Below are 1153433 nucleotides of genomic sequence, written 5' to 3' on the forward strand. Positions count from 1 at the left end.
CCATGTGCAGATAACGTCTCCAGCTCCAAAGACGAGCCCAAAGACATCTTGGATACTTTGAGATCAGTTACAATACAGATGACCTTGGTCCAAATAGCAAAGCAAGAAAAGAACCACTTACGTTTGCCAATGAATGTCCAAAGAAAGCCATCTTATAAAGCCTCTTGTTAGATCTGGGGGAAAGACATTTCTTCCCCAGAACTTACCATATGGATGGGGCTTCTGTTCCACTGATCTCTAAGAAGTCGTATCCTTCCTCTAGTTGAAAGTCGGTGAAGACTAAGGCGATGGTGTCCCCTGGTTCGGCCAGGATGGTCCAGGTGCAGTCGGCGTTGTTCCCATATTCCGAGGGGAAGTGGGGGCTGGAGATGGTGCTGCTGGTTCCCCGCAGGGTCCCTCCGCAGGCTCCCTCAGCTGGCAGGGGAAGAAAGGAACAGGAAATCAGGTCTCCAGACAACCCCATACACAAGTACGTCTACATGGTATCCCTCATGATCAGTTACCAATGCTTTCTGAATCCAAAATGGATACTCTTACTATGACCAAGGTTTCTTCTGACTTATTAATTTAGTTTTATGGGAAAACTTTTAAAAATCTCAACAATTACACTGCATTAATAACTGAATTTTCACTATAGAAGAGAATAAAATCATGGCTTTTCTAATATCTGGACTGTGTATTGCCACACACCTGATATTCGCAGACAGCTTAACAAAATTTTCAAAGATTTCCTCTGACTCATAGAGATGGAGATAAATCAGAAACATCTTGAGCTTTAAAAGTACGGAGATAGGGGCGCCTGGGTGGCTCAGAGGATTAAAACCTCTGCCTTCGGCTCAGGCCCTGATCTCAGGGTCCTGGGATCAAGTTCCTCATCAGGCTCTCTGCTCAGCAGGGAGCCTGCGTCTCCCTCTGTGCCTGCCGCTCTGCCTACTTGTGACCTCTGTCTGTCAAATAAATAAATAAAAGCTCTTAAAATAATAAATATAAGTAAGGAGGTAATTCGGAAACATTTTCAGATTTAAATGCATGCAACCATCTTTTATTAATTCACTAATATGTGGCTTTGAAAATACAATGCTCTTAAAAGTAGTCATCACTCTTATTTTTCCCTATAGAGTTTGGAATGTATATTTGGTTTTGAATTTCAGATAAATTCTTGACTCATATGATAACAGAGACGTATCAATTCATAAAAACCTTCTGAGTAAGAAATAGTTGCATAAAAAACCTTAAAGTGGAATAACTTGGAAAGTGGCAAGTAGAAGATCAGGGACGACAAAACGCATTTAAGATATAAATAAGTATTGAAATGTTCATTGCAGGAGAAAAAGTTTTGGAAACTTGCAAAGTTTTCCATAGAGTGAAATGTACAGATTATTGAGTTTATATCCTCTATTACACAATGCTATGTACATAGGAAACTGTAACCCAGGGTAAATAAGTATTTGTAAAATACTTATTTTAAAACCTGTCCATGGGTATCTTTCTTTCTTCCCTCGCCTCCTTCCTTTTTTCCCCATTGGATAATTTCCACCCTAAGAGCATATTTAACCTTTATGGGTGTTGGTGCTGTAGGAGGTGGGATGCATGAAGTCAGCACACAAGGTTGAGGGAATTTGCCTTTAGTAACTTGTGTGACTGGACAAGATCAAGGGGAATAGATATTTAATTTGCTACTAATAAAACAACAGAGTGTGCAAACATATTACTCGCTCACCTATACTGACATCTCTACAGTCCTATAGTGATATAGCTTTTCATATATGGGCATATCATAGATACACATACGATCATTAAAAACATAGTGCAATTCTATTTGATACATTGGCTTTATTTCTCTAATTGTATCATATGCTGCAAAAGTTACCTCAATATAATGCAAAAGAGTCATAGCACTCCTATTAGAAAGATGAATCATAAATGAGTGAACTTAAAAGTTATCCAATCCAGCACTGTGACTGACTGGAATGAGAGGCATGAATTTACCTGCGGCCCCCGAGATTGCATAATGCTGTGTAATTCAGCCTGGTAGTGAAGAGCCCCCCTTCCAAAGGAGAAAGGGGAAAAACTCATCAAATGATACTGGGTTTTTGAAATGGTATCCTAAGCTCTGAAGCACTGTTTATGATTTAAAAGACTTTCAGGGCTGCCTGGGTGGCCCAGTCCTCAAGTATCTGCCTTCAGCTCAGGTCATGATCCCGGGGTCCTGGGATCAAGCCCCGCATCAGGCTCCTGGCTCAGCGGGGAGCCTGCATTTCCATCTCCCTCTGCCTGCTGTTCCCCCCCACTTGTGTGCTTCTGCTCTTGCTTTTTCTGTCAGATGAATAAATTTAAAAAAAAAAGTCTTTCAAAGAGGTGTATTTATACATTACACCTAATAGAAATACAGAAGGAGAGTGATAGAAAGAAGCGTGCTGGAGTCCTGTGGGAAGGTCCGTTGGCAACGTCCCCCAGACAGAGGTGATACTGCACCGGTCCGACAAGAGCGCGCGCAGGCAGCACCGACCAGCAGCCGTGGGTGTCCGCGGTCGCTCTACAGCCCAGCTCCGGAGTGGCCCTCTAACTCCCTCCCTCTAGCTGTTTGCCTGTGGAAAGTCTGATGGCCTGTGCATAGGGCCTACGAAGCTGGGGAGACACGGTTGTGCCAGGGCCTCCAGGAAGTGGGTGTATATGCGCTGCCATGGGGTTATTTTAACATTTCAACGGCTGACGGAGCTGTGTTGGAGCCTCCCCGTGGAGAGGAGCCCAGTCACACGACCTTCCCCCTCAGGGACGCATACTTCTCCCGTGCAACACGAGAGTGGTGGAGGGAAGAACCTCCGTGGCCTCATTCTTGATGCAATGAGCCTCCAAGCTTGGACGGGGTATGTAGACATTGCTAGCACCCGCGGTGATGGCTGGGGCACAGCACGGAGGACCAGACGGCCAGGAGCTGGGCGTGAGGGCTACACCCGATCCTAAGTAAGAAGAAGAACTTAGACCTTCTCCAGTTCCAGAGGAGATGGGCGGGTCCGTTACGGGAGTGAACAAGTGGTACAACTGTACCGCGACTTTGCTGGAAATCGGAGGAGATGATACAAGGAAGACAAAGAACAGAACATGGAAATAAAGAGAAAAAATTAAAGAAATCAGCCGAGATAAAAACATATATATTTGTCCTAAACTTGCAATCACCATTGTGTTTTCTCTGATAGACATTTTAATGCCCGCAGGACAGTTTAAAATGTACGACAGTTAAAATCACGTCAGCCTAAATACACGTAGGATGTTAGGATTTCTTAATGCGGCATTTCACATGAACTGTTACAAAATTCTGTGTAGATGATCTGATTGAAATCTTGGCGAATTCAGAATTAAGCCCATAAAACAAAAAATATTTCATGACACTCACTGACTAAAAACTTAAACCACAGAAAACTCCATTTAGTACAGAGTATAGTAGAAACCTATTTGTGTATGTTTATCTGTGTGTGGAGGAATATTTAAAAGCAATTGCAATGGTGCCTCAAATGTTTCTCCAACAGAATATTTTAGCTCTTTATTTTCTTTCCTCTTTTTGTAACAATTTTTCTCTAAACTGTAACATTTTACTCATCTGTACACATAAAAGCATTTAAGGAAGAGTAACATATCTAACATATGAGGAGAGTATCATATCTAACATATCTAAAAGCATTTAAGGAAGAGTAACATATCTACATAAAAAGAAATAGTTTTATTCTTAGATTTATAAAAATCTATCAGTAGAATGATTGTACAGATAAAACAACTGAGTAACCATCTTTCAAAGTATATTTGGCCTTAGAAAATTTAATTTTAATTCATTAATTTTGGAAATCATATTAATTGTGAACTTCCAGTATAGCTGCAAGAGATATTAAATTGCCTTCTTCTAACATATCACTTAATGATAAAGGCTTTGTTAAGTAGAAATGGGAGCCTCTCTCTTAATGCAGGCTGTTATGAGGACCCAAATACACAGGAGGATTTGGGATATGATAAAATGACCATCATCAGTGGTGGGAGAAAAGTGTATTAACAAAGTGACTAGAAAAAGAGAAATTTGAAAAATCTTTTAGAACAGCCTCATAGAAAATACATAGAAAAATTAAAATGTTTGGAGTATAAAATAATAGGTAAAACAGCAGAATACACTGTATTATCAAATAATGTATTAACTAAACAGAAATTATGCTATTAAAACAAAAGAAACATTACTATAAACGAACCTACCTATATAAATAAATTCTTTTCAAAATAAATCTAAAAAAATAAAATTCAAAATAAAAAAACAAGACAATGAAAAATATTTACAACATAACAAAGGGTGTCATTTATACTTATTTGACTCACATTTTTAATAACAACTGATTGAAAAAAAGATTGTAAATGGCAATTTTAGTAAGAATGAATGTCGGGAAGAAATCCTAAACACAGGCAAAGTTTAACCTCTCCTTATCAGACACTAACATTAAAACAATGGTGAGGGTGCCTGGGTGGCTCGGTGGGTTAAAGCCTCTGCCTTCGGCTCAGGTCATGATCTCAGGGTCCTGGGATCGAGTCCCGCATCGGGCTCTCTGGTCAGCAGGGAACCTTCTTCCTCCACTCTCTCTCTGCCTGCCTCTCTGCCTACTTGTGATCTCTCTGTCAAATAAATAAATAAAATCTTTAAAAAAGAAAAATAAATAAAAATAAAACAATGGCAAATATTTAGTTTTAAAATACATTTTTTTTAAAAAAGGAAAATATCTAAGGGTAAAACTGACATCATCCTTTGCTCCTGTATATGGGTAAGTGCACTGATGTGAAACGGTCGGGCAATTTGATGATATACCTGAGGGATGATGCACAGGCTGTTCGCGTCTCAGGCATGTTACTCAACTTGGGGTCTTACGCATATTGAATACGCATATTTAGGTGCCCTCTTGATTTTCCATATTAAGTCCTTTCCTTTATCTGGAGCATTGATTGAATCTTTTCAATATGTAGGAGAAAAAGTATTGTTCCTATTCCTATCTTGTGTTTGTCAAAAGAAAGATTCTGGCTGTTCGTGAAAAACACACAGCTGGAAAATGTTAAAAAAGGCATGAAGTATCAGTAAGATCAACTGTGCAGCATAAAAATTAATCAGTATAAACATTATTGCAAATCATTACAAGCACAAGTTCTGCTTTACATCAAAGCAAAACAAATTGGCCAGTATTGAGGTGTCTGTGCATCAACACTTTAACGGCACTTTCCAGGGACGCCAGGGTGGCTCAGTCAGTCACACAATCCTTCTTGGTTTCCACTCAGGTCATGATCTCAGGGTGATGACTTCAGCTGGAGTCAGGCTCTGTGCTCAGTGGTGGCGGGGAGGGGGGGGGGGGGTCTGCTGAGGATTCTCTCTTTCCTTCTCCCGTTGCCCCACCGCCTGCTCGTGTACTCACGCTCTAAATAAGTCTTGACAAAAATGAAAAATAATCACTTCCCGGCCTCCCTTCCTATTACCTGTCCCTGCTTCCTGAATCACTTCCCAATTAAATCGGTTGCTCCTGACTCTGGACCCCAGAGTCTGCGCTCATGGGACATGAGCCAAAAAAGTCTAGGTGTGACGGTGGATTTTATGGTCGACTTGTTTGGGCCACAGGAGCCCGGATACTCAGCGGGGCGCTGCTCTAGGGAGATGTGCAGGAGACCTTCCAGAAGACTTGACCATCTGAATTTGCAGATACAGTAACGCAGATCGGTCTGTGCAGTGTGGGCCTCACCCCATCCCTTAAAGGTCTGAAGCACAAAAGGCTGAGGACGGGAGAAGAGGCCCTCTGCCAGCATGTCCAGGAGCTGACGCATCCACGTCTCCTGCCTTGCGGCTTGGGTTCTGGCTGGAACGTTCCACCACTGGGCTCTCCTGCAACTCCCGCCAGACCCAGTCTCCGCAGTGGCATCCGCACATGCCTCACAATACATCTCTTTATGTTCCTCAAAGTCTCAAACTAAATCTCAAAAGCTTGTATCATGTTACATTTACTTTTGTTTCCTACCATCTATTACTAAAAAGTGCCCCAACATTATATGAAAGGAAATTGGACTTTCCTAGAGAAACGTCTGTTGTCTTCATGAAGCCGGAGGGCGAGGCAGTCACTGATCTGTGATCTCTCCATTGTGCTACGACAGTGAGTCCCCTCAGCCTGTCTTACAGCCTCAGGACAGACTCTGCTGGAGCTCAGGACCTGCTTGCTGACTCCGTTTTGTTGCGATCCTAGCAGGAGAGTGGTTATCGCAGAGCGGCAGCCTGGTCGGCGCAGAGTTTCAGAGACGCTCTCTCCGTGGAACGGCTCCAAGAAACACGCAGAGACACGGCATCAGGCATCCCTGTCCTGGTGTTTAATGACACGGCCAGTTTCCCAGGGAAACATCTGAGCATCTGAGATAGCCCCCACTACAGGAATACTGACTCATGATGCCTCTCCAGGCATTCCCTCGGGAAGGATCCAGGAACGAAGACGGCTTTAGGAGGAGCCCCCTGCATGGGACTATGAAAGCTTTCTCCCGTGAAAGCCCTCGCCATTTTTAAATTATCACTGAGAGAGGACACGGTCATGGCTTCGCCACCTCGCCACAGTGGATACGCTGGGCCACATCATTCTTTGTTCAGAGACGATGCCCCGCGCATTGTGGCAAACCCGTAAGCATCCTCGTCTCTGCCCTTTAAGTGCCAGAAACATCCCCAGTGGTGCTGACCAAAACTGTCTGCAGACCTTGCCAAATGTTCTTTGGGGGACAAAATCGTCCCTCACGGAGAACCATTTACTTAGATGAATGTAATTAGTGCTTTTTTCAGGTCTTTTCAGTGGTACGATATAGAACAGGAAAAATTAAATAGGACAAATTAAAGCCATTAAAATGCTATGGAGTGTTCTTTCCTTGAGTCAAAATTAAAAATCAATCAGTACGTGGCTTACTTGAATGCATTAAAATACAGGGGAGGGCGCCTGGGTGGCTCAGTGGGTTAAGCCTCTGCCTTCAGCTCAGGTCATGATCTCAGGGTCCTGGGATCGAGTCCCACATCGGGCTCTCTGCTCAGCAGGGAGCCTGCTTCCCTCTCTGCCTACTTGTGATCTCTGTCAAAGAAATAAATAAAAATTAAAAAAAAAATACAGGGGAAACATACATGGCATTCGCCCTTAAATAGTCTGCTTACATATAATAATTTAAAAGAATTAATGTGGGTACAATAGTATTTGAGACCATTTGGTCTCATTTCGATACACATCACATAGATTTTTCTCACATAAATTTTTCCCACAAAGAATAACCTAAGTATATAAACTTGATTAGGAATAATTCTCTAAACTAAAATATTTTATCTCTAGAAAAACCAAAATAATCAAAAACAGTATAGTAGATTTATTGTCCTTGTTTTCATGTATCTTTAACTTTAGGATTAGTATTTTGATGGACAGTACGTGTGTGACATATGTACCTTACTTCTTTTATATGACAAGTTATATTTTTCAAATATGTAAGTCCATAATTTCTGATGTGTTTTCACAAGGCAGGCTTCACCCACCACCGAAAAACTAGTAACAATACAAATAACAGTAATTAAACACTAATTTTTATCTCTAATTATTCATAAATAAAATACTAAACACAAGTGCCTTATCCAAAAATTATACGCAGGACTCTCAAAATGAGAGATCATTAGTCACACACAAAAAAACTTACATCCACAGACTTTTGGAATCATCTCTCATCAACATTTACACACTCACGCACGTGGACACAGACACACTCACGCGCACACACGCGCAGCGGTACTCGGGACCAACCCCTCTTCTTGCCGCCATCCTTTCTCAGTCATCTGTTCCACCCAAACCAGCCAGATGGATTCTTTTAAAATTTAACTTTCATCTTAACATCATCTGCTCAAAACCATCACACTCCTATGACCACTCCGAATCAAATCCACGTGGTCTGTGATCCGATTCCTGGTGTCCACCCCACCTGCCCGGTGCCCCTCTGACCCTTACCTTTGCTTCACTCTGTTCTAACCAGGCTGCCTCCTGGGGCAAAGCCATGTTTCTAACCCAGAGCCATTGCTCCCCTTGCCCCTGCCTGAGACAGGTGTCCCCCCTCCTGGGCCCCGTTCTCCGAGCCCTGGAGGTAAACCAGCACCCACTTCTGGTCACTCCCTGTCTCCTCTCCCCGCTCTGGTTTACTTCTTAGCAATTGGCTAAGTGCAAAGCATTGGCCTGTAAGCTTTATGGGCTTATCTTTGGACTGGTGTCCCTGGTTCTAGAAGGCAGCCTGAAACTCGTGAGCTCTCTCCATGCCCTGTCGCCGAGCGAGGAGGCCAGCATTCTCTGAGCCGTGGCAGTTACATGGCGCAGGATCCAGTTACTGGAGGGGACCCCAACAACTTGTATTTCTGGGGCTACGTGTGGCATCCTGTGACTCCATTTCTAGAACCAGCAGTAGAAAGTGAGCTTAGAGAAATGGGGAGCTTTTTCAAGTATAAAGTTTGAACAACTGTCTCAAAAACCTCAAGAAGCCAGCCTCCAAGCAGAGGTATTTCAGACAAAAATTAATTGCCAAGAAAGTTTTATCACTGCAGCAATTCATGCGGGGTTTGGTCGGCACGTTTGCTTGGCTTTGTTTGTTTTCAGCAAGTCGCTAGAGCACAAGACCAGGAATGCTCATTTTATACTCAGCAGAGCAGCGGGGAAATTTCAAGAAGAATTTATCTCAAGAAGAGATAAAGTCAAGGCAGGCAGAGAAAGCAAATAAATCAAAGCCAAACGTTGAGGAGACTGGGAGCAAGCTTCCTGGCACCCGGATAAATTATTCTGAGTCCCACGGCTAGCCACCTGGTGGAAACTCCGAAATCACCCACACAAAGGAAAATGTATTAAAACAGATAAGTAACTGTTAACATAAACTAAATTATTCTAGTCGATATTTAAATAATATAGTGATATTAGTAAAGGTAAGCTCTGTGGATATTTATGAATAAAATACATCAAAATTTTACTTTAATATTAATTTTGCTGTACCAGAGGGATTGATCTGGAAGCTGACAACTGGGAAATTTGATATAGTAAATAGTATTTATATTCCCATGGTGTCCCACCTCTCTTTATTTCTTTCTTGTTTTTTAGTCCGTTAAATGGATTAAATGTCTATGAAAATGAAGGCAGGTTCTAAAGTGCCAGGTACATGCCTGACTGTAAAAAGGGGCACACTACGAATATTTTTTTTCAAGGAAATAAGGCGTATTAATGCTGAGTCACTTCATTAGTTTACAAATTGTGCTTTTAGGACGTCCACGTAAAGATTACGAGCAGCAAAACAGAGTCCGGCAAAGTGGGCTTTGACTCCCGTGACTAATTTCAATCAGAGTAATTATTTCTTTAAATCACTTTCCTATATTGAGGGTTCACAAAAATCTTTCATTTGGAAAGAAGCTTCTACAGCTCGAAGGAGTCTGAATGCCATCAACTTAATCCAAGAAGAAGATAAGGTTTTTAATAAAAGATGTGTTTGAATCTAGTGATTTCTGGAAGTGGCAAAAATAATTCTGACTGTAAGCAAAAATCAGAGCGCACTCTTTCCCCTGAGCAATTTCCAAACTTCCACAAAGTTTCATTCTAAACTCTAAAAGTATTATATGCCTTGCCTGGGTATAAATGTTGCTAGGAATATATCTTAAGGGCATAATTCAAAATACAGAATAAAACATTATTTAGAGACATGCCTTACCATATTTATCATAAAGAAAAATAGAAACCACCTGAAAGTTTAACAACGGATACATCATTAAAGTACGCTGTCTCCGAACCACAGGATCATGGATGATTTTACCAAACGTTTGTGCGATGGTTTAAGTAAATTCCCAAGTTACAAAGGGCAAAACGCAGGGTATACACTGGATGGGCAGTCTCTGGACAATTTTAAAATTGTATCGACAACTATCCAGGAGAGGAAAAAAAGGAATACACACATAAGCGCACACCTAATGTTCAGTTCTAATATTAGGAGATATCCTCTAGCGTCCTCTGCCTAAGGCTGGGTAAACCCCGGTGCCCGTCAAAACGCTGAAGTCAGGAGGTCCAGGTCTGAACCGAGTTTTCCCACTGGCTTTTGTGTGACAAGTTCTTCCCTTCTCTGTGCCTCAGTTTATGTACCTGTAAACAGAGGGAATGATGCTCTCTCCACAAATACTCATTGGTTCACAGTGCTGACGTGAGGGTTAAATGCATTATTAGCTGTAAAGTGCTAGAACAATGCAGGCGAAAACTGTCTTCCCCGTAAAAATAGCGATGACTAGATCCTCCCACTTGGCAGACAGCAATCAGTCAACCACAGTTCATTAAATTATTTTTGAGCATTTTCTCATAAGTTTTAAAAGATATGCTGCTTTGGGTAAGACTGCATTTCCCAAGTCCACGTGCTGCTTTCCCCAAAAGGAAGGGCCGGTCCCAAGGGAGAGAGTCACAAAGAGCTGAAGGTCGGGGAGCAACTACTTTCCCAGTCTTCTGCTGCTCTAGCGCCTGGAACGAAGGGCGGCCCCAAATCTACTTGTAATGTTTTCATAGGTACCACCACTTATGTTGTATCTGAGACCATTAAGAGATTATCCTTTTAAATCCTTTATGTTGTGGTGCCTGGGTGGCTCAGTGGGTTAAGCCTCTGCCTTCAGCTCAGGTCATGATCCCAGGGTCCTGGGATCGAGTCCCGCATGGGGCTCTCTGCTCAGTGGGGAGCCTGCTTCCTCCTCTCTCTCTACCTGCCTCTCTGCCTACTTGTGATCTGTCTGTCAAATAAATAAATAAAATCTTTAAAAATAAAATAGAACAAATTATTAAAAAATAAATAAAATAAATCCTTTATGTTTGTATATGGTCACCGGAAGAAGTAGTGGTCTCCTGGTCACTCCACAGCCCCACAACCCCTCAAAGACCTATGCATCTCAGGGTCTGGCCTACCCTTCCCAAGCTCTTGACTCTTCCCCTAGGTCCTGTGAAACTCAAGGTCAACTATAAATGTGCCTACATCTTATCCCTTCTGAGGCAGCTCCTCTTTCTGTAAAGGAAACCCAGATGTCTTCTGAGGTAGTACATCACCTCAACGCTTCCCACATGGCCAGCCTTTGCTGCCACGGCCAGGTACTGCTGGCTCTGGCACTGGATAATGTCTCCACCTATGTACATCTCATTACTATCTCCAGATAGTTTATTTTTTCCTCCCTGCCCCAGCTTTGAGACTCTGGTCCCCAGAATCCAACACCTTCGTCCTTTAGTCGCCTGCAAAATTCCCAAGGCATCCCCATTCCTCCTTGGATATGCCTATCTCTGGCACACGGCCACTCTCTCCAGCTCCATGCTTAGTCTTATTCTTGATTTCCGTATCCATGGATTGTCCTTCGAAGACTGGCTTCTCACGTCACTCACCACCTCTTCTCCAATCCCAGCTCCAAACCACCCTTTTGCCCAAACCCAGCCTTCCATCTTTTCACCATGACACCTCATGGTTTTCCAGAGCTGCATTCCAGAGCTGCAATGTCCTGTAATCAGACCCCATTTTCCTGGACACCTGGTCCTCAATGACTCTTTGGCTTCCCTGGACCTTACAGTTCACTGATCTTGCCACTTTCCACTCATTCCTTCATGTCCTTGTGTCTCCTCTTGCCATCCTTAGATTTCCAGCCCTTGCTGAGGTCCATTGTCAATACCTTAGGTTCAAACTTGGGCCAAATCCACATTTATTCACGTGTAGTTAAATATGGCTGGAGAAAAAGCAAAACCAGAAATATGCAGATGGGTCTAACTTTAAATCGATGACCAAATCCACACTAGCCTTTGAGATGGCATCCTTCCTTCATTTCCATCAGTTTCGAGTATTCCTTTTGGGGGATGACCATTTCATAGTCCCTTCATTCTTTGTTTGCCAACATGCCCCACCATATTCTTATCCTTATGTAGTGATCTCAGTGTTCTGTTTACTAAAATACAATCTAAAGAAATTTTATAATCCATGGATACCCCATTTGATCCCCTCCTTGTACTTGTGCTCATAAAATATCCACCCTGTACACACCAGAAAGATTCCTCCCAGTGTTAACTTCTGTGTGTGTTCTTGCTTCCATCCCTGATCAAGCTCCTAAGCCCAAGCTTCACCACTCTCTCCTCTCTCAATATGATCCTTTTCTTTAGAGAATTGTCCTCAGCATAAAACATTTTATAATTTACCCCAGTTTTCTTAAAGAAACTACACTTTGAGTCCACATCTCCCTCCAGATTACACACACACCTCTAGTCTTAATTTGAAAAAAAAAAAAAAAATCCCTTTCCCAGGCACACATTTCAAAAAAAAGTGTCTATAATTGAAATCTTTAACTTTTTTCTCATCCTCTCTTGAACCCACTTGACTCATGATTTTGTCCTTCCCGGCCCACTGCAGCAGCTCAAGGAGCAACAAATAAATCTACAGTCAGTTCTCATGTCACATAAGCCCTCAGCAACACTGGACAGTCATCCATTTCCTCTTTCTTGAAATGCTTCTGTTTTTCCACTAGACTTTTAAAAACTTTTTTTTAAACATTGAAATAATTACAAATTCACAGACGTTTTCAAAAACTGTAGAGTGATCCCTTCTCTCATTTTCAACCAGTGATTATATCTTCCATATATGCTACAATAAAAATGGCACTGGTACAATGTGTGCACACATTTATTCACTAGGAGTCTTAGGAAATACTCTTCTCATGCTTGCTATGACCTTATTGGCCATTTACACTCAGCCTCACTGTGTTTCATGCCACCCTCCAATCCTTACACAATGCCCGAGTTTCCATCGCTAGACCATGTTCTTCCCTGACTATATCCATCCCTTACAGGTCTCATCCAGGCCCAGTTGCATGGGTTTCAGCTCCATCTCTATGCGGACAGTCCTCCAACTGGTCTTTTCCCAGATCTGTCAATTCCAGATCTCTCTCCTGATTTCAGTGTCATGTAACCAACTACCTACATGATGCATCCATATGGATGTCTAAACAGCCTTCCAGACTCACACTCAAGTCATATTCCTGATCCTTCTCTTTCCAAATCTGAAATTTCACCAACATCTCCACTTCAGCAGACAGCAACTCTGCTCTTCCAGTGGCTTTGTAAAAAGGTCTTGGCATCACCCCTGGCTCTTCTGTTTCTTTCACATTCCAGGAGTACAGTGCTGAAGAACCCTATTGGCCCTTTCTTCAAACTATGTTCTCGATCCAGCTGGATCTCGCAGTATGCCTACCACCTTGCCATCACCTCTCAAAATAACCTCTCTCAATCTGAATATTGAGATGGCTTCCTAACATGTTCTCTGATTTTGACCTCCCCACCAGATTCTCTTCTCAACAAAGCAGCCAAATAATCCTCTTAAATTCTAAGGCAGATGATGTTAATTCTCAAAACACTCTAATGCCCTTTCATATTGTTCACAATAGAAACTGGTGTCCATGTGTTGGGCCACTTCTTTGACCTCCTTTGTCCAGCACAACATTGTCCAGTCCGCTTCGGCCATACTGGCTGCCGTCATTCCTCATTCTCTCGCTAACTCTAACCTGGCTGTTTCCTTGATCTGGACCGCTCTCTTGATATTCCTGTAGGGTTTACTCTCTTACCTCCACAAGGGGTCCAAGTGAGGTCGGTTTTGCCACAGACAGAGGTTTCTCAGGATATAGGACTTTAGGTGCCAAAACTGGGACAGCCCTGGACCAACCAAGCAGCTGGTCACTGCAGCTCTGAGTCAAATGTCACTTATTACTATTAGATATGTGACATATTCGTTTTAACTCATCTCTTTATGTATCTATGTTATCGATCCCCAATGAAAAACAGTATTTCCATGGCAGCTGGGATTTTTCTTCTTTTGTTCATTTTGTAGTCACAGCTTCAGAAACTAATGGACGCAAACTATAGCTTGTGGACCACATTTGTCCTCATGTTTTATATATAAAACTTTATTGGAATATGGCCATGCCTATTTGTTTAGGTAGTACCTATGGAAACGTGTCTCTACAATGACTGACTATGATAGCTGATAGAGAGATGATATGGCTTGAAAGACATAAAATATTTACTACCTGACCCTTGATAGGAAGAGTTTACTGACCTGACTGAGGAGTGTGTCTGAACACTCGTAGGTCCTTGATAACTAAGTGTTTCATTAAAGAATGAATGACTGAATACAAATAGTAAACAGGCATGTTCTATTGGAAATCAAAAGACAATTAAGGCAACTTTGGGACATCATTTTGAGACTACTAAATTCTCAGCAAATTAAAAGTAAATACTAGCATCGAAACTGAGAGTAATTGTGGAGAAACTCCTTGTGGCATGGAATTTTGTTGAGCAACTGTGCACTGCATAAATAGCATTCTTAGAACTCTGTCCTTAGGAATAGATTAAATAGAACAAAAGCAAAGCTATATGTACAGAGACACTAATTATAGCATTATGTGCTGCAGCAAACATTGGAAACACTCATTATGTTCAATTATGGGGAGAGAAATAACAATTTGTATAATTTTGAGGATATTGAGAATAAAATGCTATCAATTAAAACTTAAAAGTTTATAACACTAATCTTGCAAAAGAAAAAAAAATGTCATATGCTCTATGATTTTAAAATCCGAGAGCTTCTCAGAGCTTGAGCTGGTCTCCTTTGGTCTCTGTTCTCTCTCCATCTCAGCTCTTCAATGATAATGTTTACAGTAATAATAGCAATTATTCATGTGGTGCACTTTGAGCATCTTATGGAATCCTTACCAGTTCCATGAGAGTCAAAGTATTAGCCTAAAGCGACAGATTCAGAAGCAGAGGCTTTACAAGCAAAGAGCTTGTCCGAGATGTCCCAGCTTGTATGTGACAAAGCAGGATCTCCAGCGATCAAGTCCTTCCCACTCAGCACAGCCGTTACTACCTGTCCCAGTGAACAGCACTGACCTGGGGGGGGCGGTATTTATATGAGCACTAGTCATGCTCAGCTCTATGACTGAATACGGAAGCCTGGTATAAAATCACAGAAAAATACTATAAATTAACCCACAAAATTGAAAAATAATTGGCTCATAGACACCTGTGATTATAACTTAGAGTTGTTACAAGATGGTATTTAATGAGATAATGTTATAAAAAAAAAAAAAGCCACTTAGGGGGCACCTGGGTGGCTCAGTGGGTTAAGGCCACTGCCTTCGGCTCAGGTCACGATCCCAGGGTCCTGGGATGGAGCCCTTCTTGGGATCGAGCCCCACGTCAGGCTTCCTGCTCAGCGGGGAGCCTGCTTCCTCCTCTCTCTCTGCCTGCCTCTGTGCCTGCTTGTGATCTCTGCCTGTCAAATAAATAAATAAAATCTTAAAAAAAAAAAAGGCACTTAGCAGAAAGTGCATAGCAGACTGAAATGAAAAACACATGAACCAAATTTACTATAATCTTACATTGACATATATTTTTGATACCTCTTTTCCCTCCTCTATTTGAGTAAGACTTAGACTTGTTTATTGCACAGTATGCAGGAAAACTACTTAAAACAAAGTTGTCTAAAGCCATTCAAACTTAATTTAGAGCCAGGTTTCTTATATGAAGATTGTCACACTCAATCTTACTTTGTAATGTGTGGTCCTGACATGACAGATCATTTAAGATGCATTTGATGTTATTTCGGTAACATAACTGATAAAAACACAGCTGTGTTTTAAATATCACAGAATTTATAGGCTCCCATAAAAAGCATGACTTCTCTCCCTTCTCCTCCCCTCCAGCTACATCTTCCCCAGCCTCTCTCTTGCCCCTTCACCAGCCATGGAATGTCTGCAATTAAAAAACCTTGAGTGACATTTCATAAAGCACTGGCAAGTGACATATTGTTATTTCCAGTCACGTATGGAAGGCTTATCAATTAAAGAAATCTGCAGCTCGAGACAGCGCTCCACGGACCACAGGCGTACATTACTGAGTCTGTTGAATCAAAGGTGCTCCTGAAACCGGTTCCTGGTTCTTCACTTCATGGCATCCTGGCTCACTAACGATCATCCATTCTTCGAAGAAAAATGCAACCACCCCAAATGGATAAAATCAGTCATCTCTTTAATAAAAAATTTTTAAAAATTAAAAAAAAAAAACCCTAACAGCTGCCATATCCGGTATGCTTTAAAACCATCACATAATACTGACAATGTGTTTTGACACATTTAGGTGAATATTTATCTTAAATGCATGTGTTCAGACAGAAACAAGGTTAAACTTTATGGAAGCTCAGCTTCCGATACCCACGCATTTGCTATTATTTGGAACAGTTGACAGATCATGCTTCTCAACAAAACAAAAGCAAACAAGCTCCCCTTCCACTTTCCCCAGGAAGGAGGCAGCAGTCGGCGGGAAGTGTAAGAGGCGTGAAGAGAGAACTAGCTACAGCACCAACCGTCTTTGTAGCCTTGGAGAAGACTCCTTGCATGTCAGGGAATTCAATTCCTCATCACAAACTATGGATCTTAACTTCCAAATTTAGGACAATATAAATTAGTGGATATAAAGTGCAGAATATGGCACCTGCCACGGAGATTTGCTCTAAATAAAATGGTTCGCCATGCTGTCTCTCCTTCCCCATGGCTTTCCCTCTTGAGCATTTCTCAGTGACCTTAAAAGAGCCCACTGACTGGAAATAGAAAATAAAGAAGGGATAATCATTGGCCAACTACCTCTCAAATATTTTAGTATCTTGCCCCAACTGCCTCCCAAGGGGACTCTACTTGGAGCCAGAGCGCCTTCCGATTGGCGCCACACCGAACACACTACCAGGCCCCATCTGCTCCGACTTGCCTCTCTGGCCAAGGTGGGGGGTTCCTGGGACAACAGGCAAAGGGTGGGGTTTGGTAAAGGCCCAAAAGCTGCAAGGAAGAGAGAAGAAAAGAGGTTTGCACCAGCTTAATCCAAAGAAAACCTTCCCCAGAGCAGGAAGGCCATCAGACTGAGAAAACAGACTACTGTCTGCTTTGTTCTCTCCAAGGTTGATTTACTCTGCAAAGAAACAGCCCTCACCAATCATATTTAGCCTTTACAATAAAATATGAGAAAGGCCTCATAGCCAAACAGCCCTCTACAGGCTTAAGGTTCTCTTGAGCTAAGCTTGCACAAAGTTTTTCATTTGCAACCCTATTAGTTACTTCCAGGGGACATTGTGAGGACTGCGTGGATTTAACCCTTTGCACCTCCACAAAAGACACAAAAGACCCAGCACCACTTTCCCCTCCTGGCCTCTGACTGCCTTTGTTTTTCTCCTTTCTGGGCACACAACCTCTGAAAGGCCTGTGGGGCTGGGAGACTTCCTCCAGTGTTGCACGTAGGGGCGGGTGGAGGGGGAGGAGGACAGTAAACACTCTCCCACACTTTCATCTCTCCAGGGGGAAACTGAGTCACCTGCTGATTCCGATAGCACATCTCCATAGAAGCCGTGTTCCCCCTGCCCCTTCCCAGGTTTTTCAGGCAGGGCTCAAGCACCGGGTTCTCAAGATGAGAAGGTTTAATTCAAACTCAAAGTGTTTATTTCCAAACTAAAACTTAAGATTCTTTTAAAGACGTTTGTTTTTCTTGTAAATTAGAAGGGCACTGGCAGAGCCCCGCGAGGACAAAGGGCATGAGACGCCCAGGTTCAGATCCTGCCTCTTCCTCCTGCTACTCGGTGACCTCAGAAAAGTCACTTCACACCTCGGTGCCCGAGACTCTGTAAGAAACAGGGCCTACGGACACTTGGAACTTGGATGGTTGCCGAGAAAATTAAATGCAAGTATGTACGTAAGGCACGTGCACAGGGCTTGCTGCCTGATCACAGCTACAGAGTTCACCATCAGTATCACAGAGTTTTCTTAAAACCTTACATTTTAAGTAACCAAACTGAAATGTCCATCTGCTGAAAATGAATGCTGCTCCACTTGCTACCTATTCAGATACTTTGAGTTTGATTGAGGATTCCCTTAAGAGAAAAAAACTCTAGAAAGAATCTACATCTGGAACATCGCTAACTCTGTGTTCTCTACCCTGTCACCCTATGCATATGAATTTGGATATTCATGTGTGTGTTGTCTATGTGATTTCTGTCTTACCAATGCATTTCTATTTTTAAACCTTTAGAGAGAGAGATAAGCGCACAAGCAAGGGGAGAGGCAGAGGGAGAAGCAGAGTTCCCACTGAGCTGAGAGCCCCACATGGGGCTCAGCCCACGATCTGGAGATCATGACCCGAGCCAAAGGCAGATGCCCCAACCATCCCGGCCACCCAGGCGCCCCTTGCCAATGCATTTCAGTAGCGACCCATAGGATGGAATGACCTGTTCCTGCATGGACGAACCCCCTGGTAAGCCCTTCATCTCCCCTGCATCTGAGCCTCCCCTCCATGCAGTTTCTCTCCTTAAATCAGCCTGACGGTTCTTTCTTTTTTCGTGCCAAACCTTATGAGTGATGCACGAAGACCTTCTGAGGGCTGCCACCACAGAAGTCCCGCACCTTACGTGAATTTACTTTCAGATCGTTTGCCATTGGGCTTCATTCAGTTCGTTCCAGAATCTGATGCTGCTTTTAAGACTGAAGGCAGATGGGATAGGAGTACTTATAAGAGTTTACAGAATTTCATAAATTTATAGATTCATATTTATAAATTTATAAATTTAAAAATTTATAGAGCTTTACTATGTCAGCTTCTTTGCTAAGCACTTTACCTGGATTATCTCACTTCATCTCTACAACAGATGTATGGAATAGGCGCTTTTACACAGAGAAGGACGCTCAGGGCAGACAGAGGGAAGGGGTTTGAGCAAAGCTACAGCCCAGGGCTGGCGTGAACACACCTGGCTCCCAGGCAGCACCGCCACCCCTGAAACCTTCTCTGCTTTCTTCGCTTTCTTTAGTGCTGAGGACTTCGCAAGGTGCCTCGTCTATGCCATTTCCCGTAATTCTCATAAGGATACTGAGAATAGCATCTTTTCAAAATATTTGCTTTTTCTCTTCATAACACTGTGTAGAGATTGGGTACGTGGCCTCTGGTGCTAAGCCACTGGGTCCCGACCTCAGCTGTGTTGCTTTCTGGCTGTGTGAGCATCTGACTGCAGTGTATGTGACAGTTTACAAACGGGGAAGCTACACCCCAGAATTAAATCTAGCTTTTCCCCTCCCCAGAAAGTCTTCCTTTTATTCATTCATACTTTTGAGATTTTATTTATTTGAGAGAGAGAGAGAGGGAGAAAATGGGGGGAGGGGCAGAAGGAGAAGGAGACTCCTAGCCGAGCAAGGAGCAGGACATGGGGCTCGATCCCAGGACCCGGAGACCATGACCTGAGCTGCAGGCAGATGCTTCCGCTACTACTGGGCCACCCAGGCGGCCCCCCACCCCACTGGTTCAGACTTTTCGGTCCTACATGCACAAGCTCTTTCCAATTCTTTGCTTACACCGTCAGCTAATCTGCACCTTCTTCAAAGTTCTCCATAATCTTCATTCATTAGACCCAAGGTCATTTGCTCCAAAAGTCAGACGGCATCTGAAATGAGGTTCCTTTTGAGAAACCTTTTCGGATCAATCAAGAGCTAGCTCCCTCTTATCTCTTGCCTAAACTAATTTTAAAAATAGACTCTACTTTCCGATACTATTCAGCTCAAATCTGCTTCAGCACTTGCTGCGGAGTTAAGGGAAGAATTCCAATCAGACCATGACACAGATTTGTGTACTTCAGACCCATTTTCTTATCAGTCCTTATCATGAACCTACATCTCTATACTGAATCTACATCATAAGTGAAAATGAAGCCCACTCAGCAGCAGACTCCACGTGCATTGACAACCGGTGTGGCAGAGACAAAGAATACTAAAACTCCTCTGCCTGCAAAGGAAATCTGAGCCCTTGGAAACAGTCGTCACCAGCGTATGTGGCAGATGAGAATTTGGAATATGGCTTCCACACTGAGGCATGTTGCAACTGTGACATACACACCAGGTTTTCCAGAAGAGTGTGGGAAAAACACAAACTGCTTCATTAGTAGTTTATGCTGATCATGTGTTGGGAAGTTCATCTCTGGGCTATGTCTTGTTAAGAAAAAGTATTAAAATTAATTTCACCTGTTTCTTTTTACTTCATCAAGGTAATTAGTGGGAAATTTTAATGACGTGTGACAGCTCATAGTTGCATCATATTTCTAGGGGAAACACTGTTCTAAACACTGAGGAATTGGGTTTTATTAGGCATTTGACAGCTGCACATCCCCTTAATCCCTGCAAAGGTGATGACCGTCACATCCCCAACCAGCCACATCACACCCAGAAGCAGCTCTGAGGTACAGCCCAGCTCATCTTGAACCAGTGTGTCTGTGGCGTTTTTCTACACTGAGTGTGTTATCTTTCTACCCAATAAGATTACAAATATAGTTTCTTCCCTCAAAAAAAAAATCTTTCACATGTGTTTGCTTTCTTAAAAACCTCTCCATTTTCTCTTTTGACATATGCCTAGGAAACGTGACTTTTTTAACCTAAGACAAACCCTTCAGTTACAAACTTCAAAGTCCACTCGCCTACACGTGTGCATATGCGTGCGTGTGTGTGTGTGTGGATGTGTGTGCAGAAAGAGAAATTATACTTCAGCAGAAGACACTAATACACTTAAAATGACCCAATAATGCTTTAATACTTCTGGGAAGAGATGTTCTCCATGTATAAGTTTACACTCATCTCTAGTGTCCATCAATGTGGATGCAGACATAAACACTTGCACGCGTGTTCAGACTTAAAGGATTTGCCTCTGAAGCAATAGTTCTTAAGAAGCCATTTGAGGTGAACCAGTGAAAGAGGAAGACACTGGATTTAGGAACGAGCGGGCAGCTTGAGCGGGCTGGTGACGGAACAGCCCGGGAAGCCAGTGCAGAGCGCTTAAGGGACAGTTCAGGGAGCAGGAGAAACTGGGTTTGGGGAACAAGGGCAATGGAAGTACAATACCTGGGAGCAGTGGCAACCAGAGACTTCAGGAAGGACAGAAAGCAATGGTCTGTGAAATGTGAAGCAATCTGGTTTATCAGAAAGTCTATGGCCTTCAGGAAGAAGAACAGAGTTTGCTCCTAGTAAAAATTCAAACATGTAAAGTAGGAGACATCTGTATTATTTTGACAACACATACGTTTCACTAATGCACAAGGGGAAAAACAGAGATAATTCAAAATTTTAGGACCAATGGAAGGCAGTCGCGGCACGACCAGGCCAGCCATTCACCAAGTGTGTCTCTTCTTCCTTCTGACTAAGGAAGATCCAACTCCTCACCTCCTTTCTGGTTAGGTGTGAACACCAGGGCTGAGTCTAACCAACACGATGGACATGCAGGGACCTGCTCTACCCACGCCACCCAGCTTTGCCCTCCCGCTGCCAAGTGCGTGGAGACAAGGCTGGCAACTCACGCAAACCCAGATACACGAGCCCCCAGATGATGAATTGTATCAGAACCAGTTGCTAGTCAGAAATATTCATGTGGTGTTCAACATGTGCACACAACATTTGCGTTTGAGCTTGCTAATAGGACATTAGCTAAGTAAGGTATAGAAAGCAGCCTTGGTCCAAATGTGAAGCAAAAGTAATTATGGCATTATTATGAATAATGAGGCTGAGAAAGAACTCATCTGAACTCTGAGTGGCACAGAGGTTGTGATATTGGATTATAGAGGAGGCAACGTGATTACAGGCATAATACTTAGCTCTGCAGTGGAAAAATATTTACATAGTTATAATAATATGACTGTTTATTGCTTTTCAGCCTTTAGACAAATTAAGAAAGACTTGATTATGATTATAACAAAAAATATAAATGTGAACAACTGCGATATTGCAAAAGTTCTACTCCTGCTGAGAGAATAAGACAAGAGGAAAGGATTAGAAGGTCCACCAGAAAGGGGGAGGCCAGCTACCTATTCTCTGCTAGTGCCGTGCCTCCTTTCAGCTTGAGCTCTATCCCGGATAAAGCCTCGTCTAGGCCTTTGGTTTTTGGGTCTGGCCTTGTTTCTAGCACTTTTGGCCCTCAGACATCAATTCCGAGAGCAGATTTTGGCAACCATGAAGAGATCCTAAGACAAGACAGGGCTCAGTGGGGTTGAAGAGTCTGGACGTGAAGCTCTGCTGGCTCGCTAATGGGGGCGGACGGCCGTCCCAAGGCCAGACTAGGATGCTCCAGGATGCGGGCTGGTGTATCAGCCGGAGGACCGCGGTTTCACAAAGCACCAATGAGCGGCTGGCGTTGCCTGTCACTTCCAACCAATCAGGATGAAACCCTTCCAGCCAATCAGGGTGAAGCCCTTTTCCAGCTTCCCCCTACGGCTAAGTAGCCTGGGAACTCTACAGACTATTCCACCGTGAACCAGAGTGGGAAGGTTCTCAGCACAAGCAGGGCCTCTGCTCTGTTGGGAGAGACAGCATCGCTGCTCTCTGGCTGTGCTTCCGCTGTAGCCCCTCTAAAGCCTGGCCTGTGTCTCTGGGGGAAAAAAAGATATACTGTGTATTTAAATTTTTAAGATAATAGGCAGAAATCTGAATTAGAAGAAACAAAAGAAAATGTACAGAATTTTAAAAATAAATTGGGACAAGCAAGATGTAGATGAGTAGAACAGATCTTAATACTCAAAGCAAAATGTCAATTAAAAATTTGATTAAAAAAAGAACAGTATAACCAGTTATAATAATAAAAAAGTAGTCAAATGCACATGAAAAAAGTGCTCCACATCACTCGGCATCAGGGAAATATAAATCAAAACCACAATGAGATCCCACCTCACACCAGTCAGAATGGCTAAAATCAACAAGTCAGGAAACAACAGATGCTGGCGAGGATGCAGAGAAAGGGGAACCCTCCTACACTGGTGGTGGGAATGCAAGCTGGTGCAACCACTCTGGAAAACAGTATGGAGGTTCCTCAAAAAGTTGAAAATAGAGCTACCCTATGACCCAGCAATTGCCCTACTGGGTATTTACCCTAAAGATACAAATGTAGTGATCCGAAGGGGCACGTGCACCCGAATGTTTATAGCAGCAATGGCCACAACAGCCAAATTATGAAAAGAACCTAGATGTCCATCAACAGATGAATGGATAAAGAAGATGTGATATATATACACACAATGGAATACTATGCAGCCATCAAAAGAAATGAAATCTTGTCATTTGTGACAACGTGGATAGAACTAAAGGGTATTATGCAGAGCGAAATAAGTCAATCAGAGAAAGACAACTATCATATGATCTCCCTGATACGAGGAAATGGAGATACAACGGAGGGGGTTTGGGGGGTAGGAAAAGAATAAATGAAACAGGATGGGATCGAGAGGGATACAAACCATAAGAGACTCTTAATCTCTCAAAACAAACTGAGGGTTGTGGGGGGAGGGGGTCAAGGAGAGGGTGGCTGGGTGAAGGACCTTGGGGAGGGTATGTGCTACGGTGAGTGCTGTGACGTGTGTAAACCTGGTGATTCACAGATCCGTACCCCTGGGGCTAATAATACATTGTATGTTTATTAAAAAATAATTTTTTTAAAAAAAGCAATCAAATGTTATCAAACTATCTGTGGCATAATGGTAGTTTCAATGGGGTGTTTCTTTTCATAGTAGTTATTATAGTAAGTAATAACTATATTAGTTACTATAACTATATTACTTACCATAGTAAGTAGTAAGTTATTACTCTTTTTTAAATTATGTGTAGATGCCACTTTTAGTAAACAATTTTAGGAAAAGCAGGATGATATCATCGACTGTCTTCTTATATTGTCCAAGCCCCAAATTTATAACCTATGTCAGCACAATTTGAAACCTCCTCTCTTTCATTACAAGAATAAACCGTGTTTCCCCTGCTTACATCTCAAGGTGACTGGAGATACAAGCAGGTTCATGAATTTATGGACTTCAGCATATTTGCAAATTGAAATTATATAAATGCCATTGTTAGATGCCTTTCTATGGGAGTTCATAGGAGTTGTGCACATGTTGATGCAGACTAATCTGTAAAATGCAGAATAGACAAAAATAAGATATTTAAGACTGCTTATAATTGATAAGGTCCACAGCTATGACTTCAGGGATCTCAGCTCTGTAATAACTGCTAAAAGTTATTTTATAAAGCACTTTGCAAATACAAAGTGTTCCATCATTGAAAGCATTAAGGCACATCAAAGGTGATGTTTAGGGAAGAAAGAGCATGCGTCTTTGGCAGGAGCGGACTAGCGTGTTCTTGGAGCTGACTTATTTCAAATAGCACATGCCTGTTGCAACTGCCCTGTCATTTATGCAAAACATAAAACAAAACTTACGCTATCTTAATCTCTTCTATGCCCAGCCATAGCTAAGTTCCCCAAATGTCTCTCATATCTACCTACCCTCTGTGTGACTGTACTCACAGAATAAGGCAGCAGATGTGAGATCACACTGATACTTGAAAAGTGAGGTCCAGAATCAGAGAGTTGCAGCGTTTACGGAGAGGCAGGAAGGAGGGCTGCACCCACTTCATGCTGGGATGATGGGAGGTGAGGACCACTTCCTCATGGGGTCGTTTTGGATCAGATAAATTGTTTCTCATGAAGGAGCATTTTCCAAATGCAGATCCTTACCGATTTCCTTTCTACCTTCTTGATCATGCCATAAATCTGGGGACAACCTGCTGTTCAGTTTCCGTTCAAGAACAATCTCTTCTCTTCTGGATTTTATACTCTATGACCCTCCAGTGTCCTGGAGACCAAAGTAATATGTGATATATCCGGCCTCTGATGTTATAGTCTTTTTGATTTAATAATGCATTGAGGGAAGCATAAAGCAAATGAAGAGGACACTTAAACTCTAAGCTCGGAGCGTCTGTTATTCATTCTATCTACTTCCTTCTTTCCCCCCTTTGTATTTCTCCGCTAAGGACCCACCGGACTTGCACTGGCAGAAACAGCAAATCTTTGCAAGATTGGAAGAGACCATAGGAGCCGTAAGAAATAATGGACTGAAATTAAGATACAGATGTTAAGTTGAAAACTCCAGGATACATGGGGAAGACTGAAACAGGATGCCTCCAGAAGAAGACAATCTAGACTCTCGCCCTGGAAAGAAGTCATTTCGACGCAGGTCATAGGAATTAGAGGAACCCTTTGTAAGCAGAGCGGCTGGTCTCCTCTTCTGTGACGTACTAATTTCATTGCATATATGGTTCTGCCATCTTTTTTTAAAGAGTATCACGACTCCAGAAATGATACACACCTTTAGGTGTCATTGTTCAGGTTAAATGCTGTCCCTGGGAGTTAATATGTAAATTTTTCAGCACTCACAAGAAACACTGTAACAGGATATAGTGGTGTTACGGTTAGTAGCGTCATCAAGAAGAATCCTCCAGTGATTCCTGGAACTAAACAGCTGGAAGGTTGGGGAAGCAGAAAATATACTCATTTCATTTTTATAAATAATCTAAGCCCACTTTACTGAAATCCATTTATGTCTTCCCTAGATACGCCATCTACACATTTATAAGAATTAGGTCATTGTTTTTTGTTTTTTGTTTTTTCTTGATGATTCAGTTACCCAGTTCGATGACATACTGTTGCAGCTTTAAAACTTGTTTCATAAAATAATTGTATCTAATTTAATGCCTTTTGAATTTGCTACTAGCCCAAGCACTGGGAAAAGCAAAATAGAGGCATAAATGTAATGATCTGTAATAAAGGGAAAAATATTTATCTTGATGAAAGTATATTAATATAGTTGGAATTTAATAAATTGGTGACAGAATAAGAATGATTATGGGTTAAAGTTATATTAACTTTGACTTTATAAGGTTTATAATTGTGTAACTGATAAAGATCCTTCAATTAAGAAGAAAACTCCTTGGGGAAGAAAGAAGGGACGACTGTTAATATTGACTTCTTACATTTTCAAGCTTGTAATGACTCCTTATGTGGTACTCAGCATAGTTCTACATCCCTATCACGTCCCGGAGGGGAATCAGGGATAGCGGTAAGGGGAAAGAGCTACAGACCAGGCTAAATTTTAGTGTAGAGGGAAATCAAGGGTATAGTCACAAAGCCTATATGGCTCCGTACTATCTCCTGGGAGGTTAGAGACTAATTCAAGAAGCGATGTTAAGACAGTATGTTCAACTATAAAATGGTAACAAAATCAATGCTGTGGCAGAAGGACTTGTTTCTGAAGCAAGCTCAAAGGAGGTTGCAAAGTAAGAAATGACAGAAGCTGGGACTTTAGTGTCAACTTGACAAATTAGTAAGATTTATGACCCCACGGGAGATAAACAGGTAAACTGTGTAAAGGATAAAAACAGCAAATGTTTGGGATTAAGCATGGAGTAGTGCGTTGGGAAGGAATTCTTTGGGAGGAAAAAACAATAATTGGTGGGTCGGGTTTGCCAATTTCTGTGGTATAAAGCCTCCTTGCATGGTGACGTCTGCCTCATAGCGGGGTGTGAGGAATGCAGAGCAGAAGGGACGCGGCCATCAGTAGCTGTGAGGAAAGCCAGCGTCCGGGAGCCCGGGCAGAACACTGCACGTGGGGAGAAAGGCGTCAGCCTGTGTCCGGGAGCACCGGCGGGCGACAGTCACCGTTCAGCCAAGCCAGGGCTGTCCTGGGGCACGTGCGTAGCCACGATGAAGACTGGGCACGGCAGTCCTGCTGAGTCCCTGACGGGGTCTGGCTGCGGGAGAGGGGGGCGAGGGGCCACGCGTGCTGGGAAGGACCGTCAGGGAGTAGAATGCGGGATGGACGCCGAGATTCCACAGGGGGAGCTCAGGTGACCAACATGAAGTGGTCTGGGTGACGAGAAAAAGGAATGAGAACAGGGGGTGGGAGCAGAGGTGAGTGAGGGACGGTTCATAAGGGAAAAGCCGCACACAGGGGATGAGGGAAGGAAGCTGCGGAGCGCCCGTGTTTCACAGAGCTCTATGACCTACCACCCAGCAGTTCGATTATTTACCCTCTATTACCCGATGGTTCCCTCTTGAGAGGGAACAATGGGGGCACCAGGAAGACAGCCCGCATTGAGGAGGGCCTGGTGGCAGGGTCAACAGTTAATTGAGGAGAATCGATAAGAACAACAAGTCAATGGAACCAAGGCCTGGATGTTGAGTACACTGTCCTTTTGACAAAATGGAAAATAGTTAACAGCGGTAAAGGAAAGGAGAAAAGAGGGAGAGAGATAATGGACTTTAGAAATATGCAGCGGAAATAAGCGTTTCCAGAGGAAAAAGAGACGCTTGGAATAGAAAATATTCCCAACAGGATTTCTCCCAGGGTGGAGGAATTCCTGGAACACGCTGAGCCTGAACTCCATCAACTGTGAGCTAGAATGCCTTGGGCAAGTCACATTTCTTAACTTCGGATTCTTCCGCTGCAGAAGGAATCTGCTGTGGAACACCTGCTTGGGAAGGTGAGACAGGAAACCACGGAAGCTACCAGTCCGGGCTAGCCACCAGCAGGGGCGACGGCAACAGGACAGTAGCACGGGCAGCAATGAGCCACCCTGCAAGGAGTTAGCCAAGTACCCATTACACAGCACAGACGGAATGAGAAGCCCATGGGTGACAAGGCTTTGCCCTATGAGGTGTGGAGGCTGAGGCTGGGGATGTGCCCGGCTCTGAGCCCAGACTGGAGTCAGACGTGGCTGTGAGCCTCAACCCCACTGCCTGCGTCTAGGACATGTTGAAAATACAAATAGTGTTTCTTTATCTGTTAAACGAGCGTCCAGAGTTATTATTGGCATGGTTGCTGTGAGTATCGGTGCGATCCCAGTAAAGCAGGTCAGCACGTTCTCTGGCCTCCCGGTAAAGGCCGTCATAAAGGTAGGCCACACTTGTTATTTTTGAAACCCTAAAATGAGCTTTTCTCAGAGGACTCAGAACTTAAGAGTTACAGTAAGCTCACTCCTAAAGTTATGGGAGCAGTAAAATAATGTTATGGAAAAGGCTAAAAATCACAGGTGTGTCAGGAAAGAAATTCTAATCTCGCCCCAAATCATGTCGCTGAGTACTTGGATACAGTGTTATTTTTCACAGTCACCTTGTTTCAAAGGTCTAAGAGAGTTGAAAGAGTCCTCAAAAGGGATCCTTTAATTATCAAGGTGTGTTTGTCATTTTCAAGGAGGAAAAAGATAAAAAAGGAGCCGTCAAATCAAGAAGTACATAAATGTGCATAGAAAATCCTAGAATGCTAGGACAGCAAACGATAACATTCTGCAGAAGACCATGAACTTGGGAAATAGACGGAAGAAAAATGTGGGTATTTAAGGAACATCATCTAAGTTTGTTACTGGTTTTTTCAAACTTGGGTCACGTGGAACATGACTTCTAGGAACAGGTAAGCCGGCGAGCCACGAGCCAACGGGAGGCGAACTCTTTTCACTTAGTGGAAACTTTTTCACCATCAGTATCAAAGCCACGTATTGATTCTGGGTTGCTAACGCCATCTGACCATCTGGGACTCACCCCTGCAGAAGGGAGCCGGAAAGTCCCAGGAAGCTCCATTCCCACGGCTGACAATGCAGGTCAGAACCGCGTGGCCTTCCAAGACGTAGCCGGAGAGGCAGCTGTACCTGATCTTGTCCCCGATGTTGAACCTTGTTCCGTGCAGAACTCCTTTCAGGATCTCCCCCGGATTTCCACACGTGTGGCTAGGTAAAACTGTTGAAAGAAGAAAATGAAAAAACAGAAAAGTTAAAAAGATTTCTGTGGAGATCAACTTCTACCCAAAACACGCACGACATTTGAATGATTCAGATTAGCAAGCCCAGTAGAAACACATTTTCATTTTGCCTGAAAAAACAGAGAAAATGTATTTATGTTTTAGAATATCTACCATTTAACCATGTTGAAAGATACTTTAAAAATTAAAAATAAAGACAGTTTGAGAGGAAAAATACAGTTCTGCTTAGCTTCTGCCTTCTTGATGACCTCTAGATCATTCTCTAATTAGGAGACCCTACAGTCTCCTGGAGTTAGCAGCTGGGTCACACAGTGGGGACATGGACATCTGAAAATGTGGGATCAGAAATACAGCATCAGAAACATCAGAAAATTGGGATCAGAAATATAGCAGAAATGAATATTCATATCACGTTGGTCTTTATTCCTTTAGGACCAACACTACCAAATACACATCACTAATCAATGCTTAGTAAATGTTTGTTGGACAGACGACTGAATTAAGGAATAAAGTGAAGATTTCATTCATTAATCTAACAGACTTTAAAAAAATCACACCACTATTATATTCCAATTTAGCTGTTAGGCTTCATGCATTTATAGTGTCTGGTTGACAACAAAGTTTTATCTATAATAGTTTTGAAGAACCAAGTCCGTGAGAAAGCCTTGATTCTGTTCTTTCCGGACCTGCTCACTTTTTCTGTGCAGACCATTCTCTGTCTAATTCAAGTGCCTTGAAACCTCATCAACAGGATGGCATTCCATACTCAGAACATAATTTTGAACTTAACTGATTCACTGCTAGGTTAAATGGATCAAACTGATGATTGTTGGTTCCTATCTACATTTTCTGGTTTAAATTCAGCCTATGATCGCTAAGTCAGAGCTATCATAAAGTAGTGAAATTAACCAAGGGCCTGCCATTTAAGAGAGAAATGATTTTGGGGGCCCCTGTGGGGGAGCTCAGTCAGTTAAGTACCTGACTTTGACTCAGGTCATAATCTCAGCGTCCTGGGATCAAGCCCCAGGTCTGGATCCCTGCTCAGTGAGGAGTCTACTTCTTCCTCTCCTTCTGCCACTCCCCTGCTCATAAATAAAATCTTTTTGAAAAAATGATTCCAATAAACATTATTTATGTCTCTATTATTTTTTTATTTTTAACATAGATCTGGGGTGGATTTGGATATATGTGTATAAAGGAATGCAAAATATTGCTTACTTTGTTTGTAAACTGAGAAATAAAACTTTCCCAATGAATGGGAAGGGGAGTTCAGTGATTTCTAAAATGATTTTTATTATTACAAAATTACTTAAATAGGAACAAACTAAGCTATGTAAAAACACTTAGAGAACAAATATTACGACTTCAATATGTAATATTGACATGTTTATGAAATCAGTTTACATAGTCAAAGCAGGCTAAGCTCTAGATTTTTAACAAAAAGTTTGTGAAACCAGTCTGCAAAAACCTGTTAGTTTAGACAACACAATAGAAAAATTCACTATAATCCACAATCTTCTTTGTCTTTGATAAAAAAGAAAGTTTGTATTTAGTTCCACATTCACTATCACTAAGGCAATAAATTTGTTTTTTAAAGAAATGTTATTTAAAAACACTGTTCCATCTCCAACACTTCTAAGGTAGAAAGTTTAAGTTTTAGCTAGGAGGACCACTTCAGTCCAGGATGCAGGACATCTGCTCAGCAGCAGAGCTGGGGATCTGAAAGCCAGAGACAGGGAAGGCGGGGGCTGAATTTCCACCACCAATGGGAAAAGAGAGATGGGGGTGGGGGAATATGTACATATGAATGCTTTTGGTATTTTCCTTCCTGCTGCAAGAATATTTAGAATTCACCAATCCTTCTTTGCCTTTTTTTTTTTTTTTTAAGATTTTATTTATTTATCTGACGGAGAGCACAAGAAGGGGGAGCAGCAGGCAGGGAGAAAGAGAGAGCAGGCTTGCAGCTGCGCAGGGAGCCGGATGGGGCCCTGGATCCCAGGACCCCAGAACCATGACCTGAGCCAAGGTCAGCCAATTAACATGCTGAAACCAGCCAGTTGCCCATCTTGATTTTTTTTTTTCAAAGACACCTTTATTATTTACATTAAACGGTATAAAGACTTATTAGAAGGTACACAGTTTCACTTTAGAATGTGTCCAGATAAATGGTTTCCCTGAAGACAAAAGTCATCAATGTAAATCTTATCAAAAACTTTAAAACCCGCTACAAAGAACCACAACGCGTGATGACTTTCAGAAGTGGAAAAACCCCATAAGCTACTCTGAAAGCTAAATGTGACTGATACAACTTTTCTATCTACTTCTCTATTGAAAATAGCAAGAAATCATTTCAGTGACTAGCTTTGGTGCAGGTAACATAATTGACTTTCGTACAGAAAGACCAGAGTTCCAGAAATACAATAGGAGAGATTCCACGCGATGCTGCTTCTTGAGCAAACGCCATCCTATGTAATACCTATTTATTACACTGAAAGAAAAGTGAAGGAGAGGCTGTAGGTAAAAGTTGGCTGTGCAATCATATCGCTCGGAAGTGTGGAATTGCATGGACTTTGAAATGTTTAGGGAAAAAAAACAAAAAAGAAGAAAAATCATTCCTGAAAACAGGGATCTCCCAAAGTGGGCCTCTGAAAAGAAAACTTCCATGTCTTGGAACTTCTAACAGAGCTGAATGCAGCATTTAAACAGACAGCTGTGGGCATTTGGACAGAACGATCGTTTTGGCCAATCTGGATCATCGGGCTAGGGGAGGACTCTGTAATGCGGACGTGGAAAGTCACTGACCGCCAGAGAAAACAGAGGAGCCCATGGAAGGTGCCTACGAAGAGCACGGCAGCTCGAACAGTGTAGACGGAGTAAAGGGTCTTCTTCAGGCGCAGCTGCTGACTGTCAGTGAGACGGCAGCACCGCAGATGCCGGCCGCACCCATTAGAGCCACGGGCAGAGACGGGCTTCTCTGGGTCTGGGCCGGGCAGATGGGAAAAGTGATCAAACGCTAACTTTAAAAGTTCAGTGTCACTGGTTGGTAGGACGAGGTTATAAGTTTTTGATTTGAGGAATGAGTATTTTATTGTCAATGAACTTGATTTTAGAAAAAATAATAAAAAAATGTGAACGTTGCTAGCGAGGAAGTAGAAATAACTGAGGATGAATGAAAAGATCCACTTTCGGTTGTAAACAACAAAATGTCAAAAGTGGGCACGTTATAAAAGCATTATCAATTCAATTAACCACGATCAGAATACCCTAAATTGTGAAAAATGGATGAAAATAATTGTGGGTCTATGCGAAGATTTAAGGCAACGGCACGTAAAACTTGCCAACACACAAAAATCCAGAGGCTGGGAAAGAGTAATTTAACATAAACTCCATCCAAATGGCATTTCTGCCAATTTCATTTTAACTAATTTTTTACCCAGTTCCCCTGAAGATAGTGAATGTCCCTTTGTGTCTCCCATGGTAATGAGCGCACATTAAGTATTTAGTAAATACTTATTGAATTGACTGGGACTCTAATTTTAATTCCCTTAAATCCTTTCTTGAAGTAATTTGCACTCTTTCCCATGGACGCTTCAAGAAAGAAATTCTTACTTGGGTGATGGGAATTCAGCACCCGCGCATGCATTTGGTAATGGGAAAGCGTTTCTTGAAAGGAGCTCTGGGCACAGTTCCTCCTTCTCAAGCCAGGTCTCATGCCATCGGACCGCACGAAGCCAAGTCTGCACACCCAGGGCTTGAAACACAGGCTGCCATTCTAATTACACTCACGGAAATTCCCGCCCTGACGCATTTGGTTTGGCAAGTGTCTTGGTCACAACTCAGGGAATTCATTAGAACCTTGACCCTGACTGTTTAAGTGATGAAACGGGTGTCCTATCAACTCCTTTTCCAGGAGAAAAGCAAAACCACAATGATGCGGAAATAAAATAGCGCATCCATATTCATTCTGAACGGGACAAAAGGCTAGTGAATGGAAGTTTGGAATCCATGCGGGGAGAGGCAGCGTTTTTCACAGCTTGCGCACAATCAATGAAATGTCACTGGGCGCAATCCTTTGGAAACCAGGTCCCAGAGGGTGTATGTCAGATGATTTGTTTACACTTTGCCTTTCTAGGAGTCTCCCTGCAGCTTAAGGAAATAAAACCTGGAGTGCCCAGGTGACACACAGCACTTGAAATGTAAACTAAGGAGATGTGGGTGTCCATGACTCTTTGCGCCCCCTCCCACAGCCTTGGGGAGTGATTAGAAAAATAGGGTTATCTAATTTTCAGAAATTTAAAAATCTTGGAACTGGCAAAACCCCATAAATCTTGACAAATCTTGACACCTGATGTCTTTTCTCAGTACAGACTCTCTAAATCATGGACAGCTACTAAAGCAGGAGGATGGAGAGGGGGTCGTGGCGCGAGAAAACCCCCAAGGACCGCTCGGGAGACGCAGTAACACATACCACCTTTCCCAGTCACTATTCACGGTAGAGGATCAGTGAGGAAGAAATGCTGCGTGAAAACTATTCCTCTGAAGAGTGACAGGAGCTCTAGGACTGAACTAAACGTCAATGGGAGTTTTATGTGCATTTCAAGGTAGAAAGTGGTAAGGTTTGGCCAGATTCGAAAGGAAAGTTCCTCTCTAAGGGCAGCAGTTGTAGCGGTGGACGTTCAGCAAGGGAAGTATACCGTGTGCTGGGGTATGGGAAGGGGACGGGCTCTCAGACTTGTGTTTCCACTTCAGAAATGGCCTGTAATTTGGGGCAAATGACTTCAATCTCAGTTTCTGTGTCTTGTATGGGGAGATGACATGTAAAGCCTATGGATGGGTGTGTGTGAAACCAAAGGAAATACAGATTGAACAGTTACCAGGACGTCCGGAACAGAAGGAGGGATCAACAGACATTCACAATTCTGATTTTCCCCAGGTGCAATGCACCATGGATGCTTCAGGGAAATAACAGAAACTTACAAGTATGCAGCGCTTCTAATACATACCGACTTCAGAAAGGACAAAGCTATTAAAAGTCCGTGGGAACCAATATTGTCCTTAAAATGGGAAACCAAAGAGAAAGACATTCCATTCTATTTTTAGCCATATTAATTCTACTTTACTATTCCTAATAGTATAACTAATGACTAATATTGTTATAATAATAGTAATACTTATAATAATTAGTAATAATTACTAAGTAATAATACTTAGTAATAATAATAGTAATACACAGCACATACTATGAGCTAGACATGGTTTATATTTATTAACAGTATGCATGAAGTAAGTACTATTATTATCCTTTTTTCTGTAAAGAAAGCTACTGTGGCACAGAGAAGTTAAGTAATTTCTCCACGGCCACACAGCTGGAAGTACTGGTGGTAGGATTTGCAAATGCCGGATCCAGAATTTCTATTCTTCAGCACTATAATCAACTTTCTTACAAACATGTCAACATCAAAAGAAATAATAAAGGGTCTTCAAATCTGTAGTGTTCTCATTGGAGGTTTGCTTGATATAATAACATGGGTTACTATATCACTTAACTTTGTGCAATGGATCCTTTCATAGTCCTCCTATTTTTTATTTTTTGAGTAGACTCAACACCCACCATGGATCCACCCAACAAGAAGATCAAACTCATGACCCCAAGATCAAGATCTGAGCTGAAATCAAGAGTTGGATGCTCAACCAACCATGAGAAGACCTTATGGTCTTCTATTTTTAAGTCAAAGGCAGACATTATCTAAATTTTTCTAATCTGGAGCTACAGCGGGGCCTTTGCTATCTCAAACAAAACAGATATTAATCCGGGAATAAATTACTGCAAAATTAGTACAAAAAGAGTTAAATGACAAACAAAGAGGAGGAAGCAGCAACCTTAGGAAGAATTTCTACAGGGTGACCCAACGAAAGAGAAGGCATGAATAGGACCATGATGGCCAATAAGGCAGTATGAGAACATGATTATTTTTGTTCAAACAGATTATGCTCTTTGTTTTAAAATCCGTGGAGTGTGTCCATGGGTTTACTCTAGAGTCAACAAGAAAAGAAGGACCACGAAAGTCATAAAGTTTCTTCTGACTGGGGAAGTAAGAGTAGAAGAAGCTGAAAGGAAGCAGGTTGGGAGTCCATGTTTAAATCCTCTACAATACCCGAAATTAAGGAGCCCGGCAATCATTCAACTCCATAGAAAAATGACCAAAAGTTGAGAGTAAGACCAAAGAAAGAGCCCAGGAGTCGAGCTGAAAAATAATCATGGACACATGGATGCCTGCTAATATCAAAGGTCGAAAATTCATCATGTGACTGATATGCACAGCAATAAGGAACAACACAAGATGTGCTTTTCAACTGTCATGGAACCATCAGAAAGGAAATGACAGGCACATGAATTTCGCCAGGTCCATCTGCATAACCTCCAGCCACGTGGTGGATTATAGACATGATCATTAACTCCTAAATCACTTTGAAGACCATTTTTCTTTCTTCTTCTCAGAAGTGACGTTTATATTCAATAAACAAATGTTCTGTTGAGTACAAATGTCTCAATATTTGTGAAAAGATAAGATGAAAGTAGTTCTAAAATCTGTAAAGGAAATTTAAACAAATACGACCACAACCCCTTGTACACGTTCCCTTAATGTGAGCAAGGTTACTAGCAACAGCGCAAGGCCTGCTCAGGATGACATTTGCCCAACTACCACGCCGCCGGCTAACATGTGACATTCATGTAACAAGGATCACGTGTCCATTCCAGAGGTGAATATCACACTCAGTAACATGAAGGGTGGGTAACAAATTCAATTACACTGACTCCAGGAAACAGCTCCAAACTCTTTCTCAGTCATGGCTCATTTGGTAATTCAAATAAGGAAGAACTGAAAACTGACTAGAACACTTCCTCTTTCCACTAAGTTGAGGTATCAAGGGCTGGATATACCTTCCTGCCTTAATCAAGTTGAGGAAAAAAAGTCAGAATTTATGAAATACAAAAACCGACCCTCAAAGCACTGGATATCATGCAGGGCTGGAACATGATCCCTGAGATGATGAGACAGTCCCTACCATTTCTCTGGCTTTGTTGCCTGGAGAGACTTGCGTGCCCAAGGCACAGGGCACAGACTCCCAGGCTGACCCAGCGGTCTCCCTGAATGAAGACAGAGACGAGAATGGGGCAGGTCAAAGAAGCTAAAAGTCACAGACAGAGGGAGGCACCCAGAGAACAACTGAAGGCCCTGTTGCATTCCAGGTGAGTACTGACCTATGCATGCACGGACAATTACCCCAGTCTAGTGAAAGAATGACCAGTAGATAACAGGTAACAGTGCCCAGATGCTCACGGAGCTGAGCAGACTGCCTGCTCCCAGCAGTCAGAGCAGAAATCTTCAACACGCGCTGCGCAGAGAACAGAGTACTGAGAAAGTCAGGGGTGGGGAAGAAAATCACTCTAGAGTAAGTGCTACTCGATCTCGTCTTAGAAATCTTAAAAGCACAAGACCAGAGTAGGGGGAGGCTAGCAAGATGCCCACCACTTCCTGCTGGGGTCGTGTAACCAGGCCCCCACCTGCAGAGACCGTATGTGAGTACCACCTACTCACAACAGTCACCCCGGACCCTCAACTCCCCTCACCCCTCCTCCAGTCTTCAAAAGCAGCCCCAGTAAGGACCAGACAGATACAAGAAATTTAACTACATCCGAAAGGAAAATTCAAGAACAGTTTTGGGGATACAAAAACATCCCACACCCACCAAAGTAAGATTCTCCAGGGCTGGTGTCCAGTCAAGAACTACTAAGCTTGGGGCGCCTGGGTGGCTTAGTGGGTTAAGCCTCTGCCTTCGGCTCAGGTCATGATCCCAAGACCCTGGGATCGAGCCCTACATCGGGCTCTCTGCTCAGCAGGGAACCTGCTTCCTCCTCTCTGTCTGCCTGCCTCTCTGCCTACTTGTGATCTCTGTCTGTCAAATAAATAAATAAAATCTTAAAAAAAAAATTACTAAGCTTGCAAAAAAAGCAAGACACAATCCTTAATGGGGGGGGGGGCACAAAAAAACTTAGCCAGAAATGACACAGGTGGTTGAATTAGTAGCTAACATTAAAACAGGCATAATAATTGTACTCCGTGTGCTCAAGCAAGATCAGACATGTTAACTAAACAGAAGAAAAAAAAAAAACAGGTAAAGATGGTGAGATTTCAGAATAAAGTAATGTCCAATGTCACGGTGACTTGAAGAAACACACTTGAAATATAAAGACAGAAATAGGTAGAAGCAAAATGATGGGAAGTGTAACCAAAAGAACAGAATGTTCAGCAAAAGCACACTCAAGTTGCTGTGTTAATAGCACACAGAACAGTTTTAATGCAAGGAATATTACCAGAAATGAAGAAGCTTATTTCATGATGATAAAAGAGTGAGTGTAGCAGTCCTAAACATGTATGCGCTTCATGACAAAGCCCCAAAGCACATGATGTAAGTACTGATAGAACTGCAAAAAAACAATGGGTAAAACCAAATTACAGCTGGAGATCTCCACATAAGCCTCATAATTGAATGAGCAAGCATACAAAATATCAGTCAGAAAGCATACAGAAAATCAGGCTGGCACAGCCTTTGCAATCACCTTCTAATTAATTAACGCCTCAACAAGAAGTCACAAGGGATATTTGAAAATACTTGAACACGTTGAAATGGTAAAACGGCACACTGCCATCGTGGGATGCATCAAAAACTATGCTTAGATAGAGAGTTACAGCATATAGCATTTATAACCTAAAAGAAGAAAAAAAATCTCTTAGGCCTCCATCATGAGCACCCGGAGCAGAGAAAGCCAATTAATCCAAAGAAAGAAGTATCAAAGAAAAAAACAGGTGTTATTCCTCAATAACACTGTTAAAAGATGCCAACATATCTCACGCCCCCTCCTCCAAGCAGTCCTCCTGCATTCCAAGTCAGGATTAGTGGTGAGGCTGCAAGTGTGCAGACACCACAAATCCCACTCCAGAGGTGGCTTGCTGTCTGGGAGGTAGGGCATGGGTGTGCAAGTGAGCACAGCACAGTGTCCTCAGAACTCATGCGGAATCTTGTACGGAGTCCCGTGAGAGGAAGGAGTTGTGAAAGTCTGAACGAAGGAAGCGTCTCTATGTGTACCTCAAGCAGACTTCCAGAAAAGCCTAACATGAAACATGTCTTATGTGCTATGTTAATCCTCACAACTTGTCAAAAGGGGCATTCTTCCAGCTGTATCTGCAAAGAAGGTGAGACCAGAGAGGTTGAGGAACTTAGCAGAGGGAACACAGGTGAGCCCACACCTCTGCAAACCCTAGGATATTACCATGTCCCTATTGTGTCGATGTAATTGAGAAGCTTTTAAATAAAAAAAAATAATAATAATAATGTTAGAAATCATTTGGGGATAGTTTAATACAAAAAACAAAAACAGTGGGGTGCCTGGGTGGCTCAGTGGGTTAAAGCCTCTGCCTTCGTCTCAGGTCATGATCTCAGGGTCCTGGGATCGAGACCTGCATCAGGCTCTCTGCTCAGCGGGGAGCCTGCTTCCCCCTCTCTCTCTCTGTCTGACTCTCTGCATGCTTGGGATCTCTGTTTGTCAAATAAATAAAATCTTAAAAAAAAAAGAAGAAGAAGCTGAAGAACCAGAAACTGGGATCTGTTCTCTCTAGGCTGCTGTCTGTCTCCCTCTGTGATATCCGATTTTCTTATCCATCTCGATAGTAACAAATACAATGACAAGTAGGATGACTCATCCGTTATAAAAGTTTAAGATGTTGCAAAACAGCCGGTATTTCAGACGTATTTAAGGTGTGATGCCTTTCTCAACGCTTCTTCCTGCAAACTGAAAAATGTGAAAACCAAGGGGGACTCTGAGAAAGCACCTTAGAAAATTAATGCAAAACTGAAAGATTAACAGAATGCGGTGCTCAATTACCATTGCCTTGGTAGGACACTCTTTAAGACGAACTACAGAAACACCCACTCAACTTTCTTATGTTCCAAACTCAGTGGTTCTTGACCATAACGAGGCTCACACTGACGTAATGACGGTGCCGCAATCTGCGGCCAGTGACCCCTCCAGAGGGGGGAAGAGCTCGCCCAGATCACGCGGCTTCCTCTTCCCTGTGATTCTCGCACTGACCAGCGGAGTCACGGGGAGCCCAAGTCCATCTGGGCCTCGTCGGTTTCTCTAACAAAGTGAGCAAAGCTCCAGCCTCCATCCCCGGGACCCACCGTGGACACAGAGTTTTGGGAGTAGGTTCACCCGCAAGGGCTTGCAGGACACACCTCGTGGGGAGGAGAGGAAACAGGACTGAGCAGAAGGAGGACAGGAGCTGCAGTGCGGTCCTGACAAGGGCCTCAGCCCACCCCGCAGAGGGCCCTGGGGTTGAGCTGGCCGCCCAGCCTTGCCTCAGATGAGAGGCCGGAGCCCAGGGTTAGGTGTGGGGGGCTCCCTGGACAGGGTCCCCTGAGACAAGGCAGCTCTCTCAAGCTGAGATCAACTCCTAGAGCTGGTCTCAGCCAGGAACTTCCCCTGTCTAACCCTCCCCAACTCCAAGGTCTAACTTATTTTTTAAATTTCACCATGGGATGAGACTAGCCGTCTTTGACTTTGAGGGCTAATGTGTTTTTACTTGCGGGGTTTTACCTGAGCTACCTTGAGGTTTACAAGAGAAGCTGCTACAGGAATCTTTCGGGGTATTGTATGCAGGTAACAAAGAAGGTGGCGGGAAAGGAGGGGGGTGCGGCCTTCCTCCGGCGCTGCCCCCGTTACCGCCAGCCTGGACGCGGAGAGGCGGGCGAGGGCGAGAGCGCGGGGGGCCCGCTCAGAGGGGCTGGGACCGTGGCCCCGCACCTGCAGCATGAACCAGCGGAGGGACAAAGAGGGAGACGGCACTTATGGTTTCCAACGCTCCCAAGAAGATGGTCCTTGCAGCACGAGGCAGATGGAAAGATTATCAGCTGTACCGGATCGGAGCCGATGAACCGATTCTATCTAGGACGCTGGCAGTGAAGACAGGGCTGCGTTCCTGCTCATCAACGGGCAGCGAGAGCGGCAGGCGGTGGGTCCCCGGCCTGGCACCGTCGGACGAGCTCCTGATGCTCGAGTCCAAATGCTGCGCGGCGCCCCCGGGAAGCAGGTGCAGCGAGGGCTCGGCCGGACGCGCCGGCGCCAGAAGGAGCCTCGCTACGGCGCACGCTGCAGCGGGGACTTGGGGAAACGGCGAGTTGCCTGTAGGAAGAAGAGGGCCGCAGGGATCCTGCTCAAGAGATAAACCGGCCTCAATCAGCGATCCAAAGACCACAATAAAACACGAGGACACAAGTGACCTACAAGACACAGAGGCGCGACCACACACGTGGAGGTAATTTTCAGGCACTGGAAGAGACGCTTCTCTCATGGGCCGCTTTCCCTTTCAGGCTCTGGGCAGCGCTTTATTGTCTTCTTACTCTCTGAAATTAGGACCTGTATGCCTGTCGTCATGTGCACACACACACGCACACACACACTTCTTATCAATTGCACAGAAAAATATACATTTGAGTAATTCAAATCAAATCTATTAAATTCCTATTTAAGAAAATGAATATAAATTAATACAAGGTTCTATCATTTTATTTAGATAGAAACTTTGAGTTTTGTGAAGATTCAACTTTAAAATCACTTCCAATTTGAAGTTATATGTACATAAAATCAGGAAAGGTATTTAACAATTTATAAAGCCATGTGGCGTTATATGTTATTTCCGATTAATGAATTCTTGGCTGTCACTCAGTCTAACCTGATTTAATTTTTCTTTTATGTGTCGGCAGTTTCCTTCTAAAAATAGTTTTAATTAAAGTTATGGACATAAGCAGTTTCAGCTTACCAGGTGTTAGTATATTACTAATTTATGATTTTCATGTTCGTTTGAACCTAAAAGTTATTTTCATGATTGAATTCTTATTAATAGCTCAAGCTTTATTTTTTTTTTAAAGATTTTATTTTATTTATTTGACAGAGAGAGATCACAAGTAGGCAGAGAGGCAGGTAGAGAGAGGAGGAAGCAGGCTCCCTGCTGAACAGAGAGCCCGATGCGGGATTCGATCCCAGGACCCTGAGATCATGACCTGAGCCGAAGGCAGCGGCTTAACCCACTGAGCCACCCAGGTGCCCTAATAGCTCAAGCTTTATTAAAAAGAGCATCTTCTGGGAAAGGTAAAGCATATTTTTCTGTCAAGTACTATATATATAGGATAGCATTTATTTAAAAAAATTATATATACACATTTATAGCAAACTTCAAGTTTTTCGAGTTTCTGAACAATGTTTCATTATAATTCCATCATAACAAGGGAACAGTATATGGATAAAATTAGTATATAACATGAAGGTTAATTCTATTTTGTGTATACACACAGATCAACATTACCTATTTAAATGCAATTCTCAGACTGAGGAGGAGGGACCCAGCAGTAATTAAACGGCACATACACGGACACAAGGACTTAGGTCCCTGAATCCCCACAGGACCCTGTGGGGCAGGTGAGAGAGATGAGCAGGTGAGGGGAATCCCGGACGGGGACCGCTCTCTGACTCAGACCCCACACTCCCTTCTCAGCCCAGAAACCTCGCCAGCGAGAGGACGCCGCTCTATGGACTTGTCCCCTAGAGGAAACTGCCAGGATCCCAGTTAACGATGGCCTTTATTCTGGAAACAACGGCACTGTGGAAATGGGTTCTACCTCCCCGCTGACATCAGAGCGACCCGTGGGCCTCCTCTTCTCTGCTCAGGTGCTACCTGGCTCGCACCTCCCCGCTGACCCTGAACCTTCCATCCCAGCCTCCGCCCTCGCTGGTCTCCACCCAACAGGGAGGGCCTCGCCCTGCACCCACCATCCACTTACTCGACTGTCATTTCCACGGACATGCCCACTGGCCTAAGAACGGTTAACCCAGACCCCCGCGGGGGACACAAGGAGCAACCCCCCACCCACAGCAGGGTGCCTTCACAGGCTTCCCTCTGTCTTCCATCTTGCAGACGCGCCCACTGTCAAAGTCATTTCCCGAGCACCCTGCCCCGCCCGTTCTCTCCCCCGTGACTCCCACCTGAAGTTCAGAGCAGCTCATTGTCCTAGTCCGCTGTGTCAGCCTCTTTGATAGCAAGTGTCGCTATTCCTGTGAACTTTACCCTCCATCCTCAGCAAGCGAGTAGGGCACTTTGCGGACACAAGTCAAATGTGTGGTGCCCCCTTACTGAATCCGCTCCTGGTCTTCTAGAGCAGCGGGAGAAACCCCCAACTCCGGACCGGGGATGGCAACTCCCAGCGTGGTCCAGCCCCTCGCTATTTCTCTGACCGCAGCCCCTAAAAGATTCACTGTGCATCAGCCATAAAGGCCTTCTTTATGGCTTTAGATGATGCAAAGCCCTTGCCCTCCTCGGGGCTTTGGCAAACTATCACTTTGCTTGGATCCAGGCCGTTATAGGTTCCTACGGTTCCTGTCTCCGATCCACGGATAGGGTTCTTCCGAGGTCTCGCCCGTTCAGTTTACCTAAAATAGCTCCATTCTTGCCTCCTACTATTTTGTATCACTTACTGGGCTCATTTCTTTCTGGCACCACCACTGTTTTGAATTAGCAGAAAGAGAGCAGAAGGCTTAGTTCCCCGATTCGCCGTTCTCTCCCACACCTGCAACAGCACAGTTCCGTGGAGACTCTATAAACTACGTATCGAACACATGACTTAATTAAGGGAAGAGGAGAGGCACAAATTGGCCTTGGGGGAAAATTCAGATTTCCTAAGAAGTGGAATTTCAGAGTCTTTATCAGAAATGCCGATTCTTCCCTTTTTAGGAAAGGCCCTACATCTCACACAGAGCTTCAACTATGCCGAGAATAAACAGAAAGCTGCCTTTACATGCATCTTGACTCGGTTCACCTTCACGTCAATGATTAGGACCTCTCTTCCCCCTTGAGTACACGGCCCCGAGTGATAGCAGCAGTAGGGAAAGGGAGAACCAGGAAAATAGGAAGAGACAGAGAAGAAAGCACTAGAAACTCACCGCAAACCTGCCCTCTGAACAACAGCCCCCATGCACCAGGGCTGGTGGGAACAACGGCAAACTTCCTGGATTTCCCCATCAGTTTTACAAAGGCCACACAAAAACTCATCTAAGGTTTGAAGGGTCAAGAAAGATACGACGAAGTCAAGTCAGATGAGGCAATTTCTTGACATTTTGCCACTCTCCTGACGGGCTGGTTAAATCTCACGACATCATTTAGTTAAATGAAGCTGCAAGGTTGAGAAGGCTGTTGCAGAATTATAAACACCCTGAAACTACAAAGAGAACGCCCCATTGTCTGCAGCCCAGCTCAGAACGCAATTTCGAGAACAGAGGAAAGAGATTCAAACACTCTGGTTTGGAAGGAACTGTTGCAGATTTTCTCAGAATTACCAAGCGTGAAAGGACTCGTGAGTGGATGCGGGCAGGTCTAGGAGAGTCTGGTAAAATGGGGACTGGGCTCTCCTGCAGTGGCAAAGTCCAGTTCAGAAAGATAATCTACGGAGAAGGCAAACAGTGGCCAAATAAAGTCAGACAGACAGAGGTGCGGGCTATAATGCGTTTCGAAGGTCACAGGTGTGCAGGATACCAGGTGAGTATGACACACCAGGGACGGGGGCAGTGCCAGACCCGGCACCCCTGCCACTCTGAACCAGACTGCACGGCGGCACTGACCACTGAGCTCCTACAGCATGCGCAGGACCTTTGCCAATTACTCGCAGACGCATGTAATTTTCATACAACGTAATTGTCAAAGACCGTTTGCCATAAGCTCTGGATCAGGAATCCCCGGTGTCTTACAGCAAAGACAGAATCTGCTCTCTGCAAGGCTGATCATTTTGCAGCAGGGTTGGGGACACAGGGGGTGTGACCTGCTGTGTAGCCAGCTTTCCCAAATCCGAGGGAGCTGGCTAGAAAATACCAGACCCAGTCTTCGTCTCTCATGTGTTACGTCTTTCAGCCGGGCAGAGACACTGAGCGACTCTCCACAGGAAGAGGGTTCTGAGGGTCTCACAGCCCCTGATCAGTACCGTGATCTCTGCCATCAACACATTTGCTCATCACCGCGTCACACACGTGTAAGCTGACTTCACGTAGCTCACCGTCCGCAGTATAAGGGAAACGCGAGGGATCGTGCAGATGAGCCTCCGGACAAGATGGTGAAACGGTGCCCTGGAAGGCCCTGATTTTTATGAAAATGATCAATAACTTTCACTAATGGGCTGGATGAATGGTTGACCTGACTTGAAATTAGTTACTATGACAGATGATAACTTAAAGAACATATAAAATTCAACATACATGGATGCATTTTCTAACTTTCTTGCAATCAGAAATATGTACGAATCTTCCCATCTCTTAGGAAAGACATCCCAGAGATTCCCGGTTGCCCCTCATCCCACATAAGAACGCAGAGTCAGCAGCCCGCGGGGTGGAAGAGTGTTTCCCTCACCTCCTTTTCTCCCGGGTTGGAGTGGGATCTTGGGGGTGAGCTCTCTACAATGACTCAGAGAAGGACCGAGACACAGGGACAAACACCCGAGTAAACAAAGCATGGACCAGGCCATCAGCCCAAACTGGACTCCCCTCTGTACCCCTAATCCGCATCATGGCAGAGAAGCAAACTTCTTTCCAGCCCGTGCCACATACTTTGGAGCCTGATTGTTAGATCATTGTGTCACGGCATAGAGGAGACTAATAGAACATTTCTGAGAATTACAACTCTTAATGGAACTCATCACTCCCCACAGGGTGCTGGGGTTTCGGGTGCACACCACTGACCTTCTAACAGAATATAAAACGCAGATCAGCGTACTCATCTGATGAACTCTGTAATGAGCAGGTCCGAGAATAGGGACAGCAGCAAGCCCAGTAAAGTTTAATCCACGTGTACGCGAAATAAACGCTTGGGCATCTTGTGATGCACCCTTCCCTGGAGATCTAGGGTGACACTGACCTTCAGCTGGACTCGCAATGAGGGAAACAGAAGCTTCATCAGTGTCCATCACCATCCATTTCTCCACAGTGCTCTCTGTTCGGAGAGCTTGTGTTTAAATGCCTTGTAACACATAGAATGTATGTCTGTTTGTACCCTGAGCTCTGGGATTTCTCCCTAAATACGTGAAGTGCAGACATCAGAACTGCTTTTAACAGCATACAAAGGACATCATGTCAACATGCATATACATGTGTGTCTATTTCATACACTTAGAGGATACACTGTATCCAAATAAGATGAGAATATTAATGAAATCGTTTTATGTACTTTGATAGTTTTGTGTATTAGAGGGTTTACAGGGCTCACCCACTCAAAAATAGTTTAAGAAATTAATTTCTTACATGCGACTAGTTAAAAGTCAGCAGTTTTCTGATTCAGTATCTGAATAAAACAAGTTTGGAAAGTAAATTCATTTAACTCAAATAAATACATGTTAAATAATTTTCATAATACTATTGTTGGCTTCTGAAGAAACGTCAGTGTTTTCTCTCCAATAGCCTTCTTTAAATTACAAAAAAAACTAAGTCCTCTTTAAAAATATAAACATTTCAAAAATTCCCTCTTTATAATCATATTTTATAACCGTGTTTATTAACTGATCTGATACCTATTTTAAATTCTGTAAACGTTCCAAAATCAGATCAGCTTTGTGCAGAGAATAATGTTAAATTATGGCAAATATTTCTATACAGTATTTCATGTATTAAAATCAAAATCTGATCCTATGTAATAACCAAGAATTATAACAAATATAAAATACTAGTGAAAAATATTAAAACAGAACAAATTTATTTTAATTTTAGATACCACCAAAATAATGAGACTGAAAGTCTCCATGTATTCATTGGAAATGAAAATATACTGTCATATACAACTGATGGGCTTGAATGGTTAATGTTGAAATAACTAAGCCTCTTTAGGAGGGAAATGGTCAGTTGAAGATATTTGTACCTCAGATGACTGGGAAAAACTAGGATTGATTGGAAAGGTGCATTTTTTTTTTTTTTTTAGCTATACCCAGTTATATACTTATTCTTTCTCTTTGTCTTCTTTTTTAAAAAGCAGGCTCCACACCCCACATGAGGTTTGAACTCACAACCCTGAGAAGAAGAGCCACGTGCTCCACCACTGAGCCAGACGGGTGTCCCCATATCGGTTCCATAAACATAGCAAAATAGTAAATAGTAAATGCAGCAAAAGAGTCAAATACAGTTATAGAAATAAACAGGCAACAGATGAGTATCTGATATTTTAAATAAACATATGCAGGTACATGTCCTCACTCTTCTGGAAGGTCCCCACCCTCGGAAAGGCTCCCCTTCTAGGCTGTACAGATTTTGTTTGGTGAATATCTGCCTCAACCTCAACTTCCTCTGTTTTGGTTAGAGAATTACTCACTCCTTGTGTAATTATTTATGTTATTTGAAAAAAACAGCAGCTGAGGCTCTGGAAGACACCTAGCCAAGAGGAGGGCGTCCAAGAAGACACATGGGCTTTTTCCTGCAGAAACAAGCAAGAAGCCAGAGCAGAGGCTGGACAAAAGGGCTTCAGTGCGGTGCACCTGCGGCAGGTGGGGGGGTGGGGCTGACACAGGAAACACAAGCACCTGGCAGGAGCACCAAGACCAGAGCATCTGGCCTTGGAGGGGAGGGAGTTTAGGAAACACCTGCTGCCCCGTGAGGAAATCCAGATACCATCTACCCCCAGCATCACCCCACGCACACTCTCCCACTCACCAGGGATCCCACAGGACGAGAGAGAAGGCAGGCGTGGGGCAACAGCGCCCTCACGGAGGCCTAGATTGCTAATCACTTGGTGACTCCACAACAGACACAGGCAATTTCCACTGTCTGTGTCACAGTCACGACATACAGATGTCCCGTTGACATGTGGATGAAACAGGTACATTTTTCTGGTGTAAAGAAAGTAAAACTGAAAGTGAGCACCACAATACCCATTGTGATCCTTTATGTTGTGCAAAATACCATCTACTATCACAGGAATGTTGTGTCATCCTGTCGCTTTGTTGTGGAAACACACACAGGAAGGGCTTCACAGCAGGTGCACGGGCTCGGCGCAGCCCAGCATGTCCCCAGACCATGGAAAAGCCCTCCTGCGGGAGTGAGCATGGTCTGGGACCAGCGCTGCTGACTGTGTGTGCAGAGTCACTGTTACACGTGCTGTGCTGGCCGCCTGGGCAGGCGTGCCTTTGTCACAGGATGGACTTAACTTGGAAATGTGGACAATTAAAAGGGACAAAAAGTAAAAGAAATAAAAAAGACAGTATTAGTAATAAATTGTAGACATGATTTAATCCTTGCACAGCCTCCCTTCCATCTGCAGAGCTTGTGTATAGCTCCCTAAAAACGGGTCTTAGAAACCAAAGAGTTTACAAAGGGATTAGAGTCAAACTGAAAGAAAAAAAAAAATGAGTAGGGAATGGAGGTCAAGCAGAAACAGTGTGGAACAAGGACTTTGCACACTTGACTGCGCTGAACCGTCCTCTCCTTCTCAGGACTGGCACGTGTTGGCCAAACAGATGTGTAGATGGGAAGCCATAGGATGGGCTGTTTCAGAACAGTGTTCCTTCAGTTTAGAAGGAACGCACACTGTATATTAAGATGTCCTTTTTTTCATGACGTGAAAACTTCTGGGTGTGCTGGTAAAGTTACTCAATACATTAATTACCCATCAATAGCTAATAGAGGTCCTTGATCATCATTAATCGTTTGAGTTGGGGATGTTGCAACCCCTGCTGTACTGTCTGGCAGCTCCAGTCTGGCGGGAGGGAAGCAGGTGGATCAGGAGACCACGGAGCACAGCTGCGCTGACAGACACCCGTGCCAGGAGGACGATACAGCAGGAGCAGCACCGGGCAGCCCAGGGGTCAGGGAAGACGCCTGGTGAGCGCAGAAGCCCGGGGCGGCCAGACTGCCGGCCGGCTGAGCGGAGGAAAGGCGCCCCAGCCTACAGGACAGGTCCACGCAATTTTCATTCCTCGGACTGGCCGTGACAAACGTGGCCACAGGACCACGGTCGGCCGGACTGAGGCATCTCAAGGGGGTTCCTCTAATTAGCACAGCCCGGGGTGGGGGAAAGCAGTGAACATCTTTCATTTGATGATATTTTTTTAAGCCTTAAATGGGCAGTGAGTCCAGCCAGTCGTAAATAAAGATCTCCAAGTTTCCTAAGGAGGAAAACACACACAGCGCAAGTAAGCGAAAGCAACGAAAGCAGTCTGAATGGGAGGAGGGTCATTTCAAGTCACGTCTTGCACTGGTGTAAGCGCTCGAGCGTGGAGAGCAGCCGTCTCCCAAAACACAGCTCCTTTTGGTGGCATGTCCTGCATCCCAGACCCGAGCTCTAGTCTCCAGAAAGGGCACTTTTGCGATTGAGGCGGAGTGCTCATATCACCACCACATCCGACCCGTGTGGCCACGTCCGGCCCACACACACCTGCCTTCGGATGCCGCATCGGAGCATCCCCTGCCCACCCCTGCCGACCTCCCAGACACGCGTCTCATGCTTGGAATTCTATCAGCCACGTGAAAGGAAAGTGTGTGTAAATACAGGTACGTCATACATACACAATACTGAAGAGCTAAAGGTTCCAATATTACGAAAACTGATCATTTTAAGTAAAAGCCGTTAACAGTCACCAATACAAAGAAATAAGGAAGTAGGCATTCCATACACATATTAACAGATAATTTTTAAAATGACATATAGCACCAATAAATGTTGATTAAAAATTTCAAATACTATCAAACTAAAGAATCCTACAGATTATAGTGTATCAAGTTTTTGAGACAACGATTGGTACATGTCATGTGCAATACACGTATCCATCAAATATAAAAACCAAACTGGGGGCACCTGGGTGGCTCAGTGGGTTAAGCCTCTGCCTTCAGCTCAGGTCATGATCTCAGGGTCCTGGGACCGAGCCCCACATCGGGCTTTCTGCTCGGCAGGGAGCCTGCTTCCCCCTCTCTCTCTGTCTGCCTCTCTGCCTACCTGTGACCTCTCTCTGTCAAATAAATAAAAATAAATAAAATCTTAAAAAAAAAACTGTTGCGTGTGACATTTTTAATAGAAAACAAACATCGACTAAAGGCCTATTCATTGAACAGCTCTGTAAGACACGGCATGTAGGACACTCTTCTAGATCCTTGGGATATGTCAGTGAGTGCAACGGACTGGCCTCCTGAGCCTACATCCTTCCAGGGAGAGCCAGACAGAATAAAGCTTCACCAACACACACACTGTTCCCCGTGCTCACTAAGTGGCCTTTTTTAAAAAGCGACACATGATATTTATCTAATTCCCATTAGACATACATCTCTCTAGAAATGGCTCATCTGAGAGTATTTCCTATCTTGTATGAATAAACCAGAATGAGAAGTCACAGTAGGGAAAACACCACATCATGTACCATGATGGAGGTAATAAATCATCTAGGACCCAGACCTAATAAATCCAGAAGGCATTAAACAAAAAGAGGTCATGTGTTGGGAACACGAAGCTGCCTAAAAAAGCACGGGGTTCCTCAATGACCTGAGCTGGTGGCCTCCTCCGCGGAGCACCGAGAACGTGAAGCAGGAATCCCAGAGGGCATCTGGCAGGGAGCGATGCAGGACATTTACTGTTCCTGCCGGATTGGAAGTTCAAGGATCGGACTTCCAGTAGTGAAACGTAAACACGCAGTGAAAAGGGTTCATAATGCCTAGATTTCTTCTGTATCCCTTGAGGTTCCTTCCGTGGTGGCCTTGCCTGTCCCCAGCCTTCCCCTGTCAGATCCCGAGGCCCCCTCCCGTGTCCGCAGGCCTTTGACCTCAGGGTTAAGGAGGCAGACAACAAAGGTCTCTGTGCTACTGTACTGCCTCACAAAGCAACCCAGCCTGCAGGCCCAGGGGACAGGGTGGGGAAAAGCAGTGTTTACCCAGCTCATCTGTAAAAGGAAATTCAGGTGAAATCTCCAGAAAGAGCAGATTTTAAAATTTTGTGGATTAAAACCCCAGTTGGCAGGTAATTAATGCATCTGCCAATTCACACCAGTGAGAACATCAAAGCAAGGCTGCCCAAGAGGCAGGCCACGGCCTGACTGACCTCCTGACCTCTCCCTCTGGACCTCTCTACTGAAGGGCTCCCTCCAGCTGAGGGCACTTTCCCAGCCCTAAACACTAAAATCCTAAAAGGTCTTAAATGAGCACTGATTTATACCCAACTTTCCTAAATATTTAAGATATTTGGGTAAAGGGAGCTTACCTATAATAACATAAAACACTGAAGGGTAGCAGGAATTTTCCCTGTAGGGCATTGTTGTATTTTTTTTTTAATTTAAATTAATAAGTCAAATAATGAATGAGATTTTCTATAACAATAGCACTTTGTGATGGTGGGTCCAATGTCATAATGTCTTTCCTGGGGGAGAAACACAATACAAAAAAAAAAAAAATAAATATATATATATATATATATATATATATATATATTAGAAATAATAAATGAATAATTAGAGTTCTCTTATATAGTCTGCCAAATCCTATGTTATCTGAGTACATGTGAGCCCGGAATCAATTGTGGGTCATTTTAACTGACTGTACTTAGGAAAGGTTAATAAATCTATTTGCTTCTGTAACTTGTACACAGCCCAACTCCTGGAAGGTAATTTTTAATAGGAACTTTTTTTCCCTCCAAAATGCTTTTTATTTTTTACTACTGTGGAGGCCAAGAAAATAAGGCCATCCCACCTCAGGTTTCGCCTTAGCAGAAGTACAGCATCTTCGCTCCAGCAGCATCTCGGGCCCCTGTGCCCAAGGGTTGAACTTTCCCCTATTTACTTTTGTTCCAGGGACCCCCACTCTGCTTTAGTTCCAAGAAAGTACCCCACCCTGCAACACCCTGGCAACAGCTAATCAGCTTACTGCAGGAAAGTCTGAAACTTCTCCCCGCCCCAAGCCTCTTGTAATGACCCATAAAAACCCCTGTCTTAACTAGCGTTGGGGTCCAAGTCCCTACTCCGCTGTGTCGGGTATACTTGGGCCCAAGATGAAGCTTGTCGAATAAACCTTCATGTGATTACATCAGTGTTAGCTCCTTGGTGGTCTCTCGGACGCGAAAACTCAGGCATAACACTACAGTGGGACAAACTATGTGCTTGCAGAACAAACCATAAACTTGTTTTCTTGGCAGTTGGGGAAGTAAGAAAATACAAATGTTATCTTGGAGGCCAGGAATCTTGCTGATTGGATTCTGGTCTGTCAGAACCATCTCACATCCATTCTTTTCTTCCTTTCCTTTCCTTTCTTTTCCTTCCTTCCTAAAGGGCTGATGGCAAAATTTCTCTAGTCAATGATGAAGGACACGTCATGATGGTTTGGAAAACCTGGGGGTTCTTCTGATCAGAAACATTGTCCTCTGAAGGAAGGTTAGTGCCCCCTGGTCTCTGATAGGAAGCTGCTCAGCAAGCCCTTTCTTCATTTTAAGTGTCTGTAATAATTTAACTCAGCTCACCCATTATCACAAAAGGTGCGTAATGAAGCCGTGTTGGTACAATCCCCAGGGCAGAAGTACTGAAGGACACCATGCTTATGTTTAGTAAAATAAACAAGATGTTGAGAACACTCATTTTCCTCTTCCAGATGCCATGGAAATAAGAATATAATCTTAGAAATGACAGAAGGAAGGCACTTGTGCCCAGGTATGTAAGGTGTCCCTATCTCTAACTACAGAGTCTCACCGATAAAAATGTCTTCCTTCCCACTTGCTGTTAGGATGGGAAACATACAAAGTGTAGGTCAGATGAGCCCCACAGGCCCAGCCTGATGCCTGAGCTACTAGTTCTCCTTCAGTCAAAACAGTGGGTGCCTTATATTTTTTAGTAAAGTGCCATGCCTGTTTCCCCACATTGAGATACATAGCGTCGGATAATCAAGGAGTTTGCAAGTATTGTGAAAAAATCCCTACTAACGTGCTCATGTGACCACATCCATCCAAATACACCATCCACACATCTCTTGTACAATTGCTGTTTCTGCAGCTAACAAGCTCTATAAGCCTCAGGACCTTTGCACGCACATCTTCCTTTAGTACATCTCTCTTCCCCACTCCAATACACTCTGGCTCACTGATCACTGAATAAGTTCCCAGCCAACCTTCCAGACTCTGATCAAGAGCCCCTCACTGCGAAAAATTCCAGGACTTCCTAGGATCTTGCTACCCGTACTCTCAGTTACCTGAAAGTTCACATACATAATTGTAATGGTGGGCCAGCACGCAGGCTTCCCCACAGACTGGTTCACCCTTTTGACCCAGGCATTCTTTTTCTTCCTGTATCTGGTTTCCATAGTTAAGCAGCATATCCACATGATTTTGTTCATTGTGTGTCAAATCTATGTAAATGAGTCAATTAAAAAAAAAACACTCTGTAATGGTTATTAAAATACACTGTAAAAGAGTTCTGACTATAATATTTCAATCTATATAAATAGTGACAACTCTTAAAATGCTATTCTCTGGTTTACATTCATAGATCATTTCCCTTGAAACTTCATTTTCCTGACACTATTTACAAAAAAACACCCAAATGATACAAAGCATTCAACACATCTTATGAAAGGCAATAGCCCAAAACACATAAACAATGAGAATGCAGTTAACATTTCAAGAACTGTTGACTCTTTTTGGAAATATTTCTCCAAGGTCCTTATTAGCTGATTGAACTTTTACATTTAACCAGAATATGGCTGGTGTTCATCAGAGTCATGGGTAGTTAGTAAGAGTTTATGGTCCTCAACTGTTAATTTTTTTTTCTTTTTTTTTGGTTTGGCAAAACAGAGAGCAACTAAATTAGTAGAAGAGAGGGTTCTACTTTTATTGAGTGCATTACTTACACAAAGGTCTTAACATTGCTTCAGAACCAGTTCTGTAACTTTCCGTAACTGGAGAGTACCTCCTCTTTGTTTCGCTGCCGGAAGATACACTGGTTAAATGTCGTGCCAGGGAGAATTCTTGAAGCCTGTGAAACAATATGCAATTCCTTCCGGACAAGACTCCATCAGTGACACAATTTCCACATGAAAGGGGTGGGGCACCTCTTCCGTCTGTGATCAAATATGTAAATTAAAACAGAGGCGGCCATGGAGGAGCTCCGCGTGGAAGGAGAAACCACATTGGAGTGCATGGTTTGGGGCTCTAAGTTCCCAACAGTTAACCCGTACTGTTCTGTGTTTATGTGGAGACACGACCACACACTTAGAGCGGTCTGATGAGTTAAAGTAGGAATGGAGAGGTCACAGGAAGGAGCCCCAGAATAACCTGACTTAGAGACGCAGGTTACATGAGGTGGTAATTGTCTTTTTAATGCAATTATGCCCAGAAAGGAAATGTACCATATTAGTAACCATTAACAACTCTTTGTGAAACACCCTCTGCTTACCACAAAGTCATCGATCAAACACCTGGTCAAGGGCAGGACAGACAGGCTCCTCCATCAGCAAACATACAAATGCTCAAGATTTGGGGAAAGAAAGTAAATAGAAATCCTAGACAAGGGGCGCCTGGGTGGCTCAGTGGGTTAAGCCGCTGCCTTCGGCTCAGGTCATGATCTCAGGGTCCTGGGATCGAGTCCCACATCGGGCTCTCTGCTCAGCAGGGAGCCTGCTTCCCTCTCTCTCTCTCTCTGCCTGCCTCTCCATCTACTTGTGATTTCTCTCTGTCAAATAAATAAATTAAAAAAATCTTTAAGAAATCCTAGACAATAACTGGACTGCTGGAGGTTTTGTCTGTTCAGGAATGTGTTTTAAATACAGAAACTTCTCCCTTTACTGGGGAGACGGGAAAAGAGGAAGGGCACCCTCCTTTGCCCTCCTTTTCCATGATGCTGGCGGTTCAGGTGGTGGGTGTTCGCTCTCTGCTTGGGGATTTCTCCCTGGTATCCTTGGGTCAAGTCAGGAAGAACTGGAATGAGGCAGGTCCAGTTATGGGAAAAGCTGGGAAAAGCACTTCTGAAATGGTTTTATCCTACACACTTTTGCACAAGCAACTTCCCCAGTTTGCAGTGCTAACCCTAGAATTTCTGCATGTTTGCATCTTGTCTCTCCTTAAGAAGTGTTTCAGTAGCAAATGCTGAGCAAAGCCTCCTTCCCCCTTCACCCACTGCTCCCGCCGTACTGGAGAGTTATCCCTTCTCTAATCCAAACAGACTTAGCTCATCTGTGGCTCCCTAGTGCTGGTCTGCCTTCCCCCTCATGTTATTAGTATATGTGTGTTTCTAAACCTCACAAAGGATGGGTCAACATGTCCCTATAACTTCAATGCACAACAGGATACCTTACAAGCAGGAGTTACCTGATAATAATTGTGAAATAAGTGATTTCAATGTTAATCAATCTATTGGCTCGACAGCCAACATATTGGATGCATTCCTAAATTTATCTGCTTGAAATTTTACCATTAAAGATTGATTACATGAGGTGGTAATTGTCTTTTTAATGCAATTATGCCCAGAAGGGAAATGTACCATATTAGTAGCCATTAACAACTCTTTGTGAATTAGTTTGTATTTCATCAGATCAAGGGCATCTTCTATTCTTTCTGGTCTGAAAATAGATGATAGTATATTTTGACTGGAGGAACGGAAGAGAAGATTTGGACTGAAACTCAAGCAAGTGCAGGGAGAGGCAGAGAGACAAATCCAAGGTCTGAGCTCCGAAAGAGAAAACCAGACCCAGACACACAAACAGAGCACACAGGACAGCCCTGGATTACCACTGGTTTCACATAAGTTCTCCTAGAAGAGAAAGGACTATAATTGCACGATATTTTGAACCAAATGACAAATGTCACTTATATTTCATGGGGACCGTCAAGTATGAAATGTAATCATTGTATCCTAAAGTTACTGCATATTTGAGAAAGTACAACAGTGTGAGTTTTGCCTTTGATAAAATTCAAGGGCTTTGGGGTTAGGTCTATTGAATTCAGACATAACATAATGGATGGATGACCAAGGGCCCTTCTTTCCTTGAACATGTTGTCATGGTTTCCCTTCATGAGCGACTGAAGAGGAACCAAGAATCCAGGATTCTGGGGGACACACTCTCCTTAGATTTTGCAGTCACTCTACAATCCTTTCCAGGCATGAAGTACGACATTCAGGAGAGCTAATTATGAAATGTAGGATCCCAGCCAAGACACTCTTTTCAACTCACTACATACTTAATGTTAGTTAAGTATTATTTTCAAGTTAGGTGTAATTCAGGGAATTTGAAACTGATTATTGAATTAAAGCAGAGTTTTTGAGAAAAACAGTGTTTCTTAAACTACTGGAGTATTTCCTAGAAAATTTAATACTGTTATAAAATTTCATGTCAGTCTTTCTTCACATAGTTTCTTCCAATAAAATTATGGAATGTATTTGAGGATCGTATTTGTCAGTCAAGGGAGGTTGAGTCTTATTCTGACTTGGGTATTTAAGTCAGAAAAGGAATAACAAAGGGTTATGGAAAATAACATTTGTATTTTAGGAAGAAGTCTTTAAGTAGTATATCATAAGACAAAGCATGATCACAGAAAGTTTTTTTTTTAACCAAAATAGAGAAACTTAAATGTATTCTTTAGGAGCTCCTCGGATTCTCAAATGAGGTGCTTGCAGTGATTTTAATAAAATTATCTAGTTATAGAATCTTACACATTCAGAGTAATTGTGAGTTTGTAAAGATAAAAAACACAAAAGAGAATAAAACTATACTCATTTAAAAATATTAACTAAACTATCCAGTATAAAAACAGAATCAACTCTCCCTGAGCTATACAATTATTTACCATAAAATAATGGTTTCCTGTGGGGATTACAAAGTACTACATAATAACAAAGGGTGACGTAAATTTCTTGTATCAGAGATGCACATGCTATACTAAAAGCTATACACGGAGCTGTATATGTAACAATGTATAAAAAACCCACAAAGGGTTATAGTTTTGCTGAGAACTGGTTTTGCAAGACTTACAAGGTAAATTTTGTTCTCCTTCATTCAAACATTGAAGGACTTGGAAAGATAATACTTGATTTCCACTTAAACTACTTCTTCTCTTCCTCTTATGGATAGTATACTTTGTCTTAAAAACAATATTATTAGAGTTTGCAATGGACTCCATTGACTTACTCAAGAAAAATAGTGTCATATTGCCAAGGATACTGTGTGCAGACATACTGTGGCATAATCCTCTTCATCTGAGATGTGAAAGTAAAATTCTCTCATGGAAAGGAAAAAACCTAAAAACTGAAGTTACTTGGATTCTTAAAACAATAAGCAAAGGCAAGTCTTACATAAGCACACCCAAATGTCCAGACGGTGGTGATTTTCTGATTACTCACAAATACTGACAGGAGGTGAATAAAACTTGAGTACATTTCTCTAGGTGGTTGAACCATGGGCGATTTTCACTTTATACCTCTGTTTTCTGAGCTTTCTCTAATGAAAATGAGTATTTTTATAAAGAGAAAAAGTTTTCATGTTCACAGAAAGTTTCTAAATAATGAATACACACTCAGGCAGACTGTAAAAATTTCTAGTAAGTGAGTAGACAGGCAGCCTGGTATTTCCTAACAACTGACCACCTGTTTTAATTGTTCGCGTCACCCCAGCTTCCATTCAAAGGCATAGGTTGAATGAGTGACCCAGATTGAGGTTTCCAGAACCTCCTGCAATGTCACTACCTTTTGACCTACTATAGTACATGGTCATATTGTGCTGCTTCTTGTCTGTCCCCATGGACCCCTTCACTCTTTGAGGTTAAGGACACGGTTTCCTTCATGTTACATTCCTAGTTCTTTTTTTTTTTTTTTTAAAGATTTTTTAAATCTTAAAAAGAGAGAAAGGAGGAAGCAGGCTCCCCACTGAGCAGAGAGACTGATGCTGGGCTTGATCCCAGAGCCCTGGGATCATGACCTGAGCGGAAGGTAGAGGTTTAACCCACTGAGCCACCCAGGCGCCGACATTCCAAGTTCTTACCACACACCAACCCGTAAGTACTAGAGTACCTACCGACTGAGCAACAGAAAGAAGAAATCTGGGAAAACCGATCTTAACCTCAGCAGTGATGTTCTTCTACCACTTGCTACAAAATGATTTATTTGCTTTCTTTTTGTATCGGTTTTTATTTCTCTTCTTCCTTTCCTGCCTTTAGAATGTTTGTATATTTTGGAACTTCATTTTAATTTATGGGTCTTTTAACTATCTACATGCATTATTTCTTCCCTGTTTGTTCTAGAAAGTACAATAAGCTTGCCTGGTTTTCGGTTTTCTTGTAGTTAATGTTATACCACTTTATTTCAAGTGTATTTAAAAAATGCAATTGTTTTTTGTTGTTTTTTTGTTTGTTTGTTTTGCTATGGTTATCATGTATTTACAATTCATGGGCTGCCAGTACCCTCCCCCCCCATGCCAGAATTTCTGCTTTAAAATGTCTTAAAGAAATTAAGAGAAAAAAAAATTTTTACCAAGATATTTACCTTTTATATTGATTTTCGTTTTCTATTGAAGATTCAAGTTTCTATTGCATATTGTGTCCCTTAAGCTTAAACAACCTACGTTAGCATTTCATACACACCAGCCTGCTGGTGACACATCCTCTTAGTTCTCATATTTTTCTCCTTATTTTGCCTTCGTTCTTAAAGGATTTTCCAAATGATGTAAATATCAGTGTTGACAGATTTTGTTTCTTCTTTTCACTTTTGCCTTGTTTTGTTTTGCCTTGCTTTCAGCACTTTAAAGATGTTGTCCCACAGAGATGGTCTCCATGGTTTTGGATGTAAAATCAGCAATAGATCAAATTGTTGTGCTCCCGCATATAAGGCATCATTTTCCCCTGGTTGTAGTCAAGGCTTTTTTCTCTTCTTTTCAGTAGTTTGACCATCTTGATTTTTTTTTTTTTTTTTTTTGCTAAGTTTGGAAATTTTCAGAATATTTCAAAGATGCGGTTTCCCCGCAGTTTCTCCCTACTTCTGGAATCATAATTAAACTTATTGAACATTTATTTCTATGTTCTCTTAAGGGAGCCTGATGTCCCTTCATTTGGGGGGCGGGGCCAATGTGGTTTCTACAGAGTAGGCAGTTCCCACTGCCGAACTTCAAGATAACGGATGCTGAGGTCTCCTGTCAACCTTTCAGTAAATTTGTTTAGATTCCAAGGATTGTATTTTCCAGGGCTTGAATTTTCATTTGGTTCTCATCTGATAGTCTCTATTTCTGTGCTGATATTTCTAGTTTTTCCACCAACACCATCTCTTTACTTCTGTAAGGTTATTAAAACAACTGTTTAAGGGGAACCTGGGTGGCCCAGTCCTTAAGCATCTGCCTTTGGCTCAGGGCATGATCCCCCGCTCAGCGGGAAGCCTGCTTCTCCCTCTCTCACTCCCCTGCTTGTGTCCCTCCCTCCCTGTGTCTCCCTCTGTCAAATAATAAATAAAATCTTAAGGCAAAACAAAACGCTGTTTTAAGATCCTTTGCTAATTCCATCATCTCGTTCATATTACTCTTGGTCTATGGAGGTTCCCCCCCCCCATAAAAATGGACTTAAAAGCAGGCTTTTCTTCTAAAATCTTGATGTTTGGGGTAATTTTTTTATTATCTTAAATTGTGTTCTTTTTTTTAGAAAGTCTGGGTTCTGTTATATTCCTACAAAACTTTTCAGTGTGCTTTTGGTCTTTGATCTTTGGGGGTAGGAGACTATTTTTGTTTTCTTTTTAGCAGGTCATTAACTTGGTTAGACTCAAACCAAAAACTGCCTCCTAGACTAAGTTCTATCTCACTATAATCCTTATGTGTTTAATTGTCCTGTTTCGAATGTGCTGCTCACATGTATGGTTCAGGAGTCACTCAAATTGTTGGGGACAAATCAGAGCCACAATTTGGGGCTCTGCTTTATGAACTTCTCCTGTCTGAGATCCTTCTCTGTCTGGTGACTGCAGCTGCCCCAAACCTTGCCCATGGCCTTGCACAGCACAGATGTGAGCGTGCCCCTGGAACAGAAGTCATTAACAATGGATACTCAACAAGGCTGCTCTTTCCTTCCACATTTTCCAGCTCAGCTCCTCCAGAATCTTTTTTTCAACAATTCCAGTGCTTAGTTTTTTCTTCTCCTTTTGTATTATATTTCACCCATAATTGCAATTACAAAAAGGTCGGGTCCAAATGAGTAATCATAATCATGTTATATAATTATTTTAATTCCTATTACCCTGGGCAATAGGTTTTATTTCAAATTCACTATAAAGAAAATTGATCTACAATCCATATAGTTTCTGAGAATCACCAACAGGATTTTAGTTGTTTGACTCGAAGTCTGAAGCTCATGTTCTTGTATGTAAGACAAGAGAGAAGGGTTTGTGTGTTGGTGTTTTATGTTGATTTTGGTTAAGTAAATATCTGCCCAGTTAAGAATCCTGTGGATTTCGTAGAAGGATTCCAGTGCCTTCATTGGAAATACAGGAACAGACGAGGGCTGGTATGTATACTTCGCTCTCTGCAAGTCCTCATGAACTTTCTCTGGACACAGAGCTTTGTAATACTGTCAGTTCTCAGGGTTTGAAATTCACAGGGATACAGACAGCCTGGATTTCTTTTTTCCCTTTTTACCACAAATTGTAAGCTTGACAGTAAACCCAAATGAAACTGAGTCAAATCAACACAGTTGGCTAAAAAGCACTTGGTATAGTCCTTCGAGAGTCCTGTTAGTTTGTGACATTAGGCGAGGCCTTGAATTACACAACATATTCTATGTAAATACCAGATTATCACCTGTACGAGTAGTACAGAAATAGAGGCAGCATTTGCTCCTGTTTCCTAGTATCAAATAGGTTTTATTTCCCGTTATTCTGGGAATCCGTACAACATGAAAACTTTAGTCCTTTCATTTCTAGAGAAAAGTAGAGATTAAAAGCCTCACATAATGCTCATAACAATTACTTCATTTTAAATAGAATAGGTACATTAATGATGAAAACAGGCTAAAATTAGACTTGAAACAGAGGCAGGAAATTTGGCTAAAGGAATACAAAATGAATGGTTGTGAAAATTGACAGTTCTTAGTCACATAAGAGCAAGGTCATACTTAATGAAGCTAAAAAAAGTAAATTTAGAAGAAGCAGAGGGAAATTTGGAGAACTATTTGTTATTCTGTGTGACTGTCTAACACACGTTCTATTTTCTCCTCATTTTTGGCTGTCCTCATCCACGGTTCTTTCAGAGGCCCTGCTATGGGTCCTAGAGCCAGATGGCACAGAAGTAACGACACTATTAATCCTACGGTATGAGGATATAGATACTCACTATTCTGTCTTCAAATAAATAAAGTGAAATGAATTGAATTTTAATGAATTTATTCTGGGAAATAATTCTCTGAAGTATACTTATATTTAGATTACTTCTAAGTAACTCGCTAATGTGCAAATATTGATCTGTGTATACAGCTACCCCATTTTCCATTTCAGCAATTTATAAACTTGAAAATGAACCCAAATAAAAAGATTTTGCTGAATTATTTATCTCAGTATTAATTGGTTCAAAATTGCTTTGTTATACTTGGTATTTTAAAACCATTTCAACTCCGCAGAACAGTCAACATGAACTCCAATACAAATGTTAGAAATAGTCTTCATCTGTAAGAAATATTTTGATGATTGCCTTCTTGATAATTCATGAGAATTACTAGCTTTGGAAAACTTCAAGGACCTCAAAGGAAGATGTATTTATAGTTTCCACTCTTACACACTTAATTTTGTTATCATATTGGCAGGTACTTAAATGACCTGATAATTAAGCCAGTTTAAATGAATTTTAACTTAATCATGATCACCATATGCATATATAATATATACCTTCTATGGCTTAATTAGTTTATATCATTATGACGAATAAGAAAATTCCACATTTTTTGCCCACTGGATGCAAAAGTAAATTACTTTTGTAAAGAAAACAATGACATGAAGTCCTCCAAACCATCAAAGAAAAAGCAAAGATGAACATGGACAAAACTGAACATCTGAATGTAAAACGCAGTGTTTAGCCAGGAAACCACAGCAAACATTCCCACAGCCATCCCTTCAACACTGAACTTATTTTACACCTTCTTGAAAGGCATTTGTCCAGAAACCAGTTTATATCCCATTACACAAATGTGAAATTTAGTACATTAAGAGATGTGATACCTGAGGACACCACACATCAACTATTCCCTTCAGAAGCGAAGATATCCAATATAAAACTCTCTATCAAACATTTCAAACTACTGTAGAACATAGGAAAAGAATTCGATTTTAATATATTAGTGCCTTCTAGGTTAAACTATGTAGAGAAAGGGGACATTGAGAACCTAGGTCATCCGATTTCTCTGATTTTTTTTAATTAAAAAAAAAGGATATTGGTTGCAAAGTACTTCTCTGAAGTGCTTATTGTGGTACATTATTGTCTATCTGAATTTTATTCTAGGTAAATTTTTCCAAGGCTTCATTTGTCTGTGCGTTCTTCAGTGTTCTCTAGGAAGCAGGGGTTGCTCTCGACAGGACAGACCCCAGTTTATTATGTGTATCTTTGTGTGGGACAATTTGTCTTTCTTCCCCACTAGACTGTAACATCTACAAGAGGGGACAATGGTTATTTTCTTAATTACAATAATCCCAATACAAACTTTTGAGTGATAAGGTCATTGCAGGCGTTGCAGGGTTGAAGGCGTTCTCAGAATTAGTAGACCCACAGTTCACTTGGAAACTCAGAAGAGGGAAGAGAAAACAAACAGGACTAACATTTTGCTAAGGGGAAAACCCTTCACTGCAACACATTAAATAAATGTAAATGTCATTTAGTGCAGGTATTTATAGTTTAAGGACTTGGAATAATCTAAAAAAAAAAAAAAGTGCTACAGTAGCACCACAAAATAAGAAACTAATAGATATGGACACCGATGTAGGAGAGATAGATATGAAGGCCCTTACTAGTTGAAGTATTTTTTGTGTTTTTTTGCTAAAGAGCAGATAAAAAATAAGATCTCTAATACCAAAGTAAGGCTCATTGCTACTAACATTTACTGATGTAGGTGGAAACTTTGTTATAGGTAAACAAAGGTAAAACAAAGAGGAATTTGATAAGAATTGGTAACTGAGAATGCTCTCTATCCCCTTTGAGAATATATATGCAGTTTGTAAAATATTAAACTGAATCATGTATTCCCATTTATTCCTCATTCCGTGCAGTGAAATTAGTCTATTATTATAGCATAACTCAGACTGGATTAGGGTAACCACCTCTATATGGGAGACACTTGCATGCGCTAGAGAATTTTGTATCTACAGAATTGTCTATGCAGAAGTGGTGCGCACGTTGTCAGGTTTTCTATCCCTTCCTGAAGGTTTCCAGCACACACAGCTCTGTCGGGAGGCTGTGACGGTCGTGGGTCCTCGGTCCCCAGAGTGCAGAAATATGGTGATTCTTCCCAAGCCATCAAAAGTGAGTTTTTCAGTTTGTATCAGTTCTTGTTGATAAGTTTAACTTGGGTGTTTGCAGTGTATAGTACTCTAAGAAAATAAACCAGCCTTCTTTTACTCTCAAGTGTGGGACCATCTCTTCCTCCAGGCTAGGAGAGCTATTTTAATCACAATCATACCACAGAAAAATAGGCATCGATGTTCTCTGGTTTACTGAACATGGTTCTTATGCCCTGTCTGTGTCCTTCTAACATCCATAGGTGGAAACCCCAGTGAGAGGAAAGGAGGAGATGGGGACCTTGGGAAACCATGAGGTTAAACCATGAACTTAAAGATCCTAGGAATGGGATTAGTGTCTTTGTTAGATGTACGGGCGGTCTTGCTTCCCGCCTCTGGTCTCTTCCAAACAGAGTAGGCCACTTGCAATATGGAACAAGGTCTCCCCGGAAGCCAACCACGCAGGCACCCTGGTCTTAGACCTCCCACCTCCAGGACAGAAGGATAAATATATACATTGTACATAAGCCCCCAATCTGAGGTATTGTATTAGAGTAACCCGAGCTGACCAAGACATTCCCGTTTTCATGGCAGCCAAGTTTAAGATTTTTGTATTATTAGAAATTTAAGCATAGAAGCGTGAGCCATCGCCAATAGTGCACGGGACCCTCCCTCCCCCCAAACACAAATAGCTACAAAATGCAAATGAAGAGAGGCTCCGCCCCCTCACGCTTACAAACCCTTGCAGCCTCCCCGCTGCATGCACTAGGGCCTCTGCAGCCTAAGGAGGCTCTAGTCAGCCCTCCCCAAACGAGATACTTAGTCCTGTCCTGTGCCACCACGGTCCGCTCCACCGCACCCCAGCCCAAGCCGCACCCAACCCCCCAGAAGGAGCCCGTGTCACACGCAGGAAACACCAGCCTGGGCAGAGCACAGTCCCGGGAGCCCAAGCCGGGCTCCGCTAGGACTCGCAACCGAAGCCGCACGGCTCTAGCTCCCCAGACGATGAAGGTCTACTGAACTGTCATCCGCCCAGCTCGGAGTCATCCGGAGTGTGAGAAACACGGAAGAGCGACCTCACTCTTTAGCTACACTCAGAGACACACGGACAGAGCTTCCCCGGGATTGCCCTAACATCCGACCAGGGAATCCGTCCCGGCTAACCCTCGGACAGAACGCGGCTCACAACACTCTTCCTTATGTAGTAGATAACATTTTCACTACAAATTGGTGAAAAAAGACTTGAAGACACCACTTCCTTTTAATGAGGAGTTCAGGGACATCCAGAAAACTAAACACGTCCAACTGCATACAGTGGGTCACAGAACCGGTCCCAAGAGAAAAGTCTCTGATTCCAGACCATGGCTCTAAGGGCTTTACAAATCTCTTCAGTGAACTGGTGGTATCTTCTTCTATAAAGTCCTATTTAGCACTTCCTGTATATAGCTACTAAATTTATACTATTTCCATCAGAGTTGACTTTTAATGGCTCCTGATCCTTTTAAAGATCTGGGGGAGATGGGCAGAAGGGAAAAGTTCAAGCCGACTCCCCCCCAACAACACGGGGTGCGATCCCATGACCCTGAGCTCACAAACCTGACATCCTGACCACAACCAAGGATCAGACTCTTAACGGACTGAGCCCCCCAGGTGCCCCTCCTGACTCTTAAGCAGAAATCACTAAATTTACTTTTCTTATCCAAAGTTAGCATTTGGAAATGTATATATTGTGAGACCCTCTCAACCTCTTACCAGCTGTTTATTTTCCCACAATCCCACCGAAGTCCATGCAACCAACAGTAAAGCACGTCCCCACAGCATCAGCACCACGGGGGCCAAACTCCTCCTCTCCCTCAGCTGCACTGAACTTTTTGAGGTGCCTGGGTCATACAGTATTTGATCTTATATTTGACTTATGTTTGATCTTTTCATCTTTTAATTTTCTTAGCCACAACATTTAATTCTCATTTCTTATAATTGTCAAATGAATTCTTTGTTCTCTGCTCGCAGTGTTGCAACCCCATAGAAACTCTTCCCAGCTCATCCCCCAAATCATCTTCATTCTGTCCCGTAGTGGTTTTCAGAGATCTACACCAAATGGAGTCTGAGTAGGCCTTGTCCATTTCTGATTGGTAATTGGCTCCGAATATAGCAATGTCCTCCCAGAAGACCTTGCCATCATCTCAGATCTTTCCATAGCCATTGTCGTCATGCACATATGTCCCCAGGCTCTCAGATCCCTCTCATCTCTCAGTTGGAAAAAGTAGTGCTATTTCAAGCAACACTATCCACCAGTAGGGAGTAGGGGGGGAAAAGGTTTTGTAAGAAATGCCTCTAAGTCAAAGAAAGCAATATTCAAATAGCTGACATAGAAGGAAATAGGATTTTTTTTTAATCAGCTTATACATTTCCAGTGACAATCTGTTTTAATATGTTCAACCCTCACTTACCTGCATTTTATTTCTTTTAATTTTATTCTTATGTATTTTGATTATATAATTGAACCAGACATTAATAATCCAGACTTAGGGGTGTCTAGGTGGCTCCATGGGTTAAGCCTCTGCCTTCGGCTCAGGTCATGATCTCAGGGTCCTGGGTTCGGGTCCTGCATCGGGCTCTCTGCTCAGTGGGGAGCCTGCTTCCCTCTCTCTCTCTGCCTGCCTCTCTGCCTACTTGTGATCTCTGTCAAATAAATAAATAAGATCTTTAAAAATAATAATAATAATCCAGACCTGTCATGAGGAACTAGATATTAAAATTTTGAAGTGTTAACTGTGAAATGTAGTATTTTTAGTTTTTCTATATCTCTTATTTCTAACCCTGCTTAAAAAAAAATAAGCTGCAACACTCTTTGCTGTGAGAGAAGGTTTAAAACTTATTTATATTTGCAGGTTGTTGAGTAATACAAATCTTTAAATTTCAGGGAGTTGAAAATCTCACAGGCTTGACTTGGTTTACCCCAAAGCATATATCGCTAGTATCATTACAACACACTGTTGCCTTCCGGTGGTCAAATCATTTGGGAGGGGACCTAACAATGCATTTTCAGGGTTAGCTCAAATAATGAGGAGTTTGAAGCAATTTATATTCAGCTACCGGATCTTAAAAACAAAGGCTAACGGAAGCTGATGCTTTAGATCAGACAACATCTTCACTTACGGGCGGGACAGAACTGAAGGAACAGATAAAGCCTGTGGCATGTGAAGTACCTGAGTTTATTAAGTACTCTACCATGAGCAGATACAAAAAAACAATGAACAGGCCATGCCTCCTCCCTTGGATTCAGATGTTTCCATCATTTAAGTAATCAAGCATTCTATTCAGTTTTTGAGATCTATTCTGACTCTCCAATCTGTTCGCTCAGAACAGATTACGGGAAACCATGAGGCCGCCTCATTCCTGAGTTCCATCAGCACAGTGATGGCAAACGGCAACGTGGCTGCATAAATCACGATGCCATCTGCAGGTCTGATGCCAAAACGTGGAAGATGCTTAGTGGTGCATTTTACTCTAAATATACCTGGTTAGGAAAAGCAATAAAGATCTCATCACTGGGAACTGATCCACGGAGGCAAGTGTTCGAACTCTCCCGTGAGTTTGTATTAGTTTACTCTTGTAACAGCATTCCTGGCTTTTCACGGGATAAAGGGAACAATGGATTTACTTTAAATGATGAAAAGTAGCCAATGCAAGTAAGAACCCATGTTCTCCTTACATTGGTTTAGTGGTAGGCAGCAATACCTTGAAGGGACAGGGTGGTCAGGCCCAAAGGGTTGAACCATCACCTTAGCACAGTCTTCGCAGACTGGTGTCCAGGGCCATGTTCTCTCCTCTGCTGTCCCTCTAGTAATGGTTTCCCTATGGCGTATTTACAAAAGGGTTATAGATTCATCGGGCTGGGGCATGTGTGACTTCTCCAACCCCACGCAGCCCACCAGCGGGGCTGGGCTATGCAGGACTTCTCCAACGTCACGCAGCTCCCCAGCGGCTGTGCTAGGAGTCTGCCACTCATCAGGTTCCACTCTTCATCCTCCGCCCACCCCTTCCACCAAAACCCTTTAGAGCCACGCATCTCGTCACGGAGCCACACACAAGTCATGGATTTTGGTGAACCTCCTTGTGGCCGGGAGAGTCTCTCAGGGGTGATGGCGCTCTCTCAACTCCTCATTCTCCACATTAAACGAGCCCTCCTAGTTTGCAGGCATCGCTCTCCCTAATTCGCATCTACGGAAGACTAAGTCCTGATCCCACCTTGGAGTACTGCACAAGACGAAGAGACATGTAAACAAATACGTGTCAGGATTCCACGCATGCAGGGTCTGAAACTGCCGGAAAGTAATCACGCAATCACATACAGTATCACCCATTTAGGGAAGATCGGTTAAGATTTAGTTACAATCCTTATTTTGTAAGTAAGGCACCTGTTATGGACTGAATATTTGTGTCCTAATATGGTGATGTTAGGAATGGAGGCCTGGGAGGGAAGTAATGGGACTGTGGCCTTCTAAGAGACCCTGCGGGAGCTCCCAGCCCCTTCCGGCATGTGCTGACACAGCAATGAAGTGGCTGCCTATACCCACCGGACAGCTTGTCCCCAAACAGGACCTCGATCTCAGACTTCAGTCCCCAGAACTGTGAGAAATGTTTCTCTTGTGGACAAGCCCTCCAGTCAGTGCTACTTTGTTTCAGCCGCCCAAATAGACAAAGTATGTGAAGTAGAGTAGAGAGTATGCCTTCGAGTCAGGTGGGAAGGCAGTACAGGGCTGCAAATCCAGATCCATACCTGCTTGAATGCAAAGGGAGGTCATTAATCTCCTACACCAATGGGGAAAGCATCTCAGAGAGCACCCAACCATTTTCTCCTAGGAGTTCAAGGGATGTTTTTCAGGGAAGATGTTCCCTTAGAACACCTAAGAGGAGGGGATATTTGTACAGAATACAGATCAGGAGCTGGGCATTTCTGAGAAAGAGGAGGGACCGAAGGGTATGAGGCAAAGTGCAGTACTTGAGATGTGGCACGGAGCAGGGGTCTGGCTAACTGTCACAGCAAGTGGATCCGGCGGAAGTCCCGTGGAAGAACCAGGGACTGATGAAGCCAAGAAGAGCAGAGTCACGATGTGAAGATCTCTCATGACTACACAAAAACGACACCTTTTCCTGGGGTCTGTTCACCACCGAAAGTTTTTACCAGGTGAATGGGATTGAACTCAGCACATTCCTCAGAATTGTACTTGGCCACATGGTGTGGGACTTACCTCACTCACCTTACTTCTTGGTCCAAAGTTGTTATTCTGGTTGTTTGGTTCTTCAATTATTTTATAAAAAACTAGAGGGCTAAAGCCAGTACCTTATTTTCTGCAGATGCAGAGTACACGGTGTACTGCAAAAGGTTGGCCACTTACATGTTCTAAGTATAGATACTCTGTTCTGATATAGTCATAGGGGAGCTAGATTCAAGACATAGCTCTGACCTTGCTTCTGAGGCAAGTGGGATCAGCTCAGCTCAATAAACATTTATTGAACACCGTATGCCCTATAGAGAGCCAAGTTCATCAACATGCGCTTGGATTCCTTTCAAGCGGGGGGGGGGGGCTCCTATGCAAAGATTTTCATCCCAAAATTTAATTAATACTCAATACAGCCAATGATTCAGTGATTCTTGGTGTGGCTTGGCCTCCAATAGCAGAAGTGACACTTCCTTCCGAGTCAAAACTCTGAAGCTCCAGGTGTAACCTGTGCCTGTTGAACACTCTTGGGAGAACCACAACAATGAGGGCTTCAAGTTCATCACTGGTGTAATGGGAAGAAGAGGACTTTAAAGCAGAGGGGAAAAGCTTGGTCCTAAACCATGAAATGTAGGTCTTCATTTGTAGGCTACGGTTTTTTCAGGTGAGGAATTTTGGGGTCTCTTCATTCTCCAACTGATGGTGACTAAAAAACTATGGATCCATGTCTACTGTTCAAAATAACAAGAGGCCATTAGAATATTATAAATCCTTGGAAATAGAGATTTAAGGGTATTTCTCCTATTTTAAGAATGTGGAAACTCTTTGGTGTAGTAGTTTGTCCACAGCATGGGGAGCAAAAGGAACATCATGGTGATCACCTTCCTTCCTTGTGAAGCTGACTTCCTTAAGAAGTAGTCCATGGCCAGGGGTTACAAGACTGGGAGAGAATAGGACTTCTCAAGTGGCTTCCTGATCCCTGTTTAGTTTACCTGCTAAGTTACATGGCCATTATCACACAGACTTCTACTAAACTGGGTTGATCTTGGGCACAATATTCCCTTGACAAGAAGGATTGGAACAATGTGGCCGGGGAACAGAGGTTACGTGGGACAGAGAATCTATGAAACCCTCATTAGCAGGTTTTGGTCACCAGCACCCATGTCCCATAGAGCAGTCCTGTGAAAACTCAAAACGGACCCTCAGATTTCACAGCATTACCTACACTTAGTCGGCTCACCTGTATTTTCAATTGACAATGGTCTTTATGCCCATAACTTACAAAGATTAATGGCAGGTATGCTGATGGGAAACACACACTCACACACACACACACACTCACTCACTCAAAAAACAGAACCATGAAGACAACAATGCTCCTTAAACTGGAGGGTGGCAGAGGACAATGAGGAAAACTCCAAGGGAGAAATAGGAAAGTAATCAATAAAACACCGCTGTGTGCATAGTGTTGAAACTCACAGAACCTCAGGGCTCCACATGGGCCACCTAAAGGACGTGGGCAAATGACCGACACATGGCCTATGAAGGGCTAGTTACTAAGTCCAGATTTTGAATGTTCAGGGTCCTGAGGCTGTTCTGTTACTCAGAACAAAATGATGTGTGCACTTGGGACCCTGTAAGGCACGGTCTGCCTGATTCAGAAGAAAGCACTGTTTTCCACTGCTCTGGACCACTTTTCAATGGTGTCATGCTATCCAAACCATTTTTATTGAATAATATTTGATGGATCTTGAAATTTATTTTTTTTTGATAAATAGTCAAATAAAAAAGTCAAATGCTGGCTTATTTTACCAGATGAGCTAAGGTTTGTATGTGTGTGTGTTTGATACCGTATGAAGGGAAACCAAATTATAAGAAAGACATTTCAGGGCCTCAAAATACAATAAATCCTGTACCTATTTTTCTCCTCCTCATTCTGGACTTCTGGAAGAAACTTTCATAAAATAAGCAAGCCATCTCATAATCCCAGAGCACACTCTCCCTCCTAAGACCCAAACAACATGACTTGTTGTACTCTCTCTTTTCTATGTATTTCTTTTCTTATGTTTTATTTATTTGAGACAGAGAGAGAGCACAGCAGGGGGAGAAGCAGAAAGAGAGGGAGAAACTGAGCCCCCGCTGAGCAAGGAGCCCAGAGTGGGGCTCGACCCCAGAACCCTGAGATCATAACCTGAGTTGAAGGAAGATGCTTAACCGACATTGAAACACCCAGGTGCGCCTGTACACTCTTTTTTCTAAAGAGCTTTCTGGCATATCTGCCTGAAAAAGCTAACCTGCTTTAAAAAAAAAAAAAAAAAAAAAAGTCAATAAATGAAAGATAAAATAAACCAGACAGTGGTAATCCTCAATCAGCCCACAGTCATAGGACAAGCAAGAGGAGGTTTTATGTTATGTTTCTTTGTAATCACAGAAGCTGTTTATTGCAACGTAGGCTTTTCATTTACCGAAGAGCTCATCCAGGTGAAGGGACCATCTCAGGACAGAGCCCAGAACTGAATTCATTATTCACTGGGCTATTCAAGGCCATTTCAAGGTCAGGTAGGTAATGGAAGAGAATGCAGGAAGGTCTCAGGTTTGCCTCTTATAGGCTAGCAATTGCACATTTAAAAAAAAATTTTTTTTTGTTTTTTGTTTGAATTTTTAATTTTTTTAAAGATTTGTTTGACAGAAAGAGAGAGAGATCACAAGTAGGCAGGGAGGCAGGCAGAGGGAGAGAGGGAAGCAGGCTCCCCGTGGGACTCAGAGAGCCCTACGTGGGGCTTGATCCCAGGACCCCAAGACCATGACCTGAGCTGAAGCAGAGCCAAACCCACTGAGCCACCCAGGGGCCCCAGCAAACAATCGCACATTTAAACCTTAATGTAAGTTACCTCAGCTTCTCCGGGAGAATGTGTCTGTACTCTATTTCGGGATGATTTCTGACAGGTGTAAAGTAAGTTTTCAGTGCAGTGAATCTACCGTTTCTAAATGAAACCTGTAGCAATTAATATGTTCTTTCCATCTGGAATTAATCTTGGAACACCAAGGACCTTTTGTTTATTTGTTCACAATCAGAAGTCTAACAACTGTCACCATCCAGGAGGAAATCGTTCACCATTTAAGTGTGCTCTCTGCAAAAAACACCTTCTAATTTCTGAACAGAAACATATGGGGAAAGGCCAGAGATATTTCATCTGACAATTAAATGTAATTTATAACTTTTACAGATACCTGCTTTATTCTATCCCAGGTGCCCAATTATTTTTCCCTTTGTTTTTGTCTTTTTTAGGTAGGAATAAGTGTAATTATTTTATGAAAATGATGTAACACCATCCCTCATTGGCAAATCTTTCCAATAGTCTGGAAAAACTTTTGAATACTGACTTACTTTCATTCTCCAGTTTTAAGCTCTCTTGCTTCTTATTTGGTTGTGGAGCTTTATAGTATGTCCGGGTGAGTGTCTGACACTCGGACCTTATGGTCTATTCTTTTGAAAGTCTTTTACATGGGGCGCCTGGGGGGGGCTCAGTGGGTTAAGCCTCTGCCTTCGGCTCAGGTCATGATCTCAGGGTCCTGGGATTGAGCCCCGTATCGGGCTCTCTGCTCGGCAGGGAGCCTGCTTCCTCCTCTCTCTCTCTCTCTCTCTCTCTCTCTCTCGCTCTCTGCCTACTTGAGATCTCTGTCTGTTAAATAAATAAAATCTTAAAAAAAAAAAGAAAGAAAGAAAGTCTTTTACATGGGGTGCCTGGGGGGCTCAATTTTTAAGCCTCTGCATTCAGCTCAGGTCATGATCTCAGGGTCCCGGGATTGAGCTCTACGTCGGGCTCCCTGCTTAGCGGGAAGCCTGCTTCTCGCTTTCCCCAGCTCCCCCTGCTTGTGTTCCTTCTCTTGCTAGCTCTCTTGGTCATAAATAAATAAAATCTTAAAAAAAAATAAGGTCTATTACAGGAGTCTAAAAGTCTTAAGATCTCTGGCCTTTAAATATATGCATATATATTTAAGCTTCAACACAGATAACTTCACTGCAACCTCCCAGAGACACTGAACCAAATCTAAGTGGAGGGAGTCCTGAGCTCTGAACTCCAGTAACTCCGTGCCATGATCACATTTACTATTGCCGTCCACTGCTCTGTCGTAAGCAGGGGTACACCACCAACCACCAACCACTAACACGGATGTGAAAGTTCGGAGCAATGCCGCCATTGTACTGACCTAATGGAGGTTTATAGAACACCATGTCCAACAGTGGCACAGTACATATTCTTTTCAAGAACAATGAAGATGTCCACTAAAACAAATAATATAATAGACTGAGTACTTTAGCCACCTTTAGCCACTACTGTGTGGTGGACTTGAACATGTTGTTGAAGGGCAGAGCTCATGTTAAGTGTTCTCACCACAAACGAGCAAAGGAAACTTTCAGAGGTGATGGGTAGGTTTATTATTTTGACTGTAGGGATGGTTTAAGGCCATATTCATATGCCTAAACTCATCAAATTGCATAAATTAAATGTGCAGTTTTGTATAAAAGTAAATGAATTATTAGAATATGTTCTCTCATTACAATTAGGAATTAATAGCCACATATTTGGAAAGACCTCAAATATTTTAAAATTCAAAAACAGAATACTGCTAAACAGACCATGAATCAAATGAACTATTACAAGAAAAATAAAAATTCAAATTATAAAATTAAAATATTTCAAAATTTCTAGTATTCAGTTTAGCAGTACTTAGAGGGAAATGTGTTGCTTAAAATCCTTTATTATAAAAAGAAAAAGAGAACACAAACAATTGCCTAGGATTCTGCCTCAGGAAGTTACAGGGGAAAAAAAAAATTAAATCCAAAATAAAAAAAGGAAGAAAACACATGTTTAGAAATCATAAAAGGTAAGTCTTAGAGAAAATTGACAAAGCTAAAAAGTGGGGAAAAAAATCAAAGAAATTGATCATACCTTAGCTAGATTTGTCAAGAAAAAAAAGAAACAAACATGAGAAAGGAGGGGATGGACAGGCTATTTCTAAAGAATATTGGGACATTAAAAGAATGGCAGAAATACTGTGAACAATTTTTGCCAAAAGTCTTAAGTTAGGTGAAATAAACAAAATCCTAGGAAAGTACAACCTTCCAAACTGACAAAAGAGGAAATAAGCATGAGTAGATGTGTATCTGTGAAAGATTAAATTGTAATTAAAAACTTCAACAAAGAAAAGAATAGGCCCAGATATGGACACACAGTCAGAGAGGTGAGAACAGAAGTCACACCGATCTTACCCAAAACCATTTAGAAAGAGCAAAGGCAAAGATTTCCCAGGGAGTATTGGAAGTTGAGGTGATTTGATAATAAACCCTATCAAAGACATTACCAACAACATTAAAACAAACAAAATGTGAGGCCACTATGTCTAATGAAACAAAAATTATTTAAAAATTAGCAAATCAAATTCCTTAATATTGAAAAGTGATAAGCAGGATTTGTCTTTGAAATCTAAGTGCAGGGTGCCTGGGTGGCTCAGTGGGTTAAGCCTCTGCCTTCAGCTCAGGTCATGATCAAATAAATAAATAAAATCTTCAAAAACAAACAAAAAAATCTAAGTGCACTGTATGTTTTTGTTTTTACCTCTGACAACACTATTTTTCAAAAGAACAAAAGAAAAAATTTAAAGAATCTAAGAATTTTGCCCAAGATTTCCCCTAACTGTTCAGTTTTTACACGTAGAGCTGCAATCCCTGACGCTATGGGTAAATGAAAGCGAGAAAAAAAAAAATCCAGAAATTAAGATTTTAAGTCACTTAGTGTTGACTAAATTTTCACTTCAATCCTTAAAAAAAAAAAAGTGGAAAAAAATCATTTGAAGATTTTATTTATTTGACAGAGATCACAGTAGGCAGAAGGCAGGCAGAGAGAGAGAGGGGAGGAAGCAGGCTCCCTACTGAGCAGAGAGCCCGATGTGGGGCTCGATCCCAGCACCCTGGGCAGAGGCCTTAACCCACTGAGCCACCCAGGCGCCCCCTACTCTATCTTCTTAAAACAACTTTTTATCACATCTGCACAATTTCCCTCCTTTCTTCTTACCTCCTTGAGGGGAGGGAAGAGAGGAGCAGAGCCAGGAGAGAAACCAGCTACTGACCGAGCCCTGATGGGAGCAGTGAACAGCCTCCCACAGGGCCCGGTTCCTCTGTGAGACGCGTCCTGGCAGCGTGGGCAAGGCCGGCAGCTGGAACAGTGGAAGGCCAGGCCGGACAGTGGAAGCCAGAGCCGCCCGGCCGCCGGCTTAATCCTCAAGCAAGTGCCTTCAAGCATCTTTTCTACCCGTCCTGCTGAGCAAGAACGCGGTCGGTCCTCAAGGCCACGCAGCCCTCATAGGCCGCTAAGACAAATCTGCAGCAGCAGCAACAGAAAGAGAGCGCTCGCGCCGGTAAGAAATGGTCTGCGGGAGAGTCGTGGCCACCTCGGGAGAGCGGACGGAGGAGAGGGATTGGAGACGTTCCTTCAGGAAACCTTCCGAATAATGCTCAATTCCACAAGCACGCTATTTCAGATTAGGGGAAACTGTTCCCAGAGAGAGACGCTGAGAGGTGGGGGGAGGCCGCGGCACTCGGGGCCCCACCGAAGGGGGCCGTCGGATCCGCTTACAGAACCCTCCAGACCCTCTACAAATCATCCTGTGTGTGTGCAGGGGTGAGAGGTGCCAGCAAGGAGTGTGTGCAGAAAGAAACTCCTGGTCTAGCGAGGAATTTTAGAGACGCTTCGGGAGCAAGACAACCCGACCAGACCAAGTTCTTGGTGTGTGTGTGGGGGGGGGGGAGCCCAATTGAAGAAAGCCCAAGTGAATGTTCTTTTATATTTTGTCAATTTAGAAAATGATTTTACACTTGATCTTAGCCAAAAGGCCGAGAAGCGATAGAATTGCTGAAATCTTGTTTTCTGATATTTTGAAAGCTCTTGGACACTCCAACACTTTTCTAATAAAGCTTTGTCCAATTCTTTCTCTGTAGCCTTAATAAGCTCAACAACCCTGGGGCCCAGGCGGGGTCGGGGTGGGGGAGCGGTGGGAGGGCAAGCTACAACGCACACTGGAGATGGTGTGAATCTCCAGGGAATTCTACTGAAGGAGAAAAGGTCAACCTGAAGTGTGTACAATTCCAGTACAACGTTCCAAGACAATTCCAGCATTTCAATATCACATTCTGGGAACGTTCTAGAAGGTTCTAGAAATGGAGACGTTCGGGGGATTTCCCACAGGTCTGGGCATCAGAAACAGGAGCAGAGCGAGCTGGTGGGCAGCTATGCCGCTGGAGGGACCCTCAGAGCGACAAGCGTAGCCTTACTGCTACCAGTTCAGTATCAGCACTCGAATTCTGCCAGACGTCACCCCCGGGTGAGGATGCCTGAAACCTCTGCACTGCTTCTTACGGCGGCAAGTGAATCTGTCAGTATCGCAAAATAAAAATTTGAAAAATGAAATACAAACTAATGCAGCTTTTGTCCAGTTTTCAGCAAAGAAACGGGCAAACCTCTATTGGCCAACATGTGGCAGGAAACATACCAAGGGTTTTCCATGCTTTAATTTTCCAGAAGTCACTTCTTCTGACTAATTATCCCAGGATGGAGGAATTATAATCTTTTGGGTTGCCAATAAAAACTGATTACAAAAGGTTTAAGTGATTTTCCCCATGATAAAACCTTACAGCTGCGAAGTACCACGTGGATGGTCTGGGGCAGGTTATAAACAGAGGTTATTAAACCCCCCAAGAGGGTAGGACTCATGCAGGTCCTGAAAACATTCGTAAAGCACAATTTTAGCACCCCTTTTAGCAAGTCACACTTCCCTAAGACTTCCCTAACCCTAACATTTGAAGGCAAAATTTCAATCCCAACACACCGACCAAACACTTTGAAAATCTTATTTTCACAGCATGGCCCCATCGTGCCCCTCTGATTCCTTCCGAGGTAGCTTGGCGTCAAAAGCAGACTCATCACCCACCTGACCAGTCACTTTTAAGTTGGTCCCGCTCTTAAAATATGGCCCTTGTGTTGAATTCAAGATCCTTATCCGTGTAATTTATCCCCGACTACAGTAGGAAGAGAACCTCGGCTTTTCTTAAAGCACGCAGAGACCGGCACCTGCTCCCCATCCACCATCAAATATTTACCAAACATCCCGAAGCCTGGAGACACCTGAAACTCAACCCAGGCAGCTACAGCACCCCGCCAAATTAGACGGACGCCGTGGCCAATTCCTAGGATCTTTACCCACGGAAGCACTGAACTTGTACAACAAAGTTCTTAATCTAAAAATCAAAATTTCAAACTCATCCCTGTCCAATGCCATCGTGTTTTTCACCATGGAAGAGAGTGAGAGGAAAGAGTTGGGCAGTCTTATTTTAAGTGGCTTTAGAAACCACTTACCAGCTGCCCAGTTGGAGTAAGTGACCGGCTCGCCTGAGCTTCCGTGTATGAAATGGAATTGGGTCCTGCCTGGGAGCTGACCTCGGCTGCCACAAGTCGTACCTGGCAAGGTTGCCCGGCCCCTGGAGCAGCCTGAACCCCATCGCTCGTCAGTAGGTCCTGCAAAGACCTGTTCTCTCTCGAGAGCAAGGACTTACCCGGCAGCCACGCAGGTCTAGGCAGCCAAGGCCGCGGACTCCCAGTGCAGTTTCTCCTGCCCTTGGCGGGGGAGGGGGGCGTGGGGGGGCTCTCCCCAGCACTGTGTGCCCTCTTCACCCGCACGGAGCCCTCCGAGTCTGGACCTGCTTCTCCGGAGCACTGCCTGACTCTGGGCTTCTCTCCTTTTTAAGCAGATCATGTGGGGCTCTAACTGACTCGGAGAGTTACACACACCTGTGTCCTTCCTGTTTCCTTCTCCGCCACCGGCATCCATTCCCGCCACTTGCCCCGTCGCTCCCAGCAAGCGAGGGGAGTCTCTGCTGTAATTTCTGTACCTGGCCGCGCCACCCCACCCCTGCCCCACACTGTGTCTCTGTGGTCCTCCTTTCCAACCTCTCACGCTCTGCATTCCCGCCCCTGCCCTGCCTCTCCTCTCTCTCTCTGAGGGTCCGGGGTTTGTTATGATACAATTTGCCACCCCCCCCCCCGCCCGCATTATTTCCCTTCTTCATTTCCTCCTCCTCTCTCTCCCACCATCTGCCCCCTTGGTTATCCATGTTCCCCTTTACCTTTATTTTCAACCCAAGCCCACCAACTAAGAAGCCAAATCAGATCTCTCAAACCCTCAAAACCCAGATACCCGCCGCTCTCATCTTGCCCACACCCTTGGCAGACAAACGTGCTGGGGACAGACCTCAACCTGACTTGCAGGCTCCCTCCCTGTCGGCTCTCCCTCCTTTCCTGACAAGGTCCTGGCCACTGCACAGCCCCCAGACGGCCTCCAGGCAAGGAAGACCACAGTGCCCTCGCCCCAGCGGATGGTTGGCTCTCACGTAAATTTAGTGTCTAGAGGGGCATCTGGGGGACTTGCCTTCGGCTCAGGTCATGATCCCGAGGTCCTGGATCCAGTCCCGCACGGGGCTCCCTGCTCAGAGGAGAGCTGGCCTCTCCCTCTGCCATGCCTTTGCTTGTGCTTTCTCTCTCTCTCTCTCTCTCTCTCTCAATTTCTGCCAAATAAGTAAATAAATAAATAAAATCTTAAAAAAAAAAAAAAAAGTGTTTAAACCCATACGTGCTTCCTGACTTCCATGACAAGGTTACGTCCCCCCTTCTGTGTATTCCCTTGGCACATTCCAGTCCTCCCGGTTGGGTTCTCCCCGATGTAATGGGGGCGGCCTGGTGTTCTGGTTAAGAATGCAAATTCCCATGGCCTGGCAGCCTGAGCTTCTGATTAAATGGTACTGGGAGTGTGCACGAAATTTAGTCTTCCTGCAAGCTTCCCAGCTGATGGCGAGGCTCTGGGTCTTCAGACCTCACTTGCAGACCCGTTGCTGTGCGTGACCTTCCTTACCCTTCACAGTGACGATCTACGTGGCCACCTGCCTTTTCTGTTACTTGCGACTGTCCTCAGGACGGGGACCATGTCCGTCCTGCTCAAAATATTTTCCAAGGAATTAGGGGGTGCTTGTCTTGTCAAATTGTAGATGTTTCTAAAACGTCATTAAATGGATCAAAGAAGGAACAGAACTGAGTGTGGGGACAACATTGGAATTTCAGGCAGAAGCTTTTCCAGAGATTCCATGACACAAAAATGATTAAATGTCAGAGACTAGCCATTCAGTATCTTGATATCATTATTTTCTTGCCACTCACTCTCCATCTTTATTTCCATCACGGAAGGAAGAAAAGAAGGGAGGGAGGGAGGGACTGGAGATTCACTAATACACTCCAGATAGCCAGGCCTTCCAGCCTCTGACTTAGTACGACTTGAATTCTGGCTTCACTAATTGGCTACTGCACCTGCTCTCTCCACGGCTAAATGGGGATAATGAAAGGTACTTTAGGTATTAGCGTAAGAAATGAGTGAGGAAGTGTTGTAGGATGGGTTTCAAAAGTGCTTCCTGCGTAGAAAGCACTTAGTAAAGACAGACCTGATGGGGGATGCGATTATTCCGGACACTGTGTCCTCCTCAGCTTGGGGGTGTTGCCGTTGAGGGCAGTGAGCGCACCTGCCCCCCTGGGATTCTCCGCTTCACACGACATCCCGCGCGAGGCCGGACCCGCTGCTGAAGCCCGAGGGCGGGGAAAACGTGAACCGACCAGGTCCAGCCACACTGGAGCAGGACGTGAGGATTCTGACGCGGATTGGTGATAGGAAAGGGCGATTTCTAAATGAGCAAAACCAAACTGAAATTTGTACGTATCTGTTGATTTTTCTCTAACTCCAGAAAGCATCATCACTAGAGCATAAACAAAACAGGCTTGATCCTTCTTGAATGGACCCTCCACTTTTGATTGAGAGCCATACAAAAATAATGATTTCATTGAAAAATATTTTACACCTGTTTTGAAAAGTTATCATTGAAGCCCTGTTGTCAAGCAGTTCGCATTTTAATTAGGGAAATTTAAAGAAACTGGGTATTATTGTTCATTAAGAGAAACATTAACATGAGTCATTATTATGCATTAAAAATAAATTACTAAGTGTCAGATTTTCCACCCTTTCTCCTCTGTAACTAACACCTGGGTCTTCCTTAGATGTGTGTAACTATTTAAGGACAAAAATGGGAAGGTTTTGAAATCTAAAACAAAACAACCTAGAAATAACTCATATTGCTTATTGGAAATCCTCAGAAAACTCTTCAGTTTTTGGATTATATTTCTACGATAATACAAAGTAAGAGTGCTAGGATTGTAGGCCTAGATTTCAGGTCTGATACAGAAGTTGCCAGAACCCTAAGGAATGTCCCTAAACGTGATGGTTATATTTAAGAATTAGAGTAAGAAGAAAGTATATTGATTTTCTCATGTTACCCCTGGTAGTTTACAGTAGACTTCTGGGTGAATTTTCTTCATAATTACAACAACACATAAGAAAAAGCATGACGTAATGGATAATAATTCACTTCTCTATGTTAGCTGATTACAAACTGTATTCTTTAAGTAAAATGAGGAAATGCAAACATTTGGAAAAAGGGATGCCATCACTCTTAGGCTAACAGGTACTACCTGCATTATTACTCAGAATGAGGGGTGCATTAGAAAACAGATAATAAAGACCCTAAGTAGAATGAGACCAAAAATCTAAGAAATTAAAATTTCATAAAATTTACAATCCATTTCTAATTCATTAAGTGTTTAGCTATAGTTGGGATAATCCCGTCACTGGATTCTGGAAAGTGTTCTTGGAGAAAGGGCTCATAAATAAAACAAATTTTAATGCATTAGGAATTTTTATCTTCACTGGAGTTGTTTACAATGTTGCCCCATATTGCCAAAGTGAAACAAACTAATAGAGACTTTTTGTAAAGCATTTGATCATTATGTAATCTTGGAAGATCTTGTTCTAAAATATGCCCTAAAATTCCAAGTGTGGGCAAAAGCCACCCCATCCGTGGGCAGCGTCCTTGTAGGAAGAGGCATGACGTACAGAGCAGGAAGACAAGGCTGACGGGCACGGGTCCCCTGGCCAGCGCTCCGAGACGCACGCACAGCTGTGAGGACTTACAAAAGCTGACCGAGGCACAGACTTCTTGTGTGTACGTGGGGTCTGTGTTCCATTTCTCCTGCTTTAACTGGCAGGTACAAGGTGGGGGAAAATCCTGACAGGGGGTCTCACTCTGAAAATGGTGTATTTGGGGATGAGGAAATGAATAATAGAGTTCCAGCAAAACTAGACTCTGCACCGTAAATACTATATTGGCTTTCAAATACACCAATGTGCCCAGTTCTGCCTTTGAACATGGCACACAGGAGAAGGGATCTACGTCAACTCTACTAGACACTTCATGCTTCTAAAAAAAGCTAGGCTACTTTTATAGAACACTACTCAGCATATTTCTCAGGCAGGAGACTTTTTTTTTTCAATTCCTTGTGGTACTTAACAGGCTTAAGACTGACATAATTCTGATGGTCCTGAGAGAAGAAAAAAAACAACAAAAAAAACCTTTTTTTTTTTCCTTAGGAGAGCACTCTGCAAATTATACCGAAGAAGACAATTTCAAATCCCATTACAAAATAGTAGACGTTTCTTGATAACTGATCAAGGTCATTCTAGAGCAGCGGGAGGGGCATTCAAAACGTCCACTGATTTGTTTAAATTAACTGAGGGTCTCAAATCCAGGGGAACCTCCTTGGCTGGCCTCCCCCCAACTCATTGTTGGTTTCTACTGGGAAATCACGGGATGATTTTCTCTGGCCCGTGAGCCCTGATTCCCACGCCAGACTCGTTGGGCATCAACAGGGTATTACGGAGAAGTGAATTAATTCTTGTAACTCTCCCTACCTCTTGTCTTCAGTAAAATAATAAGTTAGACATATAGTTCTTTAAGTTTTAGTAAGAATATTAAGTAAGTGAATAGGGCGATTTTGAAAAACTAGTTTAAAGAAATGTGATTATCTTTTGTAATACTGCTAGTAATTAGCATAACGTCTTAAGCGATTATGAGAAGAATGAGTTGGATATAAACCATATTAACTCGTTTTTCAGAGTCCAGAAAAATAATTCACTTGGTAATTCTTTCTACAGAATATTTTATCTTAATTCAATTTTTAAAAAAATAATATTGGCAACGCTTTGATTTCCTTATGGATGTTTCTTTAGGGATAAGGCCAACTTCCTTTCCCACTTACCATATGCACATGGTAGCTTTTTTTTTCTAAAGACCATTCTTTTGAGTGAGTTTTGACTGGAGCAATTTGGAGGTTGGATAATCATGCTCCTATTGACTTTCTAAACCACAGGGTTTTCCCTATAAATACTTTTCTTTGATTCCTTTGTTTTCCACTCATTCCTTTTTCTTAGTGGGGAGGAATTTGTAGAGATGGAAGGATTTACTCACAGAAAAAAAATGTTGAGAAATGCTGCAAACAATTTCTTGTTTACGTGACTTTCTGGATACTGCATATTTGAACAAATTCTGCTTTGAATATTTTAACCATATAATTAACTCAAATGCCCTTATGCCTCAAATCCCTACCCATAAATTATGCAAGCTGTATTGACTGTTTCCAGGTTTACATTAACAAGTAAACAGGAAATTTTAAAATTTCACATGATGCAAATATTTAAAGTACAATTTACATACATTTACATAATATTTTGCTAATTAACCTAAAATCACATTTACATGAAAAAAATCAAAATTTATCCCACGCAATTTAAATTAGCCAGCTTTTAATTTCCATGAGATAAATACAAATGTAAAAGATAATAAAAGTTTAGTTTTATATTCAACGCTTGAGGTTTACAAAAGACAAATGATTTAAAGCCAATAGATCACAACAATTTTCACACAAAGCACTGGAATCTGAGTTGAGGAATTTAATTGAATTTACATAGGTTTATATGTTGGCTAATGATTCACAGGATTATACAGTAAAATTTTTCATACTATCAGAGTTTTGTATTTCATATACAAAGGCCAAATTTAAAAAAAATAGGAGGATGTGAGTGTTCTTTTCTATTTAAATATCAAATTGTAGTTGGTTATGAGGAAGTAAAGGTTTATAAGGAAGTCCTGGGGCACAGTAGGGCCTGGGGGTAGTCCTAAGGATGGAGGGGTGTGCCTGCACCGCGGGGGCTCAGGGACACTGCCCTCCAGGGAGCTGTGATGTTCCCATCTTAAGAGTAAAGCTGGGTTGAGGCCATTCTGCACTGCGGGCCATTTTCACTTGGATGGGGTAAACTTTTGCTGATGGCGGATGCAGCAGGAGTGACATGAACACAGCAAGGAGACAGATAGGAAGCCTCCTGCTATAACCCAAGCCAGACCTGGCTGTACTTTTCCCTCCAAGGTGACAGGGCGAGGGGAGCGTTGCCTTGGGTTTGAGAGCTATGTTGGAAGGGCAAGCCAGTGAGGGGTTTGCTTTGGGGAGGGATGCAAAGGGAGGCATGGGTGATGACGCCTGGGTTATGAACACAGCAGTGGTGCAGAGAGCAAGAATCCAGAACTTTAGATTTAAATGTCCCGTGAGACAATCGCAGGAAAGGGCAATGGAGCAGTGGGGTGTGCAGAGGCAGTGTAGTGGGGACGCCCTTGTTGGGACACACAGCCACCATCACTAGCAGTCACTGTGACATGTGCATTTCAAGACCCAGGAAGGCAGGCCAGCTCCTGAGTTCAGGCTGAAGACTGCTCACGTTCCTCGTTCGATCCAGGGCCCGAGGGAGGGGCTGATCGGAAAATGCACGAGGAGCACCGGCTACCGGAGGCCGGTGGGTACCGCAGGCTCACAGGGGAATTCAGGTGGAGTACAGGCCATGCACAGCGGGGTCATGGTGAGGAGCAGAGGAGCATACTCTGTGCACAGGGCAGGCACGGAGCATGGGGAGATGATGACGCCTACTTTTACAGAAAGAGACTTCTACAGCCACAGTCACGATGACTGTTCCGACGTCGACAGGGCAGCTGAGACTGAGCTAATGAAGAGGAAGGACGACGTGAGGGGCAGAGCGGTGTCCGGAGCCAGGAGGGCGTGACGGGACAGCCACCGCGGCAGAGGGACTCCCAGGCTCGGCGCAGACTGCTTAGGGCACAGTCTATTTCCTGCCCCTTGACGGGAGCTGGTCACCGTGAGCTCGCCTAAAGTGTCCTCCGAGATCGTAAAATGCATAATGTTTCAACATGAATTCTGTTAAAATCTGATACAATATTCAGCACACTCCCTGCCTCTGCCTTGCCTGGTTGTGTGGGGCCGAAAGGGCAAAGTTGCAACAAACATGCGACAAAACCCTAAATAGCCCAGCTAGCAAGCAGCGTCCTGCTTTTCCATGTGGGTATTTATTTCGTATCTACCTTCCGAAATGTAAGAGAAGGGATGCCCCACTGGAATCAAGGACAAGATGCATCTTTAAAAGTATTGAGACTCAGCTAATGGGGGCGAGTCGGAGAAGCCCGAGGCATAAAAATAAGGGGCAGTTGCAAAAGGGTCCGAGGTAGGAAAGAGCTCAGACGCTCAGCACGGGAGAGACCCTCTCAAAACTAACCTTTATGTTAACTCCAAGCAGATGCATCCAAACTTTGTTTTCCAAATTACGTGATTCTCTAAAGAGGAAGCCCCATAGGGGGGTCCAGTTAAAGGACGGAGTATGTATGGCTGCTGCTTTGTTTGTTTTTCCATGAGAAAATATTTAGCAGCAAACGTGTTGAAGGGGAGACCAGGGGTGACGAGGACACACACTCGGAACACACAATCTTTGTTTTAAGACTTTAAATTCATGCTTAAAATGTCTTGCATTACAGAAGGAAACATGAAACCTGTGTCACCCCAAAGCTGAAGGTCGTCAGAGACAAAATGAGTGATAACATCATTGGATGGTTCCTCGAGGATGTCCAGAGCCCTGGTTTCCTACAGTTGTGGCAAACTAGCTGGCCTGGAGACCAATCTGATTTTTCTCTTCAAAATGGAACCACTGAGATGAAGCCCTAAATAAAAAGGAAATCCCAGACCTTCCCTGATGGCTCTTCAGGCAGCAGAAATGGCAGCCTACGGGCCCTCAGGGACCGCCCTGTACCTAAGTCGCCACTCTACCCGCGGAGGGGGTCATCTGAAAAAGAAGACAGGTCTGCATTTCCCTGTGGACTTCCAGAGTGGTCCTGGGGGAGCCCACGGCTCTAGACCAAACACGCGGACACAGGAAGGAAAGACCCTCGCCTTCACAAGCTCGGTGTAAGAAGTCAGAATCTCTGAGGGGAGAGATTCGCTCCAGATTTAAGGAAGCCAATGATTAAAACAAATCCAGAATTTGAAAATCTTATCTTTAGGGGTGGACATGGATTTCATTAAACAGTAACTTTTGTCACGGTTACGTTATGACCCGACAAAACGACACATCCTTAAAAAGCCTTTACTAAGACATTTATTTAGTTAAGCACACGAACCAATGAATTCCTGAAAAAACAGCCCCTTACTGTTCCACACTTGACCTCTGGAGGAAGTGGTGGATATGTGGAATGGGGTTTCCCTCACTTAAAAGGCAGTTTGGGTTGGATTCAAAGAATACTTTGTGACTGGTATCTTGGACACGTTGTCTCTCTCCCTCTTTTATAAATCTCCCATTTCTGTTCACGCATTTTGCCCACCCACCCACCCACTTCCCCTCTGGCAAAGATCTGCTTGTTCTCCATATTTTTATATCCGGTTCTGCTTTTTGTTAATTTGTTGATTTGCTGCTGCTGTTGTTTTTAGATTGCATACAGAAGTGAAATCACGGTATTTGTCTTTCTCAGTCTAACTTTTTCACTTAGCATGAAACTCTCTACCCCCACCCATGTTGTTGCAAATGACAAGCCACCCTTCTTTTTCATGGCTGAGTAATATTCCAGTGTGTTTAACCACACCTTCTTTATCCATTCATCCATGAACGAATGCTTCAGTTGCAAACCACATTTTGCTTATTGTACATAATGGTTCAATAAACATAGGGATGCATATATCTTTTCAAATTAGTGTTTTTGTTTTCCTTGTGTAAAGACCTAGTAGTGAAACTACTGCACCATATGTTTCTATTTTTAATTTTTTGAGGAGTCTCCATACTGTTTCCACAGTGGCTACACCAATTTGTATTCCGAAAGACAGTCAACAAAGGTTCCTTTTTCTCCATATCCTCACAAATACGTGTAATTGCTTGTCTTTTTTATGGTAACCATTTTGATGGTTATGAGATGATATTTTATTATGGTTTTCATTCATATTTTCCTGATGAGGAGTGATGTTGAGCATCTTCTCATGTGTCTGCCAGCGATCTGTATGTCTTTGGGAAAATGTCTATTCAAGTCCTCTGCCCATTTTCTAATGGAGTTATTAATGGGATTTTGTGTGTCTGCTGTTTTGGTATTGGGTTGTACAAGCGCTTTATATATTTTGGAAATTAACCCCTTATCGGATATACAATTTACAAATATATTCTTTCATTCTGTAGGTTGCATCATAATTTTGTTGAAGGTCCCCTTCACTGTGTGGAAGTTTTTTATTTTGGTCAAGTCCAAATAATTTATCTTTGCTTTCGTTTCCTTTGCCCGAGGAGACATAGCTCGAAAAATGTTGCCACAGCTAATGTCAAAGAAATTGCTGCCTGTGCTCTCTTCTGGGATTTTTATGGTTTTGGGTATTTGCCTTTAGGTATTTAATCCACCTTGAGTCTGTTTTTGTGTGAGGTGTAAGAAAGTCGTCCAGTTTCATTCTTTCACATGTAGCTGTCTGGTTTCGCCAACACCATTTTGCTGAAGAGATTATCATGCCCATTGTACGTTCTTGCCTCCTGTCCCATATCAGTGTTACCTGGTGACTGTTATCTTTGACCTATTTAATGACAGCCTGTGTCTCAGGTAAATAATTCTACCAATGTCACCCTGTAGCTCTGAAAGTTTTTAGTGATCTCAACTGTATCAATAATTGCAGAGGAAAAGCCTCAACTGAAAATACTTCAGATGCGTGAGCCAAAGCATCTGTCCCGGGGATGGGCAGTGATGAAATATCCGGCAGTTCTTTTTCAATCCCCCTTCTTCTTCTTAATTAATTGAGTGAATTAATCATAATTGCATCATTCATAAATTTGTGCTCACTAATTACCATAAAGTAGTCAGCCTGACAGCAATTACACTCTTTGGTATTTACTCAATGGAGTTAAAAACTTGTCCACACGAAACCTACCCATGGATGTTTATAGCAGCTTTATCCATTATTGTCAAAATTTGGAAGCAACCAAGAGGTCCTTTAGCAGGTGGGCCGATGAATAAGCTGTAGCACATCGGGACAATGGGACATTACTCGGTCCTGGGAGGAAGGAGCTCTCATGGTATGAAAATACCTGGAAAAATCTTTAGTGCATGAAACTAGGAGAAGCCATTGTGAAAGGCTGCATACAGTATGGTCCCAACTCTATGACCTTCTGGGAAAGGAAAAGTGGTGGAGACAAAAAAACAGAGAATGGGGGATGGTGACTAGGCAGAGCACAGGAGACTTATTTAAGTAATGAAAATACTCCTCTGTACAATAATATAATGATAGACAAATGGGATTATTTGTGTTCCAAACCTGTAGAATGTACAACACCAAGAGCGACCCTGATGTAAAGCATAAACTTCGGGTGATGGCGATGTTCACTGATGGTAACAAATGTGTCAGTCGATGGGGGTACTGATGGGGCAGAGGCTGAGCACAAGTTAGGGCAGGGGGTATAGGAAGTCTCTGTACCTTCCTATTTTACTGTCAACTTAAAATTGGTAATAAAAGCAAAAACAGTGTCTATTAAATATTTTTTTAAAACAAAGAAGAAAAAGAAGAAGAAGGCAGCTATACTTCCCCTCGGTGAGCCCTGCACTCCCTTCCTCACTGTATCTCAGCACATAGTACATGCTCACTAAATAAAGCCGGATTGAATGAATCAACTGTGGTAAGAAAATGTTAGCACATTAAACATTTGTTTTTCTCTTTTGTAGTGCACAGAACTTGGAACCAGAGAGGAGGGCGACAGTGTGAGCTATTCTAAAATCGGTGGACACTGAGCATTTATCAGTATTGGCCTCAGTGGGCTCATGCAGGTAATGAGACAGGACTGTACCTCACGTCTCACTGTGGCTACAAGAAGCAAACACAGCACCCATGAAAAGATGTACAGATGAATGCTAGATAGCGTACTCCTTATCAGAAGTACTAGTATTCATTCATGCTGATTAAGAAAGGTTTAAATTTGGGCGCCTGGGTGGCTCAGTGGGTTAAGCCGCTGCCTTCGGCTCAGGTCATGATCTCAGGGTTCTGGGATCGAGGCCCGCATCGGGCTCTCTGCTCAGCAGGGAGCCTGCTTCCTCCTCTCTCTCTCTCTCTGCCTGCCTCTCTGCCTACTTGTGATTTCTCTCTGTCAAATAAATAAATAAATAATCTTTAAAAAAGAAAAAAAAAAAAAGAAAGGTTTAAATTCCCTTCATCATAATTATGGCTCCTGGTGGAATCAAATGGAAATCAAAGACACAGTCAATTAGGAAACTATTCAGTGTAATATGATTCTAGTAATGCCTGGACGGACAAACTTATTTTAGGAAGTAGCTAATCCTGAACACAGGAATCAAGTACCAAACATTTTTTAAAATATTTTCTGTGCAACATACATTTTTGCTTTTAGAAGGAAGCAACCACATTTAATAGAAGATTAAGAATCGATTTTTTTTTAATTAAGTAACTATCAATTCTGGTAAGTACAGACATTATCTTCAGTGTGACTAAAAATCTTGTGGTCAAACCACATCTGCCCGATTTATTGTTTTGTGCAAACAATGTGCTATTATTACAATAGTAACTTTGTCCCTGTCATAAGACAGCATCAATGAAAGTTTGAAAGAAAGTAGCATAATTTGAAGGTTAAGTGTAATTGCTGTCCAAACATGAGATGTTTTTTTACTTGACAACTTGTCAATCAGATGGAACTGAGCTCCATAGAGCAAAGATTCCTCTGTGGCTGTGTAATTTCTGTCCAACCACACATAATGCCCATTGAAAGTTGTTGTTAAATAAGAGATCTCAATAACAAAGGCAGAATTAGGATTCTCTTTCACTAATCAGATTTTACATAAAACCCTCAAAAATTGGAATAATATGTTTTACAGCTTCAGAATGAAGCTAATTTCAACACAATTCCATACACATACTTTGAATAGAATCTAATTATATTAAAATAAATACAATGTGTTTCAGATGTAATGGCATTTCAGAACAAAACAAAAGAAATTCTGAACAAAGCCCTTCATAAGAAATCCTTCCAAGAAATAGCGTATCTCACAATACTCTTCATCTTACCTCCTTTTTCTACAAGATTTAAGAGAAATTAAATCTTAAATTAAATTAAATTTAATTTCTCTTAAATTGGTGTATCATTTAATCAGGGTCCTATATGATGAAATGGGCAACATGCATCGCATACTCTTACACTTTGAAAATTGTCTAGTTTCTGTGACTGATTTTTAGGACAGCTGGTCAGTTAGGAAGTTACCCACCAAGACCTGAGAAAGCAGACCCAGGAATGACTGGATTGGGACTTAAAGGTTGGAAACTTAACATCTTTTATAAAAAACGCTCAGAAGTGAAGCAAGCAACATGCCCAGTCTCCCTGATGGTGGTTATCAGATTTCCTCACTGCAGTTACTCTCCTAAATCCTGTCCATTCAGTAGCATCCACTGTTAATACTCTCCATTTCTCAGGCAGCATTACAACTATAATCATCCCGAATAGGAAGGGAATGTCATGGGAAAATGTCTCTTTTCATTTTCAAGGTTGTTTTGCCAGTACCTCCATCCATTCATTTATACACATCTAAGATTTTGAGAAGCAACTATGGGCTAGAACTTGTATTAGGGGCTAAAACCTAACAAAGAAATGAAGTTAAAACTAGTTTACGGTTTTCAAAGAAATGAGGAGACCGATGAGTTCTATGAAGTATTAAGGAGTACATGGTCTGCATCCAAACCTGCGGTAAGAGTTAGAGATGCAAAGATAAACAAAATATGGGTGTGGGTATCAAAGAGCAGCACATCTGATAGAGGAGATAGATCTTTGATACAGTATTACAATAATAGATAAGTTCAAAAGTAGAAGTGTGTCCTAGTATAAAAGGGGGAATGAATAACATTGATTTAAGGGTCTATAGAATATTTCTTAAGAGAGACCTCAAATCTGTGCATCCACGTCAAGGAAAGAGTCGCAGCTGATCCAAGGCAATCTTCGCGGACAGATCAGCACAAGAAAGATAAGGATGTACGCAACAGCTCCCTTCTTGTTTACCCTAGACATTATTTCATTAGGTTTGCTTTTCTTTTATTCTTTTTTTATAGTCCCTGATATTGCTCTTTTCTTTCTGCCCTCAAATCTACATATCTTAGTCATCTAAAACAAAACAAACAAAATAAAACAACAACAAAACCACAGGGGTCCCTGGATGGCTCAGTCCACTGAGCTGCCAACTCCTGGTTTGGGCTTACGTCATGATCCCAGGGTCCTAATATCTAGCCCTGCCTTGGGCTCTGTGCTCAGGGAGGCATTTGCTTCCCCTCTCCCTTTTCCTCTGCCCCGCACCCCACTCATGCACACTCGTGGGATCTCTCTCTCTCTCTCTCTCACTACGGAATCACTAACTAACTAACTAACTAAACATAGAAGCCAAAAACCAACCAAAACAAGACAATACACACACACAATCTCAAATTCATCTTTTCCTCTTTGTGTTTCTGACCCTTCTGTTGTGTTCCCTCCTCTCCTTATAATCCCAACCAAATTACATGAAGGAACTAAACTCACTCCTTCCCTCCTTGAACACCTGGTCACTCATGAAACGAGCCATCTAGCTTCAAGTCCTACTTACCTGGTGCTGCTTTCCAGAGTGTCTGTTGCCTGTGACCACCCGTTTCCCAACCACTGCACCTGCCCTACTTCCAGGGCCCTTACTACGCTGTCAGCGGCCTCCAGTGCATTCCCTATACTTTGTGGCACTAAGAACGTCTTGCTTAACAGTTTGGAATAAGATATGGAATATTAGTCAGTCATCAAACAATCAATTCATTCAGTCTTTCTCCAAAGTCATCCTCAAATATTTTTTGAAATACTTCCTTGGGTTTTGCATAAACCACTGCAATCTGCTAATTAAATAAACAAACAAGCAAAAACAATGGCAAGAAAAATCCTTCTCTTATTTCCTTCAAAGACCTTATTTGCTGTCTCTACTCCCTAAAACAATGTTCTTTCCGATTACTCCCTCAGGCTGCCCCTGTCGTGGTACTCCTGTAAGGATCACAGTCCTGCTGTGCCCACAGCTCACCCTCGTACAACATCCTTCTCTGTCTGTTCAAGTTCTGCTTGTCCTTTGTGCTGGCTGTCCTGTCCCTGCTCCTTGCACCTTGTGTCATGTTCTCAAGGTTCCTGCAATATTGTATCTCAGTCAGTGATACTGTGTTGCACACCTGAAAATCTGTTAAGTGGACACATCTCATGTTAAGTCCTTTTACTACAATAAAAAAAAAAATAAGATAAGATGAAAGTAGAAATCAGGTCCATTTTGAGGAACATGACCAACATGATCAATAAAACCTCTTTTACTTAAAAAAATTTTTTGCAATTGAGTGAGGAAGTACTTTAGACTCAGAGAGATCTAGGTCAATCCAGACTCTTCCACATGCTCTCTTTCTGATGCTGAACAAACTGCATTCCTCACCCCGCCCTCGGTTGTCCTATGTGTGACAGAGGGCATACGAAGCGCACCCGGTACACGGTGAGGGCTAAAGGAGATGACGCGCAGTGCCTAGTACGCCCGTGGAGCGCCGGCGGCATGCAGCAAACCCGCTCCCATACTTCTCTGCGTCTTCTCAGTATCTTTTACCAAAGGCAACATTTACTAAAAGGAAGCTACTGACCATCTATATTTCAGGATCGTTCTCCTGCCCTTCATTGCCCTCCACCTTCCTTTCCTGACCCGGCCATCTACTATGGGACCTGATTCATCAGCTGCAAAATGTATTAAAAACGTCGATCCCAGGGCACCTGGGAGGCTCAGTCGGTTGAGCATCGGACTCTTGATTTTGGCTCAAGTCATGATCTCAGAGTCATCAGACAGAACTTCATGACAGGCTCGAGCTCAGCGTGGAGTCTGCTAAGCATTCGCTCCTTCTCGCTCTGCCCCACCCCTACTCTCTCAATCTCTCTCTTAAATAGATCAATAAGTCTTCAGAAAATGTTGATCCCAAGGAATAGTTCAGAGATCAAACTAAGATTGTATAAAGATGTTAGTAGGGACCCCTGGGGGGCTCAGTCAGTTGACCATCTGCTCTCAGCTCACGTCATGATCCCAGGGTCCTGGAGTCGAGCCCCACGTCGGGCTCCCTGCCCAGTTGAGAGTCTGCTTGTTTCTTACCTTTGGCCCCTCCCCAAGCTTGTGCTCAGACTCTCTCTCTCTCTCTCTCTCTCAAATAAAGTATTAAAAAGAAGAGATTAATATATTCTGGCAGATAGTAAAAGTTCAAAATATAGTTTCAGTGGTGATGATGGTGGCCAAGACAATCGTGAGCCTGATGAGGGAAAAACAACAGTTGCACCTGCTGGACTGGACTACTGCTTCTTTTTTTTTTTTTTTAACAAACAACTGCCACATTGCTCTCCTGCGAAGATGGAGGGCACTGCACAAACGAATCTTCACGTCTTACATTCAGGGCTTGCTGCCAAAAAGGAAGCGGCAACAAAGATAAGCTGTAGGAACAAGAGTCTCTGAGTTTTAAAAAGAATTTAGAAATCTTCCTCTGAGATCAGAAAGTCAGTGCCTTTGGAAGAAAAACTAGTATATGTGAAGATAGAAATACGAAGAGCTCAGAGCTCTCTCTGCACTGATTCTACCCGCACGATACTGAACTCTGAACTTCAGATTATCTAGAAAGTAATCTGATCCCTAGGAACATTGATAATTGCAGAATGACACAGATGCTGGCAAAGCAAGAGAGGGGCTGAGTGCTGAGCTGGGGCAAGGACCAAACCCCTCCCCTGGCTGTTATTTATTCATCATTCAGTCTTTTATTTTAAAGGACTCGATGGTTAATGTAAGAACCACCCCATGCCCTTTCTATGAATCAGTCTATACATCTGTGTGCCTACCTATATGTGTGTACTCTCTTTTTATTTTTATTTTTATTTTTTACCATTTTTTCATTGTAGTATTACCCAGTTCATCTCCTTGATATTCCCCTAAAGTTCCAGGGTAAGGAGACTTCCTTGCTCTGGGACGGGAGGGCAGCCAAACCGGGTAGATTTAACCCAGGCTGCAGTTGGCCGGCTTCCCCGGCACACGGTTCTGCTGGGGTCCATCAGCTGGGAACACTCTTCCGCCCCCCAAACATCATCTTGCCTCTGTGGGGACACTGCTAGAGGCAAAGGTCACCAGTCTGCAGTCCTTCTTGGTCTGTGGCACAAAACACACAGGCTAGGAAACAAATACACCAATAAATGGATAAGTAGAGAGTTCCTTAATTTTTAAAAGTATGGTTTAAAATGCTCCAGCCCAGTAGACAGGAAGACATTTAATAACACTTTAGATAATTTAAAAAGATATTCTAGGGACGCCTGGGTGGCTCAGTTGGTTAAGCAGCTGCCTTTGGCTCAGGTCATGATCCCAGCGTCCTGGGATCGAGTCCCACATCGGGCTCCTTGCTCGGCAGGGAGCCTGCTTCTCCCTCTGCCTCTGCCTGCCATTCTGTCTGCCTGTGCTCGCTCTCTCCCCTCCCCCCGGATAAATAAATAAAAATCTTTAAAAAAATAAAAAATAAAAAAAAAAAATAAAAAGATATTCTAGGGGTGCCCTGGTGGCTAAGTTGGTTAAGCGACTGCCTTTGGCTCAGGTCACGATCCTGGAGTCGGGATCGAGTCCCACATTGGGCTCCCTGCTTCGTAGGATGTCTGCTTTTCCCTCTGACCCTCCCCCTTCTCATGCTCCCTCTCTCTCCCTCTCTCAAATAAATAAATAAAATATTAAAAAAAAAAAAAGATTTTCTAAATAATAAGTAGAGAGATAGATAAAGTCTTCCTCAACCCAAAGAACAAATAATCCAATCAAAAAATGGGCAGAGGACATGAACAAATATTTCTGCAAAGAGGGAGTCCGATGGCCAACAGACACATGAAAAAGTGCTCCACATCACCCTGCATCAGGGAAATACAAACTGAAACCACCATGAGATCCCACCTCACACCAATCAGAATGGCTAAAATTAACAAGTCAGGAAATGACAGATGTTGGAGAGGATGCGGAGAAAGGGGAACCCTCCTACACTGTAGGTGGGAATGCAAGATGGTGCAACCACTCTGGAAAACAGCATGGAGGTTCCTCAAAAAGATGAAAATAGAGCTACCCTATGACCCAGCGATCGCACTACTGGGTATTTACCCTAAAGATACAAACGTAGTGATCCGAAGGGGCACGTGCACTCGAATGTTTATAGCAGCAATGTCCACAAGAGCCAAACTATGGAAAGATCTTAGATGTTGATCAAGAGATGAATGGCTAAAGAAGGTGTGGCACATAGATACAAGGGAATACTATGCAGCCATCAAAAGAAATGATCTTGCCATTTGCAACGATGTAGATGAAACTAGAAGGCATTATGCTAAATGGAATAAGTCAATCAGAGAAAGGCAATTATCATATGACTCACTGATATGTGGAATTTAAGAAACAAAACAGAATCATAGGGGAAGAGAGGGGAAAAAAAGGTAACAAGATGAAACCAGAGAGGGAGACAAACCATAAGACACTCTTAGCATAGGAAGCAAGCAGGGTTGCTACGGTGGTGGGATGGGGTAACTGGGTGACGGACACTGGCGAGGGGGCGTGTTATAAGGGGCACTGGAAGTTACATAAAACTGATGAATCACAGCCCTGAACCTCTGAAACCAATAATACATTATATGTTCATTAACTGAATTTAAATTTTTAAAATATCTTCCTCAATGGGATTCTGAATATTTGATAGTGACAGGAACCTAATGACAACATTACCAAACCCCATCCCACAGGAGAAAGCCAAAGCGGATGAAGAATTACTTATCCTGAACATCTTTTGAACTGAATCTGAACATCCCAATTGCTATGACCCATTATCTTGTCAAGAGCCACTGTCTTCCCTAATAATACACAGCCCTTTCTTCGTGAACCCGCTATTAGTGGTTTTCCCATGCCCAGGAGCACTCCTGAATCTCATCCTCGTGGGAACTGGGGATAGACCTTCGCCATGAGTCTCCCTGGCACTCCCTTCATGATTACTGTTTTCAGATTATGCAAAATTTCTAAGTGAGCCCTCTGATCTCAGAAATTCCACCCGTGTTGTTTTTTTCCTCCTAGATGAATGCTCCTGGGGGGGAAAAAAACCAAACAAACCAAAACAAACAAACAAACAAACAAACAAACAAACAAAAAAAAACAAACCACTCAGATCACATAAATGGTTTCTTGATTTTCTTTTTTCTGTATTAAATGATTTATTTCTCTCTTTTTGAATTTAGGACCAATACTGTTTGACCTTCTGTGTTCTTTTATTTTTAGCTATGTTATAATTTACACATTATAAGGAAGATTAGCAAAATCATAACCAGCTTTTCCTATTCATTTTAAAGATATGTACATATATACATTTCTTTTTTTTTTCCTACCACAAAAACCTGACATTGGTAATTTCTTGAGGTTAACCCCTATGGAAAATATCCTTCCTGATTCTGTCATAACACATTTAAGGAAGTCCTTGGTCAATTTCAGGCAGATATGAAATCTGTCAGTTGAGGGGCAGAATTCTTTGCAAACACAGTGACAGCCGGGAGGCTCATGCCCGGTGAGATGTCAGCTTATCATGAGGGGGTCAGACTGAAGCCTGAGAGACTTCAGCCCAATTTAACTCATATCCACTTAAATGCCTCTCACTCCTGGCCTCTCCCAAATTTAAGTAATCCAATATTCAGGACTAATGATGTTCTTCTAAAAATGCACCAAAATATCTTAGATAAGATACTGTGAAACAAATGTTCTTTTGTTTTTCTTTAAAGATTTTATTTGCTTGTTTTAGAGAGAGCACGAGTCGGGGGTTGAGGGGTGGAGAGACTCCCAAGCAGACCCCCTGCTGCACACAGAGCTGAAGAGGGAGTCCGTCCCAGGACTGTTAGTTCACGACCGACACCAAAATAAAAAATCAGATGCTTAACTGACTGAGACACCCAGGCACCCTGAAAGAGATCTTCTTAATTCTATCAAGTCCACAATAGCCACAAAGGCCAATTCTCCCATCATTGACACACTTTGTTCCTTGATATTCTAACTGATATCAAGAATGAATTTAGCCAGCGGTGCCTGGGTGGCTCAGTGGGTTAAGCCGCTGCCTTCGGCTCAGGTCATGATCTCAGGGTCCTGGGATCGAGTCCCGCATCGGCCTCTCTGCTCAGTGGGGAGCCTGCTTCCCCCTCTCTCTCTCTGCCTGCCTCTCTGCCTACTGTGATCTCTCTCTCTGTCAAATAAATAAACAAATTTTTTTAAAAAAAGAAGGAATTTAGCTCAAGACTCAATGTCCTCAACTCAGTATTTTGAAGGTTGTAACAAAACGCTGACCGCCCGGTTACTTAGTTTAAAAATAAATGACAAATTCCCTGACTACTTTAAGAGATGAACAGCCAGCAAATAAAATATTCATATTCTAAACTTTCTATTGTTTGGCGTTATCAGTTGGCGCAAATAAAATATTCATATTCTAAACTTTCTATTGTTTGGCGTTATCAGTTGGCCCAGGTGGTTAGAAAGTTGTATCATGAGTTCATACCCTTGGGGTTTGAGTTCCAAAAACAGCTGTGAAGTGGCTTCTTTCTCTGACCACCAGGTAACAAACATTTTGTAGCAACTGTGGGGTTAGAGCCACACAGAACCACTAAAAACAATGTTTACAATTTTTTTAAAAATTAAATATATATTGAGCATCTATATTCTCCAAATCAGTGCACACTTGGTTTCAAATCGAGCTCTCCCATTATTGTTAGCCAAATTCTTCACCTCTACATTTTACCTTCTTCCCCTATAAAAAGTGTTCTAACACCTTCTGCATGATAATTTAAAAGAGTGAGAGAGAGAGAGAAAGAAACCTTTGGAGATGATGGACATGTTCTATGTGATGAGGGGCGTATTGATGATGATGGACATCCCCACCATTTGATGGTGGGGATGGTTCACAGATGTCTACTTATCCCAAATTCATCGGGTTGTGTACAAGGAGGACTATGTACAGCTTCTTACATGCCAATCATATCCAACAACATTTTTAAAAGATTAAATATTATAAATGTAAAAAGTTATTACATCTTTAAGAACTTGATATATTGGACATACTTATTCTTTGTTGCATGTGTTAGATATTTCATATCATCTTAACCTTCAATTTCACTAGACATGTGATACTTCAAATTCTTGCAACACAATCAGAAACTGGAGTGAATGTTCGGTGAACTCTTACCATAGGAGTCTCCTAATCTGGGCAGGACAGTAAAACAAGCAACACCAACGTGCTGTGGATCACTTGCTACACAAGAGAATGACTGAAAGGAACAAGTTCACGATTACCTCTTCATAAAGTGACCTCCCTCCCTGGCAGGATCTTCCGTGACGGAAGCCCGTGCTCTCCATTTTCCCAACCCCAGACAGCTTTGGTGCCTCGGCCTCCGTGCCCCGCTCTGCTGCAGCCCGTGTGGAACTCCCGGCTCCTGGTCACCTCTGTGCTCTGTGCACTTGCCTTGCCAGCTCCCGAACCCAGCCTGTTCCTTTCTGCAATCTTTCACGAAGGCATCCCTCTTGTCGTTCGAAGCACAGAACTGACAAGTTACCTCTTTTGTAAAAATTGGCCTGACCCACACAGCTAGGATTGATCAGGGAGAAGTTATTACTAATGGTTTTATTTGATATTTAGTGCATTCTCTGGTGTCATCGCTTATGACGGTGTGTACTCTAAAACCGTGATGGTGCGGACTTAAGACATCCATCCTCCCTTTTGGGTTCTAAGCACCCACATTTGAGAGTTGACGTTCACAGATTTCTGTTTCTGTAGATGAATTGCCTATTACACTAGAGCGGACATGGTTGTGTTACACACACACACACACACACATACACACTAATGGAGTCTGACTCCAGTTTTGACATTTACCTGCGACTGCTTCCAACCCTCACCATCCCTCTTTACCCTTTACCTTCTGCCCTACATCCTCACAAACCAATAAGAAATCCCGAAAGCTCGCTCCATTGGTGGGAAGATTCAGACCATACAAGCCCCACCTGTCCAGGGGAACCCTCTCAGGACCCCATCCCCAGCCACTAAATCCCCAGGACAGTGCCCCCCATACTGTCCTCTAAGCCATTTTGGGGCCAGTCTGTGACACCTGCACTGCTCTCTTCAATGACCATGATTAAGTGAATAGGAAAGGTTTTCCTACCCCCTCGTGTGGCATCCTTGGTCTGGACACGCAAACCAAGTCCCAAGCGGGGCAGCTACAGTCCCCGCACGCACACACGTGTGCAGGCGCACCCACACATGTGACGACGCATAGGACGAGTTCCTTCCGTTCTGTCCGATTCCCTTTGCTGTCGTGGGTTGAGATCCTCCCTCACACCTTCAAATTCCCCGCTTTTCAAAGCAGCCACTTTCTGTTGAGCCGTTAATATACGAATGAACCAAATAATTGCGTGAGGACATTTTGAACCAGCGTGCCCGGGATGAAGCTGGGTGGTCAAGCTTGGAAAGAGCTGAGCAGAAGAGCCGTGAACGGGCAGCCCTGCGTGCTGGCTTCGTGGGAGAGGCAGCCCCGTCCCGCGAGGAACTCGGTCAACAGCTCCTCGGCCAGGGACAGCACAGTCGGGCTCCGGGCTCCTGGACACTGTGGACGGTCAGGTGACATTTACAAAGAGTGTCTTTCAATGTTGCCTTTCGACCAAAGCCTGGGAGTGCTTGGCCTTCCATTTTTAGTTACTTTTTTCCCTTTTGCCCCCATTAAGATCCGTCCCACAGTGAGTGAGAATTATAGAACAGTAGTTTAAACATGTTTTCTCATAGCTGCTGCGATCCTGCCAATTCTATCATAATAGAACACTTTCACATGGAAAAAAGGGAGGCAATTCAATTAAAAACAACATTATAGAAATGCTAAGGGTCCAATTTCAACTCAGGATGGCAACGGCATTTAAAGTAAAGACAGCAAGTATGTTTTAATGTGCTCTTAGCTCCCTGGATACAGTACACAATCGCCAATAATGCGGACTGAAAATCACACGGCCATCGTGGTGGTTCAGATATGTATCCTGCATTACACGCCAAAGGCAAAAACAGCTCATATTAATGTCAAGGGGAAACCTCTGTGTCCATTGCGAACCACATTTAATTATACAGTTAGAATATTAATTTTTATTTCACTCCTTTGCTTGTGTGACTTAAATTAACCCTGTATACTTCTGGAATGCATTCTTATAAGAGTTTATATGTACTTTAAGATGGTGTCTAAAAACTGATTTATAGAAAAACATTTTGGGGAAAGAGCATGGGTATTGAATTCATTATTTATGTGTTCAGTCATTCAGTAAACTCTTCTTGAGTCTGACTCTGTGTGAGGGAGGGTGGTGGACTTTAGGAAGCTTGCCTTCTAGGGGGAACAGAGAGAGAGAAAGGAGCAAGCACTCAGGAAGCCCAGGTACCGTGTAGAGAAGGTGGCCGGTGCTCCAGGAGAACGGGACGCCGGCAGAAGGACTGATACAGCATGCGGAAGGTGGGTTCCCATCTGACAAGTGGGGTTGCCTCTCAGGCTACCAAGCCTAGGCTAACCCAGGTCAAAATCAACAGCAACTCTCTGTGTCTTAGTAGGACCAAAGTGCGCTTGTCACTCAGACTACGCTCTGTGGCATGAAGACTGTTTCCATCCGGTTCCTCAGTTCGAAACCAAGAGGCACCCAAGTCAGAACTCAGAAGAGTTGCCCTCTATTCCGTCTGTCCAAACGCACATGAATATTTAAAAACAAACATAAAAACAATGGGTAGAGCCTAAAGGGGGCTGTGCCTGCCTGTGTTCCATGGAAAGTTCTAGTTCAGAGATTCAGCTGCGGAGCCCTGCTTGGCGGGAGAGCTGTCAGGACCATCACGTCACCTGCTCATCTCTGGAGTTAAACACGAACGTGGGAGCGAGAATAACCCGGGAGAGTGGGAAGCCAGCACGCTGCAACCTCACACGCTGTCTCTGTGCTGCAGGTGCCCTGTCCCTGCTCTGCGCTGACGGGGGGGACAGGCGGCACGGACAGCGAGCGGGTCGGCCCTGTTCTGCAGGTACAGCCACCCGGTGCCCGAGAGGGAACCCGAGTCTGGCTGGCTCGAAGCTTTCCACACAATGCTCTGCTCTCAGCACAGCCTCTACGACCCGGAGGGCTTCCGTTCAAGAGTAAAACTCCACGCAAACAACCTGCAGAGGAGAACGTCCTCTCGGGATGAACATCACTCCCCATGCATCCGAAAATGCCTCGATGCAAACCTTTGTTGTTAAGGTTGTGTTTAAAGCACCGGATAATGATTACAAGTGACACGGGTACTTCGCACACCTCAAAGTTCCCGGTGTGCACAGCTGATCCGAACCCGGACTGAGGCTTCAACAACAAAGCAGCACCCGGGGGTGCCTGGGTGGCTCAGTGGGTTAAAGCCTCTGCCTTCTGCTCAGGTCATGATCTCAGGGTCCTGGGATCGAGCCCCGCATCGGGCTCTCTGCTCGGTGGCGAGCCTGCTTCCTCCTCTCTCCCTCTCTGCCTGCCTTTCTGCCTGCTTGTGATCTCTGTCTATCAAATAAATAAATAGAATCTTTAAAAAAAAAAAAACAACAACAACAAAGCAGCACCCGCTGACTGCTAACCGCAAGCGGCTATTTCGTGCACAGCCGGGGGCAGCAACGACCTCAGCCGCTCGTACAGCGGGCACCCCCCCACCGACAGCTCATCTGACGTCGCCCCCCCCTCACCCATGTCCGACAGGACAGGCACATGTCGCAGCAAACACGCTGTGTCAGATGCTGCCAAGGAAGGGAATGGGCGCCAGGCTGCGTCACGTGACCACACGCGGCTCTCCGCCACCTGCTGCTTATAAAGGACCTGCGATCTGATAATAGCTTATTAGACGGAGACCCGGCGCACACGTCCTCAAATGGAAATAAAGTTACTCACTCGTCTTCCTCGATCCTCAAAGAATAGCCTTCTCCTCAGACGTCTGCACACTAGGGGCTGAAATCACAGTGCAAGCAGCCATGGTCAGGGGAATCAGGGGAGACAGTGGAGAAAAGTGGGAAGCAAGGGAACTGAGGCGGTGGTTGGGGAGGGGAGAGTCACCCGCCCCCCCCGGGGTGACACATCCAGCACACTCTTTTCTATTAAGTTACATGGGACTCCGGAGGAAATAAGCCAACCTCGTTTAAAATCCCCAGGATGAACTCAAGATTCAATTGTGGTACATCTGGTTGCTCCAAACGCTGTGGAATTATCTTTGGGCAATCTGTGAATTCATGTTGATGAGAACTAGGTGTCGGTGGCTGATTCTACGGTTATGCACCATTGCCCCAGCTTACTCTCCCCCGGAACCGCGGCTGGCCGTCTGACAGCGTCTCACAAAGTGATGGCCGCGGCCTTCGTTGAAACATGGAGGGCTTCCCTGGAAAAAGCATCTGAATTAGTGGCAAGTAATTGCTGTTATGAACACGGTCTTAATTCGATAATCCATTCTGAACCCCGACTGTTTTCCCACAGCTCATCATCATCTTATGAGTCATCTCTTTAGATCTCTAGCAAGGCAGCGGCTCAGGAATCCAGCCCCGGGGTCTCTTAGGAGCTCTTGGAAATGTCGCTTGACATGTTTTTGCCAAATTCGGTTTTTCCCCTTTAGAACAGTAAAGTAGTGAACACATAAAAGAAATGAAGTGTGTGCGTATGCAACTTTTGCCACTCCGTTTCTAGACAGCTAATTAAGTTTTGGAATATCTGGATTCCAAAACATAAAGCCCTTAAGTGGTGCAGAAAACCCAGCAGTGCTCCGGGTCTGAATGGCCCATAACTCTAGCCTATTTGTAAGGATTTGTCACTTTAATGGAAATAGCCTGAAATCGTAAGAAATTGTGACTAAAGAAATTCCATCACCTTTAGAAATTGCCCATTTATGTATAATTTGAAACCATTTTATATAAATTCCACAGACCAAGCTATCATTTTCATGAATGAAATGTTGTTTCATAGTTTTATGGGGCACATCATGTGGTGGCCCCCCAGAAAGAACATTCCAGGAATGGGCAGAGTATCGTCTGCTTGCGAGTTTAGTACTGCCCCACCAGATATGCAACTCCAATTTTCAGTCTCATATATGGTGCACGTGAGAGAGTAAAAATGTGGACAGGGGTCATTGGCGAAGTTCACCCAGGATTGCCAATGACCGCATTGACCAGGGGACATCAGTCCTTGGCGTTGGGAGGTAGAAAAACTCCAGACGTCATTGTCACCAAATTTGTAAGGTTTGTTTCTCATTATCAGGTATTTTTATCAGTTAGCGTTGAAGAAACTCCCCAGCATATGGCTCTGTGAAAAGTCTTAGTGTTCTTTTGTCCCTGACTTCGGAAGTGTTGTATGACGCAGGTTGACTCCTGTGTTCACAGAGGGATGGACTAAACCAACAGGCTGTGATGGAACTATTTAAGCAGAGTGGTTTAAGAAGGGGACAGGGTAGAGAAAGTTATCCTCATTTTTATCATGTCACAATCCCTTTCCAGTCAATACGTATCACAAATCACAAAGAAACAAAAATTCGTCAAGGAAACTATTTTAGGAGTAAGACTCTATAGAAAAGACCAACCAGGACTAAACAGGTTGTGCCTGTGTGAAGTGAAATGGTCGAGACGGAACGCGTCCTGGCCATACTGGAACACGGAGCTATCTGATAGGCACAGGGAGCAGGTGCCCTCCAGTACGCCAACGATGATGGGTTGGAAAAGGATTGGGGAAGAATAAGATTTAAATATGAAAATATACAACTTCTGCAGATCACTTCACAAAAGAATGAAATTCAGAATCTAGTGACTAAGAATATAATAATGGAGAATAGACAAAATTGAACAACTAAACACATTTTAGTTGCTTTGACTATCATTTCCAAAAAAAAAGACTTGTGGATTCTACCTCTAATTTACCGATAGAAATACTTTTTCATTTTATTCTATGGAGAACTCATTTCTCCTAAAGAGTCAGCGGACCTCTAGAGACTTGCATCGTGGTCACTTTCGCTGTGGGCTGAGTTCTCTCACACGTGCTCTAAGAAATCTTCACTTTTCAAACCTCTGTCCTTGCCTTCCAACTTTTGTAAGATAATGGTTTTGATTCATGTCTAACTTTAAACCATTTTACATAATTCCATAAATCAATTTCCTTGTACTGTTACCACTATATAAAAAAAAATAATTTTTAAACACTTGTCTATTCAGAAAACTCTTTGAAAATGATAGCTTTGTTCTTTCTCCCTAATAATCAAATCTACGCATAAAGTTACAGAAAAAAAGATGCGTAACGGTTTCATTTCTTTTTTAAGACTTTATTTTTAAATAATCTCTCCACTCAACATGGGGCTTGAACTCACAACCCTGAGATCAAGCTTCACATGCTCCCGTGACTGAGCCTGCCAGCTCTAGCCTGACAGTTTCACTTGGTTCATTTTCCTTTCTCCCCAGCCCCAAACATGCCATGGTTGGTAAATCCACGGTCAGACAATTTGATGGGGAATACACACACACACACACACGTGTGTATATATATATTTGGGGGCTTCTAAGTTATTTTACTTAAAGACATCAGAAGCATTTATTTTCTTAAGGCTGACAACTTATTTATTTAGATACTTTGAAAAGGCACAATGTGTGGCACTTCTAAAAATATTCAGTCAATCAATGACTCAGTATCATTGTCCCTTGTGAAGGTGATGTCTGGAGAAGCTACAGGTGCTCTAAGAGAGGGTCCTGTCCCAGACTCTTGTTAGGAAATGCCATAACTTTTTCACCCCAAGCCTTGTGCCTCTTGGAGCCAACTGGCGGGAATCCAGTGCCCCTTCCAACCTTAGTTTCATAACACATGACTGTGACTGGCATAAGTAAAACCTTTCAGAGAGCCTTTCAAACATGCTTGCTTTGCTCTGCTTCTGTTGTACAAATGAATCATTGGAGACAGGAGGATTTCAAGGTTGCTGGTGGTACTGTTGGCTTTGTCTCATTTTTGCACTCGTTGATTTGGGTTTTGTAGAGATTGGTGAAATTCCTTTAACAAAAGATTTTAAGAATGAGGAAAGCATTTAGTTTTGGGGAAATGACCCAGAATTGACCTTGAACATAGTTTATTGACAACTCATACATTTAAAGAAGCTTAGCATTACAAATCATTATGAGGAAACTCAAGTCTCGAGTTTTAGATGGGATTTTTATTGTGTTGTTTCATCAACACCAAGACTTTGGACTTCAAGTGTACAAAAAACTACTTTAATCTAGGCAAAGAGTCACAGTTTCCTCTGAGAGACTGTGTTGAAATAAAACAAAAGGTATTCTGTAGGTCCACAGTATCGTGACATGGGAATTCTGGATGGTCAGGTGCTTCAGTGATCGTCTAATTATCAAGAGTCAGGAACGACTCCATCGGTAGGATGCTTCTCATCTCCACGGTTTTTATAAATGTCTACAAAAGTCTCTGAAGTGCCCATTTTGCCTCTCACACAAGGCCAGAGGGCTCGTCCATGATGAGGGTTGGAGCTATGTGGCAAAGGACCCATCTCAGAGGAAGACATTCCGGGCTTGCTGGTTAAATATTAATAAGGAGCGAAGACTTGCTCCCTTCTTAGCCTCTGTGGTCCTCCACTCTCCTCTGAATGCAGTGACGCCTGGAACACAGAGGGAGGACGTCCAGACGACAAAGCATCTCCAGCTAGAGACTGCTTCCTGCCACCCCCGTTCCCCCGAGTCTCAGAGACTGGTTTCACGTCTGCCCCCGGATTGCGGTGGGTCTCACTCGGCAGGAAAGAGGTCCCCGTGCAAGGGGACTCTGCCCAGAAGGCCACAGTCTCAAAGAAGACCAGCTTCACATAGGAGGACATGGGAGTGATATGCAGACTTAATTGCTACTCAAAAGTCCAGCAGACGGTGTCTCTAGCTACTGGAGACTGTCTCCACAGTTGGAATCGGATACATCGTCTCCTGTGTGCAATGCTTTAAACACAAAATCTTTCGCAACTAAAAATTAACTGAAGAGAGTGTGTGAACATTCCACTTTTGCTAGCTTATCCATATTTACATTGGTTTATTGGGTACATATCGGTGCAAACATTTTTGGGAAAATGAATATGATATAAAAACCTGGACTTAGGGCATGATTTACCAGAAACATATAAGCCTTCAGAAATCAGAATGCGAATTCCTTTTAGACGTATAACATGCATAGTTTCTCTCAAGAAATCTAAGAATCAGGCAGATAGTATTATTTATCTACTGCCTGTGTTTAGTAAAACACATTGAAGCTTAAAATTTTTCTATTTACAATTGGCAAATTGCTGGCCATCGACTAGAGTAAAATCTGAAGGTGTTTGTACCCTCTTCATACCACCACGCTTTGTTTCTTTTGCCACAAATCCAAGCACATGAGAACAGACAGAAACTCCTTCTAATTAGCCAAGTATTTTTCATCCAGGTTGTCACGGGGGGGTTCTAGAAGATCCCGTCAGTCTCTTGGAGGTTGCTGTGGGGTTTCCTTTCTCTTGTCACTTTCCCTTCTATGACCCGAAGTCTCCAGTGGGAAACAGCTCGCTTGGCTGCCGCAGGAACCCTCCCCGGATGCCACCATCTCCTGTGAACAACTCTGTCCCTTCTCGCCTTTCAGAGCACGGGGAACCGACACAAGGAGCTCCCTGGCTGAACCCGTTTGCCACAAGGTACCTAGCAGCAGGGGTCGCGTGCTGTAATTTCAGAGTTGCGATAGTTTCAATAAATGATGCCCTGGGTGGGTTATGAATCGTCTCCCTCTGACCGCCTCTCTTGACAGTGGTTCTAATCCTCAGTGACTGGGACAGCTAATAGCAGTCGCAGTAAAGGACGGCAATGATTAGTTTTTTGAAGGGATTTTCCCGTTAGAGAAGAAGTGTGCTGAAACCCTGAAGGCCTCACACACTCGGGCTCCACATAGAACATCTTCGTGTCTGACACCGACCTCTTGTAGTCAGGTGACTCGGTCTTCTGGGGCTGCCATCACACAATAGCACACACTGTGTGACAGGTCTGGAGGCTAGCAAGTCGAGGTCTGGTGATCAGTGTGGCGGGGCTCAGGTGGGGACTGCAGACAGCCAGCTCCCGGCTCTGTCTTCACATGGCAAGGGGGGTGAGGGGTCGCTCCAGGGTAACCTTCACAAAGGCACGAATGCCACTCGTGAGGACTCCGCTCTCATGACCTCGTCACCTCCCCAAGGCCTCCTAATACCTCCTAACATCATCGGGTGTGGGGAGGGGGAAGGTGTAGGATTTCAGCATAAGAATTTTAGGGGGACACGAGCAATCGGTCCATAACATCAGGGAACAATATAACGTTTCTTTGAAAGAATATGTACCGATGCCAAATATTTATTTAGAAACAGGCCAGGTTGTGTGTGTTTTTGAGGGGGGATCACAAAAGATAATAGGCGCGGTTCATCTAAACTAGAGAAAAACTGGTTCCAAAGAGTCAGGACAACAGAGCCCAATAAAAAAATAGGCAAAGCATAAGAATAGCAATAGACATAGGAGAAAAGTGTTGGGTCAGACAGATTGACTCTATCCCATTAGTAATCAGGAAAGTAGTAAATTAGGGGTACTGCATTGCGCACTCACAGAACTGGCCAAATTATAAAGCGGGCGTGTTTCTCGGCGAGCGTGTTTCTCAGTGTGCTGAATTACGTGGAAACGGTCCTTCACAGATTCTTGGTGGCACTGTGCACTGGTGGGTGGTGGACGTCCACCAACGACTGATAACAACTAGAATTGGAGCACACACTTCTGTTTCAGCAATCCAACTTCCAGAAAATGCCCTTAAGAAACTCTCCCATGCAAAGAAGGGCCCATGACTATGGGTGGACGGGCAGCCACTGCACTGTCCTGAAACAATGGAAGGAAACTCGACACAACCTTAATCTACATGTCAACAGAGACAATTGTAGTTAAATATCGGTACATTTGCACCAGGGATTACTAAGTGACCATTTTTTGAAGAGGTTGGTCTATTATACATTAAAACATGAAATTTTCATGTTTCAGTTAAAAAACAGGACATGGAATAATATACACATCTGGTTCGGGTTGAATGTTTGTATCTGTCCAGAATTGCTATGTTGAAGCCCTAACCTCCAGTTTGATGGCATTTGGAGGTAGGGCCTTTGAGAGGTAATTAGGTTTCCATGACGTCATGGGGGTAGAGGAAGGGCCAGGTCACTCTGTGCTATGTGAAGACAAGGCAAGTGCAAGCCGGGAAGAAGGGCTCCCCAGAAGCCAGCATTGCCAGGACCCTGGTCTTGGATTTCCAACTTCCAGAACTCTGAAAAAATACATGCCTGTGGCCTAAGCCACTTGTCTGAGGTATTCTTCTGGAGCAGCCGGAACAAACGAACGCAACATCCTGTAATACAACCTATGGTTAAAAATAAGCAAAGAAATGTCTTCACGATTGTCAATAAATAGAGTTTTGGATAAAGAGGAGCTTTCACTTTTAATCTGTATACTCCTGTATTATTTCCATTTCAATGGAATCTACTTATTAAATAATTATTTTTTAAAAACCCAAACATACTCTGCACTCAACCGCTGCAAGTGCATCGACCTTCTGTGTATCAGTTGTTTTTCCAAGCTCTTTGCTCCTACTCGTCTTCCTCATTTGGTCTCGCCACAGCCTCCTAACTCCTCCCAGGGATGGAAGGGGAGGAAAAGAGAGCCCACTTGTCTTCATATTCGTGTGCTTCTAGCCACAGAGGACCCCCGTGCTGGGCAGCATGAAACTTTCAAATGGCTTGTGGTTTCCTTGAGTCTTTCTACCCTTGTTTACCCAAAAATGTGTATAATAATAACACTTTCTATGAGATGTCATAAGAAAATTATATGTGGAAATATGAACTTTCTGTCTATTCCTTAAATACACTAGTTTAATGGCCCAGGAGCAGAGTGGAGCCTCATTGCTCACCAGGCTCCATGTGTTGATGTATCTTTAATTACAAAACTCACATGCCCACCACATGGGTCAAAAGTTTCTGTGCTGTGTTTGGTTGTGTCTATGCCCCTATTTCTCAGGATATAATAAGTAATTATAACCATGACAGATCTGTTAATAGAAATGAAGCAATCACCTAAAATGTAATCAATCTTTTGTCTTTTTCACAACAGAACTAAATTACGCACATAGATATCTAGCCCACCCCCCAAAAAAGTAGGGGTGGGAATACTAAAGGAATCAAAGACGAAATTTTCTACTGACAAAGTAGGAGCAAGTTTTTGTCATTCTGACACACTTCAGTCTAGAATTAAATGGTACCGTAAGACAGAATCTATTTGAATAAAAATATGGTCATGAAACTATAGAACATCACTCATTTTCTATTTTTAATTTAATTTTTAAAGTAGAAATTAACTTTATCTTTGAAGAAAAGGGGAACTTTGACTGCTTTGGAATATTCTGGCTGCCCAAGGAATTTTTGAAGAGTCTCCAATTGCAAAATTGTGAATCATGCCACCTGATTTTATATCAATGGATGAGTGATTTTTTTTAAGCATTTTATTCATTTGTTTGAGAGAGAGGCTGAGAGCAAGCATGAATGGGGAGGCGGGAAAGGCAGAGGGAGAAGCAGACTCCCCACTGAGGAGACAGACCAATGCAGGGCTCGTTCACAGGATCCATAAGATCATGACCTGAGCTGAAGGCAGTGAGGTGCCCCAGGAATCATGATTTTAAGAGGCCATTTAATAATGCTGGTATATCTAGATGGAGATAGATCTATATTGATACCTATCTATCTATCTATCTATAGACAGATAGATACTCATGATTTTAATAGATTTAAAGATATATATCTATTAAAATAATTATTTTTAAAAAATCAGCGACAATCTAAAATGTATGAGCTTTGGGGCACCTGGGTGGCTTAGTTATCAAGCGTCTGCCTTCGGCTCAGGTCATGATCTCAGGGTCCTGGGATCAAGCCCTGTACTGGGCTCCCTGGTCAGTGGGAAACCTGCTTCTCCCTCCCCCACTCCCTCTGCTTGTGTTCCCTCTCTTGTTATCTCTCACTCTCTCTGTCAGATAAATAAATAAAATCTTTAAAAAAATAAAAAATAAAAAGTAAAATGTATGAGCTTCTATTTCATTGTGGGTCGAAATGTTCCTTTAAAATAATTCTATAAAGATGTATAAATAAATGATAGATACAGACATCATATTCTACAATACAGGATATCAGGAATACCTGTCGTACAATTATGCTAATTCGGTCATTCCCCTGAAAGTCAGATGTGATCACCTTTGTGGCAACTCTGCGGTATCTTGCCTGATTCTATTCCACTCACACTAGAAGTGAAGGCTTGTTGGTTTAACCTCTCATGTTGGTTGAGATTCTGTTATTTATAGATTTACTGGTCACGGTTCAAGCAGTGTGGGATTTGCGAGCCAAGAAGAAAAAGCAGGAACTACTATCTATTTATCGCCTACAGTTCACCAGGCTGTGCACTGAAGCTCTCCTCCTGGACGCTCACAAGCCCAGAAAGCAGCCAGCCGCAGTTCCCACGTGGAAATGAGGAGCTGGGGGCAGAGTCACTGAGTCAAGTATCTGGGAAAGCAGCTGTCGGGTTTCCCACGCCTGGTGGCCGTGCCGCGCGGTCCCAGCGCTCTGGACGCAGCAGACCTCACACAACGTACGGCACCTCCGTCTACCTCACACATCTACACGGACGTGGTCCATGACACTCCTACCCCCACACTCAGCTTGGTGAAGCCGTGGAGGGTGACCCGGGTGCCTGTCACTGGGCAAGGTTGCGTGGCACAACCCAGGACTTGCTGTAAAAGTGCCACTTTGGGGAATTTTACATGAAAGATGCATTTTCCCATAAAATGCCACACGATGGAACCTTCTGCAGCTCCCTAACAGGGTTCACAGAGAATGCGGGGGAAACGGAGTAGTTCTTCGTATTCTACAAAGGTTCGATCATGGTCACTAAGACTGCAGCATATGGTCAATGTCAAGCAGTATTAGTAAGGAAAGATTTTGACAGAATATGTTTTGCTTCCAAACCTAAGGTTATATGGCAACGTGGACAGACAACGCAGGCTTCCCGACACTGTGCGACTCACCGAGGAAACCCTCACTTTCCACGTCACAATTTAGCCAACTGTATTATTATTATTATTATTTTTTGGCCCCACATCAGCTGGGGCAGAGGGACGGCCTGCCCTACTGATACCAGCCGTGGTTCCCTCGTCCTCCCCCTCACGCAGGTGTGAGGAAGCCACGACTTAGTGGCAGCATCTGCAGTAGCCGCTCTCCGTGCCACGTGCTGGGGTGCGATTGCAACCAGTTTTCAGAGGAAACGTCTGAACGCTCCGGGGAAACAGAGGAACGAATGTGTAAAAGACGGTTGCTTCACCATGCACTCAGCCCTTATTCCATGCTGCTTAATACAGGGGCTGCTTCTAGAACTAGGTGGAAAACGTTCCCTTTATAATGTGGTTGAAAATGTAAATCACCCTTATGGTCAATTTTACACGTAAGGATAGCTAATTTTTCACAATAAGTCACATCAAAGGAGTTCACCAGGGAAATAAAATAAAATCTTGACTTTTCCATCTTCTGGTCATGGAAATGGGACCAACCCAGCCCCTTGTCAGCTTTTGTTTTCTTACGCACAAAATAATGGAAATAATACCCAAGTTTATTTTCTAGATTTAAATGTCATCCATTATAACAAATGAAGACTGATATTATTATAGTAAAGTTCATTTATAATCTAGGAAGATAAAGACAGAGGGAGGGAGATGTCAAGGGCAAAGTAAACATACCTTAACCAAAATGGCCAAAATAGAAAATGAAAACATTAGAAAAGGCTGAGAAAAACACTTAAAATTATTCTGGAGATTAGAAATATATATTAAATATGAAGAAATGAATTTTGATTGTTGAAATGGTGAGGGAAAAACTCAGTTGGTACTAGCAATCGGTTGCAGATCTTCTTGGTGATAAATGACAATGAAATGCAAATGTCTTAATTACTAGACAGGATAATGCTGTCCTGCCTCCTTCAGCTTTACCTTGTTAGCCTTGGCTGTAACCTTGACAGTAATCAAAATATAGTGAATAACCAGTTTTACATATTACACACTTAACTAGAGATTAGCATAGCTTTTTTATCTATGGGGCACCTGGGTGGCTTAGTGGGTTAAAGCCTCTGCCTTTGGCTCAGATCATGATCCCAGGGTCCTGGGATCGAGCCCCACATCCGGCTCTCTGCTCAGCGGGGAGGCTGCTTCCCCCCTCTCTCTGCCTGCCTCTCTGCCTACTTGTGATCTCTGTCAAATAAATAAATAAAATCTTAAAAAAAAAAGAAATTAAAACTACTTGCGGTGTGTTGGGACGAGAAGTTTAATATGTTTGTATCCACTCTAGTAGTCTTTCTTAATTAATGGTTCTAAATCAATTACCGCGAGAGCCATAGGCATTTCCGTCAAATATTCAATGCATGTCTTTTAATTCTTGGTTAAAGCCAAAGCAGAACTTTCAATGGTGGCTTGTAGAAACACTGTGTCGTCTCTGCAAATGCACAACAGGAACTTGTCACAGCCTCCCTCAAACACAGTACAGCCCCATTGTGTCCAGCTAGAAGATAAAACATGCATGCACAAAAACCACGTGGATGCAAAAACTGGTCAGAAGTCTAGACATGAGCTGCTGAACGGTACTTGCCAGATTATAGTCAGAAAAAACTCAGAGACACATAGAACTTTGCTTTTCAGTCACCAGATCCTATGAATGTCTTGATCTGTTAGTTTTCATAAAATGTTCATGGTTGAGGCGGACCGAAGAGTCTACCTATAAATTGCCTGGATATTTGCTTGAAAGAACATAAAACGGGTTCCCAGGGAGCATATCCCCATACCTCTGTATGTGAGCAAGCCAAATAAGTTTTGTTCTAATAGTGACCGTGGGAGTAACCATAACGATGGTCCCAAGCGGTTCTCAGCAGAATGACTTCTAATCCCTCTAAGTTCCATGTTTGAGAAGACACCACCTGCAGACCATGTGTGAGGACCACAGGTCTCCTTAACAATTGCGAGCTGGCCTTCTTCTCTCCTCAGTCCTGTGTTCTCAGGAACATACACTAGGCTACCTGAGACTGTGCACCATAATTCCCACAGCTACTGTGTGTGTGTATGTGTGTGTGTGTGTGTGTGTCTGTGAATCCCAAGTTTACCCATTGACACTTTGCAGGACTCAATAAATTTTAAGATCCTAAAGGGACATTGTACCACAAAGTTGGATAAACACTGGCTTTGATTCATGGTTTGTTACTTGACCATAGAGGAGACGCCCAACCAAGAGCGTGCTCATGACCCTTCTCCGTCCTGAAGTCCTGGGTTAGAATGTGGATTGAAATCAACACTCACCCTCCTCCGATAAAGCAAGAATGAGTATGGTTTTGCTCAGAGTTTCCACCTAATTTGAGAGAATTTTGAATAAGTGAAACAGAAAAAACTAGGTCCATAACAGATACCATAAGATGTTCTGTATTTCCTCCTACCTAACAGCATCCGTCTAGTCTTGTGTGAAGGGAACCCTCTATAATGGATTCTCGGTGATAGCTTGTCTCTGGACAACTAGAAGAAACTGTAAAAGATACAAGGTCTAATCCTAAGGAACATAAAGCTTGTTACTGACATTTAGGCTAGTCCTCCACGCTAACTCAGACACAGACAGGGCTCTTACACTAAATGGATGCATGACGAAGAGAAAAGACATCAAACATTATTTTTGTTTAATAATGAAATTAAATATGCTATCAAAATAAAGGTTGTGAAGAAATCAGGGAAGATCATCAGTATGTTCCCTTAAAGTGTTTATGGTAGTGTTTCATTTTCCATTTGAAAGAGTTCTTGATGGAAGTGAGATCAGACGACAGTGAAACCAACGAGATTACAAGGAACAAAAATGAATAAAGCAAATATTAAAAAATCACATTTCTAGAAGTTGCCTCAATTTGAATTCATCCTGACGATAAAGACTTCTTAGAGATCAACAAAACGATTGCCACACTGATAAAGATACTAGATCACATGGTTTTGTATGTGACATAAAAGTAATATTTTTTTAAACTTCCCAATGACAATCTAAACCCTGTAATCCAAATTCCTTTTTTCTTCACGTTGTGTCACAAAGCCATGTAATTATACAAGTTAACGTTCATACCTTACATTATTTATAGATTTTTTTAAGTTTCTTTTTTAAGTAATATCTTTACCAAACGTGGGGCTTGAACTCAAAACTCTGAGATTAAGAGTTACATACTCTCCTGACTGAACCAGCCAAGCATCCTACTTAGTGATTTTTTTTTTTAAGATTTTACTTATTTGAGAGAGATAGAGAAAAAGAGCATGAGCATGGGGAACCCATCCCAGGACCTTAAGATCATGACTGAGCCAAAGGCAGATGCTTAACCAACTGAGCCACCCAGGCGCCCCTACTTACTGATTTTTTTTAACCGAGATGGTAGTCATGTGCTCTGCTTCTGTCTCTGCTCTAAGCCATAGGACCCCAGACAGGCTTCAGAGGCAGGGATTTCAGAACAGACAGTGAGTGAGTAGATGAGCAGCATAGTGAGCCCTGAAAACCCTCCGCTGGGCACCACCACAGCTGGATCTACCACCACAGCTGGATCCACCACCACAGCTGGATGATCCACCACCACAGCTGGATCTGAGACCCGAGTCCTACAGGTGTGTTCTACTAACAGAATATGAAATAATATTGCACTTGAATGAATGGGTAGCTCCACAGGCTTCCATTCCATTGTATGAAAATGTCTAAAATTTTATGAGACGTACTTTCAGGAAATCAGTAATTATTTTATCAAGGAAGAATTCTGCTACACCTCTCAAGAACTTAAAGAAACAATTTTTAAGGTTGAGTGTTTGAAGGATTCTGTGTGGTTTTCCAAACCTATATGGTAATGAAAACCATTTCTTCATTTCAAGGACCAGGTGGAGGGAAATTACATCAACTGGTCGTCTTTAAGGAACAGAAAGCCCTATCAGTGCTGGCTTTTAGCTCACTGGAGTTTTGCTCCTGGGGTAAATCTTCTACTGAGGAAATCTAATTCACTGTGAATTAATAGAAGTTCAATAGAGAGGATCTAATCCGTTTCAAAAAACTGGATTTGAATAAACATTTTGAGTGCTTACCATGTCACTTTCTCTGTGGTATGGAGATAAGATGGATTTTGAATCATTTGGATTGTTAAACCAATTACAAAAAAAAAAGCAACAAAAACAAAAAATCCCCACCAAAAACAAAGAAATAAACAACAACAACAAAGCCTACACACACACAAAGAAACACACACACACACACACACATTGGAAGACAGAGAAAGACCTCAAAATGCCACAAGTTGCCAGAGTCAGCCAAGTGATAATTAGACTGAAAACTGTCGCAGGACCCCCTTGGAGCACACACTGTGGCCACCACTGTCCTCATGTGTCCCGACCCTCCAGCCCGCAGGTTCGCAGAAGGCTGGCCCAAGCCATCCTACCCTGGACAGAGCTGGGTGCCCCCGCGACGGTTGTGCTTCTCACATAAATGGACATTTTTTTTGGAAATGCGGCTTTCCCCACCATACCCTGTGATTTCACCAAAGGCGGGGACTTGCGCGCCCTCATTGTTTGCGCGCCCCGGTCTGCTAGCCGGTAGCGTGGGGCTCAGCTGACGCTTGTGGACCGAAGGCAAAGACCCGGAGGGGAAGAGAGAGAGAGAGAGAGAAGCCTGGTGGGGGGGAAGGGGGCAAGGAACGGCGGGCAGAGCGTCCGAGGGAGGACGGACGTCGGAAGGAGGGAAGAAAGAAGAATCCCGCCCTGACTGTTTAATCCCCAGCATTAAAGGGAGGAATAGCCTTCTGAGGCTCAGGCTCCCCACATGGTCTTCCCCCTCCCCTGCCGCTCGTGTGTCCCTGTGGTGGTTTTGTGTTTTTCTGCCTGTTTGGGAGCCGGGCTCCCTCATCTCTGTTTCTCCTTAGATCCCCGTCCACAGCGTCCCGGCCGGGCTGGGCCGCAGCTACGGATCGTGTCGCGTGGCTGGCCGCGCGCAAGGGCTTAGAGGGCAGAAATACGAATTATACACACGTACCCATCTGACACCTCAGCAAATAAGAAACAGATGAGCAGATGTAGACAGAAAGAAGAAATTCCTGTAACACTCCTCCCAAAAATCACTTTCCATGTATTTAGCTTCAACAAATTACCAAAAATCTCTGGTAATCGAGCAACGCGGCGTTTGCAGACGTCACAGGTGCCACTCAGCGACGTCCCCTTCAGTGCGTGCCACGGTGGGACGCGACACGGGTCTCGCGGTTGCAGAAATTATCGCCACAGGCCGATCCATCAACAGACCCCGACGCCGCACGCTTGTAAGATACCGAAGGACAAACGACATCGCGCCGTTCCAGGGGTCTCCAGGCCGCCCACCCTGTGACAGTGGAACGTTAGGCGGGAAGGGATTTCCTGCTTCACAGCGAAGCAAGCCTTAAAGCTCAGAGCCTTCAGGAAAGTCACACCACGGAGAGCTCCGGCGAAAGGGGGTGTCGGGCCGGCGCCCGTCATTACACAGCGTCTCGCAATTTAAAAAGCGCGTTGGCCCGCACTGTGCCCTCTGTGCCGTCTGTGCCGCCTGCGCCGCCTGTGCCGTCTGCGCCCTCTGTGCCGCCTGCGCCGTCCGTGCCGCCTGCGCCGCCTGTGCCGTCTGTGCCGCCTGTGCCCTCTGTGCCGTCTGTGCCGCCTGCGCCGCGCCCCGGTGTGCAGCCGCTCACGCCTCCGCGGATGAGCCAAGAGCCGGCAGGAGCCCTGCGCCGACTGCAGGGCAGGAGCCGCTGTGGGACGGGAGCGCGCAGGCCAGCCCTGCACCATGCGCTCCCCCAGTCCTTGGAAGCCCTCCCAGCTCTGCCCTTCCTCAGGCCTCGCTTCCAAGGCCATGTCAGCAGGCAGTTCTGACTTTATGACCCGCACTTTTTAGAGTGTGGTATCTGGTATAATACCCCAAATAACAGCGTGGTGTTAATCTGTTATAAATTAGGACATTAAAGTCTTCTCAACCGATATATCAGAAGGTTGACGGTACAGAAAACAAAAAAAGGAAAGAACTCGTATCTGGAGTGTTCCTCAAGGAGCAGAGCAACATGTCGGGGCAGGTGTCCACCAGGCAAATGTGTGCAAAAAGAACACTGACAAACGCCATCGTAATGATTCAAGGTAATCACCAAATTTTTTTTTTTCAAAATTAATCATATTACAACGATGCTCAATTTGCTAATGGAAATGGGTTTTTTTTATTCCTGCAAAGCCAATATGTTGTTTTGTTTTGTTTGTTTGTTAATAATTTGTTTGTTTATTTGTCAGAGAGACACAGCGAGAGAGGGAACACAAGCAGGGGGAGTGAGAGAGGGGGAAGCAGGTTTCCCGCTGAGCAGGGAGCCCAATGTGGGGCTTGATCCCAAAACCCTGGGATCATGACCTGAGCCGAAGGCAGGAGCCCAACGACTGAGCCACTCAGGCGCCCCAAAGCCAATGCTTTATGCTCCGAAGAATGTCTTATCCTATTGACCTTGATAGTCTACTCTATGACGTTGTGACATTCACCTACAGGCAAATATCAGGGACCTCAGAGACAGAACAGTTATCTTTGGGTCAATATTTCTGTCCACTACCATAACACAACTTGTTTCTCTTTATTCCTCTGAGAAGAATCTACCTCGTTGTTTACTAAACTCACAGGCTAGCACAAAAGGAGCTGTTCTAGATGACGCCAAGTTCAGTAACACTTCCCGACAGTAAAATTACCATTTTTATTATAAGGTGGAAAAAGATGTTTTCAAATAGCTCTCCTGGTGGCACTGACTCTGCAGTTAACTCTAGCTGGGGGAGAAAACAGGAGTTGGTTCTGGCTGGGGCTCTTCTGCAGACGGTGGGACAGCTTCTCTTTCAAGTATTCCCCATCTGATACCAGGCAGGTCCCCAGATGTGTCAGATGACCCTGGACACGCCGATCACTTGATTAATGCAAAATAGGTTTAAGTAAAGCCATATATTTATTTAAAAAGGTCTAACAAAGGCAAATGGGTTATTCTTAAAAATTGCGATGCTGCTTCTAATATGATCATTTGTTAATAGGATTAATCATTGAAAAGCATAAAACCTAATAGGGGACATGGTTTGGAGGTCATGCATTGAAGTATTTTCATCATAGAACCAAAAAAAAAAAATTAAAAAGGTCAGACACATAATCATTTTAAAGTGGCTGACCAGAAAGAGCTCTCTCTCAGGAGCTGGTGTTAAATTCCACCTCCATCGGAAATAAAATGTATTGAATGCAACAAGTGTAGTCTTACAATAACTTCATCTATCAGCTGGGCAGACCGTGAGGAAGAGAGTAATGTGTATATAGGATCAGGAAGATGTATTCTTGTGCTCAGCTGAGGCCTCCCCCCTCTGTGCAGGGGGGACGCTGACAGCATCGCACTGGGATCAGCCCTTCTCTTCCCACTGGACCTCATGAAACGGTACCTTGGGGTTACAGCAATAACTTCCCTTTATAGGCTTGGATATGATTTCCAGTTGTCAGATTTGCTTCCCGATCTACCAGAAAAAGTACTCCCCTTTTGACTGGGTTATTTAGGTGTAGGCCAGGCTGAAATCAACCACGTATCTGGTAAAAAAAAAAAAAAAGTTTTACCATAAAAGATGAAATAAAATTAGTAGAATAAAGAGATTAGAAGACTCACAACAAAAGCTGGTTAAACTGAGAACGAAGTGACGGTATGTTTACATTAAGTCCACATTTTACAGCCACAAGGCTTGGCGTGAGACGCGGCTCTCAACACCCTTAGCCACTCATCAAGACCAAAGGGACTCTGAGGCTGTTGGCGCCCCTGGAACGTAAACACACCTTCTTCTTGTTGTCACTATTCTGGCTTCTTCTTCTGTCACTTTTAGAAAATCATGTGCTGCTAGAGCTCAGATCCACGGTCTTATAAAACTTAAGGTCTCTTTCCTGTGCTGCCAACAAAAAACTTTCAAGCTACGAGTGAGATTTCTCGAATTTCAACGAGTACACAAATGCATCGTCTTAAAATGTATAGTCACGCCAGACTTCGACGATATTTTCATGCTTGAGAGTCAGGTTAGAATTCTCCAAATCATTAACTGCATCATTCCCAACCATCCACTGTAAAAGGGGTGAAGAAAAGCTTGCACCTGGGCTCAAACACTGGTTGGACTTGGGGCACCTGTGGCGCTCCGTAGACTGCACACTGGACAGAAAGAACAGGTCTTCCTACTTGGTCAGTGAGTGGAGTGAGTCAGAAAGCCTTCGAAGTCATTTCTAAAACCAAACCAGGAGAGATTACAGCAGTTGTTCTTTGGTAATAGCCTTTCTACTTTCTGTAAGTAAAAATATCCTTCTCCCCTTCCCTTCCCACGTGTCCTCTTCTGGGGAAAAAAAATTGTGATATTTTAGAAATAGAAAACTTTAAGAATATGAATGACTTATACAGGAATGTAACTATGTTTTGTAGCTAGTGTACTAGTTTACGCATGTGCGACCACAATGTGTGAAGTCTGCTGTTAAGTCACTAACGCACAATTAAGTGTCGACACGGAGATAGTTTCCCGCTACACTGGACACCCACGGCTTAAGGGGTTTACCTGGAATCCATAGAGTTAAGACTATGAAAGGCCTCTCATTGAGATCTTCCTGGCTCTGCGTGCTTTTGGAGGGAAGTGCTGTAGAATGTAAGAAAGATGAGGAAGACCTTCCCAAAGATTGCATATTCAAGTCTTCTGTAACAGCCCATGCCTCTCTCCATGACAGACCTCCTCTAGGTTTAATTAGCAATTTTTAGACCTATGTCTGGATAACAGTTATGATAGCAACTGCTAGGGATTTCTTAATCTAGCCTGTGCTGTGTAAGGTAGCGGGCAAAGTTGATTGTGCTAGCTCATTTCAAATCCCATTCTTTCCCCGACATACTTAGCAGGATTGTGTCATTTCACAGATAAAGAGGTAGATGCTCACATCATTTAATAACTTGGATCTGCCGCAGATTTAGTACGAGAGTCACACTCTAGTCTAACTGGGCTAACTGCAAAGACACACACTTCAACCCCGACACCAGAGAAGACTGTCCTGGCCTCTGAGACTGGGACTCAGCTGCCTGGAATCGGGGAGGGTGCGTGAGTCTTGTAGCCTCAGCAGCTCCCAGAGAATGTGTCTTAGACACGCAGGGGACGTGTGTGTCACATGCTCAAAAGATCCCATGGAAGTCGTGCTGGTTACTGGGAGGACAACCTGATGGTCCCAGGAGGTGCCACACCCATTATTTCGGGGCATGTCTGCAGGGGTTTGTGGATGAGAGCAACATTTGAGTCAGTGGGCTCCGCACAGCAGACTGCCCTCCCCAGCGAGGTCAGCTTATGTTGAGGGCTCATCTAGAGGATCGAGGAATCTGTCCCTTTCACGTTGTCTCACTGCTGGAGCTGGGACACCTCACCTCATCTTCTCCTGCCCTGTGACTGGGCTCTGTACCATCGACTCTCGAGAGACTTCAGCCTCGGGACTTGGGACGAAGTCTATCACGGGTCTTACGGGGCCGCCCGCGTGCAGACAGCACACTGTGGGACCGCTGGGCCTCCGGAAAAACGTGAGCCGATCCCTCGTGGCACATGCGCACACACACACGCGCACATCGTACTGGTTCTGTTTTTCTGGAGGTCCCCCCCCCCCACCACACACACACACAGGGCGGTAGAATCACACACGCACACCCGATCTTCAAACCAGAGACTCTGCCGTTACTTCTTACGATCCCCTTTGGTGACTGTTAGGTACCGTGGGACACAGGCGCGACGAGAGACTGTCGGGCTTTTTTCTAAAGAAGAAACAGGGATGGCGTCCTGGGCGCCGTGACAGGCCCTGGGTGCGGCCCAGGCTGCAGTGAACGGTAACTCCTCTGGCCTGAGTCACGGGGAACACGTCCCGTGACTCGGAGGGACCGCGGACTGAGTACCTCTACCTGAACTTCACTGTTGTGGGGAGGGTCCACCACCTGCGCCGCCTGCCGAGGAAAGCTGATGTAACATTAGTACTTCATGCTCCTAAAGAGAAAATAAGGGGAAGTCCTCCTAATTCATTGTGAGTTTTCAGAAAGTCAGTTTATATTCAGTTAAAGGTACAATGTGACCTAATAAAATACCATATACGTTAAATAGTAACTTAATAGGGTTTTTTAAGAAGATTTTATTTATTTGAGAGACAGAGAAAGGGAGCAAGCAGGCTCCCCAATGAGCAGAGAGACCTATGCTGGGCTCCATCCCAGGGCCTTGAGATCATGACCTGAGCCAAAGACAGATGCCCAACCGATTGAACCCCCTGGGCGCCCCAATTTAATAGCTTTGAACGAAGGTTAAAATACCATTTCCCTCTAAGTGCAAAGAAAAAATATCTTTAAATACATTCAAAATGGTTATTCTATACAGAATCTTCAGTGAAAAAAATGAGGAAGTGACATTGTAATTGCACTAGAAATATGTTTCAACCGTCCTGAGGTTCAAATCAGAACCCCAGTTGCACAGTCTCCCAGAGGGACATGAACATCCGCTCTTTGCAGCTTCAGAGGGACCTGAGCTGCGTATCTGGAGGACAAGGTGAAGAAAGCACCACATTCAAGGTACGAACCACACTCGGTGACTGGAGAGTTTCAACAGAAATAGCCTCCAAACGGACGGAAGCAAGAGAACCCCAGGGCAGGGCTGGGGGCTGGGTGGGCGGAACGCTTGGCAAGCACTGCAGGGAAAGTCAGCCGAGACTTTGCTGTTAAAATGCCCATTTAATTGATTAACGCCCTTTATAAATTAAACATGCAATGATGATGTCTGAAGCTGACCTAGGTCCACTAGAAAGATTGGTGGGTGGTCTGCCTCGTGGTGTTTTGGGACGACCCGGAATTGCAAACAACAGAAGACTCTGCTACCAGGTAAACAAAATCCAACCACATCAGAGAGAAGTCAGAAACACTAATGGATGACTGTAAACTCCTGTGTGTCTTGTCTTCAAATCACCGGTTTCTGGAGCAAGAAGCTAAGGCAAATTCACATTACTTGAAGGAGTGTCCTTCTAACAGTGTGTGCCCAGGGAGGACAGTGTGACAGCTTGGATGGAGACTGGACCAGACATGTCCCAAGGCACCTGTATTTTTGTAGCACAAGGTCCCTCTTATAAGAAGGATCCTTTGTACCTTCAGTCTCCACCATGTCACGCCACCCCAGCCGGGACAACCCCTACACACACACACCATCTTCATGGGAAGTTGCCACTGTCCTTGCTTTCCTGACCGGAAGAGCATCAGTCAATTGCCTCGTGGGTAACTTCCTGACCGAGCCAGTTGCGTCACTGGGCGATCCTCCTCGCCTAGCTGCCCTGGGGACGAATGTGACAGGCTTTGGACAATGTTAGTGCCTAAATTTAACAGGGCTCAGAGCCCCAGGTCCCAGAGTTGTTCACAACAGAGGCCTTTCTAAAGCGAAATTTCTCTTTCAGTTCCTACAAGTGTAATGGAAAAACGCCATCCGGCTAAAGAATGTACACCCGGAGTCTAGTTAAAACAAGCACACAAGCCAAACAACAAGCTTTAACTGTGATTCCAGCCTGATTTCTGGTTCTCTGAGTTGTTAGGGCAAGGATGCGCATGGCTAGCCCTCGGCTGGGCTGTGTGGAGGTGTGCAAAGGGAGGCCAGGACCAGGATGATGGAGGAGATGGAAAAACCAGCCTCCTCCACACAGACAGATAACAACAATTCACAGCCTGTGTGCACACAGGGGATTGGGAAAAGGCAGGACAGACAGGAGAACTTGGGCAAGATGGCTGATAAACGGTAAGAATGTTCCTTCCACAAGCAATGCCAGACAGACCGTAGCAAGAGCCATAGTCACCATCACGCCTTCTCCTCTGCTTTAACGCCGCTCTGCAACATGCACCTTTTCAGTACAAGACTTCTGGGAGCCAAGATTTTGCTGTAGAAGCTATTTGGGAGAAATGGTGGAAGAAAAATCGCAGCCCATACAGGGGGCGTCAAACCGTCGTGGGTCCAACCAGCTAAGGTCGGCGGTACCGGCATGAAACACACCCCCAAACGTGGTGGAGGAAGTTGACACTTGAAAGTGAAGATTTTATGCACGGTCCTTTCTGTTAGCTTTGCCTCTTCTAGTAAGACTAGCAATACCCAATAGTAATCCCCAACAGAAACACCGCGACAGAGTCCGCAGGCAACAATAGCCAGGCTACCTTGAACCACATGAGTTTCAACAGTTCGCCTTATTTAGGTCATATCATCGCTGTCAGAAGAAATAGATCACTCATTTGTAGTGAGAAATTAGCTGCAATTAGGTTGTTAGATCCTGGTGACTAAGAAAGTTGCTCTGAGAGATAAAGGATATAAATAGAAAAATCTGAGACATTTATAACAGCAAGAAGATACCGCATCCCTTATCTCACATCGAGCAAACACTTTATTATTCTGAATATTGCCACATGGAAACCCTTTGCAGTAATTCTCACTCTGCAGTTCTAGGATGCCATTATCCTAACCTAAAAGAATGGGATGTCCGTATGTGCATTTGCCTGTTTCCTGGGCTGTGTGACATGCAGTTTCGTTTATTATTAGCATGACTCGGTGGGACATTTTCTCTATTTGCATTTTATAGTTGATGAGAATCTGAGTGAGCTGCTCACCTTCACACAGCAAAATTACTGGTAAAATCCATGGTTTTTGCTTTCTGATCAGAGGATCTCCCTCATGCACACTTTCCTCCAAATTCTTATTTTCTATGCAGAAAAAACATTTGAAACGTTAATGATCTATTTAGATATAACATGAGTCAGCTTTATGCTGCAGGTCTATTCTGTCGTACAGATAGATGCACTGAGTGTAGACAGCAGTGGGGGTGCCCCTTGGTCAGCCTGCACTGATAGCTGTTGCCCGGAGAACACTGATTGGAAATGCAAGCAGGACTGTTCCTGGCTGGCCCGCCAGGTGGGCCCTGGAGTGTCACGGACGGGCTTAGATCGGTCACTTCCGTCAGCTTTGCCTTCAGTTTCTGACTTTGATAGGAATTTGTTCTGTGTTCAAATTCATGTGGTTAACATGCTGAAAATTTAACAGAAAAATTTCAGCCGTAACTGTTTGTAACTGGTTAAGTTACAAAATGGCAGTGAAGGCTGCTTTTACCTCTTTAAGGAGGAACCTATACCATGTGCTTTCAAGACTACCCCCACTCTGCAAGTCAGCCCATGTGCTGCGCACCTAACACGGACATCAGGATCCATGAGGCGGGCCAGAGCGCCCACACTGTAAAGGGGGACACTACAGGAGATCCATCAGTAAACAGTGCACTCAAGAAAAAGCCTCCAGTTATAAATCAGCTTTTTGAATTGAATAGTGGAAGGAGATTGTCTAAACGTGTAAAAATCTTTTTTTAAAGGTTTTTTTTTCAATTTTTATTTATTTGACAGATCATAAGTAGGCAGAGAGGCAGGCAGAGAGAGGGGGGAAGCAGGCTCCCCGCTGAGCAGAGAGCCTGATGTGGGACTCGATCCCAGGACCCTGGGATCATGACCTGAGCCGAAGGCAGAGGCTTTAACCTACTGAGCCACCAAGGCACCTCTAATTTTTTCAATATATATATACACTATTAAAAATTTAGAACATAAGTAAACTATTTGTATATATCTCCATGTAAATATTTACATACTGAGAGAGTGTGTGTGCGTTTATGTGTGTATCTGTGTGTGTGTGTGTCTGTGCATCCAGAGAGAAATTAAAATCAAATTAGACTTAAGATTATCCTCAAAAATCTCATTTCTATCCTATTCTCAGGATCTCGGAAGTGAGATTTCTCTCCATTTTCTGGATACGAGAAAGCCAATAACCATGATTCCAGCCAATCCGTAACGTTTATCACAATTTTAAGATGACTTACCAAGATGTCACTATTATTTTTTAAGGGGGTGTGATTTTTTAAAGGGAGTGTGATTCTTTTTCCACTTTATTTTTAGGAAAGAATCCTAACCCGGGGTGGCAGCATTATATGGGACGTCAGTGGGGATAAGCATGGGGGACTAAGCTCCTGCTGTAATTCAGCACCTCCCGCGAGGACAGCGGCAGGGTCTGGTCCCCTTCCTCGTGCATATTCATGCGTGTCTGAGTGGGTCTGTCCAGCGGATCTCTGGGCTGCCCTCCCTCTAACACTGCTCATTCCTCCAACCCTCTCTCCATCTCAGGAGTGACCTTCCCAGTGCCACCGCATGCTGTAGGTCCCCCAGACTCATCCAACCTGTCGTCTGTGACTCGCACTCGCCAGGCTTGCCCGTGGTTAGGGCTCTGCAGCTCTAACCCTGGTCTCCCTCAGTTCTGCTCGAAGCCCCCGCTGGTCTCTCCTGAGAAGCTTCCACTCAGCAGTCTCAGCAGCGCAAAGCCGCATCCCTCCACGGAGCGCCGGGATGGCCTTGCTCCTGAGCCTCTCGTCCCCTCACCAGGCAGGTGGCATTCTTTATTCTGTCGTGAAGCTACTGCTGCAATGGCCATTTCCTTCCACCCGGCAGACTCACAGAAGACACCAGGCACCGAGCAGGGTTCCAGAGTGACGACTCTGGACTCTCAAACCTGTCTCTGGGGATTCTGGGTTTCTGTATTCTTCCGTCTGAGGCTAGAAGGGACTGCGCGTCACGGGCAGGTCATGTACCTCGGCCCTGTTGATCCCCTGCCTCCCAGCAGTGCGCGGACCTCTCCGATGCCAGCATCCACCCAGCAGAGGGGATACAGTGGATCCTGCCTTCTGACTGTCTCGTGCATCATTTGACCGCAAATTACTGCGAAGGCAGAATTCGGTGAGAGCTTCCCATCCTGACTCTCCAACACCTTTCCGCTTTACATCATATTCTGTTATGGCTGAGCAGGTAATAAATAAATGGGAAGAAACGCTTGAGATGAAGCCGTGAGTCGGGAGTCTGGCTTCCCTGCTCGGCACTGCCGAGGGCGAGTGATGAGAGATCTGTCACCTTGGGTCTTGCCTCTCTTCAGGGGTGACGACATCAAGGTCAGTTAAGCACACAATGAGATATTCGATCATAAAGGTCTCTGGAAAACAAGAGCGTTCTTCAAAGAAGCGATCTGCTCCCACTTCCAGCTTCATATTTAAGTCAAAAGGATAGATAGAGTACAAGGTGGCCCACACTTTGTGACATTCAAAAGAAGCTATTGTGCGAATTGAGACAGATGTATTTAGCAAGTATCAATTTACTGCCTCAAAGAGCTTAAAGTACAAGGGGACCTATGGAAGGAAAATGGCTTACCAGACGTTCACAGACCCATGCAGACGAGGACGCCTGCCGTGAAGGGGAGGAAGAGAAAATACAGAACATCTAACGTGGTCTGCTGTGCTAGGAAGGAAATGTCTTTGTCTCCTGTGACGGTGTAAGGCTGCACAAGGTCTAAGTCAAAAAGCCTTATAATTGTGTCTGTCACTTAATAATTGATAACCTGAGGGCTCCCCTTTTGGGGAAAAGAGAGAATGCGCGCAGATCTACCTTACATAACCCTAAGAATAACAGACACAAAGAACACTGACATGGTTTGCACAGAGAAAATAAAAGGGAGTTTGCAAGGTAGGCAACGAGATACAATCATAGGTCATGTAAAACGTTTCTGATTTACTAATACTGGTCGGATAGTGCACGCTCAAGAAATAGTTGAAGTGACATGTTTTTCTAAATTCCAAGTCTATTTAAGATAATATCAGTTTTGGTTCCAGGGACGAAGCGAGCTGGGGGAGTGCTGCTCTAGAAACTGAACGTTCCTGCGGCAAGAAGCCTACGCTATGGCTCATGTGCCATTGGCCCTACCCCGCTCACTCGTAAGTGCCTGTGTGAACAGGCTTCGTCAATCCTTGCCACAGCTGTGTGAGATAAAGGTGCTCTTGTCCCCACGTAACATGATGAAGCAACAGAGGCACAGACTACATAATTCGCCCAATGTTACTTTTCCTGCAATTCGGAAGCCAGATGCCTGAGTCAAGAAAGGATGAGAAATGGCCACAGGGTAGAACTGGGGGGAAGCTCGTGATGGATCTGAGTGGCCAGAACCATGATTGGACCCGTGCTCTGGAATCCAGTCTGTAGGACCTGTGATCCCATGGTGTTAAACTGCCACACTGGGGCGCCTGGGTGGCTCAGTGGGTGAAGCCTCTGCCTTCAGCTCAGGTCATGATCTCAGGGTCCCGGGATCGAACCCTGCATGGGGCTCTCTCCTCAGCGAGAAGCCTGCTTCCTCCTCTTTCTCTGCCTGCCTCTCTGCTTACCTGTGATCTCTCTCTGTCAAATAAATAAATAAAATCTTAAAAAAAAAAAATAAAAAACTGCCACACTGCCTAAACTGCTCTACTACAGATGACTGTTTCATTTTTTTTTTAAATTTATTTATTTTAGAGAGGGAGAGTGTAGGGGTTGGGGGGAGGCAAGGAAAAGGGAGAGACAATCTCAAGCAGACTCTGTGCTGAGCGCGGAGCACAAGTCAGGGCTCGATCTCACGACCTTGAGATCACGACCCGAGCCAAAACCAAGAGTCGACGCTTAACCCACTGACCCACCCAGGCGCCCCATGATTGTTTCATTTTTAACTAGAACTTGCCTCCCTGGCAGGAAACTTGGTTGGGAAATGGAAATACGATTAGTAACTATTTTCTTCTATGGAATAGGAGGGAAAACCTGATCTTGCGTCCAACGCATCAACAGTCAAAAAATTCAATCTTAAACTTTGCCTTCGAATGAGTGTTTTTATTTTGTAATACCAAGCATTTTTCAGATAATGACAAGATTTGACTTTGAACACTCTTGGCCAGATACTTTAAAAACAAGCATCCAGAATAACTTGGGGGATTTTAAGCTAATCTCTTCCTCAAGAGACAGATGCTTGTTCTAGTCACAGCAGAAACATTCTCCGGCCTCAGTCCTGCCGACCATCACCCAGACCGTCACACTAAGTTGTGTAGTGCGTGGGGTGCTGAGGAGGGCACACACTAGGTGCTGTGGCTTTGCACATGGCATACAATGAGCCCCTGGTCTGCTGACATTTATCAAAGAAACCTAATGAAGCCAGGAGCCCGGTGGCCCAGTTCCTCGGAGGAGCTCCAGAGATCCCTCCACCGACGGGACGGGAATCAGGCTGGCTCGGGTTTATCAGAGCGTGACAATCGCCTGACCCTGAGATGAAGACTCTGTAGCTCAAACACCCAGAGGCGGGCCACTGCGGAGGGGAAAAGGAGGTCGCGTTTTATATCCGTCCTAGGAGCACTGTGATTGAAATGACACCAAAACCTTTGTTTTTCCTAGCATTTTAGTTATGACTGGAAGTCAATGGGCTTTGGAAATGCTCTCTGCTTTCTAATGAGGTCTCCAAGCGGCTTTGGAAACTTTCTGCTCTCTTGCGTTACTGGAAAACTTGAACGAATGCAAAGGAAAAATGGCAAGTAGGTAAAATCACTCAACAATTCTCTGCAGTGAAGTTTGGGAAAGAAAAGACCAAAGCATACTTACACCCCCTCTTTCATGGAGCATTTTTGTACATTTGAACATTATAAAAATTGCCGTAAGGAATAATAAAGGGAGTGAGTGACAGGTCGCCCTCAGTGGGTGTGCAGTCTGGGGAGCAAATTTCCGTTCTGCCCAGGATGTTCAAAATGGGTTTTTCTTTTCTTCTTCCTCTTTTTAATCTCGGTCAAATTCTTTATCTTCTCTATATGTAATTGAAACAAATTCCCTGTCATTTGATGTTCATTTCAAAGTTAAGAATTACTTACTTCCCTAAATGCATCCCCAACGTTCTCAGTGATCCGGGTCAGAAATGACGGGGACTAGAAGTGGTGTTTGCTACTAAAGGACACCATGGAAACACCTGCATGGACCTCAGACCCACTGTGTGCTGGGCAGGTAGGACACCCAGCATAGTTCACAGACCTAGGCATTTCAGTCTGATGATGGATGACTGCGTCAGGCTTTGGACAGGAAACGGAGACAGTGTGCAACATTGGGAGGAAACAAGTTACGGCTCCAAGTAGTCACACCAGCTCCAACCGTGGTACTGTTTAGATACACGAAGTGATGGTGGTGCGCACTTTGATAGTGATAAACATTAAAATTTTAATGATAGGCATTAAAATTAATGATGAAGAAAACAATAGTAGAGTATACACTTAGTAAATACCTGTTCTGTATAGGTTTGCACAGACTTCTTTTTTTACCCATATGTGTTTATACACACATCAGTTTTTATCTAAGCTTAAAACTCCTCTTATATAAAATAGAGTTTATGGTTCTTAGCTTTCAAGACTGTGTGAGGGTTATGGAATTTTGTCCAAAAGAGCAACATGCAACTGCTTGGCCTATTACGGGTGTGTCTGACCCAACAGTAACTAGGAGACATGGTCCAGACATTTAGGGGCTCTTTCTGCACACGAGGAACCTCTAGACCAGAATGGAGGTCAACAAGTCACTGCCAGTGGTCCAACCCCATTGCCTGGTTCTGCAGAAGATGGGTTTTCCCATTTTTAAATGGTTTAAAAAATATCAGAAGCTAAATAATATTTTGTGTCAAGTGAATGTGTGAAATGGAAAGGTCAGAGCCCACACATAAGGTTTAACCGGAACACAGAAATGCGGCACGTTGACATCTCGTGCCTCTCTCCTGCTCCCACAGCTCGGGCAGAGCCAGGGAAGGAGGATCTTCACAGAAAAAGTCTGCTGAGCCCACCTCAAAGGTTGAAGGAAAGTGTTTCCTGGAGGCAACCATAGCCCCAGTGACGGTCCCCACCCAGAAAGAGACTTTGTTTTGGTTTCTGTGCTCTGTTAGATGTAGAGGTGGGGGAAGAGAGGGCTTGAAGCACTTCTTACAGCAGCCTAGCTCCCTGAGTCTGACGTCTTCCCCTCCTTTCCTCCGGCACCCCAGACTCAGGACTGGGGCCAACTGTCCTGACCAGGTATGCACAGCTGGACAGACTGAACCCCCACCTTGGCTTGACCAAATCTAGGTCCTACTCCCCTTCCCCCACAGCCTCCTCTTCTCGCCTGAGTCTGGCTGGCCTCCAAGTTAAGGAAGCACGAGGGAACCCAGTACATCCCCACCTGACAAATCTGTCTGAGACCAACTGACCACACCAACTGGAAACCATGTTCTGGAAAACCACCGGAGTCAAGCTGTCTGGTTGCCCCCACGGCTCGCTTAGTCTCCCCTGAAGTTCCAGCCCTGCTTATGGCCCCGCATCATGCAGGAAACCAGAACAGAGCAAAAATCCCCAAACACCTTCCTGTTGGATAATGAGCTGTATTCAGACTCCGTGGTCCTAACATTCCCCCCTGTGGCCACCATCTTCTCCAATGAATCCTTCACATCTGGACTTCTTGATTTGCTAAGTCCGGCTCACGCCACACCAATGTCAGCCCTTCATGCCTGTATTTGTGTACGTGGACTTACATCCGGGCTATGAGAGAGCGATGTGAGGGAGGAGGGCTCGTCCCCGATGCCAGCCCTGCGGCAAGGTGGGAAACACCCAACCACAGAGGCACACGCTCGGCCACGCGCTGGCTTAAAGAATGCAGCTGTTTCTCATGCAAAGGGAGGCAGTTCTTCCCCCAGTAGTAGTTTCACGACAACCCACTCGGTTCTATCCCGGGCATAACAAGAGAGTCCATTCTCCTTCCTCTTCTGGTTGTCAACTTAGTTTGAATGATGATATTAATATTAATAACTTAAAGAAAACGATTGTAATGCATACTCAGTAAATTTCTTTTACATGTAAGTTTATATAGACTTCTTTTTGATCGATATGTGTTTATACACACATCAGTTTTTATCTGAGCTTATATCTCCTCTTATGTAAGATAGAGTTGATGGTTCTTACCTCTCAAGACTGTGTGAGGGTCCCTGTGGGGGTCACAGGCGTAGAGGAAACCCTAGCAGAAGTGACAAGCGTTCATCACCCACAGCCACTGTTCTGCAGGCACGAAGTGGACCATCCCAATCTCATCAAAACCTTTCGAGTAAAACCATCATCCTCATTTTAGAGAGGAAAATCTGAGGTACAGGGAATCTTAGAACTTATCCAAGATTACTGCAAATGGTAGACTCAGACTAGGGGCTGTCTATTTGGAGAGCCTGATTTCTCCAGCCCTCACTATTCCAATCTCGCAGCTAAAAGGAATGTAATTATGGGAAATAGGACTTCATACACCTTTTTTATGGATGTGTAGTGCAAAAGTGTTTTAATCATTAGAATAACATTTAGTATCTATTTAATTTGTATCTGAAAGATTTTAAAAGCTAAATCAATGTCCACTGACACTACTTTATAGGCAGGAAGTATTTTTAAATTAAATTTAATAATTATAAGTTTTAAATGTTCAAGCTTTTGATTTCTAAAAATTGAAATATAAGAAAATGTACAAATTTGGATAATTGTTTTTCTAAAATCAAATTCCATCACAAATAACAGAAACTATTCTGATTTTTAGAAAGTAATGATTTTTTTTTTAAAGATTTTATTTACTTGACAGAGAAAAGGAACAAGTAGGGGAAGCAGTAGAGGGAAGAGAAGCAGGCTCCCTGCTGAGCAGGGAGCTGGATGAGGGTCTGGATCCCAGGACCCTGAGATCATGACCTGAGCCGAAGGCAGACGCTTAACTGACTAAGCCTGAACTTAGAAAAACAACACTTCATGAAATACATAAATGAAATAGTAGTTATATTCTAGACTTAAAAAGAAAAATGGAGTCAACTTTGAAAATGTGGGGTTAACCTGACCTAAACATAAAACAATGTTGAAAAGGTACAACTTTAGAATAGACATTGAAGGCGAGGCAAACAAATGGAAAGAAACACCGTGCAACACAAAGCAATCTACAGATTCAATGAAATCTCTAACGAAGTATAAACAGCATTTTTCATGGAAGTAGAACAAATAACCCTAAAATTTGTATGGAACCACAAAAGACTCCAAAGATCCAAAGCAATCTTGAGAAAGACCAAAAAAACCGGACGTATCACAACCCGAGATTTCAGCATATACTCCAAAGCTATAATAATCAACACGGTATGGTACTGGCACAGAAATAGACACATAAATTGATGAAACAATACAGAGCCCAGAAATAAATCCATGATTCTAAGGCCAACTAATTTTCAACAGGAATATACCATGGGGAAGAGAATGGTGTCTCTTCAACAAATGATGTTGGGAATACTGGACGGCTGCATGCAAAAGAATGAAACTGGCCTGCTTTCTTACACCACGGACAAAAATAAAATCAAAATAAATTAAAGACCTGTGAGACCTGAAAACATGAAATTCCCAGAAGAAAAAGATAAGCAGTAATTTCTTTGATGTCAGCTATAGAAACATCTATCTGAATATGTCTCCTGAGGCAAGGAAAAGAGAAGCAAAATCAAACTATTGGGACTACACCAAAAAAAGCTTTGTGAATGATATATCTAATCAGGGGTTACATTCCAGGGGTCCCTGGTAGCTCAGTTGGTAAAGTGTCTGCCTTCCACTCAGGTCATGAGCCCAGGTTCCTGGGATGAGTCCTGCATTGGTCTCCTTCTCAGTGGGGAGCCTGCTTCTCTCTCTCCTTCTGGCCCTACCCCTGCTCATTCTCTCTCTACGTATATCCCAAATAAATAAATAAAATAATTTGTTAAAAAAGAGGTTATATCCAAAATATATAAAGAATTTATACAACACCAAAAAAATTCAATTAAAAATTGGCAGAAGACAAGATTTTTTTTTAAAGAAGAAATAGAGATGGCCAATAGGTAAAGGAAAAGACACTCAACATGACTGATCATCAAGCAAATGCAAATCAAAACCTCACACCTGTCAGAATGGTTAAAATCAATAACATAAGAAATAACAAGTGTTGGTGAGCATGTGGAGAAAAATGAACCCTTGTGTTCTGTTGATGGGAAAGCAAACTGGTGCAGCCACTATGGAAAACAGTGTGGAGGTTCCTCAAAAATTTAAAAGTAGAATCACTGTATAATATAGTAATTCCACTACTAGGCATTTACCCAGAAAAAATGAAAAAATAATAATTTGAAAAGATATAGGCACTTTTATGGTTATTGAAACATTATTTACAATCACCAAGGTATGGAAGTAGGGCAAATGTCCATCAACTGAGGAAACCATTAGGAAGATGTGGTATATACATACAATGGGTATTATTCAGCTGTATAAAAGAAAGAGACTCTTCCCATTCCCAACAACATGGATGGACCTGGAGTGTATAATGCAAAGTAAAATAAATAAATCAGAGAAAAACAAATACCTTATGATTTTACTCATATGTGGAAATCAAGAAACAAAACAGATGAACAAAGAAACAAGAATGAAAAAAGAGACAACCAAAAAAACCTACAAATATCTGTATAGAGAATAAACTGGTGGTTGCCAGAATAGGGAGGATGGGGCACATAGGTGAAGGGAATTGAGTCCACTTATCCTGCTGACTACTGAGAAGTTCATAGAATTGCTGAATCGTTATACTGTAACTGAAATTAATACATTCTATGTCAATTATACATGAATTTTTAAAAAATGAAACAAATTTAAAAAATAAAAATAAAAATGAAACAAATTAAATAATAATACTATATATATACACACACATATATAAAGATATTATTTTATTTATTTATTTGAGAGAGATCAAGAGTGCGAGAGAGCACAAGCAGTAGAGAGGGAGAAGCAGGCTGTCCAACCAACAGGGAGCCCAATACGGGACTCGATCCCAGGACCCCAGGATCATGACCTGATGATGGCAGATGCTTCACTGACTGAGCTACCCAGGTGCCCCTAAAAGGTAATATATTTAAATAAGATAATAAAAGATAGTCAAATCAGGTGTCTTCACGAGGTTCAAACCATTTTCTGGAAATAAGAAAAGCATTCTGCCTATACAAGGGTAAATGGCTGTTTTGGTAGCTTTTGTATGTTGGAGATATGTAAAGAGTCTCTGACAAATTTACAGATATGTAAATATACATATATATCATGTTTCTTGTTCTACGTGAAGGCAAAGTCGCCATTTCCATACTACGGACGTCACAGCTTAGCTGCAGGCACTGTGAAGGCCTTTCTGCTCAGGTGAGCACAAACGCCTATATATAGCCCATCCTCTGTCTATAGGTCTCCCCCTGTGGGCAGTTGCAGTTATTTTCAACAATCATACTGACTGTTTCCTTTGGTGTGCAGAAGTTTTTGATCTTGATGAAGTCCCAAAAGTTCATTTTCACTTTTGTCTCCTTTGGCTTTTGGAGACAAGTCTTAAAAGAAGTTGCTGAGGCTAATATCAAAGAGGTTACTCCCTACGTTCTCCTCTAGGGGCAACCCATGGAATGGGAGAAGATATTTGCAAATGACACTACAGACAAAGGGCTAGTATCCAAGATCCATAAAGAACTCCTCAAACTCAACACACACAAAACAGATAATCATGTCAAAAAATGGGCAGAAGACATGAACAGACACTTCTCCAAAGAATGGCTAACAGACACATGAAAGAATGTTCATCATCACTAGCCATCAGGGAGATTCAAATTAGAACCACAATGAGATACCACCTTACACCAGTTACAATGACCAAAATGAACATGACAGGAAACAACAAATGTTGGAAAGGATGTGGAGAAAGGGGAACCCTCTTACACTGTTGGTGAGAATGCAGGTTGGTGCAGCCACTTTGGAAAACAGTGTGGAGATTCCTCAAGAAATTAAAAATAGAACTTCCCTATGACCCTGCCATTGCACTACTGGGTATTTACCCCAAAGATACAGATGTCATGAAAAGAAGGGCCATCTGTACCCCAATGTTTATAGTAGCAATGGCCACGGTCGCCAAACTATGGAAAGAACGAAGATGCCCTTCAGCGGATGAATGGATAAGGAAGATGTGGTCCATATACACTATGGAGTATTGTGCCTCCATCAGAAAGGATGAATACCCAACTTTTGTAGCAACATGGATGGGACTGGAGGAGACTATGCTGAGTGAGATAAGTCAAGCAGAGAGAGTCAATTATCATATGGTTTCACTTACTTGTGGAGATTAAGAAATAACAGGGAGGACATTGAGAGAAGGAAAGGATAAGTGAGTTGCGGGAGATCGGAGGGGGAGAGGAATCATGAGAGACTGTGGCCTCTGAGAAACAAACTAAGGGTATTGGAGGGGAGGGAGTGGGGGATAGGTGAGCCTGGTGGTGGGTATTCAGGAGGGCATGGATTGCATGGAGCACTGGGTGTGGTGCATAAACAATGAATCATGGAACACTGAGAAAATAAAATTAAGGAAATAAAAACACCACCATACTGAATTAAATCAGTCTTACTCTAATAAAAATACCATCTTACCACTGCTAGTGTTATAATCTAAACACTGGAAAAGAAGAATGATAAGAGCCTCTAGTTTCAAAAACTGTCTTAAAAAAAGAAGCTCTAAAAAAATCTCATTGCAATTGTTTTCCGCTAAAGGAATGATATGGCTTGATGTCATTACATACATCAACAGACTTATTTATAAGATACTATACAGCGTTCTGTGCAACATCAAAAGAAATTAAAGTATTTGCCGTTCCTTAGAATGCACTCTTTTTACTATTTCTTCCCATTCATGCTCATTATAGGCCTGCTTGAAAACTGAGTAATCCAGGTTCTAAGGGAATGTCAATAATTTTGTAGGTAACTTTTTGAAACATAGGATAAAAGCTAACACTGAAGAGGGCTCACCCTGTGATGCTTTACATATCCCATTTAATTCCATCAACAACCCTACTCTATTGGTACCTACAGTTAGTAATAAGCCTTAGCAGCATTCCATAACCGTCCCTATATAAACTGTTAAGTGAAGAATTAGGACTTAAATCCTGGTCTCTTTGACCATAAAAATGTAGACTTTGAGCCACAGGATTGGAAGAAACCTTCAAGATAACCTTGTCATTCCTCCTCAATTTCTCAGAAGAGAAGATTGAAACCGAGAAAGAGTTATATAGCTCGTTCAAGGTCAAGCATCATAGGGCTCCAAGAAAAAGGACCAGACTCAAGGTGACTGACTGATCACATCCAGGGTCCTCCTGCCATTCCACACTGTCTCCTGCAGGGATCACCAGCGGGACTTGTGATATGGACCTAAACGTACAATGTCAACAAGTTTAATACATTCCTTCCAACAGAAACAAGAGCAGTAAAAATTATTATAATTTAGCCGATGGAATCTGCAGTGTACTGTAAGGAAAAGAAGGCTGACGTTATTTTTACTGATTCTGAAATTAGTATCAAGCAATGAAATTCGACAGTTTTGAGCTATGTAAAGCAGAGAAGTCTCATTTGTTTTTACCTGTTCCTGGTGAGATGTGTCACTGAGTTATTTCCTTTTCTGCAGAATTTAATCCTCCAACCTTTATTTTGGAAGATTTTATAATGGTTTACTAAGTGAAGACTTCATCAGTTTCTATCTCTTGCATTTAAATATTCAGTAACTATAGCATGCAACGTGCCTTTAAAAGTAATTTCGTTATGGCAGCATTGTACATTCTGACTCTCCATTTTATATCTGCATACGACTTTGCTCAACTAAGCAATTTTCTTTAATGTCAACCTTGATGAACAAGTAAGCATTAAGGCAACATTTAAACACTAAAGTAATACATGGTTAAATGCATCTAAATAAACTAAGCCAGTGAAGACATCATAATTAGTTTCAGTGCCTGCCTTGAGTAAATTTTCTTTCCAAAATTCCATATGTGTTTTTTAATTGTTACTTTACCCGAATTCATCTGAGAAACATCCTACAATTAACCACAGTGGATTTTCCAATAATAAAGTTTGCTAAATAAAACTCAGCAGAGTTTAATGGACTCACGTTACTACAAAAGACATTTTATTTCTTATGTTTCTTAAATTTTGATCTGCAAATGTGTCCAGTGCTATCTTTGAGGTCAGTCTTTGAGAATGTAGTATGATCAATATGACATTAATGAAAGAAATTAAAGGTGAATTTGGGACTTACCAAAAATTGTTTCAACCAGTTTGAGAAATAGTTTTGCTTCTCAAAATTTAACACAATTACCAGAATGCTCAATTTAAAAACTTTAATTTCATTTTACTTGTTACTTTGATTTTTATCCTTCCAAATCACAGTGTAACATCACTTTTATGAAACACTGTATAAACCTACACCATAACATTGGTGTCAATTAAACGCCAGATAAACCTCAACTCTTTTAAACGGATTGTTATTTCAAAGCTCTCTTGATTATCTACGTGTTTTAAGTGAGATAAAATCCAAGGAAATAATTAAAAACAAAGTTAAGCATAAAAATGGTAAAATATTTTAAATCAGGTACGATCATCAGGATGAATTAGTAGAACAATATTGCTAAGCTCAGCAGGCCTGGGAATGTGGTGACTTGCTCAAGTGCAATTTGGCCTTAATTTTCTACATATATACATTGATTCAAAGACACGGATCTGGAGAAAGAAAAGGTATCCAAATTGGTAATGAAGAAGTCAAACTCTCTCTCTTTGCAGATGACATGATTCCTTATATTGAAAACCCAAAAGACTCCACCCCCAAACTACTAGAACTCATACAGCAATTCAGCAACGTGGCAGGATACAAAGTCAATGTGCAGAAATCAGTGGCTTTCTTATAGACTAACAATGAAAATACAGAAAGGGAAATTAGAGAATTGATTCCATTTACTATAGCACCAAGAACCATAAGATACCTGGGAATAAACCTAACCAAAGAGGTAAAGGATCTGTACTCGAGGAACTACAGAACACTCATGAAAGAAATTGAAGAAGACACAAAAAGATGGAAGACCATTCCATGCTCTTGGATCAGAAGAATAAACACTGTTAAAATGTCTATACTGCCTAGAGAAATCTATACTTTTAATGCCATTCTGATCAAAATTCCACCAGTATTCTTCAAAGAGCAGGAGCAAATAATCCAAAAATTTGTATGGAATCAGAAGAGACCCCGAATCGCTAAGGAAATGTTGAAAAACAAAAATAAAATGGGGGGCATCACATTACCTGATTTCAAACTTTACTACAAAGCTGTGATCACCAAGACAGCATGGTACTGGCATAAGAACAGACACATAGACCAGTGGAGCAGAGTAGAGAGCCCAGATATGGACCCTCAACTCTATGGTCAAATAATCTTCGCCAAAACAGGAAAAAATATACAGTGGAAAAAAGACAGTCTCTTCAATAAATGGTGCTGGGAAAACTGGACAGCTATATGTAGAAGAATGAAACTCGACCATTCTCTTACACCATACACAAAGATAAACTCAAAATGGATAAAAGACCTCAACGTGAGACAGGAATCCATCAGACTCCTAGAGGAGAACATAGGCAGTAATCACTTCGATATCAGCCACAGCGACTACTTTCAAGATATGTCTCCAAAGGCAAAGGAAACAAGAGAAAATGATTTTTTTCTTTTTTTTCGCAAAAATGAATTTTGGGGACTTCATCAAAATCAAAAGCTTCTGCACAGCCAAGGAAACAGTCAAGAAAACAAAGAGGCAACCCACGGAATGGGAGAAGATATTTGCAAATGACAGTACAGACAAAAGGTTGATATCCAGGATCTATAAAGAACTCCTCAAACTCAACACACACAAAACAGACAATCATATCAAAAAATGGGCAGAAGATATGGACAGACACTTCTCCAATCAAGACATACAAATGGCTATCAGACAAATGAAAAAATGTTCATCATCACTAGCCATCAGGGAGATTCCAATTAAAACCACATTGAGATATCACCTTACACCAGTTAGAATGGCTAAAATTAGCAAGACAGGAAACAACATGTGTTGGAGGGGATGTGGAGAAAGGGGAACCCTCTTCCACTGTTGGTGGGAATGCAAGTTGGTGCAGCCTCTTTGGAGAACAGTGTGGCGATTCCTCAGGAAATTAAAAATAGAACTTCCCTATGACCCTGCCATTGCACTCCTGGGTATTTACCCCAAAGATACAGATGGAGTGAAAAGAAGGGCCATCTGTACCCCAGTGTTTATAGTAGCAATGGCCACGGTCACCAAACTGTGGAAAGAACCAAGATGCCCTTCAACGGACGAATGGATAAGGAAGATGTGGTCCATACACACTATGGAGTATTATGCCTCCATCAGAAAGGACGAATACCCAACTCTTGTAGCAACATGGATGGGACTGGAAGAGATTATGCTGTGAAATAAGTCAAGCAGCGAGAGTCAATGATCATATGGTTTCACTTATTTATGGAGCATAACGAATAGCATGGAGGACATGGGGAGATGGAGAGGAGAAGGGAGTTGAGGGAAATTGGAAGGGGAGGTGAATCATGAGAGACTATGGACTCTGAAAAACAATCTGAGGGTATTGAAGGGGCAGGGGGGTGGGAGGTTGGGGGATCCAGGTGGTGGGTATTAGAGAGGGCACGGATTGCATGGAGCACTGGGTGTGGTGCAAATATGATGAATACTGTTATTCTGAAAATAAAAAATAAATTTAAAAAAAGTTAAGAAAAAAAAAACAAAGACACTGATCTGAATGTAATTCAGTGAAAAGGAAAATATTGGCTTTGAATCAAAGGTCAGTTACTTGTTATGTAACTTTCAGGGTCTTACATAAATACTCTAGGTTTTTTGTTTTTGAGGAGGGGAGTAGAAATATGGTATTGAAGGATAACTCTGAACACTGAGAAACCAAACAAACATAATAAACAGTAAGAGAGTTATTACCTTTTTCTTTCCTTCTGTAAATGTTATAGCAGTAACCAAGTAATCCAACACTTACATAGTTGCAAAAGAATAATTTTAAATTTCACCATACCATAATTTACATTTTAAAATTTAAGTATTAGGGGCACCTGGGTGACTCAGAGGGTTAAGTCTCTGCTTTTGGCTCAGGTCATGGTCTCAGGGTCCTGGGATGGAGCCCCGCATCGGGCTCCCTGCTCAGCGGGGAGCCTGCTTCCCCCTCTCTCTGCCTGCCTCTCTGCCTACTTGTGATTTCGCTCTGTCAAATAAATAAAAAATATTTTTTTAAAAAAGAGTCTCTTATAAAAAATTTAAGTATTTTAAAAATTATTGTAAGACTTCAGAGAATTCATAAAGATTTTTAGAAGAAAAAAATGTTGGGAAATAACCAAAATATTAGAGAGAAGTTAAAAACACAAAACAGATTTGAACAAAATGGATTTTTGTTAGTGCATAAAGATGACAGGGATTAGGACATCCAAAGATTTATTCATAAAACCACAGACATCTTAAAGCACACACAAGGTGGGCAGCAGAAATGTGTACCTCTAGGTGGCTAATTCTAAGGTAGCCGAGGGCAGAATGTGACCTGTGAAATGACAACACCCTCAGAGTTTGTTTGAGGAATAAGTCTCTAATCTGATCATCTGCAAATCCCACTAACTCTTGCAACGTCCCTGGGCTAAACACTAGGTATAAGCTGATACATACAGATACATATGACAGATACTTATTCAATGTGTAAATGACAGACGTTATTGCTTCAAATTGTTAATTTTAATATTGATCATTAAAACAAATCTTGCAATTTTGCTTATACTTTAGACATTTCTATTACCTCATTCATTTTACTTAATTGGGTTCCAAATCTCTTATTAATTTTACTCTTAGTGATGATGTCACTGAGGAATGCTGTCTATTGGAAGTGTAATATGAGCCTTATGCATTAGTTTAAATTTGTAGTCATCTCACTGAAAGGCAAATGCAAAAAGTAAAAGTAAGCTTTAATAAGATATTTTGCTTAATCTAATATATCCAAAACACTATCGTTTCAATATGTAATCAATATAAAAAGATATTAATGGGACATTTCACATTCTCTTATTCATGATAGATATTTTTTTTAAAAGATTTTATTTATTTATTTGACAGAGAGAAATCACAAGTAGATGGAGAGGCAGGCAGAGAGAGAGAGGGAAGCAGGCTCCCTGCTGAGCAGAGAGCCCGATGCGGGACTCGATCCCAGGACCCTGATCATGACCCCAGCCGAAGGCAGCGGCTATACCCACTGAGCCACCCAGGCGCCCCATTCATGATAGATATTTAAATGCTGTATGTATCATATACTTAGAGCATATCTTATTTGGATTCTCAATTTTCAACAGTTAAAGTGATAGGTAGTTGTAACAAAAGGATGAACTGTCTTTAATGACAAAATATTTTGCAATGCTTTTCTTTTTTAATTTAAGTTCATCTTCATGAAAATTAAGTACAATTTAAAATTTAGTTACTCAGTTAAACTAGATTTAATGCACTCAATGGCCATATGTCACCAGTGGTCACCATACTGAGCAGAACCTTCTGGAAGAGTATCCTTTCTGTTTACCTACAGTTAGATGTTCATGCAACTTTTTTGTGTGTTCACCACATAAAAGGCAAGTGAGTATTAGAAAACCACAGTAAAGGAGAAAGAATGAGTCAGTCCTTAAAATAGCTGTCTATAAATGTAAAACATTTAAGTTCATATATAAACCCAAGATATTACTCATTTTATATTTTGTTTTCTATCTAAAGCTAAAAGTAGATGAGGAGGGAAAATTTTCTAGAGGACCTTTGTTTTGCCAAATCTATGATTTTTGCAAAAGATTTTCTTTGAATGAGAGAAAATTGATTTCTCCCTGCAGTTTGAAAAACTTGTGTCTGCAAATCACTTTATATCTCTGCTTAATACCTTGCTTGTTTCTGTAGAGAACAACCTTTTATATAAATCAGAGGTATCTACATAAGTCTTAGTAAAGGTTGCCTGGTAACTGTCCAATTTAAAAGAAACTACTTTAAATTACCTTAAAGCATCTCAGGTCAAAGCATTAATGTTAAGAAAATTCTGGAATGACAGAAGAAAAGGTGGTGATTTACAGCCTATGTTAAGAAGAGTGAGTGGGGGTGGGCAGCAGGATGGCTCAGTTGGTTAAGTGTCTGACTTGATTTTGACTCAGGTCATGATTTCGGAGCCCTGGGATCGAGGCCCAGGAGGTGCACACTCAGCGGGAAGTCTGCTGGAGACCCTCTTCTTCTGTCCCTCCCTCTATCACGTGTGTACTGTCTTCTCTCTCTCTCTCTCCCTCAAATAATGAAGAAATCTTTTTAAAAAAGAAAAGTGAGCATATAAATTTTCTAAGACTTACCTAGATACCTCTGACTTAAATCAAAGCCTATTTTCTACAGAAATTAACGGCGAATATCTCACTGCGTGAATGGAATAAAGAGTATGTGAGGGCAGAGAGATCGTCCCCTGTTTAGAAGATGAAGCTCGGTTCACTGTAAAGATAGTAGGTACGTGACCAGAGGAAGATGATGAATATTCTTGATCCTAAGGACTAATCAGAATATCGAGTATTTTAAAGCATTATTTCTGTAACCTCTTGTAATGTAATGCCTTTTAAGTAGTTATATGGCAAAAATGACGCCCAAAAAAGCTCTAACATGAGACTTGCTTCCAGTAAGGTATAGATGGAGAGCACGTGGCAAGGGGAAGAGGAGCTTCACGGAGATGCCCAAGTCCACAACTGTGTGCAGGCTGGACATCCCCCCCAGGGCGTCACTCCATGATTAAAAATCCGATGCACTGGGACGCATCCTATTTCCAAACAAAAAATCAAACCCAAGAGTCATCTGACGTCACCTCGTCCTCAAGCTCAGTTCCACTTCTCTTCCTTTACAAGGAGACCATAACCCCTCCCCCTCCACGGCCTCTCAGGGTCATCTCACACAGGCTGTCTGTCATCTCAACACCCCACAGTTCTGCTCAAGGTGACTGGTGACTTCCGTTCTGCCCACACTGGTCAGTTTCAGTCCCTACGAATTAGTCTGTCATCTCTGACATGACATCATCTCCCTCGTCGGGACAGTTTCCTCCCAGCCCATAGGCCACTGGGTCCCACCCTTCCTTGTTAGTTCCTTCGTTTCTCTCCAGCCTGGTCCTTCTGGAGAGCTCTGGGCTCAGTACGTGAAGCTCTTCTCTTTCCTACTGAACTCACGTGGTGACCTCGTCCAGTTTGGTGGTGAAAATCCCACTACACACTTACAGACTCCTGGTACCGTGCGTCTGACCAAGACTCCTCTGGGAAAGTCCAGCTGCGTACCACTAGTGCTGCGGTATCTGGTGGGCACCTAAGACTTCCCACGTTCAGAAGGCAACGCCTCACCTCCTCTTCCCCCTCCCTCCTCTTATCTGGGAAAGCGGCGTTCTCCTCTTCCCAGCTGTGCGGGTCCAAAACCCGGGGCCATTAAATATAGCCTCAATTTCCTTACATCTTCTCCTCAATCTTTCAGCAAACCCCACTGGCTTTCTTCCAAATACATCCCAATAGGACCACCTCTATCTCTGCCATGCCTCTGTTGTCTTCTCTTGTAGATAAAGGAGTAGCCTCCAAACAAACCTTCCTTTGACCAAGCTCTGCTGGACTCCGCACAATCACAGAGAAATCCTGTTAACCGTAAAACAGATTTCGCGCTTCCTCTGCCTGCGACCCTCTGATGCCCCCTCACCTCAGCTCCAGGAAAAGCTAACATCCCGCCAGTGTCCTAAATGGCCATATAAAATGTGGTTCCCTGTTCCACTTCTGACTTTCGGTCTTGCTTTCCCCTTCTACTCCCATCACACGGGCTTCCCCAGAGGAATCCTGGGATCCCCCAGACACGCCACGGCCTAGGGGCACAACTGGCCTCAGGCTCTTCTTCACTGTGTGGCTGGTTCCCTCACCGCAGCCCTAATTTTGCTCAGATGCCCCGTTCTCACTAAGGGTTTACACGGCTTATCTTTCCGTTTGAACACATGCTCCTTCCACCTTCCAGCTTGAGTCATTTCCATAGCACGGATCAACATTTAGAATACTCGACAGTTCACTTGAGTTTTTCTTTTGTTTTTTTTAAATTTTTTTAAGAAACATTTATTTATTTTAGAGAAAGAGAAAGAAGTGTGAAGGGGCAGAGGGAGAGGGGAGAGAGAGTCCCAAACAGCCTTGGCACTGAGACTTAGAGCCCGAAGCAGGGCTCGATCTCACGACCCTGAGAACAAGATCTGACCCCAAATCAAGAGTGGACATTGAACTAAGTACCACTGCCATGTTTACCATGAAATCAGTAAGAGAGGTTTGCCAGAAAGTGCTAAGAAGTGTGTGTGTGTGCGCGCGTGCGTGTCTTCTCCATTACTGTATCCTCTGCAAACAGAAGAACATTAGTGCCTAAAAGCATGTGGAATGAATGAAAGAATAAATAATGATTTGGGTATTCAAATGCAGAGCATCATGGAAGAATCAAAGAATAAAAACAGGTATCAGTAATGTGCTTGTCTCTCAAGGAGCTTCTCTTGCCGAAGTTGCCAAAACCCCCTTGTTTGGGCGAAGCAAATGGGCTTTCAGTCTTTATTATCTGTGCATTACAGGTTAGGTCTGTTTTTTTCTTTTTTTTTTTTTTTTTCCTGAAAGACTACCATGCTTTGAATTAAGTTTATGCAATTTGCATTTCAATTACAGAAGAAGAAACACATTCTACCTTAATGTATGAAGCTCAGCAAATTTAGACAATTTATGACAAGCAGAATTCAAGGGCCACCTGAGAAAATAAAATTTCTCTATACATTAAATGCAACATCTTAGAATATGCTCCTTCATTTCTACCTCTTAGACTTATGATGGGAATGAGAAATGCTATGGGAGCTCCATAATCCCAGTGTAGGAAAATAGGGAACACAGAGAACTCATAGCTTTCTCAATGGTCCATTTCCAAATTGCATTTCCACAAACACAACTTCTTGGTGGAAAATGGTTAACATTTCCATTTAAGAGAACCAAAGAAGGAGAAAGGGGACTCCTTGTCCAGGCAAAAATAAATTACATACATAATAGATAGACAGATATTTCAAATTAACGTGTTTAGTTAGGGGTAGCCAGGAAGCAGAGAGTTTCAAGCGACTTGGGTTGGGAATGACATTAGCTTCGTCATTACCTTTTCTCATGTATATCAGCAGCTTGAATTCCTCCAGCATTTTTCCTTTTTCCCTAAAATGCATTCATATCTCTTTTCTCATCCACATATTTCAATGTCTTTCTGAGCTATCTTAGCTAGCGTCATAATCCCAATGCTGTAGATGAGGACCTCAGACTTGAAGTCCACGCGAGAGCAAGGCACGACAACGGGTCCCATGTTGGACTCCCTACGTTTCTACTCTACCTGCTACGACTCCTCACCACTGGTACCACTTGCTTTTCTGCATCAAGAGCCCAGCTTTCCCTGTTCCCTGTGCTTAAGCTGCTGGCTCCAGCTGGACCGCACGTCCATAGTTTCCAAACGCCTGTCAAATCAACCCTCCGCAGCCCAGTTCACCTGCACTGTGGTCCAGGAAGTTTTTCTAACTTACACCCTTATGGAGAATTTACTTAATGTCAACTCTAGGCCAGGCTCTTTTCTCCATGTAGCAGTTTTGGTAGCAAGATAGGCCAATTTCTTGCCTTCCTTAAACTGATGTTCTTGCCAGAGTTCTAGAATATATAATACAAAAATTTCACCAGATTAACCGTTTCCCACTTCGTATTGTAATCATTTGACTTATGGCTTACTCCACTTCAGAATTAGGAAATCAACAAGAATAGATCTGTGTCTGATCAAGCTTTTTTACTTGAAGTGACTTTACTGGGCACATACCAAATGTTCAAAAAATGTTGGAGATGGAGAAGTTCATTGCCATTAGTTACGCAATTATTTAAAGAAAATTCCCACTAGGTTTCACTAAACCAAGCCCCAAACTTGCTTATTTTCTCCTATATAGATACATTGTAGCCAACTTTATTTGTTTGCACTGATATTTATGTGCTGGGCTTCTGAAATTTCCATTTCTTTCTTCTAATTTTTTTTTTTTTTGGTTCAGAATTCAATCTGCTTGAGTAACTTCATTCATAAGACAAATCAACCAAATCTCAGTTTAATAAAAAATGCCCATTATGTGTGATTCTCTCATTACTTACATCAAATACTTGAATGCAATTGTGTGCATGTTTTTACATAAATTATGCTTCAAGAAGTACACTGGATTTTGTGTTCTTTTCTGCAGCATGTAATAATCAGCATCCTTCATTTGAATATCTTTGTTTAATCCAACAAAAAAGTAGGTAACATTTCAAATTAAAAGGTAAAGTAATGTGTATTGTTTAAAATATCTCCATTTAGGAGTAGGTTTAACAAGGACAATTTATCATGCAAATCATTTTAGTAAATAAGCAACAACCTAAGGTTTGAAAAGATGAGCATAAAAATGTGCATGTGTCTATTAATGAGAAAAAATACTGCTCTACTAAAAGATACCATGGACTAAGCTAGTAGGGTCTATATCAGTGCTGTCTAAAATTGCACTGGGAATGTTCTATAGCCACACTCTGCAATTCAGTAACCGTGGACATGTGGCTTTTGAGTTTTTGAAAGACGGCTAGTGCAACTACTAAAATAAATTTTAAATAAAACTGCATTTAAATTTGAATTGAAATATAATAGTCAATGTGTCTATTGACTGCCATATTGGACGTCAGAGTTGAGCTACTTCAGACACCAAGTTACCACATGGACTCTCTCATTCTTTTGGCAAAAGAGCCTTAAGGATCACAGTAATCCCTAGTTTACTTGTGATCTGGCTACCGTGGAAAGTGAAGATCGATAATATCAGAACCCATCCTGGTAAGGAGCCTCTAAGGTGAATCCATGGATCCCTGTACCCCTTTCCATGTCCTTCCACGACACCAGAACCTCCTTGGTAAGGAGCAACCAAGATGGTTCCATGCAAGATGGTTCTATGGATTCTTACACTCTGGCATTTCTCCAGTACCCAACACCCGCCCACACACCTTAAGTGCAGCCTGAACCCGGATCCTCACTTCTACCCATTAGAATATAGCCCAGATGATTGGAATCATTTTCAAGACTAGGTTATAAATGGGCCGTGATTTCCATTTTTCTCTTGGATAATTTGCCCTGGGAGAAGCCAACTTCCACGATATGATGAAGTCCCTTGGAGATGCCTGGGCGGTAAGAGACCAAGGCTGCCAAAGGCCATGCGTGTGAGCTTGGAAGAAGATCCCTACCCTTCTGCAGGTCCTGATTATAGCTCTAGTGCCACGTAAACTTCAGATTCCTAAGGGACTCTGCGCTGGGGGTATTGTTAGCCAGAACACCATCCAAAGATATTTGTTAGAACATGCTAAGGAACACTTCATTGAGAGGAGGAGGGAAGAGGCTGTTCAGGATACGCACAGGGACCACCGCAGTCCGATTTCACGTGTGGCTGGGAGACTGGGCTCATGAGAAGTAAGAACTGATGGCCCAAGAGTAGGGTAGGGGATCAGCAGATAGACAATTCTAAGATCAAGGGTAAGGGAGGGAGATTCTACCTTAACTGACCAAACAGGATTCTTTAAAAGAAGAAGAAGAAGAAGAAGAAGAAAGAGATTTTCTCTTATTTGTTTGATGGAAAGAAAGAGAGAGAGTACATGTGCACAATGGGGAGAGGCAGGCAAAGAAAGAGGGAGAAGCAGGCTCCCTGCTGAGCAGAGATCTGGACGCGGGCCTCAACCCCAGGACCTGGGACCATGACCTGAGCTGAAGGCAGAGGCTTTAACCCCAGGACCCTGGGACCATGACCTGAGCTGAAGGCAGAGGCTTTAACCCACTGAGCTACCCAGGGACAGGCCAAACAGGATTCCTGGTAAAGACAGATGAGGGCATCAGACATCACCTGGGGGCTGGTGGGGGAGGAAGAACTCAATCGTATATTATGGGTGGTCAGACAGGGAGGGTGGAGTCCTGATAAAAATGACTTGCGGAAGCTGGATTTTGTAAGAAAGTGCACAGATGGGCCTGAGAGAAGGCTCAGGAGCCTGACTAAAGTTTAGTCAAGCAAATAATCTTTGCCCGAACCCAGCTAAGCCATGCTTGGATTCCTGACACACAGAAACAATGAGATAGTACGTGTGCATTGTTTTAGCCAGTTGCTTGGTTTGGGGGTCATTGTTACACAGTCAAAAATAGTTTCCATTGTAATTTCTGGGTATTGTTGTGAAAATCCCAATGGGAGAAGGATTAACAATCTGGGGAGACAAATAGAGTTGTTAGATTTAGCAAATAAAAATGCAGGATGGCCGGCAAAGCTTAAATTTCACACAGACAGCCAATAACTTCTTGTGTAAGTATGCCCCATGCAATACTTGGGACACATTTATAAAAGTATTCTTCATCCGAAATCCAAAAGTAAGTGGGAATTCTGTACTTAACGAGCCTCAACCAGTGGTCAGTGCTTGGAGCAAGGTCTCTGTGCTTGAGCGGTGGCTTAGAAGAGGGAGGGACAGATGCATAAAAAACAGTTAATTTAACAGAGAGGAGCAGGGAAGTTTCTGGGGCACAGAAGGAGAAATACGAAGTTGAATTCGAGGGCACAGTTAAGGTAAGAAATGTCATCCTCTTGGAATTTATAAGACATGAGGAAATGAGGAAAGCAAAATTATCACTTTTTTTTTTTTTTTTAACAATACGAGCCTGACAGAACCTTACTAAATACATAGCTTTCTTGAGGTCCAGAAAAGCTGAAGCCATTTCTTAGACTCAAAACAATGTTAAATGTACTAGGAGAGTTTCTGAATTCTGTTAGAATTTTTTTCATCATAAAACACAGACATATACACACATGCACACACACACACACACACACACACACAAAACACCTGAACTGGCCTTAAATTTTAAAAGCTGAAATTCATTCATTTACATAACTGAGAAGTCAGTAGTAAGATTGGCTTTAGACATAATCTGACCAAATTTTGGGGTCCTTTTCTTCTTCATACGAACTCTCTCATGGCTTCGAAGTGATACCTGTGGTTCTCAGCCTCAAGGCACGTGGTTCAGATCACAACAGAGCCTCCCTGCCCTTGGTCCCCAGCCACAGAAACCGCAGGAGGTGTTTTACCGATGAGAAGCAAAGTAGTTTATGTGTCCACTCAGAGAGCAGTCCCTGTGACCACGGGCATGCCCTGAGCCCCCGGGCCTAGGCCTCGCCACTCACCCAATTGTGAACTAATCAGTGTGGACTGAGCAGCCCGGAGGGCTGAGCAAACCAAGCCTGAGGCATGGGCGGAGGATGGTCCAGGGAGGGCACAGGAATGCCACCCAGAGAAGGAGGCACCGGAAGGGTCAGCCTTTATGGCTATGGCTGCGTCATCTAGAAAACAAAGTGTTAAATAAAAGGAGGGAAACCATTCCTACCCAAGAATGGAGAATCGAAGCTACATGCTTCATCACTGTCGTATGGACTCAACCAAGGGGAAAAGGTATTATTGTCCTTGTTTTCTCGGTCAAAAGGGAGTCTCTCAGAGAGGAAGTCCCCCACCCAAGGTCTCACACCTTTAAATTAGGAGAAAAGCAATTTCACTCTAGAATATCCACTTTTCCTACTCTATATGTGATAGATGTAGAATGTTATTAAATCTTTGAGGAACTAGGACACATATAATAAATAACATAATTCTCCTTCCCCTAGAAAAGAGGTACTTAAAATACCCACAGGGTGCCTGGCTGGGTGGTAATGACTTTCAAATGTTGAATGAATCAACACTAGTAATGGTGGAAGTCTGGTTGGTACTAACATGCCCAAAGGAAGACAATGGAGCAGTTAGCAGACTGAGGGACTGAGGAGGGGCAGGTAGGAGCCGGGGGAGGGCCTGGGGAAGGAGGAGAGAGGAGAGGTAGAGGGAGGGGTGAGGAGCAGGGGAAAAGGAGAGAGGAGGGAGGAGAAGGGAGAAGGGGCGGGAGAGAAGGAGAAAGGAGAGAAAGGGGGTGAAGGACGGGGGGGGGGGGGGGGGGGGGGAAGGGGAGGGGCAGTAGGAGGAGAGAGGGGGGAGGAGAGAAGGGGGAGGTGCAGGAGGAGGAGAGAGGGGGAGGGAGAGAAGGGGAGAGGCAGGAGGAGGGGAGGGAGAGAAGGGGGAGGCAGGAGGAGGAGAGAGGAGGGAGGGAGAGAAGGGGAGGGGCAGGAGGAGGAGAGAGGGGGGAGGAGAGAAGGGGAAGGGGCAGGAGGAGGACAGATGGGGGAGGGAGAGAAGGGGGAAGGGGGGAGGTAGGAAAAAGAGGTGGCAGAGAGGGAGAGAGGTTTTCAGAATGGTTTGGATGCCAAATCCTCAAAAAATATTCCGATAAAATAGTGGCTTTAACGAACATTAGACGTTTCAGGCACACTGACATCTTCACAGATCTGATGTCAATCCCTTAATTTAATATTCAAGTCCTTTAAATTATTATTGATGGCTCTTTGGGATACTTACTGAATTGCAATCTCTTATCTCTCCCTTCTCCACTCTAAGTATATTATATTCCTTTTTAAGTGAACCCTGGGTGCCTTTCACTGACTTTTACTTTGCACTTCCACAGATAAATTCTGCCAAGAATAATATTATCTGAGGAATAGTGTAAGACCTTGACCATCAAGAAAGATCATTGTTGAAAAGTGATTTTTAATTACTTCTTACTGCAGAAAATTTAGCTCAAGTCACAAAGGTGATATCACAACGTCAGGCACTTGAATAAAAGCATTTATATTTAATTGCCTCCACCTCCGGGTCACATCCTTAGAAGAGTGAATCTTCCGGAGTTTGGGTGAGAGCTCTCTTTTGCATTTTTTCCTGATTACTTTTTAACAGTACTGAGATTGAGTCCACTCCGGCTTTTTTCTTACTGGAAATATATTTTTAATGTTCAGTGGAATATGTTCAATGAGCTGATCCCTGTCTTAAAGTAACAAAAGACACTCAAAATCGCAAAATATATGTTGGCTGTAAAACATGACGAGGAGAAGGCAGATAGAAGCCAAATGAATAAATGTGGCATCGTAGAAACAACTCTCTCGTTTGCTTAGAAGGTGTGTTAGGAGGGTAAATATTATACAACGTTTCAGTGATTATCACAGCATTCTGTATGGTAGCAAAACTTTGAGATCAGACAAATCTCATAAGAAAGCAATTCACATAAACTTGGACCTTTACTCATGGGAGAATTTTATTGTCAAAGATTATTACATGGGAAAAGAAATGCTAAATAATATTAAGTTAAAGAGGAGGATGTAAAATTATCCTAACCCCAGTGATCACGGTCATTTAAGTAGAAAGGAAAATCATACGCAGAGAGAAACAACTAGAAAGCAGTGGGCCAGAATGTTAGCTGGAGTGTAAGGGGGTTAAAAGCGACTTTTATTTTTCGTTATTTCCACTTCGGAATGTGCTCAGTAAGTGGCAGCAGCACCTGGGTGGTCTAAGGCGGGGGTTCTCGGGGAGGAACCCTGAACGACCCCTGTGGGCATCACAGGGGATCTTCCCAGAAATGCAGATTTCAGACCCACCTCAGACCAGCAAGTGTGGTGCCCAACGCCCTCGGGCCCCTCCGTTGACCCTGATGCATACACCCTCTGAGAACCACTGGTGTTGGGGACCCTCGTCCCCAAGCACGCAGGTGGGTTCCAGGTGTCCAGAGACCCTCTCTCCCGACCAGCTTTCCTGTCCTCAGGAAGCCTAGCCAGGGATCCTGTCACGGCGGTGTCGGGAAGCCCCACAATCGAGCAGAAGGGTAGGTACCATGCAGACATGGAATTCCCACAGAATCCCTTCCACTGTCGTCTTGTGGACAGCAAGTCACAAGCACAAACCAAATACAAGGGGACAAGAAAGAGATTCCATCTCCTGATGAGAAGAGGTACCAAGCCACATCTGAAAGGGCAGCTGTGACCAAACTACCACTGACCAGGGGCCTTGTAGACACAGGCGTCTCTCGCTCAAGCTCTGAGGGCCAGACATCCAAGATCAAGGGACTGTCAGATTTGGCTCCTGGTGAGGCCTGTCTGCCTGCCGCACGGATGGCCGTCTGCTTGCTGGGTCCTCAACAGGTCGGGAGGGAGGGCGCTCTGTGGGGTCCCTTCCATAAGGGCACTGCTCTCTTTCTTGAGGCTCCTCTCCCAGGACCTAACCACCTCCCTGCGCCCATCTCCTCACCCCATCATGTTGGGGGCTTGGTTTCAACATCCGAGTTTGGGGAAACACAACCTTCCGTGTGCGGCTGTGTATGTGTGCACTCTACGGAGAAAGCTGTTTGGTGTTTGTTTTTTCCTGTTTCCCACACCAAATGTCTACAGTTTAAAAGGATCAGATTGTTAATGTCAACAAAGTCACTCATATCATTTACTGACGTCGTTCTTCTGAACTAGAAACAAGTGCACTGAACTGTCCTTCTAGAGAGCCCACATTTTCACGTTTCTCCATCTTTCTTATTGACCATTACTTTCCCTTAGACGCGTTCCTTCCTTTCTAATTATGTCCTCATTCTTGATCCGCCACGGTGTGTGCCCCTCACTGACCAGGGTTCCGTTCCTTTGCTGCGACACCCACCCCCAGTCACGGTCCCAATGCCTGCTAATCTCCCCGCTGTTCCCGCACGAGCAGTGTGTGGCAGGGGAACAGACATGCCAACAACAAGTTCTAATCCTGAATCTGCCAGCCATGAGCTTGTATGATGGCCGAGACCTCCGTGCTTGTCAGGAGACCCGTCTGGCTAACACGGAACGATGCGCTAACCACCCAGATGTCTCCGAGTCCTAAAATCACATTATCTGATAACTGATGGACTCCAAAACCTCAGCCTACCAAAACACCAACTAGCAGGACATCCAAAGCACTCAATACTTGCTAACCTGTGACCACTGTACCTCGGTACATTTATGTCCAAGTGGGCAAGTTGCCAGAAGTGATCCAGCCTATTTTTAATCACAAAATGATTAGGGATATGTGGATTGACAGAGCCACTGTGATGAGGTTAAAGGAAAAAAAAAAAAAAAAAAAAAGGATCAGCTGAAAATAGTGCACAAAAATCAACCAGAGGGTCTCCAAACATGAAAAGAGAATATGAACTCCATTGAACATTCCAGTATATGATCGATTAGTTAATCCAAAGTGTCGGAAGGCACAACCACTTATTTGGGTATATCTGCTCGAAAAATAAATAAGACTATTAAACGTAAAATAGACTGCCATGAACCACTGCGGATTTCAATTTCATATTTGTTATAAATCACTAATAATACTAATCGTATGCTATAATATACTGCCCCTGAATATAAACACAGTGATGTGGTTTCGTGTTATTTTGAGTGCTTAAAATGTGATTCTTAATTACTATTGACATCCTGTTGACCATAAGTTATATATTTTTTTTAGTTCAATGGACCCCATTCATTCACACTCTTTCGCAAAGTAATCCTCCCCCAAACAATGCTAAACATAAAACAAAGGAAACAAAATTCTTTATTGGAATAAACATGAACTACTTAGTTGACTGGTCAACTACTTAGCAAGTGCCATTTTTTGATAGTCATTGGTACAAATAAAATTATCACTTTTCCTCTGCCTCAACGGATTTTAACATGATTTCACAGACATAACTACAAAGTCAGTACAATGGTCTTACTAGGTGATTCTGGGTTGTGTGTGTGTGGTGGCAGACATAGATAAACATACACACAAATGTTACTGTTTGATATTTTAACTTACTTGAGTCATTTTTCAACTCTAAAGCTCAAATATCCCAAGAAAAATAAGTATGGCAAAATAAAAACAAACAAACAAAAAAGAGCCAAATAGACATGAATTTAAACAAAAAAAGACATATGAATTACCCAATATTAATTAAGTCCTGCATTTCAATCTATTTTCAAACTGACTGGTAGCTTAGGGGGAAGAAAAGGGGAGGGACATATTGGATTACTGTATTGCCTTAAAGAGATGCTTAAGGTAGCACGCTTGAACTAGGTTTTAGTGAATTTATCCAAAATTTAACCTAACGCAAACCCTGCCCAAGTCCATAACTTTTATTTAGTTTTGGAGGAATCAGTAAATGTGGAGTATGCATGTATAATGGGCCAATGGAATATGTGCCCCAAGGGATTGTCTCAATGACTGACACAACATACAGCGTTATCAGCAAATGCCTGTCAGATAATATGTGCTCAGTGAATTCTTCCCTTTTATAGTCAATGATATGTGATCCTAGAAAAGAAAGGCATGTTCCATCCCAAGGAGATTTTATGAATGAGGGTGAGTCTCCTGTATATTCACTCTCGAGGACTAAACACTAAGTAGGTGGTCGAAACATTCAGATTGTGAATGCTCTATTATTTTGAGGCTATTAATTAGACTCTAAACAATTATATAAATAACAGAAGATCAAGATTTTTTTTTCACTAATGACACGACTCCTAGATAGATGAAATGAGGGAGGCTGAGACAAGTTAAAATATGCAAATTGGGCAGGATCCTAATTATTGAAATAGAAATTAATATCATTGAAGTCAGAAACCCAGACTGTATGTTTGAACAGGGAAATGCATTTGATGAAATCTAATAGAATCTCAATTAGCCAATTAAGATACTGGCTGATGAGGAAATGGAGCCAGTGAGGCAAGAACGGAAGTCTTGCGGATAAAGAGGGATGACTTCGGGCGAGCAGACTGGAGGTTGGCTGTGCTCTGATCACGCGGACGCCACAGACGAATGTAACACCCACATTACAGTCACGCTCTGTGTCGGAGAGATTATCTTAAAAATTATGGGGTTAATTCTATTTCATTTGAACAGTTTTTATTACTACGTAAATGCAATGAAGGCCTGAGATGTATTTAAGGGGTAAACACTGGTTTCTGACATTTGGAAAATGAGCAACAATTCTGAAGATTATTTTCCATGAGTCAAAATTGGATTCTGCAAGAAAAATATGATCAGAAAAATATTTCTGTAAGAAAGTCAGGAATGCTTCAAGATATTTAACATGATTTATTCAGGACGAATGATTACCACTAATGCCGTCTAAATAGTAACTTCACTCTTTTTTCAATCAGGGATTTAGTGGAGAGCAGCTCACAAAACCTCACATGAGAGACCCACTCGTGTGGCATGGTGTGGACTGTGGCTGACTAGTAACTCTCCGACCCCCCAAAAGCATGATCTTCAGCTGGAGGTGGGCACACTTCCCTATTTCTCTTCTGGGATAAGATCTCTCCCGCACGGGCCTTCCTGATTTATCTGTCACGATATGCTACAACCCATGGCCCCTGAAATTCCGATTTGCAAGTGAAGTAAAATTTCATGTAAGTTCTTTACATCTTGGCCAATTCTGTTAAGTTGAGAAGCACAGTATTACGTTTCCTAACAGCCATGACAACAACAGCCAAATAAGAATTCAGTGCTGAGGAGAGAAACCTGAAACAACTGACTTATGGAAAATGACATTTTAAAAATATCTTTTAGAAAAAATTATTAAAGCAATAGAAGGGATCTATTGTTGAAAACCTACTTTTAGGAGAGGCGTACAGACAATAGCCGCACCCACAAACTTGACACAGCCATCACAGTAGTCATGCAGAAACCTTACAAGCCACTAGTGAGCACAGGGACCGAAGGGAATCCCAGAGCCCAAATAATGCCGTCCACATGGCAAGTGTGTCCTCAGTGTTTGCTCCTGACAATGGTGCCAAATTCAGTAATTACCTGCACTGCCATCTTTGTGACCTTGCCCTAAAAACTATGTTTTGGGAGTTATATTACATATATAAATTTATATATAAATTATAATATATATATTTAATATATATTTATATAAAAATAAGGTATATAATATATGATATATAACTTCTAAAAATAAAGTAAAAATATAAAAAAGAGTATAGCCATGAAAGAAACAGCACAGTGACCTGTAGAAATACTGGATTATATTAGCTCTGTGTCAGGGCAACATGCGTCTAATCATGAGCCGAGATAATATACTCATTTTCTATTCATCAAGGCCAGTGCACTCATTTTAAGTCTACTCTTATGATGTTTAGGAATCAGTGTCTATCTTCCAACGGTTACACGAAGCCCTGTCGTCAGTGATGAACACTTGCATACTGGTCCTAACAGCCGACTTTCCATCTCCAGTTGTGCCAGAGAAGCTGTTCGGCTCAGATCTAGTATCATCTTTACAAAGATGGCGCAGCAACCTCAGTAAAGCTGAGTTTCAGAGACTGATCCGTTGGACTTGAACCTCGGCTTTGCACTCGCCGTGTCTTGTGATTTGGGGCAAATTTGTTAACTGCTCTGTGCTTTAGTATCACACCTTAAATAGTTTATCATAGTAATAGTTTCATCATAGGTTTATTATGAAGGTCAAGTGCAACAGCCCTCTTAAAATACTTAGAGTGGTGTAAGTAGTAAACATTATAAAGTTGGGTATCTGACCAACAATCATTTTACAAATAGCATACACTGTGGGATTTCAGAACACGTGACCTGCGTAGAGAACCAGAAGATAGTCTTTTTGTCAACTCAAGTTGAAGAGAAATACATTTACTAATTCTTTCCTTACAAATTGATCAATGGTGTTCCATCTTCCAAAGCAAAGTGCTGATTTATGAAACTGCAAAACATATTATTTAATTTAATAGCCAATTAATAAAGGGCTAATTAATAAACAGTAACAAGAAGAGTAACATAAGTGCCCGGTGAATAACGAATGTGAGAGAGCATTGGTGTCTTTGGTCTAATTATCATTACAGGTAGAGATCTCTCAGATCCATAGAAGGTGCGGGGTGAGGAGACAGAGGCCGGAGGGCCCTGAAACAGCCATGTCTTTAATGAACAGAGTAACTCTTGCTCCTTAACTTGAATTCAAAGATCACGGTTTTACTACTTGAGAAACACTAAAGAACCAAAGTGGATTAGCAACTCCGCAGCTCTTCCAGCTTCGGATGTGGCCTGTAATAACGAATTATCCTTATGATTACAGGTAGATTTTATTATGATTCTGGAAGTCAATGTTCATCGGTGCTTCCTGTGCAGGTGGACATGGAGGGTCGGGTGGGGCGCAGTCGCGGCGGGAGGGGAGCACCCTGAGAAGGACGGAGCCCGGCTTCCCCCACCCTGCGGCCCACACGGGCTGCCAGAGCACGGGAGACGCGGCCACGACGCCCTGAGCTCGGCAGTCCCGGGACCCCAGGAGCTCAGGGTGGCTGCGCTGACTTTGTCAAACTCAGGGCAGCAGAGAGGACTGCCGAAGTGCGAGGGACGGGTTCGGAAGGAAGCGCGGGCGGTCACCCACCTGCTGGTGCCCCGAGCCCGGTCCCCGGAGGGAGTCCCTACTCCGCAGGGGATGCGGCGCGTGGCCGGAGCCCGGGGAGACCGAGCCTGTCCCCCACGACGACCTCCCCATTTGTGAAACGAAGATGTAATCAGTGAAACTGAACGTCAGATGCAACCGTGCGCTGTGAAAAGGGCATGAAGCGTGAAGGGCGAGGGAGCAGGAAGGGTCTCGCGGTTCCGGATCCCAAGTGCGGCCCTCTTGATGCCTCCCCGGCCGAGAGGCTGCCCGGATCGCTCACTGCCTTCCCGGGTTCTATGCAACGAAATCAGCAAATCCAGTTTGCATTAGGAATAAGTCTTCTTCCCCACGGGGCTCAACAGAACTCTCTTGACACCCTTGCCGGTGTTTGCCGAAGGCTGGACGAGATGCTCAGATTCTGAAGAATCCGTGATGCTGCCTGATCGGAGACACACACTGATGCTAACTTACAGCAGGAGGACTAAGTGGCTCCACAGCCTTCCGGACGTTCTCAGAGGCCGTCCGGACAAACGCAAGCTCCGTACTTTGATCTAATGCCTGCTCATGTTAGAGATCTAAAAATGACTTTTAAGGAGTATTTACGTTCCTCCGTTCACAGAAATCGAGGGAAATACTAGGACGCGATGCCTTTTCAGTGACAAATGTGAGCACAAAGTAGCTTTCAGGAAATACGTTTTCATCAGTGTAAATCAGGAAACCACAATTCAGGACTCCCAGACAAGTATAATTCACTATCACTAAATGGTAACATAAAAAGGCATGATTTTTTTTTTTTTCCCTGAAATACCAGGTTCTGAAGATCTGCTTGACACCACCGCACAAGTGGTTTCACATTTTTACTCCTGATTTTCCATGTTCACAGTCTCAGCGCTGGGCCACCCCTTGGCAGCATCACTGGGTTTTGCTAATCAGAAACCAAGCGGTTCATATTTCCAGGGGTCTGTTGCACCCCCCCCCCCATGGCTTTCACTCCCCGGGCATTTCTCTCTCTCCTAAAGCCAGGGGATGAAAACTAAGTCAGTAAATAAATACTTCCAACAGGGCAAATTTCTCTCCAGTTGCCGAAGTGATTTAAAGCACATGAAATGTGATTTCTGGCCCTGTGCACAACATTTAATTAAAAATGTTTAGGAATGTTTAGGCTTTAAGACAGTACCGCATTAATCCTAAAATATTTAAATAGCACGTAATTCTTGTAAAGATGATTTTGGTGGTCAGGGACACTTTAATTTATGGAAAATTTGAATCAGATAATCCAGGAAAAAGACAGCCAAGCTTTTAGAGGGCACCTGCGTCCTAGACCCTGTTCTGCATTCAGTATGGGCTCCCAGGGCTCCCAGGCTTCTCGTATCCAGATGAAAGGGGTTTACAAACGGAGCTGCCTTGATTCAATCCACGTAAGAACCCATGGCGTGGAGGCCACGAGTTCATTGCCGTAGACTATTTTTGCAATACAAGTTTTGAAATAATGTGCGAGGGACTTGATTTTGGAGGAGGGCCTTGACATGAATCATTGTTAAATATTTTCATGATGGTTTATTTGTAAATAGTTTTGAAAGAATTCAGTAGAAACGAAATCAGTTTTCTCTATGGTTCATTGTAATGTTAAGATTCTCTGGGGAGAGGCGCCTGGATGGCTCAATGGGTTAAAGCCTCTGCCTTCGGCTCAGGTCATAATCTCAGGGTCCTGAGATCAAGCCCCGCATCGGGCTCTCTGCTCAGTGGGGAGCCTGATTCCCCTCTCTCTCTCTGCCTGCCTCTCTGCCTACTTGTGATCTCTGTCTGTCAAATAAATAAATAAAATCTTAAAAAAAAAAAAAAGATTCTCTGGGTAAAATCCTACAAGAAAACCCTTTTAAAACAATGTTGTTCTGTTTGTTTACCTTTTGCCTTTCTATAAATAAGAGAAAGTAAAAATATCATCAATCCATGGCTTTTAAATAATTCCTAGAAAGAAAGAAAAAAAAAAAAAACCCATACTTCTATTAAGAGGGAAGATGAGACGACAGGATGCACGGTTTGGGAGAGGGTGGGAAAAGGGAAGGAACTTAGGAACCCATGAAACGTGTGCGCATTCCTCACTAGATCTGAGTCCCTGTCCCCACCCACCCATTTGGCGGGTTCATGGGTCGAGTTTCTGCCCGTCTCGTTGGTCCTGCCTGGTGACGGTGGCGGTCAGAGCCACACCACGCTGTGCTGTGGACCTTCTATCGGCTCAAGCCGGCAACATGCCTGTTTTTCTTTGTTCTAAAGTTGACGTTAATTACCTAATAAAGACAGGCCATGAGGCTGGCATTTCAGTTTACTGGAACGATCCCTTGAACCCATTCCCAGTGCTCTCCGCGATCGGGGCATGCACGCAAATGTGCCGACCCCGTGGAGACATATTTGTGCTTATGTCCGCGCGCCGGAGCCGGGAAGCTGCAGCCTCGGTCATCTGCGGAGAACCTCTTCCTGCGTCTTTACGGAGAGATGTAATTCTGAGTAACTCAGGAGGAAGCCTACTGCCGACGGCATTTGTTAGGAATAATAATAATATCCACGGGTTTCTCACTCTACCAAGTCATAAAAAAAACAGAAAATATAGAGGTCTAGCAAAGGGTATTTCTGTGAGTTACAGAAACAAATCACAATATTTCTACGAGGAAGAGGGTAACGGCACATATTTATACTAAAGATGCATTAACTTCGTGATCACCCTTGACCGTCCTTCAAGCATGTTGGTATCAGACCCGACATTGTTTTAGTGGGACGGTTTTTGAAAAATGCCAAAGCCATCTGCCTGTGCATAGTCTTTCTCTAAGGAAAAGACGGGCGGTATGTAGTGACTCAGACAGGGAACTGGGGGTTGTTTGGGCTTCAATCAAATCTAGTCTCTACTACCAGTGGAGATTCAGCCTTGGGACAGTTAACCCCTCTGGGCCTCAGTTTCCCCACCTATGAAACAACTGCTTCCCACAGTGATTATGGCATTTAGTGAGTCAGCAAAACGCACCACTGTGGATTGCTCAGAACAGAGCCGGGTACAAATCGCACAAGTAAAATAACGCCATCAGAAATGCAAATTAAAAACTGAAAATTCACCTGGAGATACCAGCTTTTTAACTGGCAGAGATTTGGGGATGCTACATCCCCACATTTAGGGGGATCAGCTCACATAGGACAGGAGCTCATAGAGGTGAAGGATAAAAGGACATTAGTTACTGGCTCAACCAGAATGAAAAGCTGGGCCTTCACCATCAGAGACAGTGTTGGTTATAACTTGTTAACAAACATAGAAAAAGAACCCCGAACCAATAAAGGCAGCTGACTTATCAAGCAAGAAAACAATAAATGCTTCCATGTTTCGCTGGTTTGTAACATAACGTGCGAGTGGGGAGGGCTGCCCCCCGACGTGTGTCTGGCCCGAGCCACACCTAGAAAACATCTCACCCGCATGGCACCGTCCCTCGGCTGTGGAAGCCTCATGTGTTGAAAGAAAAGTACAAGGTAAATTCAAAGAAAATGAAAAGCCGTATGAAAAATTCATCAGGTGGATTTCAGTTCTGTGTGCTTTTGCAAAATAGATAATATAATCCCCTTCTACATAAAAAGGGAAAGGCCATTTTATTTTGATGGCACTTCAGTTTACTTCGTGTTTAAGGTTGAATTGAAGTATGACTTCTATCAAATGATGGGGGATGTGAATCAGCAAAACCCACTGTGAGTTTCAAGACCTCAGCAACATCAAAATTGGACAACGATTCAAAGAAAAGCAAAGACAGGGAACATTAGCACAATTCAGCTTCCTTACGCCATCTGTACCAGCAGCCAGAGCTCCCGCATGGGGAGGGACACGTGTCCCCGAGGATTCCGCTGGGAATGCACAAGCTTCCCGCCGCCTCCAATTCTCACAACAAAAGTATTTGTGATGTCGTCGCAAGAGCCATAGACAAAGCAAATTAAAGCGGAAACAGAATTTAGTGCATTTTATATGTGCTCTTTCCTCATTCCAGCACATTGCAAAGGCTCAACAAGATGTCTTAATCTTTAATGGTTAAAACAGCAAAGATGGTTGAAAGTTATCAAAATACAGTTAATTTCATAAATTATAAGGATGACTGTTTGGTTCATAACTTTAATACATGGCTTCTAATATTTTCAAGTAAATTGTTCCACTACGTTTAGGAGCTCGAATCAGCAATTCTAGAGGGCCTGTGTTAGCCGACCGACCTCTCCTTCACTCTCTCCACCCCCGGTGCCTGGGGTATCAGCGGGCCACCATCTGACCACACTCCCCCCATGTGACTTTAGGTGAAGGCGAATATTCATGACATTAAGACTGAACTCTGAGTCAACTGAAAGGGATTGGAGACAAAGCCCCCCTCAGCTCTGAGCAAGAGAGTTTTTAATATAAATCATTCAGGGAAGAGGTATTTTATTTAGCACTCACTTTGCTCTGTGACAAATATATGATGGGTCGCCTTACAGGGAATATTTGTTTGGAACTGAAGTGAGACTCTAGATCTGTAGGCCTGGATGTAGCCAAACGGTCCCGGTCACAGTGTGTTGGTGGAACTGACTGGATGTTTATGTCCACCCCAGGTCCCCCTGTGGACATCCTCACCCCAGACGTGACGAGCCTCTGGGAAGTGCTAAGGTCATGAGGACGGAACCTCATGGATGGGATTCAAGCCTGTATCAGAGAGACCCCCACCAACCCCCCTCCCTCTTTCTGCCATGGGAGGGCACAGAAGTAGTCTGCGGTCTGCCACCCGCAAACGGGGTCTCACCAGAACCTGACCATACTTGGCGCCCAATCTGAGAACTGAGAGAAATAAATTCCCATCGTTATCAGCCGCTGAGCCGAGGTACCCTGCCACAGCAGCCACAGCTGACTAACGTGGGGATAAAGCATCGTGTGTTTACTGCATTTTAATAATTTCTACCATGTGAGTTTTCCAGGGACCCCCGTATGCCCCGAGGCTCAAACTCCCAACAACTTACTTATTCCCCATGGTAGTCAAGATGAGGCCAACGACAGTCATGTTTCTATGAAATGTCCCTCTAGGAACTTCACTCTGGAAGTCACAAGCCTCCTCACTTGGTAGAAATCTATATCCTATGTATAATGATGTCTCTCCTACTTTATAATTTTAAGTAAACCAACCACAGTCACACCTTTGGAACACAGCTGATCTTAGCCATTTTGGATTTATTCTATCTGAAATGCATCTAGTGAGTACTTATACGTGTCCTGTATCTCTGAAGTCCCGGGTTATGCTAGGAGCTCGGTACCAGACCAGCCATCGGTTCACAGGCTTCTCATCCCCGCTCTGCCACGTCCAGAGCTCAGCTCCAGAGCACGGGCACCGAGTGTCCCATAGCGGCCCAAGGCGTGGAGAGCACCTGTAACCACATTTGGAAAGTAGAAGTCCCTCTTATTCATACTTTGTCTCCAAGATGCCTCAGCTGGATGCTCACACACACACAGGGAAGGGGCAAGAAAAAAAGGCAGTGCTTAATCCCGAGAGATGGAAGCAAAAATAAAATCCCTTTATTTTTTCCTTTGCAAATTCTACAGTTACAATATACTCTTTTCCTACTACGACTGAGTTTAACGCGGTGTATGAAGGACGCCCGGGTGGTGCCATCGGTTAAGAGACTGACTTTCGGTTTTGACTCAGGTTGTGAAGTTGGGGTCACGGGATGGACCCCGCGGCGGGCTCTGCACTCAGCGGGGCGTCTGCTTGGGGTCCTCTCTCTCCCTCTGCCTCTGCCTGCCCCACCCTTGTGTCCATGCCCACGTGTGCGCTCTCTCTTTCTCTCTAAAATAAATACGCATTTAAAAAAATAAGGTAATATATGAAAATTAGTCACTTGAACACAGAAAATTATAAGTATGATCAACAGCTGCTACTCTAAGCATTATGGCCGACCAGTATGTTGGTCCGTTGCGCATATAGTGGTAAAAATCATTAAGTAAAACAACTAACATATTGTCCCATCGAGTTCATGTTCTTCAACATCTAACGCTAGTTACAACCAACCGTCGGTATTGTCACTTTCAGTACTGAAAGAAGAGAGAGTAGAGAATTTATAATTAAGGAATCAATAAAATGTCCCCAATGTTACTCAAGAGGATGGGCTTAGAAGCCCTGGGAGAACCCCAGACCTACTCCCTCGTGTTGACAGACTTACGTCAGCCCTAGCCGTGAGACGATGGACATACCAAGTACTCTGTAAAATATCTAATGACCAGGGGTGGCACTAGCCTGAATGACAGCAGTGCTGGATTTCTCTCCTAATGGATAATAGGCATCATGGAATCAGCACCGAGTAGCATCTAACAACAAGTTTTTTAGGATAATTTTAACAACACTGAATAAAAAGTACGGCATCTCTTTTGCTTCTTCTTTGATGTTAATTTGCTGCCCCTCCCCCCAGCAGGAGAGGCAAGATGATGAGGTTTCCTGGAGCTTAAAAACTGTGGGGTCACGGGGTACCTGGGTGGCTCAATCATTAAGCGTCTGCCTTTGGCTCAGGTCATAACCCCAGGGTCTTGGGATCGAGCCCCACATCAGGCTCCTTGCTCAGCAGGGCGTCTGCTTCCCCCCTCCCACTCCCCCTGCTGGTGTTCCCTCTCTAGCTGTCTCTCTCTGACAAATAAATGAATAAAATCCTTAAAAACAACCAAAAAACTATGGGGTCAGATTGGCACTGTGGATAAACCATGCTTCCGGGTGAGTGAAATATGGATTTGGGGAAGAAAAATAAAAACCTTTTTTTTCCCCTCCTGTATTGAGAAAGGAATCTTTCAGGAGATACGTAAGGAATGTCTCAGCTGCCTTGGTTTTAACATAAGGTCGTTAAGCATGTGGCTGCACGGGGTAAAGTCTCCATTACCAACACAGCTTGCCTTCCCCAGCTGGGGGGTCAGGGAGCCCCAGAGAGTGTACGGATTCTAGTGTCATTCGATATAATATGTTTTCTTTGCGATCTGTATTTTCCTGTGCGTTGAAACACATTAGTCCCAGACACCGTTCGTGGACCTCACCGGAAGGGCAAGTGTATGGCATGGAAGACCGAAGAGACCTCCTCAGTGACATCACTTGTCTCCCTCCTTCCGTTTTAATTAGAACCAGCCTCGCCTCGCCTCTCTTCGGGGGCTATGGATTTCCACGTGTGCACGTGTGTCGCGGACAGCTGTGTTCCTATGAGGGTTGCTCGCGGGGGGACAGACATGGAAAGAGCCTGTGGCTGAGAAGCAGGCCGGGCGGGAGTCAACACCAGCTCCAACACGAATACGGAATGAGAAGACGGGAAAGTCCTCTCTGGGCCTCAGAGTGCCCAGGCCTGCACGGGACTGCGCGGAGGAAAAAGTACCCAGCACAACACCTGGCAGAATCCTACCGTTATAACACCTCCAGGGAAGAAAACGCAAGGATGTCAAAATTACACTTGAGGTTGTATTTAACCTAATGTGTGAAAATGCTAAATTCACACATTTTTTTTTTCCCTGCCTCTTTACCAAGTAAACTGTTTATGGGGTGATTTTTGATTCGTTTGAGATCTGTATCTTAAGGATGCTTAAAAAACGCACTGATAGCTTAGCATAGATGAGGAGCATGTCAGAGCAAAAAGGAGGTGGGGTCAGGGCTTCAGGAGACAGGATTCAGCTGCAACTCGGCTTCCTGAAAAATACCAAATCAAACGGCAACTAGAAATATGTTCTAAAACATAAGCTGCCAAACACCCACTATCATCAGGACCGTCTTCTGCCCAGCGCAGAGCAAGCTTCTGGAGGATGCACAAACCAGCCCACCCTTGCCTCTTCCACAAAGCCTTGCCCTGTGCCTTCAGCGAGTCACAGATTCGGTCCACGTTCAGTGCATGATGCTAGGGAGACCCATGGTCCAGGCTGAATGCTGTTAAGCCAATGACGGTTTTTAGAGATCAGGTCCTGTGATCCTCTTCAAATATTTTCACAAACTCAAGACTTAAGTATGACACTCTGGACGGAAAATTGGGTCAATTCTGTGTAGGTTTTGCACTAGAGAACACTTTTTTTTCCCCTCCTTTGCAATGCCTTACTGTGACAAAATTTTAGGTCAAAATTTTGTGACCCGTGTACAGTTGTTATGATTCCTAACCAATATGGAAAAAAAAATGAGGTGAATGAAAAATGACAACTATTAAAATGTCAAGGACTCTGGACATCTTGAAATTTGTCTTGAGTTTCCATGAAATCCTGAATGATGATTAAATACGTATACCCACATATTTTCATCATTATAATTTTTTCTGGTAATAATTTATTTTTAGTCATAACATCTCAATGAGATTTGCTTCCTTTATTGCCATAGTCAGAAATTTCAAGTGTTCCTTTTTAACTGCCTGGAAACAATGAAATGCATTGTTGTACTCATTATGACAAGACCCCAGCTCAAAGTCCAAAACAGTCCCTCAATTCAATCCACTGATAGTAGTTCCTTACTGATCATGCCACATCAAGTTTTTGTTTTGCTTTGGGTCTTGTAACATGTAAGAAAAACACTCAACATTAAAAACACACAAGATCATCTTTGCATATGATATGATATTGTATGTGGAAAACCCGAAAGACTCCACTCCAAATCTGCTAGAACTTGTACAGGAATTCAGTAAAGTGTCAGGATATAAAATCAATGCACAGAAATCAGTTGCATTTCTATACACCAACAAGACAGAAGAAAGAGAAATTAAGGAGTGGATCCCATTTACAATAGCACCCAGAACCATAAGATACCTAGGAATAAACCTAACCAAAGAGGCAAAGAACCTGTACTCAGAAAACTATAAAGGACTCATGAAAGAAATCGAGGAAGACACAAAGAAATGGAAAAATGTTCCATCCTCATGGATTGGAAGAACAAATATTGTGAAAATGTCTATGCTACCTGAAGAAATCTACATGTTTAATGCAACCCCTATCAAAATGTCATCTTTTTTTTTTTTTTTTAGATTTTATTTATTCATTTGACAGAGATCACAAGTAGGCAGAGAGGCAGGCAGAGAGAGAGGAGGAAGCAGGCTCCCCGCTGAGCAGAGAGCCAGATGCGGGCTCGATCCCAGGACCCTGAGCCAAAGGCAGAGGCTTTAACCCACTGAGCCACCCAGGCGCCCCCATCCTTTTTTTTTTTTTTTTCAAAGAAATGAAACAAATAATCCTAAAATTTATATGGAACCAGAGAAGACCCCGGATAGCCAGAGGAATGTTAAAAAAGAAAGCCAAAGTTGGTGGCATCACAATTCCAGACTTCAAGCTCTAATACAAAGCTGCTATCATCAAGACAGCATGGTACTGGCATATACACAGACACATAGATCAGTGAAACAGAATAGAGAACCCAGAAATAGACCCTCAACTCTATAGTCAACTAATCTTCGACAAAGCAGGAAAGAATGCCCAATGAAAAAAGACAGTCTCTTCAACAAATGGTGTTTGGAAAATTGGACAGCCACATTCAGAAAAATGAAAGTAGACCATTTCCTTACACCACACACAAAAAATAGACTCAAAATGGATGAAAGATCTCAACGTGTGACAGGAATCCATCAAAATACTTGAGGAGAACATAGGCAGCAACCTCTTCAACCTCAGCTGCAACTTCTTCCTAGAAACGTTGCCAAAGGTAAGGGAAGCAAGGGAAAAAAAGAACTATTGGAACTCTGTCAAGACCAAAAGCTTTTGCACAGGAAAGGAAATAGTCAACAAAACCAAAAGACAACTGACAGAATGGGAGAAGATATTTGCAAATGACTTATCAGATAAAGGGCTAGTATCCAATATCTATAAAGAACTTATCAAACTCAACACCTTAAGAACAAATAATCCAATCAAGAAATGGGCAGAGGACATGAGCAGACATTTCTGCAAAGAAGACATCCAGATGGCCAAAAGACAAATGAAAAAGTGCTCCACATCCCTCGGCATCAGGGAAAGACAAATCAAAACCACAATGAGATACCACTTCACACCAGTCAGAATGGCTAAAATTAACAAGTAAGGAAACAACAGGTGTTGGCAAGGATGCGTAGAAAGGGGAACCTTCCTACACTATTGGTGAAAATGCAAACTGGTGCAGCCACTCTGGAAAATAGCATGGAGGTTCCTCAAAAAGTCGAAAATAGAGCTACCCTATGACCCAGTAATTGTAATACTGGGTATTTAGCCTAAAGGTAGAAATGCAGTGATCCGAAGGGGCACGTGCACCCAGATGTTTATAGCAGCAATGCCCACAAGAGCCAAACCATGAAAAGAACCTAGATGTCCATCAACAGATGAATGGATAAAGAAGATGAGGTGTATATATATATATACAATGGAATACTATGCAGCCATCAAAAGAAATGAAATCTTGCCATTTGCAATGATGTGGATGGAACTAGAGAGTATTATGCTGAGCAAAATAAGTCAATTGGAGAAAGACAATTATCATATGATCTCCCTGGTATGAGGAATTTGAGGGGCAAAGTGGAGAGTTTGGGGTTAGGGAAGGAGAAAAAGAACCAAGATGGGATTGGGAGGGAGACAAACCATAAGAGACTCTTAATCTCATAAAACAAACTGAGGGTTGCTGGGTTGAGAGGGCTAAGGAGAGGGTGGTTGGATTATGGACATTGGGGAGGTTATATGCTCTGGTGAGTGCTGTGAAATGTGTAAGACTGACGATTCACAGACCTGTTCCCCTGGGGCAAATAATACATTACATGTTAATAAAAAATTTAAAACAAAACAAAACAAAAACACACAAGGTCATATAAATCACAGAAACACCAATGCAAACCAGACTAAAAGGAAATCCCACAATTCTCTGCTTAATATTCTTACTTTTTTTAAGGAAGACATAGATAAAAATTCTAAAAGTCTTTAGAAATTTATGGTAAAATTGGGGCGCCTGGGTGGCTCAGTGGGTTAAACCTCTGCCTTTAGCTCAGGTCATGATCTCAGGGTCCTGGGATTGAGTCCTGTATCAGGCTCCCTGCTTGGCAGGGAGCCTGCTTCCTCCCACCTCTCTCTCTGCCTGCCTCTCTGCCTACTTGTGATCTCTCTGTCAGATAAATAAATAAAATCTTTAAAAAAAAAAAAAGAAATTTAGGGTAAAATAAATTTATGTTGTACTACCATTATGCAATTATAAATCCTTTTTAAAAAGCTGTTGTATTTAAGAGATGAACCACTGAATTCTACTCCAAAAACTACTGAATGTTAACTACCTAGAATTTAAATAAATTTAAATTAAAAAGATAAATAAGTAAAGCATGCAGGGAGAAACGGACACAGTATGGTGATGAACGCTGAATAATGTATAGTATTGCTGAATATTGTACACCTGAAACTAATATAACTGTGTGTGTTAACCACATTGGATTAAAATTTTAAAAAATAATAAAATAAAAATTTTTCTAAAGGGAGAAAAAAGGCTAAGAGAGTTATAGGTATTTGGGTTCATGTTATCTTTCTAATTTCCATAATTAAATTTTGGGAAAGTTGTTTTATGAATTGACTTCTCCATAGTGTTTTTCATATCTAGACACTCAGTGCCTAAGACATTATGATATGCTGTAGTCTGAGAAAGAGGAATTCAAATTCTATCCACCTTCTCTCTAGCTGACCTTGGGCCAGTGCCTACCTTCATTGAGCACAAGTGACTTGACATGTAAATTAAAGATAATCATTCACAATCCAAATGATTGCAGTAAGAACTAAGTAATGTTACACAAGCAGAATATCTGTAAAAGAAATATTGGTGTGTATTTTTTCCAGGAAGTTAAACAAAAAAATATGTAGAATACAGTAAGTAACACCCGTAGAGTGAATGGAAATACAAGAAATACATGAGCTCTTATTAGCCATTGGCCATCCACTTCATTTCCATAATATCATCAAGTTTACCAAGATACATCTCAAAAGTTAAAGGGAAAAGGAAAATAATTCTCAGACCGTTTGTGTGTATGTGGAACATTTCAGTACCTACAGAATGGTTTATGCACCTGAACTCCATGGGGCGGGGAACCGGGATTCAAGTCTTCACTTCCTGCAAAAAGACTCTCCGTTGTACCTAATCATGAGGGACGGCCATTACATACGGAAGTGGTGAGGAGAGTGTCACGTTTATTTGCCTTGCTCAACAGCATTCATTCAAGCCAACCATAAAATTCCTGGGCCAGAAAAAATCCTTTATTTACATGTAGCTGATTGTATTTTGGGAAGAATCAATGGAGACCCATGGATGTCCAACCCTCCTCCTGGCAGCTCCTGAGGCTTGTGTCTCAATTTAAGTGCAAAGTACTTTTTTCTTCCCCCAGAGAAAACATTTTCATCCTGCCACTTATAGGGCCGGTGGGCTGGCCAGCTGTCTTAGAGAGCATTATTACCCCTATAATGACACAACAAAATGAGATGTGGCTGCTCGGTGAATTATGTCTTTTCCTTACAATACAGTTAGGTTTTTATTCATTTTACTGAATGTGCTTTAGAAAATGAAGCATCTGCCTGTTTGCTTTTCAAGAGCTCAGTGGCAATATGGCATGGTAATGCCTTACTCTTTCTGTGTAGGTTTTTTTTCTTTTTGCATTTCATAACTTTTTTCTCTAGAATGGAAGAATGTAGAGGTCATGGAAATGTACAAGATGTTTGTGGTTATAAAAACCGCAAGAGTAGGTTTTATCCAGATCTTCAAAACCAGATTTGTATTTTTCTACTTAAATTTAAAACTAATTCTTGTCATCGTATCGTCTTCAATAAATCATGGGCGTGTATTCATGCCAAAGTGGTTGTTTGGCTTCCCTCTTGGACCATTGTGGTGAGTGATACCAAAGTCGCTGTTGCAGAGAACATGGGACCTGCCCTCCCAAACCCTGCAGTGCCAGAGGGAAGCCAGTACAAGAGAAACAGGTGCCCAAGCACATACTTATGTAACAGTTGTGATAAGACATTTTTCCAGGGAGCAGAAGCAGCCCGTGTGAACAGCGGAGAATCACGCCCTCCACCAGCCCTGTGCACACCCGAATCCCAAGAACCTGGGAATGTGGTCATGTGCTTGGCCACAGGGTCTTGACAGACACGGAGTGAAGGATTCTGAGATGGGAAAATTGTACTGGATCATTGGAGGGGACACAGGGTCATCACAAGGGTTTTTCAATCTGGGAATTTTTCCAGGCTAGGATCAGAGAGAGTTACACTAGAGAAAAATGGTTGGAAAGATGTGAACTTGCTGGCTCTGAAGATGGGAGAAGGGGTCACGATCCCAAGAATGTCAGCCACCGCTAGAGGCTGGAAAAACAAGGAAATGGGGCTGTCCACTTTTCCTCCAGAAAAGAAGACTGACTGAGCCTGGATTCCAGGTCCCGGAGAGCCTAGTCAGATAATGTATTTTGGGCTGTGATTTTTAAAGCACTAACCTTACGGTGATTTATTAAAGTGGCAATAGAAAGCCTATATCTCTTCCCCTCTCTGGAATGAAAACGGCCTATTTACAACGAACAAAGGGGAGTGCTATCCATCTTCTGCGAATCCGAGTGTCCTCTGTTATGAAACAGCTGGATTCTGAGAGTGGAATCAGTGTGGCAGGAAGCAGGGGCTCCCAATCAGATAGTGGTCATGCCACTCTTACCTTCAGCCCTGGTCACTGGACAGGCAGGGCTAGTAGGTTAGGTAGGCACCTATGCAAGTAAGTATGTAGGCAGGTAGGTAGGTAGGCAAGCATGTAGGTACGTAAGTAGGTAGATAGGCGTGCAGGTAGGTATGTAGGTAGGTAGGTCGGTAGGTAGGTGGGAAGGGAGGGAGGGAGGTAGATAAGCAGGTAGGTAGGTAAGTAAGTAGGTAGACAGAGATGTAAGTTGGTAGTATATACACAGGTAGGAGGTCGGTAGCTAGGTATACAGGTAGGAAAGCAGGCACATAATACCTACATACATATAAATACACGATTAGAGATAAATTAAAACTAAAATCTAAAGCTTCCATGAGTATTTAGCTCATGAGCCTGGGCCTAAGAAATCTCATTTAAAACCGTCTTTGACAACATCACCAACCCCTTGTCCCTGACTATCAATTCATGGGGTGGTAAGAAGAAAACTGAGTTTTTAGGTTTTACTTTTCCGTTTGCTTTCTAGGGTTTAGAATTTTTTTTCCAGTTCCAAGTTAGCAAACTAGCAGAACATTATTTGATAATCTTTAAAAAATTAAGAAAACTAGAAAAGTGTCCAATAATCTAATTATAAAACATCCCTTCCTCCAAGAATTCCTGAGTCTGTCAACAGTTTTTTAGATTGTAAAATGAACCGGATTCAATTTTCTACAATCCATTACCTCATCGGCTTTAATGTGTGGGGAGTTACTACATCTCGTCTATTCCACAATGACTTGAAATTCAATCTGACTGGCTAAAACATCTGACAAACATGTGTGAAAAAGTATGCGAAGACAAGCCTAAATTATTTTACAAAAAAGAAAAAAAATCCTAGCTCATTTATTCTAACAGCAGTAATTTACTTTTATTTTTTCCATAAAAATATTATATTGTTTCTTTACCAAAAAAAAAAAAAAAGCATGATTCAATGTATATGCTTTTATCTTCTCAACTCTCTTGAATGGAATTGTTCTTGAATCAAATATTTGATAAAGAAGTACTGTTTAAGACAGTCTCAGTTCACATTTTCAGTTGGCTAAACCCTAAGTAAAATACAACGCATAATAAAACTTTTCTTATTCATCGAGTTTTTAAAATAGCCCCTTTAAAAGAATTCTGTTGATTCTGACTTACTCTTATATTTTAGAGTAAAGATTAAATTTTATTTTTTAAAGACTTTATTTATTTTAGAGAGAGACAGACAGAGAGCATGAGTGGGGGGGAGGGGGAGGGAGAGGGACAAAAAGACCTCCTGATGAGTGGGGAGCCCCTTGGGTGTTGATCCCAGGACGCTGGGATCATGACCTGACCCAAAGGCAGACACGTAACAGCCTGAGCCACTCAGGTGCCCCAAGATTAAATTTTAAAGATTTATTTATTTATTTATTTGACAGGTAGAGATCACAAGTAGGCAGAGAGGCAGGCGGGGTGGGGGGGAGCAGGCTCCCTGCTGAGCAGAGAGCCCTACACGCAGGCCTCGATCCCACGACCCTGAGATCATGACCTGAGCTGACGGCAGAGGCCTAACCCCACTGAGCCACTCAGGTGCCCCTTAAAGATTAGTTTTATAAGGCAAGAGCTATAAAAAATTTATTTTAACCTCAGCATATGCCTCATCTCTTTGCAATATCATCAAGCTAGTATTCTCAAAGTGTCTGTTATTTGCCAGATTATTTGCTTTTAAATGCAACTTAGCCCTCCAAGCAAGCCCATGGAGGTAACTGTTTTTCCCACTGTATGGATGTACGCACTGACCTTGAGAGTCTAAGGTCATCCCAGTCATTTGGAAGTGACACATCCAGTTTGTGGTGAAGGTGCAATCAAACCCAGAAAGATGTGCAACCGGCACGCACGCACGGCCCCCACACAGCCCACGGCCACGGCGGTTACGACTCAGGACCAAGCACCAAGTTTCTTCCACGAAACAATACACGTTGAGGTCAGCTGAGGTCCCTGATCAGCCTGATATGAACAGATACTCTGGCCCTGGAAGAAACAAACGCTGGTGGTAGGTATCTCAGAAGTATGAACTGAAAATTGTGTACGGATGGCATACTGCTCCGAATGAACAGCCAACGACAAGAAGTGAACATCCCCCTAGAGGACCAGCCTTCCGGAAAAGCAGTCCTGAATCTTCCTGCAGGCAGATAATTTTTCGGATTCGTAGATTATTTTGTGCTTTCTTTTCCCCAAGTCTCTAACCTCGCGACCCATCCACTTAGGACATTTTTATTCTCTGTTCTTCCAAGAGTATGTCATTTCTCCCCACCTTACCCGTAAATCTTTCTGATGCCATGTCCATTGCCCCCCGTCTGAAGAACAGAAGGGTGAGGGCCTAGTTGAAATAATGGCGGTGCGGTGGGGAGCGAGGCGCTTCCAACCACTGGTCCCTGCAGTTGTTCACGGGATATGGAAACATATTCAGGAAAACTAGGATTCTGAAATGTGTTCAAGGAAACAATGCCATTTAAGAACATTATATTTGGGTATTTGTAGGTTGTGCCAAATTTTATGAGTTTTGAGTGATTGCCTATGTGATTCTAGAAACAAATTATCTGATTACAATATTGTTTTCCCAAATTTCAAAAACTATTTTATAATTTAGATTAACCAAATGTCCTCTGCTCTGAAAAAATAGAAAGCATATAATATTTTCTTAATTTTACTTCAGTGAGCCAACATGCAGTACACCATGGTTTCAGAAGCAGAGGTCAGTGATGTACCAGTTGCATGGAAAACCCAGTGCTCATCACATCACGTGTCCTCCTCAATGCCCATCCCCCAGTCACCCCAGCCCCCAAGCCCCTGCCCTCCAGCAGCCCTCAGTGTGCTTCCTAGACTTAAGAGTGTCTCATGCTTTGTCTCTGTCTCTGATTTCTTCCCACTCAGCTTTCCCTCCCTTCCCCTGCGGTCCTCAGTGCTACTCCTTATGTTCCACATATGAGGGACACCATATGATTATCGTCTTTCTCTGCCTGACTTATTCTGCTCAGCAAAATACTACCTAGTTCCATACACGTGGATGTAAATGGTAAGAATTCACCCTTTTGATGGTTGAGTCATACTCCATTATATAATATTTCTTATAAGTATTTTCCAAACCATAAACTTATAAAGAGCATCCTTTAAAAATGCTTTAGTGGATATTGTCACATATACCTCTTTCAAATATATATCTTTCTCTCTTCACATTCAAAAGAGGTACATTATTAACTTCAAAAAAGTATTTATCTAATCTGATTGATATTAAAAATACTATAAATGGTAAAAATAAAATAATCTATATATTTAGTGGTAAATATAAGATTACAAAAGGAGATAGATACAAATTAATATTAAGAGTTACATAATGAACAAAATAACTATTATTATTATCATTTCAAATAATAAAGTTATCAATGACCTAAACCATATTAGCATTATTTCAGTGGCTGGGGTTGGCAATTATTTGACTAGCAGTAAAACAAATGAACAATTTAGGTGTTTTTCACACATTCAAGAAAGATTTTAAAAAATAAGTAATATTTTTATTTGACTCTCTTGCAGTTATTTTACAGTTGAACTTTATCTGAACTTTGAATAGCTGATTGCATTTTTATCTCATTCCTTTAAAACTGTTGTCTAACCATTAATACTTCTTAAACAGAAAATTATTTTAAAAACTTCATTATGCACAGGAGGTTGTTTATGCATTGAGAGGTATGCATTGCAAGGTTAAGCATTTACATGTTGATTTCAAATGAAAAAATAAGAAAAAAAAACTTATTTATGTGAGAGAGAGAAAGAGAACAAGTGATCAGAGAAGGGGCGGGAGGGGGGGAGAGAATCGTAAGCAGGCTCCCCACTGAGCATGGAGCCTGACGCGGGGTTTGATCCCATGGTCCTGAGATCACAACCTAAGCCATAACCAAGAGTCAGACTCCCCAACTGACGGAGCCACCTAGGTACCCCCCAGTGAAAATTGTTTTCAATAAATGTATAAATCAAAAAATCAATAGAGGTAATGTAACATTTCATAACATTTTAAAATAACAAACTGTTAAAGTTGATAATGCTAAAGGCTAAAATGATTACACTGAAATAGATACAGTTGCAGATCTGATGTTAGGATTTATGAATCAGTCCTTATTTGAAGAGAAGCAGGTCAGCATAGAGCAAGAACCCACACATACACTCATATTAATTAGTCTAATTCTCTCTATTCCCAGGAATGTACATTTAGATGACATTTATTATAGCATGAAATACTGATGCCAAGAGAAGTAGAACCTAAAATCCCAACAGTAAGCTGTTGAACAGTTAAACATCTGATAGTACATCAGTGTAAATGGGTTTTGTTCATACTGAGAGCAAAAAACACACATTTATTACCTATTGAGTATAATGTTAGAATGTGGAGGACAAGGCACATTATGAATTTGTTGATGGAAAACGTGTAAATATGTGGGTGGAGACTTCTAGGCAACAGGAAGGAAACTAGATATGACAACAGAGCAAAGACACATTCTTTCCTTTCAAAGGTAAGTTCCCTTGTTGTGATGGCTTCTGCAGTCAGAACACAACGTGAGAAGGAAAAGAAGGTGAGGAAGTAGGAGAAAAAAAGAAAAACACATTAGATCTTATTGGAATCCTTTTCAGGAGTAAAAGAAAAGCAGTTCTCCAAGCAATGGAGTTGCCAGCCTGTTAAAATTACCTTGTTATTAAAACTCCATTTTACCTGTTTTCAGAATTTCCATGACTATAGAAGCTGATAATTGATGTTCCCATTCATTTGCCTTCTGCAGTTTATTAATCTAACATGAACTATAAGAGAAAATTATATTTTTAACTTCAATATCAGATGGATCTGACTTATTCTATTTTCTTTTTCTTCCTGAAAATAACGTGAAGAAAATGAATGTAGAGTAATAAAACCTAGGCTGTGTATGCAGCCGAATGGCATAAAACCAATTCTATAAAAGATCATGATGAGTCAAGAAATGACTAAAAATATACCAGGAAGAAAAAGCTTGAAAGATGGAGAAAATATACTTGTAGAGATTTTGCATCATGGAAATCAGAAAAAGAACATCTTGAAAATTATCCTGTTTTATAACGGCTTCCTTTAACAGCCAGGTTGGAAAATTACAGTAGCATTAAGTATCCCTTCAGAATACAAGCAACTGTAGACTTTCTTAACTGTCGTGGCTGATATGCCTTCTAGATTTGGTGCATGAAAATTCAGCCTTACGCAGTATACACTGGAGAGCAGAGAAACGCACATGAGAAAACTTCCTTCTTCTTAACTATGAACCATAATGAGTCCTAGCCTCTCCCCTCCCGTTTCTGACTCCTTCCTTCTCCGATCATTCCTTCTTTCTTGAGTCTTGCCTGCTAATGGCTTCTCCTATAGCAGATGTCCAAATTTTCTATTAAAAAAAAAAAAAAAACACAAATTCTTGGGCACCTGGATGGCTCAGTGGGTTAATAATCTGCCTTCAGCTCAGGTCATGATTCTGGGGTCCTGGGATCAAGCCCCGCACTGGGCTCTCTGCTCAGCAGGGAGCCTGCTTCCTCCTCTCTCTCTGCCTGCCTCTCTGCCTGCTTGTGATCTCTGTCTGTCAAATAAATAAATAAAATCTTTAAAAAAAAAAAAAAAGAGAAAGCTATAGAAATCTATAGCTCATTGACTAGTATTCAACTAATGTTTGGAGCAGCCCAGATAAAAACTTTATCTGAGAAAGCCAATTTCCACGTCAGCTTACTTGTTTGAGTGTATCCTTGATTTGTCTGGGTAAGTTAAAGCAGTAAGAATCAGTAAATCTTTAATATACTGAATTAGCAGAGATATCGCCCATTCAGTTAGTGGACAGCCGGTGCTTATCTATAAGACCTCGAGACCATTACCAAGCTCAGGTTTGGTCCACATTTCCAACACGGGAGACGCTCTCTGGCAGCACTCACTCTTTGTCTCTCAGTGTTTGGTACAAGCGACAGTAGCTTAAGAATAAGCTAGATGGCCTCAGGCTTTCTTTTCACTCCCCTAAGCAGGAACCATTTCTACAGAAAATTACTACTACCAACAGCCAACCAAAAATACAAAAATAAAGGCTTAAAAATAATGTGTAACATAAATACCTCCTTCCTTAGGAAATTCATATCTACATGTTAATTATATCCCGAAATTCATATCTACATGTTAATTATACCCCGAAATTTCTAATCACTGAATAGGTTATAGGAAATTTCATTCCTTACTTGACATTAATCAAGCACATCGGATTAAAACGAGTTGAGGGGCGCCTGAGTGGCTCAGTCGGTTAAACATCGGCTTCAGCTCAGATCATGATCTCAGGGTCCTGGGATCGAGTCCCACATCAGGCTCCCTGCTCCGCAGGGATACTGCTTCTCCCTCTGCCTGCTGCTCCCCCTGCTTGTGCTCTCTCTTTCTGAGAAATAAATAAATATAATCTTTAAAAAATAAGATAAAATAGGATGAATTGAAAGAAAATCCAAAAGATTCAAACCTTTCCTTTTGCTCCTTTCCCTAACCCACTATCCTTACATCCAAGTCTTAAATTCATTTGACTTTCTTTATTCTGTTTTTCTTTAAAATAATACCATTCACCTAGAATCATTTTACCTAAATCAAAGTTACTGAATTATTGTCATCAAATCACCAGATGCAGCAGTTCATGTACCATGAGACAGTTGGAGCCCCTTTGAAAATGCTACTATATGTTTCAATGTATTTATCTCTATTTTTATCTTTTGCACACTTTTGAGCATCCAAGGGATAGTTAGCCAAATTGAGCAGAAAGACACTTTGCTAAATTGCCAAAAAATAACCCATAAATTGCTTCACAAAAGCAACATCCCTCTTCTTACATTAAATTCTCTAAAATGGCAGTATCTTTAGTTTGAAAGGGAGGCTTTAGGCAAATGGAACATTAAGCAAACTGACTTGCAAGTAAGGACCTGGCAAAGAGTGTTACAGACTTACACTTTCTTCACAAACAATTCCCTCCAAACTTGCCATGTGCACTTCTGGACATCCAGTGATAAGATTTCAGTGGGACTCTTCGAGGGCGTGAAAACCTAACCGGCTTTCATAATCAAAAATCTACAGAAAACATTTCGTCAACATCACGCATCTACTATTTAGGAACAAAAGGAATTAGGTAAACCATATCCCTTTTTTAGAGAGATATCTTTGATTCTAAAATTGAAGTTGAAAATAGCATTTTGTGGGGCGCCTGGGTGGCTCAGTGGGTTAAAGCCTCTGCCTTCGGCTCAGGTCATGATCCCAGGGTCCTGGGATCCGGCCCCGCATCAGGCTCTCTGCTCAGTGGGGAGCCTGCTTCCTCCTCTCTGCCTGCCTCTCTGCCTACTTGTGATCTCTGTCTGTCAAATAAATAAATAAAATCTTAAAAAAGAAAAGAAAAAGAAAAAAGCATTTTGTGTGGTAGTCATGTAGTAATAAGACCCGTAGATTCCTGTTCAGTTATAAGAAGTATGGGTATTGCCTAGCGCGTATTCAAGTCATGCTTTGAAACAATATATCAGTGAATAAATTGTTCTTTATTATGTTTAAAGCACCTTCAGCTACATCTCTATTTACTTTTTTTGCATTTAATGCCTAAATTAATTTCTAATTTACTTAGAACCTGAATCAAAACTCGAGATTCAGCATCCAAAGACATATCTACAAATAACTTCTAGAAAATCCCCAAACCAACTGAATTAAAAGACTTTAATATGGGCATGTGTGGGGTGCTCAGGTGGCTCAGTCTTTAAGCCTCTGCCTTCAGCTCATGTCGTGATCCTGGGGTGTGGGATCGAGCCCCGCATTGGGCTCTCTGCTCAGCAGGGAACCTGCTTCTCCCTCTACCACTTCCCTGGCTTGTGTTCCCTGTCTCACTACATCTCTCTCTGTCAAAAAACTAAATAAAATATTTTAAAAAAATAGACACCCTTATTAAGATATGGAAACTCTACTTCATCTCATGTGATCCTATGTCATTAATGTTCCTGGCATTCTAGAAAATGATAGAAACTCAGTCTGTGATATCCTTCTGGACTGAGAGATGGATGGCTCTTAGAGTTTTTTCCAGATTAGAGATTCTAGAAATTTTGGATTTTTATAGTAAGTCATTTTTTAAATAAAATACATTTTAAGAGGTGCCTGGGTTGCTCATTCATTAAGTGTCTGCCTTTGGCTCAGGCCAGGATCCCAGGGTCCTGGGACAGAACCCCACTGCAGGTTCCCTACTCCATGGGGACCCTACGGATACCCCCTCCACTTATGCTCCTTCTCTCTTTCTATTAAATAAAGTCTTTAAAATATAAAATATATTCTAAAAAATAAGAGTCTGACATCATCAGTAAACTCTGGTAATCTACACAATAATTCTCTCTACCAGTGCCATTATCTTACTAAGGAAGAACAAGAAAAATCTCAGATAAAATAATTTTTTGATGTTATGCAACAACATGAACTAATGCTAAAAGTTATGAAAAATTTACCCAATTTGCCTTACATTTCTCATCGGCTGTGAACACCCCAGTCCAGTTCACAGACCAACATTCAGGGAACAGCCCTTTCCAGCTGAACTCTCTCCTGCTGTAGGAAGCTGAGCTGAGCTGATTATTGTGAGTCAGAAATGTGACCCTGGTCTTCTGATTCCCAACCAGCTTCTTTCCTTATGTCCAGCTCAAGACCTGGTGTTGAGTTCTGAGTCCTATGTTTTGTTTTTTTCCTATTCTTAAAAAGTGGGTTGTTGAATGAAGACGGGACCTGCAGTCGTGTCCGGCTCAGTCACGGCCAACACGGAAGAACACAGACTCTTCATCCCATTGAGCTTATTTATATACTTGGAACATCTGGACAATCTCTCGCTAGTGCATAAAGCAAATGGGGAGAAACCAAGTTGGACTATGAATCATATTTCACTAATGGGTACATGCTGTCTGTGAACCAGATGGGTCACCCCATTCCAAGAGCAATGGACGCGGGTCCTGGCAGCTTACCCAGCAATGCTACTCACTCCGTGCCTTACTGCTCTGGATGGGCGGCAACGGAACCTGTCTCGGGGGCCCTGTGTCAAGTTCTTCATTTGGCACTGAGATGCTCAATCCATCTTCAACACCACTGGCCAGGCCATGGTGAAAACCCCTCCTACCTCGGGGCACACATATGGACACCAACTAATTACCAGAATAAGAAGACCTACTGAATATAATTTAGTGTGGTATTAACAGGGAAATAATATAGACAGGGTTGAAAAATAAAATACATTTGCCTTCTTGCTGGCAAATCTGAAGAAAAATCAAATGCCTGCTTTCTCTGCTTTTAATGGTTTTTAACAGCCAAGTGGGATTTTTGCTCAGCCATGGGGACGAACCCAGAAATGGGCTGTGTTGGTAGGAGGCGGCATGGGTTACTTTAAAGCATCATGGCTGTCAGGGGGTCACGCCCTGGTGACACAGTCATCCTGCCACAGAGTGGAGGAGGGCATGGTGCAGACACAGCCTGACTGAGAAGTGTAAGCGAGTGAGACAGATCTGCATACTAGAGTTTGGGGCCAAAGACCAGATGAGGTACAAATGGTGAAGGCCATTTTTCTCTCTCTAGTGTCAGAGTGTGAACACGTCCTCAAGCTGGTGAGATCAGTGGAGGGCATTGTTCTTCAAAGAGGAAAGGACAGCGGAGTTGGGGCTACGTCATCCAGAGCAGCCTGCCCCAACCTGAGAATCACAAGACATCATTAAGAATCAACAGGTTTGGAACTATCTCGCGGAGAATCGTTTTCCCCTCCTTCTGAAGCTGATGCGGATTCACTGACGTGTTTTTAAGCGCAGCCATGCCTCCTTCAGAATTTGTATGTGAAAGATGACTCAGGAAACAATGTACTACTAAATCATTCATCATCAATAGTTAAGGTACAATGGCCACTTTTGTTTTCCCCTTTATTTCCTAAGATTCAGTCAGCCTCTCTGGAAATTTCTTTTCTCCCTTCCTTCTGCATATTCAGGTGCCTAATTCCCATTGAATGGGATCATTCTTTGCAAAATATTTCCACCACAAAATATGTTGCTATGAGAATTAGGATAGGCCACGAAAATAATCTAATATTGAAATCCTCTCCATGGAGCAAAGTGATGGTGTGTGATTCAGTGGCAGACTGAAAGCCACTTAAATATTGAACGTCACAGCTTCTATCATTAATTTTCCTTAAAATTAATAGCAAAGACTTTTTTCCAAACTTCTGGCAATTTTCAGGCACTTGCCTACCAACCCACAGGCAGTGACTGTCTTTACTCAAAAGTTAAAAGTTTATCCATTTTCTAATCATCTTTACATAAACATTTTAAACAATACACTTAATGCAAACTACATACTGGCATTATTTAGCCTCTACTGTGTGCTAAATGCTATAGGAGATGCTCTATTAAAAGTGAGTACAACAGGACCAGCCCCTGCGTGGCTGGGGGTAGTATAACACGCCTGTTACATGGTCAGCTGTTCCATGGGTTTTATCCCAGAGAGCAGGATAAGCATCTTGGGGACCATGTCACCGGTCCCCTAAGCCAGGACACAGGGTGAAGAAAGGTTTGGAATGTGGGCTCCTTGGGTGGCTACCTGGCCTAGGACCTGACAGATGAGTAAATTCAAGGAAGGATGGATAGGGGGCAGAAGCCAACCATGAGCAGAGGAAATAAATTACCTGCTTATCCTGGAGTGACGCAAGGGATTTTTTTTTTTCAGTTTTGTTTCTTTTTATTATTTGTTTATTTATAATATATCTACAAATCAGTATGACATCATTAGAGCAAAAAACTCTTAAAACCAAGTAAAGCATCTTCCAAATGATTCCAAGGGCAGTCCTCAATATTTTCCAAATGAATGAATGCATGGGGTCTTGCTATTTAGACCATCACAGGGGACTACGGGACCAGAGTGTATTGAACACAGTCATTCAGGACACATGGAGAGAAGGGCATAGTTCTGCGGACATAATGACGGATGGGAAAGAACAGAGAAAATGATGAACAGATCTCCCAGCACCTACGTCCTAAACTTCATCCCAGTTTTCACTCTTATGTCTTAGACCTCCGTACGTCATTGCGTGGTGAGTTTAAAGTACCCTCACCTATGACAGAGGCCAAGAGACGGTGACAAAACTCATGGGCTGAAATGGAAATCAGGTTTGATTTCTTAGAATTTCAGAAAGAGTCTTTATCAGAACTTTGAACACAGGCATTCTGTGTGTGTGTGTGTGTGTGTGTCTGGGAAAGTGTGCCTGTGTATACAGGAATGCAAGTACATGCGTGTGCATGTGTGTGCGTGCGTGTGTACAGCGACCATCACAGGCATCTGTCCATCAACATACATTATCACGCTTTGAATAAGCCATGCAATATGTGTATTTCGAACGTAGCATGACCTTCCTAGAAGCCTATAAAATACAGACACATTTTCAAGGAAAACTATGCCAATAAGGCTTAAATTGCATTTTCTTAAAATGCCTTTTTTTTTTTTTTTTTGGTTTTACAACTTATTTTCTTTCTGGCCTACTCCTGATGAACACAAACGAGCACACTTCACAGGAGAAGCGGACACAGGACCTACTCTGTCAGGATTAGTGAGAAAGTCAAGCGTGATTTTGTTCCAGTTTTAATGGTTTCTTCCAGGCTGGCTCAGAGAAAGCCAGGGATCGAGCAAAATAACAGCCCTTCTATGTCTACCACGTGAATAGGCCTCAGTTCTCGGGGTGCCGACCTCAGCAGACGCAGAGAGAGCATCCCAAACAGGTGCCAACAGGGACCCTGTGTCCGAGCCCCGGGGGCACCGCCAGCTGTCACCTCTAGGTGGCGCCCGTTCTCAGGAATTCGCTTTCCTCCATTCCCAGCCCCAAAGCCAACTTTCAAGAACACCCTCCCCCATTGGGTTCTATCACCAAAAATTTGCATTTGGCTTTTAAATGTCCACAGCTGGCATTTCTCTTGAAACTTTTTAGTTAAGATGTAAACAACTTACGCAAGCCAAGGTCCATGTCTGAATCAATAGTACCATAAAACCGTCAATGCTTCTTGAGCATTCTAGACGGAGAAAAGGGTTTGAAGGCTCCTGAGCCTCCACCAACACACAGGGAGCTTGTCCTTCCAGGAACTCAAGATCCTCCATACCGTTCTGATAAGTGGAGAGCGGTTTCTTTTTCTTCCCAAATTTGTATATAGGATACACAAAAAATAAGTATGGTACTCACAGAAGTTAGGATCATATGAGGATTGGAAATAAAATTTAAAATGTTGACTAGACTTCTTTGACACAGCTTTGTCAGGGCCTTGAATATGTTAACCAGCGACATAAACACTGAAATGTGACGGGCACTTCATGTTACTTTTCCTTTAAAGCTTTTTTGCTTGTTTCCTTTCCTTACCTATTCTTTCTTAGGACTAAGGTTTCAAAAAGTATAGTCTGGAGAAAGGCTACACCTATTAGTGAATGTGGTCAAGTTAAAACAAGAGAAGCTAGAGAATATTATATGCTAATTTAGTAAAAAGGAAAGCTAGAGAAAATAACTTGAAAGAAGGAAAAGGGGGCATAGGCTCATGCAGGACTGAATCACACAAGCATCTTGGATTTGGGATTTTAACCAGAGGTTGCCCACTTGGTCCATCCACATCCTACAGAAAGGAAGGAGTTTCTAGAGGCTTTAAGAGGCTTTTCCTTACTGTCCTCTCAGTCTGGACAGCACTACCCTCATTTGCATACTCCTGTGGTGTGAGGGGGATGCACCAGGAATGCACAGTATTCCCAGCTTCCTGAGTACGTCTGTCACCTTCCTACTTGTCTGTCCCTGCATGCGCGCCTTCTCCTGCCTGCAACGCTGGCGTCTTGCCCACGCTGCCCGGCTCTCCCCGCTGGCCCGCTCAGGCCCCCCCACCGCCTGCCGAGATCCACCTCCAGCGCTCCAGCGCCGCATGTCCACGGACGCCTTAGTTGACCCGGCCACTTGCAACCGCACACACATACCTTTAGGAAAGCATGGATCTGCTCACTTATTGACAGCTCCCACTGGACCAAGACCCTCACGGTCCAAGAACCGAGTCTTGGGCCCCCCGCAAGTGACGAAGTCTCCCACACAGCTCGCCGAGACGGCATAGCAGGTGAACGCGTAGATGGTGCACCAAGAGTTCGAATTTGTACCACAGTTACGAGGATGAGTAAAAAAAGCCACCCCAGCCCCAGTCATCCTGGGAGGGCAGTAACTGAAAAGGTCTTACAACTTCAAAAATTATTATTCTCTTCATAGAAAAGAAAAGGCTTCAGATGGAAATGTATGGAGAGTTATAATCAAATCAAATAGGAAACACAAGCATGGGGTTCTAGAACCGTGTTGGCTTGGCAAGTCCATCCCCTCTGCTCCTTCCCCACCCAGTCATGACCGCAGAGGCCCCTCTCAAAAGCCCAAGGCTTCCAGGAACCCGTTTCCAAAGCCACTAATTTCAGAAAAGTCTCCATAGTGAAGATTGCTTTAACTGGAATTTATTTCTCTTGAAGGAATACATTCTGCAACTCATTAAATCAGGCCACATCATGTATCTGTCATACAACAGGAAATATGGATCTCTACATTCTAATACGATGTAATATCAGTCTACAGTGTTTTCTGAGGGACAGAGAAGAAATAAGTCTTACTTTCCAAGCCCCTGTTTGTAAATGAAAATGTGTGGGTCACAACTAGCCTTCTTGATTACAAAAAGAAACAAACAAACAAACAAAAACAAACCCAAAGAAAACTGCCTATTTAGATACAAGGTTTAGAATTCTCAGAAGACTCCAGTACACACTGTACCCATTCAAGCCCTGAGCACCTGCTGTGGGCTGGAGCCCACAGAGCCCTAGACTCTGGAAATCAAGAGTATCTTGTCTGATTTTAAGGAACATGGTGCCTGACAAAGGAAAGAAGATGCATAAAATGTGACTTTAATACAGTATGACAGATTTTATAATGAAGATACAAAAAACTTTATTCTCTAGCTACACACAGCCAGTGAAACACAGGGAAGGGAGATACATTTGCTGTGGCATCACCAGTGGGACCAGGGGTGGAGGGAGGACGGTGGCAGAGGGTCAGGTGGCTTCCCGGAGCACGTAGATGAGCTCCACCCCGAAGAGAAACCATCCGGTGAGTATCAGAAAGTTGCCTGCTCTGTGGGCACCATGCAAGTAATGGCGAGGACACGGTTGACTCCAGAAAAAAAAGGGAATAAACTGTAAGACCTAATTTTCTGGTCTAGACACAAAAGTTTAGAAAATACACGTTCCTGAGTTCTGAATTCAGGTTCTTGGACGTGTGTATGTATGTGTGTGTCTTCCAAATCGAGGGACGTTGCCTATGATCTTCATCGCAATAACCACATCCATGCGTATCGAATAATTAATTCTAAGTAATAAACTAAGTCCTATGGCACAGAAACGCAGGAGTGTGGCTGCTCTTGGACGCACATCCTTCATACAACGGCGCTCGTCGCAGGGAGGCTGAGGATTCCGATACTCTTCGTCTATTTTTGTCATCATTTTTCCATTCATGACAGTCCACATCCTCGGCCCCTTCCCCTCAGTGTCAGCCTTGTGCCCCGACGTCTGCTTCTCCTAAGTTTTCCTGAGGCACCACTTCTTGGTGCTGCCGTAACAGAAACCAAAGAGATACCCTTTCCGCCTCCGATCCGAGCCTTGGCAATCGTTCCGGTGGCTGCCGCGTCCACTGTGGCATGACTACGACTCAAGACATGCGGAGCGCCGCGACTCAGCAAACACTCTCAAGTAAGACTGCATCGTGCAAGTTCCTGCGAAGCAGTCACAACCCAGAGGCGTGGTCTGCAATGCACAACGTCACCCATTTCCTTAAAACCCAGCGTAAATGATCAGATCCAGCGACTTCCTTGTTCTCTGTCCCTCCTGCTGTGAACTTCCTCCTTCACCCTCTTCTACCAAAGCGCTCCCCTACTCCCTTCCCCTGATGCAAAATGCAGTTGTGCCCCTCAGTGCCACCTCGGGGCTCCTTACGTGCTCTCGTGTGACACGCGTCTCTAGGCAATCTCCTTCACCTCCGTGGCTTCAGCTAGCACGTGGCTCTGGCCCTGGCACAGCCCGGGTCCTCCACAAATAGTTACAAAACGAACACACTGAAGATGAACCTCTCCGGTAACAGTGTCTGGTCCCGTTTTCGTACCCAAACCTCTTGGCGGGCTCCGGCTGCACATTTCCATCAGCCTCTGGAACATTTCCCCTGGGATTTCTCACAAGTGCTGCACACGTTACTTCAACACGCATGCCAATTACAAACACGAGTTCCAAAAGATTGGTCTTACTGTCTATGGCTGGCTACGAGACACAACATCTACCCGGTCTTGAACAATTCTTTGTTCTTTGGTAAAGATAAAGTCACTTGGAGAATATCACACACAGACGTCAGGTGTTCAACAGTTACTCCTTGATTCAGCTTTTACAATTTCTCCTGGTGGCCTTGGGTGACCTTCCTTAAGTTAAACTAACATTTTCAACGTCTCCAGATGGTCGTTAACCATTTGTTCATTTGTTTATTACCAAATATTTATTAACAACCATGAATCAGTTATTCCATTTTTCTAATTGGGGGAAGGATACAAAAAGACAAAATATTAAATAAATGTTATGTACAAACGATATGATTATCACATGATAGAGAGTATCACCCCCGGGGTAATTTAAAAAGACTTAGCAGTGCAGGATTTTCTGAACAGATTGTATTTTTAGAGACTCAGAGGATGGAGAAGGAGATCTGCATGTGGAAAGGCAGGAAGGAGGAACAGCGCGTGGCAGGCGCAGCGAGGCGCTCCGTGAGCAAAAGCGCCCCATGTCCGCAAGGTTGTAAGAAGCAGAGTGAGAGAGGAAGGTTACGAGGCCAACTCACTGGGCCGATTCCGTCTGAGCTAAGTGGTTAGGGTGACCACAGGGCTTTAAAGGTAGGGCAGCAAAAAAAGATCTTAATGCATATTTTTATATGTTACTTTGTGAGAACACCTCGTACTAGTGCAAAATCTTGAACGGGAAGAAGTTGGCAAGAAATTTCAGTTTCTCTGAGGAGCCCTGGTGGCTTTTCTAGCACACTGACGAAAGGCATGGACAGTAAGAACTGGCAGAGTGTTTTGGAGATGGAATCAACGGGACTTGGAGGTTAGCTGCAGCAGGGGAGGAAAGGAGAGAAAGCAGGGTGGGTTCTCAGGTGTCTGGCTGGCACAACTCATTTGCTGGGAGGAGAAAGTCCAACGTGGGAGCAGGCTGAAGAATACAGAGGTGCAGGGAGACACAGCAGATGTCCCTTCCATACCCAGAAGCAGAGCCAGGAAGAGACACGGGGCTGAGGAGAGCTGGGGGAATCACGTAGCTTGGCATGGCGCGATAGGAGATCAACAGCAGAATCCTGGGAAGGCGATGCCTCCCCACGTTCTTCACAGTGGTACACGAGCTCATGACTCACACATTAGGACTGGATTCACAGGCAGGCAGAGACTGCCTCGCTGGTTCTCCCTTGGTCCACAGCACAAGCTTCCCTGGACAGACTGCCAGGGAGGAAGCCAGCTTTGCCCATCTTTTCTTTTCTTTCTTTCTTTTTTTTTTTTTAAGATTTACTTATTTGACACACAGAGAGAGAGAGAGTAAGCCACAAAGGGAGAGGGAGAAGAAGACTCCCCAGTGAGCAGCGAGCAGGACATGGGCTCTATCCTGGGACCCTGCGATCATGACCTTAGTTGAAGGCAGACGCTTAACTACCCGAGCCACCCAGAAGCCCTTGCCCAGCTTTGACCCAACTTTAGTCTGCGGAAGGTCACTAAATTCAATGCCAGAAGTGGAGACTGTAACTTAAAATGTAGAGAAGTTTCAAGAGAAGAGTAACACCACTACAGCCCTGTCCCCGATTCCTAATTCAAACTGGTCTTACTGTCTTATGCTCCCACAAATACTTCAGCTACATCATATCAAATGGAATTTATCAGAAGCAGAGAATTTCCTGTTAAACACGACATACTGAATACAGCCATGCACGTCCCTCTTCTTACTCGTGACACGCGTCCAAGGCACGGCAAAGCTCATCTCCACAAGGACAGAGAGCAAAGGAGACAAACTGACAGCAAGAAAGTTTTAGAAGTTGCAAGGTCCCCAATCAGGCGGAAATGACTTAGCAGAATTGATAAAGCTGACATCTAAGGGGTCGGACTGGGAATTCCAGAAGCCAGCCAATTTATAGCACTGACTCCCAGAAGGCCTCAGGAGCAGGAGCCCTCACATGCTTCTGAAAATGTGTGAAAAATCCCCCAAAGAGGAGGATGCGTGAGAACACTGACTAAGACAGATTGGCATCCCCAGATACTGTCCCTTCCCCACCGGGAGAGCCTACTGCCATGCCCACGCTGCATGAGAAGCTGGACGCTTTCTCCCCAGAGATGCTGAATCAGCCAGCAGACAATGGACAGAGCTAAATTGGGAATGTGCATTAAGAGAAAATCTATACCCTGAAAGGTGAGATGCCGAGCCTCCTTCCCTCAGTCGGCTGTGAGAATTCTCAGTGGAAGCCTTCTCCTACCAGGAAAGACTTCGTAGAATTCTTGGCTGAGGATACTCAGTCAGCCAGAGATGCTGCCTCTGGAGGCTGAGGTTCAGGGAGCCCCTAACGAAACCGCCCAGCACATCTTCCTACGGCCGGCTGTCCACTCGACCACTTATCCCCATGACAAATAAACCCTACTGCCACTGACGTTTTAGTCCCGCTCTCTTAAATACAAGCTGGCATGCAAGCATCATCCATCACTCCGAGAAAGACCAACCAATCAGCACACAGAGAGGCAAGTAGAAGAAAGTCTGCGGACATCACCGATGGCCAGGAACAAGCTCCTCACAAACTCTGCTGGCCAATTCAATCAGAACTCCCGTAATACTGCAGAAAGTAGCCCTGGGCCAGAACAGCCCTAGGCCAGGTTACCACTCTCACCTGCATTGCTTTTAATTTCTAAAATATATATATAAAACTTGGGAGAGACAGGTGGTATGGTGTGAAAGTGCCCCCCAAAATTCAGACACTGAAATCCTAAGACCAGTAGTGGTGGTCTGTGGAGGTATGGTCTTTGGGAGCTGGTAAGGTCCCAGGTGGAGCCCTTGGGAATGGGATCAGTGCCCTTCTAGAAGAGTCTGCAGAGAACTCCCTCGTCCTCCACTGTGTGAGGACACAGCAGGAAAAATGCCTCTGTGAACCAGACAGAGACCCTCACCAGACAGGGAAGCTGCCAGGGTCTCGATCTTGACATACAGCCTCCAGCTCTGTGAGAAGACCATTTCTGTTATTTATCAGCCCCCACTCTACGGTGTTTTGTGAGAGCAGCAGGAACGGACAAATGGAGACAACAGTTCTGTCCCACTCCCGTGTGGTTCACGATGTCAGTCTTACTCTACATGATGACTTTGGTGCCTGGCCCATAGTAAGTTCTCAATAATATGGCTAATGTTGCTATTACAAATACCTAAGAAAATAGAAAAATCATAAATACAGACAGAGGTTAAGGGTCAAGACTTAACAATGTGTTTGCCCAGTGCCTGGTGATTAGTGCTGAAGCAAATGAGAAAGACTTCCCATTCTTCCTTCTTAATTGTGAGAGCAGGTGCCAAGTTCAACGACTGAAGAGGTATGTAAGGTTTTGTAGGTGAGACAGGCTGAGCAAGACACTCTTTCTGCTCTGAGGAAGGCTGCCATGCAGTGCTGTGAGAGTTATGGACTAAGGGAACTGATGTGTTGGCCAGGCTCGCAGTCACTGAACATACCACAAGTGGGCTTGCTTTCCTTCTGCTTATGGACGTAATCATCAAAATGTGCACAAGTCCAACTCACTCAAATGGCTTACGATCCAAGGGCTGCAAGAGTCTGTCTTCCTTCCTCCCTCCCTTCCTTCCTTCCTTTTCTTCTCCCTCCCTCCTTTTCTCCTTCTTCTCCTCCTCCTCTTCCTTTTCCTGTTCTTCCTGTTCCTCCTCCTTCTCCTCCTCATCTCTCTCTCTCTCTTTCTGTTGAAAATAATTTGGGCTTTCAGAAGTTGAAGTTAAATTAAGGCAAACAAAAAGACAAAAGAAGAGCTGTCCATAGGCTCGGTATATTGGACACTGAGTATCACACAGCTGGTCACACAGCTGGTCCCCTCCTACACCACTGCTGCGTGAGCATCTGAAGTCTGGCCAGCTCTGGGAAGGCGTTAAGTAAGGAGGCCACTGTCCCACCCAGAGGAGCTCCTAGGAGTCGATGAAAGTCACCCCTCCACCCTGGGAAAAAACACAAATGAAATTCTTGGTCTGGGACATTTATCTTTCTCTGGACTGGCATTCTGGGCTTCCAGGCTCTCCATCTCAAAATCCACCCACAAATGGGTGGGAACTCAGAAGAAATTCTCTTGCTTTAGAACAACTTGAAGTCCAATCTGTGGTCTATCCATAGAGGGAATTCAAGAGCTGTGAAGGTGAATGGGAAAAGGGGTCAGCGCCAAGGAAACAAGACGAAGGGGCAGACAGATAACCTAGATCATGGCGTCACTGCCAAGGGTAATTGGAAAAGATGATTGCACGGCACACATTCTGCAACACAACTACTAATTAATCACCATCAAGGAAATCTGACCCAGTAGGCAGGACCTTTGTGATCTGAACATTCACTGAAGCCATGACATATTATTGGCTGATTATGGGAAGGATGTGGGATAGGAAGCCCGGGTACACATATTCCAACCCCGTCCTGTGTGTGCTCTTTGACGAGTCACTTAACTTCTACTGCCCTCATTTTTCTTTATCTGGAAAATGAGAAATTTGGATTCGGTCCACAGAACACTTCTGGCAAAGGTTACTAGGTCTGATACAAATTAAAGTTCTCCTTGGCCAACAGAGCCAGTGAAACAGTGTACTTTCTCTCCTCATTGAGCTTCCTAATGCATACTTAAAGGTCCCTAAAAGTCCTGCATAAAGGATAAGGTCATTATCACTATTTCACACATGGGTGTCACCACAGAACACTTGTGATTTCCCTCAACACACTTACTAGCACCAAGAGCCCCCATGTGTGACCACACACCCATCCCGTCACTTCTGAGATCCATTCTGTAAAATTCTTTAAGCCTAAATTCTAAGCCCAAATATGTTCTTTTTGCAAAAGGTGCATGCATAATGAGATCAAGTTGACTGCCCTACACATATTTTTTTTATTGTGGTAAAGTATAAATAATAAAAGTCACCACTAACCATTTTTAAATATGCATTTCAGTGACGTTAAGTGCCTGTACATTGTTGGAACCTAGCACACATTTTGATGCCAATTCTACTTCACAAAGTTGTATTTAAACAAACCCAATAAATCTTTCAAAGGTCATTCCCCAAACCCGTGGAATCAGCAGGATCTTTGAACTCCATGCGTCCACGGAGTGCCTGCTGAATGCCTGCTGAATGCACACCACTGAGCCCTGCACTCAAGGGAAAGCAGAGTCCTCTGGGCCCTGCAGTGACTCAAGTTCTTTGAAAGGTTGTTACTTCGCACTGGATTCGCATCAATACCAAGCAGGGATATAATTAGATATAATTCCCCACCATGCAATTTCCTATATGTATTGCGATGAATTACTAATGTAGCTGCTTCTTTTTCCAGCTATTTATGCATTCTACCTACAAAAACTACCTCATAATACTCTTAATTCCTTGTAAGATTAAACGTCTGGAAATGGCATTCCTAATTGTAGGAATACATACTTGCTGATTTTAAGAATCTACCCCTAGGGCACCTGGGTGGCTCAATCATTAAGTATCTTCCTTCGGCTCAGGTCATGATCCCGGGATCCTGGGATCAAGCCCCACATCGGGCTCCCTGCTCAACTGGGAGCCTGCTTCTCCCTCACCCACTCCCCCTGCTTGTGTTCCCTCTCTCACTGTATCTCTCTCTCTCTGCCAGATAAATAAATAAAATTTTTAGAAAAAAAGAGAGAATCTACCCCTAAAAAAATAAATAAACAAATCAATAATAAATAATTAATTAAAAACGAATGAATTAAAATAAAAAGAATCCACCCTTAAGTTCATTCTACCTGTTCATGTTAGGGAAACTTCATTCTCCTGCTTAATGAGACATAATATTGGAGGGCATGCTGCTGAAAAATGCATGAGGTAATGTCAGAGGAAAAAAATCAAAGGCAAACCATAATTTTATTTGAAATAGGAACAACTCATTATTTAATCATGTTTTAAACATTTTTCTGAATCATCAACAGAGAGACACTGATTATATTTTAAAATTCAACCTAACAGTTGTAACTTAATACAGGCTTCCCCGACCATCCACAAATAGAACGTTTCTATGAAACTTTTTGTAAGTTGAAACGGAGTAAAGCAAAGAGGCAATTATCATTAACTTTTTGAGCATACCCAGGGTCCCCAAATCACTACTTTCAGGCTTTTCTGAAAGCTTAGGATACATCTTCCGAACAGATGTGCAAAACAAATGGATATAAAGTCCAGATGCTCACAGATAGGGGCTGGATGCTGAGGTGCTGGGCCTGGCTCCGGGAGCTGGTGGTCTCTGGGCCACTCGGGAGCACCGTCTCCATTGGGCTCATCTCAACACAAAACCAATGTTGAATGTTGCTTTCATGTTTCTCCTTCTCCATTTTTTTGTTTGTTTGTTTTCCTTTGTTTTCAGTATCATTTTTTTTGTTTCAATTTATATTTAAATTCTAGTTACCATAGAGTATAGTATTGTTTTCAAGAGCAGAATTGAGTGATTCCTCACTTATATATGACACTCAGTGCTCACCGTAACAAGTGAAACCCCTCTGAGGATTTCGTCTGGTCAGCGAAAACTGGTCCTCATGGAAGGCTTGAAAGAGCAACGGGGCGTAAAAAGACTTTCCAAAAAGCAGGGGACACCTGTATGCCTCAAATTACTCATGAATTTCTGTATCTAAAGCTTCTAGGTGAGGCTGTTTTCACAATTTATTGTGATCAGTATTTGTCTAAAAATAATGATAAAATCTAAAACACTTAAAATCTACATAAAATGTATACAAATCAGTCATCACAATTTATTTAACTTTTTGCCTCTATTTAGCCTACAGTTCATGACTGTCGAGAATGCAAATAAATCATGTTTTCATTTAAGCGAAAAATAATAACCCACGGTACATTGTCCTCATTCTATTCTGTTTTATGATCAAATAGTTAAAAAGGGGAAAGTGGTAATTCAGAAAATGTGTCACAGGGAAAGAATGCTGTCACGGTGAACTGCCACACGATGGCAGTTTCTCAGGAAAAGGTTTAAATGAAACAGATGTGAGCCTGACCCATTCAGAGAGAAATTAAATTTTTATTGCATGCATTCTTATAGAGAAGTGGCATGGGACCACCAGCCAAATAACATCTCCACCAGCACATATCCGTGTGCATAATTGTCAGTCCCATGTAAGAATCCTTTTTTTAGTAGAGTTTATTTAAAGTTGAATTTCATATTGAATTATTTAATGGGTCGAAGCTTCAGAGACACGTTAAAATATATCCACCCACGGGTAGTTATTTTCGACCTACTCAGGTAATCTAGAAGGTCAGAGCGAAAGGACACACATGGGTCGTGTTATCCCTCCTCACCCTACAAAACTCTCAGCAGAACAAGAATAAAACAAAAAAAGCAGTGACAGTGAATTAACACCATTATACGTTTAGTGTCTGAATAAAATAGTCACCGATTTTCAAAAGAGAATAAAAGTCCACTAAATATGCTGCATCAAATATATATAAATATTTATTTTTATTCACTAAATATGTATTTAAATGTATTTATATTTAATATAAACATATATTTTATTTATTATAATTTTATATATTTAATATACACAAATATATAAATATAAATATTTATATAAATATATTATTTATTTATATAAATATGCATTTATATAAATGTATATGAATATATAATGTATTTACATACATATTTTATATATAATATATTATATATAATATATTTATTTAAACTATAAAATATATATTCAATATGTTTAATATAAATGTATTAAATATAATTATTTTATAATTATATAAATCATATGTTATGATTTTATAATTAAATATACTTATTAAATATAATTAAATATAACATATACTTATATATAAATGTATATCCTTCCTAAAAAGATGCAGGAATAGAATAAAAATATACTGAACGAATTCAGCAGAAAATACAAATATTAGTGATTCAGAAATTTCAAAAAATATTGCAGGAACAGAAACTACAATAGTCGACATGATTTGCTTTACCACTGATCCTATAAAATGGGGGTAAAAAACACAACATTAGTAAGAGTTGTATTTTTTGCATCCATATCCTACAACATCAATTGCCTCATTAAACAAGAGAATAGCACTATGATTATGGAAATCATACAATATATCCCTTTAAAAAATTAAAGTGTCTAATATGTGACTAACATGACACTAGGTTTTTTTGTTTGTTTGTTTGTTTGTTTTTTATGACACTAGGTTTTAATGGAGGATAAAAAAAACAAATTAGCAAATTTCTGCGCTTTTAATGAGAACAGTAAAGTTGGAATATTGAAATGCACAATTCATTTTCGTGTGATCTTCATATGACTCTACTTTGCAGATAAAATAAGGACTATTTGGATTTCATTCAAAAAGATACATGGATCCCTATGTTTATTGCAGCATTATCTACACTAGCTGAATTATGGAAATAGCTCGTGTCCATCGATAGATGAATAAAGAAAATTTACTTTATAGGTATATACATATATATGAATATTACTCTTATATGTAAATATTACTGAGCCATAAAGAAGAATGAAGTCTTGCCACTTGCAACAATATGGATCAGGCTACAGAGTATGAGGACAAGCGAGATCAGTCAGTCAGAGGAAGACAAGTACCGTACGAGCTCACTCATACGTGCACGTTAAGAAACAAAATAAATGAGCCGAGGTAAAAAGATGGACAAGCCAAGAAACAGACTCTTCACTGGAGAGAGCAACCTGATGGTCATCAGAGGGCAGGATATGGGGGGATGGGTGACATAGGTGATGGGCGCTTGGTGACGTAGAGAATTACTCAATGGCTACAGTGACCCCCAAAACTAACAGAACTAGAATGTTAATTATACTGGAATTAAGATGGTAAAAAGTCAATAATATAAAAATTGTAAGGTACAGGTAATATCATCATCCCTGCAGACTACATGAGCCTGAGCTTACCCTAAAAGTGGGTGACGCTGCCGGTGAAATCATTAATTGCAGGAGCTGGTGGTCTTGTCTGAGAAGAAAACCATCCCAAGAAGAGTGTTTGGTACATAGGGATGATCCCATCACAGAAAATGGCACAAACTTACCACTCGGGTTATCTCTGTCCATCCTCAGGGTTGCTAAGGAAGGTCTAAGTCTGAATGACAGAGCTGAGTGACCAGATAAAAATCATTAACTGTGTTCACAAAAAAAGCTTTGCAAGGTGACAGTTGTGACTAGTGAGCTCCCTGGTGGTCTTGAGCCACTGGAAATCTCTCTGGCCAGCTCAGCTCTGCCAGCACTGATCTCCCTCCCCTCCCTTCCATGGAGAACCACCTCCACTGAACCAATCCCTAATGGTTTGAATGTGGAAGAGGAGATGCTAAGGGGTTCTGGTCCTTCGGGGCAGGACGTCAGTAAATCCACCAGAGGGACTAAATGAAGAAGGGTACCGTGATATCAAAGCTACTGGAAGCCGGTAGTGTAGAGCTCTAGGGAGCAGGAGTGCAGAGAAAAAGGGGAAGGAGAAAAAAAATACAACCACATCGTACTTTGAGAGAACCAAGTGATGAATACATTCCTAAAATTTAATTTTGACTGCAGAAGTGGAATTCTTGAATGCAAAATGGTGCTCGCAGACTGAACGACCCAAGCCAAAGCTACATACAGAGAGGTCAGGGCTGTTAGGAGCGTCCAAATACTTCAGGAGTATAAGACTGCAGGGTCTGGGTTCCCACAGGTGTCAGAGGCAAAGTCCCTGAAGAGGGATGTCCCCTGCCTTCATGAAGGACGCAGTCCTGTTCTGGTGCATGGAGGCCCTGAGAGTCCCGGAGAGCTTGGTACAGACATCACCCGCTGTGGTCTCTGCCGGCCTCAGCCTCCCCAGCACCACTGCCCTGGGCAGAGAGGAGCATGGGTTAGGGTCCAACGTGCTGGCCTCAGTCATGCCACATGACTTTGCAGAATCCCCATGATGCCCCGCAGATACCAGAGCCCAGCAGAAGACCACACAGAGTCAGAACAGAAGGAAGGGGGTCAACACTCTGGTGAGAGTAGGAAATAATAATTTGATTCAAGCTCTTGGAGGAATCTGAGAATCAGTATTCATTTTTATATTTAATTATACTTTATTCTGTTAAATTTTTATTTTCAATTTTATATTCTATTAATACCTAAGTTAGTGGACATTTTGTAAAAACTGACTATGCTTCCATTGCTAGGATATTGTATTGTGGGGGGAAGCAGCAGCCAGCCAGCCGGCCGGCCATTTAATGCCTCCCCCATTTATTCAGTCGCTCTCCATCGATCCGCTATATCTGTAGATGAATTCATAGCAAATGCAAGTGTTTTCATCTCCACCACTCCTGAGACGGCTCCCATCACTGCCATCAACCGCTTGCGTACTAAACCGAAGGGCGGCTTCAGTCCCCATCGGCAGGGTCTGAACTCGGCGCGTCACACGGTGACTCCCTCCTGGGTCACTACTTCTCGGCTCATCTTCCACTTGACCCGTTCCGTGAGTTCTTCTACACGCCGATGACAATGCTTTCCGGCACCTTATTGCTTTTCTTTTCATTGTCCTGGCCCCTCATGGCATCAGGTCTGGGATGCCTTTCTCTCTATTCTCACCTTCTAAGTAACCTGACCTTCACATTTAAATTTAATTCAGACCCGCGTATCCAGCGGTCTGCACATCCTCTTCCTTCTCAGGTCGAACACCCTGACAGCCGGCTTATCGTTTCGGTCATGGAAGCGCCTGACTAAAGCTTTGATTTGCCGAGACACTTCGGATAGAGGGGCTGCAAGGCATCCACTAGATCAAGAGCCAGGCAGCACGGCTCTGAGGCAGCTTGGTTTGAGGAATCTAGGTTGGTTTCCGTACCTGGCCATTTGGGCCTCTTGATTTTTCTCTCCCAGCCACAAATTTCCATTCTTAAGTTTCAAATCCACCAAACCACCCTAGCCCCCCACCCTCCACCCCAGTAAGAGCAGAATCCCAGGCAAATAGGCACCTTCTCTCTCTACCCAAGACCTTACTATGTGGCCACAGGTGTGCCTGGGAGTCTCCAAGGTCTTAGAAGTTCCCGATGGCTGCTGCTGAGGCCATCTTGCAATGGCCCAGCGAGAACCACGAGGGCCAGCCCAGCCGTGTCACTGGTTCCCGCCAGGCATGCTCTGAAGTGGACCCCTGGTCTCCTCTCAAATCTGCTCCCCCCATAGCCTTCCACAGCTTTCTAAAGAGTAACTCATTTTTGGGGTGCCTGAGCATGTGACTCTTGATCTCGGGGTTGTAAGTTCGAGCCCCACGTTGGGTGGAGACTGTTGACACTTCTTTCTCTCAAAAGCTAAATCCAGTACATCAGCAGTTTCTGTTAGCCGGTATCTGTTAGTCAACAGATACTGAGATTCTGACCCTTTCTTTCCACCTGAGCTCTCGCATCATCTCTCACTTGAATTAGTGCCCGAGTCTGGTGCCAGATCTGCCTGCGGGTCCTTCTGCCCTGGAGGCTATCACCGACACAGCAGCCAAGCCGACTTCTTGAACCGCAAGCCACACTACACCTACCCCAAACCACCCAAACCGTCTGTAGAATAAAAGCCTCAAAACGGTCAACAGGCATCCATCACAGGGTTCAAATACCCCTTTGCCCTCCGGCGAGCATCTCGCTGTGGCTCCCCCACCCACCTCCTCCTCCCCTGCGGCACCGGCACACCTGCCCCATCCTCCTGCCTTCAGACCGTGGGGACCCCACCACGCACTCTCACACGGTTCACTAGGTCCCCCCCTGACATCTCGCTCCTTCCCTGCCCCCTTCCCAGTCCCACCTCCCCCTCTCCTCGCCACCGGCTCTGCTCTGCTCTGGGGCTTCCACACCACGCCCACAACAACGAGGCATCCAGCACACTCCCACTTGCTCACACCTTTCCTTTCTTCCCTCAAAACAGGGGAATCCCAAGAGCGCGCGACCTTGCCGCTGGTCTGTGTTCTGTCTCCAGCAATGGGAACCTTGTGGCTTAGGGTGACATGCGTAAATGCTCGTTGATTGAATAAACATCTTACGTTTTAAGAACAAGCAACCTTAAAATCCTGCAGATTTGTATAATAACACAGAGCCTCTAATATGTTCATCTCATCCTCTCCTGCTTTCAACATTTCCCGCATTAGAACATCCACACACGTGCATGTGTGTGTGGGTTCATGGGTGCACGTGTGGGCAGAGCTTATTTTCTCCGTCAGGCTCTACATTTCATGAGAATAGCGGTATCTCCCCTCTCTGGAAATGAGTTACAGTGTCTAGCAGAGTGAGTGAAAATTGTAATCCTGGATACGTCTGAGTTGACATCTTTCACCAAATGATTCTAAGATTCAGGAGTCCCTCTCTTGTTTTAACAGATGTTGTGGTTGCCAGACAAGCAATTTAAATTTATGAACACATGCAGCTCTTGGGGCCACACTACAAGCTAGGTATAATTCTCCCCACTGCATAGATCAGGAAAATCAACACCGTTAATTCAGGTGACCTTCTCAAGTCCAGACTAATGAGTAAGAGATCCTGCATGTGACCCGAAGTCTTCCTCATTTTGACAGGTACGACTTAAAAATCTTTGGTTAGCTCGTAATAAATGACCATTAACATTAAAGTATGCTCCAAGTGGTATAAACAGAACTGTACTTTCACACACATAATTAATTAGACTGTTTGCTCAATTATTCTGGCTCATCAAGTCCACATGACAAACAGCGCTTTAATATTCATGAAAGACACATCCCAAGATGTTTTAAATCCCTAAATTTGTGATTTCCAAATAATGCACAAATGTCTCCTTAAATATAATAAAGTATCACTGAAAAAATCCAGGAACTTCTGCAGATCTCCAGTGACTCTGTAACTATAGAAATGAAGCAGTTAAAAAGATCTTCAAATAAATGTCTTCATTTTTTTAACTTTATTTAGTGCCTGCCTCTACCTTGGACAGCTTTTGCGTTGTCACTAGCCTTTTGTAGTTAATAAGAATCAACGATATTTTCATTAATGGGATCCCTGAAGCCACCACCAAATTTAGTACTACGTTCTGTGATTTCCACATCTTTAATTTCCGACCGGTGAGGCTGGCATGACCTGTGTGAGTTTCCGCCTCCCTACCCGCATCCAGCCTTGTCACACACATGGGTCACCCCCAGTGTCCTCTGCCACCTGAAGGGAAGGGGGGAATAAGAGGGCCTTTGGGGAAGGCGTCTCCAGAACTAAACCCTATGAGGATACAGAAGAACTCCAGAAGGGAATTGTGAAAACCGGCGGGACTCACACTTGCGAGGGGACCGTTTCAAACACACGTGACCTGTGCACTGTGATTCTAGTCAAATGCCCTGTTTTCCCTCCACTTGAAATTAATCCTGCCGTCACGAAGAGAAGCCCCTGTCCCGGGGCAGCTGGCCTACACGGAGGCGGGGGGCTGAGAGCGGCGGGCCCCGTCTCACATGCGGCATCAGTAAACACGCGGCGCTCGGGCTGGCTTCCTTCGTGGGACCGGGGGTCACGCGGGCCTGGCCGGCTGTTACCGACGTCATGACACACGTGACAGGTGCGCGGGCCTGGCCTCACGCCTGAGCGCTGCTAGTGTCCCCCGCTTCTGCCTTCAGAGAGGGGAAACCGGGAGAAAACTGTATGTTTTTGTGGTTGTTATTAAAGGCCGAATACGCGGGATTTCCTGTGTGTGCTTATCACACTGAATTTGCCAGAAGCTCCACTCTAAGACGCTGCCCGGCTGCCCTCCTGACCCGGCCCTGGCCGTCCTGGCTGGAGGTGACGGGACTGAGCCTAGGGCAGGACCCCCGCGGACCCACCCAGGACCTCACCCAGACGGACGGGGCTGCATCTAACGGAACTGCCTCTCCAGGAAAAAAGCACCAGCCACATCTACAGAAATATTTATGAAAGATCAAGTATCAGCTCCAAATAACTGTGTTGTATTAAAATTAGTGAAAATCATGCACAAAATATAGGTACCCCTCCTCCCTCTGTTCCTCCCTCCCTGCCGTCCCTCCTGTGTCCTCTAGATCTGCTTGGTGATTTAGAAGGAATCACAATTAAAATAAAATCTTTTATTGCCTTTTCCTTTTTTTTTTTTTTTGAAAATGCTCATGATTTTAGAGAGCAAGACCATCCACAGACGGCCTTAAGGGGACAGTCTTCTGTCCGGACGCCGTAAAGTAACTGAAGGAAATGAAGGAAGGGAGTGACTCTCCTGCTGCCCTTATCATGCTTCTGACCCTTTCCAGATTTCCATGTGAGTATTTGATTGTTGTTTTGGTCTCTGAATTTATTTTTTTTTCTCTCTTATGCTTCAAACTCTGACGGTTTGAGACATGTCTGTCCTCTAAATCATACCCTGTCTGCAAAGAGTAATGGTCGAGGAGTTCCTCCATTCAAGAGTGGAAAATCCGGATGACTCCACAGGTTCCCATCCACAGGGAAATGAGACAAAGGACAGTCACTAAGTCTTCCTTCCCTGCAATTCCTACTCAAAACCAAAGGAGACGTTGTTTAAACGGGTGTCCTAGGTTTAGAGGTGGGCAGAGAGGGTAGGAGAGCTCTTGTGTGGGGCAGCCCTCTGCAGTGACAAGACTGTGTTAGCGCCCGGTTCCCAGGATGGTGGGGGGTGGGGTGGGCAGTGGGTGGCTTGAGTACCAGGGGTCGGGAGATCGGACACAGATACCTTCCTATTCCTTTACGATTTTTTTTCTTTAGGGGACAGATTCTTGGATGAAGGCAAAAGGAGAAACAGGATATCGAAGTTCACAAGAATTCTTTGTTGCAAGAAGTTTTCCATAGCCTCATTTGGTTATTCATAGGAAAGGAGGAAACAGGAAGAGAAGAAGAGTGGATGCCAGGAGGCACCTGCAGACCAGAGCCCAGGGATACGCTGCTCTTAAAGCTCATTGTTCTGTGGACGGACGCTTAACTACACAGTTGGAAAACGTCTTCACGAATCCAGCGTTCCGGCCTCGAGAACAATGGTGTGCATTTCACCAGGCGAAGTGATGACATTCATATGGAAAACATCATTGTCCCTTTTTTTTTTCCTTTTTCTTTTTGAAGTTAACACTGTTGTGACCGGGAAGACTGGCCTCCACGGGGACCGACGACGAGCCGACCAGGAGAAACCTCTTGGGCCTGGATTTTGAAAGTCTCTGTTCTAACTTTTCTACCTAGTTCAGGATTTTGACCTCTAGAGCTTCTGGGTGTTTAATAAGATGCGAACGGATCTTTGGTGAGATGCAGGAACAGTATCTAAAAGGAAAGACAGCCCTCGGGACTCCGCGTGATCGTTCCTCGGGTCGTGTTTGCCAGCTGATGATTGCTTTTCTTACACCATGAACCTGGTCCCGCAGAATTTCAGGCGGAAGGTGTGTTATGGGTATCTGCGGTGAGCCAGGTCAACCTAAAAGTCTTGACCTGGTGAGACTGACACCTTGAGGGTCACGGGGCAAGAATCTGGGCAAAACACTTCAGGGTGATGGGCTCGAGGGCGAAGGGGCACTAAGGGGCCTGCCTGCTGATGGTTTCTGCCGCGACCCACGTCTGGGGAGGTCCACTGGCTGCTCACAGCCCAGCAACAGAAGAGAATCCGCTACGTCGGTCACTGACCAGGGGCGCACACTTGTCAGGACAGGGTGAGAGAAACGGGCCCCTCTCTCTGGGCCTGAACACGGATCCCAAGATGACGACCGGTGACTTGATCAGAAAGGATGAATGGAAAGGGTGCGCTAGCCAGAGGAGGAGCCCACGCAGGCATGAGGGGTGAAGGACGGACCCAGAGGCTCCATCCGTCTGGGTGGAGGGCAGACAGACACGCAGGAGACAGGGCTCTGCCCGACTCAGACGGTGCTGCGGCCTGAGGGTCCCCGACATTTTTCTCTGCCCTTCCCTCCGCCTTTCAGAGAAGCCAGGAAGCTGCCCGCTGCCAAGCCCATTCCCCTCTCCCTGCTGGCAAAGACCTGCTTTTCCTTGAGGTCTAAGCTCAGACAGTGTCTGCTTCAGATGCCCCTTCTAAGCCTGTGTGGTCTTTGGTGTTCCTTACCTATAATTCCGTACTGAGTTCTTACTGAATTGTGCGTTGAGTTGATGGTTTTCATTCTGGATTCCACAACCCAGAAGATAGGACCTGATGAGTCAATACCTGTTGAATGAATGGATGAAAGCCTTGGCTTTGGACCACCCAGTGCTGGAGAGCCAAGGGCAGATTCTGCACTGGGAGTGAGGGGCTCCATCCACCTGGGATCGCCTCCTTTCCCGCACAGCAGCCACGGAGGAGGGAAGGGAGATTTTCTCTTTTCTGGCGTCCGTTCCAGGTTCCAGTCTCGGGGTCCCGGCTGTCACATCAGATCTTTAGCTGAAACACGCGAGCGAGCACCCTGACATGCACCTACAAAAGCAGGATCACTAGCAGTTTTCACAGGCAGATTCATAGCTTCGCCACCAGGACCACACGCTGAGCCGAGAACGGTCTCTCGCCTTGTGGCTGGAGCGGCCTTAACACAGTGATGGAGACTGGCCGGCTGGAACAGGAGACGTGCACTTCTCCCAGGTCTGGAGGCTGGACAGAAAGTCAAGATCAAGATGCTGGCTGAGCTGGTCGCTGTGGAGAGCCATCGTCCTGGCTGGCAGATGGCTCCCTTGTGTTGTGACCTCTCAGGACCCTTCTCTGATGTGTATGCACAGAAAGGGAGAGGAAGCCAGCTCCCTGGTCTTGCTCTCTCTCTTTTTAAAGATTTCTTTATTTACTGAGAGAGCAAGAGAAAGAGCAGGGGAGGGGCAGAGAGAGAGAGAGAGAGAGAGATAGAGAATCTCCAGCACACTCCCCGCTAAGGGCAAAGCTTGTTGGGGGCTGGATCCCACTGGGACCTGAGGTCATGACCTGAGCCAAAATCAAGAGTCGGACGCTCAGCCGAGCCAGGGACCCAGGCGCCCCCTCTAGTGTCTGTTCTTACAAGGCCCTGCCCTCATGACCTCATCTAACCCCAATCCTCTCCCGAAGGCCCATCCACGAACGCCATCACTTTGGTGACTGGAGAGTCACTGTATGACTTTGGAGGGTGCGTGTCACAGACCCTCCGTCCACAAGAATCTCTATCTGTGCAACGTCGAGAGCAGGAAACATCTCCCTTTTCGTCTACTTCAACGCAACTCATTCCCTCTCTGGCCCCACTGTGCTTGACTCACCTTTTGGGTCCCTCCCTGTGCAAGGTAGAGTCAACCCTGGATGGGAGTAAATAAGCCACTTTAATTGTCTGATCCCATATGGAAAAAAATATAAATCCAACAGACAAAAATGCATCTCATATACTTCTCCTGGGCCCATGTACCTGGTGAGGGTGACTTGAAAAGCTTCCCCACTTCTCTGTTTTTTAGTAAGCAGCATTTTCTAAATAATTTCACATAAGGAAATCTACTACACATGCACAGAATAATATTTTTTCTTTTTCTTTTCTTTTTTTTTTTTTTTTAAATAAAATCTGCCTGGTCTTGCCTGGCAGCATCGTGGGCACTGGGAGTGATGGATGCAAAATGCACAAAGCCCCTCGAAATTGCATCAGCCTCTCCCCAGGCTCTCCTAAGAGGCCTGTTAACTCCTCTCGTGATGTGTACGTTCTCAAATCCGAGGAAGACAGAGCACAGAAACGGCCCCCTTTCCCCACTCACGGGCACTTTCCCTTTTTTCTGAAGCATTTGTTTTTGTCACTCGAGAACACTCCCAGGAGACAGAGGGGACACATTCTGTCTTCCTCTCCTTCCGACTGACAGCCAGCTCAACAGCTTGGCGGGCGCGATGCTCAGCGGCCGCCCGTCCAACGGGCCACGTGTGTTTACAGTGGGAGCCGCCTCGCTGCCAAAATGCAGAGCAGGATGAAGAGCCACCCCGTGACGGATTGCTGGGGACGACTCCGAGCACGGAGGTTAATGGACGTGGTGTTTTCTTTGTTCCTGCGCGCCCTGTGGGCCCCGCACAGAGCCTCCAATGGGGACACCCCGAGGAGACGCGCCATCTGGTGACACTAAGCATCTCCAGCCCGAGCAGCACCACGGTCGAAGCGCGACCCAGCGGGCTGGCCCGAGTCGTTGGCGGCTGCTGGTGCGTCACCTTTCCTCCCGAGGGCCTTTACTGGTAACCGGCACGGGGCTGGGGACCCTCCCAGAAACAAGGACGGAGGACATACAGCAGGGCCCAAGTCAGACTCACCTCGCGGGGCACGGGCGGGCAGAGGGGGGTCAGGCCCAGCCCTCAGCCACGGGGATTTCTTTCCTACACCCCGGGAGTCAGTGGGGCATCTGAACACAGCAGGAAACTGTCTGAATTTGGGAGCCAGAGTCTCTGAGACACTCCCTTCTGGATAATTTGGGGAACAGTGAAGGGAGTGTGTGGTTTATGAAACTCAACGTGAGAGGTAATTGACAAAACTAATGTGCTTACAAATTGAATCTTAGAACCTAAAACTGCTTGCCGAAATAATCCATCCAAAATTAATGCTAAATTAATGAATTAGATGTGCCTATTTAAGCTCGTCAACCTTCCCTTTATCTGTAAAGCAGCAATAATAGCGGTGCCTTTGACGTCCATGCATCCAAAGCACTTAACACAGTACCTTCTACAAGTGGGGCCTTTACTGAATTTTAGACCCAATAATTAACTCTATGTTGCTTCCCAAAATATGTAATTCACTGACGACAAGGCAAGAGAAACCTTAACTGCTTGTAATTGCAATGGCATAAACTGGAATCCAGAAATGAGTTCACGTCCCATCTCCCGAGAAGCAGGGACACCACAGCCCAATTAGTATCTCGCATGTGCCCCATCTGAAGCCACAATCCGCCTGCTCTGTGGGTCCCTGTGCTGCCCTGGAGACAGTCTAAGCTCTTGAAGATCAAGGGCCACAGCGTCCATTTCTCACAGCCCCCAGAGCAAGTGGCCTCTTTGCACATCGGCCCTGGAGACATTCTCACGGAGCGAGCACCGCCTTCCCCCGTCTCCACACCCCTTCCTCGCACGCCAGACACCTCCTCCCTGCCCGCAGCAGAGAGCACCGCCCCCCACTGCCCTTCTAGTCCCATCACACCTCCTGAGCCAAAAAGGGGACGGCAGGTGCTGGGTTTTGGTCAAGGGGTTCTGTTCACCAGCGTTGCCAAGCGAGTGTTTGTTCTGAAAGCCGACGTTGTGCAGATGTTCTGGGTCCCAACGAGATTCAGGAATGCAAGGCAGCAGCGTGTGTACTCAGAAGCACAGGGGGCTCCGGAAGGCGCATTCCTGAAGCCATTAGGACCCAAGACTTCGAAAGAAAGTCTTATCTCTGAGACTCGGTTTCCTTTCCTAGGAAATGGGGGTCCTGAGAAACCCGTGGGCATCCCGCTAGGAAGACTGAGTGTGCCCGCCCTCTCTCGGTGCAACATTAGTGCAGATCTCGAAAACCAGTCCTGGCTAGAGCTGTTGAGCGCTCACTGTAAGACACGCGTGGCACTAATGCGGGTTTCACCCTCCGAACAGCCCACGGAGAAAGGGGCTACTGCTATCCCTCTCCTTCCAAAGAGAGCCAAACAACGGAGCTGAGTGGTCTGTCCCAGGCCGGGCAGCGCAGAAGGAGCAGAGGAGAACGTGACCCCGGCAGTGCGGCCCCCGCTCGCTCGCCCGCGCCCGGCCCAGGGCCGCCTTCGCGGATGGCGAGGGGCGAGGGAGGCTTATCGCGTGAGGGTCTCTTTTGTCACTGCACGCAGACGGGGGCGCAGGGCCGGGTGCTCCATCTTACAGGGTACGAGTGGATGCGGGACCCCTTGCTTTCCTTCTGGGACACGCTCTGAGGGGGCAGGTCTGTATTCCTATGTTAGATTCGGAGCAAAAGAGACCGGCTCAGTCTTCCAATCTTTACGGTCTCTTGGGTTCTTCCAGAGGGGGGCCCGGTGCTGGAGAACACGTGTCCTCGGTGACACTGGTGTGGGTCGAGTGGGGCCGTGCGCCTCCGTCCCTCTGTGCCAGCCTCGGGGCAGCCCTGGAAGGCTCTGGCACGGCCACGGTCACGCGATGCCTGGGACCGACTGAGGTGGATACAGGCTCGTGGCCTGCAGAGACTCCCGGCGTTGCCCGGAGAAGAGAGCTGCCGAGAGGCAGCCTGCCCTGCGCGGGAAGCGCCGTACCAACAGCCTCTCCTCCCGAAGCAGTTCCGCCGTCTTCGTGAAGTGCAGAGGATCAGCGAGCGAGACGATCTGCACATCACGAAGGCGGAGAAGACAAATCAACAGACAGTGAATTTTTTGAGCTTTGGGTTAAACTAACCATTAGTCCTAAACCTGGGATGCTGACATTTTTACCGCAGCATGTGGGCAGTAGGGAAGGCCCTTGCCTGGCCCCGTCGCTCCGGTTGGGGAGGTTGGGTGATAGTCTACACTGCGCCTTCTGAAATAGGGTTTTGCTGAAGCATCAAAAATCCTGAAATAAAGTTCATTTCAATTAGTGAAAAAGCTTACGCTTAAGTCACACAGTATTTCTCGACGGGGGACCAGCTGGATTAAAACAACTCACTTCCCAAATAAAAATGGTTCAGGTCGCCAAAAGGAGTCTGGGGGCAGCTTTGGAAAAGCAGAGACAGGAATTTGCACAGGAAGCACAGGCCCTGCTTGACTCAGATTCCGTCCCAGCGCGGCCGGTGTGGTTGGGACAGAGGCCGCATCTCCTCAGCTCGCTTTGTGAGCGGCCGGGGAAGTACCCCAGGGTCCCTCTCTGTGCCCTTCTGTCCTGGTGGACTTGTCTTGAAGCTGGCCAGGGTCCGGAGGCCGGCAGGCCTGAGGTGGCCAAGCTCTCTCCCCGTGGCAGGGCAGGAGCAGAGGCCACACCACCTTCGGGGGACAGAAGATCCTGACCTCTTGGCCTGAGCCCTTGGCCCTCTTGGTATGTGACTGCCACCCCGTGTCCCTGACCAGCTCCCTCTGCACCTGCATTACCGGAACATGTTGCCGACGCTCCCGCCATCCCCCTCTCCAGCCAAGAACCCAAACTCATACTCTCTTGTTCATTGGGCACGAGCTGGTCTTCGTGTTTGCTCTGGAAGATAAGACAGGTCACTTCAGAGTGGGAGGAAGATGGCGCTCCGTTAATAGCGACAACACTGTCCTACGTACATTGATCCCATATTCACAGGAAGGATGAGGAAATTTACAAAATTTCTGCCTGAATTTGTCTATACTATCATTTGGGAGTAAAAAAAAGAAAAGGTCACATTATCCTTCCCAGAGTTAGCTGTTTGCATAAACGAAAGTGAACTGAATTAGCAAAGTACAGCCTTAAGATACACCCTTCTACCTCCAAGTGTCTTTTATCAGCAATTTCTTAATAAGACGCATGAATCAAAAAATATACTAATCAAGTGGTCTATTTCTTTTTAGAAAGGTTCAGATATGATGTGATGAAGTTTTACCAAAATAGTCTTTTACTTAGAATATAATGCAAATAGTGAAGATAGAAAGTGTCTAATTTTCTCACTAAAGTTAAGAAGAATAATATTTAAATCAAGATCTCTAAGAAAGCAGGATCACTTAACCATGAACTGTTATTACTTCTGGATTCCCCCCACACACACAACAAAGCAGAAATAACTGCAGCTCATCTTAACGTGTCCAAAGAATTTGCTTGGCAGCATGGGCGGTGCAAACCCATCCCAGGATCCGCGAGGAGCATTTTCATGCTAAGTCTTGGATTATTTTGACCCTAGAATGACTTGCAACTGAACCTCCTGGTGCCCCTGAATCTTTGGAGACGGAGCACGGTGGCATTCGGGCTCCCAGCCGCCCAGTAAGCATGACCACTGAGCACCTTATCCTGCTCTTCCTCAGCCTCAGGGCGGGGGCCGGGGGGGTGCAGGAAGGATAAAATGAAACAAGATGGGACCAAGGAGGGAGACGAACCATAAGAGACTCTTAATATCTCAAAACAAACTGAGGGTTGCAGGGGGAGGGGGTCAGGGAGAGGGTGGCTGGGTGAAGGACTTTGGGGAGGGCATGTGCTACGGTGAGTGCTGTGACGTGTGTAAGCCTGACGATTCACAGACCTGTGCTCCTAAGGCAAATAATACATACGTTAATAAAAAGAAAAGAATTCACTTGTGATGACCTCCGCGTCTTGGGTAAAAATCCGAGAGGAGCTGTAATCATTGGGAAACTCACTGCACTGCAGGCGCCTCTTGGCGTCTCTTCTTCTTGCCTTTTATTTTCTTTCAGCTCAAAATCCAACCCCATTTCCAGCACCTTTCAGCAAATACTAACTCTACACATATCTGGCTAATATCTCCTAATGGATTCACGATTTACCAAGTGGTTTTTTTTCTTTTTCTTTTTAAATACAGCTGCTTCCAACTTTATCTTTCCTTTTGATTTTCCTGTGCTTTTTGCATGTCATTGTTTTATCAGTAACAGCCAAAAATTGTGTTTTTCCCCCCTCTTATCTGTTTGCATGTATGAGGGATGTAGGCATTTGCTTAGGTAGAGTGATTTATTCATTCAAAGATGTGGGGCTGCCAAGAAATGTGATAACATGAAATTAGTTTTTCTGTCACGAAGTTCTGACAGGTAGATCTTCCAGGTCGGCCTTAGGTCAGCTCGGGTCTCTCCTGCCAGCATCTCAGGGTGAAGCATCTGGTTGACTGACACTCTCTCCCCACTTGTCCTCCACCAGGCCACCCCCCAGAATTCACCACTCTGCCTCAGCCAGTCTTCCTAGGCACCTCCATCCAGAGCTGGACTTCCTGTGTAAGCGCCGTCCCTGACCCCCTCACACTTACAACCAAGCTCAACATCTTTGCATTAGCCCGCAGCCCCTGAACGGTCTCATCTCAATCCATACTCATGGGTGTTGTCACCTTCTAGGACTCAGCCCCTCACCCTTTTGTCTAACTTGTTTTTCCCCAGCTTTATTGAGATCTAATTGACAAATACAAATTGTACATATTTAAAGTGAACCGTGCGAGGTTTTGAAAGAAGCACAGGATGTGAACTGACGACCACAGTCACGCTGATGAACGCAGCACAGAGCCGCCATTTTGTGTGTGTATGTGTGCTTGGTGGGGACTGTGGACTTCTACTTTCCAAGCCAACTTCAAGCAGGCAACACGCTCTTATTAACTGAAGTCACCATGCTCTCCACTAGGTCTCCAACTGGAGGAGGAGCCCTAACAACTCAGAGCAGGGGGTGGGTGCCAAGGACTGGGGGAAAGGGCTTGAGGAGACAGTGGTCAAAGGGCAGCCACTTCTGGTTATAAGATGAGTATGTTTTGCCTAACTTCTTTGATCTTCAGGTTCTCATCTGTGAGGACTGGGTCTTCAGGGAAACTCGTAATGCCCGAATTAATGCTCCTTGTTATTTATACTTTCTCTTAACACCGCACACCTTTTGGGCAGCGCATTCCCATTTGTGAGAGTTTCTCCATGTAGCCATGAATGCCTGAGTCCTGGGGGGCGGTGGCCATCCACTCCCCACTGTATGTCCAGTGAGTCTCCCAGTGCGCGGCACAAAGCAGGCCCTAAAGAAATGCCCCAAACACAAACATCTGAGATTCTTCTGTAGAGCAGAGACAACTCCCAGCTCAGCTCTTGGAGAACAGCAGTGTTTCTTGCATCCAGGTGTTTTAAAGGATGGAAGCGGTGATTTGTTAAAGAGAAACAAAGAGAGAAGGAGAGAGAGGGGATGCAGGAAATGGAGATGTTGTTCATCACGCACGTTTTCATGGTCTCTTACCAATCACCTTGGAACAATCTTGGATGTCAAGGCATCAAAATGCAAAACAGCCTTAAACAAATAGGATAAGTTCATCCGTCCCTTGTTCTCATACTTTCTGTCTCCCAGAAACGAAAGAGGGTGCACTAACTTACATAACAAGGGTGTGTTTTAGCATCGCCATGAATTCCCAGGAAGCCCTCAGAAGTACATAGGTCTTTAAGAACACAAGTCGACTGAATTAGATATACTTCTCAAAATGATAGATTAACAAAAATCTTGAATGCAAAGACTGATTTTTTTTTTTTTTTCAAGGAAAGTAAATAAGAAACTTGCTAGTCTTTCCAAACACGGTACTATGTGCGGGCTGTAGGGTGAACGGCAGGATAGAAAATTCATAATAGTGTAATTACAAATGATTAGTAAACATGAAAATGTGCAGCCTCCCCAGTAATCAAAGAGCTGTAAATTAAACAAGAAAACACTTTTCCCCCTAGCAAATGAGCAACGAATAAAATCTATCATAATACTTCAAGCTGTAATAGACCGATTGTAGGGAGCACAGATTAGCACAGACTTCTGGAGAGCAGTTTTCCAATATTTATTAAGTACCTTAAAAATGTTTTTGACTAGATTTCTGCCTCTTTCTCATAAGCTGTGTTAAGAAAGACTCAGAAACAAGAGCAAAGACACGTGTACATACACGTCTATACAGACAGACAGACAGACACAGACCGGGCTGCTTCCAGTCCGAATGGCATCTTTGTTGTGACTGGAAATGGGTGCTCCTCTTTCTGGGTGACAGACCGCAACCCGGGGCTCCCCACTCAGAGAGCGGAGCCCGTGCCACCCCCTGGAGGGCACTCAGCGGAGGAGCCTGATCTGAACAGCCTTGCAGGGGAAGACGGTAATTAATGCCTTTATTGGAAGGAGGGGAGGGAGAAACCCTCCAATTACAAACTACATCTGAATATTAGGGAAGTCATTAGGGAAACTTTAACACAGCATTCGGATGAAATATTAGTGTCATTAAAATGAATGCTTTAAAGGGTTTTTAAAGCCCAGAAAATATGATAAATAAGTGAAAAGTCAGAATACATAATTTCTTTAAGAGCGGGAAAGAGGCGGCGAGGGGGAGAGACAGGAGGAGAATGTTAAGCAGGTTCCATAACCCAGCAGGGAGCCAGGAGTGGGGCTTGATCTCAAGACGCTGATATCCTGACCTGAGCCAAAACCAAGAGTCAGACACACAGACCCACGACCGAGCCACCCACGAGCCCCAGAATATGAAGCTTTTGTTCAATACAGTCACAGATGCGTGAAAAAGCAAAGGGGAAAGGAGACGAGAGTGCCTGAGCTTCTGTCCGAGAGGAACAGGACGGTGACTCTCTCTGACCATTCAGGCTCCCGGAGCTCCTTCCAGACAAGATGCAGCCTTGGGGATTCTGTCTTCGAGCCAGCACTGCCCATTCTCAGCAAGACTCCTGTCAAGTCCATGAAATCAGAGCCCCCTCCTTTGCATCTGAGCCCCCCCAATATGTGAGGGGATCCCCAATCCCCCACCGCCCCCTGGTGAGGTCGGACACCGGAGCTGCCATCAGCAGGAATCCTGTTAGGACAGGTGAGCCGGAACCCCCCACCCCACACCCCTGACTTTCATCTTGGTGACTCCCATCCACCAGCTGTCCCCTCTCCTAAGCTGCAAATCCCCGCGTGGCCCCCTGTGGGCAGAGTCGAGCCCCATCTCCCATCCCCGCGGCAGGACCCCAGCTCAGCAAACTCCCCACCGGTGTCTGCTTTCACGAACACTTTGAATAAGGTTTTCTGATCCATGATCACAGTGTTTTTTCTTCCACAAAACCAGCCCTTGCGATAAGGGCTCAGGCGGGAACTCAGAACACGCTCACTGCGGGGGCCAGACAAGGTGAGGGGTTAGAGCGGGGCAGGCCCAAGAGCTCGCACGGAGGCCTCTGCTCCCGGCTGAAGAAGGGAAGGCCACCTTTTGGCCATCAGGGGAGACAGGGACTTGATTCCTTACCCAGGAAGGAATTCTCCTGGAGAATTTTGTTGGGAGGGGGCAGTTAGCAGAAACTGAAGGGACTGTGCAAGGTCTGTAAAGCCCATTCACGGGGTGCAGGAGCGGCCAAAACAGTTGGGTCAGAAGCCTTCTGCTAACCCGCTGTGTCCCACGTGCCTCGCTCTGGGAGGTACCCTCCTCCCTGTTCTCCTCTACATAGCCATTCCCAAAGTTCAGACAGGAGCTTGTATCGTTTTGTCACCAAAGAAAATAAAGAGGGAATGAGAACCCCTAAATGAGCGGACGGGAAGTAAATCATCTCACTTCCTTCATGATCTCTCCCCTAGCCACAGGAAACAGTGGACGTTCTTACAGCTCCAGAAAGCACACGCGCGCATCATGTTACAGCCCCACTAAATTTCCGTCCCACACCATGAGGCATGGAAAACCCGAATCCATAAAGAAGCAAAGACAAAACCTATGCATCCACGTCTTCATTCCGTTAGTATCCAGGCAGGGGAGAACCAAAGACAGAGGAAACAAGGTCGCCCTTACAATGAAGTAAATACAGATAAAAGAACAGAGTAGAATTTGTGTTATTGTTTTGATCTGCGGGTATGGTTTTCTCCTGCAAACACGCAATGATGGTGGAGGGTTGGCTACCCAAAGCACTTTTCTGCTAAACAAGAACCAGCAACAGTACTTGGGAAATCATTAGAAATGCCAGATTTCAGTCTATTCTTTGCAGAGGGAAAATCTGCCTTTGACCAAGAGCCTTGGTTGTTCGTAGTCACCTGCATGTACAGGTGGCTGCCCTGGAGGCTGCCCCAAGTTCCTGCACCCAAGATGGCTCCTGGGTCTATATGCAGGTCTGCAAATTTCTGGCAGAACCACTCAGGTTTAGCCTGGAGAGACCAGGTAACGATAGCACTGACAACTAAACTTGGAACGTTCGCCGGAGAACCGGGACACAAATAGCACGTTTGTCCGCCGCAGCGTCTTTGAGAAAGATGCGGGATGACGGCTGCCGGCTTCCAGGTGACGGGAGCCATGGAAACCGCGACCAACAGGTGGAAGCGATTACGGGGGATGTTCTCCTGTGTGGAAGAAAGGCAGGTCTTCAGATTCATGTCAAATAGAAAGCAAAACAGAGTTATGGAGAGGTGACTTCGATACTAGAACAGTGGCTCAAAGAGGGTCATCAAGCTAAATCAGGGTAATTCTTTTCTTTTAGGCTTAATGGGAAAATGCCACATAAATTTCAACTATTGCGGATTTCCCACCCAGAATGCTACACTAAAAATCACATAGGCTCCTTAAAACTCATTGTTTTTACATGACAGATTTAATTGTGTTCCTTGTTTTCACATTGTATATCTAGAAATTCTATTTCTATTTCTGTTACTGCAAGGACATCTTTATAAGACTGAAGAATTCCAATCAAAGAGAAGGAGAAGAAGGTACATGGTTTTTTGTTGTTTTGTTTTGTTTTGTTTTTTCCTTAGTCAGGACTTACCCCTAAAAAATGCCAAGTAAGTTCGAGAAGAAAGCCTCAAACTCTCCCTTCTGGGGTCACTGCAGGTAGACACCGTAAGGATCCTCCGTGTGTGGGTGACATGATGTATATAAGAAAATGTAACTCTTCCCATTTGTTGCTACTATTGGTTAAGGTTAGATAGGCTTTAAAATAATCAAAAGCCTACAGAAAAAAAACAAACGGAAACACTTCAAAAAATCACATATATATTTAAAATATAAAATCTCCCTTCCTTAAATTAGAAAATCTGTATTATAAGTATTTTCCCATCTGTCTGAAATGAATCGTATCAATTCGAATCTCAAATACATACGCTATACAAAGAGATGGAGAGAGACAGAGGGAGGGACAGAGGAGAGGAAGGAAAGAAGAGAGAGAGACACACACACAGAGAGAGACAGGGGTGAGGGTGAAGAGAGGGAGGCAGAGAGAGAGATGGAGAGAGACCAAGGGAGACCAGGAAAGGGACAGAAAGGGCGAGAGACTGGAGTTGCCCAGGCTTCCCTCTTCTGTCAGCCTCGTCCTCCAGAAGCAGTGGTAAAGGAGGGGGAGAGTAAATTAGGGCCGCCTACCACAAACACCAGAAGCCCGAGTTACCCAAGAAAACTCGTTATAAAGAACCTCTGAGCAGCTGTTTCCCAATCCATGGCCTCTCTATGCCAGGATGCCAGGTGCCATGCCGATGGATAAACTCCCAGCTCACAGTTCGCTCATTCCTCTGGACAAAAGTTTACTTCCAGATTTTTACTGAAAGCTGAAGCCCAAGGAGCACCAGAGACCCAGACCACGTCTGCTGAACCACAGGTAAATTCTCCCTGTTCAGCTCTCTGGTAAGAAATAATATTCTTGGTGATCATATCAGTCCCCATACCTAGTTCTGTTGTTTTTACATCTCCTGGCTCTTAACCAAAGATGGCACACGCAATACTGACAAACGCACACAACCACATAATTACCCCTCTGCAAAGTAAATTTCCCATGCACGGTGCTTTAGCTGATGACTTGCCCAATGTATTAAAATGCATTTTCTGGGGTTTCTGGGGTGGCTCAGTCAGTTACACTTCTACCTTCGTCTCAGGTCATAATCCCAGTGTCTTGGGATCAAACCCCATGTTGGGCTTCCTCTCCCTTTGCTTACTGCTCTGCCTACTTGTGCTCTTTTTCTGTCAAATAAATAAATATCAAAAAAATTAAGAAATAAGATGCACTTTCTTTCTAAGCAGCACAGCTCATCAGGGCTATAGCAAGGATAGCTTCACGGGTGTGTAACCTGGGCCAGTTCTTACAAGTGTCCTACATTGGGTTTGATGTTTTACTCCTGTCTTGAAATTCATAATAATCTGTGAAAAAAGAGCTTTTTCACCGGACATTGAAAATTATGGAGTGGTCCTGGTTATGATGATACTATATATTTTTCCCTTTTTTAAAAAATGTAATTTGCTTTTGAAATATGCAATTTTTACTTTAGATGTGTCATAAGAATTTTCTTTAAAATGTTTCTTTAGAACTGTCTTTTTTCAAAATTTTATTTATTTATTTGACAGAGATAGAGAGCACAAGTAGGCAGAGCAGCGAGCAGAGGAAGAAGGAGAAGCAGGCCCCTCAGCAAGCAGGGAGCCTGACGTGGGGCTCGACCCCAGAACCCTGAGATCATGACCCGAGCAGAAGGCAACCACCTAACCAACTGAGCCACCCAGGTGCCCTAGGACTGTCTTTCAGAATAGGATGGAACTATGTGTGCATAGCAGGAACAGATTCCTGCAAAAGATGAGATATGAAAAAGCAATAAAAATTAAATGAATTCATTTTTTTTAAGGAGGGAAAATAGGAGGCAATGCACTAGAGCCAATGCGTAGGGATTTTATCATCAAATATTAACGAATTTACTAATATGTACCATGAGAAACCAGAAGATTAGAGTAGGGTTATTGTCTAACAATACATTACATGTGAAGAAAGAAGATATTATCCATGGACAAATTATTGAAAAACAAAGAAAATACGTTCCAGAAGAAAAGTCAAGGAATTGGTCAGTGTAAAGGAAAAGTGAGCCTGGACATTTGAATTTTAAGCAAATGTACAGACTTTAGAGCTGGACGCTTAGAGCCCAGAAGAGTCATTTTTTAAACACCTCTTAATGCATAAATCTTTCTTCGAAGGACCTTTACAGGAAAGAATATGGGTATTACCGAAGAAAACAAAAAAGCTTTGGATAAAGTGAGTAACTAAGGAAGTTGCTACTCAACGAATATTGGTGCCAAGAATTCATCTAGTCCTAGAAACGTCACTGCGAACAAAAGAGACAAAAGCCATATCCCCATGACCCATGGAATAAAGAGGAAAAGGTATACATCATCTTATCGCAGTGTGACTTTCCCATCTACACCTCTTGACCTCACATAATTCAGTTTCCTTAGAAGAACCCCTATAAAGACGAGGAATTTGCAAATACCTAATTACCTGCAATGACCAACATTCAGCTCGTTGCTCTTGCTACCTCATCACCTGGCTATTTTTTAGGAAGACTGCTGTCTTTCTATAAAAAAAAAAAAATTATTTATTAGAGAGAGAGACAATGAGAGAGAACATGAGAGGGAGAAGGTCAGAGGGAGAAGCAGACCCCCGAGCTGGGGGGCCAATGCAGGACACAATCCCGGGACTCTGGGATCATGACCTGAGCCAAGGGCAGGCGCTTCACCAACTGAGCCACCCAGGCAACCGACTTCTTTCTTTTTATAGATGTATAACTACCATCTATACAATGTTACGTTAGTTTGAGCAAACTGTTTAATGCTGCAACAACTGTATATGTTACTCAGTGTTATTACAGGTGGACTATTAATGCCCTTTATGTATTTCCTCCAACCCTTGTCTACCTCCCCTCTTGTAACCACCAGTTTGTCCTCCGTATTTGAGAGCCTGTCTTTTCTGTTCCTTTTGTTGTTGTTGTTGTTGTTTCTTTGTTTTGTTTTTCAAACATCACATATGAGTGAGGTCATATGGTATTTGTCGTTTCGGACTGACTTATTTCACTTAGCATTATACCCTCTAGGTCCATCCATATTGTTGCAAATGGCAAGAATCCACTCTTTTTTACAGATGAGTAATATTTTATTTTGTGTATATGTACATATATGTGAGTATACACACATACACATATATACACACATACACATACATACAAATATACTCAAAATAAAAAATAGCTATAAAAAAACTGCTATAGTTCTTATATTTACTTATGTGGGCAGCATAGGGTCAATCATAGAACTGGATACCATTTCCAGATTTTAGGTGTCTGCCTTCTGAACTAGCCAGAGCCCACTTATCAGCCTCCTTGGACATCCTGTTTACCTCAATGGTATTTATACATTCTAACTTTCTCTTTTGTATAGATATTCATGTTTTTCATATTAGTGCACAAAGAAGCAAAGCCTTTTAAGAATTTCTTACAATAAAAACAATGTTCTTCCTAAATGACATGATATGATAAAATTACAAAAAGTAAAGTAGGGGCAGATTTCAAGTAAATTATTATCCACTTAACATATAAAAGAATTATTTTATGACATGTTTTCTTTTACATTTTTATATCAGTACATATACCATAATAATCTTCTGAAAATATGTAATAACTGTTAAGATTTGGAAGCCCAAAGACTTAATATAGAAATTGCAGGGAATGTAGAAGATAAGAAAGCCCATAACATCAGTTGTGGATACCATTAAAATTGTATCATACTACTACACAAAATAATGCACATAATTTTTTTCTTTTTTCCTAGAGGCAGACTTGAAAAAAAAAGTCCTGTTGATGGACATCTAGGTTCTTTCCATAGTTTGGCTATTGTGGACATTGCTGCTATAAACATTCGGGTGCACGTGCCCCTTTGGATCACTACGTTTGTATCTTTAGGGTAAATTCCCAGTAGTGCAATTGCTGGGTCATAGGGCAGATGTCCATCAACAGATGAATGGATCAAGAAGATATGGTATATATACACAATGGAATACTATGCAGCCATCAAAAGAAACGAAATCTTGCCATTTGCGACAACATGGATGGAACTAGAGCGTATCATGCTTAGCGAAATAAGTCAAGCGGAGAAAGACAAATATCATATGATCTCCCTGATATGAGGAAGTGGTGATGCAACATGGGGGCTTAAGTGGGTAGGAGAAGAATCCATGAAACAAGATGGGATAGGGAGGGAGACAAACCATAAGTGACTCTTAATCTCACAAAACAAACTGTGGGTTGCTGGGGGGAGGGGGGTTGGGAGAAGGGGGGTAGGGTTATGGACATTGGGGAGGGTATGTGCTTTTGGGTAAATTGGAAGGGGAGATGAACCATGAGAGACTATGGACTCTGAAAAACAATCTGAGGGGTTTGAAGTGGCGGGGGGGTGGGAGGTTGGGGTACCAGGTGGTGGGTATTATAGAGGGCATGGATTGCATGGAGCACTGGGTGTGGTGAAAAAATAATGAATACTGTTTTTCTGAAAATAAATAAATTGAAAAAAAATTAAAAAAAAAAGTCCTGTGAATATTTTCATTCATATATTAGCATTACATAAACAATAACAAAATATTCATAAAGATTTTTTAAAATCATCCTTTGAAAATCCCTTTCTCAGTTTTCAGATTAACTTGGCTGTCGGTGATAGATGGAGGTTTGTAAGTCAAATGAGCTAATGATGTTCAGGTGAATCAATAAAGGAGCTCGATTGTTGAATGATCAGTTTTTATTTTTAGAGATCATTATATCTATATGCAGTCTCAATTTTCTGTAGCAAATGGGCTGTTTGGTAGTTAGGAAACATTGTTTTGGATAAAGATCTCAGGGATTCCCATGACTTGCGCAATGCACGGTAGCACATAGATGATGGGACAACTCTGGGAACACAGGTCTTGATCCCCAGTCATTCACTTCTTCGTACAAAGTCCTCTGAGGTGCAACCACTCTCGACCACTTGTGAGAGTTCTCACGGTGGACCTTGCACTCAGCACCACACCTCCTGGAGCTGGCTTCCAGTGACCCCCTGCGGAAACGACTGGAGAACACAGTCTATCCTATCTGGCCATCCAATCCTAGCTAAAACAGAGCATCTTACTGATGAATATTTCTGAAGTTTTCACCACGACACCACCTCTCACACATGATGGTTTTAGCTTTTCCCACAGGCACATCCTCTTTCCCATTCCTCATTCCCTCAAATCTTTGTCTTGTATCACATCCTGAATAAGACTTCCCCTGATTATACTATTTTACACGGAGAATGACCACTCACCACCTAGTCCCTAGGATGTACCCTATTCTAGCTATCACCAACCCCCGAATCCTGCTAAATCCTGCTGTCCTTTACTGCATAATATTTATGCACTGCTAATGTAGGATACTTAGTAATTCGTTGTTGCCCGTCTGCTCTTCCCCACTAGAATGCAAGGCAACAGTATTTGCTTGTGTTCGTCGCAGACATATCTCAAGAACCTAGAACACACAGTAACCACTCCATTTATGCCATGAGAAAAAAAAAAAAAAGAAAGAAAGAAAGAGAAAAACCTCATTTAGAACTAAAAACAAAGAACTAACCCATGAAATAACACAGAAGAAACTTAAATGCATTTTACTAAATGATCTCTATTATATGACTTTCTGGAAAAAGGAAAAGCTTGGAGCCTGTAAAAAGATCAGTAGTTGCCAGGAACTGGCAAGTTGGGATGAACAGGCAGAATACAGAGGATTCTTAGGACAATGAAACTCTTTGATGATACAGTAATGATGGACACTTGGCCTTATGCATTTGTCCAAACCCACAGAATGTGCACCAACAAGAGTAAACTCTAAAGTAAACCACAGACTTCAGGCCACCCTCTTGTGAAATGTGGGTTAATCAACTGTAACAAATGTGCTGCTCTGGTGGGGGACGCTGACAATGGAGAATGCTGGGTGTGCATGGGATCCACATGTCTACAGGAAATCTCTGCACCGACCTCCTCATTTTTGCTACGAAGCAGAATTTTCTCTAAAATAGCTAAGTCTTAATTAAAAATAAACTTAAAAAGAGAAGAAAGCATAGGGTCAATCTTAAGAAAGAAAAAGAGGAGAGACTATGGACTCTGAAAAACAATCTGAGGGTTTGAAGGGGTGGGGGGTGGGAGGTCGGGGTACCAGGTGGTGGGTATTATAGAGGGCACGGATTGCATGGAGCACTGGGTGTGGTGCAAAAACAATGAATACTGTTATGCTGAAAAGAAATTAAAAATAAAGAAATAAATAAATTTTTAAAAAGAAAAAGAAAGAAAGAAAAGGGGTGGGAAGAGAAGAGAAGAGTTTCTTAACATGAGCCTGTACATACAGCCCACATGGTAGCAATCTGACCGGGGATTCAAGATGGTAGCCATCCCATCTCCTCCCAGAGGGAGGAGTCACAACTGCCCTGGGTCACCACTGCCATGTGGCCCAGGGTTCTGAGTGATGTGATTACCATTTGGAAGAATTACATACCTCTCACATGATGTCAGTCCTTAAAAATCAAGTCTGGAAAACCAGTTTTCTTTGAATAAGCACATGTGAGTTTTAATTCATGGATTCACCAAAATCATAAAACAGTCTCTTCTCCCTCATGTTCAATGCTGTTTTAATGATCGTTTCTAATTATAGTTCTCAGTAAATATTTCTTTTTCTATACAGGTCCCTTCCTTGAACAAATCTAAAGGAAGTTGGAAAAGATAAAACTGTAAACATATATAAATATGCCAGTAACTCAAAGATTCTTTTTTTTTTTTTTTCTGTTAAAAGGCTTAATTGTACCGGGTGGAAAAAATTTTTTTAGAATATGCCAACACTCCGTGGCTGTTTACAGGATGTACTCACTGCCCTGATGAAGAGTGCCTCTCAAACAATAAGGTCTTAATCACCGCTCGGCTTTTTCTTTAGATGACATCCTTCCCTGAATGTGAGTGGCTGAATTGATTAGACACTGATAGTTCTTAAATCATAGCTAATGACAAGCATATTTTTAGCTACTGGACACAAATTTAAGCCAGCGACATGCAGGTGCTTGTGACAAGCTGTACTCCCTACGTTTCTGCCAATTTTCTGAAGGCTACCTATAAATCAATGTAAAAAGAAGAAGAAAAGAGTAATGATATAAAGCCCAGTGGAAAAGAGAATATGTAATAGAAAAAGGTGAATGAGCTTCCAGTAAATGAAAAATATAACTGTTGAGAAAGAATGTTGTCTTCTCTGATCACAAGGGTGTGTGGAACAATTAGGTTTTGGTTTTTTTTTCCAATTGTATTACTAGTATTGGTTGACAAGCATTCTATATTACTCACATTACACCATATTTATTTCTGATCAATTATCAGGGAGAAGAGCCAAAGGCAACCAATCGGTCCCCTACCCGCCCCAGTGCTCAAGCAGTCCATATAAGCACACGTAGGATATAATGATTATGTTAAAATGAACATTCTAAATGATCTCCAACTCGTTTAATTAGGGGAGTATTCCAAAGATGACTTTTTATCCTAACCCCAAACTAAGCAGACAGGTTTAATTTGTCTAGATATCAAAAGCTGGCAGATGAGCCACACTTTTTTTTTTTTCTCTCACAGAATGTTCTCGGATTGACTGGCAGGGAGTGGGGAGCTTCGATGGCTACTTGTCAACGCACCTGGTCCTGCTGGTCCTCTAAGTCGGGATGGGATGGAGAGGGGGAGGGAGGGAGGCGTGCTGGGGAGAGGGGTGGGGTCAGGAGATGTGCGGGGCAGCGGCGGGACTCGGTGGCCGTCGGAGAGCCGACTGCAGGCATAGAGCACTTATGACATACGACTCGCGTGGGAGACTCTTTAAGAATGTAAGACTGTCGGGGCGCCTGGGTGGCTCAGTCAGTTCAGCGTCCAACTCTCTGCTTCTGCTCAGGTCATGAGCTCAGGGCCGTGGGAACAAGCCGTGCCAGGCTCCACACTCAGCGTGGAGTCTGCTTGAGATTCTCTCTCCCTCTGCCCCTCCCGCTCCCGCTCTCTCTCTAGCCAATAAATAAACAAATAAAATCTTTGAAAAAGAGAGAACAGAAGACGGTCAGCAGCGATCACACTGAAACTGATGGGTAAGAGAACGGTCCTGAAGACGGAGGCCAGCTTCCGTGTCATTCTGGTTCTACGGCATATAGAGAAAGCTGGGAGAAGGAGGCTATGAAAACTTAAAACAAGATGTAAAAATAAGCAAATACAGACTTTGCCCTTTGCTGTCTTGGTTTCAGCCAGCCTCTCTCCATCTTCTTTCTGTTAGAATCACGGAGTATGCACGAACACTCAACAATTTCTACAACACCATCTTTCCATGAATAATGGGGTATGTAAAAGGCTGGACTTTCTAGGCAAACTCTTTTTTAAATATTTCCATTTACCAGCTATTAAAACAAACGCTGAGATTAAGGAAGACATAAGCTCCGGGGACATGTATGAGACGGTGCGTCAGAGACTGGTTCTTGTTCATTGCTTTTGACCTGCCAGAAGCATGTCACGTTTCATCAAACACCGTAAAATGTTCCTTATAGTTTAGCCCCATGTCATAAATTGCTAGTTGCCTACCTAATATCCAGTCTCAAAAACATTCATAATATTAATAGCAGAATCCAATTATAGTTTGGGGGTATAGTACCCAGCTAAAAGCCTGAACAGACACCGGTGTGGAGTGAGTTAGCTAATGAGACATTACCAAATACCTCCTTGGTCAGATGAGAGTTTTGGCAACACGTTAAGTGGGACATTCACCGCAGGTACAATTTGACACTTACTTCTTTTCTTCTTTACAATTCTTTAATGTGGATGATGCGTCCAGTATGACGAGAGAGGCAGCAGCCACTCTGGACTATGAGGAAAGGGCAAAGAGAACTGCAGGCCCCGTGGTCCAGACCACCATGGGTCACTGAACAAAGAGCAGTAACTCTCTACACTTGGATCTCACTTTTGATAAGAGTCAAATAAGCCCCGTGTGTTTAAGCCACAGTCCAGTCCTTGGTACCAGCAGCCGAGCAAAATTTTCTCATACACGTGTCTTATAATTACCTTGCAAGCTCATGGAGGAAAGGCACACTCGTGAGAGCACCTAGCGTCCCACTTGACATGGCCTCCCCTTCTCATCTCTGCACGTAGCATACTCCTCCTATTTTTGGAGACAAAGATAAACCAACATTTCTAAAAAGTCTTATGTCCTCAATAACCTGAGACGAAGACAGCCATTCCCTCTTCCTTATTTGTTGTGCGTCACATTTTTTCTTCCTATAGAATTTGTTGTTCTGTGTGTGTGTGTGTGCATGTGCGTGTGCATGCGGGTATCCCCTTCATCAATTCTTTGAGCCATGGACTAGAATTTATATTCCTTTGTATTCCCCCAGCTTACAGAGTTGAGGTATAATACCCCACACCTGATAAATGTCTGTCGAGTGAGCGAGTGTCCTTTCCATGCACAAAACACTAGGTGATGCTCTGGGATATAGAGAAAGGAGGAGGATGTTACTTATTCTTGGAAAACATCCAGTTTGGGATTATTGAAAGCCATAGAAAGAGACGATGAGAAATACCTCCAAGGACATAGGAGTTTAACTGTAAGGTTTAGTAAAATTCTGTAGTACAGATAATGTGTTCAATGGGAGGTGAGTAGAGACAGTAATGTGAGGGGAATGAGAGTCAGAAGCCATGGGTTGTGACGTGAGAGGAGTAGAAGGGGAGGGGAGGACCAGATCCACAAAGAGGAACCCCACTGTCTCAACATTCGCAGATTCTACACTCCAACTCCTGCCTTCTCAGTGATTCTTGACTATTTACATTCATCCTGTGATTTATAAAATGATATGTTTGAAAGCCAAAAAAGAAGGAGCATATGGAAATTTTGCCTCTATTTTTGTGCTAGACAAGTTGTCCTCTTTGCTGTCACCGCCACCGCCACCAGACTGGGGAGGATGGGCTTCCTGCTGGTCTCACCTACAGAGGGAGGCTCGACTCTAGACGGCCAGCGCCATGTTGTTTCCTGCAGAATATCCGCATCTTCCCTCGTCTGGACTAACAGAGTCAGCTAATAGCTGTGCGAGTTACTTCCCTCAGAACACAAAAGCAGGGATTAGATTCTTGGTAACATTCATTCAGCCCGACCATGTAGCTTCCCAGCAAAACAGTGGATTCCACAATCCACAATCCTTAACTTCAAGACAACACCAGGACAGGGAGGTGATGTGGGTCATTTTAATCTAATCCCCTCGCATCCCAGGGACGTTGACTAAGACAACTCTTGGCAGTAGTGAAAGAACCACGCTGGGTGTCAATTAATGTTCACAGGCATAATGATTCCCAGGAGATATTATTTTAGTTTTTGTTCCAGTGCGTGTGTTCTTTGTCACACTCGTAGTTGATCAAAGCCCTCTCGTTTTGGTAACCCTGAGAAGAGAGCTGTTGGGTATGTGGTCAACGTTCTTCAGCCTAGAGCCCCGATACAAGAAACAGAAGAGCATCCAATATGCAGAAAATAAAAATTAGCCAATTCCCACTTAATTTATAGTGTCAATATTGAAATTATTCTATGCATATTTGTTCATTATGGAAGATCCCCTTTTAAAACTCAACAGTGGGCTGCAGGCAGCTCTCAAGCTACTCTTTATCTTCTAGAGTTTGTGTGCTATCACTCATGCAGCTTCATGGGAAGGTGATTATGACTGATTTCATAAACAATGAAATCACACTGCATCATTTAGCTTGAACTCTGCAATCATGTATAAATACAGTAAGAGTAAGATAATTCATTTGTCTTAGATATTGGAGTTATCTGTACCAATCATGTATAATATATACCCAGAGTATAGACATGTTTTTATGGTTTACATATATTTAAATAAGGCCCAAATGCAATTCCGTGGCCTGATGCCATCTTCCCGTGGTTCTCCACGCTCACTTTACGTATCTTCTAGAGCTCCCTCCGTGAACACACCCTTGGAAGGGCAACACTGACTCCTTTCACCGCCTTGTCCCCACATCTCTTCATGGTGCCTAGTAAAGCTTTGCAGAGAATAAAAATGAATGTGAGGTGGGAAAGGTCAGTTTGTACATAGAGCATGGAAAGAACACCACCTTCTAGGTGCAAAGATTGCATATTTCCACGCATTAGGCATGCTTGGACAACTCACTTCTGGACTACTTAGCTCCTCTACAAAATGCTTTGGGGAACAATAACAAAAACATCGCCAGGACCAGGGGCATTTCTCAGGCAAATCTTCCCATCATTTGTTTCTGATTCAGCATCACTCAAATTAAGTGAGTCATTGTTAAGGTCAATCTTTCACTCTACAGCTTGGGTCCAATGTTCTTTGTTTAACAATGTCGATACTGTAGAGCAAAATGTACAGTTTTGCAGACGGACTTGCGTCTGAGTTTCTAGCTCCTGACTCTGGCCTTAATTGTATGGTCTAGCTCTGATTGCTCAGCCCTTATTGGTCTCCATTTCCTCCTCTGAAAATAACATATAATTGTGAGGATTGAAAGGCTTAACACAGAACTGGCAAACGGGACGTGCTCCGTGAGCGTGAAAATAATAGGTGTGGACATGTTGATTGATATAAAGGCACCATTTACTTTAATCTTAAAGACCCTGTGGGAGGGATGACCCTCACTTTAGTGAAAACCACAGTGAGGCTCCACAGGCCAGGAGACATGGGTGCGCTCACAGGGGGGTGCCATGACAAGAGGAAACCCCCCCACCCGAAGACAACTGGGTGTTTAAAGAACGAGGAGCTGGGAAGGATGCACAGGAGCTTTGCAGTGGAACTGAGAAGTTAGGACCTCCTACCGCGTACCCTTGTTAAAGAATAGCTTTGGCCATAAAGGCCACCATCGTCAAAAGAGGAGCAATCTTGGCTGAAGCAGTTCAGAAAGAGCTGAATTTATCCTCTTTCCCCTCCCACCCTGGTCCACTAACCTCAAATCAGGGGCTGCAGGTGTGCCATCTGGAAGAGGTATGTAATTTCCAGATGATGCAAGCCCTTGGTACCAAGCCATCTGGGGAATTTGCCTGTGTCATCATTTTAAAATTGATTGTCTCTTCTTAGAACTTTTTAATACCATGTTCTCCATAGTATATGTGAGTCATACCCACCCCATTTGTAACTTAGGGCAAATTACTGAAAGTTTGACCTTGAGTTGCAGATTATGGTACTACATTTTTAAGCATGAGAAGTTTTATTGAAAGGACTAATATCATTTAGCCATGTATTTTAATTTTATTATGCTGGTCTTACTGTACCCTTTCTGTTACAGCATATTATTTTACAATACAATTTTAAATGATAACTATTTTTAACCATCCATTCAAGGGTTGAATAATTTTCTCTTTTAGAAAATTAAATATTACCATTTTTCTTCATCTCATGTATAATCATGGATTTATACTTTTCCCTGTCTTTAAATTGATTAAGGATTCCTTCTTTAATGGTTTTAAGGATGCCTATACTTCTGGGTAATTTTAATATTTCTTAGCCTTTTTTGAATAGTTATGCATAAAGCGTTTTCAATTACGTTTTTCAAATTAGGAATTAGTGACATATAAAAACCTGTTCCCGCTGGATTAAAAAAAAAATTTAGGTGAGAAGTTTGTCCCATTGTTTGAGGAAACGGATCATATGGCGACCTCACGGAGCAGAGAGCACGGCCTTGTCAGGGGCCAATTTCACTGTTACTGTGCACTCCGTGTGTCTGTCCTCTCCCGGGTCTTCTCGTTTGTCCAAGTGAAGCTAATACCGCTCTCCCTCTCACAGGACTGTCGTCAGCGCTAACCGTGCCGAGACTGCACGCACACGCAGACACAAGTGTCAGTTATTGTAATGATTATTTCCCAGCGGCTCTGTACGAACCGTCTTTCAGGCTTTATCAAGTCTAGGTTCACCAAGACCACACTCACTTGGAGGATAACAACATTTTTCAAAATCTTTAGTGTCTTCGTTGCTTGGGGCTGCCGTTACAAAATACCACAGACTGGGGGCTTAATCAACGGGAATCTGTTTCTCACAGCTCTAGAGGCTGGACCTCCAAGACCAGGGTGTCGGCTGATTTGGTGTCTGGTAAGACTCTCTTCCTGGCCCACAGGTGTGTCACTCTCCTGGCTGTGTCCTTACTTGGCCTGTCTTGGTTGCACAGGGCAGGAGGTGGTCATCCAGAAGAAGAGGGGGGACACTCTGATGTCTCTTCCTATAAACACAACAATCCAAACATCTAACCCTAATTACAGCCCAAAGGCCGCATCTCCAAGTACCATCACATCAGGTAATAGGGTGTGACTGTATGGATGGGGGGAGGGGACACAAACATTCTGTCCACAGCAACTACAAGGCTGACCCAACTGAAACGGAAGAGGACTCGCACCGTGGGCTGGAAAAGACGTCCTCTGAGACAGGGACTAGAAAAGTTCTCATTTCTACCTGGTCTCACCTTTACACCTTGTTTTACTCACGGAGTAAGAGATAGGGAAATTTATTTGATATACTTACCATACTAAGGTTTGTAAAGTTTTAATCTAAGAATTAAAGAGGCTTCCTGAAGAAAACCTAGTTCGTCGAGAGGACAGCACATGTGCAGACCCCAAGCTTCTGAACTGGGGATTCCTTCCAAGCAGTTGGCTTTAGAGAGGTCACATGCAAAATACCTGAGCTCACCGAGGGGGCGTCCCTTGTATCTCCCCCATGAGGCTAAGACCACAGCAGATCCCCATGCACAGAGTGAACACCAGATACTCCTGCTGGGATCTACACATGGAATCCAGGCCCTTGGTGCCATCTTGAATGAACCGTTACTCAAGGGTGTTTTTCCTCCCTCCTTCTGAGGAAACAGATGAGTTTGGGTAAGCGTTCTCAGAGAAAGGCAACATAAGAAGACCCCAAGCAAGCTTTCTCCACCCGACCAACAGACCAGGGATGAATGGTCTTCATGTTATTAGGACATCATTGCCTCAGGCATTTTTACTTATAAAATACAACTTTTCATAATAAAGTGCACGCCCCAAGTATTCTTTCTTCAATAAAAATCAAAGTAAAAAAATTCTCTCCTCTCTACCCCACCCAAAAAAAGTTCTCATTGATTTGTAATGGTGTTTATGAAATAAAACTCTGAGCTCCAATCTAGGATTTTTTTTTCCAAAAAGCTTCAAAACCTTATAACTGATGTCTCAACCAAAACAATGTCATCCATCCCCAGACAGCACATGCCCTGAATTCTCTGTTCATGATCCACACGCATGTTTTACTGGTCTTACAACACACGCACATACACACACACACACACAGTGTGCATAAGAGTTTCATATATTTGCTAAAAATTCATATAAATGATGTGATATGTATCCAGTGCTGGACATGTTACTTTCAATACTGTGTTTTTGAAATGCAGTCACATTAAAACATGTAGCTCAGATCCATTAATCTTTTGCCATCCCATAGGATTCTACTGTATAATTCCACAACTTTTTGCCCACTCTCCCGACAAATGCAGATGTTTTTAATTTTTTTCACCATAACCGACGAGGCTACAATGCACATCCTAAAAAGATCTTCTCATGTATACTCAAAGAGAATTTTTTCAGCACATATATTTGAAATGTCATTGTAGAGTTAGGGAACACAGATGTTTTCAGCTTTACTAGATATCACCAGATTTATCAAGAAATACGATGTATCAATGTAGCTGATCAACAGCTGTAAGAACTCCCACGGGCCGCATCCTTGCCATTAGCTGTTATTATCAGGTGTTTTAATCATCGCCCATCTGACTGCTATTGGACGGTCTCTCTTTGGCATTTCGCTTTGCCTTCTGCTTATCACTAGTGAAATTAGATGTTCTCTTTTGGTACTTGCACATTAATTTCCCCTTTTGTAATTATTTATTTATATTTTTTTGTCCAATTTCAACTGAGTCATCATTGACCTGTAGGTAATATTTTATATTTTGGATTTTTGTTAACAAGGGAAATTATACTAATATTTGCTTATATACTTTACTGACCATGGGGTAGGTGGGAGTACTCACTGCAAAGTAGGTATCAGGCATGATATTACGGCATTCTAACTGAATGGTTAAGTACCCTAGCCTCATTTCTTGAATAGTGTTTAAGTAAAGAGAAAATCTGCATAGTATTTTTTCAAACAAAACATGCAAGATTCTTCAAAGAACAATCAGGAAAAGCAGAACAAAATAAGAAATGTTATAATCAAAGATTATACGAAAACACAAAAATGTTAAGTGTTATGTAAGAAAGGAATAATTTAAATATGTTTGAAAATAATTCAGCAGCATAAAGGTAAATTTGAGGAGATCACAGGAATATCATTTGGGAAAAAAACACCCTGAAATTATTGTTTTTTTGAATAATATTAAGCAAAATTAGGAGCGCTTGGGTGGCTGAGCTGGTTAAGTGCCTGCCTTTGGCTCAGGTCATGCCTCTAGGGTCCACATCAGGCTCCTGGCTCAGTACGGAGCCTGCTTCTCTCTCTCCCTCTGCTGCTCCCCTGCTTGTGTTCTCTCCCTCTCTCTCTCTAATAAATAAGTAAAATCTTTTTTTAAAGTTTTATTTTTTTTTAATTTGACAGAGAGAGAGATCACAAGTAGGCAGAGAGGCAGGCAGAGAGAGAGGGGGAAGCAGGCTCCCTGCTGAGCAAAGAGCCTGAAGTGGGGCTCGATTCCAGGACCCCAAAATCATGACCTGAGCCAAAGGCAGTGGCTTAACCCACTGAGCCACCCAGGCGCCCCCAATATGTAAAATCTTTTAGAAAATTAATATTCTGCCTCACATAAAGTAAGATTTCAAATGGATACCACCTTACATGAAAATTGATGATCTCCTCCTCTGTCCCCTCAAAGGTTTCTCAGGTACGTAATCCATTTTTTTATTTAAAAGAAGACACTAGATACTTTCTTTTAGAGCAGTAGAGAGAGAGAACAAATGTGTGAGCAGGGCAGTGGGGTGGGGGAGGAGGGTAGAGAGAATCCCAAGAACCCAATGCAGGGCCGGATCTCACCACCCTGAGATCATGACCTGAGTCAAAATCAAGAGCCAGAGGCTTAACTGACTGAGCCACCCAGGTGCCCCTGAATCCTTTTAGATGTCCTTCCGTATCCATAAGAAATACACGTATCCGTTGGTTTTTCTTACATCTTAAAGTTTCATATTCTTCTATTTACATTTTTAATATTAATATTTCTTTCCATTTTCATATTAGTGATATTTCAGTTTTCGCAGGGTTCACTTTTCTTATTTTTCAAAAAATTTATTATTTAAAAGCAATTCTCTGAATATCTATGTGTTCTAAATGTTGTATTTAAAAAAATTATAGCTGAAGTCTCAATGATGTGAAAACCCAACCCCTGCTCTCTGTGGCTTGCCATTTAATGGGAAAACACGGGAGGTCAGCAAATATAACCTGCGCAATGATCGGCCTTACAGAGTATTGACATTTCTTTCTAATGCAGAATAGTCAAGATCAAGCAACCTTGTTTTAAGTCGTTACTACATGATGGTAAAATTTCTAAGGAAACTGAGTAAAAAAAAAATAAAGGAAGAAGAAAGATTAGTTTCCAAAGCATAGTTTGAAACAAATCACTTTCTCCTGTATATTTTCTGTTGAATATCAAAGGCCAGACTGCTGGCTGATGCCCTAGATATATTTGTAGACTCAAAGTTTAGATTTGTAATCAAAGATATACAGGTTTTCTCCTCCTGCAAAGATGTGCTTCTGTGACTTCTTTTCCTTTGAGTTACTGGAAATAAACTGAGCAGAATAAAAGACACACTGCTTGTTCTTACTTGTATGGGATAGAGGCATACACAGCATAGTGTGGAGATGGCTTTGGGATTTGTGAAATACTCGTTTATTTCAAATTCATTCACCTCCTGAAAATTTGTGCTGTGATTGTTAATTTTCTTTTCTGACACTTGTCAACAGAAATGTCAATGTCTTTATTGAGAATGAATCATCAGCAACCATGAGTCAGCTTCCACTGACTTCCAATACCTCTCCTGAACGCTCCGAAATGCAGACACACATTGTGCCAACAATACGATACGTGTATGACCTACATCATTTTGAGTTATTTATATCAAGCTTATTTTAAGGTAGCATCTTACTGTCAAAATAATACAATATTGTGTTGTTTTTTCTTCCTCTCCCCTTTCTTCTCTTTGGAATAATCAAAATAAAAATACTAATGCGATCCCAATAGCATCTGGTTCGCCAGAGCCATGTGTGTTTCTCTAAATGAATTTTTGTAGCACTCAAAAACATTAAACTGGTAGTATTTTGACTGGGATGATCAGAACAAATATAAACACAAGAATTCTCCAGCTTCATAAATAAAGTACTTATCTCTATATCTTATGTAATACGTTGTCACATACACATCATAGCCTCAGAAGACAGCAAGTATTGGAACTGAATTCTGATTTTTTTCAACTGACTAGCTCCATGAATTCGAGCTAGTTAATTCTCCTTTCTCAGCATCATCTATCAAATAAATACATTAAAATAAGTGGAGTGACATCTATAGAGGGAAGAGCTCAGTCCCCTGGTACCAACACTTGGTGCAATTTGCTCAAGTTGTTACAGAACGGTGATGACTGCCATTAGAATCCCCTCCTCTGGCTGCTGGGGGAGAGGGGGATAGGGAGAGGGGGGTGGGGTTATAGACATTAGGGAAGGTATGTGCTATGAAGTGTGTAAACCTGGTGATTCACAGACCTGTACCCTTGGAGCTAATAATGTATGTTAATAAAAAAAATTTAAAAAATAAAACAATTCCCTCTTCTACGGATGATCGGCTAGAAGAGTCTCGAACATTGCTTTAGTAACACATTATAAGAGTAGGTTCGAAAGGTATGAGAGTTAATTTTTTACTAGCAGTACTCCTTTGTGATGCGATAGCTCTCTGCTTCACCACTTTCTAAAAGATGGCCCAAGAAACATCCCGAGGCTGTGCAAGTCTCTAAGGATCCAGGAGAATAACTATTGGCCCAGGAATTTGCAGGTGAGCATTCCCTCTCTTAGATCTACTTCATAAACTGATAAAACAGTCTCCTGAACCTAAGTGGCTCCATTTTTCAAAAGCTTTATGCTTTTAACGATCGCCAAGCCCTCCACCCTGGAAGACTGGTTCCGTCCAGGACTCACGTAGCTAACAGTGAAGACGGCGCATCTTTTCCTCGCCCTCGCCTGTTGCCAAGGCTGGTCATGCCCCGGAGGAAGCAGCCAGCCTCTTAAAACCGTACCAGTTACTAGCCGGGAGTAGAAGACATGCTCAGGACTATTTAGGACTTTTTGGGGCAAGATTTCTCCATGAAACTGGGTAAGTTAATTACCTTTTTTCTGAGTCTCATACATCAACCACACAAGAATCATCAAGTGGCAGATAGAGGACGATGAACAGAGAACATATATAAGGACTGGGCATAATTCTGATTCATGAGCTTCTTGGCTGAATCCAAAACTAGGCGTAGGGCGCAATATGCATAGTATTTTAATTATGATTTTCAATGCATGAAAAATACTGGTTATCATCATGAACACTTACCTATGTGTCAAGAACAAAATGATGAAAAAACTACAAACCCGATGTCAATCAGTTCATTCTAGTGTGCTACGGAAGACGACTGTTCTTTCAGACTTACCCAGGATCCCAGTACGTAAAGCCCCTAAGTGCCAAAGGAAAAACTGGTCTCTAACTTAACCACCATTATGTTCAACTTAAAAAAAAATGCAGCCCATGCTAAAAGTTATGGAAGAATTCCAGAACTATATTTATCTATTTATGATATATATACACACATATATATGCTGCCATGTTAGAGGTAACAAAAACATACTTATTAGAAATAGTAAGATAAAAATAAATGGGTTTTAAAAAATACATCTATCAGCATTTGAAGGGCTGCCTCAGGTTCTGTAAATTATGGATAGCTATGTAAGCATTAGAAAACAGTTAATGGCTCATGTAATTTGGTTGATAATTCTAAACACAGTATGTCAGTGCTTAGAAGGTTTCCTAATGCAACACTGACTTTCATAAACCCATAACCTTTGCATACATTTTAAACACCATAAAATTCAGCTATTTATATATATTCATATCCCCCTACAAATAAAGATCCCCAGGCAAATTCAAAATAAAATTTGAAGTAATACATCCTCTCTCAGATCAAGGGATGGGGCACTGCTATAGTGACTCTTTTGAAGAATACCTATGACTCGGGTCATGAGCTCAGAATCCTGGGATTAAGCCCCACACCCTGGCTCCTTGCTCAGCGGGAGCCTACTTCTCCCTCTCCCCTTACCCCTCCCCCTGCTTACGCTTGTGCTCTCTCTTTCTCTCTCTCTCTCTAATAATAAAATCTTTTAAAACATTCGTTTTGATTTTATCATAGTATGTAATGCTATACTGATAATGGGTTAGATGAAGACCATATATAGATATTTTTAACTCGGATAGAGAATCCACTAGACTTAAAAATAGATCATTTTCACCTGATATTTCTCCTTTAGAAAATCAATTTTAGGTGCCTGGGTAGATCAGTCGGTTAAGCATCTGCTTTTGGCTCAGGACATGATCCCATGGTCTGGGGATATATTCCTGTGTCAGGCTCCCTGCTCAGCGGGAGTCGGCTTCACCATCTCCCTCTGCCCCTCCTGTCTCCCCAGGCTGGCTCTCACTCTCTCACAAATAAATAAAATTTTAAAAAATCAATTTAAAACAAACATATTATGATTGTAGATATGTTACCACTATGAGTCTTAAAGGATCTGAAGTGAATTTGAATCTTTTTGTTTATCATTTTACGAAATAACATGATGTCATAACCTGAAAAATACGTTATCCAAAAATTTGTGTGAACAAATGTTTCTTATGATTTAAATGAAATTTGCAAATCACTTAAAAATTAGCATGTAGACACCTGATGAATCTTGAAATAACAATAAATCATGACTTGTATTTATTCCAAAATTGGAAATATGGTTTCATATTTGGAAATATTTTATTCTATATTATTTTTCATATTTGGAAATATTTTAATCCAATATGTTAACATGGCAGAGAAAAAGAAAATTATTTACTACATAAATATTAGAGATGGAAGTTAAATTGTATATATACTTTATATTTCATATATCTATAGTATAAAGTAAGTTTTTATATCACCATCTAATTAAAAAATACACATTTTGATAGTAAAAGCTATGCCTAAAGTTCTACAATATCTTCTGACTCTCGAGTGTTGGTGTAAGGAGGAGATACAAAATTTAGAAATACTAAAATCATATGAAATTAGTAAAATACAAAATTATTGATACAAAACTTAGTAAAATTTAATATCTGTTCTTGATTACAATCAACAAATTTGGAGATATAAGGAAATAAGATGCATTTAAGAAAACAAATCCAGTGTTAAACCTCATGAAACAGGAAACAGTCCTATGAAACACCTGTGAATAAGGTACCTATTTTCATTAATGTTACTTAACCTTTTTGTCTAGAAATTCTCTCTAAATTCTCTCTAACGCAATTAGATGAAAGATTGAAATTAAAGTATAAATATTTAAAGCAAAATCCAAAATATTCATTAATTTCAGAAGACAAAAGAATCAATGAGCAACAATTACTAACTAGAAATGAGTTCAATAAAGCTGCTATTTAGAAAATAAATCCCATTTTAACACATATCAGCCATAACCATTTGGAAAATCTAATGGAAAAAGTCTCATGCAACAGCAAAAGAGTTAAAAGGTAGCAATAAGGATTTTAAATGAAGCCTTAGAAATGAGCTTAAGCATTATGAAAACCCAATGTGAAGAATATAATAAACCTGAATGCCAAGCCAAAAAGGTTTTTTAAAAAGGAGATACAGATATTAATGGATTTAAAAGTTTCTGTATCTTAAAAAGTACAACTATGGATCCTTATGGCATGGTCCCTCCAACTGGGACAGAAATCACAGTTCTTACTGTGCCATGGTTAGACGCAGCCTCCTTGTGTTCTTAATGAATGCATTTTATGTCAAATATTACCAATAAACACGTATCTCGGCAAGCTTAGTATTAAGACTTCGGCTCCAGCCATAGATCCTACTTGCTTTTTGCTCTGACCCTCCTTACATCAACACTTAATACTCAGAAGACAATGCAGAATATTAGGCATCACTCTCACTATCAAAGTGTGCATTTTTAATTAGATAGTGATATAAAAACTTACTGTACACAACAGATATATGAAATGTAAAGTATCTATACAATTTAACTTCAATTATTAACAATGATCCCAAAAATATTTTGTTCTTTTTAACTTTTTTACAGACATGCATTATTTATTGTCATATACCTCCAAATTAAATATTAAAATATAAGAATTCTTTAAAGATTTTAATGTCTGAAATTAGAAAAAAAAAAAAAGGATTTACTCACTCCTGACATATATTCAAACTACATCTTCAGTGTACTTTCTGGAGTAGGTATAGGGTTGAAATGATGGAGAGAAGCAGGGAAAAGTAACCTAAAGATGGGAGATCATTTTCGAAATCATGTTTATAATTTCAGAGTTTGTGCAACTCTGAAATAAAAACACTGTTGCAAAAAAGTTCTAAATCTAAGAACAATTTTCCTCCTACTTAAAGATGTATCCAAATCCATAATCTCTTTGTACACAAAATAATTTGGATGCTTTGCCCCAAATCATCTCAAAGGAAGTATCACTTTATTTCGAGAGCAACGGTAAGGTTAGGGCATGTCATGGACATTCTAATTGAGCTTGGAGATCTGAACAAATGGATGACCAAGCTCTGCGTAAAACCATTATGACCTCCAGTTAGTGGTAATTAGGTTCTCCTTGGCTAATGCTTTCCTCTTGGATCAATACACTTTGCTAATTCTCTCAAGAGAAAGTAATTATTCTAGTGGCGACTAGTGATTGTTTGAAGTCTGCAGAAAGTCTCAAGTACTCCAAGGTATGCGTATTGTCACTTAGTTTGTAAATAGTTTATACTGGTGAGAGGAACATGTAGTCAAAGTAATTTTCAAATTGTACTTCATTGACTTAAACACTGAAGACTGCTGTTCTCATTTCTAGACTATCTACTGGAAGAGTAGCTATGTGAGCACACAGCAAGGTCACAAGAAACCTAAAAATATCTCCAAATCCATAGTGCATACAAAAATAGTAATTCTGAGTATGAAGCTGATTTTCTATTTATTTATTTATTTATTTATTTATTTATTTGACAGAGAAAGAGAGAGAGATTGTAAGTAGGCGGGGTGGGGTGGGGTGGTAAGCAGGCTCCCCACGGAGCAGGGAGCCCGATGCGGGGGTTGATCCCAGGACCCTGAGATCATGACCAGAGCTGAAGGCAGAGTATCAACCCAATGAGTCACCCAGGCACACCTGAAGTCCATTTTTTAAAGTAACATAATCCAATGTCCTCTCTTAAGTCAATTGCCAAAAAAAAAAATCTGCAAATTATATGCTATTCAGATAGGAAGAGATTGCTAATTGGTTGATAATACCCTCAGAGTAATTCTAACGTGTCAGAGACTTTTTCATGAAAATAATCCTTTCCCATATAGAATGTTAATTCATGATGTATCACGTTTTTTAGCAGGATTCTTGCTATTTGGAGAATAAGCATTAGTTTCTCATTCCACTGTTTCATTTTATGAATTCATTCAATGTATAAAACAAACATTTCTTAAACAGATTCCCTAATTTTAAAATAAAATATCTGATTAAGTATATTTTCTCCAGGTACCTTCTTCATATTAACTATACTTTGAACCACATTCTGTAGGCTGTGCTGCTTTTGATCAGGATTCTAAGTTTGTTCTTTCAAGTTTAATAACATATTTTTATCAGAGTTCATACACACTTTGCTTATCTGTGACCTTTCTGAATAGGAGAAGTGTGTTTTATCTATTTCTTTAAAAAACCCTCCATATATCTCGTTCATCTGGCAGTTTTGGTCCTTTTCTTGCAATCTATGTAAAGTAGCTTTCTCAAATACTGCTTTACCTCAGTTTTCCCCATAAATATATTCTAAATAATGCATGTCTTTATCACGCTCTGTTCTTTGCCTGGTAGGGTGGATTGCCTACTTCAAAACCAAATGGTTTTCTGTGTCTTTCATGCCTATCAATTAAGATTAAGTTTATCAACTAACCAGGAAACGCTTAAACCCTTATATTTACATTCTAATTAAAATACTGTAGGGATCCCTTGGGAGGGGGCTCAGTCGGTTGAGCGTCTGCCTGTAGCTCAGGTCATGATCGCAGGGTCCTGGGATGGAGCGCCACATCTGGCCCCCTGCTCCGCGGGGAGCCTGCTTTTCTTGCTGCCGGCTGCTCGCTCGCTCTCTCGCTCTCGCTCCCGCTCTCTCTCTGACAAATAAATAAAATTATAAAAAATACTGTAAAGACCTTCTTCATAGAAATCGACAGTATCCAAATTATAGGCAGGTGATGTCCAATCAAGGAACTAGGATTAGAGAATGCCGATCCGTCCCTCCCCCGGACAGTCCATCAAAGTCATCCCGTGACTAGAGTCTACACCACAGAACTTTATTACAGGCAGGGGACGGACAAGGTCATTCCAAAAAACGGAAACAGTAAGAGCCAACTGGAGAACGGAAGTGGCAGACTCTTTGGGGAGCCGCACGTGGTCGGAAAGGAAGAAGGCAGGGCTTGGGGGAGAGACCGGAGGGGGCCCGCAGAAAGGCCTCTGGCCAAAGGCTGATGCACTTGAATTCCAGCACGCATTTAGTATGCTCTTACTGTTGACAAGGAACCACTGAAGATGCTGAGTAACTAACAGGATCTGATCACGATCTTCGATCACATCGAGAGTATTTCTGCGTCTCAGGCGCAGGCGGGAAGGCTGACAAGCGGACAAGGAGAGAGGAGCGTTGCAGGAGCAGCTTCCTGGGCAAGCCGGACGCTCGTCTGTCTGTCTGTGATTTTATTTGTTTATTTGATTGAGAGAGCGCGAGCGCACAAGCAGGGGGAGGGGCAGAGGGAGAAGCAGCCCCCACCCCCAGCAAGAAGCCTGAGGACACTGGGCTCAGTCCCAGGACCCTGAGATCATGACCTGAGCCGAAGGCCAAGGCTTAACCCACTGAACCACCCAGGCGCCCCGCATGGCCTATGTTTTCCTCCCGCGTCTCTTCGGCATATTTCCCGGTTCTGTTCGGTTCATTCTAGTCACCAGTTTTCAATTCCTTATGTCGGAGCTCAGTTTCATGATCAAACCAGACGTCCAGTGTTCCGCCCCGTTTCGCGCCCTGGGCAGCTCCTCTCCATCCACGACCTCCCGCAGACCCATCTGCCTCTGGAAGCAGCCCTCCATCTCTGTGCGCCGCGCGGTTGCTGGCGAGGCGCTGGCCACGAAGCTTCCAGGGCCTTCCCCTGTCCTCAGCCGCGGCACCTCCCCAGGCTCATCTGAGCCTCCCCCCGCTGACACCCCGCTGCGGCCACTGCAACCTCCCGCCCTGCACCGTGTGAAGGAAGCCCTGCATCCTGCTTCCTCCTGGACCGGACTCTGACTCCGAGGGAGCCCACCGGCTCGTCAGGAGGGCGCACCTGCCGGATTAGGTTCCCCCTGCTCTGCCGTACATTAGAAACATCAGATTCTCGCTTTCATCTGTCATTTGGAAAACTAAAGATTGCGTTTGAGGCCAGCATCCCTCCGAGCCCGCATGGGACCGCCGGGGGGTTGCGACATCCGTCCGCCGGCTCCTGTCCGCCTCCCGCGCATCTCGTCCACCGACTCCCTGAGGCCTGGAACCCACTCGGAGGGCCTCGTGGCTTCTGCTGGAGCCCTGACCTCTGTGACCAGGAGACCCTCCCGGAGAGCGGGAGCACTTGGCCCCGTCACCAGGCATCTCCTCTTGGCTCCCGCGGAATTTTAAAGCATTCTGGGGAGGGACCTATCAGAAGAGAAAGAAAGTGCCCCAGAAATCAAAACAGGAACAGAGTGGAAGGTCAAGAAAGTTACGGAATCAAAGGCAACTCTTTTTATTATTTGCTAATTCTGGCTGGAGCGGACTCTGAATTACCCTTGCTACCATCGTCGGTTGCATCACACCTTTTCCTCTGGGATAGAAAGACCTCTGCGAATTTTTACTTATTATTTTTTTTTCTTTGCCACATATATGACCTCCGAGCACAGGGTGTTTTCTTTGAGAACCGTACCGCGGCGCGTGTTCTTACAGTATCCGCGACACCCACGACACGAACGTGGAGAAAGAGTTTATTAGAAGTAAGTAGTTCATTAGTAATAAACACTCGCCGTTCTTGGGAAATGTCAAAAAAAAAAAAAGAAGAAGAAGAAGAAGAAGAAGAAGAAAAAGAAAAAGAATAATAGTAAGATCGCCCTTAATATTTCCTAATACAATCTTTGAAACTGTGTAAAAGACTTCTATAGTTCACTGGAGGAAAATCCACTATAATTCAATAAGTTTTCCCAAGAAAAAAAATTAAAATCAGGAGAGTCAAAACAAACCAAAATGTTACCGTTATCCTAACACTGGAAAGGAGGGACAATAGAAAAAAAATATTCCTGCTTGCCTGAGAAGTGGCTCTTTTCTGGAGAAGAGATATGACAGTAGCGTAGTTTCTCAGTTTTAAGCTGTAAATTACAACAGAAACATATTAATGGTATTGTGGCCGGAAATCACAGCAATTATTATTAGACATATTATTAATATAATATAATAATATAATATAAAGCTTCAGAAATCAGAATGGTGTCTTGAGATTCTGTTTTAAGAAACTCAGATATGAGGGGGTCCCTTGGGGGGCTCAGTCCTTTCGACATCTGCCTCCAGCTCAGGTCATGATCCCAGGGTCCTGGGAGCAAACCCACATCAGCTCCTTGCTCAGTGGGGAGTCTGCTTCTCCCTCTCCCTCTACCCCTTGCCCTGTGCATGCCTGCTCCCTCTCTCAAATAAATAAATAAAATCTGTAAAAAAAAAAAAAAATCAACAAATAAGAAAAAAAATGAAAGCCAAGAGGCGTAGAACTTCTCAAAGTCAGACTTGTGAGATGGATAGCTTCTGTCGTTTTCAAGATCACTGAAAGACAACTCCAATATCTGGGCCAAGAGAACAACCAAACTTCAGTAGTGAGATATTAATCTATTAATTCCTTTGTTAATCATTTTCTGAAAGATTAATTGGCCATCCGCCCAGGACCAGGCATGTTTTTATTTGTGTCCAGAGGAGAAAGATGAATCACGTGGAAAGTTGGCGTGATCGACGGGGAGCAGGGATGGCTTTCTAGCACGTAGACCCCGCAGCACTCCGTGTGTGAGAGTCGAGTGTGCACACGTGACGGAGAGAGGCACAGACAGGGGAGGCACAAGACTCAGCAGGGGGAGCGTCATCTCAGCTTCTAGCAAGTCTCTGTTTCCCCGATCAAGACAAAACACTATGAAGGTCTTATCTTAATGCGTAATGGTACATAACGCCTTACTTGTGGGCATTGCTACAGAAACGGAAAAAAAACAAAAAAACATGGCATGCTCCCAAGTTGCTTAGATTCTGTGGGTTTTAGACAAATAAAGAATCCAATGCTAACATAAAAGAAAAATATCGGGACGCCTGGGTAGCTCAGTTGGTGAAGTGGTGCCTTCGGCTCAGGTCATGATCCCAGGGTGCTGGGACCGAGCCCCGCATCAGGCTCCCTGCTCAGCGGGGCACCTGCTCCTCCCTGTCCCACTGCCCCTGCTTGTGCTCTGTCTCTTCATCAATCTCTCTGTCTCTCTGCCAAATAAATAAATAAATAATCTCTTATAAAAAAGAAAACGATTCCGTTCAATTCTACAAATGGGAAGGAATACAAGGGAGTAAATTTTCATGCAGTGTCTCAGCTGAAACTCAAAAATAAAATTCTTATAAAAATGTGAACATTGATGCTAATTAATAATAACTAATTAGCGCCCAGCTTTATTTAAACTAACATGGAAGGCCCGGGTACCAGTAGAGCTAGTCTGAGCACACAGGCAGTTCCCCAACACGTGAGCCCATACCCTTCTGTGGTTATGTGCACAAATACACACTTCTGAGCTCACTGGGTCTCCTGCAGAAGGGAGTGTGTCTTGTGACATGTCAGAAAAAAACAAAACAAATCTAAACTAAAACTAAAGCCAGGCTTCCGTGAGTACAGAAGCACAGATCCAAATAAAACAGAAATATAATATTTTTAAAAAGGATACACAGAAATCATATACATCTTAAAAAAACAGTTTCAAAATAGTAACATCCCTTATTTACTTAGAGCATAACTTTGTGGAGGCCTGATAATCCATGGTCTTTTAACTAAATTAGGTCAGAAAGAACTACACTCTTTATAACACTTTAGAATTACTGTAGATTCATGTAAAATGTATCTGAGTGACATGAAATGTTTACTCTGCAGTTCTCCCCAAAAATTCTCAGCTGATGAACGTTTAGCATAATTCTCAAGATGGGCCCTAACTCCAACACATTATGCCATACTCCTGCTCACCACTCTTACAGATGAATTAGTTTCACACATAGATAGACATATGGATAGATGTTAGATAAGAAGTTGATATATAAAAGTTTCTTAAACAACTGAAGTCATATATAGTCACAGACACAAATAAAGGGGAGATATTTTCTGAGAAAAGAAATTAGTATCTAATGATTTTTTTTCACAAAGAAAGAAACAACACACGCCTAGTGAAGCTAGATTCTAAATATTACTCATTATTAAAAAAAAATTGGTGATCACAGTGTTGCCAAAATTTTATTTTGCTAATGGAGGTATAAAGCATATAAACAAACAAAAGGAAGATAGTGACAGAAAAAAATTACCATTTTATCTTCCCTTTATCTCTTAAAATAGAGATTTGAATAGTACCTTGTAGGAAACGTCATCTTGAAAACATAAAGACAGTCTTGCACACAGACACATAAAAGAACATTCTGGAAAAATGCAATGAAATACTTGTGTATTGGTCTACAAATCCATGTAAATATACATATATATGTTTCTTTTGACCACATTTTATACCAGAGAGTCATGAAACAGTATTTTCCCACTGACGGGTGTTTAGGGATAATTGGAGAAATGAGTGGACTTTACATTGGGCATGCTGTATATTACTGGACAATTACCACTTTTATCTTCAGTTTCTTTAACAGGGGAGTTCGAATAGTTATCTGATGGCTTTATTTTGAGAGTTAAATAGCAAATAGGAATAGAGGATACTCAATTAAATCTTAATTATCTGATAAGCAATGAATACATTTTTAGAGTAAGTATTTCCCATTTGCTGTTCACCTAAAATTGGAATTTAACTAGGTTTCCTGTATTTGATGCACTGACCCTACTTGGGAGGGGTGATTCATGAAAACTGGCTTTTTAGATAAGAGGCAGGTCTGCGCCTGGCCATCTGGTCCAAATCCTGACCCGCTGGCCTCGCTGATGAATCGCTCCACGTTTTCGCTTGCTCGTGTGTCAGAGCACACAACGTCAGCACGTCCTTACGGTGCTCATGGTCAGGAGGAACGGACGAGATACACAGGGCACTCGGCAACGTCCAAGTGCCCAATGAGCGTGGTGGCTATTGCCATTATGATCATTTTGCTTTTATGTAATTGTCCTTCATTCGCACTTGGGGCGCCCGGAATGACACACCACTATCAGAACATGTTTCCATTGTCCCCTCCATATGTCACAATTGCAGATTGGAAGGATAAAACTGAATTTATTCTAGTGTGCCATTCATTATTCTATTGGACATATTAAATTGTTCCTCGTCCACAATCTAGTACAGGTTCTGTAATACTGACTACTGTATTTTCTGCAAAGGTAAATTAGGTCCCAAAGTAGGAACAGAGAAGAAACTATTTTAGAAAACTACCTAGAGCCTGGAGATAACCAGTACCATACTGGTTCTACACTGGTGCTGCAATTCTGGTAGGTGCTACCATGAGACACCCCTCATGGAACATCATCGAATGGGTGTGTAAGGGAATGGCATGGGTTTTGGTTTTTGGTTTTTTTTTTTTTTTTCATATTTTTCAGTTTTCTAAACTATGGGCATAAACTCAGAATATTGAGCATTCTTAATACACTCAGAGTGGTTCTGGTGTCCAAGAGCAGCAAATCCACAGTTGACCCATTCTTAGTGTGCTCTGAATGGCATTAACAGAACCATCCAAGCCAGTGACCATCCTTTGCACATTTGCCTGTTCAGTTCAGACAGTCTAACAGGTCTGTGTTTATGGGATCAGTCTTCCCTTCTGATCACTTCTCTCTCTAATATGCAACAGGTGTCCACATGTCTTCCCATTCGGAACTTACCTAAACTTTGGTTTAGTGTTTCTTGGAGGCACATCAAGTGTGAAGTCAACAAGTGATGCCCCGTTGCTTATGTCTCTAAATCGCCCTGTTCACAGGACTTTGGAGGTTAGAATTTTTTATATCTTGGAGAACTGTCGCCAACCTCAGCAAGCTTTCTATCTGCCTTGCTTGGAAAACTCTCTTACTGCCGTGATTTCTCCCAGACTAAAGTTCCTAAAAGGTTTACTCTCAGATCTCCCAGAAGAACTGTCCTCTGCACATTGTTCACAGTGACAGCATCAACAAACATGCTTATAGCTGAACGGAGAACAGAGAGTGTAGAGTCTGGTAATAAATAGGTAATCGGTTTGCCGTGGGCTTCTATAAAACTTCTTGGTCTGAATACTTCCCCAAACAAGGGGATTAGTGATGTACGCCGTAAACAAATAAAAAGTCCTTGGCCTTATAAAGGTAACAGATGATATCCAATAAAAGAGTAAGTTTTACGACACAGCTATATTTCCTTGGATTTTTTTTCCCGTGAGTTTTTAGGGTAATCCTTGTCTAGTTTATTTTTTATGGATGGTGTTGATAAGTAAACATAAAAGGAATTAAAATTACATAACCTCTCTTTTATATTTTATAGAAAACAGAAAGAGGAAGATCAGGAGATACAGTCTTGTGTGTTGTGTTTTCACTAAAAGAAATTCTCTGCCAAGATGAAAGGAATCATCTTTCCACTTTTAAATGAAGGACAAAAGAGCACAAAAATATTGATTTCTGCATTCAATAGAATGTCCTTTATTTAACATTTCAAACAACGACCACTGGTGGATCATCTTGTAGGCGTGCAGGATAAACGCAAACACTACTTTCGCAATCACTATGTGTTAGTTAACTGTTAGAACTCCTCAGCAGGGAGACTGAGGGGCTCAGTCGGTTAAGCGACTGCCTTCAGCGCAGGTCGTGATCCCAGGGTGCTGGGACTGAGTCCCCCATCCAGATCCTTGCTCACGGGGAGGCCTGTTTCTCCCTCTACCTCTGCCGGCTGCCCCCTCTGCTTGTGCTCTAAGTGTATATATATATGTGTGTGTATATATATATATATAAAACTTCCTGCAAATGCAAATTAAAACACAAATGATAAAATTTTGGTATAACTTGGAAAGACTTTTTTCTTTTTTTTTTTTTTAAGATTTTATTTATTTAGTTCTCAGAGAGAGAGAGCAAGCTGGCAGGGGGAGGGGCAGATGAAGAAGGAGAAGCAAGCTCCCTTCTGCGCAGGGAGCCTGATTCGGAACACAATCCCAGCACCTGGGATCATGACCTGAGCCAAAGGCAGATGCTTAATTGACTGAGCCACCCAAACATCCTGAAAAGCCTTTTCTAATGATAATATTCAGCCTGCTTTTTTTCACTGCCACTAAGAATATACCTTTGTATATTCTCTGTGAAAAATACTTTAGTCACAAAACCATGAAATCTGAAATATCTCTGCTATTTTAAGGATCTATACTAATGAAATCAGATCCCATTATATTACATATTTTTCCTACAAAGCATAGGATAGAATTTAGTAAATGCAAATTACATAATACATAAAAATAGAGAGTTATTTGAATGACAGTTCTCACAAAATAAAAGTTTAAGTAGTTAAAATGATTTTGCAAATTTATAATGAAATAAGGGAAAGTTCTTCATATAATTTTACATAAAAACAGTGAAAGTCTTTACTTACAGTGTAATAGTGATGTTAAAAGACAAACAGGGACATGCATGCATTTTGTGTCTGTGCGTATGAGGAATAAAACTTCAGAACAAAATGACCGTTAAAAGAATTCACCGTGGGGGTGCCTGGGTGGCTCAGTGGGTTAAAGCCTCTGCCTTCGGCTCAGGTCATGATCCCAGGGTCTTGGGATCGAGCCTGGCATCGGGCTCTCTGCTCAGCAGGGAGCCTGCTTCCTCCTCTCTCTCTGCCTGCCTCTCTGCCTACTTGTGGTCTCTGTCTCTCAAATAAATAAAATCTTTAAAAAAAAAAAAAAAAAGGCATTCACTGTGGTCTTCTCTGGGTCCTCAGTCTCTGTTCAAAGTGTCATACGTGAGTTTTACTTTCCCAATCAGAAACACACTTAACAACATTATGGGTATTGGAGTCACTATCAGAAGGCAATTCAAAATGGCCTGTGGGTCTTCTCATATAATGAAACATGAAAGTAAAAACTAGTTTAAGAAAAACACAACATAAACACTAGACACCTCTGGGGTACGTGGGTGGCTCAGTCAGTGAAGCGTCTGGCTTCAGCTCAGGTCATGATCCTAGGGTCCTGGGATCCAGTCCCACATCAGGATCCCAACTCAGTGGAGAGTCTGCTTCTCCTCTCTCGCAGCTGCTCCCCCTGCGTGTGCTCTCTTTCTCTATCGTAATTAAATAAATACAATCTTTTAAAAAATTCTAGACACCTTTAAGAGTGGAAGGTCCACATGTTACCAAGATGCCATCAGACTATCCATTTTATAAGATGGTATTTCGTAACATTGCCACTATTTAAAAGAATGTTTTACAATTTAGAAGAGTACTATTTAAAAGAATGTTTCCTGCGCAGACACCGGCACTACGGAGTATAGCTTAGTTCTACACGTTCTCTGTGTCAACATCACTCTCCATTGCTACCTCCAAAATGTTGTTTGATTTTATCCTGAATAAATAAATTTAGAAATCCCTGGAGAGGGATGTGTTCATGAGGAAAAGCAGAGAAGAAAGATAAGTACTTGATCATTTAAAGAGTGTAGACCTCCCTTGGGTTTTAAGCTTTTATTCCTCTTTTCCCGCCTCCCGTTTCACCGGAACTTGCAACGCAGCCAATGCCCTTCTCCGCCCCCTTCACCATGCTTTCTGCCATTTCCCATCACTCTCTCCATCACCGACTTAAATGTGCTGATTCAAATGAGCATATTTTTATTTTTCCTTGTGCCATATTTTCCATTTACATCCAGATGATTCACTTGAAATTGCAGACATAGAGCCTCACATTACTACTCATTAAGACATAAAATTTACTAGGTGATCATACCTTTTTCATTCACCTTATTGCGAGGATCTACGGAAAGAGCTTACTTGTAACAGGCACTTACTGAATCAAGAGTGACAATCCAAGGAAGCATCTATTTAAAGTGCTAACATAATTAATTATAACGTTATTAACCTTAACTATAATAATTAAAATCCTGCCTTTATATAACCCTTGATGGTTCTATTTCTTTTTATGACCTTACAGCTTCCCCAGACGATAGGATCTACCCTAGAATTTCAGGCTGCATTTCGTAAGCTTTACCTCACTCTGGTACTTAATGGAGTCTAAGTTTGGTAAATGGCCAGTGATGTACCGTGATTAAAATTCAGTTTTATTTTCAGTGAATAAAATTTAAGGCTTCAGGAGTGTTAAGAAGGCGGTGATAGCATCTCACAATGTACAACGTGACCAACCTGTGACTCAAAGTTACTAAGTCAACTGACCTATACGATCACAAACCATATAAAACCTCACACCCTGAATCACACCGTGGAGTTAAATGTGGGGTTACCTTAGATACATGTAAGGTCTAATTTGTAGAAAAAGGCAATGCTGTGGTAGCAAAAATGTAAGATGGAGACAGATGATATGTGGCTATTTTTAGAAAAAGATTAAATAAATTAATGAATGAGGAACCAAAAATGATTTTTTAAAAATGCCTTTTTTTTTTTTTTTTAAATTGACCATACACTCTGCTTCCCAACGAATGAACACAAAGCCACGGGGTGACTTCATGTCTCTGCTGTCGTGACCTGTGATTCAGCCCGGGCAGAGGAACGAAGTGTGATGATCGCGTAACAGGTTTTCTTTTGCATCATAACTTAGCCCTTGGGGTATTTCTAAGATAAAGGATGTGAAAGTCACATTTTCTCTTTCAGTAGAATCAGGATCAAGAGCATCGCTATAGGTAACTACTCTGAAAGTGACAGCGGTCATTTGATGACACGTGTTCTGCTCTGGATTAAAACTGTCCACGATGCAAAGTTAATAGACCGATACCGCCATATAGGGATACTTGTGAAGCTAAAGCATGACACCTTCCTTTCCTTACATATCTCTCTCCTGCTCTCATGTTTAAACATTTTCATAAATTCTTTACAGAACAGCAAACGTATCAGTTAACTTCCAAGGGTCTCAGTTGAGGCATGAAAAGAAGCTTATTTGACATGAATAAACTCACTCCTTCTGTCTGTCTCTACACAACATGCACACACACACGCACACACACATGCATGATGTTGCAAATACACAGACCACCCTTATAAACACCTCCCTAAACTTCATGTTAAAAGATAACTGCTTCAAACATATCAAAGAAACATGCAAGTTTAAACAGATTCATAGGGCAAATAGATATTCAAGCAAAATGTCAAATTTCTTCCTGGGTTTTTAATCCTTAACCAAGGAATTCCGGAATTCTAGACAGCATTGTCTGTTAGAATCATAAGGTTGAGTGGCTCATTGCATAGCATTTCGTAAACAGGAATGATGAGCTCTTAGTGTACATATGGGGGTCACAAGTACACCTTCGTCTAAACACCAAGTCCACTGCTTCTACCAAGAGGCGCTACTGTGTTCAGCAAGTAGAACTGACCGGAAGGTGAAGTGCAGAAATCTGGACATGGCCGCTTGTTCCTGTATCTTAATGCTGCTCAAATTATAATCAGGCAACTTTGAATATACATGTTATTCTATTTGTCATTCATGACAGATTTCAATGCAGCATTTGTTAAAAAAAAAAGGGAAGAAAGAAAGAAAGAAATCCAGTATAAGCTACAGAAGGAGGCCAGAGTGTGTCAGGCTGTGTATTTTGATGGTGGAAAGACTGAGTGTTTGCCAACAGCAGCTTGCTGTCAGTAAAAATGAATCTGAAACAGATGCCAACTGCGTCAACAGCTTGAGTCCTATACATTTTTTTATTAAGCAAAGACACAAATCACGAGAAAAGCAGATAGGTGCAGAACACATCAGAGGGTGGCGTGCTGTCTCGCTAACCCCTACGAGCCTACCGGATGCGTGCTCCCCTATCTAGATCGCGGGGACCAGGATGCTGGAAACCCCACAGCGAACTTGCACTAAAAACCAATTACCTTCTTCCATCCGCTCCCTTCCATCCAGCTTTAATATTCTTCTCTATTTAGAAATATGCTTAATAGAAGAACTTAGGCTAGGCTGGGATTCCTTAACTAAGAGTAGAGTAGCTGAGGGTTACTTCCTTTCTGATAACTGTTTAGTTTTTTACATTATCCTATTTGATACGATCACACTTTTTTCATGATTTAATATGTAATAACAAGCAATTCTGAGATAGTGTATCAATACATTCTACCAAAAAATACCTTCCAGTTCATGCTTCTTTAATAGATGTGGCATGGTTCATTTTTCTGTAGCGCCCAAGCATGTGAACATGACATTGAACTTGAATGTGGACACGTAGGTGAGACCAGAAAGACATCTGAGCACATGCACACGTTACACCTCAATGCTTTATGATAAGCTACACGGGGTAGTGGAAGTAAATAGAAATACACAGGCCAATTATTTCCTGGCGTTAAGCTTGCATTCAGATACAATGAAACCTGCAGAATGGAGCTAGGCTGGAAAAGCAGGTTCTGTCTCAAGGTTGTTGACAACAATTCTGTAGATAAATTGTCAGGCTTCCCACAAAATAGTTCACAAACAGCTACAACCGTCTAAACCAACATGTCATAGCAATATACTGTGAGCCATCCATGCGCTTAAAACTTTCTAGGAGCCATAAGGTGTGAAACAAATTCAGAAGAAAAATGATTAAATTTCCCAACTTCCTACAGCCCACTGACAAGCCCTTGAAACAGGCAGAGTGACCTTCCTCCAGGGGCTCAATGGCCTCCGAGCTGACACTTTGCCAAGGGCAAAAGGTAATCCTAGCCCAACCCGCAGGATCCTGTAAGTCTACTCTAACATATAAAAATTCCTTTGGAAACTTCCTTAATCTCAACCCCCCAAGATATATATTGGCAATCAACCCCCCGGTATATGGCCCACCAGTATACATCAGAAGGGTCTCCTGACTGAGTTCTTACTAAACAGTAATAAGTTACACTTGCCTGATAACAGCTAGCCCCCTCAGGATCTCGAAAACCTTTTTTCCAAAATACCTGGGAAGCTTACGCTACCCCAACCCCCTTCCAACTTGAAAGCATACAATGAGCCACTCCTCCCGACCGCGGCGCAGCTCCTTCTGCACCGGTGTCCTGTCCCTAGGCTTTAATAAAATCACCTTTTTGCATCAAAAATGTCTCAAGGATTCTTTCTTGGCTGACAGCTTTGAGCCCTAATGTCTTTCTTCTATCAGATGCATTTAAAAAACTAAAAAGAAGCATGTCCTTAATGTTAATAACATTATTTAACACACTCTGTGATGTTATTTAAACTAGAACCAGTATGAAAAACACTAAACGCTTCGTTGGTTCTACACTCATTTTCTTTTTCTCAGAGTGCACTTACGGCGCATCTAAATTTCCACTGGAAAGACTTTTTGGGTACTGAGATCGTACGTAATAGACAATTTAAAAAGTGTATATGCCCACTCAAGATTTTCCAAACATTGTTAACCTTTAACAATAAGAGAATGCAGTACTGGTTTCTAGAACTTTAAATCGGTTAAAATGGAATCGAGTCGAAAACACAGTCCCACAGTTTCCTGAGCTGCTTCTGAGATGCCCAACAGGACCCGCCCCCAGGGCAAGGACCCTGTGAGTCCTTCACAGGCCCCTAGGGCCAAGGCAAGCTCCAGACCAATCAGGAGGCTTTCGGGTGCATGTAAGAAGGTCCCAGAGACTGGGGGTTTGGGGGTGGGGGGCTGGGTGAGCCTAGTGGTGGGTATTGTGGAGGGCACATATTGCATGGAGCATTGGGTGGTGCATAAACAATGAATTCTGGAACACTGAAAATAAAGTAAAAAAAAATAATTTAAAAAAATGAATAAAGAAGGACTCAGAGAGTAAGTATGACAAAGACCTGGGTATTCGATGGCCTTGGGGAGTTACCACAATGTCTCCACAGCAATATGGAAACGAAAGAAGAGGTCGGGGAGAAACCGTAGCTGAGACACGGGCTGAAGACTGAGGCTAAAGGAATCCACAGGGGCTGTCAAGGCAGTGGTCTTAGGAGAACCTCAACTTCTCACCCCCCAAGTTGTGAAACTACAGCTTTTCAGAATGGAAGTGATTTGAGAACAGTAGGGCCTACTGCCAGCTTTGGATTCGTTAGAGTTTAGTAGGTATTTCCTTAAAATATTTTTCACAGGAACGTTCATACGAAGGGCCTTTAAAAATGCTTTCTTTGACAAACATGAGCATTTATTTCCTATTTCCTATTTCAAAATCTATAAAGAAAATATTAATCAAGAAGTTTGAGCTTAAACTCTACCTATCGGACTTTCTAACTTGACACATAATTCTGTGAATAACGTCTAGACATAGTAATACACGTACTGCACGTACGTACGTATGAATGTAATATCCGTGTATCAACATCAAATGTTGATATGATTAATGCCCTACTTTGTCTTCAAAACACATCACAAATAATGAAGTGATAATCTTATTAAAATTTAATTTAACCTTGTCAAAATTATTAAAAGTTGATTTAATAGCACTGCCTCATACACATACCTAATGTGCCTAAAAATGTGCTTTGTGAGTGACAAAGCAAAGGCTTTTCCGGTGAAGTGACATGATGTTGGTAGAGCAGCCAGAATTGTGGCCAGAAGCCACAATCCCCAACACGGTGAGTCCATTCTCTTACAATGTGAGACGTCTGCATTATAAACATTTTTTTCCAGGAGCAATCGAGGGAAGATATTCTTTTATTAATACAGGAGAATTTTAAAATATTTTAAACATTATTAAATACCATTCAAATTACTATTCAAAACGGACACTTTCTTTTAAATTCTAAATCTTGATCAATACGGCCCTTAATAGTGGTTGGCCTGTGAGGTTAAAAAAGAAAAAAGGAAAATCTTAAAACGGCACAGAAATGTGAACATCTTCTATTTGAACTTGTCAATCTTGGAGCGAGAGCACCAGACTGCAGACTGTTTGGACACGGCCAACAGCCAGGATCCGAGCGTAACTCTCCCAGCCGCCGCCGAAGCAAGCTTTCTCCCTAGTGGTCCAGGCCTGGCTAGCGCACGGATGTCCCAAGAATCTCCCGTTTTCTAGTGAGTTCCTCACACCGCAGGGCAGAATGCTACAATGTCTGTCATTTTGCTCAGTGTGGCGTCGTCATCTCCGTCCTCTGAGTAGGTGCCGGTAAAGAGAACGGCGCGTTTTACTCCTAGGGAGCAAACGCCACGAAAACGATGCTGAGCAGGCTGAGCTCAGGCCACGGCGCTCGGAGCCGGACGAGCCGGCCTCTTGCAGGGATCCGTGCTGCAGTTTCAAGTATTCGACACCACGTAAGAACCACCGTGACAGCATCGTAACGACTCACTTATAATCTGCGTCGAGGAGGCACTTTTAATTACTTGTGGAGATAATTTGTTTAAATGGCAATGTTTGAAGAGCTTTTTGTAGTAATTATACTTCAGAATGGAGTCAGGTACGGACCAGCGTCGGTGAAACATCACTGAACACCCGACCAGCATCTTCGTTTTCCGAAGATCGTGGTTATATTTTATATTAACGTTTGAACTTACTATTGCCCATTGTTTGCCACCGGAACATTTTTATTTCAAATACGGGCCTGCATGTTTTAGACGCACACCTCTTTACCATTCCGCCTGCACTGCAATATTCTCTTCTAATAGCGTCCTTTTCACCAAATTTCCATTTTCAAATTCTTGATAGCTATAAACAGACTACATTTTAATGGAAATACCCTGTTTGTGGCTGACTTTAAAATCTGCTACAAGTAATTATGGATGAAAATGCTAAATTGCTGGTTTAGTACAATTACGTTGAGAGTCTTTTAAAAATAATATATTTAAATTATTTCTAAAAATGATTTTTTCTAAATTTACATTGAAGGTATCCACTCTCCTCCAGCAAAAAGTTTACAGGCAGAATTTTAATGCAAATTCTCCATCTCTGACCTGCCTCTCGTTTCACTGATTTCTTTGCAGCTCAAGTTCTTTATTCTCATTATGTGCAAATGCAAACATCTTGGCCATCTAAACAGTATAGATAGATCATAAGCTGAATTAATTATAAGAACAGATTCTTCTCATTTGGGTACAGGCTTTCCATATGCTAATCATCTGTTATATTTTTCCTCCCACTTGGTATAAATATATTTTCCTGGTGTTCTGCCCAACGTTCATACCTAAGGAGAATCATTTTATAGAACTACAGGTATCTTAGTTCAAAACCTTCAATAGATAGATTAGGAAACTGAGGCAGACGGACAGGCGACTTTCCGGAACCGGCACGAGTCAGTGACAAATCCACACGGGCATGTCTCGGGTTCTGGGTACTCCTCTGGGGTTCTGGAGAAGGACGTTTGAAATCTTCTAACCATCCAAGGTCTTATTTGATCAGATTAAAATTTCAGTCAAGAACCAAAAAAGGAGAATAAGAAAAAAGCACCTGTTTTTGTTCACCTACACAATCCTTCTCTTCCCTAGAAGAACCACTCACAGTTTAATGCACCAACATTTAGATTTTTCTCAAGGGATTTATACGTATTTTCACCACAGACCTTTCGTGAATCCCGATACACCTTTTTTTTTCTTTTTTTACAGATTTTATTCATTTCCTGACAGACAGAGATCACAAGTAGGCAGAGGCAGGCAGAGAGAGAGAGGAATCAGGGTCCCCGCTGAGCAGGGAGCCCGATGCAGGGCTCCATCCCAGGACTCTGGGCTCACGACCTGAGCTGAAGGCAGAGGCTTTAACCCACTGAGTCACCCAGGCACCCCCCGATACATCTTTTTTAAGAAGAACGTTATCTGTAAGGAGAGACATGGACACCACTTTGTCACCGTCTGCAGGCTGTTTGTACACCGCGTCCGTCCAGAACAAGAACGTGGTTCCAGGCAAACGTGTGCCAACCCCCTCACTTGCTGGACAGCCTCAACAAAGCAGCGGCATCTTCGAGGAAGCTGAGGGAGGTCAACCGTGAGTGGCAAGCAGTTCTCCGAGTGTGGACCTTGAAGGGTCGCTAAGACACTTAAAGCAGGGATGGAAGGTCAAAATTATTTCTGTAATGACATTAAGACATTATTTCATTTTCCCACTCTGTGGGCATCGACACTGACGCTGCAAAAGCAACTATGGGTAAACAGGTGGCGGCTTCGCATCATCAAGAGAGCAGGACCCGGGGCTGGTGATGTGCACTGCATGGGCTCTCGTCCCACCGGTGACCCCGGGCACATCTTACTCGGCATGCCGAAACACGGGCACGCCCGGGGCACGTCAGCTGCCTCCTCAATGGGCAATGGGGTTTGTTTCAAAGAAAGAACCGTGCACGGTTGTTTGAGCTAAGAGGTCAACTCACGACTTTGCCAAGGAATGTTGTTTTTATTTGAAAGGAAAACTACCAAACCATGGTTATTTATACTTGGGTATCTGGCACACATCTTCTTGAAAATGAACCTGACAGTGTTTGCAGGTCAGTGAGAAAAAAAAAAAAAAAAAGACCATTCCAGGGGGAAACTAGGATTTTGTTAATCCTGTGAACATTTCGTTGACTTGTTCTCGATGGTGAACTTGAGAGCTTCTCATGTTGAAAACTCTTCGCAGGAGTGTGGGTAGGACAGAATGTGAACTTGGGCGTATGGAGTGATGAGACAGGACGAGAGTGGGAAGAGCAGCGTACTCCGAGAAGCAGGGTTTGCAGTGAACAATGGACATTGCAGCCGAGTTATGCATGGATAAAAGACCAAATCAGAGCGCTAAAAAGATCTATAAATTTTAATGTAGTAGAGTCTGAAGTGTTTATTGATATCCTTTCTTACAGCACAAAAAAAATTAAACACGGGGCAGATAGAAGAAGGCGGATTTATTCTCTGGAGCCCAACGCTAGAGATGTGAAAAATGGAAACCAGTGATGTTATTTATCACCACTAGTTGTCTTCGTTTGATGTAGAAAATATTTTTTTAAGGAAAGTCTATGCCCGATGTGGGACTCATGACCCCGAGATCAAGAGTCCCATGTTCTACACAAGGATGACATGCAAATTCATGAAGCGTTCCATATTTTTAAAAAAGAGTCCCATGTTCTACCAACTGAGCCAGCCAGATACCCCTCAAGTATGTTTTTTTTAAATAAAAACATTTTATTTATATTAACATGTAATGAATCTGTAGTTCCATTTTAGATGAATACATACTTAAAATTTTCTGCACTTTAATTTCTAATATGGTACATATCGATAGAGCTTTTCAAAATCGAAGTTTGCCGGAGTCATCAATAATTTTAAAAATAAAATTTTTACTTTGGAATAGTTGTAAATGTACAGAAAAGTTGCCAGGATAACACAGTCAGCTGCATACTTCATCTCTTGCTTTCCTGACAGGGAACATTTTACGCTATTGTACTGCGTGTGCCTTTGTCAACCCTAAGAAGCCAGCCTTGATACATGACCACTAACTCGAGACATTTTGCATTTTACCAGTTTCTACACTAAAGTCTTTTCTCTGTCCCGGATTGAATCCTGGAAAATATGCCACATTCAGTCATCCATAACTTTAAAAATATATATCAAAGGGTCCTGAGACTAAAATTCAGAAAACTGCTATTCTAAGACAATGTCCCTGGATGGGGGAGAGAACCCATCCCCTCGCTGAGGTCTCACGCTTTCCACAAACCATCCAGGTTTACCCACTGCAGTGCATGAGCAGAAGAGGATATAATCTAGATGAAAATCACTCCTAAATGCCCAGTTTTCCTGAGTTCGGTTTCCACATCCATGGGCAGCATTATCTTGGCCAAGATAGCCAGGCTCACTGCAAATTCTTCCTTCACCTGTGAAATGGGACCAAGAATGGGACCCGTTGCCCAGTTTTGTCGTAAGAGTCGCACAGTAGTTGAGCAATGCCTGGGGAATAGCGACTATTACATCACTATTATTGTTAACGAGATAATTATTTTATTTATAAATATTTGGGTTGTGCGGAATTCTGTACCTTGTGGATTGGAGTCCCTTCGTGTCAAGGAGTGACTGTGTTAAAATTCAGGACACTAGCCTCCGACCTAGTTCCATTACACAGCAGATCAACTGTGGCTCTAAATGACATTTCATTCTTATTTAAATAATCACATTGCTCTTTGAAGCAAGGTGGGCTCTTGTACTTGATCCCTCTCGTGTAATACCTAACAAGACCCGCAGCTTCATACCTTTCTGGGGGGAAATGGATTTGTGGCCACAGTTCTTGAACCGAATTTATCACAGGAACGACCCAGATAAGGGTATTAACTCAAAGTTACGGGGTCATCTAGGAAAAATGAGCTTTCCAAATAAATGGAAAATGAAGGCAGAATTAGTGTTCAGGGCCACCCAGGCACAGGCCATGGTGGAGGAGGTGGTCCCGTTGGGGCTGATTCTGGATCAGAACGGGAGAAACTGAATTCACCAGCATCTCCTTAAACCAAACAGCACAGCGGCGGGTGCGCGCTTCTCCTGAATGGCAGCGCCGGAGGACGACTTGTGCTCCCGTGAACTTGCCAGTCAGGGCCACTGGCTTCCGCTCGCCTGTTAGGGACTCTGGAGACAAAAGCCTTGCTGAGTCCGGCCACCGCTGCTTCTTCGTGGCGTGTCCGTCGGGTCCCCCGGAGTTGGCAAGCAGATCCGGCCACTTTCATCCGGGACGTCATCACCCGTGGTCCCTTCCTGCTCAGGAGGTAACCCAGCCGAACGCCTCTGCAAATAATTCTCCATCTATGCAAATAATTCTCCACAGGTTTTGTGTTTTCCCTGACTGTGCCACAGCCACCCCACTGAGACCCCCTGTGCACAATGAGGCATCTTGACTCTGGACCCGAAGCAGGTCCTTTTACCAGGGGACCTTTCTTGGCTTGGGGGGTACAGTCACGTGCCTTAGCTCAAAATCCTGTCGGCGAGTAATACTCTTCCTATGACTATTGACATGAATAAAGTAGGTATTTGATTCCTTCAACCCTTCCAGACGCCATAAACAAAAATCAGCAGGTTCCTGATTTTCTCTCCTGCTTTCATATTTTGCAATTCTCTGTTATGGACCAATGGAATGTGTGCATCTCCTCAAAATTCATCTGTGAATCCCCAGCCCGCATGGGAAGACACGGACAGGAAGGGAGGATCAGAGGAGGTCGGAGGTGGAACCGTCCTAAGTGGGACGCGTGTCCATGCAAGAGTCACAGGGAGCTCGCCTCCCCTCTCCCCTCCCCGCTCTCAGAGGACTCAAGGAGGGTCTCAGTCTGCCCGTGGAACAGCGGCCTCACCCGACCCTGCCTGCACCCCGGTCCTGAATTCCAACCCCATGTCCGTGAGAAATGAATGTCTGTTCTTCAGAAGCCACCCAGGTAGCCCACGCCTTCTCGCGACACACTCTCCCTCCTGCCAAAACCCTGCCTCCACCGGTCACGCGCGCCATTCGCCATTCCTGGGCCTCTGCCCGGTAGTGAACCACAGTCCTCGTGACTCTGGGGTGTCCTAGTAACCTACGGAAGGGCCTTTCAGATGGTTCAACACGGCAGTGCTCGCGGAATGGCTTCGGTTAACGTGGGGTTTTAGAAGCAGAGTGAATCCCACTTGCATTCGTGGTGCGAGTAGCCGCTGATGTCATCTTTGTTCGAACAGGACAGTTGTGACCCAGGAAAAAGGTCACTCTCCCAAGATGCTGTGGTACAACCACGACAAGCATGGGCTTCCTCACCACGGAGATGGGGGCTTGATGCCATCGGTTATGAGCTTTGTCACCGGAGAACGTCGGCCTCTCTCAGGCCGTGAAACGGAAGGGGAGCAATGCCTCGCGTGCGGCTGGCGGGCGTGCAGAGAGAACCCACTGAGAGACCTCGTGCGACGCATTCAGCACCGTCACTGCCATCCGATACGTGATAAACAGTAGTTGTCCTTCCCACAGTCGATTTAATTGGAAATGTTTCCTGGAAAAACAGACATTTATCTTCCCATTCCTGGTGCCGTTTCTCGTTAGAAGGTCTGTACCTGCCACACGTGAACCCACTACATTCTGGAGCCGGAGGCCGCTGGATAAGGCGGCTGTAGGATCTGATAAGGGCCCCCTCCCCAAATCGGCGGTGCGACACCGATGTCATTCTGAGTCAACGGCTCAATTTCACTTGAGAAATGGGAAATTTGATTAAGAGTACATTAAGGCTTAGGAACTTGAGGAAAAAACAAAAAAACAAAAAACAAAGCAGAGTTCCAATCTGCTTCAACATGTAAATGAAGAGAACCAGAATTATTCAACACCTGCTTGGTTAGTGTGGAACTGTGTGGACCGAGTCTGTGTGATTTAGAAGTAAACGGATTAATTTCACTTACATGACACAATTAGCTAATTAGACGTCTTGACTCTATTTCCTGGAAAGTTCTAAAATTCTTCCCTCATGGTCCCTGAACATAACTAATGTTTCTGTCTGTCTTTCTTGTCAGATCAATCAGGAACATTTGGAGAAGGTACTTGACGAACGCTGCTTAAGGAAACACACACAATGTAGGGCAACAGTACAGCGGAAAAGAACCAGACAGTAAGGAACAAGGTATTTCTAACTGTAATTCACCACTTTCCATATTGGAAACCATGCTAGAAATGACAAGCCTAGGACACTTACTTATCTTTAGGGTTTCAGGGTCACTGTCTGACCCTACATTTGCGTGTAGACATTGATGGCATAGCTGGTCAGCAGGAGAGGACTGTACTTTTAACCTCCTGGGACATTCCCACAATCAGGCTCAATGCTTTACCTGAATGTAAATGCCCAAAGGTAGCCTGTGATCGGTATGATCCTGCGCCTTTGTGCCAGCGAGGTGAGCCAAGGTGAGCCAGGCTAAGTGACTCACACGGTCACTGGAAGGCTAGTCAGTCCGTGGACCAGCCTCGACTCACAGCATCTGTCCTCTGACCTGCTCTGGACACTGAATGCAGCCCTGGGGCCTGGTCTTCCCCCACCCTGAGGTGAAAAGAGGCAGCCTCAGGCCGTCCAGCGTCTTCTGAAGCAGTAAAATGCACATGGTCACTTTCCATCATAAACACTGTCTTTCCCTGGATTGCGAATGTGCAGACCATATAATAATACATTGTAGGACTTGATGGAAAGTTAGAACATCTCCTTTTTTTTTTCTTCTTTTTTGCTGGGGGTCATTAGAGAGAAGCAGCTTTCTGAGAGGCCCCTGGGGGAATATTCCAGTCTCTTTTCCAGAGTGTAGATGGTGTGCTTTCTTTTTCTTTTCTTTATTTTAAGATTTTATTTATTTATTTGGCAGAGAGAGATCACAAGAAGGCAGAGAGGCAGGCAGGGAGGGAGAGGGGAAGTGGCTCCCCACTGAGCAGAGAGCCCGATGCGGGACTTGATTCCAGGACCCTGACATCATGACCTGAGCCGAAGGCAGACACTTCACCACCGGAGCCACCCAGGTGCCCCTGGATCATGTGTTTTCTTCTGTAGCAAACCCCAGTCCCCATCCGGAGAAACTGTCCACGGCCACCTTGCACTGCTGCGGTTCTCATGAGCAAACCTAACGATTCCAGGCGGACGGTCTTAAAGGCTGACCTACAAGATTCCGGCTCTGCCCATACCGAGCAAGTCAAGTCTAGATGAAATCACACAACCGCTTCTCTGGGGCGCGGATGCTGGGTCCCAAGCTAACCCGAGCAAGCCTGGAGGTTTTCCAGGCTGGAGCAGACGCCGGGCACCTGACTGCAGGGAGCAGTGTGTGTGTGAGGTTGGAACAGACGCAGCCTGTCTCCTCGTGGAGCGCTTCATAGCTGGGTCTCAGCCAGACCTCTTGTTGCAAGGTCTCTCCGATGGTCAGTCTCAGGCCCGCTGCTGGATCTGACCCTGCTCGGGCCACGGGTCAGCCAGCACAGGGCAGGGTCAAGCTCCCTTACGCTGGGAAGGACTGCGCTAGTGGGGGGAGGGGGACATCAGAAGCACACATATCCGCCCCTCTGCCACCCGTCTGGATTCATTCCATTCACAACAGAATCACCCAGACTGCTGGGCACTGGGAAAACGGCGATGTATGCACAAGCACAAAATATAGACCATCTTCCGAGCTCTCTGTTCGAGACAGAAACAGCCACAGTGAGAATAAATAATGCACAAATGGATGAAGATAAAAGCTAATATATTTGGTACAACAGTAAAAGAAAGCTCTTCGAAACAAATTGAATAAATTAGTTCCAATTCCAACTACCACTCTAGGAAATGGACACTGTTATACGCTAGTTTGTGGCGCAAATGTCCCCCTTTCCCAGCTTGCAGATAAGTCCGACTCCTTCTCCAGTGGTAATAAAACTGCCACATTCCTCAAGAAGTCTTCTCAGATGAACTTGCCTACCTCACTGCACCATCCCACATGCTAATGTTATCAGGTAACTCTTGCAAATTTTACATACATTTATCTCTCACAAATATGAAGTACGTTTACATCACCAATCAGGTAAAGAAGATAAGCAATGGCTCACGTTCTCTTCCCACAAATGCCCGAAGCCATGCCCCCCATGTCCCTAGCCGGTGGACATTGGCCACGCAAGGAAACTCTGGCCATTCCGATGTCAGTAGAAGTGAGAGGTGAGCTTCCAGACCTGACCCACGAGTTTCCCACCCAGGATCCTCCACTCTTGGTTCTGTCCGGCAACAACCGTGGATGTCGGGTTGAAGACGGTGACCACAAGAAAAAGGGTCTGGACCACGTGGCACAGAAGAGGACCAAACAGCCCTCTCCACCTTGTCCCCATTCTGTGCCACTATGATGGGGGCAAAGGTCAGCTGGGTTGGCTTGGGCCACCGAGACGTTGCTCCACAGTTACCACTCTGGGACCAAACATGTAGGGTTGTCCTGGCTGGATACCCCACAGGGAAGGGCGCACCTCATTTTGTCCACCCTGTGTCCCAGATTCATCTAATGCCTGTCCCGGAGTGGCGCTCAGTCTAGATGAGAAGTGAGGGCAGCTATGGATCTTGCCTTAGCAACTTCCCTCCTTCTTTCAGCTTCCCTGTTTAAGGATGTGCTACGTGTCAGGCCGCTGTGAGGAATCACTTGGGAAGAAGCGTGAAGCAGGACTGCTCACAGGCTGACGGCTCTGCCCTAAACACGCAGACGAGTGGGGCCCGGCCTTCTCGGAGACGCAAGGATGAGCGTGGGAAGGCTCCTCGGGAGCGCAAGCAGGGTCGAGCGGAACCTTGAGAATTAGACAAATTTACTAATCTTGTAACTACTAACTACAGATCACTAACCTTGCAATGAGTCAAACACACGCACGGGCGCGTGTGTGCAAAAACGGCCCTGTGTGCGTGTCTGGCCGTGGCATCTGCTGGAAGAAAAGCGCGATTTCAGCGGTCCGGTGCACAGACGCCAAGGGCCAGAGACAAGCACCAGGGCGCAGTGACGGTTCAGGATGTCTGCGTGTGGGGGGCGGGTCTGAAGGTGTCCCCTGCGGCCAGATTAGAAAGGGCTCTACGTTGAAATCTGAGCTTGGATGTTGTACTGGAGGAGGGACTTAGAAAGTCAAATAGCTGTCGGAGTACCGGCAATGGTACCCTTTGTAGCACACGAGAAAGAGGGACAAAAAACGTTTCTCTAGATACAGAAAAAATAGAAACAAAGATCAAAGAAGGTCGTTCGCTACTGGTCCGCCTCCTGCATTTCCCACAGCCTGCCAAGAGCAGGTAGAAGCCACATTTGGGAATGTTTCCTTTGGCCGAATTACATTCACAATTATAATTCAGGTTCAAGTAGCAGCTTCAATTACCAAATAATGGGCATATGATGTACATAATGCTCATTGGCTTTCTCCGCACAGCGACAGTATCATATAGGGATTCTTTTTCTGTACACTCAATTTTCCTTGTAGCAGAAAATCGTAGTTTGTAATTAAAAAAATAAAAAAATAAAGATTTTACAGCAAAGTAAAAATACCCATCTGTCCCTGGTGAGTCACAGTCTCCATCTTTCTGTCCCCCAGAATTCTAGCAGCTCCCAGCTTCAACCAAACTCCTGTTAATTCATTCTTTCTGAAACCGGCAGGGAAAAATTTCATCTTTTGACATTTATTAAATGTTTCTGTCATGTCAACGTAAGAATTTATTTGTATCCTGGTCTAAAATAGTACAATCAGAATGGAATTTCACATTTCATTTTAAACAATAGAAATAGAATTTCTAAATGTTTCTGCAATGACAATCTATGTCTTTTTTAAATAAGTTTGGGGGATGATCCAAGTTCTCTTCAATGTTGTTCTGAAATGTGTCATTATGATTTAGATTTTAAAAACTCTAAAATGGTAATATACCTGCATATATGTTTATGCTAAGCAGTGAAAAAATGAATAATTATGGGTATAAATATGGATTAAGTCAAGAAAATGTAAAGCAGGATAATGAGCATAATACTTGCCTTTAATTCGGTATAACATTAAATACAGAAGCATGCTACAATTTGTTCTTATATGTTTAAAAAATGCCATGATAAAATTAGATCCTCTAACCCATGTCAGATTTTGGGTTGCAGATCTAAAACATATCTTTATTCCACTAATTTCCACAGGTTTTATTTTGACCGTGGGTTTTTTTTTTTTTTTAATAGTACATGTTTCATTTAATTAAAGCTGCAATACAACATATTTTTATATGGTCATTTTCCATAGGATGTACTTTCTTTTCCTGAAATTGAACCTCAGTGTGGAGAATCTATTTTAAAAAAGAATTTTTCACTTTATTTGGTGGTAAAACCCATTAACACGGGCAAATGAATGATACGGGAAGATAAAGTTAAAGACTATTCAATAAGCTATTTTTAAGTTATGTATCAGAACAAAGTAATGTGGAGTTCTTACTTTCCCTATAAGGCATATGTCCTTTGTAAAATTATGTTGAAATTATTCCAGATTTTGAAATGATTTTGAAACAAGTATGAAATTAAAAGGATCACATAAAATTAACTTTGTCTTTTGGATGGACAATTATTTCATATTTTTTTGACAATTATTTCATATTGAAGTGAAACAGAACTTGCTTGTTTTATGTCAAAGCAGGACAACAAGCCAGTTTCCAGAAACAACTTCCAGAAATTCACCATTTCTGTTGTGCCGGTGATATAATCCCACTGTGACCTGGTAAGTGTGCAAGTTTGGAAACGTGCTCAGATAATGAAACACCAGAGGGCTCTAGGAGAGAAAGAGAACATTTGTTTTCCGCTCTAGGAGAGAAAGAAAACATTTGTTTTCCTGGTCATCCTGCCTTATTTTTTATTTTATTTTAATTGAAAACTTAAGCCAGGTTTATCTATTCTTTCAGAACAGATAGACTTCTTTATTTATATGTGCTCCTTTCTCCTTGCTTCTTAGCAAGAACTCTCTTTCAGTTGAGTAGAATTGGTAATAATCCATTCTGGGACAAGAACCTAGAGAGGGAAATGTCAGGGGAAAAAAATGTTTTAGTTTACTTTTCCTGTTTTATAAACTTAATGCCACGCCTCCGAGCATGCTTATTATCATTCAGATGCAGTTTTAGATGTTGTATCCACTACCTCCAAAAATGACATCTTCTTATAGAAAGACCAAAACTGGCCTAAGTAAACCCAAATGCTAAGATATTTCAGGTCATTTTAGTATAAAAATTCTTTATAATACTTACAAAAGTGATGACATTGAGTCACACTAAATGCTATGAGTAGGATACTGGTAAAATGCAGAATTATTATGAGTCGGGGTCCCAAGGACATGGACTCATATGGATTAATTGAAGGAGATTTTTTTTTAAAAATTATGATTTTATTTCTTTATAGTTGTTTTAGGTCACGGCAAAATGAAGAGGGAGGTGCAGAGATTTCCCATCTACTCCCTGCCCCGACAAATGCCCAGCTTCCCCCGGATCCACGCCGCCGCAGGAGGGTGCACTGATGATAACTGAGCCCACATTAACATATCTTCATCCCCCAAAGGCGATACCTTCATCTACGGTTCATTCTCAACGTTCTCCACTCCTTGAGTTTGGGCAAATGTCTAACTACAGGATCATACAGAGTGGCTTTACGGTCCCGAAAACGCTCTGTGTTCCACCTTCTTCATCCTTCCCTCCCTGACCATTTCTGATCTTTTTACCACCTCTGGAGCTTCAACGTTTCCAGAATGCCACAGAGCTGGAACCAGAGCATGCGGTATTTTGAGACCGTCTCCTTGCACTGAAGTGATGGGCACTTAGGTCTCCTCCACGTCTCTTCATGGCTCGAGAGCTCATTTCTCTCTAGTATTGAATGATCCTCCCACAGAAGGATGGCTCAGTTTCTTTATGCTTTCACCTAAACGAAGGCAACTCGGTTGGGGATTTTTCTGAAAGATAATATATTAATTCTGCAAGAGTATGGGCTGGGTTAAAGCATCTTTCCATTCAGTATCCTAAGCTTTTCTACCACTTTTGACTCAGAAGTAGTCTTGAAGACAGGGAAAGCTTTGGAGATTGAACGTTTGATAAAGAACTGATCCATTAGCATCTCCCAAACAGTTTTCCCAGCAATGAAGACTTTTTGCAAGTTTCGATGTCAGCACCTTTTGAACTTACTAAGTAGCCATCTTCTCACTGCCGTCTGGCCAACCACAACTAGAAGTTGCCCCTGGGGGTCACCATCCCCACCCCAGCCCCAGAGCTGTTTAAAGGAGAGAGAAACTCTAGGTCTTAGAATTGGTGAAACAGATTGTTACAAGTTATCTGTGTACAAACAGAGGTTTTAGTGTTTCATACCCTTTTGGTGAATAATCACCTTGTTGCCATTTTGCAAAACAAACGTAACTATACAAAGGGAGGCCTGAAGAGCACAGACACTTGTATCTCCTCCTGAATATGCTGCTGATGGGAAGGCTTTGTGGAACGGTGATCTAATTAATTCTTCACGGATCATCTCAGAGAGGCATTTGACAAATGCTTACTGTTATTTCTTCCATTTGGCTAATGAGGACACAAAAATAACTTGTCCAGTTCACCTGTTCAGGGGAAAAACTTGACACGGCAACCAGGCCTAATGGGCTTTTCAGGATGACACCAAGAGAATGTCTACTCATACTTCTTGGTATAACTTTTAATATGACCATAAAAGCAGGTCTATTCTAAAAGTAAGAAGTTAGGTGCCTCGTGAGTACAGTAGGTAGCACGTCAGTCTCATAAAAGTAAGAATCCGATGATTTTTCTGACTGTAATCACATGACTTTCCAAAATCCTTTATGTATAATAATCACTGGTAAAACAAAGACCTGAAAAAAGTGTGCTTAACTCCCAACAGTAAGTGATCTACATTTTTTACCTAATTCTGGAAGATTTACCAGTACTTCTTTCTTTTGTCTTTGATTTGCTGTTGAGTATATACAGATGAAAACCCACATCAACATGGGGTCCCAGAGATTCCTTCTTCTCCCACATCAAGTGCCGGGGGATATTTCTATGATCTTAATTCACTAAGTTAGCCCATCTGAACCTGGGCCAAGTTCTTCTTTTTGGGGTCTCTATCTTGGGAGAAAATCAAGAGGTAACAGCCCCATCCCCTACCCACACATCCGTTACTGCAGTCTAGCAAAGTATGTCCCTCATCTTGTCTCCAGTCCCTGCTTCACCATTTCATTCCTCCTCAGAAATGCTCCAGACTCTCTGAGTCACCAGAACAGGAAACGTGTTTATTACCAACAACACTGAAGGGGCCCTCTGCTTCTCTTCATCAAACCTCCCAACTGAATCAGGGACAGAGAAGGCTGTGGCAGGCCAGGCTTCAGGGCCCCCCATTCTTTCCTCCCTTCTGGAATCTTAGACACTGGTGGATCCCATTCAGAAGCCCAATCAGTGGTCAGAGAGGGAGGTTTCTGTCACCACAGGCTTGGAGTAACGTAGCATGAAGAAGTCTACAGTCCAAGTGCTTTAAAGATCACCCCGCTGAGGCATTTCATGCCGTGAACTTATATGTGTATGTTCAAGCACCACATACTTTCTTTCTAAATGCAATAATGACTAAAAAATGAAGGATCATCACAACAGTATGAAATAGCATGGCATTTGGATTCATGGCCAAAGTTGAGATATTTAAATATTTTAAATAATTCATCTTTCTTTTTTAGAGATCTGTTTGGATTTTCTGCTAAGCATTATTCATTATTCATAATACAAAGGATGAATGAATTGCTATATAGAAAAGGCAAGCAGATTTAATTTCTATTTTATTATGTGTCACTGATTAAGCAAATATTCCGTAATTAATTAGTATGTGCAAGACCACATGCTGGACACCACAGAACAAGGAGAGATAAGGGTTGGTTCCTCTCGAAAGGCTTACCCTAATGGGCATCTTTTACGGCTATAAGAATTTCCAAATCATAGCTTCATGCTGGTGGAAAATCCAGACAAAATACTGTGGATGAAGTCATTCAAAAATATTTGAGGAGGGCCTACTCTGTACCAGATCTGTTCTGGCTCGGAGTCTAAGGTATGAACATGGACCGTGATCAACAAAGAAATAATGGAAGGACACCGACGTGCCAGCCAGAGGGTAGCAGTGAGTAGGAGAGAGGGAGGAAGAGAGGCCCAGGGAGCAGAGGCCCGTGGGATAGATGGGGCAGCTTGGGGGTGTTCTAGGGTGTCACGGGCCACACGAAAGACTTGGGTTTTTACTGTAAGTGTAACAAATACATGAAAAATACATAAAATAGCCATGCAAGTATTCTTAAAATGTAGGAATTACCAAATGCGTGACTTAGAACTTACCCAGGCTACATGAAGGAGAAACCCCATAACCCTCACGTGATACCGAGAGGGTCTTGATCACAAAGCTTCTGTTAACTCAATCTCAGAAGAAGAAACGAGCTACTTCTGGGTGTACCTCTAATGCGTACGCCTCATCGTCCCTGACTCCTGAGTGAAGACTGTGGAACTGAGTGGAAACAGTTGCTAGAGATTCACAAACTGGTATTTTCATTCCTAGCGAATGAAAGTCACAGTCAGACCCTTCTGACTTTTTAGCTATAAGCCTCTCACAGATAATCGATTCATAATGCCAAACATAAAGGGAGGAGGTCTTTGAATTCCAGAACATTCCATTTCTGGAGACGCTGAGAATGAACTTTTCCTATCACAAGTTCACATGAGGGGTTTGGATTTGATCGTTTTCTGTAATTGTTTTAGCATTAAACTTAAGACACTGCTTATCCCCTCTCTGTTGGATCATCATTCAATTACAGAGGTATTAATTAAGAACAGACTATAAGAGTTATGTTTCAGAAGGATTTTGAATTAATTTCATCATTAAGTTAAACCTGACTTCTGAATATGTCACTGCATATACTGCTCATAGTCTGACACCTTTAATGAGTGAAGAAAGTTCACCAAATATCAAAAATACACCTAATTAGAAAGATTTTATTAGCAAAAGTCAGAAGTCATGTGATTGAAGACCCAGTGAATTTCTTCCCTGGGTCTGTCATGGGATCGTCTAACATGAAGGTCAATCAATTCTCCCAGCTCACTGATGCTAAAAAGCTACTCATCTCTGCTGGGCTGGTTCCTGTGTGCGTCAGGTGTTTAAAATCCTCATCCTCGTCTGAAATCACTTAATTTCTCACTGAACACCAACTGTAATCCCACTGACTCCACAGACTTGACACCATCAGTTTACCTAGAAGCTAGACTATGGACCACTGGGTCGTGAACCACCACGACCATGAAATTGATGGTCTCCAGGATGATTCGCCTTTCAAACCAACAGACAGATTTTTTTTTCTAGAAAAATGCCGCTTGTCCTTGTGTATGTGAATATGTTCAGAACCACACTACAGCGTGTGTCAGATTAATTCCAAACTCAAAACAAAACAAAAAACACATTAAAAAAAAGATTTTTTTCACAGAATGAAGGAAAATAAAATAAAAGGAAGTAGTTATGAAAGATTATATAATGTTGAAAATTTCCGAGTGACTTCAAGAGAATTAAAGCACATTATGATTGTCTCTAGAAGTTTCTCTTAAGGTTACATAGGACATAAATATCATAGGTGTTACTAATGAATGTAACCTTTATCAACAGAGGAATGATCTGCTCCAGACTTCTGTTTTCTACTCTTAGTAAACATAATGCAAGAAACATGACAATATTTGTAACATTTACTTAGTCATGGTGAGGTAGTGAGCAAACATTTTTGAAAAAGGCAGCAAGAATTAGTATTTTTTTAAGATTTTATTTATTTATTTGACAGGCAGAGATCACAAGTAGGCAGAGAGGCAGCAGAGAGAAGAGGAAGCAGGCCCCCTGCTGAGCAAAGAGCCCGATGTGGGGCTCGATCCCAGGACCCTGGGATCATGACCTGAGCCGAGATCATGATCTGAGCCAAAGACAGAGACCACTCTGATTCGGATACTGACAGAAAACACTGAGCCACCCAGGCACCCCAAGAATTAGTATCTTACCACCTTATCACGGACACCAAAAAACTTTAAATAATTTATTGATATACAAATATTTAATAATTTATTGATATATATTTAATAAATATGATAGATCTAATTAATATATGCATTTAATAAATATATAATTAATAATGTAATATTTAAATATATTTAATTCTCTCAGTTACACATTAAGCAAGAAGCCACTTGTATTCCTGCTGCTGACCCAGTATTGGCTTCCAGCATCTTTACCACCTCTGTATTTCAGAAAAGAAACCATAAAAGGAAAATCCTTTCTGAGCCTTTTTCACAGTGAGGGTGACCCTGTGCTACCTTCTAGACAGTGTGATACACAGAGAATCCTACTAGACCAGACAGGGAGAATAGCTTTCCTCATGAAAGAGGAGCCCCAGTGGGAAGTGCCCCCTCTCTTTCTCCTGTTCTTCCTTCCCCCGACCTCAGTGCCTGCAGCAGCCTTCTCTGAAGGAACACGGAGGGGCGGGGGACAGAAGAAGCCAGAGAACTGTAAAGACATCCCCGAAGTAAGTGTATCTCCACCTTCTAGCGTCAGAAAAGCAAGCCATTGTCGCTTCAACTCGGATGTGAATTTTCTGGTGGGCATGAGCCCCCTACAAAACAATTCAAACTGGGAAGAATAATGTCATTGAGGTCAAAATTGGACCCAAAACTGTCCTGCTTTATGCAGGGTCCTGCACGCCAAGCTCAGGATTTTCCCTTATCACTGGGGATCGTGTTTGCTGTAGATCACAATACAGTATTACCCAGGGCACTGCCCTTCCATGTTACACTGATTTCTTGGGCCCATCCTGTGTGACTCTCCAGCAAGCTCGGGAAGGACATGGAGAACATGTCATCCTCCCGGTCATAGAGCGGATGAGCAGAAGCTCCTGAGCAAAGCACGGCTCTAGGTTACCCAGCTGGGGCGGTGGGGGGTGGGGGGGGCGGCGGTGTCAATGCCTCATTCCAGCTGGTTTTGCAGGAAAGCCCCTTTCTCTTTCTATAACATGTCCTGACTACTTGCACAATGCGATTTCTCTAATCGTCATTCATACCCAAATGATGCCTCTTCAGCTCGGAAATGTCTTCTACCCAGAGCCAGTGAACCTCTCTAACGGAGAATCCATTAGACCCTTGAACAAATAACCACCAATGACAAAATACACATTTAATTAGAACATTTGCCCACATCTAAGTTCTGATCATCTTTCGGCAATCATTCAAAATTCTGTTGTTAGACTCTGTATGTCACCTCATTCCATCAATCATTCAACAGTAACAACAAATTCCCTTAATCCACTGAAAGTGCGTACTATAATAATGTCTAATAATGAAATGATGGGGGTCAACCCCATCGCAGGCCGCAGTGGTGTTTTTGTTTTAAACCAATTCCTGGGAGCGTCTGGGTCGCTATGTTGGTTAAGTGTCTGCTTTAGGCTCAGATCATGATCCCCAGGTCCTGAAACTAAACCCCACATGGGGCTCCCTGCTCCTTGAGGAGCTTAATTTTCCCTCTCCCTTCGCCTGCTGCTCCCCCTGCTGGGTTCACTCTCTCACAAATAAATAAAACGTTAAAAAAAAAAAAAAGAGAGAAACAAACCATTAACAGAATTCCTGAATGATAATGCCAACTGTCCTTTTAGGATCAACCACTTGTGTAGGCCTCACTTCTCAACAAAGAGACATATTCCTTTTATTTTTTTATTTCTTTTTATTTTTATATTTAAAGATTTTATTTATTCACTTGACAGAGACAGAAATCACAAGTAGGCAGAGAGGCAGGCAGAGAGAGAGAGGGAAGCAGGCTCCCAGCTGAGCAGAGAGCCTGACGCGGGGCTCGATCCCAGGACCCTGAGATCACGACCCGAGCCAAAGGCAGAGGCTTTAACCCACTGAGCCACACAGGTGCCCCAACATATTCCTTTTAAAGAATGGAAGGGACACACACAGTAGGTTTGTGGCTCCTGGATCAAATAAGAACAGTAAAAACTGATACTCTACAAATGTGCACTGGAATATTTATATATTTTAATTGAGAGGTGTTTTTTTTTTTTTTTTTTTCCTTAAACCTACATAGAGCTAGTCCTTTTATAAATGCACTTCCAGAAATGGAAGGACAAAGCTCATGTGAACTTTTGGGCTTAGGAAAATTGGCCATTTCCAATACCTGGGAACAGAGCTGAAGCAATTTCCCGCAGCTGACAAGTTGGGCAGACACAAAGCCAGGCGGGGACAGAGGTGTGAGTGGATCGTGATTCTAAAGCCCTCCACGGTGATCACAGCAGGAGATTAGCATACTCCTTCATCAGCTTAAGTGCAAGGCATAATTGATTAAACTTGAAGTAAGGTAAACCACTGGGCAGCCACAATCACTGTAAAATTAATGTGCTTTTATGGGCAGTGCGTTCCCTGCGAATCACATGGTTCTGAAGAACACTTAATAGTACTGGCGTTCTGTAAGGAAAGGAAGGAATAAGCAGGCAAGAGCAAACATTAACCTTTCAATACAGAATCCGCTTAAGACGCTAATATTTGAAGGACCCATGAAGACATGAAACGACATCCTAACACCTCAGAGCACGTATTAAGCAAAACATGTTTCCGTACGGGGCAATCCCGTTCATGGCCAGATGTCAAGCAAGCCTTAAAAACTGATAATGACAACAACTTGCATTTGAAGTTTTGCATCATGAAAATAAGATATGGAATTCTAAAAACTGAAAAATAGTGCCCAATTCTCTAACGAGACCATCATACCATGAGTATCCCCTTCGACTGTTTTCTCATGCTGATATTTGTATATATCTTCAAATGTTATCAGAATGATGACCATTTTGTAGTCTTTTTATAGTACTAAATAGTACTGCAGAATAATGTTCATAATATTACATAATATTTGCAGATATTCCCTTAATGGATATTACGTTCAGTAGATTTGCCATAATTATCTTAGCCATTTAACATTACTGGACATTTAGATCGCTTACATTTCTTAAGGATTGTGAACAGTGTTATAATGCACATTGCTTTTTATTAAAATATTTAAAATATATGTAAATATTTTCTTTTTTTTTTTTTAATTAAAAAAGATCATTTAGTTAGGGTAAATTCCTAGGGGGAAGATTACTGGATTACATTTCAAAACGTCCTAAGTGGTTGGGAATAAAATGCTAACATGCTCTCCAGAACCTTCCTGCGAGGTTCCGACCATGAGCAGTGGATAACAGTGCTGTTGCATCCCTGACCTCCCTAATTTTAGCACTTTGATGACATGCCTGAAGGGGAAAAACGAACTCTCCTCTTTCCCTGTGACCATTCAGATAGTATTCACTTTTCTGTATTGTCAGTCTCTTAGCTGAGAACTTCTAAACTGCCAAATTAAAATAAATATCAAATAGAATGAAAGCTCAGTCAATCAAGAATGTTTTATACCTTCATATGTTGAATGTCTCAGCACTGGGGATCCTGTGTCTCCAAACATCAGTATTAGTGCTCGCCTTGAACATTAAACTTGTCATCTTTATGTAAAATAAAGACCGCCATGCCTGCCCCATTGTATAGTAATTGTCCTGTCCCTTTCTTTGCTGGACATTTCTTGGATGCTTGTGGTCTCATTCACGTACCTGGCGGTATGCAGGTATCGACGGCACGCTGCTGATAGCACACTTAAAATGGCCCCGTCTTCCCCAAATCCTTTTGAGTGATGGCCTCAGCCTAAGTGAGCCCCTGACCGCCTGCGGTGGTGCTGCTGGAAGGCTACGCAGTCAGCCCTTCCTTCTTCCGCTCTCGATACCCCAGTCAATCCCTAAAATCTCCATATTAAAAATAATCATCAAATCATTTTTCACTCACCATTGGCAAAATCTGCAGTGATTCCCACCCCCCAATCCTTGCAAAATAGACTTCAATCTCAGCAGTCGTGATCCATCTGTCGATTCCACCCTGCACGTCCCTCAGAGCTACTCCTTTCCCACGTTGCAGCCTTGGTCCCAGCTGCCATTATTCCTACCCACACCACAACCGCCATAAGGGCTGTCGTAGCACCGTCCACCTTGCTCCTGTTGTGGCCAACAAAGATTGTCCATCACCGCAAGCTCAGTGTCCTCATGACTCCTCCACGAGCTCTCACTTCTAGTTCCGGCCTTCAGTGCGTACCGTTTTCCTCACAAGTCCTGTCCCTCCCATATACGTGTCATTCTTAACAGTTCAGCTCATCCATCAATCTAAGATCTAAGACATACAATCAGCACAAAGTGTGCCAGAAATTTCACCCTACAACATACCGATATCTTGGCATGGGAATCATGCATGTCTACCTTGGGGCACAAAGGCAGTCAGTGACATGTGTGGGAGTTTGGATGGAGCCCAGCTTCCTTGGGACAAGGATCAGATCATCTGATTCCTGCAACCTTTCCCCATCATACTTCCTGTATCACACCAAGTAGAGAGGCAGTACTGATCCCACATGCATTAGGACACATATCAGGAAGAACCACTGCTCTGCTGAGTCAGCTGTTTTCAAAACATCATCTTTCCTCATTACAGTTTGAAGCCTATGTATGCAACTGGTTTGTGCAAAAGTACATTTGTATAATTTCAAGTCCTGTGAGCTACATGAGATACGACAGAAAATGGATTGGGGGTCGCTTAACAGCTGGTTGATTTATCTAGCTACCCCACACTCTGGGAAACCATTGTAAGATGATTTAACTACTTTGAAATTGAAGAGAAGGACTCATTGAGGAAAAGCAGGAGTTAATAAAAAAAGAGATAATATTTTAGGAAGAGTGCCCGTCAAGATGTCAGGCCTCTGGGTGGGGAAGAGCAGGGATGCGTCTGAAGGATCTGTACAAGGTCATTAGTTCTGGAGTCTAGATGGTGAGGCTGGTCATGCAGCACAATGATCCCCGAGAAATGGCCCCAGCTTCCAGACCACATCCCATTATTGTGACCTCTATGCTGAGAACAGTGACAGAACAGAAAGAATCTGGCAAAACCAGGTTGATGAATGTGATTTATACAAAAAATATGACTTTTAGAGCATTGTCCATTCTCTGTGAGATAGGAGACAGAGTCATTTCAGGTAGTATGTGTATGGTGCATGGTGTACATGTGTAGTTTGTAGTGGGGGGGGTGGTATGGTGTGTGTCTGGTGTATGGTTTGTGACGTGGGTAGTTTGTGGGGTGTGTAGGTATGCATACCGCTATATGCATGTGGGGTAGAATGTCTGATGACAGTGAAGAAGGCTTGAAAAACATTTCATCCTCAGCAAAGGTCAATGTGAAAAATGGAGAAACATGGGGTCAGCTCATCTGAGACCTTCCTGTACTTAGCAGAGATGACCCTGTCTTTGAAATATCTTCCTATGCTCTTTGAAGGAATGTTCCTTGGAGCAATAAAGACAATTTGCTGGACAGGGTTTGGAAAGTTAAGAATGTCTCTTTCCAAAAAACAATCTATAGTAGGTTTCACAGAAACACCTGAAGCTTTTGTGGCCCTTGTGTGTTTGCATTTGTTAGGATAACTTATTCGGACATGGCCCCAAAAAAAACAAGGTGGCATCTGAGATTGGTTTTTTGAATATGATGATGGCAGAATATTCACAAACTGCATTTGAGAAATGAGTAAACAGTTAGGTTCCCTTCACTGGTAAGGCAATGATATTACATAGCAAATGTTTATTGTAATTACACTCTGCTATAAAAAGCAACATGGCAAAAGCAATCAGAAAATGGCAAAGGTTATTACTTCCCTGTCATGTACAGTTGTATGAAACCATATGTCCCAAAACTCTCTCACATACTGTTGAAGGAAATCCTAGAGATAAAATAAAACATGCTTAACAGCCGATGATGACACATTGGTTGCTGTTTGTCACGCCTGTATTATCTTTTGTTAGCATCATTTTAGTAATGACTAGTCCTATCTTACTTATGCTCACCTATGCTGGGGAGGCCTTCATAGGCACAGGTGCATTGAAAGTCTTTCTGAGTATCTACAGGAGTATGAAGAGTTAAGTTCAATTTTTAGGGTCAGTTTAACATTCTGGTTAAGTGCAAGGCTCATAAGTTTAATTAATTCACCAGAATACTAATTATTCAGCTCCTTGAGAAACAATAATGGCAATGTGTAGCACATTATTTTATCAAGTGAGATGTGAAATCCCTTAGAAAAAGCTTAATGTTATTTTTATGGTTTTTGATTGTTTAGAAAAGGCTCACAAACTGCTTAGAAATATAAACAGGAACTAAATCCAGGGCTCGTATGATGATGTTGAAATAGGGACCATTATAAATAATAGTGGAAACAGTAATTTTAATATTGTGTATAATATCTAAATGCAAATTTACGGATAAAAATGAAAAATACTGACTATATATTTAGCAAATTCTTAAGCTAATTAGCAAATTCTTAAGCTAAAATATAAACCACATGGTCACACACACGAAGTACAAATTACATGCTCACACGAACAAGTCAAGCTGTCACTTGGTATGAGATTCCCTGGTGTTGTTTCCCTGTTGGCACAGGGATCCTGGCACCTACCTCTGCTGGAATAAGACTATTTTTGAGTATAACATCTGTATAGTTTTTTGAGTCATTTCTCTGGGATTACCACATATATGATATATATAATACAATTCGTCACAGCCTATTGAAATTAGGGTTTTACCACTTTAAGTACACTGTAGAAACCTTATTTCCATATTTTAAATATAATTGTCTTTAGTATTTCTTCTGCATACAGAACATTACTTCAGATGATCTAAAATGTGCTTCAACAATAAAATGTGATTTAAGAAACTTATAAAAAGTATGATAGGCTCTTATATTTATCCCTGTGTTTATCTATGCTGATGTTCTTTTTTCTTGCTGAAATTTCAAACCTTTTTCTGTTAAAATTTTCCATTTAGAGAACTTGCTTCAGTCATCTCTAAAAGGAGATTTGCTTACAATGAATCCTCTTTCTTACCTCTGCCTGAGAATTTACTGACCTCCCCTTCATTCCTGAACATGCTTTGGTCTGGTAGGGACTCCTACTGCTAGTGCTTTCTCCCCCCCGCCGCCCCCACCACTACACAGGACAAATGTGGTACCATTTCCTCTTGGGCTCCAAGTGTTCAAAGGAGAAATCTGCTGTCAGCAGTTGGTTTCCCATTGGGGGAATACATCATTTCTCCATGGCTGCTTTGAAGACTGTTTCTTTGTCTTTCATTTTCATATGGCTAATTATGTGGTATGTTTTGGTGTGATCTTTTTGTTGGTGGTAGTTTATCCTTTTGGGGATTCATTCAGTTTCTGGAATCTGCAGGCTTGTGCTTTTTGTCAAATTTGAGAATTTTGTAGTGATTTCTTTGAACACTTCCTCAATCTCTTTGTGTTCCTCTTTCTGTGTCTTTCTCTGTCTCTGTCTGTCACTACTCTGATGACTCAGGTCCCTGAGACTCTGTTAAACTTTAACAGAACCCTGAGATCTGGAAAAACAAGGGGTAAGTTAAAACCTTCTTTAACCCCTTTTGTGTCTGGAAACAGACTATAGCAAAGAACCACCCTTACCCACATGATTTAGATAAGAGCCACTATGTATTTTGGTTTGCCTGGGACAAGGCCAGACATAAATGCTTCAAATTCTCATCCTTTGTCTCAGAAATGGTTAGCTGAACTGCTTATTCCCACTGATGAATCAAAACAAAATGCATGTTAATCAACACTGGCCTGTCTTTCCACCAGATCCACGTAGCTTGGCCTCCTCGGTCAAGCCAGGAGGCAAAGTCCTGCAAAAGCAGGCTGACCTCAGGGTAAGACCTTCTCTGACCCACATGGCCTCTCCTGCTTACCTCACTCACTGGCCCTGACTCACCTCAGCTCATTCTGCCTGCCTGGTTTGGGTAGAGACTTAGCCTCTCCTGGACCCCAGAGTCACTGCTTTTATTGGAAAAGTGGATTGAGTGACCACCTGATTCCATGGAATAGGGGATGGAAGTTCACTTCCCCTAGGTCCCCCTGAAATGGCTGGGGGTGGGAAGATTTTCAACGGGTGTTTGGCTGGAGTACAGCAAAAAAGTGAAAGGTTTTTAATTTTCTTTAGAAAAAAAGTATAAGATAAAGAGTATTTAAAGCCTAGGAAATATAAATGTGTCATGTATTCATTTAATATCTTACTAGCTTTTTCAAACCCTCTTATTCTCTTTCTTTCTTGAATTTTGCCCTAGTAATGCCCCACCTAGAGAACAATGACAAACAGTACAAACTATGTTGCGCTCATTTTTCTCGGCCTATAGCTTAGGGACTATCACATACAGGACACAGTTCTTAGTATTCTGCACTGGACAAGCAAGCACTTGAGAAACTGAGTTTCAAAATGGAAAATGGCCAGGTCAAATATGAAAGCAGAGCTCTGATCCAGAGCCTGCACCAACCTGTCCAGGTAACCAGTCGATGCTTTGTGTGCACGAACCAGCCAAGAGAGCCAGCCTGCTGGAAATCAGACTGGTAGGAAGTCCGACTGCTACCCTCACAGCGATCTGCTAAGCCAAATGGTAACTTCTGGAACAAGGGTCCCAAGCTGGCAGGGACCAGAATAATGACTGACAGCTTTCTTAATTTTGTCCTTGCTTCCAACTTAAAACCAACCAGAGAAAGCCAAATACACACCCCTCACCAAGTATACATAGGGAATTCTCATTGTAGCTGCCCTACCTACAGCTTCCTCAGGCCGACAGCCCTCAATCAGGGCATCTCTGAATTTGCCCCTGTTTCATCATAAAGTTTCCCCCACTCCTCTGCTGTCTTTGAGTCTAGGCCAAACACAAGTGATGGTGGCCAACTTCCTTTCAATAGCAAGCATTGAATAAAGAGCCTGTGCTTTTCTCATCTGCTTGGTCTTCATTTATTTCTACATACTGACCGTGTTCTTTTTCATTGCTCTTTTGTGGTTCTATGTTTATAAGTCTCTTTAAATTTATACCTGTACATCATTTCCACATTTCTTCAATCATCTATGAAACAACTAGAGAGCAAGAAGACAACTATTACACTTGAGATATTTCCCAAAACCATATTTGTATAAACCTCACACTTTAGTATTGAGTACAAGGTTGAGTTTGAGTACAAGACTCAAAATTAGCCAGTGTCTACTAATAATGCTTTCTAAATTACATTCAAAATATTTAAAAAATTAATTAGTGGCTTGCTGTTTGAAGACATCATGCTAAGACTTTGGGGGTCACAATGATTATTTTAACTGATACTCTTTTCATAGACTCATGAATACTGAGGAAAAAAGACTTTTTTTTTCCATTTCTTTCATCCCTTCTTTTCTTTTTATAAATATGTATATAAGGCATTATCTATTTTCCAGGACGTGTTTTACATATTAAGGGAAAATAAAACAAAATGCAGGCAAACAAATTAACAAAAACATTAACTCTTTAAAATTTAGAGATTGAAAGGAAAAAAATATATGGTCACAGAACATGTAAAATACATTATACTGAGGGAATGTATGCAATGACCTGGGAGCCTGGGAGGGTCTGGGTGCAGATCAGGAGGCTCCCCAAGACACAATGTCCCAGTTAGTGGCAGAAAAGGAGGGAGGGCATTCCAGGAAAAGAATGACAAAAGTTGCAGAAGTATGCCTATGTGAAAGGACACATTATATCAGATTCCAGATTCCAAAGTGTCTTATTATGCTAAAGTAAGAAGTTTGCAAGATCCTATAAATGGGGTAAGGAGCTTCTGAAGTCAAGTGGAATGGAAAGACAAGGTAATCATGACTGGTGAGACCTGCAGAGATTATCTGTCAGACATAAGATCGATCCCTTCATCCATCCATTCATCCATCCATCCATCCATTCATTCAAGCTCCTGCATCTGTGTACTGTGCCTTCCTGCTGTTCACGCTTACTGGGTGTCCGCTACAGTCCAGACACTGTAGTAAGTCACAGAGAAGCCATGGTAACGAACAGTCTTCTGTCTAGTGGGCGATTCCTCCATTATCAATCACATTGTCATCTGGTGAAGTATTAAATTAGAATTCTGATCACTGTTACTAGAGCTAAAACTTTTAAAGGTGGACATGGAAGAGAAAATGCCATGCTAATAGGGACTGTCCCCATAATAGGAATCTCACATGGTAGTCATCACAAATAAACTGTTTCATGCTCAATAATTCAATAACTAATCATTGTGGTATTTGGGAAAACTATAAAAATTGCGTGCAGGTGTTTGAGGGATGAATGATATGCATTCATTTTACCAGATAGTCATCAACTTGAGACTTCTTTCTTCTACATTAAATTAAGTTGCTTTGTTAAGACAGAATGAAAATCTAAACAATTGTATCTTCCCCAAGTTCTTGATACTTTTCATAGTTCTCAATGATACCAAATCAGCATGATGTGTTTGGGAAAAAAAAAAAAACAGAACTCTCTGAGGCCCTTGAATAAATCCACAAAATTTAGGTGAAAAGAGGCATGACAAACGTAGAATATGACACAGACGTGAACGTATCCGTAAGAAAGTGCTGCGTCATGGCAGAGACTGTCTATTCACAGCCTTGCACGAGGAATAAAATAGGATCCAACCTTACCTTTGCTTATCTCGACCACAATATTATTTTGAAAGAAATGCATTTCTGTAAAAGATTTAGAGAATATTAAAATTTCTGTCATTTCTAGCTACTAAAAAATCAGCTTCACAGAAAATGTTCTGATGATTTCCGGGAGTTGGGGAGTTACTAATTGTCTAGTTGTAAGCACCATATTTTTAAATGTTTATTATTTTTATAAATATTTTCCATGTGTACATAGTGAAGAAATATCTATAGTATCTGTAGATATATAGAGAATACAGAGATATATACTCTCATATCTATCTATATGTAGATATATATATAAAGATACATTCTAAGATGTTTAGATTATAGGGAGTGTATCGATACATTTGCATATCTGTATATATGTAGAGAATATATAGATACACTCTAAGATCCTAATTTATAGCTATAGATGAAGTTGGCCCATTGTGAGCAAAATGTAATGGGTCACTGATGCTACTGGTGATGTCTGGTCGTTACATGCTGCATCTTATGAAGTGTGGGGAGAGACCTTCTGCAAGAAAATAAAAGCCAAAACAAAATCAATACAAGAAAGCCTGCATGCAGCATAAAAGCATAATGCACACCTAATTAATTCTAAAACTTCAATAAACACAAGTTTTTCCTGGATGAGTTCAAAGAAAAACCACTGATTTATATCCACATAGCCACTTTTTACACACAAGCACACACCTCACACCTACTTTTTTTAGTGGTTTACGCTTTAGAGTTCAATTACATTTATTATTTTTAAAGATTTTCTTATTCATTTGAGAGAGAGACAGAGAGCAAGCAAGGGGAAGGGCAGAGGGAGAGGGAGAAAGGGACTCCCTCCCTAGCAAGGAGCCTGACACGGGGCTCAAGCCTAGGATTATGACCTGAACTAAAGGCAGACAGTTAACTGACTGAGCCACCAGGTGCCCCAATACCAATTACATTTAACTGAACATATTTAGCGCTTTTTCTATGAATCAGATTTTATTTCAAGTATTAGGACAAAAGATGATGAAACTCAGGAGCTCACAGCTATGCCACAAGGCAACAGATATGATAAATAGCTGGCAAGATGTGGTGAACGCAGTGATAAAAATTTGCATGGATCATTATGGCCGCACAGAGGGGAGACGCCCATAACCCGAGCTGGAGGTGAGGCGTGCCAGGAATGAGTGCTGGGCGACGGAAATCAGAGAATAAGAATGCTTTCATGTAAATTTCTGGTGCAGAAACTACACAAGAATCTAGTCCCAAGATAGCAATGGAGCTAATGGAGAAAAGCAACATCCACACAGTCCCTTAGACAGTGAGAAAACTGGAACTGACTATTAATTTCTAACCTACTGGTTTGGACAGTTTTTTGTTTTTTTTTTTTTTTTCCTCACCTAGAGGATAATAACAGGAGAAGGTTAACAACCTTGAAAAACTACTTTTCCAAATGTTCAACCACTTTCCTCTGGTGCCCTAAGGACAAAGAGAGAGCCAGTGACTACGTTCAAGAGATCTCAGAGAGGTAGACCTCAGTATGTCAGCACCAAACCCACCATCATGGAACACAACCTAGATTCTGCGTCTGAGAAGAAAATCTGGTGTGACTGCGACCCATAGGACTCAGATACTATTTAAATCTACTCTTCAAAAATGTTAGCAAAGCAGGACCCTAAAGAGTTCTTCACAGAAAAAACAAAACAAAACAAACAAAACAACAGCAACAACAACGAAACCACAATAAGGCATAGGTTACACCACGAAATATCTATTCCAGGAGGAAGAGAAGACGTTTGGAATTATCTTGTGGACACTGGCTATGGACTAGCAGACACTTTTTAAATATCACCACGCTTAATCCTCCAGGCCCAGAAGAGATGAGATAAAGTTCATTTTAGAGAAGAGAACTAGGAGTTCAGAAAATTCCAGAAACCCAGCTCAAGGTTATGTAACTGAAGAGGGAGAGGTGACATTTCCAGTGGTTTTGTCTGTGCCAAAGTCAGTGTGTTCTATCTTGCAAGCTGTGTCTTTGTGGAAGAATAGAAAAACTAACAGACCCTTTCACTGAGAAATTTAGCTTTCCTTGGGTAGATGAACTCCATGTAGGAAAAAAAAATGTAATAGGGTATATGTTCAAGTACTAAACAGTTTGATAGCTCACAAAGGCTACGGTAATGAGCCTCCACAGGAGAGTCCTTGAGTGAACCTATGAGTACTAATTGAACCTCTAGTGAAAAAGATGAGAACTTCCTCTCCTGTCCTCACTGCCCTGCCACCTGGGACAGGTCGCCCCCATCACATGCTCGGTGGCAGCGGTGAGGCTGGATCCGCACAGCTCTTCTGAGACATCCTATGCAGAGATCAGGAGAGGCTCCCTTTTCCTCTTTATACCCCAAATTAACGAACTTATCTCATTTATCAGTTAGTAAATGAAAGATTTGGAACTTCAGGAAAGCAACATTTCTTGCCGAAGGGACCCACAACGAATTGAAGTTTCTATTTAAGGCAAAACTAAGGAATAATTAGGTTTTTTCATACTAAGTTGTCAGCACTCTGTGGGCTTTCTCCCTGACCACTTAACAACGATCCAGTGAATTCAGACCCTTGCCTGTCTCTGCAGGGGAAGTAACAGCTTTGACCTCTAACGAGCTCATGGACACAATATGATCCTGCCTTATTCAGGAAGAAAGAAGAGAGGACGATGGCACTAAAGATACCCAGTTAAATATCGTGTTTCTTACCAGGGCCCTGAGAGGGGGATTCAACACAGCTCCAACCCTGCAAGGAATCCCAACACGTATAAGCTCTAAAACTAAAGTACCTCTTATCTTGTGGTTCCCTTGTTCATACTTCTCATGATTTAACTCATGTTGGAGTGAAGTCATGACATAACAGGAGAGAACATATCCTAACTCCCACAGTGACTGCTCACTAACTACCCAGAGCAACTGGCCAAAGAAACATTATCAATGGCAAATGCCCAACTTCCTCGTCTGCCCTACGAGGCCTTGCAAGGTGCTCCTGGAGGGGCCAGTGTTCAAAGGCAAACTAAGAGAAATAAAGGTTTTGTGTTGGGGTGTAGAAGGAGACAATCTTAAAATACATACTAATCATCAGTTCCCTGCATACCTAAGAAGTATGGGATATTCATGCCTTGGGCACCCTCTCAAGAAACTAGAACTGATTTTCACTCCCAGGGACACTATCAGTTTCACATGTGCATTTTATTAAAACATGCAATTTAGCTGTACTATTTGTGAATTCTATATTATGTCAAAATGCCTTAAAGAAGAATGTTATGTACACACATATGACAACAAGATTTTTTTTTCACATTTATGCCTCTAACCCACATCTTCCAATGTGTTAACCCCAGAAAATATTCAGTGCAGAATATATTCACAAGAATGAAAAATGAATGAAACAGTGAGCCAATAAATTAGAAAGTCGGGTTTCCAGAAATCGGCTAACAAACATACTATATTTACCCAGAACTCTGCCAGACACTAAGAAAGGATAAAAGATGATCTTGGTCTCCAAATATAAAACCACTTTATTGAATAGTTAAAGTTAACAGCAACATGATGATTTTCATAAAATGGCCATTGAACCCATGTCTGTATGTATAATTGGATTGAGCTGTACCAAAAAAAAAAAAAAAAAAAAAAAATTAAACCAAAGACTATAATATTAAAGATGCACTAGAATATACAAAATAAAATATGACCTCTTAACTCATAAATAATACAGAACAGGAAATTGCATGATTGCCTCTTTTGTTCTTATTTTCTCTTTTATGAAAATCCAAGTGTTGTTGAAATTTGGAAAATTCAATCTGAGGAATGTATTTATTTTAGAGTAGAATAAAGTGTTATTTAAAAGACAAACAGTTACGGGGTGCCTGCGTGGCTCGGAGGCCACTGCAAGGTTGCAGTTAGTTAAGGGTCGGCCTTCAGCTCCGGTCCTGATCTCAGGGTCCTGGAATCAGAGCCCTGCACCGGCACCCAGCCCAGGTCAGGCTCCCTGCCCCGCGGGAAGTCTGCTTCTCCTTCTCCCTCTGTTCTCCCACTAGTGCACTCCCTCTCTCTCTCTCTCTCAAATAAATAAATAAATAAATAAATAAATAAAATAAAAGGCAAACACTTGCTATGGTCAACCTTTCTAGGGACTACTCAAAACCCTAAGCAATCTAGATATTCCCTCTAAATTAAACGGGTTTTTTAGACTCCAAGAGAGCAGGATCACAGATTCTGAAATTTTAACTTTTTTGCATGCTCTTCCATGTGCACTGTATTTTTCCCCTATGAATGTGCTTTTGCTGTGATCGGTAGGTATCTCAAGGATTATTTAAAGTAAATAAATTGCATAAGTGTTTCTTACGTAAAGACCCTATATTCTGGGGTTATACAGATCTGCATTAATTCTCAACTTTACCAGCTATTTCCTCGTTTATACAGAGATTACCTGCAGGATAGGTTTTTGGTTGAGTCATAAGTGATAGATGCGGTGAGTCTCCGATAATGGTCACGGAGCCCTACAGTTTCCCAGAGACAGAGCAGAGAGGATGCTCCAGAACATGTGGGGCGGGGGCCTGTGTTTGGATGCAGCGCCCTGCCACAGAATGACCCTGCAAAGGAGACCCCTTTTTATGTGTTCAAAAATAAGGGGATTTTAGGGAGGAGGATTATTATTTTTTTTAAGTAGACGTCCCATATACATAAGGCATTTTTCAAACCACAAGCTAAATGTATAGAATACTTTCCAAAATGTCAACACTCCATGATGACCCACTACTGGCCGCTGCTGCTCTTGCCACACTCTGCCCTCCGAATCTCGGGGAGGGGAAGAATCTTCCTCCTCAGGAAGAGGGAAACAAAATCCAGATGTGAAGTCCTGGTTACAGAATGAAAGTATCATGTGCACCAAACTGTTTTTTAAATTTCAATCAACACACGTTTTCTTAGATCAGTTCAAGAGAAAAGCATCAACGTTAAGGTCAGCAACGTTGAGGCTTGTGGAGCTAACACACGTGTGTGGCAGGAAGCTGCGTGTGAGTGGCTCGAGGGTGTGCAAGCCATCGGCATTGGTCCGCCAGAAGCGATCACTTGCACGGGATTTCCGACATGCCGAACACACCGTAGCAGCGTAATGCTGAGGACTAATCCCTAAGTCCTCTGGTGTTATTTAACCTAGTAGTTCATAAGGCACCCCCAGCATACGAGCTTTTATTTTCATACCAAACTACTACCAGGGACAGAACAGTATTTTTCTACTCTACCTAGTTTAAAAGTGAAGCCGAAGGGGTTTGTATGACCCATGTGGCTTGGCCAGTTGGGTGCGGTTGGGACCCCCACCTTTCCTTTCCAAACTGCTGTTTTTCCCGTTCAGTCATGCAGGGAAACTCCAAAGATGAGCTACCCTATACCAGAACAGCGTTCCTATCAGCTGCCTAAATCCTATATGCAAAACCTCCACACTCACCGAGCTAAGTGACTTTCCTTAGCTGTTTTGGCGTCTACATTTTCCAGAGACAGAATTAAAGCATCCGGGTTAAGTAAAAGTCACTTAAAAGGAGACAGACAGAAAAACAGAAAAAGACAGAGACATGGAGGGGACGGGGAAGAGTTAGAGAAAGAGCAGGACCATTTTAGGTACCAAAGAGCAGCAAATCTGGACCAGTGATTCTGGAGGGAGGCTGAGAAGCAGTGCAGTAGTGGGCAGGCCAGAGACGCGAGCCCAGCTGTGACACATCTGCATCGTTTAGGAAGCTTTCACACTTTCCATTTCCCCCTTTTTTTTTCCTGCCTGCTTCCTTCAGAAGTGCACTTTTATATAGCAAAGTAGCTGATATATTTTGGGCATTCACCAAGTATTTGTTTAATGCATTTTTCACCAAATCAGAGCATTCTGGGGAAGATGACAGGACATTCCATCCTTCAAGTGTGCTGCGGAGGAAACAGGGCTTGGTGCTGGCACAGCACACCGGCCAGGATTCAGTATTTTTGGCATGTAAGCAGTTACTGATTACATATGTGGATACAAAACTGGAAGTCAGAATTAACTCCTTCATCAACATATAAAATGGTAGGTTAGTTTTTCTCCTATGAATTTACTATGTAGTTGTCCCTACCTGTAAAGGAATACCAATTCCAAACTTTTATCCAACTGCACGCTAGTGACATTATGTAACATCTCTACCTATTAGTAACTAAATAACATGAATATCCGAATAACTAACACTCCAACTTGTGGAAGTGTAATAATAATACTTACTTATGCAATTAGTTATGTAATAATGATATTTAGTTATGTTATTATGCTTCTACAAGTTTGAATGTCAATGATAATTATTATAACTATTGGAATAACTTTTTTACAATTTAGAAAGAAATGACATTTGACAATTGTTAACGATTTTTCCATAAATAAATAAAAATTCCACCCTCTTATTTCCACAAACAAAAGTCAAGATCTTTGCTGTTAGATTTCCAGTTTCAATCTCACACATCTGTCTTCCCATCTGTACCTCTATCCTGTGTGTGTGTGTGTGTGTGTGTGTGTGTGCATAATAGGTACAAAATTGCATTGAGGGAAATAGGTCATTTGCAAGTCGTGGAATAAATCTTGCAGTTGGGATCTGAAGTCTAGAGAAAATGCAGATAAGTACTCATTAATTAACAAAGTCATTTAAAGAGCTTTTAGGTTAAAGGATAAGAGTAAAAACAACTTGATTGAGATGCTTATCCTTCTTGAATTAGTAAGTAATTAAAAATGAAACACTTTTTAAACCCCAGACTTTTTCCAACTCTGTTTTTGATGTCACTGATTTCCAATTCAAGGTTTAATATTATTTTTCTGAAATCTCAAACAGTGCATTTCACTGTATTGGTTGTGATTCTGTCAATAGTTAACACATATTGATACAGTCCTTATAATCAAATTAATTGTAAACTATTTGAAAAGCTAACTTCTACCCATAAGTCATAGTGCAACTGACAGAGAAGATGTTGTCAGAGTTCTGTTCTAAAGAAAGGTAAATTCTGAAACTTTCACAACAGCAAGACTGCAAAGTCAGAGGCAGGTTTTTAATTTTGTTCTCTGTGATAAAAACAAAGCCAGACTGCAAGCATGAGAGCAATTCCTCTGTTACCCATTCAGTGAACATCCTGAGGGCTTAAATTTATCAGAGCACCTTGATATGCAAAGTGTTCACTGCTTAACTGAATAAATCTCTTCTAGTTTGATCAGTGGACCTCATATTAGGATGCACATTATAATAAAATGAGGAACATAATAATAGCTACAGAAGCACAGGTCACACTCCAGATCAATTAATTCAGAATCTGTCTGGACACTGACATTTTTTGCAAAGTACCCTATGTGATTCCAATTACAGACTTGGCTGAATACTTACTTAAACCATGGCAATAATAATGCCGTTTTACTTTTCTTCAGTTGCAATCAATAAAATTCCCACCTTGCTTTTAAACACTAGTTTCTTCTGGTGCCTCCAGAAATGCCTCCAGAAAGTCTTAATATATTCTGATGCTCACTTTTTCTTTTTAATAAACCTGTTCACGGAAATATGTTGCCTCTGTCTTCCGTCATCTGTACGTGAGCCTCCGCTAACATAATTTTTTTTTTTCAAAAATGGAAATAACCGGTATTTCTAGCTATGGCTTTGATAGCATAGCAGGGACACGATGTACCCTCCAACCTAAAACAAATAAAGACATTTTAAAAAATAAACTAAAAAAAAGAAAAGTAAAGTAGGAAACAATCCTTTTTGGATGCTGAAGAATTGGGGATTCAGGGCACTGATTCATGAGGGATGAAGAACAAGTGAGTCTATCATTGCCCTACGCATTGCCCAGCAAGAGCTTGAAGAGAGTGGGGAGGGGGGAAGGGCACCCACACAGGGTCTGGCAGTTTCCCTGATTTGGGGAGACAGGGTTAACATGGGGTGGAGCAGGGTGAGGGGCTAGAACTACAGGGCAAAGTACAGAGAGGAGAGACTCACATTGAGGGAGGCACAGAGGATTTCCTAGAGATTCCTCTGGAGAACCACCCACATAACGATGAGACAAAACGGCCCCAGGCAAGACAGACCCTGAGCTGAAGCTGGAGAAAGAGCAACAGAGAAGGAGCAGAAGAGTTCACACTGAGTCAGGGGATGTGTTCTTAAAGCCAGAGTGGGAAAATCCCATAATACAGGAGCACTGGGCAAAGTGCTCAGGTTATTGGCTCAATAACAAGGAAAAAATTAGTTCTCAACTAGAGACTTCTCTTGTCCCACTTAGGGTTTGAAAGCAATTTCCAAAGGATCCAACTGTTTGCAAGTAACTTAACTGTGTACCAGAACAAAGCGTGAAGCTTTAACTATTTAAAGAAATCCAAAAATATGCAGCACCCAAAAAGGTAAAATTCACAATGTCTGGCATCTAGGCAAAAATTACCAGGCATGCAAAGAAGAAAGAAAATATGACTCACAATGAGGAGAAAAATAAAACCAATAAATTAACCACTGTCCTCTGATAAAGTCACACTGTTTGTTTTCCTTCAATGAATCACACCAACAAATCTATTCTTCTGCTTAAAATGTCTTCCCCTTCTCATCTGCTTTCTCCAAATGTAAGACACTTCCCACTTCTGAGGTCACATTTAAACATTACCTCCATATACAGGTCCCTCTATAAATTATTTTCTCATGGGTGTTCACATTATGTCTTATGTACACCTCCATTAACACTCACCGTATTCCTTTATGTCATACCACATTCTTGCCTGTCTTTCCTCTGCACCAGTCAAAGGCAAGAACAGTGTCATACACGGTTGTGTCCTAACACCTAGCACATTAACTGGAACACAGTGTCCAAAATGTTTGCCAAATGCATAAATAAATCAATGAAGGATGCTTCAAGTACCCTTGCTTATTATTCATACCCTCGGTGTTGATAGGGTCAGAGTTTACCAAGTCTCTTTTCTAATATTTCCTCCAGAAATGGCTGCACAATTTCTCCCCTCTCACCTCATTAATCAAAAGACATGGACTTAACTATTAGAAAATTATCTTTATCTGAAACCTGTTTCTAGCATTTTGGGACTATGTGGCATTGAAAACTTTACTTTCTCTTATGTCCCCATGTACACGATCTAGACAAATAATCCAAAGGCAAGGGATGTTTTTAAGACAGAAGGAGAGGATGTGTGTGTCTGGTACATAAAAAGCACTGAATACGCTCCCCCTGACACTCTTCCCTAGCATAGTTTTGAGTTGATGAACAGGAAAGGATTGCTCTAAATTTCTTGTTAAAATAGTGATAGAAATCAGTGGCTTTGTTTCCATAACGCAATTCTATTCTTTCTCAAACATTCATTGAGACATAGTGAATAAATGATACTTGGTCCTTACAATTTTTTTGGACTTTCACACTTATTGCCAAGGTTATTGGCATTTTCCACATTATCAATATGTGGTCCGCACATTTCCCCACATCATAACTACAAAAATATACTGAAAGAGACATTCCTTATCATCCTCAGAAGGTGAAATTAATGTTATTAATTTAGTTCATTTTTTTTTAAGATGCCTAGTTCACAGACGTTTTTCACCATACACCGAAATGAATACGTTAAATAAAGTTGTAGTCTCAGGGTGCCTGGAAGGCTCAGTCAGTTAAGCATCCCACTCTTGATTTCAGCTCAGGTCACGATCTCAGGATTGTGAGATCGAGTCCCGCTTTAGGCTCTGTGCTCAGCACAGAGTCTACTTCTCTCCCTCTTCCTCTACCCTCTCCAACCTCATGTGTGCGCTCTCTCTCTTATAAATGAATAAAATAAATCTTTAAAAAAGATGTAACATATTATACTGGTTATTTCCTCATCCATCTATTTTATATTATTTGCATTCTTAATAACGTAGCTGAAGTTTCTTCTTTTCTGACTGATTTTCTAGATAGTTCCCTATAAATAATATATTCCTATATTATTTTATTTATTTATTTTAAAAGATTTTTTATTTATTTGTCAGAGAGAGAGAGAGGGAGAGCGAGCGAGCACAGGCAGACAGAATGGCAGGCAGAAGCAGAAGCAGGCTCCCCGCCGAGCAAGGAGCCCGATGTGGGACTCGATCCCAGGACGCTGGGATCATGACCTGGGCCGAAGGCAGCTGCTTAACCAACTGAGCCACCCAGCAAACTATATTTAAAACATTTTAAACACAAGTTTAAGGCCAAACGTTAGCTGCATGTCATATATGTGAACTAAAGCCTGTTTGGCAACAAGCACCACAGGAAGGTTGAAGAGGAATGAGAATCCCCCAGACGCTAATAAACGAACCAACCATCAGGAAGACGACTGCACATGGCAGAATATCGTCAGTGTCATAATAGTTGTAGAACACGTTACTCTTTGGAATTAGATAAAGGAAAATATATGAAACTGTGGCTTCAAGGCAGGTTATATAAAAATGCAGCATGTGAGTTAGGTAGGCCCTGAAGAATAGGTAGGATGAGGACGATCAAAAAAGTCAACATAAAACGAAAGGTGCAGAAGCAAGAAAATGCTGGACATAGTCAAGGAACCTCTACTAATACTCACTGTCTACAGAATAGTACTTACTTTCAAAGAGTTGGCAACAAGGTTGAAAGTACAGTAAGAATCTGGAAAGGGAAAGATATTGCCCAGTCTAAAAATATATATGTGCAGACTTAAGTGGCTAAGAAATGAGAAGCTAGAGAAGTCTAGGTGATTATTCTGAAGCTGTTTCTTTCTTTTTGCAATGAAAATGAGTTATGTTCACACTGACCGTCTCTTCTACGTCCAAAGATTTCCTGCCACTGGTAAGAGAATTTGGATGTCATTTCAAATCAATTCTGATTAAAAGATTCTGTAGCAAGGAGAAAATTATTGTATTAGAGTCATAGTCTATATAGTAATTAAGCCCCCTTAAAATTATGAAAAGTGAGTAATACAAATATAATATACATATAAATTCTTTCTGGGTAGCAAGACATTCAATGTCACAGCCATAGTCTAGTTTCATTGATAGGAAAGTGCCCTACACAGATGTCAAACCATTTTGTCCCCAGTGAGCATCCTGGCAACCCCAGGGACTTCCGCAGACAAACATGGATGTGAGAATTCCACCAGGGGAGATGACCTGGTTGAGGCTACACATCCGGTTCCAGAGAGCCTATGTGGTTGGTCTAGAAACTGGAAGAGAGAAGAGAAAGGACAGTGAACAGAACCCAAGAGGAAACAGAATCTATGAGAAAGAAAAAAATATATATAAAGTAGAATAAAGTGAGGGAGAGGGATAGAGAGTGGGATGCAGGTGTTTGAAATCAGCTCCCTTGGGTTCCTCTTCCCCACTGCCACACGGCCTCCTAGCTTCCCTCCCTGGGCTATGACAGGTGGAAAGCCAGCGCCCCCTGTGCTGAGGGACAGCTTGCTGGGCAGCTTCTACCAAGAAAGAGCACCACTGAAGTCTCCAAGGAAGGAAATGAGCCATGTCCTTGGAGAGAGCATGTCTCTGGCCCCAGGCACTGGGATTGGACAGCCGGAGGCACTGCTTCTTGCTGCCAGGTTTCCCATGGTTCCAGGCGCAGGGGGTCCCCTGAACAGCCCAGGGTCACTGTGTAGTTCTACAGGCTTCCAAGAGGCTCAGCGTGCACTGGATAGCCTTTGCCTTCCCAACTAGACCTCCTCCGAAATCTTCTGCTTAAACCGCTCATTGCACCTGGGAATGCTGATCGACACACTGGCATGTGGCCCCAGGAAAAGGGACGTCACAGCAGCGGAGTCTGTGGGATACATGTGTGAGGAGATACATCTTCAGGTATTTCCCTGAACCGGGGAAGTGTGGCCTCAGAGAACTTGTATCCTTCCCGACTAGTCGTGCACCCCCTCAGTGAATTAGCTCCATCGCAGGGGTCCATGCTAGGGAGGCTGTGAAGAGCAGCTATTACATCAATGGGCTACCAGGGAGGCAGAGAGCAGAGCAGAGAGACCCTTCCTCCCAGCGGGGAAGCTAAGAGCCAGTGTTTATAAGTGTAAAACAGCTTATCAAGTCCCTCTTCCAAAGTCTCTTTGGAAACAGATAACATGGTCTTTTTTTTTTTTTTTTTTTTTTAAGATTTATTTGTCAGAGAGAAAGAGAGGGAGAGAGAGCGAGCACAGGCAGACAGAATGACAGACAGAGGCAGAGGGAGAAGCAGGCTCCCCGCCGAGCAAGGAGCCGGATGTGGGACTCGATCCCAGGACGCTGGGATCATGACCTGAGCCGAAGGCAGCTGCTTAACCCACTGAGCCACCCAGGCGTCCCCAGATAACATGGTCTTAAAAGAAGGGTGCTTCTCCACCTCCACTCCTCTCTCCCAAGAATTGGATCCTAGTGGCCACTGCTGGGGAGCAATTGCAAGGGACAGATAAAGAAAGAAAGAGTAAGGTGGGCCCGTTCTCTCTTCCAGCCTTGGGAACCGCACAGAGGAAGACAGAACGGTGCTGCCCCTCAGACCCAACCCAGAGAAAGTAAGGACGATTCTAGCTGTCCTGTCCATCCACAAGATGTGGCAATGGAGGAGTCAAGGTTTGGGGGATTCATTTTCGTTTTTATCACCTGAAATGAAAGTCAAAGCATTGTTGGCTAAGCGTCTACTGCTCTATTTTGGAGAGAGCACGAGCTTGGAAAAGAAGGGCCTGTGGACGTCTCAGACCCGCACCTTCCAGAACCTTGGCTCCTCAGAAACGTGTACTCCTGGGTTAATTTTAGATCTCGAGCGTCTTCCGTGGAAGGAGGCAACCACGTTTGGACAACACTCCACTGCTGACCCCCGGAGTGCCGCCCCCTCATGCTTAAGGGCTCTGCCTCTGCACTTAGGGGCAGGGGTGAGTAATCAGAGGCTGGACCTGCGGTAAGCCCAGGACACACGGCTCCAAGTGCCGCTGTGATCTGTCCCAGAAGCAAGTCTGTGGGGGCCAGGTAATGAACGGAGCCTTCTTCATGTGACAGCAGGGGGTCCGCCAACCCCCCCTTGCCCCGTGCCCATCATCTCTCTGTTGATCCTCACCCGTTCACGTGGGATCAGTATCTTCGACCACTTCACGAATGTGTATGTTGTTACTTCTAACCGTGAGAAAGGAATTACTACAGGAGAGAGGAAGACATGAGAGCATCTGAGTATTTTCTCAAAGCACCAAAATGACAAAAACAATAACCATCTATCTGCAGGCTCAGAGACAAAGGTGTAGGGTAGACCTCCAGGACGACAGACTCCGACACCAGGAAGACGTTTAACTTCCACGCCTGGCATTTTAAAGATATTGAGGAAATTGAGAAGGACCTCAGAGAAGCAGAGACATACTCCGAACAGTGGGCATAACTGAGAGAGCTATTCTGGTCTGATTTCAGGATACGATGGAACAGAGTTACACACAGGCTTGCATTGGCTAGAGCCACTTTCTCTGCTTCTGATCACCTGAACCCCCCCGAGAGCGGTCCTTCACCTGCCAGGACCAGCGCTGTAGCAGCCGCTGGGCTCTGCCTCCAGCACTCACCCTCACGTGGGGCCGGAAGGCCGTGTGAAAACAGAATGTTGGGTCCAACCTTAGAGATTCAAAATAGGAAGTCAGGGGTGAGCCCGGGAAACTCTGATTTCTAGCAAATTCTCTGTTGACGCAGATGCCACTGCTGTCATGGCATGACTTTGGGAGGCACTATGGTTGAAGTACAGAAAATTGCAAGTAGTTCATGAGCATCTCAGGAGTTTGGGCTTTGCAAGGAATACTGCAAATACTGGTAATTTTTATTTGAGACGTGGGGCATGATCAGAGTTGTGTGTGAAGGTGTGAGTAGGTGCTCACATTCCTCGGGACACAGAGAGTTGAGAAACCCGTGAAGAATTTGCTGCAAGAGAAAAAGAACACACGTATGTCTGACATAGGGAAGCAGCAAGTGGAGAGAGAAAGAACCACCCACGATGAGAGACGGCATTTATGAGAAATGAGCCGTAACATAAGCAAAAGTGAAAGTTAACGTTTTCTGTCTCCCTGACCCACAAAAACAACAGGAAACCACAGAAAATTCAGGATTAAAGAATGTGCTAAATATGGCTCAAAGACAGAAGACGTGACTAGGTCTGGACCCAAGAAGATGGAGCATTTACTTTGGGTAATGTGAAAGGGGGGGGGCGACACTGGAAAGTCTAACAGAATTTAGTGAAAAGTTGAACATACAGGAGTGGAATTCAGAAAATAAATCACAAATAGAAGTTCGGCTTTGAGAGTCCTCGACCAAAAGGTCATAGTTGAAGCTTCGGAAAGGATGTCGTCTACAAAGGGCTGTATATAAGGAGAAGAAAGAGACTTATGAGCCATAGCCTTCCAGAGTGTCCCCTTTGGAAGTGCAGGCAGAGAGAAAAGAGTCAATAAAGGAAACTGAGAGGGGAAGCGAGGGGGAGCCAGAGAAGGTCAATGCCATGGACCCCACCAGAGGAGAAAATCCCAAAGAGACAGAATGCAGCATAGTCCTGTGAAGAAAGCGTAGGGACTCCACAGCCACATCTGCTGTCATTGAAACCAGCCCCGACAGAATACAGAAATGCCCTACCTTGTTACGTATGTAACCTAGAAATGATACATCACTTGTCTTCAAAAACGACATAAATCTTCATCTTCTTTGGTCTTCAGTACAAATTCCCATTTTATAGTCATCTTTTCTCCCCGTGTATTTTTCTTACATTTTTGTCTCCTTCCTTTGAGAGAACAATTTGAAAAGAGAATAAAAATAGGCAGGAAGCTAAAAGGAAAGTTAATGAAAAAAGAAAGAAAGAAAGAAAGAAACTCTGCTGACGTAGTTCATTGTGCAAATCACAGAGCCATCACCCAATCAGTGAAATTGTTTGCGACTTCCAGGTTGCTGTCTGTTGGCACCTACCAGCCAAGGCTCCCCTGCGCCGCCGCGTTCATCCCCGTGTGACGGTCTGCTTTCCCCAGCTTTGAGGCTAGCTCCCGGGCTGGGCGCTCATCACCCTCGTCCACAGCGCAAAGACGTTAGGAAGTCAGAAGGGAGAGAAATGACCCAACATCTGTTCACAGAATGTGGTTTTAGTCTAGACACAGATAATACAAGTATAAAATAAATGATGGCAAGAAACCTAGAGCTGGAGAAAATTAGTTAAATACATGAACTTTGTAATCCAAAGATGAAATTCAATTCTCTTGCTAAAATATCTCTGTGGGTCTAAAATAAGGCAAAAGTTGGGGACGCCTGGTAGCTCAGTTTGGGCGTTGGTCTCTTGATTGTGGCTCAGGCTATGGCCCCCGGGGTCCTGGGATGGGACCCCATGTCAGGCTCAGTGCTCAGCAGTGTCTGCTTGAGACTCTCTCTCTCCTTCTGCCTCTTCCCCATGTGTACTTTCCCTCTCTCAGGTGAATAAATAAATCTTTAAAAAATATATTAAGGGCACCTGGGTGGCTCAGTGGGTTAAGCCTCTGCCTTCAGCTCAGGTCATGATCTCAGGGTCCTGGGATCGAGGCCCGCATCGGGATCTCTGCTCAGCAGGGAGCCTGCTTCCCCCCCTTCTCTCTCTCTGCCTGCCTCTCTGCCTACTTGTGATCTCTCTCTGTCAAATAAATAAATAAAATCTTTAAAAAATATATTAAATAAGGCAAAATTTGGTTTGCCAATTAAAACATTTTGTAAAGAACTTTTCATTCTTTATTTTGTGCCTCTAATTTTTTTTTCCCCCTCCTCATGACCTGATTTTTTTTTTCCCCACCATGATCTGGATGTTTCATAAAACTCTTGTAACATTTACTGGTAAATTCTATCCTCCTGGGAAAGAAAACCAGGCACTGAGCAGCGCTCACTGTGTACCCGCTATTCCCCAGGCACTCTGCTAGTGAATTGTGGGTTCTATTTGCTCTGTGTAACAGTAATTCTGCAAGTAGATGGCCCCATGTCCATCTATGTACGAAGGAATACACGCTCAGTGATGTTACAGTCCTACAGTCCTACTCAAGGTCACATTACAAGACAGTAACTATACTGGTTTACAAATTCTATGCATTTTCTGTTACGGTACACCCACTTACTACAAAAATTCCTTGTCACATAGAACAGTTCTCTCCCTATCTGTGAAATCTAGCTTCCCATATCTCAGTTAAGCCAAATTTGAGGTCTCAGACTTCCCTCTTTCTCAGCATTAATAGCCTTTTGAACCATGATTTCTTGATTTTTCTACTTTCTGAACAGTTTGGACTTAATTTTTATAATTTCTGTTGTCTTACAGAAGGGAAAAGTTGGCAGACCTATGAGAAATGTAAAGTGTTGCCCTGTACTTTTATTCTAAGTGAAGCCACTTTGTTTAAAAATATCTCTGATTTATTAATGATAAAATGACCTTTCCTCCTTGAAAGTGCTTTTGAAGCTACACTGAGGCCGGGAATTCACTGTTGTGGTTTCATTACAGTTACCGAGTTGTTTTTGTTTTTTTTAGTTGGAATTCTGACAAAGCATTCTCTCTGTTTTAAAGAAACTTTAAATAATGCCACCATGGTTTTGGAAGTTTAAGCAATATTTGCTAGAATAATTGTGACTAAATCTCGCAAAATACCCCTATCACTTGGATTTTGTGTATATTCCAGAGGGTTTAGTTTGTGCTTTTGGGGTGTTTTTCTGTTTTGTTTTGTGTTGTGCTGCTGTTGTTGTTTTGTAATGAATTCTGAAATTTGGCGGAATGTCACTATGACATTTATGTCTATGGTTGTTACTCCTCTTGGCTTCAGATATGTGACTTCCTTTATAAGTGAAGACTGCTGACCCAACTCCTGGAGAGTGACAGTGCAATATACAAAAATTACAGAGCAGGCAGAACCAGGACAGAGGTCAGGTCTGCAGACTGCACAACTTCTCCTGCTACCTTACACTGAACACATTGTTTCCATCATGCCCTTAAGAGGGGACAGGTGTACAGATTATTTTGGCCCTGCTCATCGAAAGATACACACAATATAAACAAAAATTCACATCACTCAGCCTTTGAAAGAAAATGTGTGTGTTCTTCATGTCCTGTTTATCCGTAGAACACTTTTAGCTGACTCCTCCTGGGTCCTCATTGGGGCAACTGCACAAATTCACCTTGCTCGGGGCATCACCTCATGGTAACTACCTGGATCAAATCATCGCACCTGACACTTTAAACTGATACAATGTTGTGTCTGAGTTCTGTCTCAGCAAAGCTGGGGGAAAGACGTTACAAGGAAGGATATCCAAGCAAATATTTAGTTTAGATGTGGAAACCATCTGTGGTGGTTTCATGTTAACCAACATCTGGCCCAGTGGGACCCAGCATACCTTGCAGCATTATTACAAACTACACAGCATTACAATAATATTTATTATATGCATTAAAATGTAATTAAATAGTTGAATTATGCAAATGCAGGAATATTTAAATTTTGATTATTCAAATCATCACATACTTAGATCTCTCATTTCAAGGGCCACCAAAACTTGGATTTAGCATTTTTTTTAAGACTTGTTTATTTATTTGACAGACAGAAATCACAAGTAGGCAGAGAGGCAGGCAGAGAGAGAGGAGGAAGCAGGCTCCTTGCTGAGCAGAGAGCCCGATTTGCTGAGCAGAGAGCCCGATGCGGGGCTCGATCCCAGGACCCTGGGATCACAACTCGAGCCTTATCCCACTGAACCACCCAGGCACCTCGGATTTAGTATTTTTGTAATCACCTTGAATTTTGAAGGTATTACTTTCTAGGTCATCAATCAAACTATATTTTATCTGTCTTTACATCTTCACCGTCTCTGTGTGTTCGACACTCCTCGCCCCTTACTCAACTTTCTGGAGACTGAAGACACCTCTAAGTGAATTTGTGACTGATCTATTTCCAGGTGTCTCCGTAGGCAGTTTCTATATGCCTGGAATCTTCCATATCTGTTTTGGGAAGCTCTGTTCATTCTTCCAGACACAGTCCTTATATATATTTTTAAAGATTTTATTTATTTATTTGACAGACAGAGATCACAAGTAGGCAGAGAGGCAGGCAGAGAGAGGGGGGGAGGCAGGCTCCCCGCTGAGCAGAAAGCTCGATGAGGGGCTCGATCCCAGGAACCTGGAATCATGACCCGAGCGGAAGGCAGAGGCTAACCCTCTGAGCCACCAGGCACCCCTCACAGTCCCTATCTTAACTCACCAGTCCCACCAGGAGGCAGGAGCTTCAGCTCCTCTGGTAAGCCTCTTTATGGGTGCTCAATGCTTCGTGCCGGACTCACTCACCCATAGGTTAACCTTTATGTAACCGGACGCAAGATGCACAGACGCGTACCCTGAATGCTCTTGGTAATCTGTTACAGCTCTTAGCATATTTCCTTAGACTTACAGCATGCTGAGTAGATGGTTACCCATTCTTTAATAATTTACATTTCTTACTCTCTAGTAAATAGCTATGTAGAAAGGGAAAAAGTGAAAAAATATTTTTCCCAACCTAAGCCCCTGTGATGCCAAACAACACCCCCCGCACACACAAATACTATGCCTGAGAACAGTTCATCAGAACACTTTCCTAAAAAGAGCTGACAGGATTACTGTAGCATCAGTGAGTCCCTGAGAGCCACGAGCTCCAGGAAGGAGCCCACAGAGGCCACAGGTGGCACACAGCTCTCTGTATGTGGTTATTCACCATCTCTCTTCTCCAGACATCTTCATGGCATTTCAAGGGAGAATCTATCTTTGAAATCAATAATTATAAATGTTATGCCAAAAAAAAGTTATGCAATTGCACCACCCTTAAGAATAAGATTTTTCTCTTGAGGCTTTAATCTGTATTAATTGCAGGGTACCTAAAACTCTGTCCAGTAGTTGTTGGCTTTTGGGTTCTTGAAAAGGCACTGCAGTTTCTGGTCACAAGAGCCTTGCTTGCTAAGCCTCTTGTGGGTTTTGTGTTTTGTTTTTCAAACAAGTCCTAGTGCTTACATCTCAGTGGAAGTTGGGCAGAAGGGGGTGCTGGATTAAATGCACATTTTGGAGTGGGCAGAGAGCAAGGCCAAACCTGGAGGGTGCCCTGTGGCTTTCTCTTGTTAGCAAAGTCTCAGCCATAATCAATAAAGCTAAAAGGTAGTTGTCCCAAGTCCCCCTGCTTAGGCCATTTCAATGCTCCCTGTTTTCCTGAAGGCTTGAGAATGACCTTTCTGCATGTGAAGTAGCTCCAGGCACATGTCAAACCTTCCCAGGAGAGCCCTGTACATTTGATTCAGTATTTTTCTTCCAAGCAAAGAATTAATCCTCATTCCCCATCATGAAGAAAACTTGTTTAAAAAAACTACTAACCACATACCTTAAGAACTTAACTACTTACAGACCCACAAAGTGGCCATCTCTGAAATTCTTCACGGCCACAGCACAGGAATGCATTGTCCCCCATTTTATGCACAGCACAGCTGAAGTAAACATTCTGAGCGATTTCCTCAAACCCGCAATTATTGATACTTAAGGCTTTTCATCTTATCGGTCTGGCTCAAGCAAATCGCCCATTTTCGATTTTGCCAAAATGTGTGAATAATCCTGCCGCAAAGTTGTCACGAGAACGGCAGGTTGCTCTGGTAACGACGCGGCGGCGGAGGTTTGGGCGGACAGGTGTGAAGGTCCGAGCGCTGCTATGGCCCCCGTCGCCAGAGCCCAGGACCAGCGAGCCAGAGGGCCGCTCTCCAAGGTCCTCCGGGGCACGATCGCGGTCCTTTTCAATATTCGCCTCGCTAAATGGCTAAAAAAAGATAATGGCGCTGCGCTCAAATTAACTCTCCCCTCCACGGTGCAGGTGGGTATTAGGGATTCTTTTCAGGCTCCAGTGAGTAAGGCCTGAAGAGCTAAAAACAGCGTTAATCGTCGTCAGAACTGCGCTCGGGGCAGTGTGTGCTCTTCTCCAATTTTCTGGTTTTTTCTCCCAGCATTCCCCTTTCCCTCCGCACAACACACACAGACACCCCGTGACATACAAAGACATGGAGACTCACACACACACACGTCGTGTTTCTCAGGGTGGCTGCTGTTTGTTGACCCCGGGTTACTCGGGATTCCTGTGCACGTGCCGAAGTGGGACGTGCTGTTTCAGTGCGAGGTATGACGCTTAGACATACATCGGCTACTCTGTGGTGATCTCTCAAGCTTAAAATTAAGTTACGTTGTAGAAATACGAAGCCTTCATGAAAACCGTATTCATATGATCTAATGATTTTCCTCCAGTCATCCACTATTCTGCACACACTACTTTTAATAAAGACAATGGAATGAGTTGGGAAAAGCCGGTACTACCACATTTTTCTTTATAAGGATATTAAAAAATGCTCTAAGTGTAGTGCCTGATTTCAAGGTGAACAGGAAGATGTCAAAGACCCCAGCAACGTCAGTGTGTTTCTCACACCGACACAGCACACAACAACCACTTTCAATGTCAAGATCATTTCATGAAAGTACTTTTTTTTTTTTCAGGCTACCGCTATGTTTAGAAGATTTGAAAGTAGCAGGTGAAATCTAATAACATATGAGTGGAAATAAAAACACCCCCAGAAAACCCTTTGCAAGGCAAGAGGCTGTTTCACTTAGGATTCTGAATAGGACGGAAGCGAAGCCCGTGCTGGTGACCCTGGCCACATTTCTGTCAAAGCCAAGCTGAAAGCTAAGCCCTGTCTGAAAGGAGCATCTCAGATTTTATTGAATATATAGTTCTAAGGGGGATGTGACACAAGAATTCAGAGTACAATCACCAGCACCAGCTCCTGGGACACATTCCCTGGGGTTGAGTTTCTGCCTCCCTCTGGTCCTATCACAAAGAACTTGAATAACATTACTCAGAGCCTCTGGGTCTCAGTTTCCCCCTCTGGGAAGTCGGGACAGCACCGCCCAGTGCTGGAGACTATTCTAATTGCATGAAGTCCTTCATATAGGGAAACCGAGGACAAGAGCCCTTAACACATAGTGAGAGCTCAACGCATTAGTGAGCACTTGCCTTGCTGCTGTTCTCCCCTTCCTACAAAAAGGCGAAAAAACACTCATCTGAGTGCATGAGAACACACCCGCGACAGAAAGCCCTTTCCTCCAATGCCATCGAACTGGAAAGAATTGTAGAATCCGCTGCCTAAAATCCAGAGAATCCAACATCTAGTCCACTGGTCGATGTGCGTAGGGAACCTTGAATCCTCCTCTGAGAGAAGCGTCTGGAATCACACTACCCAGAGTACGTCTCAACTTGGCCCTCTCTGGTCCTAAGATTCCTCACCTGCAGAATGGAAATTCTAGTAGAATTCCCTTCATATCATCAAATGACGTAATGCTTACAACAAGGGGCTAACAACTATGTCTTACAGTGAGTTAGTGCTAAAAATGATTGAGATATTAATGATATAATGATTAGGACTGGAAGGAAGAAGAGGGGAGGGGCAGGGGAAGGAGAATAGTGGAGGAGGAGGAGGAAGAAGAAAAGTTCAGCCCTTACTTAATGCCATATACAAAAAATTAACTAAAAATGGATCAAAGCCCTAAATATGAAAAATGAAAGTATAAGACTCTTAAGAGTCAAGGACAAAAGCTCCAACATATTGCATTTGATGAAGCTTTCTTGGATACGACAGTAGAAGCACAGGTAAGAAAAGGAAAAACACAAACTGCGAACTTCAGAGAAATTAATACACAACAAAGATACACAACAAAGAAAATATCAACAAAGTAACAAGGTCATCCGCAGAATGAGAAAAAGAATTGTAAATGATATATTTACATGATAATGTAAATGGTATATCTGAAAAGGGTTAATACCCAGAATATATGGAAAATTCAGTAACAATAAAAATAGGTGAACATGAGTGAAGGATTTGGATAGACATCTTCCATAAGAGACAGAAATGTCCAGTAAGTGCATGGAAGGATGGTCAACACTGCTCCTCATCAGGGAAATGCAAATCAGAACCACAGGGGCACGTGGGTGGCTCAGTTAGTCAAGCGTCGGTCTCTTGATTTCCGTTCCGGTCGTGATGTCAGGGTCATGAGCTTGAGCCCAAGCAGGCGGCACTGTCAGCGCGGAGTCTGCTTGAGATCCTCTCCCTGCTCCGCCACTGACCCGTGCGCTCGCTCTCCCAAATAAATGAAAAAAAAATATTTAAAACAAAACGAAAAACTATAATGAGACACCACCTCATGGTAGTTAGGATGACCAAAAAACCCAGAAAGTGCAAAGTGTTGGTGAGAGTGTGGTAAAGCTGGCGTCCTTGTGCACCATCGGAGGGAATATAGGACAGGGCGGCCGTTGTACCGAAAACAATACGGCGGCTCCTCAAAAAATTAAAAATATGATGACCATGAGATTCAGCAATTCCACTTCCGGGATGTCATCAAAGGAATTGGAAGCAGGGTATCAAAGAGATATTTGTGCGCTGGTGTTTATAACAACATTATTCACAGTAGCTCAAACCAGAGAGCAACCCAAGTGTTCATCAGCAGAAGCACGGAGAACACAATGTGGTAAGCGCACACACCGGAATAAATGAGTCTTAGAGAGGAAGGAAATTCTCACATACAGATTCTAGAACAGGGATGATTCTGGAGGACCCGATGCTAAGTGACATGAGCCCGACACAGAAAGACACAGACTGCACAATTCCACTTTTTTTCTCCTTTTCTATTTTTTTTTTTTTTTTTTAAGAGGGAAAGCGAGAGAGGCAGGGGGAGAGAAGGTTCTCAAGCAGACTCTGTACGGAGCACACAGTGCGACGCGGGCTCCATCTCACCAGCCTGAGATCGTGACCTGCGCCGAAATGAGCCTGATTCTCAACCAGCGGGGGCACCCAGCTGCCCGCCGCATGCTTCCACTTCTACCAGGTGCTCAGAATAGTCGGAATCGTAGAGACAGAAATGGCAGCGGCCAGGGGCTGGGAGGGAGTAACTGGAGAGTTTGTGTCTAATGGATATGGAGATTTAGTTATCTAATAAAGATAAAAAATGTTCTAGAGATGGACAGTGGGGACGGTTGCACGTTATACAAATAAATAATACCACAAACTAATACCACAAACTTGACACTTAAAAATGATTGAGTTAGCAAGTTTTATGCACATTTTTACCATAATAAAAAATTGGCAAAATACTAAAAATATCAAAACTGGAAAAAAAGTTATGGGAAATATTACTAGTTAATTTCCATCATAAATAATATGGATATTGAAATATGCTAAGCTGTAATGTTTAAACTGAACAAAACCCCTGGAATCTGGTATGTGCGTGTACCTTGCAAGAATGATGGATGGTCTGTCCCATTTACTAAATCCGCAATGATCGACCTAATTTTGTGAGCAAACTGTGTTCCAAGCCTGAGCCCTGTCCCAGGACGCATAAGGCTCCCCCACCCCCCACAAGGGACCGGGCCATATGCAAAGCACTTCCCTTATGAGTCTATCTGTCCCTCCATCTTGAGCGGTTTCCGTCAAAAGAGGTGACTTACTCTGTTTGCCCAGAAGCCGGAAAACTCCGGTGCCTGATCAAACGTAACAATCACTGCAACTAAATGCTTATTTTCTCCTTGACATTTTTCTCTGCCATCAAGATCAAAGTTTATCTCCGTTACCACAGCAACTGACAACTGTTGCATGCTTCCAGCCAAATCATGTTTTGCCCTCTCCTCAGATCAACAGACCGTTTAGTTTCAAAACGCTGTCCTGTTGGAGCCTCCCGTTTCCCACCCCGAGTCTGCTGCTGACAGAACGGTAAGGGGCCTGTGTTCCCCCTTTCTCACATACGTGTGCAGGTCCCCATGATAATTCCCGCCAGACCGTATCATCATCTTTAAACAATAGACTCAGCTATGAGGTACACATGAGCCCTATCGATTCTTTAAGCTCAGAATCTTTATAAAAAGTAAATGAAGGATTTTAGATGCATGCCATTCTGAGTTGCCCCGTTGACTTACAGCAAGTCATTCTTGCCTTTTCTCCGTAGGCTGGCCTGGTTTTTTGTTTTGTTTTTGTTTTTTTTTTAATGGGATACTCAAGATTTCCCTCAAACACAGAGCAGACAAGGGACACAGCTTTCACACTGGGTTGTGGTTCCTGTAGACACACGCGACGTGATGCATTTCCAATCAATAATGGAAACGAGGTCAGCACAACACTTGGTGACCCTCAGTAAATTCCTCAAAAGTGAACCCACTCTCTAGTCTTAAAGCACAGTGACCCCACAGGTCCTCAAATACTTGACTGACTGGTCATCTGTCCATTTCTTACCCTTCCAATTTCTGTTTCCTCAACTGTAGCATGTCATGGTTCTCACCAAACAGAACACTTTCGAGTTTCAAATGAGGAAATATAAGTCAATCTTTGGCTTCCATAAGGAACAATCATACGATTTCCTTCGATATACAGTTTAATGTGTAATTTTGGTCTATGATTAATTTGAGAGTTACTATGATTTTATTCCAAAACATGGTGTGAAGTATTACAGAATGTAGGTCCTGGTGATAGAGATTATAACAGAAACCACGCAGACATGTAATTACAACCCTTGCAGGTCTCTGATCCTGCGTGGGATATCGGCATTACTCCACAGTTGAATAAATGCACCATTTGCAAGGGACAATTGGATAAATTTATTTAGACATTTGCTTTACTCTTGGCACATTCAGCCACCCTCTTCAAGATCAAGAATACAAAAAAACATCTTATGTTTGTGAATTGTACGAGGGCACGCAAATCTGTGGGTACGTTGAGGTTTCTCCCAAGGCCGTGCAAATGAGGTTTTTAGATCTTGAAAGCATTCTCGTGTCTTCCAGTTTATTCTATTTTATTTTTTTTTAAGATTTTTATTTATTTATTTGACAGAGAGAGATCACAAGTAGGCAGAGAGGCAGGCAGAGAGAGAGGAGGAAGCAGGCTCCCTGCTGAGCAGAGAGCCCAATGCGGGGCTCGATCCCAGGACCCTGAGATCATGACCGGAGCCGAAGGCAGCGGCTTAACCCACTGAGCCACCCAGGCGCCCCAGTTTATTCTATTTTAACAACAATAATTTCTAAGTTCGATAAAGCCTCTGATAAAGTTACAGTGGGAACAACAGCAACTAAATAGAAGTTTAAATCAGGTCCGTGCATTTGACTTGCCATCAATTAATTTACTTCGATTAATTAATTAATTAATTAGTAGAGCCGGAGGCGGACTGACGATTCCTACCCCCGAGGTCCAGGTATATTTCTTCACTTGCAGTCCTTTCCTCCTAATCCGTAGCCAAATATTTATTAAATCTCCCAAAAAGGAAGTTAAATTGTATTTGTATTGTTTTATATGCCACAGTAGCTCTTAACATCGTTCTCCATGTTCAGGCTTTCCTCTTCTTCTGCCTTTTTTTTTTTTTTTTTTACATGAAAACTTGTGGAAGGTTTAGAAGTGTTTCTTGCATTAAAGCCCGAGGTGTGACAGTAAACATGTACCTGTCAACAGGTCCGATTCCACAGTATGTGCTTGAAAATGCTTTGAAATAGTATGAAAGAGAAAATGAAGTCAATTAATGTCCAGTCTCGGGGCATCGGAGCTACCAAGAGTCACTCCTTGGGTGTTCGTGGCCAGGTGCCAGCCCAGCCAAGAGCTCATCTCCCAGGCAGAGAAGCATTTGAACTGCAAATGTTATCAGCCACGAACGAATTCCTGCACCAGGCTTTATCTCCTTCAAGAGAGATCTGCAGGAATACCCCAGGCAACGATCCACAGGAAAAACATCGAGTTCTGGTCTTGCCTAGAGACAAGAGTAGCGGGTTGATAACTACTTCAAACCCTTTCAATTCTTACCATTCTGTGATTTAAATTCAAAGCTATCCTGGCAGGCCCATCAGCTGGTCAAATAATGAATCTATTTTTTATCTTGTCATGCCCTGTGCTAATCTGAGCCTGGGCTCTGTCTCATGTAAATGAGAGCCTGGTGCCTGACTCAGCTGTACCAGGCCCAGAAGCACGAGCAACTGGAGCTGAGTGACAAAAAGTTTCAATTTATAAAACTTCAGATGTAGTCTAAAAATGAAAGCTATTTCCCAACTGCCGTTTGGCTGTTCGCTTTACAGTGCTGAGAACCGGTGGGGAACCTTGGCCAGCGATTACCTGCTCCCATAGGGCGACAGTCACCGGATTCCTCAGTACGTGGTGGATGTCTTTACCGGATCGTGCAGATGCCTCGGTGTGCTGTGCACGGAGGGCAAAATGTGCCCCAGGTTTGGGGAGGAGGGAGAACAGAATGAGAGGGGAAGGCATCAGAAGAAACGGATAGGAGGACAGGGTGAGATTTAACACGGGTGTGCGAGTGACCCTCCAGTTCTTTGAACAGGAGGATCTCTTTCAAGATTTCAAGATTCTTTCAAGACCAATGGGACCTGAGCCACAAGACGGACAAAATAAAATGAGAAATATGACCCTTACTCGTGTGTTTTATACAACCTCAGAAGAGAAAGGCGTACCAGTTACACACACACAACAAAGACTTTGTGAATTCATAGCAAGGACAGAAAGTTCTTGGGAGGCATTTCTATGAGAAATACCAAGAAGTAGATCCCCTGGGTGGCTCAGTCAGTTGAGCCGCTGACTCTTGATTTTGGTCTGTAAGTCAAGTTCATGAGTTCGGGGTCCTGAGGTTGAGCCCAGAGACAGGCTGCATGCCCGGCTTGAGTCTGCTTGTGTCTTTCCCTCTCCCTCTGCCCCTCCTGCTTCTCTAAAATAAATAAATAAAAATCTTGGGAAAAAATAAAAAATATACCAAGAAGTTGTCATAGTGCCATTTTTTTATCTTCTTACTAATACCCTTATGGTTTCTTTGTGATGGTCAGATTTGGAACTAAATCCTCATTTTGTTACAATATGCTAATACTTTTGTTTACAATGCACCTCTTAGTATTCATCCAGTGTGCTTTTTAAATTAATATAACTTATTATCAGCATCTACCTGGCTCAAGAGCAGAGTAGGAACTTCCAAGGACAGTATGAAGAACTCAGGATGACGAGTTTTCCATCAGGATTATTCTTGGACAATTTCCCCCTGATTCATTCAACATGCATTAAATAAGGTTCGATCGTGACAATGGGGATCCGACTGTGGACAATTCATAATCTCTCCAGAAACTCCTCAGTCATTCCCTTCAAGGAATGCACACCTTCCCTGAGGCATCTGTTGTCAAGCCAATGGTCAAAAAGCAAACTCACATCAAGAATCTTTTTTCCACATCTTTCACATCAGGCACGGTGGCTCCAAAATCGCATCCCAGACAATTTAAAGGTTATATGATAACACCTTGAAAATGCAGAGTGAGCCTCAAAGAAATGTGACACATCTTCCATGTTTCATTTAGAAGTAAAGGGGCAAGAGTAGAACAAACCTCTTTTTTTTTTTTTTTTTTTTTTGGCAAGAGCATCATTGTTTTTTGTTGGTTTGGTTTTTTCCTGCTTTTTTGGAACAGAAAGGTGATATGAAGGAAATGAAATGGAGGTCAGAAGCCTGAAAGAGGAAGTTTTGTGTGTGTGTCTATATTTATTTTTTGTATTTCCTTCATTCCATTATCATTCAACTTACATTAGTTTCAGCTTACTTAGTGCCCTTCATGATAAGTGTTCTCTTAACCCCCAACCCCCTACCCACCTCCCGTCTGGTGACCATCAGTGTACTCTCTACAGTTAAGGGTCTATTTCTTGGTTTCACTCTTTTTTCCTCATTTTTGGTTTGTTTTTTTAAATTCTACATATAATTGAAATCATATGGTCTTTGTCTTCCACTGACTGACATTTCACTCAGTCATACCCTTGAGATCCAACCATGTTACTGCAAATGGCAAGATCTCACTCTTTTCTCTGGCTGAATAATATTCCATTGTGTATCTACACCACGTCTTCATCAGCCAAGGGACACTTGGGCTGTTTCCATAATTTGGCATTTGTAAATGATGCTGCTATAAATATCCAGGTACATACATCTTTTTTTAAATTAGTGTTTTTGTATTTTGGGGGTAAATACCCAGCATAGGAATGACTGGGTCATAGGGTAGTTCTATTTCTAATTTTTTCAGGGACCTTCATACTGTTTCCACAGTGGATGCAACCAGTCTGCGTTCCCACCAACAGTGCAAGAGGACTCCCTTCCCTCCACATCCTCGCCAACACTACTGGTTTCCTGTGTTCTTGACTCCAGCCATTCTGACAGGTGTAAGGTGAAATCTCATTGTAGCCTGCATGTGCATTTCCCTGGTGACGAGTATTGTTGAACACTTTCTCATGTGTCTGTTGGCCATCTGGATGTCTTCTCTGAAGAAAGGTCAATTGTGTCTTCTGTTCATTTGTAGTTAGATTATTTGTGGGGTTTTCACCGAAGTATAGAAGTCATTTTATGTTTTGAATACTAATCTCTTATTGGGTATGTCATTTGCAAATATATTCTCCCATTCAGAAGGCTGTCTTTTACTTTTGTTGCTTATTTCCTTTGTTGTCCAGAATCGTTCCATTTTGATGTAGTTCCAATAGTGTGAAGGAAGAAGTTTTAACAAAGTCTCTGAGACAAGTTCTACCTATTCTAATGCTTGTTTACACTGCCTATGTTGGACTTAAGACTTGTATTTTATACACAATCTAAGAGCAATTATGTATAGAAAGAAGCTTCATTATCCTACTTACCCACTTCCAGAGTCTCAGTGATGTGGTTTCTGCTGAAGACTACTATGTTTGTGATTAACTGTTAGGAAATACTACCTACTATCCAAAGGGAAACTCAAGTTGGGGGGGTGGTGTCTAGGTTGTATCTCTAGGGCTTATTTCAAGCTGGTGGATTTCAAGATTGTCATAGCATCCTATTTTCCAGAAAATTATATATTCAATATTAAAATCTGTGCTCTAAAACTACATAAAAGGTAAAATTTGGGAAATAAATTTGAGAGAATACAAATATCTCATTTCCAATACACTGTTGCCTAGGTGACAAGGCCTATCTAAGCATTTTGAATTGGTAGGCGTTGATCATCTATATTTGGGGATTCAAATCTGCAATGAAGGCAAGTTTCCATGGTACTAGCAATTGCATAACTGTTTTCCCAGTATTTTTTAGAACAAAGTTGTATGTCATACAGGCAAATTTCAGGTGCAAATAAATTAGCTAATCAATCATATCACTAGGCAAAATTCTTTCACATGCAATTCAGAGATGAATGTTCGCTTATTGTAGAAAAACATTTAGTGCTGAAGGCCCTGAACTGAAAATGTAACAGGAAATAAGTAGACAAAAGGTTAGATCGTGAAGGTTGAGAAGTGGTATCCTCTATAATCAAAGCACAGGCTAACCCGTCTATCAGGAGTGCAACCCTCAGGAAGGAGCAAAGTCGGGAAGGACTTTCTGTAAGAAGCAAAGTCAGGAAGGATGTTTTTTTCTTTTTTTCTAGAGTGTGCTTTTCAGAAGAAATGCTGATAGTCCATGGTGGCTTATTTACCCAACAAATATTTCACTTGCAGAAAAATATTTGGGAATTCATAATGTGCTCTAGAAGAATCTTTCGACAACGCAAGGCAATGTGGTCGAGATAACTGAAAACATACAGGAGTCAACACGGTGGATAATTAGACATTGGGGTGGACCAGGAACGGTCAGGATGATATTGGAGACTGTTTGGGGATGCGCCCACGCATCTCTTTGGTTGACTTAATAAACGCATCTGCAGAACATAAAAAGGTTGTTTTAACCAGCAGCCAGAGTCACTCACCTTATGACATTCTAATTCTCAATATTGTGATCTTTCACTGTTCTTTTTTGAAACTTGGTGTTCAAACAGAATATTCTCTGATGGACATAGCACCATGGCTTAATGGGCAGCATGGGCCCCATTGCCACTGTGGACATTTTGTGAATGGGTCTCAAATGTATAAATATTTTGAGCATCCTAGAAATCCTGAGGATCTGAGTAGGAGGAGCCCACCTCCCCACGTTTCTATGGTGACTCCAACACATTTAACAGGCGGAGGGATCTGAAGTCAACCAGTCTGATATGTCTACATTGTTCCGTCCCCCTACAAGAAACTTGGGGGTAATGGGGCGTGTGTAGATGTTGTGTGTGTGCACGTGTGTGCATGTGTGCGTGTGCGTGCATGTGTGTGTATGCGTGTGTGTGTGTGTGTGTGTGTAGGGGTATCTCTAACTACAAGCCAAGCTTCAGAGAAAGATGTGCTCCACAGACACAACACGTGAATCATATATAGAGAAAACGGTGTGCATGCCTTCTGTCGCTATCACGCCTGTGTTGTATGATACACATAAAAAGAGAGAGAGGTAATGACTTTCCCAAATGCTGAAAGCTATTCCGGTTACCTCCCAAGCAGATAATAAACTGGTGGGAGAAGCTCAGGATTGAATCAGAAGATGTACATTCAAGAATGAGCCTAAAGGTTATCCTGATTTTTGATATTCGGCAAATCAGTGTCTTTATTTTTCTTCTCTCAAATGACCACTTTCCCATAAAGCTACTAAGAAAAAAGAAAGAAAGAAAGGAAGAAAATAATGCACCTGCAGATACCCTCCCTTTGAATAGCATATGAAAATCCATAAACAAACTGGCTAGCCAGGAATCAAGGAAGAGTGTTCCAAGGGGGTAGATGTAGCTCCATGAGGAAGTGTGGCATGTAGTGAGACTGGAGAACGGCTAGAAAGACAAAGGAAGAGGATAAAGGCAATCTTTTCCGACCAAGGCATGGCAGAAGAACAGGAAAAGGGCGACCCTACATACCGAAGATCCTCTAGGTACCCAGTGCACTGACACAGAAAAACAAAAGATTTGCCTTCTTCTTCCTTTTTTCTTTTTTTCCCCTACGTTCAGTTCAGGGGACTCTGCTTGTGATCTGTAAGTTTCACACCCTGGAAGACAGATGTCAGGGGGAAATGTCAAGGGAGAGGGCACACTGGGGTCCCCAGCTTTCCCCCGACCATGTAAGAGTATTTAACATCTTACATTGCCACAACAGGGTCCGCGGCGGGGGTGGTATTTTATAATTCTCCAGCACGTACCAGAACGTGAAACCCAACGTCACGGGACATAACGGATATGTACTGTGAAACACAAATGATGGTGCTTTCAGTTTGCTTGTCAGGGCCTAAAAGCCTCGATTTATCAAAGAGAAACTAGAACAGGAAATAATATAAGTGAACCACTTGATCGAACGACCCACTGCGAGAGCATCACAGCTCTTCCCTTCCCCACAGGTCTCCACCCCACTTGGCATTTCACCAGAACCCCCTTCTATGGATGCCAGGGGGCTTGAGGGTGGGGTCCCAAGCGAACCCCACAGAACCTGGCAAGAGAGAGCAAAGTATCATCAGATACACAGCCCAGAGGGTGGGTCCTGCCCAAGGCAGCTCCATCCTGGTTGTCATGGGAACCAAGGGGAAGTCCCAGGGGTCTAGGGTCCTCGTGCACGAAGAGAAGGGCGTGGTTCGTGTGACACCTGCTGGTAACCCCACGTTTGTTACACATGACATAGTCACCTCGGTTGACACAATTAAGTTCCAGCAGGACTTTCAAATCACATGGATGAGAGATTCCACTTTCCGTTTGCCTTCCTTTCTGTCACACTGGAGCCCCCAGACTGTCGGAGGGACAATGATGGAACTCACAATACTTTTTAATAAATGAACATCGGTGCCCCCAGCTTGTAGGGGGACGCTGCCATTTTTAAAACCCTCTATCATCTATGCTGTGTGGATCAAACCAGGCAATTTATATAAACATGCATTTTAAATGGAAAAATGTTAATGAAAACAGAAATCCATGTAATTATTTTCTATTATTGCCAATACCATTTCGGTGTGCAATTACGTTCTACCCCCAAAAATCCAGTGTTAGTAGAGAAAATGGCAGAAAAGGGAGCTTGTGAAAAAAAATATTGTGAAATAAATGAAAACTCTGCAAGCCTTCCTTCTGGATCTTTTCCCTTCGCTTCTCTTCTCGTTCCCTGCTCTCAGATGGGAAGCGCAGAAGTAAGGTGCGCGCTTTCCTAAGACAACGTGGGTATTTCTCTCTTTCTCTTCTCAGAACCTGCAGGAGGACCCACGTTTGGACTTGGAGTTCCGCCAGGTTTGCACGGGTCCTCCGGGTTTAAAAGGTAGCCCCACGTTGGCAACTCGTGGTTCACATCCTAGACAGAAATGTCTTACCAGCATCTCCCAAGAGTGACTGAGAAAATGTAAAAAAACAATGCTTAGAGGAATCTCCCCTCCCCGAAGGAGGAACTATCTGCGTGCCTTTGAGAACATTTCTGTGATGATATTGTAACAAAAAAGTTATCTGAAAGGAATACAAAATGTAGTACAGGACTGTGCCATAAAGCAAAAGAAACACTGAATGACTTTGACAGTGAAGGTTTCCTTTTCCATGTCTGTGGGACAGCGAGATGGTATCTCATGTCCGTTTGATAGTAACATTTTAAAATTAAGTAAAATGTAACTACTTTTCTATGTTTCCTCACCCTTGCAGAAAAATGATGTTGAATAATTTTCCCCTTCTATGTAAAATAAATAATGTTCTATTAATGTTTACTTCCCAATGAGAATGAGAGCAGGCAGCCAAAACAGAGCACTTGCCGGGCTCGGAGTACCACGGAGCTTACACAGGAGGGCTGAGGAAGTGGGTCTGTACCTCGAGGCTCCCAGTGATACTGGCCAACACTGTGGTCAGTATCTAAGTGTGTGTGTGTACATTTGCAATAAAGCAGAGAGAAGGGGCGCCTGGGTGGCTCAGTGGGTTAAGCCTCTGCCTTCGGCTCAGGTCATGATCTCAGGGTGCTGGGATCGAGCCCCGCATCGGGCTCTCTGCTCAGCGGGGAGCCTGCTTCCTCCTTTCGAGCTGCCTGCCTCTCTGCCTACTTGTGATCTCTGTGTGTCAAATAAATAAATAAAATCTTTAAAAAAAATAATGCAGACAGAAGAGTTGTCTCAGCAGAGTATTGGAAAGACAGTTATGAGACATATTACTGATCTCTCTTCAATGACGCGTGTGTGGTTTTCCCTCACACTAGGTGTGCTTTGAAATGTCCGTCCATTACAATTAGTAGTGAAACGACTCCCCATCATTTCTGTGAGTGTAAAATCTCATATATAAAGAAAACAACACATTATCCTTCTCCAAAAAATACAGGAAGGTGGGTGACCCACCTTTACACAAGGAAGACACAGCACAGTGTCACCTGAGGAAACGACGAAGCATCAGCTAGATATGAAAGAAGCTAGAGAATGGTGGTCGCTGCTCAAAAACTTTGTCAAAAACATCAAAAAACAAGGGGGAGACCAGAAAAAGAAAAAGGCTCAAGAGGGCACGTCTCATGAATATTAGCCTGTGTTAATGCAGACATGATGAAGCAGTATTAACAATACATATTTTTTTTCTTAAACTAAAAAGTGCTTCTGGCATCAGAAGAAATTACAATTATCTTCAGGCCAGCACAAAGTTTCATAAATCATAGTTTCACTGCTCTCCAAAAAAAAAAAAAAAAGCCTTCCTAATATGTTTTCATAAAACCTTTATTAAATTCTTAGTTTTAGCCTCATTACAGACGACGCAGACCTGCGGATTAATCAGGGGCCCGGTGGAGGCAGGGGTGCAGCCCGCTCTGTCAACCGCTGTCACCGCGGCAGAGTTTTTTCACCGGGATGTGCCTTCAAATGCATTAAGTGCAGAACTTGAAGTTCACACTGAGCGCCAAGGGACGCGGAGTCGGAAGGTGCGTGTGTCCTGGCGGGTCAGGGCTCCTGTCAGGGCTCCAGGGCCTTCCTCGCTCTCTGGACGGGCTCCCACCGACCTTCACTGAGTCGCTGCGTAGCGTCGGCCTCCACATAGCGACGGACGACAAACCAAGGCCTCCCCAGGCCTGCCTGAGAGAAGGCAGCAGGGAGAGGGGAAGCGTTCTCCGAGCACCTCTCCCTTCCCAAGGATTCTTGGGAGAAGTGTCTGCCTCACTCCCCTCGAGGTCACCGTCCGAGGAAAGTGGGTCAGTTCACCTCCCAGGAGGGGGGATGAGGTCACGGGTTCCTGCCTGGAGGAAGCGAGAGCGAAGCCCTCTATTCCGGGGACAGGACGGAGTGCAGTCAGAGGACACGCACGCAGTGACCCGGGCCCTGGAAGGCAAGTCACGCCCTCCGGGAGGGAGCACGTGTGGCCTTCAGCGTCCAGGGCCTGGAGGTCCCGCTCTCCCTGGGTTCTGCGGGCAGCCGCCGGAGCTTCCTGCCGAAACACAGCCACGGCCCCTTGGCAGATGTCGCTCGTGCTGGGGACCACGTTCTCCATTTCGATTCCATGGTGTCTCTCACATCTTAGCATGAGCTCCCTGGTTAAGTACAATAACTAATGATTTGGTTTTTAACACTGCCAAGAAAACTACTGTAAAACATGGCAATAAAGTGCTTTTCATATGCAAAATTGGTGCTGCTACGGCTGCTGCCAGCGGCACAAGCACCGGGCGGTGTCGAGTCTATTAAGAAACACACTCACAGGTCATTGGAGAGAGTATCTTGATCTGGTTTTTGTGTGTGTTTTTCACATCTATGTTTTGGGATTAATCTTTAACTCTCTCCATAGAGATTCCCTCTCCTCGTCTTTTCATTCTCCCCAACACGTGTCCTGCACAATCACACGGTGCCCAGCTGGCTCCCCTGCTCACCGTCTTGTGCCCACTTGAAGCAAGTGTTTAAGATGCGGCTTCGTTCAAGCCCGTCTCGCGTCACCCAGATCTGGGGCCTTGTTTCTCGACATTCCCATAAGATCCAACTGCAAGACTGCTATCTTGTCTTGAACCGAGGAAGAAACTTCGTTAAAATCGTGTAAATTTTTCTCAACAATGTTTTATATTCCAACTTTTGATCTACTTCTGTGTATTTTTTTCATGATGTTCATCCAAATGATTGTTGCAAGTTTGCATATATAAAAATATCCTGCTGAGGCCCAGGTCACCCAAGAGCTAATCCTGCAGACAGATGTATTAATAAAAACACTCAAGAATCAAAGTAATGAACACGAAAAGATTAAAAATTTTATAAATAAAAATGGGTTTCCTTCCTGATGCAAAAATAACTGGATAAAAATGACCATTTACAGGTAACACATATAGAACCGGTACCATTATTAGACAGAAAAGTGTAGTAGTGTGTGCTACAGGGTATCTGTACTTGAAACCATTTTTGAGAATGTTAAAGGTGTTTCCCCTGGGGGCACCTGGGTGTTCAGTCAGTTAAGCATCTGACTTCAGCTCAGGTCATGATCTCAGGGTCCTGGGGTTGGGCTCCCTGCTCAGCATGGAGCCTGCCTCTTCCTCTGCCCTCTCCCCATGTTTATGTGCACACAGGTGCTCTCTCTCTCTCAAATAAATAACTAAATTTTTAAAAGTGTTTCCCTAGGGATAAGGAAGGACAATCTGTGAACTTCATGCGGAAGAAAAGGTATGATAGCATTGGGACAGATGTGCTCCATTGGAACCTGCATGAATGTGAATGTCCACAGAGAAAGTCTGTGTGGACTGTAAAAAAAAAAAAAAAAAAAAAGTGTTCCACGAACTTCTACCACTTCTTAAGGCAGCATCGGTCCCTGACATCCCACTGAGCACCTTGTGATTCAGCAGAGCTGGGCACAGAGGCTTAGGGAGAGGGGGAAACGGCGAGCGCCTAGTGGAGCCAACCTGGACCATTCCCGGGGCTGAGGAAAGGGAAGGGGCGGCACTGCCCTGCCGCTCACCACAAGAAACCACACTAACAACTCGTTTTGAAACATGCTAACGACCCCTGCTATCTGGAGGTGAAATGGGAAACGAGACTTTGAACCCAGGCTTGAACCGACGCTTTTCTCGGCGCTCTCAAGGGTTTTTAGGACACGCCAGCGGGTGACGGGAGACAGTGTTCCACAAGACCAGACCCTGCCTTCTCGGAGAGCTGATCCCGGAGCAGCCTCCTACCTCGAGCGTCGTGGTCAAGGGTGCTGACGGACGGGAGGTACACGCATGCAGGAAGGGGTCCAACAAACAGGCTGTTCTTCCTCGGAATTATTAAACCGTGTCCTTCGCGGTGCACAGGTGTCCCCCGAGTACATGTGCTCCACGTTGGGATAAAACAGCAGCACGGCGGCGGGGATGCCGCGTCACACACCCAGCGGATGCTCGGCGGCAGGAACCCACGTAATTCCCCGGGGCTCCGCGATGTGAAGCTGTTCTCAGCACTGAAACTGGAAACCTGCCGTGTCAGGAGGACCACAAAGGCTTCCGGCTCAGCCTCTTGCCCTGTGACTGGACCCCAGAGTCAGCAAACTACAGCCCACAGGTCAGGGCTGGCCCACCTCTTCCGCATAGCTCATGAGCTAATAATGGTTTTTTTACCTCAACAAATCAAAAGAACGAAGATATTTTGTGACACATGAAAAAATATGCCAACTTTGAATCTGAGTGGCCATGGATGAGGTTCGCTGCACACACCCAAGCTCCTTTGTCATGCAGCCTCCATGACTTTGTCCCTGCCCTGAGAACCCGGTTGAGTGAGCACAACAGGGGCAGAACAGCCCAGGACACAGCCGGTCTTAAAAAAAATGTGCTGACTCCAGATATTATCTGTTGCGCTACAAAAGGTGCATGAAATCATTACCTGAACCTAATTAAAATCCGGTTATAGGGAACTTGCTGCTCTTTGGGCCCGTGTGCATTTCTGGTTGATTGATTTTACCTAGATCTTCACTGAGAATGAAGTTTAGGAGAATACAAATGAGACACAAGCCTCCACTGCAGTTGGGATATTTGTCTAATTTACTTCCCAGCAGTGTTCCAGTGGGTTAGGTCCCATTCCTTCTAATGAGGTTGTAGGTGTGGAAATACCAGGAGTCGCCCAAGTCCTGCCACAGTCACGTGGCCCAGGTCGCCAGGAAGAGGCAGAACGGCGAGTCCTACTGTGGAAATCGGAGAGATGGACATTGGGACTGGACTCCTCTCCACAGCTCTGAAAGCTCTGCTGTCCTCAGTGAATTAAGAGATTTACTGGACCTTACTGCTTTTTGGTTTTCTTTTTTTTTTTTTCCCCCCAAATACCACCTTCCAAGTACTATCACAGGAAAGCTCACAATCTTGGAAGACCACAAAGATTACTCTAACTAGACGATACCATAGGCAATTTTTTTGTTCTTTTACTCTCTGATTTCTAAAATGTTCCTGTATCTCCAAGGCAAGAAAGATGAACAATTTTAGCATTTGGACTTCCGGTGTAGATCTGTGTTCAAATATGGTTTTAAGTAGGAAGAGCCCCCTTGAACTTCTCCCAGCACAAGACAAAGAACATGTAAAGTTGCTCAGTGCAGAGTCAAGGGCACAGCTAACAATGTTACCACGACTCTTTGTTCTGTGGCTTTTCCCTGTAGCTCTCCAAGGCTTCATTCTTGTTAATATGTAACATTGTTTAACTATCTCTAGCCAAACATAGGCAGGAGGTCATGCACAGCATCTGCATAAGAGAATAAAACCACAATTCTAAGAACAACAAAATTATAATCTATTGAGAAATTACAGGAAAGGCTGTTCTGAAATAGAACAAAGAGAAACCTGTCCTCTTTGCCCATGGTGAGAGCCGACCAGAGTGAAGGTGGTGTTGGAAATCTGCTCTCCACTCTTTGCTGGGAAGGCAGTGCTCGCTTGGAAGTAATTTCCTGTTAGTATGCAACTGCGATGTCTCTTCTGTTCATATTAACTCCTCCTGTACCTCCTCGGGCACGTAACTCAATTCCGAGTGCCTAGTAGGTGTCTACTGCCAAGTCTTATTGGACTGAATTTTAGTAACTTCAAATGAAATCAAATCACATCAAAAAGTGCTATGCTTTTATTGTTAAAAAAAAAAACAACCCACAGATTTAAGGAACTTCCAAAGTACACACATACGACAAGAAGAAAACAAATTAAAACAAGAAGAGAAAGGTAAATCCAAACAGAGCAAATAAAGTGCAGGCACCGATGAGCTTGTACGCAGGCACCCCCTCCCTGATGCTGGTGGACACTGCCTCCACCACACGCTGATAGACGGGCTGGAGATGAGCAGCTACAGGTTGTTCTAGAACCTACAAGTGCGGTGGCTCAGACAATCATGGCTTTATTGCCCAGAGAAAGTATTGGTGGAGAGAATCTTTCTCTTTATTTAACAAATCATGACTAAAGGCGACCTCTGTAGGAGGCACTGTCCATTTGGTAAAACAGACGCCCCCGAAAAAATGACAGAGCATCACAAATGCCCTCAGTTGTCTCGCTTGCGGTGTCTGAGGGACCCGGGGGCATGCAGAGGCTCACATGCAGACATCGCGGATCCGGCAGGAGTGTGATGAGGTCAGGACCGGGAGGGAAGACGAGCAGACCTGTGTAGAGAGGTTGAGGGCAGCAGGCCCAGAACAGCACCGGAGCTGACCCCGCAAGGTGAGTCAGAGGTCACCAAAACCCAAGACTCACGTGAAGTGTGACAGCATCAGCGACTCTGTACTTCAAGGAGCCTTACATCCGTGTCAACCATGTTAGTATCATCCCTCTTTTCATTGGACCCGAGACACATTAGACTTCACAGCGGGTTACAAGTCACACATATTGTAATCGTTCCCATCCTGGTTTCCAGCGAGGACCTGAGACCAAACACCTCTGAGGAGCAAACCTGAGATGACAGAAATCGAACGGAGTCTACAGTACAACCAACAAACCAATCAAAATCCTAAAGTCGGTCCTTTTTGATTGTGTGCCACATTAAATATCTTGGTGTGTCCTTCCACAAAAGGGTGCCTAATTATGTCTGGAGAGTTGATCTGACCTTTATTTTAAAGAACATGGGGACTTGCATGGACAGTAGGTCTGCTACTGATCTAACTTTCAAAGGCAAGCCAGGACGCTCTAACTCCTCCGACGCCGTGTTCCAGCCACACACACTCGATGAACGAACACGTTCCCTCACTTACCCCCTCTCAGTGTGTTTCTTAACCACAGACCTTCCTCCCTGTGGCAGGACAGTCCCCGTTCTTTAACCAGGGTGCGCGCTGGGGGAGGACTGCGACCGGACCACAGGCAGAGACCACCCGAAACAGCCAGAATCCAGCCGCTCCTACAGGCCCAGACCTTACACTGTTGCTAATGCAGTTCTCCTGAAATGCTCACATTTTGCATGAATGGAGGAATGAGCGGAACTGTGAAGGTTAGTGGAATTCCGCTTGGATCCCAAGGAAGAGACGGTACCTGGGCCATTCTGGTGTCAGTTCTGCAGATGACCAGACTTTCCCTAGAAAACTAACTGGGGCCTTGCTTCAGGATGCCCACATGAAGGGCCTGTGTACAGACGAATCATCTTTGTGATGTTCGGTGTATATCTGGGATGTTCTAAAACGAATTTTGAAGCCATGGAAAGCTGTTTTCTATGCCTTAGGCAGGAGCCTCACAACACAGTAGCATCGAGCCTGATAAGATTCGAGGGTCACGGTGTTTACACTTTCCTTACAGTATCCTCTTGTGCTGAACAGAGAAAATATCACCCCGCTCACTCAGTAAGGGGAAGTCAGATCAGACATGATGGTTTGTCCAAGGGCACATGGTTAGAAAGTGGGAAGTGGGGGGCTGAAACACACCTACCTCATTTTTTTTTACAAATGCCTTTCTGTTATTTCAGTGTTTTCTTCTAATAAATGACAAGGGAAGCCTCAACACTGAGCAGCCCAACAGCCTGAGCAAGCTACGTGTTCTCCCTGAAATCGCAGTTTCGCGGGCTGCGCCGACTGAGAAGAATGACGAAAGCTGAAATGCGGCCAGTTTATGTGATCCTTCTGCGTAGGATGTTTAGTTGCAAGATAATTTATTTCACATTTCTAAAATAACCTACAGGACCTTTCATGCACTGCGATGCTCATCTCTCCAAAGTTAGAATATTTTTTAACACCATACTTTATTTTTGTATTTAGGTTACTTTTTAACTATGCGGGGGTTACCTTTAAGAGAAGGCAGGGCACCCACGTTCTCATGTTGGAGAAAAGGTCGAAAGATGACCTTTAGAACACCAAAATTTAACAAAACAAATGTGTGCTGTAGACTTAAGGGATTCAAAGTAATAGCTTTGGTCCCTCATCTCCGGGTCCCTGCCTTTTTCTTGACGCGGGAGGCTTACTTTGAGCTTATTTCAAATAAGAACCTCTGAAAGGTGAGCAATGACCCATGAGTGGCTTCTGGGGCTCGTCGCGATGCGAGCCGCAGTCCAGTCGGTATCGGGAGCCCCTGACGCTCCCTCCACCTCCCCGCGAGCGCCCCTCACGGCCCCCGCACTGCTCAGAGCTCTGTTCCTGGGAGTCCTGGACCTGTGTGCCACAGCTGGGAGGTCTCATGCAAAGGGACGCCCTGACAGCCCCAGAAGACAGAGCCCTCCTTTAAGTCCAAGGGACTGATACACCTAATGAGTACAAGGACTTTGAAACCAAGAGACCGAGAAGGATCAAAATAACATTGTGAAGCATCGAATGCACTCAGATTCACTGCATCTATGCCTTCCTCGACCAACCCCGATCAGCGGCTCGCACGGCCCTCCGAGCACACACGGTCCGAGCCACCAAGCCACAGCCTGGCTGGGACGGGGGTGGGGGAAGCATTGTAGGTCTTCACTGGGCGTTTATTCAGCTACTACTTCACACTTACCTTTTCCTAGGCATTGGCCAAGGAAATTAAGAGGTGAATTAAGCAATTAAACACCAACGGAGGCAGAGTGTAATGGCTTTTATAAAATAGTTAAGCTGGTAATTGACTGCTAAGTGTTATCGCAAAGGTGTGCCCTTATTTACCAGCCAGGGCGCCCCTCATCCAGGTCTCATCAAACTTCTCCCTCTGGGACAGTCTTGTTTGTTTTCTCAAAAACCTAGTGATCAGTCACTGATTTCTTATCTCCCTTATTTCTCTGCATCTAATCATTTTAGCTAAAGGACTGTGCTTTCCTCCGACTGGGAGAGGCCGTCTGTCTGTCAGTTCCTATGCGTGTAGGGGAGAAGGCGTGCACCCCAGGCCGTGTACCCTGAGCAGGAGGCCCACCCTGAAGCCGGCTCGCTTTCTCCGAGGCCCCTGCGTCCCGCGTCTTTCGTGCAGGACACACTGCTTCCCTCTCCGGCTGACAGGCATCACAGCTCTGTTTGGGCTACTGCTAAGGAAAAGACAATTTCTAGAAGAAGGGAATGAAATTTACCACGGTGCATCCTCACTCCCGGTCCTCCTGGCTCACCCTGCCTGTTCCGATGAAGGGAACATTATGAAAGGTTTCCCTTAATAAGAGATTATTTTTCCCCAGAGTAAATGCTATGTGGAAAATCAGCGTATGCCCTCGCTCCCCTTGCCTTCTCCTCTCCTTCTGCCCTCAGCACTCCTGTATTTTATAAAATGTGTGAAATGTGTTAAGAAGAGTTGGTTGGATAAAGCTTTCAAGAATATCAAGAATACATCTCCACAGACACAGCGGTGCCCGAGGCATAGATTAGGACATACATTCAAAGAAACCATGTAAAATTAAAGGTGGTTGATCAGGAGGCTTTCCATGCATGTTTTGTGAGAAACCTGAAGGAAGCCTAATTTCTGGGGCTGTTAAGGGGAAAGGGAAGGGTTCCAGGAAGGATTTCCTGAGGGTGGCTGTCTTCCGAGAGGAGTCGTGAGTCTTTAGGAGGAAGTAGCCAGACAAGGGGGAGAGAAAGTCGTCTAGTCAAATAGGTGCCACCTGATGTCCTGGTGGCCACTCCCTTGTGCACGGGGAACCCAGGGCCTGACGAGGGGCAGAGCAGATGCCAGACCAGGGAGGAGGACAGGAGCTGTCACGTCAGTCAGCAACCGTACAAACCACAAACCAACTTATCAAAACACTGACGTTCAAAGTAACTTCGATTTTGTGTGATGAAAGATGATTTCAAGGAAGTAATAAGTCAACGACTTGAAATATGAACACCGAGCGAACACTAATGAAGAACGTGAGTTCAATCTGTCACTGTGACTGTGACTCCGTTGACCCTCTCATCTACTACCGGACCCACCAAAGGGGGTCCATGGAATGGGGTAGCACTGGGCTATCACAGAGAATCAAGGCATTGTTTTCCTACAGCGCCCACTCTGGTCCATACAGGGGAAAACCAGTAAACCAGCCTCGCTGGGAGCGAATAGGTTTCTGAGCACCGATAGCGATGTGAGATCAAACGTCTGTATGTGCATAGGAACAGGTTCCACAGGATTTAGGGAATTGTAAAATTACTCCTTAGACTGTTATCAAAGTTAAAATTTGATATTAAATAAATACCTCAGATAATTCACAAAACACCAGTACATTTCTACATCCACAAAACGTGAAGTAACACCACCAGAAATCCTTCTATTTTCCAATTCAGAAAGTATTTTAAAAAGGGAAATAGTTCCAAAAACATATTTTTTGGTCCCTCTGAGTTTCAAGAAATATTAAATTTGCCACCTGGAAAGGAGTACAGAAGTCTTGTGTGTAATCCCCTTTTGTCTGCATATACTTAACGAAAGATTGGAAATGTTGTTTGCCTTGAGTGACACGAGAGAATGGTATCAAATTAAAGTTACAATTTTTCTACAAAAGCTATTAATGACAGCTTCTAAATTCCAAGTTTTACAGTCATATTTACAGAATAAAAATATGGCACTTTGGTTCTGAGATTTATTTCATAGCATTTGGCGGGAACCACGGAGAGCCGCGCTACGAAATGTAGATGCAGCGGATGTGGTCAGTTTCAAAATGGGGAAAAGGAGTTTAACTTACACAGGAGTGGACATGTTTCTCTTTGTTTTGGGTGACCTGTCACTCACAACTTCCGTAGAAGACAGTTCAAGAAAGAATTTAGCAAAATATTTAATAACTATGTGATGGTGAGTTCTATAGTAAATTATGGTGATGGAGCAAGTGTCTGAATTAAGGGGACAGGAATTCATGTCTTGAGAACATTACTTCCCAAGTCCTATTAGGTAGTATTAACCATAAAAGAACAGACAGTGACTTCAGTTAAGTTTTATAAGAAATAATTTAGATTCTCTAATTGACAAAGATAGAATCTACCCACTGACAATGAACTCTTCTTATAAAATCTCACTGTTCCTAAGAAACCTGACCAGTCATGAATAAAACCTGTGGAAGAATGTTTTGAGATGCATGAACTGGTCCACTAGGAAGCAAAGACCTTCTCAGTAAGAAGTCCACTATTGTGGATGTGATTTTAGCAATTTAAGATGTTCTCTTCCTTTAAATAGGAAACATCATGTTATGAGATACATAGACTATATGCTGAAATCTGCTCTGAATTCTACAAGTAAGCGATAGAAAGACGGGAAAACTTGAGCTGAATAAGCCAAAGGGGGAAAAATAACAAAATGCCAAAGTTCTCTGAAGTGTGAGTCCTGGGAAAAAGCAACAAAGACTTGAAGAGCTTTGCTGAGCTGGGTGCTGGATCAACAGCTAAAACGGACTTTAAATCACTTTCATTTGTTTTCTCCCCACATTCAAAATCAGAAATACAGAAGGCCTTTCTTCGTGAGCCATGATTTTTGCTGGGGCTCACCCAGATTTCTTGTCTGTCCTTCACACGGCACATTTGATTTACTCATTTGCTGGCATATACATGGTTCGATCATTAAAACCACTGTTTCTCTCCTCAGTGACCCACACTTAATTATGGTGCATCTGGTTACAGCCACAGTGCCAGGGAAAAGAGCAGGTTCAGCAAGCTGTTTTTACACAATATTCATTTGAGGATATTAGGGATCTTCGTCAGTCCTCTATGATGATACATCGTTTCACTTTTCCCCAACACCTGGGTAGCTATTCAGCACATTCCTTAGGCTTTTTTCTCATGATGGCCTTATTTACCCAACTGTACATTAATACATGGTAACACTGCTCCCCTACTGTTGCTGGCTCACCCATAAACTTGCCTGAAGGTGAATTTTTTTAATTTAAATGTAAATATAATAGCAAAGTTCCAGGCAGCATGGTTCCAATCGTACCTACAAAGCTTCCCATCTTGAAGTTTCTATGTTACCAACAATCTTCCTGAGCAAGTTCTTACATGCGTATCGGGTATGAAGGCCAAGGAATATTTCGAGGGTTTAATCTCTTTTTGGGGTGGGAAAATCCGTTCCAATATTCACTGAGCCTTTCGCTTCCTAACTATGAAAATAGAGTCTCCCAAGAGAACGGGTGAAATGGCATGCGACACGAGAAACCAACATCTGCTTTAGCTAAAATGATGATCTATGACTTTGAATGTCAGAGAGGAAATCCGAGTCATGCACGCTTAATCACTGGATGTTGTAGAAAAAGCCTGTGGCCGCGTGAGCACTAAACATAGATGGCTTTACCATGACTCGCTCTCACACTTTCTTGAATATGGGAGAGCCGCGTTGATTCTGGAAGACATCCATGTTTATTTATAATTTTCACGTTTCAAAACACTTCTGGATCTTATCCTTATAAGAGCCCCATGATATAAGTGGGGCAGGTGTTTGAATTCCTGTGACAGATCCCAAGCTGAAAGCACACCGAGTTTGCCTAACTTCACTAGGATCAGGCTACCCGGTGGCCCAGTTCTGACTGGAGGCCAGGGCAATGAGGAACACATAGTAGAACATTGATCCCACATGTTATCCTCTTAGTGGAGGACATCAGATAGATCTGACACAATAATTCGCTCCAAACCCACATTTAGTTCTTCTAGGGATCCCCATAACGAACTAATGGTCCCATATATAAGCCCAGGTCTCTCTAAAACAAAGGAATGCTGCTCTAACCATGAAAGTAGAAAATTCAGCGTGTCTTTTTCATGTGTTTTCATACAGGAAAACATCAAAACAAACAAACAAAAAAACCCTAAAACCCATTTTCATTAGAATCAAAGTAAATGGCGGAGGGCATTCAAGAATTTAGCAAAACAGGTTCTCCATAAAAATAATTGAAGAAGAAAACAGATAATTGAAGAAGAAAAAATGAGATTCAGAGCGTTTAGCAAGAAAATGAGTGATAGCATCATTTCATACAGCTATCACCTGACGAAAGCATGACCTTCACAAGAGGAAGGCTACTACCTACAACTGTAGTGGTAACCAAAGTCCAAATTCTACACAGTGTATAATCATGGTTGGGATGAGGTGTATAAATTCGCACACTGCACACATATAATGGCATCTCATTTTAAGTGGTTCGATGTTTTCAACTGAAAGATCCTATCACGGTACTAGAAGCAGAGGCTCCTCAGGCTAAAATGAACTTTGAAGATCAGATCTTTCCATCTTCCTCTTCAAACTCCTTCCATACTACATGGCTTGTCAAGGCCACTCACATAGAAGCAGAACTAGATCCACTGTGTTTCACCAAATAACCAAATTCTTTGAAAGAGCAGGTTTTCATTCTAGATCTAGAACCGTGAGAATCCAGAGCCCTTTCCTTTCTACTACCCTTCCCACAGCATGGAGTGGTTTTGTCAAAGGCTACTCTGCACTATTATTTTTAAATAAGATGAAAATGTTCCACTGGGGGGAAAAAATCTGTCAACCAGCACGGTCTGCGTGATGTTGGGCTCCTTGGATTGAAAAAAAGGAACCACATTCAAACGAGTATCAGATATGCTGATTAGATAGAACTGTCTTCTTCACTGTAAGGCTTCAAAATTTTTCACATGGTCAGAATCCACTGGCAGTCCAGAGACGATCAGGTCGAATTTTTTTAGGGTGTATGTTAAAAAAACAAGAACAGGGAAGAAGAAGAGGCTGGGGAGAGAGAGGAGACAGAATACCAAAATGGTGTTGCCAGACAGAAAGGTGTGATGATATAGCTTAGGTATCTATGATACCATAACACAAAATGATAGTTAATGTAATTGTGAGATGCATGAAAGCTGGAAGATATATTTAAGCATCAAATAATAGCCGTTGATAGTGATATAATGCACGGATGGGATTTAATTTTAAGATACATAACAAGCATCTCCTACCTCCCCTTCTCATGGGATTATTGCCAGAAACAGCTCATTATACCTGCTGTTTCATTTGCATAAATGCAAAGGAATGCATATGCATAATATATATTGCACACACACAAAATAATATATGTTGCACATATACACATTACAATAATAGAGTATCTTCTATTCTATTTAGAATAATAGAGCATATTCTGTATAGAACACAAAATTTAAAAATGAATATGCATATGTTAAATACATAGTTGTCTCTTGAACAACGTGGATTTGGACGACAGGCATCCGATTACATGCGGGTCTTACTATTAAATACAGTCAATATCAATAAGTACTGTAAATGTACTTTCTCTTATGATTTTCTTAATAATATGTTCCTTATTGTAAGAATGCAATGCAGAACATAAGTAACTGGCAGAAAGCATCTTCATGAACCGCTCGTTATCGATGAGCCTTCTAGTCAACAGGAGGCCACTAGCCGTTAAATGCTGGGGGAGTCCAAAGTGACACGCGGACTTTCAACTCCGCGAAGGTCAGGATCCCTAAGTGCTGAGCTGCTCAAGGGTCAAGTGTGTTCTCTCATTTCCCCATGAGTCCTTGGCTGCATTCAGGGATGGATGTCCTCTGGAGGATGAGTGCATAAGCTTAAGAACCAAATGAGCATCGCCGTGGATCTTTCGAACTTTTGCCTTAAGCACTGCTGCCAGCAGCAGCCATCGGCTTTTAAATGTTTGGAGAAAAAAAATAATAATAATAATAATAAGAGGATTACATGACACTTGAAAATACATGACGCTCGCCGGTGAGTGTGTACACTTGGAGTCTGGCTGGGGCGCAGCTGTCCGCAGGCATGTGCGCACTGTCTGCGGCTGTGTGTGCGGAGAAGACGCAACAGACAAGGGGCAGCCCACGGAATCTACAGACACAGGGCAGCCCACGGAATCTACAGTATTTCCCGTCTGGCCCTTTAAAGAAAAAGTTTGGTGGAAAGACTAGACTAATAGGGCATATACATACAGTAAGCAATAATTTATGAACTCCTTTTATTGCTGACTTGTTTTCTTTTACATATTCTTTCTCGTTATGAGGAGCCAGATATTTGTAGTATAATCATTAAAATAATTCTCAAGGTAAGTGTATGTGACTTCAAGAAGCAATTAAGTCGCAACACGGCTCTGTTAGCCAAGGTGAGGATAAACAAGTTATAAATCAAGTAAGAGTGCCTTTATTTCAAGGCTGTAAGGACTTTTAGGCATAGTTTTTTCTCTTACCAGCGATCACAATAAACCTGAAAATACAAACTACTGAATTTTTAAAAAATATATTAATGTATTTTGCACAACCATTCCACAGTTTTTAATAGACATGTGTGCATACAAACACATTAATCTATTTACCTAGAACATATATATATATATATACATGCACTGCAACCTTAATACAAATCGAATGCAAAGCAAACATTCATCAGTAAACATGGAACACTGACTAATATGTGCAGGGACACTGGGTTAAAAATCAAAAACTCTTTTATTTCCAGGTCTAGTTCAGTACAAACAACCTCCGACGTGAATTAAGTCCCACCTTCCAAAGCTCCTACTCTTCAAGGGAATTGAATCCAATAGACAGGCACTAGGCATATGTGGTTCTAATGCTTTTTCCTATGCAGGATACATTATTGTTATTTTATAAGGTCAGTAAGGTGCACTGTGAAAACACTGGAATTCTCTGTGGAATTTTCTCAGTGGGATTCAAGTTATATCAGCTCCTACCAAGTGGGAGAAGATATCTGCAAATGACACATCCATTTAAAGATTAGTATCCAAAATACATAAAGAACTTATAAAACTCAAAGCCTAAAAAACAAATAAACCAATTAAAAATGGGCAGAAGACATGAACAGACATTTCTCCAATGAAGACACCCAGATGGCCAAAAGACCCATGAAAAGGTGCTCCACATCACTCGGCATCAGGGAGACGCAAACCAAAACTACAATGAGGTATGACTTCACACCTGTCACAGTGGTTAACATCAAGAACACAACAAACAACAGGTACTGATGAGGATGCAGAGAAAGAACCCTCTTGCACGTTGGCTGGAATGCAAACTGGTGCAGCCACTGTGGGAAATGGTATGGAGGTTCCTCAGAAAGTTAAAAATAGAGCTACCCTGTGACCCAGCAATCACACTCTTGCATATTTACAAAAACAAACAAACAAACAAAAAAGCAAAAAACAAAACAAAACAAAAAAAACAAAGAGAGACACAGTCTTGTGTTTACTGCAGCATTATTAACAATAACCAGGGGCGCCTGGGTGGCTCAGTGGCTTAAGCCTCTGCTTTTGGCTCAGGTCACGATCTCAGGGTCCTGGGGTCGAGCCCCGCATTGGGCTCTCTGCTCAGTGGGGAGCCTGCTTCCCCCTTCCTCTGTCTGCCGGCCTCTTTGCCTACTTGTGATCTATCTCTCTCTGTCAAATAAATAAATAAAATCTTTAAAAAATAACCAAATTATGGAAACAACCTAAGTATCCATCTATAATTAGATAAAGAAAATGTGAGATACACACACACACACACCCCGCACAATGAAATATTACTCAGCCATAAAAAAGAATGAAATCTTGCCATTTGCAATGACATGTATGGAACTAGAGAGTACAATGCTAAGTGAAATAAATCGTCAGAGAAGGACAAATACCATATGATCTCACTCACATATGGGTCTGGGGGTGGGGGATGGGGGACATCGGTGATGGGGATGAAGGCGGACACTTGTCGTGATGAGCACGGGCTGCCGTACGTTAGTGCTGAGTCACTACACTTTACACCTGAAACTAATAATACACTATATGTTAACTACACTGGGATTAAAATTAAAAGCTTAATAAAAAAAGAAACAAAGTTACACCTGCATACTAATTAAAGAAGCTGTTCTGCTTGCCCTTGTTTTCTCTGGAAATTGAAAGCTAAGCCACCCTTTAGAGAGAAGATAGGACCCCTCATCTTCCATGAGGAGGTCGGTCCCTAATCACATCGGCAGGCAGCAGTGGCTCCCCCACCCCACGAACAGACCTGGAATCTTCCTACGCAGAGGAGAACTTTGGTCTTCAGACAATACACGGTGTTGAGAAAGACTGAATTAATTCAAGCATCATGCACAAGCGATTTCGTGGTAGCCCCATGGCCAACATTCGACGGACTCTGACGTGAACCACTAGAGCGCCAGGTTTTAGCACAGCCATTTGCACGCATGGGTGTGTGGCCTGGCCCTCCTCCTTGCTCATGTCTGTTCCACTGGCCTATGCCAGGGAGCATAGGTCAAAGAGGGCCAAAGATGGTCCAAGATGCCTAGGCAGCACACAAGCACACACTCATTGCCATCAGCGCATCAGCTCTGCTAGGGTGCGCAGCAACACTTTCTCCGACTACAGAGTTCAAGCACAACAGCTACAAATCCCGACGGTTCTGGGAATTCTCACGGGGCTAAAACATCCCCATCTGACTAAGAGTTCTCCTCTCCTTGAGATCCCCCATACGGTTAGGGTGTTTTCTTCGACACATCCCACACCGTCTCTGTTTGGGAGTCCCGCATCACTAACCTGTCAGCATTCTCGGGTCAGCTCTTCTAGCTCCGAAGTGGGATCGGGGCAGATGACTGAAGTCCTCTGTAAGCCTGGTTTCCCGTCCAAAACTGCATACACTTTGCAGCTTTGTGTGTGTGGATGATGTAAGAGAAAAAACCATGGGTCACAGCGAACGCCGTCCAGTAAACAAATGTCGATCATGTTTCGGCACATGGCCTTTCCCGTGTGATACTGATTCCCTGGTGAAATAGACAGTTGCCTCCCCAAATCTGCTCTTTTTATAGGTATTTCCCAAGAATGTCCATACTAGAGAGCACAAAGTAGCCTTTGCTCATTCGGCTTCTCGTGTTATTAACACCACTTCCCAACCCTCCATAAATTACGCAAAGCTCTTCTAGTACAACACGATCCTTAAAATTAAATAATTACACTTTATTAAATTCTGTAAGATCTTGCTGTCACAAGCTCTTTTTTATTGCTCTTACTTCCTGCTCCAATCTCCTGGTCCCTAATCATACACTTACTTGCAAAATGGATTACCAAGTTTATGGTCTCTTTTATTTTTAATACTGCTGAAGTATTGACAGGTCTCTTCAAACTAGAATTAGGTTTCTGAGGGCGGGTGATTCTTTTTTATTTTTTTATTTTTATTATTATTATTTTTTTTTATCATTCTGTATCTCTGCTGGGGTTTGAAGAGTGCTTAGCTGACAGTGGGTGTTTAATTTTTATTGACAACATTTCTTTTAAAAATATATTTTTTAATTAATGCCATAAAGAGAAAACTTAGATCTTTGGCATCTGACAGATGTCCTCACATCCCAGCTCTCCTGACACCAAGGGTCCAGACAATGAAATAGTTAATAACTCTGAGCCCCACCATGATCACTTGTAGAGTGGGAAACCCCATCTGACGCTTTGGCACTGCGAGGATTATGTCAGAAAACATGTTTTCAGTGTCATAAATGTTACCCAGAAAAACCAGGAGATGAAAAGGCATAACTAGAAAATAACCACTGGAAATAATTCAGAAATAATAATAATTCAGAAAGAATAATGATTCAGAAATAATATAAGATAAGCAAATTTCAAAAAGAAAAAAAAAAAACACCTTTGGTAATGACAGGTCTGGTGGCTGTGGTTCTCTGCCCTTGACCTACTTCTAAGCACTTGAACGTGTTAACTCATTTTATTCTTAGGGCACCCTGATGAGACAGATACCGCACACATGTCCGTCTCACAGATGATGAGAAAGTTGAGGTTCAGAATGTTGGGTACACGTGCTATGGTCCAGTAAACTAAAAAAGGGATGGAATTCAACTCAAAAACATTGATTCTTTTTTTCTGTGCTCCTAACTTTATGCTCTGTTGTCTCTTTTCTGGGTTTCTTTCCTCCTTTCAAAAAGTTTTCCAGTAGAAGACTAAGAAAGAACAAGCCAAGGCACCTGGGTGGCTCAGTGGGTTAAGCCGCTGCCTTCGGCTCAGGTCATGATCTCAGGGTCCTGGGATCGAGTCCCGCATCGGGCTCTCTGCTCAGCGGGGAGCCTGCTTCCCTTCCTCTCTCTGTCTGCCTCTCTGCCTGCCTCTCTGCCTACTTGTGATCTCTCTCTGTCAAATAAATAAATAAAATCTTTAAAAAAAAAAAAAAAAAAAAAGAACAAGCCAAGAAATGAAATACATAGCTTATAAGGAGCCCATGAAGAAAATCTGAGGTAATTTAATTGATATCAATAATGAGAAGATTAAAATTCCAAGCAGTACTTTGTAAAAATGAAATTATGACAGAAGATAATTCCATTTACATGAGTATAGTGAAGAGCAGTCCTATGTAGCCTATATTTTTAAAAGATGTTAAGGGCTCTAATAAACAGAGGAGGCTAGGCAGGGGAAGGCTGGATTTCAAAGGGGAATTAATCAGAAGTTCCTTAAAGAAATGAGCCATAGTATTTATGAGGACTTGTCTTTTAAGTGAGATGAGGGATTTTAATCAGGAAGAGGTTTTCAGAGTGGACCAGTTGGCCATGGACGTTTAACTGCACATTCAGGCCCGCAGTCGGCACCACCCACCTGCCGTCCGACAGCTCAGGTCGCTCTGCTCAGCGAGCCCCAATCTGCAGCCCCCGACACCCAAGGGGTAGCCTGGGCTTCAGAAAGGAAAACTAGTTTCCAAGAGTATTACTGTTTGTTTCAAAGTACTCTTTGTATTTGAGAACGGGATCGTGAATTTAGTGCGGAAGGTGGACGAGACACCTGTGTACAGAGTAGCACAGAGAAGGGGCTCAATGCATTTCCCTTCCTTCTGTCACTGGCTCGGGATCCTCTCCACCTGCTACAAGGTAAAGAGAGGGGGAGGGGAGGGGAGGGGAGGGGAGGGGAGGGGAGGGAAATCTAACAGAATGGCTGATAGGCTGATAAGATTTTCAAAAGCAAAGCCACTTTGTTACATAATTTTGTAACCAGTTTTTCTTTATTGAGAAGTGTAGTCTTGTCATCTGAAAGAAAGCCACCAAGCATGTATTTTCAGTTGAAAATAGATAAAATAAATACATATAGGCAATTGGTTAAATTTAAAAAATGAAAGGGAATTGCTCTGCAAATTCATTCCCCAATATTGGCTATTTCTCCTGCTGCCAAAATATTGGCACAGACGCCACTTAAATCCACGGTTCACGATGGTTACAAGAATAGTTTTTAAGTGCTCGAATACAAAGAATTCTTTCTGAAACTGTTAGAAGGGATGAGACCATATATCTTAACCCAAACATGCAAAATTCAACCTAACATGTGAGCAGCAAACTTTCGAAAAGAATTGTAATTGTAAATGTCTGTTTCCCCTCTTACAGGAAGGGCAAAATTCAGGGTTCCCTCCCTGCGGCACCTCACAGTGGGTCTCGGTGTCACTCTGCAGAGTCCTCTTCCTAGAACAAATACCAGGCGAGTGTTTCAAACAGAACCCGGGCATACTCAAAAGCTGCCCCCATTTACTGCCATCCAACAGGTCTGGGATGGCCCGACTCAACCGTTCTCCATCTTTCCTACTCATCATCACCCCCTGAAAGAACCATTTTAGATTTTTTCCCCCTAATCACCCTCCCCCCCGGCCACAGATTTTAATAACACAGGTTCACAGCACAACAGTTAATGCACAGACTCTGTGTGTGTGTGTGTGTGTGTGTGTCTTTAAAGAGTCTTTTCATGGCTTCACTGAGATATCCTTGACATTCGCTGTGTGAGTTCAAGCTGTACAACCTGTTGACTGGATACATGTATATGTCCCAAATGAGCGCCAGCACAGCGAGCTGACACCGCCGGCCTGTCACAGACTTACCATTTCTGTGGTGAGAACATAGAAGGTCTATTCTGTTCACAACTTGCGAGCATACAAAATACTGTTGTTAACTACAGTCACCATGCTGGACGCTGGAACACCAGAACTTACACGGTCTTGTACCTGGAAGTTAGAGCCCCTGGCCAGTGAACCCCCAGGTCTCCCCTCCCCCAGCCCGGTAATGACCATTCTACTTCCTGTTGCTGAGTTCAGCTTTTTACAATGGCACGTGTCGGTGAGAGATCCTAACTCTCGCGTCCTTCTCTGACTTATCTCACCTTGCAGGACACCCTCAAGGTGCGTCCGTGTTGTGGCAATGACGTGCTTTTTCATTTTCTCGTGGCTGAGTTCGAAACCTGTGTGTGCGTGCACGCCTGTGTGTACCACGCCTTTACCCCCGATCCCTGCGGGACACAGGTTGTTTCTGTATCTCGGCTGTCAGGAATAAGGCAGGAGCGGGAATGCGGGCAGCTCTCCCATCCCTGTCCTCACTTCCCTTGGAGAGACACGGGAAAGAGGAGAGATGGATCCTATGGTAGTTTCACCTCTAATATTTGGAGGAGCCTTTATATTTTCCATAGTGGTCAAACGAACTTACATTCTCACCAACACGGCACCAGATTTAGGAACCCCTGGACAACTGCACTTTGTATATAAAAAAGGCATTTTCGTCTGCCCTCTAAGATTCCATTGTCCCAATGTGAAGATCTTACCACCCTACCTTCCTCCTCCCTCCTCCTCTCTGAGGGATGTGAAGGACGAGTCTGTTTGCAAAGCTAATAAAGTAGAAAGATAACCCATTCTCCGCTGCGCTACTCCTGACTCCTCCACCCACAGAGACTGGCCCAAAGGCCTCTTCTCCCCTGATGGTCTCATCTCAAAGTGAGGGTCTCAAGGTTCTTCAGGAAAATATTCCTAACCTTAAAACCAGCTAGAGGCTTCTAAGAAGATTTACATCTCAAAGGGGCAGAGTAAGGACTCACAATTACAAGTTTATTCAAGATGTGGGGAGCATCAAAGGCTCCTTGGCCATAATCATTCCCTTACAATAACCAGAATTCTCACCGAGAAAATAATGTGCTCTGTGGTTCCTTCCTACAATGGTCCTCACTGTCCTCTACCCTATATCCTAGTACTATCATCACCATCACTGTAGTCGATGTAATAAGATACACTTTATTTTTCAAAGTTTTTTCCTAAAGAGCTCATGTTAGTAATGCAATCTCCTATCTTGCCTTCTAGAAGAAGCAGCATTTTCTCAGCTTAAAATTAAAAAAAAATCATGATAATAATACAGCATAACAGAATGTCTCTGGCTAAAATGATTAGACATGGAAACCGAATCAAGGCACCCAACAAAAACATGGGAGGGGATTTAAAATGTTTAAATCTGGGGCGCCTGGGTGGCTCAGTGGGTTAAGACCTCTGTCTTCAGCTCAGGTTGTGATCCCAGGGTCCTGGGATGGGCCCCACATCAGGCTCTCTGCTCAGCAGGGAGCCTGCCTCCTTGCCTACTTGTGATCTCTGTCTGTCAAATAAACAAAATTAAATGTAATTTTAAAAATAAAAATAAAATAAAATAAAATGTTTGAATTTTACTTGAAAACACCTTTTCTATAATAGAACTCCCATGAAGTTTTATTAAATATATTCTCTTTCAAATGTGAGGACATTTTCCCTTTAATCAGTGGCTATGGAAGTTAACAAAAAGATATTTTTAATGGCTTTAGAAATAGGAAATGAACTTATACATAGAACATTCATCCATTTATTTTTAATTTTGTAACTTTGCTCAACATAAATACCTTGCCCCTTATATGTAGATGGAAAAACACGGTATTGTTAATGCTCCTACTATGACTTTAACTTGACTTCATAAAAGCCATAAAATGCAAATACATTCCATATTGCGCACCCCCTGGAAATTGCACAGCCGAGGTAATCAAACTGTACACCAGATTTTTTTTCACATTTCCCTAAGTTTGGTTTTCTCTTAGAATTTTTAAATCTGCCTGTCAAGGGTCTAGGGCAGGGGAAGAAAAAAGGAAAACTCATTTCTAGGGGACCTGATTTTCTCTTTCCGGCCAAAGCTGCAGGCCTGAAGAGAGGTCTTCCGGGCTTGGCACTGTAACAAATTCCCTATGAATCATCTTGCCTCTTACATGGAAGACATCAAGTGGATACATAAGTTTCTCTTCCTCTCCTTGATTTGTTTACTCTGGATACTAATGAAGAGTATGGACATTTGCTTCTCCCAATCACAGTTAAAGCCTTTTTTTTTTTTAAAGATTTTATTTATTTATTTTACGGAGAGAGTGAAAAGCCCAGCAGGGGGAGCAGTAGCAAAGGGAGAAGCAGGCCCCTCACCAAGCAGGCGGGCAGGCCGTGCCAGGCTGGGAAGGCCTCTCTTGAGGCCCCATGACCTCAGGATCATGACCCCAGTCAACGGCACACACTTAACCATCTGAGCCACTCAGGCACCCCAGTCATGGTTAAACACCCGTCTGGTCTGGTCCCTCCCTTCTACCACAGTGCTTTTCCCTGATGTACCAGATTTGAATCATTGACTACAATTGTCAAAACTGATACTTAAAAAAAAAATTAAAAATAATAATAACGATGATGATGAAGATGATAATACCCTTTAGTCCAGTTCGTGCTTAGACTCACCATCCAAATTATTTTTCTCTCAGATTCCATTATGGACAGAGTGCTACAAACCTATCCACATCCTAGTGTTTACTTGATGCACAAATCTTTTTTCTTTGAGGTTTTAGACATGAAGTTTCAAGATAATCTTTTTGTTATATTTTTGTTTTAAACTTTTTTTTTAATCTGTTGAATGAAATTAAGCATTGGATTTTTATGGAAGAAACTAGAAAAGACATGCAGGGGGGAAAAATCTTAATAAATACAAGTCTTAAATGTTTAGACAGGAGATATGTCCTTTGGCAAGAAACAGCATCATTGCGAAGAGTTTAAAGCAATGTACTTTTTTCATTCGAGGACTGGAAATATGGATTTCTTATCTTCATAAAAAAAATCTTGTTGCTCAAATGAGTTTATTTTCTTTCTTATATCTTAAAGTTAATAGAATTACAACTGGGTGATCTTCAAAATTGCATGGGCATGTACGTGGCTATGGTGTATTTTTCAAAGGCCTGAGATCTTCATGGCAGCAGAGTACCACAAATATCGGCTCCCAATGCGTGCTGGCACGCTGCCGGGCAATTGCAGCCAAGGGGACTGCGCAGTTAAGAAGGGAGGTGAGGCCTTCCGAACAGTGAACCCAATGAGATATAAATAAATTGTCGTGGCAGAGACTCTATGCGCAGTAGGAGTTCTTACAGATTCAAATACAGGGCATTTTAACCTCTGTATGGACATGACTCAGCTGTGGATCATGACTAGGTTCTGGTGGTGAATGTACAGGGAGTAGCCAAGTTGCAGAAGAACCAGTTCTGTCTTAATTCAAAGTTCATTTGCTGGAAATTAGCATTTCTCTAACTGAATTTCTCTAATCTTCTATAAATCTACAAAGAGATGATTATGTTTCAGTATTAGCCATTAAGGTATAATCTCAAGCAAAAAAAGTAAAACCGTGTTTAAAGTAAAAAATACATAACATCTGCTTTGCATTTCATTTAACGGATTCCACGGAATAAAGAATGTCACGGGAATGGTCTCTGATGGCAATAAAAGCAAAGAAAGAACGCTTAACGCCGCACATTCAATAAACTGTTTTCCACTGTTGGTCTCAAAAAGTAATCACTGCATCTGCCTTTAACAGTTATATCTTCACACACTGAATTAGTAAACTCAATTTATTAGCCATGGATAAATGCCAGTTTAAAAAAAAAAAAAAAAAAGCTCCAATAGCGCCCCTAGTGGCCAGATGTGGGTTTAGTTCTCCCAAAGGAGGAACCAGGGCCCCTTGGAGACGTGGTTGTTTCTAGAATTGGGGAAGGTGTGCAGAAGATGAGTTCGCAGATCCTAGTGCCGGAAAGTAAGGAAGTGTCCCAAACCAAACCAAACAGCACGGCTGTTAATGGGGTTTATCAACCAACACAGAGCCAACTGGAGGACCTTCCGATGATCTAAGGTGGCCCAGTTACAGCAGAAAATAAAGAATAACTATACTTTAATCTGAAGTGCAACAAGTTCTTGAGTTCAATAAATACATGAGGAGAAACAGAAGTCTCTGTTGTAGAGATGTACAAACTGGCACTTCACCCTCGAGGAGGTGGGGCACAACGCCCCGTCCCCAGCCTTGGACTTGCTCTCAGAGTGCGGAACAGAAGGGAGACCATGCAGGGAAGGTACAGGGAGGAAGCTGACAGACTTCACCTCCGTGGTGCGCACAAGGTCAACGTGGACAGCGATCCGTCAGAGGGTCAGCGAGATCACACAGTGTAATGAAAATGGCACCTCACCTCTGAGACTTTCCTCCCCCAAACCCTACCCCAGAGCAATCACAAGAACAACAGACAAGTCTCAACGGAGGGTTGTACTGCAAAATACCCGACTGTCCTCAGAACTGTCAAGGTCATCGAAAACATAGTCGAAGAAACTATGACAGCCACAAGGAGCCTAAGGAGACATGAGGACTAAATGTAATGCAGCACCCTGGACGGGATCTTGGGTGAGAAGGAGGACACTGCAGAAGAAGTAAGGAATGTATGCTATTTAATTAATAATGGTCTACTGATGCTGGTTTATTAATTCCTAATGTAAGATCTTAATAATAGAAGAAAATGAACAGGGAGTATATGAGACCTACATACTAAATTTCTTTGTAAAGTAAAAACTGTTCCAAAAAATAAGTTTATTTCAAAAAAACTGACGGACTGCTGCATCACCAGCTCATTTCTATTAAGTCCTCAACTGTTATCATTTAATTTCATCTTACTTAATTTTCCTATGTGCAAGAGTGATTCATGAACATAGCAGAGGTTTCTAAAAATATTATGGAGCTATGATATTTTAATAAAAGATTTCACTTTAATTAAATTAGAAGGAAACTCTTCTATCCTCTTTTTTCCCTCCAGGGAAGGAACGCTGTGTCATCTTACTAGCAGGATTTCCCTTAGGGCCGTCTTCCTCTTTGATGGATTTCTTGTAGGCAAGGAATCCTGGAAGATAGGGCTAGCCAAGGGATATTTCATGTGTGTGTGTATACACACACACACAAAATATGAAAATATACATATAATATATATATGCAAATACTTATTTTTTCTTTTCCTTTAAATCAGAAGCTATTAATGAGAAATTACGAAGGAAGCTCTCACTTTTTGTGTTTATTTAGAAGAATTGGTCTTTTTGAATAGACTTGATAATACTACTAAGGGAAACCCAGTTAATACACTATGATGAAAACCCCAAAAATATTCTCAGTGAAATGACACAACCACGTTGAATTGAAACATCAATAATACAATTGGTCATGAAGCACACATATGACAGAAACATAGCATTAGCATCTGTCATTTTCTTGACCCACTTGCTAGACAAGTGTCCTCCTACCCCTCTCCTTTGAGGTCACCCCATAAGCCACATATGGGGCTGGACATGACAGAGGATTGATGGGAGTACCCCAACATCACCACTGTTACCAAATATACATTCACACTGTTTTCTAGCTGAGAAAGAAAAAAGCAAACCAAAATAAGAGACATCAAAAGATTCAAGTCAGAAATAACTACTTTACTGTAACGCCCAGTTAGAATACAGGTACAGAAGAATATCCAGAAAAACAAAAAAAGAAAAGTCACTCTGGGCTCAAGTAACCTGAAAACCTTTGTGGAGGAAATGGGAATTAATCTCTCTTGGAGAGCATAAAGAACCCCGTTTGCCAGCAGGCACGGCCAAGGTAACAATGACCACAGAATGTCTAGAAAAAAGTGGGCTCGTCAGCCCGACTGAAGTGACTCGTGCTGTTAGGAAAGGAGAAGAAACACCAGAGACAGTAACAGAAACACATAGAGAGAGTCTTGAAAGCAAGGTGAGGGGAAACGGTTTCCCCTTGGACGTTTTCTGAGGAGGGGGTTACGAGGGGAAAGGATCACTCCTCGGTGTCTGGGATGGGACACGAGTGAGGAGGGGGTTCAGAGGGTTCTTCCTTAGGTGATGGAACGGGAGACAACGCCACAGTAGGTGTGAGAGGTGGGGCCCTTTCCAGCGTGGTCTGGAGACAAAAGCGGGATGAAGGGAAGGAAGCCAGAAGAAGCAACGATGTGTCCTGGGTTGTCAGTGTGAGAAGCTGGAAAAGAAAGAGATTTATGAGAATCCACAGGCCACTGAGGACAGACTGGAGCAGGGAACGTTTCTGAGCACATTTCTTGGTAGGCGCGATGAGCTTGTTCAAAAACAATGGCCACAGACAGGTAACTACATGCTAACGGATCTAAGATGAGTTGCCCTAAAACCTCAACTGTACCTCACATACCATTGGACGGCATTAGAGTCAAATAATGAAGGAAAGGAATACGCAGCGTCTCCAGGAGCAAGGACCTGGGGCAGCCCGGCTGGCCGCCAAAAACAGAGAATGTGCAGCTACTCCCCGGGGACCTGAGGAAAACAGGGGGTCATCTCTCCACAACTGCAGGTCTCCCTGGCCTAGGGCGGGGTGATGACGCCATTCACCATCCAACAGGGGCACTTCAACAGGAGAAGGGGGCACCATTTTTAGCTATTTTTCCTTCTAACAGGCATGAACGGGTTCTGTGGTTGTGCTTCTAGAAACCACCTCAGCCCGTCTCCTCGACTGCCAAGTCCCCAGGGCCGTCGGAGTACAAGTTTTTATCCTAGGACACGGTAGCCAGCGTCTTCGTGGGCCTGGCCTCCACCGGGCAGCCTCGCCGGAGGCCTGCGGGTCGCCGGCGGCACCAGCCAGAACCGCGGCCGTGGGGCAGGGCAGGGGCGGGCCGGGAAGGAAGACACCAGAAGCCCAGGGATGGAGGCAGAGGTGAAGGGCGGAGCAGAAGACACGCTGCGCCCGCGCCCCCCCCCCCCGGGGCCCTCCCCGTCTCCCGGCGCCGTCTGGGGCACGGTCTCTGTCACCGCGGGCATCGGGGACGCGAACTTCATGCGTCAGCCTCACTGGCTCGGGGAGGCCCAGAGAGCTGAGAAGACACGGTTCCCGGGCGTGTCTGTGAGCTGCTTCTGGGGGGTCCGCCGCTGCGTGAAGACCCTCCCCGGGCAGGTGGGCATCGTCCGGCCCACAGAAAGGGGAAGGGAGGGGGTTCGCTCCTTCTGCGGGAGCTGAGACGGCCAGCTTCTGCCCCCGACGTCGGAGCTCCCGTTCTCAAGCCGTCCCGTTAGGACCGGCGCCGCACCCCGGGCCCCCGCTTCTAGCTGGCCGATCAGCTGGTGGGGCTTCTCGGACTCCGGAACTGTGTCCGATGATTCCTGCTCATAAAGCCCTTTCCATGCCCGTCTACACTGGTGCTGTGGGCTCCAGCTCCCTAGAGAGCCCTGGCAGGACAACTTTATTGCCCATTTGGCCTCTCTCTGCCACCTTCTTGCATTTTTAACCATTTTATTTTTTTATAAATCAAAACAGCACTCACAGTTATCTGGAAAAAAGATAGGTGAAACTCAGCTGCCAATCTGAACTCAGGGAAAATGCCATCTGGATCCTGCCCCGCGTGCTCGCTCCGGACTCTGCAGGGACTTGTGAAGGGCGGGGAGGGCGGGGAGGGGGGTGGCCCGGAGGCCTCGCTGCCCCGGTTTACTCCAAGGTGTCAGAGCAGCAAAGGCTCATCGGTGGTAGAAAATGCCTGCCCTCCAGTCCTGAGATCTGTTCTGAAGCTGGAGAGGCACATTTCCATAATTTAATGCCTCCTAACTATGTAGCACTTTTCTTTATCAAAAGAAATGGAAATACGCTTTTGAATTTATGCTGTAACATAAAGTACACTTAACAGTCATAGCAAAAGAATTTATTTTCAGTGGGCTCTTTTGTCAACCATCTATGGTGTCATTTTTCCACATGTGACAATGAATATCCTGATATCATTTTCTCTTAAGGGGAAGAAGAAAGAAAGAAAGAAAGATAGATAGATAGATAGAAAGAAAGAAAGATAGAAAGACCGACCTGTGGCCACTACAGAAAATTTAGAAGTCAGACTTTCAACAAAGAAATAAAAATTAGCTGTAATCCCAACTCCTTGAAATACCTACTGTTAATAACCCTTCATAACCCCTACTTTAACACATTTTCTTCTAACTCTGTCAAAGCATCATTAAAAAAATTCTGTGTGTGAGTGAGTTATCATTTGCTCTGTTACATATCTAACAATTTTTATGTTACATTATTCTATGTCATGTATCTGCCCATTTGTTGTTGCTACCCCACTGTGTTGGGCGGTCTGATACTTTTCCGGGGCACAATGGATAATGTTCTCTTCTGGCTGAAAATGCTGTCGCCATTTATATCCCCACTTGACAATGTCCGACAGTGCGGATGCCCGCACGCCGTCCTTAGCATATGAAACCTGAAATCGTTGCAGACTTGATTGTAACTTGCGCTGTGATTCATAATGTTGGGATAGTTTCAATAAGCCTGATAAGCTGCAGTGTTTTCTCATTCGATCAGAATGCTGATGTCCTTATCTGCCGGCATCATTTCTCATTTGTAAGAGTTTGGGTATCACACGCTTCTACACCTGCTTGACACTAAGGTTGCTTGCGTGCTGCTGTAGTAGATTTTCATACGACCAATTTAATGAACCCCCCTGGTTCCCAAGCACCCACAAAGCAGGAAGGTAATGTAGTTACAGGGGTCGCACGATGAACAGGATGGACGTGATTCATTTCCAAGCTTTCTCCTCTACCATCGGTTCCACGGCTTTTAAGCATTTAATTCTGCATCCTTGTGAATTTTGATGGAGAGCCATTTCTCTTTCATTTTGAATTTTATGAGTTTTAAACATGGGGTTTTAACGCATGGAATTGCTTACATATCTTTGGAAGAGCTGAGAGAGCAAAGGGGGAAGAGAATTCATCCGAGATCACTAACCACAGAAAGCTGCTCTCACCTCCGGGTTGAGGGGGAGGGAAGGGAGGAGGAGGTATTGAAGGTGTCCAGAAGCTGGTGGACGGAGAGGCTCGGGGGACAGGGCAGGGGCTGGATGTGAGGAGGAGGGCAGTGTCCATGCTGGGGCCTTCTTTGACTTCTCTTTTAATGACTGTATTCTAAGATTTGGGATCTATTTTGTTTTGCCGTGTGATGTGAGTGTTAACCCCCATCTCTTAGAATTGACTTGGGTTTATTTTAAAAGTCCTGGAAGATCAGACTCCAGGAAAACTGACATAAAGCTGATTCCGTAACTGAGGCACAACCTTGGGGATAGGCCAGGTCACTTCTCAGTGCCTCCACTTCACCTTCTGTAAAACGAGGAGCTTGGGTGAAATTATTTAGAAAGTTACTGGTTAGCTAAATATGTAAATGTTTTTGCTAAGCTCTTAAAATTTTTATCTATGACATAATTTGGGTTCATAATATTTCTCAGGCTGCTCACAGCAACCATGACACTATAGAGTTTGGCACCTTTTAAAATCTCAGTTCTACCAAATGATCCTTTTGTGTGAATGAACACATTTGCCCTAATTAATGCCCTTCTGTAACTGTGGTGAGGGCCTAGATGAAATCAGCAAATGATCATGAGCTTCTCTGTATGATACTTTGATAGAACGGTACTTATGCAGGACTCTCACAATACTGGTTAGGGCAAATGATAGATTTCTAGTGCTTTCGACGATATTTAAATACATTCGGAACTCTCTTGTTTTTGTTCTCTCTAAACTATAGGCAGTTGTAACTCCTACTATGCATCTGATTGGAGTTCTGCTGGTGAAGGACCTGTCAAAGCCAGAAGCCCAATTTCACCAACGGCATATTGCGTGTATCACACAATTTTACTGACCATGTATGCTCGAAGTTCTGTGTGATTCTAATCAGATTCTAACAGATTAACTGCCTCTGTACAGACCAGTGAGGATTTTTTTTAATTCCTCTTTGATCTCTATTAACATTTGAAAATAAATTGTTCTAAAACCTCTATGCTACGTAAGCCATGCGGGGTATTTAGTTGTTATGAATTACTAGGTGCTGAATTAAGTATTAGACATTTAATTAGCATAGGTGCAATATATCCCCAAGAAATTAGCTTCATCATTTGCATACAAGTTGATCTAAAACATAAGAATAAACATGGTGTGATTTAGAGAAATTTCTGAGAGAATTATTCCCCTTCCTCTTTTTCTCTCTCTCACACACATACACACACGCATTCTTTCTCTTCTAACATACATCAGTCGCCACAATGTAACTATTCCTTCTTTCAACTTGACACTTTCCTTCAATAGGTTTTAAATACCTTTGGTCCAAAAAATGTTAAGAAAAAAGGTTGTAGACAAATAAGTCACGTGGATGGCAACGGAGTCTCTCCCTCAAGAGACTCATTAATTTGATTTTTTAAATTTTTATTTATTTATTTTTTTAAAGATTTTCTTTATTTATTTGACAGAGAGAGGGAGAGACAGTGAGAGAGGGAACACAAGCAGGGGAAGCGGGAGAGGGAGAGGCAGGCTTCCCGTGGAATAGGGAGCCCAATGCGGGACTCGATCCCAGGACCCTGAGCCTAAGACAGACGCTTAACAAGTGAGCCAAGCAGGCACCCAGAGACTCATTAATTTTAAAGAGAAACAATGGTAACTTGACAGTGGAGCCCTCCCCAGACCCCAGCTCAATCAGGCGATGTCAGCGTCCACAGGGAAGAGCCATATTGATGTCACGTGCCCGTGGAAAGAACTGATCACATCTGTGGTACTCTGGCCAAAAATACATAATTCGACCATGAGAAAACATCAGACAGACCCCAACTGAGATACATTCTACAATTTCTTTGACATTTTCAAGGTCATAACAGACAAGAGAAAACAAAGGGCCAGTCCCAGATTGGAGGGGACCAAGGAGAAGGGATGGTTTACTCTCAGCTTGGGACCATGATGCAAACTGGAACTGAAAGGTGATGAGGAAAATGGGAGAAATCTCAGGATTTCGGTAACAATAATGTGTCAACATGAATGTTTTGATGACTGCACTGCAGATGTGCCAGATGGTAACATGCTGATGCTTCCAAAGCTGACACCATCATGCATGGACGTCAGGCTTGAAGGGGAATTTTTTTTCTGGTTGTTCTCTCTCCAGTGGGCTGGTCATCTCGTGTTTTCCATCTCCTGCTCACTAAGGCTCAGTCTTACCCTGTCTCTCCCTGGTCAACCCTGGGAATGTTCTTACAGGTGTACAAGACTTGTGGTCATCACATGGAAGGAAAAAAGAGATGTAAATATGTATAGAAATATTCTACTAGGTGAGATTGTAGGAAATAATAGAGCTTTTGAGGTCCCTCTAAAAGGTGGTACAGGTGAGATTTGAATTTCTTTTTTCTGACACCAAAACTAGAACTTCAGACTCCTTATGTCCTTGCTGACAGAGAGCAGCATAATTAACACAGAAGAAACTTGAGTCAACTAAAGACATACTGGACAAGGCAACAAAACAAAAAATGATTTTTTTGCATGGTACTATTACATCACTGGGCACAATGAAAGATTCCCTTCAAATGGAAACTCAAGCCCATTAAACAAACATTACCAAAGACATAAAGGTTACTGACCTAACAGCAGAAGGGATATTGAGCATTTTTCTCAAGAAAGCAGGGCACGGTTACACTGGCCTACCCTGGGGCTGACCTCATTAGACTATAGTCCAGAGCCTTAACTCTCCACTCACTCCTATGCTCTCTGCTTCCAGCTCATTGTTTAAGCTTTGTTGAAGAGTTATAATAAAAACCTATTTGAGTATAAATCCCTTGAGAGACTCAGATAGCCATTAGATCTTAAGAAGGACGTATACCATTGTTTTTAAGTGTAGAAAAAGAACAATTCCACATCAGCTTTTAGTACACATGATGCAAATGAAATTGATTTGAATTCACTATTTTTTATGCTTTCACACTATTGGGTCTCTTAACTTTCTGTGTCTCACAGAAAGAAGAAACTACCTACTCCTAAGTTTCAGATGCTTTAAAATGATCTTAGGGAATCCTCCTAGACCAAATCCATATTTGGTCTAGGAGGAACTCTGGGCTCAGAATTCCTCAACTCTGCAAGATTACACTGGATTAAGTGGGAAAGTACACACTCACTGTATCATCTAGATGGCGTATGCAAAGGCTCGCAGAGAGAACTGAGGGGTCCCAGCATCTGGTGCACATCAGTGGCTTCGCTGTGAACTAAGGGAATATTGCGGACCCCATTTAAGCAGTAGGATTCTGCAGTGACAGCCACGTTAAACAGTACCTCCCTCTTCTATTCTGTATTTCCATGTGTGTTACTGTTCACAACCTGATGATTTGTTTCATAATATTTCAGCTTAACTCCAGACGATGTGTGGGGCTATAAAATTCAAATTACAACCGACCCTTGAACAACAGAGGTTTGAACTGCATGGGTCCATTTATGTGCAGAATTTTTTTTTTTGATACAAACATTATTGTAAATGTATTTCTCTTTATTTTGATATTCTTAATAAGTTTATTTTCTCCAGCTTACTTTATGTAACAACGCAGCATATAACATATCTATAATATACGTAACACAGTATACAAAATATGTAACTGTTGATGTTATCGGTAAGGCTTCTGGTCAACAGGACGCTATTAGTACACTGGTTGGGTTTTGGGGGAGCCAGAAGTTCTATGTGAACTTTCTACTTCACGAGAGTCGGTGCCGCTAACACCCACATTGTTCAAGGGTGAGCTGGTCTGACCTGGTATGTTAACAGAGGACGTGGAACAAGATTCCAAGCACCACAGTCTACCGAGGCCAAGGCCCTGGGGTCAGGGGAAGAGAAGAACGTGGTACAGGTGTGCAGAATTTCTGAGTCTGAAAAATAGTTCGTGTTGAAAGAATTCTTTTTACACACTTACAGAAAGTGTGATCCAGAAAGTCGGGAGCTGCACTGAAGACACGTATGCCCTCCTTCTCATGAAGCCTACCTTGACACCCTGAATTCAGCAGTCATTCCTAACACAAAGGAGAGGAGGGACATCCGTATTATACAGAGTAGGGCAGGGATACCAGGGCCTCCATCATTTAAGCATCGAACTCTTGATTTCGGCTCAGGTCATCATCTTGTTGCCGTGAGATCGAGCCCCAGGTCTAGCTCTGTGCTCGACATGGAGTCTGCTGGTCTTTCTCCCTCAGCTTCTCACCTTCCCTATGTCTCTTAAATCAGTAAATAATTTTTAAAAAAAGAGAGTAATCTGTCCTCTACTATGTTATTCCAAGAGACCTAAATGCCAGGACTCTGGCAGAATGCTCGAGCCAGAAACATTTATGAACCTCGGATCCCAACAGAGGGTCCCTAAACATGGAGTGTCTAATAGATGTTTGCTGGAGGGCACTGTTTGTGAGCCATTACCATACTTTGATGTTCACTGAAACATCCCAAATTGAGAAACCAAATTGTTAGAGTGAGGAAAACCTAGTCAAAACCATACCCTATGAGGAACAGAGCATGTGTGGATAAAATTATTTCCATTACAAAGATAAAGCACCAATCTCCCCCAAGGTCAAATATCATCACACCCAATATTTACCAAAGTGGAACCTGGAAATCCTAACACTGAAATTATAGAACTTTTTAAAAAATTTTTTAAAGATTTTATTTATTTATTTGACAGAGAGAGAGATCACAAGCAGGCAGAGAGGCAGGCAGAGAGAGAGGGGGAAGCAGGCTCCCTGCTGAGCAGAGAGCCCGATGTGGGGCTCGATCCCAGGACCCTGAGATCATGACCCGAGCCGAAGGCCGAGGGTTAACCCACTGAGCCACCCAGGTGCCCCTGCAATTACAGAACTTTAAAAAGTAAACCTGTTCCTAAGCCTATTGTCGATCCTCACCTATATGTTCATTAATATTATACTCTGGGGAAAACATTCTTTATGGACATGACTCTCAACAGTGCACCGTGAGCACTTGTGAAACATCTGTAAGGGACACTTCAGCTGCTCCGCCCGTGTTTGCTCTGCGCAGTGTGTTGTTTTCCTATTACCCCCACATCACCAACACCATCTCCGGATCCCTCTACCCCTGAACCTACCCGCCTCGCAAAGGACTGAACAGTCTCAGCAACGCAATCGGCCCATTTTCCAGCAGGTTTCTATGACCCTGAACAGATCTGTGCCTTCGGAGACCCAGAGTCCCCACTCCACGGCACCTTCTTCCCTGTTGGCTGATTTTCTCCATTTCTTCTTTGTGTCCTTTGATCATAAAGCTTCCTCCGGTTCTGGTCTGGCCGCTGACTCCCCACGAACCTGCTCTGTCTTGCCCTCCGGATGGCACCTTATTATCACGTTGGCATGGTGATGTTCTCCCGCCTCAAGGAGAATCTCGATTTTTGCCCAGGAACTGGGAATGCTTCCTTTTCTCGCCATTGCTTTCCCTCCACTCTAATGCCCAGCACAGGCAGTCTTGACGTCTCCATCAAACCCACCCTGCATCCAAGGAGAATCTTCCTCCTAGTACTTGTTGACCTCTGTGGGAAAGTTCACAGATGAGTCTGGAAGGGCCAAGAGGACCCGGAGTAGAGAAAGACCTAGCACAGCAGGCACATAGTTTCCTTTTATCAGGGAGACCATGGCAAATCATACAAGGTGTTTAGTCTTGGGAAGACTACCCCGCCGGTTTTCTTGTAGCATATACTGCATTCAACGAGTACAGATGGAGAGAGAGCTCAGAAGAAAGTGTGAATGGAGGCTTTCATTAGGGTAAAAACAGTAGGCTTGACTGAAGGGATGGAAAAAACGAATCTTCTGTTCTTGGGATTTAAGGAAAAAAAGCACCAAATTTCCAAGCCCAGATGGTATCATTAATGGTAAAAATAATCTTCCAGGCATGTGTTATAGAAAATCATGAAGAGTAATGTGTGATGATTTATATTATTTGCATGAGTGGGGGGTAGCCGTGATGGGCTTCATCTGAAATAGACTATTTAAGATGCTGGTGGTATATCTGGATAAAAAAATAAAATGTTTGAAAAAAATTAAAAAGGCAATTGCTGGGTTTAGAATAAACTAGAGCTTTTCATAAAACAGACTGAAGGGGAAGTTCTTAATTTGGAATATGAGCTAACAGAATGCCATCTGGTGGATAGGAGGTATCAGGGTGTTAATCACATTGTCTAAACAAATTTAAGGAATGTAAATTTCAACTCTTACTTACTCAAACTGTGGGAGTGGGATTATTTTAAAATTGACTAACTATAATGTTTGATACTGAGTCTTTAAAAAAAATAAATCCTATATTTGTCATATCCAATGGTGCAAATTTTTTCTCTGGTTTTTCCTAAATAATAATTCAAAATATTTCACAATAGTCAAGTCATGATTCAAAGCCTAATGTGAAGGTATGTTTGAGCTACATAACTGGGTAGGAAATTGTGCCTATTTTAGCACGATATCCGCACCATTATTCCCTGAAAATCTTTTCCCCGTGAGCTTGTCCTTTACAACATGCAGAAGAGACTTACAAATCCAAGATGGTTTAAAAAATACCAGATGTTTAGTAATATTCTTTGAGGATTTAATATAAAAACAGTTATAATAAATGAGGATGAAAAGCTACAGCAATAAAGGGAGTTCCCGAGGAGGCAGCCTTGAGGCACTAGAACTTTCAGTTAAAATGGACATATTCACTCAGCTTGTTTCAAATGATAATCCGAAGGCTCACAGGAATGAAAGAGAAGAGGGGCTTCCGATACTTCAGCAAGTTGTGGGTTCAGGTTTATAGTCATGAACGACAGCTGTCGACAGAGAGTCCTCACTGCCTTTGAGAAGCGCATCCGCCAGGATCACCCCAAGTACAAAACACGATTCCCAGGGAACGGCTGTGGATTTCACACTTGGTAAATTAAAAGTTTAGGATCTGAGAATAGGAGAGCCTCTCAGAGATACCAAATCCAAATCGACACACACCAAACTGCAGGGTCTGTGCACAACTGAATCATTAAAGAGGGCTTCCTGCTAATGGGTCAAAAACCTGCCTTTCTGTAGGTTTATGCCTTTGTCCTTCCTTTACGTCCGGAACCACCATGGCTCAAGCCCAGCTTCTCTTGGCCATGAGAACAACTTAAAGCCTGGCAGGTGGCAAGGATGACTCTTTCCATCTTTTCTCATTGATCACGGTTTGTTCAAAGTCATCACAGTTTCCAAAACCCACGGCCCTCCCGAATCTCTCCTCTCACCGACTTTAATGCACCCCCTTTCTTTATGACGGAACTTGCAGATCCATAGGTCAGAGGGGAGACAGCACACTCTTGCCTTAGATATCGCCGTGTGAATCCTCTTTCCTCCTTTATCCTACATCACTGGAATGTGTCCAGGGAAAGCCTGGACAGGTGATAAACACTAAAACACATATGTGCATTATAAAATTTTTCACTGATCTAAGATACACAAATAATAGCATCACCTGGCCAACTTCTTTTTTGGAGGGAGCAGACTATTTCTATCGACACATTCTGTCCTGAACATAAACAAAGAATATAAACTACAAGAATTCAAAAACACTATCATATACCTTTATTTTATTCTTATCATCCTCATCTGGTTATGTTTCCCACAGTCTTTTTTTTCAAGTTTAATTTAATTTTTTCTGTGTTCCAAGATTGCTTATGCACCACACCCAGTGCTCCATGCAATCCGTGCCCTCCTTAATACCCACCACCGGGCTCACCCAACCCCTCACCCCCTCCCCTCCAAAACCCTCAGTTTGTTTCTCAGAGCCCACAGTCTCTCATGCTTTGTCTCCCCCTCCGATGTCCCCCAACTCCCTTCTCCTCTCCATCTCCCAATGTTCCCCGCACCCTTATCTGGAAGAAGTACGCGAAGATTACAGTCAATACGGTCCCTGGAATTAAAACAAAGGAGGCACAGAAAATGGTTCTGATAAAAATAAAAGCATTATTTGCATAGTTTTTTTCTTCTTAGACATTTAGTAGAAAAATGTGAAAGGCATCATGTCACTCAAGTACTCGTAAGGAGAAATTCAAAATGTTAACATTTTATCGAAAAGGCATCAGATGATTTTTTAAAGAAATAATTATTTCAAGTCAACTCAAAGCGTATTTTCTTCCCTCCCTAAAAACAATAAAGATGCAGTTATATAGCTATTGTTGATTTGGTGTAAACACATCCTAAGTGTTTATAATTTGACTCTTAAATTCATATTCTAAATTTGTGAAAGTAGCCACATGTGTCTCATTCTCCCCCTTCCTCTTTTGTTGTTTGAAATCTACTTAACACTGAAAGCTAGTCAACACTGTGTCTTAACTGCTGGAAAGTATTGTGTGTATGTGGATATTATAGAACCTACAGATCTACGTCCTAGTGACAGGCATGTGGGCTGTTTCCAATTTCCCACTATTACAAAGAGTTCTGGAATAAACGATCCTGTCCATGTCTTATGATGTGTGTGAACACCACCAGTGCATCTGGTACAAACATGTGTAAGTGTAACAGGGCCAATTTGCTTTTCAAAATTGCTCTACTAATTTACATTCCCATCATCGATTTGGGACTTACCCCTTCCACACATTGTCCTAAACATTTGGGATTCCATTTTTTTCGACAGTTAGTCAAAGCCTGCCAATTTAATGTCAATTAAATGTTACCTCATTGTTTTTTAATTTGAGTTTTCTGAGTCTGTCAAGGCTAGCCGTATTTTCTACTCATCAGGCTTCCTGTCTCGTGCCTTGTTCTTTACTCATTTTTATATTAGATTGTGATCTCTTTTTCTCACTGATTTGTAGCTCTTTACATTATATATATGTGCCTATGTGTCCATGTATATGTGCATATACGCTACTCAGTCTTACACAGAGGGCTATACAGAATTGACAACATGTTGCAAACAGAATCTCACTGGGCATGATCTATCTTCTTCATATTCTCTATTTCATATAATCTTCTGACTTGTTTTTTAAAATTTCGATGTACTACTCAAATTTTCCAGTCTTTCTATTATGTGTGCACATTTTTATAACTTCATTGAATAATAGTCCACCATTTTCCATTCCCCCCAATTTTCTCCACCCAAGGTATAAATATGTAATATACAATTATAAACTATGCTATATGTAATAAGTTACATATATTATATAATATTAATACATTGTAATCATTACATTATAGTAAGTCATTATTTCAAATTTATTCTTCATGTTTGGGATTTTTATGCACCTGGAATTCATTTGGGGGTAATGTGCAATGAGAATTTGGGTGTAAAATGCAAAGTTCCTAATATTCAACTGTATAAAATCTTTTGTTTTTAGTACATTTCTAATGATTGATAATTTAATGAGATCATCAGAGTTTGTGTGATATCAAGGATGATGTAGACATTTCCTTTGTAAAAGCATTTAGTTTTTTAAATGTCCCATTTGTGTTTTTGAAAATAATGTACATTTTGTATATTTTGAGCAAAAAATTCATTAAAGCAAGACAGTGAACTGTTACTCAGGACTTCTAACTTGAATAAGTTTTGTCTGCTTTATTTACAAATTTCTGATAATAGATGTTTTAACCCCCCACATCAGAACTGTCAATCTCTCCTAATTTTTCCGGCAGCTAACACTTTATATATTCTGTCTATTTCAAAGCTATGTTGTTAGGGGAATACAAGTTCATGATGTTTATATAATTTAGTAGACTGATCTTTTCATCCTGGCGTACAGCTTCTACACTTTTATTAATGCATTTTGCTATAGTTCTGTGTTGTCATGTTAGGGCATTTCTAATCCTGCTTGCTGGTATATTTTCCTTGACTTTATCTGTAACTCTTAACTTGCCATCCTCTTTTCACGGTCCCCTTGCTAAGGGAGCAGCTGCATTTTGTCATTTTACCCAGTGGGGTTTAATCCATTAACACTGATTTTGATTGAAAATAAAAATGAATCATGTGAATCAACATCTTGTTTTCTGTTTATCTTTTTCCTTTTATTTTAATTCTTTTTTTTGCTACTGAAACAACAATATTCTCTCTGTTCCTTTGTTCCTTTGTATATAGTTAGCTTGTGTAAAAGTCATGGACCACACAGTTTATGTTCTTATGACTTTTCTATGACAGACTTAATGACTTTTCTAACAAAGCTTATAGTTGTTTAGTATCTCTGCCCTGATAAGGCTTTAGAACATTTACAAACTCTGCTTAGTGTTTATTATTCAAATTATTCTCTATATTTCCTGGAGTGCAGATATTAAACAGAGAATAATATATATAAAAGAAAGAACATAGTATGTACACAGGTAGGTATTAGCATGCTTATATGTGAGTGCATGTGACAAATAATACACAATATAATATTTACCTGCAGCATACAGTATACACCAAAGCAAAGGGAAGGTAAAATGAGGCTGGTTATGCAGAGAATACAATGGACTGAATAGATACTCAAACATGATTAGAAGCTAATGCATGGTGTGTTGAAGATTATCACACGGAGAAATTTCCACAAATATGAAACACAGATGAGAAAGAGGTCATATATTTGCAAAGGCCAAAAATCTTCAGAACATTTAAAGTTGTTAACACAGGTTTGCTGTGAAGCATGGGTTTTAAAAGCACTGGTCCTAAACCATGGAATTTTTATTTTGTCTTCAGAAAAATAAGGTGGCATTCCCATCTGTCATTGCACATGAGCTGTGCTTTGTTAAATGAATCTGGACCAAGTCAGCACGTGTGAAGAACTGACAGTGGAAAAGGGTGGGGGGGGGGCTTTAAAGTTCTAGGGGCTAAAAACATGGATTCCCTGAGGGTTTGATTTTCATTTTGCCAACCTTGTATCAACATAGAATGGAACTCAGTAAATAACGTGTTGCTTAAATGTAAAAAGACAGCTATTATAATAATTAGTCTAATTTCAGAACTGGATTAATGTAGCACTGATAGAAAATTATAAAGAAAGAACAAAAGAAAGAAAGAAAGAAATCAGATATAAAAAAAGGGGAAGAAGGATCAAATTCTCATTTACTAAGGTTCACCGAAAACACAAGAAAAAGAAAAGCAACAGTCCAGGGTAGCACTGCATTTCCAGGTCGGTAAGACCGAGAAGACTGCCATGATCACAGTAAGGAAAAAAATTTAAAAACAAAAGTCATGGCAAGTTAGTTTGAGGCATGGCTTGTCCTCCAGTCTCTGCTGCCTTTGTGATTAACTGAAACTCTCCTTCCACTGGGAAGTAGTCTACTCCCTTTTTGTCCCTTGAACCAAGCTGACCTGGTGACTTGCGTTTACCAATGGATACCAAAAAAAGTGACATTATAGTGCTTCTGAGAGTTGACTCAAGAGCCTTGAAGATTGACAGAATGAACACACAAATGACCCATTACCAGAATATACACGATAACAGAACCCACAACGGGTCCAGGAAACCAACCCCCACCTCTGCATCAGTCAGCCCAGAAAGACGGGACTCGGGCCATGACTGTCAGTTCTGCTGTCCTCTTGCCCGAGCTTTCATCCTATTATCAAGCAGAGAAAGTCACATATGTTCCCCAAACCAATCACACAGGATGCCTCTTTCCTAGTTCGCCCAACTCTCCCTCTAGGGTTCCTGAGCCAACAACCGACACAGTTAGAACATACCTAGTGCCTTTCCCTTTCTCTTCTGTAAAGCTTTCCCACCCTTTTCCATCCCCCGAGGGTCTGCCAGACACAACGATGGTAGCAGCTCTCCTGCTATAGGGAACTGAATAAACGGCCTCCATTTGCTCTCATTGGAGTGGTGCTGTTTCTTCCCACCAGCTTCTGCTCAGGGCTCTTGGATCCCTGAGACTGGCTTAAAGAAGAGCCGGACACAGAGAGGGTGTCAAGATCATACAGAAAGAGAGACTGAGTCAACCATCAACACCAACCTCTGAACACATGACTGAGGTCACCTGAGCCAACCCTGCCCCACCTAACCCACTACATGACTACGGCTGCCTGCATGACCAAGAAGACCGAACCGATGGCAAGTGGAGTTCACATGCAGATCATGGTATTGCAACAAAAGGAGGCTTTTTTTGGTAAAGAAGTCTTGGAGTCATTTGTTACACAGCAACAGGTAGCTGTGACACATGACAGTTTGGTTTTGGGGATGTGAATTTAGGAATTATTTGCATACAGGTTATGATTGACATTTTGCTATGGGGGCTATTTATTTTTCAAGAAAGGTAACATAAGCAGAAACCAACAAAAACAAAATGAAAAAAAAAAATCATAGAGATACAATGATATTCAAATTTCTCCCGATAAAAGAAAGCCAGAGACTATAAACTTTTTGAAAGAATGTGTGTTCAATGATATCGACCATTGCTGAGCCAAAGGAAAATTGAGGAACCAGGTGAACACTTGTGAGACTTGCTTCCAAGAAAACTGGAATGCATTTTGCTATGAAAAAAATAGGTGATGAGAAAAAAAAGAAGGTTGGTTTTAATTAGTTTCTTTAGAAAAGGCAGGGAGATGAAGAATATAGGGCGATAGAAAAAGCAAAATTATCTTCTTCTAAAATGAAAGTCCAAAGAATTGAAATAGAAATTCACTTACGGTTATGAAATCACCCAATTTAGAAGAAAATATGTAGAACCTACAATGCAGGTTTATAACTATCTGGTAGGTGGTTATGTTGCAATCCTAACGATACCCACACAGATGTAAGCCAAAGTCATCCATCCAGGAAGCCAGTCTGACTTGGACATGAATACACAAGCATAAAACAGAGAAATACCATTTTGGTCAGTGTCTTCAGTTGACAAGGTAGGTACAGTGTCATCATCTGAGTCTATCAGTGATGACGAGGTGTTGACACCAACTCAGCCTCCCACATATATAAGTAACCAAGAGGTTGGAACTCTAGGTCTGACCTCAGACACAATCCCCGATCCATTTTTCCCAATAACGTCAATCATCTTAGAAAGACAATGAGCTTCAGACCTAAAGTGGGGCATCTACCTATGTCATATTTTCTTAAGATATTCAGGATCCTTTGTAGAATTACAAGAGATCTCCATCCAGATACACCATAAAAAACAAACACAAAACATAGGAAACATAACTTTCCATTTTAAATTTCCTAGCAGAACTGTAATAATTGACTGTATCTGAGGGCTAAGCACAGAATATGTGAAAGTCTAGTGTGCTAGGTAGCAAAATGGGAAGGCTGTTCTCAAGGAACTCGCCAATGAAGGACAAATGTTCTACAGTTGCTTACACCCCAAAACAAATTTCTCAGCCTCCTCAGAAAACACTGGAGACGAAGTTCCCAAGTGATGTTACAAGTGTTACACTGAGAACTACTTAAAGTACCATTAGATCTACAAATATGCATTATGTACTTATCAGAAAAGGTACCCATGGTTCTAAAGAGAAATGGTAATCTTTTTTTTTTCTTTTTTAATAAGTGAAAACTTAATGTGAAAACTTCCCTATATAATGCAGGGCAACAATGTTTACCCTCCTGCATTTTGAATTATGTAGAGAATGTAGGTATCTTATCGGATACCAGTGTCTGTTTCAAGAATCCAACTCCCACTTAGGAAGCAAACATTTGTTGCAAGTGGTCATTTATACAGGATCTCGCATGCTCAGTTAGAGGAAAGTTGCTCAGATTCCCTTATTTCTGAGGTTAGATCGGAGGAGGGTTGGAGAGGTTTTGGGTCTTCCTTCAGCCCGAACTTGCTACTTCGGTCCAGTGGGGCTTCGGGACACTCAGTAGTGTAGCTGTGGGGAAGCTGTACGTGACCCCAAGGCTAGGGAATCCTGTGAGAGCAGCAGGAGTTCTCCTTTCCCTTACTTATTCCCTCGGGCATTTGGCCGGCATGCACGGTTGCTATCAGCTTTGGATAACAGCCAATCCCCAGTTCTACATTTTTCCCTGCTCACTGAGATCCATCAGCATCTCCCTGCTGACTCAGCTTCACCTTGGTTTCTGAATGGACTTGAGAACGCTGTGAATTTCCACCCAGTCCTTGTGTTTCCACTGGACCACACGGCCCATCCCACCTTGGCTGTGGGACCATTCTGTCCCCATCCCAGCATTCCTAGGGCAGATCACGGATTCTTAACTCAAGGTACAAGAATTTAAGAAAGGGAGGATGTGGAGGAGCAAGCCAAACTCTTTCCTCTCGATGGGCGTGGTGCCTTGAACTGTGCCAGACAGTTTTCTGCGAGGATTGTTTAATGCAACCCTTCCCCTCTCTGCCAGCTCCAAGAGGAAGTCCCACACCTGGTTGAGTGTCTTCTCCAGACTGGCTGTATCTCCTCTCTACTTTCCTTCCCCAAAACTTCCACGTGGTTGGAGAAGTTGGACCTTTCTCCAACTGCTTGATCTCCGCCCCTTTGTTATCCTTCCTGTCTAGAAGGGTTGTCTACATGAGGAATTAAGAGAAAAGACTCCACACAAAGTCCACCAAGCCGGGTTCCCGAAATGCTCAGCAACAATGGAAACAAAGTAAAACTTGCTCGCTCTGGCTCAACAATGATGTCAAGCTTATCCTGCTGACTTCTTACACACCGACTTCTTACCCCTCACCCACCGCTGCCCCTGCCCGTCACGCCCACACTTTCTCCTGCCCAGGAGCTCCAGCCACCTGGAATAAAATCTAAGAGGAGCCAAGATTTCAGGAGAAAATGACAAACGCTGTCCCCATTCTCCTAATACTTCTACCTGAATGTTTGGAGAAGAGCCCCTCCTGGGGAACAGGAACAGTGCTAGGTGTAGGGAAGACAAACGCCACTGAAACATTCTCAAAGGCTCTTGGTACAGAGAGAATGAGCTCTCGCAAATGCAGGTGCTGTAGAAGCGTTTGTAAAGAACAAAATGCTAAGCGGAAGAAGAAAACACAATTCAAGTGTGTGTGTGTGTGTGTGTGTGTGTGTGTGTTTAACTTCAAAGGAGGCACATACATTAACATGGCAAACAGTAGCGTGACAAAAATCAGTCTTTAATTAGGTAGCATGTCTAGAAGAGTGTTAAAAGTAACTGTTTAAGGGACCCCTTGGTGGCTCAGTCATTAAGCCTCTGCCTTCAGCTCAGGTCATGATCCCAGGGTCTTGGGATCGAGCCCCGCATCGGGCTCCCTGCTCAGCCAGGAGCCTCTTCTCCCTCTCCCTCTCGCCCTGCTTGTGTTCCCCCTTTCTCGTTGTATGTCTCTCTCTGTCAAATAAATAAATAAAATCTTTTAAAAAAAAAACATTTAAAATGAACATAGATCAAAAATAAGTATAATTGAAAGGAATTCCTTTGTAATCTTGTCACTTGGAAAATGGTGACATATACCCCAGTTACGTCATTAATCTACAAATAAATATTTTTGGTTACCTTTGGAAATTTAAAAGTAAATAATGTTGAGTCATGCATGTCTCTGCTAATGGCACAGAAGTAGGTACTGAGCTATGATGCTGTCATCTGTCACCTGTTTCTCTTTTAAACTATCTCTGTGTGTGTTAAATATTTTTAATTTCTACTACTATACTGACAATATATTCTGAATTTAAGGTAAATGAGTGCTGTAAGAATAATGTTTGTGTGGTGTTTACTCTGCAATAAGAATTCAAATTATCACAAAATTTCTTAAGCACTAAATTATTGTTTTTGAATCATGAATATGTAAGCATAGTCCACGGCAGATCATCTGCCCAGAAAACCTAAAAATGGCTTCTTAAGTGAAAAAGAGAAATTATTTCATTGAGTACAAGAAAACAATAGGGACACTTATAAAGAAAACCACGTGCCTCTGGAAGTTAAGGCACATGTGTCCTGTGACAGATTATTCACTGACCTTCAGTGTAACCTTGAGCGAAGTCACTGCTTGTCTAACACTCATTATTTTTGCAATAAAAGAGAGACCATATATATCACTCATCCTAGAACTGTGCTAGAAATTACATCAATAAGTTAAGGGAGCAGATATGAATATATTTTCAAAGTAATAACTCTATTTGTTATATAAAAACACATTTTTAGAACACAGAACACAGAGATGAAGAAAAATCTTTAACAGTTGCCTCTGTCTAGAATTTACATACTAATCACAAAATGCTTGTAACCACAAAATATAATAACGTCGGGATCTTGTTGTGATTAAAAAAAAAAAAAAACCTTTCCAGCCAATATTCTAATGGCTTTCCATGTTATAAATTGCCACAAATGTAAGCTCACTCTAAAACATTGTGTAGTGAGTTGAAAGGGTTGTCCTACACCCACTTAAAAGTCTTTGATGGTTTTTATATACTTTCACCGCCTTTGGCTAGGTTATACACAGACTGTTAGTAATTTCCTACTTGGCATCTCTCTGGAAATATCAAATAGCTAGTAAGGGTGTCAGTATCAGTCGAGGGCAGGATTTGCAATCCATGCTCCTAATACCATGTCCGGCAATGTTCCTCCAGCAGGTGATGTCCTGACGCCAGTCTCCAGGCGGGGCTGCCGGAGGAGGCTGACCGCACTGCCACGAACCGCACCCCAGCAAGGCCCGAGGTGCAGCATGTCTGAGGTAACCTCTGCTGCCTCCACTCTGTGCAGACGCCTAAGAACTGTTGAGGACTAGGAGCTTCAAGCATCTGTAAGCACCCTCCTTTTCATTCCTTGCTGAGACATTCAGCTACTGTTCTCAAAATGAATCCTAACAGATTATGGAATTTCTCATTTATCAACCCAATGGGTCAACACAGATCTTTCCCCTACAATCTACCTGGTAGGGGGTTTCTTTCTCTTGAAAGTCTTCATACATGAAACTTGGGACCATGAAGTTATCGAAACTGGCATTCTTATTAAAAACAAGCTCCCCATTCACAGATTCATTAGCAAAGCTATGAAGCACTTTCTAGGGGTGGGCATTTTGGAATAGCTTCCTCCAGGTGTCAGTGAAGATGATTTACTGAGCACCTACTATGTGCACAGCCTGAGAGGCATTGTGGGGAGAAGCTTATTTTGCATCCTAGCTGGGTCCTTACTTCCCAGGAGCCTTGCACATTCTTAGAGCTTCAGAAATGTGCTGTCTCAAATAAAGAGACAGCCAAATATAGTATTATTATGGAGAAGGGAAGCAGCGTGAGACACAGTGCAGTGTTTAAAACACATGACGGACCATCTGACTTTTCCAGTGTGCAACCCTTCCCCTGGAAATCAACGATGAATGGGCCACCATGGCTGACCAGAGAGTTTCCATCCTGCCCTGGGAAGACAGAGACCCCCATCAGCCCTGAGAGAGCGAACTGCTCAATTGTGGAAAACATGTAAACAATGCATGACTTCCAAAGTGGGAGCCATCTAAAGAGGCCGAGGCTGTGATGTAAGAGCTGTCTGGAGTAGAGGGAGTGGCAGCGACATTGGTGGCCCTTTCCTGGCTCCTGGAGGAAGACCAGCTTCCTGGAGCAGGACCAACGAGACTGTCTACACTGCAAACCCTGGTGGCCGGCCTTCCGCACATTCACTGGCCCTGAGAACTCGGCACAGAGGTTGTCACGCCCACTTGCTCTGTTCTGTCCGTTTGATTCTACTCATGGCGTAGTGTGGTCTGAAGCTACACTGACTCACATAGAAATTCACTTGGAAGGAGATCCTAGGGTTTAAGCCCAGGGATGCTCCTTGCTGAGTCTCTTCGTGGCCCTTGGGAGGGGCTGGCAATGGGCTGGCTTGGCCACTGATGCCAGAAACCGACCCCCTTCTCCCCCCGCCACCCTCGTTTCCTGTCAGTGGCCTAGGCAGGGCGATTTCGGAGTCCCCGTTACTGAGACGTTCTTGTGAATTGAATCCCACTGAGTTAGGTTTGGGTGGGATCTGTTTACATGGTTCGCGGTCGTATGTCCGTGAGACATTAACGGCACCCCAACAGCTCCTTCCAAGTGAGTGCCTGAGACTAAATTTAGCTTCAGACTAATTTCCCATTCAGGGAAGCCTTTCAGGATTACTAACCCTGCCTCCTGGGTTCGACTTCCTTGCCCTCTGACCATAAGGGTGGAAGGTTTGGGGGTGTCGGTCATGCATGTGGGCAAAGACCCTAACATTGGAAGTATGTGGGTGGCCAAGGAGAAATAGTTTTGAAACAATACAAGACGTTAGTTTAGAGAAAATTCTTCTAGTCATCAAGTGTGGAAAACATAAGCTGAGGATTTTGGGTCTCAAGCCACTGATGTCTGGTTAAAACGGAGTGTTTCTCTTGTCATGAATATCCTTGATAAGTCAGCGTAAACAATTCTAAAGCTCCATGCAATTTTTTTTTCTTTTTTGATGAGAACCATATATAAAGAATATATGAGAATTCCTGTGTTTCTAGAGTATCGACCAGTGGAAAGATTAGTGCGTACGTTATAGCTGTCAATAGTAATTATATCTGATCTCCCATCCCAGGGTGGAGGGAAAATACAACAAAACAAAACAACTCTGAATTCTCTTTCATTCTCTAATGAAACTATTAAAATACGCTTTTACACAGAGGTGGTCAAAGAATAATGCCAACAGAGATTTCAGGAAAAAGAATAAACACAGTACATTTGAATCAAGAAGTTAAAATAGTGTTTTTTCTGCATGTGCTTTTCTTTGTGATGTATGTGCTACTTACTCGTGTTTTATTTTATCTGACAGAGAGAGAGAGAATACAATCAGGAGCAGGCAGAGGGAGAGGCAGCCCAATGCGGGACTCGAACCCAGGACCCTGGGACCATGACCTCAGCTAAAGGCAGACACTTAAGCAACTGAGCCCCCCAGACGCCCCTCGCATTTTAAATTTTATAATTTGCCGCAGCTTTTCTCAAATATTCTATTTCATAATCACTTTGTACTCTTTTTCTTAAAAAGAACTCCCCCCTAAATTCTATATACTCCAGACTACAAAATCTAGGCTTCAGCATCGTACCGTCTTCGGACTTAGGCACACAGCCCGGGACCCTGAATCCCAGCCCTGCCATGTCCTGGTCCCGGGGCAATGCGGAGGTCACCTCATCACGACACACTCCAGGTAGCCTGTGTTTCTCTCTGGCTGCTGAATAGTGACTCTGTGTAGGTGAGCGTGAGGGTTGTGTCAGACCCCTTGTGCTAACGGCGCTCTGTCTAGTGCGGGTGATGGGAACGCTCTGCACATAGAAACCATGTCGGCAATGAGTCAGAAATACCGAAGGGCCAATAGCATCACCCCTGCCTAGATCTTTACTTTAGATCTGGAACAGTGTCTGGAACCTTCCGTCGGAACAGCGGTCAGGCATATGAAGACGGCTGATATTTGCCCCCATGAGGAAACATTTTTAGTTTGGCTTGTTTTTCGGCATTTCTCTTGCTGCTTTTCATCCTCCACTCCATTGGAAATATTATTTTTAGATGGTAATCGATTCAGTGATGTGCTTTTCATGGATATATGATCTTCAATTTCAATTCGGTTACCAAAACCTCATTGATTTCACAGCATTTTGTCTTTCTTTAGAAAAGACACTTAGGAAATATTTGTAAAAGAATAAACTGCATCCCTTCCTGGCCGTCTTGTAAAAATCATACAGAATTCCCATACGTGACCACTCACTAACGTAGGACAAAAGAGTGTGACAATTCTAGGTCTCATTGTCAAGTGACAGACTGGCATGTGCGTTCTTTATGTCAGGTTCTTATCTTCTGGAAGGCGAGTCTATCTCCAAAAAAATACTTCTGCTTTCCGTAGGCTGTTAAAATAAATTTCCCAAGTTACAAAGGGAGGGAAAGACCCTGGGCTAAAAATTCACCAAGATAATCGATACCATTCTGACCAGGTCTCATGGGAAACAGAGCGGCCCTACCCCTCACCTATATGCGCCATACCATGACATTAAACCAAGCTGGTAAGCCTTCCTTCCAAATTGGTTCTCCACACCATCTAGTGGAGGTAGATGGACATATGCATAAATAACTTATGTATTCTACCACCGTGCCAAAATAGAGATTTAAAGATGAGTAAATTAAAGTAGAACATGGTTTCCGTTCTATGATAATTTATATTTGAGCAAAGTATAGCCACGGGCACGGAAGTAATTACAGACTGAAGACAAGCCACACAGACAAAGCCGCTCGGAAGGAAAGAAGCTGCAAGGCGGGAACTTGGGAGACACTTCGGCTCTCTGGTCCTGTGAATTCCAATAAGCAAGATTCAGTCCAAATGGATTTCTCAGCTCCGGGTCCCACCGAAAACTGTTTCATGTGCTCCACACGGGCCGGCGCTTTCCCACACAGTGTGTCTGTGTTCTCAGGCCGTGCCTACAGCTCAGGGTGCCTGTGCTCGCCCACGTGCCTGCGCACGGGGATCCAGATCTACCCGTTTGTTCCAGTAAATGCTTGGATTCAGCAGCACCGCAGGTCAACCGAAGTCAATAAAAACTGCCCTCGCCATGCCTTTTGAGCAAGGCAGAGGGCCAGCCACGTCAGCAACTACTTCCATCGGAGCTGGTGGAATTGAATACCGTGGCCGGAATCCAGACTGACCTGCAGTCGCAAAGTCTTTAAATTTAATATAACCCATAATTTAGCCTGGTTCAGACCAATTTGCCTTTTATTTCAGATTTTTTAATGGACACTTGGTTTCTAAGAGCTCTGGTAGAGGGTGCTGTCTCTTTTCTTTCTTCTTTTTTTTTTTTTTTTGAATTTTAAGAAATGCCTTCAAAAGTTCATTGGATCATTTTCAGGATAGTGTTGATTTAACAGCAGGAAAACTGGACCAAACATGGGCTTACCAGGTGCCCAGCTTTTGTACCATATACGCACGGTATTGGAGAGTAACCTCATGGATTTATTTCCAGTAATATTTTAAAGTTTGTCTTCCAAAAGTATTTTAACAACAGATGATTCTTAAATGGAAATATACTCTTGTTTCATCAAAATCTGAAAGTTAATGCATCACTGAGTTTGCAATATGATCTACTTAATGCTAAGGAAATGACTTTTTACAAAGTAAACCGACCTTAAAGATAAGACATCTTTTTTTTTTTTTAAAGATTTTATTTATTTATTTGACAGAGAGAGAGAGATCACACGTAGGCAGAGAGGCAGAGGGTGGGGGGGAAACGGCTCCCTGCTGAGCAGAGAGCCCGATGCAGGGCTTGATCCCAGGACCCTGGGATCATGACCCGAGACAAGGGCAGACATAACCCACTGAGCCACCCAGGTGCCCCAAAGATAAGATGTTTTTAACAGCTCTGTGTTAACATTGTTTTGAAGCTAGAAGGATTAGTGTTCATTAACTGTTTTGGTCAAGATATTTCTCAATCTAATTATTAAAAAAAATCATAAAATTTTCTTGATGATTTTATTTATTTATTGAGAGAGAGAGAGAGAGCTAGTGAGTAGTGAGCAGGAGCAGGGGGAGGGGCAGAGGGAGAAGCAGGCTCCTTACTGGGCTGGGCTCCATCCCAGGACCCTGAGATCATGACCTGAGCTAAAGCCAGATGTTTACCCGACTGAGCCCCCCAGATGCCTCTAAATAGTTTCCAAAACAGCTTACTGAATTTAGGCATTATGTCTTTACTGAAAATCTTGCAGGAACTATGACTTCAAATCTGTAAAAGGGGATTAAGAGGTACAAACTTCCAGTTATACAATAAATAAGTCATGGAGATGAAAAGCACACCACAGGGAACAGAGTGGTAGTGTGATAATGTTGTTTGGGGACAGACGGTGACGACATTTACCGAGGTGAGCACTGAGCGACGTATAGAACTGTTAACTCAATATGTTGTACCCTGAAACTCATATAGCATTGTGCTAATTTCAAAAATTTGTGACATATCTTTACAAGAATATAATTAAATGTGATCCAAGTGAACCCACAAATATTATAATTTATTCACAACATCATGATTTCAAATACTGGCATATCGGGCCCTAACATTGTTTTAAAGTATTTATGTGTATTCCGTTTTTTAAACATACATACATACATACGTTCAAGGTAATGGAGCCCTGACCAGCCCCTTTACTCATCCCAAAAAGGAGCCTCTAGATTTCTAGAAACTTCTGGCCTTCACCCTTCCTTCGATCCTGGCTTTGAGTCCTGCACATTTATCAGGCTTGAGTCTAGACTACCTCACTGTGTCCCCCAAGGTACCTGGTACTTCCCCAACCCTCGTCGCAATTTATTCTCATCCCAACCCCAAGGAGCTGCCCCACCTCTCTGGTCCCACCAATTCCCCACCTCTTTAAATGCCCCCTACAGCTTCTCATCAAAGCTGGGGCTGCCTTCCTGGTGGCGCTGCTTCTCCCCATCCCTCCAGGGGACACCTGCTGTCCTAGGCACACCCACCATGTTCCTGGGGAGTGGCTCCTATCACAGCTGCTTTCCCTAAACCCCCGGCTCTGCACCGTACATCTTCAGATTATTGTCCCCGAGGCTCTGCATAACAAACCGACTCCCCCCTCCCCAGCCCTCTCATTTCACGCAGGCTTGCTCCTTGACACTTCTGGCACCCAGTCACCGTCACATTTCCGCACACTGCTCCTGATGGGATTCTTGGCAGCTGCACTGTCCTCAGAAACAGTCCTTCCAGTCCCCAGGTTCGTGGTCCCTGGACTCCTGTCCTTGGTCAACTTCCTCCATCCTCTGTCATCAGCTATTCCCATGGTCACGGGACTTAGTCACACCAGTCACAAATCCTTCTCCAAAACTGTCTCCAGCATCCTGTGTTCTTGCCTGCATTTGCGTTTTTCATCTGCTCCTCTGTGATCTGTACTTAATGGTCCTTCTTTTCTCCCCGGCGTCCAACCCTGGAGTAACCAAGATGTAGTCCCTTGATCTCTTCCCTCCGTGGTCTTCCTCCTCACTGATGACCTCATCTCATGCCCGGAAACTCCAACGCTTCCATTTCCGCCCTCCTCCTTGCTCTTGACTTCCCACGTGCACATCCATTTCCCACATGACAGCAGCCTTTGGCGTATGACTGACGCTTGCATTTGCCCTGCCTACAAATGAACTCTGGATTCCCACTCCAACCTGTCATTAACCCTAATGTGGTCCTTTGGACATGCTCTCCACCCCCAAAACCTTGGAGTCATCACTAGCTCCTCACTTCTCATATCTTACATTTATTCAATGAGTAAAGCCCACTGATCCCGATGCTGACATATATCCGGAATCAACCATAAACACTCTGTCCCAAGGTGGCTCACCTGCTCTTACTGCTGCCCAGAGCGGGATTCCCCCGGAATTCCGTGCAGTGCATCCTTCAACCGTCTCCCGGTGAAGGGCTTTGCTAAACACCCTATTTATCATTGCAGCTCAATCCTCCAGGCTGAAAACACTACACACCTTCCCTGATGTGTACTTTTTCATAGCACAGGGCACCATGTAACATACTATATATTTCAATTACACAATTGTTTATGATAGGGCTCCCTGCACTAGAGTTAAGACCCATGAGCCCTGGGACTTTGCTCTGCTTTGTTAAATGTTGTGTATCTAAGCCCCAGAAAATGTCTAGTGTACAGCAGGTGGTCATTACATAGTTGTAGAACATTAATTTTATGAAGGGCCCAAGATAACAAATACATGTTTCTATTCTGTCAACTTTAATAACCGCCATCCATGATGCTATAGAAGTGAACTTCGATGCTAACTTAAATTTAACATGATTTTCTACTTTAGGTGCTGTAAACACCCTGTAAGCAATGTAATATTCCACATTCTGAATGAATATACCTAATACATTCATTCCTGTTTATAATATTTTTACATTTCTCTAAAATGGATTAATAAAAACAGGTGTTAATATGAAAATCTTTCCGCTTTATATATCATGAGCAAAAGGAATTTAAGTTTTCTTTTCAAAATGATGATACAGACATGGTAATTAAAGCAGATTTTTAACTCATTAGCCTCTATCACTTAAAATATGCAAATGACCTCTTTCACATTTTAGTCACACTGCTTGAACAATTATAATCTTTTTTTCTAATTATTCATATCATAGTTTAATGACTACCTATACTGTCTTGATTTATACTGGATCCTTCCTGAAATGATAATTTTACAATCTGGTGTGACAAGACCCAAACCACATCTCTTTGAGCAATTTTACTCCTTACTTTGACTGTCTCTCCAATGAAACGCTCAGAGTCCCGATTACCTGGGCAGGGTCTGTCTTGCCAGGAGTCAGAATGCAGGAATGCCCGGGAATGCAGAGTCTGTGCTCTGAAAATGTTGGTTTCCCCTCCCACGGAAAGAGCCCCCTAGTGAGTGCACTGCATGAAGACGTTCTCTAGAAAGGGTCTCTTAAACATGTGAACAGCCCTGGAGCAGAACCCAGGGAAGAAGCAGGGAGATGGGAAGGGACTTCCACAGTGACCATCCCCGTGTGCAGACCAGAGGAGACGAGCAGAACAACACCAGCTGCCCCACCCCTTGGACCAATGCCATCCTGCCTGTGCCCAGGTGACATTTATCAGAGAGCATCAAAACAGTGACATGCATGTGGCTGATATGGGCTTGAATAGGGTTGAGGGTCCCGGGGTTGGCCCAGAAAACTAGGGAAGAAAATGGGGAGGGTTTAGAGCACTTTTTTCATGGAGATGCTCCATGAAAATTAACTTCTATGTCCAATCACGTTTGGGGAACACTGCTCACAAAATCTCCCTCCTGGAAACCCAGATGATCATGGGAATATTAAGGATGTTTCTTCACTACCACCTTTAATTTTAGCTTTACCGTCTGGTCAAGAAACTTGTTTAACTTCATTTTATACTACATATTTCAAAATACCATTTGTAAAATCACATTTACCAAAATCCCATGTAAGTGTTCTGCACGAAGCACATTTATGCAAAAATTGTTACGGAGTTCAGACATGTATTCAAGGATGAGATATAAATACGAAGATGGAGAAACTGGGAGCACGGAAAATAAGTTTATAAAGATGTCATTTCCTATAATTAAATATAAAAAAATTATAACCCAGTTGAGTTTTAACTAGTAGTAAGATAGGAATTTACATTAAACTCATGATTAACATTTCTGTTATACTATTTTACTTACGTTTACATTGTACTCATAGTATAATATCATATTTATATTATTCTATTCTTGTTGAAAATTCATTTGGATTATGTTTAATATTATTATAGCTCATATTATTAAATATAAACTGAATTTGAGGAGCTGTAAGCAGGACCTAAGCCAAGAGCCTTCTATCATTACCCATTAAGCCAGTGATAGTAAGGGTTGGCATTCACTCTGGACCAGGTACACTGCTAAGCAGCTTACATGTCATTCTCCCATGCGGGAGCATCTGGGGGGCTCAGATGGTTAAACATCTGCCTCCGGCTCAGTTCATGATTCCAGAGTCCCAGTTTCGAGCCCCGAGCTGGGCTCCCTGCTCAGCGGGGAGTCTGCTTCTTTCTCTCCCTCTGCTTCTCCACTTGCTCGTGTTCTCTTTCTCGCTCTCAAATACATAAAATCTTTTTTGAAAACTTTTTAAAAATTCACCCATGCAATTCCCCAAATGGCCTATGAAGCCATTAACTCTATCAACATCCTAGTTTTAAAATGTGGACAAAGGGGCTCAGTGATCTTCCCAAGGCACAACAGAAAACAATGACACCGAAGTTCAGACCCAAGTGGTCTCCTCCGGGGCCCAATCAGCACGGCTGCTGTCCCATGCACTGGTCCTATCCAGGCAGCACTGGTGGCACATTATTCAGAACAGGGGATCCTAGACCACCGTCCCCCCCATCGGCCAGCAAACATCCGGGAGGACCCTCGCCTCAGAAAAGACATGTCAACTCAATGTGTTTTATCCAAAGGAGGGTGATTGACTGTTTTTTATTCAAAGCCATGGTTTTGCATGAACTGGGAGTACCTAGCTTGGGGAAAAGAAGAAAGAAAAAGATGTGGAAAGGGAAATTCTAGTTACCTTAGTCGATCGAAGGACTTGCCATCTCTTTTTAGACTCTGCACCTTGCTTCTCGGTTGTCTAAAAGTAGGCTCTAAATTCTGCCAGCAGCTCCCCTCCAGCTGTGCGAGCGCAAACACACTGCCTAGCTTGATTCCTCACTTGAAAAACGGGGATTTTAATTCTCATCTGTATTAGTGTGTCTTACAAAATAAAATGAGACCAGAGCAGTTCAGTGAATAATTAAAAGTGTCATGAAACCATCAACCTAGGTCTGGAGTTCTGCAAAAACATCAGGGGTTTTGCTGTTTTTGCTTATGGTCAAAAAGAAAACCATGGCTTTGCATGGAACTACCTCATCCCTGTGCAAGACACATAACCCTTCTCCCCGACAAGCTCCAAGAGACAGGACGTGATTTTCCCAGAACCTGGCGTTAGCACACACGTGAAGCATGCTTCCGATGTATTTGAGTTTGGTGAGCAATCACAGACAAATCCTGAGTCAGAGTCCCGCACGCCTTGACAGGCAACTTAGAAGAAAGCCCCTGGGTGGTTTACAAACAGTGTGGTTCTTCTTAGCCAATCTGAAGTAATACTCGCTCTGAGAAGTGCTTCGGTTCCCTCAATTAGTATTCTGAGTAATGCCTGATGCTCTGATAGCCTGTCCTGTAACAGGCATGACTGTGACCAGGGACAGGCCAATTCGTTCAGACCGGCTTCTGTTCGAACTGGCTGCTGGAAACAAAGCCACAATCTTATTTTTGGTCTATTAGTAAAACGACAGCACTAATTCGTTTCACAGAGGAACCAAACAGCTGTCAGATGGCGGTGAGCGTAACCGTACACACATTACAATTTAGTTATGCTGAGTAGGACTTTTCCACTGGCACAGATTTGTACTGTAAAGAGCTCCTAACCCTTTCCAAACGGTGCAAGTGACTTTTGCCATGCCAGTGTCCTCAGAGAGGACAATTCTAAACAGCAGAAACTCTTCACCCCCCGGCCTCCACTCGCCCTTCAACACATCCAAAATGACAAGATGTCGGGAAACGTGAAGGACAAAGAGATGTGCCATGAAAATGATTTTCAAAACACAACTTTATCCCCAACCACATAAAAATCAGACCTCATAGCCCCCTCTTTCTCCTACGTCTCTTGTTAATTGTCCCCCAGTGCAGGGGTGGGTTTGAAGTCAGGATCGAGGAACTGACCTAACGTTTCAGATGCAGAAGTTTGAGGAGTACCTTTGGGGTTGAAATCCGAGGGCAATGCCTGTGGGCCTTGGAGCTTGTGAGGAGGCAGGACACGCAGAAGGGAAACTCGGGGAGCCGAAACCACACGCAACAGCAAACGTACACACTCGCAGTGGCCACGTCTCCCACACAAAATACAAAAGTGAAAATGTGCACGAGCTCCGGGCAAAGTATCAACAGACGATGTGTTCATCGTCAGCTTCCGAAGGGTTTGATTTCCTAAAGCCCCGAGTCTCCTGGGGTGTGACTCGGGGATGCACAGGGCTGTCCTGTCGGTCACAGCCGAACAATTAGCCTGGCCTTCACGGGGAGCCCTTTGTCAGGTCACTGACTTTTTTCTACGGCACATTTAGACAGTGGGTTAAACAATGAAGCCAACCCCCCCCGCAGCAGGAAGAACCATCAGGCTTCCGAGCGAAGGAAAGAGATCTGGCTTCCGGGCCAGGGTCCCATGCAATGGCCGCCTATCCTTGTGGATCAAGTTTTACTGGGACTCAAGGATGCTCAGTCCCGCAACCCCTGATTAGGGACGCGCTCATACTGCGGCTCAGCCGAGACAGAGACCGGGCGGACCGGGAAGCCAGAGGAGCTACGGTCTGGCCCGTCAGGGAAGAAGTTTGCCGGTTCTTTTCCCGGGGAGCACACCGGGATCCCCACTCTGCGGTCCCTGCTGGCGACGTCACGTTGGAGAGTTAGCGCACCTCGTGGAGTAGCGCACTAGGAGTCAAGTCATCACGTACAAAGCTGTAAGGGTTAAATGAAACTTAATGTACAAAAAAGGCTTTTTTCAAATTATAAAGTCTTAACGAGACTCTGCGGTGTAGCATGCTGGATGGCCTCTTGTTCTGAAGTTGTTGGAAATGGAAATAATCGCACTGTCTGGGTTAAAATCCCGCCTAAAGGGTGTTGTGCAACGTGAGTGTTGTGCGTAACGCTGTACTTCATTGTAATGCTGTGTTCTGTTCGTCTCTTACACTGAAAGCACAAACTGCCTTATTTTACAGGGGAGTCTACACATGAAAATAATCACTTACTTTTTCAGGAACTTGGTAATAAACATAGGAGGATTAATTATAAACACCTGCCAGCCAGTTCCTGTGACTGGGTGAACTTAATATAAAAGTAATTCATTATCACTGTCCTTATGATTCACGCATCCGAACTTCTTTCCAAAAAAGAGTCAAGTAAATACGTAAATTTTTGGTACACATGTCAGAATTGTGCCATATGGGAAGGTTTTGAGCAAGTGTGAAAGTCTTCAAAAATGAAAAGTAAGATGTGGAATGTTAAAATCCCATGTTTATGAGTTAAGAGGGAGAAGGCATCCAAAGCTGACACCGTTCAGCATCTCATTCCTGCACAATCTCCCATGTGCTGCCCTCCTACACGCGGGCAGAACCGCAGGAGGCAACGCAGTGTCCTCCACACGCCAGCTGTCTGCCCACCCACTCTCCTCTCTTCCTACATGGAGCTTTCCGCTCCATTATTCTAATATTTAAAAACATATTTTAGGAAAAAGAGATGCCTGATTCAAAAAAAAAAAAAAAAAACCCACAAAATTAACATTTGAAGATGTATTTGATTAAAAGACGACAGAAGCTTAATGAGATGTGTATAAATTAATGTTGCAAGTTGACAGGCCCCAGGTCATTTTTTTTTTTTTTTTGGCATTAAATGATATTTTTTTCCTCTCCCTGAGGATATGAAAGAAATATAAGGTTATATTTTGGAAGAACCAATGTCAAGAACGTCTGCAAGGAAGTTAGTTAAAACAAACACGGAGGCCGTCTGGAAAGGGCATTCCGACCTCTCCTGTCATGAAATGGGCGGTTGGGCAGCACGAGACTTTCCATACTCGGCTTTTAGAGAACAGATTTGGGAGGACACAAATACAAGACCACATTATTTGTTTTCTTGATTTATAAGCTTAATTTCACCTCTGAATTGTAAGCTTTTGATTGATGCTGGTATACAATCAAAGATATTTCCTGTTTTGGTTTCTGCCCCTCTGATTAGCACCAAGGAATAAGTGACTTAAGTGTTTACAATAATACGAGTGAGCGATTTTCTATAAATCTAAAACTGTTCTAAAAATATAGAAAACGGACCAACTCATAGTGTAACTCTATATTTCGCCATTTCCAGCAGATCAATAGAATCAGTGCCTCATTTGGTTGAAACTAAGAATAAATCATAATGGACCATTTCTTGAAATATAAATTCCATAGAGGCCACCGACGTACCTATTACTCACAAGAGATTGTAGATCACCATTTCCTGACTACATATAAGGAAGCAAGTAAAACAAAGAAACAGCCCCGTGAGGTTGGAAACTTTTTAGACTAACAAACCCTTTGAGAAATACGCTTCGATTCAGCAACACAGATGCCCATCTGACATGCAGTGACCCGTCAACCTTAGGTAGCAAGGATATCAGAAAGGATAATACATTTGCATGCTAAATGCAAAGTCAGGAATGGAATGAATTCTGAATCTCTTCTAGACTGATTTAAGAACTCTGCAGATAAACGTTTCTATTCTTTTTGAACATCTGAATGCATATTTTGTGTTTTTTCCACCATACATCAGAGTGTGAAGCATTGTTTAAAGCTTAAGTTTTCCATATAGCTACAGATGATTATATTTAATGTGACATATATATCTTTCACAAAGGGATCCAACGAAGGGAAGCGTTTCTCTATCTTTAAAACTAAAATGATTTTGATATAACTATCACATTGTAATATTTTTGTTCTAATTTAAATATTTGACATCCCTTTCCAGCATTCTTGGATCCTTCTGGTTTCTATGTATGCCTGTGTTTAATTTTTGCTTTCCATAATCCACATCAATCTCATTCTTTCCCATCTTTTTCCTGTGTTACCTCAGACTAACCAACTATAACTAGCAGCAACTGTAAAAAAAGAAAAAAAATGTAATTTTGCCTTTCCTCCAGATCTCTATCCTATACTCCTGTTATTTTCAAAATAATGAACAAACCAACAACAAAACAACAGCAAAAATACCTACAGACGTGAGTTGAGATTTGAGAAAAATTAAGAAGTCACCTTAACCACAATGTAGAATTTCCAAGCTTGTCCTAAAACTAGTAAGTATCCCCCAACCTCTTAGCTGGGATAAAAAGGCACTTTGCATTCTCACCAATGGACTCTGGGAAACAGACGGAGGGCTTCAGAGGGGAAGGGCTGGGGGGATGGGTGAGCCTGGTGGTGGGCATTAAGGAGGGCACGGATTTGCACGGAGCGCTGTTATACACAAACAATGAATCACGGAACTTACATCAAAAACTAATGACATCCTGTATGATGACTAACATAACATAATTAAAAAAAAAACAAAAAATCATCAACATCTGGCAATTTTTCTCGCTACATAAAAAAGACGAAGAGACACAAAGTGGGGAACAGGAGGGACGGGGTAGACACAGTGTCCAAGAATAGGACGGCAAAGACGGCATCAGCAAGAGAGAGAGGGGCATAAGCCTTAAAGAAGGGTATCATATCATTCACAATTTGCAGAAATAATGACACATTACACCTATTGAGGGCATCTTTGATGCCGGTCTGCAGAACTCGAGGCATGGACTAAAATTCTTACGAACCAGAGACGGAGCCAAACCAGTGCAGGAGCTAATTTTCTGTAATTTCCCCATTAATGCTCTGAAGCTGGCACCGTTCACGCCTCATCTCACGGGGAGGAATTCCGATGCAACCAATGCCTACGTAATATGCGTGAGGGGCACACGGGGGCGTGACTGGGAAACCGAGCACACCAGACCTCAGGATCCATGCCCTCGTCTACGTGCAGATATCGACACAGTTCGATTCCCCTAACATTTTCCACCCCCAGTACCCACATAATAGCTAGCCCAGGGCTGACGGTCTTTCAGTGGCAAGAGAGGGCATCTGATTTCCAACATAATGAGCCACACATTACAGATCCATGGCAACAGCAACAAAAAAGACTATCAAAAATCACTCCGTCTCATAATTTTTGTTTGTAAAGCTTCATCTTATGTAACGATTGATTTTTATTCTTCAAATATTTCCTGAAATGAGTTATTTCCAAATATTGTGTGTGTGTGTGTGTGTGTGTGTGTGTGTGTGTGTGTATGCTTACAGGTTTGAAGCAATTTGACACAAGAAATCAGTTAAAAAACAAACAATATAAAAAAAAATCTTGGGAGACGAGTGGCTAAAAAGAATAAAATATGTTTTAATCAACAGAGAATTTTTGAGAAATATAAGTCTGTTACTTGAGGTTTGGGAATTCCCCTTACGGACAAACATTAACCAATCCTTATTTTGTTATTGAAAATGATCTGGAAGATGTCTTTCCTATGGGATTAGTTTGCCTTTTATCATGCCCCTTGTAGACAGGCTACTGTTTCTGTATGTGGACTTGTAGTTAGTATGCATTGTTTTAGCTCATTTTCAAATGACGGAAACATTTCAGCTGCAGTGATGGACTTTGAAGGTAGGAAGTCAGCCATTTGCAAACCACATAATCTTGAAGAACTTTTGATTACCTGGGTCAACTTTTCATTCAACTGCCAGATGTGAGTTGAAAATTCACTTAGGAATACTGATTTCTGGGGCGCCTGGGTGATTCAGTGGGTTAAGCCTCTGCCTTCGGCTCAGGTCATGATCTCAGGGTCCTGGGATCGAGCCCCACATCAGGCTCTCTGCTCAGCGGGGAGCCTGTTTCCTTTCCTCTCTCTCTCTGCCTCTCTGCCTACTTGTGATCTCTGTCTGTCAAATAAATAAATAAAATTTAAAAAAAAATACTGATTTCCACATCCTCTTCAGAAAGACCTTCCTTTAGGATGTTTGTTATTTAATTTTTTAATGCTCCTTACAACGAACTAAATGATGCAACTATACAGAGAAAAGTCAAGCAATCCTTCTTCCTAATTCCTCCCCAAAGTCATGTGCTTTAACAATCCCCCGCATATTCTACAACTCCCTGAATATTCACACAAGCATATGGGTGTCCGCAGTGCACGTGCGTGATACGGGCACGCTCAGACACACGGACATGGGAAGACACCCTTGTGCAAGAACTTCAAAACATTTTTTTTCACCAAAATGGGATTCTACCGTTTTCTTCCCTTTCCTATATTCTGGACATCCCTTTATATCAATGCATACAGGACTAAGACGAACTGAATCTTTCTAATTGTATGAGCATTTTGGAAAAAAAATACTTCCTTATAGTGATGCTTGACGGAATATTGCACATAGTGATGTAATGAGGGTGTGTGTGTGTGCGCACGTGTGTGTGCACGTGTGTGTGTGCACGTGTGTGTGTGTGGTCAGGGCAGAAGACTGACTCAGACTGTCAGTAGGCCTCCCCGCAGAATGTACTACTGTAATGAATCTATAGTAATCTTCTCCTACTGAATCCGAAACGAGACTTTCTAATGCACAGAGCACAGACTTCATCTCTCTGGGGTAAATACACATTAATGAAGTTCACAAAACCGATACACATACAATCAAAGCGCCAGATTGATGACCGGCAGGCACAGGACCCGGCAGCTCGCGCCGCGCACCAGCCCTCCTTCTCTCACCTCGGGCCTGTGCGTGTCGCCGCGTCGCAACCCCAAGGCTCCTTGCGCACACGTGCAGCCAGACGGCAGAAATCGCAGAAGTGACAGAAATCAGACGAAAGAACATTTGGTGGCACAGGTGAGCAGGGCTTGCTCGCCCATCGACAGTCATTCTGACCTTTTCCTTACTTCTGGAACTCTCCAGACCTTGCTGGAGCCTGGGAAAAGTTTTCTGCACCAAAAGCCCCCCACCAAATTGTGCATGTCATTTCACAGCCTGGTAGGAACTGAGATGGTCCCTGCTCCCCCCCCCCCCAGCCCTGGAGCTCCTGACGCGGGGAGCCCTGCAGAGATACAAGACAGGGGCAGAAGCAAGCGGCCTCCCTGCAAGCCCGCGGCCCCCCGGGCGTGGCTGTGACTCTCAGACTCCACAGTCTCATCCCAAAGTGTGCCACTCCTCTTGGCGGAACCCGACCGGCCGTGGCTTTGCCTCTGGCAATGTGTTCTGCCTCTGGTACTCATTTTACCTTTTCTTCCATCATCAAGAGTGTCAATAGCATCGGTTACAGATAGGCCTTGCTAGATGGGTGAAACTCATTTTTTATGGCAGGACTGAAACTCTTTCTCACAGCCCCGTTATCTGATTGCCTTAATGTTGTCCCTTCAGAAAGGAATCCTATCTCGGGGCGCCTGGGTGGCTCAGGGGGTTAAGCCTCTGCCTTTGGCTCGGGTCATGATCTCGGGGTCCTGAGATCGAGCCCCGTGTCGGGCTCTCTGCTCTGTGGGGAGACTGCTTCCTACCCCCTCTCTCTCTGCCTGCCTCTCTGCTTGTGATCCCTCTCTGCCAAACAAATAAATAAAATTTAAAAAAGAAAGAAAGAAAGAAAGAAAGGAATCCTATCTCTCCTATGCCTGTGCTTTTTGGAGGCGTTTATATTGGTATTACTAATAGCAATGATTATTTTCCAGTGCTATTCCAAAATCTTTGCTTAGTGGTTCTCATGCAGCTTTCTGAAAATCTCTGCAGATCAAGAACTAAAAGGATCCCCAGGCTCTAGGGTGTGCAGCCGGACAGGGTCTGCTAAGAGCACCAGCAGCTTTGCTCACTCTAAGGTAAAGGTGTGTCCTTTCTTGCCTTTACCCACTCACACAACCGAAACAGTCAGGAGGAAAGGCATTCCAGACATTCCCATGTGTTCCAACCCCAGTCCTTGTTATGAACCCAAGATCATGTCTGAGGGTCCGCTAAGGGACCGCTAACTGCCGCCGCTTGGCCATCCCGTTCTCAGTCAGAAAGCTTTCCTTCCCGCCAGGTGGGTCATTCATGGTCCACACTTTAATTCAGGTTGAGTTTGGATAATCACCTCAGGAGAGAAATAAATCAGTGCTGACATTCTAAATAAAGCTTCGAGCTTGAAGGGTAATAATCTAGCTGCTCTTTCTAAGGCCAGATCCACGTGTGTTAGAGGAAAGAAAATGCGGCTTGAGTGATGTGTCAGAGGGAAATGCCAAACACGCGGAGGCAACGAGAAAGGCACGGTCGGTCCAGAGCCCCACCCCAGCCCGGAGCCCCTGACGCGGCGAACCCCAGAGCAAAAGGGCTTCACTGGAGCCAAGACCCCTGTTCCCTGCTGAAAACCTAAGGAGTCCATGAAAATGTTGGCCATGTGCATCCATGACATCAATGTGTAATAAATGAAATCAATCTATTTTAAGTCCTCGCAAGCTTACAATAATGGCCTGTACTAAGTCCATTATTTTTTTAAACATGAACAGTTTGAGCACGTTGTGGACCACGAATCTCTTTGTGTTTAAACCAGTTCAGTGCTGTTTTAGAATCTTTTAGATGAGAGGATGTGCTAACCAGAGGGAAGATCAAATTCACATCAGTTAATTGGGGCACTTAAAGTGGTTTCCACTTTAGGGGTTGGGGGGAGAAGAAAAATACTAGATGAAATTAAGTTGTGGTAAAATCTAAAATGTAGATTTCTTATCAAAATCTGGTTTTGAATATTTGGATGGTGACAAATGTCAAGGACTCAAATGTTCCTTTAGCATCTACTACTCTCAAGGACACAGAGACGGGGAGCAGGAGAGATGCTTCCCAAGGCCAGTCTGGAGGCGAAAGTGCTGTGGGATTCGGAACTTACCAGATGCAGATCTCCCCTCTGCTTTCATGGTTTCCGACACCACAGCCATGTTGAAGGGCCAAAAGATGACAAATTGTGAAATGAAAGCACAGGTTAAAAAGCTGCGGTTTATGTAATAGTCCAGTGGAATGGCTTTTGCTTTCAGGATGACACAGGAAGTGCTGGAAGCCACAGATGAAACCACGTAACAGTGACCTCCTCGACTGAGGCGGGGCAGTGGGGCCCCGCGGCACGTCCCCGTGAACCCTGAGGAGAATGGAGGCCCAGCATCTCCCGCTCCAGGCAGTCCTCCATCAACCTCCCCTCACTTCTGCATTCCTCAACATGGTACTCAGTTTTCTCCACAGCCTGGTACGTGACTCTTCCTCCCTCAGAAAGATCCCCCCCTTCCTCTCTTCCTGCAAAGCTACTATTCAGCCCCTGACAGAATGAAGACATTTGCCACAGGAGTTTTTTAAACACAGCATCTGAGATTAATTCTGTAATGACCTGTACCTGGCCCCCAAGGGCAGCTGGCCTTCCTTCTTTGTCCAACCCTGTCAAACACCAACACTCGTCACACATAGTCTCTATGTTCCCCTGAAAGGGGCCATGTTCTCCTTCACTGTGGCTTCAGAACCACCAAGGCCCTTCTCATCTTTGTGTTCCTGTCACTTAGCTCCGCGCTGGGTCTCTGGGAGATGTTGAGTGAAAGCGAAGTGAGTAAATGAGAGAAAGAATGAACGAGGACATCTGTGTGTCCATTTGCACAACCACACACACATTCCCCGGCGTACACCTAGGTGCCTCTGTACACACGTGGATATATTTGTGCACGCGCATGTGCAAAAACATAATTCTCTGACTGTGTGCACGCGTGTATCAGTGCACATGTTCATGAGTTTGCATCTGCCGATGTCACACGCAAATAAGAACATGAGAGGCTAAATCGCGAGGGAGTAAGAATTAGAACTTCGATACAGAGGGGGGCTTGCGTGTCCTCTCTGCTTTCACAATTCTGTAGCTATGAGGTCTTGGCCAGCTGGATTCCTGTCAGTTATGACCTCACTTCCTCTACCTGAAAATACGAGGCAATTTAATTTCACTTCTAGGAATCCTATAGGAATTTAATAAGAAAATGTATACAGGGGCTCATACCATCCTACACACACACCTTAGTACACCTAACGTACACCTTAGTAAGCAGAACATGTGTTATAATTGGTAGAATGAAGGACTTTAAGTCAAAAAATATTTAAAAAACCTTGAATAATTCCTTTAGAAGAACATTTTATAACCCAGGGGAGGCTCCTAAACTATCTTCATGGGCAACTGTTTTTCTCATTCCAATTAATGAACTGTTTTGTATGAAACACGATTTCTTGCCACAAGCAAATTTTTACTCTTTAGCGTGTCAAATTCCTCCTCATTATGCCACGAGTATTTGTTTCATTCAAATAGATCCTTCACTCAGAGTCTTACACTACGTGCATAAAACTGAAGTCCGGTAGAGTCTAAGATAGAAACTTGGAAAGATGAGGGAAAAGCTGAGTGTGTAAAATCAGCATCTTATGATCAAAATATATGACTATCTACATGTGTCGTTAAAAATGCTCCCTTTGCAGCTACCATGTCAGCAACAATTTTTAAAGAAATCTTAAAAAGAGTAGTTTCCCACAATTTATCAGTTTTGCCCAAGAATCCAGGGTAACCTCCCTTCTACCTCTCCAGATGTAAATATCTATGTCAAAATATGAGTATGATTTTCATTCTGATACCTTTAAAACATCTGCTGTCCCATAGATAAAAACCCTTTGCCAATTGTTCAAAGAAAATTTGGTTCCCAACCAATGGAATTGCCCTACACGTTTGAAAGATGTTCTATGCAAGGAAAATATTGATTCTAGTGAATACACAGGGGACTCATTAATTTGAATCACAGAGTTGGTGTTTTCTACCCAAGTGTAAATGATATTAGGCATAAAAATTCTATCTCACAGAAAATGTGGAATTATGAAAAATACAACCAATGTCCAAGAAAACTTTACCTCACCTGCAAAATGTCTAAAAAGTCAACCTAAATTATAGTACATAATTGTGAAAATTACATTTTTTAAAAATTTAATCAAGAGTAAAATGATTAAACATCACCAAATAAAAATTAGGAAATAGTCTGTGAGATATTTGAATGATTCCCAGAACAAAAACCAACATGCGCATTAACATAAATAAGTCACTTAAAAATAAATCAGACTTTAAACCAAAATAACTCAAATGTCAGGTTGAAGAGTTTTCATGCTCTATTTGCGAATGTTTTTAACATTTAATTACTTTGTCATGAATTAGAAAAAACATTAGAAATAGAGGCATCTCAGAAAAAAGAAAGAAAGGGAGGAAGGAAGGGAGGGAGGAAGGGGTGGATAGAAAGAAGGAAAGAAAAAAAGAGAGAAAGGAAGAAAAAAGAAGACATCTTTTAAAAGTGGGAAAAAAAATAAGAAGTGTTCTTTGGGGCACATTGTCTAGATTTTCACATCATTGAACTGATTTGGTCTCCTTGACCTCAAGTCAAGTGATGGTCATGCCTTGTCATGCGTGTTCATCATTACATAGTATTTGTCACGCCTTGTCCGATCTCCTAATGATATTTTTCTTAAGTTATACATAAACTTGATGAAATAAATGAAGCAATTTTTTTGGTAACTAAAATCTTAATGAAATAAAGTTGACAAATAGAAATATATAAGTAAGTGCTATTTACATATATGATATTTCAATATTGGGCAAATACAGGAGGTCTGATAGTAATCCATGTCATGGCACATTATGTATAATCTCAATGTATTCTAGTGTAAATTTATCAGAAAATGTCAATTCCTAGGTTTACTATAAAGAATAATGTTCCATGATGAACCTAGCAAATGCAATCTTATAAAAAACCCTATTAAGTTGGTAACTTCAATTTTACTGAAGTATGTATATATTGGAATATGTTGATTTCACTGAGAATCTATAAATTTACTAAGACTCCGAAGGTCTCCATATTTAGAGAGTCAATTACTGTTGATGAGCAATGTTACTGTGAAATTTATAAGTATTTCCACTTAATTTCCAGGGTTAAATTCATTGACTGAATGCATTAATTAGAATTTTAAAATTATTGTTTTCATACTCATTATGTAGTATAATATTTCCATGCATGAATAATAATTTATGTAAATAGTGCCATTCCAAATCATTGCCAGAAAACTACGGAGTTCAGTGCCCCGATCAAACTGGTTATCAAGGTTATCATGTTTAGACATATTTTAAAAGTTTGAAACGTTTTCTCCAGTTTAAGCAAGTTTCAAACATCAGTCTAGTAGTGTTAAATACACTCTAATTTTATCTGAAAAGTGGTAGTAGTTTAAGACTATCGAATATTATGTTTTTGGACAAGCTGATCGACTGTTCTATAAATTAAGTTTCCTTTAGAGGTCTTGGAAACGACATTAGCATCTTATTATAGTATTCAGAATAGAATACTGACTTGATGGACAGCGTCCCCAAAATGAGAACTCGTGAGAATCAAGGAAATCTGAATCCCCCAGAGGATTCAGTGTTCTGGCTCCCATTGAAAATGTACATAATTTCCTGCCCCTTATCCTTGGTTCTGCTTTATATTTTATTTGGACTGGTATGTCTATATATTTTACGCATAATTTTCAAGAAAGTCTCCCTTTCTTCAGTGGCTGTGCCTACACCTGTATCTGACTTCCCTGTGGGAACGCAGACTATTGACAAGTCAGCTGGCGCTCCCAGTGGAGGCTTTGCTCTCCTCCGGATAAATCCTCCAGGCCTCATCATCTGTCGAGACCATAGTTAACTTTATTTCTCCAGGTACTACATATTGATTTTCTCAGGAGACCTTTAAGCTAACGGGGAAATATTTTTAAAATAGAGATACTAAATATTACATACAATTTTAGTTTTGTTGAAAAAGCACTTTTTAATGCAGTATCTTTTTTTGTTCTCCATTCAAGAAAAAGGCTTGTATCTGCTTGTAAATATCAGACTCTATTATAATGTCATTATTTAAAATATAAACTTCAAAAAAAAGCATGTCCGCAGATCAACAACTTTACAATGCACGTTTTACTGAACTCCTGGTTAAGTAGGTTTCCTCCTCGTTTAAAAAAATAATAACTCATCAGTGTTCTTTGCCGTGGAGACAGTCTCCCCGATTGTATGTTTTAAACCATCAGGAAAACCAGTAACATCCACAACAATAGTGCAGAGTCAGCAGAATTACTCATCTGGCAATTATCCAACGTCAACCACGTTTCCACAACACGTATCTTAGGAAATTGAGCAAAATATCATATTCCAGTACCAACTCTGTCAGGAAGGAGAGGAAAATTGCCAGTTTCTAAAATATTGGAGCATTATCAACAATCTGAGCAAATACCAGATACGTGGATAGGACAGCCACGGGTAGCTAGGAACAGGTGCCTTAGAAACACTTTCGAAATGTTGAGCAGAAAAGAAATTATGTGAAGTTAGCGTACGTAGGAAGTGGTAGGTGTGCGCACATTTGAAAGCTAATAGCACCTATTAACCTTCACTTAGCTTGTTACTCTCCAAAGATTAAGTTACTCCCTGATGGTAACAGACTTAAGCACCTGCAAGTGTATTACATATCCTGATGCCAGCGTATATGCAAATCCAGGGGCCTGAAAGACACTGGAATCAGAAGAGTAAACAATGCTAACCATCATTCCATCCAAAACATGAAATAAGAGGATAAACGGGTCTGTCTAGATACCTGTGCAAAGACAACATTCTACGCATGTTTTCTGGTAACGCACAGTAGCCAAGCTGAGCAGCACAAAGCACAGTAGATTTTATCTTTCCACAAAGAACGGTTTTCCCCCAAGTGCACTGAGACTCTGCACAAAAGCATAGGCAGAGGTGACTTAATCCAGAACCACACCCTAAGGAAAGGAGGCCAAACTACCCATGGGCTTAGACCCCTACCCACAGCCTATTTCCAATTCACAGGCTCGGGAATGTATTTATATTAAAGTTAATAGACTCTGTATTACACAGGAAGGAGAATCTTATATGTCTTGGTAAAACAAGGTGAAACAGACACACCTCAGCATTCACACTTAAAGAATTACTAGAGTGACTTCTTAAGACGGAATTCCTGAAAGGAGCATCTTTACCACTTCCTCTCTCAGAGGCTGAATTCTCTTTCATCTTTGTAAAATGTCTGTCCCCAAGTTCAACAGTAGTTCAACAATATCAAGACTCCAGTGGGCACCTAGGCACAAAATCTGAAAACACAAAATGCAGACGCCTTGCCATGACCAAACAGTAAAACCAAAATAATCTTCTCAAGTACAAGTCTCAGCTTTGACAAGAAAAACTCGCATCGTGGAATTCTCTTTACTTAAGCACTCACGGCATCACTGTCCAGCGAAAAGTTAAGAATCAAATTCGTAAAACACTTCCAAGTTCAAAGTGAATTTTTCACGGGAACAGTGCTGCAAGTCAGTACTCAAAATGATCAAAACTTCCCCGCCACACATCCAAAGAAAACCACTTCTCCAACTAAAAAGACTCCCGCCCAGAGAGGAACACTGTAAACACACAGTTCGCCCCAGAAAGTTTGGCAGTGACGGTCGTGACGGTGCTGTGCCATCGTGAATCTATTGCACAACTGCACTGAGATCCGGAAGCCCCAGCCGCAAGCAGGAGGAGGTGTGGACAGCATGTCCAGGAAGGTCCTACCTTCATACAGGGCCTTGAAGCCTTGGGCGCTCACGGCGAAGTCTGTCGTGAACCACAGCGTGAGGATCGAGCCCGTGCTGACGACGGAGGACGGCAGCTGGAATCCCGACAACCTAAACCATGCAAAACACAGGAACAGAATGAAAAAGCATAAATTTGTGATTCAAGCACATTTGATGATGTCATCACGCGTCTCGGTTCACTGCCGCATATTCATCTGAGATACGAACTAGACCATTACATCATCCCCTCTCAAGGTGTGGCCAGGTCATTGTTATGAAGCACGTTCAAGCAACGGTCCATTGAAACCACGTTTTGAGAACATTCTTTCTTGAAGATATTGCGCAATACATCACCGCAGGAAACAGGGGCAGGAAACTTTAAAAAGTCATCCTCATGCCTGCTACATGAAAATATGTGATTTATCGTGCACTTTGATTTGTCACTGTCCTCCTAAATTATTAGGTGGTGGGTTGTCACATCTCCTAGTTTTGTTTTGTTTTTGTTTTTGTTTTTTTTACGATTTTATTTATTTATTTGACAGACAGAGACCACAAGCAGGCAGAGAGAGAGGAGGAAGCAGGCTCCCTGCTGAGCAGAGAGCCCGATGCAGGGCTCGATCCCAGGACCCTGAGATCATGACCTGAGCCAAAGGCAGAAGCTTTAACTCACTAAGCCACCTAGGTGCCCCCACATCTCCTAGTTAATGTGCTTATTCTTATTACCTGCCCCAAATAAATTATAGCTTTCTTGAAAAGAAAACATATACTAGTCATAGCATAATAAACAAAAATCAATTACTGGCTTGAGCAGAAGTCAAATGAATTGATTTTAATGTTTGGTTTTCAAGGTAAGTCTTTTGGATTCCTACCTATGTTTTTTCCCGTATCACTAAGTTTAGATAGATTTAGAAATTTTAGTGATGATAAAGTCAGCAGTCTGAATGAGTGAACTAGGATAATCATATATATTTTATGCATAATGCCTTATAAAGTAACAGCTTTCCAAAAGGTCGAAGAAATGCTTCATCAATTTATATTTTACCTAAAGTTTGCTAATTAAGTAGGTTGTCTCTAGATATGTGATTTAGTACAGTCCGAAAACAACTGATTCCAAAAGGAGTAAGTCTGAATGTTCATTCTTTGTAGGGAAATTCTGGCTTTGCCTGTAAGTCTATGGTATTGAATATCTAATTCCAGCTGCTGTAGATTTCAGAATCAAACTAGAAATTCATAAGAGAAAAATGACAGGACAATCACCAGCCCCTAAACAGCACAGTTCTAATTATCCAGGGATCGAAGAGGAAAATGAAGAAAAAAATACATTGAAATGAATGAAAAGAAAAAGACAAGTGACCAAAAGCTGGAGAACTCAGTTAAGCAATGCTGAGAGGGAAATCAATAGTATTAAAAATACACATTAGAAAACAGGAGAATTCTCATATAAGCAACCCAAACTCCCATCTAAACAACTTAAGGATGAAGAAAATAAATGCAAAGCAAAGAGAAGGCAAGAGGTATAAGATAAATGCAGAAATCAAGGTAACTTAAAATAGAAGAAAAACAAACAAACAAAAAAAAACAATGAAACAGAAGCTGATTCTTGGCAAAGAGCAACAAATGTCTAGCAAGACTGACACAAAATGTGGTGGCAGATAGAAGACAAATACCTAATGTCGGGAATAAAATAGGAAATATTACTACAGACCCCACAGACATAAAATAACAAGGGGAAACTACAAAAAATACACACATAAATTTAATAACTTAGAAGAAACAGGCTGCCTCCTTAAAAAAAGCACATAGTATCACAACTTACTGAATACAAAACAGAAAATCTGAATAATGCTGTAACTATTAAAACTCTACCAGAAGAAGTCCCCAGGCCAGGTGGTTTTATGGGAAATTCTACTGGCATAGACTGAAAGTCTGTGTCCACCCAAAATTCACATGTTAAAACCCAACTCCCAAGGTGATGATGTTTACAAGTACAGCCTTCAGGTAGTCATCTGGTCGGGAGGGCAGAGCCCCCATGAGTGGGATTAGCACCCTTATCATAGAAATTCCAGAACATTTCCCTCCTTCTGCTATCATGTGAGGAACAAGACAGCAAGAAGTTGCTTCTGTGTAACAGAAAACACTCACACCAGACACCAGATTGGCTGGCACCATGATCCCAGACGCCCCTGTCTCAATAACTGTGGGAAATAAATCTGTGCTGTTTCTGAGCCGCTTGGTCTGTGCTATCCTGCTGTATACACTTGGACAGCTACGCAAATGCACTAAGACATCTACCAAACATTTGAAAAATTAACATCTCTTTTACAGTCTCTTCCAGAAAACAGAAGTGGACGGGCAACTTCCTTGTATGTTTTATGGCATTAACGTTACCCTGTGCTATGGATTGAATCACTGCCCCCAAATTCACATACTGAACCCCTATTGCTCAGTGTAACTGTATTTGGAGACAGGGCTTTAAGCAGATAATTAAGATGAAATAAGGTCATAGTGTGAGGTGTTGATCTGATTTTATAAAATGCTCTTCTAAAGGAATTATTCAAGGTTTTTGTTTTTGTTTTTGGTCTTAAAATCCTTCATTCTGTCAGTTTTAACATGTGTTCTGCATACTAAGGTGGCTTCATAAGAGCGATAGAAAGAGAAAGAGATTCCCTCCTGCCCCCAACATGCATTCGCTAAGCAGAGGCCATATGAGCAATGCTGAGAAGGCAGGCGTCTGCAAGGCAGGAAGAGTCCTCCCCAGAAGCTGATCATGCCGCCCTCTGCTACCAGGTATCCAACCTCCAGAACTGTGAGAACATAGATCTCCGCTCTTTAAGCCACTCAGTGTATGACATTTCATTCTGCCCAAGATCAGATATTGATACCAAAACCAGACAGAAATTTTGCAAGAAAACAATGAACCAATATTAGCTCTCAAAAATATGGGCATGAAAATTTTTAACAAAGTAAGAGCAAACAGAAGAAATACATAACAAGAATGATCCCTCATGACCAAGTGGTATTTATTCCAGGGATATAAATATGGCTTAATATTTGAAAATCAGGCAATATAATCTATCATGATGGCCTAAAGAACAAAATCACTAGATCGTGATAATCTATGTAGAAAGAAGGCACTGAACATATTTAAGCATCCAATCATGAGAAAACTTTCCAGTAAAATATGAATAGAGGAAAACTTCCCCAACTTGACAGTGGAGATCTTAAAAAACCTAAAGCCAACATGACATTGGATGGTCAAGACTGCAGGCTTCCCCCTAAGACTGAGAACAAGGCAAGAATGTCTGGTCTCATTAGTTTTATTCAACACTGTGCTGGCTGATCTAGCCAGAGCCGTAAGCCAAGAACAGAAAACAAATGCATATGAATTAGGATGCAAGAAATAAAACTGCCCCTCTGTGCAGGTGACACAATTGTCTACATAGATGAGGCCAAGGGGTCTATAAGAAAATGCCTGGAAAAAAAAAAAGAAAAAAGAAAATGCCTGGAAATAATACTTGAAATGAGCAAGTGCACAGGATACACAATGAACATACCAAATTCAGTGGTATTTCTGCAGACCAGCATGGAACACACGGGCACCAAAATGAAATATTATAATGCCACTTACGATCATTTAAAAAAAGACTTAGCTGTAACAAGACGGGCACAAAACTATACCCTTGAAACTGTGCTCTGCTGAGGAAAGAAATCAGTAAGAAGCTAATAACTGTAGCAATACACCATGCTAACAAATTGTAACCTCAACACTATAAAGATATCAATTCTCCGCAAATTTATATTCAGGTATATCAATGTTACTGTCAAAATCCCCACAAGATTTTTTTGAAGATACAGACAAGATTTTTCTAAAATATATTTTAGAAGAAATATAGAAGAAATTAGAAGAAAGCCTTCAAGACCCAAGATGCCTGGGTGGCTCAGTAGTTTAAGAGTCTGCCTTCGGCTCAAGTCATAATCTCGGGGTCCTGGGATCTAGTCCCGCATTGGGCTCCCTGCTCAGCAAGGAGCCTGCTTCTCTCTCTCCCTCTGCTGTTCCTCCTGCTTGTGCTCTCTCTCGCTCTCAAATAAAAAAATAAAATACTAAAAAAAAAAGAAAGCCTTCAAACCCCAATAGAATAGTTTAAATAATTTCAGAAAGAATAAATCAGGATACTCATTTTCAAGACTGATTTTATAAATTTAGTAATCAAGATCATGTGGTAATGGCAAATTAATAGATCCATACATCAGTGGATAAGAACACAGAATCCAAAAACAGATCCACACAGACATGCCCAACAGAGCTCAATGTGTAAGGCAGGTCAGTGGAGTAAAGATAACCTTTTGACAATGATACAGGAACAAACGGGCATCCACAGGCTACAACAACAACAAAGCTGAGCCTCTAACAGAATCCAAAACTCTGTATAATCATTAACTCATCGATCATAGACATAAAGGTAAAGTTAGGAAAAATTTAGAAAAAACAAAGAGGAACGTGTAGGACTTGCTGAAGAATTCCTAGACTGGACACCAAAAGTATAATTTATAAAAGGAAACGGACATATTAGACTTCATAAAAATTAAACCCTTTTTAGTGGAAGACCCTATGAGAAGAAGAAAAGTCATGCTGTGCACTGGTAGGAAATATTTGCAAACCACACGTCTGACAAGGATAGGTGCCTGGAACACGGGAAGAACACTGAAGACCCAGCAGTGAAGGAACAGACAATCCAATCAGAAAACAGAGAAAAGATATGAAGAGTCACGGCGTTAAAGGGATGTGGAGACGGCAAGTAAGCGCCGTCAACATTGTTAGCCACTAGGGAAGCACACAGCAGAGCCACAAGGAAATGCCACTACATACATGTGCCAAGTGTATGTAAAACGCAGTGACCATATCAAAGCCGGCGAGAACGTGGACAAAACTGGTTGTTCATCGGTCACTAGTAGGAACAACCACACTGGGAAAAACAGTCTTACAGTTTCTTAAGCAGTCAAATATGTAACAACCAAGCAATTGCTCTCCTAGACATTCACCCCAGAGAAATTATTTATGGTCACCCAAAACCCACACACAAATGCCTATAGTATCTTCATTCTTAAGAATCAAAACTTTGGGGCAGCTACAGCAATTAAAACGGGATGGTGCTGGTACAAAGATACACACATGGATTGATGTAATGGAGGAGAGAGCCGAGAAACAAACCCACGATTATACGGCCAGTCAGTCTCCAACCAAGGAGGCAAGAATATACACTGGGGAAAAGACCGTCTCTTCAACAAATGGTGCTGGGAAAACTGGGCAGCCACATATAAAACAATAAAACTGGGCGGTTTTCCTGAACCTCACACTCAAGTAAACTTAAAATGGACAAAAGATCTAAATGTGAGATTTGAAATCATAAAACTCCGAGAAACGAACACAGGCAGTAATCTCTCTGACGTGGGCCATAGCAACATTTTTCTAGCTACGTCTGCCTCCTGAGGCAAGAGAAACAAAAGGAAAATTAAGCTTTTGGGACTGCACCAAAATAAAAAGCTTTTGCACAGTGAGAGAAAGTACCAGCAAGATGAAAAGGTGACCTACTGAATGGGAGAAAGTATTTGTCCATCATACATTCCAAAGGGAGTTAATATTTAGAATATAAAAAGAATTTGCACAACCTCACAACCAAAAAATCCAATTAAACAATGAGTAGAGGACCTAAATAGATATGTTGCCAAAAATGCCATACAGACATTTGACACAAAAAGATGCCCAGTATCACTCATCGTCAGGGAAATGGAAATCAAAACCACGATGAGACTGTGCCTCACACCAGGCAGAACACCTAGGGTCAAAAAGATAAGCAGTAACGAGTGGCGGCAGAGATGTGCAGAGAAGGGACCTCACGCACGACCAGGGAGGGACATAAATCGGGGTGGCCACCGTGCAACGCAGTGCAGAGGTTCTCAAAAAGGTTAAACTAGAAATGCCAAAGGGTCCAGTAATTCTACCACGGAGTATTTACCCAAAGAAAACCAAAACAATCATAAACACTGTGTTCACTGCAGAATTATTTACAATGGCCAAGCTATGCAGGCGAGTTAGGTGTCCGTCAGCAGATGAATTCAATAAGGATAAAGCTGTGATGTGTACATATGTGAGTGTGTGTGTGTGTGTGTGCGCGTGGTGTCTGTGTATACACAAAATGGAATGGATACACACACACCCACAACTGCACACATACACCACGGACTATTAGTCATAAAAGAAGGATGACGTTTTGCCATTTTTGACAACTCCGTTGGACCCGGAGGATATAATGTTAAGATATCAGATAAAGATATGAAATATAAGATAAATACCATATGATTTCACTTGTGGAATCTAAAGAACAAAACCCAAAGAAACAAAAAATAGAAACAAACCCAGAAATCAAAGAACAAAGTGGTTGTCAGGGAAGGGGAGAGGGAAGACAGGCAACTTGGGTGAAGGGAGTGGGGGGCACAGGCTTTCAGTGATGCGATGAGTAAGTCACGCGGATGGAAGGCCCAGCACAGGGACCCTGGTCAACGGCGCTGTCATAGCGCCCTATGGGGACACATGTTGCTCCCCTTGGGCAGGGCACAGCGTAACGCACAGACTTGTTGAATCGCTGTGCGGTGCCTAAAACTAAGGCAACATCGTGTGCCAACTGCACTTCAACCTTTAAAAAAAGAAATAAAAAATTGGAAGCAACTCAAAGGTAAATACACAGTAATAAATATCACACACAGTAATAAATATTAATATAGTATTATTATATAACAAATAAAACAATAAAATAGTAAATGTTACTATAATAATAATTTTATCAAGAGTAATGAACTGTCCACGTGCACCACCTGGATGAACCTCCACAGAACTATGCACAGTGGGGAAAAGTCAGCCCTTCAAGGTTGCAGAGTCTAAAACATTCTTGAAATGGCAATACTATTGAAGACAGGAACAGAGTTTTTGTGGCCTGCCATGAGGGAGGTGGTAGGGGCAGAAGGAACATGTGAGTGGCTAAGAAGAATTAAATGCGGATTCTCATGGGGCTGCAAAGTGGCCTGTGTTTCCACCGATTCAATGCCAATATTCCGTGGCGTTATTGTACTACATACAGTTCTGCGAGAGGTTACCTTTGTGGAAACCACGTAAAGAGTACCCAGAATCCCCCGGTGTTACTCCTTCAGCTGCGTGGAAATCTGTACTTACCTTAAAGAGTTTAATAAAACAACAGGTCGGAGGGTTTGGGACTGAGAAGCAGTCAAGAAAATATTAACAGATGAAAATAACCAAATTTGAAAAAAACCAAGAAAACAGTATTTAATAACAAAACATTCTCTCGTTAGGTTCCAAAACTAAACTGAACAAAAATTGTTGTAGATTATTTCATTTGGTCATTTGCCAATTTTAAACGTTTATTAGTATAGGTTTAGACATCACATAATGTGGAAGCACTTTAAAATAAATACAAACTTGGGTTTTCTTTAACAAGTTTGATAAAGAATTGTGATTTTGAAAGGACACAGTCGAACAGTATTAGCTCGGAAAAAAAGCAACACAATGTTTAGAGTTCTAAAAACAATGTTATGTGACTAGGGTTTGCAAGTTTGGGGAAGTTTAGCATAGATGAAATATAGACACTCAGAACCTGCTTCAAATAGTTGAAATGGGCCAGCACAGCCCTCGTTGAGTTCAAAGGAATGGAACCCAACACTGGTTGAGCATGAAGAGAGAATGAGCCTGTCCCGCTGACCAGAAAGAACATTCAGGAGCTAAATGTGATCTTGACGTTTATAGCCGTTCCTCTGTCACACCAGCTGAGGAATGTTCGTGATCAAACAATGTTACAGAAAAGACCCGTAAAGGGCTCCTGGGTGGCTCAGTGGGTTAAGCCTCTTCCTCCAGGCTCGGGTCATGATCTCAGGGTCCTGGGATCGAGCCCTGCATTGGGCTCTCTGCTGGGCGGAGAGCCTGCTTCCCCCTCTCTCTCTGCCTACTTGTGATCTCCGTCAAATAAATAAATAAAAATCTTAAAAAAAAAAAAAAAAAAGAGAGAGAGAGAGAGAGAAAGGCCTGTAACACACAGTCTTCCATTTCTTTAAACGTCTGCTGTTGAGAACACCCTTTACTTCATCACTTACATCATTTCCATGTAGACGCTGGGGACTAATGTTAGTGTTATCTTTCCTGTTCTTAGGAACAACTGGTCTATTTTTAACCCCTAGGAAATTGTGGAGTTGTTGAAGTATGTCCCTTAGTGTTGACTAAAACATAAGACAAAACAGAGCAACTCAGAGCCAAATTTCTGGCCTTTCTTCAAAGCAGCACGTAAATCTGAAGAGACCTCATTCCAGATTCCATACATCTGTATCTTTTGTATCTTATCATGCTGCCAACCAGGTCTATTTGTATCTTGGTAAGCAACCTTAATTCCGGCTATAAGGAATCAGAGATGAATAGAATTGTAAGTTAATGAAAGCAAACAAGAAAGAAAACAAGATCAGCTTTCCCACCCCTGTTCCTATCAAGCCCAGTTACCTACCTACCAGATGTAAGAACATCTGATCTCTTCTTCATACACCGTGACTCAAAATACTGGTATTTCAGAAGACAAAGACTCTAACATATTTCAACCACTTTAACATGGAATGAAAATCAACCCACAAATACATAGGGTCCCTCTGTACAAAGGATATTTTTTTTGCCATAATTCTGCCTAACAAGAGTAAGTGGGCTTTACTACACAGTGTGGACACCTTGGGCAGCAGGTGATCCCACTCTGGGCTAGAAGAGGGTCTGTTTTCCCCAGAAAATGGGTCTACTCCAACGTCCATGCCAAGGTCAACCCTGGAGAAAACAACCCTCTTATCCCTATTCCAAGCATTAGGGATTTTGTTCATTTGCTTGCTTGTTTCTGACACCCTAACTGAATCATGTGCAGGGAGAAAAAGAAAATAATTAGTAAAGGGGAAAGGGTATGAGAACAGTAACAAGAAAGCCATTTCACTGTCGGTAGAAAAAAAGTGTGGCCCCTAATGGTCCAGATATGCCTCTCTCTGTCTCTGTCTTCCTCTCTCTGTCTTTCTCTCTCTTTCCAGTGATGTTCCAGTGTCCTATCGAATCTCCTTAACACAACTTTCTGGGACTGGGAGAAAGCAATCCCATCTCACAGACAGCAATGTGGGGAAGCAACAGAGCATGCATGTGCAAGGAGAGCGGGTGTGGGGGAAAGCAGAGAAGGGGGAAGCGGACGCACCAACACAAGCCAGGTACCTGCTCACTCGGCGCAAACATGAGTCTCAAAATCGAACAAGCTCATTCTGTTCCCACCCCTCAAGAAAGTCCTACAGTGAACTGCACGTAGAAATAAATCCAGACTATTTCCACTCTGTTATCATTCAAGATACTCAAGTCACTGTTATCCATGGAATAATCCTGAATATTGGACCTGGCATTGTTGAAGGAATACAGGGGGAAAAAAGAAGCAGATTCAGTGAAAAGCGAAACAGAAACAGATGACTGGTATGAGTCTAGTTTATTTCCCAGAAATTAATGAGCAAGTTATGACTCCATCAAACAGACGCTTACTCCCAAATTACACACTGTACATACTGCATAATCTATAGTTTTTGTGATTTTAAAATGTCAAATATCTTTAAAACTACAGTTTAGTTAAATGTCAAGTGAATGCTTTAAGTAAATTAGGAAAAAGAAAAAAAGGTCCCTAACTTAAATCTTTTCTCAGTGAATGTAATTGCTTTAAAGAAAATCTCTGCAAGGCCAACTGTTGCCGAAATCACATTAATACTCCATAATTGATAACATCACATTTCATACCATATGCCAGTATGGATATCCTCATAATATAGCTTATTAAAAAGCTTGTCTTAACACGGGGAGTGAGATTAGAACCATATCCCAGGAGTTAGCAATGATCTAAAGGATTAATGTATTAAGGGTTTCACCAATCAGATTAATTTCCTCAGAAAGGGTCTCGGTTAACCCCTGTCCAAGTCCTGACTGAATGCCTCCAAGGCTGAGAAGACCCTACAAAGAAGTTAATTATACTATTAACAATAACTTAGGGTTTTGTTTTGTTTTGTTTTTAGGAATCTATCTCTCTCTATGATGTTCAAGTATTGGTCCTATTACTAGTACTTCTCATACTTTTCATACCATGGAATAAAATATGGGGCTTCGTTTTTCAACAAACCATCTGTTGTGTGGTTATTATTACTATCTTAAGACTTGTGACTCTCTAGCTGTCTTACTGGAGCCCGAACATTACTCTGTGTTTAGTTTGCAGTACAATACTGCGTAATGAGAATCAATATCTTTATCAGATCTTTCCTGGACTTCTCCTAAAAGTCATATTCAGGATTAACACATTCTAGGCATTCATGAAGCTTCTCTTCTAGAGTGAATGGCTAAAAAAATACATGGAATATTCTGGAATATTCTGGAACAGATGAAATCTCACAGCAGCCCAATTTGATGGTGGGAATACGGTGCTATACGTAAGTTTCTTGGTAACCACTATGTGTTCAACAAGATACAAAATCCGTGATGTTCTCCAACAACCTCATAAATTCCTTTTCAATGTTTTAAAATAAATTGGGGCCTCTGGGTGACTCAGTGGGTTATAGCTTCTGCCTTCAGCTCAGGTCATGATCTCAGGGCCCTGGGATTGAGCCCCACATCCAGCTCTCTGCTCACCGGGGAGCCTGCTTCCGCCCTCTTCTCTGCCTACTTGTGATCTCTGCCTATCAAATAAATAAAATTTTAAAAAGATAATACAGGATCTCAGACAGGTAGGGCTCAGCCCCAAATTAAAAAGTATACATTAAAATTTGGGGGGAAAAACTGTCTTCCAAATCATCACAGGATTATGTAATCATAATCCTATGATAAAACTGCCTATAAATGAAATGAACCATTTTGTAGCAGAAATAAGAATCTGACAGTCACCTATAGATGTGGCAGAAAAACTGGGATTCATTTCCAGGTGGTGTATCCTGATGTTGAATCATAAGAAAACAGAAAATATTGTCAGTGAATTCCATAAGTTTTATATTTCCAGCTACCAGGCATCTACGATGAAGTTAACTAATTGTTTGCTGAAAGTTATTCAAGGTCAGGCATTAGAATTTGTCCAAGACTGGTTGCAGGTGTAGGAAAATGTTCTTTATGGGAGCAGAATTTTAAAGTAGGAAGTAGCATTAAATAGCATTAGCTGTCAGTTATTTCAGCTTTTTACTTTACGGAGAGAAGATCGGATGCCGAGAGAGACGCAGCCGCTTGGCCGAGCGGCGCACACCCCGCCAGAGCCCACGCTGAACACTGAGCTCATCTTCCTCCCAAGCCAGCGGTTTTGCCACTTAGTCATTTCAAGGTGACCTGTCCAGTGGGCGGACGTACGGACACGTCCCTTTCTCTCTCCTGCCCTCCTTCTCCCCCGTCGGTCCCTCTTCTTTAGGGGAAGTAGTTACCACCGCATGGACGGCGCAAAGAACTCCTGAAACTCGGAGCACCTGCCTGTCAGTTAAAGTGTGGGGCTCAGGGTCACGCCGCCAGCTGGGAACTCAAAGACTAGGGCACCACCCCCCCTCCCTTAGAGACCGGGTTTCCCGGGGGAGGGACGAGCAGGCGCGGGCAGCAAGAGCGACCTGCAACGTCAGGATGTCCCCAGAGACCCGAGGTGCGCGCAGGTACCGAAGGAGACGGGTGTCTGCTGCAGGGCCCTGCGAGACCCCACCCTCGTGAAGAGCCCCTCAGGCCGGAGCCCGGGACGTGCGCGCAAGCACCGCAGGGCAGGTCCCTCTCCGGGGACAGTCCACAGCGCAAGCGCGAGCTGAAGACTCGGCCACCCAAGAAACATAAGAGGCGTGTCCTGGTCCCCAGTCCCCGAGAGCACGCGGGCGCTCCACGTGCTCCCGACAAAGCCCGCGCACGTTACATCTCCGATTGTGTCTGCAGGAGGCAGGTCTGGGGCCGTGGGGAGGCCCTTGTGCTCTTGGGGCTGTGGGTCCTACCAGACCCTTGGACTCAGATACCGTCTAGACAGCCTGGAAGCACGTAGGTAACATTTTGGAAAAGATGGAATTACACACACCCGCGCACACACACCCACCTACACCTGCACACATGCGCCCACCATCTGTGCACACACACACGCACACACACACACCTACACCTACACAGTCCACACACGTTCACACACAACCACACACCCATATGCACACACCTACCACACATACACACACATACCCACCCACTCCTACACACACATGCACACACACGTACACATGCACACTAAGTGAGGAATCTACCTCAACTTTACTAAATGAAAATTTCTGTCATTATTTGGAAAGGGACTAGGTAGAAATCACTACAAAATTAGGGTTGCCTACGGGACTCCGTTGGCTAAATGTCTGCCTTCCGCTCTGGTCATGATTCCAGGGTCCTGGGATCCAGCCCCGCACCAGGCTCCTTGCTCAGTAGGGAGCCTGCTTCTCCCTCTGCCTCCCCCTCTCCCTGCCTGTGCTCTCTCTGACAAATAAAATCTTAAAAAAAAGAAAAGAAAAGAAATTTCTATAAAATCTAATTTAAACAATTACATATTATTGTTATATCTTGACTTGTGGCCTTTCAAAATAATGCCTGTTTTTATGTTCTGTTGAACATACCACTTATTTCTAATAATTAAAATAAAATATACAAATCCACTCATAATATCAATTTCAAATATACATTTTATCATAGTATGCTGTCCATAAATACACACATTCAAGCTGTTGTGTAATTCCATTGCTTAAAAAAAATGCTGGATTTTAAGCTCAGAGACCATCAGTTTATTCCAGCTTTCTTGTCAAAGGCCAAGTTAAATACCTTCTACTTTCTTTAAGTTAAGATTTTCAAAATTTTTTGGCCTCTTTGGTAGGTCATATGATTGGCCCAGCTGCACAGAGGGTCGAAGAAGCTGCTACACTTGGTCATCACTGCTCCGTAACTGATTGTACAATTTACTGCTAATGTCACTAAGAAATGAAAGCTGCAAGTGCTCTGTTTCCGTGAGACAATTCCAAGCGCGGATGTGGCCGTCTGCCCTGCCTGCTTCCCGTTGACAAGCTCTCCTGACGTCTCTGAGTCTAGTTGACTTGGGAAGAAGGAAGAGATCTGTTCATCTGGTTTTGTTGCTCTCTCTTAGCCCGACACTGAGTTCCTATCAACACTGAGTTGCGATTATTAGCAGACCAAAAGAGACTGGAGGCAAAACATTTTGTAAAGTCCTGCATTTACAAAGCCCAAGAAAGGATTTCGTGTTCGCCTGCTGTCCATTCGCTAAACGACAAGGAATACACACAACCGAACCAGGGGAAAATCAACTTTAACAAAGGAAAACTAGGGCTTCCTGTTGTAAGACAGCTACTTCTCGTCCAAGAGTCAAGACATCTTTTCCTACTGTCTAGTGCTTCCTCGGAGCTAAGTCATTCTCGGCAGCTCGTTATCTGCCCTTGAAGTGATAGCACAGGAGGACACCTAAATGCTTCGCTGGTGCCTTTCTCAAATCGTTTTTCATGCTAATTTCAGGAATAAAAAAGTTCTTACGCTGAGTGGGTACCTGTGTTTATATCTACATGTCTAAGGACGAGGGGACATATACATACGCAATGTGTTTTCCTATGACAACTAGAAATCTTCCCCATAATTTAATAATATGCTTATGCTCAAGCTACTTTAAACAATATTTATACTCCAGAAATTTCAGGGTTTCTTTTTCACATCTATGAAAATTAACATGTGTATAATTTACAGAACTCTCAAAAATGACAATTGAAGCCCTGAAAACACACACATGTGCGCACGCGCACACACACACACACACAGTTGATGCTATAAGCCACACACAACTTTCTTCTCAGGGGTTCTGTATGAGAGACAGACTGCTCTCTTAAAGGATCATCTCTCTCTCTTACATTAATGCATCTGACACTATTTTGAAAATGTCACCCTATTTCTAGGAGCCTTCTTGATCATGAAAATACTCTGTCCAGTTTCTCCTGATACTTTTGGTCCCATCGCTCAGCAACAGCCCTGTGTGCACACACGCATATGTGCATATGTACAAAATACAGCTCGAGAGCACCAAGAACATCAGCCTTCCGGGCTTCAGAATGTTCTACAAACCCTGGCTGAGTCCGACCTGTTGCCAAGTCCTTCAAGCAATTACAAAAATGAAAAGGTTGTTGTAATTTAGACTAAAGAGTCCCAGCTGGATCAAAAGCTGGTAAGGGAAGGGCTCGTTTCATTGCAGGAGGCCCGGGTATGCACTAATGACGGAGACGAAGTCGGGCTAGACCTGAGAACAGAATGAGTGCGCAGACCAGTGGCCCCTGCACTGGGTCCTCCTCGACTTGGACCCCATGCAACCAAAGGAACAGAAACTCTGGGAAGGTGGGGGGGGGGCGCTCACTGTGGCCCCTTCCCCCCGCCCCGCCCCAGCCCAGGAGCTCCCAGGATTGCCTGCAGCTCACTTGTTGAAATATTTCCAGGACTCTCTCCCATCAGAGACAGAGTTCAAGAATAAAGGAATTAAAGAAAAATCATGGAAATAACTTTGATCGTACTGATTGTTCTGATTCCGCAAAACAAGGTTCGGTGTGGATCTATCCTGCTGCCCTCTGGTCTGCCAACACTAGGGAAAGGCTCCTTAGGTCAGCCAGGCTCCACCTTCCTCCCAACCCCCAATCCCCTCACCACCCCAGGGAGTTAGGCAGAGGTTTCTCACGTGGTGGTAAATGCTTTGGAGGAAAAATTTTCTAAAATCACATTTCTCGTTTTGGTGTCTAATATTTTATAGAGAGAGCAATTAAACCATTGCATTTGCTTTAACTTATACCTTGTCTTCAAAGAGGTTTATTATATATATATATAATAAATATAAATATAAATAAATATATATATTTATAATAATATAATATATATAATATATATTTTTTAATGCATCTTGGGATGCCTGGGTGGCTCAGTGGGTTAAGCCTCTGCCTTCGGCTCAGATCCTGATCTTAGGGTCCTGGGATCGAGCCCCCGCATCGGGCTCTCTGCTTAGCAGGGAACTTGCTTCCTCCTCTCTCTCTGCCTGCCTCTCTGCCTACTTGTGATCTCTGTCCATCAAATAAATAAATAAAATCTTTTAAAAAAAAAATGCTTCTCGTTTTCACAAGCTCCCCTGCTCATATCCCAGTTCCTCCGTGGGTTCCTCCATCCCAGAAGCCTGAGCAGCGTCTCATGCGGCGAGGGAGGCTTAGCCCTCGCTATACCTCATCGCACCGAACAAAACTTAGCCCGTGAGGGAGCTCACTCTCTCATCAAAGGGCTATTCGAATGGAAGTGCCTCTGGAAAGAATGAACTTTCCCCAGACTGCACTCTAAACAAATTTGCCAAGAATTAATTCCACTCATCCTCTTTTTCTACCAAAGCATCAAGTTATTTTGAGAGAGTTATTTCATAATTACAGTGTCTGTAACACGCTACTGGAAACAAAACTCTGAGCCGATTCTGCCCCCAAGCATGAAAGAACGTCCTCTCAATGTGACTCTATTATGACAATAGAAACAGCATCATTTATAAATAACAATAAAATAGTAACAGCGTTTCCCACTCATGAATATGACTGCAAGCGCTCCACTCCGATGCTCTCCGCCTCCGCTCCAGACCCTTCTAAGCTGTTAATGTCATTTGCACCTGAGTGATAAGGATCCATAAATTGTCTTTCTAGTGCAAAATCCATTAGTAGGATTTTTCTATCAAGATCTTTTCAATCTGTTTTCCCCCAGATAGGCCACTTTTCTGTGTTAGGGTTACAGAGAAGCCCTGTGCTACTTTAGACTACCTCACAGCGCTCCGGCTTGATTTTCTCCTCTGAGGGTTCGGTGCGTGTAACGGTCAGGGTCCTGAAAGACAGGTGAGTCCCTAAAGGAGTCCCTGGCTGGGGACTGAAAGGATCAGGCAGTCGCCCCCTAGAGTTTACGCCAGTCTCAATGCCATTAAGAAAATCACTCAAGGACCTGAAGAAGGATGCACACATTTATTTATTTTACCGTGATCTCTGACAAAGAATAATTTGAAATCGAGATTTCGGTCTTGATTGTGAGCCAGAGTTCTGTAACAATGAAATTCATACCCAGTCGTTAGGTGGGATCCATTGCATTTAAAATTACAGAAGGAGAGAAAGGAAGACATTAGAATGTTGGCTCTAACAATGCACAGGTGCCCATTCCTGCATTTTCTCTTAACCTTCTGCTCTAGCTCTCTAGAGTGACAGCCCCGACAACACCCAGAAGCTACCCAAAAGGAGGAAAAGAAGACAGGAACAGAAGGAACTGTGCATCCTAAGACAGACATGCAGACTCTCTTCTAATCACTTGGAAATCTAGCTTTTGGGATGAGCTGGTGTGTATTAGAAACACAGCACATGCTTCTTGAGTTCGTGAAGTATACAGACAAGAGAAGGTTCTAGGGAAATCAGCTTTGTCATTTCTGTCATGGAAATAATAAAATGTACACATCCTTTTTAAATATTTGAATCTTATGTAATATTCTGTAAAGGGGAAGTATTTCAAATGAACAGTGAGAAAAGTCTCAGAGGCCTTCAAGATAATCTACGTGTCTACACTTCTTTGCACATCTCCATGTGTGCTCCAAAGCCCTGTAAAAACATCTACAGGTATCCCGGTAAGGCTCACAAACTCGGGCTGACACAGACAGGACTAGGATCTAGGAGTCCTGGCTCCTCGGAAATCACTCGTTATATGAGTAACAGTGACTATAATTAATTTTGAAAACCTTGGAAAATGAAACTTTAACACAAAATGTCACCGAGTGGCTTATCAGAGAACAGTAACGTCACAGGGACCTTGTCTGTTCCTTGCTGGCAGCTGTGGCTCCGGCCAGAGCTCAGGGAACCGCACAGCTAAAGTCACGTATTCCAAGGACTGGTGGCAGAATTCCCTTCCCCGATGCCAAACAAGCGAACGTTATATGTCAGGAAGGATTTCACACTGAGCGGATTTTCTAGAATTAGGTTACAACACACACACCAGCTCTAATGCCAGCTAACCCTCCTGAGTGGTTATTAACCGTCAGCGTTCCGACTTCGCCACCTTCACGGGCAGTCCTCAGAATAATGTCCTGTTGGGTGAGGGACGAAATGAAGCCCCGGGCACCTTCCGTTGTGTATCTAAGACACACAGTGAGTGAGGACCAGCGCCAGGATTCGAACTGGGAGTCATTCTCTAGAGCCTGTGTTTTGAGCTCTGAAGACTTGAGGAATTCTGAGCTGGGGTCACAGGGACCTGAGAGATCCTGAGCCGGGCAGTAACTCTGGTTGCTGATGAGAAGACAACGGATCATCTGGGCCTCCTCAGAACGACATTCTCTGCACACAGATGATCAAATCATTGAACTGGTATTATCAGACATCAATGGGGAGGACCGAGCTGCAAAGAGTAGGGAAGATACTGAAGGGGAACCCATCCCGGTGAGGTGACCCGCTGGCTGTGACGTCCCACCAGAGGGGATGGCACCTCCAGGGAACCGTGCACCCCGGCCCCTCACGTGGCACCCAGCTCCGTGCACAGCCCAGCTGCAGAAGGGCGGGCTCATCACACAGGCTTAAACCACAGAAGGCAAACTTAATAAAGCCAATGCTCTTCCCTTGGCTCTATTTGGTTAAAAAGCACAGGGATGTGTCTCATTTTCCCTACACCCAAATCTACCCCAGCGCTAAAACTTTTGAGTCATTCCCCTGGTATGTGAGCCTGCAAAATCCCCACCTTCCGATTGGAAAGGACTATTTCCTGCCCCTTATGAATGTAGGGATGGATGTAAGTTTGGAATTTGCATACAATTGACCTATCTTTTTCACAAGGTACAACTTTCCTGAACCTGGGGACAGGAAAACCAGGCGGAAGTGGAGAGCCCAAGAGCAAAGTGACATTCCTTGGACAACATCGCAGAAGTTGGGAGGTCAGGGAGATGTGACAGAAGACTCACAGGCCCAGGGAGTCTGTCTGTGACCCTGGGCTCAAGGAAGGGCAGTCACTTCCCCTGCGTCAGAGCTCACACCGCCCATCTCTCACCAACAAGGACAGGGGCTTCAGTGTTTGGGTCTAGGCAGCCCCGCCGTGAAGATCTGACAGCAGAAGCCCACCTGCTCAGCTCTGTTCTCCTCCTCTACGAGCCGGCATGCCGGTGTCCCCCACAGGCCATGCACAGAACAAAAGCAGAAGGGGCCTCCTTACACTAACATGGAGAGAGGAGGAAGACGTCCGCGAGGCAGTCATCAAAGCAAATCAAATGCTGCTGAAACCGAGAACAGGGCACAATCCTGACTCATCGGATGTGCCCACGGTGGTCGGAAAGGTCCAGCCGGAACAGCGCTCTGCCTGCTGCTGGGGTCATCAGGTCTCGGGCCGGACATCACCATGCAGCCTTGCCCCTCTCCTGCCTGCTGCCCCCTGTGCTCCCCACCAAGCCCCCCATGGGTGCAGGGGGATGGGTGCGGGGCCCAACCATCATAAGGACAAGGAGGAGAACAGATCTATCCCTCCAAGAAAGTACTGCTGTCTTCCTTCCCATGCCTCTGCAAAGCCCAAACAAGGCAACTTGTGAAAACAAGTTATTCCCCATAGAAAAATGTATGTATTCTTTTTTAAAAGATTTTATTTATTTATTGGACAGAGAGATCACAAGTAGGCAGAGAGGCAGGCAGAGAGAGAGGAGGGGAAGCAGGCTACCCGCCAAGCAGAGAGCCCGATGCGGGGCTCGATCCCAGCACCCCGGGATCATGACCCGAGCCAAAGGCAGAGGCTTCAACCCACTGAGCCACCAGGTGCCCCGAAAAATGTATGTATTCTAATCATCTCTATTTTTTCCACACGTTCATCTACTCCTGGAGAAATTTAAGAAGTATGTGCTCTTGGATAGATCTAATTAGCATCCCAGGAAATACACATCAGGTCTGGGTAAAGGGACGTGATTAAAAGGAGAGGTTACGAAAAAGGAGGAACATTCAGTCTTTTAAAGTGTTAGTGAAATATCTTTAGTCTTTAAAAAAAAGAAAATAGGACTCAAATACAGCATGTAAACTGGTGTGCAAATACACTGGCCATTCTGATTTTTGGAAAAATGAACCTGGAGGAAAAAAATCTGTTATCAGTAACGTCCTTGTTTTCCCTCCATGTCTAGAAATAATTGTGTCACACCTGATCTTGAGAGTAGTTTTAGGAGATGCCGAAGATGCGGGGTGATGAAGTGTCAAGGCCTTATTTCGATTATTAGACCAGAACGTACTGCTTCAAGGACGTGACAGTCCTTCCAGGGTGGTCTGCAGCTCGGATATTTTGTGAGTCTGGAGCTTATACCTTCTGCCAACCTCACCAGCAGCTTCCAGGGAAAATCGCTGAACCCTGAGCATCCAGCTCCTTCAGCCTCTGCAGATTTCTGTCCCTCCTCCTGCTCCTCTGCTTGGAACACCGAGCCTTCAGCCTCACACGCCAACCCCTGCAAACCAACCGCAACGTCCTCTGTGTCCCATGCAAGTGGCTCGTGGGGTCTAGCATCAGCTCGGGTTCGGTAGCAGATTTGGTGGGCTGATTCCGGTGCTGGGGGCTCCGATGCTGGGGGGCAGGTGCGTGTCTGCGTGAGGCGTGCGCCTGCAGGAGCAGCGGTCTTGGCCGGGGCTAAATGACGCGTCACTCCTGCATCAGCAAAAGGAAGCGAGGAAACAGCGCCCACGGCCGGACCAGCCCCAGAGCTGGCGTCTGACGGTGGGGACCCTGCACCCCACGGGTGGTGGAACTTGGGAAGCCTTGGTCAAGCTAAAGGGTGCCCTGCAGATTGACTGGACAGAGGATGTTTGGGATTTTAACCCAAATCTCTGCTTCCACCCCCGAGTCCACTCATCACTACCCATAGCTCCACGTTCTTCTGCCACAAAGAACAAAATGAATCCGTTTCATGTTAAAATAGAAGGTCAAATTGCATCATCCGCAGAATTCTAACTCCAAGTTTGCAGACTAACACTCCCAGGTCCCACTGAGTCGAACAGATCCCTCGTTTCGCCCTACGGAGAAGGAATCACAGCGACCTAGAGGTGGCGATTTCAAGACGTCGCTGTTTTACAGAAACGGCTGTTGGCGGTTTTAGGGTTGCCTATGCCTAGTGGCATCTTCCTGGAGCAGAAGTTAGTCCTCACTTGAATAGGAATATTTTGCAACAGGATTTGTTTTGTCAGTGCATAATGATGACGACAACCTCTCCTCGTTACGGAAGTTAATTGCCTGGTGTGCACAGGGTGCCTCCAGGATGTGCTGGGACCAGGCCCCCCGGGACCCCCTCCAGCCTTCTGCGACCCCCCCACCCCGGGTTACCGCTCTCCAGAGCTCGCCTCCAGTAATTTTCCCGCAAGATCCTCTAACACAGTGTTCTACGGCATGGCTAGTTACGGGAAAAAACAGTAATGTTCATTTCTGTCCAGAGAATTCCTACAGAATTTTAGGCATTTTATAGTGTAGGCATTTTATATTGGAAATGACAAACACAATCAAACAAAACAAAGCCAAACTTTCCTCTCTTGACAAAATAAATGACGGATCAAGATCTCAAACTGAAGAACTATTTTTGAAATAAGAATCGTAGGGAAAACTAATCTTTGTTTCAAGTAGCTGGCTAGGGAGGGTTTAGTTGGAGAGAAAAATCTAAGTTGATCTTGAAAAGGAAATAAGGTTGAAGGCATGTCTGGAAAAACTAAAGGTGAGCAATATAGAAATTGAACCACATTTTCTGATAATCATTAAATTATCCAGAACATTGGAAACATCGTCATAAGAAAGGAAATAAGAAGAAATGTTTCCTGTCAAGATTTCTTTTACGTAACCCCGTATGTATTTCTGTAATCGTGTTTATTTATGCACTACAGGAGCCCGTAGACAACTTGGAACAGAACTGAAGGGTGTTTTTCTATGTTTTACTCGTATCTGTTTGCCCGGCCTCTCTGAGACCCAATGTTACACAAAGGAGCTCTCTGTGAACTGCACCTGATCTGTGAAAGAGCCTTAGCGTATTTTATTACAATATTACAATATTGTAATAAATATTGTAAATATTTATTCTCAATAAATACTGAGAATCTAGCTGCAAGGCAGGAAATCAAACCTACTTAAACTAATTCTCCCAGAGTTTTCCATGTATTTTCTCCTAAGTTCTCATAGAAACACACTGAAATGACCTCTGTCCCACTTGAAGTGCGCCAGGATGAGTCCAGAGGCTGTTATCACACCCAGCCTGCAGGGCCTCCAGACTGGTCTCTATCACACCTTGCTGCATTCGATATATTTTAAAAATGAGTATACTTATTCATTTAGATACTGCTAATTTAAAAAATAAACGCATTAGGATAGATTTCAAGAACATCTTAAAATAATCTTGTCTAACCAGCCTTACTTTTCATTTATTTATTTATTTAAATTAACATATAATGTATTATTAGCCCCAGGACTACAGGTCCGTGAATCATCGAGCTTACACACTTCACAGCACTCAGCATAGCACATGCCCTCCCCAGTGTCCATCATCAGCCACCCTCTCCCTCCCACCAACCCCAGAAACCCTCAGTTTGTTTCATGAGATTAAAAGTCTTTTATGGTTTGTCTCCCTTCCCAGTCCCATCTCATTTCATTTTTTACCCTTCCTTACTCCTAAGACCCTCTATCCTGCCTCTCAAATTCCTCATAGCAGAGAGATCATATGATAATTGTCTTCCTCTGACTGACTTATTTCGCTTAGCGTGAGACCCTCAAGTTCCATCCACATTATTGCAAATGGCAAGATTTTCGGAGTTTTGATGGCTGCATAGTATTCCGGTCAGAATGGCTAAAATTAACAAGTCAGGAAATGACAGATGCTGGTGAGGATGCAGAGAAAGGGGGACCCTCCTATACTGTTGGTTTGAAAGGCAAGCTGGTGCAACCACTCTGGAAAACAGCATGGAGGTTCCTCAAAAATTGAAAATAGAGCTACCCTATGACCCAGCAATCGCACTACTGGGTATTTACCCTAAAGATACAAATGTAGTGATCGAAAGGGGCACATGCACCCGAATGTGTAAGGCAGCAATGTCCACAATAGCCAAACTATGGAGAGAACCTAGATGTCCATCAACAGATGAATGGATAAAGAAGATGTGGTGTGTGTGTGTGTGTGTGTGTGTACACATACATGTACATATAAACATAGATATAGTCTTACTTTTTAGAGAGGATTTCCCTGAGATCTTGGGGAGCTTTTGTGTACCTAAATGTTCATGGATTGAATGCCTCAGACAGCACCAAATTGCCAGACTCTGGACACCTTCCTACCTCATCCCTTTCCTACTGAGGCAGGCTAGGTGACAATGAGAACAGCTGGACCTGGAAGATACTGAAGCCCCAACCATTCACATGATGCTGAGTGCACACGACCTAACACAGCACACCCCGAAGCCTCACTTCTGTATCACCTGCCCTAGGAAGAGGCAACGAGAAAGTGCCAGCTTGATTCATGTACTTTATTTTTCCATCTCTAAGCCAACAGGAGTTTGGGGAGCCCTGCAGAGAGACTGTGTGCATAATAACTTCCTCTCATTTTATACCCACATTATCCCGTTGAGGACTTAGGATTTACTTGGAACTCCTGGAGACCGAACCACTTATGCAAACTCTCATGGCCTTAATACTCGTTTGAGCTTCCCTAAAATTACCTGCAAATATTTGGCTACAAATGAAACCATTCAAATAAGCTGCCTTCATTCACACTTTGAGGATCAAAAAGGCTTTATTATTCAAGATCTAATTCTTGAAACTGAGGGATGTGTTATCCGAAAATAAATTGTGTTCTCTTAAAAGCATTAAAATGGTAAAGACTTGTTCTACCAGAGTTTAAATATGCATAAGTGAAAATAAGATGCTTAAAAGTGTCCATAAATAAATCGATATGCAATTCTGGATGCTTCATCAGACTTGGGCATTTGGGGTACACTTTCATTTAATACTAAATTACATATGATGTTCTGTTCATTGATCTTAGCTACCATGGGTCTCACTCTTACCATCCTAATTTCATTACCTTTATATGAGTCATACCAATTAATCAACTAAACAGAAAAATCAATCACTTATAGCCTCCTCAGTGCTTTGCTAATTCTTCTCCAATTTCTTAATAAAATAATCATTTTAGACTACATTGAAGTATATTACGTTTCTTAAACTAAAAACAGAGGAAAATTAGAGATAATTTCTTATTAAGGCCAAAATTAATACAACAATTATCATGTTCAATATTTTTTTTTCAAATAAAGGAGACTGGAAAATATGTATCAATATACAATTCTGTGTCTTGTTAAACTGTTTCAGAAAATCCATTACATAATAAAATCTTTAATAATTCAGTGATTCTTTTCATTTAATTTCTTTCTAACATCCTTTCTAATCTTTCTGTCTTCTCACATTTGAATATGGGGCTAAGATAGTTACATACATACATATTTCGAAAGTGTTTATATGAAGTGTTCATATATAAATATGTAAGTATTTAGAATATATTTTAACTATATTTGTAATTGTGAATATTTATTATTTACTTATTTAAAGGTTAAAAAAAAAAGCAGTATTGTAAGGCAAGCCAGAATAAAGTTATGTGGAAATGCATATCATAACTGCTTATATCTATGAAAGGCAGGCCTCAAATTGAATTCAATGTTTCTTAATAATAAAGCAAAGAAAGAATACAGATCAGCTTTATGTTATTAATGAGGAAGCCTGGACCCACAAATGCTGACTTGGACAAGAGAAGTGAATCCAAGCTACACAAATCAAAGGAACTCATAAAAAATACCATCCTTTAAAGATAATAGGACAGTATAATCACAGGAGAACTCCAAAAGATTTACCCAATTCAAGAGCAGTCTTGCAAGTTTCTGTAAATGAATTACTATGATGTCCTAGACACATTGTCAACATCAACATTTCTATGTACTTTTATTTTCTTAGGAATTAAAAATCTTAACGTAAACAAAATGTACTCTGTATGAGTCAACTGTTCGAAACATGGTTTTGATAATGGAGATGCTCATTCTTTCAGAAATACAATTTTGTGTAACTTTCTTTCTTTCTTTTTTTTTTTTTTTTACTAATTTAGATGTATCTTTCCAGATCTAAAATGCAGAAATTATTTGACTCAAAAGTATAATTTGAAAAATGTGACCTCTATATACGCATATAGGCTGACATAATGTGTATATATTATTGGATATATATATATGTTAAATATATAGAGGCATTATACATATAATGTTAATCTATACATATGTGTGTGTACATATACATACATACATATACACATATAAATATATACACACACACACATACTACATATTCATACTGTCAAAGCATTATTACTATAATCAAAATGTGGAACCATCTTAAAAGTCCATTAACTGGGGAAAACGTAAATAACTAATAATGCATATTCACATTGATAGGACAAAAAATACGAAGACATAAAGGATTGCACACACATACACACACAATCACACATGCATCTGTCATCACCTTACCCCCACAGGTAAGATGTTTCTTCATCTTATTGTTTACACACAAAAAAAATCTCTATATAAATCTCTATGTAAACATATATCCACACTGCTGACACACATGTCCATACATAATTTGGGGAGGTGCAGGAGAAACTTTAACAACCACGGTTGTCTTCTCTGAAGAGACAAAGGCAGTCACTTGGCAGGACAGGGAAAGAGAATTTCATTGAATTTTTTGTTTCTGCTTTTTGAAGTCTCTATTATGTGAGTACATTATTTTTACAACTAAATCATTTTTTAAAATTAATTGAAATAAATGTATCTAATTTAAGGCGTATGAAATGTATTATTTTTGTAATTTTTTTCTTGACCACATGATTATTCACAAAAAAATGCTATATTTAAGATTATTCTCTTAGAGTAAAATCAATGATAGCAGATGTTGTTATGAATTATACATGAGTAACTTTGTAAGAGGTAGAATACAGTATAGCATTATAAAAAACTTTCAGTGTCTAAAAGTTGACTGGAACATAAAAACAATTTCAATCAATATGTTATTCATGTAAACAATTTATATACAATGTTCTTGTTAATGCTGAAGTTCTTTATTACTTAGGTATTTGATTTATCTCACAGAGAACTCACAATTTTCTTTGACTAAAATAAACTATTTTCCAAGGATGATAAGAATATGAATTAAAATGTTTGAAGCATAGGAAAGAAATGGAATATTTTATTCAGATATTGCATTGCAATCTATTTTACTAATTTTGGGTTTATCACAGTTCAGGCCAATAGCAGGGTTCAAGCAAATACTAAAGAGTGAATAAATAATAGAAGAGTAAATAAGGAAAACAAAAGCAAAAATAAACTCTTGGGACAACATCAAAATAAAAAGCTTCTGCACAGCAAAGAAAACAAGCAACAAAACAAAAGACAACCTACTGACAGGGAGTCAGCATGTGCAAATGATATACAGAGTAAGAAATTAGTATCTAAAATATATATAGAACTTACACAATTCAACACCCATAATACAAACAAACAAAAATCCCAAATAATCCAATAATCCAATTAAAGAATGGGCAGAAGACATGAGCATCCTTTTCTCCAAAGACATCCAGAAGGCCAACAGACACATGAACAGAGGCCCAACGTCACTCATCACCTGGTAAATGCAAATCAAAACCATGAAAAGATGTCAGCGTACACCTGTAAGAATGGCTATAATCAAAAACACAAGAAACATGTGTTGACGAGGATGTGGAGGAAGGGGAACCCTCTTGCACTACTGTACAGAGTTTCCTCAAATAGTAGTATAGAGTTTCCTCAAAACATTAAAAATAGAATTACCCTTCGATTCAGTAATTCTACAACTGGCTTTCTACCCAGAGAATATGAAAACAGAGACATACAAAAATGTACCTTCGAAAATACATACAACCCTAGCAACATTATTTACAATAGCCAAAATACGGAAGCAGCCCAAGTGTCTATCAATAGATGAATGGATAAAGATGAGGTGTGTGTGTACACACACACACACACACACACACACACACACACAAAGGGACTATTACTCAGCCTTAAAAAAATAAAAAATAATGAAATCTCGCCATTGCCAACATGGATGGAAGTACAGATTTTAGTGCTAAGTGAAATAAGTCAGTCATAGAAAAATACCCTATGATTTCATTTACATGTGGAATTTCAGAAACAAAATAAACAATCAAAGAAAAAAATGACAAACCAAGAAACAGACTCTTAACTATAAAGAATCAATGGTTCCCAAAGGGAAGGTGGGGGGGCTGAAGCAGGCAAAGGGAATTAAAGGACACTTCTCTTGCTGAGCTCTGAGTAACGTACAGAATTACTGAGTCACTGTATTATATACCTGAAAATAATCAAATACCATATGTTAATTATACTGGAATTAAAAAACACTTTTTAAAAGTGAATAGAAAATCAAGGAAAGATATCAGAGTCTCTGTATTTTGTCACAGTTGTAGAATTTTCTTTATAAACCTTATTTTCAGCCTCTGACATAATCTACCATTTTCCCAGCAAACACAGTAGCAAAATAATTCTTCAACAAACACATAAAAACCAAAGTAAATTTGAGCCATTTCTATGGGTCCTTTTCTCTGAGAGACTCTGGAAAACCATTTTGTTTATCAGTTAGCCAGAGCTGGGTTATGGAACCATGCGGCTGAATTTTTTCTCTTCTCGGAGTCTTTTACCTCCTGTCACCCTCAGCAGAACCTCGGAAACGCAGCTTCGAATGAGCTCACGGGAGAAGCCAGCTCCACGGTAAGCCTTCGCTACAATGCATGATGTCACGTACGCAGTCAGGACCACTTCTAAATGCACTTCCTTTAAGATGTCTTGCTTTTCATGTTTTATTTTTATAACAATAATGCAAAATTTTAAAAATTTAGAAATCTCAACTATATAGAGTAATAGTTGGAAGTTCTTCAAAACCGACCGCACCCCCACATTACGGCTTCCTATTACCCGTGCCCAGACTTCCAGATCCTGCCTCACACATAGACATCTATAAATTTTAATACATGTGTCTATAGGCATATTAGATATATTTAGATAAAAGCCATAATTTTTTACCTCTGTTTTCCTAGAATACCAGCTCAAACCGTATGTGCTAAAGAGATTTTTGTCTAGGTTTACTTTCAGATCTTCCCCAAAATAGTTAGAAAAAATATACACCAGCCCTCTGACTTTCTCTAAACTCCAGAATATTTACAGATCTTGGTTGATTTTTCCCTTATTCCATGTCACTGAAAGGTTATACCCTAAAAGTGTTTTTTTGATACTAGAATAAGTGAATATTTTGTTTGTACATAATTTGAAGACAGTAATGGTCTATGACAACCTACATTTCTTGAATTTTATTTCTGAAAGTGAAAAACAATCGCTTTTCCTTTCAGTGATTTCAGATCAGACTATCAGTTAACATTAGTATTTGATCAACATACAAGGGTAGAGAGTTGAGTCTCCAACTAATGCATCTACAGCTACAAACACATCTTCAAAGTACGGTCAGAGTTCTAAACCTTCCATCCCAGGAGACAACCACTGATTTTTTTTTTTTAAGATTTTATTTATTTATTTGACAGAGATCACAAGTAGGCAGAGAGGCAGGCAGAGAGAGAGAGGGAAGCAGGCTCCCCGCTGAGCAGAGAGCCTGATGTGGGGCTCGATCCCAGGACCCTGAGATCATGACCTGAGCCAGAGGCAGAGGCCTAACGCACTGAGCCACCCAGGCACCCCCACCATTGATTTTTAAGGTTTCAGGTCTAATTTGGGATAAAGAATCAGCAATAGTATTTGCTTTTACTTAGTTATATATAAGAACAATAAGAAAGGATGAACAATATAGCTGTAGTATTTATTGCCCCATTTAAATTTTATTTTATTAAGATTTTATTTATTTGACAGGGAGAGAGATCACGAGAAGGCAGAGTGGCAGGCAGAGAGGAGGAAGCAGGCTCCCTGCTGAGCAAAGAGCCCGAAGAGAGGCTCGATCCCAGGACCCTGAGATCATGACTTGAGCTGAAAGCGGAGGCTTAACCCACTGAGCCCCCAGGAGCCCAACCCCATTTACATTTAGAATTATTATGGAGACGGGCTTTGCCTAACACATTACTGAATATCTGGTAGGTAGTCCATATTGTGTTTGTTATCGATGTGTAACTGAGGAATGGTTCGCACTGAAACATCAGCGTAGAATTTTTACTGAAAAGCTTTGCATTTACTAGAAAATAGCGTGCATGCACACCAGCTTTTATCAAAATGGTGAATTGTTTTAATTTTATTTTTATTTTTGAGTATAGCTGACATACAATGTTCTATAAATTTCAGAGGTACGACATAGTGATTCGATAACTACACATTACCCTATGCTCACCTCCATCAAACATTATTCCAATATTAATGACTGTATTATATTCCCTATGCAGTACTTTTCATATCCATGACTTCTTTATTTTATGAGTGGGAGCTTATGACTCTTAATCCCCTTCATCTATTTTTTCCATGTTGCTGCTCCACAATCACTAGCTCACGTTATGTATTTATGAGTCTTTTTCTGTTTTTCTGGGTTTTCCAATTTGTTTCTTCTTTTGCTTTTTTCAATTTCCACATACAAGTGAAATCGTTACAAAGTATTTGTCTTTCTGTGCTGCTTCACTTGGCACCGTACCGTTGAGACTCACCTGTGTGGTCACAGATGTCCAGATCTTACTATTTTCATGGCTGAGTAGTATTCCAGTGCATACATAAACCCCATCTTCTTTGTCCACTCATCCACTGATGGGCTCTTGGGCTGCTCCCAAGATGTGGCTATTGTACACAGTGCTGCAGTCAACATGGGGTGCATATCTCACTTCAAGTTAGTGTTTTCATGTTCTTTGAGGAACCTCCATAATGTTTTCCACAGCGGCTGCACAGACTTACATCCCACGCACAACGCACAGGTGTTCTCTCGTCTCTGCAACCTTGCCAACCCTTGTTGTTTCTCGTCTTTTTTTATTCTCGCCCTTCATGGTTTCTTAGAAATTGTACAGTTTCAGGTCTCCCATGTAGGTCTCTAATCCATGTTTCATTTATGTGTGTGTGCGTGTGTGTGTGTGTGTGTGTGTGGTGTAAGACAGTGGTCCATCTCATTCTTTTGCATGAGGCTTTCAGTTTCCCCAGCACCATTCACTGAAGAGACTATCTTCCCATTTTATACTCTTGCCTCCTTTGTCCCACTAGTTTGTCAAAATGGTGACATTTTGACAAAATGGTGAAATTTTAAAATAAGGGCAATAAAAACATGCTTCCAATAAACTGCAACAGTAATTAGTCATCATTTCACGACAGTGTGCAGTGTTATCATAGTTTACCTTTTTAATCTGACCTAGATCTTGACGTGCTACATACGTTAGCATGAGAATGTAAGATACCGCCACGGAAATCACAGTCGTATGTGGCTAAATGGGGGAAGGATTTCATAGTCAAAGATACACCATACAGCTCTAGGCAACACAAAGATTTATTGGAGTAGCTCTTTGATCCTCATAGTTCAAAGAAATGGCAATTATATCATTTGTGAATGGAATTCTCCACTCTCCTGGTGGTCAGCTAAAGGTAAAGCAATTCTGAATGGAGTTTTCTCAAACTATAACCAAATCCGATGTTTCCCATGTGTGTTCTCTGTGGTGTCGAGGCAATAACTTAAATGATGATGTCATCATGTCTATGTGTGGATGGATAGATGAGCTAACAGATGAAAATTCATCTAACTTTCTCATGTCTGGCATATAGCATGTAAGTGATGTGCCTTCTCTACCAGAATTGTGCATATATATATATATATATATATATAGTACTTTGTATATGTGTGTGTCTATATGTATCTTATACATGAAATATACAGAATACATGCCATATATAATATACATTATATATGAGATAAATGCTCGATATGTATGACTTTAATATCTCTATCATGGGGTGGAAATTTTAAGTGGAAGAAGTGAAGATTAGCATGACGGGAGACTGGGAGAGCACAGACAGTCTATGTTGTAGAATCGGGTAGAGCTTCAAGACGTAGGTAATGCTAATTTTAGGCAATGCCTGAAAACATGGATGATGTTTAGAAAATGACTCTAGCAAAGCGTAAAAACAGTAACGTGCAGGTTGCTTGGTGGTTCAGTCCGTTAACCATCCAACTCTTGGGTTTTGGTGCAGGTCATGATCTCAGGGTTGAGAAACTGAGCCCCCCATCAGGCTCTGTGCTCAGTGTGGAGTCGGCTGTAGGGTCTCTCTCTCCCTCTCCCTCCACCCCACCTGCTCATGCTCTTTCTCCCTCTCTCTCTCTAAATATAAATGAATAAATCTTACACACACACACACACAGTAAAGCGCTACCAGGCCGTACTTCGGCAGACAAGCTTGCTCAGTAGTAAGAAACAACAACAGTGGCTCCTGTCTCGGGTTTTGTACGAATCCCATCAGACGATGGACAGGAAGTGCTCAGCACACTGCACAGCGAATGCTCTCTGCGGATCCAGCTGTGGTTCTAGTAATAGCGCTACTGTTATTGTTTTGTCCTGTTGAGAGTAACAAGGACTCAGGCTCCCTGAAAGCACAGATGCATAAAAGGAAATAATGGGTTAAGATGGATGTACACAATGTGTCTAATTTCCGCAGGTGGAGCTAAGAAAGCACCATTCCAGATGGGAGTCATGACCACCCCGTCCTTTCTGGTGCAAACACATGACAAGCCTCAATGCCCCAGGTCCTGCCGAAGTAATTCATGGCTCAGAACTATGGTGTTCTCCAAGTCAGGTGTGTCTGTTCTTTTCTGTCCATTCCTTGGCTCCATTGAGGACAAAGGAGGCATTAATATGCAATTTGGCAAGGTAAGAATCTGGAGAAATCATCCTTTTGATTCTGATGGTCTAGCCCTTTGGAAATGACCAAATTCTACTGAGCTACATATAATTTCATTCTAAAATGCCAACAACAGACATGATAAGTAAAGTTTTGCCCATTAAGAATAAAGATTGGGTTCAACATCCGTTAGCAATGGTCCAAGCACAGGTTCTTCTGAAAGAGGGGGTTTTAGCTGTCAGTGTCTAAGAGCCAAACGATCCAAACTTTGTGTGTGTATTTTGAAGACGATAAGGAGAAATGTTTTACCCTTAAGGTGGTGGGTAGTAAGGAGGGCACGGACCGCGTGGAGCACTGGGTGTTATGCACAAACAATGACTCATGGAACGCGACATCAAAGACTAAGGATGTATAAGGGATTCGGTTGGTTAACTTATCATTAATTCGCTGGGTAACTTGAAAAATACACATCTTATTTCCACAGTGACAAAGAGGTATGATTTCCCTTCTGCTGTGGCAGGTGTTCAGAGTTAAAAGGACAATCTCTGTCCCCATCCAAGTCACTGCCTATTCATGCGCTCATGCGAGAATGCACGCTTAACGTGTCACTCCCGTGCACGAGGACAGAGAACACGAGGACTCCATAACAGATATCGTAGCATTTGGAGGGTGGACAAGGTGCTGGAAGAAAACGAGGAATCCGACGCCTCCTTCCCACATCCACAGTCCTGGCTACGACGTTCTCCATCGTGTGCAGGGGATTTTCCACTTCTTTGCCTGCTAGTCACAGTTTCATCTGTCATTACCTAAGACGTCCTTTTAGTCATCTTTGACTCATCAAATTAAACGTTTTCTGTACTCTTTAGAACCACATAAAGTCTTTTCCACTAGGCTGCATTTCTAAAAAAAAGCTGAACAATTCTATACTTTCGGATAATAATTCCCTAATACGGTTTCTTCCCATACTCACTACTCTTTCAAAATTTATCCTCTCCAGTGAGTCACCTGGGAAAGCCAATGTCTTCGCTTTCATAAAATCAATTTTATACTTCATTGGCTTTGTTTTCATATGGACAGCTTGCCTGATATAAGTAGATTTCAACAAATGCAAATAATACGTCCATACAGAAGTTCCCCACTAGAGAATCACAGTCGAGCTGATACAGGAAAGATCCACAGAAGTTCAGGTGACTGAGGCTAATACGGAACATTCCAGAGTCCTTGTTCCTACCACTGTTAGGGAATTTCTATTTGGTGATAGAATGTCACATCTTGTCTCCTGTAATAGCGTCCTAGGAATCCACATCAAGAAACCATATACATGTATGGAAAACAGTTCACTGATCTCAGGAGGGCCTATTTCACTCCCTACTCTTGGTTATTGACATCTGTAGCACAGAAGTGTTCTCCAGCTCGGGAGCGCCGGCAGAGAGGACGGGGCACAGAAACGATACCACACTGTTTCCAGCGGGTAGCCGGCAAGACCACAGAGAGAAACGTGCTTGAGTGTCGAGGCAGAGGAGGTGAAGGGAACATGTCAACTCCTTCTTCCTGGCGGTGTCCTAACATGACAGAAGCTCTCAGGAACCTCACACAGCACAGGAGAAGGAGGGGAAGGTGTCCCACCAGGCTGAGGGGTCCAGGGCTCATGGAAGAAAACAAGTTTTGAATTTTTTTTCCCTACATTTATTTCTTGTACCCTTGATCTTGGTTTGCAGAATGTATTTTGCAAAAGAGACATAATAGACACAAGAAGTTCTGTGTCTTCAACTAACCCCTGTTTTTAGGATAGAAGAAGAAAAGGTGGTCAAAGAACAGCCCTAAATGGAGAGGAGGAAAGGGGATGGAGAGTCAGGCAGCTCAGGAGGGACCAGGAAACTTCTGTCAGCTTCCTATCGGGGAAGGGACCCCCACTTGTAACAGCAGGGTTTCTCTGGGAAAGGATATGCCTGCATTAAGTGCACAATTAAAAGCATTCATGACAAACAAAATTTTAATAAATTATGAATTCTGTATTAATTCCCAATTTCTGTGAACAAGGGAGAACATATAAAAAGCAAGGTCAAGTTCTTGCCCCCTTCCCCACCCTCACTCAGCAGCAGGTTAAATGAGGTCATGCCAACCAAGGGGCAGAGGCACTGTGTGATGCTTATTAGAACAGTGGTGTGTCCCAAAGGCCATAAAAGTTCAGAGAAAAGAGAAAATCTGTTCAACTTCTTGAATGATTGGGAATCATGAATTAGGTGCATTTGATCTCAACCTCAGGAGATGAGTAGAATTATATTATTCAGAGCTGGTAAACAAAATCCTTAAATCTAAGATCTGAACATTCCTTGGAGAGGTTCTGATCCAAATCCCTGACACTGCAGATAAGAAAACAGAATAAAACTTTCAGTACCAGTGATCTGTCAACAAAAAATGCTTTCTCATAAGACTTTATACTAAGCTCATTTCAAGAAGACAGGCTCACTCAAAAGGAAGAGATGTTTTAAAATTCTCCTGTGACCTCTTGCAGGAGAAACAGCACCCACAAATTAATGGAATCAAAATTAAATCTCCAAATTAAGATCCAGGCATCTTTCTTGAAGTTATGCATACATTTTAAGAGTTGAGAAAGGAGAAGAAGGAAATACAACTGAGAAACCACAGTATTTCTAAGATTTGAGGGGTAAAAGTAAAAAAAAAAAAAAAAAATTGACAGACAATGCTTGAATAATACACCATTTTGTGTCTCAGGCACTTGATTCATGGAAATGAGGACAATTATGAAACTCACAATATTATCTTAAAGACAAATGATGCCGGACATAAAAGTACTGTTGAAAGCTTTGGCATAGGCATGTGATAACAATTTTAAAAAGCACAGTGATGTGTTTCTGCTTCAGGTTTCCTGAGGCATCGGCCCTGAGCTGAGTGGTTCAATGGGACTTTCCTCCTTCTCTGTCTCTTCTTGGCCCCTTCCATATACCCCTTCTTTATTTTCAGGATGTACGATTTGCATCATCCTAAGATAAGCATGGAACTATAATGTCTATTTTAAACATTTTGCCCATCCTTACCAAGATGAAAGACTCAGAAATGTCCATTTAATATAACATTTCCCAGTAGAGCTTACAAAAAGGGAGCACATTCTATTTACCAGCCTAGGAGGATTTTCAACCAAAAGCATTCTGCAAAGCCTGAACTAACGTGTGCTCAAATTTGCCATCGGGACCACCCATTTCCTGCTCTCCTTGGTAACTCTCTGTACCCTAATTCAGATTGGAAAAAATTTTCACTTTGGAATTATCTTTCACTAATCAATGCTCCAGACAACAGCAGGTAAGAACCTCACCCGTTTTCAGAAGTATTCCAGACCTGCATATAATTCTACTTATCATATCCTGACCATGCAAACATTTCCTTGAGATCTCTGACATTTTCCCTGTCATGTATTTTGTAATTTAAAGTCCGAGGGTCATTCATCTAAAAGATGAAGTGATTGGCAAAAGAATAATTTATCCAACATCCTTTGGTATATGGACCCTACTTCCCACCTATACTGACATCTACCTCATCCTCTGAATGTGAAAGATAATATATATCATTTTTGACATTCACAAAGCTCATTCCATCTTAATTTCACCTTTGAATTCTTCTCATCAATGGCACACTGAAAGGCCTGTTTAAGAGTTTTAAATGTTGTCATTGACAAATGACAGAAGGATATATAAACCAGACATTAGAACAACGTAAAGGATAATTTCTCCCTCTTCTCTTTGATAGGTGTCCAATTTTCTTATTTATCCAGTAAATACACACATGCAGACACATCCCATCCAAATAATTTAAATCACACTGATAAATTACCAGTTTTCTTTTTTCTCTTTGGAGTCTAAGCTATAAATGGATTTTAGTCAATAGTATTTACTCTTTGTGTACATTTTGCCTAATTTCTGGTTCTTGACTTAAGAATTGCAGTGAGGATACTGAAAACCTCTTTCTAAAGAGGTTGAATCCCTTCTAAGGGATTTACAAACAAGAAAAGAATGCAACCCACTGATGAAGCCTATTCAGGCACTGCAAGTAGTTTGCAAGATAGATCACACAAACAAAAGTATGTTCGTTCACAAATAGTTTATTTCCATTTTCTCGGCGTTACTAAACTGTCTAGTTAGAAAATACGCTATGTCAGATTGGGGCTGTAATTACTGGAAGAAGATTCAGAAATCTTTAACTAGAAAGAGTTGCAAAAAGACCCAAGCGGGCAGGTCTCATGGGTGGCAGCTCCCTCCTCCTCCCCCAACCTTATCAGAATGTCTGTAATGTTTAATAGAATAAGGACCCAGTGGATACACTTAAGACAAGTGTATACCAGTTCCCAATTTTTTTTCCAGTTTTATTTATAAATAACTCAGTACTTCAAACCATCCCCACTGAGTGTAAGATGATCTGAGCTATTTGCCACGCTCTCTCTTTGACCTGTCTGTGAGTCCCGTGGAATCTGGCAAGGACTGCTTCATGCAATGACCTCGCCGTTCCCCTGGGAGGGTGGTTCGGACGGCACGAAGAGGGGAGCCTCCAGAAGCATCTTGGAGCGGTGTGCGTAAGGCGTGGAGGTGATCCCCGTGTGCGGCTGCGGTGGGGGGTGGATGGGAGAACAGGATGAGAGGCGGGGAGGAAGGAGGGAGAGACACAACCCAGGGAGGGAGAGAAACAAGAGTGGCTCTAACGTTCGCAACTGAGCTTGGACTCCGTTACATAAAGTATCTTTCCAGCTTCTTCCTCCCACGTTCCCTGTCTCCGTCGATGACTTCATCCTTTACCCAGTGTCTTTACTTAGAAATCTCAACCTCCCAACATATGTAAGAAACCCAGGCACCATGCCCAGCGGAGAGAAGATGCTCAACTTTGTTCCTTTCCTCGCCTTCAGCCCGCGCCCGGCTTCCCTCTGTGGCTGACCCCCACTTCCCATTCTTCCTGCTGCGGCCTCCGGCTCACGCCCAATCTCCACTGGGTCCAGACAGAGGCCACAGGCTCCCCGCCCTGCACGCTTCACCTCCCAACATCCATGCCGCTTACCCCATGAGCTTCCAAACCCCGAGCCCCGCACAGTCTCCACACGCGCCACAGAAGGGACATGGACAGCAATCAAACCACTGCTGCTTGTGAGAAGGCCAAGTGCACTCCAAGCTTCCAGCAAAAACACAGGGTCTGTCCGTCCATCTGGAGCGCACACGTGGCAGAAAGCAGGGCCCCTGTCCACCGCACCGAAGCAAGCCTTCTATTTTCATTTGGTGTCTTTTCAGAGAGAATCAACCTGTTCTACAGGTGGGGAGGGGCCTGGGCTGTAGGAGGAATCTTGCTTCTGTTGGCAAAGAATCCACACAGGCTGTGGGAACGGAATCGGTCCTAAGAAGCCTGGGCGGAAGGTGGTTAAGTTTGACCAGAGGATGCTGGGGGGAGTCACACGGTCAAGCGCCTCGCCAGCGGAACATGGGATAGTGATTTTCTCTGCTGTGTAAGCCCAGAACAAACACCAGCCCGTGCAAATCAGTGTGTGTGTGTGCGTGTGTGTGTGTGTGTGTGTGTGTGTGTGTGTGAGATTCATGGAGACCACTTGAGAGTAGCTTTAGGTTCGTGGTAGATTAGAGAGGAAGGTGCAGAGCGCATCCACAGACCACCTCCGGCCCCCACGCGTGCACGACTCCCCCCGAATCAACATCTCCCCTCGGACGGTGTCCGTCACAGCGGATGAACCTACGTGGCTGTCGTTTCCCTTAGCGCTCGCTCTGGATGCTGCGCCTTCTCTGGGTTTTGACAAACGTATGAGGACAGGTCGGTCATTATCGTAATATAAAGTATTATCGGCACCTTAGAAATTCTGTGTTCAGCTTATTCATCCTTCCCCCTACCCAGCCTCCGACAAGTAAAGATCCTTTTACAGTCTCTACGGTTTTGCCTTTTCCAGATGCCCCAGAGCTGGAATCACAGTGTGCGGTCCTTTCAGACTGACGGACTGCGTTTAGTAGGGTCTGTTTAAGACTCCTCCACGTCATTCGATGGCTGGCCAGCCCACTTCTTTTCCTTTTTCTTTTTCCTTTTTTTTTTTTTTTTGGTTAAGATTTAACTTATTTATTTGACACAAAGAGACACAAAGAAAGGGAACACAGCTGAGGCAGTGGCAGAGGGAGAAGCAAGCTTCCTACCAACCAGGGAGCCCCATGCAAGGCTTGATCCAGGATCCCAGGGTCATGACCTGAGCCAAAGGCAGAGGCTCAGCGACTGAGCCACCCAGGAGCCTCACCTCCCTTTTTCCTTTTTTCCTCGTTTCTTCTTGGTAGTGAATCTGATTCAGGTCTGGATATGGCTGCTTATTTACCCACTCACCTGCTAAAGGACATCTTGGTTACTTCCCAGTTTTGGTGATTAAGAGTAAAGCTGCTACAAAGGTCAGTGGGCAGGTTTTTCTGCAGACACGTGTTTTCGACTCTTTTGCGTGAATACTGTGATAAGAGTATGTTTGACTTGTAAGAAACTGTCAAACTATTCTCCGGTGGTTGTACATTCTCCATTTTCAGCAGCATGAATGAGGCCCTGTTCTTCTACATCCTCCCCAGCATCGGATAACGCCTGTGTTCTGGATTTTGGTTAATATAAATACGTGGAAACTTAGTATGTGATTTAAAATATCTATATGCTTAACTTTCTTCTAATCAAGTTGAAAAAAATCATGGAGAGGAAAAAAATAAATATACAAAGAATTGTAAAATTATGCATTTCGTTTGGACACTAAATTTAGGGCTAAATTGTTTGGTAGCAGAAGTAAAAAGGGGAACACAGGGACACCTGGGTGGCTCAGTCAGTTAAGCATCTGCCTTGGGCTCAGGTCACGATCCCAGGGTTCTGCAATTGAGCCCCGCATCAGGCTCCCTGTTCAGCGGGGAACCTGCTTCTCACTCTGCTGCCACTCCCCCTGCATGTACGTTCTCTCCCTCTCTGTCTCTCTAAGTAATAAATAAAATCTTTTTTTAAAGAAGTGGGGGAGAGGGGCGCCTGGGTGGCTCAGTGGGTTAAAGCCTCTGCTTTCGGCTCAGGTCATGATCCCAGGGTCCGGGGATCAAGCCCCGCATCGGGCTCTCTGCTCAGCGGGGAGCCTGCTTCTTCCTCTCTCTCTGCCTGCCTCTCTGCCTACTTGTGATCTCTCTCTGTCAAATAAATAAATAAAATCTTTAAAAAAAATAAATAAAGAAGGGGGGAGGATAGAATGAGTTCTTCAGTACTCAATTAGCCAATCACAAATATTTGCAGAACGTACTCATGAAGCAAGGACGAGGCACCAGGCACCACTGTTTCGCACACTGGAGACAAAGCAGTCACGAGACGGTTCAGCAGCCCCGCCCTCACGGAGCTTACATGACAGTAGAGGAGAGAGAGATGACACAGATACACGTGCATGCGACAGAAATTCCAGTTCGCTGTCAAGATTCTGAAAATAACAGGATTGAGTGACAGAGTGAGGACTAAAAACAAGATAGAAGGAGACTTATGTAGAGCAAACAGGACAAGGTCAAGGTGATACCTGGACACATTTCTGAATGAACTGAATCCACTGGAAAACGTGAAATATGAGCTCTTTAAGACCAACTCTTTTCAGGTTACATATAATTATGAGAACAGGACCTCAAATGATACAAATGCCTTTATCAAAGGACATTACAGGACCTGAGAAGCATCTTACAAGGGGAAAATTTATTGTAATTAATTGTATTTTTGATTCTGTAATTCCATTTTTTATACTTTCCCTTTCGTATCTAATGTGGTTTAATCCTCTTTCCACACCAAGTAGATACCTGTCAACGCTGTACTATTTGGTATTCTGTCATTACAAGTTGTCAGAAACCTGCTCTCCCTTGAGGGAACCAGGAAGTGGAACATAAGGAGCCACAGTGATCTTAAACTCATTCCCCAAATGATGAATGAGGTTGAAACCAACAGAAAATTTAAAGCTGATTTTTCAGAGAATTATTTCTCCATAGTCAGCTGTTGTGTCTCTTTAGAACCCACTAACAAACCCACTATGTCTCTGCAGAAGCCTGGACTCAAGCTCAACTGATGGGTTCTTGCCTGGGAACCAGCATCCTTATTCAAGACAACAAGCCAAGACCCCACCTCGTAACCACCTGCTCTGGGAGCATCCCCACGCCGTTCCCCTTGTCCTAAATGAACGCCCTGACAGCAGGAGCTGAGTTTTGCCTCAGCTCTGCCCCAAAGTGAACATAGGATGCAAGTTACGTCTGCGTTTACTCCGTGTGCAGGGTCCACCTTTCCTCATGAATAGTCAGAAGTCCTCCCCCTCACCTTCCAGGCAAGTGCCCGCTCCCTTAGCTTAAAATTTCCCTGTTTTGTTATTCAGGGAGTAATGGCTTTGGGAAATCATTCCCTGGGATCTCCTTATCTGCTACAAATAAAGATTCCCTTGTGTGACCACTCCCCGGGCTTAGACCTGCCTGTAACTCCCTGGGGAGGGAACTTTCCTTAGTTGGGTTACAATCTCCAGCCCATTCCTTACTGACTTGGGACAGCGGGCGGCCCCCAACATCAGGAGCTTTCCCCACCTGGCCCCTCTGGGCACATCACATGACTCTGCTTGATTCAGTTTGGGTCCCTGAGGCAGGGGACAGACGGGGTGGACTGGGCTCCTCCTTCACACCTGGCTTCTTGCCCCTCTCTGCATCAGTGAGGTGGTTCATTTCAGGGTCTCTGAACATCACTGATACCATCTAATGTCATCTTATTTTCAGTTTGGAACAAATTGCTTCTCACGGATGACTTCTCTTAACAAGTGTATTTAAGTGACTTATTTCAGCAGCTTTTGACAGCAAGGGTGATACACAAATTCTACTCAGAGGTGGGAGGTGACTGCCCGTGTGTGTGAGTGTGTGTGTGTGTGTGTGTGTGTGTAGCCTGGAGAGCTCTGGGGACACTGCAGGGTTCTGGTTGTTACAGCTTAGGTGTGGGCAAATCAGTCATTAAATTCCAGCAGGCACCCCCGTTCTTACCAAGTCTGATGCTTACGCTCCCAACTATGGCTTCACTGTTAGACCAACATCTCTATGATCATAACGTTGGACTCTCCAGTCCTTTCCATTAGTTCTCACCCATTAAAGAATATGAAATATCAGGAAATGGATAATAAAATAAATATTTGAGATAGGTTCTTAAGGAGACCCACAAAAATGAAAACTTCTTGAGAGCTAGGTTAAATATGATATAAATATTGTGCATTTTCTGAAGAAAATCTAATTGCATACATATACACACACCCACATGGGCCTAGTCATGGTTTTTTTTAATTAAAAACAGGAAGTCCCTGAATCCTGAGGACCAGGTGAACACCGGGGGCAAAATGATGAGAAAGGTGCCCAGAACAAGCAGGTGGGGAGCATATCAAGTGGAGGAAAAAAATACTGATGCTGTGGAACAGCCTTTTTATTTTAGTTACGTTGTGGAGGATTTTCAGTTTAAAATTTCATTTCTGGGGTTTCACGGATGGTTTCTCACAAAACTCTGAGGAATAAGATTTAGGGATAAACTGACAACAGATTCCTGATCTGCAAAGAGAGCGCACCGGGGCCACACGGGGCAGAACGAGAGGGGAGAAGCCAGGAGATGACTCCGAATTCCCCTGGCACGTTTGTCACCCCTGTTCCTCCCGGGTTTGTTACACACGGACGACACGGTGCTCTCAGTCCTTCCCCTGCACGTCCCGCTACGCAAGCACACCTGCGGCGTGACTTCACGCACCCCTGGGGACCAGCTGTCCAAGCGCCCCGGCAGCTGAGGGCGCCCGGGGGGGCAGGACATAGCGCGTGAGCCTGTACAGTCCCAGGCAAAGTGGGACAGTTGGTCCCGTGCGTGCGTGTGCAAGCGAAGAACACCTGACTCAGAGTTTATTGAAGTCCTCCTTTCGTTCGACCTCCTGGCACTGCAGATGGGCAGAGTGAACACACGGTGAGCGCAAGAGAGCAACACTATCATTCCCTTACATGGGCGGAACTACTGAATGGCTATGAATTGGTCGTTCAAGACTGAGAAATAAAATTTTAAGAAACTCAAAGGGGTGAAAAAGATCAAGCAGCACAAACATCCAGGGGAAAAAAAAATAAGTCATGGAGATGAAAAGTACTGCACAGGAACATCCCCACTAAAATGGCAATACACTTGTGACGGTGCACGTGTGGTAAAGTTTGTAACTGTGGCGTCACTCTGTTGTACACCAGAAACGAATTTATTACGTCAACTCTGCCTCCATTAAAATGGAAAAACAGAAGAAAAATAATCTTTAAAAAATCCTTCAAATGTGTATCTCCAGCCCAAAACTCTTTCATGCACTCCACACGTAAGAGTCTGCGTTCGGGGGCACCTGGGTGGCTCAGTGGGTTAAGCTGCTGCCTTCGGCTCAGGTCATGATCTCAGAGTCCTGGGATGGAGTCTCGCATCGGGCTCTCTGCTCAGCAGGGAGCCTGCTTCCCTCTCTCTCTGCCTGCCTCTCTGCCTACTTGTGATCTCTCTCTGTCAAATAAATAAATAAAATCTTAAAAAAAAAAAAAAAGAGTCTGCGTTCGACTCAGTCCACCTGGTTATCGCACGGGCATCTCAGGCTCAGCCAGTCTGAAACAGGACCAAGAAGTCTTAGTAAAAAGCATCACCTTTCACCCAGTTTGGTTTCCCTTCTGATTTCTTTTGTTCTCTTATCAGATCCAGCGTATCACCAGGTCCCAGATGATTCCAAATTTCCTTATCTGCGCCCTCCGCTGTGCTCTCCAGAAGTCCTCCCCACCGCTCCCCACCGCTCCCCACCGCTCCCCACCGCTCCTCACCGCTCCCCACCCTCCGCCTTCCATCCTTCCCCCGCCATCCACTGAGAACCGCTCCCCACCCTTGTCTTCAGATGTGGGCTTCATCTTCCTTTTCTTCTAATTTATTGAACGTACTCCTCTTGCTTCTCAAAATCTGGCTTGGAACTGACCTCTGGGGAATCCTCTGAGACTATGTGGCCCGGACCTTCACCCCAGGTAGATGACAGCTCAGGTCCCTCACGCCCCTAGGAGAATGGGAGTCCCTTGGAGGCAGGGACAATGTGCTATGTGTTTCTGGTCAGACACAGCCAGAACAGACACACTAAAGGTGGGGGAGGGGGACATGGTAGGGTCAACCCGGGGGGAGGGCTGAGCCAACAGCCCACAAAGAACCTCCGAGACGCTACCATCTGGCTATTTTTCCTACTTAGCATCTGTTCTTCCTCAAACATGTAGTCAGTGTTTAAGAAAACATTTTTCCAGGGGCCCCTGGGAGGCTCAGTCAATTAAGCATCAGACTCTTGGTTTCAGCTCAGGTCACGATTTCATGGGTCCTGGGACTGAGCCCCAAGTGGGGCTCTGTGCTCCGCAGGGAGTCTCCCTCTGCCCCGACCCCCCGTGCACTCCCACTGTCTTTCTTCCCTCCTCTCTCTGACATAAATATTTTTAAAATAATGCATTTTTTCAGAGAAAAAAAAAAAAGAAGTGCAATACATGGCTGTTCTAAATGCATTTAAGCCACAGCTAAGAAGTCAAGATTCAATGATGGGAAGAACGGGAAACTTTTCGATACTTCATTCTTCAAGAAACTGAATCTAAATGGGCTCATGTTGGCAAGAGTATAGAAATGTAACTTTCGCTAACCCATGTCTCCTGGATTTACAGAGCAGGTAAGGTTTGTTCCCATGTAGACTGCTTTAAAGGGGTCCCCCGCCCAACACAGTTCGGCCACCTCCACCTGGCAGCAGCACCGTTGGGTACCACGTGGCGGGTCATCGCTGGGACCCGCATCAGCCACACTTAAGACAGGAAACTCAAGGCCCCATAAGAGCGTCTTCTCAGGGCCCGACACCAAGCAAACGGTGACTGACATCAAAGAGGGCCCGAAGGTTAGCAAGAAGGAAGATGGTATTTCAGAATCAAAGATGCAATGAACATGGCAACCAACTGCCTTTATCCTGTACTGAGATGTTGCAGGACACTCTTCTAAAACCTTCCTTGGCTGTCTTGCCAGAAGGGAAATCAAGAAAAGGACAACTCCACTGTAGACTTTTACATCAATTATTAACAAAGAGGGTCCCACATGCATTTGACAAGCCAACAAACAGAATCTCAGAAGCTGGGAAATGCTGGTCATCAACTCTGGGTAGACTTAATAGCTAACTTTCAGGTAGATAGTTGGGGGCCCAGAAAAGAGAACACAGGGTCTGGAGCCCCCTCACGTTAGAGCTTGGCTAAGAAACAAGGCAACTTATCTCCCTTTGTCTCTACAGCTGAACTGGCAGCACAAAGTGTGACTCATTTTATAGATTATTACCTCTGACTCGTCAGACTGCACTGTCAGCCAAGTAAGTGACAGACTGAATTGTGATAATTTGTAAATCATCTAATTTTCTCTTTGCGGAGGAAAACCATCAACATCAATTGGTGTCAGGCATTAGAAGACAAACAATAAATTGCTTATCTTCTTGCTCTTAATGCAACACATTTTCTTCATTAACTTCTACAATGCTGCTACTGGTTAAAACAAACTTTCAAAGTATTAATTGCCCCCTCCTTATGGGAAGGGCATTATACCCAGTGCCGAAGACTAGCACAGCAGGACACTTTTTTTTTTTTTTTAAGATTTTATTTATTTATTTGACAGACAGACATCACAAGTAGGCAGAGAGAAAGAGGAGGAAGCAGGCTCCCTGCTAAGCAGAGAGCCCAATGCAGGGCTCAATCCCAGGACCTTGAGATCATGACCTGAGCTGAAGGCAGAAGCTTTAACCCACTGAGCCACCCAGGCACCCCAGGACACTTCCTAAAAAAGGTTTCTAAAGTTTGGAGAAATTCACTCACAAAATCCACTTTAAAATGCAAAATCACTATGCACCAGGGAAGATGTTATTTGGAAACTAACAGTGAAGCACTATATGTGATGAAGACTGGTAATATCAAGAAAGTTATATGAATCATGGGGTTGGAATACATGGGTGAAAATACTTTAACCTAACCAAAGAGATAAGGACCAAGGATGAAATAACTGACTCATGGTAAAATCCTTTTTTTCTCTTTGATTGCAAATAATAGTAATACTACCAATAATAACAGGCAACACTTACTGGGTACTTGGTTTCTTCATAAATACAACATAGGGGGTTGAGTAGCTAGATCACTTCGGAAAGAACTCAAAATAGAGCTATCTTCTCATAAACACACTACACTGGGAGCTGGAGAGATACATAACTTCTTTACAAGTCAGTACGACAGGAGGATCGTGAAACCGAGCCACGGATCTGACAGCCGTGGCCCTGGGAGGCGGGTGGAAAGGCTCTGGAGCCCGCTGCTGGCCAGCCCTTACTCCAACAGCTCCATGTGGGGAGGAGACTGGACGGACAGGTAAGCAGCAGAGCTCTTGCCGGTGCTCAGGGAGGGGCTGTTTACCATCTGCTACAAAGGACACTGAACCTCAGCGGCTGGGACCGCTGACTCACTGGGTGAATGAATTCTGTCTAAAGGGTGGTTATGGGCACGGACGTCCCACTGACGACTGGCCTGCATTTGAAGCCAGTTTCCACTACTCCCACTCTTCACCCCGAGCAGGACGATGACTCTCATTTTCAGAAGATTCATGTGACCTATAAAACTCAGTATGATAATACTCGATTCTCCGGGCTCATGGGAGAACGAAGTCCTGTTCCAGAGGTATGCACCCCGGGACACGATGAAAATGACAGCCCTCACTTTGAGTCGTGACTGTGACAAAGTGACCCCACACCTTTTAGTAGGGCCGTGCGTCTTTCACGGTCCGAGGTTTAAAACATGTTATCTGAGGAGACGGTGAGGAGGTTTGGAATGTGCATTTCTCATCCTCAACCAACTGGCTTTATCTTTCTGCTCATCTAACCTCCACATCTCCTCCGAACTGGGTCTAACTCGGGGCACTTCAGTATCCGGGGAGGGCTTTGAAATTGAGAAACAGGTGCGGGTACTGAATGGGGCCTCCTGACAACTAACCAATGATTGAGATGTTTCAGTCCATCGGGGAAAGCATCAAGGAAGAAATCGGGAGGCAAGGACGGAAAACTACCTCGTGCACTTAAAATTCTCGTCTAGTTGGACAGAATAAGTGTAAAGAAAATAAAAGCTAGACTAGCAGCCCACACAGTTCAGAAATCGTGTCTCACACACTAGATGTGCCGGTTAATTTCTGGCCTTTCTCTTTCCGATCGGCTTGGCATCTCCTGCTCTGGGACGACGGCGCTGATCGTGGTCAAGGCTCCTCTTTGCCCGAGTGCTGTGATGTTGAGCTTTGTCAGAGAAGGTACTGGAAGGATCCTGGAGGAGGAAAGAGCTTCCCTTCTTATCGTCTCTGCAGACAGGGGAGCCTGCACCAGCCAAAAACACCTGACTCCTCCCCACCCGCAGCTTTCCCGAAGCCTCTGCAGGGGCTTGCCATCTCCCCATCCACACATCCATGCCCCCGCAGACAGCTTAGTGGTCCTTCCCGATTTCAGCACCACACAGCATCCCCATGGACGTGCCCGATTTCCCATGAGCCACGGCTACACCCTATAGATAGGTGTCGTCCTGGAAGCAAAGCATCCCCCCCACCCCACTGTGTGTCCCTCTTCGGGTGGGCGTGACTCAGCACAAGAGGGAGTCAGTAACTCCTCCCTACCTCCACCGTTCCTGTAGTCTTTATCCCTGAGTACGCGATGCCCTATTTTCCTAATTCCTCATACACTGAAGATGATTATCTAACATAATACAATAAAATTTAAAAATAAATAAAAATAAAGTACACAGTTTGCTGCCTTAAAGGAGATGTACAAAATTTAGGGGCGCATACGGAATGATTCATTGTGTATATACTTCCAGAAAGTGCACAGTAAGTTTTAACTACTTTGTTTTGTAACTTATTAAAATTTCATTCCCCAGGGGAGGGAGGGAGATGATTGTATATCAAACTTTCTCATTTCAAATTACTCCGTGGTTTCTGTGTCCTGAGTGGATTCGGATACTGTAGATATTAAAACTGAAACAGCTAACATTAGAAAGGAATCTGGCAACCAAAACAGTAACTCTAGGGCGTCGATAAATGGTGAAGGTTGAGAAAAAAGTGGGACCCAGGGACGAGTTCCTTCTACATACAAGGGGAGAGCTGGCAGGGTGTTGTATCAGCAAACATAATAATGAAATTAATTTAGAGAGTTATGAATAGTTATTAGAAATTTATGGGAATCCCTGGGTAATGTTTGTTATCCAGTGATCTGTAAAAACAATGTGAAATGAGAGTCCAGCATGCTTTCTGTTCCTAGGCCTGGATATAATTAGAACTACATGATGAAAATACAGCATAATGTAGATACATATTCTTTTCCTAGTGCAAAGAGTCACTTTTTTTTTTAAACAAGATAATTTGGGCAATAGATAACAGAGAAAAAGAAAGAAAGAAAAGGAAAGGAAAGGGAAAGAAAAGAAAAGGCAAAGAAGGGAAAATAGAAAAGAAGAGAAGAGCAGAACACAGAAGAGAAGAGAAAAGAAAAATGAAAAGAAAGGAGGGGCACCCGGGTGGCTCAGTGGGTTAAAGCCTCTGCCTTCGGCTCACGCATGTCATGATCTCAGAGTCCTGGGATCAATCTTACATCAGGCTCTCTGCTCAGCGAGAAGCCTGCTTCCTCCTCTCTCTCTCTCTCTCTGCCTGCCTCTCTGCCTACTTGTGATCTCTGTCTATCAAATAAATGAATAAAATCTTTAAAAAAAAAAAAGAAAAAAGAAAGGAAAGGAAAGGAACACCACCCCACCACAATAACAAAATCCAGGAACACATGCTTTATATTCTCAAATTTCCTTGTCTTAATTGAGAAGTAAATACAACAAAATAATGAATTTTATTTCTTATCCATGGAAATAATGTTCTACTCTGCTTGTACAGAAAGATACTCTAGGTATTTGAAGATGCAATGGTTGAATATATTTAATTTATTTTAACAACTTTAACATTGAATCCAGACATCTATGTCCAGAATAGAGGCAACAAAAATATAAAATTTGTGCTCCATAGAGAAACAACAATAAGTGGTGAGAAGTATCAGAAAAACAAATCAATAAAGTCTCTGGAAATTGCCTCTAATCTAAAATTGCCTTTAAACCTAAATCAAGAGAACAAACATTTAATCTGGAAAATCAGGTTTATGCACACAAATTGACAAAAGTAATTCAAAGAATCTAAAATAACCAAAACAATCTTGAAAAGCAAAGGGGAAAAAAGGAGAGACTCATACCTCCCTACTCCAGGAGATTCTAAAAAGTTATGCTAATCAAGATTTTTATGTTATATGAACATAAAAATAGACATATTGATAAATAGATAGAATTCAGAGCCCAGAAATAAAGTTCACATTACAGTCCACTGATTTTTGACAAGAATGTCAAAACAACACAGTGGAGAATGAATAGAGTTTTCCAAAAATGGTGCGGAGACCACTGGGTATCCACCATGAAAAAAATGAAGTGGACCCCTTCCACATATCATGCAAAAATCAATTCATAATGAACCATAGGTCTAAGTATAAAAAATAAATCTATACAACTCTTTCAGAAAAATATAGAACTAAATCCTTACAACCTTGGATTAAGACAAGTCTTCACAGATATGACATCAAAAGCCTAGTCAACAAAGAAAAAAATTGGACCTCATCAAAATTAAGTACATTGGGCTTCCAAGAACATCATCAAAAAAGTGAAATGACAACTCATAAATTTGTGGAATATTTTGGCAACCGTTTGATATGATAAGAGACTTCTATCTACAATATATAAAGATCTCTCACAACTTAATATAAAAGGAAAATCACTCAATTAAAAAATGGGACAAAAGTCTAAACAGACACTGCTCCAAAGAAGATATACATCTGGCCACAAATCCCATGAAAAGATGCTCAACATCATTAGCTATCAAAGAAATGCAAATCAAAGCCCACAATTATATCTGTTCAAATTCACAAGAATAACTATATTCAAAAACATCCTTAATAAGAAGTATTGGTGAAAATGCAGAGAAATTGGAACACTAATATACAGCTGGTAGAAATGTAAAATGGTATCACCATTTTGGAAAACACTCTAGAAGCTGCTGAAAACATGGCCATATTATCCAGCAAATCCACTCCTAGTTATATACTCAAAAATAAGAACATGTCAACACAAGAACTTATAAAAAAGCATTTATACCATTATTCATAATCGCAAAGAGTGGAAACGACCCAAATGTCCATCAACAGATGAGTAAATGTGGTATGTGCCCATAAATTTCAACAGTATGCAGAAATACTGTTAATATTCAGAAATGAACTGATTCATTCTGTAACACGAATGAACCTTGAAAACAATGTTTAATAAAAGAAGGTTCTCAAAAAGACCACATTTTGTGTGATGGCAGTGATATGAAATGCCCAGAAGAGGCCAGTCCATTGTGACAGAAGAGGTCAGTGTCTGTCTAGGCTTGGGGGGGTTGAGGGAACATGGGGAGTGACAGAAATGGGTACAAGGCTTCTTGTGGCTTAATGAAAATGTTGTAAAAACTAATTTGGCAATGGTTCTATAACTCTGGGACTATATTAAAAACCACTGAATTATACACTTTAAATAGGTGAATTTTATGGTATGAATTGTATTTCAGTAACCATTATTAAAAAGAAATACAGCTCAGGACTGTGGAACAGAGTTTAATAGAGGATACAAAAATTCAAATTGATTGTAATTTCCACTTTCACATTATTTATAATGCAAAACATCTGCATTAATTCAGTTTGAGAATGAATAAAGGAGAGTGGCCAGAAGATTGAACATGTTTCTTGGTTTTCCAAAGGAAGAATGAGAAAGAACTCGGAATGTTCAGATACGTGATGCTGACCCTCTACTTGGAGTTCCCTCGCCCCCTACGGCCCTTGGAAGAGTCTCGCTGAGCCCCCCAAGATCCCATTCAGATATCATCACCTCTTCCTTCACACGTCCTCAGCTGCAGAGCTTCCCTAGCCACTGACTGCATCAGAATATACAATTACATATACTGACTCCATGTGGATACAATATAGCCAGTACTGGTATCGGGTCGGTCTCTATATTTTCCATTGTTTCCGTAACCAACCCATTCGCTCATTGGCATTCACTGTCTGATGTAGAGTCCCCGTGGGGACGGGAAGGGTCAGGCAATAGAAGCGCCTCAGATAAACCAAGGAGAGGGAGAGAGAGAGAGAGAGAGATTTCCTTTTGGCATGAAGGGAGGAAACCATCTCATAAATCCAATTCACATCCCCTTCCACTCTCAGAAATGTTCTAATTTAGAGGGTTAATGAGCCGCCTTAACCCTACGATGACCCACACCAACATGGGTTGGCAAGCGCAGGACAGAAGTCATGCTGTGCTGTTTAGGCACTGAGAGGGTATGAGCCAGCGATCCTTGGTTCCCCCATGTCCATATACAGCACAGAGGAGATGCAAACGTTCCCACACTGCAGTATGGAAGCACATGGGAGAGAGTGGATTCCTGAATCCCAGGGAACAAGGACCACGAAGAAGCAGCTTCCTGTAAGGATGTCCCGATTCCAGCAACTGGATGGAGTCCTTAGCTGGGTTAGCACAATCAGCAAGAACCTAGAGAGGCTGCGTAGCCATTAGCAGGGATAGGGAACCTATCACATCTCTCAAAGACTCAAGGTTCCCAAACACCTAGCACATACCTCTGCTGGAGATGAGCCCATCAGCAGCCAACCAGACAGGGCTCCTGCCTCTGACAGGACTTCACCATAGGGTCTGCCTTTCTTTCTCTTTCTTTCCTTTCTTCCTCCTTCCTTTTCTTTCCTTTCCCTCCCTTTCTCCCTCTTTTCCCTCCCTTCCTTCCCTTCCCTTTTGATCCCCCAGTGTCCACATGTTAGAAAAGGAAACAAAGGGTAAAAGAGAAATGCCCCCAAAAGGTGGAGAATTTAATCAGGAGACTAAATTTGCCTGAAACACAATGGCTTTCACTAGGAGAGACTAACAGTTAATTTTCGGGTTTAGACCTAATAATATCCCCCAGCCCACTCTCAATACGTGTCATCAGAGGGAATCGGAGATTCAAAGGACAGTGAGGCCACGAATAGAAAATAGTTTATTTCAAGGTTTAGGAAGTGTCTTTTTCATCTTTTCTTTCCAGTCCCCGGGTCCTACTGGTGAACATGGGCGTCTATATGCCTTCTGAATTTGCACTCTGAGTAGGAATACTCAACAAAGACTGAGCAAAAAACAAAATGAGCAAATCTTCTTGGGCAAAAGTCCATTTTGCTGTGTTAAACATATTCCCTGTATGTTCCTGCTTACACTTTGGGTGTTATGATATTATAGTAAAGTTGGAGCATCGTAGGAGATACTGATGTAGGTAGATTTTCCTTCTTCCCAAGAGGCTGCCAACAGTGGGGGATGTAGATGCACAGCCTACTCACAGAATGGGAAGGAAGCGCAGCAGTATCTGCTTTGCTAGCTCACTGCCAAAGACAGAGGTCAGATATTTAGGATTACAAGCTTACTGAAAGCCCTATTAGAGTAAGATTTTAGAGGCCCAAGTACTGGGAGAGAAGAAATTGGTTTTATTATTTTTACCTTTCAAATGTACAGGAGGAGAAATGGAATGAAAGAACATTAGTGTTTGGGGAGCTGAGGTCATAGGAGGTCAACTATTACTCATCATGGGTATCTGATGGCCCAACACACCCAGCGAGTCTCAGGCCAACTAGATGTTATGGTGCTCACTGTTGAGGCTATCTAAAACCTTTCACATTATTGCACAAAGAAACCCATGCTCAGGAAAAAGGACAAAAGGCAAAAGAGGCATAAATGAAATAGAAAGAAAGGGTTAGAGGACCAGGGGTTAGAAAATATCGGGGTGATCATATATACAGCTGTTTAGGATGACACAATATTATTTTCACTGCCATCCAATGATACCAACAGACCGTTGTGGAGGAATGACCCACATTCTTGATTCAATCGAAGCAAAGTTTAATAGAGACTCATCCTTTGAGGGAAACAGTCCCACTCTCTGTGGTCATAAAAACTGTTTTAAGATCCGTCCCTGTTTTAGAATTGGCTTCATAAAAGTGAAACCGGGATCTCTCCTTTTGATTCTGTCCAGGTAAACTTGGACCACTTAAGGAGTAAGCCGTAATGAGGAAGCAGGTGCCAGAGAGAAAAGAGAGAAGGGGGGAGGAGGAGGAAATAGGAGAGGATTTTGACTGAGGCCACTGACAAGGTACAGCCATGGAGATGTAAGGAGTTTAGGAGAGAAAATCGACAGATACACACTTGACATGGTCTTCAAATAAATACCGTGATAAGAAATCTGGCCAAAATATTGAAAAACAAAAAACAAAAAACAAAAAACAATATTGATGGCTTTCATTTAGCAGGTGTTGAAAAGCTGTGTTTGGAACATGAACAAAGTTTGGGCAAATAAACGCCAACTGGTATCACGGAGTTGAGTTATTTTAGGAGTTCACCGATCCATTCAGTTTTTTTCTAGCTGACCTAATTTTTATTAAAAAAAAAATTTTTTTTCAGGGTACATAGAAGTCTGACTTATGATAGATTCTTTATCTCCAGTGATTTGTGGGGAATATTTTTATTTCCATTCTGCTCAACTCCCACAAATGCTATCTTGACAAGTGGTTTAGTAGAGGACAGTTACCATTTCCATTGCATTACTTGGAGCAAATGCTGTGTTCCTGAAAAGGGAAGGTCTGCCATCCTAACGGTAAGAACAATTGCTTTATATTTGGGGAAGAAAAAAAATTAAAATCATTTTGAATCTAGTAATAAAGAAAAACTACTACAAAGAGTGTGGGGAACCTGTAAAGGAATATGATGTAAGTATTTGTCTGACTATTAATGAACTATTCAATATTGGGGTGCCCAGGGGACTCTGGCTGTAAAGCGACCAACTCTTGATTTCTGCTCAGGTCGTGATCTCAGGATTGTGAGGCTGAGCCCCACGCTGGGCTCTGCACTGGGCATGGAGCTTGCTTAAGTCTCTCTGCCCCTCCCTCTCCCTGCCCCCTCATGCTCTCTTAAAAAAAAAAAAAAAAAAAAGAGAGAGAGAGAGAGAAAGAAAGAGAAAAAAGAAAAGAGAAGAAAAGAAAGGGAGAGAAGGGGGGAAAAAAAGAGAAAAAATTCAATGTAACTCAATGACCAACACAAGTAAAATACTGAACATTCAATGATGTATCACAGAAAAATTAAATGATAGGTATACATAATATATTTGCAGTAATATTTACATAATATCCCTTTATGGAAGTAGTAAATTGTATTAGAGTATGCACTATGATTTCCAGTAAAGAAAGCTATGATGTGCTTAAAAAAAAATGAGAAGTACACCCAACAGGGCTGGTTTTACTGCGTAGATGGTGCCTGTTGGTAAGTGCAGATGGCATGTGGACGCTGACTGCACTATCCGTTCCACTTATCTAGAACTTTGAACACATTCAAAATTTTAAAAATAAAAAAAATTGATTTAAAAAATAGATCTGGAGGTAGAGAATCTATCCATTCACATTCTTTAAACAACAAATTCCAAATACTCTGAAATGTACCTATTTTACTTTCTATAAAGAAATATTTAAAAAGAAAATATAAAAATACCAAAAAGGTGTGAATGTTATGGGATCCTATGAATTGGTTTTCAGCATTTATGTAAAAGGCATAGATTTGATTATGAAAAAAAAATTTTTTTAAGTACTTCAACACACACCACCTCTATGACATATCTACCTGAAAAAAGGGCAATTCTGTTTACTTCAGTGGCCAAGCCAGGCTTCAAATCCCCTGCAGCTTTCCACAGGCTCACTCGGACAGGAGGCCCTCACCACCCTCTTCTCAGAGCATTCATCTTAGAAGATTTGCAATTGTAAATTCTTTTGCCCCTTGGACATGTAAATCATTTTAAAGGTCTCGTCTCAGTCTTTCAGTTCAGGAATGTCTCTCTCAAGAACCTGTGAGCCATGCCTTTGAAATGCAGTCATCAAGAATGAAAGGGCCTCTGTGGAAGACCAGCTCCTCAACTCCATGGGCACTATTTAGCAGGTACAGATGGCCTCATTGTTGGGCAAAGCTGGGCAAATGCAGGAATGAAGCCTTGTGCCCAGCACTCCCACCGACCAACCTCCCCTCTGGCACCTCTACTACTTTCCCTGCCTTCTCCAGGGCTTAAAACTCTGCTGCCTTTTCTTCCTGCAGAGGGGAACTCAAGCTCTCATGCTTTTGCAATTGTCTTGGTTTTCTTTGCCCATTTAACTGTGTCTCATACAATTATGTCTCTGACACCAGACTGGGTCACATAAAACAAATGAGAGTGATCATGCAAACTTACCTATTTTTTTTCTGTCAACTTTTCCAATAGGAACTCGAGAAAACACATTTCTGGAAATACTCGTATTATGAATAGTATAAATATTTCCAGATTATCATACAAAACTAAACATTAGGATTAAACAAATAGCCTGTTACTATACAATTATTTGTCTTATTAATATGTAATGTTTTTTAAATGTGTGAAACAGAAACATTCACCAAATTGATAATAAGCTGAAACTTTATTCCCAAATCTCAACATCCTTTCTCTTGAAAGGGATCGCAAGCAATTGGTTTCATTTTGGTAGCTATGCAGGTTTTGTCAATCATTCAAGGAAGCTGTGTCTTGTGCCGTTAGTAGTGTAACGTAAGCGTGCATCGCTAAAATGCTAGGTGCGGTATCTTTACCAGTGCCCATAAGACAGGAAAGAAACTGGCAAAGAAACATATGTTACAGATACATGTTACAATGTTACAGATCATTCATCTGATAATAAATGTTAATTTTTAAATATGAATGACCAAACCGTACCTGCTACTGTATTGGTATTACAAGAGGCCTTTCCAATGTGATGCTTTCAATGCATTCAACACATTTAAAATGTTTTTAAAAGATATAACAAATAAATATATCTCAATAGCTATACCACACTTAACACCATATATTAAAGTCTCTGTTAATCTAACATATGTCAAATTATAGCAGTGAAAAGATCCTCGATTGGAGGAAATCTAAATGAATGTGTAGGAAAATAACGAGCTCCTGAAACTTTAGATCCAAAGAACACAGACTGAAGAGTAGAGATCCTACTTGATACTATTTCAAGATGACTTCAGCAATGAGATCTTCCATGGTTATTTTTTAAATTACAATGAAATTTTACAATGTGTTTGTACAACACGGAAACTAGAATTTCTTGTGCAAATCTCCTCACTCCCTCAGCTGTTAGAAAACATTGGGCTGGGAGCGCTTCCTATAGACATCCCTCCGCGGGCCTCGGAAAGGCAACAAAAAGTCTGTCTCTTGGCAGAAAAATAAAAAGAAAAGTGATTAGCTTTGATTTCTTTTCACATTTGTACTTATTCTTGCCCCAGATTCTTCAGAGTAAAGAAAAAAAAAAAAAAATCAACAAGTCACTCTGTAAACAAGGTTGAAAGTCCTTAACAAGCTCCTCCATCCGCACAAAACTCCTGGGCACGAGCTCGGGCTAATAATCTACTTCAACGCATATTCCATTAAACCAACTGATGGCGAGGAAGTAAGGAGTCGCTATAGGTTTATTTAATTGACCCTTTACTGAGGGCGTAGCTTTTGCACCAGATCGGCTCCGACGTCCTCACGCCCTGCTCGCCCCCTCGCGCGGTTTTCCCAGGGACGGCCCCACGGTCGCGCTCCCGCACGGGTCCTCGGTGCGCGCTGCTGTGCGCACGCGGATCCCCGGGGGCCTGGCCTGCGGGGGGGACGTTCCGACGCAGAACACACAACTTCCTTCTCTACTGAGCGTATCAAACCCGCTGAGGAATTGTCATTTTAGGGAAAACAAAAACAAAAACAAATCTTCATCTCTCCTTTTCTACTTCAACATCCTGGTAAGTATGACCCATTTGGGGTCTGTCCGTCTTGACCAAACCAAATCAAAGCAAAACCTGGTGGGTCTGGGAAACTGTCATTTTGTACATCACTTTGTATCAGTCTCGCTCCTTTAATCATGGATCCATTATTAGGGGACCCAATATTGGGGACCGAACACTCTGTCTCAGCCTTTCCAGTGCAGCTGACGCCCTGTCATATTTTCAGTCAACCTTCCGATGGCCTTTCCTCTCTCTTCCTTCTTTTATTTTTCTCTGTAGAATTACTACATGGAAATAATTTCCTTGTAGGTTTAGAAGTGCTGCACTTTGGACACTCAAAGCTCATAGCGGGTGCTAAATGCATCCTTACTGGAATAAGGACAGAATGGAAAGAAAGCGCAAAGAGAATCACTGAATTGGTGTTAATAAATTCGAGACTATGTGGACGCTACATCGCAGACAGTGAGAGCATAGGCAGAACCAGACATTCTTGGAAAACCAGACAATGGTCTACAGACAACGGTGCATCAACTACTTTCCCATCTGCTAAGCATCCCACTAAAGAGATGACTGCGCTCTACTCGTCATCGCCGAGGTCTTGTGAAGAGCCACAGGAAATAGAAGAATAAGGGAGAAAATAACACAAGTAAAATAAACTGAGGAAAACATCATGGGCTCTAAAATGGACCCAAATTGGAGAGAACACTCCAGGACTCCGCACACACCATTGCGCAATCTCCACGTAGGCTATCCTTGGCCTAAATCCTTTCCTTGTTTTGAGCAATTTTAAACTCTACAAATTATAGATAACGTATAGCAATGCAAAGAATTCTATTCCACAACCAGGTAAAGGGACTTTGGGGAGAGATCCCTCCCCAAGTTACAATAGGCCACTTTTGCACCTTCTTCTAATTGATTTTGGCATTACATAGGGCTCATATATGCATGGGTCTCTGGATTCTCTCCTGAACAATTTGTCATATCTTATTAACTTCCTCCTTAATCATATGAACATACTCATTTTCTACCTGTATGAAACACCTAATTCTATTATTTTTAAAATTACCTTCGACGCAACTGAGACCTTATCCCATGCCAGGCCCTAACTGACTTAATCCTCACTACAATACTATGGGACTACAGAGGCGTAGAGTCTTATGTTGCCTGAGCTCCTAAATAGCATCCTATTTAGGAACAGCAAAAACAAAACATTTTATAAAATGTCAAACATATTGGTAAAAGCTAGAGAAGGAAAAAGCTAGAAGAGGAAATCACTTAAATGGATCATGTTTCTGAAAAACATTTATAGCAGACTTCAACTGATTCTTTTGGGAAGGTTTCTAGACAGGCTGACCATCAGAGCATTGTACGTAGCCTATCAGCAAGCCATCTGACCAGGAAAGAGAACAGGACAACCGTGCAGAAGTTGAGAGGGTAATAGATGTTTCAACTGATTAGAATTATCGAACTACTTGACAGGGTGGTCTTAAAGAAGATGTAAGAACTCTAAATAAGAGGTCTTCTAAATAATATTTTCTTGAACCCTGAGAATCAATGTTTCTTTCAAATTTTTCAAAAGAATTAATTGGAAACCCTGATTTAACATTTAGATGGAAAATCTGTTCTATACAGATTTGTCAAAAGACAGATTTTTGAAGCATGCTTTTTTTCCCTCCAAGTTGATGAATTTTGATACTCGTCACCCTTCATCAAAATTCATTTACACTGCTATTTTCCTTATACATAGAAAATCTCAAAAATTACTTAAAAATAGAATAAAGCATTTAGTCTCTAGTTACTCTTTTGTGTAGCCTAAAATATTGTCTTCTCTAATTTAAAAGAAATTGAGTTCTATTTTTTTTATTTGCCACCTACATACAAAGAAGGAAGCCATGGAGTATAGAGAGCGAGCCCAGGAAGATGGAGTAGGAGGATCCTTAGGTCACCTGGTTCCATGAACACCCTTAGTAACAGCGACAATGTGCCACCAACACAGAAAACAAACCAAAGACAGGCAGAACAGTCTCAGTTAATCGTAGAAGAGAGGTCACATCAAAAAGAGTAGGAGGGATGGAGACCAGTAGAGAACCAAACTCCAGGCCAGACTCACCCCAAAAGGTGGGAACCCACCAGCAAGGAGAAGGGAGAGGAGTGGACTCCATACCAGACCCCAAGACATGGGGACCTGCCCTGGGAAGATGAGTCCCCATAACATTTGGTTTTGAAAATCAGTAGGGTTTCATTTCACAAGTTTTTAGAATCAGTAGGAAGTTAATAAGTTAATATAATGTTAAGTAATCAGTAACCTAGGCTCTGGGAGAGTCAGAAGGCTATAGGAAACAGTCGTTGTCACTAAAAACACAGCATAATTAACAACCCTGCCCACATACAGCATAAAAGCAGCAAATAGAAAAGCTTATATGGGCTTATATGGGAAGTAGATTTATTTACTAATCTCAGAATGTGCCCTGGAAGGGCAGGGATTTTTGGAGACTTCTCCAAGAACAAAAGAGTTGGGGCACCATTTCCTCTGGGTCACTGCAACCCCAATGGATGGATAGGGGACACACATCCTCGCTGACTGCTGGCCCTGCCCACCTGAAAGCCTCTCAAGGGGACGAGAGGCCCCTGCCATTCAGTGTCACCATAGCTCTCATCAGCAGGCTGGGCATGCACCTGGCCTAACCCAGCTATAAGCCCAAGACAGCCCCAGACTGACTTTTTTTTTTTTTTTGACTAATTGATTTTTTTTTTTAAGTTTTTATTTAAATTCCAATTAGTCAGCATACGGTGTAATATTAGTTTCAGGCATACAATATAGTGATTCAACACTTTCATCACAACCCAGCGTTCCTCATGACAGGTGCACTCCTCAGTCTCCATCACCTGTTTGACCCATTCCCTCGCCCACCTCCCCTATGATGAGGTTGGCCTGTCAACAACAAAGGAACCAAACCTTGCCCACAACAGGCAAAGTGAGCCGTTGCAGCTGACTGGTCTGGGGACAGATGCAGCTCAACCACTGTAGCAGCATGTAGGCACCATACATAGTAGAAGACACCTCTGAAGCACCTACTTCTGGTGGACAGGGACACTGGCCTGAAGGGCACTATAAGAACCCTTCTTCACAAGGGCACTACTTTCAAGACCAGGAGACATAGCTGAGTTCCTTAATAATACAGAAACAAATACAGAAAATTTATAAAAAAATGAAGAGATGAAGGTTAGTAAGAGAACAGGTCAAAATTACAGGGAAAGAACTCAGTGAAACAAAGACAAGCTATGTGGTTGATACGGAATTCAAAGCAATGGTCATAAAGATACTCACTGGACTTGAGCAAGTAATAGAGGGAGGACCTCAGTGAGACCTTCTACAAAGTGACAAAAATTTATAAAAGAGAACCAATAAGAGATGAAGATTCTAATCACTGAAATTAAAAATACACTATAGGAAATCAACAGTAAGTTAGAGGAAGCAGAAGAATGGATCAGTGAGCTAGAAAACAGAGTAATTTAAAACAGCCTAGTTGAATAGCACAAAGAAAAAAGAATTATAAAAACGGGAAAAGCTTAAGGAAACTCAGTGCATATCAAGCATTCTAACATTCACATTATAGGAATATTAGAGGGAGAAGAGACAGAAAAGGAGGCAAAGAAGTAATGATAGTTGAAAATTCTCCTAATGTGGGGAAAGAAACAGAAATCCAAATCTAGAAGTGACAGAGAAGCCCCAACAAAACCAACACAAGGAGGTCTATACTCAAACATGTAATAATTAAAATGACAAAAACAGTGATAGAGACTTTTTAAAAAGAGCAATTTAAGAGCGGGGGGGGGGGTGGGGGTGGGGGGGTGGGGGGGGGAGAATAAAAGGAAAAACAAAACAAAACCAGTTACATACAAGAGAAACCTCATAAGGCTACTAATTGATTTTTCAGCAGAAACTCTATAAGCCAGAAGAAAGTGGTATGACATATTCAAAGCTCTGGATGGGGAAAACAAACAAACAAACAAAAACTGCAACCAAGAATATTCTATCCAAAAAAGGTACAATTCAGAATAGAAGGAAAGATTAAAGTTTCCTAAACAAACGAAAGTAAAAGGGGCTCATCACTACTAAAGAAACCTTACAAGAAACAAAGGGAATTCTTTAAGTGGAAACAAAGACCATAATCAGGAGTAAGAACACAGGAAAGAAAAAAATTCACAAGCAAATACAAACATAATAAAAGCAGTAGATTAATCATTCATAACAGTAGTATAGAAGTTAAAGCAAGAAGAAGTTGATTAAAATCAACTGTATCTATAAAAATCAGTGAAGCGATTCACAAAAGAAAAGGATATAAAGTATAATATCATATACATAAAACCTGATGGAAAGGGATAAAGATGTTGCGCTCTTAGAATGAGACAATCAACTTAATATAAACTCTTAATATTGACAACTGATGGTAACTATAATGGGTATGCAAAACAAACAAACAAAATAGTGTATCATGAAAGAAAGCCATCATACCACAAGGGAAGAAAGCAAGAGAAGAAAGGAACAGAGAAGCACTACAAAAACCATCACAAGGAACAAAACAAGTAACAAAATGCCAGTAAGTACATACCGATCAATAATTGCATTGATTGTAAATGGAATAAATGTTCCAGTCAAAAGATACAGAATGACTGAAGAGATTAAAAAGCCCATCAATATGCTGCCTCCAGGAAGCCTGGGTGGCTCAGTGGGTTGGGCTGCTCCCTTCAGCACAGGTCATGATCCCGGGGTCCTGGGATCGAGTCCTGCATCAGGCTCTCTGCTCAGTGGGGAGCCTGCTTCCCTCTCTCTCTCTGCCTGCCTCTCTGCCTACTTGTGATCTCTGTCTGTCAAATAAATAAATAAAATCTTTAAAAAAAATATGCTGCCTACAAGAGACTCACTTCAAACCTAAACATACCTGCAGACTGAAAATAAGGAAGAAGAGGGAAAAAAGGATATATCATGTTAATGGGAGTGAAAAGAAAGCTAGAGAAGCAATGTTATATTGTACAAAATAGATCTCAAAACGGACTGTCACAAGAGACAAAGAAGGACACAATATAATAATAAAGGGAACAATACAACAAAAGGATATAATAATTGTAAATATTTATACATCCAACATAGGAATACCCAAATACATAAAGGAACTATTAACAGACATAAATGAAATCAACAGTAAATACAATAATAGTAGGGACTTTAATACCCCACTTACATCAATAGATAGATCCTCTAAACAGAAAATCAATAAGGAAACAATGGCTTTAAAAACAAACAAACAAACAAACAAAAAAAACCAATAGCTTTGAGTGTCACATCAGACCAGATGGATCTAACAAACATTCAGAAAATTTCACCCTGAAACTGAAGAATATTCATTGATATTAAGTGCACAAGGAATATTCTCCAGAACAGATCACATGTTAGGCCACAAAACAAATCTTAATAAATTAAAAAAAAATGAAATCATATTGTGCATCAATTCCAACCACAACAATATGATGCTAGAAGTCAACCACAAGAAAAAAATCTGGAAAGGGCACATATATATGGAGGTTAACAATGTGCTATTAACAATGAATGGGTGAACCAAGAAATCAGAGAATAAATCAAAAACATATATGGAAACAAGTGAAAATTAAAACACAATGGTCCAAAATCTTTGGGATGCTGCCAAAACTGTTCTAGAGGGAAGCAATACAGGCCTACCTTGAGAAGCAAGAACAGACTCAGAAGAGCAACTTAATCTTACACCTGAAGAGCAAGAAAAAGAAGAATACATAAAACCGAAAGCCAGTGGTAGGAAAGTGATTATAAAGATTAGAACAGAGAGGCACCTGGGTGGCTCAGTGGGTTAAAGACCCTGCCTTCGGCTCAGGTCATGATCCCAGGGTCCTGGGATGGAGCCCCGCATCGGGCTCTCTGCTCAGCTTTCCCCTTTCTCTCTGCCTGCCTCTCTGCCTACTTGTGATCCCTCTCCCTGTGTCAAATAAATAAATAAAATATTTTAAAAAAAAAGATTAGAGCAGAATAAATTAAATAGAAACCAAATAAAGAACAGAACAGATCAATGAAACCAGGAATGGCTCTCTGAAGAGATCAGCAAAATTGATAGAACAGTTAGCCAGATTCATTAAGAAGAGAGAGAAAGGATTCAAATAAACACAATAAAAAAGTGGAAGAGGAAAAATAACAACTAACACCACAGAAATTCAAAGGCTTACAAGAGAACATTATGAAAAATTATACTCCAACAAATTGGACAACCTAGGAGTAATGACTGAATTTCAAGAAACATAGAACCTTCCAAAACTGAATCAGGAAGAAATAGAAAATTTGTACAGACCCATTACTGGCAATGAAACTGAATCAGTAATGAAACAACTTCCCATAAACAAAAGTCAGGACTGGATGGCTTCACAGATCAGCTCTATCAAACACTTAAAGAGAGTTACTACCTAGTCGTCTCAAACTATGCCAAAACAGAAAGAGAGAGAGAGAGGAAGGAAAGATTCCAAACTCATGCTAAAAGGCTAACATTGCCCTGATACCAAAACTAGACACAGACACTACAAAATCAAAACAAAACAAACAAAAAAACGATAAGCCACTATCTCTGATGAAAATAGATGTAAAATCCTCAACAAAACATTAGCAAACCAAATCCAAAAATACATTAAAAAAAATCATTCATCAAGATCAAGTGGGATTTACTCCAGGGATGTAAGGGGGGTTCAATATTTGGAAATCAATTTGCAAATCAATTAACATGGTATAGCACATCAACGAGGATAAAAAGATATGATTATTTCAATAGATGCAGAAAAAGCATTTCACAAACTACAGCATCCATTCGTGATGAAAACTGTCAACAAAGTGGTTTTAGAGGAAACATATTCAACATAATAAAGGCCCTATATATTTAAAAAATACAGAAACACAGCCAACATCATACTCAATGATGAAAAGCTGAGAGGTTTTCCTCTAAATCAGGAATAAGACAAAAATGTCCACTCTCGCCAATTCTTTCCAACCCATTACTGAAAATCTGAGCCACAGCAAGTTGAAGCCTGCCCAAAGCAAGACCGCTGATGATATTATGGTTACCAATAAAACAGGGACCCTAATATATACCTCAAAATTTGTTGAAGGGATTCAATAGTGTCTCTCTCATCGTTCTTTCCCTCTCTAATTTCATACTAATATGAAGTTTAAATATTAAAAGTGTGGTGTCTTCAAATGGTGTTAGCTTCATCAATGAAAATTAGAATACACATAAATATACATACATATGTATTTATATTTGTATATATTTATAAATATAATACATAATGATATTAACTATATTATGAACCTGGTAGCTTGTTGCTTGTTCTCTTTCATCTTGATGTATGGCATAAATATGGATGGGAACTGCATTTGATTCTTTTTTTTTTTTTTAAGATTTTATTTATTTATTAGTCAAAGAGAGAGAGAGAGCGAGCACAGGCAGAGAGGCAGGCACCCTCTGCAGAGGCAGAGGGTGAAGCAGGCTCCCTGCCGAGCAAGGAGCCTGATGTGGGACTCGATCCCAGGACCTTGGGATCATGACCCGAGCTGAAGGCAGAGGCTTAACCCACTGAGCCACCCAGGTGTCCCTGCATTTAATTCTTAAGATAGGAAACCCAGAATCATATATATCTATACACACACACAAATATATATATACACACACACATACACACACACGTGTGTGTGTGTGTGTGTGTGAAAAAAAAATATATATATATATATTTTTTTTCACCCTAAAGAGAGGGAGACAGATGAGGTGGGGAAGAGGGAGAGAGAATCTAAAGCAGGCTCCATGCCCAGCAAAGAGCCCGACACAGAGCTCCATCTCACAACCCTGAGATCATGACCTGAGCTGAAATCAAGACAGGACACTTAACTGACTGAGACACCCAGGAGCCCCCAGATTCATATTTTGTTACAGTAGAAACATGGGCTCAGGGGAATTAGAAGGTTTCAGTGATCCTGTAAGCTATAGAGTACAAACTGCAATCCAGGTGTGACATTATTTTGCCTTTGTTGTTGTTGTTGTTGTTGTTGCTATTACTATTGGTTTCATGTTGTTTATTTGAGGATTTTTATAAATTGAATTTTCCATACTGTGTAGGTAATAAGCAAACAAAAACATCTATTATTTGGCAAGTCTGTTGCTGCAAGAGTGTGATTATATTTAATTTCATTTATATACATTTATTAAATCATGTGCATTAAATTTATAAATTAAATACATTGACTACCAAAGTGTCTTCGGTAACCCTTCAAGAGAAATATGGTTTGCTTCACCAACATAATTCATAATTCATATTATTTTGCAGAAGATGGAAAAATAAAACTTTTAAAAAAGGATATATGCTCCAGACATTTTTATAATTTCTTAATCAGAATCATAATAGAGACTGGATACTATCCAGCATGTATGTGATCTAATACAGAATGTCATATAAATTTAAACTCATAAGAACATAATATTAGTATCTAATGTCATTGGTTTTAAATTTGGTAGTTTATATTACTGATTAAGCTTATTTTGAATTTAGCCGTATCTGTTTCAGTTAAAACTATGCATTTTAAAAATGCTTTATCATCTGAAGTCTGAAAACAACAGAACATTACTGAAAGTTACTGAAGAAGACAGAAAGGAATGGAAAGACCATCCATGCTCATGGATGAGAAAAGTTAACATGGTGAAAATGTCCACACCATCCAAATCAATTTACAGATTCGGTGCAATCCCTATCAAAATCCAACTCCATTTTTCACAGATATAGAACAACCTTAAACTTTAGGTTAAACCACAAAAGACCTCAAAGAGGCAAAGCCATCCTGAGACAGAGGGAAGCTGGAGACCTCGCGCTCCCTGATGTGCAATCATGTTCCAAAGCCGCAGTAATCACAACAGCACGGAGCTGGCACAAGAAGAGACACAGAGCTCCACCAGCATTGCAGAGAACCCAGAAATAATCCCCCGCATACGTAGTCCATTAATTGAAGGCAAGGGAGACAGAATAGACGATGGTGTTATCTTCAGTGAACAGTGCTGGGAAAACTGCACAACCTCATGCAAAAGAATGAAAATGGCCCATAATCTTATATCATATGTAACATTTAACTCAACACTAAAGTCATGAATTTAAGACATGAAGCCACAAAACTCCTGGAAGAAAACATAGGCAGTAAGCTCCTTGACACTGGTCTTGACAATGATTTGGGGGGCACGGGGGGGTAATCTGACACCAAGAGCAAAGGCCACAAAATGAAAAATAAACATCTGGAGCACATCAAACTCGAAAAATTTCTGCACATCAATGGGAAACATCAGCAAAATGAAAAGCCAACTTACTGAGCAAAATACATGCAAATTCTATCTCCAGTAAAGGGTTAATATTAAAAAAAAATTTAAGAAACTTATACAACTCAAAAACAAAACCTGGGTGGCTCAGTGGGTTAAGCCTCTGCCTTCAGCTCGGGTCATGATGTCAGGGTTCTGGGATGGAGTCCCACATCGGGGTCTCTGCTTGGCGGGGAGCCTGCTTCCTCCTCGCTCTCTCTCTGCCTGCCTCTCTACCTACTTGTGATCTCTCTCTGTCAAATAAATAAAATCTTTAAAAATTAAATTGGGTAGAAGACCTGAAAAGACATTTTTTTCCAAAGAAGACATCCGAATGTCCAACAAGTACCTAAATAATTCTCACCATCACTCAACATCAGGGTAATGCACATCAAAACTACAAGGAGAGACCACCTCACACCTGTCAGAATGGCTAGAATCAAAAAGACAAAACTAAGGCGTGTTGACAATGATGTAGAAAAAAGGGGACCCTCGTGCACTGTTGGTGCGAATGTAAATTGGTGTCGCCAATTTATTACGGAAAACAGTATGGGGGTTCTTCAAAAAATTAGTAGACATACCTTACAATCTAGTAATTCTACTTCTAGGTATTTATTGGAAGAAAAGGAAAATACCAATTCAAAAATATATAGGCACCTTCGTGTTTATGACAGTGTGATTTATAATAGCCAAGATACGGAAATAATCTAAATGACTATCGATGGGTGAATGGATAAAGAAAAAAATATATACACATGCACACACACCCACACACACACATACACACACACCGAATGGAATTCTATTTAGCCATAAAAGAATGAAACTTTACCATTGGTGAAGCGAATGGAATTTGAGGGCATTTTGCCAAGTGAAATAATTCAGAAAGATAAAGACAAACACCAAATATCTTACATATTTTCTCACTTATTTGCGGGATCCAAAAACAAATGGGGTGGCTGTGGGGTGGCTCAGTGGACTGAGCGTCGAGCTCTTGATTTCCGCTGAGGGCACGATCTCGGGGTCCTGGGGTCGCGGTCCCCCCTCTGGCTCCCCACTGGGTGGAGAGTCTGTTTGGGATTCTCTCCCTTCGCCTCTGCCCCTCCCTGCCTCCCCTCTCAGCCTTGCTCTCTCTCTCTCAAATAAGTAATAAATCTTTCAAAAAAAAAAAAATAAAGACCAACAGAAACCAAGCTCCTAGGTACAGAGATGGGTGCTTGCCAGAGGCAGGGCTTGCGGGAGGGCAAAGGGGCGACGGGAATGCAAAGGTACGAACCTCCCGTTACGAGCGAGGAAGGTCGTGGGCATGGACGGGCGGCTCGGCGGCCGGCGTCAGAAATCCCAGAAATGCCGACGGCGCTGCTGAGCGCTCAGAAGGGGACAGACCGCCGGGACGTTCTCTCCGAAAGGGGAAACTCTCAGCCCAGCGTGGTCCCGGCGGCCAGCGGGACGGACTGTGCTGGTCACTTCGCAAGACGTGCAAACGCCAAGTAAGTACACGGTACACCTGGAACCAACATCAGGTCTCAATTATACGCCAAGTTAAAAAAAGAATCCCAACTCGAAGTGTAAAGAAGCCCTTAATTCCGTGACCTCTGCCGTCAAACCCTGACTGCGCACGAACTTCATGGACAACTTTCTCAAATGTGATGCTCCCATGTTCCCATTCCTACAGGACGAAACGGAATAAACCGTACACGGTGTTGCGGAGAGTCCCTGACACAGGAGACCAAACGCGCCCGCTCTCCCGCGGCTCCGTGCGGAGACAGAGCCCGCCCGAGCCGCCGCTCCAGGCACAAGGGACGCGGCCTCCGGAGGAAACAACCCGCCGCGCGCCCCGGGCGCAGGCGGAGGGAAGCAGGGCGGGGGCCGCACGCGCTGTCCACCGCCGGTCCCGGCCCACGCGACAGCAGGGACTCGGGGCTCACCGCCAGGCCCTCCCACCAGGCCTGGGCACGTCGGTCCTGGAGAGAAAAGGAGGCTTTGTGTTCCTGTCTCCTGGTTGTCCGAGCTCGTCACTGGACACCACGGCCCTCCCACGCTCGGCCGTTCCTGCGCCGGTGCCTTCAGCTGAGCCAGGCCCGCCTGCGGCTCCGGGGGCCCCGGCTCCCCACGCCCCCGCGACAGGACGGCCAGCCGAGCGCACGCTGGCGGTGGGAGGGGACCCTGCGGCAGCAGAAGCTGGGGTCTCCATGAGGCCACTGGCCATGTCTAGACGATGGTGCTGGGGAGAACCAGACAGGCTCGGCCACACGGCACGGCCGACCGACCCTGCCCAACACTGAGCCAGTGTCCAGCCAAGCACGTCTGAGCCCTCCAGGCCCGCCTCACCCGGGTTCAGCAAGAAGCCTGTTCCATCCGTTTAGACAGACCTGTCTTAGCCTGCCTTCGGCAAGAATTCTGCCAAATTCGACGAGCCAGCCCGCGTCCCTTACCCCCGATATCTCCTCTTGGTAACAGTCCATCCACTGGCCTCACCTGCTCCTGGACCACGAACCCCGGATGGGCCTTGCTGCGCTCAGGACGGAGCCCTGTTTTTAGAGCGAGGTCTCTCTCCGTCTGCAGCAGTAGTTCCTGAAGAAAACCCTTTTACTGCTCCAACTGCTTACTCTCTCGCTTTGGTTCTCTTTAACCGACATATCATATTAATATCATAACATATTTTTGAGTATTTATAATTAATTATAATTAAAAGAGCACTGTGTGAATGAGCCAGAACTCCTAGGAGGGGGTCGGGGATGCTCATTATCCATCGCAATACCTGAAGTTCCTATTTGGATTGATCTCTATCCTCGGAAAGAGGCTGGGTAGTTCAGGAAGCAGTGTCCTGGGCACTTGGAGAGGCACAGAGGTGTGTCCCCAAAGGGTAGAGTCAGACAGCCTTTTCCTAACTAGAGATTTGTGTAAAACCTCTTTGTCCAAAATTCACTAGAGTCCTGTACTTCCTGTGACAACTGTGAGGAAGGCGCCCACGTATTTGGTTACTATGTATCAGATTATGATTCTTTTTTTTTTAATATTTCATTTATTTATTTGACAGACAGAGATCACAAGTAGGCAGAGAGGCAGACAGAGAGAGGGGGAAGCAGGCTCGCCGCTGAGCAGAGAGCCTGATGCGGGGCTCGATCCCAGGACCCTGAGATCATGACCTGAGCTGAAGGCAGAGGCTTAACCCACTGAACCACCCAGGCGCCCCTGGATTATGATTCTTTAGCCAAATACTCACTTCAGGGGGTCAATTAACTATCACTGAGCAGAAACAGAATGAATCCCGCCGTGCTCGCGATATCGGTGACCCCCAAGTCTGCACGTTGAACCCTACCTGTCTCCATCCAAGTGAGGGCACGAGGAGGTGAGGCCTCCGGGATGTGATTAGGTGACTTGGAGGACCCCACGTGAAAGGGCTCAGTGGCCCATGACAGACACAGCACAGAGCTCCATCTCCCCCACCATGCAGGGACAGCGTGAGAACCCCAGCGACGAACCAGGAGGCGGGCGTGCCCCACACACTGCATCTGCCCACACCTTGATCGTGGATCTTTCCAGCCTCGAGAGCTGTGGGACAAACATGTGAGTCGTCCCCAAGCGTCCCAGTCTGCGGCATCGCGGTCCAGCAGCCTAGACGGACTGGAACGAACTCTCCGACGGTGTGAACACGAGGCCTCTCGTTCTTCCGTCTCTGGACCCAAGACCGTAAAATTCCACGCGGTCTATCAATCTCAGTGACAACACAGGGTTCAGATAAAGCCTTTTTTTGTACTAATCACACTTTTCGTTTCAGTAAATTGATGCTTTCACATCCACCGAAAGGCCCCTTAGGCACCTCTAAGCCTATCTGGGACTCATCCAGAGACATCAGGAGCTCAGAGTGGCATGAATACGGGCACTCCCACGCCCCGATCCACACGGATTGCGTGGGATCCCCGCTCCCACGGAGAGCCAGCCCAGCCCAGGCCGGCCTATTCACCTAATTTTTTTCCTGAAAAAAAGCCATAACAAAGGGACTTGTCCATGGTTCCCCGGTCCCCTCCCTCTTTCTCTGCCCCGGTGTTTATGGAGCACGCTTACGTTTGCTACGCTAGCCAAGGCTGACGTACAGCTACACCTGCGGCCGCCCCACGTCTCGACCCATATCTGGTTTAGTGTCCTCAGGCGGCTGTGACGAAACACCATAGCCTGAGTGGTTATAAGCCACACAAATTTTCTCCTCACAGCTCTGGACGATGAAGTCCAAGATCAATGCACTAGCCAATTGGACGTTGGGTGAGAGCCCTTTTCCTCACTGACACCGTAACCGCAGGTGGTGGAAGGGCTGAGCCAGCTCTCTGGGGGCTCGCTAATAGGGACACTGATCCCAGTCACTTGGGCTCTGCCCTCAGGATCCACTGAGCAGGGAGCCCCACGCAGGACTTGAACTCTGGACCTGGGGATCGTGACCTGAGCCGAAGGCACACGCCTAACTGACTGAGCCACCCAGAGGCCACAATACTAGAATATTCTTGATACATATCCTATATTTCTTATATGTATACACACACATATGCATATACAATAAAGTGTTTCATTCCAGTGCCCTAATATCATGCTGTACCATAAAGGTTATGATAGCAATTATTTTTTTTAATTCTACTTACAGCACAGTCTGCATGTTTCTTATCAGAATATATGCTATCTTTTTTTTAATATGTATTTATTTGAGAGAGCGAGAGTAAGCAAGTAGGAGGGAAGGGGCAGAGGGAGAGGAAAGAGAGACTCCTAACTAGACTTGGTGTTGAGCATGGGCCCAACACGGGGCTCAATCCCATGACCCCAAGATTATGACCTGACCCAAAACCGAGAGTCGGATGCCCAACTGACCGAGCCACCCAGGCAGCCCCGTGATAGCAATTCTTATGAACACATCAGATGTCATCAAAGCTACAAGGTGGGGAAAGAGACAAAATATTTTTCAGTGCAAAAACAGCCCTGGGTCCCAATTTGGCCTTCAAGCAGCTGAGAGTTTGCAGGGGCTTGTGTGCCGGTGGGTGGGGGCAGTGGAGGCAGGATCCGGAGCTTAATCCCAGCAGAGGGAAGGGGGGAGACCCAGCAGGGGAGGGCAGGGGTCTGCAGCTAGGCTAGCCACTGACCAAGTCCTGACGCTGTGGGGACCCGTGAGTAGGAGCCCCTGCTCCATCCTCTGCACAAGCGCCAAGTGGGGGTGTCTCCGCCTGGGCTCAGGGTTCCTGTGAAGTATATGCACTGAATTCTGTCACGGTTCAGCCCATGGCCCCCATGTCGCACCCCACAGCAAAACTGACTGTAACAAATGCTGTGGGGCCAAAAGACCTACTCCCACGGGGGTTCCTCCTCCCAAGCCTGGTCCCTACAATACAGCAGCACCGGTGAGAGAGTCTCTTCCTTTCCTTCTTCTCATGTCCTTCCCCTCGCCAAATCCTTCACTTTAATACCAAAACGCTCCTTTAGAAAAGCTCCTTTCCTGATCCACTCCTAAAGTTAAAATAGTAAAAAGTAACTCAAGCCAACACGAAGTGTCCCTCTAGGTGGTGTAATCTACTCTGCCGTCTTCTAAGCTGTGAGAAAGAATAAGATTTGAAACACAAGTTGACAACGTTGAACTGCACTACGGACGTAAACAACGTACATCCCTAAGTGACAAAATCCTTTCCCTGAAAAATCGAGCCAATTATCTTCTGCACGAGAAGGTCCCTCTCAAACACCCTAAAACAGTCCCACGCATAAAGCACAGATAAGACTGGACGGACTGCCCTCGGTTTCATTTACCAACGTCGACGACCACGATAGCATCATCAGCAAAGGCATTGTAGTGAGTGTGAACCTTTAATTAATAAATGCAATAAATAAATAAAAACGGAGTCAGCCTGCCCTACTCCAACTAAACATAAACAAGTAAAAAACATTCATAGCAGATAAACAAGCATAGCAAGTAAGCCTAGACCAATGTGTGTGTAGTGATAAGACTAATGTGTGTGCCGTGATAAAGATGAACGTAGAGCAATAAGCTGCAAATATTTTGACCAGTGAAATGATATTGCAAAAATGTTGCCAAAACATGTTTTCGTGTTTGTGTGTGTTCTGATGTATAAGCATGAGAAAAACAAGTGATGTAACATGTTCATGAAGGAGACTTAGCACAGCACATAAAAAGAGGCATCGGGTTGGACTGAGCGAAGCGAGTTCCCTGTCGGGAGAACATCATCGCCGGTGCTGCCGGCGCCCCGACAGTCTCGTGGCCGACCACTCGCTGCTTCCCAGTCGCAATGTCTGCGGTGACCTCTCTGTCTAGATTGTGAGGCGACGTCTCCTTATCATGACAACCTGACGAGCTGCCAAACCACGACGATTGTGGTGCGGACCTCGTCCCAATATAGATCAAGTGAGTTACATCGCATCCGTCTCTCTCGCGCTCCCTTTCTTTCATGTACGTTGCGACACCCTGGCGGGACGCAGGGGTTTTGCTCGCATCAGGCATGAAAATGCGATCGGCAGAGCGCACGGCGCTGCCTCGGGGCGACCCCGTAACCCCGGGAAGGAGCGCGTCTTATGTGGCTCCGGCGTGCTGAGGAGCAGCTCCCCCTCTTCCTCTGCTAACAGCCACGGAACGCCCCTGCCCTTTCCCTTCGCTCACAGCCATGCCCCACGGACCACTTCACAGATGCTAATGTCACTGGAAATATCTACACAGTCTTTGGGGCAGAACGTGGCTACACTTCCTGGCTTTGACACCACAGGCAGTCGTTGGAAAACATGGCCAGACTTGGAAGGGCAGATGCAAGCTCCCTCAGTCTCCGCAGTTAGGACTGTGGCTTACCGGCCCTCAGCCTCTGCCTATTCACCACGCGCAGGGGGACAGTCCCCACCCAGGGCATCCTCGGGAGGTTGGGGAGCCTAGTGTACGTGAAACCCATGGGGTATGGCAGACGCTCCAGGGATGTCATCCAGATCCTGAAATCTTCGAAGAAATAAGAAGGAGAGAGTAAAACTCTTTCTCTGGTGGAGTGAAAATGCCAGATTCTGGAACATCTAGAGGCTTTGGGGATTGATGAAGTGACCCAGTGATAATGAAGCCACGACCCTGCGTTGGGTTCAGAGCCCTGGGTGGATGCCCTTGGAATTACAGATCAGCATTAGCGACATATTGTCTCATTAATAAACCAAGGTTCTGCTTGCTCCTGTTTGTTTGTCTTTGGTAAACACAAAAAAGGAGTTTGCTGCAATCACACCACGGAGGAAACCTGCTCTGACATGTAAAACCTTCCGGGTAGTAGCTCAGCAGGGAAACCATTCAAAAGCCACAATAACAAAACAAAACAAAAAACCCCACCTAAATTAGTATATTTAGTGCAACGCTGCATACTATTGAAATAATAAAGACGGGAATGGATCCCCCAAATCTTCCACATGGCTTCCTTCCTTATGCATCACACATTTGACTTCCACTGTACAAAGAATGTATTTTTTTTTCCCCTAAAAATTTGGGCTGCTGCTTTCCAAACTGATTTTCCAAGTCAAATATGGCCACTATCTATATCCCATTTAGTAAAAGTCTCTTTCTTTTTAATATAAATGCATTTAAGGGTCTTCTGTGGAGAAATTGCAACTAATGTCAGATTTTTTTTTAAGTGTTTTTTTTTTTTTTTCCTTTACCCACATAGATACAAAGCATCAAACACTGATCCAGAATTTTCACTTAAATTCTTGGGTGTACTTAAGCCAAATCGTCCTGTGAATTCGGCAGGGTCAGACCCCTTTAAGGAGGACAGGCTGCGGATACTCCAGGAGAGGCTTCCAGCTCTGGGCTGCTATCCTGCAGAGCAAAGGGAGGCCCACGTTAGGGACGCGGGTACCCCAGAGGAAAAACCTTCAGACGACTGACCCTCTCTTCTCTTGCGAGTGACTTCTCACCTTCGGTTATATGAATACATAATTTCTGCAGGAAATGTGAGTCGTACGCAATAGTAATAGGGATCACGTCTGAGTAATAGGCTTCAAGTCCGAGTTTATGAGAAGATTCAGTTGGCTCTTAATCTCACTATAGGAAGGGGAAGGACCTTCTAGGACAATACAACACTTCCCACTTTGAAAACATGAGCAAAATCCATAAGTAGTAGTAACAGAGCATCTCACAAATAGTAACAGTAAAAGAAACACAAAGACAAGTGATAACAAACACCTGTAAATTCTCCCAAGTTCCTTTGTTAAAGAGCTAGACAAATAAAAACACGAAAGGTAGAGAAATCGGACATTACAGTCGCCCCAGGCCTTCTACTTGAGGTTTCCCTCTCTTCAGGTCTAGAGGGGAAAGGAGCAGACACGTGGAAAGCTGCCAGTTCCCTGGGGATCTCCGACTTGCCCAGCACCCTGAGAGGGAGTGCGCTGCTCTCGTGAAGAATGCCAGGACGAAATGATGCCGCAAGAGAAGCAGGACTCCTCCGTCTCGGGCAGGCTCACCACTAACCCCCAGAACGAATTTGCACGGATCACTTAACCTTTTTGTCTCTGCCCTTTGGAGAGACTGGTTCACCTGTTCGCTGAGAAAATTACTTTCCTCACTAGAATATTTGAGTCTTAATTGAAGTTTGTAAGGCGCCGCGACAGCCTTGTTTCAAGTATATTGTGAGCATCACCTTCACTCTGGTAAGGAACCGGGGCCTCCTGGAGGTTTTCCCGACATCTAGACACTCGGCCCAGCTTGCACACTGTGGCAGAGACAAACCTATGCACACCTGTCCCAAACACACTTGCCGTTGCTACCTGCCTGGGAGGTCTCTGCACAGGTAAGGATCCATTTTAGGGGAAAAGCCTGACATAGAATCAACATTTTTTTTTTTTTTGAGATTTCAAAAATAAAATGCATTAGGTGTTAAAGAAAGGGCCCACCAACCAAGCAGCAGTAAGCGGGTTTCTTGAGGTTGGTTGAACCTCGCAGGTCGCCTCACTCTCTCACACTCTGGTCACCACAACTGAGATCGCTTGTTGTCTGTCTAGGCTTTGAGGACCAACCCCTGTGTCTGAGTTAGGGTCTTCTCAGGGACTGGGCCCAGAAATCTGCATTTAAACTGGATTTTCAGGTGATCTTTTTTTTCTTGCATGGACTTGTAAAATAGAAAAAAACACATTATTTTAAGATATTATTTATCTGACAGAGAGAGAGCGCACACACATGCAAGCACAAGCAGGAGGAGAAGCAGAGGGAGAGGGAGAAGCAGCTTCTCCTCTGACCGGGGAGCCCGATGCGGGGCTGAATTCCCAGGACATCAGGATCATGACCTGAGCCCAAGGCACATGCTTAAGGGACTGAGCCACCAGGAGCTTACTTTTTTTCTATTTCTCCTTTACCCCAAGTAGTGACTACACACACACACACACACACACACACACACACACAGATACATGCTATGGGTGAACTGTGTGTCGCCCCCAACATTCATGAGCTGAAATCTCACCCACGAAGTGACGGTGTCGGGGCATGGATCATTGGGAGGTGAGGAGGTCATGATGGGATTAGTGCCATTATAAAGGAGACCACGTGTCCTCACCCTTGACCACATGAAGGCACCGTGAGAAGACATCATCCATGAACCAGGAAGCCTTCACCAGACACCGAAACTATGAACACTTTGGTCCTGACTTCCCAGCCTCCGTAAATGTGAAAAATAAATTTCTGTTGTTTATAGGCCACCCAGGTTATGGCATTTTATGAAAGCAGCCCAAACAGACTAGGAATATATATATGCATCTCCTGAATTAGAAATCATTTCCACTTCAGCCTTATTTATAATGTTATAACGAGCTTCCAGGAACATCAGAGACACACACGAGGCAAGGACAAGTACCAATTCCAGACTGCCGTCACTTACGTTTATCTATTCCTACCTTCTTAGCAGTAGAGATAGGGGGCTAGAAAAACAAAGTCCAATTTACATTTGTACGTGTCTGTGGGCTTTTTCCCATCTGTGCAAGCCCTATGGGAGCAACACTTACTTTTCTCATTTTTACAGGCACCAAGACCAATACATTAAAGTCTATGGCTTCATGAACCTAAAAGATAATCTCAACACATGGAAATGAAAAGTCTCAATGATAAGAATACACGGGGTCATAATTTAATCGGCATTTTTTTTTCCTTTCCTGAGGGTGGTAAAATAATGATGTATTTCGGATTAGATGACATGTTAGTTTTGATCAAGTATCTTAACCATTAGCTCTTCTAAAGAAAGAGAGGAATTAGCTTCTTTATCTGGCAAAGCATTACCCTAAAACTTTTCATGTGTGGTCTCATCTAATACTTGCAAATAAGCTTCACGTGAAGACGGGAAGGCAGCTAAGTATCGAGGTCCACAGGGCTTGCAGATGTTGCGATTCAAGTATTAGCAGATCTAGCCGGCTTTCCATGTCCCAGACTCTCTCTCCCGGCTTCACTTCATGTGCACTAACTACTGTGCCCACACTCTGCCTGCCACTGTTCTAAACACCCGGCAGGATTCACAAAGGTAACTTTGAACAAGCCTCAGTACCCCATTTTAGAAGTGAGGAAATTATGCCACAAAATGATCCACATAATGTGGGCCCACGGTCTGGAATTGCCAAAAGGATGGATGTAGACTCTAGACTCTAAACCCTTAGTCTGTACTCAATGCTACCTTCACCAGGACAGGTTTTTTCCAGAGATTCATGAATAATCTTGAAAGATCACCCCATGGGCAGGCTTGCTCCTGAGCATGGCAGTAGTCTGATGTGCAGCTAGCCAGAGTCTAACTCCATCTTACCTGTTTTTTTTTTTAAACTTTCATCAAACAGGTGACAGTATCAAGCGTGCACATGATGTTTTCCAAATAATATTTTAGTAAGTATTAATAGAAAAATAACTTATTATGATAGTATAATAATATAATAACATAACAGTATAATAAATCATAGCAAAAATAATACTTGAGAGTTTGATGCTCTATCCAACTGAGCTAGCCAGGCACCCAATAATAGCAAAACTAATAATTGAGTTAGGTAGGAAAATATTTTCCCAGTAAATACATTATTCCTATTAACACTGCTTTATTTTCTAAAGTTCATTACGTAAAAAGATAAAACCAATTAATTGCTATTTTAAAATGCTTATTATTTAATATAACACAATTCTAGTCAATCAAATGCCAAGGCAAGAAACTATGATCATGAGAATATATGCCACAAAAATAGGAAAACTGATGGTTTTCTTTCACGAATATTGAAATCAGGTTGTTGATGCATTTTCAAGAGAAGCATGGGTGAAGACTAATTCGAAAAAAAGAAAAATGATTAATGAGCCGAGGGACACATTTAATACATTTTTATATGAAAACAAGCTGATTTCGTTGTCATGGAGAAAGAGAGAGAAAGGTTCAAAAAGTTCCAGGAGATAATCATGGAAAATAGTGATAATGGATAACTGCTCTGTCATTTAATTTTTCAATAATATCATCGTGTGGCTTGTGAGCACTTCTAATAGCTTAAGAAAAATGTCAAAAATACTGTCTGGGCATGTTATAATACTGTGAATAAACAGAAAGGGAACTGAAGTGATCTGTGTATTCAAACAAAGAATCATGACTTACTTAGCTGTGTTCTGAGGTTTAGTCTTGCTTTGTCTCTCATTAAACATCCTACAGTTTACGAGGGGTGCCTCTTTCTAGCGGTCGCCCTAGGACACACTCAAGTTCAAGTCACTGGGTTACATCTTACATCTTCCTTGCTTGTCAAGTGTTGCTTTAGCATCAGTCCGGGAATGAAGTGTTTCCATTAAACTGGAAAATGAAGTCAAGGGGGGCTGGGAGGATTTGCAGACACCTTCACTGACACCCCGAGAGGCAGACGGTGGCGAAGGTCACTTGAAAGAACTGCTGCTTTTTGTATGATTATTTTCCATACTTCCATGGGAAAACCTTTCTATTAGAAAAAAAGGGGGGTGTTTTGTTTTGTTTTGTTTTGTTTTTGCTTCCTCTATCCTGTTAGGTTTTCTGCCTAAATTCTGTGACGTTATAAAAAAGTAGTATTGGGTGAGAAAAGAGAAAAACAAGGAGATGGTGATTACTTACAATAAAATGAACATATTCCTTCCAGAAGAGTCTATGATTAAATGTATTAATCCAGAGAAGAGGAAGAGTGGGGTTTCCTTCCTTTCTCTTTGCACATGGGGTGATTTGGCAGAGGCGCAAAACAGAATAAAGGGTTTCTCAGCCAGTTGTGAAAACCCTTCTCACAACGTGCTCCCTTTGGAGCACTACCGCACAAACGACTCCCTGGGCACTTAGTCACTCACGGAGAGTGAGCGACGCACCTGCGGCTGTGACGGGCACGAGAAGGAAAGATGACATCACACCTTCCTTCGGCAGCTCTGGGCTAGGCAGATGGCCGAAGCATCCCCAGATTGCACGAGTTCTTTTTTCTCCTTTTCTACTCATTTCTATACAGAGAGATGGTCCATATGGGGTTTTTTCCCAAATAGGTTTTAGACACAGACTGAGCAATTTTCCTTTTGATTTCTTCTGTTCTATAGACGACACCGCTTCCTTGAAAGCTCCTGACCACTGGGATCCGACCACACCGCTCTGAGAAGGCGATCCCCGCAGCCCCTGAACTGCCCGTGGAGGAACAGGACGCGGCCACACTGAAGTCTGCGTGGACGTTCTCCTACGAATTGAGAAGCCACCACGATGTAGAAATGAACTCGATTTATTCCAGGCGATATTTTTTCCAACCGAGCTTCTCAGTCTGCCCTCATTTTAATTTCTCATGTGAGTTTGCCCCTAATGAAAGACCTGTTCTGTCTGTGGAGCCTGATGCATGGACTGTCGCACTCAGGACAAGGTGAGCACAATACTAGAGACGTGTTCCCTGGCTGGGCTGAAGCCCTGGTTCAATCCCTAATCCTAACATCAATAGTCAGTTAATAGAATTTAGTATTCTTATAAGCTTTCTCCTGCCTCTCTTCTCTTTGGATGGTTAAACTGGAAAATTTATCTTGTTTTATACTTCCAGGATTGACCTTCTATGCTACAGCGCAGCCCAGATTAATTAAGCGGATGAAAATCAATGTGATAATTAACAGTTTAAAACACAAGACACAGTCCCAATCCCGAGACGTTCGATGGCTTAATTTTTCCAGTTGCTGGAGGGGTGGATGCCTTTACACACATACATTTCGGAGAGGCTCGCTCACGAACCCCGCCAAGGAGCCCTCGGCGAGGCCGACTGCGGCGAGGCCGATGGGTCCTGCTTCTCGGCCTGCGGGCGTCGCCTACTTGACGCCGTCCCATGGGGCCAGGGCTGCCCCGAGACTCGGGCTCGAAATTTCGCCTGCTCCCCAGCCTCCCGCTGCCGGGGTCCTGTCCCTCTGTGCCTCCGCCTGGGGAATCCTGATACCCGCGGCCACGCCTCCCCCGCCCAATCCCGTCACCAGCGATGCAACTCGGCGCTTCGGAAGAGCCTTGGAACGAGAGACATCTGCATGACCCAACTGAGGACAGCCCCTTCTTTGGGCGCCCCAGCAGCCCCAGGAGCCCGAGGCGCACGCCCTCCCGCCACCCGCCTTTCAACTCTGCTCCGGGAACGCTCCCGTTCGCCGGCGCCACAGGGTGGGCCGCGACGTTTCCACACGTTTTCCGGCTGGCCGCACCACGCCCTGGGCGAGAAAGGGCCCTGGGCCACGAAGAGCAGGGCGGTCCGCAGGGCTGCCCAACGCCGGCCAATTCTCACGAGCGTTCTGCCCAAACCGATCCCGGTTTGGGCAGAACGCTCGTGAGAATTGGCCGGAAAACGCCTCGCGAACTCGCTTCGGGCGTCACACGTCTGCAGGGCCTTCCCCCGGGGCCTGGGCTGGCATCGCGAGAGCTCGCTCACGAACCCCGCCAAGGAGCCCTCGGCGAGGCCGACTGCGGCGAGGCCGATGGGTCCTGCTTCTCGGCCTGCGGGCGTCGCCTACTTGACGCCGTCCCATGGGGCCAGGGCTGCCCCGAGACTCGGGCTCGAAATTTCGCCTGCTCCCCAGCCTTCCGCTTCCGGGGCCCTGTCCCTCTGTGCCTCCATCTTGGGAATCGCGAGGCCCGTGACAATGCCTCCGCCTCCCGCCCCGGCTCCAACGGTGCATTTCGGCGCTTGGGACAAGCCTCGGAGCGAGAGAAACCTGCGTGGCCCAACTGAGGACAGCCCCATCTTTGGGCTCCCCATCAGCCCGAAAAGACGGAGGCGCTCGCCTTGCCGACACACGTCGGTCAACTCTGCTCCGGGAACGCTCCCCTGCCCTACCGCCCCCTGGTGGGACCGGTCGATTGTGTGCGTTTTCCGGGGCCCGCACGCAGCATGCCCTGGGCGAGAAGGGACCCTGGGCCCCGGAGAGCAGGGCGGTCCGCAGGACTGCCCAACGCCGGCCAATTCTCACGAGCGCTCTGCCCAAACCCATCCTGGTTTGGGCAGAACGCTCGTGAGAACTGGCAGGAAAACGCCCGGCGAACTCGCTTCGGGCGCCCCACGTCTGCACGGCCGCCCCGCACCACCGGACCTGGCGCCGCATTGCGAGCCATCGCGCTCCATCCCCGCCAGGAAGCCCTCGGCGAGGCAGGGTGTGGCGCGGCCCACGCCTCCTGCTAATCCTCCTGCGGGGGTCCTCTCCCTGGCGCTGTTCCACGGGGCCTGGCCCTCCACGAAGCCCGGGCTCGCAGTTTCGCCTGCTCGCCAGCCGTCTGCTTCTGGGTTCCTGTCCCTCGGTGCCTCCATCTGGGGAGCCCTGAGTCCCGCGGCCGCGCCTCCCCTCCCCCTCCCACACCGGCGCCAACGGCGCCTTTCGGCGCTTTGGACAACCTCAGAGCGAGAGAAACCTGCGTGCCCCCACTGAGGTCAGCCCCATCCCTGGGCGCCCGATCCTCCCTCAAGTCGGAAGCGTAGGCCCGGCCGCCACCCGTCCTTCAACTCTGCTCCGAGAACGCTCCCCAGCGCCGGGGCCTCCGGGTGGGCCGCGACGTTTTCGCACGTTTTCCGGGCGGCCGCCCCATGCCCCGGGCGAGGAACGGACCTGGGCCAGGGAGAGCAGGGCGGTCCGCAGGGCTGCCCAACGCCGGCCAATTCTCACGAGCGTTCTGCCCAAACCGATCCCGGTTTGGGCAGAACGCTCGTGAGAATTGGCCGGAAAACGCCCGGCGAACTCGCTTCGGGCGTCACGCGTCTGCAGGGCGTCCCCCCGGGGCCGGGCCTGGCACCGTGAGCGCTTGCTCACGAACCCCGCCCAGGAGCCTTCCATGAGGCCGACTGCGGCGAGGCCGACGCCTGCTGATCCTCGGCCTGCGGGGGTCCCATCCCTGGCGCCGTTCCACGGGGCCGGACCCGTCACGAAGCCCGGGCTCCAGCCCTCGCCTGCTTCCCCAGCCTTCTGCGTCCGGGGTCCTATCCCTCGTGGCCTCCATATCGGGAACCCTGTGTCCCGCGGCCACGCATCTCTCCACCACTCTGGCGCCAACGGTGCCTTGCGGAGCTTCGGAGAAACCTCGCAGCGACATAAACCTGCGTGTCCGCAATGAGGTCAGCCCCATCCTTGGGCGCCCCAACGACCCGAATGACGGTGGCGCACGCCCGGCCGCCACCCGACCTTCCACTCTGCTCCGTGAACGCACCCCTGCGCCGGCGCGCCCTTGTGGCCCGCGTCGTTTCCACGCGTTTACCGGCTGGCCGCAGCGCAGCATGCCCTGGACGAGAAAGGGCCCTAGGTGACGGCGAGCAGGGCGGTCCGCAGGGCTGCCAACGCCGGCCATTTTTCACGAGTTTTCTGCTCAAACGGATCCCGGTTTGGGCAGAACGCTCATGAGAATTGGCCAGAAAAAGCTCGGCGAACTCGCTTCGGGCGCAGCACGTCTAACGGGCCGCCCCCCCTGTGCCTGGCCCGGCACCGCGAACGCTCGCGCACCAACCTCGCCGGGAAGACGTCCGCGAGGCAGGCAGCGGCGAGGCCGACACCTCCTGCTCCTCTGCCTGCGGGGGTCCCGTCCTTGGCGCCGTCCCTTGGGGCCAGGGCTGCCCTGAGACTCGGGCTCGAAATTTCGCCTGCTCCCCAGCCTCCCGCTGCCGGGGTCCTGTCCCTCTGTGCCTCCGCCTGGGGAATCCTGATACCCGCGGCCACGCCTCCCCCGCCCAATCCCGTCACCAGCGATGCAACTCGGCGCTTCGGAAGAGCCTTGGAACGAGAGACATCTGCATGACCCAACTGAGGACAGCCCCTTCTTTGGGCGCCCCAGCAGCCCCAGGAGCCCGAGGCGCACGCCCTCCCGCCACCCGCCTTTCAACTCTGCTCCGGGAACGCTCCCGTTCGCCGGCGCCACAGGGTGGGCCGCGACGTTTCCACACGTTTTCCGGCTGGCCGCACCACGCCCTGGGCGAGAAAGGGCCCTGGGCCACGAAGAGCAGGGCGGTCCGCAGGGCTGCCCAACGCCGGCCAATTCTCACGAGCGTTCTGCCCAAACCGATCCCGGTTTGGGCAGAACGCTCGTGAGAATTGGCCGGAAAACGCCTCGCGAACTCGCTTCGGGCGTCACACGTCTGCAGGGCCTTCCCCCGGGGCCTGGGCTGGCATCGCGAGAGCTCGCTCACGAACCCCGCCGAGGAGCCCTCGGCGAGGCCGACTGCGGCGAGGCCGATGGGTCCTGCTTCTCGGCCTGCGGGCGTCGCCTACTTGACGCCGTCCCATGGGGCCAGGGCTGCCCCGAGACTCGGGCTCGAAATTTCGCCTGCTCCCCAGCCTTCCGCTTCCGGGGCCCTGTCCCTCTGTGCCTCCATCTTGGGAATCGCGAGGCCCGTGACAATGCCTCCGCCTCCCGCCCCGGCTCCAACGGTGCATTTCGGCGCTTGGGACAAGCCTCGGAGCGAGAGAAACCTGCGTGGCCCAACTGAGGACAGCCCCATCTTTGGGCTCCCCATCAGCCCGAAAAGACGGAGGCGCTCGCCTTGCCGACACACGTCGGTCAACTCTGCTCCGGGAACGCTCCCCTGCCCTACCGCCCCCTGGTGGGACCGGTCGATTGTGTGCGTTTTCCGGGGCCCGCACGCAGCATGCCCTGGGCGAGAAGGGACCCTGGGCCCCGGAGAGCAGGGCGGTCCGCAGGACTGCCCAACGCCGGCCAATTCTCACGAGCGCTCTGCCCAAACCCATCCTGGTTTGGGCAGAACGCTCGTGAGAACTGGCAGGAAAACGCCCGGCGAACTCGCTTCGGGCGCCCCACGTCTGCACGGCCGCCCCGCACCACCGGACCTGGCGCCGCATTGCGAGCCATCGCGCTCCATCCCCGCCAGGAAGCCCTCGGCGAGGCAGGGTGTGGCGCGGCCCATGCCTCCTGCTAATCCTCCTGCGGGGGTCCTCTCCCTGGCGCTGTTCCACGGGGCCTGGCCCTCCACGAAGCCCGGGCTCGCAGTTTCGCCTGCTCGCCAGCCGTCTGCTTCTGGGTTCCTGTCCCTCGGTGCCTCCATCTGGGGAGCCCTGAGTCCCGCGGCCGCGCCTCCCCTCCCCCTCCCACACCGGCGCCAACGGTGCCTTTCGGCGCTTCGGACAACCTCAGAGCGAGAGAAACCTGCGTGCCCCCACTGAGGTCAGCCCCACCCCTGGGCGCCCGATCCTCCCTCAAGTCGGAAGCGTAGGCCCGGCCGCCACCCGTCCTTCAACTCTGCTCCGAGAACGCTCCCCAGCGCCGGGGCCTCCGGGTGGGCCGCGACGTTTTCGCACGTTTTCCGGGCGGCCGCCCCATGCCCCGGGCGAGGAACGGACCTGGGCCAGGGAGAGCAGGGCGGTCCGCAGGGCTGCCCAACGCCGGCCAATTCTCACGAGCGTTCTGCCCAAACCGATCCCGGTTTGGGCAGAACGCTCGTGAGAATTGGCCGGAAAACGCCCGGCGAACTCGCTTCGGGCGTCACGCGTCTGCAGGGCGTCCCCCCGGGGCCGGGCCTGGCACCGTGAGCGCTTGCTCACGAACCCCGCCCAGGAGCCTTCCATGAGGCCGACTGCGGCGAGGCCGACGCCTGCTGATCCTCGGCCTGCGGGGGTCCCATCCCTGGCGCCGTTCCACGGGGCCGGACCCGTCACGAAGCCCGGGCTCCAGCCCTCGCCTGCTTCCCCAGCCTTCTGCGTCCGGGGTCCTATCCCTCGTGGCCTCCATATCGGGAACCCTGTGTCCCGCGGCCACGCATCTCTCCACCACTCTGGCGCCAACGGTGCCTTGCGGAGCTTCGGAGAAACCTCGCAGCGACATAAACCTGCGTGTCCGCAATGAGGTCAGCCCCATCCTTGGGCGCCCCAACGACCCGAATGACGGTGGCGCACGCCCGGCCGCCACCCGACCTTCCACTCTGCTCCGTGAACGCACCCCTGCGCCGGCGCGCCCTTGTGGCCCGCGTCGTTTCCACGCGTTTACCGGCTGGCCGCAGCGCAGCATGCCCTGGACGAGAAAGGGCCCTAGGTGACGGCGAGCAGGGCGGTCCGCAGGGCTGCCAACGCCGGCCATTTTTCACGAGTTTTCTGCTCAAACGGATCCCGGTTTGGGCAGAACGCTCATGAGAATTGGCCGGAAAAAGCTCGGCCAACTCGCTTCGGGCGCAGCACGTCTAACGGGCCGCCCCCCCTGTGCCTGGCCCGGCACCTGCGAACGCTCGCGCACCAACCTCGCCGGGAAGACGTCCGCGAGGCAGGCAGCGGCGAGGCCGACACCTCCTGCTCCTCTGCCTGCGGGGGTCCCGTCCTCGGCGCCGTCCCCTGGGGCCAGGGCTGCCCTGAGACTCGGGCTCGAAATTTCGCCTGCTCCCCAGCCTCCCGCTGCCGGGGTCCTGTCCCTCTGTGCCTCCGCCTGGGGAATCCTGATACCCGCGGCCACGCCTCCCCCGCCCAATCCCGTCACCAGCGATGCAACTCGGCGCTTCGGAAGAGCCTTGGAACGAGAGACATCTGCATGACCCAACTGAGGACAGCCCCTTCTTTGGGCGCCCCAGCAGCCCCAGGAGCCCGAGGCGCACGCCCTCCCGCCACCCCGCCTTTCAACTCTGCTCCGGGAACGCTCCCGTTCGCCGGCGCCACAGGGTGGGCCGCGACGTTTCCACACGTTTTCCGGCTGGCCGCACCACGCCCTGGGCGAGAAAGGGCCCTGGGCCACGAAGAGCAGGGCGGTCCGCAGGGCTGCCCAACGCCGGCCAATTCTCACGAGCGTTCTGCCCAAACCGATCCCGGTTTGGGCAGAACGCTCGTGAGAATTGGCCGGAAAACGCCTCGCGAACTCGCTTCGGGCGTCACACGTCTGCAGGGCCTTCCCCCGGGGCCTGGGCTGGCATCGCGAGAGCTCGCTCACGAACCCCGCCGAGGAGCCCTCGGCGAGGCCGACTGCGGCGAGGCCGATGGGTCCTGCTTCTCGGCCTGCGGGCGTCGCCTACTTGACGCCGTCCCATGGGGCCAGGGCTGCCCCGAGACTCGGGCTCGAAATTTCGCCTGCTCCCCAGCCTTCCGCTTCCGGGGCCCTGTCCCTCTGTGCCTCCATCTTGGGAATCGCGAGGCCCGTGACAATGCCTCCGCCTCCCGCCCCGGCTCCAACGGTGCATTTCGGCGCTTGGGACAAGCCTCGGAGCGAGAGAAACCTGCGTGGCCCAACTGAGGACAGCCCCATCTTTGGGCTCCCCATCAGCCCGAAAAGACGGAGGCGCTCGCCTTGCCGACACACGTCGGTCAACTCTGCTCCGGGAACGCTCCCCTGCCCTACCGCCCCCTGGTGGGACCGGTCGATTGTGTGCGTTTTCCGGGGCCCGCACGCAGCATGCCCTGGGCGAGAAGGGACCCTGGGCCCCGGAGAGCAGGGCGGTCCGCAGGACTGCCCAACGCCGGCCAATTCTCACGAGCGCTCTGCCCAAACCCATCCTGGTTTGGGCAGAACGCTCGTGAGAACTGGCAGGAAAACGCCCGGCGAACTCGCTTCGGGCGCCCCACGTCTGCACGGCCGCCCCGCACCACCGGACCTGGCGCCGCATTGCGAGCCATCGCGCTCCATCCCCGCCAGGAAGCCCTCGGCGAGGCAGGGTGTGGCGCGGCCCATGCCTCCTGCTAATCCTCCTGCGGGGGTCCTCTCCCTGGCGCTGTTCCACGGGGCCTGGCCCTCCACGAAGCCCGGGCTCGCAGTTTCGCCTGCTCGCCAGCCGTCTGCTTCTGGGTTCCTGTCCCTCGGTGCCTCCATCTGGGGAGCCCTGAGTCCCGCGGCCGCGCCTCCCCTCCCCCTCCCACACCGGCGCCAACGGTGCCTTTCGGCGCTTCGGACAACCTCAGAGCGAGAGAAACCTGCGTGCCCCCACTGAGGTCAGCCCCACCCCTGGGCGCCCGATCCTCCCTCAAGTCGGAAGCGTAGGCCCGGCCGCCACCCGTCCTTCAACTCTGCTCCGAGAACGCTCCCCAGCGCCGGGGCCTCCGGGTGGGCCGCGACGTTTTCGCACGTTTTCCGGGCGGCCGCCCCATGCCCCGGGCGAGGAACGGACCTGGGCCAGGGAGAGCAGGGCGGTCCGCAGGGCTGCCCAACGCCGGCCAATTCTCACGAGCGTTCTGCCCAAACCGATCCCGGTTTGGGCAGAACGCTCGTGAGAATTGGCCGGAAAACGCCCGGCGAACTCGCTTCGGGCGTCACGCGTCTGCAGGGCGTCCCCCCGGGGCCGGGCCTGGCACCGTGAGCGCTTGCTCACGAACCCCGCCCAGGAGCCTTCCATGAGGCCGACTGCGGCGAGGCCGACGCCTGCTGATCCTCGGCCTGCGGGGGTCCCATCCCTGGCGCCGTTCCACGGGGCCGGACCCGTCACGAAGCCCGGGCTCGAGCCCTCGCCTGCTTCCCCAGCCTTCTGCGTCCGGGGTCCTATCCCTCGTGGCCTCCATATCGGGAACCCTGTGTCCCGCGGCCACGCATCTCTCCACCACTCTGGCGCCAACGGTGCCTTGCGGAGCTTCGGAGAAACCTCGGAGCGACATAAACCTGCGTGTGCGCAATGAGGTCAGCCCCATCCTTGGGCGCCCCAACGACCCGAATGACGGTGGCGCACGCCCGGCCGCCACCCGACCTTCCACTCTGCTCCGTGAACGCACCCCTGCGCCGGCGCGCCCTTGTGGCCCGCGTCGTTTCCACGCGTTTACCGGCTGGCCGCAGCGCAGCATGCCCTGGACGAGAAAGGGCCCTAGGTGACGGCGAGCAGGGCGGTCCGCAGGGCTGCCCAACGCCGGCCAATTCTCACGAGCGTTCTGCCCAAACCGATCCCGGTTTGGGCAGAACGCTCGTGAGAATTGGCCGGAAAACGCCCGGCGAACTCGCTTCGGGCGTCACGCGTCTGCAGGGCGTCCCCCCGGGGCCGGGCCTGGCACCGTGAGCGCTTGCTCACGAACCCCGCCCAGGAGCCTTCCATGAGGCCGACTGCGGCGAGGCCGACGCCTGCTGATCCTCGGCCTGCGGGGGTCCCATCCCTGGCGCCGTTCCACGGGGCCGGACCCGTCACGAAGCCCGGGCTCCAGCCCTCGCCTGCTTCCCCAGCCTTCTGCGTCCGGGGTCCTATCCCTCGTGGCCTCCATATCGGGAACCCTGTGTCCCGCGGCCACGCATCTCTCCACCACTCTGGCAGGAACTTTTTTCCCAAGTTTTTTGTTTGTTTGTTTGTTTGTTTTTGGTTTTTGTTTGTTTATTTGTTTTTATGGACACAGAACTTGTCTTGCTGCCATTAGACATTAGAAGATCTGCTTATAAATTCCTTCATATGAAATAGCCATTATTTGTTTCTAGCAATCCAGATTTGGGTGAGAAATAATAATGATATATAAGTATTAAAATTGTATTTCTTTCTCATACACACATTTGCACACAAACTATGGACACACAGAGATTTGTTTTCGTCATTAAAAAAGAGCAGTCATTTGTTATAATTATGCTGGGTGTGTTATAGGTGCATATAGCCCCCTTTCACTTTTATTTCCAGAAATCATAAAAAAAATAATTATAGACCATCATGGTATAATTATATCCGATCTTAGATTTTCAGAGTTTTCTTCTTTCATAATGATTTAGATTCTTAAAAATAATTATGATCTTGCATCTTCACATTTGTTCACTATTAAAATCTGTCTCGAAGCAAGCTCGATCAAAGCTCACCAACCCATAGTCAGTCATTCCTCCAGGACTCTATCAGTACAAACACAACTGACTGATCTAAACCTCGTGAAGTAAACAGAGTCCAGGCGCCTGCAGCTTAGACTCTGTGAGATGAAGAAAAATGAGATACAAAGTCAGAGGTGAAAGGAAAATGTCAGTTGTGGAAGAAAAGCAAAATCCCCTGATACAGAGAACCGAAGAGATCGATGATTCTGAAAACCTCCACCGGTTTAATGAAACGACGTGAGCGCAAGTCTCACCTGCTTGTTGTTACTAATGACACATCGAGTTTATGACACTGCATTTAAGACCAAACTGCAGAAGAGGAAATTATCATTCCATTAAAGCCTGTCCGGGAGACGGAGCCCTAACAGTTACTCACACAGAGCGTCACAGCCAACAGTGCCCGGGACTTCGCTCTCAATACCGTCTCTGTGAGGTGCTGAGGCCACGGGAAACACAATGGAAGGCAATTTTCATATATTTCCTTTTCTAATTAAGTTGGAGATGCCTTTATTTTTGTCATTTTAGCCTCGAGGAAGATCATGTAAGGAACTATTTTAACAATGCATAATAAGATGAGTATTTTCCAAATTAAAGCAAAAATAAGGTAAAAATCCTGATTTTGTTTTAAAAAGGACTTTTTGGTAATTAAATCAATTCCTGTTCAGAGGCTATAAAAATAACTATACTTGATTTAACTGCCTTAATTACCTAAAAAGATTTCCTGTCCTCAATGTATTTACAAAAAATTAATTAACTTTATGCAAGGTAGAGATAGCAAGGTTAAGTATACCTTTCTTTCCATTTATCTATAAAATCAGAGTCTAATGTTGGGATGATCTAAGTAGAAAGAAAATAAAATGAAAATTAGGAGGCCCTGAGGATTTCAGTACCTTGTTGAAGGCGTTTTCTTAATACAACCCACAAATTAGTATTTGTATAGTGCTTAAAATACATTAAGTACTGTATTTTATAACACTTTATAAGTGGAAACTCATTCGGTCTTCACCATAATCCTGTGGGGAATATTATTTTCCCAATTTTACATAAAGCAGATGTTAGGTGACTTGTCCAAATTCATGCACCAAAAAACAAACAAACAAACAAACAAACAAAAAAAAAAACAGTGCAAAGCCAGAAATTGAACACAATGTATCTGCAGATTTGTTACTTTTGATTACTACTCTGTAACACATGCAAACCATAGCAAAATGGCTCCTTTTATCCTCTAAAAATAGAAACCAAAGAGCTATATAATCACACTGGGATGGAAAGCGTTGGTCCCTAAGGCCCTCTCAGTGTCCCAGCACCAAAATGGGACTTTGCCTTTTGTGACAGCTTGGATGACCCTGGACAACATTATAGTAAATGCAACAAAGCAGACACACAGAGACTCTCACTGCATAACCTCATCCCCCGGCAGGTGGAAACCAAAATACTCTGCCTAAAGAAGCAGAGGGTGGAAGGTGCTCTCCTGGGACCCGGGTTGGGGAAAAGGGAAGGCCTTGGCCAACCAGTAGAAATGTCCATGGCAGGAAGGATGATGCCGTAGTCGATGATGCCGTGTTGTGTACTCAAGATTTGCTAAGAGACTTGATGCCACCACAAAGTAAATAAGTAAAAATAAGTGACTATGTTAATGGGACAGATTTGGTAGTTAACTTGATTGTGCTAAACATTTTGCAATGCAGGCATATACCAAAATATCACATCACACACCTTAAGTAAATACAGCTTTCACTTGTCAAGTATACCTCAATGAAGCTGGATAAAAAATAAAATAAAATAAAATAAAATAAAATTGGACCTAAGAAATCATCAATATCATGCCTCTTCTATATAAGCAAGGATATATTATGTTTACATATTTTCTCTCTGCAACTTCCTTCCTGCAAAGGTATCCCAGATCATTTATCCCTATGATTAAATAATACAAATACTTCACATAGAATTTACATGCCTCAAATAGTTACCTAACGCTCTAAATTCTTTTCTACCCTGGGAGCCCTCAAGCTTAGAAGAACAAGAATGTAGCTGCAGGAGGCCTAAAAAAATACTCCAAAAAATTGAATTTATAAGGAAAAATTCCTTTTGTGTGTGTGTGTGTGTGTATTTGGTGTTTGCTTATACATATCTGTGTATATGTGGCATTCATCTCCAACAAAATGTTTTATCATTCTCCAAAATGATGCTCAAAACTTTCATTTGCTAGAAAAACATTAAGCAGGAGCATCATCTACCCCGACAACAAGAGAGAAAATGTTGAGGCAATTGTCTTGAAAATTATTCTCAATAATTATATAGTGAACAGACAATTCAGGCCCTTCTTGGCCCACCACCTGGGATCTGCACCTTTCCTTTTACTATGGGCATGATCTCGACTTGTGACTTGCACTGAATCTACAGATCACAACCCAGGGGATGTGGGTGTGTACTTACCTTAACTGCACACTAAGACTGAGGCCCTCCCGCCATCAGGCACCCATGCTAGCTTTGGTGGAGCCCGGTGGATGGGCCGCCTCTGCTGGGACTCCCAGTTGGCAAGACTTGAGGGCTGATCGCCAACAAAAACCATGAAGCCCTATGACTGAAAGGAATTTAATTCTGCCAATAAAAGTTGATCTTTAGCTGAGCCGCACATGAGACCACAGCCCAGCTAACGCCTTGACTGATGCCTTGGGAGACTCTGAGCAGAAGACCCAGCTAAGCTGTGCCCAGACGCCTGACCTGTGGAGACTGTGGGTAATTTAAAAGGCTCTGTTAGTCATCAGTTTTTAAGTAGCAACAGTAAACTAATGCAGATTGCTTTTGCCTCAAACTTCCAAACCTTTCTTCCCACGACAATCCCATGGTCCCTTATCTCCGTGAGCACTGGGCCATCCCTTCCTGTTCTCTAGCTTCGTTTCTAAGGAATAAAATGCGTGTTGCCAACCAGTCCAAACTCTTACTGGATTCAACTTTTAATTTTATTTTTTTGTATTGCAAACTAATAATTCCTTTTAATAATTTTAGATTATATATTCATCAATCACATTTTAAACACTGCTATGTTCTGCGAACTAGATGTTCTGTGTTGTAGGAGGTGAGGCTATGACACGCATAACTCTGCTCATAATTCTTCTCTTAAAGGAGATCGCAGATAACGGCAGGAAACAAATAATGCTTCAAATCAAGGGGAAGGGGAACAATGCCTATTTGACGCACGCACTCATTGGTGTGGATGTAACCAAGAAGCAAACATGAGAAACCCCACTTCAGACGGGGCGTGACATTGCAGAGAACAGAGCGTCTGGTGCAGGACTCCTGCGGGAGGAACCCTGACTCTGTCACGAACCGGCTGAAGGATGCTGGGACTGCGAATTCAATTCCCTGAGCTTCCATCTCCTCTAAGATGGAATTGGAAACAACAACAACAACAACAACAACACATTATCCCCTCTTTTATAGTGCTGTAGCAAATAATTTAATATACATGAATGGCTGGCGTGACCATAACATATCCCAAGAGGGGTTAAGGAGGATTTCCCAAGGAAGAAGCTCCAGAGCTGGCTGGGGACGGGCAGCAGCCGGGTCGCAGGCTTGGGGCGGACTCACGGCAGGAGCGGGCGCTAGCAGCCTGCAGGGACCTGCCGCAGCTCCGCACAGGGACGCGGAGGCTGTGGGTGAGGAGGTGCTTAGAGATGAGCCTGGAGAGGCAGTCAAGGGAGGATTGTAAGAGGCCACACCTGATGCATCAAAGAGCCTGGCTTTATCTGGAAGGGGACAATTCTAAAGACACCTGCCCTGACTTTTCTCAGCAGCACTTTTTACAACTGTCCGTTTTAAACGTGCAGTAGAAGTCCTCTTGTGTCCTCTCTGGGGTAAGACCAGCCACAGTGCCAGCGAAGGGTCCATCAGATAACCACAGATGATGTGAACTGTCTTGGCAACCTCACCTCCCTGTTCTAAAAGTTCATGGCTCGTCTCCTGGAAAATGCTTTGTCAGGGCATAACAGTATTTAACAAAAAGTGGACAGAAGACCTTCATGTCCCCTCACCAAAGAAGGTACCCAGACAGCAAATAAGCTGATGAGAAGACGCTCCACCTCCTGTTGTCATTAGGGAGTGAGAAGCTGCTAGCTATCTAGTAGCACGGTGAAAATCCAGAAAAGTCAGAACACCAAATGCTGGTGAGGATGTGCAGCCATAGGCACTCTCACTCACTGATGCTGGGAACGCAAATCACGCGGTTACTCTGGAAGACCCTTTGGCAGTTCCTTACAAAGGGAAACAAAATCAGACTATGTAATCCAGCAAATCATTCCTACGTATTTACCCAAGTCAGTTAAAAAACTTATGTTCACATAAAATCTCAACAAAGTATTTATAGGTGCCTTATCCATGATTGCCCAAACTTGTAAGCAACCAAGATGTCCTTTAATAATAGGTGAACAGGTCAAGAACCAATGTATTTCTCTACAGGGGAATACCGTTCAGCTCCAACAAGAAGGGAGGGATCACAGCACAGAAGGACAAGGAAGGATCTTAGATGTGTTTTGCTAAGTGAAGGAAGTGAGTATGGATGATTCCAGCTACACGGCATTCTGGAAGGGACCAGACCACAGAAAGGTGAGCTCGAATTTTATTTCCCAGTGCAAATAAAATTGAGCTTAGATGGCTCAGTATATAACCAGGTAACATACTTTTCTATTGTATGTAGCTGCAATGTAGCACTGGATAAAGTCCGAGCTGTGCGAAATGTTGGCTTGCATGTATATGTGCCAATATGAAGGAGTCCCTTCTTCTTCACCTGAATCTGATAATTGTAATAGCGGCCATCCTACAATTTATTATTAGATTATATTATTAGAAGAGAAAAAAAACTTTTAATAAATTAAATATTTCATTTACTTACACCCACTGAGCACTGTATTGCTTTTGGAATTACCTTTGACCAAAAGCAAAAGACAGTTGAAAGGTCACAAGATTTTGAGAGTAAGATAGCACAGGCAGGCCCACAAACACTGCTGAAAAATGTATGTGCCTTTCAGGTACATACGGAACCTTTTTTTCATAGAATTGTGAATCCTTATTCAAGACTACACAGTGATTTGGCCCAATTCCTGCCACTAACTCATTCTTTGCTATTGAGAACCTGCTTGAAGAATACATTTTTCATATAACACGGGCCTATGCTATCAATTAGATAGAAGAAAATGTGACAGACAGTGAAGATTCTTAATAAAAATTGATTTGGGTCTACTTAAGGCTCAACACACGACTCTGATGTGAAGAACAAAGTTGTGTCAGAATAAAGGCCAAAAGAAAAAGATCGATATCAAATATTTTAGTCCTGAGGTTAATTCATTTGTTCATGGAGTCATGCTGAACCACCCATTTTAAGGAAGAAACTGGTCTGGTACCATAAGATTATAGATTTTTTTTAAGGGCAACAATATTTCTTGGCTCAAGGTAGTAATAATTATATACCTTCATTTGATGTGCAAAGATATGGATAAAAAGAGTTTACAGTTCCTTTGACAAATAATTGTTAACCAAGAACTCTTGAGAGAGAGAGAGAGTGTGTGTGTGTTCTCTACTCATTATTACCCTAAGGACAGCTGTTAATTTGTTAGGGTGTTATTACCTGCTACGAATACCTTCTAAGATCAGTGAATATCCTGTTAAATATTAATATAAATAGAATTCGCTATTTCACAAAGATTGTGTTTGCTGAGCTAAGGTGGACCCACGGACATCTCAGGCTAGTACAAGTTTTATGTGTGTTTGCAGCCCGTCTCATCTCAGGTAGAAGGGGACGACCTAGAAACGCAAATGTCAGGTTGCAAACTCTGACTGCATTGCTAACAATTACTTTGGTGTTAAAAAGACCCACTTGGTCCTGTTCACCCCCTGCAGGTGAGCGTGCCAACCCTCTACGCATCTACAGACAAAATAGAAGAGCGGCAAAGACCAGAGCCCGTGGGGGCAGAAAGCAAAGTGAAGGACATTCCTGGGTCCTGCGCCATCCGTCGAGGCTTCCAAATGGAGATTCTGAGAACAGACAGTGAGGGAGAGCAGAGGACATCAGAGAACGGAGTCCAGGAGGGGAAACCACAGCATGTCTCTAAGACCAATTTCCTTGTCGGTGACAAAAATGGGAAGAAACCAACTCTAATAAGATTCTTGGCTAAATAAAGATTTCATTGCAAATTGAACACACATAATGAAGAAATGTCATTTCTTCTATTCTAATATCTTTTGCAAGCACAAGTACACAGGTTAGTAGTTACATTCATGCCCATGATGCCCAGTGAAATTTAAGACTTTCCAAAGTGAAATATGAGTAACTTTTATGTTCTAATATTCACAAGTCAGCTCACTGAGACCAGTTTATAGCATATGTTATTTTAAAACATCACAACTGTCATTTGAAGACAAGCTTGTCCAAATTTTATCAAAATACATTATTCCCATCTACTAAAGAATATTGGCGATTTACCTACGCTACGGTTTAAAAATATTTCAAGGCAGTAAAACTTCTCAAACTGCATTAAAATACAGGTTTGAAAAGAAAGTTTACTTTGTCCACATCTACATCACTTGGTATCTTTGCTGCTGTTCTTATCACGTAAAGAATTAATTTGTTGAATCACAATCAGTGGAGTTAAAATATGCAAAAATGGTGGCATACGTTGTCTTGTTGATTACCTATTCTCCATTTTGAATATATCTTTTTTTAATATAAATTTGAGGAAAATAGCCTATGAAAATGGATAAATTAGGAAAAACAGGGTAGGTAGCAATTCTATGAAATAGGGAAAGAAAAGTCCCAAATACTCATTGTTGAGTGTGAACTGAAAGAAAGAAATGAAAATGCAGGGGTATCCGTGATTAAGATCGGAAGGCGTCCGAAGAAGTGGAGAGCTGAAGGCTGGAATTGCCAAAGAGAGGACCGAGCGAGAAATCAGCAAGGCACTGGGGACAAACAGAAAATAACCTAGACACAGTTTGCTCTTTCGTCCTGCTTCTGAACATGCCAACCACAGGAGGTGTTCGTGTTAAATACATTAACGAGAAATTTGTTATTTCCCTCATATTTGGCATTCCTCCAGATTTCAGAAGGATCTTTCTGGAATTTTAATAAAAACATGAACAGAAGGATCATACTTCAAAAATTATTACTACAAGTCATAAAAACTTGACAAAGATAAAGTGATTTTTCTTTGAAAACTACAACAGAAATCAGGCACCAACAAAGGGCCTGCAGAATGTACTGACAGCAGAGCCCCGGATTTCCATGAGGACTGCGCACCACGCACAGCTTCCTGGGCCATTCCCAGCCCCAGCCCGACCTGCCAGAGCTCCTGGTCCCTTCCGGAGGTGGAGCTTTTCAAGCCCCACCCCCTCTCCCAGTGGGAATCCCCTGCTTCTGGTCCTGTACGAGGAGTCCTGTATTTAGCGTGCCTTCCTGTGTGTAGGCACATATGTGTGCATGCTTATGTGCAGGCTGCAGGGGAAATCCGTCTCCCCCAAAACACATGGAAGTCCCCAGCCCGGCACTTCCCATGTGACCTCATATGCAAATAGGGTCAATGCAGATACGGTTCCAATGAGGTTATGCAGGATTCAAGTGGGACTTAATCCAGGGTTCTTCAGAGAAAACGGGAACAAGGACAGAGACACACACTTAGAGGAAAAGCCATAGGAAGGAGCTGGATATCGGAGGGATGTCCCCACGCGCCGAGGGAATCAGGATGACTGGCCGGGAGCAGAAGCCGAGAGCAGGTGAGGAAAGCTGCTCTCCTAGAGTCACCCGTTGTGGGGAGGCCTGCCCATGCCGTGGTCTCACACTTGCAGCCTCCAGACTGTAAGAGACCACGTTTCTGGGTTAGGTGACCCAGTCTGTAGTATTTCGTTACGGCAGCTCCGTGAAACCAACACGTCTGTTTGTCATTCATTCATTCCCTCATTCCCTTCCTTACTTATGGCAGGAGCCCCGGGAGAGTAGGAGGACAGGATGGGCCAGGCCATCCACGTTGTAGCAGGACAAGTAACAGGTGCACCCGGGCCACCTCTTGAGTCAATGATTACTTAGAGGCAGATCCTAGGATGGGCACTCGAGGAGGAAAGAAATGAGGTAAAAATGTAAATAAAACACAAGTGACCCAGCCTGAGAAGAGTCAGCTTCCTCTTTGGAAAGATGCCCTTATTGTTCATTTATTAACTCTCCACCAAGTATCTTTTCTAAGATTATTTGAGAGAAACAGAGTATGAGAAGGGGGAGCAGCAGAAGGAGACGGAGAAGCAGACTCCCCGCTGAGCAGGAAGCCCAAAGAGGGGCTGCATCCTGGGACCCTGAGACCACCACCCAAGCGGCAGGCAGTTGCTTCCCTGACTGACCAACCAGGGGACCTTCCACCAAGTATCTTTTAGTGTTCAAATGTGTTTTCTTGAAAGCCCATTCTAGCTGATATCTGTAGAGCACTGCTTCCTACTTTATCCAAATCCTATCTTCTCTGTTGAGGAATATTCTTAGGTTTCAAAGAGAAGAGACTATCATGGAACGGTAAACCTGCAGGTCCTAAGACCTCATAGCCAATCTATATTTTGGCTGAGAGATATTAAAACGAATGACAGAAGTAGAATTCCGTGTCCTTCCCCTTCCAAACCCAGGCACAGATGAGGACTCCATTGCCAAGCATGAGTACAGCGGTCTGAGTAACCCAGTGTGCAAAGACTCAGGCCTTGCTCGGGGGAGATCCTGCTGAGAAATTTTATTTGAACTTATCAGTACCATTGCTGTATCCAGCTTAAATGATGCCAATCAAATTTTGGCATCCATGACCTAAGCCAGGGAAAAATAAGAATCCTTCTGTCTGCTTGCAGTTTCTGTGAAGCTATAGTGGGATGGGAGAACTTCAAATTCTATGCTCGTTCTGCTTGTTTTCATTTTTGCACGGAAAAAAAAAACCCACCTTGGTTTTGTTACATGTGCACAACAGCAGCGCGTGGGTAGGATAAGGGCACTGATATGTGAGCGACGGGTAAAGACCAAAAGGCACGCTCCTTCTGTTCCACCCACACTGTCCCGAGTCATCGGCCGCAGAGGCTCTACTCAGACCAGAGCCTGGAAACGACGATCGGGTCCACGTGCCATCTCAAGAACAAACCGAAACAAAACTGGACGTTCCGTACAAAACAACCCCCCAAACTGTGGGATGTCATTTTGTGGAATGTCTCAGGCAGGTGACATCTTTGGGGGTAGGCCAAACATCCAGGTGACCTGCCCTGTCCTGACCTTGTGTCCCCTATCACCTCTCTGCCGGCTGTCCCTGCCTTCCTGCTCCTCAGGGCGCATTCCCTCCCACCCATGGCCCCGGCGCCCAGCCCCCCAACTTCGCACCACTCTGAAAAGTGAACACAGGGTTGCATTCAGTTACCAGCAAGTAAGGAGAAGCTGCTTGGAGTAGCTTCTTGGAACAAAGCTGGGAGCGCTGGTGAAAACACGGACTTGGGGCAAGTCATGGCGGCAGCAGGAGCTCTGATGGGAATTCAAGGTTTGCAGAAGTGAGTTCAGTTTTCCAACATAGGGACACCCCTTTTCCCAGGCCTGTTCTGTGACTCAAAGACCGAGACACAGAAGTGGAGGAAACCACTTACAATGAGACAGCGAAGGAAGAAAGCTGGAAAAGGAAGAAAAGAAAGAAAACAAGGAAAGGAAAAAAGATAGATAGAAAACCTCAGCTTCTTCTCTCTCTCCTGCTTCAAGAGCGTTCCCTGGCTGACAGGGCCTCAGCTACCCAATACATCACGTAGCTTGTCTATTAGCATTGACTCAATCTTTTTTTTTTTTTTTAAAGATTTTATATATTATTTATTTGACAGAGAAAGAGCATGAGCAGGGTTATGAGGGGGAGAAGGAGAAACAGGTTCCCCACTGAGCAGGGAGCCCAAAGCGGGGCTCGATCTCAGGACTCTGGGATCGTGACCTGAGCTCAAGGCAGATGCTTAAATGAATGAACCATACAGGTGGCCCTTGATTCAATCTTTTATGGTTTTTTTTTTTTCTTTTTAAAAGAATCTTCTAGAGTATCTGGTGTTTCACCTTTACTTGACCTCCAGTCTGGGCTACCCAGAGACACACTCTTTCTCCAAACTCAACTTCACCACGACCTTGAAAGCCAGCACTTCTTTGAAACCCAAAGCAAGGCATCTCGAAATTCTTTTCTTTTCTTTTTCTTTTTTTTTTTTAAGATTTTATTCATTTATTTGACAGACAGAGATCACAAGTAGGCAGACAGGCAGGCAGAGAGAGAGGAGGAAGCAGGCTCCCCGCTGAGCAGAGAGCCTGATGCGGGGCTCGATCCCAGGACCCTGGGATCATAACCTGAGCTGAAGGCAGAGGCTTTAACCCACTGAGCCACCCAGGTGCCCCTCGAAATTATTTTCTATTACTCGACAGAGTAAATCTATTTATACAGCTACTGGCTTGGTGCTACAGAAAAAGTCCTTCGTAAACGCTGGTGATGATAATATTTTGGAGGGAAATATTAAGTGCTTTTCAATTTATGCATAACCTTTCCGGGCTGCACTGTATTTAACAGAGTTATAACCTGCCGTTGCTCCTTACTGTCCTTCCTCTATTTATAACCACAGAGCCAACTTCCTCTGCACACAGTGGGAGCACTGAGGGGCTGAAGGAAGGACAGGTGCCTCAGGAAGAGGTGGCAGCTGCTGGCAGGCATTCAAGTGAAGACAGAGGAGAGAGGGAACGTGTGCCTGAGTGAGGACAGCACCACACTCCAGTGAAATGCAAGGCGGAAAGTGAAGAGGGCGCCGGGCAAAAATACAAAACTCTTTGCAGCACAGAGCTCCTGGAGAGAGCTATGCAAGAAATTTGTTTAGGTTTAGGGTCGGAGGCTTGGCGGGAGGATCGGAAGGAGGCACTGCTCCCTAAAACGAATGCTAGAAAAATCACTGAATCATTAAAGGGGCGGTGGATCTCCTTTACTTCTGCATCTCCAGAAACGTGCAGGAGTCCCTTGGCCTTGTGCATGTATCCTTCAAGTGCCCTCATGCTTGCACATGGGGAGAAGCCACAGAAGTGAAGGATGCACCCAAAAGTGGGCAGACATTTCGCATCTATGTGATGATCACAACACGGGTCCCACACACTCAGGATGTGGTGTCCTCTGTGCCTGCACAACCTCCTGGAGACACATCTATTCTGGAGCTCAAAAACTGAAACTATGGATCTCCTCCTTGGGAGCATAATAAATGCATGAAGGGGCAGGGGGGGAGGGGTGGGCTGGTCCCTGATCATCCTCTTGCTTCAGTGCCTGGCGCAGGACTTAGCACATGGGGAGTTTAGAGATTTGACTCTTATGTGGAGTCAACACATATAAAGTCCTTATTTTCCAGGGGTATATGTTGGTGAAGCTGACTGATTACTCTGCTGTTTATATATATATTTACTTATATGTATATATGTTTATGAAATGTGACCCATTCTGTATGTATTATCTATATATCACGCAGTTCTGTATGAGTTTATATTAACATGTCGGGTAGGATGTTGGGTAGAATGTGGAGAAATGTTCAGAGTCTGGTAAGGAGAAAGATGACTCAAGTTTAAAATAGTAAATCCAAAATATGAAGTATGACCGTGGAAAAAGAGAGTCACATTTTTCTAACTCTATCTGGTAGAGGAAACTAATGTTTATTGACTTCCTATCATAGTGTTCCAGGCACTTAGCTAAGCCCTCAAAATGCATTAAATCTAATCCTCCAAAGAATCCTTGAGGCAGATTCAACCTTCACTTTACAGATGAGGAAATTGACCAATAAAACACTCTGATCTCAGATTCTTCAGTGTCAACGCCGATGGCAATCTCAGCAGTAACTCAAGATTTTATAGCAAAGAGCATTTGTCTTCCACTTTGTGCCTCAACACTGAGAACAATAATAATACACACGAAGAATAAAGTTATTTAGATTAGAGTGTTCAGCATTGCATTAGCATGGTCCTTAAGTCTACACCCATTGTAGAGCTAAAGCTTCCTTAGTGGGGGGAGAGAGAGAGGAAGAGAGAGAGAGACAGAGAGAGGAAAGAAGGGAGGGAGAGAAGGAGAAAGGGAGGGAAGGAGAAAGGAGGGAGGGAAGGAGGAATCTTGAAGTTTTGTGGGGTCTCCCCCTCAAAATTAATCAGTCACAGAATACCTAACAACACTCTACTGAGGGCGTGGCATATGCTGAAGGAGACACAAATGGAACAGGAAATGTAGTCACTTGGGTTTCGGGATCTAAACCAAGTTAAATAAATAAAAGACATATTGGGATGCTCTCCAAGAAGAGGACAAGGAAATGAATAAATTAGGGAGCATGAGAAAATAGCATAGAGCAAGCACATCTTCAACGTACTGGGATTCTGGACACGCACAGGTCAGGAGTAAGCAGCACAGGTAAGAGAAACTTCTGGAAAAAGGCCTGGGGTCAAGAACAAGACGCATGTGCTCTGCAAGAACAAGGGAAGGTGGGTGCTGCACCGGATAACGTGCGAGTGGGCAAATCCCCCTGCAGGTGTTGAAGCCCGCTGGGCGTCTCGCCAACACAGGAGCAGCCTAACCCCCAAACTGCCTCCTGAGACACCGCAGTGCCGTTGGCGATGGACTGCAAATGGGCAGATGTCCAAGGAGCCGCATTACAAAATGTTTCCCACAACGAAGGAGTTGGTGGTAAAACACATGATGGCAATAACGTAACAACCAGGTTCATGTGAGGGACACCTGGGGGCTCAGACCTGGGAGCCCTGACTCCTGGTTTCTGCTCAGGTCACAATCTCATGGGCTGTGGGACTGAGCCCCAGGGGGAGCTCCTTGTTGGGCACTGAGTCGGCCTCTCTCTCTCCTTCTCCCTCTGCCCATCCCCTGCTCACACACACGTGCGCTCTTTCTCTCTCAAAATAAATACATCTTTAAAAAAAGAAAAGAAAAGAAAAATCTAAAAAAAAAAAAAAAAAAAAAAGAAAAGAAGAAGAAGAAAGCAATCACTCTTCTGGACAGAATAAAAATCTACTCTTACTTCACTCCATTTCCTTCTCCACTCCCTATGATGAAGTTCTAGAACCTAGGTGAGTGAGGTTCGGTGGGCTGAGGTCCGGAGCCGATGACCAAGAAAGAATTCTTGAGACATCTTTGGTGCAAAATGGTGGTTTATTAAAGCACGGGGACAGGACCCGTGGGCAGGCAGAGATGCAGCCGCCCCGGGTTGTGAGGGATGGCAGGTTATGTACCCTGCAGTTGGGAGAAGGTAAGGGGAAGGGAGGTTTCAATGGAGTTTTCATATGCTAAAGAGGGCCTACAAGGTGCCAGGATGTCAGAGGCCTACAGGAGGCCTTACCCTTGTGGCTTGATCAATGTTGTCTTTAGACCACCTGTTAACATTAAGATAGCTGGGAGACTTTTTGGTGGGATGTCACAATCCTGCTATCAATCGCCTTTGTTAGTAAGATTTAGGACATTTGTAAGCCAAGGGAGACTCCTGTCTAGCAGGATTGTGAGCTCTGCAAGTTAACTATTTGCTTCTTGTTCCTGGCAGTCAGGGCTGCCTGAGGGATGCTACACATATGACAGAGGGGGAGCGGATGGAGAGGGGGGTACAAGGCGCCAGCTTTTGTTTGGTTTTCAGCCAGCCCCGTGCTCCCTCATCACCTACATAAGCACAGGGTGTGTGACAGACAAGCAACTTCAGGAAAGACTTCCAACAACTGAAAGGGAAGTAAGGGTCAGGTTGATTTGAATGTTGACAAGAACATTAGAAAAATGAGAAAAGTAGGCAGGGTGAGGATACAGAAGGAAGAAAAGTTGCGTTCTGGCGTACGGTATCTACAACTGGCATGGCCAAGTCCAGCCAGCTGTAAGGAGGGGAACGGGAAGGATTGAGTGGGAAGCTACTGGTTCCAGGTTTATTCCTTGAACACATCGGAGTGTTGAGGATGCGGAGACCAACTCTCCTGGGGAGTGAGCCGAGATCTGTGGGCCGAAGGAACCCCAGAAGACAATCCCAGGAGAGCAAGAAGAGAGGATGATTATAGGAGGTAGAGAAGTGAAAGGAAGCGAGAGGACACAACGGCACCAAAGAACATCACAAGGGGAGGCCGGCTCAGTTAATAAAAGCATCGACATGGAGGGATCACGGAGAGGCTATGTAGTACGCGTCAGCTACTCAAGCTGTTACGTGTGTCTTACTAGGCAGACTCTAGGATGGTGACTTGGGACGGCTCATACATCTATGGCGACAAATTCATACAGTTGTGTTCCTAGGACGTAGTGATAAAATATAATCAACTATCACTGTTCACAAACACAGGGGTGATGTTACAAATATTAGGCCAAATCCCAGATACAAGACCATGCAGACGGTAGGATTTCTTTTGTACACATTTAAACATTTAAGGCAGAGTACTGATTTTATTCACACAATCTCAGATGTTGTAGATTTGTCACCGAAATGGATGAACTAGTTATTACTGAGAAGTTCAGTAGAGTGGTTATGGCTGGGAGCCGGGCAGAGGTTAGGGAGGAGCCTTTCTGGTGTTGGTAACATTCCATTCCTGGCACGCCACAGTTAGTCTGATTTTCAACATGTGGTGAAGAATGGATCTTAGTTTGGGGTCCTTTCTGAATGCGAGTTAGGTTCTCACAATTTTTAGAGCGATTTTTTTTAAAGGGAGGCAAGTTGATTTACTGTAAAAGTGTGTGGGGGGGTCTATGGCTCGGAGGATTTCAACTCATCTATTTCTGGAGTGATCTCATTCTGCTCCGTGCTAAGTAAGTATTTCTGTAACTAGTGATCTTTACAACATGAGTATCATTGCCCCGTCTGTAGCCCCTTGTCTACAGCCACAGAGAAGTTGATGGTGTTCAAACGGATGTTGTTAGCATTTCTTTGAAAGTAACTCTTCTGGATTAACACAAAACAGAGAATAGGCCATGAAGAAAAAAAAAAAATCAATCTCTCTCTCTCTCTCTCTCTACACACACACACACACACACACACACACACACACACACACACGAAGGGACAACTCAGCAGGAAAGGATTACCACTATTCATACACACACACACATATTCATCCCAATTGTGATCCTTGAGCCAAATGGTTCAAAAGATAAAGGCCATGTGTTTTTCTGAATATAAGCCTAAAATTCATTATTTCGTTTAAAGTATCATTATGGTCTTTATTACGCCTTATTTAAGAAGCCATTTCCAATAACACAACATAAATAGCCAACAGTGGGATTACTGGATCTCATGGTTCTAACTTTTTGAGGAAACTCCACAGTGGCCCCACGGATTTCCATTCCCGCCAACAGTGCACAGCGTTGCTTTTTCTCCACACCCTTGCCATTGAAGTGGGGAACAAAGGCAAAAAGGAAATGTAGATAAAATTCAATCTCCTTACTACCTGCAGCCCACTGACAAGTCCTGGAGACACTAGAATGTGACTTTCCTCCAGGAAGCTCCCTGCTGTCTTCTTGAACTGTGCCTTGCTAGAGGGAAAACAACCTTGGCCTGACAATAGCCAGTATCCTGTGAGTCTTCTTTAGCATATGAAAATCCTTCTGGATACTTCCTTGTTTGTACCTCCCCCAAGGCCATAGTTTACAATCAATTGATCTTCATAATCTCAGGGCCATTTCTGCCCACAGGCTGTTCCTGGGCTGTAATAAAACCAAATTTTTGCACCAAAGATGTCTCAAGAATTCTTTCTTGGCTGTTGACTCCAAACCTCACCACTTCAGACCTCGTCAAAATAACTTTTGAAGCACAACACTTGTGTCTTGTATTTCTGGTTTTAGCCATTCTTGCATCAGTTAGAAGATATTATGATCTTCATTTGCATCCCCCCCCATCCCGAGTGATGTTGAGTATCTTTTCACGAGTCTGTTGGCCATCTGTGTGTCTTCGTGGAGAAATGTCTGCTCATGTCTTTGGCTCATTTTTAAGCAAAATCAGTCAGTCAGAGAAAGACAAATACCATGTGATTCCACTCATATGTGGAATTTAAGAAACAAAGCAAATGAACAAAGACAGAAATAGATGCCCCTCCCAAAAGAGAAAAAGACCAGACTCTTCAATATATAACATGAAGAGGTGGTTGCCAGAGGGGAGCTGGGTAGGGGCACGGCCAAAATAAAAGGGATTAAGGGGACACCTATTGTGATGATTGCTGAATAATGTACAGACTTCTCCAATCACTATACTGCACATCTGCAACTAATATGCCACTGTACGTTAACTTTACTGGAATTAAAAAAACAACAACAACAAAACGTAAAAAGGCAAAGGGAAAAGCATGAAAGATGAAAACTGAAAAATGTACAAATTGAATGAACACTTCCTATGTCAAATAAATTCTTTTAAAAGATTCTAATATATTGACAGATACAATCAAAACACATTTTAACGGTGGCTTTGCAAGACCGTGGTTCTAGCCTTGCAGTCCGAAATCAAAGAAAATAGCACATATAGACAGTTCTGAAACTATGTGTAAGTATGTTCCCTGCAAACCCACAAGCTTCCAACCCCCAAATTCTAATTATGGATTGTATTTGAAAATAAAAAATCATCTTTTCTCCCAAAAGAATAAGCAGTCTTGAGAACAGCATCATTTTTATTCTTGTAGTAGAAAGGGCATCGACTTACAACTAGGAAGTTCTGGGTTCAAATCCTTGCACATACAGGACATCAGTTTTTAGACTCTATGACCCTTACTTAGTCTTTGTGCCAATAAAAGGACAGTTGTGTGGATCCATTGACGAATCCATAAAGTGCCTAGAGCAGTTTCCAGCATAGGGTTACTACTCAAAACAAAACAAAACAAAACAAAACAACAGGAAACCATCTTTATATCTCCCAGCTTCTTGTACTTACTGCTGGTCATCTTAAGCTGAAGAAGTGATTCTTCCTCTGGAGGTGACTGCACTGAATTAAGGGTCATGTCCCACATGAACTATGCCGTTGCACATGAACGTACATCAAACCCAGTAAGTACTCACCACTACTCTTCATTAGTCATTTTCTGCACTTCTCCCTTTCTCTAACTAGTCATTCTTTCACAGAATTGTTCTAGATCCCACCAAGTTGCTGACATGAGGTCCTTACTATTTGTATATGGCTGTTGATGGACAATTCCATGACATCAGGGACCATATCTGTTTTGCTCAGCCGTAAATCCAAGGAGCTATCAGTGTGGCGCACATCGTAGGTATTTTCATTTTTGGAAGAAAGAGACAGAAAAACAGCTCCAGATTGCCCCTCTGTTGCTTATCTGGTCTCTCTTAGATTTCACAGCTAGTTGGTTTCAGGTTTTATTTTATTTTTTTTAAGATTTTATTTATTTGACAGAGAGGGAGAGAGAGAAGGGGAAGGAGAGAAAGCATAAGCAGGGGAAGCAGCAGGCAGAGGGAGAAGCAGGCTCCCTGCTGAGCCCAGAGCGGGATGCAGGGCTCCATCCCAGGACCCTGGGGTCATGACTTGAGCTAAAGTCAGACACTTAACGTCTGAGCCACCCAGGCACCCTGGCTTCTGTTTCCAAATAGCACTTCAGAGTTAAATGGCCTGAGAATGGATATTTCTGCGTATAAGGGAAAAAAGATGTCATACTTAAACTATTAATAAAAAATGCCCTTTACTCCAATAAAGAACCTTAGTTCTACAAAGTAATCTAGCATTCATGGGCAATAATTGTGAATTTAAAATTTAGGAAAGTACATGTAATTGTTATGCTTTTCCTACATTAAATAGCCTTTCACTATATACTTATTTTCTCTCTAAAATGGATAACTCCTCCCATTCTGTACAAGCCCACAGTGCCTGTAATTATTGCCCTCTCCTATAAAAAGCTAGATGATATTTTATTACATGAAAGGCTTCGATATTCATTTATTTAACAGATCCTGGGGTGCTACTGTTTAAAATTGCTTTGTCATCTGAAACTAATATGTCAACTACTCATCAATAAAAATAAATAACCTTGCTTCGTGACTACTATCCCAATTTTACTTCACTTTTTTGGAGATATAAGCTAATGAAATAACATAAGAAAATAAGTTTCTATAACCAATTTATTCCCAGATAAATTTGGAAGGAGAAAAACATTATTTGTATGTGATACAATTATATCCTTAGAAAATCCAAGACAGCACAAAAAAAAAACAAAAACCAAAACACTGTAAAACCTGTATGTGATTTTGCCAGATGCGTTGGTATATGAAAATTACATAAAAGTCAAGATAACTTACCAATGCAACCAGTTTGAAAAACAAAATCCCTATGGCAAAGGTGGTTAAGTCATCATTCTCTGCTAAATTCACCAGACGCATTCAAGCAAGACCTCGAATTCTGGGGAAAAAAACAGGAAGCTACAGAAAGGTACTCTTGCCACATGCCTTGTAAATCATAACTCAGTGTAAGGATGTTAGTTATCATCATCACTGTAATGTGGCTTTTAAAGGAGTTTCTATAAGAGTGACGGTTCTAGTCAAAATCATTGGTTTAGGAAGAGATACGTCCTCTCCCTTTAGATTCTATTTTAAAAATGAACCCAAACCTCTGCAGTCCCCCTAGAAACAGTTTGGAGGTTCCTCAAGAAATTAATAATAGAGCTACCACACGCTCTAAAAATCCCATTTCTGAGAGAAGAACCAAAATCAGAATCTTGAAGGGATGTCACTCTCCCATGTTCACTACAGCATTAATCACAATAGCCAAGATGCCCAAACAACACCAATGGCCACTGACATAACATACAGACAACAGAGTATTTTCTGACCTTACAAAAGATCGGAGCTGTACCTTGCTCTGCATCTTCTAGCTGCATTTGGTTAAATCGGTGAACCCGGGATTTATGGAACAAAGCATTCCATGATTTTATTATAAAAGGATGATTAGGATAATGATGGTTATAAGTGTTTGCTTTAAAAAGAAACCTAAAGGGGAAATTATTAATTATCAGGGAAATTCAAATCAAAACCACAATGAAATACCACCTCACCCCCGTCAGAAGGGCTGAAATGAACAGCACAAGAAACAGGCGTTTGGCGAGGTGTTGGTGTTGGCTAGGATGTGGAGAGAAAGGAACCCTCGTTAGTGTTAGTGGGAATGCGAACTAGTACAGCTTCTGTGGAAAACAGTATGGAGGTTCCTCAGAAAGTTAACCAAGGAGCAACCCTATGATCTAGCAATCGCACTACTGGGTACTTAGCCAAAGAATACAAGAACACTAATTCTAAAAGATACACACACCCCATGGTTATGGCACCATTATATTTTTTTACACCATATTGACAAGAGCCAAACTACAGAAGCAGCCCAAGTGCCCAACTGATGAATGGGTAAAGAAGATGGGGTGTGTGTGCAAGTTGATACATCTGTATAAGAAGATGTGTGTGTGTACAATAAATACATTTGCATAAGAAGATGGGGTGCATGTGCACAAATAGATACAGTTGTATAAGAGGTGTGTGTGTGTACAATAAACGCATTTGTATAAGAAGATGGAGTGTGAGTGTACAAAAGATACATTTGTATACAATGAAATATTATTTAGTCATAAAAAGGAATGAAATCTTGCCATTTGCAACCATATGGATGGATCTAGAAAGTACAATGCTAAGCAAAAGAAGTCCATTAGAGAAAGACAACTACCACATGATCTCACTCATATGTGGGGTTTAAGAAACAAAACAAACAAAGAGGAAAAAAGAGACAAACCAAGAAACAGAGTCTTAACTACAGAGAACAAACACATGGTTACCAGAGGGGAGGTGGGTGGGAGGGAGGGGAAAGAGGTGATGGGGATTAAGAGTACATTTAAGGGCTCCTGGGTGGCTCAGCCATTAAGCGTCTGCCTTTAGCTCAGGTTGTGATCCTGGGATCCAGGGATCGAGCCCCACATCGGGCTCCCAGCTCCATGGGAAGCCTCCTTCATCTTCTCCTACTCCCCCCTGCTTGTGCTCCTTCTCTGTCTATCTCTCTGTCAAACACATAAATAAAATATTTTCAAAAAAAATACATTTCCTGTGATGAGTAATGAGTAATATCTAGGATTTTTCAATCACTACATTATACACCTGAGACTAATATAACTACCCTATATTAATTATACTGGAATTAAAATTTAAAAGCAAAATTTTAAAAAATGATTTAAGCAAGGTGGTCTTTGGCTTCCAGGTGTTTGAGTTCCTTCCGAACTTTCCCTTGTGGTTGAGTTCCAGTTTCAAAGCATTGTGGTCTGAGAATATGCAGGGAATAATCTCGGTCTTTTGGTATCAGTTGAGTCCTGATTTGTGACCCAGTATGTGGTCTATTCTGGAGAAGGTTCCGTGTGCACTTAAGAAGAATGAGTATTCTGTTGTTTTAGGGTGGAATGTTCTGTATATATCTATGAGGTCCATCAGGTCCAATGTGTCATTCAATGCTCTTGTTTCTTTATTGATTTTCTGCTTCGATGATCTGTCTAATTCTGAGAGAGGCGTGTTAAGATCTCCTACTATTAATGTATTCATATCAATATGACTCTTTATATTAAGAGTTTTCTTATGTAATTGGCTGCTCCCATAATCGGGGCATAGATATTTACAATTGTTAGATCATCTTGGTGGATAGTCCCTTTAAGAATGATGTAGTGTCCTTCTGTATCTCTGACTACAGTGCAAAAACAATGAATACTGTTACGCTGAAAAGAAAAAATATATATATTTAAAAAAAAAACAACAACAACAAAAAAAGATTTAACCAAGGAAGGGAAAGTCCAGTACTATACACAGACATCATTATGTTGGTGTTTGACTCACATTTTAAGTTTCACAGAAGCACTAATTTTTATAAATGGGAAGGGTCTTTAAGATCAATTAATCAAATGGCTTTGTAAGGGTTTTCTTAGTAATAAAAGCTTCTCTTCAAACAGCACCTTACATAGAAACCTAAAACTCCATGAAAGAGTCAGGATGGCCCCTCAAATTTGAAGTCGATGTGAGGAAGCAGAATCCTAACAGCTCAGCATCTCCTAAAAATCCCCTCCCAGAAATGACCCACAAGAATCCTCTCTCAAGCCACTGCAGCAAACCAACGCAGAATTCGGAGTTTAAGCCCAGCTCCAACCCCTTCACTGAGGAGGAACCAAAGCCCAGAGATAAGCTCACAATCTCCCCAGCAGTCCTGTGTCAGCGCTCGCCCAGACTCTGTCACTGGTACCCCGGAGTTTACTGGCACTGGATCTTTAGAAATTCTGTGAGCCAACTGACATCATGTTGGCAGCTGGAAACCAGCCATGGCGAAAATATTGAAATCACAGAAATCAGCAAATGCTACAAATCAGGACTAACCCTCAGAGCACTGGTTGGTAAATCTTGACCAGCACTCCGTGTCCTGAGTTTCTTTGCTACGCAGCATCCCGGAGAGCAGATCCGCAGGCTTTTGATAGGGAACACCACTTGAAGGTAATAAAAAAACTGAAGATAAACTAAGAATTTAAATAATGAAAATCAAATGAAGGGGAAATTAGGTAAGAGAGAAACAACACTCTGAAAATAAGCCAGTCTTGTGTATAGAGCGGCAGAGCTAACGTTGATAACGATGAACAAAAGTTTAACAAAGGAATACAACTGTTAAATTTTTAAAAATCTCTTCAAATAGTTGGTATTTCCTTTCTGAGCTCTTATGCTATCATGAATTGCTTCATTTAATCCTTTGATCCCTCATAATCCTAATATTTATAAAATATGAAATCACAGCATCACTTGACGGCTTTGTACAGCATTTTGAAGAGTGGAATTCGCTTCTTTCTAGCAGATCCAAACCTCGGAGTGGCCTCTGGCATCCGGGTTGCCGCTGTTTTGCTGAGCGACGTCCTGAGGCTTCAGATCCCTCCGAACGGAACCGTAAGCGGAGCACTGAACTCGAGAGCTACCTCGCCATGGCGTGCAAGTTCTGCTTCGACCAACCTGGATGCTACCAATTCAGGAAAAGCAATTTATTGTCTGATAAAATGTGTAACATCTGTGTCGTAAACTGAGAGGCACCACGGACATTTCTAGAAAGCATCGAAACTTAGATTTTTAATCATCTGGAGTGTTGAGGAATATATAGAGGATTTAACAGCCCGAACTGATAACCGCCTTCCTGGGAGCCAAGACCTGAGTAACTGTTTCATCCGACAGTGAAGAGCTCCTGTGTCCTCAGTGATGAATGTCCTAGGGAGACCGTGAGCTCCTGTGTTAGGGACTCACAGGGTACTGTGCTGAGGTCCAGTCGGCTGTCTCCGGAAACCCCCATGAGTTAGACTCCAGGGACAGACGTCTTTCCAAGAGACAGAGTCCCATCCACGCAGAGTGAGCGGAAGTGACGGACGCCACTTTGCAGACGTGGCATCTGCCCCCTGCTGCTTCTCTCTGCTGCCTGCTTGCCCTGGATGGGATGGGGTCCCAGGGAAGGACCCCAGACCCCTGAATAGGGCATGGAGGACAGATGTCCCCCCGACACCGAGCCCACCCAGGACTCTTACCAGAGCAACACACTGTCTCAACTCAGTAAGACCCTGAAATTTCAGTCACCTTTGGGGAAACCTCGTTCTACTGAATTATATGGTCAGATTCTCTATTTTCTGTAAAATATATTGTTCTATGAGCTTACCTGTGGTTAAATAAGTGTAAACACTTTCAGTAAGCTTTCCTAAAAGGGGACCCTCTAAGGTCAAGATTATTCTCACATCTTTTTGATTAGGAAAGATCTTCTGATGTGTGTCACAATGATAGCTCTTTAAAATAAATAAAAGGAGAGCCATCAACTTTTGTCTTTTAGGTAGCTTTCTGGTCCATAAATGATATAGAGAAAAGGACACCTTTTGTTTCTGAACAAACTGAATCAACTACAGGATTTCTAACAGTATTTCTTCTAAGATATTTTCATAAAACCTTGCCTTTTTGTGAGAAAAAAGCACCTATTTAACAATTCCTACCTTAGTACTACAATTCATTTTTATTATCCTATAATTCAATACGTTTCAAAAGAATAAACTTTGACATTCTGAATTTCTGCAAGCTTCCTGAAATTATTGCTTTTTGTTTGTTAACCAATCAATACAGAAGCTCTTACTAGCAGACCCAAGTAAAAGTTAACTCAACATTATCATGTTTCTCATAAAAACTATTTCACTTCATAATCTAGTGCCACACACACCTTATGAAAAAGAATTAATTGTTTAATAAATTCTACCCTGCTGTGTTCACTAGTTTCTCCTTCAGATAACATCAGGGCAAGACAGAGTATATGCTCAAATGTAAATGTTCTGCAAACATTACCAAGGGCTTACTTGGTGCCGGGAACCATGCCTCACTTTGGCTAGTGATTCCAAAAGGTAAATAAATAAATAAAACCCATGAGACAAAGTTCTTGCTTTCAAGAAACTCTTCCTGGTGATGGAGAAAAATATAAATATTTGATTACCGTGCATGGAGACATGGGTTGTAACAGTGCTTGTAAAAAGGGCACCTATTTAGAACCGAAACAAATAAGGGAGTTTCATAGAAAGGAGGTCACTGGACCTGGCTCAATCTCCAATGGGCAGATGAGGAAGAGGAGGCATTCTCAAGCTACGAGGTAGACCATTCATCTGAAAACATCTAGATGACTCTGCCAGCAGGAACAGCAGGGGGCAGAATGTTACATGCATACGTGTATCTTCATGATCAAGGTTGTCTTTGGAAAGGAAGGCAGGGATATCGAACACCAGCCAGTTTTGGTCTAACATCTTTAGCATGTAAGTGGAAGATATTTGGAATTAAAAGAAAGAGAAGAGAAAATCGTATCCGCGAGAGAAACGTACAGGGGTGTGGCCAAAGAGAGAAGGTAGAGAAGGCGGAACTGAACCTTTCTCGGTCCCCATTGAAGGGACATCTGGAGACAGAGCTCTGTCTAGAAAAGACACAAACCAGTGATAGAGCAGATCTAGGAGTCAGTGAAAACTAAAACAATCTTCTTTTTTTGGCTCCTAGGAGACGTCATTTTTAGCATCTCTGGGATGCTGCTTGAAGCCAGTTCATTTAACAGACATTTATTTCCCATCAGCTGTGGCTCTTGTTTTGCTAGATGCTCTGGGGTGAATAATGATGAAGATAATACAAGGTTTTGCCTTCAAAGAAGCTACAAGGCTTTATAGGATGGAGCTTCCCGTTAGTTCAAATAGTTGTCTTAATGATTTTGATATAGAATTTCTGTATATCCAATTAGATGTCCATGAAATAAGTAAAAAGTTCTATTCTAGAATTTAATTCAATAACATTTTCATTTTTTTAAACAAAATCATCCAAGCCCTACAAATTTGCAAGCTGGATTTTACTGTGTATTGAAGATACCAAGGAAAATGAGGGATATGCTGTGTCTTCCATTAAAGAATGAGTCACAGCGTGGGGAGATATCCTACTGCCCCAAACCTAAAAGAAGGGTCCTTTGTCCCAGGGAAACTGATACTTGGGTCTGTAATAGTTTTAGCTGCTTCAAAGAGGAATCAGATGCATTTAAAATGTAAAGATGTAAAACACTCATAAATTATTTCAGTGGGATGTCAAAACAGTGAGTCATGATATGTCAACTATTCAAAAATATTAACTTTTACTTACTTACTTTCTTTCTTTTTTTTTTTTTTTAGAAGCATGAAGCTTTCTGAAAGCTTTCAGCAGCATCTCTGTCTTGAAGAAAATCCCTAAATAGCCTGAGGCTCACTGGGGTGTAAATCCCACAGGACAGGGACGCCTGGGTGGCTCAGTTGGTTGGACGACTGCCTTCGGCTCAGGGCGTGATCCTGGAGTCCCGGGATCGAGTCCCACATCGGGCTCCCAGCTCCATGGGGAGTCTGCTTCGCTCTCTGACCTTCTCCTCACTCATGCTCTGTCTCACTGTCTCTCTCTCTCAAATAAATAAATAAATAATCTTTTAAAAAAAAAAAAATCCCACAGGACAGCCTAAAGGTCAAATGTGAGGCGAACCTTCCAGCTTCCCTGGGACTTTGCCATAATCCGCTGACAAGCTCAGGAGACCCTGCTTCTTCTCTGTGGTCTTTCCCCAGCCCACCCCTAATAGGCCACCTACACAAGAAGAGCAACGGCCCTTCCCAGGCTGCAGAGCATTAGCAAAAGTAAGCAGCCCCTGTGGACAGAAGGAAGCCGGATGCTACCCTGCAAGTCTGTGCTATCAGGACAAAGAAGGCAATGTTGCGAGGTGATGATCCCAGAAGCACACCGAGAGAAAGCGAGTTCAATGACAGACAAAGACAGTGGAAAACAAGGCAGAGCAGAAAGAGAAACACTGAGCCCTGGAGTCGGGTAAGCAACAGAACTGTGGTGGAGAAATGCGGAGCTAGAATACACGGGTAGTCCCAAGAGTTGCTGTAAAGGTGACAAACCTAGGCAAGGGCATTCCTACCAGACTGAGCGATGTCTGTTACTTCTACAAACTGAGAGAACATCACACAGAAATGGGAAAGATGGCAGTCGCTTGACCTAGGGTTGAAGAGCAAAGGGGCCACACTCAGCCCGGGCACCCAGGCTGAGCACGTGACTGAGTCCCTGGTGAGGGGACTGGTGCTCAGTACTTGCTCGAGCGGTGACGGAAGACGTCTAGGACAGCTATGGCATGTGGAACTGGACTTTTGGCAAACACGTCCATCTGTGTCTCTGCGTCTTTAGTCTCCCGTCATTGCACAGATGCTGAAGATATGAATTGTGATGACCTGTTCAACCCTAGATGGGGTCGGTCTGGGACCACTGCTCACTCAACGAATAAGAATCATCACAGTAATACTAAAAATGGCCAACACTTTTGAAGGTTTACTAAGCATTCTCCCAAGTTATTTATAGCTAATCCTTTACTTAATTATCACACACAAAAAAATTATCATTACCTCCTCCCTTTACAGGTATGGAACCTAGACCACAGGGGAATTAAGTTGCCCCAAACACGGGTACTTGGCAGGAGAATGAACCCACTCTCTTCTCCTGGCAGGAAAGGAGCTGGAGTCCTCACTGAATAATCTTTCCTCTTCTACATTCCCCAGGGTACCCGCGCACTAATCCTTACATTTTTTGCAGTCCAATAAGAAACAGCTTACATGAGAGAAGAAAACCATGTATGTTGTTGCAAAGCCAACCCTGTACCAAGAGCCAACGAAGAGACTTCACATTCCATAAATTATCAGATGATAATTCATTTCAGTACCTTAGGGGACTCGCTTCCCAAGCTCCCAACCTTCCGCCCTCCCCTCTTTAGACGGAAGAACTATAGCAGCTCCTCTCTAAGGAACGTTCCGAAGTGTCCCACCCCATGGAGCTCTCCTACTCTGTCTTTCTTAAGCTTCACTTCTCGGAGCCCTCCCTCAGCTGGGTCAGCTCTCACGTGAACAGAATATCAATACGAGATTTAACAAGTTCTCAAGATTTTCCCAATTTTCGTTGCAGCCATTGCAAGCCTGTAACAGAGTCCAGCCCCTGTAATAACCCATTTTTAACCTGTACCGAAGGAAAGTGGATGCTCAGGGTTGTGCCAACTGCTGGCTCCGGGCCACACTCTCAAGGCTCCTCCTCCCCAGGGGAATGCACACGTAGCAGAGTGAAGTTCCTGGAAGGGCAGGATGAACATTTTTGTCCTTTTCAAATCAAGGGAGAATACAAATCGGCCTTGTAACAAACTTGTGGGTTTTGGTTTTCTGATTTAAACAGAATTGTTGTTTTAGAAAGAATGGAAAAAAAGAAAAATTTCAAAGCTCTTAGAAGCTATTCACTTAAACACAAATCCCCAAATATCAGCTCTGGAATTATAATTGTATCAGGGATCACCTTTAAACTATGTTACTAAGCAGATTCTGGGCCTTCTGGATGCCAGGGATGGATGAAAGGGCTAACCTAGAGCATTTACCAGTGGGTTGCCAGGAGAACTCCTGTTTTCGGAAGTTAACCAGAGAACCGCATCAGGCCAGTACATTGCTTAAGTCAGTACTGGTGTTCCAGGGAGAAACAAAAGAGAAAAAAATGAGAAGAGGAAGGGTCTTTTAGACTAGCACCTTATATTTGGAGAAGCATACAGGCTTTTGTTTTCTTTAAAGATAATGACAATAAAAACACACTTAATTGACAAAAACTTATAAATTTTGATTAAAAATTACTTTAGTTACAGGTGGGGAATGTTGGCTAAGCAATGTCTGCTCGATGACGGACTACTCTCAAAGTCATGGTTTTGTTTTGTTTGTTTGTTTGTTTTTAAGATTTTATGTATTTATTTGAGAGAGAGAGAGAGTGAGAGAGAGAGAGAGAGCATGAGGGGGGAAAGGTCAGACGGAGAAGCAGACTCCCCATGGAGTTGGGAGTCCGATGTGGGACTTGATCCCAGGACTCCGGGATCATGACCTGAGACAAAGGCAGTGTCTTAACAAACTGAGCCACCCAGGCGCCCTCAAAGTCATAGATTTTTTCATTCAGTGGGTCTGATTCTTATGATCCCTCAAGCTTGGGCAATGCTGGCCTCAGTGGTTCCCAGGCACGGCTGATCTTAGAGTCTGAGGTCAAGAATTCCCTACACTTAGGGGCAGGGGGTGGGAGGTTGGGGGAACCAGGTGGTGGCTATTAGGGAAGGCATGGATTGCATGGAGCACTGGGTGTGGTGCATAAGCAATGAATTCTGTTACACTGAAAAGAAATTAGTGAAAATAAATAAATAAATAAATAATCTGCTGTGAAAAAAAAAACCAAACAAATGAATTCCCTACACTTGAGTGATCATGAGTCACCTGGGACCCCTTTTAAGGCTGAACCCTTCTTATGTGTCTTCACGTGCTTAAGCTTTGCAACAAAACTCCATAGGCTGGGTCAGAGGAGGGAGCTGAGGTAGCAGACATTTATTTTCTCAAGGTTCTAGAGGCTGGAAAGTCTACGATCAAGGGACCAGCAGAGTGAATGTTGGGTGAAGGCTCTCTCTTGGGTTGGAGACAACAGCCTACCTTCTCCCCGTTCCTCACATGACCCTTCTCCTGTGTATGTGTCCCTCCCCACCCCCCGCCCCGCCACACACACACAGAAGAAAAGAGACTGATTCTCTGCTGTCTACGCTGATAAAGACTACTAACCCTGCCAGACCAGGGCACCACCCCCCAGGACCTTTTTTTTTTTTTTTTAAAGATTTTATTTATTTATTTGACAGAGAGTGATCACAAGTAGGCAGAGAGAGAGAGGGAAGCAGGCTCCCTGCTGAGCAGAGAGCCTGATGTGGGGCTCGATCCCAGGACCCTGAGATCATGACCTGAGCTGAAGGCAGCAGCTTAACCCACTGAGCCACCCAGGCGCAGCCCCCACCCCCAAAAGGAACTCCTTTCACCCTAATTACTTCCATAGAGGCTCATTTCCATATGCAGCTACGCTGGGCTTCAGCAAGTGCTTCTGGAAACGAACATCCAGTTCATAACACCATCCTATAGGATGAGAAGAGAAACCCAAGGGCAAGCTTGCCTCACCAGTACCCCAGATGACCGTCAAGGTCAGGCACGTGTAGGGATTCCTGAGGACAAGAAATTATTCGTTAGAAAGTCAGAAAAATTGATGCAAACTCCAACTCAACATGAAGCCACTGAGGCCACGTGACCCAGCGAACCTTAACAGAGCTCGGTTTTCTTCATTTTTAAGCAATAGAACCAGTATAAGCTTTGGAAAGCTTATAAGAGGGGACACCTTGACTTCCCCCAAACACCATCAGTTCTGTACATCAGCCCAAGTAAATTCTTCAAGATACGACTGTGGAGATGACTGGAATGCTCGTTGTAGAAACTCCCTGGATCTCGGTATTAGCTGCTGTTATATTTCAATTTGTACCCGAAGAAAAAGCCTACCTCCTCCCCCCAAAAAAGAGCCAGACCAGAGGCGCAACGAGCGCATTAGAGAGCGAGCAGGAAGAATGCGGGTCTGTTACAAATCTCACCCAAGAAGCAGATTTAGAGCCTTCTAAGCCGCACTAGAAATAATTTACATTTTATTTCCACGAGTTTTCTGTTCTTAAAAAGAAGCAATTTCAATCACTGCCTTCCATACTCAGAAAGCAAATGGTATTCTGTGCCCCAATCTTTGTTGAAGTGATTGACAACAAAAGCTGGAAAGGAGCCGACTGGTGGCCTGGCCGCCGTCGTGTCTTAGTGCGGTGGCTGCTTCCGCACGCTGCTCGGCCACTCAACAGTATCTCATGGGAACCCATGATGGGTTGGGTTATCTGCTAGGAACGGAACTGCCTGCAGAGGCCACAGTCCCTGATCTGACGCAGACCACAGATGCAGGGAACCACACGTGCAAGTGAACGGTGGTTCTGCCACCATGTCATGGGGGCATGAGTGGTAGAGAAGATGTTAAACGCACTGGGAGCTCTGAAGATGGGACATACTCTGAAGATGGCAGAGGAGCTGTCAGAGCAGAGCTAATATCTGAGCTGGATTTAATACAATGTCTAGAAATAATGAATTTAATAAAATACACGGTTTAATTTAAAAAATGCATGTGGTTATTAAAAATTGAGTAAGGGTAAAGCCAGTTAAATTCGAGTCTGGATGTACTAGACTTAGACACCTAACGTGGCTTTGCAGGAGCCCAAGGGAGGGTAGATGATCAATAGAAAGGACAGAAAGCAAATAAAAAGAGAACCACTTCTCCTTGGGAGGGCTTGCCCCTTGTAGGCCGATGGAGGCAGTCCCAGGGAGGAAAGGGTCCCCCTGCCCTCCTCCTGTTCTGTGGAACAGCTCTGCAGCCTCTGCAGGAAGCCTGGGATGGTCTCACATTGCCAAGGCCACTCCCTCTTATGCAACCGACCCAAGTGTCAGGCCTCTGCTGGCTCCATCCTTCTCTCAGACCAGCCCCCACCCCTCAAACTCTCCACAGGTTCCCTCAACACCAGGAATTCCTGTCTCTCCAACAACAATGCAACAACTTTGCATTTGGATAAACTCATGCAAATGTGTTGTTGATCAACCCAGGAAGTATTTGTTACCTACATTTATGTTGGCTACTTCCAACAAGATGGAGAACAATTATTGCTTCACCCTTGGCTATGGGGTGAACACGAATGCAACATTTTTATATGAGATGACTCTCATGACTCATGAGGTATTAATTCAGCACACTACCGCTTTTCACGAGGAGAAGTGAAAACACAAGACAAGGGAAGCCAAGTAGATCAGACGCGGGCCAAGATTTGGAAGATTAATTACTCAGATCTCTATTTTTCTGAATTTTACTGTGAATACAGAAATTAAGATTATGCTTTGGCTTTTTCATATAGGAGGACATTTAAATGAAATTTTAAAATGACATAAATCATAGAAAATGATTCATATAAGAAAACATCGAGTTTGTGAGGCATAATGGATATTATGGTCAGGTTCTATAGATGAATTATGAAATGATGTATTATGCCATAATTTTAGACAAATAAGAGTATGGAAATTGCAAACCCTTTAAATGTCAAGCAAGACCTGGTTTTGAATTCATCAGTGTTTTTCTAACTTCTGTTTTTTTTTTTAATTTGACAGAGACAGAGATCGCGAGCGAGAACATAAACAGAGTAAGCAGCAGGCAGAGGAGAAGGAGAAGCAGACTTCCTGACAAACAGGGAGCCTGATGCAGGACTCGATACCAGGACCCTGGGACCACGACCTGAGTCAAAGGAGATGCTTAACCAACTGAGCCATTCAGGCGCCCTGAATTCATCAGTTTCATCAGACTTCCTGTCGGTGTAAACACGGGCTAGTGAGGCCCCATAGCACTAGTCTCCTGACCCTCAAAATGAGAACATGATCCACTATTTCACGGAGTTGAGAAAATTCAGTTGAAGACATGGGTAATTCTTCCAAAACAAAAACTGGCCCAGTAAGCGCTTAATCAACATTGACTTCTAACTCCCCTTCCTCCTTTATCCCAAAGCATGTTCCTTTTACAGAGTTGTGAGCGAATATTTATAATATATTTAGCATGCATGAGCCTAAACATCTAAGGGGACAATACGTTACTCAAACTGGATACGTTGAAATGAATTTATTTTAGGAACAAAACTTTCAATGGACAAGTGCCTATCCTTCGAGGACCACTTTCTACAACACAGAGGGCATCTCCATGCCTCAAGGAGTTGCTATCAATGCCAAATGAACTGTCACCATAAAAAAATCTAGTTCTAAAGTGAGTTTATAAAAATACATATTCAACAACTGTGACATGAAAACTTATACTGTGATGTTGCCGAGTCCGTAGAATTGGCATTGAGTTAGGGCTTATATGTGACCTAAGAGGACATAGGACACTTGCATGTTCTGACGCATGTCAAGCACGTACTGTAAAAGCCCAGTCCCGTTCCAAGCACTACTGATTCCCATCACACTGACAGAGAGCGGTTTCAGAAAGGGAAATGCTGCGTAGCTCCCTGCACGCCTTATTAGGACTTTTAAACATCTAAAATCATACAGAAATCGTGTGAAAACCTTTTGAATTACAGTATGATGTTTTTACTGGAAATATAACTCGCCACGAGACAAGACGACAGAGTATGACACTAATGGTATGCATGCCGTTGACTCAATACATCATGTCATGAGGCTGGCATTTCCATTTCTCACTCCCACAGACACAAAACAGCAGCATCCAATGTCCTGTGAGAGCAGTGAACAGTGGTGGCAAAAGCTTGAAAGCTTCAGTCTTAGAACAAAGGATGCTCTTCATGAAGCAGTATGGGACTCTCTAAAATCATGAGGACTGCATAACAAAAATATAGTGCATGCTAATTTTTTGAATGTATGAGGGAAACAAATAAGTGATAGAGTTGATGGCCTTTCCTGAGATAAAAACATACCACTGGTATTTCATTACATCAAAACCAAGTCTAAGTAAATTATGGAAAATCTGTTGGCGTGTTCAAAAGGCAAAGCCATGACTCTTCAGAAGTCTCCAAGTAAATATTCCTAAACAATAATGAAGGAGTCCAAGAATTTACCAACTTAATAATCACATTATTCATTTATTCATTAGCAAGAAAAACCCCATTCTCTTTGCCTCACTACAATCAGTTTTTTGGTTTATTTGTTTCTTTGTTTTGTAGTCATTCCTTATTACTCCTTTTTCTTCATCTTTTTGATCACCAAGAATCCATGCAGACCAATTAATCTAAGCTGGCTCTCCTCATCCTATTAGTATTTGTCAAAGTCCCCTACTTATAACCTTAGTCATGGTTGGTATCTATAATATTAATGCATTAAATTAGTTACCTCTTAAAAATCAGGGTTCCCTCAAGAACTGATTTGTTCTTTGAAGGCTAGCAATGAGTTTGTTTCGCTACTCAGTGTCAAATAAATACACAAAAATTAATACATGTGTAACAAATTTTAAAACAGTTAATATAAGGTCTTATGTGAGCACAGGAAAGGGGATGGGTTCTCGCTTTTTAAGAGTCAAGGATAGCCCCACAGTATGACATACAGTTGAGGAGGTCTTATAGGATGATGGTGTTCTCTAGATTTGGATCATGGGGAAGAGAATTCTAGGCAGTTTTATGTTCTCTCCCACTACACACACTTTTTTTTTTTTTTTTCCCCTGACCATGATTTTTAATACCCCAAAGTTTATCACAAAGCAATTAAGAGAATGCCCAGGAGGAAACTAGAAGACATTCTCTACTTCTTCAACACTCAAATTCTTTTCAGATAAGTTTAAATAAATCACATGCTGCCATGATGTTCTGGTTTTTATTTTTACATTCCTCTGAAAGAGAAAACATGGCGGAGCTAAAATCATTTAGCTCAGCTCTGTTTCCATATTCATAAAAACATGAGTATGATAGCAGCCAGATCATTATTGTCTTTCCTATTTTATCCATGCTTTTGAATTTCACAGGAGAATGTCTGAAAAGGAAGACTCACCAGATTTAAGCTCTATACAACTCTACTTGAGAGCATTTGCTATAGATAATCGTCAATGAATCTGGCATTTCACTTTACACTGTAGGGAAAAGACATTCCCTCAAATAACTCTGACGAGACAGCAGAAAAGTCAGGACTTCATGGATCTTCGTTGTCAATGGGAAAGAAATCTGGATTCTAGCAGTCAAAGGGAGATAAAATAAGTCACAGTCACTAACACAGGTGGAATCTTGAGGCAGGGACTCCTACAGCTTGACAGAATCTTTTCTTCGGGGTCACTCGGTCCTTCCATTTTGTGACAGACCTTCATCAGAACGATCATGCTTTGGAGACAGAGACTCTGGTAAAACTCAGGAGGCTCTGGTTTCTTGGAACAATACACCAGGAGCCGACTGACTGGCTGATGTGTGTGAGTCAGAACCCGGGAGATATTTCTAACAACGTCTCTGGTAGTTCTCCAGTTCCTGAAAATTTTCTCCAGGTAATTCTGTTTGAAGCCAAAGGGCCTCATGGTGGAGAGACTTTAGAAACTCCCCCCAGTCTACATCATCGTCCCCCAACTCACACTCAATGAACATAACACCCAAGGAAGTAAACCAGCAAGAAGCAAGGGGAGCTTCAAAGCAACTACGACAAATGTGTCCTCCCTTGGCTTCCAACCATAGCTCACAGCCTGACCCTGTCCTACGTGAAGATTCTAGAGCTGCCGCTGCAAAGAGTGAAGCTCAGGTGTCACACTGGGGGGCTGTCAAATCTGATTTCCAGATGAGACGCTGCCAGTGCCCCGAAGAAGGTGCTCCCGACAGGAGCCACGAAACCACAAGCAAACATCACTTCTTCAGAGAAGCTGCAGCTTTTAGTTGGGCTTCCCCCAAACAGCAGTCTCGTCCTTTCCTTAGGATGGGTGGATTTTTAAACACAAGCACCATGAATGGAAGCTACGGGAAGCAGAATCTGTCGGAACACAAGAAGCGTCTTCCTGGAATTAATGATATCTGAGACAGGAATGGCTTTTCTCATAGGGCACTGCCAGCACGGGTGTTCAGAGTTTCCTCCAACACTTACCATTGGGGGGTGGGGGTCGGTTTCGTTTCTTAAAGATAAGTTGGATTACAGGGGCTACAGCATCTTCTTGTTAATTTTCCCTAAGAGGCTATTTGTACCATCTCAACCTCCAGCCGCGCCTCCTGCCCACAGGGCGTAAGGTCTGGTGACCTCCCAGAAAACTGCTACCATCGTCCGGATGCATTGTGATCCCCGACGCTCCCAAGTGGCAGAACTGTCCTCTTCTCGTGGCCCGCCGTTCACGCTGGGATACGGAACGCTCTGACCCCTTCAGAACCTTGTTGGTGACTTACCTGGCGTCTCCCGGGTGCTCCGGGGAGGTTCCCACATCACTTCCCGCACCTTCTCCTGGAGAGACGCCAGCAGGTCTTCTTTCTCCCCACACCCTTCCCTCTAGACTCTGCCAAGGGCGTCAACCCAGTTCTTTCTCCCGCTTCCTGTCTCGTGCTCTGAAGGGAAATTCCACTCTGTTCATTAAGAACGATGACCCTGATGCTCACGGCTGGAGGTCAGCTTAGCTTCTCCCGCCGGCTGCTTTGTATCTCGAGGCTGCCACCATTTTCCCTACTTAGCTGAGCCTCTCCAGACTTGCTGGAGATCAAAGGAGTCAGGAGGGAACCAGTGATGGTCCAGGACTCCCATGTTTACAACCAAGAACGCTCCGGGAGGCCTGGCGGGGGCGGGCGGGGAGGTCAGCGCTGGAGACCTGCAAGTTCGGTGGGAGCACAGACACTCTGGGTCCGTCCGCGCTGTGCTTGCTGTACCTTTCAGGGCGAGCTTAAGCTGACGTTCTGTCCTTCTTCAACCTTCCAGCTGCATGCGACTGCGGACCCCTTGAAAGGCAGCTGGGGGACGGACTAATTTTCAAGTATATCCAATTATAATCCATGTACATGTAAACTGTACAACTAATATTTGATTCAGTGTTCGGAAAACTTTGGAAAAGCATGTTTGAAAGAACAGGAATATGTGCATCAAATGTAATTTTAGATGAATGTAATTTTTTATGAACTCTAAATATCAATCACATACTTCCACTGAAAATTGGAAATTTGAATTAAAACATGTTGTATGTGTAAAGCCGCGCACCAGATTTTGACAAGCTCTTTAGAAAGGGAGAGTACAAAATATCTCATTATCGATTACATGTTGAAATAAAATTTTGTACATATCTGGGTTAAATAAATTATTAAATTAGTCAAGCTATTTTTATGTTTCTTTAAATGCAGCCTTATTTTATTTTATTTTGTTTTATTTTATTTTACGTGTGTGGCTCTCGTCTTATTTCTGCTGGGCACAGAGCACTACTTTACCTGTGCCACACAGAATTATTTGAAATAAGAAAGTCTGTGGCAACTATTAAATAGCTCCTATTTTCTTCTGAAATTATTTTCTTATTTATGCTCCATGTCTTTCCACAAAGAACATCTATGCGAGTAATTCTCAAAATCCACAGTAACTTATGGAGTTAAGTAAATACGTACATTGCTTGGGGGTGCCTAGGAGGCTCAGTCAGTTAAATGTCTGGTGTCCATCCAAGTCATGATCTCAGGGTCCTGGGATCGAGCCCCATGTCAGGCTCCTTGCTCAGTGCGGAGTCAACTTCTCCTTCTGCCTCTGCCTCTCCCCACCACCCAAGATCTCTCTCTCACAAATAAATAAATAATAAAAATAAATCTTATATATAATAAAAAATAAAATCTTTTAAAAAAATCTTTTGTTTTCTCGACACAAATGTTAAAATGTAACCAGGACAATATTAACTGTGGTTTTGAGGTCACGAGGCTCAAAGACACAGCTGGGAAGACAGAACGGGGTTTCCTTCTGGAAGACAGAAGACAGGAACAGGAAAATGAGCTGGGACGAGGGGAGGAACCCCAGATGGCGCTGAGATAGGGAGGAAAAAGGTGAAAGACTAAGATAGCGCGCTGTGTGTATGTTTACACAACGACATACCTCTTGCGTTCCTATGGTATTCTCCAGAAATTTGCATTTATATAAGAAAATTCTACTTCAAAGATATCATTGATGACTATTTCCTTCCTGTCTAATACAGGAGTGATAAATGATATAAATGTGGTATAGAAATGTTTCTCATTTCATTCTATCTAACAGACTCTCATAAAGAGACAAATAGGATAATTCCAAGATCATATTATCCAGGGAAAAATGCAGCCCTCGGGTCCTCTTGTAAAGAGAAACTGTCCACGGAACCACCCCTGTTGTTTGGGACAAGCCAAGTATCTTGACAGGCGTCTTCCTGAGAATGGAAAGCTGGATGGAGGAGGAGGAGGAAGGAAGGGAGGGGACAGGAGGGGGCTGGGAAGGTAAAGGAGAAGGGAAGGAACAGAGGGGAGCTGGGGAGTAGGGGAGGAAGCAAGGGGAAGCAAGGGAGGAACCATAGCAAACATGAGCTAAGCACATAAAAGGCACAAGGCAGTGTTTCCGGCGTGCCACAAGGACTTTGCCAAGTAGGGCATCACTGTTACCCTCTCTTCTCACAAGAAAACTGGAATGGGAACGTTAAGGACTTTCTCCAAAGTCACAGGAGTACTAAGTAACAGGGAGGACCTGGTTTAATTGCAAAATGTGTGGATTCTCAACTCTGCATAGCTTCGAAACTCACACACGGAGAGCCTGCCAGCTCTTAGGTGGAAGAGAGGGGGCGGATATAATTTTCATTATACATCTTTTTTTTTTTTTAAAGATCTTATTCATTTGGGAGAAAGCAAGAGAAAGAGAGAGAGAGAGAGAGAGAGAGAGAGAGCGCAAGCGAGCACAAGCAGGGGGAGCAGCAGAGAGAGAGAGGAAGAAGCAGACTCCCCACTACCAGCAGGGAGCCCGATGCGGGGCTCCATCCCAGACCCTGGGATCATGACCTGAGCCAAAGGCAGATGCTTCACCCAGTGAGCCACCCAGTGCCCCTGGTCATGCATCTTTGGACGCTTTTCATAATAGTTATGATCCTTCCACTTATTAATTCAAAGTGGGAACTAAATGACGGTCATCTCTATAATCTCATGCACACATTGAAGATTTAAACACAAACACCATCAATGCCTATACCTAATCATACCTGGTTTTCAAGGTATCCAAATTTTCTTTTAAAAAAAAGAAAGAAAGAAAAGGAGAAGAGAACAGATTTAGCATAAGCTGCTTCTTCATCACAGTGAGTTTCTGTTGTAGTTGTTTCTTTATTCTAGCTGATAGTCCCTATTTTTATCCTAGGTGCGTTGGTTGCCAAGGCATAAAAACTTATTTTTAAAAAGTATATAAAAGTATCTGTTAAAGGAGGAGAGCTGGGGGCCTTTGCTAGTTCCCACGCACACACAGGCGTGCACAGAGAAATAATGTGTAAAATTAGTTGTCTGAAAAACAAAAAACATAACAACCCCCCCCCAAAAAAAAACCAAAACAGATGAAGGGCATGCTGGAAGAAATGAAGTCAGAAACCTGGATTCCTGCCATGCTCCTGAAGGAGACAGCGGTATCAAAGCTTTGCTTAGAAAATGGGCTGATGGGAGAAAGACAACCGTCATATGATCTCCCTGATATGAGGGAGTGGTGATGCAACATGGGGGCTTAAGTGGGTAGGAGAAGAATCCATGAAACAAGATGGGATAGGGAGGGAGACAAACCATAAGTGACTCTTAATCTCACGAAACAAACTGTGGGTTGCTGGGGGGAGGGGGCTTGGGAGAAGGGGGGTGGGGTTATGGACATTGGGGAGGGTATGTGCTTTTGGGTAAATTGGAAGGGGAGATGAACCATGAGAGACTATGGACTCTGAAAAACAGTCTGAGGGGTTTGAAGTGGCGGGGGGGTGGGAGGTTGGGGTACCAGGTGGTGGGTATTATATAGAGGGCACAGCTTGCATGGAGCACTGGGTGTGGTGAAAAAATAATGAATACTGTTTTTCTGAAAATAAATAAATTGGGAAAAAAAAAAAAAAAAAGAAAATGGGCTGATGGTCCGGGCTCCTCCCACCTCTTGTGAGTTATAAATAAAATAGCACATCCTGAAATGCTCTACCCAAGGCGGTATTTTAGCAACACCACAAGAAGACTTCACTTATATTATTTCTAGTACCATCTTCCCGTCCACTGTTTTTCTTTGGTCTTTAAAAGGTGATTCTCCTAAAATTAATCACGGCATCAATTTCTTTTCTTTCTTTCTTTCTTTCTTTCTTTTTTTAAGATTTTATTTATTTCGGGGCGCCTGGGTGGCTCAGTGGTTTGGGCCGCTGCCTTCGGCTCAGGTCATGATCTCAGGGTCCTGGGATCGAGTCCCGCATCGGGCTCTCTGCTCAGCGGGGAGCCTGCTTCCTCCTCTCTCTCTGCCTGCCTCTCTGCCTACTTGTAATCTCTCTCTGTCAAATAAATAAATAAAGTCTTTAAAAAAAAAAAAAAAGATTTTATTTATTTCTTTGAGATAGAGAATGTGTGAGAAAATACAAGCAGGGGCAGCAGCGGAGGGAGAGGGAGAAGCAGGCTCCCCACTGAGCAGAGAGCCAGATGAGGGACTCGATCCCAGGACCCAGGATCATGACCTGAGCTGAAGGCAGAGGCTGAAGGGTCTGAGCCACCCAGGCGTCCCATGTGTCAGTTTCTAACTCGAGTCTGCCTTGGGGGCTCCGGGGAAGCGTGATGTTTCCCCAGGTAGCACTTCCTCCTCTCTCAAGTGGGCACATGCGGGGTTGGAGTCCAGACCTCCAACATAAATGCAGTTTCTGGCACGGTGAGTCCCGCATACATGCTTTCAGAATAAGTGAACAAACAGATTCTAGAATATTTCCAAGAACCAACTCCCATGCGCTGAATTAGGAAGGAAATCCAGTCCTCTGCATCAGTCTTTCATCGTGTAAAAAGCCAGAGGATAGAACTACAAGAATTGAAGGAGCGATTTTGGCAACACACAGACTACGACTTTCATTAAGCACACACATCTGTGCGGACTCCCAGCTAGGCGGAAGTTCCTGTTCTCCTGCGCTAAGAGCCAGAAGATTGCACGAGGACGATGGACCCCATTTACAAAGAGCAGTAGACAATACACACTCGTGTTCAACCAATTATTTCTGCGCAGATAATGAATGACGTTTCTGATTGGAAATGACACTGGTAAAGCCCACGAAACCTAGGATGGGGCAGCATAGATGGTACCACATCTGTGACCCCGCCAGCTTGCTGAGACATTTCATCCATGCCTCGTACTTCTTTTTTTGTTTGTTTTTTTCAGTAGTATACAGCAAAATATGTGTCATCTAAAAAAAAAAAAAATCCAGTGTTGGTGAAATATATGCCTGTCTCAAAGCAATTTACAAATAGATGCAGGACTTTTAAAATTAAATCTGATGTTGACTGAAAATATTATTATATATAATATATATTATATTATATATAATATATAATATAAAAATGATTATACACCATTCCATTGACACCTTATTTCAAAATTTACCCAGAAAATAACAGTGAGTCAAAGTGTGTTGTGTTATCATTTTCAATAATAAATTCTTATACAACAAACAAAAACTTACTGAATAAAATTATGTAAAATACATAATATAAATAACATTATTTATTAGAAAATAAAAAGCTGACCCGGCTCTTTTAATGCTATTATGGGTTGGTTCTAAGTGTTCAAAAACCCTAAAAATTGGCATCACCATTTCTGAAACCAGGTTATCAGGAAACAACGTCAAGTGGCATCTCAGAACAGCTTGAAAGGTTTCAGGGGTTTTTGTTTATTTTGTTTCTTTGCTTTTTAGCTTGATTCGAGACATTCAATGTCTTCCACTAAAGATGCCAATTAAACAGCAAATCAAATACGTCAAATTCTCTACAAATTAACACAGGTCAAGTGCAGGAGTTTCAATAAATTCCAAAATAAGTCTATGAGAAAAGTGACTGAAAGAAAGACAGAGGAAAGAAGGAAGGAAGGGGCGAGAGGGAAGGGAGGAAGGAAGGAAAAAAGAATTCAGAATTGCCTGTTGAAGGAAAGCATCGTGCACTGGAAGAGAGAAAGAAGGGAAGCGTGTGTGGGGAGGTCAGCAGGCAGCTGTGGCCTCACATGGACACGGACAGCAGCAGAACTCACTCGAGCAGCCGAAGGACAGGAGAGCTCTACCTCACCTCCAGGGGTGACATCTTAGCGATCACAACGATCTCGTAACCATGTGCCCTCAAAACAAAGCAGCCTCCTTGCTTTAGCAAAACAATACTAACTCTTCTTTAAACAACACTTAAAATAAATTGTAGCAAACATATTTATAAAAAGAAATTTTAATGCACTGATGCATAAATTAAATAAATGATAAGAGTCTTCGAGCATGTCAGGTTGTCACCCTGTCATCACATGTTGGTGGTGATGAGGTCAGAGAGGCCAACAGCTGACATGCCACACAGGTGTTCCTGGAGGCACCCATGGCATTCGGTCTGGCCTTTCACCGTGATTCCTTCAGCCCAGGCTCTGCTGTGCACCTCAACCATGCGTGGAATATTCCTTATGGAATCCACCCCCGTCCTGGCGCCTGTCCTTGCTGTCACTCATGAGACAGTCGGGAGCTCTTGTTCTGCTCAGTGAGAGAGAGGTGGGGGGTTGAGTGCATCTCTGTGCCAGACTATCCTTTGTCTTTGGGATGTACTTTACCAACATAATTACTTGCAGAATGAGAGCAGCTAAATAAGAACGCACACACAACAAAGAGAAAAATGCAGTGTTAAGAGATAATATTTGAGATTTCCGAGTACCAACTTTATAACTTGGAGTACTCTTCTCGTGTACTTCGGTTCTATGATAATACTAGGAGTCCACGAGAGATGAAAATATTTTTAAAAATGTATTTCGTAAGCATCAAACTATACCTAATAGATTCCAAAATAAGTCTAGGACACTTTCTGTTCAATGTTGGAAATACTTTCACAAAATAATTGACTATTACCCAGACTTCTATCACGAACCGTGGGATCCCCTTAGTAGAGGAACGACATCTTACTTGGGTTTGCTCAGTGCCAAATGCCTAGTACTTAATAATCACACAATAAATGCTTGATAATTTTTGTATTAATTTTGGTACAAATAAGAATACACATTCATGAAAAAGATACTGGAGACCAGTAAAATAAGTGAAACATTCTGTGTTCTCTTGGAAAAGCAATTGGCACAAATATTGATAGACATCTGTCATGTCTGTTTCATTGACTCAACCTTACTCTTGGGAATAGAAGCACAACTTTCTGAGCCTCATCCAGCAACAGTAATCTAAAGCAACAGAAAACCAGAAAGAGTCAGTTTATCATAATAGTCTTCATTGAAATAGTCTTAATAGAAAGCCCAAGTCTGCGTTCAAATTGTGTAAGTCATAGGTTATGTTACAAAAGTCAACCTGGATTTTCTATCACATCATTATAACCCTAGAGAATAAATCTGATGAAAGATTTCTTTTTCCCAAAGAGACGCAGGATAAGTCAGCCTGTTTCTGGACGATGACTACAGCTGATCCAAGTTTGGTAGAGTTCAGACTATCCTACTTTTTACAGAGCAGCCTTTAGCCAGCTGTTGACATCATCTGTCCACTTTCTCTTGCCTACAAATCCCTAGAGCTGTTGAGCTGGACAATCCCACATTTGTCTTTGCCTTCCCTTGTGTGTCTGGACATAAGCCAGAAGATTTTCAGAATAACCTAACCTGCTTTCACTTTAGATCTTTTCCAAAAGAGGTAAATTACCCAATGACTTGAGCATATCCATCATTCTCACTAGAAGCTCTCCCAAACAGAATTAGCTGTTTTAGCCATTTCAGTTACTGTAATTTTATGAAACATTAGTATTAGGATTCTTTTGCTTAGCATCTATAACCAGAGATGAACTTTGCAAGAAAACATCTATTATTTTGTTAAATAAGTCTTCCCCTGCTGTTTTATCTAAAACAATAAAATGTGACGAAAAGTTACTATTTATTTGTTTTCATATTCCAAAGTTATACCTTATCCCTGAATATACTATCAGGCCATCCGATAGCCTCTAACCTTCCTTCCAGCACATTCTGTTTGCACAGTTGGTGAGTTGTCAGTGTCAAGATAAAAAGAATGGATATCACTTTTCCAAAACACAGATTTTCTGTAGCAGCAGGTGTTTGGAGAGATAAGTTGTCCTTTGTACAAAGATGCCTTTTGTTTGTTTGTTTCTTTGTTTGTTTTGTTTTGTTTTTTGCTTAAAAAGTTGGTAGGGTCTCATATTGCGGTAACAGATCCAAGAACAGCAGATAAAATTTGAATACCACAGGTACGTAGTATCATGTAGAAATTTATACAATATTCTATTTGTCTCCAGGTGCAGTGATAATGAAATTTATCATCTTAGCATCTTTGGACACACCTAGATCATGGCTATTCATCTTGCTGATGAGTTCTGGACAGTCTCTTACAGAAAGTGGAAAAGTTAATTTGTTTCCTCAGCCTGTGTCTTTTTGTTTCCTATGAGTTCTTCCTCTCATAAAAGCAGAAGCTACAGGGAAGAGAAGGCAGCCTGTAGTGTGCCTTTGCTTTCTAAGTGTCTGGTGACATTGGCCACGTCAGCCCATGTTGTTCTAGTATTCCTGAGTGTCCACTGTTCCCACTTAGGACCCTGGCATGGGGCCAAGCAAATGCTTTGGAACACACTCACACAAACCCAGAATCTTGCCCACTACACTTGGTAGCATATATTCGGATTTTTAAATATTTTATATCCTGGTTCTGAATTTCGCCCTCTTGAACACAACTTCTAAACCACCTCATAGGGCTGGTCAACGTCCTTCTTCTGACTTTATTCCCTCGGTTCATGGATTCTGTAACCAGACTGATATTCTATCGTCAATGATAAGACAAAGTCCAAACCCGTATAGCTCACCGTGTCCATTCTGGAGGGACAGCCATGAATCGCGATAACAAAAGTGGTTTTATAAGACTAGAGAAGGTGAGATGAAAGTAGGCAAAGATGGGCATTTCAAGGGCCTCCTCTCTACATGGTGACTCTTCCCATTCCAACCACAGTTCTAAATGTTATATAAAATGAGAATATTGACGTATTTTCAGATAAGAGAGACAAACACAGACATTGACACACACTGAAATACTTTACCTCCTAAGAAGGATTCTAAGAAAAGTTGCACATAAGTGTCATGAACTATACGTGTTTGGTACAGGCAATAAACTTCTGTTCAACAAGTCATAGAAAATATGCCCCAAATACTTGGACTTCTGGGTCTTCGTGGGGTTTATTAAGGAGTGGTGATTCGTGCATCATCATTATCTTTGTGATTGCAGAGATGAGAAGTATTTTATATAAAGATGATCTGAAAGTTGATCAGAAGATAAAGCATTCTCTACCATGAGAATAAGTTAAAGCCCTACAGGCTTGATTCTGAGTGTGGTCTGGGGGTCCGCAGGGAGGTCCCCGCAATACTTCCAGAAGTCTCTGAATTCAAAAGTGCAATCCTAACGATATGACCATGCTGTATGTCCCTTTCTCATTCTCTCAAGAGTGCTCAACGAACTTTTTTTTTTTTAACCAAAAGCTCTAATGTGCACAATACTACAATAGTCAAATGCAGAAACAGCTATGACTAATGAGCCTTCTACAAAACCAGGCACATAAAAATCAGTGCCACCCCTCCTACTAAATTGCTTTTGCTTTGGGAAGAGCTCTTTTCTTAATAATGTGTTATTTCTTTTTTTCCCCAAGTAGAGAACAATGCATTATTTCTTTAAAATATGTTATTAAAATAACATCCAATGGGTTACTATTAATTTTAAATTAGTGAATCAATGTTTAAGAATGCCTCAGCCTTCATTTTTGAAAAGTTACATAAACATCCCATAAGAAAAAGCTCTTTGGGTCAGAGTTTCCGATACAGCAAAACACACACTCAAGACCAAAACAGGGTGCCCAAATATATTTGAATTTCACATAAACAAAAACCGTTTTAAGTATGTCCCATGAAATACTTGCCCCCCCTCATGTAGGGACCTCACACATCTTCCAGCGTAGCAGGAAGGGTGCCCTGACGCCACAGTTCGGGAATTACGGCCGCAGAAGGCGGGGAGCCGTGGACTCAAACAGAAGTGGACCCCGCGGGGCTCTGCATGTCCAGCAGGGCCGGTGCCCGCGCTGCTCCGCTCCGCGCTCCGGCGACCCCCGCGCACGCGCTGAGGGGCAGGTGCTGCGGGCCCCGGCACCCTCTTATCCGAGGTCCCTCCGGGCGCGGGGAAGCGAGGCTCAGCCGTCCCCACGGGAAGCTGCCGCTGCAGCGAAGCAGCAACACGCGGGACAAGCAGGGCCAGGATCGAACCGCGTCCCCTGAACTCTCGCCCGCGCCGCCGGTCCCTCCCCGTGGGGCTCGGTCCCCCGCTCGGGCCGCAGGACGCGCAGCCTCACTCGTGCGTCGCGGTCAGCGTCCGGCACCGGCGGACCCCGCGGGGCTGCAGCACCGCGAGCGGGAAGCGCGGCGCCTCCAGATGCGGGAGAGGACACGGCTGGGCGGGGACCCCGCCCCAACTCGCAGCCGCGCGCCCCGTGTCGCCCGACGGACGGCCCCACGACGTGTCCTACCAGCCGCGCGACGATCCTCCAAGAAAACACGAATAAGCGACCCCGCGGTGCCGCGGGCTTTACTCGGGTCACCGCAGAGCTTCAAAGGTCCGACCAGAGCTTTCCTCGCGCGGACAGGGCCGGCCGTGCGCTGTGGCGGGGAGCCCGGGGTCCTGTGTCGGTCCGCGGCCCGCGCGGGTGTAAGCGGAACACCACCGGCCCCGCCCTGAACAGCCGCGACGCGCGCACGACTCAAAGTACAGGTGCCTCCACCATGTGCGCCTCGGGACGAACGTCTCAAAGGACAACAGCTTCTCACCTCGGGCCACCCGCAAACCAAGGTGACCTCGTCTTCTCAGAGAGAACACACTTCTCTCCTACTGACCTGAGGCCGCTCTGTCCTCTACGCCCCGCGGTTCATGCGAGACGCGATACGTGAGAGCCGTGTTAGGTTCGGGGACGGGGACACGGAGCTTCCCCATGTGCTGTCCACGCCGCCCAGGCAGGGCCGCCCCCGCGACGCACGTCCCCCACCAGAGGTGAAGCCACGTGCCCACGTCACCATCACCAGGACTGGATCACCTATTTATTTGTGAACTTAGGGTTCACCTTGGTGGTGGACACCGACGTCTATGGATTCGGGCAAGTGCGTCATGACATGTATCCCCCGCCCCGTATCTGGCCCTAAAAACCCTCTGTGCTCGGCCAGTGCCTCCCAGTATTTTTAGTATAAATCAGCTTGAAGCCCTGAAGAGGCCCAGACCTGGGCGCTGCGCTCCACACCTGGGAGACCCGAAGTCGCTGCTCCAACACGGAGTCCTCCGGGACCGTCAGGTCCGCACAGCCTGCCCGTCACCACTGTCCTTCCCAAACCGCCTGCAGGTCTCAGGGGAGCTGCACGATCCCCGGTCACCGCGCTCCTGGAGTCCTCGCCGTCCCCGCAGTCGCTCTGTGGGCCGCTGTCTTGTCTGCCAGGTTCAGGGCTACTGGGGGACGTGCTTTCTAGCCGCGGTACTGAGCTGGGACCCCGGCCCGCAAGACCCTCCCTCTTACACTGCCCTGGGTGGCACAAGGCAGGGTCTGCAAATTTAGAGCCATTGCCACAAGGTCCCTTCAGAGAGTCTCACCGCCCCTCTAGGAAATCCTGTCCCTGTTAGCATCAGTCTCTGCTTCCGTCCCCTACCAGCCCTGGCAACCACGGCCTTCCGCTGACGGGTTTGCCAGGTCCCTATGTATCAGAGAAGAGGAGCCATACCATATGTGACATTTGTAACTGGCTTCTTTCTACGAGCGTAGTATTTTCAAGGCATTCCCATGCTGTGCCCTGTATCAGTTCTCCATTCTTTTTCCCTATTTTATTGCATTAAGGATGTTACTTATCTATTTGACAGCAAGAGAGCATGAGCGGGGGAAGTCTGATGGCAAGGGAGAAGGGGCTCTCTGCCGAGCAGGGAGCCGGACAAAGGACTTGACCCCAGCACTCACGGATCATGACCTGAGGCCAAAGGCAGACACTTAACTGACTGAGCCCCCAGACCCCCCTCCTTTTTCATATTTTAAACATTTACAAAGTTCAGTAGTGTTCCAAGAAGCTAGGCTTTGGTAGAGACCATGGCTCGCTCCAAAATATGATGTTTAGAAAAGCAGGTTGTGTTTCCCAAAGTCCAGTCTTACAGAATGCTCAGAGTCGATTCATTCGGAAAGGTATGCAAAAGTATGCGTCTCTGATCCTGGAGCTTCAACGTGCATCTCCTCCAGATGCGGAGGTAAAAGGCAGCTCCCTTTTCTAGTTTCCCACATGAGCTGACTTCTGCCAACATTCCCATTCCCGAAGAACATGGCTAGAGGCCTTTTGTGAATACTCGTGGGATGTTTCTCCTGGTTTACCTAAAACAAGTAGCAAGTCTGGAAAGTGGATGTTAAGGAAGAAAAAACAGCTCCAGGTGATTATCCGGCAGGAGCTGAAATGGTGTCCTTGTGAGTACGCCACAAGTTCAAGAGAAAGTTCTCTAAATGCTTACAAAGTATTCACAGATGAGACAGTTAATGAGCAATACTATTATGCTTGGCCACTTTAACAAACATAATCTGTAATGTTTCTGGGTTTCATTATGAAATGTGTTTCTGTTGATACTATCCCTCTTAATCAGACACTTCTAGAGGGCACATTTGTCCATTTGCATGCGTGAAATGTGTAGGTGAACAGACGAATTTCCTGCTTTATAGAAATGTAAGTTCGAGGGCTGTATAAGGACATAATTCTTTAGATGGGTGGACAGATAGATGTTAGATTGTATTAAAAGGATGAGAGAGATAATTAAGCTATTAAGATAATCTTAAAGACAGATTAGGTTATCTTAATGACATTGGTCAGGATTTTGAGCTGAAACAACAGAAAAAAGAGCAGGGATTCTATAGAAAACAGTGAATTGGTCACACCTACTATCTCAGAAGCCACCCTGATTTATATGAATTTTCTTTATTCCCACCTTCTGGCATATTTTCAAACCATATTTTTACTGTAAAAGACTGTCTTTCCATGAATGATTAATCAGGTAAAACTTACCTGTGCTCACACACTGGTCTTCATTCTTACTAAATTCTGTACGGCTTGGTTCTATATTATCTTCTTCCTCACAGGACAACTTTAAAAATTATATGATGTAGTGAAATCTAGCTAGGTAACATAAAAAACTGCTCAGAATGCTACCTATTACTTTTAAGAATAACTATTTTACTTTTTAACTGGCTTCTTTATAACTGTTATGAAATATAACTATTTACCTGTCTGTTGCAAAATTAAGTTGCATTAATACTTTTATGTGTATTTATACTGAAAATCAATCACAAAAAATAATTCCCCCAAGTAATAATCACAAATAATAATAAAAAAAATTCTCCAAATCTCCCATATTTGCAATTTAACTCTACTGAGTTAAGAGTATCCAATAGTCAAAACAAACAAAAATCAGGGGTAGAGAATCATTTATTTGGTTATCCTGAAAAATAGAATAATATATACAAAAAAAGGATTTTATTTTCATTATTCACTACTGTTTTTAGAGTATTTAGTTCTCTAGGATCTTCCAGTGAGGACTGATAGAATTCATTTATGAGCATGTTAGATGCCCAAATGGTTTTATTTGGGGGCAGTAGGAGCTATTCAAGTTCCCTGTACCTCAGTTCTCAGATACCCAGGATCGTTGTGCTTTGTGAAACACCAGTATGTTCTTAAACAGTCCTGTTCATTTCTTGCCAAAGCCCTGGATTCCGCCGTGATCCGTTTGCACAGAAAATGGTATTTAGAGACAATAATCCGGGGGCCAGAGTGTTCATGTCAATGGGTTATTACCCCTGGGCCTTTTCAGTACAAATGTAAGAATATATTTTCAAAAAAAAGTGTATCATGCTTTCATCCCTACACTTCCAATTCAAACGTAGGATCACTGAGTTTTACTGCTTTTAATTTTGTAGTTATACCAAGAATCAAGAAAATTGGATTTTAACAATATTAACTTAATTACTAGTTTCATGCTAAAGACACATAAATAAAGGTTTTGATGCCAATGTGAAAATTGTTAATACTTGCACAAGTTGAAAATGTCTTTAAGATCTTTTGATTTCAGGGGTATGCTCCTCTATATCAGCAAATCTAATTGCTATATTTTCAACTCACTGGACATGATTCTTTTCCATATGATTAAGCCCCCGATTTGACAAACAGTTTTTTAAAGATTTTATTCACTTATTTGAAGAAAAAGAGAGCACAAGCAGGGGGAGTGGCAGGCAGAGGGAGAGGGAGAAAGAGACTCTCTGCTGAGCAGGGAGCCTGAGGCAGAACTCGATCTCAGGACTCTGACATCATGACCTGAGAAGAAGGCAGAGACTTCACCAACTGAGCCACACTAAATAGCCTTTGTTGGTTTCCCATTGCTGGTTCCCATTATTGTTGTTGTTGTCATTGTTTTCTCTTAACCAATCTTGACTATTAACAGGAAAGTATATTCTATATATAGATCTATATAGAGAGATTTCACCTTTCTTTTTACAGACACACACTGTGAAGGGCAGTCCTTTTTATCATAGTTCATTGTGGGTGTGCTACTGGGTCCACAGCTGGATATTTAGGGAACATTCAGGTTATTTATTGATTTTTGTTATCATAAATCATACTGGAATCAAAGCCTGGGTATATCACTGCTGCTTTCACTGGTTACAGTTTTGGAGTGGATTCCTAGAAGTTAGTTTGTGGTGTCAGAACATGACAACCACACAATTTTACTAAATGTCACTAAATTTCTTTTATAGGGAGTGTAGAATTTATCATTTTCAACAATGTGTGAGACGGCCAGTTCTTCTAGAATCTTACCAACTGATTGCATTGTCAAACTTTGTATTTTTGCAAATTAAATATGTGAGAAATGGCATGTCATAATTTTAATTATGAATTAAATGATTTTACATGCCAGGAGTGGGTTATCTAAACTAGACTTTTTAATCAAATAGAGTTCAATGAAAATGAAGAAATAGAACATTTAAAAATGTGCATTCAGGGGCGCCTGGGTGGCTCAGTGGATTAAGCCACTGCCTTCGGCTCAGGTCATGATCTCAGGGTCCTAGGATCGAGTCCCACATCGGGCTCTCTGCTCGGCAGGGAGCCTGCTTCTCTTCCTCTCTCTCTCTGCCTGCTTCTCTGTCTACTTGTGATCTCTCTGTCAAATAAATAAATAAAAATCTTTAAAAAAAAATGTGCATTCAAAACCATGGCTTTATTGTACTTCGGGTCTACTGAACTTTTCAAAAATAAGACTATTATTTAGGTTTTATAGTTCAAGGGAAATGTAATTTATTAAAATACATTTGAATTAGAGGCAACTTATGAATGCAATAGTTTTGTTTAAATAAAGTATATGATATATACCTTTATGGATACTCTATTACTAAATGAAGTAATGTTTAAAAAGAAAGATTAGGTTGAGAAAATATGTCCAATTTCTGGAGGACAATATTGTTTAGAGGGTTTTTTTTATCACTATTCTTGTTATTATTAATGATATTATCATTTAGTATATGGCTAAGACATGTTTATTACAGAATCACTGTATGTGATCCCAGAATAGTTTTTAGTGTACTCTGATTAAAAAATTAGCTCTGGGAATCCACTGACGATTTTGTGCTCTTGGCTTTTCTTAGACCACTACTCTATACTATTTTATGAACATCTCAAGCTTGGTATTGATTTGCATTGCTTTCATTCTTGCTCGAGAATTCAATCAGATTGTGTTTACACAAAGTATTGATCCTTCAGCAAAGCTATGGAAAAAATGGAAAGAACAGATACTTGGGCTTGAATCCATGGGCTAGAACTAACTTTCAAGACTACATCTACCCAACAAAGTTGTATATGATCCCAGTGAGAGCAAGGCTTTTGCATTGCATTGACATGTCACACAGGATTTAGAATGCTTATTTTCTCATTATTCTCTTTGTGAGGAAAGCCTTAAGTACACTAACTCACCTTGATAGACCAATTTGCTTCTAACATCTGTACTCCCAGACAGAAACCACACTCTATAGTTATGGCCTTTCATGGGAATATCACCACATGTAAATATAGCTGTCAATTGCCTCTTATTTCCAATAGTGCTGAAAAATACTTTTGCTAGTAATAACTATCTAGAGCAAAAGCCTGTTATGTTAGGGGTCACTACGTGCAGGTCTCTGATGGCTCCAGTGTCACCTGTGATGGGAGACAGCCCTATTTTCTTTACCTTTTCCTTATATTTGGTACCTTGATTTGCTCAGAGTCCTTATACTTCTCTAGTCCCTCTGCTGGATTCAGTTTCTACCACTTTTACCGCACATGTAATAGCCTCTCTAGCTCCCAGATCTTCTCTGAAGGTCAAGAATGAAGAACAAAGCAAGAGCAACCCCTGCCTGATGCCAGCCTTTGGGGTGGAATTTGACAATAATCCTACCAATCAATGCTCCAAATAGTTTAGAGAAGTGATTTTATACATAAGACATTGGAGAATCTGAGAAGTAACCTGCTTCCGGTTGCTTCTGAGCTGGTGAGAATGTAGGAAGGATTTGTGAAGGCACCTCTGTCAGTGACCAGCGTTCCTTATTTTTAAATAATATTTGAATTTAAATATTTAAATTGAATACAGAAAGCTTCACTTGTTCATCAAAATATGCTAAATCTGTCTTGAGCTCTAAACTTAGCTAAAATACATAAAAAGAGTCTGCTCCTTTCTCAGATGTTATTGTCCTTTATCACCAGTGTTAGGTGCCAAAAAAATGTTTGGCATTTTTTTTTTCTCATTTAAGAAATGTTATACAATGACCTTTAGCTTAGCATATTCTCTGGAAGAAGCTAAAAATGGATTTTCTGTGAATTAGCATGCAATCTGAATTATTCTGCAGTGTTTCTGCACTTGAGGTTTGCCAGTGCCATAAGTCACCAGACATTAAATATTGTGTTGAGCTTTCACATGCAATATTGCCGGAAGGTAGTATGCATATGTGACTGTAAAATATAGCTTTTGAGACATTTTTAGACTAAATGGACTTGGAAATCTCTTCCACTAAGCCCATGGATCAGCAGTAATGTTTTTGGAGTGTGCTTACAGAAAAATCATTTCACCTGTGATGGGCTTACATATTTAATCAGCCTCCAAACAACTCATGTTCGAAATTTTATGAAAAAATATTAGCAAGTAGCTTACCCCTACTCTTCAACCACTAAAATCTCAATTTCATTAGCCTTGTGAAATGAGTTAGCATGATATTTAGCAAGCGTCACATGCTTTTCTAATATTACACTGGCTTGTAGTATTAAAAGGGACCTGAGAAAAGGTGAGCCGACAAACCATAAGTATAAGGTCAATATAAATGATTACGTCATTGAGAATGTTGCTTATGAAGACTTAGAGGGAAAAATAACCTCGCTCTTTCCTGAATTCTTGAGATCTTAGGGGTTTTACCTATAGTCATTTAATCTACAATATTTTAGGATACTTTCATTCTGGTTTCTTCCCCAAATGGGTTTAGGCTTATACTTATCAAAATTGAAGCAGCTAGGATTCTAAAATAGACTGTGAAATATTTTTCTCAAGTTCACTCTCTTTTCTGGGTCAATTTCTGCCTCAGGATATGGGCTGCAAAGAGAAGCTCGGAGTGCCAAAACCTCACAGCTATGTTTCGGTTCCTTCTCCTCATCCCAACCACCATTCAGGGTTGCCTGTGGACGCCACAGGGCTCTGAAGTAACTCGGCTGGCACTAGGCCCCTTCCTGGTTTGCCAAGTTTGAAGTGCAACATGTCTTGAGCTTCTTTCTTACCCTCTCGTCCTCCAAATCCAGTTAGACACTATCTATAGATGCTGACAGTTTCCCAATTTTCATCTCACTCTCTCCATTTCTTGGCCATTACTGCTGGTCAAGCTTTTATTAATTAGCATTTAGGACACCCGGCCCTTCTGTCTCCCTCAGCTTAGTGGTCCATCGCCAATCTACACATGTTTCTAAGTTCTATTGTTGGACTTATAGGAATTTTCTGCCCAAGAATCACCAGTAACTTCATACTGCCTACCAAGTACCATGAAACTCCTTCCCCTGAAAACCCAAGTCATTCACAATCTGGGTCAGTTGGGGATCTTCAAGTCTATCTCCTCACAAACTCTCCCCAGCCAAATTAGGCTACTTATTCTCCATTTTTTGTAAATGATCTTCTCAGCTTTATTCTCCCTAAATATGTTTGTTGCTTTTACTCCATGCTGTATTTTTTTTTTTTAATCAAGAATATGCACACATAGGGAGTTGGGAAGATGGCAGAGTGGGAAGACCCCGAGCTCACCTCATCCCATGTTTCCAACTAGCTACCATCCACATCCAAGCCAATAAACCAGAGAGCAATCCAAAGACTGGCAGAACAAACTCCACAACTAAATTTAGAGAAGAAGCTACATTAGAAATATTAGGAAAGTCAGAAAGGTGGAGAGAGATTACCCACAGGAGGATGGATCTGGATGCCCAAAGGGGCAGAGAAATGGGCCCTCACACTAGGGATTTCCCAAAAGGAAGACTAACCACATAATATTTGTCTTTAAAAACCAGAGGGGTTTAATTCTGTGACTCTGTAAAACCAGTGGGACTTGGAACCTAGAGCTCTAAAAGTCAGCTGACTCAACACTGGATCAGCCAAGAGGGCAAATGATGGCCCTGGTCAACACTCTTAAAAAAGATAGCATCCTATATATAGAGGCAACAAAATGATGGCAGTTTACACAATGCCAAGAGCAAATAGGAGATGTATCTGTTTGTACTGATTTCAGAGTGTGCCAAGAGACTTCTCCAAAAATGAGGGAGCTGGAAGGTGCCATTTTCCTCCCCTGTCCTTCAGCATAAACACTGGGCCACTGCAGGAGGTGGGGATCCACAGACACTTGCTACCTAACCAGTAATCAATGAGTGAGCTGTGCGGACAAGTTATCCTGTAGACTAGCCCACCACAAGTTTGCTAGCCGGAGCCCTGGGCTCAGCTCAAATTTTGTTAAAGAGAGTATGTGCCCTTCCCTGCCACTAGGTACACAGCTGCCACATCAAACTGTGCCAAGACATCACATGGCGGCCATCACAGGTGCCCCCAGCCACCTTCGTGCATCAGGTCCTCCCAACCATTGCAGGGTGCTATGCCCAACCTTGCACGCTAGGTATGCAGCCCCAGGCCACCAAAGAACTTCAGTGATCTAGCACAGGACTCGTGGCCCAGCACAAATTTTTAACACCACTTCCCAGTTCCCAAGTTCCCCTGCAGGCACACCTCTCAGAGCTGGCCTGCCTGGTTCCCACTAACACAGAGAGTAAGCACAGCCCACAACAGGCAGAGTCAATGCAGACCATTGCTCTGAAAGGAAAAGTGACTCAGATACAGCAGCAGGGCATAAGCCACCCACATAGGATACTCTTCTGAAGTGCCAGGTTCTCACGAAAAGGGGACGCTGCATGGAAGGACCCTCTAGGCCTTCTTCTTCATGACATCACTACTTTTAAGAGCAGAAGACACAGGTGACTTATTAACATGTAGAAACAGACACAAAGAGGCAGACCAAATGAGAAGACAGAGAAATCAATCCCAAATAAAAAAACAGGACAAGGCCACAACCAGAGATCTAAGTGAAACTAATATGAAGATCATGCCTGGTAGAAAATTTAAAGCAATGCTCATAATGATGTTCGCTGGACTTGAGTAAAGAGTGGAACACCTGAGAGACACCATTAGTACAGAGATAAGGAATAATATAGCAGAGATAAAAGGCTCAATAAATGGTAAAGAAACATGCTCGGTGGAATGAAAACACACTGGAAGAAGAAAAGGAATGAATTAGTGACCTAGAAGACAGAGTAATGAAAAGTAATGAAGCTGAACAAAAGAGAGAGAAAAGGGTTATGCAACATGAGAATAGACTTAGGGAACTCTGCGACTCCATCAACCATAAAAATATTTGTATTTATAGGAATCCCAGAAGAAAAAAGTGGGCAAAAAATTTGTTTGAAGAAATAAAAGCTGAAAGATTCCCTAATCTGGGGAAGAAAACAGAGATCCAGATGCAGGAGGCACAGAGAACTCCCATCAAAATCAACAAAAGCAGACCCACACCAAGACATATTATAATTAAATTGGTAAAATATAAAGAAGCAAAAGTAAGAGCAAACACAAAGCAAGACAGTAACTTACAAGAGAAAACCCAAAAGCCTAACAGGAGATTTTTCAATAGAAACTTTGCAAGCCAAGCGGGAGTACCTCATATATATTCAAAAGGGAAAAAAATCTGTAGCCAAGAATGCTTCATCCAGCAAGGCTATCATTCAGAATAGAAAAAGAGAGAGAGGGTTCCCTAGACAAACAGACCAGCTAATCCTACAAGAAATATTAAAGAGAACCAGACCAAACCAGTAGTGCAAGAAATATTAAAGAGGAGTCTCTGAGTGGAAAGAAGAGACTAAAAGTGACAGTATATAGGTAGGAAGCACAAAAGTAGTAAAATACATACATACATACATATACATATACATATGTATGTATGTATATATTTATTTGCATATGCATGTATGTATTTACATATGTATGTATGTATGTATGTAAAAAATCCATCAAGGAACTAAAAAAATAAAAGGTTGCAAAATATGATAACATGTACCTAAAATGTGGGGAGTGGAGGAGTACAGAATGGGTTGAAACTTCAATGGTGTCAACTTAAAAAAGGCAGCTATATGCAGAAGAACTTAAATACAAACTGAAGGGTAGCCATGTGTCAAAAATCACTATAAATATGCAAAGAAAAATAAGAAAGAAATTCAAATATATCACTAACAAAAATCAGCAAACCATGAATGAGGGAAAGCCAGGATCAAAGAAAATCATCAGAAACCACCATGAAACAAATAATAAAATGACAACAAATACATACCTATCAATAATTACTCTGAATGTAAATGGACTAAACATTCCATTCAAAAGGCACAGGGTAACAGAATGGATTTTAAAAAAATCTATATGCTGCCAGAGACTCGAATAAGACCCAAAGACACCTGCAGATGACTGTGAGGGTGTGGGGGAACATCTATCATGCTGTCAGAAGAAAGCTGGAGTAGCAGTACCTATTTCAGACAAAATAGATGTTACAATAAAGACTGTAATAAGAGACAAAGAAAGGCACTATCTAACAATAAAGGGGACAATCCACAAAGAAGGTACAACAAAGGTAAATATTTATGCACCCAACATAGGAGCAGCCAAATACATAAAATGGTTAGTAACAAACATAAAGGAACTAATCAATACTAGTACAATAATAATATGGGATTGTAATATCCCACTTTTGATGATACATAGATCATCAAAAATGAATATCAACAAGGAAAAAAATTACTTTGAATGACACACTGGACCAGATGGACTTAACAGATATATTCAGAACATTTCTTCCTAAAACAGAATACACATTCAGGCACACATTGAATATTCTCCAGGACTGATCACATATTAACCCATGAACAGTCCTTAACAAATTCAAGAATACCAAAGTCCTACCATGCATTTTTCTGACCACAGCATTATGAAAATAGAAGACAACCACAAGGGAAAAAAAGAAAAAAAGGAAAAAAAAGAAAGAAAGACCACAAATACTTGGACATTAAGCAACATGCTACTAAATAAGGAATGGGCCATAAAGAAATCAAGGAAAAAATACAAAAGTACATGGAAACAAATGAAAATGAAATCACAACAGTCCAATACCTGTGGGATGCTTCAAAAGTGGTCCAAAGAAGGAAGTATATAGCAATACAGGCCTGCTTCAAGAAAAAAAAAATCTCAAACTACCTAACCTTACATCTAAAGGAAATAGGAAAAAAAAACAACAAACCAAACATAAAGTCAACAGAAATAAGGTAATAATAAAGATTAGAGCAGAAATAAATGATATGTTAACTAAATAAGAGAACCAATCAATGAAACCAAGAGGTGATTCTTTGAAGAATAAATAGATAAATAAGATTGATAAATATCTAACCAGGCTTCTCAAGAAAGAAATGAGTACCCAAACAAATAAAACCACAAATGAGAGAGAAGAGATCATGTCTAACACCAGAGAAATAGAAAAAATTAGAAGAGAATTTCAAAAAAATTATGTGACCACAAATTGAACAACTTAGAGGAAATGGATAAATTCCTAGAAACATATATATTACCAAAAGTGAATCAGGAAAAAGAAAATTTCAACAGACTGATAAGCAGCAAAAAATTAAATCAGTAATCAAAAAATCTCCCAATAACAGTAACAAAAAAATCCAAGGCCAGATGGCTTCACAGGTGAATCTACCAAACATTTAAGGAAGAATTAATACCTATCCTTCTCAGATTATTGCAAAATATAGAAAAGGATGGAAAACTTCCAGATTCATTCAATGAGGCCAGTATTACCTGATACCAAAGCCAGATAAAGACACCACTAAAAAGGAGAGTGACAGGACAATATCCTTGATGAACATAGATGCAAAAATCTGCAACAAAATACTAGCAAACCCAATTCAACAATACGTTAAAAAAAATCATGCACCACAATCAAGTGGCATTTATTCCTGGGTTATAAGAGTAGTTCAAGATTTGCAAATCAATCCATGTGATATATCCCATGAATAATAAGAAGGATAAGAACCATACGATCATTTCAATAGATACAGAAAAAAGTCATTTGATAAAGTACAATATCCATTCATGATTAAAAAAAAAAACCCTCTCAAGAATGTAGGTTTAAAGGAAACATACCTCCACCCAATAAAGGCCATATATGAAAAACCCACAGCTAACAGCATCCTCAATGGAGAAAAATTGACAGTTTTTCCCCTAAGGTCGGGAACAGAAAAAGGATGCTCACTCTCATCACTTCGATTCAACATAGTACTGGAAATCCTAGCCACAAACAATCAGACAACAAACAGAAGCAAAAAGCATCCAAATCCTTAAGGAAGAAGTAAAATTTTCATTATTTACAGATGACATGATACTATATATAGAAAACCCAAAGACTCCACCAAAAAACTGCTAGAATTGAGAAATGAATTCGGTAAATTTGCAGGATACAAGACCAATGTACAGAAATCTGTTGCATTTCTATATACTGATAATGAAGCAGCAGAAAGAGAATTTAAGGAAACAATCGCATTTACAATTCCACAAAAATAGTACGATACTCAGGGATCAATCCAAGTGCAGTGAGAGATCTGTAATATGAGAACCAAAAAACACTGAAGAAAGAAAGTAAAGATGACACGCAGCCATGGAAAGACATTCCATGCTCATGGGTCAGAAGAACAAAGACGTGTCATTCTGTGGAAAAGACAGATAAACCACTTTTTCTTTCAGTGATGTAGACTCTGGTAGGGGTTGGGGACAGAAATCTACCTGAGCACTTCTACTATGTTTCTCCAAGGTTATTTTCATGTAATATTCTCTTTGTACCCTATGTGAGCTGCATGGACGGAGAGATGTTGGAAGTGGGGGTGGGAGGGGAGACACCACAGATACCATTCATGTCAGGATTAAAGAATCTGAAGGAAAGTCATGGGTTGTGAACTTCCGCTACATGTCAGACAATACGGTAGGTTCTGGTCATGCAGTGGAGAAGAAGGTATGGTTCCTTGACACAAAATCACAAAAGCTAATGGGAAGGGCAGAAACAGAAACAGATTATTTTCATTAAAGATAATAAGTGCCATAATAAAGGAGAAAATAGATTTAGGGGTGCCAAGGACAGTCAACAAATAATAGCCTCAAAAGTCAGGAAACACTCCACCAAGTTCTTGAGAAATTTGGAATTTATCTTAATTGCAGACATTTATCAAGGTTCTAACATGAGCCAATACTGAGTGCTGTCCATTCACTACACGCAATCCTATTAGCCCTCGGACAGACGGGTTATTCTTTTTTTGGAGGGGGATAGGTGGTGGGTGGAGGGGGAAGGGAAGGGGAGAGAAGGAGTCTGAAGCAGACTCCCCTCTAAGTGCAGACTCTGATGTGGGGCTCAATCCCACAAACCTGAGACCATGACCTGAACTAAAATCGAGAGTCCAAGGCTTCGCTGACTGAGTCACCCAGGTGCCCCAAGTAGGTGTTATTCTTATTCCCACTTTAAAGATGATGAAACTAAAACCAAAGAGGTGGACTTGACTTTAGAAGAAGTCTAAACACTTTAGACATTTTAGAGGGAAGGACTTGCCCAAAAGGCAAGGACACAGGGAGTCTGGCTCCGAACTGGCCTGCTCTTCTGCCTTCCACTGCATGAGACCTTAAGATAAACAGATTCGGGTCCTGGGTCATGTGGCGTCACTAGGATAGATAAAAGGTCTCGGGGCACTGGAAACATGCAAATCTACAGCTCGTCAAGTGCATCATGTTCCTTAAACGTCTCCACCAATTCAACCGTTTCGAACACTAAGAACACGCCGGCGTTACCAATAATAGCTACTATGAGCAGAGCGCAGAATTAATGTGAATGGATTTTCCACCCCTTGGTTTTCAAAACGGGCCAGTGCTCGTGCATGGGCTAAACTTCGTGCCTTTACAAAGTATTCCTGACTGTTCCTCTGAGCACCGGAACGGCAGGCCCCAGCTTTGCCACAGACCAGCCCGGGACTCAACACACATCCATATACCTTGCTTGTCCTATTCTGCAGTGAAGGTTCCTTGATAATATATACTTTGTGCAGTTATAATGGTGACTTTGGGTACTGGTTTTGCAATTCTTTTTATTTATGTTAAAGTACGTTTATTTATCTTCCACGTTTTGCCTGAACTCCTGCGTTCCCAAGTGGGCTTCATCTGTACCAAGGGGTCACATGAGAAATCACTTTCATATCGCCTGGCTTGACAAATATAAGCAGGATTCTCCGTAAATCCTGACAAAACCGCAGAGACACCAATATAAAATGCCAAGGGAGACACAGAGACGCTTCGCCTATAGATGCGCCCCATCTGCTTTTATAGGATTGATGTTGCCAAGTCTGGGCGTCAAGTTGAAGACCAAGAGCCTGGACGTGGAGGAGCCGCGGCCACGGGGCTGTCTCCATGGCCACATGGGACAGATATAGTCGCAGAGAGCGACACTGCCTGCCGTGAGGAGTGGGGACATCCTGGCTTCTCACCCAGGGAAGGAAACACTTCTCTGGGTCATGAACTCAATACCTGGGCAAAGAACTGCAGTGAAGAATTCAAATCCTCACAACATCTACTCAGCTCTGAATCTTTCGCAAGCTTTCAAAATCCTTCAGCGTTTCTCAATGAAAATAAACCACTACACGGTCTGTGGAAAAGAGATCCAAATTCACCTATGTTTTGGGGAGGAAATATTAGAATAAACAGACCTGCATAGAGTCATTAATATGTTAATATAAGCTGTCATTCTGCAAAAGAGAATGGATGTTTCCAAACGTATTGTTAATTTTTAATTGCTTTCCTCCTGGAAAAACAATCATTAAAAATCTCACAGTTTGGGGTTGTCTGGGTGGCTCAGTGGTAAAGCCTCTGCCTTCCACTCAGGTCATGATCCCAGGGTCCTGGGATCAAACCCCATGTCTGGCTCCGTCCTCAGTGGGGAGCCTGCTTCTCCCTCTCTGCCAGCTCATGCTATTTCTCATTATCTCCCTCTCTGTGTCAAATAAATAAAATCTTTAAAAATACCTCAAAGCTTAGGGGACAGGATAGAAACTCCTCCACATGGTTAATAAAAAAGACCAAGAGAAGTAGAAGTTGGCTAGAATGCCAAAACAATTGTTCAAAACTCTCACTGAAATACTGTTCTCGAAGACTTGCTTAAGAATTGATACTCCAAGTTAGAGGATCAAAGACTGCTGTCATTTTTGTCGAGTGTTTCATTTGTACCATAGATGCTGTTTTTCAGTGAACTTCCCCACTCTGCTCCAAGACAAGTTGATGGGGATAAATATAAATCATTATATATCAACAGTATTTGACAGGGTAGAACACAGTTCGAATCAATTAGAAACTAAGTAAATATTTCTATTAGAAATAATAATGCAGTGGACAGCCATGAGAAAAGATGAAGCCCATGATAAGCACTTGGTAGCTATAATTATGTTTTAAATATTACATATAGGGGTGCCTGGGTGGCTCCGTTGATTAAAGCCTATGCTTTTGGCTCAGGTCAGGATCCCAGGGTCCTGGGATCGAGCCCCACACTGGGCTCTCTGCTCAGCAGGGACCCTGCTTCCCCCCCTCCCCTTTGCCTGCCTCTCTATTTGTGATCTCTTTTGTCTGTCGAAGAAATAAAGAAAATCTTTAAAGAAATACTACATATAACATGACCATAGTGCTAAGTATTAACAAGTTAGGAAAAGACAGAGTCATTCATATTTCTACAATCCTAACACAAATACATTATCATGCTTGTTTATTTCGCTAGCTCTTTTCCAGTGCATCTGTCTCCATAGACTTGTGATCACAGAGTATCTGTAATTTGTAATCCACTTTTAAAAATTGAGTAGACTATTTTTAGAACAGATTAAAGTTTATAGAAGAATTAAACTGAAAGTATGGAGAATTCCCATAGGAGCATCTGCCCTACCCAGTTACCCCTATTCCTAGCATCCTGCTTGAGTGTGGTACTTAGTTACAATCAATGAACCAATACTGATACATTATTATTAACTAAAGTCTACAGTGTATCTTAGGGTTTACTCTTGTCTACCATTCTGTAGGTTTTGCCAATTGTGTAATGTCCTGAATCCACCATTAAAGCATCAGATAGAATTGTCTCATTGACTGACTGATTGATTGATTGGAGGGGGGGGTGTCTCTGTAGCATTGGCTTTTCTAGAATGTGTATCGTTGGAACCGTACAGTATGTAGCCTTTTCATACTGGCCTCTTCCACTTCACAATATGCATTTAAATTTCTCCAGTGTCTTTGCATCGCTTGATATTTCATTTATTTTTACTTCTGAGTGGCCGTCCATCGTCTGCATGCAGCACGCTGGCTGCACCCTTCTGCCCGAGTGCAGAACATCTGGGTTGCTTCCTCTTTTTGACAATTCATGAATGAAGTTGCTGTGAGTGTTCGTGTACAGATTTCTGTGTGGCCATAAAGTTTGAACTTACTGGGGAAGTATCTACCATGGCCGGACTGCACGGCAGGATTCTGTCCAGCTCCATAGAACTCTGCCAGGCTGTCTCTCAACGTGGCTGGACTGTCGTCCGTTCCAGGGGCAGGGACTGAGAGTCCCCCTGGCTCCACGTCCTTGCAGCACCTGGTTTTCTGTTTGCAACATTAGCCCTTCCGTTGCTGGTTTTTGAATTTCAATTCACTGATGAAACATCACGTGGAACCTCTTCTCAAACGTTCAGTTGCCACCTATGTATCTTGTTTGGTGAGACAGCTGATACCTGGCGCACTTTTAAATCAGGTTATTTGCCTAGTGTAGCCTTTTGAGGGTTTTTGTATTAGCTGGGACACAGGTCTTCACAGAAGTAGGTTTTGCAACTCTCTCTCCCAGTCTGGCTCATCTTCTCATTCTCTTAACATTGTCTTTTTATGGGATGCAATTTTTTTTTAAAATGAAGTCCATTTTTCAATTTTTTTTTAAGTTCATGGATTATGCTTTGGTATTTTATCCGAAAAAGTCACTGCAAAAGCCAAGGTCATCCAGATTTTCTCTTATGTTATCCTTTAGAAGTTTAATAGTTTCCTAGTTTACATTTAGGTCTATGATCCATTTTTAATTATCTTATGAAAAGCAGAAGATGAATGTCTAAATTTGGGGGGAGGGAGGAAATTAGGGGAAATGCATATGGCTTCCCAGTTGTTATTGAATCAAATTCTTTAAAAACAGTGTTAGCTCTGATGATCATAACTGTAATTGTTGTAAACTATTCTAATAGTTGTAAAACTTTATTTTTCTTGCAGTTTTTTTTAATTAAAGATTTTATTTATTTATCTATTTGACACAGAGAGAGAGATCACAAGTAGGCAGAGAGGCAGGCAGAGAGAGAGAGAGGAGGAAGCAGCCTCCCCAGTGAGCAGAGAGCCAGATGCGGGGCTCGATCCCAGGATGCTGAGATCATGACTTGAGCTGAAGGCAGAGGCTTTAACCCACTGAGCCACCCAGGTGCCCCTTTTCCTTGCAGTTTGACACAGAAATTATCTTCCAATTTTAGTATATGTGCTGCCGAAGCGAGCACAGAAATTATCTTCAATTTTTACTGATATATATCCACTGTGATCAAATGGTGATAACGGAGAAAAAAATCAATCTTAAAAAAAAAATACACGAATCTCTACCTAGAAATAGAAGAATATACTTTAATGATAACTGATAAGCTATATCCATCTTTATCTATTCAACTTTAAACCAGAATGCATTACCATGTATCCATTAAAACTCATTTTTTTAAAGATTTTATTTATTTATTTGACAAGGAGAAATCACAAGTAGATGGAGAGGCAGGCAGAGAGAGAGAGAGGGAAGCAGGCTCCCCGCTGAGCAGAAAGCCCGACGCGGGACTCGATCCCAGGACCCTGAGATCATGACCTGAGCCGAAGGCAGCGGCTTAACCCACTGATCCACCCAGGCGCCCTAAAAGTCATTTTTGACATAGATTTCTCTTCATTGTACTAGAGAAAATCCATATCACACTGGTCTTCAACTTTCCATTTATGTTTAAATTTTTAAAAATGGAGAGTAAAAAATCATAATTTGCCATTATTTATAGGCATATGTGTGATGTATTTTATTATTTATTCACTATACACATCACTATCTGAATACAAATATGTATTTAAACTATGTGTTTGTGATTATATATAAAATTATGTTGTTATGAGGGAACACAGCATAGGTTTTAAAATCAATTAGATTTTTCCTTAAATCATATCTGCAAGTAATCGCTATATGGACCCAGACACCTGAGTTTCAGTTGTATTCATTGTAAAACAAGAGGAAATGTACAGTTACTTCATGGTGCTATTGTTAATACAAAATAAAGTACTCATAATCTGACTCAGCAGTTTACAACAGCAGGAAAGCTCTTAATAAATATGTATTCTTCACTCATTTCATCGCCCCCCAATATGAAAGTTTCAGTTCATGAAATGTGAAACTAGGCACTGATTAACCCAGACACAAAATATTAGGAAAGCTTTGAACATGGGAAGGAAGAGATTTAGTTCCTAACATGCAAGAGAGATTTTTTTTTCAAAATAAATAGGCACATAAACCCTAAAATAACCAACATATATAAGAATATAAGAATGCAGCACTAATATTTCAGCAGCGTGCCTTTCTCCAGAATGCAGCACATAGTTAGGGTTCTTTTAAATAGCAATGTTAGCAACAGAAAAATCTCCGGGGAAGATGAAGTGCGTATGTGGTCCATGGCTAAGGGCAGAAGGACATCTTCAGTGTTCCCAACCGTGTCTTGAGATATGCTATTTTTCCATTAAAATTGATGTCATTAGGGACTCCTGGGTGGCAGAATCGGTTAAACACCTGACTCTTGGTTTTGTCTTAGGTCGTGATCGCAGGGTAGTGAGATCAAGCCCCATGACGGGCTCTGTGCTCAAGGGCAGAGTCTGCTTGAGATTCTCTTTCCCTCTCCCCTTGCCCTTCCCACCTGCATGCTCTCACTCTCTCTCTCTGAAATAAAAATATCTTAACAAAACAAAACAAAACAAAAAAATTGATGTCATCAGAAAGGAAACTGCTCAAGTTCACAGTCATTCACTGAAACACGTATCTGCCTTTAGAACCCACCACCATATTAAAACCTGTTTTAAGACACAAGTGAAAACCTTCATGTCTGGACCACACAGTGCATACTTCCTAGGAAGTTCATCACATCAGGTACCCCCTCTACTTTTACTCATCACTTGTCCCTCTCTTTTCCCCAACACCGAATACATTCACAGCCGTCCCTCCTCAACGAGAGCATCACCAGCACAGCTTCTGATGGCCACCTCACGTGCCTCCTTCTGTTCACAGGTGAGCCTTTTGAGACCTGACACCCCAACTTTCTCACCCTTGGCTCACGGCATTCAGTCTCCCCCATCTCATTTCGTGACACATTCAGAAGCTCAGCCAAGACTTTCTGGCAGTGAAATTCAATGAATGCCTTCTAGCCTCTGAAGTCCCTAACTTCTCCGGTACAGCCCAGGCCTGCAAGAGGATCTCACCCACCCTGCGGTGTCGGGTCACCTTCCTCCAGTCCACACTTACCTGTAGTTCATAGCTGAAAAGCTTACTTGAGCTCCAAACCCATATATTGGAGTCTTGTCTGAGTATACATTTCACAGTCAAACGAATTATTTCATTTTCAACATAGGCACGCTCTTCAACAGGTTCGAATAACACCATGAAAGCTGCCATGTCCTTGCGTCTCTGTCCCAACCCATCCAGCTGCCAAACTGGGCACCTTATCAGCAAGTCCTTCATCACATCTCTAGCTCCATCCCCGGGGGGGTCCCCCAGGCCAGGGGCTTATCTCGGACTCACTTTCCGTATCACCACAGTGGTGAGCCTTCTACAACAGAACCGTCTACAACCTGAAAATATTACTCTCCTGCTTTAAATCTGTAAGTGTTTTTTTGAAAAAAAGCTTAGAATGGTAGATTGAAAAAAAGAAAAAACCCTTCATTACATGTATTCGCCCCCCTTTGTGCTCATCACATTTCAGTAGCCCCTAACCCCCTCCCCTCCCCCCACACTGTCTACTCTAGTTGGACAGAACTGTTTTGAGATATTTTAGTAGACTATGATCTCTCAAATCATATCAGTTTCATCCATTACTGTTCCTCCAGAGTTTAAAAAAAGAAGACAAAACAACGACAACAACAAAAACCAAAAAAACGCACAAACACATGATATCCAGAGGTTGCTGTGAAATGCACTGAGTTCTATATAAGAAATAGAGAAGAAAAGTCATCCAGAGTGGAAGCTCTAAGCAGGTGATTCAGATCAAAGTGATTTTGGAAGTAAGTTGAATAGTCAAAATCGAATCTTCTGGAAAACAGAGAGGTCAGATAGCACAGGAGAACGGAAATAGTTATGTTCTGTTGTTGCTGTTGAACGGGGACTAGACTGGATATGAAACAATAATTCAGTCATGACAAAATTAAAGGCTTAAAAAGCAATTTTGGTTTAGGTCTGGAAAACAAAGAGTAATTACATCTACTGAGCAAATGCAGGCCATGCCCTCCAACCGACCCACTACCCCTACATAAAACACCACAGGTTATAGCCAAGACTCGTGATTTAGTGAGTAATAGGCAGCGCGTAAAGGAAGAATTGGAGCTCTTCAACAGGTTCGAATAACACAACAGGTTCGAATAGCTCTTCTGAGTTTACTTGTTCGAGGACGATGGTGTGCTGGACAGTACTGAACTTCGAGGACTGCAGACTCCTAGGAGAGCCAATGTTGAGCCTACCAGAGGCCCATCCCAAACAAGTACTTAATAAATACTTGATGCTCAGTATAAAAGTACATGATTCCTGCTATGAAAACCATGAACAGGGATACACTTTCTATTTACTTCCATCCATGTCTTTTTATTTTAATAATATCACCAGGAGAAACAAACGATCAGTTCTAGTTGTTCATTGAATATTTATGGTGCTCATTTAGATGCATAGTCTCTTACTTTGTTATGCTATAACATTCCCAACTTTCATATAAATATAAAATCAATCTAATTGCATTCATATAAAGAGACAAGCCCTCAGAATAGAAATGCTACACAAAAAAATGAATGCCTTGCCTTTCACGGTGAATTCAAAGTATGGGCTTTTCTTTTTAAATATATAATTAAATATGATTTGATTAGTAATAGATGCAAATGGCTTTCTTCCCCCACCAAATGATTTTAAAAAATCATTGCAATTAGGTATTTGATTTTCCATCTACCTGTCTTCAAAGCATTTCTCTTTTTTAACTGATCCCCGATTGTCAGCGTAATTACAGAGCCCCATTTTGAAAGCAGCTGGATTCCCAGGTGCATTCCAGACAGCACCCATGAAATCAGGTAATGACCTCATACACTGGAAGCACGCCTTGTCGGCCCTACGAGGACATGTGACTAGGGGAGGAGGTCAAGAATTTACACAAAAATTCTCTAACCCGGGAAATTGGTCTTCCTCCAAAGTTCACCCCAGAGAGCTGATTTTTGCGTGAAGCTTTAAGATGCAATTTTACATCATATTTTCAAGTTTGTAAGATTATGAGTGACTAGATACATTTCATTCTTCTCTACTCTTCATTAAGTTCCACACAAATTTTTAAGTCTTGCCTAACTTTGAGGTTTAATAAAAATAAATGCACATTAAAACCAGATCGTCATGTGCCAAATACCTTCATGGCACCACATGAGTCAAGGGGAACACGCCAGGTTGGCCTGGAATCTAAAAAATGCCCTATTGGTAGCAATATAATTCCATCCATTATATCACCTTCCAGAATGAATGAATGAATGAAAAGAAAAGCAGAGAAAGGAAAGGAAAGGCAAGAAAAGAAAAGAAGGAAAGAAGAAGAAGGAAAGAAGGAAAAGAAGAAAAATCGAAGACCAGGGGTGCTTGGGTGGCTCAGTGAGCTCAGTGATTGCTCAAGTCATGTCTCAGGGTCCTGGGACTGAGCCCCAGGCCGAGCTCTGTGCTCAGCATGGAGTCGGCTTGAGATTTTCTCTCTCCCTCCTTCCCCCTATGCACTCTGTCTCACTGTCTCTTTCAATAAATAAATAAAATCTTGGGGGGGAAAAAAAAAGGAAGACCAAACCTTTGGGTCTTTGGGAGACAGGGAAAGAAGAGACAGGAGGAGAAATCATTCTCGAAACAAGAAAAATAACTCCTGGTCTCATACTGGAGTAGATGAATTAATCCAAACCAAAGAAACTAAAGTATCGTTTTCTAACTGCAGTTTCTCCCGGCCTACCTTCTCTGGCTCTTACTCAACAGGCTTCCGGGGACGCCCATACCTCCCCCGGGCTTTTCAATCTTGAGATGAGTCTCCCAATGCCCACCTCCCCAATCCCCACCTCGCCAAGAAAACAAATGGCAAAGTCTGCAGCCTTTTGCTTTTGTAGTGTCGGGCTCTCTGGTCGGGAGAAGACAGGAGCCTGTGCCATGGGGCGCATAGGATGCCCGCTCGCAACGGCGGCTCTCAAGTCAGATGCCCACGTTGCTCTGGCCCGAGAGGAGAGCAAACGGATGGCTGTGCTGCTCCTGTGTACATCATTCGGTAGCAGAACGTTCTCAGGTGCTGCTGGGCAAGCGCCCCCTGGGTTGGAAACTAATTTTTCACCAGCCCGCCTTTCTCCAGTTGCGGCGATGTCACCAGGGACTGTCCGCAGAACAGCCCAGGGAGGGACCTCGGTGACATTCCACCACCCGTCAAAGGCCGTGACAGCCTGCACGCTTTCTCTCTTCCACTCCCAGGGACGTGGTTTGGGCACAGCCCCTGCATGCCCTCTGAGACTAGAGGATGATCTGGGATCCCTGGACAGCCCTGGGTTGGGTGTCCCCGCAGCCTTCGCCGGCTCATCCTGCACCGTAGGGATGGAGCGACCTGGGATTGCTCCTGCGCAGCAGCCACCCTGACCCGCATCCGCGCTCGCAGGCAAGGATGTTGTCTGTGAGACGGCATGAGCCACCTCGGGAGCCTGGGTGGTGGACATTGGCCGGCCTCCTGCTCAGAACTGGCCCTTCTGGTCCCGATGCCAAGAGCTGTACGTCCTGCCTTGTATCCCCTCTGGCTCCAGGCGGTGGCGGTCCCCCTGCAATGGAACCAGGAGGGGAAGCACACTCGCCTCCCACAGGCTCCTTGAGGATGTAAAGACAAAACACCGGAATGCAGCTCGCTGCAAAGCGCACGGAGCTGTACAGGTGTTGAACTCCAGACCCCGTCAGTGCCCTGTAAACAGTGCTCTTCTGCAGACGGCCATTTGGAGGTCCTGCCGGAGAGAGGACGCTCTTCCCCGTCCTGTCTCCATGGCTTCCCCAGCCGATAAGGGTGAATGTTCTAAGTACTTGATTTCTTTAAAGATTTAATTCATGTATTTGGCAGAGAGAGTGAGAAAGAGTGAGCACAGGGGGAGCAGCGGGACCCTCGCTGAACAGAGCCCGGGGCGGGGCTCCGTCCCAGGACCCTGGCATCACGACCCGAGCCAAAGACAGACCCTTCACTGACTGAACCACCTAGGCACCCCCAAGTGCCCTATTTGTTGTGAGTCTGTCTTGGTCTCTTCCACTGCTCACTATCACGCTTGTCTATGCACAGATTCCCCTTTTCTTCTTTTACTTTCTATTTGGCTTTTATAATATCAATAAAGCGGTTTCTCCCCTTTGAAACGGAGAGTATGGCTGCCGTGAATCTCTTCTTCAGAACAATCTGTGGACTATTATTTGGAGGAAAAAAAACTAGAGCCACTTTGTAAAAATGTCTTTGATATATGAGCTTAACTTACATCCTAATTAAGGAAGAGCTAGAACTAAAACTTCTGTTTTTGCAGGATGTAGTTTACTTGATCTTTTCGGGTAACTTATAAATCAGAGATGATGAAAGCAAGGGATGTTTTTATTCCTTTTTTTGTTTGTTTGTTCAAGATTTTATTTAATTATTTGTCAGAAAGCACACAAGCAGGGGAGCCCCAGGCAGAGGGAGAAGTCGGCTCCCCACTGAGCAGGGAGCCTGATACAGGACTCGAACCCAGGACACCCGGATCATGACCTGAGCCGAAGGCAGAGGCTTCACGGAGTCCCCAGGTGTCACAAGCAAGTGATTTTTTTTGAAGTGATGACACTTGGCTCGGACATGAACCCTTACAAATAGATGCCCTAGTCCACGAGGGCACATGTCGTGCTCCCCCTCGCCTCCCCCAGCCTCCTGCCCGAGGTGCCACATACTTTGAGTCCGTCTAGACCACTTTCCCCTCCAAGTCTGAAGGCAGTTTTATCCTCCTTCCTAACAAAGTTCCTCACGCAACCACCACTGACTGCAGTAGCTGCCGAAATGGAAAACTATCTGCTCTCCCTAAAATAGTTGATCTTGTCATTTTATGTAAGAGAAAATGGAGAGCAGTGACTCAGCTCAGATCAGTTTCTTGAGTTTCTGGACGTGGCGACAGGCAGCGCCGCATCATAAAGGAGAAGCAGAGCGAAGGCTATGTGAGTTGGTAATTGGATCTACAGAATTCTGACTTTTGAAATAGCTCTTGATAAACTCTCCAAATGAAGCTCACTTTTCGGAAACATTTCGCTGGGATCTGGCAACGTGCGTGGCCGTCTTCTTTATCCGGGGCTCCACAAAGCCAGCCCAGCGACCCGACCCCACCGAGGTGCCGATGCCCCTGAAAATGTGCTCACACAGCAGTTGTGCTGTCTTCTTTTTAGATGAAATCGGCTCAAATTCTTTGTGAACAACAGCCCTTTCTATGCCTTCTCTCCGATCCTCTCAGACTTATCATTTCTTGTACTTCTCAAAATAAATGTTATTGCAATGTAATCAACATATGCCATTATGGTTTCAGAGGTACAACATCATGATTCTACATTTGTGTGTATTGCAAAATGATCATGTACGTCTGGTTGACCTTTAGCACCTCAGACAGTCCACAGAAACACACACACGTATGATTTATATTATGTGATATATTCATATATAATTATAATTTCTATACTATGAATATTTATATATTTCTAAAATATAATAAATATTTGTTTGTGATCTGAAACTTAAGATCTACTCATGCTTTTAAAATCCTCTCATGCTTTTTTGAAAGGTTTGACCTGATGGTGATATTGTGCTTTGCAGAAAAGAACTTCAAAGTGAATACTGGCCCTCCAGCTTGGTGACAGAATCGGAATCTCATCCTCCTGGTGAATTCCTACCGGCTGATGCTCCTTGACTCCCCCATTCCTGATACCACCCCTCGCCTCTAGGTTGCTGGAGTTCACACCCAGGGCAGCACTCGTCACAAGCCTTCTCCAGTCACCTTCTTGTGTATCATAGAACTACCAGGAGAAACTATAATAATTCAGCTTTAAAATGACTGTTCCCATGGTCTCCCATGGTCTCATGTATTGGCATTAAATAGCCAAATATTGGGCGCCTGGGTGGCTCAGTGGGTTTAGCCGCTGCCTTTGGCTCAGGTCATGATCTCAGGGTCCTGGATCGAGTCCTGCATCGGGCTCTCTGCTCAGCTTCCTCCTCCTTCTCTCTCTACCTGCCTCTCTGCCTACTTGTGATTTCTCTCTGTCAAATAAATAAATAAAATCTTTAAAATAAATAAATAGCCAAATATCATATTTCTGATTTAACAGGGCATCTTAGAAGGCAGGGAATCTAATATCTATTATATGAAACATTGTTTTTCTTCATTCACAGATACTATCGCATGATCATACTTAACTATACCTATATGTACTCCTCCTTTTTTTTTTTTTTTTAGATTTATTTGTCAGAGAGAGAGAGAGAGAGAGAGAGCCAGCACAAGCAGGGGTAGCGGCAGGCAGAGGGAGAGGGAGAAACAGGCTCCCCACCAATGAGGGAGCCCGATGTGGAACTCAATCCCAGGAACCTAGGATCATGACCTGAGCTAAAGGCAGATGCTTGACCAACTCACCCAGTTGTCCCTGTACCCCTCCCTTTCTAAGTTTGAGATCTGACTTTTCTGTTTCTGTTCTTAAAAGATTGGAAAAATTCTTCCCTAAAATTTCACACATATCCCAACACTAAGATTTCTAATCCTTTGTTTTGGCTCCAGCGTTCCTTAAATAAGAACCAACTAATGTCCAAGATCCTGTCTCAAGCTGTTGTGTCCACGGACACGGCTCAAGGTTTGGCACCTGGGGCAGGTGGGGAGCACGTGGGGAGTGTGGAAATGGTATGAGGCAGTAGGGGGGTTTGGGGGACCATTTCCACCTGTGCATCCCCAGGACTCTGCAGAAGTGTCTTCCACTCACAGAGAAACATCAGTATCCAACATTCACGTCTCCTGAAATGTACTCCCTTTGGAATCATAGTCCATTTCAATGGGAAGGGGAAAAAAATTTGTTTGGGGAGGTACTTGGCATAGCTGTGTATCTTAATGATGCAGGTTCATTCCATGACCATGAAGAATGCTCAGAAGTGCTAAATTTTAAAATGGAACTAGATAGCCACCATTTGAACAATTTTCTCACAAGTGCAGTAAAGTGCTTCTCACGTCCCAACCCACAACTGTAATGCAACAGCACATTTGAATTACATCTAAGTTGGAAGGATGGAAAAACCCAGCAAGGAAAGTCTTCTTTTAAACAGTTACTGTGGGAACAGGTTTTCAAATGTCAAGTTCACAATCCCGTAGGTAGCATCATGGCCCCTCCCCTTCTCCCTCAGCCCATTCTGCACCTCGGCCAGCCAAGCTGGCTCCTGGCACATCTCATCAAGTCCAAATGGAAACCGCATAATGCGCTCTTATTTAAAAACTATAAAACCCAACAACACTCTCCAGCAACAGCCTACTTCTTTCAAAGGTAATCTTCTAGATGCCTTTGCTCCCTTCAGCCTATGACAACAGCACTATTGCTATGGGTTTTCTTTGCTGCCTTCTCCCTCCCAGGGGAGACACGCACTAGTTAAACTCAGCACGAGAACTGCGCACCTGCATCAACACCTGTGCTCTGTTCCTCCGCCACCACTAGGACCTCCTCTCTCCATTGAACCCTGCAGCCTACTGGCATCATGAGCTGTTGGTACTATTGTGTGCAAAGCTGCGCTAGTCTGCTGCTTTCACTAATTGCACATGCAAGACCTTTCTAAATCGAAAGTAAATGCTGAAAAAACCTGGAAGCCAAACCAGACGATCCAAAGCCAAGAGACGGAGAGATAAGGTGAGAAAGAAAAAGAGAATTTCGATGTCCTTCATATGACTAATATTTTAGCTATGACACTGAAGAGCACATTCGTGATTCTAAATTAGATTATTTTGGACTGGGCAGGTTAGACACCAAAGCTAAGCTCTACCGATCCAGCATGAAAAGCATCCATGAAAAAAAAAAAAAAAAAAAGAAAGAAAGAAAGAAAAGCATCCATGTGATCAAAACCATCTTGAGCTCCTTCCCAGCATACTGGCCACCAAGAGCGATGCTCGCTTCAGCTTGCAGACGTCCTCTTACTGCATAGAGTGTTCCTAACTGGTAAGACTAGCCTGTCTCACAGGCCTATTCGTGCATCAAGAACGCACTGGATGAGTGTCACGGGCTTGCATGGGCTCACTGTGATCCTGCAGGGCTAAGCTGGCATCAACCAAAAGATGCCACAAATTTGCAGGAAAAACCAAATGGCCGGTCTGGCTAAAACTGCCCTCGGTGTTAGGGTCCTTCTGCTCAGATGCTTATTTACCAGCCAGTCACCACGGTAAAGGTGAGTATTCTGTTCTATTTAACGACTCAGTGTTTCTTACCATGTCTTATTTCTTATTACAGCTGCCCTGTCTGTGCTAAAATTTAGGTTTTTGACATTTCACAGTTCACTGTGGTGATTTTTTCAGTCACTTCTAGGAGTTATTTCCTCAAGCATTTTTCATTAACAGAACATGCGTCATTGTCATTCCTATAATTTGAGGACTTGGGATACTTTCCCTTTAAAATACTAATTTGAGTCCTTATAAAATAACCATTAATGATAAAACTTAAATTGTACTGAAGAATTATGTATCATGCTCTTCTCTGTGATGTTACCTTATTTTAAAATCAGCGTGTTCAACATTAAATACAGTGTGGGAGCATGACACAAATATGTAAATATTGGATTCCAAGATGTTTATTTCCTTGTTGATTCATTCAAAATCCATTAAATGACAGTCATTGGTGAGGCCAAGTCATGAGAAAGCAGGATGTTCGTACCTGGCCCACGCAGCCGTCAATGGTTCCGTGCGTTAGTAGTGATGGGGCTGAACACTGAAGATGCATGGGACGTCGGTGGGCCACGCAGTGATAATGCGCATGGTTGTGGGATGCTGCTCTCCAGGAAAGAGGATGATAAGAACACCATCAGCCCTGGGTTAGGGAGTCAGCACAGCCCCGTGAAAGGGCCTCAGTGCTCACAAAGACCTTGGAACAGGGTGGCACCGTTGGTCAGAACAGGACAATGCTATCCTCAGGAGGCCATCGTAGGGATATAAGGTCTTTATTTTAGGACAAGTGGGATGTTGTTTTAATCAGGAAGGAAGAGGGTTGCTGTTGGAAGAGATCGTTCTGACTCATTGGCAGACAGATGGGGGGGCAGTGAACACGGATGTAGGAGGACATTGCAGACGTCTGAACGGACTGGACACAGACTGGACATGAAGGGGCAGGGGAGGGGAGAAATAAGTGCATGAGCAGAAGGGAGAACACGTGGCCCCTGGATGTGGAAAGGAAATGGACATGAGTGGTGAGGGCAAGAGAGCGCAGGCGACTCGGGCAGTTTCTGATTTGTGACGCTAAATATAAGACAACACTGGGCAGGTTGTGTTGGGGACTGTACCAAGTCAGGGGCCGCTCTGAGTCCAGCGAGGGCTGTGGCCCTTCGGGCAGAGGCTCTTCTCCACTGCACCACACCCCAACTCACTCCTTCTTCTGGTAAAACGGCCTCCAGGAGGGACCACGGCCCCCTCAGCGTTTAGAACAGTGAGTCACTCCCCTCGGGATTTGTAACCCTTCGTGGGGAAAGGCCACCCTTGTCAGTAGAACTCAGGCAGCAAAGAGGGGAGGGCATTTCAACAGCAGGTTGCTCTCAGGAACCTCTACTCCTGAGTCAGACAACCAGAACGTGATGCTACTTTGGTTCACAAACGTTAGAAGATACTCTCCAACAATTAACAAATAAATGAAGCCTGCTACCTTTCAATATAATTTCAACTGGAGTTACAGAAAAGAAAAATCCCATCCAATTTTCCTTAAAGAAGTTTCTGAATTTGTGTTGTAAAAAATATGACTAACTTTTTAAAGGCTCCTTAGTTTAAAAAAAGCCTTTTTTTTTTTTTTTTTTTTTTTCTGTATGAAACTCCATTTCTGGAGCAGAGTATATTTTTTCAACTTCAAAATGTTTCCACCAAAATCAATGGATTAAAAATACACTGTAATTAAAGTAGTGAATTTGCCCATTGTGTTTAGCTGGTGTTCAGCAAAAAAGGGCTAAAAAAAACCCCTAATACATTAAGATTATATTAGCCTGTTATCTTTAGAATTTTTTATTAATTCTTTTGAATTGGGGACATTTTATCACACACACTTTTTTTTTTCTTCAAGTCACAGGAAAGTTATGATTTCTTTTGGGAAACTAAAACTCATTATGCCATACTTTTCTCTAAAAATTAACCTTGACCATTTGCATAAATTTCAGTAATAAGATAGCTTATAATAACTAGCTTAAAATAATATTGAAGGTTATGAAAATGGCCAAAAATGATATAATAAATATAAAACACAGCCATAGCTCATAAGACTACTAACAGACCCCTGTGGGGCAGTTCACATCCATCCTGCTCTTGCTTCCCAGGCCATGGGCCCCTGGGAACAGACTCAAGTGACTCTCTAAATGATGAAGTAATATCTCAACCTAGGTTTCCTCTCTGTAAAATAAAAACAATAATGCCTGCTTGTCTAGGTAGGGGAGAGTAGTATATGGTAGTCTTGTTCATTTTTCTAACCATGTTCAACAGAATTTTTTTTAAAGATTTTATTTATTAATTTCTGAGAGAGAGAGAGCATGAGCAGGGGGGAGAGGCAGAAGGGGAGGGAGAGGCAGACTCCCCACTCATCAGGGAACCTGATGCAGGACTTGAACCCAGGACGCTGGGGTCATGACCAGAGCTGAAGGCAGACACTTAACCCACTGAGCCACCCAGTCATCCCCAACAAAATGTGAATAGTGGAGTGCAAATGGTTATTTTGTCACTAAATTTATTTGACATAAATGCTAAGTCAAAATATTTACTTGCTTTATGCTGCCTTAAGTAACCAATGAGCATTACTAAGCTCTAAAACTGGAGTTGATTATGCAGCATTTTTCAAATTTAACTTCCATGAACCATTTTTAAACAGAGTCACTCATGGGGCATGAAACACACTCTATTCAAGGTTGCTGTCATGCAATTCCTGACATATCTTGGGTAATCAGTAATGGTCAATGTTGGTTTTTCCCACATGGGTCAATTTATCAGAACTTGGTGATGACTTCGAGGTCTTGAGTTCAAATCTCGATGCTATTCTTATAACTTCTCAGCCTTACAAACTAAAGGGATAGAACCGGTCTATATTTATACGTATGAAAATCAATAGGTTTACTTTTTTAAAAAAAGAAAAAAAATAGAAAACCTAAGATATGCCTTGAAGTGCCAAGATATAACTGAGTAGCATTTTCTTAGACTACAAGAGATTATAAACCACCTAGAATCCTTGTTGAAATAGAAGGACATATGATTTTCAAATACACATGTATTCTATCATTTACACCATGGCAGAATATTCTCCATGAGAACTGAAATTCATCTTACAGTATGTTAATGGATGTAGAAAACTGGTACTACTAAGAATCTTAAAACTGGGCAGGGGGTGAGAAGATGTTTCAGGCCAAGAATAAAGGAAGGAGGGAAGGAAGGAAGGAAGGAAATGGGAAGGGAAGGGAAAGCAAGAGGAGGGAGAGGGAGAGAAAAAAGGGAGGGGAAGGGGGGGAGGGAAAGGAATGGAAGAGGAGGAGAGGGGAAGGGGAGATGAAGGAGGAAGGAGGGAAGAAGGGATTTGTATACACCAGAGTCAATTTCAAAGATGGGTAAGTATAAAACTGGCACAAGGCTGCGCTCAGAGATTAGATTTCCTTTCTTCATCCCATTCATCCTTTCCTATAGCCCTACTGTATTCCGTTTATTATACATGGAGTGAGGAGTTGACCGTGGAACAAGTTCACATTAGATGCTTTTGCTTACTCATTCTGCCCCCCCATCTTAGAACGTCTACGAATACCTGTCAGGAAACTCACACACCATAGGGAGGTGTTATCTGATTAAGGGGACGAGCAGCTGGGAGCTAAAGCCAACACAACGTTGTTATTCTGAGTGAATCATCGATCATTTCAACAAACATTTTCTGGAAGCCCCTGTGACCCAGGCAGGAAGGCCTTTATATGTCATAATGTCATAGCCCACTTTTGGGCAAAGAGGACCAGCAACAACGTCTACGTGGAGATACAAGGTGACCGGCTGGCCCGTAACCACTACCACGGTCAACTTTAACCAGTAAAGGTAAGGAGGACCTGGGGAGTAGCCACTTTTATAAACAGAGTAAATACACATATTGTGAGTAATTGCACCTAAAAACACGATTCCTTCCTTTTTTCTGATTTCAAACCATCCACACAACTGTGTCATGAAGCTTAATCAATCTGCAAGCCTTAATATGTCTCCCTGTTTTAAACCTAATCATTAGCTTTAGTGAAGGTTGCAGCTGGACTGGAAAACACAAACTCCCAGTTTCTCCATTAACACCTGACAGAGCTGTAGACAGACACTGTTTGCAGGAAAGTCCCACAACGGCATAATGGCCTCAGCCAGTCCTCGTGCCTCTTTCTCCGAGCTCCTTTATTTGATTCTGCAGGAGTTCAGTTACTTTGTGAAGACACCACTGTTTCTGGAGTCCATATGCATGCACCACGGAATTCTCTGCATACAACTGCTCAGTGCCTCAGCTTGTGTTTGAGAGACATGAACACGGTACTCTTCACTCTACCCCCGCACAGGAGTACTTTAAAATATTTATTTTTTTAAATTTAATTAACTTTATTTTATTATCATTATTATTTGAGGGAGAGAGAAAGTGGGGACGAGGGGGAGAGGGCCAGCGAGAGGGGGAGAGAAGAGAATCTAAGCAGGCTCCTCACCCAGCATAGAGCCTGCTGCGGGGCTCAGTCTCATGACCCTGAGATCAAGACTTCAACTGACGGCGGAGGGGGTGGGAGGTTGGGGTACCAGGTGGTGGGTATTGTAGAGGGCACGGCTTGCATGGAGCACTGGGTGTGATGAAAAAATAATGAATACTGTTTTTCTGAAAATAAATAAATTGGAAAAAAAAAAAAAGACTTCAACTGACATCAAGAGTCAGACACTCAACCAACCGAGCTTCCCGGGCACCCCAAGTAGCCAAATACTTAAATAGGGACGTGCTTATGATCAAGGTGTGGATCCCATACTGCCACCTCACGAGCCTACTATCTTTATTCTGCTACGATTGTAAATAAAACAAACTTAACAGTGGGGTGTGGGAATCCAAAAAGCAAATGGAGAAATGATAACAGTTCTGAGTTGGATGACAGAATTCTAGATGATTTTGAAGTTGCCAGTTTTCCTCTTTTTGGTTATATCATGAAATGATTTTTAAGATCCTCATATAATCTTATATCAATACAAAAAAAATATGGCGTTCAGGAGGTCCTATTAATAAAGAAGGGGCTAGGACCTATGGTCTTGAAGAGAATAGCAAGTTAACGCACCTTTGGAAAGTGGAAGAGAAGAACTCACATTAAATTCCTGGAAACTTATATCTAGTTGTGTTAGAGTTTTTTTAAGTCCCTGATAGGAACTTATATAATTACCTCAATGTTGCATAAAAGTTATAACCTCTATGTCCAAGAATATAATCAAGTTATTAATAATTCATATTTATGTAACCTACACCTGAAGGTCAGTAAATTTTATGGAGCAAAGATGCTGACTAGGGATTTCCATCAGTCATCTTGGTCACTCACAAATAGCTGCTTGGTCCTTGCCGTCCACGTGCAATTTAAGGTTAAGCCGCCTGCCTGAACGTTGGCTTTGGGATTGGCATTTCTTACCTATGAAGACTTGCTTTCCTGGTAGAACCACCTAGAACTCATGTACCCAGCCAGGTCCTATAGTCCAAAATCTGACATGGTATATTTAAAATCCATCTTCTTAATTCTAACCCATAAAACAAGCTACTCTGATTTCTTCCTTGAACCCCAAACTCTTCCCTTTGGTCACATTCCTCTCAAACCCAATCTCTGCCGGTGAGTGGAATGAGCTTCACCAAACCAAAATATTCCAGAGAAAATAGATATTAGGCAAGTGGATCTGTCTGGGTCCTCTGAGGACCAGACACCAAAGCAGGAATTGATCTATGAGAGATTTGGGGATACCTCTTGTGGAGGACAGAGGGGGAGCAAACAGGACTAGTTCGGAAGCATCTTCACTCTTAGATTCAACATATATGAAAGGGCAAAGGGAAGAAGGGATTGGGCAGGAAAAGTCTCAAACCACAGAGCAGTTCTGAATATGGGTTGAACACATGCCGCACACGAGGCGTGCCTCAGCCTTGAAAATGCAAAGAAGACAGGAAGACACTGAGTGTCCTATGTATTCAACCCAATACTTATGTATGTGAATTACAATCTCTGATATAGTAAAAATTATATGAATAGCAATCATCATAGGATGCTTACTGTTTCCCAGACACTTCACTAAGCACTTTACCTATATTCTGGCATTTAATCTTGTAAGGCAGGTGTTGATATGGGTATACCTATCCTACAGGTGATGGGGTGGTGTCGTAGAGAAATACGGTAACTTGCTCCAAGCCCTACAGTCAATACGTGGTGAAGCCAGGCTCACGAGCACCACATATCCCCAAATGCCAGGCTCTTAGGTACTGGCCGACCCTCCCTGTTCCTACCCTGTCAACACAAAGAATTAAATAAGTTTAAAGTCACACAAAGAGAAAGGCCATAAATACTTAGCCCAGTCTGAAAGCAGATGCCAACTATCTAGAAAGATGGAAGGGCATTTCCCTGGCAGAGCAGGTGAAAGCAGAAGGAAAAGTTGTAGGTGTGATCAGTCAAGAGAAGAAAAGATGCAGGGGCCAGAGCAGGAAGAAATCAGAAAGAAAACCTAACCCAAGCCCTAGAAATCAGTTTTCCATAGAGGAAATTCATGGGTATAACTACATTAGCAAAGAAAAACCATCCTCCTCAATGGGAGAATCAACAAGAGTCCTAAGAAATGGAAAGTAAGAAAACATATAAACCAGAGGCCAAAGGACAGAGACAAACCTCACCCTCAAATTAGTGAATTGTTCTTAAGTTCAATCAAAATCAAAGTTCAATCAAAAGAATCGGAAGTTATCGATCAACTGGTAGTGTTACAGATGGACTTAATTGGAAATTTATTTAACAAGTCCAGAGTCACTGAGAAAAGAGTACTTTAAATTATTAAATGAGAATATTAAAAAGTGAAAAAAAATTGTGTCTCTCTTGCCTATGAATAATACTTGTAAAAAAAAAATAAAACACACACCTCAGTTTTAAGAAACTTTGGACATCCTAGAAATATCAGATGTAAGGAAATGCAACCATGAATTGGTGCCGAGCCCCAGAAAGGACCTCCAGGTCCCACTCACCCAGCAATCGTGGACTGACCTTCAGGCGGACAGCATGCCAGTGACCGTTAGCAAAGTCAACATTATCCACCCTGAAAGACCAGTCATGTAAATTCAGCAGTCCACCCATCATTTTAGAGCATCAGGAGGAATTCACATGCCTTCCCAAATGCTCAAGATACACTTAGTCAAGTTAGCCACCTTCCTTCACGTAAAGATCATGCGTAGTAAGAAATCTGCTTCTGTTTTTCTGTGCAGAAGGCTCTCACATGGAGACAATCTTCCCTCTAACTGTGGGATGTTTGGCCCGCACAGTGCAGGTGCCTGGGATGTTTGAAACACTGTTCGATTTGTTTTAGCGACTTAAAAACTGGGCAATTTCTCTTACCCAGATTTCAGGACTCTGAAACAATGGCCGCCTCCCGTACGACAATCCCAGGACACACGCTCCGCGCCTCCCTTCCCCGCTGCTCCGTGTTTTCCCATTTGTCATCACCCTGGCCCTGCTGGGTTCCTCGTAAATGAGCTCAAGTCAATGAAGTGTTTCTTGAAAACAATTAAGTCTTTCTTGAGTTAAATGTAAAACCTAAAAATAGATGGGAAGAGCTCGCTGCATGTTACAAAAGTTGGAGGAAAATCTTCCTCCTTTAATATGTAAATTGTGACTATAGAACGTGTGACTTGTTTCCCCAGTCACGTCACCAGACCATCCCAGCTTTGGAGTCTGGGGCCCTGTCCTCAGTGTTACTAAGTGTAAGGATGTCTAGGATCCCTGCCAAGGAGCCTTTGAGCTGGAAGTAACAGTGTTGCTTCTATAGCACAGCCCCACAGAATTAATTCTAGCACAGCACTAACTACATTAGCCTGTTTCAGCTGGCGCCTATCTGCAGCTTCCCAAATAAACTATGATTTCCTTCAGGGCTTGTAACAATTGTAGTCAATTATTCAACACGCATGGCTCATCGTATGTCGGAAGCGTGTTTTAAACAAATGAATGAATAAATCTCTTTTACACCTACGAGATGAATATACAGGAATGGTTCAGAAGGTAATAAATCATCGGCAAGCTTTTTAAACCTCTTCCTTCACTTCCTTCTCTAGATGCTCACGGAGAAAACAAACACAAAAACCTTGGAGACAGTATTTTAATAAATTTCTAATTTTGCTAAATTTTTAATTAGCCTAAAATCAGAGAAGGTTTTACACTTTGTATAATTGCAATTTGATGTTGGAAATGTCTATATTTCAAACTTTAGAAGTGTAAAAGTAATAGTGGTTATATGAAAGGCAAGGTATGGAACTCTAGGTCAAAATTAAGTTCTGTTGCACAAAGCAATTAAGTTTTGCCCGAACCAAGCAAGCTTTGATTCTGCTTCTCTCTGGAAGTATCTAAGTTCTAAACCTCTATAGGCTTAATTAGGTTAAAATGCATGTACACAGAAATAATACTAACGGCATTTTGGTATATCTGAATATGACAATTAACTACCATAGGCACACGTACAAAAGAATGTACTGGAAAGTGTCAAATGATAACTTCCACCAGCACCTAGAATCTTTTTTTTTTTTCCAGTTATAATTGATTCAGCATTTTCTTTGCCATTTTGTTTCTTCATGTAGCTTAACTTACTCCTATCTCTATGGAATAGTTAAGAGGTACTTTCTAACTTCATAAACTTTTGGAGCGCTATGATCAAAATTAAAAAAAAAAATGCAGGGTCGCTTAGCATAGGGAACTTGCGAGTTACTAGGACGACAGAAGTTCTCAGTCCTTAAGAAAATGTGCGTCCAGGTCCATATTTCAGGTGTGCACTAAAGCAGCACTTTTGCTGCGTGTTCCTGCTGAAGAATCCATTTACTTGCATTTTAAGTACGGCTCTTTCTCAGCTTACAGCCACTTGATTTAACTTGTTCTCAAATGCTGAAAAATAACCACCATGACAACAGCCTTCCTACATACGTGCTATGGAATCACTTCAAGGACAGAAGAAAGCCTCAGTGACAGTACTTTGGGAGAAAATTGGGTGTGGATAAGTGTAGGTCTGTCATTTTCTAAACCAGTCTTGGGCAGCTGTGGCTAACCAGTCAGCCTAAAAACGGCTTGAGACAACCCAGGCGCAGCTGTGCCATACTCACACCTACTCTCCCTTCTAAACTGCAGTAGAAATAATTCAGTAGAAATGTTCCGAGCAAACATAGATTTTAAAACTAATTTAATCCTTCTAGAGCTACTTCTTCTGTTGGAAGACATATTAATTTTTCTTATTAGAAATAAGGCTATTGTTACACTGAGTAGAAAATTACTATTCTTCAGTGTTTCCAATTTTTCACGGTATAGTCTATATTTGGGTCTTCCCGACTCTGAATTTTTTAAGTTCCATTTTACATAAAGGGATTTTAGGAAAACTAACATAAAGCACGTTGCCTGTTGGTTATGTTGACTTCAAGGCAGTTATCCAAAATTGTGCTTTCCAAGAACATACTTTATATTACCTGAACACAGTCAAGCACTTTGCTATGGTTTCTGAACGTTACAGATTCATCTACAATAGAACATTCTAGTCAATACACAGATTTTAAACAGTACAGATATGGAAGTTGCCACTCAAACACTGGTAGCTTGTACCATCTAATAAGATAAAGGCAAAGTAAACTTAAAAAAATGTGGAATGGATCTGTTATAAAAAGTATAGTAGGAGTCGAAGTAGAATATTTTATGAGAAATTTTAGTATTAGAATTTTTGAAAATACAAAAAAAGACTGTCCCAAATATTTTGTATGAAACATATGGTCTAATTAATATAATGTTGTTGTTGTTGTTTTTTAAATCTGGTTATAAATTTACTTGCAAAACATGATGTCAAACATCTCTAGGTCTTGTTGTTTAAACATAGCTGGTTATTTTCTTCAAAAAATATTGGTGGGTCTGAAAGTTTCCCAAGGTTTAAAATATGAGTCTAGAGATATCAAAAACTTTAAGCTAACTAGCCAAAGACAGACATGAGCAAACCATAGAAAACACATGATCTTCCCAAACAACATCCAGTATGCATTATTGAAGGATCTCACAAATCTAACAAAGTAGTAGAAAAGATGTTTACAAAAATTAATCTATACTAAAAATATATAGTTTTAGGGGCACCTGGGCTGTTCAGTCAGTTAAGTAACTGCCTCCAGCTCAGGTCATGATATTGGGCCCCCGGAATCGAGCCCCACATTGGGCTTCCTGCTCAGTGGGAAGTCTGCTTCTCCCTCTCCCTGTTTGCGCTGTCTGCCAAATGAATAAATAAACAAAATATACAGTTTTAAGTATAAATCACGGCCTCATGGCCCCACTCACGGTGTTCCATGAATACTTATAAAATAATTTGCAAACACATCTTTTGTTCCATCATGTACTAACTAAAGGCATGAATGGAGGAGTAAAATTTTATTAACCACAATGGTAATGATTGCGTTATTTCTCAAGAGACTGGCAGCCTGGGTGGCTCAGTGGGTTAAAGCCTCTGCCTTCGGCTTAGGTCGTGATCCCAGGGTCCTGGGATCGAGCCTTGCATCGGGCTCTCTGCTCCGTAGGGAGCCTGCTTCCTCCTCTTCTCTCTGCCTGCCTCTCTGCCTACTTGTGATCTCTGTCTGTCAAATAAATAAATAAAATCTTTAAAAAAAAAAAAAAAGAAAACCAACAAGAACAAAATCAACACTCAGTTGAAAAAGACCTCTTATTCCAGAAACTTGACACAACGATGGCAGAAGGGGAGATAAAGCGGGTCCTTCTTTGCTCATCACATCTCCTTTCTTGGAAGGAAAAAACAAACAAGCAGCTCCATCTGACTACATTTCACACCTATAACTTAGAAATCACAGACACACTGTGAAAATATGCCTTCAGTTTTCAACTGCCCGAATTCATTACTAAGTTGAGCCTAAAAACCCACAGAAAGAGTGCCCTCAACCATTATTATGAGATTATGTCCCTATGTCGTCCCGATGAAGGATGAAGGTTCTTTGGGCCAGACATTGATTTCACAACACACTTTAGCTGGATCGATTATACCGTTAATGATATGTGTAATCTTCTCTGTACTTATTTTAAAATATTGCAGGTCATAAAATTATCCTACACCAGAAAGGAAAACAAAGTGCGACCGCATGAGCCAACCTGCTGTCACTTCAGATTCCACGTCAACCACTTGCTATCAATTCAGATTCCAACTAAATGTGCTTAGTAAGAGTTTTTATTTTTTCTTTGTAATGGGCTCAACCATTCAACAACCTGAATTACACGTTCGTTTCCACCTGTGACTCGCCAGAGTGCACGGACTCCTATCTCATTTTGGGTCTCAGTGCCTTGAGTAATGCTTACAGAGAGCCCATCCTGCAAGTGTGTTGATCCCAAAAAGACAAGTGTGTAAAATGTGCGTGTTTGGTTACGGCAGGGAGCGTTCCCGTCTCAGGGGATCCCTCACCATCACTCATGAGTTCACGAACACAAGACTAGGCGCTCGTTAATGGATTCTAGATCTCTAAACCCACTGGATCAGCTCTTCCAGACCTATGGGAAAAACCTCTTTCCAAAACTAACCAGAGCAGCAGCTGATCTTGGGGTATACTAGTAACTCACAGCAAAAACAAGGCATGGGGTCACTGCACTGTGCCATCTAAAGACAGAGCAACAGGGGCGCCTGGGTGGCTCGGTTGGTTGAGCAGCTGCCTTCGGCTCAGGTCATGATCCCAGCATGTTGGGATCGAGTCCCACATCGGGCTCCTTGCTCCGCAGGGAGCCTGCATCTCCCTCTGACTCTGCCTGCCTCTCTGCCTGTGCTCTCTCTCTCTCTCTCTCTGACAAATAAATAAATAAAATCTTAAAAAATAAATAAATAAAGACAGAGCGACAAAAATAAAAGCTTGTACATGCATGCATGACTTCTGGTCCAAATATAAATCTAAATGGACCTTCTCTAGAATAGAATAAGATATACATTTTTAAAATGTTGTAGCAATATGGACAACACACCGGCTATTTTTAATGACCTCTATAATACTAGTTAAGGGAAACTTTGTTTTAATATCATGCGTTATCAGGGGTGCCTGGGTGGCTCAGTCGGTTAAGTGTTTGCCTTTGACTCAAGTCAGATCTCCAGGTTCTGGGATCAAGCCCCACACAGGGCTTCCTGCTCCTCAAAGAGTCTGCTTCTCTCTCTCTCTCTCCCTCTGCCTGCCCCCCACTGATTGTTCTCTCTCTCAGATAAATACAAAAAGAAAAAAAACAAAAAAAAACAAAAAAACATGTGTCATCAGTAATAGCCAGAAAAAAAGGCCTGTGGAGAACAAAGTTCTTTACAATATATCCTTATTCTAGGATAGAATCTGGCCAGAAAGTATTAACAAGTAAGGTCCAAGTTTCATTCTTCCATCCCACAAATTTTCATGGAGTGCACCCCTCAACAAGGACGGCCAAGAATGGCATCTCTTCTATTTCATCTCTCCCAAGGTTACTTAGGATTCTCCTGACCATGTGGTTAATGTCTCCTATTGCAACTAAAAGATGGAGGTGATTCTCAGTAAGTCCCCAAGTAACTGGTGTCACTACGCTCTTGTTTGTGTCATGATGTCATCCCATAAACCGGCCATGGAAGGTTTCATCCGTGTTAAACCTGAGGTAAGAAAAAGAGTGAATTTCAAAGATACACATCCTGGTTTGCAAAACCATCCCCACTATTTATTATCTTTTTGCGTGACATTTGGCAAGTGGTTTAACCTTTCCAACCGTTATCAGTAGAGTAAGAATGATCTCTTCGGGGGGCATCAGGCTGCCGGGAAAGAGCACCCACTTTGCTGTCAAACTGACCTTCAGAGGGAAGCTGGCCCCATCCCCAACCAGCTGCGCAGACCTAAGCTGCAAAACCTAAGTGAACTCCAGGTGACCTTAATTATAAAATACGATTGTCTAAATACCAGGGCTGTTCTAAAGATGTAAAATATATTGATTTACATGGACAAGGGTGATATTTTTCTTCTTTTTCTTGTACTGCAGACTCCCCTATCAACCAACTCTGTTGACTTCCTCCTTCAGTACCACCTTGGTCTCAAGCCTCCTGGGTCTTCCAGCTGGACAAGCTCACAGCCATCTGAGGACAAGCGGACTCCTCAATAGCTTATTTTCTCTGTAGCAGCCACAGTGGTCGTATAAAGATATAAATCAGAGAGTCCTACACCATATCACTAGGATCCCAGAAGTGTTTACCTCCGTCTACCTCCAGCAGCACATCCGCAGTCCAACTCATCAACCTACCTTGGAGGGATGCTGGTAATTTTTCATTAAGCAACCTTTCCACCACTCCTGTCCTCCCACAAGTGGCCCCCAACACGCATGACTGGATTGAGTCTGCTCGCTATCGCCATCCCGTCTATAGGCACAGACACAGGCGAAGGGAATGGATGACCCTGGGGCTTTAGGGACATGCCACTCCTCCCCCCTCAGGCTCATCCTGTCCTAGTGCTCCCTCACCTGGGCTCCACACCCTTCCCAGCCCCTCCAGTGCCTCCCAGATCTGACCTGGAGCCTCTCTCCTCATCCTCTCTCCTAACCGCTCGTGCCCACGCTTCAGTCAAAAGAAGTTTTCCTTATCCCACTGCCTAGATGAGATGACCTCTTCTTGGTACATCTTCTAGCTCTTCCTTCCTGGTCCTTAACACGGTTGCAAATTATATGTTTATTCATATCATGTCTCATCGAGGACTCCCCCACTCTACCAAGAGAGCGAGGACAACATCTGGTGTTTGCTTTTGGTGTCGTGGGGGAGGGTGTCATTGTACGACAAACAGCTGAGCTTCAGTCTTACATACAGGTACTCGTGTTTGTTTCTTTGTTTGGGTTGAAATAGAACATTCAGTGTTAATCAGTTTCAGGTACACAAGACACTGCATCAACAATCCTGAACATCACTCAGGGCTCCCACCAGAGGCCTAGTCCCCAGTCGTCACCAAACAGCACTACTGTCATCTTATTGACAATTATTTCCTACGCTGTATTTTTCATCTCTGTGACTTATTTTGTAACAAAGTTTGTGCTTCTGAATCCCTTTTATTTCACTCACCCCTGCACGTCCCTTTGGCAAATACAAGCTTGTTGTTTGTATTTAAGAGTCCTTTTTTTTTTTTCTTTTTATTTTTGGTCTCTATTTTTCTTTGTCTATTTTGTTTCTTAATTCCACATATGAGTGAAACCGAATGGTATTTACTTTTCTTTGACTTATTCCATTTAACATTATACCCTCTAGGTCCACCCATGCTGTCACAAATGGCAAGATCTCACTCTTTTTTATGGCTAAGTCATACTGCATCACACACACACACACCCTACAACTTCCTTATCCGCTCATCACTGAATGGACACTTGGGGGAGCTTACATAATTTGGCTATTATGCGATAATATGCAATAAACATAGGGATGCATGTATCTTTTTGCATTAGTGTTCAATGTTACATACTGGTACTAATATGTTTTAAATAAATGAAAGTAATTTTCATATCTTATTAAATATAATAATTTTCAGTTTTAATAACTAGAAAATGGAAAATTACTTCCCAAAATTTAACTCAATTTTTTAAAAAAGATTTTTTAAAAAATTATTTATTTGACAGAGAGAGATCACAAGCAGGCAGAGAGACAGGAGGAAGCAGGCTCCCTACTGAACAGAGAGCCCAATGCGGGGCTCGATCCCAAGGACCCCAAGATCATGACCTGAGCCAAATGGCAAAGGCTTTAATCCGCTGAGCCACCCAGGCGCCCCTAACTCAACTCTTTATAAATATGTGTTAATATTTATCCAGACACATTTCAATTCAAATAATATTAAGATACTTAAAGAAATTTACCTAAATGTGATACTGAAAACAATCTAGTTTTATCTCATGTATTTTTTTTCCATGTTTTTAGTTACACATTTCAGTACAATTAAACTTACTTCTCAGGAATTAACCAGATGATTATTTAGATTTATGCTGTATAAACCCCAAAGGTCTCAGCTAACTTTTCTAATTCAATAAACACAGTGTGGGCCTATCTCCAAGGTGACAGATAGTAAATCACAAATTTTTTCTTTAGTAATTCTTTCCTTATTATGAACAGGTCAAGGGTTACATGATAATTTGTGTATTTATATATAACATGTGTGAAATATATGCTAATTTTCTGTTTCTTTTGTTTTCTTTTGCACTGATTTTACTCCTTGGATTCAAATTTCCTTTTAAATGTATCAACATCAAATATACGAGGTTAAGAGGGGGGAAAGTTCGCCTAATGGAAGGTGAAACCCTTCCGGCTGGCTGACTTCATAGCTGCCTTCTGGGGAGAGCCTATCATCTGTGACAACAATGATGCCCCCAAATATTGTGGAGTCTTTCTTTCAGAATGACCCGTGGCACTGTGGCACTTTTCCTGAAATCTCCTCTAAGTCGGGGTCTTCCTTCCCTGTGGGTTTTACTGATGGCACAGGTGCACGGCTATCAGTTACCCCTCTGAGCTCTCGGGATCCAGGAAGGCTCTGACACCCCATTTCCTCCTCACACTTGCTGCTGGGCTGGCCAGCAGCAGCCCTCCAGGGCTCAGGGGCTGTGGCCTCAGGCAGGAAACAGGACCTTTTCCTCCTCAGCGGGAGAGCCTCACTCACTCTTCGCTGCTCAGGGCAGACTCTGCCTCCTCTTTGAAGCTCCTCCCTGAACTCACCCTGAGGACAAACTGCTCCCTCAAAATGCTACCTCACTGTACCCTGTTGAAGCATTTCTGCGTCTGCCTTATTTTATTTCCTTGCCCTTGACTGACGCTCACGGAGGATAAAGAGTAAGTCTTGGATGCTGGGGGGCTCAGTCGGTGAAGCGTCTGCCTTCCGCTCAGGTCATGATCCCGGAGTCCTGGGATCCGGCCCCACATCAGGCTCCCTGCGCAGCAGACAGTCTGCTTCTCCCTGTAACCCTCCCTCTTCTCATGCTCTCTCTTGCATTCTCTCTCTCAAATAAATAAAATTTAAAAAAAAAGAACAGGTCTTTAGAATGACATTCCCTGGCTTGCAAAGTTCCTGGCTTATGGCAGACTACAAATAAATACACATGTAATGAACAGACATGGTAAACGTATCCAGTCACAGGAAACATACCCAGTTCAATTACCATGGCCAGAGAAGAATCAAATGGATCCAATTTCCCTGCCAGTTTTGGGCTTTCAGGGATCACACATTTGGTGAACAATGAACTTGGCTATTGAACTGACCATTAGTCAATGCCTCAAAAAAGTCCACTTTGCAAATACTCACAATTTAACTTGAAGATTATGTCCAGCACTTTTTCTAACTATGATAAGAGTTTCTCACATTTTACTGTAAGTTGGGGACAAAAAGCATTTTAAAGTGACTAAAGTGATCCTCAATGTGAATTAACACAGACCCTTTCAAAAATATTTTGAATATTATTCATTTTCTATTATGTTTTAAAATCTATTTCTATCAGCTAGAGTGGAGGCATGACAAGAAGCCCATTTTACTAGACTTTAAAAAAATTATCTTGTGAAAACCACTTACATAGTATTAAATCAAGTAAAATATTAAATGAAGATACTTAATTACAATGATCACCTCTTCTAAAATAACATCTCATTAATTACACTGAAAAATATATATTTAAATGACAATCATGTACAAGGCAGTTTGAGATACTGAAAGGGACTTTTAGATTTCCATCCAAACAGGCTACAAAGATCAGGGAGGGTAATACACTCAGAGAAACGGTAGATTAAAAAAAAAAGAAAGAGGGGTGCCTGGGTGGCTCAGTGGGTTAAGCCACTGCCTTCGGCTCAGGTCGTGATCTCAGGGTCCTGGGATGGAGCCCCACATCGGGCTCTCTGCTCAGCGGGGAGCCTGCTTCCTCCTCTCTAAGCCTGCCTCTCTGCCTACCTGTGATCTCTGTCAAATAAATAAAGTCTTTTTAAAAAAATAAATAAAAATAAAAAAAGAAAGAAAGAAAAAAGTGTCGTAAGTAAACGGCACAAACACAAAAGTTCAGAAAGAAGAATGAGAAGCTGCTCTGGAGAATCAGGAAACACTTCGTGAAGGTGGGTGATTTTCAAACCTGTGTTTTAAGGACATCTCTGCAGGAAAATCCTGGAGAATTCATTGTCCTAATGCCAATCTGAGTGCTGAGTCTTAAATCCAGTGTTGCCTGTCCTGCGTTTCTGTCCAAGTCCACAATTTGATTCTCAGTTAAAAATTTTTTCCAGCCGGGGCGCCTGGGTGGCTCCGTTGGTTACGCCTCTGCCTTCAGCTCTGGTCATGATCCCAGAGGCTCTGGATGGAGCACCGCCTTGTGCTTCCTGCTCAGCAAGGGGCCTGCCTCACCAGGTCCCCCAGCTTGTGTGCACTCTCTGAGAAACAAATAAAAATCTTTTTAAAAAAATTTCCAACTGCATAAATCTGCCTAATGCGTGTGAATTTGCTAACTATATAACTACGTCTATAACTTGGAGTGCAGAGCTCTGTTCATGCCTTTCATGTTTGTATTTGTAAAAGTATATTTCTAATTACCTTAATTATGTATTGCTCTATTCTTGGAAGCTGTCACACAGCTTCACAGTAATAACTTCGATCAATACACACTTGAATGTATTTTTTCTGTGTGTGACTGAGTGTGTGTGTGTGTGTGTGTGTGTGTAGAGAGAGAGAGACAGAAAGACACAGAGAAAAAACAAATACTTAATTTCTTTCTTGAACTTTATCAGACATTCATATGGTACTTACTATACACACCAGGTGCTGCTTTAACCTTTAATGCACCTGCCTACAGTCACCTCTAGGAGGGAAAACAGAGATTTGGGGAAGGCGCAGAAATCCCTACCATCACACAAGCAGGAGGAGGTATCACCCACCAGCAGGGGCAGAAGTCGGGCTTCAGAGTCCGAGTTTTGCACCACCTCTGGGATCTCACACCAGCTGCTTACTTCCCCCTTCCCATCTCTTACCCCTGGCAGCTCACTTTCCTCCTGCTGCTCCGTCAGTATCATGAAATGAGTCTTTCTCTTTGGTTAACAAAAGGGTAACATGTCTTCTGAGGTCAATGTTACAACTCCTGGAAGCTGCCCCCAATTACACCAAAATAAGTCCCCTTGTCTGGGGTGTCCCCTGCCTTAGCGTGTGTGGGTTGTATCTCACTTTGCTGTATGTAGCCTCTGTTCAGCTGCATTTCCAGCTCAGTGAACCAGACACCCTGCCACACTCCTCCTTGCCGTTGTGCCTGGCATCTCCTCCAAGGCAGCTGCACTGTCAAACGCACTTCTAGGTGCTGAGAAGGAGAAGGACTTGGCCGACGTGGTCCTGTGTCCCCAGTACCTAGCACCCTGTAGACAACCGATAAAATTCTGGGTGAACAGGGCGCCTGGGTGGCTCAGTGGGTTGAGCCTTCGGCTCAGGTCACGACTCCAGGGTCCTGGGATCGAGTCCCGCATCGGGCTCCTTGCTTGGCAGGGAGCCTGCTTCCTCCTCTCTCTCTGCCTGCCTCTCTGCCTACTTGTGATTTCTCTCTGACAAATAAATAAAATCGTAAAAAAAAAAAAAAGGAAAGAAAAAAGAAAGGAAAAAGAAAAACAAAGGTAAAGGGGGGCTTGGGTGGCTCAGTCGGTTGAGTGTCTGACTCTTGATTTATGCTCAGGTCATGGTCTCAGGGTCCTGGGATCCAGCCTGACATTGGGCTCCGTGTTCAAGAAGAAGTCTGCTTGCCTCTCCCCCTTCTACTCCTCCTCTCCTCATCCTCACTCATGCTCTCCCTCTCAAATAAATAAATAAATAAAATCTTTTTAAAAAAAAAACCTACAGTAAAACGTTGAGATAATTTTAACTAAACAATGAAAGGTAGAAAGAAGTTTTTTTTTTTTTTTTCCAAGGAACAGTGTTTATGAATGATCAACTTTATTTTGTAAATTTAGTTGACTTGTGCATAGAACTAGCCTGGCAATGAACAAAAATAGGTTTATATTAGGATAAAAAATAGTTTGGCATGCCAGTGTCTATTTTATGCACAAAAAGAACAAAATAAACACACAGGGAAGTAATAAAGTATTTTGAGTTTAATATACTCTTATTTAATTGAACTCTATTGCCTGTCAATATACATTTTTCAGTCACATGTGTAAGACAGGACTCTAACTTTCATCCTTTTTAGCTCAGCGGATCTCATCAGAACATGTTTTCTGTTTTGTAAACAGAATGGTGTTTGAATAGGAGATAAAGCTTTTATGTGAAATGCGTGAAGATCATGCCTTTAAAATATATAAAATAGATTTCAGCACTCAGTGGAAAAGCACTCAATATTTCATTAAGACTCATATTTCAGAAGGGAGAGTGCTGAGAAATGAATTCCCCAGCTTTAAAATAAAGTTAGTTGAAAGGGGATTTATTTTACTCAGACTGGGCTCCCAGGACAGTTCCAGCACCTTCCAGAGAACTTAGTGGGGGCCCCTGTCAGGCCAGGCAGATGCCGGCAGCGCAGGCAAACTGCCTTTGCTGGGCTCTGAGCAAGGGAGTCAGGAAGCCCGGGGCCACAGGGCTCCCACCCACACCCGGGCCCTCTCCTGGCGCCTTCCAGCATGTTCCGAACGACCGAGCCGGCTTCACTCACTCACGCGGTACAGTCAGCCCCGAGAGAGCTTGTTCCAGGAGCCTCGGCTGGCGGCCGGGGATGCCAGTTAACCTCATGCAGGCCCAGGAGGCTGGCTCGGGGGAGGCTGGCACAGGCCCGGCATCAGGGCAGATGTGGGGCTGGACGCAGAGCGCTTCGCTGAGGAGCTGCAGGGACGGCGGGTCCGACTCTTTCCCTGCGGGCTGGAGCGACGACGGGGAGACAGCACGTGGGCTCCCCCGGCAGGTAATTAGCCCCTGAACTTGCGTCCGGCAGAGGAGGGCGGACTTCCAACGTCACTCAGCGCGGGTGCTTCCCGCGACAACAGAACAGCGGGCTGCAAACCAAGACGTGCGCGGAAGTGGATTAGGAAACCAGGTGAACCTGCTGAGGGAGCAGGAGGCTGGCTGAGGACAGAGCAGAAGCTGGCGCCTTGCACCCCCTCTTCACCCGCTCCCCTCCATATGTGTAGCATTCCTCAGGCACCCCTGACCGCCATAAAACGATAAACAGTTAACTTGCAGGGATCGCGATCCTGCAGAACAGGAATCGCCCTTGCTCTACAGGTGTCCTAGAGATCTAAACAGGGAGGTTACCTTATCAATAGCACAAATTTCCAGAGGCAAATAACTCCCATGTCCTGAAGCCCTGATGTCCCCCTCCCCACCATAAACTGGAGGAGACTGAGGTAGAAGGGAATGTGAATGACAGCGGGGTCGTAATACCCCACTAAGAATCTCCCAACTATCTTGATGATAATGCCTGACCTAAAAACGACATTGATCAAGCCATAAGGGCAAGGACTCCCCCCGGCACCTTGTAGGCCCACCTTAGCACGTGAGAGCTCTGTCGGAATCTCCCATCCCTTCACCACCTCCCCCCAACCGCAAGGTATATAACACGCGTACCCTCACAACTCGGGGCGGCCGCATCTCTGCCTGCCCACGGGTCCTGTCCCCGTGCTCTAATAAACCACCTTTTTGCACCAGAGACGTCTTAAGAATTCTTTCTTTAGCCGTCGGCTCCGAACCTCACCCCACCGAACCCGACCTAGGTTCTAGAACTTCATCAAACCAACTAAAGAGACGGCGATGGCGTGGCCCACGGGGGTGAACGGCGAAGGCAGCTGCGCCAGCAGAAAGAGAACAGCCGGGAGCTCCCACCGCCCGCACCGGCTGGCAGGAAAGCTGGACCGAGAAGCGAGACGCACTTGCTCATTGCCCCAGGAGAGAGAATGGAGTTTAGGGCTCCGGAAGGGGGTTTTAGTCTGTGCTGATCCTGCAAAGGCTACATCTGAATCAAGATCCACCTGGGATACACCTGCGCCCGCTGAAATTCAGTTTATAGTCAGCTCACCTTTGGGTTGGATTAAGGTGGTCCGCTGCAGCCGAACTAGCTGCTGGACGGACAAGCAGACCCTCTCTAGGGGGGCCTACCAGCATCCAGAATCTCAAAGGATGCCTTCAGGCTTTGATTCCAAGGGTCCTCCAGTGAAACGCATAGACCTGCCCCCACCGTCCCCAGCATTCCGGGCAGAAACCACAGGACCGCAGGGACTGGAAGAAGGCAGGGCGCGACTGGACTCGCAGCAAGAACTCCAGATACCGAAGTCATCAAACGCTGATTTCAAAATAACCGTGATTCATGTGCTCGACACAATGGGAGACAGAATTTAGGAAGTCAGGAGAAAAACGACAGCTATGACAATAGAAACCAAACAAATTCTAAAGTTGAAAAACGGCAACAACAAATGAAAAAATAAGTAAATTAATAACAGACAAAGAAGGGACGACTGGAGAATGAGAAGAATGGTCGGTACAAAGTATCTGAGACACGGAGTACAATGAGCGATTGTCAGAGAGGAGGGATGAGGGGAAAAATAGTAAGTAACGTTTCTCCACAGTAAGTAACGTTTCTCCACAGTAAAAAATGGAGCAAAAGCAGTATTTGGAGAGGCAATGGCAGGTGAGTTTCCAGAAGTGATTAAAGACATCAGATTACACACAGAGCAAATCAACTTGCAGAGGAAGACCTTGACATCAGTCATCGACAACAGACTGTCAAAGGAACCACAACGAAACGGAGGACAGATTTCTCCCCAGGAAAGCTGAAGGTAGAAGGTAACCAGCGAGATCTTTACGGAACAGTAATAAAATGCTTGCCAGGCAGAAGCTGATATCTTGTGGCAATCCCTTTAAAACAATGAAGACATTTTCCGATCAACAAAAACCAGGAACATCCTCACGGATCTTGCAGGTACGAGAGAAGTGGCAGCCAGCGGACGCACGGGGGGCAGAAAGCAGCAGGACAACGCGGAGAGTACGCGTGGGTACACGGAGAAGAACTTTGTATGTGTGGCTGAAACTAATGTTTCACGGGGCTGAAAAATACAAAAAAACTATCAATTCTACAAACTTTTAATGAGCATTTGCAACACTGTTTTAGTCGCTTACAGAAACACAGACTTTTTGTTGAGGGTCAACTTTGAAAGGGCTCACACTGCTGAAGGCTTCACCTCCAAACTATTCTCCCCACCCCTCTACTCTTATAAGATTACGCGACGGTTTTTAAATATACAGTTGTCCTAAGATAGGTTCTCTGAATGACTGTTGGTCTTTACGTTAATGATTCTCAAGGAAAATGAGAGGGTTAGATGTTCACATGAGATTACACACGATCTACTCCGCTAAGTTACGCCTCCCTACTCTTTGTACACGACTAGTGCGTACCTTCCACCATGTGCTCAAACAGGCTTGCACACGTGAATGCAGAATTTACTGCTTTAACGATCAAAATCATGCCCACCTCCTTTTTTAAAAGAGGACGATGGTTTGGCAATGTTCCAAAAATATTTTTAGGGACATTTATTTGTTCTAAGACCTTTTGGATGAAAACTTTTCTCTGCTGGGGACACGTAGCATTAGAAGAGCGTTGAAATCCCTTTTTAAGAATTGACCAGTCTTCGGGGCTTCCCGGTGGCTCTTGGTTTAAGCCTCTTGCCTTCAGCTCAGGTCATGATCTCAGAGTCCTGGGGTGGAGCCTGCTTCCCCCTTTCTCTCTGCTGCTCTGCCTACTTGCAATCTCTGTCTGTCAAATAAGTAAACAAAATCTTTAAAAAAAAAAAAAAAAAAGAACTGGCCAACCTTCGTACCGAATGCCATCACATTCTAGATGTGAGCAGGGACAGGGACCCTGCTTTGAGAGATCTGCATTTTTCTGCTACAGTATACATGCTTCTCCACGATGGTGTTGCACTGTGCTTGCTTCAAAGTTTGCGACTTTGTGTATCTAGTACATGGCATAGGGTTTGATAGCATGCAACGCGTCCTGATGAACAAATGAAGACTTGAGTGCAGGAGTGTGCACTGGGGGTCTACACGTATACAGGAATGACTAAAACGTAATGCTACAGATATTCACTAAAAGCTGGCTGAAGTTTTCATCAGTTTTACATTTATTTCAGGCCCACCACACCTTGATTTGGGCTGTGTTCTAGACAGTCAGTATCCCGTGAAGGCCTGTGGAGGAGGCTCCTTCTCTTTCACATTGACTTTTTCTGGCCACAGTGAAGAGCCAGCCCATCTGGAACTGTAAGATCCTGTAGGGCCTTCAGTAAAGGGAGTCTCCTCGGCCTCTGGTACTCCTGTAAAATGAGCGCTCAAGCCCGAGACACCATTCAAAGGGAGCTTAACATTCTTCTGTTCACTTTCCCTGACAAAAATAACACGGGCAATTCTAATACTACCACTTTTCAAAGGGTTACCGGTTCTTGAGAAAAATATGCATGCAAAATTTCCCTTGTTCCAAGTGGTTTAAGTCCTACAGAAATTCTTCTTGATATAGAAACTTTCCTAGATGTGTAAAGGAAAACAAGTTTACAAAGAACCAAGCCCAAACTCATGACTGGGATCTCATTACCTGACAAAGAATATGCCTCACAAACTCTGCCTTCCTAAGCACTGGGTGAAAGATTTCATCTGTCTCTGTCTCCCTTTCAAATGTAAAAGACTGTGCATAGAGAAAATGCTAATATGGCCGATTTTCACATTATGGACTTGCGGCTGTCACTTCCCAAATCATTGTACCTTACCACACCATTAAAAATAAAAATAAAAATAAAACAGCTTCTATACTTTACTGCGATGTAAAAATTGAAATCCCTTTGGAGATTTGAAAGCAAAAAAAAAAAATTTAAATTCACCTCCAGTGATACTGAAAGATTGACTTTGGATTTTAAAGTAATTTATCTTCCCTCATAATTCAAAGACAACCATGCCCAGTAAGCACGAACTAGATGCTTCTCTCAAATATGAATGTGCCATCATTTAAGCAAGAATAGTAAACAGAAAGAAGGTAAAGCGTATCTAATAAATGTTTCATATTCTTAAGTGCCTCTGGGTTTCCCCTGTTGATAGTAGGTGATTCACTTTTTAAAAGTTGATCTTCCTGTAAATGACATAGAAAACAATGTGACATCCTTTCTTAGTGAATTTCAGTAGCCAGAGCTGAAATGCAATTGGAAATCAGAGGCGTGGCCATCAGAAGGAGATAACCGATCAGTGATGTGTAGGCTTCCACTAAATGCTGATCTTACCATAAAAGAGAACAGAAGCAAAACATCAGATGGTAGTCCTCCAAATTCAATGTAGAGAACACACCTCCCACTGCTGCGTTGGTGGAGACAAGGATGCGATTCCAGACCCTTCTCTCTCTCCACAGGAGGCTGCTCCTAAGTATCCTCACCAGGAGTGTGAGGGTGGCTCAAAGGACCATCCAGGAACACTGTCCCTTGAAAAGGACAGTAGAGATGATGGATTTAAAGACCTCACAGATTCCACTGTCCCTTGAAAAATGTGTATGCACATTTACAAAATCTATGTAGTAAAATACATTATGTGATATTAATGTAAAAAGAGAGAAATGGAAAACTTTGTCCTTATACTGCCATTAAATTGTAATTTTATTCTAAAAGAAACTCAAAGAGCAAAGAAGGGACAGAACAAAAAGGGAGATGAATAAACTTACCGTGATAATCGGAAAGAATATGTCTATTATTAGAAAGTCAATACATTTAATTTTGTACTTCTAAACTCTTCTTTCTCCCTCTGCCTGTACCGTCAATAAAAATGTTACCCTGATTATCCATATACTCTTTTTATACCCAATTCAAAGTATTAGCCATACTGTCTCGCTCTTTCAAGGTTTTCTTGAACAGAAAAATCAATTGTAGAAATAGAAATTTTCTTTTCCTGCAATACTAACAATTAACAGGTTAAAGGTAAGAGACGATTTGCTTATCAGTGCCCGAGGAAGAACGGAGATGAGCAAGTCACTCCTCACCCCTCAGCTTATGATGTAGGGAAGAGTTTATTGATCTCGGCTTTATGAAACTTGCTATCCCATTAATTGCTAGCTCATTACTCATAGTGTAATGTGTTCACCGTGCAAGACTGCTGGGCTTGTGTGTTTGCACAGCAGACCAGATATAAATAACTTCTCTAATTTTTTTAATGGCTGCTATCACAAAGATGCGATCTCTACACCGCAGGGATCATGGCGGAGAGATAAGAGATTTCGGTTGCCAAAGAGGGAAAAGCCACACAGTTCGCATGTCAAAGAGTAGCAAGAATGTTTCAACAGTTTCTAAAATGCGGTGTACGAGGATCTTGAGAATATGACAGGAGTCTGAATGGTGCTAAGTCATACTTCCTGAGCTCATCTGCCTGCTGACATTGGTCCCATTCAATTCACCTCATCAGGAATTTGAGGATACTAAGGTCAACAAAGGCTTATCATGCTTCTTGTTCTAACAGCTGAATTGCCTAGAAATGTTTGCTCTTTTTGTGAATATTGTGATTTTTTTTTCCTGTGGAACCATATGCAGGCATACCTTGGAGGTATTATGGGTTTGGTTCCAGATCACAGCAATAAAGAGGCAAATGAAATTTTTGGTTTCCTGATGCATATAAAAGTTACATTCACACTGTAGCATAGCCTACTAAGTGTGCAATAGCAGTGTGTCTACAAAAATAATGAACATAGCTTAATTTTAAAATATTTCATTGTTGGAGAGCCTGGTGGTTCGGTCTGTTAGGCATCAAACTCTTGGTTTTGGCTTAGGTCATGATTTCAAGGGTTCTGGGGTTGAGCCCTGAGTCAGTCTGACTTAAAGAATCTCTTAAAGTCTGCTTAAAGAATCTCTCCCTCTGGGGGTCCCTGGGTGGCTCAGTGGGTTAAGCCTCTGCCTTCACTCAGGTCATAATCTCAGGGTCCCGGGATCAAGCCCCACGTAGGGCTCTTTGCTCAGCAGGGAGCCTGCTTCCCCCTTCTCTCTATGCCTGTCTCTCTGCCTATCTATGATCTCTGTCAAATAAATAAATAAAATATTAAAATAAAAAAAAGAATCTCTCCCTCTGTTCCTTCCCACACTTTTTCTAAACTAAATCTTTAAAAAATAAAAATACTTCATTGGTAATAAATATTAACCATTATCAGAGCTTTCAACAAGTTGTAAGTACTGATTACATATCACCATAAAAAATATATAATGGAAAATTTGAAACATTGTGAGAATCACCAAAATGTGACACACGCATGCTTTTGGGAAAATGCACTGGAAGACTTGCTCGAAGCAGGGTTACCACAAACCTTCAATTCCCCCCCAAAAAAAAGCATTGCCTGAAGCAAGGTAAAACGAAGAACAACATAACGGGGTCAGCATGGATATTTGGAACGTATGATCAAAGTTACACAGGTGCACCTGTGGTAATATGCCATTTCTTTCTGCCATGCATGTGAATTTTCTCACAATTACTGGTTATGTCATGTTTCTGAGATGATATCCAGGTAACTAATCTGTACTATTTGTCACGGAGGATGCCACCCAGCTTCATCCACGAATCCAGAAGAATAGGGACTGCCAGAGGCCAAATGTTCATGTCCTCACAGCATCGCATGGTGAAGTCCTAACCCCAGCGTGGTAGTGGTAGGAGGGGAGGCCACTGAGAAGTACTAGGTCTTGAGGATACAGCATCGTGAATGGGATTCACGTCCTGACACAGGGGACCCCACAGAGCTCACACACCCTGTCCGCCACGTGAGGAGGACACAGCAAGGAGATGCATCTGTCTAGGACATCGGCTCTCACCAGACTTAAATCTGTCGTTGCTGTGTTCTTGGACACGCAGCCTCCAGTAGTGTGAGAAACACGTGTTTACCATTTACAGGCTGTGGCCTTCTGTCCTGGCAGCCAGAAGGACTCAGACAGTAACCATCGCAACGCACAAGTTCTGGGAGATAGTCAGGAGCCACAGAATCCACTTCAGTGAAAACAAAAGTTACATCCAGAAAATATTACATTCTAACATTTGTATATTTAATCAACACCACAATATGCAGAGGACTGAGACATTACGTTTATGTTACTGAGCTTTAGTTGTTCAAAACTGCTAATTAAGTTTGTTCAACTACATACAGTGTCAAGTAATCTTATTCCATATATGTGAAATGCCTAGTGAAGTGCCTGGAATTATTCTGTCTGTTCTCAATGTATTCTGCTCAGGATACATATTTAATATTGTTTATTATGAATCTTTAATACATGTCTATTATAAACATGTTACTGAATATGCATTATATATTTAAAAATAGAAAACACTTCTAATAAAACATATTTCTAAAAGTAGCTGCTGACTTCTACAATATGGATAAGGTTTCAATCAGACTCAGATTTTAAGAATGCATGAAGTTCAGGATATTTGAGTTTTTTGTGGTTGTTAGTTCACCTAAGTGAGTGTCATTGTATATACTTGAGGATGCTGTTAAAAAGTAAATTTCTGGAAGGTTTTTTTTTCTCCAACATTTATTTTAACCTATTAAGAGGACATAGAGCACAACGTGCGCTTTACCTGACGAATCAGGTCGACTTTGTTGAACTGAATCGTATACATTTCTGTGATGTAATGATATTGCCAGTCTTACCGAGCCCTGTGGAGCTAGCGACCCTTACAAAACACCATTTGGCTTATAATCTTCCAAATCTTCATGCCTGACCCTTTGGGTCTTTGTTGCTGCCCCAAGTGGGATCTCCTGCCGTCAATCTTCTTGTTTCCCGTAGACAGTTCCAGAATGTGTACTCTTCTCTGCTCTCAGCTCATAAATATTCCACCAACATTCAAAGTATCGAGAGCTAAGTGCATGTTTTTTTCAACTGTCTGTTCAGTACTTACTATTTGTCACACACTAGGAGGCCGAATGGCAGAAAGCAGATGGAGAACTAAGCTATATTCTCTGACCATAACGAAATTTACAGTCACCAAGAAGAACCACCAAATGCAGAGTAAAAAACTGAGAACATAGAGGAATAAGTAATTAATTCCTCCTGGGCTGTGCAAATACAAACACAATGAGCTATCCCCTCGCACCTGCCAGAAAGGCTAAAATCAACAACATAAGAAATAACAAGTGTTGGTGAGAATGTGGAGAACAAGAACCCTCGCTCGCTGCTGGAGGGAGCACAAGCCGGCGCAGCCACTCCGGGAAACAGTGTGGAGGTTCCTCTAGGAGTTAAAACGAGAGCTACCCTGGGACCCAGCAATCACGCCTCTAGGTATTTACCCAACAGTTACAAAAGTATTAGCTTGAAGGAATGCACGCATTCTGACGTTTATGGCAGCATTATTTACAACAGCCAAATATGGAAGAAGCTCCAGTGTCCACTGACTGATGCATGAGGAAAGAAGTGGTACATACAATGGAATATTTGACCGTAGAGAACAATGAAATCTTGCCACTTACAACAACACAGATGGCGTTAGAGAGTATTATGCTCAGTGAAATAAGGCAGAAATAGAATTAACAGATGATTTCACTCCTATGTGGAATTTAAGAAACAAAACAAATGAGCAAAGGGGAAGGAGAAAGAGAGAGGCAAAGCAAGAAACAGGCTCTGAACTATGGAGAACAAACTGACAGTTACCAGAGGGGAGGTGGAGGGGGCATGGGGGCAACGGGTGATGGGGATGAAGGGGTGCAGTTATGACGGGCACGAGATCATGTATCAATTCTTGAATCATTACATTGTACACCTGAAACTAATATCACACTGTATATTAACTACACTGGAATTAAAATAAAATTTGAAAAAAAGAAAAACGTCTTCCCGGGCTGTGTCAAGACAAACAGAGACTCTAACAGAATGAAGCGTGGACCTATGGATAAGATTATCATAGGTGGGAAAAGTGTGGAAGAAAAGAACATCACAAACATTAAGGAAGACTTGAGCAATGCTGTGGGGTGGTTGAAGCTGCCTGGTAGGTCAGGCAAAGCCCCAGTACCCCAAGATGTTTAAAGAGAGTTAGTGAGACAACGTCAGCTGTGATGGCAGTCCCCACCAGGGAGCTGGGCCAAGTCAGACTGTGGCTGGTCCAAGAAGGGTACTGGTGGCAGATCAGGACCTTCCTCTCTCAGTAGGAGACGATTCAGGCATGCAGGGTGGTGTCGGACTGCGACAGGACTTCATGTTTCTGTGAATGCTCTACGGAGCCTACAGAAGACCCTATCTGCGACTGTACTGAACGCAGTGTGTTCAGCAGCGACGTAACGACAGCAGGGAGACCACGTGGAAGCCAAGGAATGAAACATGTGAGAGAGGTACATCGGGGGAGGGGGTGGGGCACATACTTCTGTCAGGACTGCGTGAGAAGTTAGAAAATCCAGGTGCTGGAACAAGGCTCTGGATAGTGTGCGATGACGGGGACACAGACCACAGCTGACACAGTGTGACCAGGATGGAAAAGGCAGCATGGGAGCTACTCAGAGACTCATGGGCATGGGCATCTAACAGCAGTACAATAGTAGTTCTTTAACAACATGGGCTTTGGGGGAGGGAGCACCCCTGAGACCAAGCATTTGCTCATTTCTACGGTATAAATTCGCCTCCAGTCAAATCATTCTGCTGAACCCCTTACACTTACCTAGTCCTTTATGTCAATTACATCTCAGAAAAACTGGGGAGAATGGGGGAAAAAATTCCCCCATGATTCAGTTCAAGCTCTGATTTAAAAAAAAAAAAAAAGTAGCTTTTCAATAAAATATTACTCAGCCATTAAAAAAAATGTGATCTTGCCATTTGCAATGACAAGGCTGGACCTCAAGGGTATTCTGCTAAGTGAAGTAAGTAAAAGAAAGACAAATACCATATGATTTCACCCTTATTTGGAATCTAAATAACAAACAGATAAACAAAAAAGTACAAACAGACCCATAAATACAGAGCGCTGATTTGCCAGAGAGAGGGATGGGTGGGGATGGGAAAATGGGTGAAAGCTCATGAGGGATAGAGGTCTCCAGGTATGAAATGAGTAAGTCCCAAGGAGAGAAGGTACAGCACAGGGAAGCCAGGCATTGGTATTAAAGCAGTATGGTGTGGAGACAGATGGCAGCTCCACTTGTGGTGAGCAGAATACAATGAACACAGCTTTGGGATCACTAAGTTTCACACCTGAAACTAATGTGACATTGTGTGTCAACGATACTTCAATTAAAAGGAAATTTCTCTTGTATTATTCTCTTACGGGTTGCATTACTTAACATTTCCTGGTGAATATTACATAGCAGTAGTAAAGGTGGAATACTTGTCTTTAACTGGAATGCTTTGGAAGTATTTCAGAAAAATGGTACGAATTACTAATTTTTTCTAAGTAGCCTTCTTTCTATTTGACTAAATTTATAAAAATCAGAAATGATGGCTAAATTTCATTTTAAAAGTTTGTAAATATAAATTAATAACCTACTGACATACTGAATTTTCCATTATGTAATCCATTGTATTATTACTAAAATTTATCACCTTTACTTTTTATTAACTGAATCCCAAGTCCTTCGATGTATATTTAGAAATTTATAGTCAGCATTTATATGTGAGACTTGCATTCTATGTTGTGTTTACTCAGGTTTTCTTAAGTGTAAAATTCATAAATATATTTGGAAAAATCATTTGTCTATATGCTAGAGGATTTTCTAAACAATCCTTGATTATCTAAGCTATCTTATGTGTCCTTAGTAATTCATCCGTATCAGTCCCTGTCTTCACGACTTGTTTAGGGTGAGTAGAGGATGGTCCGTTTTCGTAGTGTCGGGACAAGCAGGTGTTCACTCCAAGTGAATGCAAAGGGGCACGGAAGCCATGCTAGACTGCTGTTGCTGAAGAGCCAGGTTAATAGAATTTCTGCAGAAACATGAGCATTAATTTGATTTCCCCATTTATTCCTCCTCCTTTTAACATGTACATGGCGAATTAATTAAACAGTCCTACAGCACTGCTAAAGCTTTGTTACTGTCATGATAAAAAATGTAGTGTAATAATTTTGGTGCTAATTATGCATTTTTGGCAAACTGTTTCATCCTGCTAGAAATACCCTCAAGCATCGGAGAATGGCCATTTAATGAAAGTGCAAAATAAAAGAGAATGCTTTTAGAGTCTTGGATTAATTTTCTATTATAAATAGCTTAGAAAGTGAGTATTTGCAGCGCTTAAACTTTATACATAATCACACTTTATAATGAAAATAGAAAACAAAGAACAAGATCATTTTCATGATTTTTTATCATTAGGATTCTTAAGCCTCTGGAAAGACTTTACTTTAAAAATATCATGGTAACAACTTCCATTTATTAAGCACCAACTGTATACAGTTTCCTGACTATAGCATGTCTTCAAATTTTGCCCAAAAAACTCCCTGGCTAAAGGTGCCACATCATCACCACCGTACAGAGAAGTTCGCATGATCAAAAAATCTAAGTGCCTTTCTCAAACACCTTGTAGAGAATGACCTCGTTTGCTAAGCCCGCATTCACGAAGGACCACAAACCGGTTGGCTTAGCACCACATAAACAACTGGTGTCCCAGTCTTCGAGGACAAGCTCCCTCTGACAACTGTAAGTTTGCCTCTTCCCACTTCTGGTGGTTTGCCCACCATCACTGGCGTTGGCAGGGTCTGCCCTCCTCCCTCCTCAAGGGCTGTCTCCCCTCTGAGCCTGTCTGTCCCTGCGTCTAAATCTGCCTTTCTTAAAAGGATACCATTCCTGCTGGATTAAGACCCACCCTAACAAATTCTTTTTAAGTTATTACTTCTGTAAAGACCTATTTCCAAATAAGATTACAATCTGATTTACATTCTGGCTTACTAGGGATTAGGAGTTCAATGTATGCTTTTTAGGAGAAACACAATTCAACCATAACAGATAAAAAACAGCAAATACATTTGAACTTATTCTTTCAGTTTCAAAACCTGCATTTTTCACTGCTGCTCATGTTACCCCCTTATCAAAACGATGCATGCAAAATTCTTTAGTCTAATATTTGGGGGTTAAATCCCAGTTTACTTGGATGTTTATCCTCCTTAGATTAAGTTCCTTGTGGCACATGTGTCATCTTACTACGATTGTATCCTCATCACAAAAGATAAGTGTCCGGTGCATCTTTTCTTTGTAACTATTTATTGTGCTGAAGAGAACCAGTTGTTGTAAATAATTCCAGTATCTGCAGTGGTTTGAATGTTGCGGTTACATATTATAATTCAGTGATTGGCCTTTTTTGATACGACACACCAGAGCAATGAAATGGAAGGCAATAAATGTTAGTGTCTGTGATATACTGTGATTCATTGTTGGAAATGATTAACAAAGCTGAGAACAGAAGATACAGGCGTGGCATTTTTTTTTACAGCTTCAGTGGAGCTGGCCTTTCAAAGTCTGAGGAATTCTGGCAAACTTCATTTAGTTTTCCAAAGTGAGAGTACTATTAATCAATTATGGAAACATCCTACAATGCGAGTCCATAAAAGCAGAACTCAAGGTGGTTTGGGGTGTGTGGGAGGGGTGGTTATTACTGCATAATTCCTAGACAGAAAACCAAATGTGAGGGGCACCTGGGTGGCTCAGTGGGTTAAGCCTCTGCCTTCGGCTCAGGTCATGATCTCAGGATCCTGGGATCGAGCCCCACATCGGGCTATCTGCTCGGCAGGGAGCCTGCTTCCTCCTCTCTCTCTCTCTCTGCCTGCCTCTCTGCCTACTTGTGATCTCTATCAAATAAATAAATAAAATCTTAAAAAAAAAAAAAAAAGAAAGAAAGAAAAGAAAACCAAATGTGAGAAATGGAAAGACTACTCAAAGGGTAATCATATTGACTTGACAAATTTTTCATTTTTTTCATTTCCTTATTCACACATTCATCAAATTATTATTTTTTCTTTTATCCATCCATCCATCCAATGCAACATCGACTGAATTCTCATAGTACCTGACAACCATGGGAGAAGCTGGTAGGGCTCTCCTGATCCTGGTGCTTCCTTTGGAAGGCTTTCCAAATGATGTTTTTGTTGGTTGGTTGTTTTTAACCTCTGACAGCTGCCACGGGTTTACCCTGGCAGTGTACCAGCAACATCTTCTACATGTTGCTTCCTGAACATTTACTTTTCTCTACTAAAAAATACAGCAAAGTGTTATTCTTATCTCAGTGTTCACCCCTGCACATGGCAGCACCATTTCTCTCTCCAGTGGTCCTGCTTCCCTGTCTCCTGGGTACTGAGATGTCCACCTCAGCATCAAAATGTATCTCTCAATTCCTTGACCCCCATCACCTCAATGGCGTGCTCGGCCATCCATCGTTAGGGGCCCTGCAAATCTGGTTATTCCTGTAACTGCCCAAGTCTCAATTTCAGAAATCTCACATGCTCACGCAATGAAATCCATCATCTGATAGGATTCTTTTTGCGCTGCTGCAACAGATCAAACGTCCCCTCTCCCTGCACCGGAGGCCAGCTTCCCTGGGCACCGTTGTCAGTGCCTCCTGGATAGAGTTACAGGTTCTAAAACTCTGTGTTTGATGATCCAGTAAATCTGGAATATACGTAGTCCCTGTTACCAATGAATTTTGGCTTTAGTGGGAAAGGTAAAGAGGTAAAGATGGAAATCACGATGCAGTTTGTTAACAATTATGGAAGGGATATCCAACCCAATTTCAGGATTAGAATCAGAAAGATTCCTAAAGAGAAAGTATTGGGAAAATTTTCTAGAAAAATAATTTCTAGGCTAAGTCCTCGTAAATTTTTCTGTTCTTTTCTAACGAATGTTGAGAGTTTGGCAAATTATTCCTATTACACAGTCATAATACATAAAATTACTTGTACAATGCATGAAGCATCATTCCTTAACTATAGTCTTTTTTGCAAACAAAATAGTTACCTGCCTTTGATTAAGAATTAACTTTCTCAAATAGATAATTTCTCCCTGAGTTGATACATCATTGTCTTCATTGGCTTTGTGCAATCATCACGGCTGTTTTCCCTGTTAGAATGCCAACTCCTATCGTGCCCACATGGGGTCCAACTGAAGCTCTTTCAAGAAGAGCACATTTTAAAAGAAATATACAACATATACATGTTTTTTAGAAAGAGATAGCATGAGTTGGGGGAGAGGCAGAGGGAAAGAGAGAATCTCAAGCAGACTCCCCACTGAGCACAGAGCCTGATGTAGGGATTGATCTCAGGACCCAGAAATCATGACCTGAGCCGAAATCAAGAGTCAGAAGCTTAACAAACTGAGCCACCCATGTGCCCAACACACAAAATATTTTCTTTTTTTTCTGGCATTTGGATGACCTCAAAAGCAATTCCTTTCCAGATGACCTGTACAATTAATAAAGACGTTAACTGAATCACATGATTAAATGCATGGTTTCTGATAATAACAATGGTGATCCAGCTTACCATGGCCTTTGTCTCCTAATTTGAGAAATTCATGTAAATATATTATCTTTCTTGATCCTTAACATTGCCTGTTCAAACAGGAGAGATGGCCCTCCTCTTTCCCAGACTGAAAAGAGTTTGTGGTTATAAACTCATACCCCAAATCCTCTTCTGAACTATTCTTTTTATTTGGTTTTTATCTTAATTACATTATTGGCTTTCTAAAAAAATAAACCTGAGCATCTTCTTAGTTTGTATTTTCAATTCTATTTGAAGTGGAACATTTTCCAAAAATCATGCAACATACAAAGAAATAAAATATAGATATGATAAGTAAAATTTGGATCAGAACTATGTACTTCTAATATCTTCAGCACAATAGAGCACAGTCAGCACATTTTGTTATGAAATAGTAGCATTGACTTCTGTGGACCATCTTGGTATATTATAAGGAAAATGGCACATTTTAGCTTTTCTTCTCTTTTAGCTGAAAAAATGATTGGATGTCCCCTATAAACCAGTCCCTTTGCTCTCAAGTAGACATAAAGGATAGTTACACATGTCCCTGACCATATAGAAGCTTACAGTCTAGAGAGAAAGACGCAAATGAATCACATAATATCGGGAGATCAAAGGAACTACTGAAATTATGGCAAGAGTCATCATGGATCATTTTTAAAGATAGAACTTTTTTTTTATAAAAGTTTATATATATATGCAAAATTACAGCAGAGTGTCCTTACACAACTCCTCTGTATTCACAATAACTTGTCTTTAATGAGACACTTAAGACAAAGAAATAAACTAGAAAAAATGTTTCTCCAAATTCCCCCTGGATCACTTTACCAATCCAACCCCAATCAAAATGTTCATTGGATAAGTAAGACTTTTGTAAATGGGATTATCGTAGTTGTAGGGATTCATATTTAGATGCCTGAGAGTCCTCCTGTCTAATCTGTGCTACATCGGTCCTGCTCCCAGTGATGAGCTGCATTTTCTACTTGAATTATAATCACTCTCCTAAGCACCTTGCACGATGCACAGCTAAAGGTAGCGTTGGATGCTGGCATAAATCGTGCTTAGTCATCAGCCATGAACGTGTGGATAAGGTAAGCCAAGTCACCACTGCTAGCAGGAGTGTGCCTGCAGCGTTGTTCATCAGTGATGGTGGCTGCTTTAGGACACCAGGGGCCACAGACTCAACCCCAGCTATAGAGGTTTCATTCTGCTGCATTGGATCTGCCAACAAAACTCAAGGAAAACTTCACAGTTGTTTAAAAATCATAAATGAGCAACTTTATATGTATTCATTTTCATTTCAGAAACCTCAGTCAAATTAACTCTACTAGGACTCCAACTACCTGTGTCTGAAAGACTTACACATGTGCTGACAACTCTCATGGGGAGGGAGAGGGGGACTGGTGTTAACCTGTGTCGACCGAAGCAAAATGGAAATCCACCTAGAATATGTAGTACTTGAAATCACAGAACTAGAGTGAAGTTGCTTTTTTTTTAAAAAAAGAGATATTTATTTATTTATTTATTTGTCAGAGAGAGAGAGAGAGAGAGAGAGAGAGGGAGAACGCACGCACAAGCAGGCAGAGAGGCAGGCAGAGGCGGAGAGAGAAGCAGGCTCCGAGCAGAGATCCCCATGCAGGACTCGACCCCAGGACCCTGGGACCATGACCTGAGCTGAAGGCAGATGCTTAACCGACTGAGCCACCCAGGCATCCCTAGGGTGAGTTTTAAATACGAAAGATTTCACTTGACTAAGCAAGTGTATTAAAATAACTACTGTCTATCACAGGAGAAGGAAATGACTTTTTTTTCCTAGATTCAGGGAAAATTTTCAAATAACAATTACCTTTGTAAATAAACCAGATTTTATTTTATTTTTTATTCTTTATTTTTTAGGTATCTATTTAATTTTACTATGTAGTACATATTGCCTCCCTGAATGACTATACTGGTCTACAGTTTCAGAAGCCATGATGAGGATTTTGATGACCCAAAACCTGATTTTAAATCAAGTTAGTCTTTCTAGCATGTTACAAATTTGCAAGAAAAAAATGTTAAAAAGATTTTAATTTTTGCCTTTCATTTACATCTAAAGCAGCCACATAAGATGGCCTAACTTCACGCAAACTCTAAGATTAGGGTTAAAAGAGTAAGAACATGTCTGTAGACTTTGGTCTAAAATAGATGGACAGACTATAACTGTAGGAAGACATTAAAACTTTCAACAGTGAAAAAAGAGAACAGAATGAGGCTAAAGAATCTATCATGTGCCCCGTGGCAAGGAGACAAATTGCACACCGCAGGCCATCACGTGGTCCTGTCCCTTTGTGCTCATCAGGATTTAAGGAAACACTTAAAGTAAGAACAGCCTAGTGATCTTGGAGGAAAAAAAATTCAGTATTTCTAAGTTGGAACAGATTCTACATCATTAATAGAAGAAAGAGCAGAATCTCAAATTCAAGTGGAACTTCTGAGTTCTATATAAACACTAATCTTTTTATGCTAAATAGGTTTACAGTGAAATGAATACATGAAATTGGAAAAACTCATTGAGAAATTAGGTCAATGTACATAAGTGTATTCCTCTTTATCACACTTCTTTCCATTCCATCTGGTTATTTTATGTATTTGGCTACTTGAGGGAATGGTGTTCAACGTATTTCTCCACCAGCATGAGAGGACTCTCCGCAGATTCTTGCCAGGAGCCCTGAGAGGACCCCTTTGACCATCACAATGGTGACTATTTATGGAGGGGCTACAGGGAGCTAAGTGCTTTTCACAGAATATTTATCATAACAAAACCTCTCAAGTATGCACATTATCTCCATTGGAGAAATGGCTGAGGTTACATTCAGAGAAATTTGCATTCGTTTCTAAAGGTGACCCAGCTAATAAAGTGGTGCATGAAAGCTTCAGAATAGGATGTCTAGACGCGAAACACACGTCCCCTGCTTCGGCTGGAAGAAGGTGTGCATATGTAATACCCGGAAATGAAGGTGTCCGTGCTGGTCCACGTAGCATAGATCACCACGGGTCTACAAATACTTTGTGCTCCCCTTTTAAACCTGGGAAGGAACGGTGTGGGTAGGGGCTACTGTTCTTCGTGCTTCCTGCTTGGATAGGGGCCTGGGGCTAAGTGATACCCAGCAGAAGGTGAGGGGAAGTGGCCGCAGCACTTCCACAGCTGGCCCATGAAATCCTCCAACAGGCTACTCCCTCTTCGCTCTTCCCTTCTGCCAGCGGATTTTACCCTCCAGGATTACCTTGGAAGAAATAGTAATGGGTATAGATTTGGTTATAGCTATAGCTTTGCTACAAAATGTGAAGTCAAAAATAGAGCTCTCAGCATAGTGTGAAGCCACAGCTACTGATGGGGATGTACCCTATTTCAGAAATAAGTTCAACTGATCATCAATGTCTTTTCCTAAATTCAGTTAACAGATATAGATGGGTAAATAGTCATTTAGCATGTTATATCTATTTTAGTATGTGGATTATAAATAGAGAGAAGGATTTCCTAATGAGTTTTCCCAACCTAAAACACACACACACATACACACACACACACACACACACACACAATTCTATGGTTTGACTTCAACATCAAATAGTATTTATCAAATTAAGTACCAAACATTACCATGAACCACATGAAAAGTTGATATAACAATTTAATGAAAAAGGAGGAACTGGCATCCTTTTCTGCTCATAGAAAGAGAGGGTATAGACTTCTCTGATCTTTATGGAAATTGATGCATAAGGGTTTATTGATAGTAGCCTCAAACTTTGGAATAAAAATTCTCTCCAATGTCCAGGTTATAGTTGTAAAAGATAGTCTATTTCACCCTTAAGAAGAAGTTTCCTTATCGCTACATGTCTATTGAATTTAGAGGAGATTCTCTCACTAAAAAAAAAGATAAATAAAAAAAATAATACAATGTACAAATGTGCCTAAAGGAAATTCCCCACTTAGATAAAAAGGTATGAGAACAGCCCAGAGAGAAGAGAAACACCACAAGAAAAGCTTGGGGGTACTCGGGGAAGTTGACCAAATTCGAAGCTCAGAGGGAGTCCCCTGCCTCTCTCAGAGGAATGAATGATTCTCCTTACTTAAACTGGTCCTTAGGTACAGAAGATGCTGCAACCCTCCTCCTCACCTCCATCTAATTCACTGAAGGTAAAGGAAGTTGGTCACTGGGACCTGGACTCCGGTGGCTGTCCATCCGTGAGTCCTGGAAGCATCTGCCAAGGTTGGCGTGTTTGTAACTCACTTGTTTAAATCTTCACCATCTCTCATGCCCTTTCCATGAGTATTATTATTTGTTTCTGAACCTGGTGAACTGATTGGGCCTGTGTGACATCACAAAAGAGGAAAAGGAGACAGGGGGATACTACAGGACAGTCTATGGACACACAACGGATAAGATGGAATATTGACCGACCACTGAATTCAAGTTCAGTACTTTTCTACCAGCCCTCAGCATGTGTGGGTTTCTACAGGTGGGAGATCTTCCGTTGATTTCTACACACACTTCCCTGTGCGAAGAGGTTAATGTCCACTCCTTGCATTAGGACTCACAGGGTCTCCTGCAGTGGGACCTGGGCATGTGCCCCATGAACGTGGCCCAGTGGAAAGTGAGTGACCTCAACTCTGCCTTGGAGCAGGGACTCTAAGAGGCGCTGTGAGTTTCGGGCAATGGGTCTTCTCTTTCTCTTTGCCTGAAGAATAGCACATCCCAAGGGCAAATGGCATCTATGAGGTCGGGGTGGTTCTTTCTCGCTTGGTTCTGGATGACAAGCCACATGGAGCGGAACCCAGGCTGGAGCGGGCCACTCACTACCGGCCGGTGTTGAGTGAGCGGATCCGCTGCTGAAAGCGGATTCCACAGCGGAAGGGCGGACCACGGCAGAGTCAGCACTGCACTCCCAAAAAGTTTTCATCTTTACCTTCAAAATGACATTGGCTGGCAGGCATTCTCAAAGCACCCTGAACACAGACGCAGATAAGGAATGTATCAGCAAAGTTACCAACTGCATTCATGGAGATAAGAACCTCAGGAAAACTGTGGTTTTGTTCTCCCCGGTCCCTAAGGCGACCTGGCTTAATGTGAAAATCAATTCCTCGTATTGCGTGCCTCGAGGCATTGCGTTTCCACCTCAGGTCACTGAAAACGGACATTGTCAGAGGTTGTTTCGTGGGATGATCATTCTCATTAGAGAAGAAGAAAGGGGTGCTGCTTGGTGAGCCTCTCCGGATGTCTCAGACCAGAGCACGGAACAGGGAAAGCAGCGGAAGCAGAAACGTCGACTACCAGCGGAGACTGCCTGCTCATCTGTAGGTCTCAGACATGGGACACAGGGACACGTTACTGGTATGTTTCTAAGGGGGCACAGCTGAGACCGTGAGAGAGCCAGCCAGGTCTGGAATATCATGGAGCACTTACGCATTCATACGATAAAATATTGATATTAAGAGAAGGATTTGTTACTACGATTATTGAGACAGGATGGAAAAAAAAAAAAAGAACATCACAAGGAAAGGAACTTGTATGAAATTGAGAGATTGGAAGATCTTTCTTTTCACGTTAGAACAAGTGGCAAATGCTTCTGGATGTGAAAAGTTTTCATTGTCTTAATGTCTTCATGGTTGTGACCGAAGAGGAAGTCATCAGTATTTAGAGAGCATCGCGACTGAAAAATCTGTAATAAGCATATTCCAGGTGATGCCTCATAATCACCACTTTGGTGGAAAAACAAGTTAACTTTATCCTTGACTGATGAAGAGTGACAAGAAAGTTCATCTTTTAATTGTTACTGTTACAGGAACGATGTTGATGGACTAGAATGCAATACCATGATATTCAAATTATTTGATCATTTACTAAATGATTTAGTATTTCAATACAATTGATTCTCCAACTGAAATTCTAGAGATTTAAACAAAAGTAAGATTCTAATTCTAAATAACTATTGAAAGAATGATGATTTACATATGATGAAACCAGTGGGAGCTGAATTTTTTTTTATGGAGCCATTGCTACAATTACAAATTGAAGCAAATATCAATTCTAATTGTTTTTATGAATTTAAACAAATCTCAGTTGAGATCACATGCTTAAAAATATTGTCTTATGCTCTAAAATAGACAAAAATGTTCTCTTGAACTGTGACCTACCACGAATATTTCAGACACTTTTTACTTCTTTACATTTCAATTTTTTTGTTCAATTCCATTTCATCATAAAAATGCAGATTCATTAAATTTCTAAAAACTCATAACAAATCTTACACATCAAGGTGAATCTTCTTTTAAAATGTATGTTAGTTAACCAGCTGGTTCCTAGAAATAGTGAGTAAATGAGAAAGTATCACTCCACTTTGATAAGGAACCCTGAGGACAAAATAAAAGGGGAAAAAAAGAACTGTGACATGGTGCCTCAGTGTCTTTCCGTTAGCTTCGCAAAATATTTAATACAAAATGTGGAAATAATCATCTCAGTCAACGTTCTCTCAAGATGATGTTGTCTGTCATATCAAATATTATGATTTTCCTCAGTTTCTAAATGTTGGGCAGCACGCTCGTCAGGAAGATGCTTCCTTGGAAGAAAGATAATGGATGACTTAGGTTGCCGGTGATGTTGGAATAAAATACAATAATTTCCGACATTTCAAAGGGCAACATGTATTTTAAATGCCATGCAGAAGAGCAAGTTTTAATTTCGAGTACTACTTTTGAGAATTTTTTTCATGTGATCGAATTTCTAAGTGAATCCTCATTAACATAGATTTATATATGTGCTTCTAAATAACTCACAAAGTTGGCATTTTATAATCTGTATACAATGTAAGGTTATTTCTTAGAAACTGGAAGGATGCATACCAGTTTATTGGCAGTTGTTGACTTTGGGTCATAAACCTATAAATTATTTTTATTATATTCCTTATATTTGTGTCTATATTCTCAAACCTTCGTTTTACAATTGTAAACCAATTCCAAAGTCCTCACGTCATGGGAAAAGTAGAATGACTATCCTGTCCTTGCGTGTTCAGGGTTTAACATCCTTATCATAGATGCACATAAGATAAAGTCTAGTGGGCATCAGACATAACGTCTTTACGATGAAGCAGGAACCTGCATTACATTTTCTTATATGTGTAACATGTTATTTATCACGACTAAAGATTAATGCCTTTAAGAAGGAGAATCAAGTCACGTATTTTTGCAGCTGTTTGCGCAGGTTCATTTCTTATGGTTATGAGCTTCTATCTTGACTATGATTATAACAGCTATAAATAAACAAACATCTTTTAATTTCCGTAAATCTTCAAATCTGTCAAGAGGAAACCTAGCTAAAATCTCTAATAAACACCTTATTAATTCAAAAATGAAACCTAAAGCCATGGGTCTCAGAATGAAAAGGAATCAAAGCCAGAATGAAGAGCCATCAACTGTCGTCCATAACAATCTGTCAGGCATCGCCCCATCTTATGAGTCCGAGTTGGAACTGATAATGACACATGGATTTAACGGGGATATTCATACACAAAACACTGTTTGCAGGTAACTTTGTAAAATTCTACGATGAACATATTCCTTGTTCAATACTGAGTTATGTCTCCTGTTTCCTCAGCCCAGCGCCTGTCAAGAACAGAAGGTCCTTGATGGCACAAGGCAATTATTCAAGATTTTCTGGGGCCTCTGATTGTGTCTGGGGTTCACAGTCACGTCTGCACCCGTCAGACTCTGCCAGATTTGTGATTTGCCCTTGAGAGTCTGTGCCAAAAACGAAAGGCTTTCCTGCGGGGCCGTCCAGAAAGCTTAGGCAACATCCTCATCATGTCTTGTGGCTGGCCACCAAAAGTCCTCTAGCCCTGCGAGCTAATGTGCACTCCAACAACCACGGCCACGGCTTATAGACAGAGTCCTACAGGGAACACACGAAGACTGCGACGTATCATGGGGATCCCAGCGTGCGCAAAACAGAACATGTTCCAACACACTCTACATCACAGACAAGAATCCTAGGTATGTTAACCTGAGAATCAGGACAGTGAGGCCAAATGAGGAGTGTTAGCGCCACAGAGCTCCCCAGAAAGGGTCTTCACAGGCTTGGCTCTCTTTCCACCCAAACCCGAACGGCATCGTTACCGACGCTGCGGTCCTGCGGCACGCTCTCTTAGACGTCCTTACAGACAGCAGAAAAACTGGATCAAGGTGAATGCGAGAATCTGGGGCATCTGTGCTCAGCCGCGTGCATCAGCAGTCACAATCTGTCCCGTATGGCAGCCCATGTTTTGCATGACTAAGTCGCATCGCAAAGGAAAATGTGCGACCAGGAAATCGTCCCTACCAGGCTTTCCGTGCCGATGACTGAAGGACACGCATGCAAGGTTTTGCTGTCCGCGTGTCTGTGCACACATGCAGCGCTCATCCCCGGAAGCCAGCTCGAGGGCGAGTCCTGTCAACTCGCCAGGGAGGAGCCGGAGGACACTCCGTAGAGGATGAGCAGTAACGACCACGCACGGTCCTGACTGCTGCCACTTCCCTTAGTTCTCTTCCCCTCGACGAACAGACTGACTGACCAGCGCGTCTGAACACTGAAAGCGGAACCAAACAGGGACAATGGGAAATGACAATCCAAACGGCGTAATGATCCCATCACTAAAGGGACTGGGGACAAACATGACAAGTACTCCCTGGAAGCAAACCTGACATTTTCGACCACCACATCCGGCTTCAAATGTTCTGATAATTTAAAAATCCATACTTGTGCTCTGCAGTCCCTGTAAGGCATCAGAATAGTGGTTCCTCGACTCTGTGGCCTCTGACGTCTCCCTCTGGGGATGTGGGAAGACACCCCTTGCCTGCTCCAGGTCTCGAGCGCTGGCAGGCGGACTTCGATGGTAGTAAAGCTCCGGTGGTCACCGCTCCGTCAGACCACGGTCACCTGGGTCTGGAGCAGCAGCATTTGGATAGTCTCAAGAGCCAGGTGGGAGCAGGACACACACTGTTGCCTGGAGCATGTCCTAGACAGGCATGGGCAGAGCTGATGCCCGCACATGGCGCTGGGAGAGTGGGAGCCAGCCCAGAGCTGCCCTGGCCCCCCTGAACCATCTCTATTCCGGAAGCCCCAGAGGCAAGCGGTGCCTGCCCCCCGCCCAAGCCCCACTTTCCCCAGCTGGCCACGCTGTGGGTCTTGCCACACAGTTCACACTTGCACCTGTAACTCCCCTGTGACCCTCTACCTAGCTCCCAGAGCTGTGTATGGCTGAGATTTAAGGAGGAAACAGGCTCCGTTTAGAAATACAAGCCTCCGACACGGGACCAGGTGTTAGAAACAGGGTCTGTTTGAAAATGATGTCTTCGTGAATTGGCAGGGAAACAGTCACAGAAACAGGAGGGAAAAGGGAAGAGCTTCGTTCAGCACCGAGCTCCAAGCCTATCCCCAGCTCCTGGGCTGCACAGCGGGGATGGGGGCTCTTCCTCCCTGGGGGTGATGCCAACTGACGCCAGGTCTGCGTGCGGCAGGACGTGCGGCCGGAGGAAGGTGGCCAACGGCCACAGGGCTGTGCGCTGCTGGAAAGCAGGGAGGGCCTCCCAAGGACCAGAGAGTGCTGGAGAGTCACTTGACATATGCCCAAGGAGGCAAGTGGGGGCTGAACATTGTCGTAAATCACCAAGCGCTCTGTGCACCTGAACAACTTCTACGTGTGATCTTCTAGGATTATTCTCTCCAGTTCTACCCCCAGGAGGAACAGTGAAATTGGAAATCATCAGCGAAGAGACGCTATCATCTCCCAAAACATAGAGAATTACTTTTATAAATCCAGAAGTAGGCGCTTTCATTAAAAATGAACTAAAAATACATGAACTAAAGATAAATCGTCCAACTTTCCATCATGTTACCAATGCCTTATGTCATCATAGATAAGGTGGTCTTACATATAAAATCCGTAAAAATTTGAAACTTGCTAAGATGCTAAACTTTTGTGATGTAGCACCATATTTAAAACAACTCAATGTCCAAAAATAGAATACGTACTCTTTGTTATTTTTTTATTCACTCATATACTTATGTACTAGACCAATTTTGGTGGAGTACTGATTGGGTTTCAAGCATTTCAAGCATTTTTTTTTTCAGCTCTGGGAATGCGGTGAAGAGACAAGATCAGATTCTTGTACTGAATAAGCTCAGATTCTAGTGTTGGCAGGGGGGGTGGGAGGTAGGCAGTGAGCAAATGAATAAGCACAGAATAAATCTGTTGGCGATAAGCATAAAGTGTGAAAGTAAATAAAACAGAAAATATATTTAATATTTTCAGAACACTGGGGACTAGAGAGGGTAAAGACAGAAGTCGATTCTCTTTCCTAGAGTGACCGCTGACCACAAGTCTGAGAAAGTGAGGGAGATCTCGGTCCTTGCGGGAGCAGAACCTTCCAAGTGACCGCTCCAAGGAGTGTCCCCAAGGTGTCGAGATGACCAGCAGGAGGAGGGGTGTGGCGGGTGAGGGGGGCAGGCCACGCAGCTGGAATTCAGACAGGAGGGGGATGGCGTTCTAGCAGATCAGACCTCAGGCTTCGTAGGGCAAGGTGAGGAGTTTGGCTTTTGCGTCAGGGAAGGTGGAAAGCCCCAGAAGTGGTTGGGGCACATGATGATCTGATGCCAGCGGGCAGAGGCGCTCTCTGGCTGCAACCGTGAGTGGCTGGGCAGGAGGACAGCAGTAGGGAAATAGCCAAGAGGCTACTGTCATGGTTCAGGTGAGCCACGGTGGCGGCCCCTGCGTGCTCCACAGGTAAAGGTCATGAAGACGCAGCATGTTCTCAAGAAGTGTTGAAGGCCATCTTGGTCTGTTTGGGCTTCTATAACAAAATACCCCATAGCATGGAGCTTACGATCAATAGAAATTTCTCACCGTTCTGAAGGCTGATGTCTGAGATCAGGGTGCCAGTGTGGTCACTCAAGGGCTGGCTCATAGACGGCCATCCCCTAGCTGTACCCTCGCATGCAGGAAGGGGTGAGGGAGCTCTGTGGGACACTGATCCCCCGCAGAAGTCGCACACTCATGCCCTAGCCACCCCCCAGCACCACATCTCCCAACACCATCCCCATACGAATGTCGGGCAGGAGACACACTCAGACTATAGCAAAATAGAGCCGATGTGCTTGAACATGGGTGTGGGTTGTACACAGAGTTTGAGACAACGTCAAGGAAATGATTATTTGGGGTGTTTTAGGGTTGAATCTACAGCAGCATTGTAATTACAAACTGCTCTTTACCGTCATCAAGGTAAGAAACACTAGTATTTATATCATTAATAATTATCTTAGCAATCTTCACAGTAAATTTTTAATTGTTATTTATAAAACAAAGTCCTAAAGTCTTCCTTGTGGAATAATGGAAATTATCCTTCAGGCATTTATGAAATTAGGCATGCTACAGTGGATGTTCTCTTATGAGTTAATGTACTTCCTTAATTAGTCTGCTTGCAGGAAGTTTGGAAATACCCCATTTAAGGTGTGATGCCCTTGGTAACAATCCAAGGAAACACGAGTGAAGAACAGGTTACGTCCTACAGAACTGGGAACTAGATCATTCGTTTGTTTTAATTGGCCATTAAAAAATGTACCTAAGGATAAATACTTTGAATGTTATTTGACAGAACTCTGGGAAATCCTAACATAACACTTGTTTTTGTTCAAGTGTTGTAAGAACCATGGTATACTTGAATGGCAATGAAAAATCAGAAAGAGGATCAAAGCCTCCTAGTTCCCATTGCTATGCTTTAGCTTCCTTGTTCTTAAAACGAGACACTAACTCTGGTGATCCCCAAAGTCCTTACTAGGTGACCTTTTACTATTTTAAGTGCTGTGTTAATAATTCGATAGATATTCAAAACATTTTTTCCTAGATTTTGCTAAATACTATGCATTCAAAAGTGAGAATAATCAGTTAGTGATGTCACAATAAATGGCGCACATTTAAAATTCTATTCATGTAAGACTAGTACCTTGCAAAGAGTTTCTGTCGCTTGTCTTGTAAGTCACCAGTGTCAGAACCATTAAAATAAGGAAACAAACAAACAAAAAAGAAACAATTAAGGGGTATGAAGTATTACCCCAGAAATAAATGGATATTGGGGGGGGGGAATCCATTACAGCAGAGCATCAAACAAGGCCCTGGATTTCTAATCACTATGGGGACAATGAAAGAGCAATGGGGTGTGTTACTTTCCTCATTGAAATAAAAGGAACCACCTCACTGAAAAGGCAATTATCAGTAGATAGTTACAGCAAGGGTATCGATACCCCCAACGGCTTTACACAGGCCACAGGAATGACCATCGCTTTGTGTCATGGTCCACAAAAAAAAAATGACAAGGTCTAATTTCCCCTGCTGCTTTATTGTAAGGACACGTCTCTTTCCCCATTGGCTGTTCCAGGAAAAGTATATTTCATTTAAGTTCTAATAGGTTTCCAAGAACTTTTCTTCCCCCTTTCCACTTCCTACTGTCCCATTTGAAATTAGGGAGTAAGCAAGGCTTTGGAGAATCTAAAGCCTTAACAGTTAAATTTTTTTTTTTTAAAAGATTTTATTTATTTGACAGAGAGAGATCACAAGTAGGCAGAGAGGCAGGCAGAGAGAGAGGAGGAAGCAGGCTCCCTGCAGAGCAGGGAGCCCGATGCGGGACTCGATCCCAGGACCCTGAGATCATGACCCGAGCCGAAGGCAGTGGCCTAACCCACTGAGCCACCCAGGCGCCCCTAACAGTTAAATTTTTCACAGAGACTCGAAACATACTCTGGAATCCATGAAACCGGGCAACGTCCTTCCAGCATCGATGACGGGGTATCAGGCCCTGTTCTAAGCGCGTCACATGCATGATCAGTTAATCCTCCCAACGGCTCTACACAGTCATGTCCAAATACATGTTCCTTTGACGGATGAGGACAGAATGCCGAAGGGGCCAGGCGTCTGCCCCAGGGACAGATGGCTAACACGGGGGGCGGGGGGAGAATTCAGGACTTAACTCGGCTGCCCCAGAATGCCGGCTCCAGTTCTGGACCACCGTGCTCTGCCTATTACAAATACCTCGTAACTGTAACTTACACGCCGTTTTGTCTCCCGCAGATTTCTTCGGTTTCTGGAACTATATAATGATGGAAATGCATGGCATCAAACCTAGAAATACCCGATTATAGATAGACTGCTTGATTCTTCCTTGAATCAGCTTTGTATTCATTCAAAAATTAAGGCCTACAGTTTTAACAGCTTTGACAATGGTTCTTCTTGACCAAACTGCCAAATACGTGTCACTGAATCTAACGGCTCTCCTCATGTCGCCCTTCACGATAACGTGGGACGGCACGCACACATGCACATGAGCTATGGCATGCATAGCTAGAAACCTTAATGTTGTTTGTAAAATAACTTTAATGATATTTAATTACCCGTGAAGAGTGAGAAGAATAAACCCGTAGGTTGGAAATCTCACTTAATGAAATTTTTGCTTTTTGAAACTAGCGAGTGCATGCTTCTTTTGGAAACAGCAATACTTTCTCCCTTCAAAAGTAACTTTTTCTTTTTCTTTTTTTGGTCTAATTACAAAAACTTCAGCTAAGTAAAAGGAGGCCATAGATACTGGCCCGTTATCCCTCCCCTGGAGGCAAATATGGTTACAATACAGTGATGTGTCCTTCTAGATGTCTGTTGATGGATCTAGTATGGGTCCACGGGAGCACAGTTCTAACTTTTAACTAGAAAGGACTTTTTGTTGATGGGCCTTTCAATTAATGTGTTGTGAAAATGTTTTTGTATCGGTTATCAAGAACTTTATCAATCTTATGGACATCGCGACCCCTCTCTGGTCATCCGGTGATGCCTCCCAACAAGCCTCTGCTGGTCCACGATCACTTCATATTTGAAACCCCACTGCTGGAAGCTTCCTCGAACATAGCTCTCCCCAATCTATTCACTTCCCCTACAAGAGCTGATATTTGAAACCTATGAGTAAAACTGTGTAAGTTTATGAAGACTTTTCACATATTGCTACATTATCTTCCCCAAAAGGTCCCACTTTTCACCACTTGGACATACGAGCATCACTTTCCCCTTGACCTTCCATAAATGTCAGTTATTTTTTTAAGGGGGGTAAAAAAAGGTTGTTGGTGTTTTTTATTCGAGGTACCTTTCTGTCATGACTAAAAGTTAAATTTTAGCATTCTTTGTAGTTTTATTTTCATACGAGTTCTCTCTTCGAAGTATAACAAAATTACTCAGTATTTCCCTTCTGCTTTTTATAAATATTCCAGTTTAAGCCTAGTTTAAAATGGTAATTCCTCACCAGGCATCCAAGACCCTAACATTTAATTTGCAGCTTGAAGGTCAACTGGAAATCAGATAGCATTTCACATTCTCGATAAATTACTTGTGTTGGTATTCCTGAAATTGGCATAATTTGCTGTTCTTTGCCTTCTATGTGCTCAGCTCTGAACAGAGAGGAACTGAATGGCCTGATCTGAAGGAGAAGAATGCCAGGCTTCCCTGCTTCCCGTCGGAGGTGCAGATGCCCAAGGGCTGGGAAGACGGTCGGCTGCCCTCTTTAGGGGCTGCTCCGCCAACCCTGGGAGCAGAGACTGTCCTTCCAGGGACCCGGGACGGGAAGGGAAAGCGAGCCTGCACTTGGAGAGCACTGAAGGGTACGGTAGACCCCCTGCCTTCTTGCTTCCGCTGACCCCCCCACTTCCAGCCCAGCTTTGTCTGCAGCGGCTCGCAGAGGAATCGCGGAGTAAAGGGGTGTGCGCTTGGACCCGCGCTGCAGCCGGAGAGCTCGGAAACCCAGCCCCACAGCGATGGCGTTAGGGGTGTGGTGCTGGAGGGTGATGGTCATGACCCCCACAGATGCGGGTAAGTGCCCTCCTAAGAGTGGCCTCGGGGAGTTCCCAGCCCCTCCTCCACGGGAGACACCGCCTGGGGGGCCGTCACCGGCGAGCGGGTTCTCACCAGACACCAGATCTGCAGGCACCTAGATCTGCGACCTCCCCGCCTCCCTAACAGAGCAAGATGCTTGTCTGGTTTCAAGTCCCCTGCCTGCTCTGTCGCTGGAGCAGCCCACGGGGACCGAGACAAGGGCCGGCTCTGCTTTGACCCAGCGGAGAGGCTCCTCAGAGGCCTCGGTCACTGCGCGGCGGTGCACGGGAATGCGGCTCCCGGCTCTCTGGAGGGCACAGGAGGACACCTGATGCATTAATCAGCCGGAACACTGGTGGCCTGACACACTGGCCAATGATCTCATTAAAAAAAAAAAAATAATAATTATAATATAGAATAGATTCCCCTTAAAATTCCAGTCTGGCCATCTTTGTGTGGGCTCAGGAGACTCGGTGTCAGGTGTGCGTTCCCACTTGTGCCTTCTCCAGGGTTTTATCGTGGCTGAGGACACACACATGGACACGATGCTTCGATGGAAAATGCTGCCCTTCTTCGGCTGAAAACTGCGCAGCCGAGAGGAAGAACGGCTCCACTTCATTTCAGTGACGCCCAGTGCGTGCGGAGGAAGGCAACGGGGAGGCTACAAACTACTGTTTACCATGAGTGACAGAGGTGTCACAGCAGGTGCATAACTGGTGCCGTTTGCACCTGCCGGTCTCCAGACCGGGCGCCGCGGCGGGTCAGGCCAAAGAGCCGCCCGTCTTACAGCACCCAACCTCTACAGAAGGTTTAGCAAGAACCAGGACTCGGGGCGCCGGGGTGGCTTAGTGGGTTAAAGCCTCTGCATTCGGTTCAGGTCATGATTCCAGGTTCCTGGGATTGAGTCCCGCATCGAGCTCTCTGCTCCTCCGGGAGTCTGCTTTCTCCTCTCTGTCTCTCTCTCTCTGCCTACTTGTGATCTCTGTCTGTCAAATAAGTGAATAAAATCTTTCAAAAAAAAAAAAAAAAAGAACCAGGACTTGGTGACGATCTCCCCGCTAATAAGTTACCTCGTGAGCCTGGGTCTGCTGCCCCCAGGACCACGGCAGCGACGCCCCGTCCACCCAGGCCCAGAAATGAGCCTCGCGCCACAGAGCGTCTCAGGGATTGCGGCTGCGAACCACACGTCCATGCATGGGCTGCCCAAGAGTCATGTAAGAGCTGATCGGACGCCTGGGTTCTTCCTTGTGGTCTCTTTGTTACGTGACGTGAGCGAGGTCTGCTGGACAACCCTCAATGCCTTACAGGCAGCAGAGTCTGTTTTCTGTCACTTGGCAGTAGTGAATCACTCACCCCGGCACTGAGAAGAAGCCGGAGTATTCACTCTGGGTCCTCAGCTGAGTTTCCTTCTCTCTCCTAGCACAGGACCAGAGAAAGGTTGAGATTTATCTCAGAAAGGGCCCAACGGCGAAGTTATTTGTGACCGCCGAAGGCCTGCCTGGCGCCAGAAGAGCTCTCTCCCTCCATCTCCTTGTGTGCCCATAATTCAGCGTTGGGGAGTTTTTCTTTTGCATTATGGATTAGTCACCAGGAGTCCTCTTGGAAAACAGGGAGAAAAGGAGCCCTAAAAGTACTGTATAAATAATTAGTAGAGCTTAGCCTTGACAGTTCACTGACAGACCAACATCAGGGCTCTCAGAGGCCGTCGGGCCCGTCAACATACAGGCAGGACGTGAGCGAGGAAGGGTTGCATGAGAAATCCCTTTCTTAGGAAGAAAAAGGGCGTCGGAGTCCAGTCGGGGACATTGTATCATGAAGATCTGGACCAAAGGCTTACTGCTCTCTCCCTGTTTGAGTGTGGACCCTATAGACTGCGTTAATGTTAATGTTAAATGTTAAAACCAGGTAGAAAATTCTTTCCTGGAGTTTCCGTCCCTGCGGTCACGGTTGTAGCTCCTGCTGAGAGGGGAAGGGGACGGAAAACACGTCACCCAGGACTGCATCAGCCCCCAGAACTTGCTTTCTAGCTGTGCCTGAGCAAATGTCTTCACCCCTAACCTGATTTTCTCATTTTTAAGACTGAGATCCTAATGAGGATTTTGGAAGATGATGCATGCAAAGTATCTAGAAGATGGAAAGCACCCGCTGAAAGTGAGCTCAAAGGGACTCTGTACCCACAGACACACGCAGAAAATGGGACAGATATTTTCTTACGATACTCAACTGAGCAGGAAAGATGGAAGTTTCTTACCTGAACGATTATTTCAAAATAATATTTTTTTACAGCTTTGAAAATGCATGGATTTATTAAAGGAAATAAAATGCTCACTTTTTGAAAAATTTGCCTTTTTACGTGGAAACCAAAAGCCATCCCATCTTTTCCTTACATTAAAGATGGTTCCATCTCAGGTCATCTTCTGGGATGTTACTAATTTTCTCTGATTTATCTGAAAAACAATCGTATTTGTAACACAAAGTAATTTAACCTGAAAATTACAATCCATGGTCTCTAATGACTTCACACTCATTTCCAGATAAGAAAAATGTCCTATTTGTCTCAGACCCACAAACCCATATAATCTATTAGGGCCTCTGGAACACCGTGGCATAAAATAAACGGGGCACCATGAAAAGGGAAAGCAATTACTTATTTCAAATCTATTATCACCTTTGTACTCTCAACTCGGAGAGAAACAAGAGTATGAGTGTGCATTCAAGTGTGGAAAGTGCCCAAGTGCCGACGGGCACACATGTACACACCCAGGCTGATTCTCTAGGCTGTAGGTTGTCTATCACTACCTAGTCTCTTCACCGTGCACTTAAAGAGCATTTCCCCGAATGCTGAAAGTGCTCCCCAGGACAGGCGACAGACAGGACTGGGGTTTATTCCCATTTTCTACATGGAGAAATTACGGAAGTACCGTTCATTGGCTTATGCAAAGTAGATAGGCATTTAGAAATGCAGAAAAGTTTCCTGACTTAGATCACAGTAACGTAATTGCCTGGAAAGGTCCCATTCTTAGTCATACAGTCATGAAATCTTAGGCCGGTCCAGTCACTTATTCAACAGTCCACAAGCACCGGAGAACTAGCTTCAGGTCTTCACACTGTGACAAAAGAAATTTCACCCAAATCAAAAGAAGTTGTACTCCCAAGAGTCCCCAGGAAACGAACGAGTATCAGGATTGGAAGGTGTTACTTCCTTATGTCATCTAGAATACCCAAACGAATTGTACAAAGCTGTCTAAGATAATCAAAGAAGATAAACAAATAAACGAAAACTTCATTTCAGGGACTCGAATTTCAATGTTTAAAATGATGGTTTTCACCTTTCTCCTGACCCTGACAGGAACGTATGAGAATATATCAGAGCTATACTCCAACGGGATGTTTCAACCACAGCAGACGGACCTGCAGTCATCAGTAATTCTCATGTTGTTCCTATAAACTCAAGAGTCTCTAGCTGGAGACATTTTCAAATCACGATGTAAAACTATATATATATATAATTCTTTTGATTAGTCAATTCCTAAAATATGAATCTTGGAATGAAACAATCGTAATTTTACCCACAGTTCATGGTGTGGCCCATCTCTGCTCCCAGAACTTAGAAGCCGTCCTAGAAGGTTCTCCTTTTTTTCTGCCCAATTCAACACCGAGAGAAACACTCCCAAAATGTTTTCTTAGTGAGGTTCTACACTCTACATGCAGGTTTTGAGACTTGAAAAAGCGAGATGAAGCGCTGTTCAGCTGACCCAGCACAGAGCTCTGTCCCGACCTTCTGAATGAAATCTCTCAGACCAAACCGACAAGAAGCCCACTCGTCCTTCTCCTTCGGAACCCCCCGTCCCATGCAGGGGCACGAAGGAGGCGAGTTCCAGCCTCTGACACACAGAGCACCTCAGTGACTCTAGCTCATTTTTATGAGGAAAAAAAAAATTTAAGCTGGTTACAAACTTGTTTTTTATGCTTACTATCTGTATGGAAGACCCTAAACTCTACCCAAAACAAAGATTTTCTGATTTCTGCATTTCGGCGAAATATCATTTTTAAAAAAAGATTTTTATTAATTTATTTGACAGACAGAGATCACAGTAGGCAGAGAGGCAGGCAGAGAGAGGGGGGGAAGCAGGCTCCCTGCTGAGCACAGAGCCCGATGCGGGCCTCGATCCCAGGACCCTGAGACCATGACCTGAGCCGAAGGCAGAGGCTTAACCCACTGAGCCACCCAGGTGCCCCGAAATATCATTTTTTATAATGTAGTCAATAGACTACAGCTTACAAACAAAACAAGACAAAAAACCTCTCAGATACAGGAAATGGTCCATCAAGTACTGAGGGCCTACAATGGACCCTGTCACGGGAGAGCGAACTCTGAGCCAGTTTTACTTGAGGGACGCGGTGACTCATCGGCTTCTAGCCAATGGTGAGGAGCATCCCTGTTTTCATTATTTTAAGAAACCAAAGGAAAAAGTTAAAAGGCAAGAAATTTTAGTCTTTTAAGCTGGTTCATTCTTCTCCCTGACGTTTGACTGGCTGTTAAGTTACAGTCTGTTTCATGTTACGTAGGACACCAAAAATGCAACCAGTCTGTTTCACAGCCCACGGCAAATCCACTCAAGACCGTGGGGAGGTCGGCTTCATTTCACCTGCTAGAGTCCTTAACATGCCATGCGTGACTTCTAATAGGCTTCTAATTTATTTTAATTGATTGTAGTTTAGACTTGTTTTAGAAATAGGTTTATGAACACAACTACACAACTTAATCTTTTAAACATGTTTGTAATTTTTATGGAAACTAAGACAAGCTGCATTTTTACTACTTTGAACAGCTCTGTCGCTTTTATTCGATCTACCTTCACACTTCCATACAAATAGATGAACAAAGAAAACATAAATAAAATCTTTAAAAAGTCCTTTTCCTTGATACAGCATAAAAACTGATAGAAGTTTTACCAGAAAAGTTCAAATTCCAAATGGAAATGAAAAAGAAAACCAGAGCTGGTTCTAATAGCATTTAGTAGCATCAAGAACAATGCAAGGGTGTCATTTCTCCATATCTCTGAATGTGGAAGGCTGATCTTTCAGAAAAGCAAGTGCCTCGCCATGGACACAGAATGTCAACAGCCGGGCCAACAACAGACCCACTAGAACACAGCAGTAGGTTTCCAACAGAGTCTGCCTCCCCTAGCTCCACTGGGAGCCAGGCCTTCTCCTTGGGGTCCATCGTGTGGACCACCCAGGTCATGTGTTCGAAATAAGAGCCCGTCATAGAATTAAGCACACCCCACCATGTGAGGTCACCCGCGTGGGGAGGGTTCTTCCCCAGATCACCACGGAGTTCATTCTCACTGGCTAGACATCGGCTCAAAGGCCATTCCCTTGGCAAATGAGGCCGCAGGAAGCTCCGGACGCGCGAGCCTATCTCCTGACACCCCTTCCAGAAGAGTAGTTTAGGCTCATCTTCTCTGTGAGACCATTCAAGGTCCAGAGCCCCACCCCTCTCCAGGGGACCTGCAGAGTCCAGGGTCCCTTGCATCACCTGACCCTCCTTAACCGCCTTGTCACCAATGTCGACGGCCTTGCCCATAGTCAGTATTTGTTAACGGAATGAGAAAATGGAGTTTTGATCCTTTTAAGTGTTCGTACTATGGTCGCTTCTTATTTTGATACGTTTTCTCTTGGCCCATTGTCTTGGCATAGCTCGTAGTTCCTAGAATAGTATTTTGGAAAGTGTGCGACGATGACAAGACCAGTGTAATTCTAGGTGCGTCTAGTTCTGCACGGACCCCCAGGTTGCCAGTTGCCACGTGAGAGGGTCCCGTCCCCAGAACAAAAATCTGGGGACCATTCACTCATAGTACCCCGGGTATATGATCAACCCGTCCTCCCTTCTGGAAATATCCATCTTCAAAGACTCCAACCCAGATCTTAAAAATATCCTCCCCTCGTTACCCGTTCTGAGAGCGCACACAGACCCGGGAAGGCAGTGTCCTTCCTCAGAAGCAGGAAATCCCGTGAATGAAGCGTCACTGGATGAACGGGTTTTCTTCGGGGCCATAACTGGGTATTCTCAGATGCAGAAATATTTTAGAGATTCTTAGCAGAAGGGGGGAAAAAAAAGGGTGGGCAAGACTGAGATGCGGTGTTATTACAGAGCTAAAGCTTAATTCATATTCTGGTCGGGAACCAAGCAAAATGTCTCAGGAGAGGGTTTTCTTCAACTCTGTGTGTATTTACTCCTGGAGTCTTCTTATCTCCTGCGTAGGGCTTCTCTCACACCCAACAGAAGCGGGCGTCTGGAGTTCCCCGAGCTTCACCGCCGGGGCACTGCCGTGGGAAGCAGGTACTCGCTGCGCCTCCGGCACGCATCACAGCAGCGGAGCTACAGAGCAGCCCGCGGGCCACCCTGCGGTCTGTACAACGGGGCAGGGGCGGGGATGCGGTCACTGCCTCCCTAGCACCGGGGGAAAGCCCGAAACGTAGATCTGATTTCCCTTCTCAGGGAAACGGTTACAGGATTTTGCACACCGCCTCACCCTCACCCTATGCAGTGCAGAATATGAGAGCATGCGTAACGCGACAGAGTCCGTCGGCGACAGTGAACGGGTTCACACACACACGAACAAATCTGCTGTATTTCTAGCTCAGAGAACACGAGTTTCAGTAATACTAGGAGTATAGAACTGCAATTCTGGTTCAAGAAGGATCTACCTACTTCACGTCTGCTTGGGCATCTCCCCCCCATAGGGACGCCAAACAAATACTCAGTGATAAACAACCTCAACGAACTTCACTAGTCTTCTGCCCTGGATTTAATTCATGAAAGAAAAAGTAATGATTTTCCTCTTTTGGGGGGAAGCAGCGGGTATCTACACGATCAGTTTTCCAAAGATTAATTACAGATGTATTTTAACGCCACTGAATATAATATATTCACAATAGATCGTAAAATTAACACTACTACCTAGCATGTTCCACACGAATGGAATTTCAGTTTGTCATTCAGGCTTTGGCAACGTTGAACATCAAGACGGATTTTTCAGTTCTGAGTGTTTGTCTTCCCTCCCATGAAATGAGAAGCACACGTGGGGCTCTGGATGATGGTCCTCGACAGGGCAGCCGGCCCCTAGGACAGCCCATAGGGCTGGGTCATTACCAAGCCCCACAGCCGTAACACAAGTCCGGAGTCTCCACTACATCTCGCCGCACCATGCACTGGCATGCCTAGTATTCCCGACGGGGCCACAAAATACCGCCAGTCACATTTCCCACCCTCTTCCAGCCACACGGACTCCGTGTTGTTTAAGTGACGGACACATCACTCTAGAAAGGTCTTCAGACTACTGTTCTCATCTTGCTTTAATAACGTCTTCTTTCGGGGCACCTGGGTGGCTCAGTGGGTTAAGCCTCTGCCTTCGGCTCAGGTCATGATCTCAGAACCCTGGGATTGAGCTCCACATCAGGCTCTCTGCTCAGCAGGGAGCTGCTTCCCCCCCTCTCCCTGCCTGCCTCTCTGTTTGCTTGTGATATCTATCAAATAAATAAATAAAATCTTTAAAAAATATTAAAAAAAAATAATGTCTTCTTTCTCTCCCAAGAGAAAGCTCCTGGAAAACCAGGCATGTCGTAATAATCTTGGCGTCCACATAACTTAACACAGTGTCTAGGCAGAGAACACATCTTACTTGGAATTAGATAACTTCATTTAAAAAAGCCATTTGCTTCACCTAAGGACAAATAATAGCATAAACGTTAGTTAGCACTACGTCAATCAGATCCAAATGTTAAATATTAATAACAGACTTACATTTATACACTGGAAAATATGCATCAACTACAAAAAAAGGCATAATTATGTGTGCATAAACACTATTTTACATACACATTTTATTAAATTATAATCACTATGGGTGAATTAAATCCTTATTAATAGAATTAGTGAATTCTATGGGTGAATTAAATGGGTGAATTAAATCCTTATTAATAGAATTAGTTTTGCTATTCGTCTTCATATTTACAGAACTAGATCATTGGTTATGAGAATGTAAGCTTTTCCTTCTGTAATAGTAGGTCTATAAAAACCCACACCTATTATGTTTGGTGTTCAGAAGGTAGTAAATACAGAAATGTTTGAAACAGCAACTACTGAATAAAATTATATATAGTAATAACAAGTATTCTATAAAAGTCTTCTGGGTTTTAAGAAATAGATTATAGTGTGGAGATTCCTTAAGAAATTAAAAATAGAGCTGCCCTATGACCCCACAATTGCACTTCTGGGTATTTGCCCCAAAGATACAGATGGAGTGAAAAGAAGGGCCATCTGTACCCCAATGTTTATAGCAGCAATGGCCACGGTCGCCAAACCGTGGAAAGAACCAAGATGCCCTTCAACGGACGAATGGATAAGGAAGATGTGGTCCATGTACACTATGGAGTATGAAGCCTCCATCAGAAAGGATGAATACCCAACTTTTGTAGCAACATGGACGGGACTGGAAGAGATTATGCTGAGTGAAATAAGTCAAGCAGAGAGAGTCAATTATCATATGGTTTCACTTATTTGTGGAGCATAACAAATAGCATGGAGGACATGGGGAGATGGAGAGGAGAAGGGAGTTGGGGGAAACTGGATGGGGAGACCAACCATGAGAGTGTGGACTCTGAGAAACAAACTGAGGGTTTTGGAGGGGTGGGGGATGGGTGAGCCTGGTGGTGGTGGGTATTATGAAGGACACGTATCACACAGAGCACTGGGTGTGGTGCATAAACAATGAATTCTGGCACACCGAAAAAAAAAAAAAAAGTGTGGTTAGAACTGTCACACCATGGCATCCTGGTTGACATGTGACCTGGCTACCTCAATAAAATTTCAGCACACACACACACACACACAAAATAGATAATAGATGTATGGATGCACATCCATATGTTTGCATACATAAAATATGCACCCATATGCATAAAATACTTATATGACTTGAGAAAGTTAAGGGGCTTGCACAGAGGCTGAAATGCAACAAAGGCTCACGTGGGATGCTTTCCTCTCCCTACCAACAGCTGGGATTGGGAAAACTGCCACACAGTGGAAAAAGACAAACTATGTTTCACTGATTTCAAGAGGACATGAATCATGCAGAATATATTCCCTCACTAGAATAGAGATGAGAAGCCAATAGGAATAAAGTTGCTGGAAATCCCCAGATTTTGAACTCAGACTCTATTCTTCTTAATAATTTACATTTCAAAGAGGAAATCATAAGAGAAAATAGAAAATATTTTAAATGAATTACTACAAAATGTATGTCATGCAGATCAAATAGTTTGGGGAGGGAAATCTTTATCATATGAAAGAGCTAAATCAGTGACCTTATATACTACTTAAATTGGTTGAAAAAGAACAAAATAAGCCCAATATAAATAGAAGGAGAGAAATAAAAGAAATAAGTGAAATTTAAAAACACAATAAGCTGAAGTATCTTTGGGAAAAAAGAAATCTGACAAACTCTTATCTAGAAGGAATACGAATCACTAATATCAAAAATGACAAATTATTTATCACCACAGATTTTATGGACACTAAGAGAATTTAAAATACTATTAACAACTTTGTAGCAACAAATTTTATAAGAGATTAAGTGCATAAATATCTTGAAAAATATGTTACCAAAACTGACATAATAAATATGAAATCTGAAAAGTTCTGAATCTCAGAAATACTTTTTTTCTTTTAACAGATTCACAAAAGAAACACCCAACACAGATGTTTCTTTGTGAATTCTGTCACAGAATAACATCAAAATACCACAAACTTTCTGAGAAACAGAGGCCAGGGAACACGATTTTACTCAATTTTTTGAGATTACTCTTACCCTTATAGCAACACCTGAAAAAAGTTACCAAAAAATGAGAATTACAAACCACAACACTCATGGGTGTAGACACATAATTCTTAATAAACTATAGTAAGTCAGTGAAGGGAGGGAAAAGTGAATGGGAAGACAGAGGAAGAAAACCATGAGAGGCTCTTGACTCTGGGAAACCACCGAGGGTTACAGATGGGTGCGTGGAGGATGGGTAACCAGGTGATGGGCATTAAGGAGGGCATGTGATATGCTGAGCACTGGGTGTTATATGTAACTAATGAATCACTGAACACTACACCGAAAACTAATGATTTACTGTATGTTGACTAATCGAATTTAAATTAAAAAAAAAATAACATGTAACAAGTCAAGCCCAACAGTATATAAAATGATAATATTTTATGACCAAATAGACGTCATCAAGAATGCAAAATTGGCTTGACATTTTAAACACTAATCAATATAATTGACCATATTAATATAAAAAGGAAAGAAAATGCCACCATTTCAACTGATGTGGAAAAAGCACTAGACAAAATTAGGCACATTCACATTAAAAACCCTTAGCAGATAGTAGGAAACCATCTCAGACTGATAAAGACCATTTATGAAAGAAAACATATCAGTCAAGTTGCAGGAGAGAGACCAAAACTCCTCCAGTAATTTGAACGGAGAATTTGTATTAAAGACTGACTAATCTCCAAGCATTGCGTCTTACAAAATGTGTTCGAAAGAGCATTATTTTATGTTAAGAAGCAAAAAGCCTGAATTTGGTTTGATATTTACAGACTACTATGTCTTATTACAGTGAGTAACTTGGAGACTTTAATGACTATCATCTTAACTGTAAGAGTTCAAGTGTCTTAGTTTACTGGATCTCTCTTTTTTTTTTTTTCAGATAAGAAAAAAATGGGGTGCCTTGTGGGAGGCTCAGTCAGTAAAATGTATGACTTCAGCTCAGATCATGATCCCAGGGTTCAGGGATAGAGTCCTTCAAGGGGCTTGCTGCTCCTTGGGGAGTTTACTTCTCTTTCTGGCCCTTCCTCTTGCTCCTGTGCACAAGCACTCTCTTTCTCAAGTAAATTACATCTTTTAAAGAACAATGAAATAGCAGAGGATTTTTTTTTTTTAAAGATTTTATTTATTTATTTGACAGAGACAGATCACAAGTAAGCAGAGAGGCAGGCAGAGAGAGAGGAGGAAGCAGGCTCCCTGCTGAGCAGAAGAGCCCGATGCGGGACTCGATCCCAGGACCCCGAGATCATGACCTGAGCCGAAGGCAGCGGCTTAACCCACTGAGCAACCCAGGCGCCCGAAATAGCAGAGGATTAAGCACAAAGAGAGGTAAGCAGAACTGCTACAGAGTAACAGGAGAGTAGCCTGTGTCGTGAAGGCTGACATGAACCCAGAGAAGAAAGGGGGAAAAGAAAGTCGTCCTACAACGTGGCTCATGAGAACCACGGAAGGGCTAGGGGTCCACGGACAGTGGAAGGACTTGCTGAGTCCCACAGTGGAGAGCTGACAAGGCGGTTAGTACTGGCCAGAGCTCTGTTGAACCTTTCTGGAGAGTGAGCCCGGGGGTTGGCAGCCGGACTCCAGGAGGAGGACGCCCCTGGCTGTCCTGGACGGTGCACAGAGCCACGGGACACAGAAGGAAGTTCAGAGCGCCCTGGAACCAGCAGGAACAGCACCTTCCTCTCTCAGCGACCCTGCAGCAACTGGGAAAGTCGAGCATGGTGCGAGCTGGCGAAGGACAAGGGTTTCCGGGGCACATATCTAGCTCCCCAGAGCCGGCAGAGAAGGGTTTGGAAATGAGAGGCAGTATGTTGGTAACCAGGACAAGCAAGGTCATCTGTACTGGCCTGTATTTTCCCTCTGTGTTCAAAACCAAGGCGAAGTTGCTCATTTTTATCACTGCTATGCGACACGGTACTGAAGGGACTATCCGTTTCAAGACAGTCCCAAGGAGAAATAGGAGGCGGGGCGCCTGGATGCTCAGTGGGCTAATGGTCTAACTCTTGGTTTCGGCTGGGGTCATGACCTCAGGGTCCTACATTTGAGTCCTGCACTGAGCTCACCGTTAGTGGGGAGTCTGCTTGGGATTCTCTCCCTCTCCCTCAGCCCCCTCCCCCACCCACTCCCCCACCCACACTCTCTAAGAATAAATCTTCAAAGATAAATAAAAGGCCAAAAGGAAGAGGTGAAACCCCCCCACCTTGTAGATGATATGATTGTTTACATTAAGATCCCAGCAAATCTTCAAAATAGCTACTACAACTAATAATTGGATTTGGGAAGGTCACAGGATACAACATTAACACTAAAAAAGTCTTAACCTATTATCAAACAAAACCAAAATGTAATAAACAATGGCATTCATAATAACAACAAAATACTAGAAGCAGATAAGATAAATCCGATGTCCTGAAAGAAACCCTTAAGAAATGGTGAGATGTTCTACGGATTCATGTTTTGGAAGACTATTATTAAAATGACAATACTTCTCAAATTCCTGTATATAGATTCAAAGCAAGCCTAACCAAAAACCCAAGGAAATTTTTATAGAAATTGACAAGATGATTCTAAATCAATCTATGAAATGCAAAGGGTCCAGAATAAACAACACAATAATTAAAAAAAAAAAAAAAATTGGAGCATCTACTTTACCTGACTTCATGACTTACTATGTATTACAATGATCAGTTCAGCAAAAGACAAACATCACTGGGAGAAAAAAAGAAGTCCCTCACATATATTAGAAATTGATTTTCAACAATGGTGCCAATTCATTTCAATGAGGGAAAATGAAGTCTTTAACAAAGATTAGACCAGCTGAATATTTCTTTTTTTCAATGAGCACCTACACTTACCTAGCACTATACACAAGAAGTTAACTTTGTAAAAATCATAGTCTTTTCAACAAGTGGTGCTGGAATACCTGGATATCCACATGCAAAAAGATGAATTTAAAACCGTAATTCACGACACACATGCCAATTAACTCCAAATGGACAACAGATCTCGGCTGAAGAGCTCAACTATTAAAACTTTAGAAGAAAACATTTGTGGTATTGGAATATGCAGACATTCTTATATATTCCATAAATTCACAGAATACTGATAAATTGAACTTTACCAAGATTAAAAACGTTTGTTTTCCAAAATACACCATTAAGAGAATGTATCTGGGAGAAATTATAACACAGATCAGCGGAAGATTTGAAGTCACTTCACTAGAGGAAGACAGTTGACCAGGAAGCACGTGACAAGATACGAACTCTGTAAGTCATCAGATAAATGTAAATTCAACCACAGACATGCTCTTTGACACAGCCATGAGAATGACCAAATTGAAAAGGCCGGACACACCAAATACTGACAAAGACGTGGAGTAGCCGTAACTCCTAACTATTGCTGGGAATGTAAAAGGTTAAAACCCAGGGAAACCGTGGCCATTGACACAAGAATTCAACATAAACTTACCTTGTGACCCATCCATTCCATTCCTAGGTATATGCTCATACAAGCGACCAAGGAAACTTTATTTTTAATAACTAAAAGCTGGGGGGGGGGGACAAAAACAAACCCATGTTCATCAACAAAGTATAAATCAAACATGGTCTAACCATACAATAGAATACTATTTGGTGATAAGAAGAATGCACTTTCGGGGTACCTGAGTGGCTCAGTCATGCAAGTGCCTACCTTCTGGGGCTCCCTGATCAGAGGGGAGCCTGCTTCTCCCTCTCCCCCTGACCCTCCCCCCTGCTCCTACTCATTCTCTCAAATAAATAAAATCTTTAAAAAAAATAATGCACTATTGTTACATAGAAAAAAATGTATTTATCTTAAAAAATGACTACGTAAAAAAAAACTCAAAAAAGCATACATGGCATATAATTCAATATACATAAAATTCTAGCAAATGCAAAAGAATCCAGAAAATCAAAATGAATTAGTGGTTGCCTGGAAACCAAGGGTAGGAAGCAGGATGGATCACAAATGGGCACAGCGACATTTTCGTGGGTAACAGAAACACTGTGCTGACATTTTATGGTGGTATATGACAATTCCAGTTTTCCGTTTTCAATATATACAACTTTTGTTTGTTATATTTCAAAAGAAATCTGCTGGGCGCCTGCATGCCTCAGCCCATTAGGCGTCCAAGTCTTGGTTTCTGCTCAGGCCATGATCTCAGGGTGGCCGGATAGAACCCCACATTGGGCTCTGTGCTGAAAGGGGTTGGGGTTCGTCTTCAGGGTTCTCTCTCTTCCCCTCCCGCTGCCCCTCCCCATGCCCTCTCTCTAAAATAAATAACTCAATCTTCAAAAAAAAGAAAAAAGCCTGTGAAAAGCTAAAGGATTCGTCAATCTAATTTTCAAAATCCAGTCTGCAGCTCTGGCCTAAAGAAGTCTCAATACGTCCCATGTCATGAGGGCTATTTACATGGCAGAGCTCTAACTCAGGAAACCCAAACAGCAGGTTTTCAGAACAACTTGGCAAACCAGCCACCTAATAATCACACACACTGGACTGCGTTACGGAGACGCGCGACGCACGAACGCGCTATTGGCACGACCCACCGCATCCCGGGAACATAGGGCAGAGCCCGGGGAAGGTCACCCCCGGTCTACGGGACGCCTCTGAGACTTCAGCACGTCGCCCCGTTTTCCAGACGAAGCAACTCCGCTCTCGGAAGCTGTACGTTGCCTTGGGGCCAGGTGTGTCCTGGACGCGGGCTGCTCACGCGGGAAGGAGCAACACGGGGCGTTACGAGGCCGCGGCCGGAACGGACCCAGGGCAGAGGCTGCGAGCTGCCGCCGCCCCAGCACCTTCCTGTTGTCGTTTGCAGCTCTTGGCAAGTCAGAGAATAGTGGGGGTCAGGCTGGCGAATGGCCCGTGGGGTCCCACCCGGTAAGACCACCGCCCTCGTCCTGGGGCACCCTCGAGCACCCCACAGCCGCCCCGCATCTCCCTCGCCCTCCAGCCCGCGGTCCCCGCTGCCCAGACGCGACGTGGCCCCGCCGGGCAAACCGCCGACCGCACCAGCTCACCGCCCCCCCAGCAGCCACAGGAGACGGCGCCCCGCTCGGCGACGGCTGGGGCACGCCGCGGTCAGCACCTCGGGGTGCTGGCGGGAGACCGGCCGGGCCGAGGCCTGGTGTCCCGCGCCACAGAGGGGACCGTCTCAGCCGGCACCCGCAGCTCGCGCACGGCGTGAACCGGCCTTCCCCGCACACCCCGGGTCCACGGGGAAACGTGGCCCAAACGACCCGAAGCCCCGGCGCCGAACAGGTACACGGGCCGCCGCTGGTCCTTCGCCTCCTGGGATCCCCACCCGGACGCCGCCTTCCAGAAGGAGCTTCCCCAGCTTCGCGCACTTCAAGGGCACGAAAGGAGAAGCCGGCGCGCTCGAACCTACCCGAGCACCACGGGCGTCCGCGGCCGGCGGCTGCTCCAGTGTCGGGGGTCCGGAGGCTGTCCCGGGACGCGACCGCCGCCGGCTTCTGGAGGCTTCTGCGGCGGGCGAGCCTCAGCGGTCGCTCTCACTGTGAACCCGGCGACCTGCGGCTCCGGGACCGGCAGCTGCTCTTCCCTGCAGCCCCGCGCGCCTGCGCGCCCCGGCCTTTGCGCCCGTGGGGCCGCCCGCGGCCGAGCCTGCTGCGCGCTCGCGCGAGGCCCGCGGGCCCAGGTGGAGCCGCAGGTGCACGCGGGGCTCCCGATGCAGGGCAGCAGGGGCCCGAGGGTTCGCGCGCTTCACCGCCCGGGGCGGCTGCGGGGCCAGTCTAAGTTGAAGCGGCGGGACCTTGAGGGACTCCGGGGCGGTCAACCGAGGCCCGTGTTGCACTTGACATACGAGGGAGGTTCACACAGCAGAGCAACGACCGGGAACGGCTGCTGGTCAGTCGGAAGCTCTGGTCACCTTGGACAAGGCCCACGTTTCTGCTTAGCAGCCGTGGGTGGAGATGTGGTGGGGGCTGCAATTTCCTGCACCTTGATCCCCCCCTCCCACCGCAGTTTCTTTTACCGCCTTCTTACACCGTCTGCTTCACCCGGTTACTCCCTCCGTCTGGCCCCAGGAGCCCCGTGAGCTTGTGACCCTTTCCGGTGAGCGCGAGGCGATCAGCCTCCACGTCGAAATATCACCTACTTTACCCCGTGCCACTCCCATCAGGGGGCACCTGCAGCTCACCTGGGCACCCTTTTTTAAATTGAATGATGATCACGGCAGGTAATGGTCCTTGTTACAAATCAGTTGTTGATTTGGAACAATTGCTTCATTCTTCATTCAAGTTGCTTGCTATGCGTGCGACTGAGATCATGAGAAAATGGGACACCGGACAGGGGGTTTCGGAAAGAGAAAGCGCTCTTCGCGGTTGTGGGGAGGACTGGATCACAGCGGAAACGTAACTGAGGCCAGCACACAAGGAAACGGGAGAAAGGAAATGGCTGAGAAGGAAATAAGGCTGAGCATCCACCCCACCTGCTGCTTAACCACTGCCTTCCAGCCGCCTCGGAAGATGTTAATCTTCCTTTACTGTAGCTGTTTCCTCAATGTTCCTCAACCTTTTCAACTATGCCCTTGTTGGCTGAGAGCTTTTCTTAAACAAACAAACAAAAAATCTGCCTCTAGCTGTGCGTTTGGAATGAAAATGGACACTAATGCCCGTTATTTAGAACGGGCGGAATTGAAGGAGCCACCAGCATGCAGCCTGGAGAAGAGTATCCATTCATCATCACCTCCTTATAAAGAGATGCATGTTTTCTCCTAAATCATGAACACACTCATTACACCAGATGGGAGAGTCTCAATACAGGGTACAGTTCCAGGGCAAAGCTGAAATGATCTTTCAGGGTCCCAGTGTGAGCCACAGACATTGTACTGGAAAGTAACTCTTTGAGGAAGCCTGAGGTGTTACAGAGCAGAAGCTTACAAGGGCAATAGCAGTCAGTACTCTCAACTGCCCCATCTGCAAGAGTTACCCTGCTTTCTTCCCACATCCAGCCCACTTTTCCAAGGTAATATTAGCCTAATTCTATTAGATTTAAAAAACACATAAAAAAAACCCACTGTACATACCAGGCATTTGCTTTTTCAGAAATATCTAATCAAAAAAAGTATTTTCTGTTGTATGGGCACATAGAGTATAAAGGCCATTAAAACCGAAGCAAGACGATACTTTCATTCATGTGTCTGTATCCTACACAGGATAAGCTCCGGACATTTTATTTTATTTTATTTTTTTTAAAGATTTTATTTATTTATTTGACAGAGAGAGATTACAAGTAGGCAGAGAGGCAGGCAGAGAGAGAGAGGAGGAAGCAGGCTTCCCGCCGAGCAGAGAGCCTGATGCGGGACTCGATCCCAGGACCCTGAGATCATGACCTGAGGCGAAGGCAGCGGCTTAACCCACTGAGCCACCCAGGCAGCTCAGGACATTTTAGATGGGATGATCATGGTCAGGAAAGATGCCATTCAGGGACCGAGTATCGCTTAGCGGAAACTGAGAAGCTGTCTGACTGGGGAAGCCATGTTTAGAAACTTGTAGGAAGACAAGGTTTTATGTATGTCACTTTGTCTCCTCGGGCTGAAAGGCTAGGTAGGGGTTGTATGAAGCATTCCCTTGCAGGCTTTCCTGTCCCTTCCACGTCTCCCTCTCCAAGTGCGTATACACGCTGTCCACCCGGGACTGCTTCCTTGACGCAGGGAGCCAGGGACGCAGATCTTGCTTTTCTGTGAGCGCTTTCTAAAGGACAGGGGAACGGCTGTTGGTTAGAAAGTATGTGGTGGTAGTCAGACAACACTGAGGACCTTAAAGCCTCTGTTTGAGGGTTTAGTGCAGGATCAACACCATTTGGGGCTTGGGAACTTGGGCTGAGAATAAGCTGCAGAGAGGAAATTATCTGATCTTAACATGGCTGTCAGACAGGGGCTAAGGAAACAGGCTCAGGGAGAGAAGCCAAGAAAATCCAATTAGGGTCAGTGACCTCAGGGCCAGAGCAAGGAGGGCGACGCTCCAGATACTTCTGGAGAAGTTGGTATTGGCAAGCTTTACCCCCACTCATATAAGGATCCCTGCCACAGCCTGCCTCGGCCTCCAGAGCAAAGGATGCCCCAGAAAAAAAGATGTGAAGGCTTTATTCACTTACAGTCACAAACCTGGAAGTTGGGAGCAGATTTCTGAATTCTGCTTCAGTTACTATTCCGGATGCTATGAGGTAGGCAAGGGAAGATGTAAGCCAGAAAACAAGCAAACACACTGAGGTTTAAGAAAGAGGACCCTCTATTTCTGCTCCTGGAAAGCCTTATTTGAAAGCATCTTCCTAAATTTAGAGCCTTTGGGCTGTCAATACTTTAAACTGTTTACATAATTTTTATTTATCATACTACTGGCTGCCTAAATGCAAAAACTTGCAAAATGTCTGCCAAAACTGCTGCAGTTTTTAAGAGTAACACTTCAGAATTCGAAACAAGTCTCCTTTAAGATAAACATGAACTTTGTTGATTACTGTTAGTATGCTCAGATACGAAAGAAATCATACTAATAGCAAAGGGAGACTGTGTTCATTACTGTAAAAGAAAGAATTGTTTCAGGTTCTAAGTAATTTTCTATCCTTTTATTTATTTTTTTTAAATTCAACATTTTTTTTAAAGATTTTATTTATTTATTTGAGCCTGGCAGTGAGAGAGAGCATGAGAGGGAAGAAAGTCAGAGGGAGACGCAGATCCCCGTGGAGCTGGAGCCTGACCCCCGGCGCAGGGATCATGACCTGAGCGGAAGGCAGTTGCCCAGGCACCCCTTCTAGCCTTTTAAAAAATAATTTTGTGAATTAAAAAAGATTTTTATATAGGGTATTCATTCCATTAAAATATTTTGTAAACAACTAATATTATTGAATTAAAATGCTTTTGTTTAGTGTATCCTGGGGGCTTCCCTGCTGTAGAGGATAGAATGATAAATCAGCACTGGCTTTGTTATCCAAATATTTAAAACAATGAAAGGAGGGGAATCTTGAAAGTCATTCAACTACTAATCTGGCCATCCACATAAAACTTGTTTAAAATCTTGGAATTACAGAGAAACATGACTATTCATTTCTCCTTCCTGCTTATGAGAATGGATGGCTTCCCAGTGGGCTGACCACACAACTTTTGCAGATTCACTATGATGAAGATGAGTAAAAGTCAGGATCTAACTGATCTTTTGACACGTTTATTCCTTTTCCAGGAAACCAAGGACCAAAAAAATATGATAATTCTATTTCCTTTTGAGAGAGAATACAAACATGGTTCTCAGTGATATCTGATTATGCTGAATACTGTGGGCATCCCATTTCCTTGCTGACACAGTCCTGCAGGCAACGCAAGCGTGTCCGTTCAGTCCCATTAGAGCAGCGGCCAGCTCCCTCCGCACAGCTGACAGTAATCGTCGCCCAGGCCTGGTGAGTTCTGTTGTACTCCTTCTGGCTCGGGTCCTTTACTGGTAAGACCACGTAGAGAAACAGAGGTATGGGCACAGATGCTGACGGTTAGAGCCACAGATGGTTTGCACTGACGACTTTTTTAGACGGTGCAGTGCTCTAAGTCAGGGGTTTTTATCCACAACATTACAGATGTTTTGGGATGAACACCTCTTTGTCCTGAGAGGCTGTCTTGTGCCTTCCAGGATTTTTATCAACATCTCTCTGTTACACCGACTACGTACTAGCGGTGCCTCTATTCAGTTGTGACCGCCAAAAATGTCTCTAGACATTGCCCAATGCCCCCTGGGGCAGAAAGTCACAGTTGAGAAACACTGATATAAATATAGATGAGAGAGAGAGAGAGAGAGAACATGCTGGAAACAGAGAGATGGAGATAGGTAGAGACAGAAAGAGATAGAAACAGAGATAAACAGGGAGGGAGATAGGCTTAGACCTAGACCTAGTTGCTTCCACACGAGTTCCAAAGACAGAAAACAGATATTTACAAAAACAAAAAAAACAAAAACAAGGACAAAACAACATCCCTCCAGAAGGGCCTCCAGGGACACTCAGTAGCCACAATATTTCCGGATAAAGACAGCATTTTCAGTTGATGACCGCTGGCTGGCAGAACGCCCCCGGGATCTCTCAGGCTGGGTTTGTGCCCTGGGTCCAGCTTCCCACCGCCCCACTGAACTCACTACAGTGGATGGTACTTATATGTAAGGAAGAGAGTTCCGAGGTCCCAACGTCTGGGACTCCCCTGAAGGTGTTTGTTTATGTGTTAATAAGCATCATCTATTAAAAAGAATAAGGTGTTGAGAGAAATTGGACATTCTAATTCTGTATTTATTTTTAACTGAAAAACAGAGAGATCACTTCATATCAACCATCAAAGATCACATTTCCTAATGCATATACACTCTAATTCATTTAGTCTCTGTGGAAAGACAGGCAATCTTGATCTTTTTCAGTATTATCAAAATGCACCCATAAACATTCCCTTACATATATTTTGTCATGTTTGGGGGTATTTTTGTAGAATAAATTCATAGCACAGTCTTGCTGAATGAGTTTATTTACAGTTTTTCAATCTGAGAGAAATTTCAAGATTTGTATCTCGAATAATCCTTAAAAACTCTGACTTGTCAAAACATGTAAAAGTGTTGCTATTCAGAATGGTGAGATATTATTTTTGCATTATTATTTTAATTGGCTTTAGTTACACTGATTGCCATGGATTTCTTATAGTTGAACTCTTTGGTCATATCTTTACCAGATTTTCAGATAAATGCTTTCATTCCCTGATATTTCCGCTGGTGAATTTTTTCAGTGAAGGACATCAGCTCTTTGTCTTGCATGGCTCTTGTGAATTCTTTTTCTCGATTTGTCATTTGGCTTTTGGGCTTATATTTTAGGAGGTCAAAGACTTCTGCCATTTTCTTCATGATTTCTAAGTGATTTGTACTGAAGAATTTTTTTCCACTATTTTTGTTTTTCCATATGAATATTTAAACTGGTGACCCAACGTATCTCTCCTGTTATTAAGTAGTGAGATAAGATTTTATATTTTGTAAAACCATGCCTACTTTCAGGCTCCCATGACTAATCCAACAAACTATCTTTGCTGAACATGGAATCCTGTTTCCAACCATTCGTTTCTCTTTCTAAAACTCAAATGCATTTCCCTATGTCTACATGTTTATAAGGGAAATTCCGTCCTGAGAGTTGGAAGTTTTAGGAAATTTTCCACACACACATATACTTATGATGAGCCAAAAGACTTCTCTGACCGAATGAATAAAGTTTGCCAAGATACGGAAATGAACCATCCGTGTTTGGCTACTGCAGAAAAAAAAATCGCCACAGCTTGAAGAGGTAGTGGTTAGGATTTAAATACAAGTTAAAACTTGCTTGTGGTATTACAAACAAAATTCTGCCTATCTCCCTTGAATGCTTCATTATTTTATCTCTGGGACTTCTACTTACTAACAATTTCATCATTTTTGTTAATAAACATAAGTCTTATGAACATACATACATATATAAAATATAGTTAGTCTCAAACAAAGCTACCTATTAAAATCAACTATATTATATATATTAAAATCAGCTATAATATATATAATATATAGTATTATATATTACACACACATATATACACATATATATTAAAATCAGTTATAATATATATGATATATAGTATATATACACATATACACACATATATATTAAAATCAGCTATAATATATAGTATTATATATTACACACACATATATACACATATATATTAAAATCAGCTATAATATATATAATATATAATATTACACACACATATACACATATGTGTGTGTGTATATATTATATATATCTATATAGAGATATATCTATATATCTGTATTACAGGTAGATATAGAGACAGAGATATACAGATATATATCTATATTAAGGCCTCAATCTTATCCTTGAATTTCTGGTTTCCATGCTAATCCACAGGAGAACACCAATTAAAAAAAAACAAAAACAAACAAAAAACCCACTACTCCTTACCCAATAAGCATTGAGCTTGCCTATCTATGAGTTGCTAAGTTAGAGCATATGTTGAGAAAAAAATAATAAATAATCAAGCAAGCAAGCATATGGTGAGAAAGGAAATTTGGAAGATGTATCAGAAACATTTATTCTTTGTTTCATCACTAATTCTGTATGTAGAGTAGTGGACGGGGCTGACAAATTCACATAATTCTGGGAACATGACAGGTTTATATACGAGGACCAGATGCCACCACTGTCCCGCTCAGCTTCTCTGAGGAGTCCTCACGAAGGCAGGAGAGCCCGTTGCATCGGACGCGCAAGCGCCGCTTGAGTTTCTGGGCTTCTGTGGCTGGAGACATCAACCCTGGGCAGTGGGCTCTCGTGCTTTGCTCAACTACAAGGCCCCTCTCTCCGGGCTCTCCCTCCCTCCCTCGCCAGGTGCTGGTGCGGTGGCACGGACCGTTCCTGACCGAGAGGCTGGCTGAAGATGATACGGCGTCAAGATCCATGCTGGTGTTAGAATGGGACTCTGGTCGCTGTAGAATCTCCTATGCCCACTTTGCACGACGTGTATCTGAGTCTCAACTGCAGAATGAGTCACCACCCCAGTTAAAAATAAAAATGATGCTTTGATTTTTATCTATTGATCTGTGAGTGTTTCCGCCGGGACCTCATACCAGCAACGGGGGATGGAAAGGCAGAATTTAGGCATTGCTAGATCTCAAGGCTAATCTATTCTGAGTGCAATTAAAATCCCTTCTTAGCTCTTCAAAGTCCTCACGTTCTAAACACCAGATATAGTTAATATTACACAGGTTTCTTAGCTAATTTAAATGCATTCAAACCCATGATTATAGTGCAGAAAAAAAAAGCTAGAGAAAACTGTGATATTTTAACAACACTTATTAATGATCTCTTCATTGAGATGGCCTTATCACATTAATCTCTAGCTTCTTATCATCATCATTGCAGAAAACAAGGGATAATCTTGTCTAAGTCACAGGAGAGTCAAGATCACTGCCAAAGCTATTTTCTTGTATGCTGCAATAATTGTGGAATAATATATTCTGATTTCCCACATATGCATGCCACAATTTCCCTCCATAGGTTCACTTTCACTCATTTATTGAGGTTATAATGAGATTTCTACTCCAAGTTTGATATTATAATGTTATCACAGTTGGAGGTTGATGGCAACTTCAATTATTTTCTGATTTGGAGACAAAAAACACTAGTTCACTACTTCATATTTAGAGATATGGAATAATCTTACTGGATAAAAATCTCTCTCTTGGACAATTAACTCGTGCTTATCCAGAGGAGAAAGGCTAAGTGAACATATCCACCATCACCAGAGAAACGCACTCATGACCCATGTCTTGGCTTCAAAGGGCATATGTTCTACTTGACATACTCAACACAGATCTACAACCCCAACAACAACTTTGGAGCTGGTGTCATTTCAAAGGAGCCTATCCTTCAAGGTCTATGTTAGTGGGAAGTGCTAAAAGAGCTTAGAAAAAAATGAAACTTCAGGGGGTGTTTTCATTTCATAATGTGTACGCACAGGGAGAATTTTCCGAAATAGGTATAATGCGAAGTGGGGTTTGGAAGTAGGATATCATTTAGGTGAGCAGAAGGAAGGATGAGGAAGTAGAGATGATCAACACACTCTCCCAAAATCAGATCAAGGAATAACTCACAGATCCATTCCACTAAATCATGAGCTCCCACAGTGCTGTAGACAATGTTCGCAACCCTGCTCCCAAATGCTTATGTTGAAATCCTAACCTCCAATGTAACAAACAGTATTTGAAGGTGAGCTCTGTGGGAGGTGGTTAGGGCATAAGGGGAAGGCCCCGGGAATGAGATGAATGCCCTTCTAACAGAGACCCTGAAGAGCGACCGTGGCCCTTCTGCCACACGAGGACACAGGAGGAAACAACCACCTATGAATCAAGAAGCAGCCCTTCATTCGACATTAAATTTGCCAGCACCTTGATCTTGAAGTTACAACCTCCAGAACTATGAGGAATAAATGTCTGTTGTTTTTAAAGGCCACGCAGGGTCTGGTGTTCTGTGATGCAGCCCAAGTAGACAAAGAGAATTAGAAATGAGTACAAGAGACTGGCGGTCAGACATGTAGTCAGGGGTCAGGTTACTGCGTTCCTTCAATATCAGGGCCCTGTTTCTAGAAATGCTTCCATTACCGGCAATACAGAACACGGCAGGACTGCAGGGAATGTTTCCAGGTGGGGAGGCATGAGCCTAGGGCCAGAACGGCACCGTGTCGGCGTACTGGTCAACCCAAATCCCCCTCTACGATAGAAGGGGCTTCACTGGAGCCGCTTCTGCGAGGAACAAAGCAGGTTGTGGCTAACGAAGGGATGTTCCAGAATATGAAGTGTAAGACTTTACGACGACATGGCTGGACCAGTGTGGGAACTTGAGAAGCAAGACGGGGGCAGAGTCTATAAGGGGTAAAGAGTCACAAAATAGTGATAATGTGATAGGTCATAAAAATCACTCGTTTTAAGTCTAGGTAATTCAAAGAGCCGATGTTTTCTTTCTGTGGGGCGTAAACTCACTACTACAGTCCAAGAGTTGCACGCTCTTCTTCTTCTTTTTTTTCTTTTTTTAAGATTTTATTTGTTCATTTCTTGGAGAGAGCGAACGCGAGCCCAAACAGGGGGAGCAGCAGAGGGAGAGGGAGAAGCAGACTCCCCGCTGAGCAGGGAGCCGGATGTGGGACTTGATCCCGGGACCCCGACGTCATGACCTGAGCTGAAGGCGGCCCCTTCACCGACGGAGCCCCCCACCCACCCCAGCATGTTCTTCCCACCGAGCCAGCCACACACCCCTCAAGGAGCACCCTTCGATTTCTAATTTTGAGTCAAAACTCTTCTTTTGGGTTTAAGAGAACCCTTAATTGACCTTTCCATATGTCCATGTTCAAACTGAATTTACTGATGGCGGCGTGCATCATGTATGTTGTCCGAGTTATATAAATAATTCAAGCCGATAACATAAACTGTATGTCGGGTTTCTGTTGTTGTTTGCTTTGTTTTGTTTTGCTTCAAAGTTTTTTTTTTTTTTTTTAATTTATTTTTCTTTCTTTCTTTCTTTCAGAATGCCTGGGTGGCTCAGTCAGTGAAGCCTCTGCCTTCAGCTCAGGTCCCGGTTCCAGGGTCCTGGGATCCAGCCCTGCCTTACCCTCTGCCTGCCGCTCCCCTGCTGGTGCTCTCTCTCTGACAAATAAACAAATATTTAACAAATATTTAAAAATAAAGACTTTTTTTTTCTTCCATAGGGTAAATAATATAGTTAGTCTTCACTGTAGGTCGAATTACAACATGAATATCAACAATTCTACCCTCCACATCCTAGGTTCGGTTAGCAGTTAAATCTAAATCGCATACAATTTGGAAAAATTTTCTTCATTGTGGTTAAGCAAAAAAGATTTCTTTATAATAAAACTCTCACGTTCTTGAATTTAAAAAATTACTGTGTTTTGCTGCTATCCATGTTGAGCTACTAAGGACAATTTCTGTGCCACAGTTCAGACTGGGACAGAGCTAAGAAAGAACGTCCGTGACAACTCAGTGCATCAGGACAGACATCAGTCCTCTTAGAAAACAGCCTTAGAATCCCAGAGCTGCAGTCTGTGATGGGCTGGTCATGTTCCAGAACTAGACACCCGTTCCAAGACCTAATGGGAAACAGGTAGCAAGCATGGAGACGAGAAGCTTCCCCCCCTCGTTAATTAGAATTTGATTCTATTTGAATCAGCCAGTCTTGAAATGTTGCAACCATCCTAACAATGTCCATGTTTCTATTTCATGTCCTTATTTATCCAAAACGTTATGTGAGTGAAAACTCCTAGCACCGAGCCGTCTGTGGCATCCTGTTCCTGATCAGTTTTGCCTATTTGTGTCATGATACCTGCCCTGGTGACTTCTGTCCCCAGAAGATCTCCCCTCTGCCTGCACACTGTCCACAAAAGGCAGTCCAAGTATGGAAATACAAGATAGATCACAGAATTTAATGGATGAAAGCATTTTCCTCACCTTAAGGACCGGAAACAGGCAGAAATAGGACATATTTGTCCTCTATCTCAAACAAAAAATTGTAGGTAACTGAGTAACTTATATGAACCCAAGAAGTTTTTTCTTATCAGCTTGTTTGCTTTGTTTTCTCTTGTAAAAATATCTAAGTCAGTAAAAAAGTCATGATGTCATTCATATTATTCACCTACAGTTATAAAGCTCTTTGAGGCACTGAAAGCAATTTATATACTATTCACTGAAATAAAATGCAATGACTCCAGTTACTCCAACCTTCATATTTCCACTGCTATCTTGTTAAAATATTGAAGATCACAGAAATGCTGTTTTCTAAACGTTGGAGTTAACATATGAAGTGGTCATAAGGCCACTGTAAGGACATAAATTGTTTAAAGACAGGGAATCAACATTGTAGCAGATTTCCTTTAGAATAAGGTAGGATTATAGGAATTAAGATAAAATTATAAATTCAAATAGTTATAAAACAAAATATAAAATAAATATGTTAAAATAAAAATATTTTTAGATTTTAAAATAAAATAGGAAACATATTGACAGAGAAGTATCTTTATAGAGTACATATGGAGAATTTTCTTAATGGAAAGAGAAATAATTGCTTTGGAAAAAAGTTATATGATGGTATTAGAATAAATTTGATTCTCTATTTTTTATTTATCTTTTTAAAAAAATTTAATTTAATTTTTTTCAGTGTTCCAAAATTCATCATTTATGCTATTTTTAAATGTTACATCTGCAGTGTCTATAAAAATCTTTCTATTATTAAAAAAAAAAATCTTTCTATTATTACAACATACCACCATTCTCTAGTATCCTAATTTATTTGCAAGAAAAACTAGCTTTAGAAGAGCAGGAAGTGGGTAAGAAATCTTATATCAAATTACCAAGGATTATATTTGTAGAAACTTTCCTAAACATCCAAAATGTAGGGCCATACATGTTAGACAGGGAAAAGCCTACCTGGGTCATTCATAAAAAGAGATCGTTGTGTGCAATATGTGACAAAAAGGCGAAGAGTTTCTAAACACAGACAACAGATATTGTAAATGACCCAGAAAAAAACAAAAAGTGTTGTATATCTAAAAATACATAAAGAAAGTATAAAGTATATCATTATATATTTAACATATTAACTTATATATATCTTAATTATTAATATATTAAATAGATGTACAATTTTCTGTGGTCAGAGGAGACTTTTCTCAATCCACAAAATAAAACATAAAGCATTGGATTTGTGTATAATTCTGTTGACAATAGCACCAATACCATTTTATTTATCTAAGCAGTAAATTTCTCTGCCCACTGTCCATTTTTCTACAAAACTTCATATATTCAACAATCTCTATTAGTATAAAATTTTAAAGCCAGAAGATAAAGCCTCATTTACCTTATTTAAGTATGTTTAGCAGTTTACCTAAGAAATTCCAATTATTTGAAAGGGACATTCCTCTCTCCTTTGACAAAAAAAAAAAAAAGGATATACTTGCACTGGCACAATTCTTTTCTGGCTGATAAATGGAAAAAAAAAAAAAAAGTACCTTAAAATCATCCCAGAAAATTTTTGTTCTTTCTTTATGGTAGAAATCATAGCTCGAAAGAGAAAACTGATGGGGAATGGAGTATATTATGATTGTGAGAGCCACAAACTCTCCGAGGAGCTCCATATTCCTTCATGCTTCATCCCTCCCACGCCCCAGACTCTGTCTTGACTGTGCTCTCTGACAGTGCAAAAGCTCCTTCTGCTGTTCTCTGGATCGGACCCATCCGTCCTCTGTGACTTCTCTCTCCCATCCGCAGGGGCTTAAAAACAATGGTGCATTGTAACTTGACTGGAATTACCTTGACAACACCGTTTTACCGATCTGGAACCATTTGACGTCTATAAATGAAGGCTATGATTGCTTTCAATAACAAGTGTTTAAGTATTAAAAAAGTGTGCACAAAACTCTACTTCTTATTGTAACTAACATTTTCTGATAATTAAACTCAGATAATTCCCACTGACTTCCACCAAGTCCCACAAGGCTGCCTGACCTGTGATATAAAGAGGCAGTACTTTACCTCACTTTCAAATTCCCTTGCTGGAGCTGGCCGTCGTACACCGATAAAATATCAAAATCTTCTTCAAGGGCGAAGGTGTGGAACGACAGTTGTATCCGATTGCGTTCTCCTGTGATAATGATCCAGGTGCAGTTAGCGTAGTTTGGATAACCGTGCGGAAACCCTGGGCTCTCGATGGTGCCATTGGGACCCTGGACTAAACCGCCGCAGTTCTGACCTGAAAAAGAAGGCACACAAGAAAACAGCACATTATTTTGGCCTATCTTTACTCTCTGATTTTTTTTCTTCATTTCCAATCATTTGGCTAATTTTTATAAATGACTTAGTTTGTGACCTTTTGTGCACAAATAGGGGATGATAAATTGCGAAAGTGTTCTCCAGTGCAAAAAGCTGGGGTGGGGGGAGGAAGGCAAAAAAGGAAAATACACACATTTAAGAACTCATATTAGAAATTTGAGAAAAAAGTTTTCGTAATTTTCAAGTACGTCTTCATCGATACCAAGCTGCCATATTCGTGAAGCAAATTTGGTGTCAATGATCTGCTACAGCATCATGTTGAAGCTGGAAAACTCTGCCTTTAAGTTCCTTGCTCAGAGAAACGACACTGACAGATCCACAAACCACGCTAGACACACACACACACACACGCACACGCACACACACAAGTTATCCATATGACTGCAACCTGAAGCAACATGAGCCATCAGCGAAAACCACACTCCGTGTTCAATCTATTCCTACCTACCCTGGCAAAGTCCCACAAAGCAAAGAATAAAACAGCACTGCTGAAATCTACCCAGTTTGAAAGAAAAGGCGTAAAATGAGAGAAATTAAATTATGCAGAAATGAAGGAGCAACCCATTAGAGTAAGGGACATCCCCTCATCGGTGTCTTCCTTTCCCTGGGCAGGATTCAGCAGTTGTCAGAGGATGTCCTTGCAATAGATGCCATTAAAGAAAGGCTCAGAGTCAGGCTTCCCTAAGCAGGATGCAGGGTATCCAACACTCGGTTCCCCTTTTTTATTCGAACTTCCCTTAGATAGGCTGAATTTGGATTGCTCTTACTGTTCAAGATGGACCTTTGTGATATGAGGATGTATAATAAGATGTATAAGAAGAAGTAGATTTTGGTCTTTGTCCCCTTTGGCACAGAGCTCCTAAAACCTTTGGAATTTCCTAAGGGATGTAAGAAAAAAAAAAAAAAAAAGGTCTTGTGTCATGTTAATGAGAGGACTTTGGAAAGCCTGGAATGTTGGGGGCCAGTTGCAAGGGGAAACAACCAAGTGATTAGAGGGTTTGGAATGTTCAGTCCCATCCCCCTGACCTCCCAGAAAGGGACAGGTGCTGGAGGTTAGATCAACCGCCAACGGCCAGTGATGCCTATGAACTGATCATACCTATATAACGAAGTCTTCATCAAATCACAAAAAGAAGGAGATCACAGGGTTTGTAAATTGTAGCCCCAGGATTCAATGTACAAGGACTTGTGGCGAAAGGACAGTGTCTGGCAGATTAGGGACAGCCGCATGCCTGCCCGTCCGCTGCGTTCCTACTACCAGATAGACCCCAGGACCCTTCCCTTCCTGACCTCCCCAGGACCTCTCCTGCCTGACAGCCCTCCTCCTTCAACCACCTGCTTGTGCTGTCTTTCTGCTCTGACCTGTTTCTCCCACCTCCTCTCTTCTCTCCTTCCCACACCTAGCGTAGGAAACTTTAGGGACATGCCCTGTTCTGTCACTTCTCATCGTGAGCCTTCCACGGCGATGTGTGGGTCAACCAGTCAGAAAGAATGTCAGGACAGCCCGGCCATTTGAACTGCGCTGGAGAACACATTTCCATCACCGTAAGGGCGAATCTCACCATCGTGGGAGGAAACAAAGTAACTCCTACCAAATCCTTCCAGCTGTGCCCTGCCTGGTGTTGGTGAGGAAGGAGGCTCTGAAAACTGCCTGCGGGCTTTCATCCTTCTGCATCTGGACCTTTCCCATCAACATGCTTAAATGTATTTAAATATTTTGACAGAAAGAATATGGGAGAGTTTGGGAGGGACCGGGGCACACTCAGCTTATTGTATGTAGTGTAAATATCTGAATACAAATATTATTTCGGCTTTTACTGTTGAACCGCAAACAGGAGATTATTTGCGACTACATTTTTACATGTTAAAAAAATACAGGAGTAGCTCTCTGAGAGTCAAGTCTTTCCCAGGAATATTATCAAATGCTGGTGGGAGTTTGCTAAACCTTAATAAAAAAAGATTTAATGAAAGGGATTTATGAGTTTAAAACCAAAGAACTAATAAGAAGCCCATTTTCCACTAAATTTAAATCTAACAATAACACTGTAACAAGTAGAAATTAAAGCTGTGGGGTTTTGAAAGGTCTTTAAGGAAAATAGCTTTTCTGGTTTATCTAGCAATTCTTGCTTCACAGTAAATCAAAAAGTGAAGACTTGATTATAAATTGGAGGAAAGAAAAATAAATTCAAGAGAAAAAGTGTCAGCTGGAAGGTAGCTACTATTATAGACCCATCACACTGAACCAGATTATCAGGTATTAAGATTTTCCCCATGGAAGAACATTTAGGTTGTAGTGGGTCCCAATTAGTACCGTGCATTTTGAAGAATGAGTCACATTTGATCAACAGATAAATTTTCCACAGGCCCTGGCAGAAACTTCGGGAACTGCTCAAAAGTTCAAGCAACTCTCCACTTTGGCTGCACATTCTAAACAATGTAGGGGCTTTTCAGGTCAATTCTAATGTGGGTGTCTGGACCGAGAACATCCAGGACAGCCCTGAAGAACAGAACTGGAGATCTGGTCCTACTGGAGACCCCATCTGATTAGGAAGCTGTTATAAGCTGAACAGTGTTTAATTGGGACAAACCTGGAAACACAGGCAATGGCACAGAGTTGAAAGCCCCAAAACAAATTCATGGAGGTGTGGACTCTAGATTTTTAGCAAAGGTGCAGTGCCCTGCAAAAAGCATGGTATTTTCAGTAGATCGTCCTGGGGCAACTGGACATCCAAATGGGAAAAATAAGCCTCAATCCCCCCTTACGACGCACACAAACATCAAATCCTACTGAACTGCAGACCTAAATGTGAACTGTAAGACAGTCCCAGTGCCAAAAGAAAACAACATAAAAAACCTTCTTAACTGTGGGGTAAGGGAAGACTTCTCCAATAGAAAACAAAAAGTAAGACTCCTCAAAGGAAAGAATGAAAAAGAAAGAGAAACACGGGGATGTTGGTATTCAACAAATGGCTTGTTCATCATATAATAAACAAGCTTCAGAAATCAATAAGAAAAAAGTAATAGAATAGAAAAATAATGATTAGAGGCAGCTGGGGATTCAGAATCAGAGTAGGGTTTTTCCAAAATTGGAAAGAGACGAATGGATTATAAAATGGAAATCCTTTGGCAGCCCTGACTGCTTTCTCACCTGGGCCAGTGCTGATCCAAAAGGCAGAGGAAGCACCATTTTGTGGTGCAGGAAAAAAAAAAAAAAGAAATCCTGATTTCACTGGTCTTTCTTTGTAGGAACAACGACGCCACACTGCTTTACACCAAGCACCTTTTGGTCCCACTAGGGAATTGTGAACTTGCCAGCCAGCTACTCACTGTCTCCTGTCCCATTAAATCATCTCGACTCTTAAGAACAACAACACACAGGGCACGCTTATTTGACTAATCATCAGGACTACAATGGTATTGACTAGAGCTCCTGAGAGTAATTAAAAATCTCTACTAATGCTGCCGGGAAGGACGTCTCCTTAATAACGATTACCGTAAAGTTGTGGACCTCAGCATCATCGTGACCTGTCTGGGGTTCATGCTTCCTAACACACTCACCATATGTAATGGCTGACACCACCTATAATCAAACTAAAATTACTCTCCAAGTGGTTAATTCCGGGATGTAAAGTGATTCTAATTAATGAATGCAAATAACTTATAGATGACGTCCTTCACTGGTACCAGAATTTGCTTCAGGTATCTTGGTAAAGTATGTCTGAAAGAAGGATTGCTCTAATAGCAAAAAGTTCTTTCGGTTGAATAAAATAAAATAAAAAAATAGATGAATGTATGTAGATTACACATGGCATCTGCATGCATCCTGAATTTACGTAAGTTACACATAGAGTAAGGGTCTGGCCTGTGGCCCCACTACTGACAAATACTAAGGTTGGGGGTTCTTCCTTAAACGTTCCCAGCAAGGAGTTTTGCCTGTCTCCCCTATACGATTTTCCCCTCTTGGTTCTTACACTGTAATGGGCACTTGCCCGCTACAGAAAACTCTCAAATATTTCAAAAATGTTTCCTTTTTATACAGCTTAAATCTATGCTTCTCAATTTAAATGCAGACCTTAAAAATAGCTTAACATAAGCAGATTATTTTAACTGGAAAAAACTTGATGGACACATCTTCAAATACCGTAAACATAATCTCACATTAATATGTTGCTCAATGGGCATCAATTGTAAGTACTTTTTTTAAGTTATATTTCCTAAGGGCACTGAAGTAATCTGCAGATAAGTTTAATCTTTTAGTGAATCATGTTGTTCTTTTCAAGACTGAAAACTCAATTATGGCAGAAGAAAATGCCTAATGGTCTTCTTTCTTCAGGTACTGGTGTTGGAAGTTACCTTAACATCAAACGTCAGTGTCAACGGGAGAAAAAGAATTCGTGTGTCCACGCACATGGACGGCAAGCCTAACTTAGATGCACATCTTGCAGAAACACATAGAACCGAACCCAGACCCAAGCTGTTAGGTGCTACAGTTCAAATTTGCAGTTCAAGCCCAGCCAGAGCATTGCAATACATGCCTGAATTCGAAGGGATTGGTGTCTAATAATGTGACTTACTGGTTATATCTCAACGAAGCCAGGAAAACAAAAGAACCTGGTATCTAAATCCTCCGGCAGTTAAATTACACCTTACGAAATACTCCGTTCATTCGGAAGTAATCAGCAGAATGTATCAGGGACCCACACAGAGTTAATTTAGTATAGATTTCTGCTCAATTTAGAGATCCTCAGCACCACGGCGTCCAAAGCAGAGGATTACCAGCAGGCGTTTTAATTCGCTCTCAGACTTTTGGAGCGAGGCACTGTTTTCAAAATACGTTTTCACACCGAATGTCGGTGGGCCAGACAGCAGCCCCACAACACGGCGGGCACAGACAGGGAAACGCGGATGGAGCTGGAGAGCCTTTCCAAGTTTCTCAGCAGTGAGGGAGGGCTTTCTGACACCAGACGCTCGTGTTGGTGCCACCATGTCCCAAAACCACAGCTGTCCCACCGGAGACGAGCACCTGCCGCAGGCAGACGTCCCTGCGCTGGACAGCGACGGAAGCCCAGTGCGGGCTCAGCCGCGATGAGACAGACATTCGGAGACCCACCCAGGCCCCTGTGAAGCAGCGTTTCAAACTACAGAAATCACTCACGGCCCACGACCGAGGGTAACTACTGCCCCCACTCCTGGACACTTCTCTTGTCTCGCCTGGTTTCACGGAGCGCCGTGGTGCCCGACTCGCGTGTTGAGGGCGGCCAGCGTGCCGGCCCTGCGGGATGGACACGAGCCGGTGGGAACTGGACCCAGGACGTGCCTCGCTCCGTGTGCTTGCTCCTTGATGCTGCCCGTGATTCCGAGAGGGTCCAAAAGAGCACCCCTGCCTCGTCAAGAAGACCCCTGGAAAACCGAGTGCCGGTGAGGGCAGAGCCAACGTGTGTTCAGCAGGGTGTACCCACGGATGCGACACACGTCCTGGCCGAGCCTGGGTGTCTCGTGCGGTGCGATCGTTTCCTACCAGGGAAACACTCAGCTGAGAACGTGGCGCCACGTCCCTGCCGTTTCTGAGGTGAAGTGACCTCTCCGCTCTGAAGGGTCACCACACTGGGGTCTGCACCCCTCTGCCACTCTTGCTGCCCAATTTGTGTCCCAACGTAGCGCGCACCTTCCATTTCCTAAAAGAAAGTATTTGCTGGGCAGATTCATCGGTGACGCATCGTGGTGGGCCGCACGCATCTGACGAATGAGTGTGTGCACAAACGGAAGCCTTCCTCGATTCCACAGTTGCTCGCACCGTTGTTTTCCTCAACGTTTTCTGGGCCTGATGACCCATTCTTAGGAAGTAAAAGATAGAATTCTTGCAAAGCTCAGGTGCCAAGAACTCGGCATGTACTATCTCATTTAATTCTGGCACAGCCTCTCAGGCAGGAGCTAGCCCGCCTTCGGGGCTGCTAGCTGTTACATTTAACTGCACAAAGAGTTATGATAATATCATGCCCTTGGTATGTAAAACCCCATTCTGAGACCAAATATTTTCTGTCCGGGGCCTTTTGACGTCCATGATTCAGCTCACTGACACCGGGGAGATATGATCTGTGTCGTTCAGTAGTGAAAGAAGCCATACAGGGAAAGGACACCCCGTGCTGAAATCTACCAACACCGACACCAGTCACGTGACAATGACCACAAGGGCTGCCGAAAAAGTAATCCGGAGGTGAGGAGATTTGGCAACTATAAAATTATATTTCAACTACGTGGTCTGGTATCATTTAAAAGAGCAAATAAATTGGTATGTAAACACAGAAAATGAGCAGAAGCTCTAGGAACATAACAACTAAACCTCAGTAAAGACAGACATAAGAAAATAAACAAGTTTATATCCTGTTACAACAAGCGCAGATTACCACAGTGATTTGTTTGGAAAACCATGCAAATCGGGAAAAAATTTTAAACATATTTATTATACCCAGCAGCCACCTCCATTCATTCCCTCTATCCTCTCTGCGAAAGCAACAATTTACGTTTGTCCCATCTTTTTTTTTTTTTTTTTAATATTTTATTTATTTATTTGACAGAGAGAGATCACAGGTAAGCAGAGGCTGGCAGAGAGAGAGAGAGAGAGGAAGCAGGCTCCCTACGTTTGTCCCATCTTATGCACATTTCCATGCAAGTGAAATTTTACTTCTGCGAGACCAGATTTTGGATCTCCAAAGCCTCTCTGCTTTTGGCATTTTTATGGAAAGACAACACTGCACATCTGTAGGTTTGCCACAAGACTAAAAATTGCCTCCTCTTCTTGCTGTAACAAGGTAGTAACTCCAAAGTTAAAAAAAGAAATAGTTCACTGTAATCTCCATTTGAATTTTTCATTGTCTTTAATGACTAAGGAGTATGACATATTTTGAAGTGATCCGGCGTTTCAAATATCAGGAGCCCTCAAATGTCAGTGATGGAAGTGGAAGTTTCCCTGATCAGAGAAGTACTTTTGGAAGCAGTAAACAAATCAAATATGCATTAAACTCTGCATTATCTTCTACAGTTTCATCGATTAGTTCAGGGTCTGCATTATTTGGAAAATGATTAATTGCACAGAGATCACGACTTAAAATGCCCTTCCTAGGACTTTGATTAAGGTGTTTCAAAATTAAGGTGTTCAGGCATCTTCTAGGAACAGCATGTCCTGAAGGAAGGTTTAAAAGCATTACTTCTCAGTGCACCAGGAGGAGCTGCATATTGCCTGCTGGAGCTGAGAGCCTTAGGGTGCTTGGTTTAGTTTTAATCCCAAACACTTATGGGAGATTACTCACAATGTGAGCAAAGAAAAAAAAAAAAAAGTAGAAAAGCCGGAGGCTCCTGAGCCTGAGATGGGGCCAAGGAATCAGTTCATCTTAAAACCTCCACAGCCTGAGAACACAGCTATGCAGGTAGCTCTTCGAGGACATATAAACCATGGATGCCTAATCTCTACTGCTTATCAGAGATGAAGGGGTTTTTCCCTGGGCTGTGTTAATATAAGGAGTATGATCTTTCTTCATTCCAGTAGAGTTTCTCGACATAACCACATGCAGGTTTTGTCTGCTTACTTTATTTCCCTTCCTAGAACACATCACACTTGTCCACACCTCAGGGCCTTTGCACATGCTTATCCATCTGACCCAAATGCTCTTCCCCCAGATCTTCCCATTTCTGACATCTCTTCATGCTGGTTGAGGGCAGACACTCATCTCGATCAACAACCCCTCACATCACTGCTCCTTCATTCTGTTTATTTCCTTATTGTATTCATCATTTTGTGAGCATATCCTGTCTCCTGGTTTACTCATTAATTACCTGTCTCTGTAATTTATATGTAACCCTTTCACGAGTGAAGACACTGCCTTCCTTGATCATGTCCCCATTGCAGAATAGTGCCTGGCACTCGACAGTCAACAAATGAAGTGTGTGGAAAAGTTGGGTATGGGAGTGAGAGGCAGTGAAAATGGTGGCATACATTTCATCTATACACACACTCAGGTAGACAAAATCTGTAAAAATACAATGTTGCTGTACTAGAAGGAACTTCACCTGTTGACTCCAGCCAGGGGACAGATTACTCAGAGCATTCGGATTTCAGTATTGCTGTTTGTATCCCAAGAAGAGAGGTCCTGTAATCTCCTGGTTTCCAGCCTGATTGCTGACAGCTCCTTACACTCATTTAAATATCCGCTGCTTTATTGGAAGCTAAATGTTTCCTGTGCAACCCCTCTCGTAATGGGTAGCTCTGCCTTTTCCTTCTCAACAAGGGTCCTAATTCAGGGCAAGACAAAGCTGCAGTGAGTCAGACCTAGATCTGCAGATATGATGTCTATGTTGGCTCCGGAGGGGAGGAAACGGTAGCTCATTCCAGGACTGCCACGATTTCACCAACTGAGAACTTGTTACCTTAATGTAATAAGGTCATTCACCGTCTACCCACGCTGCACAGACGAATCCAAAGAACTTCGTGCATCCCATAGGCCCAAAATAGCGTGGGTCTTTGGGTCAAACAAAACAAAGGTGTGACGGACTTCCAATACGGAGCACTGCGGCTTGGAGCAAGTCACCGGGTCAATATGAGCCTCAGTTTCTAAAAGGGAAATGAGGGTGATTTTGCGAGGTTCTTGTAGTGATTTCTAGAAGGTGGCTTCGGGGGCACCCATGCTTGCTTGGCGCCTTGCCGAAACGGTCCCTCAGTGCCTGCGACGGTACGTGAAATACCAAGCTTGCGATTGCCAAATTATTTGACTTTAGAGATTTTGAATGATGAAGCTGGTTATATATCACTAAACAAGCCAAATGAACACAAAACAAACAAGCAAACGCAGCCCCTCGACTGTGGTCCCCAGATCCCACAAGGGCACTCTTCAAATAGATGACGTTTTGCCTAAAACAGGTTCCCATCTACATCCGAGTCTTCCTTTCAGAAACTTCAAAGCTGTCTTTCCAAACTGCCAGTTATTCTGAAGCCCATTCCACTTTTCTCACAGAAACAAACCAAACTCGTCAATTAAGATAAGTCTTTCTCTCCATAGCCTGTGCAATTAACATTCTTAATTGGATGTCAGATATTTCTTTATCTTTTAATGGAATTCCCAGTAATGAAACACATCATTATGGATAACTAGGATTGAACTGTTCCCCAAATTTGAAAGAATGTTATTTCATACTCCTGCTTTAATACATGAGAAGTCAAAAGAAGCATAAATCAGATTCTCAAGGTAGTGGTGGCAGATCAATGTAGGGAAATAAGTTTCCCTTAAATACAGCATTAAAAATCTGAGATGTTAATTGGTATAGTTTAATCACGATGCTGTACAATTTAGCGTTCCCTGTTAAAAAAGGTAAAATAAAACCACCAACTGACTACTTCCCTGGGTGCTCTAAGTTTCTACCAGAAATAGACTTCCCCAGCCTCTGCGTGAACTCTTTCCGTGCACGTGGAGGCTCACTTCCCTTGCGTTCCCGATTTCTTCATTGCTGAACAGCAGAGAATGATTTCCAGATCATCCAGAGATATTTTAAAATTCTAAAAGTGTGGTCTTTCTTAATGTTGAGTGAATTTTTCTCCAAAGAGAAACTGAAATGTTCCAAAGTCATGCTAAGGTGGGGCGCTTTGGTGGCTCAGTGGGTTAAAGCCTGTGCCTTCGGCTCAGGTCATGATCCCAGGGTCCTGGGATCGAGTCCTGCATCAGGCTCTCTGCTCAGCAGGGAGCCTGCTTCCCCCTCTCTCTCTGCCTGCCTCTCTGTCTACTTGTGATCTCTGTCCCTCTCTCTCAAATGAATAAATAAAATCTTAAAAAAAAAAAAAAAAGTCGTGCTAAGGGATGCCTGGGTGGCTCAGCCAGTGAAGCATCTGTCTTTGGCTCAGGTCATGATCTCAGGGTCCTGGGATCGAGTCCTGAGTCGGGCTCCTTGCTCAGTGGGGAGCCTGCTTCTCCTCCTGCCTGTACTCCTCCTGTTTATGCTCTCCTGCTCTCTCTCTCTCTGCCCAATAAATAAATAAAATCTTAAAAAAAAAAAAAGGTCATGCTAAAACCCCATTGGTTCAAGATGCTCTATGAAGAATACAGCCGGTGAAGTTTCTCTTGGTGGGAGGCAGATAAGGACATTAATTGACGAGGTCCATGCTACTAGGGAAGCTTTTCAGATTTAGAGTCTGGAAGCATGGCACATCATGAGCAGCTCTTTCTTATGCTCATCAGAATTAGCAGATAAATTGTAAAAATGAAAAACAAATATGTGATGACTTCCTCTGCTCTCTAACACTACACAGAATGAGTCGCTAGGATGACAACACGGAATCTTAAGTGTTACTTTATAGATTTAATATAAAAGAATTGGTCTCCAAAAAGTTGCACTTAAATTTGTTACCTTTTTGTAAAAAAGGAATTTGTATGTATTTGTCCCTTTAGGCAGACAGACCATGGAGCCCTATAAGACTCCTGAGATGTCGCAGGTCTCAATTTAATGCTGCTGTTGCTCCCATTCCCTCATGATTCTGCCACCCAGATTCTCAGTGGGCTCCAGGAGGGTCTTGGTCAGCCCCTGGCCCACAGTGGCGCCTTGGCCATTAGTCCTGTGACAGAACATACATTGGAGGAGCACAGAACAGTGAGATTCTCGCTCTGTGTCTCTTGTCTCTCATTCACACACATACTGTGAACCTTCCGTCCCTGCCGCTCCGGGAAATGACGCTGAGCTTTGTATGTGGATTAACGTCTACCTGGATGAAAATGAAATTTTCGCACAGTGGCTGTGCACCAGAAACCCTGACGTGTTCATTATTTACAGGGCTGACTTCGCACGTGACCATGTTTCATCTTTTAGCAGATTTTTACATTTACAACTGTGTTTTTACCCAGAGTCTTTGAGATTTTAGCTAGTGAATCTGTGGGGCAAGGGGTTCTCTGATAAACCCCGGTTATGAGGGCAGAGAGACATTCCGACGCCCACGCTCCGGCCTCTGTGCTCCGCCGGGACTGTGGCCCAGCTGCTTGCCAAGAGCCTCTCAACTGATAAGCACACATTTTAGGGACGGCCGGGAAGGATGCGTGTCTACTGCGGTAACAGCATCAAAGTGTAAAGAATTTGTTTCCATCTATACCTTAGATCGATTTTAGGAGTTTCTCGGTACTGATGCTTAGTCCGTCAGAACCAGGAAGTATCGATCCCATTACGGTAGACCGTGACTTGGCCCTAGACCTCTGTTATGGGCTGTAGCTGCTGCATCTGGCAACGATTGGAAAGAAGTGGGTCATTATGGATCACCCATCACTTGTATACCCTATCTTTGCCTAAAGACGTAAGTGCCCTCGGCCGGAAGCCCTGTGAGGGCAGGTACCTTCATCCCAGACTGCTGCTCCGGCTTGTGCGGTGCCCAGCACAGATTCGACATGCTGCAGGCAGGAACAGAGAAACCAGGCTGACCACTGTATCTGGTAAAGGATATTAGTACTACAGCATTAGTACTAGAGTATTACTACTACAACAGTTACTGAATACTTGTTATATGGCAAGAACTTTCCACAAATTGTCTCATCCTCTCAGGGATCTTGATAGACAGACATGGTCAGTCCTTTTTTTACCGACGGGGAAACTACAGAGGTAAGGGCTTTGTCCAAAGCCTCACGAGCACACATACACACATGCACGCGTGTGCAGAAGCAGGGGGGTGAGGGGAGCCTGGGTGGTTCAGTGGGTTAAGCCTCTGCTTTCAGCTCAGGTCATGATCTCAGGGTCCTGGGATCAAGCCCTGCATCCGGTTCTCTGCTCAGCAGGAAGCCTGCTTCCCCCTCTCCCACTCCCCCTCCTTGTGTTCCCTCTCTTGCTCTCTCTGTCAAATATGTAAATAAAATCTTTTTAAAAAGATAAAAAGAAAAAGGAGGTGAACCAAGTTGTTTTATTTCAACACCTGTGCTCATTCTCTCATGCCACAATTTAGAAATTTATTTATTTATTAGAAATTTATTTATTTATTTATTATTTCTAAATTAATTTAGAAATTTAGATAGATACTATCTCTTCCTCTATTTTCTAAAAAGGATGACTCTTACAAACCATACGGCAGAAGCAAAGGACAGTTCCTAAATCCCAAGAATCTCCTGCTACTCTTTGTGAGGAGCCCGGTAATTATGTAAATTGAAAAAGAAACTAAAAAATGAGTTTGTGTGTCTGAGCTGAAGGCTGGATTCCGCCTATTAGTCTCTATTTATAGGTGGGCTATTTGAGAAAGCCAAAAACTATTTCCAGTTACAGTCGTATTCCTTAAATAAGTCTCCTGACCCAAAGCTGGTATAAGCATGACTACATAAAGAACGGGTCTAGGACTTCAGGAGTAGTTTTGGGTGTGGGACTGGGGGTGCGAGGGGCCGACGCCCAGGCTGCACATGGTACAGCTGGGCGGGGGGGGTTTGCTGCTGACACAGGCCACCGGCTCATCAGCCGACGGGATGCAAGTTCCCGGAGCACCGGTGGCTTCAGGATTGCTCGCGGCCCGTCTCCATCCTTCAGCGTTTAACCTGCTCCCACGCTGCGTGCACAAGCGCAAAGCCCCGGCTTCTGCCCCTCATTCCATCGTGGCTTGGCGACGGTTTGGAGCAACCATGCATGCGCTGACACCCGCGCAGGGTTAGGACTCCCAGTACAGGCTACTCTGGCCGAAGAGAATTACCGCCCTTCACAGCCGGGCCTTGAGTCGGAAGGACACACGGTCCAGAGTAACTGTGCGTACTTTCGTTTTACTGACCTCTAACTAGAACTTCAAGGGCATAAAAGTCACCCCCCCACCACCGCTTTTAAATACAGTTTTTCAGTTACACCTAGATTCTAATCCTTTCTGCTAGTCTACCTTCCAGGCTTTGTTTTATTTATTTGTTTGTTTGTTGATTATTTTTTTTTAAGTAGCCTCCATATCTGGCATGGAGCACCATATGGGGCTTGAACTCACGGCCCTGAGATCAAGCCCTGAGCAGAGATCAAGAGTCAGACACTTAACTGAGCCACTCAGGCACCCCCCGCCCCAAGGTTTTAGATCAAAAATAAGATTGGGGGAAAATAGCTTTTCTTCTCCATAAAGAATATTAACAGAACAGTGGCTCTGTTTTGCAGCAATTTATAGTTTAATTTGCTTTGCTTTAACTATTTAAATGAGACAGAAGGTAATAGTCATAACTTAATATTTACAACCAGAAGGAAAACGGACACAGAGATCAGGGGCCGTCTCCGAGCTTGACCGCGCTCAGCGCTTGGCACGGTAGACGCAGACATGCCCTCTACGGGGGGGTCTCAGGGAACGAGCCGGCTTTGCTAAGTCAGCGGCTGAGGCTGAACCGTGGCCGCTGCTTTCAGTCATGAGAAAGTGAGGACGGGAAGACTTCCGTAGCACGGTACGTGTGCAAATTCACCAATGTCACACACACACCAATGTCACACAATGTCACACAGCGGGCGTGGAGCAGTGGGAAGGTTAGTAAGTGATAAAAACTGTTTAATCACCAAGACTTTGCTGTCGAAATGCAGGAAGGGGATGGAAAGGTACCTCCCGTTATGAGGGACATGAGTCTGGGAGATGTCAGGTACGGCCTGGCGACGGTAGGTAATTCCAGTTTATTTTTTTTCTTTTGTTTTCCCCACAGAGCTTGGTTATAATAATTTGTAGAAAATAAAACTTTGAACAAATAGAAGTGGATCAGAAAAGAAAGAATAAAGCTTGGTGGTTTCTCAGCTCGGAGTCCTACTTCACATTCACACTTAAGGACTGAACGTCGCCTGGTTCTCAGGTCCGCAGTCCCCAGCGGCAAAACGCAGCCCACGTGACCGACGGCCTGGCAGGAGTCTTGCCCACCTCCCGGGAACATGTGCACTATCTCAGTCCCCGCCGGGTGTAGGGTGGCATCCGTCCTTCTATCTCAATCGGACTCCTGAACCCAACTTCTATTAGAATGAAACACACATTACCGTCCCCCCTGGATCTGGGAAGGTGGGTGTTTACTGCAGGGAGCTGTTTCAAGTCACTGAACAAAACGGAGATTTTGAGATGAAACAATCCCATTTTAGCAGGGCTGCAGCCCACAAACCAGGCTCACAGATTGTGCCGCAGGTCCCGGGACTATCAGACCCGCCGGAGGACTCTCACTGCATTCTCTGGCCGAGTCACTGACCTAGAGAAGAGGCTGACCTCAGTTTCCTCTGAGACCTACAGCGACTGCACAGAGTCGGGGGCGCCTGAATCATCAACCCTTTAACGCCATCTTCCAGTCAAACTATAAGACAGGAGATGAGCAGGGGCAGGGGACGAGGTGATATTCTATTCCCTTTCCTAAAGAACACAGACATTACATTCACTGCAGACTTCCAGAGAACCATGAACGTCTCCGGAGCTTCCTGGGGAACCGATGTAGCAAAGGGAACGCAGTCTCGTGTATCTGGAGAACAGGCAGTTGGAGATTTCTTGAAAGTCCAGCTTGCTGTGGGTAAAGTGCTTCTGAAGCCAACTTCCGAGACACCCTTTCTGCTTTTTAGTCTGCTCTGCTTTGGGCCGAAGTGGGCATGGCCGAGGGCTGAGAGGGACCATGTCTGTCAGCCCCCGGGACAGAATGACTGTGGCCCCCTGGCCAAGAACAGAACCTCCCCAGATTTAGTCCCGCAGAAGCTGCGGTCACGGGGACTTGCTCAGGAGAGACCGTGCTCCTTGTCTGTTCCCTCACCACAGATTGAGGCCATTTAGCAAAATTTTCAAAGTAGACTCTCTGGTGATAACACCAGGTGACGGTTTTAGAGATTGAGTAAATGACTTTCCTCATCTATGAAGATCTGACAAAGGTAAAGGATAATTTGAACCATGAGCCCCCAAGCCATGGATGAAAGGTGACAACCACTAATGCACGAGGAAATTAAAAGTTTCACTCCCAGTCAACTCTTAAGTAGATGGTGGTTATTTTTCATGCAGCCGTAGAAATGCATGGAACGTACGATCTTTTTCCCGTTATTGAAAATTCCATCCTTGCTATTTAATTCGCAATAGTAACGTGTCTGCTTCTGTATGGCTGCCGATAATGTTATTTCCTTCTCTAGGAAAGTTCTGAAATCTGAGTTTTAAATGAAGCAAAGACTTACAGGCAACAAACATTCTAAAATAGATCTTAGAAACCTCTGATCATGATTGCTATTTGTTTCAAAATAGAAACTTTTCTTTGTGATTTATGACATGCATTAAAATAGTCCTAGATAACAGCTCAGCGCTGTCAAGTCAACGGCGGGGGTTCCTGATCTCAATGAGATTCTGGGGTAGCTCAGTTGCCCGGGGCTGAAAATAATCATGACACAAATGGCAAGAAAGAAACATCGGAGGCAAATCTATTTTCAAACACATTTCTCTGGAACTCCAAAGCATGCTCAATATCATTTTGAATTTGAACTGAGGCATTTGCAAATAACCAGTCTTTATCAAGAGTCGCGCTTTTAGGGTCCTGAGACTTACATGTGTCATATTTTTATTCGTGAAAAAATAGCTCAATCGCCACTTTTCTCCAAAGTGTGTCATTAAGATCGTTTTAGGATTGAGCTGGGTTCATTTGCTCATGGTCAGGGCTTTGATACCTACAGGTGGAGGTTGGCTCAATACATGACTTGACTCCAGTCCTCTTAGTTTGAAAATAACTTCCGTAAGTCTCACAACGAGCCTCAGAAACAGTTTTCTCTCCCTTTGTCATCTGGGGCCAATTTAACATCACACTTTGCATTGTGGTGCATTTTCCATTTGCCTGTTGCTCTGTCTGCCGTCCCATCTTTAAACCCTTCTTCTGGGCTGGTCTGGATCTAGCTCTCCCAACGTATCCAAAATCTTTCTTGAGGATTCAGTTCAGACAGTAGCTCAGGCAGGTCTCAAATACAGAGGCCTGTGGGAAGGATACAAGTGATTGTGAAACATGTCTTCCTTCCGGGCGAGGTAACCTCGAAGGGATGCTATCCCTGGTCTCTCTCTACCCACCCCTTTCGTGCACTCTGATTCAGGAGAGGTAGAGTAAATGATTTGCTTTCTGAGTTTGGAAGGGGAACATGGAACTTCGGAACACGGCTCCTACTCTCTCCCACTGTTAGGCAATGTGCCATCTTCTGCAATCGTTTAGAGATAGGGATTCCACTCCCAAAGGCATAGATGGGGTTTAATGGGGGAAAGAGAGAAAGGATGTCATTTTCCCAAAATTTCATATCGGGAAGACCAAGTGCCTGTAAGTATCAAGTAAACTGTCTAACATTAACTTGATTTGTAATAAGGCTTTCTGATGTTTGCTGATTCCCCTCAGCCTCAAATCTTTGCCTTATTTCTTAATTTATTCATAACTGAAGAAGGAATGAAGGTTTTTTTTTTTTAAAGATTTTATTTATTTATTTGACAGAGAGAGATCACAAGTAGGCAGAGAGGCAGGCAGAGAGAGAGAGAGAGAGAGGGAGAAGCAGGCTCCCTGCTGAGCTGAGAGCCCGATGCGGGACTCGATCCCGGGATGCGAGATCATGACCTGAGCCGAAGGCAGCGGCTTAACCCACTGAGCCACCCAGGTGCCCCGGAATGAAGGTTATTTATTGGGCTCCATAGGCATATCAAGAGACAACTTTGGAAAGTAGACTCTGGTTGGCCAAACTGGAACTCTCTCTCTAGGACAGCACATAACTATTACTTAAAAATGAGGATAATCAAGACTTGACACACAGACATACCTCCAATATAGTCTAGCGTTGTGGAAACCTTCATGCAGCTTATCCATCAGAGGAGATGTATAGAGTCCTTCCTATAAATAATTCTAAGGAACTCTGTCTAAGACTCAGTTTTGATTCTTTTGACATTATTAAAATGTATTCTCTTAAATGTAGACAACTACCTTTTTCAAGAACTTGTTTTGCTTTCTCCTGAAAGTTTGTTATTTGTAATTACCATGGAAGAGAATCAGCTTTCATGTTAATATTCTGGCCCATCCCACCTCCTGTCTCCAGCCCACCCTCTGAGGTTTTGAAAGTGGTATCCAGGAAACAGGGTAATGCGAAGTGAAGGAAAGTGAATGTTACCAAAATAATTGTCTATATAGAATAGAAATGTGACTGTAGACATGAATCCTAGCTTATTTTTTATATTTAATTGAAGTAAAATCCTTGGGTATCAGAATTTTTAAAAGAAACTCAAACTATAATATATGCTTCAACTAATATTTTACAAGGAAATAAACAGTTGAATTAAATAAGTTGTTTGCCAAGCAGCTTCTAGGTACATAAATTTGTTCTATTTTGTATAGAAAATATGATATGTAATCGCCTTAACAATTTCGTTGAAATGTCGAGGTAATACAAAAACCGATTGGGGCACAAAGAGATATTAAATGGGAATACCATTATTTTAAATTTTTATTTTTTTAAAGATTTTTTTAAAATTTATTTGACAGACAGAGATCACAAGTAGGCAGAGAAGCAGAGAGAGGAGGAAACACATTCCCCGCCAAGCAAAGAGCCCAATGCAGGGCTCGATCCCAGGACCCTGGGATCATGACCTGACCCGAAGGCAGAGGCTTTAACCCACTGAGCCACCCAGGTGCCCCAGGAATACCATTTTAATCAGAAAAGCAAAACAGCTGCTCATATTTATGGAAAAATTAAGACTGGTATATAAAAATTAATTACTGAAAGGCTGTCAACAATAAAATATGAATTTGAGTTTAACTAATGCATTTTTCAGCAATGGGAAAATGTGCTTTCTATCATTCATGCTCTAGTCACTTGAGTCCTATCAGGAAAGACAAAGATCCATGCCCTTTGGCCCTCTGTATTTCAGTGCAGAGTTAGACAATAAACAAGGGCCAGACTAAGTACACAAATTACATGCTGTGTGAGGAGCTGAGAAGTGTTATGGAAGAAAAACATATGAAGGATAAGTGGGGAAAGGGGGTTGCCATTGGGAGTGAGATTTAAATTAGGTTTCAAAGGGATGTGACCTTGAGCAAAGAAGGAAGTGAAGGGGAGTTTCGTGAGGGTGTCTTCAGAAAGCAGAGGAGGCTAGAGGGGCCACAGGCAGGCTGCTCCAAGATGGGATACAATGGCATGCCGATTATTTTGATCTGAAAATAAACAAGACGGAAACTCAGGAAGAAACTTTGAACTTTCCCCACAACTATCTAAAAAGAATTTAGATAGAAGACCTGTACTAGGAGGAGAGATACTACTGTATATTCCTTTTTTTCTAAGAAACTGACCCATAACAGGGCAACCTTTGTTTACCAAACACTTCCTCTCACCTTCCTACTAAGGGCCTTCATCTCCTTCGTATCCTCACAGTCTTTGGAATCTCATGTCTGTGGGTTTCCCAGATGTATGAGACTAAATTTAATTTTTTTCCCCATGAATCTGTCTCATGTAATTTTTTTTAAAGTTTTTTTTAATTTTTATTTTATTAAAGATTTTTATTTGTTTATTTGACAGAGAGAGATCACAAGTAGACAGAGAGGCACGCAGAGAGAGAGAGAGAGGGAAGCAGGCTCCCCGCTGAGCAGAGAGCCCGATGCGGGACCCGATCCCAGGACCCTGAGATCATGACCTGAGCCGAAGGCAGCGGCTTAAGCCACTGAGCCACCCAGGCGCCCCTGTCTCATGTAATTTTAATTCTTAGTCCAGCTAAAAGAATCAGGAACAGAAGAAAATGTCTTCCTTCCCAACAGTGGTCAAGAAGCTGAGTGAGTGGGAGCATCGGAGGTAGTGAAGTCTGAGAAGTAACCTGAGGGGTGGTAAAGGTCAGATCAGGTGCGACTGTAGAAGGCTACTATTATTTTGGATTCCAATTTGAATGAGACAGGGAGACCCTGAAGAGCTATTTCTATATATTACCAGATTACAGATGTAGAACTTAAAGGACTTGACCTTAACTGATGAGTACCTTTACTGATTACTTTAAAAAACCCATTTCTCAACTATTCTGATAACTGAATTTGTTTGATTTTCAGTGCCACATTCAACTTGCAAATATAACTGTTATAATTATTGACTTATAAACAGATCAACAACGGTATCTAATAATTTTAAATTTAAAGTATACTGATAGTCCCTAATCATTGAACACATTGAAGAAATTCTGTGTTTGTCTTATTCTTTGTGTGTTGTTACTTGAAGGACTGACATAATGCACTCATTTTTATTTTGCCTAACATATAACTCAAAAGCAGAAAACAGTGAGCGTTTCGCAAAAACATTTTAAGGCAAGTGACCAACCAAAGCCACTTGAGGCAAAATATTACGACTGAAGTAAATAGTAGAGCGCCAAAAGTCTGGGAAGAAAAGCTGGAGAGAAATTCTTTGGGGGAACTCAGAACATTCTAAAGCACTGTGTACAGTGGGGAATTGAGAGAATCACATACATGCTTAGAGGAGGCTAAATTCTCAGAAAAGGCAAGAGAATTCCTAATTTTTCACATCTGCTTGAGTGCTGGATTCAATGAAAGCAAGAAGAAATGGCTAAGGGCAAAAGGACATGGGTGCTCTTTGTAAAGTGCTGGGGAAAAACAAACAAACTTGGCACAAAGTATTCTATTTTCAGCAAAAATTTCCTTTAGAAATGTAAAAATGAAGACATTCATGAATAAACAGACACGGAGAGAATGTGTTGTCAGCACACCTGCCCTAGGAGAGAAATGCCAGTGGGGGGCCTTGAGGCCGAAATAAAAGGAAACAGTAGCTCTGACTTATATAGTGTAATAAATAACCCCAATAAATGCAAATAGTAAATATTATAGTCACCATTATTCTATTTTTGGTGAACTTCTTTCTTTTTCTACATGATTTAAAAGACAAATGCATAAAACAGTAACTATAAATCTATGTTAACAGGCACACAATGTATAAAGATATAATTTGTAACAATATTAACATCAAGGGAGGATTCAGAGCTGTATAAGAGGAGAATATTTTATGCCGTTGAAGCTAAGTTAGCATCAATTCAAACTGGATAGTTATAATTTTAGGGGGTTAATTGTAATCTCTATAGTTATCACCAAGGAAATTACTGAAAAATATACACAGATGAAAATGAGAGAAAAATGAAAATGGAACGCTTCAAAGAAGAGGCAGTGGTGGAAGAAATAAGAAATAAAAAAGTTTAAGACATTTAGAAAACACGCAGCAAATGTTAAAAGGGAGCCCTCCCATATTAGCGATTATTTTACATGTAAATGGACTAGACTTCACATTCAAAAAAGAAGGGATTGAAAAAAATACATTTCAAAAAAAAATGATTCAATTATATGCTGTCTATAAGAGACTCACTTTATATCCAAAGACACAACTAAGTTCATACTAAAAAAAATGGAAAAAGATACAGTATTCAAATAGTAGCCAGAGACATTTTAACTTTAAATTTTTCTCAGATTCTTTCAAAAATAGGAAAGGAAGGAGAATTTCCAATTCCTTCTATGAGATCAGTATGACACTAATGCCAACACACAAAGAAAAATCTAGAGACTGTTATCACTTATGAATAGACAAAAATTCTCCAACACAGTACTACCAAGCTGAACCCAACAGAATATTAATATAAGCACACATCATTATCAAATAGGATTTATCCCAAGGATGCAAATATAATATACTATATTAGTAGAAAAATATGAAAAATACATAACGCCTCATCAGTTTCTCATAGCAAACAACCAAATAAACAAAGAGAAGCATTTAATAAAGTTCAACATTTTTTTCATGGTAGAAATACCCAAACAACAGAAAGTAGAGGGGTACTTCCTCAACTAAAATCTGAAGTAGCATTATACACAGTGATAGGATAAAAAGAGGAAGAGGAAAGATTTCCCCTGAGATCAGGAGCAAGATAAGGATGTCTACTTTCACCACTGTTATTCAACATTATATTCAAAGCTCCAGCCAAAGAAAATATGAAAATAAATAAACAAGGCATCCAATGAAAAAGGAAGAAGTACAACTATCTCTTTTTGCAAATGACATGGTCTTACATATCAGAAATCCCAAAGAATTTACACACACACACACACACACACACACACACACAATGACTAGAATAAACAAATTCATCAAATTTGCAGGAGATAAGATCGACACAGAAAAGTTTATTATGTTTCTATACACCAGCAAATAGTAATCTAAAAAAAGAAATTACAGAAATGTTCCTATTGACAATAGCCTCAGAAAGAATAAAATACCTAGTATTAAAATTTAACCAAGGAGGCGAAAGCCTTATACACTGAAAACTACAAGAAATTGCTGAAATATATTAAAGACCTAGAGAAACGGAAATCAGCCCGTGCTCATGCACCGACGTAGTTCATGTTGTTGTGATGGCAAAGCTACCCAAAGTGATCAATGAATTCAGGGAGATACCTATAAAAATTCCCACCATCTCTTTTGCAAAATGGAAAATTTAAGCTTAAAATCTATATATGGGCTTCAAAGAGGCCCCAAAGAGCTAAAGCAATATCAAAAAAGGACAAAACACAGTAGCCAAAAGGTAGAAACAGCCTACATTTTCATCAGCGAATGCACAGACAACATCTGAGAGAAACCTGACTGAAGATGGTTCAGCCATAAAGATGAATGAAGCAGGAATACGTACCCCAGGGATGAACGGCAGAAACACTATGCTAAGTGAGGAAAGTTGGATACGAAAGGTCACATAATGTGTGATTTCACGTGTAAGAAACACCCAGAACAGCCATATCCACAAACAGAGGAAGCAGACGGGCAGCCACCCTTTGAGTCACAGCTCAGGGGAGCAGGGAGTACCTGCTTAGGGGGTATGGAACTTCCTTTTCGGGAGATCGTTTTCAGACTTAAAGGTGATGTCCGCACAACATTGTAAATATACGAAATGCTACCTTTTTATTCACCTTAAAATAGTCCATTTTGTATTATGTAAATTTCTCTTGAATAAGAATGTTTCAGAAACAAGGGCATCTGGTGGCTCAGTCACTTAAGCATCTGCCTTCAGCTCAGGTCATGAGACTGGTGTCCTGGGATCCAGCCCCAGGTCAAGCCCTCTGCTCTGCCAGGAGTCTACTTCTCCCTCCGCTCCCCCTTCCCGCTCATGTTTGCACGCTCTCTCGCTCACTTTCCCTGAAATAGGCAAATAAAAACTTCAAAAAAGAAGTTTTAAGAACAATATGATCCCCCATATTAATAGGCTAAAAAATACAAAATACATAAATAATAAAAATCACATTAATCAATGCAAAAAAAAAAAAGCATTTTACATAATTCAACACACACTCAGGATAAAACCACTCAGAAAACTAGAAATCAAGGGGAGCTTCCCCAAATTGATAAAGAGCATCTACAAATAAGAAAAAAAAAAGTATAATTACATGGTGAAAGACCTTTCTCCTGAGACTGGGAAAAAGATCTCTCCACTCTCACCACTTACCCAACACACGGCTGGGAGCTCTCCACCAGTGAACAGGGCAAGAAAATGAAATAAAATTATACAGGCCAGAAAGGAAGAAGTAAAACTGTCTCTATTTACAGATGACATGGTTGTCTATGTAGAAAATCCCAAGGACTCTATGAAGAAATTTCAAGAACTAACAGTATGATTTAAAACCATTTCAAAATAATTACATGCAAATCTAAGAGAACACATAAGACTTACATGTTGAAAACCATAAAACATTGGTGAAATGATGATGGAAATCTCAATAAATGGGGGGCCATACTGCTGGGAGACATAATATAGCAAAAATATCAATTATTTAAAAACTGATATCCAGGTTTCATGAAATTCCTTCAAAATTCTTGGGTCTTTCTACATTGATAGACAAGAATATTCTAAAATTTAAATGGAAAGGCAAGTAGAATGGCTAGATTGATTTTTAAAAAAGGGAAATGGAGGAACAAGTGTAGCCAAATTCAAGACTTACTACTACATGAGTCACTAAAATCAAGACTGTGTGGTTTTGGCAGAGTCACAGACACATGGATAAGTAAACAGAAAAAGAACCCAGAAATAGGCTCACAAAGACATGCCTAGCGGGTTTTTCACAAAGGTAGAAAAGCGATTCAATAAAGGAAGGATAGATAGCCTTTTCACAAGCAGGCATTCCTGGGCTTAAAATGAACACAGACCTGAGTCCTATACCGTGTATCGAAATTAATGCAATATAAATCATGAACTTAAACGCAAAGTGTAAAGGTATAAAAACCTTTTGGAAGGGGCGCCTGGGTGGCTCAGTGGGTTAAGCCGCTGCCTTCGGCTCAGGTCATGATCTCAGGGTCCTGGGATCGAGTCCCGCACCGGGCTCTCTGCTCAGCAGGGAGCCTGCTTCCTCCTCTCTCTCTGCCTGCCTCTCTGCCTGCTTGTGATCTCTGTCTGTCAAATAAATAAATAAAGTCTTTAAAAAAATAAAAACCTTTTGGAAAAAAATGGGATGAAATCTTCAGGATCTACACCTAGGCAAAGAGTTCTTAGACTTGATGTCAAAGTCACATTCCACAAAAAGAAGTGGTCAATTGTACTTCATCAAAATTAAACAAACAAAAAACAAAGGTTTTCCCTGTGAGTGAGTCCTGCTGACAATAAAAAGACAAGCTACAGGCTGGCTGAAAGGGTTTGCAAAACACACTCTGACCACAGAGTCATTATCTGCAATATGCAAAGAGCCCTTAAAGCTCATCTGTAAAAAACAATCCAATTATACAAGGAAAGGAGAGACATTCCCTGAAGAAGACAGACACGTGGCAAAGAAGCCCAGGGAAAGGTGTTCAACGTCCTTAGCCATGGGGGAAATGCAAATTCACCACATCCTTGTCAGAAGGTCTACGTTAAAACGAAACAAACCGGTGATCTCGTCCAGTGCTGGCTGGGAGGTGGGGAAAACGGGTCACTCAGATGTCGCTGGTGGGGCCCCTGGGTGGCTCAGTCAGGTGAGCGCCCGACTCTGGGTTTCTGCTCCTGTCCCCATCTCGCCGGGGTGGGGTTGAGCCCTGGGTCGGGCTCTGTGTTCAGCCTGGAGTCTACTCAGATTCTCTCTCCTACCCCCACCCCTCCCGCTCTCATGCTCCCCCCCCCAAATAAATAAGTTAATAATAAAATCCTGAAAAACTGTTGTTGGCAGAATATAAAATGGTACAGCCACTCTGGAAAACAACTCACAGTTTTTGTAAAAAAAAAAAAAAAAAATTAGACCTCCGGCTGCCGTACAACCTAGTAATTGTTCTCCTGGGCATGTGTCCCGAGTTCAGTGTAAATAACGCCGCAGTAAACCCAGGGACAGGGATACGTGAAGTACACCAAGTGTCCACGCACGGACGCGCGGATAAAGATGTGTACAGGTACACACATGTGCACACACACTGCAATAGCGCACAGCCACAAAAAGAATAAGATTTTGCCAGTTTCAACAACTCGTATGGACCTATGGAGTATTATGCTAAGTGAAATACGTCAAACAAAGAAAGAAAAACACCATATGATTTCACTTATAGGAGGACTTTAAAAATAAACAAAACAACAAACAGAAAGCTGAATCAGACCCATAAGCAGCACACACTGATGGCTGAGAGAGGGGAGGGGAGGCAGATGGGCAAAGATGGGGGAGGGGTGCAGGAGATACAGGCCTCCAGTTACGCAATAAGTCATGGAAATAAAAGGTATCGTACAGGTAATGGAGTCAATGATAGTGTAAAAAATTTTAATAAAAAATAAATTAATTAAATACATGACTAAAAATAAAATAAATAAAATAAAAATAAATTAATAATAAATGTTTCTGCCAAAAGCTGCACATGAATGTTTATAGCAACCTTATTTGCAAGAGACAAACGCTGAAACAACCCAGATGCTCTTCCACGAGTGAATGGATACTTGAATCTGGGGGTCCTTCCCAGGGAGCCCCACTCAGCCACAGAATGGTACAGGCTACCGGCTCACGTGCGTAACAACATGCGTGAAGCTGACAGCTACGCTGAGGGCAAAGACGCAATCCCAAGGCTACATGCTCTATGATTCGGTGCATATACTATCCTAGAGATAACAAAATGATAGAAAAGGAGGGTAGATGAGTAGTTGCCCTGGGTTAGGGGGAGGTGGGATCAGGAAGAACACAAATCCGTCTGGAACACGGCCTTTGTGGGGATAGGAATGACCTCGGCCCTGCCCATATTAGTGTCAGTACCCTGGTCGTGAAGTGTACGGTGCCTTTCAAAGATGTTACCACTGAGGAAACTGAGAAAAGACACAGGACGTTGTTCTGTATGAGTTTCCAGAATCACGTGTGAGTCCAAAATTATCTGAAAATAAAACAGCTCATTAGAATAGAGAAGGCCAACTAAGATAAATTCCTTTCTTTTAAGAACATTAATTCTCGATTACCCTAAATCCAAAAGAAGGGTTAGAATTTTGACTGTCACTAATAGGTAATACAAGTTCTCTAAGGCCCCTGTTAGCACGGAGATAAGAAAGTGTGCGTATACATATTCACAGTCGATGTCTTCTAATCTGATTACATTAACCAACAGAACTTTTACACGGCTATATGAATCTGTAGTGTTATTACGATCCAATCGACATTATTTTGCTCTGTCAGGAGAGTTCACATTTGGTGGACAAATCCATCACCCGCACATGCAGGTCAAATAAATAAATGTGTTTACATTTTATATTAAAAGAGAAATTTGGGGCTGGAGAAACGCTACACACAAATTAAACTCCCTGACTTCAAATATATTGGGATGAAATGTGTAAATTGCAAAGGAAATGAAATCCCTCAAATAAATCCACACACAGTTTCTAATAACTTGGCATGCGCTCAGAGTTACACTGGAATGATTTTTTGATAATTAATAGCAAGTTTAATAAACATCCCTACTTTGTAGACAAATAAGGGGTTTCTAAAAATAACCAGAGGCCTGAGTTACTCAGAGGAAATGAGAAAAGGCCCTGGGGACAATTTTTAGGAACGCGCATTGTTCCTGAAATTGCTGAGGAAAAGGATTAGGTTTTACAAAAAGACCACACTGACACACTTTTCTCTTAATAAGGTTAATTTCTTTTTTCCAGTTTAATTTTTTCCAATTTATTTTTCCAGGGAAGCACTTGGTTCCTACGGCCTGGTGCCCTCCCCTGGTGAAAAGCCCGTCTGTGTTTTCCGCGCACCTTTGCGGGTCCCCCCGCGAGTGCTAGTGGAGGGACGTTATTCATGTGCCCGACAACGACCCACGGAGCCGCTACCACTTCCCGCACCAAGTTCTTCAGAAATGCAAGGTCGCCGTGGGCAGTCCCCTCCGGCGGGCGATCTGTTTTCAGGGACATGTCTACGCGGCCTTACGCTTCTTGTAATTACCCCTCACAGACCCCTTCTGCCGCATGATTCCCAGGGAGCCTGGGCACAGCCCGTTGCCTCGGGGCCGCAAGCCCACGCACGAGCTCCCGCACTGCCCGGCCGGGCGGACGCTTGGCACCGCTGAGACGCGCGAGACCGTGTTCATCGCGACGTGCGCTCGCTGGCCGAAAACAGACACAAAGGGGCAACAGAAACGCAGGGACTCCTTAGGAATTCTACTCAATCCCGTTCCTGTGTCATGCTGGGACCTTGTTTGTTTGTGCTTGTTTTTGGAGCGATCTCAGCTCAAGCTTTGGATCTCAGCGATCTCAGCTCAAGCTCAAGTTTTGGAGTGATCTCAGCTCAGCTCAGCTCAGCTCGGCGCGGCACCGACGGAAACAGCGCTGCGCGGGACGCGGTCGGCCCCCAGCGGCCCTGGGGCACGAGGCGTCGGGCTGGCGCGGAGCAGACGCTCGCGGCTTTGTTTCTCCAGCGGCAGACACGGAACCAACCGCGGACGCGGGCCCTCCCGGGAGGCGGGTCTGAACCCTGGTCCCCCCCGACTTTCTAGTCTCTCTTGCCATGATGTCCCTTTACAAGACAACAGAAGGTTAGAGCCAGGAGGAACGTTCGACCCCCTGAATAAAGCCCTTTATTTATTTTTTGTGGGGGGGGGGGCAGTGGAGAGCATCAGTTTCTATCTTAAGCAGGTGACAATACCCCATTGGGGTTTAACTTGCGTTTCCCCGCGGGCTGCCCGTGTCCGGCGTCTCCGCTGCGCGTGTCTTCTTTCCAGGGAACGTCTTCCGAGTGTCCCGCGCGCAGCCCACCCGCACTCAGCCCAGTGGAGGCGGCCCGGGACGCCAGCAGAGCAGGAGGACCCGCGTGCACAGGTACGTGTCCCCTCTCGGAGGGCAGCTCCGCAGGCCGCTGAGCGCTGTGGCAGGCCCGGCTGAGGGCTGGGAGCAGAGCGACCCCCAGGATCCTGACACGGGCCCTTCCGAGCCTCGCGGAAACGGGTCGGGGCTCCGCCTGGGGTCGCCCAGCGAGCGGCACCTGCTCCCTGCTGGGATACGGGGTCCGCGGCTGCAGCAGAGCCCGAGCCGGGGAAACGATGCCCGTGGAAGGTTCTAGCAAACCCAGGTCCTGAGGTCAGGAAATCGCCTGCGCTGGGCGAGGGAGCCTTCGGGAAGGATTTCACCGCATCCCGGGAGGTTCTCGTCCTCGCACCGCGACGGCACGGGGAGACCTGCGGCGGCATCTGCATCTCTGCTTTATCGTGGGGACTCTGGAGACACAGTGCGCGCTTTCTAGCGGCCCCGCCGCGCCTCCATCACGCGTCCCCGGCTCTCGGGGCTCCTTCCCGCATTGGCGCACACCTCCCGGGGCTCCCCTGCCTGCCCCGCCCTGAGGCTGAGCTTCCTCTCACATCAGCAGTGCTGCTTCTTTTAGGTCCTCTCCCAATGTCTCCATCACTTCTGTGTGTTTTCTTTCTTCTAGTGTATTTCTCAGACCACCTACCTTCCTTCTGGTGTCTTCCATCAGAGCTGTTCATTCCACACCCAGGAAGCATTAGGGTCTACCCTGTATTTCCTTACCAGAATGTTCTACCTTTAATTTAAGCTCCGAAAATTTCAGGGTTTGAAGCCACCACTTTTTGTTTTGTTTCGTTTTAAATATATAACTTGAGCATTTCCGTTAGCTCTCTTTATTATAGCTTTTATGCATCTTCTTGCCGTTGTTAGTGGCCGCTGCAACGTTTGTCCAGAAGGAAGATGATTCACAGAGAAATATTTAGAAGGACGTCCAAGAAGAGTGGTGTACTAAAAGCCAAATCACATAATCTCAGCAGGCTCCGGTGGCTTGCAGACATGTTGGGGAAGACTGAGGTGCCCCATGCTCTTTCTTCCTTGAAGTCGTGCGTTAAAGGCTTTATAAATATTGCAGCTGCTTAGCAGGAAATGCGGTAAAATTTGCCAAGTGTTGAGTCTGTATACTTAAACTCACCCTGTTGGGTCTTTTCTAAAGGAAGCCTTCTAACCAGGGAAATGGGCTTGGGGCCTCCGCATCACCACAAACGACCAGGCATCCTTCTGAGGCTTAAAGATTCACTTCTTCCTGCTCCCCTCACAGCAACATGCCCAAACGAAAGCCCTGTCCCTGTATTCCCGCTGTGTCTTCTTCGCGCAGTGCGTCGGCTGATTTAGAACAGTCATGGACTTGGACTACCACCACCGTGATGCTCTTTACAGCGAATGGCAGACCTCTCTTATTCCTGACCCTGTCGAGACTGTGGCTCATGATGAAACACTCTTCCTGTAACACATGGCGTAGTAGACAAGAGACGTGTGTTTCCGATAGCTAAGAAGTCAATATGGGGGTGACTGGCTGGCTCTGTCGGTAGAACATGTGACTCTTGGTCTCAGGGTCCTGTGTTCAAGCCTCAGGTAGGGCATGGGGATTACTTTAAAAAAACAAAACATTTTTTCAGAAAGAAGCAAATATGCAGTCTCAGTTTGCATGTCATAGCAAAACACCATAGATTAGACGGCGTACGTAATAGATGTTTCTCAAAGTTCAGGAGGCCGGGAAATCCAAGGTCAAGGTGACAGCCAGCCTTGTTCCCTGGTGAGGGCCAGCTTCTTGGATTGCTGGCGGCAGTTTCTTACTGTGGCCTCACATGCCAGAGAGCGGTAGGAGGGGGAGAAGCTCTAAGGGCTCTTCCAATGAGGGCGCGCATTTCGTCACAAGGCCCACCTTGGTGACCTCATCTAAACCTCTTAGCTCCAGGAGGCCCCATGTCCTAATGGTATATATCACGGGTTGGGGCTTCGACACGTGAAAGTGGTGGGAGCGGGTACAGTCAGTCCATAGCAGGTGTCCGATGAGCCAGCTACATTGTGATAATTTAACTATCTGTGCATACATAGATGACTGGAATTCAAAAAATTAGAAGTGCTGACTTCAGAAGCACTGTATTTTGTATTTTGGGCTAGACTCTCAGGATGGAGATGAAACATCTCTGTTTCAGCAGTTTCCTTTGACACGAGGTTTGACGTGTCGACATGCGTATTTCATCCATGGTAACACACAAGTACATGCGACCATCACCATGAACATCTGCCCAGAAAGCACGTGGCCGGTGTGGATGGGTCACGGGACTCTCCAGACATCCCACCAGCAACTGGAGTCAACGGGCTGAGAGATACAGAGACGTAAAAACTTAAAATACAAAGAAAAACACACTTTGTTTCATGGGCTCAGTAACGGTACATTTTTAGGGGGTGTAAGAATGTGCTGGTAGGGCCGTGTGCGGGGCTGGGTTTTAAAGGAAAGCAGTTTCCGTCATGGAGCAGTCATGGAACAAACACGTCAGGGCTTGCTCCCGATTACGACGTCACCGAGAAGCTTCACGGTGCTTCGCCGGTCCCCTCTCTACCAGTAATTCTGAACACGGTGACGCACATACCCCACAGCGAACCCCACAGCAGAAAACACGGGCCCTTGGCCATTACAGACACCCAACAGTTTCTCCTGTGATCACCAGTTCAGGTTCCTGAGTCGCCCTACGGAAACACTAACATGGCACATCTTTTACGTTCTGTTTGGAACCCCAATTAATGCTGTTTATCTACCTAAACACACACACACACACACACACACACACACACACACATGCACGAACCTTACAGTCTTGAGTCTGTCTAATCAAGTGGCTATTTTGGGGGGAAAAATAGCATTTGTCAAAGAGGTTTATTAGGATAAATCTGAAGACCCGACAGGAAAGGTGTTGCTCGGGGACAATAGCAGGCATGTTGGCAAAAGGCAGCTGGCCAGCTTCCAAATAGGGGTCACCCTCTCCTCTCTACCTGAATTCACCAGGCACTTTGAGTGAGCTGAAATCATACGATACTCCACAGTGCTTCCTTCAGCACAGAGATTAAACGGAAAAGTTTGAAAATGAAACAGTTTTCATGGTTAGATTTAATTAACAGATCCATTTTATCTTCCCTTGTAAGACACATTGCTTGGAAAGGAATGTTGGTTACATATTTTTTTTTTTCTTTTTTTCTTTCCCCCTTCTCCAGGAGGTTATCAGCCTGAAGGAACCAGAGGGGGGGGGGGGAATCGCATTTAAAGACTTTCATCCGTGCCTCCTCTTTTCAAGTTACGTTAAAAGGGAGAGGATAGAAACACCCGCTCGCTCATTGCCTGAGATCAGCTTGTGAGTGGGTCAGGTTTCCGGAGAGGAGAGCAGCTCCCCGCCCAGGCAGACATGACTTTTCTTTCTGTGAACCCCTGACATGGCTCAGGTGGCTTACGGAGAGCGCGGCAGCGTTCACTCCAAGGACAGTGCTGTCCCCTTTGTGCAGGAGATAAAGCGTTCCTGGAAAAATCAGGCATTCTGCAGTGGAAGAGTCTGGGGACTGATCTCCGCTTTGCACGGGGGTCCCAGACAGCAGCCTCTCCATGAGACCCCTGCTGGGCTTCCATGGGCCTCGTCTCCTGGAAGTCCAGACAGGTGAGACAGGCAGGTGCCCTCAGAGAGGAAGATTGGCGCGGGTTTCTGAACCTCATTTAACAGAATGCGTTTCAGGGATCTTTTGATCTCTTGAGCTCTCTCAGATGAAAACTTTCCTAGGACTCGTCTCTCAGATCAAAGCTGCATGGGGGGCCGGGGGACTTAAGGCGAGTGTAAGAGAGCCTGTCAACATTCCCAAAGCAAAAGTAGACTTGGAAGTATGGGCTGAAGGTGCCTGCAGTTAATGCAGAGTCATCCCCTCCCACATGCACAGAAGCGGAGGAAAAATCCACTTGCTGTTATGGCCTAAAAAATGTTTCCGAAAAGGGTCATTAAAATAATGAAACACATAACTATAAGGCAAATACCCACCAACAGGAAAAAAATGTAAGACTATCCCTGAAGGATAAATAAAATGCAGCAGGTAGGCAGAAAAACTGAAAACAAAGAAACAAAGCATGAGCGCCTGACAAAACAAAACAAAACAAAAAAAGTTCAGGATCAGGGACGAGAAAGGAAATCTGATGGTACACGTACACACCTACACACACTCACACACACTCACTCACACACACAGTGACACACACACACATACACATCTGTGGAAAACGGGAATTAAAATTTCACTTTCTTGTGGGGCATAAGGAATAGCATGGAGGACATTAGTAGGAGGAAGGGGAAAATGAAGCGGGGCAATCGGAGCGGGAACCGAAGCCCGAGAGACGGTGGACTATGGCTGTGGACGAACTGAGGGTTTTAGCGGGGAGGGAGGGGGAGGGATGGGTGAGCAGGTGATGGTACTAGGCAGGGCGCAGACTGCACGGGGCACTGGGAGTTACATGCAAACGATGAATGTTGGAACGCGACATCAAAAGCTAATGACGTCCTGTATGGTATCTAACATAATAAAAACATTATTTAAAAAGAGAAAAAGGGAAATAAATTCGAAAGGGATATTGAGGGGAAAGGAGAACCACACCCAAAAGAAATAAAGAGAGAGGATGGGACGGAAGGAAGGCAGGGCTAGGACGGAGGGAGGGAACGAGGGAGGGCAGGAAGGGTGCAGGGCACTTCTGGGGCCTACAAAGAGCTGCCAGCCATGGACATAATGAGGGAGCGCAGGTGACTGCAGACAAGAGCTCGCTTTGGCATTGGAGAGATGTGGGGCCGAATCTTGATTCTCCCCTCAGGACGGGACCAGTCACTTTGACTTTACTCAACGTCACCGAGTCTGAGAACTATAAGAAAACATACAAGAGTGGTCCAAGGACAGGGTAGACCATGAGCAGACACAGAAACAGAGTTGGAAGACAGGGGGAATGGTTCAATGCTGCGACCTGGGGTGCGTGCCCTGGGGGTGGGGCGGTGATGGGGCAGCCATGGTTCCAGTGGGGGACGTGGTCACAGGAAGCCTATGGACAAACCCTTCCCAGCAACGCTGAAACTGAATGAAGTAAAACTTGGAGAGTTGTGTTTGGTACACTTGACCACAGACCCTTCCGGATTCATCGGTGGTGCCTCTGGGGGCCACCTGCTTTCATCAGTGAGCCTGTGCTTACATTCAGGCATGGTCTGTGATTTCAGTGCAAGCCAGAGGTCCTGTAATCACCAGGCCGCTGCTGTGGGAAGGGGTCTGTCTCCTGAGCACCGAGTTCCCGCGTTATCAGACAAGTAGGGAAAGCCAGCGGAGACCTGGTTGGGCTGAACTGAGCCATTCTGCAGGGTGACAATTATAGGATGGAGCTTTGCATGAAGGGCCTGGTCACCTCGGTAGGCATACGTTAGTGTCACGGCACCTGGGAAGGCAGATGCCCCACAGGACACCGTTTACTCCTTTTGTTTATGACACGCTCTCAACGCGTGTTCACGCTAAATGACTTGTGCTTGTCTCCCCGCCAAGACTGAAGTAGAAGCTCCCCTAGCCATCTGCCCTTGACCGACCCCCTACACCCTCAACCGCACCCCCAAGCCCCAGGCGATGTCTGGGTCCCTGCCCTTGACCTCCCAGCACCCCTCAACTGCTTCTCAGGGCTGTCGCCCTGCTACCCTGTGTCACTATTCCTGTATTCAACTCTCCTGTTCAGTCTGCCACCAGGTCCTGCGAATCTTGATTTCCAAATGTGTCTCGTAATTTCCGGCCTGTCCACCTCATTCCCGGCACCTTGGGGCTCTCTCCCTGCCGGGTGGCTCTGCACGCCTCTCAGCCGGCTTCCTGTGGTCCCTCCGCTGTGTGCCCACAACAGTATGCGCCCCGAGCCCCCCTCGCAGGAGAGGAACACTATTTACTGTAGTTAATCAAGCCCCTGGATGCCATTCACTTGTCCGCAGCTCTGCGTCTGTGCCAACCTTCTTTCCCTCAGCCTGTTGCCCTGCGACCCCAAAGGCTTTCCTTCGTTGTTGGCCTGTGGCTCACTTTAGAAAATGACTCTCAGCCTGCTGACGTCCTTCTCTCCTGCCAGCATCCGTCTCTTCTCCCCATCTTTCTCTCTCTCTCCTGATTCCCACATTCTGTTTTTCTTTAAGGATGTTTCATCTTTCAAGCCAGAAGAATTTTCTTCGTGGAAGTTCTCCTTAGAGTTTAGACCAAATCAAATAAACCCACTCGATGCTTTTCCCATCACGTGAGGCTTTCATCGTGGCCAAGCAGGTTGTTTTTAGAGCACTTACCACGGCTGCATCTTCACCTTTCCCCATGTGATCGTTAATTAATCTCTTGCTTTGACTCACTATTATGCCCTTGAAGCCCACTGGAGGCCCTGGCACCTGACAGAGGCTCAGGAAATACTTGTGGGGGAAAAGGAGGGCAGGAGAGAAGGAATGAGAGCAGGGAGGGAGGAGACTGAAGAAAGGCTCTAGAATGAGGTGTAACATGTAGCATTTTGATGTTGCACTGTAACTAATGAAATCCTATAGTAACGCCTTAGGTATAAAACAATAGTGACAATAAAATGAAAGAGGCATAATCCTTGCCTTCCGTTTTATTGGCAATCAGAGACAATGATAAATCACTGTATGACTACATGATGACTCTTTTGGTAATAACGCACACCCCCCCCCTCTGCGTACAGGTGAATTAGAGGCTGTCTGAACAGGACAGATGGAGTCATTAAGTCTATGGAGAAGAAATGTGTTTTAGTAACTTAAGAACCACCATGTATCTATTATCACTTACACAGCCAGGTAGCTTTACAACTAAGGAGTTCTTAGTTACTATAAAATTCACGGGCAGTGAATTGCCCAAAGAATCATTTCGTTTGAAGGTATCTGATATTATAGACAGAAATTAAAGTGAAGACATGGATTTAGAGTTCTACATGGGCTGTCTATGTATGTAGATCTTGGAAATGGATAATGGGGCATTTCCACATAAGGCACTTGAGGCAGATAAAGATGTTTTGAGGAGGCCCATGGTTAACAACACGTTAATATAAAATGCTCTCAGTAGCAAGGCTGTCTGGCTGCCCTTGTCAGATTTTGACCAAGTCACTGCATCGTGGTAAGGGTCTGGTTTTGCTGGCATGTGTATCCCTGGTCAGAGCCTCAGAGCCTGTCGCTGTGAACACTTAGTAACCAGTGACGCGTGGCAGATGTGAGGCTGCACGTCCCCAGACTGCGTCCACCAACCGAACCTGCAGAACTGTGACAGCAACGATCTGCCACGGCCAAGTCCAAGGCAGCTCAGCGTTTGCTCCACTCACTGTAAACTCTGCAGCCCTAACGGTTGCCCACACGCCCTCACGTACAGAGACCTTCCACAGGGGACTCTTGGGACACCTCGCACTCCCGCTTGCCCGTGCCAGGCCGCTTAACTGCACACCCAGGAAAAGAGGTTTCCTTCGTCGGCAGATGGTGCATGGGGAAGGGACAGGTCCCCACCCTGGAGGGCTCACCTTGGTTGCAACGCACGCACTTCTGCCAGGTGGACGTTATTCAGCTCAGAAAGACCCTTCTTAATGACTGACGCCTTACAACTAGTTTTGGTTCATGCCCACTTTGGATAAACATTAAAATACTGAGCTTCTCTTCGGTGTTGTTGAAATTCAGAATATAAAAATGCAGTGCTTAATTTTAAAAAATCAAAGCAATTGATTTTTAAAAAATACAAATCAATTCAATTCAATTCTGTGTATTTTTAGACTCAACGTAGTCCCAAACATAACCATCTCTGTTCTAGAATTTGGTGAGTCTCACCTTTACTTCTGACATTCGGCCCAAAGTTCCAATTTTGGGTCCAGGGAAAGTGTTTTTCATACTCCAAAAACTACAGTAAGCCCTCCTAATCTTCTTTCTTTTTCAGTGATCATTTTTTTTTCCACAAAGAGATAATCTCTTACTAAAGGGTTGGGAGAATTGAATGACAAAACTATCTAAAAGAGCCCAGATGCTCAGAAAATGTTTACTGAGTCTGAAATGTATTGGTTTCTATAACTACTTAATTTCTTTAAATGAAGCTTTATGCATAAGTGCATAAATTATGTAAAATGCATGTGTAGTAGAAATGCTTGTTTATTGATTTCCAAAGTAGGTGGCCATTTCCAAAATTAATCAGAAGTTGTTTTATCTACAAAAATGCAGATTTAAAACCACATTTCTAGAATAGTAGATATAACAGCTTGTAATTTGTTAGAAGATCCTTTGAGCATTCTTATTAATGTATGCAAATGATGTGAATAAAACAATATGCCATGGAAGGTTAAATATATATTTTTTAAATCACACAGAAGTTGCAGGGTGTTAGGTGAAAGGGTCATGCTAAATTTCAACGGTGTATTTGGAATCCACACTGTGCTTAGAATCATTTCGGATCAATTTGTGCGCGGGGAAATGCATGCGCTCGGCTGAATCTGAGAAATATGTGTTATTTTGTCACCTAGATTTTATGAGGAGAATTCTTCCTAGAAAAATGAGTCTAGGAAGTAATATGAATCTAAAAGCTCTGGGTCACTTAATTCAACCTCCAACCTATCCTTACTAGTGTTACTCTCCAACATGAATGTACTTTCCCTGTGATTTCCTTCGCTCTGCGAAAGGACACGCCGTGAGGAACCGTGTTCTCATGCCCGAGGGTTCACACGTGACGGCTCTGGGCAAGGGCATTAAATCGCGGGGTGGGTGGGAACAGGAAACCAGGAGGGATCGGTGATGCGGAGTTGAGTAGATGGCGGCCAACACGTGCTCAGGTTCTAACGCAAATACAAGAACACGCAACACACACACGTATGTCACAGAAAATAATGAGTGTCTCTTCCGAATCATGAAGAGGAAAACACAATTTTTTATGACGTCGGCATGAACTGCCTATAAGGTTTCTTCCAAAGGGCCCCCATCCGTGGCGAGTGGATTGTCTTGGTAAGTGAGAGCGACCATGCGATACTAAGACCCCAAATATCTAGAGGGATGGATGTACTTAACCTTGTTTTTAACTTCTTCTCCATATTCTTAAATTTGGTAAGAGGTACTGCCGCACCTGACTTAAGGAGACTCGAGGAACCAAAATGACTTGCTAATTGCAGTGGGCTTTTCTGCAGTTCCCTCTCTCTCCTTCTGAAAACCCCCAGCTCCTCCAGTTTTCAGATTTCAGGGATGTGACTCCCTCTAGCACCGCACAGAGCTCAGGGCGCGAAGCCAGTTAGCAACGGCTATGCCTCCCCATGGCCGTGAGGTGGCCTGCTCAGATCCAGTGGCCACATGGCTCTGGTTGAGCTGACTGGGTGTCCATGTGTCTGGGCATGTGGTCTAAGCTGGTCCTACCATAGGAAGTTCATGGCCAACATCTAAGGGCTGGGAAGAGGTTTCGCCGATCCCTTTGGCTGCGGTTCTGGAGGCTTCTAGCAGCTGTGGCTCCATCATGAGCAATGCATTATGAGAAAGCATTAGCCAACAGGTAATGCAGACCTGAATGAATCCTGGAGAAAACGAGCCACAGCTCTGAGGAAATCATGAGTGTTAGGCTCAAGCAATGTCAGCATCCCCGCTGTTTTATAAGCCAGTGGAGTCCCTTGGTTATTTGAGCCAGTGTGAGGTGTGCTGTCTGGTACTTGCTAAGGAAAATATTACAAGCCACAAATGATAGGACCGCCTCACGGAACTTGTTACGTGACCTCCCTGAACCATTACTTGCCAGCAGATCGATCCGGTTCAAATCCTTTCCCCTCTTTCCCCTCAAACTAAACAACCAAAGTTTAAGAGAGAGCGAGGAAGAGAAGCAGGGCAGCAGAGTGCAAAATTCACTTGGGGAAGACAGGGTGGTATTTACCCCATTGAGCTGGTCAGAGATTTGCCTTCTTTCTCTGTGAGTTGATATGATCTACGAGGCAGACAGCAGGGGCTCAGCACGATCCCCAGCAGTGACCACTTGTCAGCACCAAGTGTCGACTCCCCTTACCTTCCTTGATGCTGAATGCAAACCTTTGTTAATCTGGGTTTGCAATGTTTGCGTTATTTCTTTTGGTAAGCACGTCTTTTGAGGAGTCAGAATGCTGTACTGAAACGATTTCTTTATAAAGTTCTGTACTTAAGTATGCATCTGCTACTTTTCAAATTAGAATAATTTATTTCTTTTTTTTAAGATTTCTGTTTTTTTTTTTTTTTTTGTTTGCTTGTTATGTTTTAGCATTAGAGAAAGCAAGAGTACAGGAGCCAGGGGAAGAGCAGAGGGAGAAGGAGAGAATCGCAAGCAGACCCCTCCCGGAGCTCAGAGCCCGACACGGGGCTCAGTCCCACAACCCTGAGATAATGCCCCAAGCCCAAACCAAGAACCAGACACTCACCCAGGCATCCCTTTACTTTTTTTTTTTTTTTTTTTCAAGATTTTGTTCATTTATTCGACACAGAGAGAGATCACAAGCAGGCAGAGAGGCAGGCAGAGAAAGGGGGGCAGGAGGAAGCAGGCTCCCTGCTGAGCAGAGAGCCCAAAGCGGGGCTCGATCCCAGGACCCTGAGATCATGACCTGCGCCAAAGGCAGAGGCTTAACCCACTGAGCCACCCGGGTGCCCCAACTTCTTACTTTTTTATACTTAATATCTGAGAAGCACCCAATTCCTACGGTGGTTTTAAAAGCAAAGAAGATAATATGTGAATATCCAAGGCTATTTGAAAAGTCCCATACGAAGGCAAAGACCTTTAGGTAGTATGTATTTTCAGTTTTGGATGTCAGGATATTGTAGGTCACAATAGTGTACAGCTTTTTTCTTCTGGCAAAGGGACACCAGCATTCAGTAATATTGGTCAAATTCATGCTGTCTCCTTGAAAACAATGGTGTAAATGCTTCAGTCAATCCATTTAAATAAATATGTATGATAATATGATTTGTCACTATGTTAAATGTATTAAAATATTCTATTTAAAGTCCAATAGTGAACGCATGTTTCATTAATAGTTTGAACAACTTTGAGAAACTTCCAAAGAAAGACAGACCCATTTCTCCTGAAAAAGTAAGTATTGCTTTATGCACATAGAGAGTCACACGAACTATACATACACCCACGCTCTCTTACCTCTCATCAGCTATGGAAAGAGTTAATACAGTCCAATTTGTCTAAGAAAGCAGAAGTTAGAAATAAAGATAGGTTTTAATTTAATCTATGTTGTTATCACTGGCATGCCACTAAAAACCAGTGATTTAGAACTCTCATTTCTCATCTGCTAATGTTTCTGCAGATTTTGTTTATGCTACAGGTAATATGCCCACCAAACAATTATTACTAAAGTGAATTGAATTATCCTCATTTCCTTTTGAGTAAACTCATCAAAAGAGTGAAAGATGCATTAAGAAGTCATGAATGTAGATACAATATTCTCGCATTATACAAAAAAGCAAAATCCAAAGCTCATTTAGTGGCTTCTTAATGTCCTACTAGATGCATGGTCCTACTTGGAGGGGCTTTCCAAGCCGAAGCGTCGTCCCTCTCCTGCTCAGAGCCCAGCCCCTGTGTTCGCACGCTGACTGTGCGCTGAAGGACACACCTGATTCAGCCTGCTCTTGTCGGAGACAGGGAGTCAAGACCAGGAGAAGCTAATCCCCTCGCAGTAGCGACTGACCCAGGAAAGCCACCGTGGCCATAGGGGAATGTTGTTTATCAAACCCCGAGAGAAGCTGAGAAAGCCTTTCTGCAGAATCAAGGTAATGACCGTGAATCTTGCAGACAGGTAGTCTCCTGAAGCGTGGGATCTACCGGTCAGATCCCACTGTCAGCCACCAGACGGCCCCACTGTCTCCTTCCTGCCCACGAAGGGTCCTCACGCCCTGCGAGGGAGGTGCCCCACGTTTCCTGCAATAGCTCAGAGGTGGCTCTGCTCCTCACATCTCTCTCTAGATGCTCAGCTACGGAAACATTCACAAAATGCCAACGAACAATGAGGAGAGATTTACTTCCTGGACCGTGAATCTATGCATTTTGGGTCATTAACCTCCTTCAAAAGCTGTAAAGAAATAATTAGCGATGTGAGTGGAATATCATGTACAAGGGGATTTTTTTCAAGTCAAAGGATTAGTTATTATAACAAAATTTGAGGAAATACTCACTATTACTGATTGGATACTGCCTAAATACATCACCGTAGGTGGGCATGATGGCATTTTACAACTTTAAAAAAAAAATTTTTAGAAATATTTAAAAAGCTGGAGAATTTTATACAAGTAAAAAAGGAGGGACAGCTGGGGGGCTCAGCTGGTTGAGTTAAGCAACTGCCTTCAACTCCGCTCGGGATCCCAGGGTCCTGCGATGGAGCCCCGCATCGGGTTCTCTGCTCAGTGGGGATCCCGCTTCCCCTCTACCTGCTGCTTCCCTGCTTGTGCTCTCATGCCCTCTCTCTCTCTCTCTGCCAAATCAATCAATCAATAATCTAAAAAAAAGAAAAAGAAAAGAAAAGAAAAAAAAGAAAAAGAAAAAGCAGAATGCAGAATGATAGCTTTTTCACATGTGAATAGATGTTAAGAAAATAAAAGACTACAATAAACTTGAGTACCAGCCAGTTCTATGAGTAAGGACATCACAGGTACAGCTTGTTTTCCTCCATATATTTGAAAAATCTTCCTACAAAAATTGCCCATTGATTTTTTTTTTTTTAAAGATTTTATTTATTTATTTGACAGACAGAGATCACAAGTAGGCAGAGAGGCAGGCAGAGAGAGAGGAGGAAGCAGGCTCCCCGCTGAGCAGAGAGCCCGATGCGGGACTTGATCCCAGGACCCTGATCATGACCTGAGCCGAAGGCAGAGGATTTAACCACTGAGCCACCCAGGCGCCCCTGCCCATTGATTTTTAATAATAAAAAATAGGACAGATGACCTGGTACAAATAGGTTTTCTGTTTATCTCACCACATACGACCCACTGCCTTTCCCACCTAGCTTATGTTCTCCAAATTCTAATTGCTTCCAAAGTTTAAAGGCGGCATCTTATTCTTAGGATTACTATATGTAAATTAATTATATATATTTTGTTAATTAATGATATATAATTTAATATTTTGTAATAACTTTATATGTAAATATTACCTTTAATACTCATATATATTGTCACCATAACTAGCCAGTTGTTAATTGTTTAGTTCACATGTAAGGTGTGTTTTCTAAAGATTGTATTAGTTTGCAACGGTTGTTTAATGATAGAACTACCTCTATATAGAGAACCATTTTAAAATCCATGTTTTTCTCTGGACATGATTAGTACTTTGTCTAAGTTAATCTACTTGAATACATTAAGTTTTTTTGTATACATTAAGGTTAATATTAACAGAATCTAAGATCGCTAAGGTATTAAGTGTAAAAATATGTGTAAAATACCATCAGTATTGGTTCCCTGCCTCCTTAAGGAGAAAAGTAAAAACGGAAAAATATCTTCAACTTTAAGTCATTTGTCATAAATTGTTAGTAAGTCGATTTTGCATTTTCAATTCTTGAAAACAGTAAGTGGGAAAAAAAAAAAAAAGATTCCTTGTTCATCCAAGTAAAAGAAATAATGCACAGAAAGGGCATTGGTTTTCCCTGTTTCACTAATCAATCAGTTAAGGAAATGATAAAATTGCATAGTAGGGATGCCTTTTACATTTTACCAGCTGTTTCCAACCGATAAAATAATAGAAGGATCTTTTCCCCCTTAGGGGGGAAGGTAACTGGAAGACAGAAGAAATAAGGTCACCTGACTCAGAAACTGGGTTACGCAGCGTCTTCGTCTGTGAGTCCGGCCATGCCCTGCGATGTCAGGACTCTACCTCCTGTCCCCACAATGAACTCTACTAAGGGGAGTGACAGAAATTCATAATATATACTGTAAACAAACTTGGCCAACAAGAAAGGGTCCAGGGAATCTCAGATAAGAACAAAGTTTAGAAAGGAAAGAAAAGGTAGAAAAGAAAGACAAAAACACATATACATTCCATAAAAACAACACAGCAACATGAACATTATATATATATATATATATAAATATATATATATACATACACACACATATACATCATACACGCATATATATACACACATTATATATGTAAACACATACATACACAAATATCAGAGTGCTACCTGATCAATAATCTTTTAATTGAGATATGATAGAACAATTACATTTGAAAATTTAATGAAGGGAGGTGAAATTCTGATACAAACTCTGAACACTTTTTGGTAACACTGTTTTAAATTTATAAGTGAGAATATAATACTTATTTATAGGTTTGGTGACAGAGGCTGATTTCTCTTTGGGGAGTGGAGATGGATTTCCAGAATGGAGAAAGGTGTGAAGGGATTTAATAGTGTTCCCTTTGAAAGTGTTGACCTTGTTGTGAACAAGAATCAAGCCTGCAAAGGCTATTCATTTTTAAACTTTTTTGTTTTAGCCTAGTTCCACCATATTGTTTTCCAAAGGGAACCAATTAGCAATTTTATCTCATCTGGAACACATAAGTAGTCCCATTTACCTTTTCGTTATGTACTGTATACCAGAATAATCAGTGGAGCCTCCAACTTCCGTCTTCTCTACCTTCTAGAAGAGAAACAGTTAGGGCCACACTTTCTTGTTCGACATCCATAGAAAGAGTGAAGTCTTCTGACTGAGCGGTCATGCTTTCTCTTTTTGGCAGGTGCAGAGTGTGATGGATGGAACACTTCCTTTTCAGGGGGCTGGTTGACATACACACACATACAAACACATCCTTGCTGACAGTATGCTATTTGGAACCTTAAGACCATGGATTGGTAAATGTGGATTGAACGTGAGAAAAGGTAGGAGGCACATACTTAAAGGGGACAGAGGTGTGTCTTACCACACTGGAAAAAGAGAGAGAGATTTTTAAGTGGAGGGGACAAGAGTCTAGTCCCAGGTAGCACTGGAGGTGGCTGGACCACTCATGAGTCTGGCACATGGCTGACCACAAGTGAATTCTATGAACTTATGAAAATCATCTTCTGGGGCTGAGTTTCAGGTGATCTAGCTAACATGAAAGTCAACTCTTTGCTTGCTAAGAGTTGCTATAACAACCAATCTTGGAGGACCAGCAGAGAAGCGTGCCAGTGACAACCAAAGAAGCCGAAGTCTGGAGTGGGAGCACCAAAACCAAGGATGGGGTGTTATGTAGACCTTAGTCCTGCTCCTGTACCCACAGGATGGTCGCACCATCAGATGAAGGGAAGAAGGCGTCTTACTAATGACCCTTCAAATATCGTTAGACAGGTAGGTGGTGGGGTGGAGGATAAGCCAGATTTCATCGGACTTCAGTAAAGTAAGCCATATGCTGTATCCTGCAACTGTCATAGAAAAAACACCCATACAAACCAAAAGGAGATAAAGAACCTTAATACAAAGTCGGTGATTTATATCAATATTAACTCTAACCAGTCAATTCATTGTGGAGGACATATTAGAGGACATGACTTTTGGCACTGTTTCGGGGATATTTGGAATAGAATCTGCAGAAATTTTATGTAAGCTATATAAGAACTGAACAAGAGAGGTACTTAATCTGTAACTACTTTTCTCAGTGAATAATAAAGAAGTTACGCAAGGCTGAATCAGTGTAGGCTTAAGATAGGCCCCCACTGTTTTTGATCTTTCAAGACAGCCAAGGTTAGAGTCACCTCCCTTTTCCCCCAATGCCTTCAGTGTGCTCAGGAGCGCGCGCACGCACACACACACACACACACACACACAATCTCCACCCAGAGGCCTGGTGGCTGGGATCAGTCTGGATAAGAGTAGGTCTTCTGTGAAATCGGGTGGTTGACGTTTCAGGTCCTGATAATTTAATACTCCTCATCCAAACCGTTCTTCCCTTCTGCTTGGTTTCCTGTAGGACGCATTTCAAACTCCTTCCCCATTATTACGAGATATTTAACTGATCATCCCGAGGTTCCTTTCCTTCTCTTCTGCAGTTGTGTGACCTCATCCAATTCACATAGGAACTGGAGGACTGTATAACTCGTTTTAAGGTACTTGACTCCAGAAGTTTACTGTGAGTGTACCAGAAGAGTCTAGTTTCTTTAGATGTTAAATATCGGTTCTTTTACCTAAATTCTCATCCCCAGATACAAACTCTAAGATGCATATTGATCTAAAGGACTGTGTCTATCTCAGTGAGAATCAGTAACATGGACTTGCCCTGAAGATCAGTCGAAGGAAACTGAAAAGCTATCCGTGCCCGCAGTGACTGGATGTGATGCGGAGCCTGGCCTAATGACGTGCCCCCTACAACGCCATCGCAGGGAAGGGCAGCCACCTTATTCCCTGCTGCCTGCGGGGATAAGCATGGGTACTGTGATAATAAGCAAGATGGATTGGATTTCATTAAAATACTAAGGAAAATCCTTCAAAATGATTCTTAATTAAATGGTCTCCAGCTAAGCAGCAGTCAGAACGTGAACCTTCCCTACTTTCTATTCAACTGAATGTCATATTGACTTCAAAGCCTATGGGGGGCCTTTAACTAAGAACAATGCTTCCTATTTACATAGTTGTGTTCCTAGGAGACCCACGCAGTGCTTTACAAATGTCATCTTATCACCTCAAACAGTGAGTCAGTTACAGAGCTGAGGAGAGAACCCAAGACTCAGAACACCCTGAGAACTAGACGCTCATGAGATCAGTTCTAATTAAGCATCAGAAGTGTCTCCTGGTACAGGTGTGTTTGACGGCGAAAGTAAAACTTGGTGTGAATTTTTTGACGTATCAATAACTTAACAGCACAAAGAAGTGGGTGCCCATTAAATCATTCATTGCCAGTTTACAAAAACCAGGGATCGGCTTATTCTGATATCAACAACCAATGAAAAATTATCTGATCACATGAATACCATCTTCTGGTGTGCACAGAACAACACATTTTCAGGTAGCTAGCAAATAATTTCATTGAGTAGATTTGATGATAAATTTGCTCCAACCCAGTAGATAATTTGTTCATCTTGTGATTCCCAAATTCAGCAAACAGAGCAAACAGCGCAGGCTCCAAATCTAGAAATTTCACTGTGTGTGGGCTTTTGTTCTTGTGCCTTATTGTTGAGTGCTTTTGCATATATGACATTGATAACAATATCAATTAAAACAGTAAATTTCTTAATTTTGGATATACAGAAGTGTAAATTTTAGCATTGCTAGTTTAAGTTGTGATACCAATAAAACTCACTTTCTTGGGTGATTATTAACTTTAAAGAGTCTTAACTTGATCATACATTTCATAAGAAACTAGAAAACATGATTTTAGGTGTAAAGTCATAATAGAAAAGGATTGGTGAAAAGTCTTTCATTTCTGAGATACTTCTTGGACATATTCTTGGAGATATTTTTAAGTGCCCTATGTACGATTATGAATATTTGTGACCAAAGTATCTTTTGAAAAGTTGAAGAACACATTCAGTAATGTCGTCGTAGTTCAGAAAATAGACAAAGGTGTAAAGAGAAATAATATGTCCAAGGCAACAAAACAAGTCATTTTCTTTTTTTTTTTTTTTCTCAAATGCCTTTGCTTTGTTTCCTGGTCACAGGAACCTGTGCACGGTACTTTGTTGGTGGTTCTTCCCACATCTCACATTCTTCCGCTATAACCCTGTTAGTAGTATCAAGCTGACTCCATATGGAATTCCTCTGTGGAATCCCGATAGCGCCTTCTATGGTGTCTTGATGACTCAAGTCATCATATGTTTGTACGAATGATTAAAACCATTAGGTGGATTCAAAGGAAAACCTCCATTCAAGGACTAGCTACAAATGTTATCATTTTCCCCCTTCAGGAAGCGGGCTTTATTACCATATTAAACATAGTGCAAAAAATAAAAAATAAAAAATAAATCCAAGTACAGGGTTCAGAGAAGAAGTACCAGAAGCACCAGAAGCACAATGAAAGTTCCACCCGAAGGATTGCAAGGCACTCTGTGGACCACGGATCTATTTTAGACAATTTCATTACACACTGAAACATTTAGTACAAAGCTCATAATTTGCTATCAAGGTGTATTTATTTGTCAACATAGTGCATTTTGTTTAACTTTGTAACAAATTAGGGCTATCAAAATTTCTAGTCCAATAAGAATATCACAGATACATGTCATACAGGGATTCCCCCTTGCCTCAAGATCCTGAAGAGAAGTATGTAGCAGTTTCATGGCCTATTTTAACTAAAAGGCCTATAAACATTAAAATAGCTGCTTCTCACTTTCTCTGTGTCTGCACAAACTGGACAGAGGGATGTTGCTAGCACACTCAGAGTTTCAAGTGATCAAAGAGATAAAATTTTGCAGAATTTGAGGAAATACCAGAATCTTTATTTTTTAAAATGGGTATTAGATGATACATTAGGATCTTCGTGTGACATTCCTGGGAAAAATTTCAGCCAAGGTATGATAGTAAATTCCAGAAATGCTAAATTCTACATCAAGAGATTCTCTATTAGCAAACATATGCTTGTTCCTAAATCACGTACAAAGAGTTATTAACACTTATATTAGTCCCAGGTTTCCAATATGACTTTGCAAATTAAAAAAATTACACTGGAGCCTTTTTATAGGGATTTGAAATCTTGAAACTGTCATTTCTATTATGCCATGAAATGTCCACCTTTAAAGCTGTATCGGGATATTTTAAAATACGCTTTTTTCCCATCTTTAAGATGGAGTAAAATTGCACACGGCATTTCAACTGGGAGTGAAGGGGATCTATGGAATCCACGAATGTTACCAAAAGAAACTACAATCAGCAGCAAACTCATAGTGATGTACTGCTCAGCACAAATGAAACTCGAGAGCCAACTTGTCAGCAGAATGAATAGGGGGAGAGTCTGAATTTCAGCGGTAAGCCGGACTTTAATTTTCTTCCCTGATAACCTTTAGCACAGGCTGTTATTTCAAAGTCACTCGGCCGACTCACCTAGATAGACACCTATTTCCAAAGAAACCACCTTCTTGCAACATATTTAGTAATTATATTCATCTTGATAACATCCTTCTTGACAATTTTATCATTGACGGAACTCTCAGCCTGTGAAGGTGATTTGGATTTCCCCCCTTTCTGACCTTATGTTCTGTGACGAGCATTCTGTAGAGCAAATACCATTTGTTATGTTATCTTGGGAAACGGCTGCACTTCCTCCAGGAACTGCGGCAAAAAGTCTTTCATTTCTGCAGTCCCTCTCTGCCTGTCAGGACCGCATTAATGGAGTGGAAGGAAGGTCCCTTGCCTCTTTCAACTTTGCTTATTTTCAACCCGATTCCATTAAGGTCCAGGCACATTATATCAGGATTGTATGACCATCAAGCCCAGGATTGGAATTTTCAAAGTTTGACCTTTCTATCATCGTTCAAATCTAACCACAACAGAGAAAGTCGGAAAGGCTTTAAATCAGCCAGTATTTTCACATTTCTCAAGCATGTTCCTATAATCTGGCAGAGGATGTGAACTTTGTAGACCTTTTCTCCTCATTCTCCATAAACAGTTCATGAAAAATAAATGGCCACTGTCCTCTTCTGCCATCCGATTAAACTCACCTACAGAGAGTACCCCGGACAACCGGGGCCAGCCACACCATTGCACACGCTGGCAACGACAGCCTGGGGGACCCAAGCCACCCACACACCTGCCTGTCAACCAACCCCCACCTCCACCTGGCCGTCCCTTTCCTCTTTGTCTCCCTGAAAACCAGCAGCCTCTAGCCTGGACCCTCAGAGGGAATCAGGCCAACTGACCTCCACCAAGTCCCCTCAAAAGCAGCCCCCACAAGCCAAATTTTAATATATATGCTAATGAGGTATGAACTCATTAATAAACTTGTTTTAATATCACTGCCAATTAAAACACGAAGGCAAAGAGAGAATGTGATCATTCCTGAATGGCTAATCAATGGGTTTCCTGTCATTTGATGGATTCAGTGTGAGGACCTTCTGCCCCTTACATCATGAGTCTCACGACTAGTCAGCAACAGATTTAGAATCACAAATACACATTTCCAAGAAACATTCTTAATAACCACTAATATGACCATATTTCTTATGCTAATCACTCACAATTCTTTAATGTAGAATTTCTTGTCTATTTTGAGGAATGAAAGAAAGAACATTATTTTGAAAACCCATTAAGGGAAATTTAAAGAATACATCAAAGAAGAAGTATTTTAAAAAGAAAAAAACAACTCAGGATTTACTTCCCAAACACAAGTCCTGGTTGCTTTCTCTTGCTACATTTTAGTGTGTTGGAACTGTCCCTAGGGCTTCTGGTTGTGTTGGGGACCTAGGGGCTAAGGGAGTGGAGAAGAAAAAAAAAAAAAACCTCAAGAAGCAATGCTGAGCTGAAAAATATACATCAGCCAGATGGAAAAGATTGGGGAGAAGGAAGTCCAGAAAGAGTGTGTCAACCATGGGAAGAGCACATCTGGAGGTCCTAAGGCAGAGCATGGCGTATGGGGTCAGCAAAGCTGCAGGAGATGACAGGTCACCAACTGTTCCAGTTTTAAAATTGAAAGCCCTAATGACCTCATATCAAACACGATATTATTTCCTATCAGCACTTAAACTGGTGCTCTTAGAAATCCCACGTCTCTAAGTGTCTACCACAGCAGACATGAATCACTTCCTCTTTGAAATGTCCTATGCTGGAAGAAACTCCATTGTAATCTTTTTAGTTCATCGCTTAAATGCTAATCGAAATCCATAGCTTTGTACCTCTGACGCTGGACCAATCCATGCTGGGTCACCCGGCTTTGTCCCGTGATCCTGGTACAGAAGGCATCCCTGGAAAGTGTTGTGGAGACTTTTGCCCACAAAGGGAGGCTAGGTGTTACCGTATCACCACAAGGGTTTCCGTTACAGTTCCTCTCGAAGTTCCCAATTCCCACCGGAAACACCGGTCTCAGTGTTGCTCTGTCCTCAAGGTCTTCATATTCCCCTACTCAGCTAGTGTTTGAGTGCAAAGATGTGAGACCCCCTGCTCAGTCTTGGCAGCATATTGATGAGCAAGAAAGGCTTCAGTTCACATCAAGAACGCGTCCATCACGCAGTGGGTAGGAAGGGAAGAGAAGAGCAGCTCATTCAGGGAACTGTGTAACTTTGGCGCAGTGTATGGAGAGCTGCGAAGCTCATGTGAGCCCAAGGGAGAGACACATTTGGGGCAGGAGGATTTCCTGGAGGTGTGCTTCGGTAGACTTGGCCTCAACGAACCTCGCTTCGTCAGCCCTTTGATCCCATTGTCCACAAACTATGTGGGGACAACAATCCTATGCTACTCCTTTTCTTTTTAAATCTTTTTGTCCATTCCCCCCAATCTTACCGATCTTTTTACACTTATTTTAAATTCTTCAAATATATTCAGAGTAGGATTGAAGTTGAGCACCTGAATTTTTCTCTTTCTGTTGGATCTTCTCAAACGTGTGACCCTTCACATTTGTACCAATTTCTCAGCACCGAGTCCCCTTTTCCTAGCTCCTTTTTAAATTTCAAATTCCATAGAGTTAACGTACAGTGTGATGTCAGTTTTAGCGGTACAATAGAGTGATTCAGGAGTCCCGTACAATACCCAGTGCTCCTCACGGCAAGTGTCCTCCTTCATCCGCAACCCCCACCCACCGCCCTTCTGGTCACCATCCGTTTCTTCTCTAGAGTTTTGAGTCTGTTTCTTGATTTCTCTCTCTCTTTTTTTCTCCTTTGCTCATGTTTTTCATTTGTATGTTATTTTTAATTCCACATATGAATGAGATCATATGGTATCTGCCTTTCTCTGACTTATTTCTCTTAACATTATACTCTCTGGTTCCATCCACCTCCTTGCAAATGGCAAGACTCCAACTTTTTATGGTTGAAGAATATATATGTAATATATATTAAAATATATACTATATATAAATATATATTTATATAAATATAAATTATATATTTTATATAAATATATATAAAATATATATATTTCTATATAGAAATATATAGAAAATGTGGCGTATGTATATATACCACATCTTCTTTAGCCATTGTCAATCAATGGGTGCATGGACTGCGTCCATATCTCGGCTATTTTAATAAGGCTGTAATAAATAAAAGGGTGCATGTGTCCCTTTGAATTAGTGATTTTTTAGCTTTTGGGTAAAGATCTAGTATCACTTATTCTCTTTAAACCCTCTAATTTCTGACTTTTCTTTCCACACTAATAAAAGGGATTATGGTTATCTTCTGAGGTTCCCAATAATTACTGGCCATGTCACTTCATCCATGTAGCCTATGAGTGGCATTTTGGTCAAACTTTCAACTTCCAGAGTTCTTGCTCTGAAACATGTCCTCCCAGTTGTAGCCGAGAAAGCATACCTAAAGTACCATACTCTCCTCATTTCTGTGCTCATAATTTGCCACGACTTTCATGCTACCACATTAAAATGTCCTGTGACTAAGCTTCTCTGACTCCTGCAACTTTGCCTTTCCTTACTAGAACTTTCTTGTCTCACCGAGCTGGTCAATTCGTCACACTCAGACGTGGGTCCTCACGTTGACCACCATGGCTTGTTCAGTGCTGAACATTTTGCAATGAGTACATCTCCTCCATTTTCCTTGACATTACCATAGCCCCTTCACTTCCCACGTGCAGCTCATCTGTTTTGTGGAGGTTTCTCTGACTACGCCAACCCATGATGTCCTATCTGCTGTGACTCAGGGCATTTATGGGCAGCACCACCAGCACTAGGATCATCCATTAAGCCTTATTTCTTTGGTTGATGTGTGACGTGGTGCGTCACTTAAGAGTGAGGGGTGGCTGACCCGTCTGCATTTTCCATTCGCATATATGAGTCACAGACAAATTATTTGATTTGAAAATTCCAGCTACTCATCAATGACCAGTGATGTCTGTCCAGATCTGTTGGCTTGATTATTACCTTTATTTCTTACCTGGTTCCCCTAAAATATTTTTGCCTGGATATTTTCATTTCAAAAGGATCAGCGAGTCATCATCCTGGTTAGCAGTCCCGACTTCTCTCAGGATAAGAACCCCTTTGTTTGTGTCACAGTGAGTTCTATTTTAAGTTGTAGTGGGTCTATACAGAAGCAGATTTGTAGTTAGGGACATGGGTTCTAGGGGAAGGGCACCTACATTTCATCCTGGCTTGTTAATGAATCTCCATCTTAAAAACGGGGATTGTAATAGTATCTGACTTATGAGCAGTCACGAGGCTCAATGAAAGACAATGCATGTGGACTTCTTTCTACATGGTGATCGTTCGATGAGCGATACTCCCTGGGAGTCCAGGATATTTGTAGAGGCTGCAGAATCACACATGGATGAAAGTGAACTCCGCTTTACTACAATGGGTTATTAGCTACGAAGCACTTTTCTCTTTCATCTAGTTTTTCTTTTATTGCTGCCTCTCCCCATGCAGATGAGAACTCCGCCTTTGTTCTACCACTAGCATGGAGAATGGCGTTTGGTATCTGACGTCCTCATTGAATGACTGAGTAAGTAGTTGAGTAAGTGAATCCATGGCCATCCGGGAATTGTCAAATTTCCACCCATAAAAGTCACAAAATGTAGGCATGAACAGAGCTATAAACTCAGTTCTGGAAAGTGTGAATGGAACACACAGGAGGAGACTTTGAACCTGGGACACACACTTACCAAAAGACCCTGAGCAAATCCCCAAGCCTTGGCTGAAAGAAGGGCTGTCACATGGGGCTGTGCTCTGGCAGGAATTCATGATGATGCTTCCATGCCTCCAGCCCCTGCTGGCCAGGTCGTTTCCAAGCTCCCAGATGAGTTTATTTTAGCAGGTTCAGTGATGTGAAAAATTTGGCAGTTATATCATATGATGTATTCTGTTGGCTTAGGTGCCATTCTCTGTCCGGTACTGTTTACTCAAGGGGGGAATGTTGACCAAAAAAATTAGGGTGTCCAAGTGACCACTGACTACGGCCCAGCCAATAAGTTCAAATTACAAGGCCAAAGGCGATTTAACAGGGACACATATTAGTGGCTGGTGACATGATTTCTCTGGACAGTTTTAATTACCAGACATGAGAGCCCTGAAATATGGCGATGACTTAATAGCTCAAAGTACAACGGGGAAGCCTTAGTCATTTGGCATAATAAACCGTGATGAGGTACGAGCACAGTCTACAAGCAGCAAACACACTCAGCCTTAATTTCATAATTAGTAAATTGCATGATATTTGCAACTTTTTATGTAAGATGTAAAAGAACATTCTGCACTGCAGAATAATTTAGACAGCCACACGTTTAAAATGTTGGTCCTGTCACAGCACAGGGTGATTCTCAAGTCCAAGTACTCGTTCCCATCTGTAATTTTTACCGAATATTTAATGTGCACATAGAAGGAGTCAGATTATAAAACTGGAATGGTACAATCAAAATATTAAGAAAGTTTCAAAAGTAAGTTAAATACAAACTATTTTCCAAATCTAGGGACATTTTCAGGTTGAAAGCTTCATTCGGTTTCCTTTATTTTTTAAAGAGAACCTTACACGATATGCCACAAACTCCTTGATACCTGCGTCTTTATCTAAGTCCATGTAACAACTGATTCTTCGTTGGTATTAAAAATTCACTGTCATCTTGGAGAGATGTGTTGAACATTTTATAAATGTTCTTTCAAAAGTGTCTGTGAGGGAACAATAAACTCATATATGAAAGTGTTTGTAGAATGGCAAATGACACAGTTTTCGGTCCTGCTTGTCTCAAAGTTCTTAATAAGTTTTGGTTATGGAGGCAGGGACACATTGGCAGTTTTGTAGGTTTCCTTTTATCTTCCCTTATCTGTAGAATCTGCGCATATATAAAAGTTGTAGGTGACAGCTTGCGGTGTTTGCTTCCATGCGGTGTGTACGTGTGTATAGCATGTGTGGTAGAAGGGATCGTTGTGTATGTGGTGGTCGTGTGTGTGCTGTGAGCTATGTGATGTGTACGTTTGTTGTGTGTGTGCATGGTGCGTACAGTGCGAGGTATTTGCTGTGTGTGTGGTATTTGCAATGTTGTGATGGCTGTATGTTTGGTGTGTGGGGGTGGGTGCATGTGCGTGTGGTTTGATAAACTGAGGCACCAGCCATGGGCATGCCTGCAGCATCAGGGAGCAGGGACTCGGTGGAAGGTACTTTATGAAAGCACCATGTGAGCGCTACTTCTCTGGGCCGTCTGCTTGTGCACTAGAGACGCTCCTTGCCCAAGACCTCCACATACCACTCTTCAAACTTCCTGAGCAAAGAACCACACTTTCCCTGAAATGGGCCGTGATTTGCAGCTTACAAGGGACAGGTGACCGGTGATGGAACAGAAGTTGCTATTCCACATGTGTCCAGAGGAGGCAGCATTCCCAAGGGAGGGACGCAGAGAGCCACTAAAGCAGGGAAGTGGAACAGAATTCGTGCCCACTTCCCTGGTGGTGAAGCATGGAACCAGGGGCATCAGTGACGGGATGACAGGCCTCTGTTCTCTAGTGAACGGCTCCTGCTGCTACTGAGTCATTACGGTGCAGTCTGAAGGCTGTCCCCCTGCCAGCTGTCCTAACCCTGTCCATGTTGGGGTTAGGGCCATTCACCTTTCTTACCTTAGACAAATCCATCCTATAAAAACAATTAGAGCCGCCTGCGATTGCAGCAGGGTGACTTTTCCTTTGAACGTGGAAAGTCCTAACCAATTGCTTTGCCTCAGTTTTGCCATCCGGATCTCAAACACGTGCACACGCATGCCAGACTCCCGTGTTTCCATCCCCCCCAACATCAGCTGGTACGCTGCGCCTTCCCTCCCCATGGCCTTGCTTTGTCATCACGGATTGTGTCTTTGACCAACTAGATACTGGACAACGTTCTTTAGTGGGGATGTCCTCCTAGATTTCTAGACTTTCCTGTTTCCATCACTCAGTCAGTAACTTGTAGGACACATAACTGCAAAGATGACTTCTGTCACTTGCTGCAGCCCTCAAAGCCTGCTCGGTGCCTGTGGCATTCAAATACTTCCCTCTTCTTAAAGGACAGATTCCAGATGGTCTGCTTGGGTTTAATCCGTCCTCTTTGGCTTCTGTACCCACAGGACCTCTCTTTTAAGCAGACGGCTTTACTCTGTCGCTGACACTGCATATAAAGTCGCCTCCAAACCCTAGTATGGAGAGGAGCCGGAGCTCACACTTCTCACCACCAGTCACCCCGTCCTTCAGTGGCCCTGGCCCCTATCATCACCCAGATAACATACCATCTTCTACAGGGTTTTACCCAAATGCACTTGTCCTCATAGAGGTTAAGGATGTCTGTCCAACACGTAGGTAAGGGCTGCACGGTTATCCTTGAAAGTGGACCTTTCTCATTTAACTGGGAAGAATAGAAACATAAGAGATCTCAGCACCTGTATCTCGTAAACATCCGCAGACTCTTTATGGAATAACGACACCTTAACCGTTTGTAAATATATGCTACAAACAGGTATTTCTAGATAACACTTCTGTTGTCTTAAAGAATGTCTCCTAAAAAGTTTGCATATCAGTGAGGTGGGATAAAGTAAAGAGAGAAACAATAGTCTTGGAAAGACAAGGAGAAAAATTCATCAGGAAATCAAATTTTGCTGATTGTAGAACTGTGGATAATATTTTTCTCTATTAAAAATAAGAAGAAAGAAAAATATTTCTTCGTTGCCCCCAGCTGTTTATGAGTGCTGTGGCATTCTAAACATCCCTTTCATAAAAAATGAGAAAAATACATCTCTATATTTTATGCATATTTAATTTCTCTCTTGGCTGACTTTCTAAAATCTTAGACGATACACACAGTGTGAGAATCTCAATCAAAAATCTTATTGATTTCCCCTCCTTTAGCAGTTGGAATCATATCCATATTATTCTCTTCATGTAATTGCTTTACTCATGGTGATGAATTTGAACCTATTTCTCAAGAAATGTAAATAAAATGGAATGTGTATGTACTAGTACTAAAGTTGTGGCTATATAAATAAATACACTTAATGTGCTATCTTACGAAATACGATTCTTGAAAGAGGTGATCAATTTCATCCAAACTATGATTTGACATATTTAAACCTTGCCACGGTGATGTTAAAAATTAGGATATGGATAGGAATTATGGGTTATTTATAAACAGATCACTATACAGCTACACAGTGTTCTTTCCACTTCTACTATAATTCTCTTACTTTAAATTTAGACCAAAAAAAAAAAAAAAAGTGCATGGAACTCAAAGGTCTAGCCCAGGAATATTTTCAATCATAACATTCTGTTTGATTTCCTCCGAAGACTAAGAAAATAATTTGAGGATGTAACCCTACTTCTTCTTTCACTACTTTCATTTTGTTTTACCTCCTGTAAAAAAACGAGTGGATGAAGGAGATAAACTCATGCCTTCAAATTCTTTTCAATTTCCTTTCACCCTTGGCTTCATTTGGTTGGGACTCAATACACACTGAATTAAATTTCATAATATCTTTTTTTTTTTTTTAAGATTTCTTATTTATTTGACACAGAGAGAGAGAGAGAGAGAGAGAGATCACAAGGAGGCAGAGAGAGAGGAGGAAGCAGGCTCCCCGCCGAGCAGAGAGCCTGATGTGGGAATCAATCCCAGGACCCTGAGATCATGACCTGAGCCGAAGGCAGAGGCTTAACCCACTGAGGCACCCAGGTGCCCCAAAGTTCATAATATCTTGATACAGAATGATGTATTTGAACATCTCTATGTGGCTTTTCTTATGTTCAACTTTATTATTTTCACAAAAGGTAAAACTGTTGAGTAAATCAAAGGTTTGGTGAACAAATGCAAGGAAAGAAAAAAAAAAGAAAAACCTTTGCCTTTAGGATCTTAAAATGTATTTAATGAAATATGAAAACATATGCCAGATAAAACTTTAGAAGGTTTTAGACCCGCATTACTGTCCCTACACATAATTTTTCATCGCACTGAGAATGTATTGTGTTAATTTCTATCTCCATTGAAGGAAGACAGTATTTCAGGATTGGTTTGTAAGGAAAGTGTATGGTGTTTGAACTAGCTTTGAGGGATGAACAGGGCTTGACCCTGAAGAGAGTAAAAGGGGCTAAATCTTCTGAGCAAGAACAAGAAAATAAGTTTTTAAGATGTAAGAGGATGTTTTAGATGGCTGTTATTTACATCTGGATACACAGAGTAGGATTAAAACAGGATAGGCTCTGATTCTGTGACTCTAATAACGCATGGCTCCAACACATCCATCCTGCTTATGTCAGACCACAGAAAGCCACAAAGGAAACATTTGGTTACACATGGGGTTATTTTCTTAATAAGTAGAGAAGCTTGCTACTTAACCTCTTAAGATCAGTATACTTTACAATCATGAAACAAAAACCTTGACATTTTAGAAATAAAGGAATTAAACCCAGCAAAGAAATCAGAGAGAGGATCTCTGGTTTTCTAGCCAAAAAGTGAGATTCAAATTTGGTGACTATTTTAGAATATGTGCTGCTGAAGCAAGAGCAGGGTTACCAGGGGGTGAGGGGACGTGCTGAAGCAGGTGACGGGGACCGAAGAGGGCACCGGTCATGATGAGCACGGAGTAATGTGTAGAATTGTGGAATTGCTATATTGTCTGCCTGAAACTAATACAACGCTGTATGTTAATTATACTGAAATCAAAATTTAAAGAAAAAGAAACTTTTTAAAAAACCACCAATTTGGGGTATTATGGAGGGCACGTATTGCATGGAGCACTGGGTGTGGTGCATAGACAATGAACATTGTTTTAGAATATTGAAGAGAAATAAAATTATATAAAATGTAAAAATTTAAAAATTTAATATCACAATGTATCACTTAAAAAAGAAAAAAAAAGAAAAATTCACCAATTTGGTGAATATTAGAAATTGAATTTAATTGAATAAATTTTTTCTTATTTATTGTTATTAACAAATACAATAAATGTTACATTTAAAAGTTTAAATGTTATTTATTACTAGCCTGCATGTTTACTTCACTTTGTTCTTACAAGATCTTAATGTATAAAAGTGTAGGTTTATTTGATGACAGTACATCGCTCAATAACAGCACATCGCTCAATAACGACCTGCATATTTGTTAAATGTACAATAATCAAGATATGCATGTTAAATTGAAAACGTGCCTAAAAGAAAGTCAAGATGTTTCAAAGGAGGAAACACCTAAGTATGGTTTGCTAAAGGTTTTAATTAATATAATAATTGAGTGTCATTAACAAAAGTAATAAATTAAATCCATTCCCCCCAAAAAGAAAGTACTTGAAATATAAAGAGGATACATCTATATATACATCTACCTATCCATACATATGCTGTTTGAAACCTCATCAAAATATATCTTTGAAACGGGTACATTTCATTTTTATAAATTATGCCTCAATAAAAAATCAATTACTGAATAAAGGGGAAGGACATCGCTATAAAAGAGCTTAAAAAGTGAGAAACTGGGGTGCCTGGGTGGCTCCGTGGGTTAAAGCCTCTGCCTTTGGCTCAGGTCATGATCTCAGGGTCCTGGGATCGAGTCCCACATCAGGCTCTTTGCTCAGCGGGGAGCCTGCTTCCTCCTCTCTTTGCCTGTCTCTCTGCCTACTTGTGATCTCTGACTGTCGAATAAATAAATAAATAAATAATCTTTTAAAAAAACAAGTAAGAAACAGATAACAATGAAAAATGAGAGAAAGGGTTGAGGAAGAAGAAAGCAGCTACCCAGAGAACAGACAAGATAGTTCAGTCGGTGATCCGCACTGCTGCAGGACGTTAGTTTGGCTAAGAAATCATCCCTGATCAGATGCAGGCACAGTGTTCGGGATCAAGCACGTGTAGGAGTGGGGCTGAGGGGAGGCAGGGCAGAGTACCAACGGGTGTCCCCACACAGACCGGCTGGGGGAGCGCGAGGCCGAGAAGGAGCAGACAGTTAGGGGTGAGGCTGGAAGTCTCAGCGAGCTCAAGGCTGGGGAGGCTCTCTACACAGGATCAGGGCTGAGGGGCCAGGAAGTTGGTGACCCCGTCCTGCTGCTGCTCAGGTCTCCTTCCAGTGTGCCCGCAAAGATCCACACAACGTGGAAGGCTTTTTGGTCATCTTTTCTTTTGTGATTTTTCTTAAATCATGCTTAAGAACTGGCTGCTCCTTTGTTCATGCCCCAAGGTGCCTGGACCTGCGCCCCAGGACACCTTTGTCATATGCCTGGGATGTTCCTTCCATGTCCAAAGTGGGGGAGCGTCTACAGCACCCCATCTGCCTGTCCCCAGCACACAGCAGCGAGCTGGCCTACGGATGGCGCTGGGCAAACTTCGATGGTGAAGACCGTAGGAAGCGATGGTCTCGGTCTCCCTCTGCCAGGTTCTGAGCCAGGAGCCCGTGAGGATAGACGTGAACATGAAGGGGGCCAGGTGCACGCATGTTTCCTTTCAAATACCCCTTTTCCCTCAAAAAGCAGAGAGAGGGAGAAGGGGGGGGGGGAGAGAAGAAAAGGGCCCAGTGGTAACAATTCAAAAGATTCTCTTTCTTTCTAACTACTTTTTAACGTTAGTTTTTTGAAACAAGATTTAGGGAACCTGAAGCTTTACTGAAAACACATAATCTCCGGATCTCCTTGGGATGCAGAGCCCCATAGAACTCCATCTGGAGTCAGTGGGCTGCACTGTCTCTCAGACCCGGACGGCCATGGGGCCATCCGATTGGATTACACACCTGGGCTAGTTGACTTCCTATGGGAAGTCACCCTCCTGGGAACCGGCCTGAACAAAGGTCGGAATGACCAACTTGCCAGAATAACCTGGATGGGGATGACGTCTTGTACATCAAAGCAGAGCAATCCAAATAGCTAGATTCAGTCAAAACACATTTTAAATAACATGAAAAATAAAAATATTTACCAACTTTAAAATCACAAGACATTTCTGAATTATGAGCCATATGATAGATCTAGCATGAGGATATATACAAGGCCTATTACAAAAGGAGCCTTATTATTATTCAACTACAAATTCAGAATCACAAATATGGTTTCCCAAGAAACATTTTTTATAAACACTGATAGAGCCATATTTCTTATGTTAGTAACTAGGAAGTTCTTTAACACAGAATTTCTAAACTATTCTGGGAAATGAAAGAACATAATTTTCAGAAAAATGATGAAAAGCAAACTGGATAATAATTCAGGGATTCATCATATCTTCTTTCACTCTGGAACTTTAATTGGTAGTGATATTAAAACAAAGTTATTATTGTCACTTGAAAATATCTGGGAAGTTAATTATGCATTTGGATGCTAGACTGCACAGTTTTAAAAATATTTTAAAGGGGAAATTTACCCTAGGACCCCAAAAAACAACTTTTAAATATGTGCTCTCAGAGAAGAATGATTATTTGATGTTCTGAAAAAAATAGGGTGATATTTTTATTTCTGCTGGTCACAGTTTATGGTTATCTGAATTATTATATGCTATTTATAATTTGCAATTGAATGAGGTGGCTTATTATACAATATCAATTAGATACAAAATCTGGCAGAAAAAAATACTGGTATACATCCATTGAAAGAGATTCCAATTTTCTTTGCAAAATTAAATTTTTTTTTTTTTTTTTTTTTGAGAAAGAGAATGCTTCAGCAGGGCGAGGGGGAGAGGGAGAGAGAAAATCTTAAGCAGACTCCATACCCAGTGCAGAGCCAGAGGTGGAGTTCCATGTCGTGACCCTGGGATCATGACCTGAGCTGAAATCAAGAGTTGGGGACTTAACCAATTGAGTCACATGGGTGCCCCCAATTGTCTTTGCAAAATTCAGTGTTTGATGCTCTTGCCTACATAACATAAGCCAGTGGTCCTGGTCAGTTGGCACATGGTGGAAGGGTGTGCAAAGAAAAGGGCAGAGTGTGTATATCAGAATCAGGGGAAAGTTTTTCAAATACACCTTGCTGCATATCACCTTCTGGCAGGATCCACATTTCTCCACTGATCCAAGCAGTATTTCAAACTAAGAATTTCTATCTCCAGAAGCATAAATCTTAAGATCAAGGAATAGTTGACTTAGAAGTGTGGCTTTAATTTAAAAAGATCTTCTTTAGAAAAAGATCTTAATGTAGCTTTATTCAAATTCAATGAATACAAATTTGAGGAGGCATTAAGACAAGAAGAGATCTGACCGTTCACCTGCATATTCAAACCCTGGTCTCTAGCGCAGACCTCTTCCAGAATGCAGAGAACATTTGTAATTTATCCACTTCTTTCTTTTAATGTGTTGGCAATGTGTTTTATTGTCACTTAAACAGTTTCCATTTGTAATCCTGTATTCTCCCCCAGCACACCTAGAAGACATATTTTTACTTACTTTTTAGTCTATGCAGCAGCTACTGTCGCAATGTATTCAGTAGGTAATCAGTTATTACTTAGTGAATGAGCTGACACATTTCTGAACGTGCCTTCAATAACTGTAAACAGAAATCACTTTGCTAGGACTTGATTACATCACTTACTGCAATCAGTGAGAATCCTTTTTATTAATTTATTTATTTTTGCTGAGGTATCCAGCACAAACCCAGATTTCAATAAACATTTGCTTGAATAAGATCCAACTTTACGAAGTTGAATTCTTATAGCATTATTTTTTCTTTCTAGCCTGATGCTTGTGTCGTTCTATAGAGCTTCTGACGGGTGGTGATTACAGAACACGTTTCACCTAGCAGCAGCACACTGATCAACCCTGTGTTTTCTATTTCCATACACTTCTTTAACCATCTTTATATCCTACTGGTCATTTAAAGTAGGCACGTTTTCCCCCAGAGTTTTTTGTTTGCTTCTTAATGAAGTGTTTGTCTTCGAAAGCTCTGGATGTCTGTGTGTCTAGAGGAGAAGGCGGAGTAGACCCGGAGCTTACAGGGCTCACAAGTTTGGAAAGCACTCAGGATGAATCTGTGTTGATGGACCTTGCCATCCTGCAGCACAGAAAAGACTCTGAGCAGTCCTGTAGTAAAAACCGGTTTACTTTGGTTTTAATGAGGCTTACAAAACTTAGCTGCCATCGAGCCTCTTAAAAATAATGCACAGTTCCATGTTCTAACGATCCCACACTAAGAAAGACACTTCTAGGAAAGAGCAGCCATGTAAGGCAATCCAGCGTGTACCAGAAGGGGCACGCCGTGTTACCCAAAGATACGACACATATGCCAGGACCTTAAACCCGACATCTCCTAAACACAAACACACACTGACATCCAGCTACTCTGACACAAAGTCAGACCCAACTGTCTTCTCCGAGAATAGAGGACTAACACCCTTCTTCTGTGGTGACCCCGAAGAACACCACCTCACGACTTCTTGTTGGACAGCAAGTGTACCCTTCCGGTAGAGTTTTTACATACTCTGCATTATAATTCTCTGGCGTAGAAGGGACTCCACCCTCTGGCCTTTCTATCTGTTGTTAAGCACATCTCACATTTTTTCCCCCTAAATATCCTTCCAACACAGTCCACATTGATCTATTTTGTTACCGGCATCTCTCTGACATCACAAATGCAGGATAGCTATCCCCCCGCAATATAATACCACTTTCAAGAATCAGCAGAAGACCTATGCACACCATAACTGCCTGTGGTGTCCATTGTTAGTATCTCTGACGTTGTCTTGAACTGATGATGATCACCTACACAGACCTCCTCTCCCCAGCTATCAAAATGGGCAGCGTAGTGGAGGGAACCATGTATGACTCGTTATTATTTAATGACTGGCCTCCAACACAATGTCTTAAACCATGACGCTAGTATTCCTGCTAATAATACTCAATAAGGATAAGCTCATATTTTATTATTTTTAAAGACAAGTTTACTTATTTATTTATCATTTAATAGAATGTTGATGGGAGGAGGAGCAGAGGGAGACACAGAATCTCAAGCAGATTCTGCGCTGAGCATGGAACCTGACACCGGCTTCCATCTCACAGCCTTGAGATCATGACTTGGGCTAAAACCAAGACTCAGACAACTTGTCAGCTGAGTCACCTAGATGCCCCTATAACTACATATTTTAGAAGACACTTTTTTAGGAACAAAGATCTTCCTGTTTGGCTTCAAGTTCTCCTGACCACCTCATTCATGTTCTTTTCCAGGTGAAGATTCACTTTTTCCATTGGCAGAGCTCACGAGACTTCAGATTACAGGCTGACAGTCAGAGTAGACCGAGCAGACTTCTGCTCCAGGTACCGTGTTCCAAGAACAGACCGTAGACTAGATTCTAGAACCACTGAGTATCAGGGAACACTGACAGATTTCCTACAGGCTTTGCCTTAAAACAAAACAAAGCCACAAAACACAATAGACAGCTTTCTTTACCTTTGCATAGCTGCTTAGAAAATTTATCTCCTTGGGAGAGATGGGAAGTCTTCCAGCTATCAATCAATAAAATGTTGTGCTAAGTATAATCACCTGGCTTTAGAACTGCTACATAAAAATGTTTCTGCTCTATTTTTCATACACATTCATGTTTTGTTTTTGAAAATTACACAATTTACAAATCAGCCCATTAAAACCATTATTTCAAAACCATTATTTCAAAATATGATTGATATTTAACCCTCTCCGTAGTTGAGGAGAGTGCCTGGAGGGTACCTACCTAGTCTTCTGAGAAACTTTGGTGAACTCGCTGTGTCAGAATCACCAGGATGCACTTAAGGAATACAGATTCCTGGGTCTCACTATTGGAAAAGCAGCTTCCTTAGAAAAGTGGCAAATCAGCCCAGCAGGGACACTGCACATGCAATATAAAAATATCTTTAATAAACTTCCAGATTGGCCCTTCCATGATGGGAGCTTATGAAATCTAGCTTCTTCAGAGGGAGTTCTAATACATTTCTGAGTATATGGATAGTGGAAATTATTTGAAGTTTCCACAATTCACCTAAAATTTCTCTCTTGTTACAGTCTATCCATTTAACTTATATCCACTCAACAGAAAAACAAGAAATAAATCCTTTTTTCCATGTGATCACATGGAAATACAGACCCCTGTATTTCATATTGAAACAGTAGGAACTGGGAACAAATATGTTTAACTCATCTTACTCCACATTTAACTGATTTCAGAAGTTTAGTGTCTTGTCAATACAAAAGTGTATGCTAGAAGTGATGAAACGGGGATGAATGATTCCTAACGACGGCACAGATAGAAACAAACAGGGATGAGAGATTTCAAAAAGTACCAAACCGGGATGTGCTCGGGGAGAGAGATTTCAAAAAGTACCGAACCGGGATGTGCTCGGGGAGACACGGGGGGCTGTCTTCGGAGGCATCCGGAAAAGAAAGCATTTGGGAAAGATAAAGTTTGAGTTCTGACTTCAAAGACAGATACAGTTAACCAGATTGAGCAAAGGCAGGAAAATCTCAGAAAGGGCATCCCAGTGGAATTATAAAAGGAAAAGAAAGTCATAAAATCTTCTAATTCCATAAAGCCATGGGGTAATTCATTCAACCGAAGCTTGGCAAAAGTTTGGGGTTAGAGTAATAGAAACTACATTAAAAAGGACCTTTAACATGATGTTTGAGGAATGTTATCAACAGATCTTACTGAGGGACTTAACGTGATCAGATCCGAGGTTTAGAAAGATCACAGCAGCAGCCCTGTGGAAAATAGCAATAAAACGTAACTCCCAGTTATGTAATAGGTACTGTGCAGTAGACACCACTGTTAAAACCTTATGTACATAGTCTTATTTTAATTTTTACACCAATCCAAAGAGGTAAGGGACTCAGATGCTTATTTTAAATATAAAGAAACAAACCCAGAGAGGTTAAAATTACTTTCTCCAAGATCAGAAAGCAGAACTGGGGCATAATTGAAAAGATACCTGGCTTCCAAAGTTGTGTTTTTAATCATGTTTAGGAACAGAGACAACAACGATGACACAGTGCTGTAATGATGATATCGCAAGCAGGGATTCACGGGGAGCGTGGGCAGCGCGGGACTGAGGAAGACAGACCAGTGCAGCTGCTCATAGAGTGAGCAGCTCTACGGACGGCAGCCTAGAAGGCAGATTCTGACCCAACTCCCAGGATTGCAATGGAAATGTAACAAGACAGAGAAAAGGAGGCGTTTCGGTGTGATTCTTTATTCCTTTGAGAATATAAATTATTGTCATTTAAATAAGTGGGTGTTCTCTCTCCTAGCTCATGGAGCATACGCTTCATGAACCCTGAAAGCTGACGGGTCTTTTTCATCACACTGCTGTCCGTACCTTGCAGACAGCTCGTGTGCTCCAGGCTGAAGCAAGGGGCCCACTACGGGAGCAAAGACAGAGTCATGCCTAACATCTTGGTAAAGTCACAATGTTTCATCCATCTTTACCAGTCTTGGTTTTTTTTTTTTTTTCTTTTTGAAGATTTTATTTATTTACTTGAGAGAGAGAGTGGGGGTTGGTACCGAAGGCGAGGGCAGGCTGCCTCTGAGCAGAGAGCCCGATGTGGGGTTTGATCCCAGGACGCAGGGATCATGACCTGAGCTGAAGGCAGCCACTTCACTGACTGAGGCACACAGGCCCCCCTTTACCAGTCTCCCTTAAAATGAAGTTAAATTAGAGAACACCAAACAGTAGGCCATTAGCAAGAGTTCACTGAATTATTACATTTCTACTGTTTAATATTGTTATTACACATACCAATCCAGCCAGATTTTCTTTTCTTCCTCACTCTAATGGGTTGAACTGTGGCCCTCCAAAACTCATAGGTTGAAGTTCTAAACCCCAGGACCTCTGATTGTGACTGGCTTTGGAGATAGGCCCTTTAACAATGCAGTTAGGTTACAATGAGATCATTAGGGTGGGCCCTAAACCCACGGAACTCATGTCCTTCTGGGGAGAGGAGCGAGGACACAGACCCGGACAGAGGGAAGACGGCCTTCGAGAAGCCGAAGAGACAGGCCTCGAGAGGCATCAGCTATGTCGACACTTGCACTGTGGACTTCCCGTCTTCAGAACTGTGTAAGGCCTCTACTCTGTCACGGGCCGGGGGCTGTCGGGGCTTTGTTAGGGCTTTGTGCAGACTCATACCCCACCACGGTGGACGAACTGACCAGAACAGCATTTCTTCTCGTTCTCATCACATGGAAATGCTGCATAAAATAAAACAGTGTCATATTTGGTACCTAGTTGAGATCACAATTAACAGAGAGGACTTCTTAGCTGGTAAACACGGGGACGCAGCTCCGGATGGGAGAGCTGGGGGCTACAGAAAGGAGTCTAGGTTGCAGACTCTCAGGTATGCGGCAACTGGGAAATGTGGTCCTTCTGTAAATTCTCGAGTCACTTCAAGCCGCCCTGGCCTCTAACCAGGAACAAGAAATCTCTCCATGCAAGTGGGAAGTGGCAGCAAGGATGTCCCTTGGCTGCACAGAGAAAGCAAACAGTCCCCACGGGAGGGCAGAGGCCCATGCTGCTGCTGATTATGAGTGTGAGATCCAAATTCACAGCTGTTTCTGGAAGCAGAGACCCAAAAACAAGAAGTAAATGTGAAAACTGGCCAGGAACCAATGAACGCCTGAATACCTCGCAAAGATACACGCTTCACCCGCCCAAGACACAGTCCGGAGTCTGAGTTCCACGGGGAAAGCAAAGCAAACATCCTGCTACAGGTGAGTCCCCATCAGTATCCCGACAACTTGAGAAAAGAAATCACTGAGAGGGAGAGACAGGAGGTGGGAAGATAAAGTCCACTCAGGCCATGAACAAAAACACAAATTAAAAATAACAGAGGGGTGCCTGGGTGGCTCAGTGGGTTAAGCCTCTGCCTTTGGCTCAGGTCATGATCTCAGGCTCCTGGGATGGAGCCCTGCATCCGGCTCTCTGCTCAGCGGGGAGCCTGCTTCCCCCTCTTCCTGCCTACTTGTGACCTCTCTTTCTCTGTTAAATAAATAAAATCTTTAAAAAAAAAAATAAAAGAGAGCTCTAAATGAAAGTTAACAATGTATATACTTGAAATTGCCAAAGCCTTAAAAAACTAGAAACCATAAGAATAAATAGAACCTTCTAAGAAAATAACAGATTGGTTTAGAAATTCTAGTAATAAAAACATGGTTCATTACATAAAAATATCATTGGATAGTTTGAATAGGCAACTAAGCCAACTTGAAAAATAGTGATCAGGAAAATTCAAGAAAAGCACACAAAATACAGCCCAGGAAGACTGTGAGATAGAAAATACAACCTATTTTAAATATGTCGGGAGTCATGGAGACTAAAATGAGAAAACTCAAAGTACATCTAATAAGAGGGACAGATGAAACTTGGGGGGGCAGTATTTAAAAACAAAAATGGCTATCTTAAGTTCCAAATACGAGTGAGATCATGTGGTATTTGTCTTTCTCTAACTCAGTTTAAGACAGAAAACAGAGGAACATAAGGGAGAGGGAAAAGGAAAAAAAAGGGGGAGAGCCATAAGACTCTTTTAAAAATTATTTATTTTTTTAAAGATTCTATTTACTTATTTCAGAGAAGAGTGAGTGAGAGAGAGAGGGAGTGTGAGCAGGGGAGGAGCCGACTCCCCACTGAGCTAGGAACCCGATGGGGGGCTCCATCCTGGGACTCCAGGATCGCGACCTGAGCTGAAGGCCCACAGTTAACCTACTGAGCCAGCCAGGTACCCCAGCGGTAAGAGACCCTTAAGGATAGAGAACGCACTGAAGGTTGATGGATGGGGGTAGGCAGGGGACGGGCTAGCTAGGCCAGGGGGACTAAGCAGGGAACCTGTTATGTTGAGCACGGGGTCTCACATGTAAGTGATGAATTCCTCAATGCTAGTCCTGATACCAATATTGCAAAGTATGTTAACTAAGTAGGATTTAAGTTAAATAAATAAATAAATAAAACTAAAATGGCTAAAAAAAGTGTATATAACTAGGGGTGCCTGGGTGGTTCAGTGGGTTAAGCCGCTGCCTTCGGCTCAGGTCATGATCCCAGAGTCCTGGGATAGAGCCCGGATCGAGCTCTCAGCTCAGCAGGGAGCCTGCTTCCCCCTCTCTCTGCCTGCCTCTCTGCCTACTTGCGATCTCTCTCTCTCTGTCAAATAAATAAATAAAATCTTTTTAAAAATGTATATAACTAGAAATAGCTTCTGTTGAAGGAGTCTGTCTGGTCCCGATGCCATTGGACATCCATTGGATGTGTACCTGAACGGCAGGTAAGGTGCTGGACAGGTGTTGTGCCTCAGGCATATGGGCTGCTGAACACAAGACAAGACAATTGAGGAAAAAGGATGGAAAGATGTTGATATTTCAGAAAACAAGTTCATTTAAATAACGTGGTATTAGAAGAGAAATCTTTGCGAAATGGTTGAAATTCTGAACCCTCTTTGCAAAACAGCCCTTTTATGCAAATCATGCTTCAGAAGTCAACCAGGAAGTAAAGGAATGCATGGCCTGCTACCCACAAGACTGCTCATGCAAATCATTTCCTGTCCTTCCTCCTCATGGAAGGCCAAAGTCAGCCTCTGTTTTGATGATGCTGAGAACTTGTAGCACAAATTTCCAGATTAAAGTTAAGTGGCTCCTTCCGGTATCAGTTATACTTAGTTAAAATGATGTTCTGCATTAGGTGCATTTTCAAACAAAGATAGGAATAGTACTTTTTATTTCTGTAAAGCAAAATTGCCTTCCAGAAGAACTATTTTTGGGACAACCATCCTGAAAAAGGTATAATAGGAAATTTTGATAGTTTTTCAACAAAGGACAGAGAAGAGTGGGGAAGAAATGTTGGCACTAAATTTGAAACACCACTTTAGAAAATATTTTCACAATAGGAAGGACCATTAATACATTTATGACTACTGTAGGTAGAAGTGCGTGTGTGTGTGTTTCCCTTTTTCTCTTTTAATTCTAGTAGACTCTGAGCCTCGACACAATTTAAAAGACTTCTCTTGGAATTTCCTTCAAAAGATCTCTCTCATCCACCCCCCGCCCAGTTACAAAGAAAATCACTGGCTCAAAATGCTATAACTTAGCCCAAATCACCAAACCCGGGCTAAGCCTAACCTAACTGCAGTTTCAACCTCCCCCAGAAATGTAGTCTTAACCATCAGTCAGGAATTTCTTTGGTCAGCATCAGTGAGGCAATCTACCCCATGGGCCTTTTCCATCCCTGCGAAAGAAAGAAGATGGAGTAATCAGGATGATAAGACCCCTGCCCTCCCTCCTAAGGGAACGTGACCTTGACTGAACCAATCTTTTCCTTTCTTCTGCTAATAAATCCTCTTCCCATGCTCTTCCCTTTAAAAACCTTCCCTTCTGTAGCCAGCCCAGAGCATCTTCAGGGGCTAGATCTGATGCTGCCTGATGTACGCACAGCCTAATGAAGACAATTAAATCTTCAAATTTACTTAGTGACATTTTTTAAAAATCACCCTCTCAGAGGACAGCGTTCAAATATCCAAGAAAGTACCCTGACCTGTGGAGTTCTGTTCCATCTTGCTAATTATGATGTCAACCAGACGGTGGTGATGCCACACATAAGGGCTCCTGGCTTGTTAACAGCCTGATGTGGGAGAAGGCACTGGGATTGCCCTAGTTAGGTATTCATCTCACCAGAGATGAAAGTTGCAGCTCAAGTCAGTGGTTTAAAGTATGTGATTTAGCAAAAGTGCTACAAAGTACACTTTCTCATGAGAAATTCTATAAAATGCATGTTAAGAACCACGAAGAAATTACTGACCCCCTTGGAAATCATTTAATGGGACTGACCGCTATTGAAGTTCATGTTGCAGACCACTGAGTCTCTTCTGCTTCATTTCTTTGGACTCGACTGTCTGTCTGTGAACCCATTAGTCCTTGACCTCTGCTCAAGATTTTCAGTACATCATTATTCTCAATTGGCTGAGGGCGCCACTAAGCACGACGTGCTCCTGAGTGTAGGGAACATCACGTTCCATCAGTCATTCCCCACCATTTTCTGGTATTTAAAAACCTTTGAGAGACATCGGGGAGGGTCTGTGCTATGGTGAGTGCTGGGAATCCTGTAAGTCTGATGACTCACAGACACCGAAGCAAATGATACATTATGTGTTAATAAGAACATTTAAAAACAAAACAAAACAAAAACAAAAATAGAGGCACTGAAGTCTGTCAGGGAATGCAATAAACAAACAAACCAATAAATGCCTTTGAAGAGTACCAGGTACATATGGAAGTGGCCTGAAAGTCTGAGTCAGAAACATAAAGGGAGGGATACAAGACTAGCAATTCTCACCTTAGACTGCCAACATTTCCCCCACATCAATGCAGAAATGGCCCCTAGGGAAATTTGTCATTTGCCCGAGCTGAGTGAAGATGAGTGACATAGAAGCAAACAGAAAGGACAAGCTTTGAAATACTAAGATATTTTAGAACCCCTTATTGTCCATTTTTGATGAGTACATATGCAGAATTTCGTTAAGCAATTAGTCAAGCTTTCATGAATGGGTAATCATGACTGATGGTCTACTGCTTCACTGTTTTAACTGTAATATGAACTATGCTTTGTTTCTCCCTTTCTTTTGGGACCCTTAACCTTTGTCCAGTGCTAAGGAATGTATATGACTGTAACAGCTCGAGTTTTGATTTCAGAAAGCCCTAATTTCGGTATATATATTAGCAGACACCAACAATTATGGATGAGAGAACACAATTCCCCAAAATTGCATTTGACCTACACGCAAGGCTCACAAAAAACAGAGTAAAATTTCCTACGTGGATGAGTCTGCCTGCATTAGTGGCAGTAATATTGGAGTGCTTTGACCACATGGTGTGATTTTAGGGATACAGAAAAAGTTCTTCTACCAAAATTGGTCCCTACTGCTCCTCAAATGCCCACCATTAAAGTCATTCATTTGAGTTAAGAAAATTGCCAGTAAGACCTCTATTAAAATGCAAATGTGTTCCCTGGGTGGGGAAACACATTAAATCATTATCAGCCATTAACACTTTAGACCAAATTAGTTTCAGATTTATTAGCCAATTACTCAAAGTACAGGAGGAATGCTCTGCAGGAGAGGTTAGTTGAAGTTGGTGTGGAGATAACCCTGAGAAGAACCATCCAGCGAGGTCTTGCAATGGATTTCAATCTCTTTGCGACTCAGTAGTTTTGTTTTGTTTTTAATGAAATGATATGTACAATTCTAGCACAAAAATATCAAAAAAGTAGAGGAGCGCCTGGCTGGCTCAGTCTGTAGATCAGGTGACTCTTGGTCTCAGGGTTGTGAGTTCAAACTCCACGTTGGGTGTAGACATTACTTAAAAATAAAATATTTTTTAAAAAATCAAAAAGAGGGTGCCTGGGTGGCTCAGTGGGTTAAGCTGCTGCCTTCGGCTCAGGTCATGATCTCAGGGTCCTGGGATCGAGTCCCGCATCAGGCTCTCTGCTCAGCAGGGAGCCTGCTTCCCTCTCTCTCTCTCTGCCTGCCTCTCCATCTGCTTGTGATTTCTCTCTGTCAAATAAATAAATAAAATCTTTATAAAAAAAAAAAATCAAAAAGAGGGGCGCCTGGGTGGCTCAGTGGGTTAAAGCCACTGCCTTTGGCTCAGGTCATGATCCCAGGGTCCTGAGATCGAGCCCCGCATGGGGCTCTCTGCTCAGCGGGGAGCCTGCTTCCTCTCTCTCTCTGCCTGCCTCTCTGCCTCCTTGTGATCTCTGTCTGTCAAATGAACAAATAAAATCTTTGAAAAATAAATAAATAAATAATCAAAACTAAATATCAAAAAGTAGACCTGTCCCTAGCAGCACATGGGGACGCAGCGCCCTCCACAACCCCGAGCTCTCATTCCCACCACCCTGCACCTCCAAAGAGACTCCTGATCCCCCTCCAGAAACCTCAGTTTCTATCGTCTGAAAACGTATAAATTTGGACATTTATTCCACTCTCCATCCATTCTCCCGCTCCCTTTTTCCTACAGACAGAAGTGGAGACGAGGCCAGAGGTGGAGTTGAAGGCAGTACTTCTGGGGACCCAACACCCAGCTCTGTGTGTCCCAGACCTCGAACGGCTGCTCTGCCACCCCCTACATGCCCACCTGTCAGAGAAACTATATATGCCAACTATAGGGATGTCTGCAGCCTCTTTTCTCTTCAGGGCCATTCCTGATACTCATTTCAAGCCTAACCAAATGGAGAAGGTGTTGTTTTTAAAAGTTTTGAACGTCTAAAGGAGGATCTTTGGCCCCAGAATAGCTGCGAAACACATCTAAGAACAAAGAGAAGATGCCAGCATAGCTCCGAGGGGTTCCTGGAGCAGGTAACCCTGGAGTGACCTGGACATCTTGCTAAAGTCCACAGTCATCAGTGAGTTCAGATGAAATTCAGATCCTCAGACAGGAAGGCTGTGATCTTCAGAACCGAGCAGAATCATCCGACGATAAACTGGGTAGCCAGCCAATATTTGATAAGTTTCCGAAATCGAAGAGTATTCAGGAAGGGAATCTGGATTATTTATGCACTGCCGAAATCTGGTGGTAGGGCCACAACCACACAAACATGTGCAAGATAAGAAATTAAACACAGACAGAAAGAAAAGAATAAAAAAGAGAGAGAAATGGAAATTCTAAGTACTTAGGTGATTTCATATATATGCTCTTTTAATTTACTTTCCCGCAATTTAAATGTTGCAATTCTTATGTTATCCTGGGAACTGTTATCTGAGTAAGTCCGGCTAAATGATCCCAAGTCTCTCCAGTCTTCAGATCACTCATAGTTCAGTTCCAAAAGCTAATATGACACATTTAACTGCAAGCTAACTACGCTTCAGCGATGTTGCCTTTTTATAGGGGAAAACAAAAGTGGGGGAATGTGCTCTATATTGAAGTGTTTTCATGGACTTGAGTTCATAAGCTAAGATGGGTTAGTTGTGAAAAATACTAAGAGTTAATCGAAGCCAACTTGGTATTATTCCTGGTTGGCACTGCAACGTACTTCACAAATTCACAAAGTAATGCCTAATCGGAAAGCAATGCTACAAACTGCATATACGAAACCTTCAAACAAACGGATGTGTTCTCCTCGCTTTTCTGTCCACTCACATCCCCTAACAGTCTCAGCTGGCTTTACGGCTTTAAATGCTACATGTAAACAGATGAACCCCACGTTCTCATCTCCCACGCAGGCTGCCCCCTCAACACCCAAGCGCGTCTCTTACAGTTCCATGGATTCTTCACGCATCTGAAGCCCAGCATGTACAGAGATGGGCTCCGGAATTTTTCTCCTTCAAAGTCATTTTTTTTTTCTTCCAGTTTTTCTTAGTTATAGAAACTTTATCCTTCCAGGTGCCCAGTTCAGCCATTGTGGGTCTCCCTGAGCCCCTCAGCAAATGATGTTGGTTCCACCCTCCAAAGGAGCACGTCTCTGCTGCTGCAGCCAGCCATCAGAAATGTCCCATAGATAATGGTGGTAGCTTTTAAAGGGGCATCTTCTTCCTGTCCTCATTCCTGCAAAGTCCACTCTTGACATGACAGTGGAAATCATGGTGTAAATCTTCCTTGCTGAACGTGAATCCGACTGTGCAACTCTTCTGCTTAAACCTCGCGAGCAATCCTACGAGCAGAGGCTGGAGCCGACAAGTGGCAAATAATCGGGCCATATACGGGGCATGGAAGTCAGCTAAGTGTCCGTCCGTGGGGACCTACAGAGCTCTGAGCTAAGCTACCTGATGGTCACCCCCAGTTCTCTCTTTGCCTGAGCATCCTGCAGGGCAAGAACCAATCAGGCACTGAGAATATTCTATAGACTATGTGCTCAGTCTGGACAGAATCCTACAGGCTTCTCCCTCCCTTGCACCGTAACCCCACCTCCCTCTGCAACCAGAAAGGGCCCTAGAAGGGAACTCCGGCTGATGGACGAACAGTGATTTTAAAAAAAGATTTCATTTATTTATCTATTTATCTATTTATTCATTTATTTTAGAGAGAGCGCACAAGTGGGGGAAGGGGCAGAGGGAGAGAATCTCAAGCAGCCTCCCCACGGAGTGCACGCCTGACGCAGGCTCCATCTCAGGATCCTGAGATCATGACCTGAGCTGAAATCAAGTGTCAGAAGCTTAACCGGCTGAGCTACCCAGGCGCCCCTGATTTTTTTTTTTTTTAAAGAAAATAAGCATTATCTCAAGTGACTAATTATTGGAATAAACCCTGTTTCAACTATTTTTGATATTTTCAATATATTTATATCACTTATCATTGTTATTTTTATCATCAACTCTTTTTTTAAAGACTTTATTTAATTATTTGATAGAGAGGGAGATCACAAGTAGGCAGAGAGGCAGGCAGAGAGAGAGGGGTAAGCAGGCTCGATCCCAGGACCCTGAGATCATGACCCAAGCCGAAGGCAGAGGGTTAACCCACTGAGCCACCCAGGTGCCACACAACTTTATCATCAACTCTTGAATAAGAGGCTAAGTATTTAGGAGGAAGACAATATAAGGTAGATAAGAAACACGCAAATTCCATTTTTTCATATTTATCTATGTTAAAATGTTAAATGTCATTAAATACTGGACACAAAGTCCAGTTGATCAGTGAATTATGACCTTTGTGTTCTCTTCAGTTAATGATTTAATGATGTCAAGAATCTAGGTGATATAAATATGGCATTAAAATAAATACTAATTGATATATTCAGTTTGGAAAATGTACATTTGAAATGTAATATATGATATGATCTGTGAGTGGTGGATTTCATATGTATATACGTGGTTTTTGAAAGTTTTATTGGGGCGCCTGGGTGGCTCAGTGGGATAAGCGGCTGCCTTCAGCTCAGGTCATGATCCCAGGGCCCTGGAATCGAGCCCCGCGTCAGGCTCCCTGCTTGGTGGAAAGCCTGCTTCTCCTTCTCCCACTCCCCCTACTTGTGTTTCTTCTGTTGCTGTGTCTCTCTCTGTCAAATAAATAAAATCTTTAAAAAAAAAAAAGATTTAATTAATTAATTTATTTCTTTTAGAGAGAGAAAAAGAGAGAGATTGGGTAGAGGGAAGAGAGAACGCCAAGCAGACTCCCAGCTGAATGTGGAACCTGAGGTGAGGCTCCATCTCAGGACCCTGAGATCGTGACCTGAGCCAAAACCAGGAGTCTGACAGTCAACCAAGAGAACCACCCAGTCACCTCATGTGAAGTTTTAAAAAATTATGCTCATTATATAATAGGTAGGTAAAAATGATAGTTTTGGCCAGATTTGCAAAGTCTACAAAATTAAAGAATAATATTTATAATTAGCAGCATTTGAGAGGAAAACTACCCTGTATATAGTTTTATACCCCTGTATAAAACTACCCTGTATAAGGAGACATAATTAAATGATCATTTAAATTATTATGTTTCCAGTTATGAATCCCGTCAATAATTTTCACTGGATTAAGCTTTCTTTAAATCTAAAATCAGAAATATCATGAAATAACCGCTTGGACATGCATTTACAGGTTTATTTCACTTATATAGCTATGAATAATATGTAGAGTTTTTTCAAACATAGTGGCTGTCTAGAACTTAGTATTCCTTTTTAAAAGTTTACAAGGTTGATGTAAAATTAAATATTCATTATGTTTAAAATTAGTGGGTTAAGCCGCTGCCTTCGGCTCGGGTCATGATCTCAGGGTCCTGGGATCGAGTTCCGCATCAGGCTCTCTGCTCAGCAGGGAGTCTGCTTCCCTCTCTCTCTCTCTCTGCCTGCCTCTCAATCTACTTGTGATTTCTCTCTGTCAAATAGATAAATAAAATCTTTAAAACAAAATAAATAAATAAATAAAATAAAATTATCTTATTTAATGTTTAACAAAAGATTACTTGTCAGGTATTTATACTTTTTTCCCATTGAATGGGATATCTTTATTAATACAGAGTGCCATAAAAAAAAAAAAAAAAAAAAAAAAAGAAAAGAAAAAGAAAAACAAATCCTTTAGATGGGTCAAGGTTATGGTTCCAAAACCTGAAAATAAAGTTGAAAAAATCCTAACTTCACTATGTACCTCTGTCACAATAATTTTGTTATTGCTAAACAAGAGTCATCAATCACTTTGAAAAATTTTGTAAGAACTGATTGGTAGTGAGGAGTAGAGCCATTCACCTTTGGTTCCCCACACACATCCCTCTGCCCTGCTTCTGTCAGGAGCACAGACAAACACAAGTCACGGGTGACCATTCTAGAGAGCCATTTCTTCCAGCCAAAATGCTTTTGACTTAATAGTATTACGCTACGTAACTAGTAAATGACATGACGCCCCCTGCTCTCCCTGCCTCACCTCACACTTCTTGTCTCTTTCATTTCTTTTTCACAGATGTGACAACGCCCTTGCCATAGACTAAATGTGTGTTCCCCAAATTCTATGTTGCATCTTAACACTCAGTATGATGGCGTCCGGATGTGGGGCACTGGTGGTGATCAGGCTATGAAGATAGAGCCCCCATGATGGGATTAGTGCCCTCATGAAAGAGACCCCACAGAGCTCCCAGCCCCTTCACCAGGTGAAGACACAGCAAGAAGACCCCATCCATGAACCTGAAAGTGCACTCTCATCAGATATCTGCCAATGCCTTGATCTCACACTCCCCAGACTCCAGGACTGCAACAAATTTATGTGGATTACAAGCAACACAGTCTGTGGATTTCATGGTTATTGTAGCCCAAGCCAACTAAGACACCCCCATTATTTCAGAGGTTCTTGTCCCCACTGAGTTCTTCCCGTAACTCTTTTGGGATGGACTTCAGCAAGTCCTTGAAGAAACTATAAATATAAGGCTTCAGCACAAAATAATCAAGAATATTAACTAACTGTGAGCACAGTTGCTGTTACCCTACCCCTGTGCATGGGGTCCCACTGCCACATTCTTTTCCATATGTGTTTTCTCCTTTCTTCAAAAATTCTTTGGATTCTCAAACACCTCAGCCACAGACAAAATAGATTTATTGATGTTGAAATGGAATAGAGCTTTGAAACTATGTGGAATAATCATAAAACAGGATAGAAAAGATACAAAAGACCTTCCCTTTCAGGCTCTAGTGGCACCCCTCCTTCCCACTTAGCCCCTACTGTCAAATAGTTTTTCATAAATACAGGATATCTTTCCTCTTTTAAAAATAAATAAATAAATAACAGAGAGAGACACAGAAAGAGAGGGAACACAAACAGGGGGAGTGGGAGAGGGAGAAGCAGGCTTCCCGCCAAGCAGGGAGACTGATGGGTTGGGGGGGCTCAATCCCAGGACCCTGAGATCATGACCTGAGCCCAAGGCAGACACTTAACAACTGAGCCACCCAGGCGTCCTAGGATAGCTTTCCTCTTATATGACACATGGGTTTAATTTGTGCCAGTTGTAGAAATAAAAGTTCTACATTCATACAATATTTTAAAATGTGGGAAACTGACATATTGACTGAGGCTTTTCTTAAATTTACATATGGAAAGTAAAACTTATAATCTTGAGGATAATTTCCAGTTACTAATATACGGTTTTCTAGTTTTTCAAAATACTTCAGTGTGTGTTACCTACATTTATCCATTTTCATTTAACTAATACATTTGAGGCACAGATGTTAAATCAATTTACCATATTCTTGTAGCAAATGAATAGCAGAGTCAGGGTTAACATGAGGTTTCCTGAATATTTGGTCTATTCAGCATTTGAGGAAAGTATTTGCTTTAAATTCCAAATCAGTCTGCAAAATTAGGGCCCTACTCACAATGATCTAATTCTGCAGTTGTAGGGAAATTAACTAAAAACTAAGAACTAAATAAATAAGGGTGGCAAGAGAAAGTGAGTGTCTTGCTTTTCTTGTGTACAATTTTTAGACCTCTTGCAGCAACTAATGAATATGAAAGAACCAAGTCTTGTGTATGTGTAGCTTGGAATTAAATCTCTAGAAAACCAAGAGAACACCGGCCTCTAGATTTTTTAAATGGGATATAGTAAGTTAAAAAAGAATAGTTTCATTCTGATTGCGGGACAACTGTGACTTCTGGTATGTGAGCAGAGTTGCCAGAGACAGGTTTTTTTTTGTTTTGTTTTTTTCCTGTTCATTCCTGAGTATCACTAAAAGTCAGTAAGAAAAACTATTCTCATCATATCTCTTTTCCTCAAAATGGGGAAATATGCTGAAGAATAAGAGAATCATAGATAAAGAAATGAGGATAAGCACAGAGCAGTGAGGTGTTCTGGACATGGTGAGTCTAAGATAGGCCCACAGGGGGCACCAGGTTAAGCATCGGATTCTTGATTGTAGCTCAGGTCATGACCTCAGGGTTGTAGGATGGGGTCCCACGACCAGCTCTGCACTCAGCACAGACTGTGCTGGAGATTCTCTCTTTTTCTCTCCCTCTGCCCCTCCCCTGCTTATTCTCTCTCGCTAAAAAACAAGAACAAAAACAAAAAACCAGAAAGTGCCAGTGAAAATCAAGAAATGCACACACGAGAGCATCAGAGAAGTAATAGGTCTATATTTCAATAATGGGGAAGGACCTCAGGTGAGGAGAGAGGTTGGTTAGAGCATTTTCTTTGATTCGGAAGAGGCTGAGGGACCTGAGGGGTAACATGGAAAAGACACACTTGGAAGAAGCAGTCAATGTCTGTGAAGGAAGCATCTTCAGATTATGGGAAATCATAAGACCTGAGAGACGGACCACTCCAAGTCTCACGCCACACCAGGAATCACTTGACATTAATAGGTACAAGAACATTCAGCACTTCTTTATTCAATTATCAATAACAGGGCACCTGGGTGGCTCAGTGGGTTAAGCCGCTGCCTTCGGCTCGGGTCGTGATCTCAGGGTCCTGGGATCGAGTCCCGCATCAGGCTCTCTGCTCAGCAGGGAGCCTGCTCCCTCCTCTCCCTCTCTGCCTGCCTCTCTGCCTACTTGTGATCTCTCTCTGTCAAATAAATAAATAAAATCTTTAAAAAAATATATCAATAACAAATAGCATGGATACAAAATACAGTAGTCCCCCTTACTCACAGTTTGGCTCTCCACAGGTTCAGTGACCATGAGCTATCAGTGTCCCCGCACTAGACCCTCCTGCCAAGTACATGAGAAGGTCACTAGTAGCCTAACGCTGTGTCACTCACCTCACTGCTTCTCATGGCATCAAAAGAAGAGGGGTGAAGACAGGACAATAAGATATTTTGAGAGAATTTTTATTAGAGTGCCTGTTATAATTGTTTAATTTTATTATTATGTGTTAATCCCTCATGTGTCTAATTTAGAAATTAAACTTTATTATAAGTACATTGTATAGGAAAAAACATGGTATATATTGGATTCAGCATTACCCACAGTTCCTGACGTCCCCTGGGGAGTCTTAGAAATGTAGATCCTGTGGAGCTGGGGCAGGACTGCTATGGAATAATTGAAGGGCTGGAAAAGAGCTGTACAGTTCACAAACTTGACTGAATTAAAGAAAAATGTACATAATTATTTCTTGTATTACAAAAATTCTATAGTTATTTTTCCTAAAATTATTTAAGTATTCATAAATTGATACTTCCTTAACAGGGTAACACCCACTTAGCTCATGCTAAATCCAATCTCATACTTTATAGTTAAATCTTAGAAAAAAAAAAAAGTTAAATCTTAGAGTCATCACTCCTAAAAATCTGGAACAAGGCAAAGATTGCAAGTGTCTCTAGTATTGTTGAGATTTTATAGAAACTACTAGGTGAGATGACTACCTTGAAATATAAATAAATAAACAGGCGATATCATCCTCAATGGGGAAAAGCTGACAGCCTTTCCTTTGAGATCAGGAACACAACAAGGATGCCCACTATCAGCACTCTTATTCAACATAGTACTAGAAGTCCTAGCAACAGCAATCAGACAACAAAGAGAAATAAAATGTATCCAAATTGGCAACTAAGAAGTCAAACTCTCTTCACAGATGACATGATACTTTATATGGAAAACCCAAGACTCCACCCCCAAACTAATAGAAATCATACAGCAATTCAGTAATGTGGAAGGATACAAAATCCATGCATAGAAATCAGTTGCTTTCTTATACACTAACAATGAAAATATAGAAAGGAGAAATGAGACAATCAATTCCATTTACTATAGCACCAAGAACCAGAAGATACATGGGAATAAACCTAACCAAAGAGGAAAAGGATCTGTACTCAAGGAACTACAGAACATTCATGAAAGACATTGAAGACACAAAAAGATGGAAGACTATTCCATCCTCATGGATTGGAATAAACATTGTAAAACGTCTATACTGCCTAGAGCAATCTACACTTTCAATGCCATTCTGATCAAAATTCCACCAGCATTTTTCAAAGAGCTGGAGCAAACAATCCTAAAATTTCCAAACAACCAGAAGAGACCCTGCATTGCTAAGGAAATGTTGAAAAAGAAAAACAAAACTGTGGGCATCATGTTGCCTGATTTAAAGCTTTACTACAAAGATGTGATCACCAAGACAGCATGGTACTGGCACAAAAACAGACACACAGACCAGTAAAACAGAGGAGAGAGCCCAGATACAGACCCTCAACTCTATGGTCAAATAATCTTCAACAAAGCAGGAAAAAAGACAGTGGGAAAAAAACAGTCTCTTCAATAAATGGTGCTGGAAAAATTGGACAGCTATATGTAGAAGAATGAAACTTACACCATACACAAAAATTAAACTCAAAATGGATAACAGACCTCAAAGTGAGGCAGGAATCTACCAAAATCCTAGAGGAGAACATAGGCAGTAATCTCTTCGAAACTGGCCACAGCAACTTCGTTCAAGGCATGTCTCCATAGGCAAAGGAAACAAAAGCAAAAATGAACTTTGGGGACTTCATCAAGATCAAAAGCTTCTGCACAGCAAAGGAAACAGTAAAAAAAAAAAAAAAAAAAACAACCAAAGAGGCAACCCATGGAATGGAAGAAAATATTCACAAATGACACTACAGACAAAGGGCTAATATCCAAGATTTATAAAGAACTCCTCAAACTCAACACATGCAAAACAGATAATCACGTCAAAAAATAGGCAAAAGACAAGAACAGACACTTCTCCAAAGAAGACATACAAGTGGCTAACAGACGTATGAAAAAATGTTCATCATCATTAGCCATCAGGGAGATTCAAAGCAAAACCCCATTGAGATACAACCTTACACCAGTTAGAATGGCCAAAATTAACAAGACAGTAAACAACGTGTGTTGGAGAGGATGTGGAGAAAGAGGAACCCTCTTACAGTGTTGGTGGGAATGCAAGTTGGTGCAGCCACTGTGGAAAACAGTGTGGCGGTTCCTTAAGAAATTAAAAATAGAGCTTCCCTATGACCCTGCAATTGTACTACCTGGTATTTACCCCAAAGATACTGATGTAGTGAAAAGAAGGGCTACCTGTACTCCCATGTTCATAGCAGCAATGGCCACGGTCACCAAACTGTGGAAAGAACCAAGATGCCCTTCAACGGACGAATGGATAAGGAAGATGTGGTCCATATACACTATGGAGTATTATGCCTCCATCAGAAAGGATGAATACCCAACTTTTGTAGCAACATGGACGGGACTGGAAGAGATTATGCTGAGTGAAATAAGTCAAGCAGAGAGAGTCAATTATCATATGGCTTCACTTATTTGTGGAGCATAACAAATAGCATGGAGGACATTGGGAGTTAGAGAGGAGAAGGTAGTTGGGGGAAATTGGAAGGGGAGGTGAACCATGAGAGACTATGGACTCTGAAAAACAATCTGAGGGGTTTGAAGTGGTGGTGGGGTGGGAGGTTGGGGTACCAGGTGGTGGGTATTAGAGAGAAAACGGATTGTATGGAGCACTGGGTGTGGTGAAAAAATAATGAATACTGTTATGCTGAAAATAAATAAATTTAATTTAAAAAAATAAAAAAATTTTTTTTCAAGAATTATTGAAATGTTTCCAAGATATTACAGAATTCAGAGATGAGTATGCTCTCAGATGGCAAAGGTAAATACAAACTGGGCTCCTTTCCCACTTTATTCACAAGCTACATATCCATTTATTCTGTACTCTCAGATGAAAGTAATTTGATTTATGAATTTTAGTAAAAGCTAGGGTGTTTTAAATTACTTAAAACATTCCCAATATGCATTTGTGATTTTGAAAGGATAAATTACTATTTCCTTTTGAGACCTTGAACTATTGCCTTTCCCTTTCATAAATAAAATTTTATCTCATTAAAGTGGTAGAAAGCATTGAGAAAGACACCCTATATAAGTCTCACATATATACATTCAACTCTAATTTGACTGATTTTACCAATTGTTGACAGCAACTAACACCTCCACTTGAGATTTTTCTATTCTATATTTTACCTGGAAAATAATAAGTCATTCTTACTGAATTTAAAAGCTTACTTACAGATCATTAAACCTTTTAAGGGAGGGATTCCTGTGGTGAGCTTTATAAAATGAATATTTCTTTACAACATGAAATACCACCTCTTAGTTTATAGTTTGGGATTTTTGTATTTGGGTTCTCAAAGGTAGTAAGTATATGTATGTATTTAAAAGGAAAACCTTATCTTCTGTATTATGATAATTAATATATAAATAGGACATAAGGCCTTGGAAAATCTGAGTAGCTTTCACAAACATCATAGAAAGAAATTCTACGGGGTTGCTTTTTCTCAAAACAAAAATCTATTTCACTAGAATAATACAGTGCAATATGTTATCGTAAAGAAAGTATAAGGAATGAGACAAAAATGCAAAGCTATCAGCTATTACTCATCATTTGAAGTATAATGTTAAAATATTTCCTTAATATGGATATTTATAAACTGAAATATGATGACCTTTTGAAAGGTCATTTTGGCCAACATTTTATTATTTACAATTCCATTCAAAAGTTAACAAGGGCCAAATAAAAAATAGATTAACAAGGGCCATTATGAAATAACAGAAAGAAAAAAGCATTAACAAGGCCATTATTAATTAATAGAATATCTAGACCTAAACAGAACAAGCTTCTAGCATCATCTATGGCACTGACATACCTACTAACTGCAATCAAATACCTTAATTTCCATAAATCTGTGATTCACCATCTTTAAAACACTCCCTTCCTACTTAGCCGGAAGATTACAGTTGACCCTGAACGATGGGGGTTTAGGGGCACTGACCTGGGTGCAATCAGAAATCCACATATAATATGACTTCCCTAAAACCTTACTAATAGCCTGCTGTTAACCAGAAGCCTTACTGATAACATAAACAGTGGATTAATACGTATTTTGTATGTTATATGCATTATGTACTGTAGTCTTATAATAAGGTAAACTAGAGAAAAAAATGTTATCAAGAAAATAAAGACGAGAACATACATTGACAGTCCTGAAGTACACTTATATAAAAAATTTTCCACCTGCAGGTGAACTTGTGAAATTCAAACCGACATTGTTCAAGTTTAACTGTATTTTTATTGGAACTGAACTTAAATACGTAGCTGATTTTGGGTTTATAGGCTCATTTATAAAATCATGGTATAACAAACCTCTCAAGAACAACATGAGAACTAAACGGGGAGTCTGAGGAAGATTGTAGAAACTCACAAATGTAATTCAACGATAAAAAGTCCTTGAAGTACAAACCCTACCTAATGGTACAATCAAAATCGATGAATCTGGCCCATACATATGAACAACTTGAGCATAGCAATGATGTTTTCCCTGTCCATACATCTCGGTGCCTACTACCATATTCAACAAGTCAGATGAAGAAATAAATAAACTTGACCTCTTTGTTACATAGTGAGAAGTTTGGGTAGTTTGATTAATAGAGATAGTCTATTTTTATTCTATTGGTTGTCAAGGGACAAGAATATTAATGAATCAAGTATTATTCAGTTGAAACAAATATGTCCCTGGCTATTGTGATTCACAGAGACTTTGATCCATTTAGAAATATATAACTTATTTGAAGACAAAATATTGTGTATTATTATACTTAATATGCATACTGTTTTTCATTTTTTCCAAAGCAAAGTAGCTAAATACAAATTATACCAACTCTTCTCAAAGCAACTAAAATGCATATTTTACCCTAGTAAAGAGTCACCATATTCTGCTTCCATCACAACTTGTTAGGATTGCTGATTCTTCAAGAATTTTCCCAAGTAGAACTAATACTTAAAAATGTTTGTCTTCTTTCCTGGAAGAACACTTGACTACAGGGTGTATGAACCCAAAGAGAACATGGATAAGTCCCAAGATCTCCTTGATATTTTCAATTAAAAAAAGAAAAAGAAAATCTTCCTCTTTTGAACACAATGAATTGGATTATTTTCACAGAAAAATAAATGTCAGTCTTCAGTCAAGAAAATGCCATGAATGAACTTAATTACTTGAATATTGCAGAAATACTTAATCTTTTTCAACCTCTTAAAAGCTCATAAATACTACTAGTGTGACACTACTTTGGAAAATTCAGGAAAAAAAAAAAAAGGAAGAAATAAAGATTTGTCCTTGTTGAACACAGGGACCTGACATATGCTATTTTGTATCCCCTCCTGTTCTTTCGAGATCCAAGGTCACTGGGGTTTCAGTTTAGAATGGGAAAGGATCATTTTTCTTTACTTTTGGCATTCCGAGACAGGGAAATAGAGCTGTGCCCTGTCTTCCGCAACAGTACTGATCTCCTTTCAACAAGGGACAGAGGTCAGGTTGCCCTCTGGATACTTGTGTCTCTGACTTGTACACCTAACACCATTAAGACCTATTTGAGTACATTAGTGGAAATGGAATCTATTATATGGTCTCATGGGAAGCCCACTAAGGAGGTAATCTAGTATTACATAGGTGGCTACTTTTAAAGACATTTTGGGCAATTCTTATGCCAGGCCTTAACCTCATTCTCACTGGCTAACTGGGGGATAATCCAATTACAACGTCTATGATTCCTAGGATTGAGAGTCACAGGAAGGGTGGATCTCTTCCCAAGAGGGAGACTGGCTAAACTCATGAAAAGTTGCCATTGCCTCTCAAAACACAGAGTTTAGTATTATGGAACAGGGAGGTACGTAAAATACATCTTAATCTACAATCAAGTCACTAAAGGTGATTACTTCACAAAGTTTCCATTCTTTATTTACAGGCTCTATGCCCCATGGAGTGGTGGGATCAATTGTATTTAGTCTAAAATAAATGTTTAATATTATAAATTTTATGAAAAAAGAAGAGATTTAAAAGCAAATAATAATGGATTTGGGAGTTTTGCTTAGCTGATAGCCATATATCTGTGCCCATTTTTTAAAAAAGATTTTATTTATTTATTTGACAGATCACAAGTAGGCAGAGAGGCAGGCAGGGACGGGGGAAGCAGGCTCCCCACTGAACAGAGAGCCCGATGCGGGGCTCTATCCCAGGACCCTGAGATCATGACCTGAGCCGAAGGCAGAGGCTTAACCCGCTGAGCCACCCAGAGGCCCCATCTGTGTCCATTTTAACCGCATCATTTTGTAATTCAGATGAAATGCCCAACAGGTCTACCTATTCAGCAATCATCAAAAGAATTTTGCTAGTTCCTGTAAGAATCTAAAACTTGAGTTCGGAATTTAGAAAAAGCAGTATCTGGTGTGCCACAGACTCTAAGGTGTTGAGACGTGTTCTCCTGGCTTTCCAAGAACAAACCTGCATGGGGAATGCTATTGCCCCTGTTAATACAGACATCTCATTGCCAGGGGAATGAGGCTGACCCGCCAGGCACAGAGACTCTGGAGGCCTTTCTGTTTACACCAGATAGTATTGTGCTGGGAGTATTAGTAGGAATCAGTGAATCATTTTTGTAGTACTCTCGAAGATGATTAAAAAGAAATCTGTCTGCACTTAAGTGAGACCCCACAATTCGGCAATAAGGTCTCCTCGGACAAATAAAAGTAAACATGCATGCTTCAGAAACATTTTCATGGTTTTTCTGGTCATTACCAGCATCGCACAGCAAATATACTTGACTCGGCAGTTGTAAGAATAGGAATTTTAGGTCAGAAAATCAGTATGGACATGTAATACATTTCCAAAAATATGTGTCCAAATTATGTGTTGGCAGGCATATTCTCAAGGTCAAGATCACTCTGATTACATGAAGAGTCAATAAATTTCATTCAAGTATAACGACGTATTCTAGTTTTCTTATGCCACATCAGATACAATTGAAAGTAAAATAGGACTGGGGTATATAAAACTAGATTGAAATATAATATTCATTTGACATATAGCTAGCTGAGAATCCATCTGCATGAGAAATAAATACCATTAAACTGAGTCTTCATATTGTGTAGTTATACATATATATGAAATGTTATGGCAAGCAAGTCGGGGGAGAGGCAGAGTGAAAGGGAGAGGGCAGGCTTCTCCCTGAAGGCAGAGCCCGACACGGGTCTCAGTCCCACAGCCCAGGAGAGCATGACCTGAGCCAAAACAAAGGGTCAGATGCTCAACCAATGGAATCACCCAGGTGCCCTCCAGATTTTTACATGCTTAACACATTTTTTGAAGTTAAGATATAGAATGCAGACAGAGTACAGCCTTGCAGTGTGGCTGAGGCTTACATATGCTAGGTAAAGCAGCATATGCATTTTTGAAATCTGATGATTGTATATCTTACTGTTAATGCTCCAAATATAATAAGAATGGGAAAATAACTCCCTAAGGAAAAAAAATAAGTAAGATGATTACTTCTGTAGAAATGATCAGTGTCTACAACTTCAGCCCAAACATTTAGGAGGCAAGAGCACAGGTGTTCGATATCTGGGCTTGCTATTCTACACAGAGAAACGAAACTCTGTGCTTTTCGCTATTCGCAATTCTGACTTGGCAATCGATTGTGTATCTGCAACGTGCTTTTCCTGTGATGAAGGCAACATTAAGAATGAAAAGAATACAAAGAATAAATATAAAAGAGATTCGTTTGAAGAATGGCACAGGTGGTTTGGTGTCATGAATAAGCATTCTTACCGCATAGTTCCAGGAGTGAGCCAGACTTACTGACTTAACTGTCCTCTCTGTCATTTCTCCATGACTACTAGAGCCGTCAAGATCATTACGTTCTACAGAGTCCAAGCAAACTCTGTGATGACGATGGTGGTGTTGGTGATCTCTTTACCTATGAAACTACAGAGATGGAAGCACAGGGCTGTATTTATTGTCGTGATTCTCCATTATTTTTTTAAGTGGTTGGAAAACACATAGTTCTGTGAACTTGTACAAGGGCTCCTTGTCGAAGCGATTTCCATTTTATGGTTCTCTTTTTCAGTATGTTTCTCTCAATAGCTGATGAACCAAATGCCTTCAATTTCCAAAGGAACCTGATGTGTTTCTGAGATTTCCACTTCTCTAAAGAAGCCTCCTGAGGTGGACACAGAAAACCCTTTCATGTTTTGTATTCTCAAAGAAATTCCAACCTTGATTTTTTTTTTTTTAAAGATTTCATTTATTTATTTGAGAGAGAGTGTGAGAGAGAGCATGAGCGAGGAGAAGGTCAGAGAGCGAAGGAGAAGGTCAGAGAGCTCCCATGGAGCTGGGAGCCTGATGTGGGACTCGATCCCGGGACTCCAGGATCACGCCCTGAGCCGAAGGCAGTCGTCCAACCAACTGCGCCACCCAGGCGTCCCTCCAACCTTGATTTTAGCATCTAAGAAGAAAATCTCCCTTTATCCAAACTAATAGGGCTGCAATTTGCCCTGGATTATCTGATATTCTTAAAAGTTGAGTTATCATGTAGACTTTATGTTGCGTTGTATTCTAAGTGGTTGATTGGAAGCATGTAATTTTCAGGATGTCACTGAGGGAATTTTCAGATTTGCATCCTTTTTCTTTTTTTTTTTTTTTTTTAAAGATTTTATTTATTTATTTGAGAGAGAGAGACAGTGAGAGAGAGCACGAGCGAGGAGAAGGTCAGAGAGCGAAGCAGACTCCACATGGAGCTGGGAGCCTGATGTGGGACTCGATCCTGGGACTCCAGGATCACGCCCTGAGCCGAAGGCAGTCTTCCAACCAACTGCGCCACCCAGGCGTCCCTTGCATCCTTTTTCTAGAGTCTTCCCCTCTGGCTGAGAAATGGGGTCCATCTTCTAGGAACGTTCTCTAGACACTTACTCCTGCTCTGCAACCTATGGCTTCAAGAGAAGTAATGATTGAGTCACACTTTGTCAAGTGATTCACAACACAGACTGCATATATACAACACAGGGAAAGCATTGCAGACCATTGAGATGCCATGGGGCCCGCCATTGGCACCCAGGTGGAGGGTTACAGAAAGCTGCTGTGTATTACAGGTGGAGGTTTCCAGCTGTAGTTTCGTCACTGCTGTTAGTTAGGAAGAGTTCTTTTGTGTTTTTACCATTTTTTTTCCTTCTTTGATCCTTTGTAGAGATAGAGAATAAGCGAATAGCTGGTTCTTATAAAAAAAAATTTTTTTTTCATAGTCCCCAAAGGTGGTTATTATGAACAAAAGCTTTCTCTTCCAACAAGTAAAAATAGAGCTCTCCACCCTTCAGTTTCAGATCTCGGGCCTTCTGCTCCTTAAGCTCTTAACATGGCCCACTTCCTTTTACAAGTATGACTCCGATGGGCAAAGTTTTAATGAACCCCCAAGCAATGCCAAAGACAGGGACAGGACTGCCTTTCCCTGACGGGTGAGACTTCCGGGGCTTCTCACCAACAGCTGTATAAAACAGAAGCTGTGGAGTGCATTCCCAGGCCTCTTCTCTGCCCTCATGCTTTGCTGTCATTGCATTTCAGGTCTCCTGGGACATCCACATTGGATGGGGGTACATTTCCTTTCCTCCGTCCTGCTGGTTAGGAAGAATCACACTAACGCAACTGACCTGGACAGGCCCATGAATAAGAGACTTTGTCGAATTGTTGGGTGTCAAGCTACTACTGGGACTATGAAGACTGGGAACAAATAGATTTTTGTGTGTTTCTCCTGAGGATTGTCCAGATCTGTTCAGAACACATACATGGATGAAATGATTGAGGCAGAAAATGAGACCCCTGTGAGGCATTCTGGGATAACAAGAGAAAGTTAGCCACCTAAGTTCCAAGTTCTAAGTGACTGGAGCCGACATCAGAGCTTTCTATCTGCTGGTTAGGGAAAAGACGCTACCACAACCCAAGGTCAAGGTCCCTTTCACCAGGAACCTCCTATATGAGTCTACCCCGGGGCCCACAGGCTGGGCGTACCAGTGCTCTCCGGCCTCTCTGTAAAATTATTGCTCAGTAGAACACCAAAGCACTTCTTTTTTTTTTGAAAGATTTTATTTACTTACTTGACAGAGAAAGATCACAAGTAGGCAGAGAGGCAGGCAGAGAGAAAGGGGTAAGCAAGCTCACTGCTGAGCAGAGAGCCCGATGTGGGGCTGGATCCCAGGACCCTGAGATCATGACCTGAGCTGAAGGCAGAGGCTTAACCCACTGAGCCACCCAGGCGCGCCACCAAAGCACTTCTGTTCGCAAGTGATGACAGTGCATACTAGTCAAATCTCTAACTGTAATTAAGCACTGTAATTAAGTGTTGTTGAAACCTGTGCACCAAGAATGTGAAAGAAAATTTTCATAGAAAAATAATTTTCTATATTGAAAGCCTTGTACACAAGTACATACATACTGTATGTATAAATACTTCTCTGAAATTAGCTGTAAGATAACTCTAAAAGATGGGGGGAAATAATAAAAATGTAGAAGGACTTGACACTCCAAAGATGAAGTGAATACCTCACCTTGGGTATGCTGTTGGCAGGAAGAATGGTACAGAACTCCACTATATTTTTTTGCCTGAGGGACAGACACACCAACAACGTGCATGTTCATTTCTCCCGACCCACTCGCCCCCCGTGGGATCCAGCTGTCCCTCTGACCCTCCACACGGAGGTCGGGCCAGTAGACTGCATGTGCTCACACCAGATCCTGGTGTTTTCCCTGCAAAGATCCGCCCCCTCCCTTCTCCTTAATCTCCGTTAATGCTAGCTCTTCGGTTCCAGGTGCCAAAAATTGGAATGCGTATGTATCTGGCATGTACACCCGTCCGTGTTAGAAAATCTCATCTCGTTACCATTGCCAAGGAAGAAGACCCTCCCACATCCGTGTGGACATAGATATGGACTTGTGACAATATCTAAATAGGTGCTCGACTAAGATTTCTCTATTTCTGCTGGGCAAAAATAGCAGGGTGTTAGGGACTAAAAAACAAAAAAAGTCAAACTACTTCAGTTTAAATCGCCTAGAAACAAAGAGCTGGCGTTTACTGAGATTACAAGAGGAAGGGGATGGCGATTGTTGCAGGTAAAACAGAAGGATTTGGCTTTGAGCGTGTTGAGTTGGAAGGACCAACGGACCTGCCAGACCTCTGTGTAGACCTCCAGCGGGATCTCAAGGGGGCAGCGGATCAGGGAGACAGACATTTGGAATGTGTCTGTGCATAGATGGAAATATGTAAACCTGTGAAGTGAATATCCAGACAGAAGAGATAAAAAAATTTTTTTTAAGATTTTATTTATTTATTTGACAGAGAGAGATCACAGGTAGGTAGAGAGGCAGGCAGAGAGAGAGAGAGAGAGAGAGAGAGAAGCAGGTTCCCCGCTGAGCAGAGAGCCCGATGCGGGACTCGATCCCAGGACCCCGAGATCATGACCTGAGCCGAAGGCAGCGGCTTAACAAACTGAGCCATCCAGGCGCCCCAAGGTAAATTTTTGAAAACAGGACAGAGAGGAAGATCCAGCCCAGAAAACTTGCAGGGCTAATGCGGCAGGATTAGAATCAGGGCTCTCAGGAGACAGAAACTGTTAAAAGGAAGAAGGAATTATCACTCTGGCCAACGACGCTGAGAGGGAGAGACATAAGGATGAAGAACCAAACATTGCCGGGAGATATGCGGCCCCCTGTGATGGACATCGGGTGGTTTTCCTGGAAACGCTGGGGCCAGCACCTGATTGCACGCAGTTGGAGACGGACTATACGAAAATGGAAAAGAGAGGAGAAGCAAGTGTGACACCTTCTTCCCAAGTACTCGTGGCTTGTAAAACCTGCGCTCACACCTGTGCTTCCTACAAGAGGGGGGGGGTTCAGAGACTGCGTGTAACAGCTAATGCAGGTCCTTTCCCAGACAATCCCGGTGAAGACAGAGATATTCTTAGTTACTAGTATCTGTTTTCCGAAGCCCTGAGGTGGTATCACCTGATCCTTTGAGAGACGGGCGGCAGTTTTCACGTTGCCTATTTTAGTCTGTTGCCTCGCAGGCCTGCTTTATGGGGTGGCCTCGCCGAGCCCCTGTAATACTCCGAGTGTGAACCACATGGGTGAGCACACCTGGTGCTCCCGTGCTCACGTTTTACCACCCTCAGAAGTCAGGTGACCTCTCCATCCCCCTTTCTCTTCTCCTCGCCGAACCCTTGAACGTACCCGGAGAGGTTCCCGGGACAACGAGTGTGGGCGTCGTGCAGAACAAGCAAGAGATGGGAAAAAAAAAGGACAGAAGAAGGACTTTTTCTCTGGAGGAGCCTCAGAACAGTCCTGAAGACATTCCACGAGTCCAAAGACCAATGAGGTCTGGTAGAAATATCTGAGCCGAGCCACACGGACCGTTCTTGGAAGATGAAAATACGCTCCAAGTCAGCATGGAAATTTGAGAATAAAAAGCAGTGGGGGCAGGCGGGGCAGTTCCAGGAATCCCAGAGTTAAGCGCAAAGGAAGCGAGTTTGTCGGGTTCATCGGGGGCTGTGGCTGCCTGTGTTTTCTGCGCACATCTCCAAAAACGAGGGCCCTTTTGGCCAACTGCATTGTAAACCAAGTCCCGCCAGGCTCCGTCAGGTTCTCCAGCCGCATCTCTGCGAGGCAGGGCTCAGGTTCCTGCCTCCTGTGATGACGGCGCTTTAGTCCCTCAGGAAGCTCGGAGTTCCCTTCTTCGTCCCAAGCCCTAGGACCACGACTCCCCCGGAAGAACCTGGAGGCCGCATCTCTGGGTCCGCGCGGACCCCAGGAGACCTGCACCTGCTCGCCCTTGCTCAGGCCCCTCAGGCCTTTGATTTACTTAATGAGAAGGCGCTGCATGTCCCAGAACGAGGCCTCTCGTTCCCAAAGGGAACTACAAATTGAAGGCGATTCCTGCCTCAGTTCTGAATCATAATCCGTCCTTGCCGCTTGGTCTCCCCACGGCGCCACGCCCCGGTCACCCTGTCCTCGCGGGGCTCAGCGACCCGCTCTCACGCTCCACTCCGGGGGATCAACGTCCCTTTCTAAGTGACAGAACCACCCCGAGGCCAGCTGTGAACACTCGTGATCCCGAGCGCCGCACTTGGTGTTGACCAGCTTTCACCGCAGCAAAGAGTCTTTCAATCATTTTTAAAATTTATAAAATCACCTGAGGTACTTGCCTTTGGAAGGGGCAAGTATCCATTCTGGGATATAACACGGTATCCCATATGTCTAAGTGCTCATGAAGTCATGCACTATGGTTTTGTTGTTGTTGTTGTTGTTCTGTTTTGTTTGTTTGCTGCTTTTTTAAAAAATTAGTTTGGACTGGCTTTTTTTTTTAAATTAATTTAAATTTTTTTCAGTGTTCCAGAGTTCACTTTTATGCACCACACCCAGTGCTCCACGCAATCCGCGCCCTCCACAGTGTTTCGATAAGCGAATGAGCATCAACCCATCCCTGGCCTGGAGAGGCTCAGCAGCCCCTGGCGGAGGGCAGCCTAGTAAAGCGGGGGTCTGCAGGAATGGCCCGTCTGTGGGGAAGTGACGCGGCCTCCGCAGGACCCTCTGTTTATCTGGGGCTGAAGCAAGCCCCGCAGGTGCTCTCCGGATTATGGGAGGCGCACGCAGCTCTTGATCCACGGGGCTTCAGTCCTGCTTTTTTTCCTAAACTTCCCTTCCAATGTTAGATTCCTTGAATGGAACAAAAAAATATACCAAGAGCAGGAACCACAAAAATGCCTTTTTTTTTTTTTTTTAAGATTTTCTTTATTTATTTGTGGGAGCCAGGGTGAGCAGGGGAGAAGGGCAGAGGACAGAGAGAAGCAGGCTCCCCCCTGAGCAGGGAGCTTGATGTAGGGCTCGATCCCAGGACCCTGGGATCATGACCTGAACTGAAGGCAGACGCTTAACAGACGGAGCCACCCAGGCGTCCCCCCAAAGTGCCAGTATTAATAACAATACTAATAATATGCAGAGGAAGGGGAGGAGAATGAGCGGGAACTTCCCAGCCACACCTACTTACTATCTGCAACTTCCGTCATGTGTTCTAATCCTTGCAACCCCCCCCCCCACGACTTATCGGCATTCTGCGCAGGTAGTGTCTGAGACTCAGAGACTCCCAATAATATGGGGCCAGAGTGGGAAGGAGCAGGACACAAGTATTAAAGGCATATCGGACCCCCGGGCAGAACCCCTTCTACTCTGGCAAACCACCTGTAAGACAACTGAAAAGCTCCTCTCCGGCTTCTAGAAACCTTAATGCTAAATGAAAACACCTTCTGAGCTAAAGTAGGACAATACCCGGGCCCCCACTCTGGGCAGGGAGGCTCCAAGCCCCCTCTCTGCCCTGCAGATGCACAGCAGCAAGAGCTTGCCTGAGCTTCCTTTGTCCAATCTATTAATTTTTGATTAACTTGGCCAAATTCAAGTCTTGAAATGCTGTTAGATTTTATTTGTACTAATGGAAAGTGACCTGTCAGAGCCGCGCTGCTTTCCGATCACCCCAGGAAGCAGAAGACAGTAAATCAAGCCCCCTGGGCATTGCAATCACATCTGAGCAGCATTGCCGGGCCATGTCCTTGCTCTCGCTGAGCGACTCCCCTTGTAGTTTATGTGGTTTTCAGCCCTTGGCATGATAAAAACCGAGCAGCCATTTTACGGCTCTAATTGTGTCCAAATCCTCCAGGATTTAGTAACTTCGGGCAGTAAATAAGCTTGGAGCTTCCTTGCAGACTGGTTGATGTCCACATGCATTGACCGTGCGAGCGTTCATAAGGGCCCTAAAACAGCTGCACCTACCACGGAGCAGAAAACTCAGGGGCAGAGGCCAGGGTAGGGACCCACACGTGTGAAGAGACAAGTCTGCTCGCCAGCCTCTGGGTTGCTCTCATCTTTTTCCAATTTCCACTGTGCTTCTTTGGAAAATAAATAAATAAATAAATAAGGTAAATCGGGCCCTCGAACAAAAAGAAGTTTGAAAGAGACAGAGGTTGGGATTTAAAGTGTAAATGTTAAGACAAACGAGAGTAGAAGACTCGTTCATTCGTCTATTCATCTTCCTTCTATACCCAACGAGTCAGAGTGCTGGAAAAAGAAAGAAAAAAGGAAAAAAAAAAGATTCAAAGATTACATTTAAGAAGGAATAATCAAAAAAGTTCATTTAATGAAACCTACTGCTTGAAAATTATAAACAATATGCAGAACAAAAAATAAATGAGGAGAGAAATCTCTCTCAAAGCAAGCACAAGTTGGCACGCAGTCTAGAATCTATTTTGTGAGGGACACCTCCATCCGTGGGGAGCATACGGAGAGACAAGGGCTGGAGTGTGCCCCCAAGTTAGACACATGCAGATTCACAGGTTAGGAGATCCGGTAACTAACTCACCTATAATTCAAATGCAAGCCTTATTAGTATTCTTATCTGATACATTAGGTTGCATTTTTAATGTATCTGTTCATTGGCTACTTATTTTTTTCTCTCATCTATGACTAGACAAAAGAAATATAGAACAATCCACAAGAAGAAAACTATAAAAAATACACAAGAAAACAGAAATAATCTCAGTGGCTTGATAATATATCATGAAAAACTTCACACTATGATCATCTCTGACCATTTCAGACCTGTCTATTTCTGTTTCAGAAACGAGAACCGATTTCAGAGAGACTTGCCAGTTGATCTAGGCTGGTTTTTCAATTTGGGGAAAGAAAAAAGAGGAAAAGTTTTGTAGGAATTAGCTAAAAGTCTTTATGAAGTGGTATTTACCTCCTCACACATGTGACATAAATATTCCCTTATAGATATGAGGAATCCTTCCTCTGACAGTATTTTGACGAATTTTTGTACAGGCCTGGCAAGATGACATTTTGGGGTCTTTATTTGTCTGTTTCTTATCTTCATTGGTGGTCAACGTCAATATACTTGTTCCACTTACAAGAAACATTTCACTTCCCACTTACTTACAAGCTTTGAAAAAAAAAAAATACACATGAGGGCTTATATTGGAACTTTTAAACATACTCATCTGAAAAATTCCCGTGCATATGGCTAGGAAATGTTCTGATTTTCTTCCCTTCAAGGAAGTTGTTAAATTCTTTTTTTAAAATGTGGGAAATTGGGTAGTATTAACAAAAGCAAAGCATTATTTATGGGTGTGAATTTCACAGTATAAGATGGTTGAACAGTAATTTTCATTTTACTCTGAGTCTTTTATGCATGTAATTTTTCTTCTGTTCATTTTTAGTGAGGCATTGAAAGGAGATGAAAAAATAAAGTTTGATTCAGGGGTCTCTGGCTATAAAGTTACTTGGTATAGTTCGAATTTGTAAAGCTATTTGACTTCTGGAAAACAGGAACTGCTAAAGACTGGGCACAGCATTTGGAAGAGAAGCCTACGTAAGGCCGAGCATGAAAACACATTTCATCTAAAAAAAATGCAACTATACAGTATGCGAAGTTATCTTTTAGGTATTGATGACACTTTTTACTTTTTTCTTTTTTTATAGAATGATTCTGCTTTTACCTGTTTGAGGTGAGTGGATCACGTTAGCCAAAGGGACATCCATCGTTTTTAAGGGCAAAGAAAATATGTTGCTCATGTAGTGAAATTGACTAGTTCCAGTACTGCCTTCATTCTGAAGCTCTCTTTCAAGGACCTGGTTATCTCCTATCTTGTCTCTGTAGGCTAAGCTCTACCACAGGGAACAATTACAAGTTTGTGTGTTTACCCTCGCTAAGGAGGGTGCAAGCATTTTCCTTCTCTTAGGAGGTCTGGCTTTAACAAACTGCTTGAGATGCCTGGCATTCTGTGTAAACTTCCGTTTGGATGACTGTTACATGTTGGGGAGTGCTTGGGTGTTGGAAACCACATCAAGATGGATGGAAAACAAGTTGGCTCAGTAAAAGTGAACAGTTCCTCATTTAAATTTGGAAAAGGAGAAGAGGCACGTTTCTACAGGGATGAGCAAAGGGATCCTGGAGGCTAGTGTTCAAGATGTCTGAATGCACAACAGGTGCCCCCTCAGCAGTGGGAGACAACTTCTCTTTCACAACATTCATTGCTACTAGTGAGTGACAAAGGACATTTCAGTCGTCTTAGCCCTGAAAAATGCTAAGGTCTGACATTCTCATTCAACTGACTTCTTAAATTGCTTCTCAAATGCCGGTCACCCCGTTACCAAGTAGGACGCAGTCCTTGACTCTCTGTTGCCAGGACAATTGTCTAGCTGCCGCCAATTTATCAGCCCCAAATAAACTTCCTCCTGTGAGTGAGAGTGTGTCTTAGGCAGACCCGTAAGTTTCACAAGAAGACAGATTTTCTTTGAAATGTCGAATTTCCTGCAACATTTCAATCCAACTTAGATGAAAGGTCAGGAAACATGTTGTCTGTCTCTTTCTTTTTTAAATGTGTCTTCCTGGGACCCTATATACTGCCATGAAAAGACGTGAAAGACGTTTACTAAATATTATGCCAGGGGAGATGATAACACTGAGGGAAAAAGGAGCAGCTGGTCGACCCACCCCCACTGCCCCCCACCGTGTGCGGCGCGGGGTCCGACGCTCCCGGGGTGTCCTCCCTCCTCAGTCCTGAGCAGACAGTGTCCCAAGGAGACGGACGTGTCCTCCCTCCTCAGTCCTGAGCAGACAGTGTCCCAAGGAGACGGACGTGGTTGGTCCCCTATTCGGCAGCTCAGGAGTTGATGTCCAGAGTTTCCCAACTAAGGCCACACGGCTGCTGAGCGGTGGTACCAGAATGAGAACCCAGGTGTGTCTAACTGCAGCCTTCCCCACCCCCACTTTATTCCTCAAGGAAGCACCCCGGCTTGGCTGAGGAAGGAATGATGAGCAAGTGTTACATAGCCCGTTTCAGACACGAAAGTCTGGTCGCATTGAATGTTTCTCTGAATGGGCTTCAAAACGGGATTTTCTAGTCTTCCTGTAGAGCTGCTCGAGGCCCTGAGGCCCTCGGGTCGTCTTTAGACATTTCTATCACCCACGTCAGCCTTCTGGGGATGCCTAAGTTTCGGGGAAAGCCTCGCTTCTCGTGAGCCGTGCTAGTCTAGCGCGAGAGCTCATCCCGCTGGCCCGAAGCCGGCCGGCCTCGACTCCTGACCCTTCCCTGTGCTGAAAGGCCTGAGCAGGACCAGATTTTACAAGGCTGTGAGAAACCCAGAACAAAGAAAGAAAACCTAGCTCACCGTCTCTCCTCTTCGGGTCAAAGCAGGCTATGTTTTGTATCCAGGAAGGGATCAGTGATGATTCTTAGAGATTTTCAGAGAATCCGGAGGTCACAAGGGTTAGAATGACTCAGAAATAGTTCCTCGGTGAATACGGCATTGAGTTGAAAACTGGGGAAGGAATCTGCCTGAACAGAGAGCACTGGAAAACACCCTGAGACGGGAAAATCTGGGAAAACAGCAGTCAGAAGTCCCTGAGCTCACAGTCCTGAGTCACAGAAGAGGCCATGGGGGCTGGAGTGGGGACATTGGAAAGGCAAATGAAACGCTTCAGGAAGTCGGTTTGCAAAGATTGTGCTGTATATTGAAGGTCACAGTGAGGAGGCTGGACCTCATTCTCAAGAACGTAATGAGGGAGCAGTCTTTAAGGGGACAAACTGCAAGATCCAAAAATTTTAGGGAGAAAAAGAAAGAAAGTTCTGGCGTCAACAGCATCATGCAGACGCCTGGAAGAAAGCCTCGTATCCTGGGTCCTGCCCCAACACTTTTATCCATGTGAGTTTAGAGCAAGAGCCTCAGTTGGCTTGTGTGTGGAATATGGAGAATAGAGCCTCCCTAAAACATAGCAGGTGCTTTATGCAGGGCTGGCGTGGACGTGCTCAGCAAACATCAGCTGCGGTTACTGCTGTCCTGTAGGTAACCATTCGAATCCCGGGCCATGGTCACCCACACTGATCGTCATTCCCTGTTCTCCGTGGCTGCGTGTACGCATGGTAACGGAGGGCATGGCAGGGAGGCCGACTGCACACAAGGAGCTGTTAGAGACACCGGGGACTTTGCCAGGACACCCCCAGCTTCATCTCTGTTTTCACACCGGCACCAGACTTCACACGTTGAGAGTGTTTTATATATACTCCATAAATAAGTAACTTCACAGAAAAGGGATTTCAAAAAAGGACAGGCTAGCTGGAAGGAATAAATGAATAATGGGGTTAAGCGTGCACTGAACTAAGTAAGGAGGAAGGCGAAGGACGAGACCCAGCTCCGCCAGAGCAGAAGCAGAAAGGGCTCACCTTCCAGGAGCGATCAGTCCTAACGGGCTGCATGTGGTAGGTGAGTAGGGAAGCGTCAAACATTTCCACCCCCCCACGCCCCTCAAAAGATGTTAATTCTGTAGGACTAGGAGATTGACAGCCACACTGGTTTTGGGGAAAGGTGAGAAATTAAATTTTGACACTTTGATTTTAAATTGACAGTCTGACACTGAAACGATCTAATGATAGCATATACTTTCCCAATCAGGTAATGTGGAGGACGAGAGAGGGTTGAGAAGGCGATAGTGGTGAGAAGAGAGCTCAGGTCACACGCCGACCCCAGGTCAGTTAATAAGGACAACAGGAAAGGCTTGCTTTGGGGGCCAGGGACTCAGACACAGGCTTGAGAGAAAGTAAGTGTCTTTCTGCCTGACAGACTTCCACAGTCTGGAAAGCGTTTCCCGATAAACCAAACCTGTGTTTTTAAAAATATAGTTCTATTTTTCCAAAATAGTCTGTGTTGTCATTTTAGGACAAGGTCACAATTTAGGGGTATTACACGAAATTTTTGTTTATTGGTGTATTATTCTATCAACTCGCTTTATCATAATGATTATGATATCGTAACGATCATATTAACAAGCTGCTCGTGCAGGTCTGATTATAGAATTCAGATCGTTACTATAAACTCACAAGATGCATGTTCCCATCCAAGTAAAACTACATGCCACGATCTACAATAGGAGAAATGTGCTGTTTTCTTGAGTACTTGGGAACCACACATAATATATTTACAATAATCTCTTATGCTTTAAACCAAGTGCATTTGGGGCTCCTGCCCAAGGATATGACCAGTTTGCAAAAAAAAAACATTTTCTCTTGCAGAAATAATTTTGAGCAATCTGAGTTAACCAAGTTAACCAAGTTAACAGTGAAAGGAATGCAATTTGATAACAGACGTGCTGTTCTTCCTAAACACACACACACGCCTGCACGCATACCCAGAGAGGCGTGAGCACGCGTGCATGTCACGAATGAATCTCAGTTCGGTTCCTTGTGTCTGTTCCATGAGCGTGTCTAGTCAAGTCATTCTACGTTCCTGAGGCTGTCGCATTTAGGTTTATAACCACAGGAAAGCAGAATTTCGCTCAGAGCTCCTACAGAAGAGCGGAAGAGCAGGCGGTAGACATGGATGCAGTCACCAGGTATTCACGGGGAAATTTTACCTAAGTGGGAGCCTCACAGATATTTATGTCCAGTCAGATTCCCTACACAGATTCCCCCCCCTTTTTTAAAAAGATTTTATTTATTTGTTCATTTGACTGAGAGAGAGCACAAGTAGGCGGAGCATAGACAGAGGGAGAGGGAGAAGCAAATTCCCCACGGAGCAGATCCCAGGTCCAGGGATCACAGCCTGAGCCAGCCAGGTGCCCCAAACAGTGCTTTTGCATCTGAAACAACCACACCCTCTAGAAGACAAACAGATAAGGACACAGGCATATGGCCTCGCTGAAATAATAATAAAAAAATAAACTTTTTTTTTTGATGGATGAAATAAACAATTTCTTCTATACAGTGACTCATTTCCAAAAATTGGGGAAAAAAAAATCAAGATCAGCCCTCTGAGATTTTTCGTCTCTGAAGGAGAACAGGTCTCCTGTGCACTGGCGCATCCGAGGGCACAGTTTAATTCCAGCACTGGAATGGAGTGGAGATCACCAGAGAGCAGTCACCCCGCAGAGGGCCGGTGTGTCTGGCCCAAGGGAAGCTGGGGCGGCTCCTTATCCCGTCCCTCCCAGCTTAATCCCCAGCCCCCCTCAGTTTCTCTGAAGTCTTTGGCCCTACTTCCTTCCAAGGCCTGCTCTACAGTCTCTCCGTCTCTGTCTCCAACACCTATTCCCACCCTCCCCAGAGGGATCTTTCTGACACCCAGCACGAAGCAGGTTCTCCCTGGCCCTCGGTTCCCTGGAAGTTCCCTGAAGCAGCTCAAGTTCAAAACCCAGACTTCTGGCAGTGTCTCCCTGACCAGCCCCCTTTCTGGGGTCTCCCTTTTCCACTGGGAGCTTCCCCCTCCCAGAACACGCTCTGGCAGTCTCAAGTGGGATGCGCAGACCTTCCTGTCCCTCCACACCGCGTTTCCTGTGCACCTGCTCCAGAGCAATTCCCATTCTGTGGCACGTTTGCATAACAGAGAGTGAGCCCCTGAAGTGCGCATTTAACAAAAAATTATTACATGAAGTGTGATGTCTCATGGCTTTCACTACCTGGAACTAGTGGAATCTGGAGCTCCTGAGGGCACGCTTCTCTTTTAAAAAATCTATATTTTTGAAGGGCTTTATTATAGGGTTTTAAATTTTCCCTTAATTAATACAGACTTGAAATCATTTTAAGAGGTACTCAGCAGCAGTAAAAGAAAAAAAAAAGTGTACAGTAGAATAACAGAGAATAGAAAATACCAAAGTACATCTCACATATCAATGGCAAGTATTATTTTGTGAAACTTTCATTGTGTTTGTATGTTGAATGTGCATGTGTGTGTGTTTGTATAGAATGTGTGTGTGTGAGAGCTGTGCCAGTTTATGTGGTATAATTAATACAATGTATATAGTATGTATCTTATACATGTATAAAATGTATATGTTATATATATATTAAATACATGTGTCCATGTATGTATGTAATAGCTATCTATTTTTAAAGTCACAATTCTAGATACATGACAATAAATTTTATAGTGACTTTCCAAAAAAATAGGTAAAAAAGTCACAATTTAGAATGATGGAATTAATCAGGACATATTCCAACTTTTTGTAAAAAGCAAATTCCAAAAACATGGCATAAAAAAATTATGGCAGATTTCAGAAAAATTTTTTTTATTAATTAACTGCCTGACACACCTTTATAATTCTTTTTTCCCTACACTGTTGTCTGCATACCCTCTTGTCGTAACTTCATATAAGAACTCTCATTACTTATGGGAAAATATATCACCTAGGCTTTCCTCCCTGCTATGGTAGAATGAATTCTATAAAAATACTTATTAATAGAAAGCCTTGTCCAAGTACACAGCTTATTATTGTTAATGTCGTATGATTTTTTGTATTATCAAATTTGGGAAGATTTCTAGCAGATTACTTTCACACATGATCAGTAAGCCCTTACGTTTTATCAAACCTGTCTGTGGAATTATTAATAATAAATAATCTTGGGATTGACACCTATAAATTACATTTTAGCTTATGTCTTTATTATAGCGGTGCATTTTAAGTCATGCTACACTTGATGTGAGTATTTTGAGTTAAATTAGTAAAAAATAAGTCTTTTTTTTTTTCAGAATATAATTCACTCTTCCTCATTAATTTCTTATCAAATAAGACAAGAGCCTACTAATTACTTCTATTCAAAATGTATCTCTTCTTCTTAAGGGATGTTACTTTGTATGATTTATTTTTTTCATTATTTGCTTCTTTATGGCAGAATAATGTCTATTGATTTCAACACGAATCTTCACCACACTTGATCGCATTTGATTTTTCTGTTATTTGGTAAGTGTGTTGAAGTGGACAGATGAAGAAGTGCTGCTTCCTCTTGTAAACACAACACCCACAAGATGGCAATTTCTCATTCCTCATCTGTTTTACGGTAATGTTCTAAATCCTCTTCCCAAATTGTAAATCAAATGGCGTAGTCAAGGTTTATCATATGCCTCATTATTCACATTTGAGAGTTATCAAATATGCCATCATAAACCAATACAAAAGAAAAAGTTGCATTTCCTCGCAGCCATACATGATGCATAATCAAGTGTAGAACTGACAGTCTGAATAGGTTTCGGCTAGGACTTCACCCTCCACTTTCCATTCACAAGTCTGATCATTGCATGTCTTTCCCACGGCCTACCTTCTGACCCCACACGTGTCAGTCCTGGTTTCTACGCTCAAGTCGTTGAAGTGCCGGGTCCCACAAGACCCGTTCCCCCTGCGAGACCATCTCAGGCTGTGTGTGTTCATGCTACAGCACCAAGTCCAGGGGTTCCCAAGAGCCACTACTGAACAGTCAGCTAACAGACCCTTATCATGCACGACACAACTGAGAACCCTGAAAATCATTCTCACTCAGGAAAAGCGAATATATCCCTGGCTTACCTTCTTACTGTGTCCTCAAAATGCCCTTGGCCACTCGGCATGAAGTAGAGAGTGACGGACTTGACTAAGCTGAAGGAGACTTGACTTTAACTTGACTAAGTTGAAGGAGATGGTGATCTTGACCATTTGCAGTTTTAATATCTTACTAGCTCACATTTTATAAAAACATATGACTATGTGAACACACTGCTGGAGGCTCTGCTCAGCACTGACGGTGGGCAAATGCACCTCTGAGAAGACCAACCTAATATTTCCTCCACTGGAACCAAAGGGTATCGACCTTGAGATACACTGGAGTTGAAGTTCAGGAAGCAGGGAACTGACTTATTGAATACTGTCATCATTCAACTCTCAAGACATTTACAATAAAGCACCCCAATCTATTTAAAATATTCAAAAGTGGAATATTAACTCTATCTTTCAGAGTATTGGAAAATTATATATCAACTATGTCATTTTTTCCTTGTTATCTAAAATTCCAAGAAGGCATCTGATTCGTTTTCTTAGTTATAGGTCTCCACCACTTGATTTTTCTTAAATATTTTAATGAGGGAAATTATTAACTTTATCCATCAAAATGAAAGAAACCTGTCAATAATTGATAAACTGATCTTTGGATCATACTGCCTATCCTAAAATACAGGGTACTGATTTATTTTATTTAAAGGAAAATTTCAGTGGACTTTAGCCTTGAATTACTTAATCTGTTGTATTAGTGAAATATAAGCATGGTTTAATCTGCAGTTAAATAGTTTGAAAATGGTCTGAACAATATATTGTTTTAGTGTCTGTTGGGACTTACGACCTATTTTGTCTTTTCCCTCACTTTATAAAACATAATGAAACAAAAAGTGAAAATGAACTTTTGGGACTTCATCAAAATCAAAAGCTTCTGCACAGCAAAGGAAACAGTCAAAAAAACAAAGAGGCAACCCACGGAATGGGAGAAGATATTTGCAAATGACAGTACAGACAAAAGGTTGATATCCAGGATTTATAAAGAACTCCTGAAACTCAAAGCACACAAAACAGACAATCATATCAAAAAATGGGCAGAAGATATGAACAGACACTTCTCCAATGAAGACATACAAATGGCTATCAGACACATGAAAAAATGTTCATCATCACTAGCCATCAGGGAGATTCAAATTAAAACCACGTTGAGATTCCACCTTACACCAGTTAGAATGGCCAAAATTAGCAAGACAGGAAACAACATGTGTTGGAGAGGATGTGGAGAAAGGGGAACCCTCTTCCACTGTTGGTGGGAATGCAAGTTGGTGCAGCCTCTTTTGAGAACAGTGTGGAGATTCCTCAAGAAATTAAAAAATACAGCTTCCCTATGACCCTGTCATTGCAGTACTGGGTATTTACCCCAAAGATACAGATGTAGTGAAAAGAAGGGCCATCTGTATCCCATTGTTTATAGCAGCAATGGCCACGGTCGCCAAACTGTGGAAAGAACCGAGATGCCCTTCAACAGATGAATGGATAAGGAAGATGTGGTCCATATACACTATGGAGTATTATGCCTCCATCAGAAAGGATGAATACCCAACTTTTGTAGCAACATGGACGGGACTGGAAGAGATTATGCTGAGTGAAATAAGTCAAGCAGAGAGAGTCAATTATCATATGGTTTCACTTATTTGTGGAGCATAACAAATAGCATGGAGGACATGGGGAGAAAGAGAGGAGAAGGGAGTTGGGGGAAATTGGAAGGGGAGGCGAACCATGAGAGACTATGGACTCTGAAAAACAATCTGAGGGTTTTGAAGGGGCGGGAGGTGGGAGGTTGGGGGAGCCCAGTGGTGGGCGTGGTGCAAAAACAATGAATTCTGTTATGCTGAAAAGAAAAAAAAAAAAACCCATAATGAACAACCAAGCAATACACATTATAATTAGATATGAAAAAAATACTTTGGCTTCTATGATTTACCATCCTTTCTTGTCTCCTGTGCTGTGTGGTCAGCCAGTGCACCAGTCCCTCCCTGCAAACTCAGACACCCCTCCTGACAGCCTCTTCATGATGTCTGGTCTATGAGCACTGATAGGAACACTTGGCTTTCTACAGATAAGATGCCTTAGGAGAGCTCTAGGGGATGTGAAGAATCGAAATGTTGCTGATAGTGATTCATGGGTGGAAGCTGATTTGGGGGGCACCTGGGTGGCTCAGTGAGTGGGTTAAGCCTCTGCTTTCGGCTCAGGTCAGGATCTCATGGTCCTGGGATCTAGCCCCGCATCGGGCTCTCTGCTCAGCAGGGAGCCTGCTTCTCCATCTCTCTCTGCCTGCCCCTTTGCCTGCTTGTGATGTCTGTCAAATAAATAAATAAAATCTTTAAAAAAATAAATAAGCAGAATATTAAAAAAAAAAAACAAGACAAAACAAAACAAAACATTCATACTTCATCTACCCTAGGTCATACCAGAAGGAAATCTCTTTCACATGGAGGGAAAGGAGGGATTGAATCCCCCCAAATGTTTTATTAGGTTAATGCAATAAGCTTAAGGACATGGAATAATAAGTATTTCTGCCATTAAGCTTACACCTATGTACTAAAAATAAAAATGACTCAGTAACAATGACACTATTTTACAAGTACAAGATGGGAAAAATCTGGCTCCAGCAGAAGTTGGCAAAAGGTATAGGGTTTTTAATGAAAAATGAAAACAAAAAAAAAACCTCAGTAAGAGCTAATGTTAGGATGTAGTAATCAGAAAAAGCTATTTTCATGCTAGGTGTTGTTGTAGAAATGCAGTTGAGAATGGCACAGCAGCAGCCTCCCGCTGCCATGTGTTGGCGACCCTGTTTCTGAAGCAACGGATGGAGTCAGGACACAGACCCAGGGAGTTGTGGTCAGAGCAAAGGAGGGGAGCAAATGACAGAAATAAACTTTCTGTTTCCAGATATGTGCAAGATTGTTGTGGTTTGAAGATATGTATTTTGGGGGCGTCTAGGTGTCTCAGTTAGTGAAGCATCTTACTCCTGCTTTCAGTCCAGGTCATGATTTCCTGGGTCGTGAGACTGAGCCCTGACCGTGGGCTCCGTGCTGGGAATGGAGCCTGCTTAAGATTCTCCACCCCCCACGCGCAGAAAAAGAAAAAATAAATAAAATCTATATTTTGACTCCTCTTCATTGTCATTTCAGATAGCAAAGCAAGCACCAAATGATGGAAGGTACAGAAAGGTATGACCGTGGTGAAGATGAAGAGCTCCCTAGCTGGTCCAAGGAGAACAAATGCCTACTGGAGAATCACACGTCTTCTCTGGGGTGGTTATGCTCCAGACAGGTGCAGGGCCCTTCACCGAAGGCCGGAGGATGGACAGTGGCACGAGATGAACTTTAATGAATCACCTGACTGGAGGCACCATGCTTTTTAAATGTCCCAATAGCTAAATCTCCTCATTTTAAATAGAAAGATTTGGAAAAAAAACATAATAAAAATCTTATTAGTATGCTTTAACCATATCCCCATTTATAGGGTTCTATAATAAAAAAATAAGCATAAAGAAACACACGGGAAATAATTTACTAGAACCGAATAATCCATTACTCAGCTTAACCAGATTTATCACTGATGTTTGAGACTGAAGGAACAAAAACATTATGTCCCTACAAACTCCATCCTATTATTTCCCCCTTGTCCCAGAAATAAGTCACCATCCCTCTATGTATGTGGTTCTCCTTCAAGTGCAATAGACATTTATAGAATTGTCAGAAGGCATCTCCTAACCCAAATCTCTAGTGACATACACATGATTCACTACTCCCCCATTAATTAGACTTAGAGATAAGCAGCATTGTTGGATTTTATTAACTCATTATATCACACTGAATATTATTATTGTAATTCAAAAGTTTGGCATTTCTGTCTCAGACTATGCTCTTTCTATGCTATCCTACTTTGATGGGTTATAAACAAATTATTGTTCATGCTGCAAGGTTCTTTAATAAATGACCAGGAGAAAGAAACCTTGTTATTCTTAACGATGAATTGCTAAAAAATGCACCTAATCTTTTATACCATATTAAGATACACAGAAAGTGTGGTAGAAGAGTTTCTAAGTGTGATCAAAACAAGACTAATGCATCCTTTGACTATGAGTAAGAACGCATTTAAAGTTTTAGGTCTTAATGTTCGTTTCGGGGTGTGGATCATTGGATCCCCAAGGAACAGAACGGTGACAAGAACATGTACTAACTTCTTTAGGAAAATAAGATCCGTGTGGTAAATTACATCTTCTGTGTCTTCACTACTCAATGGGGCCCACATCTTATCCACAGTTGGAAACTTGTTAGAATCTTGGACTCTTGGACCCCACGCCACACCTACAGGATTACATCTGCTTCTTAACAAGCCTCAGGGGTCCCCTAAACATGAAGCTCTATGTCTCCAATTTTATTGTAATAACGTAGGATTGTCCTATGGTAGGAATGTGTAGGTCCCCCACTTTCTAATGTTGAAACCAAATCCCCACAGTAACAGTATTAGGAGGTGAGGCCTCTGGCAGGAAGAAAAACACATGTCTGATCCATGAAATGATATCTCACAAACACTAAATTATGTAAATCACTAAGTTTTCCCTGTAGAACATTTTGATAAGGCCATTTTCAATTATCCTAATCTTATGGCATTGATGTTTACAAAAGGGTATGTATCTATCAGAACCGCTTATGTAGGGGCCCCTGAGTGACTCAGTCAGGTGTCTGCCTGAGGCTCAGGTCATGATCTTGGGGTCCTGGGATTGAGCCTGGTGTCTGACTCCTTGTTCATCGGGGAGCCTGAGGCTCCCTCTCCTCCCTGCTTGTGCTCTGTCTCTCTCATAAAGATAAAGTCCTTTAAAAAAAAAACTGCTTAAGTCCATCTGAAAATAAATTATGACATGTGCAAGATGTACTAGAAACCACATTCTCCAAAACTAAAGGAGAGAGATCGATTCCTTTAATCAACTACATACTTCCCCATGTTTGGAAATTTGCAGTATTTTTTTGAGAGTTTGTTTAGTCTTTTATTACATTAATTATTATATTAACACTAACGTTATGAGTCAGTAAATGGTACGTCTAAAACCTGAAGATAGGATTACTTTCTGAGAATAAATACACAAAGAAAAACAGTCATACTTGTAGTGGAGATCACATTGCTGTAGCAGTAATATATTTCAAAATGTATGTGAAGAATTTGACCCAAATCCCAATCCAGGAACCTCAGGTCAGTATGTGTCTATTATAATGCTGACGATGACATGGACAAGAAACAAGCAGGCAAACAAAAACAAGTGCCCAGAAATGGAAACTCTCATCATGAAATCCAGGTAAGGGTGTCCCCAAAGCAAGAATGTGTGTGTGTGTGTGTGTGTGTGTGTGTGTGTGTGTGTGTGTGTGTGTATAGAATGGCCCCACAGTAGGGAGTACTTCTAACTGACCTCTGAAGGACAGAATGACCAAGAACTCACAACCCACCTGCCAGACTCAGGATTAACTACAAAGATTAATCACCGCACTGTTCCCAGGGACAGTCATATGTTATTAGCATTTTTAAGCTGTCTTTCTAGTTTATGCATTAAACATTTGTGAGTTTACTTAATATGAGTTTAAGATTTCCTCTGACTTAACCACCTCTTCCTGTACCAAGAATTTTTCCCTGGATACTAGATGTTTGGTACAGACCTTGAAAAGTCACATATTCCATAGATCAACAGAGTAGGGAGCCTTTGATGTCCCCAAGGATTATAAGCAATTATCTCAAAGAAACAGCTCCGGAGCTCAAGACTCTCTCTGTCCAGCCCCACAATTCCTGTCCACTCAAGCGTTCCTTTCACTGCCCCCTTCACCTTGTCTGGTGGATGAGGACAGAAGTTCATACATCAGAGCCTTCTCCCTCCTCCCATGCCCGCAGACTAATTCCACAGTAAGAAGCCTTGAAGCAAGGTTCGACAGCAGACATCCACCTGGGTGGAGAAGGAAAGCCTTGTGTCTCTCTGGATGAGGCTTTTCTGGTGTTTCAGTGAAATGGTGATGACAACTCAAATGTCTCACATAGAGAAGACACTCATGAAGGCAGCTTCCTGGTTTCTTCTCCTAGTGTTTCAGACCAGGCCCAAGGCTGGACCTGCCCAAGGGTCACTGTGAGAGACCGCTGAGGCTTGCCCAGAGGCATTCAGAGAGCATTTCTCAAGGACTACGTGATGACCGCTCTGTCTTGAAGTTCCCTGTTCCACTGCTCTCCTTGGTCTTGTTAGTTTGTTTGCTACCGACAGTTGAGTCCCACCGAGAACTCCTCCTCTGTCTGGTGGGTGGGCTGGCCCTCCTCGAACATGTCCGTCAGGCCCGGACCACTGAGCACAGCACCTCCGCTCTGCGCCTCCTCTCTGACACAAGACATGCTCTGTAGGGGTGAGGGCTTGTGTTCTCTTAATACAGATTTTTGGGGGGATAATAATATGTGAGTTTCCTATGTGTATTATGTCTGGCTCAGTGATTTTTAAGAAAACAGTAACATTAACAGCCACTGTTGACAGTGGCAAAAATACACCACTTTCGATAAGAGCACTTCAGACAACAGTATTCCATTATTCACAGGACCCTGTCAGATACGTTTTCACATAATATTCTACTCAGCTATGTTTTCATCACAATAATTATGCCAATTAGAATGCAAGGCTAGGAATCTTGCTCATGGAAACCTTGTAGAACATCTTCATTGAAAAACTCTCATGAACTACAAAAAGGAGTGCAGCACATCTTAAAGAAAATACATTTTCCTAATTTAATGTCCTTAGACATTAAAGTTGAACTAAATTTATTGAATGTCATCCTAATGGTCCAATATATATAAAACTTCAAATTCAAGTTTGATTAAATTATCTTTCATACATTTCAAATAATATATTTAAACAATATGTTAAAAAAAACCACAACAGCCTTTCCTAATAAACTGCTACTAAAATGGGTTAATCCACCATAACTTTCCTTTTTTTTTTTATAAACAGAAACTATTTTTGGTAAGTAAAATATTAAAGAAATCACAAAAATTCCACACCAAAATTTAACTCAGATTCATACTTTTAAAATTAGATCTTATTATGTAGATACTGTCTAATCCATTAAGTTTTTATATGCATACAAATATCATAGATATTTAATTTTCTTAGCAATTTTAGGCCTGAGACAGAACTGTTTTTGTCTTTTTCTTGTCTAAGAAGAAAAATAAAAGCTTTTTTCAGTATGCAATAACACTACTGTAGCCTAATGGATTTTATTTTGCTTTTATTTCTAAAAGGTATGAATGCAATGTAGTCTTATCAAGAATGACTTAGTAGGCAGGATTAAATCTTTAACAAATATTAAATAGGAACATAGGTGTTCATAGTGTAAATATTTATAGTATGTCTTGAAATCTAGGAGATACTATTTACTATGGTGGTGTATGTTCCTTCCTGACAGTGCTCATGTTGTTGAAAAAGCCCATTCATGCTTTTATTTGCTCATATGAGTATCCATTCATGTATCTAAATAAGGCACCCCTTTCTTAGGTGTTAGGACGATCAAAAAAGAAAAAAAAAAGAAGGAAGGAAAATAAAAAGGAAGGAAGGGGGGGAAGGAGGAAGGAAGGAAGGAAAGAAGACACACAATTTGTGCCTTAATAATTGTTATTATTAAGTTAGAGTTATTTTACTGTACTTCAAAGAAATTAACGTTCTCAGACACACTGAAGTATACAGAAGAATGAATTCCGGAACTCCTAGTACATGTAGACTGAGACACTATGCACGACCCATGCTGGGGAGGATACAAAGACAACTAAAAATCTCCTGCCATGAGGGGCTTTCGAACAGCCTGCAGCTAGAGAAATGCTCAGTCCTTCCTTCCACGGACCAAGGCAGTCGAGCGTCCTTGACCAACCACTACCTCGTCAGTAGAATGCTAACAACAGTTGGAAAGTAACCACGAAATGTCAACCATCCATCGGGCATAGCTGTCTAAGAACCAAGATACAGCTCAGGTAGAACATCTTATAGATGATGAGATACCGTAAAGACGGGTTATTTCTAGTAAGAAAATTCTGTTACTGTCCCCCTTTCCCACCAGAAACTTGTGACTCCCACAGCCCGGGTCCTCTGTCACGTTAACCCTCTGGTGTCCAATTTCTGAGCTTAGGCGCCTTCTTAGCCAAAGTTCTTTGCCTGGATTCCTCCAAACACCTTCTCCAGTGAACCATCTAGAAGCAAGGACTGACATGCTCCAGGGTCACGTCTCTCGTCTTGGGCACTGATGACCTTCCAGAGGGAATTCACTACGGGAGAAGCTGTAGGTATGTTGGAGGGAACTCCAGGGTTATATTTTTAAGTGATGAGGTCTTTTAATTATCCCTCAAGTCTCACTTTAAGGCAAAGGCAGCATTTTTCTCTTACAAAGACAAGACTGACTCACCACCATGCCAGGCTCTTCCAAGGATCACTGATTTGTGTCTCCGTCATTAGTAATGAGGCCACTGAACAGGCCTCATTTTCTTATCAGGCAAGGTAAAAGGCTTGGTCACGTGAGAATGAAGTTATGGGATCTCCTCTAACGCTTAAGCATTCCGTGCATTATGGTGGCTTGAACAGTCATAAAATCCAACCAGGTAGCACAGAACCATTCTCAAAGTTCATTACACGCGCATTGATCTGATGTTGAGCACGTTCCATGGACTGGTGGGGCCAACACACCCCCCGTGGATGGGCTCATAGACCGTAACTTCACTGAGGCGTGAAGCGAGTTCCTTGGGAGCCATGACAGGAAAGCATGGCTGCCTCAGGAAGGATGGGTATCTAAATAGGGGGGAAGAAAAGTGATGTGTGGCTTTGACATACCCTAAAAACCATATTCTTTAAAAATGAAGCTGAACTGGGGCACCTGGGTGGCTCGGTTGGTTGGGCGACTGTTCAGGTCATGATCCTGGAATCCCAGGGTCGAGTCCCGCTTCAGGATCCCTGCTCTGCAGGGAGTCTGCTTCTCCCTCTGACCCTCCCCACTTTCATACTCCCTCTTTCTCCCAAATAATTTTTTTTTTTTTTTAAAAACTGAAGCTGTCCTAGAGTCGAAAAAAAAGGGTGGGATGTTCAGAATACTGAGGCTCATGATTCCAAAAGGAGACCCAGATCGCAGGGCAGGAGAAAAGCCGTGGAGCCTTCTGGAGCAGGGAATTGGTGAGAAGCCAGTGTGTGGAAGCAGCTGAGGTTGACCACACCTCCACCCCAAACTGGGTCACCACCTGGTCTGAGGCTCTCGCTGTGTCTTCATCACACAGAACAGTACCCAGTGCAGAGGGTGGCGAGTGCTTCTAGGTGCTGCTCCAAGGAAATGGGAGGGAGGGCCACCCTTTCTTTTTTTCTTTTTCGTTTTTTTAAAGATTTTATTTATTTGTTCAGCAGAGAGAGACAGAGTGAGAGACGGAACAGAAGCAGGGGGAGTGGGATAGGTAGAAACAGGCTTCCCGCCAAGCAGGGAGCCCAATGCGGGGCTCAATCCCAGGACCCTGAGATCATGACCTGAGCCGAAGGCAGACACCTAACGACTGAGCCACCCAGGCGCCCCTTTCTCAACATCCTTGTATCCTAGCCCCTAAGCTGATGCCTGCCTTTCACAAGTGTTACATTAGGACATGCCTTCTTGGTGAGCAGTGCTGGGAAACACTGACAGTAAGCCCCATTGTGTTTCCGAACAGAATATGCTCTCCTCATGCACACACCAATTCCGCCCTTCACTTCACGACAGTTTACTGGACACCCTACACCTGCTAGTTAATACTCCAGGATAAATCTCTCCCGGGTCAGAGCGCTCCAGACACAGAGGAAACATCCATAGCATGCCAACTGGTGATACGGGCGTCGGAGAAGAAGGGGAGAACATGTCCTCCCGTATGGACAGATATCTTAGAACTCAAGGCAGGTCCCTCTGTATTTCCATGTGTTTTAACTTACGAGTTCACCGTGGTGATTAGATTCTCTGTCATCTACTAAACAATGTAAACGCTGGGTCCTTTCCGAGACTTTTCTCCCCAAGTCAGCATCCGCACTGTCCTTTCCCGCTACACCCAGCTACTTCTTTTGCATGAGCCGCGACACGGTGCTTTTCCACCAGCCAGGGCCCTGGTCTCGGAAGAAGGGGACAGCACGGTCCTGGGGTCCAAACACATCAGAGGCTGTTGAAAGGTTTACACAAAGGCTGACAGAGAGCATCCTTGCCCCTCAGAGCATCGTTTGTAATCGCCTCTCCGCACTGAGTGCTCAGGCTTCTCCTGTCGTCACACACCAGGATATTTGGCGTTGCTCTGAGACAGGAGTAATCAATGACAAACCAGCAATTGCTTGCTGAACCTACCATATGTTCTGCCTTCTACTCTCCGTGTCAAACCCTGGCTCTACTGATCTATTTTTTCCACTGAGTCAAATGATCCATCTTTCAACCTTGACGTAGAATATGAGTAAAAACGCAGAATTCAGCTGTGCCTCTCACCCTCTGGGGACAGAGTACTGATGTCTCTAGGCAACATCATCATCATCATCACTGTCTTTTTCTACTGAGTCACCTTTGCGTATGGACAAGATATTCAAATTGCTTCCTTTTTAATGGAAACAAGAAAAAAAAATAACTCAAGCAATCAACAAAACCATTTAAAGAGCAGCGAAGCAGGTTCGGAACCTCTCCTACAAGAATGTAAAGCTCAACTCAGATGGAGATTTGTTTTCTTGGTATGAAGACAGCAAAGTGGCTCACCTAGAACTTATGAAACGTGAGGGACAGAACCATGTTCCCAACCACGGTGAGGCGCGGAGACAGCAACCAGAGGGTGTTGTGGAGCTGGGTCTGGCAGGAGGATGCCTGGCTTTCTGTTCCTTTCCGAAGTTCGGGAATCCAAAACCGAGTTAGTAGCTTCCTATCTGCTGCCACAATATAATAACCATGACCCAAACGAGACTGAAAATACGGAGACTAGTGACTGGCCTCCTCTCCGTGTCACTTCTGATTATCTCCGTCATTGCTAATGATGATGCCTTTTTCAAAGAAAAGACGGCAGACTTCTCAGCTCAGTGATCCAGGAGGGCTCAGTGGGGAAAGCACAGTGTTTTCACCCTAAATCATTTGTTAGCTGCCATGTCTCGGGATTTTCAAGTTCTGTTAGGTCTACCGTGCAATGCTGTAGGTCCTGCGTGTTCCCTCCCTGACCTGGAGAAATGCAGAAGGATGTTCACAAAAGTGAAATGGCTTGTGTATGGCATCTACGTTCATTTTTATTTCATTATTACAAAGCTGAGACCCCTGTCTTACCTTCACCACTGTAAACACCTACACACACATTTGTCCCCTTTGGATGGATACTCCAGAAATTTCTGAACCTGTAATTCTGAAGACGCCCCCTGCCGACACTGGAGATAACTCAGGTTCCTCCAGTCAGTACAGACCTTCTGCTAAGTAATAAGCTACCGACAGTAATTAGTATTTTGCTTTTGCTCCAGGTCACTGGGCTGACCCTAAAGCTGGGTCTGGGTGTGTGTGTGTCTGTGTGTGTGTATGTGCACACGTGTGTGCAGTTTCAACTTGTCCTGCTTCCTAACTTCACCACCACATCTCATATTATCATGAGCCGCAAGCATAATAGAAAGCAAAACCGATGGATTGCTGTGGATTACAAGAATCTTGATAAATCCAGAAACTTTTCCATTAAGTGAAGTAAGAGGTTAAATATCACCTGTCTTTGAGGGGGTTAGAACATTTTATAGATTTTAATATGGAATTATGCCGAGGTTATTCTTAGTTTAACACTGAAGTTCAATAAGCCTGGGATTAAACCTAAAAGCCTCTTAAATGCTCAGCAAAGTTACCAGATAGTCTCTGATAGAACAAATGATGCATACATTCAGAAGGTGCTCAGGAGCCCGTTTGGCCCTGAGCCGTGGAAATAACCTTAAACCCCTTTTGCAAAAGGAAATCCAAGAACCGTTAGTGACTGACGACCTGTGGCCGGCACCCAAGTTCACTAACGTCCGATTTTACTTTAGACCTCTAAAGTCATGGTCGCTTACCCAGGACTGTGTCCACAACCCCTCACACAGGAAAATGCTGTATGTTTCTGGAATTCCTTAGAATTACCACTAATACTTTACGGGTTTCACTTTACTAATCCCAATACAATAGTATCCCATTTACTAACTTGCTAGGCTAACAATGTCACTTTCAATATTTCATTTTAATGACTTTTTTTTTAAAAAAACTACTTAGTAAATAATATAAGCCATCTAGGTCTATTAAAAAGTGTGTGAATCTGTGACTCTATGGAGGCACTTTACTATCTAAAAAAAATCAGAAGTTCTCCTTTTGTGCCATCTGTCAAGGTGAGAAAATATGTTTGTGTCTTTAGGGTCTTTGCTCCGTTGTTTGCTCCTCTGCCTTAAACAATCCTACCATATCTTAAATGCTTCTCTCTCCGTGTGTGACTTTGCATTGGTCTTGACTGTACAGATTCCAGTTACGACCACTTAAAACAACCCTTTCCACCTTGCTTGCTATTGCCTTATGCATCTTTCTGTGTGACCTTTTTTATTCTCTTAAAAAACAGGCCACATAAAAGCTATGAACTTTCGTAAGGTCATAGGTATTGGCTGAACGTGTGACTGATTGTTTCATAACGCTTTATGGACTCCCTCCGGTAATGAAGGCGATCTTTGGGAACATGTGAACACCAGTCTGCAACTCAAAGGGAAATCCCCCGTGCCTGGATGTATAGAGTGAGACCAAAGTGAATTGAATGTGTGTGTGAAATTCTAGAGTCAAATAATAAAGCAAACAAAAGAGAAAAATTCATGCGCCACGTTTCCTCTGAGATAGGTCAACTCTGAAGGTACAAGGGGATTTCTCCCTGCAGGGAGACGTTCTCCCTGCACGGCTGGGAGCAGTGCCTTTCTTGGCTCTCCTCCTTGCAGAAATAAAAACGAGCTGTCAGGGGCTAACTATGAAAGAGAGCGCCAGGACACAGAGAAAGGCTCAGTGGGGTAAGTCCCGGAAACGTGGCTCGAGGGAGTGAGTGCAGATAGCCAGGCCGCACACTTCTCCTGGGACCCTGGGCCTCACGCTGGGGCTGACATGGCAGAGGGAACGCCCATGGGCAGTGATGCTGGCAGTGAGCCAAAGTGAAGAATTTGTCTTCGAATACAGGGATGGATGTTTCGGAACAGGATGATAGTCACTGTCCACGCAACGTGTGGTGGGAGGCGGTCTGTGCTGCTTCCTCTTCTTTCACCCTAGAACAGCCTTAAAAGATGGACGCTATATTTGTATGCCTTGGACGTAGGAGCAAAGTGAAGCTTAGGGAGGTCAAGTACCTAGCTCCAGACCGTGCAGCTAGCGTGTGAGAGAACAAGGACTTGGTGCCCAGGACCTCCTTCTAGAAGACCATGAGGAATTCAATGCGTTAACACGACGAAGGCAGAAGGGGCGAGAACAGGCTTCCGTCCCTGCACTGCCAGAGCATGACTCTTGAAATGTCCCACCGCCACCCCCCAAAAAACCACTTGTATACCCTTCTGCTCTGCCCTTTCTCCTCTCTAGCTTTTCTGATCCTGTCATCTCCTTCTGCAATCAGAAAGCAGCACTGACTGAGGACTTGTAAATGACCATTAATTGCCCACAGTTCCAGAGGCTGGAAACCCGAGACTCAGGGCCACTGTCCCGTGGCTGATGGGCAGCACCTTCTGGCCGTGTCTGTACGTGGACGAAGGGTCGAGGGGGCATTTCTTAAGGACACCACTAAGGACAGGAATCCATCCCGAGACTCCCCCTTCCTGACTTCATGGCCTCCGAAGGCCTCTCCTCCTGACGCCCTCACCTCGGAGATGAAGCTTCAACAGATCAGTGTTGCGGGGCACAGACATCGAGCCGGCAGCCCGGGCGTCCCGAGGCAGCCCTTGCGGCAGCTACCGAGCCCGGGGCAGGACCCTGTCGCTGTTTACACGTACAAACGCCTTTGGCTCATCATCCTAGCCCCTCGAGGCCCACACTCCTCACGGGGCAGAGCAGACTGGCAGGAATCCAGAGACATGTTTCTCAGAGCACTTCTCATCCCTGGCACCCACGAACCTTCCATGCCAACCCTGAAAACGCGCCGTCTTCTCCAGGGACCGCACCGCGTTCGGGCGGCAACGTCAGACGGGCTTTGCCAGCCTCCCCTCATCTTCTCGCTCCGTTCATAGCGAATTCCGCCTTCGAGACACAGCCCACGAGCAGCAGGACCCCCCTTTCCGGGGGTGAGATTCTGCCCCCCACACACTACGTCCTCGGCACGCGTTCGCCCTGCGGCCGTTTCCATCTTAATTTAATTACATTTCTTGACCTCTTCCAAGCCAGAGGATGGTGAGACTTTAGCTCACATATTCCTGGTCACATATTCCCAGAACATGGAACATGCCTAACATGTTCTCAATCAATTTATTTTTAGAGAAAGCAAACGAGCAGATTCAGCCACAAGGGGAGTAAAATTAGTCCGTTCAGCTAAGGTCTTTCTTGGAAGGCTGTGAACTTTGACATAGAGAATATATATACATATATATATAGAGAGAGTGTGTTAACCATATTTAGAAATGTGAAATATGAAATTATGTTGCATTAGACATTTATGCCAATGGTAGTGGTCAAATACTCATTTCTGATGGAGGACAAATCAGGACCAAACGCCTTGCTATGCCCATTACTCATCACTGAGATGGTGGCAGACAGGGTCCAGAATTCCATTTTTCAGAGAAGAAAATGAAGCTTCGCAAGAAGAAGAAAACGGCTGGGCATGGCGTGGCCACAGATGGAGACGGCAGAAACTGAGGACGGTGCCACCTGAACTCTCCATTCCTGCTAAAGCACTGCCCCACCCGAGCTGGCCGTGTAGTCACCTCTCCTGTCACACTCCAGCTGGTCAAGGACAGATGAGGAGTCACATCCATGCACGCACACAATTAGCATCTGACCCCTCGGTCCTCCCTGTTTGTACACCTGCAGGCATGTGTACAGCCTGGCCTTCAGTTTCTGAACACTTTCTTCTTTATGTACATGACACTCTATCGTGTTGTCTTTTCCTTCGTGGATATTATTGCTTCAACCCCCAAAGTCCTAGATTCTCCCAGAAAACTTCTGATGACTTCAGACATCAGACATCTGAAGTTCTGATGACTTCAGCTCTTATGCTTATGTGATAAATGCCCAAATTGTTGTTAGCCTTCTGTTTTATATACCTATCCTCATTCCCTCTTGGATAGGACTTTCGGATATTCTACTGTCACTTCGATTGTCACATCTCTGAAAATGTCAAAAACCTGCCATTCAAGTCTATCATGTGCATTATTACTTTTCTGATTGCTTCACACCATTTTGACTCTTGCTTCTGTGTTTTGTATATAGAATGACATATTGTGTTCATTTGGATCTTCCTTCAAAATGTCTTTATCACCTATTTGTTTATTTCTATTCTTAATGCCTTCTTACCACTAAGATTAAGTCACTCCTGGGTTAAGCCCCATCAACCTAGACCAGAGTGACTAACTCATGACAGACTCCCCAGCCTTCAGCATTTTTCTTTCAACACAACAAGACCTAAAGGTATGTAATCAATCTAATGAAACTTTGTGATAGATTTCCATTGTTCGTCTTTAAAAGAACTCAATGACTATTGTTGAGTTAATTGATGAATTCATAAATAAATTCAAATACTAAATCACCTACTTACTGGAAACTAAGAAGTTATCTCCAACATATGTTTAGAAAAAGCACAATTTTGTTTCTTAATAAGCATGCACAGTACATAGTTTCTTCTCTATCAATTCGACTTTACTAAGCAATCCAATAACTGCAGGCACATTTCTTAAAAATAAAATTGTTAATATATCTACCATCTAGCATGGTACCTAAGCAATATAGCTATGTATTGGATTATGTAAAATTAGCTAAATATAGAGCCATATCTTCAGGGTATAAATTTGAGAACATTTTTGATACTGAAGATTTCCAAAGAAACCCAAGCTCGTCAATTCAGGCATTCTAGCCATATTTTTGTTTAAGTGTCCACAGACTCTTGTTTTCTCCATATCAATCTGGGAAATAATAGTAAGAAAGTGTGAAGCTTAAGCTTTAAAAATTTAAAACATTATTTGTGAAGAAAACTAATATAATAAAAAAGTAAACAATATCTCTTATCCACTCACGTCTGTTACTATTACAGTCTACTTCAGTGAGGCATTTGGAATACTATTGGAAATGTAGCAGATGGTCCAAAGTTTTTCCATGTATATCCTCTCTCTGGCTTACTGTGAGTTTTCCTCCTGTCTTGAGATCCAGGAAAACAGAAGCTAGAGAGCCCCTTTCTTGTTTTCACTCTACAGCTTTGTATTTCTTCCAGAGTAGAAGGTCACAGGCAAAAGAAGTGTAGCTTCCTGAGAATCATGTTGGACATCTGAGGTCTACTTCCCAATGCTGACTGGATAATGAAAAAATCTTGGACTAGACAGAGCTTGGTGATTAAGGGAGAGGTGGACATCAGTTTTCAGGTTTAAGGCAGACTTGATCATATCGTCCCCATGGAAATGTCTTCAAAGACTGACTTTAAACAACAACAACAACAACAACAACAAACCTCTTCAACCACATGAGCTTGTGCCAGGAGAGTGAAAATATAGAGTATTTAGGTTTTTGTAGTAGCTTATTCACACACTGTATGCATGAATATATGTTGTGTAACAAAATAAAACAGGAAAGGGGAACAGGTGGGGCAAAGAGGAGGGTGAAACATAACTCACGTCAGTAGTGAGAACAGACGGAAAGAGCTAGATTTCTCTTCTAAATACATGGTGGGGCTATTTATTAATATTCCTTTAGCTTTTTAAATTCAGATTCTCCCCCAAGAAAACTACTGGGCTTGTCTGCCATCTGGGGCTTTGCAGAGTAACAGGGGAAAACAAAAAAGTATGATTCATTATCGTAATAACTAACATGTGTTAAATTCCTCCTCTGGGTTACCTAGGCACTAACTCAGCCTTGGATCGATCCCTCATATGAAAACTGTGTAACTTGGATGATTATCACAAGGTAAGAGAGATGACACCCGGGGGATGTGACATTTTGCCAGCTTATTCAGCATCACGCCATGATGAGCACCCCAGGTAGGCATGTGGTGGAAGGCAGTGGGGTGTGTACACCGATGCCATCTATAGTCCTGTGCTGTTCGACGTAGGCTAAATTTGATAGACCACCCAGGAGACAGGGTCTCCCCTGAGTTGATGTCATGTCTCTCTTCAGCTTCCATTAAAAACACATCACGATTTTCCCAACAGAAAGCAAGAAGAAGCTTGATCCAGAATTTACTACACAAATATTCTTGAGGATATTTTTCTTTAGCTCTTTTGGTGCGACTTCCATAAATCCTCAGGTGAGAAATTTCTGTCACAACCAAGCAAGGGAAACCTTAGCCGACATTGAACAGCTGAGGAATGGAGATGTTTGCTCTTTGTTGAGGGTTCTACCCCCGAAGTAAGAGCTGCCCGGCTCCTACATTGGTCTCTTCCTTGATGAAAGACATATTTGTAAGCTGTTCCTCAGCTTTGCTTTTTTTTGTTTGTTTTTTTTTTTTTGGTCTTTTTTTCCTGTGATGAGAACTTTTAAGATCTACTCAGTAACAATGACCAAATATACAATAAAGTATTATTAGCTATAATTGCCGTGCTAAATCCTACACCCCCAGACCTTCTTTATAACTTTTGTCCACCTCGCTTTGCCTTTTGATTCTCATTTATATTTCCCTGGCCCTGACCTTTCTGGTATTTATATTTGGTTTTAAAATTTTTTCTCTACTATGAATTTTCACTTAAAGTTGCATTGAATCCTGAGACAGTGGGCAGAGAGCAGACTTTTTAGAATAGCAGGTGGTGCAGAGGGGCTCTTAGGGAATACCCAAGCCAAAAGGAATTTCTGAGAAGGAAGAGATCAATCAGGTCAGACTGTGCTGATCAGTGTGGGCTTCTAGAAGGAAGTTGTGAGACAACAAGTTCGTCAGTGATGAGGGAGAGACCCATGGGGGGAGGTGGAGGGCATAGTCCTTAGTGGTGTTACTGTTAGGACAGAACTTTGTAAATGGCTTCTGAGATCAGGCTCCCTAGGAAGCCTAACATGGCAGTGGAGGGCAGAAGAGTTATCCAGACAGAGCGGATCTGTTAGAAGAGTGAGGGAAATGGACCCATGAAACACTGAAAGTCTCAGCCTTACGAGTTGAGATCAACCCTTTGGAGTTGACTTGACAGGAGGCAAGGGATAGACTTCTCTTTATGCCCTCCCTCACCCAGTGCTCAAATACTGACTGCCCTCAGGAGGGACCCTGCTAGAAAGAGGGGCAGCTCCCTTTAGGCTTTGACAAACCCCAGAGGGGCAAATTTTCCCGAGCCCCTAGCACCAGCAATGCCCCCTCAAGGGCAAAGTGGACATCCGAGGACACTCCTCGGGCACCATGGCGTCCGAGGAGTGCAACCCCTATCTGCTTGTCTTGTTGGCTTACACACACCGCCATGGGCAGGGGGCAGGGAGGACAGATCCAATGCCATGAGAAACCACAAACCACTTTAAATATGTAAATATCATCTATTGTTACATTGATTACATTTAGGGTGTTTTTGGTTGTTGTTGTTGTTGAACAATGAATGGCAAACAGAGTTGTCCTTGACATGTGAAGATAATCCTTCTAGTCCTTCACAAGCTTCTGGGCTGGTTTCCTAAGTGAACTCCAGTGAAAGTGAACAGGATGTCTGGGAGACAAGTGAGAGTTAGATTTGCAGCTTAGTCTACGATAGCTCCGTGGCTGTGCGACTCAATGACCTTTCCTACTGAGCAATAATTAAAGCTCTGTAGGAATTAAAGCCCATTAATTCCCCCCCTAAAAAACACGTTTTAAATTTAAACATGTTTTAGCCATGTTAGATATGTGCATATTACATATACTATATGTATAAGAGATTTTATATTAAATACATATTTATTTATACATATGCATATATATTTAAACTGCTCTATTGAGGTGTGGTTGATCTATGAAACGCTGTACATATTTAATACATGTAACTAAATGAGTTTGGGGATAAGAATACACTTATCAACAAAACCATAACCACCAATAAAAGCATATTGATCACCTCCCAAGTTTCCTCCCACTCTCTTGATGTAGATATATCTTATCAATAAGCAGGGATGCTATTCTTATTTCTAGAATAACTGTACATATGGAAAAGTGAAAAAAGAGAATTGATAGGAATACACCAAAATAATGTTTTATAGATAATGTTGGTAAAATGAGGATCATTTTGTATCTTTTTTAACATTTTTCCATATTTTTCAAATTCAACCCATATGATGTGCATTTTGAGATGAAAACTGTTCAATTTGAGGAAAACATTCTGGCCCACTGCGTTGTGGAAATAAGAGTAAAGACGATCTGTCGCATTAGCAAGAAACGATCATGAACAGAACCATCATTCTGGTCACACATAGCTCACTGTCGCCTTGCAGAAAATATGGAGAAAAAAGTGACAGTGAAATAGCTTCATCAGCTTATTTACAAGTGCATTAACTTCTTTGAGACAAAATTTCTGCTCTTCCTGTCAAAACTCAACTATGTTACTCTAACTCTTGGCAAAGGTCTCCTGTGCACACAGTCATTATTGCATTTGGAACAGAGAAGCAAGGAATACAAGAAGTATGTGTTTGAACAGCAGATTGTAAGTCAATTCATGCAGTGCTTCACTGAAAGGAACTTCCACACTGTTGCCGTGTATTCAGAGCCTGAGATCATGAGCTGGAGCTGGTCTATGGGACACAGCAGCCAAGAAGTCCTCGAAGGCTCAGGACCATTTGAACAGGAACTTCTCCTCAAGGAATGGGGTGGTAAGCATGAAACATCACCAAAATAATAAGCTCTATTTCGTTAATCATTTATATATTGAACTACATGTGGATAGGGTAGTACTCAGTTACTCGGGATACATTACATTCGATGAAATGTATTGTTAAATACAACCTGGGTTATAGAGGCAAGATGGCAGAGGAGCAGCAGACTGAAATGACCTCAAGTCCTAGGAGTGGAGCTAGACAGTTACCAAACCATTCCAAACCTACATATATATATATATATATATATATATATATATATATATATATATAAAACATATATATGTAATTTCTTTCCCCCACCTTCTTTGCCCCCTGGTTTTGGGTCTCTTCTGATTTGATTAGTGTACATTTCTCTGGGGTCTTTGCCAACCCTTTAGTATTTTATTCTCTCATTCATATATTGTTTTTTTTTTTTTAAGATTTTATTTATTTATTTGACAGAGAGAGAGAGAGAGAGAGATCACAAGTAGGCGGAGAGGCAGGCAGAGAAAGAAAGGGTAAGCAGGCTCCCTGCCAAACAGAGAGCCCAATGGGGGGTTTGACCCCAGGACCCCAGGATCATGACCTGAGCTGAAGGTAGAGGCTTTAACTCACTGAGCAACCCAGGCACCCCTAATTCATATATTCTTATCTGGATAAAATAAAAAAGGCGGAAAAACTCACCACAATAAAAAGAACAGGAGGCAGTATGAAGGGCTAGGGACATAATCAATACAGGTATTGGTAATATGTCAGAATGAGAGTTCTGAATGATGATTCTCAAGGTGCTAGTTGGGCTAAAAAAAAGGCATAGAAGATATTAGAGAATCCCTTTCTGGAGAAATAAAAGAACTAAAATCTAATGAAGTTGGAATAAAAAAGCTATTAATGAGGTGTAATAACAAATGGAGGCGCTTATTGCTGGGATAAATAAAGCAGAAGAGAGAATTAGTGATATAGAAGACCAAATGGTGGAGAATAAAAGAGCTGAGCAAGAGAGACAAACAACTACTGGACCACAAGGGGGAGAATTTGAGAGATAAGTGATACTATAAAATGAAACAATATTAGAATAACTGAGATCCCAGAAGAAGAAGAGAGACAGGGGCAGAAGGTATATTGGAGAAAATTATAATACAGAATTTCCCTAATATGGCAAAGGGAACATGCATCAAAATCCAGGAGGCACACAGAAATCCCCTCAAAATCAATAAAAATAGGTCCACACCCCATCATCTAATAAGAAAACTTACAAGTCTCAGTGACAAAGAGAAAATCCTGAATGCAGCTTGGGACAAGAAGTCTGTAACATACAATGGTAGAAATATTAGATTGGCAGCAGACTTATCCACAGAGACCTGGCAGGTCAGAAAAGACTGGTGTGATATATTCAGAGCACTAAATGAGAAAAATATGCAGCCAAGAATACTATATCCAGCTAGGTTATCATTGAAAATAGAAGGAGAGATAGAAACCTTCCAGGACAAACAAAACTAAAAGAACTTGCAGACCCCAAATGAACTCTACAGGAAATATTGAAAGGGGTCATCTAAGTAAAGAGAGAGCCTATAAGTAGTAGACCAGAAAGGAACAGAGATAATATACAGTAACAGTCACCTTACAGGAAATACAATGACACTAAATTAATAACTTTCAATAGTTACCATGAATGTGAATGGGTTAAATGCCCCAATCAAAAGGCACAGGGTATCAGAATAGAAAAAAAAAAAAATAAGACCCATCAATATGCTGTCTACAAGAAACTCATTTCAGACCCAAGGACACCTCCAGAGTTAAAGTGAGGGTGTGGAAAACAATTTACCATGCTAATAGACATCAAAAGAAAGCTGGGGTGGCAATCCTTATATCAGATAAATGAGATTTTAAGACAAAGAGTATAATAAGAGATGAGGAAGGACACTATATCATCCTTAAAGAGTATGCCCAACAAAAAGATCTAACAATTTTAAATATCTATGCCCCTAACATGGGAGCAGCCAACTATGTAAACCAATTAATAACAAAATCAAAGAAACACACCAACAATAATACAGTAATAGTAGAGGATACCCCCCCTCACTGAAATGGACAGATCATCCAAGAGAAAGATCAACAGGGATATAAAGGCCTTAAATGACACACTGGACCAGATGGACATCACAGATATATTCAGAACATTCCATCCCAAAGCAACAGAATACACATTCTTCTCTAGTGCACATGGTACACTCTCCAATAGATCACATCCTGGGTCACAAATCAGGTCTCAACCGCTACCAAAAGATTGGGATCATTCCCTGCATATTTTCAGACCACAATGCTCTGAAGCTAGAACTCAATCACAAGAGGAAAGTTGGAAAGAACTCAAATACATGGAAGCTAAAGTATATCCTACAAAAGAATGAATGGGTCAACCAGGAAATTAAAGAAGGATTAAATAATTTCATGGAAACAAATGAAAATGAAAACACAACTGTTCAACATCATTGGGACACAGCAAAGGCAGTCCTGAGAGAAAAGTGCATAGCGATAAAAGCATTTCTCAAGAAACAAGACGGGTCTCAAGTACACAACTTAACCCTACACCTAAAGGAGCTGGAGAAAGAAGAACAAAGAAAGCCTAAACCCAGCAAAAGAGAAATCCTAAAGATCAGAGCAGAAATCATGAAAAAGAAACTGAAAGAACAGTAGAACAAATCAATGAAACTAGGAGCTGGTTCTTTGAAAGAATTAATAAGATCAATAAACCCCTGGCCAGACTTATCCTAAAGAAAATAGAAAGGACCCAAATTAATAAAGTCATGAGTGAAAGAGGAGAGATCACACCCAACATCAAATTAACACAGTTATAAGAACGTATTATGAGCAACTATATGCCAGTAAATTTGACAATCTGGAAGAAATGGATGCATTCCTAGAGATGTATAAACTACCAAAACTGAATCAGGAAGAAATAGAAAACCTGAACAGACCCATAACCAGTAAGGAGATTGAAGCAGTGATCAAAAATCTCCCAACAGGGGTGCCTGGGTGGCTCAGTGGGTTAAAGCCTCTGCCTTCAGCTCAGGTCATGATCCCAGGGTCCTGGGATCGAACCCTGCAGGGCTCTCTGCTCAGCAGGGAGCCTGCTTCCCCCCACCCTCTGCCCACCTCTCTGCCTACTTGTGATCTCTCTCTCTTTGTCAAATAAATAAATAAAATCTTAAAAAAAAAAAATCTCCTGACAAACAAGAGCCCAGGGCCAGATGGCTTCCCAGAGGTGTTCTACCAAATAATTAAAGAAGAATTCATACCTATTCTCCTGAAACTGTTCCAAAAAATAGAAATGATAGGAAAACTTCCAAATTCATTTTACGAGGCCAGCATGACCTTGATCCCAAAACCAGACAAAGACCCCATCAAATTACAGACCAATAGCCTTAATGAACATGGATGTGAAAATTCTCACCAAAATACTAGCCAATAGGATCCAACAGTACATATAAAGGATTATTCACCACAACCAAATGGGATTTATTCTTGGACTACAAGGTTGGTTCAACAACTGCAAATCAATCCACGTGATACAATACATAAATAAAAGAAAGAACAAGAACCATATGATACTCTCAATAGATGCTGAAAAAGTATTTGACAAAGTACAACATCCTTTCATGATCAAAGTACAACAACCTTTCATGATCTTCAGAGTGTAGGGACAGAGGGTACATACTTCAATATCATCAAAGCCATCTATGAAAATATCAAAATACCCACAGCAAATATCATTCTCAATGGGAAAAACTCAGAGCTTTTCCCCTAAGGTCAGGAACATGGCAGGGATGTCCACTATCACCACTGCCATTCAACATAGTACTAGAAGTCCTGGCCTCACCAATAAGACAGCAAAAAGAAATAAAGGGCATCTGAATTGGCAAAGAGGAAGTCAATCTCTCACTCTTTGTAGATGATATGATACTTTATGTGGAAAACCCAAAAGATTTCACTCCAAATCTGCTAGAACTCATAGTGGAATTCAGTAAAGTGTCAGGATATAAAATCAATGCACAGAAATCAGTAGCATTTCTGTACACCAACAGTAGGAGAGAAGGAAGTGAAATTAAGGAGTGAATCCCATTTACAATTGCACCCAAAGCCATAAGATACCTAGGAATAGACTTAACCAAAGAGGCAAAGAATCTGAACTCAGAAAACTAAAAAGTATTCATGAAAGAAATTGAGGAAGACAGAAAGAAATGGAAAAATGTTCCATGCTCCTGGATTGGAAGAACAAATATTGTGAAAATGTCTATGCTACCTAAAGCAATCTACACATTTATTGCAATCTCTATCAAAATACCATCAATTTTTTTCAAATAAATGGAACAAATATTCCTAAAATTTATATGGAACCAGAAAAGACCCCCAATAGCCAGAGGAATGTTGAAAAAGAAAGCCAAAGTTGATGGCACGACAATTATAGACTTTAAGCTCTATTACAAAGCTTCAATCATCTAGATAGTATGGTAGTTGCACAAAAACAGACACACAGACCAGTGGAATAGAGTAGAGAGCCCAGATAGGGACCCTCAACTTTATGGTCAAATAATCTTCAATAAAGCAGGAAAAAATATACAGTGGAAAAAAAGACAATCTCTTCAATAAATGGTGCTGGGAAAATTGGGCAGCTATGTGTAGAAGAATTAAACTCGACCATTCTCTTACACGATACACAAAGATAAACTCGAAATGGATAAAAGACCTCAACATGAGACAGGAATCTATCAAAATCCTAGAGGAGAACATAGGCAGTAACCTCTTCGACATGGACCACAGCAACTTCTTTCAAGATATATCTCCACAGGCATAGATCAAAGGGCAAGATTATTTTTAACAGCTGAACATGTGACCATTTCCAGATTTTTGTTTTGTTTCATTTTAAAATTTTGAATAATTCTGCTAATAAATGAAAGGGCAAAATAGTACATAAAAAATTATATCAGAAGATTATCAGTGGGAAAGGAGCCCAAATTAACATGGGAACCTCCATTACAGCCTTTAAATAATATATTAGGACTCCGGATACTGATTAAGATCAAAGAGGTCTCATATGCCACAATTACAGTGGCTGGTGTTTTCAACTCAATTTCCCTTTAAAACACCGTAACAATGCAATAAATCTGAAAGGCCAAATGTCACTACCTAGCATTGGAGTACAAAAATATCTTGCATATTCCTATTTATGCTGCTGTACTGTTTTATTCTAATACCTGCTTTACTATTTTAGAATCTGACCTGAAAGGATCGCTTGGTTTTCTGATACATGCAGTTTCCCTGGGGAAAGACAATCAAACCAATAACTGATTTTAAATATATACTGTAATGTAATAAAATCAGTTCTACCTGAATTCTTATGTTACATCAAATGGTTACCTTTCTTAAGGGTCTCGGTTATTTAAATTGCTTTGGGTTTACATTAGAGTTGTCTTAATTTATGCATGTAAGCACGTGCATTTCCCAAAATAGAAGATTCAAAAAGTGGATTGACCCACATTTCAAAAATTTTTAGTCCCATCAACACATGAGGAACACGTTAATGTCTTTGAGTCTGGGTGATCAGACCTACATTTGCATAGGACACTGACTCTCAGTCTCCGCTCTGGGTGCGTCCTTCTCGATCAATAAGGTCATTCATTATTCACGGCACAGATGCATCTCCAAGAGCAGACTAGTGTGCTCCTTCCTCTGGATTCAGAGCTCCTACAGCCACAACGCCTCTGAGCTCTTTGAAACGAGGCCAAAAAATGTATCTAAATTACACCATTTATAAACGCTAAGAAAAGATCTTTCTTTGGTATGTATTGGAGTTAATAATATTTATTAGGCATCTCATTTATATACCCTTACCATAGAACCATTGTAGGTAACGTTATAATTTTTAAAGTCTAGACTGGTTTATGTTTCTCAATATCGGGCGGCTGGGGCGGTGGGCGGAGGGGAGGAGGCAGAAAAGGAAGCTGTCTGGAAAGACAGACTATCGGTTTACCAAACACGCTCAAGGGGATGTCTTGAGCACATCTGCTATACCCCGAGTCTAAAATTGTTGCATGAACAGAGATAAATACCAAATTCAGCATCAAATTACGGAGACAAGTCCGTTAATACAGGAAATAAAACAAAAATTATAAACCATCAACTTAACAGCTCAAGGATTATTGGGTGAAACTGAATTGAAAACTCTTATCTTGAGTTTTCTTTTTGGAAACTACTTTGGGCAAGGGAAAAACAACCCAGGATGAGCTCTACGCGTTTTGTTCACATAAAATAATTCAGCTTTCTCCCTGGCAATTTCATCCCTACCATCACCCAACGATTTTCTCTCTCGTCCAGACTCACTCCTGGTGTGGGTGTCCAGAGGGTTAACACTCTGCACTGTAGGCTGGTCACATCGGAGGCTGAATTATTTAAAATAGTGGTATGATCCGTAATTACTCAATGATTTACTGATGATGATATAATGTGTCAATCACTGTTCAGTGGGGTGAGGGGCTATGGAAAGAGAAGATACAGTCTGTCACCAGCTGTTTATTTTCTGAATAACTGAATCTTTCTACTTTTTGACTCCTTTTTAACCAACCGAATGGAGAGGATTAACAGTCCCTGAGATGTGAATAATAATGTGTGTTGCAGGCAGATTCTGACTTAAACACATTATTAATTAGATCGCATGCACTGTAATGGTTCTGGGATACCACGGCAAGAGTCCTATGCAAGAGTTTCTCGAAATACACAGTTTTATCTAAGAGGCTCGAATTAATATTATTAAATTATTATGGCTTAATTTCCACTTGAGATATTTTCCTGAACAAAAATACACCAGAATAAATAGAATGCAAGATTAAGCCGTCGCCACATAACCCTGAGCTCTTTAAAATATTAAGTTTGAACAAATCATAATATTCTTCATGCCACTTATGACATGTCAAAATATTAGACACTGATAGGAAATCAATGTCTAGTTTTTAATTTAAATTTTATAAGAAGCAGCTGCTAACTGCCAGTGAATTATGCCGCTAGCAGACAACATTCTGTGTGCATCGTCCACCGATCTCCATCTCCATAGAAGTAATAAACTGTATATGAGATTTCACATTATTCTTGCTTTCCCCGCAAACATCCACTACTGACACCCGGAAAGGTGACAAAGTATTTTTCAGAGGCACGTAACAGAATTCAGAAAGTTAACGATACTGTACAGACATCAGAGAAATGTGCCCTTCTTGATGATACTTTGAAAACATACAATCGACCAAAACATACACATTTAGGATCTAGAGATTAGCATCCGCGCACAAAGGAACAATCATAGGATTAATAGTTTTCTGACATGTTACCTTTTTTACAATTTTATCAACTTTGGATCCAAGTAAATGGAAGATAATTTTACGTTACCCTCTGTATTCTAAAGAGTATTAAGTTGAGAAGACAATTAGCATTCCAGGGAGTAGAAATTTTTCAAATTAACTGTTCTGCCCAAATTGGAAACCAGCCAAGCTGCTCTCTAAAAATACCAATTGAAACCTACTGTTTTCTAAAATAGTAGAAAGAAGATTTTTGTGTAGTGGATTTAGATAATTCCCATGTTTCTAAGCTATTTTCATATTCAAGCTCATGTAGCGATAACTGTTCTGATAGTAGCGACATCCTCAAGTTAGCAATCTTTTCTGCCTCTGTTCTTGTCTGGCTTTTTCGAGGTCCTTAGAGGTGCACTGAAGTCAGCGCATGAACTGTCTACCTTCCACAATGCACTGGCCTGTTTTCACAAAATGCTACTTTGGAACGTTAGCGTTAAATAGATTGTGTTTTCATCCTGAAATCATTCCACCCCCATTGCACCCATTTTCTTTAAAAACTCACCAACTCCAAGTGCACAGGACTTCAGGGTCCGTGATTTTGTCTCTGGGTAGGAGCTACCCTGGGGGCATTTGCCAACCGAAAGCATGACTATCCCCCCTTTATTGGGAAGGCACTGCTGGAAGGATTTCGGTAAAACCGTGCTCTATGGCACAAAACTATGGCAGTGCTTACCTTTTCAGATAATCCAATCTCAGGATTTGGGGCGACTATCGATTCAGTAGAGAAATAGGCAGAAATATGGATAAAAGTACAAATCACAGACTGCCCTTCACATCGTTGCCCACTTGTAGGCTGCAGAAAATGAGGACGAGATCTGCCCCAGCTATGATTCTGAATGTGAAATTAAAATGTCTTTTCTTACCTAACTTTAAGAAAATGATACTTAAACTTTATATGTTCACTAACTTTTAAATGGTATTATCAGTTTGGGTGAGCTGCACAGGACAATGAGCTCTGTCTTCCATCCCGTCCTACCTGTGGCTTCTCAAACCCCACGAGGTGCCCCACGGTTACTCCTGTCATTGGAAGGGTCCTCTTCCTGCGTGAGGGCCGAGCTTCCGAATAGTAGCCAAGCACCAGCGTCATCTTTTCCCACCCAGTTTTCTAATCCCGATTATAACAAAAACCAGAAAACGGTATTTCTTCACTTACCTAATGAAGAAAACTTACCAATAAAAATCTGTCTTTAAAAATATCTTCCCTGGGCACGTGGGTGGCTCAGTGGGTTAAGCAACTGCCTTCAGCTCAGGTCGTGATCCCGGGCGTTCCCAGATGGAGTCCTGCACGTGGCTCCCTGCTCAGTGGGGACTCTGCCTTTCCCTTTGACCCTCTCATGCTCTCTCTCTCTCAAATACATAAATAAAACACATCTTCATTTACAATTATTATTTAAAGGGAATTTCTTTCACTGAATACCATTTATTTAAAATCCTGGGGCTCTGTACTGATGTTTTCCCAACAGGCCCTCCATGTTTAGTGAGCCGGCTGCGCACGTGTGCCTGTGCCCAGACTCGCGGTGCCTCACACACAGGCTTCCACTGGATTCAGACGGGAGTTCCCCCTGGCATTCCGGCACTGAGTATGTTTTAGGAGTCTCAGTTTCCCCAGTACACAAGGGAAGGAACACCAAACTGATGAAGTTCTTGGATGCATGACTGAGAAAGTGACACAGAGATTTACCTGAGGTTGGCATTGATAAATTACCCCAATGATGACTGAAACTGTAACCTGCTGGACGCCAAGACCTGACCTTGACTGCTCACCAGGTGGTACCCAGTGACCTCTGCCACACGTTTTCCCTTAAGTTCTTTCTGGCTTTATCTCTTAATTCAGGCAAGACCCTACAGGCAACACATCAGTCCCCTGAAGGAAGCGGAAGCTGCCCCTCAGGCAATACAGACTGCCCTGTGGGCCAGACCGCCCAGACCAGTTTGAGCTAAATCCCTGACTCCCGCCTGAGAAGATGGACCATGGAGTGACCCCTGGAGTGACCAGTCGCCTTCACCTCATTATCATCCTAAAATCTCTGCCCAAGAAGGACCCCGGCCCTACTTACAAAGCATACAGTGTACGCACACGTGCGACTCCTGAAGGCCCTTGCACGACCTTACGGCTGCCTCTAGCGAGAACAACAGGGCTTCTCTATCTAAATATTCATCCTCCCCCTACATGAAAGGAACCCATTCGCCCTTGCTCAGGGCGTCATGGCTCTGGAGGTTCCCTGGAGTCATAGATTTTCCTGGGGAAAAAACTTATCCTTATTCGCTACAAATAACCTTGCTTCGGGCAGCCGCTCCACCTGTGCTAGTGCCTGTCTGTCCCTCACCGAAGAGCGAACTCATGTTAGTTCAGTCACAAAACTGCTGGGGAAGGCCCCGTTGTTGGCCCCTGACCTCCTCACTCCAACCGTCTGTCTGCCTTTGGAGCTTTCTCCTTTCCAACTGATGTTCTAGACACATGAAAAACTAATTTTTCTCAAGAACAGGTCTTTTTCATGTCACTCCTTCCTCCCAAACTCGAAAGTTCTGCCTCTCAAAGCCTTCCATGATCTGACACCATCTCATTCAGCACATGTCCTGACCGGACAAGCCTTCTCTCTCAGTGGGACCGATATCCTCACCAGCCACCCAAGGTGTCGTGCTTGTCAGTGTCAGCTCATTCTGTTTCCTTGATTAAAATACGATTCTCCCTGGGCTTTCTGTTTCCACGTCAATCCACCGAAAGCCCTTCCGCTTCTCAGTCGAGTTCAAAAACATGGCCAAACACGTTCACGTTTGTGGTGTTCTGGATTTCCCTCAACCAGTGATCTCTTCAGCTACTGATATTTATTTCTTTCAGTAACTTATTGATTGACATCATGTATAGCCATCAATTTTCACTCCTGTGAAATCACGTGACTCTAAAGAACACACTTTGACTTCTGTTTCCTTTAGAATTCGCACAGTACCACCTTCCAACTAGATAAACGTTCACACCCCTGGGGACCCAAGAAGACCTTCCAACAGATACAGAAAAAAAATTTAAGACAATTTTTATTTCTTTCCTTAAGTACTTATCCTAAACTTGATTTGGCTAAGAAAATGCTATAATGTGGGTGTTTTGTGAAAACTTTATCTTTATCTGTTCTTTTTATTTTTTTAAAATTAATTTATTTATTTTCAGAAAAACAGTATTCATTACTTTTTCACCACACCCAGTGCTCCATGCAAGCTGTGCCCTCTATAATACCCACCACCTAGTACCCCAACCTCCCACCCCCCCGCCACTTCAAACCCCTCAGATTGTTTTTCAGAGTCCATAGTCTCTTTTAATTTGTTCTTCTATTTTACAAAAGAAAAGCACATCTCTCACCTATCTGAATGGTACAATGATGGTTATCTGTATTGCCCAACAAACTGTTTAAGTAACCCATGACTCTAATTTGGAGGTAGCAAATCCTTCTGAAAGATTGTTTTTAATTGAGTTTAAAACACACACACACACACACACACACACACACACAACTGAAGGAAGACACCATCAGATTATCCATGATCGATGGCAAGTGATACTTTTTCAAGATAATTTACTCATTAGTGTTTCAATGTATAATTCAATTTACTATAGTTCTGTTCAAAAAGAATTTGCTGGATACTTAGTGTTCAAAATTATAACAGTGGGAAGAAAATGGAAGGGAACGAAGGGAGTGACCTTAATCATTCCATCGTCGTTCATTCCAAAAATTTCTAAGAACCAAATATGTGTTCATCATATTTGGTACACAACGATGAACAGAATTAATTCTTCATTTTACAAATGAGAAAAATAGATTCTGAATACATTTTGTGACTTTTCAACTTCATAGCACTTAATTTTTAAGAGAATTTTTCCCATCAAGTCTTTTTTTTTTTTTTTTTAAGATTTTATTTCTTTGGTAGAGGGAGAGAGAACAAAAAAAAGAGAGAGAGAGGAAGAGAGAAAGAACAATCAGGGGGAGTGGTAGGAGGAGGGAGACAGAAAAAGCAGGCTCCTTCCTGAGCAAGGAACCTGGTGTGGGGCTCCAGGATCATGACCTGAGCCAAAGGCAGAAGCTTAACCAACTGAGCCACCCAGGTGCCCCATCCACCATGACTTTGTGTAAATGCTTATGTCTAAGCATGTAAATGCATGCATCAATGGCTAAAAAACATGAAGATTATCTTCCAAAATTCAACAAAGGCAGAGCTGACCTCCACCGTATTGCACGGTGTGGGGGCCTAGAGCAAGTTTGTCAGAACACAGAAAAAAATCAGTTTGTAGACAGAGGGGACAGAGCCTTCCAAAGCAATGAGACAGAGCTCTTTCAGTCACAGACACAGGGAACGCTAGAGTGGCTTCACAAAACAATGGCAAAAATGGCAATCAAGAAGAAAGGGAACTTCCTGGTGATATAAGATTTACTGCCATCCACTGTCAGGTAAGTGGAGAAATGTGCATCACTCTATCCTTCCCTTCTCCTAACACTTTGCCTAAAGCATAACAAGACATTTACTGTCTACTTACCGGATAAAAAAGCAACCAGATAAATTATGGCTAAGCATTGTAGGTGCTCTTTGCAACCAGTGGTGCCTACTGAGGGGATGAATCCAGATTCTCGCTCCCTGACTAAAAAAACCCTCTCTATCCCTTCAGGATTCCTTTCTGTCTGATTTATGAAGTTTATACCCACAGTGGAATCAAGATTCCATGAAAATGATATTAGTATGTATCATATCGATTTACTGATTTACCTATATTTGTATCCTGATTCAATAATTTATACTGATTTCTTTATAGGGCTTGAGAATCAGATCCTATTTATATTATGTAAGAAAACATTTTGAGAAGGTTAGGAGCAGCAGATACGGTAAGCAGAAAATGATTCTTTAATTAGTGACTTTTTGGGAAAGTATAATATGAATGCAAATCAATAATCCACTGTAGGAAGTGCTGCTTTAAAATACTGAGTCCGCTTCTCAAATCAGAGGATCATGGGGCAAGAGAGGAAAAAATGAAACAGGATGAAATCAGAGAGGGAGACAAACCATAAGAGACTCTTAATCTCAGGAAGCAAACTGAGGGGTGCTGGAGGGAGGGGGGGCGGGAAGGATGGGGTGTCTGGGTGATGGACATGGGGAAGGACTGTGCTATGGTGAGTGCTGTGACCTGTGTAAGCCTGATGACTCACAGACCTGCACCCCCGAAACAAATAATACACTGTTTGTTAATAAAAAAACATGAAATAAATACATCTTTTACAAAAAGAAAAAAACTAAAGACTGAATATGAAATATAAATCCCCACACTTTTTTGTTTGTGGAAAAGTTGGAGATTTGGCCAAGTGATATGATTGGCTGGGCATCACTTAGATGAGCCAGACCGAGAGATGGAGATAAGCCGTCAGCTTCCTGAGGACCCCAGCCAACAGGTGTCTGCTCTCGTGTCCCAAACGGAGGGAACATAAAGGGAGATCAAAGTTTAAACACCATTTTAAAAACGTGTAGGTGGCTGTCTTGGTGGTAGAAAATAGATCTTCAAATGCAGAGGCGTAGAAAATAAAATTCCCATCTCGCTTCTATGACACTTAATTCTTACTTTCTATCCTGCGGCCTGTGCACTGGGGTCTTCGCCGAAGCTCTTCTCTGAGCTCCTGCAGGGGCCGGCTGCGTAGGCCCTTCCTCGCCCACTGCACGTCCGTGGGACGGCGGTCACACGGCTTTCCGTCCCCAGGTATGCATGACTCTAGAGCTCATGTCCTTGGCTTTTACTCGGGGGCGAGTTCTGGGGTCTCTCCATCCCTCCCACATCCACCACCACAGTCCTTCCTACCACGGACAGCCTGCATTTTCCTTAAGCCTCCGTGGCTTTTGCTACTAATTCATCTTGCTACACCTCATTCTTTTTAGAAGAGCATTTGCAAACACCCAGGCTAGATGAGATGTCACTCTTATGTTCAAGCTTTGCTTTTCTTTTCCTTTTTTTAGAATTTTGCCCTTAATTATTTTGTTTATCCTTTGCTTCCTCTATACTCAGAGATCTTTGAGGGTGTTCTAGCTCAAGTTTGAAGCAGCATAGACATTACATTCAAATTCAAATTTACTGGATATATAATTTGTCTTAGTCATCTTTTTAATTACTTCCACACCTTGCAAAGGTATCTTATATCCATAAGAAACTAAGATTATACATAGGTATTCAACTGAAATCTAAAATGATTATTATGGATATTTTTTTACAGAAATGATGGGGAAAGTCAACAGGCCTTTGAGGATTGATTTAAAAGATACCTTTAATGTGAAAATGAGTGTCAAATTGTTGATCTATGAACCTGCTGTAAACAGCAGCCAATAGTCAATAAGAAGACACAGGGTAGAAACCACCACTAAACATGCAAGCGAAGGGAGACAATATGCCAAAGCTTTGCATTTTTCTTTTTGTAAGCTTTTTTAAAAAATTATTTATTTACTTGAGAAAGCAGAGGGAAAAAGCAGAGGGTGAGGGAAAAGCAGGCTTCCTGCTGAGCAGAGAGCTCAATGTGGGGCTCAATCCCAGGACCAGGGACCATAACCCGAGCTGAAGGCAGGCACTCAACTGACCGAGCCACCCAGGTGCCCTGATTTGTCTCTTTCAAAAGAATCTTTATCTGGAGTCTGCTGAGTACCAGCAACTCTGCTAGACGTTGGGGAAATAAAGATGCACTATATGTGGTTCATTCCCTTATGAGACTTGGCACTTAGCTTAGTTCTTTACACTGAGTGCTGAAATAATCGTTCTTCCTTCCTTTCTCCTTTCCTTTCCTTCCATTCCCTTTCCTTCTGTTTTCCCCTCCCCTCCTTTCCTTCCTTTCCTTCTTCCTTCCCTCCCTCCCTCCCTTTCTTTTTTTGAGTCCCTTCTATAGAAAATACTCTGTATTTCAAGAGCTTTGTGTCCTTTCTGATTTGGTCTGTTTATCTGCTCTTCTCTGCATGAGAGAATTGGTATTTGCCAGTTACAGTCAACCGTTCTTGTGTGAGGGAAAGGTTTTGGAATCTCCAAATAGTTATTCATCTAAAGTAGTGGAGCTCTCCACCACTGAGAAGTGTTTTCTTTACTGATGATACTGGGTTTGCCCCTGGTGTTAGCACATCATAAGTAAGAAACTAGTGAAACAAATGGGATTGTAAGCACTTCATACTTTCATAGAGAAAGGAGAGGTAGTTTAAAGATCAGCTAATTTCTCTTTGCTAGTTCTGTCTGTTCTAGCAATTTTGATGTATGTGTTTGATCCCTCACCTCTTGCCTGAAAATTAGGTAAATAAGTTGATTTGTTGCTAAAATTGTTATTTCCTATGAAGAAAAGGCTGATGCATACAACAGGATTATTACAATAATACACTAACAAAGCCATCATAGGTCATATCTTTTTGAGGTTGTGAGGCAGAATGATTAAAAACTTGGGTTCTATAATTGAAGAGATCTGGCTCAAAATCAATTTTCTCTATGACCTTGACCATGCTCTGACCTCTCTTGATTTCAGCTTTGTTACTAAGATGTGGATAATAACATCACACACCTCGTGGGTTTATAGATAAGATGAAATGAAACGATGCATATGAAGTACTTGACAAGGTGGCCGGCTCCAATTCTGAGTGCCCAGCGCTTTACCTGAAGGAGTCTTTATCACTATGATTAATAAGCTATGCTTATTACTATTTACCAGGACTATAATTAGTATTCAGGCATTTTTATTAAGTGAAGAAATCTTGCATAAGGGACAAAAGAACACAGTTTTACTATTCTTGGCATTTTAGGTAAAACCATACCTGAATCACAATTTTGTGACACTTTAATTTATTATCTGAGGATTATCTGTAAGACACAAATGTCTATTAATTAATATTTGAGAAATTATATACTAATACTTAGAAGATTTTCTTTTTAAATAAAAACACCTGTCTACTCAAAGAGCTATCTTACCATTACCTATTTTTGCCAAATATAATCCACAAAACTATAAGAAACCTAAAAGGATCTATAATCAAAATTCTCTCTGTTGAAAGAGGAAACTGGAAGGTCAATGGAGTCAGTGGCATTGTCCAGCCACCCTATTTGCTGCATAGGACATCTGGAAGCCTCGTAAAATCTGCTTTCATCTCTGGGTAGCTGACAGTGCAGGCTGTTGGCTCCTTATCCTGTGTTTCAAAATGTGAAATTCACAATAATCACAGTCAATATTTTCTACAATGTATCTGGTTGTAATTAATCGTGTTCTCTCAAAGAATAGCTGCCTCCCCATCTCAACTTCTGCTTTTTTCTGAGTCCAACAATACATGAACTAAATCATTCACTACGATCAAGCAGGAATAATTTCTGGGATGTAGGGTGGTCCAATATTTGCAAATCAGTCAATACCAAAAGACACACTAGCAAAATGAAAGATAAAAAGCATGTGACCATCTCAGATGGAGAAAAAGCATTTGAGAAAATTCAACTTCTATACATGACAAGAACTTTCAACAAAATAAGATTAGAGAGAACATAGCTCAACATCATACAGGCCATTATGGCAAGCTCACAGGTAATATCCTCCTCGATGCTGAAAAAGAGAGTTTTCTCTCTACAGTCAGAACAAGACAAGAATGACAACTCCCACTTTTATTCAACATAGCCCTGGAAGACCTCACCCATGACAATCAGACAAGAAAATAAAACGAGTCATCCATATTGGTAAAGAAGAGATTAAACTGCCATTATTTGCAGATGACAGGATACTATACATAGAAAATACTAAAGACTCCACCAGAAACTTAGAAGTAATAAATGAATTCTGTAAAGTGGCAGGATATAAAATTAATGCTCAGGAATCGATAGTGTTTCTATACACTAATAACAAAGTAGCAAAAAGACAAAAAAAAAAAAAATGAATAAAGTACCTAGGAATAAACTTAACCAAGGAAGTGAAAGTCCTGTCTGTATTCCAAAAACCATAAAACACTGATGAAAGAAATTGAAGATGACACAAATGGAAAGATATTCCATGCTCATATTTTAGAAAAATTAAAAATATTGAGATGTCCATATTATTAAAAGCAATCTATAGATTGCTATGAAAATGCCAACATCTTTCACTGAACTGAAACAAATAATACTAAAATTTATATGGAACCACAGAAGACCTCAAGGAGCCAAAGCAATCCTGAGAAACAAGGATAAAGCTGGAATTATCAAAATCCCAGATTTCAAGATATAACACAAAGCTATAGTAATCAAAACAGTATGGTCCTGGCACAAGAACAGACACACAATTCAATGGAACCAAGTAAAAGTTCATCTGTGTCACTCGTTCACAGCACAGCTCTCTAGCTGAGGGATAAAACTACATATGAGATACAGATTACTTTCACTTTGTATGGAAAATTGTTGATTTCTACTTTCATATGTTTCTGAAAGTTGTTTTATTTCCTAAAACAATGAACACTTTTTACCAAGGTGTTGACATGAGAGAGAGGCTGTGCTCAGAGTGTGTGAAAGGAGGTGTGTGACACTGACCCTGGGCTCACTTTCTAATGAAAGTGCTTTGTGACAATTACAACAAACACAGTGGCTTAAAACAAGACTATTAATCATTTCATTGTTCTGTAGGTTAAGCATCCTACATGGGTCTCATCAAGCTAAAATCAGGGTGTTACCTGGCTGCATTTCTCACTGGAGGCTCTGGGAGGAAGAAAGTTTCAGGTTCATGCAGGTCTTTAGCAGAATTTAATACCACGGGGTCTATAACTGAGGTCCTATTTCCTTGATGGCTAATGGCTGTGGATCACGTCTGCCTTGAGAAGCTACTCTGGCTTCTTTGCCCACGGTCCCCTCCTATATCCTCAAAACTAGCCACAGTGGCATGACCACTCTGTGGCCTCCTTAAGCCTCATCTCTGCTGCTGTTCTTCTACCACATCTTTCAGATACTATCCAGAAGTTTGCTGCCTTCAAGGGAGTTGCTTTTGCTCTGACATGTGATATGAAATGGATGTCAAGTGGTGAAACTCCTCAGTGCATTTAGAATACTGTTTAAGACTCTGTATAGAAACAGAATTAGGTCTCTTTTCGGATGACTACACCACTGAGATACCATCTATAAAATAGAAGGAGTTCCAACAAACAAAAGAAAAGAGAAGGAAGGATTTTGTGTTATCTGATGCTACGATTTAGAGATTCTGTACTTAGATCCAAAAAGATTAGGAAGATAAGAATATAGAGCTTACCCAACTTTTGTATAAACATGGACGGGACTGGAAGAGATGATGCTGAGTGAAGTAAGTCAAGCAGAGAGAGTCAATTATCATATGGTTTTGCTTACTTGTGGAGCATAAGGAATAACATGGAGGACATTGGAGATGGAGAGAAATGAGTTGGGGGAAATTGGAGGGGGAGATGAACCACGAGAGACTGTGGACTCTGAGAAACAAACTGAGGGTTTTGGAGAGGAGGGGGATGGGTGAGACTGGTGGTGGGTATTATGGAGGGCATACGCGTATTGCATGGAGCCCTGGGTGTAATGCATAAACAATGAATGCTGGAACACCGAAAAGAAATAAAACAATTTAAAAAAAGAATAAACAGGATATGAAAAAAGACTGGAATAGAACCTTAAATGTCGGACTTCCAAACCAGGGTTTCCGTGGTACTGAGGCTGTAATAACATAATCACCAAAGATATCTCTCAGAGTAGCCAGTAATAATCATGGAGATGGTGATGATAGTGATGCTGACCAATGCTGAGCATCTACTCGCTCCCACAAAATTCAGTGGTATTTCAGTTTTACAGGTGAGGAAAGGAGCTCAAGCAGCCCAAGGTTATGCACACACGCAATGTGTATAACTAACAGACAATGCACCTAAGTGTTCTCACTCCCAAGACTGGATTCTTATTTACAGCTTGGTCTTCACTTGTGTGAAACTCTTGAGTGTGACCCTAATTGCCAGGAATGGTGGGACTCAGCATGAGGACATTTTCAGATTAAGAAAAAACTAAAACTTATACAAAGACTCACAGCAAAATAAAGCATGTTTCTGGGATTTTTTGGTTTGTTTCTTTTTTGAGTAATTAAAATACTCTCCAGTGCAGACACGAGTTTTATCCTAACTAGATAGAGAAAGAGTAAACAAATGAATGAAGATAAAAAAACCAAAACAAACAAACAAAAAAACCCCCACACATGTGGGGAAGGATATGGGGAGAGGTATCCGTCAACCAAGAAAGGCCAAAACCTTAAGGATTTCTTTTCCTTCTTAAGATTAGAACACTAATCAGTTCTTCCAAGAATTTATCAAGAAACTGTCTTTTAGGAACATCATTTGGTATCTGACAGACACATTTTTATGAGATGAATGTTTACCCTCAATTCATTTATAAGCAACATAAATGGAAATTCATGGAAATTTTAATAAACAAAACAAATAAAACCAAACATATAAAGCAAAGAGCAAAATATTTAGAATAATATAAATCGTTTTCCTCAATGTAGAATGATTAGTAATACTTTTGTTATCAAATTATTGGTACTAGAGTATTTAAAATATTTATATAATTTTCTATGAGTGTTCTTGAACATTATTTCACCTCAATTTTTCTAAGATGGAAACTTAAGGATTCATTTAACTTTTGGGATTCATATTGCTATGGAACAATTACTATTGAAAAATATTGCTGAATTATTTACTAAACCTTGTTTGTGTTCTTCTGTTGCTCTAATCTCATGACGTCATTTAGCGATCATTTAGCATCTATTCTTCAGCTGCGAAGGGCAGAAAATTTGGGAATCTGCTGGAGGGGCAACAGGTAGGTGTTTCTGTGGCTGGTGATGCCGCATCCACCTCCTCCTGACAGGGAGTTTTAAGCCAACAACTTAAGAATCATTTTAATCATAATGCTCAAAGACAGACACATGAAAGTACTCAAGAAACTTGAATACCAGGGCCAAAATTATTCATTAGCTTAAGGAATTTGTGTTTTTTACTGTTTATTTCATGCTGAAATAAAAATATACTTTGCTGCTTCTTTATTTAACAGAAGACCCACTCACAAGAACAAAACCCCATGTGACAGAATTATTGAAATCATGTTTAAAGATAGCATAACGTGAAATATTGCCAAGTGTTCTCAGTCCATCCTCACAGCAATGCAGTGAACCTTCATTGTTATTCTCAATCTGCCTATTAAACAGATTCAGGCACATAACTGAATGAGAGCTAACACAGAGCTCCTGGTTGAGGTCGAGCTATTTCCTGCTATTTCCGACTATATTGTAATGTCTATTTACTTCAGATCTGGCTGAAGGTGGCTTGAGGACAGGCAGCATATTGTATGTGCACTTGTTTCCACACAGATGTGTGGCACAACACATGTATAATAGGTGCCAAGACCACTTGTTGGATAATTTGAAATATGCTTTAAAAGACTAGGATTCAACATACAGGAGAAGGGAGAGGAAGGTGGCAGTAGAGTAGGAAGACCCAAGGTTCACCTTGCCCCATGAATATAGCTAGATAACTACTGAATAATCCTAACTACCGCAGAAATTGACTTGAAGACTGACAGAACAAACTCCACAACTAAAGGGAGAGATGGGGTCACATTGAAGATAGGAAGTGGAGAGACATGGTCTAAGGGAGAAACAGATCATGGTTGCTGTGGATGGGAGGGACCTATGGTCATAGAGAAGGCTGAGAGACAGAGGAGCACACAGAAGAATGCATAAGGAGAACACTTCTCCAAAGCCATTGGCTAAGGAAATGAGATGGCTGAGTTCCACGAGGTTTTGCAATCAGTAGGGCTTAGAGTCTGGAGTTTCAAAAGTTAGCTGGCTTGGCTGGGAGAGAACCCAGTGGGCACAGTGCTGCTTCTGGAGAGAAAGCAAGCAAACCATCCAGGAGGAGACAGCATGGAAACGGTGATCTGAAAAGTGCTTGGAGCACACCGGGAGAGATTATTCACTCTTCTCAGAACATGTCCCTGAGAGGCAACATTCATGGAGAAACATCTTCGGGAACAAAGGAGTTGGCCGGCACAATTTCCCTTTCCAGCTTCTCAGCATAAACACAAAGCCAACGGTGTGGAGTAGCACAGCACAGATGCTGGCTGTCTATCTTACTTACACCAAGCCCCAACTCCTGCTTTCTGGTGGGACTGCCCTTCTCAGTCAAGCTTGCTTCAGTCCCAGGCTGGTGCAGCCCTTACCCAGCACAAACCCCTGCCCACATCATATCTCTTGAGCAGAGTTCTGCAAAGCCTCAATTCCGGTGGAGGTGGTGACAGGTCTCATTTCACAAGCACACCAGAGCACATCTAGTTAACTCTTGACACATTCATGCCAGGGACCAAACACTGGCCAGGAGAGCCTCTGCAGATGATTGGCCTGAAGGAAAGAGTACTCAAAACACAGCAGCAAACACACACAGCACATACCAGAGATTCTCCCGGAAACACCAGGTCCTAGACCTCTTCCTTATAAAGCCATTACTTTCAGGATCAGGAAACATAATGGGGTTTTCTAACACAGAGAAGAAGCAGAGACTTAGACAAAATGTCAAGAAAGAAGAAGTTATCCCAAATGAAAGAATGAGATAAGGCCACAAGCAGACCTCTAAGAAAAACAGATATAAATAATATGCCTGATGGGAGAATCAAAAGCAACAATCATAAGGATACTCACTGGTCTTGAGAAAAGAATAGGAGAAATGGGTGAGACTCTTACCACAGAGATAAAAAAAGAGATAAAGAATCAGTCAAAGAGGAAGAATATAATCCATGAGATTGGAAACAGGTGGATACAATGAACAGGGTGGTGCAATGAACAACAGGCTGGTCTTCCAGCAGAGGAGTGACATAGTGACCTAGAAGACAAGGTAATGGAAACCAATAAAGATGAACAAAAGAGAGAAAGAAGAATTATGCAACATGAGAATAGACTTGAGGAACTCAGTGACTCCATCAAATATATCATTCATATAGTAGGCATCCCAAAGAAGAGATAAAAAAGGGGGAAGAAAATTTATTTGAAGAAATAATAGCTGAAAATTTTCCCAATCTGGGGAAGGAATCAGATATCCAGATCCAGTAGGTACAGAGAAATCTCATCAAAATCAACAAAATAAAGGAAAGTCTTCAAAACAACCTGATAAAAGCCCTTAACTTACAAGGGAAAACCATAAGGGTAGCTGCAGATTTCCTAACAGAAACTTGGCAAGCCAGAAGGAAGTGGTATGATGTATTCAAACTACTGAAAGGGAAAAAAACTGCAGCTTAGTATACCTCAAAATACAAAGATTCAAAGGGATACATGTACCCTAATGTTTATAGCACCATTATCTGTAATAGTCAAATTATGGAAGCAGCCCAAGTGTCCAAAGAAAGATGAATGGATAAAGAAGACATGGAATATACATATGTATACATATATATATGTATACATATGTGTGTGTATATATATATACATATATCTATATCTATGCAATGGAATATTACTGAGCCGTTACAAAGAATGAAAATCTTGCCATTTGCAATGAAGCAGATGGAGTAGAGAGTATAATGCTAAGTGAGATAAGTCAGTATCTTATAAGCTTATACGGCTTATAACCGTATAAGCCATATACGGTTTCACTCATATATGGAATTTAAGAAGCAACACAAGTGAGCAAAGGGGAAGGGAAAAGACAGAGAGAGAGGCAAACCGAGCAACAGACTCTTTACTCTAGAGAACAAGCTGATGGTCACCAGAGGGGAGGAGTTTGAGAGATGCGTGGAACAGGTGATGGGGATGAAGGAGCACACCTGTGATAAGTGCCAGGTGTTGTACGGAAGTGCGGAATTACTGCATTGCACATCTGAAACTAATAGTACACTGTGTGTTAACTAACTGGAATTTAAATAAAAACTTGGATTAAAAAAAGATTATAAGTCATTGTATCTTAACTATCATAAGGGAAGTATCCAAAAATCATAGCAGTTCTTACAAATACATTTCAATATTTAATTCTTATAATTCCTATTAAAACCCACAACGTTTTCAATTTTATGCAATATTTACCTCAATTTTAAGCAATATATTATAGTTAATGGAAAGACATAATATTTGCATTTAATTTTAACAACGAAAAAGATTAAATATAACACATAAATAAATTCCATATAGAAAATGGTCTATGAGGAAAAAAAAGTAGTATTCTTTTTATTTCAATTGAGTTATGCCAATATTTCTTAAGATATTTTTTCCTGTGATATTCTGCAGGGCTGCAGTAATGCTGTTGCTTGGCAACGTACTTAACTAATTTGATATTCTAACACTAAATGTCAACAAAGATACTTTATTAATCTCAGGATGATTTTAATATGTCTATTTCCTTTTTTAAAAGATTTTATTTATTTATTTGACAGACAGAGATCACAAGCAGGCAGAGAGACAGGCGGGGGGCGGGGGGCGGGAAGCAGGCTCCCCGCTGAGCAGAGAGCCCAATGTGGGGCTCGATCCCAGGACCCTGAGATCATGACCTGAGCCGAAGGCAGAGGCTTTAACCCACTGAGCCACCCAGGCACCCCTAAAGTATTTTTAACTTGCTCTATTTATTAGTATGTGCACATAGTATCAAACATGTCACCCTAAAAGGCATTATTTGACTCCTGTACCTATGAACATGATTAATTGGTATTTTTCGGTTAATGTTTTGAAATGAAGCCTGAATTAAATAATATTATATTTCTCTGCTATTTCTCATTGCCTTCCTTTGGTTTTGAGATATCCACCCTCATATACTCTATTATTATAACTCACTCAGAAAAGCAAGGCTCAAACCATATTGTTACTTTCCTTCAAAAATGCTGTATTAAAAAGAAAAAGAAAATAAAATGGTTTTGTATTAGATAAGTCTGGGGAGGTGGGCGTGGGGGAGTTTCAAACAGACACAATTAGAATTCTCTTTCTTTCTTTCAAGTTTCAGTACTGAGAGCTCTTAGCATGGTCTGCAGAACATTAATACTCATTTCATCACTGATGCCATTGCGTCAGTATTAAGGAGAGCAGTATTATTCATAATGACATCATGAAGCTTACCCCAGCGTGTTAAGAATGACCCTAACAAGCAATTGAAGACCAGTGTGATAACCTACAAGCAAGTGAGAGAGAGCTGCTATGAATGAATCCTCGGTGTTCCCATGCTGTAGATGAGAAAGGAGGATTCAGTGTGAAAGTAAGAGTGACTTTCTTGCAACTGAATCATAAAAACTGATTGAGGAATTGACCCCACAGAATTCTGTATCCTGGAACACAGAGAATCTTTGTGCAGGGCTGGACTACCATCCCAAGAGCAGCAGGCCATCAGTACGACTACTATGCCCCAAACGACAAGAAGCTACTGGGACTTTGTGTTCATTTCTGATTTTCTGGGACCAAAAAACATCAGTCACCTTTGAAGACAGGAGTTCATCATTATAAGACCCAATTGCAAGTCTGGGATGGCCATTTCTTAATCATCAGCCAGCCCTAGAAACAAGGCTGGCCCACATGCTCTTAAACTCTAATGGTCTATAGACCAGCAAGGTAGGGGATGGAGGACTTCAAGAAACCATATTTCTTACTCTATCTACCATCAGTCAAAGATCTGGAGTCTTCTCTTCATTGGATGAGTCAAGACTAGCCACGCATCACATTCACAAGTCAAGTAAGGAAATCCTATTCCCAAATTAAGAAATGGTGACATAGGGGTGCCTGGGTGGCTCAGTGGGTTAAGCCGCTGCCTTTGGCTCAGGTCATGATCTCAGGATCCTGGGATCGAGCCCCGCATTAAGCTCTCTGCTCAGCAGGGAGCTTGCTTCCTCCTCTCTCTCTCTCTCTGCCTGCCTCTCTGCTTACTTGTGATCTCTCTCTGTCAAATAAATAAACAAAATCTTAAAAAAAAAAAAAGAAAGAAAAGAAAGAAAAAGAAATGGTGACATCAAGTCTTAGGGTGGCCGGCATGCTTACCAGCAGTGCTCTAACCCAACAGAGTTGACCAAACCCACAGCCTTCTGAGCCCAACACTCAAACATTCAATTCAGGTACACACTCTTTCACAGACACTTCTTTATGGGTTCTTTCCGACACCCTATCTTTACATCTTCTTTATTATGAAAATATTAAGAGAAATTTTCAATATTTTCAGTATTAGTGCATATTCTTCAAAGACAGGTGTAACTGCTCATCATAGTCCCTAATCACCTCAAGAAGTATCTTCACATTTGCTTAAAAACCCTGCTTGTTTTCAGTGATCCTGACTGTACAGTATAGTTCAATAGTTTAGCCTAACCCAAATTGCTTACTGTCTCCCCAAATAACATCAATAACCTTAGTAGCTTGGAGACTGCAGATGACAAAGAAGAAAGTCCTGTCATTGTATTGATTGTATGGTGTAAAAATCTTAAATGATTAGGAAGTAAACATAAGGGGGGACTGGGTGACTCAGTGGGTTAAGCCTCTTCCTTCGGCTTGGGTCTTGATCTCAGGGTCCTGGGATGGAGTCCTGCATGGGCTCTCTGCTCAGTGGGGAGCCTGCTTTCCACCCCCCTCTGCCTCCCTCTGTGCCTACTTGTGATCTCTCTCTGTCAAATGAATAAATAAAATCCTTTAAAAAAAATACTTTAACCCAAGGAAGACTTGTATTCATATAAGAAATATAAAATAAATACAAAATTTGTTTGGGAATTAATTTAGTATAGTACATGAAAAGCTATAAGAGGTCTTGATCTGTAATAAAGAGCACCAAAAGGAGAGAGTTAAAAGAATACATCCAAACGGAATGTGCCCAGGGGATCTCTGTAGTAATTAACTCATTATCCTTAACTTAGACTAGAATCCCTTCCTCCAATTTTGGGACATAAATAAAGTGTGAAAGAAAGCATTTGAAGATGAATCAGAGAAAAACCAGAAAGAGTAAATCAGACTAAATACAAAATCTTGAAAGGAATCAAGGGTTTAGATAATTGAACTTGGAGGAAGGGACTACTACATGTTTTTTAATGGAAAATGGTATTCGAAGAAAGTAGCATTTAGAATCTTGAAGTGTCTCTGAACAATGGAATGACAGTAACGAGACGTATAAGGTGCATGTGTGTTTATCGCATTCAGTCAGAAATAAACGTATGAAATGGGAAGAAATAAAATACACAAACACTCAATGATTATTCTGAGACTTCAGGGGTTCATGTCAGGAGAATCAAGGAGTACAGATCAGGATCATTTATGGACTGTAGAACCACAACAAAAAAGAAACTAGATACAATTTTGAAGCCTGCTCAACAATGTTCATTAAAAGAACATTTTCCATAACTCTCATTTTTTTCAAATACCCTTCAGACTTGTGTAAAACACTGCTGGATCTAGGCAGGGTGTGGAACATCAAAGGGATCCATACGGACGCTTCCAGAAAATACGTGTGACTCACGTTTCTGTTCAATCCTTTGTAGAACGAATGTTGGGGAGGGGTCTTTGTAAATGTAAAAATCAATCAAAAAGTGCCATCTAATTTGGGGAGGACGACCACCCATGAATCCAGCAGAGCACAGAATGAGTAACACAGGTGCAGGGAAGGCAGAGAGAGGCAGACCACGGGCACACCGGCGGACGAGGAAGCACATCTGCAGTCCACAGCCAACCTTAAACCAGGCCTCAGAGGTCCAGGTATCCAGAGCAACCTCAGGAAACTGTTGACAAAACTCCAGCACTTCAAACAGTGAGAATTTACTGTCGCGGTTGTTCCGTCAATTGAGTGCTCAGACCTCAGATCTCAGGGAGTGTGGACCAGCTCCAAGGGCGAGGACAACCAAGGACAAGAGATCAGAAGACCAAGACGCTGAGGAATGGAGACGAGCACGTCGGATCAGAAGAAAGTCTGCTGCCACAGGCACGCCCTAGCCAGTCCTCCTGGGAAAGCCTTCAGAAGCAGAAACCTAGACTGGCTTCAAAGCCTTCCTGAAGAGTACGTGAGCAGCAAGCCCAGTGGAACAGGAGCACTACCAATTCTACAACAGCTGCACCGGGCTGCTCCTTTATACACTTCACTCTGACCATCTTTATGGCATTCCTGGTGAATTACGATGATCTGTATTTCGTATCAGACAATCCCGGGGCTCGGGGAACAAGAAAGGAAATTAGGATTAGACCCGGCCTGAGTAAGTCTCAGGGTTCCCTTCCGAAAGGCGCCACCATATTTCCGTGAAGGTGTGCCATAGGCTGCCTTGTTCTCAACTTCTGCATAAAACCCCAAGTTACATGGTACCTCCAGGGGCCATGTAGAAGGTAGGTGGTTGCTATGGGAAAAAAGTCAAGGTTCTTATATCTGAAGGGCAAGTGCAGGTAAAGAGACAACAGCCACTGAACTCCGTTCTAAGTTTTTTGCAAGATGTCACACATGACCCGAGGCTGGGCTGAAGATAGCCGAGAAACAGCTGTGGAAGTCCAAGGAATGTTCTGTTAGAATCAGGCGATTTCCACTGCAAATTCCACAACTTCCTCAAATCACCTTATAATTCTCTGCCTCTCTTCACTGTGAACATGAGATAGTAACACGTTCCACAAAGTCACCTGCAAGCATCCGTGCTTGTAAAAAACACTTCTCAAGCTCGCACTTGTTTATCATGTAAAGTTAGCTTCTCCTTTTAAAACATGGGACTGATTTCTACCTAGTGGTTTTTTGGAGCTGGGTAAGGAGTCACTCCAGCCCGAATCTTACTGAAACCATTTTATTAAGATTGGTCCTTCCTAATGACGCTGCCAGGCTCCATATTCACGTCGAGATGGAGAATTAAAAAGACTTGATTCAAACTTCCTGTTTTACCTTGTGGTTGTTATTTTACCAAAGAGAGCTAAACCGCACTGAAAAACAGAGCATCTCCCAGGAGCAGGAGGCAAGGCAGTGAAAGAAACAATTAAGCCTAATTGACTCAGCAGGTGGCTGAAACCAGAAAACTGGGTCTGGGAAATCAGAGAGTGTCCTTGGTGAATGAGCCTTCTGTGTTCCAGCGGGGGATGATGGAGTGGGAAGCCTTGGGGGGAGAGAACCCCCCCAACAGCACTACCCCTAAGCTTACAGTTGTTAGGGATAGATGTGCGAAAAGCCTGTTGTAATAAAATCAAAATTAGAAATGAAGGGCTTTCAAACAACTGTATTCTTGAAACAAAATATTGGGAAAAGTCCTAAACACAGAAGTGAATGTTTTTTTATCAACTAATCCTAGACCTGCAGCAGGAACTTGACTTTAACTCAAGTTATTCTTAAAAGGCTTTCTTCTAGGGGCATCTGGGTGGCTCAGTCCGTGGCTCCAGAGAGGGACTCTTGATCTGGCTCAGATCAGGATCTCAGGGTGGTGAGACTGAGCCCTTAGGAGGACTTGGGCTGGGCGGGGAGCTCTGGATTCTTTCTCTCCCTCCCCTTCACACCCCCTCTCAATTCCTGCATGCAGTCTCTCTTTCTTTAGAAAAAAAGAGAAGGTTTTCTTCTAAAATATTGTTTGTATTTGTGTTTATTACATAAATGCAACACACACACACACACACACACGGAAGTCAGAGTAAAACAAAACAGGGAATTATATGATCTTTAAGCTTTATATTCCTGAGTCTCAAGTAAGGGGAGTTCTGACACCCTAATTAGTATCTCTAGGCCTCAAAAAAACAACCTGTTTCACTGCAAAGGGCTTTTTCCATAATGCGATTGCAGGAACGAGTGGCAAACATCACAAAGCTTCTCTTTTGTGATGGTGAAATACATCCTATCCATCTAATACATCCGATTTCCCGTGGCCCTGTAAGGTTAACACTCAAATCTATTGCCCATACTGATTATATTTAAAATTTAGTGTATCTAGTATACAAACATAAAATACATTTATATGTAAATGAATACAAATATCTTTTATTTGTAAATAAACATAAACAGATACCAAATACGAATGCGTATCTCATTATGAAATTGCCATCGCATTATTAAAATTACTGAGGGGCATTAATATCCTCACTTCCTATCATTAAGGCACAATCAGGATCAAGTTTCTGCAAGCCACAGTGCACAGGCTGCTCTTCTGCTTTTGCAAATAAAAAGCCCCAAGCCATTTTGGTGATAACGTAGGTGGCCTCCAATTCTTTAATGCTTCTATTCTTCCGGAAATCTTGACTCCCTGTGTTTGTTTGTTTGTTTGTTTTTTCTTAAACGTTTGGATACATTCCTACTGATGTCCCTGCTGCTCCCTGGAAGGCTCATCATTTCTCCTTACTTTCTGCCTCAGGAGATAATGTATGCAAAGTACTTAGCACAGAAATCGGCTCAGAGTGAGCAGGTAGCAAACCAGAATTTTACCTATCAATAATATTTCCTGCCAGGAAAATGATCCTGAAAATCCTCTGAGAGGGAGAAGATGAGCCGGAATCCTTCCTGTCACTGCTGTGGACCCTCATCCTTTCTGGGAATGATTTGTATCCAGATCCCAAAGACCAGGAGTGCCACGGTGCAACCCCGGGATCTTTGCACAGGACTGCACCCACCTTAGGTCACTCTTTGACACTGAAAGCTCCCATTGTGGCTTGTCTAACAAAATCACGCGCACTTTATTTTGGCTACTTCTGTTGCAAAATAGGTGAAATAATCAGCATTTAGACAGTATCTACTTTTAGGGATCAAGTGGAGTTCTATGTGGGAAAAGAATGGGTTAGTAAATCTCAGAGTATTTGGAAGACATGTGAGTTTTTAGGAACCATAGTGCTATATTATAATGTTTAGAGCACATTTATATGTGCATATCATGGTATAGGTAGGCAACAGCCAGACTGATATTTTCCTTAAGTAATATCTGATGGATTTACTCAATACACACAAATGAAGTCACCACCAGAGGCTCGGGGACCCAAAGTGCTGTCATTATTTAGAATTTCCATTACCCTTTTTTAGAATTAACTGAAGTCCTATGTTTAAAATATTTTCCTGTGGTGGCAAATATATGCTAATTGGTCTTGTTAGTATTTTTATTTTAAAGTAGTCCGGCTTCCCCTGACATTACTTTTCCATCCTTTCCATTTATGTAGTCCTGCAGGGTTTACCAATATTTTCACTTATGCATCATTTTTATTTTTTTACAAAGTCAGGTGCCACAGACTCAAGCTGGCTCACAGGATGGTTTTCATAGAAGAACCTGTACGCCTCATGAAGCATTAACTACTGTGAGAAAGGAGGTTTCCCTCATCAGGAAGACAAAACTCACCAGGACACACATCGAGGGAAACTCATTAATTTATTCACCCTTATTTCCCTATGCATGGTCTTGACCCAATCCAGTTACCGAGAAGGCACATTATGCGAGGGTTATAAATGTCAAGAACAAAACGGATTTCGTGTTTAGTTCAAAGAAACACAGGAAGCACCGGCGGCCCGCCTCCAGCAGTATTTTCAGACCGCTCGGGCGAGCTGGTGGAGCGTTTTTATAAACAGTCTCCATTGCCACATTTCATCTGTGAAAAAATCCAGACGTGAATGTATAAAACCAAAGGAAAGTGTAAATAAGAAATAAATCCTGTTAATTGAGGTTGGCTGATGCCAGAGCCTTTCAGCAGGGAAGACCCTGGGGGTTTCCGTGGCTCGGAAGCCCATGCGCCTGCATCTTCCAATTCCAAACGGCACAGAATCCTGTTCCCCTGGCTCATCCCTCTGGGCTATTGTTTTTTCTATTAATTTTTTTCAATAGGAAAATAAATACACCTTATTTCCTCTAAACAGTTGTTAAGGAACTTCTTGTCTTTTAAGCCAACATCCTTTACTCTTCCCTGTAAGCACCAAGGAACTCAAAAAGCGATTCAATCTGTGGCCCTCGTCGGCCTTTATTCAAGACTGTCTCTTGACCAGGATACACCCGTGCACGGTATTTCTCAAATGCTTCCTCTAGCCAAAGACCCATGGCATAACTGACCAGACAACCACCTAATGCATTTACAGTAGAGAATTACGCATAGAAAAGGCCAGTAGATGATCCGTGTTCATGCCTGCGCTGCGGAGAAGCAGGCGCGTGCTTTCCGGGAGCCCCATCTTCTGCAGCCCTCCAGAACCAGGCCCTTGGCTCTACTACATTATCTGTAACTGATTACGGCCCGAAGCAGGAACGACTTAAATATCGCTAGCCCTAGCCCAATGCTCCGGAACTCAAAGTACTTCCTTCTGCCACTAATACTTGTTGCTTCTGTTCATAGCTCGGTCGTACTGGGGAAAGGAGAAAGGAATTTGGTTTTGATCTTTCATGGCCAAGACCTGTTCTAATTATTCTTTAAAAGCACAAGCCGTTCTAAACCTTAAGTCAGGGCCTATTCTTGTCATTGCTCCTGGCACAAAACAATAGCCTCTTAGGCTACCTAGGGTGCCGACCACCTGCAGTTAGAGTGTCCAGCTATCAACCCCGATTTCCCTCTGCTGGGTTCTCCTTTCCCGTTAAGACACTTTCTCAGCTCCCGGGGATGCTGCATCACGGCTGGGGCCGCACCCCAAATCCTACAGTAGTGGCCGTGGTCTTAACCCATGGGGATTACGTCTCCCAAAGGAAGGGGAAAAAAAAAAGAAAAAAGGCAAAATGAAAGATGATGTGTGGTGAGGCACACAGGCCAAGCAGGAAAAGAGAATGTTCTCCCGGCATGGACTAGCGTCATGAAAACAAAAGCCACCCCCAAACATATCTGAGCTCACATACTATTCACACCAGTGAGGGTGTGGGGCCTCTTTCTAGATCTTTGTCTCCTGTAGTCAGTTATCTTTTTTGTTGTCCCATCCAAGAGAGCATATTACTAAGTTTATAGAAAACCAACTATCATTTTAATTCATGTTTAGCATGAAGGCAATAATAAGATCCCAGAGGCAAGTCTTTTAGAAACAGGTCACACGAAAAAGAAAATTAACAACGAAGCCAATAAGGAAAAGAAAATCCAGTTTGGGGGGTCAGACACGTCTCATTTCAAAGTGAGACTCTTTTGGCTTATTAATTTGTGGTCCTGTACTTAATCAAATGTCCTCAATTCACTCATCTGTGAAAGGATATCGCTCTTGAGGTGGTGTTGTCAGAGAGCAGGCATGCACGTTTCTTGGCATATTGTCCACGTGTACGCTGCTAGGCTCACCGTTATTCCTCACAGGAATTGATGCTTGGAGAATAACTAAAAGGCATGCTCCGCACGTGGGCCGGTAAGGCAGGTTGGACAAGGGTTCCCATATGCAGTCTCCATATCGAGGGTTGCAGTGCTGAGTGACTCCAGCAGAAGTTCACGTACTTAAGTAGTTAATGGAAACCAAGACGTAACAAGCTCATCAGCCACTTGGGAGGGCAATCACATGGTTTCCTACAATCTATAATATACTCGTAGTACATTCCCAGCAATCACTTACCCAAAGGGGTCTAATGCTTATGTCCTCAGAAAACCTGTTCACAGATGTTTATAGCAGCTGTATTCAATTGCCCAAACTTGGAAGCAACCAAGATGTCCTTCAGTAGGTGGATGGAAAAGTAAACTTTGGTCCATCCAGACGATGGATATTTTTCAGGGCTACAAAGAAAGGAACTATCAAGCCATGAGAAGGCACGGAGGAACTCTAAATGTGTATTACTAAATGGAAGAAGCCAGACTGAAAAGCCTACATAGAACTCTCTGACCTTCTGGAAAAGGCAAAACCATGGACACAGTAAAAAGATCAGTAGTGGCCAACGGTCAGAGGGGAGGGAGGGATGAACAGAGGAGCACAGAGGGTTTTTAGGGCTGTGAAAACATTCTGTTTGATACTGCAATGGTGGATGTATTTCTCCAAACTTACAGAATATACAACACTCAAAGTGAACCTTTGTGAAAAGTGTGAACTCTGGGTGATAATGCTGTGCTCACATAAATTCATCAGTTGTAACAAACCCACCATGGGGTGGCTGTGCTGTGCATGCGCAGGGGCAGAACTCTGTGGAAAATCCCTGCACATTCTTCTCAATTCTTTAAAACCTGAAACTGCTCTAAAATAGCCTTAATTTTTTTTTTTTTAAATATCAAAAGTAATTTACAAGGTATTTGAGAAAACATACAAACGACGGCAAAATGAAGTCTGGCTTCATATGCCAGGGTTCCTCTCTGGCCTGTTTGCACCGTCTTTGTCAGCCCATGGTTACGGCCTACGGAATTCCAACATTCTAATCCTAAAACCACCAACAACCAGGCCATACTCTTCAAAAAGATGTTAGTGTTTCATTTTCCTCGCATATAAAATTTTGAGCATTTCACTTTAAAGAGATCTCACTTGAGGATTAGAATTGTAGATTTTTGTCTATCTATAATTAAACCATAAGTATATTCTAAGACATTTTAGCTTTGCACTACTGAGCTTAGAAACACCTACATCTCATTTTTTTAGTAGATATTGAGAATAAACTCTGCATGTACAGCTATTTTTACTGTATATTTTGCACAATGTAGCTCTTCTGTGACTCATACTTTTGCAGATGAGCATTTCATCTTACTTTAATTTGGAACCAAAAAATGTGGAAGGGCAGAGAACGTGGCTATATCATTTTCTAGTTAATATCAGTCACCCGGGTTCCTGGTTATAAGCATTTTGGCATGGTTCACCAAATCACATTTAGAAAGCTCTTAAACTTTTTCAATAAACACACTGACCCTTGGGAGTTTTATGATATGTGACATGACCCATTTTGAAGGTGTGTCATAGGACTTGGTTCTCTGGGTCTTGACTTCTCCTAGAAGATAGCCCCATGCACATGGACAGTATCAGTTATGTGACCAGATTTGTGTTCTTGGGTGAATGTTTGTTCTTATGAAGGGGACACGGTCTGTGACTTCTTTGAGCACTGTGGTCTATACCCGGTAATATACAGAAGGCAAGCATGAGCCAACATGCTTTATTTCCCTCTCCTATCAGCAAATATTCAGTTCCCAGTTCAAATATTAAAGGATATAGCATTTCGTTCTGGAACATTCTTCCTGCAGGGTAATTTAATGGACTGTGTTGCATTATAACAGAAACAATTACAAAGGGAAGAAAGAAATTGAATAGTCCATTGGATATTTTTTAAATATATGAATAGTGGCTAAAATAACACTAGGATTGAAATTTGTGACAGCTGAATCTTACAGCATAGGTCAAGGATCTTTGGTTGACCACGGGAGGCTGTCCCCTTTGACCTTTTAACCTTTTGCCTTTGCTGGAAGACATTTTTCTCCTTTATAAGAATTTCACTTTCCCTTACACTTTTTCCCCTTCACTGGTTTTCAATATTTGTTATGCCTCTGTTGAAAAAGAGGGACACGTTTTTTACATTCAAAGTGACCTAGTAGAATAGAACAAAGGTAAAATGTTTGTATCTCAATATTAGATTTAAATGAAGACTTATCTGGAAAGATCTTCACCAGGCTGCTCTCTGCAGCTAATGTGAAAAGAAGAACCTAAGGAGAGTGTGCAGGGTTGGCAGAGAGACTAGAAAGATACGATGCCATTACAGCTGAAATTATTAAGGTCCTTCTCCAGCCCTTTTTCGGATCTCATCCTGACAGCATTGGAAATTTATGTTTGTAAAGATGACTAAATCTGGCTCATAAGTGTAAAATATTCAACACCGAAATGGAAGTCCTCAAGTTTTAGCCAATATTGGAAATTCTGAAATCAATTCTGGGCACAGAATTATGAGAAGTGGATCTTTATATAACCACCAGGCAAGAACGGACCTCGAGAGATCATCTGTGCCTTCCATCTTCCTTCATGTGCTTTTTCAAACCACATGGGAAGATGAGAAAGAGTTTCTAGAGCGACCGTTGAACAGGGCTCCCACGCGAGCCTGGCCCGCCCAGTGGTTCCCGAAGGCCGTGGAGCGAGCCACGGAGACGGAAGCCTTGGATGGGTGATTTCTGTAACCAGACACTCTGGGTTCGCCACTGTGAGCAAAGTGTGGGTGGAAACGTCTGGAGCGTGATGGTAATTTGTGTAATTGACCCTGCAGAGGAGAGGAGCTGGGGCGGAAGGGTTAATGCGGCTCACAAGGGGAGGCTAACGGTTCTCCGGGACCAAAAGGTCCCCAGGCTGTGCTACCTAGGCAAGATTTAGAGTCCCTCCTCCTTGACCATGACCAGATCCGGCTTGTCTGGGAACTGAATCAACACTGTGGCTTGGACAAAACCGTCCAGATCCACGGGTCCTTGGCTCACTCGGCCCGCACTCCCTCGTTACCACTCTGACACACACGCGGGTCACAGCCTCTGCTTTCAGAGGAAAGCATAAATCCGTGTCACAAACAAAGGGGATATGAAGGAAGGCTCACCCTTTATTGAGCATGTCCTGGTACCCATTCATGATACAAGATTATAGCCCTTTAATTCTCAGAGCAATTCTATGAGCAGGACGTCAACGCCCTGATTTCATAAACGGGGAAAGTGGCACCTGAAAATGATGAGGATCATTTTAAATAGTCTGGGATCCCCAGACACAGCCTAGATCTAAGCCCCAACACTGACAAACACCAACAGTTGCACTTTTCCTCGGTCATGCTCCCGAATTAAGGAAAATGTCCAGCAAGTCTGCAAAAGGTGTCCTATGTTGTTGGCAGGTTAACACAGCTTATCGGGCAGGGACAGGGCAGATAGCCATCATGGTATGCGACGGGTGAGACGGGGAGAAAAATAAACAGTCCATTTGCTTCTGAAAATGGGTGTCAGCAAACGCTCCTAAGCCTGGACAGCTTGCCCCTTCCACCATTACCCTTTTGAGCAAGGATTCTATTTCTCCAGCCCAGTTCCCTTAAGAGTTAAAAAATGTCCACTTAGGATTTACTTCTGTGTTTCTTTCCTCATTTTCATTCTAGAAAGTAAACACTCCCAGAATCCCATTCGTTTGCGAAAATGAATATGGCCACAACATTTCAGATTAGAATGTTGGTTGCGGAAGAGGCATGTGTTAAGTAAATTAATAAATACCACTTCTGATGAGGAATCTAATGTATTCATTATGCTCCTGCTGGTTTTCTGTTTAACATCTCAGACACCTCATTTTATTTTATTGGCCATGAGACAGAAATGGATGGTTGGTGGGTTTTTTGTTTCTTTGTGGGGTTTTGTTGTTGTTGTTGTTGTTTTGCTTTTAGACAAGATGCTTATCTTTAGAGAACATTTAAAATACAGCAGTTTGGAGTGGGTGGGGCATCGGTATTATGATGATCATGTTTGGGTCTCTTTCTGATCTGAGCCTGAACCCAGCATAGAATTTATTTTTTAAGACAGCCTGCTCTGCTTTCCTTCCCAGCAGGAGAAGACTTTAAAAATAGGATAGTGTAGGGGCGCCTTGGTGGCTCAGTGGGTTGAGCCCCTGCCTTGCCGTCGGCTCGGGTCATGATCTCGGGGTCCTGGGATAGAGTCCAGCATCGGGCTCTCTGCTCAGCGGGAAGCCTGCTTCCCTCTCTCTCTCTGCCTGCCTCTCCATCTACTTGTGATTTCTCTCTGTCAAATAAATACATAAAATCTTAAAAAAAAAAAAAATAGGATAATGTACTTCATTTTTCTCGTCTTTAAACAATCTTTTCCCTAAACCAGGAAGCATGTCTAGATGTGGCAATTTATCCTCAAAGACTGGTCTATATAATTCAGATCGCACAAGATAATTACAAGAAAAGAGCAATTCTTTCAATGAAATGGGAAGCAGTAAAAGAAAAATCGCTTAGGTAGTACTCCATTTAAGAGAGGCTTTTATCTTAATGATTTTTAAGGCAATGTGTTCTGTATATTGTTACGGTGTCTCTTGTATATGGCATATATGTCCACTTCTTTCTCTGATGTTAGTAAAACTAAAAACATGACAACGCCGAAAATTCTGTGACATACTGCCATTGACTAGCAAAAGAAATAAAATCTCACTGTTTTGATACATCCTTGTATTTACTCATCAAACCTTGGTTGATCTGCCGCAGGATTCCCTAAATTGATGAGACTTTAGCCAACATGACAGAAAGGAGGTGAGCTGACCAGAACACTACTGTCCCCGCTGTTGTTGACGAGGCCAAGATGTGGTCACATGAGAGAGAGAGAGAGAGAGACGTTCTCCCTTCTAATTAGAGAGACACGGGGATGCTGGGCCTCGGCTCTTCCTGTTCACCATGGGAAAGAGCACATTTCACCTAACACGACGTTGTATTTGAAATGCTGTGTAAATTTTGCACACTGAACCACAGAAGTTCTCCCTGTACCTCCCGGCTTCACAGTGACACTACATGGAGTTCCCAGGTGCTAGGACGGGCAGAACCTAGCCAGCACTTAGTCTGGCAAAGGGAGGGGTTGCAGGGTACAAACGGAGAAAGGCGGCCTTGGGATGAAATGGTCGGAGGACCAGTTCTGCAGTCTGGCTGCCTGGGTCTGATCGGACGCCTTGCTCAACACGTTATTCCCTTAACCTCTCAGTTCTTCAGAATCTTCACCTGGAAAAGGTGCTTGTAAGAATACTAGCTCACAGGATTCTTTTTTTTTTTTTTTTTTTTAAAGATTTTATTTATTTATTTGAGAGAGAGAGACAGTGAGAGAGAGCATGAGCGAGGAGAAGGTCAGAGAGCGAAGCAGACTCCCCATGGAGCTGGGAGCCTGATGTGGGACTCGATCCCGGGACTCCAGGATCACGCCCTGAGCCGAAGGCAGTCGTCCAACCAACTGCGCCACCCAGGCGCCCCTAGCTCACAGGATTCTTGCAGAAATTCACTGAAACACGAAATAACATGTAAAGAGCTTAGACTAAGGCTCAGTACAAAGTAGATATCCATTTCCTACTATTTGTGTTACTGTCAGGATGTCCCAGCTCTATCCTGTCGCTGAGGCTCACATACAAAGATGCCTTACCTTATGACGACGTGGTGTCTGGGCTTTACCACACTCAATATAAACAACAAAGTTTGTTCTACAGAGGCAGCAAGGCACAGACCATTAAATGTGAATTTGGGTGCTACTTCTTTGTACTTGTCTTGACTTGAACTCTTTCTGCACATAGCCTCATGTCTGAAATCGATAGCAATGTGTATGCTTATGGTATAACACACTTAAATGTGTGGCACCTGGGCTTCATTGGACAAATACTAATCCCGTGTCTCCTAAATGATTGTAACTGCCTAGATCCAAGCTCTATCATGAGGGACTCTGCTCATAGCACCTGGGTTTGGGAATCAGCCATTTTCCTCAGTCCAGTATTAGCTAGTTTGTGTTGCATTGTTGAATTCTGTCATAAGAGCTGGCTGCCAGAATTTACTGTATTCTAGAATCTGCTTATTGATGGTCCTATATAATTAAGATAAAGATTGATGGTTGGTGATGCTGATAACATTATTCACATAGCACGTTATTCTTAAAGTAATTGCTCTTGCTCTATAAATCCCAATATAATTTGGCAAGAGATAACAATTGGGCCCTTGCTATTTTGTTTATTGAAAATTAATCTAAATTTCTTAATTTCTTCTAACATTTCTTTATCTTTCAGACCTGCCCAAGTTGCAAAATTCAGTACTAGGCATCAAATGTGCTCTGCCAGAGAAAAATGTGCCCTAAAGGTGTACCTTAAAAGTTGCTTCTCATCTTGACTTCATGTATACTTCTATAGAGATTACGTGTCACTGAGGGAAAGAAACCCACAGTTACTTGTGAGTCTCCAGAAAATTCTAGAAGGCAAAAATACTATGGGAATTTTGAGGGAAAACATTAAGCTATATCATAAAACAACAACAACAACAGTAAAAAAAACAAAACTCAATTTTGTTTGACTAACAAATATGGCAAATATATACAGTTCAACTGAGTAAGGATAGTCTATTTTTGGAAGGTTTAAAGATCTTTTTTTTAAATTTGAGAGTGTGAGAGGGAGGGAGAGAGGGTGCATGAAGGGAGAAAGAGAAACAGGTTCCCCACTGAGCAGAGAGCCTGATATTGGCCTCCATCCTAGGACCCTGAGATCATGACCTGAGCTGAAGGCAGACCCTTAATCGACTGAGCCACCCAGGTGCCCCATTTTTGAAAGTTTTAAAGCTTGATTTTTAATAGCAGTGTTCAGTTTACTTCTTGCTTGAACTTGAAATATAGGATACAGTGAAAGAACTGTCCCAGTGGAATAATAATACCTACTGTATAAACATACGTCAGTATGATTGTATTCTGTCAAACCTGACTTCCAGGACAATTCAGGGCAATGTCTACAGTATGGGGGGCTTTGGCAAATCCCTCTGTACTTGGACACGTGACGGTCCCGGTTGTAGCCACCAGGACCCACGTAAGAATCTCACATGAACCTCAAACTGAAACACAACGACCTCATCTTCAGCATCTACCCACCACATTAATACAGCAGTGACACCAGTAAATAAAACCAGTGAGAAAGTCCAGAAAGAATGGACTTTGGGGAAAGCGGGGCGGGGGGCAGGGGAAGAGGAAGGTTCATACAATAATTAAAATTCTCTTTTGCCCTCCTCAGAATATAATGACGAAAGCAAGAGAGAAAATGCAAGGGAGAAGATGCCTTGATTTGGCAACATAGCTTTCAGTGTTGGTGTCTTCGAGATATGGATTTTCAGTCATCCTAGAAACTGAAGGTAAAGGCACAGGATTTTGGTGGGATTCCAGATGCATTGCCGCATACATGCAAAGTATAAGAAAGAAAGATCAAGCCCCCAGTCCATAGGCAGAATACGTACGAGGCCCATTACTCTATTCTATTGTCCTGGCATATGGACACTCGCCACAGGGGAGCTGCCTAGTGCTGTATCCTCCATTCGTGCCCCTGTCTTTACTCACAGGAATCCTGCAGACACATGCACCAGCTTCGTGCATGCGAGACACAATTACCTTTGAAAGATCTAGTTAGGCAGCTGGAGTATTTTATTTTTAGTTAAAACTTGAAAGCTTTAAGATCTGAAGTGATCATCCTAGAGCCACCCAATTAAATGATTAGTTAGAGAGCTACACACACTCTTTAGCCCAGAGGGATTCGATTTAATCAACACTTCCAAGATAGGGACCATCACGCTGTTTCGTCAATCCGAGATGAGCCATTACTCCTCTATTTTACTTGAAGGAGACAAGTCTCTCCTAAACGCCACACACACACACCCCAGTTTATTTCTCCAACTCATTACTAACTACTTTCTTTTGCAAGAAATTCTCTCAAATGACAGGTGTGTCCTCTTAGAGCCATATTTATACTTCACTGCCCCACGAATGGTTGAGTTTACCAGACATTAGACGCTGGCAATAACGGAGTCCGTACTCACATGTGATCTGTGACTGGAGGAGTGCGGATGTCCCTTGACAGCCTGGGAGATACAGCTGCGGGTGTGGAGTTTACAAGAAGAAGAAAGAAGTGCCCAGAGATGAGCTGATAAGAGGCCACTAGGCCTACAAGAGGTTGAGGAGAGAAAGAATATCTGAGCAGTCACTGTTCCCTGGGTCCTAATGGCTTCCCTGTTTTCTGGCCACAGACCTTCAGCAAGGCCTGCCTCATTCCCACGTGGCTTTCTTAACACCTCTGGGCATGCACTTCTGGGTGGTTACATCCATGTCATCCCTACTCCCTTCTCCTGGCAACATACTCCAGTGTTCTTTGTGGGAGTCTGACCCCTGCGTCTCCGAAGTTCATGTGTTCTGGGTGGGACTCTGGCATGTTCTATAAATGAAGCATGTGACCAGGACTAACAAAAGAGCCAATCCAATTCCCTCACTTCAGTGTTTGGCTCAGGAAAGAGCTATCAAATTCCCCAAACCTGTGTGGGAATAAGTCTTTTCTGCCAGAAACTAAGCTGAGGGAATCTGGAGCTGGACCGGGACCGCCATGTTGCCGACGGGAGCGCTGACTCACCCACGGAGGGAGCCAATGTAGAAAAGACCAGGTATGAAGTGGGGAGAGGAGCCAGGCCCACCCAGGGTCATTATATGAACCGATAGCAGAGTCATTTCTGCGGTCACAACATCCGCATTAGGTCACCTCCTTAGTTTCATGTGCTGAAATATTCACTTTGGCTTTCATCCAGTTTGGGTGGGATTTTTCTCTCACACTGACCTACAATACCCTACTGGACACCCCTTCTTTGTTATTTTATTGACCTTTTAAGCTTACACTGAGCTGACTTCTCTTATTTCCAGAGGTGGCTGAGCTTAGCCTCTTCCGGTTAGCTTTCCTGTCCTTCGTATGTGTTTACACAATGTTCTATATTCTATTTGTCTCAAAGATTATCCATGAATCCCACCGCACTAGAGAACTTGTGACATTCTCAGCCAAGTCTGATTGTCCTGATTCAAACGTTATCTTTCTGAAGATTTTCCTCTGCACTTCCTGAGAAAATCTCCCCCTTCCCTCCCTGCCGCTTCCTTCCTTCCTTCTGCCCCCTCCTTCCCCTTTCTCTCTCCCTCTTTTCCTTTCTTCTTTCTCTTTCCTTCTCTCCCATAGATATTACTGAAATAAACCCAGTTAGCTCGACACACAACTAGATGTTAAAATAGACAGCTGAAGAAAATAAAAATAATATGGTGAGGAAACATGCAAATATTCCTCCACTGCCCCCCAATAAATACAAATTCATAGTCTCCAAGAGCGCTCATCTTCTTAAAATTGCACACATCACATGCTAGTCTCCTTGCAACAAGGGATTTATTCATTTATTTTTTAAAGTTACCACTCAAGTTTATTCCACACACATTTAGTCTTTGCATACCTACTCGAAATTCAGCAGGGACACGCCAAATCAGTCTCTCTTTGAACTCATCAGCTTTTTTGGAATGTTCTTAATGTTCTCTTCCTTTTCCCCGGGTCCTTGTTGCTGCCATCATGGCTGAATGTGACAGCTCACCCTCTCAGCCAATGTGTCCTGCTTGGTTCTCAGTCCCGCCATGCAAGCGAATCTCCAGTAGAGAGTCCTCTAAGAGACCACTCTTAGGCTGCTGTTCTCTAATCTTTAGTAATTACACAGAAGACTCATATTATTACCAATGGGTTCAGAACTAAAAGGATCAGTTCTGGGAAGTGCTGCCAAGAAGCTGTACTCAATTACACGAATGCCCTTTAGTGTAAGATATTTTGTCTCTCAGCACCACACTTCCCAGCATCATTGGCGATGTTTAAAGTAACCAAGCATTCCCCGGGCGAAATTTTAATGCCAAACCTTTACTGCCCACCTGTTTTATGCTTTTTGTCAGCACATTTAAGTCCATACAGGATGCAATACGATTAACGAGGATCTAAATTCCTTATAGAAATCTATTTTTTAACCATTGGATACTTTGGCATTCAAGCATCTCAACAGAAAATATTATTTGAGGAATGGCATATAAAAGTTTTTCTGTTATCTTAGAAATACAGCAGAACATAAAAAGTAAGTAAGACTGACATCACCTTTTTCAACCTTAAAAGACCTGGAATATTTAGCCATTCCTGGTAACTAACAACAAAAGCAACATATTTGTCAATGGCAAACCTACATGATTTCATAGATAGCAGGCTTGACCTATGCGTGTGTTTTCAGTGGGAAAACAGAGCCCCTGATAATAAGGAGAGGCATCCTGTATTACCATATACGTTAGCATCCCTGCCTCTGCCTCTCTTCCCTTCTTATGCTGTCTGTCTCCCAGACACCAAGCTAAGCAATGTCTAAAATGCTTTGAAAAATATCATTTAAGGGTACAAAGTTATTTCATTACTTTGGGGGAATTATTCATGATCATATTCTTTAATAGGAAAAATAAAGCACTAGGGATGGGTTCCAACAGTAATTCTGACTTGTATGCTCAGGAGGAGAAAGTAGATATACATAGGTTGATGATGCAAAAGTTCTTTAACAGGGACGGGAAATTTACTGAGACGCAGACATTCATTTACTGACTCTGAGGAGATCTACTTATGACCCGTCGTGGCTGCTGGTCTGGGAAGTTCTCAGCAGCCCCAGACTGAGAGAAGGTCTGCTGATGAGGGGTTTGTTAATAAGGACGCTGAGCTTAGCACGTCTAATTAAAGTGCAGCATAAGTCGAGTACCGTGTGATAATGAAAGCATCCCTGATCGTAAAAGCACTGAAAAGGCTTAGAGAAGCATTTTGTACGTATTTCAAAAGCACTATCTTATAAAACTATTTCTCTAAGAAACAATTTACTCAATGCTGGATTTCTGTTTTTTTCTTAAAATCCCTTATTAGACATAGTTCAGAAGGAAACTTTTCCCTAATATATTGTTCTCCTCTGATAAACAGTAAACACAGATATTATCCTCTTGAATTGCCAAATATTCTATTATTCTTACATATGTTTACATATCTGGACCATTTTGATCACATCTTATCTGTAATATTTTGGAAAATCCCATAGTATATATAGCCTTAACATCTAATAGTCTTACAGTTGTGGTTGCAGCCAGTAGTATGATTTCTCTAGAAATTACTGACTATTCCTCGCAGGTGGCCAGATTATTGCGGAACTGGGTTTCCACACCAAAGACGGGAGACTCTCCAGGTCCGTGAGCAGAAGCTCCGAAGTCCTGCGCTCTCACTCTCTGCGACGGACCGTGGGACTGTGCCCCGAGAGCCCGCTGTCTCAGAACTGCGGCTCTCCGGAGGCAGAGTCTACACAGGCAACAATCACTTGGAAATTTGGGCCGTGGGTCTACTGTTTTCATGATGCTGTTGAAGGCAGGGAGATGAAAGAATGGTTTCTTAACAAATGGGGTGGACAGACCGAAGAAAGGGGCGTGTATGCATACGCAGGATTCCGTTTCTCCCCTATAGCTGAAGGGACCAGAGACAAAATGGATGGAATCGACGCAGGAAAGAACACAGGAGGAGAGGCAGGTTGAAAAAGGGTTACAGAGTTGGGCTGTGACGTGTACACACGCGGAGAGAGGCCGAACCAGTCCACCTTTGGACAGTTCTTGTCAATGTGCACACACGGACCAAATTTCTTGGTTTGCTGGTACCACCGCTTGCTTGCTTCGTTTGTTTTTTTTTTTTTTTAAGTATTTGGTACCACAGCTTTCGAAGCAGTATTTCCAATTTTCTATTTATTTGAGCTCTGACAAAAAATTCTAAAATAAATGAGTAAAATAGGGAAACTAATTATCTGTGCTGAACTCGGACCTCCAATTCCAGGCGAGGTGTCCCGGCATGTCCTCCAGTGTCTTCCCATGACTTTGGTCTCCTATAGGCCTTCATGTCCTCCGAGTCCAGCCCATAAATCACGCTCAGTACCTCACTGAGGCAGGCGTTCTTCAAATTAAGCACAAGTGAGCTATAAATGAAACCATGAGAAGTTGTTCTCTTGTTAAGACAGACTGAAAATACTACCACAAAGGGACATGGGCACAACTTTTTAAAGCAATCACTACTTGGTACTGTGTTATTTCTTTGAGGTCCCTCCGAGTTTTCATAAAATACACATATACGGAAACACCACAAATGTAGGTAAGGGAAGACTTCAGCTACATAAAATACAGCACTCGCCATGAGAACCGCCTGCGAAGGTGAGTAAGATGTCCTTCCACAGAGCTCCGTCTATGGAGAGAAAACCTTGTCTGCTCTGTGGCTGAGACGGGCCGGCTGGATGACGTAGCCGAGGCCATTCCAGGCAGAGCTGGTTGCTCATCTAGACCAGTTTAGAAGGCCTTCTTCCTGACTCTAGGCCTCTGCTCTCCCCACCCCCCGCTTTTTTTTTCCTTTTTTGATCACTTACTTTAGAAAACATGTCACTGAAATATCTTTCTCTGCCCCTTTGAGATCTATGCCAGTCTTTTCTGAAGAGCCTCTTGCCAGTCTTACAACCAAGGACAGCCTTTCTCCAGGACCTGGGAGCCACTCCTTTGGAAGGCGATCCTCAAAGACGCGAGCACGCCACCTCCCAGTCTCCTGGGGGAGAAGGAGCCCAACCCAGATGGGCACAACTAGCAAATACAGACGTTGTATCCAGAGAAAAGCTTGTGCAGACCCAGGAATGATGGAGGCAGTGTCCTGGACACTCGCGGCGACCATCCTCCCCCTGGGACCCTCCAGGACTCTGCCACGTGCTGTGTGCACTGCAGGAAGCCCTCCTACCTTCTGTTTCACCGAGGGGCGTTCAATCCCTCTCCCCTTTATAGTCGTCTTGCCTAAAGTCTTCCTGGCCTGTGAACTTGTCTAGTGCAATGTTTCTTTGACACAAGTAGACAGGACAGGAGTCCATGGAGGAGCCTGGCATGGTACCCAGCCAGAAGTCAGTGGAAATGCTGGGTCTCGGAACACGGCTGGGCGGACAAGCAGCTCAGAAAGCCCCAAGCACCTGAACATGAAGATTTTGTGACACCCCCCACCCCCGCCAAATATCTCGCATCATACTCAATAAACAAAAGGGTCTATCAGGGAATTCTCAAGAGAAAAGTAATAATTCAGGTTTATTTGTTATAAACTCTGTTCTGTTCACACACGCTGGATGGGGTAAGACTAGCTTCCGGCTCGGGCACAGAGAGCTCCACTGTGGTCCTGGGAGGGAAGGAGGTGCAGCCACCAGGTCATGAAGCTCAGGACAGGGGGGCCACCGAACTCCACAAAATGAAGACAGAACATGACAGAAGCAACGAACTTTCATCCCTCCTTCGTTATGCACGTTAACTTTGAATTTACGAGGTACTACTATATGTTGGCTAACGGAACATAATACATTTTTTAAAATAAATAAATAATATAATGGATATGCAATTAAAAATAAAAAATAAAAATCCTTTTTCTGGCTTTATGGAAATATAACATTGTATAAGTTTAAGATACATAAACTGATGGTTTGATATATATCTGTATATACAGATACATATCACAAAATTATCACAATAAGCTTAGTTAATGCCTCCATCACCTCACCTAACTACGACTATGGTTGCTGTTGTGGTTTGAATATTAGTTCTTAAGATAATTGCACTGCATTTGACTAGGAAGCAGTTAAGAGAACACCCTGAATGAAACAAGAAAAGTGTCTATTGGACTGACTTATGTCTACTGTATAGGAATCAAAGTGTCACTTCAAAGGCTAAATAGTAAGTACAATTCCAACATATTCTGAGAGAGAGAAAGACAGAGACAGACTAAAAAAGGTTATAAATGAGAAGCTATAGCTATCATAACAAAATTATTTGCAGATTACAGAAATGTTTCCTTTGAAAGTCACTAGCTATAAAGAAACGTCCTTAAGTGGGACAGGTACTAAATAAACATAGAAAATAAATACCTTTCATAAACATCAAGATTAATCATTTAGAAAATGTTAAAATACCCGTTCATATAAAATGTATAAATTACCACATGAAAAACTTACAAAGACATTTACTCATTGATCTGAAGGGAACCATATCTCAAACACTTATAACATGTTACTGGAGTGTATGAAAGATCGAAATAATGAAGATGTATGCAGGACTCCCGGATAACCGCTGTCCCAAATGAACCTATGAATTCAAAGTAATGCTAATCAGAATCTCAAAGCATGTTTGAAATAATCTGAAAACTTTTCTAATTTGGGGAGAAGGAATTTTGTCAAGGAAAAGAGCGACTTTACCTTCCAATATATAAAACATATATTAACAAGCACAAATTTAAAACAGCTCACTACTGGCATTTTAACCGACAAGTTAGCATCTGTCCGAGGGTGCAGGATTGGGGGAGAACTCAAAGGGAGAAGAGATTAAGTGTGTGGAAATGGATTTTGAATTAAGAGTGATTCTAAAAACTGTCTACAACTTTCTGGGAAAAAAATATACCGGTCATAGTATATGTTGAAATAATTTCTTAAAAAAAAACAAAAACAAAAAAAACCTCAATTTTTAGAGTACTAGAAACTTAGATATATTAATACTTACATAGTATCATGCTGATAAAGAGCTCATTAGCAAAACTTCAAAACCAGAAGCTTGGAGGAAAAAGATCAATCATTTTGACTTCCTAAAATTACATACCACCTCTGTGTATCCCAGACACCATAAATACAATGCAAAGATGAAGCAGGCTCTCAGACCAAAAAAAACCCAGACATTTTTGCTGGATCTTCTTCATCTGTCCCTGCAAACCAACTCTGGCCTCTTCTCTTCTGCTTCCAGGCCTCCACATCCTCCATCTCTCCACATCCTACTGCCTTAGCTTGGTCCTCTGGCTTCCAAGGTATCTTCTCAGGGACAGAGAGGGCCATAAGGAGGGAGGTGGTAAGGATGCGGTCAGGGCAGCAAGCATCCCCAGGACTTAGTCACCTTCCCTGCCAGATCACTAGGCGCTGATGCTGACCGCCCCTCCCACCGTCATAGCTCTTATGGGCCTTCCTCCCACCAGGTCTTGGCTCTTCCTAGGTTGCTGGGGCCTCTCCCTGCTCCTGCAGCTCCCAGGCTGGTAACTTAATTCCATTCTCATCAGTCTTGGGGAAACCTATCACTAACCACCCGCCCAGCCACCTTACCCTGCCTGTACCTTTAGAGAGTCTCCATCCAATACTCTCTAATTGGTCATTTAGAACACCAGCTTGATTTCGTTTTGTTTTTCCCTCCCGGGACCCTGACCAATTCAGTGCGTGAAAGATGCACTTTAATGAGGTGAATATATGGTAGGGGCTAACAAATCAATAAGAAAAACACCATAATAAATGCTTCCACAAAACTGCAAGTGATTAAACCGATACAGCTGACCAAGTTGTAAAAGGAAAGAAAAATCGGCTAATAAATCAGGTAAGATATTCAGCTGAATTCATAATCAAAGAAATGCACATTAAACCAGGGAGGTATAACGTTATTACAGATTTTATAAGATTTTTTTTTTAAGATTTTATTTATTTATTTGCGAGAGAGAGCACGAGAGGTGAGATTGTCAGAGGGAGAAGCAGACTCCCGTGGAGCTGGAAGCCCGATGCGGGACTTGATCCTGGGACTCTGGGATCATGACCTGAGATGAAGGCAGTTGCTTAACCAATTGGGCCACCCAGGTGCCCGATTTTATAAGATTTTTTAAATGATCCTTTCTGAGTCCTCCCAATAACTATCAGCTTATGGGGCTTTATTTTCACTATTTTGGGGTGAATAAATCAGTACAGCACTTTTTGTCGAATCTGGCAATGTGTACCAAATGACTGTGCATTTGACCCAGAAATTCCATTTCTAGGAATGTATCCCAAGTTTTAAAAAGTGACAATATGAAAGAGATAATGTGCAAGGCTGTTCTTTTCAGCATTGCATACTTTAATCCATCGAGGAAACCACCCAAACACAGGTTGGTAAAATAAATCATAAATTCAGTTGTAAAAACGGTGCACACTCTTAAACACAAGCACACACACCCCACTGATGTTTCTCTTCCTTTTTGTTTGTTTTACTAAGAAAAAAGTTTGGAAAAAAATACATCAAAATAGGAACTCTCTTTGGACAACAGAAAATTAATATTTTGATTTTTTCTTATAAAATGTGTTTTTAAAAAATTTTCTATAAAATATTTTTAATATGCAAAGACAAATTTAAAATTAATAACCTTTCATCTCCTTGGTTGTGTTTCCCAGGAATATGCCCTGGGACAGGCATTTGTGGGAAAATGATTTGTAAAAAGTATTCTCTGATAAAACCAGCATGGGCTCAGGGGGGAAAGAATGAGGCTAAGTCAGGGTGTGATAGCTAGCCAAATCCAGATATCCCTGGAATTATCTTGAAGGGAAATTCTGGGGACGTGCAGCCTTAGAATTTTCCAGATTGGCTACCAAGGGAGCAGGGCTCACAGTCCACAGATGTCAAGCATCCTTGGACCTCTTGCTTAAGGGCTCAGACCACAAATGACAGAGAGGTTCTGTGGGGAAGTGGGACACAAAACATGGCCAAGGGACCAAAGAATTATGGGAAGAACAGGGATCACTGCACCTGACACACATCTACATTCATTCTTACCTTTAGTATGTTGAGCTCACACTGAACTCATTCTGAGCTAGCCAAATAGATGCTATAGTATCTGAAATAAATCTCTTCCTTGTGACTTTTAAAATTTGGCCTCATTTACTTACATGGGGGCAGGGTGTTTGTGGAAAATATCTGTACCTTCCTTCTTTTCTTTCTGTGAATGTAAAACTTCTCTATAATAATAAAGTCTTTTTTTCTAAATAAGCCTCTTTTTCTTAGTTTTCCCTAGTCATTAAGGAGGAACAAACCTGTTTGAATTCAGTGTTATGTCTTTCATGCCTCAGATGCACCAGCTGACAGATTCTCAAATAAAAACCAAAGTAATGAATCAAATAACTATAATTAGAAACCCATGGGGGGGTTGACAGCTCATATTTTCTCTATTTTCCCTTAAATAAATGTCTTGCCTCAGACTTCTCTGCCCTTTCCCTCATTCTGCTCCTCTCTCAGCTGTACCTGATTAACCACCTTGAGACTGAGAGATTACTTGGCAGCTTTTTCGAGTCATCTTCAATTTTAACAAGACATATGAAGGCACACAGACCAAGAGGGTAGAAGGAGAGGATGGTAATCTATAAATTGCTGCTGCTGCTGCTGGAACCACTACAAAGCAGGAGATGACAAGGGACAAGGACACAGCCTCACTGGTCCTGGGTCCTGGCTCAACCACTCAGACACTAATAGAACTGAGAGCATCTGAAGACCTTGTTGTTGTTATTGTTGTTGCTGTTTGTTTGTTTTATGGAAATGAATTCTAAATATAATTCTGTAAGAACAGCGTTGCTAAGATAGAAATCTTTTTCACAAAGTTACTTTTTTGCTCTCTTAACTGTGCCTGTCAGTAAGTGGTTATAGTAGTCTATATTCTGAGACCTGGTTCATACTGTACCAGGGCTCACAGCTTGCCAGTTGAGGAGGTGCTGTCTGTTTATACAACTTAGCCTGCACTCCAACCATCTGGTATCAGTCATAGGAAAAATACAGAAACTTTGTGACACACAAGAGAAAGAAAGAAAGAACAAAAGAAAGAGAGAGAGAAAGGAAGGAAGAAAGGAAGGCAGGCAGGAAGAAAAATATCTGGGTGTAAAATGGGAGACAGGAACTATGCTGTTATGGGATCACAAAGGATAGAAGTATTTTTTTTCAGATTATGAAACTTGGCAAGGCCAGTATATTTCATATACGGGTTCTAATGCAAGACAGCATTCCTACTACTACTCAAGGTAATCTCTATATTTTCATTTTATCTTATCATCTCTTCCTCCCCCATTTATTGAGTCTATAATTGAAAGAAGGCCCTGCATCTTATTTCTTCAGTCTACATATATCATAGACATTCAAATGTTTGCAAAGTGGTAGATGCATATTGGCATACATGCCATCTGTCATCTGTCCACAGTCTTAAGATTTAGAGGAGTCTCAAAATCAAAGGCAATGGAAAAGGAACTCATTTGGATCCCTTATGCTGAAATATAAGATACTCATTTTGCATTGGAGTAGAGTCAGCTTGAGTTAGTGTTGCCTTTTCCCCTTTCACCACTGCACTGGCTCAGCCAGGACTTCAGTATCACACCATCCCCCTGACCAACCACCAGACATCCAGCTAGGAGCCACCCAGAAGCATGCATGTGTGTGTTATGTGTGAGCAAGAGTGGAGAAACACATCTCAACAGGAAATATAGCTGGAAGGATTAACCTCTCCGCTATTTGCCATCACACACACACACACACACACACACACACACTAAAAATTTGAAAAACAAACAAAAAACAAGATGATATCTAAGACAGGACTACACAGTGAACTCCCAAGCAATATAGAGGTGATAATCCTCAGATCACAATTAGTTTATAAACAGTTTACAACAGTTTCTTTCTCAATTTAATTCATAATGTCTGTAGGTATCCTAGTTTCTAAGCATGGACTTCCCTGCTTATAATAACTGATATGCTTATACATATAGTGAAGGGACATTTTTCCTTATTTCTTATATTCTCTTCAAAAGGGAAAGCTTGATACTTGAACAAACTTCTACTATAATTGTCCTTGCTTCCAGACATATGAAAACCCATGATTTCATTGGGACTTTAACAACACTTAGTTCTTGAAACATAGTATGCTCTTCTACATGCAAAAATAATGTAAGATCTATCTGTTTGCAAAGCGTGTGACCCCAACCAGTGAAAAAAAGGAAGAATCAAGTGATCTTAATATTGTTGGTTTATGCAATAAATTCTATTTTCAGAACCCATTTAGAGTCTGCTCTAAAGTCACCAGATTTCATTATGTTTTCTGCTATGTCAGTTCCAATTCAATAAAAAGGAATTGTGATATCACGTGCAATAAAAACCATACATTATAGAAAAGTACATTTTCTTAGTCTATAAAGTGGACTATTCACTAATATTAGCTAATTGTTAATATACATTAAAGTAATCCTGGCCGCTTTCCAAAGTAATAATCCATTCCAAACTTTTGCATCTGAAGTCATCATTTATTGCTTAGTAATAAATATATCTTTAGGAAAGCATTAATCGAAATTATTACTTTAGTAGACAATGGCAAATTAAAGAAAATGACCTTTGAAATATAAACTTGGTTTTATTTACTATTGACTAGTAATGATTTGATCAACATAACTTATTAAATATTCAATATGTATTAGTTCCAGCCCCTATTCTATGAACGGATATTGCATGATTGAAGGAGAGTACTCGTAGGGCCCAGAGAGAGATTTTCTGAAATGTGATTCTGACAAGATCATCAGCAGGAACAAGTTAGACTTACGTAGTGTCGGGGGTTTCACTTACAAAATAGAGTCTATCTTTCAACTGGCTCCCCTCTATATCCCGGTTGTGGAAAAGATCTATGTCTCCCAACCACCATCTAGTTTAATTCAACATAAAAACAAATGAAAACTTAACATCGGTGAATTTAAGTTAGGTTCATTTCTAATTTTTCCACTGATGGTTACTCCAGCAACATTTTGAAATACTGTTTTTCCCCCCATAAAATGTGATCAGGTATCCTGAGTGCTCTGTTCGCCAAAGTTCTGTGTCACTCAGTGTTGTAGAATACCCCAGCTACCATCATCACGTCTGCTGCGAGGACCAAATCAGAACATTGCACATGTTATTTAAGAGAGTGGCACACGCTCAGCTGTCATTGATATGATGGCCACATACACAACATACAGCCTCACAGAATGCTCTGTGTGTCGAAGACCCTGGATCCTGAGTTAGAAAGTCAACTGTCATAACATAATGGAAAGCTACCTCTTGCAAAGCTACATCTCATGGCTACTTAGATATTTGTTCAACAGTCAAACTTCATTCTTTTTTTTTTTTTTTTTTTAAGATTCTCTTTATTTGTGTGTGTGAGCAAGAGCGACAGAGCACACAGGAGTTTGGAGGAGGGGCAGAGGGAGAAACAGACTTCCTGCTGAGCAGGGATCCTGATGTGGACTTAAAGATCATGAACTGATCTGGAAGCAGACCGTTAACTGACTAATCCACCCAGGCACCCCCAGTTAAATTTATTTCTATAATTATGAAAAACATTCCCTTTATAAGTCAGAATTAAATATTCTTATGTTCTGAATGGAAGTAAATAATGAGTTAATGTTAACTAAATTCAGACCACATTTAACTGGATGAGTTAAAACTCATTTTCTAAAAATCTTAGAATATGGGCCACTGATCATTGATATTGGAAAACGAACCTAAGAGAAGCAGCTTATTATTGAAAAAGTCATGTTATGGGTTATTCAAAGATTAAAAATAGATTACAGAATCAATAACTTTTGATTACATTATTTTAAGAAAGTACATTCCTAATCTTTTTTGTGCAATTACTGGATAAATTGCCAATCATAAACTGTTCTCAGTGTAAATGTGATTTCTTCTCAATGTAAAAAGGAACTCCTGGTTTTCTTTATATTACCAGTAGAAAAAAGAGCGGAAAATGGAGGGAAGGAGGAGGAATGGAGGGATGGAGAAGAGTATAAAGAATTTTTACTGACCAAAATATAGAAACACTATGTGTTGCACACACTATGTTGACGCAAAGCTTTGTGAAGTGGACTTCCAAGGGAGAGTCTTAGCACTTTTGTATGTGGACATGACATAGTTTGTTCCAAAGAAACTTAATACAGTAATATGATCCCTGATACCTTTAGAGAAATCCAGAGAACAGCTCATTATCAAATATCCTGTGCAAACAATCTTTACATGTGCTTTTAAAAAGAGATTTATTTATTTTAGAGACAGAGAAAGAAAGCATGCCCGGGCAGGCACACGAGCACAATCAAGAGTAGGGGAGGGAAGAGGGAGACAGTCCTCAAGCACACTCCCGGCCGGACTGAGAGCCAGATGCAGGTCTGGATCTCAAGACCCCATGAGGTCACAACCTGAGCCAAAACCAAGAGTCAATGCTTAACCCACTAAGACACACACACACACCACTTAGCAGAATTAACAATGAAAAGAGATAGGAACTAGAAATTTATTTCTGTTTCCTGGTAAACACACAAGGAGTAATTTTGCAGTTGGGAAAATGTAGGACTAAAAAGCAAACATTGTAATAAAGCGGTTCAAATTTGGAGATTGTTCAAAGTATCCACAATCACAATGAAAACACTGAAATATAAAGTTGGGTGTAGACCTGGTTTTGCTGTTATTCTTATTGTTTTTTTCCTGAGCATTAGTTTACTCATCAGACCCTTTCTGATATCACACTAGTCCTAAAGCTGTGTGTTTTGCCTCCTTGCTCTCTCACGCCTACATCTAGTACATCCCAGCCTCTTTACTCTAACTAATCTGCTTTATTTATGTGTCAGTTAAATGTCCCTCAAAAACTGTGAAGCACTCTGCCAATCTGGGGTCTTATTCCTACCATGATCTACGGTGATAATTCGTTTCCTGTGCTTTAGGTGACTAAGACCTTGCTTAATATAGCCAGGACGCCAGCATTCCGCCAGCATTCCTCGGGCACTCCGGGGTAGCCCTCGGCCACACGCCCTGATCCTGCCGTCTCACCTGTTCACTCTCTTACGTTAGATCTGAAACGGAGAGGAAGACAGAGAGCCAAGTCAAGTCCCAGCAAGTGGGGCATGTATTGCACTGTCATGCTTGCCAAGTATCTTTAAACCATAAATTATTTTAAAATATAATGATTTGCATGTAAATAACAGAACTGACCTAATAAAGAATCACATTCCATTTTGCTCCAATTTCCAACTCTGTCATATTCCACTGACGAATACAGGAGCTTCCAAGGAGAGTAAATCCAAGAATTGTTGTCCTGGGTCAGAGAGCGCACAAGACAAGCTCATTTACAGAGGAAGCACCCACATTGTAGTACAAGTCACCGTGAATTTCACCATCAGGGGACTAAAACCAGATGGCTCTTGGAAATGTAAAGTGTACCTTCACAAGACTACCTTTTTATCACTAGGCACTTTGACTTTTCACACTAAGCGGACGTTAAACAAGGATTATCCGAGGCTTCCTGATGAAACAGGCTTCCAGATGATAGCAACCTGGACTTGCAATGTCCTCTGTGGACTCGTATTACGGATTTTAAAATGAAAACATTAGGTTGCCTAACTTTGCAGGCGTTTCTAGAAAGCTGGGATTCCGTTCCTTGCAATGGAGTCAAAGGGTCACACACTGAGGAGCCAGAAACCATACTGGTGGATTCTAGGCATTCCATCCTCCCGGGGACAGGGGTGGATCCGATGATGCTCGGTCACGGGACAAAGTGATGTCAGCATGCTGGAGGCCAGGAGATGCTGGGAACCTGGCGGGGCTCCACCCTGGGTCTGCAGCCTCATTCTCTCACCTTCGGTTTTGTTCCCTTGACGCGCCTCTATCCCCTCTGCCTGCAGAGAAGGCAAAGGTCTGTGACACGACAGGACCGCTCGCCCCAGCCTCAGACAGGCAACAGATTTTGCTGAGATTAAATCTATTTCTTTCCCCTGGAGTCCTTGGCCCAACACCATTCTACTGCCATAGGAACGAACAGGGGGTATCTAAAGGGACGTATCACTTTAAAATGTAGGTGAATTCATTTTTCGTACCCATTTAGCAATAGTCATTAAATTCATTCCCAGGTTATACTAAAAAATACATGGCTTGTCACATCAGCCGCATATGAGGCATGGTCAGGGTAGAGTGCATTTTGTTAAACCCATTCATTGAAGGATGGATTTCGTTGAAAGCCACCCATTTTTTTTTTTTAATTTCTTTTCAGCGTAACAGTATTCATTGTTTTTGCACCACACCCAGTGCTCCATGCAATCCGTGCCCTCTCCAATACCCACCACCTGGTACCCCGACCTCCCACGCCCCGCCCCTTCAAGACCCTCAGATTGTTTTTCAGAGTCCATAGTCTCTCATGATTCACCTCCCCTTCCAATTTCCCCCAACTCCCTTCTCCTCTCCATCTCCCCTTGTCCTCCATGTTATTTGTTAGGCTCCACAAATAAGTGAAAGCAGATGATAATTGACTCTCTCTGCTTGACTTATTTCACTCAGCATAATCTCATCCAGTCCCATCCATGTTGCTACAAAAGTTGGGTATTCGTCCTTTCTGATGGAGGCATCATACTCCATAGTGTATATGGACCACATCTTCCTCATCCATTCATCTGTTGAAGGGCATCTTAGTTCTTTCCACAGTTTGGCGACCGTGGCCATTGCTGCTATAAACATTGGGGTACAGATGGCCCTTCTTTTCACGACATCTGTATCTTTGGGGTAAATACTCAGTAGTGCAATGGCAGGGTCATAGGGAAGCTCTATTTTTAATTTCATAAGGAATCTCCACACTGTTCTCTAAAGTGGCTGTGCCAACTTGCATTCCCACCAACACTCTAAGAGGGTTCCCCTTTCTCCACATCCTCTCCAACACATATTGTTTCTTGTCTTGCTAATTTTGGCCATTCTAACTGGTGTAAGGTGGTATCTCAATGTGGTTTTAATTTGCATCTCCCTGATGGCTAGTGATGATGAACATTTTTTCATGTGTCTGATAGCCATGTGTATGTCTTCATTGGAGAAGTGTCTGTTCATATCTTCTGCCCATTTTTTGATACGATTGTCTGTTTTGTGTGTGTTGAGTTTGAGGAGTTCCTTGTAGATCCTGGATATCAACCTTTTGTCTGTACTGTCATTTGCAAATATCTTCTCCCATTCCGTGGGTTGCCTCTTTGTTTTGTTGACTGTTTCCTTTGCTGTGCAGAAGTTTTTGATCTTGATGAAGTCCCAAAGGTTCATCTTCGCTTTTGTTTCCTTTGCCTTTGGAGACATATCTTGAAAGAAGTTGCTGTGGCTGATATCGAAGAGGTTGCTGCCTATGTTCTCCTTTAGGATTCTGATGGATTTCTGTCTCACATTGAGGTTTTTTATCCATTTCGAGTTTATCTTTGTGTACAGTGTAAGAGAATGGTCGAGTTTCATTCTTCTACATATAGCTGCCCAGTTTTCCCAGCACCATTTATTGAAGAGACTGTCTTTTTTCCACTGTATACTTTTTCCTGTTTTGTTGAAGATTATTTGTTCATAGAGTTCAGGGTCCATATCTGGGCTCTCTACTCTGTTCCACTGGTCTATGTGTCTGTTTTTAGTATCACGCTGTCTTGGTGATCACAGCTTTGTAGTAAAGCTTGAAATCAGGTAATGTGATGCCCCCAGTTTTATTTTTGTTTTTCAACACTTCCTTAGCAATTCGGGGTCTCTGCTGATTCCATACAAATTTTAGGATTACGAGCTTTTTGAAAAATACCAGTGAAAACCACCCATTTAATCACAAAATCTAGCCATGTGCTATCGCCATGATTTGTTGAGCCATGCATTTGTGGGGAACCGGGGAAAGATGCAAGCACAGAAACCAGTGAGAAGATGCCTGCCTGAAACCCAGCCCTCCCTGCCCTGCCTGCGTGCTGATCCGGCAAGGAGCTCCTCGCTGTGCAGGCTGCATTGCTAAGTAGTACGCCTTTATTCACTTCCATGCCACTTTCGATTTTTTTAAAAGCACCACACTACAAAAAACAAATTCAAATGTCATCTTGGCTGTGTCATAATCTCAAAATAGACATATCTTAAAACATGAAAATAATTATATATTTTAGATTTCTTTCGTCAAAGAAGTAGGAGATTTTCCGGCAAATTAATGGAAAACACAGAATAGTACTCAGGAAATTTAAGTCTGTGATTATAGTAGAAGATGTATTGTTCCCACATTTTATTCCTCCTGTATCCTTGCCATTGGCCATGTACCGTCACAACTCCTTCCACAAAATGTGGGCCAGGTTTCCCAGTATTTCCCCACTGTACTAATGTTGAGCCTGGTCCCATGACCAGCTGTCCTAATTTTCAAGAGTGCAAGTAAAGGTGCACCTTTTCCAAACTGGGCACTGAGAGGCATCAATCTCTGGAGCTCCTTTCTTCACTATGAGAAGAACGTGGTCCAGATAATCTATCGTTCTCATGAATATAAAGACCCACAGTGCATACGTGAGCAGAGGCTTGCCCTAAGGCCAAGCTGAGACAACCCAGCTGGAATCACCCACCCCAGACAAACTACAGATGCATAAGAGAAAAAGACATGCTTATTGTCATGTGGCACTGGGTTCTGGAGTGGCCTGTGACTCAGCATTTTTATGGCAATAGTTCACAGTAATATTAATAATCCTAGTGTAGGAATTATCATATATATGCATGTGTTATATACATACATGGGCATGTCTACATATTAGCTATCTATCTATCTATCTATCTATCCATCCATCACCTATCTACCTATTTTCTCATTTGTTAAATGGAATAAAAATACCACCCTTCAGCATTATTATTTTAAGAGTTACATAAAATAATGCAATTAAAATATTAGCATTGCATCTTTCATAAAATAATCGGTAAATAAAGTCAGAGGAGTAGTATATTTTTTAAGACTTCCATGGGGGAAATACAAGCTCTCTTGTAATGGCCTTTTAATGTAATAAACCCATCGGTAGGAATTCACTAGGACACATTTACCGAAGAGTAGAATGCAAATCTATTCTGAATCTCTGTATCGTGTTACTATCACTCACGGACAGTACATCTGGTTGAATCTTTAAATAATACTAATGTGGGCTAAATGTTGTTGTTAGCGTGCTCACTTGCATTTAAATTTTCTGGCTGATGCACCATTGAGGAATCCACCTCCACAATCTAGATAGCCTGGGACGACAGAGGTATGGCAAGCAGATGACTTCAATTGCCAATAACAGTCAACCAGCCCTGGCTTCTGACGGTTGTGTTAAGGACAGTGATGAAACAGCATTTGTCACAAGTGTTGGTTGTGGAAATGGTACTGCTTGTTTGTGCCAGCGAAGGGAATATGTCCAAATTCATTTTTTGGTCTGTCCCTCCACCTTTCCTTCTCCCCCTCCTGTCACAAATACTTATGAAGCACCTGCTAGCGTCCAGGCCTTTTTTTCTGGGTTCTGGGGAATCAGAGGAAAAAGACAAATGATCTAAAACATGAGACACAGAATCTACCTGAAGCTTGTACCTGTGTTTAAAAATAACTATAGGGAGTAAAGCATGTCCTTCTAGATCCCTTGTTGTGGATAAAAGATGTTCAGTAAGGCAACTTAATATGTTTCTGGAAACTCGTCCTACGTAGTAGACGATGCTAGTGCTCTCACCTTAAAACGGATCAGACCATAGGCAGCAATCACACTAACATTCACAGGCAAATGGTTTCAACCAGTTAGAATGCGTTGGTTTGAAAACAAACTCTCTCGGATGTGACCTTTCAGAAAGATGACCCAATGGAAGGAACTGTAAAAGCACGAATGTATTAGAATCTCAGGATCATCTTTTACCGCCCCCCAGGCCGACTGCCATCATCTCAGTGATGGGGCTTTCAGGATTTAAGGTCCTGTCACCCATCTCTCTCAAAACCATTTGAGTCAAATATTCTTCAGCTTCATTTTCAAACGACCGAAATGAGTTTTGGGGGGTCAGGGAGAGAAATCATTCTTCAAGACTATGAGCAGTCAACAAAATCTCATTGATACAGCTGGGGAACATCTTACTTGTCTCTCAGAAAAGTCCTACTCTGAAGCCTGAGGAAGAGTCATATGCGCTCCCTGAGCGTCAGTGCTCCCGAACCCAACTGAGGGCAGAACGGATGGACCTCACTGCTAACAAAAGTAGCAATGGCTATTAATTCAGGGACGATTGCTGGATCCATTCGTGACAAATATATCTAAATTCACAGAGTCAGAATGCAGTTTTTTAAGATTATAGAAAAAGAACTCCCAAAGAACAGCAACAAGGAACTCAGTCAAATGTGTCGGATGTGATGATGCTATTACGCATGGGACGTGATGCTACAATGCTAGGAAGCTTCCCTTCCTCTTGTATTTTTTGAAATACGTTGAGGAGAAATATATATTTGTCTTCTCCCAAGCATGGCTTGTAGGCTTTAATAAATGTGAGCTTGGGAAAGGTAAAATTAAAAGCTTCAAGGTACTCACTACATAGCCGTGCTCTCGTTCCTTACTAACAATTCTAGAAGTTGGTCAAAGAACATGTGCTCAGATATTCCAGGGTTGGTGGGGGAGAAAACAGCTGTTAAATTACTGATCAGAACATCAGATATTTACTTTAAAAAAACTATTTCTATGTGTTCATGTCCAGCCCAGTGGAGAAGAAGCTGATCAGGAAAGGACATCCTTTGACAACCTTCTTAAATTTACATCCGGCCAGCTGAGGCTACAATATTAATTAACTTGTGTTTGACTATTTGCTTCTGTTTTGCTCTTTTGAGAAGCCAAATAAACCACATGTATATGACAGCATTCTTAAACAGAATACTGTGTACATGTGGTGCAATTTCCGAATCCAAAGAGAATACATTCATTCCTTTCCCAATCTAAGACCTTCTTGTGAGCTGCTCAATTTGTAAAATGTCCTCTCTGTTTGAGCCTGTTCCATACCTACCCCCACCGCAGGACTCGTTTGGATGTCGGATTTCCAACAGAAGCCTTCACATGCTCCCTGTCTCCCTCAGCTTAGTTACGCCTATCACTCGCCCACAACGCACACGGCACCCGCCATCTGAGGTATTTATGTACCTAATAATTGATGTCACACCCTTTATCTCCGTACACTATAGGCTCCATGAGGCCAGTGTCCATGCACATCTTTTGGCCCCAATATACACTGAGCTAATACCAACTCTGATAGGATTTCAACAGCTGCTTACTTAATGGTTGATTGAATGATGATTTAATCATCTAAAATAATTTCCCATTACTGTCAGAGGCTTTCCATTTAATTAGATAATGAGGACTATCACACTGTATATTAACTAACAAAACTTAAATTAAAAAATGAAAAAAATAAATACGAAAGAATTATCAGGTCAAATGTAAAGTTTATTTGAGAACATCTACTTGTATCATGAATATACTTGCCTTTCTATGATGTGGGATGGAATTCTTAAGGATATAAATCTGTTGCTTATTAAATAAATATTGAATCAATGAATGACTGAGTTATGGAAAAGACAAAAGTCTCCAATCCCCCAAGAGCTGGTTGTAAAACCACCAAAATTGGGGGTAGTTTATTATTTTATTTCTCTTGTTTAATTAAAACTTTTCATCAAACTCTTTTGCATCAACAACATTGACAGTACACTATGTAGGGGAAGGGCTTACAGCTGGATACGGATTGTAATCCTCCATAATAAATGGTTTGGGGACAGAATCAAGTCAAGCAAGATTTGTACAAATGCTGTGGGTGTCGATGTTAGGGAATTTGGGGATGTCTCTCACATACGTATCCTCAATAAACATACCGTCCCCAAAGATGTCTTTGACACATGATACAAAAGAGAAAAATTAAAATAAAAAAACTAAATAATTATTTGGAGTCTATGGGAGCCAAGATATCGGATGGGAACCCCACATACATTTTTCCATGAAAGGCCCATTAAAATCTAAAGACATAGACACTGTCATTTTCCATTTTACCAAGAGATATTTGAGACCTAGTGTAAGTGATATGAAGAGGCACATACCACTTGTAAGGGAAAGAAGGGAGCTGAACCTATGCCTCTCTTGATTCCAAAATGTGTCCATAGCTAGACTCAACAAGAGAATTACAGTTTTTACAATAAAAATGGAGATATAACCATATTTCTCCTATTCCATATTAAAAATCCAGGGGAGACAAGTTGGCTAGGTAGATGTTAAGGCAGTATGGACAGATGAGGGTGAAAAATCAAAGAGACAATCAAGAACAAGTCCCTAAAATCTTTCCACAAATTAAAAAAAATAAATAAAACAGAATCCTTGTCAAGTGCTGATTAATTCCAACATCATGGGGGTTATAAAGCAATTTAAATATTAACAATATTTTTTAAAGTACTATGTCCTGCCAAAGCTAAGATGCTGCTAATTATATAAAAGGGCCCATAAGAGGACACTCCTGGCTACTCACCCTGGACTTCAGGAATCTCACACTTAGTTGGCTCTTAAGTAGGGGCCGCTACATTCAAGGGTCCAGTCTTTAGAGCCAGACCAGAGTGCAAACCTGTGCTGCTCGACAGAAACAAAACAAAATCCGCACTTGGAATTTTAGATTTTTTTGACCATGATAAAAAAAAAAAGTAAAAAGAAATGGGTAGAATTGATTTTAATAACATTTATCCTACTGTCCCCAAAATATTATCCTTTTAACATGTCATCAATAAAAGTATAATTAGTGAGCTATTTCGCATTCTTCTCCTTCTGCTAAACTTTGGAAACCTCGTACATGTTTGTAAGTTTTCGGCCTATCTCTGTGTGGACCAGCGACCTCTCTAGCGCTCCGTGAGCACGTGGGTGAGTGGCCACTGAACTGATTAGCGCCAAATCCCATCCAAGGACGGCAAGTTCAGTTCCCTGCCAAGTACTGCACTGTCTGTGTCCCGGTTTCCTCTTCTGTGCATGGGACAACAGCAGTATCCCCTCATAACACTGTTGGGCATATCTCAGGGACTAATATGTGTAAAGCGCTTAGAACAGTGGGTAAGCATAAAAACAGTAGTTTCTCTAAATAGCTAATCTAGTAACGGCTTGAAGCATAAAACATAAAACTTTGGTGAAGTGTTTGAATCTTATCATTTTATATTGCTTTGAAATATTGTAAGATAAACTTCAAAATACTGAGTCAGGGTAACCCACAAGTAGTTCCTGTCCTGAAGTGCATATTTAGATCCCTTATTTGCATGAGAAGACCCAGCTTCTAAAACTCAAGTTGCCTGTGTCATAGTCAAATACAAATGTTGCTCAATTTGCTTTTATTTTTCAAATGAACACTTTGATGTTTTTGTTTTCGGCTCTTGGTAATTTACGTTGTGGCCACTGATAATTTGATTATACCCTCCTATTCCCTATACAGGTAAACCTCATGAAGTGAATCTTGCTTCTTTGTTTTACTTCAAGGAACCGCACGATGCCTGTTTGATGTTATTTCTGGATTATTATCTGCAACACTTAGTAGAATTTTATATATATTAGTAGTAGAATTTTACTTATATTCTTAGTGGAATTATACATATTCTGTCCAACTAGGACTTGAGGAAAATAGGAAGATAATCTAATTTGGTATCTCATAGATAACTGAGTACCGTCTTTATACTGTTCCAGGGAGTTAATGAGAATCAGTGAACTGGAAACTCTCATAATTCATACGTAGCATTGTATTTACTCTGAGGAAATTGAAAAGGCCTAAGAAAATGCCGTGCTTATCACCAATGTAATAAATTGTATAAGGAATGAAGATGAGAGCTTTATAAATTAGTTCATGGAGATTAAATGATTTACAAGAAAATTGTAAGCCCCTTTAGTCTGAACCACATAAAATTAAACTGCTACCTTTCCTGCAAAATGAGATTAAAGAATGGGATAAAACGGGCACGATATTAAAAGCGAGAGAGTTAAGGGATATTTATTCTGAGATTTTCACTTTCTGTACTCTTCCACCCAGTGAAATGTGCACCAAAATTAAAGGATTAATCAGATTCTATCAGGAAAGTGATCTGAGCATTTCAGAGAGATGTGCTCTGTAAGTGAAAAGCATTATTATTACAACTCAGAGAAGATAAGGTGAGATAAATCAAACACGGTAGCACCGACAATCACCACCTCATTAATTTCTTCTCTTCTTGTGTCTGGATCCTTATGTGGCACCAGGATGAATGGGAGAATTCTGGACAAGCCCCGGCACTGGATTTGAAGTTCTGGGCTGACGTGAGATACATAATCCTTCACATCGAGGAGCAACAGTGACCCTCAGCAGGGATGCCCCTACTGCCCAGATACCTTGAGTGTTGGCCCACTGTTTTTTTAACCATTTGAAGAGATTCACTTTATAACAAAAATACATTAAGTTGAAAAATATAAAACTGTGATTGGCGGGGCTCCTGGGTGGCTCATAATTGGGGCTGTGAGTTTGAGCCCCATGTTTGCTGTAGAGATGACTCAAAAATAAAATCAGAAAAAATAAAAATAAAAATAAAATTGTGACTTGACCAATCTTTGTGCTATAGGAACATGATTTTCGAAGATGCAATCTAATGACATTCAGGGATGGGCAGGGATGACCATATAATGGTGTCACAGGAGCAAGGCATATTTGTGAAGACTGGCTTAAAAAAACATAAGTAAATGTGATTTTCATCTCTGAATGTGAACTAAATGTTTTGTAATACAGGGTATCCAGAATTTGTTTGCAAATATTGATGGGGATCTCATCACCAGACATTTTTGGGTAGTTGAGAGAAGTTCTATTGACTCATTAGGTCATTAAAATAAAAAGAAAAGAAAAATATTCCTTTCCTTCCTTTAAATCTTTTGGTCTCTTACCAATACACAATTTTATCTTAAGAATATGGTTTAAAATATGAAACTTTTCAGAGTAATGGGAAAAGGTATAATTATTTTTTCAGACACAGAACCACACTGCAATGAATTAGAAAATTATTCCCAAATAAATTAACTATTTTTCTTGATAGACTTTTCCAGGAGGGTTTCAAGAATAAGTCAGGAAAATGCGTGAGGATTAAAAAATAAACAAACCAGAGAACAGAAAATCTTCCTCCTATACCAGAAGGCCAAGAAATGACGGTGTCTTAAATGTCCCATCTTTAACACAGTCTTGACTTTGACATCACCGAAAATTCCTACACAGCTGGACAGGAATCGTCAGTGATGAGAAAGCAGCCGATTATTTCCTTGTATGGAACTTACTGGGTGCTCCATGTGTGCAAACAAGATAAACACAGCTGTCCCTTCCCTTCATCTCCTACGTCACCGTGGTAGATGCGACCACAGCCCGCATCTACATTTCACGACAAGCACCTCGAAGTTTGAGAGGGTTTCTTCTCCCTGTCTAGAATCGTGGCTGCTTCCCCTACAGACAGATGCTGAGTCCTTTTCATCTAACTCACTCGTCTGCATGGAGCATTTCCACAGATCATTGCACAGAAGATCCCGAGTTTACCCTGCATAGTTCAGGTTATTAAAGAAATACGCTATCAAATGAAGAGCCAACGGGAAAAGGACTACTTAGAGAAACTGTTTTCTTCCTGAAACAGCCGGAATAGAAAGATCTAGAGCATGCGTTCTTGCGTGGTTTTGTCGATGTGCTTTACATTTCTAATATCTCCATCTTTATAAGGCAGTCATTGTCAGGGCTCCGGTATCAGTGAGCTTTGTTACAGCCTGGAGAAAGAGGTGATGCTGTTTATATCAGAACATAGAGCATTACAAAAGGCATTTCTTGACAAAATTCTAAGAATGAGCAATTCTTCAAAAAAAAAAAAAAAAGCCTTGTCTTATTTATCTGTCAAAATTCACATCGACGTTGGAATCCAAAGAGGACAACAACAATTTAGCCCAACATTTAAAATTACTCTGGCAGATGTAGATATTTGTGCATGATTTATACAGTTGAGAAAAACTATTTCTATAAAACCTGGTAAGGCTCTATCTAAATCACTGACATAAGCTTCATTGATTAATTCACAGACTGAAAGAAATACTGCATGTTTGGGTCTTAGGAATATATTCAAGAAGAAAATGTGTTCAGAAAAATCAAACCTGAAATGTTAAGAGAAATCTTCCTGTTGAAAACAAATAAATCACTCCCACCCAGAACCTATTCTGTGTAAAGAAACGGAATTTGCAAGGATTCTGAAACAAACAAACAAACAAACAAAAAACCGCAAAAAAAATGCAAAAAACACATAAAAAAATCAGAGGAACATAAACTTGCCACCAACCTTATCTTTTAAAAAAAAGTTTAATTTATGGCCTAGCTATGCCTCATTCCCCATATTCTTCCTGAATATAATACAAGAGTTTCCAAAAATAAATACTAGAAGCTTTCTCATTTTTTTTTATTCTGATCATAATGAACAAATGCCAGTGAACGTGTTAGCTCTTCCCAGAAACCCTCGAGAAACGTGTTCATCAAAGTTCAAATCTCCGCGAGCATCTCTGTCGCAACTCTGAAAGGGCTTCCAGCACTATAATAACTTCAGTTTACACAATGCAGGAGAGAATGACATACCGTTAAGAGATTCAAGAATCCTCAACAATTCAAGATGAAAACAGCCCAGATAAACCCCTGACATGTAGCCTTTAAGGAAACACATTTGGAGTAATCATACCACTGGTTGAAAATGTCTAGAGTTGGCACTGCATTTCACCAGACACAACAAAATAATTCTAGGGGGTACACGGTATTCCCAGGTCGTGTGCCTTACTGTATCATGCAAATACTGTGGAAGTTAGAAGTGCATGTACGAGAGGTCTATCTACTACTCTCCAGCTCTCTTAAATATTTAGAATCATCCATTATTAATGGAATAATCAATAATGATTGTATAACTGCATAAAACCATGTCTGAACTCATTTTTATGTTTTAGTAAGAAAGCGATGATCAGTTCCAAAGCCAATAACTTCTAGGAAATAATTTCAAACAAAACGTTTAACCACATGGCATCCAGTCTTCAGCCCACTTCCTGGAACCTAGGATGAGTTTCCCAGAAATTGCAAGGAAATTACATGTATTCTATCTTCAAAATAAACAGAGGGGGTTTTTAAATAAATGTTTACTTACACAAATTGGGAAGCATTATTGTAGCAAATGTTCATCAAGCACCTACTATATGCTGGATAGTACGGGCGTGTCGGGACAGAACAGGCTGCACGAGAGGGAACCTCAGCCCACACAGCCGCATGCCATGTCCTGTCCCTTCAGGACTTGTCCCAGCGCAGAAATCATTGACAAGAAAATGTTCAAAAATATCAAAATCTCTCTTTGCTAACATTAGCTTGTTGAAATAAGATATTCCAAAATTATAGCACTGGGAACTCATAGGATTAGGTGGATAATGTTAACTTGTATTTAACCAATAAAATAATGATTTAGTCAAAAAACTGTACGTTTACTAAATAAATAATTTGACTATTATATATGTTTATTAGTTGGATTGATGAATCTGAACTTCCTCAACATTTTACAGAGAATCATTTTTCAATTCTAAAATGGATGAATGATACGGACATGTTTAAAGGATCCGAAATCATGATTTGACCAGACTGGCGGTTATGTAGTATTCACAGCAGGACCTGAATTTTGACATGTTAGGTCTTACTCAGTCCATGGCAGCCATGACAATACCAATAATGTTGGGGGGTATCACCGTGAACGTGGGCAGATCAATAGAGTGGAACATGTTAGAGCAAAGCTTGGTGGTTTCGTCATTTGAACGACAAAATTACCAACTTTTTAATTGGCTGCAAATACGTGACTTTGCATTTGTAGGCTGATCTCCTCTGCCTTCTGATTAAGCACCAGGAATGATAGATCACAGTCCAACTGCGGACCGACCATCATGGGGACTGATGGCCTCGCAGGCTAGTTTATGACAATATATGAAGAAAGAAAAGTAGGGTGTTGTTATCAGTAGAAGTTTTGAGAGTTGTGGGACATGAATTAAAGAATATTACAGAACGGGGTGCCTGGATGGCCCCGTCAGTTGAGTGTCTGCCTGATGCTCTCTCTGCTTCTGCTCTCAGTCTCTGTCAAACACATAAATAAAAATCTTAAAAAAAAAAAAAAAGAATCTTACAGAACAGCATGGATATAAGTACGAACACTGGAACGGAACCATTGTGCCAAAGGAGAGTGAAGGTGTTCAGTGTATGAAATAATTCAGTTTAGGTGATTTCCTTCTGGTCATCTTTTATGCCAGAGACCGAGGTGCCCCATGCCTCTGTTGTCATTAGGGTTACGCTAGAGATAGGGAAACAGATACATCAGGCTTAAATCTTTTGTTGAAGAAGTTGCTATGATGAGGACACATATTCTGGATATTAATAATTTTTATCTGAAGTATTTTGAAGCAATCGACCAAAGCCAAAGTGTGGGCTCCCAAGCACTCTTAGAGAAAAGCAAGGCTGCTTTGTGTTGATCAGGAAAGGTCTATCCTAGATCTACTGGAAAGTATCCTCCGTCACGGAAAGGTAATGAAGACTTGGATGTGGAAATGTGGGATTGGCTCGCAAAGAACGAAAAGGGGACAAACACAAACCCAGCGAGCCAGACGTGTGCAGTAGCTTCCCGCCCGGGTGCACGCGTGCTAACAGCGGGAGCTGGGCAGAAGGGGGACACTGGAAGATGGATTACAAAGTTTACAGCTCGTCTTCAACATTGTCCGGCTTCGTCCTGGTTAGTCGCTCAAATAAGGTTTCCTTCATTTTCTTGCATGCAGCCGGAATGCTCCTCACGTGCCCTGCGGATACCACGTGCAGAGCGAGGCAGTGGACAGACGGTGGTGAGCCGTGCCCCCACCCTCGTGAGCCCAAGGCTCTGCTGGTGAAGGTCCGTCCCTGAGCAGGACACACATCTACCCAGGACTAGTTCGAGCATTTGCGGTGGGATCTACCACCGCAAGGTGGGGAAGGGAGAGCAGGGATGAGCGAGAGAAGCAGCTTCAGGGTGGATGGGTTTGCAGGGGACGGACCACGGGAGACCGTCGGTGGGAAGCCTCAGAAACAAACGCACACCTTCTGGGTTCATGGCATGACCATCTCTCCTCTCCACCACCAGCAAAAGCACTTCCGAGTGATGGACAATCACGCTTTCAAGAAAAGGAAAGCTATCGCAGAAAGCAGGTGAAGAAAGAAAGCTCAGCAGCTCTCGGATGGGAAATAGGACGTATCAGGATTCATGGGTGTGTGCACAGGGTTGTACCTTGTTTGTACAATTTTACTATATATATGCTCATGCACTTATATATGTGTGGATAAGTATATAAATATATATTGTAATATGTACATAAACACACATATATTTATCCCCTATATCTATATATGAACAATTTTAATGCAGTGATAAAACCTGTCAGTGATAAAACATGAGGGTTCTTTTCCCATAGATATTTGCCAGGAATACCCCAGGCATTCAAGTTGGTGTTCTCCTTCCAAGCTCACGTTTTCTATAGGCAAAGATAGGACGCACGGCGAGAATGAAAAGAGGAAGCTTCCTTGGGACTTCCCATTCCTGCCTGCTGCCCCAGCAGAGGATGTGTGTTCACAAAGCTGGGACGGACACACAGCTTCTCCAGTGAGGGGGACTCACAACGCAGGCCCAAACCACGTCCTCATGACTCTGGTCTCACTCAGTATGCCGGACAAACCCGCTTCACCGTAGCAGGTGTAGCTTACCTTTCAACTTAGAATTATAACTTTCCGCCTGTTGAGTTTTTCCTCATATAATCAAAATACAATTTCTGAATCAACCCACACATTTTAATCACACACTTAAAATCAATGGAATTACTCGGCAGATTTATGAAAAGAGAATGGTATTGCAATCAATATTTTAAATTGCATCATGTTGTTTGTAGCCAAATTAATATAATTCAGCTATCACACTAAATATGCACTCACAATATGATTAGAAATAAATCATCAGGAGTTATATGGTAATGCAGAAAGCTTATGAGTATGGAATCGTTTGGTGAAAATTGAAAATAGTTCATGTTTTGATAGAGTGTTGGCAAAGAAAATTAGGACAATCAGCTGCAAATATCATCTGCTTTAACTCTATATTTTCATCTGTCAGCTCTATCATTACTGAAGCGTTAAGAAGCTAAATTCCACATTCCAATATTATGCATCATTCACAATAATATTCAGTCTGTATCCCAGTGACCAGCACTTTCTAGATAGGAATCATTGCACGTTGTGACCAGTTCAGGAGGCCGCACCAACGTGAACCCATATAACGGGATACTGAAAGTCTCGGAGCCTATTCACAAAATTGTATGATTTATGTGACAAATTCAATTTGCAAGGTCTTAGTAACTATTACCAGTATGAATTAGGTTAACCAATTGTTTTTAAATATGTATCAGTAGAAAAATCATTCTAATTTCCTAACAATTTTCTTCATATAAAACCCCTTAGTCGTTCTAGAAGAATATAGCTTTGAACATCACTTCTTACACCATTGGAAAATATATGTATATGCCCATCTATATCTCAACATATAGACATGTATGGGAAACATATTATGTATACTTGCACAAATGTTTATATAAGCATATGTGGAAATACATATTTATGGCATAGATATGCAAATGTATGTTTCCACATATATTTTTATAAAACATATGTATAAATATAAATAACATCCAATACAATGCAAAATATATAAGAATATATAAAACATAAAAACATATGAGATCTATAATAATATAAATACACAAATATTTTATAAAATATAAAATGATATACTTATAAAATATATAAAATAATAAATAAAATAAAATATATTTCATAATTCTATATACAACAATCTATAATATATGTAATATATACTAATATATAAAATATTATATATAAGTATATATAACATATAAAATAGGTATTAAACATAGTACTTACATAGTCTACATTTTCTATACATTTATATAAAATAATATAAATACAAAATAAAAAATAAATGGATATAATATAATTAAGTATATAACAAATAAATAATTTGTAATATATGTATATGCATACTGTATATAAATTTATATTGTGTATATATGTATATGTAAAATTTGGTCTCTGTGTTGTTTTTGGCCTTTTAACTTTTGATTTATGCATGTTGCTATACATCTTCAGTTTTCTCCTCTTACAATTAGAATATCCAGCGTCCAATCAAACAAATACTGTTTGTCTTCTCCTCTATCTCCACTGGTCTTTTCTACTAAATGATAGGCAGGTGCATTCTGTGGCAATCTTTTGCAGAGTGCTTGAAAATCAAACTACTGAGTTGAAAATGCTCATGTGGAGACCCACTGGCACACACAGGGTTAAACGCCAAGCTGGGTCAGAGGACAGGGACAGAAGGAGCTCCAGAAGTCCCCAGTGGGAGGCAGCTGAAGACTGAAGCCAGGGAAGCCTTCTCTGAGAAGAGCTGAGTCTCTCTCCTGGAGTTCTCTGGGCAGGAAGAGCTCACTTTCTGAGTTAAAATAAGTATTGAAGTATTTGAGTACTTGAGTATTTGAGTACTTGAAGTATTTTTAATCGCTCAACAAATTGACTTTATTGTAGTCTGGAGATCTACAAAATCATTCTCTTCGCCAGCATCTAACTTCCAATGACGGACATCTCCCTGGTGGGAAGAACGGCAGGACGCCCACCACCTTGTGCTTTCAAGGGAAACCATCTGGGGGTCATCTGGGCTGGGGTGGAGATGGGGAATTCTCCTACTCCTTCTCTGAGACGGCGGAGCATGCCGTAAAGTACAGTCTTTTCGTGTCGTTCCTCCGCATCCGGAGGAGATGTGACAGCACTGAGTAGCAGCAGCATCTGTCCACACGGCCAAGACCCGGAGGACAGACCACCGGGAACAGAAGTCTGGGCATGGCCGGAGAGCCTATAAGCTTGCAGACCAAGAAGCGTCACCAAAAAGTAACAATAGATAACCTGTGCTTCTCTTCTTTGGGGAAGCACTTCTTATGGGCTTGTTTATCAATCAAAATATAAATAGGGTTGAGACTAAATCCTGACTGTATTTGTGTGGTTTTCCTGTCCACGGTAACCCCAAGCCCACCAAAAACCCCTAAGAAGACAGTCAGCATCCTTCCACAATGATAAGGAAAGATCAGAAAATTAACTAGACAAAAAAATCCTAAGCAAAGAAAGGCATGAAAACAAATGCAGCAGAAGTTCCCTGAAATCACCAAGTTGAATTGAAAACTCAGGATAATTCAGGACCACACACCCGCCGTCACTAGGGTTGACACTTGACCTTTCCCTGCGAAGGCTGTCGAATGGGTGAATTGAGGAATGTCGAGATCTGTGATCACATGTGCAGAGTTACTCTGTTTCCTCCTTGTTCGCATAATCCACGACTCAGTTTGCCGTTCTGCACAATGACCGTAACTGCTCCTTTGGACACACAGTCGGTGCTGAGGAAGGATCCTTGCCGTCGCTATGTTTATATGTAAGTGATTTGAGGTTTTTGGTCTTTTTGTTTTTGTTCTGTTTTGTTGCTTGCAGAATGGTTGTTTCTTCAAGCAGGGGGTAGGACCCGTGGGCAGAAGGGGCTGCGGCACCAGGGCTGTGAGGGTTTCTTCCTTAACTCCCAGGTGTGCACGTCTTCATGCCGGACTCTCTCTCCAAGATGTGGTTCCCTAAAGCTGAAATAGTCAGTCTGCACACCGTCAGCATGAGCCGTCGGAGACCACACCTTAAATCATTTCACAGTCTCCCAGCCCATGAGGAGCACCGCGTCGTGGAAATGGGTGCAACTTAAGTTTAAAAAAAAAAAAAAAAAAGACTTCGGGGTGATGCCTTGAGGTCGGAGTCATGTGAGGCAAGACAATGAACGCTTCTCCAAGTTACGCAGCCTCTGTTCTCACGTGTAACCAGGGCACGGTGACATTCAAGTCATGCCAGGGAGGCAAAAGCATTCGTATAAGGATAAAGGATTACTTTGCAGTTTTCACTTAGAAATATGGCTGAATCGAGGTAAACAAGAATAGCTTGGTAACATGTACTGATATAACCAAATCAGTTCCAGAATCACTGAATTATATAAGCTTTATCTCAAAAATTGCTCCACAGAAGCGCATACCTCCCCCATAAAGCACTTAGGTACTACTTACTGAGCATTCCAATGACCATTTAATTTAAAAATCTTACACTGTTCAGGGGCGCCTGGGTGGCTCAGTAGGTTAAGCATCTGCCTTCAGCTCAGGTCATGATCCCAGGGTCCTGAGATCGAGTCCCGCATCTGGTCCCCTGCTTGGCAGAGAGTTTGTTCACCCTCTCCTTCTGCCCTTTCCCTCTGCTTGTGCTCTCTCTCTCTCACAAATAAATAAGTAAAATCTTAAAGAAAGTAAAATAGAAATCTTAGACTATAAGATAAAATATTATTGCTAATAAACTTCTCTTATATTTCTCACATTTCATATGTATTCTAAGCGCATTACAGAATTTCTTGGAGCAATATGCAAATAAAACGCGGCGCACCATTGAAATTCCCTAGTAATCTTCCTATGGGGTTTCATGCAAGCCTCGCTATTCAGAAAAGTAGGCAAGTTCACTCAACCTAAATATATATATATATGAATTTTAACAGTGAAGCTGGTGAAACCGATTTCTTCAAAGCAAAAAGCCATATGGGTCATGCTTAAATCCCAAGCCATAGGGTGTTCTTGTCTAATAGATGAAACTATCCTTCCAAACATTCATATGCAATGCCAGCAATCCCTAGAAATGAGTGTGCAAAAGTAAATAACCTGTGTAAATAAATAAAGTGAAACACACAGTCCTAAAACCACACTCCATTCCCACGGCTTCCTTGCTACTCTGAGCCACAAGGTCTTCAACTCCAAGTCACAGGCTAATATACTGGCTTTCCTACTTCAGATATTTTAAAAGAATCAAACTGAATAAATGGTCTCAAAAAATATGATACAAAATAAAAAGTCCTGCATACCACAATGACTTGTGATGTCCTCACTGCTCTTTCTACAATTACTCTCTTTTCCTGTTTTCCTTCCTTTCTTTTCTCATGGGCAAAAATTTCAACTTCCAGATACTTCATCTTCTCTTTCCCCAAATTAAGTACTGCTATCATCTGAGGTTGTGTCAGTGAGTTCCAGGAAAATAAAACAAAGACGTGTAAGATGTGTGATGGTTTACACTTATTTTCACTGGACCAGCTGCTAAAAATAGAAGCAGATCACAACCCCTGCTGTAGCACAAGCCAGAGACCACTGAAATCTTAAGACTGTAGACTGTCATGATCACAGGCTTATTTTTAGTCTAGGGACAGAGCGTGTTCACTGTGTTATTCACCTCCAATGTCCTTGGATATCATATGATATTTTTTAGAAATTCAAATTGTGCATGAATTTATAGGGATTTAACACATGGTAACTTAAGTGGACATCAGCAGATTCCAACTGGATCAAGATGTTTCACATTTGCTCCGGCTGGGGATGGCCGGGCAGTTAAATCGCCTCTGGTTTAACAAATTATTTGTAGAAAAAAATAAGCATTATAAGAGTTAAAAACAAATGTGCTTTTGGCAATGCACAATGATGAAAATATAAAGATACATGAAACACTTTCTTCTAGTTTTCATTTAAAATTCCATCAGCTACATACAACTTTCTATAAGGAAGCCTAGCTCAGGATACTTTAACATTTGTATAAATGATCTTGTTTTTACCTGTGGATGTGTCATTCAGGTCTTTCCAGCGCACACTCCTCAGTATGATCAAACCATATATATTCTGATGACACCATATATATCTTGTCCCTTCCATAATTTTCTCTCTCCTTAGATTGTCTCTTTCACTGTATTTCATGTTAACTTGAAAAAATGCACTGTGAACCTTCTGTGACTAAAATTTTGTGTTGATAATTAATTTATTCTGACTCTGTCTCTGATGATCCCGTCTCGCAAGCGCTTAGGGGATGCAGTAATTAATGATGTTTCCCCATATCCTGTTCTTATTTCATCCCTGTGTCTGTGAAATGCATTTTTGCCGCTCTGTCCACTGAATTTATGTTCAGCGACGTCTTGATAAAGCCGGACGTGCTGGTGTCAGACTGAAGCTTGTGCTACTTACTGCAGTGACCATAGTTTCTGGGCTATGTGGGATGGGTTCAGCCCTATGTTCTTAGTCGGGTTAATCCAAATGCTTCAATTCTTTAGTTATCCATCTCATGCCTATGGTTTTAAATGCTACAATTTTTGGAATTAAAAAAAAAGTGAATCTTAACTTCTTTCCCTGAATTTGTTTTTTTCAGAGACTTCCTCTTACCTTCGATGATTTTTTAATATTACAATTATAATCACGTTTCTTTACAAGTGTGACTTTGAGACAGATTCAAGTTATTTCTATAAAATTTTCTTCTTTTCTGATACACAATGGCTTTATTCACCCCTTTGTATTTTTACCTTGCATTCTTCAAATACAAACCCACCAAATTATTATATTTTCTCCAAAAGAAAGACTGTTTTTTCCTCCACAGTCTTTTGATATATTTCTATAACCACTGGTTATGCAGTTGGTCATTTACAGGGACCATTATCTCCGGTAACTTCCCAAATATGGCAGAGGAAGTTGGGGCGATGTTATGAACTGACTCAGGGTTTACTGAGTGAGTGTGTTCCCTTACGCAGATTACGAAGTGGTCCTAACCCTCGTCTGCCTCCCGAGCAGGAAAGCCGGGTGCTTGGGACAGAGTACTAGACAGCATAGCATGACGTGATTAGTGAGGTGCTGTCCCACAGCAGAGGTGCGTAAAGTCTTAGACCCCAGGGAGCAGCAGGTAAACCACAGTGAGGACAGCACACTGTCCGTTCAAAGGCTTGCGGGCCTCCACACACCCAACACCTTGCGCATGCCTCTCGGGATTAATAACGTAATAATAATAGGGACATTGGCATATCAGCACATAATTGTGCATGATGAGAATTAATCCAATGGGATGTGGACAGGACAGAAGAGGGAGAGAGAAATCTGTGCCGCGTGGTGTTGGAGTGTGTGCATCTGTGTGCCTGTGAGTGTGGGTCTGTGTGGCAGAGTGCGTCCGGAGGGCGGAAGAGAGCAGAGTCTGAATATAAATGAAGCTTGGGGCTCTGCGTGGCTCACTCGGTTAAACAACCTAGTCTTGATTTTGGCTCGTGTCATGATCTCAGGGTCATGAGACAGAGCCCCGTGGGGCTCCCACGTACAGCAGAGTCTGCTTGTCCTTCTCCCTCTCCCTGCTTGCGCTCTCTCTCTCTCTCTCTCTCAAATAAATAAATAAAATCTTTAAAATATATGCATATGAAGCTTGAGAGATAAAAACCAGGATTCACTTTTGAGTTCAATTTTGAAATATAAAGAGGATCTTGCCAAGGAGAGAAAGAAGAAAGCATATTCCTAACAAAGGAAACAGCACGAATCAAGGTGCGCGCGCACACACGAAATGGGAAAATACCTTTGATGCCTGTAGACCTCCGTCTCCGGACAAGACATCAATGAGTTCTCTAGCTCCAACGTCTGAGGTATCCAGATGAGCCAAGTAAGAGGGCTAGAGGTGTGAATGAGACTCTGGAGGAAATATGCAATAACCTTTCAGGGGCACACACTGATTCCCAAAAATTCTGTGATTTGGTCCTGAGCTGAGAGGCTGAACCCTATGCTAGGCTATGATTTAACGGCAAGACTGACTAAGCCCCGGACACTTCTCAGCTAATGCGGTTCTAGGAAGAAAAGTTACATGATTGATACTAAATATGCTTCTTGTTAAAAGGTAGAGAATTTTTGTAGATATGATCTTCTACTGATTAAAATATTTGGGGAGTAGAAAAGGGTTGTATTAATAATTACACCATGGAAACTGTCTCAAACACAGCCATCTTGTGAATTCAGAGGAAGTAGTTGATGAGGTATGTGTGTGTTTGTGTGTACCTAGAAAAAGAAGTTTCATCACAAAAGTGACAATTTCTGCTTATGTTTCTTTATCCAATGAAATAACAACAGACATCGTGGTGTTACTTGGGATAATGCTTATAGAACTTGTCACTCAAAAACAAAAGCTAACAAGGGTAATGATTACTATTTTAATGCACTTACTAGAAATGACCAGGTATATAGCCTATATTTAAGAAACAATCAATGTTTCCAAGTGAAATAATGTCACAGTAATAGACTGTTCCCACAGAGTAACAGGCTCTTACTGCCACACAAATGCTAACGCAAAGCCAAGACATTTATGGGAGATGAAAGTTGAAGGTAATCAAAGAATTTTATTTTGGAAGCCAGAAAAGCTGAACACAATGCCGTATTTATGACAGTCAGGTTTGTATCCTTTTGGAAGACAAATTTCTTGGCAGCTCATTCCCTCCCCTTTTAAAGTTTGCATCAACATATAAACTGGAGAGAAACAAAATCGATGTATATGCTTTTAGAACTCAGCCATTTCCTCTACAAAAAAGGGGGAGAGAGCGGAGGAGCAGTGAGGCTTGTAGATTCTGAAAGCATCGGTCCAGTGCAAAAGGGGGGGGGGGCTTGGGAGAAGGGGCTCCCAAGGCTGAGCTCTGGGACAGACCCTACCAGCCATAGCTTTTCTTCCTCTTGAGGCTGCCCTGCTTTTTTCCTGCACCTTCTTGGGTTGCTACCATCATGTCCATAACCAAATCCCAGAGACCATTCCATTTCAATATAGGTCCTCACTGCCCAGTACTAAAGTATGCGATTCACACATGGTCAACCCCCTTAGCCCCCTGAGGTCTCTGTATTATTAGCAGTTTATACTTAACAAGAACAAAAATGAAACTTAGCAAATATAACTTGCCTCAAATCTGAGATCTTGCTGAATGCACACATTCTCGACCCCTTGATTCTAGTTTTGAGCTCTGTGTGTCTGGAAATCAGACTGCTGGGCTGGTTCACAGTCACTGCATTCATATTCTTAAATTTACAGGCTCCTAGTGGACTAAAAATCAGGAAATTTTTCAAATCCATGGACTGGAAATGCCCATGAGTTCAGGGATGAAGCAAATTAATGAACTAGAATAACTTAAAAAGACAGAGGAAATGTCTAGACCAGCAAAAGTTTCACTCCCGTGCAATTTAGGAGATTGAAGAAACTTAGAAATCTTCCCCTTTCGGTCTTTTCCTGGATCTGTTTTTGTGACCCAAATCAATTTAAGGACTAATATTTACTTCATCGCTCATGTCTCAAGCAGAAGGATCACAATGATTTTTACTTTACCTTAAGTCTAAGGCGAGAAGGGCAGACAGATATATACAGAGCACAATCTTGCCTAATGGGTCTTTTCCCGACTTCAAAGCTGGTTGGATGAGTAGAAAAGCACTAGAGATACTATCTCTGCTCTGCTAAAACCTCTTCAGCAAAGTAAAAATAAAGGGCACTTAGATGAGCTGAATATTTTTCACAATATCCTAACACTTTTCTAGTAAGATTCCTGGGATTTTTTTTTTTTTCCCAAATATATCAAGGCTTTGTCAATGAAAATACATATGCCACCTTTCATCTTAGGGAGATTGGCTAGGAAAGTCTTTAGGAGCTATAAGCTTTTCATTCTTACCCTGTTTTACTATTAAAAAATTAACTATTGAGCACGTTTTACTGTCATTATCCACAGTCCCCTAGAAAAACGGGGGGCTCCAAGGGGCTTGTCATTTTCCCACAAAGGTTTTGCATTTAAGACTGACATTCTGAGCTTGAGCTCAGACCTCCTGCTTAATTTTACTGCAATCTGCAGGCACAAACTATTCAAATCCTAATTTTCTTGTCCTTCGGTATTTAATATCTTTCCTCGATCAACTCTTTGAAATACAGCGAATCACGACAAGTACTCTGCAGGTGAGTTTTAAAAGTGCGGCGATCAGAACATAGAACTCCAAACCGTCGTTGTAAAAGAACCGAATCCCCATTTTTATGGAGACATTTATTATTCTGAGTCATTACTTGCGGTCTGTCTGCGAGTTGGGTTTTCGGGATACAAGAGTCAGAAGGTTCCTTCTCGTGACTACCCATCACAAGCAGACTGTCAGCTCGAGGGTGAAGAAGGAACGTACACAGGCCATGAGACAGTAGATGATGGACAGATGTACGGAGAGAGGGTCGGTCGCAGGTAGACTGCGAAAGCTGAGAGATAGAGATGGTGAGAGGTAGGGGATAAATTGATTGATAGGGGATAGGCAGATAGACAACTAGATGATAGAAACACACACACAAGGACAGATGACAGATAACAGATGACAGATTACACACAGATGAGAGGGAATAAACTGATTGATATTGGCAGAAAGATGGACAGATGAGAGATGAGTAGATAATAGAAATAGAACGGAGAGATGACAGGCCGACAGATCGATACATCGATAGATCAATCCTTGACTTGGTACTGGCAGGTACATACCGCTAAGAGGTCACACAGGAAAGCGTTGTTACTGCTAAAAACAACTTCTCATCACAACCTCCTGTCTTGACTTAACCAGCCTCCCCATGTTCTAAGGAATGGAACGGCTGGTCCGGGCAGCGAGCCGAGCACCGTCTACTCTAAGGTGAATGCGGGAGAAGACGGCGAGGGCAGGGGTAGAAATTAAACGGCTGGAGAAATTCTGGAAGAAATGAGTATCAAAAAGACCTCTCAGACCTGAGTCTGCTGAACTCCGAGTGAACTCCTGGTGCTCCCTGGAAGTTACTTGCAGGGAAACCAGCCCGCGTGGCTAATCACGACTGCATTGAGAGGCCCTTCACCTTCCAGGCTACGCCAGCAACCAGGGAGCAACGGGACGATCGGCCCTCTCCTTCAGCCCCAAACACGTGAAGTCGGAAAGTGGGAGGCTGTTCGTTCTCCATTTTCCCTAAGCCTCTGAACAAAGAGAAACCATCAAAACTTCGTGAAAGCATCAGATCATCAATGGACAAAGAAGCCGAGATCTGGAAAACACACCACCCATGCGCGATGTCTTCTCATTCTGCCCATCTGACAGAGAGCATGGGGGCACAGGAGCAGACGGCCGCTCCAACTGGAACATCTGAGCTCCTTTGGTGGGTTTCATTTCTGTTCATACCCTCGCACCATCCAGATCCTCACCAACTGTTGTCACTTGCTTGTAAACAGCATCCTTATTATGAATTTACAAAAATGGGTCATTTATTGAGTACCCACAAATGACAATGGGGAGTGCCTCCTGAATACCAAGCATTCTACAAGCATCATCTTCTTTCACTTAGGTCAACCATGTGCATTCGATTAGACTTATTTTGTACAGTTGAAGGAACAGAGTCTCAAAGGGTTTAAGCGACTTTTCTGAAAGGTCATCCAGCTTAAGGTATAAACCAAGGCCTTCCTGACTCCGTAGCCATTCAGTTATGCTACACTTTCACATTTGTCAAAAAGGTTATCCAGTAATGACACCCTGATTCCTTCCAACTTCCATGAAATGGTTAAGAAACATTCACAACACACTTGGAAGTAGATGCTCACATCCTGGCTTTGGGACTCAGGTCTAATCCAAGAAGTTTGGGGGAGAGATCACCGGAGTGGACACTCCACTGAGTACCAGCCTCACCTCCCTGTCCCACACACACGCAAAGACAAGGTGTCCCTGTGGCCCACACACAAAGACGAACGGATGGGAGACGAAGCTGAAGCAGCTGCACAAGCAGGACTCATCCCCCAGGGCCAAGCCCTTCGAGATCTGACCCCCTTGTTCACTTCCACTGGTCAGAAAAGTCCAGAAGGAAAGGAGACTCTGGAAGCAGTGCCACATGTCCCACACTCTGCCTCTGATTTCCCGGTCTTCAAAAGCTTTACTGATCTGCTAACTGGTCTGATTTCTGTCTTTCCTTGCATTGTGTCTTCATGAAGTTCAAACTCATCCGCAAACACGTGTGCACTAAGCAGGGAGATGCTGGAGTTGGGTGATGCGACAGCAGCCAACAGTGAGCGGCCCGGCTCCAGTTCCTGGGGACACTTCCAGTGCCCAGAGCCCAGGATGGGATGAGCATAGTAAGACAGAACTGGGATTATAAAACTATGCGTCATAGTGGGGACAAGTTCAAAGCATTAAGAACAACAACAACAAGGTGTCATCTAAAGAAGCTGGGGGAACTTAGACAAATGGAAAGCAATGCCCCAGAAACAGCAGCGAGGGGTGAAGGTATCTAGACTTGATGGAAAGCATTTGCATTCTGCTTGGAGTAAAAATACATTAATAGATGAGCTATATTGAGCACATAGTACATGTCAAATACAGTAAAGCAATTCCTGGATCAGTCTTAGTAACATCTCTTATTAAAAATTATCGGGCTGATTTAATTAATATCCAGGGATTAATATTCCAAATCTATAAAGAAATTATATAACTCAACACCAAAAAAAATCAAACAATCTGATTTTTAAAATGGGCAGAGGACTTGAATGGACATTTTTCCAAAGAGGACAAACAGATGACCAAGAGATACATGAAAAGACACTCAACGTCATTTGTCATCAGGGAAATGGAAGTAAAAAGTCCAGTGAGATCTCACCTCACACCTGTCAGAAAGGCTACAGTCGAAAATAAAAGAAATAACAAGTATTGGTGAAGATATGGGGAAAAGGAACCCTCGCACGCTGCTGCATGAAATGTAAATTGGTGTAACCACTGTGGAAAACACTGCGGAGGTTCCTCAAAAAATTAGAAATAGAAATACCATATGTTCCAGCAATTCCACTACCCAGAGAAAACAAAAACCGTGAACTGAAAAGATCTGCGCTTTCCTATGCCTATTCAAGCATCATTTACAATAACCAAGATATGCAAGAGCCCAAATGTCCACAGGCAAATGGATAAAGAGGATATGAAATACACATATAAAGCAACATTCCTCAGCTATTATCAAAAAAGAATGAGATCTTGCCATATGCAACAACATGGATGGACTAGAGGGCATAATGCTAAATGAGATAGAGAAAGCCGAATATGATGATTTCACATGTGATTTCACTCACCCATGGACTTTAAGAAACACATGAACAAAGGCAAAAAGTCACAAGTGCAAAAACACTCCTAAACACAGAGAACAATCTGGTGGTAACCAGAAGGGAGGTGTGAGCAGGGCAGGGGGAATAAGTGAAGGGGACCAAGTTCACACTTATCTGCTCAGCACTCAGTGATGTCTAGAATGGTTGAATCGCTATATCGCACACCTGAAACTAACCTAACACTGTCTGTTAATTATGCTTAAAAAAACACCGAGCTCACCCAGTTCACTTCACTAGGCTTATAGGAGCAGATTTCAGATGGAAAGCGTATAATACTTTGTAATCCTTATTGGATTTAAATATGCATGTGTTTTTCTACATTCCTCCTTACAAGAGTAGAATTGAAACCTACTAAATTTAGCGATCCACAGCAGATAAGTGGTTATGGTGAACCAACTGTTACATTCCAAATAGAGAACATGACCATCGGAAGCAAAGATGTTAAATATTTATAAGGGATCCTTACCGTGTGGTTGATATTGAGTAGGGTGTGATTGGGGATAGCAAGCACTCGATCAATAACTACTGGAGGACAGACAGTTCTTCATAAATATTTAAGGTAACTCCTGATTTATACGGACTTCTGTTCGTTGACTTAACATACAATCCCATAAAAAGATATGCCAACTGGCTAAAAATGGGACCTTCTGATCAGTTCCAAGTTGGGCGTGTGGGTGAGCTCTGTGGCCCAGCAAGGTGGTACATACAAACGTGCATGTTACTGGGATTGCTGTCTGGGCATTTAAGGACCTTGCAGAGCCTTCCTGGCCTCAGATCTCCCATCCCATAGGAATCATGACTTTTCTCCAGTATCTTAGAGCCCAATAGCTCTAGGATGCAATATCCCGCATGGCCAGGAGGTGCCACCACCAATCCTAAGATTCTTAAATTTAAATCCTAGAGATTTTTAAATGGATTCCTTTCATTTCTCCTTTATGCAAATGTCATAAAGCAATGACTCCTTTTATAAGCATCTAATTCATACAGATAAAACATGGATGTGTTAGCCGGTCAGATTCAGACCTATGTTTTCAGAGAAGAGTAAGTATTTGTGATAAGGAGAGGGAAGAAAAGATGTTTGGAAGGTCGGAAGAGAAATATCTCTGAGGGGACGTTATAGACTTGGCACACGAGAATTTTTTAAAAGATTTATTTAGCTATTTCAGAGAGAGACAGAGGGCAATCATGAGCAGGAGGGGCAGTGGGAGAGAGAGAACCCCAAGACTGCCGCCTGCTGAGCTCAGATCTGATGGGAGCTTCATCTCACCAGCAGGAGGTCAGGAGCTGAGCAGAAAACCACCAGCGCGGTGAGAGCGGCCGACTGCACTGGCCAGGTGCACCCAGGTACTGAGCAAAGAAATCACACGGTCTCCGCCTGGAAACACCGACATGACCGTCCTTCACGTGGACGTCGATGCGGGTATGGAGGCGTTGATGGGAAAGGTCCCAAGCGCGCCACCAGCGCGGTGAGAGCGGCCGACTGCACTGGCCAGGTGCACCCAGGTACTGAGAACTGAAAAACAGGTACGAATTCCACCTGATACTAAAAATTCCCTGTCTGTGGGGAAATGCAAATAAATTATGGCATAGAATCAATATAGGTGTCAGTCCGAACTACAGTATGAAATAAATGCCAAGAGAAGTGAGTCAGTGCCTCTAGACTCATGGAAACTTTCACAGAAGAGGAGAAATTTGAGCTGGGTGCGCAGGATGGCTAGGTGAGGATGAGCGTGTTCTGCGGACAGACAACCGCCTGTCGCAAAAGGGGAGGATAGGCAGAGCAGAAACAGAACAATTCTGGGGTACAGAATGGTAGAAAAGTGGCAGGTTGATGGGAAAAGGGAAAAAAAGAGAACAAAGTACGAAAGTTCTTATATGGCAAAGAAGGACAGACCTTGCCTACAGACAACTAGGAAAGTAGGAGTCACTTGTGCTTGAGGAGTCACTTGTGCTTCTTGGAGCAGTGAGCAGAAATGGAGTAGAGAAGGTGGGGGCTTGACTCAAGGACCACAGAAGGGCACTTACCCCTGAGTGCAAGGGAGAAGACCCAGGACTGAATTACAGCCATGATGGAGGGATGAAGGGAGAGGCTGTCCCGGAAATAGCTCTTGGCATCTGATTCAAGGAGATTCAGGCTGGTCCCGAGGCAGGATAATACAGAAAGCAAACACTCTAGAGAGACTTTAAGAATACTAATTTAAGAAGCTGAACAGATGGGACCACCATGAACTAAGGTGAAGAAAACAAGACGTAAAACCAGTTCCATTTTGGAAGCGGGGTGCGTGTTGTTTTCAGGGTTGTCCCTATGTTGGACTTGAGAAACCTATGGAACACTTAGATAGACAAATTTACTGGGAACTTAGAATTAAGATGGTGGCTGAGCCAGGAGATAGATTTTGCATTCTCCAAACACAGTTTTTATAACCCCGATTTTACACGAGTAACCTGATTTGCCTGCATGATGATTTTTTTTAGGGGTTGGAGGTGGGACAGGGGGAAGGGAGAATCTTAAGCAGACTCGACACCTAGTGCAGAGCCCACCCCAGGACTCAAGAAGACGACTCTGAGATCATGACCAGAATTTAAATCAAGAGTTGGTACACCAGACGTCCCTCGTTGATGATAAAATTTTAACACACATATACAAGTTTACATTTAACAGTCAAAACACTATTTTCTTTTATCTGCCAACGTGGGTTTTCTTTGATTTTTGTCAGTTTAGTTAACTTTTTTTAGTTAACACTTAGGAAATCTGACCCCACCCCCCACAAGCTGTCAGACACTGCGAGGCACTGCGGTTGCATAACTGAGTCATTGTCACCATCATAAAATCTCCAAGCACGGCGCAGTGTGACGTCACTATGTGCCAGTTGGCTTACACACCACATCTTCTTCTTTTTTTGGAAATATTCATAACTATGAGTACAAAGAAGGAAAATCTAGTTTGGCTTTTGAGACATCATCAGGTGCCTTCTAGGTATAAAGCTCTCTACCTGTTCCCAAGAGGGATGAAAACATGAGCAGGGGGCACCTGTGTTTAGAGGAGTTCGCCGTCTAGAATGTGTCCTCCAGCATCCGGCAAGCAGAGATGGGCCGTCTGAGCTTCAGGTTTCCAATCTCCAGTACAGGTATAACAAGGCTACTTTAAAAGCAGGGTTATTTAAACTGTTAATTGTGAATTGATTCAGGCACTCATTTACCTTGAGGTATTAGATAGGTTAATTAACTACCATGACTCATTTTTCAAATTATAACACGAAGACTAATTTCCCTTACCTTCTGCCTCTAAGATATTAATTAATCCGTTCTAGCATCGCACCATCCCCGTATTTTATGAACACTCAGAGGTGCAGCAGCTCCGAGTCTGGCCGGCTGACCCTCCTCGGCTGGGACAGGATTGTTACCACAGGACGGGGAGAGAGACCGGTCCACATTTCCCTGAAGTGCTATTCCACAGGACTAGTGCTCTTGAATAAGGCAGACAGGTAACGTGAATCATGCATATGCTAATTGTAATAAATAATGAAAATATTTAGACACGGTGAGGTTTGAACTTGAACTTTCTGAATAAATGTTGATTAGTATGCAGCACAGGCAGTGTACTCAGCTTTTGTTCTTACTCTTAACAGGCAGTCATTACTAAATGCTGCTTTGAAATTTTACAGCTGTTTGCTCATCGCTCCGTTTCTACCTTTCTGTCCTGGAGCAAAGAAATCACACGGTCTCCGCCTGGAAACACCGACATGACCGTCCTTCACGTGGACGTCGATGCGGGTATGGAGGCGTTGATGGGAAAGGTCCCAAGCGCGCCACCAGCGCGGTGAGAGCGGCCGCCACCTGCAGCTGACAGCCCCACAGCGCAGCGGCCGCTCTGAGTGAGAGAAGGCCTGCTTCTCGAAGTCCGTCTCCATGAGGACACAAAGGAACACGTCAGGATCACAGATTACTGCCCCCCCATCCCCGCCATGAAGACCATTCTTGTCTTGTCCCCTGCATGTGCTTTTAAGAAACAAAATAAAGAAAGAGAGTCCACGGGGACAGACATTTTGGAAAAGACAACGCGGCAGGTTCGGGCTCTGGGACAGAACATGTGTTCATCCGTGACGGTTTCCTCAGACAAGGTCACTTCCAACACATCCCAGGGACTGTGTGCCTCTCTGGGAAGAGAGGGTTTGAGGATGTTCCACCAGGCACTGGCCATGGAGGCAGGGGCTCTCCTCTCTTCCCTCTGCCCCTGGGGCTAACTGCAGGAGAGGCAAGATACATGGGGTGACAGGCAGGTGGAGAGAGGCTTTGCTGGTGGGGACGATTAGGGTAAATACGAGTAAATTGTGGCAAGATCATTTTAAAGCAAGGACAACATGCAGCTTCCTGCAAGCTTTGCAAGTTGCCTTCTGTGCCCTCCCCCACTGCCCCCCGCTTCTGCAGTCCTATAAGATCTCATGGGAGGATCCTTCTAGGTTTGTCGGTGAATCTGCTGAAGAGGTAGCATCAGAGGGTCAGTCCACGCTAGTCACGTGCTAGCATAATTGCTCATGGAAATAACAATGATAAGCACGATTCTGCCTGAAAGACACCCAACCAAGCCGTGAAGACAGAAAAATAAATCGACGATTGCTCGTCTAGGTCCTGTGATAATGAAACACAGTTGGGAGAACAGAAAGAGAAGGCAGGCAGGCAAGTCTCCTTCAAGCAAACGGACGCTGTACCTGCACAGCGCAGAGCACTTCCTGCCGCCGGAGCCCATCTCCGCGGCCGGAGGGGAGAGTGGGGAGCATGTGCTCATAAAGCATCGAGCTGCGTTTGGGTGGACGGAAACATGCCACTACAAAACCACTCCGGCCGTACACCTGATGCAGAACTGGGACCTTTATTCTCGGAGGCACCTTCCCCACGCCCCCTCCGCTGACCGCCAGGCTGTCAGCTCCCAGGAAAACTCACAGCGGACAAGCGGATCCCCCTCCGGAGTTCAGTTCAGCAGCTGAAGCTCCCTACTGGAACCCAGGGCTGCCACTGCAATGGGACCCTTCTCCCTTTTCTTGCTCTGTCCCCAACACCAACCCCTCCTCTTTCCTCAGTGCCTGCCACTGAAGCTTAAAGCGGACATGAATCCTAAACTTGATTTTCCAAACGACGGCATCTTTGACACACGTGAGTAATCCTGACGAACTTTCTAGCAATTACCTGAACCTCAATAAGTGCTCTGGATACTCAAGCTTTGTGCCCTTGAACCTCCTGACATTGGCTTCTTGCCTGCCTCCTCCTTGTTTTTGACCTTGTCTTTCAAGCCCCTGCCTCAGGTCCCCACCTCCAAATCTATGACTTCTGCTTCTTTTTTCCTCATTGTGTAAAGTAGAAAACTTAATTGTGATCCATTCCCAAAACATAAACTTCGTTTTAATAGAACCACAAGACTTCAGCCCCCAGCTGCTCAGCTCTTCATTCATTTCTGCACTTGTTGAAATCCCGGTAGAAGGCAAAAAATAAAACAAAACCCACAAGGAATTTGGACAAGTGAGGAAACATACTTTAAAATTATGTCCAAGATCACATTGCTTTAGCTCAACATTTTACACGTTTTGCTTCTCCTTTTTATTTAATTTTATTTTTTCAGTGTTCCAAGATTCATTGTTTATGCACCACACCCAGTGCTCCATTCAACAAGCGCCCTCCTTAATACCCACCACTAGGCACCCTCAACCCTTCACACCCTTCCCTCCAAAACCCTCAGTTTGTTTCTCAGAGTCCACAGTCTCTCATGGTTCATCTCCCCCTCTGATTTCCCCCAATTCACTTATCCTTTCCTTCTCTTAATGTCCTTCTCACCTCTGGTCCTACAAACAAACAAACAAAAACAAAAAACCCACAAAACAAAAAACAAAAACAAAACAAAACAAAAAACAAAAAAGCCCACTGACACTGAGTATAACATTCCAAAACTACTGAAAAATCCTAAAAGCCAAGGAAGTCGATCATGTCCTCGCAAGGTGCTTCCTCCGCTTGCTAAAGAACGAGCATTATTATGATGAGCGAGCTTTGGCTCCAAGAGACGGGGTAAATAACCATTCTCTAACACTGCAGCGAGTGGACTTCTTCTGCTCCTTCCACACCTTTGGGCATGGGACTTGCAGAAACAAACTGCCGCATTCTTAGTTTTCATGAGTCCAAGGATCGATGCCACGTCTGGTGCTTAATTATTGCTTACTAAGTTTATTGGCCTCATTCCATGAGAAAGTAGAAACGATGAGGTGTCTTTTTAAAAATTAACTATCCTGAAAAATGTCATCCGTGGAACTGATCTGCGCGTGACAGAGAACGTACCCCCTGCCTCCGCCACGTAACACTGACTCCTCTGGGCTGAGAACCTACCTCACTCACTTCTCCTGAATATCACTCTCTCACAAAGACCCGGAGATCAGGGTGTGCAGGTGTAGGGCAGGACCCTAGAACGGCAGTCTTTCTCACCCTGCGTGCACAAAGATCTAGGCTTTGCATCCACAGAGTCCTGGCATCTGCCTCCTCCATCTGTATACTGTTTCGCTGCTCTGAAAAAGCTCCCTGGGTTTCACTGAGTGCCAGTGGGCATATCTGACAGCCCGGGGGTCCTCAGGGCGGCTCTGTAAGCCCCACCATGTGTCAGACCTCATTTATCCCTACAGACCTCTTACACCTTCAAATTTTCATTTATCCTCTTACACCGCTAATGGCTCCTGCATCTCTCAGTTGGTCCAATGAGAAAAGGCAAAGCAGGTCATACAAACGATTACAACTTTTATTAATCTCTCTTCTTCATATATTTTTTTTTCATTTTCCAATCTCTAGAACTTTTGATACATGTTAAGTTCTAATGATTTTTATCTCCCAAACTACTTTTTGTTAACCTTTCATGAGTTGCCAAGTGCAATGGAAAACTTAAGGAAAAGGCTTACTGAAAGCACATCCTTATAGTTGGCACAGTGGGCAAGAGCAAGGCGACCATACTGAGTATAGAGCGTGTGGGGCGCCGGGGCAGGAAAGTTGGTCCGCCGCATGCTAACCAAACCCAGCAGGAGTTCCAGTCTCTTACTGGCCTGCGGCACCTACAGTCTTCAGGACTTCTAGATGCTTCTTGAACACCTTGTAGTTACCTGCTATCGTCCATGCTTTCCCTAATGACCATTTATTCCTTATCATAACCTTGACAAGTAGAAATTAATAATTGTATTAGTAGATTATTATATACTCCTCATAATACCTTTGATCAAAAGAAGTTAACAGTGGCAACAGAACTGAATTTCAGAAAGTAACCTTCTCAAAGTAGCATAGCTCCAAACTCAAAGCTTTTTCCGCAATCCTTAAAGTTTCACCGAGAAATGACACAAATGTAGAACTGGAATAAACCCTAAAGCCCACATAATCCGGGGTTAGCAAGAGACCACTAGACACAGGAAACGTGACCGCCAGACACGCAAATAAGCAGACCTCACTTTCCTTTGTGTTTGGAGGTACTCGAGTAGTAGATATTAACACTGTACTTCAGAAACCCTTTACCAGTTGAGCCCAAGTTAAGAGAGAGAGCGTTAATTTTATATCCTAGGGCCAAATACAACTTTAACCCATAAGGCTATTGGGATGAGCGGCAAAGATACTGATAAGCATATCTGGGTCTGCTTCCCTGGATAAGAATATCCTATACCACTGTACTGAGTATAGATGGAAAAGGCAAATTCTTGCATATTGTCATCCCAGGAAGTATGATACTTTCTCCCCAACCAAAATTCATCATGTATAACCTATCACTTCTGCTAGGATTTATACTAGTAGAGCTCTACTCCGGAGGCGTAGAAATTAAAAACTTATTAAATTATATACACTGGAAAAGATGAAGACCTTAGATCTCTTGGCTGTTTTCAAGTATTTACATGATTCTTCCCTGACAGTGCATTTGGATTGACTAGAAGAAAAATGTTAAAGAAACTGCACACAGAAAGAAAAGAGACAAGTATTTGTTCACTTATGCCCTCCATCTCTGCAGATCCAAATCCTCGCCAACCAACAAGGCCCACTGAAAAAAGCCAGCCTTCTCCATGAAGCGGTCCCTACACCCCGCGCACAAGGCTTTTGCCACCTACCATATCCCATGGTTCTTTAGGAACAGGCTTTGTCTCCTCTTCCAGCATTCGAGCCCTGGGCCCCTCACTGCCTCCCGCATTCCTTTTACTCTGCCCGTACAACAGGACTGAGTTCATCTTTGTTGAATGGACACACTGACAGAAAATGAAATGGGAGAGTCAGAGCACAAAAGATGGGATGCCCACCATGTCTTAGCACACTCCCACCCAGCTAGTTGCTTTCCAGCCTCTCAAAGGGACGTTCAAAAGCTAAGGAAGGGGAGCTGCCCTGGGCATGAGAGCTTTCCATGAAGCAGGAAGAAGGACGGGCTTGTGATGTGCCCGAGAAGGGCGATCTTCGCATGCACACTGTGCCCAGACGCATGATGTAAAAGGTTTCCTTTTTATCCATTAGAGAAAATGAGCTCATACAGTGTTCATGTAATCCTTGACGTTGATTTACAAATTACACTTTTTCCATCAAATGTGAATCATGCTTTACCATATATGGTGCTGTGAAAAAAAAAAAAAAAGAAAAAGAAAAAAGGAAAGAAAGAAAGAAAGAAAGAAAGAAAGAAAGAAAGACAGACATGAATTGTAGCCATCTGGTAATTTCAGTTAGTCCTCTAAGCTTGTATTTCCTACGAAACTAGCATTTTTGGACTCCATGTTTATGTTTACCTAAATGTCTCCAAGCATCAGTGGATGGGCCTTTGATTGAATCATTTATCGCAGAGAAGATCAATGGAGAGGACTCAGGCCAGCCCCAGAGGAAATTAACTGAGCTGAATATGGATGCTAAAGCTTTCTCCCACTCCTTTTATTTTGGATTCTTATGTACTCAGCAGAATGCCATCTTTTTGCTCATAATCGCTTCAGTCAGCACTCTTTGCTACTCCAAGGTCAGGACTGTCTGCTGAGAACTCCTTGCAATTCAATTAGCAGCCATAAGGGCGGTGCACGAAATTAAATGCACCCAGATTCCTTTCTCTATATCTCTGTGTAATAAGCACCACATCTAAACAACTCACGCACACACAACGTCTCTCAGAGGACCAGAAAGAAATAGCATTTATTCATTTTTAGCCTGAACTCTAAACACTCAATAATAATAATAATAATAATATAGTTATCATTGTGAACATTATTATAAATGTTATTATTATTGATATAATCAATATTACTGTTATTGACAAATTATCTCAGTGATGTTCTCATCAATTTCCCAGGCAAATCCACTGAATGACGTACATTTTCTGATATGTAGGCTAGCACGCTAAAAGATATGGCACTATTACATTTATTTGCTAGTATACACAGCTTATTGGTTTCATTTAGCTTTGCATTTCCCAGATTGACAAGAGTCCACTTGGAAACCATGGAGCTCGATTAGTAAAATCACTTAAAAAAATCACTTAAAATTTTTTTCAAATAATACCTAGGGTTTTCCATGCATTTCCATGCAGTTTAAGATAGAAGATATTAGATATTGGAAATATTAGATATTGGAAAGTCTTGCAATTATAAATGGATATGAATGATTCTGTCACAAACAGCACTATTAGCGTATTAAAATCGTTACTAACAACAATCATTCCTTCTGAGAAATAAAGCATACCAAAGTATTACACAGCTCTTGTCTGGCTACAGATCTTGGTAATTATACTTATCATTACATTTGATAAAGACTAAATAAAAGTCTTCCAAATTAAAAATAGACACTGATTAATGTGCCGGTCGTTTCCCTGTGGTAGACGTTACCTAGCCAAACTAGGCCTCCCCAGATACACACAAGATACATTATTCTGTTTCTTATATTTTATCTTCTTTTTTCTTTCACAAAGATTTTGAATCAACCGACAATACACATGTACAATCAGCAGAAAAGGTCTAAATAATGGATAATTTTAAACTAAATTTCCCTTCAACCACATAGTGTGGCCATTGATCAATTTTGGCTGCCATTTGTGTCTTGGATTTTGAATCATCAACCAATATTTATTGGGCTCCTATTGTATACCAGCAATGATTTCAACGCCTTGGATTCGAAGTTGAAAAAGGATGTCCCTGCTTTGTGCTCCAGCTTGAGAGAAGGGGGAGTAGAAGGCTGCAGTAGGGCTTTGAAGTGTGAGGCAAAAATCCCACACCACGGGCTGAAGGAGCTCCAAGCAGAAACACACTCAGAACTCGAACTGAGATTGTGCTCCAAAGGAGGATTCAGCCATAAAAAAAAAATTGATATTTACATCATGTATTTAAAGAACAGGGCACCTGGGTGGCTCAGCTGGTTGGGCGACTGCCTTCGGCTCAGGTCATGATCCTGGAGTCCTGGAATCGAGCCCCACATTGGCTCCCTGTTTGGCAGGGAGTCTGCCTCTCCCTCTGACCCTCTCCCCTGTCATGCTCTCTCTCTCTCAAATAAGCAAACAAAATCTTTTTTTAAAAAAAAATAAAGAATATTTGTCGCTGAGTTTTTCCCACTACAGAATGGGAATTTTAAGCATCATTCTGATTAATCAAAGTGGCAAGCCGCATATGCACGTGTACAAGTTGACAGAGAGTCTGCTATACATTTTCTTGGTCAGAAGGAACATTGTATTCCACATCCCCTCCTCATTTCTGTTTTTCCAGGCAGAATTCTGCCAGCTCCCACGGTTGCTTACCCGTGACCACTAAATAGCATTCGGCCGTTGTTTATCCACAGACTGTCTTGTCTGTGGAGCCAAAAGCCTGAAGTTCGAGCTCATTTTTAGAGTCTTTTCTTTGATCTGTACCAGAAATAGAGCCCCTACTTTCCAATGTGGGAAGATGTAAAAGAAGACCCTTAATTTTCCATTTCGTTATGCCTTCTCTCCCGGCTGGCTGTTGACAGCCCCGTCACCAAGGAACGTGTGGGTCCAGATAGGGGTAATCTTGCCTGTGGGCTGACGCGGTTGGCTTCCTAATCCGTCTCTACATCAGCAGTGCCTTCTGCCAGACTTCTCTATGAGGTTTTGACAGGACCCGCTCTCTGGTGTGGTTCACTGAGCCTGTGACCAGCCTCGTGACGCCAGCTCCCCAGCCGGGGCTTGCCATTTTGTCCCACCTGCCGGCTCCCACAAGACTCCGCTCCACATCGGCGGGGCTCTTCTCCTCTGCTTGATTACACTTGCTACTCTTGGAAACTGTAAGAGCTCACTACGAAAACATGGACTTTTGACCCTAGCACTATAAGTTCCTCCTTTCCTTCCCTAGTCCCGTTTTGTAGTAATTACCTTCTGCTTTCAAATCCGACTTCCTGAGTCAAGGGTATCTTATCTTTTAATCCAGTTAGAGACTAAATGAGAGAATGAATGCATTCACAAATTATATCCGATATATAGGTATGTGGATCTCATAACTATATATCAGCTCTTTCTGTAAATACATTTAAAGTACATTAACATGTAACAGAATAATACTAAAATGTACTTGAAACTGGCTTCTAAAAGAAACTATTTGTTGAGAGAAAGTTGTGCAGTGATTATTTGCCAAGATCCTTATTAAATATATTTAGGATGATTTATCAGAAGAAGGAGCATTTGTTTAAAAAAGCATTTTTGCCCTGATGATTGGCTAAATTAGCCAACATAGAAGACAGCTCCATGGTCATAGAGCAAGCCTTGATTCGACCAGAGGTTATAGTCACTAGTTTATTTCTGAATGCTACTCTCCCCTGGGTCTCTCTTTTTGTATGCAAATGAAAGGACCCTGACTATATAGAATTAATTAATGCTTAAACTAATAATGGGTTTGGGCATGAACCATTTCTTTAGCACTCTCAGAATCTCAAAGAGGATTCTACGGAATTAATTGGCATAAGCAATTTATGACAACAGTTCTAGAATACTTAATTCTAAAGAATAACTCCAACATCACATTTTAAACTGTAGAATTTTCTTTCATCTTTTTATAAACTTCTTATTTTAGAATAGTTTTGGATTTATAGAAAAAATGTTGACAATAGTAACAGAGATTCCCCATATACCTTTTACCCAGTTTCCCCTGTTACTAACATTTTCAATTAGTATGGCAAATTTCTCACAGTAAACAGACCAAAATTGAAAAATTTATAACTGGTCTCCATATTTCATTCAGGATTCCTTTTATACCTAATGTCCTTTTCTCTGTTCCTGGATCCTACCTAGGGTGCTGTGTTACATTTAACATTGTGTCTTTTTAGGAGACTTCTTGGCTGTGACAGTTCTCCGAATTTTCTTGTTTTTCATGACCTTGACAGCTCTGAGGAGTACTAGTCTTCACAGAATGTCCCTCTTTGGGATTTTTTTTTTTTTAACAACTTCACTGACATATAAATTACAAACAGGTACGCCCATCACCATAGTTTGAAGTTATTTCCTTCAATTCCAGTGGAAACCCCATACCTTTTAGATATCTGTCCCTTTATCCCCTCTTTGTGAATGCCCATCACCCCCACCTTCCACTTTAAGCCGTAACTAATCTAGTTTCTCTGTGGATTTCTCTGTTTGGGATATTCTATAAGAATGGAGTCATATGTGAGGTACCTGGGTAGTTCAATAGGTTAAGCGTCTGACTCCTGATTCTGGCTCAGGTCTTGATCTGAGGTGATGAGATCGAGCCCTATGCTGGGCTCAGCACTGGGCACGAGACTGCTTGGGGCTCTCTCCCTCTCTGTCTCAGACCCTCCCCCCTCAAAAAAATGAATGGAGTTATATACTTATTTTGTGACCGGCTATGTTGTGGTCTTCTTTTGTGACAGGCTATTTTGGTTAGCACATTTTCAAACATCCATCCATGTTGTAACACGTATCAGTACTTAATGTCTTTATTTTTTTCTTTTATAAAAACAGTGAAGGGAGCCCAGAATCTTGGGCTTCAGAAAACTGAGTCTCTGGTCTCCCTCCTACATCCACACTGTGCCAACCGCGCACAGGGAGGCCGGGGAGTGTGACACGGCTAGCCGAGCCAGTGTCCGCAGGGCACCGGGCACAAGGCTCAAGCTTCTCCAAGAAAGCCTCAAAGAAATGCACTTCTTTTTATGGCTCAATAATATTCCTTCATATGGACGCACCATACTTGCTTATCCATTCACCCGCTGATGGCCTATTGTGTTGTTTCTCCTTCTTGCCTATCATGAATAACAGTTTCTTGAACATCTGTTACATAAGTCTGCATGTAGATACTTATTTCCATTTCTCTTGAAATGAAAGAGAAATGTCTATATACATAGAGGTCTATCTACATAGAAGTGGCATTACTGGGTCCATGGTAATGCGACGTTTAACCATCTGGAGCTTTGCCAGACTGTTTTCCTAAACACTGCACCATGTCACGTTCCCACCAGAGGTTCATGGGGGTTCCAGTTTCTCCACCAATCACCAACACTTGTTATGAACTCACTATTTTTTTTTTCTTAAATTCTAGCCATTCCAGGGGATGGGCAATAGCATCTCATTGTGGTTTTCATATGCATTCCCCTGATGACTGACAATGCCAAGAATTTTTTCATGTGGTTATTGGCCATTTGTATATCTTCCTTGGAGAAATGTTATACTTTCCTTATTTTAAAATAAGATTGTCTTTTTTTTTAAATTATTGAAAGGTCAAAATTCTTTCTATATTCTTTTATTTCCATTTCATTTCTTTTTAGTGTTCCAGAATTCATTGTTTATGCAACACACTCAGTGCTCCATGCAATACGTGCCCTGCATAATACCCACCACCAGACTCACCCAACCCCCCACCCCCCTCCCCTCCAAAACCCTCAGTTTGTTGCTTACAGTCCACAGTCTTTCACGGTTCATCTCCCACTTTGATTTCCCTCAACTCACTCTCCTCTCCATCTCCCAATGTCCCCCATGTTATTGGTTATGCTCCACAAATAAGTGAAACTGTGTGATAAATGACTATCTCTGCTTGACTTATTTCATTCAGCATAATCTCCTCCAGTCCCATTAATGTTGATACAAAAGTTGGGTATCCATCCTTTCTGATGGAGGCATAATACCCCATTATATATATGGACCATATCTTCTTCATCCATTCGTCCATTGAAGGGTATCTTGGTTCTTTCAAAGTTCGGTGACTGTGGGCATTGCTGCTATGAACACTGGAGTACAGATGGCCCTTCTTTTCACTATATCAGTATCTTTGGGGTAAATACCCAGGAGTGCAATGGCAGGGTCACAGGGAAGCTCTATTTTTAATTTCTTAAATAATCTCCACACTGTTTTCCAAAGAGGCTGCACCAACTTGCATTCCCACCAACAGTATAAGAGGGTTCCCCTCTCTCCACATCCTCTTCAACACATGTTGTTTCCTGTTTTGTTAATTTTGGCCATTCTAACTAGTGTAAGGTGGTATTTCAGTGTGTTTTTTGATTTGGTACCGGCACAAAAACAGACACATAGACCAGTGGAACAGAGTAGAGGGCCCAGATAGGGACCCCCAACTCTATGGTCAAATAATCTTTGACACAGCAGGAAAAAATATACAGTGGAAAAAAGAGATAAATGCTGCTGGGAAAATTGGACAGCTGTATGTAGAAAAATGAAACTTGACCATTCTCTTACACCATACACAAAGATAAACTTGAAATGGATAAAAGACTTCAATCTGAGGCAGGAATTTATGAGAATCCTAGAGGAGAAGATAGGCAGTAATCTCTTTGACATCGGCTACAGCAACCTCTTTCAAGATATGTCTCCAAAGGCAAAGGAAACAAAAGCAAAAATGAACTTCTAGGACTTCATCAAGATCAAAGCTTCTGCACAGCAAAGGAAACAGTCAAGAAAACAAAGAGGCAACCCACAGAATGGGAGAAGATATTCGCAAATGACAGTACAGACAAAGGGCTGATATCCAAGATCTATAAAGAACTTCTCAAACTCAACACCGAAAAAAAAGATAATCACGTCAAAAAATTAGCAGAAGACATGAACAGACACTTCTCCAAAGAAGACATACAAGTTGCTAACAGACACATGAAAAAATGCTCATCATCACTAGCCATCAGGGAGATTCAAATCTTTCTATATTCTGAACACAAGTCCCTTATCAGCGATATAGTTCGCCAACATTTCCTCCCACTCTGGGGGTTGTCTTTGTATTTTCTTCATGGTGCTCTTTGAAGCACAAATGTTTCTACTTTTGTTGAAGTCTTATTTATTTATTTATTGTTGCATGTGGTTTTGGTACAAACACTTTTCCTTTTTCTCATAGAGTGTCCAAGGAGCTTACTCTCCCTTTAGTTAAATACCTATTGGTCACTTTCCTACATTTTCCAATTCCTGTGCCCCCATGCAGTTCCCTCACTCTCTCCCAAGAAGGCCTACCATCAAAGAACTTCTCTCACTATAGGAAAAGTCTGTCATCTCTCTTCCTGACTCCTACGTCTTGAACTCCTTTTTCTTTTTCATTACTCTTCATGAGAACAACGCCTTTACTTATGGACCCTTTCACTGACCACTTCCTCTATCCTATGATGAAGGATATCATTCCTAGAGGCAGTGGATGGAGTCAGCATTCCAGCTTCAAATTCCATTCAACTCTAAACCCAGGTGATGGAACCAGCAATCATCTACATGACTAAGCAAGAATGGTGTTAAGACTAAAAAAGAGTTTTATCAAGGTAGTGAACTTTGAAATTCCCCCTTTTAAACGTACAATTACATGTTTTCTAGCATATTTACAGAAACGGCAACCATCCCTATAACCCAGATTCGGAACATTTTCATCATCCTGAAAAGAAACTTTGTCTCCACCTGCTCTCAGTCCACATTCTCCCTCCACCCGGCTCCCATGCCAAGTGATCAGTGATCTGGTTTTCCCCCTAGAGATTTACTCTTGCCCTAGACATTTAATTTGTCACTGAGACCTAACTAGTATGTCTCTTCCAAAGGTCTTAAATTTACTTAATTCTTTAGGTTGGATTTTCTTTTGTTATTATTTGTGCTCCTGGAAGTTTCTCCAAACTGGTCACAATTCAAGTTTCTTTTTATGTCAATCTCCTATCAATCTATTGTTGTCAAAGTAATTATTTGAATAGTAAATATATTCATGTCACTCACCAGCTTGAAATGTTTGAAATGTTCATCAATGCCTGCAGGATAAACACAAATACCCTCTAATACAGAATGTCCTTTGTGGTCAGGCCCTACAGAGCTCCCGGTCTCGTTACTCCCCACATCCCTTACGATAGCAAACTGCACCAACTTTCGTCCTTTGCAATATCCTCAACCTAGCATCATCTCTCCTTCTAAAAACCTTCACACTCCTGCTTGTCCTGCTAAAGAAAACTTGTGAGCCTACACAGGGATACTCAGCTTCTCCCTCAAGCCTCAACTCTGGTATTAACAGTTTCTTGAACTTGAATCACCATCAGCGGTTATAACCTGTGCTCCCAAAAATTAATGTTCCTGCAACTCTTATGACATGCATGCTGAATATTTATTTATCTCTGTCTTCTTTTGTTCTGAAATCTCCTTGACGGCAGAAGCTTACCTCATTTGTAAGGGCTGGAAAGACTCCTTACGCTTGGCATGCATTTAATAAATTGATCAAATGCATGAATGGGCTTTAATAACAGAATCTAGCATTCATCCCCGAGATTTTTCCCTAGGCCATTTTACTACTTTTTTAGACCATAATATTTCACTGGGACTCTACATTGAGAAAGACATGGCATCAAATAGATAGTACGTGTATAACCGTGAATATACATGTGTATTAAAGCTAAATGTAATGTTTGATATTCCAGGCTTTGTGGACTCAGTGGTTAATCCCAAACACAGCTCGATTCTGTTAGTACACTGCAAACATCCAGAAGCACGAGAAGGAAAGAATCAGAATTTGAGAAGCCGCACACAGAGAATTAGACAATCCTTTAGATATGCCTTCACAATGAGTATGGGATTCGGTGTCTGGAGAGGAGAATGGGGAAAATGGCATCAGTCAATGTTACAAAGAAAAATGGAAACACTATTTTGCATTGTCAAGTGACATTTTATGAATAGAGGTAATGGAGAATTAAAATTTGTCCAAATTATATATTCACTCAAAATTTATGGCATTCTCAACCACATTCATCCTTCCATTTCTAATGTTTGAGTTTAATGAATGGGAGAATTAGCTTCAACAGACAGACTTCCCCAAATTCAGAGGGAGTGACATCTCTTTTGCATCTGTTTCCTCAATACTAACTTTTTTTAAAAGACACAACAATTCCAAGAAATTGCTTAGCTTGTTTTTAAAATGACATAAGTTAAGGAAAACTGGAAGATATGAATTTTGAAATAAAATGTCTACAATATAAAAATCCATAGGATTTTTCACCAAAATGTATTAAGGTGTTATTGGATTCATGGCATGTCCCAGGAAGAGTTTTCCACTGGGGAAAAAACCAGAGAGAGGGGAGAGAGGGAGATAAAAGGAAACAACTTCTATCAGGGGAAGATAAAAACTAAACACACACAAAAAAATAAATATGGAGGACATAATGTATTTCTTGAGGAGAAAAATAAAGTAGGACTAGGACAATGGAGATACTGAAGAGACAAGATTGTGTTTTATTTTATTTAAAGATTTATTTATTCGAGAGAGTGAGCAGGGCACCAAGCAGGGGGAAGTCGCACAGGGAGAGGGAGAAACAGACTCCCCACTGAACAGGAAGCCAGATGTGGGGCTCCATCCCAGGACCCCAAGTTCATGACCTAAGCAGAAGGCAGACACTTAACCAACTGAGCTACCCAGGCACCCTACAAGATGGTGTTTTAGTAGAGGAAGTTCAGGGAAATCCTCTTGGCTAACATAGCTTCTAACTGGACCTGAGGGAAGGACTGAGTGGGGAGTGTTGGGATGAAGAAGCAGCAGGAATATGCAGGTGCTGTTCATGGGGGTGGAGGGTGGTGGGCGTGGCCTAATAAGCCCCAGGAGCAAGAGGAGTCCTACATGACTTCCGGGGCCAGTAAGTGGGGTAGATAAGGATAAGGTCACAGAGGCACTCACTCCAGATTAGGAGGACTTTGGTGACCATTGTCAGAAATATAAGTATTACACTGAATGAGATGGGAAATTAACAGAGAGCTTTGGGTGGAGGAATAACTTGATCTGACTAGTTCTAGTTCTTCCAAAGAATCCCTGCTGCCATTAAGTCCATGACAAACTGTGTTCCAGGTAAAGGAGATGCCTTTGTTTCTTGGGGCTGCCATAACAAAAGGCCACATACTAGGTTGTTCATAAACAAAAGAAATCATCCCTCATGGTCTGGAAGCTGGGAATTGAAAACCACGCATAGTTCTGGTGAGCACCCTCTTGGTTCATAAATGGCCATCTTCCCACTGTGTGCCCGCATGGTAGAAGGGTGAGGGAGCTCATGGTGGTCTCTTTTACACTAATCCCTGGTGATCTAATCACTACCCGAAGACCTCACTTCCTAACACCATTACCTTGGAGATTAGGATTTCAACATACGACTTTTAGGGGAACACAAACATTTAGGACATACCCTGGGGTGTGTCGCAAAATCAAAGGTAAGAAGACAGGTTAAAAGGCTATGGTGATAGCCAGTGCCAGAGAATTGAAGTTTGAACCAGAAGTGTATTTAAGTGGCTAGATTATGGATATGTTTTTATGTGAGAACCAGTAGGATGAGATAAAGTTTAGAGCTGCAGTTTTAGAGAAAAGCAGATATCAAAAATGACGCCAAGTTTCCTGAATGAGACCCAGAACTGCCATTTCCTGACGTGAGAAACAGCATGGGGGAGAAAGAGTTCAGGGAACATGTCTGCAGAGAAGTACCCGCATGGTGGGTGATGGCCTAGAGACGGTGTCTGAAGCCGTAAGACCCAGTCATGGAGACGGAGAGAGAAAAGCTCAAAAGCGGAAGCTGTCCCGAGTCTGACTGGCACTCAGGATGCTCAGGAGTCAGGAGGATGGAAAGGCTGAAGAAGGAAAGCTGGGGGAGACAGGTGACCGCGTGGCGGGGAGAAGTCCAGGGAGAAAAGAGTCTCAGAGTCAAGTCACAACCTACAAGGAGAGAAGTCCCATAGATTTCCCAGAGGTCAAGTGCAAGGGACAGGGAAAGTGACTTTTGGGTGTGTGGATCTACAAGTCACTGGTGACCTCTGGTAGCCGTCATTTAGATTAATCGCAAGCTCAATTGGTTAAGATCACGAAACGCGGAATCATGAATTATCAGGTTTATGTAGATAATCAGCTACATGAATTGAGAAAGCCCTTACTTTCTCTTCACCGCAGGTTTTTAATCTTCAAAATGGGGAGAAAAGTGACTCAAAGTTACATTGAGAAAAACAGAAAAAGAACAGTGCATCATCTATGACAAGTCCTCCATAAATGAGAGCTGTGATCAGATGACCGCCAGAAGACCAGAGCCCTTGCCCAACATTAATATGAATACAAGCTTTAAATAATCAGCTTTTATCCTCCCTCCCTGTGAGAATCAATGGACGAGAACATGCATCCAAAGTCTACAGCACCAGCGCTGAAATCATATACATGATCTATTAACATTCAATTCACTGCTGAGTATTCTAGTAATAAGGGACACTTGCTTCTCTTTTTACCTCATACCCTCCTTGCAAATTTTTGCAACAAACCTTCAGAGCCATTTCATGTTCTCACATAAACAACACTCCCCTTCACATCTCCACCTAGAGGTCTTGGCAGAATGTCCAGTTTGGATCCAAATGCATGCCTTTCTGAAATTAGATTTAGCAATATAAATGCCTTACTCTTCTTTGTGAAAAACTAGTGTTTAATTTAATAAATATGTATAACACAATTTAAGTACCTCTTAAGTGTATTATTTCATATATTTCCTTTCTTTGGAGTAATTTTGAATAGAATATGCAAATCCTTTAGGTTAAAAAAAGAAATGGAATCCAAAAAGAAATCTTTCTTGATTTAAAATTGCCTTTCCAAAATCATGCAAATTAAAATGTTACTTTTCTCCATAAATGGATCCTAAAATAAATGTCAAGGCATCATTCAAAAATGATTCATATTTGATTTTACATACCTATATTTGGCAATACTATTATGCTGTATATTAATAGTGTTTTTATTTCTTGGGCAGCTTATCTCTTCTGTTTCCAGGTTACCTATAGAATGATGTAATCATGGAGTTCAATCTACACAATTATAAGTTAAAACTATATCTGGTTTATTTTTTTTTAATTGATCACTGGTTTGGGATATTCCTGCGACACTGCAAATGATAGCAACGTTCACATGAAATGGGCTAACTTCCAAGTTGTTATGAAAGTATCCAAAATAACATATCTGCCATTTTGAGGCAAATGCACACAAAATACACACACAATTTGGAGTAACTATGACAAATTCAGAATATATTTAGAAAGTGAATTAAAAACAAAGTTACTTTAAAATTTACTCATCTTGCAACTGTTAAAAAAGTATTCCTTCCTTACTCCACTATCCATAAACTTTCTGAAATTGTTCTGTGTAATGGAGAGAAAGCATTTCTCAGAAAACCTAAGACACAGTTTAATTTATATTTGGTTTGTGCATATGTGATTTTTTATGCTTAGAGATAGCATCCTGATTATGCTTTGCCAAAGTTAATAATAATGTTTACTTATATCATCATTACATGTATTCACTTTATTAATTTTAAATTTTTATCCAATGGACACCCACAAGCAGATATTAAGGGTTGTAATAACTTGGGTTAAATAAAAGTCTCTGTATAAGATAAAGTATCTGGTAATTTTTAAAAATTCAATGAATAATTCACATATGGATAATAAAGATTGTATTATTTTGATACACAGGCTAAAACAAAGAATATTTGCATTCTTTGTGATGTTTTAGTTCTCATAACATTCCAAAGAGTTGGCCTATTCTATCCTTCTACACACACACACACACACACACAAATGCACACATGCATACATTCTCACATTTGGTACAACTGTCATAGAACAAAGATGTTCTGCAAAGCATATTTAAGTATGGCTATTTATATACATAAACATAACTATACATATTTATAAGTATATGTGTATTATGAAACTATGGGTATGATTTTTTAAAACATAGGCTATTTTAAAATAAAAATTTGCTTAATCCTTATTTTATTTCAATAATATCACCTTAAGTGATTCTCACACAAAAAGATGAACCCATTATTTGGAAAACTAAAATACTCACATCTGCACAAATCTCCTGATTTAGTGTTCTTAGAAAAATGATACATAGTGTCTCTGAATGAAGAGAACATCTCATTAAGAATCTTGTGGAGTACTTCAGTGAAATTAGCAACTTACACCAAAATCAGTCACTTCATAGGGTTTATGTCCATAATGTCGGAAGTAACCTGATGACTTTGAATAACGAATAAGGGACTTCGGTCTTTCCCACTAAGCAGTCGCATCATGAGGGATTAGCAGACCATTTGTCAGAGAATGTTACTTATCCTGCCACATCATGGAAACAATCACACCCACAGCCACAGGTGGCTTTACAGTTCCCGCATTCACATACGTCTCCACACAATTAACTCCAATTATCTCCTTCTCTCTGCACTAGAAGGTAGGGGTCTTCCTTTCCACCCTGCTTGCTCGGACGCAAAGCCTGTGCAGACTCCCTCCACTGCAAAGAGAACAGCTCCAGCCTAACCTAAGGGTATCTAAGGGTAGATGAGACCCTTATCTACAACTCCTCTGGATCTTCAAAGGGCTCATCTGAACAACTATTCATTTTTATACCTTCCAGTGCATTTTTTTCCCACTTAATTTTAACTAAACTCAATGATGGGCTTGAAAGAAAAATCATTAGGAAGAGCTTTAATCTTCTCATGTAGATAATTTGAAAATTCTTTCAAAAAATTGTTTCTGTCATTGTATTTACACAGGAAATCCTCAACACACAACGTAACCGCAAAGCTCAATGGAACGGACCGGCATTATGTCATACGAAGTCCCTCAGGTTTTGACACCTTCTTGGTCCTCTGCCTACATGAGCCATCAATGACAGCCACGAGCAACCACCACTAACTCAAAGTGACTAGGAGTGTGTCACGTGAAACCGCAGGGTGGACGTGGGTTTAAGAGGTAGATGGCCGCCATTTCACTTCAAATGAAAAGCTTTCCATAAAAATGCAATTTTCCAGGCTTTCAGGAAATTCCCATTAAATCCCTTTGCTTTCTTAGCTGATATCCCCTACTGCAAATATCGCATGTATCTGGTAAGCCACTGAATTCTCTCAGGATTTGTTCCCAAGCTGACAGAAACCAAAGCTGACAGGCTCCTGTCTCTGAAGAGGACGTCCTGCGGGCATCACCCTTCTGATTGTTCCTCTAAAGTAATACTGAGAGAAGAGTTGTATTCTATTTCCTTTCCTTTGTTTTTAAAAAAAAGACCATCTATTTCCATTATCACTTTCATCATAGACACTCTCAATCCCTAAAAGCTAAATCCTGTTTGTTCTTTTTAAAATGAAGTAAATTAGAGGCCCAAAGAAGCGAAACCATTTGCCCAGACACACAACTTACACGTGGCTCAGTCGGAATTTAAAATGCAGATCCCACTCCCACCAGCTCCCACGCTTTTACCTTTACCAGATTTACAAAGAAATACTTCCACGTGAGATAAAAGCTTCAACACGAAACAGGACTTTCAAAGCCAACCTTCCAAACTAATTTCTGTTTAGTTATTGCAAACATAAGACAATGGATGAACAGCAGAAGCCGGTACTCCAACAGTACAGAACCCGGACTTTTCTGTGATCTCATTATTGTCCCCTTATTGTCAGTAGAGAACCTTCCATTTTGTGACCGTCTTATTCCTTAACATGGAATGTTCTGAACAGAACGTGGCTTTCAGGTATTGGGCTTATTACTAAGAATCAATTGCCTAAAAACCAGCCACCAAGTCGAAACGCAAAACCCTAAAACAGTGTTTTCTGGGATGGTTTATTTTGCAAAATATATCCAGAAAACACTGTTTTGCTTGGGATCTAAGAAAACAAAATGAGCCCTGTGATGACAACTGCACACTTATCTTTTACTTTTATAGTTTATTTAACCCTTGTCGTAAGTGAAAATGTTTAGTGCCTCTTTCTAACCATTTGGCAAAGATGGAAGCATTTGGGGCGGTCAAGTACGATGCACATGGGAACACTCCCTTCTCACCCATTTGCTTCTGCAAAGTGAACTGCCTCAGTGTTTATGTCTTGTCACTGCAGAGCATTTGATTAATATTTTCCCTCTTTACACAGATGACCAGCACTTGATTATACGGAAGGTATTACTCAGGGAAGAACTTAAATATATCCTATGTAAATGAAGACATGCCAGGGAAGTACAGCTATTTATAGGCAGCAATTATCTGAGGCCAACACACTTGCAATCCAAGCCAAACTCTGATTTAAATTTCTTTATTTTTGCATAAGCAAATTGCAAGCGATAGTCCCACAGCAGCCATAATTTGGCTTTTTTTCATAGATGCTGTATTTTATACCACCTTGCACTTAACTTTATTACTTTGATATGCATGCCTGAATGTAGAAAAATGGGCTGAGGGAAGTAACATGTTGAAATGCTTGACTTCTGTGTAAGAGAATTCTCAGAGATAATGCCATATTAATGATCAAAGCACATTATTTCTGGGTTGCTTAAAGAAGAGTGCATTCCTGATTGCTATAAAAAATATATAATAAATTGGTTGCAATGCAAGTAATAAGATTTAACTGTATATTCTCAGTACTGTGTGTCTTTATGACGTTGCACACCAAATATGTTATTACGGACATTGAGTGGGATTCTTTAGCTAAGATCTTATTACTGACATGTGTATAGTTATACAAAGTCTTAGATATTTTATAGGAATTTTTTACATCCCTTAAATTCAATTACAAAAACTGCTAAATGTGTAAACTGTTTGCCAAATCATGGATTCCTCATGGCTTGCGTGTCTTGGTTCCAGGGAAGATAGCAATAAACAGGATCTCCTTACAAAGAATGAACTCAGTTTATCCATCCACAAAATGGGAGAAGGATGGGCTAATGTGAGAATTAAGTTAATATATGGCAATTGTTGCCATATATTGTTGCCATATATAATGTATATCTACTGTGTACATCAGTTACTTGGATTAATTTAATACTAGTGTTAGTGTTACCATACCTTTCTTACTATTATTAAAAAGACTGTTGTTTTCATTAGCCTAAATTAAAGAATGATAATGTCCAACAATCTACTTACTTCCAAGGTTAATTAATGATTCGTATCTAGGAATAAAAATACAATTAATAGTAGATAGTGTTGGTTGAAAATATTAGATGTAGTATCAGTCAGAACTAGATTTGAAACTAGTTATTGTCAAATATTAGCTTTATGAAACTTTGCAAAGTTGTAAAAAGCCTTGTTTGAAATAATCAATCTGTGTATCAGTTAGCTTTCCTGAAAAATAGAGATTGAAGCTATTATCAATCCTGGAAAATTTCTGAGAGGGCTAAATGAGATAATATTTGCAAATTTTGACACAGAGCAATAACTCATATGTGCACAGTCATAGACAGATCTGTACAGGACAGGGATGTAGCTATATAAATACAGATGATCACTCACAGATACTAACTTACTCTTTTATTTTATTATGTTACTATATGTCATTTCGAAATGTTAAAATCTGCTTCTGGTTGAATTCTAAAGAGAAACAACTGTAACTATGTATTTTTATTCAAACTAAAAACATAAATATTACCAAATTTGTGACTCGGCATAAATATATATAATTAAAAGTAAAACAGTAGTAACATTGATAAGCTATAGTTTTAGAACTGTATTTTCTCACAGATGTGTGTATACATTAACTCCACTGCGTTTCTCTAGTTTGACAGGAGTAAAAAAGCTTATCCAGGCTTACAAATAGCTTTCTCCTCTGCCAGCGTTCCATAGATTTTCACTACTCTGTAACATAACAGGTATCTGACCACATTTCACTTAACAAATGAAGTATGGGATAACCACTACATTTTAAATGAAAGCATATATCTGTGACCAGATTGTGTAATGCAAAGAATAATAAACCCAGGATAGCTGAATACAATGTATTTATTAACCTTATCTGATTTCACAACACTTACGAAAATTTCCAAATTTATGTGAAGTCCTGTAGTTTTAGTCCATGGTCATCAGAAGGCAAAACAACACCAACATAGCATTCAGAATTTCCTCTTCTAATCATTCCATTATGCTTACACGGATATTTAAGAAAATTAAGGGAGCATTTTCTCTTTTATTTTTACTGTTAAAATGTCTCCCACATTCTTTGGAGTAGAACAAAAACAAAACAAAAATTCTGTACTTATGCTTCTGTTTACTTTTTGTTTGTCATATAGTGTAACTAGTCTAACTTGTCACATATTTTTTCTTTTCAATGAAATGAGTTTCAGGAATTGGATTTAGGAATTCTAAAGAATAAATGTTAGTTAGTATTTTATAAGAATCTCAAATAGTCTTACAGGTGATTCACATGCTATTGAAAAATTAGAAAGAATGCATAGTATGTCTCAATTTCTAATGGCACCTATAAACTGTGTCTCCGGTGTGCCATAAGCACAGCCTTTAAGAATTTCTCTAAACAAAAATAATATTCAGTATTTCTGGACCTGTATTTATTTATTTTTGGTTATTCAGATTATCCATGCTTACTGCAAGAACATTTAAATTTCACATAATTTTATAGTGAAAATTGCTGTGCTGCTTTTTAACCACACAACCCAAGACTGAAAACCTTTAACCCCAAACCCAAGAGCAGGTATCCTCTAGAACTTTTATGGTATATGCAAAAAAATGAAAAATAAAGATGCACATTCCACCTTACAAAACAAGGCCATGATCACATTTCTATGCACTTTTATGTACTTCGTTCAACAATACGAATCAGAAACTATTCAACAGAGATATACCACAATCTTCTCAAGGGAGCCAGTAGTAGTCTGTCATCTGGATGCACCAAAATGTAGGTAGCCAGTCTTTATACTGACAGACAGTTAGGATGCTTCTACTGTGGCACTGTCAGGTACAGCCCAGCCCAGTTATTCCAAGTGTGTGTGTCCTGCGTATGTGTCCTAGCTAAGCTCCTACAGAAAAATGAGCCTAGCTTTACACCAATCCTTCATTAGGAGGAAAACCCCCAGCTCATCAAGTGTGAGGGAAGAGAGAAATAGAGGCAGAACACAGGAAGCCTGGACGAGGAGCTGTGTGAAAACGCTAGCCATTGCTTCAAGCCAGCATTAACTAGGTGAGACCTCCAGGCAGGCTACACAGAACAGGTATCGGTACATCCCATGTGGGGAAGGAGAGAAGAACTGGACGGTTGGGTCCTCTCTGTCTCAAATGTATCAAAGTTTGTCCCATGTTAGCCGGCTGCGTCACCTGCTCCCTTTGGGCAGCAGAAGAGAGAGCCAGGTATCAAGCACGGCATGGAGGGAGTTTCATCTAAGTCCAAAGAGGCGAGAAGAACCAGAGGCTCCATGGGATGGGGGTTGGATGTCAGAAGCTGCACCTCCCTGGGGAGCTTGGGAAGCCAGAGGTGCTGGGAGGTGGAAGAAGGTAGAAGCAAGCGCTGGCAGACCGGGGAGGTGAAGGGAATATAAGAAGGCAAGTTAATAGCGTGGAACACAAAATGTGTTTTTCTCTAGGATTGAGTCCTAGGAAAGGAACTGCAGAGTCCAGAGATATGCACAGGGTTATTATGACAACTTTGTAAGTTTCACATTCTTGTTCCAGAAAATTTTAAATTTTCATTCCAATATACATGTTTTCCCTTGTAGGTTCAGATCTGCAGATGCTTCCAGCAGTGCATACAGGTATGAATGGCATCTCTGAAGCTCAACAGACATTATCCACCATGGTGACTTATCCAACACCACGGATCTGCATGGTAGCATTTCCAGCCCAGTCATGAATAAAAGAATGCTTGTGAACAGAACTGAGTTGAACCAGTTTCCGTGGATCTGTTAAGTGAAAGGTCTATCGACCACCTAACACATCATGTGTGATTTTTATCCAACACATCATGTGTGATTTTTATAGTATTATTAACATTATTATTTTATAAGACAAAGATCAGGTGACTCTCATGGGTAAGATACAAGCCATAGCATCAATCCAGATAGCAAACAACATTTCTTAAAAAATTAAATACTAAAATTAAATATGAATGAATATATCAATAATCCCAAACAGAGGTTTAACGCACAATTTGAAAAGTTTGTATTATTTTCCAGTAGCTTATGTTTTCCTCTCTTAAGACTCTACTCTTAAATTGTATAGTTCGGGGAAACATTTTCATAATTGGGCAGGAAAGAGAGCTTTTGTGTTTGTAAACGAGCCTCCACTTGGTCATCCAACAAGAGGAAAACCATGAAACTTTCCCTGTGATTAAACCATATATGCTAAGAATATTTTTACCTTCATAAGACAAGTTGAAACTTAACCAATTATTGTATATTTATAATGTTACTATTGACAAACTTATAGTATGGTATCTGAATAAAATCTCTATGATTTGCTGTAATACAATGAGAAATGGGGGAAAAGGATAGCCAATAGTTAATAATTTACTTTGGTGGTGGCTTTTCTGTATGGATTTGAAATTCACTCAAATCAAAAGTTGTTTTAAAATGTCACAAAAGGGATGCTTGGGTGGCTCATTTGGTGAAATGTCTGTCTTTGGCTCAGGTCATGATCCCAAAGTCCTGGAACTGAGTACTGCACTGGACTCCTTGCTGGGCTGGGAGCCTGCATCTCCCTGTGCCCAACTCTCCCCCTGCTTGTGCTCTCTCACTTTCTCTCTCCCTGACAAATAAATAAATAAAATCTTTTTTTTAAAAGTCCCTGAAATCCATTCCTTTATTCATCTTTTAGATCCATTCCACAAAGTCATCTGTATGCTTGTGTGGTGTGCATATAGATTCACACAAAATGCAAAAAATGAAGAGGAGTTATATGAGGACACTCAGCAGGACATCAATGAAAACTGTAGAACTGGACCCAGAGAATGTTTACTTCTTGAGAAAAATTTTGAGAGAAATTTTACTTCTTGAGGATGACCTTAGTGAGGTTGGAAATGATGAAATTTTTATGTATGTCTCAGCAGCAACTGGGAACATAGTATGTCTCACAGTTCCTGACAAGAAACAATTCCATTCCCTTCAAGGATAGAACTCTTATTAAGCAACCGATAAACACATGCATTCATCCATCCGTCTTTCCATCCGTCCATTCAGCAAACACTTATTGATGATACAGTAATGAACAATTCAAGTCAAATCCATCTTTGAGTCCCTAACTTCAAGGACCTCACAATTTAGAGAAGCATAGTTCACCTATTTTGTAGAAAGTTGTGCTGCATTGGGAACTTGGACCGTCATGGAAGGGTGTTTCCTAATAAATGGGCTATTTTATTCCAAATGAGGGTGTTTAAATGAAGAAGAGTTTTAATTGCTAAGGCTTTAGGAATGGCAAGGAGGGAGGGAGGGAAGGAGGGAGGGAGGGAAGAAAGTGGGGGGTAAGAAACAATGAACAATGTAAAGGTATAGATAAACAATTTCATGTGGAATACATAAACACTTATGTGTGTTGTGATTTTATTATCTATCATCTTTCTCTTTCTCTCTTTCTCTCTCTCTTTCTGCCATTCACACAATCCCTCTATCTTCTCTTATCTACCTATCATCTTTCTCTTCTATCTGTCTATCCCTACCTTTCTACTTAGCTATTCGTCTATCCATTCATCCATCTATAATCTATCAATCTATCATCTCTCTAGCTTCCTTTCTTTGTCTTAAAACTGGTCAGGGCAGGCACTGCGAAAAACATGGTTATCTAGTACTCCACAAATTCAGTTACTAACTGCAACGTATATAGTTTTCCAAGCAGTCTTATACCTACCTTATAAGGCATGAAACATGAGCATATGTGAATTATAGCATTAAAAGACTCACACTTATTTGATCACAGTTTTGGTCAAATAATGTAATGTACTATCTTCAATTTTTTTCTACAATCTTTTTATTTTGATTGTTTATCAACTGGCATATTATAAGTCTAAGCATTTTTTAAATACAAAATTTACAGAAAAGGGATGGTGGGAAAGATTTGCCGCCAAATGGTTCATTCATCATGTAGACTCATAAAAAGCTAGCTGTGACTTCACTTATTTTTGAATTACATCTGAATTCTTAATGCCATAACATACATAATTATAAGCCAAATAAGCATATGCAAAGTTAGATCCTCTGTAATTTGTAATTTTTCAGTAGCTTTCAGTGGGTATATCTTTTCACAAGGTTTAATTTGTTCTACTTCATCTCTTTTCTGTCTCCTTCATTTTTCTTCTTCTCCAGTCTCTTCCCTGCCCCCCTTCCTTTAGAAGATCTGTGCTCAGATTAAGAATTCTCAGCAAGCACAGTTCCCCTGCTTCTTTCCATTGTATGAGGCAAAATGTTCTGCCTGGAAATCCTAAAATTTTTCATTTCTTTCTCTACACAGAAGTGTTTTAACAACTCAAATTAGCATAAGCATAAGAACTGTAAAAGAAGAAATAATACAACCAAGTCATCTGACAATAAGCAAGCTCATTCGGTCTCACTTTGAAAATAAGATTTGGTCTTGGAACATGTGACAGTCATTTCATATTTTGGAATTGAAAATTGACCTGCTTTCCTCTACCAGAGTCATTATTTCAGCAAAGTGAATTTATTAAACATAGGTTTTATTTTAAATGTGAATTAAAGTGCAAGGCAATTTATATCTGTTTTGATGCAAAAAATCTTATTTGAACAACTCCATGAGATGCAGCTTTGGCATTTGTCTAGTGCCATCTACTGGGCATGTCAAGCAGCGGCACGAATCTCATTCTCATAACTGGAAGCGGATGATTGTGCCCTACACTGAAGCTTCTTCAGTAGTTAGCAACAAGGTAAGATTGGAAAAAGGAGAAAAATCTGACAAAATAAAAATGGGAAAAGTTAAGAGGTGATAAATAAAAGATGAGAATCGAATATAAACACACATGCACTGAAGTACACTCAAATAAACAACTGTAAACTTAGAGATTAGGAACCTCTAAGAAATAGTATTTTCTTGTATGTAAGCATTCTCTCTCTCTCTCTCTCTCTCTCTCTCTCTCTCACACACACACACACACACAGAGTCTACATGATGAAAACCATTCAATCATCCGGTTATTCAAAGTACATTGTTTAAAATTCAAAGACAAATGTACTTTATTAACAGGGCACTCTATTTTCATATCACTTTTTTCTGAGTGAGAATTTTTTATTCTAACATAAAGTAAGGAGTCAGAATTTCAGTAAAAGGAAAAATAAAACTATCCACTCAAATACATTAGAAAAGTAGCACATAGTATAATGACTGTAACAAAAAGTACAGTAAGTTCAGCTCGGTTTGAATAATGGCAAAATTAGGGAATACAAATGGCTGCAGGATCTATTCCCCTGCTGGGTAATAACATGAATTTAACTAAATATGTAGGCCACTTTTAGAACGCAGCCTCCAAGTCATCTATTACTATGATATAATTCTACCCTCCATGACAAGATAATTCATGTGCCGCAATCACTGCTTCTCTAAAAGGGAGTTGCATTCATGGGTAGCACAATTCACTTGGAATTTATAAAAAATGATGGTGCAAGAACACATACTTCGCTGAAATACAGAACAAATTGTCATAGAAATACAAGTAGCCTGTTTTTTGTCAAGATCTTTAGTTCATACAGAATAAAAGAATTTTTAATAATTTTTGTGCTTGCTTCTTTCACCTAGCTTTCTTGGAACTAGACTATGTGTAAACATCGAAACAAATCAACATATTTCAATGCTCTCTCAATTCTAACTGTACAAGGACACCTATTCATGTACCTCCCACTTTAACTTACCAGACTAGTTGATAACTGGTTGTTCAGTAAAGCACAATGAAAACTCTTGTATTTCAAGTGTGTCTGTATTTGTAAAGTCTCTTCCTCTGCTAATTTCCAAGAAAACAACTGTGAGCCTTCTATCTCCTGTCTGCGGACAACACTAGTTTACATTGGAGTCATTCCTCACTTTCATGGGAGGCTTCTTTTTCTTTCTCATATCTAAATTAGTTCAAGTAATAGAATTAAAAATAAGAAGGAAATAGCAATAGTGTAGGAAAATGTGAACAAAAAGGCAAAGAACAAATTTTGAGAGGGTTAGGTTTCTCCTCATTCACATGTAAAATAAAATGTTTACATATTATGTAAAATCATGGCAAATAAAAGTAAGGAAAAGTAAAACAGGGAAAAAAGATCAGAGTTTCACAGAAAATAAAATAAAAGCTATCCACTTCATTTGGAGATTAATTTTAACAATTGTTCCAGATGTACTGTAATTTGACTTCCTTCACAGAAGATTAAGTCTTTCTCCCTATCATCTTCATGCGTATAACATACCACAACTCTCCCAGGTTTGGCTGCCAACAATAGCTCTTAAATAAGAGTGAAATGTAGCTGAATAGACTCTGAAATAAATCAACACAGATGAACACAAAAAGATCCCAATTTGTAGCCAGAATGTTGACTAATATAAGGGCCATTGCATTTAAAATTCTGTATGAATGAAATCTCAAATCAAATACTTTTATATTTTTGTTCATCATAGGGAACTACATAAAAAAGGAGTACATGGAAACATCTAGAACTACTTGAATATTCATCTTGAGAGGGACATACACTGGTTATGTGTTTACACTTTAAAAGAGTGCAGTTGACCTCTGTGAAGCACAGAGCCAGAGATTTGGTGGCTCAGATTTTTTTTGACTAACAGATACATCTTCTTTAAGTGAAAATGTGTAAACAACTGAACTGTTCTCACTGACACAGCTTCATGAAGGAGGGAGATTCATCGTATTTAATTAGCAAAGGAATCAATTTCATAAAGAGACACTAAAATCCAGACACATACCCATGTATACTACCATACTTCTGTTCAAAATTACTACCCGATAGAGGGAGGAAGCAAGATGGTGGAGGAGTAGGAAACTGCAACAGCATTAGGTCCCAGGAGATCAGCTAGATGGGTAGCAAACCATTCCGAACACCTACAAACTCAACAGGAGATAGAAGGGAAGAATACCAGCCATTATAGGAACAGAAAATCAACTACTTTCTGGAAGGTAGGATGTGCGGAGAAGTGAATCCGAAGCAACAGGAAGATAGACTGTGGTGGGGAGGGGGCAGATCCCAGCAAGCAGTGGAGCAGCAGAGCACCAAATCAGAACTTCTAGAAGTCTGCTCCATGGAGGTACATCACTCCCGAGGCTAAGCAGGGAGTGGAGACCTCACAGGGACAGTGTGGTCTTAGGTCCTGTGGGGTCACAGAAAGACCAAGGGCATCTGAGTGTGGCAGAATGCCAGGTATTGGAGGAGGGAAGCTGGCATCAGAGACAGAGCCGAGGAGTGTCTCTCAACTCAGGCTTACCTTAAACCGTGGTCTGTGACACAGTCAGGACACTACTCTTTGAGCATGGACACCAAGGGGCAGATCTGAGAGACCCCCTCCATCCTCCTCTTGGAAGAGCAGCACAGGAGCATGGCCAGAATCTGCTGGGTTTGGAGACTCCAAATGGGGCTGTACACCAGAGATAGAAATGCTTGGTCACAGGCCGGTGAACTCTGAGTGTGGCTGGAGACCAGGGAGACAGGAGGAATTGATGGCTCATCTCTGAGGGCGCACTGAGGAGTGGGGCCCCGCCTCTCAGTTCCTCTGGGCCAGAGACTGGGAGGCAATCATCTTCAGTCTCGTCCTCCAAAGCTCTACAGAAAGCGTTCAGTGAAAAAAGCTCCAAAGAGCAAGCCCGAGCAGATTAATTAACTGCTGGCAAGTGGTGCAATTCTGTCTCCGGCAAAAATATGTGAGACTCAGCAATAGACCCCTCCCCCAGAAGATCAGCAAGACCATCCAACCAAGACCAAGTTCACCAATCAATGAGAACTGCGGAACTCAGGAGCTAGGGGAATACAACACATATAATTCATAGCTTTTATCCCATGAGCCATTAGTCTTGCAAAGTTAATTTTTTTAACTTTATTTTTTCATATTCTATTTTTTTTAACTTTTCCTCTTTTAACTTTTTTTAAACTATTTTATATAATCAATACTTTGGGATATAATTTCTTCTAACAGATCAAAATATACCTCAATCTAGCTCCAGCCTGATCACATTCCCTTCTCTTTTTTCCTCTTTTCCAAACACCTGATCAATTCCATTATAGAATCTTTTTACATTTTCATCTTTACAGTCATATTCCATCTTTTCACAGTGCTTACCCTTATTTTTGTATATATATAATTTTTTCGTTCTTTAAGATTTTGGGAGGTACTTTCTTTTAAGTACCAAAATACATCAAAAATTAAGTGGGTGGCTCTATTCTATTTACCAGTCTAATAAATATATTTCTTAATTTTAATTTATTTTTGAAATTTTTATTTATTTATTTATTTATTTATTTATTTATATATTCATTTATTTTCTTCTTCCCCCAGTTTTGGGTCTCTTCTGATTTAATAAGCATATATTTCTCTGGGGTCTTTGCCACCCTTTTAGTATTTTATTGTCTTGTTTATATATACATATTTACATAAAATGAAAAGGCAGATAGCTCACCACAAAAAAAAAAGAACAAAAGGCAGTACTGATGGCAATGGACCTAATCAATATGGACAAAACTAGAGTTCAGAACAGTGATTATCAAGGTGTTAGCTAGGCTCGAAAAAGGCATGGAAGATATTAGAGAATCCCTTCCTGAAGAAATAAAATCCCTTTCTGGAAATAAAAGAACTAACATCTAATGACACTGAAATTAAAAAAATAAAGACTATTGGAGACTATAAAATTAAAAAAAGACTATTAATGAAGTTCAATAAAAACTCTAAGTTCTTACTGCTAGGATAAATGAGGCAGAAGAGAGAATTAGTGATATAGAAGACCAAATGGTGGAGAATTTAGAAGCTGAGCAAAAGAGAGACAAACAACTACTGGACCATGAGGGGAGAATTCGAGAGATAAGTGATAACATAAGATGAAGCAATATTAGGATAATTGGGATCCCAGAAGAAGAAGAAAGAGAGACAGGGGCAGAGGGTATATTGGAGAAAATTATAACAGAGAATTTAATAATATGGCAAGTGAAACAAACATCAAAGTCCAGGAGGGAAAGAGAACACCCCAAAATCAATAAAGATAGGTCCACACCCCATCATCTAAGAGTAAAACTTAAAATTCTTAATGACAAAGAGAAAATCCTGAAAGCAGCCTGGGAGAAGAGGTTTGTAACATTCAATGGTAAAATATTAGATTGACAGCAGACTTATCCACAGAGACCTGGCAGGCCAGAAAGAACTGGCATGATATATTCAGAGCTCTAAGTGAGAAAAATGTGCAGCCAAGAATACTATATCCAGCTAGGCTGTCACTGAAAATAGGAGATAACAATCTTCCAAGACAACAAAAATTAAAAGAATTTGCAAGGGGTGCATGGGTGGCTCAGGGGGTTAAAGCCTCTGCTTCAGCTCAGGTCAAGAACTCAGGTTCCTGGGATCAAGTCCCACATCAGGCTCTCAGCTCAGCGGGGAGCCTGCTTCCCTTCCTCTCTCTATGCTTGCCTCTCTGCCTACTCGTGATCTCTGTCTGTCAAATAAATAAATAAAATCTTTTTTAAAAATAAATAAATAAATAAATAAATAAAAGAATTTGCAAACACCAAACCGGCCCTACAAGCTATATTGAAAGGTGTCCTCTAAGCAAAGAGAGCCTAAAAGTAGTAGACCAGAAAGGAACAGAGACAATATACAGTAACAGTCACCTCACAGGCATTACAATGGCACTAAGTTCATATCTTTCAATAGTTACCATGAATGTAATAGTTACCATGAATGTAACACCCAATCAAAAGACAGGGTGTCAGAAAACAAACAAGACACATAGATATGCTGCCTACAAGAAACTCATTTTAGACACAAAGACACCTCCCTAGTTAACATAAGGGAGTGGAAAACAATTTACCATGCTAATGGACATGATAAAAAATCTGGGGTGGCAATCCTTATAACAGATAAATGAGATTTTTAACCCAAAGACTATGATAAGAGATGAGAAAGTACACTATAGTATCCTTAAAGGGACTGTCCAACAAAAAGATCTTACAATTTTAAATATCTATGCCCCTAACATGGGAGCAGCCAATTATAAAACCAATTAATAACAAAATTTAAAAAAAAAAACACAACACATCGACCATAATACAATAATAGTAGGGGACTTTAACATCCCCCTCACTGAAATAGATCATCCAAACAAAAGATCAACAAGGAAATAAAGGCTTTAAATACACACTGGACCAGATGGGCATCACAGATATATTCAGAACATTCCATCCCAAAGCAACAGAATACATGTTCTTCTCTAGTGCACATGGAACATTCTCCAGAACAGATCACATCCTCAGTCACAAATCAGGACTCAACCAGTACCAAAAGTTTGGGATCATTCCCTGCATATTTTCAGACAACAATGCTCTGAAGCTAGAACTCAGTCACAAGAGGAAAGTTGGAAAGAACTTAAATACATGGAGGCTAAAGAGCATCCTACTAAAGAATGAATGGGTCAACCAGGAAATTAAAGAAGAATTTAAAAAATTCATGGAAACAAATGGAAAGGAAAACACAACTGTTCAAAATCTTTGGGCCACAGTAAAGGCAGTTCTGAGAGGAAAGTGTATAGGGATACAAGACTTTCTCAAGAAACAAAAAGGTCTTAAGGTCACAACCTAACCCTACACCTAAAGGAGCTGGAGAAAGAAAAGCAAAGAAAGCCTAAACCCAGCAGGATATAGAAATCATAAAGATCAGAGCTGGAATCAATAAAATAGAAACCAAAAGAACAGCTGAACCGATCAATGAAACTAGGATCTGGTTCTTTGAAAGAATTAGTAAGACTGATAAACCCCTGTCCAGACTTATCAAAAAGAAAAGGGAAAGGAAGCAAATTAATAAAATTATGAGTGAAAGAGGAGAGATCACAACCAACACCAAAGGAATACAAATAGTTATAAAAACATATTATGAGCAAATATACACCAGCAAATCTGACAATCTGGAACAAATAGATGAATTCCTAGAGGCAGATAAGCTACCAAAACTGAATGAGGAAGAAACAGAAAACCTGAACAGACCCAAAAGGAGTTTGAAGCAGTCATCAAAAGTCTCCCAACAAACAAGAGCCCAGGGCCAGATGGCTTCCCAGGGGAATTCTACCAAACATTTAAAGAACAATCAATATCTATTCTCCTGAAATGGTTCCAAACAATAGAAATGGAAGGAAAACTTCCAAACTCTTTATATGAGGCCAGCATGACCTTGATCCCAAAACCAGACAAAGACCCCATCAAAAATTACAGATGAATATCCTTAACGAACACAGATGCAAAAATTCTCACCAAAATACTAGCCAATAGGATCCAACAGTACATTAAAAAGATTATTCACCACAACTTAGTGGCATTTATTCCTGGACTGCAAGGATGGTTCAACATCTGCAAATCAATCAATGTTATATAATACATTAATAAAAGAAAGAATAAAAACCATATGAAACTCTCAATAGATGATGAAAAAGCATTAACAAAGTACAGCATCCTTTCTTGATCAGAACTCTTCAAAGTGTAGGGATAGAGGGTACATACTTCAATATCATCAAAGCCATCTATGAAAAACCCACAGAAATATCATTCTCAATGGGCAAAAACTCAGAGCTTTTCCCCTAAGGTTAGGAATATGGTAGGGATGTCCACTCTCACCACTGCTATTCAACATAGAACTAGAAGTCCTGGCCTCACCAATAAGACAACAACAACAAAAAAATGAAAGTCATCTGAATTGGCAAAGAAGAAGCCAATCTCTCACTCTTTGTAGATGATATGATACTTTATGTGGAAAACCCAAAAGACTCCACTCCAAAACTGCTAGAACTCATACTGGAATTCAGTGAAGTGTCAGGATATAAAATCAATGCTTAGAAATCAGTTGCATTTCTATACACCAACAGCAAGACAGAAGAAAGAGAAATTAAGGAGTCAATCCACTTATAATGGCACCCCAAACCATAAGATACCTAGGAATAAACCTAACCAAAGAGGCAAAGAATCTGTACTCAGAAAACTATAAAGTACTCATGAAAGAAATTGAGGAAGTAAAAAAGAAATGGAAAAACATTCTATGTTCCTGGACTGGAAGAACAAATATTGTGAAAATGTCTATGCTACCTAAAGCAATCTTCATATTTAACACTATCCCTATCAAAATACCATCATTTTTTTCAAAAAAATGGAAAAAATAATCCTAAAATTTATATGGAACCAGGAAAGACCTCAAATAACCAGAGGAACGTTGAAAAAGAAAGCCAAAATTGGTAGCATCATAATTCCAGATGTCAAGCTCTATTACAAAGCTGTAATCATCAAGACAGTATGGTACTGGCACAAAACGGACATATAGATTAATGGAACAGAATAGAGCGCCCAGAAATAGACCCTCAACTCTATGGCCAACTAATCTTTGACAAAGCAGGAAAGAATGTCCAATGGAAAAAAGACATTCTCTTCAACAAATGATGTTGGGAAAATTCAACAGCCACATGCAGAAAAATGAAACTGGACCATTTCCTTACACCTCACATGAAAATAGACTCAAAATGGATGAAAGAACCCATCAAAATCCTTGAGGAGAACACAGACAGCAACCTCTTTGACCTCAGCCACAGCAACTTCTTCTTAGAAACACTGCCAAAGGCAAGGGAAACAAGGGCAAAAATGAACTATTGGGACTTCATTAAGATCAAAAGCTTTTGCACAGCAGAGGAAACAGTTAACAAAACCAAAAGACAACTCACAGAATGGAAGAAGATAATCACAAATGACATATCAGAGAAAGGGCTAGTGTCCAAAATGTATAAAGAACTTACCAAACTCAACATCCAAAGAACAAATAATCCAATCAAGAAATGGGCAGAAGACATGAACAGACATTTCGGCAAAGAAGACATCCAGATGGCCAACAGACACATGAAAAAGTGTTCCACATCACTCGGCATCAGGGAAATACAAATCAAAACCACAATGAGATACCATCTCACACCAGTCAGAGTGGCTAAAATTAACAAGTGAGGAAACGAGAGATGTTGGCGAGGATGCAGAGAAAGAGAACCCTCCTACACTGTAGGTGGGAATACAAGCTGGTGCAGCCACTCTGTAAAACAGCTTGGAGGTTCCTCAAAAAGTTGAAAATAGAGTTATCCTATGACCCAGCAATAGCACTACTGGGTATTTACCCTAAAGATACAAATGTAGTGATCCGAAGGGGCACGTGCACCCAAATGTCTATAGCAGTACTGTCTACAATAGCCAAACTATGGAAAGAACATAGATGTTCATCAACAAATGAACGGCTAAAGAAGATGTAGTATGTGCATACACACACACACACACACACACACAGGAATACTATGCAGCCATCAAAAGAAATGAAATCTTGTCATTTGCAATGACATAGATGGAACTAGAGGGTATTATGCTGAGCAAAATAAGTCAATCAGAGAAGGACAATTATCACATGATCTCTCCAATATGAGGAATTTGAGAGCCAGGACGGGGGTTGTGAGGGGTAGGGAAGGAAAAAATGAAACAAGATGGGAATGGGAGGGAGACAAATCAAAAGGGACTCTTAATCTCACAAAACAAAGTGAATATTGCTGGGATGTGGGGGTGTAGGGATAGGGTGGTTGTGTTATGGACATTGGGGAGGGTATGGGCTATGGTGAGTGCTATGAAATGTGTAAGCTTGATGATTCACAAACCAGTACCCCTGAGGCAAATAATACATCATATGTTAATAAAAATAACTTAAATTAAAAAAAATACTACCTGATACTCTCCTATCACAGCACAAAGAATTTAATCTCTATGAGTTAAAAACTCCTACAATATGCCAGGATTGTCTAAAAATATTGCCAGCCATTCTTACATGTTGTATAGGGTTTCGTCCAAAGTGAATTCTAGTAAATTGAGAGTGAGTAGTTCATGTTAAAATTGATACTAAGAAATGGTAGGAAGGAAGGGCAGGATGACACAGGGACAGAAAGAGAGGAAGAAGCACCTTTAGCATGCATTATAAAGCAACCTGACCCCCTGGGCAACCAGAGCTCAGTCTTAGTAGCCAGCTGGGAAAGTACAGGACTTCCGACTCAGTACATCCACCTGAGAGGAGTGTGAAACCACTGAGTGAAATGCATCTAACGCTTTCTAAAAAAGAATTAGAAATACATAAAAAGTGACTTTACAGGAAGAGTGGTAGAGAAAAATCAGTATCGAATCACTGTTTCTTGAAACTATGATTTTACTGACTTTTTGTATACATTTTGTTCTATACTTTCCAAAAAAATAATTAAATGATGGTGAGACACATGATCCAACGTACAAAAAAGACAGAGGACCATTTTCATCACAAGTTATGGAATCTACTAGTGACGTGTTGGTGTAAATACTTTTATTTGTGTAAGGTCTTCAACTCTGTGTTTTACATGATTCACATATTTCAGATAACACACAGCAGTGTCTTTCACATAGGAAATGCCCACAGAGAATGTAGCTTGAATTTATACCACCTGCATGAATCTGAAAACCGTGACAGAGGAGGAATTTGTTGAAATTCTCAGAGACCCGAAAGATGAGAAATCAAAACCCAGACACACAGAGTGTGAGGATGTTTCAAGCAGAGAGATTAAGAGTTGTAGGGAGGGCTCATTAAGGCTTAAAGAGAAACAGAGTGGTGATGGGGTGTAGAGCACCAAAGAGCAAGCAGCGGGATCTCAGAATCTGAGAAGAGATTTCAAGAGTTGAGGTGGTATAGCCTGATATTACGGACACCAAACAAGGTTTACAAACAAGAACATAATATAATAATTATATTCTGCATCAAAGACATATGGTATCAGAATAGAAAATGTACCAATGGAAGAAGAAAATGCAAGTGGGAAGAAATCAGTTAGCAGATTGCTGTAATAGTCCAGGAAAAGAGGTGAGGATCTCAGCTAGTAGAGTTAATGGGGGAGACAGAACAGAGGAGATATTTTCAAGAAATGTCCAGGAGATATAGTTGGTAAGACTTAGAAGGCAGTTTGAGTTGGAGAATGGGGAGGAGAAAATGGACTGAAAGATCTAGCTTGGGTCACAGCTGAAACTTCATTCTATTAAATAGTGTCATGAAAAAATTGGGAGCAAATTTGGAACATACACCAAAAATTATAGGAGCTTCTGTGAAATTGGAAAATTGAGTTTGTAAGGCATGGTGAATAGAAGAGGAGGAGAAACACAACTGGAATGTTCTTACAAGGAAATGAATGTCATTTCCAGGGAGATCCTATAACACAAGGAGAAAAAAAAGAAAGACTGAAGCTGGAAGAGTGAATCTTTAAAGGAGGAGCATGGGGAAATCTAGACCAACTGGCCAAGAGAAGCTAGGAAGAGAATTAGCACACAGTACAGTTAAGTACTTGAAACAAGAGTTGGGGTTCTGTAATTTCACAGGGCACAGAAGGATGGATGGATGTGTTTACCAGTTAGAAAACCCCCTTAAGTTCTCAGTATTCTGGCTCTCATCTCATGAACTATCCAGATCAACACTTATTTTCTGTCGAGGCTCATTCCTTTTTGTGAAAACATGACATTCCTAAACCATTTACTGACTGATTTATTTTAAGGTTTAGAATTAACATTTTTACTTTTCTCTTGGACATACATTTAGTAGTTGCAATCTTATTAATATGCTCTGAGAAACTCTGCTGCTTCCTGTTTGAAAATGTTGCAATACATTTCCTAGGTTCATGGTTGGATTTCTCCTTAGGGAAAGATTTAAGAGGAAAACACACCACATTCAGTTTTCAGAGATCTCCATTCTGTGAAGTGTTTCTCTAAGGATGGGGGAAAGATGAGGTGAGCTTTGGGGATCACATATAACACAATGATTTCACTGTAAATACATCAACTGTATTGAAGATAGCCAAATTTACTTTGAAATTTGTGTGCCACTGAGCACATAAACCACTTGTTTGCTTCAGAAAGAGAGAGCATTAGAATATCATTGTCTCCCTTAAACATGACTTTTGAGTTGATGCTGCTGCTTAAAAGGAGACTTCCCATGATGTCCCTCATCCCATGAATTCTCTCATACAGAACGATTACCTTTAAATGCCACTTTTCTCCTCATTCTCATCCTCTAAAATCCTCTTTATTTAATATTCACAACCTCCTGTGTTCCCAAAGCTCACATTATGTGTATTGGATTCTGGATTTGCTGAATCCGTAGTGATCTATTACAACAATTGGAACTGAAGTTCAAAAGCTCTCCTCTGCTGTGCCCATGGTTGCCACTGTGTTATCAACAAATACCACAGATGTATAACTGGTTAAATATTTTGAAGCAAATATTTTCCGTTCAATGTATTCATTTTTTGTGTGGTATTTCTCTTCTTTCAAGCAAAAGTAAGTTTTAATTTGTTTGAAATACTTGTCAAAGTAAGGTATTCCTAATGTATTATCTTTGGACTCATTAAACACCCATAATGAGCCAAGAATCCATGTTCTCACTATTCCTGAAACCAGTAACAAAGTCCTTTCCACTTCTCCAAAATACTCCCGTTTCACAGGGCTCAATTCCAGTGTTTTTTATAGAGGGTTTTGCTAGATACTCCAACCCACATTGATATACACCTATTAATAGCACCACTAAAATTTAGAATCTAGATTTAAACATATTTTACTTTCAGTTTTAGATTAAGTGTTTCCCCATGGATGCTCTGTGAACAATATGTTGTACAAAGTACTTGAGTACTTTTTAGTGAATTACCAATATTTGTGTCTCTTTATGAATTCATTGCCAGACTGTTCACTCCATAAAGACACTGACCATGTATTATTTTTGAATGCAGTGTATATAACTAATACATTATAAGCACTTGCAAACTACTTAGTGAGTTTGCAAATGGATATAGTTGAAAGAATGTATCTAGCATGTATCTTTACATCTCTGTATATATGTAAGCATGTATTTATCTATCAATCATTTATCATCTACCATATGTCTATCCTGTTTCCCTAAGTATATGAGGCTCTTCCCTGCAGTGTTAAGGCTCTCTGAATTCAGAAACTAGATGTTACATTTTTTTTTTAAAAATCTCATATGTTCCTTAGCATGGTATATTAAAAGCTCAAACTCACTTAACAAATTCATGTTTAACTGCTTAATTATATTTACTACATAAAACAAATCTCTAGACAGAGATCTAAATAAATAAGGGGTCTTTTAAGTTCTATAACCCCATCCCATCCATTTATAATTTGGAGGAAAATGTATACAATAGTAGCTTATTTCCTAATTTCACAGAATACATTTATTTCAGGCCTATAATTAAAAGATAAATTACTGAAATGTGGACAACCTTTTGTTTTGCTATTTTTCAGTGACTTTTATAAGAGAAAAACTTTTTTTGGTGCTGGGTAATTGTATTTTTTAAAGTGAGGGTCAACTCTATGTAAAAAAAGGAATATGGCCTTGGGGTTCAGATAGACCTAGAATCAAATCTTGGTTCTGCTAACGTTTTTCTGCCATCCTAGCAAGCAATCTCTCTGAACTTGGGTTTCTTCAATTAAAAAGTAGAATATCACACTGAAAAGAAATTAAAAATAAATAAAATAAAAAGTAGAATATCCATTAAAAGGATAATTAACCATGATAAAGTGGGATTTATTCCTGGGATGCAAGGAGGGTTCAACATATGCAAATCAATCAATGTGATATATCACGACAGTAGAATGAAAGGAAAGAATCATATGATCATCTCAATAAATGCACAAAAAATATTTGGCAAAATTCAACATTCTTTCATGACAAAAACATTTAACAAATTAGGCATAGAGAACATATCTCAACATAATGAAGACTAAATATGACAAGCCCACAGCTAACGTCATACTCGATGAAAAGTTAAAACCTCTTTTTCTAACAGCAGGCACAGGACAAGGATAAGGATGTCCACTCTCACCACTTCTATTCAACATAGTACTGAAAGTCCCAGCTCAAGAAATCAGACAAGAAAAATAAAATGCAACAGAATTGGAAAGGAAGAAGTAAAATTATCTCTATTGAGAGATGACTTGATTTTATATAAGAAAATAGTAAAGACTCAACCAAAAAATGTTAAAACTAATTGACAAACTTAATAAAGTCACAAAATACAAAATCAATATCCAAAGTCAGTGTATTTCTATAAACACTGGCAACAAATATTCTGAAAACAAATAAAGAAATTGATGCTATTTACAATAGCATCAAAAACAATGAAACTAATAGAAATACATTTACCAAAGGAGGTAAAAGATCTCTATTTTTAAAACTGCAAGAAGCTGATGAAAGAAATTGAAGGAGACACAAATAAATGGAGAGGCATTCCATGTTCATGGATTGGAAGTGCTAATATTATTAAAATATCAACTCTACCAAAAGCTATCTATAGATTCACTGGAATCCCTAACAAAATTCCAATGGCATTTTTTTTTCTTTACAGAAATAGGACAAATCATCCTAGAATTTATGTGGAACCACAAAAGATTCCAAATAGCCAAATAAATCCTAAGAAAAAAGAAAAAAGCAGGAGACATCACACTTTCTAAGTTCAAGATAAATTCAAAACTATCATAATTAAAACAGCATGGTACCAGCATATTAATAGACAAAGAGGCCAAGAGACAGAATCGAAAGCTTGGTAATAAACCCAAGCATAAGCAATCAACTAATAATTTACAAGACACTCAAAAATATCTAATGGGGAAACAAAACAGTCTCCTCAATAAATGGCACTGGGAAAATTAGATATTCACTAGTAAATTACTGAAACCCGACCCTGTCTTTCACTTCTTAGAAAAATTAATTTAAAATAGGTGAAAACTTAAACGTTAGGCCTGAAACCCTGAAATTCCAAGAAGGAAACATAGGAAAACAGTTTCCTTGACATGAGTTTTGGAAATGTTTTGTTTTGTCTTGAAAATCAAATATAACGCACAGGCAACAAAATCTAAAATAAACAAGGGAAACACATCAAACCTAAAAAGCACCTCACAGCAAGAGAACCCATCAAAGAAGTGAAAAGAAAATTAATGGAATAGGGAAAAATAATTGCAAACCATTTATTTTATAAGAGGTTAATATCCAAAATACATAATAAGGAACTCATGCAACTCAATAACAAACAAATAAAAATTAATTAAAAATAAAATAATCCAACTGAAAGTGAGCAAAGGACTTGAAGAGACCTTTTTTTAAAGAAGATATGCAAATGGTTAATAAGTGCATGAAGAGATACTCAACATCATTATTCATTAGGGAGAGGCAAATTAAAGCCACAATGAAATGTCACTTAATGCCTGTTAGAATGACCATCATCAAAAAGAAAAGAGATAACAAATGCTGGCATGGATCTGGAGAAAAGGGAATCTTTGTACACTGTTGATGAAAATATAAATTGGTACAACCACTATGAAAACTAGTATAGAAATTCTCAAAAAAGTAAAAATAGCACTACCAGCAATTCCAGGTCTGGGAATATATTTAAAGCGAATAAAACCACTAAGTCAAAAAGATAACTGCACTCCATGTTTACTGCAGTATTATTTATAATCACCAGGACACAGAAACAACCTAAACACCATCAGCGAATGAATTGGACAAGGGAGTTGTATGTTTCTCTATGTAGATACATACACAATGGAACATTATTAAGCCACAGAAAATGAGAAAATCTTATGATTTGTGACAACACGGATGGACTTTGAAGCATTATGGTAAGTGAAACCAGTCAGAGAAAGATAAGTCCTATATAATCTCATTCATATGTGGAATATGAAACAAATAACAAAAACAGAAACCCACCAAAATCAGAAAAATAGATAAGATTTGTGGTTACCTTAGATGGGAGAATCAGGGAAGCTAAAAACTTCAAGTTGCAAGATAAATAAGTACCAGGGATGCAATGTACAACATGATGACCATAGTTAATAATGTTATATGATGTCCCAGTAAGTTAAGAGCATAGAGCCTAAAAGGAGAAATTGTTTTTCTCTTCTTTTAATTGTATCTATATGAGGTGATGGAAGTCAATTAAACCTACTCTGGTGATCATCTTACAATTTATGTAAATCAAACCTTCAGGCTCTACACCTTAAACTTACACAATAACATGCCAGTTATTTCTCAATAAAACTTTTTAAAAAGTATAAATAATAAAAATACCCATCTGACTATATAACTTTGCAAATAGATTATTATGATAAATAACATGGACAGATGTTCTTGAACTTTTAGTCCCTTTGGGTGGTCATGTTTATCGCACAGTGGATTTCTAATGTTTTGTGTTCCCATCTGTATGTCCATCAATGCTACATCCTTCTCCACCCACCTGAATAATCCAGGTGCAACGAATTCTGACTTCTACCTGCTACTCTGCTTCGACAATGGGGAGCACTGGCAGGGATTTGTAGAGAGAGTGGGGAGTAAGTTGGGAGTTTTATTCCTCTCCTTTTCCTCTAGGAGAGAGGGATGTGAAAGGTTGACTCCTCCCTCAAAGTAAGTGACTTCGGTCAGGGCTTCCTCTTTTGAGATAAACCCATCTTCCCTTTGAACCTTCAGCCCCGGGGTACAGACAAGGATGTCATGTGCATATCACTATACCCTGTGTTTACCATGCCCTGAGTACAACTTTAAAAACCCTCTGCAAACCATCCAAGTAGAGTGTGCTGGCTCTTTTCTGAGGGAATCAGACAGAAACACCTTTATAATAGAATTATAATCATTGTTTTTATTTAGAATGCCCTAGACCAGAGCCTCCCTCCTCTTTTTTTTTTTTTTTTAAAGAAGGAAGGAAAACTTTTTCCTTTCATTTGCCTTAAATATTCAAAATTAAGAATTTGAAGGAAGAAAGAATAGGGAAGGGAGGAAGAGAGTCCAGTGGCAGATTCTGTGACTAGATTAAGTAAAGAGAGCTTGGAAGCCAGAAATCTTTGCTCACAATTAAACTTTTAAAAATGCTAGAAAAGAAGGGGGGAGTAATAATTCATTCAGAGTCCTTTTCCATAAGACAACAGCATTTTTTGTTAGAGTGCTATGAATTTCTTGGGAACACTATCATATAAAAACTTTATATTAAAGACATTATGGTAAAAAAGCAATCATATTTTAAAATTAAATATTATGTTTGTGCATTGTCGTTTTTCCTTATGCAGAAATGTTTAGTTTTGTCTTAGAGAAAACTTGTGGACTGTGGCACCTAGTGAGCAGCACGGTGGGTTTCTAACAATAATCAGATAGAGGGCGCCTGGGTGGCTCAGTGGGTCATGATCTCAGGGTCCTGGGATCGAGTCCCACATCAGGCTCTCTGCTCAGCGGGGGGCCTGCTTCCCTCTCTCTCTCTCTCTCTCTCTCTCTCTCTCTGCCTGCCTCTCTGCCTACTTGTGATCTCTCTCTGTCAAATAAATAAATAAAATCTTTAAAAAAAAATAATCAGATAGAAAGGAAGAGTGACACCTGGGAGAAAGAGAGAGTCAGATGTCAACAGATGCACATATAACACTTCTGTTTAAGTATAATTAGATCTAATTTACATATAATAAAATTCATGGTTTTAATTGTATATTTCTATAGTTTTCAGTATACTGAGATGCAGCCCCTCACTACAATCTAATTTTGATTTTTCTCACCCCCAAAGAAACCCCCATAATCCATTATCACTCAATGTCCTTCTTCCATCCGGCCCTTGACAACCACTAAAAGACTTTCTGTATCTGCACATTTGCCAATTCTGGGCATTTTATATATGGGATCATGTAATACATGGTATTATATGAGTCATTTTCTTTAATTTTGCCAATGTTTTTAGGATTTATTCATGTTGTAGTATGTATAATTATTTCATACCTTTTTGCAGAATAATACTCTATGGTAAGGATATGACACATTTGCATTACACATTCATCAGTTGATAGACAATTGGAATTTTCCCACTTTGGGCCATTATGAACAATGTTGTTGTGAATATTCATGTACTGGCTTTCGCGTGGACGAATCTCTTCATCATTTCTTATGGATATATACTTAGGAGTGGAATTCCTGGATCATATGGTAACTTTTATGTTTTGTATTTTTTAAAAACTGCCAGGCTGTTTTTCAATGGCATTGCTACATTTTAAATTCCCATTCCCAGTGTGAGAAGCTTCCAATTTCTTTAATCCTCTATAACTCTTGTTATTATCTGAATTTTTAATAATAGACATTATAGTGAATGTTAAGTGCTATCTCATTATGGTTTTAATTTGCATTTTCCTGATGGCTAATGACATTAAATAGCTTCTCAGATGATTATTGGCTATTTGTATATATTAGTTAGAGCATTGTATATATAGATTCTTTGCCCATTTAAAAATCTTGTTGTCGGGGCGCCTGAGTGGCTCAGTGGGTTAGGGCCTCTGCCTTCGGCTCAGGTCATGATCCCAGGTCCTGGTATCGAGCCCCACATTGGGCTCTCTGCTCAGCCGGAAGTCTGCTTCCTCCTCTCTCTCTGCCTGCCTCTCTGCCTATTTGTGATTTCTGTCTGTCAAATAAACAAATAAAATCTTAAAAAAAAAAAAATCTGGTTGTCTTTTATTGCTGAACTGTAAGAGTTCTTTACAGATTCTAGGTACAGGTCCCATATTAGATACATAACTTCTAAACAATTTCCGATCCTCTAAGACGTCTTCTAACTTTCTTGATGATGTCCTTTGATACACCAAATTTTTAGTTTTAATGAAGTCCAGTTTATATCTATATCATTTCTTTCTCCATGGTCATAAAGATTAATGCTTGTGTTTTCTTTGTAAGAGTCCTAGAGGTTTACCTTTTGCATTTAGGTCATTGACCCATTTTGCATTATTTTTGTATATTGGATTGGGTAGAGATCCAACTTCAATTTTTACAATTGGTTATCTAGTTGTTCCAACACCATTTGTGAAGAAGACTGTTATTTCCCCCACTGAATTGTCTTGGCAGGCTTCTAAAAATCAATTGACCATAAATGCGAAGATTTAGTTTTAGACCCTCAGTTTTATTCCTTGGATCTGTATGTCTACCTTTATGTCAGTACAATACCATGTTGATTACTACAGCTACGTAGTAGGTTTGGGAAACCTAGCACAATTCTACAACTTACATTTTCTTTTCTCCTTTCTTGAGACTATTTTGAGTACTGTGGGTCCCTTTAATTTTCATATTATTTTTCTAAATGATATTTTTTTAGTGTTCCAAGGTTCATTGTTTATGCACCATGCCCTTTAAAATCAGTTTGTTAATTTCCAAAAAGAAGCTAAGATTTTTATGGGTACTATATGGAAGATTTAGTACCACTGAGGATATTGACTCTTAATGTTATGCTTTCTACTCCAAGAACATGGGGTTTTATTCCATTTACTTAGATCTTCTTTTATTTTTTTCTTATTTAATTTTTATTTAAAAAATAATTTGAAGTTTTCACAGTATAAATTATGACTTCTTTTGTTAAAAGCATTAGTGAATATCTCATTCTTATAGAAGTTGTTATAAATGGAATTGTATTCTTAATTTCATTCTCAGATTGTTCATTACAAATATATAATAACACCATATTCCTAGATTTTTGTCTTGTACTCTGCAGGTTTGATAAGTGTTTTTGTTCTAATAGTCTTATTTGTTGGTTTTCTTAGAACTTTTCTTATATAAAATTATACATGTTATTTTCTCTGCAATTAGAGACAGTTCAACTTCTTTCTTTCCAACCTGGATGCCTTTTCTCTCATTTTCTTTCCTAGTACTTCTAGCGAAAACATCTAGGATGATATTGAAAAGATATAGGAGAGTGGATATCCTTGTCTTGTTCCTGATGTTAGGGGTAACCAATTGGTCTTTTAACCTTAAGTATAATGTTAGCCATGCATTTTTCTAGATGACCTTCATCAAACTGGGAAAAAAAAAAAAGACCCTTCTATTCCTGTTATGTGGAGTATTTTTATCATGAAAAGTGCCAGAATTTTGCAAATGATTTTTCAGTAACTTTTCAGATAGTTACGTGGCTTTAATACTTTTTCTTTTAATATGGTGTATTACATCAATGGATTTTACTATATGAAGTCAATCTTGCTTCTACTTTTTGCATGACGTCTTACCCCTTTTGCATGTTGCTGGGTTTTATCTTTATAAGAGATATTGGTCTATAGATTTCACCGTGATGTTCTCATATATTGTTGGCCTACTGACTTCATATACTTATATGGAAGCTATACTAATTCTATAAAGTGAAATCAGAGATATTCTTCCTCTTATATATTTGGGAAGACTTTTGATAACTTCGTATAAACTCTTCTTTAAATATTTGGAAAAATTTACCAGTGAAGTTATTAGGCCGGGCTTTCCCTGTGGGTAAATATATTTATGACTAATCAAATCATATTATGTTGTGTAAGTCTGTTCAGATCTTTTGTTTCTTCTTAATTCATCTTTGGTATTTTGTGTCTTTCTAAGTTCTTTTTAAATAAATTTATTTCATGTAAATTATCAAATTTGTCGGCATGAAGTGGTTCAGTATTCCCTTAGAAGTTTTCGATTTCTAAAAGATCAATAATACTGTCTCTTCTTTTTATCATATCTGACTTATGTAATTTGGGCCTTCTAGCCACATTCATTGGAAAGTTTACTTAGTATTTTTTTTGATTTTGTTGATTTCAAAGAACCAACTTTGGTCTTTACTCATCTTCTACATTAGTTTCTATTTTCTATTTGGTTAATTTCTGCCTTAATTTTATTATTTCCTTTCTCCTTAATTCATAAGTTTGCTTGCTCGTCTGATTCCAATGTCTTAAGTAGTGGAAGGTTGGAAGGTTGGATTATTGATTTGAGAACCTTCTTCATTCATATATATGTATATATATAGTGTGTCTCCTGGATACAACATATGGTTGAATCTCACTTTTTTAAATCCAACCCAATAATCTTTTTTTTTTTAATTGGGTTATTTCATCTATTTCCATTTAACCCTATTTAAAGCCTAGTTTGATTTAAATCTGACATTTTATTGATTCCATACATTTCATTTTTGTTCCCTCATTAATACTTTACTGCTCTTTTTTGGATTAAGCTAATATTTTCTACTATAACTTTTGAATTCCTTTACTGATATTTCAATATATTCTTTGGAGTTATTTTCTTAGTGCTTTCTACAGTACATACATGTTAACTTATCGAATTCTACTTCAGATTTATACTACCTTACTTAGAGTGAGACAAATGAGTGCAATTCTTACGCAGCTCTAGTCCCTATTGCAATGCCATGTTACCATTTTTAGATACATTATCAAAAAAAAATTATAATTACTTTATATAAACGTAAAAAAATTTATACCTTCTTTTAAAGCTTATTACAAAGGAGCCCAGAGGAAAAAAAATACATGTATTATAGAATTTGCTATATTAAGCTCCTTATTTAACATTTTTGGTTTTCTTCTCCTATTACTATATGTTGACTTAGCATATGGTGTCATTTCCTTAGTCCAACACAGTTGTACCCAACCCACCTTCATAGTGCTGTTATTGTCAAAATGTTACACTTTTTAAGTCTCCAACCCCAAAATACAATTTTTCACAAGTTGTTTCATAAAATTTAGTTTTAAACTCATTAGAAAAAAGCAGAAGAAATGTACATTTATGTTACCTTGTATAATATTTGTTACCTTTACCAAGTTCTCTTTTTTATTAGCATTTTAAGTATTACATGGAGTCATGTGCTTTCAGTCCAAAGAATTTCCTTTCATATTTACTTTAATAAATGTGTCTGAAAGTAACACATTCTTTTATTTTCAATTGATTTGTATGTCTTTATTTTCACTTTCAATTTTGAATGATAATTGTGCTGGATATAAGATTCTTGGTTGACAGTATTGTTTACTTCAGCCCTATGAACATATTAACCTACTGCCTCTGAATTCTTATTTCTGAGAAATCAACTGTTTGTTTTAGTTTTGTTGCCTTTTATATCTATCTTAATGTTTTCAAATCTGTTTCTTTGTTGTACGTTTACATTTTTACTATGATGTATCTGGTTATGGATTTCCTTGTGTTTTTCTACTTGAAAGTCATTGAGTTTTTGGATGTGTGGATTAATGTTTTTCATCAAAGTGAGAAAAACTTCTGCCATTATTTGAAAAGTGTATCCTGCTCATTTCTTTTCTTTTTTTTCCTTCTGGTACTCTAATTATAAGTGTGTTTGTGTGCCTGATAGCATCCTTCATATCTCTGAGAGTCTGATAATTTCTCTTTAGTCTTTTTTTTCTTTCTGTTCTTTGAATTGCATAATCAAATGGATTCACTCCACCATGGAGGTTGCTGTTACTTTTGTTTGCTTGTTATTTGTCCACTGACTTGGCTGTATTTATAATTGAAGAATATATACTCTTTGGAATATGTAGCCTGTAATATTTCCCGTCAAAGGTGCAGCCTTGAGCAAGCACACTGTCATTCTGGTGGTTCAGGAAGAGAACTCTTTGACTGTCTTTGTTCCTGATCTGTTGGTATCACACCCACGGGTTAGGCTGACTAATTGCCAGCTAATATCTTTGGAATTTTTGTTAATGTTCTGGAGAATAGATTGTTCCATAAACTTATCCAATTAAATATGGTTACTTTTGAAACTAATTTATGAGGGCAGTCCTCATATTTTTATTTTGGTTTTTGGTCTTCTTTTCAGTATGCCTCTTCTTAACTGTCTCTTTCTTTCATTCTCTCTGGTAAACTGTTTGCCCAACATTTTAGCCTATTGGTCTTATGAAGCCTGCATCTTAACTATTTCTAACAAACTTGCCATTATATCTTACACCCTTATGCATGAACTTCTCTACACTCTATTTTAAATAAATTTAGTTAATCTGGGAAAAGTCTCTGCAGTTATGAACTACCTCTTTCCTAGGTAAAATCTCTGTGTCACTGATCAAAAGCTGGTGGTAAAAACAGAGACCTACTCCTCTTGCAAGGACTGGACACCCTGTTTTAAGAAGGGCATTGGGCAGTGAAAGTAGTATCACATACTCTCAGGTTGACATGGAAACTCCACGCTATGTGAAAGTTAGGGTAAAAGTGCCCGGGGTCCCAGGATTATTGGCTTCCCTTTTCTGGGGTAGATGCATCACTATATGAGTGAGAACTGGGTGAAGGTTAGAATCCCCTGATATATCAGCTACAATAACCAGAAATATGGCCTCTGCACCGCAGAGCTGAGAAGGATGAGAAATGTTTGAGCCTGTACTCCTGAGATATTATAGAGCTTGACTGAGACCTAAGGACAGATGGAGACCTTTTCTTCACCACACTCATATAGTGTGGAGTTGAAATTGGAGAGAGAGATAGATTGAAGCTCAAGTGCCATGGGCTCTTGCTGTTCATAACATGGAGAAATTACTAAGTAAATATTTCTTCATGTGCTGTACACTTTTAGAGCAATTTCCAAAAACACCAAATGCTCTTTCTTTTGCTTTGCTAATTTTTATCACATAAGGTTGTTTCACTAGGGAGAGAATTCATGGAGCTCCTGACACCCCATGACAAAAGGAGAACTCTTCTGGCAATAACCTTTTTGTTTCCTTTAAGTAGACTTTATTTTTATATCAGTTTTAGGTTTACAGCAAAACTGACATAAAGTACAGAAAGTTCCCATATACCCTCTGCTGCTCAGATCCTCTCTACCCTCACACATTATAGTCTTCCCATTATCAACATCCCCACCAAATGGTATATTTGTTAGACTCAAGAAACCTACAAATTAACACAGCATGATCACCCAAAGTCCTCAGTTTATATTAGGGTGCAGTGTTGGTGTTTACATTCTATGGGTTTGGACAAATATATGATGGCATATATCTACCATTATAGTGTCATAATAATGTTACTGCCCTAAAAATCCTCTGTGTTCTACTTATCTCTCCCTCCTTCTTAACCCCCAATAACCACTGAAGATTTTACTGTCTCCATAATTTTGCCTTTTCCTGAATTCACAGAGTTGAATTCATACAGTATGGAGTTTTTCAGATTGGCTTCTTTTACTTAGTAATATGGATTTAAGTTTCCATTATGACTTTTGTGACTTGATAACCCACTTCTTGTTAGTATACAATCATATTCCTGGATAAACCACAGTATTTATCCATTTATCATCTACCAAAGTCATCTCAGTTGCTCAAATTTTGGTAATTACTGATAAGGCTCTTATAAACATCCATGTATAGGTTTTTATGTAGAAATGCTTTTAACCCCTTTAGGGAAATATTAAGGATTTCAATGACTAGATCATATGGTAAGAATATGTTTAGCTTTGTAAGAAACTGACAAACGTTATTCCAAAGTGGCTAGACCACTCTTCATTCCCATGAGCAATGAGTGAGAGTTCCTGTTGCTAAAAATCTTTTTCAGTGGATATGGCCAGTATTTGGGGATTTTGGTCATTCTAATAGTTGTGTAGTAGTAAATTGCATTTTTTTAATGACATATGATAAAAAGCATCTTTCCATATGCTTGTCATTTACATATCTTCTTTGATGAGATATCTTCTGTCCATTTCTTAATTAAGTTGTTCATTTTGTTGTTGACTGGAAACCACCTTTTAATTTGTAAATATATTTAAAGACAAATGATATGGTATCCGATGATTATATATTCTATGGAAATTTTGGTATTTTATTAAATAAAACAAGTCAAAATGAGAAATTTTTAATAAAGTGATCTATTTTAAGTATAGAAAAGTTTAGGTGCTTGAAAAAAATATACAAGTAATAGTATTGAAAACAATCCTGGCAATAAATATATGATTTTCCATTATTAGCTTAGGAGAGGAAATAAATTTTGAGAGCTGAGAAGACATTTATGTTTCACTTACATAACTCAGCATAGTTATATAAGTGACATAGACTTATGTAAACATAACCCTAATAGTATTTTTTTTTTAAAATCAACAGCTGTAGGACCAACAAGAAAAAAAAGGAATATTAGGACATTCTAAACTTGTGAAGAAGCTATCATATTTCTTCCAAAAGGGTAATTAATTTAAAATCCCCTTTAAAATGGCTAAATTAAAATATCTTAAAAAACTACATGCACTGTTTTCTTCTGACCCATCCTTTCCACTTCTAGGAATTTACTGTTAATATATTTTTCCAACAACACAAAAATGCATATGTATATTGTTATAATCATAAAATATTGTGTATTACCTGAGAAACATATTAAGAGAGTGTGTTAATAAGCTATGGTTCATTGGTACATCGACACTGAATCCACAAAACAGGGTATTATGCAATGCATACATATGTACACACACAAATATTTGAAATATTTCTAGTAACTGATAGAGAGTAATTTTCAAGATGTATTGTTAAACAAAGACAGACATACACACATACACACATATTCATATATATAATGTTCCTATTAATTTAAGAAAAATAGGAAATAAGAAAATGTATATATACTGTCTCATTTGTGAAAAAAAGAAACAGAAACATAATTAACTCATGACTAATGAATAGCTATTCCACAGGGGCTTGTTGGGAAAAGGTCAGGAAGAATGGATGAACAGGAATGGGAGAGAAGGAATGAACAGAAAGATACCCTTTTCTGAATATACTCTTTTGAATAGCTCTAACTTATAGGACAATAGTAATATTTCACATACATAAAAATAAGTAAGATCAATGAGGATATGAGGACAACCCAAATTAGAATTCAAAGTATAACAAACAGACTTAATTTTATTACAAATGTAGAGCATGGCTACAATGGAAATGATGGGAAAGGAAAAACACAACAAAACAAAAACTAACCATACTAATTAGAAACATCATTTTGACTATATATTGCAAGGCTAAAAGCAAAGACCTACACATAAACAGTATCTTCTAGTTAGTAAATTTGTTTTTCATAGGGGTATGGTTTAGCAATTCTTAAAGTACTTTATGTGTGTTCTTTTAGAAGGTCATAAAATATATTTTGGATAATGAGAGCTATGTTTTTGAGTGATGAAGAAAGGAGGTGCAAATAAGGAAAAATAAGAAAAAAATTAATCTGTGGTGCTGCATGATGTCCAGGTCTATCGGTATGAACTCAAGACTATAGATAGGTAGATAATGGATGGATAGAAAGATGAATAAAAAGATAGAAAGAAACACAAATGGATAGAAACAGACAGATTAATAGAAGTGAGAGAGAGAGAGAGAAAGTCAGTGAGAGAGAGAGAGAAGATACATATATGTATATTAGTAGCTCTGTGGTTTATATACACCCATCACCCAACTGGCTCCTAAAGGAGTCTAAAAGCAATGACAAGCCAGTAACAATGAGCAAATTTAGCACCTAGACCTGGATCATAAATAGCACTCTCCAATAAAAGAAACCAGGGCTCCTTGAGGAATTGACTAACTCCAGGCTGAGGCAGAAGTACAAGAAAAACCTGAGATATCTGTTAAGGACAAAATGGTAGAGAGTGATCAAAAAAATTATCAGGACATAGCTAAATGACCAAAAAGCCCATTTAAAGGGACTCCCAGTGGACAAATAATGGACAATTTAAGCAACAAAATAATGATAGCAATGTAACCCATGTACTGAAACAAATATCTGTGAGTGTATAGTCATCTAAATAATAAATGAGGAGAAGGCAACACTGTTACTAACAGTAGAATTCCAATTGATACATGTCAAATAAGTGCTGGAAACAGAAAAATCACCCTTTGATAAACACTATGGTGCTAATTATTTCAGGCTAGAAACATCAGTGTAGTATAAGTAAATAGGAAGATGGTAGAGTAGGAAGATCCTGAGCTCACCTTGTCCCATAGATACACTGAGGCAACAACTACATTTGTGCAACTAAGTCAGAAAATGACCTGGAAGACAGGCAGAGCAGACCTTCCACAACTAATTTTAGAGAGAAGTCCATATGGAAAAGGGGAAGATGGGCATAGACACAGATGGTAACCCAACTCCCCGCATAAGTAACCACAAATGGGATACATAACAAGCACTGGAGAAGTGAAGAGTATCAGACCTCACACCAGGTATTTCTGGTACTGGGGATTTACACTAAGAAGATGAGTTCTCTTTATGTCTGACTTTGAAAATCAGCATGGCTTAAGTCCAGGAGCTTTAAGAAACAGTGGGTTTAACTCCAAGAGAGACAGTGGATGATAGGAAATAGAGTTTCTGCCTTTAAAGAACCAGCATACTAAATAACTTAGTCTAAGGCATAGCACAAAAGCAGCAGTCTGTAAAGTGCCTGGGTTACACATGAAGATTTATTGACTAGTTTTAGGATGTGTGCCAGACGGTCAAGGATCTGCAAGATTTCTTTAGGAACAAAAGTGCTGGTGTGCTGGTGTGCACCATTTTGCTTGCCCTCTTCCAGCCTCAATGGTAGGATGTTTGCAGGAGCCAGTTCTAACACTCTCCATATTTCTTGCCAACGCTATGTGCCTTGCCCCCAGTATTCTGCAGAACCCCCTCACCTAACCTACCTGCCTTAGCAGAAGCTCCTTTAAAGTGGCTCCTGACCCACTACATCTTGTAGGTAGCCCTAGCTAGGACCAGTGTTTTTCCCAAAGAACTCCTGCCCCGGCTAGGAGAGAAAATAACCTCACATACCAGCAACGCTACGGTTCACAGCTGGGTCTCCTGCTGGATGCAGAAAGAGAAAGCCATGTTTCTTGGTGCACCAACAACTGTTGCCATAGTCAATTTCAGGAAGCCAGGCTGGGGGTTGGCCCCACCCATCAGTGAGCCCAAGGTGGTTGCTGCCAGGCCTCTCAACAGTGCAGGGAACAAAACCAGCCCTGTGTACACACAGTAGGCAAAGCCAGTCACTGCAGCCTACTGCGCCAAAGGCCATCCCCACCCACCATGCCCAAAGCAATTATGACTCAACCACAACAGGAAGTCATACCCAGTCCACACAGGCAACAGCCCTGGAATATCTGGTTATGATGACCAGGGTGGGGTTGCACTATAGAATACCACAGGATATCTTCTATACAATACCTCTACTTTCAACACCAGGAAACATAGCTGACCTACCTAATATATAGAAACAAACACATCGAGTTAGATAAAGTGAAGAGACAGAGGAATATGTGCCAAAGGAAAGAACAAGACAAAATCACAGAAAAAGCTAAACAAAAAGGAGATAAGCAGTAAGCCTGAGGAAGAATTCAAAGTAGCGGTCATAAAGATACTCAATGGACTTCAGAGAAGAGTGGCTGAAATCAGTAAGAACTTCAACAAAGAGATTGAAAATATAAAAAATAATTAGTGCTGAGGAATACAATAACTCAAGTGAAAAATACACTAGAAAGAATCAACAGAAGATTAGAAGAGGCAGAACAGATCAGTAAGTTGTGCAACAAGGTAAGGGAAAGTGATGAAGTTGAACAACAAAAAGAAAAATAAAAAATAAGAATAGGTTAAGGGACTTCTGAGACATCATCAAGCATAATAACATTTGCATTATAGGGATCCCAGAAGATGAAGAGAAAGATAAGAGGACAGAAAACTTCTTTGAGGAAATACTAGCTCAAAACTCCACTAATCTGAGGAAAGAAACAGAAATCCAGATCCAGGATGCACAGAGAGCTTCAATCTAGGTGAACCCAAAGAGGCCCACATCAAGACATGCAATATTTAAAATGGCAATTATCAAACATAAAGAGAGAATCATAAAAGTACTAAAAGAAAAGCGAACAGTTACAAACACAAGGAAACCCCCAAAGACCATCAGCTGATTTTTCAGCAGAAACTTTGCAGGTCAATAGAAAGAGGTATGATATAGTCAAAGTGCTCAAAAGAATTTTTCTTTCTTTCTTTCTTTCTTTTTTTTTTTTTAAAGCCTACAGTCAAGAGTAACTACCTGGCATCATGATCATTCAGAATGGAAAGGGGAAATTAAAAAAAAAAAAATTCCCAAACACTCCAAAGTTAAAGGAATTCATTACCATAAAATCAGCCTTACAAGAAATTTTAAAGGGAATTCTTTAATTAAAAACAAAAGGTCATAACTAGAAGCAAGAAAATTACAAAAAAGAAAAAAATTACTGATAAAAGCAAACACAAAGACAGATTATAAAGCTAGTATGGAAGTTAAAACCCAAAAGTTGAAAAATCCATTATATCTACAGAAATCAGTAAAGGGATACACAAAATAAAAAGATGTAAAATATGACATCATATACATAAAAAGTGGTTGGAAGAGTAAAAAATAGGGTTTTTAGAATGTGTTTAAACTTAATCATCAAATAATATAGTCTGCTATACATGTGAAAAGTTGAGTGTGGATCCCATAGCAACCACAAATAAAACAGAATAAAAACCATATAATCATTTCAGTAGATACAAAAGAGCATTTAACAAAATACAACACCGATTTATGACAAAAGTTCTCAACAAAGTAGGTTTAGAGGGAACACACCTCAACATAATAAGACAATATATGAAAAGCCCACAGCTGACCACATACTCAATGGTGAAAAATTGGAAGATTTTCTTCTAAGATCAGGAATAAGACAAGGATGTCTACTCTTGCCACTTTCATTCAACATAGTACTGAAGTCTTACCATTAGCAATCAGACAATAAAAAACAACACAAAGCATCCAGATTGGTATTAAAGAAGTGAAACTGTCACTATTTTCAGATGACATGATGCTATATAAACAAAGCCATAAAGAGTCCACCCAAAAAATTACTAGACCTGATAAATGAATTCAGTAGAGTTGCAGGATATAAAATTAATATACAGAACTCTGTTGCATTTCTTTACCCTAATAATAAAGTAGCTGAAAGAGAAATTAAGAATACAACCCCATTTACAATTGCACCCCATTTATCTAGGAATAAACTTAACCAAAGGGCTAAAATACCTATACTGTGAAAACTATAAAACACTGATGAGAGAAACTGAGGATGATACAAAGGGAAGGTTTCCATGCTCCTAGATTGGAAGAATTAATATTGACAAAATGTCTATATTATCCAAACAAATATTCAGATTTAATGCAATCCCTATTAAAAGATCAGCAACATTCTTCACAGAATTAGAACAAAAAATACTAAAATTTGTATGGAACTATATAAGACCAAATAGAAAAAGCAATCTTGAGAAATAAAATAAAACTGAAGGCAACCAATCCAAGTTTTCAAGTTATATCTCAAAGCTATAGTAATAAAAACAGTATGGTAGTAGCATACAAATAGATGTGTAGATGAATAAAACACAGACCTGAAAAAAAAACACAATTTTTTTAGTTAATTAATCTGTGACAAAGGAGTCAATGATATACAATGGGGAGAACACAGTCTCTTCAATGAATGATGTTGGGAAAACCGGACAGCTATATGCCAAAGAATGGAATTGAGCTACTTTCTTACGTAATACACAAAAGTAAACTAAAAGGGATTAAATACTTAAATGTAAGCCTAGGAAACATAAAACTGCTAGAAGAAAACACAAGCAGTAATCTCCTAGTCATTGGCCTAACATATTTATGGATACATCTCCTGAGGCAAGAGAAACAAAAGCAAATATGATCTACTGGGACTACACACAAGAATTAAGAGCTTTTACACAATAAAGACAACCACCAAAGAAACAAAAAGGTAACCTTACTTAATGGGAGAAAATATTGCAAAAGGTCTATCTAATAAGTGGTTAATACCTAAAATATATAAAAAACATACATAACACCAAAAAAAGCAAAAAAATCCAACTAAAAAATGGGCAGAGAACTTGAATAGACTTTTGTCCAGAGAAGATACACAGATGGCCAACAGGTAACTGACCAAATAACATTAATAATCATCAGGGAAATGCAAATCAAAATTACACTGAGATATCAACTTACACCTATCTGAATGGCTAGTATCAAAAGGACAGAAATCACGAGTGTTGGTGAGGATGTAGAGAAAAGGGAATCCTCCCATACCGTTGGTAAGAATGTAAATTGGTGCAGTCACTACAGAAAACAGTATGGGGGGTTCTTCAAAAATTAAAAATATAAATACCTTGTGATCCAGTAATTCCACTATTGGGCATTTAACCAAAGAAATGAGAACATTAATCTGAAATATATATATTTTCACTCCTCTGTTCATTGCAGTATTACTTATAATAGTCAAGCGATGGAAGCAACGATGAGTAGAACAAGACGGTGTAGTATGAACAGAGAATGATTTATTACTCAGCCATAAAAAGACCATCTGCAACAACATAGAGAGACCTAGAGGGTCTCATGTTAAGGGAAATGAGTGAGACAAAAAAAGACAAACGTGCAAAAACAGAAATAGAAACAACATTAATAAGAGAACAAACTGGTGGTTACCAGAGTACAGGTGGGTGGAAAGACGACAAAACATGGCAGGGGATTAAGAGGAATAAACTTCCAGTTACAAAATAAATAAATGATGGATAAAAAGTACAGCATAGAGAATATGATCAATGATATTTTAACTACCTTGTGTGGTGACAGATGATGACTATTCCTACCACGATGAGCACCGAGTAATGTATAGAACTACGGAATCACTATAATGTACACCTGACGCTAATATAATATTGTATGCCAACAATGCTTCAATTTAAAAAAAATTCAAAATTAAAAAGAAACATCAATGTATGCCAAAGCTAGTGGATGAAACTTTGATGAAAAACAGGATATCCACAAAGACTTAAAGTATACCCACAATATGTGCATTAATTACAAAGACAAAAATTAACTGTAGAGTACAGAAAACTGGCAGACACGCCTTGGCTAAGTGATCAAAGTAACATCTCCAGTAATGACATCTTGGCATCATGGGCCCTGTTACATAAAACACTAAGGAATACACTGTATCAGTTATATTGTTGCCATGAATTCAGAGCCTTAATTTAACCACGAGGAAATTATTAGGCAGAATAACATCGTGGGGCATTCTACAAAATACGTATTCTTCCAGTGTGTCAACTTCTTGAAAGGCAGAGGTTCAGAGGCACTGTTCTGGATTAAGCAAGACACAAGAATCACATCAGCCAAATGCAACATGTGATCCTGGATTCTGTCCTTGCTCAGAAAATTTGGCAAAACCTGAATAAGCTTTGTAATTTATGTAATATTCATGTATGAATGTTATTTTTCTTATTTGAACATTTTACTATGGTTAGAAAAGGTGTTATCCTTAAGAACATTTGGATGAAAAATATACCAAAATTCTTTGTATTTTGCAAATGTCCAAAGGTCTAAAAAAAAAAAGAAGATAGAAAACTTCAAATGCCTTATGGCCACTGGTCCAAAAAAGGGGCTACAAATACAGGGTTTTATTTGAAACTGGGGAGAAAAAGATTAGAAGTGGTGGGAGGGAATTAGCCTTCATTAAGCCGTGGATGATTAGCCACACTTTATTTCATATATTGTCCTTGTCACCCTAGTCAGGAATAAAGGAAGAATTTTCTGATGGATTATTGCGTAAACTGGATGTCGGAGCATTGTTAGATAGTATTTACAGAGGGTGAAACAATCACATGTGGAGGAATCGGTCCACTTCATACAGATCCAGCTTGGGACTTTCGTCCTCTCTCCTGCCAGAATTTACAATCTGCAGCAACACCTTACAAACAAAGCAGAAATATACAAGTTTCGGTGTTTTAACCAATAATTAATATGTGATACAATTTCTCAGCATGAAAAGATAAAGATGCTAACATCATTTTCAACTAAATCACAAACTAGTTCTAAAAAATGAAAATGTTCATTTTTGGGTGACCTACAGAAAATATCATTTTTCCTTTAAATCTCTTTTAAAGACATCACTTCTAGTCATTTTAGTTAAAATTTCATAAACACACTGGGTCATGTTCACACTGAAATAAGACTGCCTTTGCCTCAGGTAGTTCATGATTTTGTAAGGATAAACGGAGTAAATGTGGTGTGACAAGAGAAATGTAAATACATACCAGGGAGGTTGAAAAGAAGGAGAGAAAACAGGTTCTGGTGGTTGGAGCAGGAAAGATGAACAGAGGAGGTGGTACTTGGAAACCATTCATGGGGGCTCTGGGCATTGCAGAGGACACCAGGACACCTGCTGCCCCCAGCAACTTTCTTATATGTTAAATTTCCATTAATAAAAATTTTAACAACACTGGATATGTATTTGCTTTGGTAGCATATCACATGGATCTCTTCAAAACACACATGTGGCCAGTCACACCCCCAACCCCAGTCTCAGCCCAGTCACGAGGAGAGAACCCTGGGGACACACAGAGGGATTGCAAAAGCAGAGAATCAAGGGGAAGGTCTCAGTGTTTTGTCTGGTTTCATATTAAGAAAGCATGTTTTCAATTAAGAAACCTCCAAATAAATAGATGCATGGAAATGACTCTATTCATTAAAGGCCCATATGAGCAGAATTAATACAATAAGAGGAAATTTTCCGGCTTGAGAACGAAGCAAAATCTTCTCCCAGGCCTGATTATGCCATTTGAGGCAGGCTGTCTCCGAAAAACCCATCTGCAAACTAAACATGGGACAATTAGGTTTCATTATCAAGAGCTGGTTAAAAGGATAACTGTATGTCTATAGGAAAAAAAGAATAATCTTACAAGCTGAGAGACTAAGCTAGCAATGTAAACGGACTTAAAAGACTGAGCTTTATTACAGCAAACTCTTTTTTTCTTTTTCTTTTTTTTTTTAAGATATTTCTTTCTTTCTTTCTTTATTTGATAGAGAGAGATCACAAGTAGGCAGAAGGCAGGCAGAGAGACGGGGTGGGGGGCAGAGAGCCCGATGCGGGGCTCGATCCCAGGACCCTGAGATCATGACCTGAGCTGAAGGCAGAGGCTTAAACCACTGAGCCACCCAGGCACCCCTCTTTTTCTTTTTTTAATTGAAGGGCATTTTTTTCCTTGAATAGCCTAACAATTGTTCCAGATTTTAGGTTGAGTTTTCAATATTCTTATGTATTCTACTGTGCATGAACATAACTTTACCATATATTTATAATTAAAATTAATAGAAAATAGTATATTACCAGTCTGCATTTCTCTATGAAGTTTGCTTTGAAAATCACAACATCATGCTATTTAGGAAGTGATTTAACCACATAATCAGTTGCATTGTTAAAAGATTTTGAATTTAAACTTAAGATTATAAACATAGTATGTCTTTCTTTTAGGGTTTAGATCAACACACGTGACCGCTTTAATAGTTTTCAAAGAAAGACCAAGTTCTCTAAGACTTTCCAGGTATCAGAGTCAAGAAATTAAGTAGCAACCAGTGACATTTCAATTAGTTAAATGCATTTATCTCATTTGTGTAGATATGATCTTGTAGTATCCACTGACTGCAACAGTTGACATGCACTCTTTTATATTCTATTTTAGCAAATAAACAGATGCTATGTTATCATAGAGGGGAAAGATGGCCTCAGAGACTTAAATTCCAAAAGAGATAAGACCAAAATAGACTTGAACGCTGCAAGGAGAGCTCTGCTAACACCGCCGTATGTAGAAATAAACATTCTCTGAGTCAGGAGAAGGTGCGGGAGGCATGAAGAAATAGAACATGCTGTTTTCTTCTTCCCTGTCCCATGGGATTTTGTTTTTTCCTTTCTCACCTGCAATTTGAACAAAGTAGTTTCCTTTGGACATAACTGGAACAACTTTGCAAGATCCCTTTGAGGCATTAGAAGGCATTCTCAATAAAATATTGCTACTTTAAAATCCTCATATGTTCATGTGGCCAGGTGTCCTTTTGTTTAAATGATAAGGAACCAGTCATGGACACGGATGGTGATAAATGTAACATTGTCTTTTTTCACTGAAGTGATGAACCCCTATCCCTGTAAAGGAAAACGGTGTGAAAAGCAGTGGGTGGGCAGCCAGGAATCTGGGTTTAAAACCCATCTGGGTCCCACTACCGTAAATACAGGCTCCATGAAGCCTATTAATAACTTTGAATTGCGTTTTCCTAACTGGGAAACATGATAAATATATGAAGGACAGTAGGACGGCCCCTCGGCAGAACATAACTTCCTTCCTTCCTCTGGTAGAACATAACTCCAGTTTTTAGTGGAAAGAAGGAGCATTTTAAGTAGATGATTTTATTTATGGCAGCATGTAAAAGCTTTTTTACATAATACATAGATGTTATCTAATGGCAAAAAGAACAGAAATATCTAAAGAAAAATGTAAAAGACTTTAATTATATTCTCTTCCACTACTAGCCTCGTTTTAACTGCTTTCCCCAAAAAAGATTTAATTTTTTTAGATATATTTTCCTATGCATTTGCACACCTGTTGTACATGTATTGATACGCTGACTTACTGACAATATATTTACTCTCAGATTGGCATTATCTTCTTATCCTTTATAGCATCTGGACCTCGTTAGTTGAGCTGATGTATTCTACTTCCTTGATTATGATGGGTTTATTACCTCAGTAAAATAATTGGGTAGATGTTTGTATTTCTTATTTCCATTGCCCGGCTGTATTTATACAGATGTTTCTAATTAATGAGCTTTTTTCCCCTTGAACTGTAGAACCTCCTTATGTGTTCTGTGTGATAATCCCTTTTTCACATATTCTTAAATATGTCTCCCTTGTAATTTATCAACTTTTTTTAAATCATGTTTTCGTTACTAGGGGGTTTATCTTAATATTTTTATTGTCAAACATGCAGTCAGACATTAAACTCAGGGTTTCAAAGTTTATGTCTGTCTTTATACTGTCTCTCCAATTAAAGTTTTATAAAAACACACATTGTATTTTCTCCAAATGTGTAGACAATTTTATGTGTTTGTTCTTTAACCCAAATGAGAATTAATTTGTAAATGTTGTGATATATTTACATAAAATACATTTTTCCCAATAGGAGGTTCAAATCGACCAATACCTTTTATGAATCAAACCATTTTTTTCTGTTTTTTTTCCCCCCAAACTATTCTTTTTTTAATTTAAGATTGTATTTATTTATTTGGCAGAGAGAGAGAGAGCACACAAATAGGCAGAGCAACAGACAGAGGGAGAGGAAGAAGCAGGCTCTCCACTGAGTAGAGTGCCTGATGAGGGACTCGATCCCAGAACCATGGAATCATGACCTGAGCAGAAGGGCTATGCTTAACCAACTGCCACCCAGGCGCCCCTCAAACTATTTCTTTTCTAACTGGCTTTAATTATGACCCATATCGTACCATAGGCCAGATTCATATTGATGCAAAAATCTACTTCTGGACTACTTGTTCTGTTTCATTAATTTATTTTCTTTCTTGAATCTATTAATCTAATCTGTTAGCCAAAGTTATTTAAAATATGTATAACTATTTGTATGTACCTATTTGCATACATGTGTGGCTTCTTGGGGAGGCATTCTTCCTCACTGAATTTTTTTAAAGTTTTTTAATTTAATTCCAGTGGACTTAATATACAGTGTTATATTAGTTTCAGGTTGAGTTTTTATTTTGTTCCATCGTGGACTGTGAGTTTGATCTGCATTAATTTGCTTTTGAATTTTATTAAAATAATCTGAGTGACCTTACATATTCTTATTCCATGAATCCTTGATAAGAATACACAATTCCAAGGTAATAGCATTTACAACACAAGGTTAGATAATAAAATGCTTGGGAATGAATCCTAACCTTCCATTTTCCAGTTCCATGATGGCTGGCAAGTAACTTAACCACTCTCTGCCTTGGTTTTCTCATTGATCTCTTTACTTCTGTGTAATGAACACATTCTAAATTTTTGTCACTCTCAAGAACTATTTACAAGATAATTTTTATGCAGGAATACACTGTATTTATATTCATCTTCTTTCAGAAAATAAGGTTAAACAGTAACAAACTAAGCTACCTATGAACAACTAAGACAAGCTGAACAACATTATCAGATCAGGATTTTAAAACACAGGGATTTACTAATCACCCAGCTCCAGGGTGTGCTTTGTGATCTAACTTCTCAGTTATGAGCATTAAACCTATCAATACAGGTAACCATGTAACATGCCCAGAATAGTACCTGGCATCAATTATTGAACATGCACTTAATAAATATGGCCTACCATCATCACCATCATCATCATCATCATCATCATCATCACCATTCTCATCACCATCATCACCATCATCATCAACATCATCACCATCATCACCATCATCATCATCACCATCATCACCATCATCATCAACATCATCACCATCATCACCATCATCATCAACATCATCAACATCACTGTCCTCATCACCATCATCACCATCATCATCAACATCAATATCATCACCATCATCACCATCACCATCATCACCATCATCATCAAAATCAATATCATCACCATCATCACCATCACCATCCTCATCACCATCATCACCATCATCATCAACATCAATATCATCACCGTCCTCATCACCATCATCACCATCATCATCACCATGATCACCATCATCATCATTACCATCATCATCATCATCATCATCATGTTACTGCTATTTTTTCGCACATCTTTTCTATCTTATTTTGATTTTTTAACTGATATATAATAAACAGTGTTACATAAACCCAAGTGTACAACATGATGATTCAACAATTCTGGACATTCTCAGTGCTCATCATGATAAATGGATTCTTAATCCCCATCCTCTACTTCACCCACTCCCTATCCACCTCCCCTCTGGAAATTACCAGTTTATTCTCTGTATTAAAGAGTCTGTTTTATTACTTGTCTTTTTTTTTTTTTAACTCTGTTCATTTCTTGTTTTGTTTCTTAAATCCCACATATGAATAAAATCATATGATATTTGTCCTTCTCTGGTTGACTTATTTCAATTAGCAATACAAATTTTAGTATTATTTATTATAGTTCTGTGAAATATGTTGGTATTTTGATAGGAATTGCATTAAATCAGTAGGTTGCTTTAGACAGTATGAACATTTTAACAAAATTAATCCTTCCAATCCTTGAGCATGGAATATCTTTCCACTTGTTTATGTCAACTTCAATATCTTTCATCAGAGTTTTCACAGTACAGGTTTTTCATCTCTTTGGTTAAGCTTATGCCTACATATTTAATTCTTTTTGGTACAATTGTAAATGGAGTTGTATTCTTAATTTCTCTTTCTGCTACTTCATCATTAGGGTAAAGAAATGCAATAGCTACTCATTGTCTTCTCATTCTTCTAGTAACTACAATTTAATTTTAAGACAAATACTAAAAATTTTCTAAACTAATGTTCAGAATTAACTGATGTCTAGAACTATCCCCAAACAAGAATAGAATTTTACCATATTATTTTTCTTCCACTTCCAAAAGGCCTTATGTTGTTTCTCTATTACATGTATTTTAGATTTCACTTTCAGATTTGTACTAATTCTCCTTAAAAACCACTCCTTAATACTTTTTAGAGCTATAATATTTCATGCTTATTTTTCTTGCCATTTCCTCCCCAAACATGTCTCTGATTGAATTCTTTAGAATGATTCCTTGAACAATTATTTCTTTGTATAGGGTCTGGTTTGCCAAATTTGGGAGACTTTGCATATTTGAAAATAACCTCATTCTGGCTTCTAACTTGAATGCCATTTTAATGGGTTATAGGCCTAAAATAATTTATCCCCAAACTTGAAGGAATTTCTCCTTTGATTTCTGTATTCATTGTGACGATTAAGAAGTGTTTTTTTTTTTATATTTTAACTTTGCAGATCACCTTTATTCAGTCCTTCTTTATAAGCTTTTAGAATGTTTCTTTGTACTTGCTATTCTGAAACTTCGTTAGTATATTCTTAAATTAGTCTTGGGTTTGCAAGCATTTATGCACTTCAGTATTTCATTAATCCTTTAATCTAATGATCCGCATTTGTCTATAGATCAGGGAGTCTTTATTTTGTGTCCCCTTTCTTATTTACTCCCTCATGTTGTTTCTATTCTTTCTTTATAGAACATCAATTAGGAAAATATTGAAACTTGTGAACTAGTACTGTATATCTCTAAATACAGATTTTATATTATAAATAGCTCTGTCCTTTGCCTTATGACTTTAGATACTTCCTTAACCTCGACTTACAGTGCACTATTTCAATATTCAGCCATGTCCATGAATTATTCCCTCTGAGTCCCAGCGGGTGAAGAGAGAAACCACTCTAGGTATTTAAACAGTGGGAATCTTTTTCAGGGGATTGACTACACAGGTGATAGAAGTTAGAAGCTGCCACACCTAGAATGGTGAGCAACCTTGTATTCTAAGCTCCAGTAAACTTAACCACACAAGAATGGTGAGCAACCTTGTATTCTAAGCTCCAGTAAACTTAACCACACAAGAATGGATGAAGAAAGGAAGTAGGTACTGAGGCCCAGAGGACAGGCTGAGGACAATATCATACAGGGCTCTCCAATGGGAACCAGAGCCATGGTGGTTGCAGCAGCTGCTAGGGACACTGGTCAATACAGACAGGAGCAATAATCTGGAGCTTCTTTATTCTTCCAGCCTACTTCTCTTGCCCAGGGGAAACTCTTGAAGAAGCTAGATGGCCTTGGAGCTTGGAACTAAGCATGCAGGAGGAGATCAAGGAATGCTCTGCATTCACATTTCTAATGTCTTGGTGATCTTTCTAATTTCTTATACTCTGGCTTTTCCTTTCACATGAAAGCTTTATCAATTTTGTTAAGAAAGAGAAGTAAAATTATGAATGGAAGTTACTGAGTGCCTGCAATTTCAGGATTGACTTTGGGTATTTTAGTTATGACCAGGACAGGCGCATACTGTCCTCCTTAATGTGCAGATGAGGAAACTGTCTAGGGTAGTAGAGGAAGAATAAAATTCACATTAGGTCTGTCTTGTTTCGACTGGGGTCAATATCATTTGATATTGTCAATCAAAAAGCTTCTGTGTTCATTTAAGAAAGGGAACATGAAGAGAAAAGAACATGACATAAATAGAATTTTATCAAGCATGACAACATCCATTATTTCTATAAGCCAGGTTGAAAAGAGGTACTGATTGCACCCTCTTCAACAAGATGAAGTTACAGTAAATATGACACAATACGGGACTAAAAAAATAAGTAATTTTTCCTCACCTACTGATAGCAGTATCTTTAAAAATTTGGTGAAGATATTGTAAACACTGGTTTTAACCTCTTATATGATCTTCACATATTAAAATGCATATCTGGTGATGTTAATAGAATGAAATTTATTAGTCTTAAAAATCCATAGTTGTAATTACATTTTAAATCTTATTTGCAACTAAGCTAGTGATTAATAATATGGCATTATCTGCACAGTATCTTCATTTAAAAAAAAGAACAAGAAATTGCCACTTGAGGCTTGTTACTACATTATGTTACTCAATCTACTTTGAGAATTTTAAATCATAGATAGGTGGATAGACAGATCAAACACAGTCTTAAGTAAGTTTTTCTATAATATTGAGATTGAAAAAAGAATTTGAATTTTGTAGTCTCAATATATCAACTGAAAAGCTTTGCTTTATTTTTTTAAGAATTCTGACTGACATTATCTTCAGTCCCTTGTAGAAGCAATGAAAAGGCATCATTTTTATTAAGTGAAGATATCATTTTTCTTGGCATAACTATTTTTGTGATATGCCTAGTTTTAATCTATCCCAGGCCTTGTTCTTTTCACTTCATGCTGCAAATAGAGATCCCAACTTACCAAACAAGAACAAAAGTTAAGGGAACTGTAGTTTTCTTACTTGGGAATGTTTAGGCATGGGTTATTCGTAAAACAAAATAAACAAACAAATGAATAAATAAATACTGTGTGTGTGTGTGTGTGTGTGTGTGTGTGTTATCTTTTCCCTTCTAAAATTGGTGGTGGGAAGAACTCAACCCTGTTTCTGAACTTTGCAAACAGAAGGACTAAGACGCATGCTTGAGCAGAGAGGTCAGGGTATTTAGAATTTTTGCCATAAATTAAATGCTCTTAACACATGTCATCAAGACATTCATCAACTACAGAAAGTGTCCATTATTTACATCATTGTTGTAACATGGAGGTCACACCTGATATTCTCTGTGTTCTAGCACAGTGGGCCAGGCCCCATAGTGAATGCATGACCCATACAACAAAACAATTGTGTGTGCAAAAACCGTCAGCGATGGCTGAGGAAACGCCAGTGTTTGCCTGTGTGGTTTCATCTCAGCCTGACAATAAAACATGTCTTTATGCCCGTGTTCTGTTACACCCAAGGTTGAGCATAGCTCAAAAATTATAGGCAGTGCTTTGAATGGCTAATAGAGGCAGCTGAATAAAAATTTTAATGAAAAAAAATTTATGAAAATTGCCAAATTATACAAGCAGGGAAGTTGGAGAAACCAAAAATAAGATAGCTATTATTTATGATAGGTCTTTAACACCATTCTCCATGGAGTGTTAATTTAGATCATTGTTGGCAGAGAGGTGAGAGGTCACCAAATAAAAATAGAATAATAAATATTTATACTTTAGAGCAACATTAAAATCTTTGGCTGAATAAGGATCATACCTTGTTTTATTTATCTATGTTTTAACATAACTGATAAATATTACAGTTTGATGGAATTAGATTTAGTGTATATCATTCTAAGAGCACAGTTATAAAATTATTATTGGATAGTCATTTCTACTTAAAAATAGGAAAGTGGGAGTTTTGCATAAAGCACACAGCTTCATGTTGGAACAGCTTGATTATATAACATCTGGCCCCATCCTGCAACCTACTTATCATTTTTTCAATATTAGTGAGGTATAATTGACACAGAGATACTCTATGTATTTAAGGAATATGGCTTGATATTTTGACAGGTGTATACATTGTGAAATTATCACCACAAGGAAGATAATTAGTATATGTCACCTATACAGACATTACTTTCTTGTCTCTTTCTTTTTGTTTTTAGTGATGAGAAGTTAAGATCTAGCCTCTTGGCAAATACTATAATCAGTATTATTCACTACAGTCATTGTACTCTACATTAGATTTCCAGAATTCTTTCATCTTATAACTAAAAGTTTGTACCCTTTAATCAATATATCCCCATTTCCCCCACCCCATCCCCTGGAAACCACCATTCTATTCTCTGTACTATAACTTTGAGTATTTTAGCTTCCCCATATAAGTGAGATCGTGCAGTATCTCTCTTTACCTGTGTGGCTTAGTTCAGTTAGAATAATACCCTCTAGGTCCATCCATGTAGTCACAAATGACAGATTCCCTTCTTTTTGAAGGATGACTAATACTCTACTGCACATACACAAATACACCACACCTTTTTTAGCCATTCATTGTCAGTGGACACTGAGGCTGTTTCCGCACCATGGCTGTTGTGAATAATGCTGCAGTGAGCTTGGGTGTGCAGACTGCTCTTCAAGATGCTCATTCGGTTCCTTTGGAAATACACCCAGGAGTGGGATAGCCTGTGCTATATTGATTTAAATATAATTAGTCACTGTAAATCCAACATGGTAATTTGGTCATACACATAATAATGATAAGCAACACTTGACTAAAATCTTTCCCTTAGTTGCAAATATTCATATGTTGGGGCATATGTGCCTTTGGAAGAAATAACATTTGAAGCAAATGCTTCATAGAAATTTCTGTTGGGATAGCAATATATTGCTTTTCATGCATAACTACCAAAATATGAATGGATCAATAACATAACCTTTCTTACTTCTAAAACTGAAGTGGCGTATACTAATAAAGGAGTGTATCAGTCAAAACAAAATTTTTAAAATACTGAGAAAGTACTTAGAAGGATATGAAGATAATTATCCCAAGAAATACTTTATGTAATTGAGAATTAAATTTAGACAAGTATACCAAGAGTCAAATAAAAGGAAAGAGCAATGACTTGCTAGATCTCATTATCTAATAAAAAAAAAAAGTTAAGTGAGCATATTGCAATCACGTTTTCCTATTGTGGTTGTCTAAGCACTAAGAGTCAATATATATTTTTTCTTACTTAAGTTCCCTGTTGTTACATAACAAAGAGATTCATTTGTAGTTTCACAGAAAATATGAGATAATCACGTCTTGAGTGGACTTTAATTAAAGTCAATAATTTTAAGATTTATAATCATATCAGAGAACCTTTCTCTTCTGAGGGGGAAAAAAACAACAACCTTGCATGCATTATTTCACCATCTATGGTATCAGAACAGGGCCTTGTGCAGCATGGTTAAAAAGCATATCTTCTAGACGACTTTTCTCTGCATCGGACATGCTTGCCGACCAGCATTCTAGCCACTCTGTTCCTGATGCCCCTTCAACTACCAGGGTTCTATTCATAGCAGACCCTCAAAGAACAGTCGTGAAACAATGGGCCTTCCTTGTCCTCAGTGCAACCTTTCTGTCTCCGGAAAATATTCCATCCCCTCCTTCTCAAAACACAGCTCATTCCTGGTTTTCCTCCCAGGGCAGCGACTTCCTCTGTGGCACACCCTCCATACGCGGCCCCCTGTCTCCTTCACACCAGGCTTCCTCACGGAGACCCCTCCCCATGTCTCAGCCTCTCACTGATCCCACCAGGAAGGCAACCAGATGACGCCTCTAGTGTCCAACTTCACCCAGAGCAGATCCTGCCATTTGCTACCATCTGCCGCCGTGCTTGGGCATGTCACAGTCACCGCGTGGCACTCACCCACTTCCTACGTCAACATCCCCATGCAGAGCATTACCGTTTGTTAATATTCACGGCAGAAATGCTGGCTTCTTCCTTAACCACCCCCTCCCGCTCTCTTCCAGGTCCGTGGATGGCGTCCCCTAAATAACGTCTCATTCATGTCCTCTCCCATCCCTAGCTTCACCCCAGACCGGGCGCCACCATCCCTGGTCCGCCTGTCCCTAACCACTTCTCGGCACTACGCACAGTGACCCACATGCCTTATCCCACGCCACCTTCCTGACCTCATCTCACTCCCAGCAGCCCTGGTTCCGTGTCCCTGTACTTGGTATGCTCTCATTGACCAAAGGGCTTTGCAGAGTGTTGGAGGGACAGTGGGGGGCTCAGAGAATAGGATTCTCTCTTCTACCCACTGAGTTAACTCCTCTTTCCAACAACAGCTCGAGAATCACTTTCTCTCAATAGAATTCACTGACTTTTCTTCTGAGGCCAAACTGTAACGCATTACAATGTTTTTGCCTAGTTTATATTATGATTTGTTTATAATACAGAGCAGAAAATCCCTAATACCAGTGCAATGTCTTTACTTTTCCTGGTCCAAAGCTGAGTGCCAAGTACAGAGCCTGCCACATAAGAAGCCCTCAATAAACATATGTAAATGAACGAATGCTTTACCATATTATTGGAAAAGAATAAAGGATACTGATACATAACATATAGAGCTAGTATAAACACAGGACCATGCACTGGGGGACCAATTCGATAATATTTTTGGCAGTAACATACATCCATCAGTATACTATAGAAATTGCACTTTTCACTGTGTCATTTGAGTTAACGTTGTTCCAACCAAAAGATGATACAGATCAACGGCTTCATTTTCTAAGAAAAGTTGTATTACTAACTCTTCTTCAAGGTTATATTTTCTACCCCAGAAAACAAAACATCTAAATTTTTGACACAGTCCTTTACCCTCAGTTACATACTCCAGACAGGAGGTTTCAATGGCAGTGGTTTCTAAACTCTCAACTGCATTTCTAAAACACAGTCATCTGTAGAAGGCTATGGTAACATAGTTTTCTACACCTGAAATCAATTTGTTGGCTCTTCCATTATTAGTATTAATTCCATAGGATACCGTGGATAGCTAAGAATTATTTCTAAGTAATTCAATCATGTTCTTTTATCCTTACTAGCTTAAAATGGTCCTCTGTGAGAATATGGTCTCCCCACAAAGGGGAAAAAAGGAAAGAAACATCAGTTATTTCTGTCCTTTTCCTGATACTTTTATTAGCTCTTCCTCCATATTACACTTTTATTTTAAAACTGGCGTGATCTCAAAACTCTTTGTAGCTTTTTAAGATGCAACCAACGCTATCCAGGCGAGCGTTCATATCGCACAGACAGTGAGTACATGCTAGGCAGAGGCACTTTTTTCCCAAGGAAGCACAAGAGTGATTAGATATGCTCAGAGAGATCAGATGGGCGGCCTTCCGTAGCATCGTCTCTCTGAGATGCCTACTTCACCGGAGCCATAGAGACAACTTCCATTTTACCTAATGATATGAGTTTTGTTGTTGTTGTTGTTTAAGATTTTGTTTATTTGCTTCTTTGAGAGAAAGAGAGAGCACAAGCAGGGGGAGGGGCAGAGGAAGAAGCAGACTCCCCACTGTGCGGAGAGTGAGACGCAGGGCTCAATCCCAGGAGCCTGGGATCATGACATGAGCAAAAGTCAGACGCTTCACCCACTGAGCCACCCAGGCACCCCTAAAAGAACTGTTGGTCAGGATTGATCTTTATAGCTGGAGATCATGTCGAAAGGCTTTTTGTCAACCAGGACATCATTTGAGTGGTATATATAAGGAAATACCAATCTGATGATCTGATGCAATTGTATTATGGCTATGTGGACCCAGTATGGAATACATATAACGCACACCACATATCATACACACACACACACATATAATATATGTGTGTTTGTACAACACATATGTATATTACGCATATACATATGCACACATTATATTATATGTACACGTTTGTATAACACATATGTATACTATATATATACATATACACACACACACATACTTTGTGATCCTCATTTTTTCTACATAGAAATTTATGTATATATGAAGTTTGTTGAAAAGGAACATACTCTATTATCTTTTCGGGATTAAGTGAAAAGTTTAATGTAATTTCCAAAGCAAATAATAGCTTCATGACATGTTTTATATGAAACCCTAAATCTCAGCCCTTCATGTGATTCAATACTGGCATGCCACATCTGCTTGGTGATCACTCTATGCTTGTGTCTCTATAACCTTTAGGATGTTTACCTAATTTCACCAAACCTATTCTCTTTTGAGAGAGGCAATATCTGGACGTGGAACGAAATCCAATGTCTACCAAAAGACACAGTAAAAATTAAGTCTGCCTTTGATGTCTGTAAGCCACCCAGCCTGGCAGGAGACGCAGGTGCTCGTTCAATGTGCAAACTTTCAGTGATCTGTGCACATGCAAACAGTTTAGCTCTTACTTGTTCTGTATTTTCCCACATACAGATACACATCGTACATATGTAATTTTGCACAAGGAACAGACTTCCATTAACGTATTTAGCATTGATTTTTTACATTCAACATTAAAACTCGTGGACTCTTCTAGGTCAGATACACTGAGCTGCATAGTATTCCATTGCACGAACACAGCTTGCCTCTACTGATGGACATGTTTTGTTTTCAACTATTTGTTATTATATATACTTTGATAATTAGTACACACATGTAATTTGCATATTTTCAATCAAGGATTAGGATCAATTTTTTTTAAAGATTTTTATTTATTTATTTGGCAGAGAGAGATCACAAGTAGGCAGAGAGACAGGCAGAGAGAAGAGGAAACAGGCTCACTGCTGAGCAGAGAGCCCGATGCCGGACTCGATCCCAGGACCCCGAGATCATGACCTGAGCCAAAGGCAGAGGCTTAACCCACTGAGCCACCCAGGCGCCCTTAGGATAGATTTTTTTGAAGTTACTGTTGGCCATTTAACAAAATATACAGGTAACTTCCTGCATGAGTATCAGTTCTATAAAAATACTGTAAATTTAATAGACTAGTATTCCTGCAAAATAGGGATAAAAAAAGAAGAGAATGAAAAAGAACATTTGGATTTCCCAGTAACTGGGGATTCTGGGTTAAGCCTCTGCCTTCAGCTTGGGTCATGGTCTCAGGGTCCTGGGATCGAGCCCCGCATCGGGCTCTCTGCTCAGCAGGGAACCTGCTTCCTCCTCTCTCTCTGCCTGTCTCTCTGCCTGCTTGTGATCTCTGTCTGTCAAATAAATAAATAAAATCTTTTTTTTTAAATCTTTAAAAAAAAATTTAAAAATACAACTAAGCATCCTCCAGTGGCATGTAAGCATTTGCAGTGATCTTCCAAATAATTATTTCAAATGAGAAAAAGTTAAAATATAAGAATAAGTTATGTTAACTAAACCTATTGTGGTCATTGTTTGCAGTTTTGTGGACACATAGCAAGTCATTGTGCAGTATACCTTAAATTAATATGCTGTTATGTCAGCTGTGTCTCAATAACACTGTGAAAACATGTAAACAAAGATTAGGTGACTGCCTAGGCTAAGCAAACAAAAAAATAAACAAAATCCCTCCCTTTGAGGAAAACATTAAATGACGTTCAAATTTCAAAAACCATGTCATAACTGTACCCACTTAAAAAAAACAAGTCAGCAACCAACTCTTCCACCAAAAAAATGCATTTCTCCTAAATCCAAGGCTAATCCAAGGTACAGTACATACCATGATATGTAACTGTGTTCATATTATCACCAGAAATAAAGGCAATGAAGTTGGTTACATATGACTAGAGCCATCCTGATAGTATTTTGATAGAAACTATAGGTATCTTTAAAAATAGAAAGCCGTTCAACCATGCAATTTGAAACCAAAGAGTCAAACGTTTAAGTCCTCTTAAAAGGAAAATCATAACAAGAATCCTTTTCATCTCAACATTAACAACAGTCCCTGAGACACTGAGAGTGACAGTTTGCTTAAGAAAGAAACAAAACGATAAAAATGCAATCAAAGTACTATATAACATTTCCAGTCATTTATTGATGTTAATTAACTGCAGATAACTAAGGAAGCTATAAAAAGAAACTATAATGGATGCAAAACAGCAGCAAAGACAAAAAAAGGAAACTGTAGTTGCAGTAATTTCTGTCATTCATAACTTGCCATAATTATCTACTCGGTAAAAATGCGGCTGTAATTTGAAACGCCTCCCTCCCGATCATCAGCAGACTAATGTAATGACTTTACCAAGGACTAGGCATGTAGATCTTGCCATTATTTCTGATCTGCTTGGATTTTAATGCAATATTCCCTCAGGAAGACTCATGATTTAATTAAAAAACACTGTGACTCTGTGACAAACCTGACCCCACAGCCTCACGGAGAGTGTGAATCCTGATTCCCCGGAGTGAATTGCAACTGACTGTTTTGATTTCCATTGAGCAATTACTTTATGGATAAAGTGACCATTTTTATACTTAGCTTTTACATGTACATCTGTGGTTTCTATTCCTGATGCTTCGTGCTTTTAAAGCTACCTCCAAGTGATTTTTTTTCTCCCTTAAGAATGATACTGTCTTAAAGTATGTGCAAATTGTGGAGTTGTCCATCTTTGAGGTATTTTGTCTAAAAATGTGAAAATACTCAAGTGGAAGACCTGTTTAGTGGCTCACAGTCTATCTGGTGGCAATCAGAACTACTCATAAATATCAGCGGGTTACATCTATTACATTTTACAATACATCTTACATATTATATATTTTATATATAAATATATATATTTTTAAGTTTGTGATTAGAAACTTTGATCTTTTAAGCAAGTTACATAGCACTAAATATTTGTGAGGAAAGGGACAAAGGAGGGGGTGTTCCTACAATTCTAAGGAACATTGTAAGTAAAGGTGTTACGGTTCCAGAACAGAAAGCCTAAGGGGAAGAAGAACCAGCTTCTTCCCAGCAGCAGCATCTGGTCAAGTCGACCCTTAGCCTGAATGGTCAGGGAGCTGCCCCAGCTCTTCACAGAACCCCCTTGTCTGAAATGCCACGACAAGGATGCATTTCTTTTAGCTTTTTAATTTGCTATCTAAATTCAAATAAATACTCGCAGACAGAATAAAAGCACATTGCTTCTCTTCCAACGGTTTGTTTTGTACTAATCCCTTGGAGGACTGACAGCATCTAAGATTAGACAGAGGCCCTGGCAGAAGAAAGAGCCATGGGGACAGCACCTAGTTCCATGCTGGGACATGCTGAAAAGTGTCAGAGCTGAGCTAAGAGAGAGATGGGGCGGGAGCCAGTCTCTCCGCAACTCTGAACTCCAGTCAAATCGCAGCAATTAACAATTGAAATCAGGCATAACAACAAACTTTCATATCTGACAGTTCTTAAACTCTTGATTTTTGAAACAATGCAAAATTTATTTCCTGTATAAAACCAAGGATAATTTCCAACATCCTAGGAACCCTGCAGCACACAAAGAGCTTTTGCTTTTAACTTTTGATGGTTCACAGCCCTCTGGCACAGCAGCTGTAAGCTGTGTCTTCCGGGTACGACAGCTGGTTATTTGAGGCGGTCTGCGGCACCCCTTCAACATCTGGGAAGCCTAGCTGTCCTTCCTCAGAGCCCGGTGACTTTTCAAGGCACCTCGGTGCCTCTCTGTGGGCATGGGGGGACGGCGTGGCAGACAGGAGCACTGGGACCGGAGTCAGCACTAGGGACTCCGCCACATGACTCGCTCAGAAATTCAAGGAGGTTGTGGCTATTCCCCTGGTGGGTGCCGGAAAGACCAGAAATGAAGGGGAACCGGCACGTGTAAGCCAGCCGAAGGAAAAATTTCTAGAAGAAATGTACATTTTGCACATACCTTCCACAGCTATTTCTGATGGCTCCAGTAACACATAACAGAGAGACTGACGTAAAGATCCGTGCCAGTAATTGTTTCTAAATTGCCACCTCTGATTACTAGAGATACTCATTTTGCAACAGGAAAGAACATGCAAGAGATTTTCTCGAATACGGGCTGATGTCTCTTACGGCCAAGGAGCTCTGCCACCCTATCAACTGACATAGTAGACTTTGCGAAGGTATTACTCACTCGAAGGTAGTGTTCGAGTAGAAATTAAAAATAGCAGGGACCTTTGAAGCTCTTGAACATTTTTTTCTGCCAGCATAGGATTGTTCCCTACAGTGTATTTTTAGTGCTCTATACACTCAGCTTTTAAATGTCATAAGCAATGAAATCCTGGGAGCACTGTTCGAACATACCTATGAAAAAAAAGTTCTGTTTGATTTCTCATCTGTGATTTTGATTCGGGCTTGATTTCGTCTCTCAGTTAACCCACTACCCAGACATTTTTGGTCATTTGCTGAAGTGCCGAGTTCCCAGAGTCTAACAGATGACCCTTTGCTGCTCCTCTCCATCAAGGGATACATAATTGAAAATGTCATTTCCCTAAATTGAAAAATCCCATAAGCTCTCTGGCCTCCCATTTCTTTAACTTAGTAAAGATGAGAGGCCGGCTGACCTGTAAAAACTTTACAGAAATTTAAAAACAAATCCTCATAAGGATTATAATCCCTCCTATTACACTTTCTATTATATATATGTATATATTCTAATTACACTATTGCCCAAATTCCCATATCAACGGAAAGGTTGTGGAACATAAAATAGAAGTTTGAACATATATGTATATAAAACTCAATCATATATAAAATTCAAACATATATGGCAAAAATACATATCCACATAATTTAAATGCATATAATATATACATAATTTTATATAATATAAATATATGGATATATTTATATATTATATATAAATATAATGATATGCATTTATATTATAAACATATAACAACAATTATAAATGTCATTATATATCATATATTTTAATATATAAAGTATAATGAACTGCATATATACAAGTATATGGTATATATAATAAATTATAGACAAATGTAGTCTAATATAACAGTATCATACATATTTCTCCAGTTATACAATTTATTTTGTATTCAACTTGGGGAATGTAGCTATTTATTGACGTCTTAGTTGAAACCTCCCACAACAGTGAAAAGTCCCCATACTCCTCCATTGATAAAATGCTATCAAACTGGGTTTTAGGATTTTCTCTGAAGTGGGCAGGAAACTGCCGCCACCCTCTGCGATACCCTCACAGGAAATGCTTCCCTTATCAGTTGAGAAAGCATATTCATCTCATCGACAAATGCAAATCAAAGGTCCTTGTTTTGCCTTAATTCTGTGCCTCTCCCCCGCGTCAAATGACCTCCATGACCTTGTCCTAACTGCCCGTTCCGTATGTGAGTCTGACCCCGGGCTTCATCAGCTTGGAGCCACTAGTGTCTGAAATCACAGATCTGTAAGGTACTTCCCTTGGCCTCTGACAAAGCAGCTCCTCCAGGTCCCAGGAACACAGGCTCGCCGTGTTCTGTGCGGACCGTGTGGGTCTGTGCCTCACTGGTATTAACGCCTTCTCCTATTTCGCTTTCCTGTGACGTCGCTGCGACGCGTCCCTGCTGACATCTCTGCCTTCCCTCCTTCTGCACATGTTGGAACCTCCTGACAAACGCACTTTCATTTCCTATGAGGAGATATTTGTATAATATACAGGACAAATGACTTGTTCCAAGTCTATCTCAATGGGCGGGAGAACAAGTTCCTATAACTACCTGAGACAGAATCCCCTCTGTTAAGGTGCTGGCAAACCATGTGGGGACTTTCTAAGCCCCTCAAGTAGAAGTCTCTGGCGGAGTTTCTGCTATGTTGGAGTTTACTCATTGGACCTCAGGGTGTGTTCCCCATCCCGCAAGTACACTGGAGCGCACCCCTCTGGGGCTCACCGGCAATTCCCTTACGGAAATGGCACACTCAAGCACTATTGCTACAGTTGGTCCTACCTTAAGCCCCACCTAGAAAATCCATCTCCGTGGGAGAAAATAATGACCCTGTCATGCTCCCATGACCCATCCCGTGCACAGTGATCCAGAAGTTCCCAACCTTGTCACAGAGTCCTCCGTCATGGCATCGGGGAGTCCTGGCTGGGAGGGGAATCCCTCATAGCTCCTCGTTGGCTGAAAAGGTCACAGAGGTCCAGGAAGTCAGGACCTACCCTGAGGTCAATCACAGCCCTGCATACTACCCACACCTTCTCACGCCCCAGTCACGTGTCTTCTGCCTGTGGCCCTCCATCCTTACATACAGATATAGCCCCATAATGCTTCCGGGATTAACAAGGCATGAGAAGTGGTTTTAAGCTAACATTAAATTATAGCTGTTTGGTTGTATCGTATCTATTCATTGCAGGTACAGGGCTTCAACTGAAAAGTGACAATGAACATAGCTGAGACTTTTAAAAAACTCTGAACTAACTATGAAGCCATAAATATACAATCTAAGATGTATATATGTGTGTGCTTGTACATAGATCATATAAATGTCAAAAAATAGACTTACTTTTCAGAAGTCATGGTTGTCTGATTATTTCTCCCCTCAGACAACACTAAAGTTAAAGCTATGTTTGAAAGCACTTGAGATTTTTTTTTTTAAGATTTTATTTATTTATTTGACAAAGAGAGATTGCAGGTAGGCAGAGAGAGAGAGGAGGAAGCAGGCTCCCTGCGGAGCAGAGAGCCAGATGTGGGGCTCGATCCCAGGACCCTGGGATCATGACCTGACCTGAGCCGAAGGCGGAGGCTTTAACCCACTGAGCCACCCAGGTGCCCTGCACTTGAGATTTCTAAAGTGACGTTTCGGTGCTCTCCTAAATATCAATACACTTGTTATGCTTTCACTCTACTCGAATTTGAAGGACCAGGAGTCTTGTCGATAATTTATAGATTTTTGGTTTTTACCTTTTCTTTGTAAACACAATCAGGGCAGTGTTGTGAGCAGAGCGGAGACTTTGACATTCAATGGAAACATCAAATCTAGCTTGACCACTTGTTAGACATCTGATGACAACTCCAAATCACCATGATCCAGTCTTCGGAGGACCGTTGGTGATCAAAACAATACTGTATTTATAATAACAAACATGGTATCAGCCTGCTACTCTTCCATTTATGGGAGATATTGCTACTTAGAATCCTCATACCAATGAGTCTCATGGGTAGTATGATTCCATTGGATTTTAAGTCAGTCCGTTCCTAAAAAAATTGCTTTGCCTTGATTGTACAAGTGGTACCAAGGGAAGCAAACACTCCCTTGGCTGTGTAACAAGAGAAGTGGAAGAAAGGAATAGTAAGTCAACCATAAGAATGAATGTATTTATCACTTTTTGAATGCCTACAATGTGCCAGGTCTCTGTTGAGCATCCCATCGGAAATCTAACTTTCAGCCAGGATACAGAGTTATCTGTATTTTGTAAAGTTTAAATGAGGAAATTGAGACCCAAAGAAATTTCTCAAACTTGCCAGAAACTACATGGTTAGTGAGAGAAAAAGCCTGGATGCCAGTCTTTTTAATTTCAAAACCTGCACTTTTCTTTTTTTTTTTTTTTAAAGATTTATTTATTTGACAGACAGAGATCACAAGCAGGCAGAGAGACAGGCGGAGTTGGGTGGGGGGAAGCAGGCTCCCCGCTGAGCAGAGGCTTTAACCCACCAAGGCACCCAGACGCCCCTAAACCTGCACTTTTCTAGCATGCAACATCACTTTAAAGGAAGGGAAAAGAAAAAAGGAAAAAAAAAAAAAAAACAAAACAATGTTTAAAACTAGTTCTCTCAATGAGCATCGTGGAGTCTGCTTTTAGACCCAAGAGTGACATTGGGAAGAACATGGACAGACAGTTGATTGTACCAAAACAATGCTGTGGGGATCATCGTCAATGAATTCATTAAATTCATGAATATTTCCCCACTGTTCTTCTTTTTTTATTTTTTTTTAATATTTTTATTTATTTATTTGTCAGAGAGAGAGCGAGCGCGAACACAAGCACACAAGCAGGCAGAGGCAGAGAGAGAGGGAAGCAGGCTCCCGCTGAGCAGAGAGCCCGATGCGGGACTGGATCCCAGGACCCTGGGATCATGACCTGAGCCAAAGGCAGTGGCTTAAGCAACTGAGCCACCCAGGCATCCCCCCACTGTTCTTCTAAAAATTTATTTATTTTAGAGAGAGAGAGCATGTGCACAAGTAAGGGAAGGGGCAGAGGGAGAGAACATCTGGCAGGACCCCTCCACCCCACTGTGCTAAGCATGGAGCCTGATGCGGGACTTGATCCCATGACCCTGAGATCATGACCTGAACTAAAAATCAAGAGCCTGAACTGACTGACTGAGCCCCCCAGGCTCCCCTCCCAGTATTTTTTCAGGAGCCCGCATGGAGTCCGGAAGTCACTGCCTCCATAGAGAAGATGGAAAGTAGGAAATAAACAGGAACAGAAGGAGAGCTCTGCAGCAAGCTCTTTCCGACACAAGGAACTGGGTCGACACCTTCATACCCAGTGACTCGATCCCATGTGTGGTGGTGGCTTTACCGTGGTGATTCAGCAGTTACGCTCTTCAGTGCTAGCCTTCCTATTTTATTCTTCCTTTGTTTCCTTGCTCAGCACCTGATATACTGAGGTCAGGTTCCAAAGAGTTTAGCACTGTCTTGTTGTTGCAGTTAGTGCTGGTTGCTGGTGGTGGTGGTGTTTAGTTTTGTTTGGTCCTTGAGAAATAGGATAATGACCACTGAATTTCAATTAGTTTAAAAGGCTTACAGGCCAAATGACATAAAACACCAGTTGCGGGATGCCTGGGTGGCTCAGTGGGTTAAAGCCTCTGCCTTTGGCTCAGGTCATGATCCCAGGGTCCTGGGATCAAGCCCCACATCGGGCTCTCTGCTCAGCAGGGAGCCTGCTTCCTCCTCTTTCTCTGCCTGCCTCTCTGCCTACTTGTGATCTCTGTCTGTCAAATAAACAAACTTTTAAAAAAATAAATAAATAAAAATTTAAAGACAAAACAACACAAGTTGCTATTTTAAAACTTTAAAGAAAGCACAGAAAGTCTTCCCAGACTCCTTGGTTCAGGTAAGACATGACTTGTGCACATGGTGTGTCCTGGGGCAGCACTCCCAGCTCCACAGGAGATGTTGGCTGATGCACTCCCTTTAACCCCACAGAAGTCTGAGTTCTGCTGTTGCCCTTGTTGCATCTTACTGTAACGCCTGCCAATATTTGTTTACACCCTCACCTCTCTTCCTGGAAAAGCTTCTGGGTCAACAAATGCTTCTTACCGAATGCCATTAATGACTGGTTGTCCATCCCCGTGAAGTTGAGCGTGAAAGCTATCCCAGCAGCCTCACTTCAACAAACGCCCCACCCTCCTAGAACTCCGCAAGGACCGTGATCACGCGGGCGTGGACAGCGCACCTAACCAGCTGGCCGCATTCCTTGCTGGGCTGAGAGTGTCGGGCCTACCAGATATACCTTGCAGATCCAAATTCCAATGTCATGGTTCTCCTGATTGTAATTAATCTTAGGAAGACCCATTGACAAATCTGTGAGCGGGGGAGTAGCCCACGTGTTTCCAGAATTATGTACACGACTGCCAAATTGCACGCCAATCCTTCCACCATATTCTTTGGGGCTTCATAACTAGAAGAGATTCTCAAGCTGGCAGCTGTAGGAATATTACAGTTTGGAGAGGACCCAATTATTGTGCATCCTTCCAATTAACGCAATTATCAAAGGAATCTATTAAAAATAGGGCACTAATTAATTGTATCCAATTATGATTCTAAACTAGAAATTCAGCAATTATTATTTCCCACATTTTCTTTAAAACAGTTCCTGAAGAGACAACGGACTACAGGATACCCAAATCAGGCAGAGAGAAAGACTGTAAACGTATGGATGGCACTTGTGTCGACTTCCCGAAGAGTTTCCTCAATAAAGTTGAAGAAGGCACCCCAAAATAGTGAAGCCTCCCCCCAAATTTTTACATAATGAGACCCTACACTGTTGTAGATCATATCCTTTGGTTTTGGTTTAAAAATCTTTAGAGGGACACCTATGAATGTACGTGTTGGGAGAGGACAACCATTTCGTTTCAAAATATCGTGAAATATAGAGGAATAGTCTCCTTTCCTCCTGTAAGTTTTCTAGAATATCCTCTGTTGGGACACAAATCTATCGCAATGAACTCCAGGAAGGCAAGAAGTCATACAGATTAGATGTTCTCATGTTCCAGAGCACAATACACTCACTCAGTTTATGAGGCTTCCTAAGTAAGTTCACATCTTAGAATAGGGTTTGAGAAGTTCCTTACGATGAACCTATGGACATTTTGTGAGTTTCACTCGTTAATATTTCATATAACCCGACTGAGATCATAGGGAGGACATGTAATACTCACAGTGCTCTGATCCCGTGTGAAAGAGACTATGACAAGAACATTTTATCCAAAGAAGAAAGTACCTTTTCTGCTTCCTGTCAAATTACCAAGATACAGCCATTGTATTTCATTCTGATAAATATTCTGAAGGCACATTCAGTTCCTCGTTACTAGTGAGGTTATGCAAAGTCAGCTCTTAGAGATGTAATTGTGGAATAAAGAATACAAAATCTGCATGCTCATCATTATATATGTATAATGCGATTATCAAACGATGAAAATCTACCACAGACGTAATCCACCTGCTCCCCACCACACCCCCAAAAAAGAAGGTTTTCCTACATAAATTCACTGGAATGGTAAAAGGCTATCTGTTGCTAATTTGTACTCCATATGTCTTAAAATAACCAACTCTCCCATATTTTACGTATCAAGGTATTTATGTCATCAAATATAGAGGAGAAACAACATTATCTTGCCTATAATCTTCCTTTCTTCATAACCAGCAAGTATTTCGTTTCTGGAGTTTCCAAGAAAGAGGGCATGTACAAAGGACCAGAGCTCTGAGGTTTTTCATGGACTTATGCCCCCGGGAGAGGGCAGGAAGCAGAAACAGCTGGAGGACTACTGCATCCAATTTAACTCTGGGTTGTCAGTCCCCAAGATTCCCCGTCTAGACCTTTAAACAAGTGGAAGTTAATGCCTGGCAGCAGTGGGCTTGGGGAGAGCGTCATGACATACCCATCACGTCCAGGCCTGGAGACAGACATCCATTTGGATAATCCTGGCAGAGACCCAAACTTTCAGCAGAGACACTTGATGCATAGAATACTTGGCATCTTGGCCACGCTGAGACCCATCTGTCAGAGTGGCATCCTGCCTGTTCCAAGTTGGTTGGATCTTTTCCTTAAACCTTAGGTGCCAGGCAAGAGTGGGTCTTCACGGGGAACATGTATAAAACTGCAAGTGTCATCTCTCCACCAGGAAGCCCTTCTTTTCTGCCAGTCCCCACCCCTGGCCCCGAGCCCTGCACTCGCCACACCTGTTGACACTTGTTCATAGAAGAGACTCGATTTGCTCTGGAAAGGCAAAGCCGGTGCTTCAGATCAGGTCCTGATGCCAACAAGACAGGTGGTGATTCAGCAGGCATCTGATGAAGTCAGGAAGATAACTCAGGGCATAAAAATGTTTTTATAAAAGAAAGTAGAGTATTCTCTGTGGGAGCACTTTGAGGCAGCTCCATATACGACCAAAATCAAGAATCTAAGGAGAAGGATAGCTCATTAGCATTATAAGGACATGAGCTAATATCAAAAGAAGAACTTGTTTTTCACATCAGCAGATCCAGCGGAAGGTGTTTGGGTGAAATGAATAATATGGCCCAACCCTTCGAAAAAAGTATCAGTGATAGAATTAGTACGTCTTCAAACATGCAATGGGACATTTACTTACTTTACGTCAACTCTTTGTCAATGACGATTGTTTTGTGATGTGTAAGGAATGTTTGCTTCCTTACTCATTGAGACATAAAGACTAAACACAGTTGTCTAGAAAGTGAAAGTGTATGTGAAAATCAAATGCCGCCCTACAAAATAAAACACCACGGGAAGATAAATTGCAAGAATTCTAAATATCAGGTTATCCTCTCTGGGAAACTTCGCAGCCATAACCTCTAATGAAAGTATTTTATGTCAGGAATCTACAAATTTTCTTTATAGACGGTTTCATTTAAGCAACCTTGTAAAGTAACACAGCCGTTATAACACTGTGTTACGTGACCAAAAACAGGGGGTTCCAGGGTTCATACGTCAGCAATGTTACGGTGAGATGCTAAACTATTCCTGGCATTTTAACAGAGTGGTAGACTACTATTAAAAGTGGATAAGGCATGTAACAGTTTCCTTTTCAGGAAATTATTTAGCTATCCTCGGTGACATTACATTTTGACTGGTGGCTGCCTACAAAGCACAGATAGGATCTAAGACCCTTCACTAGGCATCTCCAGGTGTCCGGACTCAAGGAGCGCCACAAGGATGCCATGTCCTCAGAAAACACATGTCAGGTCTGCAATCCCTGATGGTGAAATCCAAAAATATGGAAAGTTCTCCAAGATAGGACCCAAGTGCAATGGTGATCCCCAAAGAGAAAAGAAGTCCTGAACATTGCAGCATTTGAGATGGACACTGACATGCCCATCTTGAGAACCTCCTCCTTTGAAGGAAACTGTGCTTGAGGGCCTTGTGGCTCCTGCAGCAGAAGGTGGGTGACGAAGGAGACAGTGCCCCCAGGTCTGTGGGTGCACCTGGCTCACTGCCCTCCCTCAGTGCCGCCATACCTGTGTGCCCTGCACAGACTTCTTGGGCATTTATGAACTTTGCAAATCACATAGCTTACTGTCCTTTTGTTTTTGTTTGCCAGAAATCTCAGGGTCCAGTGAATGTCCTCTAGGCACATTACAATCTTTGGAGCTAGTTCTAACCTGATCTCTTCCTCCTGTCCTTCCCATACAGCATGGCTTCCTTACCCGTTGTCCAATTCGCTGCATAGCAGCTATCTCTGCTCAAATCGGTCTTAAGAAAAAGATGAGGATATAACATAAAGAGCCATTTTGCAACAACTACGTGACCATGCAAAGTTGTGCTTTAAAAGATACCGAGGTGCAAGATAGCAGAATCAGGGGACCTCAAAATGATACATATGTCCTTTCTATACCGAACCTTATCATCTCAGTTAAATAAATTCATTACCTGATTATAAAATTTCCATAAATTCAGCAAAAATGTGGCACTCATTAACCTGATGCCCATGTCCGTGCATGTACCTATGTTTTTATGATGTCGGTACACACATGCATGTGTCTGTGTGTTCGTCTGCGTGTTCCAAAGACCATCGCACACAGACACACCTAACAAAAGAATACAGCTCTCTGGCCCTCAATGGAAAGTGAGTTTTTGAAAATGGATTAAAAGCGACTAAATAAACCAGAGGTAATCATGAGATTCTGGTATTTGTGTGTGTAATACGTTTGGGCTTTTTTGCTCATTCTGACTTAACGCTATTGTTTCAGCACCAAAAGCATATGAATCGGAAAGTGAGTCCTAGAGACACAGGGATGAATCGAACAAGGCACGAGTCTAATAGAGAAAATAATCACTTATGGTGTTAAGTAACATTTTATACCTCACTTACAAAAAGCTAACATAAAAATGTATTTTCTGATTTAAAGTCTCTGATGTAAAATTAAAACCTTGTAAAGTTGAAATATACTTGAAATTTAAATACATGGTAACTTAGTCACAGCTATAATTCAAAAATAATCTTTGCTGGTTTAAGCTTTAGCAGATAGAAATATATTAGTACTTTTAGAAGTAGAAATATGGCCAATGTTTTCAGTATTAAAAAAAAACTGAGGCTCAACTTGTATTATCTCGAGACATTCTATGTAAATTTAAGCAGAATATTGTTTATTTTGTTAGAAACAGTAGAAGCCCATATTAGCTTCATGTCATTTATAAAACACTGTCACAGTACGAAATGATTTGATATCCAATCTAATATTCTGTACCAATAATATGAAAGGATTTAATATCAATGCTCATACACATTGTATCAATAATGAACATGGTAAGGGGGAAGATTACAGGAAATGACAAAAGAAGGTAATATTGGTATAAATCAAAGTGGGTCATTAAGCAATTTCCCACCTCATAGATGTGATATTTGTAATACTGTGCCAATACCTTCCCTAAGACTGTGATACTAACTGAGCTTAACCCTTACAGAGGTCAGAGTTTTTGTCCTTGGTGATATTCAAGTTTCTTGTGAATAATATTGTTCTCATAATTGTTTGAATCAGTTGACTTGCATTACTGTTAAGTCTTACTGGGAAAAATTAGAAAATTAATAATAAAGTCTTTAAACAGAAAACACACTGGGAAATCCTCTAAGAAGAATCTAGAAAATCCAGTCACAACTTGGAAATCAAGTTTAATCAACTGAAAATTATATCTCTGCAACAAGATTATTTTTTTTAGTACTCATGGATGAAGCTACTTAAAACCTCTTCTCAAAAACAGTCATTGTGATTTAAGGCTAGAAACAGCCCACTTTCAAGGTACTTCTTTTTTTATTTTTATTTTTTAAGATTTACTTATTTATTTATTTGGAAGGGAGGGCAAGAGAGAAAACAGGAGCTGAGGGGAGGGGAGGAAGGGAGCCCCGCGACACAGGCTCTGTCCCAGGACCCTGAGACCCTGACCTGAGCCAGACTCGTTTAACTGACGGAGCCACTCAGGTGCCCCTCAAGTTACTTCTAACTATCTCTCTCACACTCCAACTGGAAGCTTCTGCAAGCAACAGACACAACACCTACAGTTAGCCCATCTGAATGAGAGTGCTGAACACACATTCACAGGACTAGGGTACACCCAGAGTCATCGAATTCCAGCATACGTTGTTTTTACTCTATGAAAGCCATTCCAGAAATCATTATTGCATTACATTAAATGTATGTATAATGTGATTTTATATTATTCGAGTTCATTTTAAGTAAGACTTTCTATACACTGTCCCCACACTGCACTTTCCAAATGCACGGGTGTGTACAGTTTGTGTTTGTGTATAAATATATAGGCATATTTACTGTTTTATAATTATTAAAATAATTATTGAAATCACATCTTAATCATTATTAAAATGATTATTGAATGATATCTTAAACTGTGAAAACAGAAATTGTGATGCATATTAATGTACAATGTATAATTTTTTTAAAAGATTTTATTTATTTATTTGACAGACAGAGATCACAAGTAGGCAGAGAGGCAGACAGAGAGAGAGGAGGAAGCAGGCTCCCCACTGAGCAGAGAGCCCGATGCGGGGCTTGATCCCAGGACCCTGAGATCATGACCTGAGCTGAAGGCAGAGGCTTAACCCACCGAGCCACCCAGGCGCCCCAAGATGTATAATTTTGAAAATACATTTTGTTTCACTCAGAGAGTAGAAGACTCACCAAGGAATATTAATCCCTCACAGAAGTGATGGTGAGTTTCCGCGTGTGTTTGTCTGAGAGCGTCTGAGTGCTTGTATGCGGGAATCTGTACATAATAATTACTCACCTTGAGAGGAAATTTATCATTGCTGTTCTAATTATTTGCTCTTCTCCACCGGCCATTGATTCTTACATTTTGGTTTCATGGATCATGGGAAAGCGGGCTTTGTACAGGCTGGAGGATCTTCCCCAAAACTGAAAGAGTGCCCAGGAAGGACTGCACTCGGCCGAAACAGAACATTTCACACAAGAAGCAAACCTCTGGCGTTTTGGACATAATTTTACATCTGTCTGGAATAATTGTATGCCCCTCTCTCACGTAGCCAGCTCTGCCTCGGATCCAATCTTACAGTTTCCTTCTTATTTAAAGGCTTCTGAGAATCCCCAGCATGAATAAATTGCCCTTTTAATGTAGACCCCCAACACCCGGCTTTCTCAACCATAATCCCGAAAATCACTGCACTGTAATTGCCCATTGGCGTTTATGTACCTCCCACTAGATAGCGTATTCTAGAAGGCCAGAGGCTGTGTGTGTGTGTGTGTGTGTGTGAGTGTTACTATACCCCCAGCTCTACCAGCAGAGTACGTGAGTGCAGGAACACATCCCCCATTCAGCCTTCTTGCGTCACTTACCCCTGCCCCTTCCCATCGCACCCCATGCTTCTAATTGTCTGTAATTACACTGACCAAAATAGTTTGCAAAATGATGTTTTAGAGGAGCAAATTTAGAAATTAAAGGTCATAGAGACATTCGGCAATAAGAACATTTAATAGTGTGATACTATAACATAGATCTTCTTCCAGTCTTAAAATTTGACTTGCTGTAAGTCACTGGCCAAGCCATTTGCAGTCTCGGTATTTAGGGGCACTTGCTGTGTTTATTTTCTGAAAAAGTAATGCATGGACTTCTAAAGAGAAGATATGCATATATAAGGGATAGTACACCTTGACAACATGTAAAATGGCACAATCTGGAAAACTCTCCTGTGACAGCTATGGACATTCAAACTAGGTCCTCCCATGACACATTACGTGTGTTCTGTGTTCTCATGTCCTACAGGATTATAGAGTCCTACAAGGGGCCACTGAAGGACCCCAAAGTACCGTAAGAAGTATTTCCCCTAAATAGGGCAGCAACTGTAGACTCTAATAGTTCCTTTATCAAGCCTTTCCTACAGCTGGAGTCCTAACTGAAGCCTTGTCCAAGTTCCAAAAGGGAATCATTTTCCTCCAGCTTCCTGTAATTCTGAGTACTGGTATATGTTCACACTGAGATCTTCCAAAATAGAACTACACTCATGCATACAGTAACAAAGTACTTAGCATTTACCTACACTAAATGGGGAGGTGCTATTTAAGCATCACAGTAAGACTTTTTAAACTGGGGAAACTACTTTAAATGGGATTTCAAATAAGGGAATTTTAGTTATAATAGCATGAAATTAGAATAAGTAATTATAATACATAACACAACGATTTTTTTAGACTTTGCATGACCACTAAAGGTTTTTCTTTTCATAGTTATGTAACAATAGATGTTATATTTGTTAAATAGTCATTTGTTAAATAGCTTCTTTTTCATTCTGCCCCTCATACTTGACTCATTCCTGCCTCATCCTCAAAGACAATGTGACTGGTGGGGAGTTGGTCGTTTTGCATTGCCTAGGAGGATGGGCTACTCTTTCTGGAAGTGCCATTAACTTGAGAAATTAGAAATATAAGAATGGAGTTCCCAGTTATGACCTACTATCAAGTAGAACCTGGTACGCTCAACCTTCTCTATAATATATACGTGTGTGTGTGTGTATCTGTATGTATGTGTGTGTGTGTGTATATATATATATCATATACAAAGACAATGGATCAAGGTAGACATTCTATATATATGTACACATATATATTTTATATGTATACATATATGTGTATGTATATGATATACACATGTATATATCACATAAATACATATATGTATACATATAAAATATGTATATACATATATACATGATATATGTATATGATATACACATGTATATATCACGTATATATGTATACATATATTTTATATGTATACATATATACGTGATATATACATGTGTATATCATATACATACATATATATGTATACATATAAAATATATATGTGTACATATATATATAGAATAATGTCTACCTTGATCCACTGTCTTTCACTGATCCAGGGATGGAGTTCAGGGAGATTATCAGTATTTCACAGTCAAGATTTCAGGAACTTGCCACACACCTTCACAAAGTCATTCTATGTTCCTATTTTGGAAGCAAAGCTGATAACTATAACATTAGGTTTTTTGTAATTACCAAATGAGATGGAGTAAAGGCAACTGGTCCATATGCTGTAAGCCCTACACCAACTTTATTTCCTTGAATAGGTTTCTTTAGTTTGGTTTTTATAAGGAAAGGAAGTGGGTTAGCAAGTCATCCTCAACTTTGGAATCTGAGTCATCTTTTCATTGTTGTGCAAAGTGTTGGAATTAGAGTAGAATTCATTATGGTTCTCTGTTAGCTCTCAGCTCTCATGAAACCCCAACCCCTGTGGGGAAAATGGTGAACACTGCATGCCCCTTCCCTCGTGATTCTGATAAAGCAATAAAGCATCCAGGCACACAAACAAAACTCCATGGTCACTTTCTACACTAGACAGGGAAAACGACCATCCTGGTTCCAAACAAATGCATGAGTGATTGAGTTCTGATTATGTCAGTTGTATTTACATGACCATATAAGACTGTGACCATGCTAAGACTGGAGCAGACAGTTTCATATGATGTTTTTAAGAAAATTTTCACCAAAATAACTTAAGAATATTCATGAAAATAAGCCTTCCTCTTAAGAATTCGAACTTTTTCTATTTTCATGGTACTGAGAATGAGCAAAATGGTTTTATTAACAATTAACAATAATCCTGGAAAAACTTACAAAGAACTTCCATAAATATTATCTCATTTAAGAATCACTCAAACTTTTTGATATGTCCATCATATCATGTTCATTGTACAGATTAGGGTTCATGTACAAAATAATTTTTCCAGCTTTTCCAACTAGTCAAAGACAAAACTGGGACAGGAAGCCAAATCTCTCTTCAAAGGCCATCTCCTTCTCTGTACTGTGAAATCTAATCATCTTTGTAACCGCCACAGCATCTACATGGCACAAATACATTCAATACATATTTGTGGAATGAATGAGTGACATAAATCACTACATAAAGTAATTCAAGTTATTATCATAGGTCAAAATCTGAACTATCTCACAGGTCAAAACCACAAGACCTTGAATTCGGAGCCTAAGAAGACACAGCAGGCCAGCATCACAGGTCTTTCTGATGGCTCAAACTCTTGAGTGGTGGACACCAGCCGGGCAATCCCAACACAGTAATATCAACAGTAATGCATGGTCCATTCCGGTTAATAATCCAGACCACTTTTTGTTAGAGGAATGGGTTGAAATGGTTTAACCTTTCTAGATACAAGCAGATGGTCACGTACTTGGTCATAACTGGTGTCTTGTCTTGTGATTTCTTTTTAAAGTCTGATTTCTGATTTCCTGTTTAAATTCTGATTTTTCTTTAACATCCAAATAAATAAAAGGCACTTGGTGGTATTCATTTAGAATAATTATTTATTATAGAATTCACTCGTAGTGATTTCTAAATCAACCACAAAAGTCACAAAACTCAATGATTTCTAGTCTTGCGTTCTTCCCATTGGACATGTGTATTCTTTCTGACATTTATTACGTATGACTGAACTCCTATTTTTTCCAGAGATACAAAATATCTATCTTTTATTTCCCTGTTCATTGAATGTATCCTCAGCCAGAGGTTTATGTTTTGTGTTCCTATTACAGGTTCAGCAATTTATTTATCACAAACAAGTGCAAAGGGGAGAGCTCACAAAGCCAAGCTAAATGAATAAACAGACAAATATTTTTAGATGGACATGTACTTCGGAGTTTTGAAACCTCGTGTTTTATTATATCGATGGTGATATTCATGAGCTGCTATTTCATAAATCCAGCAGACAAGCCCAACCTATCCGGTCTGAAATATTCAAATTGCAGGGTAAGGGAGGATGCCATGATTATATTTACTTTTTCTTGTGGAAAAAATGAATAAATGGACGTATCAGATATAAACACGGATATTTTATGGTTCCGACTAAAGGAAGTAATAAAACATCTATCATCTTGTATAATATCCTATTCTGTGCCTCTGCCACGAGCCCCTTACCTTTTCCCATATTTTCTCTATTTGTGAAAGCTACACATTTGACCATAATTTTCTCAAACTAATACCAGTAACTACTCCATAAAAAAACCTGAGGTCTCAAAACTGGATATAATTTTTCAATGTGAATATACAAACTTATGTTATCCTTTGGGTTTTTTGTTTTTTGTTTTTTTTTTGTGTGTGTGTGTGTGTTTTTAAGAAACCCTTTATTTAGGTAAAAAAGTGGTCTAAGCTCAGGGGGAAAACCAAAGGCAAACAATAGAGATAATATAGAATTAAAATCAAGTGCATCACCCCTTAGTCTCTGCACCAAACGGCTGTGCTGGACATTTTTCTGTTTCTGTTTTTATTTTCTTTTGTCCTGGTTAACATGGAGTTAACACCGTTTATAGGACTTTACAATCTATACTGCAACTTACTTCTTTATTATATTTATTAACATTTCCATGCTGCTTCTTGTCTTTACCCGCACTTGCAATACCATGATTTCGAATGCCTGAATGGTGTTCCTCTGTATATATGCTCCCAAATTTATTTAAATAGTTTACTAACAGCGGTCTTTAAGGTGTTTCCAGTTTTTTGGTATAGTAAACAAGGACACCTTTGTTTTTAGGGATCTTTTAAAATAGTCACTTGGCTCTAAGTTGAAAAACAAAAAGAAACATTTGGTTATAGAACAAGTTTTTTCCTCCTTAGAAGACACAAAGTAGATGTCTTGTATCTAAAAGGCAGGATTTCTGATGTCTTTGAACGAAAGGGTAAAGGGAATGATGGACTAGTAAGTGTGTAAGATCCAGGGCGTATTTCCTGGGTCTTAACTGGCAGCACCAGGACCACCACCCCCACCCCGACTGCACCCCCAGGCAGGAGTCTGTAGACCCTGCAGTCCAATCCAAGTCTAGCTTCAGTCTTACCAAGAACATTTATCTGGAAAATATCTACTGATCAACTAGTATTTTCCCCGGCCCTGTACTATTTACTTCAGAAGCATCATTTAATGTAATCCGAATGTGAATCCTTGTCGGACAGCCTCAGTGAGTGTCCATGAGTGGAGGGAGGAAATACTTGTGAGGCTCCAGAGAGAGTGTCCTGGCTCCCGTGCCTGCTTTGCTTCCAGTCCCTTCCAGAGAGTGAGCGGATGGGAGCGGATGGTTGCCTCTGGCCACAGCCATGCTTTCCATCACCTGACCAGAGCCAGGGTCAGAGGGGACAGATCTGGGAGGTAAAATTAGCATGACTACTCAAAGGCACATGTCCACTGGCTTAGACCGGAAACGCTGCATCCAAACAGGATTGCTCTCTTACTCAGACTCACCCACACATCCTGGAAACTCTCTCTTCCATAAACACATCCAGAATCTGACCGGGATTCAACGAAGAGCCCGACCTCGTCAAACGGGCCCTCTCTCTCCACTGGAATTAAAAAAGTTTTCCAAGCCTTCTGCACCCAAAGTCTCTAGGGATCCTTTCAAACACAGATCTACTCAAAACTCCCCCATCTCTTCCCAAGTCACCATGGCAAAAGTAAAACTCCTTCCCCCAAGGCGCCGCGCTCCCCAGCCCCGGCTCCCAGCACGTCTCTTGGCCTCTCTTCTGGGCTCGCTCATTAACTCCCTCTCCTTTGCAACCCTGGTTTCTTGGCTCTTTCTCAAGCCTGCCGAGCACACGCTCCTGCTCAGGACTTGCACTCGCCTGTGCCCTGTCTGGAATGATCTTCCTCAAGATGCCAGCCAGCGTGGGGCATGCCCCCTGCTTCAGCTCAAACACGACCTTATCACAACATTCTTCCCCAACCTCCTATAAATACATGATTGGCTTTTTGTGCAGAGTACTTATCACCATCCAATATGGAAGTATTTGGTTATTTACTACCTACTCTGATACCACGAGAGGCAGTGTGTGACCTGTTTTATTAGTGATATGTCTACAGATTTGTAGAATAATTCTGGGTGCACAGTCGGGGTTCATAAGTATTTCAGGGCCTTTTGCTAAGTGAGATAGGTCAGACAGAGAAAGACAAACACTGTATGATCTCACTTGTATGTAGAATCTAAAAAAGCCAAACGTAGAAACAGAATGATGGTTATGGGGCGGGGGATAAGCTGGGGAGATGTTGGTCAAAAAACACAAACCTGCAATTATGAGATGAAGTTGTTCTGGGAATCTAATGCACAACGTTGTGACTTGGGTCAACAGAACTGTACCATAAACTTGAAAGTTGTTAGGAGAGAGTAGATCTTAAATGTTCTCGCCACAAAGAAGAAATAATTATGTCCCATGATGGAGGTGTTAATTAACACTCCAGATGTAATCCTGGAACGATATATATGTGTATGAAATCAACACACGGTGCACCTTAAACTTACAGATGGTTTGTGTCAAATCTCTCTCAACAAAATAACTTATTTTTAGATGAATTCATGGGCTTGAGCAAGTTCCTAGCCCTTCTGAACTTCAGGTTCTTGTCTGGAAATGACAATTATACTACCTGTTTTCTACGTTTATGTCATCATGAGATGAGACACCATGAAAACCCTCAAAAGTGCCTGGCACAGAGTAAGGGCTTGACAAGTGCCCATTATTGCTAATCCCCAGAACCTAGGAACGTGACCGTATGTGAACATAAGGACAGGAGGGGATGGGGTTCAATTGAAATCATTAGGGCAAGGACCAGAATCCAAAAGGCTTCCTTCTAAGAAGTGTAAGGGGCACTAGGGCGACATGAACCCAGAAAAGACAATGTGGCAACACGGCGGGAAGGCAGCTTCTGCAAGCCAAGAGACGGGCTTCAGGAGAGACCAGCCCTGGCCAACACCTTGATCCCAGACTCCCAGCCTCCAGAACTGAGAGACAAACGTGTGCTGTGAGACCCAGCCTGTGGTGCTTTGTCATGGCGCCCCAGCAGACAAACACAGGGTCTGAAGGACTTCTGTGAAGGAACAGCTCCATAAGAAACAAGCATTTCTAATTAGGGTTTTATTCACCAAGAGATTTCTAAACTATGCATAGGTTTGCAAAATAAAGATATTTTAGATGTTATAGGAAGAACCTGTCTTGGTATTTCAGAAGTCCTAGCTAATGGTCACCTCAGTGTGGATGAGGGAGAAGCTCGTGTCCATGTGTGTTCCACCCATTTGTCTACGATCGACTGACTCCCTTGTCGCATCTTTCCACTGGTTCACGTCATCAACACCTCATTCTTCATCTCTCCCACAAAATCTCAGTATCTGTTGGAATTTCCTTCTGAGGATTTGACTTCACAAATGAAGTCACCATGAGGAAGCCAAGGACACAGCAGTAGGTGCCAGCCACGTCCACAACCACATTCGTGAAGCGCCAAGAAGATGGCCATTGCCAGCCATCATGGTAAGCACAGCCACTGTGTGACAGGGCGATCGTATAGTCCCTAGCTACTAAAAGGAAGGTCTTATTTCACAAGCTAATTTATCTCCTAACTACAGGGATAGCTTGCTGTGACGGGGGCAGTCAATGATCATTTTGTTAATGTGAAAAGCTAAGAGCAGAATGAAGAAGGAACCCAAGAACACGGGGGCAGAAAGATGGCACCGGGGAAGTGAGAGGAGATGTCCCTGGTCCCATCTCCACCATACCTTTCTATGATCTTATATGCACACTGGTTGTCCTTCAGGTTCTAGACTCTGGTCATGGAAGGTTCTGAACACTCCCACATTCCAGTACGCAGCCATGTTCTGTCACACAGGAGAACTCTGAGGCTAATTAATCATATACAGATTAAAACTGATCTTATGCAAAAAGCATCATGTGTAACTGATACATACACACATACTACATATGATACGACTTTGAGAAATAAGCTCTGAACGAGAAATTTGACATTCTGCTAATTATTAGTTTACTCAGCACAGCTGTGCTGGAAGTTGTTAGCAACTGAAGCCGGTTTAGAGCTGAGTAAGCCAATCCCTCACTCCAGCATATTTTCTATCTAGTTTACGGGCCCCTGCTATGATTGGCAAAGATAAGAATACAATTACATTTATCACCTGTCTCTCCAAAGACTAGTTCCTGCCAAGTCCAGAAATATTAATGTTTCCTACCCCAGGTATCAATTTTTAGGTCATTTATATTGTGGATAATTCTAGCTAATTGTTAATTTTGGATATAGGAAGGTTGCCAGGTTCTAGAGAGTGCAGACATATATGGAAAGAGGGGACATTCCACCTGCAAAATTTTCATCTCTCTGCCTTGCTACCGTCACTTAGCCAGGCTGCATCTTAACCTTAGTTATACTTTCCTAGAGTTTCCTGATTCTGGATCTGGCTCTTTTATGTAGCCCACCATCTAGTACAGGGCTTAGCATCATTCAGAATCCCAAAAGTACAGATACTTATTGAACTTTAAGTTAAAAATAAAAACACATTAATATAACAAGTGTGTTATCAATAGGAGACATGAGAAAAGGAAATCGGCCACGTAAGAGGTCCAAAGATATTGACTTGGGACTCCGGCAACTATACAAACATCTTCATTTTCCACTGGCCTATATACTTGATTTTATTATTTTTATCTTACCCTATGTCTTGCACGAAATAATTTGGGGCAGACCTGATAGATTAAAGCACAGGCTACTTCTTTCCATTGGAATGTTGGTTTTTCCTACAATTTGGAACATTTCTACCGCAGACATTACTATGGGTCACAGATGAGTGATTCCTCCCTGTCTGATACCTAGGAGGAGGACACGTGCCCATCCCCTTGATGGTAGGAACGGTGAAGCACAACTCGCTTCAGCCCATCCAGTGCCCGGGACCAGCAGCCGGTGCTGCAGAGAGCCATCTGGTTTGTGGCGTCCGGCACTCTCAGCCCCTTCTCGCTCTGCTCCAGGGTCCCTGAAACACGCATCTTACAAACCAGGGGCGATGCTGAGTCTTGGCGTCGAGGGAGCTGCCACAGCCAGGAACACAGCCTCTCGCTGATTTCCCCGGAAAGGCTTGGATCTTCTGTTGCCATCCTATAAACTAGCTTTATCGCGCACTCATAAAATATCTATAATGTATCTCCCCCGAAAAAGGAAGGACTTGCACGTTTTGTTTGAGACAACCACAAAGTAAAGCAAACCAAGAGTTATTTTTTGAGTTGGTCCCTCTCTACTCTCCTTGTCTAAGCTGTCTGTGGAGTCTGGACCCCCTGCAAAGGCATAAGGAAACTCGGAAAGCCATTTGTAAATATTGAGCTGCTTAAACATTTTAAATTGCAGCACATTTTCCGGAAATTTTCAGGAGTCCTGAGGGTTCTGGTTGTTCTGGGGATATTTGTGTTTTACAGACACTCTTTGGGCCCTTGGGGTGATCATTTAACACATCCCTGTACTGTGTTCATTAGTCGTTCATGTCCAGAGTGAAAACTATAACTATGACTAATTTGGGGGATTATTTAATGCAGTATTAATAAATAAAATGCACGTTGCTAATTCTGGGTATTTTACATATTAAACATCAACTTGATTGCATTTACTAAAGCAATTTTTACTTGAAAATTTTGAACTTTCAATCACATTTCAGTGGCATCTAGATAGATGCATTAAATCAATAGAGAGAGCTCTGCTATAATTAAAAGTGTAAACTTTGAATTTCTTCCCTTCATTTCATTTTGGGAAGTCTTTTAAATATAACTTGTCTCCTGTTAGAAAAGTGACTTTTACATAAAATTATTTTAAAAAGTAACATTTGGTATCAAGCAACTACACACTTGACATATTTCTAGAAGAAAAAAATAAAACATCCAATGTCTGATTTCAGCAACTAGAATATCCGCATATGAGTCTCTTCCTTCTGTGAGCTAAAGATACAAAGTCTTCCAGAATCTCTGGCAGTTTGTCTTGAATAGAAATAATCTACTACCTCATTAAGCCTAGTTCAATTAGAATAAAATATAAATGAAAGCATTTAGCTAGAAGCTAATTGAAAATAAAACCCTCAGTTTGTCACGTATGGTCTTGTCTCAGAAACCTGACAGTCCAGCATGGGGGCAAATGGAAGCAGTAGTCTGTGGGCTGGTGTGGCCGTGTGTGTTTTAGAGGGAGTTGGTAGGGTCGCAGGAGTGATTCTCAGACAGCAAATGCCCCAGTGCCCCAAGGGCTACACAGACACAGCAGGTTTAGGTATTGTCCTTAAAATAACACTGAAGTTTAAATGGATGTAAATGTAAATCTTCATATACTTAATAAGGCTTCTTAATCCTCCCTCCCTGGTCAATAGTTCAAATCTTTAACTACAGGTCATTCTCCCCCCGCCACGCCTCCCTGAACATACTCGTTCTTGAGATGGCTCAAACCTGCCGTCTCGGACTGAAGCACATTATTATAGGCATATGATAGGCACTGAGGCAAAATGCTGGGTATCAAGACAGAATTTTTAAAATACTATCAATATTTTCCTTTGCTGATGAGTTAAAAGGGCTTTTTTCCTTTGTCGCTCTAAGGAATCAAAGAACAGTGCTTTCTTTGGCAGCATGAATTATTTAATCTCTTTAATGCTTGCCTTGATTTCTCTCCACCCAGGAGAGATTTTTCTTTCTTTGTTTCCATCTTTCTCTCCTTCCTCCCTTCCTATTTTCCTTCCTTCCTTGGGTCCTTCCTTCCCTGAGCCATGCTTCCCCACTAAGTGTTATGATAGCACTGGTGAGTTTCAGAAAAGCAACAGCAACATTCTGTTGGAGGAACACAATCTGTCCAGCTGTATAATCATGTATTAATATGCTGTTTAAATATAGTATCCCCCTTTTTGGTAAATTGCAACTTCTGCTGCCTCCTCACCGTCTGTTCTATGGGGAAAAAAGTCATATTTTGGGTCTTTGTGTCAAGATAAAGAAAATTAATTTCAAAGCCAACAAGGAGAGAGCTGTTAGTGCAGAAGGTGAGTAAATGCCAGCAGTTGCTCTGTGACTTCCAGAGAGAAAGAAAAAATACTTTTCAAAAATTGCGCTTTGATACAAATAATACATGAGGATTTGCGGCCGGCAGAGGATTTCCACGGCACCTCGCCAGATGCCGGATCCATCAGATGCCCCTGGGGTATGTTGGCACATGAGTGGATGGATGGCTGGACAGTGATGGAAACGTGTAGTAACTCACAGCTCCTTACCGAGGTCCCTCCTCTCTGGCTCCTAGTGGCACCTGCACGGGAGGGCCACACATTTATGCCAAGTAAAAACTGCCTGGTGCAAACGTAGGGTTTGATAAAGTATTCTACATAAACATAGACAAAATATTTGACATAAACGTTCCAAAAGATACAGTGGTGTACGATATGTCTCGAGATCTAACGGAAGGTGTCTGACTTAATACTTAATAACTGCTTAATAACACAATATTGAACACTTTAAATCCGTTAAAAGTATAGATTTCAGGTACTGTCTTCACATGAAAAAGAGCAGCTATATGAAGATAAGATGCTAATCAGTGTGTGGTCATTTTCCTGTGCTTGTATATACGAAATTATCATGTAGCACACCTGGAATATACACAAATTTTACCCAAAAAAATATAAAAAAAGAAAAGGGACTGAGAAGCACTATTTCCATGAGGGGTTGCATTTGTTGGCTGTTTGAACTTCATCATGGCCAAAAACACACAATGTTCATCTCTGCTCCCACACGGCAACCACCGCATCAAAAGTCATTGATGTTATGTTCCACAAATAAGTGAAACCATGTGATAATTGACTCTCTCTCTGCTTGATTTATTTCACTCAGCATAATCTCTTCCAGTCCCGTCCATGTTGCTACAAAAGTTGGGTATTTATAACAAATAGCATGGAGGACAAGGGAAGATGGAGAGGAGAAGGGAGTTGGGGTAAATTGGAAGGGGAGGTGAACCATGAGAGACTATGGACTCTGACAAACAATCTGAGGGTCTTGAAGGGGCGGGGGGTGGGAGGTCAGGGTACCAGGTGGTGGGTATTAGAGAGGGCAAGGATTGCATGGAGCACTGGGTGCGGTGCAAAAATAACTAATACTGTTATACTGAAAATAAATAAATATATAAATAAATAAAGTCATTAATGTTTCTGCGATTGTGATTTCTGAAGTGAATAAGTGAGTGGAGGGATGGTGAGGGAAAGGATCGATCTCCGCACTCCGCACGGAGCACCTCTGAGAGCAGCCACGCCGGGGACAAGGCAGAAACCGTGGAACAGAAGTCAGCTGCTGAGAAGCCACAGTGGTGAGAAATGGAAAAGGCCACCTTGTGCCCATAAATCGGTGCCTTACCCACATTTTCATCCAAATATTCCCCACAGTAGAGAAGGGCACGTGCGCCCTGATGGATGGTTTTGAACAGCCCGACACACAGTGGCCTGCATCAGTAGCAATGTTGTTCTTCAACTCTGTTTTAATTTTACAATTATTTGTCTTCATGTGAAATATTATTTTTATGGTGCCATCAAGTAAAAGTAATTATCCAGGAAGCTAGTCCATGCTTTTACTGTGTTTTTGAAAAAACCCAGCCTACGTTCACATAAACATTCCACCGTGATAACAAGTAAATCAGACAGAGCCCTGGAGAGCCGCGGGGCGGGGCTTTGGGCTGACTGGAATCACTGTAGCAACATGGTGAGAGGCCAGCCGGACACCGAGGGACCCAGTCTACATGCAGACTGTATGCTTCCATCTGTCCGTCTCTCCATCTGTCTCTCCATCACCTCCTTATCATTTCTCTCCAGCTAGCTACCCTTGTTTTCTGCATCTCTCTTTAGGACTCTAGTCATATATCTATGTAGCTATCATCCATTTATCTCCATGTACCTACCTACCATCTAGCCATCATCTATAACTTATTTATCATCTATCACATATCCATTAATCTTCTTTTATCTGCCTATCATCTATCTGTCCATCTATCTTCCCGTCCACCATCTCTCTGTCCCTCTATCTTCTTATCATCTACCCATCCACCATCTATCTGTCTACCACCAATGATCCACTGTCTGTGTTTAGACCTATGCATCTATATCATCCATCATCTAGTTATCTACCCATCCCTCTTCTATCCCTCTAGAACTTAGGGTTCTTAACACCCACATGTAGCAGTTACCCTGTTCAGTCCTCATACCCTGACATGCCTTTATGACCACACTCCTGCCTTCACACCCAAGTTCATGTCTTACAGTTTCCCGCAGACACTATATGTAAGAGTCACATAGAAGGATATAAAATTCCCTGAGTACACCACGCTCCTTCACACCTCTGCCTTCCCATATGTGTTTCGTGAACCTAGAGCGATTCTTGCCCCCACTTTTTTTCTTAGTCGGCTTTCGTCACGTCATGATCATTTTCCGTGACTGAGCTCCGGCACAACATTCCTTGGGAAGTTTCGCTGAACTCTGCAGTTGGAGACACGCTCTGTTTGCACCTGCCCCTGAGCATGAAGCTCTAGCCCTCACCACTCTGTGCTGTCACTCCTGGCCCATCTCAGATGCCTGAGTGGAGACGCTGAACGACCAGACACAGAAATTATGTCTGTTAAGCCTGCCTGAGTTCACCAAGCTAAGCCAAATTGGCAGCCAAATACATGAGGGTTGGGTGAATCCAGGAATGCGAGCACACACAGGTACAAACTCTCTCCCGATTTCATTGTTTCCAGCAACAGGCCTTCTCCTGAGAAAGCTCTTCTCACTGACCCTGTTCCTCAAGCACAAGCCCTGGGGATTCAAGCTCTCTGGGTAGCATTGCCATCGCACTGAAAGAAGTGAGCTCCGCATGGTTGCATGTCTTGGTAACGTAAGACTGAGAAACGAACCCAAGGTAATTTGATGGAAAACAATGAAACCTATGTGTTTCTGTGGCTAGAAATAAAGAAGAAGAACAGGAGAATCGGGACGGCACCGTGAGCGTGCTTGGTTTGGTGTTGACCGAATTCAGACTCGAATGTTGTCTAGTGGGAAGTATCACCTTCCACCGCCTTCCGTTTCCCATAGGAGGCTCCTGGATGTCCCCTGTCTCCTAGAACAGTGAGTACTTGTACTACCTTTTCAGTAGTTTCACAGAAGAATCAGCAAAACAGGCAAGAATAATAAGAATCCAAAACGCAGCGCATTAGGGAGTGGGGACTTCCTCAAAGAAAGGGTAACAGGAAATTGAAATAATCGCAGGCGGGCAGCACAGGTCATCACAGAAACAGAAACGGTTTCTGTCCTCTGCCAGACAACCTTCCTCACTGCATCAGGATCCTGAAAAATCATGCAACGTCGGAAGGTGGGGATCTGTTGCATCCCCGTACGACAAAGCCTGGCTCAAGTACACCCGCACATATCAGAGCATCGGAGAACATGTTTTATCTTCGGGATTTTAATTTCCAAAATGTGCACATGGGATTATGAATAAATGAATACAGACAGAGGAACATTGAAATAATAAATCAGCCTGTTTGAGGTTTTAAGAGTGGGCAGAAATACCATCTTTAAAAACTGAAGAAACACTTAAGTGGCTAAATAGAAAAAAAATTAAAAATACAAAGGAAAAGGAATTTGGTCCAGAGTACATGCCCATTACAGTTTAAGTTTTGTTCATCGTCCTCAGTCACGCTTCTTGTTTATAGACTGTAACTTCCCAAATAAATGTCTGAAGGCAGAGGATCTTACACACTTTCAGCAGAACTAACTATGGAACACCTCACTAATACACACCAACACTTTACCGACTTGTCGCATAAATGGATCTTAATCCAAGTGTAGGTCACTGACATTACTAAACATCACCTGTAACTATTAAAGCTTTCCCTGGGATTCTGTAGACATCAATGTGAAGAGATGGAACTAGATAAAAGTCGTGTTATGATCCCCTCTGTGTATGGCCCCCGAAAGCACACTAAAAGAAACTAGGTTAAAATAGTCGCTAGCTAAATCACAAAATCACATAAAAATTTTTTTGCTGCTTTTTGTGCCTCAATTATGGTTCTCTTGAGTTTTATTAACCAAAAAAAAAAAAAAAAAAAGATTTGTTTTAAATAGACAGTAAGAGCAGGTGGTCTCGTGCTTTCTTCCCTATGAGATGTGCCCATGACCTCACTCTGTTTCTATAATCACCGAAAGAACACGGGTCGGTTCTGATGCAGTGAGTTCTTAACAGGCACTTCTGCAGGCTGGAAGGTTCAGAGTCAAGTTTTCTTTTTTCCTATGATGAGTAACACTGAGGAAAGATAGGAACTGATGTGTTGGATGAAAAAGAGATTTACAAAGCACACGATGTGACCAAAATGATGGTTTGTAACCTGCTGCACCAAATCCCTCCTCTGTCAGCATGATAAAGAACAAAGAGGAGGAAAGTGCTCTAAACACCTCAGCAGTGTCGGAGCATCTGAAGGAAACATAAAATAAAAGCACATGAATTATTTCGTCCCATTTAAAATAGAACAGGGCTTTCTTTCGGTGCATGAGTGATGTCTTGACATTTTTTTTGCCCGGGTAGAGTAAGATAAGTGTGGTGTGACCCGGAGGCAGGATGTTCACATAGCCGGCACACACACGTACACACACCCATCACAAAATACAAGAATGTGAATAACAGCAGATCCACACCGACAGTAGGAAGAAAACAGGAATACTGCAGCTGACACTGTACCCAGCTTCTCTCTCTAATACCAGCTCTTGACTTCTCTCCATTTCGTTTTCATTTATTGTGCTTGGCATTTGTGAGTCATCCTCCCCAAAGTAATCTTTGTTTAAAAAAAAAAAATACTTAAAATTGGGGCGCCCGTGTGGCTCAGTCAATTAAGCATCGACTCTTTGTTTGGGCTCAAGTCATGATCTCAGGGGGGCAGACGGGGCCGCCCACGGGGTTCTGCGCTGGGCACGGAGCCTGCGTATCCCCCACTCGCGGTTTCCTGGTCCTGCTCTCACTCTCTGTCTCTCTTATACTCTCTAAAAAACTGAGAATAACAGATAAAAAAGCATGAATTTTCAAATGCTTAAACTTCTCCCACTTTTGGTGGCAAAAAAAAATTTCAGGTTAATCACAAAACGGTATAAGTTAATACATTAGAAATTTCAAAAAACTCCAAATGTTTCCCAACACAATTGTCCTATAATTATCATAAATCCTACAATATACCATGCCTGACTCTCGTACCCCAGTGATGCATTTTCTTTCAATAATAGAGATGAACATTTTCTCATGTTTTTTTTTTTTTTTCCAGGAAATTAATTCACTGCCCAGATACTTGGTGAGCACCCCAGGTGCTGTGTGGGAAAAGCTGGGGATGCCTCCTGCCCTCATTCTCATGGGGAACATGCATGTGTACACGCACGCTTGTATAGACTTTCCCTGTGTGAACACACGGCTGTAATTCATGCTCGGCAGTGGAGCAGAGGAGACTCCAGGATGCCCCGTGAGGATACGAGTCGGGGACGAGCACAGAGGACATGCTCACTGGGTACTCGAGCTGAAACTTTAGTGTGCATAAGGTGGTAAATGAATAACGGGAATGTCAAGAAGAGGGGGAACTAGGAAAACTTTCAGAGTAGGCGTGTGGGGAAGGCAAGTGTGGGAAAACTGACAGCCCCATGTAGCCGAAGCTTAGTGAGGACTGGGAAGGGGGTAAGAAATGAATCAGAGGAACCACACAGAAACCACAGCACACAAACTCTCGTAGGACACCACAGAAGACGGGGATCCCACTGGGGAGCACAACAGGGGACACAGGAGCCTTTCAATCAGATAGTGGCTGATCAATTTCCATTTTACAAACTTATCTTGTCCAGTGTATTCAGAGGGTCTTTGTGGAAGACAAGAATAGACACGGAGTGAGTACTTAAGGGGCCACTGTGTAGAAAACTGCAGAACAAAGTGATGTCTCTTAGTCTGAATTACTAAGGTTTGTCTCTGGCTGTTTCTTTTGATTAATTAGTACTATAATCTGTTAACTCCGTTAAATAGAAACAAATGTATTGAAAAACACTATTAAGCTGTTGTGCTGTTTCAACAGGTTCTTTGAATGAAACATACACTGTTCTTGGAAAGCAGAGGATTCAGAATAAATGGGTTTACTTTCTGAGCACTAAGATACGGTGTTCAAAACGAACACAATTCCTGGTGATGGTCGGAGATATTTCTTCTCTTCTACACTAATGATGCTTGCACAGCAAGCCATGACGGACAACAAATTTCTCACAAACACAAAAGAAGGCCAAAGTTTCTTTAAAACTCAGTTATGTTCATATTATGAGTTACTTTTTAATTTTTTAATTTTATTATTTTTAAAGATTTTATTTATTTATTTGACAGACAGAGATCACAAGCAGGCAGAGAGGCAGGCCGAGAGAGGAGGAAGCAGGTTCCCTGCTGAGCAGAGAGCCCGATGTGGGGCTCGATCCCAGGACTCTGGGATCATGACCTGAGCCAAAGGCAGAGGCTTTAACCCACTGAGCCACCCAGGCGCCCCTAGGAGTTACTTTTCTAAAGACTTTGTTAATGTTCTCGTTTCTATTCTGTTGATGTAAATCATCAGAAACCCGATGACAGTAAGTCTGAAAACCGGAGAGTCCAAGATCTACTTTGCGTGCGTGCGTGCGTGTGCGTGTTACATTTTTAAATGACCAATAAAAGGATTCAAACCATTTTCACCTTCAACATTATTCCGAGTAAACAGGATTGTGCTGCTTATTTACTTTAAAAATCATTCTTTACTTCTGTTTTTTTTTCAATTAATACTCCAAACCTCCCCAAAATTTTATTCTGAGCAAGCCATAATATAACCCCTACTTTTCAAGTTACTTCTCCTCATCTGACATACACACAGAAAACCATGTTCTTGTTTTCCCCCTTTTCTGGAATCATTTCTTCCTTCCTCTACCTGGAGATACCCACAATGGTTCAGTACCACTTCTCATGAACGCGTGCTTGACTCGGACAGATGGAATGACTCATTACCTTCTCTGTGCCTTCATCGTTCAGTGCTTATTTGCTAGTGTTATTCTTACACGGTATAATAGATTAATTATTGTGTATCTATACTGTCCCCATCAGATGGGCAAGACAAACACAGTGTTCATTAAATGCTGATATTTTAATTTGCATTGGTTAATTTACTGTTTAAAAATATGTTCCCGGGGCGCCTGGGTGGCTCAGTTGGTTGGGCGACTGCTTTCGGCTCGGATCATGATCCTGGAGTCCCGGGATCGAGTCCCACATTGGGCTCCCTACTCAGCAGGGAGTCTACTTCTCCCTCTGACCTCTCTTTTCTCATGCTCTCTCTCTCTCTCTCAAATAAATAAATAAAATCTTAAAAAAAAATACATTCCCTTGCTGACAACTGAGTGGCTCAGTTGATTGAGTGTTCACTTTTGATTTTGGCTCAAATCACGATCTCAGGGTTATGGGGCTGAGCCCTGTATCTAGGCCTTGTGGGGCTCCTTGGTCAGTGGGGAGTCTGCTCTCTCCTCACTCTCCCTCTGCCCCTCCCCCACTCACACACACATGCATGCTCTCTCTCCTTAATGAACAAATAAATCTTTAAAATTTTTAAAAAAATCTTTTCCCCTGACTATTAAAGTAATGCATGGATTAGCAGTTCTCACGTATTTAAAACTGTGACTCCCCTCTAATGAATAAGTCATTGAGAACTAATATTTCAAAATGCATTTTGCTGCCATCATCTACCCATGAAATACGCACATTTGAAGCACTGGGATAGGTGACATGGCAGACACAAAGCTCGCAGAGACTGCATTATTGACCTTATTAAACACAGCTAAGGAGAAATGGCATATGTGGATGTTGTAGCTAGGGGATTATTAACCAAAAACATAAATAAAGATGTGATAATATGTGCTAAAGAATTCCAAGAGAGTGAAAATGTGTTTGCAAGCCAGTCTGCAAAAGCTCGTTGGAAATGTCTGAATACTGAAGTGATGCAGATGGTGGGGACCCATTCAGGATGAGGAGAAGTTGATTAAAACAATTCCAGAGAAAGCAAACGCTCTCAGGACCGCATAAGGAGTGTGGCTTTCCCAGAGCTGGACCAAGTCAAGAATTCATATGATATGAGAGCAGCTGTTTAGAATAAAGGGTACCTTTGCTTGACTCTAGATTTCATGATGTGAAGGGATACTAATTCCGTTTCTATGCAGTTAGTAAGCTCTTCATGAGGTTTATATATTCCAAGACTACTTAGCCCTTTGTTTGAAAATCATCACTTTTCTGCAACTAATTGCTTGTAAAAACACCTCAAATAATTACAAATATATATTCAATATATTAGGTAAAAATGGGCTCTGTGATTTCTCCAGCATTATCCAATGGTCCCCTCTAGAACTCTGGAAACTATTCCTCATATCCATTCCATAGGTCACCCCTTGAAATATGTGAAAAACTATCTTGATATGATAGGCAAAAAAGGACGTTTGCAAGTTGTTCTTCAAGAAAATGACATGATAAAAACCAAGTCTTAGCAAGAAAGGTTTGGTTGCAGCAGTATTTGGGGCAAATCAAAGTCAAGATAGCACCAGAAATAGATGAAATAGCTAGAAATTCTTAAAGGCACCCAGAACTGAGATTACAGAGGGCTGCACTAGGATACGGATCACGGACGTAGAGAAATGCCTCAAGGAAAGAGCAGTGGTGAGAACGGCTGGCTATTTCACCTGGCAAGCACAGAAGAATAAGGAGTCAAAAATAAGGTCAAAAGCCTGGAGCAATCTAAGTGCAGTTTGGACAGGCATGAGATGCTTTGGAAAAAAAGGATAAATACTTTCCAGTCTTAATTTACTGCATTTGAGCCATCTGAATTGCTGGGAAATCTCATGAGAGAGACACATCCAGGAACTCAGATTCAGAAATCCTTACAACAGACGGTAGTTAAAGATGGAGCTATTACAGAAAGGAGAAGGGGCATAAGAGACCTTTGAAGGTTCAGCAGTGTAAACATTTGAAGGTAAAACAAAATTTGCAGAGTAGATCCAGAGGAGCCTAGTTGGAGATAATGTAACAGCCATCAAAAAGTGCCCCAAACCCATGTCTATAGATAGCTACAGAAATTCTTTTACTCCGTACAATTTTCGTAATTCCCAACATCCACTGAATATCTCACAGAGTTTATGAAAACCAAAGAAAACATCAGAGATTCTGAATTAGAGGCTGTTCCTTGTAGGTATTTGCAATGTACCCAAGTACAAGAAATATATGGAAGGATCAATTCAACAATTTCTGTGATACCTCCCAACAAGCATAGGAAAAGATGCTCAACACCATTAATCATTAGGGAACTGCCAATTAAAACCACATGTCTCTTCACACCCATTAGAAGGGCTACTATGGAAATAAACAGGAAATAATACATGTTGGTGAGGATGTGAAGAAATTAGAACATTCACGCACTGTTGGTGGGAATGGAAAATGGGGCAGCTGCTATGGAAAATAGTGTGGCAGTTCCTCAAAAAGTTAAAAATATAATTACTATAAGATCCAGGAATTCCACTTCGGGCTCTATACCCATAAGAATCAGAAGCAGAGCCTCAAAGAGATATTTGTATGCCCTTGTCCATGGAAGCGTTATTCACAGTAGCCAAGAGGTGAAAGGAACCCAAGTGTCCCTGAACAGATGAATGGATAAGCCAAATGTGGTAAGTACATACAATGGGATACGGGGAATGCCATTCAAAAGGGAAGGAAATTCTGACACCTGCTACAACACAAATAAACCCTGACAACATTATGCTAAGTGAAATAAGCCAGTCACAAAAAAAAACAAATGCCATATGATTCTCCTTACAGAAAGTAGCTATACTCGTCAAAGTCATAGAAACACCAAGTAGCATGGCGGCTGGCAGGGGCTGGGGGAGAGAAAATGCAGTATCAGTCTACAACACGTATAGAGTTTCCATTTTTCAAGAATGAAAATGTTCTGGCGGTTATGGTGGCGATGGTTGTAAAATAGTAAAAATGTACTTGATGCTATAGGACAGCATATAAAAATGGCTAAGACAGTAAATTGTATGTTAGGTATATTTTACCAAAACTAAGAAAAAAAAATGCCAGTGTCATTAAAAAATAAAAAAAGGCAAAATAAGAGGCAAATGGAAATTGAGGGGGAAAAGCTGTATAATATTAAGTAAAAGTACAAATAATAAATGAAAGCTAGATTAATATGGAAAACCCTCCGGAGGAGAAATTCTTTGTGATGAATGCAAACTGGCAACATTTGAATATTTGAATGAGTTTGAGGAAAGGAGATTTTTTTTTCAAGGTAAATCGGCATTAACGAAGACACCAAGAGGAAAGTGATTAGAGCCTGTGGAGGGTGAGATGAGAGGACGATACTACACGGAGTAAAAGATGAATATCAGAGAGCAAAGAAGGATGAGGTTAAACAGGCAGCAGAGTCCGATTTTGAAGATTCTAAGATCAGACCCTGAAACTCACAAGTGAAGTGATATCTGGCGGAGAATGCCATAGGAGGCTGAATAACAGCAAGCTCCAAAAGAATACGCGTTATAGGAAAACCTGCTAGAAAGCAGTGAAGAAAACAGGACAGAAGATGGAGCAGAGACTTGGGATAAGCCTGCGTTGTGGAAATCAGGCTTGTCGCCTCTGCAGCAGGTAGATCAGCTTTCTCAAGGTGGCTTCGAGTCAAACTAGGTTAAAGACCGGACTTGACCTTCTCTAGCTGAAAACATTCTACTCAAAGGCACCTGGGTGGTTCAGTCAGTTACGTGTCTGACTCTTGGTTTCAGCTCAGGTCCTGATCTCAGGGTCGTGAGATCAATCCCTGCATCAGGCTCGGTGCTCAGCAGAGAGTCAGCCTAAGATTCTCTCTCTACCCCTTGCTCTGCCTCCCCCACCACCATCCTCCCCACGAATCACCCATGTTCGCTCTCTTTCTGTAAAAAATAAATAAAAATTTAAAAGGAAAAAAAAAAAAAAAAACTTCGCTGCTCAGCCTTGAACACCCCTTTCCGTTGGTTTTGCTCAACGTGTCCCATTCATGGATCTAATCCCATCTCAGGGAGTTTTCAGGGACTGCTGCTTCTGAGCCCATCACCTTGTCCGCTAAAGAAAGATTCTCCCCAAACAACAAGCCTCATTTAGAAAGTATAACTTGCTATAGGGCTCTCTGCTTGGCCGGGAGCCTGCTTTCCTTTCTCTCTCTCTGCCTGTCTCTCTGCCTACTTGTGATCTCTGTCTATAAAATAAATAAATTTTTTAAAAAAAATTTTTTTAAAAAATTATAATTTACTAGAATCTTCGAACAGGTTTTGAACATGCTGTAGTCACAGTTTTCAGATATCTCCACCATGACAAATCAGTATTCTGATAGATTTGGACAGTGTGCAGCATCTGACAGGTTGGACTTCTGCCCAGTCCAGACGCAACATGGCAGCCATGCTCTGAGCTTTCCTGGGTGGGGAATCCAGTCTATCCTCATGAAGAATTATTAAATCTGTGTAATTGGATATAATGCTCAATTTTGTACCAATATCCGAGGAATGATGTTCAAATTTTACCCCATACTTAGATGCTGATTCCCAAATTAAAACCAAAGCAATGAGGTAGTAAAGCAGTCACATTTTCCTCTCACTCTACCCAAAAGTGAAATGTGTTTAGGTGGATTACAATTTAACATCAGTATGCTCGTAATTTTCAAACCAACATTATTGTATCAAAGGTATGGCTATTAATTACATGATGATCCTATTTAAATAAAACATGCCTCCAATCATACATTTATGTTGACCTAACATTGTGAACCAAAGCCATGACTTATTTAATAATTAGGGAATATAATCATTTCTTTAAGGAAAAGAGAACCTATATACATGCATATCTTAATATTTTATTTTCTTCAAAAATATACATATATTTTATTTTCTTCACCCACGATATGTTGACAAGCTACTAATTAATGCCTTTGTCATCTAGCTGCTAATAAATCAGCCAATAAAATAAGAGGTTTGATTTACCAATAGTGTTTTTGTGAATACTATAAAATTTATTTTCCAAGTAGTTTTCCAAATGGGTGTGCCAATTCCGACTTCTGTCAGCAGGATGTAAATGTCCCCACTGAACAACATATTTTCTGACACTTGCTACTGGTCCAGGTGGTAGGATTTGCCAATCTACTAGGTATCAAGCAGTACCTAAGGTTTTACTTTTTACTATTCTAATCACTAATAAAGCCTGATATTTTTATGATTTTAGAAACAATAATGAACTATGTTTGGTTTCCTCTCTTACTGTGTGCTAATTTACACTATTTGCACATATTTCCATTGAGTTTTCTTTTGTTTTTCTTGGAATCACTGTTCATGCATTCTATATGAATCATTTGTCCATTACATGTGTTGAGAATATCTACTTCTGGTTTGTTCTGGTTTTATGTTTCATTGTTATCTTTTGAGGACAAGAACTTCCTAGCTGTAATGTATTAGTTGTGTGTTGCTGTTACGGTTAGTGGCTCTGGTGACAAGACTTAAGAAGTTATTATTCTATGAAAATATTTGTTTTATTCTAAAAGTTTTCAAAATTTGCTTTTCATCTAGACTTATAATTTGTGAATTGTTTGAAAGGGGGATCTAATTTTTTTTAATTTAAATAACTAGTTTTCCCAATACCTTTTATAGAAGGATCCCTCCTGTTTTCATTAATCCATGAAGCTGTGTAGGTACCCTCTATTTCCCATTGCTCTGCCTTTCCATGACTTAAAACTGTGATCTTTTAATCATTATAACTCTATAATAAATGTTTGTCCATAAATCTTACTGTTTTGTTTTCCCATGTTGTTCTACCTTGGATGTTGCTAACACATTATTTTTCTTTTTCTACAATTTTATAGATAGATAGATAGATAGATACAGATATATAATATATATATACACACACACATATTTAAGATTTATATATATACATATATATTTACTTATATATATTTATTCATATATATGTGCATATATAATACAATCTTAAATATATATTTAAGATTTTATTTATTTATCTGACACAGAGAGAGAGAAAAATGGTGTGAGAGAGAGAGAGAGCACAGCAGGGGGAGCTTCAGGCAGAGGGAGAGGGAGAAGCAGGCTCTCCACTGAGCAGAGAGCCTGATGCGGGGCTTGATCCCAGGACCCTTGGATCATGACCTGAGCTGAAGGCAGATGCTTAACCTACTGAGTCACCCAGGAGCTCCCTAATAATTTTTTTTTTTAATCAGCTTCTCATGGTCTAATTAAAAACTCCTATTGGTATCTAGGCTGGAATGGCATTGGAAGTTATAGATAGGGGCCAGAAGGGGGAATATATATATTTTTGATTCTGAGTATTTACATACAAAGACCACCCGCAATGCCTCTGTTAATTTAGATTTTTAATTACTTTCATTAAAATATTATAATATTTTGTATACTAGTCTTGTAAACTTATTATAATTATGATTTATTCCTAATAACTCGTGTTTCATTGCCATTGCAAAAGGTGCCTTTTAAAATTATATTTTTATATTTATTTTATATTATAGCTGAAGTACAGAATTGCAATTGCATATTTATTGTTAGGCTGCTGAACTCTAATAATTAGTGCAAAGCTTGTGCACTTTGTATGTAGACAATTAAATCATTTAAGAATAGTAATCATCTGATTTTTTCCATGTAGTTCTGAAACTTTCAATGTGTTTTTATATAACCTTATTGTCCTAGAATAGAGTTCCAGTATAAGGTTTAGAAAAGGTGACTGTGATCTTCTTTAATTGATTTTTTAAAAAATGTGTTTTTCCATTAAGAGTAATGTTTCCTGCAGGTTTCTGGTAGATATACTTTTAGATATGCTTTACATAGCATGTCTGATATCATTTATCACTTTTAGGATGCTTCTTTCTGTTCCTACTTTGCTGATGATGAACGGTCTTCATCATAAATGACTGTAAAATTTTATCAGATGTCTTTACTATTTCTATTAGAATAATCATGACCTTGGTGTGCTACTATATCCATATATGTGGTAAATGGTAACAATTTTCTAACGTCAAACCTCTTTTGCATTTTGAGGATAAACTCAATTTTGTCCTATCATCTTACATCCCACTGCACTGGGTGTGCAATGTAACTTTGCTCAGGGTTTTGGTACGTACCTTCATAAATGCTAATGATCTGAGATTTTTTTCCTTTCACACACTAAGCATATCTGTTTTGCTATCAAAGTTGTCTTGGCCACATAAATTGACATTTCTCTTTGCCAATTCTTCGGAATCGTTGGTATAAAATTGCAGTCCTGTATACCTTCAACATTTGCTGGAATACCTGGAAAACTGCTTGGTTGTGGTATTTTCTCCATGAGAAAATGCTTAACTGCCTCCTTTCAGTGTTTTTTGATGTGGGGCAATTTTGGTTCTCAGGGGACATGTGGCAACATCTGGAGACATTTATAGTTGTCACAGGTCACAGCTGCTATCTAGTGACACTGCTGAGGATTTTAAAATGCCTTGTCAGTCGCCTCCAACCCACCAACCATGACAGTGTCAACAGTGCCAAAGTTGGCAAATCCTACTAATCACAAATCCTACTAATATTAGAATATTTTTATTGAGTTACTTTGGTAAGTTAAAGTTTTATGGAAATTTGCCCATTTTATCTAGATTTTCAAATAAATTGACAACGTTTTTTTCATAATATTGAGCAAAACTTGAGGAAGGGTACATACAAAAAGATAGATCTGGGGCACCTGAGTAGCTCAGTTATGTGTCTGCCTTCAGCTCAGTCATGATCCTGGGGTCTTGAGACGGACCACCACATCACCAGGCTCTCATCTCAGTACGGAGACTGATTCACACTCTCTCCCTGCCCCTCCCACTGCTTGTGTTCTCTCTCACTCTCTCTCTCTCTCTCTCAAACAAATAAAATAAAATCTTATAAAAAGAAGCTAGATCTGTGTTTCCATCTATATATTCATCCATCCACTCTATATCTCCACACATATCCTATCATATTGTTATAGTAACTTAAACTAAAATATTTTATTTAATTCATTTTGAAGATTTTTTTTTTTGAAGAACAGACTAATGAGTTAAGGGTCACAATTTTCTAACACTATTAAAATATTATGTATGTCGATGTCCTAGAGCATAAGTGAATTTTAGATAGAATTGTGGCATCATGATCTTTCATACATATGTATTCTCCAAAGCATTTAACGATTTTGAGTCAACCAAAAATGCAAAGTTGATAGTTTACACCAAATGTTTCCATTGTTTTATTGTTAATTCTGACAGCCTCCATCTATTAAACACACCTTACTTTTCTTGTATTATTTTTAGCAAACTTCTATTACTATAAACACATCATTTGATTTAAGGGAAAGAATTAAGTCCTTTTGTGGTAATTTTATCCTTTTTTCTAAAACGGCTTAAGATTTTATTTATTTGTTTGACAGACAGAGATCCCAAGTAGGCAGAGAGGCAGGCAGAGGGAGAGGGGGAAGCAGGCTCCCTGCTGAGCAGAGAGCCCAATGTGGGGCTCCATCCCAGGACCCTGCGATCATGACCTGAGCCATCCCAGGGTCCTGGGATCATGACCTGAGCCAAAGGCAGAGGCTTTAACACATTGAGCCACCCAGGCGCCCCGAATGTCTATCTTTTTAATATGACTCCTCCTTCTTGGTTTCCTTATTTCCACACCCCTCACTGTCTTAAGTCCTGGTTCATAGTAGTCTATGATATTCCACAGTGGCCCACATTAATCCAGGATGAGGTCCCCTCTGTCTTATGTCATTACTGATAATGACCTTCAATCTCTGTTCAAAATTGTTTCAAGTTCAGTGTTTGAAGAGCACTGAAGCTATTTCTGCACTTAATTGCTAATTGTTCCAGCAGGGTAGTGCTGGAGGTGTGACTATCCTTCAACGTGGTCTGAAAAAAAAAAATCCAAAAAACAAAACTTGCTGAAAAATGCCTGTAAATACTTGTGAATGACTTCTGGGGTTGTGAAGTGTTTTATGTGTTTTTCTTACTTTCAGTGGAAAATGAGCAATCAGTCAAATGTTGCCTGAAAGATTTCCCCCATATTATTAATAAGGTTTAAGGTCCCTTCCTCCTTCCCAGTCATGTCTTACAACTTTGTACAGGGGATTTTAGAACCTTCTCCTGCTCATGGGCTATTTATAATGACCAATGGAGTTAATAAACTCTTTGCAGGAGTCTGTACATACAATATGCTGTAAAATACTAGTATCCTTTTTATTTATAGATCTAGAAAAAAGTCCCCCCTCCACCCACCAGACCTGAAATTGGCAGCTCCTTGAGAGCCAAGCAACTTCAAAACATTGTATATTTGGAGATTTGAATTGTATACAATGTATAGAAAATATATACATAAAAATATCTTTTATACAATATCATAGGCAAATAGACTGATGTGATATTAAGATATCCCAAATAGATTTGGATAGTCTTAATTTCATTACTATCTTGCTGAAACTAATATCTTGTGATTAGCATACCTACCTTTGGTATATTGGAAAATAACTTAATCAAAATGTAAAAATGTATTAATTCTGTGGAGTTTTAGAGTTTTTTTCCTAAGATAAAATTAAGTTATTATAGATAATAAAATGGATTTAAGTTATAACAAATAGTCACAGGGAGGCAACAATCACTTATTTTTCAAGCAAGTTAATTAGGGAGTGAAAATAAACCCATTTACTGAAACCTGAGGATTGAATAACTGAATAACACATTGATTCAAGTATCCATGTTTCTGCATTTAATTTTTATAAAACAGAATGATGTCTATCAGCGGGTCCGAGTAAACTGGATTTCAGTTACATGTATCTAAATTATTTTAAAGGACACCAAACAAGTTTACTCCTTCCTGAGTTATTGAAATTTTACTTTCTTCAGTATTTTCTTTAATAGAAATGTGAGATCTTTATTTTAAAATATCTGGCAATACGGGGGTGCCTAGATGGCTCAGTGTGTGGGTCAAGCATCGGACTCCTGATTTGGACTCAGGTCATGATTTCAAGGTCCTGGGATTCCCCAGGCCTGGCCCCCACATTTAGTAGGGAGTGGGCTTCTCTCCCTTTCCTTCTGCCCCTCCCCCTGCATGTGCACAAGTGTATTTCCTCTCACTCTCTCTCACCAAAATAAAGCTTAAGAAAATAAAATAATTGGCAATATACTTTTGTATTCAACTTATATTTAAACATAGTTGATATGGGCATTCCAGAAGAACAACAAATATGAATTTTTAAATCTATCATAAATTTGGACCCTGGGTGGCTCAGTTGGTTAAGTATCTGCCTTTGGCTTAGGTCATGATCTCAGGGTCCTGGGATTGAGCCCCGCTGCAGCCCCTTAACCAGCCCTGCTGATGAGCAGGTCAGGCTCCCAGCTGGCTGGGAAGTCTGCTTCTCCTTCTCCCTCTTTTTCTGCTCCTAGTCATCCCCATTCACGTTTTCTCTCAAGTAAATGAAACAAATAAAATTGTTAAACAATCTATCAGAAGTAAAACCAGGTAGAATAAGTTCAAATGAACATTCATTATGTGAATATCAAATATGAAGAGATTCCAATATTTCTTTTTGAAATTTAATTTAAATGTATATATATATATCTTATATGCTAAAGAAACTATAAAATAACTACATAGTAAGTGATGCTTTAAAAAACTGTGTGCATCAGTCGGTTAACCATCTGCCTATGGCTCAGGTCATGGCTCAGGTCAATCTCCTGGTCCCAGCATTGAGCCCCACGTTGGGCTTCCTGCTCAACAGGGAGTCTGCTTCTCTCTCTCTCTCTCTCTCCCTGTCCCTCCCCACTGCTCACTCTCTCTTTCAAATAAATAATACCTTTAAAAAATAAGAAATAAAAGAAAATAAAAACCAAGCATAGGCAGTTAGGCTTGTCTGATGCAGGTGTGATGCAGTAATGAAGAAAAGTCTTAACAGAGAAAGGTGTATGGTGCCTCGACCCACTGCTCTATGTACCATCAGACTTTATAATCTCTAATGCAAGAACAGACATCTTTTTTTTTTATTCCACACTCATACATTCATATTTATTTTTAAGATTTCCCACAAGTAATGAAAGAGTGACCATTAGTAGATGGGCATCTGTTAAGGCTAAAAAAATTATGGTCTCTGAAAGAAATGATATTCTTTGTCCATTTTGTTTATCTATTCAAACAAAATGGACAAAGAATATCATCCCAAATTAAATTAATGGGATTCAGTTCTCAAGGTACAAATATTCCCCAGGTATAAGGGAGTGGGGTTGAGGGTATCTTTTATTTCCTAATGAGTTTTGTTGAAGAGTCTCCAGTCCTATTTTCAAACATACATTTCTAAATGGGCTGACTAAACCCGTCTGACAGTATAATGCCTATTCAAAACTGAACGTGTTCTAAGTAGCCATTCACAAACACTCAGTCATGAAGCAGCTTTTCTGGAAGAGTGCCTGTGTCCTCCACATGACTGACAAATGAAAGTCTTATGATTAATGCTACTACTTGAAATATAAAAAGAATGTCTTACAACGAGCAGTCTATTGGTGACCCCAACATAGTCAGCGTGCTAAGTTATGTAACTTGAAGTGGGTCTTACGAGGCTTTATCTCCATTTGTTGGTGACTAATGGCAAATAATCGTTAACTGGTCATACAATATAATCGAGAAAAAGTGGCAATACTCTTAGAAATGCACTGAAGTAATCAGAATTAACTGTTAACGTCTTTACGAGAATGAATTATCAATGTGCTATTTTTGCATGATGTTAATTTGCCTACAGCTCTATCCCGATCAGGAGACCAATACCTGTTTGTCTGCTAGTTTGTCACTTGATCTGCAATAATTTTCCTAAAGTGTGGCTTATGCACTACTTGAAGCAGGAAGAATTATCTGGAGTTCTTGTTAAAAATCAAACTCTAGAAACCAACTCCGAACTTAGTGAAGCAGTTTGCAAAGGGGTCTGAGTCCAGGATTTTGAGGTGCCGGCTGGCTCAGCTGGTAGAGCGTGCCACTCTTGATCCTGGGGTTGAAAGCTGGGTGTAGAGACTACTTAAAAATTAAACCTTAAAAAAAAAAAATGTGTTCCCTGCTGAATCAAATGCATACTCAAGTTAAGAATAACTACCAAGGGGCGCCTGGGTGGCTCAGTGGGTTGAGCCTCTGCCTTCAGCTCAGGTCATGATCTCAGGGTCCTGGGATCGAGTCCCGCATCGGGCTCTCTGCTCAGCAGGGAGCCTGCTTGTCCCTCTCTCTCTCTCTGCCTGCCTCTCTGCCTGCTTGTGATCTCTGTCTGTCAAATAAAGCAATAAAATCTTAAAAAAAAAGAAGAAGAAGAAGAAGAAGAAGAACTACCAAGACCAAGAGAAACAGAGCATAAATGAAGATCTGATCCTTCCTATTTCCCAGCCAAAAAGAGCTGAGGCATCAGAGGTTTTGGGATCTTTCCCCAGTTCCACAACCTGATTTCTTGCATGTATCCCTGCATGTGCCAATGCAAACAAACACCAGGTAAAAACCTGCTATTTGGCAATAGAAAATAAAACAAACAGAAACGCATTATAGATTCCCTAACCTCAAGGAGCTCATGGTTTAAGGAATTATTTTTAAACAACAATTACCGATTACAATACGGTGTGATAAGTGTTATAATAGAAGTGCCAATAACAGGTTTTAAATAAAAGAAGCTTGTTATTTTAAAAAGGTGATATTTCCATTTGTAACTCTAAAGTTACAACGGCTTTTTTCCCCCCTGACTGATGGAAGCTGTTGGCTTCTGGACTAACACCCCATGCACTGTATACAATTTGGGTAGCTGACATCATTTGGTGATTTGAATGCCTGACTTCAATCACCTCTTGTAACAAAATAAATTATAAAGCAACCCTCAGTTCATCGAGGGTTGATTTTACTATTTTGTAAAATATTTTTAAATGATAAACACATTCTATTTAGAATCTCCATCTCTCTCAAATAAATAAACTCATTTTAAAAATACAGGATTTGAATGATCTAGGAAATACCAATCCCCCGTGTCTGTAACAATTTTATCTTTTAGAATGGCCCTGTCTAGTTGTCCTGGATTTTCCTTGTCCTTTTTCAGAAGAGAAAACCTTCTTGTTTTTTTCTGGCATTTGGTTGCTATCTGTAGTTGTCAAAATGCAAGCCTGGGACCAGCAGGACAAGCATAGCCAGCGAAATGGTTAGAAATGGAAATCTCCGGCACCGCCCCAAATTCAGGATCTCGGAGAACCTGTGGTGGAGGGTGACCCAGTGGTGTGCCCAAGTGGTGAGAAGAGAAGAATTCAGAGATGGTGCAAGTCATGTAGGAACATAGTCGTCATCAAAAAGTAAGTTCTATAAAACTATAAGCAGATTTATTAAACAAAGGTAACAGTCAAAACTTTTCACTTCTTATTATTTTATAATGTCTTACTCTTACTTGTGTTGTTCACAGAGTCGAGGTTTGTGTGTGGCAGACACAATATGTGTGGCAGATGCCTGCGATGCTGGGGTACACACCTGTCCACCACACCCCCTGCTCCATGTGCATAGCGGCAGCCCAGACCTGGCTATCCTCACAGGATTTACACCGCAGATATTGGCAAACACTGCAAATCAGGGCCACTTTCTCCCAGAAAGCAGCTGTTAAACATTTCTCAGAACTCCACAGGCCAAGAAAATATATTTAAAAAGCCCTCCAGGTAATTCTGATGAATGTCCAAGTTAGAGAAATATGACTGTGTTTGACCTGTTTTGAGAACAGAAAGGGTTCCAGACCATCACTGTCAGACCCAACAGGCTATGGTTTTAGGGACAGCTTGCTCTGTAATTTCTCCTGGAGCAATGGAAAACCAGGAAAGAGTAGCCTGGCTACCAGCCCGAATAAAGTACAATACATCCTCCTACAAAACAAATAACTCATTTCCCTAAGTTATTTTTGTATTAGGTTGTCTAACACTTCTTGAACTATCAGGAATCTATCATTTAGAGCCCATAATTTAAAAATCTAAATGTAATTATCTTTTTTTGAAGATTTAATTATTTGACACAGAGAGAAAGAGAGAGAGAGAGACAGAGCACAAGCAGGGGGAGTAGCAGAGAGAGAGGGAGAAGCAGGCTCCCCGCTGAGCAGGGAGCTAGACGCGGGACTTGATCCCAGGACCCCGGGATCATGACCTGAGCTGAAGGCAGATGATTCACTGACTGAGCCACCCAATCACCCCTAAATGTAATTATCTTTAAATATAAATGTAAGCTTGTAGATCATAAAATATGATGATATAAAGTATATCTATACTCACTAGGGTACAGGACAAAATGCAGTCAAGTGTGGCAGTGAACGGAGACTTGAACAAAGGAAACCATTCGTGTGAATACTCAGTTACAGAAAGCATGAGGAACCATCCCCACAGGGATCACGTCAACACTGAGTGACTATTCCAGGAAGTGGATATTTGACAAGGATTCCCATTTGTCACCTCCATCAATACGGTTCTCCATTCCACTCCATGCCTTCTGCACACATCATGCGGAAGTCAGCAGGAACGAATGGTGTTCTCTCCACCAGCATGGCGGTCTCTACCACAAACCCCCATGGGCATCCACACCCACTTGTCTTTTACGCAAGGGAGGGAACCAACCACCTGGACAGCCTCATCCTGCTCCTCATTCCACCTCGGTCATGGCAGAGGAATGAGAGTGGAAGAAATGCAGTGGAGGAATTTGCTTAATTCAGAGGAAAAGAAGAATTGGGGACTCTTGGCAGATATGATAGAAATAAGAATCTGAGAAAGGAAAAATCATGAGGAACCATGACAGATAAATGAAATCTGATGATGACATGAAAATGTCCTTCATGACCACTGGAAAATATGGATCCACAGACATCAAGCTTAGCTAGGTGTTCTGTCCACCGCATCAAATATTATGATGTTGCCATCAGTAATCCTGGAGTCAGCCTTGCAATTCTCACTTCGAACCAAGTTCAAAGGTGCTAATAATTTTTAAATCAGGAAGAAAGGATTTGGCATCAAAGAGTAAATTTGGGGGTTCATTAAAAATTGATGTTTTCCAGCAATTACACACAATGGTCAGAAATCTCATAGAACAGACACCTCTGCTTTTTTTTTTTTTTTCCCCTGAACTCCTTCAATAATTTAAGGAAGGAAAAACATACCAGAGTGGAGAAAACTACTTTTTCTCAACTTTTCTAGTGTTTTATATGAGAAAATGGTTGTGACATTGGTACCTTGATAGATTAAAAACGACTATTTTGTAAAAGATCCTCATGTGAAAGAAAGAAAAAAAAAATGCAGTGAGGAGGTGAATTAATGTTGAGCCTTCTAAAGGTAAAATGAACCAAAAACATAGGGAGAGCAATTGCTATATTGGGATATTTTTTTCTTTATTTCTCCTGCCTCCTTTCCCCTTCACCTTCCTGGAATGGGCTCATGATGCTTAATTTACAACTTAAAAAGCCAACTGAAGAGGACAACTATGCACTAAGTGAATGGAGAGTACAACTGGAAAGTGTAGGCACACAACTCTACCAGCCCTTGAAATATAGAAGTGCAAATTGATAAAGCCAGTGTCTATGAGGAGAAGTATTTTAGTCATTTACTTGAAGTACTCCTTCTGCTTCTCTCTCCTTAGTAAGATGTTATTTTTCCATAATTGTGTGATGTCAACAGATGGTACGAGTCACGAAGTTGAAGAGAAAGCATCTTTAGCATTCATTTGATATTATGAAGCTGTGAGTACTTGATATTTCTTAATCCATAAAATGGATCTCTGGATTTCTATAAGGTTCTTTGTAAACTTAGAATCCATGTTCTTAAAAAACAAAACTGAGTTGGATCAACTATGCTTAGCATACTGTTTCCATGTTATGCACTTCACGATACTCCATGGACAGTCAACATATTCAATCTGAGAGCAGAAAACAGGGTTCAACAAAATTCCCCAAATTGGACATGTCAATACTAATGTTTTCATTTTCTGAAATATTTCCAATTGTCAAAATCAATTGCAAAGTTAACATGGTTGGTCCTTATCTGCCTATGTTAAGCCACAATTAATGGATTTTGTGACCAGTGGACTTTTCTTTAAAGATGTGAATCTACAGTAAAGATATATGAAGGTTAAAAGTCTTAAGGAAAAAATGCATTAGATACTGAAGATACCAAGGCTTTTAGAATGAAGCACACCATAGCCAGAAATATTCCCATAGTTAATTTATAAACTCTTGAAATGAATAGAAATTCTGACAGCTTCTTAAGCAAGGCAGTGCTCTGAGTTCTGTTGCAATAATAATAAGGTATTCAACTATGGAATCTATGTGAATCAGTCTTTCTGGTTTTGTGAGTTACCATGGAGTTTTTAAGAATAATAGACCTAATTAGATTTAGTGACTCAATAAATAAATGAAACTTTTTTTCATAAGCCATCAGTAATTTCCCCTTTTTTAAACTAGAAGTGAAAAAACCAGAGCTTTCATGCAGAAAATATATCCTATGCTCTTGACAAGTGTCTGAAAAATACATGTCCTTTAGTCAAAGAAAGTAGATAATTTATTGACTTCTTGTTCATTCAATAAAGAGAAAAGAATATTTTTAGAGGAAAAAAAACCCCATAAAATCTGCCCTTTGCTTCCTTAGGTCTTATGAGAATTCTAAAATTAAAAATAAGAAAGGTGTGAAATCTAAATTGCATTTTTCAGCTGAGACTATCAAGCTATGCTATATAGCACATATCACATCAAAGGGAATAAGATTTTCTCTGGAAGAGAACAGTTCAGATTACGCTTAGTTTTACAAATTGTCTTGGTTTCTATGACAGCATTTCTAAATATGTTCCGTGCACCATTAGTGCCACAAAATAATGGTTGCCATATATTTTTTTTAAAAAACGATTCTAAGGTCAATGTGTAGTAAAGCTAAGTGAAATGGAATGGTTTATTTATTGCAGGACTTCTCAGGGCCTTGTATTTGACTTTTACAAGGATGCAATGCCCAGGATATTCCCTGTTTGTTCTAGCTTCAAACACATCCAGAATCTAACCAATTTTTACCTTCTCCACCATGACTACCTTGGTCCAAGCCTTTATTATAGCTCACCTGTTTAAACACATCCTGCTTCCTGCTGGCTTTCTTGCTTCTACCCTGTCTCCTCAGATTATAATTTTCAACACATCAGACATCTTGTCTACCTTTGTTCAAAGCCTGCTAATGGCTTCTTGGTGCCATAAACATCAAAATCGTATCACCGGTGTACAACTGACATTTGCATGCTGTTTTTGTTCTGGCTGTTCCTTCTACCTAGAATGTTCTTTTCCAAAATATCCATATAGCTAAATATCGAACATTTTAAAAATATTTGTCAAACATTAATTTCTCAGGGGGATGATCTCCATTATTAAGATATCCAATAATATCCCCTTTATACCACTCTATATTTTCCTTTTTAAAATAACTTATTTTCCTCTAAAAAAACTAAAATAAACTCATATATCATGTGCTATGTTGATGTTTTATTTCTTCCATCTCCCCAGCAGAATACAAGCTTAAGAAGGCAGATGTATCCATCCTCATTATCCAGAATAGTGCCTAACCACAGAGGGATTCTGAAAATATTTGTCAAAAAGTGGTTTTGGAGGGATGTATTATATTCAGTATTTATGAAGTTCATTAGGCCCCTAAAACTCTTCTTCAACTTTTTTTCTAAAGATCGTTGTCTCACTTAGGAAAGTTTGATCTAGTTCACTCCCAAGGATGGAGTATAAACAGTCTGTGCACGAAGGGCCCCAAAAGGATAGATAAGCTGAAACTTTACATTTATTGGATTTTGCAATGTCTGTAACATATAGACATCTGTTCAATATTCTGACATCTTAATTAGAACAGAACAAAGAGATCTCCCTGTGAAAACATAAATTTGAAGCAGCTGACAAGCTTTCTAACTCACGTTTACTTTCCCACAGTTGCCAATGACTTCCTGTTAGTATATACAAGGGACTAGTATATACAAGTATTACTTTCCCACAGTTGCAAATGACTTCCAGTTAGTATATACAAGAGTCACTAAGCGACTCAGTGGGTTAAAGCCTCTGCCTTCGGCTTGGGTCATGGTCCCAGAGTCCTGGGATTGAGCCCTGCATCGGGCTCTCTGCTCAGCGGGGAGCCTGCTTCCTCCTCTCTCTCTCTCTGCCTGCCTCTCTGCCTACTTGTGATCTCTGTCTGCCAAATAAATAAATAAAATCTTAAAAAAAAAAAAAAAAGGAAAAGTGCCAATCTAAGCTGAACTTCTAGGAACAGGAATAAAGTATAGTTAAGTATTTATATACTGCAGAACACCCTGCTATCTTCATACAGAATAAATAGAAAAGTGGAAATGTAAACATATGCACATAAATTATTGATTGGTTTAGTCCATGAGTTTCCTAAGAATAAAATTTTTATCTCAATGTATATAAGCTTTTCAAATAGAAGCAGGACTGATGATCATGCATTGTAAAATGACAAAAATATTTTATAAACTGAATGCAGTAACTTATAAGTTACATAATACTAAAAGCTTACCTTAAAAGACACCTCAAATCCTGAAATACGACTACTTATAATTCATTTAGCTGTTTCTTCACATTTAACAATGTATTTTTCAATAATGTTCTCAGCCAACATTACATATTGACCCTAACATGATAGCTAGACATTTAACGATCTTACAGAAGTTTTTCTCTCTTCTTATCCTCTAAAATAGTAACCATACTTTTTGGTGAGATTAAAATTTAGTGTTTACCTTTTATAAACCTAAGGAGTTCACAATAATTAAATTATTATCTTTTACCAACTTTGAATATATGTCCTGCTTTTTGAGTGCATATTCTTTTGTGTACCTAGTGATCATTTTTCCTAATACTTCTGCAGCTCTGTAAAATCTTCAAAATATTACTTTCAATGTCATCAAATGCCTCCAATAACAGATTGGTTCCATGTTTCCACTCAAGACATCACTCTTAGCATCCCCTGAAAAACTTTGCCAACCTTGAATGATTAGTCCCTTGGAATTCTGTGCAATGTGCAATGGTACCTCACTCCTCTCAAAGGTTCTTCAGTTTCTTGCAATGTCCTTTTCTGTTTTTTTTTTTCTCCTTAATACATTGAACATTGAATAATTTTATTCAACCCTAATACGTGGAAGTTGGTTTGGCTAGTCTGAAAATCATTTCCTCAGAGAATCTGAAGGCATTGTTCATTGCCATGTAGTGTTTCCAGCCTTGCTCTAAGAAATCTGGGGCTCCTATAAATCTCAAACTCTTCTATCTGCCCTATTTTTCCCCAAAACCACATATAATATTATCATAATATTATAATATATAATATCTTCCTCTTGTTTCTGTTTTGTAAGTTTATAATAGTGTGGTTTTACTTGGCTGGGACTTCTTTTTCTTAATTTAGGTAACATTTCTAATCTGGTAATTTATGACACTTAGTTATGAAATTTTTCTTTTGTATTATATATTTGAGCAATATGACTAATCTGCTAATTTCTTATGGTTTCCTGTTGTCCATCTCTTGATTTCACTTCAAATTTCCACTCTCTATTCACCATCTGGGAAGCTTCTTTGACTTTCTTTTCTAATCTATTGATTGTCTTACACGGCAACAGCATTTGTAGTTGTCATTAGCTTTTTTGTATCTGTGACCATTCGTTTTTATTGCATTTAGCTTTTGCTGCATGAATACAAGAGTTCTCTTTGCTCCCGAGATTAATGATCATTTTGGAAGGTTTTCTTCAGTTTACTCCATTATATTTGTTGTCTTCTGTTTTATTTGTTATGTTTGTTTCAGTGTGTGTGTGTGTGTGTGTGTGTGTGTGTGTGTGTGGAGTCTTTCACAAATATCCAGTGAAACACAGAACAATATAAATGTTCGTGCTTTTTCAGCTTGCCTCAAGTAGAGACTGATTTCTGATGAGTTTACTGTAGGATTCTGGCATACCCAGATGGGTTTTTGATAAAGGACCCTCAAATGTCAGTATTTGTAAGTCATTTTGCTGCCATCATTCCAATTTATTGAGGGAAGAACCCTCCAATCTCCTCTCCTGAGTGGGTGGACAGAGGTTCGGGGGAGGTGGGGAAAATGATACGGGGTAAATAATGGTGGGAGATAGAAATGGTGGCTGCCAATGTTTGAGAAATAGGGCAGAGAAAAAGGACTAAGAATCCTCTATTTGTTATGAACAATTTCACCTGATCTTCACAATTCTTAGTCCTCCACTGTTTTCAATGTCTCCAAATCCAAAGGCACTGCCATATGATCCCTCCGGAAAATCAACCTCCACTTTCTTGGGATGAAGGGCAAGATGAGGGTTGCCAGACAGAACATGTCTTGTGTTCTAGACAGAACATGTCTTTGTTCTTGCATGGAAGAGGAACGGGAAAGGATCTAAGAATCTAGCCACTCCAGATACAAATTTTCAACCAAGCTCCTACCTCACCCCTGCATTCCACGACACCCAGGCCCCCAGCTAATGAACCCCATGAAGGTCCTCTCTTGCAGGCTTTTCATCAGCTTCTATATGTTTTGCTAAATCAGCCACAGTTCCTCCACTTTCTACATTCCACAAACTTATCTACCACCGTTATTTGTTGTTTGAACTGTCTTATTCTATTTGTTTTTGTAAGTTTGTACATTTAATTCTATTCCTGTCATTTATACACTATAATTAAGGGGTCTTGGGTGGAATTGGACACATCTAATGTGTGTTCACATTGAATCTGTCTTGTGCAACCAGAAGTATCTAAAAGCAATTCTTTGACCTTGAAATATTAACACTCAGCTAAACGTAACTTTCATGGCAATCTCCAAATAATAAGCAACAGAATTATTGAATGTGCCACTAATTGTGACCATTGCCACCCACGGGGACATACTTATCAGAAGGTTAAAGAAGTATCTCCACTTTCCAATTCCTATGAAAGACCTTATATGCTAAACTTTCTGGAATTAAAAGAGTGAGTGAGTTCTCTATAATTTATAGACTGCCAAATCCTAGTGACATATATGAAGAACATAAATGTATTATTATCTTGATGGGTAAGTAGATCTGACAACCCTTTTCCTGGTTTCTGGGTTGGTTTGGCTTGTTTTGCTCTTTATTTTCTCAAGTGGCCTACTCGTCTCTGAATCTTCTCATCCCTTCCAAAGACTTAGGGGCCAAGATGCAGATTTGAGAAAAGGGAAACATAACTACGGAGCAAAATGAATCAACAGGTAGCACATGGCACAGCATAAAGAATCATCACTAACTAATTAAGTGTTCTAAGGCTTGTAGGACTTTACAAAGACATCTTTCTGACATTGTTTAAAATATTCCCAAACCTCCATTCTCCAGGTCCCAGAAAGTCCACTGTGGCCCCTAGACCAGGGTGAAAGATGAAAATGTCTCTGTCTTTTGGTCACACAAACATTTGTTTAGTGAAGGAAATGTTCTTTCCTCCACCGGTTACACACCCACCGCTGGCGTTAGTTTAACGCCCCTTCCAGCTGCTCCAGCTGTGTTTTATTTTTCTGGAGTGGAATTTGGGGACCAGGGACTTCGAGCACATTAGCCCCTGACAAAATAATCTTAGTACTTCTTAGCGTTCTGCCACTTGTTATCTATGGATTCATTTTGCTTTGGATGATTTCTTCACCTCATAAACTGTCTTCCGCAATACGCATCTTGCTTTACTTTAAAAAAGAAATCAATTATATTCCAATGCCCTCAAAAACATCCACTGTAGGCAAATATATAAGAATGCGAGTATGCATTCCTGCAAATATTTTTTATATAACAGACAGAAAATCATGAGCTATGAATCCGACTTAGAAAAAAGCATATGAACAGTGTCTGAAATAAGGATTTCAAAAATATTTCAAGTTAAATGAAGCTACCATTGACAATAATTAGCTATGATTTACCGAATGCCTAGTGGGTGTCAGGCATAGTTAGTTATAAGCACTTCACACAAATCATTTCAACCAAAGTTGAATCTATTTGAAGCAGTCCAGATATGACCTACCTCTCTAACCTTAGTGTCTGTTATTCACCGAGCAGGTTTATTTTGGCAATCATATAGATGACTAGTTTGAGAGGAGAAGCTGAGCATCCTGCCGGAGAAGAGTGGCGGGCCCTCCTTCACCACACTTGTGTCCTTGTCACGCCCTTTTACTTCTCTGGGACTCTATTGCTTTGTCTAGTTTCTTTTCATTTACAAATGAGAGAATTGGGTGTTCCCCTGGAGTCTACTGAATTTCACTGCCTGCTGTACAAACGGAATGCAAACACATGATCCAAGTTCTGCGATAAGTTTATTGGGACACTCAAACAACAGAATAGAAGTGGATGCTTTTAATTTTTCTAGTGAAATATGAATCGTTATTCAGGAAAGAAAAATGCCTGCATTTAAATCTGCTTTAATGAGCTACCCAGATACTAAGAACAAAATGTATGCATTCACCCATTTACTATAGTACAAACACATCAAAGGAGGGAGGACATACCTGTTTACAGGTATAAAGAGAATTTGAAGCAGGACCTACATGCAATTTGAGAAGGATCCTTAAGTGCTTGTGCACATAACTCACCATGGTTATTATGTCTGGAATGTAAATCATTGGACACTTTGGTACAATTCAAATCTTTCTAACTGAATATCAGTGACTGTTATCAAAATCAGAATTCAAGAGTTCCAAACTATTTTCTGCTATTTGGACCATGTTAAGTTAAAAAAAATTAACTCTCATTTCTAGACCCCAGTGGGACATACCCCAAGGCTCCCACAGGAACTGTGGACACACAAAACCATGACCACCGGTGCCCATCCTAGGGAAGCTGGTAAGTGCATGCCACCCGGACATGTTAAATATTTTTGCAACTGACTGAAGTAGACACATGTGCACTCTGTAGAAACATAAGGATTGAAGAAAAGCAAAAATATTCTTAGCAAAAAATTATCATTAAGTTCCCAGAAATCATCCTTCTAATAATTTTTATTTGGGGCGGGGGAGAAAGGAAAAGGAACTATAGAATTGAATTTAACATGTGTCTTGATTAAAAATAACTCAGTTATACTTAAGCTGTAAAAATCCAAGGAATTTATGGTACACTGTCAACATACCCTTCAAGTTACTGAATTTATTATATAAAAGCATCTTTCTCTTATTCACAAGCACGGTTAAAAATACCATCTCAAGTGACGGAAGCATTGGCAATCTAACACTGCAAATTCCTTTGAGAATTTTTGCCTTTTACAAATTGCTATTTTACTTTATGTCATTTTGTACTTCTGATGGTATTGCATGGAGAAAAATGGACCAGACATCACCGTTTTCTCCAGAGGGTAATGGCTAGTTCAATTAGTCATTGATTGGGAATTATTGAGCAGATAAATGTGTCTTGAAAAAAATTTCAGGAATCAATCGAAGAAAGAGACTCTTCATATTCAGAGAATAATTTTAAAGACTGAGAGTTGTTACTTCTAATTTGTTTGCAGAGATAGCAAAGCAGTAAGGGAAAAAAACCAAGGCTGAAACATACTTGAATTGAGTTTATATCAATTCTTCTGTTTCCTTAAGCCTTTTCAATCATCCTTACATTTTCCTCCACTGAACAATTAGTCATAAGATTGTTCAGCTATTCTGAGAACAAAATAGTAATCTTCATCATGATCAAGCCATTGTGCCTATAACACATATTGACAAATAAGTCCTACTAAAACGTTATTATTTGGGGCGCCTGGGTGGCTCAGTGGGTTAAAGCCTCTGCCTTCAGCTCAGGTCATGATCTCAGGGTCCTGGGATCGAGCCCCGCATCGGGCTCTCTGCTCAGCAGGGAGCCTGCTTCCTCCTCTCTCTCTGCCTGCCTCTGCCTACTTGTGATCTCTGTCTGTCAAATAAATAAATAAAATCTTTAAAAAAAAAAAGTTATTATTTTATGCCTAATAGTATGCCTAAATCATGCCAGGGAATACACTAGATACTTTATCTTTATATACACTCTCTCATGAAATTGTCCCATCATTATATCTAAGTCTTAAGACAGTGTTTTTTCCCATAGCAATTTGAAATTCCCTACTAAATATTCCTAATTTTGACAGAGCTTGATATATAATGGTATCTCTACTTCGGATCTACACTCAGACCTGAAATTATTTCATTCTCTAGTTTCAAGGAGCAGGAAGCCTGGATACCCAAATGTTAGCAAATGTTAATCAGGCTGCGCACATTTCACTGGTGTCGCCTTCGTGGGTCAGGCTTCTCTGGTTACACTACCTGTCCCCAAGGCAGGGCTGCATGAGATAAGGTGGTCAGACGAAGAGTAGGAAAGGAAGGTCTAAGTAGGGAAATAACAGTATCACATCTCAAAAGACATGCGTATGCCTCTGGTAAGTAGTGGAGCACCTTCCAAAATAATTGAAAATGGTGATTTTTTTGTTATTGGTTTTGTTTTTTTTTTAACATAAAGACGATAGGGAGACAGATATAACACCGCCAGAGCTTCAAAATGGCATCGTTTTGTGTAATTGAATCTGACAAATAAACCAAACCAGCCAAATTAGGTTCATAGGTTAGCTGAGAAAAATAATTTGTTTCATGATGAAGTTCAATTCAAATATGAAAAAGGAGAAATGATTTTCATAAAGCAGGAAAAACACAAATGTCAGATTTCTGAAGATTACATAAGTACAAGCTTTGCATTCCATTGAATGTGATATCAGGAAACGCAATGTTCAAAAACTTACTTTCATATGAACTCTTAGGAAATAACTTCCATGACTGTGGTCCATAGTGATCAGCTCTTCACAAGGAGGATGAAGGACTGACTTTCCCTCTCATTATCGCCACCCCCCACGTCTGTTTTCAGCCCGACATTCTTCCTGGCCGCCACAGACCTTTTGCTGCCCGTTCACTTCTGGTGCAGTACCTTGACAAAAGCGTGCGGGGACAACAGCACCTGAGTTTCTGTTACCCACCTGCCAGAAAGAGGGTCCCTGATTTTCAAAGGCCAGTGACGGTCTGAGGTCCCCTGCCTTATCTTGCGCTGGTTCTCCTTAATCAAACCCACTTCTTTCACAGCTCTGAATGCTGATTTCCAACATTCTCTCAACAACTGGGCCCAGCACAAAGACTTAGGGATCTCTGCTTTCAAATATTCGCCTCTCCCAGGAGCAGTAATCTGTTGGCTGGCTTCTGCAACAAACCCGATCATGACTCCCCATCACTGCAAAATCTCTGGCAGCTTATCCTTTCTCCCACTCCCCAACGGCAGGATGGATTCCACTCTGCTCAGAGATGTACACAAAGCACCCAGCTCTGGGGTCTCCACAACCACCTACTCCCACACCCAAGCACTCTGCCCCTCTTACCTGGACTCGTGAACATTCATGACCCTGCACATTTTTACCCAGTGGTATTTTAAACCAAGGGTAACATTTCTCCTGGAAAACCATTATTCATTTTTCAAAATTCACCCTGAATACTACCATGTATGTAAAGATTTGCCCAACTCCTTGACCTGCTAACTCCTGCTTTGATCTCCAAGTCACTGTGGATTTGCCCTATGACATCCTTTATCATGGAGTTTGTGTTTCTATATTTGTATTTCTAATTACATCTTTATCAGTGAGCTGTACAAAATACAGAATGCTCACCACGTTGACGTTCTTCTGTAAGAGATGTTTAGGAATTTTCAGTTTGCTAGGGAAAAATATATTACCTAAGCAATTATTAAACACCATGGCTCTTTGAACAATGTCTTCTTTCACTAGTGCAGCCCACATAGGATGAGATGGAGGATACTCATATGTCAGGTTAGCAAATGTCATAGTTTGGAGCCAGTTTATAGAAAATTTATCTTTCTACGTGTCATCTATCCATCCCTCCAGAGAGTTAAGAGGTAAAGCAAACCTATATCTATTTATCTAACTATCCGTTATCTATCCATTTAATTGAGCTATCCTTCCAGTGAGGTACAAGAAAAACAAACCTGTACCTATCAATCAATACATCATCTATCTACCTCTCTACACAGGCAGAAAGCAAACCTCTAATAGATGCTCTTTTTATTTCAAAACAACCCACTTCCCCTTTAATCTAAAAAATCTGTGGTTTATTAAAGTACTCACAGGATTATATTATGAAACATGGTTTTCTAATCTGAACCCATTGATGTCTAGATGAGTCTGTAATACTGGGAGTCATGGGGAAGCTTCCTGTCTGTGGCGGTATACTCTTTCTCATCCATACTGTAGACCTATAATCTATTATTTCAATTTTTTAGTGGAGCAGAAGAAAATGAGGTTTCTATCCAGAGTTTGAACATAGTCTAATTTTAAAATGTTTCTCACGACTATCATATAAAGGGCTAGTTTCCAAAATCTATAAAGAGCTTAGCAAACTCAACACCCAAAGAACAAATAATCCAATCAAGAAATGGGCAGAGGACATGAACAGACATTTCTGCAAAGAAGACATCCAGATGGCCAACAGACACATGAAAAACTGCTCCACATCACTCGACATTGGGGAAATACAAATCAAAACCACAATGAGATCCCACCTCGCACCAGTCAGAATGGCTAAAATTAACAAGTCAGGAAATGACAGATGCTAGTGAGGATGCAAAGAAAGGGGAACCCTCCTACACTGTTGGTGGGAATGCAAGCTGGTGCAACCACTGTGGAAAACAGCATGGAGTTTCCTCAAAAAGTTGAAAATAGAGCTACCTTACGACCCAGCAGTTGCACTACTGGGTATTTACCCTAAAGATACAAACATAGTGATCCGAAGGGGCATGGACACCCGAATGTTTATAGCAGCAATGTCTACTATAGCCAAACTATGGAAAGAACCTAGATGTCCATCGACAGATGAATGGATAAAGATGTGGTGTGTGTGTATACACACACACACACACACACACACACACACACAGGAATACTATGCAGCCATCAAAAGAAATGAAATCTTGCCTTATGCGACGATGTGGATTAAACTAGAGGGTATTATGCTTAGCAAAATAAGTCAATCAGAGAAAAACAACTATCGTATGATCTCCCTGATATGAGGAAGTGGAGATACAAGGGGAGGGTTGGGGGGTAGGAAAAGAATAAATGAAACAAGATGGGATTGGGAGGAGACAAACCATAAGAGAAACTTAATGTCACAAAACAAACTGAGGGGGGCCAGAGGGAGACGGGGAGGGAGAGGGTGGTGGGGTTATGGACATTGGGGAGGGTATGCGCTATGGTGAGTGCTGTGAAGTGTGTAAACCTGGCGATTCACAGACCTGTACCCCTGGGGCTAATAAGACATTATATGTTTATAAAAAAAATAAAAATAAATTTTAAAAATACCTATGAAGGTAAAAATAAAATAAAATAAAATAAAATAAAAATGTTTCTCAGATAGCAACTGGATTTCTGTTTAAACAAGTAAGGTATTATGCTATTCTGAACATGCCAAAAGGAAGATGGCTTAAATAGCTACTATATTGAAGGTTTAATTTTTATTCATATTATAGTCAAAATTGGATGATACACAACAAGCTGCCTATTTTAGAGATTTACTAGATTTTATATGGCACATACATTATCTCTTCAATATCTAAAAATCTAAAGGCAAGTTAATGCTCAGTAATAGAAGACTTAAGTGACAATGTTGTTTGGTCTTGCATAAAATTAATATAAAATAATTACATGTCAAAATACTATAAAAGTTGAGAAGGAATTGCCCTACATTCTTATTTGAAGCATGGTCCAGTGGCATAACTGGGCTTTAGACATGAATCTTATTCCTACTTCTGCCATTCATTCACTTTGGGAATTGGGTAGACTGTGAATCTTTCTGATCCTCAGTGCTCTGGTCTGTCAAGTGGGGAGAAGAAAATACCATGCAAGGGAATGAGTGCTAAAGCAGCTGGAAGAAAAAGGCACAGAAACAAACAAAAAGAACAAAAGGGAATCTTAGAACACCAAAAAAAATAATAATAATAATAAAATTAAGATGTTAAAAAAATAAACAAAAAAAAATTAAAACTCATTTTCAAAAAAGAAAAAGAACAAAACTTATCAATTCAATAAATATCAATAAAATAATTATATTGAAACTTATTTTTATCGACTTTATAAACCTAATTCTTGGAAGATGCTACATGAACAAAATGTAGCAAGTCATTTAGGACTTCCACTACATTCCTATTCTTATGTAAGAAAAAGACCTTTTAAAACCTGTAAGGTTGATCTTGATAACTTTAGGCAACACAGAGGTGAACAATAAATACTAATGGCATTGATTTTGTTACTAGAAATAACTTGACTTTATGAAATGATGAAAAATTGTGTTCCTATTTCATTTAAATATATTATAAATATGTAGCTTGTCAAATGCTGTTTGAACTTACAACACTGACTCTGTGACAAAGAAAATGTCACTGCTTTGGTTTTTTGTTTTAAAGAAAAAAATTAGAGAGGAGTATTTATTTTCCAAATGCAGAATCGCAAGGAAACAAATAAAAAACAAGATGATATCTTGATTCCAATCCCGAGAATAAAAGCATTATACATTTTAGAAAGTTATTTCAGTATTTTAGTGTCAAAAGAAAGTGACAAAATGAGTTATTGGGTAATAAAGGTTGAATTTATTCTACAATCCCGCGTTTACCTTGACACCTATGTGCTCAAAAAAGAATCTAATCTCCCTCTCTAACTCCCCCTGCTTGTGTTCCCTCTCTAGCTCTTTCTCTCTGTCAATTAAATAAATGAATAAAAGTCTTTAAAAAAAAATCGGGGAGGGGGTCGTTGTCTGGGTGGTTCAGTTGATTAAGCAGCTGCCTTCAGCTCGGGTCATGATCCCAGGGTGCTGGGATCAAGCCCCACTTTGAGACTTGAGAGGGAATCTTGCTTCTCTCCCATTCTCCCTGCTTGTGTTCTCTCTCAATCTCTCTCTCTCTCTGTGTGTGTGTCAAATAAATAAATAAATAAATATTTTTTAAAAATTAAATTAAATTTAAAAAATCTAAGAACTTGATGGTTCTTTGTGGGAAAACACCAAATTGTGCTGGGCTAAAAAATCATGCAGATCTGAATGAACTTCAGTGTTCACTTTGGTCTTCACTATGTCTGTGATTTCCCTGCATCCTATTTCTTCCAGTTATTATAATCTAGAGTTCTTGGGGTAAAAAATAAGAAAATGGTGACAGAAAAATGACACCTTTGAAAAGATTTAATGCCATTAGGTACTTATGAGAAAGTCAATAAAACAATTAAAAATAATTATTACATAAAACTTCTTAAAATGCTTTCAATATGGATTTCCTCCACATTCACTCTTGAATCATGAATGAACTCTGGTCTTATAAAATGATCAATGTCAGCAACAGTGTGGCAAAACAAACCTCACTTCAGGTAGGTCCTCATCTCACATCACAATAGTCCTTTCTTTCAAGGATTCTGAACAAAGAAGCACTCCATTAGGTAGGGAATTGGGTTCCTGAGATTGCATGATTACAAACTTGATTACAAACAGTTCTCTGTCTTTATGATGAGCACCATGAAGTCAGGGGCTGTGTCTTGTTTTAATACTGATTCTATCTCCTGAATTTGTCTTCTCCATATCTAGAACAAAATGAAATGGCCTAAATGTTTGTTCAATGAATGAAGGTACTGACATTCATTGTTAGAGGGTAGTCTTGTAAATACTGTGGTTAACTCACTAGTGTGGCTGTCATTTTCAAAAACAAAGTCTTGGGGAAAAAGAAGAGAGAGAGACAAACCAAGAAGCAGACTCTTAAGGACAGAGAACGCACTGAGGGTTCCCAGAGGACAGGCGGTAGAAGGATGGAGGAGGTAGGGGGCGGGGTTAAGGAGTGCCCTTGCTATGATAAGCATTGGATAGTGGATGTAATTGATGAATCAATAAATTCTACAATTGAAACTGAGAAAAAATTTCAAATCATGTGGATTTTCTGTGTGATTTGATTCTACCATTTCATATTTTACATCCTCCCGAAAGATGTCACAAAGAAGGCAAACAGTGCAATACACCTAAATTATCCAGAATGCTTGGGCACTCAAAAGGAACTCATGATATCTTGTAGTTATTAAATGTAACAGTGTACCAAGAAATATGTATTATTTCTTTGAAGCTCCAATATCAGGTAGCACTTTACTCTTTTTAGCCCTTCCTTTATTATTCTGACCATAGTATTGAGAAAAAATATCACCCTTACTTGAATATAAAATGCTTGAGGGCAGGAGCTTGATCTCATTCACTTTGGAGCCCCAGCAACTAGCACAGGACTTGACTTAGAGAAGATACTCAATAAAGTTAATTCAATATTTGAATTAAATCAGTAATATGTGTGAAATTTAGTTGCACTGAAAATAGGATTTGCTTCTGTCAAAGCATTACTTGCCCCAGTGCAGGTTCTAGAACTCTTCCTAGTGCTTCTGTGGTATGTGTTACTTTGGGAACCAGCATAAAATCATAGAAACTACTGATACTACTGAAACCCTCAGAGTTTAGTCCTGCCTCGTATACTGAGGAATCAAAAAGCCTCTGCAATCAACTATAAGATGGACTACATCTTCGCTAATTTTGTACCTCGACAGCTCCTCCAAATGACTCGAGGTCAGCTCTCTCCAAGAATAACATCACGTATCTACTTGCCCTGGGACCAGCATCCTTGGTGAGGATAGGCTTGTCACATAAGTGTTTATTTATTTTTTATTTACCCAGAGATTTAAAAGAGAAACTCGAAGTTCTAGGGAATGGCTTGGCTTCTTCTGAACTGAACATGGCAGCCAAGAGCATCACTTGTTCCTTACTTATCAACCTGAGAAATCCAACACAACCAACCTGGCTTGTAGAAATTGTTTTCCTCCAAAGTCTATTTCCTGAGGTAAAGGGGAAAATCATTTTTAAAGTGGGTAATGATTTAAATGAAGCAATCCAAGGCAAAGAGAAGTTTTGAGCCATCCTGTCTGGACAGGGCTTTGTGTCACAGAGCCATCTAGAGAGCCTCACACGGCAGTCGACATTTAGCTGCAGTATTATACGGGTTCCCTTGATTATTTCCAGTGTGCATATCTGGAATCTTGGTATATCTAAAATTTCTGAGAGAACTTTAGAAGTCTATTTGCATAATGTCTACATCATTAGATGCTGAAGGAGGATGACCACCACCAGATAATGATTTCAAGAAAAATCATCAGAGAGGCAGGGCAGTTCACTCTGCATGATTCTTCAGAAAAAGACCCTCATCAACATTTTAGGGTTCTGTTGTAAAACAAATAAGCATTGACATAGATTTTTTTTTTTCCACTCATTCTATGACAGCAGGATTGTGCTGCTGGAAAGGAAGGAGAAAGAATGACTAGATTCAGGGAACTTGCATTAAGACAGATTACAGAAGGATGTCCTTGGTCTTCAGTCTGCAACCCAAGACACATGGCCAGAAGAAGGTGACTCTTGAGGTTCAAGTTCCGTGTCAGGAGAATATGAGATGATAAGATAAGAGTGTTGAGCTGCCTCCCACAAATGGTATTTATAAGTACTTTGCAACTATATAAACTTCCACATAAATAATAAATGTTAAGGTTGATAATGTGGCTTGAAAAAATTATTAGACAGTAGATTTAATTCCAAAATTTATGGAAAGTGAACTCTGAGGATACAGATGCTTTTCCTACAGCTCTCCCAAGAGCATTCACATTCAGGGACAGAGCTGGAAAAAGAGGTGTCTCCCCCAAAGGCACAATGGACACAGACCTTTCCAGAAGGACAAGACCCATGTAGCACAGATGGTCAGTGTGACCTGGTGGTCCCATCAAATTAGGAGAGACCTGAGACACCACTGTTTTGAATATACCAAGGTGACTTCTATTTTTCAAAGGGGTTGCGAAAATATCAGAGCAAATAGGCTCAGAGAGTAATGAATTTCAACTTACACTAATTAGAGGAAGTATCTGCTGTATGTCATTTGAGGAGAGAAGCTGCAGATTACTGAGTACAATGCATTATAAATATAAATATGAAAGGAAAAAAGAAAAATCACACCCACGCACCATGGATTACTTCTACCTCCGGGCTGCAAGTGGCCTTATTGAATTTGGGCCACTCTGCTGTAACCCTCTAAGTATGTATTGATTAGCTGATTGCTGCTATACTTAGAACAGAAGTCAAAGAATGTCAGGGCAGACAGGGAAAGAGCCAAATCACTTGCTTCTCAGACAAATAAACCAAAGCACCCCATTTGGAGGTCCCCAAACGGGAATCGAGAAGAGCTTGGACTAGAAACGCCATCCTGTAGGCTCCAGGTCCAGGTGTCCGTGCCAGCTGCTGTAGGTAATGGGACAAGTGAGCCAGGGCACAGCGACCCACCGCGGGCTCTTCACGGCTTCCCCCGATGTCCCGTGGAAACAAAGAGGCGAGTCAAACTCTGCGGCAGGAAAGACTATGACAATCCTGTCACAGCCATAAACTGTGCGTACGTTATTTGCAATAACAGGAAAGAAAAACCAGACCAAACAGAACAGCAGATACTGTTCATGGAGCCCAGAGCCAACCGGGAGGAGCTGGTCAGGAAGGACCCAATCCATTCCCAGTGTGGCTCCTACTGGCCACCTCTGAAAAAAAAAGAAGCTATTTATTATAAGAAAATCTTCTTAAAGAGGGAACCATTGTCTGGTAGGCGTTTATGCCTTTCTGCTTTGATGTGGAACTTTTGTTTAGTTGTACGTAATAACTCCCTAAATACAAGGGCCAGTGATTGGCTTTTAGCCATGTCGGGGGCAGCTCCCATCACGCCTGTTCTTCCTCCTCACACGTAGCTACAAACACGCGGAGGGACACCCAGACCCTGCAGCTGCCCCTTGTCTTCTGTCCGTTTCGTGTACCTGAGATTCATGTCCTGAATTTATATCCTATACTGAATTCGTAAAGGCCTCTTAACAAGATGCAAAAAATAGTTACTTCCTAAATATACTTTTTAATAAAAATACATAAAAGGATTTGTCATGCTCTTCTAGTATCAGGCACTGTTTTAGCTCTCTGCACACACGAAGTTCCCTACAGACAAAACCCTTCAAACTGATTTTTTTAACTGGTCCCAACAGCTGGCTAATACGAAACTAGCTTAACAACAAACCCATCATGTGCGGAAACTCACCCATAACTGCCCTCTCCCTCCTGATGAAGCTGAGATAGCATTTAGAGTCAACCTTCTTGTCCGTGTCCAACACCCACCCACCACGCCCTGCACGGACCTGTTGGAAATGTGTCACTGTGGATAGAAGTGTGATCTGGTCGGTATGTCATATGTCATCCCTTCCCTCCAATGACCTCCTTCTTCATCAAATATCCACTTAAGTGCCACTTAAGCATCACCGTCCTGAAGACATGGTGTCAGTCCGCTGTAAACAAGAAAACACACTAGCGCATCGCGTGGTTTCTCGGGGGGTGGAACGAGGGTGTCTGCTGTTGTCTTTTTCTTCCAATACTGCAATTTATCAGCTGTCTCCCATCTGCACTGGAACTGACCATGGTCAGTGTTGGGGAGGTGCTCGTTTTTATACCATTTTCTCTGCCAACAGTCACACAGATCTTGTTCTCTGGATGGTTCACACGTTCATCAATCGTGTGCCCTAAAATGTCTTATACGGTGTCGACCATTAGCATTTCACTTGTTAACTAATTTCTACCTCATTTATGAAAAAGAAAGAGGTCCTATTGATCATAACGCTCCTTCAAGAAGAACCAAATAGGTATGAACTACTTTGCAGAGATAAGACTAGAAGTTCACGATGGTGAGCGCTGTGAAGAGTGTAAATCTGCTGATTCACAGATCTGTACCCCGGGGGCTAATAACACATTATATGTTAATAAAAATAAAAATAAATAAAATGTATGTACAATTCATTACCAAAAAACCCCAGCAAAGACTAGAAGTTACAATTGCACTGTGTGAAGCAGGCGAGGAGGGTTGTGCAGTTTCCGCTCTCAGGACAGCGCAGCAGCCCTCGCCACAGACCCACTGAGCAGCTTTCTCTCTGACCCGGGCCGAGCGACTTTTCGCCACAGGAAACTGTGCTGTGTGACAGCAGAGACGGTGGCCGCAGACTCCTGCACCTGGTGGCAAAAATGCCTCCTCCAGGGCAGGTGGGTGGCCGGCTCCGAACTCAGCGTCCCGAAAGCGCGTTCTTTCAAGTACCGCGTGGTCGGTTCGACGCCGGCCCCGGGGCTCGGGCTGCTTGCGGAGCTCGGGTGACGGAGCGCCTCCGAACAAGACCCCTCTCGCAGCCAAGTCACAGAACTTCAGCGCCGGCTGCTTCCAGGCCGGTGCTTGCCGGAGGAGATGCCTGGGGACCTGAGGCCATGCGCCCTGCAGTGGGACCCGGGCACGACGCGCAGAAGCCAGGAAACCCGCGGAACGGATGTCCCCCCCAAGACCGGACGAGCCGTTCCTCTCCGTGGGACCGGCGGAGGCGCTACGTTTACAAGGTTTGGAGTCGGCCAGCCCTTGGGCAGAGCGGGGATGAGAGGCGCAGACCTTCTCGCTGACACAAAGAACATCTTCTAACCTCACAATGGGGGGTTGATTCTTGTCACTAGCCTGGGCTTTCCAAGAGCGCGGCCGCAGCTCCGCAGGGTGCGGCGGGCGGATGAGCGGTGGCGTTTGCTCAGCTCCACGGTCCGTCCCACTGCAGTCCTTACACGCTCCACGGAGGGCCTGAGCCCGCAGCGAAAGGCCAGATTATACGGACTGCCTCAGCACGACTGATCGCCGCACGTTTATGGGGGAAATAAGCGTGTCCGTCCGTGGGAAAGGCCCTCACTATCGTCAAGAGCCTGTTCACCCGAGAGTCTCCGGCTTGGCCGACTGCCCTTGGCCAGAGCGGAGAAGCGCGCCGCATGGCCCGTGCGGCCTCACCGGGGCTTCCACGCGCCTCGAGCAACAAGTCGCCCCACTCCCAACGCTCCTTTTACACCAGCTTCCCAAAACAAACAAACAAGCAAAGAAATGGCTCAGGGAATTTCCTTGGACAAAACTAACCAGTTAGACTCCAGGAACTCCTATAAAACAGAGCAACTCCTTCAGAACGTGAAAGCCTCTCGGGGCTGGGAACGTTCTCAACCGACACACGGGACGGCGGACAGATGCCCCCTTCGGAGCAGGCTGGCTTGGAGAAGCATTCCGCGATTTCCCAAGGCTTTCTGGTCGCAAATGATGATAGAGCACATCTCCATGTGGCTGTACCGAGCATTTAATATTATTCAAGCTGAAGGTGACGCGCAAGGTCAAGTTATGACGTTGATCCTATTAGCACTTGACCTTTCTGAGAAATCTCAGTAACGTCTGCGTGTCCGCAACTGAAGGAAGGAATGCAAAGCATTTTGTACATCCTACAAACATTCTAGAAACAAGCATCAGGATTCTTCTTCTAAATGTAAGGTACTTATCTCCAAATATAATTATTAGCCTTCATTTATAAGTAATTTCTCCCCAAAAAATAAGCCTTTCTCCAATATTCCTTCTGGAGCCATATCCTGAATTGATAGTCTAATTTCTTAGTTGCTATAATAAAACAGTTGCTAACATTTATTTAAGATTAGTAACTGCCAGGCCCTGCTCTAAGCCTTTTTCATCAGCTTATTCATCTAATCTTTATAATATTAAGTCCAGTTAACAACCCTTTGGCCAAGATGAGAAAACGTGGTATCAAGAGTTTCCTATGTTTCCAGGCCCACGCTCTGAGGGGCGGACCCGGCACAGAGCCCCGAGTGCCCAGCTTCCCAGAGGATGCCGCCGAGCACAGGAAGCCCAACGTTTCACGTGGTTATATTCTCCAGCACAGAACGCCCAAGCACACGAAAATGCAGACGGATTACTTCCACCACCGGACATGAACTGGCAATTTAAAGAATGAACAAGTTTTCACATCAGAAAAGCTATTTCCTAATTCAAATCATTTTCATCATTAATACATTTAAGCATAGGATTGTCTAATTGTATTAATTGGAGCAGTCCCAACAAATATTTCAGAGTGGTAGAATTTAGCTTACTAAGTCCTTCAGAATTAAATATTTTGCAGTGGCGAACCCATCATCCCAATATATTGACGTGAAACTTAGGCTCACGTGACATTAGACGTCACAGCACTGGCTTTTCAGCAACGTTTAAGACATTACTGTGGTTAAGTTTTTGACAAAGCAATACAGTCGTGCAACACGTTTCATCCTCCTGAGGGTCCTGTAGCCCGCCCAGCCATCCTGGACCGTCTTAGAAGTACGGGGTGAGCATGGTACTTCTCTAGCTGCCAGTATGATCTTAGCCTTTAATCTCAATCCCAGAACTTTCCTAACTGTACTGTCTTCCTAGAGCATCATGTCAGGGAAGAGACTCAGTGCTGAGCTGTGCTTCCGCCAGAGTGGGATAGAGAGGAGGAGAGAGGGAGACGGATGGCCCGTCTGGTCCTGAGTGGGGAACCAGAATGCTGGGTCATCGAGAGGCATGTGGGCTCCCATGAGAAGAGTGTCCACTTACACTGAGCTCTGCCTTAAGTTTCCCCAGCAATTTGTCCAAGACTCTTAAGTTCTCTGGATACAAGTAAAAGGAGCATTATTATAATAAACTTGAACGTCACCTCAAGTTCAAAAATCTGATAATCTGTCTCTATTCTTCTCCTCAGTGGTTTGATAAGAGCTACTTGTCCTTTTCTTTTTTTTTCTTTTCTTCCTTTTCTTCCCTTTTTTAAAATTTAAGAACTATCACTTTATTTCAAGATAACTGAGTTATCCAAAAATCAAACATTTAAACATATTTGCTCTAATATATGCATATTTTCAGGTATTTCAGATATATGCATAGATGTAGCTTCCTTTCTCCCTACATGAAGATTGAGGCAAATTGTACATCGTATTTTGAATTTTCACCTCAGTCTTTACCATGGACACACTTGCATATAGACTATAGCATGTGCTGCACAATTTATTGACCTATTTTAGGATAATGGACATTGAAACTCTGTCCAATTTTTCACTTTTAGAGGGAGAGCTAAATACAAATAAGCATATATTGCCCAAAATGTATCCCATTTCTGGGTTAAAATACCTGACACTTTAGAATTTGGGTTGGACCCGTAAGCTTTCTTCTGCATATATAATGGTGTATGGGTGTCGTCGCCCTGTCTGCTTGCTGGCTACAAGGACTGTAGTCTCACAAATGCACTGGGGGGAAATGTGGCATTGTTTAATCTACATTCCTTTGATCAGGAGTAAGTTTAGGGACCTTTTCCTACACATGTTATTTATTCTTGCCCTTTATGCAAAATACCTATTTACCTGTGTTGCCCATTTTTGCTTATTGACTCCATGATGCTCTTTCTATATTAATGTATTGCTAGGAATGTGTGGTGGATAGACTCTTCAGGTGGCGACCATGATCCCCACCTCCCGATGTTTGCACCCTTGTGTAATTCTCCTCCCTGTGAAGAGGGCAGGCCCTGGGTCTTATTTGTAACCAATAAAATAAGGTTAAAGGGACCAACTACCCGGGACTATGTGCCTGTGATCATGTGATTACATTGTAATATTGTAGCACCCGATTTTCCTGAGTCTCCCTTTTTCTCCCTCCCGGGCTTTGGACCATGCTGGGAAGCTCCACGTGGCAAAAAACCATGGACGGGTGCCTGGGTGGCTCAGTGGGTTAAACCTCTGCCTTCAGCTCGGGTCATGATCTCAGGGTCCTGGGATCAAGCCAGGCATTGAGCTCTCTGCTCAGCGGACGCCTGCTTCCCCCTCTCTCTCTGCCTCCTGCTCTGCCTACTTGTGATCTCTCTCTTTCTGTGAAATAAATAAATAAAATCTTAAAAAAAAAAAAAAAAGAAATCATGGACAGTCTCTAGGAACTGAGGGTAAGTCCTGGCCAATGGCCAGCAATAAACTTAAGCTCCCAGCCCTACAACCACAAGGAATGGAATCCCGCCAGCTTCTGAGTCATGCTACGACTGGGTCCGTCCCCAGCTGAGCTCCAGATGAGAATGAAGCCCCAGACCAGACCTTGACGATAGCTCGTGAGCCCCAACCCAGCTATGCACAGACCCCCCCCGACCACCAGGAAGGTAAGATTCTACATGTATGCTGAGTCAGCTGCTGGGTTTGTGATAATCATGCTACACAGCGATTAGACAGCTAATGCAAACAGTCGTGAGACGGACTTCCCCTCTAATTTGTCCTTCATAACTCTGTTTTCTAGCTTTTAACTATTTCTGGAGGTGTCAGGTCCTGCAGAGAGGAGAAAGATGGGGAGCGGAAGACAACATAATGTGATCTTGCTCTAAATGCCCTTGGCTTTCTGTCCCTATCCCTCCTTAATTCGGACCAAAGGATGAGAAGTCATTAGAAAGCATAAAAATAATATGGTCAGTGGGGACAATTGTAGTAGCATTGGATAGTGACAGATGGTAGCTACTCTTGTGGTCAGCGCAGCAGAACGTACGGAGACGCTGACACACATGGTTGTACACCTGAAACTGATGTAACACGGTGTGTCAACTAGACTCAAATAATTTTAAATTAAAGGAAAAAATAAAATACATTGAAAATAACAAGCATAAAAAAGTGGCTCAAACCTCATGCTCTAATTTTAAGGCTGCAGTAAGCAACACCAGATCTCTACCTTACACATTTTTTACCTCCTAGCCACAGGATCTGTCCTTAAGTATGAAAGAGAAGCCGTCTCACAGAAGAAAGGATAGTCACTTCAGCTTGTCATCTAACACTTTATGTTATTTATTTATTTATTTATTTATTTATTTATTTTTACAGACTTTTCTTTAATGGCCTCATACTGTCCAACTCTCGTAAAACTGAAAGAAAGACACATAGCCTAAGAGGTATAAATCATGCCCCAAAGGCTGGTGTGGCTATAGTCTCTGTACTTTCGGGTCTGAAGACCCATCACCTTTTAAATATGTGACAAGGTGCCCCTTCCGGTTCTGTTGTTGTCACGAAAGAACACGGGAAAGGTAATTTTGTAGTTGCGGTGGTAAAAGAAAGAGACTGATAAGTTCTTCTTTGTTCCATAATCGTCTTATGTAATTCTTTTAAATTAAAAAGCGAAGACATGAAATAGTCATGAAGATCAAAATGACAAATGTAAGCTGACGTATCTGCTGTGCCAGCTCTAATATCATTACATTATTATCATTAGGAGAGAAGAAAGCAAATAGCCCGGACAAGTTACTTTGTATATAAAGAGAAACAATTATGAAAAGAAACAAATGAATCAAATAAGCAAAGTTAGTTATTTTGACAAGTTCTAGTCTCAGTATGTGAATGAATAAATCACTATGCATTTCCTCCTCACTTGAGGAGGTCATTCCTGGTACTGTCCACAGGTCATCTGTTTTTGAGGAGGCTTTTCAAAAAATATTTTCAGCACATTCATTTGACTCACTTTAAGAAATGGAGAGAACCCCATGTATGAGAACATTTGTTTATTCATTGAAGAAACCGTGAATGAACGCCTAAGAAACACTGCAATGGTTTGAGAGTTGGAAGAGTGCCTTTTAATTGTTGGGACTTTAGATTTACAAAGTAAGAATGATGCCAACAAACAGAAACAAAGCCGGCAAACAAGCAGTACTTTTTCTGAAGATCGTACACTCACGGTGTTCTGTGTTATGATCGGCGATGGCAAAATGCGGCTCAGTGACCAAGAAATGTAGGAGACAGAGAGACTGGGTGGTCAAATATGGGTGAGGAACCCGGAGGGGGAGCTCAAGGCTGAGCAGCTTGAGATACAGGGGAGCAAAGGTGAACTCAGGGTATGCATGACGCAGATTTGATGGGAGCGAATCCACGGACAGGGAGCCGAGAGCCGCACGGAGAGGCTGAAGCACGGTTACAAAGGACCGGGCCGTCTGTCTGCGGGAAGCCACCGGACTGCGTAGACATACACACAGTACATGCGGCGCCAATACCCGGGAGCGGTGAACCAGTCCCCGAAACGTGCCCCTGCCCCACCAACACACACGCCCGGGGCTCCGATGCTCTCACTATCCCGGGAGTCGTCACAACAACACAACAGCAAAAGCATCGCTCACGGAACCAGGAAAAAAAATTTGAAAGGACAGAAGTATTCCCAGACACACAACCCTAGTCCAGACAAGGGGCTGACCCACAGGTTGTGTGAGGAAAAGAGGCGAGGCTTCCGGCGAGCTGCACACTCCCAGTTTCAGGAATCTGTCCCAGGACAGTGGTTCACACTCCTCTGGCTTCTGGGCCTTCAGCTTTCAGGAGCCGTGGAAGAATTTCTGAGAAGCAGGGATACTGAGAGGCTCATCTACACTGCTTGACACTTAACCTGACCCTCACTACATTTTGGGGGGAAAAAACCCCATTTCTCATTCAACACCCTCCTTCTCTCTGACTTTGTCCCGGTCTCCTTCCTCTCCCACTCTTGGAGGCTGGACCAACGTTCCACCCCCTCCAGGAGCCCTTCTCTCTCGGATGGGCAGGGCATTTGCTGTGTGTACCGCAGACCAATATTGGAACACATACCAGTTAAGTCAATAACTTGAGGGTTTTGTTGTAGCTTTTAGTAACAGTGAAAGCTCCTTGAGGGCAGCACCGATTCAGCATCTTCGTTATTAATGTTTATAGCTAAATAGTAAAGAACTCGTGCATTTCAGTTATATAGAACTGAGTCATTCCGGTTGGCACACGCCATGACTCTTCAAGAGAACAGAATTACTACTATAATTCTCTTTAAGAGTCTAGACTTCCCAAATCTCTTCTTGGACTCTTAGGTCCTCAGTGTTTAGGATGGTAATAGACATATCGCACAACCGATAGTAGTTCTTCCCAGATACTTAAATAGAGCAATACAAGATAATGCCACCTAACGGTAACAAGGTGATTTACCTCACTTGACTTTCTCTTGATATCACCTACAAATTAAAAAACAAAACAAAACAAACCAAAAAAACAAAAAAACCTTGGGATTATAGTCTGAAAATTTCATATTGTTTCCATGGAAAATGGAGCAGGCCTCTTGAGCAGGTAACCTGCACCTACATGTACACAGCCAACCCCACAAACAAAATAAAATCCAAATGCGGGATTTGTCTTCAGTTGTTCACAATAATTATATTTTGTAGAGAAAGGAGGAAAAGAATGAGAAAGCACAAGAAATGCCAGATTGATGCTGAAGAAATTTACATTTCTAGAGCATAAAGGGAAGTATCTGCTCAATTCAGTTAATTTCTTGTAAAAATGTGACCTTTCTTATGTTGTTAGGGTCCCTCTTCTTTTCTTCATGAAGTGCCAATCATTCCCTTCAAGTCTTAACTATCCACAGCTGTATTATACATCAAAGTACACCACTTTCCTCACCATAAAAAAAAAAAAAATAGTTTGAAACATGGAGACAAAAATTGTTGATGGCCTCTGAACAATACTCTCCTGGTCCATCCTTTGAAAGAAACGTGAATCTCCTCAGCTCCAGCAGAATCCATTTTCATAAGAATGAGCTGTGTTTAACTTTCTGTTACTCTGAAGATGAAACCGTTTACATAAAAGTCAAAGGTTTGTGGTCTTAATTATCAACTTACTGATAGGAAAAAGAGGTGACAATCCACTCAGAGAGTCACCAGGAACAAGAGTAAGCAGCACAGTCCTGTCAAGGATTTGGGATTTTAGAGGAACATCAACGGAGAGAATCCCCTACATATTTCCCATGAATATCAACTCCATGTAGAAAATTACTCACTTGTAAAAGATCAAGAAAGACACTTTCTATTAAAAACAAGAGGAGAAATAAGTAAGTTTCTCTGAATAAAGGCATAGGGATTCACCAGGCATCTGGAAAATGACTGCTTAGAATTCACAATTAATTTCAAAGGCTTTTAATTCATCAGAGATCACTCCCCAAATAATTCTAATTTTAATCTCACATTTAGCTCTTTCTTACATAACATTAATCATATCAGAGTACACTAAACAGTAAAAGAAAAAAAATAAAATCATTCATTCACACAGTATTTTTATATGAAAGAGTATAATTATTCCTTGAAGTCTTCCTATAATATAAATATTATGGACAAGGAGCTTGAATCTCATCTTTGCTATAAAACCATTAAAAAAAAAAAAGATCAAAGACAGCATAGAATGATGAACACTGATGATGGAGGTCCTCATGATAAAGAAGAAATCTTCTGAAATATTTGCACAATTTTATAATATCGTATATTCATCTTGAAATATACGATGGCCTAATTAGCCTGTGAAGTCTCAATGAATAGGTTATTAGATTCTGATGCCTTTTATTGAAAGGGCAAAGACTGGTAGATAAAGATAACACATATGCATATGTAAATGCAGATTTCTGACACCACCCAAAACCCATTTACTGCCAATCACTTGGGGAAAAGAGGCCTTTAAAACTGCATTTAAACAAGACCTCCAGGGATTCTTATGCAGAGAGTTTGCAAAAGGCTACTCAAATATTCTACATCATGGTCATAAAGCCAACACCTACCAAGATAAAGGTGACATGTTTAGTATAAAGAAAAACCAGGTTGCCACAGTAATACTGTGGGGGAAATGTTCCAAATTCTCAAAAGCGGCTCTGATTCCACGGCGACTCATGAGGCTTACAGGTACCTCACTAATCCAGACAAAAGGTGCAGGGTCATCTGTGGCATCTACGGCCATATTGGTTTTCCTTGAATTTTATTGAGTTAGAGGGTTTCCAAAATGCATAAGACCAAGAATCAGGCCAATATTTTACAACCTTTAAGTCTCTGGCTGCAATATTCTAAAAGCGACTCATGGGTGAAAAAAACCCAGAAATGGCACCAACGACTTGACCTCTCCATGACTATGTTTCCTTTGATCTCAATTCAGTAACAAGGGTAATTTTTAAATCACAAAGCATTCTTCATGATTTATTATTTTACTAATAATGGGGCAAAATTACATTAAGCTTCTTAATATTAAGGTAGAAGACTGGAAATATTCAGACTGTCAGTATCAAGATGGATCCTTTTGGTTCTACATATATTTGGAGGGAATGGTAGTACGGGCACAGCCCTTTCCCCTTTACAGCTTTCCCCCAAGCTAACGCTAGTATAAGATAAGGCAGGAACGTTTCTATGAGTAAATTGCAAAATGTATGAGACATAAGATATAGGAGCTCTTTTTAATAGGGGCCCATGCCGGCATGCTTTCTGCATTCATTAAAGAAGCTTTAGCTGGAGATAAACGTGGCCGCTGTAGGTCAAAGTAACACAGACTCTAAATCAAGTTAATTCTTGGGATGTGATTTCTCAGTAGAATGTTTGTAATACATGCAGGAGTAGGTTTTGTTAACTGAGGCAGTGAGTGGGCCTAGTGGATGACGAATCTCTCATCCAGCTAGAACGCAGATGTTGGGGAGGAAGAGAGATCACGCAACTTCCCTAAAGCTATCGTGGCAATTTCCTCTCCAGTCCACCCATTAGAGGTTGCTGTGCTGGGGAAGACAAAACAAAACAACAGACAAAAAACAAAAAACAAAACAAAAAAATGCAAAACTGCAACAAGGTGAGTGTTGTTTTCACAAATTCCTACCCTCAGTCCATTTGAAAGAGTTCAGTGAAACTGTCTTCTTGGCTTGTATTTTTATAGAGTAGGAATATTAATTCTGTCACTCATCAACTTCAGTACTAGGGAGTAAATTCCACCTCAAACGTAGACAATTAGTCAAAAGCAAGGACACCTTGAAGTCATTGTGGAAGAGTCTTACTTCCTTGCACTCAGGCAAGGACCTGAATACGGTTGTCCAGTTTGCACACTGATCGGTTGTCCGGAAGTGGACATCCAGCGAGCTAAGCACAGGAGCTGTGCAGGTGAAGGCAAGATCAAAGGATCGATTTCCTTTAGGACTAACTAGTCTCAGCCCAACCAAAGTATTTATGTCTTTCCTTCAGGTGGTGCAGCCAAGCCAGTTCTAGCGTTTCAAACAATTCACATCTCTGGTCCTTACAGTGGCTAGACCGTGGAGTAGAGCCGGTCTGAGTCTATCCCTTATCGCTGCCGGCCCAGCAACCCTATGGCCCTCGTCCGAAAGGCACACATATGGTAGGTGGTGACATATCTATACCTTGACCCAGATGTCTGCCTCTGATTTATTAGCTCAACACATGCAACTAAAATAAGCCCATACAGCTCTGTCATCTCTTCTGGGCCGGAGTACCTGTTCACCTTCTTAAGTCTAGAGGGAAATGAAACCAAGGAGAAGAAACATAAAAGGCCAAAGGGGAAAGTGCAGCTTAAAGTGCAGGTATGCGAGCCTCGGTGGTTTGTTCTTGCTATGAGCTCAGCAGAAAACCTACCGGAGACCCATTTAGAATTCAGCGGAGCGCGAGTATTTAATATGCCATTTGCATTTTGACAGCTTAGAAATGTCTACACTGGATTTGCTGTATCGTCTGCAATGAGCGCTAACCGACCACTGAGCCTCTGTTTATCTATTTCTTAAAGGAAGCTGAACCATTTTCTTGACATTTTCAAAGCACTGTTGGTGTTTGTTTGAGACAATAAACTGGGAACTACGGAGGCATTGCCCTCAGGAGAAGCTGGGTTTGCTGTAGGAACACAGACGCGCGTACCTGCGGCAGGGTCTTACCAAGCATGCTTGGCCAGGGGGAAGCCAGTAAACAGACAGAGATGCCCTTTCCTGGGGCCTGTGTGAGGGGAGATGCTTGAGGCCTGGGGCTTCTAAGACCATTTTACCACCTGCTATTCTCTCCTCTGCCTTGTTTACTGGGATTTCATTGTCCCACTATTCAAGTTTACAAAACCTGACACTTTGGAAGAAAGCTTTCCCTTCACTTCCCTTTTCACAGATTTAAAATCCCAAACGAAAAGCATAATGGTGCTCCGGAAGAACCAGATCTTTTGCCTGAACAGCTCTTCATGGAAAAACAAAACAAAACAAAAACTAAATCCCCTGCTAATAGTAATAATAATACCCATGATTTGCTAAGGAAATTGCAAATGAGGAAATCTTACCTTCCCTTTATAAGACCCACCTTTTAGTATATAAGGTATGGGGGGCGGGTTCTGTGAAAGCCGTTTAGTCACAGGAGCTCCCGGCTTCCCCAGGACAGAGTACCTGTGGGGCTGCTCAGCCATAAAGCAATGTGGCCCGCAAACGTAAGGGCTCAGCATCCTTCTTGGTGATATGAATTGTTAACAAGGTAACTCATCTAGAAGCTCACAGAGAGGGGAGGCGTAAGTGAGTGTGTGTGTGTTGACTTACAAGGTTGCTGTGAAAATCTGGTAATGCGCCCTTGAATCTCTTTGCTGGGTGGGTCAGTGACTGTTAGAACTAGGAATGTGGCTGAGCGCCCCACCTTTCCCTCCCAGGCTTCCTACCGGGAGCACTGTTCTGTGCTCCTTTTTTAGGACACTTTCTGAATAATGCTGGCAAATCACTGCATTCTCCTCGCTGCACATACACAAGAAACAACTGAAAAGCAAAGCAAACTTTGCTCACACAAACAGCCAGCAGATCAGCCTCAGATAAGGGTGCAAATCTGAGAGCACACGGAAGGAGTTATGCCGCCTGTTTGCTAGATGCAAACTCTCAACGCCTTCTTCCCTCCCCGCGGTCCCTGGGAAGGTGCTGTGGTTGAAGAGGTATGCACATCTGGGACTCGACCTTTACAATATTAGTAATCCAAAAAAAAAAAAAAAAAAAAGGCATCCAAATTGAATTCCGGGTACCCCCAAGGTTGCACCGAAGCGTAAATAAAGCAGGATCAGCTGAAGCAGATGACCCGGGCAGTGACGGCACCGGGTTCTAATGACCGCAGCTGCAGCCGCCTGCAGCCTCTCACGACTCCGCAAACAGGTCACGAATTAAACCCCACGCATCAGAAACTCTCCTCCTGCCTCCGACACAACCGGAGCCGCCACCTGGGCGCACGCTGCGCTCTTCCCGCAGCGGTAGCCCGCGCCGTGCTCCGGGCGCTCCTCCACGGGGAAGCCCCACGGCTCCCAAGCACCCTAGGGCCCCCAGCCCTGGGGCAGAGGCCCGACCTTGGCCAGCAGGGCTTCGCCCGCAGGGGGAATGTGACCCCGCCCTAGCTGTGAGAGCGCCGAGAGCGACTCCGGGGCTGGCGTCACCAGCCTCCTGCCTGCGGCCAGCTCCCACGCGGCCACTTGCGCTCGCACTTGACCCTTCGGGCTCGGAGGAAACGCGGCCCCAGCCCCGCGGGCCCCGCCGGGGTGATACAGGAGCCTCGCGCACCCGCCGCAACCTAGGTCTCTTAATAGCGCAGTGAGAGCGGTCGCCCGCCTGGTCCCCTCCACGCGCAAACACACACACGCACACCCTACTCTCACGCAGCGCGCGCCGGGGGCCTGGGACCCTGGACTCCACTTCTTGGCTTCTACATCCCTGACCTGGGACCCCCAGGGCGCAGGAGGCGCTCTCCTCCCCGCCGCAGCTCCTCCAGGCTCGGGGCGCCCGGGACTTTGCGCCCTCGTCTGATTGCCCCCCAGAATCTGCCCCAGCAGCCCCAGCCCAAGGCGTACCGGTGCACACCCGCCCTCCCAGCCCCCGCCGACTGCCTCGGCCCACCCGCGAGGGGGCGGAATCCGCCCTGCACACGTGTGCGGATTACTAAGCAGCTCCGGCAGGGCTGCCGCCGCTGTCTCCACGCAGCAACCCCTGCTAATTGCGGGGGAAGGGCGCTCGGAGCGCGCGGAACCACGGGGAACCGAGAATGCGCTCAGAGGCTGCGCTGCCTGCCAGGGGAAGGAGGCGGCCCCGGGCACAGCTGGACTTTGAGTGCAGAGGAAAGGGGTGGGAAGTTCTGCTGAGTTGCGTAGCAGGTGTTTCCTCTCCACGCAGGGACTTGGCTAGGCAAAGCCAGGTCCTGTCTGCAGGCCCTTTCCCGGACCTGAGAAAATCCCACACGCACTTCCCGCGGGTAACCCTCGACTTTTCCTGCAACGCCTCTCTGTTCCCACCCAGGCCAGCACGACCCAAGGCCGCTACCGGTCCGCCCCTGCTCCGCCGCCCGCGCCTCAGCATCATCTCCAGCAGTGGCGCCCAAGGCGGGGCGTCTGGTCGGAGCTGGGCCCATGGGCAGAGCGTAGGTGTCTGCAGGAAGGTCCCCGATTCCCAGAGACCAGAAGCTCAGGCGACTAACGCCAAACACTTCGCTGCCTGAGATTTTGGGATGCATTTCCTCAGACACCCTTTCGTAAGGGTGTAGTGCGTGAGCGGAGGTCTGGTGCCTAGCGGTCAGCTCTGAACCGGCCCTGGACGCCAGCTGGAGAAGAGCAGCCAGGAGGGGAAGACTAATCTGCCATTCTTTCCATCTCTCTCCAGGCCAGGCCCATCTGGAGTTTCCTAATGGAAACAGAGATAGTCCTCCTTCGCCTTGTCAATCACCCTGGAATCTGGAACACTGAAGGAATAGAAAATGGGTGGGAAAAAAAGATGGAAGAATCTAGAGAGGAAAGAGGGGATTCTATGGGTGGAAAGAGCAAATGGCCATTAGAAAGCACACACACACACTCAAGATTTGACAGCAGCCTTTAGAAAGGAAAAGAGAGAAAAAAAAAAAATCTATATAGATACAGCTACTACAGGACGACGGGGTTGATGGATAGGAAGAGCACCCAAGGAGGCCAAAATGAGGAAATGGGGGCAGGTACTTTCCGATGTGAAAATCAATCAATATCCCCTCTCTCTCCCCTCTCTCTCTCCCTCCTCCCTTCCCTCTCCCGGAATCAAGAGGGAGCTTGTTTTCTTTCCCAGAGAATAGACAAGTGCGGAGCTATTGCCAGCCCCGAGATTGCAGCCTGTAGGCTAGTTAGAGGAAAACATTCCCTAACTCGTTTCAAGGAGAAAACCAAGTTCACAGAGCTCCAAGCCCCGGGACTGACCCAGGGAAAACCCTTCTCTTGACCAGAGGTAGCAAGGGGTAGAGCGCTGTGACCACGGCGAAGACGACGGAGGTTCAACCCCAGCCAGGTCTCCCCACTTTCTCCACGCACCTTGCCAGCTCCTTCCAACTTGCAAGGAGCGAAGTCCAGGGAGAGGGAGGCGGGGGCGACCTTACCGAGGTAGCTCCTCGTCACCCCCCGAGTCCGCCGGAGGGGGAAGAAGGGCCGGCCGACTGGGTGCAAGGGTGCGGGGAGCCTGGGCAGCGGGCAGGCTCGCCTGTTGGTTCCCCCAAACCCCTGGAGAGCCAGAACTTGCGAGGCTGGCTTCGCCCGGGCCACTTTCCCAGCCGCTCGGGGTCCGGGGAAAGTCCCGGGAACCACCCCAGCCACCCCGACCCGTTGGGCCACATCTCTAAGCAGGCAACATCGCCCGCCACGGCGCAGTTTCAGCCCAACTCGGGGCTGGCTCCTTGCTCCCCAACAACCCACACCGCCGAGAAAGGGAGCATGTCGTGCCAGCCGAGCGAAGGGAAGGAGAGGCGGGGGAGCCAAGGGTGGGAAGAAGGCGATGGAAGCCCGGCTCTCGGGCACTGCCTTCCCCCCAGCGTCCGCGATGGAGAACCCCCGGCAGACGCCAGCGCCCGGGTCCCCTGCCCTCCTCCACACACACACTTGCGTTCGCCAGCGGGGCCTCGGAGGGCTCGCCCATCTCCCCCGTAGCAAGCGAGACCGCCTTACCCTTCGCTGCAGTGAGGAGCCCCGCGCACAGAACCAGCAGCACCAGAAGCAGGAGCAGCGACTTGAATTTCCTCCGCGCAGTCATGTCTGCAGATATTCCACACGCACACGACACCGATGGCTCTTCTCAGAGGCGCCCGTCTCCTCCGAGGAACGGCAGGGCTACGAACAGAGCCAGACGATCACCAGAGGGCAAGGCGAGCCGGAGACAGATCCCGGTGCCCGGACCGGCCGCGCGTCCGACGCCCTCCTGCAGCTCTGCGCGCCCGGCTCGCTCCGCTCTCATAGCATCGGTCCCGAGCCACTGCGGGGCTGAGCGGCTCCGAGCGCCCCCCGGGCTGCCGGGCCGGGCCGGGGACGCGCCGGCCGAGCCGGGCAGGAAGGCACCGAGGCGGCGAGGCTGCGGGAGGGGGCAGGCGCGGAGCGAGCGCGCAGCCAGGAGAGACCTGGAGCCGAGGCAGCTGGAGAGAGAGCCAGCGAGTGGGAGCTGCGGGAGGGAGGGAGGGGGCGCGGGGGGAGGAGAGCCAGCCTGGAGAGGGAAGGCGGAGAGCGCCGAAGACAGGCTGCTAGCGGCACAAGGAGCCGCTGCCGTGGCGGCTGGACTCAACCATCCCTACTCGCAGAGAGGGGAAGGAGGCTGGGCTCGGCGCAATCCCAGACAGAGCCCGGCCTCGGGCCCTCGGGCTCCCGGCGCCGTGCGGCGCCCCATTCGGCCTCCGGCGCAGCCGCGCGCAGGCTGGAGGAAGGAGACTCGCTGGGCGCTGGGGCGGGGGACACCCACGCCACGCTCGGCGAGAGGCAGTGCCACCCAGCAACTCGAGCGAACTGGAGGGACTCTGCGGGGGCGGACGCTGGCCTCCACCTGCTGATCTCGCTCTCCTTGCGGACCTGAGAGAAGTCCCCTGCGTAACTTAGAAAAAAATTGCGGGTGGGAAGAGAGAACCCACAAGCTCTGACCCCGAGGAAGAAAAAGAAACGTATTTTTTTAAATTTGTATTTAGTATTATTATTCTCCGTGATCTTTGGGATGATGACGATGGACAAGAAGTTAGAATGGGTTTCCTATTTCCTGGTTTAGGTTGTGTGAGGGTTTTCTGTGAACAAACAGGTTCACATGAAATTCGGAGTCTGGAAGAATGTCTAGAAATGGTTAGTAGAGATGGCATGTTGGCAAACCTTCAAGTGAAACTCGGTATCGAATTTAATGGGCTGGGTAGGGACTTTAAGAGAGAGTTTGCTTCTGAATCTGCTAAGGGATGAAGCCAGCAGAGAGAGAACATAGCTCTAGAAAGGCAGCAGGAGATAGAACAGACCGGATTCCACCCTCCCCAAACAGAAAAGGTCTTTATGCAATCTCTGGGGGGAATAGGTAAGGCAAGGCATTTTAGGGAATCTGGCTCAGTTCACAGAAGAAAGAAATCACAAGTGAGTGCTAGCACTAACAAAGGATTCGCCCTTCTTGACCAAAAAGGTTGAGTTTAAGCCCATGAGAAGACAGAGGGAACCAGAATCTGGACAACCCACACCTTAGGAAGAAGATTACACTCAATGTCCAGAAGCATGACCAGTCATGGGTGAGGCTCAACACTGAGCCCTCCACACCACGGAGAGTCTTGCTGGAGTGGTGAGCCCCTGGCTGGCAATCGCTCCTGGTGCTTTATTCTACCTGTGTTCTGTCTCAGTCAGAATTCAATACTGAATTAGCAATTTCCTAATAATTTATTTATATTCCTGCCTTACTTGCCTTATATTCCCCTTGCCCCAGTGGTCTCTAGGTTACATAAGAATGTGATCACCCGTCCAGACAATGAAGGGCTACAACCTTGAAACCTAAGCACCAAAGAATGATTTCCTGAGTCTCCCTACAGCCTTACCAGGAACAACTGGAAACACCGTCAAAGCTAACGTGTCTCTATCGAGATAGGAGCTTCTAAAATGAGCAACCACATTTGATTTTCTGAAAGTTACAGTCTCATACACGACTTGGATTTTCCACATGACTTGGGTTTTCCTATTTTGGTGAGGTTATCTCTGGAGGGAGAATAAGAAGGCAAATGGCTCAGTCATTTGGGAATTCCCAGTGGAATCCATGGGTTACCCTTTAGGCTGAACTAGGCAGGTAGAGGGGAGGATCATCCCTCTGGGATTTTAAATCAGATCCCAGTTGGTACCTATAAATTGGCAAGTCAACAAAAATGTTTTTTTAAGACCCATTAAGTGCTCCAATAGTTCATATCCAGCTTCTCGTCTCCCCACCCACTCCCCCCCAAAAAATCTTTTAGGTGAGCAGGCTTCTTGAGAAGCAATGTCTTGTCTTTTTTCCTCTGCTATCCTTAATGAGTCATGTCACCAAGGAGGATTTCTCCCATTAAAAAATGTTTCCAAAATCTAACCCTCCCGGTCTAGGATGCACAGATGATTTTTACCTTATTAGGATCCCCATCAGCAATGTCCAGTGTCGCCTGCACAATCGAACACCGTTACACGCGACTGCCACAGGCCTCAGGCTGTCCTTTGAACTCCACTCTCCTTGGGTGGGTCCTACTTAAAGTCTTCAATGCCCTCTTTTCAATGGGGTGCAAAAAATCTGATTCCCATTTTTTTTTTTAATTCCCATTTTTAAGAAACAATGATCCCCATAGCCATAACTACCCACTTTCGCTATTATTTATAGGGGGCATTTTCTTTGCCCAGCTCACATAGCAGAGTTACGATGATTCGTGTCAAATTGCTTCTTGATCAAACGTACGATGAGGGTAGGAGAGGGCTGTCAAGTAAGATAGGATCGTTTTATAATCTGATGGTATTTGTGTGTTCACGTTGGGATATTTTTTCCCCCAAGAGCTGGAGGGTTAATTTGGAAGGAACACGTGTGGCACTGCTGCCATCTAGTGTCCAGCCTTCCTTGTTAGGCGTTTTGCAGAGAAATTGCTGGTCCTTTGGTCTTCTCTCTCTTAGAGGTCGGCACCCCCGCCCCCCAACAGCAACACAAACTGCCTTGTTTCTGGAAAGCCCCTCCAGGACTCTCTGCCCCCCTTCATGTAATCAGGCTGTAGTTGAAGCCCATTATTATGTTCCTCGAGGCTCTTTCCCCCTTTGATTGCTAAATGGATGTGAAAGCCTCGATTTATATCACAATTCTAATGCCAGTTATTTAGAGCAGCATTAACTAAATGGGATTAGAGTAAGTCAGGTACCATGGGGAATTCACACCAGGCAGCTCTGTGACCACTGCTCTGTGCTGGCCTGCAGTACCTGGAGCCTTGCTCTTTTGCACTGAGGGTTTCTCCTTCCTCCCTCCCTCCCTCCCTCCCTTCCTCCCTCTTCCTTCCTTCCTTCCTCTTTCTCTCTCTCTCTCTCTTTCATTTTTTTCCACACTCTGAAGCACACTACTGTCTGCAGCGTCGGGATTCCGGCTACATAGCACTAGCCATGGCATTGGCACTCAGCAATGGGAGTTGAGCCATGGGATGAACAGGCAGAGGGAAAGATAAAGACACCTTTAATATAACATAACAGCTACTGTACTAAGGCTCTGATGGAGAGGTGGCAACAGACACCTCAGAAAAGTCTTAGAAATGAGGAGGAAGAGTGGTTTTCTTTTATGTGAAATTGCCCGAGTAGGGGACAGAAAATATGAACAGGATACTTGAGATAAAATGAGAAATTAAAAAACTTCGCACAAAGGAGAATGCTAATTAGCTAGAAAAGCTATACATGCATGAAAATCTTAGAGAACATAGTATGTTGCTATGATTGCTAAGTGGATCACTGTTTGGCTTATTCGGTGTCACAGACTAACAGTTGACAGCGAATGCAGAACTGGGGAAATGGTTTCCTTTATAGCAGGGTCAGCACTGGAGCCATGAGATTCCTGTTTTCCCACAGGTGATGCCTGTCTTGGAAGAGCAGAACGTCTGGGCAGCTCGAGGAACTGAAGGACAAGTCCGAATCATCACTGACGGTGTGCAGAGACCTTCATACACACTCCTCCGCACCGCGGTTCTCATTATTACCCCTTCGGAGGAGGAGGAATGGGTGGCTTGCAGGAACCACATGATTCTGTAGGGGGCTGCATCTCACTAAGGGTCAGATGGTGACTCACCCTCAGCCTTTCCCCTACATCAACATCTACGAGCCACACCTGCTGTCCTTTCCCCCCACAGTGAGGAGCGACCAAGCCTGGACGCCAAGGTCCTCACACATTAACCTCTGTGCTCCTGTGGTTGCTTTACTAAGAACAAACCAGCAGATCTGGGCATCTACAGAGCACTCGACTCAATAACGGCAGAAGACGCCTTCTTTTCAAGTGTGCAGGGAGCATTCTCCAAGGTGGATAATTTGCGAGGCCGTCCAAAAAAAAAAAAAATCTTTAACCATTTACAACTTTTTTTCATATGAATCTTGATTTTTAAAACTATTCTCATTAGCTGGTTTTTAAAATAAATTAGTTGAATACTTTCCCCTGTTTTTCTAGTATATATACATGGTGAGAACTTTCCCTTGTTGATGACGTATGAACAGAAAACAGATGAATGACATTAGGATGTAGGGAGCCGAGACATGTTAAATCAAGCTGAGTCAGAAGACAAACCATGCTATACACAGTCCATTAGGAAGTCTGAGAAAATTGTGAATTCTCTTCTTTTACAAATGGGCACCCAAATTAAAGGAGTCCAAAATGCAAGCTTCAGGGTGCATCAGAATGTCACGGAAACCTGGTGAAGCACAAACTTCTGACCCCAACCCCAGAGCTTCTGATTCAAGTGTCTGGGATGGGGACCAAGAATTTACCTTCCTGACTAGTTTTGGGTGATGCAGACGAAGGCTGAGCTCGTTTTTTGGGAACCACTCGTACGTGGGCTGACACTATGGTCAAAAGGACATTCTCTGAATCCCACATCTGCCACTTTTTTTTTTTTAAGATTTTATTTATTTATTTGACAGAGATCACAAGTATGCAGAGAGGCAGGCAGAGAGAGAGGAGGAAGCAGGCTCCCTGCTGAGCAGAGACCCGGATGTAGGGGGTTCGATCCCAGGACCCTAAGATCATGACCTGAGCTGAAGGCAGAGGCTTAACCCACTGAGCCTCCCAGGCACCCCACATCTGCCACTTTCTAAATGAGAGACCTTAAAAAACACCTACCCTACATCTGTTCGCTTAAAAATATGGAAAATGATACCTACCTCATAGACTTGGGAAAATCAACAATGGTTGATGTATAGCAAAATTCTCAAAAAATATTATTTTCCTATTTTCCTTTTCCAGTCAATATCTCAAGGAGGAGAGAAGAAAAGAAGAACCCAGATGGAGAAAGCCTTTCCCATCTGCTCTGATCTACATTTTAGGAGAGGCAACGTGGATTTTGGTAGGGAACAAGAAACACAGTCAACATCCCCCAGATTGTCTCAAGGTGAATCCCACAAGAATCCATGTGGGGAAAACCACAGGCTTTACTGACTATGACTTTTAAGATCAGCTTGAAAGGCTGCCTCACGCCTGGCTCTTTCCCAAGGCTTGTAGAACACTAACAAGCTTGAAAAGCTTGGTCCGGAACTAGGGGAGGTGACATTCGGAATGTTCATTAATAATGCTCTCCTCTTCACCAAAGCAAACCTAGGGCAGAGATGCTTTTAATAGCTATCAGCACGGTCTAATACTGAGGTCATTAGATCAGTGAGGAGCGATTCCGTTGTTCCTCCAGGACTAAATTTTACTGTGGAAATACAAACAAAAGCTTATCTAGCTTCCGGAGCTGTTATCTCCTGGCAGGTGACTTTTTCCAGGGACTTCCACCACTAGCCATGTCCTAATGAGATGAGACTTCAGAAGGGCTGAACGTTGTTGTCTAGCTTGATGCTTTTGGCAAAACTACTTCACTTCTGAGACTCCATTTTCTTAGTAAGTAAAATTTCTTGTAAGATGGAGCTGGGGTTCACGTTTACGCTTCCTCTAAAGTTCTGTGATTCTTCTTTTCTTATATCCTACTTTTAGCATTTCCCCCTTCTTCACTTGACTAAAGCAGCAGTCACAGTAAGTACATGTGCGCACACACACACACACTCACAAGTCTCTGCAACAACTTCAGAATACAAATCTCTGCACTTGTCTTCATCTGTAAACTGAAACTGTTCTGAGTTTTTAAAACATTTTCTTTATAAAAAGTCAACGGATTGTGCGGAAATCACAGAACTGGAAATAATCATTTTGCTCACAAAGGTCTTAGATTCAGATATCAAGAGGACATGGTGACATCATGCACTGGACTGCACCAATGCCATCTCACCTGTGGTGACTGCTCCCCCTTGAGGATCCCCTCCTGTTGAGAAAATATAGAATTAAAGTATTTCCTTTGTTTTAAAACGCAGGGAGCACATCCACAGAGCCATAGCTCCATTGAAAACAGACATCGGGATGCTTGTGGCTTTCCGCTCTCTCCCTGGGACTGTGTCTGCGTACCATTGCTCTTCGTTCTGCCGGGTTTGCTCTATTAGAAAAAGGGTCCTGGGAAGAGCATTAAAGGTGCCAGGAATCAAGGTGAAATGTACTCGGTCTTCTTCCACTCCTTTTCCCTTCAGATATTTTGTGACTATGGCCCCTGGGCACGGGACCCCTCCATGTGGTGACGGTGGTGCTGGTGGGTGGGGTGTCGAGAATGGCTCTCTAAAGGCTCCTCGTGAAGCAGACGCAGACTGCTCTAGAATATGCCCATCTTGTTTGCTCTGCCCGAGGGTTCCTTCCCTCAGTTCTTTGCCCATTTATCTCGACTCACCCTAAGGATAGACAAATTATATGATTACCTGTATATTTTATATGTCAACTCCCCAAATCTCCTTGAATTTAGTAGGTCTGAAATGTCATAAGTAGAGTCTTGTCCTTTAAACCTTGGATGATTTTTGGTATTCCAGAAAACCCCACAAGGAGCAGGTATTTATATGAATTTTGAGTTGTGAGAGTCAACTCTTATAACGTAACCTGACCTTTCACTGAAAAAGCAAAATCCCTGCAGAGTAGTACATTGGGCAAAGGATGGTAGTGAAGGCAAAGGAATAGGTTCAGATCCCATGACAGACAGATAAGGCTGCCATCATTGATGACCTCACAAGACCTGTTTCTTCCATCTGACTATAGGTTGACATTCTGCAAAAGGAGAAATTCCTGGAGTGGGAAGAACAGGGATCTTCACTAACCTGAGGTTATGTCCAAATTCTTCCATTTCCTAGCTGGGTGGCCTTGTGCATTTATTTAAGTGCACCGATCCCCCCCTTCCTAAAAGAATACCTATATTTTAACTCCTAAGATTGCTGTGAAAAGTAATTGAGACCATATATGGAAAACACTAAGTTAGAACTTGGAATTAAAAAAAAAAAAAAGCAAATTTAGCTTCCTTTCTCCCCATTCTCTTTAGCTTTGACTTTGAATTTAAATATACTTTGGTATTTTTTTTTCTCTGAAGGATTGTCCTTTCTTTCTTATTGATTGAAATAAGATCCTCTAAAATACTTCCTGAAACTGTATATACAAAATCTTTCCTATTGGAAAAGCTTCTTTAAAAAGCAGTAGTTATCATCCTTGGAATTACCACAAAACAGTTGGGTCTGAGGTTATTCCTTTTAAATGCAGAACAGTGCCGCAGTCAGATCCAAAATAGTAGGTGATTGCTGACATCAACAGCAGTAGCAATAACATGACTTCTACTGAGCTCTGGAAAGTGTAGGATTCTGCAGTTGGTGCCATGACACAAAGAGACATCAGGCATGGTTCCTAATGGGATAATTAGATGAAGACAGAGGTGTCCTAATAACATACTATGTGTCATGTATGTGCTTATGCAGAAACATACATTCCAAATGATTATGTCCCAGCTCACATAAGTAATTATCAGGAACAGGATGGAAACTGAGGTCCAAGCTTTTCTCATGCGAGCCTGCTCTATCTGGGGCTGCTACTGAAGATTTTCTGATATGCCAAGGTCTAAAGTGACCCAGGAGGAGACCTGGGATTTCCACATGGATGGAAAGCATGGAGAGCATTGTCGGTGAGGACGAAACACAGGTGAACAGTGTTGGAGGGGTATAGACATGATGCATTTACAAACAAATTTCTATTTTTGTCACAAGATATTTTACCAAAAAAAAAAAAAATTTGAAGGCACCCGGGTGGCTCAGTGGGTTAAGCCTCTGCCTTCAGCTCAGGTCATGATCTCAGGGTCCTGGGATCAAGCCTCGCATCGGGCTCTCTCATCGGGGAGCCTACTTCCTCCTCTCTCTCTGCCTGCCTCTCTGCCAACTTACGATCTCTCTCTCTCTTTGTCAGATAAATAAATAAAATCTTAAAAAAAAATTTTTTTTGAGTGGGGACCCAGGCTTAAGAAATCTTACTGTGAGTTTGTATTCACTGACTGTGGCTCAACTATGGGGAGGGTCGCCCAGATTCTGCTGTGTTAGAGGGAAAGATGCTAAATGCAGCCAGTGACACAGTGAGTGACCTGGGGTTGGGAGGGAGCAGCCTGTCTGTGTCCCTCTAGGAATGCCACACGGAGCCATCCCCAGAGACCCCACGCCCATCACAAAGGCGTTCCGGGGGCCCATTCTCAGCTGCAAACTCTGTTAGATGTCCACAAATCCACATGCACTATATAAAATAAATAAATCACTATTAAAACTGCTCTTTTCTCTCCCAGTGCCTTTGCTTTCCTTGCCATCCATGGCCTTTTTCGCGACCGGAGCTAATCCAATGGAACGGGGCTATCCAAGGGCGGTAAAGGGCCCTCTGTGGTCGCTGTAAGCACTCTGCGTCTCGAAACCTGCACTCTGTGGTGTAAGCGCTGCTCTTCCTTAAGCAAGTGATGCTTTAAGCTAAATCACAGTGATGCGGAGAACACGCATCGCGACGTCTCGTAGAAGCTGCGGTGGAGAACTTCGCAGGGAGGTGCTGACTGGTTTGAGAAGGGCCCCTGTGCGTCTGGGCTTTCAGTGGGCTGTGGGGGCAGCGGGCCGGGGGCTGTGACAGAAATCCGTGTAGCCAGCAGCGTAACCTCTCATTCCTCCCCCATACGGGCTTGTGGGTTCAGACACCAGACTAAAGAAAACGCTGAGCGAGACGGAATTTCTGAGGGAGGAAAACGATACGAAGCTGGGTGGCCGGACTGCTGTGTGGTGGAAATGAGATCGCACCACTGTGCGGCCCTCGGGGGACAGACCCGGAAGGACGGGAGGACCGAGCCCTTTGCCTGCTGGTAGGACACTGCCCTCGTCTTTGGAAACACAGGGGACGCAGCAATGTCACTCTGGGGAGGTAAACATCCCCAGATGTCGAATCTTTGGATTAAAACCTACGGGATCCAGTCTCCCTCAGGCTGCCGTCACCCTCCATGAGGGCTGAGGGGACCGTGCTGGCATGTTAGCCAGGGTCACAGAGAGCGGCCCCTCTGGTAGAGTACACGTCCGTCAGTGTCCCCGCCACATCATGAAGCCGAAGCATTTCCACCTTCGTGTGGACTCGTGGGGACAACTGGATGCCCCAGGCAAGGCAGGACATTCTCGGTGTTTCCCCAGCTCCCCGGGATGACCGAGGCCAAGAGCCATTGGCTGGTAACCTGCGGGGGGGGGTCCCCTAAATCTATACCCTGACAGACATGGGGGAAGCAGAACGGGGTTCCGTAATAAGCCGGTCAGCTGCATGTGGCATCCCTAGAGCTGGCCTGGTCTCCGGGACTTGAAGCATTCGAGTCCCCATCTCAGGGTGAGTTCGGGCCGGACTGACGGAAGTGGCCACACTGGACACTGACAGGTGCTGGCAAGTATACACCAGACTCTGCTTAAGCAAGGACGGCGGTCCTCGGGCCCTGAGGGTCGGTGTGTGGATCCCAATGCAGTAACTCGAAGGTCCTCCAAGTTGCATCCCCACTCGACAGTCCTTTAGCGGGAACAGAAATTGGAAGCTTGTGCCCTGGCCTCCTGCCAAAGGCAACAAAAACTTCCCTTGTGGCTGGAGGCGGTTTTGTATCAGGCTACCCTACAGCTAGGAAAACTGATCAGAGCAACTTGTCACTGGAATCCCTTTCAAGGATGCTTTTCTGGAGAAAGTCAGGCTTGAACTCTGCTGATGGAGTCCCTGTTCCTCCCAACTCTGGGCGAGAAGCTGATTCCGATCGCGAAGAGCTCGAGGCTGGGGCTCTCGGGAAATTAACTGGTAACAGGATTTACAGCGGAGGCGGAAGTTTAGTCATGGGAGCACTCCTGATGCTGGCCGGACCCAGGCCTCTAAGATTGCAACATTGACCCGCGAGCCTTGGAGACAGGAAATGAGTAGAAAACCCTCATTTTAGTCAGGAGACACCGTGCAGGTTAGCCATGTATTCTGGTGACAGTCAATCGCACAAATGTGCTTCAAATTCCAAAGGCTGTTCCCAGCCATGACAAGCGTGACGATTTGTGTCACTATCTAGTCCGAGACAGTGAGTCGTAATTACTCTGGGGTAGATTCAAAGCCCAGATACACATGTGCACATCTACGCACATGCTCCAAGATACAGGTGCCCACTCGTGACTTTGCTAATGGAAGAGCAAAACCTTTTGTGGAGTGCGTCTATTAAGAGATGCTGGGATCTCCTGGATCTTCAGTTGGGAAGAGACAGTAGGCTTAGGCTGATGGAATATTCTGGTAACAGAGTGGGTGCTCTGTCTTCCTTCTAAGTCAAGACTCCAAGGAAGGAACTTGGCGTCAGCCTGCTACTGGGTGTGAAGGAAAGGTGGTAGGGAAGAGAAGGAACGTGGAGGAAGCAGACGTGGTCCGCGCCCTGCATCTGCGTCGTTCGGTCCGCGTTCAGGTTCAGGTCCGCGTCATCGGTCTCCACCAGCCAGCTGTGAGGATTTGCAAAGTCCCCACATCTCCATCTAAATTCCCTCAGTCTTAATCCAGTAACTTCTTTATAATAACTAGGTCAATAATACCTGCCCACTTCCCATGCGATTTGAGAGCACGATAAATGCTATATGGGAGAACCCCACTGAAATGTAACAGGTCTATACGAATGTATGTTATCATCATTAAGTTGGTCCAATATCATTAGAAAAAGATTTGGAAATTGTTCACATTCATTTGTCACGGCAAACACTGAGCTGTGAATTAGTGTGACGGACACGACCGTGATCATGGCAGTCAAGGAGCAAATAGGGTCAAGCCTGTTTATAAACAGTCAAATGCTCTCAGCTGTCATTATTTTAAATGAGGAAAAAATGCAATTAGAAGGGGTCGCTAGGTATCAATCGTACAATCCCTTCACTGTACAGATGAGGAAATAACCAGGACAGCTATTTTCCCAAATTTACTCAATAAACCTCTTCTGAGTTGTGAGTGCGGTGAGCATTTTACCTCCTGCTACACACATAACGACAACGAGCATTTGTAAGGTCCTCAGCACCCAAATTGTGCTTTTGTGCACATGACCTCACTCAGCCCTCACAATGGCCTCGGTCGTGGGTATGACAATTCTTACAGAAAGAAAGGAGGCAAAACCACAGCCCCTGGCAGTGTGGAATGTGCTGTTTCTCAAAGGCAGATCTGAATTTCTGCAGATTTCAAATGCTTCCAAGAATATAAGGAAAATATTAAGCAATTAAAAGAGGTGTGAACACATGATAAAATATCTTCCTCCAAAATATTGTAAATCTTAGTTATTCCAGAAAACCTTTGAGGTGGGCAAGTAAAGTTTAGATTTTAAATAGTATAAAGAAAGACATTTTAATCCAGGTCTGCATTATGTTTTCAAGTGATTAGATGATCACACAAATGGTATGTGTGTGCGCGCGCGCACGCGTGTGCGCGTTTGGCAGAGAATAATCCGTGACCCCCAAAATATCAAGCCACCTTGATCCAAAGGATTGTTTAGTTTAAAAATAAAGCTAGTAATGAAATTTGTCGAACCTTATAAAATGCTTAATTCGTGTTGCAAAAAATGAAACAAGCAGAAGAACTTTTGCAAAGAATGTATGTCACTGTTGGTGAGGGAACAGCCTGCGAGAATTACTGCTTTGCCCCATCCCCTTACAGCTTGTTGATTTAATCCCTTCTGCCTGCCAGGACAAGAATTTCCTTTATCACATTTCTGGAGCTTGGGACAGTCTAGCTTGAAATGTCAAAGTGACTGAGTTTCCATCACTTTTATTAGGAAATGGTTCTCCCGCCTGGAATATCGTGTGGGGAAAGCACACACCTAATAGTCTGAGATCTGCTTTCCTTAGTCCTAGAAAAGGCAGGAAGAAGTCTTGGGCGAACGGTCACTCATCCCACCAGGGCGTCCCCTACACCATGTTGTGTGTCTCTGAGGAAGGGGACAGTTGTGTGTGTGTTGGGGGACCCCAAGGCCACTGCAGAGAAAGGGCATGACTGTCTCGGTCAGTTTGGGCCGCTAAAACAAAAATACCACAAACTGGGTACCTAGAGCCCAGCAGAAGCGTCCCTCCCACAGCTCTGCAGGCTGACACTCCAAGATCACGGTATAGGCAGATGCAGGGCACGATGACGGCTGCTTTCCCGCGTGTCCTCACATGGGGCAAGGCAGAAGGGAACCTTTTGGGGTCTCTTCTGTGAAAGTACCAAGCTCGCTCATGAAGGCTTCATCCATATGACCTAGTCACTTCCCAAAGGCTCCACCTTCTAATACCACCAACTTGGGCATCACAGTCTCACCACATGAACTTGGGGGGACACAATCATTTAGTCTCTAGAAACCACCATGAAAGCATCACCGTCCAGGGAAGAGTAAGAGGCCAGACATGGGGGGAAAACGGCAGCCTCAGCGTCTCCCGTCTCAAAGCCCACTCACAATGTATGTGCATACAATCCACGTACAGTATGTGTACATATCACACAAGAAGACCTTTTTGTTGTTGTTGCTGGCCTCTTCCTGCAACTCCGTCGCTCTCTGTGCAAGTGTGCTGGCCTTTGCTGTCCACTGCAAGCGCAGCATCTCGCAGTCAGGGTTTTGTAATTCCTGTGCATTTGCTGACCCTCCCTGTTGTCCCCACACCCTCCTTTATTTTTTAAAAGATTTTACGTGTTTACTTGACAGAGAGAGATGCAGCGAGAGGGCCACAAGCAAGGGGAGTGGGAGAAGAAGGAGCAGGCTTCCTGCTGAGCAGGGAGCCCGGGGCAGAGCTCGATCCCAGGACCCCGGGATCATGACTTGAGCTGAAGGCAGAGGCTTTAACCCACTGAGCCACCCAGGCGTCCCTCAACTTCCTTTAGAGCAGAATCTTCCCCGCCAGGCAGTGTAGCAAGGCCACCCAGGAGCGGGATCTCGAGACACCTGTCCACCTTCTCTAGAGCCCTATGCTCTGGAACACAGTGACAGTGAAGAAATGGCCCCTGCCTTTCCCGGTTCAGGAAAGGGCCGACCGCCAAGAACTGACTTTCTTTATGGAACTTGATATGATTCAGAAAAGCTCCTTGCTGGCCTGTGTCAAGGCCACAGTTCCTCCAAATTCCCTTTTTGTTTCTCTCATAAAAGAAGAGCTGAACTGTTTGTCCCGGACAAAACGCCTGCTAACCGAACTGGCCAGCATTTACCCAGGCTTTCAGCCCCACAGGCTGCCGGACGCTGGTGCCCCCCAGACGTTGTGATACAGGACAGCATCCCCAAAGGCACCTCCCAGAACTGGAGAAGTGTCTCCCCTCCCTGACTCGAGTCACCCGCCACTCCTGGCATTTTGACATGTGCACTCCTCCCATAGGAAAAGCCTGATTTCACCCATCTTGAGACACTTGCCGATCTCAAGGTCGGAATGTTCTTCCTGCCACGCGGGTCTCTTTGGTACACGTTCTCATACCAGAGTCGGCATGTGTGGCTCTTGGGAGCTGGGCGGGGCGCATCCTCGCTAGGAGCTCCCAAGCTCTGTGACACTAGATTTCCTTTGAGAAGGACACGAAAACGTTTCTCCCTGGAGTATTGCCACTCTTCCCTGAGATTTGGTTTATTTTTGGAAATGTGAGCCCGCCTCACCTGTTCTCCACAGGACGCTACTCTAATCGTTTTCAGGTTGGCTCACTTTTAGATTTTTTTTTTTTTTCTCCCCTGTCTTCCTATCACCGCAGAAGTTTCTGTCTGCTTCTTCGCTTTTGCACCTTTCATCCAAATACAATTTTGCCAAGTTTATCCAACTAGCTGCTCATTCACAGACAATTTATGAAAATTTTAATGAAGCAATTGGTAAGTACATGGAATAAATAAAAAAGCTTCTAGGCAACTCTCTAAGCAAAATGTAAGGCTAACTCCCATCTACCAATGTGTATGTAATTTTTCAATGAAATTTAGAATCATGGAACTGTGCTTAGATGAGATTATTTAAATGAGTCACATAATTTTATAAAACTCACTAGCTTGGCCTTAAAAATATTTGTATTTGAAATTTGCATGGAGGTGATGGCAGATTCACAGCCATTGTAAGAAATGATCTAGAGAGAGTCCTTCTGCACTTTGCTGAGTTTCTGGCAACAACAGCAGTTTGCAATCTGCAGTGCCACATCACAACCTGGGTATTGGCACTGACGCACTCGCAGATTTACTCAGATCCCCCACGTTCCCCTGGCACTCATTTGTCTCTAGGAAGTTCTACACAAACGCACCACACGTTCACCATCACAGGTAAGAAACGGGACAATTCCGACACCACGACGAGGGGCCCTTGCGTTGCCTGCTGTCACCACGCTCACCTCCTGTTTTAAACCATACCTGAGCTTCGTTTTCCTCAGGTACAGGGAGATTTACAGATGTGGAAATGATGGTCATGACAGAAGATGTTTATCCTCACAGATTTCTAGAAACAGGAAGCCCATGTAGGACCATACTGGGAGGAACCAGGGGCGGCAGGCAGGGGGAGCAGGAGGCTGAGTGAGGACCTTTACTGTGGTTTCCACGGGAAGGAACAGGTGAGAAAGGGGCAGCAAGTTTAGAATGGGCTGGTTTGAATCGTTTCAGTGCGCTCAAGGGGACAGGGGTCACCCCTAGGTGTCTGGTACCTGCTCTGGGGTGATTGGGGCAGGTCGAGAGTGACTCGGAGTGTGAGAACACAATTAGGGAAGTAGCCAAGGGTGTGAGGCTCTGAATTGGTAGTCTTGGTTATGAAGGGTGCCTTCAAGCAAGATGTTTGCTTTCTAAGAATTTTCTTGCTCTGGGAGAGGCCATCCCTCCAGGGTCAGCAAAGGTCACCATATGTCAAAACATCAAAAATAAAAAACAAAATAAAAATTTATAGTTAACACACCCCCTTTCTTCTCTCTACCCTTAAACTCTGGCAACTGCTAAGCTATCACAATTTTCTAAAATTCTGCCTTTCAAAATGTTACATAAGTGGTACCATACAGTATGTAATTTTGGGGGATTGGCTTTTTTCACTCAGCAATTCTCTGGAGATTCATCCAAGTCGTCGTGTGTATCAGCAGGACATTTATTTTTATTGCTAAGTACTTGCCCATGCCATGGACACATCACAGTTTATCTGACCACTCACCTGGTAAAGGACATCTGGGTGGATTCCAGTGTGGGCCTATAACAAATTAAACTGCTATAGAAATTTGTGTATAAGTTTTACACGAACCTAGTTTTCCTTTATCAAAATCCCAGCAAAGGCTTGTCTTGAGTATCAGATGGGACTGAAATCCTTGTTTTAGTGATCAAACACCATTTATAAAAACCACAAGGAGCATACCCTACTGCACACACCCACGTTTCTGCTGTCATTCCCTGTTCCTTCTTGATGCTCCAAGATTCCTTCTTTCGTTATTTCTTTTCTGTTAGAAGAACTCCCTTTAGCCAGTTTCTATGGGTGGGTCTGCTAGTGACCAATTCTTTTCCTTTTCTTGTGTAGGAGAATATTTTCATTTCTTTATAATTTTTTAAAAGATTTATTTATTTGAGGCAGGGGGAGCAGCAGGCAGAGGGAGAAGCAGACTCCCCATTCCCAGCAGCGAGCCCAATGTGGGGCTCCATCCCAGGACCCTGGGATCATGACCTGAGCCGATGGCAGAGGCTTAACCAACTGGGCCACCCCAGTGACTCTCCCTTCTCATTTCTGAGTGATGGTTTCACCAGATACTGAATTTGCCATGGACAGTCACTTCTCCTTCTTCACATGAAAAACGAAGTGCTACTTACTTCTGGCTTCCATGGTTTTAGACAAATTCATCCAAATTCTTGTATCTTACAGATAATGTGTCATTTTTCCTGCTGTCTTCAAGATTTTTTTTCTTTACTTTTCAAAAGTTTTATTAGTTTGTGTGTGTGTTTCCACAAAATTTGGGAAATTTTGTGTGTGTGTGTGTGTATGTGGGGATGTATCCTATTTGAGGTTTACTCAGTTTCTTGAATCTGTAGGTTTGTATCTTTTACCAAATTTGAGGTATTTTCACTCATTATTTCTCCAATCCCTTTCAGCTCCATTCTCTTCTGTCCTACTGGGCCATCAAAGAAACACATGCTGGATGTTCCCTTATGTCCCACAGGCAGGAGGCTCCCTTCATTCTTTTTCTGTCCCCTTCGTCATTGTGGTTCGGACTGGGTGAATTCTGCTATTCGCAATTCCCGGCTTCATCCTCCGTCCCCTCCCTACTATTGGATCCATCTCTTGAGTTTATTTCTGCTGCTGTGTTTTCCATATTTATATGGCCATTTGTTTTGTTTTATAACTTCCAGATCGCTGCTGAGATTTTCTTTTTTCTTTTGCTATTTATTTCAAGAGTTGAAAATTGAGGGCAAATTGGGAGGGTGGGAATTAATACGCAGCTTGCAGAGGCTCAAAAAGCAGCAGCAGCCAAAGAAACAGGGTGTGAACGAGGTAAGTGGATGAGGGGAAATGCCAGAGAAAAACATCTCAGCAGAGAAGAGGAGACAGGTGCCGAAGAGAGCTGTGACAAGAGACCAACTGCTTGATGGAAATGACGAGAATGTCTTCTCTTTTCTTTGATGCAGTTAGTATATAAATTGCTTTCTTTTTCGTAGAGTTCATAAGTAACAAATTACAAAAGCAACACTGTTGAAATCCCTGCATCCTGCGTCTGTGTGTGCAATGCTGTTTCCCGTACAGAGCACAGAGCTGGCCAGGGAAGGACACCTCAGCAGACCGGGATTCTGTCCCAGCATTACTTTGCCCACCAATCCCTCAGGAACCTGAGTTTTCTCCCTAGTCAGACTGAATGATTCCTGGTCCACGGGATTTTATGAAAATGAGGACATGATAAGGACATGACAAGTGCTGGTAAAGCATCAGGTGATTTTTAATGCTTCAGGGGCATGTGCGACTTGGTCGAGAGTTTCTTCCCCGTTAGGTCTGCTTTTTGTCTTTCAGCCCGCGCTAGGGGCTGGGCCTTCCACGTCAGCATTGCCTGCCTCCAGAGACACGGTCCGTATGGGTTCCTGGTTTCTGTCTCCTGAGGTTTTTCTGAGAGAGTCAGCAAGTATTTGGCCAAGAGAAACTTAATTTCCTCCTTCTGACCCAGAACTGACTTTGCTGCTGTGGTCCGAATCATGCGCCTCCTTCGGTGGGGTACCCAGAGCCGTCGCCATTGGAGTGCTCTGACGCAGGCCACAGGAAATGTCCATCTTCCCATGAGGGCGTACTCTCAGGTGCCAGGACTGACTCTTCGAACATCACAGAAATCCTTTGAGCTAAATATTTTGCTTTTCTTTTATGTGTTATATTGGCCTCACCGTTCATTTCCTATGGAAATCTCAGGAAAGAGGAGGCAGGTGGAGGGAGTCCTAACAAGCAGCCAGTGGTAAAGCCACGCTTCGAACGCCGTTGCTCTAGCTCCAGAGCATACCCCGCCTCTCGCTCGGACGGCCCGGCCCACGCTCGTCCCACGGACGGCACCACACTCGACGCCTGCCTTCCTTCCGAAGAACTGATGGGGAGAGATGCAAACGAGAAAACTACTTCTTGAGGTTTCTAAAGATTTGAAATTATAAATGAAAAATCACAGCTTGACCAAAAAAAAAAGGTATACGATGGAGCTGTTTTATTCTTTACGACGTTCCCATCAATTTAGAACTGAAATAGAGGTTTTGTTTCAATGGGGAAGTAGTCATTACTTGTTACTTCATGGGTTTAACTCTGCCTCATGGGTGATGGGATTTACAGAATCCACTGAGGAAACTTGCTCCAATCCCATTAATCTCCCCATACATCTGGACAAGAAAATCCCAATGTTCAATATTCGCTGTGTACATTCAGTTTTACTTTCTTCCAGCTTTCGATGGTTAAGGGTTATTTGCAGACCTTAGTACCACGATATCAAGTGAGACACTCACACTAGGTTGGATTGTTTTAAATGACCCTAAATCTCCTTTCCCTTTTGATCCTACTACTTACATGAAATTATATTTTATTTTCAGCTCTCCTTCTGCACAGAGTAATGACCAATAGTTAACACCAATAGTTCTACATAAAATTATTTATGTGTTTCACCTACGAATTTGTTGATTTTTATGGCAGGTTGTTTACTGTGTACGTCCACTGGCCTGAGTGTTTTGTGAACTGCGTATATGGAAGGGAGACTGGGTCATCATACCCGACCCCATGAGAGTCCACGCAGGCGTGCATTTTGAAGGGGGTGTTGTGGAAGCGTGGACGGAGCATGCTTCACGCTGTGGAACCAGGAAAGGAAGATGATGTCAACACTCCTTTTGTTTCAGTCCTGCTGCAGGTGGTGGTCTGGAAGTGGGCTGAAATGGGGTCGTTTTAAGGAGGAAGGCAGTCCTGGCGAAGAACAATGCATAAACCATGTTTATGGTGTGTTTAGCTATGACCTACAGAAGACATGTCCTCTGCACCCCATGAACACAGTTTGTTTTGGAAAAATAACAAGAAATGGAATTTATAAGAAATGATAAGGGTTCTTGAATCCTAACTTGAAAGTAGACCTATACTCTGCAAAAAGGACCCCATGCAATTTAAGATTCTTATTTAGGAAAGAAATACATGATGGAAGAGAACGTTAAAGGATTCAAAGGTCAGACGCCGCAGTTGACTTTTCAGGAATCAGGATGAAAGTAAAGGAGAGGACTAGGGAGAAATGTCTGTGGGGACCGTCACACAGGCCGGGTCTGGAAAAGCTGGGGGAAAGGAATGGGAGATTCAGTCCAATGTTGTCTTCTGTGACCAGTGCAGAAAAGGTCGTGGTGGATGGTACTTCTGGCTGCTTCTGTCCCCTGGGGATGCCACAGCGAAGGACCACTAACTGGGGTCAGTGAATGTGATCTCCCAGATTCACTTAGAAAGCAGGTGAGAAGGAACCAGGAAGGGGTCAGAGTGAATGCCTGAGGCTTTAGAGTTTCCAGCTGATTGCATAGTCTTGGTCATGGGAAAGCCTTCCCACAACACACAGGAACAGATATTTAGTCTCTTACCTTTACTCAGATATTAAAGAAAAAGAGTTTTGTTCTGTACTTTTTCTTTTAATTATAGCTTATTTTTTTAAATCGATATTTAAATCGATAGTCATCTCTAGTTGACTACTAGATCGCTGCAGTTCAAAGTAACTTTGGAGCAACTAAATGATCTATCATGACACCACACACTCACGATCCCAGCAAACCACCTGACGTCAGGAGGAACAAACCTATTCCCTTGTTACAGCTGGACAATGCAGATGCCAAGGCCCTCGGAAGATGGAGATAAAGAGGCCTGGAGTTATGGACCAAATGGCTGTGCCCCCTTCCCAGCTCATACGTCGAAGCCACTACCCCCAGGATAGCTGTGTTTGGAGATGGGGCCTCCAAGAAAGTAATTAGAGTTATTTATGGTTAAATGAGGTTCTAAGGGTGGGCCTTGATCTCATAAGATTAGTGTCCTTATAAAAAGGAACCAGAGCCTACCCAATAGCGTGCTTTCTCTCTCTCTCTGGACGTCCTCAGAGGAAAGCCCATGTCCACAAGCTAAGAGGCCTCACCAGCAACTGGAAGCAGGCCTTGATCTAGGGCTTCCAGGACGTTCTACCTAGAACTATGAGAAAATAAATTTAGACTGCTTAAGCCAGCCAGTCTGCAACCCAAGTCAACAAACAGCCATGTGGGTCCTGTGGCACTGCTGCCCGTGAGGCAGGCAGGTTGCCAAAACTGTAATCCTTTACTCTGGAGCTAATACCTACCTTCCTCGGAAATATTCTGATTGCAAGGCATTTGGATGGTAAGAATGCTACTTCAAATTCAGAAGCAGAAATGCACAGTCATTAAAAATATAAATACCATCTTAGTTCATAATCCTCCATTGCAAAATTTCCAACCTAAGAATTTCTTTTGAAATTAGCCTTTCAATGGGTATAATTCAAGAGTCCGTCTTTGACCATCTATAAATCAAAACACTGTGCTATTTCCAGATGACTATGCTACCATGGAAACATACGTGAGGTCACCAGGAGAGCTCCATTGCTATGCAATCTACAGGGTATGGGTTTATGTTTCTTGAATGATAGGTAATAATGTCATGCTTTGAATAGAAAGAGATAATGTTGTATACACAAAATGTGAGTAGAAGGTATTCATTGTTAATTATCTCATTTTTATTTACTGATTCCTAACTTTCTGAATGGAGAAAATATCTGGGCATATGGCTATTGAGCTAATGGCATTAAAACACTAATGTAATATTGATTTAATGCAGGTTTCTCAGAGGTTAAATATCCACTGGCTTCTGCATAAACAGCATGAAACAGAACAAAATGCAAAATGCAGCTTGATAGGAATCTTAATGTCTAATTACTTAAACTCAGAGTTTGGGAGAAGTATATGCAAATTTATTAACCAGTTGTGCCAAAATGCCTTTAAAACCAACTAAACAAAAGCACCACTTCTGCATCGTTTATCTGTCAGCATATTCCCTGTACTTCAGATTTCCATTTCTCAGTTGCAAATGTGGCAGGTTTTTCCTCCTTTTGTTCCAACGAATTCAGAGCTTTGATATTCCGCATCTTGACATTTGGCCTACTGAGAAAATATACAAAACCTCAAGACATCCACGGCCTTCACTTCAGGAGCTATTTGTAGGGGCAGATGCCTAAAAATGTTGTCCTAGTTGCTGTCTTAATTATCACAAAGAAAAATCTTAAAACACAAAAGGGAACATTACGTCTAGGTCTCGAGTCCCCCAGGGGCTCGGTGAAGGGCTGGATCATCTTATAAAGCTATAAGTCACGGTCTGCCTCCAGTGTCTGGGGCCCTGAGCAAGACCCTTTGCTCGTAATGAGTTTATTCCCTGGATGAGCCCTTCGACACAGGATGAGAACATCACCACGATTGCTCTCACCCAGGATCACTCAGGAATCAACAGATATCTGAAGAACACTTATGTCACGTATATGCCCTTTCAAGTCACATTTTTTAAATATTCTCAAGACAATTTAATTTCCTTAAAAAGCAGTCCCTTGCTTCTTTCTATCTTTTATTTATGATGGCATCTGACAGACAGAAGCTCAGATATCAGATTATTATGTCACAGCATCGTTATTTGTCAAAATATATTCTTTCTTTCCCTTCATGTTACCTTCAAGTTGTCCTATATGGGGTACAAGCAAAATTAAAATACTGTGTTCAAGAAAAGTTATAAAGACAAACATTTTCCATGAAACAAAATAACTCAATAAAATATCTGGGTGCATGTGTGGGTGGGTGTATGTTTGCTGTGTACGTGAGTTCATGGACATATCCACATACGCTCAACATGTAGAAAGCGGTGGCAGGAAGAAATAGAAAGAAACAGTGAGACCATTTTCTTTTTCCTACATGTTAAAAAAAAAACATGTTAACACAGATGTTACCTAGACCTACTATGGTGCTGATTTCACAATATTATAAATACAAAAACATGTTGTACACCCAAAGCCAATATAATGGTATATGTCTATTACATCTCAGGAAAAAAAATCCAACAAAAATAATTCAGATTATCTCTATACTGGAAATCATGTCAGATTTGTGATGAGAAACCCACATATATATTTTACTGCCAAATACCTGATGTATATTTCAAAAATACCTGCAATCTTCCAAGAAGATGGATGTTGCTTAACCATAACAGTTTAGTAAGTAATCTGTCATGTCCCCATGTTAGTTTTTGTTAGTAAGAGTATTAGAACAATCTGGCCATATACAAACAAAAGCATGGGAAAGTGGGAAAATCCAGGGAATTCGTAGACACTCTGTGATATTTGGGGTTTGAAAGTGAAGTGACATTAAAATAAGTGAAGTCAACAGAGTGACTTCGGCAAAATGGCGGACTGGACAGCTCCAAACTCCCCTCCCCTACAGAGAAAAGAAAAAGCAAGCAGAAACTGAACCTACTGTGTCAGGACTCTGGAAAATAGCCAACTGTTTACAATAATCAGGCAAATGCTGAATCAAAGACAAGGCAACTTGAAAATGGTGGGAAAGCTTTTTGCCATTTTTAGTTGCCCTTGATCCACCTCCCTCCTTGGCTCACAGAAAGTCTTAAGGCTCAGCCTGTATTCCTCCTGTGGGACCCCAGTCTCTGGCTTCAGAGGGAGCAAAGCCTCTCTATACTCTATTGCACTTGTCTGTCCTAATCTGTCTGGGGGCTGCCTGAAGGACTGATGTAAACCTTTCATTTCTGTTTCACCTAACACAAAACCCACTCAGGACAGAAATGTGACAGACACAGCTCAAAAACACTGTATGAGATGCTGACAATGATGCAGAAAAAGGGGAACCCTCCCACACTGTTGGTGGGAATGCAAGCTGGTGAAGCCACTCTGGAAAACTGCATGGAGGTTCCTCAAGAAGTTGAAAATAGAGCTAAGAGCTACCCTACAACCCAGCAATCACACTACAGGGTATTTACCCTAAAGATACAAACATAGTGATCTGAAGGGGCATGTGCACCCTAATGTTTATAGCAGCAATGTCCACAGTATCCAAACTATGGAAAGAGCCCAGATGTCCATCAACAGATGAATGGCTAAAGAAGATGTGGTATATATACACAATGGAATACTATGCAGCCATCAAAAGAAATTAAATCATGCCATTTGCAACGATGTGGATGGAACTAGAGGGTATTATGCTGAGCGAAATAAGTCAATCAGAGAAAGACAACTATCATATGATCTCCCTGATATGAGGAATTTGAGAGGCAACATGGGGGGTGTGGGGGATAGGGAAAGAATAAATGAAACAAGATGGGATTGGGAGGGAGACAAACCATAAGAGACTCTTAATCTCACAAAACAAACTGAGGGTTGCCAGGGGGAGGGAGGTAGGGAGAGGGTGGCGGGGTTATGGACATTGGGGAGGGTATGTGATATGGTGAGTGCTGTGACGTGTATAAGCCTGACGATTCACAGACCTGTACCCCTGGGGCTAATAATATATTATATGTTAACAAAAACCAAATAAAACAAATAAACAAAACACTGTATGGCAGGCGTGCCTGCGTGGCTCAGTGGGTTAGAGCCTCTGTCTTTGGCTCGGGTTGTGATTCACAAGGTCCTGGGATTGAGCCCGGTGTCGGGCTCTCTGTGCAGCAGGGAGCCTGCTCCCCCAGCCCTCTGCTTACTTGTGATATCTGTCTGTCAAATAAATAAATAAAATCTTAAACGAATAAACAAACATTGTATGGCAAAGGAAGACCCACAGCCACATGGGGTGAGAGGTAATGATTGAGGCATACAGTTGACTTCAGAAGCCTTAAGACAGTTTCTTAGGGGAAATCTGGACATCCAAAAGTACCCATGTGTACTGTGAGAATTTAGAAAGCCACACACATATACCAAGGACAGGATGAGTGTTCACAAAAGACCTGAGCAGACTGATCTCTAGGCTCAGCACCAGTGACAAAGTCAATCCACCATGAGTGGGAGAATACTCTGCTTTGTTTGGGCATTGTTTTGCTTAGCTTTTTGCTCTTGGAATTGAAGGAAGTATATATCTTAACATTACATTAGTTGAACCAAGGGTCAGCTTTCACCCATCAGAAAGAGAAATGCCTAGGAAGGGAGCAAATTTGATTTACAGAGTTACCACAGAATAATGTTCTAATGTCTAGTTTTCAGTAACAACAACAAGAAGACAAAATTACAAAGCAGACAATGAAATAAGAAAATATGACCTGTGCATAAGAAAAATAAACAGAAACTACCCTTGAAAAAGCCTAGATAATGGAGTTACTAGACTAAGACTTTACATCAACTTTCAAATATTTTCAAAAATTTAAAGAAAACCATAGGCAAAAAAAGAAAGTAAACAAGAAAAATGATGTAGGAACAAAAAGGGAGTATCAATAAAGCAGTAAAAATTATAAAGAGGAACCAAATAAGAATTCTGGCAAATTACTTAACTGGAGTGAAAAATCTATAAAAAATAACTGAATAAGTGGGATGAAAAATTATTAGAAAATGTCAACAACTGATTTGATTAGGCTGAAGAAAGAATCAGTGAACTCAAAGACAGGAAAATTGGAATTATCAAGTCTGAAGAGCAGAATGAAGAACGATGAAGAACCAAGTGTTCTGTGGGTCACCATCGAGCAGCCTAACCTGTGGGGGTCCCAGGAGAATGGACGGACAGAGCGATAGAGAAACCATCTGAAAAATTAATGCGAGTTGCCAAACTTGGTGAAGTCAATGAATCAAGCATCCAAGGAGCTCAGATGAACTCCAAACAGGCTAAAGCAGAAGAGACCTACGCCACGACGCATTGCAGACAAACTGTTGAAAGACAGTGACAAAGAAAGGATCTTGATTGTACACCGGGAACTAATATTATGCTTGTTAACTCAATGGAATTTATATAAATACTTTTAAAAAAGAGGATCTTGAATGTCACAAAAGGGACTCATCCCAGTGACCCTCCATGATACAACGCCTTATCTTTCATAACAAACCATGAGGCTAGACGGCAGTGGGATGACCCAGTTAAAATGCTGAAAGGGGAAAAATAAACCTGTCGACCAAGAATTCCAAATACAAACCGCCCTTCAGAAACTGGGGAGAAATTATGACATTCCCAAATAAGCAGAAGCTGAAGGAGTTTATGACCTTGAGACCTACCCCACAAGGAATGCTAACGGGAGGCCCTCAAGCAGAAGTGAAAGAATGCTGGACAGTAATTAAAACCAAGCAGTATGGAGAAATGAAGAACACTGGTAAAAGTAACCACCTAGGTAACCACCTAGGTAAATACAAAACTTTTTATTGCACTTTTAATATTATTATTGCACTTTGGGTTTATAACTCCTCTTCTGTTCTCTACATGATTTAGAAGGCAAATACACAAATGAATACATTGTTTATATTAATGTTAGTGGGTAGGCAATGCAGAAAGATGTAACCAGTGAAAATAACAACATAAAGGGGCAAGAACAGAGATATATAGAAGCACGGTGTTATACAATTCTGATACTAAATTCGCTTTAGTATCAAAGTCAAAGTTGCTATAAGAGGACCATGGGAATTGCATTCTCAAGATAATCACTACTAAAACAAACATACACTGGTAGAAAAGAAAAGATCAAAATGGAACACCACACATACACACACACACATTAACTGCATATGAGAAAAGGCAATGATAGACAATGAAACAAAAAAAGAAAAAAAACACATTAAGACAGGAAAAAACAGCTAAATGGTACAAGATAGTTTTTGTTATTATTATTACTTTATATAGATCAAACTCTCCAAACAAGGCAGAGGGCTTCCGAATAAATAAAAATATCACCTATCTATACACAGTCAGTGAGAGTATTTAAATACAAATCACAATGAGTTTGAAAATTTAAAAATGAAGAAAAGTGCTCTATGCAAACAGTGAACCCCCCAAAAGGGTTATATTATCAGACAAAACAGAGTTTAAGTAAAACAAATAAATACAGACATACAGAAATACATAAATTAGTTTACAAGTATATTATATATTGTTAAAAGTTTCAATCCATCAAAAATGTATAATAATTAATTATATGTGGCTAAAAGCAGAGTCCCCCAAAATGTGAAGCAAAATATCTGACAGAATTCAAGAGACAAACAGAGTTTATAACAATAGTTAGATACATCAATACTCCACTTTTAGTATGAGTAAGACCACCAGGAGGTTTGTGAGGAAACGGGATTTAAACAATACTATACACAAGTTGGACATAACAGATGTTCAGAAGAATCCAGCTAACCACAGCAGAACACACATCTTTCTAAATGCACAGGGAACATTTACCAGAATAGATCATATATTTATTAGGCTGCAAAACAAGTGTTAATTTTTTTTTTTTAGTTGAAATCATACCAAGTACCTTTTCCAACTACTGTGGAATAAAACTAGAAATTAGCAACAGAAGGAAAACTGGGGAATCCATAAATATGTGGAAATTCAATGACACAGAAACAGCCAATCCACTGAACAAGAAATCACCAGGGAAATCAGAAAATACCTTAAGAGGAACAAAAACAGAAACACAAACTTCGTGATTCAGCAGAAGCTGTGCTTAGATATGTAAATAGTCAGTAAGCCCATGAAAGATGTTCGGCATGATTAATCACGGGGAAGTGATTTTGTAAATCAAAGCCACAATGAGATACCTCTTCACATCTATTAAGATGGCTGGAATAAGAGAAAGAAAAGGCATTTGCAAGGAGCGGGAGAAATAAAATCCTCATATGTGGCTTGTGCGGCTGTGACCCCCGTGACTGCAGTGGGAAGGGTCTTGCAGAAACCTCAGCAGAATCACCGTTTGACTCGGGTGTCACTACAAGATACAAACTTAAATGAATTGAAAGCTGGGACTTTAACATCTATTTGGTTATCCATGCTCAAAGCAGCATCATTCACGAAAGCCAAGAGGCAGAGCAAGCCAGGTGTTCCCCGATGGAGGACAAGATGAGGACAGTGTGGTCTGTAGGTAGTGTGGGTTTCCATTTGGTAACCATTCGGGCCTATGCGACCACACCGATGGACCTTAGGAACATCACGCCGAGAGAAATAAGCCGGGCACAAGAAGAGAGCCAGTGTGTGACTCCACGTACGGGAAATCTCCAGAACAGGAACGTTCACAGACTGAGAGTAGAACAAAGCTCATAACGGCCAGTGGAATAATAGAAAATCTGCACAAATGGGAAAGGGAACTATGTCACCCACTTCATGAGCCAGAGATCAGTCTCCACCTCATTAAGCTTGCACCCATCCAACTACAAGCAAAAAGGAAAAGCTCCTTTCCCATTAAATCAACAGCACTCTGGATACTACTATCACAAGTTATATCTGCTTTGAGCTCATTTTCATTTACTAGATTACTGAGAGTCTGGTCACATCTTATAATGTCCTGAGTTTACCCCACTGATTAAAGAAGGCATTATTTATTATTTACACTTTTGTATACAAATCAGCTGTGTTGCAGATACTCACACAGATGATCTTTTGTGGATTTAAAGGAATGACCTTATTACTGCCCTAATCTCTTAGGCCTGTTATAAACTTCCTAACTGACTACTGTGGAGTTTGGTTTGAATGTAGTCTATGAATCCTAGGAAAGCTGTCTGACTCCATGCACACTCACACACACACACACACACTCTTGGCTGCATTAAGGCTTTAATTAGATTGTGTATTAAGATAGATCGATTTCTACTGTGAACAAATGATTAGTGATCAATAGTGACTTTAGGAATGATGGACTTCACACCGATATGGGAGTATCTTCATTCCTTTCTGAACCTAACTTTGACCTGTGTGACTGAAGAGCTCTACAACCCATGCATCAGTCTGTCTGAGTAAACCGGCTGCTGAAGGGGACCAGCAGGAAGGAACTGAGGAATTCCAGGCTGCTCAAGGTGAGTGTGTAAGCAACCTGGGGGCCCCCGGAGGCATGCGGCTCTCTCTGGGGCCTGGATGGTGTCCCACCCTCCCCAAGCCTTGGCTGTCAGCCCTCAGCGTTTCCTTCCCTCTGCGTCTGCAGTATTTACAGAGCACATGTGAAATGTTGACCCCTTCCTTCAACCTGGATTTGGATTCTGGGCTGTTTCAACGCACTCTCTCAGTGTGGTTGGGAATTAGGAGCAGGAAAGAGAGAGTTATATTTTACCATTTCCCGGAAACTTCATCACTCAGTCGCTTAACGTGAAGCTGAACTACTTCAGATTCTCTTCTTCAACCATTGTTATAATTGCCCTGGTCCTGCTGACCTCCCTTAAAGCAGTGTGATTTCCAGCTGCTCCCACTGATATTTAAAGGTGTGAACAGTCAGAAATCCCTAGCATGAGATTATCTGTCTCGAGAGCCACAGAGCACGTGGCTTGAATACCAGCAGCTGTGATCAGACTCTGTGGCAACTAAATGGCCATGAATCTTCACAGGGAAAATTGTGCATCCCACGTATTTAAATATCCTCCCATTGTAAATGCATAATAGCTAGTGAAGCCTTGAATATATCATAAAGGAAATATTTGTGTCTACAAATAAAGTGAAGGATGGATTTCTTAAATGCATTCACCTGTTTGTCAAATTTATGGAACAATCTTCTGATTTCAGGGTAAAATGACTTTAAGGGATATATATATATATATATATAAAATATTTATGTTAATGTATCATATATACTTAAGTATTAAATATAAAACTACTTATTATAATTATTTATATGATTACACGGTTAACACTATTCACTAGAGTTAATTTATAAATCTCTCCTTGGTTTATATTACATGGTGGGATCTTCCATGTTTTAGATAGTACTTCAATAAAGAGACTTATTTAACTTTGTCTAAGCCAGTATTTACCAAATTCACTAACCAGACATCTCTTTCTGAATTAGCATTTATGATTATATTTTGTGCAATATTTTCAGAGAGGACAGAAGCATGATTTTTATTTTACATATAGAGCAAAGAATAAGATAAAAATGGCATTAATCAATTTCTGACAAAAAAGACCCTGGGTATAAAGTTGACAAAAACTGTAATATATTAAGGAAGCATTTTAGAAGGCTCTCCTTTCCAATGGCTTTTAAAACAATATGAGCAGAACCCCAAGAATATTTAGCTCTGACGTGACATCATGGGAAGTCTGAGGACCCTAATTTCTATCATGATTATAAGTCAGAAGAACCAGAAGACAATACTGAAATGCTCGTTGATAAGGCAGTAAAAAGAGAAAAAACCTCAAGCTTGCAGTTGTGATTTTGTTCACAGGTGGAGTTGTGTTAGAGGACGCGGAGAACTGATGGTTTGGTGACCTTTCATTTTCCTCTTTTCTAGGCATTGGTTCAACTTTCGTGGCTGTGTGTAAGAGAAGAATGCGACTTTCCCTTGAAAAGATCATGTACCTCTAGTTTTATTGTCAACGGCTAGGGTCTCTGGTGTCCTTTTGCCCCATTTATCAATGTCTTGGGAAGAAGTGTGTGTTCCTAGCAGATCCCACTATTGTCTGCGTCATTCCACAGAAGAATCCTGCTGACGGAACTGGCTCATTTTGGGTGACCGCCCGCAGGTTGGTCTCAGGGCTGAGGCTTTGCTCTGGAGTTGAGGGAAGTAACCTGTCCATGAGAATCACAGCAAAAAAACAGTAACTCGGTACCAAAGAGAAGGGTTTGTGTGTTGCTTGTGTTTTCACTCAATAGCACATGCAAACCGCTGGGATTAGGGCAAATATACATTTTGCCTTTTTTGTAAAAAATGAAGCCTAAAACATGCTTAATTTCCACAATGATTTCAATTGCTTCTTGGAATATTTTAGAACAGTAACTGTCATCCTCAACTCTAGAGTAAACATATCTGGGGAGCTTTAAATTCTACGGATACCTCGGCCTCATCCATCAGAGAATTTCACTGTTGTTTAACTTCAGTGTCATCTGGGCACTGGAATTTTTATAACACCTCCAGGTAACTCTAAGTTGCGGCCCAAACTGAGAAGCTCGGCCTCAGAATCCCCCAGGCTTGGAGGGTGCTCGGAAGCCTAGATCCTTTTCCCCGCAGTTGAAGCACAGGAACCCCTATCAAGGGCCTCAGGCTCCGGTGTCCAGTTGTCAATGCCAGGCAGTGGGGTGGGGAGCCTGACCTCCTTCTCTGTGGTCCCCCTTTAAGGAGAGAAACCTCACTGCTATTGATTTTCCCTAATGTCATAAACACCTTACACTGTGAATCGACCTTTTATTTTCTGACTATCACTCAACTTTTCTGGTTTGGTATCAGCAGGAAAATCAAAATTGTTTAATTATTTAAGTCGGGCTTACCCGACTAGGCAGTGTCTTGGACTTCCAATCTCTGGTCTGAAACCTGAGGGGCTTGCAAATCACCCCGTCATCCTCCCAAAAAGAAAAAAGTTGAATACATTGAGAATCTACAGTCCTTCCTGGATCCCCCGAAGAAACCAGGTCACAGGGCAACCCAAGACCCAGAAGACCCAAGGCCCAGACAAGCCGACCCAGAGAGGCGCTGGCTGGGAACGCCAAGAGGGTGTGTGACAAGACCGACCCAGAGGGACGAGGATCCTGCCAGGAGCCCAACCAAGGGCTCAGGATAAATAAGGTTCAGAGAAACATCCCCTCCATGCTTCCAGCAGGGCGAGGGAAAGTGATCATTCCGGAATATGGCCAGAGAGTTATCATCAACAAAGGTCTTGCTCTCAAACGAAACTTATCTGACACACCTGAGCTTGACAGAGCCTGAGCAGCCTGGGGGTGGGGCAGGGAAAGAGCCCACCCCAGGCCTCTCCCCGTGGCCTGCCCTCTCCGACTGGGCAAAAGGGGAGGCCTCCGTGCAGGAGCACATCATGCTCTTCCGGGAACACACAGTGGGGCCACATCAACGGATTTCCGGAGCAATCCCTGGAGGTCACAGCTGACAGGAAGGCAGAGGCTCAGCCGCCACCCACAGAGTCTCCGGGAGGTGTCAGAACAGCACGGGAGACAAAAGACATCCCCCAGGAGCACGGGTAACCTCCGACAACCACCCCCTCTGGTTGACCCCGAAGACCTCATTCATCCTGAGCGGTCGCCTTAGAGGCCCAATTCCAAATGCAGCCCCTTGTGAGGCCCTGGGAGTTAGGGCTGCCACAAAGGAGTGTGGGGGAGCGTGGGGGCAACAGTTCAGCCCGGGATGCGTCTCAAGCCGATGAGCAAAGAGGAAGAGAAAGGAGGGCAGTAAAGAGGACAGCGGTGAGGACAGAGGGAGATGGCGGAGGAGCCCAGTCTCTGACTGCAGGAGCTGAGAGCTCGGGCTGCTCCTCCGTGCGCCCTCGGGGATGAGTCCGTCCCTCCCGTCTCCCTGGTCTCATGGCCGCCCTCCGGGCTCCCCCGGCCTGTGACCTGAGCATCTCTGTCTCTGGCGCTCGGGCCCCCGTTTGGAGTCTCCAAACCCGGCAGATTCCGGTCGTGCTGCTTCTCCCAGAGCAGGAAGGTGAGGTCCTCCCCGGGTCTGGCCTCTTGTGGGGTCTGTGCTGGAGGAGCAGTGGCCCACTGTCCCTCAGATCATGGTTTAAGGTCACCCCGAGCTGAGAGCTCACTCCTCCGCTCCGTCTCTGCCGGCAGCTTTCCCGCCCTCCGAGTGCAGCAGAGCGCACAGGTATTAGGGCGGGAAAGCTGCCGGCAGAGACGGAGCGGAGGAGTGAGCTCTCAGCTCGGGGTGACCTTAAACCATGATCTGAGGGACAGTCGGGCCACTGCTCCTCCAGCACAGACCCCACAAGAGGCAGACCCGGGGAGACTCACCTTCCTGCTCTGGGAGAAGCAGCACGACCGGAATCTGCCGGGTTTGGAGACTCCAAACGGGGCCGAGCGCCAGAGACAGAGATGCTCAGTCACAGGCCGGGGGAGCCCGGAGGGCGGCCAGAGACCAGGGAGACGGGAGGGACGGACGGCTCATCCCCGAGGGCGCACGGAGGAGCAGCCCGAGCTCTCAGCTCCTGCAGTCAGAGACTGGGCGGCCGCCATCTTCGTCTGTATCCTCCGGACTCTACGGAAAGCGCGCAGGGAACAAAAGCCCCAAACGCAAAGCCGAGCAGGTGACTTAGCCCCGCCCCCGGCAAGGGCCCTACAGTTCCGCCTCCCGCAAAGACACGTGAGAATCCCGGCAACAGGCACCACGTGCGGGAGATCGGCAAGACCAGCAGCCAGACCGCGCTCGCTGATGGAGGAGAACAGAGGGACTCCGCGGGGAAAGCAGCGCATACAATTCATGGCTTTTTCCCATGATCATTTAGTCTTGCAAAGGTAAATTTTTTTAATTTTATTTTTTTCTTATTCTATGTTTTTAACTTTTCCCTCTTGTAATGTTTTTTAAATGTTTTATCTCAACAATACCTTTTAAAAAATCTTTTGAAATTTTCATTCTTTTTTTTTTTAAAGACTTTATTTATTTATTTGACAGAGAGACATCACAAGCAGGCAGAGGGGCAGGCAGAGAGAGAGGAGGAAGCAGGCTCCCTGCTGAGCAGAGAGCCCTATGCGGGCCTCGATCCCAGGACCCTGAAATCATGACCTGAGCCGAAGGCAGCAGCTTAACCCACTGAGCCACCCAGGCGCCCTTAAATTTTCATTCTTATAGTCATATTTTACCCCTTCACTGTATTTAACCATATTTTTTGTATACATATAGGGTTTTTTTTTCCTTTAAATGTTGGGACACAGTTTCTTCTACTAGATCAAAATATACCCTAAATCTAGTACATGGCTTTGTTCTAATGTCCAACCTGATCACATTCTCTCTTTTTTCTTTTTCCAACCAACTTATGTTATCAATTCCTTTTCAAGAATCTTTTTAAAATTTTCATCTTTATAGCCACATTCCATCCCTTCATTGTGTTTACCCCATTTTTGTGTGTGTATATATATATATATATATATATATACAAAAACTTATATATATATAAAAACATATATATATATATATATGTTTTTCTTTCTTAAAAATTTTGGAAGGTAGTTTCTTCTAAGAGACCAAAATACACCCAGAATCAAGTGGGTGGCTCTGTTCTATTCACCAGTCTAATTATACACACACACACACACACGTATATATATTATATATATATATATATATATACGTATATATATATATATATATAATATTTTTCCCCTTTTTTCTCCCCCTGGTTTTGGATCTCTTCTGATTTGGTTAGCATACATTTTTCTGGGGTCTTTGTAATCCTTTTAGTATTTTATTCTCTCATTCATATATTCTTATCTGGATAAAATGACAAGGTGGAAAAACTCCCCACACACAAAAAAAGAACAAGAGGCAGTACCGATGGCTAGGGACCTAATCAATACAGACATTGGTAATATGTCAGATCTAGAGTTCAGAAAGAAGATATCAAGGTGCTAGCTGGGCTCAAAAAAGGCATTGAAGATATCAGAGAATCCCTTTCTGGAGAAATAAAATCCTTTTCTGTAGAAATAAAAGAACTAAAATCTAACAAAATTGAAATCAATAAAGATATTAATGAGGTGCAATAAAAAATGGAGAGTCTTGGGGTGCCTGGGTGGCTCAATCATTAAGCATCTGCCTTTGGCTCTGGTCATGGTCCCAAGATCCTGGGATCGAGTCCTGCTTTGGGCTCCCTTCTCAGTGGGAAGCCTGCTTCTTCCTCTCCCACTCCCCCTGCTTGTGTTCCCTCTCTTGCTGTGTCTCTCTCTGTCATATAAATAAATAAAATCGTTTAAAAAAATTGAGATTCTTAGTGCTAGGATAAGTGAGGCAGAAGAGAGAATTAGTGATATAGAAGACCAAATGATGGAGAATAAAGGAACTGAGCAAAAGAGAGACAAAAAACTACTGGACCACGAGGAGAGAAATCAAGAGGTAAGTGATACCATAGATGACACAATATTAGAATAATTGTGATCCCAGAAGAAGAAACAGAGACAGGAGCAAAAGGTATATTGGAACAAATTATAATAGAGAATTTCCCTAATATGGCAAAGGAAACAAGTCTCAAAATCCAGAAGGTACATAGAACCCCCCTCAAAATCAATAAAAATAGGTCCACACCTGATCATCTAATAGTAAAAATTACAAGTCTTAGTGACAAAGAGGAAATCCTGAAAGCAGCTCGGGAAAAGAAGTCTGTAGCATACAATGGTAGAAATACTAGATTAATAGCAGACTTATCCACAGAGACCTGGCAGGCCAGAAAGAACTGGCATGATATATTCAGAGCACTAAATGAGAAAAACATGCAGCCAAGAATACTATATCCAGCTAAGCTAACATTAAAAATAGAAGAAGAGATAAAAATCTTCCAGGACAAACAAAAATTAAAAGAATTTGAAAACACCAAGCCAGCCCTTTCAGATATTGAATGGAGTTCTCTAAGCAAAGAGAGAGCCTAAAAGTAGTAGACCAGAAAGGAACAGAGACAATATACAGTAACAGTCACCTTACAGGCAATACAATGGCACTAAATCCATATCTTTCAATAGTTGCCATGAATGTAAATGGATTAAATGCCCCAATCAAAAGGCACAGGATATCAGAATGGATAAAAAAATAAGACCCATCAATATTCTGTCTATAAGAAACTCATTTTAGACCTAAAGACACCTCCAGATTGAAAGCGAGGGGATGGAAAACAATTTACCATGTTAATTGAAATCAAAAGAAAGCTGGGGTGGCAATCCTTATATCAGATAAATTTAGATTTTAAGCCAAAGACTATGATAAAAGATGAGAAAGGACATTATATCATCCTTAAAGTGTCTGTCCAACAAGAAGATCTAACAATTTTAAATCTCTATGCTCCTAACATGGGAGCAGCCAATTGTATAAACCAATTAATAACAAAATCACACACACACACACACACACACACACACACTGACAATAATACAATAATAGTAGGGGACTTTAACATCCCCCTCACTTAAATGGACAGATCATCCAAGCAAAAGATCAACAAGAAAATAAAGGCCTTAAATGACACACTGGACCAGATGGACATCACAGATATATTCAGAACATTTCATCCCAAAGCAACAGAATACACATTCTTCTCTAGTGCACATGGAACATTCTCCAGAATAGATCACATCCCGAGTCACAAATCAGGTCTCAACTGGGACCAAAAGATTGGGATCATTCCCTGCATATTTTTAGACCACAATGCTCTGAAGCTAGAACTCAATCACAAAAGGAAAGTTGGAAAGAACTAAAATATATGGAGACTAAACAGCATCCTACTAGAGAATGAATGGGTCGGGCAGGGTGCCTGGGTGGCTCAGTGGGTTAAAGCCTCTGCCTTCATCTCAGGTCATGATCCCAGGGTCCTGGGATAGAGCCCCGCATTGGGCTTTCTGCTCAGCGGGGAGCCTGCTTCCTCCTCTCTCTCTGCCTGCCTCTCTGCCTACTTGTGATCTCTGTCTGCCAAATAAATAAATAAAATCTTAAAAAAAAAAAAAAGGAAGAATGGGTCAACCAGGAAATTAAAGAAAAATTGAAAAAATTCATGGAAACAAAAGAAAATGAAAACATAACTGTTCAAAATCTTTAGGCCATAGCAAAGGCAGTCCTGAGAGGTAAGTATATAGCAATGCAAGCCTTTCTCAAGAAACAAGAAAGATCTCAAGTACACAACCTAACCCCACACTTAAAGGAGCTGGAGAAAAAATAGCAAAGAAAGCCTAAACCCAGCAGGAGAAGAGAAATCATAAAGATCAGAATAGGAATCAATGAAATAGAAACCAAAAGAACAGTAGAACAAATCAACGAAACTAGGAGCTGGTTCTTTGAAAGAATTATTAAGATGGATAACCCCCTGGCCAGACTTAAGTAAAAGAAAAGAAAAAGAAGCCAAATAAATAAAATCACAAATGAAAAAGGAGAGACCAACCTCAGCAGCAAGAACTTCCTCCTAGAAACATCACCAAAGGCAAGGGAAGCAAGGGCAAAAATGAACTATTGAAACTTCATCAAGTTCAAAAGCTTTTGCACACCAAGCAGTCAACAAAACCAAAAGACATCTGACAGAATGTGAGAAGTTAATCTCAAGTGACATATCAGATAAAGGGCTAGTATCCAAAATCTATAAAGAACTTATCAAATTCAACATCCAAAGAACAAATAATCCAATCAAGAAATGGGCAGAAGACATGAATAGACATTTCTGCAAAGAAGACATCCAGATGGACAACAGACACATGAAAAAGTGCTCCATGTCACTCAGCATTAGGGAAATACAAATCAAAACCACAATGAGATACCACCTCACACCAGTCAGAATGGCTAAAATCAAGTCAGGAAATGACAGATGCTGGCAAGGATGCGGAGAAAGGAGAACCGTCCTACACTGTTGGTGGGAATACAAGCTGGTGCAACCACTCTAGATAACAGTATAGAGGTTCCTCAAAAAGTTGAAAATAGAGCTACCCTACGACCCAGCAATTGCACTACTGGGTATTTACCCTAAAGATACAAACGCAGTGATCCAAAGGGGCATGTGCACCTGAATGTTTACAGCAGCAATGTCCACAATAGCCAAACTATGGAAAGAACCTAGATGTCCATCAACAGATGAATGGATAAAGAAGATGTGGTACATATACACAATGGAATACTATGCAGCCATCAAAGGAAATGAAATCTTGCCATTTACAATGACATGGTTGGAAGTAGAGGGTATTATGCTGAGTAAAATAAGTCAGTCAGAGAAAGATAATTATCATATGATCTCCCTGATATAAGGAATTTGAGAGGCGGGGAGGGGGATCCTGGGGGCTAGGGAGGGAAAAAATGAAACAAGATGGGATTGGGAGGGAGACAAACCATAAGAGACTCTTAATCTCACAAAACAAACTGAGGGCTCCCAGGGGAGGGAGGGAGGGATAGGGTGGCTGGGTGATGGGCACTGGGAAGGGTATACATGCTATGGTGAGTGCTGTGAAATGCGTAAGTCCAATGATTCACAGACCTGTACTCCTGGGGCAAATAATACATTATATGTTAATAAAAATAATTTTAAAAAACTATTAATAAAAAAATAAAAATAAAAAATAATATGGGGAACAAAAGAAAATAGCTGTGAATGGAACAGGATGTTTAAGAAGCATGAGATAGTTACCCAGGAGATATCATATGCATATGGAAACAGAAAGGTAAAGGCAGAGGAAGGAACCAAAGAAATATATGGAGTGTGAGAATTCTCAAAGTTAATGACAGACAAGAAATCCCAGATCCAGAAATCTCAGAAAACACTAAACAGGGTAAATGCTAAAATGCTTCAATGAGGCATAACAATTGTGGAGGAAAAAAATACAGGGATTAAATCTTGGAGGAAGCCAAAGAAACCCCTCAGCCAGAGAGTAAGAAGTGTAAGACTTACAAGGGACTTTTCTTCAAAAATTGATAAGTAGGAAAAAAATGAAATATTCGAAGTATAAACAGAAAAACAAAAAACAAAAACAAAAACCACTCCGAATTACTCTTATATCCAGAGACATTGTCCTTCAAAAGTCAAATAGAAATAAAGTCTTTCTGAGGGAAACTAAACATAAGGTAATTTGTTGCCAGTTGAACTAACTTGCAAGATATTTTAAAAGAACTTCTCCAGAAAGAAAGAAAATGATACAGAAAATGATGTCAGAACTCAAATCTAAGCTACATTAGAGGCATATAAGGACAGAAAGAGTATTAGACAAGGAATAAATGAAGGTAAAATCATCTTTTATTTATCTAATTCTTTTGTTAAGGTTTATTTTTTATTTGAGAGAAAGAGAGAGCAAGCCTAGGAGGAGGGGCAGCCTGAGAGGGAAAGAATCCTAAAGCTGACTCTGCTGAGGGCAGAGTGCAGAGCCTGACGTAGGGCTTGGTCTAAAGATCCTGAGATCCCAAAAAATCAAATCAAATCAAATCAAATCAAATCAAATAAAGATCCTGAGATCCTGACATGTGGTGAAACCAACAGTTGGATGCTTAAGCAACTGTCCCACCTAGGTGCTCCTATTTATCTGATTCTTAATTCATGCAACAGATAATTTGTTCAAAATAATAATAGCAACAGTGTCTTTAGTAATCATAGCTTACGGATAAGTGAAAAGGGTGACAGAAATGTTACAAGGGACAGAGGCAGGAATTAGCAATACTTGATACACCCACACTACCAATGGTCTAGCACAGTTTTATTTAAAGTTAGACACAGAATACTTGTAAATATATATTACAAACTCTAGGGAAAAGAGCAGTGCCAAGAGGGAAATGTATAATATTGACTGTGCATATCAGAAAAGAATAAAGATCTGAAATCAATAATCTAAGCTTCCCCTTTAAGAAACTAGAAAATAAAGAGCATATTAGATCCAAAATAAGCATAAGAAAAGAAAGGATATAGTTATAACAGAAATCAATAAAATGGAAGACAGGATATCAATAGAGAAGATCAACAAGAAAAAAAAGGTTTATCTTTAAAAACACTAGAAGTTTGATAAACTTCTAGTCTAGCTAATGAAGAAACAAAACAGCAAAGACACAAATCAATAATATCAGACCTGAAGAGGGTCCACCACTACTGATCCTATGAATGTTCCAATGATAATAAAGGAAAATATGAACTCTCTGTCTAGAAATTTGATAACTTAGAAACAATGGACCAATTCCATGAAAGAGTCGACTGAAATTTATACAAGAAGCAACAGACAATATTTTTCATTTTATGTATTTATATAAGTAGTCACCACTTCCAACATGGGGCTTGAACTCAGGACTCCAAGATCAAGAGCTACGTGCCCCTCTGACTGAGCCAGCCAGGCGCCCTATCCGTAGACAATCTGAACAGGCATATTTTTATGAAAGATAATGAAGCAATAGTGAATAGCCTTTCAAAACAGAAAAGCACAGGACCGGATGGTTTCAATGGTGAATTATATCAAGTGTTTAGGGAAGAAATGATACCAATTCTCTATAGTCTCCTTCAGAAAGTAGAAGTGGAAGAAATGCTTCTTAAGCCATTCTGTAAAGTCAGCATTATCCTAATACTAAAACTGGACAAGGGTAAGAAAGACAATGGAGAGACCAAATTCTGTCCTAACAGAGATGAAAAATTCTCAACAAAACGATAGCAAATCAATCACCACTATGTATACAAAAGAATTATAGATCACAACAAGGAAAGATCTATGCTGGGTGTGCAATACTAGTCTGACTCCCAGAAATTAAGGCATGTCCCACCACATGAACCGACTGAAGTAGAAAAATCATATGATCTCTTTAACAGGTGCAGAAAAAAATGTTTTACAAAATTCAATACTTAGTCATAGCAAGAAAAAAAAATCTCAGGAAAAGAGAAGTAGAGGAAAACCTTCTCAACTTGACCAATAAAAAAAAAGAAAGAAAAGAAAGAAAAAAAAACTATGAAAAACCTATAGTTAATATTTTCCTTAGAGGCAAGAAGCTAGATGTTTTCCCCCTGGGGTTGGAAACATCATGTTGGAATTCCTGTATAATTTAATACCACAAGAAAGGGACAGAAAAGTTAAACAGAATAAGAGGAAAGAAATAAATGGCCTTTGTTCAAGATAACATGGCAGTCAATGTAGAAAATCCACCCCCTTTCCTGCCCCAAAAGGTAAACAACACCCTCTTGGATCAAATAAATGATTAATGCAAGGCTACAGACTGCTAGATTAGTATGTAGAAGTCACTTAATTTCTCATGTACCAGTAATAACCAATTGGAATTTGAAATTAAAAACACAGTATCACTTATCCAACACAAAATAAATGGAATGATTCTGTAAAGATCTAACGAAAACTGCCCAAGATTGACATAATGAAAATTATAAAACTCTAATGAAAGAAAACCAACATGTTAATAAGTGGAGAGACAGTCTGTGATAATACTTGGGAGGAGCTGACACTGTCAAGATGTCAGCTTTTCCCAGATCCATCCATAGACTGACTGAAATCCTAAATAAAATCCCAGTAAGTTGTGCGGAGATCAACAAACTGGTTATTTTTTTATGGAAAGGCAAAGACTTACTAGTTACTGTAAAGGCAATGAAGAACAACAAAGTCAGAGGACTGGAAATAACCTATTTCAATAGCTACTGTGAAGCTAGAACAGCAAGAAGTGTGGCATTAGAGCAATAATAGAAACCGATCAAGGGAAGAGAAGAGAGAGCCTTTCCAGATTCTCTGGGTTAATAATCAAGACAAATCTTGCTTTGTTGACCGACCTTTAATCCTTCCTAGGATTTCCTGGATTGTTCTCTAGTTCTATCCTATTAAAAAAATTTTTTTTTATTTTTAAAATTAAACAAAAAAAGGAAGAAAATCACTGTAAAAATCACTGCACAGAGGCAATCATCATTAAAATTTGTTAAGCTTCACTTTACACATTTATCCATATATAGAGATAGGTAGACTAACAAATAGATCAAAAAAATTTTAAATATTAAGTATTTAAAAAATGAGAAAATTTTAATTATAGGCAAAATGTATTCAATTTCTATTGGGGACATAAAATAGTGAAAAGGATTGACATAAATCTGAGGAACATGATGAATGTCAGAGGAAATTCGTTAATGTCAAGAGAAGCTATGATATCATATATTGGATTAAAATAATCACGGACCATATTAAGGTTGTTTTTTGAAGTAAACTGTTCACCATTAGACCATATTTATTTTCTTCTTGTCATGAAAGTTGAGGAAATTAGTGTTAGGTCCTCCTCCTTTCCCTCACTCCACACAATGATTCTGTACCTGATTTCCCTTGGAAATTGTATGCTTGGTATGCTTTCCATTTGCAGATACAAACTATTTATGGAAGATATATATATATTTAATCTCCAACCTTTATTTTTTCTGTTCTATTGTTCTATCTTTTTTCTGAGAAAATTAAGAATTAGATCTTTGTCCTCTAAAGCTGTCACTATTTAAAACCCATTATTACCTCCTACCCATCACTTAGTTTCCACAGAATTGGTGCAGCTTTCTGTCACACGTCCACTTCATTTTTTCTGTATTTCAAGTGTAGCTTTCATTTCCATATTTATAAGACTGTGCTTCAGATTGACATACGGAAAATAATTGGCACACCGGTCATAACTGCGATTGGGGATTTTTATAAATAATTCCTCATGAAAAATCGACTAGTCATTGATGTGAAAGAATATCTCCCTCAGTATTTGGTCTTCAAGAAATTGGCAAGGTCTATAGCGAAATCCCCAAGTGAGACAATGCTATCTTCAATTTTCACGCATCTCCCTCCCGCCCATTCCCAGGCCCACAGAAATGTCCCTGAGCTTGAAGGCTATGGCGTAAAGACGTAGAAATGATGTGCCCCGCAATTCCAGCTCTCCGGAAGCCATCCTGTCCATCCTGTGGAAACTCAAGAGCATCAACACAAATTTCTTTTGTGGTCTGTCCACACCCTAAGGATAATCTTTAACTAAAAATCACCTTTAGTTGGTCCTTATTTTTAAGTAAATATGTTTTATTCTGCCTGAGGTTTGAGGATGTAGCTATTAAGCCTCAAGCACTGTCTTATTTTATGGTTCACATTCCCATATTTAGTCTACATTACAGTGATGAGAAGCCAGAGATTTCATTTTTTCATCAATCACAATCATTTCTTCTCTTTTCTTATTTTGTTCTTCTCAGTTTGGAAAAGGGAAAATGAAGTAAAAACACAGATAAAACAAAACAAAAATGTTTGTCTTCCATTTTAAAAACACCATATGACATTACGACCTCCACCATGACTATCTTGGTCCGGCTGCCTGTATAGGGGAGTTACCGCGATCAGTCTCCAACTAGAGCCCCTGCTTATACTCTCTGCTTCCTTCTGGGGGCTCTTATACACACTGCCGGCTTAATTTTTACTAATATAACACAGTGTAAAGGTCACTGGGGGCTATAACATTTATTCATCCATTCAACAAATATTTATTGAGAAGCTATTGAAATTACTTCCAGAAATAGCTGAGAATAAAAATAAAAACTCTCATGTTTATGGAACAATATAAAAATGGAGACAGATAATAAAAAGTAAACAAATAGACGTATACGTTACAGTAGCAATAAATGCTATGAAGAAAAATTTTAAGCAAAATGATAGGTGTGCTTTTTTAGATAGCATTTTCAAAGATTTATCAAGAAAGATAGTATTTGAAGAGGAGCAAACATACAGTGAAGAATGGAGTCATATTACTACCCCAGGCGGGCGTGTCAGGCAGAGGGCGAGGTGAGATCTGAGAGGTCGTCGGGGCCGGGATTTTTCAGGACCTCATGGGTTTTACCAAGCACAGAGAGTGCATACGGTCATCGGTGTACATGCAGAGACAATCTCGGGCCTCTGCGTTTAGCCAAAGGGCTTAGAAGTGCAGAGAGAACCCTCCCTCGCACATGCATCTGTCGGGCAAAGTGCAGCGCAGAGCGACAACCCCTTTCCTAAGGTCAAGTTGTGACACTGCAGCATCCACAGTTGTACTGAAGGGTTCCTTGGCTTGGGGCAGAGCATGAGGACTAGAGAATTCTGCAGTTGTGTGGAAAGGGTCAGGGAAGGGATATCTGTGGGGTTGGTGAGTCTGCCCTTTGAACCAGTACTACGGGTCCATAATGCGACGTCGACACTGTGGACATCGTTCTTCCTCCAGAAGACACAGCCGGACAGTGGCGTGGGATGAACCCTGGGCCGGTAGGCAGTCAGGTCTGGAGCCCCATCCTCCTTCTGCCCTTCCACTAATGAGCTGCCTGGCATCAGACAAGCAAGTGAACTCCTCTGGGTCTCAGCTGTCGCTTCTGCAGAATGGGAATAGCCTCACTGTCTCAAAGGGTTGTTGGGATGGCTAAAAAAAAAGCCGTCATGAAGGGAAGTGTTCGGTAAGATGGGGAATGTAGAGGCAGAAACTGGACAGACAGAGGACTTCAGGACAGATGAGCTAGAGGTTGGCAAAGCCCAGATCTGGTTGTCCCACGGGCTCTGGTTCAGTTAAAGGGCCCCATGAAACACTGAATCCCACCAATATCACCGGTGGGGAGCTGGTTCAGTGTACCTAACCCCCGTGTTGTGGTTAAAATGACTTTCAGGAGAAAAATATGTGGTTGCTTGTGTCAAATACTGAAAGGCAGGGTGAAATGGAGACGGGAGTGCCGCTGAAACTGGCACTACGCAATTCACTCGTGACCTTGGAAAAGCTGATTTGGGGGGAGAAGATAAGGAAAAGTGTGACAAGCTCTCTTACAATATTTTTCTATTTTGTCAGTTAAATCAGAAGGAAGGCCATCGAATGGGGGAGAAAGGGAGGTGCTGGTCGTTCCAAGAGAGGCACCATGTGAAAGAGTTATTTCGAAGAACTTGAGGAGAATAGAATAGGACGGACAGACAATGAGGGGCCATGAGAACTTTGTAGTCAAAATATGAAATGAGAGCCGTCAGCACAGTTGTGTATTTTTTCCCTACAATTTCCAAGTACTTTGAATGCCACCAGAATTGGCAAGATTAGATTTAAGTTAGATTACCGAATGAAGACCAAGGAATTGGAAGTGTGTAAACAGGGAGGGGCTCTACACATGAGCAACCAGGGTGTCGAACTTGGGTCAGGGGGAAGTGCGGGTTGAGGGATGTCGTGAGTAGAGATCCCGATTGCCGAATGGATTGGAAGCCTCAGTGACGGTATTTGTTCAAGAAGGGATATTAGAGGGGGGAGGTTGTGGTCAGAGAAGGTCATCCTTTCAGCTGGGACCACGACGGCTGTAGAGTTGTGATGCTGTCACTCAGGGTACCAGTGGGAAAGGGCCACCAGTGTGTGGGGGAGAAAATCCAGTGGAGTGAGCCAGTCAGGGAACAGAACCCCTGGTGTGAGACAGACTGTCTGCATTGCTGCTGACTTCACCAAGGATGATACAGCCCCGAGATACACAGGACAAGGAGCCAGATGCTTAATCAGTCAATGACAGAGTGGGTGGTGACCATGGAAAGCAGGGATGTTTGTGCTTCCCCGGAAAAGTGTTTTCCGGGAACAGAGGGGATTGTGCGCTGCAGGTGGGCGTGAGGGTTAAGAAGGACATCTAATGGGTCTCCAAGATCAAACGTGTATGGGTGTGGGAGGAGGAGAGAACCAGACCCCCTTTGGGATGTGCTGTCCTTGTGGGAAATGCATTTTGGAGCACAGACATGGGGTGAGTGAGGGCTGTGGTGAGAATGAAGTGGGGCTGGCAGGAGGGTGACCCACAGGACAGGAGTTGAGGAGGCTTACATTCTGTCCTGCAGACCCTGGTGGAGACAGGTGCACACTGAGGGCTAGTGAGCTTCGGCCAACTTGAGAGTGGGGCATACCGATGGGAACCCAGGGCTATGACTGGGGGCAAAACTGGAAACAGGTCTGTTGGTCAGGTCCAGAGGTATGATGAGGCAAGTATCAGGACTGTGGCTACAGAGGAAGGAGGCTCAGGGAGGTTCACGGGAGAGAGTAGGGTTGCAGCAGAGAAGGGAAGAGGCAGGAGGAAGGGAAGAGGTGGGAGGTTGTGGGGGTGCAAAGTCCAAGGGGGAAGGGATGGGTTGACCATGGGTCCTGACACTGCAAGACCAGAGAGGCTGGAAAGCCACCGGGACACCAGGAGGCATTGGGGTTCATAGCTCTAGCTCAGAGTTGGAAAGGGGGTGTCCAGATGCATTTATGATCTATCTGTGCGATCGCCACTGAAGCATGAACGTTTGGCATCAGAGATGCAACCTCAGCATGCCAAGGGCTCAGGGAGACTGGAAAGTTATGTTCTAAAACGTACTGGCAGAATGATCTTTAGGCTACATTTGCAAGCATGTGTACCTCCCGAAGCAGCCTGTTTTGAATTCCAATTTTTTAAACCTACTTTCTAATCTCCCCAAATTATTTCTGATGTGTAAGGGGGAGGGGAGGAGATGGAAAATGGGAAAGGACAGGAAAAAGCAGTGGAGGGAAATCATTTTCATTTTTTAAGATATGTGAGCAAAGGGAAAAATACACTTTTCATGCTTAGTCAATAGCTTTCTCTGTTCAAATGTCTGCAAATCAAGTGAACCGGGGAACTGCAAACCTCACTTCAGGGACCTGAATTGGGAAGAAAAAAACTCAAGCAAAGTCAGAACAATTGGAACTAAAGTGAGCCAAAATATTTACATATAAAAATAAGGTTCCAAACTCGAAGTTTGAAGTACTATCTTTTAAATGCATTTTGCACATTCAGGCAACACTGAAAAGGGAAAAGTTAATGTAAATTTAATCCAAACTATTTTTCATTGTAAATGAATAAAAAATGCCATGCTCTCCCAGAAAGCCTCCCAGATCTAGGGATTCCGAGATCGGGCTCAGAAATGAAATAGCAATTTAGTCCAGTGGAATTAATTTTACAAAAAGCCACTCATATTGCGAAACGTTGCCAGTGGACTGTTAGTAAATGCTTGGGCGAGTTGTATGAACTGTAAAAGATTCTTAGGAGTGTAGCCTTTATATTTTAGGGTGGGTACCCCTTTATGGTACTTAGCTCTTTACAGAACTAAAATTAGAAACGACTTCATTGTCCCCTAATATTTCTTGAAGTATCAATAATTTATGACATTTGGTCCTGTTAACAAAGCAAATTTTATCTGCATAAAATAACACCACAGGAGCAAACTGTGGGGGGATTAAAATTAAAAAACGACAGCATTCTTCTCGGCAAACTTGTAGTGTCAAGGCCATTGCTGAGTATATAGGAAACACTGGCCATGAGTCCTTCCATTGAACACTCGGCTGCGAGAAGTCATTCAGGACAGGCAACAAACGGGGCCCCCGGGGGGCTCAGATGGTGCAGCGTCTGCCCTCGGCTCAGGTCGTGACCCCCGGGCCCCGGGACCGAGCCCCACGTCAGGCGCCCGGTTCAGCAGGGAGCCTGCTTCTCCCCGCTCCTGCGCTCTTTGTTGTTCTCTCTCTAAATAAATAAAATATTTTTAAAAAGATATGCAACGTAAGGAACTTGTGTGAAACGATGGGAGTGGTGGCTTACCATGGTCGGGAAGGTGCCACTCCGGCCCGCGCTCTGGTCTCAAAGCGAAGGGGAGGAAGCTGCGAGCCTGACGCTCGGCCCGTGCACGACATCAGGGTCCGCTCAGTCCAGAGGAAAGACGTGGTAAGTCAGTGCGAGAGCCAGGGAGGGTACAGTAAAATTCAGGGTGGATTATAGCTGGGCTGGATTAAGCTAAAACATTCTCCACTAGCTCGTAAATGGTCTACACAGGGTGCGGACACCAGCTTCCTTCTCCACCCAGCATCGGTGTGAGCAGAAAATGCTGTCACTTCGGCCAACTCTGCGGTATTCTAGGGACTGTCGGGTTTCTTTTTCGTTTTGTACGTATTTATGCTAATGTTCTACCCACAGCTGGGGTCCTATGGGAGAGGTAAAATCAAGGTAAAATGGGTCTCCAGGATGCCGTAGAAGCTCACCTGGAGTAGATAGGGGTTTTCAGGGCTTCTAACAGTTGCCATTCAAATCAGACACACTTGTCCTTGTTGACTCTGCCTGGGGGGGACGGTGCGTATTTGAAATGGAAAAGAAGGGCTGAAAAAAAAAAAAAAAAAAGAAGAAGAAGAAGAAGGCCTTGACTTTCAGCAGCGTTTCTGCTGTGTTTCTGGGGCGAGGTCCTTAATTTAGCACCCGTGGTTTCCTCAGGTAGAATAAGGATGGTGACTCCACAATCACTTGGGTTGTGTGGGAATCATCAGAGACAACATGGCACAAATGACACTGGATGGTGCACTGGGAAGGGCTGAAGGTGGTCCCTGCGCTCACCTGTCCTAAAGACAACCCTACGGAAAGGTCTGGACGAGAACCATAGCATTCTGGAGTCCCGTCCAGTCTGCTTTTGTAAACTCATTAAGATCTCGAGTCCTACTGTGGATTCTTAGCTGCCAGCATTGAGTGCACTAAAAAAAAAAAAAAAAATCTGCATTGCTTTTCGTTCATTTCATGTGTTTTGTGTGAATATTGGGAAAAAGAAATGTGCTCAGATGTTGCAGGATCAAAACAAACTATCACGCTCGTGTATACCACCGCACGCAAGCCGTGGAGCTGAGTCTTCCACGTTTCTAAGTCTTGCTTTAATTTAGGATCGTTTATCATGACTTTTTTACACGAGTGTCTCATTGAGCTTCCATCCCACAAGCTGGGGAGCTAATATATAAAGTAATCTGAATTAATGCAGAAAACATTAGAGATGTTCATTTTTCAGGTGTGAATGATTTCCCCCAGTATCGACATCTGCTGTGCTCCCTTTCCTGGGTGATTGTATAAATCAGGAAAGCCATCAAGTGCCTGGCAAAATTTTGATATGGGATTTCCAGACTTGTAGGACTGTACTTCTCTCCAGATGTTTGAAGATTTTCATCGATGCTCCTACAGCTGTTTGTTGATGGGACTCACGGCGATCCAGTTTGTAGGTGATGTGGCTGTTTTTTCTCATCTTTTCCTCTTTAAGCCCATTTTCCTGTGACTGCTTGCTCACAGCAGATCCACCAGCTGCCCAGTAGGGATGAGGAGAAATAAATCATCCCATTACCTGCCGGGTAACTCTGAAAATACCTGAAAGTTTTGGCTAAAATGGGCCTTTAGGTCATTTAATTTCAAATATGACTGATTCCTCAGGCCCACATTTAAAAGATAAGTCAGAGGAAGGTGGAAATATAGGGATCAAAATTATGATATAATTTAAAGATGATTCATGATGAACAGGAGAGCTCACTATTACCTGTATTTTATCAAGATTCTAGAATTTTCCTCATGTACAGGATTTCTCATATTTCCCTTTCTGGAGTTTCCGTGTCTGCGTTTCACGAGAGCCTACGCAAGTGTGCACACACAGACGCAGGCACACAAGCATACTTCAAGTTCTTGGTTTGGGTCCCGGAGTCGCTCAGACTGGAGGCCTGGCGGGCCCAGGTTGGCGTGAGCTGGGGTGATGCCCAAGGTAAGGAAGGACAGACCTTTCTCAGAAGTAGTCCTGAGGTTTGCACAGACTCCTGGGGATGAAGGGCCGCTCTTCCCAGAGTATCTGAAGATACAGATTTCTACATGAATCTAGTTTTCTGTGAAGGTATTTTTTCAAATAGCCGTACTATGGTGCACAGGAAGCACGCTGTGGACCGAACCAACCACCGTCTTTGTGTTCACTCCAACCTGCTGGCGGGGGGCGGGGGGGGGGTCCCTGACCTGCTGCCCCGTGGGTCTCTCAGGGGTGCTCTTCTGCTACTGCTGCATTAGTCTGTGTACATGTTTTTCTTCCCATTTTAAAAAAACAATATTTATTTTTATTTTTTCAGAGAAAAATATGTGGGGGCAGTAAAAGATGTCGAGTCATTTCATAGCCCAGATGACAAGCCTGTGAGACTTGGTAAGCAAAGGCAGTGAATGCACGAGGTTAAGAAAGCCAAGCAATAAAATGTCCCTACGAACAGTGTCCCCCAGCACGGCGCCCCCCCACACAGCCGTGTGACCAAGATCAAGTCGAGAACATCTCATGTCAACTACACCATTTGTTGGACTCGGCTTTATTTCCGGCTGCTGTAGTTTCAAATTTTCCTGTAAAATTCTTATTCTTTTACAAATACGTGTGATAAACCATACTATGCTTTCATGGTTGAATCATTTCTTCAAAATCCACTTCATTCTTGATGGGCATTTATGGTGCTTTTCAGTCTTTAGAACTACAAAGTCTCTCCAGACACCCTTGTTTACATGTCTGGTGATTTTTTTTTTTCAAGTATATTCACAATTTAAATTCCTAAGACTGGAACTGCTCATCACACTTTAATGTACATCTTGAATGTAGGTATCTCTCTGCACCTGTCCTCTGAAAGGTTGGTGCTGGCTTCCCTCCTTGCCTGAAGTCACCAGGTGTGTTTTTCCACAATTCACAAGGAATGCCTGCCGATCCATAAGAGGTTAGTCTTAACTTACTGTCTAAACACAAACAAACAAACAAACAAAAACTTACTGTCTAGAGAGGCACATTTTTCCAATGTTTAGCATTTTTCTGTATGTTTATTGGGTGTTTGTCTGTGAACTCTCAGTCCATGTAAATTGCCTATTTTTCTGTTTGTGTATCTTTTTCTTACAGATTTGCATGGATTTCTTGTCACTAAAGGGAATGAACTGTCATCCCTATCATTTAATTCCTATCGTTTTTTATTTTTCCCCCAGCAGATGTTTTTGCAACATCATCAATCTGAAAAATATTGAGTTTTTAAAAAATACTTAAGTCCTTAGAATAATTAGAATAGTTTATGACTGACAGTTGATTCTAAATGTAGTATAAACTTTATTATTAGTATTAAAAGAAAGAATGTTCATCCCTTATATGTTCATACCTTATCTGTTTGCACTTTCACATTAATTTTTGATCCACTTGGGTCAATAAATTAGGGCTATTTCTGTAGCCCAATAGCCACCATAGCATCTTTTGATAAATTCTCTTATCCTCACTGACACAGACCTTAGAGGAATCAAAATCTCTGTGTATGTTTGGGTTTGCTTCTGAATAATGATACCACTATTGTATATGAAATAGAAAACTAATCTTTTGAAATTTATAATGTATATTTTACTATATGATAGATCAAATTTGCACTACAGCCATATTTTATATTTAAAATTATTTTGTCTGTTCTTATTAATTTTTTTAACTAGACTGCTATGTCATAATGTAAAATCAAAAAAAACTCTCTTTTGAGAATTTGAGTGTCATATATATGTGAACTTATCCCATTAAACTGAAAAATTAGGAAAACTTTCTATCTTTATGATATCAATATTTCTAGCAAAAAATATAATTTTATATTGTTTTGAATTTTTTGAAGTCCATCATTTACATCTGAATATTTTCTTTATATAGTTTTAACATAATTCTTATTAAGTTACCTTTCTAAGCATTTATGTTCACCAATTTCCAGTGTGAATGGTTTCATTTATTGTATCTTCTTAGTAGCCATTGTTTACATCTTATAAACTATTAGCTTTTGTACATTAATTTTAAAACCCTTCCTTGAGAACGGTTCTGAATTTTCTTAGATACTTTAACAATTTTTAAGTTGAATAATTGTTTCTTGTGCTATATAATCATATCACATATGAGTAAATGCGTCATCTGACATTTCTCTCAAATGTTTATCCCCCAGGAGTTAATTCATAAGGGAAATAGTGAGAATCATTTTCTACTTCCAATTACTAGCAATGTTTCTACTTTTTTACCTTAAAGTGTGATTCTTGTTTTTAGAAATACTTTTTCACCATGTTTACTAGACCTTCATGCATCTCTTCTTTTGACAGTTTATGAAATAATCGAGAAAATAAGACAAAAATAACATAAGGCAGATGGAGTCCAAAGTATTGCCTCAGATGGATATAGTCTAGGAGAGATCATGACCTCTCGATGGGACAGACGCAGCATCATCCTGACACCGACATTGGAAGTCAAGGGTCCTCCACTCCCAGGCCCCGCAGGGCTGGAAGGACAGTGTTGACTGTAGGTTCGCCCAGCAGGACGATCCTGAGGAGATAAAAACGGAGAAAACGCTTCCCTCAGTCTGTCTCATGGCAAATAACGGGATGGAGGACACCTGGAGGGGAATTAAAGGAGATCCTTCTACCAGGCCGAGGACAGGGGAGATGGCCGATAAGGCATTCCTGCTTGATACATGTGCCAACTGCTCCAGGTCTACCAAGATAAATTATTTTGACATAAATTTTGTTGAAGACATTTTTTTTTTGCATTTATAGTCACACGGCGATACCTCACCAACTTACTGATCTGGCATGGTGTAATCATAGCGATGCATCTGAATGGAAGCGTCAGAATTTTTGAAATTTAATTACACTTAAATTAGATCATGATACAATTTTGTAGATTGTCTCTATCCCAAATTGCCCTTGGATTCTTGACTTAACAGACACTATTTGGTCATAACATATTACTTTGTAATGTACTGCTAAATCATAGTCACTGATCTTCCTAACATTTTATACAGGGGTGTGTGTGTGTGTCAAATGCTCACATTTGACTGTTTAGGAGCTGGCACCTTACACATAACCGGAAGGATTTTCTTCTTTCTATATGTTTTAAAACATATTATAGATGCTTAAAGTAAGGTATATACTGTCAAGAGGGTATAATACAAATATAATTCAGTTTCAATTGTCCACAGGCTTCATTTTTTGTCTACGTAATGTGTTGCTGAGGAACCAGTCAGGTCTTTCACACAGCTGTGTTTCTGGGATCCCAGGTTCCTACTTTTGCCTTTGCAAATGTCAGCATGATTTGGGCAGCATTGACAACAGTCGTACCTCCCTCTGCACTGGACTGTATTTTGTGTGAGTTACGCTGGACAACCTCTGCCTGGCTCTGCAGATCTGCTCTTCCTACGTCCTCCGTGGCAGGTGGCCACACAGGGTGAGCTGTCAGGGTGACTTCCCCGGGCTCTTTGCCTTCAGTTACTCATTTGAGCTTTGTAGGAGGTCAGAGAGAGGGAAGAACATGAGTTTGGGTTATTTCACCAGGATCCCTCCTACAGGGTCCCTCCTACAGGGTCCCTTCTGGTGGTCGTGAGTCTAGAACGTCAAGGTACTTGTGGGCGGGCCTGGGGCACATGACTCTGTAGATCCTAACTGCCCCCTTTTCGGACCTTACACCTAAGGCTGATGGGCTACTGCTAGCTCCAGGGTAATATACTATTCTGTGGATTCCCGTCTGCCCACATTTAAAAAAACATATTTCCTTCATCAGACACCTGTCAACCTACCGCAGTCTGAACAGGCCATCTTGTTCTGGCCAGGACCTGACCCCGGTGGGCAATACCCTTTGTCTTTGAAACATTCTTTAAATTAAGCTTAGTCTTGGTGGATAATGGCAATGCAGGGTTCTCATTCACTACTGTTTTGCCTGTCCTTTTAATTATTTAAGTCACTTTGTCTAAGCTGTTTATAGTTGGGATTTACATTTAAGTCACTTTAACTCCCCATTTCCTTTTAATATCCAAATCTGTCTCTCTCTCTATGTTCATGTACATATTTCCATTATCCTTCTTTAGAGAGGTGATGTGCTTGATCTTAATTTTGCTGCTTTATTTGATTTTAATGTTTCTTTATTTTGCCACTTTTCCAATAAAGATTATAATTTCTGCTCTTTGTTTTAATGCATGTGTTGAAGGACACACATTTTCTAACTGGCAGTTTGGAAAGTTTATAGTCTAATTTTAACAACGATGAGCCAAAGTGTGTACATTTCACCCAACATCTTAGCACTTTGGAAAACAGGTATGATTTCACACTGTCAAAGAGGAGAGCGCTTCTTACTAACACTTCCTTACAAGGCTTCTTCCTTTTCATCTCTGATTTGTTTATGAATTACATTTATTTTTAGTTTTTCTGGAAGTTGCTTGTATTATTTAGAATGCTATATGTAGTCTTTCCTTGATATTCAAACTAGGACAGTATCATTTCATTCCAAGAAATACTAAGAATTAATCCAATCACATTTTTGCTGAACTTTTCTGCCCACCGAAACATTTTGATAGGACTCTTTGTTCATATTTTCTTTTTCTTTTACTTTTTCTTCCTCTGTTCTGTTCCACTGTCTTCTACCATTAATCTTCACTGATCTATAGTGTGAATCTAACCTGAATTTCCTCTCAAAAAATTGTCGCATTGTTTTTCCTGCCCAAATGCCTGCAAGAATTTTCTTATTCTGAAGACACATCTTAACACAGTTATGAGCTAGATTTAAACATTTTGTTTCACTTTTCTCCGCAGTCCCTACTTTTTCACCCTCCTTCCCTCAATCACAGATCACATGAATTTCATCTTATGTGGATCCCTTTAGAAATCACATGCCTTGACTCCCTCAACATACGCCATATCCAATCTCCTACAGTATCAGTGGCCTCCTGTAACTCACTGATGTTTCAAACATTCTGTGTTTATCTCACTGGTCTTGTCCCAAATCTCTTCACACTTTCATAAGCATTTTGAGCTGCCCCCCAGCCATCAGGGCTCTAGCCATTTGTCCTGCAGACTATGCTCTGTAGTTTTAAGCATGTAGGTTAACGTTTAAGAGGAATCTGGTCTCCCTTGGGGTGACCATTTCAGTTTGTTTCCTTAAATTTTTTCACCTTTCCTCCCTTTGAACTATTTGAATACCAAACAATTCTCAGAGGACTAGAGAATCAAAATGTTCTCATTTTTAATAAAACCATATTTATAATTATTTAGGCCCAGGACTATATCATATCCCTTTGCCTAGTTGAGTCAGTTAAACCTTTCAAGCCACATAGCTTTCTACTGTTAGCTCCTCCCTCTGTTCCCTCCGTGGAAGCAGCTTCCTTAGATTGTCTTCTACTCCTTCCAGAGGAAAAAGCATAGTATAAGATGTTACAAACCTCTGTTTTCTTTAATAGAAGTTACTTTTCTCAATCCTAGTTGCGCATTAAATTCAAGTGAAAAGCTTTCCTTACAGTCTGGGGCTCACTCTAAGGCAATTACCTGGGGCCAGAGTATCCGTACTTTTTTTAGGACTTCCAGGCGATTTTATAGTCAGTACATAGGCAACAGGGACTATTGTTTCCCAGTAGTGTATGAGTTCATGTACATGTAGTGTGAATAAACACACATTCACAGTGGTGGGTATGAGTTCATGCACATGTAGTGTGAATAAACACACATTCACAGTGGTGGGTATGAGTTTGTGCACATGTAGTGTGAATAAACACACATTCACAGTGGTGGGTATGAGTTCATGCACATCTGTCCCAAGATGAACAACCTTAGAGTTATAAATAAAATACAACCGGGAGCCCTTCTGAAGTGACAGAACAAGGACCCCTGAAGACCCACTCCTTTATAAAAGCAATGACGACACAGGCTGTGCGGTCAATTTCAACTTTTCGGAATTCTAGAAGTCAACCAAAGGCTTACAACAACATGAGGATCATTTATTAAAGAAAAATGTCTAGATCTTGGTAAAAATAATGGGCTTTGTGTCATTTTAATCTGCCCTATTTATATATCCCTCTCATTTGTTCTCAAATAGTTATGAAAACCCACAATATAAGTCACGGGAGAGTAAAGTGGGTTTGGAGCTCCCCTAAATGCCCCAGGTTTTTGTTTTGTTTTTTGGTTTTTTTTAACTATTTGACCTTCCTTGTAGTTCCCAGGAAAATTTCATTCACAGAACTTATATTTATCTGACTTGACTAAGTGCTTGCTCACAGAGAAACGCTACACGCAGGGTAATTGTTGAACAAAAAACGAGTAGTGATTGTTAGTAGTAAAGTTGCATGAGAAGACAAACAAAATGCTTGTAATACATTTGAAAGGAAAATTTTGGAAGTTGGATGACCATAGAGGGTTTGGAACAGTTGTGCTAGAGTCCTGGGAATCCACAAGGTGATGTGCATATGCAGGAAAGACCTAAAAACTCTTTATCTCATGTCCGGCTGACCTGGAGTCTCTGTACAAGCTGAAAATGAAAGTTTCAGCAGAGCTGTAAACTTCCAGCGCATTAAAGGTCTTCGCAAACACACATCATAGCCCCGTGACAAAGTGTACAAGAGTCATCGGTGCAGGTGCCGTCCAGTCACCTACTTCCCGTGAAGCTAACAGGTCAGAGGCTTCAGAGACATCATTTGAAAAAGTTACACTTCACAAATGAGACCAGGAAAGTCGTTAAACAGTCAAGGAATAGAAACAATAACTTGAATACAGGGAAATCTAGTGCCCAGTGTTGGCGTATTATATTATATAAACTATCCTTTTCAACAACTACCAAAAATATAACCTAAATGGGATGTTAGCTTTTCACTAAGTAAAATTTTTTGTATATTGTTTAAATAAAGAATATTTACAAAGTAAATTGTAATACTCTGGATGAGGAAAAGAAAATTAATTAAAAATATATGCTAAAATAAACAACTAGAAAAGTTTTTAGAAGATTTTGTTGGAGAGAGTTGCAGGCAGAGGGGGAAGGAGGCTCCCCACTGAGCAAGGAATCCAAGGCAGGACTCAATCCTAGGACCCTGGGATCATGACCTGAGCCAAAGGCAGACACTTAACAGTCTGAGCCACCCAGGCCCCCCAACAACTAGAAAAATAAAACAGTGCACAATAATATTATGGAGGAATAGATGAACAAAATACACGAGACACATAGAAGGAAAAGAGAACAGATGATGTAAAACCTTCATAAGGAAGTACATTAAACATAAATGAATTAAATGCACTTACCGAAAGATAAAAATTGATACAATGGGTAAAAAGTACACAACTGTATACTACCTAAAAGTGATATATTTTATATTCAAGGGCACAAATAGGCTAAAAGTAAAACTATGGAGGAAAAAGTACCATGCAAATAGTAACAGAAGGAGTGGGTAAACTAATAACATAAAAAATAGATCATAAAATAAAAATAATTAATAAAAGATGGCTGTTTAATGATCATAAAATTTTCAATACACCAGGGAGACATAACATTGATAAACATATATATACCTAAAAACAGAGATCAAAAATATACACAGCAAAAACATAATTTAAAAGAGAAAGGGATACTTTTGTAATAATATTTAGACTTCAATATCACAATTTCAATAATAGATAAAAAACTAGTGGAAAACCACTAGGAAATAAGAAACTTGGGACGCCTGGGTGGCTCAGTTGGTTAAGCAGCTGCCTTCGGCTCAGGTCATGATCCTAGCGTCCTGGGATCGAGTCCCGCATCGGGCTCCTTGCTCGGCAGGGAGCCTGCTTCTCCCTCTGCCTCTGCCTGCCTCTCTGTCTGCCTGTGCTCGCTCTCTCTCCCTCTCTCTCTGACAAATAAATAAAGAAAATCTTTAAAAAAAAAAAAAAAAAAAAAGAAACTTGAACAACATTCTAAATCATTTGGATTTAACCACCAGATATAAAACTCTATATCATTCTGAAATATTCTCCAGCATAGGCCATATGTTCGGGAAAAACGAACAAACAAAAGCCCCCAAACCTCTCTAATTTTGAAAATATTAAAATCATAAAAAGTATGTTCCCTGGACAAAATGTAATGAAGGTACAAATTAATAAGAAAATGAAATTTGGGAAATGTGCAGCAATTTAAAATGACAAAACACGTTCTTTATCTAGTCAAATATAGATTAAAGACAAAAATCATAGAGGACATTAGAAAAAAATTGAGGTGAGTTAAAACAAAACTTATAGGATGAAGTTAAAATCATGCTTAGAGGAATTTACAGCTACCAACACCTGTATTCAAAGAAAGAAAGATCTGAAGTAACATTCCACTTTAAGAAACCAAAGGAAATGAAAAAATAAAAGAAAGAAGAACAAAGGAAATAATAAGGATTAGAGTAAAAATTAATGACATAGGGAATAAAGAATAGGAAAATTAAAAGCATCGAAAGGTGGATTTCTGAAACGATTAACAAAGTCAACAAATATTTACCTACACTGACCAAGAAAATAAAGAAGAAAAGATCATATTATAAAAACTAGAAATGAAAGTGGGGATATGATTATCAGGCTTTCAGAAATAAAAAGAAACAACTCTACGCTAACATATGTGATACTCCAGATTAAATGATAAGATTTGGAAAAACACACACACACTTGACTGAATATTTGTGTCCTCCCAAAATTCATATGCTGCAACTTCAACCCCCAGTGTAATAGTATTAAGAGGGGGGGCACTTTAGGTCACGCCCCGAAGACAGAACTCGCACAAATGGGATTAGTATCTTTACAAGAGATAAAAAGAGAACTTGCTTTCTCTCCTGCTCTCTGCCGCAGGAGATCCCAATGAGAAGACAGCCGTCTCTAAGCCAGAAAGCCGGTCCACACCGGACACTGGATCTGCTGGGAGCTTAATCTTGGACTTCCCAGGCACCAAAAATAGGAGAAATAAATGTTTCTTGTTTAAGCCCTCCAGTCTATGGTAATTTTTTATAGCATACTGAGCAGACTAAGATACTTATGTAACTCAAACCAAACAAAACAAATTAAAAGAAAGAAAGAAAGAAAGAAAGAAAGAAAGAAAGAAAGAAAGAAAGAAAGAAAATTTGAATGGACCTTCAACAAATAATACAATTCAATTATTCACCAAAAAAAAATTAGCACAAAGGAAAGCTCAGGCCCAGATAATCTGGCTAGTAAATTCCGCCAATTGTTGAAAGAAGGATCCACACAAATTCTTCACAAACTTCTCCATAAAATTGAACAGGATGAAAAACTTCCCAATTTATTCTATGGGGGCAGAATTATCCTGATTTAAAACAAACAAACAAACAAACAAACAAAGTCAATCAAAGTCATCACAAGAAAATTTAGAGACTAATATTTCTTATAAATATAGATGCAAAAGTATTCAACAAAATACTAGCAAACTGAATCCAACAGTATATATCAAAGTTTATACACCAAAAATAGTGAGTTTTATACAAGAACGCAATGTTGGTCAACATGAAAACCAGTGCAACACATCAGATTCTTCTTACTAAACTCCGAAAAAGAATTTGACAAAATCTGACACCTTCCATGATAAAATCATTCAACAAAGTAGTATTAGAAGGAAACTTCCTCAACTTGATAAAGGCATTTATGAAATACTCATAGGTAATTCATTCTAAATTGAGAAAGACTGAATGCTTTTCCCCTAAGATCAGAAAAAAGGATTTCCATTCTTGTCACTTCTGTTCAACATTTTACTTGAGTTTCTAGTCAGGGCAATTAGGAATGAAAAGAAATAGAAGGCGTCCACATTGGAAAGAAGGAGTTATACTATCGCTATTGGGAACTTATAATCTTGAAAACAGAAAACCTTAAAAATTACAAAGTCCTGTTAGATATAATAAATCTGTTTAGGAAACTTTGAAGACAGAAGATCTATTAACAAATTAGTTATGTTTCTGTATGTTATCAATGATCAACCTGAAAATTAAATTAAGCAAAAAATCCATTTATAAGAGCATTGAAAAGATTAAAATGCTTAGCAATAAATATAACCAGAAAGGTCAAGACTTGTACATAGAAAACTATAAAACATTGCTGAAGTAAATTAAAGAAGACTTAAATAAATGGAAGACACAACATTGTTAAAATGGTGATACACCCCACAATAATTTGAAGAATTAATGCGGTCTCTGTAAAAACCCCAACTTCAATTTTCGCAGAAGTTGACAAGCTGATCCTAAAGTTCATATGAAATGCAAGGGACCCCAAAGAGCCAGTCTTATAAATAAAAAACAAAGTTGGAGGAAAACTATTTCCTTATCATAAAAATTACTACAAAACTGTAGCAATCAAAGTTGTTTGGTACTGACATAAGCATAGACATGTAGGTCAAAGGAATATAAAAAAGAATTCAGAAATAAGATATTTATGGTCATTTATTTTCAACAATTTTCAATAAGGTTACCAGCACACTTCAACAGGAAAATTTCTTTTCCACCTATGATGCTGGGACAATTAGCTATACAAACGAATAAAAATGAAGGTGGACCTCTACCTTACACTGCACACAAAATAACTCCGATTAAATATCTAAATGCAAGCGATAATTTTTTTTTTTTAATCTAGGAAAGAAAACACAGAAGGCAATTTTCCTAATTTGTGTTAGGCAGTAATTTCTTGTTTAGGAAAACATAGGAAAATGAAAAACAAACAAACAAACTTTATCGTTATCGAAAAATTTCTGTTTTAAAAGACACTATCGGGGCACCTGCGTGGTTCAGCAGGTTAAGCATCTGCCTTCGACCCAGGTCATGATCCTGGGTTCCTGGGATTGAGTCTCACATTGGGCTCCCTGCTCAGTGGAGAGCCTGCTTCGCCCTCTGCCTGCCGCTCCCCCTGCTTGTGCTCTTTCTCTCTCTGGCAAGTAAATAAATAAGATCCTTAAAAAACAAACAAACAAACAAACACACTATCAAGAATGTAAAAACATACTAACAAACTTGGAGATCTATTTAGGATCATGTATCTGGTGAGGCACTTGTGTCCGGAATTTATCAGGGTAACTTACAACACAACAATATAAAGACAAATAACCCAACTGGAAAATGAGCAATGTGACTATGTTTCTCCAGATAAGACATATAAAGGGCCAACAGTCACATGAAAGGATGTTCAACATCATATTAGTAGTGAAATAGAGCCCCAAAGGGAGCCCATGTGTTACCCAGCAGGAGCGCTATCACAGGAAAAAACACATACATAAAAACCACTGGTGAAGATGTGGAGAAATTAAAATCTATGTACAGAGCAGGTGGTTCCTGGCACAGAGCTTCTAAAACCCTTGGAATTTCCTGAGTAATAGGAGTGAGCGAGGAGCACTTTTTGTTATTCCTAAGGCGCTTTCAATCATATGTAAGTTTATGCTGAAGAGGTGACCCTTGAGAGACAGACCTCTGTAGCCTGTCACAATGGGAGCTGGTGGCCAGAGGAACCTCTCATATGATTAGAGGGTTAGTCTCTGGAGATCCAGTCTCTGGAGGTAGGAGGCACCTGGAGATGGAATTAATCATCAATGGCCAACAATTTGATCAATCATGCCTATGTAATGGAACCTCCATAAAAACTCTAAGCAATGAAGTCACAAAGTTTCGAGTTTATGGGCACACCCAGCTGCCATGGAGTGTGGGGTGGCACACCCCAATTCCACAGGGCCAGAAGCACTTGAAACCCTTCTGGACTTCACCCTATGTGGCTCGCGTCATCGGGCTATTTCTTTGTATCTTTTATAGTAAGTCAGTAAGTGTGAATAAAGTGCTTCCCTGAGTTCCGCGAGCCATTCTTGCAAATTATCAAACCCAAGGAGGGGATCATGGGGTCATGGGAAGCCCTGACTTATAGCTGGTGAGTCAGCAGGTGGTCCAGATGTGCAGCTGGCATTTAAAATGGGGGCAATCTGGTGGGACTGAACCCTTGTGAGATCTGATGCTAACTCTCGGTAGTTAGTGTCTGAACTGAATTAAATTATAGTGCATCCTGTCGGTGTCTGGAGATTTGGAGAATTGTTCCCTGTTGTATGGAAAAAGCACAAGCATTTCATGTCACAAGTATGCTGAGTAAGAACCAAACTAAACAAAAATAGATGAATGAAATGTTCTGTGAGTAGAAACAGATCATAGCAGTAAAGGGTCGAGGGTCTTGAGATACTACGTAAGGGATTTTTGTTTGGTGTAGACATGTGATTTAGATATAGCACGGGAGCAAATTACTCTGGATTAGAACTAATTATCCTCAAGAATGTTCTTGGAGATCTTTGCTTTGGCCAAACAAGACATGCTCCAACCTAAAGACAGAGGCAGGGATTAAATGAATCCAACGAATGCAAAGTTTCCACAATCTTAAATCCTATTACTTTTAAAATTTTTAAACTATACATATGGTTAACTGCTAATTTACACGATAAAATTGTCAGTCAGTTCTTTTTCTCCTCAGCAGGGCTCACAGTGTTACGTGTGGACGGATCCACTCCGTTATTCTCGATGGGGGTGCCTTTGCTCAGTAAGAGAAGTCCTTATGTCTAAATGAAGTTTTAAGACACCCTCCTTCAAAATGTCTGAATATATATTCACGGCCAAAATAAATTCCATATTTTTTAAAGAATTTATAAAATGCTAACAATTTCTAACACTTGACATTTTCACGTCTGCTACTTTTTTAAAAGCAGATTTAGATATAATAGATTTATATTGAGTTTAAGTAAAATGCTAACTTCCTTACCAAACTTAAAAAATGTGTTCACTGGGTCTCCTGTGGGGTGTCACAAGAAACATTTCTGTCTCCTTAAAATTAATGTTTCCCTCTTTTCTCCCCATGAACCCATCCTCTATGATAATAAGTCTAGAATACATTCCTTCTGTTTAGGGGGTACAAATGTAACACTGACAAGCCATCCTCTGGCCCCAGGGCAACAATGTTGCTTGGCCCGGCTTCTCCTTTGGATTGTCTAATTTCCCTGCTTGACACCAGTGGTTCATTTCGCAATTCATGGTCACATTCAGCCTAATCTCTTTGTGCTCATCTCATTATGTAAATATTGAAATCTGCAGAAATGACCCTCTTCGGCCTTCTGTGAATAAACTGGCAAAGAACAGAGTAGATTTACTTTAGCCAAGTGGTCCTGAAACCCATCACTGCCAGGAAGAGAAGAAAGGGCTGCAAACACTCCAGCTGTCCGTGGACCAGGAGCTCCCGTGGACTACGCTCACACTCTTAATCGTACGTCAGCAAGCCTGCGCACGGTCCAGGCAGTGGGGGCCTCCCCCTTGGAAAGCCAGCTCACTTACTAGAAAATGCTTCCTTCAACAACTAAAGAGTAGGCTCCCTCTATAGGTTTCATCTAGGCTCTAAGCTATGGTTGGGCTGATTTTGAAGCTGGCTTCTTTCATCTCTCGGCTGGTTTCTGTCTCTGGTCCTCACGGCATAAGCTGTGTCCTTGGCTGCTGGCCTCCTCGAGGCTTGTCTTCTCTGCCCCACTGTGGGCCCTCAAGGGACTTCTAAGCTTGCTGACACTGATTTGTCAGTTCCCAAAACCCTGGTCATTCCCCGGTCCTGTCTTTCCACCCCCTCCCACTGCTTCCCCCATTCGGTGGTCATCATGCAAACTTTCCGAACATGAGCCCTACCTTGGCCAGACTCTTCAGATGCCAGGGAGGAAACATAGGACAACATTTTTGGACCTCGAAGCCCCAGTAACAAACAGGAAAAGCGTCTGGACTATCCCACCGTGGCTGGAATCCTGCAGTTAGAATTAGGAAGGTTAGCTGGAAACTTGCTTAAAGAGGCCTCCTATACTCGCCTCCTCTAGCTGTAGGTTTTATGTACTTATCTGCTTACTTACTTAGGACTCCTGACAATCAGTACCGATCAAGGAGTCTGCTTGAATTACTGTCCTGGAGCCTCAAGAGTCACTTTTGAAGAAAAGGCATCTGAGGTGGACCAGAAATGACAAAGGTGACGGGGGCGGGGGGGCGAGTTCGCTTTTTCACCGGATGATTTTAGCTCTAAAAAGAAAAAAAAAAAATTGAAAATTATTGAACAGCTCTGGTCTTACCCTATATCATATGGTGATTGATCATTATATATAAACTGTACCAAACTACCCATATCAACTCAGTGTGTGTACATACAGACACATACATAATATGACCATGTCTTCTATGTATGATTATGTACAGTTCCTACATGTAGATGACCGTATATTGGACTAACAGCTGTGGAATGCACGCATACTTACGGGGGTGCGCGCACACACACACACACACACACGCCCACATACACAGACAGCTTCGAATTTACGGTGGTTCAACTTAACAGTTTGTTGACTTGGATGGTATGAAAGTGATCCGCGCTCAGGAGAAGCTGTACTTGGAGTTCTGAATCTGGGTCTTCCCGGGCGAGCGATACGTGGCATGCAGTAGGCAGACCCTCCCCAGGGACGCTGGGCAGTGGCAGCCGAGGCCGCTGGACCAACAACCATGCCGCTCGTCACTTTCTGTACAGTATTCAATACATTACACGAGACCGTCGACGCTTTATTACAAAGTAGGCTTTGTGTTAGATGATTTTGCACAACTGCAGGCTCATGTCCGTGTGCAGAGCACGTTTACGGTGGGTGAGGCTAAGCTAGGGTGACTGGGAGGTCAGGTGTGTTAACCTGTGTTTTGATTATGGTATATGCAACTCATGACCAGCTTGTTAGGGCACTGCCCCGCGGAAGCATAGGAAGAATGTACTGTATCAGGTAAGGAGCAATCGCAGACTGCATTTACCTACATACACCCGTGCACGCACACGCACACGCACACACACACACACACACACACACACGAAGTTAGTCACGGACTGTGCTGGGCGTTCTCCACTTCCTCCTCCTCATCGCTTCCTTCTTTTTGGACAGAATCCGCACGCGCTCCTCTAGCTCGCTGAAGCCACGTGGCTGCACACGTCTCCATCCCTGGGCGCAGGGCTAAGACTTATTTTGTCTCGGGGGTGGGGGGGCAGCTCCATTGCTCCCCCCGCAGCTGGCTCGGGCACCCAGGCGTGAGGTGGGAGCACAGCGTTCGTCTGCTCACAGCAGAAGGCACGAGACGGCAACGGGGAAAGCCGAGCGAACTCACTGTGGGGCACTGGGCAGCGGCCGTCCCACTTGCAGGTAAGGGAAGTATTTCCTCTTCGGTCTGCACCGCCGCGAGGCAAGGTTTCTGGCTTAGGGACCCGGAGCGCCTTCACTGGTACGTGTGCCTTACTAAGGTGCTCCTGCCTCAGCCTTTACCTGTCATACCTGCAGAGCCGTCCTTTAATATAGACACTTGCCATTTCATTTTCATATTTAAAATGATTCTGCACCCAGTTCCCTGGGAGAAGGCAACTAAGAACGTTTAGCATGACATATACTGCTCTTTCCGGACACTTACATGTTCTTGATGTCCCCAGGAAGACTTTGCTATTTGCTGGGTACTTGGACTTGTGGTGACTTTATTTATTTTTTTTTAAGGTTTTGTTTATTTATTTAAGAGAGAGAGAGAGACAGCGAGCACATGAGACGGCGGAGGGCCAGAGGGAGGAGACTCCTCGCTGAGTAGGGAACCCAACATGGGGCTCCATCCCTGAACTCCCAGATCATGACCTGAGCTGAAGGCAGACGCTTAACTGACTGAGCCACCCAATGCCCCCACTTGTGGCAACTTTAAAGGGTGGGCCACCCCCGCCACCCGCCTCCATCCTCCTCTTCATCTGCCTGATGCATGAACTCACCTTCCCCTTAAGACCCGACTTCCCTTGTAGGTTTTCACAACGCAGAATACTAACCACTATACGATCACGGCCTCCCTTGTAGGTTTTCAATGCTACTACCTCCCCCATCCTTACCTCCTGTGACCATCCCACTTTGACAAGCAAGGTGCCCCTGAAATACTCATTCTTTCTGCCTTGAGCATGCATCATATCACAGGGCGGCAAAATTATGTTTGCTTATTTACTTCTCTTCCTAAGTGTGAACTCCTGGTGGGGAAGGATGATATTTTTCTTTTTCCCCTTAGGGTCTGGCATATAGAATTGGCTCATTATTTTTGTTGATCTATATTATACAGGAGTACTTTCTGGCATTCATTTAATCAGTGAAAAAAAAAAAAAAAGCAATTCCTGAAGGCTATCAACTTGTATCTAAAAGGATAATGCTGGAAGAGGTGAAAGAATAAAATTTAGTGTCCACTTTAATAAGAATGTGGGGGAGGGGGCTGTGGGAAATAAAAGGGCTTTCTGTACTTGACAAAGCAGGAAGCTACTGGAGTGGTTCTTGGATGTTTATGCAAAGCAGGTGTTTTTATAGGATTTCTTGCCACCCGACCTGATTTGTATGCTTTTGAAGTGAAGTGTTTAGTATGCTTTGGTTGTAAGGTCAGCAACTAGAATCTAGGCAAGATGATTTTCTTTTCCTTCCATTCTTTTTTTCTCCTCTTCTTGAGTATCAATGATCTACCTTTAAAAAGTAGTTGCTAAAGATATTTTATAGTTTGTTATTTTTATATTTAGAATAGAAGCTCATGACAAGATTTGCAAAGGTAGTAAGTGCTAACATATTTCAGAAGTCTTTTTCAAGATGTACATCCTTCGTCTGCTCTGAGGTTGCTTTTCTGTAAAGACTAACCCTCAGGTATACCCAAGACTTCCGTTGCACTCTTAATTCATTTGGCACCGGCATGATACAAGTACTATTTGGAAATTAAAGGTAAGGCAAAATAAAATCACCAGAGGGAGGATAGTAGATTTAAAGTCAGAAAGCAGCATTTCTAGCTTTACCAGCTGTGTTAGAATTCATAAATCTGCCTTTTCGACATCATAAAGGTGCTTGCAAAGATCGGATGATATATAACGTAAAATTACTTTGCATGATAAAATATTCAAGTCAAAGTGTAACTTTTCACCCACAGTGAAGTACTTAGAGACAACATGCCACATCATATACATTTGTGTGGTTCCTCGATGCATAGGTCTTTAAAATGGGGACACTACGGAACAGACTAAGAGCAGAGCCTGCCCGGTTCTTCTACTTACTGGCGAAAGATATCGGAGTCAGTTGCACAAACGTTCCGTGGTCCAGTTTCCTCATCTGTGACACGTTCTGCAAGGCCACTGTGAAGACAAAATGAGTCCGTGCGACAAAGGGCTTGGAACGATGACCGTGCACGTGAAGTGTCAGTGGAGAATACGAACAGCTGTTTCTGCCGCCGGACAGGAGGCTCCAAGAGATCCGGAATCACGTCGGTTTTGTTTGTCTCGGGGTCCCTAGCACCTCGCCCAGCTGGCACCTGATACCTCAAAGATAATTCAGAACCAGTCTAAGGGATGCATGAACCGAACCGAGGGGTTTAATATAATGGCTTCCTCCTGCTGAAGGTGCGGCGGGCAGCACTTGGAAAGCACACAGCCCAAGAAAGCAGCAGAACGTAGGGAGGGAAGGGCATTAGCCCCATGACTCACAGGGAAATCCAAGATCGCGGTGGCGGACACCCAGCAGGTAGCTCACGTTGTACTTTACCTTGATAAAGTGACACCGTGAGTCCCCTGACCTTCATGCTCGGCTTCCTCTCCTCATGAGTCCTTCCTTTCCCACAGATATCCTCACTCTTTCTCCAGACATCTTCAGTGTTGTCCTCCTATGGCCTGCTCTCCTCAGAAGATCGAAGACTCCTGCATCCTTTTGAGAATTTAGGATACTGTGTTACTTTGCCCCAGAAATATTTCCAGTGTTAGCCGTACCTTTCATTATGGAAAGAAAACCAAAAACCAGGAAGGATGCTCACTCTCATGCTAATACACAGAAGGCATCAAGGGTAGGTGGTGGAATTATCTTGCCACCCAGGAGAAATTTCTTTTCTCCTGAAATTCATTCAGCCGACTCTTCCACACTTTCATACAGCTGATCCCAGATACAGACACAGACCGGCTGGTCCAACTGAACAGCAGACCACGTTTTATGCCCTAAATTCCTATATCAATGGAGACTCTGCAGAAATGGAGAAAGGAAATATGTTTACAAAGGTCATAATCATCTTTGGATGACTGCTGAGGCCATAGTTCTTTATAACATTTATTACCTGTTTGTTCCTTGCACAGTTTCCAGTAGCACGTAGTACAACTGGGGAAACTGAGTAACAGATTAACTGATTGGCTTCAGGTAAATCCGTGACGTGACTCTGAACACTCGTGCTCCAATCCCTGTATTTTCCCACGTCACTTTGCAGGCTATACTCCAGCTCCTCCCTGCAGAAGCCGCCCTCCCCACAGCGGGGAGGTCCTCCCGCTGACACACTCTTCTCCCAGAGGCGCCACAACGCCCTGCTCCGGTTGAGGCGGCTAAGAGGTCGCATTTTGGTTTTCTACGGCTAGAACCAGGAATGTGCAGAACATATTAAAAGCAAAGAAAACTTTCATAAAAATCAATACATACTCAGTTCAGGAAAATTCTCAACTAGTAATAGATTCTACCGCATCACGTGCGGTCGATAAATGCTGGTCAAATAACGACATGTCTGCAAGTCCTTCCGCCAGTGACCGGCATACAAATATGCACGAGGCAACATTCACCAGAAGTGGGCTTAATGGGAGAAAAGGAGAGCACCGTCTTCTGTTTTTGAGACCTCTTGGCTTTGGGGGCATTTTTAATGCCTTACGTCTCTCACTGTCTTGTACTCATTCACAATACCTGTTGTGTTCAGGAGTGAGCTCTGTGACAATCATCAGCTAGGTGACAGAGAAGCTAGGTGGACCGGGGAAATGGTGCGTCCGTGTCTGAATATGAGAGAGAAGACACGTGAGAAGAAAATGGGTCAGACGCCTCCCATGATGTTCCAGGCCATCTCCTCTTCAGGGTAACACAAGTGTTCAGAAGCCAGCCTGAAAAATCACTCTGTCATGCGATGGCACCCATTTACTAAGTGCCGAGGGTCTGTTGTGGGCCCAGAGATACATACACCAAATGGACACAAATTTCTGATGTGAACGACCTTACATTTCCATACAATCTACTAAGTATTAGATGAATAGTGTAGAAAAACTGTAAAAGGCAAAAAGTGATTCAAGAGTTTCTCCGGCAGATGGGTTAGTGCTGGTATTGGTTTACTCCTAATTTCCCATGCAAACCTTCCGCTGGAAAGGCAGAAGAGTCTTTCCGTAAATGGACAGTCAGGGCAGCAGACATCTGAAGAATGGTATTTAGAAGAGAAAAGGACTAACATCTCAAGATCTGCACATGGTACCATCAGAGGACTTGGTCTGTGCTACGGGGAATGCCTCATTAAAGAGTGGATGTGACAGCTACTGAGTACTAGGTTGTAGATCCTCTGTGTGCATCAACTTACTTCATACCCACGCAACCCCAGGGCATCACACAACCCTCAGATCCCAGAGCAGGGCCCTTGGGCATGAGAAGGGAGCTGCCTTGCCCAGGACCGCTCCAGAGGCGTGCAGCTGGAAACTTGACAAGGCTCCGCTGCAGAGCCAAATGTTGAACCTCTGCCGCAGGGTCTGAGTGGGTCATCTTTGTCGCTGTTGTTGTTACATGCACTTTCCTTGACTTGCTTATAACTGAAAAGCCTTTCCTTGGCTGATCCGCTGACAAGGAGACCATTAAGGAAATTCATCAGCTACGCCTTTGGTGTCGTGGTTGTAAAAAAAATTCCAATTACTTACCTATGAGCCATTTCCATCCTCAAAGGATCGTGATTCTGTGATTTCACATTAGAGGCGTCTCTATCCTCAAAGTCATTTTCCTGTGTTGATCAGACAAATCTTGATCTTCCCGACATTAAATGATTAAGCAGGTATAAGCGTTTAATTGGCCGACAGCAAAGGAACAAGTTTTGGGAGACTCTCATCCTCTTAGCACCACACTGACTTTAGTTAGCAAGTCTGTTTTCCTTTTTTTTTTTTAAGAAAAAATTAATACCTCTCAGAATAAACAAAATGTTTTCTGTGTTAGTTTTTTTCCAATATTTTTAAAAAAGAGAATGGGATTAAACTAGCCTGTGCCTTAGAAATAAAACTGCCATCATGAGGCACTTCTGACTTAATCTCCTTTCTGGAGAAATTTCCTCACATTCAAAATCTGAGAGTTGAATATTCGTTCTGCATTCAGTACCAGTTATTTCATCGGCAGCTGCTCCGACCCAAACACTCACACGCACCCCGCATACACAGAAAAATTTCTGAACGCTATATTTTCAATTACATGGAACTAATATCTCTTGCTTCATCATGAAAGACTGTTTTCATATAAAAATAATTCACCATGGAATTTTCACTCGTGTATGTCTCAGCTCAGAAATTTATTCTGGTCATTTCTCCTGTTAATTAAAAAATTAATAATGCTGACTTCCAACCGAAGGTTGTTTAGGATGCCACTTTTTGTTTTATTATTTTTTTCAGATTATTAAAAGTGGGTATTTTCAGTTATTTATTTTTCCAGCTATTTTTCTTTTATATAAGATCTGACTATTGACTCAGTTATCCTGACCTGAATCTCTTGACCTTTACATTTGTGATTTTTTATTAAAAGCAGCAAATTTTAAAACTCTTTTAAGTTGAAATCACCACAAATTCCCAGGAAGGTGCAAACACAGTAACAGAGACCCGCACTGTCTTCGCTCAGCTACTGCTGACGGCGACAACCCCAAGAAGCAGAATTTAACATTTCATATTACCCATCACTTTCGTGCTCTAGAAATTCGCTCCTGTTTCCTGACTGTGATGCAAGTTATAAATATAGCACCTGAGGACTTCTGTGTGAACGCAACATTGTAATAAGACATATTTTTAAAGCTATGTAATTAAAATATGTCCTCCAGTTCTTCCAAATATAACTCTAATTAAGCTTATGGAAGTTATAGACATCCAAGGCTTTTAGATATACCAGACACGTTAAAATCTGTAGCGCTTTTATTCTGAAAAGCAATTTCTACATCCATGTACTTACTTATTACTCGAGAGGCTGCTTGTACCTGGCTTTGGTTAAGTCCGTCTAACACGGAGACCACTGCTGCTTGAGGAGCGTCTTCTGTGAGACTGATTCCATTCAATGCAGAGTAGTTGTAGACGAAGATATGATGGAGTAATTATGCACAATTGCAATCGGAAAGGTTACTAGCAGTTATCATGGAAAATGTGATTCAGCAATGTGGTTAATTAAGTTCAGAGATTTGCTATAAAAGAAAAACAAGAAACAGAGACTCTAAGTGGTGTTCACCAGAGAGACTGGCAAGGCCATTCTCATCATTGTTCCAGGACGTTCTTGGTCCATACACATGGCAGTTTGCTGGCTGAGCGCAGGCTCTGAGCAGGGCAGGACTGGAGCCTTAACCTTTTCTGTTAGTTGGGAGGACTCGGGAAAGTTGTTTAACCTCTCCAGGTTTTATTGTTCTCATCTGGAAAATGGGACCTGCTATTAGACTTTTCGTTTCATGGCTGCATACTTCTCTCCAAACTCATTAAGTTGAAATCAGCAAATAGAAATCAGGTGTTTATATATATCAACCATAGCTCACTAAAATGACTTTTTTTTAAAAAGATTTTTATTTATTTATTTGATAGACAGAGATCACAAGTAGGCAGAAGGCAGGCAGAGAGAGAGGAGGAGGAAGCAGGCTCCCTGCTGAGCAGAGAGCCCGATGTGGGGCTCGATCCCAGGACCCTGAGATCATGACCTGAGTCGAAGGCAGAGGCTTAAACCACTGAGCCACCCAGGCGCCCCTAAAATGACTTTTAAGAAGAACTAATGGGGACTCCTGGGCGGCTCAGTCAGTTAAGTGTCTGGCTTCAGCTCAGGTTATGACCCTGGAATCTTCGGATCGAGTCCCGCATGGGGCTCCCTGCTCAGCGTGAAGTCTGCTTCTCCTTCTGTCCCTTCTCTGTGCTCATACTCTCTCTCTCAAATAAATAAATAAAAAATAAATCTTTAGGAAAAATAAAAAATAAAAATAAAAGGGAACTACTGCATAGGTTTATGGTAAGCATAGAATGGCCTAGTGAAAAAACTATTTAGTGTGGTCTTTGTTGCACATCATGGTCCTAACCGAGACGGCTGTTGTTACAAGAGCCTCAACATCTTTTAAGCCAAATGCTATTTCTAATCTGGAGTTTGGTCTCAAGGGGCCCTTGACATTAACTCTAAGAGGATTTTGGTTGCTATGGATTTGTTTATTTTTTTTTTAAATTTTATTTATTTATTTGGCAGAGAGAGATCACAAGTAGGCAGAGAGGCAGGCAGAGAGAGAGGGGTTTGTCTCCCTGGTCCTAATGCGGGTCCCCTGGGTGTCCTCAGGGGATGGTGCCACGCCCTCTTCTCCCACATTCTCTATTTCACTCCTTTCACTCTGATCTGGCTTTACAATGTGGCTGCGAAGAGATTTTTGAGGGAATGGCTGGCCCCAGGGGCATTTTAAATCTACTGGATTACCCAAATTACCCTCAAACCAGAGACCTTATCTCTACTCTTTGTACGGTTCCTGTCTCCACCTTTGGTCCGAGTTGCAGTGCTTTCTCTAGTCCCAAATGGGAGTGAACGTTTTGTCTCTTTGGGAACAGCTGTGGATATTTTCTAATAATCACTCTGAAGTACATGTTTTATGCTCTAAGTTAGAAAAATCAGGGGGGCAAAAAGTTAGAGTAACTGGTATATGAAATCCCATGTACCTATTACTCTCAATTTTTTTCGCCAAAATTTGGTAACATTACATTTCAGTTAAGTATCTAATTTTTCTTTATTTTTTGACGGTGCACTTTGAAGAAAATACCAGCTGTCACATTCTTCCACTCCTACACGCAAGCAGATGTATTTAAAATTTGGACATTTTCAGGGCACCTGGGGGGCTCAGTCAGTTGAGCATCTGCCTTCCGCTCGGGTCTCGATGCCGGGGTCCTGGGACCCAGCATCCCACCCGGCTCTCTGCTCAGCGGGGAGTCGGCCTCTCCTTCTCCCTCTCCCTCTGTGCGTTCTCCCTCTCTCTCTCTCAAATAAACAAAATATTTAGAAAATAAATAAAATGTGGAGATTTTCTTACATAACCAGAATGTAATTATGTTAATAACGTTAACAACAATTCCTTGTTGCCCACGCCAGTCCCATTTTTTTGAGCCTTCTAGTATCACGCAGTTTTCACATGGGTGTTTTTGAATGCAGGTGCAAACAAAGCTACCACAACACTAAGGCATTTTCTTTTTAATGAAAGAAGAACTTGGACATAAACAAAAACTAATAGAAAACTGGGAATACTCCGAGTGCCAGAAGCTTTCTGAGTTAGACGGATTTACGACAGACCTCACACTGTAATATGGAACTCGGCCAGGAGGGGGAGGAAGCACCCAAGAGCTCTGTTCTCACCATTTCTACCAGGGTGGCATTTGCTACATGAGGGAGGGACACAGATCACGTTTTGGAGACAAAGCTCTCAAGAACTTAGTCCTGCAATTCCTGTGGGTTAAAATTTTAAATAAATAAATAAACAAATAAAATACAAGATAATTAAAAAATATATATATATATATATGTAGAAAATGAGCAGAGATTGATCAGCAAGAAAATCATTCATATTTGGGCCTCCTGAGTTTGTCGGGCATCATACAAAGGTGGTAGATACAAGACTAAAATGAAGTGGAAAAGATAACGTCCAGTCAAGTGATATATATCACTGACCGTGTTGCACTGTAGCAATTTTGTTTAAAAGTCGGGAAATGACATGCATCCCCCACTTGCTCACAATTGCTTCCTGTCTATCTAACAAAGTAGATGGTAGTTATTTGCAAATGTAAGTAATGCATGGCAACAATTCAACTCTTGGTATTTTCATTCATTCATCAGACAATTATGAAGCCCTAAAGACTCATCAGTCACTGGGTTAAGCATCTGAAGGGAACTAAAAGATGAATAAGACAACTTTTCCAATACAACTAATACTTAATATTTGAGGGGAGGGAGCTCTGTTTTACGTTGTGATATTGATATGCTAGGTCACAGCTTGTGGAACTTCTGCCAAACTTTCCCCTTCTATAAATTGGAAAAGTTGTATTTTCATGTAAACTGACATCGTTAGAGTGTATACACTTTTTGTTAAAAGAGCAAAAAACCCTCTAATGCTTAACAAGTTGATCATTTAAAGCAGTAACACAAGAAATTATTAAAATACATACTCAAATAAAAATGAAGAATGTTTATTCTCTGAAGAACTTTTAATGATCATATGCATGTCAATGTCCTGTGCATTCTGGAAAATATAATCTCCATCAGGACCGTGCAAACAGAATGTTGTTAACTAAGTTATACGTCATGCAGTAATGTGTTTCTAGTATTTTCTGCATTTCAAAAATGTCAATTACTTTAAGGTTATGAACTCTCTTTGATCATCTGTTAAGAACTAATTCGTTATTTGCTCCATCATTTCCAAAACTAACCAAAGCATTTTTTTTAAAGATTTGATTTATTTGATAAAGAGTGAAAGGGAGAGAGATCACAGAGGGAGAAGGAGATGCAGATTCCCTGCTGAGCAGAGAGCCCCTGTGGGGCTCAATCCCAGAACCCTAGGATCATGACCTGAGCGCTGAAGGCAGATGGTTAACTGCCTGAGCCGCCCAGGAGACCCTAGAACTAATCAAAGTATTCTGAAAGTCAGCAGAAAACAAAACATTAGAGAATATAGTCTTGAATGATAATGTTGCTTTTACCTTGACAAGTGACTAGCTTCTGAAACTTTTGTGAAGAACAAATCATGTTCATCAAAATCTTCATGGTTGTTCAATTATCTAGTTGCTAGAATGAAAAAAGAAAAATTCTATGAAAATATTTGTCTGTTTCTTAGATTTTTTTTTTTGAAAGTCGATCTAAGTTTGCTTTGTTTTGTTTTTTTGCTTTCTTTATCTCAAACAGTGAAACCTGGCCTATTTGGCCTATTTTCTGGGTTGACTGACATTTGAAACCCGAGAACCTTTTAGTTAGCACCACATTTTGAGACTATGCAACAATAGAAGTTGTTTTAAAACAATCATGTGGTAATCAACAAAGAAAGGAATATTACTCCAAGATGGTTTCATAAATGACATATAATTTCAGTAATGAGGGCAGAGAAAGCACTAACATTATCCAAGTCCAATACTATTAATGGATAAGAATATTATCCAAGATCTGTAACTCCTTAAACAATAGTTTGAATGTCGAGTATCTGTATTGTGGGTCATGTTTCACTGGTTAGTAACTCATCAAAACTTACCTGAAACCTAATCAGTGAGACAACTAACAGGGACTTTGATTCTACCTTGTCACGTTCAAAGAAATGAGAATAATTTGGGGGCGCCTGGGTGGTTCAGTGGGTTAAGCCTTGGCCTTCGTCTCAGGTCATGATCTCAGGGTCCTGGGATCGAGCCCCACATCAGGCTCTCTGCTCAGCAAGGAGCCTGCTCCCCCCGCCCCCCCCGCCTCCGCCTGCCTCTCTGGCTACTTGAGATCTCTTTCTCTGTCAAATAAATAAATACAATCTTAAAAAAAAAAAGAAATGAGAATAATTAGTGGTAGAACTTTATACAAAGAATAAAATACCACTATAATATTTTTTCCTTCCAAGAGTGTTATTGTTATGCTTTCTACAAATAAAAGGCGATCAATAATTATTTATTGTGAACCCCATGAGAATTGGAGTTATTTTTATTCCGTGTTGAATGTCTTGCAGCTAGAACAATATCTAGTCCATCATGTAGGTGTTGTATTAACATTTCTTAAAATCAATGAATTTGGGGGGAAATGAGTATGTTGCTGAGGCGGACAGAATTCATGTATGTTGAGAAATCTTTTGGTGGCGGAACTGCTAGGATTGTGGATGGGTACTTGGAGGAGAAAGAGAAATAAAAAGGAATTAAAGAAGACTCCTCATATACAATTTTTGTGACAAGGTAGGTTAATGGGCATATCTGCTGAAAGAAAGAATAGTTTGAGGTAGAAGTCAGAATGTTTGGTTTTTCAAAAAAATGTCATCCAAGAGCAAAAGATAATTATGGAGTAACAGGCGAGGGTCCCACAGCAAGGTTTTGACTGACATTATAAACTCAAGACTTTGATGCCTGCAAACAGCACGTTTCCCTGAAAGAACTGATGGGATCTCCTAAGAGTGAAGGAGGGTAAAGAGAAAAGAGAGAGAACTCTTCCAGATGAGGGCTTGGGTGCACTGGGACTAGGAAAAGCAGACTGAGGAGGAGTTGCCAGGACTAAGAAACACCAAACCCATCTCTTACACGCATTGTCCCCCAAACCATCCAAATATGGGGGAGAGAAAACTGATGGTGGCAATTCAGATGAGGTCTCAACTGCAAAGTCCACCAACTAAATTAAAGTAAATGTAACTGCATCATCAACCAAGTTCTCTTTGAAAGCTGTTCTTTCAGATCTCTTAAAATAGTCAAGCCCCTATTGACTATAGGGACTTGAAATGGAAATAGAACAGCTTCCAGGCATTTGAAGAAAGATTCTACCATAAGAAAGAAATCTCTTCTTGTGGAGGTCTTTGCCTCCAAAGTACCCTGCAAGGGGAAAGGCAGGTTTGTATCTTGCCATGTGATGTTTTCCAGCTGATGTTCTTATCTATAACGCAATCAACGGCAGCCCATGGTCTCTATCAAATGCTCTCGCAGGAATAGTCGGCAAAAGCACAGGAACCAGAAAACCCTGAGTCTCAGTTTCCACCTTTGTAAAACAGGGTTCCTTCCTCTGACCTTGCTGCACTCTGTGGTGTTTAAAATAGCTAGCATTGGGGCACCTGGGTAGCTCAGTGGGTTAAAGCCTCTGCCTTGGGCTCAGGTCATGATCTCAGGGTCCTGGGATCGAGCCCCGCATCAGGCTCTGTGCTCAGCAGGGAGCCTGCTTCCTCCTCTCTCTCTGCCTACTGGTGATCTCTGTCAAATAAATAAATAAAATCTTAAAAAAAATAAAATAAAATAGCTAGCATTGTACTCAGTACTTCATAGACTCTCAGAAATATTCTAATAATGAATACCTCTAACTTTTTACATTGACATATCACATGGTTAAAATAACACAAGAATTGTCTTCAGGAATAAAACATGACTTCCCTTTAAGAGGGCCTGATGTCTTATAATATTTTTGAAACTTAAGGTAATTTCTTTCAATTGATTACACCTGGTTTAAAATATAATATAATTTGGATGTCTCTCTTACAATTTGATAATCTTGGTAGCTAAGTTTCTATAATTTATTTAGGGAAAAATAGTTTATATAAGGATTTTACTTTCTTAAGTAGGCTCCATGCTCACTGTGGAGCCCAACGCAGGGCTTGAACTCATGACCTTGAGATAAAGAGCTGAGCTGAGATCAAGATTTGGATGCTTAACTGAAGGAGTCACCTGGGTAACCTTCTGTCGGAATTTTACGGGCATGGGTATTGGATCTCTCTATTTGATATCTACCTTCCATGTACGAAGATAAACATGAAGAAAACTACTAAGCATATCGCAGTGCGACATAAAAGGTCATCTAGATCCTGAATCAAAATTGAGGAACTTCCTTACGTAAGTAAACTAAGCTAAGAAAAACCATTAAATTTTCTCTGTCAGATTACTCAACTGAAAAGATCCGTGAATAGAATTCAAGAGGCATATGAGATGAGCTTGAAGGGGAGAAATAATTACATCCTTATTTTCACTAACCTTTAACTAAAATGGAGGACCCACCCCTTTTCGGTCTTGTAGACAGCAAACCAGCGAAATGCTAGCAGTAACTCTATGTTACTCATACACATCAAAGTTATTTTCATATTATCGTACAGATACTTCAAAAGGTTTACACTCATTTTGCCCTGAAACTAAGGTATTATTTCCAGGCTATTTATCTAAATTGAAACTTTGAAACCTGAGTGCTTATGGTAAGTTGGTGACAATATCTGCTTTAGACAAAAAATACATACTTTGGTTACATATTCTCTTACAAGCAAAGTTTCCTGTGCTAAGAGGTTTAACTATTTGAGCTTCCAGGTCCAATGTCACAAATACAGGAAAGACTTCTCAGAGTGGATATCCCAGCCAGTGCTCCACCACCAAGAACTTCTAGGTCAAGTGCTAGGTCAGGTTTGTCCTATGTGCTTAGAGACCCCTAACTAAGTTCAAAGTTATACCTCCACGACAGTGACAATCTGTCCCTCACCCTCCCGAATTACCAAAGTCTTACAGGGCAGAAGCAGTATAGAATTGTTCTCTATCTTGTATCTCAGAGAGTATCACAGTGGCAGAATGAAAAACAGACATGCAATTTCAAACACTAAATACATATGGTAAACTAGAAAATAATTCATTATTTAACTCCCAACTCACCACTTACATTAGGGGAAAAAAGGAAGGCAGGAAGGAAGGAGGGAGGGAGGGAGGGAAAAGAAAACATGAGCAAACACACACACATATATATATGGTACCTCTAGTAGAAATAAAAAAGTTCTGAGAGTGAACCGTCTTTCATCAATTGAACATAACATGCGAAAGTCCTTATAATGTGTCAAAACGCAAACCATCTGGACCAGCGTTTCTCTGCTGTTTGTAGCCCAGATCAATTTTGATTAGCATAAAAATAAAATACCCTCCCCCTCCCAGTTGAAAATCATTGATATGCACCCATTGGAGCTAATCTTTTAAGTATCTCTACCTGCCAAGAAGATTTTAATATTGTTAGTTTGTATAGAAACAATTTCATTTCTCACTGTCTAAATATCCATTATGAAAATGAAAGAAAATATGAACACTTCCATGTGCGAACTCCGACAGTCCGTTGTCAGGTGTTGTCCTCCAAAGACCCAGGCAAGAGCGTGGTGATGAGCTTGTAAAGGATCTTAGTCAAGTTCACAAGACAGGGAATAATAAGAGACTAACAGAGAAAGACATGTATGTTCTCCAAGTTTTATTCCTCAAGCTATCCATGACCTACTATCTGCTTAATGGGACATGGTAAAGCACTGTTCTTCCAATAAAATTTATGATATATATATATATATATATATATATAGAACACAATTAGTTGCAAGATAATTAAAATTGCATAGGACAGATATTTCATAACACATGGACTTTTAAAATGCTGAAAAGGATCATTAACACACATTATTTAGATCTTTCTGTTTGGATATCCAAAGCATATGAAAGATACTATTTCTGGCCTTGATTTAATTCTAACTAAAAACTGAGATGGAACATATGGGCCCAAAACTCCATCAAGTATTATATTCAACCTTTCAGAACTTTATATCCAAACTTTCAGGCTTGCTATAAAAGTAAAAAAAAAAAAAAGCTATCACAAGGAATGGAGCGCATATTCCCTATTAATAGTAGTGAAGTTAGATGTTCATATTCGACTGAGGAGTCATGGGCCTGAGTTTTTATTCCATAAACTTGGACTTTAAATCTTTGTTGATTTCATCGGCATTTGGAATCTTATTATTTGGAAAAATTAATCTTCAATAGCAATGATATAGGAATCCTGCAGTTGAGCAGAACCTATATTTCTCTTGTGATTCTAAAAAAAATCATCATTTATCTTCTATTTTTAAGATTTTTTTTTCAATCATACTATTTCAGCCAGCTGTTTTCCACTAATTGTCTTAGTCTCCCTTCAGGTCCTGCATTCGGTTTGATGACGCTAACCTAGTGCTGGCGACCCTCAAACTAATTAGTCCTGCTTCTTGAGTTTCAGCAAAGGTTCAATTTACACTGCTGCAAATTATGCTAATACGATTCAAAGTTTTGTTTTAGGATTTAAGCAGAGAATGATAGGAAAGTTTATTTCTTTTACTATCTTAATGATAGAACATTACAGATATGATCTATATTATATAAATATATAATATAATATAAATTTAAACACTATAACTATAATATATATTTATATATTATAAATATTATATATATGTAAATTACAAGAACATGATAGGCTTTTCAATTCTTCATGGTTTGACCCAAGTATGAGTGTGATGTGATTTTCAGAAATTTGAAAAACCTTATATTCAAGGGACTCATTATAAACACTATGTACATTTTGATTTCTAATTCTCCTTTTTGTGAGGAGGGAGTTCTGGACAACATGGCTTATGTTATTTAACAGCTATAAAATAGGAACTGAACAAAACTTCTTAAAATTGTCCTAATCTTCAATTTGAAATATTAAATCACTTTGACATATATTTTAGATTTCTTGGAGTCTTCTTATTGTTTATGGTCTCTTTATCCGAGGGACTGTTGGGCTCAGGACCTCAGCTAACTCATCTCCAGAGGTCTGAAACACTGTGGACATTACTTGCAACTCAATAAACTCTCTTTGTGGCCTGTCTGCCATTCTGAATGGACAGAAATAAAATACAGGTGAGGCAGATAGATGGGAAGTATCCCACTTTGTAACTGACTACTGGTAGTAGACTCTTCACTATCTTTTTAAGATTTTATTTATTCGTTTGAGACGTGTATATATATATATAGAGAGAGAGAGAGAGAGAGAGCATGAGCAGTGGGGAGAGGCAGAGGGAGGTGGAGAAGTAGACTGACTCCCTGCTGAGCCAGGAGCCTGACCTGGGGGACCTGGGGCCTGATCAGATCCCAGGACCTGGAGATCATGACCTGATCCAAAAGCAGATGCTTAACCATCTGAGCCATCCAGGCATCCTGGCTCTTCACTATTTAATACTTGGTAATGTTTTCACCAAAGTGTCGCTAAGCCCCTTGCCCTAGCATGGACCATTCTAGGAATGGGGTGTGTGTGTGTGTGTGTGTGTGTGTGTATTTACTATGGGGAAAAAAGTCTGTCTCTTTAATATTTGGAAAACCTTTTCACTGGCTTTTGTGTAACAGGGTCTAATAAACTCATTTTCCCCCAAAAACACTGTGAAGAGACCAGGGTAGGAGAGAAAACAATTCCTGAGATGTGTGTATATATGTACTTTTTGATGAAATAAGACACAGTCACTGAAAAGGAAATGGCTTTCATGTCTAGGATAGGAACTGATTCCATATTTCAAATTACATAAAGATATGCTTATCTAAAAGTGGCCAAATTATGCATTGTCATATGATTATCCTCTGAAAACTGTTTTCCTCTTATTTTGCCAAAAACAATAAATAATTTAATGTATCTTTATACTGACATTCAAGATCTGCCATAGAGTTGAATATATACTCTTCGAAGAGAGCAAGTTTGGTCACATTTAAAAGGGTGTCAGCTTGGGGCACCTGGGAGGCTCTGCCTCTGCCTTTGGCTCAGGACACGATCTCACAGTCCTGGGATCAAGCCCCAGCACTGGGCTCTTTGCTCAGCAGGGGGTCGGCTCCCCCCCCCCACTCCACCTCTGCCTGCCTCTGTCTACTTGTGATCTCTCTCTCTGTGCCATATAAATAAATAAATGAATAAATGAATAATCTTAAAAAAAAAGACATCAGCTTTTATGTTACTGTTATGTATTAACAAACTCACCATGAAAAGTCTTCTTCTATATTAATGAACAAAATAAAATCAATACGGCTTGTACCATTAAATGTAAATTTTGTAAATAATTTTTAAAAGCAGCAAATTTATTTTGTTTTTGGCTTTTGGGATGTTGTTCCCTTAGTGCTAAAATCCTCAGCCAGGACGGTTCCTTCCTCTGCAGAGATCTACCTCACTTCCCTGATGAGCACACTTCCTGACTCGCTTTTCAGAGTGACTTCAGATCTGGTTTTTCTGTTAACTTACTGTAGAGGTACTTTGCTTCTGTCCTTTTACCCGGGCAGGTTTTGCTTTTTAATGCAAAAATTCCCTTGGTGCCTGGGTATTCTGCTTTTTTTCTTTCTTTCCAGGTTCAAATTCACTTTTATTGGTATTTAAATGCTTTGAAGGTACGCCTATTAGTTAAACCACCAACTCTTTCAAGGAAAAACAAAAACAAAACCACTTTATCCCAAACCATTATTCACTGTAGGAAATGTATCAAAAGATGCCAGGTGACCTCATTTTCTCAGTCTTTACAGAAGAAGCTGGAGTGGGGGACCCTCTGTTCTGCAAAGTCTCTGGGTTGGTGCCACTTAAATACTTTTTTCTGTATAATTCGAGCACCACTGTAAACAGCTCTGTAGGCAATGTCGTATCATTCCAGTCTGGGATGTTTAAATCTCTTTTAAAATATTGGTCGGTTGTCTATTTTAAAAAACATCAATTTATTTCTAGTCAGGAAAGGGAAAAAAGGAATTTTAAGACATATTTATGTAAGAGAATTATGAATGATACTATATAAATATATTACATATCATGTACAATATACTATGTATATAATATATACCACTATACATAATATATAGCTATATATTAAACATCTGTGGAGGGAAGATCTGTTCCGACAGAAGTTAATATATAACATTGGCTAAATAATTTCCGAAGTTCCTACAGTTGAAATAAAATCCTTAATGTTCACCTACAAATGCCTTCAGAACAAAGAATCTCTAAGTTCTCAAGTGTGAAGACTGTGTATTCTTTCTGGTCAGTTCCTAGTCACAAGCCTTCCCATGTCTGCATTTGTTAAGGACGCAAATATTTGATGAGTTAAATTCCTGAAGACAATATTTTTTTCCCGAGATAGAATAAATAGTTTACCTCCCTCAGGAAGAAGACACTCATCTGCTATTAGTCAAATATGAACGAAAGGAAGCCACAAAGGAAACCTTTCTAAAGAGACTGGAGTTTCTTTGGGGCCACGCTCACCTGCGCTCAGAGGTGCCGGGCCCACAGGCGTCTGCTGAATCCCAGTCATATCATGTCAGCTGTTCTAAAAACAGGTACGAATCCAGTGTTTTACAGCCCTGAAATCTAAACCATAAATTTCTCCTGGGAGTTACTTTTCTTAGAGCGCTCTGTAGGGACTTTAATCTCAAGTTGTCCACTATCAAAGTGTGACTTTAACTCAATAATGATCACTGCATACCTGTTAGGCAACAAAACGGCTGAGTTTCCAAAACAGTTGCATAAGGAATACACCTTACTCTAGAATATCTAACTCTATCCTTACCTCGGGTTAAATAAACAGAAGGCCACACTCCTCTTAGCAAATTTTAAATAGACAAGGCAGGATTGTTAACGAGTCACCTTTCTCCAGAAATTATTCATCTTGTCTAAGGGAAACTCGGGTAAATTGTAAAAACCAGTCCGTTTGCCTTGGAAGCCCGGATCTACCGCTGAGTAGATGTGGGGATGTGTGAAGAATCACGGACTTCTTTGGACTCAGTTTCTTCATCTGTAGAATAGGTACAAATGATGGTGCCTACCTTGAAGCATGGATCCAAAGGTTTAATGAGTTCATGTGCGTAAAGCCTTTGGAAGAGGATCTGGAATACAGTGATTACTCTGTGAACCTCTGCTGCATTGTTGGTGTTATTACTCAGTCTTGCCTGGAAACCCGGGATTGGTTTCTGAAGCATCTCCCATGTCTTAGAGGACAAGCAGGTAGAAAGTGCAGAGAAGGCAGGGAATCTTCAGATGGGTCGGTACTGATTGTCCTTCAGCAGAAATACGGAAAACATGAAGATACTTCGTAATATTGTGCTCAAGAACAATTTCACAGTGTTGATCGATTTCCATGGGAAAGAAACTCACACTTGAAGGTAGAGGCTACGGCTTTAGCCCCATTGGATTGGGTTATCTCCTACAACATTACCTCAACTACCGAGCAAAACACATTCACAGAACAGCAACTGAGCTTTATCCTTTTAAAAAATATATCGTGTATGTGTGTGTGTGTGTATAATTTAATATCTGTCTATAGATTTATAGAAGAAATTCAGTCTTAAATTGTCATTGCAAAAAAACTTTACTTTTTACCCTAAACAAGTGGATGTAGTGTTTAAATTCTATAGTTTTGTTAGTTATGTCTTTACGACAAATATCTTCCCGAAATAGCCAAAGTCTTATTACTGATTTAGAGATGTAAAATGTAATCATGGGATGCTTTAGTAATCCAAAACATTGAAAAAGATACATGATGGGATTATCTAATTCCCAGTTTGGCTCTAAAGGAAATAGCGACAGAGCAAAATCTCATCTCAACGTGAGATTACAGCATCTTTTTACCCATGTGTAGCCCATATGCCGCTTATACATCTTCTGTAATTCCATCCACATAGCAACTGCCATTGGCCCCACAATTTCTGAAGGCTGTGTCATTTAAAAATTATGTATATATTGTCAAAATATTTAGAGATCTGAAGTATGTAATTCTCTGAGTGTTTAAAATCTAATTTAACATAAACCTGACATTTGGAAAATGTTAAATGCTAAAAAGAGTATCTAATTCATGTGCTAACTGGTATAAGCTAGCCTACACAATTTTTCCACATTAAGCAGTTTTGGAGAACTGAGTTATATATGGTAGAACTTGTCTCTTTTCCATTAGAAAAAGATAAAGAACAATGTCGGGGAGCACCTGGGCGGCTCAGTGAAGTGTCCGACTCTTGGTTTCAGCTCAGGACATGATCTCAGGGTCTTGAGATCGAGCCCTGCATCGGGTTCCGAGCTCAGTGAGGAGTTTACTTGGGATTCTCTCCCTGTCTGCCTCCACCCTCTGCCCCTCTTCTCTCTCTCTCTCAAATAAATAAATAGTTTAAAAAAAAAAAGGAAGAAAAATGTAAAAAAAAAGGTAGCTTATACATAGAAGATAAATGGGTGCTTTGTTTCAATAAAGGGTTACCTGGTGCATAGGATGAGGGCTTGGGGGAGCCAGGGATCACTCGGAACTTGGTGTTCTGAGCAAAGGGAAGGGCAGCGTTTGCATTAACTGAGATTGGAAAGACTGAGGAAAGAGTAAGTTGGGAGGGAAACAGAGTGATGGGCGTCGCTCATTTGAGCATGTCAAATCTGAGACGCTCCCTAGACGTCCCAGCAGAGATGTCCAGCAGGCGGTGCGGACACCTGATATTGGTGTTCATCCGAGATGTTTGGGCTACAGGGATGCATTCAGGAGTCACTGCACGCCACGGAGCTGGACTGGATCAGATAAGGACAAGGATAAGCAGAAAAGAGAGGAATGTCAGCGACAAGAAGGAGTCTGGTGGTCAGAATGATGGGGTTAGAGTCGATCAAGCGAGACTGAACATTATAGTTCTCTTCCTGGGGAGAGCTGTAAGACGGAAATGGGCCAGGCGCGGGAAGAGAACATCAGCACAAAAGCCCAGACAACACATCAGATAGGAAGGTCTGCAGAGGGAGTGGAGCTTAGGCAGAGACACTGAACAACTCTCTCCCAGGCGAGCCGCTTCTGAGCCTGCGTCTTCTTCCTGCAGGTTCTAACTGCGCAGTGTGCAATTTCTCTTCTGATGTTCTCTCTCTCTTAGAAACTTCTAGCCTAGGGGTGCCTGGGTGGCTCAGTTGTTGAGCATTGGCCCTGGGATCCTGTCCAGGGCCCTGGGATCAAGCCTGCATCGGGCTCCCTGCTCGGCGGGGAGCCTGCTTCTCCCTCTCCCATTCCCTCTGCTTGTGTGCTCTCTCTTGCTGTCTCTCACTCTGTCAAAAAATAAATAAAATCTTTAAAATAAAAAAAAAGAAAAAAATAAACTTCCACCTTGTGTGTATTAATAGTCTTTAGCTAAGTGGCAGTTCACACCTACAGCTCACAACTTTTCACTGGGACACAAGGAAACAACTATTCCAATCTGTGAGGCCTCTGAGCCATCTTTAACTGACAGCATAAAGTCCCACTTTTAGACACAGACATACACACACCCTCGGCTTTGAGGTGCCCACATCCAGCTTACAGAAACTAGTCACAGCAAAACTTCACCCCAACAACAGCCTTTTAGGTATGACTAAATTTCAGTATCAGACACCATTTTAGAAATTTCATGTCCCCTTACAAAACTCTGAGTTTTGAGTAACTTCTCTGAGATGCTTGGGTTTATATTTATTATTTCAATTTAAACCTACCAAAATCACACACACAAAATATTATCAGGAAGTAAAGATGTCAGAGAACATTTCCACACAAGACTGTGCAACACAGATAAATTGTATCGTGCCATGAAAAACTTACAAGAATACTCAAATTTCAGGGCTCAAGTCACCAAAAAATAAAGATATAATGTCTAGGTTGGTATGTCCTACTTATCGGTTACATTAGATTCAAATTTTCCTTTCACATTTGTATCTCCTTCCTCCTGCTGAAATACTATTGAGCGAAATTCTACAATCATATTGTTGTTCCAGAGATTTTTATATAAAAACAAGCATATATATGTACCCATGTGTATGCATACGTCATGGATATACTTTTATTTTGAATACATTAAATAGCCAAGTCTACGTTCTTAATTTTGTGTTTTAGGCAACTAGATAGCCACCAAAAGAATAAAGTAAAAACGTACCTTTTCAAAACTTAGAAATTTAGGAAGAAAGACATGATAATAAAATTTTCTCCCAATTTTCACGAGATGATAATTTCTATTATCCATGATGATAGATAAACCCCAAATCCATGGTGATGGTAAACCACAAGATGAAAATTTCTGTGTGTAGAAAGGTAATCATCTCTGATTTTTTCACTGGGGCCCAGGTTGTGTGACCAATGAAACCTGCTTGGACTGTCGGAGTTTTCCTTAAGTTAACACATACAAAAAAAGCCAATTCAGAAATTCAGCTAGCTGTTTTCTAAAATTAAATAGTAAGCCTTATTATTCTGACCTTAGCAGCTGTAAGTCCGTATAGTATCCCCCTAGTACTGAGGCTTTCTTACAACCTTCAATAGGTCTTTTACCCATTGTCCACATCTAGAAAAGCAATAGTCCTTGGTTAACAATTTTTTGCACCCTTACCGTAGGCTTCAGAAATTTAAAAAAAGAAATCCACTTTTAAGAGTGTCTTGAAAATAATTATGTGCTCCATGTTGGAGCATCTCTCCTCCCCAACACACCTGGACCATTGTCTCTGTCCTCTCTCCCTTGTACCAAGACACTGTACTCTTCTTTCTGAAGCTGGAGAATGAGAAGTTTGTCCCTACTTTTGGACAAAACAGATCTGGACCTCAAAGGCATTTTTTTTAAAAAGTTTCCTTAAATAATGTCCTAAAGCTGGCTTTTCTGTGTTTGGTCACACACCATTGAAAACAATGATGTTCTTACTTGTTCCAAATATTTTAAAAATGGTTTAAAGAATTTACAACTTACTTCCTTATTCTAACAAGCACTGCATTCATGATAGTGGTATGTCTAACACTAAATAAAACTTTGCAAATCGACCTCTGACATTTGAAAGAACAAGCCTAAAACTGTTTCTAGGATTTGACAAATACTCCTTGCAGCTCTGCATTCGAACATGCACATATCAGAGTTATGGGGTGTGTGCGAAGCCTTCTTTATCCCCGCAAAGAAACAATGCATTTCTTTATGAAGAAGTCTCTGCACAGATTTAGGCAGTTTCCAAGCCTACAGAAATCTAGCCTTTCATTCAAACCACATCCATACCAGGACCATTAGCTTTCTGGCAAACACTTGGTCACCAGTTCCTCTCCAATAGGACAGAAACGTGAGCTCGCAGTGTCCCCACCTGTCCAGTTTTCTTGAGGTCAGTGAGTGTCCCGACTCACAAGCTCAGAGACATGCCTCTTCTTGCCCCATGAAAGATCGTTCTGAGGGTAACACTAAGAGCAGGGAGCCACTGTACCAACACTGGCCCTTTACGGTTTATGGTTATTACAAAACTTTTTTTTTTTGTTTGTTGAGTTATCATGCATTTAAACCAAGATTATTATCCTTCCTCAACTCTGACCATGATGGTGTTTTTAGACATCTCTTAACCACTTGTGAAATGAGAAAGCCACAGCGCAGTTTGCAAGGGTTCAGGAGCGAGAGGAGGAGGGTTCTTCTCTGTTACAGCCGTTACTGTAACCGTTGCGCTGTTACGGAACCCAGGCCATTTATTTGGTCTGCAACACACACTTCCCAAATCTCCAGTGATGGATTTGGGCAAAACCTGTAAGTTTTGCTTCACTTACGGCTTTTCTAAAAAGTCTTAAGGGTTACTAGAAAACTTAGTTTGCCATCATCCAGAAGCCTCTCCTTCATTAGTTACTAATATTATTGTCTTACTGGCATTAGAATAGTAATTTTTTTTTTTTGCCTTAATGGTAGACTAACACAACTTTGGGTTTTGGGGGAAATAATGCTAAAATTGTATAGCTCTTACTAAAAAGAAAAGCCTGAGTGTGTCTTGGGTTGGAGGATTTTCAATTTCCCTTTATTCTCAGGGATAATTTCCAAACATGGAATCGAATGGATCAGCGGAGACAGAGAATAAGCTGCTGTGGAGATTGGTTATGAAACTCCTGTAGAGTCTAATCATTCTTTCTCATATTCATTCTTCCACCCACTAAATCATCACCTTCATTAACGGTGATTAGAACTAAGCCCCCAAGCTGGCAGAGCTGGACGGATTCGCACATCTTTCTAATGACTATGGTCTAAAGCACCCTTTTGGGAAAATGAGCTGCTCGCAGGGCTGTGGTCAGAGCAGACAGAGAGAACTAAAGGGGGTTCACAGGATGTGCAGATGGAAAACAGACAAAAGGCTCAACTCCAGGGCCGGTGTTCCAAATTCAGTCTCAAATGTGCAGTGCCTAACACACATTTGTTTGCAGAGCTTAATTCTGCATCTGAAAATCAACTGATATCTTCGAGACTATCAGAGAACCCGATGAAGTAGATGAAATGTCAGTAATCACTCACTTCTTTGGGCTGAAATCAGATCCCATATATGGCTCAGAAATTAAACACCACCTTCTTCCAGAGATCACTGACAAGTCTTGAATGCCGTGACAAAATGGACTTCTAAATTTTTAAATAAATTATGGGGAATGTCCACCTGTCCTGTCATGCAAATTACACGTGATTTTTATAAAATGTGGAAGCTAGTACGTACTTGCTGCAGGGAAGGTGGATAACGGAGAAACACTAACATTACTAATGATGCGTTGCATGAGAACTTACCGACTGCCTGCTCAAAGGGATTATTCTGGCAGGATAATCATAATAAACGGACCTTTCAACGTTTAAAATTTTACAAACACCTTAAAAGACATGGTAGTGGAATTTGCTTCCTTGTAAGTATTTCCTTAAACAGCCGACCTATTCTAGGGGTGCCTGGGTGGCTCAGTTCCTTAAGGCTTTGACTCTCGGTATCTGCTCAGGTCATGATCTCAGGGTCTGGGGATCAAGCCCTATGTGGGGCTCTGTACTGAGCAGGGATTCTGCTTCTCTGCCTCTCTCTCCCCCTGCTCCTTTTCTACCCTCACACATGCATGACACTCTCTCCCCCCTCTCAAATAAATAAATAAATCTTTAGAAAAAGCAGAGCTACTCTGAATTACCTCTCTCCTTGAAACAGCTGATTCAATGTGGCAGTTACCCAAAAGTGACAAGTGAACTCAGAACTAGCAATTATAATTGGAAGAGCAGTCTTCAATACATCAAAAGAGCAGAAGAAACAATAAAAAAGAAGCAAGAATAAAGTAATTACAAGGAGATTTCGGAAATTTGGTCTAATTGAATATATGCCTATTTTATCTTCAAACACCTGTTTGAGTACCTCTAAAGGATTGAAAATAACATGACTATTAGAAGAAGTGGTGTGATATGTAAAAAGAATTCTTATTTTTTCCTTGTCCTTCATGTCTCACACCTGAAGACGAATTTCTAGATATTACAATTCAGTAAGAGTGAATAGCTTCCCTGACTTTTTCTCATGTGATCGGGCCTTATCATAACCTTGGGCTGCAGAACTGATCAGGCTTGGAAAGCAATTGTGAGAGAAGGTTCTAGCATGTGCTTTCTCTTTTAAATGAAATGCTAATTTGGGAATATTACTGCTTGACCCGATTGATACTAGGGCTGTGGGGATTAAACAGAAGTTTGTCAAGGACTGTAGAATTTATTACTAAATCTGCTCATTTACCAATTCCATTATACCGATTTAAAGAAGGAAGACATCTGTACCATCTTGAGATCTGTGTTCAAGCAAATCACTTTCTTACGGTCCCCACGGCTGGTTGGGAAGTTTGCTTAGTTTTTAGACTGTAATCCTGCAGCTCATGTAACAGAATGTGAAACGGGCTGCCCAGTTTCTGGTTCTTTGAAATGACGTAACAGACCCAGATCCATCTGGCTTAAAGGATGGGCGGGAGGGCCTGAAAACGGAAGGAAACATCTGTAGTGAGAATTATGGGGGTGATGGTCAGAAGAGAGGGCACCTTGGAGTCAAGTGTGGAAAAGCAAACCGGAAAAAGAAGGTTGCAGGTATGAGGACATCAGGGGAAATACTGGAGGGCTTCGACTGGAGCCAGTCAAGCATTTGCCCCCAGGCTGTGGGTGTTGCTGGAAAGCAGGGGCCCTGAAAAGAGAAGGAAATGGACAAGCTAAAGATAGATAAAGAAAAACGAAAACAAAAACAAAACAAGAAAGCAAAAATAAAAGAAAGACTGATTATCAATCTTGGTCTTCAGCCAAGCTAGAGAGAGAGAGAGAGACACTTCACGGAGTAAGGGGGCACACACAACTGTTGAGGTCTAGGAACAGAACCAAAGGATCCTGTCCAAGCAGTGGCCACTGTAATCACCTCATGGTTGGGGGACGGGGGGGGGGGGGGGACAGTTGAGTAGCAGGAGAGACACAGCAGAGCTAAGTACTAGTGTGAGTGCAGGGGAGGAGCGGACGGTGGGTTTCCAGTGGTGGGAGCCGTGTAAGAGCTGGGACGGACACTACGGGGAAGAGAGGGCTTTGGCCCAAGAAAGAAGGAGGGCACCGTGAGGTCCGGCGTGAAAACGAACAAGCAGGGCAGAGGGAGCGCAGTGATGTTCGGCAGCTGTTCGGGAACGCAAATCACTCCGGACCCGGGGCTCTTTATCTTAGGTGTAAGGAGACGCTTCTGATTGTTATTCCTTGAAGAGAAAATAGACACATGCTTCGGGAAGAGTTTTAGGTGAAGAAGTGGGGTTAGGTGATACATATTCACCACCTAAGAAAGAACACCCCTCGGTCCCAATCCGGAGTGCCTTTCTGAGGGCCCACGTGTTACTTACAGGACATTGTCTTTCCTTCAGAGACGAAGGATTTTTTTTTTTTTTTTAAGTTGTGAGATGATGACAAGAACCTGTTCTTGGTAATTACTCACACAGTTTCAGGAGATGTAATTTCATTTAAAAGCAGATGGGCTAAGACAGACTTACAACATTTGGAAAGCCCAGCCAGGCCTGTCTATGATCACAGAAGCACACTATAGCCAAGAACACAGTCTCAAGATGGGAAACTTAATTTAAAAAAACCTACGGGAGGGGCGCCTTGGTGGCTCAGTGGGTTAAAGCCTCTGCCTTCGGCTCAGGTCATGAACCCAGGACCCTGGGATCGAGCCCCACATTGGGCTCTCTGCTCAGCAGGGAGCCTGCTCCCTCCTCTCTCTCTGCCTGCTTCTCTGCCTGCTTGTGATCTCTGTCTATGAAATAAATAAATAAAATCTTAAAAACAAAAAACAAAAACAAAAATAAAAACCTAGGGGAACCAACCACAGTTTAAGAAAACATCCATAAGGGGCGCCTGGGTGGCTCCGTGAGTTAAAGCCTCTGCCTTCAGCTCCTGTCATGGTCCCAGGGTCCTGGGATGGAGTCCTGCATCGGGCTCTCCGCTCAGTGGGGAGCCTGCTTCCTCCTCTCTCTCTGCCTGCCTCTCTGCCTACTTGAGATCTGTCTGTCAAATAAATAAATAAAATCTTGAAAAAAGAAAGAAAGAAAGAAAGAAAACAACCATAATCTGAGAACGCAAAGAGGAGGGGCCAGCCCTACCTGCCAGATGCTAAGGGAACCACACATGCATCTAAATTGCAAAAGTCACCACCAAAAACCCAAGACAGCTAACGGTCATTATCTCTAGGCTGCAGAATGGAAATGATGGTGTTATTTTCATTATAAACCCTCTGATTCTGTGGAGAAGGGTGTGGTTTAATAAAATGGCCATGGGAAGTAACTCTGAAGATGCAGAATGAATCCCCCATTTTTGAAGAGAAAAATACTGGTGTCATCCATAGAGTCCAATAATGAACACCAGGCACAGACCAGAGGAAGGAGAGTATCAACTGAAAACAAAATGAAACAAGACAACCAATCAACCAACCAAAAATCTATTGAGAAAAGCTCCTGTAAATAGTCAAAGGAAGGACAGAATGCCAAGTGAGAGTAAGGTTTCAGCTCAAACCACACAAATTTAGTTCTTTTGTCAGGAAAGGAAGCAGATGCTCCCAGCACTGCATGGGGTGGGGGGTGGGGAGGGAGGGGCTGGCGCTCACGGAGGCGCCTCTGATAACCCTCTCAGGATTAAGAGAGGAAGAGGGGGAGATAGGTACTAATGATGAAAAACCAAGCAAAGGATAAAGAGAAAGTGTGTAAAGCCAGATGTCACAACTAAAAGCGTGGGAACGGCATGATAAACAGCGAGGAAGGAAAGAGATCTTTGAACGTGAACCATGAGGCTCTGGGGAAGTTCTGCTCTCGATACAATCCAAAGAGCATAGATTTTTCAGACAGAGATTTGGGTTCAAGTTCTCCAGTTCTGCTTATCTGTTGTTCAAAAGGGGGCAAGGACGATCCATTTTTTCCACCTCGATTTCGTTACTGGTGAAATGGAGGTCACTGTTTACACCAGAAGAGTCTTGTTAAACGTAGTCCTCCAGATGTTTGCAATGATTGATTTCATGAGCGTGTCTGCTGTAATCGCTTATTATGAATCTGTCACTGTCCTACATGCTGGACATACAGAAATGGATGTGGACAAAGTCCTTTCTTAGAACCTAAAATCTCATAGGAGAGGTAGACCGACAAAGGCTTCATATGGAGGATGTAGACTATACTGTAAGAAGAAAATACAATAAAATAATAGGAGGGGCAAGGATGGTGCTGGTTCAGTTAATGCTGCTAGGAATTTCCCATAAATGGAGTGTGGTAGAATATGTATCCTTGTATGTATGGTTGTGCCTTATTACTAGATATACAGTAGGTGAGGGGGTTTCAGTTATGATATACACTGCTATGCCCAATGGGGCCAGAAAATGGTATATTTATTTACCATTTATATAGTAGGAATGATATATTTTTAGAGTAAAGAAAAAAATCTACTGGGCAAATGATTATTATTTTAAAGGTCATTATAAGTGAGTGGTGGGTAAAACATACTGACCCACACATAAGGTTATACTACAGCACTCTGACCAAGCAAGAGAATGGGAATAAGCTATTCGTGCCTGTGTGGGGTGGGAACCAGGTGTGGTAAGATCACCTTTCCAGAAAGATCTGCCCTGTTTATTTGAGCCTCTCTGGACTCACTCATGAAGGTAAGCACATCAAAGGCAACTGAGGCCAGGGTAAAGCTGTTTCTGCTATGTTATTCTAAGCCACATGTTTAAGACATGAAACAAAGCTCGACAGAATATAATAAAATACCATCAATATGTGAAATATTTGAGTAGAACTAGAAGTTCGGGTTTCTGAGTCAGACCTATGTTTGAATTATGATTCTACCATCTCAGAGATATTATAAACTCAAATAATCACTCTACGTTGTAGGGGATAGTTTGTTAGAACTACTCAGAGCAGTTCCGACAAAAATGTGGATGACTCAACAAAGGTTCTCGTGAGAAGTAGAAGTCACAGCAAGCATAAGAAAAAGCCATAGTCACGGGAACCCTTCTGGCTAGGGACTCCGACTGTGATTATCAAACACCAGCCCCGTAGCCTAGACACAGTATTTATTTGCTTTTCTGTGAGTGCCACATGGACAGTCCAGGACTGAGATGATATTCTTTAAAGTACTTAGAGACACAGTCTGCCAACTTTGCTCTACCATTTTTATTGTCTGATTTCTGCTCTCCAGCAGCCACTGACTCTATTTTCTGGATAAGACTCTACAGAAAAGCTGGCAGAAAAATGGATTCCTGTCACTTAGTCTACTGTCTCAAAGAACTTTGCTAGAACCTCCACTCAACCACAGAAGGTAGCCATCCCTAGAAGTGAAGATTAAAACTATGGTCTGCAGTAGGACACATGACCACCAGGAATGAAGCCAGTGTTCAGCTAGGAGAAAAAAATGGAGCGATGGATGGTGTAGCCACCAGAGGGCTCGGCCACAGAGTATGAGTAGACTGTACTCAAGACGGGCAATGGAAAAAGGATTTTGACATACTTGTATAAAGGAGGACGATGCCAGAATGTTCGGAACTGACAGGAAATGTAGACAAATGCTTGGGGGTGAAATTTGCAAATTATAGGGGCCAGACATGTATGTTCTGCTGACAAGTCCTTCAGAGTCACCCAAGGGAATCTTTGCTCCCTCAAATGGGTCATTTTGTCAGCATTCTGTGAGGAAACAAGGAAAACTCAAGACGATTCAGCAGCATAGTTCAGATATGGTGGATAAAGTCTCAGTGTGCTGTCGTATTTTATATCAGAGAAGAAGAGATAAAAGCAATGGATCAGGAAGCTTCAAATCATATCTTTCTGAGTATGGCAAAAAAAAAAGTGAACTTCTGAGGACATAATCCATTCAAAGTGGACAGAAGGTAGCACAAACAATATCCTAAGTAAAGAAACTAAATCATATTATTCAGGGAAGCCTTAAATGATGAAATTGAATTAAGAGGAAGACCAAATTATTTTTGGAGGCAGCAGGATAATAACTAGAATCATGTAAATATCATTGAGAATATTTTATACAAAGTGGCAGTTAAAGGCATTTTAGGGTTTCGGGGAAAGAAAGAACATCTCTCTCTTTCTTTAAAAAAATTATTTATTTATTTGGGAGGATAGAGATAGAGAGAAAGAGAGAGAGAGAGTGCAGGAGGGAGAGGGAGGGAAAATCTCAAGCAGACTCCGTGTTGCACACAGACCCTGAGATCATGACCCAAACAAAACCAAGAGTTGGGCGCTTAACCAAATGAGCCATCCAGGTGCCCCAGGAAAGAATATCTCTATATAAATCGTGCGAAAAGGTTAAAATACAGGATGAGGTAACATTCACACATGGTTAATATAAAGTATTCTGGAAACAATTAGTAATGCTTTTAAGGAAAAGTGACTACTTTGCAGTTACAAAGAACGTTAACTGTAAAGAATAAAGGATATTGATTTTGGAGATAAGTGAGATTCTGAAAGGTGTGCCTTCAGATGAGTGTATAAAAGAAGGAAAACATGTATGCCTTTATCTCATAATATTTAAGCACTAGCTCAGTGCTGCATATTCAATGGTGAATAGTTGTGAATGAAAAATGGGGAGAGAAATATATCCGTGTACCTATCTGCTATACAGTAAAGTATTTCCAGTGGGAAGTCATGGATATAAGAGCAAATTTAAGATACTATGGCCAGAACTTGGGCCTCACTGAGAATCTAATAAGAATTTGAAAATTAAGTGATGGAAATTGTTTCTGTAGGTTAAAATGAGATTAATGTAAAAAATTAAAGAATATATGAATTTCTTGAGGTTCTTCAGCCCAACAGGACCTGAAGGCAACTTGAAAAAGAACATGCAGGATCTAGTTATGAACATGACTTTAGAATGAGTATTTATCAGTCATCTTTGTTAGCCATAGAAGCACAGATAGAGTACCATATAGAAAAGTTGTCAGTCTCCACCCAGATGCTGCCCAGGGGCAAGGAGAGGTTTATGCTCTTGGACTCTACACTTGTCAATGGATTGAAGAGCTTTTTCATGGGAGATGGGTGCGTCAGGCTGTCTTGGCATCATGCCACTAGCTTGATTGTTCCAATTTGGCTTTACTTCTTCTGAGTCTATGATCAACAAATGACCTTCTAATGTTGCCTTATAGCAAAGCTAAATAGGAGAGATTGAATGTATTACTTCCTCATTCATAGCAATTCTCATGGATTAATTTTATCTTACAAACTATAAGTTTGGTTCATGTTCATCTGTACTGAGATATATTTTTATAACATCCTACCTGATATAACCAAAATACAAAGTATAAGAAATGATAATTTTCACATGCTATGATTCAGGCAACAAAAACCATGATCCCTGGGAGGAGAAGAAACCAAGTAGTCAAGCCCTGAGCTTATTCCAGTTACTGCTTCAAGTTTCCAGCCCGCGGTCAGGGAAGGGACACCCGGGTGGGGCCATGCTGGTGCCCTGAGCTGAGGTAGTTCAAGGAAACTAAGGGCTCTGGACAGAATACCAATGAGGAGGTGCCTGTACAGAGAGGATACTGCAGACATATACAGAGGGAGTTCCCTAAAGTCTTCAGCAGAGTACTGATCAGTGCGTTGGAGAGAGGAAACTCCTGGAGGCTAGCGGGAAATTTTCCCAAAAGGACTACAGGAGCACAGCTCATATTCAGAAAGGGTCACAAATAGTGACTATTTCCACCAGCAGATTAGAGAACTTCAAGAGTATATATTGAGAAGAGTACTCAGAGGGTTTTGCCTCAGTAATAAGGTATAATTAGTTTTAGACTAATCACTGCCCAACAAATCTTAAAAGCAACACCTACAAAGATGAAACAATTTGCAAGTAACATAACATCATTTCACAGCAAAGCTCAAGAGTAGTTCTAGGAACACAAAAGCATCTGATGCCACTTAAGGTAAGGCTCACACCATCTACCACTTTAGAGTTCTGTTCCCTGAAAACAACTTCACATGAAGGCAAAATAAAGACTTTTTAGACATAGGAAAGCTGGAAAACACCAGTAAAGCTCCACTAATAAACATGTTAAAAATATCCTAAAAGCACAAGAAAATGATACCACAGGGAAATAGGGATCTACCCAAGGAAATAAACAGCATGAAAGGATAACTTTATGATTAAATACACTAGATGCTCATATTATTTATATATTTTTAAAAGAGGAATTCACTGTTTAAAGAGAGTGATCATGATCTGTGGGGTTTATGAGGATTGTAAACATAAGTTATATGACAGCAGAAGCATAAATATTGGGAAAAATGAAAACTGTAATAAAGTTCTTATTCTGTAACTGTGGTGGCATAACATCATCTGAAGGTAGCCTGTGATTTTATAAAGATGAATTCTAAAACCCCCAAAGATCCACTAAAATATGAGAGTATATGCCTAATAACCCAACAAAAGAGATAAACTGTATTTTATTTTAAATGAGCTAGTGATTTCAAAGAAGACAGAAAAGGAGAAAAAGGGAAGCAAAGAGGAACAAATACAAAACAAATAGTATAATGACATTAAACTGAACCATAGCAACAATCGCATTAAGTGAAAGTGATCTAAATACCATAATTAAAAGGCAGAGACTCTCAGATTGCAGGAAGGGTCGGGGTAAGCAAGATCCAGCTACATACTGCCTACAACAAACTTAGTTATTAAAAAGGAAATAGTAAAAGGATGTAAAAATATATCATAAGAATATCAATTTTAATAAAAGCTGGTAACCATATTAATGAGACAGCACAGTTTTTAGAAAACAATAGTATTACTAGGAATAAAGGAGGTCATATAATAATGTTAAAAAGATTAAGTCATCCAAAAGAAAAAGCAGCCCTAGATAATAGAATGCTATGGTCTGAATATTTGTGCTCCCAAATTTCATGTTAAGGTGATGGCCTTTGGGAGGTGCTTAAGAGATGAAGGTGAAGCTCTTATGAGTGAGATTTGTGTCTTATAAAAGAGAAACCTCTGGCTCCTTCCATCAAATGAGGACAGAGTGAGAAGGTATCAACTGTGAACCAGGAAGAGGGCTTTCACAGAACATGGCTATGCTGGCACCTGGACCTTGAATTTCCCACCCTTCCAAACTGTGAGAAATAAACTTTCGTTGTTTATAAGCTACCCAGGCTATGGTATTTTTGTTATAGCAGCCCAAACAGACTAAGACACAGAGCTTCAAGATACATGTTGTAAAAACTGACAGACCAAGAGAAATAAGCTAAACCAAATCCGTAATTGAGATTTCACTCTCTCTCTCACAGTAACTGCTAGAATAAGACAAGCGAGGATCTAGAAGACTGGAAAAACATGAAACATGACTGACTTAACTGATATTGACAAGACAGCCCAAGAGCAGAAAGAGCATACTTCTTAAGTTCACGTACAACATATTTAAAGGCAAATCACGTTCTGGGCTATAAACCAAGGCTCAATATATTTATTTAAAAGGATTCAAATCATATGAAGAAAGTTCTCTGACTACAATTAAATTAAATGAGAAATAAATAGCATCTATGGAAAATTGCCATTAAAAAAAAACTAAATAGGTTTCTAAGTAATTCATGGGTCAAAAAGGGATTGAAGGGGAAACTAAAAGATATTTTAACTAAATTACAATAAAAATTCAGCATATGAAAATTTGTGAAATGCTGCTAAAGTGGGGCTTGGGGACAGGAATCATCTATAGAATCATCTATATAAGAAAAGAAAGCTCAGAGTGTCTGGGTGGCTCAGTAGGTTAAAGCCTCTGCCTTCGGCTAAGGTCATGATCCCAGGATCCTGGGATTTAGTCCCGAATTGGGCTCTCTGCGCAGCGGGGAGCCTGCTTCCTCCGCTCTCTCTCTGCCTGCCTCTCTGCCTACTTGTGATCTCTGTCAAATAAATAAATAAAATCTTAAAAAAAAAAAAAAAGAAAGAAACAAAGAAAAGAAAGCTCTCAAATCAACGACCCCAGTGAACTCTTTAAGAAACTAGGATTTAGGGGCACCTGGGTGGCTCAGTAAGTTAGGTGACACCTTTGGCCTTTGGCTCAGGTTTTGTGCGCTCTCTCTCTCTGTCAAATAGATTTAAAAAAAAAAGAAACGGAATTTTAAAAATTGAACTGAGTAAATTAAAAAAAAGGAAAAAAGAAAGATGAGAGTAGAAGTCAAGATACAGAAAATTAAAAAAAAGAACAATGGAAAAAGTCAATAATAACTACATTTTATTGGTTAGAAACCAGTTAAGGTCCCAACCACTCAGTGGAAGAAGTTTATATAAATGTAAGAATATCAGGAGGTGGACATCATGGTGATTACATTACACTCTGTCTAACACAAATTCTGACTAAATACATGTTGGACCTATACATTGAAAACTATAAAACATTGTGGAGAATAAAGTAATGAAGACCTAAATAAATGGAAAAATAGTCCATTTCCATAGGTTGGAAACCCAGTATTATTAATGTCAGATCTACTCACATTTATCAATTCAACCCTAATAAAATTTTTTGTAGAAATGAAAAAAATTGAAAATTTTATAAAAAGTGACAAAATTATTCTAAAATTCTTATAGGAATTAAAATATAACCAAAATATATTTTAAAAAGCACAAAACATGAAGTAATAACTTTATCTGATTTCAAGACCTATTTTAAGTCCTCAGTGATTATGACAGTGTGGTATGGACATTATGATGGATAATAAAAAAAGGAAACAGCACAGAGAACCCAGAGATTGACCTAAACATATAGAGACAACTGGTTTTTGACAACCAGTTGAAAACACAATTAAGAAAGAATATTCATCAATTAGAATGGCTAAAATTTAAACAATGTGGCTAGAACAGATGTTTGGAAATGTACATGAATTGGATCTCTAATATAATGCTTGGGGATATAAAATTTAAAACTACTTTGAAAAACAATTTTACAGTTCCTTAAAAAATGAAGCACACTTAGTGTATTGTTCAGCTATGCCATGGTTTGGTGAGTAGCCAAGGGAAATGAGATCTCACATCTGCGCCATGACGTGGACATGCAGTGAGTTCTACATTCATGGACGTGGCCGCTTTACTGGTGGTGCTCAAGCACTGGAAAGAAACAGAAGGCCTTTCAACAAGTGCATGGTTGCACTGATTGTATACCACGGAATGGAGCCAAATCAGCAACGAGTAGACTGAACACATGTAAATGAATCCCAACATAATTATATTTGGTGAAAGAAGCATACAAAAAAAGAGTGTACTGGGGAATTTCATTTATAAAAATCCCAGGGCACGTCAACCAATTTAAAGGAGCAGAAAACGAGTCAGTGACTGGGGCTGCGGAGGGGTAGGGATGAATTATCAAAAAGCTTGAGGAAACAGGGTCATGGATGTGTTCATTGTCTTCATCGTGGCGTCGGCATCAAGAGCATCTGTGTATCACAAAATTGATGCCATAGGACATATGTAATATGTGAATTTACATCTGAATAAAGCTGGGACAAGGAGTTGAAATACTCACCAAAAAGAGGCCTGCTACTGGTAACCTGAAAAACGGTCTTTTTCTGAGTCTGTAGACTGAGGCTTGAGTATTGGATTATGGTAAATGTTCAATCCCACAAGAGACATCCTGGATGTGGACAGATTCCTGGTCATCTTTCTGGCATTTTCCGCTCCCCTCTAAATCCTGGCTTTCCTGTGTAAGAGATGTTTTTTCTTTTCTTTTCTTTTCTTTTTTTGAACTTACATAAACTCTAGGAAGAAACTCGAAGGTGCTACATAACTAAGGACTGGTGTTAATTAGACAAAACCTGGTGCTTATTTATAGCCTGGAAGACTGTCACTGCTGATCAGATTCTTTAGCAAAAATAGCTAATTGGGTATAATGGGTCACATTTTCCTCCAGTGGTGTTTTCTTCTCCTTCTTGTTGCATTGTTTACAAATAGTGTTGTTAGGGTGATATTTATATTTTGAGTTGAACAACAGTCTAATACTGAATCACTTACTTCATAATATGCCCGATACATATATTTAGAGTCCCCAAAGAGAAGATGCCATTACTTCATATTTATTTATATATTTTTAATTTTTTAATGGAAGCATTGTTGTCAGACAGCATACTTTAGCCTCAGGAATACAATATAGAGATTCTGTAAGTCTACACATTATGCTCCATTCAACAAATGTATAGCTACCATCCATCCCCATACAGCACATTGCAACGTAATTAACTATATTCCCCATGCTGTATCCCCCATCCCTGTGACGTTCTCATTTCATAACTAAAAGCCTGTATCTCCCACTCCTCTTTGCTCATTTTGTCCATCTGCCACCTCTCTCCCCTCTGACAACCAAAAATTTATTCTCTGTATTGATGGGTCTGTTTTCTGTTGGGGTTTGTTCATTTTTTTTCTTAGATTCCACATATAAGTGAAATCATATGGTATTTGTCTTTTTCTGTCTGATTTATTTCACCTACTGTAGTACTCTCCGTGTCCATCCATGTTGTCCCACATGGCAAGATCTTATTCTTTTTTATGGCTGAATAACATCCCAGTGTGTGTGTGTGTACGTGTGTGTGTGTGTGTGTGTGTGTGTGTATTTTCCCCTTACCCATTCATCTATCCATGGACATGTGGGCTGCTTCTACATCTGGCTGTTGTAAATAAACATAGGAGTGCCTATATCTTCAGATTGGTATTTTTGTTTTCTTTGGTTAAGTAGAAGTGGAATATTTTGAGTCATGTGATATTTCTATATTTTTAGTTTTTTGAGAAAACTATACTATTTTCCATAATGGCCACATTAATTTACACTCCCACCAACAGTGCACAAAAGTTCCTTTTTCTCACACCCTCACAAAATTTTTATTTCTTATTGTTTTTTACTTTAGCCATTCTGACAGTGTAAAGTGATGACTTGTGGGAATTTATCAAAATAAAAAACTTTTGTGTAGCAAATAAAGCCATTAACAAAACAAAAATGCAACCTACTGAATGGGAGATGGTATTTGCAAATTACATAACTGATAATGGGTTAGTATTCAAAATACATAACGAACTTATACAACACAACACCCCCTCAAAAAACCACACAAACAATCAAATTCAAAAATGGGCACAGGATCTGAATAAACATTTTTCCAAAGAAGACATACAGATGACAATCAGACATATAAAAAAGATGCTCAGTATCACTCATCGTCAGGGAAATCTGTATCAAAACCACAATGAGATATCGCCATGACCACACTTTATAATTCATTCAGAGAACCATATCTCCAAGTGGGAAAAAAAAGATATATTTCACACATTCTTAATGTCTGATTCTGCTAAGTTTCCAAATTGAGAAGCTTTGTTCTCAAGGTAATATAAACTTGCAACCTTTAAGAACATAAACAAGAAACCTCAAAATCTTGGATTTTCTTCACCTTCAATTAAGAAACAAAGAGAGTTTTGATGTTTTGAAGCTATTTTGTAACAAATATCCATCAGTATGTGATAATTTTAAGTTATAGATTGTCTGTGGAGTGATAGAGACTGGAGAGATGGTCACTAATCACCTGATGCCTGTACAAGGACCGCCATCGAAAAGAGGAGAAATAGCAAGTGTTGGTTATGGAGAAAGAGAACCCCTGTGAACTGCTGGTGGGAGCACAAACTGGCCACTAGGGAAAACCACTAATTAACTTAGTCAAAAAAAAAAAACAGAGGGGGAAAATGAATATACATATAGAATTAGACATAATTTTTTAAAGGTGAATATAAGAAAAGCAAAAATACAAATACAAGAAAATAAAAGCTTGCAGTTTTTTCAATTTCTGTTTAAGAATTTGAAAACCTGGATGAAAATGAAGATTTTTCAAGAAATGTAAATTAATATTTTATGTTCCTGAGATAACTATTAATGTCTAAGGTACTATTACTGTGGAACAAATTGAGACCGCTTAAAAAAAAATCTACGGTTCTCCTCCCCTCCCAAAAAAAAAAAAAAAAAAAAAAAAACCTAGTAAGTTTCAGTCTATTTCATAGGTGATTTTAGCTCTTCAAAAGAGATCATTCCAAAGCTCTTTAATTTATTTCAGAGCATGGATTAGAGAAGGAAGAAGAGAAAGTTTTTGTCTGTAGCGTCATAATGTTGACACAACATCTGAGGCCAAATTTCTAGACCAGTAGCACTTAAAATTCATACTGTAAATTTTAAAATGAAATACTAAAATATTCAGGATAATAGAACCAATATCACAATATTTTTAACATGTTAAAATAATTCACAATAACCTATAAAAAGGTAAAAATATCTCCTCAGGAGCTAAGAAAGCATTTGATAAAATCCAACATCTGATAAAACTCCTTAAAGTGAATATTTTGTTGTTATGACATGATAATTTTGTGTGTTTGTGTGTTTGTGTGTTTTACCCTAAACTAATACGTTTAATAAGAAAACATTAGAAGCACAGCCAATGAAAGTCGAAAGATAAGAATGTGCATGATTACGTTAATTATTCACCATTTTTCCTGAAATACTAATAGTGTGAGGAGGATGAAGAAAAAAAATCATGTTTATAAATTGTGGTTTTGTGAAGACTCTTGAGAGACTTTTCATTGTTTCCTCCTTTGTGCTGATAATTCAGCATGTGCTGTGTTATAAAAAATGTGAAAATCTCAACTTCACAAATGTAAAGAATACATCTCTTCAAAGTATATTTTGGTTCTTTGAATCCATGTTACACAAATATTAGGCTCAATAATTGAGAGAAAAATTAGTGGAATCCTAATTTCTATATAAATGGTTAATACATTTTTAATGATGAAAAAGCAGAGGATGCATCCCAAAGTATAAAATGTATTCCTTAGAATTAAATTGTCTTGTGTTAACATAAACGGTTTCTCTCTCGCTCTAATCTTACTTTCCTATCCTCAAAGCTATAACTGAGACCATGTTTATATGAATACATAACCAGCTGAACTTCAAATATTAAACCACAGCCACTGTATAGCTTCTGTTTGAAGTTACAGATTCTCTCGTGACATTATTCCATTTTAGGAAAGAACTTTTAGATGCTTTGGAGTTAATCATGCAACGAGCCATCACGCATGCGTGTTGTGGGATTGCCCAAATGCCAGTGCACTCCTATTAGAAGGAACTTAGGTTAGGTATCATCCCCAAGTTGGTACAACACATTGCCCCTACAGCAGATCTCGTACATACGTTCAGTTAAAAAGAGTTAAAAATCAAGGGACTTCGCCAAGAAGTGATTATAGTTAAGCTTGTTCTCACAGAAGACACATTGGGGTGTGGGGTACTTGTAGAAGGTGACATTTTCGGAGCTAAAGACATTGCTATAAATACTTTATAATAAGCATGTTCTCTATACCTTTGTAACTTGAGAAATGGACAGTTGGTGAATCAGTAAGCATTCATAATTTCTGCAGGATCCCTATGCCCTCGGGTTCCTCATAAAAAGATAAGATTTCTGACCCAGATATTTTCTGATAAGGGGATTTTATAAAGATATTACAAAACCAAAACAAATAATAACAATAAAGCAGCATTCTATTATTCTGTGACAGGGACAACTCTGCTCCTCAATTAATTTCTTTGTTGTCCCAGATTTCCTAGTCTCCTAAGAGTCAGGCTAGTCGCGTGATGAGTCCTGGCCAATGTGTTGACCAGAAGGATGTTTCCCATACATTTGGGAGCGTAAGAGAACTGAGAAACCACAGTCAGACCTGTTCTTTTCTGGTCCAGCAAACCAGAAGCCACTTTTTTTAGGAGATGCCTCCAGAGCGTGAGTCCAGGAGTGGAGCAATCCCCAGACCACGCACACTAGGCATGGAGAATGAGCACATCTCTTTCCGCTCTGAAGATTCCAGGGCTGTTTTTCACATGGTTCCTTCTGATAATACATGTCCCATGTTTGCTCCAGAGCCCTATACGAAATGACTTCCTAGAGTCCCTTCATGGGTCAGAGTCAGTAATGACTTGCTAAACCATGACTCACTAAAGGAAACAGATACAATTAACTAATGACATGGTAGAATGGAATTGGAGTCTGCTCTCGTGATGGGTTGGGCCTCCTCCTCGAGAAACACCTGGATTATTCATCCCCGTTAAGTAGAGCTTGCCCCACTGGAACGTTTTCTTCTGTCTTTTCCTTAATGAACTCAATTTCCTCCATTATTTAAGAAGGTTGCTGTACGATCTAATCAACTAGTTGAAGCCTTGTGTTGTTGACTTGCTGAATTGTCTTAAGGCCCTGTGCCTTGAGAGATGGATCAAGCACATTTATCCTAAGGTGTTCATATTGGGGAAAAACATTCCCAAACTCTGAAACAGTCTGTCTCAAAATAAGACATTTATTGTGTAAATACTCAAGGCTTCCACAAAATTAACTTCTTCGATCTCTGTGAGGGAAAATGTGCCACACTGAAGTCAAGGCAAATGCTGGTCAGTAGAGTAACAGACTATAATGGGCCCTCAGGACATGTCTTCTCAGAGTAATAATCTCTCAGGAGAGTGATCCCCACTGACCCCAGCCAGCGCTGCCACTCCGATATTTTGCTCCTCTGGCTACAGTGATTTGCCCAAGAATGGGCATCTAATCCAACTCTGGCCCGTCAGATTCTTTCCCTAGAACTATGAGCCTCAGTGGATGTGAAGCTTATGGACCGGGTCCTTCTAGAGACCATGTTTCCCACTAAATTGCCTACAGTTGAAGAAAGACACCGAAACGTGTGAGGAGGGATGTGGAACCTGAAGTTCTGAGTGGCCCCAGGCCTACCCTGTGCAGACCTGAAGCTTCTCTGGTCACCGTGTTTCCATGTTTCTTAAGATGGCTTTTCTAGATCTTCATTTCTATGTTTTCTTGCTGTCTTTTTGAGAGTTTCCCCCCTGTCAGCCTTTCTCTTTGTATTATTTATTTATTTTTTATTTCAAATTGGTTTCCAGTATTTAAATCCAGATTTTCTAGAAAATGTGGGCCACATCAACAATTTGAAAATGGAAGACAACCTAAAGCAAGGGTTCTGGTGATGAGTTACTTGAATTCCAAGTATTTTTAGGAGTAATTTGCACAGAAGTTGCTGACGCCATAAGAGTGTGAGAACCACCCTAGCTAGGTTCCTTTTCAGCAACAGAATCATTAAGGAAGCAAGCCAAACTGAGCTAGCCAGCACCTTGGGGATTCTGCACTTTCTTATCTACCCACTGGAGCTACACTTTAGATGCAGCTTCCACTGCTGGGAGGAAACATGGCCCCAGCACTGGCTTCCTTTTGCCTCCTGTGCGGGAGAGCTGGGGAGTCTAGCTTCTATACTTTGCATCTTCACTACTACCGCTTTCCCTACTTTGAAACTCACTGTTGTCCCTGGATATCAGTCTCCACGGACCAACAAATCAAAAAGACACCCTATCCTGCTCTACTTCTGCGCTCAGGCCACATCAGACCTCTTGGACTCCTTGTTCTCTGGGAAGAGAGTTGAACCATAACAAAAGTGGTATCAGGGCACCAAGAGCTCTTACCAGCCTGCTGCGGGGAGCAGAGACACACAGAAGGTGTTAAAGCCAGTTGCAGGTAGATACCTGATAGACAAGGACCGGGAAAGAAGGCTGGGAATAAGTCAGGAACAGGTGGCACTCCTGATAAGACATGCTTCTGAATCTTTACAGAGAGATCGCCATGCGATAGCGGATAATCTGCTGGATGCCAAAACACCTGATCTATAAATGGTACACTGTGTGACATGTATTCATGACTCATGTACATGGCTTAAAGTTTAAACTTAAAATTTTAAAGCTTAAGCTTAAATTATAAATATACACATGGAGAGAAATACATGATAGAGTGGAAGCTCCAGATGTTTATCCAAATTTGACTTTGATTCATTTTCTATCTCTGAGATTTTAATATGTTCACTTTTGTACTTTCACATGACACAGGAGCTTTAAGCATAATTAGTATGCTTGACTTATTTTAGGATAACACTGGATTTTTTCAAAGGTAAATCCAACATTAAACAAAAAAAAAATTCTAAAAGAACAAATAAAAGGGGGAAGATAGCATGTGTCGTGGTTAATGTGGTAGTCATGCCCTACTCCATTATCAGAACGTCACGGCGTGAAGCTCGGTGTCATACTCTGGGAGTCTCCTGGTAAGACAGATCTAGAGGATGTAGGTGAAGGCGTAGATGAGGGTTTGCTGAGTATCCCCTCATCCCTTCATTGAACGATGCTGGGATACAGGCATGAAAAGAAAATGCCTCGAATGTTCTCTATACTAGTTCACATCTCCCCGGCTTATTCCTTCACAGTTCTCTGTATTCCTTCATAACCTATAACAATACTAATAAATTTTCTGCATAATTGCCCATTTAAATTTGCCCCTTTTCCTATATTAAAGGATTTTTTTTTCTAAGATTTTATTTAAGAGAGAGAGAGAGAACAGGCCAACATAAGCAGGGGGAATGGCAGGCAGAAGGAGAGGGAGAAGCAGGCTCCCCGCTGAGCAGAGAGACTGATGTGGGACTCAATCCCAGGACCCAGGGATCATGACCTGAGCTGAAGGCTGATGATTAACTGACTGAGCCACCCAGGAGCCCCTAAAGGATTGTTTTAAAAGATCCATAGTTTTCTTCCATTGTGTTTGTTTATTTCCCCTGTGCATGGTGGGACACAGAGTAGACGCTCCATACCTATGTGTCTTGGGAACTTATCGGGAACAGAGGCAGACACAGCCCGCATACAGAGAAAACTCAAACAGGAATTGAGGGCTGACAGCAAACAGGTCACATCTGCTTGGATGTAAGAGTCCAAACACCAACTTTATAGTGCAGAAAGGCAGACAGCTAGGATCAGCAAGTGAATGTCACAGAGAACTAGTCATTACAGAGGAGAACTTTCTAATTCTGAGTTCATCCCCAGATGAAAGAGCACATCTGGAGCCTCATGAGAGACTATGATGAAGAAGACTGGTTCACGGAAACTGGAGATAAGAGGCCGAATCAAGGCATGTCAGCATGAATAAGTTAATACTGCTCAACTATAGTAGATAAAATGCATCAAAGCCTGAGAAAATGAGTCAATAGAAACAGAAAATTTTTTAAAGTTCAAGAATTCCAAACAGTGACTGTGGCGATCACTATCGATTTTGAAGGGATCAGACTTTGTACCAGAGAAAGAACTGTGTGAGCCACTGTGGGAACTCGGTGACATTTCCAGGTTCTGTGCTCCGCTCTGTCATCTGCTGATTTCATGACTTAGATATGTGATTTTTACCTTGCTATTTCCTCACCTTCAAAATGCAGAAATTGAGATGATCTATCTTTCTGTGACTTCACATCTTATGATAGAAGATGTGGAAATAGTGGAACCAAACCTCAGCATTTCCCCCAGGACCAGCAGAGCTGTGCTGGTGACAGAGACAATGACGGGAAGAACACTGGCAGAGAAAGGGGGAGCTGATGAAGAGAGAGAAATGCTTGCGATAATCCCAGACATTATGGGATCATTGAGAAATGGTTCATTTTATTGGGTGCTTGAAGGTACAACATGCACACTGTAGTAACACAGTGTTATTGATTTATTGAGATTTATTGAGATCTGTTATTTAATTTTATTGAGATTTATTGAGATTTGTTATTTAATTTTTTAATAAAACTAATAAGCCAAAGTATGCTTTTTCAGAACAGGCATTTCCATTGATTGGAACCTATAGTTTCAATGTTGGTCACTGCTGATTAGTCAAAGTAAGGGGTTGGAAGTTATCAACAACACGTGAACATGCATACCAACGGCTTTCAGAGTTCTCTAAATTTCCATATTTCTAAATAATAGCTTCACCTCCATTTGCCAATGCATTTATTTCCTTACCTATTTTTAATTGTAGTGAGAACACTTAACATGAGTTCTAGCCTCTTAACAAATTCTAAGTGCACACTCGAGCGTGGTTAATTACAGGCACAGTGTTGTACGCTACTCTCCAGACCTTGTTCCCCTTGTGCGAGGACACTTTACAACCAGGTAACAGCAACCCTTCTTTCTCCCTTCCTCTAGCCCCCAGAAACCACCATTCTAGTTTCTGCTTCTATGAGTTGGACTTTTTTAGACACTTCCTACGTGTGGAATGATGCAGTGTTGGTCCTTCTGTGACTGGCTTCTTTGACTTAGCGAAGCATTCTCTAGGTTTACCCTTGTTGCCATAAATGGCAAGATTACCTTTTTATAAGAAGAAAACTACTCTGTTGTAAAAAAAATCCCATTGTCTCTATATATCTCATATTCTATTTATTCCTTTAACCTTTGATGGACATTTATATTTTTTTGTGTATTTCATACTTTGGCTAGTATAAACAATGTTCCCATAAACATGGGAGCCCAGAAACATCTTTGGAAACCTGATTTCAATTATTTTGAATATATACCCAGAAGTGGGATTACCGGGAAACTGGACATATATTCAAAAGAATAAAAGTGGACTCTTATCTAACTTACACAAAAATCAACTCCAAATGGGCTGAGGAACCACGTGTAAGACCTGAACTTAGAAGAAAACACGGGAAAAGCTCCATGACTCTGGTGTAGGCTATTATTTCTTGGATGTGATACCAAAAGTGGAAGCAACAAAGCAAAAACAGACAAGTAAATTACATCAAATTAAAAAGTTTCTGTCCAGGAAGGAAAATAATCAACAGTGAAAAGACAACCTATGGAATGTAAGAAAATATTTGTAAAACCTTTATCTGATAAGGGAAAATTTCCAAAATATAGGAGGAAATCCTACGACTCAACTTAAAAAAAAAAAAAAAAGAAACCCACAAACAATCTGATTAAAACTTGGGCAAAGACTCTGTACAGTCATTTCTCAAAAGGAGACAAACAAATAGCCAACAAGTTACGAAAAGATGGTCAATGTCACTCGTCATCAAGGAAATGCAAATCAAAACCACAATGAAATACCACCTCATACCTGTTAGGATGATAATTGTAAAAGAAGCAAAAGAAGTGTTGATGAGGATGTGGAGAATTGAGAACACTTGTACATACTACTGGTGGGAATGTACATAGGTGCAGCCATTATGGAAAATGGTAGGGATGTTCCTCAAAAAATTAAAAACAGAAATACTTGATGAATGTCAGTGCATTTTAGATCATGCAAAAAGAGTGACATTTCTTCCCATATATAAGAAATAGTCAGCAGTGTGTGTGTGTGTGTGTGTGTATGTTTTGATTTACCAATCCAGAATGTATCACTGACAAGTAAGCATCATGTGGAAGACACTATTTCTCTCTCTCACACACATGTGTGTACATGTGTATATATATGTATTTGTGGCTTCCATTATAGATGGAAGGAAAACAAAACCACTAAACTAAGAATTAAGTGACCTGGTTCTCACAACATCAATATTAGTTGTATCAAGAATGTGTACTCAGACCACCCATACTGAATAGACTTTATTAAATTCTCCTTTGGTAATACGTGATTGGTTTCTATTAAGAAATTTAAAAATATAACCCTGTGAATCTCACTATTATGTTTATTATAAGGATGTTCCTGAAGCTAATTTTCTTCATATTATATACAATGTATCCTATGAAGACCCAGGGGACATACTAGTTTCCTATAATTATTAAAGAGTGGTTGTGTTTATTTTGGACAATGTTTTTCCTATAAGGACAACGTAATGGATGTATTTCCTCTTTCTCTTTGGTGCTGTACGAATCCCTTGTACTCAACCTCTAATAATTTAGGTTTCACAATATGAATACTGCATATAGCTTTAGTTAATAATGTTTGCCAAACAAAAAGTTAGATTCTTTGCTGCAGTTTAAGGAGAATTTGTTATAGGGAATGTAGGTACCTAAGAAAGTGAAGGGCAAAAATGTTTGCTTGGAATTTATCATTAGGAACCATGAGGAACCAAGTCAATCATTCTTGTCATTTATGTCTGGGAACAAAATTTCTCATTTCTCTGTGTGTATTTTATCATACTGTCTAGATGTTCTTACTTATTCCCATTTTTAAATAAGATGGAATTTAAGAAATCAAAGGCATGACTTAGATCAAATTGTCTCTTGAAACATTAATTTCATGATATGGAAAATGAATATTTGGATAAAGCACTTAAAATTATCCATATAGTTCAGATAGAAACCCAAAATATAAAGAAAATGAAAGCTGTTAAAAGCAAATTGTGGAAGTCTAGATGCCCATTTGGTCCCTCCATGTCTCTCTTAGGAGCACGTGTGCTCTTACTTGACAGCATCATCAATATTAATTAGAGACATATAAACCTAATTATCAGGTTTGTAAGAGAAAAATTGATAAAGATTACAAACACATGAAAAAAAGGAATGCCCCTGGCAGCATGGTTATAGTTACAGACATAGATTTGACTGTTACTATTGGTTTATTCAAAAGTATGGCCTCATTCATTTTCAGGAAGTTCATTATCTGCTCTCATTGACATGATGTGCTTTGGATGAACCTAGAATCTTTCCTCCGACTTTGGTAACCCAACAACTTCCTCATTAACTGATAAGTCGAACATTTCTTTTCAAAGATCTTTTCTTCAGTGTAAAGACATTAGAGTTTTGTGAGGCCATGAGACCTCGGAGCAAATCACTGATGTGGAAGCCAGTCAACCGAATTTTTGTTTCACCTGCACCATGAGCATTCTGTCAAGTGTCAGACAGCTCACTGGACGTCCACTTCAGGAAGCAGTGGTGTGGATCATGCTCTGCAATCTATTTCAAAATTCTTGACTAATCATCACAATGTACACATGAATGATTTAACCCAGAAGTAAACAGTTTATGCTCTAAGCTCTGGGTCCTGCTTTCATAGCGTGGGAGGCAGAACTCTCAGAATGGAAAAGGAAAAATTATATATAGACTCCTGGGGATGCCTGGGTGGCTCAGCCCATTGAGTGACTGACTGACTCTTGATTTCAGCTCAGGTCATTATCTCAGGGTCCTGGGATCGAGCCCTGTGTCTGGCTCCCAAGCTCAGTGGGGAGTCTGCTTGAGATTCTTTCTCTCTGTCTCTACCCCCCTGCCCCCCAATAAATAAATAAATAAATAAGTCTTTAAAAAATAAATATAGACTCCTGAGCAGGAAGTTGGAAGAATTTAAAATATGTCAATATTGTTTTCTGATTTATGACATCTTTGCGATTGGTGGGAAGGGGTGAGGGTCAGAGTTTTCAGGAGAGCGGAGAGTTTTTGTTTGCCACTATGTAGAATAGAGGGAGAGGTGATTAAGGAACCGTAGGATGACCTGGTAACTTTTCAGTCCTCCGTGGAGGTTGACAACTTTAAGGTTTTAGCGGTAGAGTGTGCAAGAAGAAGTCTCTCTTGAAAAGCTCTTATGTGGGTGGGAGGAGATTCGAAGTTCGAGTCCATGAGACTGGTGTTTCTCCATGACGTCTTTGGTAGAAGAAGATAAGGAATCAGAGCAGTGAAAGTAGGCAGCTGAAACCTTTGGTCCTTTGGGTTCCAGGACACAATTACAGTGTGTGCGTGGTGGAGCCTACCGCACACCAACAAGCAGTCTGGGTGTCTGAGAATTCACCTCAATTCTGACAGGATGTGGAGACAGAATCAGATCCCACAGGTCAAGGGCTCAGTCCCACAAGCCTGCCTCCACTTCAGGCACCAATACAATCCCACGTGATCACCTGTACTCTGACTGACGGGCTGTAAATCAGAAATTCCCACAACCCTTCCTTAGGTTCAATTAATTTTCTAGAGTGGCTTGCACAGAGTACTAGCTTATCACATAGGATATTAGAAGATAGGAATCAACAGCCAGATGCAGAAGAAGGAAGGACGAGGCCCCAGCAAAGAGCTTCTCTCCCCATGGAGCTTTCGACCTGGTACAGTAGCACATGGAAGAGTCCTGGCTTCTCAACCTGGAAGCTTTCTGAACCCCATTCTATTTGGACATTTATGGACACTTCGTCACATGGGCAGGAGAGATGAAACCACCGGCCATTGCTAACCGATTCTGCTGCACTCACTCTCCCTTTCCCAGGAATCGGTTCCACGCTTCCATCTTCTACCCATCTGTTTGTTGACCTGACCAACCGTCCATCCTTGGGATTTTCCAGTATCACCTCATTGACACAGGCGTCCTCCCTCCCCCCTCCCCCCACTGTGCTGGAAAGAGGCTTGTTACAAATACTAAGACAATCACTCACCTTTAGGGCCCTGAAGGATTTCAGGAACTGGAGACAAAGAGACAAATATTAGAACAAGAGGAGCTCCTGTTGCTCTTACCTCTCAGAGAATTCCAGAGGTCTGGGGAGCTGTGAGCCAGGAACCCTGGGAGAAAACCAAATACATATAGAGATATATTCCGGTCATCCGAGTAAGTAAACTGAGAAAAAATAGACTCTAAATAATGTCCTCAAAGCTAGGACGGATCACAGGCTGAGACTGAAGTCCAAAAATATCAGATTGAACCTGAACTTTTTCTTATTTCACAACCCTTAGACTGTTCACTCTACAAAACCTACAGAAAATATCTGAATAGCCTTGTACTTCACGAGAGATCTGTTCTTAAGAGTACATTCCCAGTTTAGTTAGCAAAATATATATACATATATGTACATATATGTGTGTGTGTATATATATATATTGGGAAAATGAAGCAGTGCTGGTTTTGCAACGTTCCCCATTTAGGCGATGATACATTCGGTGTAATTTCCACCCCAGGCTCAGTCACAGAGACTAATGTTGTTACTAAGGACACTGGGGAAAAGACCCTATATGATGAACAATTTTACGAACTGAAAGTGATTTACATTATAATTTACTTTTTACATTTGAACAAATGAATCAAATTGCCAGTTTGATACTTATTAGCATAGTATCAGTTTGAGTTTTTAAAAAGTAAAAGAAATTTTTTTAATTTTTTAAAAGATTTTTATTTATTTATTGGACAGAGAGAGACACAAGGAGAGAGGGAACACAAGCAGGGGGAGCGGGAGAGGGGGAAGCAGGCTCCCCACTGCAGGGAGCCTGATGCGGGGCTGGATCCCAGGGCCCTGGGGTCATGACCGAAGGCAGACGCTTAAGGATGGAGCCAACCAGGCACCCAGAGTTTGGTTTATTTTACTTATTTAGACTATTTTTTTTTCATTTTCTTTTATCTTACTCTTTTTTAGTGTATTTTAATTCATTTTTATTTAGACTCAATAAATTTAACATATAGTATTATTAGTTTCAGAGGTGAAGTTCAGGGATTCATCACGTGGTTTATTCTATTTTGTTCCCCTGCGGCAAGAACCTGTGGCCCGAGATGCACCTTCCTCCCGGGTTTTAAGGGCGCAGCAGACGACCGTGCGCTCTGAGCAGCGCGCCGCGCGGCCGGGGCCTGGGACCGACCCTCCTGACCTGACGGGAACGGCACGCGCTGGCGAGCGGCTCCTCCGCCCTCCGCTCAGGCCCCGCGACCAAGTCCCCGTTCGCTCGATGCGCGGGGCGGTCGTCCACACCGCCTCTAAGCGGAGTCGGGCCGTGTCGGTCTGTTGGTCCCGACTCCTTCCACGGACCTGCAGGCTCAGCACTTCCTTCGACAGGTGTCCAGGGGTCGGCGCTCTGCCGGCTTCCGTCGTGCCGGCACCTGGACCCTCTGGAGCCCCCTTGAAGCTGGGTTGCGGGTCCCTGTCTCAAGAATTCCCCCCCAGGACGAAGCACAGGATTCCTCACCCGTTTCCTCTTCGCCGAACCAGGAGGGGGCGCTGCGGAGACCGGCCGCGACTCCGTGTAAGCGCGGCCCGGGCCCGACCTGCGGGCCGTGCGTGCTGGGCTGCGGGCCGTGGAGCGTGCTGGGCTCCGTCCGGCCAGCACTCAGACGGACGGGAGGAGCTAGCCTTTTGGGCAACCCCAGAAAAGCTGGGACACTGGGCGTGTGGTACAGCTCCTTCCCTCCTCAAGAAGATGCTGGGGGCTGGGGTTCACCCCCTTCTCCCTGTGCGCTGAGATGGGGACCCGAGTGTGGGACGTGTGGACAATGTGCCACCCCAAAATATGCCACTTTGCATATTGGTTATTTGGGGTTTCTTGTTTTTTAAAGATTTAATTAATTGAGTAATTAGTTTATTAATTTATTTGACAGAGAGACAGAGAGAACACAAGGTGGCAGAATGGCAGGCAGAGAGAGAGAGAGAAGCAGACTCCCCCGCTGAGCAGGCAGCCTGACCTGGGGCTCCATCCCAGGACCCTAAGATCATGACCTGAGCTGAAAGCAGACATTTAACTGACCGAGCCACCCAGGCGCTCCTTATATTGATGATGATTTGGAAGTAAAGTAGTTAAGTGAAAGAAGAACACTCTGGCCTCTTTTGTCCTTCTGAAAGCAGGAAATAGATTCCCTATGGGAAGGGTATCCTCCTTGTACCCGGAGGAAGAGAGACATCCTTATCACCAGAGATGGGGAATTTAGGGCTGAGAAGGCCGTGCAAACACATCTTGTTCCTACTTCATTAATTTACTACCCCAAGCCTAAACCCCTTTGTCTTGTCAACTCTCTACAAATTTATTGTCTCCTTGTCTAAAACGCATGAAAGCTGCCTGCCTTGGTTACTTCCTTGAGTCTCATATTTCTATGAACTCTTGTCTGCATGAAATTAAATGTTATTTTTTTTCCTGTTAATGTTATGCTAATTTAATTATTATGCCAGCCAAGGAAGCATAGAAGAGAAGAAGGGAAAAGCTATCCTCCCCTACACCTGCACGCTAGTTCAAACCACCACCTGGCTCTGGACAGGCCCCTGCGGGAATGAGGGTCAGCTCCCCAGGGCAGGCAAGGCAGAAGCTTCTCTTGGGAAAAAGCTAGAAAATCTGCAGCACTAAGTCAGTGTCGCTCTGTGACTCCTCAGGGCTCAGCTGGGCACTGGAGTTCCTTTCTCAGTTTCCTATAATGTGGTCGGTGGTGGTGACGACGGCTATTCACACTTGCCCAGGATGCGGGGTCTTTCAACTGGATCCTGATTTCTCACAAAAAGAACTGGTTTGTGTGTGTTGCTGCTAAACCCGTGTGTCTGTGGGTGTAAGGGGAATCCGCTGAAGGCTTCCTATTCCAGTGTCCTGCTGAAGTCACGGTCACATAATTTGGACAAAAGCAAGAAAATAATATTTTCTTAAAATAGTTTGAGAAACCTACTAAGGATGTTGTATTTATGTAGAGAATATGTATAAAGCATCTTCATTCTTTCTTAATCCCTTAGGAATAAAAATACCTGTGTGAGAATTGTGACCATCGCTTAAAAGAAATACAAAATAAGGAGAGGAAGGAAGTAGAACGGGAAGAGAAATCATAAAGGACTGAGGTCTTCACTCATGGAACTGAATGAATTTTGTAAATCCTGATCCACTATCTCTCCCTGCATGACCCTAAATTAATAAATTGATAATCATTATGATTATATATGATTATAAAATTATAATCATAATGGTGGTCTTTAACATTTTAAGTATTTTTCTCTTCTTGAATGACGTGCCTACCACCAGCACCAATGTACCGTCAACCGACTGTCCCTCGAAGAGGGAAGAGGAAGAGTTCTGTGAGCTGCTGAAGGTTGTCCCGAACCTCAGCTCTCGTCATTAAAAACGCGACACGGTCTCTTCTTTGGGTTATTACTTGAATGGTATTTTTAAAGGTGTGATTCACTCTGTGTCACTGCTTTTCATTTTCAAGGAAACTCTGATGACTGACAATTAAAAAAATTAGACTTTGTTTTCTGTGTCATGTATTTTTGTAATTATAGGATAAACTGTAAGTACATCATAAATAAATAAATAATCTTTGTATTTTCCAGAGGGGAAGTGAATTCATGCTTCCTCATCATGTCCTCTGAAAGTTGCGTGACTGAACCAACCCATGGTTCCAGGAGGGGAGGGGTGGGGGGGATAAGGACGGGGATGAAGGAGGGCGCCCGGTCAGGGGAGCACCGGCTGGTTACGGAAACACCGAATCACTCTATTACACACCTGAAACTGACGTAACACTGTCTGTCAGCTATGCGGGAATTAAAATAATAATAATAAAAAAAAAAACAAGAGTAAAACTTACAGACTCTTGGATGCTTTAGTGTGGTTTTCATCCCAGTGGGTTCTGGGCCAGCAGGTGCCCCAATCTCTTCCCTGGTAGAGCGAGGTCACGTACATCTAGGCAGAAGAGGAAAATCAGGTCATCTGCCGCAGCTAAGAGACCTGCGACACTAGCTTCACAGTGGCCCGCAGGGTACCCAGGGAGAGAACCCACCGCACAAGGTTTAGTGCATTATTTATGTGGGTTTTGTAGATCCGTCTCAGGTCTGCCGTTTGCACTAATTCCACATTTCAACACTCATCATTTCAAGGCAGCGGCTAGTCCCCCTTTAAGGCATTGATTTCTTAAAACAAACATTTTTAGTTCATTTTACCATCGGATCATACATCATCATCACCTCGGTGTGTCCAGACCTCAGTTTCATTGGTGGCTCTCTAAGTGTTGATTTTGGCACCTAGACTCAACAACAACTACTGAACTCTAAGTTTGGTGGCATTTAGTTCAAGTGGTTGATTCGCGCCGGCAGTGAGCTAAAAACCCGGAGGTGTCTTACTTAAACACCTTGCCATGAAGCCAGATTTACCCCTCACTGCCTGCTTCTACTCACGCCCAGTTGGACAGGATGATGTGCAAACCATCTGAAACCAGCAGACAGTGTGTCTCCTTAGAAGTGTTGCCCAAACAGAAGAAGGGTTTAACGAATCAGATTTTAAAGGACTTACAACCAAGCAAAAGGAACAAAAGAAACGGTTAGTCTATGCATGGCAGAGAACTACAAATCTTCTGTAAAGAAGTCACGTATGTTTTCACGAGTTCCTGGAAGCCATTCTACCTCTCTCATATCCCAAATAAACCGATCTTCATCAATGTAATTCTAAACATGAAAACTATTAGAAGGTTTTTCTATGACAAGATAGAATGCAAAAGGAATTCTATCTTTTACAATTAATTTTTGCAATGAATTGACTTTTGGGACTCCATGAAAGTATTTAATTTCTTAGACCAAATAACATGTATGCAATCTAGGAATTCCAGGTAGAAATTTTATTACAAGTTTCTATTGTCATGTTTAAAATAAACAATTGCATAAATTTTGCTTATCTCACATATGTAAATAGATATAACATTAAATACTGATAATATAAACACTACAATAATTATATAAAAATAATATACTAAATATAATGCAAATACATTAAATATTTAGAGATAATTTATTTTTATTTTCTTTTTAATTTTTAAGAAGTTTTATTTATTTATTTGACAGAGAGAGAGAGGGAGTACACAAGCAGGCTGAGTAGCAGGCAAAAAGAGAGGGAGAATCAGGTTCCCCACTGAGCAAGAAGCCTGACCCAGGGTTCAATCCCAGGACCCTGGGATCATGACCTGAGCTGAAGGCAGACACCTGACCATACAAGCCACTCAGATGCCCCAAAATATTTAGTTAAAATTTAAATCAGAAAGCATTACTAATGAAATGGCATTGGATATGATTTTTCTTCATTTTAGTTTAATATTAATAAAAACTTTGCCAGAAATTTTATATGCAAACAAACCTCCAAATCATACACATTAATTTATTTACTGCTTGAAAACCCTTCAGCATAAATAATCTAAGGTTTCTTCTGATGAGTTTTTGATGACTATAAAGATGGTCCTAATTGGGTAATAAAAGAGAGATACAATGATACCAAGTAGCATAACTGAAAAGTAGAGGTTTTCTCTTTTTTAAAAGTGCAGTTCAAAAAGGAATCTCCAAAGCCTTGCATTTCTCAGCTTTATAAAATAACTATGTTTGAAAATCAACAACTGTAAACTTTCTCATAAGTTTCTTCTTATAAACAAAGTTTTGGTTTCATGGTTTAAAAATAGTGCATTCTTTATTATGGCTAATTTGAAGGACATGGGACGGGGGAAAAGAAGGAGGGAAGGAGGGAGGGAGGGAGGGAGGGAGGGAGGGAGGGAGAAAGGAAGGAAGGAAGGAAAAGAGAGAGAGAGAGAGAGAAAGAACCAGGAAGGAAGGAAGGAAAAACAAAGGCGGGGGGAGGAAGGTAGGAAGGAAGGAAGGAAAGGGAAAGAGAGAGAAAGAGAGAGGAAGGAAGGAAAGAAGGAGAAAGAGAGAGAAAGAGAGAGAGAGAAAGGAAGGAAGGAAGGAAGGAAGGAAGGAAGGAAAAAGAAGACAAGTTCCCATAATCCCCATCCAACAATTCTTAGTAGCATTTAGGTGTTCCTGATTCCATGGATGTGGTGTCCACACATTACACAGTGGCACTTGTGTGGACATGCGGGCCGGTACGGGAACTTGGCAGGGTTTCTCCTCAACCTCTGCTCAGTGCCCGGGGACCAGGGAGGGTGCTCTGCCTTGCAGAAGCTCAGGGCCACTGCCATAATAGCAACATATTCTAGCTGAAAAGAAGAAAAGTAACATTGCTCCAGAAAAAGGTGCTAACTTGGAGAAAAGTTAGGAAGGGGATATACAGATAAGAGAAGATTTTATGTCCTGGGACTGGCTGTCACTTTTAAAGGAGGAAGTAGTATCTTATTAGGACATCCTGACCATTTCTTAATTAGAAAAGCACGCTCTGGAGTTGGTGAGCTTCTGACTCATTAACCTTTGTTAAATCCTCAGCGCACCACGTACGTGAAGATAATGTTTTGTTTTGTTTCCATACGAAAGGCAGATATATCTGAAATAAATGTCTGTACTTGCAGATGCCAAACCTAGTTACACAGTGTATGTAAGCGATTTGCAGAGACCTGCTGGAACAAATAAGAAAGTTGAGTAAGGTCACAAGGGTGAAATAAATATGAGTATTCGAGCCATAAACAATCAGAAAACAAGATATCATTTCATTTATATTAGCATCACACAACGTTACACATTTTAGAATAAATGTAATAGGCTAAGTACAAGACCTCTCCCGAAATCAACAGAATTTTTATACACAGAGATGATGGGCTGGGTCGGCAAGCCTCAGTACTGATTGGTTGTCACTTGTCTACAAATTAATCGGCAGATTCAAGGCAATCACAGTGAAAAACAGCAACAGGCTTGTACAGAAATTGGCAAGTTTATTCCTAAATTTATACAGAAATTCAAATGACCTAAAATAGTGAAAGCAATTTTTTTTAAAAAAAGAACAAATTTAGAGAATTTAAATATCCTGATTTGAAGAGTTGTGAAGATTTCAGAAATCAGAAAGTGGTGCCCTGACTTACAGAAAGACGCAGATCAATGAAACAGATTACTGATTGAAGAAATAAATTCACAGCATTGAGTAATTTTCATCAAGGAAAGAAAAGTCTTTTCGAAAAAATGGTGGGAGATCAAATCAAGGCAAAATTGTTTCTAGACTTAAATATAAACATCTATAAATCCTCTGGAGGAAAATATAGGAGAAAAGTCTTTGCAACTCTGGCAAAGATTTTTCAAATGCGGTTAAAAACATGCATGAACTAGTAAAAAAAACCCTTCGGTTTACCGAAATTAAAAATGTTCTTCTATAAATCACCATGAAGAAAACAAAAGTCAAACCATATAACGGGATACATTTTCAAAATACATATTATCTGACAAAAAAACCCTTTATATGGAATTCTTACAATTCAATATTATGAAAAGAGGAAATTAAAATAAATGGGCAAAAATTTGAACACTGTATCAGAGAAGATATATGAATGGCAAATAATTATATCACACATGTTCATTATGTTATCTGAAAAATGCAGATTGCAACCTCCAATAAATACCTCTTGACATCCATTAGAGTGTCGCATGTTAAAAAGACCAACAATATCAAGGTTTTACAAGAATGCAGAACATACACTACTGATAAGAATTTAAACTACAACAGGTCTGATAGTTCAGTGGTTTCTTTAGAAGTGAAACATGTACTTACTATTTGTCCTCACAATTAATTTTTATGCATTTACCCAAGAGAAATAAAAACATATGCCTACAAAATACTTGTGCAGAAGTGATTGTTCATGAGAAGCCCCACCTGGGAAAGGCAATATGTGCCAATCTGAGAAAAATGTGGTGTATCCGTACAAAAAATACCGTTTAGTAAAAAGAATGAATTGCTCGGGGTGCCTGGGTGGCTCAGTGGGTTAAAGCCTCTGCCTTCAGCTCAGGTCATGATCTCAGGGTCCTGGGATCGAGCCCCGCATTGGGCTCTCTGCTCAGCGGGGAGCCTGCTTCCTCCTCCTCTCTCTCTGCCTGCCTCTCTGCCTACTTGTGAGCTCTGTCTGTCAAATAAATAAATAAATCTTTAAAAAAAAAAAAAAAGAATGAATTGCTAATACGTGGAAACGGCATTGTCCAATCTCAGAATCTGCTTAATCAATGAAGCCACTCGAGTATCTACGACAGGATCCATTTACGTAAAATCCTAGAGAAACACAAAGTAACTGGTAGTGACAGGCAGCAGCTCCCTGGTTGCCCGGGGTCAGGTGGGGAGAGGAACAACAGTCCAAGGGCTCAAGGAAGCTTTCGGGTTGAGAGAGACGCCGGTGCTGGTATCTGGTGTGCCCACTTCTCTGAAACTCATTAACTGTGTCCTTTCCATTAATGCAACTTGTGGTGCAGAAATCATATTTCAGTAAAGGTGAAGTTTAAAAAGCGAAGTGAAAAGAAAAAACTCGAGATACAAAATGGAAGAGAACCTAGAGCAACAAAGCAAAAGGCAGGTGACCCCAGTTTGTGGGTGGGCAGGAGGACAGGGAGAGGGACCAACGCAAACGAACACAGAAGCTCGGAACCATGGACGGTGATGCTTGTTCTCTGTGTTCCAACATTTACAAACAAGCTTATAATCCTTAATATTAATAGCAACAGAATTTCAGAGCACCCTGGCAGGACACCATGGCCCTCGGAGCTCTGAGGGAAACCCTCTGTTCCCGCACTGAGACACAGGGGACGATCTGGCTGCAGCAAATACTTAGACTGCTTTTGCGTCTGGGACCAGAGGGCTCCATGGCTACTTGCTCATGGGTGATAGAGCAGACAGGACCTCAGCCTCACATGGTATGTTCCTCAAGGGCTTATTTTTTTTTCCAATTTATTTATTTTCAGAAAGACAAGGGCTTATTTTTCTCTCTGCTAGTTTCGTCAGGATTCGAAGTGCCATGGCACGCTGCCCCGATGCTCCGATCCAGGCAGAAGCATTGCTCCTCGGCAGCGGGTGGGATGGTGTTTGCAGGCTCACAGCTGCGTCCTGCATGCAACTTGCCGAGTCTCTCCCTGGAATTTCCCTCCTCCAAAGAGAGCCTCTTTACTCAAGTTTGTATTTTTTCCCTAAGAACAGCCTGGAGCCAGCAACCTCGTATACGCCTCTATCAACGCCGGGCAAATCCAAGCGCCATCCCAGCTCAAGAGTCCCCCCCACCCCCCGCCACCCCCTGCCCCCTGCCCACCACCCACATGTATCACTAGTGTGTACCTTCGAGACTTCCCTGCCTCAAGTTCAGTATCCAGTGTTCAGGGGTGTGAGTACCCCTGTCTCATACTGACTCCCAGAGAAGGTCACCTTAGACAGTGTTGCTGATAGTAATCTGAAGAAGACTTTATAATGACATTTTTAAACTGTGTCACTTCTTCGGTCTGAATATTTGTTTCCTCCCCGAATCCATTTGTTGAAATTCTTAACACCGAAGGTGATAAAAATAGGTTGATATTTATTGCCTTTGTTCCTTATTAGGAACATTATAATATTTTATACTACTTTGCCATCATGAACGGAACGGAACGGTGTGGTGCCTGGTAAAAGGGACCTGCCGAGCTCCTCATCTCTGGCTGCTATGTGAAGACACAGCAAGAAGGCACCGACTGTGAACCAGAAAGAGGGTCCTTCTTCAACCATACAGGAACTTGCAACTTGGACTTCAGCCTGCAGAACTCTGAGTACGAAATATTTGGTTGTTTAAAGGTAGCCAGGCTGTGGAATTTTGTTACAGCAGCCCTCATAGATGGAGATGAGACCACATGTCTTGCCAATTGTTTGGCCCATCATTTGTACTAAGGAGGCTTGGGTAGCCTCTCCTCCCCCACGCTGCCCCCATGCCGGTTGTTACACTTCCATGGATGAACTGGGATGGGGGAGCAGTGAGGGATAATGCACTTGAGAGCCGAGCAGGGAGTCTTAACAGAAAGAATAAAGGGGCAAGATGATTCTTGCTAAATGCTATGGATGTACTGGAGAACGGAAAGGGTGATGAATCACCAATGTCTGACAGTCCTTTGGGCCTCTCTGCCAGCACACAAACAGAACTCCTGTCTCCTGCAACCAGAAGGGTCAGGACTTGGGTCTCATGGTGAGGGCAAGAAAGCCCTGGATAGCTGATTTCTCACTCGGCAATGCTGCGCTAGCAAAGCCCTGGAAAGGAAGGGAGCGGAAGGAACAGCATCCAGATACGTAGGATGGAGGCATTGGAGTTGATGCTCTAGAGAACCCCAAAACTCCAAATCCCCCTGAACTTTCCAAGCCTAGAGAACTGTCTCTCACCTGCACTTGTGAGAGTCTAGTGGCCACCCTCCAAACCCTCCATCTTTAAAGATAACATAGAGGCCTCTGCCTTACAAGACAACATGAATTCCTACAGGATCTACTCATCTCCACTCACCTCCACCAGAGAAAAACACGGGAAGTGTTGGTTCCTGGAGGAGGTAAGAGGCTACGCCAAGAAGGAACTTTCAAGATGTAGCTGGTGTAATTGCAAGGACCAAGGTAGAAAGGCAGCTGGGATGCTTGCAGTGGTTTCTGGGCAAAAGGGACCACTCTGCTCAAGGTGTGCTGTCTTGCACCCACGGACTCATCCCGATCGAACTGCCTGTCTTCGTTGTGACCACAAGTTCATCTTTCTCTGCCCGGTTCTGTGTCTCACTCCTTCTTGGAGTTCATCCCCAAGAGCACATTCTTCTTTATGAGACAGAGAATCAGTGAAAGTCTTTGCAAACTGGACAACAGAGGACTTGCCTCCAAAAAGTCAATGTTTTGTTTTCTTTTTCTTGTGTACAGGGCATGCATCAGTGTATCAGTGTCCTGGTGCTGCCTTCACAGAGCACCATGGTCTGGATGACTCAAACAACAGGAATTCCTTTCCTTGTCGTCCTGAAGGCTGGAAGTCCAAGATCCAGGTTTCTGCAGGTGGCGTTTCTCCTGAGGCCCTTCTCCGTGGCTTACAGATGTGGCCTCCTTGCCGTGGCCTCATGTGGTCTCTTCTGTGTATATGTCTGCACCCTGACCTCTTCTTGTAAGAACCAGTCACGTTGCACTAGGGGCCCACCCTAATAACCTCGTTTTAAGTTAAGTCACTTCTTTAAAGGCCCGGTCTCCACACACCATCATATTCTCAGATCCTGGAGATAAGACTTCTACATATGGATTTTGCAAGGGACCTGTTCAGCCCACAACTGTGCCAAACAGCATGAGATATAAGAGAGACACATGTGGCAGATAACAAGCTAGTCATCCTTGAACTCTCCAATATCAGTATCCATGCTGGGGAACCCAGCAAAGAAACACAACCATAGTGGATTGGAGGAGTTGCTACGAAGCAGAAGCTTGTAGTATGGTGCTCTGGGAAGACACTGAGCGTCTAAGGGGACCCTGGCAACACTGAGAACATCATTTAATTAAATTAATCCTGTCTTTATCTTATGGCGCGTCATATTAAAGGGAGCCAGCGGGTGTTGGATGTCATGGACAGTGGTGAAGGTGAGAAGAAGACAGAGAACACAGCAGTTATACACGGCTTGTGTCCCCGTGGATGAATGTGATGTTTCCTTTATTGGATATATACAAGTAGTTTGCTAATATTTAAAACTATGCACCAGTGAAAGTAAAAAGTACTATTTAGTTAGCCATTGGGGAAGGCTAGTTTCTGTTTCAGAAATTCACAACTTCAGGAAAACACAAAGAAAAACGAATAATCACCTTTCCCTTTTTAAGAGACAACTTGAGGCAGTGAACTCAACAGAAATGATTTCCTTTAGCGATCCTAAAGATTTAATGTGTCCTGTCAGCAAATTTACCAACCAGGCAGATTAGATATCAGGGTAGGCTTTGGGGTAAGGAAGAACATAATTTCAAGATCGATCTTGCCACTCACTAGGTCTTATATCTGGGGTACGTTGTTCCATTTCTCCAAGCCTCAGGTAAAAAGGAGAAACTTGTAAAACCAGTTATCCACTAGCATCATTCTAATAATCTAATTAGCAGGTTGGGATAAAAACACCTGATGAATTGTAGTTATCAAAGAGCAGTTGTTTTCATTAGCGAAGTGTATGAAATAAACATGATTTCTAATATCCTCTCATTGTATGACTTTAAAAAAATCGACTTGGGGCACCTGGTGGTTCAGTTGGCTGAGTGACTGCCTTCAGCTCAGGTCATGATCCTGGAGTCCTGGGATCCAGTGCCCTGTCAGGCTCCCTGCTCAGCAAGGGGTCTGCTTTTCCCTCTCGCCTTCCCTCTCTACTCCTCTCCTACTCGCTCTCTCTCATTCTCTCCCTCTCTCTCTCAAATAAATAAACAAATAAAATCTTGAGAAGAAAAGAAAAAAATCTACTTTTGCTTAAATCTGACCTAATATGTGTCTGTCAAGGTTTGTATGCACATCTTTCTCCTTAATGTGATTTTCAAGATGGAGGTGAGGAAAATCCCAATTCCTTAATAGAGAAGATAAAAAATAAAGCACATAGGACTGAGAATCGTCACAGTTGGCAAGTCTGTGCTAATGACACCAAGGTTTTCATTCACTCGGGCGTGTCCCTTAAAGAGGAACTTAGAAGTTAATACAGGAAAACAAAAACAAAAACAAAAACAAAACAAAAACACGTGCTGTTAGTTACCAGCAGGAATCAGGTAAGACACTGCAGATATACCCTCAAATGCTTCCCTGCTGAACTACTAAGTAGTTTTCATAGGCATAAATACATAAACCATTGGTCAACAGGATGTAACTTAAATATGAGCACAAACAGAAATGCTCATCACAGTTTTTTTTTTCTTATTTAATAGTGAAATGTAAATTATAATGAAGGTCAACCATGCTGTAGTAAATTCACTCATAATATAAGAAATCTACTAAAGCTACTGCAGAAGGAACTGACATTTTTGCAAAAGTATGTACAGAACAGAACACCATCAAAATAAATATCTAACTACATGTTTTAAATTTTCCGGGAGGTATATGTCCAAATGTTATGATTTTTATCTTTAGGCCATGTAGTCATGTCTTTCTGTATAACTAAGTTTTTACACTAATATGTATTTTTATGTAATTAAGAATATACATTATGAGTAACAGGAAAATAGGAGAAGATATCCGTCTGTTGTGTTTATGAAGTCTCTCACTTTCTGAACACTGTGAAAGCAGAAAGTTGTTCTCTTAACAAAACCTTTTTTTCCCCAATAAAAATATTTATAAGCTTTCTCTTTTTGCAGAGTGTCCAATGACTCTCAATAAAGTTGTTCATAAAGATACAAACACTGAAGTCATCCCTGACACAACCATCATCACTCTGGGGATTTCGCTGTGGTGTGAGTTCTTTGAATTTGGGGTATATGCTCAAATGAACCCCTTTAACCCACTCACCACGTTTATAAGCCTTTCTCTTCCACAGGATCTTGGGTCGTGAGCAACTCCAGATCTTTATACACGTTTCTCTTTTTATGAAGCACTTACAGAATATATTTCTTAAGGATCCTTTCATTCTGGGGCTCCTGGGTGTTTCAGTTAGGCGTCTGCCTTCCGCTCAGGTCAGGAACCCAGGGTCCTGGGATCGAGTCCCACACCAGGGGCCCGGCTCAGAGGGGAGCCTGTTTCTCCCTTTCCTTCACCTCCTCCCCGTGCTTGTGCTCTGTCAAATAAATCAAATCTTAAAAAAAAAAAAAATCATCCTCTTATGCCTTCATGAAGATCACACTCTCATCCTTCCACTGTGAAACGTACTGTAGTTACCACACGGGCCTCTGTTCTGCTGCATCTCAGCCAGCCGCGCTGGCCAACGTGCTCACCGAGGTCTCCGGGAGCAACCTGCGCTCCCAGTGAAGACAGAAGCCCAGGCTGAGGATGTTTCCGTACATGCCTTCCTTCAAATATTTTCTAATGAACAAAATGGCAACTGTTAATAAATGTCCCTTGAGAAGTCATCATTCCCAAGGAGTTGCAAAATAGAAACAGTTGGACATTTTAATTTCTGAAGTCTCTTTTTTGTGAAATCACATTCCATTCTTCTAATGTCGCGAAACGTGAAGCAACGGTCGTCTCCATCAGGAGAACCAGTGTGTCATGGGCAGGAATTGTTGGAGAGCTCTTGTTGAAAGGTCAAAACGCTGTCCCGAATCCCTGATGTCTTCGGCTTCAAGATGTTTGCGTGATCATTCTCAGGCAGTCTCAACCGTAATAAAGATCAGTATGTTCCCGGGGCGCCTGGGTGGCTCAGTGGATTAAGCCGCTGCCTTCAGCTCGGGTCATGATCCCAGGGTCTTGGGATCAAGCCCTGCATCGGGCTCTCTGCTCTGTAGGAAGCCTGCTTCCTCCTCTCTCTCTGCCTGCCTCTCGCCAACTTCTGATCTCTGTCTGTCAAATAAATAAATAAAATAAATCTTAAAAAAAAAAAAATCAGTATGTTCCCAAAGGTAAACCAGGGTTCCAGGTGATTTGGTTTCCAGTGCAATGTTCACTCAATGTTTACAATGCCTAAACCTCCCTTTTGTCCTCCTTTGTGATCTTGTTCCTGCTTTCTTAGGAACTTTCACTCTCTCCACTCACCACCAGTAAAACGGTAATCTGATCTGTACATTTCACTAGCAGGTGGTCAAAGTCACAATCCACAGGAGCGTGAACTCTTATAGGGAAAAGAGCCAATAAAAATTTCCATTAAGTATTCTTTTCTAGGGGCACCTTGGGTAGCTCAGTGGGTTAAGTCTCTACTTCAGCTTAGGTCATAATCTTGGGGTTCTGGCATCGAGTCCCGCATTGGGCTCTCTGCTCGGTGGGGAGCCTGCTTCCCCCTCTCTCTCTGCCTGCCTCTCTGCCTACTTGTGATCTCTCTCTCTCTGTCAAATAAATAAATAAAATCTTTAAAAAAATATTCTTTTTTAGAAAGTACTTTAATAGCAGATTCCCCAGGGATTGAAAATGTTCAGAAGCTCAGACAACAAAACAAAATAAAACAGAACACACAAACAAAAAAACCCCACAAGAATCTTTCCCTACACTGATTTATTCTAAAGTGTGTTTGCCTGAACCATCAAGCACTTTTCTAATTAGTCTCCATAATGGTAAGGTAAAGCATATTGTATACTAAGTCTCTGTTAGTACATTTAGGAAATGTTTTAGAGTATAATAAATAGAAATAAAGATGTGGCTCATAAGTTCCACATAACTTGTACCTAATCGTAGTGAAGAGTATTACACACAGTCCAAAGTATATTCTAAAGATGTCTGATTCTTCATCAATGTTAGAATGTATCATTACAAGGAAACTCTAATACAATTTAAAAATACATAAATATGCTGTCTTCTTTCATAAATGCGCTGTAAATTTGCCTCAGTGTAGAAGAGAGATAAGAAGAAACAAACACCATGCACTGTGAGTAAATTTTGTGAAACATTCCACAATTTTTTAGATTTATGTTGCCATAAACTCTTAGTCCTTACCCAATTAAGCAATATATACAGGACTGGTAAGGTTTTCAAATAGGAAATTTATACCAGACTGTTTCAAATCAACAGGAATTTTGAAGGGTAAAACTATTTTATAAATAAAACTACTAACTGTGTCTTCATGGTAGGGGGGTCCATTTTGACACAAGTCAGGTAGCTAACAGGAATTAATTTCCCTCTGGAGATGATTTCTTGTCAAAAATAAGCAATGAATTAGAAGTGAGAGTATCACATTCTAGTCTTTCTCAGCGGCTAATTGTTTCTGAGACATTAGCTAATTCCCTATCTAGTAAGGTCTTGGTTTCCTTGTCTGCAGGGTGAGTAGTTGGATGTGGTTTTGTTCTCATTTTTTTCGAGTCATTTTATCTGTTTGAATCACATCTCTACTCCCAATGTCTAGAACAAGCTCTAATTCAATTTAACTAATTTGGTAAATAGTTATTGACACTAGTGCAGAATGCAGAGAAAGACACCAGTCTAGGGCTAAAAATGTAACTATGAGCAAAAGCAGACATTGTTTTTGATTTTGATGAAGTCCCAAAAGTTTATTTTCGCTTTTGTTTCCTTTGCCTTTGGAGACATATCTTGAAAGAAGTTGCTGTGGCTGATATCGAAGAGATTACTGCCTATGTTCTCCTCTAGGAGTCTGATGGATTCCTGTCTCACGTTGAGGTCTTTAATCCATTTTGAGTTGACCTTTGTGTACGGTGTAAGAGAATGGTCGAGTTTCATTCTTCTACATATAGCTGTCCAGTTTTCCCAGCACCATTTATTGAAGAGACTGTCTTTTTTCCACTGTATATTTTTCCTGTTTTGTCGAAGATTAATTGACCATAGAATTGAGGGTTCATATCTGGGCTCTCTACTCTGTTCCACTGGTCTATGTGTCTGATTTTATGCCAATACCATGCTGTCTTGGTGATCACAGCTTTGTAATAAAGCTTGAAATCAGGTAATGTGATGCCCCCAGCTTTATTTTTGTTTTTCAACATTTCCTTAGCGATTCGGGGTCTCTTCTGATTCTATACAAATTTTTGGATTATTTGCTCCAGCTCTTTGAAGAATACTGGTGGAATTTTGATCGGAATGGCATTAAAAGTATAGGTTGCTCTAGGCAGTATAGACATTTTAACAATGTTTATTCTTTCGATCCAAGAGCATGGAATGGTCTCCCATCTATTTGTGTCTTCTTCAATTTCTTTCATGAGTGTTCTGTAGTTCCTGGAGTACAGATCCTTTACCTCTTTGGTTAGGTTTATTCCCAGGTATCTTATGGTTCTTGGTGCTATAGTAAATGGAATCGATTCTCTAATTTCCTTTTCTGTATTTTCATTGTTAGAGTATAACAAAGCCACTGATTTCTGCACATTGACTTTGTATCCTGCCACGTTGCTGAATTGCTGTATGAGTTCTAGTAGTTTGGGGGTGGAGTCTTTTGGGTTTTCCATATAAAGAATCGTGTCATCTGCGAAGAGAGAGAGTTTGACTTCTTCTACCAATTTGGATACCTTTTATTTCTCTTTGTTGTCTGATTGCTGTTGCTAGGACTTCTAATACTATGTTGAACAAGAGTGGTGAAAGTGGGCATCCTTGTCTTGTTCCTGATCTCAACGTGAAGGCTGCAAGCTTTTTCCCATTGAGGATGATATTTGCTGTGGGTCTTTCATAGATAGATTTGATGAGGTTCAGGAATGTTCCCTCTATCCCTATACTTTGAAGCGTTTTAATCAGGAATGGATGCTGGATTTTGTCAAATGCTTTTTCTGCATCAATTGAGAGGACCATGTGGTTCTTCTCTCTTCTCATATTAATTTGTTGTATCACATTGATTGATTTGCGAATGTTGAACCATCCTTGTAACCCAGGGATGAATCCCACCTGATCATGGTGGATAATCTTTTTAATGTGCTGTTGGATCCTGTTGGCTAGGATCTTGTCTGCACAGCCAAGGAAACAGTCAAGAAAACAAAGAGGCAACCCACAGAATGGGAGAAGATAATTGCAAATGACAGTACAGACAAAAGGTTTATATCCAGGATCTGTAATGAACTCCTCAAACTCAACCCACACGAAACAGGCAAACATATCAAAAAATGGGCAGAAGATATGAACAGACACTTCTCCAATCAAGACATACAAATGACTATCAGACACATGAAAAAATGTTCATCATCACTAGCCATCAGGGAGATTCAAATTAAAACCACATTGAGATATCACCTTACACCAGTTAGAATGGCCAAAATTAACAAAACAGGAAACAACATGTGTTGGAGAGGATGTGGAGAAAGGGGAACCCTCTTCCACTGTTGGTGGAAATGCAAGTTGGTGCAGCCTCTTTGGAGAACAGTGTGGAGATTCCTCAAGAAATTAAAAATAGAGCTTCCCTATGACCCTGCCATTGCACTACTGGGTATTTACCCCAAAGATCCAGATGGAGTGAAAAGAAGGGCCATCTGTACCCCAATGTTTATAGCAGCAATGGCCACGGTCGCAAAACTGTGGAAAGAACCAAGATGCCCTTCAACAGATGAATGGATAAGGAAGATGTGGTCCATATACACTATGGAGTATTATGCCTCCATCAGAAAGGATGAATACCTAACTTTTGTAGCAACATGGACGGGACTGGAAGAGATTATGCAGAGTGAAATAAGTCAAGCACAGAGAGTCAATTATCATATGGTTTCACTTATTTGTGGAGCCTAACAAATATCATGGAGGACAAGGGGTGTTAGAGAGGAGAAGGGAGTTGGGGTAAATTGGAAGGGGAGGTGAACCAGGAGAGACTATGGACTCTGAAAAACAATCTGAGGGGTTTGAAGTGGCGGGGGGGTGGGAAGTTGGGGTACCAGGTGGTGGGTATTATGGAGGACACAGACTGCATGGAGCACTGGGTGTGGTGAAAAAATAATGAATAATGTTTTTCTGAAAATAAATAAATTGGAAAAAAAAGCAGACATTGTTCAGAGCATTTTCATGGTTACCAAACAGTGGGAAACAGTCAAAGATTTTAGCAAGAACATATGAGTCCAAAGCACAATTTGAATCAATCTAAAAATTTCAGAATTTTATTTAATGACCAGTAAAAAGTGATTTTATACCATGAATTTCCCCATTAAAGTTTTCACTTGCAGGTTCTTGAGGAATTGTATATTTTTTTTAGTAAAACAATTCATACTTCTTCCAATCCCTCCAACTTCCACTAGTAATTATTAATTATCTTAGTATATTTTTCCATAGGTACATTTTAGGACAAACTTCAGTCCTGTTTTGAAAAGGTCAGTCCAATTATTCTACCCAGCATTTTAAATATGAAGTTGGCTAGTGTTTCTTTCATAAGAGATGATTCTATGTTCAAGATAATATAAAGTCCTTTGTCTTCATATACCAGTAAAGTCCAATCTTGGGGTTAGTGCTTGGGCTTTAATTTAGAAGTGCTATAAAATGTAGCCTTGATTTACCTGCCTCCATAGGATCATCTACTAGGCACCTGTCTTGTTCAGACTGAGATGAAATTCTATGAGAGGGGAGTGAGAGGAACTGATATTTATTAAATGTCCATAGCAGAAGATAATAGATCTTGGAGTCCAAGTACCAGAAGCTTCCAAATAGACCTTACTAACAAAGATTTTCTCATGACCACTCATTTTTAATCCCTCCATAATTGGTAAAAAAAAAAAATTGCAATAGTATTAGCAAATGAGACTGGTGTGTTCTCTTCAGCTATAAATTAGAGTTGGTATCGGTATGTGGTATCCTTGCACAGCATAATGGGTCATAACACAGGCTTACAGTGACATCACAGTGATGGTCCCTCACATATCTGATGGCTCAGTTCCGTGACATGTAATAACAGCCGAGTACTGAGATGCATGTATTAGTCTGTAGGGACACGATATATTTCCCTAACATAATAAGAAAAATTACAATAACATTTAAAGGTCTTGTGGTTAGATAAGGTTTCTTTTATTCTATTATTGTGATTTTCTCATGTTAAAATACTTTAAAACATGGCTAAAGTGAAGCAGATCAGGATCCAAATAATCAAGTTACCGATACAGACACCAATAGTTGACAAAATACTCGATAAACATTACTACATTTCACCCTTGAGATATGTGATGGTGATTTCATTTTACAGAAATTGGTGCCTCAGTACTGGGTATTTACCCCAAAGATACAGATGTAGTGAAAAGAAGGGCCATCTGTACCCCAATGTTTATAGCAGCAATGGCCATGGTCGCCAAACTGTGGAAAGAACCAAGATGCCCTTCAACAGATCAATGGTAAGGAAGATGTGGTTCATATACACTATGGAGTATTATGCCTCCATCAGAAAGGATGAATACCCAACTTTTGTAGCAACATGGACGGGACTGGAGGAGATTATGCTGAGTGAAATAAGTCAAGCACAGAGAGTCAATTATCATATGGTTTCACTTATTTGTGGAGCATAACAAATAGCATGGAGGACAAGGGGAGATGGAGAGGAGAAGGGAATTGGGGAAAATTGGAAGGGGAGGTGAACCATGAGAGACTATGGACTCTGAAAAACAATCTGAGGGTTTTGAAGGGGCGGGGGGTGGGAGGTTGGGAGAACCAGGTTGTGGGTATTGGAGAGGGCATGGATTGCATGGAGCACTGGGTGTGGTGCAAAAACAATGAATAGTGTTACACTGAAAAAAAAATTAAAAAATTAAAAAAAAAGAAATTGGTGCCTCAGGGCTCAGTAATTTTTCAGTAGCATTATAATCACTGAATTCCCACTCTGCCACATATTCTCAGATTTTAAGAACCCATGTTATTTCCATACCAAAGACCCTTTAGTTAGTGCTTAGTGTTGGGGTAGGAATGAGATTCATGGCATCCGATTTCCAATCAAGGGCCACTGCCATCACATACGTGAGACTTTCTCAATCTATCCTTAAGGAATTTTTCCCGCTTTTAATCTTTTCATATATAAGTTTCTCCCACTAGACTATAATCTTCTTGAAGATAACCCATCACTTTATCATCCATTGTTTCTAGGACAGAACACAAGTTTGCTTAGATAATCACTCAAACGCAAGTGTCCTCTTTCCACTTTGTCGTGCAGGTTTGAAATTCATTACCTTATCGCTGAGCAACAACGTAATGATGTGGACTACCTGATAAACGAATTCCATGTCTCCTCGAAAACCACATTTCCACCCAAGATTGAAAACTTATTTTTGCTCTTTTAAGGGAATTCAGCCACATAAGGATTACAATAGTTGTACACGAAAAAGATTTTGCCAAATTCAAGACTCAAATTCAGGGAATTAATGATAATTTCCTTCCTCTGACTCATCCTCTTTCTGAATGTGATCTAGTTTTTATGAGGGGGAATTGAGAGTTCAGCTCTTATCATCCTTGCCTTGTCTTGACCTGGTCTTTTCTGTCTTCTGATGCTTCCCAGACCCCTGTGTATCTTCCCGTGGGCTCTAGGTCTAGGGCTCTTGTAACTTGTGGTCTTGCCAACAGGGCCACTGCACAGAGCCACGCCCCACTGTCTCACTCCTTGACTCTCCATGGTGTGACTGGTCCACAAATCCTCAGGGCTTTTGCATCTCTTCTTGCACTGTGCTCCTACACTCCTGACCGTAGAGTCTCCTCGGTCTCTGTTACAAGAACTCTCTGGCCAGAACACTAACTCTCAATTCTTAGGCACCTTCTGTGTCTCCCATGAGGCTCTCGGAACTTCACTGGCTCAGTTTCATTCACGCTGGAAAGTTGGAGAAAGAATATTGAGATGGAACATGTACTGGGCTTTCTCAGGTTTGTCCCCTAAGCAGGTCACACTGCCTCATCTATCCTACTGCATGGAGATCCTTTGAAGGATTCCAGTCAGAAAGAGGAGGCAAGATTCTCCTGATGGTGAACCCACAAAACTTATTTGGGATCTGTAATCCCCCTGAATCTCACTGGGGCCTTCCAAGAAAGAGCAAGGCGTGGGAACCCAGATCGCACATTACTGTTCATACTTTCTTTCCTTCTCTCAGATCTCTGCATACCTCTTCACCCTACACTGGGACCAAGGAATGGTTTATATGAACCTCTTGAAAAATGTGAGAAAACTGGTCTTTTTTTCATCTTACCAATGCTATGAAATAAAGTAAAAATGTCTACAATCACTTTACCAAACTCTTCTCTTGTTATTTAAATTCCAGACTTGAGGCTTCACTTTTCTGAAGTTTTATATGTTGATGGTCTGTCTTATGAGCTTTTAAAAGTCTAATTTAAACACTAAACTTGAAAAGTGATGTCTTTGCTCTTGGCAAGGTTCCTTCTTTACCAAGAACCAAGTGAAGAATTGTAATGCTTTGTGAATTGTACCTGTATGTCTCAACATTTTCCAGAAAGTGATCCAATCTGCTTCTCTCAATAACGTTTATTAATTTATCAACAAATATTCACTGAGTAACTATTATGTGCCAGACATTTGCAAAGAATGGGTTATGATAGAGCATATAAAATACAGGATATTTTTTTAAAAAATCAACAAAGCAATAAAAACATTCACAAAACCAAGCACTCCTAATGATTTTGAACATCTGAAAGTCCACATACAGATTTGTGGTGGTCACCAGTATTGGAACCCTGAATTACAAAATTCCACGACTTCAGTGTCAGAGTAGCATGAACAAAGACAGTTCATATTTACATATTACTCTAATTATTGCAAAATTTCTCACAGCTTCTCTAGCCATTGGTGTATCCCATGCTAGCAGGTTTATGCATAAACTCCTGTTAACCAGCCACCTTGCCTCATTTCCACGACCTAAAGAATGATAGGATTCCCCTTTTAATGTGTGGTGTTTCCTCGTCACACTGAATCCTGTGTAAAAGTTTCGTGGGAGAGTCAAAGAGTATCAACCCCCCTCCTATGTTTTCTCTATGTTGTAACAGAGATCTATTTAAGGAAATTCACTTCTTGTGTACTCTATTTACCAGCCGATGAAACTGAATAATTATTTGTTCATGAAGAATATCTACATTTGATCATTAAGTGCTTTTCAAAATCTATCATCATAAATTATTTTAAAATGTGTAACAGGACTCTGATAGTTTAAAGTTATTCATAAAATATAGGAAATATAAAATAAAAGTAAATACAGTTTCAGAAATACCTTAGTGTTACTTTTTTTTTTTTTTTTTAACATTTCTGGATGCTTCCAGCTGGATTAAAATGATGAAAGGTCTGGAAAAATTAGATTTGTTTCAAAAAGAAAAGAATTTATTTTTCTATTACATAGCTTCTAAGAAAGAGGGGACTTGAGCTAAAATGACCTTTTCATTTCCCTTTGACGGTTACTGTTAGTTAGATATCTAAACAACATTTCATGTTCTCCAGGGACTTGTATAGAAGCCCGATTCCCAGGAAGAGTGTTACTTCTATATGTCCCAGAGATTTTATTTAAAGCATACAAATGATGTCTGAACAACTCTTAAAATCTGGAATCTGTCTAAATGGTCCATTTAGAAGTGAATGGAACTTGTACAGTAATATTCCAACAACCATTCTATGTGTTTTATTTCATTTTTTAAATTCAATTAGCCAACATATAGTATATCATTAGTTTTTGATATAATATTCAATGATTCATTCGTTGCATATAATTCCTAGTGCACTACCTGTTTACTTACCATTTAAGGTGGAAAGCAGAAGGGGGTGTGGATTGGAGAGAAGGGTGGCAGATAAGGATAGAAAGGAGTAGTAACAAAACAAACAACCAGAAAGAGCTACTCTCAGGTTTTTCTGGTGGAAATTTTGCATTGTTATGTGGAGATCTCTGATACAATGTGTCTCTGACTCTTCCTTGTCTCGGTGGAGAGCCAGAGTCTCCAGGTAGCAGTTTACACTGTCACTGCTGAGTGCAGACTTTCTGGAAACTTCTGGTGAAAAGAAGGGGACCACCACCCTCTGAATGCAAGACCTCTTTGCTCACCTTTGGACACAATCCCTAGGCACAAGCAGCTCAAATGTTAGAAAAGGATTGTTACATTTTATGTGTCAAGACAACAATGTTATTCAGAAAACACTATCTCTAGAAAAGCTGCATTAACGTTCTAGTGATATCTCCTCAGATAGCTCTTAACAGATGTAAAACATTGAGAAGCTATTGTTTTTCCTCTACAATCCTGTGCTTCGACAGGCTTCACACTGTAGATCCGCAGGGATTTCTTTTTCTTAAAATAAAGGAGGGTTTTTAAAGTCATATGTATAAAATTGGTGACACGGATGCCTCTGAATGTACATGGTGAAGTGTATTTCTGATTCATGTTATCCCGGTCATTTCCTAAAATTGCGATTGGAAACAGCTCTTTTTTTGCACATTTCTTTTAATGGCCAAAACTGAATGAAATTCAATTACCAAAAAAATAGTCTGTGAGTTTCAATTTTGCATGTCCTGTTACTTTTTGAATTTGGAGTTCTGCTCACTCATTCTCAAGTTATTGTGTTATCTGGATCAATTGTATTGGTATGTTCGCACAACTGTGAAATAGTTTCATGGATGCAGGATGAAACAAATGTCCCAGCTGAGCACTTACAGGCGGTGGGGGGTGGCAAAATTGAAGTGGGGTTATTGCTCATCTCTTGCCAAACTTTTTTCTGTTTTGTTTCGTTTCCATTGAGATTCAGGGATGGACAGAAGACATATCACCTGTTGCCTGTGAGACAGATTCCTCCCACTTTTCCTTTATTCACATCATGCTTAAGCAAATGGATTGTGAAAACAGAACTGTAAGTAGTTTTTTTTTTTCAATTTATTTATTTTCAGAAAAACATTATTCATTATTTTTTCACCACACCCAGTGCTCCATGCAAGCCGTGCCCTCTATAATACCCACCACCTGGTACCCCAACCTCCCACACCCCCGCCACTTCAAACCCCTCAGATTGTTTTTCAGAGTCCATAGTCTCTCCTGGTTCACCTCCCCTTCCAATTTACCCAAATTCCCTACTCCTCTCTAACGCCCCTTGTCCTCCATGCTATTTGTTATGCTCCACAAATAAGTGAAATCATATGATAATTGACTCTCTCTGCTTGACTTATTTCACTCAGCATAATCTCTTCCAGTCCCGTCCATGTTGCTACAAAAGTTAGGTATTCATCCTTTCTGATGAAGGCATAATACTCCATAGTGTATATGGACCACATCTTCCTTACCATTGATCTGTTGAAGGGCATCTTGGTTCTTTCCACAGTTTTGCGACCGTGGCCATTGCTGCTATAAACATTGGGGTACAGATGGCCCTTCTTTTCACTCCATCTGGATCTTTGGGGTAAATACCCAGTAGTGCAATGGCAGGGTCATAGGGAAGCTCTATTTTTAATTTCTTGAGGAATCTCCACACTGTTCTCCAAAGAGGCTGCACCAACTTGCATTTCCACCAACAGTGGAAGAGGGTTCCCCTTTCTCCACATCCTCTCCAACACATGTTGTTTCCTGTTTTGTTAATTTTGGCCATTCTAACTGGTGTAAGGTGATATCTCAATGTGGTTTTAATTTGAATCTCCCTGATGGCTAGTGATGATGAGCATTTTTTCATGTGTCTGATAGCCATTTGTATGTCTCGATTGGAGAAGTGTCTGTTCATATCTTCTGCCCATTTTTTGATGTGTTTGCCTGTTTCGTGTGGGTTGAGTTTGCGGAGTTCATTACAGATCCTGGATATCAACCTTTTGTCTGTACTGTCATTTGCAATTATCTTCTCCCATTCCGTGGGTTGCCTCTTTGTTTTCTTGACTGTTTCCTTTGCTGTGCAGAAGCTTTTGATTTTGATGAAGTCCCAGAAGTTTATTTTCACTTTTGTTTCCTTTGCCTTTGGAGACGTATCTTGAAAGAAGTTGCTGTGGCTGATATCGAAGAGATTACTGCCTATGGTCTCCTCTAGGATTCTAATGGATTCCTGTCTCACGTTGAGGTCTTTTATCCATTTTGAGTTGATCTTTGTGTACGGTGTAAGAGAATGGTCGAGTTTCATTATTCTACATATAGCTGTCCAGTTTTCCCAGCACCATTTATCGAAGCGAATGTCTTTTTTCCACTGTCTATTTTTTCCTGTTTTGTCAAAGATTAATTGACCATAGAGTTGGGGGTCCATATCTGGGCTCTCTACTCTGTTCCACTGGTCTATGTGTCTGTTTTTATGCCAGTACCATGCTGTCTTGGTGATCACATCTTTGTAATAAAGCTTGAACTGTAAGTAGTTTTAACAAGAACGTGGATAGATAGTTCTCTGTTAAAACTCACACACACTATTTTAAACAAATGATTTGCAAAGTCATTTTGTTTGAATAACTTATGATTTGGTTGTTACACTTAAAATATGGCCAATGGCTGATTGCTTGTGGCTTATTCAGAAATTGTGTAGTGATTCCACTCTACAAAGGAAAAGGGCTATGGGTATATATATTCAAATAATGCCATTTCTACTTATGAATTTATGTTTGATGTTTGTATAATTAATTTTTCTAACTCTTTATCAAACAAAAATATTTTCCTGATTACATTCCATTCATCTCAGAGATGGGTAAAAGGACCTCAGGGAACCCAGGAGACTGGGAGTCACAGGCTTTGCCAAATGATAATCACATCTGATCTTTAATTTATTTATAATTACTTTATTTTTTAAAATTTTATTTTTTAAGTACTCTCTACACCCAATGTGGGACTTGAACTCACAACCCTGAGATCAAGAGTCATGGGATGCTCTGACTGAACCTGTCAGGCACCTGTACATCTGATTTTGTTAAAATCTCCCTCCAGCATAGTCTCTGTATTATACCGGTATTAGGAGAAATCATTTTTATGGTGTTGAAAAGAGATGAACCAATTCGAAGTTTACATATATTCTGTTCTACAACTTCCATGGGCACATAAGTTAGCTCTTTCTACAAAGACATTTTTTTGTTCACAGATAACAATAAATGAGAATGTGCTAATGGCATCTGCCATTAATTGCCGCGGATACTGACCCTCTCCTTAACTACTCTGTATGGCCTCCCTGAGCCTGTTTTGATGAGGTACCATCCTTGGGCCTGTCCTCAAGAGACCAAGTTTGGCAAGGTTCCTGCTAAGTCAATTTATGCAGAATCCATCCTATCTATGATATTTCCTTTTAGTAATTTTCCAAGCACGACCACAGCCTGCTCCTCGGCTATACACCCCTGCCTTTCCTTGCATTCAGAGTAGAGCCCAAACTCCCACCCATGCTGCAAAACCCCACTGCTGTGGTCCTTACTCCTATGGTGGCAGTCCAGAATGAAGCCTGTTTTCCAAGTGTCATGAAGATTTCTTTCCTTGATAACTACTTCTGCTTAATGCACTTTTGCATGCTGCATGTGGGTATAAAACTGAAATTTAGCAAGTCGGTGGACAGAAACCCAAAGTTACTTTTTTTGATGTAACATTTCTCTGTCAATTATTTTCTAGACTACTTACAAAGGGTACCAAACATCATTTTAAGAATGTAAAGTTTCTGGGGCGCCTGGGTGGCTCAGTGGGTTAAGCCGCTGCCTTCGGCTCAGGTCATGATCTCAGGGTCCTGGGATCGAGTCCCGCATCGGGCTCTCTGCTCAGCAGGGAGCCTGCTTCCTCCTCTCTCTCTCTCTCTCTGCCTGCCTCTCTGCCTACTTGTGAGCTCTCTCTGTCAAATAAATAAATAAAATCTTAAAAAAAAAAAGAATGTAAAGTTTCTTCCAGATGATCTGGGAGAGGACAAAATCATGTATTTATTCAGTGAGTACTTAGTAATTGCTTACGCTAGGGGCTGTGAATGCCGTAGCAAAAACAGCACATGGTCCCTGCTTGCAGAAGGCCTGAGATTGGTCATTGAGCTGGACATAACATGTGGTGATAAACTATATTAACGTGTTGTTAGAGTGATATTCAGGGTTTAGTTGGAGTAGAGAATAGGACAGAACCCAACTCAGACTGAGGAATGGGCAGTAAGGGAAATATTTCTGAAAATGGTGCCAGGGCCAAGTCTTCAAAAACAGGATGAGTAGGTGATGGACAGACCAAAGACACACGAGCTGGCATTCCAGCAAGAGGGAACCCAATGGTGGGTCCTTTACGATCACGCAGAAAAGTATGTATCATTGGTTAATGTAAAGGGGATCAGTGGCCGGATAGCCCAGGTCCTGCTGTGTCATGTGAAGGCACATGGCCTTTAAATTTAAAAAGAATTCATTGTTTTTATCTTATATAACTTTGACAGTGATACAGATTCATTTTTTAGGTAGATTTTCTCATGGTTATGTAGAAAGCAAGATTGGAGGCTCGGAGTCTAACCGTTCCTATACGTGTACTTCGGCAGAACAGAATCAAGGGTGAGAAGCTGGCCATGGGCGCTGAAAGTGAAGATGAAGAGCGAAGGACAGAGTTGAGATTTTTAATGTTGTACTACAGAGTCCAAGAACTGACTGAATATGGTGCTCAGGCAGGGCAGGTGTCCAGAAGGGAAAACTACTAAAGCCAGTGACCTCATCAAAGTTAGGAGTGGCGTGTGGGGAACGCAGTCCCTCCTGAGGCTCTGCTATACATTCTGCTAATGGAAAAGTGACTAAGAGAAGAGTGTATGGACATTCGATGAAGAATTACTGATGGTTGATATTCAGCATCTAGTAGGTATGCTGGTTCCTCTGATCTAACCTATGACTGTTTTGAGTAAGTCCAAGACAAATTCAATTAATCCTTTCAGTCTTCATGGCATAACTCAAAGGGGTCTACAGATAATCAGCCAAGCCCTGGAAGCATACAGGGAGAGTATGATTTAGCCAACATCATACATCCTGTATTGTGGAGAGCATCGCTCACGTTCCAATAGAGTCAATACATGTGCGCTTTCCATATTGCCATCATGGCATCTGTTGTAACTCCACAGTGTCCCAAATTTTGACCACATATTTACGTCTTTCACAAAGCGTGATGTAATCATTTCTTTCATCATTTTATTCTTTTCTCTTCTCAAGGGGAAATAATCCTTACTGTTTACTTCATGAGATTGCTACCGTTTCGTTTTCAAGCTTTCTCCAAATGTTTTATCACATCCAGTGCAGCCAAAAGTCAACTCTCTGAATCATGGTTCTGCCTTCTTTAAAGGGTTTCTGGAGTCATCTATTTTCTTCTCTACAAAACAACCCCGACTTAGTTTTTTAAAAAGATTTATTTACTTGAGAGAGAGAGAACATGAGCAGAGGGGGAGAAGGAGAAGGAAATGATCTCAAGCACACTCTGTGTTGAGCTCTGAGCCTCACCTGGGGCTCGGTTTCATGATCCTGAGATCCTGAGATCAGGTTTCAGCTGAGCTGAAACCAAGAGTGGGATATGCTTAACCAACTGAGCTACCCAGGCACGCCTTCACTACTTAGTTTTTAATAGCTACTTTGCATGCAAAGTGTATATTTATATTTTGGAAAATTTTTTAAATCTGTAATTGGAAATAGGCAAAAAATTAGTTTTATGATTTAAATATATTGACTCAGCACATCTTACTTATATGAACATGATATGTTGATTTGATTTTTTTTATACCAAATAAATATTTTATCATGCACCTTGGCAGTCATTCAGTCTGCTAGATTGAATATTCTGAATTATGTCAAGGGCAGGCAAAAGCATAAAACCACACAAAAAGATTACAGTGGAGAATTGATCATAGGATCTTGTATTTTTTAAGACTTAATTTTTAGAATAATTTTAGGTTCAAAGCAGGACTGAGAGGCAGATACATTCCCACATACTCCCTGCCCCTCACCTGAGCAGCCTCTCCCGCTGTCAGTATCCCTCACCATATGGTACATTTGTTATGACCAATGAACCCACAGTAATACCTGATTATCAGCTAGAGTCAGTAAGTTTATACCAGGGTCACTCTTGTGTGGTCCATTATAAGGACTTGGATTAATGAATAATGACATGTGCCCATCACTACAGTACCCATAGAGCACTCTCTCTACCCTAAAAAATGTTTTTGTATTTTTATTTCTTAAATCTCCCTAAAATACAGTAAGCAGCTATTTTGAAAGGAAAATAATGCAACAATAACATGCACTTTGAGGGGAGCTACAGTAAGAAAAGCAGTACTATGGAAAGGATATGGTAGATTAATAACTTACTCAGTAGATCCTAAAAAGCCAAACGACATTGAAGTCATCGTATTTTTGTGGAAGAACTCCTATTCCCTGGAAGCTGGTAAGAAGGCTGGGCTATAAACAGAAAGATCTGGTGAAATTCTGGACCGCAGTTAGGTGGCCCTCCCCTTCCAGCTCATCATGCCAGCTTCTGTCCTCTCTTTTGGCAGAAGAACAGATAATTATCTTATGGACAAGGCAGATTCTAGGAACCCTAGAGTTTAACGTTTCAGGACCAGCTGAGGGTGGTACATTCATCTTGAAAGTAGAGGACGTAAGTAAATGTTTACACACAGGAAGGTGAGACTCACAATCTTCTCCCTCTAATCAAATCCTACCACTCCATCCTCATATTTTTAAATTATTACTTTAAGAGTAGTGGAGTCTTTTATTCACATCAAAATGATACCAAATCGTGAGGGGACAGACAGCAAAATGAAAAGTCTCAGCATTTATAATATTTAATTTAATTCCATATGTAAGACAGTTTTCATTCAGTACAACTCAATATACCCACCTGTATCCATTTTCATGATTGCACTAAATTATTTGACAAGTATTCAAAAGAAATAGCTTCTTGGCGACTGTTGGAATTTGGAAGCAGTTTCCAAAGAGTCGAAGAAGCTCTTGGGTTTTGAAAGAGTTCTAAGTAATCTCAGTGAGGACTTGTAAATAACCTTAGTGGGTGTCCAGGAATGCCTTGGGTAATCAAGTGTGAAGAAACTTTGAGTGTTGTCTGGAATTCTTTCAGCTTGACAGCAACTCCACAGCAAAGCTGTGTCTATAAAGATTCTCAACGGGGACAGCCAGTGACAGTACCCACTTTTACTGTTTTTTTTTCAGAGGTGGATGGAATAATGAGGATCATTATTCTCTGATCTAATAGCCGGTCAACAAAGAAAATGTGGTCATGACATTATACACAATTGTCTGTCGAAGATGAAACTAGCCCTGTGTTTGAGCAACAAAGTCACAGAATGAATGGATGCCTTAGTTTTTAAAGATGAATCCTAACATGAAACTTATTATTTATAGCAAACTACTGATTCATGAGGATATTCAATTTGTAGGGTTTGATCTCAAAACAAGATTACCAGGGCACCTGGGTGGCTCAGTGGGTTAAGCCTCTGCCTTCAGCTCAGGTCATGATCTCAGGGTCTTGGGATTGAGCCCTGCATCAGGCTCTCTGCTCAGCAGGGAGCCTGCTTCTCCCTCTCTCTCTGCCTCTCTGCCTACCTGTGATCCCTCTCTCTCTGTTGATTAAATAAAATTTAAAAACAAACAAACAAACAAACAAAACCAAGAGTAGCAATCTGATGGTCCAGTGTAAACCCATGTTTGCGGTATAAACACTGCCCCCCCCCAACCCTGGCAAAATTGACTTAGGACAAAAAGCAAAGGCAGAAATGATGTACATCATTAGACAGCATCGGTATGGAAATCTGTGTTTCTGTGTTGATGAACCTGACTCTTCACCTGTGACTGGGAGGGAAGGCCCAAATCTCATCCCCATGCTGTTTCCATCACGGAGAGAGATCTTCAATTTGTCTTGCATGTGTAGAAGTAGGCTGTAAAGACAATTACCTCAGTACCTGAAAACGGCACTGGGACATACCTGATCGCATACTGAGCTGCGCGTGTGTGGGGTGTGTGCGTGCACACACACGTGGGGGTGGGCATTGTTTGCTTTTTGAATTAGCTGGAAAAATGCCCCATCTGTCCACTTTCAAGCAGCGCCCCGGCAGACTGTGTGTTCCAAAGATGGCCAGGACCACAACTCAAGCCCTTCATGCTCTTCTGGAATATAATACTGGCCGCTCTCTGCCTTTTGAATCCAGGCAGGTCCTGTGATCCAAAGAGAAAGACGGAAGTGGTCCTGTGCCAAATCCAGGGACAGTCCTCTGGACTCTCTGGACATTTCTTCTTCTCCCTGCCTCATACTTCCTCTTCACTTGTGTTCTCCTACAATCAGCCATCATGACGATGACATTCTCAGATGACTTCTCAGCAGACAGGCAGCTCCAGCTGACATCAAAGTGAGGGACTTCTTGCACATCCAGCCTCGTCCAGCCTTCAGACGGACACAGCCCCAACCACTTCTGAGTATAAATGCACGACAGACTTTAAGCACGAACCACCCAGCTCGTCCCAGCTTAGCCACAGAAACATGAAATGTCTCTTGGTCGTCTTAACACATTAGGTCTGGCACCATTCGTACATACCATAAACCAGAACAACTACTGAGAAGGTCATCTCACATTTTGGGAACATCTCCATAAATTTGGAGAGGCCCCTCACATTCCAAATTATGCCTTTCCAAGGTAGAGTAAAACATGTATTTCTTAGTTCACTTTTGGTTAGGATACATGTTTGTGATCCAGGGTTACGTGGACCCACAGACCTCAGTGAAGACGTGAGCAACTTTAGGAAAAAGGCTCCGTGGGGAGATTCTCCTCTCCAGTAGGAATGGCAGCTGTGGACACTCTAAACATTTCAAAGATAGGCTAAGAATGCCATATGGCTTTGGGAATGAGGATGGTTTGCAAGTTCAGTCACACCAGCAGGACACCGCAATAGGCCAGTTTGGTGTTACGGTTTTGAGCATTATCCCTGCCATTTTACCATTAAGTATAAATCTTTGGCCGTCATTCACTTGGGAGTCATTGGGAAATTTATTTTCTACTGAAACTATTTAGAGTGAATTCCGTTTATCTGAAGTTAGAGAAAAGGGTACATGCATGACTCAACTGGGCAACTTGAAAAGAGCTAGGGCGCCCCAAGGCTTCCTCTGGTCACCGACGGCACAGTTAACATAAGCTCGGTTGGAGGAAGTTGTTGGATCAGGTGGGCCTGGAGACGACAGAAGTACTGCGGCCCGACAGTGTCCTTACGGAACACCCAGGCTTCCCCCGATGGCTGCAGAGAAGACAACGTCCAACGGTCATGTGAGTGCAGGGCGCCACGACGCACCCAGGGGTTCTCGGTGTGTGGCTGCTGGAAGAGCGCAGCAGCGGCACCTCACGGTGTGTGAGACACGTTCTCAAGTCCCCATCCAGACCTCTGGACCTCCTGAACGGAAGCCCAACAGTCTGCTTTGTCTTGCGCGCAACCAGCCCACCAGGAGATTCTGACACATGCTTAATTTTAACAACCCCGTTATATGGATACTTTTCTTATGCCCTCTGTAAAGGAAAAACAGAATCTGTGAGTCGGATATGGCTCATTCTGGGAGAATGCACTTTGAAGGAAGCACAGGGTGTTCCTTCACCTGCGTTCTCACAGACTCACCGATCGCCGTTCCTCGGAGGTCACTGACAGTATTTCAACAACCTAATTTGCAAATGGCTAACTCCCTGTCCAGTAAATTAACTGGATTAAGTGTGCTCTCAGGAATCCTGCATCTGTCTTGGGTTTCTCTTTCTCTATAACAGTTAATCTACTAGTTTCGGTTCAGAGTATGTCGATCCCAGAGTACAACTTGGAAGCTGCTTTTATAATCTTTGTGAATTTATGAGCTCTCCTTTTACACTTAATAGTCTATAAATATTTCTGCTTCATAACAGAGCCTGTTTAGTCATGTTACAGCTAATCACAATTTTTTTTTTTTTCCCTGTAAAGTGCATTTTCTTTTCTTCACGGGCAGCAAATGAATCAAAGTCACATGCTTTCCCAGAGTCATCTTTCAATGCTCCCTGTCCTGGTCAAGTTCAGCATTTCAAGCACTCAGCTCTTCCACTCCCAAACTACATGACCTTCCAAGTCCCAGTTGCCACTCACACGTGGAATCTAAAACCCAAAACAAATGAGCAGACCAACAAAGAGCAGAATCGGACATAGAAACATGGAGAACATGTGGTAGTAGGGTCGTACGGTGACAGATGGTACCACAGGACATCATCTCTACATGTGTGCTCCCGTACATATACATGCACACGCAGCAGACGCAGAGAGATGCTGAGTCACCGTCTGTGCACCCGAAATGAATGCAGCACTGTGCATCAACTCTACTTGAATAAAAAAAAAATTAAAAATCAGATAATATGTAAATGTGATCTTCATGTTCCTCACACAGGGACCTGTGACGTTCACATTAAACAGTATATCTGAAAAACATTTGTAAATAAAAGAGCCCTACATAAAGCACAGGGACTTAATCAATAAGATTCTAAAATGTAGATTTAATCAACAGGAATCTAAAACATAGATTCTTTAATCAATATGATTAGATAACTTAATACAGGCAAAAATTCCTTTTGAATGTGAAGAAGTATTCTGAATAATATATTTAGACATATTAAGTATTCTGCCTAGAAGCACAGCAATTAAGAAAATCTGAATTCAGAGAAAAGTCCAGGAATAAAGATTTAGGCAATATAATTTTTAAGATTTTAGGTGCTGGTTGGTGGGTGAGGTCCTTTTGATCACGCCTGTCTATTATCTCAGAAAAATACAACTACTAGAGCTAGTAAAATAACTAGCATCACTAGTGTTATTAATAAATTGAGAGTAGGGACCCTGGGTGGCTCAGTTGGTAACAGTTCGACTCTTGGTTTTGGCTCCGGGATCACAGAATCAAGCCCTATGTTGGACTCTGTGCTCAGTGGGGTGTCTGCTTGAGTTTCTCCCTCTGCACTGCTCCCCCTCCTCTATGCACATGCATGTGCTCTCTCTCTCTCTCACACACACACATATAAATAAGTAAATCCTTAAACAAATAAACAGAGCTTCAACAAACATGTCCAAACAAACAGGTCAGGCAGATGTAGCTTCAAATCCTGTCTCTGTTCCCACTACTTGTTTGTGATCTGGGGAGTAAGTAGCAGCTTTTCTGCACCCAAGTTTTTATCTCTCTCTTTTTTTTTTTTTTTTAAGATTTTTATTTATTTATTTGAGAAAGAGAGACAGAGTGCATGAGCAGGTGTTGGGGAGGGACAGAGGGAGAAGAGGGGAGAGAATCTCAAGCAGACTCCCCACTGAACACGGAGCCCTGGCTGGATCCCAAAACCCTGAGATCATGGCCTGAGCTGAAACCAGGAGTCAGACGCTTAACTGACTCAGCCACCCAGTGCCCCTCATCCCTACCCACGAGTTTTGATGTTTTGAAAGTGAGAAAAATACTATCTAGTAGTCATCAAAGTCTGACAAGTGCAGTGTACCAAAGGCCCAAGTACCACACATTTGAAATAAATTGCGCACAGTCTCTGTTCCCGGAGATGGTGGAGACCAGGTTCGTCAATTCCTCTAAATGTGATTCGCTGAACTTATCCTGCCCACGTTGGCACATGTGACCATCGCTGTTGCGATGGCGTGAGTCCGTCAGTGATAACACAGTTCCATCTCTCTGGATTCACTTACTTTTGTCTCTAGTATCCCTTCCCATCTCCTCAATAAATGCACTGCTTGCTTCTTCGTCAGAATTCTCTCAGTTCCAAGATACAGAAGCCTTCCTCACATTAGCTGAAGGAAAAGGAGCAAAGGAAAAAAGAAAAACAAAATGCTGGAGTAGAGGCAGCCCTTGCTCTCCATCTCTGTTTCATGTCCTTGTCTTCTTTCCTTGGTGTAGATCTCCTCCTGGCAGGTTCTCCCCCGCCTGCCTCGGCAGCCCCGCGCCCACCTTCCATCAGCTTGCACCTTGAGTGGAAAGGAAGATCCTTCTCATTAGGTCGAGTGAAAGTATATGTCTCTCTCACGGGTTCAAAATGACCTTCTCAGCTGTGTGCAGTTGGTCTTTGTGTCTTGTGTCTGGCCCAGTGGTTCCCTTCTGGAATGGGGGGGCAGCGGTCAAACACGCGAAGTGCGCAGGCTGGGAGGTGGGAGAGGGTGGGTCTCAAAGGGGGCTGACAGCCTTAGCAGAGAAAGAGGGAAGGGTTCTTGGCCGGCGAGCCCAGCAGCTGTCGGGTGAACTGTGAGTTACAGGCGCTGCCTGCACTGGTAAGTAAATAATGGCCCGAGCCATTACGAGTGACAGCGCTCTTGTTCCGCAGACACTATAAATCTGAATAGGATCAGCAATCCTTTGGTGAGCGGATAGAAGAATCCATCTTCCCTCACTTCCCCTACTCAGGGAGGGCTTCAGCCTCTGGACGCCCTTCCCGTGACGGCGTTCTCAAGAGCAGCTCCTGGAACCACGGAGGAGGTCGTAGGAGCACCGGAGGAGGGGGACGTGGAAGCCAACTCAACACGGTCCTCCTCGCCACAGACGTGATTAATATCCCTGCCACTCGGGCTAACCTTTTAAATATGTTCTTCTTAACAATATAGACAATGAAATTTTAAGTTTTTGTTACTTTTTTTAAAAAATTCAACACACAAAGGAGTAAGTGGATGCAACCCCTATGGGAGAAGGAGTTGGTGAAATACGAAGATTCAAAGCTAATTTCTTTTGAGACCTTGCCATGAATACTGCTTCCAAATTACAATGGGATTAAATAACATGATTTAGAGAAAAGGTTCCCCTCAGGCTTGGAAAGCGGAAGGAGCTTGAATATTAACCCTTCCTTCTTTGCATCCCCAACTGTTTTTGACATTAAGGAAATACGGAAAAATGAGACTTCTCACGACTTTATCAGCAGTGTTTATAAGGAGACTGTGTGACAACCGGAAGCTACCATTTTTTCCCCTATGTTGGGTTTTTAATTGCTAAATTAACAATAAAATAGTCCTGCCTATTCACAATGTTGAAAGTAAGATAGACGTAAGCCAACAGCCTCAAGTAGCAGTGGCGTCTGTGTATCTGCATTTATCAGGACAGCTAAGTTTCAGCCGTCCTCAGGTCAAGCTGCTTCCTTAATTCGGCTCTGCATGACCTCGGCACATTCCTCTTCTCAGGATTCTGGGAGGGAGAAACAGACTCTAGGAGACTCACTCCTTTGGATGACCAGGAGCTGCTGTTTTGGCAGCAAGGATGGAAGATTATTATATAGAAAGATCCTCTTTCCTTCCCATTATTAACATTGCTTTTTCTGCTAATTTTCCCTGGCATAAAAATCTCAGGTTACTTAATGATAAATTACCCTGCTTCACCCGGTCAGACCAAACTCCAAATAACATCTGTGAAGATATATCATAGTAAATCAATGGCATACGTTGGGCCTCTTCAGCCAGCAGCTGGACAAGCAGGAGGATGACGGCAATCCCTCTAGGACCACCAGAGAATACATCACTAATCCCCCATTTTGCAGAAATGCCAATTTAAGAAGAGATGAGTTATAGATAAAAGACAGGGTGACAAACATTGTGCTGTTCCTTCCTTCTAGACTAGAATAGAAAGACTTCTCTTTGGCCATTCCTTTGGCTTGGGAACTCTACCATTCAAGAAAATCAAGCAGATAAATATGAATTAATGGGAAGAAGGAAAAGGACAAGGACCATTCATTTCTTATCTTCTGGAGGCTTTGTAGAAAGATTATGTGGAGATGTTTGCCGTCTGGGTATGCACAGCAGGGTGGCACTCAGGCAGAGGAACTGCCGCAGACATTTAAGCTGGAAGAAAAGAAAATTCATGTGCCTAACATCTTCCATGTACGAGGCTGATCTGTTAGACAGCAATATGGGGTCCACAGAGGGAAGAAAGTCACAGACCCTGAATCCAAAATGAATCGCTGCAAATCACTCAACACTTCACACTCACGTATAATCTTCACAATCCTGTTTCAAATTTCAGTTTAGGAAAACAGTGAAAATATACGTATCTCCTGCTTTTATGGACATGTCTTGTTATGATTGTAGAAGCGATAGTACCTTAGATCACATGAAGATCTTAGGTAGGGGAGGATAATATTTCTGACATTGGAAGGGACCCTGTCATATTATAGGATACTCATTTTTCAAGTTAAAAAAAACCCACGTGGTAATAAATCTAATAGCACAGTAAAAATACTCGCTTGTTACAGGTAATATATAGAAAACAAATTATCAATGACTTCTTATATCTATCGTCCGTTATATTTGTACTAACGAATCACGATTTAAAATCATGTTACACAGACCATCTTACACTAATACAAAATTTGTATAAAACATTTGTGAGTAGGTAGAACACATAGAAATATGTTCATTTTTCAAAATGTAGAAATATATCATAGTAAATTTTTCATGGAGATATATATAGTAGTTAGCAATGGTATATTCCAATGACTTGTGACTTCTAACCCAATCTACACTTCTGGTAAAGACTTTAGTAAGTCTTTTTAAAAATAAGTTTATGGTCACTGGTTAAGCATTTGCCTTCAGCTCAGGTCAAGATCTCAGGGTCCTGGGAATGAGCCCCATGTTGGGCTCCCTGCTCAGTGGGAGTCTGCTTCTCCCTCCTACTCTCTGCCCCTCTCCCCCCTTCTGTGCTCTCTCTCTTCAAATAAATAAATAAAATCTTTTTTCAAAAGTATGTTTATGATATGTTAAAACTACTAAGCTAGAGAAAGCACACACGAAGTATGACATAAGACCAGTGAAGGTAGGAGAACATGAAGAACACCTTCATTTGCGCACAACAGAGCCTGAGACAAGGAGATGGATGTACATGGTTTCTCTTGAGGTGACTGCAAGGAGCAAATGTGAGGGAGCAGAGAAAAGGAAATTCAGAAAAGGCCGTATATGTAAGCATTGCCAATCCCAGGGGGATTTTATTATGGACACTGAAAGATGATCTAAAATATATATTAAGGGGCGTCTGGGTGGCTCAATGGGTTAAGCCTCTGCCTTCAGCTCAGGTCATGATCCCAGGGTCCTGGGATCGAGCCCCGCATCAGGCTCTCTGCTCAGCAGTGAGCCTGCTTCCCCCTCTCTCTGCTTGCCTCTCTGCCTACTTGTGATCTCTGTCTGTCCAACAAATAAATTAAAAAAATCTTTTAAAAAATATATGCATATATATTAAGATACACACACACACAGGGACTTAGAACCAAAACCAAAACTCAAGGCAAGCTTGAAAAAAAAAATGAATGAAAGAGCTAGAGGTCTCATACTATCTAACTTCAAGATTTACCCTAGAACTACAGAAACTAAAACAGAGGAAAGTTGGCATAGGAAGTAACAAATAGATTTATGGACTAGGACCAAGCACCCAGAAATAGACCCATACATGCAGTTTTTGACAAAAATGCCAAATATAACCTTTCAGAGAAAGGAAATCTTTTTAACAAATGATGCTGGATTACCTGGATATCCACCAAAAAAAAAAAAAAAAAAGAAGAAGAAAAAAAAGAAAGAAATAAACTTGGCCCTTAATTCATACCTTACACACAAATTAACTCAAAGTGGATCAAAAACCTAACATAAAAGATAAAATAATGAAGCTTTAGAGAAATAATATAGCAGTAAACATTCATAATTTGCTAGCCAGCCAAGTTTTCCTAGACAAATTGTAGGAATTAATAATAATAATAAATGCTAAATTAGACTTTACATATATTTTTAAAAATGCAAAACTTCTATTTATCAAAAGGCACTATTAAGAAAATGAATAAGCAAGTCCCCGACTTGGAGAAAATAATTAAATCATTATAAAATATGTATTTGACAAAGGGCTGGTACCTGAGATAGACATAAAGTCCTTAACAGAGCAGTATTTAAAAAACGCACAAGAACAAATAGAATAAATTTGTGAAATATTTAAACTGACATTGTCCATAAGGAAAGTACACAAATGCCCATAAACACATATGTTCTCTGCATCATTAATAATCTGAGAAACGCCTACTAAAACCACAGTGAAAAACACACCATTAGAATACGTAAGAAGGAAAACCAGATTTCTGGCACAAGACGTTAACAAGGACGTAGAGCTTAGAGGACACTCAAGCATTGATGGTATCTATGGTATTCTATTCTTGTTGCTGGGAGTGTACAAAGGTATTCTGTTCTGAAAAAGGCTGGATACGCTCTTACAAATAAAAAAAAAGATACACCTAACATATAACCCAGAAAGTCAACTCCTAGGTATTCACACAAGAGAAAGAAAACATAGAAACACACACACACACACACACACACACACACCTTGGTCTAAAATGTGCTCAGTAACTTTATCCATAAGCTTTCTGATTACTCTTCCAGGGTAATACTAATCAGTGATAGAAAGCATTACGGCTGACACCCACAACATGAATGGACATCAGCTGGTCTTGGTTCATTGTTTCATGCTGACTTTTGACAGAGCAGATTTAACATTTACAAATCTATCGATCTTGTGGTCCTTATAAGCCTTTTTCTCATCCCTCGTGTGGATAAATACTCCTTCAATTACTTCTAGTCCTTATGGCTTCATTTTTCACATTTCCAGACCCATTTACCTTTAAGTATGGTGGATGGTCTGACGAAAGATTCTAATTGCCTGTTTCCCCAAACAATTAGTTATTATTCTCAGCATCATTAGCCAAATAAGTCTTGCCCTCCTTCTTTGTAAAAATGTTATCATCATTTACAAAATTTTCAGATACACTGTTTTTGTTGGTCTTTTTCTGTTGTAGTCATCATTTTTGTGCGACAACAACGCGGTCCTCAACCACCCGACTCTGTAGCTCACTCAGCTTCAGGGCCCTCACTTAGGGCTGAGTCCTCGTACTCAGTACTAAGCTTTGTGTACATGAGGATGAATCAGCCACAGTCATTCCTTCCACACAGTGTGTTTGAGTGTCTATTTTCCAGTCACCAGTTTAAAAGATGTCTGCTTTGTTAAAACTGCTGAAGTCTAAGAAAAGAAAGAGAAAGGAAGTCGAAACTGTAGTAGCATGATCCTAAGGATATTTTTAACTCACTGAAACTGCCTATTACAGATTTGGGTTTCTATTTATCTAATCATGCAGAAGTTTCATAGAATAGAATCTAAAAACGTCTATAGCAGGGCAAGTTTTGTAGTCAGGGTTGAGAATGGAGAGATTCTAATTTTCTAAAGGCTTTGCATTAAAAGAAAAAGTTACTTTGATTTGAAAGCTAACAAGGATCTCAGAACTATCTCGCTCAAAATCTTCATTTTGCTAATAGGGAAGTAGAAGTTCAGAGGCAAAGTGATTTGTTCGACATTATGCCTCTCGCCTGTGGCTGACCTGGGCTAGGAGCTCAGGTCTTCTCACGCCCTCGTGCCCTTTCCTCGCTACGCATCAAGCTACCTCCAAGAGAGCACTATGGCTCAGTATGGCTTTGTGTGGGGCATCTTACACGCAGGGCTGCGCGAGTTTGAAATCCTATTAGAGGAAAGACGACGGGAGAAAGCCTAAGCCACCAAGGAGAGCAATTAGGATGCAAACAGGTTTGCTCTGTCCAACGGCGGGCGCTCTAACGGGAGCATGTGCTCATTAACCAAATCATCCGCTCGCCACGCCAGCCCCAAGCTCACTGCCAACAGCAGCCGCGCTGATGATGAAAGCGCCCGGGCCCTGGTAACCTCTTGGCTGTCTCATTGTCTTGTACGAGGAGATGGAAGAAAGAGACAGACATTCCATCATCTTAAAATGCATTTTGAATATTTCTGAGGAACAATTGTTCAGGAGCTGAACTTCTAAATCTCTGAGGCTGTACCACAGAGGGGAACTTTTCCATCAAAGAAAAGTGCACACGAAGGGGATCGGAAATGGCCAGCTGGGAGAAAATTACAGCATTTGCTGAGATGAGTCTTCAAGAAAGTCATTTCCACAGAGAGGGCTTTGCCGCACGGGAAGAGCTGTCATTTCAAAATGCAAGATTTAACATGTGGTTTAAAAACTTTGGAATGTGTACTGGAAGTTTGCAATGCTACCTGCGGAATCACTGTTACTTCCGGGTGGCGGGGGGGGGGGGGGGGGGGGGGGGGGGGGGAACTGCTTTTGCTTTTTTCCTGCTGCCATAAATAGAAATATTTTAGCTTCGCTACTAAAGCCACAGATACTTTCATATAAATATATATGTACTTTTATTAAGTAATATGTATAATTATATATACACACATATATAAGCAGTTAACAACAAATTTTTTAGTTTGTTTTTCTTAAAATACTTTTGCTTTTTCAAATTTTATTTAAATTCTAGTTCGTTCGTGATGTGATGAGCACTGGGTGTTACATGCAACTGATGAATTATTAACATCTACAACTGAAACTAATGCTGCACTACATGTTGGCTCATTGAATCCAAATAAAAAATTTAAATAAATTCTAGTTAGTTAACATGTAGTACAATATTGGTTTCAGGAGGACTGTTACTTTTATAATCTAATTTAATCTATATTCTATAGTAATTGTTGCAGTCTTAAGTTTATATATGACAGAACCGCGGCCAATCAAATCCTATTTGTCTTAGAAACCTCATGCAATGGTTAATCTTTAAACTGTTCAATATACAAGATAAAGTTTGGGTTCTAAAAACAAATTATCAAGATTTTTAGTGATGCAGGGGTAGATACACAGATGCATCCAGGTTATTTTAAGTAATTACATAACTGAATGAATTTGGTAAGTCCTTATAATGATAAAGAATTTTAGAGCTAAGGGAAATTTGGGGAAAATGACTTCTAACTTTATATTCTATCCACTTCATAATTTTGACTTCACACTGATTCTGTGTGGGGCTGGCTTAACTTGTTGTTGATTCTCCAGTTCTTTAAGGTATAGAGAGAATGGATGTATTCTGGATTTTTTTTTTTTTTGAAGGAGGCTTGGATGGCTATGTATTTCCCCCTTAGGAGACCACCTTTGCCGTATCCCACAGGTTTTGGACTGAAATGTCTTCATCCTCATTGGTTTCCATGAGTTGTTTAAGTTCTTCTTTGATTTCCAGGTTGATCCAAGCATTCTTAAGTAAGGTGGTCTTTAGCTTCCAAGTGTTTGTGCTCCTTCCAAACTTTTTCTTGTGGTAGAGTTCCAGTTTCAAAGCATTGTGGTCTAAGAATATGCAGGGAATAATCTCAATCTTCTTGGTATCGGTTGAGCCCTGATTTGTGATCCAGTATGTGGTCTGTTCTGGAGACGGTTCCATGTGCGCTCGAGAAGAATGAGTATTCTGTTTTAGGGTGGAATGTTCTGTACACATCTATAAGGGCCATCTGGTCCAATGCGTCATTCAATGCTCTTGTTTCTTTGTTGATTTTCTGCTTGGATGATCTATTACTGGGAGTGGCATGTTAAGATCCCCTACTATTAATTAATACTTGTCTTTTGTGGGTGAGAAAACAAAGCAGAAGTGGAAACTGAATCTATAACCCCCAGATTGGCTTTACCCTCAGCACAGATTCCCCCTGCCCACAAAATATTTGAGAAGAATCCGGGATCTACACCTGATTAGCTTTAGGAAGGCAGGTTTGGAAAGAGCCAAGGCCTTTTTGCTAGGTTTCATCGTCACTGGATCTTCCATTGTGGATGAAAGCAAATGCACACAATATCACAGGTAAAAAATACATATTGCGAACTCACTACATCTTTGGTTAGGGCACTGGGAGATGAGGTGGAAGCTCTGTAGGACTCTGATGCCAACGGACTCATAGCTTCTGAGAGTGAACTTTCTGCAGGCGCAATTTTGAGCCTCAGATCTTTTAAGCATCGACCCCCCGAAATGAATATTTGTGTACTACTGACGATCTCTGCCTGATCTGACCCACAGCATATGGTCAGGCCACTGGCCTCATGCTTCCCACTGACCAAACACCTTGCAAAACCATTCAGAACCCACCCAGGAGAGGACAGTATTTATGTCATTAGCTGATCCATGATGATAGTATCCACAGATTGGCTGTTCAGCTTGGAGAGTGATCTGGTGCTTGGGACATGCGTACTAATGCTTAAGGGGAGATCGTAATTGGATTTATAGAGGAACTGGCTCCTTTTTTTTTTTCACTCTACACAATTACTTATGATCACTTGCATAGTAAGACGACTTAATGATGACTCCAAATAAATTTTTAAAAAAAATTCCTCTTGTTTCAAAACAAATTCAGGAGGACTAATGAACATGAATCTTCTATCCCATAGAAGAGAAGATTATAAGCCTTAATAATAGCAAGCAACTAATGTGGAACTAAAATATTAGTATGATGTAATTATGCGACATGTTTCACAAAGCTGTTATCATCTGCGCTCACAGGCTCTGTGGTTGTAATAACAACTGCAGGTGTGTGTATCTATTTTAAGTCTGTTTACAGAGTGGTCCCAAGACTATAAACCACAGTGTCCTACTGGTAATATTTTAAAACTGTGAGAAGTAAGTATTTGTATTAACTTCTATATATTTCATTCCTGTCAAAGGATAAGGACACACACCTGAGGTTCAGTCTGAATAACACAGTAAGACTTTATGGTTGGAAAGTTCCAAAGCCGGGTATTGAACATGGCTCTTCTTGTTCCTCTTTCCAGGTTCTTCACACCATGCAGTATTTCCGTTCACATGGAAATATAACCAGAATGCAGGGCTGGTATGGACCACTGACTAATAAAATGATGTGCACTAAAATAATGTTCCAGAGATTCAGGTGCCATTGTACTGGGGTTAAAATAACCCTGTGCAAGGAATAATCTTGTTCAAATCAAAAGTCACCAAGTACCCATAATTTATAAACAACGAGGCACCCCCTATAGTAGGTATATTAATCAGCTTAGGATATTTAGTCCGAATAGAACTCACCTATACTAGCTGGAGAAACACTAGCTAATATAAAAAAAATGAAACTCAAATCAGATTTGAAAGATAATGGAAACATTTCTCTTTTTTCCCACTTTTGTCCACTTTTATTAAGATGTAATTGGCAAAACAGAGGGTTGCTGGGGGGAGGGGGGCTGGAAGAAGGGGGTGGGGTTAGGGACATTGGGGAGGGTATGTGCTATGGTGAGTGCTGTGAAGTGTGTAAACCTGGCGATTCACAGACCCGTACCCCTGGGGATAAAAATATGTTATATGTTTATAAAAAATAAAAAATTTTAAAAAAAGATGTAATTGGCTTATGGCACCAAGTTCAATGTAGTCAGTATAAAGATTTCACTTTCATATACTTCAAAATAAGTTTAGTTAGCATTCATTATCTCAGATAGATTTTTAAAAGCAAAAGCTTTTTTTCCTTTTGAGAACACTTAGGATCTCTTCTCTTAACAATTTCCAAATATACCACAGAGCAGTAATGAATTATAGTCATCATGTCCTATAGAACATTCTCATGAATCATGAATTATTCGTAACATGGAAGTAAGTTTGAAATGTATTTCTTATTAAAATGCTAGTGCACCAGGGATATTTTAGAGACTCTGGTAGAGGTGGCTTCCAGAGTCATGTGACACCTAGATACAAGGGTCTGGGAAACACAGTCCCCAACCTTCCTGGTAATCCCACCATTCTCTGAAAGGGGAGCATCCATTTTTCTGGATATATTATTTTATCTGCTGTGTTAATTTGTCAACTAATTACTCCCAGGTTTCCAAAATCCTATTTCATGGGGAGAAATAAAAACAGTGTCCTTCTAGCTAATGATGAAACTATTCTGTGCTACACTCAGTCATGGAGGAGAAGCGTCACATACAATAAGTTTTGGAGGTTCGAAGTCCAAAATCTAGTTTTGTCTTAAGAGTTGTAACACTGTCATACAAATTGAACCTGGCATTACATTTTGAACCTCTTTCTACCCAAGTGAAGAATCATTTCTGATGGGGAATGAGGGCAACGCTGTGTCTGAAAATAACCTACCCACGTCGCAGCCTGCACAGTACTTCCCATTCCCATTGTGTGCTCCTCACGGCCCCACTGAGAGCCGCTGATGGTTTTATCAAAAACCACCCCACTGACGTGCAGAGAAGTTGTGTGTGTGTGATAATTGATATATCCCTGCCTGGGATTTTGTTAAGGAGGAAAAATGCTACATCATCTGTCCCTTTTTGGACAGATTTTTGGGGTGCCCTGAGAAATGAGGGGCTATTTCTTATTAAAAACTGACTGTGCAATAAACTCTCTGACACTTCATATGTTACGATTTAATTTCGCTAATAGCTCTGTGAAATGCGACTACTACACCCACATTATCTATAAATAATTCAAAACTCAAGAGAAGGGGCGCCTGGGTGGCTCCGTCGTTAGTATCTACCTTCAGCTCAGGTCATGATCCCAGGGTCCTGGGATCGAGCCCAGCACTGGGCTCTCTGCTCAGCAGGGAGCCTGCTTCCTCCTCTCTCTACCTGTTTTCTACCTACTTATGACCTCTCTCTCTCTGTCAAATAAATAGATAAAACAAAAACAAACAAAAAAAACAACTCAAGAGAAAATGGTAGATCCTGTATTCGAACTTGAGCCTCTCTGAAAACAAAACAAAACAAAATAATAAGCCACTATTATTTTTTCTATTTTGCCACAAATGTCTCCTCAAAATATGCTTCTTCTGTGGCTGCTGATTCTACAACTTGGCAGAATCAAACTTCAACTTTCATTCTTCTCATTGGTCTAAGAAGATTTGCTACTTGTCGGATTCAAGATCCATGACTCAATCTTGGTAACGTGCATTTTTAGGGATTATCTGTGTTTTTCTAAGTTACCTGATTTGTTGGTATGTGAGTGTTTATAGTCATCTGTCATCACACTGTATTTCTGTGGTTATCTGTTGTATTGTTGTCTCTTGCATTGCTCATCTTGGTTTTTGAGGCTTTTTTCCTTTTTTCCCCTTAGTTAATGTAATTACAGCATTGCCAATTTGTTTATTTATTTATTTAGAAAAACTGGTCATTACTTTCAATGTTACATTGCTGTTTATTCTGGTCTCTGTTTTATTTATTTCTGATTTTTTTCTTTGTTATTTCCTTCCTCTACTAATTACAGCTAAGTTTCTTATTTTTTGAGTTCCCCATGGTGTGATTTTTTAATTTGAACTTTATTTCTTAATATAAGCATTTGCAGCATAGATTTTACTCTAACATCTGCTTTTGCTGCATCCTATAGGTTTTGGAATAATGTGCTTTCTTTTTCTTTTGTTTTGAGACATATTTTGATTTGCTGTTTGATTAATATGGTCCATTGCTTGTGCAGTAGTATGTCTTTTTAATATTTACATTACTATTAAATATTTAATTTTTAAATTGTAGATTTTCCAGTTTGTTTTTTTTTTTTTATGGTTGATGGTTTGTTTTGTACCACTGAGATTGGAAAATCTACTTGGCATGATTTCAGTCTTCTTAAAAAAAAAAAAAGGGTGGCCATGGCTGCAGTAAATGGAAGCTCAGCTACATGTCACTTGCGTCCCTCCTGCAATGCACACTAGCAAGCTGAACCAACCCAACCCCCCTCACCCCATTTCCCATGTATAGACTTTGCCCTCTTCAAAGAGAGGAACACTTAATCTACTATTACTTCCGTAATTCTCTGAGTCTCATCATCTATTATACACTGGGTGGGAGTAAGGCTAAATTCAAGTATGGATATATGGTTTTTATTTAATCGGATAATGAAAAGGATACATTCGGGGACATAACACATATTACAGTGACCCAAATTACTTACACTGTCTCATATTGTTGTAAGATACTATCCAATTTGCCATTATAATTCATAGCAACTTCATTTTCCCCGGTGGAGTACCGAAAATTACTGTAACTTATAATTTTATGGTAATTATAGTGAGAACTCACATAATTAGTGTAGCAAGATCACTGTTCTATTTATTTTCCTAAATGAATCATGTGCTTCGTAGGGAAAACTCTTGAAGCATAGGTTTGAAGTTTTAAGTGCTATCTATAGAGGGAACAGCAAGAATCATAACCCGATTGCCTTTCTGTCTCCTCTCTGAAATATTCTCCGTAGCCAAACGAAGGAGAGATCTAAGTTTAAAACACATTGATTCTAGAAATGTGGGTGTGCCTAGGACACTCATGTTCTATTTTTGTAGGACGAAGAGAAACGAACGGCATGCAAACACCTGCACATGTTGGGCCTCATGGTTTTCACGCATAATACGCATTTATTTCACAAACAAACTTCACCCCAAGCAAAGGATGCACCTGCCCCCGTTCTCCACCTCCATGCGGACTGGCCACCCTGCCACTCACCTACACTGCCTTAAGTCATATTTTTACTTCTATTTTCTTATATTTTCACTTTAAAAAAAATGGCTGACTCTCCTTCTTTCTGCTTTTACTAACAACTTTTAATTGCATGTGAGTGTCCTAACTCCTCCTCGTCAGGCCCAGCATCCCTGCCTTTGTTCAGGCCGTCATCACTGCTGCTTTATTCACAGCCTCCTCGGAAACACGCACCTACAGAGATAATCACCTCCTTCTCTGTGTCCCAGGTACTCTTCTCATATCTTTAGAATAAAAAAAAAACCTGAAAATGTATTGGCAAGGATAGAGAGCAACAGGAACTTTCATACTCGACTGCTGTGAACTTGAATTATGACTGACATTTTGAAGTGAAATTTGATAATATTGAATAAAGTTGAAGGTGATTATATGCCACAGCCATGAAATTCCACTTACAAGTTATATTATTAAGAGTAACTCTTATGAACTTGCACAAGTATAAGAATGTATAGGAAATTTCATGGCAATTTGTTTCTAATAGCAGAAATAAGATATAATCCAAGGTCCCTCAACAGGAAAATCTATAAAGAAGTGGGTATTTTATAGAAAGTAGTAATAGCACCAGTTATAAGTTGGAAACTATAAATTACTTTGACAGCTTTGGTTATTCAAACACATAATATGGAGTAAGAAAAAGCAAGTTGCAAAGAAAAATAAAACTTAAATACTTGCAATACAATATTGAGCAATATTTTGAGTAAATATGTAGTAAAATATCCAGAACATTTACTGAGCACTTACTGTATGCCCAGCATTGTCCTAAGCACTTTACTCTTGGACAGTAAACATGGAATTTCTGAGAATATTTTTCTACACTGTGGGAATTTATGGTGCAGAGTGTAGGACAGAGACAAACAGAAGATATCTCAGTTTCATTTGTAATGTTTGTTTTCTTTTCCAAGGTGTCTGCAGTGAGAAGGGAACTCTCCACATGTTGTCCCTGTGTTATCCTCCTATTGTAATGGCTTTGTGGTCTCACATTTCACAATTCTGTCACTGTCTTCAGAGAAAAAGCTTTGTAAATTAATCTTTTCTGATAATATATTCCCTGTGTAAAAGGGAAATTTGGAATAGAACACACAAATCTAAATAATCTTAAGTACACAAAATCAAGAAGAATTAACAATAAAGGTGTGACATGTTTGTGTTTCCTTTCAGTGCAACAGGCACCAAAATGCAACAAACATGTCCACCGACAGATGAATAGATAAAAAAGATGTTCATACATGCAATGGAACACCACTCAGCTATCAGAAAGGATGAGTATTTACCATTTACATCCATGTGGATGGGACTGGAGGATATTATGTTAAGTAAAAAAGTCAATCAAAAAAAGACAGTTATCGTATGGTTTTATTCATTTAAGCAATGGAATATAAGGAATAGTGCAGAGGACTGTAGTGGAAGGAAGGGAAAACTGAAATCAGAAATCCGAAATCCGAAATCAGAGAGGGATACAACCCATGAGAGACTCTTAACTAAAAGAAACAAACTGAGGGTTGCTCGTGGGGAGAAGAATGGGGGGATGGGGTAACGGGTGATGGGCATTATGGAGGACATGTGATGTGATGAGCACTAGATGTTATAGGCAACTGATAAATTACTGAACACCACATCTGAAACTAATGATGTTTACATGTTGGCTAATGAGAGAAGATATTTGCAAATGACAATACAGACAAAAGGTTGATATCCAGGATCTATAATGAACTCCTCAAACTCAACACACACAAAACAGACAATCATATCAAAAAATGGGCAGAAGATATGGACAGACACTTCTCCAATCGAGACATACAAATGGCTATCAGACACATGAAAAAATGTTCATCATCACTAGCCATCAGGGAGATTCAAATTAAAACCACATTGAGATATCACCTTACGCCAGTTAGAATGGCCAAATCAGCAAGACAGGAAACAACATGTGTTGGAGAGGATGTGGAGAAAGGGGAACCCTCTTCCACTGTTGGTGGAAATGCAAGTTGGTGCAGCCTCTTTGGAGAACAGTGTGGAGATTCCTCAAGAAATTAAAAATAGAGCTTCCCTATGACCCTGCCATTGCACTACTGGGTATTTACCCCAAAGATCCAGATGTAGTGAAAAGAAGGGCCATCTGTACCCCAATGTTTATAGCAGCAATGGCCACGGTCGCAAAACTGTGGAAAGAACCAAGATGCCCTTCAACGGACAAATGGATAACGAAGATGTGGTCCATATATACTATGGAGTATTATGCCTCCATCAGAAAGGATGAATACCCAACTTTTGTAGCAACATGGATGGGACTGGAAGAGATTATGCTGAGTGAAATCAGTCAAGTACAGAGAGTCAATTATCATATGGTTTCACTTATTTGTGGAGCATAACAAATAGCATGGAGGACATGGGGAGAAAGAGAGGAGAAGGGAGTTGGGGTAAATTGGAAGGGGAGGCGAACCATGAGAGACTATGGACTCTGAAAAACAATCTGAGGGTTTTAAAGGGGCGGGGGGTGGGAGGTCGGAGTACCAGGTGGTGAGTATTATAGAGGGCACGGATTGCATGGAGCACTGGGTGTGGTGAAAAAAATAATGAATACTGTTATGCTGAAAATAAAAAATAAGTGAATTTAAAAAAATAAAAAATAATAAAAAATAAAAGAAAAAAAATAAATAAAATAAAATTTAAAAACCATATAAACATGAAAGTAAATTATTCCTATGGTGAATTTTTAGAACATTCATTATACATAAATAGCAAGTGAAATTTCCAATCATCTTTGTTTTCACAAAAAATTAAGTTTATCTTGAGGAGGCAAGCCTGATTGGGAGAAAATATGGCAAAAGAAAAGCCTTATAAATGACTGTTATCCAATACATACAAAGAACTCGTAAACTCTATAAGAGGAAAACAAACTGATTAGAAATGGGCCAAAAACTTGAACAGACACCTCATCAAAGGCAATATATAGATGGAAAATAAGCACATGGAAAGATATGCCACTTAAATTTTCATTAAGGAAATGCAAATTAAAACAACAGTGAGATACCACTACACACTTAACAGAATGGCTAAAGTAGAGAACTTGGACAACACCAAATTCCGGCAAGGATGCGGAGCAACAGAGACTCTAACTTAGTGCTGGTGGGAATACAAAATCTTTTTTGGGGGAGTATATAAAATTGTATAGCCACTTTGAAATACAGTTTGGAAGCGTCTCACAAAACTAAACATAGTCTTACAACACAATCCATCAATCACACTCTTTGGCATTTACTCAAAGGTGTTCAAAACTGACATCCATGCAAACCCCTGCATCTGGATGTTGCTGAAACATGGAAGTAGCTGAGACGTTCTGCACCAGTTGAATGGATAAATGAACTGTAGGACATCAAGACAACTGAATATTACTCAACACTAAAAAGAAATGAGCTATCAAGATCTGAAAAGACACAGAGAGACTTTAAATAGGTGTTACTAAACGAATGAAACCAATATGAAAGGCTGTATCCTATATGACACTCTGCAAAACGCAAAATTATGGAGCTAAGACCAGTTCTTGCCAGGATTTAGGTTGGGAGGATGGGAAGGGATGAACAGGCAGAGCACAGAGGATTTTCAGAACAGTGAAAGTACTCTGTATGATATTATAATGATGGGCACATTTCATTATGTAGTTATCCAAACCCACAGAAGGTATGACAGCAAGAGTGAATCCTAAAGTAAACTGGACTGTGGGTGATAATTATGTGTTCATGTAAACTCGTCAGTTTTAACAAATTGGTTACAAACTGAAACAGAACAATTTCCTATGGATTATATTGATAAGGGGAGAGGCTATGCAGGGGACGGTGCTGGGAGCCTGTGTCTCATATACATGTAGAAAATCTGTTTCTTCTGCTCAGTTTTGCCGAGAACTTAAAGCTGTTCTAAAAATAAAGTCTACTAAAACAAATAAACAGTTTCTCAATTTTGTCAATTACTTTAAAAAATAAAGTCTCTAAAAATCCCCTCTAAATTCTAAGTGCATACTGAATGCATAAAACATGTAATTGGGGTCTATAATATATGGAAAAGTAAAATACATAATTATGGACTTCCATGAATAATCAACTACTGTGGAAGTTGCTTTCACACAGTACACTACTAGTAAACTACGCAGAATATATGAAATTGTTATTTTCATAAACTGAGTGACAGGCAACAAAGTGTGATTTTTGAGAGAAAGGAACCAACAAGCTAAGTCCAATGCAGCTACACCTGAAGGCTGGGAGATAGTTTTCTGAGCCAGAGGGGAAAAGAAATGAACACAGCCTAACATTCTCTGGGTTTAGGAGACAGAGACCAGAATTCACTGAGGGTGAGGCTGCTAGATTTTAAAGGTCCAAGCACCAGAGGGGAAGGTAGACAGGAAGGGAACATTAGATCTGCAGAAAAATCCCCTGAATTTTCATGTATGAGGTGAAACTCAGTGATACTAGGGAAAGAACCATGGAAAGAAGTAGGTTGAACAACTCACAGAGCCCACAAATGGCTACAAAAAGTTTGCTCCCCACCAGATGGGATATAGAGACACTGAGATACACAAAGAATTTGCTAGAGTTCTCCCTTAATGATAGTGGGTGACATTAGCTCTAGACTGAAGAGTGCTCTGGTCTGGTCCTAATGAAGATAAAAAGCAAGTACTGCATGGGTAAAACTCATTCTAACTGGCTTAACAGAATTCTAGAATAAAAATCAACATTATTATAGAAATAGAACAAAACTCAGCACCCAACTATGTAAAATCACAGTATCTTTAACCCAATAAAATACCACTGGACATGTGAGGAAACAGAAATATATGACCCATAGCCAAGAGATAAATCAGTAATAATAAAAATAGGCACATAACTTACAAAGATGATAAAAATAGCAGATATGGTAGTTAATGCAGCTACTGTAAATATGTTCTGTGTGTACAAGAATGTAGAAAAATGAGTTTAATGAAAAAAAAATAAATATTTTAAAAAAATTTAAGTGGAACTTCTAAGGGATAGAAATTTAATATCTAAAATAAAAAATAATTTGGGTATAATTAATAGCCTCTTAGAAACACAGAGTGAAATATTAGGAAGGTGAAGAAATAGCAATAGAAACTCTCAAAAATTAGAGAGAGAAGAGAAAGTAAAAAAAAAAAAAAATTGATCAAAAATGAACAGAGCATCAGTGACCCAGAGGAAAATATCAAGCAGTTAAAAATAAATGGTATTTAAGATCCAGATTAAAAAAGTATATTTTTAAAAAATAATGAAAGAAAAACTTATTTATTTGATGAATAGTATATATCTACAGATGCAAGAGTTTCAACAATCACCAAACACACACACAGAAAATAAGACTATGAATGATATATTACAATAAAACTACTAAAGAACAATAATAAAGATGAAACTCTATAAAGCAGAATGAGATGGGTAAAAATATACCTTACTTTTAGACCAAAAATGGTAAGAATTATTACTAACTTCACATGAGAGATTCTGCAGGCCAGAAAACAATGTAGCAACATCTTCAGAGCTGAAAGACAAAAACTGCCAACTAAAAATTCTATACCCAATGAAAATATATTTTAAAAATAAAGTTAAGATGGGCGCCTGGGTGGCTCAGTGGGTTAAGCTGCTGCCTTCGGCTCAGGTCATGATCCCAGGGTCCGGGCATCGAGTCCTGCATCAGGGTCTCTGCTCAAGCAGAGAGCCTGCTTCCCCCTCTCTTTCTGCCTGCCTTTCTGCCTACTTGTGATCTCTGTGAAATAAATAAATAAAATCTTAAAAAAATAAAATAAAGTTAAGATATAAAAATAAATAAATAAATAAGGTTAAGATAAACACATTTTAGACAAAATGAAACTAAGAGAGCTTATCACCATCATATATACTGAAATTTTTTAAAAGATTATTTATTTATTTGACAGAGACAGCAAGAGAGAGAACATAAGCAGGGAGGGTGAACAGGAGCCTGATGTAGGGCTCTGTCCCAGTGCTCTGGGATCATGACCTAACTCAAAGGCAGAGGTTTAATGACTGAGCTACCCAGGTGCCCCTATACTGCAATATTATTAAAGCATATCCTTTAGGCATAAAGAAAAACTCAAGTCATGGGAGTTTTCATGATTCAGAACATCATACTTGTTATGGATGTGGTTAAATACAAAACTCTTCCTTCTGGGACGCCTGAGTGGCTCAGTTGGTTACTTCTAAAATCTTTAAAAAATAACTGCCAATTTAATGCAAAATATGATCAATGTATTATAGGGTTTCAAATATATGTTAAAAAATGGAATGATGACAAAAGCTCAAGGCACAGGAGAGGAGAAATGGAAATATGCTCTTGTAAGCTTCTTACAATATATGTAACAAGGTGTAATGTTATGTGAAGACAAACTGTGATTGGTTAAAGAAGTCCCTGTAAATCCTAGAGCAGCCATTACAAAGAGAACAACAAAATGAAACAATTATACCTAAGAAGAAAAAAGGAGAAAAAAAATGAAGTTGAATATGTTCATTTTACAAAAAGGAAAAGGAAAAAATAAACACTTGATAAGCACAGAAAAAAACAGTAACATGGTGGTAAAGTGAACACATGACTATGAATAAATATATTAAATATAAATGATCTAAGCATTCAGAGATTGTCAGATTTTACATAAAAAATATTGTATAAAAAATCCCTTAACTAATTTTGAAGAAATTAACTTTCCATAAAAAGACACAAATAGGTTAAAAGTAAAAGAATGAGCAATAATAAAATTGAAATTACTCCATTATGTGGTAATACCTTTATTTTCCTGCTGACACACCACTAGGGAGAACCCAAAGTTACCACATTGTAATGCACTGTTTTTCTAAGATGTATTTGATAAAGGGCTTGTATGCATGTGAAGGAAATCTGTTAGGGATCGTATGTGAGAAGTCTGGTAACAAACAGAACATTGATCATATATTACATGTATTTCTCACCTCATAAGGGAAGGCCAAACTGTGTTCTAGAGTGATTCTACCATTTCTTATCCCTTTCAGAGAGGTATGAACATTCCAGACACTGCATATACCTCACTTGTATTGTAATTTTAAAGCAATTCTAATACAATACCTATAGTGATACTTCATTGTACTTTATTTTGCATTTCCCTAATAGATAATGATATTGAACATTTTTCACATAATTATTTGACATCTGTATATCTTTTTGTGTGTGTGTGGAGTCTTTTCAAATTTTGTTATTCTCTTTTATTCATTGGTTTATTTTCATAGAATTGAGTTTTGACAGATTTTTATGTACTGGATACAAGTCCTTTATCAATATGTGTTGTAAAAAATTCATTTTAATCTGTGGTTTCTCTTTTTATTTTCTTAATAGTGACTTTCAAAGGATAGGTTTGTAAATTCAGTATCATCAAATTTATAATTTTTCTCTTGAGGGAAAAATCCTTGCTTAACCCAAGGACGCAAATATCTTCTTCCCCTTTCTGTGGTGTTCATTGGTATTTCTCCTCTCTCATCTATGATTTTATTTATTTAAGTCCTTTCTCTTTTCTTTTTGCTAAGTATGGCTAAAGGTTTTATCAATTTTATTGATATTTTTTCAAAGAACCAGCTCCCGGTTTCATGGGCCTGTTCTATTGTTTTTTAAGTTTCTATATAATTTATTTCTGCTCTAATCTTTAGTATTTCCTTTGTTCTTCTGGCTTTAGGTTTTGCTTTTTGTCCTTTTTCTAGGTAATTTAGGTGTAACATTAGGTTATTTATTTGAGATTTTCCTTGCTTCTTGAGGTAGGCCTGTATTGCTATAGACTTCCCTCTTAGGACTGCATTTGCTGCATCACAGAGATTCTGGACAGTTGTACTTTCATTTTCATTTGTTTCCATGAATATTTTTATTTCTTCTCTGATCTCTTATATTTTCTTCTAGAAATTTTATGTTTTTACATCTTATATTTACCTTCGACCATGTTTATTCTTCAAATGGTGTGAAATATGAATGGGGTTCATTTGTTTACCTATTTATAAAAAATCTTATGGGTAGAAAAGCCAAAAGGCAATTAGAAAATATTTCAAATGAAATAAAAAATAAAAATACAATATATTAAATTTGTAAAATGCAGTTAAAGCAATACTTAGAGGAAAATGTGTTTCATCACATTTACATTAGAAACTATTTTATTAATTTTTTCTAGCTTTATTGAGATGTAACTGACATGTGACATTGTGCAGATTTAAGATGTACATATGAATGCTTTTAAATGTATATATTTCAAAATGCTTACCACAGTGAGATTAGCTAACATACTCTTCACCTCACATAATTTTTGTTGGTGGTGGTATTACGGTGAGAATATTAAAACTCTACTCTCATCGCAAGTTTCAAGTGTTTGACACAGTATTCTTAACAATACCCATCACGGTGTACATTAGGTTCCCCAAACTTATTTATGTAATAACCAGAAGTGTGTACATTTTGACCAACATTTTCCCATTTTCTCCAGCCCTCAGCCCATGGCAACCACCATTCCACTCTCTCATTCTATCAGAATTCAAAAGTTTTAAGGTACAAAATCAGTACATAGAAGTCAGTTATCTTTCTTAATGTTAACGATGAAATATCAAAAAGAGAATTTAAGAACACAATCCCATTTACAATTGCATCCAAAACAATAATATACTTAGGAATAAACTAAAGCAAGGACGTAAATGAAGTGTACTTTGAAAACTATAAGATATTCATGGAATAAACTGAATACACAAATAAATGAAAAGACATTCTGTGCTCATGGATTAGAAGACTTATAGTGTTAAAATGTCTATACTCAAAGCAATCTACAGATCCAATAAAATTCTGATTAAAATTCTGATGGAGTTTTTCACAGGATCAGAATCACCGACCCTAAAAACTGTATGGAACCAAAAATACCCCAAATAGCCAAAGCAATCTTGAAAAAGAAGAACAAATCTAGCGGTGTCATACTCCCTGACTTGAAACTATACTACAAAACTATAGTAATCAGAACAGTGTATAACTGGTATAAAACCAGACACCTAGATCAATAAAACAGAATAGAGGGCCCAGAAATTAACCACATATATATGGTCAATTAATTTACGACAAAGGAAGCAAGAATAGACAATGGGGAAAAGACGGTCGCTTTAACAGATGGTGCTGACAAAACTCTCCGGCCACATGTAAAAGAATAACACTAGATCACTATCTTACACTACACACAAAATACTAACTCGCACTGGACTAAAGATGGAAACGTGCTGCCATAAAACCTCTAGGAAAAAATAAAACTAGGTGGTAGCTCCTTGACATTGTTTTTGGTAATAAATTTCTGGATCTGATTCCAAAGCAAAGGCAACTAAAGCAAAAATAAACATGTGAGACTACATCAAGTTAAAAGGCTTCTCCATAGTAAAGGAAACCATCAACACAATGAAAAGCAACTTAGTGAGTGGGAGAAAATATTAAATCATATATCTGATAAAAGGTTAATATTCAAAACTTATGAAGAACTCACACAAATCAATATTAATAAAACCCCAAATAATCCAATTTAAAAAGTGGGACAAGGGTCTAAATAGACATCCTCCCAAAGAACATGCTCAGATCACCAACAGGTGCCTGAGAAGACGCTTAACATCCCTAAACCAGAAAATGCAAATTAAAACCACAATAAGATACCATCTTACACGAGTCAGAATGGCTAACATCAAAAAGACAAGAAGTGGAGGGTGTTGGCAATGACGTGGGGAAGGGAAACTCTGGTGCAATGCTGATGGAATTGTAAAAAAAACAGTACAAAATTCTTAAAACAAAACAAAAAACCTAAAAATAGAACTATGATACAATCTAAAAATTCAATTTGTGTGGTTATCTGAAAAAAAACAAAACCTACAAAAATTTGAAAAGGTAGGGACGCCTGGGTGGCTCAGTTGGTTGGATGACTGCCTTCGGCTCAGGGCGTGATCCTAGAGTCCCGGGATCGAGTCCCACATCAGGCTCCCAGCTCCATGGGGAGTCTGCTTCGCTCTCTGACCTTCTCCTTGCTCATGCTCTCTCTCACTGTCTCTCTCTCTCAAATAAATAAATAAAATCTTAAAAAAAATTTTTTTGAAAAGGTATATGCACCTTTATGTTCACTGTATCATTTTTTACAATAGCCAGTATATGGAACCAACCTAAATGTCCATCAATAGACTAATGGATAAGAAGATGTGAGGTACACACACACACACACACACACACACAGGAATACTACTAAGCCATTAAAAATAACAGAATCTTACCACTGGCAACAATGTTGATAGACATGGAGGGTATTATGCTAAGTGAAATAATACACGCTGAAGAAGAATAATACCATATGATATCACTTACATGTGGACTTAAACAAAACAAAACGAATGAACAAACAAAAGAAAGCAAAACTCATAGGTACAGGGAACAGACTGGTAGTTGCCAGAGTGGAGGGGACTTAGAAGTGGGAGACATGATAAATAGGGTCAAGGGGTACAAATTTCAGATATAAAGTAAGTAAGTTATGAGCCTATAAGGTACAGCATTGTGACTATAGTCAAAAGTACTGTATTTCATATTTCACAGTTGCCAAGAGAGTAAATGTTAAAAGTTCTCACCGTAAGGTAAAACAAACAGAACAAAACAAAAATGTAACCGTGTACGGTGACAGATGGTAACCAGACTTGCTGTGGTGATTCTTTCACAGCACACACAAATTTGAATGATTTTAAGTCTGAAACTAACATAATGCTATTTATGAATTGTGCCTCAATAAAAAATAAGTAAAAATAAAACAATGCTTCCTTGAGATGAAGGAACAGTCAAACAAACCAATAACCAAGTCAAAAGAAAAACACACATCTTGGGGAAAAAATTGAAGCTCATGTCTAAACCCTATTATGGTCTAAACCATAACATGCATAGATTCGTGTGTGTGTGTGTGTGTATACATTTGTGTATATCCTAGAAATTAAAAATAAAAAATTCAACAACAGAGAAAAATAGTCAAAGGAATGCCAGAAAGTTCACAATTAAATACTAACAGCTCTTGAATGTAAATATATATATATATATATATATATATATTCAATGTCAGTCACAATAAAAGAAATAAACATTGAAACTATAGAGAGATTTCATTTTTATCTCTTAAATGGGGAGAAAAAAAGACCTTCTCACATATCTTTCACTCTTTGATCCAGAAATCCCTGAGAATTTACCCTATAGCAATAACACATACGATACAAAGGATATGTGTTGATGGTAACATTTCAGAGTACTGTGCAGAATAGTAAAACAGTGGAGATATCCATAAATCCATCAAAGACATTGTTAATCCATGATACATCACACACTAAATTCTATGCAGTTATAAAAGGAAATTAATGAGGAACCCCTCCATCCACAAACACAGAAATATCCCCTGCATTTATTAAGTAAAAAATAAAGCAAGATTCATAGCCATAGTTTTCATTGAAAAGGTGCAAAATAAAAATACGTACTACAAAAATCCTTAAAGAATGAAGATAAAATTTAAAAAGACCTTGCCAAGTAACAGAAAGCAGACAGATTCCACTGCAATGGACTTGTACCACTGGGCTGTATTTTTAAATGTTAAAATGAGTCTTCAAGTTGAAAAGAAACGAAAACAGATGACCAACAAGATCCTCTAGAAGGAATGAGGAGAACTGAAACTGAGAACTAAGCAACAAAGAAGAAAATCCCTTAGTAAAATAAATCTACAGAGAGTATTTATAGGAAATGACAAGGTCTCCTCTTAACCTTTTGAGTAATATAGAAGGAATTCAATGACTTTTTCTCTTATTTCTCTTATATATATTTATATATATATATATATATGAAACTTAGTTATCAGAAAAAATATTAATCAGGAAAAATAATTGAAATTAAAAAATAATTTAAGAAAACCTTCATGACCAGGATTCACGTATGTGAATAAAAAATAATTTAAGAAAACCTTCATGACCAGGATTCACGTATGTCAAAGAAACACAGGATCCAACTGAAACAAATCTTAATGGACAAAACTGAAACATTTGACCAAAATACTACTGGATCATAATCCAAATTATAAAATAAAAATCCAGGAGTCCACAATGTCGTAAACAAGTGATTGAATAAATAAATAAATATGTGGCAGAGAACAAACAAATATTCATTGTAAAAGAATTTCAAATGATTTATAACCTGACCTTAATTTGTTGGAGAATTCAGTGGGGGCTGTATATAGTGATTTTTTTCCCAAAGATTTTAGCATGGAACGAAGGGGGAAATGTGTAACTTACAGTGAACAACTCTGACTTAGCCGGATGATCAAAATAAACATCAATGAGAACAAAGGTATATGAAAATAATTTTACATATCCTAGATATGATGGAAAAGGCACTTATGATGGAAAAGGATATGATGGAAAAGGCACTCCATGGTCTTCCTGCCCCAAACTCACCCGATCCCAGGACAGCAACCAGAAAAGAATCAAACAGTACCAACTGAGGTCCCTTGCATAAAATACCTGACCATTCAGGTGCCTCAAAATAAATAAATACAAATTCAGGTGCCTCAAAATAAATAAATAAATAAATAAATAAATAAATACATACATACATACATACATACAATACAATACAATACAATACAATACAATACAATACAATACAATAAAATACCTGACCGGTACTTCCCCAAACTGCCAAGCTCATCACAAACAAAACAGGTCTGAGAACCCGTCAAGACCAAAAAGAGGCAAAAGGAGACAGGATGACTACAAGTAATTTGGGACCTGCTGAAATTCTGGAAGAGAAAAATGATACGGGATAAAATCTAAGGAAATCTTGGGCACCCGCTTCTCCCTCTCCCATGCCCTCTGCTTGTGTTCCCTCTCTTGCTGTCTCTCTCAGTCAAATAAATAAATAAAATCTTTAAAATAGATAAATAAAATACAAAAACTCTAAGGAAATCTGAACAAAAGTATGGAGCTCAGCTGATAATAATGTATCAATATGGGTTCACCGCTTGCAGTAAACGTCGCACTCAAATGAGATGTTAGTAACAGAGGGTCCTGGCTGTGGCATCTGTGGAGATTCTCTGTACTGTCTTTTCATCTTCTGATAAATCTAAAAACTGTTATTAAAATTTAAATTTTGGGGGCACCTGGGTGGCTCACTGGGTTAAGCCTCTGCCTTTGGCTCAGGTCATGATCTCAGGGTCCTGGGATCGAGCCCCGCATCGGGCTCTCTGCTCGGCTGGGAGCCTGCTTCCCCCTCTCTCTCTGCCTACTTGCTTTCGATCTCTCTGTCTGTGTCAAATAAAAAAAAATCTTTAAAAATTTTTATTTTTTACTCAAAAATAAGAAAAGAAATAATAATGATCTTCATTTTCTTGATCAACAAACTTTGCTTCGTCCATAGCCCAGCGGCTCCTGCACGCAGCATCTCTCCGGAAGCAGCATCTGGTTACCCTAACCAGGAACTGCTGACGGTCAAAGCACAAGCTACTGAACAACAATCAAAGCAAGAGCCTTTTTGTTAGATTTCTTTAGTGAGCCTACAGACAGCTCCACGAAAACTCCACTTTAAACACAAACTCTGACTTAGGATCAAAATGACATGTGTACATACATTTAAACAAAAATATAAAAATGACGTATTTATAATGATTATCTCATCATTAGAAAACTAAAGGCAGAATAATTTATCTTGGTACATATATAAGTATCTCAGGGGCTCTTGGAGGCTAAGTCGTAGAGCCTGTGACTCTGGATCTCAGGGTCATGAATTCGAGTCCCATGTTGGATGTAGAGATTAATTATTTAAAAAAAAATAAAGAAAGAAGGAAAAGTATTTCATGAGTTTCTTCATTTGACCCTGGTATTTTCTGAAGATTTTTAAATATATATAAATATATATTTAATAATATATAAAAATATATAAGCTTATATATTTTTTTATTTTAGATGTTTTAGTTCTTTATTATTTATTTATTTATTTATTTTTAAAGATTTTATTTATTTATTTGACAGAGAGATAGAGAGACAGCACAAACAGGCAGAGCACCAGGCAGAAGAAGAGGTAAAAGCAGGCTTCCTGCCAAGTAGGAAGCCCAATGCAGAACTCGATTTCAGAACCCTGGGATCATGACCTGAGCTGAAGACAGATGCTTAACGACTGAGCCATCCAGGTGCCCCAAACATACATACAAATACATATATATATATATATATATATGTATGTATACACACACACACACATTTTTTTAAAATAAAATTGTCTTCAGTCTTCTCTAAAGTTTCATTTCATGATTAATAAATTTGAAATTATCACAACTTTGATACTTTTGTATTTTTAAATGAGAAAACACTGTTTTTACAATGCACTAGGGACATGTTAAGCTTAGCAAATTATTCTAAATGAAGTATAGTCTCAGTTCTAATATATGTGATAGGATAATTTGTAAATATTTAAGAAACAGGAGTTTTACCAATAGTTCATCTTTTGTCTACATTCATGATACTTCCCACTGACAAATGCTTATTTTACAAGGTAAAACATGTCTGATTGGTTTTTCTCTATTTGCACTTCTTTTAAATGCTTCACCAAATTTAGTACTGCAAAACCACAGGCCTTGAAATGTTCCTTCTATTACAGTATAGGACATAACATATACACAACTAAAATTAAAGCCATCGTCAAACGAATTAAGCTATCCCACAGAGTAATTATAGGATGTCACAATTAAACATTCTAGGTGTTTGGGGTCTCCTTGCTGTTTGCTTTGTTTTAAATAAATGTCAGCTTCCAAAAGTGTCAGAAGCTGAAGTTTGGTGTTTCATTTATTTAAACATCTTCAACTGGTTTTTTAATGAATTGCAACCAATATTTATTGAATTTATTTACAAAAAAATGTTCAGTATTTTTCTAGGATACAGAAGCTGATTTTTTTTTAAATTTTAAATTTTAAAAAAAGATTTTATTTATTTACTTATTTTATTTTATTTAGAGCAGGAGAGCAGAGAGAGGAAGACAGAGAAGCCCAAGAGGACCTTGAGCTGAGCGTGCAGCCCGACGGGGGTTCATTCTCAACCCTCTTGGTTGTGATCTGAGCCAAAATCAAGAAACAGATGATTAACCAACTGGGCCACCCAGTGCCCCCAGAAGCTGATTTATAAAGTAGGTTTTAAAGGCTCAAATTTTTCTAATACATAATTGATCACAGGCAACAAACAAGAACAATATATACAGATGAGCTGATTTTATATTTAATACCAGCATTATCAAAAATTACTTTTGAAAACAGCTATTGTTAAATACTTTTCGTCTTTGTTGCCTGTGACTGATTATATTTTAGAAACGTTAGAGCCTTTAAAACCTACTTTTTAAACCAGCTTCTGTACGCTAGTATAATGCTGACCATTTTTTTGGTTAAGTTCTCTAATTATATATATATATATATATATATATATATATATATATATAATACACACACACACATATATATGCATATGTATACATATGCTAATTATATATGTGCTAATTATATATATAAAATTGTATTTGTAAATTTTGAAGGTTATGGATTTTTCCTGCTGTTTTTTGATGCTTTCTAAGTGACATTATGAACTATTTCAACCACAACTAACCCCAACTACATTTGTATTATATAATACAATATATAACGTCCTTAATTCAGCAAGACAGTTCTACGATGATGTTTTCCTTCCCCAAAACAATCCTTGTAGATTTTTCATGTTTCAAAAACAACAGATGTTCTCTGAGGTTAAAATGCAACCTTTTCATTGTAGCATTCACAATAATCTCTGTTCTTTCACTTTCCACATAAAGAATTTTTAAGAGCTTTACTTTTCTGCCATAAATTTGTTAAAAAAATAAAAACACAACCTGCTGTTGGACTTAGCACGATATTTTAGTTTGATGAATGCTGCTTTTCATGTGTCCCCTGTTGCGGTGTTTGTGAAGTTGTGTCAGTGCTAACATCTAGTCCTTGACCTTTCCTGTACACACCCCTCACCCCTTATGCACACTCTGAACTGGGACGAAGATGAATTAATCAAAAGAAGAATCATTTGATCTCAATGAAAACTGATGATCTATCTGCAGAGGGCTCCTTGCATAGCCTTTCTTCTGCTCAACATGTCAAACCACCACTTTAGCCACGACTTTGAAAAATAATGACATACTTTTGAAGTAGGTGCCTCTGCTCCTGACTCAGTATCTGGATTTTATGTGGACAAGTGATATCAATCAGTATGAGCCCTGGGGCAGATGGAAAATATCAACAAGCATTTTCTTTTCTTTTTAAGATTTTATTTATTTGACACACAGAGAAAGAAGTCACAAGCAGGCAGAGAGGCAGGCAGAGAGAGAGAGGAGGAAGCAGGCTCCCTGCCGATCCCAGGACCCTGGGATCATGACCTGAGCCGAAGGCAGAGGCTTTAACCCACTGAGCCACCCAGGCGCCCCTCAACAAGCATTTTCTGTAAGTGATGTGCTTGTCAGGAATCTTCTTCGATAACAAAACCACTCCTTGATTAAAAAAAACACAAAAACGATTTATTTATTTATTTGACAGAGAGAGAGAGCAGGGTACGGCGCAGAGAGGGAGACGGAATCAGCATGGGTCTCGTGACCCTGAGATCACACCTGAGCCAAGACCAAGAGCTGGGGGGGGGCTTAAGAGACTGCGCCATCCGGGCACCCCATGTCTTGATTTTGTAACCCTCATTCCGTTTGTTTGTTGCTGCTGTTTTCTTCTTGATGGTGAAAGGGTTTATTGGAAAAGGGGGCAGCCCAGCGGTGATCAAGGGGTCCCAGCAGGATGGACGGTGTGAGGCAGCTGACAGGGGAAGAAGCAAGGCAGACTCCTGCCACACTCTGGGGTCCAGGTGGTCACAACGAAACAAAACCAGTTTTTGAAAAAAGCAAAACCAAAGGCCAAGATTGAGGAATCAAAGAAAAAACCTTCAAAGGATCCACTGCAGGTGAAGATGTTCAAACGGAATTAAACCACTTCACCAGACGTTCCGCTCCTGTAAGGCTTTCCCTGAGAGTTCTCGGAAAACCTCAATCAAGAAAAAACCTTCTGCCTGGTGAAAGGTTTATTTCCTCACTATAGACTAAAAAGAATGCAGCTCATTTTGTAAGATTAATATAACCTCGATTACAAAGCCAGACAAGGAATAAAATCCAAAAGTCTAACATCTAACTAAATCCAGCAATGTGTTAAAAAATATAAAACAACCCAGTGGACCTGAGTACATTCCGGAAATGCAAGACTCTCATAACATCAGAAATATTCTATAATTTAATTCACTTCAATCAACTATACAAAAATTATGTCATTGAATACATGCATAAAATTTTCGATAAATTAAAAAATCTCAATTAATATGCAATAGCTGAAGATTTTATAAAATGGAAACTGTCTTACACGGAGGAAAAAAAAAGCATGTGCAAAAATCTTGCAGCCAACATCATTTACAATAGAAACACTTGGTTGTGCTTCCTTTACTACTTGAAACAAGGCACTACGATCACTCAACTTAATGCTGAAGTGGTTGGCTGGGCAAATAAAGCAAAGAAGGGAAAAAAGAGAGAGAGAAAGAGTCCAATTTACCAATAGGCACAGATGTTCACACCCTCCCAGCGCCACCCACCCGATGTGGCAGCCACTACTGCAGGGACCACTTCCATCTGAATCCCACGCAAACTCGCTCTCAGGGCAACCTCCTCCTTGCCCAAGTGGCATTCTCTTGTGTCCTGCCCTGTAGTCTGCTGTCATGCCACAGCATGAGACATGATGGGACCTACTCGCACTGCGGTTGTGAGCTTCAGGAAAGGGACGGACCTATGCCCCATGGGCCAACCACTGGCTCAAGGGAAGTAGGAACCAAACCAACTCTACCCTCTTTCTTCCTCCAGACAGACTCTCTAGAAATGCGGTGCATTTCACGATTTGGGGGAGGCTGCTTCTAATCAAGCAAAGAGCTACAATTAGCAGCAGCTAATTCATTGGCTCTCCATTCTTCCCCCTGGCATGACCTTGACCTTAGTTCTTCTCCCTGAGATTACTTACCCTAGTGAAAAAGCACATATGTCTTAGTCCAAGATTCTTTCTGAGAGACAAAGCTAATGGCCCTGGAACGCAGACTGTCACACGGGGATTGTGCAGTGCAGCTCGGTCATGGCACAGCCTCAGGTTTCATACAAACCAAACCCTGGTGTCCATCTGGCAGTGAGAACTACGGACCCTCCACGGTGTTCTGATCAAGGCTGTTGTCTGTGGTTAGTCGTGAGGAGGGGCAGGTGCAGGGGAAGCGCTGGCGAACACGGTGGCCACGGCAGGAGCCGTTCGGGGAGCGCGGGAGCTAACAAGGACGGGGGCGGGCTGGTTTATAATAACTACCTTTGGAAACTCTGGTGAAAGAAACTAAGTTAGGGCGGTCAGCTTTCAACTCGAAGTACACCGTGGATTCTGAGGGACTTTTCAAGAGATTGTTTTTAAAGACAGTGTCGTCTCTGTGGGTGCAGAGCAGAATACGTGGGACCTCGCAGCCAGGATCCACCTGCAGATGTGTGTGGTAAGATGGTAGAGAAGACCCCCGCCCAGTGCCAATACTCTCCAGGGTCAGAACTGGAACCCTGGTACGGAAGACCACAAACCTGACGGTGAGGAGAGGGATATTTGGGTGGGGGAGTCTACAGAGCCTGAGTCCTGAGATTCTCATGGAAGGCTTTGTTTGTTTGTTTTTCAAGATTTTTTTCTTTTCTTTTCTTTTCTTTTCTTTTTTTTTTTTGAGAGAGCGTGAGAGAGCACAAGTTGAGAGGACGAGTGGGGCGGGATGTGGTGGGGGTGGGGCAGAGAAGCAGGGGCAGGGAAGTGGGACAGGAGGAGGGAGACAAGCAGACTCTGCCCTGAGCCCAGAACCTGCACCACAGGGCTCCATCCCAGGACCCTGAGATCATGACCCGAGTCAAAACCAAGAGTCACCCAGGGACCCCTCTCCTGAAAGTTTTGATTGGTAGAAGCAATCTCTGATTTTTCCAGAGAAAAGTAGCCTCACTCTGACAAGAGAAAAATGCAGTGACTTCACTGAGACAGGGATGTGCCACGACGATGCAGACTTTCCTTGGGATTTGCCACCTGGCTTCTCGCTGCTTCCAGGTTAAAACCAGAAGCAGGACACATCTCCTCCTGACAGGATAACTAGAGTTTCTGTTTTGGGAGGAAAAAGCTATATGGCCACAGAAATTGCAGAAACTGGTTAAATGATACTGAAGAGGTCAGGGGAACACATGCGTCATAAGGCTGGGCATTAAAGGCGCTGAACTGGAGGTACCAAGCGGGGGTTACTGATGTGGGGTCCACAGCTATGTCAGAGTTTCAGTGGGCTCTCAAGGACACCAGGATGTGGTCCTAATAGCTTAACTGGCTCCTTGAGCCACTTCTTTGACATGCAAAAACTTGACCTCTGAATAAGCTGATGATGCCAGAACTTTCTAGGCACAGTACTGAGGGAAATGTCAGACATCTCAGTGAGGTGATAATGTTGAATGAGATTAACTCTGTAGAATGTGAGAAACTCCTTCTAATAATGTTCCCTGAAATGGTCCAAGGACACACCTTTTACTATGAAAATAAGAAATGTACTTCTGAGAGAAGAACAAAGATATTTGAGAAAACCTCATATTCTCTGTAGGCCACGGTTGAGGGTACGATGTGCTGCTGTGTACCAGTGAGGATAGCAGGGTTGCAGAATGACACAGCGATTCCCGATCCCTTTTGAGACAAGGCAGATGTCATTACTACAGTGGACAGTAAGGACGGGCAGCCCACAATGGTTACGTTATCATGGTGTTCTCATGGTGAAGAGAGAACAACCAGTTAGCGATATATATGTGGTGTGGTGTATTGTGGTGTGTATGTGTGTGTGTGTGTGTGTGTGCACATGTGTACGCATGCGTGTAACTTTTCTGTGCTTCTATTATTTACACAATCTGGTAACCTGAAGGTTGAAGGCTGGTATCAGTTGACAAATGGAATATTGTGGTTCATCACCAACTTCCTAGATCAAAATCAGTTCACAAACCAAGAGCTTTCCACAACGTGAAAAATGTCATAAATGCTTCTTCAACTTTTCCCAACAAGTTCTATGACTATTTTCCAAAGTAATGCACCAAAAGATGAAGGTCAGGATATCCAGGTATTTTGCAGCTAGCAGAAATGGAGCCTGAGCTTGTGTTGATACCAGGAGACAACTAAAACCATTTTGATTCTCTGGATAGACAAGATGCATTTAGAGGTGGCATGAGAAACGGAAGTTTAGCTAAGGCCTGTTTCAGAGTAGGACTAATGGATCTGAAGATTCACCCTGGGATCATTCTTCTGCTTTCCTAGTGTATAAGAAAATAAGTGTGCATAAATATGACTTGGGAAAAAAACAAAAACAAACAAACAAAAAAACAAAAAAACACAACACACACATTTCTCTTCAGAATGAAGGTTGGGTTACCGCACCATTCAAACCACTAAGA

General features: G+C 42.0%; 1 protein-coding gene and 1 long non-coding RNA gene across 7 annotated transcripts; both read right to left on the reverse strand.

Annotated features, from left to right (window-relative positions):
• Positions 1-202: 202 nt before the first annotated feature.
• LOC122890421 (CUB and sushi domain-containing protein 1-like) lies at positions 203-615639 on the reverse strand. The gene is made up of 4 exons (XM_044226024.1): positions 615350-615639; positions 378797-378909; positions 28503-28697; positions 203-414 (listed from the first exon to the last, which is right to left on the reverse strand). The coding sequence occupies exons 1-4, from the start codon at positions 615637-615639 to the stop codon at positions 203-205; spliced, it is 810 nt and encodes a 269-aa protein (XP_044081959.1).
• A 408462-nt stretch (positions 615640-1024101) lies between these two features.
• LOC122890055 lies at positions 1024102-1046992 on the reverse strand. Of its 6 annotated transcripts, XR_006381028.1 has the most exons (9): positions 1046916-1046992; positions 1043176-1043401; positions 1040300-1040587; positions 1040006-1040208; positions 1039257-1039899; positions 1037321-1037484; positions 1036038-1036204; positions 1035827-1035939; positions 1024102-1024704 (listed from the first exon to the last, which is right to left on the reverse strand). It is a non-coding gene; the product is annotated as an uncharacterized LOC122890055 (long non-coding RNA). The 6 variants fall into 6 exon arrangements; XR_006381031.1 differs by lacking the exons at positions 1043176-1043401; positions 1046916-1046992 and adding an exon at positions 1041894-1042162 and having other exon boundaries at positions 1040300-1040993; XR_006381030.1 differs by lacking the exons at positions 1043176-1043401; positions 1046916-1046992 and adding an exon at positions 1040908-1042162.
• Between the last annotated feature and the right edge of the window lie 106441 nt (positions 1046993-1153433).

The sequence above is a fragment of the Neovison vison genome, chromosome 11 (assembly GCF_020171115.1).
Source record: "Neovison vison isolate M4711 chromosome 11, ASM_NN_V1, whole genome shotgun sequence".
Classification (NCBI taxonomy): Eukaryota; Metazoa; Chordata; class Mammalia; order Carnivora; family Mustelidae; genus Neogale; species Neogale vison.

Coding starts and splice junctions, on each gene's coding strand:
- LOC122890421 (XM_044226024.1), bottom strand. CDS start 615,639: ATGAAGAAAAAAAATCAGAGAGTAAAGATAGGCCAAAATAATGTGCTG. Junction 378,910..615,349: donor CAAGGGAATTTGAAAGTGAG/GTAAAGTACTGC, acceptor TGCATGGTTTAG/GTTGTCGGGATTCCAGCTGC. Junction 415..28,502: donor TCCGGCTCCCTTCTGCAGGG/GTGAGTCCCAGA, acceptor TTCCCCTGCCAG/CTGAGGGAGCCTGCGGAGGG.